General features: G+C 42.1%; 3 protein-coding genes, 1 long non-coding RNA gene and 1 other non-coding gene across 10 annotated transcripts; 3 read left to right on the plus strand and 2 right to left on the minus strand.

Annotated features, from left to right (window-relative positions):
* Positions 1-103,494: 103,494 nt before the first annotated feature.
* On the plus strand, positions 103,495-104,780 carry LOC134285826 (uncharacterized). Its single transcript, XM_062847437.1, has 2 exons — positions 103,495-104,435; positions 104,470-104,780. The coding sequence occupies exons 1-2, from the start codon at positions 103,895-103,897 to the stop codon at positions 104,505-104,507; spliced, it is 579 nt and encodes a 192-aa protein (XP_062703421.1). The 5' UTR covers positions 103,495-103,894; the 3' UTR covers positions 104,508-104,780.
* A 9,197-nt stretch (positions 104,781-113,977) lies between these two features.
* Positions 113,978-364,001, plus strand: LOC134285220 (uncharacterized). The gene is made up of 2 exons (XR_009996230.1): positions 113,978-114,687; positions 363,485-364,001. It is a non-coding gene; the product is annotated as an uncharacterized LOC134285220 (long non-coding RNA).
* On the minus strand, positions 123,272-704,274 carry LOC109412957 (irregular chiasm C-roughest protein). Of its 6 annotated transcripts, none has more exons than XM_062845616.1 (14): positions 703,268-704,274; positions 690,803-691,540; positions 519,457-519,509; positions 350,653-350,682; positions 291,268-291,334; positions 176,811-177,374; positions 159,702-159,867; positions 159,485-159,636; positions 148,777-149,142; positions 148,056-148,707; positions 147,125-147,261; positions 146,729-146,964; positions 146,353-146,660; positions 123,272-139,594 (listed from the first exon to the last, which is right to left on the minus strand). In XM_062845616.1, the coding sequence occupies exons 6-14, from the start codon at positions 177,132-177,134 to the stop codon at positions 139,143-139,145; spliced, it is 2,793 nt and encodes a 930-aa protein (XP_062701600.1). In that variant the 5' UTR covers positions 177,135-177,374; positions 291,268-291,334; positions 350,653-350,682; positions 519,457-519,509; positions 690,803-691,540; positions 703,268-704,274; the 3' UTR covers positions 123,272-139,142. The 6 variants fall into 6 exon arrangements, with proteins under 6 accessions (XP_062701600.1, XP_062701601.1, XP_062701603.1 ...); XM_062845617.1 differs by lacking the exon at positions 519,457-519,509 and adding an exon at positions 578,910-579,034; XM_062845619.1 differs by lacking the exon at positions 519,457-519,509 and having other exon boundaries at positions 146,729-146,961.
* Positions 385,978-389,616, plus strand: LOC134289664 (uncharacterized). Its single transcript, XM_062855875.1, has one exon. It carries the CDS (start codon positions 385,978-385,980, stop codon positions 389,614-389,616), a length of 3,639 nt encoding a protein of 1,212 aa, XP_062711859.1.
* Positions 391,565-391,635, minus strand: Trnat-agu (transfer RNA threonine (anticodon AGU)). Its single transcript has one exon. It is a non-coding gene; the product is annotated as a tRNA-Thr (tRNA).
* Positions 704,275-1,153,433: the final 449,159 nt, after the last annotated feature.

A 1,153,433-nucleotide genomic window follows, 5' to 3' on the forward strand; every position in this document is an offset into this window, starting at 1 on the left:
CACGGAATTCCTCCGAAAATTTCTCCAAGAATTCTTTCAGGATTTTTTCCATAAAGTCTTCCAGGATATACTCCATGAATTACTCCAAGAATTGCTTCAGGAATAACTCCAAGAATTCCACCAAAAATTCCTCCAAGAATTCCTTCAGGAATTCTTCCATAAAGTCTTCCAGGAAATACTCCATTAATTACTCCAAGAATTGCTTCAGGAATAACTCTAAAAATTCCTCCACGAATTGCTTCAGAAATGACTTCGGGGATTCCTACGGGAATTCTTCCAGGAACTACTTCAGGCTGTCCTCAAAAAAATTCTTCAGGAATTCTACAAGGAAATACTTACGGGATTCCTCCAAGAATTACTCCAGGAACTACTCCAGGAAAGCCGTCAAGAAATCCTCCCGGAAACAATCCTGAAGGAATTCTTGGAGGAATTTTTGGAGGAATTTCTGGAGATGTTCGAGGATGAATTCCTGGAGTAATTCCTGGTAGAATTTCTGGAGGAATTCGTGGAGTATTTCCTGGAGAAATTCCTAGAGGAATGCCTGGATGAATTTCTGGTGGATATTCTGTAGGAATTCCTGGAGGAATTCCTAGAAGATTTATTAAAGAAATCACTGGCGAAATTCTTAGAGGAACTCCTGGAGTGTTTTCTGAAGAAGTGCTTGGAGGATTTTCTGGTGGATATTCTGTAGGAATTGCTGGAGGAATTCCTAGACAATAGCTCCAGAAACTCCGTTAGAACTTACTCTAAGAATTCCTCCAGGAATCACTACAGTATTCCTCTAGGTAGGATGTCATCCGGAAATTTATCTAAGAATTCCTCCCAGGAGTTCCTTCGGAGTTACTTTCAGGAATTACTCCCTGGAAGAATCCCTGGTGGAATCCTTGGAGGAACTCTTAAAATAATCCCTGGAGGAATTTTTGAAGAAATACCTGGAGGGAATCTTGGAAGAATTCCTGGGGGATTTCCTTGGAGAAATTTCATTAGGAATCCCTTGAAAAATACCTGTAGTAAGCCTTGAAGGAGCTTTTGAAAGAGTCACTGGAGGAATTCAAGGAGGAATCCCTGGAGCTATCTCACAAGTTATTTTTGGAGGATTTCCTGGTGGAATTCATGGAGAAATTTTTGGAGGAATTTTTGAAGGAACTACTGGAGGAATTTTTGGAGAAATTCATAGAGGGATTCTTGAAGCAGAAATTCCAACAGGATCTTCCTCAAAAATCACTCCAGAATTCTCCCTGAAAGTCCTCCAGAAATTATTCCAAAAACTGCTACGGGAACTCCCCCAAGAAATCTTTCAAGATTTCAATCAAGAATCCGTTCAAAATTTTTTCCAAGAATTTCTACAGAAATTCCTGGATGACATCCTACCTTGAGGAATTACTGGAGTGATTCCTGGAGGAATTCTTGGAGTAAATTCTAACGGAGTTTCTGGAGCAATTCCTGGAATCCCTGTAGTAACTCTTTAAGGAAAACTTTACCTGAGATAATTCCGGGAGGAATTCCTGGAAAGTTAACCGAAGGAATTCTTGAAGGAAGTTCTAGAGACATTTCTTGAGGAAATCCTGAAGAGAAACATGCATTATTGCTGGAGAACTCCTGCATTAATTACCAGAGACATTTCTTGAGGAAATCCTGGAGTAATTCCTGGAGTACGTTCTGGAATACTTCTTCAAGACGAATCCCTGGAGATATTCCTAAGCAATATCTGGAGAAGTTCCTGAAAAAAATCGTGAAGGAATTCCTAAAAAATTGGCTGGAGGCACTTCTGAAGGAGTTCTTTAAGGATTTTCTGAAGAAATTCTTGAAGCATTTGCTTGAGGTATTTCTAAAAGGAATTCTGGGAGGAATTTCTGGAAAAATTTCAGAAGCAATTTTTGGACGAATTCCTGGAGTAATTCAAAGAGAAATTATGGGAATTCTTGGATTGTTTCCGGGAGGAATTCTTGGCGGCTTTCCTGGAGTAGTTCCTGGAGTAATTCTTGGAGGAATCCCGTAAGTATTTCCTTGTAGAATTCCTGGAGAATTTTTTTGAGGACAGCCTGAAGTAGTTCCTGGAAGAATTCCCGTAGGAATCCCCGAAGTCATTTCTGAAGCAATTCGTGGAGGAATTCTTAGAGTTATTCCTGAAGCAATTCTTGGAGTAATTCATGGAGTATATCCTGGAAGACTTTATGGAAAAATTCCTGAAAGAATTCTTGGAGGAATTTTCGGAGGAATTCTTGGAGGAATTTCTGGAGAAGTTCGTGGATGAATTCCTGGAGTAATTCCTGGTGGAATTCCTGGAGGAATTCGTGGAGTATTTTCTGGAGCAATTCCTGTAGGAATGCCTGGATGAATTTCTGGTTTATATTCTTCTGTAGGGATTCCTGGGGGAATCCCTAGAAGATTTATTAAAGGAATCACTGGCGAAATTTCTGGACGAAAGAAATCACTGGCGAAATTCTTAGAGGAATTCCTGGGGTGTTTTCTGGAGGAATGTCTGGAGGAATTTCTGGAGGTGTACGAACTCCTGGAGGCATCCATAGAAGATTTATTAAAGGAATCACTGGCGAAATTTCTGGACGATTTCCTGGAGGAAATACGGGAAGGAATTCTGAAGGAATCTCTAAAGAATTTTCTGGAGCATTTACTGGAGAAATTTATGAAGAAATCACTGGAGGAATTCCTGGAAAAAAATTGGAGGACATCTTGCAGTAGTTCCTGGATAAACATCTGTAAGAATCCTGTAGAAATACCTGGAGTAACTCACGGAGAAATTCTTGGAGTTATGCCTGGAGTATTTCCAAGAAGATTTCCTGGAAAAATACCTGATGGAATTTCTGGAGGTATTCCTTGAGCAATTTCCGGTGGAATTCTTGGAAAAATTTCAGAAGCAATTTTTTGACGAATTCCTGGAGTAATTCAAAGAGAAATTATGGGAGTTCTTGGATTGTTTCCGGGAGTATTTCTTGACGGCTTTCCTGGAGTAGTTCCTGGAGTAATTCTTGGAGGAATCCCGTAAGTATTTCCTTGTAGAATTCCTGAAGAATTTTTTTAAGGACAGCCTGAAGTAGTTCCTGGAAGAATTTCCGTAGGAATCCCCGAAGTCATTTCTGAAGCAATTCGTGGAGGAATTCCTAGAGTTATTCCTGAAGCAATTCTTGGAGTAATTAATGGAGTATTTCCTGGAAGACTTTATGGAAAAATTCCTGAAGGAATTCTTGGAGGAATTTTTGGAGGAATTCCTCGAGTTATTCCTGAAGCAATTCTTGGAGTAATTCATGGAGTATATCCTGAAAGACTTTATGGAAAAAATCCTGAAAGAATTCTTGGAGAAATTTTCGGAGGAATTCCGTGAGGAATTTCTGGAAAAGTTCGTGGATGAATTCCTGGAGGAATTCCTGGAGTATTTTCTGTAGGAATTCCTGTAGGAATGCCTGGAGGAATTTCTGGTGGATATTCTGCAGGAATTCCTGGGGGAATCCCTAGAAGATTTATTGAAGGAATCACTGGCGAAATTTCTGGACGAAAGAAATCACTGGCGAAATTCTTAGAGGAATTTCTGGAGTGTTTTCTGGAGGAATGTCTGGAGAAATTTCTGGAGGATATTCTGTACGAACTCCTGGAGGAATCCATAGAAGATTTATTAAAGGAATCACTGGCGAAATTTCTGGACGATTTCCTGGAGGAAATACAGGAAGGAATTCTGAAGGAATCTCTAAAGAATTTTCTGGAGCATTTACTGGAGAAATTTATGAAGGAATCACTGGAGGAATTCCTGGAAAAAAAATGGAGGACATCTTGCAGTAGCTACTGGATAAACATCTGTAAGAATCCTGTAGGAATACCTGGAGTAACTCACGGAGAAATTCTTGGAGTTATGCCTGGAGTATTTCCAAAAAGACTTCCTGGAAAAATACCTGATGGAATTTCTGGAGGTATGCCTTGAGCAATTTCCGTTGGAATTCTTGGAGGAACTCCTGGAGTAGTACCTGAAGTAATTTCTGGAGGAATTCCTGGAATAATTTATGGAGAAATTCATGAAGTAATTCCTGGAGAAATGCCTGGAGTACTTTCTGGAGAAATTTTTGAAGAAATCCCTGTAGAAATTCCTAGACGAATTCTGTGAGGAATTACTGAAGGAATTTCCGGAGGAATTACTGACGGAATTTCTAGAGGAATTTCTTGATGATTTCCAGGGAGAAATTCTGGAAGGAATTCTAGAGGAATCCTTAGAGGAACTTCTAGAGAATCTCCTGCAGCAATTACAGGAGGAATTTATGGTGGGATTCCTGGAGGAATCCCTGCACGATTTTCTGGTAGAATTTCGGGATAAATTCCTGCAGGAACTCATGGAGGAATAACTGGAAGAATTCTTGGAGGACACCGTGGAAAAAATTCTAGAGGAATCGTCAGAGGAATTCCTATATGAATCCTTGCAGGAATTTTTAGAGAAAGTCTTGGAGCAATTTATTGAAAAATTGTCTTGTGAAATCCCTGGAAGAATTCCTGATGAAATCCCTTCTACAATTCCTGAAGAGAAATTCCTGTAGGAATTTCGAGATGAATTTCTGGAGTTATTCCTGGAAGAACTACTGGAAGAATTTTTAGTTGGCATCGTGGAGGATTTTTTGGAGGAATCCCTTGAGGAAGTCCTGGTGGTATTAATGCAGGAATTTCTGGAGAAATCCCTTGAGTCCTTCAGTAATTTTCGGGAAAAATCCTGAAGAGAAACATGCATTATTGCTGGAGAACTCCTGCATTGATTACCAGAGTTATAATGGAGAAATTCCCAGTAAAATCCTAGGGTGATTCTACGACAAATGCTGGAGGAATTCTTGAGCTAATTCTCTTCCCTTGGTATTTTTTGGGGGTGGCCTGGAGGAATGCCTGGGGAGCTCCTGGACTCACTCTCAGGAACATCAGGAGGGCTTTCCCGTTGAACTGAAAATAAATAAACTGTGGGAAGCTACTCCTGGAAGAATTTCTGGAGAAAAATTCTAAACCAGTTCTTGAAAGTATCCCAGAAGGAATTTTAGTAGAACTAAAGGACAAAAACCCAGACGGAGTAGCTGGAGAAATACCAGGAAGGACTCCTAGAAGAATCTCATTAGAGGTTTTCCAGAAAGAACTACGGGAGAGTCCCAGAAAGCATTCCAAGGGAAATCATAAAAAAGCTGGAGGAATCCCAGATTCCTGTAGAAATTACAAAAGAAAGTTCTGGATGAATGTACATCAAACACACTGGAGAAAGTGCGCAAAAAAAAAACAAAAATAAATGACAACCGCTTCATACTGTGCGTGCGTTCGCGCAACATAAATTGTTGGTGCGCAGGCGCTATAGCCCGTCTCGGCCGCGGCCCCGGCCCGGACCCAGTCTCGGCCCGTAGGTTTGAATATCCCTTAAAACGGTGCCACCCAGCGGTATGATCTCGCTAAATTCCACCAGTGAGTGGGTTTGGGTGTATGGCATCTAGGCGAATTGAATCTTTACCCAAAGAAAAGGATGCCTTGAGATTGATTCATAAACATTGCGCGCAATTTTCCGTTCACTGTTGGCTCTGTCAAACGATGACCGCCACCGCGACGCCGGACTTCGTTGCCATGCGCACGACGACCAACGGCAAGCAAACGTGTAGGGTTGCCAGACAGTATTGCAATAAAAACATTGATTTATTTCACCAGATTTTGAATTCAAGATTGTGACAAAACTATGAAAGATACAATGTTGCACTAAAGGACAGTTTGGTAGCGTATCAAAAAATGAATGTTTTGTAGAAGAACATTTCTCACATTTATCACGTTTTTCACGAATAAACTATCAAAAAAGGTGAAAAAGGGGTACATTTTTAGGCACTTTTTACATAAAAGTCAAAATTTCTGCACTTAAATGACTTTTTATCAATTACCTGTCCAAAGAGCATTAAAAGACAAAGCTTTAAGCTTTCCATCCATGCGCTTAGATTGATTATACGGTTCATAGTTTCTGAGTTAGAGATGTTTAAAGATGGGGTAATTTAAAAACACTAATTTTTGAATAACTCACTTAGCAGTGATTTCCGGACCTACCTGTAGAACAATTTTTTGCTGCAAATATGGTCTACTTTCACCTCCTTTCGGGTGTAACACGAATTACCAGTCACCCTGTATACAGCAGATGACTTACAATAAGTGATGTATAGATTCCAACAACGATGTCAATTCCGGGCCTCTTGCACGGCACCACTTTTGATGCCACTCAATGCACAACAACAACGCTCCCATCACCAGTGTTGAGAATACTCACTTGCAACAGTGATACTCACTTGCTTCTATCACAGTCCAGAAGCATGCTATCAAAAAATAATGTATGAAGGGCTTTTAGATTGTGGTTAAATCTAAAAGTTTGCCGAATAAAATAAAGATCGCAGACGCATACCAAAGTAGTGAGAGAGCTGTGAGTACAAGGTGAGTAAAATTCGCGTGATTCATACTCACCTTGTGCTCACAGCTCTCTCACGGTTTTGTTATGCGTTTGCAACCTTTACTTTATTCGGCAAACTTTTAGATTAAACTTCAATCTAAAAGTCCTTCAAACACCATTTTTTGATAGCATGCTTCTGGACTGTGATAGAAGCAAGTGAGTATAACTTTTCGTTAGTGAGTATTCCCAACACTGCCCATCACAAGTCTCACACCGTATCATGCCAATTTTTATTTGTTTCATGCCATTAACTTTGAACTCTCTATTTCCAACCAACTTGACAATACAGCCAATAGAGATAACGCGCAGGTCTCAATCAAAGGATCTAAGTTCGATTCCCACTGAACACAAATTATTTTTTTTTAATTTGAAAAATTTGAGTTGTATATCGGTACACTCAATCGTAATAAGATCATGCATAATCGTTTATTTAGACGGAGAAAATCGACGAAATCGTAGACATTTTTCGAGAAGTCGTAAATCATATTGGATGGAATCGCAGTCATCGGATATATGTTTGGATATGGCCTCCACTTTAGTATGTATATGCCTGTTTCGTGCATTGAATACGAATTCCTTGGTGCTATATATGTGTGACTATTTCAGTTGCAATTTCGATATACCGCCAGTCGGGGTGACATTGGGCCTGGGGGGTAACTTTGGGCCAAAAATCAAGAAAGATGTTTCGCTTAAAATACTAAAATTTATAAAGCGATTATTAAAAAGCTGATACCATATGGTAAATATAACTTGCGATGATCATCCGCTGTAGAAAAATGTCACATTTTGGTAATTTTCCATTAAGAAAACGTGATGTGAATGTCATGGTTAAGCGTACTGTACAAAATCGTTGTTTAAAATGCCCAGCAGAAAACAGCTGAACATCGGACATGTAATGAACTGCTGTTTTCTAGATATATTGGGTAGTTGTTTTGAGAAGTAATAAAAGTTTTCTTGGTTTTGTATGCCATTTTGCATGAAAAACATATTAATTCGAACTGTAGTGCAAATAACTCATTTTTGGGGGTGACTTTAGGCCATATAAAAGCAATGCAGTCAGTACGAGAACCCTACAAATGTGAATTGAAACAACTGCGAGTATTCACATTTTTTTATGCATAAAACGGCGTTTGTTTTAGAAATAAATGTAAGATTCATGCCAAATTAAAAATTCACGCATATCAGTTTATGATGAGGAAATATTTCTTTTGTCTTATGAGAATGCTAGTTGGAGTTATATCCAGGGGATAACGGATGTATTGTAATGGATCAATGATCGTTTACAATGAATGTGGTCAAACTTTCACGTTTGTTTGTCTGTGGTGTTATTTTAAAGTGACTAGGCACTGATAGGTTGTGCGCAAGCAGCTATATATTCACTAGTTTTGATTTGCAAGCTATATTTTCTCACATTGAACTATTTGGATTGACTTTTAGTGTTTAGCCCAATGTCACCCCCTAGAAAGGATGAAATTGGGCCAATTTTAATAACTCTATATTATTGTCAAAATTAAAGTTGAAGCATTTATACTTTAAACAATCCTGAACAGTATATAAATGAACATGTCTACCGAATTCAACATTGATTTAAAGCTAAAGTATTGTTGTAACGACATACAAAGGGATGGACTATGCAGTTTTGGCCCAATGACACCCCCACTGACGGTAGCAACCAAATTGCTGGCTGGGGGGATTTCAAGACGTTTGTGCTTAACGTGGTGGACCTCCTTTCCTGTACTGCTCCTCCTCCTCCTCTTCTTGGCGTAACGTCCTCACTGGGACAAAGCCTGCTTCTCAGCTTAGTGTTCAATGAGCAATTCCACAGTTCACTCTATAGATTAACGGCTACGCAGTCTTAGGGTTCAAAAAACGAGTTTTATTATTCACCCGACGTTTCGACACGGGGATAGTGTCTTCCTCAGGGGGAAAATAAATATTAACGTTTTTGGTCAAATGTTTTGTCTAACTTTAACTGTCTCGTTTTGTGTCGTTTTTGGTACATGCTTACACTTCGAAATCACTTAAACAGTTCAACGGTTTTTTGGCAATGGCGCAAATTTTCCCTCTTTGCCAAAAAACCGCCATTGCCAAAAAACCGTTGAACTGTTTAAGTGATTTCGAAGTGTAAGCATGTACCAAAAACGACACAAAACGAGACAGTTAAAGTTAGACAAAACATTTGACCAAAAACGTTAATATTTATTTTCCCCCTGAGGAAGACACTATCCCCGTGTCGAAACGTCGGGTGAATAATAAAACTCGTTTTTTGAACCCTAAGACTGCGTAGCCGTTAATCTATAGAGTCAAGATTACAGTCGATTCCCAACAGCAATTCCACAGTTTTTAACTGAGAGCTTCCTCTGCCAATGACCATTTTGCATGTGCATATCGTGTGGCAGGCACGAAGATACTCTATGCCCAAGGAAGTCAAGGAAATTTCCTTTACGAAAAGATCCTGGACCGACCGGGAATCGAACCCGTCACCCTCAGCATGGTCATGCTGAATACCCGTGCGTTTACCGCCTCGGCTATATGGGCCCTCTCCTGTACTGCTCATGGGATCCAAAATGAGTTACAAATCACACATAACCCCTTCGCGAGGAGTGGGTTTGCTAGGTCTCCGTTTAGAAGAAGTGAGGAAGTAGTAGCAGGAAGCAGCGCATGCAGCTCCAGCGTCGGAGCTCCTATTCATTACCTGGCTAGCCTGTCGGGGAAATAGTGAACGGAGCGTGGTTGATGAGGGCCGTCAACTAACATCGAGTCGAACTATCTGCAGTGGAGCCGCTTGGCAAGATTATCGACTTTCGGTCCACGAATTCCAACATAAGCTAGGACCTTAAAACGGCCCTGTTGCGACTTCGTAAGTCGATGGGCGTTGCCACGCAAGATCAAAAGAGGCACGTAAAAACTGCAGCAGTGAAAAAACTGAAGGTCGGCAGTAACGGCGGCAAGTTGGACCCCAGCCTGGCGTCCCAGAAAGCTGAAAATGTTGGGCCTAAAAAGGCTGGCTCCTCTCAGATGGAAAGGAATAAAGAGTTGCGACCGTTGTTAGGCCCTCATCAACCAAAGGAAGGGCCCCCCTTGGACTACAGGTGAGTGGAAGAGGAAGAAAAAAAAAACGCTTGATGAGCATGTGCACAGGGACACCAACAAGGCGTAGGAAGAATGGTGCCAAGTGCGGGAAAGGCGACGCGCTCGTAATCAAGACCGAACAGTCTAAGTACTCGGACATCTTGAAGACGACGCGAAACGACGCCAAGCTCGTGGATCTGGGAGCCGACGTGCGCAGTATTAGACGTTCTCGTAGGGGTGAAATGATGTTAGACCTCAAGCGCGACAAGGAATGCAAGATCGCCGCATTTATTTGTTCAACATCATTAAGACAAGACATAATCAACAATAGTACGCCACAATACTCGGTTTGTGGCTGCCGCTCTCCATCCTCTGTCGCGCCCAATGCTCGCCAAGTCACGCTCCACCTGGTCCGCCCATCGTGCTCTCTGCGCTCCACGCCTTCTTGTGCCAACCGGATCCGTCGCAAACACCAGCTTTGCAGGGTTGTTGTCCGGCATTCTTGCAACATGCCCTGTCCACCGTATCCTTCCGGCTTTGGCCACCTTCTGGATACTGGGTTCGCCGTAAAGTGCAGCGAGCTCGTGGTTCATCCTTCTCCGCCACACACCGTTCTCCTGCACACCACCGAAGATCGTTCTTAGCACGCGTCGCTCAAAAACTCCGAGTACATGTAGGTCCTCCTCGAGCATGGTCCATGTCTCGTGCCCGTAGAGGATCACCGGTCTTATTAGCGTTTTGTACATGGAGCATTTGGTGACTGGGTGAATCTTTTTCGACCGCAGTTTCTTCTGGAGCCCGTAGTAGGCCCGACTTCCGCTGATGATGCGCCTCCGAATTTCACGGCTCACGTTGTTGTCAGCCGTCAGTAAGGATCCGAGGTAGACGAATTCCTCCATCACCTCGAAAGTATCCCCGTCTATCGTAACATTACTACCCAGACGGATCTGGTCGTGTTCGGTTACGCCTACCAGCATGTACTTTGTTTTTGAGGCATTCACCACCAGTCCGACCTTTGCTGCTTCGCGTTTCAGGCGGGTGTACAGTTCTGCCACCGTTCCAAATGTTCTAGCGATAATGTCGATAATGTCGTCCGCAAAGCACACAAATTGACCGGATTTTGTGAAAATCGTTCCCCGGCTGTTGAGCCTGGCTCGTCGCATCACACCTTACAGCGCGATGTTGAAGAGTAGACATGAGAGTCCGTCACCTTGTCGCAGTCCCCGGCGAGATACGAATGAACTGGATAGTTCACCCGAAACCCTTACGCAGTTTTGCACACCGTCCATCGTTGCTTTAATCAGTCTAGTCAGCTTCCCAGGAAAGCCGTTTTCGTCCATGATTCTCCATAGCTCTGCGCGGTCGATACTATCGTATGCCGCTTTGAAATCGATGAACTGGTGGTGCGTTGGGACCTGATATTCACGGCATTTCTGGAGGATTTGCCGTACGGTAAAGATCTGGTCGGTTGTCGACCGGCCGTCGATGAAGCCGGCCTGATAACTTCCCACGAACTCATTTGTTTTAGGTGACAGACGACGGAAGATGATCTGGGATAGCACTTTGCTCCCATGCCTACGTTCTCTACGCCGTTCAGGTGCTGATCGAAGTGCTGCTTCCACCTTTCGATCACCTCACGTCCGTCCGTCAAGAGGCCTCCGTCTTTATCCCTGCATATTTCGGCTCGCGGCACTGCACTCTTCGTCGAACCATTCGTTCCGTCGATTCCGTTCCACATACCCGATGGTGCTCTCGGCTGCGTCGTTGATGGCTGCTTTCACTGTACTCCAGCAGTACTCTAGAGGGGCCTCATCCAGCTCGCCCTCGTCTGGCAACGCGGCTTCGAGATTCTGCGCGTATGCTGAGGCGACATCCGGTTGCTTCAGTCGCTCTAGGTTGTACCGTGGCGGTCGCCGGTACCGTACAATGTTGATGACGGAGAGTTTTGGGCGCAGTTTGACCATCACCAGATAGTGGTCAGAGTCGATGTTGGCGCCACGATAGGTCCTGACGTCGATAATGTCGGAGAAGTGCCGTCCGTCAATCAGAACGTGGTCGATTTGAGATTCCGTCTGCTGTGGTGATCTCCAGGTGTAACGATAAGGGAGGCTGTGTTGGAAAAAGGTGCTACGTATGGCCATATTTTTGGAGGCGGCGAAATCAATGAGTCAATGGTGGGCGCTAAACTTACCAATCGTCGGTCTGAATTCCTCCTCCTGGCCTACCTGAGCGTTCAAATCTCCTATGATGATCTTGACGTCGTGGCTTGGGCAGCGGTCGTACTCGCGTTCGAGCTGCGCGTAAAATGCGTCCTTGTCATCATCAGTACTTCCGGAGTGTGGGCTGTGCACGTTTATTATGCTGAAGTTGAAGAATCAACCCTTGATCCTCAACCTGCACATTCTTTCGTCGATCGGCCACCAACCGATCACGCGCCTCTGCATATCACCCATCACGATGAAAGCTGTTCCCAGCTCGCGTGTGTTGCCGCAGCTCTGGTAGATGGTATGATTACCTCTAAACGTTCGCACCATGGATCCTGTCCAACACACCTCCTGCAGCGCTACGATGCCGAACCCGCGGTCCTTCAGTAGATCGGCGAGTATACGGGTGCTCCCAATGAAGTTGAGAGATCGGCAGTTCCACGTACCGAGTTTCCAATCGCAAGTCCTTTTTGTTCGCTGGGGTCGTTGCCGTTGGTCTCGGTTCGTATTATTCTGTTGCTGATTTTCCGTTACAATGGTTTTTTACGGCTGGCTCGTAGGGCCTGACACCAACCCCCTACTTTCCGGAGGACCATAGTGCACAGTTGAGCTTAGAGTCCTTCCCTGGCACTCGGACGTAAATCAGCCGCCCCTAACATGGGGATCAGACGCTGTTGTGAGCCGCTCCTCCTGGAGAGCAGACGCTCAGGTTTGCCGAAACAAACCCCCCCTTCCCTGTCAGCCTACGACTAAAGTTCCCACCGGGGTTGGTTACCCGATCTTCCCTAAGGTTGCTCATAGTTTCCGGCCGGTACCGCGTGGAGGTAGGGATAGGAGTTGCTGGGCAGAGGCTAGTGGATCACAATGGGATCTGAATTGCGCAGCATACCCAGCCTTTACCGTGCCAGTAAAGCAGTTACCTGTGGTGGAAGTAAATAAGCCCGTTAAAGCATGGAAGATCAAGGTGGGCTGATCAGTATGCCATCTGACATTTCATGAGCCACCGAATGTTGGCTTCAGGTGTCTGGAACCAGGACACAAGTCATGGGGCTGCGAAGTCCCTAACAGGAGGACAGGAGCAAGCTATGCAGGCGGTGCGGCGCCAAAGGCACAAGGCTGTCTGATTTTTTTTTCCGAGAACAACAGACACCCAACGGGTGGTTCAAGGTGCCTGGCCTTCAAGAAAGCCGTAGTGAACAAATCACTATGAAGGAAATGCAGCTGAACCGGAATCGCTGTGACGAAGTTCAGCAACTGCTTTGTCAGGCGGTTTCTGAGTGGGAGACGGAATCGCCATCATAACCGGCAACGGCATTCGGTCGCCGATTCACAAAGAAACTGGACTGTATGACGCCCATGCTGACAGGGCGAAGGCCGGTGTCAATAGCGGGTGACTTCAATGCCTGTGCCTTGGAATGGGGAAGCTGTCTCACGAATCAGTGGGGTCAGATCCTGCTAGAGACAATGGCCGTACTAGATTTCGACTTGGCCTATGTCGGTACCACGAGTATTTTTAGTCGGAACGGAGTGGAGTCGATTATTGACGTTATTTTTTGTAGTCCTGGCCTAATAAATAGTTCGAACTGGAGAGCAGTCACCTGGTGGTTCGCTACAGTATTGACTACTACCTCAGCAGGCAGCGGGTAGAGGAAGACGCGATTAGACCAAGACCAAGTCGCAGGTGGAAGACTTTATACTTACTTCGATGAAGGAATATTTAGGGAAGCGCTCCGCGCGCCGTGAACGAAACCTACTTGGTTTACACTGCGACGAGCTAGTAGCGGTGCTCTCGCGTGCGTGCAACGAGCACGGACTGAAGAAGAGCGAAAAGAATGACGGGTTGTATTCGCCGCAGCAAAAGGCACGCTGTAGACCGAGATAAGGACAAGCGATAAGGCCAGGGCGCCAATGCGAATCCATGGGGTGATGCTTACAGGATCGTGATGGTCAAGATGAGAGTTGTAATGGCTCCTACAGAGCATGTTGTAGGGGATGTTGTAGGGGATCATCGAAGAGCTTTTTCTGAGACATGATCCTAGTCCATGGCCTCCTTTCGTAAGACAGCTGGGGACTGGGACCGGCGATTAGGAGAGGGTCACCGATTGGAAATTTGCGAGTATAGCAATATCCCTTAGCGTAGGTAAGGCCCCATGTCCACACGGACTTCTAAACTAGGCCCTTTAAGTAGCTATTGCAGAGGCCCCGAGATGTTCAGGTTTGATATGCTGAGATGCCATGGGTGAGGGAGTTTTCCCAGAGGTTTGGAAGCGACAGATCATGGTTCTATTGCCTAAGGCGGAGAAACCACCCGGAGACCCGTCAGCATATATACCAATACTTGATCGACATGGCGGGGAAGGTGTACGAAAAGATCATACTCAACAGAATGGGTGTATATGGTCTCTCGAGCAACCAGTTCCTTCCGGAAGGAAAATTCGACCATAGACGCTATCTTGTTAGTTACAAAGACCGACGTGATAGCACTCCAGCATACGAGGAGGGGAATTTGCTATTGTGTAGAAGTTATTCTGGATGTGTGAAGCGCGTTCAATAGCGCCTGTTAGGTAGCTATTGCCGAAGTACTCCTGCGTCTGGGTTTACCTAAAGTTGGACAATTTGTATGGAGATTTCACTTTTTTGCGCTCCGTCCCGAAAGGGATATGACAACATAATAAAATGTTTTCAAATCGGAAAATTTTGCATGGTAAAGTCTTGAAGTCACGTGTATGAATTGAGGTCTTTATTAACTGTAAGTTCAATGAATATTCCTAGGAAACATAACTCAAAGAAGGACGATGCAACAAAAAAAAAAAATTACACATTACACAACAATTTTATTCTAATCTACGCGTAATGGTGCCTCTTTAAGCTTGACCAAATCCGCCAGAACCATCAAACGAACGACTTACTTTAATCCTTCACGCCACTATTATGTTGCAAGTGGCGACGGCACGGCACTACGCAACGAACCGAACGGTGTGGACTGGAATGTGAACGGGAGACTTATGAAACGACGACGACGACGTTCGTCACTTCCACGGTTGTTGTCGCCGGATGGCACACTCAACGCCTTCGGTTTAGCTAGAGCGTCCTTGCGTGTGCATTGCACAGCACACGTAGAGTCAGCCAACCAGCCGCCCAGTCAGTCACTATGGCCGCCCGCATTAATCGGATTTGAACTTTGACCTAGAATTTTAATAATCCTATCACGGTGTATATTTTGACAACTTATTGTGTGTGTAGTTTTTTTTTTCACTCTTTGTCTGGAGCCCCACGTCACAGCACAGTGAGCACGGTATGATCGAGTTTCTGTGCTCTATTTTCGTCGATTCTTCCTCTGTTTGGGCTGGGCTGGAGGATTAGCTCGGATCGGAAGCAGACTCATTCCAATTTGTCACTTACATGATTTTCTAATTTATGCTCAAAGGTCGTTGGAATGTGACTCGTTTTCGATAGTAGTGTACAGAAAAAGCACAGGAAAATGAAAAAATAATGTTATTTTTCCGGAATATTAACGATGATTTATGACTTAAAATCAATAATTAGAAGTAATAATGATTAACCAATAATGGTAATAAATAATACATAACACCCTTAAATATGAAAGTATGAATTTAATCAACCATTATTCATTCTAAGTGAAGTAGAGTGCTCAATGTTGATGAAGTAGTAATAGATTTGATAGTTTTTCAAGCATCCAACCTCTAGTCTGTTTTAAATTATTAAAATTACATGTTACATAACATGCATACAGTAATATTGGCATTTGTTTAAAATAATGCAGCATTTTTGCACGTCACAGAAACCTAAACGTAGATAACTTGCTTTCTCAGAAAAATAACACAATTTCATTCGCATTTCTTTGATAACGGAAGCTAGCACTCTTAGTAACTTACACCTCAGAAACATAAATTCACACCCAAAAGCTTCGGCGAGTGTCACGGAGGAGATAAGCCCGCCGAGAAACGTTACCCACAGCATACTGGAGTTGTTCAGCACCGGAGAGCATGCCATGCTTCGTTCGCTAATTGCCCGTTTAATTAAGACGTTTATGAAATACTACTTAATAGCTCTTGCCTTGTGTTGGCTCGCAGGTTGGCTTACGGCTGGCACTTGAGTGCCACCCTAATGGACAACCGCCGCCACCAGTCAGACTGCCAGGCAGCCGTCGTACAAAGTGTTGATTAAGCTTTATGATCTGTGTACGTAGGGTACCACCAGGGCACGGTAGCAACCTCTCATTCATCCAGTCCCATACCACCTTCAACGGCTGCTGCTGCTGCCGCCACTGGTGTACCAAATCATTAGAGGGTTTATGTTTTTATGGTACTTGTATGGTCGCATCGAGTTATTATTGCATGCACAATAATGCCGAAGAACTGACAACGGGCCGACCCGACCAACGCCGACGACGATGATGGGAAGACCCTAAGTGAACGACGTTCGGCCGCGTGTCTCGGATGATAGTGAAAGGTTTTTATTCCGCAGCAGCCAAAAGTTTGCGTGCACGCACCAAGCGAAAATATTTAGATAAGAAATACGATTATGATTAGTTCTCTTAATACCGGTCACGGTAGGAGCAGTGAACCTGAAAATCGTTGGTATCAGAAATATATTGACAGGAAAGCAAATATGCATATGATTAACTCTAAGTAAAACGTGAAAAAGCTGAGAAAACACTTCGAAAACTCGGAAAAGTGCTCTTCTTTTCGTCAACTCACGTATCACCACGGTACAATCAATTCTCATTAGGTATTTCAGGACCACTTTCTTAAAAGATCCTTTGTACTGACAACGATAACGTTCAGAACACAAACGCACAGCCCGGCAGGTTGTGCACGTGGCCTCATCATTGTGCTTTGCGCTTTTTGTCACTGTTTTCGCTACTTCAGAAAAAGAGTCCTTGCGGGAGGACGGAACGACAGGCGGCAATTCAATTTCGACTAATTTGAAATTCGATAGCAATCGACGTTCGTCTCCTTTGCTGCTGCGGCTGTCCTATCAGTCGGAACTCTGAATGCTTCGCCAGCTAGACAGTATGCATGACGTCCGCAGTGGGACACGATTCAGGCTTCCTTTTGTTACGATCTGTTTTCGAGAAAGTATGGCAGCTCTTTTGTCAGGCGAACGTTCGGTTGAAGGTAATTAATAGGTTGAGAAAGCGAAGTGAAATGGGGAAAAATAAGTGAAATAAAATGTTAGCTTCACACGCAGTTTTTGCAGACAATTTTGTATTTCCCTATCTTCTTATAAATTTATCTTTTGTCAAAAATTGGCAATATGACAGTAAAACATTTTGAACACAAACTTCAAAATATCTTGTAAAGTTTCTTCAATAAAATATAATAATAGAATAGTAGAAACATTAATTCCACAACATATAGTATTTAAAAAAGCAAAATGTTAAAAGAAAATACGAAGGCTTTATTTGTTTTAGTAGAAATAAAAGCTATGTTCTAAGCACAGTTTAGCATATCTTTACATGCATTGTATGAAGCGCTACAGTGGTAGTGGAAGCTCAGGTTAAATATTATCTCCTCTCCTGGGCGCCCATTAAAAACACCATCCCCAACAAAGACTGGTGCTTGAGCCTAGCTATTTAGAACTGTAGTTACAGGAAATGCCAATACAGAACCCGTAGCTACCGGGAAGCTAAGCCCAGCTCCCTGGGTTAGTGGGTTGGTGGCAGGCCCTGTGAGCCAGCCGTAAAAAGACTAGCACCGAAAAATCAACCAGAGAAAAATGCGAACCGATACCAATGGCTACGACCACAGCGACAAAAAAAGGACTCGCGATTGGAAGCTTGGTACGTGGAACTGCGGATCTCTCAACTTCATCGAGAGCACTCGCATACTCGCCGATATACTGAAGTGGCGCGGGTTCGGAATCGCAGCGCTGCAGGAGGTGTTTTGGACAGTGTTGGTAAAATCACACTCAAAGCACATCCATGAACCACTCCTGCGTGAGCAAACTCGCACGCGATTCTGAATCATTTTCTCACGCGCGAGATTCTCAAGCAAAATCTCGCTCTCACGAGTCAAGCGCCGAAATCTCGTTCGCTTGTAAAACGAATCCAAATCAATTTGAACGGCATTCAATGCTATTGTACGCTAGATTGGCTTTTCATATATCATATAATCCTGAAAACTTCGATGTAAATAATAACAACACCAAGCAATGAGAGAAATTACGGAAATTACGAGTCAGCTCATGCATGATTTTTTCAGCGGTGAGTTTGGCGAGTCAAGCATTGCACGTGAAACAACTTAACCATGAGATTCGAGAATTTGAGTTTTTACCAACACTGGTGTTGGAGAGTATCTATGGTGCGATCGTTCAGAGGTAGGTAATCATCTACCAGAGTTGCGACAACAAACGTGAGCTGGGAACAGCTATTGTGGATTTGGAAGAAAACCGAAGAATGAGCATCGCTCAAACTTCACTGCATTACTAGCGAACTTAAGGTGAGATGAGACACACTCACCATGGTACTCAGTCAGAAACATTTCTCCGTTTTGAATACAAAAACCAATTTCACATAAAATTCCGGACTTGCTAACTTATTGTACCCATGCACTTACTGACTTACTGTTTTGGGGCTGTCCATAAACCACGTGGTCATTTTTTTGGGACTTCTCAACCCCCACCCCCCCCCCCCCCCCGCGTGGTCATTTGTCCATACAAAATTTTTTATTCGTCCATACAAAATGATCATAAGCCGAACCCTCCCCCCTCATGACCACGTGGTTTATGGACAGCCCCTTTCAGTAAACAAACACTTTCCAGTTTGAGTTTTCGCAAAAAATCAACAAAAATACCGTAATAATTTGTCCTATTAACAGCGGCTAGCGTACGGTTTCACCTTAACCACCAACACCCCATGCTTGACCACATGCTCACTCACGCAAAATTGGGCGCGCTCGCACTGACAGACCCCCAGGTAGGATAAAGTCGTGACTGTCGACACCGCGTCGGACTGAAAACGAAAACATCAGGGATGCATGTCGGGTTGGATGAGAAATGACAGAAAGTTCGCTGAAAACTTCGCTTCGCTAGTCCAACTGGCGAACTCCGATTTGGTGCTGCGAGGTCAACATTATAGTGATGGGCGATATGCAAAAGCACGTGATCGGATGGTGGCCGATCGACGAAAAAATGTGCAGGTTGCGGATCAAGGGCCGATTCTTCAACATCAGCATATTACTAAACGTGCACAGCCCTCACTTCAGAAGCACTGATGATGACAAGGACGCATTTTACACGCCGCTCGAACGCATGACCGCTGCCTAAGCCACGACGAGACCCAAACGCTCAGGTAGGCCAGGAGGAGATATTCAGACTGACGATTGGACAGTTCAGAGCTCACCAGCTGACGAATGAACTAACCTACGTCTCATCGATTTTGCCGCCTCCAAGAGCATGTCTATTCGTAGCACCTTCTTCCAGCACAGTCTCCCTTATCGTTACACCTGAAGATCATCACAGAAAACGCAATCGTAAATCGAAATGGCTAAATGTATAGTACCGGCGGCCGCCCGGTACGATCTAGAGCGACTGAAGCAACCGGATGTCGCCACCGCATACGCGCAGTATCTCGAGACAGCGTTGCAGGACGAGGGTGTGATCGATGTGGACCCTCTGGAGGACTGCTGGAGTACAGTCAAAGCAGCCTGCAACAACGCAGCTGAGAGCACTATCGGGTACGTAGAACGGAGTTGGCACGGTAAAGGCTGGGTATGCTGCGCAATTCAGATCCCATTGTGATTCACTGATGGTTCTCCGGAAAGTAGGGGTTGGTGTTAGGCCCTACTAGTCAGCCGTAAAAAAACCATTGGCAACGACCCCAGCGAACAAATAGAATTTGCGATTGGAAACTCAGTACATGGAACTGCCGGGGCGAGCACCCGCATACTAGCCGATCTACTGAAGGAACGCGGGTTCGGCCTCGTAGCGCTGCAGGAGGTGTGTTGGACAGGATCCATGGTGCGAACGTTCAGAGGTAATCATACCATCCATACCATCTACCAGAGCCGCTGCAATACACGCGAGCTGGGAACAGCTTTCATCGTGATGGGTGATATGCAGAGGCACGTGATAGATTGGTGGCCGATCGACGAAAGAATATGCAGGTTGAGGATCAAGGGCCGATTCTTCAACTTCAGCATAATAAACGTGCACAGCCCACACTCCGGAAGCACTGATGATGACAAGGACGCATTCTACGCGCAGCTCGAACGTGAGTACGATCGTTGCCCAAGCCACGACGTCAAGATCATCATAGGAGATCTAAACGCCCAGGTAGGCCAGGAGGAGGAATTCAGACCGACGATTGGTAAGTTCAGCGCCCACCAGCAGACGAACGAAAACGGCCTACGACTCATTGATTTCGCCGCCTCAAAAAATATGGCCATACGTAGCAACTTTTTCCAACACAACCTTCCTTAACGTTACACCTGGAGATCACCACAGCAGACGGAATCTCAAATCGACCACGTTTTGATTGACAGACGGCACTTCTCCGACATTATCGACGTCAGGACCTATCGTGGCGCCAACATCGACACCGACCACTATCTGGTGATGGTCAAACTGCGCCCAAAACTCTCCGTCATCAACAATGTATAGTACCGACGACTGCCACGATACAACCTAGAGCGACTGAAACAACCGGATGTCGCCGCAGACGACGCGCAGAAACTCGAGGCCACGTTGCCAGACGAGGGGGAACTCGATGAGGCCCCTCTAGAGGACTGCTGGAGTACAGAGAAAGCAGGCATCAACGACGCAGCATTTTAGGGGCCCCCACAAAAACTTTTTTTTGGTTGCTAACATTAGCTTTATTTTTCATATTGCTCATGCACTGTTCGAAAATGAAGAGAAACATTTTTGTTCATCTCTCCGAGGGGCCTCCACATCCGCTCGGGCCCCGGGCCCCCACAATCCTTAATCCGGGCCGGTTCTGGAGGAGAAGGATGCAGCACGGGCGGTAATGCTGCAGCATGGAACCCGACAGAATGTGGAGCGATACAGACAGAAGCGGAAGCAGCAGACCCGTCTCTTCCGGGAGAAAAAGCGCCGCCTGGAAGAAGCGGAGTGCGAGGAAATGGAACTGCTGTGCCGTTCACAGGAAACACGCAAGTTCTACCAGAAGTTCAACGCATCCCGCAAAGGCTACGTGCCGCAAGCCGAAATCTGCAGGGATAAGGACGGGAGCCTCCTGACGGACAAACGTGAGGTGATCGAAAGGTGGAAGCAGCACTTCGACGAGCACCTGAATGGCGAAGAGAATGTAGGCACGGAGGACCAAGGCAGCGGAGGAAATGACTATGTTGGTGCAGCAGAGGACGGGAACGAACCAACTCCCACGCTGAGGGAAATTAAGGATGCCATCCACCAGCTCAAAAACAACAAAGCGGCTGGTAAGGACGGTATCGCAGCAGAACTCATCAAGATGGGCCCGGAAAAGTTGGCCACCTGTCTGCACCGGTTAGTAGTCAAGATCTGGGAAACCGAACAGCTACCGGAGGAGTGGAAGGAAGGGATAATCTGTCCCATCCACAAGAAAGGCGACAAGTTAATGTGTGAGAACTTTCGAGCGATCACCATTTTGAATGCCGCCTACAAAGTGCTATCCCAGATCATCTTCCGTCGTCTTTCACCTAAAGTAAATGAGTTCGTGGGAAGTTACCAAGCCGGTTTCATCGACGGCCGGTCGACATCGGACCAGATCTTCACCGTACGGCAAATCCTCCAGAAATGCCGTGAATACCAGGTCCCAACGCATCACCTGTTCATCGACTTCAAAGCGGCATACGACAGTATCGACCGCACAGAGCTATGGAAAATTATGGACGAGAACAGCTTTCCCGGGAAGCTGACTAGACTGATAAGAGCAACGATGGACGGTGTGCAGAACAGCGTAAGGATTTCGGGTGAACTATCCAGTTCATTTGAATCTCGACGGGGACTACGACAAGGTGATGGACTTTCCTGCCTACTATTCAACATCGCCCTGGAAGGTGTTATGCGACGAGCCGGGCTCAACAGCCGGGGTACGATCTTCACCAAATCCAGCCAATTTGTCTGTTTTGCGGATGACATGGATATTATTGCCAGAACATTTGGAACGGTGGCAGAACAGTACACCCGCCTGAAACGTGAAGCAGCAAAGGTCGGACTGGTGGTGAAAGCGGCTATGACAAAGTACATGCTGGTAGTTGGGACTGAGCGAGACAGGACAAGCCTTGGCAGCAATGTTACGATAGACGGGGATACTTTCGAGGTGGTAGAAGAATTCGTCTACCTCGGTTCCTTGCTAACGGCTGACAATAACGTGAGCCGTGAAATACGAAGGCGCATCATCAGTGGAAGTCATGCCTATTATGGGCCCAGAAGAAACTGCGGTCAAAAAAGATTCACCCCCGCACCAAATGTACCATGTACAAGACGTTAATAAGACCGGTGTTTCTCTACGGACACGAGACATGGACCATGCTCGATGAGGACCTGCAAGCACTCGGAGTTTTCGACCGACGGGTACTAAGGACGATCTTCGTCGGCGTGCAGGAGAACGGTGTGTGGCGGAGAAGGATGAACCACGAGCTCGCTGCACTTTACGGTGAACCCAGCATCCAGAAAGTGGCCAAAGCCGGAAGGATACGGTGGGCAGGGCATGTTGCAAGAATGCCGGACAACAACCCTGCAAAGTTGGTGTTTGCTAACCATCCGGTTGGTACAAGAAGGTGTGGAGCGCAGAGAGCACGATGGGCGGACCAGGTGGAGCGTGATCTGGCGAGAGTTGGGCGTGACCGACGTTGGAGAGCTGCAGCTGCAAATCGAGTATTATGGCGGCAAATTGTTGATTCAGTATTATCATGAATTTGATGTTAACTAAATAAATGAAAAAATGAAAGCGGAAAGAGTACTAGCTGAATTAGCATTCAAAGTCAAAAAAAGTATTATTTTAAGGCTCCATACCTTTGAAAAAACTGCATGAAAAAATATTAAATTTTCAAAGTCGTTTTTCTCGAAACCTTGATTTTCGAGTTACCTAGTTCTAGCATTAAGGGGACGACATAGCCTTTCCAGTACACTTAGTGTACGAGAAAGGCAAAAAGTTGCATGTGCGTTAGGGCAGTTCAGACTTTAAATATGATAAAAATTCAAAGCTCCCATATGTTCATTGCAATCCTTGGTGCAAAACTAGAGCCCTGTCAAATTTTCAGCCATTTCGGTGGTGATTTAATGCTGGCCCAAAAGCAAAAAAGTTTTATATGGGAAATACTATGGAGAATTTTTGAAAAAGGTTTAACACGCTGTAGAGCATAAACACGTGGATAAAGTCATAGGGTCAAAGACAAATTGAATTCTTCAGATCTCAATGATGAATGTTGCCGAAGACCGCAACTTATTTCGACTCATGAAAAAGAAGTAATTAATCAATATTCATCCATGCATGCTTGAACAGAAGACCACAGCTCGACCGACACGCTTGACACACAATCATAGTATGCGTGTTAGCTTCTTGCACACCTTGCAGGACATCATGTATGAAGATGCGCAATCGAGTGAAAATTTGTTAAATATTTTTTTGCCGATTGTCGAAATAAGTTCCGGTCTTCGGCAATATTCATCACTGAGATCTGAAAAATTCAATTTGACTTTGACGCTATGACTTCATCCATGTGTGAATGCTCTACAATGCGGAGAACTTTTTTGAAAATTCTCCATAGTAATTCCCATACAAACCTATTTTGCTCTTGGGCCACCATTAAATCAACACCGAAATGACTGAAAATTTGACAGGACTCTAGTTTTGCACTAAGAATTGTAATTAACATATGGGAGCTTTGAATTTTCAACATGTTTGAAATCTGAACTGCCCTAATGTGCGTGCATATCGTGTGGAAGTCAAATTGCAAAAAAAACTTCCCGCATTGACCGGGCATCGAACCCGTCACCCTCTGCATGGTCTTACTACATGGGCCCTTCACATACTATTTACGTGCTATTTTTACTGTTTTGGTACTCAGTTTTAAGTGACTTTTCCAACAATAATGAGCAGTGTTCAACTTTTTTTCCGAGCACTCAAACCCATATTCTAAACCCACGAATCGGCATCATTCAAAGCACATGTCAAGCAAATAAAAAAAAACACTGACGTAAACCCAGCTGCATTGGGCTCTTACATCAAATGCTTCGCCTCCAATGGGTCGATTGCATCAAAACCCATCAACAGTTTAGCTCCGGTGTTCGGTCGATATTTGCCACATTCAACCATTGCATAGCAGCGACAAGAGTGCAACCCGTCCTAAACCGAAATACTGTCCTCACGTTCGTCACAAAAAGTGTCACCGCGGCTCATGAGCAAACAGGGAGATACGATGGAAATGTTCTGCTGAAATTGTTGGTATACCAAACGAAAACAGCTGTAGGTTGTTGGCGGCAGGGTCCCTCTCTAGAAGTGAGAAACGAGAGTGCCTGCTGCTTGATCCGACAGGCACCTTTCCTCCACATTTAGAGTTGCTTCTTTATTCGATTATTTCACACTGCCCGTCTGACGCGTTCCTTCATCAAAATTCAATTTGGATTTAGATGACACGTATAATAACAAACAGTCCCGAAGGGGGTTTTTGGTGCTACTGTTAGGAATTTCTATTGTAAAGAATCGCAACAGTAGAAATTTGAGGTAAAGTAAAACAATATGACTAAAAGGACCATTTTCTAAGTTTGTTGTTTAAATTAGTCTAAAATCAAACTGAAGGAGTTAAACACATTATGCCATAATGCCGTCGTTGCGGCAGCAAGTTAGAAAATGCACTTCACCAAAAATGGGTTTTTATACATTTTTTTTTATTTTATAACTTCAGAAGAGGAGCATTACCATGCTCTCACGGCTGATATTTTGCGCAATCGAATTTTTTTGCGATATCAAAATTAGCTGAGTTGCAAAGATCGCCTATGGCACTCGTTGCTAGAATACTACAAGTACCTAAAGGTCCTAATTGAGCATAGTCCAAGCCCCATGAACTACAGTGCAGGTAACGCAGCTGAACCTGAACCACTGTGACGCGACTCAGCAACTGCTTTGTCAGGCGGTTTCTGAGTGGGGGATATCGCCATCATAGCGGACCCATACCGAGTACCCGCCGGCAACGGCAATTGGGTCGCGGATGGTCCAGAAAAATGGCGGCGATTTGGACGACGGGTAAATACCCCGTCCAGAAGTTGGTGTCTACTACCTATGAGGGCTTCGTGGTCACCAAAATAAACGGGGTCTTCTTCTGTAGCTGTTATGCGCCTCCGCGGTGGCCGATCGAGTAGTTCACGCAGATGCTGGACTGTATGACGACTGTGCTAACAGGGTGAAGGCCGGTGGTAATAGCGGGTGACTTCAAAGCCTGGGCCGTGGAATGGGGAAGCCGTTTCACGAACCAACGGGGTCAGATCCTGCTAAAGGGTGATACGGTCAAAATTTGGTCAAACAATTTTTTTCATAACTTTAGACTGCGTACACCAAAACAGCTGATTTTTGTACCAGTAATGCTACATTATATGTAGCTTATACCATAAAATTTTCATCAAAATCAATTAAGTAATGGATGATATATAGATAAAACCATCGACCTACCTTTTTAAAATTTTGTACAAAGGCGCTCCATAGTAAATTTTCGGAAATTTAAGGTCAGTAAAGCACAATTTTGATTATAGAACTACGAATACTGCTCCGATTTTTCCCAAAATTTTACAGTATAATACTATTATGTAAATATGTTCTTAGTAAAATTTTGAGCCATTTTGAATGAATACTTTCAAAGTTGTAGCAGTTTGAATATGAAAAAAACTGACCGGGTGCCACTTAAGCAAATATAACTATGTAACGGCTGGATCAAATTGAATTAAATTTTTACATTACATTTTGATATGCATACTTCACATACAGAAAAATTTTCATTGAAATCGGTTAAGTATCTCTGGCTCTATAAATAAAACAGTAAAAATGTGTGAATTCTCTTTGCACAAAATTTTAAAATTTCAGATCTCAGGGTTCAACAATATCTCCGCAAATACTAGACCGATTTTGATGAAAATTTTATGGTACAAGCTGCATATAATGTACCATTACTGATCCAAAAATCAGCTGTTTTGGTGTACGCAATCTAAAGTTATGAAAAAAATTGTGTGACCAAAATTTGGCTTGACTTGACAAAATTTGACAAAATTTGACCACCTAAACAAATATAACATTGTAACGGCTGGATCGAATTGAATGAAATTTTCGCACAACATTTTGATATGTATACTTTACACACAGAAAAATTTTCATCGAAATTGGTTCAGTATTTCTGGCTCTATAAATAAAAGAGTAAAAATGTGTTCTTATTTTTTTAATCCTCTTTGTACAAAATTTTAAAATTGCAGTTTTCAGGATTCACAATATCTCCGAAAATACTGAACCGATTTTCATGAAAATTTTATGGTATAAGCTACATATAAAGTACCATTACTGGTCCAAAATTCAGCTGTTTTGGTGTACGCAGTTTCAAGTTATGAAACAAATTGTGTGACCAAATTTTGACCGTATCACCCTTTAGACACACTGTCCATACTAGACGTCAACCTGGCTAATGTTAGTAGCAAGAGTACCATTAGTCGAAACAATGCGGAGTCGATTATTGACGTTACTTTTTGTAGTCCTGGCCTAACAAGTAAACGAGCCGAGAGTAGACGATAGCTATACTCACAGCGATCACCTGGTGGTTTTCTACAGAATCGACTACAATAAGAGCAGGCAGCTGGTTGAGGAAGAGTTGACTATGCCAAGGCCAAGCTCTCGCAGGCGGAAGACATCATATTTCTACGGTATTTAGGGAGGCACTCCGCCGTGAGCAAAACTTACTTGGTTTAGATGGCGAAGAGCTGGTAGCCGTGCTCTCTCGTGCGGCGTGCCATGCGACCATGCCTAGGAGAGTCCACCTTAGAAATGGGAGACCACTGATGGACTCAAGCGATTGCGGACCTGCGTCACGCCTGCCTACGGGCTAGGCTGCGAATGCCGAGCACGTTCTGAGGAAGAGCGAAATGAAGGGCGGATGGTGTTCGCAGCTGCCAAAGTCGCGCTGAAGGCCAATATAAGGGCATGAAAAAAATCCTGCCTCGAGGGTCTCTGTCAAAGTGCCAATGCGAATCCGTGGGGCCTATAGGATAGTGAAGTCCAAGATGAGAAGTGTAATGGTTCCTACAGATCATGTCTCGTGTCCGTAGTGGAACACCGTTCTTATTAGCGTCTTGTATGTGATGCATTTACTACAGGGATGAATCTTTTTTGATCACAGTTCTTCTGGAGCCAGTAGTAGGCACGACTACCATTGATGATGCGCCTTCGAATTTTACGGCTCAGGTTATTGTCAGCCGTTAGCAAAGAACCGATTTAGACGAATTTTACTACCTCGGAAGTATTATTGTTACCAAGGCTTGTCCTGTCTCGCTCAGTCCCACGTTTTCAAGTTTCAGGCCGCTGTACAGTTCTGTCACCGTTCCAAATGTCCAAGCAATAATATCCATGTCATCCGCAAAACACACAAATTGGCCGGATTTCATGAAGATCGTACCCCGACTGTTAAGCCCGGCGCGTCGCATAACACCTTCGAGGGTTATGTTCAATGACAGACAGGAAAGTCCATCATTGGAAATCCTTACGCTGTTTTGTACACCGTCCGTCGTTGCTCTTATCAGTCTGGTAAGCTTCCCGGAAAAGCTGTTCTCGTCCATAATTTTCTATAGCCGTATGCCGCCTTGAAGTCGATGAACAGGTGATGCTTTGGGACCTGGTTTTTACGGCATTTCTGAAGGATCTGGCCCGTTGTCGACCGGCCGTCGATGAAAGCGGCTTGGTAACTTCCCATGAACTCATTTACTTCAGGTGAAAGACGACTGAAAATTATCCGGGATAGCACTTTGTAGGCGGCATTCAAAATGGTGAACTTGCCACCTTTCTTGTGGATGGGACAGATTATCCCTTCCTTCCACTCCTGCGATAGCTGTCCGGTTTCCCAGATATTGACTACTAACAGGTGAACTGCTGCGAAAACCGTTCTTACCAGCCGCTTTGTTGTTTTTGAGCTGGTGGATGGCATCCTTAACTTCCCTCAGCGTAGGAGTTGGTTCGTTCCCGTCCTCTGCTGCACCAACATAGTCATTTCCTCTGCTGCCTTGATCCCCTCGTGCCTACATTATCTTCGCCGTTCAGGTGCTCGTCGAAGTGCTGCTTCAACGTTTGTCCACCAGGAAGCTCCCGTCCTTATTCCTGCAGATCCTGAATCGCTCTACATTCTGTCGGGATTCATGCTGCAGCATTACCACCCGCGCTGCGTCCTTCTCCTCCAAAACCGCTCTGCATTCTTCGTTGAAACTTTCGTTTCGTAGACTTCGTTGTACGTACCCGATTTTGCTCTCAGCAGCGTTTTTGATGGCTGCTTTTACTGTACTCCATGGAACAGCCCTCAAGAGGGGCCAACTCGAGCACACCCTCGTCTGACAACACTGCCCCGAGATTCTGCACGTATGCGGTAGTGCCATCCGGTTGCTTCAGTTGCTCTAGATTATATAGGGACGGCCACCGGTACTGTACATTGTTAATGACGGTGCAGTTTAAACATCACCAGGTAGTGATAAGAATCGATGTTAGCGCCACGATGAATCCTGACGTCGATAATGTCGGAGAAAAGTGCCGTCCATTAATCAGAACGTAGTCGATTTGCGATTCCGTTTGTTATTGTGATCTCCAGGTGTAATGATACGGGAGGCTGTGCAGGAAAAAGGTGCTACGAATGACCATGTTCTTGGAGGTGGCAAAATCGATGAGGCGTAGGCCATTTTCGTTCGTCAGCAGGTGAGCGCTGAATCATCCAAACGTCTGACTGAATTACTCTGCCTGGCCTACCTGAGCGTTTAGGTCTCCTATGACGATCTTGACGTCGTGGCTTGGGTAGTGGCCGTACTCGCGTTCGAACTGGCGCATAGAATGCGTGTTTGTCATGATCAGTGCTTACGGAATGAGGGCAGTGCACGTTTATTATGCGGATGACGAAGAATCGCCCCTTTATCCTCAACCTGAACATTATTTCGACGATTGGCCACCCAACGACGAAGCGCCTCTACATGTCACCAACTCTATGAAAGCTGTTTCAAACACGCGTGTGCTGTTGCAACTTTGGTAGATGGTATGATTACCTCTAAACGTTCGCACCATAGATCCTGTTCAACACAACTCCTGCAGCGCTCCTTCAGTATATCGGCGAAAACGCGGGTGCTCCCAATGAAGTTAAGAGATCTCCAGTTTCTCGTACCGAGCTTCCAATCGCAAGTCTCTTTTCGTCACTGTAGTCGTCGCCATTGGTATTGGTTCGCATTCTCCTCTTGTTGATTTTTCGGTGGTTGTCTTTTTACGGCTGGCTTACAGGGCTTGACACCAACCCACTAGTCCAGGGACAAGGCTTACCTTCCCGGAAGCTACGGGTTCTGCATTGGTTTTTTTTTTCAACTACGGTGCTAAATAGCTAGGCTGCATCAGCAGAGATCCTCAAGAATCTCAGCAAAAATCCTGACAGAATGCTGGAAGAAACTCCTGGAGGAATCGCAGGAAGACCTTTCGGAGGAATACAACCACGAATCCCTGAAGGGTTTCCGAAAGGTATTTATAAAGAAATTATTAGGGATGTGTGATGAAATCGCTGGAAGAATCGCGTCAATTGCAATTCCTGAAGCAATAATAGTAGAAAATCTACATCATAAATCTTAGCATTTGAAGAGATTTGAAGAAAAAAATAAATTATCGGTCGTGTGGTTAGGGTCACCTAACATCTGGTCGTAGGTGGGAGTTAAATACTCGCTCCAAGCAGTGAAACTTTTAGCCATAAACAGTGACCGGCGATGCTGATTCAGCATACTTACTCAATTACATACGTTAGTTCATAACATTTTTCAAGGCCGAATGTGAAGAATAGAGACAATTTTCATCGATTTTGAGCAATTATAAACACTACTGGTTCGTAAAACGGAAGTGGTGTAAAAAGGCCATCTGCCATGGGGTAAGATACCACGCCATGAAAACGTTCAAAAAATACGTCCATTATTTTTTTATCACCTTACACGGATAGCTAGGCATCAACAACCATGCACCTCCATGTGCTTCTCAATCTCCTTGGAAGTACATGGCTGGTAATAAAAACACCCGAAAACCTTAATTGCAAGCACGAAAAACCGGAGGTTCACAGATAAATATAATGAGATTTACACGTCATGTAAACTTCAGTTCAGTCATGTAAACTTGGTGTTATGATGGTTTACATGATATATGATGTAAATTTGTGTAATATGTCATGTAAACACACAGGGTCATGCTGAATTACATGACATATAATGGAAGTTTACATGATATTTTATGACTTTTACATGATATGTCATGTAAAGTTCTGTGATATCGCACGCTCCAATCATGTGTATTATATGTCACAGAGCTTTACACTCTTTTTTCGATCTGTGTTGCCAATTTTCATTGGGAAATCAAAAGATTTTCCGTGGGTGCCAAACCCACGCCAAGGCCTGCTTCTAGAAGAATGTTTTTTCAACCATATCGTGACACCATTCATCTATACCTAGTAATAATAATTAAATCACATTCAGGAATGATTTTATGAGTTGGGCCATTTGACCCCATCCTGGCATTTTGAACTTTGTTCCCCAAAGTAGTCAGTTCTTCTGTGGATTCGCAATAGATTTTACTCAAAATAGTGTCGAAAAATAGTTACACTACCCAGGGTGGTTCTGTTTCCGTTACGAACTCAGAATGTAACCCAAAATCATTTTCAAAATTGCATTCAATAACTTGAAACGTAAATTAGATTACTTTTGATTTTTTGTTTCTAATAAAACAATTCCAAAGAAAACCGAAACCATGGTATACCAAACACATTTTTCAAAACTTCTTACCATTTTTCTTGAGCTTACTCGTTTTAATTTTATTTTGTTCCACCTCTCCGGAAAGCACCCACGATGCTCTGTATAGATAGACATAAACACACAACATCGCCGTTTGTTGGACGCACACACTACATACAACGTCAAACGGCAGCCAGAAGCGTTCATAAATAAACATAAAGAAACCAGGCAGAAACAATCATAAATATTCAAATTTATTACCAAATTGTTTCACTTCTCTCGTGCCTGGCGGAGGCGATTCGTTGCTGTCCCGAAACTTGGTCTTTTCTGTAGATATAGCGGCAGCGGAGGTTCTTATTTTCCTTTGAAAAATGTTAGCTTGCTCACTCGTTTGCTTGTCCGTCTCCCCAGAATCGCTTCAGAATCGACGACTGTCTGCCAGCCAGCAGAAACGAACAAGACACGTCTCTTTCTCGCCCACACGCAGACGTACTTCGGACGCTCGTCGTCGGTCGTGATGCTTCTCTCCCGAAAACCGGTCCAGACTGACTTCGGATTCGGCAGCTTCGGTTTCAACATGGCGATTGAGATAGCAGCCTCTATTGGTTGACTCCACCTTCCCAGGGTGGGATCGGAAGACAGAGAACGTTTTCGCCGGGACCGGGTCGGCGCAAGTGCACCAGAGCGGGACGGTTTGAATTTCGTCGGCGTATTTCTGGCGCCCGCGCGTATCTTCTCGCCGATTGCTGCTGGCAGCAGCGGTGCGGGAGCTCCTAGAAGGATCCGGGTTTCCAGGATGCACAGAGGTGGTTTGCTAAGGAGGCTTGTGTCCGTCCGCGCTGCTGATGCCACGGGGATGGCAGAGATGATTGATGTAGTAAACGTAGGAGCTGTGTGCGCTTTTCGCAAAGTCGAGGCGCCCCAAGGGTTACTGTTCGGTAGCCAAGGTTTTGCCGTTTCCGTTTGGGGTGGTTTTGCGCAACGAATGTAGATGATTCAGTGGTTTCCATTGTATAATTGATTGTGTTTTGTTCTCAAAACATAATTGATAATATCAAAATTTACTATTTTAGCTAGAAAAGCAAATTACGTTTCAAATTTTCCTGTAGAATAGGGAACGTTCATAGATTACGTCACGCAAAAATCGAGTATGTTTAACCCTCCATCCCCCCTATGTCACACTTTTTATATAGGACCTCTGGAATTTTTGTATGGGTTGTTACAGTTTGATATAAAACTTGGTAAGATCTTTCCGATTAATTATTTTTACATTATGTTGTTGTATTAACATATTTATTTATTCGCTATTTTCACCATTATATCATCCATTGGAAGTCATTTTTTGACGCTTCCTAAGCTGACGATAAGAGCTATCAGCTGCGGAAGAAGGAAAGGGCGATGTAACGTGCGTTCGAGCAGCAAAAGATGGAGTTGGAGCTTCAAATGCACGCTGAAGAAGAAGAGAAGCAAAGGTCATGGCAAGCAGAGATGCTCCAAAAGAAAGAAGACGAACGGGGAGTCGTCGTTCGAGATGCAAATGGCGGCGATGGATGAAGAGCTCGCGGAACTTTCGGGTCAAAAGTTGAAGCCGGCGCCGAGACTAGCCAAGGACGTTTCGCGATCGGGTTCTTCTGGCAAAACGTGAGGAAGTAAACGCGAAACTACAAGGGGACCGACAAAGCAGACGAGGACGATGAAGTCTCCGAAGATACCGATCTGTCAAGCCAGAGTGCGAATTAATCCAAGAAAGCGAGGACGAGAAAAAGTAAAGCCTGTATCCGCAATAATCGGGACACAGAAGTACGGCTGTAGCTCTGTAATGAATCTGTAAACTTGGCCAAAAAATTGACTGAAAACTCTTTGGTGTATGTTTACTATTTGTGCCAAATTAAATAAAAATCGATGCATTACACACTTAGATTTTTTTACAGTATACGGTAATTTTTTATCGAATTCTCAACAGCTGAACGTTCGGTAATCCGTTCGGTAATCGAAACGAGTACCGAACATCCGGTAAATGAAATTTTAGAAAGGCTGTCACAAATTACCGAATTTCTCCGGTAATGTGAATTGCAGAATTACCGTAGGATTTCGGTAATTCAATGTTTTCATTTGGATTTTTACAGATTTTCGGTACTTCTGAAAATAAAAAAGAGCAGCCTTGGGTTTAGATTTTTTATTTACCAGCTTTTCGGAGAATTGAAACGTTTGGTTCATATTTTGCTTATAAACTGCGCCATTTTCACTTAGTTGTGTCGCGACATTGATCCGTAGCAGGAACGTGAAGCGAGTTTGCACCCATGCGAACAACTGCGGAGAGTCTGGCTGGAACGGAATGTTGACTATTGACACGGGTGAAGGCGAGAATTAATTTATGTACGAATACTTACTACACTAAACGCGATGTTCTAACAACATTGCATTTCTGTGGCCATTAAACTAGATTATTTTCGGAGGACACCACCTGTAGTCGAAGCACCGACGAACCGACGTGACAGTGGTGATTCAAAACTGTCCCCCCCCCCCCAAATTTAACGGTCGACCAACGAAGCGAGCGAACGCTTCTGTCAAATCAGCGCAGACACGAACCTCTTCCTATATGAATACACGGAGGTTTGGTATCATGCTATCAAAACAACGCGAGCCGTTATAGAGGAGGCGGTAGTGTTCGGCTATTTTTCATCATGGCGTCGGGGACAACAAATTTGAATTTATTTGTTCTAGCTGTCACGTCGGTTCGTCGGAAGATCGAAGTAGGCTTCGCCGCGAACGGATGCATTTTCTCTGCTTGTCAAATTTTTTCGCGTTTCAATACCGTCGTTTATGAATTCCGATTTCATTCAATTAAAACAGTGAAAAGTGCTAATTGAAGTTTTTGATTTGGAAAAGAAAAGTTGTAGGCTTCTAAACCATGCATTTGATGCACCATTTTTCATTGCTTTCGGGAGGGAGTTGAAAATTATGTGCTTTTCGCAGTTCCGCTTGTGGAGTAGCAGCCGGTACTACGCCGTCCAGAGTGTGCGAAAGAATCGCGTCGCTAAAATGGTCGGGACAGGCAGGAGGAGCAATTTTGAAAAGTTGTATGAAGTCTTGAAAGTATGTGAACAAGTGAATTAACAGAAGAAAAATAGTAACAGTAGTGTTTCGTACGAATTCCGTTCCCTTGGATTTTTCGTGTGTGCATCATTTCAGAAGAAGAACGCTGACCGAGCACACTTTGATAATGATATTTTTATTAGTGTCCTGCCTTGCGGAACCACGGCTTCAAAATTGGATGATTAACTTCGGACCGCACAAGCTAAATGGGTGAGAGCTTTCCAATATCCATCGTATTTCATTCAATAACATTATTTACACATGCATATATTTTTGTCCATATTAAACACATCTGGAGCGTTTGGTACGGTATGTCCACGCATCCATCCTCCCCTGTAGATTCTAGAATTGCTTCGACGGAAAACAATAGTTAAAACTCGAGGCAATTCGAAGAATCATCTCTGCGGTAAATACAACGCAGTAGGCCTGGCCGCTTTGACGCTTGCATCATGTCTATGATATGCTACAAGCCTCAATATTGACAAGAAAAGTAATTAGGCCCAATCTAACCTGATTACTTTCCAGGATGCTTTCTCGTACTGGCTGCGTTTGTATTAGATTAGATTAGATTAGATTAGATCTAGCTGTCACGTCGGTTCGTCGGTGGTCGAAGTTCTGACTAAAGCCGACATGGAAACCTTATCTTTCAACAGTTTGACATTTCGAATTCGATGCCCACAACTTTACGGAATTTCGGTAAAGTATGGTGCGATTTACAAACTTTTCGGTAGTGTTTGTTACAGTATATGGTAGAAACCCGGTTTTACAGTGAGTACTGTAAATTATTTGACAGATGATGCTGTCACAGTATCGAATTACAAACGGTTCGGTAACTAAATTACCGAATTCTTGTAAAATTAATTATCATTACCGAAAATCGGTAGTTTTTTCACTTTACCGAAATTTTCCAGCAAAAAAACTACCGAACAGCAAAATTGAATCTGAGTGTGTACTTTTAAATATGGATGAAAAACAAACAGACGTGGTTTTAAGCATTGTGTACAATCATGAACAATTTTCATTCGCATAATAGACACTTCTTTTACGCTACAGTTCAAAGTTCTGTGACGATAATTATGAAATTTCGTTAGCATTGATTTGAAAGCTACTGGTGTTGATAGGGTTGAGTGTCAGTAAAATTGTTTTCGTGTTTTTCAAGGGCGATGTTTGCCTATTCATAACTTTTGAATTTCTCTGTCAATTTTCATGAATTTTTCACAGAAGGTAGTTGATTATGTGTATATTATGCCTGCAAGATTTGATGATTATTGGTATAGTACTTTCAATAGTACAATCGAATCAATAAAGGATGCTGACCAATTGCTGTCTGAGGGGCTAAAATCACGTTCAGTCCCAATACATGTTTCGACTATAAAATTGATAAAATTGCATCGAATTTTTTGAACATTTGGCTATGTTACAAATTAAGATTGAGAGGTTTGTGTTTAAAATTCCAGCCATTTCTTTTGCCAAATTCAAAAGATACAGCGCTGACAAGCAAAACTAGGAGCTGTACAAAATGCAATGGCGTACATTCTAATCCTTCATTGCTACATCAAAAAGTACTACACCGATTCACATGAAATTTTGTAGTTGAAATGAACATACCTTAAGATGTTATTAGGCCAAATTTGAGCAATTTAAATGTATCTATTGCAGAGTTACAGCAGTATTTCTATTTCCCGATTATTGTGGATACAGGCTTTGTAACGAATGAACGAGTTTCTGTCCTTCAGCAGCTTAAGCGCCTCTCTCCGCGGGGAGACACTGCTGAGGGTCCGGCAACAGGGCGGATTAATAGACCGCTCAAACACTCGAAAACATTCCAACGAATCCCAAAATGCAGCCAAAAATTGTTAAATACTAATTCAAAGATACTATCAGATTGAAAACAGAAACTAAGTGAAGAAGAACCCAAGATCCAAATGATAGCCAAACCGAAAGTAAATGTAAAATGATCGAACAAGGTCCGTTGGATTCGTCAACCTTTCTAAACGAACTCCAAGCTTGCTTCAAATTTCATATATATAAATATCGACGCAAATTACTACAGAGGCCTATACGCAAGCTATATGAAAGGTGACGTCACGCAACTACTTATTCCTGTTTTGCTTAGAATCTATAATCTTCCTTAAACTAGGGACACAAAATTGTTCTGACCTTAGTTCGATGGCTTCCGCCGGGTACAACCTTCCGACGAAATCTCTCGAAGCAGACTCCTCGGCGTACGACTCTAACTTCTCGGCATCGGATTTCAAATATCACTTGCATGCAAGACAGTCCCCGTTGTAGGTATTCCTCCTGGCATTTGATAGAGGAACTTCTCTTAGGATACCACCGGCATTCCTGATTGCAGGATTTCTCTAGAAATTACATCTATGATACCTCCAGAAATGTTAGGACTTCCTCCTGATATTCTAGCTGCGATTCCTCAAGCAATTCCTTTGGTTCTTCCAGCTATTCTACGTTGAGAAATTCTAACTGTGGAACTTCAGAAATTATGCTACGGATTTTCTAGAGCTTTTTTTGCTGGGATCTTTCCAGGCAATTTTTGCCTTTGGTTGATCTACCAGCGATTTCTACAAGGACTCATCCAGGAATTACTCCACAGATTTTATCCAAAGATTCCTCCAGAAAATCCTCATGAAATTCCTGCAGAAACTCCTTATGGCCGTCCTCCAAGAATACCTCAAACAACTCTTCCTGCGGTTCATCCAGCAATTCCTCCATGACACCATGACACGTCCAGAAATTCTTCTAGTGATTCATGTACGAATTTATCCTAGAATTATGGCATTATGAAATTCTTCAAAGCAATCTTCCTGAGATTCCTTCAGAAATTCCTCCTGAGATTCTTTCATACCTCTACTGCTTCTTGTAGGGATTTCTCTGGGTATGCCAACGATTTTTTCTTTGGATTCCCCCCAAGCATTCCTGATGGGGTTTCTCTAGACATTCCTGTATAGTTTCCTCCAGCAATTCCTCCTAGGATTTCTACTGAGACTTCTAAAATAATACATCCCAGAATTTTTCCTGCGATTTCTTCAGAAGCTCTGCGGTGATTCCTCTGGGAATTTTTAGCCCAGATATTTTGACCAAGGATCGTCTCATTTTATTTTTTCATTCCTGTTCAGGTCTGTCACTGCGACTAGTTTTTAGATCTATTGTGACAACAAAGGATCCTCTCATAAATTTCTCATGGGATTTCTCCACTTGGCCTTCCTCAAGGAATTTAAGCTGGATTTCTCAAACTATTTCTGCTGTGGTTCTTCCAGCAATTCCTCCTAAGAGTCCCTGGAAGAATTCTTGGAGGAGTTTCTGCAGGATTTCTTGGAGAAATCTTTAAAGGATTTCCTGGAGGAATCCCTGAGAAAATCCTTGGAGAAATTCGTGGAGATATCCCTGGAGGAATCAGTGAAGGAATTCCTGATGGAACCTCTAGAGAAATTCCTGAAAAAAAAAACCTGTAGGTATTTTTGGAGAAATTCGTGGAATAATTTCTGAAGAAATCCCTAGAGGATTTCCAGGAGAAAAACCAGGAGAAATTTCTGACATAATTTCTGAAGGATGTCCAGAAGCAATTCCTGGAGAAATTCCTGGATAAAATCCTGGAGGAATGCCTAGCGGAATATCTGGAGGTATTCCTGTGGGAAATGCTGTAGGAATCCGTGAAGGAATTCCTTCAGGCATCTCTAGAGGAATTCTCGAAACAATTACTGGATGAAATTCTAGAGGAATTTCTAGACGAACTCTAGGAGAAATTAATGAAAAACAATCCCATGAGAAATTCATGAAGGAATTTCAAGAGAATTTTTTGGAGGAATTACTAGAGATATCCACCAAAGAATTTCAAAAGGAATCCCTTGGGGAATCCTTGAAGAAATCCCTGGAAAAATCCCTGAAGAAGTTCATGGAGGAATTCTTAGAGAAATTCCTGGTAGAAGGCTTTCCTAGAGAAAATCCTGGTAGAGTTTCTGAAGGAATCCCTGAAGGCTTCCCTGGAAAAATTCCTGGATGAATTGCTGACAGAATTTATGAAGGAATTTCTAGATTAATGCCTGCATGAATTCCTGGAGGAATTGCAGAAAGAATTTCAATCTCAGGAGAAACTCCTGGGGAATTCCTGAAGGAATTCCTAGAGGAGTCCTTGAAGCATTTCCTGAAGAAATATCTAGAAGAATTCCTGGAGGAAACTATGAGAGAATTCCTGGAAAAAACTCCATAAGTCCAAGAATCCGAGGAGGAATTCCTGGAAGAATTACTGGATTCATTCCTGGAAAAATCTCTAGAGGCATTTCTGTAGGAATCCCTGGAGGAATTTTTAGAAGAACTCCTGCAGCAATTTCCAAAGGAATCCCTGGAATAAGTCCAGGAGGACACCTTGAAGTAATTCGTGGAGGACTCCTTTGAGGAATTCGTCCTTCCATATTCCAGCCGGTGCTAGGTGGTACTTTTTTGCTGATTTTTGTAGTGATGTGGGTTTGAACTTACGATCCGGAGATTGATTAATCATATCCGCTTCGGATTCTGTTGCTCCTGATCCACGATGCTAAAGCTGTCCCGGTGGCGTGCGTTGATTTAATCGCCAATATAAAGAATGATTCGATAACAGCTTCAGATTCAACATCCAAAACTTATTTTCATTGAGATATTTCATTACGATCCCTTCTTTTAAATATCTGTGGAATAAGATTGTTCCTTCCCTCTTTCAAACAATCCTATGATCAACCAAAGCAACCACCTATTCGGCACATATTTTCCGACGAAATAATAAATAATTGGTGATTTTTTGATGGACAAGTTCCCAATCCAATCCAGCTGCAGTAATGTTTTCTTTTATGCTTTTAGATGAGTAGGGAAAAATTAAAAGAGCAGTTGAAAAGAATTCTGTATGCTGCCTAGTGAAACCACTTCAAGCAGTTGAAATGCTAATTAACAGCCGAAAGCTTTTGAGCAGCACAGCTTATGCTAACTCAAGGCAGCTATGCATTCGAACTGCTTATGTAGGGCAGCATGCAGTTTAAATGCGTAATACGGGCTGATACACGGCTTATTCAAATGCTTAGTGGTTACCTGGGTAGTTCCTGAAGTAATACCTGCAGGAGTTCCTGAAGAATCCCCAGGAGGAATCTTGGAAGCAATTCCAAAAGGCATTCTTAAGGGAATCCCTAAATAGTTTTTGGTGAAAGTACTGGACTTATTTCTGGAGAAGTTCCTGAAAGATTTCTAAGAGGAATTTCTGAAGGAATTCTAAAAAGCGTTCCTGGGGAAATCCTTGAGAGATTTTTTTAAAAATAATCCCTGGAGTTGTTTCTTAAAGAAACACGGAAGAAATTCCCGAGTGAATCCTTGGAGTGATTCTTGGAGGAAAACTTGGAGGAATTCCTTAAGAAATCCCAAGGGGAATTCCTTAGGAAATCTCAGGAAAGCTGTCATAACAAGTTCCTGGAAGAATTTCTGTAGCAATACCTAGAAAAAAAATGATGGAATCCATGTCTGCAATAAATTCTGAACGAATTACACTAGTTTACAGCATTTTTGAACTCGGTAAGCTGATTATTGTTTTTGGTGTAGAATCATGCCCTAAGTTCGAAAACGTGAAGGAAAAAAAAAATACAGTAGAGTGGAAATTTTTTCGACTTTCCATACAAGGTTGATGATTTCAAATCGATTTTTGTTCTATTTTTAAGCAAAGTCACTCACCTCACACATCTCATTCCTCGTAATCAAAGCTCCGATTGACCTAATTTTTTTTTAACAGTAACTCGCTTACATATGATACGTCAAATAAACGCTGAGGAAGTATTTTCTAAATGATTTTTTCTTATTTGAAAATAAAACATTTCTTCATATATTTTTGAAAATTTTGCTAAAATTTAAGGCGATCGTCCCTGAAACTCGCTAATATCTTGAATTTCATCAATCTGACGCAAAACCTGCATTCAGATGATCGAATGGTATTATATTTAGCTTTCAACTTATGGAAAAAGATTGAAAATTGGTTGAACAAAACGCAAGCTATTTGAATTTTAGTAAATCCGTTATTTCAAAAAGTTGTAAAACTCGATATTTCTCGGATACTTATTCAAAACGACGTATCAACATTAGATTTGCGTGTATTATACGTCGTTTTGAAAAAGTATCCGAGATTTGAGCTAAAACTCAAAAACTGTTTCACTTAAAATTTTTTGAAGCACGGTTTCGAAATCAGCGCTAAATTGTGCTTCATAAATTTTGGTCGTTGACAGAAGTTCACGACTTTCGTTTTATTTTGTAAACTAGTAATAGGGTAGCGAGCCACTTGGGCAGTGGCCGGTATTTTGGGCACTTTTCGCTTTAACTCAGTCATTTCGATACCAATTGACTTGCAATTTTGTACACGGTTAGATACTCTTCGTATCTCACCGTGTTCCAAAAATTGTGTCAATTGGTTCAAAATTGGCTGAGCTATAGCAGAAAAGTGCCCAAAATAGGAGCCCTGCCGAATTGGTTCAAGAAGGCAATTTGGTATTCGTGGTCGAAGGTGAGATCTGGAAGACCTGGAGAAAAGGCGAACGTTAAGACACAGAGACGAGACAGGATGAACTTCGCGGCGCTAGAGATTAGGTAAATCCGGAAATGCCAGACGTTACGGGCTGGGGTGTTGCGAGGCCGCCATAAAATATATTTTTCTGGATCGGTCTAAAAAAATAACACGTCCATCCGCAGCACAACTGCAGCATGACAGTTCTCGCAAGGAATTCTAATGTGGATTTTTTAAAGAATCGTTCTGGGATTCCACCAATAATTTCTTCTAGGGTTTCTCCTGATGTTCCTCCCGAAATTCTCCATGTAGTCATCCTGAGATCCCTCCAGGATTCTTCCTGATATTTTTCTATTAAAGATTACTGGGATTCTTCCAGAAGATACCGCCATTTAGATTTTTTTGTTCTGCGCATACTCCAGGGATTGGTCAAGAGGTTCATCCACGTATTATGTCTTAGATCCCTCCATTTCTACTGGAATACTTCATGAAGTTTTTCATGGAATTTTTTCTTGGAATTTCTGGGTTTCCTCTGAGAACGAATTTCAACATAAATTTCTCCAATAATCAACATGAGGTTAGTCCTGGAATTCAAATATATATATATTTTGAAGAATCGTTCTTGCATTCCTTCAAGAATTCTTCCTGGGCTTTGTCAAGAAATTTTTACTGAGATTTTTCCTGGACATCTTCTCCTCCAGAGATTCTTTGGCGAATTCTTACTCATTTTTCTAAAGTAATTCATCTTGACGCTCTTCCACAAATTTCTCTTGGATTTTCTTCTGGCACTCTTCAGTTATTTTTACTTGGATCCTACCTGAAATGTCTCTTAGAATTCATCCGTGTTTTTTTTACCCTTCTTACACCCATAAGAAGGGTATAAATACCGCTTGGAAAACCGACTTTCGATCCGAGGCCCGCAGGGCCGAGTCACATATACCAATCAACTCAGCTCGACGAATTGAGCAAATGTCTGTATGTACGTGTGTGTGTATGTGTGTGTGTGTGTGTGTGTGTGTGTGTATGTATGTTACAAAAAAATGTCACTCACGGTTCTCAGCCGTCTGTTGAACGATTTGAGTTCTCTTGGAAGCAAATGAAAGCTACTACATCCTAGTAGAACGCTATTGAATTTTATTTTGATTGGACGTTCGGTTACCGAGATATCTTTCAAAAAGTGCTAGGGAGTAGTACAACTTAATTATTTTAGATATTTTTGACAAAGTGTATCACCATAAATTTCTCAGCCGTCTATCAACCGATTTGGGTTCTTAAGGCCCCAAACGAAAGCTACTACATCCTAGTAGAACGCTATTGAATTTTTTTTTGATTGGACGTTCGGTTACCGAGATATCTTTCAAAGAGTGCTAGGGAGTAGTACAACTTAATTATTTTAGATATTTTTGACAAAGTGTATCACCATAAATTTCTCAGCCGTCTATCAACCGAATCGGGTTCTTAAGGCTCGAAACGAAAGCTACTGCACCCTAGAAGAACGCTTTTGAATTTCATTCCGATTGGACATTTTGTAACCGAGATATCTTTCGGGGAGTACTTTGGAGTAATACAACTTAACTTTTTAAGAGGTCTTTGACAAAATGCTTCATAACAAATGAATCAGCCGTGTGTCAATCGATTTGAGTTCTCTCAGCATCAAATGAAAGCTACAGCATCCAAGTAGTATGCTATTAAATTTCATGCCGTTTGGACATTTTGTTTCTGAGATATCTTTCCACGAGTACTAAGGAGTAATGAAATTTACGCTTTTGAGAGATTTTTGATAAAATGTATCATAATACATTTCTCAGCCGTTCGTCAACAGATTTTTTATGATCATATTTGGTTACACAAGTTAGTTATACATGAAAATGCAATTGCATCAAATACATAAAAGCTACTATCTCTTTGTAATATTTGAGCTTAATAAACAGTAGCATAAATATCATTGAATGTATGTAGGAAAAGCCTTTTTACCCTTCTTACACCCATAAGAAGGGTATAAATACCGCTTGGAAAACCGACTTTCGATCCGAGGCCCGCAGGGCCGAGTCACATATACCAATCAACTCAGCTCGACGAATTGAGCAAATGTCTGTATGTGCGTGTGTGTGTGTATGTGTGTGTGTGTGTGTGTGTGTGTATGTATGTTACAAAAAAATGTCACTCACGGTTCTCAGCCGTCTGTTGACCGATTTGAGTTCTCTTGGAAGCAAATGAAAGCTACTACATCCTAGTAGAACGCTATTGAATTTTATTTTGATTGGACGTTCGGTTACCGAGATATCTTTCAAAGAGTGCTAGGGAGAAGTACAACTTAATAATTTTAGATATTTTTGACAAAGTGTAACACCATAAATTTCTCAGCCGTCTATCAACCGATTTGGGTTCTTAAGGCCCCAAACGAAAGCTACTACATCCTAGTAGAACGCTATTGAATTTTTTTTTTGATTGGACGTTCGGTTACCGCGATATCTTTCAAAGAGTGCTAGGGAGTAGTACAACTTAATTATTTTAGATATTTTTGACAAAGTGTATCACCATAAATTTCTCAGCCGTCTATCAACCGAATCGGGTTCTTAAGGCCCCAAACGAAAGCTACTACATCCTAGTAGAACGCTATTGAATTTTTTTTTTTGATTGGACGTTCGGTTACCGAGATATCTTTCAAAGAGTGCTAGGGAGTAGTACAACTTAATTATTTTAGATATTTTTGACAAAGTGTATCACCATAAATTTCTCAGCCGTCTATCAACCGAATCGGGTTCTTAAGGCTCGAAACGAAAGCTACTGCACCCTAGAAGAACGCTTTTGAATTTCATTCCGATTGGACATTTTGTAACCGAGATATCTTTCGGGGAGTACTTTGGAGTAATACAACTTAACTTTTTAAGAGGTCTTTGACAAAATGCTTCATAATAAATGAATCAGCCGTGTGTCAATCGATTTGAGTTCTCTCAGCATCAAATGAAAGCTACAGCATCCAAGTAGTATGCTATTAAATTTCATGCCGTTTGGACATTTTGTTTCTGAGATATCTTTCCACGAGTACTAAGGAGTAATGAAATTTACGCTTTTGAGAGATTTTTGATAAAATGTATCATAATACATTTCTCAGCCGTTTGTCAACAGATTTTTACCCTTCTTACACACATAAGAAGGGTATAAATATCGCTCGAAAAACCGACTTTTGATCCGAGGCCCGGAGGGCCGAGTCTCATATACCAATGAACTCAGCTCGACGAACTGAGCAAATGTCTGTATGTGTGTGTGTGTGTGTGTATGTGTGTTAGGCCTGTCCAGCTTTTCAAAAATGTTCTCTGATTCTCAAGTCCACCACCATATTTTGATTGGCATCCTAGAAGAAGTAACTGGTCAAAATTTCAGCAAAATTCATTGAAATTAAAAGGTGCATCAAATCAATTTTGTGTTTTTCGACTATTTTTGAACTTCAAAAAATCATAACTACACTAAAACTTGTCAAAACTCAATTCTTTCGGCAAAAATTGAAAGCTATACTTGTTTGCTACATCTTCTCCGAACAACTTGTGCCAATAAAATTGAAGGAAAAATGTGTAATTATCACATTTGTAATCAAAAAAACCTTAAAAAGTTGATTTTTTGATAGATTTCGTTTTGGAACACCCTAATATACGTAATAAGTTAGATTTTTCAAAACGGCATCATATTCTCCAATGTTTCTTGGTTATTTGCTTCCTTGACACCAATGCTGTAGGAGTTGAGCAAAAATTACTAAAATTCGTGAAAGCCAAATGTGGTCTAAAAACTAGCTTTTCGGGTGCAATCACGCCTTGGCGCGCAAAAAGTGGCATCGCGTCAGCACTGATATGATAGCCAACACCGGTCATCACGCTTGTTTGTTATCACCCGTGGTAGGGGGTAGCCAAGGCAAACTACAAGGAAGCAAAGCTACTACGTTCATTACAATTTCGCGCCACAGCGTGATTGCCTCCAAAAAGCTAGTTTTTAGGCCACATTTCGCTTTCCCGAATTTTAATATTTTTTGCTGAACTCCTACAGCATTGGTGTCAAAGAAGCAAATAACCAAAAAACATGAGAGAATATGATGCCGTTTTAAAATATCAAACATATTACGTATATTGGGTTGTTCCAGAACAAAATCTATCAAAAAATCAACTTTTTAAGGTTTTTCTGATTACAAATGTGATAATTACACATGTTACCTTTAATTTTATTGGCACACGTTGTTCGGAGAAGTTGTAGCAAACAAGTATAGCTTTCAATTTCTGCCAAAAGAATTAAGTTTTGACAAGTTTTAGTGTAGTTATGATTTTTTGAAGTTCAAAAATAGTCGAAAAACACAAAATTGATTTGATGCACCTTTTAATTTCAATGGATTTGGCTGAAATTTTGTCCAGTTACTTCTTTTAGGATACCAATCAAAATACGGGGGTGGACTTGAGAATCAGAGAACATTTTTGAAAAGCTGGACAGGCCTAGTGTGTATGTGTGTATGTGTGTGTGTGTATGTGCGTTACAAAAAAAAAAGTCACGCACGTTTCTCAGCCGTCTGTCAACCGATTTGAGTTCTCTTGGAAGCAAATGAAAGCTACTACATCCTAGTAGAACGCTATTGAATTTTTTTTCGATTGAACGTTTGGTTACCGAGATATCTCTCGAAGAGTACTTATGAGTCATACATCTAAACTTTTTAAGATTTTTGACCAAGTGTATCATACTAAATATCTCAGCCGTATGTCAATCGATTAGGGTTCTCTTGGCACCAAATGAAAGCTACAGCATCCTAGCAGATCGCCCAGAAATTTTATTTTGATTGGACATTTGGTTACAGAGATATCTTTCGAAGAGTACTTAGGATTTATACAACTAAACGTTTTGAGATTTTTGACCAAATGTATCATAATAAATATTCTGGCCGTCTGTCAACCGATTTCGGTTATCCTGGCACCAAATGAAAGCTACAACATTCTAGTAGACCCCTATACAATTTTATTAGGATTGGACATTTGGTTACCGAGAAATCTTTCAAAGAGTACTTGGGAGTAAGGTTAACTTTTTGAGAGATTTTTGACCAAGGGTACCATAATAAATATCTCAGCTGTCTGTCAACCGATTTGGGTTCTCTAAGCACCAAATGAAAGCTACAATATCCTTGTATAAGGCCCTGAAATTTTATTTCGATTCGACATTTGATTACTGAGATATCTTACGAAGAGTATTTCAATAAATTCTTTTTTTTATTAATCTATTCACTTACTTCTTATCTTGCATTAGTTTTTGACCAGTCTATGCGAAATTATTTTTCAATAAATAATGCTGACAAAGTATATTGTTGTTTTCAATAAAATTATAAATAACAAATTACAAATACACAGGAATTTTATGAAAACTAACAATATGTTAAATGAAAGCTTTGAATTTATATATTGTGGAAAAAATGCAAGAACCGGACAGCCAAAATAACTAGCAGATGCCAAAACTGATTAACTTAGTAGATATATCATTTTTGTCCTTTCTACACCATAACCATGAATACCAAGTACTTCGGAGCTAATTTAATCGACTGATTAAGAGATATTAGACAAAATGTATCTCGCTGATTTTCTTACCCATTTGTAAATTGATTCAAGATCTTTTGGCAGTTAACAAAAGATACAATATTCCAGAATATGCAAGCTATTTTTTAAACATTCCATACAAGATTATAGGAGGTTTCTGACATTTCTGGTAGTTTAGTCCATGGTCCAGGATGCTATTTTGGAAACCAATCCACTAGATGCCAGAACTTCTGGTCAATAACACAAAATAAATATGTTAAATACAAATAATACAATAATAATTTTAATAAGTGTAAGAAGGGTTCTGTTCACCATAGGTGGATTAAATCGGGTTTTTTTTAATGAAATTTCTCCACGAGTTTCTGCAGAGATTTTTCGTGTGATTAGTCCAGGAATTCTACTTAAGATTCGTCCCAGAATACCTCCTAATATTCTTCAGCAAGTTATCCTGGGATTCGTGTAGTCCAGACTCCAGAAACTGCCAAAAGTTTTTTTTTTCGGAATTCTGCAAGGAATTCCTTTAGGAATTTCTCCAGAGATTTGTTCAGGAATCCGACCAGATATTTTTCCTTAGAATCCTCCAGAAGTTTCTACAGGTATTCTTCATAAAGTTTGCTGGCTAAGTTGCTTCTGGGTATTAGTTCTAAGATTTTTCCACGATTTCCAATATAGATTTCTCCAAAACTGCCTCCTATGATTTCTCCAATAATTCAAAATTGCCTCTGCGATTCTTCCAAACACTTCTCCTAGGATTCCTCCAGGCATTAACGTTAAAATAATAAAAAATAGAGTTATTATAAAATAAACATAGAAAATATTATTGAAAAAAATATATGAAATTAATATGTTCAGTAAATTTACATGGGAACTTATAATTCTTATAGGAACTTTTCCATGGAATTTAGTTGGAATTCCTTCAGGATTTGTCCAGGAGTTGCTCCTGAGATATTTTAGGGAGTTCCTCGTGGGAATCTTCCAGAAATTCCCCTCGGAATTTCTCTAACAGTTTTTCCTGTGTATCTTCCAGAAAATATTTCTCCACGAATTCTTCCTATAATTGCCCTGGGGTTCCTGCAGATATTCTTCTCGGAATTCCTTCAGGGATTTCTCTGGGGGTTTCTAGGAATGACTTCCAGGATTTGTTTGGGCATCCTCTCCTCATAGAGTTCCTGTTGGAGATCTTCCATGAATTTATTCAGAGATTTCACCTGGGTACTCCTCCAGGGATTTACTTGGGTTTTCTTCCGTTGTTTCTTCCAAGAAAGATTCCTCCAAGAATCGTCCTGGGATTTATTCAGGAAGTACTCCTGGGATTCTTCCAGGAACTCAGTCAGATCCAGAAAACCGCCAGAATTTCTTACAGGAACATTTGCAGGGATTCCTTCAGGAAGTCCTTCATGATTTGTTCCAGAATATTCCTACAAAAATTTCGCTAATTATTCCTTCGGGGATTGCAAGAGATTATTTAAGAACTTTCCAATGTTTCTTCTTTTAATGATTTGGAATATTTGTGTAAGAAATTATTATAAAAATACCTCCAATGATCACTTTAGAAGTTCATCCAGGGATTTCTCTTAGAACTTTCCTGGCGAATCCTCTTAAAATTACTTGAGTAATTTCTTAAATTGTTCTACCTGAAACTCTTTTAGGCAACTTTCCAAAATTCCTTCTGCAAGTTCTTTCCGGGAAGCATCCTGGAATTCTCCTAGTGGTTAACCAGGCATGGTGAACGCTGCCCAAACGCTCATTTCAGAAATAATGGGTTGGTCGGTGGCCCAAACATTACCAACCACTGCGCTAGATGTTGCCGGGCGTAGAAATCGATAAAAGGAGCGAGGATCGCGTTGCTATTCAGTCCTCTTCCCCCCAAACTCCAACCCGGTCCCGGTGTATGGGGAACGGGAGATAAGAGAAAAGGACATGAAAGTTTGATAAATTTCCCTTGTAGCGCTACAATGTCGAGTGAAAAATGTCTAGTTGTGTATGCAGCACGGCTGCTACTGCTACTGCTGGCTGGTGGTACATAAGTTGGGTTCGTTCGGTTCAGTTGGCAGAACCCGCAAGGGAGCTCAGGGAAACTCATCGAGAAAGTCTGGCGCTAGAGTAATGTAAAATTTACAAAGTGGTGCTGGCTGCTTGCTTGGCTTTGTGTTGCTGGGTATAAGTAATTTCTCATTCTGGAATTTCTGCCCCAGGAGCAAACAAATATTTGGCCTTTTGTGTTGTGAAAATGTAATGTTTGCTCTCGTCAGCACATTGTGTGCCGCACTTCACCTGCTTGCCTCAGTGGGCGGGTGAATTCAGGATTCGGATAAGTTTCGACTCCGTTGAATTTCTTAGTAAATCAATCTTGTGACAAATTATTCGCCTGAACACTTTATTTCTTCTATTGAATACAATTAAGTGTTAAGAATATCGTTGTTAATTCAAACTTTATATTACTGCTTTAATGGATATGGAGTGTATCGAGCCAGCTCGGTAATCGATCATTTTCGTACTTCTGAAAAAAAAAATGGCGTTTAATCTATTGAATCCGGAAAACTTATTTGCGAATACTACACCGTGTCCAATAAGTTCTCATACAAAATCAAATTCAATTCATTTCACATCTGTAATTAGAATTTTCAAAGTAAATATATTTATTGAAAGGCCAACTAACATACACCAAATACAGCATATGTTTCGGAACTAACTGTCCTTTATCCTTCTCTGCTGATCGCTTATGTGTCGTTAGTCAATTTCAGCTGGCACGCACGCCATTCCATTGGTATTTCATCGTATTTTAACGAGTAATGGATTTAAGGTGAACAAATTATATTCCTGTCGTCCCCATTGCTAGTAGCAACTATGACCAGAAGAGAAAAAATATGAGATTCTGTATTGGTAATGTACGGAGCCGTTTAATTTTGTACAAAATAAAACGAAAATTAAATAAAAACGTCCGTTTATCTGTTTCAATGAGATTTGTTGTGTTAAAGAGGCATGGGTGTATCTTATCTGGTTGCATCACGTAATTCTCACTTATAAAACATGCTTGTATTCCTATTCCGGTAAATTTTGTCCAAAATTTACGTTTTTTGATGTTTATCTTTGAAATCACGGTAATTTTCATGAAAATCAGCCCAAGTTGAGCTTACTTGCAATTTTTTACCATATCATCACTTAAACTGTATTGTTTTAGCCTTAGTTTATCCATTTGGTACATCACTTGGGATACAAACTCAAAATTTATCCATATGGACTCTCGTAGAATGAAAAACTTTTCGGATATTTTTCTTGCGTGCCGGAGAAAACGGATTTCAGAAAACGGAAGTGTACTGCTAGGCTTACAAAAACAAATAGAAAATAAAGTTATTCTAAACCGTATGCTTTATTTATTCAGTATTATGTGGCCTTTCAATACATGTATTCATTTTGAAAATATGAATCACATGTGAGAAATAAAATGATATTTTCTAAATTTGCATTTTGTATGAGAACTTATTGGACACGGTGTAAGTGTACCGAGTTATATATGTTGTTAAAAAACATAAGCTGGGAGATCGAAATCTTATTGTATATTCTCTAAAATAAACGTTCAGAAAGCAATAAAATCCTGTAGAAAAAAAAATCCTCGTTTCGTACTGCGTAACTTTGAAGAAATTAATTCTCTGTGAGGCCGGCTTGCTATTTACTATTTCGTTTAAAAATATTTAAGCTAGCGCTTTTTTAGGTTCTGGTTGGCTGGAAAGTGATCCAACAGTGTAGTGGATTTCGTGAGGACATTTACCTAGTTCCAAGGAATTGTCATTCCTTCGGAAGTTATACTAGTGGAAGACTAGGTCATTGGAAAAAGGTTGACGCTGCCAATCGTGCGCAGGATAGGGTCGAAATCGGTTATCGACTGTTGGTGGAATGCCGGAAACTATCTAAGCTTTTTAAAATTGGCTCTGCGGTATCTCTCAATTTAAGCTTCAGCCTTAATTTTCCCTGACATGATTTCCAGTCCATAGTCAATAATGGCTCCCGCCAGGCAACGCGGTTTCAATATAGTTCTGATCAGGTAGGCCCGATTTCGGGAGTTTGCCGTAATGATGCTGAACTCACTTTCTTATTTTAAGTCCTGAGCACCCACGGTGGTATAGAGGGTCGAACTGATAGATCTCCATCCTGGGTGATTGCCCGCCATCGCCTTGACTTGTGGCCAGGTCAAATTTCTGCCGACTTGCTTTATTTCATTGTTGAGGCTGCGCCGCCATGAGCCTCTGAGCCTGGCACTGCTGCGATGTCCTCTCTCTCTCTCTCTTCTTGGCGTAACGTCCTCATTGGGACAAAGCCTGCTTCTCAGCTTAGTGTTCTATGAGCACTTCCACAGTTATTAACTGAGAGCTTCCTCTGCCAATGACCATTTTGCATGCGTATATCGTGTGGCAGGCACGAAGATACTCTATGCCCAAGGAAGTCAAGGAAATTTGCTTTTACGAAAAGATCCTGGACCGACCGGGAATCGAACCCGTCACCCTCAGCATGGTCATGCTGAATACCCGTGCGTTTACCGCCTCGGCTATATGGGCCATATCAAACGATGCTGCGATGTCCTGTTGTGTTCTAAACTAACGCTTACTTGCAGATTACGTTTCCACCCCTGCGTAGAGTGTGGCCTTCACTTTCACTTCCGAATTTCTGTCGCTATCGACTTTTGATGACATCGACGACACAATTCTGAGGCCACCATGTACGAATCATATACCACAGACAACTATTGATAAATATCTGCAGTTTTTGAGTGTTCTCCACTGATACACACCAATTTTTACTGGCGTACAGCAGCACAGATTTCACGTACGAGTTGAAAATTCGGATTTTAGTGCGTTGACTAATCTAGTTGTTTTTCCATACATTTCTTAAATTCGCAAAAGCAGCCTTTGCTTTCTTGATCCGTGCACCTATGTCGATCTTGGTACCATCATCGGCCGCCATTTGGCTACCAAGATATTGGAAGCTTTCAACATTCTCCACTGCTTGCCCAGCTATCGTAAAGCAGGAAGGGTTGACCGTGGTTACATCCGACGATTTGGTCTTGTTTGCGTTGATGGTAAAACCTGCCGGTGATTGGCAATATCATCGAGCTTGCTCTGCATATCAGAGCACCGTTGAGCTAGGAGAGCAACGTCATTAGTCAATTCGTAGTCATTTAGGTACTCCATGGTAATGGGCTGCCACAGCAATCCATGATTTGATTCACGATCAATCGCACCTACCAGGATCTCGTCGATTACGATGTACCGTGCGTTTCTTGCCCAAATGATTCTCACCGGTGGCGATGAAGGCGTCCTTGATGGCGCTCCATTGATCTTCCACGATTCCACCTTCCGTACTATCCGCAGCACGGTTCTCTAACTCCTCGACAAAGGACCTTTTCATCGCAACGTCTTCCAGTCGGCGCATGTTGAATCGGTGCCCGATTTCATCTTCAGTTCGATGCGTCCTCGCCATACACATATGTAATGTATACACATACACAGCCGGATCTCACCGATTATGATGGTCGGACGCAATGTCGGCGCTAGGTTTTTCCGCACATTCAGAAGGCTCCGTCTTCATTTTCGGTTGATGCAAGATGTGGTCGATTCCAATTTACTTGACGCCATCACCGGAAACCCATGTCATTTTGTACTTTGTCACTTTGTCGGTGAGGAAAGAGCGATCCCCCAATCATCATGTCATTGGTGCCACAAACTCTGCAAACAGCTCTCCGTTCTCGCTTATTTCTCCGAGACCATAACGTGCCCATAATCCGTGTTTTCGGAACCAACCCTTGTGTTGAAGTCGCCCGTGAGGATCTTAATATCACCATTCGGAATCTTGTCCACGGTAGCATTCAGTTGGTTGTCTTTGTCTTGCATCGTTTGGCGCGTAACATTGGATCATGGTAAGGTTTCGAACCCGTGTTCTTAATCTGGCTAGGGGCTGTCCATTTATTACGTAAGGGGATTTTCACGATTTTTCAACATCCCCACCCCCCCTGGTAAGATTACTTGTATGGCAACCTAAATATTTTTGTATGACGCGTGAAATTTCTACCACCACCCCCCCCCCCTTTCCTCATAAACCCTTACGTAATTAATGGACAGCCCCCTACATTAATATGTTCCCACTTCTAGAGCGCCACGTGGTTGTGAGTGCTGAGCATGAAACCAGCTCCACGGTGGCGAGGAGCGTGTTCACCTCGTAGGCCAGAGTATAGCAGATTTTGACCCGACGCCAATCTGTGTTCTCCAAAGTTCGGCCACCGGACTTCGCTCAGTCCTAGGATCTCAAGCTTCATTCGGCATGCTTCATTGGCTAGTTGTGCCAGTTTATCCTGCTGGGCTAGGACTAATACATTTCAAGTTGCAATTCTTGTCCATTGTTCCAAGCTAAAAGTCATTGACGTTGAATCAGTTCGTAATCTTTCATTTTCGGTTTCTGTAACGGTTTTTGTGTTTCGAGAACAGTAGTTTGTTGGCCTAAGACCCCCTATGCATCGGGGGCTGCCATGTGGAGGAGCATTTAATAATCAGCCGCTGGATACTAGAACAGACGCTGTTTGAACCGCACCTCCTTCGCGAACAGACGCTCGGTATGTAGCTCCTTAATCAAGTTGAAAAAATGAGGGCTGAAAGTCTCTTTAATAAAGACAAATCAATCAATCAATAGTTGAAATTAAAAGGACAACAGTGCCCAGGCTGCACTACCAGCTAGCACACAACACTTTGTCATCGCTTGACCCCTGGAAGAACTAGGTAGGAACTTGTGCAGCTGGACATTGTTGGGTAGGTTTTCTGGCCAAAGTTTTCGGTACATACAAATTTCGAAAATTTTGTATGTAACAAAGTCTATGGATTGGGGTGGGAGAGGGATTGTCTGAGAATGCCGAAATTTTTACTTTTACACGATCAGATACGTACAGTATCTAGCTATGTTCAAAAATTCAAACCAATCGATTTAAAATTGACTAAGTTATCATAGCAAGTGCTTAAAATAGGTCCTCCTGCCCAAATGGCCCCAGACCCTGATTTTAATCATACTGTGTTGTAAGATGCGTATCCTGAAAAAATGACAATGTTTTGTTGTTGTTGCAACTACGATTTTAGTTAAATTTAAAGTAATGTTACAATAATCATATTTCGGTGAATCTCAAATAGGTACCTATTTTGATGTGAATCGGTCGTATCGTCGTATCGGTCGTAAATCATTGGTACGATTATTAATGTAACCATAAACACCACACTACAACATTTTTTGTTTTGGATTAAGTCGGAAGCAATCAGAAAAGCTGAAAGATGAAGTTGCCAAAAAAAAAAAGTTGAATTTCATCGAAGCTTTCACCAAACTCACGATGTAAGTTTTACAAATTTCCGTGTTATTGCCAAAGCTCCAAAGCTTTCCACGTTTCGTGATGTTTTTCGTGTAATATGCCCTTTGATGTGGTGAATATTTCAGTATGGTGAGGTGAACATCTCGCTGCACACCCCCAAAAATAACTACTCAGTCACTGAATTTATCATTCTCGGTAGTCGGTATTAAGTCTTTTGTTTCCTACTCAGTTTCAGCTAAAAGTAGGACAATTCGTAGCAAAAAAAATGTTCTAATTTTGACGGAAACTGAGTAAGAAAACAAGGGACTTATTGATTTCTGAGTATTTATTTTTAGTTTTTACGGCGCTAAGTAAAAATTTGCAAGCGTGCTTGCAAACAAACTCACCATAAACTAGAGTTCGTTCCGATCGCCTTTCATTCCATTCAGCTCACTCTGATCAGCAGTGTGACGAAAACGATAAAAGCTTTTAATTTCATTTCTCGCGTACAGATGGCAACACAGCACTAAAGCTCCATGGTAGCTGCGTACCGTTTTCGCCGTTGGCCACCAGAGAATAAAATTGAGATGAGAATTTGAATCAATATCATCAATCAGCCTTATTCTGGAACAGCGATGGAATGGGATTCGGGAACAGGCCTCTGATAAGAAATGTTTATCAAGAAAAACAAAGATTTTTAATAAAGACCATCATTATTGATGGTTTGTGCTCACCGACAAGTATCTAATTTCAAAAGAACATTCTTTACGACACTTAATACTTAATACTTAATACTTAATACTTAATATTTAATACTTAATACTTAATACTTAATACTTAATACTTAATACTTAATACTTAATACTTAATACTTAACACTTAACACTTATTACATAATACTTAATACTTAGTACTTAGTACTTAATACTTAATACTTAATACTTAATACTTAATACTTAGTACTTAATACTTAATACTTAATACTTAATACTTAATACTTAATACTTAATACTTAATACTTAATACTTAATACTTAATACTTAATACTTAATACTTAATACTTAATACTTAATACTTAATACTTAATACTTAATACTTAATACTTAATACTTAATACTTAATACTTAATACTTAATACTTAATACTTAATACTTAATACTTAATACTTAATACTTAATACTTAATACTTAATACTTAATACTTAATACTTAATACTTAATACTTAATACTTAATACTTAATACTTAATACTTAATACTTAATACTTAATACTTAATACTTAATACTTAATACTTAATACTTAATACTTAATACTTAATACTTAATACTTAATACTTAATACTTAATACTTAATACTTAATACTTAATACTTAATACTTAATACTTAATACTTAATACTTAATACTTAATACTTAATACTTAATACTTAATACTTAATACTTAATACTTAGTACTTAATACTTAATACTTAATACTTAATACTTAATAATTGATTGATTGATTTGTCTTTATTAGAGAGACTTTCAGCCCTTGGCTCCTTAATACTTAATACTTAATACTTAATACTTAATACTTAATACTTAATACTTAATACTTAATACTTAATACTTAATACTTAATACTTAATACTTAATACTTAATACTTAATACTTAATACTTAATACTTAATACTTAATACTTAATACTTAATACTTAATACTTAATACTTAATACCAAGCTTAATACTTAATATTTGATTCTTTGATTTACAGCAAGACCGCGTGAAATCTGGTTATTCACCGCACCAATAAATAAGTGCTCCGAAGACACCCAGTTGATTCGGTGTAATCGCGCACTTTTATTTGCGTTTTCCAACTTTTAAAAACTTCTGAGCGATTCCAAGCAACAGCATCAAAATTAAGCAATTTTTTTAATTCATGATTTTCTATTGAACTGAAACTTTGCACAGTTTTTCAGTTCCATCCAAATCGCCATTTTCCGATATCAAATTTTTATTTTGCATCACGACTAACTTTTCAAAAGGGTGTATGTGAAAATGGTTAGAAAATATTCAAAAATCTGCACAGCCAAAATGGTTCGTTCGATGGCTATGAATTTTTCAGCACAGTTAGATAACTACATGGTGATTCCTAAGAAAACATACACTGTGAAAAAAATATTTTCTAACATTGAAAAATATCATTTTTGTCACAAAAACTCAAATATCTCAAAACCCTATCTTTTTACCAACGTAATTTTTCTAGGGACAACGGTCCATTGTATTAGCAATCTACCATAAAAATTTGGTGATGGTAAACTTATAAACAAAAAAGTTATAACATTTCAAACATTTCACAATTTTCACATTTGGTAAATATTTTTTTCTGTGTAAATTATTTCGGTCAGAAATCGCAGTTTGATGCTGATTTTATTGTTCAGCAAAGTTAGATAACTAAATAATGATTCCTAAGAAAATATACACTGTGAAAAAAAAAATATTTTTTAACACTAAAAAATATCATTTTTGTCACAAAAACTCAAATATCTCAAAACCCTATCTTTTTACCAACGTAATTTTTTAGGGAAAACGGTCCATTGTATTAGCAATCTACCATAAAAATTTGGTGATGATAAACTAATAAACAAAAAAGTTATGACAATTCAAACATTTCACAATTTTCACATTTAGTAATATTTTTTTTAGTGTAAATTATTTCGGCCGCAAATCGCAGTTTGATGCTGATTTTATTGTTAATGGCCTTGCGTGAGTAAAACGAGCTGTTTTTATTATGTATTATATGATATTATATGATATACTATGTACAGTAATGTTCCGATTTCATCACGCCCTCCGCGCATTAGTCGTTTATTCATTAATTTGCTGTTACATTTGAGTGTTTTCCCTCTTCTTCAAGATGAATGTTGAAAGCGTGTTTTGCAACGTTAAACATATTGAAATGGGTATAGATGTTGAAGTATATTTCAAAGCATTTTTGAAAAGGGGCGTGATTAAATTGTCTAAACAGATGTCGCTGATGGTACGGTGGCATGACTCTCTGCACTTAGCACTTCTGGCAATTTCCTAGTTGTTGTCCTTTTCGAATTTCCTGCGCCATGCTTTACCGATGATATACAGATGGCTCGTTTGTCAAAGTCTAGACGGCAGGACGTGCAAATGCGTAAATTTGTATTCAATTTGGGCATAACCAGTCTCTTTCAGTTCATCTATGGTGCTTTCGGTGAGATTTCGTAACTCTTTTGAACATTTTTTTTTCATCAAACGGTCTACAAGAGAGCGTTGAGTTGAAGACCTTTGAGAGAGCGACTGTTCATGTTGTTCGTTAGGTTATAATAAACAAAATCACTTATTAGTTTTAACTGACTAGTTTGGTGTTGTTTGCTTGGCTGAAGAAAAAATTTACTATAAAATTTTTAATATCCATAGCGGTAGTATTTTTTTGCTTTTTCGTGAGCATTGTCATGGTATGTACACAGAGAACAGACATCCAGGCTAGAACAAATTTCGTTCAGAAACTTGTGTAAGGATTTGAATCCTTACTTGAGTAAGGTTGCAAACCAATATACGTCGAAAACACTAGCGCTGCCAAACGTCATATTGCCACAGTCAGTGGTGAATTGAAACATTTCAAGTGGTGAATAAAATTAGTATGAGAAACTCGCCGATTGCAGCGCCACCAGATTGCCACTTGTGTTTCCGATGAAATAATTCTTTACACACAATTCAGATTGCACTTGGATGTCTGTTCTCTGTGGTATGTATACAGACAAACAAACGTAACACTGACGAAATTTTCATTGACCACGCCTTTAACGATCATTTTGAATCTTGGTTGTGGCTTTCATAACCAGAAGAGTGCCCATCGTTTTTCTTTGCGTTTGAAGTTTCACACTAGCGCCTTCTGATGACGATATTGCACAACGCAGTGTTTCGTGAAACATTTCCACCAGGTGGTGGTAGTGTGAATTGGGCGATGGATTTTCACGAAATTTGTTCTAGGCATTTCGTCTGTTTGTCTGTGGTATGTACCTCTCATGCATTTGTTGTTGTTGAAGTTACTCGCATTCTTCCGATCATAAAGTCTGTTCTCTAAGAGGTATTTTTTTTGCAGGTCAACTAGACGTATACGCGTATATATAAAAGTTTTATTATGCAGCTTTCGTCTTAAAAATAAGTTTAATTCCATTTTTCTTATGATCAATAGCTTTTCAACACTATCAAGGGATTTTTTCACCAGTCACGTACAATAAAAAGTATGACACTCTCAATATTTTTGATCACAACACTGAATCGCGTCTAAGTTTCAAATAGATACTATCGTAATTATGAATTATCAAACAAAAATATCATGAAACCAACTTGTTTAATTCAGGTGGTATACCGCATTTAGTTCACTACTGGACTGCGAACTGCGACATTATAAGTGCGAAAACGTAAATAAAAGTGCGCGATTGCATCAAATCAGGTTGATGTCTTCGGCGCACTATTTCTTCAATCTATAGAGAACAAGTGCTCTGAAGACACCGAGTTGATTTGATGCAATCTCGCACTTTTATTAGCGTTTTCGCACTCGTGAAAACTAGTGCGATAGTCCAGTGGTGAACTAAATGCGCTATACAATTCTCGAAATAATTTACACAGAAAAAAAAATATTTTTTTGTTACTAAATGTAAAAATTGTGAAATGTTTGAAATGTCATAACTTTTATGTTTATCAGTTTACCATCACCAAAATTTTATGGTAGATAGCTGATATAATGGGCCATTTTCCCTAAAAAATTGACGTTGGTAAAAAGATAGGGTTTTGAGATATTTGAGTTTTTGTGACAAAGATTATATTTTTTTAAAGTAAAAAAAGAATTTTTTTACAGTGTATATTTTCTAAGGAATCATCATTTAGTTATCTAACTTTGCTGAAAAATTCATAACAATAGAACAATCCGTTTTTGCTGTACAGCTTTTAGAATATTTTTGAACTATTTTCGCATACACTCTTTTGAAAAGTTAGTCGTGAGTGAATATGAAGGTTTGATATCGAAAAATGGCGATTTAGATGAAATTGAAAAACTGTGCAAAGTTTCAGATATTTTTGAAATGGTCGCTCAGGATCGACTGACATGACTCCGTGGAATTCCTCTTCTGCAGTAGTCCAGTGTTGAACTTATTGCGCAATATAATCAAGTTTTTAAATACATTCTTTTTCTTCATATTTTGTAACTTTGTGCTACTTTGTGGAATATCTCGCGAAAAACGACGCTTCTTCAGGGAAAATAAAAAATAAACCAGAGAGTCCAAAAGAAGGGGGCTCCAGGGGGCTTAAGGGCGTTTCAGGAGGTTTCATCGACAGAAACCCCCTTGTAACACTTTTCGATGCCCCTGACTCTCGATGTCCCTGACTATCGATGCCCCCTGACTCCCACTGAAACGCTATTGCCCCTCCTGGGACCCGCTAAGCCGAGACCCCCTGGAACAGGGGGTTGAGACACTCTCAAACGACTCCCTAAAGTGCTCCTAAGACCCCCTGCAACCCTCTGTAACCTTCCTAAAAACCCCCGGAACCCCTGGAGATCTCGTAGTACCTTCTGAAGCCCCATCAGGTCCCTCTGAAGCTCCGCTTAGACTCCCCGAAACCTCCATTTGAGACCACGTAGTGCCCTCCTAAAGCCCCCCGGGATCCCCTAAACCGTCCCTGAGATCTACAGGAGGTCCCCTAGAACCCAACGATGCCCTCTGCAATGCCCCTGAAACCCCCTAATACATCGTTTGAACCCCCTGGGACCCCATTGAAATGCACCTGACATCTCTTGATCGTTTATCCTAGACGAATCGATCATAGTTCACACTTATTTCTTACCGTACCAGTATGGTATGATTTTGACATAAATAGAGCAGCAAAATTATGTTGTCAGTTTTTTGGGCAAAATAATCGATACGCACCTGTAAATTTCGATGATCGTGATGGCAAACGAAATAGATTAATAAAAATGGAAAAGTTCCTGAAAGCTTAACTCATTTTTTTTACACTTTTCAGTTATTAAATGTTAGAAATTATCATTTCATTTAAATGTGTTAAAAAAAATAAACATCGCATAGTAGTTTCATATGTGTTCTGCAATGAAGCTGCATCCGAACAGTTTAAAAACAATACGTTCTTGGTATTGTTGTCAGGTATCAATCAAGCCTATAAGAATTTCTAACACTATGTTCACTTCAATTTTACACCACCTTTTGATTGCACAACTCATGTTTCAGAAACGTATGAAACCCTTCACTCGCCAGGTATGATGCTGTACTGTCACAAGAAAGAAACTAAGTTTTTGCTTTGTCCCAAGCCATTCTTCTAACGTTATCTAAGCCATGAGTGGAACATCCTTACCTACTATGAAATACAATTGTAAGTTTGTACAATGATCCTCAAGCCAGGATCCACTTGAATCCCGGTGGTGTGGTGCATATGTGCGAACCCCACTCGTAACAGCAGCCAGCAGTCAGTGGCACCAAGATTCGCAGCAGGAAAGTGCACAGCCAATAGCACTTCCATGGGCGCATAAAGGGAGCTACTATCGTGTGTGTGACTTCGTTTCTTCGGATGCACCTTTGTTTCAAGTTGCTATAGAGCTTGCTGATGTTTATTCACATCTCTCTTTCAAGCATGCAGGCGGGATAGGATTTGTTTTCATCGGGAAACCTTTCCTGATGACAACAAATTCTATTCCGCCTGCATGTTTGAAAGAGAAAGGTGAATAAACGTCAGCAAGCTCTATACCGTTGTTCGCTGTGATGAACTTGCTCGCAACTGAAGTGGGATGTCACCCCGTGCATAACAGAAACGGCTTGAGAATTTGCTGCTTCAAGTAGTTTTGACTTCGTTGTGAGCAGCAAAATGGGTGCCTATTGAGCTCAAAGGTTTGCGAACAAGATGTATTATTTCCCTGTTCCTATATTTTATTTCAATAGAAAAATATTGTGCAGGTTCTAAAAAAGAAAGGCTTGAATAAAATAATGCATTACAATTGATATAGTTCATAAACATCACACGATGTTTTACGCCTGCGTTTAAAACTAAATCTGTTTTGTCATGCCAGTGGGTCTAGGACTGAACGCTTAGGTACCTCCGTGATACAGTATCACGGTATCTTCCTCGGTATCGTAGAGTAGCATCCTGTTCTGGAAATAGCATGAACTGTCTATTGGGTCCCATTAGCGGAGCCAGCATTTTCTTTTTTCTTGCTCACTCTCCTAAACATACACGAGAAAGAGAAAGATAGAAGAGGGGGCAGCTTGCCTCCTCTTTCATCACGCTCTTTCTCGTGTATGTTTAGGAGAGTGAGTAAGAAAGAAGAAAAAGCTGGCTCCGCCAATGTTGGGTCCCTCTTAAAACCGCTATTCATCTCTGCCAATGAAATAGTCGCCAATTTTCATGGTGTTCATCTGAACCCGCTTCAACAACCCAGTTAGTTGACTAAGCTGGATACAGGTCGGTAACGTAGTTTGAAGACTTGCTACGGTTTTATGGGACGGCAAGCGACGCCGACATTCGCCCAGCTCACCTTTGTATGACGATTACCTTAAATTGTACCATCTCAGTTGCCAACTCCATTTCGTACCAGTATACAATATTGAGGAACTTACAGACATTGTTCTTGATGAGCCTAAGGCACTCCCAACTGGCCTGAGGCACTATGAAAACACTGCACGAACCAGATTTACGAGGAAAGATGCATTCAGAGCCTTGAAATGATTTTTTAGGCAAATATTGTCTTCTACAAAGTTGTCCCTAATAATAAGGCCCTTTTTCCAATGTGCATGAAAATTAGGGTTGTCCATATTTTCAAAGAAATTGGAAACCAATTTTATTTTTATTTGAAAGAATAACTAAATACATTCTTCGGGAAAGTTGTAGATCTATCAATTTTAAGCAAGTTTGCTGAAGACGGTTTTTATGTAGCTTTAAAACTGATCGATCTGGAGATATTTTTTCTGAATAAGCTTGGGGTGATTAACCCTTATGTGGCCGGCAGGGTACCCGGGTACCCAGCATCCATTTAAAATACACGGTGTGGAAAAAAGCTAAAAGTTTGCCGGCCACATAACGGTTAAAAAAACAGATTTTCTGGCATTAACTTTTTCAGTTTCTATTTTTCATCAAAGTCGCCCAAGAAACACTTGTAGAGCATTTTAAGGCGTGTTGTTTCGTGCACTGATATGGTCGTTATCTCTTTTGGTTCAATAGTTACAGGTGTTTTTCTTAAAAAATCATAGTTGAAATGGTGATATGACGGGTTGGTCCAAACATAAAATAACGATCTTCAGCAAACTTGCTCAACTTTCCCGAAAAATGTATATATCCAGTAAACATTTTGGTCTGTATAATTTGTGTTATACGCTACTATATAAGAACCTATTCAATCGTATAAATTGCACAAAACTGCTATATGTGTACCAAAGTGGAGATCATTTACACACTTCTCACGATATTTCACGCTTTCATATGATCATCATTACGATGTCCCAAATAATTGATCGAAATAATTAAATACGGCTTCGTGTGATAAGTAATACGATGTTCGAAATTAGCTATGAAAACGAAGTTGACACCTAGCCTAGAACACAGCACCTCGAGTCTAAACCTATATCATTGTACTTACTGATCTGCCTTGAGAAGAGCACAAATTTTGACCAATTTAATTTTAGGCTTTCTAAACCACCCATGAAACTTGCCTTTGCCTTTCTTCATGAATGCTGATATGAGGAATGAGCTGCATTTTTTTCTTAGTCGTTGCGATTCCCTTTATAACAATGCTGTACTGATATATAGTATAGGGTGCCTTAACCAATTACGGCACTACCTAAGGAAAACAATTTGTACAAAAATCACGAGAAGACCAACGAATGTCATCAATATGTTAAAATATAGCTTAGCTTCCATACTTTACAGGAAAATATAGAAACGGTGCCAAAACTACTTTTAGTATTTATTACGGCGTGTGCCAATTACACTTGTTTACAGCATTTTTGAACTCGGTAAGCTGATGATCGTTTTTGGTGAAGAATCATGCCCTGAGTTCGAAAACGCGAAGGAAAAAAATTACAGTAGAGCGGAAAGTTGATGATTGGAAATCGATTTTTGTTCTATTTTTAAGCAAAGTCGCTCACTTCACACACCTCATTCACCGTAATAAGACTGGAACACAGCCTCCTGTATCGTTACACCTGGAGATCTCCACAACAAACGGAATCACAAATCGACCACGTTCTGATTGATGTCAGGGGACTGTTATGGTCTTCTTGTTTTCTTACCCCGCATTAAAATTATGCTGCTGTGTTGAAAGATAGGTTGTCAGCTTGAGCCCTACGCTTGAGCCGCTGTTATGCTGGCTACGAAAACATTGCATTGGAGGGATAGGGATGCCAATTCCTTGATTGATGTACGGTGCTCCCCGACATTATCGACGTCAGGACCTATCGTGGCGTTAATACCGACTCTGATCACTGCACTACCTGGTGATGGTTAAACTGCGCCCAAAACTCTCCGTTATTAACCATGTTCATTACCGGCGGCTGCCCCGGTACGATCTAGAGCGGCTGAAGCAACCGGATGTCGCCACCGCATACGCGCAGAATCTCGAGGCAGCGTTGCCGGACGAGGGTGTGCTCGATGTGGCCCCTCTAGAGGACTGCTGGAGTACAGTCAAAGTAGCCATCAATAACGCAGCCGAGACAACTATCTGATACGTAGAAAGGAGTCGACAAAAACGATTGGTTCGACGAGAAGTGCAGAGCGGCTCTGGAGGAGAAGGATGCAGCGCGGGCGGTAATGCTACAGCATGGAACCCGACAGAATGTGAGGCGATACAGACAGAAGCGAAAGCAGCAGACCCGTCTCTTCCGGAAGAAAAGGCGCCGCCTGGAAGAAGCGGAGTGCGAGGAAATGGAACTGCTGTGCCGTTCACAGGAAACACGTAAGTTCTACCAGAAGCTCAACGCATCCCGCAAAGGCTACGTGCCGCAAGCCGAAATTTGCAGGGATAAGGACGGGAGCCTCCTGACGGACAAACGTGAGGTGATCGATAGGTGGAAGCAGCACTTCGACGAGCACCTGAATGGCGAAGAGAATGTAGGCACGGAGGACCAAGGCAGCGGAGGAAATGACTATGTTGGTGCAGCAGAGGACGGGAACGAACCAACTCCCACGCTGAGGGAAGTTAGAGATGCCATCAACCAGCTCAAAAACAACAAAGCGGCTGGTAAGGACGGTATCGCTGCAGAACTCATCAAGATGGGCCCGGAAAAGTTGGCCACCTGTCTGCACCAGTTAGTAGTCAAGATCTGGGAAACCGAACAGCTACCGGAGGAGTGGAAGGAAGGGATAATCTGTCCCATTCACAAGAAAGGCGACAAGTTAATGTGTGAGAACTTTCGAGCGATCAGCATTTTGAACGCCGCCTACAAAGTGCTATCCCAGATCATCTTCCGTCGTCTTTCAACTAAAGTAAATGAGTTCGTGGGAAGTTACCAAGCCGGTTTCATCGACGGCCGGTCGACAACGGACCAGATCTTCACCGTACGGCAAATCCTCCAGAAATGCCGTGAATACCAGGTCCCAACGCATCACTTGTTTCCCGGGAAGCTGACTAGACTGATAGAGCAACGATGGACGGTGTGCAGAACAGCGTAAGGATTTCGGGTGAACTATCCAGCTCATTCGAATCTCGACGGGGTCTACGACAAGGTGATGGACTTTCCTGCCTACTATTCAACATCGCCCTGGAAGGTGTTATGCGACGAGCCGGGCTCAACAGCCGGGGTACGATCTTCACGAAATCCAGCCAATTTGTCTGTTTTGCGGATGATATGGATATTATTGCTAGAACATTCGGAACGGTGGCAGAACAGTACACCCGCCTGAAACGTGAAACAGCAAAGGTCGGACTGGTGGTGAATGCTGCTAAGACAAAGTACATGCTGGTGGGGGGACTGAGCGAGACAGGGCATGCCTTGGCAGCAATGAATGTTACGATAGACGGGAATACTTTCGAGGTGGTAGAAGAATTCGTCTACCTCGGTTCCTTGCTAACGGCTGACAATAACGTGAGCCGTGAAATACGAAGGCGCATTGTAAGCGGAAGTCGTGCCTACTATGGGCTCCACAAGAAACTGCGGTCAAAAAAGATTCACCCCCGCACCAAATGTACCATTACAAAACGTTAATAAAACCGGTGGTTCTCTACGGACACGAGACATGGAAGATGCTCGAGGAGGACCTGCAAGCACTCGGAGTTTTCGAGCGATGGGTGCTAAGGACGATCTTCGGTGGCGTACAGGAGAACGGTGTGTGGCGGAGAAGGATGAACCTCGAGCTCGCTGCACTTTACGGTGAACCCAGCATCCAGAAAGTGGCCAAAGCCGGAAGGATACGATGGGCAGGGCATGTTGCAAGAATGCCGGACAACAACCCTGCAAAGCTGTTGTTTGCTAACCATCCGGTTGGTACAAGAAGGCGTGGAGCGCAGAGAGTACGATGGGCGGACCAGGTGGAGCGTGATCTGGTGAGTGTTGGGCGTGACCGACGTTGGAGAACTGCAGCTGCAAATCGTGTATTATGGCGGCAAATTGTTGATTCAGTATTATCATGAATTTGATGTTAACTAAATAAATGAAAATGAGTTGTTTTATATCCATCGAAGCTTTGTAATAATTTTCACTAAATCGATATGATTCCCAACAAAACTTTACTAACATTACGTATGACTTGTAAGCGTATGCAAAAAGCGACGACTTCAATTAGCACTATTTATGACTTGCTCTTTACACAACAAACTTACTCCGAAAGAAACCGCAGCAACGATATACAATTGGACTTGACATTTTGTATAAAAAAAAATAACCGGTTTTTACGATTTTGGTTTCTGACAGCGAGAAATACGATTTTGAATGCATTTCCCATTACGATTTGTGCTTTACTGGGTAGTTACTTATTCTTGTAAATAAATCTGTTTGATTACCAATTTCTTTGAAAATATGGACCACTCTAGGCTCCTACTTGTGACCTGCAGTTGATCGTGGATCGGTACACGCGCCTAAGCAAAGAAGTGATTATGTCTGTGTTAGCCGAAACACGAAGTTGAGATGTCAAAATGAAGCGAAATTCGTTACATTTACTGCACGAGTGTTGGTTTTTGGATTTCTGGTCAAATAATCTTAATATCATCTACAGTATAATGTTTCCTTGAAGAACAAAATTAAGGTGTTGAGAAGCACAAAGTAGTCAGTTCACAGTGGCTATGTATTAAAATTTAAATGATATCATATGTTTCGATTTTAGCTACAAACTGTTTTATTTTATTGTTAACCACTTAGGCTGACACAAATTTCGATTTTCTCTTATGTCACCGCCCCCTCGGAAAATTTTGGTCATAATTCAACATTTTGAGGGGGGACACTAACAAATTATCCAAGAAATTCTAAAATTTTAAGGTGAAATTAGAGTTGCACAGAAAATTTCTAAACAAATCCGATGAGTTTATAGATTTTGCCGAATTGTTTGAGTATTTCTTCGTCAAATACATTTATTATTCATTGTCCTCCCCCTAAGCGAGCCAACGAGTATTGTGACAAAAGAAGAACATGAGATTTGTTCCGGCCTTATATTATAAATAAAAAAAATGCAATAACCTATTTTACAGCTCTTTTGTCCACTAGGGCACTACGTGAGCGATTCCAATGGACTACCCGCTTGGCGCACACCCACAGTTGATCAGCAGGAGTAAATCCATTTTATTTTGTATGGTGAAGAGCATCTAAACTTGAATTACTGGAAATAGAAAGCTTTTGCCGAAAAATATTTAGTAGGCTTAATAGTAGTCACCATTGTGCACAACCACTACCAAATATTTTTTCGAATAATGAATTCCACTTCGATAAATTTGTCTTTAGATGCTATTCGCCATACAATATTTTTGCGATTTATAAAAATAAAAAAGTATACTTTTAGCGATTTTTCGCGCATAGAAGCTAGCGCCACATTGGTCGATGCGGAGAGTAGGAAAACAGCCGATGTAGTTAATTCATTGGCGGCTGCACTTACACTTTGAACAGCGCCCAAATGTATACTATTATATTCTTATTCTACTATATCGAACTGCTTTGCCTTTGTGCTGCTTTCACTTTTCTACCCTGTCCTTGGTAGAATGATGAGCACGATGATGAAATGATGTGTGGCTGTTGTTCTTTTTCCAGTTCGATTGGGGGTCGTCCATTTTGGGTTGCCGTTCGCCGATATCCAAATTATCCGGGTCCATATGAGCTATGATAGCTCAGAAGAGGGTCAAGTGCCAGTCGCTCTCGGGGGGAAAGAGCAACGGACGAAGTGCCGGGGCTGGGATCGAACCCATGACCATCAGCTTATGAAGCGAACGTGTCGCCACTGCGCCACGGGCCCCGGCTAGCTACAAACTGTATTTCAATTAATATTATATTTGTTGCTTCAATGCTGCTATTTTGTTTTGAAATTGAAATTTGTGTTGTTGAAATATGCTTCAATCAACATTCTCCAGAAATGGTAAATCAAGGATCAAGCTAACTGACTGTGAAATTGCATCTAATGATATGCATATCGCCTAAGCCAATACGTACGAAACAAATCTAGGAAAGTCCTCCTTCTCAACTTGCTCAATTTGCTCTACCCACCAAAAGATGACACAATTCGTTGGGCGTATGAGCCGGGATCAACTACGATGGTTTTACTTTGAGGCTGAAACCTACACTTAGATTGTTCTTGTTGCACATACCGTATCGTTATTTGACCACACCATGGCTCTATAAATCCCAACCCCTCTTAGTAATTTATGCTAAATAAATTCTACATTCATCCATAAATATTCCCTGTTTCAACATGCACATCCAATTTATTATCATGAATTGTTTGTTTGTTTCATCCAAAAAGAAGTGTCGCTGTCTCTCCGTTCGCTGTGGAGCCAAATTTTTGGTGGCCATCTACAGTGGTGCAGTACCGACCACCGCGCCGGCATACATAGAGCAGCGCAGCCAGGCAGGGTGTTAGGTCAGCATTGAATACAATATGCTCATGCTTACCAGTCCAATTCTCCGGTCCGTTCCGGACTGACTGTTGTTTGCTACTATGGTGCTGTGTGGTGGCAATAATGGTGACTCAATTTTCCTCTTTCCTTCATGCCAACACGAGAACACATATTTGTACGATGTACAAGAGTTGTTCTCTTGCATCCGAACGAACGTCAGAAAGCTTCCCTTTGGTACTGGGAGGTCCTGAACCCCGACACGAGAAAATGCATTTTATTATTCCGTTAATACTGTATTCATACGATTTGCAGCTTGATCCTCTTTTGTGGTCGGTGCAAATCATTGCAGTTGAGGAGAACATGTCTAGAATTGAGTACTTCCAAAACAATAGTGAAGCGCCCTGTACCGTCCAGGGGCTCAACTTAACACTACACGGAATGTGATATCTTTTAATTCATAACAGTCCGACGATATCTTTTTAAAAATCTATATTGAAATATCACAAACCATCACTTAACTTATATTACAATGATTCAATTTTTTTTTTATATCACCTTTCTGTATTTCTTCACCGAAGTTGAAAAAAACTGAACCGAACTGGACTTTTACTCTTACGTTGAAAAACTGAACTTTTACAACTACTGTCTTTTCTGAACCAAGATTGAACACTCCTGCGTTGAAACTGACCCACTGTCTCACTGACTGTCTTTGAACTCAACAACTCCGTTCTTCAACAACTCTAACGTCGAACTCTCCTCGATTACTCTGTTCTTCAACCACTGCCTTCACTGACTCCCCGACTGAAGCCAGAGCCTCCGTATTTATAGCCTAAATTTCCTAGCAATACCCGAACCAGCTTGGGCGTGTCTAAAATTCCTACGATCATTCTCGTCTTGCCGAAGATGTCATGATAATTCCTAACAATGCCCGAACCAACTTGGGCGTATCCAAAACCCTACCAAATGAAAATACTAATAAGTCCAAAACCTAGACCTCTACCTATCCTACTTGTCCTCATCGTGATTAAAATCCTTCTCTTCTTGAAAACATCACGACTCCTCTATCTTGGGCGTATCCCAAGCCCAACGAAAAACTTAAATCTCCTAACCACGCCTGACTTGGGCGTGTTCGCACAAAACCTACTGAGAATCTTTACACCACGGCCTACATCTTCTAGCCCCGCCTCATTTGAGCGTATACAAGGCTTGGGTGTGTGAAAGAATTGAACCCCACCATCAACGTCATTATCATTCTCCCCATCATCATCATCGTCACCATCATCATCCTCATCGTCTTTGGAATTTGGCACCAAATTCTCCAAAACAAAGCGCCTGCTTTGTTATTGAAGTGTACCTTACTTGGGCACAGTGAACCCTAGCCGAACCCCGTCCGCGGATGTTGGTTGAAATTATACCCCCACATTCTTTTCTTTCAGTTTACTCGAAGTCAAAACAAATCGAGTGCAAAACAAGTCCGGCGCCGTATGCCGCCAATACGGTGTCTCAATTTCAGAACATTCCAGCTAAGGTTCACCTGAGTTCAGAACCTTACCCGGCCAATTGGGCGCCTTGATTTCGAAACAAAAATAAACAATCTTTGTTCCAGCGCGATCAATATGATGTCGCGGTTCCATATCATTCTTTCGGGTTTATTACCCATCGTTGTCCCAAGCGTAATTGAAATTGCATCACACCGACCGGACCTAACGCGTTGCAACACAATCGCACCCGGCCACCATCGGACGATGATGGGTTATAAAAACTAGGTAGTAACGAATGGTGCGATTTTCGTTGCTTCCAATATGCCGCGCGTGAGGTAGGTAGACCCTACGATGAAAATTGAATCTAAAATCCCCCGGGCAGCTGTTGGGAATGTGGGGTGAAAAATGCATTTTTGTTTCAGTTGAATTGACTTTGAATATCGGGAGGCGTGGGAATATTTAGGTCTTTGCATGCCCTCCCACTTAGCGGAGTTTGAACGTGTATAAAATCACGTTCAAATGTAAGTATGTGGGTAAAATGTATCCCCCGAAAAAAAAAACTCAGCATTTAAATGATGATGCTAACGATGATTGTTAATATATAAACTGAAACTGCTATACAATTCTCCATTTTTCCTGTAAAGTGTCTCAAAATGTTTTCCAATACAGTTAGCTGATCTAAATCTCCCAAATAAACATTAAATTTTGTATTAACCCTCTTACATTCTTCCTCAAGAGATTGACTTCATTGGTACTCGCTGCTGCTCCTCTTGATTCGTCGTAGGTGTTGTTCGTCTGCCTTTGATATGTGCCTCTTCTTGTTCAATGCCCAGATCAATTGGTTAGTATCAGGTCTCAGATGAGTGGTATCGTTGCTTCTCTGTTGTACTGGTTTGTCTTGAAGATGATGTAGTTGATTCAGTTGATGTCGTCTCCTGTGGGAACGTGACCATGAAGCTTTGGTATCCGGATATTACCTCGGTTGAATCGTATTTCCCTGCATGTAATTCCCGCGCTGTCGTTTGCAGACAGAAGAATTAGTTTTACTGTTGCTTTCTGTTGTTTCTCGAAATAGTGTCATAAGTTGCCTTCCGAACTGGATTGTTTATCATTGTCATTTACGGTGTTATGGTTGATTACTTATCGCCCGCCTTCTGAATTTTGTTGGTATTGGATCAATCTCAATAGTGATGCGAATATTGTTGTCTTTGACCTGGTGCAAATTGTGGAACAGTGTGCAACAGACTCTATAAAGAGTTTGTAATTAGTTGACTTAACTTCCAAAGCTTTTGATGATGTCGAAATGTTGCATTCCTGGTTATGTTTACTGTTAATTGTTGTTGTTGTTGTTGTATGAAGCACTGAGTAAGTGCTTTTCCAATGGTGAATGAAATGCGATTGGTGAACATCACATTATGTCGGTTAATTTGGAAAACTTTGAAGACGTCCTTCTCTCATCATATGTCTGTATGAATTGTTGTTGTTGCTGTTGTTGTTGTTGTTTTTCCCGATGCTCTGCATTGTGTTGGTTCATATTAGCAGATTCGCAGATGTACAATAATATTTGTCTCGATGTGCCACCCGAGTTGACCTTGAATCGTCTCCGGTGATAAAATTATGTTCGCTGAATTCTCTCCTCCGCCATACCAGCACCTTTGACCTTCAACTTTCCATCCGATCTGTTATTTCTCGTCATCGTACCAATGGACTGCGGTACGTTTTCATAGAGGTACCGTTGAACTGCTCCTCTGATTGCTCTCGCCAGGTGTTGCCTTCTTGTCTTGTCCTCCCGCGTCATCTCTCGAGGAAGTTGTATTTTTAATTCCGTCGAAACCATCGAATTATAAAATATTGATCTACCATGGCAAACTGAACTTTTAGTCTTCATGTTATTATTATTTGTGTTTCTTGTATGTGCAAAATATAACCTTTACAATAGTATTAAAAAAAACTGCACCATTACATTAATCATGCTCTGTTACCGTTACTTTTCTTAATAGTCATAAACTGTTTTTTTTTTTCAAAAACCGTAAAATATTAAAATGTGAGTTGTAGCAATGGAAAGCTTCTGTAGGGTCACTATAAACATCTATATTACCAATTCCAAAAAATCTCGCTACAGAATTCTCTCCAGTGCGTGTTCTTTGCTCCGTTTCCTTTCGCAGGCTCGGCTTGATCGCCTTATTGCTACGACTTCTCCCCCTTACCGAATAAGGTTTTTGGATGGATACCTGTAACGAGACTTAGATCTTGTGTTTAATTCATGATTTGATAAAATATAAATATATTTATGTTTATTTCTAGTTTTTGTTCCTTGACGCAACCTAATGATTCCAAATCTATAAATATTACTTCATTTTTCATTTACATATTATTATTTTTTTTTTCAAATTAGTTATTCATTCATCATTCATACTCAACATTCACAAGCATTCTGGGGGGCCCTCCCTTGTCCTCATCATTCAATTTTCATCCGATCTCGTATATACTTTCAAAATTGTTATGTGACATGACCATATTATATAGGAGCGTCCTCCGTAGTTTCATTAGGGTCTAAATTGTTTCTAAATTGTTTTTTTTTTGTTTAATCCGTTTTGCTTTATCGTTTCAGAGAATAATCGTTTGTTTGTTGTCATTGATTCTTTTTATTATTAATACTCTCAATCAACAATTTATGTCTTTTGTTTGTTTGCTCAAACCTCATTTATTATGTATTCCATATGTATTAACGTTAAATAGAGCTGCTTCTTTATTCAAGAATCTCTCAAGTTATTATTTTTCTTCTTATACATTCCCCGCTATTGTTACCCGATATACCCCAATGATATTTCCCCTTTCAAGATTACTTTTTATTTCCCATCATATTATTCCCAATATATCAATTCTTCATTCCCAATTTCTATATACCCTTTTCAAATAATTATTTTGCATAGTTATGTTTCCTCATCCCAAATTACCCCTTTTCAGCCCTTCGGTACATTCAAATCGTTCTTGCATTCAAACTCATGCCGAATTGATGGACGCATTTTTGTTATAATTCAGCTGTACCAAATTTCCCGAAAACCTCATTTCTTTATGTCTCTTCATATTCTCATAAAATTTATTTATTTATTTATTGCTATTATCATTATTTTTTTTATTTCATTTTTTTTATCAATTCCTTTTGAGTTGTTACGATATAATTTCAATTAAGGTAATTCGTATGCTCTCCAATCGTTAACCGTTTTGTTGTGAACCTTACTACAGTTATATGTGATAATTGTTTATTTAATATAATAATTCAATTAATATTCCTAGCTATCCTACGCAAGCCTCTATCCTAACATATTATTCCTATGGTATTTTTTTTAACAACATATTTAGTAACTAATATTTACAAAAAATCATTCGTAATAAGGAAATATGTAATTGGTTTTTCAATATTTACATCATTATACATTGACGACTACGCATAGCTAATCAATCATTATACTTTTTTAACCTATTATTGTGGACTTTTTCAAATTTGTTCCCATTTTTAATGATTGTGGTTTGTTCGCTGGGTAGGTCAACTACTGCGTATGGGCCTCTCCATTTACTTTGAAGTTTTTGACCTGTTCCTGTTGGGATTGCTTGTACTAAAACCAACTCGCCCCACATAGGTTGCCATTCTTCGGTTTTCTTATCATAAATAATTTTACGTTTCTCTTTCGAAATAATCAAATTTCTTTTGGCGTTTTCATGCAAATTTTTAAGAATTTGTTTCATTTCGCAAAAATAGTCATTATATGTTAGATCTGAATCTGTTGGAGTGTATATAGAGGTAGGAATCCTTGCCTTTCTTCCATATAAAAGTTCGAACGGACTGTAGCTTGTTGAGCTATTATTTGTAGTATTGTATTCAAAGGAAAAATAATCAAGATGTTGGTCCCATTGTTGCGGGTTTTCTCCGACAAATTGTCGCAAATATGTTTTCAATTCTCTGTTTGATCGTTCTACTAGATTTGCTTGTGGGTGATAAGCACTTGTATTGATTTTTTTGATTTTCAAAATTTTGCATGCGTGTTTAAAAAATTTGCTCATGAAATTTGCTCCTTGGTCTGTCACCAGTTCCAACGGAGTACCGAATTTACAAATGAATTTTTCGACAAAAGTTTTGGATACAGTCTCCGCTTCTTGATTGTCCATTGGAGCTACTACCAAAAATCTTGTAAGGTCGTCCTGCATGACCAGCGCATATTTGTTGCCCCATTCGGATTCTGGGAGAACTACAATATCCATATATAATTTTTCAAATGGCTCGGATGACGTTGTGGTTACTTTTAACGGAATTCTATTGGATTTACAAATTTTATTTTTCTGGCATGAATCACATTGTTTTACGTAATTTTCGATATCCCTTCTCATGTTTTTCCAATTAAAAATGAGACCAATGCGTTTCCGCATTCGCCTTGCTCCAACATGTCCGCCTAAGGGAGCATCATGAAATTCTCGAAGAATTGTTTCGATATCTTCATTACGTACTTCAGTGCGTTCCGAATCTGCGTTATAAAGGCTTAACGTAATTTGATTTTTCAAAGCTAAAAATTGAATCATCTCAAGTATTTCAAATTGTTTAATCTTTCTGAACGAAATCAAATGAATATTTTTGGACGCTGTTATCGGCGCTCTATTTTGATTGAAGCAGTTGCTAAGTTTGTAAAAGAATGTTTTGGTATTAATCATTGAATTACTTTTGCCTTCCACAATAATTCCGAATAAATTACTATCTGGAATAGAAACAACTCCATCTTCGCAAAAATCTTTCAGTCCATGGGGTAAATTAATAATTTTTGAAATTTCATTAAATGCTGATCTGCTATTCAAAATTACAATGTTACAATCAGCATCTGCATTTTTCAAATTCCTAGAAATTTTTAAACGATTTACATCAATTGGATTATTCTTGAACATCTCTAAAAATTCATCATATGCGCTTGCCGCAAATGTGTCATTAGTGTGCGTGTTATTGCATAAATCGAAAACGTCGGCCATAATGGATTCCTCAATTTCAGCCTCGTCCGATACTGCGCTCGTACTTGCTGGAGGTGAATTTGACACCTTGTTTATGCCGTGTAGGTCGGAAACCGTGCAATTATTATTTACGCTATCATTCATACGGCCCATGGTTTGCGTTTTTGTTTTGATTCCTTCGCTTTCTAGGTCACGGTCAGCGATCGCGCCCCCGTTACTGCGGCACGGAACGGTGTCTTTTTCCATCAGCTGTTTGTTTGGATGAATGAATATGTTTTCTTGTTCTGCTTTTTTCTTTTGCTGTCGGGTGACCACAGCAATTAATTGCGACCTTGTGGTATTACTTTCATCGGCTGGATGATTTTCAGGTTTAGGGAGTCTGGATAAGAAATCTGCGACTACATTTTCTTTCCCGCTTTTGTAACGAACTTCGAAATCTAGACCCTGCAGTTTGAGTCTTAATCGAGTAAGGGTTGATGACGTTTCCTTTAATCGCCATAGTGAAACTAGTGGTCTATGATCACTGTACACTATAAACTTTTGATTAAAAATATAATGTTTGAAATAGTCTACTGCCCATACAATGGCCAGTAATTCTTTTTCGATTGTATGATACCGTATTTCAGCTCCAATGAGGGCTCTGCTTGCATATGCAATTGGATGTTCTGTCGTTTTTTCATTCGATAAAACCGCCCCAATAGCGTAGTTGCTGGCATCTGTCGTGATCACAAAAGTGTCGGCGTAATTCGGCCTGACCAGAAGTGGTTCAGATGTGAGACAAAGTCTCAGTTTGTTGAATGAATCTTCGCATTCCTTCGTCCAAATAAACTTATGATCTTTTTTCAATAAGTCATTCAGAGGTTTCCTGATGTTTGCTACATTTGGAATAAATTTCCCATAGAAATTTACAGACCCTAAAAATGAACGAACATCTTTTACTGTTTTTGGTTGTGGCATATTTTTGATCGCTTCGACGTTTTCTTCTGTTGGCCTGACTCCGTGTTCATCCACAAGATGGCCTAAGTATTTTAACTTTTCTTTGAGAATGTGACACTTTCCTGGTTCCAATTTTAAATTGTGTTTTCTCAACACACTGAGTATTTTGCATAGATTTTCATTATGCTCCTCAATAGTGTCCCCGAAAATAATAGCGTCATCGAGGTAAACTACAATTTTCACGTCTCCAAGCTCGTAAAGAACCGTGTTCATCAATTTTTGAAAAGTCGATGGGCTATTTTTAAGTCCCATAGGCATTCGCGTAAATTCGAAATGTCCTTTTGGGGTAGAAAATGCGGTTTTTACGGCATCCTTTGGATGTATTGGTACTTGGTAAAATCCAGATTTCAGATCCAAGGTAGAAAAGTATTTACTATTTCCAAGACTGTCCAATAAATCGTTTATTAATGGAATCGGATAAACAAAAGGTTTTGTGATAAGGTTGAGTTCTCTGAAATCCACCACTATCCGATATTTCTTATTTCCGTTAGCATCTGGTTTCTTCGGTACACATAATACTGGAGCATTCCAAGGACTTTTGCTTGGTTTGATGATTCCTTGAGTAAGCATTTCATCAATTTGTTCATTTATATGTTGTTTAGTAGCTTCGGGAAATCTATATTGCCGTTTGTAAATTGGCACATTTGTTGAAGTTTCAATTTCGTGGACTGCCGCATGTGTGTAGGTCAAATTATCGCCCTCTATGAAAAATACATCATTAAAATCGCATATGATATTTTTAATTTCATCATAATTATCTTTTTCCAAGTGATCAAGCTTTACTATTTTTAAAAGCTTTTCTTCTCGTTCATAACCCATCAATGTTTTATATTGTTTATATTCGACTACATCACAGTCGGTATCAGCATCTAAATTGAGCATTCGTTTTTCATCTTCTTTTCCCAGATCTTCTGACTTGACCGAATTTCCTTCGTTGATTATAGTAAATTTCTTCACATCGACTAAATGAGTCTTCTCGATGTCGCACTGTATTAATCGTGTGAACATATTTATTTGTTGATGTTTTGTGTGTTAACGCAAAACTGTCATTTTTATTTTGGTTAAAAGTTATGGACTTAAAACCTTCATTTATTGTCGCAACATGTTGACACAGGAATTCAATCCCAATAATTCCAGGAACTATTAGGTCCTTTACTAAGTGAAATGTAGCTGGGAATTTCCCATCTTGAATTAGTAATTCTAGTTTCGCAGCTCCCAGTGTTGCTTTACTACCATTTTCAATTCCAACCAGGGTTATAGTTTCTGATGCATCATAGGATTTTATCCCCGCATAATCTAGTAGATCATAGTTTAGCAAATTTATCGACGAACCTGTGTCAATCAAAAACTTTATTTTGTTCTTACAGCTATTTGCTGTTGGTAGTTCAACGAAAAATTTGTCATTGGTAAAAATCATCTGTTCTGAAAACGTTTGTGGACTTGATACGTTATCGGCGGTACTATTATCCCCTTTTGCAGGTGGTTCTGAATTTGGCTGTGCAAGAAATACCATACCTAATTCCTTGTTATATTTGTCTAATTTTTCATCATAAAAATAGCCACCATTATTTTCTTCATCTGGAGCATACAGTATGAGAGTTTTGTTGAATTTATAAGCTATGTATCTCAGTATATTCAATCCCAATATATCCATTAATTTTCTGTATGAGACAATTTGAATAGTTTTGGCCGAGAGAACAAACTCTGGGCAATTGTGAAATCCATCGATTAATCCTTCTCTGAGTACCTCTGAATCGTGCTCTGATTTTCTCGTACCGTTCATTATCAGTCCCCACAGTTTTTCTTGTGGAATAGAAAATATTCTGCCATTCAAGTGCTGTTTCAATCCGTATGGAAGATCTACCAAATCGTTCAATTCTTTATAGACAGACCGGCTGTTAGCTATCACGAATGTCCCATCTACCTCATGTTTCTGAAGTATTTTATCGCTGAATTTTACTTTTTCTGGATCATATTTTGCAAAGTTTCTAGAAAAATCTTCAAATGAGTAGACTTTTAGGTATTCGTCTTTCTCATCTCGGCTAAAATCAATATTTTCTAGACCATCCATATGTGGGTTCCAAAGAGGTATTTGTGGTGTTTCAAATATTTCAAGTCTACCAGATTCATCTGTAACCCTTTCGTTGTCTTTTGACAAATATATTAAACCTGCAGATTGCTCAGATTCTGTTATAACAGATGAGTTTGAATCAGTATCGCTTTCAAACTCATAATCATCGTTCATTTGATCTAAAATTACTTCAATGTCTTTTTCGTACTTGTGTTTGTTGCAATATTCCAGTAGATCTCTGCTAACTAAATCGTATGCAACATTGTATTTTCTCGTTCTTTCTAATTTAAACGTTGTCTCTTCAAAGTTTTTATGTATCGAGTCAACATGTTCCTTTACAAATTTGTACCCAACTTTGGCGGGAACTTCCAATGTATCCACTAAATAAAACTTTATTGGTAAGCTTAATTCTCCTATTGCTAAGTGTATCCATATAGTTCCTAACGACTGAAAACCCATACTTATTCTATCATTTCCTTGTTTGTCTTGTGGAACAATCTTTGTTGCCCCAACTTTTAACGCTACGCTTTTATGAATCAAGTTTTCGTTAATGCTAGTATCAAGGTAATATTTTCCAATATAATCAACATTTTCCCATGTTGATAATTTCCAATAAAATCCTGTAGAAAACCCTCCATACATTGGGCTATTGGAAAACTTTCGTGGATTTTCATTGCTATCGTCAGCATGTGTATCTATGTAAAAACAATGGGATTCGTCTATCTTTTTCCTATCCAAACCCCCATGCTCTAGTTTTTTCGTTCCTGGTTGTTACCAAAGTTCCGGTTGTTCCAGTTGTTTTCGCGAGGGTGGTCGAATCTTCCAACGTTCTGGTTTGAATTTTGATAATAGTCATTTCTGCCCCTGTTCTCTTGTCGTGGGGGTTCGTTTCTGTTAAAATCTCTACGAGTGTTTTGATATTCATTTCGAGTATTTTGATTGTCATTTCGATTGTGTTGATAATTGTCATAATGGTCTCTCTCATATCTGTATTGAGTGTTATTGTTCAATCGATTTCTATCGTCTCTGTATGAATCTTCGTATCGATTCCTGTCATTTCTTGGATAGTTGTCACTATTACTTCTGTTGAAGTTTCTATAGTCGTTCTGTCCTCTGCTGTAGTCGTTCCTTCGATACTCATTGCGGAAACCGCCTTGTGGTCCCTGTGTTCCTCTATTAAAATTCCTCCGATAGTCATTATTAAAATCTTCTTGAAATCCTTGATTTCTGTTATTTTCGAACCTTCTTTGATAATTCCTTGGACTTGGATCATAATCCTTATTCCTATTATCAAAGTTTCTTCGGGGAGGTCGGAAATTTTGATCTTTATTTCGTAATCTTTGGGATTCTGCGATATGTGAATCCTGCAACCTTCGTTCGATTTGTTCAATTTGTTCTACATCGATGCATTCTTCTTCCAAATAATCGATTAAATCTTCTAATGATTCGTCTTTTTTAGTTTTTGCCAAATTCTTCAGACTCCTGTTTTTCAAACCTGCTAAAAAGTGAATTCTAAGACTTCTTTGAGCATAAGATTCAAATGTTTGATCTTTAAAGTTCTCTGTTTCGTATTCTTCAATATGCTTTTTAAATTGAAGAACTCGATCTTTGTAACTCTGAAATGTTTCCTGTTGACCTTGTTCAAGTGTTTCGATTTTTTGAAATAATTCCTCTAATTTGAAGCTACTTCCAAATTCCTTCCGAAGATTATCTCTGACATCCTCCCAAGTGTCAGCAAGAATATTTTTGAATTTTATTGCTGCTGGACCTTTCAATTTTGACAGTAAAACATGAATAAGTTCCGTTTCTGCCTCTTTAGCTGCATCATTTTCACCTAACTTTTCTATTATTTCTGCAAAATGCTTAATTTGGTAAATGAAAGCATCTAACTCTGCTGCTGCACCGCGAAATTCAGGGATTACCTGAATTGCTTTTTCGGTTGGAAAAACGTATGCCATTTTGTTAAAAAAGGATTTGTAGGTTGAATCAAATTTAGTACTAAACTCGTGTAAACTTTTAATTAATTCGACTTTAGATTCTTCGTCGCTATAGTCAGCGTTATATAAAGTTGATGACAAAATATTAGGATCTCTGATTGGTCCAAAATATAAATCGGTTTCAGAAATGGAAACGTTAAGTGTAGAAATATCAAAATTTTCAGTAAATGAATCTTCACAGACTGTAACTCGTCTGCTTCGTAAATTGATAACTTTTCCTGATTCCAAGTGTTGATTATTTGTAGTTTTTCCCGTATGTTTGGTTTTGCTTAAAATTTTTAAACACTCTTCGTACTTCCTTCTGACGATTTCCAAATTATCAGTCAAGGTATTCCAAGTGTTGGTATCGTTCAAATTTTCGTATTTTTGTACTATTGTTTCATATTTCAAAAATGCATCATTTAGTAATTCTGTTTTAAGAAAAATTCCTTGCTGTGATCTTGGCCTATTTTTGTTTTTATTTAAATTTTCAAATTCTTTAAAAATGTAGTCCTTGATTTCCTCCAGTGTTTCAAAATCGATTCTAGTCGTCGACGTCGGTTCGCCCAAAATTGACATTTACATAAATTTTTTCATTGTTTACTCACCCAATTATAACTGATATCGATTGTAGCAGCATTGCTGATAGGAAAATTCCGTCAGATTTCCCCTTTCGTCCGCTCTCTGCGATGTTGTCACTGCTTTCCACTTAACTGATTAGTCTCTGTTCACACGATCTCTTCACAATTGTTCAAACTTTTTAGTGTTCAACGTGGCACTTAGTCTCGGCACTGATTTCTTCTTCCCGTCAGAAATTTGGCGTTCCAATGTTCTGACCAGTCAGAAATGGCGTGGGTTCGGATCCCACCGCTGTCACCATATGAAGCGCCCTGTACCGTCCAGGGGCTCAACTTAACACTACACGGAATGTGATATCTTTTAATTCATAACAGTCCGACGATATCTTTTTAAAAATCTATATTGAAATATCACAAACCATCACTTAACTTATATTACAATGATTCAATTTTTTTTTTATATCACCTTTCTGTATTTCTTCACCGAAGTTGAAAAAAACTGAACCGAACTGGACTTTTACTCTTACGTTGAAAAACTGAACTTTTACAACTACTGTCTTTTCTGAACCAAGATTGAACACTCCTGCGTTGAAACTGACCCACTGTCTCACTGACTGTCTTTGAACTCAACAACTCCGTTCTTCAACAACTCTAACGTCGAACTCTCCTCGATTACTCTGTTCTTCAACCACTGCCTTCACTGACTCCCCGACTGAAGCCAGAGCCTCCGTATTTATAGCCTAAATTTCCTAGCAATACCCGAACCAGCTTGGGCGTGTCTAAAATTCCTACGATCATTCTCGTCTTGCCGAAGATGTCATGATAATTCCTAACAATGCCCGAACCAACTTGGGCGTATCCAAAACCCTACCAAATGAAAATACTAATAAGTCCAAAACCTAGACCTCTACCTATCCTACTTGTCCTCATCGTGATTAAAATCCTTCTCTTCTTGAAAACATCACGACTCCTCTATCTTGGGCGTATCCCAAGCCCAACGAAAAACTTAAATCTCCTAACCACGCCTGACTTGGGCGTGTTCGCACAAAACCTACTGAGAATCTTTACACCACGGCCTACATCTTCTAGCCCCGCCTCATTTGAGCGTATACAAGGCTTGGGTGTGTGAAAGAATTGAACCCCACCATCAACGTCATTATCATTCTCCCCATCATCATCATCGTCACCATCATCATCCTCATCGTCTTTGGAATTTGGCACCAAATTCTCCAAAACAAAGCGCCTGCTTTGTTATTGAAGTGTACCTTACTTGGGCACAGTGAACCCTAGCCGAACCCCGTCCGCGGATGTTGGTTGAAATTATACCCCCACATTCTTTTCTTTCAGTTTACTCGAAGTCAAAACAAATCGAGTGCAAAACAAGTCCGGCGCCGTATGCCGCCAATACGGTGTCTCAATTTCAGAACATTCCAGCTAAGGTTCACCTGAGTTCAGAACCTTACCCGGCCAATTGGGCGCCTTGATTTCGAAACAAAAATAAACAATCTTTGTTCCAGCGCGATCAATATGATGTCGCGGTTCCATATCATTCTTTCGGGTTTATTACCCATCGTTGTCCCAAGCGTAATTGAAATTGCATCACACCGACCGGACCTAACGCGTTGCAACACAATCGCACCCGGCCACCATCGGACGATGATGGGTTATAAAAACTAGGTAGTAACGAATGGTGCGATTTTCGTTGCTTCCAATATGCCGCGCGTGAGGTAGGTAGACCCTACGATGAAAATTGAATCTAAAATCCCCCGGGCAGCTGTTGGGAATGTGGGGTGAAAAATGCATTTTTGTTTCAGTTGAATTGACTTTGAATATCGGGAGGCGTGGGAATATTTAGGTCTTTGCAATAGTACTGTTTGTAACAGATAAAATTGCCTAAATACAAAATTGTTCATTATTGAACAGTACCGTAGGTAGCAACAATCAAAGACTACTGTAAAAAGTTTCCAGCTTCGTTATTATTTAACAAGTTTTCATCGAGCCGGCTATTAGGCTAAATACATTCTAAAATGAGCTTTTACTGCAGGGGTGTAGTGCAGAGCTATCAAAACATTTTTGTTTATCCGTATGTAGCTGTGATAGCTTGTGGTTCCACGGAAAAATTGTACATTCTTCTGGATGAGCAGGGCTTGTTGCAAAATACATCCAGCATTAATAGATAATCGAATTCATAGATCGAGAAGACAATATTGACGTTCTGGAATGAATGAGAATTCCGTCAAGATGATGAACATCTATCTATATAAATAAAAATGGAATGGTGTTTGTATGTCACGGATAGGTTCGGGAACGGGCCAATGGATCTACACCATTCTTTCAGTGTTTATTTCGTGCAGGGCTCCGACGTGTTCGTACGGAATAATAATTGGGAAAATTGACCGGGAACGCACATTGGTCGGGCTCCATACAAAGGGGCGGCCAAAACTCTCAAAAAACGAAATTGATATTTTTAAACTTTTTTTCGCCTTATAACAAAGATAATGTATTGTAGTTTTATGATTCCTTATTAAAAGCATACCAGCTTTTGTATTTCAATGATATTTTAACTGCCAAAGTGGCCTAAGTCATAAAATTGAAAAATGAATTATTCGAAAAAAGTAAAATAATAATATTTTGAGAATGGAATATATGTTTTATGTTATCCAGCATATGAAAGCTTATTATTGGACTTTTTGAATGCACGTATGGTGCAGAATTAATATGTCACAAAACTTTTCAAATTTTCATATATTGTACCTTAGAAATTTTGGTAATTTTTAAGTTAAAAAACGGTTCGTGTCGTCACGTGTCGCCGCAATTTCGAATAGTACATCTTAAACATCATGCTTAGGGCTGCATAAAAACGTTTAAACTTTTTTGCAGAATTTGCAGTTTTTCAAATTATAGCTATTTAAAAAAGTCATGTTTTTTCATATGTTTTACGTTATTTTTCCATTTTTGACTGAAATAAAATTTATCTTCCCACATTTTTCACACGTTTTGAACAAACTTGATTGGATTTGATCGAAAGATGATCATTCAATTTAATTCAAATTGATTTTCTCACAAAAAACGCAAAAAAATGTGAGGTTTGCTGATTTTTACCGTTTTTGAAATTATTGAAGTTACGTAATTTTTGAATACCCCTTTTTAAACACTAAAAATACTATATAACATATCTAGACAACCTATAACTTCGATTAAACACATAAAAAGAGTTTTGGCCGAACTTTATCTTTTTCCGACCATTGTGGAACGCACCGAAAACGAGAAAGTTTAAAATTCCATTTTGCGGGGCATTTTCTACAGAGCTGCATGTCAAAAAACACAGTAGGCAGGCAGAACGACGTTTGCCGGGACAGCTAGTTCCTAATGAATGTTTCAAATTCCGGGACAGAGAATGTATCCGGGTTTCATCCAGAAAATTTTACGTGATCTCTGTCAAGAATTCTTGCTGGATTCCTTCCAGAATTTTCCTTTGCGATTTTAATTCTTGCCTTAGTCTTGGAGGATTTTGAATCAAAATTGAATGTTGTTATGTTCAAACTTACCTTACTTACCGGCCAGACTAAGGCTTAAGTGTCCTCTGCTGTACGTAAGAGTCGTCTCCATTCGACTCGGTCCGCAAATCATGCTCCACCACATCGACCCACCAGCACGCTGTGCACCACGTCTTCCTGTACCGGTTGGATTACTCTCGAGAATCATTTTTATCGGCTGATAGCGTGACACGCTCACCACAGCCTCCCAATTTCCGCGGTGCGTACGTTGATAGGTTCTCTCAGCAGCTGATACAGATCGTGATCTATTCACCTTCCCCAAGTCCCATCTTCACTCTACACTCCGCTATAGATCCAACACTTTTCGTTCGAAAACTTCAGGATCGCGTTGGTGCTCTGCACTATAGTCACCAGTGATCCCAAGTACTACACTGGAACCTCTTTTTATACACATGGCTGGGGGTTAGCGTGGTTAAAACAATCGTTTTTGCTCCACACCGCTTTTCGATTTGTAGTCAGATTCTATGCCTTCTCCAAAAAATTGAGCTCATTTAGTTTAAAATTGAGACTACACAAGCCCTTCAAAGTTTGTATGGGAATTACTATGAGAAAACTATGTTTTTCATTCAATTGACCGTAGTATTCCTCCAAGTGCCCTAGAACGTTAGTTGACCCTTGGTACTCCTAGGCTACTCTATCAGCAACAACTCTGCCGAAGACCGCAGTCAAAACGAATGCCTCATTAATAAGTTATCGATTTGTATCCAACTGCACAAATTTTAACAGCGATCCTCCAGCTTCCCAGCAGGCAACATTGCTGCATATGACCATGACGCCAAAAAAGATAGCATACTGAAGTTATGGCTACTGTGTTTCACTGTAAAATGTAGTGATGCCCACCGAATAGTTTAAAACCATCATGAGGAAACATTTGATTCTTAATAAAAATCGGTAACTAATTAATGAGGCGTGCAATTTGAATGCAGTCTTCGGCAAAGTTGTAGCTGATAGAGTAACCTAGAAGTACCAAGGGTCTACTAACGTTCTAGGGTACTTGGGGAAATACTACGGTCGATTGAATGAAAAACATCGTTTTCCCATAGAAATTCCCTTAAAACTTCTCCATTTTCAACCAAATGAGCTCAATTTTAGGGACAAGGCATAGAATCTGGTTACTAATGGAGTTAGCGGTGTGGAGTAAAAACGATTTTTTGAGCCACGTTACTGGGGATGCTTAAATTAAAAATATGTACATTGTACATATAAACTAAAGGAGGCATAAAAAAGAAAAAAAAAGTGCATAAATTAGGTTTGGTCTTTGAATCGGGGAATCTTGTTTGTGAGAACAGATCATGCTCCTGGGCATTTGAGGCGGGGCTAAGGGATTTTCAGAAAGTTCCCAGAAAGCCTAAAAAGGGGTTTCAAAGGGCGTCGTGGGCGTTTCAGGGGGTTGTGTCAGGGAGTTTCAGGAGCCTGTTAAAAGCATTCTGTCTGATTTTGTTGGCGTTTCGATGGGATCAAGGGGAATTCAGGGGCGTTTCAATAGCATTAAGGGGGTTTCAGGGACGTTATAATGTGCTTTAAGGGCATCTCAAGAGCCCTTAAGGCGAAACTGAACGCATTTTCTCATTTTGTTAGTTTTTGATTTTTTATTAAAAAATGAAGCAATATTTTGAAAATCGGTTTTCATACACAGTTAGTAGAGGAAGGATCGAGCTATCTCCTGGATTTTTTCAGGTGCAAAACTTTTACCAATTTTTCAAAAAAACATATTTTTTGAAATTTTACTCAAAAATGGTTTCCCTTAAACTGAACAACATTTTCCACTTGAAAAAAATTCAGGAGATATCTTGATGCTTCCTCTAACTGCGTAGGGGAGACTGGGGAGACTTGATCCCTTTTTCTTAATTTACCTGAAACTGCCTGAAAAACACAAAACTAGATCCAATTTCCGTACAAAATGGCAGGTAAACATCTATTGCAAGTTAATACACAACAGAAGGCCTTTAAATTATTGTTAAAGTTTTCAATACTGTGTTTTTATGAAGGCATGTCTTATGATGTATTTTTCAAAAATGGGTGACACTTGATCCCCCTTTGAGCACATGGTTTATTTAAAGGGAAAATAATTCCAAAGTCTTCCTATACATTTTCTTTTCGAGTTTTCTTGTATTTTCGATGAATTTGGAGTGTTTGAAATTGTAAGATTTCCTTAAGTTTTTAAGGATATGCCGTATTTTCAAAATGGGGAGACTTGATCCCCCTTTTCTTGGTTTGTACTAAAGTTATAATTATCTGACACATTTTATCGTTGAATAGACTAGAATTCCAAGTAAATAGAGGCTTCCGAATAGAATTTTATTTTTCTCATGTATAATGTGTGTGTAATCCTCGAGGGATCAAGTCTCCCCATGTCACTATTGTGTATACTAAGCTGAATTAATTAAAATGTGTTAACAACAGCCTTATTTGAATAAATAAGTTTGGAAGTATTTTATTCAAACTATTTGCTGTGAAATTTTGATACGATTTGGTTCAATTTTCACAAAGTTATTGAGATTTTTCGGAATCGCCTAAAAGATTTCTGAAGGACTGTAAACAAACCATCAGCCGTTAAAAAATAATGCAATGTACAATCGAAATCACTTATAGCCAAAACATAGTCGTTTGTCCAGGAGTAGTTTTGGAAAAATTATGCTAGAAGAAAAATGTTTTTGATTCCGAGAAAATATGGGGGGAACAAGTCTCCCCAGGGATCAAGTCTCCTCAGTCTCCCCTACGGAAAACCGATTTTAAAAATATTGCTTCGCTATTGATTAAAAATCAAAAACCAAAATGTGAGGAAATGCTTCCAGTTTCACCTTAGGCATGGAAAACAAATTACGTAACGCTAAAATCAGCGATTTCAGACTATCCCCCCCCCCCATGTAACGTTTTTTGTATGAAAACCAAAAATATTTTGTATGGCTCGTAACGCTAAGCTATACCCCTCCCCCTATAGTGTTATGTCATTTGTGTACGATGCCATTAAAGGGCGTTTCAAAAGGTTTGAGGGGAGTTTCAAGGCATTTTAGAGAGTTTCGGGGGTATTTAGGATTAAAATGTTCCTATAGGTTTTAGGGGCGTTTGATAGCATTCTAGGGGCGTTTCAAGGGTTTTCAGATGCATATCAGGGGGTTTCTGAAGCCTATTGAAGGCGTCCAAAAGGGGTTTCAGAGGCATTTCAAATTGATTGTAAAGATTTTAGAGGCGTTCCAACGGGATTACGTAAGTTTCGAGGCATTTCACATGAACCTCAGGTAACGCACCTGAGACACTCCGAAAACGCCTCCGTATCGCCTCTGAAATTCCCCTAAGACACCTCGGACTGCATGTAACGCCTCCTCAATGCCTCTGAATTCAGCGAAAAATTCTCTGAAACTTCCTACAATGCCTTCAATATTCCTCTGAAACCCGCTTGGATCCCATGTAACGCACCTGAGACCCTTCAAAACCCCCGAAAATCCCTTCGTAACGTCTCTGAATCCCGCTGAAATCCCCAAAAAACGCCTCCAAAACCCTTCGAGAATCCACTGAAACTCCCTGCAATGCTTTGGTGCTGTCCATAAACTACGTAGACTCATTTTTGATAATCTCAGATCCCCCCCTCCTCCAATCGGACTTCTATTCACACAAAAAATTGAAATTTGTTTGACGTAGACTTTGGCCAGATTAACACCCCCCGCCAGCCCTACAGTCTACATAGTTTATGGACAGGCCCTTTCAAAGACCCCTTCAGATTCCTGAAAACCCCCTGAGATCTCCTGTTACCCCGCTAAACCCCTTGATACTCACTGAAACGCTACTACAGCTCTCCCGTATAAACCTCCCTGGTCGCCGTTGTAATAGTTATCGAAATAATAAAAATTTCTTATGCAGAATATTGATTCTGAGTAGCTGCATGGCATAAAAAAGGTGCAATAATTAAAAGTGTATAGTAATAACAAGCATAAAAAGAGGTTTTAGTGTAGACGAATTCCTCAACTGCCTTGATTTCATTACCGCCGATATAGAATTGGGGTGGTGGGCGCGTTTAATCCCTCCTAGATCACATTGCAGGCCCGTGACCAGATAAGGCGACAGCGGAGGTGTTTTCAAAAATTTTGCATAGGGCGGAGGGGCGCCTAGTGTATGAAACATCGGAAATTGGAGGGGCTTAACTCCCACAACCCATCCCTTGTGCACGGGCTTGTCCTTTGTCTTCATATATGTACTTTGTCTTACACACTTAATATTAACTGCCGAATCGCGGTTTACGAATGCCTAGTTTTGCACAGCCGAGTACATAGTCGGCTAAATGGTTTCATAAGTTCTCAGCTTATAAATGCCGAAAATCAGTATTGGGTTTCTCATTATTGTTTAGACTACTGTGATAATTTGAGAATCCACTGAATCATCATTTTCCAGCGACATTTCACACTAATCAAACTTATTTTGTTTACCTGTTGAGCATCCGACGCCCATGTCATGAACTCAACCAAACTTGTGTACGCTAGCCGCTGCGAAGTCGTGTGCGTAATTCGACTGTGATAATAATGATTTTCGGACGAGTCTAAATGGGTGCAAATGTCGCAATATAACACGCCTTCTAGCTAAGCAACCTATGATCTTGTTTGCTGAGGCTCAGTTAAAATTCAGAAACCGAGATTCGCACAGCCGAGCTCGTGAAATAAAACTGAGTGTGTAGACACATCAGTGACTAATCCGATTCGCCTGACTTTTTTTAGTGAGATGTACGTTTTAATCATCATTGTCTCAAATTTGCGAGCTTTATTATCAATTAACTATTTTTGGCTACGCAGTCATGAAATGAACAATTGAATATCAATGTCATCGGCGAAATCAATCAGCTGAACGGACGTCGTTAAAATCGTACCACTGTGTTTATTCTCGCTCTTCTTATTACACCCTCTGACGAGTTCACCAAGGAGGTGCGTCTCAAACGGCGTCTGTTCTGGCATCCAGCAGCTGAGTACGAAATGCTCATCCACCGGACGCGCTAAGAAAAAGTTACTCTAAAATGAGCAAGATTCACACAAAACTGAGTTAAAATGAAACAGCTAAAAAATGGCATTTTCATCAATAGCGCTGGCCCAAGTGCAAAAATCCAATCAGTTTAAGCCGTATAATATTCTTTACATGATCAAGAATATTATACGGTTTAAAATGTTGAGATTTTGCCATTTGAGCCAACGCTAGCACTGGAATTTTGATTTATTCATTTTTGAGTTGTCCCACTTTAGCTAGAAAATGAGTGAATTTTCTGACCGTGTTAGGTGGCTGCCCCACCACGCTGGATAGGGAACCTTAGGCCATCAACCTACTGTCCCCAAATCTATACAAACCGTTCAAGAAACCAACAGAGAAAGAAAATCAAACGAGAACTTATAGCCTAAGAATAAAAAAACGCAAAAATTTAGTTCATTCATATGATATAGGCTCTATTAAATGTAAATATTATTATTAACAAGGAAAGCTCTCCCAAGCAATTACTATGAAAGTGCTAATAGTACGCCAAACTCTGAAGCAGGCCCTACTCCAGCGGGAAATCTACAACAAGAAGGTGAAGATCCCGCTCCTAAGACACAGTAAAACTCCCATTGAAATGTCTTCCCTGCTGGTGCCAATCACATTTCTACATCTGGGATAATATGGGAATAAATATGTTAATAAGAGAAACAGAGCTAGCGAAAAGAAAAGACCAAACAGACCCGCATTATCGTAACAATAACAATAAACCGGCAAATGGACACAGCGGGAGCAACATCCAACAAGCTCGACATACAGAGCATCACAAAGTGGAACAGGCAAATAAGCACCCATCCTATATTTTAGATTAGTAATTGGCTTTGCAACATGCGAGAGGAATTCTTTGCAGAAAGAAATCCTTTTGCTTTTCACATGGAGGAGAAAACTCTCCATTCCCGTTTTCCTTCCAGTGTGTGATGGGAAGCGCCAAAAAGGTTCAACAAACACAAACCACAGGCATCGGTCGAAATTTTATCCGTGGTCAAAAGTAAGCGGCATGGTATCGCATCTGGGTAGTTTATTTATTTGGGGCTCTATCGCGTATAACGCTTTATGGAGCCGAAGATTTTTTTGTACACAATATTTACAATATACAAACGATAATAACTTTTTAATCATATCTGTTAGTAATGGGAGGAAGCCAGGGTAGGTACTCGTGGCAGCGAGAAGGTCACATTTTGAGGGATGGACAGGGTAAGGATTGGACCTAAGGTTTCACTACAGCTCATCTGGGGGCGAATCGCATCTTGCTAGCGTATTCGGTGCCTTGTGGTGTAGGATCCAAGTTGATGTGGGGCTTGGTCTTCCGGATGGCCAGGAGCAGCTTGGTAGCACAAAGAGGACAAAACAGAGAGAGAACAAAACTGGAGAAAAAAAAACACAAGCGAATTATACTTTTATACCAGCAGAGCGAAGAAAGTCGAAAATACATCCTATGTTTGTGACATCGCAGGTCCACAACACATCAGTCACCAGAACAAAGGGTTGTCTACCTCGGGCCTCTGGATCTTCTGCTTCTTCTTACTCAGAATTAAGTTAAATCGCGTTAAATTTAGCTGGGCCATAGAGTTACAGCTGCAAAGGTGTACGTATTCATGCAGAAGTTGACGAGTTTGATTCCCGGTTGGTCCAAGAATTTTTCATAGAGGAAATTTTCTTGACTTTCTTGGGCATAGAGTATCTTTGTGCCTTCCTTACGGTATACACATGCAAAATGGTCATTAGCAGTAATTAGCAGAGGAAGCTTTCATTTAAAAAGTGGTAAAGTTCTAATCTAACATTAAGCTGAGAAGCAGGCTATGTCCCAGCGGGGATGTTACGCCAAGGTGAAGAAAAACAATCTTGTTTGATCAGAGAATTTTTGAATGAAATCCAGCAATACAACCAAAAAAGTAGAAACATAATATCACGACACTACTGTACCGTCGCCGCTATTGGTTTCAATCGTAAACACGTCCATAGAATGGCTTTTTCGAGGACTTTATCAGATACATTGATAAAAGGAGGATATTGATGCGACCAGGGTGCTAAGTAGTTACTTAGCATTTGAGTGTTTGGGCAATGATGAAAATGTGCTAGAAGTCACGAACCTGACAACAATGGACGGATCGCGGCCCAAGTAACACAGAAAACATCTTTGAAAATAAAAAAAATAAAAAAAAGTTTTATAAACGTACTATTAGAGGATTGAAAAACAACAAGTGTTATTTTTAAGCTTCATTTCTGTTAGCTGCTGATTTCTGGCAAAATAATATCTTTGGCTGTAAAGCTTGAAAAAATATGTAAAATATCCAGATATACAACATCAATTACCATCTAATATTGACAGTAACCAATGTTTACGTTTTAATTCGCAGTTTGTTGATTAACCATGCTGCTGACTTGCTGCAGTTACTCGTTATCTGTTTCACTCCAAAGGCTACCCCATACTCCAAATGTGGCGGGGATAAATGTGCCTACATAAAATATGAAATCCTCAGTGAAAAATTAAAAAATAACAAAATTTACTATGCAATTCAGCATGTAAAAACTGATCCCAAGCCAAACCGGGTACCAGTCAAGCTTCAACGGCTCCAACAGCTGAGCTCCCAGGAAAAGCTAGCATCCTTCTCGCCTCCAAGTTGTTCTGGAAGCAGCGGCCGTGATTACCATCCCTGCCCAAACAGGGTTAACACACACAAATCAGGGAAGGTTCCGACCAGAGCCCTAGGCGTTTTAGTTTATAAGTAATGCCAAACAGCAGCCAGAACCGAATCACAAAAAATCCGCCAACAATGTTCACCATGTTTCCGTCCCGATCTGATATGGTGTTTCTCCGGCCGGCCCGTTCTGCAAGCTCACAGGCTGTTCTGAATATGGGCTAATTGGCTGCGTAATCGTGAATCGTACACTGTACACGTGGCTAGTTATTCTACTCTGTACACATTTCACATTTCACTGAAATTATACTGAATTCAGAACAACTATGAGAATCCAATGTTGACTCGTCATTTGTATTAATTTTGTCTGACAGAATGACAGATCAACCAAATAGATGTAATATAGTTATTTTGGAGTTATAATGATTGTCACAAAACAAACAAAGAAGTGAGGATGTTGAAAATATGTTATTCAAACGAATTATAATGTAATAACAAGCTCATGTTGTAGAGTGGCTCGGCAGATGTTATTTTGAAGAAATTTGAACTTGTTCTGAAATAAAATAAAGGAATTGTGTGTTCTGCTCCTTTTCATTTTAATAGAAAAATGATTCAAATTACAGTGCTGAAAAAAATATGAGTACATGAACAAAAATATGAAACGGAATGACATATTTGTTTTCCTTAATGTGTTTATTCATCGTTGAAAAAATACTTTCTAAATTTAATAAATCTTGGCTATGACCCATTAGAAGTCTATTCCGGGTCAAGGGTTCAGTTTTATTTATGATTAAAATTTCCAATAGTATTAACAATATTTTGAACAGCACTGTAAACTTCATGAACAATCTGCCATATTGCTTTTTTCGTCTGGATTATAAAAAAAATCAGCAAAACAGAATCGTATGGCTGATCAATGTTACGTTATTTATTTCAATACAATGGCGCGTGAATTATGAGTGACTATAATTATATGTTTCACCATAAATCTTGAAGCGCCAGTAAATTACCATATTACCATAGATGTTGCTATTACTACTGAATCTATCCTATTTGTTTATTTTTTTCCAAATATTTAGACATCATCGACTCCATCTCTCGTGAAGCAGTTCATGTTGAAGTAGCTTCTTGCATTTATTCGGAAAAATAATATTTGTTTTGCTTTTTTTTTGTTCTGCTTTTGAAGTTGTTTCGCTTTGCATACAGTCAGGTTTCCAGAGAGACTGGATATATGGTATATATTTGGCACCTTCAAGTTATATAACTTTCAAATAGCTTAATTACAACAATTTAAATGGTACGCACGATAACAGCTTTCTATACATTTTTATTACCGGAAAATATCTGAATTTCAACTCATCAATGAAATTGTGTTATATGTGTTATATGCAAGTTTTATAACTGACTAAGAACTCAATTTCACCTGATCAATATTAGAGAGTTGGTTCGGACGTATATTTGGAGTATTATTAGTGTATTAAGATACATCTTAAATAACTTGTAAGATGTTTTATAAGCCGCCATTTTTTGCGCTGTTTTGCTTATATAAGTGTTCAATATTAAATTAATAATACTGGAAATTAACAACCGACTAAGTATGAAACGTGAATTTTAAACTATTATAATAATAGTTGTGTTACTTGGGGGGTTCATCTATGTGAACAGAGGAATCGCATACATATTAGCTTCAAATGAGTTTTCTATCCTTTTGTGAACATAATAACCTTATCATCTACGCATTTCTTCTGCTGGAAACGCTGCTTGTGGAGTAGTTTCCCGTAAAAATTCAAAGATGGTTGGTTACAATGTTCAACAAAGTGGTAGATACTGTCAACATACATATTGTTAAATCTTTTCCAAACTCCAAACTTACACAGAAGAAACGCAGACTTCTGATCTTCAAGCGGATTAAGGAGAGACTTGTTAGAATCCCAAAATGGCCGACTTTGGCACCTACTCACGATTTTAAGCGCACAAATCTCTTCGTAAACAAAACCAGCGCATCTGATCTTCTTATTTTAAGCTTATTACGAGTGAGCAAGAGCAGAATTATAACATGCACTGTTATTTGAAGCTTGATTTTTGAGATTTGTGCGTCTGAAGTTCTTATGCACTGTTGAAGCGAGATTTCAAGACGTTTGTCCCTAAAACGGCAGCAGACACCGGGGGAGGATTACACTCGCGTAAGAAAACTGGGTTTTGAGAATTGCTTTGGTGTGAACCACGAGTCCGATTTTCACGGTATCACATGTTGAAGAAGACTGAATACCTACATTCAGGAATGGTGAATAATCCTAGATTAGTAATGCGGTAATGCCTAGAATTGTTCAAACATTTTAGATGTGAATGCAGATTATGCAAGGTGCAACCGTTCGTCGAATCTTCTATTTAGAAATGCCGCAAAGGCAGTGACTTATGCGCCACTCTCTAGATGAGAGACCACTGGTCGTGTATTATTACGTTGCCCGACTTAGCTTTTAACCCTAAAAGGAATACCTGGGGTCCATTGGACCCCAGGCGCCTTTCAGAGCTTGTCTTTGATGGAACACACTCAGCGAGGTGACGAAACTTAGGCCATGAAGGTATCCTTTAAGGGGTTAACAGCTTGAGTGCAATCTACTAGGGTAGAAATGATCGAACGGTTACTAGGTATAGGGCATTTAGTTCACCACTGGACTATCGTACTAGTTTTTTACGAGTGCGAAAACGCAAATAAAAGTGCGCGATTGCATCAAATCAACTCGGTGTCTTCAGAGCACTTATTCAGCATAGATTGAAGAAGTAGTGCGCCGAAGACATCGACTTGATTTGATGCAATCGCGCACTTTTATTTACGTTTTCGCAATTATAAAGACTGAGTGCGCAGTCCAGTGGTGCACTAAATGCGGTATATATATAACGCTGAAACTAGGACGTTAAACTCAAAGTAAATCAATCTGAAGCGAAGCAGTAAAGTAAACGTATAACGCAAACGTGCTCAACGGACACGTGACTCAAGAATATCCTGGGAGGGCAAAGTTACTTCGGGAATCGATAGGAATGAACTGATAACGCAAACGTAATTTAGATTGTTGAACTTGTTCAATCAGTTCCTGGATAACAACATCATTCCGGATGATTGGAGGCAAGTGAGAGTACCGTCCAATTGCGATGTTGTCTTGCCTACGGAAGTTGTTGGAGAAGATGATTCTCTTTCTACTGGACAAATGGGCTGAATCGAATGGCATGTTGTCAGATACACAATTTGGTTTCCGCAGAGGCAAAGGGATGTACGACTGTCTTGCCTTGCTTACTTAAGAAATTCAGCTTGCCTTTGCTCAAAAACAGCAAATGAGCTCAGTGTTTTTGGATAATTAGGGGGCTTTTCATTCAGTTTGTGTCGAGTTTCTTTCCGACAAACTCCACGAAAGTGGCCCCTCAACAATTTTGAACAGCTTTTGTATATGTAATGTTCGGAAGCAGATGAGTTTTGCTCATGGTGACTTGACAGTTTCACAAATTAGCTACATGGGTCCCTCCCAGGGTTCATGTGTAAGCCCTTCTTAACAATTTTTATGTCAGAGACATAGATGATTGTCTCATGGAAAATTGCACGTTAAGACAGCTTGCGGATGACTGTGTTGTTTCTGGCACGGGATCAATAGCAGTTGATCTACAAGGACCACCACAGGATACTTTGGATAATTTGTCTCTTTGGTTGAGAGCTGGGTATCAAATTCTCTCCGGAGAAAACTGAGATGGTTGTCTTAAAAAAAAGCGCCAATTCTTGGAGCACCGATGAATTGTCGGCCGAATTTCAACGAAACTCCCACCCCCTGGAAGAAGGGCGTCGTTCCTTCAGCAAGCAGCATCCGTGGTCATTTGGCTCTACGATCAACCCGTTCAGCGTGCAGTACCAAAGCTACCCACCACTAGATTAGCCGTATGCCGCTAGCTTAATAATCGTTTATATTACAGGTAACCTTCGATATAACGTACCCTCGATATAGCGTACCCTCGATATAGCGAATTCGATATAACGTACATTTTGCTTCGATGTAACGTACAACATTGAAAATATTTATTTTACCCAGGAATATCCCTCAGATAAACTACGAAATCACTCAAATCAATGTATTGTTGCAGCATTAACCTTGTTACGCAGAATTAACGCAATTTGGGAAAAAATAGTGTACGTTATATCGAAGCACAAAAAACGAAATTACTGTGATTGTCGTGAAAACTCATGTTTTTCATTATTGGTTTTGTGAATTTCACCGAAACCATTGTTTATGGTTATTTTCACGTCGAATACATCAACAATAGCATAAACAATATTTTTTTTTCTCTGCTGCGATATAACGATATAACATAATATATTGTATGTTATATCGAAGAGTACCTGTATATGTTTAAAAGGTAAATATTTAGTACAAAGTAACCTCCCGAAAACTCCCTCTTGCTAAACGTCCTGGAAACCGGGAGTCAAAAGACGGCCTTGTGTGCCCACCCTGGAAGCGGCCGAGGCTCAGACCAGCTGTTTGGTGCTCTTGCCACTTCTTCACTGGGTCGGAGCGATTTACTAACGTGATCAAAGTTTGTTTCAATTTGGTCTGGGATTGAATCTTTTTCTTTTTCGCAGTTTCTTCTGGAGCTCGTAGTAGACACGACTTCCACTGATTCCCAAATGGAGAAAAACGTGCCTCTGGAACCGACCTATTGATGATCCACTGATTATGTGCCTTAGTATTTCACGGCTCACGTTATTGTCAATCGTTAGCAAGCAGCCGAGGTAGACGAATGCTTCTACAACCGAAAGTATCCCCGTCTATCGTAACATTGCTGCCAAGGCTTGTGCTGTCTCGCTCAGTCCCACCTACCAGCATGTACTTTGTTTTAGCCGCATTCACCACCAGGCCGACATTTGCAGCACCACGTTTCAGGCGGGTGTACAGCTTTGCCACCGTTCCAAATGTTCTGGTGATAATATCCATGACATCCTCTAAACCGACAAATCGGCCGGATTTCTTGTAGCGTACCCCGGCTGTTAAGCCCGGCTCGTCGCATTAAACCTTTCAGGGCGAAGCTGAATAGTAGGCAGAAAAGTCCATCACGTTGTCGTAGTCCCCGTCGAGATACGATTGAACTGGATAGTTCACCCGAAATCCTTACGCTAATCTGCACACCGTCCATCGTTGCTCTTATCTGTCTGTTAAGCTTGCAGGGAAAGCTGTTTTCGTCCATGATTTCCCATAGCTCTGTGCGGTCGATACTGTCGTATGCCGCCTTGAAGTCGATGAACAGGTGGTATTCACGGCATTTCTGGAGGATTTGCCGTACGGTGAAGATCTGGTCCGTTGCGGACCGGCGGTCGATGAAACCGGCTTTTTAACTTCCCACGAACTCATTCACATCAGTTGAAAGACGACGGAAGATGATCTGGGATAGCACTTTGTAGGCGGCATTCAAAATGGTGATCGTTCGAGATTCGTTGGTCAGTCGGTTTTCTCGGTAGGGCGATGGAAGTGCGAGTGAAAAATACAGGTTCAGAATCGCGCTACAATATTCGTTGTGTAGTAGGCTTTGCTGTTATGAAAATACATTATGTCACAATAAAGAACTTCTTGCACCGAGTTGGACGTGTTTCCTTCAATTCAGAAGTGGGATAAGACATAAGACCTACATTCTGCCATATGGATTCAAAATTTCAAGTTATTCATCATCAAGAAGATATTTTGACGTGTGTCGCGCAACGGAATTGGTGTTCCAAAGGAATAGTTGGAAGCAAAATGAAGACATTACATAACTCTCGAGCTGGTGGTGTAACTTACGTGGTCGAGAGGAGTGCCGGGATCAAGGGGCAGATCACTCTTTGAATGTGCATTCAATTTGCATCTAATGTATGAAAATGCATTTTTATATATTTTTCATCAACTCAGCATTGATATATTTTTTTACTGTTTCATGTCAGTTTGCTGAATGCCAAAACTATTGTTCAGTTTATTTTTTTTTCCATTATGTATTATTAAGATATACGTGTTTGTAGTACGGCTGTATCGGCAAGTTAGAATTCCTTTTTTCCTTTCGAGGGCACTTATCGCTCATCAGGAGAGCACCGAAAAAGTTGCTGCTTCCCAATCATCGACCGCCGGAAACTTCGGAAGGTGGAACTCGCTCTACAGCTCCGGTAGTCGGTTGTGTGTGCATTTCCTGGTACGATTAGGAGGGCCGAGGCTACGACAGCGGGAAGAATGTCATGATGAAGGATACCGTTTCGACGATGCATTTCGCAACGACGGCGTTCCCCGTAATGGACCCTACGTGATCCACCAAGAATCGATCCGGCCACGACCAAGACAGATAAGTTCGATTCCGACGCAAAGTAAGTCAGGCTCATCACCGGACGCGGCGGGAACAAGCTCCGCGAAATGCCAGGCGTAACGAGAACGGGCGGAACAATGTGTCGGTGATGGACGATCAGTGGAATGTTGACCGCATGCGAGACATCGGTGGAAGATGGCAGGGAAAATTCAATAATATATTTAATAAAGTTTCGTCAATTCATTCAATCTTAGTTTGTTTTTTTATTCTTCAAATGACACAACAGCAGCAAATTCTCAATGAATCCAGGTTAAACTAGGTTTGAGTATGCACAACACCTCCCTGTTAATAGAATCGTCAAGGGCTTGAGGATACCTCCATGAATTTGGTGGTAATAACTAAATTGTAGTTATTACCATTTATGCTAGTGGATAAGCGCTACTTTAGGCTGACAGAGTTTGTTATTCAACACTGACAATGACAATAGCCAAGTATCGTAACAAGCCATGGGTTGCTTGTTTACAGAATGAATGAATAATTGCATCAAAATGCATTTGAATGCAATCAATTTTTTTTCATATATCAGATGTCACAATAGTGATCCACCCCTTGGCCGGGATCCGTAGAAACAGAAGTTTATGGCTGCAAGCGCCAAGAAAACGGGATTAAACAGCAGAAATAACTGCATTACAACATCGAAGACTGGGTCATCGAGTTGGAGCTAAGGAAAACGTCGTTGGGGCTGGTGGAGTCAATAAAGTGGTTGTTCACATCGAGGACGATGTGTGTTGTCAAGATGGCCGAACTGTAGTAGGCTTTGCTGTTATGAAAATACATTATGTCACAATAAAGAACTTCTTGCACCGAGTTGGACGTGTTTCCTTCAGTTGGTCAGTCGGTTTCCACAGTAGGGCGATGGAAGTGCGAGTGAAAAATACAGGTTCAGAATCGCGCTACAATATTCGTTGGTCAGTCGGTTTTCTCGGTAGAGCCATGCAAGCGATAGTGTGGAATGCGGAATCAGATTAGCTTGAGAATTTTCGAACGGCTGACAATTTTCAGGTAAGAGTGATGGAAGTGCGAGTGAAAAATCCGGGATCAGAATCGCGCTACAATATTCGTTGGTCAGTCGGTTTCCACGGTAGGGCGATGGAAGTGCGAGTGAAAAATCCGGGATCAGAATCGCGCTACAATATACGTTGATCAGTCGATTTTCTCGGTAGAGCCATGCAAGCGCGAGTGTGGAATGCGGAATCAGATTAGCTTGAGAATTTTCGAATGGCAGACTATTTTCAGGTAAGAGTGATGGGGGTGCGAGTGAAAAATCCGGGTTCAGAATCGCGCTACAATATTCGTTGGTCAGTCGGTTTTTTCGCTAGGGCGATGGAAGTGCGAGTGAAAATCCGGGATCAGAATCGCGCTACAATATTCGTAGATCAGTCGGTTTCCACGGTAGGGCGATGGAAACGCGAGCACGAAATCCGGGATCAGTGGTCATCGTGATCAAATAAATCATAATCGTGATGAAGACCGCGACGTGTATTTCCATATAACTAGTGGATCATATCACCTACCAGAGGTGGCTCCTAGATCCACACCTTACCCTACCTTACTAACCACCACTCCTTCCCGTGACAACTGTGGGGATGCTGTGGATTCCACGGTTTCTAGTAGCAACGGTTGTCGAACTAACATTCCTTCCCTTTCCTGATGACCGTAAGGACGTGGCCAGCGCCGTTATTGACTTTAAACAGCTGAACTCTCGAATTGTGCACATTGAGAATGGTTAGCTAGTCCCAAGCTTTCACATTCATTGGCTCTCTGTGCAACTTCGATTGTTCTGGTCAATCACGGAGTAGCAACTACGATGTGTACGGTTATCTTTGCTTTGCTTTGCTTTGCATTCAAAATGGTGATCGTTCGAAAGCTCTCACACATTAACTCGTCGACTTTCTTGTGGATGGGACGAATTATTATCCCTTCTTTCCACTCCTCCGGTAGCTGTTCGGTTTCCCAGATCTTGACTATTAACCTTTGTATGTAGACAGGTGGCCAATTTTTCCGGGCCCATCTTGATGATTTCTGCTGCGAAACCGTCCTTAGGTACCAGCAACTTTGTTGTTTTTGAGCTGGTGGATGGCATCCTTACCTTCCCTCAGCGTGGGAGTTGGCTTGCCCCGTCGTCTGCTGCACCATCATAGTCATTTTCTCCGTTGCCTTGATCCCCCTGTGTTAACATTCTCTTAGCCATTCAGGTCGCCTTTCGATCACCTCACGTTTGTCCGTCAGGAAGCTTCCGTCCTTATTCCTACAGATTTCAGCTTACGACACGAAGCCTTTGCGGGATGCGTTGAGCTTTTTGTAGAACTTTTGTATTTCTTGGGAACATTACAGCAGTTCCGTTTCCTCGCACTCCGCTTCTTTCAGGCGGCGCTTTTTACTCCCGGAAGAGGCGGGTCTGCTGCTTCCGCTTCTGTCTGTATCGCCTCACATTCTGTCGGGTACCATGCAGCAGCATTACCGCCCGCGATGCGTCCTTCTCCTTCAAAACCGCTTTGCACTCCTCGTTGAACCAATTGTTTCGTCAACTTCGTTCTACGTACCTTATAGTGCTCTCGGCTCTGTTGTTGATGGCTGTTTTGACTGTACCCCATGGGCCCATATAGCCGAGGCGGTAAACGCACGGGTATTCAGCATGACCATGCTGAGGGTGACGGGTTCGATTCCCGGTCGGTCCAGGATCTTTTCGTAAAGGAAATTTCCTTGACTTCCTTGGGCATAGAGTATCTTCGTGCCTGCCACACGATATACACATGCAAAATGGTCATTGGCAGAGGAAGCACTCAGTTAATAACTGTGGAAGTGCTCATAGAACACTAAGCTGAGAATCAGGCTTTGTCCCAGTGAGGACGTTACGCCAAGAAGAAGAAGAAGAAGACTGTACCCCAGCAATCCTCCAGAGGGGCCAGCAACAAATTTCATTTGTAATCATTTTCATTTGCTTCCAGTTTGTTGCGTAATCCATCTATCATTTTTTTTACATTTCCACTTTGCATTATTTTGCTTCAAATTCTGAAACACCTCTCAATGAAATGGAAGCGCAGTTTCGGCATATTCGTTCATTACCAAGAGAGTGATACCATTTGCATTTTTTTCGCAAGCTTTGACCCCAGCGTCCTTTTTCGTTGCTGGTAGCGAAATATGCTCTAGCGCACAATTTAATCAAATTTTCTTCACTCCTACCTGTTTCCGCAGCAACAACAGCAGAACCGGCAGAAGCATCACACCTTGGTTTCGCTACTGTTGCTGCTGCTGCTGCTGCTGCAATGAGAACACATGGCGTCCTTTGAAATAACAGTTTTCCGGGAGCGAAGAGTGCATTTTTTGACTCCGGCGTAGACACACCTTTGCCCCCTTGCTTGTGCACGGACGACGACGTGGCGAGAAAAGTGCCAAAGGGTCAATCTGTGAACGAGCACTGGGTAATCGTGTAGTTGTGGGGTTCTTCTGGCATTCCAGGTGACGAAACATCCGAAAAGCAAATCATAGCCAATTTAATCTCTGCCCACATTGTCAGGAGCACTATCAAATATTGTTATATTGTTCTAAATATTGAAACATTATAATTACCAATGTTTCAATTACTTGAATGAAGCGTTATTTTTATTTACTTAATCTACTTTGCATGGCTGTATATAAGCTTGATACTTTCATTAATGTCTCCCATTTCAACTCCAGTGATCCGTTACGATCATTCGGAAAACCTCTACCGTTCTGGGATACAAGATGACAATTTTTTTTACAAAGTTCAACCGTCGTCACTCCGAGCCGGCATTTGCATCCAACAACGCTGCAGCGTTACCATGCTACGGTTTCGTTATGAGTACCTATGTAGCAGCAAGCATCTTACCTCCCAACCGAGACCGGGTTGTTAAGTCCAAACAGATTTTAGTGCTCAAGCGTTTGCACACGTGCTAGGCAAAAAAGCGGTTATTTATGCTACCTCAGGAAATTTAATTTTGTTGCGCATTATTATGCGATAGCATCGTACGGATACGATCGTTACGGTTGAATGTTAGTTTTTGCCACTTTTCAGCATTTGGCGTAGCATAAAAGTGCAATTGCATGAGCCATGTGTTGAGTTGTAGTTAATGCCAGCTAGGTAGCATAGGGAAAGAACTCTGTTTCTTTGCCTTAACGGTTGAGTTGAGCTGTGAGCAGTGAAGGTCCAGTGAGTATATTTTCTCCACTTAAAATCTTAATCGCAAAATGGCTCAAATCACACAAAAGCTTGGAGTTATAGGGTGTCCCAGAAAGTATGGGCACAACTTTGTATAGCGAAAATACAATCATTTTCTTAACAAACAATAATTTTTATATTTTTGTATTTTTATTCAAGGTATTTTAATTGATACCTGTAAAGAGCTTATAGATTAAAAAGAGTTTTTGTATGCAGAATGTTTAAAATGAAAAAACGTCTTTCAAAACTTCTGCACAAACTACTTTTTTACGGTTTTGCCAAATATCCGAATTCGAAACATTTTTTTCGATTTTTTTTCACATGGTATATTCGAAAACATGTTTCCTCAGATAATTGTCTGATTTTTTTTTATAGAAATATGTTTTGCCTGTGCGTACGGGTATTCCATAATTTTGAGAATACTGGAAAATTCGCCTTTTCTATTTCTGGATAAGACATGCTCACAGACATTCGAGTTTTTAAACATGTTTTAACGAGAATAAAAATAATTCAATCTACACTTTATAAAGCTGGAGTATTTATTTATTTATAGTGAAATTAAAATGTAATTTTCTGCATGTTGTGATATATATTCAGAAGCTTGTTTTCATCTATAAGAAAAACTAGTTTTCAAAAATATCGATTTTGGCGTTTAAATCCATTTTTCAGGTTCAAAAATGTATGTTTTCAATTCAAACTAAGGGTTGTACAATAGATACGCATATGAAAATACACGGAAATATTTTTTGAAATTTTTATCGAGCTTAATTTCATGCATAGGGAACAATTTGTTAAGCGATGTTATTGAAAAATATAACAATTTGTGAAGAAGCTTCAAAAGGTCTTTTAGGGAATGTTCTTCCGCTTTCAAACGAAGTGTAAAATGCAAAATTTAATGATTGGCATATGATGCCAATATAATAAGGCAGGATATGTGTGAAAATAAAGTTGGTTTATGCATCCATTCCCAAATGGCAGAGCTGCACAGTTGTGCCCATACTTTCTGGGACACCCTGTATTACCTACTTAGAAAGTGTTATGTTTGTATTTTATTGACAACATTTTGTAAGTTTTTGTTATATGCTATACCGTGATTTGCACATCTATCCCTGATCTTTAATGAGCCTTTTTAGTGCTCAGACCATTTTGGGCAACTATCGAGTACAAGACGAGCAAACCATCCCGTATCACGGTCATCAAAATGTAGATGATCTTGTACTGTTGCCGGAATCAGGATGTGTACTGTTGCCGGAATCAGGATGTTCCCCTTGAGAATAGAAATTCTTAGACCAAACTTAAGCTATGCAAGCAACCAGCTCTGCGAACAAAACGGCAAACTGCCAGAAAAAAAATAATGCCATTACAGGATTGACTGATGTATCAAGAACAATAATGAAACCCCGTCATCCTGGGCTTGGACTTCGTTATCCATTTGAATAACATGGCACAATTTATGTGGTGTTTGAGAATTTGTAATGTTTCATTTTATTTTTCTTATCCAAGTGTTCAAACGTGGAGTCCGAAACGAAAACTAAAATGTGCATAAATAAATCTACATAAATCTACGTTATATCTAATTCGCTATATCGAGGATACATCCAGCGGCTGAGTAAGAAACGCTGCACCACGCCCAGCTAGATCCAAGGTGGTAGCCCCATCAGCGTGGTCGCCCTAGTGTTGGTTTGGACGTTAAACAGAACTGGCACGATGGCCCTCCGGCGAGACAGGAGTGTTGGCGTAGGCCCAATAAGCCACCCGTAAAAAATCCCATTGCGAATAACATAGGAGAAAATACGACTCAATACAATCGGCAAAGACCCACGCGACGAAATAAGGACTACGATTGGAAACTTGGAACATGGAATTGCAAGTCACTAGGTTTCGCAGGATGTGACAGGATAATCTACGACGAACTACATCCCCGCAACTTCGACATCGTGGCGTTGCAGGAACTTTGTTGGACTGGACAGAAAGTGTGGAAAAGCGGGCATCGAGCGGCTACCTTCTACCAAAGCTGTGGCACTACCAATGAACTGGGAACAGGATTTATAGTGTTGGGCAAGATGCGACAACGTGTGATCAGGTGGCAGCCGATCAACGCAAGGATGTGCATGTTGATAGTAAAGGGCCGTTTCTTCAACTACAGCATCATCAACGTTCACTGCCCACACGAAGGGAGACGAGAAAGAAGCGTTCTACGCGCAGTTAGAGCAAACATACGATGGTTGCTCGCCGCGTGACGTGAAAATCGTTGTCGGCGACATGAACGCGCAGGTAGGAAGGGAGGAAATGTACAGACCGGTAATCGGGCGAAACAGCCTGCACGCCGTATCGAATGAAAACGGCCAGCGATGCGTAAACTTTGCAGCTTTCCGTGGTATGGTAGTCCGAAGCACCTTCTTCCCCCGCAAAGATATCCACAAAGCCACATGGAGATCCCCCGACCATCAAACAGAAAACCAAATCGGCCACGTTCTAATCGACGGTAAATTCTTCTAGGATATAACGAATGTCCGCACATACCGCAGTGCGAATATAGATTCGGATCACTACTTAGTCGCTGTATGCATGCGCTCAAAACTTTCGACAGTTATCACCACGCGTCGAAGTCGAACGCCGCGGCACAACATCGAGCAACTTCGTAACGTACAAGTGGCTCAAGACTACGCGCAGCAGTTAGCAGTGGCTCAACCAACGGAAGAGCAGCTTGGCGCAGCTACACTTGAAGATGGCTGGAGGGACATCCGATCCGCCATAGGTAGTACCTCGGCTACAGCACTAGGCTTCGCGACTCCGAATTACAGAAACGACTGGTACGACGGCGAATGTGAACAGTTGAAAACGAGAAGAATGCAGCATGGGCGAGAATGCTGCAACACCGTACGAAAGCGAATGAGGCACGTTACAAACAGGCGCGGAACAGGCAGAACTCAGTCTTCCGGATGAAGAAGCGCCAGCAGGAAGAACGAGATCGAGAAGCGATGGAAGAGCTGTTCCGCGCTAAGGACACACGAAAGTTCTACGAGAAGCTGAACCGCTCGCGCAGAGGCTTTGTGTCACAAGCCGACATGTGCCGAGATAATCACGGGAATATTCTCACTAGCGAGCGTGAGGTGGTCGAGAGGTGGCGGCAGCATTACGATGAGCACCTCAATGGCGACGTTGCAAGAACCGAAGGTGGCGTGGTAACAGATCTAGGAGTATGTGCACAGGACGAAAGACTTCCGGCTTCTGACCTTCAAGAGATTGAGGAGGAGGTTGGCCGGTTGAAAAACAACAAAGCCGCTGGAGCAGATCAACTACCAAGCGAGCTTCTAAAATACGGTGGAGAAGCACTGGTGAGAGCACTACACTGGGTCATTACCAAGATTTGGGAGGAGGAAGTATTACCGGAGGAATGGATGGAAGGTATCGTGTGTCCCATCTACAACAAGGGCGACAGGTTGGATTGCGGGAACTACCGCGCGATCACACTACTGAGCGCTGCCTACAAGATACTCACTCAAATTTTATGCCGCCGTCTATCACCGATTGCAAGAGAGTTCGTGGGGCAATATCAGGCTGGATTTATGGGTGAACGCGCTACAACGGACCAGATGTTCGCCATCCGCCAGGTGTTGCAGAAATAACGCGAATACAACGTGCCCACGCATCACTTGTTCATCGATTTCAAATCGGCGTATGATACAAACGATCGAGAACAGCTATGGCAGATTATGCACGAATACGGATTCCCTGATAAACTGATACGGTTGATCAAGGCGACGATGGATCGAGTGATGTGCGTAGTTTGAGTATCAGGGACACTCTCGAGTCCCTTCAAATCTCGCAGAGGGTTACGGCAAGGTGATGGTCTTTCGTGCTTGCTATTCAACATTGCTTTGGAGGGTGTAATAGGAAGAGCGGGGATAAACACGAGTGGGACGATTTTCACGAAGTCCGTTCAGCTGCTTGGTTTCGCCGATGATATTGATATTATTGCTCGTAAATTTGAGACGATGGCGGAAACGTACATCCGACTAAAGAGTGAAGCCAGGCGAATCGGATTAGTTATTAATGTGACGAAGACAAAGTACATGATGGCAAAGGGCTCCAGGGAGGAATCACCGCGCCCGCCATCCCGAATTCATATCGACGGTGATGAAAACGAGGCGGTTGAAGAACTCGTGTACTTGGGCTCACTGGTGACCGACGACAACGACACCAGCAGAGAAATTCAGAGGCGCATTGTGGCAGGAAATCGTGCCTACTTTGGACTCCGCAGAACTCTGCGATCGAATAAAGTTCGCCGTAACACGAAGTTAACCATCTACAAAACGTTGATTAGACCGGTCATTCTCTGGGCACGAAACATGGACCCTACGTGCAGAGGACCAACGCGCCCTTGGAGTTTTCGAACGGAAGGTGTTGCGTACCATCTACGGCGGAGTGCAGATGGAAGACGGGACTTGGAGAAGACGAATGAACCACGAGCTGCATCAGCTGCTGGGAGAACCAACCATCGTCCATACCGCGAAAATCGGGAGGCTACGGTGGGCGGGTCACGTCATCAGGATATCGGATAGCAACCCGACCCGAAAATGGTTCTCGAGAGTCATCCGACCGGTACAAGAAGACGTGGAGCGCAGCGAGCTAGGTGGGTCGACCAAGTGGAGGACGATCTGCGGACCCTACGCAGAGTGCGGAACTGGAGACAAACAGCCATGGACCGAGTGGAATGGAGGCGGCTACTATGTACAGCAGAGGTTTCCCCGGCCTTAGCCTGACCGGTAAGGTAAGGTAAGTATATCGAGGATACGCTATATCAAGGGTATGTTATATCGAAGATTACCTGTATTGGGGTCCAACGTGGGGCATCTGACTGACGTCACTATCAGACTCAGAGATCCTTCGTGGCGGTGAACCTCCATGCCGTGGGTAAAAATTGAAATCACGTCAGGTGATCCAGATAAAACTCATTGATGAAGTCATAGAAAGTTGGAAAACGTCGTGCACATACAGGGGGTGGCCAAAATGTTTGGGATAGGCAACTTTTTTTCACTCACAAAAAAGTTCAACATGGTGTAACTTTTCATAGAGTGCATCAAATATTCTCAAATTTTTACTGTTAATCAACCTATTATATGTGCATCAGTGGTACAAATTTGAGCTCGATTGGTTAATATTTCGCAAAGTTATAACCGATCTAGTAAAAAACTATTTTTAAGACTATCAATTTTTGAACTGTCTTATCTCGGAGACCGGTAAACCGCATTGAATGAAATTTTGAGCGATTATCAACAATATAATAGTGCTTAAACATTCATCAGAAAATAGATACTTTTTAAACGTTGAAAAAAGTTATGATGTTTTGACATTTTCACCCATTTAGAGTAAAATGTGTCAAATTTACTATACTGCACAAAAATTACTAAATGTGTTCTTCCTTTAATCCGAATAGGCTCTCATATATCTTTTTATAGATATCTTATGAACAGAATTAGAAAATCTTTTAATGTCAAAAATAAAATTTTATGACATTGATGTAAAAAAAAATGCATTTTTTCGAAAAAGATCCAAAAAGTGTCAATCCATCATAACTTTTTTCAACGTTTAAAAAGTACCCATGTTTTAAATGATTTTCAAGCGTTTATATATTGTGGATAAAAGTTCAAAATTTCATTCAATTCGGTTCACTGGTCTCCGAGATATGACAGCTCAAAAATTAGTAGTCTAAAAAATAGTGTTTTAACAGAATGGTTATAAATTCGCGAAAGATTAACCAATCGAGCTCAAATTTGTACCAATGATGCACATATAATAGGTTGATAAACAGTAAAAATTTGAGAATATTTGATGCACTCTATGAAAAGTTACAGCATGTTGAACTTTTTTGTGAGAGAAAAAAAGTTGCCTATCCCAAACATTTTGGCCATCCCCTGTAGTACTTCCCCAAGAAAAACTAACAACTAACCCCAATTCAAGGTGTCAAGCGACCCGTGCCGAGGAATGCTCGATCGTTAACGGAGCGTGTGGGGTAACTGGGCATCACCACAGTATTTCATCCTTTACCGCGTTAAAGCAGTTTTCCTTTCCCGTGCTACTCGTGGAATTTTAAATTAGTTTTAACAAATCTAATCAAAAACCGAGCGACAGTAATGGTGAGGCTTATCAATCTGGTAAGTCAACGGTTACGGCACTTCATTCGCTAGTAACAAAGGTGGAAAAAACGTTTTCAGCAAAAGAAATAGCTCTATGCGCCTTTTTAGACATAGAAGGAGCATTCGATAATGCCTCCTATTCATCTATGAAGCGTGCCATGGAGAACAAAAACTTCGACCAATGTATCATACATTGGATTTATACTGTGCTTGCAAAAAGAGAAATCACCTCTGAGCTGGGAAGTTCTTCTATAACAGTAAGGGCAACGAAAGGTTGCCCTCAAGGAGGAGTCCTCTCACCACTAATGTGGTCCTTGGTTGTAGACGATCTTCTAAGAAGCTTGAAGGAAAAAGGTTTCGAAGTTGTGGGCTTTGCAGACGATATAGTCATAATAGTGAGAGGAAAGTATGACGAAACTGTTTCGGAGAGAATGCAAAGGGCTCTAAACTATACACATTCATGGTGTATTAAGGAGGGCCTTAGCATCAACCCGTCAAAAGTCGTAATTGTCCCTTTCACTAGGAGAAGGAAGATCAACCTAAAAGCTTTTCGGCTTGGAGGGATACAAATTCATCCTAGTGATCGAGTCAAATACTTAGGTTTGATACTGGATGCCAAACTGAACTGGAATGCTCAAATTGAGTCCGTGATCGGTAAGGCAACAAGTGCGTTCTGGTTATGCTCCAAAACTATTGGCAGGAAGTGGGACTTGAAACCAAAAATGATAATGTGGATTTATACTGCCATAATCCGCCCAAAAGTGACGTATGCTTCGTTTGTCTGGTGGCCAAAAATAAAAGAGGCTACCACGCAATCAAAGCTTGCGAAAATTCAACGTCTTGCGTCCATTGCTGTTACAGGAGCGATGCGAAGCACACCATCAAAAGCTTTAGATGCGATTCTCAATCTGCTACCCTTGCACGAATACGTGCAATTAGAAGCAGAAAAGGAATTGCTGAGACTTGTAGGTCACCTGAGCATTTCACAATATTTCCAAAAAAGGGCAAGTAATGAAAATGATTAAAGACTGGATGAAACCTGTGGAGAACCATGATATTCCTTACAAGTTGCACGAAACAACTCGTGCAGATTGGGAAGTCGGAGGTCCCACTGTTCGTCAAGGATCAATCAAATTCTATACAGATGGCTCAAAAGTTGGAATAAAAACGGGAGCAGGAATCTACGGCCCTGGAATACAAATTTCAGTGGCGATGGGACACTATCCTACGGTGTTTCAAGCAGAGATTCTTGCTATTTTGAAATGCACAAACATCTGCCTTGAGAGAAAATACAGATATGCAAATATTTGTATTTTCTCAGATAGTCAAGCTGCACTAAAAGCATTATGCGCTTACAAATGTACTTCAAAGCTTGTCTGGGAATGCATTCTTTCACTGCGCAGGCTGTGCCAAGGGAATTCAGTAAACTTATACTGGGTTCCAGGTCTCTGTGGCATTGAAGGGAATGAAATGGCAGACGAGCTTGCTAAAAATGGTTCCAATTTACAGTTTGCTGGCCCAGAACCATTCTGTGGTATATCAAACTGTACAATTAAAATGGATCTGAAACGCTGGGCTGAGCAGAGGGTGATATCCAATTGGATGGATGTCAAAAATTGCCATCAGTCAAAACGATTTATAACACCAAATGCTTATAAAACCAAAAAGCTCTTAGAGCTCAACAAGAGAGCTCTATGTACATACACTGGCCTAGTAACTGGACACTGCCCGAGCAGGTATCACTTGAAAAATATTGGCCATATTCAGAGTGATATCTGTCGTTTCTGTAATATGAAACGTGAAACCTCGGAACATCTGCTTTGCAGTTGTGGTGCTTTATACACGCGCAGGCAAAGATTTCTAAATAGTGGTTGCTTGCAACCCAGTGAGATCTGGTCTGCAAAACCTGGGAAGGTCTTGGAATTTATCAATTCCATTGCACCTGACTGGGAGACGACGCGTCGTGGCAGTAGCTGATTACTTGACACATGGTAATTAGCTGGCTAGATGCGAATATCAAAACGGGACATGCCACAAAAGTTCAGCCTATTGGACGCAGTGGCTTAATTTCCCCAACAGGGGAGGAAAAAAAAATGGTGAGGCTAACCCATTCACAAGGAGTGGGTTGTCTAGGTCTCCGTTAAGGAGCGGTAAGGAGTCAGGAGCAGAAAGCTGCGCACGTAGCTACAGCGTGGGAGCTCCGATTCATGTACCGGCTAGCCTGCCGGGGGAGATAGTGGACGCGTTGTGAGGACCATCAACCAAAATCAAGACAGGGGACGAGCAGGTAGCGGTGCTCTCGCGTGCGTGCGATGCGACCATCTCCAAGCATAGAAATGGTAGACCACCGAGTTAGTGGCTTACTCAAGCAATTGCGGAACTGCACCGAGCCTGTGTACAGGCTAGGCGGTGAATGCAGCGAGCACGAACTGAGTAAGAGCGAAGTGAACGGCGGGTGTTGTTCGCAGCTGCCAATGTCGCACTGAAGATAAGAGCAAGCTAAAAGGTTTCCTTTGAGGGTCTCTGCCAAAGTGCCAATGCAAATCCGTGGGGTAATGCCTACAGGATCGTGATGGCCAAGACGAGAGGTGTAATGGCTCCTACTGAGCAATCTCCAGAGATGTTGGAGGTGATCATCGAGGGGCTTTTCCGCGTCATGATCCTAGTTCTTGGTCTCCTTTCGTAGAATAGCCGGGACTGCTGGCGATGAGAAGAGGGTCACCGATGTGGAGCTTATGGGGATAGCAAAGTCCCTTAGCGTAAGTAAGGCCCTAGGTCCGGACGGAGTTCAGAACCTGGCCTTAAAAGAAGCTATTGCAGAGGCTCCCGAGATGTTCAGGTCTGCTATGCATAAATGCCTGCACGAGGGAGTTTTCCCAGAAGTATGGAAGGCAGAGTCTAGTTCTATTACCAAAGGTGGGCACACCGAGAGTCTGTCGAGTAGCTAGTACGGCTTCCTGAAGGGGAGGTCAACCGTAGACGCTATTCTGTTGGTTACAAAAACCGCCGAAGTAGCGCTGCAAAGTAAGAGAAGGGCGATTCACTACTGTGAAGTAGTGACTCTGGATGGAAGAAACGTGTTCAATAGTGCTAGTTTTTGGCCGGCTATTGCAGATGCGCTCATGCGTCTGGCGATACTCGGGTACCTGTACAAGATTCTTGGAAGTTACTTCCAGAATCGAGTACTAGTTTACGGCACAGAGGTGGTCGGAATTGCTGTCACATAACCTCTGGAGTTTCGTAAGGTTTCATCCTGGGTGCGGAAGGTTCCTTCCATGTACGACAAGGGGGCTGTCCATAAACCACGTGATCATTTTTTTGGGACTTTTCAACCACCCCCCTCCCCCCCGGGTGGTCATTAGTCCATACAATTTTTTTTAATTGTCCATACAAAATGGTCATTGGCCGAACCCCCCCCCCCCACTCATGACCACGTGGTTTATGGACAGCCCCAAGGAGCTGAGGTTACAGTTCCAAGTTGGTGTGGCCATCGTAGCTGACGACATTACACTCCAGTGAATCGTTAGAAGATGTGGAAATGACTGCTGAAGACTCGATTGCAGTTTTAGAGGAGTGGATGAGCTCCATGAAACTGGAATTGGCTCACCACAAAACACAGGTGGTCATTGTGAACAACCAAAATTCGGAGCAGCAACTGATAATCAGTGTAGGCGATTGCACTATCACTTCGCAGCTCTCCGTCAAACACTTGGGTGTGATGATCAGCAGAATGTCCGGTTTGTGCTGGTTTAGAGAAAACGGCGGAACACGTTTTGTTCGTGTGCTCGCGTTTCCGCACAATGCAATGTGTGACGGCATGATTGCCACATGTGGGAAGGACACAACCCCAGTTAATATTGTCCAAAGGATGTGTAATGACGAGTTTGGCTGGAATGTGGGTGATTGGAGATACAGAAGAGATGGCACGTGCACTCGGAGAATGGCTACTTTAGACGCTATACATGTGGTGGTCAAAGTATTCGGGGTCGACTACTTAGGCCATACATGTGCCTGGCCGTGGGGAGAACATCCTGGTAGAATTGCTGTCGTAACGTCGGTCTACTGACAAAATGTTGATTTTTTATGACCTGAGAAGAAAATCAACACGATCGAAATGAAACCAATCTAGAGTGCCATGCTGCAATAACATTAACAATTGTCCAACCACCACAACTTGGCAAGACAAAGTTTGCCGGGACAGCTAGTACCCAATAAAAATGATCAATCAATGTAAAACAATGCAAAAGTGTAAATGACAACCTCCCAGTTCTTGTAACTATGATGATAACTGTAATTGTTCCTAATTTTTTTTAGCTGTTTTAACGAGATATTTTTAGCCCTGGGCTAGTTCATCTCGGGACCCACGCTTTACTTCCCTTCCGAAGGGTCAGGAGTGGGATTCGATCCCAGGTCCTTGGCGTGATAGTCAAGTGTTCTAATCATCCAACCAGATCCGCTCCATATTTGTTCTTTAGACAAGATAGCAAAAAAAAATCATTAATGTCATCATTTTTACGAATGTATGTATAGTGCATCATAACTCAACAATTTACTGCATTTTCTTGCATTTAGTATTACAAAATTTTACTTTGTAGCAATAATGGCTCGGTTGAGATTTTCCGAAAAAGGTACGAACGAGCACCACGATACATAGAGCAGTAGGAAATCTGAAATTTGGCGAATTTATATCTGACAAATCCAAAAAGTACACAAAACAGCAAGTGGGTGCGGGTGACTGCCAGCACACAGCAGTAAGCCTGTTCGTCTGGATGAGACGAGCCATACATATTTTATCTCTAGTTGTCGCTTTCGAAGCCACTTCCATTCTCCGAGTTCAATAATTTATGAGTTTTTTTCTACCGCTGGCTGCAACGCTGTTCTGGTGCTCGTCGTCGGTGCTCTCGTGTTGGATGCGCCTCCACCAACGATTGTCTCTGGCTGGAAGCCCGAGCGCTTCTGTGCTCCATTGGCAGCGGTCTCACTATTGACTTACAGTGCTACAACTGTGCTTTGTAGAAGGTATTAAAAAGTTTCACGTTTACATTGCTGCATTTTACTAGAATTTTCGGTCTGTGTAGATGTGTTTCGCGTCGAATATTCTGTTGATTCAAAATGTCTGTGTATGATTAATACTATATGGTTTCATGCACAAATGTGACCCGGCAAGGTAATGCTTATTAAACTTTGTCATTTACTTTTGATATTCAGATCATGGTCCGGTTCTGGACGTTTCGTGGTCGAATTCATGGTGGAATCGGATATCCTCTAATACCACACCATTGTGGCATGTAACCATAAGTCAGCTTCCAGGATCGAATGGAGCGGACACCCACCCAGCTTCCACGCAGTTCAATGGTGCTATAAATTAAATTCCATCTACTACATTTATTGGATATTGGAGGCAATAATTGCTGATACATGTGTATCAATTCGGCCCCCAATAGCCCTCGTAAAACCGTTTCCAACCGACTGAAGGACCATCCATGGAAGACAATCGCTTTTCGGCAGCTCTGACCAGAAAGGTAATAAATAACTCACTCCTCGTACGCACAAAAACGAGCTGACTTGTTGTCGGCTAATCGAAAGAGGGTTGGCAAAGTTTCCTCCCAAAATCACCCCATCCCATCGGCCCTTACTATGTCATCTGCAGGGCTGACTGGCTGGTTATGTACGTGGCTCTCCCGGGATACGCTGAAGCTCTTTAGAAATTTCGGATGGCTCAGCGGGACACTCGTCCTCTAGCTAGGCACATCGTGACCGAATGATAAAAAGGGTTGTCGAGCATGTTTACAGCGATATTTTCTGTGATTCAATTTTGAGAGGCCGTGCCAAAGGAACGCCCACACCGTGTTGACAGCGATGTCAATTGAGCGAGTGAATATTAATTTTGCTTCGGTGCTTGTGGCTTTGTCTGGTGCTCCTTTAGCATTGACTTGGTTCCGTGTAATGCTTTTATCGGTTCATGGCAATACAGACAGATGGCAATACATACAGATCAAATTTTCAAACGTCACGCATGTGAACTATCACATATGAACTACACAAAAACTCAAGAAAGTCTACAAAACAAACGCGAAGAAACGTAACATAATCTTGCAATATACTTGAATTGCTCATATCTAAGAAAAGCCTAATCTTGCTCAAATTTGAACCATTGACAGACAACTAGTAAATCAAGTAACAATGAAAATATGTGCACTTTACGAAAAGTTACAGCTATCTGAGCATTTTTTGTAATGTGAAACTTTTGCCTGTCCCGATCATGGTTTCTATCCCCTGTAAATGTTACAGCAGCAGAAAGTCTTTGAAAAATTCTTCGAGGTTCTAGCAGAACTTCCGTGTATGAATTTTGAGGCACGTATTGTGACAGCTTCGTTCATTGGAGCGCCTCCCGGAAGTTTTGGCGTTTAGGTACGAATGTGTGAGTCAATCGGATATGATTTGTCAGAGACCGTGATTATTAAAATTGCATATCATTGTTGACATCAAACGCGAATGCAAGATTTGTAAAGTGAATTTAATATTCTATTTCCACCATATATCCCTTTCGTGACGAACCAGCACAATTGTGCTGTTGAGCAATAACAGGTTTGCATATTTTTTTACATCTGTTTAGTCCTTGTTTATGCGATGTAAACTATTTTAGCAATTGAACTATCACTTATACTTCTATGTGTGCAAACAAACTTTTGTTTACGTTGCATGTGAGATTCATCACAACAAGTTGCTTTGCGTTGCGTTGCGTGGTAACGGAGTAATTCGTAGATTGCATACTGAAAGTTGTCATGTTATATCTTTAATACTTCTAGGGTAAGAAATCAAACTTTGAACTAGTCAAATTGTAATCTTAATTTGAACCATTTCGAAATTCATTAAAATGACGTACTTTTTAGGCAAACATTGTCCCGAAAAAGATGTTAAACAGCTTTCCGTAATATAACCTGGTAACATGGACTTTAAAAGCATTTAAAAAAGCGTTTTTATCATGGAAAACAGGCAATTGAAATATCACTGTGATTTCACCTTTTTCCCCCCAGAGAAAGCCCATTTTCGGTGCACCCGTACAGCTCATGCATTGCATCACACGCAATAAGTGAATACGTCAAATGAAAGCTTATTTATCGTAGAATCGGTCAACCGAATAATATTCCGCATTATTTGTCATAAAATTATCAAATTTAAGTGATTCTTACTTGGAGAATGTTATCTTAAGTTGAACCATTTGTAATCTAAATTTGAACTAGTAAATGGGGGGTAAGCTTCCAGTGTTGGCCTGTAGATTGCGCTAGTGGTTGCTTTGTTTACTCTTGGGGGATGAAAAATTCCAAATTTAGTTTCCAAATTCCTAAAGAATTTCGAACATTCTGAGGTGAGATTCCACTGCCTAATGAAAAATAGGTATGCGAATTAGCAGATTCATGTGATTTTTAATTGTTTAGCATGGAATTGGCTGTTTTGTGAGTTGCTCGAGCTGCTGCCGCCAGTAGTTCAAATTAAGATTAAAATTGGTTCAAATTATGGTTACGATGGTTCAAATTAAGATTAAAATCATTGTTGATGAAAAATCGAATATTTCAATGAAATTCGGTGCAAATACAAACTTTTACCATTTAACAGAAAGCTTATACCCGTGGCTTTCATGTACATACGATTTTGCCGTAGTAAATTATTCCCATGTGGGAGAAAAAATCACTTAAAATTTGCACTGCTTCAGAAAGCCGCAATTTGGTTCAAAGTTTGATTACCTACCCTATTCCGATTGCTTTTGGAATGCTATTTGGGAAGGAACAGCTATCCAATCAGAGGTTGAAGTAAAAAAAGACATGAAAACTTCCATTGCCGGCCACGCCCATCTTCTCCGTTACGAGGATAGGAAAGGATGTGATGATATGACACCTACTTTATGAAAGGTCAGCGACTCACCGACGCCCCCATAGGTGTCAAGGATTTGGATATTTGGAATAGGTTGTTTTAGGATTCACTATAAGCAAGTGATGCGGCAAGATTCAGATTGTGTAAGTGTATTTGAGTAGATTATGTAGATGTGTAGGTGTGAGTGTAATGTAAGTGTATTAGTGTATTTAAACACCAACGTTGGGAGTGACATAGCTAAGAAGTTTGTCACTCCATGGGCCTTTTGCTTCCGAGATGTGGCACAGGCATTTGGACCATGTGTCCTGGCTAACAAGCCTAGGCTTAAGCGCCATTGATCGCTCTCTGAAACGATATGAAACACGTTGTGGATGGGAAGGGATGGTAGGGAAGGAATGATATCTATTTTTCGAGGTGCCAGCGACTCACCGACGCCCTCGTAAAAAGAAAGGAGATGGGATTTTGATACGGGAATGGTCTGGAATCCAGTATGGTTGAGTTATGCGATTGGGTTATTATAAAATTAACGACTTATGCGTGGTAATGGCTCGCTAAAAATATCTGTTCCACATCGGAACGAACTCACCAAATTATCTGGTTGCACATCGTCTGGTTGCATGGTTCATGGATACCGGAATTCAATCACGCAGGCACAATATTGGCAGAAGCTTTCACTTTTCATAATTAATATTCGTATTATCTTCAATCCCTAAAGAGAACAACCACATCAGACGACACGAAAACGACAACCACCATTTTGAAAAGGTTGAAAAGTCCCAAAAAAATGACCACGTGGTTTATGGACAGCCCCCAAGTTGAACAAAAAGTGGACAAAAATCGAAATACATGAAAAAGTTTTATCTGTCGCATATTTTTTTTTATTTTCGATTTATCTAAGTAGTCAAAGCTAGAACTCGAAAGATTAAGAGTGGTTCTTCCAAATCAGGAATAACAATTGGTGCTTTGTTGGGAAATCTAAAAGTGCTGGGGTGCTAAAGTTGAGCATTTTGTATGAAAATTTCACTTTTTTGCACTCCGTACCGAAAGGGATATACATTAGTGACCCGATTTTGTCGGCCCCTTTTCAGAACACACTTTTTGTTCTCCTCAAAAACCTGGACAGTTTATCCCTCTGTGTTCTGCATTTAAGCTGTGGTTTGTCGATTAACAAGAATTCATTGGTTAAAGTTAGACCGTAAGATAACGAGAGCAAAAAGTTTGTCGGAAAATGGGACTGCACCATTTTATTGCGGAAACGGAGAATTAACCTTCTCACCATATCTAGTACTTCACCTATCTGTCCTATTGAGGCATCGGTATGCACTATGCAGGGATCATTTGTTCATCAGATGCGATCAAAATCGCGTGCAGCCGCCAGTCGTTCTTAATCGACCCGCGGCAACGGCGCACAGCTTGAAGTTCGAGAATCGATCGCAGAAATTTTCTAGCCTTCTATGGTAGACGTTGAAGTACGTTGAGTAACGTTGAGTACGATTGTGTCGAATGTAGGAGACCCAACAGTGCAGAGTTGTATATGGTGTAATGCGGGAATTGCAAGCATTGGTACCGTTTCTCGTGTGTGAAAGTGAATGACTGTACGATCTTCCGTTTGCGGAAAACGCAAAGTAAAGGATCCGCCTCTTCCTACCAGTTCACGTATCGGAGGTTCAAGCGCTGCCAGTTCAAAAAGAGCTCAGATTGCTTGGAAGCTTAAACGTTTGGAAGAAGAGAGGTTGCTTGTCTAAAAGGCAAACCCGAATTTATCGCCAGTAAACATTCAACCGTATATTTGTCTACTTGAAGAATCAAACCCTACATACTCGCTAGTTCCGCAGAGAGACTGGAGACGTTGATTCAGTTCGGTTTAGCTGTGCAGAACCTGTGTGAACACCTAAAGGCGGTTGAAATGGAGAACCATCATCCTAACCCTATCCTCCTAAGCTCGTGGACAAGCTTCCGGCAAAGGGACCGTGCACAAATGACGTCACGTATTTAGGGGGGAAGGGAGGTTTTGCAGAACGTGACGACCCATACAAAAAAATAATGAGGTCTCATACAAAAAGTGTGACCTACCGGGGGGGGGGGGGGGGGGTGGGGTTGTTTAAAAAGGTCTATTTTTGCGTGACATAATTTGTGTACCACCCCAAACTTTAAATTTAGCTGGGTGCTTCATCAGGAAACTCTTTTTTTTATCTTATCGTTTATTTGTTAGGCTCGCTTGTTTACTTGAAAACTCTACAGAGCCGAAAAACTTGAATTATAATAAAATGTGAAATATATTATAAAATAGCTATATCGAGGCCTTCAATAACGAGACTTTCTGGCGACCTTCATTCTCGGTCCGGAACCTGAACTGAAGCCTGAGGCTGAGGAAGCATACTGGGCCCGCCGTTGATTTGCTTAAGGATTCAGCATCGCTTCATGGATCGCTCTAGCCACCTGTTCCAATTGTTCCAGGCTTTCTTTACGCTTCGCTTCCTTTTCAGCATCCGTTGCCGCCTTTCGGACGTTTTTCACCTGTTCCGGTTCTGATACTTCCTTGGGTACGCCTATGTATTCTACGTCGTCTTCTTCCAGAACTTCAATTACTTCTTCCTCTTCAACTTTCGCAATTTTTTGGGGTTTCCAATGTGCTTCCTTGTCCAGACACGACGTCAGCATATGAACAAGCTACCGAGTTCCCTTGTCCTTGATTTGCCTTTTGTTTTCGAAAATCGACCGTAACCGACCGAGAACAAAGCGCGCTCGAGGTTCACAACACAGCAAAGGCTGAGTACAAAGAGGACCGAGTGCACGTCCGTGTTTGACGACGGCTGCTGTAGGATCAGGAAACTCTACCAGTGGTTGACTTGAATGGGTTCAGCAAATGTATTAGGAAGGTCACGACCACTACCAGTGGAGTTACAAACTTCTGCATTCCGTCTACACAGGAAGACAAAGTGAAGGTCAAGGATATATCATGAGTAAATGGTCACGCTACGTACAAGCGCAAGGAATCGAAACCATCCTACAAATCAGCGGTAGAACTTTGTTAAAGACAATAAACTATGTAGGAGATGCCTCGTGTCGCATACTCGCTGGTGATGCGAAGGCGAGGTTTGCGGGATCATTCTTCTTTTAAATGGCTCTACGTCCCCACTGGGACTTGGCATGCTTTGCTTCAACTTAGTGTTCTTTGAGCACTTCCACAGTTATTAATTGAAGGGCTTTCTTTGCCTGCCATTGCATGAATTTGTACATTGTGTGGCAAGTACAATAATACACTATGCCCAGGGAGTCGAAAAAATTTTCTTGACCGGAACGGGAACCGAACCCGCCGTCTCCGGATTGGCGATCCATAGCCTTAACCACTATGCTAACTGGAGACCCTGGCGGGATCAATAGCTGTCAGAAACGTCACCATCGCTACACTATGAGCTATCCAAGAGGAAGGTTGTGAACTCCACCGACGCTACTGTTACTATTCATCGTCAGCCCGTGTCACCAAGGTTGATTAAAACGTTAACAATAACGTTGTATGGAAAGAATAGCTTCGTGAACACGTACCTACGCATTCTTGGACGACGGTTTGTCGGCAACTCTTCTAGAGCAAACCGTTGCGAACGAGTTGGGAATGAATGGGAAGGCCCATTCCTTGCGCAACCATTTAATAAGTGGAATAAACAAGAAAATTGTGAACGGAACCGGAATCCTTCAGTATTTTGGAACCCGGAAGTCAATAACCGTAACCGTCGATAACCTAGGTCTGCCTGACCAATCGATAGATTTTGAACAGCTGACGGAGGAGTTCAAGCATCTGCGTCAGCTACCCGTGAGTTTCCGCAATTCCGTTGCTTGATTGTTTTAAGCAATTCGCACGTACTAACAACAACGAAGATTCGGGAAGAAAATGGGGGAAACCCGATCGCTGCAAGGACGCGAGTAGGATGGGTCATCTGTGGCCGTGTACGAGAGGGAGAAGAACTGCATGATTACGTACTCCGCGGAAAGTCTTGAAGTTGCCGTAGCACCCAACTTGGAGGGCAGCGAGGACCAACGAGCACGCCAAATCTTAAATGAAACAGCAGTTCGAACGAGAAGCGGAAAGATCGAAACCGGATTACTTTGGAAGCAAGATGTCGCCGACATCCCGGATAGTGGATCAATGGCTGAGCATCTGTTGAGATGCTTGGAGAGATGTCTGGAGAAGAATCCGTAGTTATACGACAGTGTGAGACAGCAAGTGGCAGACTATGAGCCCAAGGTATAAATGGCAAGTTTCGACCGCAGACGTGCATTAGGTGTCGTATTGAACCCAAACAAACCCGGGAAGGTACGTGTCATTTGGAATGCGGGGGCAAACGTTGGCGGATGATCGCTGAATTCGATGCTGCTGAAAGGACCCGATCTTTTAACTGTCTGTTACGTTCAAGTTCCGTAAACAAGAAATCGTTTTTTTTCGGTGACATACAATAAATGTTTCTACAAGTTGGGATTCGAAATGAGGTAAGGAGCTCGCTGTAGTTTGTTTACCGCGATCACTCGAACGAACCAATGGTGACGATAGCGTCCGATGTTGCTATTTTCGGTGCGACGTGTTTCGCAGCTCAATCGCAGTACGTGAAGAACCTGAACGTAACGGAGCACGAGAGGCAGTACCCAAAAGCAGCATGGGCGATCAAGAACAAACACTACGTCGACGACTTTCTAGATAGTGCCGACACTGAAGAGGAAGCCGTTGAACTAGCGTTAGAAGTTGCTGAATTCTACTGCAAAGCGGGCTTCCGCATACGTAATTGGATATCTAATCGGGCTGCGGTTCTAGAAGCAATCGAAGAAGTTGATTCGGCCGCGGTGAAAAACCTTTCGATGAACATTCAGAGCGGATTTGAGCGCGTGATTGGGTTAACGTGGATTCCAAGTGACGATGTGTTCTGCTTCACGATCAACCTTCAAGGAGACCTGGAAAGAAAGATTACACCGACTAAACTGACGATGCTGAGCATTGTTACGAAGGTTTACGACCTTTTGGGGCTAGTGGGCTCACCAGTGGTCCAAGGCAAAATACTGCAACACAGGCCCGTGCACAGAAAAAGTGACAAGTGAGGGGTTTTCCTTAATTTTGGCAAAAGGCGGAGGGCCGCCTAGTGTTTAGAGCATCGAAAATGGGAGGGTTTTAACCCCCAAAACCCCTCCCTTGTGCACGGGCTTGCTGCTATAAGACATCTGGAGAGCTAAAATGGATTGAGATGAGCAGATTTCCGAAGATCTGTTCTCGCGCTGGAAACTTTGGCTGCAGATGCTGAAGGAGTTGTAGGGTCAAGTGGGGCAAGATGCCATTTTTCAAACTTTCATCGTTTTCAACGATAAATAGCTTCATTTACTAGGCTTTCAAAGTGTTAACAGAAACTAGACAATATTTGCTCGATACTTTAGCAAAAATATTCAGTAAACTAATGCATTTTCATCGATTTATAGCGATTTCAAAAACTGGTTCGTAAAACGGAAGTGGTGCAAAAAGGCCATCTGCCGTGGGGTAAGATGCCACTTCATGAAAACGTTCAAAAATTACGTACGTCATTTTTAGGGTATTTATGACTCCCTTTGCTCCTCTGGTCCGCTTTTTTCGTATGCTCAATACATGGAGTGTCACCCCTCTCCCCGCTAAACGATGGTCGTCATATTTGAATGACCCCTAACATGAAAAGCGTAGACATCAACAACCATGCGCCTCCATGAGTGCCTCAATCTCCTCGGAAACACATGGCTGGTAATAAAATCACCCGAAAACCTTAATTGCAAGCACGAAAAATCGGAAGTTGGCAGTTTTCATTGGGAAATCAAAAGATTTTCCATGGGTATGGCGGTCTAGCTTCTAGAAGAATGTTTTATGTAAACATATCTTGACACCATTCACCTATAGTAAAGTTCAAATCTCATCGAGGAATGATTTTATGAGTTGGGCCATTTTACCCCATCTTGGCATTTTGGGCTTTGTTCCCCTACAACGTTTGCATCCCTCGCAGCTACTTTCCGGGTTACGATCCTACCTATTTTGACACCGTGGAGCTACATGTATTCGTGGATGGGAGTGCACAAGCGTTCTCTTCCCATGCTTACTTCCGTATTCGAGATCAAGGACAGATAAGATGTGCGTTAGATGCCTCTAAAACGAATGTAGATCCATTTCAACTAGTTTCCGTCCAACGACTGGAATTGCAGGCAGCCGTAATTGCAGCATGTCTACGCAAGACCATTCGATAAGGGTAAAACGCACCTACTTTTGGAGCACTGTCGCCTAATTGATCAAGTCCGATACCCGTCGATACTGGCAGTACGTTGCGTTTCGAATGAATGAGATTTTGAGCTTATCGAAAACTGAAGAGTATCGATGGTTGGGAACGAAGATCAATGAGGCAGTTAAAGCCACCAAGTGGGGAAAAGGACCGAATTGTAACTCCTACAGCCGATGGATGTGAAGGCCCGTCTTCCTGTACGATGACAACAATAGTTGGCCAAAGGTATGACCCGGCATTGAAACCGCTTAAAAGCGTAAGCCTGTTCGAGGCAAGTGAGATTGTGACAACAGTGGCAAATAAATCCGCTACCAAAAGGCTTAACGTCTTGAAACGCCTCTTAGAATCCTTAATCCCGGTGGTTTAATTGGAATAACAAAGTGTTACATCGTTACTTTTCAATCAAGTAATCCTTAAACTCCAATAAATTGGTCGGACGAAGTTAAGTATCTAGCACTCTTACTAGATAAAAACTTAACTTTTAAAAACCACATAGAAAGTATTCAAACTAAGTGCAATAAATGCATTGAGTGTTTATACCAACTTATTAATAGGAAATCGAAACTGTGTCGCAGAAACAAATTTTTGATTAATAAACAAATTTTCAGACCGGTCCTGTTGTATGCTGTCCCAATATGGCCGAGCTTTTGCAATACCAGAAAGAAGCAACTTCAGAAGAATTAAAAAAAAATGAAAATGATTTTGAAGTTGCCTCCCTAGTATAGCACTAATGAATTCCATCAAATTTCCAATATTGAAACATACACATCGTAGTTGCAACTCCGTCATTGATCAGAACAATCGAAGTTGCACAGAGAACCAATGAATGGTGCATGAGGCTAGCTACACACTCTCAATGTGTACAATTCGAGAGTTTAATATTTAAAAGTTAATAATGGCGTTGACCACGTCCTTACGGTCATTGGGAAAGAGAAGTAATGTTAGTTCGACAAACGCTGTTACTAGAAACCGTGGAATCCACAGCATCCCCACAGTTGTCTAGGGAAGGAGCATTTGTTAGTAGGGCAGGGTAAGGTGTGGATTTTGAAGCCACCTTTGGTAGCTGATATGATCTATTAGTTATATAAAAATACACTTCGCGGTCTTCATCACGATTATGATATATTTGGTCGCGATGACCACACCACACAATAGTAATAGTAATGCACATAGGTAAAAAGTCGTTCAAAATTAAACGCGTCAGCGAAACTCTCGTCCCCATCACTCTTACCTGAAAATCGACAGCCACTCGAAAGGTCTCAATTAGTTCTGATTCCGCATTCTCCACTCGCGTCTCCATATCACTACCGAGAAACACGACCAACCCACGGAAGTAGTCGCGCACTTCTGATTCCACATTCAACACTCGTGTTTCCATCACTCTTACCTGAAAATCGTCGACCACTCGAAACTATTGAAACATTGGAACAGATGTAAACGAAAATCAAACCATTTTTTTGGTCAAAATGCGTTGCAATCTTCTATTACTACGATTAGCTCTTTATGTGTTTAGTTTAGTTAGGTTAGAGTTGGTGTAAGTTTAAAAAGTTGTATTTCTAACACGCAGGTGAAAAATAAAACCTGTAAAAAATTGTGACTGTTATAGCAAATGAATTGTAATGTGTTATCAATAAATGTTGATAGTAGTTCAAATTTATGCTGGATGAGTACGACTAGAATATATTGACTCCGGAATGCTGGCTTTCTCAGTCTTGGGTAAATCATAACGGCAAGTTTTGCTTTTCCCGACGTTTCGCCTTTTATTAAGCCTTTTTCAAGGGGTAAGCTGTCAACCGTTCCTCGTTACATAAAGTATTGACGAATTTTTGAGAGGAAGCTTCTTGTATACAATTTTGTACATTAGTTCTACAATTTTGGGATACTGGGACACTTTGGTAATTATCAGCGACATACACTACACTAGATGGTAGACTGAGCTTAAATGTTAGGATAAATATTGTAACGCGACGTTTTGGGACACCCTAAGGTGAAGGTACCGCACGATCATTTGCTTGATGATGATTCAGTGTGGGTCTGAACCGTCGTTCATCCGGTCGCCTGTTGAATTAGCACCGTTTCTATAATTAATTATTATTTTGTAACATTATTCGCAAATAAACAAGTAACTGATAAATTCGTTCGTTACAACGTGGGGGCTCAACCGGGATTAACCGACAATTGGATTTTCATTATGGACTTATCAACAATTGAACGCCGTTTAGTGGATATCGAAGCTAGTATCAAGAAACTGGAACGATGTTTTGCCATGATATTCAATAGCAGTTTGATGGACAAAGCGATGCAGATATCGGACACAGCTACGAAAGCAAGCGACGATGGAAAAGAACAATTGGATTCAAATGCAGGCAACGATTGTACTACAACATTGGCTCAGGCCGCGGCATCGTACGATCATACCCAACCGGCGGAGATGAACAATACTCTTCGTATCACACAACCAGCAGCAGTTGTGACCAAGGCAATGATCATCCATCCGAATAACGTCACCAAACCGCACTTCGACGGCCGTTGTGAATATTTCACTGCAGCGGAATTTTTGGACCGATTCGATCAGTACCTGATTTTCGAAAACCGAGAGCTGAAAGATGATGAACGTATTGGAGTGATGTATGAATGCTTGCAAGGGGAACCAAAGCTGTGGTTTCGCGCCTTTAAATATCGCTTTAGCAATTGGAAAGTATTCAAGCAGTTATTTTTGATGAGGTTTTGGGGATGTGCTGGCCAAAGGAATTTCATGTCAAAAATGGTAAATGGGACATATGTTCAGAAAGGAAGAAAGTCGCGCATGTCAGCATATTTCATTCGCTTCCTGAATAATGCACAATATTTGGAATTGCCGCCGACGGAGGATAAAGTTATACGCCTGATGATAAACCATTTCCCAGCTGACGTTCAAGATTTGCTACAGCACAACCGAGACATAACATCTGTTTATAATACCCTGGTGATGGTGGATCAAGCGGCCAACGTATCACTATCATCTTCGCAAAATGACCGTTCTGGCGGGGGGAAGTTGTAACGCGACGTTTTGGGACACCCTAAGGTGAAGGTACCGCACGATCATTTGCTTGATGATGATTCAGTGTGGGTCTGAACCGTCGTTCATCCGGTCGCCTGTTGAATTAGCACCGTTTCTATAATTAATTATTATTTTGTAACATTATTCGCAAATAAACAAGTAACTGATAAATTCGTTCGTTACAATATACGAATTGAGCTGAAAAAAATCAACCTTTTGCAACTCATTTAATAAATAATATTTATTAACTTGAACAGAAAATTTGAAGCCAACACTTTTAAATCAAACTTTACAGATCAACGAAATCTTGAAGTTAACCGGGTCATAATGCCCTATCATCCATTCGCATAACAAAGCGCCACAACCGTCCCCAGCGTGACTTCCAAAAGATCCTATGACGGTAAATCTGTGTAAAATACGTGAGAATGTTAAATCCGTCCGCTGTCACATCAAATCATCAAATCCTGGAAAATGTATGACAGAAATTCCCTCAGCGGTGTACGTACCGGATTGCGGCACACAACAAACTCGTGCGCTCGTCGTCGTTTTTTTTTTCTTTTTTGTGTGTGTCGTCTTGGGTTGTCCTTCCTCAACGAGCGCCGACGATGGAGGTAAAGGTTACCTATAGAGATTTGATTTCTTGCCTAGTACCTTTTGTGGTTTATACTTCGATCACGTCCCATAAAACCCAACAACACAAGTGAAACCATTAAGTGGAAGGTAAACTCGTGGAAAAAGGAAAAATTAAATTAGGCACAGCATCGTAATATCGCATCCTGTGATTTTCCTCGGTTGAGATTGCTGCACGCTTCTTGGTGAGTTGTGGTTCCTGGCTGGATTGTGTAGGCATGTTGCTTGCCGGTATGGGGAAGGTGAATGATGAACATGCAAAATGGGTTTATCCTCAACCAGGATTGGTTTGTGGCGAGATGGAATGTATTCTCGACTCGACACAGTTGGGGTTTAGGCACCTATATGTTTTTACCATTCCTAATAATACAGCTTCATGTACCTTGTAGCAAACACTTCTTATTTACATGCATTGAATCATTGTTTTGGAATTTTTAGGTGTCTAAAACTGTAAAAATTATACAGATTTGTCATCATTTTAAATGAAACACTATTTTATCAATTTCGAAATAATTTATTTTTCACCATCTTATCAATTCACCTTTACAGTTTATATACAGATTCAATTAACTAACAAATCCGCTAAACTATAAACATAATATTGTCTATCTAGCTCTACGTGTGTAGCTTAAAACAAACTCACCACAATCGGCAGGTGCTGCATACCTATCTCGAAGCGCAATAGCAAAAGATTCGATAAACATTTCTATCATAACAAAGCATTGATCTACTCGAGCTACATTTACATCCGTTGCGCATTAGGGGAACTGCGGCCATAACGCCCATAGGGGGCAAGTTGCGCCACCCTTGTTTTAAGCAAACCACGTTATTTTCGGCACTTTTTTCAACTGAAATCGTTAAAATAAGAATAAAAATGCTTCTTTACATTTGAGTTTACATATTTTTACTAAAAAAATGTACAAAAACTTCAAAAAAAGATTTTGATTACTTTTGATGTAATTTGAGCATGTCTAATTGTTGCACTTTTTTAAATCATTTAAAAGATTTTTTTTCTCGCTATCCCCATAAACTGTTTTGCACACTCCCATTGTTTGTGTACCAAGCGAAAAAAGTATCGAATTTGGCCCTTATAACTTTTTACAAGGGTCCAAACTTCTGAGGCATGTGTGGGGTAAAATGCCCACCCCTAGTTATTTACATTAAATTAGCTATTTAGAACCAAATTCTGGCATAAATTATGTAGAACACAAGTTGGAACCAAGCAACAGCACATTTTTACTATGCATAAGTTTACTAATCACACATCCAGGTGTCATTTTGTAGTAATTATTGATAAAACAGCTCACTATGACGTTTAAATGGAATTGACCCATAATTACAGGTGATCCATAATTATGCATTGACTGTATACCATTCACGAACAATAACAAATGACAATAAACCAGGCGCGCAAGTATATGTACACAATTTGGCATCCTGGCGTTAGCTGTGGCTAGTGGCGCGTTTTACCCCGCATTGAAACTAAAAATCTGAAAATCAAACTTTTTTTCAAATTTGAATTTTTCTGTAGTAAAACAAAGAACTAGTTTATGGTTTCTTCTATTTGAAAGGAAACATGTTGGTGCTTCATGTTAGTACCAAAAAAGTGTTTCGTGGTTAAAATTGGACTCTTCCTTAACGTGGGCGTCTTACCCCCAGTTCCCCTACGTTAAATTCTATGTATCTTTCAAGGACAGTGACGGAATGTAAAGGAAAGTTAAAAGCTTGATTTATGTCACTGTGCGGACAGTTTTGGAAATGAGAATGGAATTGTCACAAATTAAATCGTTCCATTTCCCTATGCTACGGCTAAGCTCGAAGCTTTACAACTTTGGAATTCACTTCTATTTAAATTTATTTATCAGTCAAAGTTTAATTTGTTTGATGCATTCGCTTGCTGATGCACTTTTCTTTCGTTTTTTTTTCTGCTTTGTTTCACGGAATTTTTCAAGCTTTTATCATTAGTATTCCGAAAGAATTCCACTGTAAAGCGGGGAGGAAGTTTTTTCTCATGTTTCTTCCGAGAAATCGCTGGTTATGTTCATTTGTTCTCCATCGTGAAATGGTGCGCGAGTCGACGGTATCTACCGCAAAGTCACTCTGAATGGTTTTATTTTGTCCGGGAAGTTGTTATACGGTTTCTTTTATTTTACGCTGACATTTTTGCTGCGGTTGAGAAACCAGCTCGATAAAAGTTTGAATTGCAATCCTATTAACATAATAGGGGATAGTGTTTGGTGGATAAATGGAATTCCTGCAGCTGAGTAGTTACATTCGAGTCTCCCATAAGACGCCGCTATCCTTTTTATGCCTACTGCATTTTTATTCCAAAATTGACCACGTTCTGATTGACGGACGGCACTTTTCCGATATAATCGACTTTAGGACCTATCGTGGCGCTAACATCAACATCGAATCCCACTCCCGTCCCGACAAACTCGCAAAATGTGAGTTCTTCCTTCGGAAGGGAAGTAAAGCGTGGGTCCCGAGATGAACTAGCCTAGGGTTAAAAATCTCGTTGATACAGATAAAAAAAAGCTAACATCAACTCTGACCTCTATCTGGTGATGGTCAAACTGCACCTGAAATTTTCATTTATCATCAATATGTACGGTACCGGAGACCGCCACGGTACAAACTAGAGCGACTAAAGCAATCGGATGTTGCGTCACATACACGCAGAATCTCGAGGCAGTGTTGCCAGAGCAGGGCGACCCAAGTAACAATACTAGCCATATAACAGTTTCGTAAGCTATAGTGTGCTTAAGAGAGGGTTGTTCCACTCTTATAGAGCAAAAATGTTTGTTGGGGAGCTCGATGTGGCCCCTCTAAAGGACTGCTGGAGAACAGTAAAAGCAGCCATCAATGACGCAGCCGAGAGCACCATCGGGTACGTGAAAAGGGATCGACAATACGAATGGTTCGACGAGGAATACAGAGCGATTTTGGAGGAGGAAAACGCAGCACGGTAATGCTGCACCAAGGAACCCGGCAGAACATGGAGCTTTACAAATAGAAGCAGAAACAGCAGACCCGAATTTTTCGGGGTGAAAAGCGCCGCCTGGAAAAAGCTGAGTTCCAGGAAATGGAACTTCAGTGCCGTTCCCATGAAACACGGAAGTTCTACGAGAAGCTCAACGCATGCCGCAACAGCTTCGTGCCGCGAGCCGAAATGTGCAGAGATAAGGGCGGAGGCCTCTTCACGGACGGACGTGAGGTGATCATAAGGTGGAATAGTGTGGAGAACGTAGGCACGGGAGACCACGCCAACGGAGGGAACGACTGTGCCAATGTAGCAGAGGACGGATATGAGCCAACTCACACGCTGAGGGAAATAAAGGATGCCATACACCAGCTCAAAACTAACAAAGCAGTTGGTAAGGATTGTATCACAGCAGAACTCACCTAGATGGGCCCAGAAGCGCTACCGAAAAAGTGGAAGGATTGATTATTCCGCCCCATTCACAAAAAAGACGACCATTTGGAATGTGAGAACTTCAGAGCAATCTCCATTTTGAATGCCGCCTACAAAGTGCTATCTCAGTTTACCTTCCGTCGTCTGTCACCCAAAACTAATAAGTTCGAGGGAAGTTATCAAGCCGGCTTCATCGACGGCCGGTCAACAACGGACCAGATCTTCTCTGTACAATAAATCCTCCAGAAATGCCGTAAAAACCAGGTCCCAACGCATCACCTTTGCATTGACTTCAAAGCGGCATACGACAGTATCGACCTCACAGAGCGATGAGCGAAAACGGCTTTCCGGGAAAGCTGACTAGACTGATTAAAGCAACGTTGGACGGTAGGCAAAAATGCGTAAGGGTTTCGGGTGAACTGTCTAATTCATTCGAATCTGCCTCACAGAGGTCCAATTTTGAGAAAAGCTGGCAGAAACTCAATTTTTGAACATGTCCTATATGGGATACAGTATATTGAGCATTCATCCATAATACCAGGGGCACTAACTGGCATTTAAAAAAAAATGGAAATATTGATTTTGTATCTTTTCACAGCACTGAATACCTGCTGATGAAAAAAGTGCTGAATTTTTGATAAAGAACACAAACAAGTTCAACCACTACAAAAGTCTATTAATATAAGTAATACAATTGCTTTCAAAAGTTTATTTGTAAGTTTTTATGTAGACATCTGCAATGGAGCAACAGATCAAAATAGCATACATATTTGGCTTCAAAATTGACATTACATGTCATTAGAACGCAAAATTCTTACAGTTCAACTTCAAAGTCATACAAATCGCTCCCCGCTTCTCCCCGAGGGGAGATTCCGTTCAAATGCTCGTTTATGTATGCATAATCGGTTAAAGAAAAATGCAACTGCCAAGAGCTACCAAAACAATGGCGCCATGATGATAAGAGTAGTAAAATTGTATGAAAAACATCAATTTTGTTCGGATTTTGTTCGAAGAAATCGACAAAAAAATAAATTTTCATCATGAAAATGCCTTTAAAATGAAATTGAACGCTAAATCATGTTCCAATACACTCATATAGGCTAAAACTAGCAGACTACTATGATTTGGCAATTTTTGCCAGGTATTTTCAAATCTGTGTGCCACTGTGCCACTGTGTGCCTGCGAGAAGTCGGTACTGCAAGAAGATGGCGGACTCTCATGTCTACTCTTCATCAGCCGGGATAAGATTTTCTCAAAATCCGGTCAATTTGTGTGCTTTGTGGACGACATGGACATTATCGCCAGAACATTTAGAACGGTGGCAGAACTGTGTACATCCTGTGAAAAACCTTTCCAGACTTCCTCGTAGAATATCTTCCGATTTTTTTCGGGAAATTCCATCAGAAGATTGGTGCTGCTATGAATAAACTTGCCCTTCTGCTTAAAGTTAAATTGCGATTGTCGAGCGCTCGGCTGTGCAGATCTCGGAAAAATAATGAAAATAAGCCGAGCTTAACTGAGTATGCACGTACAGCAACAACTTTTTGGTTCACGATCAATCTCACTTACCAGGATCTCTTCGATTACGATTACGAACAGTAGCGGCGATAGTATACATCCTCACTTCAGCAACGACCCGGATGGGATCGGACAAGACCGTTGTGCAGTAGTATACGCGAAAATGCCGTGTAGTGTGTTTCAATGGGGCCGATGATTTTCTCAGGGACACCCTTGAGCCTGAGGGATTTCCACATATAGGGTGTCCCAGAAAGTATGGGCACAACTTTGTATAACGAAATTGCAATCATTTTCTTAACAAACAACAATTTTTATATTTTTGTATTTTTATTCAAAGTATTTCCATTGATTCCTGTAAAGAGTTTATACATTGAAAAGGGGTTTTTTATGCAGAAGATTTAAAATTAAAAAAAAAACAACTTCGAAAACTTCTGTACAAACTACTTTTTTACGGTTTTACCTAAAACCCTAATTAAAGCAATTTTTTCGATTTTTTTTTTTGGCATGATATATTCGAAAACATGATTCCTTAGATGGTTGATCGACATTTTTTATAAAAAAAAATGTTCTGCCTGTGCGTATGGGTACTTCAAAATTTTGAGAAAACTGAAAAATCGCCTTTTCCATTTCTGGATAAGACATGCCCACAGACATTCGAGTTTTAATGGATGTTTGAACGAGAATTAAAATACTTCAATCTACACTTTATAAAGTTGGAGCATTTATATAACTTATGCGGAAATTTCATTGTAGCTTTATGCATGCTGTGATATTAATTCAGAAGCTTGTTTTCAACTATTCGAAAATCGGGTTTTCAAAAATATCGATTTTGGTGTTTAAATTCATTTTTCAGGTTCAAAAGTACATGTTTTCAATTCGAACTAAGGGTTGTACAATAGATACGCTTGTAGAATTACACGGATATATTTTTTGAAATTTTTATTGAGCTTAATTTCATGCGTAGAAAACAATTTGTTGAACGATGCCATTGAAATATATAGCAATTTGTGCAGATGCTTTGAAAGGTCTTTTAGGGAATGTTCTGCCGCATTCAAACGAAGTGTAAAATGCATATTCTAATGATTGGCATTTGATGTTAATACATTGAGGTAGGATATGTGTGAAAATAAAGTTTATTTGTGCATCCATTCCCAAATGGCAGAGCTGCAAAGTTGTGCCCATACTTTCTGGGACACCCTATATTTCCGTGATTGAGACGGTCGAAAACTTTTTCGTAATCAATGAACACCAGGTAACAAGATTCTTGGAATGCATTGATTTGCTCCAGGATTAGCGTGAGAATATGCCCCCACCCCAGGATCGTCCGGCACGGAATCCAGCTTGCTGCCTTCGGAGGGTTGTGTCCATCTTCTTCTGTATCCGGTTAAGGATCACTTTGAAGAGGACGGTGAACACGATACACAGTTAGAGGTGTGCGCCGCCGCGCCGCGCCGCGCCGATGAAAAATCGGCGTGAATCGGCGTGCGGCTCCCCAAGCCAACAAGAATCAACAATACTATATTTTTTAAACGGGGATAGGTAAAGGGGGGTTATACCCATGCACTGGTGGAAAAAGTTTATGGTTATGTTGTTTGAAGCCGATCCAGGAAGCATCGGCGTGTCGGCGTGGCAAACGGCGGCGGCGGCGGCGTGAAAACCGCACGCCGATCGGCGTATCCCTTCTCAGAAAGGCTACCATTATCAAAACCAAAAAATTTCTGCAGCAGCACATAGCTAGATGTCCATTTGTTGCAATCCAATCATTAGAAAGTAGTTTACTTTGTTCATAATTGTTTGAGAAGCCCCACGCCGATGCACGCCGATTTTACGCCGAATATTCGGCGCACACGTCTATACACAGTAACATGATGCCCCACCAATTATCGCACACAGTCAGGTCACCCTTTTTGGGCACCTTCACTAAGCCGCCTTGTATGCAGTCGATAGGAAATGTCGCGGTTTCCCATATGTTGCAGAATAATTTATTCAGTTGTTGTGAAATACAAAGGGGTCAGCTGATATATGATCGACACCCGAGGCTCTGTTCGATTTCATGCTATGAATAGCTGTTTCTATCACCTGCGATGATGGAGCTTCGGTGTTGACCCCGTCGTATCCTTGGCGGATCATGCTGAGGTATTGGTTGCGTGGCCGACACTTGGAAAAGGTTTCGAAAGTGCTCGAACCAGCGTTTAAGCAGGTCAGTCGGGTCGGTCAATAGCTAGATGTCTCATTCACGGGCATTGTAGCATTTATCTTAGTCCCACTAAGGCGACGGGATACATCGTAGAGGAGACAAATGTCGCCGATATTTGCGGCTACGGGACGGCTACGGATTTGGATCCTCGTGTTTTCGCTCGCTCTTTCGCGGCTTTGGCATTCCTTCGCTCCTCTATCTTCCTTAAGGTGTTATCTGTGATCCACTGCTTTCTCTGGGTACGTAGCTCACCCAAATTATTCTCGGCGGAGGTGATGAAGGCATTCTAGATGGCGCTCTATTGATCTTCTACACATCCACCTTACGGAATAATCGTAGCACGGTTGTCTAGCTCCGCGACGAAAGACCTTTTAACCGCAGCGTCTACCAGTCGCCGTGTGTTGAACCAGCGCTCGATTTTCTCCTCCTGTCGATCGATTGCAGCAATGCGCAGCCGGATCTCATCAAGAAGGAGAGATTATCGGCCGCAATGTCGGCACTACGTTTGTTTTACACATCAAGAAGGCTTCGTCTTCATTTACGGCTGATGCAGATGTGGTCGATTTGAGTGACCGTGACGCCATCGCGAGAAACCCATGTCACTTCTTCCAATCACCATGTCATTGTTGCCACAAAACTCTGCAAACAGCTCTCCGTTCTCGCCCATTTTTCCGAGATCATTGCGCCCCCTGACGTGCTTGCTCATATTCTGAGTTGTCGGAACCAACCTTCGCGTTGTAGTCGCTCATGAGGATCTTGATTTCACCTTTTGAAATCTTATACAAGACAGGTATTGGTCGACTGTAAAAGTTCTATTTGTCTTGTAATTCAGCAGCATCGGTTGGTGCGTAACATTGGATCATGGTAAGGTTTCGAACCCGTGTTCTGAATCTGGCTATAATTATCTTCTCATTAATAGGTTCCCACTTCATGAGCGCAGCGTGGGCGTGTGCGCTGAGCAGGAAACCAACTCGACGGTGGCAAGGAGTGTGTTCACCTCAAGCTTCATACGACATGCGCCTCATTGGCTAGTTGTGCCAGTTTACCCTGCTGGGCTAGAGTGAATACGATCCAAGTTCCAATTCCTGTCCGTCGTTTCACGCTTAAAGTTTTTGCCGTTGAATCATTTCGTAATCTTTTATTTCCGGTTTCTGTAACGATTCCTGTATCGGGTTTCGAGAACAGTAGGTTATTGGTCTAAGGCTCTATCCACCGTGGTGAGGCTGCCACACTATATAGTTTCCTGCGGAGGAGCATTTCATACTCAGCCACTGGATGCCAGAATAGACGCTGTTTGAGCCGCACCTCCTTGGTGAACAAACGCTCGGTATGTACCTTCTCAATCTAGCTGATGGCAGAAGGACAACAGTGCCCAGGCTGCACATGTGGGGACCACCCAGGTAACAACTTGATGCTGTACGTTTCTTCAACTATTTTAAATCCGCCTTGAATTGAACAAAAGCTGAGCACAATAGGTACAATCCTTTATTAAGTTCCAAAACATTTAATTTTTTGATTTCATTCATCCTTTAGCTGATTTGAGGTTCATTGGAAGGCTGATTAAAGGCTTAATATGCGCTTAATCAGTAATCAATTAAATTTATTAGTTGTGTAAAAATAAAATAAAAACACTTTCTTGAACTTATTTTTACCGTAAGCTGCGTCTATTTCGAGAAGAGATGGTTAGAAATGTACTAATTAATCGGTGGGAAGACTGGAAATTGCACTCGGACCTCCTGATTTATAGTCACTCTCCTTAGCACCTACACCACACATAATTGTATACATATCGTCGAAAACAATAGCATTACTTGTTGTGTCTGAATAGTCAAGAATATAAGTTGAGCAAAGTCTGTATTGAGGCTGAAGAAGCGATGTAGACTTCACAAAAAACATGCTTGGGTCAGCTGTCAAAAATTATTTGATTGAAGGTTGAAAAACAGATGAATTATTCTGCATGTTGATGCATGTCGGCTGGTTCGGAGGCTTGCGGGTCGGCTCGCAAGATCTACAAGAAAGTTCTCCGGTCTGCTGAACGATCCATGTTTGCAGTTCGAGTGAAGTTAGTAGGTACAACAAAATCCATGAGAAATGTAAGGATTTTCGAGTAAACAAACTTTGTTTGCCAAATGGCGATTTCACTACCTCTGATGAGGAAATTCTGGAATGGCATCTTCGGATGAACCTGATGTCTTTTCTTGTAGTTATGATTCCCTGGCTTTGGCTCGGAGTATTGTATGTACCTATAGAGTTAGTGCCCATAGCTTTGCTCCTTTTAAATCTTCTGGAGCAGATGGGATGTATCCTGTATTGATTCAGAAGGGATTTGATTATTTCAAACATGTTTTGAAAAAAAAAATGCTTGTTTGCAGTTTTGCTATAGGATATATTCCGAAATCCTGGTGGGATAGTACTGTGAAGTGGAAGCATGACTGTTTTCCCTCTCCTTCTAACTCGTGATTTTGAAAATTCATGTTCCATTACTGAAAATTTTCAGATCTAGTTAATTATGAACTAAATGCGCAATAAATTGTGTTGTCCTTATTTTAGGGTAAAATCTGTGATATGTAACCTAGAAGCAGAGCAATTATTTATTTTGAATGCTGCCTACAAAGTGCAGGGGTCGCAGTACCGAGCCCTTTTGGTGAGTACCGGTATTTCGGTACTGGGGCTTACAGTACCGGTAGTACCGGTAAAATACCGGTACTGGAAAATTTTCACTAAAATAAAAAGTAATCTATTTTGCACAGACAATCTACAATTTACCAGGCATTTGTGAATTCCAGTTTTAGGGATGTCATAAAATCTAACCAGGAAATACTGGATTAAACAAAAAGTATGGATTGGTAAAGATATAAAAAGAGATTAGTTGTATGAAACTGTTTTTGGAACTATTGTTTAGCTTCCGCATAGTTTCACAGGCAGTATCTTGGTGAGTCTTAAATGAAACAGGAACAGCCTTCCCGAGCAAAGGCGGATAACAAAGTGATATCACTTTGATAATAAACTGTGTTATCGGTGTTATCATTTTGTTATTTTTGTTATCATCTTTTTCAATTGATGATAACCAGATGATAACAAATTTAGTTATCGATAATTTTGGTCTATCGCGATAACATAAAAATACTAAATGATAACAAAATATGTTATCTGTTTCCAAACGCACATTTCAAAGCTTTCCCAAAACTGAGAGTCTGATGAACCTCGAATCTAAAAATAGACTCCGCTTCCCACCTACAATGCGACTACAGTACGAAAGCGTAGCCTTTTATAACTCTCACTCTCAATGAGTCCCGTTGGTATAGGGGCTATCGGCTGCGACCGACAATCACTCGATCAGGGTTCGAGACCCGCCTGGGCGCAGTAGTCAAAAATTTTGGTTGTAAGTTACAAGAAACTTTTTTCAATAGGTGACGATGTCGGTAAAGTAGATTTTTACTATTTTGGTCGATAAAATAGTTCTAAATGATAACTGATTGATAACAAAACCAGTTATCAGTCACATGTATTTTTTCATGTTGATAACTAAATGAAATGTTGAACAAAATATTGTATAACACAATTAGTTATCAACTTGAACTCAATGATAACTTAACTTCTTATCATTTTGGTATTCGAGAAGTAAATATGAGTTATCATTTTTGTTATGTTGGCTCTTAATTCAACCTAAATGATAACAAACTCAATTATCAAACGAATGATAACCAGGTAACAGAACTTGTTATCATTTTCTTATCCGCCTTTGCTCGGGTTACGTGTACCAAAATCAAATAGATAGCTGCTAGATGAAGACAGAAGAAGATTTAACTGATTTTTCCTTGATGATGCAAACGAAATCTAAAAACTGAAGAAATAACAAGAAACCCTATTCAAAGAGGGTATTCTGCTTAGAGAGTTCGAAAAGTCGGTTCAAGAAAAACCGAAATCTAACATGTTTTATTCTAAGCTTGCAAATCCATTTCCTAAATATAACGTTCATCAAACTTATCATTGCTGATATCCTGGATCTGCAGAAAGATTTCATGTAGGTATGAAATGTTTGTTTTAAATGTTGTGCTTGGTTTTGAAGATTTTCGTTAATTTCTATTGCATATTGGCTATACTAATGACAGGGTTTCATCACCTCAGGGGAGGTTTCACGGTACCGAAAGTACCGGTACCAAGGTTTAGTCAGTACCGGTATTTCGGTACCAAAAATTGGTCGGTAATACCGGTATTTTCGGTACCGGTACTACCGGTACTACATCCCTAGTGCAATCCCAGATCATCTTCCGTCGTCTGTCACCGAAAACGAATGAGTTCGTGGGAAGTTAACAAACTGGCTTCATCGAAGGCCGGTTGACGACGGAGCAGATCTACACCGTACGGCCAATCCTCCGGAAATGCCGTGAATACCAGGCCCCAACGCATCACCTGTTCATCGACTTCAAAGCGGCATACGACAGTATCGATCGCGCAGAGCTATGGAGAATCATGGACGAAAACGGCTTTCCTGGGAAGCTGACTATGCTTATTAAAGCAACAATGGACGGTGTGCAAAACTGCGTAAGGGTTTCGGGTGATGTATCTAGTTCATTCGAATCTCGCCGGGGACTGCGACAAGGTGATGGACTCTCATGTCTACTCTTCAACATCGCTTTGGAAGGTGTGGTGCGACGAGCAGGGCTCAACAGCCGGGGAACTGTTTTCACAATATCCGGTCAATTTGTGTGCTTTGCAGACGACATGGACATTATCGCCAGAACATTTGGAATGGTGGCAGAGCTGTACACCCGCCTGAAATGCGAAGCAGCAAAGGTCGGACTGGTGGTGCATGCCTCAAAAACAAAGTACATGCTGGTAGGCGGAACCGAACACGACCGGATCCGTCTGGGTAGTAACGTTACGATAGACGGGGATACTTTCGTGGTGGTGGAGGAATTCGTCTACCTCGGATCCTTACTACAGCTGACAACAACGTGAGCCGTGAAATTCAAAGGCATATTATCAGCGAAAGTCACTAAGGCCTCCAGAAGAAACTGCGGTCGAAAAAGATTCTCCCACGCACCCAATGCACCATGTACAAAACGCTAAAAAGACCGGTGGTCTTCTACGGACACGAAACATGGACCATGCTCGAGGAGGACCTGCAAACACTCGGTGTTTACGAGCGACGCGTGCTAAGGACGATCTTCGGCGGTGTGCAGGAGAAGGGTGTGTGGCGGATAAGGATGAACTCGCTGCTCGCTGCACTTTACGGCGAACCCAGCATCCAGAAGGTGGCCAAAGCCGGAAGGATACGGTGGGCAGGGCATGTTGCAAGAATGCCGAACAACAACTTTGAAGGGTGTTTGCAACTGATTCGGTTGACACATGAAGGCGTGGAGCACAGAGAGCACGATGGGCGGATCAGGTGGAGCGTGATCTGGCGAGCATTGGGCGCGACCGAGGATGGAGAGCGGCAGCCACCAGGGTATCCGCAAGCGGCAAGGTAGGTTTACTGCTCATCTTTTGCGAGTGTGTTAGTGTCGACTGGCAACGCGACCTGGGGCCTGGTCGAATCCTGCTTGGAAATTGGTTTGTGTTGCCGATGGGGATGACCCGCGAAATCGCATTGTGTTGTTTGGGAAGGCCCGCTCGATGCATGTTAGGTAGGCGTAGTTGGTTCGAGTTTGACGTGCCTACACCCTAGCGCCACCGAGTATTGTGGCGTACTATCGTTGATTATGTCTTGTCTTAAATGTGATGCTGAACAAATAAATGTATGTAGGCAGAGCAATGGGCGATGATTCCACGGGCGTCCGACGACAATTACCTATTTCAAACATTTTCCAGTTGATCATCCACCAATCAAACATGCCCCTCTGGCGCTGTGGATGACTCATACATGTGAAAGCGTTACAGTTATTATGTCCACATCAATAACGATTCAGTTGAAAAAAAAATAAGGGGAAAAACAGCACCCTCACCGGGCATTGCCAAAGTAGATTTGGCTCATTTCACATCCCTTTAAAAAATCGCACTTCCAAATGAAATTTGGCTCCGGTCCATTGTCAAATTTTCGCACTCCCCTGAACCTCCGTCCCTCCCCTCGCCGAGCCGTTTGCCAGCCACAATGGCTGATTATTTCAGCGCCAATTGTTTTTTTACAGCCACTGCCCGCAAAATATCGCGGTGGCACCGTATTTCACACCCCTCCCTTGTTGCGATGGGGTCCCGTGTCCTCCCTACCCACGCCCAGTGGAATTATAAATCGAATGTAGTTTTTCTTCTGGCACTCGCTCCCCCTTCGGTGCTGGCTGGAAGTGTGTGGCTGGGAAAAATTCATCTCGATGGAAATTAATTGCATTTTGGCGTGTTTGTCGATCTTTCGCATTCAAGTGAGCCGCTCCGAACGGTGGCTTTTTTCGGCTCTCCAATGTAGTACACGACAACCAACGACGACGACGACGGCATGAGTGAGCTCTAATTAAATTGTTTTCAAGATTTAATTTCAATTTGGTTAACTTAATTTTGCAACAGCACACCCACGCTTCGTGCACGTGGTGAAATGGGGGCAAATTGATATTCTTTCTCCGATTGGTGCCGTTGATTGCGATAGAATGTTCTCTTTTTTCGTAGTGGGGCTTTGGTTTGCAGTGGAAATTGTTCTACCATTTAATAAGGCCACGCAATTTTTCGAATCTTCGTTGAACAGATTTATGATATGCCATTTATGATGTGAGCCTGGAATTACCTACCCGATGCATATTTGAAATAAGCTTTGTGTTTGGTAGTTATACATAGTGTAGTGTGGCGTGGCTTCGAATTGGGATTCAACAATCAGTGCTTTACAATTTTATTACACTCGAGTTCATAATAAGTACGAGTTTTTCAACGTTTGTCATCCCGAATCCCAATCTTCCTCAAACCACAGGGTAATAATGTGAAGAATTGATTGTTTTAGTAGGGTGAGCGAATTGACGGAACAGTTAACATTAATATTTTATTGTGGGCGAGGATGGCAACATTGCATGTCTACTACTTATCTACCACATATACAGAAGCGTTCATACATGCGTTGCGGTAGCGCCTTGTTGTTTGATGGTTCCGGTACTGGGCAGAATGAATTGGCCTGCTGATGGGCTGCCCGGTTGCTGCGGATTACTTCCAGCACTACTACTGCTATTGGGCAACGGTTGTTGCTGCTGAGATTGCTGTGAACTATGAGACAGCGATAATGAACATGATTGTACCGAGCTTGGGCTGGTTGAGCCTGCCCCGGTTGTTCCAGGACTGGTGGCAGGTCCATACGAAGCACCTGTCGCTGCTCCAGAACTGCTGAAACCGAGGGTCGATCGTGCTGCCAGGTTGTACGGAGGAGGAGCTGGAGTAGCGGCTGGGTTGGCAGTTGCTGGTGGAATGTTCGATGAACTGTAGTTTGATCCACGTATGAATGGATTTCCAAAAGAAGCACTCGTTCGGTGTTCTATCGTTAGGTGACCCTGCAAAATGGGTTGCTCTGTAAAGAAAAAAAAAATGAAATTAAGCAGATGTGACAAATTTTTTTAATAAATAATTTGTAATGCATAATTTGTTGTTATCTGCTCTTCCACATGGAAACCATCTTACGAATATGGTTTTATGAAAATAGAGTAAAACAAAACATCAATCAACTTTAAATCAGTTTCCATCGATGGCCTAGTGCAGGCAGTTCACATGTCTCTAGGTATTAACTACTCTTTTCCTTTCAGCTTCCAGCTAATTTTGATACCTCACCCGGTTCCGTAATAAATAACCAAAGAGGCCATAACTCCGTTTGAAAAAGTAAACTTTCATCACTGTACTGAGCATTTCACTTGAAGTTTTCCCCCTTTGGCAAGCGGTCTCCTTCTGATGTATTGGGTCGACGTTCGTTCAACTGCCGGGGAAACTTTCATCCGCTCCCTACCAATGCAATGCTATTACTCGCAGAAGTAGCAGCTCAGCTCGGCAGTTTTACTTCCTTGTGCCTTCCCTTCGTCATCGGAGGCTGGAACCACCCGTCGTCGGGTGGTGGAGTATGGCAAAACTATGCCCCGACTTGCAGTGCAGTGCAATGTGATAAAGTTTAAGTAAACAGAAATCTATTAAAACTGTCCTGGCGTGGAAAGTTCGAATGTTTCTCTTTCGTTCTCTTACGTGCAGACATTTCTCTTAGGGGATATCCTGGTAAGAAACTTGAGCGAGTAGGAAGTGGGAAATTGTAAATTTCGTAGTTTAAAAATAATAGTTTTTGTTTTAGTAGAACAAATTTCCATCAGGTTACAAACATGATGAAGGAGAAGGTGCAGCTTTATCCGGAGTTGAAAACTTGATTTTGTCGCATTTGGAGATATAGTTGTTTAAATTACACGGAGGAACTACAAATTACAAGTATCAATACATACTTTAAACGATTTCTTGTAGGTAGGTTATAGCTTTGAATAATTATACTTTTAATTATTTTGTTTCACGTTCTGTCGGGACTAGTAATCCTACATTATAGAGATCTGCGGAGGCGGCCATTGTGAGCCAATCGTGCAGAGAGAACTGTCAAAGTGTGAGCCAAATCAACATGCTTATCGTTCGTAGGAAGGCGTCGTTTGAACGGTATTGCAATCGGAACTAAAAAAATAAAAATTATTTATTTTTAATATCGAGAAATTGCTTTCAAAAGCTCATGCTTATGACGACACTTTTGTTACTGAACTTGTCGAAAAAACTTCCATTGCTGCTTCTTGCTTCACTTCTGCCGATATGATTAGCGTAACACTTTTGCAATGAATTTCAGATTTCTTCGATTGCTCTGCTATTTCAACAAAATTTTGGATAAAAAATTCAACCATAGTTAGAAAATGTAAACAAAACAACTTGAACCACGACGAAGTCACGCACAAAGTTTGAGCATCTAGCTTTGTAGCAAGTGTTGGCAGCTGTTGTAAACAAAACAAACAGCGTTGCCTAATCGACGTATGTAACTTCCGCTCATCTCTTTGTAGAGGATTTCTAGTCGGGACTCACGATAAAACGTTAGAACGTTTTGTTTTCGTTCTGCGCCTTAAATCAACATAGAGTAAGGTGGGGCAAAAGATCGGCACTAGTTGAAAATTCATTATTTTTTTTTTCAAAAAATTGAAACAGATTTAAATAAATGAATACCGTGTAGTAATTCCACCATCCATGAGTTAAAATTTTGCTGCACAAAGTTACGCCCAATGTCTTTTTAATTTTGAGTTACAACACTTTTTGTATGTGTGTGTCTTATTCGATCTCTTGCCCCATCACTGGGGCAAAAGTTCGAATCTAGTATTTGTGAAATTTCGCTAACCGTAGCACACTATTTTGACACTTTAGTAATAGGAATACCTAAAACTAATTATTATTTGATGTTGGAACTGGAATACACTTTAATGTTCGATCTGGATTTTATCCAAATCAGGGTTAAATTTACCACACCAAAAATTAGTAATCTTCCGCCAAATTCAGATAAAACAACATTTTTGATCGAATTTTCTCACTAATTCCATCATTTTCAGAGATCATTTGTACATTTTTCAGAATTTTAGGTTTTTTACTAATGTTTCCACATGACTCGAACTCTTGTTGTAATTTTATTACAATTCCGTCCCATGCGTTGGAAGGACCATCGCATATTACAATTTTTTGATCAAAAACCAACATTTTGTCATACCTTTTCGAAATATTGATAAATTTTCATAATTTTTGGAGTGAAAGACTCTTTTTTCAAAAAGGCTTTGAACAACATTGACACCCGAAAAAAATAATTTGAATTGCGCTCAAAAACTTCAAAAGAAGCTCTTGCCCCACTCGAACTTTTGCCCCACTTTACTCTACTCTCTCTCTTGACGATCCATTCGTTCCACCGACTTCGTTCTACATAGGTACCGGATGGTGCTCTCGGCTGCGTCGTTGACGGCTGCTTTCACTGTACTGTAGCAGTTCTTAACAAGGGTATCATCGAGCTCGTCCTCGTCCGACAACACTGCCTCGAGATTTGGTAAGTATTCCGCAACGACATCCGGTTACTTCAGTTACTCTATCTAGGCCATACTGTTGTCGTCGATACTACGGAGTGGAGAATGGCTGCACTTGGATCGTCGAGGTACTCCCAAACCAGCAGATGGAACAAACCTCCGAGTTCTGACCACCCGGGATTATTTACCCTCGTGAGTCAGAAACCACCGCTTTTCACGGAACGCTTTCCGTGAGCAGTACTGTCGCATCGTCCGTGAAATCGCCGCCGAGGAAAAAACAGGTCACGCGTGGGATTGAACACGATCGTCAAACGACAGCAGCTGAGCCGATAGAGAGTAATCGAAAAACCGACAAAAAGGAAGACGAAATTGTATCACATGACGACAGCGATTCAGACTCCGGCCCAGACGTCGACGCATGGTTTGTAAAACTGAGGAAACTCTCCAGAAAACAAGAGAAATGCATTGCCGAATTGATGAAATCGTGATTACGTTGTATTGTTTATATGTAGTATTTTAAGTATATTAGGACATGCATGCACCCCTTGCATGCAGTAAAATGTCGTTAATAAATGAAAAAAAAAAACGCTTTTCAATGGGACTGCAGATACCAATACTGCAAGTAGCCGCTTTGTTGCCCCAGGTTAACTTCAATTCATTCACGGATCTACCTAAGCTACTGAACTATGTTTATGACGTTGAAAGTTAGACTCCTATACATTGAATCTTGATCATCCTGAGACCCGAAATCAGAAGGAGCCGTGAGAGTTTACATCGGTGGTCGCCGACGACTTTAGATCAGCACATTCTGAATTAGTATTTCCAGACCAACAATTGAAAAGGCCACATCAACATTCCGTAAACAAACACGTTTTTGTCGACTTTAGGCCTTCTGAGATCCACCCGCGCATCTCACCACCACTATCAGAAAGCTTGATATTTGCGCTTCCTGTTAGTGGTGGTGAGGTGTGTGGGTGGAGTTCAGAAGGCCTCAAGTCGACAGAAACATCTTTGTTTACAAAATGTTGATGTGGCCTTTTCAATTGTTGGTCTGGATTTATCCATGGATCAGGAACACTGAAACGAAACCCATTGTATCGAAAAGGCTCATAAACACCTTCAGAAATGCGCATTTTGGTCGTGGTTGTGGTTGATAATTTGTTCACGTAACACTCCTCGTTTGATGCTTGTCCACCCAGATACAAACAGTGGTTCCCTGTGCCTTTAAGATATACCGCAAGATTCTATTGGCTTCGATCCAGTCAGCAGTCGTAGAGTTTGATACTCGCCTTCACAGAATCGAAGTTGCAATTGCCACATCAGGTCTGGTGTTGAAGGCGATATACAGCAAACATCAAGCTGATCAACGGACTGTCGCAATTTCATTAGATTTTTAACCTACTTGACGATGAACTTCCGGCACATCTTGATGCACAGTAAAATTGCAAGGAATCATCAAGTTTACTACGATGAATAATGTTCTCTTCAGCAGCAATCTCATCTGTCAATTGTGCAGGAGCTTCGTTAATGCTTTCATCTATCAGGGGTCCTTCTGTGGATCCATCCTGGATCTTTTTAACTTGGTCATCGATTGCTTGGAATCTGACATCTCGGCTAATGTTAATTTCTTCGATCTTAGTGTCCAGAAATCTGTATGCCTTGCTTTCCATCGCGTATCCAACAAATGTAAGTTTTACCACCATCGATTCAAACTTCTTCCGCTTCTGTTGGAGCTTCCCGGTTTCCCGCCGAACCATGCTTCACACGATGTAACGTCAGTTGCCTTGGGCGATAGCCGGTTCTGCAAATATGCCGCCGTATTGATAGCCTCCACTCAAAACTTCTTTGGTAGTCCAACAACATGTAAAGTCCCATCTCATTCAGGCTTCTGTTCTTGCGGCCACACCGTTCTCCGGAAACTCCGCCTTCATGCCTCCTTCAGCGTAGAATATCCGGATTCTTTGACTCGCAAATATGTCTGCTCTGTCCGAACGGAGGATTTTCGGCTTCTTTCCAAATTGGTCTTCTGTAAAACGTATATTGACGAATTCTGTCTTCAACTTCTGATTTCTGCTTAAAAAAAATCATCACCGTATTTCGGCTGTGACCTATCATAATTAGTCATGGTTAATATCTGCATCCGCCTGAAGTTTTCGTCATCAAGCCGCTTACATCACTATGAACGATGTACAGGATCTTCTTTGAAGTCTTCACAGCTACCAATGGAAACGCCGGTCGTGGCATCTTTCCCTCAATGGAACATTCACTCGTCATCTGTATTCCGCATTCCTTAACTTGCATCCCGGATGCCAAGTGCTTCCGTTCGATCTCACCTAGGACATCCGGATCTTTGTGGCCGAGTCTGCTGCGGCGTCGCAAGTGCTGGCAATCCTTGTTATATTGACGATTGTTCACCATCAATAAACGAGAGTCCTCCACCGTGTTCAGCCAGTACAGGCCAGTTACTCGATCTGCTGTTGCGATTTCAATTCTATTGAAATGCATACTACATCTGTTGTCATCAAATATGGCTCGAACACCTTTCTTTGCAAGCTTCGTCACTGAAATCAGGTTTCCTTCCAGCTCCTTTCCAGGGGTGTAGATTATTTCTGTTAACGTGATCCTGACTTCTTCACCGTTGCCGTCGACACATAGAATCACCGAGTCTCCAACACCACCGGTACGAATCGATTTTCCATCTGCAGCAGAAATGACCGGGCGCACAATACTGTCCAAACGCGGGAATGATCGTTGATCGCTGGCAATGTGGGAGTGCACAATCCAGGATTTCAATACATTACCGTGGCTGCGGACCTTGAACGTAAACGTTTTGTTTTCTTCACTTTCACGTACTGCCTTTCTTTTTTATGCTTGGCTTCTTCTTGAACCTTTCGTTGGTATTTTGCCTCGTCAAGTATGCTCGGCAATTCTTCTTCCGGTGACCTTGAATGCCGCAGAAGTACCAGATTACTGATTTCTGCTACTTCCCTCTGGCTCCGATCTTCAAAACCTGTTCGTTCAGTTCTCCCTTCTATTTGGACTGCTCTCTGTTTCGTCAACGAGCTTCATTTTCAATACTTCAAGCATGAGTTCTTCTTCTTTGCGAGCTTTTAAGGCCGTCGTCATGGGGTTGAACGAGTCTGGTAATCCGTGAAGATAGAGGGTAACCTTCAGATATTCTTGAATCTGGAATCCGGAGTTCTCCAGCCTTGTGCAGTGGATGTCAAATTCTTCGCAAGATACGATTCCATGCTTTCTCCAACGCGGGAGTTCTGATTTGTGACCTGCTTCAAGAGAGCCAAGCTTTAGTGAAGCCTTGTTGTGGTTCTCCTTCAACGCTAACCATGTAGATCTCGCCGTCGTTTGTCTTAAATGATGCAGTACTGGCTCTTCTCCAGTGTTAGCTGTATAGTACCCAGTGCCTTCTCGTTTCCATTCATCTAAACTTCGGTTATCGTATTCGGTGCTGTGCCTGGATCGAAACTTCCATAGCTGCTCCCGTCTCAGCAGCGCTTGAACCGCAAACGACCTCGACTGGTAGTTGGTATTGTTGAGCCGCGGGATTCTTCCCCACTCCATTACGCTTCTTGATTTGCGTTTGTCGTTCTTCTCTGGACCCACAACCTGACCGAGTTGTGTAGCTATTCACGATACACGTCTTGTATCAAAGGATGAACAACAGGGAATGGTAATTGGGCATCGCATAAAATTTTGTTCTTCTCTTTCATTCTTACTGAAATGTTGTAAAAAAGGCCAAGAAACGTCGAAATCCCATACAAAATCGAAACATTGCAGTGCCCTATTTTCTTTATTCAACAAAATAAGGTTACAATGTACACCTCGCTACTCCTATGCTGCTATGTTGACACTAGTGACCATGTTGCTTCTCACAAATATTGCTTATTTTTACACGCTCACTAGCGCCACCTAGCGGCAAAATTATCTTCTTAAATATCAAAGACATTTTGAACAACTTTGCAGAAGACTGCATCATTCAAGGTATTATTGCAGATTTTCAGGATTTCGAGATACATATAGAAAATTGCTAGTTTTCAGGTGATGCTAAACATTTTTGAGAAGTGGATGGAGGGTGTTTTTGATGCAATATTCAAAGAGTGTTTCAACACTTTTTCAAGTCAGTCCGTACTTTTGACGGGTAGTGTACTTGTATCGTTGACCAATAATCACATGTTCCTGTATTGATGAATTCATCGGTATTAAAAATTCAGTGCCAAATACCCTAACAAGATTTACTGATACTCACTTATTGTTCCATTTGGCAGTGAGGTAAGACTGCCTTGAATGCTGGGGAGCCCCGCTTCCTGTCTCAGCTCCGGTTTACGGTGTCGGCCCAAAGTCATCGGACCGCTATTGTTACCAGTGGAATTAAGTTGGTTACTTAAGCTATTGCTGATGTTGGAGCTACTCGTGCTCGTTCGGAATTGCATCAGCTGTGTTGCCGGTGGGTTATAGTCACGGATATAATCCACGTAAGGTACGTATCCATTACTGGTTTTCCCAGTTCCTGTGCTGGGAAGCTGACACAAACTGTCGGAGAAATCCTCCGAGTACCTGGGTTGAACAAAAGCAAAGTACAAAATAAGTAATTGAAGCCAATTTTCGAAATTTTTGCATCCTACCGATAGTCGTTCGTTATTTTCAAAGCTTGCCCGGCAGTTTCCCCCTTGGCCGTCGGTCCACCTTTGGTGTGATTGGCAATTGTTGAGCTCGATCCGAGAACCAGATTCACTTGAGTGGTCATGCCGTCTGGACCGAGGCTGGTTTCCATAAATTCATTATCACGATCTATTTTCAGGTCACTAACGTTTGACGTTCGACGGTCCAACTCCTTGCCATCCTTTTCCGAGATGTGCTGCTGCAGCATTTTTGTCAGCGATGGAAAAATAAAAACGATAGATCATATGGTGAGGTGAGAGGAACAAGAAGGAAATTAAATTCCACTCTGGAGAGGATAAAATAAAATTTTCCTGCATACGAGCATACAAGTAGGTATCCGGAAAGGCAGAAAGACTTACCTTCGGTATCACATCCGCCGGTGGAAGCGCTTTTTTGTTCCTTCTGCCCCAGAAGCACATAGCCGCTATGATGATGATGATTAAAAGTGTCAGTCCACCGAGGGAGCCAAAAATGATGACTGGTAATAAAATATTTTCTGCTCGTGTGGCGGAACGATGGGAAGTCATCAGAAGCAGAAGAAGCGGTTCCGAGCAGCATGAAGATAGAGAACATGAATTGAAAATTGGATTCGCCTATATGTATGCAAATTACAATCATCTGAAGCAATCAAAAACGGGTGTTGATTGGTATTGGAGAGTTTTCTGGACAAACACGATGGGATTTATATTACGATGCCAATTGAGAGGAAAATCCAGGAATTGTATGAGTTGAAAATAATAAACATTATCATGTTGAGATTTTATAACCGAGTGTTACAATATTTTCTATATTTTTATTTCAAGTTACCAATAGGTGTGGGTTAGCAGAGTATCAAAATGGGTAGTAATAGCGTCATAGGATAGGGTAAATTATTTTCACATTCAGCCATGTTAAAACATTAAAACGCGTAATGCATACCTACCCCATTAAGGGGATGACCCTGATATTCTCAGAGAATGAACAATATCAAACATACATGGCGTAGTAGTAAAACAAAAATTGAAATGAATTTCGCATAAAAATTGCATCTGTGACTGTGATACTGTAGTTGACAATTTCCAATGTGGTAAAAATACTTGTCTCCTCTACGCTACTAGATCGAGTATCTGCTGTAATCAATTTTAATTCAACTCAATCAATACACACCCAGTGTGGTTTTCAAATCTTCGAAGTTCCCTATTTCCTCAATTTGTACGGACGATTACTTTTAAGCACACCGTCCAGCACTCCAATATTCAATCAAAAACATGCCCACCTAAGAGCTATCGCAAGCACAGAACGACCACCTACCTTTCGAAACGAAATCAATTTCCACAAAGTCGACCCCGTAATCATTTATGACGGTGCAATTGTAGCCACCGAAGTGCTGCTGCTGGCTGTTGTAGATGATTAACGTTGACTTGACACCTTCCGGCTGCAGGCTCTCGATGATGCTGTAGTCGGTCTCGTGGCTGGTGTTAATTTCGTGACCATTGTGCAACCAGATGATATGTTTCGCCTGTGGAATGGAAAACGCTTCACACTCCAGTTGACCCGTGTCGGTAATCGTTCCAAACTGCTGCCGAGGTGAGATGATACTGGGTGGTCCCTTGAGATAGACGGTCGCTTCCGTTTCTATCTCTGGAAAACCAAGAACAGTCGCTTTGCACAGATAGCGACCAGCCGTTTCATGGGTCACAGCTAGAGTCAGGTTGGCTGATGTGGATACGGCACGACCGGACTCATCGTGGACCCAAACAATATCCGCCACGGGATTACTATCAATATCGCAGGACAAAGTCACCACCATATTGAGGTCAGCTTCGACGGATTTCGGCAAGGTACGAAAGGTAGGTCTGTAGTGCACGTTGAGTGTTTCGCTTTCTTCGCTTTTCCCCACGACATTCCGTGCCTCGCATTCCACAACAGCTTGATGAAACTTTTTGGAGATGTTCGATATAACCTGCGAAGGGGTATTTCAAAATTGCAATAAAGTGTCCGGTTAGACTAGACATACCAGAACTACTCTTACCAATTCCGTGGAAAAGTTCCCATTCACCATCTCGTGCCCGATGTACCACTTGTAGGATACCTCTGGTGGATTGGCATCAGCATGACAGCGAAAGCGAACGTCAGTGCCTTCCACAATCCTGTCACCGCTAATTATCTCGACACTCACTTTCGGCGCATATTTAACCTCTAGCTTCAGTTTGGCCGAACGATACGTTCGGTCTGCGGTGTTCTGTGCCTGACAGGTGAAGATGGTGTTATGGTGTTCCTTTTTGGGCGTCAGTTTCAAAATTGATTTAGCCGTGAAACGCCGTGCATCGGGCAGCGCTTCCTTCATGTACTCAATTCCCGACGTTAGAACGTTCCCTAGACCATCGATCCATGTGATCTGTAAGGATTTCATAGATGGATATGAATAAATTATGAGAAATCAGAATGCACATAAGGAAGCATATTTTTTTTTAATGAAAACATATGTGTATACCCAAATTACAATTCCATTGCTATACCGGACCCGAATGACTTCCTTTCAGTTAAAGGGTCCTTAAAATAAATTAATAATAATAATAATTCTATTGTTGATTGGTTTTGTTTGATTTTTATTAGGGTTTTATTACAGCAATAATTAAAACTCACAGTTTTATGACTACTTTTATGAAAACCATTGATGAATTCCCTGCCCTTCGGTTCAGAAAGGGGTATGGGCGCGTTCTGCCAACTTGGTCGAGGCAGATTTCTTGTGAGAACATGCTGCATACGGACATTCAAAAGTGCCTGAACGAAAGATGTTGCTTGTGAGGATCACTTGAAGATCGGATGGAAGATCATTCTTTTTTTTTAGAATATTCGCGTTCGTCTATTTGTTGCTTTTCGTGTTCGTATATTTTAAGTTTCATCTTCAACTGAGTTTGATGAACGCTGCTAGTCAGCAGGGATGATCTTCGCATCTGCATCCGTTGAACCATTCTGAATGGCCGTTGTGAAAGTATCACCAAAAGCGCTACTAACATTTCTTTTATATTTCATGTATCTGAGTATCATGAGTGATAGCAGTAAGCAGGGATAGCAGTGAAAAATGGAAGTAATTCAGTACGACGGTGGTGAGATGCTGGTTAAAAATATCGCTGGAGATGAGCATTGTTAGTACTCAGCCATGTCTAGGACGTGCACCGAAGTCTCAGGAAAGGAAGCATGCATAAAGCATGTGTGGGCTTCGTGGCCGAGCGGTTAGCGGCGTCAGTCGTTTAGGTGTCTCGTAAGCCTCGGAGTGTGGGTTCGATTCCCGCTCCAGTCGGGGAAAACTTTTCGTCAAACGGAAAATTCTCCACTGGGCCACTGGGTGTTTCATGTGTTGTCCGTTGTCTAATGTTAGTTATGTCCAGTCTGTGCGGCCTCTGGCCGAAGACGGTGTAGTGTCTTTTTTTTTATAAAGCACTTATCTACAATATCCCGGGAAAAAGTTGAAAGACCTTATTTCACGTGGAAATCCAGCGGTAGACAAGAGGTGGATATGGACGGATGTTCGTTGGAATTGGAAGGACATTGGTAATGCCAGCCGAATTTAAGAAAGCGACGAAGCGATTGTAGCAGGAGATGGTGAAGTTGGACTACGAAGACGATTTGCTAGAAACCGCAAACAGCAAATGACATAGGCTTATCGTATTTCGATGGAGATGGCGATAAGGACGAAGTAGCATTCCAAGAACATAACCAAAATTTAATCACAACTTCCTACCACAAAAAAACAGCACATTCGAACGAAAATAGGAAAGAGCAACCCAGCAAAACCAGTATGTTCAAAACGCTTACCCCAAACAAGCGACCCAAAGGTAAATTACGTTGACCATTTAACTAACAACACATTCTCTTACAGCTCAATACACCACATCGATTTCCCACCTTTCCCAATCCTTAAGGCCACGCAAAACTTAAAAGCCGCAGAGCTAAAGAGGTTGCTATGCCTACTCCCAAATTCAAAGGTGTATTATGGACAATGCGAGTTCTCGGACTTGCATTGGAGACTTGGCCCTATGACCCCCTTGTGCATCAATAAAATAAAATAAAATAAAATAAAATAAAATAAAATAAAATAAAATAAAATAAAATAAAATAAAATAAAATAAAATAAAATAAAATAAAATAAAATACTTTTATGAAAACCATTGATGAATTGTTTCATAGTATACTTCAAGATATCCATAAAGCCAGATTATAAGAGTAAACAAAACTCTCCGATATGTAAATCTTCTGGCATTCATTATTACCATAATAAAACTGTTCAAACTCTCAACAGATGGCGGTCCATTCGATTAGTAACGACATCTGTTGGTGGAAAAGCCGAAACTATGACTCTGCTAGGTTTATTGCGGTCATTATAAAAGTAAACTTGCTTCCGTTCTATTTTCGATAATGGTCGTCGCCATATTGAAGCATCAGATACGTGAACAGAAAATAGTTTATTTTGCTAAAATTAGCAAGAAACTGATAGTTTGCCGTCATTTCAATAGCATAACCATGTTGGTACGATTTTTTTTTCTCGCTCAGCCATCGATGGCCGCAAAATATGAGTCAAGTGCACCTCTGAACCCCTTTTTTATTTTTTTTTTGTTTGACCATCAGCAAAAAGAGCTAAGGGTTGCAAAATGGTGAGTCGATAAGGAGAGCGTTCAACATAGCTCAGGTTCTCACAAGTTCCTACCTCATGCTTCCACGGGTCTAGAGATGACAAAGACCGCCAGCTAAGAATTGTGTGTTTAGCTGGCGGTGCAGCCTGGGCACTGTTGTCCTTCTGACTTCAGCTAGTTTGAGGAGGTACGAACCGAGCGTCTGTTCACCAAGGAGGTGCGGCTCAAACAGCGTCTTTTCTGGCATACAGTGGCTGAGTAAGAAATGCTGCATCACGCCCAGCTAGATCCAAGGTGGTAGCCCCCTCAGCGTGGTCGTCCCAGTGTTGGTTGGGACGCTATACAGAACTGGCAAGATGGCCCTCCGGCGAGACAAGAGTGTTGGCGTAGGCCCAATAAGCCACCCGTAAAAATCCCCATTGCGAATAACATAGGAGAAAATACGACTCGATACAATCGGCAAAGACCCACACGACGAAAAAAGGACTACGATGGGAAACTTGTAACATGAAATTGCAAGTCACTTGGTTTCGCAGGATGTGACAGGATAATCTCCGATGAATTCTATCCCTGCAACTTCGATATCGTGGCGTTGCAGGAACTTTTTTGGACTGGACAGAAAGTGTGGAAAAGCGGGCATCGAGCGGCTACCATCTTCCAAAGCTGTGGCACCCAGCGTACGAAAAACGGATCTCGCCGAAAAACAAACGCTTTGTCCTAAGCGGTGTATGTTGGTAACAAAGGCGCTCCGCAACAAACGCATGTCAGGCGGTGAGAGGAATAAAACAAACATCGCTTGCCGTGCGTGTGCTGATATTCCAGCTTTTCTGCTGAAATTTTCGACCCACATTATCGAATTCATAAGCATTTGAGACAAATATTTCTACCGTTTTTGTTGTGAACAAACTCGGGAGCGATTTTGTCATTAATTGCTAACGAAAAAACAAAGCGTTGTTGCCGTGCCTTCTTTGTTGCCTATTTTTCGCTTGCGGTGGCATATTCTGCGTACGCTGGGCACCACCAATGAACTGGGAACAGGATTTATAGTATTGGGCAAGATGCGACAACATGTGATCGGATGGCAGCCGATCAACGCAAGGATGTGCGTGCAAGTTGCAAGTTAAGGGCCGCTTCTTTACCTACAGCATCAGCTATGGGGCTGTCCATTAGACCTATTCACTTTTTTTGACCTACCCGTGCCACATCAAATTATCAATCCACATGCAAAAACAAGTCTTCAGTCCAAAAATGAGCCAAAGTGATAAAGGTTTAGAGGTGTATCAAATCGATTTTTTGTTTTTTCGAGCATTTTCACAAAAATGTACTCCAATATCCTGAAAATTGCACCGAAAATACCGTTAAAACATAGTTGGAACAATACTCTACAACTTTGCTGAAGACACTACGGTGTTTAAATTGCTTATTTCAAAGTTATTCAACAATTTTCGTTAAAAATAGCGAAAAAATACAATACTTTTACGGATTTTCATGTAATAGTCATGTAAATTTACATTATTTTACGTGACTAATTTAATTAGCTATTTCTCCTATGTGTTACGAACATTTCATCCATACATCATTTTAGTGTAGGAATTCGTTTTCATTGACTAATTATCAAAAGTATGTCACGTTGATACCAAAAATCGCATAGAGTTGCCAGCACAAAATTAAACAAAGTTATCCATGATTAAAACGTCATTACATTTCTTTGTCGCATCTGCATCAGTTTCAATTTGGTCTAGATGGTTGAGCATGAGACTGCCGGTTCGAAGATTCAAGGTTCGAGCCCTGGAATAGAATTTTTTGCGTCTCGATCCAGCTATAAATTAATGAGACTACGCTCTGCATCTCATTGCAATTTGGCATCATAGCCTTGTTTCGAAACCGTAGAGTTTTTGGGACGGAGGTGATCGGACGATCGAACGGGAACCGGGTCGATCCGGCGGTTTGGCGAGGTGATCAACGATTGGCCGAGGAGCGGCGCGGCCGGCAGGCCGTAGCGGTTCGGCAAAATAACTGCCCACGTGATCTCAGCGTGTCGTCCGACTCGGAGCTGCTTCTCACATTCCGGTGGTCGTGGTATTCTGACCGGACAAACGGGTAGACGATAAGGTGGACAGCGAAGAAACGTCCGCCAGGGCCGGCGGGCTGCCTTGGGCTCGCGGCTGCTGCGTCCACAGCACAAGGTGCACTTATTTCCCACGAGGCTGCAATACTTGCCCAACTCGGAGCTCCAAACTGGGTAACTCCGATATACAAAAGCTGGCACTTCTTCCTCCAAGCACGAGTCGCGATTAACTGATCCCGAACACCTCTTGTCGCCGCCTCGCAGACCCATCGCCAGATGTTCTCTCCAGCTTTCTCTCAACGCTGTCTTTCCGCCCCCATCGCCAGATGTTCTCTCCAGCTTTCTCTCAACGCTGTCTTTCCGCCCCCATCGCCGCATGCTTCAGATGGCTGCTGGAAACTCACCACTTTTTAATTACGCGTTGGCGTAACGCGTCGCGCATTGAGTCGATACGCACGACGCCCACTCTTCGAATCAACCGTTGGAGTAACTATACAATCGTTTCCCTACATTCCCCCACCATAAGCACTAAGTTACCGTTCGGTAACAGCTTCTTATAGAAAAATCATTTATGAAACTTTCCTTCGAAGACCGCAAATCAATTGGATGCTTGTGGAAAAAGTTATTGATTTATTACCGATTAGTGATCCAACGAACGGCTTTTTGTTTTGTTTTATCAGCAGCACTGTAGCTGTTGCCTTGTCTGCTGCTGTTTCTGAGGGTGGTGATGCCTCCCGCCACCTCATGCAACAACGGCAGCAGCAGTGCTGCTGATAAAACAAAACAAAAATCCGTTCGTTGGATCACTAATCGGTAATAAATCAATAACTTTTTCCACAAGCATCCAATTGATTTGCGGTCTTCGAAGGAAAATTTCTTAAATGATTTTTCTATAAGAAGCGTTGATCGATTTGAATTAAGGAGACAAAGGGCGACCTCTGGGATTTTTTGATTGAAAGTGTAACTTTTCCCATAGTTAATCCTATGGAAACTTTCAACCGCTTGCGCTAAATTATAGTTTTACCGATTGCGCTGAAATTTTGTACAGTTCATATGGGACTTAAATGGGATCTAAAAAGTCGACTGGAGCGAGGATTTATTTTTTCCATACAAGCGTGTCCCATACTAATGCACACTCGTGGTGCCAACAAGAACCGATACTTTTCGTAATCAAACGAAGAAGCGTCACGGTTTTGTTTGGTTGTTTTTGATATATTTGATTTCTATTTGCAGGAAGAAAGTTGATACAAACATTTTCCTTCTATTTTTTGAAATTATTATTAGCCAAGCTTCCAATATTGAAGACACAAGAAGAAGAATCACAAGAAGAACTAGCATAAACGGTTCAATGAAAATCAAGCACCATATCGTCGAACTTGTTCATTTTGTGTGAAAATACGCAAAGGTAAATACAAGGGGCTAGACAATATTAGTGTATTTAGTATACTTCGAAATAAAATAGTATATTAACCTATATTAATCAACAATAAATTCAAATAATGCCATCAAAGCAGGTCATATCACCAAAACAAACCAGTTCACTTTACCTTGACAGATTGTTGAAATATTGCATATTGTTCATGTTCAGGTTGATTGGAAAAAGTAGATTTTTGCTTTTGTACAAACGATTATCTTTTAAATAATTCTTTATTTCAGGCAATTATGAGATAGATCATCATTGAAATCGATACGATGGCTAAACGGCGGCGTCATTGATTTACGCAAACTTTATCTTTACGGGGAACGACGCAGCATCGTAATCGGGACATTGTGGCTTGCAATTATCCGTCTCCGTTTTCAACAATAAATTATTTAATATGCCAAATAAAATACTATCTTAACCAAGAAAAACCTCTATGCTTGACACAGAACATCAAAACATTGTCCATTATTGCTTAAAGAGCCCAGTCCAAGCATGTTTGAGGGTACTATAGAATGCATAGAACCTGTTGGTAAAAAGCTACAACTAGGATAAACCAGAAGCAACATAAGCTTTTGTAAACCTTGGTTGAAACTATTAACTTCTGTATATATTTAGAATCTGAACAAGCAGTGCCCAGTCCATATTCCGAATTGCATTTTAAAATACACAGTTTTGATTTTAAGGAATTCATATAATAAATGAAGTGTTGAAAGCCTGGTATTTCTAGAATTGAGAAAAAGGTTAGCACTCGGAAAAGGACACAACATGAATCACAATTGTCAAACGATTGTTTACCAGTTCATCCAAAGACCGATTACTGTGATTAAAAAGTTTTCAATAAAATATCTTAATATATTAACCGGAAAATTGTAGGTTAAAATAGGTGTCCGGCCCCTTGGGTAAATAACGTTGACCATTTCATTAACAACACATTCTTTCACAGCTCAATATGCTAAATCCATCTCCCACCTTTCCTCATCCTTAAGGCCACGCAAAACTTAAAAGCCGCATGGCTAAAGAGGTTGCAATGCCTACTCCCAAATTCCACGGTGCATTATGGACGATGTGAGTTCTTGGACTTGCATTGGAGACTTGGCCCCATGACCCCCTTGTGCATCAATAAAATAAAATAAAATAAAATAAACTTTATGATATATGTCATGTAATTGAGCAAAGCTTCGCCTCATAGCCAATATTCAATTCAGTTTGCAACAATACAAAGTTTCCATCGTATAGTAGCGCTCTACTCAACGCGAAATTATGTTTAGCTATGATATTCACATGACTGAACTCACAACTTTACATGAGATCGCTGCGATGTTGTTTGTTGACATTCGATATGGTGCCCACCATTACAATCGTTTATCGCGAACAAAACGAAAATCGTTAGAAGTTGGATCATAAGAAGCTCCCTCAACGTAAGTTTTTGTATAATTCGGTTGATAATTTAATAAACTAACGTGTTTCAATGCAATTTACAGGAAAACTCAGGTTTCCACAGCAATAGAACCAAAACTCAAAACGGAATGGATGTGGAGCAGCAGCACCAGTAGCCGCCTGAGTTTCGTACGCAGTAAATGGGAGAAGCTGGCAAAATCCACCAAAACGGAAGCGCACGGGGTACGTCAACGCTGTAAATGCTTTTTAATCTAACCATTTAGATCAATAAATGAAATAGTACGAGTCAATAAACTAACATGAACGTTTATTTAAATTGAAAATTTTAAATGAATTCCCATTGCTGTACACGGCGTTGCTTTTACGAACCTGTAATTTACATGACAGTGAAGTTTATACGATAGAAGAATATACTCAAAATGAAAAATAAAAGGACCAGTAAAGTTACAGCGTATGTGCATGATATATAATGTAATTGTACATTATTTTTTCGAACTGTGTAGTACCTCGGCTGCAGCACTAGGTTTCGCGACTCCGAATCACAGAAACGACTGGTACGACGGCAAATGTGATCAGATGAAAAACGAGAAGAATGCAGCATGGACAAGAATGCTGCAACACCGTACGAGAGCGAATGAGGCACATTATAGACAGGCGGGGAACAGGCAGAAAACTCAGTCCTCCGGAGGAAGAAGCGCCAGCAGGAAGAACGAGGTGGCGGCAGCATTACGATGAGCACCTTAATGGCGACGATACAAGCACCGAAGGTGGCGTGGCAACAGATCTAGGAGTACGTGTGCAGGACGAAAGATTTCCAACCCCTGTTGTTGGAATTAGAAACGTCCACCAGTTTCAATTAGAAATAGAATACATTTAGGTGCTGCACAAAGTGTATGTACAGCTTCCAATTGGAATCGCTCACGCAGTGCCCTAGTGGACAATAGAGCTGTAAATTAGGGTAAGTGATTGAAGAATTAAAAAAAAGCACTGGCGAGAGCACTACACTGGATCATTACCAAGATTTGGGAGGAGGAAGTATTACTGGAAGAATGGATGGAAGGTATCGTGTGACCCATATACAAAAAGGGCAAAAAGTGGGATTGCGGGAACTATCGCGCGATCACACTACTGAGTGCTGCCTACAAGATATTCTCTCAAATTTTATGCCGCCGTCTATCACCGATTGCAAGACAGTTCGTGGGGCAATATCAGGCTGAATTCAACGAACCAGATGTTTCGCTATTCGCCAGGTGTTGCAGAAAAGCCGCAAATACAACGTGCCCACACATCACTTGTTCATCTATTTTAAATCGGCGTATGATACAATCGATCGAGACCAGTTATGGCAGATTATGCACGAGTACGGATTCCCGGATAAACTGATACGATTGAGCAAGGCGACGATGGATCGAGTGATGTGCGTAGTACGAGTATCAGGGACACTCTCGAGTCCCTTCGAAATCGAGCTTACTTTGGACTCCGTAGCAGGGATGGGACCATTCATTTTCTAAGAGTTACATTCACTTGCTATTATCTCAGTTCTGAAGCATGCTATCGAAAAACAGTGTATGGATGAATTGAACCTTTTAGTTTTATCTGAAAGTTTGCCGAATAATATTGGGGCCGCACACGCTTACCAAAATCGTGAGCGAGCTGTGAAGGCAACTCTCCACGCGGTGAATGTAAATTACATTCACGCCGTGGAGAGTTGCGTTTGCTGCTTTCTGTTGATTTAACTATTGATTCTACGCTAATATATTCTTCTACAAAGTTTCATTTAAAACAAAAATGAAAAAGTGTTCCATACATTGATTTTTGCTGCGATGTTTCTAAAGCGAGTTAACAGCAAGTGAATGTAAATGATTGCAAATGAATGATCCCATCCTTGCTCCGTAGAACTCTACGACCGAACACAGTTTGCCATCGCACGAAGTTAACTATCTACAGAACGCTGATTAGGCCGGTAGTCCTCTATGGGCACGAAGCATGGACCCTGCATGCGAAGGACCAACGCACCCTTGGAGTTTCCGAATGAAAAGTGTTGCATACCATCTACGGCGGAGTGTAGATCGAAAACTTGGAGAAGGTGAATGAACCACGAACTGCATAAGCTGCTGAGAGAACCAACCCTGGGCCACATCGCGAAAATCGGGAGACCACGATACGTGGGTCACGTCATCAGGATGTCGGATAACAACCCGACTAAAATGGTTCTCTAGAGTCATCCGACCGGTACAAGAAGACGTTGTGCGCAGCGAGCTAGCTGGCTCGATCAAGTCGAGGACGGTTTGCAGATTTTTCACAGAGTGCAGAACTGGAGACACACATCCATGTACCGAGTAGAATGGAGACGACTCCTACGTACAGCAGAGCAAACTCAGGCCTTAGTCTGATCGGTAAGGTAAGTAACAACAAGCCAAAATTAACAAAACATAGATAATGAAGTAAGAATTCACAGTTTAACACAAACATACCTTAATTAATTGGCTTCTTTAGCAGTGTTGAGATAATTCCATATTCTGAATCTGCATGCAAAACTGAGCCGAAGTCCAAATTTTCATAAATTTTGGTGCCCGGGAACCTATTTAAAAATCAATTTGAAGTTTGTATAGGAGCGATTTGTCGAATCACCCCTCGTCGCATTTTGTACTGGGTGGAGCTGTCAAACAGTTACCCAGCTATCAAAAGGTGATTTCAAAAAATCTCTTTGAAATTGATTTTAGGTACCAAAATAAAGTTCTAAAACTTAAAAAAAATCATAGTGGCTCAGAAAAAGGTGCTCTTTTGTATAAAATCGATACATTTTTCTTAATTTAAAAACCCAATTGTCATCATATTTCAACAAGAGACTTGAGCTCGACATGGTTTAATATAGTTTGGCGAACTTCTTTGACCTAACCGACCTTTGACCTAGCTGCCCATAAGTTACGTGACCATTTCTTTTTGAACTTTGGCCCCCTATCTCTTCGTGGCCGTGCCGAACCAAATTTCCACTATAATTCTGTCGATTTCAAGCCTGTAGATTTTTTTTACACGACTGAATATAGTACGTATCTCACCGCATGACAAAAAAATATTCCACTTGATCCGAAATTGTATGAGTACAGCGCAAAGTGAACAAAATAGAAACTCGGAGATGATTCCACTTCACTCTATCATGTTTCAATCGTCAAACCGAAATTGATCGAATATGAAATTCGTTAGAGTTCATCCTTACCTCCGCCGCTGGTCTTCCTCCTACTGAAACACACTCCAACTCAATCTCCCGATCCTCGGTGGTGACCATAAAGTCACCTTGTACAATTTTCGGTGGCTCGGGTGGAACCAGCACCATCAGCGTTGCAAAGCGTGATCTAATTCCAGGTGTACCTGTCCAGGTGAGAACAAAACAAATTTTATCCAATCTCTGCCAAAATTCCGGCCCAGCAACTTACCTAATTTGCCTGGTCCAACCTGGCACTGATACTTGGCATCGTCGTCTAGCATAACCGGAAAAACGTCCAAGGAAAAGTCCCCCTCCTCGTCGCTTCCCACCATCGAGTAACGCTCGAATCCGCTCAAATTCCGGTGCGTCCCCAGTCCGAAGTCATCCTTCGTCCACTGAAACAAAGCAGAGATAAATCATTACGCACGGTAGATGTTTGTCGCTGTCGTTGTTGCTGCCGCCGTAACGATAACCTTTAACATGCCATCTTTTAGCTTAACACAAATAGGCACACATCTCCTCCGAGTAGGAGAAATGGATGCGGCCTAACAGGAGAAAACTCCAGGAATTTGATTGATCGTCTCTCTTTATTACACGTTTACATCTTCATTACCGTCATCATCGTCGAGCCTAGAATGGAGCGCTCGTATCTGTTGGCTGACAACGGTCGCTGTCTTTCTCGAGACGATAGGTGCTGTCTGTTGAGAAGCTAACAGATGCGATTAATAATCCATTCATGTGTATACAATCCCATATAGGGAAATGTCAGGTGTCCTCAAACATACGGCTAAGAACACGTAGTGTTAAATTCAAGACCTCCTAAAATATCAATGAAACTATCACATAATGATACAATGTGTCTCTGAACTTCTTCCTTCTTGCAAAAGCGTTGTAGACAATTAGTATCTCTCCTGATCAGTTTGGGAACCCCTGCTCCAAAGCTCAATCCTTTATCGGTAGCCCGGGTGGACAGGAAGGCGTTTCTTCTGCGAACTCTATGGTGCGTACTGGTCATCGGGGAACTGTATGGTGGGGTCATGGTGTAGACTAGGAGACACACAGCTCATCAATTATTCATAAGCATATAGATCATGAATATATGATGTCTGAGAGGCTGTGACACAGGGTTATAATTTCAGATGGAATTCGTTCCGAGAATATACACTGCCCGCTCTGTGTACGGGCTGTGTTGTGTATAGGCCCCGGTATGACAAGAAGTCCACTGACTGACATCCTCCCACTACTACTACCACTACTAACTGTACGATTCCTGCCCTGACGTAGGACAACCAAGCGACTAATTGAACTCGTAAATGGTGTTCCACTGGGTTCCGGCCTACTCGGGGTGATAATGTTCCGACTGATTTGCAGGATGTCGACTGAGGGTTGATTGTGATAAATCGACAGATTTGTGTTCTGGCTTGCTTGAGTTCCGGAAAGAAAATTTTCTTGGCAGCTATGTAGGTGACAGAAATCAATTGTAGTGTGGTGAGGAATCAAAGCCAATATTTGCAGAAGAATCAATTAAAGAAACTAATGAATTGAAAATGTATCACTCTATCAGATGAATGTCAAGCTTATTTTGTTCTTCAATTGCCATATTTTTAAGGATGCTATGGAGATTCCTGAGAGCTAACCTACAAACACTATCAACAGTTTATTTTCATCGTGATTTTTTTTTGCATTCACGCTCCCTTGATTAAAGCGTCAGTGGTTGGGTGAAGGTCCCATTAGATATGACAAATATTTGGCCAAACCCCCTTTAAGGTTAGATAAGGTGCATGGTTAGTAAGGTGGTTCAAACATTTTTCGATTCATAACCGGATTCTATGCCTTCTTTCAAAAATTGAGCTATATTGGTTGAAAATTGAGTGTGCACAAGCCCTTCAGAGTTTGTATGGGAATTGATATGAAAAACGGCGGCCGATTTGAATGTGGTCTTCGGTAAAGTTGTAACTGATAGAGTAGCCTAGGAGTACCAAGGGTCAACTAACACCTTAGGCCACTTGGGGAAATGCTACGGTCAATTGAATTAAAAATGTCGTTTTCCCATAGTAATTCCCATACAAACTTTGAAGGGCTTGTGCATTCTCAATTTTCAACCAAATCAGCTCAATTTTTCCGAAAAGGCTTAAAATATGGTTACGAATCTAATAAGCGGTGTGGAGAAAAAACTATTTTTTGAACCACGCTAGGTGTCTTTATTAGAGAGGTTTGCGCCCGAGGCTGGTTCATCTCTTAATAAACCTTCAGTAGAAAACCGCCTGAAACTTCTGTAAGCTTACTTGAGAGCCTATGGAGTCCCCTGAAAGCCTTCTTGAAGCTTATGAAACGCATTGAAACACCTGGAACTAGGCTTCTTCTTCTTCCTCTTCTTCTTGGCTCTTCGTTGCCACTGCAGCTTGGCATGCCTCACTTCAAATAATTGTTCTTTTAGCACTTCCACAGTTTAAGTGCCATTAGACTGTTTGCTATGATGACAAATATTTGCCCAAACAAGCCCAACAAATGACCAACACAACGTGAATCATAGCAACCTTGGATGAATGTCGGACTTCAATGGCAAATATTTGGCATGACGACAAACAGCGCCCACCAGCAAACGAACGAAAACGGCCTACGACTCATTGATTTCGCCGCCTCCAAAAATATGGCCATACGTAACACCTTTTTCCAACACAGCCTTCCTTATCGTTACACCTGGAGATCACCACAGCAAACGGAATCTCAAATCGACCACGTTCTGATTGACGGACGGCACTTCTCCGACATTATCGACGTCAGGACCTATCGTGGCGCCAACATCGACTCCGACCACTATGGGGCTGTCCATAAACCACGTGGTCATTTTTTTTGGGACTTTTCAACCCCCCCCCGTGGTCATTTGTCCATACAATTTTTTTTTTCGTCCATACAAAATGGTCATTGGCCGAACCCCCCCCCCCCCCCCCCCTCATGACCACGTGGTTTATGGACAGCCCCTATCTGGTGATGGTCAAACTGCGCCCAAAACTCTCCGTCATCAACAATGTACGGTACCGGCGACCACCACGGTACAACCTAGAGCGACTGAAGCAACCGGATGTCGTCGTCTCAGCATACGCGCAGAATCTCGAAGCCGCGTTGCCAGACGAGGGCGAGCTCGATGAGGCCCCTCTAGAGGACTGCTGGAGTACAGTGAAAGCAGCCATCAACGACGCAGCCGAGAGCACCATTGGGTACGTGGAACGGATTCGACGGAACGAATGGTTCGACGAAGAGTGCAGAACGGTTTTGGAGGAGAAGAACGCAGCGAGGGCGGTAATGCTGCAGCAAGGGACTCGACAAAACGTGGAACGTTACAAACAGAAGCGGAAACAGCAGACCCGCTTCTTTCGGGAGAAAAAGCGCCGCCTGGAAGAAGCGGAGTGTGAAGAAATGGAACTGCTGTGCCGTTCCCAAGAAACACGGAAGTTCTATCAGAAACTCAACGCATCCCGCAACGGCTTCGTGCCGCGAGCCGAAATATGCAGGGATAAAGACGGAGGCCTCTTGACGGACGGACGTGAGGTGATCGAAAGGTGGAAGCAGCACTTCGATCAGCACCTGAACGGCGTGGAGAACGTAGGCACGGGAGCCCACGGCAATGGAAGGAACGACGACGCCAGTGCAGCGGAGGACGGAAATGAACCAACTCCCACGCTGAGGGAAGTTAAGGATGCCATTCATCAGCTCAAAACCAACAAAGCAGCTGGTAAGGATGGTATCGCAGCTGAACTCATCAAGATGGGCCCAGGAAAGTTGGCCACCTGTCTGCATCGGCTGATAGTTAGGATCTGGGAAACCGAACAGCTACCGGAGGAGTGGAAGGAAGGGGTAATCTGCCCCATTCACAAGAAAGGCGACCATTTGGAATGTGAGAACTTCAGGGCGATCACTATTTTGAATGCTGCCTACAAAGTGGTATCCCAGATCATCTTCCGTCGTCTGTCACCTAAAACAAATGAGTTCGTGGGAAGTTATCAAGCCGGCTTCATCGACGGCCGGTCGACAACGGACCAGATCTTTACCGTACGGCAAATCCTCCAGAAATGCCGTGAATAACCAGGTCCCAACGCACCACCTGTTCATCGACTTCAAAACGGCATACGATAGTATCGACCGCGCAGAGCTATGGAGAATCATGGACGAGAACGGCTTTCCTGGGAAGCTGACTAGACTGATTAAAGCAACGATGGACGGTGTGCAAAACTGCGTAAGGGTTTCGGGTGAACTATCTAGTTCATTCGAATCTCGCCGGGGACTGCGACAAGGTGATGGACTCTCATGCCTACTCTTCAACATCGCTCTGGAAGGTGTGATGCGACGAGCCGGGCTCAACAGCCGGGGAACGATTTTCACAAAATCTGGTCAATTTGTGTGCTTTGCGGACGACATGGACATTATCGCTAGAACATTTGGAACGGTGGCAGAACTGTACACCCGCCTGAAACGCGAAGCAGCAAAGGTCGGACTGGTGGTGAATGCGGCTAAAACAAACATGCTGGTAGGCGGAACCGAACACGACCGGATCCGTCTGGGTAGTAATGTTACGATAGACGGGGATACTTTCGAGGTGGTGGAGGAATTCGTCTACCTCGGATCCTTACTGACGGCTGACAACAACGTGAGCCGTGAAATTCGGAGGCGCATCATCAGCGGAAGTCGGGCCTACTACGGGCTCCAGAAGAAACTGCGGTCGAAAAAGATTCACCCACGCACCAAATGCACCATGTACAAAACGCTAATAAGACCGGTGATCCTCTACGGGCACGAGACATGGACCATGCTAGAGGAGGATCTACAAGCACTCTGAGTTTTCGAGCGACGCGTGCTAAGAACGATCATCGGCGGTGTGCAGGAGAACCACGAGCTCGCTGCACTTTACGGCGAACCCAGCATCCAGAAGGTGGCCAAAGCCGGAAGGATACGTTGGGCAGGGCATGTTGCAAACCGAGTATTGTGGCGTACTATTGTTGATTATGTCTTGTCTTAATGATGTTGAACAAATAAATGTATGTATGTATGTACAAACAGTGTAATGGCCTCTTTGTTAACCCTCGAGCGATCGCGCTGTTGTATTTTGTACAACACGTTGACAAAATCTCGCTTTTCGTACTCACCTTGAGCGTGGTGCTGGTGGGGATGGCCAACCCCGGGAGTGCTGGAAGGTTTTTTTTTTTTACTTATTCGTTTATTTGGAAGGCTCGGGCGCCACTTGGGCATAACAGAGCCGAAATCATCTTTACATTTTTTTATGTTGATTTTACACGTTGTTTTTTTAAATTTATACTGACTTAATACTAGGTTAGTTTTGGGAGCCGAAGTACTCGCGGCTGTTTCGAGGTTAGGGATAACAAATATATAAAGTTGGAAAGGAGGGAATTAAGGGACTTATACTAAATTTCTTGCTATCTTATACTAAAAACCTTGATGGGACCGACTGTCCTGATCTGTAACGGGACTAAACAGAAAGGGCTTTATCGGAAGACAACGACAAGAAGAGGACAAACGGAAAGGGGGGCAACGAAAGACAGGGAGCGAACAACAAAACCAAATTTCGGGCAACGAAAACAAGGAACGTACGAGATCAAATTCTGACATCAACACGTTTCAAAAACTGGTAAATAAGATCCATGTACTCCAAATCAAGGCCTGCCAACACTTCTCTAACGGGTTTTTGTTGTTTTCCTCGGACCCGGAGAGTTTCATACAGCTCAGATCTGACTTCACGATGCTCATCGCATCCCCACACGACATGTTCGATATCCTGGTAAGCCACGCCGCAGACACAGAGATTGCTTTCCGAGAGCCCAATACGGAAGGTATGTGCGTTTAACAAATAGTGGTTGGACATCAGCCGACACATTACACGAATGAAATCGCGGCCTAAATCCAACCCTTTGAACCATGGCTTCTTCGATACCTGCGGAATGATGGAGTGCAACCATCTACCCATCTCTCCATCTCTCCATTTGTGTTGCCAGCTGATCAAGGTCTCCTGACGGGCTAATGCAAAAAATTCGTCGAAGGCAATTTGACGCCCGTAAATATCGCCTTCGCTAGCGCCCACCTTAGCCAGAGAGTCCGCTTTCTCATTGCCCGGAATTGAGCAATGTGAAGGGACCCAAGCTATGGTGATGGTGTATGAGCGTTTGAACAAAGCACTCAAGACTTGGCGAATTCCATTCAGGAAGTACGCTGAGTGCTTCATCAGTTTCATTGACCGAACAGACTCCAGAGAACTTAGACTGTCGGTAAAAATGAAGTAGTGCTCAGGTGGGAGAGTGCGAATGTACTCTAAGGTGTAGTATATAGCCGCTAGCTCAGCAATGTATACCGAGCTTGGCTTTTGAAGCATGAAGGTGGCGCTATGAAATTCGTTGTAGACACCGAAACCAATCGAATCATCGGTTTTCGAACCATCTGTGAAGAACTGTCTGTCCCCGCTAACATGCCCGAACTTACTTGCAAAAATTTGTGGAATACACACGGAACGAAAAGATTCTGGTATTCCGGTGATCTCATCCTTCATGGACAGATCAAAATCCACAGAGGAACTGTCGAAGTCTGAGAAGTTATCACGATTGGTGTTAACCGGAGATGGGCTTACCTCCAACGTCATGTACCAGTAGTACACACTCATAAAACGAGTTTGAGGGTTCTGTGCAAGCAGCTTTTCGAAGTTTTCAATGACCAATGGATTCACAACCTCGCATCGGATGAGGAACCGGAACGATAACTCCGCAAAGCGGTCTGTCAGAGGCTGTACACCAGCGAGTACCTCTAAACTCATAGTGTGAGTCGAGTTCATGCAACCTAACGCGATCCGAAGGCAACGGTACTGAACCCGTTGAATCTTCAGTAAGTGTGTTTTCGCCGCGGATTGAAAACAGAAGCTACCGTATTCTAAAACCGACAGAATGGTTGTTTGGTACAGCCTGATCAGATCTTCCGGGTGTGCTCCCCACCATGTTCCGGTAATAGTTCGCATAAAATTGATTCGCTTTTGGCATTTTTGTATCAGATACACAATGTGCTTCCCCCAGGTGCATTTAGAGTCGAATCAGAGACCAAGATATTGAGAAGACATGCTATGAGTGATTGTCTTACCCATCAGAACGAGCGGAAACTTAGCCGGTTTATGTTTTTTAGAAAAGACAACCATCTCAGTTTTCTCCGGAGAGAACTCGATACCCAGCTTGAGAGCCCAAGTGGACAAATTGTCCAAAGTATCCTGTAATGGTCCTTGCAGATCAACTGCTATTGATCCCGTCACAGAAACAACACAGTCATCCGCAAGCTGTCTTAACGTGCAATTTTCCATGAGACAATCATCTATGTCTCTGACATAAAAATTGTAAAGAAGGGGGCTTAGACATGAACTCTGGGGGAGACCCATGTAACTAATTCGTGAAACTGTCAAGTCACCATGAGCAAATCTCATCTGCTTCTCAAACAGCAAATTATACAAAAAGTTGTTTAAAATTGGTGAAAGGCCACTTTCGTGGAGTTTGTCGGAAAGAACATCGACACAAACTGAATCAAAAGCCCCCTTAATATCCAAAAACACTGAGCCCATTTGCTGTTTTTGAGTAAAGGCAAGCTGAATTTCTGAAGAAAGTAACGCAAGACAGTCGTTCGTTCCTTTGCCTCTGCGGAAACCAAATTGTGTATCTGACAACATGCCCTTCGATTCAACCCATTTGTCCAGTCGAAAGAAAATCATCTTCTCCAACAACTTCCGTAGGCAAGACAACATCGCGATTGGACGGTACGAGTTATGATCCGACGCGGGCTTCCCTGGTTTTTGAATAGCTATCACTCTCACTTGCCTCCAATCATCCGGAACGATGTTGTTACCCAGGAACTGATTGAACAAGTTCAACAAGCGCCTCTTAGCGACGTCGGGGAGGTTTTTAAGCAAGTTGAACTTGATGCGATCCATCCCTGGAGCAGAATTGTTACATGAAAGGAGAGCAAGTGAGAATTCCACCATCGAAAACGGTCTATCCATGTCATCCCTATCTTCGGAAACGTTACGAATTATTCGCTCCACGGGTACGGAATCTGGACAAACTTTTTTTGCGAACTTGAGAATCCACCGGGGAGAGCTTTCCCTATCCTCGTTAACCGACGACGCGTTACGCATTCTTCTCCCGACGTTCCAAAGAGTTTTCATCGAAGTCTCGCGCGACAAGCCCTCGACGAAGCGACGCCAATAACCGCTTTTCTTCGCCTTGATCAAGTTCTTAAACTTGCGTTCAAGGGAAGCGTACCGCTCAAAGTTTTCGACCGTACCGCGTTTACGAAACTCTTTAAACGCCGCGGATTTCTCGCGATATATTTCTGTACACTCACTGTCCCACCATGGATTGGGGGGTTTCCTACGAACCGACGGACCTGGTACTGGCCGACGTTGTGCCTGAAGCGCGCTACCGATGATCAGTTCTGAGAGAAACTGATACTCTTCCCGCGGTGGAAGGACTTCTACAGATTGCACTCCGTCGATGATTGCTTCCGCGTACTTCCCCCAGTCAATGTGTTTCGTTAGGTCATAGGTGATGTCAATAGATGGAGGCTGCTGTGGGCCATTGGAAATAGAAACAACGATCGGCAGATGATCACTACCATGGGGATCCTGGATAACCCTCCATGTGCACTCCAGCGATAGTGAGCTCGAACAGATTGAGAGGTCTAATCGGCTGTCTCTAGGACTGCCATCTTTAGCTGGAGGTGCCACTCGCGTAACTTCCCCAGTGTTCAAAATTGTCATGTTGAAGTCGTCGCAGAGGTCATATATCAAAGATGAACGGCTATCATCGTACAGTTCCCCCCAGCCTGTACCATGGGAGTTAAAATCTCCCATCAGCAGCCGTGGCTCAGGCATAACCGAGCAGATGTGAGCGAGATCTCTGCGAGATATCGCAGTTCTCGGTGGAAGATAAATGGAGGCGAAACTTAGGCTTCTCCCCCGGATAGTCACTGCACATGCGACGGCTTCAATGCCTGTCATCGGGTGTATATCGACTCTATAAAATGAGTGCTGCTTTTTGATCCCTAAAAGCACCCCTCCATACGAGTCGGATCGATCAAGGCGGATGATATTGAAATCGGTAAAAGGTAGGGTCACATCAGGTGTTAGCCATGTTTCGGAGAGCGCAAAAACATCGCATTGTAAATTGCTAAGTAAAAATTTAAAAACGTCTAATTTCGGTACAATACTACGACAGTTCCAGTGTAGCACAGAAATCATATCTTCGACCTCGGTGGTTAAATTAGCCATCGAAAGATACGATTGTCGCAAGAAGAGGCATTTTAGAAGCCAGCTGCTTCAAAAGAGGGGACACACAAGGAAGAAGTCCTTTAATAATGTTCTTCACTGAGTCGGGAGCATTGAAGAAGTTCAGAATGATGTCTACGATGCCAGACAGCGTAAACATCGGAGCACTAAGGGGTTGTTCCTGGTTCTCTGAATGCTGTCCCTCTGGCTGAGAAGTCGAAAAAATTGGAACATCGGGGATTTTTGATGTTCCTGGGAGCGAAGGAAAGTCCCGTTCATCTTGGATTTTGAATCCAGGAGGTGAACGTTTGGTGCCTTTCTTAACACTCCTAGAATTTGTCACGGTGGGTTGGGGGTCACTGCTAGGCAGATTCCGAGGTTTTTTGGTTGGTCTCTGGAGCCTCATCCGTTTCCTCGTTTCACCTTTGAAAACAAAGGGAACCCCGTCTCCAACCTCAGAGTCAGAGCCCTGATCATCGAGAGACAAAGACGAGTAGATGTTGCGTGATTCAACGACCGGAGCAGCTTTCTTCAGCATCTCGGCGTAGCTTCGCCTTGAACGCTGCTGCAACGACCGTTTTTGATGTTGTTTTTGCTGTATGTACTTCGGGCAGACATTGAGATCATGTGGACGGTCACTGCCACAATAAACACACTTGGGAGGCGTTTTACACACACCGTCCACATGTCTCTCCCCGCATGTTGCACAGCGAGGTTTGTTGCCGCAGTACTGGGCAGTGTGGCCCAGCTGCTTGCAATTGGTGCAGTTCATAACCTTTGGTACATACAGCCGCACAGGTAGCCGAAGTTTGCTAATCACCAGCAGGTCTGGTAATGCTGATCCGGAGAAGGTCACACAAAACTCATCCGATGGTGTGTAAACCTTTTTCTCGCCCTCCTGGCAGACCGAATGCAGTTGCCGGCAGTCCAGTATCTGGACAGGAGGAAGAGAAGGGTTCTTGAAGCGACCACAGCCTTGCATGATCGTTTCGCAGGTCAAAGATCCCTCGGCGACCTTCCCCGAGATCTCGACCTGATGGCTTGGAATGTAAACGAAATATTCAAGTGTGAAGAGCTCATAGGCCACAATCTCATTAGCCTGCTTTCGGTCACCAACCGAAACCCGAAGCTTTCCTGTACCGACCATGTCAATGGAGACAACGGAAGAATACCGCTTAGTCAGATCCTTGCTGATTTGAACGGTCTTCAAACGTTTGCCTTTGGGTCGGAAGAAAACAACATATGGCCCGCCAAAGTCGGGAGGGTAGGCCTTGAGGCGGGGGGACGTCGAAACAGATTTACTGTTGGTGTCCATTGCAGAAGCGTCAGGGTGAAGGGAGACAAAGGGATTAGCATTTACATCGCCATGTTGGCTCGAGCAATCCGATGCCAATAATGTAGCTTCGTTAATGCGGTACGACGTACCCCCGCCATCTTCATCATCGCCCATTGTGGTAGCTAACTACCACCACGGGGCACTCAAAAATTAACACTATCACGGGGACAAGGAATAATCGAAAAACAAGGGACAAAAATAACGCTACAGGAAAAGTGAGAAAAAAATGCTTATATACCAAATTAAATCTAATCAAAGAGTCAGTGGAGAGGGGGAACAACGAAGGGTAACTTTATGTACTTATCTTTGTGCACTCTGTATAGCCACAGGCTCGACGACGACAGCGATCGGATCGCCCGCACTGGGAAGAGGCGAGCTGCTGCTGAGCGCCCGTCACGCTCTCTGCTCTTCTCTCGGTGGGCTGCTGCTGTCGACGACGATGAGCTTGGGTACTCACTGGAAGAACCCGATCACGGCCGCGCGAGCGGCGTGGTATGCGGGGGGTGCTGCACTGCTGTGCTCGATAATCGGTCAATCCGCCACGTGATACAATAAAAACGTGAAATTTTCTCAAACTAACTGAACTTTTGCGGCAAAAATAGTGGCCTAGCCAACCGCACTCGTCCCACTAGGGATAACCACTTAAACACTTGATCACTCGGAAAACTAGCGCTTTGGAAATTAGCTACCGAACTGGGAATATCTGGAGACAAACCGGACGAACGAAAAGTTGCGACTGTCTCACACGAACGCTCGCCAAAGAGTGTGCTGGAAGGTTAATTGAAATACTTTTTTGCCTGCTATAGGGCACTGCATGAAATTATCTCCTTCTCTTTCACTCTTACAGAAATTTTGTAAACAACAAGGGCAAAAAACGTCAAAATCTCATACAAATTCAAAACAGTGCAGAGCCCTATTGCATGAATTCGTATTTTGTGAGGCAAGCGCAATGATACACTCCCGTTTAACACGCTTGACAGTGCCTGTGAAGCCTGTGAAACTCCCTGAAACTGTTGTGAGGAATTAGCATCAAGTTGCATTTCGTGAATAAAAATAAATTTAAAATAAATCCCTCAAACGCATTGAAATTTCTTGAAATTCACGTGAAGCTCACAAGAGAGCTCATGATGCTTCATGAAGTCGTTCTATAACCTCTTGAAACGCCTTAAAACGATTTGAAACACCGCTGAAATTTTCCTGAAAACTCTGTGAAACTCATCTGAGAGACTTTGAAGCCTTAACTCCTTAGAATTCATTGGTGTTTTCCTGAGCTTGTTTTCTTTGATTTTGAAAAAAAAAACACAGCTCACATATTCAAATTCAGCTCCATTTTTTCGCCTAGATCAACACTTTCTTCGTTAACTTGCAAGACTGGAACCTGGGGCTTCAACCCTTAAGGTCCCATTAGAGGTGACAAATATTTGGCCAAACAAGTTCAACAAATGACCAACGCAGCCTGAATCATAGCAACCTAAGATCGATGTCGGACTCTTGGTCGGACTTCAATGGCAAATATTTGTCATAATGTCCGATTATTTTTGCACATTTTGAACGCCTTGCAACGCCCAAACCTGTGAACGAAAACTTTTTGTACTTCGTATACGTAAAATTCAGCATATTAGTAGTTCCATGTCAAAAATTGTGCTTAATCCATCAACGCAAACCAAAGTTACAGCATCCCAAACTTGGCCATTTAGTATGAAAACTGGCGTTTTTCCGATCAATTATGCACCACAGTGAACGTTGGCCTTAGCGAGGTTATAAGAAATCGTTTTTGGTCTTTACGTGGATTATAATGGCTATTTATATCCCAAAATGTATCCTCAATATCTAAATTCACAATTTACAGCTGACACAATGAATTCAGCTTTGACGCTATGACTTCATCCATGTGTTAATGCTCTACAGCGCGAAGAACCTTTTTTTTAAATTCTTCATAGTAATTCCCATATAAACCTATCCCAAGAAGCAAAATCTGGGCCACCATTAAATCACCACCAAAATGGCTGAAAATTTGACAGGACTCTAGTTTTGCACCAAGGATTGTAATGAACATATGTGAGCTTTGGATTTTTGACATGTTTAAAGTCTGAACTGCCCTACTGACACATATCTAGTACACCATAAAAACGTGTTAAAACTTTTTGGCCATGAAATGGACTTTGTTACTCCAGTGTGGAACGCCCCTGAGACCACCTGGAATGTCCCTCAGACTGCTGGAACACGCTGAAACCCCCTGGGATCCATTTAAAATTCTTTGAGACCACCTGAAACACCCCTGAAGCGCCCATGAGACCCCCTGAAGTCCACTAGAACACCCTTAGATGACCCTGTGATCGTATTATACACTACTGAGACCAGCTGGTTACTTCCTAAAACGCCTTTAATACCTGTGGGTAGCCCCTAAAACCCCCAGCAACGTTCTTGAAACCTTTAGCTACACAGCTAGTTGCGTTCAGTAAATTTTACCGAAATCTCAACTGCTGAGCGTTCGGTAATGGGTTTTCACCGAAATTCTGTAAAAGAATACCAATTTTCAGTGAAATGTAATCGTTAAACTGTCAAACTCTAACGAAGCTCGGCAAAAGTTGCTATTTTATCAAATTGTTCCTGTAAAACAAACTTTGATGAGATGTCAGTAAAACAATACCGAAGTCGGTTATTTTCTTCTGAGTGTGATACCCCCTGAAACGTGCCTGAAACCCCCTGAAGGCCCGTGAAACACCCTTGATACCTCCAAGTACCCTTGGTAAAGCCCCCGTAGACCCCCTGAAATACCACTGAAACCATCTGAAACGCTGCAGAAACCTTAATATACCCCTCAACCCTCTCCGAACAGGAGAAAATAGCTGAAGAATACTAAACGCAGGTATGGAAATCCGAATACCTACCACCTGAATGAGGTATTAAGAAGCCCCGCGTAAGAGGTAAAATACCTAAATTAATAACTGCAGTGCATTTGTATATGGTATTGGGTTGGGTATATGGTGTATATTTTGTCGTGAATAATGACATCAGGTATGGCAATATATACCTAAATAAAAAAATTTTAAAATGCATTTATAGTTTGTATGGGGAAAACCCAATTGAATAATACCTCAAACAGTCCTCAACTCCAAACAAATAACTCGTTGAGATATTTTATCAAAACCTACAAAATACCAAAATCAGTTATTTTCAGTAACTGAATAACCGACCAATACCTTGTCTTGCTATGATACCTGTCTTTGGTATGCTGCAGTTAGGTGTCGGTTATTCGTTCCTGCTCGAATCGTGGGACCCCCTAAAATTCCCCTGAGACTCCCTAAATTGCCCCGAAGACTTCCCGGAACGCCCCTGAAACCTCTTGAACATTTTCGGTGTGGCTTTGTCATTTCTTCATTTGAAGCGTCTCTGAGGGCTCGTTGTCCCACTGCCTGGGGCCCCATGAAATGCCCCTGAAACGCTCATGACATTTCCTGAAACGTCCCTGAAATCCCATGGGACCCAAGGGGCTAGTCGCTCAGCATACCTTTGCTTGTGCCAACTTTATTAGTGTGCCAAAAAAAACGAAGTGTGCCACAGCGGCAATGAGATACAGTTACAGGTGGCGCAGATTAACATTGCGTGCTACTAGTTGTCTCTTTTGTTCTACTTCTGATCTTATGCAACTCAATACTAACGTCACTATTTGAGTTGCATAAGATCAGCGGAAGAACAAAAGAGGCAACTAGTAGCACGCAATGTTAATCTGCGCCACCTGTAACTATACCTCATTGTCACAGCGGTGCCCATGCAGACTGTCTATGGACTTCTGCATGAATTTATGCTGGCCTGCCTACTCTCAAATTTGACGTTTGAGCGGCGTCGCTACGGGCCTCGCTGAGAGCAAGCAAACCAGCATAAATTCAAGCAGAAGTCCATAGTTGGTTTTTTGTTCTCATTTGGGAACTACCAAGGCAATAGGGCAGTGCATGAAATTATCTCCTTCTCTTTCACTCTTACAGAAATTTTGTAAACAACAAGGCCACGAAACGTCAAAATCCCATACAAAATCAAAACAGTGCAGTGCCCTATTAGCAGTTTGTTTGGATTTTGCAGGACCATTTGCACATGGTTGCCTAGATTTGTCATTCAAAGTTAAGTGCTAAACTGTGTCTTGGTGTGCCTCGGTGTATCGCACGCCATGTATTACTGTGTTCTTGGCACATCCTGGCACAATGTTTCAAGCGACTACCCCTTGATGGGACCCCCTTGAACCGCCTCTGAGATCTCATAAAACTTTCCTGAAACTCCTTGGGACCCCTTGAAACGTCCGGAGAATCCCTTATATCACTGGAAACGTCCCTGGCACTCTCTGGAACTCCCCTGGAACCCCCTGAGATGCTTTGAAGCGACTCTGAGTCCTCGTGGAACCACCGAGGCATCTTAAACGTCTCTGATGTGCATTGAAGCTTCCTTGAGACGCTCTTGAGCCTCCTGGAACCCCTGAGACGCTCTGAAACGCATCTGAGACCTTTAACAAGTCTTCTGAGACCTCCCGGTACCCACTGAAAGCCCCTGTGACCCCTTCAAAACACCTATCTCTTGGTACCCCTGAAACCCCCTAGAGCTCCTCTGAAACCCCCCTTTGTTCTCCTCTATAAATGTCCTTTGGCTACCGATACCATCACAGTTACCGTCACTATGCATTTTCTTATGCACAATATTGGTTCTCCCTCTTTTTATGCAGGGCATAAAATGGCAATGAGGTACAGATACAGGTGGCGCAGATAAACATTGCGAATCGCTAGTTGTCTCTTTTGTTCTACCGCCGATCCTATGCAACTCAATTAGTGACGTCACTAATTGAGTTGCATTAGATCAGCGGTAGAACAAAAAAGACAACTAGTGGTTCGCAATTTTTATCTGCGCCACCCGTATCTGTACCTTATTGATAAAATGGTGCATAGAATATTATACATGCATGGAAAATACATTGAAATGACATGCATTAAAATAGGATTTGTCTATCCCAAACATCTATTTTGGTAATGAACAGGACTGCCGAAATAGAATTTTTACCTTCATGGATTCAAATTATTACCTCAATGGATTTTAAGGTTGCGAAGAATTTTGAGAAGGGCGAGTGGCAAGAAGATTTGAAGGTGGGTAATGCGGGTTTTCAGTGGGCTTTGAAAGGAATTTTAGTAGGGGAAGGGGATTCTTAGGTATTTCAGGCGACTTCAAGGGCGTTTTCGGGGGCTCTTGGAGGTATTTTCGGGAGTTATAAGGGAGCTCCTGGAGATTCTTGAACATACATTGAACTCATTACTTGATAACACATAGTTTCATGAGACTGCGCAAGCATGACTTTCATTCATACACACAAGTTATTCGTATAGATTCGATGACTTATGCTCCAGTTTTCAGGAAACATTGAATAGTCCTACCCCCTCATCTACACTCTTGGATAGCAATGTGATATATAGAAGGTGTGGAGGAAGTTCCTGTAAGCTTGTGTTAGTAGATTGTTTATGTAAACAACTTCGAAGGGGAAGGTTAGTGACGTCATACCGGCTCATCGGCGAGAGGAAACAAACAACAATTGGTTTACATTGAAAATGTTATGCACATTTACTAAATCAATAAATGGAAATTATACATGTAGAAATATATCTACAAGCGAAAGGCTCTCCTTGTGAGCTGATTCTTTCTTTCTTTATGGGGCCTGAAGAACCATAATAACCAAATTCCAGAATATCCACCATGATATCCACCATACTGGATATCCGTCGCATTGACTTACTTTTCGTTAGCATTTTTAGCTATTCTTACGCATCACTGTACACAAGCTGCCTTGAATAAGTCGTGTTGAAGTGAATTGTTGCATCTGCCTACAATAAGCGAAACGTTATCAGTATTAAATAAGTAATTTACCTGTAGAATTACCTCATGAAGATTTTTCACTAACTCTTTGTAGTGTCTCCCGTTTTTCCATTGGCGTGTTATCGTTTGCACAACAACGGTAAGGTCGCCCTTAGAAACCACGGTAGGGCAACACGCTCAAGAGAATTGACACATAGTTGTATATAATTTATTGTTCGACAAAATAGATGTGACATCATATTTCAAATAATATCTAAAGTTTCAACAGAACAAAACAGTGTTTAGGCACAAGATGAAGCTGAAATTTAATTAGAAGTAATTTCATGAATGTTTAACGCCATTATTGATTTTTAGAAATCTTGTGTTGTATGAGTTGATGTTTTTAAGGGTGTAGCTGTCCTCGCACTAATTCCAAAACAAACCGTATGACGTCAGCTGTGTTTAAATGCGGTGGGTTGCTATGTGAACCCAAATTCAGTGCACTAACACATATACACCGCTGTGTAATACACGAAATGATCCCCTCACCTCCATTATAGAACACATTGCTTGGATAGGGCATGTTAACTCCACTTGCTACTTTTTTCCCGTTAACCCGTTAACACAATGAAATTCTGTTAAGTTAACGTTACCTAAATAGATTTCACCTAATGGATTGTACCTTAATTGAGGTTCCAGTGTAATACAGTTTCACTAACTTGGGCCTAAACGTTTTTGTAAGTTTTTTTTTTCGCATTTTCGAGCAACAACAACAACCCGGAAATATAAAAAGACAGTGAGTGTTCCTATATTGTAACGCGAAGTTTTAAAGGTCAGCAACAACGGTGCTGTGGTTGATGGAAATTCAGTCTCACCTGTAGCTGTCCAGATTTGTTTACCACCCGGCAGGGTAGGGTGACTCGTGACCCCACGACGGCCGTCTGATCCTGAGGCTCCATGGCAAAATACTGCGGAAGTTTTTCCACAGTTTTATTGTGAGGACTTTTGGCACCGTCCACTCCTATTCGCAGCAGCAGGAACAGATAGAAGAAACGATACGGCACGGTACAATAAATTGACAGCAGGAAGCACTTCCGTCGTCGTCGCCGCCGCCTACGCTTGCTCCACCGTTGCTGGCAGCGGGACGTTTTTTTCTCCGAACGACAGTTTTCCGAACTGATTAGGCTTAGCTCTTTCATTTGGCTCACGTTACACACAAAGGATTGGGTCGTATTTGGTTAGGTAATGGACCATTTGTTACAAGTCTAACCGTTGGCTCGTTTACGTTGTTAGTGGCATTGACCAATGGAGTGTGTGCGTTTTACTTATTCTGAGTTTTAACATGAATTGTGTTGTTCTTCTGACGGCAAACATGATGGATTTCGTAGGGATTTTATATTGCCATTTAGTCTCGTTGTTTCGAAGAGAATGTCCGTTTTCTGAAAGGATAAGAAATTGAAGAGGGAACCATGTAATAAGAACATAAATTTAGCATTTAAGAGTAAATAAATGGCAATAAACTCATTTTAAATTAGTCTTTTGCTGAAATGAGATCTAACAAGGATTGGACTTCACTTGAAATCCATTGCGAACGCTTTTCTGATGTCACTTCGAATATGTAAATGAAATATTATCGATCCTAGGCCCTTCATAGAGTTCTCAGCTCAAGAATCGTGTCTTGCGTTGATACATTCAAATGAAATGCTTTAAATTGCAAATTTCACTCCAACAACCTTTCTCCACAAGATACTACCCTCCTTCTTTGATCCCTCTTGAGCAAAATCTTAGAAATAGCCTAATCCGCACAACCAAGTACTTTCAGGCTGCTCATTGCTTAACTTTGCAGCAAAAAGCAAGATAAACCCATTGCCGTCTCTTTATCCGACAAAAGCGATGCAAGTGGAGCATATTACCGTGTCGAATTTATTAAATTCTACAAGAAAACCGTCATCGGTGGTGGGGCAACACGGCGGCGGCACGCGTTCATGCGAAAGGATTAAGTAAACAGAGCGCGATCCTTCAATTAAAAACATCTCTTCCTCCTCGAGCCACGGCAATGGTCTTCCACCTCTTCCGCCACCGCCGCCGGTTGATAGCGCCTTTTTCCTCTTGTTGCGGAGGAGCTTTTTCCTTACTAGGGCAGCGACTCGTCGGTTGTCTTGGTCTAGATTCCATCCGATCCGAGAGACAGAGTGTGTCCAGTTTCGTGCGCCCAAAAAATGCAAAGGCCCCACAAACAAAGCCGACGAAACAAGCCGACGACCGACGAGGGTTGCCACTCGCAAAATGGAAATGCTATTTTCCGAGAAAAAATTTCTAATTAAATAGAAGTGGGCCGGGTCGTTTGCTGCGGATAAACATTTGAAATTAATTTCGGTCCAGTTGTCGGATTTGTACGCGGTTAGACGTAAATCCACAATCAAGGGCATTAGATATAGCCGGAAGGCAGGCGGTTGGCTAGCGCGGGAGAGCTAAGTGATGGCTGCTCGGAATCACTTCCTTGTTTCTTCGTTTGGTATATTGCTTGGGTGGATAACGTAAACGTTACAAATTTCAAGAAACGCAATGAAGTTGGGTAAGCAAGTAAATTAATTAAACATATTGGATTGGAATGGATGTGAATTCACGTGATGTTAAGGGCTGCTTTCTTTTTAATTGGTTTATCTAGTAAAATATGGCATGGCAAAGTTGGAAATTTCTTGATTTTTATTCTGATCACAAACTAAAACTGCACAGTTCGGAAACATCGATACTTCTCGTTGCGTAGTTTTTCTTCAAAACACGTTCTCTGTCTTTTCTGTCTTCTCTGTCTTCTCTGTATTTTCTGTCTTCTTTGAATTCTCTGTCTTCTCTGCCTTCTCTGTCTTCTCTGTCTTAACAAATCTTCTCTGTCTTCTCTGTCTTCTCTGTCTTTTCTGTCTTTTCTGTCATTTCTATCTTCTCTGCCTTCTCTGTCTTCTCCGTCTTTCCTGTTTTCTCTGTCTTCTCTGTCTTCTCTGGCTTCTCTGTCTTCTCTGTCTTCTCTGTCTTCTCTGTCTTCTCTGTCTTCTCTGTCTTCTCTGTCTTCTCTGTCTTCTCTGTCTTCTCTGTCTTCTCTGTCTTCTCTGTCTTCTCTGTCTTCTCTGTCTTCTCTGTCTTCTCTGTTTTCTCTGTCTTCTCTGTCTTCTCTGTCTTCTCTGTCTTCTCTGTCTTCTCTGTCTTCTCTGTCTTCTCTGTCTTCTCTGTCTTCTCTGTCTTCTCTGTTCTCTCTGTCTTCTCTGTCTTCTCTGTCTTCTCTGTCTTCTCTGTCTTCTCTGTCTTCTCTGTCTTCTCTGTCTTCTCTGTCTTCTCTGTCTTCTCTGTCTTCTCTGTCTTCTCTGTCTTCTCTGTCTTCTCTGTCTTCTCTGTCTTCTCTGTCTTGTCTGTCTTCTCTGTCTTCTCTGTCTTCTCTGTCTTCTCTGTCTTCTCTGTCTTCTCTGTCTTCTCTGTCTTCTCTGTCTTCTCTGTCTTCTCTGTCTACTCTGTCTTCTCTGTCTTCTCTGTCTTCTCTGTCTTCTCTGACTTCTCTGTCTTCTCTGTCTTCTCTGTCTTCTCTGTCTTCTCTGTCTTCTCTGTCTTCTCTGTCTTCTCTGTCTTCTCTGTCTTCTCTGTCTTCTCTGTCTTCTCTGTCTTCTCTGTCTTCTCTGTCTTCTCTGTCTTCTCTGTCTTCTCTGTCTTCTCTGTCTTCCCTGTCTTCCCTGTCTTCCCTGTCTTCCCTGTCTTCCCTGTCTTCCCTGTCTTCTCTGTCTTCTCTGTCTTCTCTGTCTTCTCTGTCTTCTCTGTCTTCTCTGTCTTCTCTGTCTTCTCTGTCTTCTCTGTCTTCTCTGTCTTCTCTGTCTTCTCTGTTTTCTCTGTTTTCTCTGTCTTCTCTGTCTTCTCTGTCTTCTCTGTATTCTTTGTCTTCTCTGTCTTCTCTGTCTTCTCTGTCTTCTCTGTCTTCTCTGTCTTCTCTGTCTTCTCTGTCTTCTCTGTCTTCTTTGTCTTCTCTGTCTTCTCTGTCTTCTCTGTCTTCTCTGTCTTCTCTGTCTTCTCTGTCTTCTCTGTCTTCTCTGTCTTCTCTGTCTTCTCTGTCTTCTCTGTCTTCTCTGTCTTCTCTGTCTTCTCTGTCTTCTCTGTCTTCTCTGTCTTCTCTGTCTTCTCTGTCTTCTCTGTCTTCTCTGTCTTCTCTGTCTTCTCTGTCTTCTCTGTCTTCTCTGTCTTCTCTGTCTTCTCTGTCTTCTCTGTCTTCTCTGTCTTCTCTGTCTGCTCTGTCTGCTCTGTCTGCTCTGTCTCCTCTGTCTTTTCTGTTCTCTCTGTCTTCTCTGTATTCTTTGTCTTATTTGGATTTAGCATCTTTAACCCTAAAAGGGATTCCTTCATGGCCTTAGTTTCGTCACCTCGCTGAGTGTGTTCCATCAAAGACGAGCTCTGAAAGGCGCCTGGGGTCCAATGGACCCCAGGTATCTCTTTTAGGGTTAAATGATTGTTTAACCAAATATGATCTTCTTCAAAAATTTTTAAATTTGAGATCTTGGCCATTGAATTATGTAATTTTTCTGATGACAAAATAGTCTGTTACCCAATAGCACAGGTTCGTTTCCATCATTATTTAAATAATGTTAACCAAGAAAATGAGGGTTCACTAGGCGTAATGCAAACAACTATTAATCTGATCAACAAGAAAAAAAAACAAACCTTTCTTTCAGGCAAACAATAATCTCCGGAGACGTCATTTCTCATGCATAAGGAAATTCCCTCGCCGGAAATGAACGCGTCAACAAAACCAGCTCGCTCAAGTCGACGATGATGACGATAATAAAAATAATAATAATTCAGAAGGGCTGCCTTTATGGGTCCCAATCGGCTCGTTAGGACTTATTTACGATTTCGAAAGTAGACACTTTACGATGAGGTATTACATTATTGGACCGGGAGCCTTCGCAGCACGCTCCGGCAGTGCAAGCGCCGTACTTGAGCGCAATTTCTTCATCGGTTTCGTCCCGAAAACGTAAAGCGTCTAACCAAAATGCGGAATATTTTATGCGCAAGTGATAAGATAGCGAAAGTTTGGTCAGCCGTTGGGTCCATAATCACAGCAGTGGGCACCATTATCATCTTTTCTGCTGGAATTATCGCTCAATGAAAGGGGCCAGCTTTGAATAATCATCGATAGAATGGGCACTTAATAACTCATGTAAATTCATCTGGCTTACCTGAGGTCTGAAAAAAAATTAACGAGTTCCTTAATTGATTCGAACAATGTGTTTTATTTTTATTTAATCAATGTCGTTGTCAGCCTTGACTTCCCTGGGAAAAAAGTATCATCATACTACTCCATACATGAATGGCGAGATGGTCAGGTGGCAAGGAATGCTTCCACTCGAAACTCTGTGTTTCTCTGTGCCAGTGCTAAAGCTGAAACAGGCTTCGTTCCTCAATTGGAGTATCACGCCGGGAGAAAGAAGAGATGATTCCGACATTCCAATACATGCTGAACAGTGAACATTGATCGATATTGGACTACATTCAACAACATAGTTTACTTTTCTTTTGAAGCATAACAATTTCTCGAGTTGAAAGAATAAGGTTTTATGCATATAATTCACACGTTTTCAAATTCAAATATATTACACAGCATAAAACCGCTCAATCCCAACAACAACGAAAGCTAATTCCCCTCGGATCGCAAGGTCACATCATTCATGTACCGACATGCTATACCAAATCCAGAGCTTTGCCTCCCCACTCTCAAGGGCGTTGATGGAAAACCGTCAATTACACGAAACAGAAGTAAAAATACAACTTTTCCATTCAGTTTGCCCTCCCATGGCCCCGAGCAATTACGCAAAGTGAGGCAAAAACAAAACACTTGAAAGCCATTCCATTTATTCGCCGGGTCCTACCATTCATCGTGGCGATGTGAGGCTTGCTTATCTATTTAGGTGTAGATACGTGGCAATTTATTTTTTTTTCTTCTTGTTACATACCCCGAGCTCACCGTTGGAAACTTTCTTTGGGGGAGCGTCCCACACATTCTCGGGAAAAAACGAATACTGACTGGGTTCTAGATGAGCATGGTGGTGTGACAGCTAAACTGGAGAAGGCTCTTGGCGTAAAGGTCAATTGGATGGCGTTTCATATCGCATCAAGTGCGGTTTAAATGTCAAGCTTTAATTGGGCGAAGTATATTTGTTTCATGCATAATTTGCTTACTGTGTTGGTTGAATTCAATGGAAAATATTCATAATTTAAAGGGGTGTGTTGTGTCAGAAACAGGATGAAAAGAAATCGAACGAAAACAAACCGTAGACTAACTGGACGTACATAACAAGTCAATGCCAATGGTTGATTCTACGTGCTGGATTTAAACTGGTGCGAATTGCGACTGAATGTTGCTATCAAATACCGAAAATACCTCTGCACCTCTACAATCATCTTGGGTAAAGGCATCTGTTAGTGGGAAAGGATGGGAGATCGGGTTCCATCAGTAGGGGTGTCACTGAGCCGCAAACGCATTATCCTTACCTTTGTAAGAAAATTATTACAACAATATTGAGGATCTAAACCAGTGCTTCCCAAACTTGTCGGGGTATCGTCCCCTTGGTGCTAATGAAATATGCCCTCTAGGCAAGATTTTTTTATTAAATAGGAGACTGTAATTGCAAAATTTTTCATGAAAGGTATTTACATAAACATTTCTGTCTCTTTTGTTTGTTTGATTTTTTTATGCAAATACACCCGATTATTTTTCATGTGTGAGTCGTTTTTTTTTAATTCCTTCAGGAGTTGTTCCAGGATTCCTCTATGAATTCCTTCAGGGATTCATCTAAAAATTGCTACAGGGATTCGTCCAGGAATTCCTCTATAAAGTCCGCCAGAGATTCCTCTAGAAATTCCTTCAGGTATTCCGCTATATATACCTCAAGCAATTCCTTTAGAGATTCCACCAGGGGTTCATCCAGGAACTCCTCCAGGAATTCTTTCAGGGATTTGTCCCAGAATTCCTCCAGGGATTCTTCTTGAAATTTCACCAGTGATACTTCAAGAAAATCCTCCAGAAATTCCTCTAAGGATTATTCTAGAGATTCCTCCAGGAGTTCCTTGGAAGATAGCTCAAGGAATTTCTCTAGAGATTTCTCCAGAAAATCTCTCAGGTATGTCTACTGGAATTCCTTCAGGAGCTCCTCCAGGCATTCCTTCAGGAGTTCCTCTAGGGATTGCTCTTGGAATTCCTCCAAGAGTTCTTTTAGAAATATCTCCAGGGATTTGTATAGGGATTCCTCCAGGGATTCATCCAGGCATTCCTTCAGGATTTAATTCTGGGACTCTTCCAGGAATACCTTTGAGAATTCTACCAGGAATTACCCCAGGAAATCCTGCAAAATTTACCTCAGGAATTCTGGATTTCATCCAGGCATTTCTTCCAGGATTGCCACCAAGAATACCTCCAGGAATCACCCCAAGAATTGATCATGGAATTGATCCAGAAAATCTTCCAGGGATTCCTTTTTGAAATGTTTTCAAGAATTTCTTCAGTAAATCCTCCATGAGTTTTTCCAGGGATTTCTCCGGATATTCATCCAGGGTTTCCAGAAATTTCTCCTCCAGATATTCCTCCAAGGATTCCTCCAGAGATTTCTCCAGGAATTGGTTCAAGGGATCCCTCTAGGAATACCACCAGCATTTCCTCCAGGAATTCCATCAGGAATTGGTCCATTTACCGTGGATACATAGTTATCGAGCACACACGGTTACGGATCAATTCGATGTTTACGGTCGTATGTTGCAGCTTAGCATAGCATGGCGTGGCATAGTATAGTGTTTATGCTATGAAGACTATGCTATGTTATGTCATGCTATGCAGTGAGGCGACATTTGACCGTAAACATCGAATTGAACCGTAACCGTGTGTGATCCATAACTGTGTATCCACGGTACCACAAATTCCTTCAGGGATTCTCTAAAGATTCTTCCAGAGATTCCTCAAGGAATTCCTATGATGATTCCTCCAATAAATAATCCAGATATTCCTCCAAGAGAGGGTGGAAGCTCAGGTAAAATATTATCCCCTGGGCGCTCATTAAAAACACCACCCCCGGCGAAGACTGGCGCTTGAGCCTAGCTATTTAGCAATGTAGTTGGAGGAAATGCCAATGCAGAACCCTTAGCTTCCGGGAAGGTAAGCCCAGCTCCCTGGGTTAGTGGGTTGGTGTCAGGCCCTGCGAGCCAGCCGTAAAAAAGAATAGCACCGGGAAATCAACAAGAGAAGAATGCGAACCGATACCAATGGCGACCACAGCGACGAAAAGGGGCTTGCGATTGGAAGCTCGGTACGTGGAACTGCGGATCTCTCAACTTCATTGGGAGCACCCGCATACTCGCCGATATACTGAAGGACCGCGGGTCTGGAATCGTAGCGCTGCAGGAGGTGTGTTGGACAGGATCCATGGTGCGAACGTTTAGAGGTAATCATACCATCTACCAGAGCTGCGGCAACACACGTGAGCTGGGAACAGCTTTTATAGTGATGGGCGATATGCAGAGGCGCGTGATCGGTTGGTGGCCGATCGACGAAAGAATGTGCAGGTTGAGGATCAAGGGCCGATTCTTCAACTTCAGCATAATAAACGTGCACAGCCCCCACTCCGAAAGCACTGTTGATGACAAAGACGCATTTTACGCGTAGCTCGAACTCGAGTACGACCGCAACCCAAACCACGACGTCAAGTTCATCATAGGGGATCTAAACGCTCAGGTAGGCCAGGAGGAGGAATTCAGACCGACGATTGGTAAGTTCAGCGCCCACCAGCTGACGAACGAAAATGGCCTACGCCTCATCGATTTCGACGCCTCCAAGAATATGGCCATTCGTAGCGCCTTCTTCCAGCACAGCCTCCCGTATCGTTACACCTTGAGATCACCACAACAAACGGAATCACAAATCGACCACGTTCTGATTGATGGACGGCACTTCTCCGACATTATCGACGTCAGGACCTATCGTGGCGCTAATATCGACTCCGACCACTGATGGTTAAACTGCGCCCAAAACTCTCCGTTATTACCAATGTACATTACCGGTGGCCGCCCCGGTACGATCTAGAGCGACTGAAGCAACCGGATGTCGCCACCGCATACGTGCAGAATCTCGAGGCAGCGTTGCCGGACGAGGGTGTGCTCGATGTGGCCCCTCTAGAGGACTGCTGGAGCATAGTCAAATTAGCCATCAACAACGCAGCCGAGAGCACTATCGGGTACGTAGAACGGAGTCGGCGAAACGATTGGTTCGATGTGGAGCGAATGTGGAGCGATATGGACAGAAGCGGAAGCAGCAGACCCGTCTCTTCCGGGAGAAAAAGCGCCGCCTGGAAGAAGCGGAGTGCGAGGAAATGGAGCTGCTGTGCCGTTCACAAGAAACACGGAAGTTCTACCAGAAGCTCAACGCATCCCGCAAAGGCTACGTGCCGCAAGCCGAAATCTGCAGGGATAAGGACGGGAGCCTCCTGACGGACAAACGTGAGGTGATCGGAAGGTGGAAGCAGCACTTCGACGAGCACCTGAACGGCGAAGGGAATGTAGGCACGGAGGACCAAGGCAGCGGAGGAAATGACTATGTTGGTGCTGCAGAGGACGGGAACGAACCAACTCCCACGCTGAGGGAAGTTATGAAAGGCTGTTAAGAGAAAAAATGAAACCACAGATAAAATTTGTTCGGACAATTCAAACGCAAACTGTTTGGGAATTTTGGGGGCCGGGGAAGCTTCTTAGCTTGGTGTGAGACCTCTCCGTTCTCTGGAACGCGGGTTTCTCATACAGATGACTTCACCGGGGACGTCCCTATGGAGCTATATGTAAAAAACACAGTAGGCAGGTAGTACGACGTTTGCCGGGTTCGCTAGTAAGTTATAAATATTTTAGATCGATCGTAGTAAGCTAAGGAATTTCAAATGAAAAATTCTTTCTTTATTACTCACGTTCTCACCCAATAAAGACTGTTCACGTGTAGCTCTGCCTATTTTATTAGTTACAAGAATATGAAGTAATATCATAGACTGCTATCAAGGAGACGGGATAGACGAGTTCGCATTTCCTACTAGTCTAACTTCTGCTGCTTCTCGTTCCAGGTGAGTGTTCATCGCTGCCACCCATCAAAAAGATCTAGCAATAATAGCGATGTAATCCACAAAGCTGACAAATTGACTGGATTTCATGAAGATTGTATCCTGGCTGAGGCCTAGACGCTCTACTCACTGCTGTAGCTATTACCTCTTCTTCGTCACACGACTGCTCTTGCACTATCGCGCAAGGGCGTAGCCAGCTTTTCAGACAGGGGGGGCAAGCACCCTTAGTAAATATGTACCTACAAGCTTTTATAACTAAACGCAACATGATGAAATTGAATATAATAACATTATATTCTAAAAGCTTTATTTAACCCTTAACCTTGTTGTATTTTGTGCAATACGTTTTTTTTATTTTTATTCCTGTTCGGGTCTGTCACTGCGACCAGTTTTTAGATCTATTGTGGCAATACGTTAAAAAAAAGCTCGCCTGATCTACACAAATCAACGTGGTGCTGGTAGCGGTGACCAATTTCTGGAAGATTAAGGATTTTTATTTACTCGTGCATTATTTTGCTCTGATTTTTTTTTGTCAATGTCTACAAAACATTCATCAGAAATTATAACTGAACTCTTTTAGAAATTACGAACTCTTTTGAGGATAAACCTAGAATTTCCTGGTTCCTGTATGCGTCCATTTATCTTCCGATACTATTTGCTGGAGAAATTTCTTCAGAAATTGTTGAATTTCAGAAGGAATTCCTGTAAGAATTTCAGAAAATAAACCTGTACGAATTCCTGGATAAATTATGGGAGGAATACATAGTGAAATTTCTGAAGAGATCTCATGAGGAAATCCTAGAAGAAATCCTAAAAATCTTTGGAGAAACTTCTGGAGGATTTCCTGAAGGAAACTTCAAAGAATTTCCTGAAGAGATTTTTCATGGAGAAATCTCTGGAGGAATCCTTTAAGCAATTAGAGATGGAATATCGGGAGAAATTCCTGAAGAAATACCTAGAGGAATTGCTGACATAATTTCTGCAAGATGTCCAAGAGCAATTCCTACAGAAATTCCTGGAGACATTTCTGGGGGAATTCATGTAGAAATTCCTGGGGTAATTCATAGAGAAGTTCCTGGAGAAATTCCTGGATAAAATCCTGGAGGAATGCCTGGAGAAATTCCTGGAGGTACTCTTTTGGGAATTTCTGGAGGAATCTCTAGAAGAATTCTTGGAAGAATTACTGGATGAATTTCTAGAAGAATTCTGGGAAATTTCCATTACTATTCTACTATTTTTCTATTTCTGAAAAAATCCCTTTAGAACATCCTGGAGGATTTTCTAGCAGAATTTCTGGATGCATTCTTGGATAAGTCCTCGAAGGAATTCCTGAAGCAATCCTTGGAGGAATCCTAGAAGAAGTTTGTAAAGAAGTCCCTTGGGAATCGCTGAAAAAATACTGATGGTATTCCTCCAGGAATTTCAGGCAAGAATTTATGAAGAAATCCCCAGAGCATTTCCAGGAAGAATCTTTAGAGGAACTTCTGTGGGATTTCCTGGATGAATCTTCGGAGGATTTCCTGGAGGAATCCCTGAAAAATTCCTGAGGGTATTTCTGGAGAATTACCTGGAAGAATTTCTGAAAAAAATTCCAGAAAAATTTCTGCAAAAATTCCTGGAGAAATTGCTGACATAACTTCTGAAGGATGACCAGGAGCAATTCCTGGATCAATTCCTAGAGAAATTTTGGGAGATATTCCTTAAGAAATTCTTGGGGTAATTCCTGGAGAATTTCCTGGAATAGTTCTTGGAGAAATTCCTAAATAAAATCCTGGAGGAATTGCTGGGGGTTCTCCTTTGGGAATTACTGGCGAAATCCTTGAAGGAATTCTAGGAGGAATCTCTGTAGGAATTCCTTCAACAATTTATGGATGATTTCCGGGGGAATCTCTAGAGGAGCCCTGGGAGAAATTTCTGAAAAAAAAACGCCTGAGCAATTCCCGGAGGGATTTCTAGATAAATCTGTGGAAAAATTTCTGGAGAAATCCTCGAACGAATTTCTGAAGAAATCCTTGGAAAAATCTGGAAGAGTTTTTAGTAGACCTGGAGGAATGCCTGTAGAAATTCCTGGAGGGAATACAGGAAGATTTCTTGGCGGAATTTCTGGGAAAATTCCAGAAGGTATTCCTAGAAAAATTCCTGGAAGAATTTCTGAAGGAATCCCTGAAGGTTTTCCTGGAGTAATTCCTAGAGGAATTCCTGAAGAAATTCGTAGATGAATCTCTTAGGGAATTCGTATAGAAATATCAGAAATAATTCCTTAGGAAATCGCAGATACTTACTTACCGGTCAGGCTAAGGCCGGGGTGGCCTCTGCTGTACATAGTAGCCGCCTCCATTCCACTCGGTCCATGACTGTTTGTCTCCAGTTCCGCACTCTGCGTAGGGTCCGCAGATCGTCCTCCACTTGGTCGACCCACCTAGCTCGCTGCGCTCCACGTTTTCTTGTACCGGTCGGATGACTCTCGAGAACCATTTTAGTCGGGTTGCTATCCGACATCCTGATGACGTGACCCGCCCACCGTAGCCTCCCGATTTTCGCGGTATGGACGATGGTTGGTTCTCCCAGCAGCTGATGCAGCTCGTGGTTCATTCGCCTTCTCCAAGTCCCGTCTTCCATCTGCACTCCGCCGTAGATGGTACGCAACCCCTTCCGTTCGAAAACTCCAAGGGCGCGTTGGTCCTCTGCACGTAGGGTCCATGTTTCGTGCCCATAGAGGACGACCGGTCTAATCAACGTTTTGTAGATGGTTAACTTCGTGTTACGGCGAACTTTATTCGATCGTAGAGTTCTGTGGAGTCCAAAGTAGGCACGATTTCCTGCCACAATGCGCCTCTGAATTTCTCTGCTGGAGTCGTTGTCGGCGGTCACCAGTGAGCCCAAGTGCACGAATTCTTCAACCACCTCGATTTCATCACCGTTGTGATTGATCACCGAAGTGATTAGAGTCCGAAGTAATGTATGTATCGGTGGAGGTTGGCTTGCCCAGAAGCAAGCCGCTTTCCACTCTATGGTTCACCGGCTATTCAACGTACCCAAGGCGAAAGAAGAGTTTGAAGAAGAGAAAGGGGCTGTCCCCCCCCCCCCCCCCCGCTTGGTCATTGGTCCATACAAAAAATTTTATTTGTCCATACAAAAAGGTCATTGGGCGAACCACCCCCCCCCCCCCCCCCCCCCCCTTATGACCACGTGGTTTATGGACAGCCCCAAAGACCGTATTTATTCAGCAGCCGAAGTGAATGGGTACGACAGGTCTTTCGTGGATAAAATCATCCGGAAACATAAGCGAAAAACACAGCGCGACAGTATAACTACCCTCCAGCCGGACACCAAAGAAGTCAAAAGAGTCAGCCTGCCATTCTACCGGAAAATAACGAACCCCATAAAAACCACACTTCACCGACAAGGGTTGCACGTTGTCCACAAAAGTGAGAACACTCTGCGTGACCTGCTTTGCAACCTCAAAGACAAGGTTCCACCTGACGAGCAGTCTGGCATATACCAGATTCCCTGCAAAGACTGTCCGGCGGTTTACATTGGACAAACCCGCCGGAAAGTCAAAGTCCGCATAAGGGAACATAAGAACGCAGTGGCATCTAAGAAAAGCAACGAATCGAGCGTGGCGGTTCATACGGTGGAAACCGACCACGAAATAGATTGGGGAAGTGCGAAGCTCGTAAAAACTGTGAGGAAAGCTTCCCACTTAAACGCATTGGAGTCAATGTTTATCAGCATCAGTTAGCGCTCAACTTCCGAGCCGATTAGACGCGTTCGTTATCGTCTGCGGAAGCCAATCGCCGGCGTTTAGTAGTTTTTTTTCTCTCTCGTGGAAGCGTGTTTCGACAGTGAAATAGCGCGTATTTTTCGTATCCGTTTTTTTTTTTGCGGCCGTGTGTGATGTCCGCGGTAAAACGGCGCGAAAACACATTTCGCATTGACTATGCGAATGTGCCGAAGAAGCCATCATCCGAGGAGGTTCACCAGTTCGTTGGTGCAACGCTGGGCCTGAAACGCGGAGAGGTGCTGCGGATCCAGTACAGCCGCAATCTCGGCGTTGCGTTCGTCAAGACCATCTGCCTAGAGGTAGCGCAGAAAATCGTCGCTGAAAACGACGACAAACACGAAATGACAGTGGACGGGAAGACGTACAAGCTTCACTTGAAGATGGAAGACGGGGCGGTGGAGGTGAAACTCTTCAACCTCTCGGAGGACGTGACGAACGACAAAATCGTAAAATTCCTCGGTTCGTACGGAGAGGTGCTCTCAATCCGCGAGGAGGTGTGGGACGAGAAGCATCTGTTCGCCGGACTGCCGACCGGTGTCCGTGTCGTACGAATGGTCGTCAAAAAAAACATTGCCTCGTACGTCACGATCGATTCCGAAACGACCCATCTGGCTTACTATGGCCAGCATCAGACGTGTCGGTACTGTAGCGAGTTTGTACACAACGGCGTTTCGTGTGTGCAAAACAAAAAGCTGCTAGTACAAAAGCTAGCGGCAAACAACGCTTCGTACGCTGATGTTACAAAAAACCCACAAGCAACTCGTACCAAAGCGCTCGCAGGCAAACAAATGCTCCCACCGAAGACCATCGCATCGAAATCGAGTGGACAGTCACCACAACCGCTACAAACCGCTGTCGTACCATCGACGAGCGGATCAATGCCCCCGCCGGAAAGAGTCAACGACCCATCGGCATCAACACACGAAAGGCAAGACGAACATGAAGGCGACGACTGGACCAGAGTGACTCGCAGCAAATCGGGAATGCAGAAGAAAACGGATGGCAACGAAACCGATTCGTCCACTTCCAGCAAACGATCGCACAAGCAAGCCAAAAAAATGCGCTGTGACGACGACAACACACTCGACCATCTCCCCTAAGCCGTTCTCTTCACCAGCTACAATATCGCTACGGTAAACGTGAACACCATCACGAACACGACTAAAATCGATGCGTTCCGAACATTTATCCGAACTTTGGACTTGGATATTCTGTTCATTCAAGAAGTGGAAAACGAGCAGTTTTCGCTGCCGGGTTTCAACGTCATCGCCAACGTTGACCACTCTAGAAGAGGAACGGCTATCGCATTGAAAGAACACATCCAGTTTTCACATGTGGAGAAAAGTTTGGATGGCCGTCTCGTAGCTGTGCGTGTACAGAACACTACTCTCTGTTGTGTCTACGCTCCATCTGGCTCGGCCTTACGCGCCCAAAGGGAGAGATTTTTCAATAATACGCTGGCGTTCTATCTTCGTCATCCCACCGAGAACGTAGTCCTCGCAGGGGATTTCAACAGCGTGGTGAGACAATGCGATGCGACGGGATATAACATGAGTCCCTCTCTTCAAGCCACCGTTCAGCAGCTACAGCTGCATGATGTGTGGTTGAAACTCCGCTCAAGAAGTGCCATTTACACTTATCAATAAGTTGATTCAACCAAGAGGTTCAATCTTTCCTTCAACTTCATCAAGAAACACAATTTGATGGAAATATTGCTAAATGTATTGCTTGCATTTTTATTGCGGAGAAGATGGATGATAATGTTGAATCTTGATATAAATACTGATCAACCTGCAAAAGCGAGGATTGAGGTTGATGTTCATATCCTCAATATTTCCCCTCCGAAAGATTGATCCAACCACCACTATCATCCAGTCCATCAAGATCATTCAAGTCCGTCAAACTTTCCCCTCAAGTTGTTTCATTCGATCAATCCAGCAGGGTAAAAGAGTCAGCAAATTGAGCGAAGACCATTCCATCAGTGAGGAAGAGATAGCAATTCACCAACGTTCAGCGCGTGGTTCACGGCGTTCATGGTGGCCAGTTCAATTGAATTTCATGGAATGCTTTGAAAGCAAATTTCTAGAAATAAAGTGTCACGTTTTTGCATTGTAAATATTATAAAGACTTGATCATTGAGAAAGTGCCAATTTCGATGCTTCGCTTGCTTATTCAGTTCCATTAATTATTATGAAAAAATAATATTTTGATAATTTTGGTCATTTACCAAGCCATATTCGATTTTTTTTGTAAGCATTCATAAACTCTTATTTATTGAACCCAATATTTCGGATAAATATGATGAATTGGTAAATAGTGGATCTATTTACTAATTCATCATGCTATTTTTCCTAATGTCTTGAGAAGATTTATGTGTCTTAATTTCTAACACAAGTTATGAACTTCTACCGTTGAATCAAAATATTTCATACAAAATGGAGCTTAAACAATAAGTATAACAGTTACGTTCGAACAAGTTTTAATTTTTGCTAATGTCATAGTGAATATGTAAAGGAGTATATAGGTTTGGAAAACAAAGACTGATAAGAGAGGTTATTGCCATATTGATTTGTTTGTTTCGCTCATTATTGAAAATGTTTGCTTTATCCGTTATTATTAAAATAGGTTTCTCTATAGCTAGATTGATTACTAAACGATAATTAAATTATATGATTTGAGAGTGACTGCGGGTATTTTTGGCAGTTTTTCTCTCTTTGCCATAAGGGTTTTCTGTCGTCCAAATTCCTTGAAACCTATTTGTATACAGTTTGATTGGCAAAGATGTGACGCCAACTTTAAGTTTATCAGGCTTTAGATAACACCCCATGACGAAAAGAAAAAGCTGTCGAAAATATACTGAGTTTCCCTATATCGTTCTAGCATTTTATGCTGAAAGCACTAGAAAATCGCATATGCGCATAAATTAAAGATGTGATATAAAACATTATAAACCAATGTTAAATATTAAACATTATTTCTAAATAATCTAATGAAAATTTACGATACGCAACTTACTTGTGCTTGAACATGTTTATTTGGCAGCGCTTTCTCGTTTCTGTTATTCCATCATTCCATCAATTATTTCTTTCTCAAGGATTATTGATGGAATCACGAGGATCAAACCAAGTATCAATCCAATATCTTCGACATTACCCCTTTGCCGAGGTTCGAGCAGAGAGAAAATCTCCCAGCAGTATGAGAGAAGTTAATGCATAAAGAGAGAAAAAAAACAAGTGTCTGTGCATGCTCAGCAAACGTACACAGCTCGCAAAAAGCCTTTTATTAAATCAATGCGTCGTCGTCGGTGAGTGCGGGGTTGGTTTTCAGTCCTACCGATCCCAATGCCAATAATGCGGAAGATAATGTATACAATGCATTTCTGTCAAAATTGTATTTTTTCAAATCTATTTATTATTCTATTCACATTAATTCTTCTTCTAAGCTTGAACATTATTACATATTCAAACATACACTCCCGATCAAAAGTTTAGGGTCACTCTCTCAAATACATGTCATTTTTTTAGGACCATATCTCCGCCTATTTGCGTCCGATTTCAAAATCCTCCTCATTCAAAAGATAATATGTCAAAGAAACTTTGGATTTAAATGGAAAAAATACAAAAATGTTTGTATGTAAACTTAAGTTTTCTAAAAAAAATTAATAAAAACTTATGGCAGCGTCGCTGGAAATTGGGTCGACATAATTTTATGATGAGAGCGGTAATATAACCTATTTTCTATCAGCTTTCAATCGCTTTTAACCGAACTTAGCTAAAAAATCTTGAAAAAAAGTTTTAAGTAAATTAAATCTTGATGTCATTGACCAAAAGTTTGTGGTCACCCCTCAAAATGATGTATCGGCCAAAAGTTTGCGACCATTTTCGTAAAACATAAAAAAGTGATTTGTTCATATCTTTGCCATCTTTCATTCATTTTTAATTCTGCTTGGCTTATTTGAAACATAACAAGTGGTACTTACTACATAGACATTGAACCACACATATTTTTTTAAATTTAGATTCTAAAACATAATGTAAAATTGCCTTATTTTTTGCAATGTGGTGAAATGTGTTAACTTCACATAACATTTTTATATATAAAAATCAATGAATACGTTAATTTAGTTAATTTTCTTTGAAATGATCCAAAACAAATTGAAATTGAACTAAAGATAAACGAAGATATCACCAAATCACTTGTTTTACGACTCCAAACTTTTGGCTGATACATCATATTGAGGAGTGGTGACCCCAAACTTTTGGTCAATAGCATCAAGAGGTAATTTATTTAATAACTTTTTTTTCTAGATTTTTTAGCCAAGTTTGACAAAAAGCAGTTGAAAGCTAATAGAAAATAGGTTATATTATGTACCGCTCTCATCCTAAAATTTTGTGGACCCATTTTCCAGCGACACTGCCGTAAGTTCATGTTTATTTATTAGAACATTTGGCAACTTTGGATTAAGTTTACATGCAAACATTTTTATGAAAGTTTCACCTGAATCATGTTCAAAGTTACTTTGACTTATTATCTTTTGAATGAGACCTATGGTTTTGAAATCGGGCGCAAATTGGCGGAGATATGGGCCTAAAAAATGACATGTTTTTGAGGGAGTGACCCCAAACTTTTGATCAGGAGTGTATTGTACATATGTTTTTTTTATTACGAAAAGTTTTTGGACAGCCCATGTGAAAATTACAAAATTACTACTGAAAGGTGTTTTTATTCGGTGAATTCAATGCAGCTTATATTTACATCTGAAAAACTTCGGTGAAGTCACCAGACAGACAAACAGGCTATCTGTGTTATTTCCAGCAACTGCTGCATTCGGTTGTCCTACAGTGACACATTTTTTTTCTACATTCTAAAAAATCAAAATTTTCAACGTCTGTTGTCTGTGATTTTTTTCATAAAATGCTGTGTCTGGTTGTCTAAGGTTGTCACTAGTTTTGTTTTCTGCATCTGATAGTAAAAAAGAATTGAAGTGTCAAATATTAAAAATAAATCAAAATTTTCAACGTCTGTTGTCTGTGATTTTTTTGCATAAAATGCTGTGTCTAGTTGTCTAAAGTTGTCACTGATTTTGTTTTCTGCATCTGCAAAAAAAAATTCAACGGCTGTTGTCTGTGATTTTTTTTTCATCAAATGCTGTGTCTGGTTGTCTAAGGTTGTCGCTGATTTTGTTCTGTGCATCTGATAGTGGAAAGGAATTGAAATACCATTTTTTTGTGAGAATTTCCCCGCGTGCTGCGTCTGGTTGGCTAATCACCGAACAGACAAACAGGGCTATTATATATATGATGATTTTAAAAAAAAAATGGCAACACGGAAGAATGTTCTGCTCTCGTTCACGCGCTGCTGCATTGAAAGGTTGATCTGGAGGGGAAATATTGAACCAATCATTTGATCCATGGAATAATTTGACCCATGGTTTGAGCAATCTTCGAGAGGATTGATGTAACAATTTTGAAGGTGGGGAAATATTGTAGAGAAAATTGAAGTAAAATGCGCTATGGAGGGGAAATATTGCTGCGTGGTTGATCAAACGGAAGATAGGGGAAAAGTTGAATGATTGATATCAATCTATTTTTGAACAATAATATACATTCAATGTTTCCATAAAACGGTCAACTATTGATCAATATATGCATCGTGTGACTGGCGCTAGAGACCCAGGCCACACGTTCATCACCGCCAACTCATCTTCTCGGTTGGATCGTATCTACGTCTCCGGTGGTCTGTGTCAGCAGCTGCGCAACATACACACGCACGCTTGCTCATTCACTGACCACATGGCCGTGACGTCACGATTGTGCCTTCCCGATCTAGGACCAGCACCAGGGCGCGGATTCTGGTCACTGCGCCCACACCTCCTCACCGAAGAAGCGCTAGAAGATCTTCAGACACGATGGCAATTTTGGACCCGGCAAAGGCGAAATTACCGCAGCTGGATGGACTGGTGGTTGGAACATGGTAAGCCTAAAATCGCCAGTTTTTTCCGCTGGCAATCAAAACAAACTTTTGATGAATTTCATCACGCGCAACAAGCCCTTCACAACCAGCTGCGACGGGCCTACGACGGCTTCTATCAGAACCCCGCAATGTTATCCACCATCAACCGCCTCAAGGGAGAAATGCTATCGCTGCAACGAAGATTTACTCAAGCCTTCGTGCACATCAACGCGCCGATCGTGGCGGGAGAGCCGATCTCTGTCTTCCAGCTGGGGGATCGAAGGCGAAAACGGACGACGATAGTGCGACTAGATGGGGAGCAAGGCGAAGCTATCAACGACTCTCGCGCCATCCAAGACCACGTGCTTCGATACTTCACCGAGTTGTATTCGGAGCCAGAAAGAGATAGAAGACCACCCGATGATTTCCAGTGTGACCGGATAATCCCAGAAAATGATGCCATAAACGACGCCTCTATGGAGGCGATCACCACTGAAGAAATTCTGCAGGCAATCAAAACGAGCGCGTCAAAAAAGTCCCCGGGACCAGATGGGATACCAAAGGAATTCTATCTTCGCGCCTTCAACATCGTCCATCGGGAGCTAAATCTGGTGCTAAATGAGGCTTTGGGATCCAACTTCCCAACAAAGTTCGTCGATGGAATCATTGTCCTAGTAAAAAAGCGGGGATCTGGCGACACGGTCGGTTCCTATCGTCCAATCTCCCTTCTCAACTATGACTATAAGTTGCTCTCCCGCGTTTTAAAATCTCGGCTGGAGCGGGTGATGAAGGAACACCGAATACTGAGCAACGCCCAAAAATGCTCAAATGGGAGCAACAATATTTTTCAGGCGACGTTGGCGCTGAAAGATCGGATCGCCCAGCTGACAGCACGAAGGCAGGTAGGCAAACTTGTGAGCTACGATTTCGACCATGCTTTCGATCGGGTAAGGCACTCGTTCCTATACAACAACATGCGGTCCCTCGGGTTCAATCCTCAACTGGTGGAGCTGCTTTCTCGTATCTCGACTCTCTCTTCCTCTCGTCTGTTGATTAACGGGCATCTCACGACAGCGTTCCCCATCCAGCGTTCGGTCCGGCAAGGCGACCCGATCTCGATGCATCTGTTTGTGCTGTATCTACACCCTCTTTTGGCGGCACTGGAGCGAGAATGTGGTGGTGACTTGGTCGTGGCATACGCTGATGATATCAGCGTTATCACCACATCGGCACAGAAAATTCATGCGATGCGTGACTTGTTTGTTCGCTTCGGCCGAGTCTCCGGAGCAGTTTTGAACCTAAGAAAAACTACGTCCATAGATGTCGGTTTTATCAATGGAAATCCGATTCATGTGGACTGGTTAAAAACGGAGACCGAAATTAAGATTTTGGGTGTGAGGTTTGCTAACTCCATTCGGCGCATGATTACGGTTAACTGGGATGCTTTAGTGGGAAAAGTATCACAACAGATTTGGATGCATTCTTTACGCACCCTGACACTCCATCAAAAGGTGATACTTCTAAATACGTTTATTACCTCAAAGGTCTGGTATCTGTCATCGATACTCCCCCAGTACAATCTGCACACTGCGAAAATAACCGCAACTATGGGATCATTTTTGTGGCGACGACAACCAGCTCGGGTCCCAATGCAGCAACTGGCGAGGCCCAAGGACCAGGGGGGTTTGAAGCTCCAGCTCCTAGCCTTCAAAGGAAAAGCGCTGCTAATTAATCGGCACCTCCAGGAGATCGGTTCCATTCCCTACTACCAATCCTTCCTTCACCAAGCAAATCCTTCCCCTCCTCCAGCAGATCTCCCTTGTTTAAAATTAATCCTGCAAACACATCACCGTTTGCCTCCACAAATCCAACAACATCCGTCCTCCGATCAGATCCACAAATTCTATATCGATCAGACCGATCGACCGAAGGTTGAGCTACATCACCCAACTTTGAACTGGAAGAGAGTCTGGAGAAACATTGGGAGCAGAAAAATGACGTCAGCCCAGCGCAGCAGCTGGTACCTTCTCATCAATGGGAAGCTTGAGCACAGGCAATTGTGGCACACCATACGACGAGTGGATAGCGAGCAGTGTGTGCACTGCCAAACAGCAACGGAAACACTCAAACACAAATTGAGTGAGTGCCGGCGTGTGACTGCCGCATGGTCGCATTTGCAGCGTGTATTATCTACGGTAACCGAAAGCCGCAGAACTCTCACGTACGATGAGTTAATTCATCCAGTCTTAGACGGAATAAGAAATGCACACAAAGTAAACATTCTGAAAATGTTCATAAATTATGTCTCCTTTGTCATGAATTGTGACAATGCTGTAGATGTAAGTGAGTTAGATTTTTATTTGCGAGTTGAACTATAACTAATTTCAATGTAACTAGTTTTTAGGCGATCAATAACAAATAAACATAATTTTATCAAGTAAAAAAAAAAAAGCAATGCCCAAAAACCGCTGATGAATGAAGACGATCCTCCCATCATGTCGAGTCTATTCGATCTCGTCGACACGAACCACCAGCAGCAGCAGGACATTGTCCCGTAGATGGGCTGCATCGAGCCCGAAACCGGTCGGCATTAAGGTAATTTTTTAATTATTTTGACGATTGTAAGAACCATAAGTGTCGTGTCTTATCTCGCGTCGCGTTTCGTGATTGTCGTGTTTGTTCTTACATAAGCACTAAGTACACAAATTGAAAGGGAAAACATATATTTTTTTCATATATTTTCGGGAGGAATCCTTTAAGGAACAACAGGAAAAATGAATAATCCTGGAAGGAATTTTTGAAGGAATTCCAGCACAAATTCCTGAAGGAATGCAGAAAAGAATGAATAATAGAATCCTTACAGGATTTTCCTAAGCAACCCCTGCAAAAATCCCTGAAGAGAACTCCGGAGCAATCCGTACAGCAATCTCGGAAGCAACATTTGAAGGAATCTCGGAAATAAACCTGAGAAGATTCTCGAAAGGAATGCCTGGAGAAATGCTGGAAAGAATTTCTGAAGGTATCTCAAAAAAGAACCACAGTTCATCTAATCTCAATTCAATTCTTCACCCTACTCTCTAGCCTCTACCTTACTGTCTTCTTTGCCCTCTGTTCCAACCCTCTATCCTAGGCTCTATCATAACCTTCAACCCTACCATCTGCCCTACCCTCTGAACTATCCTCTACCATAACCACTGCCCTATCCTTTACCGTACCCTCTAGTCTATATTGTGCTTAGGGGCTGTCCATAAACCACGTGGTCATTTTTTTGGGACTTTTCAAACCCCCCCCCCCCCCGCGTGGTCATTTGTCCATACAAAATTGTTTATTTGTCCATACAAAATGATCATTGGCCGATTGGATTTCAAAATGGCGTTAAATATCGATTTTTGACTTCTACTCATCATGCCCGATCGATAGATACCCTATTGCATGGTATTATAGATCAAACTACTCTTCCATGGCCGCCATCTTGGATATGGTCCGCCATCTTGAATTTCAAAATGGCGTCGGATAATCATTTTTGAGTTCTACTTGTGAAGCCCAATCGATACATACCCATAGTATCCGAAGGAGTAATGCCGTTAAAAAGCATATATTCTGGAGTTTTCACCGCCATCTTGGAACCTAAGAGGCCACTCATAAACCACGTAGACTTTTTCGGGGGAGGAGGGGGTCTGACCAAATTCTACGCTCCATACAAATTTCAAAATTTTTGTATGGACAAAAGTCTACGAGGGGGGAGGGGTCTCTAGGATGGCCAAATTTTGGGCTGCGTGGTTTATGAACAGCCCCTAAGCCGCCATCTTTTTCAAAAAAAAATTTATGTAAACTTAACCCAAAGTTGCCAAATTTGGTAAAAAATGAATAAAAACTTACGGCAGTGAGAGCGGTAATATGACCCATTTTCTATTAGCTTTCAACTGCTTTTTACAGAACTTAGCTAAAAAATCTAGAAGAAAACTTATTAAGTAAATTAAGCCTTGATGTCATCGACCAAAAGTTTGGGGTCACCCCTCAATATGATGTATCGGTCAAAAGTTTGGGGTCACTTTCGTAAAACATGGAAAAGTGATTTGGTGATATCTTCGTCATCTATAGTTCAATTTTAATTATTTTTGGCTCATTTCAAAGATAATTAACTAAATTTACGTTTGATGTCTTAAACTTAACGTATTTACGGTTTTTGTATATAAAAATGTTATGTAAAGTTAGCACATTTCACCACACTTCAAAAATGAGGCAACTTTACGTTAAGTTTTACTATGTAAATTTCAACAAATATGTATGGTTCAATGTCTATGCAGTAAGTATCATTCATTTTGTTTCGAATAAGCCAAGAAGAATTAAAATTGAATGAAAGATGACAAAGATATCAACAAATCACTTTTCCATGTTTTACGATTGTGACCCCAAACTTTTGACCGATACATCATTTTGAGGGGTGACCCCAAACTTTTGGTCGATGACATCAAGGATTAATTTACTTAATAACTTTTTGCCTTTCTCGTACACCAAGGTGTACCGAAAGGCTATATGTTCACTCCAAAAACGAAGTTTTGATAGAGCCTCCGGAGGGGTCAAGTGTTATATACCAATCGACTCAGCTCGACGAGTTGAGATGATGTCTGTGTGTGTGTATGTGTGTGTGTGTGTATGTATGTGTGTGCGTATGTTTTTTTTATTCTAGGAGTCCAAAAATCTTCAAAAGACGCTGTGTGGGATTCGAATGTGCGCCTACCCACTAAAAACACTCTCCTAGTTCACCTCCACCTTAAATTCCCCTCCGGTACCACCATGCAGTATTTCTTCGGAGGGGAGGCGTTATGTGCCTTGTGCACCATCACCAATTTGTTATTCTACGCTGTTATTGTTAAAATTTTCTATGCTCTTTCGCTACCTCCATGCTAAGCCATTTAGCTCTTGTTGTTAATTTGTTAGGTTTCGCCAATCAGCAAGCAACATGCGTTATGCTGAACGGTCCTGGCGTCCGGTTCACTGGCGCTCCGACGACCCAGACCGGTACTACGACGCGTTCTACTCTACTAGCCCTCGGCTCTACTCCGTCAGAGAGTTTCCCGGCGAAGGAATGTCTCCCGAAACCGATCGTTGTTCCTCCCGCCAACTTTGCTGTAGTACAACCATGATCTGAACTACAGTCCTGTTAACTACGTTCCACTTTTCTTCGTCGCTGCACATACGTTCGACGATATTTTCCACATTTACGTCGACGCCGACAATTGCTGCCATTTCTCCTCGCGAATGCGCGAACCTTGGACAACTGAAGATGACGTGCTCCGGTGTTTCTTCTGTGTCCCGACACTCAGGACAGATCGGTGAACTGGCATGGCCGAATCTGTACAAGTACTGCTTAAAGCACCCATGACCAGACAGAAATTGTGTCATGTGGAAGTTAACCTCCCCGTGTGCTCTGGTGATCCACATCGACACGTTGGGAATTAGACGATGAGTCCACCTGCCATTCGCAGCGTTATCCCACTGCTGCTGCCACTTGTGTAGTGTGCTGACTCGCGCTCTCTTCCGAATTCCTCTTGTGCCTCGGTCCCTGTAGCATTCGCTATCTTCTTCCAGTAGAAGGCAGATAGGGATCATCCCGGCTATTACACACACGGCGTCTGACGAGATGGTTCGATACGCACTCGACACTCGCATCGCCATCAGCCTGGACGTACGGTTCAGCTGGGCGCGGTTTCTTCCAGTCTTTAATGCCGACGACCACACTGGGGCTGCGTATCTGACGATGGATGATGATACGCTCGCTAGTAGTCTCCGCTTGCTGCTGATGATCGCAGAGTTGTTAGGCATGATCCGGGATAGTGCCGAGATCACTACCGTGGCCTTCTTGCAGACGTAGTCAACGTGGTTGTTGAAGTTCAGTCGGTCGTCTAGCATCACTCCCAAGTGCCTGACTTCGCGCTTCGAGTCGATAGTACACTCGCCAACCACAATTGTTGCATGCTGCACATTCTTCCGGTTGCTGATGACAACTATCTCAGTCTTGTGGTGAGCTAGAGATAGCTTCTTCTCCCGCATCCAGTCTTCCACCGTGTCTATCGCCTCCGTGGCCAGTACTTCTACTTCCTCTCGTGTTTCTCCGATCACAAGCAGCGCCACATCATCCGCAAATCCGACGACCTTTACTCCTCTGGGAAGGCTCAGTTTCAAAACCTCATCGTACATGACGTTCCAGAGAGTCGGGCCCAGAATGGATCCCTGTGGAACGCCCGCCGTAATAGCCACACTCCTCTTTCCGGCGTCTGTTTCGTAGATCAATCTGCGGTTCTGGAAATAACTTTTCAGAATCTGGCATAGATACTCAGGTACCCTCAGCCTGTGCAGCGAATCGGCAATTGCTGCCCAGCTGGCACTGTTGAAAGCATTTTTGACGTCTAGGGTGACCACCGCGCAGTAACGGTTTCCCCTTCTCTGTTGCTTCTGCGCCGTCTGCATAGCATCCACAACCGTTCTGATGGCATCTACAGTGCTCCTGCCTTTCCGGAATCCGAACTGCAATTCTGATAGACCGCTCTCACTCTCAGTGTATTTCGTGAGCCTGTTTAGGACCACTCTCTCCAACAATTTACCAACGGTATCCAATAGGCATATCGGCCTATACGCTGATGGGTCGCCGGGAAGTTTCCCAGGCTTTGGCAGTAGCACCAATTTCTGTCGTTTCCAGATGTCAGGAAAACTGCCCTCCTGAATGCAATGTTGTATTGTGCTCCTGAACATATCCGGGTTTTCGTAGATTGCTGCTTTTAGGGCCACGTTTGGTATCCCGTCCGGGCCAGGGGCTCTCTCGATTGGCAAGACTTTCGCTACCGCGATCAGCTCTTCGTTAGTCACCCTGATTTCTTCATCGTGGGTATCCTGATTGACGTACGGTGTGGGCGGCCAGATTGTCGGCTCGTGAATCGGAAACAGTGCCTCGATGATAACTTTCATCTTTTCCGGGCATCTGTCGGGTGGTACCGCAGGACCTTTTATCTTCGACATTGCTACTTTGTACGCACTACCCCATGGATTCAAGTTGGCCTTATGACAGAGATTGTCAAGACAGGCTTTCTTGCTGAGCTTGATCGCTTTGTTCAATGCGGCTCTTGCTGCTCTGTAAGGTAACCTACGTTGCTCCCTATCACCGTCATTTCTAGCCCTCTGCATCCTTCTTCTAGCTCGTAAGCACTGTGCTCGCAGATCAGCAATCGTTGGGTTCCACCAGTAGACGGGGTGTCGACTGTTTCTTGGTTTTCCCATCCTTGGCATTGTAGCGTCGCACGCGCGGGATAGTACCGCTACCAGCTCGTCTGCACTGAGGTTCAGTGAATTGCTCTCCAGCCTTAGCGCCTCCACAAACACGTCCTTTTCGAAGTTCGCTGTCCTCCACCTCCGCTCATTCGTTTGTGTCCCACGTGACTCCAGCCGAGCCCTGCCTCCAATATGGTACCGGATGGCTTGATGGTCGCTGTGGGTGTATTCCTCACATACTCTCCAATTTATCGCTCCCATCAGAACAGGACTGCAAAAGGTGACGTCGACGATAGACTCTCTACCTTCCCTACGATACGTACTGGTGCTACCTTCGTTGGCGATGTCTATGTTTAGCTTAGCTAGGGCCTCCAGTAGACTACTTCCTCTTGGGGTTGTGAGACGGCTACCCCATTCGACCGCCCAAGCGTTAAAATCGCCGGCAATGACGACTGGTCTTCGACCGATTAGCTCCTCGGTTATCCTGTCCAGCATTTGGTTAAACTGCTCTATCGTCCATCTTGGTGGGGCATAGCAGCTACATATAAAAATTCCGTTGATTTTCACAACCACAAAACCTTCATTTGCGCAGTACACCACTTCTTGCACGGGATATCTTCCCGCTGTCCAGACTGCTACTGTTTTCGCCCTATCTGCTGTCCAGTTTCCATCTTCGGGGGGGATTCGGTATGGCTCCGAAATAATAGCAACATCGCAGTTTTGCTCCACAACGGCTTGTCGCAGCAAAAGCTGTGCAGTCTCACAGTGGTTGAGGTTGATTTGGATTACCTCCACTGGGACTTAGTTGCACTCACTTGTCTGAAGGCCATCTTCGGCCACCTGTCGGATGATTGCTGTTCTCTGTGTTTGCGCAGATGAGGCACTTCGGGGACTTCCTGCAATCGTGAGCTTTGTGGCCTTCCTCACCACACCTTCTGCATAGTTTGCTTCTGTCAGGCCCTTTGCAATCTCTTGCCAGATGGCCGTACTCTAGGCATTTGAAACACACTTCCGGTTGCTGAGAGATACTCAGGGGGCACACACACCAGCCTATTTTGATCTTGCCAACTCTTAGTGCCTTATTGGCTGCATCGATCGGTAGTTTGATCGATGCCACCTTCGTGCCAGAAGGTCCGTTTCTTACACGGATGGTCATCCTGGCTTCTCCTAGCTCGCACTGCTCCTTCATAGCTACTTCAACTTCCTGCTCCGATGTGACCTCGTCCAAGTCTTTGCATAGGAGGGTTGCTTCCGGACATAGGGCTCTGACTTCGACCTTATCGCCCATAGCTTTCTCGGTAAGCTCTTTGTAGGAGGAGCTGCTTCCTTTTGGATCCCTTCTTAACTCGAGGATCATTTCCCCATTGCGGGTGCGCCTAATTTTCTTCACATCTTCCCCTAGCTCCCTAAGGTCCGGATTAGTCCGCATGGTGCGCAGAACTTCCGCGTACGAGTCGTCACTTGTTTTGACGATGAGAGCTTCACCTTTATTTTTTCTCTTTATGAGCTTCCGTTTGTCGGACCTGCTTTTACCGGCCGACTTCGCTTTTCTTTTGCCGACGACCTGCCACGGGGTATGGCCGTCTGCGACGACATTCTCTACTGGATGGCGTGCACCAGTAACGGGGGCGTCCTTATGTTTCTTGGAGCCACCGGGTCTCACTTCTCCTGGCGATGCCCTTGGTCTCTTCGGCGTGAAAAAGGGTGCAGTTTGCATCCTCTGGGAGATGCTTTCCACCACGCTATTTTTCTCCGCAGTTTTGTTAGTGATCTGCCTTCTCGCTTCCGACGTTCGGCTTGCTTCACTGGCAGTCTTGGCTGCCAAGAGCTCCTTCTCTGCATCTTCGGCTCTCTGTGCCATACTCTTCCACTCTTTAACTGCCGATCCAAGGGCCCCTTGGATCTTAATCACCAACGCTTTGATGTCCTTGTGCACGTTGCTTCGTTTGTCGACGTATTCGTGTAGCTCGTCTACCAGCTTTTTGGCTACTTCTACCCTTGGTAGTTTTGGTACTCTCGACCATGCGCTGTATTGCTGCTGCTGCATCTGTTGGTGCTCCTTCTCTTGCCCTTGTAGCTTTTGCACCTGCTGGGTTTGCGATGGTGGTGTCCTCGCCAACCCAGTTCTGGCAAACGGATTTGCCGCTCCTGCTTCGTTGTTTGTTGTTTGATCTTCCATTCTTCAGGGTCCCCCCTCCGCACCACTATCACCATCCGTTGTATCTAGTCGCTTTCGTGATCTCTTGGTTATCTATGGATCAGGGAGGCCAAGCGAGGGTTGGACACGTTCCTTCATGGGGTTCATGTCCAGAGCCAGATCAGCGTTAGTCGGGAATGGTTCATCCGAGCCTAGTACGCATCAGAGATGATGTACAGATGATGAACGTATCCGGAGGCCTGCCAAGGTTTTACCGGGACGGAGGCAAACGTACCATTAGCCCACTCGCCGTTTCAAGTTGGTGTCACCCTACTTTACTCAGGGAGTAGAATAGCACGAGTACCAGCCCATCGTCGCCATCCGATCCGTATTCCGTAACTTGTCCATTGTCGTTTGCGTTGACCAGTATGCCATAATCAGGATGTTACTGGCATCGATCCTGATGTGCCGGTTGGCATTCCGGGTGTTTGGGCTAAGGCACTTTGGAAGCGGTACCAGGTCGCTTGTACGGAGTTGCTTGCAGATGTGTGGCTTTTTATGGGGATCCAACAGAGCCCACTGTTAAAACCCCGCCACATCCTAGGCATCCTCTGCTTGAGCTGTCTGGAAACCAGAAGCTCGGTCACTTCCCAAAGGAAGTGCCAATGTGTGTGCGTATGTGTGTGTGTGTGTGTGTGTGTGTGTGTGTGTGTGTGTGTGTGTGTGTGTGTGTGTGTGTGTGTGTGTGTGTGTGTGTGTGTGTGTGTGTGTGTGTGTGTGTGTGTGTGTGTGTGTGTGTGTGTGTGTGTGTGTGTGTGTGTGTGTGTGTGTGTGTGTGTGTGTGTGTGTGTGTGTGTGTGTGTGTGTGTGTGTGTGTGTGTGTGTGTGTGTGTGTGTGTGTGTGTGTGTGTGTGTACAAAAAAGGTCACCTAACTTTTAGATAGTAAACGTCAACCGATTTTAATGACCGATGGTTTACTCGACGCGGAATCTGGTCCTATTGAAAATGGTTCGGATCGGTCCAACCGTTCCGGAGTTATGGCCATTTAGGTGTTTCGGACCGATACCCCTGCAAGTGGCCAGACATGAAATTGCAACAAACCCATACATGCTGCACATCAAACTGCGGCATTTTGGATAACATGATGAATGGTTAGCAAGAAAATAGTCTCAGAGCATATCTGAACCAGTAGTGTTCCGGGACCGGTTCTGGGTGTCCCGCCGGATGTGGCCAAATATAATTATGAGCCAAACCCATGCATGCGACACATCAAAGCGCGGCGTTTTTGATAACCTGATGAAAGATTAGCAAGAAAACAGTCTCAGAGCATATCTGCTGAACCGATAGTGTTCCGGAACCGGTTTCGGATGTCCTGCCGGAAGTGGCCAAATATAATAGTGAACCAAACCCATGCATGCGATACATTAAAGGGCGGCTTTTTTGATAACCTAATGAATGGTTAACAAGAAATTAGCCTCAGACCATATCTGAACCGGTAGTGTTCCGGAATGTCTGGATGTCCTGCCTGATGTGGCCAAATATAATAATGAGCCAAACCCTTGCATGCTACACATCAAATCACGGCTTTTTTGAAAGATTAGCAAGAAAATAGTATCAGACTATATCTGAACCGGTAATGTTCCGGAACCGGTTTCGGATGTCCCGCCGGATGTGGCAAAATATTATAGTAAACCTAACCCATGCATGCGATACATCAAAGCGCGACATTTTTGATAACCTAATGAATGGTTGACAACAAAATAATCTCAGACCATATCTGAACCGGCAGATTCACTTGCAGATTTCTCAGCTAAGAAGCGTGCGATCAAGAAACGATGTTTGGACGACTTTTGCCTTGTGGTTTAGTCTAAAAGTTTTTCGAATAAAGTACAGGTCGCACACGCATACCGAAGTCGTGAGGGAACTGCGATGGCAACTCTCTACGAGGTGAATGTAAATTACACTCACCTCAAGAAGAGTCACATTCACAGCTCTGTCACGACTTTGGGATTTGTGTGCGACCTCTACTCCATTCGGCAAAGTTTAAGACAAAACCAAAAGGTAAAAGTCGTCCATACACCATATCTTGATTACACGCTTCTGAACTGAGAAAAAAGCAAGTGAGAGTAATTCTTTGAAAGTGAGTGTTCCCATCCCTGCCGGTAGCGTTCCGGAACCAGTTCCGGATGTCCCGCTGGATGTGACCAAATGTAATAGTGAACCAAACTCACGCATGTGACACATCAATTCACGGCTTTTAAAATAACCTAATGACCGGTTATCAAGGAAGTAGGCTAAGACCACATTAAATAGGGACTGCTGATAGTGCCGCAGCCTGCTTTGGCTGTCCCTCTGAAAGAGGCGAAATATAAAATTGAACCAAAGCCATGCATCAAAGCGCGGCTGTTTTGATATAGGCTTATGAAATTAGCTAGAAAATAGTCTTATACCATATCTGAACCGGTAAAGCTCTGGATGTCCCGCCGGAAGTGTCCAAATATAAAAATGAACCAAAACCATGCTTGCGACACGTGAGTTAGCTGTTTAGATAACCCGATAACAATTGGCAATAAATAGTTGCGGACCATATTTGGGACAACTGGTAGTGTTGTGGAACCGGTTACGAGTGTCTCGCCGAAAGTGGCCAAATGTAAAAGAGAACTAAACCAATATTCGCGACACATCAAATGGCTTTTTAGGTATCCTGATGAACAGTTAACAAGAAAAAAATCTCAGATCACACTTAGGAAAACTAGTAGTATCCTGGAATCGGTTTCGGGTGTCCTTCCGGAAGTGGTCAAATGTAAAAGGGAAACGAACTCTATGCATGTGACACATCAAACCGCGGCTTTTTCGATAACCTGATGAACGGTTTATGGTGTCCCACTGGAAGTGGACAAATATAACAGTGAACCAAACACATGCGCGCTGTACATCAATCCGCTTTTTTGTCAGTAACCTGATGCACGGATACTAAGAAAATAGACAGATTCCACATAAGTTACTATCGGTAGTGTTACTAGTTCCGGGAAACCTGATGAACAGTAAGCATTAAGACAAGCTCACATCACATCTGATACTACTGGTATTGTTCCGGAATCGTTTCCGGACTACATAAGACGCTACTGGTGGTGTTGAAGCAGCGTTGAGTGCTTCAGTGAAATCACGAAAGTGAAAAAATCAATGCTAGCAATAGATATATGTAAAAGAACCAAAAACTTTATAAAACTAAAACAATCTCACCAAATCACACCATTTTAGATTCCTGAGGTGTAAATATACAGTACATATGATGGGTCAACATTGTATGGAAAAATTAAAACTTAAGCGCATCACCCCTGAACAAAGTTTTTTTTTTCTATTTTGCGTCTTAAATTATTGCGCAAAATTTTGATGCGGCTGAACGGCGAGCTCTGTAATGTGGTTGAAATTTGGATGGGATTTAGTATTAGCTACATTACAAATTTTACATGAATCCTGTAACCAATGATAATTAAATACGGCCTAAAGTGTGCAGAAAAAACTCAAAGTGATCTGTGGAAAAAGTTTTATCCTAGCTTGTAATTGTCATCTTGGATCGGCTTTCAGTGAAGATGGTCAAGCAGTCATCTGAGAGGACTATACGTTGAACATAACGTTGGAATAAGTTCCATCAATAAGTTTCCCAATTCGATGATGACTTTGATAAAATTCTTGCTTTTCTAAATAAAGTTTTTTTTTTAATTTCTTTTTTTTTGTGAATTTCTAAATAAAGTATTCTCAGGATTCAGCAATTTGTAGGTGGTACAGTCCCAGATCGCTGTTATAAGAATTTCCTCCTTCCCGCCCGTTACCAAAGCACAGAGATTAAGGGCTGATCACTCACTCTAAGGCAAGATTTATTGCGTCGACTGAAAGATCATGAGTACATATTCGACGAGAAAGGCACTATCACCACTAGGTGGATTAATCTGGGTTTTTTTCTAGATCTTTTAGCTAAGTTCTGTAAAAAGCACTTGAAAGCTAATAGAAAATGGGTTATATTACCGCTCTCATCTTAAAATTTGGTCGACCCAATTTCCAGCGACACTGCCGTAAGTTTATATTCATTTTTTAAAAATTTGGCAACTTTGGGTTAAGTTTACATACAAATTTTTTTGAAAAAGTTTCTTTTAAATCATGTTCAAAGTTTCTTTGATTTATTATCTTTTGAATGAAACCTAGGGTTTTGAAATCGGACGCAAATTGGCGGAGATATGGGCCTAAAAAATGACATGTTTTTGAGGGGGTGACCCCAAACTTTTGAACGGGAGTGTACATATAAACATACAAATAGACAAATATATAAACATACAAGCATATAAACATACAATTACACATACATCGACTTTTGTATGTATTGATTAACAACTCTGCCGAAGAAATGAACTGTAAAATGTTAACCATTGTCAAGATTCCAAGGAAATACTTTTTTATCGCATTGGAAATGATGCTCACAGATTGTGACAATATGCATTCTTTGCAGCATCGTTTACGCCACCTAGTGGACCAGTCACAAAGTATATTGTTCACTATGAGCAAGGTATGGGTGTGGAGAACATCTTCTCTGAAGAAAGTATTCTAAAATCTCGCATAATTCTGGAGATATTCACATCAAAAGGACTGTCATATTTATAGAACGCTGGGCGTTCGGGGCATCTGTCCTATAAATAGGACGCTGGGCGGATATGGGTTAAGGTGAAGTGGAAGCATTTCCCCATTTTTTTTTGTTTTTGATATTTCATTCAATAACGGGGCAATATTTTCAAAATCGGTTTTCATACACATGTAGAGAAAATATCAAGGTATCTCCTCCTGATTTTTTTTTCCTAGTGGAAAATGTTTTTCATTTTCGCAAAAACAATTTTCTTCGAATTTTTTTTGAAAACTTATTTCTGCAAAAACGAAAGTCATTTTCCAGCAGAAAAAAAACTTTAAATTCCTTGACTCTTTTCCTACACCAGATAACCACATGAGAAACCATGTAGTCAGTTTCTATGAGGTAATGTCTCGCTCCGTGACCCCATTCTTAGCGCTTGTGATATAGACTAGGGTTTTAGAAATTTCTCTCAGGCTTTTGAAAATTTTGCTATTCCACTTGGTCTTCGCCTTGTTCAAATGTTAATTAGGGTTCACATTTTTTTTTTTAAATTTTTAATCGAAGCAAAAATTGTGGAAGCTCCCTTTTACTTCGAATGTTTCTGCCACTAAAAATGCAATAATGGTAACTATGACGCAAAAAATAGTAAATTGCATGGAATACTATGCTGAGACTCTATTGCCTTGAATATGTCTTAATTGAAACGTCATACCAGAAAGGAAAAGAAAATTACATAATTTCAGCAACTTCTACATACAAATTAGTTCACCAGAGCCGCAAGTTTAGTGAATGACCCTCCCTCATTCACGAACGTGATCCACAGGCGACAGACAATAAACACAATTTTCTTTGATAACTAAATCCAAAGCACTTTCCTCGAAACAGCCAACTGAATCAACTTTTCGCACGTAGTTCTGTTTGAAGTATAGGTGTAGTAGATCGAAAATCATGGTGCAATTTGCTCAATCCGACACGTTTCCTGGCAAAAAAAACTTTTCCGAAAACGAACAAGAAAAGCGCGTGGCAGAGATCCACTTCTGAAAGTGAGAGCGAAAGCTTGTTAAAAAAGTAATAATTGGGGAGCGAATTGAAAACCACACCGCTACAAGAAAGCGTGGCTTAGTTTGTTTTCTTGCTGGCTTTTTCCACAAGGACAAGACAAATTAACAATCCGCTCTACTTGTAGTAGTCTACACAGTAACGCTCTAATGTTGCATTCATAAATGTAACTAGCCCTTTGAAGGCAAATTACGTCTCTACCTACATCCACTCTCTTCATATTACCCACAGGGAAAGAGAACAGCAGCAGTAGGAGGGCAAACTAGAGATTTATTGGAAGCACGATTGGTATTCACATAAATGCCATTCGACCCGGAATGTCGCATCGAACGCATAGGTTTCAGTACGGAAAACCACAAACCGGATCCTTCTGGTTGGGAATGATAGTGGTTCACCCGAAACCAGACCGATGCAGCTCGAGCTCAACCACCCACAACAACAGTGCTGCTGCTGATGAATATGACGTTGGATCCACAGCGGACCCTCGGCACACAGGCCTCGCACGTAATACCAACAACAAATACATTCATTGCTGCACGCATTCCCAGTTTAGAACCGTTCCCTGAATGAATCACCCTCGGGACTATTGGGCATATAAGTCGGCTCACCGATAAGCGCAGTTTCGAAGCACTTTGCCATATAATCTGATTGAAGAACGCCTTATGTGCTAAACAGTGATTCTCTAAATAAATTTCCTTGTTTGTGGTGCGCAGACCTACGAGTGGTTTCGTACGAAACAAGGATACGCAGTAATGTTGCTGTTAACCTGGATGAATGCATGAGTTTTCTTCTAAAAAAACTGCCAGTCAAAAAAACGTAAAACTAATCGTTTATAATTTGTAATATTAAAATACCACAAAGATAGATACTTTTTTTCTTCTGAAGTTGAGTCTTCTACAAAGAAAAATAAAAAATAAGAAAAAGTGAAAGCCAGGACTACTGTTTCCTCGACTCACTAAACAACATTCGTATTGGTCGCCAAACCCTTCGTCACTCTGGACTACCAAGAAAGCATTGCTTCAGAGAGGAGCTACTACACATCGCATCCTCAAGAATAGCTGCGTAGCAACGAACATCGATGACTCGTTTTGGGGAGTCCACTAAGGTAGCATGCTGGTGCTTAGCCAGTTTCCCGAATTTTCCTCACAACTCCTTTTGTCCTTGGAAGGCAAGCAGGGTTGACACCGTGCCTGCTTTCAACTGCACAGCAAGTATCAAGAACTGATGCCCACGTGCAACAGGATCTGACCTCCCGAAGGCAAGGGTATCTCTACCCTTTAGGCCCTCTCAGCTGCACCAGAAGATTGCGGACAAGAGCGTCTCTACCTGCCCCGGCCCTTACGGGGTAACCTTTTGTACTGCATCTGAACAAGCCATTCTCCGAGTCCACGCGCCATCTCCTTTGTAGCTCTAATGCGATGTGGGCGATAGCCGTTGAAACGGCATTCCAGGTAAACTCAACCCTACAGATCCTCTGGACAAGGTTGTCCGAAGTTGTGCCCTCCCCGCATGTGGCAAGCATGCGGCCACGCATTGTACGAAAACGTGAGCTCACGAACATGACTTGTTCCGCCGTTTCCTCTAAACCAGCACAAGCCGGACACTCGAAAGAACCCACATGACCGAAATGGTGTAGATACTGTCGGAAGCAACCATGGCCTTACAGGACCGGTGCCAGGTGGAATGTTACTTCTCCATGGCGCCTATTGGTTCAACTATCTACCCTCGGAATCAGCTAATGGGTCCACTTCCCTTGGGTCGAACTGTCCCACGCGCGTTGCCATTTTACCATGGAGGCCATCCTGGAAGTCCTGCGTATGTCTTTTGTGCGCTCATTTCGAAACTCTCTATGTCGTCCCCGATAAGGATTGGCACCATACCAGTCATGACACAGAGTGCATCGTGTGACACGGAACAATACGCGCTCGCAATCCTCAGGCACATCATCCTTTTAGTACTTTCCACTTTACCACGGTAACTTTCGGTCCTTAGCGCCGTGCCCCAAACTGGGCCACCATACCTTAGTATTGACGTGACGACACTAGCCAGAAACCTGCGCTTACTGGCGTACACCGCAGAGCTGTTGGACATCATCCGGGACAGTGCCACTATAGCTGTGGAGGCTCTTTTACAAGCGTAATTAACATGGCTACCGAAGGTAAGCTTTTCGTCGATCATCAAGCCTAAGTTTTTGAAGGAACGCTTCGACGTGATAGAACAATCGCCTACACTGATCACCGCTTGCTCCGACTTTCGGTTGTTCACAACCATCACCACAGTTTTTTGGTGAACCATCTCCAGTTTCCTGGACCACATACACACCTCCCCAACCTTGATCGAGTGAGACGTAATCAACTCCACTTCTTCGATCGATTCACCGTGGACTTCCAGCGTAATGTCGTCGATGATCTCCACTCCCACCGGGAACTCTAACCTCAACACCTCGTCGGACATGATATTTCATAACACCGGACCCAGGATGGAACCTTCCGGAACTCCTGAACTTATATGAAAGCACTTCAGACCCATCGCGGTGTCGTAAATTAGTTCTCGATTCTGGGAGTAGCTTCCGAGAATCTTGTACAGATACCCGGATATTCCCAGACGCATGAGCGCATCGGCAATAGCCGGGCAACTGGCGCTATTGAATGCGTTCCATACATCCAGAATAATCTCTACGGTAGACCTCCCCTTCCGGAAGCCGTATTGGCTGCTCGAAATACCATTTACACCCTCAATATAGCTCAAAATTCTGTTAAGGATGATCTTTTCGAGCGTCCTTCGCTCCGTGTCGATCAATCATATGGGCCTATATGCCGACGGGTCTCTGGGTGGTTTCCCCGCCTTTGGCTATAGAACTAGGCTCTGCCTCTTCATGCTTATGGGAAAATTCCCTCGTCCAGGCATTATTTCTGCATACCAGACCTGAACATCTCGAAAGCCCCTGCAATAGCTACTTTTCAGCCCAGGTTTGGGATTCCGTCCGGACCTGGGGCCTTACCACAGCAGTGACCCCCTCCTCATCGCCAGCCTCAGTCCCCGGTTGTCCTACGAAAGAAGGCCAAGGACTAGGATCATGACGCGCAAAAAGCCCCTCGATGATCCCCTCCAACATCTCTGGAGATTTCTCTGTAGGAGCCATTACAACTCTCGTCTTGGCCATGACAATCCTGTAGGCATCACCCCACGGATTCTCATTGGCACTCTGACAGCGACCCTCGAAGCAGGCGTTTTTGTTTGCCCTTATCTCGGTCTTCAGAGCGGCTTTTGCAGCGGCGAAGATCATCCGCTGTTCGTTTCGCTCTTCTTCGATCGTGCTCGCCGCATCCGCCGCATAGCCCGTAGGCAGGCGCGGCGCAGGTCCGCAATCGCTTAAGTCCACCAGTAAAGCCCGTTATCTCCCATTTCTAGGGTGGACACGTCTAGACATTGTTGCATCGCACGCACGCGAGAGCATCGCTATCAGCTCATCGCCGTCTATACCGAGTAGGTTTTGCTCACGGCGGAACGCCTCTCTAAATACCCCTTCGTCGAAGGATGATGGCTTCCACCTGCCAGGGCTTGGTCTAATCGCCTCTTCCTCTATCTGCTGCCTGCTGTTGTTGTAGACGATACTGTAGCGAACCGCCAGGTGATCGCTGTGAGTTATCGTCTACTCTTCAGTTCGAACTACGCACCCAACTAAAGGTACCCTTGGTGCCGACATTATCCAGGTTGACATCTGGTATGGCTAGTGTCTCTAGCAGGATCAGACCCAATTGGTTCGTAAAACGGCATCCCCAATTCACGGCCCAGGCATTCAAGTCACTCGCTATTACCACTGGCCTTCACCCTGACAGCACAGTCGTCATACAGTCCAGCATCTGCGTTCGATCAACCATCACGGTGGCGCGTATCAGCTACAGAAGAAGACCCTGTTTACTTTGGCGGCCTCGAAGCCCTCATAGGTAGTAGACACCAGTTCCTGGACGGAGTATTTACACGTCGTCCATATCGTCTGCACTTTTTTTTCACACCCATCCGCGACCCAATTGCCGTTGCCGGTGGGTACTCAATATTGGTCCGCTATGAGGGCGATATTCGTCCCCCACTCAGAAACCGCCTGACAAAGTAGTTGCTGAGCTGCGTCACAGAGGTTCAGGTTCAGCTGCACTACCTGCTTTGAGATTTGTCAACTTCGGCCCTTCTGAAGGCCGGGCACCTTGGGCCTGCCGTTGAGTGCATGCTGTAAACGGATTTCCCGGAACAAATCACACACGTAGTAGACTCGTACAGCCTTGTGTCTTGCGGCCTTCACCGCCGCATCGCCTACATAGTTTGTTCCTGTCATGGCCTTTGCAGTTCCATGACTTGTGTCTTGGTTCCAGACACCAGAATAAAATCTCCGGTGGCTCGTGCAAGGTCGGTTGGCATACTGGCCAGCCCACCTTGACGTTCCTTAATTGACCGGACTTGTTTGCGTCCGCCACAAGTAACAGATCCATGGTTACCTGTATCCCTGTGAATAATGAAGTTTTAGCGAGGTCTGCTTGAGATCCTTTGTGATGTTCGACTTCGAGAACGCGAAGTAAATGATGGAGTCAATGATGGAGTCCACGGCAGAAAACCTGTCCCTGATTGGATTTATGTTCTTCATCATTCACACTCCATCCATGATCTCTCCCGGCCCGCTAACTATTTACGTACAGCTGCCTCCTCCTATCTCTGCTCTCTCGGGATGAGACTTACCTAACCCGCTTCTTGCAAAATGATTAACCTCACCGTCAATGCTACTAACTAATTTCTTGTTATTTTTATTCAAGCTTATTTTGGAATCCCGCCACGAGTAGCACGAGCAAAGAAGTTCAACACGCCAGGGCTTCATATTATCGCAGTATGCGCAGTTGTAAAATGGAATATGTAATGCCTCCCTCACTGTTGAAGTCGAAGTACCGTTTTACGGTACTATAATTAATTCAAGTCAGTTTACAGAGAGAATCAAGTTAAACAAATAAGGACAAGCAATTAAATCTCTGGAGACATATTACTAAAATTCATTGTTGATGTTGTGATAGTTATCACAGTTTTGGAAATTTAAGAGCCCATTTTCTCTCTTATCTCTATAAAGTCTTGAAGAGTTGGTTTAACCCTTGAAATACAGCCGCCTCGTCACGCGAAGAAAAACCATACCCAGCATACAACTAATCTAAATAACAAAAAACAACAATGAACCTGGGGTGACCGGGAAATTGTTCGCGCCCGTTGAAAATGAATTCGAGGTCATAATCCATCATCGCTCCCATTGTCACCGTCTGTCGTCATCGTTGTGTCGTCCTTGTTGGTTGTCGCAGGGATTCTACCACGAACCATACGGCCCGGATCTGGAACCATACTGTTCTTGAAGTGCGGGGAAAAATGTGGCAATTTTTGAGCCCGTTATCACTTCGCTCAAGTACATACCTCTATACTTATAGGTATGGCTTCCTCCGCACTTGGCTCGCCCGTAAACAATCAATCATTTTTTATGTTTTTCTTTTGCTGGCGATTCGATTTTAATGGTAGAGCGAAAGAATGTGAATGGAGACACAATCTGGATTCCAGAAACAGAATCGCATGGAAAGCTATGCGATGAACTGGTTTATGAGTTGAATGTACAAGTTTCTTTGAGCCATAATCTCCAATATTTAAATATACGACTCCGGAGCAGGGATTTGCCAAGGTGATGGCATTTTGATAAATGCTTTTTGTAAAGAAAATTGTCGAGTTATAATATGTATTGGAAAATTATTTGGTTTGTTAAAGTATGATAGCTCACTGTCGATATGAAAGTAAGACCAATTTGCTTTGGTAATAGGTAGTTTTCATATTATTCAAAACATGTTATCTATTTAAAAATTCATATTTTTGACAAGTCTTTTAAAGACTGCCTCCGGTACTAGTTCAAGAAAGTGCCATCATCGCATTTGCTAGGTATCAAGTGCCAAAAGAATTTTTAATATAGTAGCACCATAAATAACGATAAAGCATGCGAAAATTCCAGTCAGCTTATGAAACCTCGGTAACGTTGTCGGGGGGGAACTAAGCATCATTCATAGCTAGTCGTTTCGTCGTGTCGGCTAGAAGCAACATGACGATGATGGTCCGCCTAACGAGATCTATACAGTGTTGCTTGGTACTTGTCGACAGCATTTTTGATAAGTGAGGAATGATTTCGTTAGATATTTTAGTTGGAGTCAGTGAGGCCAATTTTTTTATTAATATTCAGTATTTTAACTTCATACAAGTGATACAAACGAAATAAACACATTGCAGATCTGAATTCGTTTTACTCAGAAAGAGTTAGTTTTACTCATAAGTTTGATACAATCTGTTCCGTTTCATCAAGATAATGGCCAACCAGTTCTTATTATGATTGTTTTCATTTGCAATCTGAACTCAATCCAAACTAATTTACCATTCACTGGGTTTCCGAAGGCTCCAGGGGGTCTCAAGGGTGCTTCAGAGGGTCCCAGGAGTGCTTCATTAGGTCTCAGGAGCGCTTGAATGGGTCTCAGGTAGTTCAGGGCGCCCCAGGGCACTTCAAAGGGGTACCAAAAGATCTCAGAAGGGATCTTTTTTTTTGTTTTTAATTTTTATTTATGTGTATTTTAACTTAAATGCTAATTCTACACTATAGAAGGGATCATTTTAAGGGAATTACAGAGTGTTTCCGGGAAATTCCAGTAAAGGTCTCATAGGAGTTTAATTGGTTTTCAGGGGTCCCCTGAAACGCATCTCATAGTCATGGGGTCACAGGGAGCTCCAAGGAGTCTCGGGGACACCATATGAGGTCTCTGGGGCGTTTCAGGGGAGTTCTAAATGGTCTAAGGGGCATTTCAGGGTGTAAAATGGGCGTTTTAAATGGAGAGATGATTCTTACTTACCTTACCGATCAGGCTAAGGCCGGGGTGGCCTCTGCTGTACATAGTAGCCGCCTCCATTCCACTCGGTCCATGGCTGTTTGTCTCCAGTTCCGCACTCTGCGTAGGGTCCGCAGATCGTCCTCCACTTGGTCGACCCACCTGCTAGCTCGCTGCGCTCCACGTCTTCTTGTACCGGTCGGATGACTCTCGAGAACCATTTTAGTCGGGTTGCTATCCAACATCCTGATGACGTGACCCTCCCACCGTAGCCTCCCGATTTTCGCGGTATGGACGATGTTTGGTTCTCTCAGCAGCTGATGCAGCTCGTGCTTCATTCGCCTTCTCCAAGTCCCGTCTTCCATCTGCACTCCGCCGTAGATGGTACGCAACACCTTCCGTTCGAAAACTTCAAGGACGCGTTGGTCCTCTGTACGTAGGGTCCCTGTTCGTGCCCATAGAGGACGACCGGTCTAATCAACGTTTTGTAGATGGTTAACTTCGAGTTACGGCGAACTTTATTCGATCGTAGAGTTCTGCGGAGTCCAAAGTAGACACGATTTCCTGCCATAATGCGCCTCTGAATTTCTCTGCTGGTGTCGTTGTCGGCGGTCACCAGTGAGCCCAAGTACACGAATTCTTCAACCGCCTCGATTTCCTCACCGCCGATATGAATTCGGGGTGGCGGTCGCGGAGATTCCTCCCTGGAGCCCTTTGCCATCATGTACTTTGTCTTCGACACATTAATGACTAATCCGATTCGCCTGGCGTCACTCTTTAGTCGGATGTACGTTTCCGCCATCGTCTCAAATTTACGAGTAATAATATCAACACAGCAAAAAAATATAAAAGTTAAACAGCACGTAAATTGAAGATCAACTGAAATTTGCGGCAGAAAAATGTAAATCACCAGCATTTAACGTCAGCCGAGCAGCCCGCTGCTTGTCATACGACTTGTTTACAGATTTTAAAGCATATTCGTTTTAAATTTACATGCATCTGCTATAATTCATGCCAGCCACTCTCCATCATCAGCTAAACGAACGGCTGCTCGCAGCTGTGGCGGTTTCCTCGTTGTCTCTCTCAGTACTCTCTGCAGCAGTCGGAGCATGTCGAGAATGCGTGCATTATGGTAGAAGCAGTTTAACTTTGACTGTCTGCTTTTCAACAATCTGGTATAGCCGAGAGAGCTCGGGCGTGCTACTCACACTTCAAGGATCTGAGTTCAATTCTCGCTCGGAGCTCAATTTTTCTTAATATTTTCTAACAGATATCTGCAATGTAATTTTAAGATCGCACAAAAATTTCCATCATATATGACGGGGTCCTTTTGTTGCACTCGATCCGTCATAAATTTAATTTTTTTTTTTTCGAACTGCACACTTAATTTTGATTACCGTTGCAGTTCGGTAATTTTTTGACGAGATTAAAACTGCTGAGCACCGAACTCGTTCAGCAAAAATGCATTGTTTACTTCTTCCACACGATTTTGACAGTTGTTTTACTGAACCTCAGTAAAATCGATTATCGAAACTACCGAGATCGTACTGCTGTTCTAATCTCGTCAAAAAAGTACCGAACAGGCAATTCAGAAATAAGTGTGTGTGAATATCATCGGCGAAACCAAGCAGCTGAACGGACTTCGTGAAAATCGTCCCACTCGTGTTTATCCCCGCTCTCCTTATTACACCCTCTAAAGCAATGTTGTCCGCTTTGTGTTAGAAACGCGGCGGAAATGGCGATGTTGCTCTGGACTGCACGATGTAATCGATGTGCATGCTCTGCAAACCAGAGGACGGAAACGATTGTGTGACAGGTGGCTTCAAATGTCACGTGTATAATATGGCGCAGGCAGGCCAACACCAACCACCAAAGCCGCACATAAGCGGAAAGCGGCGCCACAACTACTGAACCCCGGCTATATCAGTAGGTCTAGGTAGGCAAAACGTTATTGCAACCATACCTACCTTGATACCTTGTTGGCTACAAAGTAACTTTACTCCAATATTCGCATCTTCGTACACTTGGTACAACTCATGATTCATGCGTCTGCGCCACACTAGACCTGTGCGCCGAATATATTTTTCTCGGCGGCGGCGTGAGGGCCATTTTTGGCCGGCGGCGGCGGGGTCATCGGCGTCACGCCAGTGGCAGCCTTCGGCGGCGGCGGCGGCGGCGTGAATCGGCGTGACCAAAATTTGACCATAATTTAAATATTGGCAAAGCGAAAAAGTTGTTATTACGAATTTGTAGTCTGAGCTCTTTCATGACCATTGATGAGATAAACTATTACGTTAAAATGAATACCTTTTTTATTTCTGTTCGGGTTCGTCACTGCGTGATTAGACCTATTGCGATTTTTTTACTTATTCGTTTATTTGGAAGGCTTGGACGCCACATCCCAAGAAACAGAACTACTTGAATAACAGTTTCTTAAACTAAAGTTTGCTCAAGAGTTATTTTTGTTCTATTTCTGTACAGCTAAAATGTTTGTTGGGATGGGCATAAATGAGCCGAAATGATTTGTACATTTTTGTTTTTACGTTGTTTACATTTTTCAAATTTTTAACTGCCTTAATACTATATTAGTTTGGGAAGCCGAAGTACTCGCGGCTGTTTCGGGATTAGGATTAACAAATATTTGTAATTGGAACGGAATATTGAGACATTACCGGTATTCTGTGTGTAATGAACGTTGCATTACTCCATTGCAAATAAAGGGCAATGAAATATTGATTTTGCTACAGTTTTTTTGTTTTCTCAGAATCTTCAGAAGCTATCAAACTTGATAATAAAGTCACACTATTTACACTAAGGAATCCTCGAATGGTTTCAGGGAGGAATCTCAGAAGGAATCCTAGGAAAGAAACTCATGAAGAAATCCAAGAGGAAAATTCTGGACTAATCTCTGCAAGAAATGTTGTATGAAACCCTGCTTAAACTTCTGCAGGAATCTCTGGTGGTTGAAGATTCTCTTTTAGAGATCTCTGCAGAAAATTCTGAAGAAATCCCTGATTGAAGTTTTCGAGAAATTTCCGCAGGAATCCAGGACGAATCTTCGAAAGAAATTCCAGGAGGATTCCCCAAATGAATTCAAGCAGGAATCCCAAGGGAACTACAGCAAGAATTTCCAAAGGAATTCCAGGAGCAATCCTCGACGGAATTCTAGCGGATATTTCTGAAGAATTTCAAGAGGGAATCTTCAAAGGATTTCAAGGAGGAATCAACGAAAAATATTGAGAAGGAATCTCTGAAGGAATTCCAGTAGAAATCCCAGAGAGAATACTAGGAGGAATTTCCGAAAGAATGCCATGAGGAATCCTTGGAGGAATTTCAGGAGGAACCCCATAAGGTATTCCAGCAGGAAACTCCGAAGTAATTCTAGGAAGAATCCCCGGAGGAATTCTAAAACGAATCCCCGAAGGAATTCTAAGACGAATTCCCGGAGGAATTCTAAACGGAATCCCCGGAAGAATTTTCCCATAAGGTATTCCAGCAGGAAACTCCAAAGGAATTCTAGGAAGAATCCCCGGAGGAATTCTAAGACGAATCCCCGGAGGAATTCTAAGACGAATTCCCGGAGGAATTCTAAACGGAATCCCCGGAGAAATATCGTGAGGGACCCCCGAAGGAATTCTAGAAGGAATCTGCGATAAAATTCGAATAGGAATCACCTTAGGAATTTCAAGATGGAATCCCGAAGGAAATTCAGATGGAATCCCCGATAAAATATCAGGAGAAATCTCCGAAGGAAGGATCCTCGAAGAAAGAACCGCTCGAAAGAAACCCCCGAAGGAATTCTAAAAGGAATCCCAGAAATTACTCTAGGAGCAATCCCCGAAAGAATTCCAAGAGAAATCCCCGACAGAATTCCAGGAGATACTCTCGAAAGAATTCTAGGGTGAATCACCGAAGGAATTCCAGAAAAGAGAAATCACCAAAGGAATTCCACGAGTAATCCCCGATCAGAAGAAATCCCCGAATGAATTTTAGGAGGAATCCGCGAAAGAAGTCTAGAAAGAATCCCCGAAGAAATTACAGGAGAAATACCTGCAGGAATCCCAGAGTTCACCTCAGAAGGAACTCCGGGAGGAATCTCCGAAGGAATTACAAGCGGATTCTCCCAAAAAGGAAACCCCGAAGGAATAATAAGACGAATCCCCATAGGAAATGGAAGAGGAATCTCCAAAGAAATTCAACAAGGAATCCTCGAAGGAACTCTAGAAAGATTCTTAGAATACCAGGTGAAATTCACAAAGGAATTCTAGAAATCACCGAAGAAATTCAAGAAGGGAATCCCGAAGGAACTCCAGGAGGATTCCATGTAGGATTTTTTGAGTGAATGAAAGGCACGAATCCCCGAAGGAATTTCAGGAGGAATCCACGACGGAATATCAAGAGGAATAGTGTAGAATTAGCATAAGTTAAAATACACATAAATACAAACAAAAAAAAAAAAATATCAAGAGGAATCCCCGAAAAAATCTCAGAAAGATTTGATGAAGGAAGTCCAGGAGGAATCCCCAAAGAAATTTCAGATTTTTATTTTTTAAAGAATTCGAGAAGAAATCCTCAAAATATTTCTAGGAGGTATCATCGAAATATATCCAGGAGGGATTCTCGTAGGAATTCCATGAGAAACCCCTGAAATAATTCTAGGAGGAAATCCCGCAGGAATTTCAAGAGGAACCCCAAAAGAATTCCTGGAGATATCTCCGAAAAAAATCGAAGAGGAATTCCCGCAGAAATTTCAGGAGGAATCCCCGACGGAATATCAGGAGGAATCCCCAAAGAAATTTCAGGAGAAATCCCCGAAGGATCTCTAGCAGGAATCCACGAAGGAATTTAAGAAGGAATCTTCGAATTAATTCCAGGAGGAATCCCCGAAGGAAGTCCAAGAGAAATCCCTGAAGGAGGTCCAGCAGGAATATGTGACAGGATTTCTGGAAGAATTCCTTGAGAAATCCCCGAAGAAATGAAAAGAGAAATCCCTGCAGTAATCCCGGGAGGGAACTCATAAAGGAAAACTGTGAGAAATCTTCGAAGGATTTCCAAGCAGAATACTCGAAGGATTATTAAGAGGAATTCCCATAGAAAGTCCAGAAAAAATCTCCCAAGGAATTCCAGGATGAATCCCTGAAGGAATTCTAGGAGAAATCACTGAAACAATTCCAGAAAGAAATCCCAAAGGAATTGCAGAAGGACTCCCGAAGGAATTTCATGAGGAATCACTGAAGCAAATCCAGGTAGAATTTCCGAAGAAATTCTGAGAGCAATCATCAAAGTAATTCCAGGAAATAACCCCGGAGAAATTTCAGGAGAAATCCACGTTAAAATATCAAGAGAAAGCCCTGAAATAATTTCAGGAGGAATCTATGAAGGATGTCTGGGAGGAATACCCGAAGAAATTCCAAAAAGAATCCCCAAAGGAATTCCAGAAGACATTGCTGAATGAATTCTACGATGAATGCCCTAAGGAAACCCAAGAGGAATCCCTAAATGAAGTGCAGAAGATATCCCTGGAGGAATTCCATGAGGAATCCTGGTGGATCCTCCGAAAGAATTCTAAGAGGAACCACCAAAGAAATTTGACGGAAGATTAGAAGGAATCCCCGAAAGAATTTAATGAGGAATCCTCGAAGGAAGTCAAGGAGGAAACCCTGAAAGAAAATCTAGGAAGAATCTCTGGAGGTTTTCTAAGAGGGATCCCCGAAAGAATTACAGGAAAAAGCCAGGAGGATTCTTCGAAGGAATTCCTGGGGAACCCCTGAAGGAAGTCTAGGAGGAATCCCCGAAGAAATTACAGGAGAAATCCCTGCAGGGATTCCTGGGGAATGCTCGAAGGAATTCCGGTAGGAATATCCACAGGATTTCCAGGCGGAATCCTCGAAAGATTTTCAGCGGATCTTTCTGGGTAGGGGGAAGGATTTGCAGGAGGTATTCTCTAAAGAATTTTAGAAGGAAATTCTTGAAGATTTTTTGTAGAAACTCCATGAAAGATCACTCAGAATATCTTGGAGATATGCCTGATTGTAATCCTAAGGGAATTATTGAAGGAACTCCTACAAGATTCCCTGAAGGAACTCCTACAAGATTCCCTGAAGGAACTCCTGTAGGAATTCCTGAATGAGCTTCTGGAGAAATCTCTGATGTAACTGCTGCAAGCATCCGTGAGTCTTCCTGAAAAAAATCTCAATCTCAATGTTTAAATTGAAAGAACCCCAGGAGCGATCCCTGGAAGAACTTCTCGAAAAATCCCTTAAGGATATCACGAAGAAATCTTGGAAGGAATCGCTGTATAAACTGCTGGGGTAATCCCTGAGTTCTCCTGACGGTATCTTTGGATCTTCGTATAAGATTCTCTGAAGGAACTTCTGTAATGATTTCTGAAGGAACTTCTGTAATGATTTCTGAAGGAACTTCTGTAAGAATCCCTGAAGAAATTCAGCATGAATCTCCGAAGAAGCATCTGCAAGAATCCCTGAAACTCCTGGAGGAATCTCTGATGGAACTCCTGGAAAGAACTGCTGTAAGAATTTCTAATGGTACTTCAGAAGGAATCCCTGCAGGAACTCCTTATCTAATTTCTAAAGACCTCCTGCGAAAATTCCTGAAGAATGTTCTCATGGGATTCTTGATGGATCTTCAGGTGGCATTTATGAATCCTCCTGAAAGAATATTTAAAGGGACTTCTAGAAGGATACCTGATCGAACTCCCGTTGAAATAGCTTAGGGATCTTCTGAATGAAATCCTAATGAACACATGGAGGCATCCCTGAATTCTCCTGGAGCTATTAGGGAAACACCTGAGCGAACTCCTGGAGAGATCACCGAAGGAAATTCTGGAGTAACCCTTGAGAAACTCCTGGAAGAATCTCTGCAAATTTTTCTTGAAGCATCCTGGAGTAATTCCAAGAGGAATCCCCGAAGGATTTTCAGGAGGGATTCTTGAACAAACTCCAGGAATTTCTGATGGATCTCCTGGGGGAATCTCTGAGAAAACTCCTGGACAAGATCCTAGAGAAACTCTTGTAGTAATTCCTGAAGATACGCTTATACTAATCTCTGAAGGATCTCCTGTGAGAATTCCTGAAGGATCTTCTGGATGAATCTCTGATGTGACTCTAGTAGGCATCCCTCAATTCTCCTGAAATAATTTTTGAAAGTACTCCCGTCGAGATCTTCGTGAGAGATCTTCAGAAAAAAATCATCCTGGAGCATACCTGAAGATTTTTCTGGAGGAACCCTAGGTGGATCTCCAGAAGGCATCACTGAATCCTTCTGGAAGATTCTCTGAAGAAACTTCTGAAGAGATTTGAATGTGTGTTCTAAGAGTTGAGAAATCAGTTATTGTAATCAAACTCTTATGATAGTGATCGTGAGATTTTTTTTATCCTTACTTTATATAAACTTAATTTTGTTCATACACTGATCACCGGCGTGATACGCGCCATACGCCGCTGTTTGTCACGCCGCCGATACCGCGGTCGGCGTCGGCGTGGGATAAAAAGTGTCGGCGGCGGCGGCGTGGCGCGGCGGCGCACAGGTCTACGCCACACTCCATTTTCTTGTTTCCCACCGAGAATTGTCCGCAGTACTTTGCGCTCAAAAACTCCAAAAGATTTTCGGTCTACCTCTTTTAACGTCCACGCTTCGTGACCGTAGAGGGCAACCGGAAGAATCAGCATCTTATACAGAACGAATTTTGTTTGCGTTTGCAAGTTACGGGACCTAAGCTGGCTACGCAATCCATAAAAGGACCTATTCGCAGCTGCAATACGCCTTTTCACTTCACGGGAAACGTCATTGTCACATGTCACAAGTGTTCCAAGATAAACAAATTCTTCAGCAACTTCAAACACTTCCCCATCAATCACTACCTCAGCACTAACACCACTAGGCCTGCTTCTGCCTCTACCCGCTATCATGTACTTCGTCTTGGTAGAGTTAATCGTCAAGCCTATCCTCGCTGTCTCTCTCTTCAGAGGAGCATAAGCTTCCTCCACTGCCCTACGATCGAAGCCGAAGAGATCAATATCGTCCGCAAAACCGAGGAGCATGTGCGACCGTGTGATGATAGAGCCATTCCTCTGCACGCCCGACCTCCTAATCGCTCCTTCGAGTGCAATGTTGAACAATAAATTTGAAAGAGCATCCCCCTGCTTCAATCCATCCAAGGTCACAAACGAAGTAGACACTTTGTCCGCGATCCGAATACTTGATTTTGATCCATCCAGCGTTGCGCGTATCAGCCTAATTAGTTTCGCCGGAAAACCATGTTCTGACATTATCTGCCAAAGCTCATTTTTTTTACTGAATCGTACGCTGCTTTAAAATCAATGAACATGGTGAGTCTGCAAGTTATATTCCCGAAATTTATCTAGGATCATTCGCAGGACAAACATTTGATCCGTCGTTGATCGGCCCTCACGAAAACCAGCCTGGTATTCGCCGACGAAGGACTCCTCAAGAGGTCGCAGTCTGTAGAACAGGACACGCGACAGTATCTTATACGCCGAATTTAAAAGGGTAATCCCTCTGTAATTGGCACACTCCAGTCTGTGCCCCTTCTTGTAGATTGGGCATATGAGGTCATCCAACCAAATGGTGGGCAATTCTTCATCCTCCCAAATCTGTTGGATTGATTGATGTAGCTGCTCGCTTCCGTGCTTAAGAAGTTCGACCGGGATCTCGTCTTTCCCAGCGGCCTTGCTGTTTTCAGCTCCTTAAGAGCCTTTTTCACCTCATCCAGTGTTGGTGGTCCCACTGCTTGACTGTCATCCATTATGTTAACCCTGTTCCTGCTTGCTCCATCCCTACTACCATTCAATAAATCTTCGAAGTGCTCCTTCCTCCTGGCTGCCACAATTGTTTTGTCTGTCAGCAAATTTCCTTCCCGGTCATTGTACATGGCGGGCACTGGCGCAGTCTTGTGCCGCGCGCCATTGAGAGTTGCATAAAACCTCCGCATATCGTTCCTGTCCATACTTTCCTGCGCTTCAGCAATAACACTCTCTTCATGTTGCCGTTTTTTCTGCGGTGGATTCGTTTCTCTTCTGCTCTTGGAACCCTGTACCGCTCTCTGTTCTGCCGGGTACCGGCCACTAGCATTCGAATCCGGCGGCATTCTTTTCGTTCGTCACTCGTTGGCAGTCCTCGTCAAACCAACCATTACGTTGGCGTCCCTGAGCGGTACCTATCACCACTTGCGCTGTTGTTGTCACTGCTTCGTGGATAACTCCCCATAAGCTGTTGAAATCTCCAGATCCGTCGGTCTCTCCTATCCTCTCATCTAGCTTCTGATGATACTGTGCAGCAACCCCTTCGGCTGACAAGCGGTGGATATTGAAACGCATCGTCCTGTTGTTTCTTTAACTCGTGACGCTGGATAATCGCGCCCGAATTTTTGCGGCTACAAGATAAAGATCCGAGTCAATGTTCGGCCCTCTGTAGGACCTCACATCTATCACGTCCGAAAAATGTCGCCCGTCGACCAGCACGTGGTCTATCTGGGAGCAAGTGTCACTACTCGGGTGTCGCGAGGTGTGTTTTCGGATATTCTTACGTGCGAAGTAGGTACTGCTGATTACCATCCCTCTAGCAGCAGCGAATGTCACAAGGCGCAGACCATTATCGTTGGTAACAGAATGAAGGCTTTCCGTTCCAATGACAGGCCGAAAGAAACTTTCTCTGCCGATCTGCGCATTTGCATCTCCGATGACTGTTTTGACATCTTGTTTTGGGCACTCTCCGTAGGCCTTATCAAGGCTCTCATAGTACTCATCCTTCATGTCATCGGGTTTATCGTTCGTTGGCGCATAGATGCTGATCAAGCTGTAGTTGAAGAACATGCCCTTCATCCTCAACACACAGATTCGGTTGCTTATCGGCTTCCACCGAATAACTCGCTTCATCTGCTTCCCGATCACTATAAAGCCAACTCCGCGTTCTGCCTTATCGCCGCCCAACACGTGCGGGTTCATTCAAAGTTCTTACGTTCCAAGTTCCGACTTTCCAATCGTTGTCCTTTATTTGTTGCCGGGTCTGTTGCCGTTGAATCAATCCGTTTACTCTACTATTGCTTTTCTGGGTGTTTGAAGGTTTTCAGCAGGCTACCTTACCGGGGCCGCGCTGCCTACATTGCGTTGAAGGGGCTGCCTTCTTAGGTATAGCTGACGCAATACAGCATTTCATACTCAGCCGCTGGATGCCAGAGCAGACGCTGTTTGAGCCGCACCTCCTTAGTGAACAGACACTCGGAACGTACCTCCTCAATCTAGCTGAAGTCAGAAGGACAACAGTGCCCAGGCTGTACTACCAGCTAAGCACACAACTCTTAGCTGGCGGTATTTGTCATCGTTTGTCCCGTGGAAGCATGAGGTAGGAACTTGTGAGGAACAGAGCTATGTTTTACGCTCTCCTTATCGACTCACCGTTTTGCAGCCCTAACAAATTGCAACCATAACAAATTGCAAATGCTACAGAGAAAATCAAAAAGCACTCCATAAAGAATAAACATATGTTCCATGAAAATGTGCAATGTTACCCATAAATAATTGAAAACGTTCCATACTTTATAAAACATGTAACGGTAAAACATGAAATTTTCTCATTAAAAGTGAATTTTTGCACCAATAAATAATACTGAAATGCTCCATAATAAAATACAAATGTTCCACAGAAAAATGCAAACGCTCCATAAAAATTAAAACTGTAACCATAGAAAATTGAATATTGCTCCATAGAAAAATTAAATTGCACCATACAAAATTGAAACTGCACCATAGAAAATAGACGAATGCTCCGTAAGTATTATCAAACTGCACCACATAAAATACAATTTGCTCCATAAAAATTGAAAATTCTCCATAACTTTAAACATTTGCACCACTAAAGCAGTCCAATGTAAAGCAATTCAGCCCTGTCGAATTATGAGAATATACTATCTATGGAAGATTTTTAATTTTTCATGGAGAAATTCATATTTTCTATGGTGCCGTTTGATAATACTTATGGAGCATTCATCTATTTTCTATGGTGCAATTTCATTTTTTTATGGTGAAATTGAATTTTTCTACGGAGCAATATTCAATTTTCGATGGGTACAATTTCATTTTTTTATGGAGCATTTGCATTTTTCTATGAAGCATTTCAGTATTATTTATTGGTGCAAAAATTTACTTTTAATTAAAAAAAAATTATGTTTTACCGGTACAATTTTTAATAAAGTTTGGAACGTTTTCAATTACACAGCGTAACAAAAATTAGCTATTGGTCTGTCTCAAGAGCAAACTTATGTGTCTCTGACAGATTTTGGGCCGCTGAATCCGAATCCGGGCTCAGATTTGCTCCAACACGTCACAATTTTGAGCTATACCTCAATTTATAGGGCAAAATATGCGATTTTGGCCTTTTTTGTCTGCAAGTTATTAAGGACAAGGTATTTGGAGTACATTGCACAAAATTTCTAGAGCACCGTTTTTTGGAACCGTTGAACGGATTTGGATTAAAATGCATCACGCTGTTGACAACCACTGAACAATTAGCGTGATGCATTTTCATCCAAATCCGTTCAACGGTTCTAAAAAACGGTGCTCTAGAAATTTTGTGCAATGTACTCCAAATACCTTGTCCTTAAGAATGGAAATATTTTTTGAGCAATCAAAAGGTTGATTGGTCAATTAGCATCTAAATTAACGACTCATGCAAAATATTCCGTTTTACCAAATCAAATTTGGTAGTTTTAAGCGATCTATGTTAGGTACGATATTTCCCATACAAGTCACCCTCCAAAAGTTGCATGTAAGTTTTCATACTAACATAAAATGCTTTATGCAATTCAGTATCATAATTTACATTTTATATAACTCATTTTGATATCATAATGGCCAATTTTTCCGAACTGGCTCATTATGCAACTGAAATGAGTTGCATAATGAAAAATAGTTGTATAATGTTCATAATGAAACTCATTTGAGTTGCATTATGAACATTATGCAACTCAAATGGGTTGCATTATGAAAAATATCATTGCATAAAATTTTGTATGGAATTCGTTGCAAAACACGATATTTTCAGCACTCTTCGTATTTATCCAACTCGGCAAGCCTCGTTGGATAAATGTACGACTCGTGCTGAAAAAATCAACTTTTTGCAACTCGTTACATAAATAACTATTAATCTATCAAATTTGATTACGTAAAACAAAATATTTTGCATGAGTCGTTAATTTAGATGTTAATTGACCACTTTTGATTGCCTAAAAAATATTTTCAGGCCTAATAACTTGCAGTCAAAAAAGCTCAAAATCGCATATTTTGCCCTATAAACTGAGGTATAGCTCAAAATTGTGACGTGTTGGAGCAAATTTGAGCCCGGATTCGGATTCAGCGGTCCAAAATCTGTCAGAGACACATAAGTTTGCTCTTGAGACAAAAAAATGTTGCGCTGTGTTATTTATGGGTAACATTGCACATTTTCATGGAACATATGTTCATTCTTTCTGGAGCGCTTTTTGATTCTGTATGGAGCGTTTCTATTTGTATATGGGTGCAATAAATAGGCTGCCGGTCTAAGACCAAGCCCACTCGTGGGCTTAACACTACACACGCAACAGCACGTCGTTAACGATTTTTAATTTCGTTATCCACCCATTTTCGCACCGGTCGTTAGTTTCTATGTGAGTAAAATAATGATCGGTCGCCTTTCCGCACCGGTGGTCTCTATTCTATCCGTACCATCGGGTTTTTGCACTTCCGTAAATCATCGCAATATTTTGTTTATTTCTATGGTGTTATTGAAAATCTTATTCAGTATAATAATTTGTGCTCATATTTTGAAAGAAGGGGTTTTGGATAAGACTGAAAACTGTTAGTAAAAATTGAACTCAAATAAATAATTCCCTTGGAGATTTGTACCAGTTTTGGTGCGTTTCAAGATATCATTTTCTCAATAATGTATGATTGTATTGAATCCCGGAATTCAACAAAAAAAATCATATGTTTGTTGCTTACTGTATGACTAGTTGGTTGATTTTTTATCTAAAATAATATCCATCTCTTCGATATCCATGTTGCCTTTCTCGCAAGAAATTTATCTGAATTTGAGATTTTGAGCATCTTTTTTAATAATTAGGTTTATTGAATAATTACATCCCTTGCATTTCCAACACATTTATTACGTAGTTGTCTCCTTTACAACTTCGCGTAGGTCAAAATTCTTGAATCCTGGTCATAGTAGAAGCTGTCTTCTAACAGTCTGCGATAAGTTTGCGCAACCTTATTTCATAAACGTGTATTTTAACATTAGCTAATTCTATACTCAGTCACAACCTTTTAGTTACAAAGCATCAATCGGAAATCTTAATATATATTGCGATATTTTATATACTGGTATATGAATATTTTGTTGGAAGCAGATTCTATGCGCTTGAAGTAGACTGCGTATTTGTGAAAGTACATAATGAGCCCACTCTCTTTTTTGGCACTTCATACAACATTTGTTGTATTTTAACATCCAACACTTGCTTTTTCTATAACGAGGAACCTACAATATGGCAGTCCTGCACACCGCCCATTTTAATTGATGAAACTTGGCAGCTCAACTTCAGTTTTTTAGATTTTTATCGATATGATTAAACATTTGTTTTTTTAAAAAAAACTGTTTTTTTATGATATCTGAATTGAGTTAGGTACAGTCACAGCATCTTTGAAAAATCATAACTACTCAAATCTAATCTTATACATACGCAGCCAGTACGCGGAATCACCCTGGAAAGCAATCGTGTTACTTTTCTTGTCAATATTGATGCTTGCAGCATATCAGGACACATACATCAAAGCGGCCAGGTCTATTGCGTTGTATTTACGCGCAAAGTGTTCTTCGAAATACTTGGAGTACAGAATATTTTCTTTCGGCAAGGTACTTCTCGAATTTACAGGGGAGGAAGGATGCGTATACCAAACGATCCAGATTACATTTTGATGAATATGTTTTAAATATATAAGAATATGTATAATAGAGCTTTTAATAAAATATGTGTAATATTGGAAAAATCTCCCCTATTGTTGGGTTGTTTTTATAGATCTAAATAATGTCGAACCTCCTATTCTGTATGATCGGTGTTATTCACATGGGGTTGTCGCAGATTTTTTTTTCTGCTTTCCCCTAATGTTTCTACAAGGGTGAAGTTACTCATTTCGCACACTTTCTTCCTAATGTCTCGTTTATTTAATTTATATTTTCAAATTTATATTTAATAAACCACCCACTGACGACCACTTGTTTTTTAAAAAAGCAATCAAACCAACTCCTTTGCCTTTTTCGAAATATACACGACAAAATTAAACGCGAGGCACAGCTCTTTCAAAACGAAGGATCTCAGCCCGGAAAGTGGAGAAAGAAAACCTTGTGGTCACTTATTACCGTCAAATGGTATCTTTTCGGGTTAGAAAATACGCACATCTTCTTACCGGAATCTGCGACGGATGACGATAATTTTGGAACTTGTCGGAACGAACTTCGCGATTCATTTATTTGGACATTTTTCAAACTACAATAAATTTCTACCAATACAAAACAAGAAAATCATTCTCTAGAAACTATATACCGGGCAACAAATCCATACTCATGTTCTTTCGTCTCCTCTTTACGCTACCCAGAGAGCTAAACGCGAGAGAGCGCACGAGCCTACGGATAGAGACCGTACTTTGCGTGTCTCTATATTCTAAGCCCTGCTACGAACCGTACGTAAACTTTTCGCTTTCGAGCCCTACTTAGCAGCGACCGGTGCGGTTCGTTTCTTTGTTCGGGGCTCTACTTACCGTTAAAACGCTTGATTGAGCCCATGAGTGGGCTTGGTCTAAGTATAATCGCAATTCAACAATCGTAGATCCATCCACCGCCCCTACTCACCCCTGTGGTCCATAGTAATGCTTGTCAGTATATGCGCCCCGCATACACAACCCCGACAACACTATGGTCACTTGAGTATCCTTGTGGTTTGATTACATGACGGTCAGGGATCACAGCCATCAAAACGTTCTACACTTTACCACTGACGACCTGTAGACATGATTTCTCAATAGTTTCAAGTTCTTCCGCTATGAGGTGAAACCATCATGGCTAGCGGTGTTAGCTATATGTAATTTATTATAAATAACAAAACGAGTGTTCATAACATATCCATAACTTTGTAAGATATTTAAAAAATAATGGTCAATATCAACCTGATAATATAATTTATATAAATAAAAATGGAATGGTGTTTGGATGTCACGAAAAGTCTCGGGAACGGGCCAACGGATCTACACCATTGTTTCAGTGTTTCATTCGTGAAGGGCTCCGACGTGTTCGTACGAAAAAATAATTGGGAAAATCGACCGGAAACGCACCAAAAATGAGAAATTTTGAAATTCCATTTTGCGGAGTATTTTTCTACAGAGCTGCAAGTCAAAAAAAAAACACAGTAGGCAGGCAGAACGACGTTTGCCGGGACAGCTAGTACAATATAATAATAAAACTACCTCACCACCAAAGACGTTCCGGAGTGCTTCAGGGGGGTTCCGGGGTGCATCAGGAGCGCTACAGAGGGTCTTTGGGGGTTGAAGAGGAGTCTCATGGGCGTTTCAGGAGGTATCAGGGGTGCCCAAGTAACACCGAAAACATCTTTTAAAATTAAAGCTGCAAAAGATGTGTTATAACTGTGATATAAGTATATTAGGAAGCATATTATGTTAGTATTAGGCTTTAATTAAGTAAGCCGTTGACAAACAGCAAAAACAATATAATAGATTTCACCAAGCATGAAATGAGTACATTTTACTAAAATATAACATTATTCGAACCTTGTGCAATCACGAAGGCTAAAATGTTTGTTTTCGATAATAACATTTCATTTGAGTTTGCCGAATTTTCATAATTACAGTACAAATAAATTAAACGCAGATTTTTTGCATGCACACTTTTCATGGATCATTATTTGGTTGGCATTCAACCGAGATCCCCGTGGAGGACGATATTTTTTTTTTTTTACTTATTCGTTTATTTGGTAGGCTCAGGCGCCACATGAGCATAACTGAGCCGAAATCTTTTGTTTTTTTACAATGATTTTACATTTTACAATTTATTACTGCCTTAAGCTATGTTAGTTTGTGAAGCCGAAGTACTCGCGGCTGTTTCGAGGTTAAGGATTGAGAAAAAAAAATAAGATTGGGAAGGAGGGATTAATGGGTTTAAAACTAAATTATTTGCTAACTTATACTAAAACATTGATGGGACAAATTGTCCATATCTGTAACGGAACCAAAAAGAAAGGACTTTATCGGTAGAAAACGACAAGAAGAGGACAAACGGAAAGGGGGTGACGACAGACAGGGGCGAACAACAAAACCAAAAGGCGGACAACGAAAACAAGGAACGTACTACATCAAACTCTGACATCAACACGTTTCAAAAACTGGTAAATCAGGTTCATGTATTCCAAATCAAGTCCTGCCAACACTTCTCTAACGGGTTTCTGTTGTTTTCCTCGGACCCGGAGAATTTCATGCAGCTCAGATCTGACCTCACGATACTCATTGTATCCCCACACGACATGTTCGATATCCTGGTAAGCTACGCTACAGACACAGAGATTGCTTTCTGAGAGCCCAATACGGAAGGTATGTGCATTCAACAAATAGTGGTTGGACATCAGCCGACACATTACACGAATGAAATTGCGGCCTAAATCCAACCCTTTGAACCATGGCTTCTTCGACACCTGTGGAATGATGGAGTGCAACCATCTACCCATCTCTCCATCTCTCCATTTGTGTTGCCAGCTGATCAAGGTCTCCTGACGGGCCAATGCAAAAAATTCGTCGAAGGCGATTTGACGCTCGTAAATATCGCCTCCGCTAGCGCCCACCTTAGCCAGAGAGTCCGCTTTCTCATTGCCCGGAATTGAGCAATGTGAAGGGACCCAAGCTATGGTGATGATGTATGAGCGTTTGGACAAAGCACTCAAGACTTGGCGTATTCCATTCAGGAAGTACGCTGAGTGCTTCATCGGTTTCATTGACCGAACAGCTTCCAGAGAGCTTAGACTGTCGGTAAAAATGAAGTAGTGCTCAGGTGGAAGAGTGCGAATGTACTCTAAGGTGTAGTATATAGCCGCTAGCTCAGCAATGTATACCGAACATGGCTTTTGAAGCATGTAGGTGGCGCTATGAAATTCGTTGTAGACACCGAATCCAGTCGAATCATCGGTTTTGGAACCATCTGTGAAGAACTGTCTGGCCCCGCTAACATGCCCGAACTTACTTGCAAAAATTTGTGGAATACCTATGGAACGAAAAGATTCCGGTATACCGGTGATCTCATCCTTCATAGAGAGATCAAAATCCACAGGGGAGCTGTCGAAGTCTGAGAAGTTGTCACGATTGGTGTTAACCGGAGATGGGCTTACCTCCAGCGTCATGTACCGGTAGTACACACTCATAAAACGAGTTTGAGGGTTCTGTTCGAGCAGCTTTTCTAAATTTTCTATGACCAATGGATTCACAACCTCGCATCGGATGAGGAACCGGAGCGTTAACTCCGCAAAGCGGTCTGTCAGAGGCTGTACACCAGCGAGTACCTCTAAACTCATAGTGTGAGTCGAGTTCATGCAACCTAACGCGATCCGAAGACAACGGTACTGAACCCGTTGAAGCTTCAGCAAGTGTGTTATCGCCGTGGATTGAAAACAGAAGCTACCGTATTCTAAAACCGACAGAATGGTTGTTTGGTACAGCCTGATCAGATCTTCCGGATGTGCTCCCCACCATGTTCCGGTAATAGTTCGCATAAAGTTGATTCGCTTTTGGCATTTCTGTATCAGATACACAATGTGCTTCCCCCAGGTGCATTTGGAGTCGAACCAGACGCCGAGATATTGAGAAGACATGCTATGAGTGATTGTCTTACCCATCAGATGGAGCGGAAACTTTGCCGGTTTGTGTTTTTTAGAAAAGACAACCATCTCAGTTTTCTCCGGAGAGAATTCGATACCCAGCTTGAGAGCCCAAGTAGACAAATTGTCCAAAGTATCCTGTAGTGGTCCTTGCAGATCGACTGCTATTGATCCCGTTATAGAAACAAAACAGTCATCCGCAAGCTGTCTTAACGTGCAATTTTCCATGAGACAATCATCTATGTCTCTAACATAAAAATTGTAAAGATGGGGGCTTAAACATGAACCCTGGGGGAGACCCATGTAGCTAATTCGTGAAACTGTCAAGTCGCCATGAGTAAAACTCATCTGCTTCTCAAACAGCAAATTATACAAAAAGTTGTTCAAAATTGGTGAAAGGCCACTTCCGTGTAGTTTGTCGGAGAGAACATCGACACAAACTGAATCAAAAGCTCCCTTAATATCCAAAAACACTGAGCCCATTTGCTGCTTTTGAGCAAAGGCAAGCTGAATTTCTGAAGTAAGCAACGCAAGACAGTCGTTCGTTCCTTTGCCTCTGCGGAAACCAAATTGTGTATCAGACAACATGCCATTCGATTCAACCCATTTGTCCAGTCGAAAGAGAATCATCTTCTCTAACAACTTCCGTAGACAAGACAACATCGCAATTGGACGGTACGAATTATGATCCGACGCGGGTTTCCCGGGTTTTTGAATAGCTATCACTCTCACTTGCCTCCAATCATCCGGAATGATGTTGTTATCCAGGAACTGATTGAACAAGTTCAACAAGCGCCTATTAGCGACGTCGGGGAGGTTTTTAAGCAAGTTGAACTTAATTCGATCCATTCCTGGAGCGGAATTGTTACATGAAAGAAGAGCAAGTGAGAATTCAACCATCGAAAACGGCCTATCCATGTCGTCCCTATCCTCGGAAACATCCCGAATTATTCGCTCCTCTCTCTCTCTCTCTCTCTTCTTGGCGTAACGTCCTCACTGGGACAAAGCCTGCTTCTCAGCTTAGTGTTCAATGAGCACTTCCACAGTTTTTAACTGAGAGCTTCCTCTGCCAATGACCATTTTGCATGTGTATATCGTGTGGCAGGCACGAAGATACTCTATGCCCAAGGAAGTCAAGGAAATTTCCTTTACGAAAAGATCCTGGACCGACCGGGAATCGAACCCGTCACCCTCAGCATGGTCATGCTGAATACCCGTGCGTTTACCGCCTCGGCTATATGGGCCCCTTTCGCTCCACGGGTATGGAATCTGGACAAACTTTCTTTGCGAACTTGAGAATCCACCGAGGAGAGCTTTCTCGATCCTCGTTTACCGACGACGCGTTACGCACTCTTCTCCCGACGTTCCAAAGAGTTCTCATTGATGTCTCGCGCGATAAACCCTCGACGAACCGACGCCAGTAACCGCTTTTCTTCGTCTTGATCAAGTTCTTGAACTTGCTTTCAAGGGAAACGTACCGCTTAAAGTTTTCAACCGAACCGCGTTTCCGAAACTCTTTGAACGCAGCGGATTTCTCGCGATAGATTTCTGTACACTCGCTATCCCACCACGGATTGGGGGGTTTCCTGCGAGCCAAAGGACCTGGAACTGGCCGACGTTGTGCCTGCAGCGCGCTACTGATGATCAGTTCTGATAGAAACTGATACTCTTCCCGCGGTGGAAGAATTTCTACCGATTGCTCACCGTCGATAATTGCTTCCGCGTACTTTCCCCAGTCAATGTGTTTCGTGAGGTCGTAGGAAATGTCGATATATGGAGGTTGACGTGAACCATTGGAAATAGAAACAACGATCGGAAGGTGATCACTACCATGGGGATCCTGGATAACCTTCCATGTACACTCCAGCGATAGTGAGCTCGAACAGATTGAGAGGTCTAATCGGCTGTCTCTAGGACTGCCATCTTTAGCTGGAGGTGCCACTCGCGTAACTTCTCCGGTGTTCAAAATTGTCATGTTGAAGTCGTCGCAGAGGTCATATATCAAAGTTGAACGGCTGTCATCGTACAGTTCCCCCCAGCCTGTACCATGGGAGTTGAAATCTCCCATGAGCAGCCGTGGCTCAGGCATAACCGAGCAGATGTGGGCGAGATCCCTGCGAGATATCGCAGTTCTCGGTGGAAGATATATGGAGGCAACACTGAGGGTTTTACCTCGGATTGTCACCTCACATGCGACGGCTTCGATGCCTGTCATCGGTTGAAAATCGACTCTGTAAAATGAGTGCTGCTTTTTGATCCCTAAAAGCACCCCTCCGTACGAGTCGGACCGATCAAGACGGATAATGTTGAAATCGGAAAAAGGTAAGGTTACATCGGGTGTCAGCCATGTTTCGGATAGCGCAAAAACATCGCATTGTAAATTGTTAATTAAAAATTTGAAAGAGTCTAATTTTGGTACGATACTACGACAGTTCCAGTGTAGCACAGAAATCATATCTTCGACCTCGGTGGTTAAATTAGCCATCGAAAGATACGAATGTCGCAAGGAGGGGCATTTTAGAAGCCAACTGCTTCAAAAGAGGAGACACACAAGGAAGAAGTGCTTTGACAATGCTCTTCACTGAGTCAGAAGCATTAAAGAAGTTAAGGACGATGTCTACGATGCCAGAAAGCGTAAACATCGGAGCACCAAGAGGTTGTTCCTGGTTCTCCGAATGCTGTCCCTCTGGCTGAGAAGTCGAAAATATTGGGACATCTGGGATTTTTTATGTTCCCGGGAGCGAAGGAAAGTCTCGTTCATCTTGGATTTTGAATCCAGGAGAGGAACGTTTCTTACATTTTTTAACACTCTTAGAATTTGTCACGGTGGGTTGGGGGTCACTGCTAGGCAGATTCCGAGATTTTTTGGTGGGTCTCTGGAGCCTCACCCGTTTCCTCGTTTCACCCTTAAAAACAAAGGGAACCCCGTCCCCGACCTCAGAGTCAGAGCCCTGATCATCGAGAGACAAAGACGAGTAGATGTTGCGTGATTCAACGACCGGAGCAGCTTTTCTCAGCATTTCGGCGTAGCTTCGCCTTGAACGCTGCTGCAACGATCGTTTTTGATGTTGTTTTCGCTGTATGTACTTCGGGCAAACATTGAGATCGTGTGGACGGTCGCTACCACAATAAACACACTTGGGCGGCGTTTTACACGCACCGTCCACATGTCTCTCGCCGCATGTTGCACAGCGAGGTTTATTGCTGCAGTACTGGGCGGTGTGGCCCAGCTGCTTGCAATTGATGCAATTCATTACCTTCGGTACATACAGCCTCACAGGTAGCCGAAGTTTGCCAATCACCAGCAGATCTGGTAATGCAGATCCGGAGAAGGTCACAGAAAATTCTTCAGATGGTGTGTAAACCTTCTTCTCGCCCTCCTGGGACACCGAATGCAGTTGCCGGCAATCCAGTATCTGGACAGGAGGTAGAGAAGGGTTATGGAAACGACCACAGCCTTGCATGATCGTTTCGCAGGTCAAAGATGCGTCGGCGACCTTCCCCGAAATCTCAATCGACGCGCTCGGAAGGTAGACAAAATACTCAAGAGTAAACAACTCGCAGGCCACAATCTCATTAGCGTGTTTTCGGTCGCCTACTGTCACCCGAAGCTTAGCTGTACCGACCATGTCAATGGAGACAACGGAAGAATACCGCTTAGTCAGATCCTTGCTGATTTGAACGGTGTTCAAACGTTTGCCTTTGGGTCGGAAGAAAACAACATATGGCCCGCCAAAGTCGGGAGGGTAGGCCTTGAGGCGGGGGGACGTCGAAACAGATTTACTGTTGGTGTCCATTGGAGAAGCACCAGGGTGAAGGGGGGCAAAGGGGTTAGCATTTAAATCGCCTTGTTGGCAGTGTTGGTAAAATCACACTCAAAGCACACTCATGAACCGCTCCTGCGTGAGCGAACTCGCGCGCGATTCTGAATCATTTTCTCACGCGCGAGATTTTCATGCAAAATCTCGCTCTCACGAGTCAAGCGCCGAAATCTCGTTCGCTTGTAAAACGAATCCAAATCAATTTGAACGACATCCAATGTTGTTGTACGATAGGTTTGCTTTTGTTCTATCATATAAACCTAAAAACTTCGATATAAATAATAAGAACACCAAGAAATAACGCAATGAGTGAAATCGCGAGTCAACTCATGCATGATTTTTTCTGCGGTGAGTTTGGCGAGTCAAGAATCGCGCGTGAAACAACTCAAGCATGAGATTTGAGAATTTGAGTTTTTACCAACACTGCTTGTTGGCTCGAGCAATCCGATGCCAATAACAAAGCTTCGTTGATGCGGTACGATGTACCACCGCCATCATCATCATCGCCCATTGTGGCAGCTAACTACCACCACGGGGCACTCAAAAATCTTAAACTAACACTTATCACGGGGACGAAATAATCAAAAAAAAAAAAAAAACAAGGGACAAAATTAACTGTACAGGGAAAGTGAGGAAAAAAAAGAGAAAAAAAAAACTGCTTATATACCAAATTAAATCTAATCAAAGAGTCAGTGGAGAGGGGGGAACAACGAGGGGTAACTTTGAATACTTAGCTTTGTGCTCTGTTTTGCCACAGGTCCGACGACGACAGGTCCAAGCGATGGGATCGCCCGCAATGGGAGGAGGCGAGCGGTGTGCGGCGGTTGAACGCTCTCTGCTCTTCTCTCGGTGGGCTGCTGCTGTCGACGACGATGAGCTTGGGTACTCACTGGAAGAATCCGATCACGGCCGCGCGAGCGGCGCGGTATGCGGGGGGTGCTGCACTGCTGTGCTCGATAATCGGTCAATGCGCCACGTGATATAATGAAAACGTGAACTTTACTCAAACTAAACGAACTTTTGCGGCAAAAATTGTGGCCTAGCCAACCGCACGCGTCCCACTAGGGATAACAACTTAATAAACTTAATCACTCGGAAACACTAGCACGAAAATAGCCACCGAACTGGAGACAAACCGGACAAACGAAAAGTTGCGACTGTCTCGAACGAACGCTCGCCAAAGAGTGAAGAGGACGATAATGTCGAAGTAGAACCACAGGTTAACTACCAAACGCCGAAAACAATGGCCAGCGAAACGTTTTATCTGGGATAGTTGGTTATAAATTTCAGGATGCAGATTGAATTCCCTTGTACAGTCGAATAGTTGTTGATTACATACCTTTCAGGACGTCAAGCTGCATCGCAAGCCTTTTCGGCAACCGCAATCCCGAATCGGATTGCGATTAATCTAATTCTCTAGTCTGCAAAAACGACTGTCAAGATACTGGACAAAAACGAATCAACAGCAGAGCGGAAAAATAATGACAATGTTTACGTTTACATTTTCACAGATTTTATTCTGTCAAAAAATAAGTTGTATTGTAGTTATTTTAAAGTTCAAATTGCTCCCGCAAAACATAATTATAGCGCAATAAAAAGTTCGTTGAAAATATGTTACCGAAACGTTATATAATCGTTGGCGCAAGTCCTTCTACAATCTATTGGAAGAATGCTTTGATAATGTAAAAATAACAAATTACTGTACCTGTCAAAAATGTGCATACACATATAAGAATATGGAAGATTTTTTTTTAGATTTATGATAGATTTGGTAATAAAACTTTTTATTAATTTTATAACATTCTCATCTCCTATGTTTTCTGTACGATAAATCCTACGCTCAAAAATAATTAATATTCGGATTCGAATAGTTATTTTAATTTGTTTGTACGGCACTGTAAGCTTCATAGGTTGTCAGCCATATTGATTCTTCATGTGGAGTCAATAAACTGATAAAATATCACAATATGGATGACTTATTTTAAATTATTGTGGTGGGCATTTTAATTAAATTTAGCAGCGCTTAAAATCTGGGTGAGTAGAATCGAAACATTCACCATAAATCTTTAATTGCATGTAAACCAGTAGTAGCTTGAACATAATCCATGTCTTTATTCGCTATCCAATAATTGACTACAGTATTATTGACTGCATATTATTTCCATGTTCCATGTTTATGCGTTTGAAGAAGTCAGACATATTCATAATTAAATTTATTTTATTTTATTTTTTCGTACGTCAGTTACGCTTGTCAGTTGTTATGCCACTTACATTGTTGATTATATTTGTTATTGTAGTATAAATGCTTTCTACCAGTTGTACAACTTTCAAAAAACTTGGATCCAACTTTTGCAAATAATGTGTCGTACAAATGTTTTCTGCGAGTAATATAACTAAGAAAATGCGTCATTTGAACTAATAAAGGTGATTGTATTATAAGTGTATTCTGCAAGTGATATTATTGATATTGTTGATACATTTTTGGGAGTTGGATGGTATAAACTTTAATCATGTTTTCTAGTCAAATAAATGCGTTGGGATACATCTTATATTACATGTAAGATGTTTTATAAGCCGCCATTTTTTGCGCTGTTTTGATTATATAAGTGTTCAAAATTAAGCAAATAATACAAGAAAAATACACCACGCTTTGTATGAATAGTGGAATTTCAACTCTTATACAGCATCTTGTGTTACTTGGGTGTTCCAGATAGTCCCAGAGAGATTTAACTCTCGTCATGGATTAGGCTCATTATGCCCCTAAAACGTGCACTACGTCAGCGAGGTGAGCGTCAGGTCATGCACGAAGAAGGTGAAGGGAGTCTGAGAGGATACCAAGAACCTCAGGGCTGTTTGAGGAATTCTTTGAGAGTAACAGGGGACTTGAGGGGGTCTAGGAGGATTCTAGGAGGTCTCCAGGGTTCCAGGTCTCAGGTGGAGTTTTGGAGGTTTCAGGGTGTTCCAGGGGAGTTCCAGATGATCTCAGGGGCATTTAAGAGCTCGCATGAGCGTTTCGAAGTCCCAAGGGGTTTCTGAGAGGTACCTGAAAGTCTCAAGGGCATTTCAGGAAGTATCAGGGAGTGCTTTAGAGAGTCCCAGAAAGATTCAAGGGAGTCTGAGGGGATACCATGAGGTCTCAGGCATATTTGAGGAATTATCTGAGGGTAACAGAGGGCACTAGGAGGTCTGTGGGATTCTAGGAGGTCTCTAGGGTTCCAGATCTTCGGTAGATATTTGGAGGTTTCAGGGGCGTTTCAGGTTGTTTCAGCGGAGTTCCAGATGATCTCATGGACGGTTAGGAGTTCGCATGAGCGTTGCGGAGTTACAAGGGGTTTCTGAGAGGTACCTGGAGATCTTAGGGGCGTTTCAAGGTAAATAAGGAGCATTCCATGGGGCTTCAGGGGGATCGAGAGGAGTTTCAGGGGGTTTCACGGAATCTCGGGGACGTCTCAGGGGCGTCTCATTGAGTTTCAGGATGTTCCAGATGGGTACCTGGAGGTGTCAGGGGTGTTTCAGGGCGATTCATAAGTACAAGAATATCGCAGGCGCATTTCAGGAGGTCTCAGGAGGTTTCATGGGAGCTCCAGGGATTCTCAGGGGTGCCTCAGAGGGTCTCTGTCAGAATGCCCTTGAAGGCTACTGAAACCCCTTGGAATCACTTTCTTTTGGTATCTCTGAGAACTTCCACAAATCTGATAGATGATATGATAACCTCTAAACGTTCGCACCATGGATCCTTGCCAACATACCTCCTGCACCGCTGCGAAGCCGAATCCACGGTCCTTTAGTAGAACTAGAACAGTGAGTATGCAAGTGCTCCAATAAAGTTGAGAGAATGGCAGTTGCACGTACTGAATGCGAACAAAAAGCAGGAGTTATTGTCTGTGGTCTCGGATATTATTATTCTGTTGCTGATTTTCGTTGCATTTCTTTTTTATGACTGGCTTGCAGGGCAGGACACTTACCTCCTACATTCCGGAGGACTATAGTGCCACTCAGAAAAACACAACATACACTGTTATAAGCAGTTCCTCTTTTGATTCTTTCAAAAGTTTACTAAATAAACTAAAGCTTATACAGCATCCGCTCGATAACTGATTGCTGTCTAACTGGATTGCTTTATAACTGGGCGCAAAAGGGTAAATCACAATAGTTCTTAAATCTGGACGCAGTGATCTTCAACCGACAAACAAGAGAGAACTGGGCGCTCGGTAACTGGGTCAAAGTCCAGTTAAAAAGCAGTTGGCTGTCAAAAATTAACATCACATTTTGTAAATCAGCAAACAAAACACAACATAACAATAGTTTCCGTTTCCGGGATCTCAGTCCAGTTATCGAGCTGCGCTCACTATCTGAACTAACGTCATAGCCCAGTTATCGAGCGGAAGCTGTACTTTGAACCGAAAAAAAAACGCGAAGAAAGTTGATAAATGTATACATAATTGCTCATAGAATACCAATTTTAGTTGTAATCTTTTGAAGCAGGACAATCGCATTCTTTCTTCATCACTTCAAAAAGACTATTTGATAAACCCGAGTTACTGTGTATTGTTTAGACGGTTTAAATAGCAATGCTTGTAGAGGTTCGACTGGGAAGTTGACTTATTTCTCGTGGGATTCCGGCTTTCAGTCAAAGAAAAGCGTTGATTTTCTTATCTCATCGCCAACGTTTCGATCCAGATGTTGGGATCTTCTTCGAGCCCTGAAGAAGATCCCAACATCTGGATCGAATCGTTGGCGATGGGATAAGAAAATCAACACTTTTCTTTGACTGAAAGCCGAAATCCCACGATAAATAAAAAACAATGATTTATGATTTTTCTGTTATTCAAAGCTTCTACAAACAGTCGAAAGTCCATTTAAAATAATTTATTTTCCACATTATGCCACAAAACGCCGCAGCCAATATTTAACCTCCCATCGAACGGCGAAAGCAAACATTTGATTAGGTTTAGCAACACTTTTCGCTGGAATTTCCAAGAGGACAATAAAGCACCTTCCGGGGGATGACACTTGTTTACCTTCATTTCTATATCCAGTGCAGAGCGGCGCACGATGGATGAAAGAGCCACTTGAACCATCATCCGCCGACAACCAACGCAACGGCAGCAAACAGTGCTGAGCGAAATCTTACCGGGATGCTCGGCTGTGGGGGTGGGATCTGTGCAAAAATGTTCCATCGTTTGGAGATTTATTTTTATTAGCTTTTTGGAATAATCCGCTGCGACTCGCTTTCGTCATGACACGGCTGACGATATCCTCTCGCTATTCGGCACGGGCTAGAGGTAGGAAGGTAGGCTGAGTGTACCAGTTATCGCCATAGTGGTTCCTTATTTGGCCATAGTGGTTATTTGAGAGAATTCAAAATTTTGCATCATTTCAAGAGTTTTGATGACAAGATACATTTAAATGCTCGCTGCTAAAACTCTCATAAAAGGTCAAAGTTTGAAAACATTCTAAATTTCCACTATGGCCAAATAGGGAACCACTATGGCCATAACTGGTACACTTACCCTACGTGTTCTTCGAGTCAAGTTTGCTGAGCTCTCGCCAATGGCTGCGAGCGTGTCCAATAAGGAGCGCTCGGCAATGGCGTTGTTATGAATGTTATGATAATTTAATGCCAGCCTTGTTACCTACTCTTGGAACAGTTGTCGGTCGGTTGGGCAGTCTCCCGTCGTTTAGCCATCGTTCTTCCAATAAAGCACATTCCATTGCGCTTGCTTTCGCGCTTACAAGGAGAAATTTCAATTAGTCTGGGACATTCCTGAGCGTTTGGAATTCTCACTCCGTATCCGGGCGAGCTTGCAACTATTCCTGCTATCCCCACTAAAATTATTTTTATCAGACGAAAACTTTTCCTTCCCCATCGTAGCTATACGCAGCCACAGTTTTGTATTTACTGACCTTTCCGAAAGCTATCTGATAACGGCGTAAAACCTGACCTTTGAGGCTGGAAGCTTTCACACAACCGCACCGGCTTTCAAAGAAGGTGCGAGACTTCTCCCTTTCAACTATGCCACCCAGGCCTGCGCTTTTTCGGCGAGCTCTCACAATTTATGCCCAAATGTCGTGAACGAAGTAAATTTACAGAAGCATGACGGTGATTTGAACAGGAAACAATAAAAGCTACTTCCGCATTCTTTTGCCGCAGCCCCTACCGACTCCGGCTTCGCATAGAGGAGGCACGGCTGCTTAGCAGACTCGAGCCAGAAATGTGTTTTAGTGGTATTTTCGGTTCAAAACTACGCTCCACGAGTCATAATTCACGTCAACAGTCGTCTTGCTTCGTCGTTCGCGATTTCTGACTTTGGAAGTGGCCAAGCTGCCTAATGTGATTGAGGAAACAAATGGCAGTAGATGTGAGCACGAGGATTTTTGTTAGCAGGGATTACCGAAAGCCCCGCTGGTCTGATTTATGTTGAAATGAACAAAAGTGACGAAATTTACTACCCGGATAATGATGCCGGAGTATGAAAGCTTGATATTTCATGGTAAACGACAGGCACGGAATGAGTTATTGATAATTGAGTAGATCGTAGATACCTTATCGTGATAGCATCAGATGTAATGTCGGGACATTCCTAAGTTGTGAAGAATAATGCGCTGCCTAAGACAGAAACATAACTCAGTGTCCGGTTTCTACTTAACCTTCCGTAACTCGCGCGGTTGGCCAACACTGCCAGCACCACGCCAATGCTGAGTACAAAAAGCCAGATGTTTCCAGCTTGTTGTATAACTTCAGCTGCTGCAATAAATTCAGCTTCAGCTTAGGTTAATGACAAAGTGACGCAGGTCTGCTTCCTTCTTAAGCAACTCATCGTACCAACGCCAAAATTTGTTTTGTGTAATCAGGCCTGGAAGTGAGTCACTTTTTAGTGATTTGGTCACTATTTTCGAGTCAGTCACTAAAAAGTCACTATTTTCATGAAAAAGTCACTTAAGTCACTTTTTTCTGTAAAATGGTCACTATAGTCACTATTTTCGTAAATCTGACAACATTTTGGAAATCATACAAGAATTTTGGTAAAACAACAATGCCAAAACTGATACACAAATTTTCCTCAAAAACCTTGCTTTGAAAAAAATTTCGGCTGCGCCGCTTATTAAATCGTTATTTTGTAGCTATAATAGCTATAATTTTTACGTATTTAGGACAAGTGAAGATGGATTTTTAGCTAAGCTTATAGATGGATTTCTGCATTATTATACGTTTTAACAGTAGCACTGCAATATTCCTTCATTTATAATTTCAGTTTAATCATATCACCCTATATCCACGAATTCAAAAACTGGTTATGATTAAATGTGTGAAATAAGTTTATTGGCGCAAAATACGATAACACACAGTGCATTGTATTCCCCTGTATCTCGAGTTATTCGCAAGTTTTCAAATTATTTTAGAGTTTGCAGAACAATTTCTGTTACAGATGCGAGATGAATTTCTGATAGAATTACTGGAGGTAGTTATGACGTTATTTGTTCAGCGGCTTTTCGCTGAAATTCGAAAGATTTTATGATGGAGTTTATTTGAGAATTTCTGATGAAAATCTCCATGCACGCGATATTGAAAAAAAAATGGTGTAGTTTTTTCAAGAGTATTATGTATTTGGAATAAATCCAGAAGTTTGTTCAAAGCGTTCCTTAAAACATTTCTTCAAGAATCTTTTGTTCATTTCTGAGCTCATCGATCAAACTGCTTTTGCCAAAAATCCATAAGTTTTTGCCAATTCCAGAAGTTCCTCCAAAAACATGTTTGGCTACATTGTTCAGGAGTGCATATATGAACATCTTCATTATTCTTCACAATGTTTCAGCATTATTTCGAGAATTTCTAGTTGTGTCATATGCCAGAGCTTTTATCTAAAACCGTTTTCAAATCTCTTCAAGAAATTCAGCATTTTAAATCGATTAAAACCTCCAGTCCAGTAATAATGGAGTAATTGTTAAATTGCTGAAAACTACCATAATTTACTTTTGAATTATTGTTCCATTTACAACAACTGTTAAAAAACTGTTATGTTAAAAAACAACAGCTATCCAATTGAAGGTTATTCTTAGAAAGAATTCATTGCTAGCCACGCCCATATTTGCCGACCTGAAGGAAAGGGAAGATAATTCCTGAGGCACGAATTTGCTTGCAAAATGCCATAAAAGTTTAAACATTATTAATTCAGTGATGTTGTCCTATTCCAGAATATTTCTACTTGAATTATGTCAGTTGTTTTTCTCGGGAATCTATAATTATTGTGACCTTAAAACTATTGAAAAACATGAGACCAGTGGGCAGATTTCGGCGCATAGTTTCTTCAAAGAAAAGTAAATTTTCTTGCTGACGGGAAATAGAAAAAAAAATCGAGGAAAGTCTACGTTGGAATTCGGTCACATTAATATAAAATTAACAACGGATTCATTCAGTGTCAGCAGTCATATTTCATGTGTTTGATGTGAACATTTAGACAAATTCTATAATCAACATGCATAAAGCTATCAGCACATAAAGTAACAAACATCAAACGTCGAAGGAAAACTTGTGTTTTGCCGAGTAACTAATTCGCTTGTGATTTATATCTCTTAGAGAATTTCAAGGAATCTATTACCTGCAGTTTTGGTGTGATAATCAAACTGGTTTCCTTCACGGATGTAACGCTATCAATCAGCTGGATTGCTACCTCTAAGAATGATTCATTTCCGGTGTCGGTTAAAAACCTCATTTTAAACCAAAATGTGTATTTCGAGGAAATTTCACTATGTATGTAACTCTGAGTGATCTGTTTCCATAACGTAAAAGTAGAATATTGGATTCCTTATGAAGCATAATGCTCCCGTTTTCATCCTACTCAAAATAAAGGATTGAAGCGCTGTTTAATTTGTTTCTTATTTTTGATTTGTTTGTTGGAATTGAGCACGTATGAAAACAAAAATTAAATCAAACGATGAGGTATTCGCTTGGTTTCAATTAGGATGAATTTGGGATCATGGGATTACTAATGGCTCTCTGACCCTATGTCGAAGTTTCCATCTGTTCGAACCATAATTTTTCTGCAGCCGATTTTTTCTTGTTAAACAAATAAGTTTTGCGACTGCTCTGGATCATCTCGGTACAACTTGAGTCAAACCATGACAGTTTGTTAAATAGTTCACCAAATCAAATGTAGGCGTTGAATGTACGATATGTACGATGAGGTGGTATTTTGATATCGTCATTAAGAATCAGTTATCAACAACACTTTTGAAGATAGGAGAATATAGGTAAGACTTCTTAAATTGAACACTTTTCAAAACAAAAAAGAGTTATACAAACAGAGCACAAACTCTGGAGCATAACTAAAAATTATGCATTGATTTTCTCGGGAATTCGCTAATTCATCAAATATTCAGCATATAAATTCAATTTCCTAATAATTTTGAGGTCACTATTTAGTCACTATTTGGTCACTTTTTCGATAATTTTGGTCACTAAAGTCACTATTATTTTGCCACGTGAACGCTACCAGCCCTGTGTAATCAACGTGGCTACCGAAGGTAAACTTATCGATGATAATGACCTCCAACTGTTCGATTGAGGCTTCGAAGTGATAATGCAATCGCCTACACTGATCACCGCTTGCTGCTCCGATTTTCGATTGTTCAGAACCACCAATTGGTGAGCCACTTCCAGTTTCCTGGATCTCATCCACTCCTACATAACCGCGATCGAGAGGGCAGTAAACAATTCCACTTCTACGATCGTTTCATCGTATACTTCAAGCAATACCGACGATCTCCACTGCCACCAGGAACCTACACACCTCGTCATACATGACATTCCAGGTACCCCACAGGCTCCATTAACGATCAAGCATCATTTTTACCCCCTCTATCACTCATTACTCAGCACGGGTCGCTTGACACCTTGAATTGGGGTTGGTAGTCCTATTTTTAGCCAGCAACTATGCGGTTTACTCGCAGAAGAAGGGGGGGGGGGGTCAGGCCCCTGGGCTTCCGTCCCTGCTGCCCTTATCTTGCTTTGTATTAACGACTATATATGTAGAACAAACTACCAACAGAGCTAGAGAAAGATGTATTGTTTGGAAGCTTGTTGATCTCCTCCTCCTTTGCTTGAAGGTAGTCGGGATCCGTCGGTATGTGTTATGGCTTTGCTGTCAAGCAGCAGCAGCTTGGCTAGATCTCGACGTCCAACATAAGCAAGGACCTTAAAAATCGGCCCTGTTGCGACTTCGTAATTCGATGGACGATACCAAGCAAGATACTCGTGAAGACTGCAGCAGCGGTAGAACCGGCGATAGCAAAGATTACGAAGTCTATCCAGATGGGGGCCTTCACTGTTGCAGGAAGCCCAAAAGGTGTAGCGGATGCGACTGCTTTTGATAAGCACTCGCAAAAGTGGGAGAGGCAACTGTCAGGAGAAGAGCTGTTTGGCGGTACCCGAAAGTCTAGGCGGATACTAACCCCAAAAGTTGGAAGTAATGCTAACAAGTCGGTCCCTAGCCAGGCATCCCGGAGAGCTGGGAAGGGTGGGCCTGAAAAGTCTGGCCCGTCTCAGATGGAAAGGAACAGGGAATGGCGACCGCTTTTAGGCCCTCAGCAACCACAGAGGAGGGCGAACCAAGGGGAGAACCCCCCTTGGGCGAAAGTCGAGCGGAAGAAGAAGGTAGCCTTAGTACAGCCGTCTGTGGCGGAAGCTAATCAGTCCGTTAAAGTACGGAAGCTTAAGGTAAGTTGGTCACTATCCCAACTGACCTTGCATGAACCACCGGAAGTTTGCTTAAGGTGTCTGGATCCAGAAGTCATGGGACTTTAAAAGCCCTGACAGGAGCAAGCTGTGCAGGCAATGCGGCGCCGAAGGCCATAAGGCACAAGGCTGCACGAATCCACCCACATGTTTGATTTGTTCCATGATTCCGTGAACTACAGACACCCAAAGATTGGACCCAGGTGTCTGGCCTTCAAAAAAGCCGTAGTGAATAAATCACAGTGCAGGTAACGCAGCTGAATCTGAAGCACTGTAACGCAGCTCTGCAACTAATGTGTCTGGCAGTTGCAGTTTCTGAGTAGAGGACAGATATCACTATCATAGCGGACCCATACTGAGTACCCGCCAGCAACGGTAATTGGGTCGTGGATGGGTCCGGAAAAATGGCGGCAATATGGACGACGGCTAAATACCCCATCCAGGAGTTGGTGTCTACAACCTATGAGTGCTTCGTAGTCGCCAAAGTAAAAGGGGTCTACTTCTGTAGCTGCTATGCGCCTCAGCGGTGGTCAATCGCGCAGCCCTCGCAGATGCTGGACTGTATAACGACCGTGCTGACTGGGAGAAGGCCGGTTATAATAGCAGGTAACTTCAATGCGGGGTCAGATCTTGCTAAAGACACTGGTCATGGCAAATTATAACATACTAGCTGTACCCGGCAAACTTTGTCTTGCCTACTGCGTTTTTTGACGTTTCAAGTCCCTAGTCAAGTCCAATTCCCCGTTCAAAATGCACATAACCCCGATTTTCAAAAAACACTCAATTTTTCCATGTTTTTTGTCTCATAAACCTTCCTTGGGTGAAAACTAACAGAATAAAACAAAGATGACCCAAATCGAACGTTTCGTTCGCGAGTTATGCGCGGTCCCACGTATGCCACTGCATTTTTATATATATAGATGAATAAAGGAAGGATCCGTTTAGGGTAATCCCATTGGTATTTACAGAAAGAACAGCTTAAAACTGTTATGTATTAATCGGACTATGATACTTCGGACATCGACAGAAATGAAGTCTATAGCTTGACGATCACGAGAGAACTACAAACTTTAATTATTAGGAACTACAATAGAATGGAATGATGAAGTAGTACAATTAGGGATGTTCATTTAATACACATTATCTTCTCTCTTTCTTTACTTTGGATACTCCGTAGCGCTCTGGAGGTTTTCTTACCCTTTCGGAACGTCGAACCTTCGGCGAAGCCAGATCAGCACCCTCGCCCGATGTATGACCATCTTTAGTGTTTGCAGCTGCTGATTCTCCTTTATCCCTCTCAAGAGGCTCAGTCACCGATTGATCTGTCACTGATTCAGAGACATTAGGCAGGATCACTAAACCAGGGAACTTATTCTCGTCTAAATCGGATGCTCGAAGTTGGTCTGCATGAGCCATCTTAACGGTGTTGTTGACATTCACCAAATACGTGTTATGACCAACGATGTGTAGAATTCTTGCAGGAATCGCAGGGGTGTTCGGCTTCCACTTTAACGTAACTTTGTCACCTACACAGAGCGCCTTCCTCGTTTTAAGCGTTGGCCAGTTTGGTGGTTGATTGAATGTAGAAGGTTTGAGGATATTCAGCAGCGTCCGAGCTTTATGTTTCAGCATCATGTCGCTGGGTGTTTGGCCGGTCGATGTTGATGGTGTGTTTCGATACTTGAAGACAAAGTTTTCCAAAGCCAGTTGAATTTCAGCAGGTTTCTTTTTGTGTTTGAGAGTAGAGCGTAGTGTTTGTTTCGCTGTTTGGACAGCTCTTTCAGCAGATCCATTTGACTCGGGATGGTATGCAGGACTCTTGAACACCTTGACGCTGTTGCCTTGTAGAAAACTAACAAACTCGGTAGAGGTGAAAGGTGGGTCGTTATCACTGACGATGCTAACCGGGATACCGAAACGAGCAAACAACGACCTCAGAATCTGGACCACATCTCTCGCCGTAGTAGTTTTCATAAGAAATACCTCAATCCACTTGGTATGAGCGTCGAACACAATTAAGTAATTTTGTCCGTATAGTTGGCAAAAATCCAGATGAAGACGTTCCCAGTTCGAGCTTGTTGATGGCCATGGTGAGAACACATCCTTCTTTTCACTTCTCCTATTCGTCTGACATTCTAAGCAGCGGCCAACAAAAGCTTCGATCTCTTCATTCATACTAGGCCACCAGCAAACACTTCTCCCCAACATCTTGCACCGTACTATTCCTACGTGTTGATCGTGTAACATTTGCAGCACCTTTTGACGCATGTTAGTGGGAATAACGACACGAGAGCCCCACAGAATACAACCTTGTTCTAAATTCAACTCATAGCGTTTGGAGAAAAACGGTTTCATTTCACTACGCTGTTCATTTTTCGGCCAACCATCTTCCAAATATTTTATCACTTGCAGAAGCACTGTATCCTTTACCGTTTCTTCTGCCACCGCATGGTAGTAAAGAGGGAGGTCACTTGAGAGGTTGAATGATGCGACTGTATCTTCTACTGTACTGAACTCCAACGACGGATTCCTTGACAAATAATCAGGTAGATAGTTTCGTTCTCCTTTCCTGTATCGTATTATGTACTGATATGATGACAGGACTTATGCCCACCTTTGAATCCGTTGTGCAGCTAGAACAGGTACATCTTTTTATGGGTCGAATATCAATTTCAAAGGAACATGGTCGGTCACTAACGCAAACTTTCGGCCGTAGATGTATCGGTGAAACTTTTTCAAACAAAACACTATCGCCAAAGCTTCTTTCTGTAGTTGGCAATATTTTCGCTCGGTTTCTGAAAGTGTACACGATGCAAACATCACTGGTCTCTCCATTCCATTTATGATGATGGACAGGCATCCTCCAAGCCCCCATGGGCTGGCATCGCTTGCAACCACTATTTCTTTGGTAAGATCATACGGAACTATTAGACTATTTTGGCACAACCTCTTCTTCGACTCCTCAAACGCAGCTTGACACTCGATGGACCACTGGAATTCTTGACCTTTCTTCGTCAACTCGTAAAGCGGCTTCAGCACAGTTGACAGTTCAGGAACGAAGCGGTGATAGAAGTTCAGCATACCCACGTAAGAGCGAAGTTGTTTCAGGTTCTCTGGAGGAATGCTTTCTAGTATACAATCCATCTTGGCTTTTGTTGGTTGTATACCGTCTTGGTTGAACGTATGGTCTAGGTACTCAACTTCTTCACACATGAATTTACTTTTGTCGAAGTTTATTTGAACGTTGCACACTGGGGCAGGATTGAAAATACACGGAAAAAACCTCTAGCTCGTCGAGATGTCGAGATACGCACTTGGTGTCTTCAGAGAAAATATTTCTATGAACAAGGTCGATATTCTGAACGGTAGCATATTTTTCTTACGTTATTCGCATAAAAGTCCTATAAGCCATTTTGGCCATCTTTCATTTTAGCGGTATGGTGTCTTCGGCAAAGTTGTTCGGCTATTTATGCTAAAAAAGTTTGCCGAAGACGTCAAATTTCCAAAGCCTACTGTTCTTGAGATATTAGTCGTTTTATAAAATACCTACCTAAAAACGAGTTTTTTCATTAAATTACGTTTGTAAACAAATTTAATGTCCGTTTTCGAGTTATAATAATAAAAAATACTAAAATAAAACATATGTAAAATAAATTAGTTGGAAAAAACAAAATATGCATTGATTTTTCATAGAAAGTTCCTGAAAATCACGCAAAATTTATATAGGACGTTCTTGCAGTCGGGCAAGTTCGGGCAAGTTTTTTCATCGGCGATCACCTAAAAAATGCATAAGCTTTCAGGTAATTTTTTTTCACCGACATGATATTTGATGATTTTTTTTAAATAGCGTTCAAAGTTTACTGTTTTGTGTGAATTAGTACAACATTTTTGCACATATTTTACCATGTTGTATGTTGCCAAGTGAACCATGAGAAGTATAAATGCAATCTAGTTACAGGTTTAGTCATTTTTAAGCTCCAAACAAATTGTAAAACACAAAAATGTCCGAAACGCCAATAAAAGTGAGTTTTTAGATCATTGAACACACAAAAAATAATTCTATTAAATAAAATTATATAAGATAATGATTAAACCAAGGCTAAATGGCGTGTTTAGGACATTTTTGTGTTTTACAATTTGTTTGGAGCTTAAAAATGACTAAACCTGTAACTAGATTGCATTTATACTTCACATGGTTCACTTGGCAACATACAACATGGTAAAATATGTGCAAAAATGTTGTACTAATTCACACAAAACAGTAAACTTTGAACGCTATTTAAAAAAAATCATCAAATATCATGTCGGTGAAAAAAATTTACCTGAAAGCTTATGCATTTTTTAGGTGATCGCCGATGAAAAAACTTGCCCGAACTTGCCCGACTGCAAGAACGTCCTATATACATTTTGCGTGATTTTCAGGAACTTTCTATGAAAAATCACTGCATATTTTGTTTTTTCCAACTAATTTATTTTACATATGTTTTATTTTAGTATTTTTCATTATTATAACTCGAAAACGGACATTAAATTTGTTTACAAACGTAATTTAATGAAAAAACTCGATTTTAGGTAGGTATTTTATAAAACGACTAATATCTCAAGAACAGTAGGCTTTGGAAATTTGACGTCTTCGGCAAACTTTTTTAGCATAAATAGCCGAACAACTTTGCCGAAGACACCATACCGCTAAAATGAAAGATGGCCAAAATGGCTTATAGGACTTTTATGCGAATAACGTAAGAAAAATATGCTACCGTTCAGAATATCGACCTTGTTCATAGAAATATTTTCTCTGAAGACACCAAGTGCGTATCTCGACATCTCGACGAGCTAGAGGTTTTTTCCGTGTATTTTCAATCCTGCCCCAGTGTGCGTTGTATTGACGAAGTCTGTCGAGGACAAGTTTGGTAAGGCGCCTGGTTTCTTCTTCATCACGGCCGGATATGAAAACATCATCAATGTACACTATCACTCTCGGAATCCCTGCCAGAATGGTTTCCATAACGCGCTGGAAAATGACCGGAGCACTGGACACACCGTAAGTCAGCCTCTTATATCGGTACAGGCCAAACGGGGTATTGATAGTAAAAAGCTCTTCACAAGACTCTGCAATTTTCAACTGTTGAAACGCTCCTGTCATGTCCAACACTGTGAAGAACCGCCCACCTTGAGCCTTGACGAAAACTTACTCCAATTGGGGTAACGGGTAGTGCTCTACGTCTATCACTTTGTTCAGAGTCCGCTTGAAGTCGGTGCATATCCTGATGGAGCCATCCTTCTTCGCAACAAGTCAACAACTACGATTGGCGAGGCCCACTGCACAATGGTCCGAATCCACGTTTTAGCAGGAAAAAAATCGTATCTCTGTTTTCGTTAATTTTAGGCATTTGGTGTCTTCAGAGAAGTTGTTCGAGTTTGTTTGCTGCATCTTTTCCAAAAATTTTTGATTAGGGTGGTCCGCGTCTTAACTCAAATCTGGAATAGAACTTTTTAATTTAAAGTCATACGCGATCGAGTTCTTCAGCAAAGTTGTAGGCAATGCTATTTCGAGCTACTTTGCCGAATACGCCGTTTATCTAGCTCTTAATTTGAACAAAGTAGGTCAATTTTAAGTTTTGACTCAGGGTGAGCCACCCAAAAACGGTTTTTTTTTGCAATAACTTTTTTATTTGATTTTTTTCGAAGATGTCAGCTTCGGAGCATTTAAAGAGCAAGAAATGACGCACATTTGTTCTGAACATTGCATGTTGCTAGGTCTTGTCATTCAAATGTTATGGGCAATTTTGACTTAAAAACAACGATGTTTTGAAATGCTTATATCTCATAGAGCTGGTAAAATAAAAAAAGTTCTTTAAGCGGCATTTGGAAGGTCACATATAAAGCCAAATTTGAAGCAAAAATTACGAGAACGTTATTCTTTAAATTGAAATAAATCGACTCCAAAAATCTCCTTAAAAATTTAAAAAACTACATATTACTCATACAATTTCAATGATAGAGTCAAACTGTCTTTGGAAAAAATGTAGGTTTTCACCATGCTCACAAGTTTTCCATACACGAGTTTTTTGCAACACGTGAAACAAAAGCTTGAAATTGATAATTTGATTCTTAGGGGTACATGCTATGTTTTTCTAGGAAATCAGAACGATTATAATCTTTAAAAACAAATTATCAATTTCAAGCTTTTGTTTCACGATTTACAAAAAAGTCGTGTTTGGGAAACTTTTAGGTATGGTAAAAACCCACATTTTTTCCGAAGACAGTTTAACTCTATCTTTAAAATTGTATGAGTTTTATGTAGTTTTTCGATTTTTAAGGCGATTTTTGGAATCCAATTTAAAAAATAACGTTCTTGTAATTTTTGCTCCAAATTTGGCCTTATATGTGACCTTCCAAATGCCGCTTAAAGAACTTTTTTTATTTTACCAGCTCTATGAGATATAAGAATTTTAAAACATCGTTGTTCTTAAGTCAAAATTGCCCATAACATTTGAATGATAAGACCTAGCAACATGCAATGTTCAGAACAAATATGCGTCATTACTTGCTCTTCAAGTGCTCCGAAGCTCACATCTTCGAAAAAAAATCAAATAAAAAAGTTATTGCAAAACAACCGTTTTTGGGTGGCTCACCCTAAGTCAAAACTTAAAAGTGACCTACTATGTTCAAATTAAGAGCTAGGTAAATGGCGTATTCGGCAAAGTTGCTCGAAATAGCATTGCCTACAACTTTGCTGAAGAACTCGATCGCGTATGACTTAAAATTAAAAAGTTCTATTCCAGATATGAGTTAAGACGAGGACCACCCTAATCAACAATTTTTGGAAAAGATGCAGCAAACAAATGCAAACAACTTCTCTGAAGACACCAAACGCCTAAAATTAACGAAAACAGAGATACGATTTTTTTCCTGCTAAAACGTGGATTCGGACCATTGTGCACTGGTTGAACTTCACTGGACACAATACACTATTTTGCACCATCTATCCAGTTCATTTTTCACACGGTCCACTAGCCCAAAGTGAATGTTATGGGCTCGTTTAAACACTGGTTGGACATTTGGCTTCAGTTGTATTTGGGCTTCAAACCCTTTTATGCCAGAACCGTCCGAAAAAAGTGCACGCTGCGAATCACTTGTAAACTCGTCGATGTCGTTCCCTGTCTTAACAGCTTTTATTTTGGAACACATAGCATCCTCAAAATACGATTTCCATCCAGGAGCCAAGCGGTCCAGCCAATTTCGGCCAACCAATACATCGCGAGTACAAACATCCTTGACCACAATTGCTACCAGCGTATGCAACTTGCTGTTTGTTTCGACCGTAACGATGATTTCTCCGATGACGTTCAGAGTTTGTCTTCCAACCGTCTTTAACGCATATTCCAATGAACACTTTTTTAGCTCAATTTCACTGAATAGGTTTTCATATACTTCTGTTGACATGATGGTTACTACAGCTCCAGTGTCAATCTCAATGTTTACATTTCTTCCATTCATGTTCATCACACACATATTCGCTTTTCGATCCAACGCTTTGCTCACCATATTGACTTCTTTTTCATCCCATTGTCCACATGCTGATTGTTTGGTGGCAGAACGATGATCACACTCACATGGACGCTCCCAAAACAAGGTGTTTGCAAACTGTTGTTCATCATCACTCATATCACTATAGTTTTCTTCTTCCACAGAATTAACGTTTTTGTTCCGACACATTTTTGATGTATGACCAATACGTTCACACGAGAAACACTACCACTTTCTTGCGGGGCAGGTTGCTGGATTATGACTACGACCACACCGGTAACACGAGACCGGTTTCGTTGTATTCTCCTTTCTGAAGCTATTGGAGGTCGAAGGTAGTTGGTGCTGCTGCTGGTCTCGTCGACTGTTGTATCTCCTTGATTTGTCGAACACTTTTCCAACTATTTGATGCATAACGCTTGCTTGTTCGTGTGCTGCTTCCATACTAAGAGCGATTGAACAAGCTTTATCAAACGTTAGGTCGGCTACGGTTAACAACTTCTTTTGAATACTTTCATCCTTCATACCACGCACGAAACGATCTCTGAGCACAGACGGAAGCTCGGCTCCAAATTCACAGAATTTTGCCATCTTCTTGAGCTGAACAATATATTCCGCCATGTTTTCATTTTCCTTCTGATCTCGCTTATGGAATTTAAAGCGTTCAACCATCACCACTCGTTTTGGAGTAAAGTGTTCTTTAAGAATTTTCACTAAGTCTTTGAAATCTTTAGAAACTGGTTTTTCAGGCATAACCAAATTCTCCAAAACTGCATATGCATCCGGCCAATATGTGTAATGAGCATCGCTCGTTTCTTTTGTTCGTCCGAGACATTATTGACGATAAGAAATTGGTCGAACCGATCTTTGTAGGAACCAAAATCACTTTTTTCCGGATCGAACTGTTCAATACTAAAACGTTCCGATGACATTTTATCAAGTTTCACGACCGTTCTTTTAATTTACTGCCCGTCTCGTCGCCAGCTGTTATGTATTAATCGGACTATGATACTTCGGACATCGACAGAAATGAAGTCTATAGCTTGACGATCACGAGAGAACTACAAACTTTAATTATTAGGAACTAAAATAGAATGGAATGATGAAGTAGTACAATTAGGGATGTTCATTTAATACACATTAAAAACATAACATATAGGCTGTAAATGTTAGCAACCCCTATTAGTACACTGCAGTACTGTTCATGAGCGGTCCATTCATGTGTCTATTGTGCGTTTAGCACTAAAATGATTTCCGAAAAAACTTCATTGACTTCCGCTGCCTTTCCTATGCGTTAAACATAACGTCGGAAGTAGTGCGCTGTATAGAAAATCAGATTTACTGTACAGCGCACAACTTCCGACGTTATGTTTAACGCATTGGAAAGGCAGCGGAAGTCAATAAAGTTTTTTCGGAAATCAATTTAGTGCTAAACGCACAATACATTCGGCCAAACGACATTTCGACAAATGGTTTCTAGCAGGACCGTGCACAGAAAAGGCGACAAGGGAGAGATTTTTCCTAATTTTGGCAAAAGGCGGAGGGTTGCCTACCTAGTGTATGAAACATCGGAAATGGCAGGGGGTTAACCCCCAAAATCCCTTCCTTGTGCACGGGTATGGCTTCCAGCCAAATGACCAGACACCCATGCCACGACATTGCACTGGGCCAAATAGTGTTCGGTTCAATTGGCATGCGATCAAATGTTCGAATATCGGTGTACAATCAAGAAACAAATTCCGGAAAATGGTCTGATGATTTTTTGAATTCCGGGTAATGTCGTGGAATCATTTGACCCCGGACTACGGTACCCACAAAACACACCGTTCCAAAAAGTGACCGAGTCGCAAATGGCCATTAGGACCGTTTTCACGGGTTCGCTCTAATGCATAACATTTCACTTCATCACGGTTTTCCGCACGATTTGCCAAATATCGGTTCCCATTTCCATGCTAAATCTATGCGCATACGAAATACATATTGATGGTGGTTCAATCTTGACGAGAAGTGATGACTGAGCTATATCACCACCACCATCCGTGGGCTAACCATTTCTACTGTTTCAGATATGTAGCTGACCAACCGGTAACGGCCGACAATCTATGTGCCTCGTCTGCATGAAACTGTAATAACACTGTTCGACAAAAAAAAACTTTTGCCGTGATCAGAGACCCCATTAGTAGGGCATAAAAGCGCATGAAAAATGTAGAAAAATGCCATTTTCAAATTTGTTGGAGCACCCCTAGAAACTTTTTGGGATGAGTTTGAATTTTATTCATTTTTGAAGGTTTGACACGAGCTTTAGAAATCATCATAATCACTTTTGAAATACAATATCTTTGAAATGCAATTTTGTGCACCGCTAAAATTTTCACAGATCTGAGAAGTAACTTTAATAAATAACTAGTCAAAATTTCAGCCTATTACGGCATTCCATTTCATTGATACATATCCGGGAAGAATCAAATATGACTTATATAATACAAATCCTTGAAGTATTCTCTTAATTCAATCACAAAAAGCAAGCCCCTATCCTTATCTAATCAAGACAACATAACTATTTACTTTGATATGACTTCGAAATGCTACACTTATGATCTAAATAATTGAATTCAAATTTTCGAGAAGAAAATCCGGTCGATCTTTCAAATTACTAACGTGTTAAGCCTGTGTAAAAATAAAAATAAAATCTTATACATTTATATTTTGCGATCAGTATGTACAAAAAAAACGTTTCCAGTGTTTTCGTGGGTTGTCACCTAATGTTTCGAAGAACCTCCTAGCCAAACCAAGGTGGTAAAATTGATAACTTTATTGAATAAAACAAACTTATTTCAATACAATGAATTTAAGCTGGCATTGCGCAGAAAACATGGTTTGAGTTCACGACTGTTCAAAACAATACAACCCTTAAAAAATGCAAACCAAAAATGAGAACATTCTCCATTTACTATTAGTAATCGTACAAGCACTGTTGCTTTCATCACATTTTAGTTAGTTTCACAATACATAAAGTGTATGTTGGGGCATTACAATTGAAGACACTTTTATGAAATTAATTGAATTTGTCATGTAGTAAAATCTTAATTTCAAGCTCAATAATGTCCTCCACGATTGTAAAATTGCTTTATAAGTTCCAGCAGCATAGTGTCTGGAACCATTTGGGCAGGATCACCTATTTTGGGCACTTGTGTCTATGACTCAGTTAATTTAGAAACGATTTTAGAGACACGATCAGATACGCATATTATCTAGATGTGCAACAATTCAAGTCAATCGGTTTGGAATTGACTGAGTTATAGCAGCAAGTGCCTTAAAATAGGTGCTCCTGACTAAATTATCCTAGACCCCATTTGTTAATATAGTGTTAAATATTATCTATCCAGAAGCACTAAGGCGAGTTAATATAATTTATTTAGTCCAAATACACTCTTAGAAAAAATCATGTAAATTTAAGTTCACTTGGATGCACATAAAAGGAGCGGCCCGTTTGACAGAAATTTACGTCTTCTATCACAAATAAAATCGAGCTAGCAATCGTTAGAGCCGAAGCGAGAGATAAAACACATGTAAATAAAATAATGAACTGGATTCGAACTCTGATCCGCTGATTGAGAGGCACGTTCTATACTGCCCCCACTCGCAAAACAGTCCCATATGAATAGGAAACCCAGCAAAGATGGGACTGTTATGCGAGTGGCGGCAGTATACCTCTCGGTGAAATCACCAAGTTGCGAGACAAACGATAAATGTGAAACTGTTTCTACCTATCTGGTCAGATAGGTTTGTTGACATATTGTGCAACCAACTCGAACTTAAATGATAGATGTAAAATTGAGTCAAATTTGCCATTAAGTCATGAAATGTTTACGTACGTTGATGGTTTACGTCACGTGTAAAATCCTATTTTTTTAAGAGTGATAGTCCAAATTAGTTTCAATGCAGAGGTCGTTGGAATTAGAATATATTTTCCGCATCGTATTTATTTTTTTGCCTTTCTCGTACACTAAGTGTACTGGAAAGGCTATATGTTCACTCCAAAAATGACTTTTTGATAGAAGGCCCGGGGGGTCGAGTCACATATACCAATCAACTCAGCTCGACGAATTGAGGTGATGTCTGTGTGTGTGTATGTATGTGTGTGTGTGTGTATGTATGTGTGTGTGTATGTGTGTGTACAAAAAAAACTCACATCACTTTTTGGCAGTAAACCTCAACCGATTTTAATGACCAACGGTTCATTCGACGCGGAATCTGGTCCCATTGTTTCCTATTGAAAATGGTTCGAATCGGTCCAGCCGTTCCGGAGTTATGGCCATTTAGGTGTTCCGGATCGGTACCCCAGGAAGTGGCCAGATATGAAAACGATACAAACCCATTCATGCGACACATCAAACCGCGGCACTTTCGAAAACATGATGAATGGTAAACAGGAAAATAGTCTCGGACCATATCTGAACCGGTAGTGTTCCGGAACCGGTTCCGGGTGACCCGCCGGAAGTGGCCAAATATGAAAGTGAACCAAACCCATACATGCGACACATCAAACAGCGGATTTTTCGTTAATCTGATAAACAGTAGGCAGGAAAACATTCTCAGACCATATTTGAACCGGTAGTATTCTGGAACCGGTTCTGGGTGTTCCGCCGGAAGTGGCTAAATATGAAAGTGAACCAAACCCATGCTTGCGATACATGAAACAGCGGCTTTTTCGATAGCCTGATGAACAGTAGGTAGGAAAATATTCTCGGACCATATATGAACCGGTAGTGTTCCGGAACCGGTTCCGGGTGACCTGCCGGAAGTGGCCAAATATGAAAGTGAACCAAACCCATACATGCGACACATCAAACAGCGGATTTTTCGATAACCTTATAAACAGTAGGTAGGAAAACATTCTCAGACAATATCTGAACCGGTAGTATGCCGGAACCGGTTCTGGGTGTTACGCCGGAAGTGGCCAAATATGAAAGTAAACCAAACCCATGCATGCGATACATCAAACAGCGGCTTTTTCGATAGCCTGATGAACAGTAGGCAGGAAAACATTCTCAGACCATATCGGAACCGGTAGTGTTGCAGAACCGGTTCCAGATGTCACGCCGGAAGTACCCAAGTACAAAAGTTAACCAAAACCTTACATGCGACGCATCAAATCGCAAGTTCTTCAGGCAACCTGATAAACGGTTAATAAAAGAAAATAGTTTCAGATCAAATTTGGAACAACCGATAGAATTCCGGAACCGGTTCCGGGTGTACCGCAGGAAGTGGTCAAATGTAGTAGATATCAAAACCCATGCCTGCGGCACATTAAACAGCGACTTTTTGAATAACGTGATGGTCGATTAGCCAGAAAATAGGCTCAGACCACAACGAAGATCTTTATAAAGGCTACCGATAGAGTTCCGGGACCGATCTAGGGTGTCCAGCCAGAAGCATACGACACATCCAACCGCGGTCTTTTTTTAAACCATGAGGAACGATTAGCAAAAAAATAGGCTCAGACCACATTAGAGGCTACCGATAGTGATGCAAAACCAGCATTGCACAGTGTTCGAAATCGATGATTTTACGATCAAAATTAAATAACATTTTTAAGGTTGGTTCTAGAGGTTTGGCGTGTTCTACAAAGTTTTTCTGCATGTTAAAAGGCGTCTTCTGATAAAATGTAATTAATGATCAATCCCCCTAGAAGTGAGATAAAATTTTTATTTTTTCAAAAAATTTTTTAGAAGTTTGATGTTTTCGGCAAAGTTGTAGCTCATAATAAGAGAAAAAAATTTGTAGAACATGTCAAAGCTCCACCTCTTACGGTTTTCGAGATATGGAGCATTTTGTGTGAAGTACCCCTAAAACTAGTTTTTTCAGTTTAGCTTCAACAGATAAATTCCTACAGTTTGTGACCTTCTACAAACTTGTTCGGGACGTCAAAATACACATTTCTTCCGAAGGTATTAAGTCATTATATCTTAAAACAAAAAAGTTATAGGCAAATTTATCATATTTTAAGGTGTACTTTCACCTTAAAAACTATTTCCGGCGCAAAATGGCGCAGATGGCTCAGTCGGTAGGTGAAAGATTAGACTTTTTACTATCTCTTGAGGGTGTTTATTAGGGTGCCAATGAAAATCGAATTTTCGAATTTCAAAAACGGGTAGTGCTCAAAAGTTTCGTCCCCTCAAAAAAAGTCCCCATGCAAAATTTCAGCTCAATCGGACTTCGCTAAGGGGTGGCCCAAAGCGGTCAAAGTTTGGCTGTTTTGAAACACGAAAAATATCCCAAGGTAGGGATACATGAAAATTTCGAAATCGAAAATTTTTTTTTGATGCCAAATGCCTTAAAAGTGCATGAAACGTCGAGATCTGGTGTTATCTCAAAATATTTTTTTTTGAAAAAAATTGACTTTTTGGACTTAGAAAATTTTTGCGTTGGGAGAGTGAAATGAATTTGAAATGGTGGATTTGAATTTAGTTGCTGAAATATTCATAGCAATAGTACTGGAACATGTCTTATATCATCGTTGGCAACTACTAGCATATTATATATCATATATCGTTAGGGTGGTTCACTTATTTTGCATTAGGGTGGTCCTTTTTGTAGAAAAATTAATAAAAAGATAATAGTATTTAAAAATCTCATATAACTGTAAGTCATTTTCAATGTTGAATATATATAATATTTCATTAGGGTGGCTCATTTATTTTTATTTAGGGTGGTTCTTTGAGATGGAAATTAAGAACAAAAATATTTCCAGAAAACTTACCAGTCATATTGTTGTATAGTTTAAAACCATGATCCTTTATTGGCATGTAACACTTTGTTAAGATATTCCTAGACCAACATGTGGAAAGGGCGTTACAACCATTGCGAATTTCTGCTTCTCCTGTTCCTCCTGGGCATATCCCCAATTATTCATGAAATCTTTTATTTTCCTTTTTAAATTTTGAATCTTTTTTTTTTTTGGGTGCTTCACTTATTTTGCTATTTTGCATAAGGGTGGTCCTTTTTGTAGAAGAATAAATAAAAAAAAAACCATAATAGTATTTGTATTGTATTTTCCGTTAGGGTTGTTTTTTTTTTGGAAATTAAGATCAAAAAATACTTCCAGAAAATTCAACTAGGTAATCTTTTTCGTATAGCTTCAAGCCATGATTTCCTACAAATCTTTCGGTGACTTATCAATAATGAGATATTCTCTAATTATTATCTCTCCTCTCGTTCTATTTCATTAATCACGGCATCAATATAGTGATTAAAACCGATTTCTATCTACAGAATTAAATATTGTGGTACGGACTACCAAAGGGATTTATTTACTAGAGAGGTTCATCCCATTGTAAGATTTTGAAAAGTTTTGTGAGACTAAATTCAAAAACTCGGGTAAATATTTATTCAGCTGTTTCTATGAGGAAGAAGAGTTAAGTTTGAAGAGTAGAACTGTTTCTTGAACCCCTAAGATGGGGAAGTTTTTCATTAATGCGGTATTAGCAGATATAATTTACTTTTGCAATGGTCCAGGCCAAGCATGTCCGTACTGGGCGGATGAAATTTATGCTCTTTTGATTTACACCACCAAAATTTTCGTATTCATGCAATCTTCCTACACTGAGCGAAAAATTCACTTCAATTCCACTGAAAATCATAAGTAGATTTTTTCCATCTAACTAAACATTTGAAACTTACATGATTGGTAGTGAAAATATTCCACTGGAAAAATCCAATAGCATTTAAGTGGAATTTTTCACTACAAAATTTAATAAAATTTAAGTAAATTTTCAGTATATTTCGAACAACTTTTGGCCATTTTTGTTTTTGTTTTGTCTATTTCGAGATTATTAAAAAAAAATGGTTTGTTTCCGTTTTATCGGAGACCCCCAAACGGTTCCCTAGTAAGGATGGAAACATAAAAATCACAGAACATATTGCCATCATCATACTCATGCTTGGTTCGTTAGTGATGGCTGACAATAATTCGCTTCATTTTTCATACATTCGGCTTCAGTAAAACGCACTAGAAAATCATATACATTTCACAATACAATACAGTACCAAATTTTCAATAGCTTTTCTTTGGAGTTTCAATAAGTTTTCAAGCGAATTTTACTTAATTCATTTGAACTCACTGAAAACATCATTTTTGAACGGTTACTTGAGTTTTTCCAGTGAAACTAAAATGTATTTTCCTCTCAGTGTATCTTAACTGATAGAAGGATGTTGAAATAATTTAAATGTCTTTTTTAAATGTCTGTCAAAAAACCGCACCGCAGTACCACACTGAGCCAAAACCCCAAAATCGCATATTTTGCCCTATAAATCGGGGTATAGCTCAAAATTGTGACGTGCTGGAGCAAATCTGAGCCCGGATTCGGATTCAGCGACCCAAAAACTGTCAGAGACATATAAGTTTGCTTTTGAGACAGACCAAAATTTAATTTTTGTTTCGCCGTCTTATGAGCTCTCTCTTGTCCGGAATCCTTGTTGGAAACCCGGGCAGAAAAGAATTACAAAACAATTGCAAGTTTTACCATTCAAAAAGAATTACTGAATGGTAAAATTTGCCATTGGTTTGTTTGAAATAAGGGACAAAAGGGCAAGAATAATAACTGACATTGTTCTATGAAATAACTGAAGAATGTCAAATTTTGACATTGCAATGGCAAACCATGAACAAAAAAATTTAAGGTTGAGAAGTGCAAAATATACCATTATTGAGTTATTGAAAACAGAACAAAATTAAAATTAGTTATTCGCCTGTCAACTGTCAAAAGTTACCATTAGAATAATCAAAATTCAAATTTTGTCATTATGTTGTTCTTGATAAGTGCCAAACTGTGATGGTTCATCAAACTCGTAAGAGGTCAACAATATCTCACCAATTGCAAAACTTGTTATGATAGCAAAATAAGGCATTCAGTAGTTATTCTTCCAAATTTGATAAATGACAAACGAATGGTATATTTTGTTATGATATCATATTATGCTATTCACATGTTGTTCTAATCACTTCATGAAGAACTCATGAATGACAAAATAAGTTATGACAATAAAATTTGTTATTCTTTTGTTTTTGGTTTGCCATTCACCTCTACCCGGGAACTGATATTACGCAGAGGAATAGCAAAAAAGAAAAGTAAAATAAAAGTTCAAAAAATCAGATGTAATTTAATGTAATGTACCAAAAACCTATCAGCATGAATTTAGTAAATACCACAAAAACGTTCCCACTCTTCCGTTACGCCCCTTTTACTACGACCAGGCTTGTTCGCACTGAGCGTATGAAAATTATGCTCTATTGATTTACACCACCGAAATCATCGTATTTATGAAATCTTCCTATCTTAACTGATAAAAGGATGATGAAATAATTTAAATGTCTTTTCGAACTGTCAAAAAACCGCACCGCAGTACCACACTGAGCACACGGAGAGAATTTCACACGGGTGAATTTTAACGCTCCGTGTGGAACTGCGTTGAGGTTTATTGACAGTTCGAAAAGACATTTAAATTATTTCAACATCCTTCTATCAGTTAAGATAGGAAGATTGCATGAATACGATAATTTTGGTGGTGTAAATCAATAGAGCTTTAATTTCATCCGCTCAGTACGGACACGCTTGGCCATGACCATTGCAAAAATAAATTATATCTGCAAATACCGCATTAATGAAAAACTTCCCCATCTTAGGGGTTCAACAAACAGTTCTACTCTTCAAACTAAACTCTTATTCCTCATAGAAACAGCTGAATAAATGTTTACTCGAGTTTTTGAATTTAGTCTCACAAAACTTTTTAAAATCTTACAATGAGATGAACCTCTCTAGTAAATAAATCTCTTTGGTAGTCCGTACCACAATATTTAATTCTGTAAATCGGTTTTAATCACTATATTGATGCCGTGATTAATGAAATAGAACGAGAGGAGAGATAATAATTAGAGAATATCTCATTATAGATAAGTCACCGAAAGATTTGTAGATGATTGAAGCTTGAAGCTATACGAAAAAGATTACCTAGTTGAATTTTCTCGAAGTATTTTTTTATCTTAATTTCCAAAAAAAAAACAACCCTAACGGAAAATACAATACAAATACTATTATGTTTTTTTTTATTTATTCTTCTACAAAAAGGACCACCCTTTTGCAAAATAAGTGAAGCACCCAAAAAAAAAAGATTCAAAATTTAAAAAAGAAAATAAAAGATTTCATGAATAATTGGGGATATGCCCGGGAGGAACAGGAGAAGCAGAAATTTGCAATGGTTGTTACGCCCTTTCCACATGTTGGTCTAGGAATATCTTAACAAAGTGTTACATGCCAATAAAGGAATGGTTTTAAACTATACAAAAATATGACTGGTATGTTTTCTGGAATTATTTTCTTGTTCTTAATTTCCATCTCAATGAACCACTCTAATTAAAAATAAATGAGCCACCCTAATGAAATATTATATATATTCAACATTGAAAATGACTGACAGGTATATAAGTGATTTTTTAATACTATTATCTTATTTTTTAAATTTTTCTACAAAAAGGACCACCCTAATGCAAAATAAGTGAACCACCCTAACGATATATGATATATAATATGCTAGTGGTTGCCAACGATGATATAAGACATGTTCCAGTACTATTGCTATGAATATTTCAGCAACTAAATTCAAATCCTCCATTTCAAATTCATTTCACTCCCCCAACTCAAAAATTTTCTAAGTCCAAAAAGTCATTTTTTTCAAAAAAATTTTTTTTGAGATAACACCAGATCTCGACGTTTCATGCACTTTTAAGACATTTGGCATCAAAAAAAAAATTTCGATTTCGAAATTTTCATGTACCTTGGGATATTTTTCGTGTTTCAAAACAGCCAAACTTTGACCGCTTTGGGCCACCCCTTAGCGAAGTCCGATTGAGCTGAAATTTTGCATGGGGACTTTTTTTGAGGAGACGAAACTTTTGAGCACTACCCGTTTTTGAAATTCGATGGTCAAATTTTTCCCATACATTCCATTGGCACCCTAGTGTTTATCACTGAAAATTGAAAAAACCATAAGAAAAGTATTGTTTTAACCCGAGAGCTATAGTTAGTTCTAAATAAAAGTATTGAATTTTTCAAACTTGTGACAACATATGCCCAAACGATTGACTACCTACCCAATTCAATAAAATTGAATGTCTACAATGGTTAGAATAGTAAATGCGTTTTGATAAATACCTTCGCAGCTCTAATTGTCTTCTTTAGCGATGTTGAGATACTTCCATATTCTGAATCTGCATGCCAAGCTGAGCCGAAATTCAAATTTTCATTAATTTTGGTGCCCGGGAACCTATTTAAAAATCAGTTTGAGGTTTGTATAGGGGTCGGGATTTGTCGAATCACCCCTCGTCGCATTTTGTATTGGGCGAAGCTGTCAAGCAATTGCCCAGCTGTCAAAAGGCGATTTAAAAAATCTCTTTGTAATTGATTTGAGGTATCAAAATAAAGTTCAAAAAATCTGAAAAAATCATAGTGGCTCAGAAAGAGGTGCTCTTTGGTATAAAACTAAAAAATCAATAAATTTTACAATATTCAAAAACCGTATTAAGATAGTTTTTATATTTTGACGATTTTCTGGTGAAAATAAAGCAAATCGTTTTTATCAAATGTTCAATTTGGGCTTCTAAATTATTATTTTTATTTATTTTTCTTGTATTACAGGCAAAATAATAAGTTTTTGCCTTGTATTTAAAACACCTTTCCCACTATTGCTCACGAGGGTTTCCACCCTCAAGAGATAGTTAAAAGTCTAATCTTTCACCTACCGACTGAGCCATCTGCGCCATTTTGCGCCGGAAATAGTTTTTTAAGGTGAAAGTACACCTTAAAATATGATAAATTTGCCTATAACTTTTTTGTTTTAAGATAAAATGACTTAATATCTTCGGAAGAAATGTGTATTTTGACGTCCCGAACAAGTTTGTAGAAGGCCACAAAACTGTAGGATTTTATCTGTTGAATCTAAACTGAAAAAACTAGTTTTAGGGGTACTTCACACAAAACGCTCCATATCTCGAAAACCGTAAGAGGTGGAGCTTTGACATGTTCTACAAATTTTTTTCTCATATTATGAGCTACAACTTTGCCGAAGACATCGAACTTCTAAAAAAATTTTTTGAAAAAATAAAAATTTTATCTCACTTCTAGGGGGATTGATCATTAATTACATTTTATCAGAAGACGCCTTTTAACATGCAGAAAAACTTTGTAGAACACGCCAAACCTCTAGAACCAACCTAAAAAAAGTTATTTAATTTTGATCGTAAAATCATCGATTTCGAACACTGTGCATTGGTTGCTTCGTAGGGTGCTTCGCAGGAACTACAAAAATGAACAAAGTCAATGCAAGCGATAAATATGTGTAAGAGAACAAAATCTTGACTGAACTAAGGCCACATACATACAGACGTCTTACTCTACTCACTCTCCATTGGAGAGAGAGTAGCAGTACTGCAATTTTTCGACAGGCCTTTATGATAGCGATATTTTGCTTTTTTCATTTTCTTCGTTTTGTTTTTCCTGTCAATGTTGCTTTCCGATCAGCAACACGGGAGCGAAATGAAATAGGTACTCACACTCACATGCAGCGTGCTGAAAGCGAGAGCTGACCGGGCTAAATTTCCATTCAATTTTCTGTATTTGAGTGTTTTCACCCGTGGTATTGTATAGGGCACTCACTCTCAGAAGCCACCGCTTGAGACGAATGGCCTGTCAACATGAGTAGTGTGTGAATGATTGGGAATTGACCTTGTTGGGTTGCTCATGAATGGAGCTCTCGGACTCTGTCAGTTCTCACATCGAGGAACTGAAAATGACCGCCGCAGTCATTCATTTTCGGCTGAAAAACAGGCACTGACACTGATATTTTGCAGGACTGCTCTCCATCGTCCTTGTTTTCAACGGTTGAATCAAATATTAATCGTTTTTGCTCGTTTGACGTCTACTCACTACCAACATCAAGCCAGCAGCGGCTTGTGAAACGCAACCTGATTAGCATTTGGCGATTATTTTTTTGTAACGATGAATATAATAGCAATATGTTACAATTGATATGTCTTTTTTTCTGTACTAAAGCAATCTCATCAAATCACTGAGGTGTAAAAATATACAGTAGGATAGGTCAACGTTATATGAGAAAATGAAAATTATCGCATCAAAGCTTTTTCAATCCTCTTTTGCGTCTAAAACTACTGGGAATTTTTTTATGGGATTTAGATGGGCAATTTCACTTGCTTGCATTTTTTGTCAAATTTTACATGAATTTTGAAACCTATGATAATAAAGTATAGCCTAAAGTGTGAAGAAAAAACTATGTCGAAGACCGTAAAGTCATCTGTGATTGTGAAAGACGTTATATCCTAGCTTGAAATAATCGTCTTGATGTTGATCGGTCTTCAGTGATAGTGAAGGTGCTCAGGCAGTCAACTGAAAACTCTGATATTTTTCAGCTCTGTCTATACGTTTAACGTAACGTCGGAATATGTTCAATTATTAAGTTTCCCAATTTTATTAAAATTATTGCTTTTCTAAATAAGGTATTCTCAGGATTCAGGAACAGTTCGCATTACGTCGACGGAAATATCATGCTTCGGAATGATGGCCCATGCACAGAAACTAGCTAAACAAAGCAATAGTCGAAGATTCCAAAAACAGGGACCGAATTCTAGACCGTCCGATAGGTAGGGGATTGTTCGCATCACGACGGTTTTAAACCGAACGGACTCAATAAATACCAAAACTTCCGTGTGACATTTTTAAGTTAATCGAGGCCATCTTGACTAGGAAACCTTGACCGATTGAACCCTTGAAAAGTCCCCATACGGACCGGAACGTCGGAAAAAATCATAAACTAATGTTTTCGATTCCCCCAAAAGGCTGAAGCCAACATTGTGAAGCAAAATCATCCCAGTCGTATCCCAACCAAAGAAAGATCATGAGTTCATGTTCGACGAGAAAGGCACTATCACCACTAGGTGGATTAATCTGGGTTTTAAGAACATGGAACTGCTTGATATTCACCAGGTCAAGCAATCTGGAATGATTGCTAAGATACACACTTAATCATTGAAAAGTATTCTCATCCATATGCGATATATGGATATTTAAATTTGGGCACGACTCAAAATTCGATCAAAACAAAATACTTCCTTGAATTAAGTAGACGAAGTGTATTTTGCCTGAATCGTGATCCCAATTCATCGCATTCAAAATCGCAGTTTATTGGTATTTGAACATGATTATGAAAGTAACATTTGATGTCAAATGTTACAATAAACTTTGTTCATTTTCATAAGCGACAATTTTTTTTTTGAAAACTGCAATTAGAACATAACATTTATTAGGGCCCATATAGCCGAGGCGGTAAACGCACGGGTATTCAGCATGACCATGCTGAGGGTGACGGGTTCGATTCCCGGTCGGTCCAGGATCTTTTCGTAAAGGAAATTTCCTTGACTTCCTTGGGCATAGAGTATCTTCGTGCCTGCCACACGATATACACATGCAAAATGGTCATTGGCAGAGGAAGCTCTCAGTTAATAACTGTGGAAGTGCTCATAGAACACTAAGCTGAGAAGCAGGCTTTGTCCCAGTGAGGACGTTACGCCAAGAAGAGAGAGAGATTTATTTGGAAAAGTTTTTCCTTAAAATACTCATGTTGACCTCAATGAATTAACTTTCTTCCTGTGGATCCTTTGTAATCATATCCTAAAATTTCTCGTATAGCTACTGGAGCGGAAATCCATCCAATAATCTGAGGCGTACGAAGTATCCGAAAGACTGACGCTTCACGGCATTAACGCATAGAAGCTTTTTATATGGATATGAATATGGGCATGCTTTATGGGATTAGATTAATTAAAAAAACCTAAAAGATTTTCACTATATAAGTCAGAGTTAGGCCTTCGCGGATATGTATCAATGAAACGGAATGTCGTAATAGGTAGAAATTTTGACTAGTTATTTATCAAAGTTGCTTCTCAAATCTGTGAAAATTTCAGCGATGCACAAAACTGCATTTCAAAGATATTGTATTTCAAATGTGTTTATGATGATTTCTAAAGCTCTTGTCGAACCTTCAAAAATGAATAAAATTCAAACTCATCTCAAAAAGTTTTTAGGGGTGCTCCAACAAATTTGAAAATGGCATTTTTCTACATTTTCCGTGCGCTTTTATGCCCTACTTATGGGGTCTCTGATCACGGCAAAAGTTTTTTTTTGTCGGACAGTGTAATTTTAACCCGAGCTCAGCGGGATCTGGATGAGTGCGCGGAAAAAATAACACTCGACGACCACCTGCCTATGCTCATTCGGTTCGAAAGTCGACGAAAAAAAAGGATCCCGCCAAACCCCAATACTCAATGCTATTTCGGAGGGTAGTGCAAATGCCACTAACGCACTGACCACGATTACCGCCCACAAGCGTACATGTTTTGCAGAATCCAAGCGCGTGCGGTGAAAGTAGGCCCATTCCCATACAAAGGTAAATATTTGCTCAAGCTTTTCGGAAAATATAATTGAATTTTATGTACGCCTGATGGGGTGGTGGTCAACTGAATGAGGAGGGGGTGAATGAAGCACCGGAATGCTTGATATTTCTACCTTTTTGCACTACTGTTAAATAAGTTGCAGTTTTAGATTAATTGTTGACTTTATAAACTCACCACGTGTATCCTTGGCTTCGAAATTGATGAGTAAACTTGACTATCGAAAGTTCAATGAAGCAGCAGTATTTTTTTTTTTGCTTTTTTGCTAAATCATAGTTATATATACTCTTTTACAGGAGACGTCCGATAACTGCAACATGCTTAACTTTCATTTAGCGAGTGAAATTCGATAACTGCAACGCCTAATAGATGTCTACAAACCGTCTATTGACGTTAAAGAAACATGAACTTTATTCGAATGCTCCTTTAAGTTTAGATGGCGAACCACCGGTCTTATAATCGTTTTGTACATGGCACATGTGATGCAGGGATGGATCTATTTTCGTCCACAATTTTCCGTAGCTCTGTGCATTAGTGCCCATAATCGCATAGTTGACGTAACCACCATTGACAATGATAGCACTCACAAGCTAATATCTATCAAATGTACATAATTGTGACCAGTTTTATTCAATAGAGCACAAGATCTAATCACTAGCTAGATATCAACGTGAAAAAAATCATAACAGTTTACTTTTCATTAATCATTGTTAAAATTTCAAAAGTGTGTTGAAAACTACAATGGCGCTTACGTCAACTATGCGATTATTGGCAGATTAGCTGGCGCCGTACCGTGAAGATCTGGTCCGTTGAATGGATCAGCCTACTGAATATTCGCCGTGTGATAGCTGAGTCGGCATTGGCCAGTCAGTGCTTTGGCCAACATGCTGTAATTCTGCTTAGACAGGTTTGTTAGAAACTTCAATGGCTCAGTAGTTACAACACAATTTTGTTTCACAACATGACTCTCAACAATTCCAGCATAGTTAGTGCTGAGTGGCACCCCTGGAGTCAATTTGAAGCTGTACCCAACACTTTGATACTGGAATAGTTGACAGGTATCAGGTATAAGAAGGCCGGCTCCAGAGGCACGTCATCCTCCATTTGGAACATTTGTGCCATCGCCAAAATAAAAGCCTATTTCTTCATCTGAGGGAAAGGAAGGAAACAAGGATAAGGATGGGGATAGGGACTGGTACACGCAACCGGTGATTGGCAGATTCTAATGCAATGCGGTATGAAACATATACAAATATTGTATTAAGGCTTTACAAATACAAAAATTGGTAGGTGGCAGTATACCAAAAATTGTATTGGCTTCCTAGAATCTGGAAAAGGAAAATTTCGCATGTGTGCGTGTGCTCTGTCGCACTGGTTTCTCATTATTTGTTCTATTTGTATACTAGCATGGCAGCACCGGTGGCATCAATTACCAAAACATGTTTAAAAAAAATATTTAAGGGCGGTGGCGGGAATCGAGCTGAGACACTACAATGGTGATACACAGTACCCTGTGCTCTAACCAGCATGGCTACAACTGCCCATGGATAAATGAGAGGCTAAAAGCCATCATCAACAACACAAACGTGGCTTGGTGGTGGAAGTGATACAGCAGCCACACTGCACAACGGGCTTAGAGCCGTATTTACAAAGACAAAACTGGCTAAGCTTAAACTTTAAGTTTAAGACACATATTGTGTTTTAGAAAGATTATTTTTAATTGTTGACCCTGTTCCCCATTATTGTTATGTTAAGATGGTTCATCTGGTAAAACTGATTTATCTATTTCTAATAATTTGATTTACGATTTCATGATGGATGGTGATGGATCGTTTAGTTGGAAATTTCACCAATCAGCGGCGCCAAAGGTCAAGCAAATTTTAAATTTTTTATAGCTCATGACTCTCACCACTTAGAAAGTTGGTGTCTTCGTCAATGTTATTCAGTTAGTCAAGGGCTTACAGTTGATGGTCCACTTGTTTCGAAATTTTGTCATTAGGCGGTGCTAGTTACACATTTGCAAAATCATTCAAATGATTGATTTTTTTCGTAAGGTAATCAACAAGCAGTAAATTTGATTTCTTCGAATGTGTCTTATTCAAGTCAAAGGTTTTTCAAAGAGCTATGTATTAGTCATAAATGTGCGATATTTTATTTCATTCGGTTCACTTAATACAGAGATATACCAATTTTACGAAAAACACTCAAATATGAATTATTTTACTAGAGTCCCTCCAACTTCATGTAAAGTTATCCAATCGAGCTCAAATTTGTACCGTTTATAGCTAACTAGTTGTGCAACTGGCAGGTAGAATTAAATGAGAATATTTGGTGTACTTTAGAAAAAGTTACAGCTTGCTGAATATATTCAAAATAATTTATAAAAGTTGCATGCATCAATTAATTTACAACTAGCGCCGACTACTGGCAGAACCTTGAACCAATCAGCTAATTAACTGAGAGGCCCTAGACAAGGCATCAACTTTCCAAGTGATAAGAGTCCTGAGATATATGGAGTAGAAGATTTGTTTGCTGACTAGCGCCGCCTAGTGGTGAAATTTTGAATCAAACGGCCCATCATTTGTTAGTTCTTGACCAGCCAAATAATATTACCGAAGACACCAACTCTCTAAGTAATTAGGATCATGAGATACAGGGGATGGCCAAAATGTTTGGGATAGGCAACTTTTTTCCTCTTACAAAAAAATTCAACATGCTATAACTTTTCATAGAGTGCATAAAAAAATCTCTAATTTTGACTGTTTATCAACCTGTTATATGTGCATCATTGGTACAAATTTGGGCTCGATTGAATAATTTTTCGCGGAGTTAGAGCCGTTCGGGTAAAACACTATTTTTTAGACAACTCATTTTTGAACTGTCATATCTCGGAAACCATTGAACCGAATTGAACGAATTTTTTAACGTTTATCAACAATATATTGATACTTAATACGACGTTATAAAATGTAATATTTTTTCACGGTGAAATAAGTTATATCGGGTTGAAATTTTTACCCATATAGAGGAAAATAAGTAAAACTTACAATACCACACAAAAATTATTAAATGTGTTCTTCCTTCAATCTTAATAGGCTCTAATATATCTGATTAGAGATAATTTGAGAACAGAAGTGGAAAATCTTTGGATATTAACACTAAAATTTATTGACATTGATGTCAAAAAATTACATTTTTTCGAGAAAATTCCAAAAAGTGCCAATCCATGATAACTTTTTTCAACGTTTAAAAAGTACCTATGTTTTGATAGTTTGTGAAGCATTTACATATTGTTAGTGTTCGTTCAAAATTTCATTCAATTCGGTTTATTGGTTTCCGAGATATGACAGCTCAAAAATGATTTGTCTAAAAAAAGGTGTTTTACTCGAACGGTTCTAACTTTGCGAAATATTAATCAATCGAGCCCAATTAATAAAAAAGTTAGCGAAAACAGCCACAAACTGTTTAGGTCAAAAGCGTAGGCGATAAAACAGTGCGATTATAGCATAGAACGTGAGCCAAAAAGCTAGATTTTTATAGCAAAAAGCCTCCCACGATACAGTAGCTCGCAAAAATTTCGCGACACATGCACCGCAATGGGCGCCATCTCGAAAACCATGTACCTAGACTATCCGATGTAGAGCATTACTATACATGTACAAGAGAACGTAACCTCTAATCCTTGAAAAAGGTAAAATATATTACCGAAACCGTCGGATGTAGAGAGAATATCGTTCTCGCTGCTCTTTAAGACTGCAAAGGCCGAGAATATCACGTTTCCCAGCCATCTAATCAGCGTTACGTCTGTTTGTCTCTGGCATTACAGATATCACAGACAGCAAGACATAGCACTTGCGAAATTCCCATACCGTATATCTTAGCACCATGGTCACTTAAATATTCGGTGTATTTGGCAAAGTTGTTAGGTCAGTCAAGGTCTTACGGGTGATAAGCCGTTTGATTCAAAACTCCACCACTAGGCAGCGCTGACGATAAATCAATTTTTATATTCCATATATCTCAGGACTCTGATCACTTAGTAAGTTGGTTTCTTCAGCAATGTTGTTTGGTTTATTAAGGCCTTTCAGTTTATAAGCTGATTGGTTCAAGATTCTGCCAGTAGACGGCATTTTCAAATTTTATCTGCTAGTTGCACAACAAATTAGCTATAAACGATACAAATTTGAGCTCGATTTGATAGTTTTACATGAAGTTAGATCGACTTCAGTAAAATGTTTTATATTTGAGTGTTCTTCGTTAAACTGCTATATCTCATGATTAATTGAACCGAATGAAATGAAATTTTGCTTAATTATGACTAATACATAGCTCTTTGAGAAACTTTTGACTTGACTTAAATACGTTCAAAGAAAACAATAGCACAGCTTTTTGATTAATTTACGAAAAAAAAACACTCATTTGCATAATTTTGCAAATGTGTAACTAGCGCTTCGTAGTGGCAAAATTTCAAAAGAAGTGGACCATTACCTGTAAGCCTTTGACCTACCAAACAATATTGTCGAAGACACCAACTTTGTAAGTGACCAGAGTTCTGAGATATACGAAATTTAAAATTTGCTTGACCTCTAGCGCCGCCTAGTGGCATATACAAAAGCATGCTAAGTTTTATAAATTTCCTAAAACATTTTTAGCAAGTTGTAAACTTTAATAATGTCCACCAAAACTATTCAAATTTTGATTGCTTGTTCCTCAATGAGTTGAATATAATTGGTACAAATTTGGGCTTGATTGATTAACTCTACACGAAATAAGAGCCCTTCTAGTAGAATACCTATTATTTGACCTCCGTTTATCAAATTATTGTACCTAAGGATTAAGCGAACCGAATTGAATTAAATTTTGAAAGTTCATGGCTAATGTATTGGTCTTGATGTACCATTGGACTCCACTAAAATATGCCCAAAGGGAACAGAAGTTGCAATTTATTGAAAACTTTTTGAAAAGTTCTAATCATTTGAATGTTTTTTTTGTGCAAATTTGCTACAACTTTGTAGAACATTTTGAAATTGTATAGAGAATAATTAATCAGCAGATTTCTGGATAAGTCACACTATAGTGACCGTACTTATTTCACAATAATGCAAAAAAAAAAGACGGAACTTGGCAGAAACATTTTTGTCTTCGTAAATACGGCTCTAGACTAAAGTGACCAGACGTCCCGGATTGTGCGGGACAGTCCCGGACTCAAGCTAGTCGTCCCGCATTGTAAAGTGTCCCGGAAATGTCCCGGATTTCAACAATCGCTACAATATTTTTTTTCTCGACAGACATATCTGACTAATATGTTGAACTGCATCTTTTCTTCTAAAATGCAAACTTCGGAAAAATTGAAAGAGTAAATCATGTTTTTTCTTATTCATGAATCAGCGCGAATCATTTTGCTTGATTTTTTCTATTTCTTTTTATTTATGAATTCTAACTTAATGCTAATTCTTCAGGCATATTGCTTGATTCTTGTAAGCTCTCCGCAAGTGAATTTCGTTCACCTTTTTTTTCAAAAAATATTTCTTAAAGTATTTCCCACACCCACACTATAGCAACCCACCAGGCGTTCTTTGAGTAATACAGATCCCGCCAGTAAAAGTCCCAAGACAAGCATGACAAAGGCTACTGGGAAAAATAGTAGAACTTATAAAGCGAGCATAAATTTTAGTTGGATAATATAATGCATTCTCAATAGATTATTTTGAGGAATTTTTGAGTAATGCCTGAAAAGTTCCAATAAACAAAGAGCAATTGCGTTAGATACGAATCTTTCAGCGAAATACTGTAAAAAATGCCTTAGTATCTTTTCACGGAAAATTTTTGGAGGACACTGTTAATATTTTTCAAAATTTGCATGCTACAGTGATTTGAAATTCCCACAGAATTTTCCCTATTTTTTAAGGGTTTCTTCGAGAATTGCTCTAGTTATTCATCTACATTTTTATTTCAGAGTTTTCCCTAGCTATTCTTTTGCAGGGATTTTTATGCATTTTTAAGGTTTCTCAAGGATTACCGTCGACGGATGTCCCAGGGGATTTCTATAAAAGTAACAGTTTTGTCAAAAAATTCTCTTCTTCATTTTCTCCAGCTTTTTCTTTCAAAGCTTGAACATACATTTTTCATGAAACAAAACTCGGGAGTTTCGAAAAAATTCTCTTAAAATTTCAGGGAATCAAAACAAAGTGTAAATTTATTCATAATGATCTCTAAAATAATACGAAAAGAGATCTTCAGAGGTTTTCTGATTATACACTTTCTAACTAACATATTAAGGACGAACGACTTGGGAACCTAGTTCAAGATGCACAAATCTCAAAAAGTATACGTCTGACGACAGTATAATTTTTATTTTTCCCAAGCTCACATGAATATCGCTTTAAGTAAGAAGAGCTTTGTATTTCACAAGATTTGTGTGCCTGGATCGTGAATAGGTGCGAAAGTCGACCATTTTGGCGGCCTGCAACCAGTATATTGAAATTATTAAGCTTTTTTCGGAAAATAGGGTCTGAAAAACTTACAATTCAATTTATGTAAAACTGTGTCCCGCATCAGTGTAAAATATATCTGGTCACTTTACTCTAGACCCATTGTGCACTGAAAAGCCCGCATCCAGTAGTGTGCTGTTTGTAAGTGGAAAATTCCTAGTAGACAATAGGACGCGAAGCTCAGCAGCGAAGCGAAAGTTATTTTTAGACGCAACCCGGTTCAACTTCTCGGGTTTGAATAGAGGTGTTTGTGTGTAGTGGTATGGAACCTGTGGAACCGTGTAGCGCATCTTAATACAACGAATGGATTATGATTTATCACATTTTCTGTACGTTTTTAATACATAAATTGGTAGAAAAGGCATATCTCAATTTTTGGTAGCTTTTATTGTTTTGCGTGTAGGGAAATAGAATAACAAATCAGGAAGAGGGTATTAACGCTTAAGCGTACCACAATGGGTTCAAATCACGGGGGTGTTACGGTAATCTGATTTTGTTGCCGCTTATCGTGCCCAACCAGAGCTCAGCAATACTAACATTCACTCAATACAGCAGCGGGAGCAAATGAAAAAACACGCACCTTGGCAAAGAAAGTTTGCGAAAAGTGTTGTCTTTTTACAAAGAATTAGTACTCTATAGGAACTTATTTTTTCTGTCTATATAAACGAGATTTTTAGCCCTTGGCTGGTTCATCTCGGGACCCACGCTTTACTTCCCTTCCGAAGGAAGAACTCACATTTTGTGAGTTTGTCGGAAGTTCGATTTGATCCCAGGTCCTCGGCGCGAAAGGCATGTGCTTTAACCATCACACCAGGTCCGCTCCCCCTCTATAGGAACTTGATTTAAATATCGAATCTCTCTAATTTAATATTATTAATTTATTTCGTATTTACGTGCTCAACACATTCATGAGATCTTATCTAAAATAAGCGTTTTGCCCCGATATCCCTCGTTAAAAGGTAAACATTTAAATTTCACGACTGTGTTGGTGAACATTTTGACTGGAGTTTATATTTATACTTCATATAAGGAGGCACAATTCAACATGTCAAACTCCATAGAGAAAAACTAATAAGCCCTTGGTTCAAACAGCACCCTAAAAAGGGTACTGTATTAACGCATAAAGCGAAAGAGAGCCTATAATGATACATACAAATGAATCAGCTTGCTGAATATTCACCATGTGATAGCTGAGTCGACAGTGGCCAGCTAATGCTTTAACCAGAATGCTGTAATTCTACTTTGACAGATTTGTAAGATACTTCGCCTCTCCTGGAGATGGCTCAGTACAATAAAATTTGATTTGGTGACATGACTCCAAACTATTCCAGTATTGTCTGTGTTGAGTTTTGAGCTTTACCCACAATTTCGATATCGGAATAGTTGGCTCAGGGCCAATAAAGCCAAGTGATGCTCCAGTGCGAACTAACTTATCAGCCAATTTATTTCCAGCTATGGAAAAATGGCCAGGTACCCATACAGATGAAGAGCGTTTGCTGAATTCAGTCCCGAGCAGAAGGGAATAACAACAGCATAATAAAATGTGTTATTTTGGAAAAATAACTAAGTAGCGGAAAGAGTTATTTTCAAGTTATTTACATAACATATCCTGTTATAAACTTGTCTGTCATAAGCGGCAAAATAACAAAAATTATAACAAACAAATGTTCCTGGAAGACCTGTTTAATAACATGTTTTGTTAGTTTCAATAACAACTTAATAACAGCGAATTTTAAACATATTTCAATAACAAATTTTAATATGAATAAGTTATTGATAACAATCTGAAAACAAATTTTCTGTTGCGGATAGGAACTCCTCCAAAGTCCCATATGATTATATTAATTCAATGGGATTTGCAACAATAGTATCTATTGTTTAATGTTTAATTCATAATTGGGACGCTACTGTTGTCGCAAGCGATTTATTATCGAAAACAGAGGGAAACAATAGTTTTCGTTTATTTTCCAAACAACTTACGATGAAAAATCACCGACGTTTTGAAACCCTTCATGAGGTGGTTTATTGTTTATAAGATTAAAAAAAAAGACACGGACAACGTCTTCAGCTTTCGGCTGTACAGACTATTTTAAACTTAACATTAGACAACGGACAACGGAGCATGCACCAGTGGAAACGGGGAAGAAACTATTCTCACGAAAAGTTTCAACGCCCGAAGCGGGAATCGAATCCTCACCCCATAGCATGGTGCGATTATAAGCTTGGTGACCCTAACCGCACGGCTACAAGGCTCCACTACATTATTACCTCATTGATTGACACATTTATCCAAGTGAATCTAAGTGGGCTCGATGCAGTGAAATCAATAAAAATTAAATGTCTAAAAATAATCAATGGAATTCTTCTTGATGACTTATTTTTTTACATTTTTGTCGAACATATGTTGTTCGTCCTTGAATTCCACCAGTTGATCCAAAATGTTTCATAAAATAGCTAATGTTATACTCTCTATATTCGTATTCATACCTAACTGAAACTGGGACAAAAAATAGGTATACTTTTTAAAGTGCTTATAAAACAAAAGGCTGATAAATTGCTCTGTCACTGTTGCGGTTGCGGGAGGTGGTGACGAGATCCGACTCTTTCAGCAGAAAGGAAACATGTTAATTGTCCTGCGATCAGCTATAAAAAATTTCGGTGCTTTAGCTTTTTCTACCACCTCTTGTGTCCATTCCATACGTTCCCAGACTGACCGACAACAACATCAAAGTCCTCAGACCACAGCTTCCAAACGTCCTGATCACCAGTAAGCAACTACGCACTATCTTCGAATTCCACACCAACATGAAGGAACATAATATACAAAATTCCATGTTCAGAGTGCCAATCATGCTATATTGGCATGACTCAGAACAAATTAAAAACTAGGCTGTCTGGTCATCGATCAGATGTAAACAAGCTAGATAGACTGCAAGAGCTATGTAACACTAACACTACAAACAACATCGACACTCTCAGAGAAAAAAACAGCAATGATAAGTCATTGTATAGACCACAATCATAGGTTTAACTTTGATAACACACAAATATTAGAAGAATGTAGATCATATTCAGGTCTGAGCTTTATAGAGATGTGTCATATTGTAAACACTTCACATACAGTCAATAAGCGGTCAGACGTAGAAGGTTTGCACAATACATATGCATCAATCCTACACACTGTCAAAAACAAAATCCACACCACCCCTTCCCAATAACGATTTTGCCAATTTGAAATATTTAATCTTTATATCAGTAACGCCATTGTCCATGATCAGAGCTTAACAATCAATAGTGCCCGAAAACAGAGTGAGCAAAACTAAAAGTGACTAAACTATAAAATTAAATTTTAAAATATTGACCAGTTGACCAACCATATGTAAGAAGCTTAACTTAACAACTTTACTAGTAGGGTGCCTGTACCAGTTATCGCACTACCTAAGGAAAACTACTTCCACAAAAATATGAAGAAGACTGACGAATGTCGTCTGATAGATTTGTTTTCATACTTTACAGGAAAAATATGAAATATGAGCTAAACCCACTTTTACTATTTATTACGGCGTGTGCCAATGATAGGAACCCTGTACCAGTTATGGACATACTTTTTAATTTCGGTTCCACTTCGCACTATTTACATGCATTCCTTATGGGATTTGCCATAACTGGTACACTATGGCGAAATAGGGTGCAAGGAAGCCGAAATTTTAAGGAAAATGATTTATTTCTATCATAATTTGAGCAAAATGTGAAATTTGAATGAGTGCAATCATCTTTTGTGAACGTGATCTATTGTTCACATATTTTTTCTTGATGTTTTGCATCGTTTAAGTTTGAAAATCTACTATGGCGAATTTGAGGTACTATAGCCATAACTGGTACACTGAGCCTAATTCAAACACAATATGACATTTTTAGGACATGTACCGACCAAAACCTTATACTGACCGTAACAGAACAACCATACCCTAAGACAAAGAACAACATCAATTTGTAAGTAACATAACATCAAAATTTGTACAATCACACTAAATAAAACATCAATACTACAGTTTCCCTGAAGAAAAACGGCCTTGCTTCGGCTTAGGGCGTCTGTCGATAATGCCAAGCAGGAGCACGCGGTTGCGTTGCTGGCTGCAGCAGCGGCGGAACCCGCAAAGGAGAAAGCGTCTAAGTTTACACAAACGGAGGCCTTCTCCTTCGCGGGTAGTCCGAAGAGAGTGGAAGCGAATGCTCGCGACAAAAGCGACAAGCATTCGCAGAAGCGGGCGAGGCAGCCGTCAGGTGAGGAGCTGTCTGGCGGCGCCCGCAAGGCCAGGCGTATAATAACCCCGAAAGCCGGTGGTAACGCTGGAAAGTCGGACCCCAGCCAGGGTTCCCGGAAAGCTGGGAAGGGTGGGCCTGAAAAGGCCGGCCCGTCCCGGAATGATGGGAACAAGGGGTTGCGACCAATGGTGGGCCCTCAGCAGCCACGGAGCAGGGCGATCCAAGGAGAGGACCCTCCTTGGACAAAGGTAGAGCGGAAGAGGAAGAAGAAGGGGAATCCGCAGGCAGAAGTGCAGGTCGCCAAGCCAAGGCGTAGGAAGGCAGGTGCCAGGCGCGAAAAAGGTGACGCTATCGTCATCAAGACCGAACAGTCGAAATACTCGGACGTCTTGAAGGCGATGAGGTGCGACGCCAAGCTCGAGGGTCTTGGAGCCGACGTACGCAGTATCAGACGTACTCGTACGGGCGAAATGATCCTGGAGCTTAAGCGCCAGAAGGATCACAAGGGCGCCGCCTACAAGAGGCTGGCAGAAGAGGTCCTTGGTGATGGAGTGGAGGTGAGGGCTCTTACGCATGAGGCGACTCTGAAGGTCAAAGACCTAGACGAGATCACCGAAGCGGAAGAGCTCGTCACGGCACTGCGGCAACAGTGCGATGTTCAGGTGGCCGCCACAGCCGTCAGGCTGCGGAAGGGGCCAGCAGGGACACAGATAGCTCTGGTTCAGCTACCTGTGGCGGATGTTAAAAAGTCCGTTAAAGTAGGGAGTATTAAGGTGGGCTGGTGTGTTTTTCACCTGACATTCCACGAGCCACCTGAGGTTTGCTTCAGGTGTCTGGAACTAGGACACAAGTCGTGGGACTGCAAAGGCCCCGACAGGCGCAAACTGTGTAGGCGATGCGGCGCTGAAGGTCATAAGGCCCAAAGCTGCACGAGTCCGCCCATCTGCATGATCTGTACCGGGAAAACCTCGAAAAACAGACATGCGATGGGTGGTCCAGGGTGCCCGGCCTTTAAGAAAGCCGCAGTGAGCAACAAATCACAGTGCAGGTAACGCAGCTGAACCTGAACCACTGTGATGCGGCTCAGCAACTGCTTTGTCAGGCGGTTTCTGAGTGGGAGACGGATATCGCCATCATTTCGGACCCATACCGAGTACCCGCCGGCAACGGCAACTGGGCCTCGGATGGGACCAGGAAAATGGCGGCGATATGGACGACGGGTAAATACCCCGTGCAGGAGTTGGTGTCTACTACCTATGAGGGCTTCGTGGTCGCCAAAGTAAACGGGGTCTTCTTCTGTAGCTGTTATGCGCCTCCGCGGTGGCCGATCGAGCGGTTCACGCAAATGCTAGACCGCTTAACGACCGTGCTAACAAGGCGAAGGCCGGTGGTAATAGCGGGTGACTTTAATGCCTGGGCTGTGGAATGGGGAAGCCGTTTCACGAACCAGCGGGGTCAGATCCTGCTAGAAAAACTGGCCATCTTAGATGTCGACTTGGCTAACGTCGGTACCAAGAGTACCTATAGTCGAAATGGAGCGGAGTCAATTATTGACGTGACCTTTTGTAGTCCTGGCCTAACAAGTAGTCCGAACTGGAGAGTAGATGATGGCTACACTCACAGCGACCACCTGGCGGTTCGCTACAGTATCGACTACAACAACAGCAGACAGCGGATAGAAGAAGAGGCGGCTAGGCCAAGGCCAAGCCCTCGTAGGTGGAAGACATCATACTTCGACGAAGAGGTATTTAGGGAAGCGCTCCGCCGTGAGCGAAACTTAATCGGTTTAGACGGCGACGAGCTGGTAGCGGTGCTCTCACGTGCGTGTGATGCGACCATGCCTAGGCGAGTCCACCCTAGAAATGGGAGGCCACCGGCTTACTGGTGGACCGACGCGATTGCGGACCTGCGCCGCGCCTGCCTACGGGCAAGGCGGCGGATGCAGCGAGCACGATCAGAGGAAGAGCGAAACGAACGGCGGGTGGTGTTCGCCGCTGCAAAAGCCGCGCTCAAGACCGAGATAAGAGCAAGCAAAAAGGCCTGCTTTGAGGGTCTCTGTCAGAGTGCCAATACGAACCCGTGGGGTGACGCTTACAGGATCGTTATGGCCAAGACGAGAGGTGTGATGGCTCCTACAGAGCAATATCCAGAGATGTTGGAGGGGATCATTGGAGGACTTTTTCCGCGTCATGATCCTAGTCCTTGGCCTCCTTTCGTAGGACAGCCGGGGACTGGGGCTGGCGATGAGGAAAGGGTCACCGATGTGGAACTTGCGGGGATAGCTAAGTCCCTTAGCGTAGGTAAGGCCCCAGGTCCGGACGGAGTTCCGAACCTGGCCTTAAAAGTAGCTATTGCAGAAGCTCCCGAGATGTTCAGGTCTGCTATGCAGAAATGCCTGGACGAGGGAGTTTTCCCAGAAGCTTGGAAGAGGCAGAGCCTGGTACTATTGCCAAAGGCGGGGAAACCACCCGGAGACCCGTCGGCATATAGACCAATATGCTTGATTGACACGGCGGGGAAGGTGCTCGAAAAGATCATCCTCAATAGAATGTTGAAGTTCACTGAGGGCGTAAATGGTCTCTCGAGCAACCAGTATGGCTTCCGGAAGGGGAGGTCCACCGTAGACGCTATCTTGTCGGTTACAAAAACCGCCGAGAAAGCACTCGAGCCTAAGAGGAGGGGAATTCGCTTCTGCGGGGTAGTGACTCTGGATGTAAGGAATGCATTTAATAGCGCCAGTTGGGCTGCTATTGCCGATGCGCTCTTGCGTCTGGGGATACCGGATTACTTGTACAAGATTCTCGGAAGCTACTTCCAGAATCGCGTACTAGTATACGACACGGAGGTGGGTCGGAAGTGCTTTCACATAACCTCAGGAGTCCCGCAAGGTTCCATCCTGGGTCCGGTGTTATGGAATGTCATGTACGACGAGGTGTTGAGGTTAGAGTACCCAGTGGGAGTGGTGATTGTCGGATTTGCCGACGATATTACGCTCGAAGTCTACGGTGAAACGATCGAGGAGGTGAAGTTGACTACCGACCACTCGATCAAGGTTGTGGAGGCGTGGATGCGGTCCAGGAAACTGGAGCTGGCTCACCACAAGACAGAGGTGACGGTTGTTAACAACATGCAGTCGGCGCAGCAGACGGAGATCAGTGTAGGAGAATGCACTATCCTGTCGAAGCGCTCTGTCAAGCACTTGGGCGTGATGATCGACGATAAGCTTACCTTCGGTAGTCATGTCGATTATGCCTGTAAAAGAGCCTCCACAGCTATTGCGGCACTGTCCCGGATGATGTCCAATAGCTCAGTGGTGTACGCCAGTAAGCGCAAGCTTCTGGCTAGTGTTGCTACGTCCATACTTAGGTATGGCGGCCCGGCGTGGGGTACCGCGCTAAGTACTGAATGATACCGACGGAAGCTGGAAAGTACTTACAGGCTTATGTGTCTGAGGGTTGCAAGCGCGTACCGTACCGTGTCACACGACGCTCTCTGTTTCATTACTGGTATGGTGCCCATCAGCATTCTAATCAGTGAGGACATGGAGTGCTTCGAAATGCGCGGCACAAGAGGCATACGCAAGACTGTCAGGATGGCCTCTATGGTCAAATGGCAGCGCGCGTGGGACAGTTCCACCAAAGGAAGGTGGACCCATAGGTTGATACCGAGGGTAGATAGTTGGATTAATAGGCGCCATTCCACCTGACACAGGTCCTTACAGGTCATGGTTGCTTCCGACAGTATCTTCACCGTTTCGGGCATGCGGATTCTCCCGAATGCCCAGTGTGCAATGGTTTAGAGGAAACGGCGGAACACGTTTTGTTCGTGTGCCCGCGTTTTCGCACAATGCGTGACCGCATGCTTGCCACAACTTGGTCCAGAGAATGTGTAGGGATGAGATTAGCTGGAATGCCGTTTCAACGGCTATCACCCATATCGTCTGGGAGCTACAGAGGAGGTGGCGCGTGGACTCGGAGAATGGCTAGTCCAGATGCAGTACAAGAGGTGGTCCAGGGGTTCGAAGTCGGCTTCGTAGGTCATACCGGTGCCCTGCGGTCGAGATCGACCCTTACAGCGATTAAGTGGCCGCGGAGAGGAAGTCTCGGTAGCGGTGCTGTCGTGGCGTCGGTCTACTGGGTTGGATCTGAGCCCGCGGTTGGAAAGGGGTCCCCGGCAAGGGTCGGGGTAGGTGAGATCCTGCTGTCTGCAACCTACGGGTGCATCTGATAGGGCCTGAAGGGTAGTGATACCCTTCCTTTGCGGGCAGGTCAGATCGGGTTGCACGTGGGCATCAGTTCTTGATGTCCGCTCAGCAGTAGGGCGCGGGCGGGGTTGACCCTGCCCGCCTTCCGAGGACAAAGGGAGTGGCGAGGACCACTCGGGAAACTGGCTAAGCGCCAGCAGGCTATCGTGATGGACTCTCCAGAGCGAGTCATCGATGTTCGTTGCTGCTAGGCTACGGCAGCTAACCTTGAGGGTGCGATATGCACTAGCCCCTCTTTGAAGCAATACCTTCTTGGTGGTTCCAGAGAGACGTAGGGTTTGGCGACCATAGGAATGTGTTTTAGTGGGTCGAGGAGAGAGTAGTCCTGGCTTCTACCGGCATTGTAGAAGACGGCCTCATCCCCACACTACCCTAACCTTCCTGTTAGGGTGTCTGATGAGCAGATTTATCCCCCTATGGTTTAGAAGGAAAAAAAATAGACGCCGAACCCGGTGTCCAAACGTCGGACAAAATTAAATAGTTTGTTCCACTAAAACAAGACTGCAAAGCCGAAACTATCTCTGATAGTGTTTTACCCGAACGGTTCTAACTTTTCGAAACATTATTGTTATTATTAATAGGTTGACAAACAGTCAAAATTTGAGATTTTTTGTTGCACTCTATGAAAGGTTACAGCATGTTGATTTTTTTTGTGTGAGAAAAAAAGTTGCCTATCCCAAACATTTTGGCCATCCCCTGTATATAAGCTGATCGAGAAAAGAAGTTAATATTGATGATCAACTTCATACGGGCTCGAACAGCCGGAAAAATTTGGTAGATAGTTCAATGGCTCAGTAGTTACAATATAATTTTGTTTGACGACATGGCTCCCAACTATTCCAGTGTAGTTTGTGCTGAATGGTAACCCAGGAGTCAATATGAAGCTTTACCCAACACTTTGATTCTGGAATAGTTGACACAGTATCAATAAACTTATCAGCCAATTCATTTACAGCGATGGAAGAATCGTCAGTCAGGTATCCATACAAGGTGAACTTGGCTGCTGAATTCAGTTCCTCGATTTTAGTTCGACAAGCGATAACTAATTTCGACCCATATGTTGGCCGAAGAAAGTGCTTCAATAGTAGCATGACTATCTGAAGTATATTATTTTGCCCATTACGTGTTGCTGAAGTGCTGATTGTACTTCACAATATAATGAGAAAGGCTCTTCCATCATTAGGCGGATTAAACTGAGTTTTTTTAAACGAATAGTAATTCGTTTTTGTGCTTATTTGAAGGATTGGATGGATGAAAGTTAACTAAAGATTTACTTTTGCTTCCAGCTATTATCAGAACTAGCAACCATAAGTCAGGATTGACAGTAGTTTCGTTGTGCATTTAATCTCAAGCTTACACGATTGTAAGCGTTTAGAGTCAGGTAGCCATTGCTTGAGCCTTGAGGATTTCTTACATTTCCCATACTCATTACGTAGTGATGCGTGCCAATACCAGCACACATCTGTTTCAAACCAGATAGCCCTAATCATCGCTACTTTGCTAAACAGATTCTGAGATTCAGTCCTATAATCTGTTAAAGGCCTGGAATGGTAGCAAGTGATTGTTTGAATTATAGTCCGTCGTCTACTTTTGCTTCACCTCGAGGCACCGGATGAATGTGGGGCACATCTCCGTCATTTGACTATACCTTTGGATCTATGTAGGACAGGTCAACATAAAAGGGAAGTTTTTATCCTTTTCTTCCCTCCGGTCTTCGGGGTCACATGTGTGTGATTGTCTGGTGTGTACGCTTTTGCTATGTTTAGAATAAACATGAAATCATGAGACCTAAACCAGAGTGGTCTTCCTCTCACTGGAACGTGTTTCAACCCTTTCCCAGAAGCTTTTGTTAGGGAAACTAAAGCTTCTAAAAGCTTCTACGTACACATAAATGGTATTCGTTTCAGGCGAATCTCATCAATCATTGTGGTTTTTAAACAGCACTTCCCAAATATAGATCTTGTGAAGCTGGCAATAGCTAAATATCACTATTCGAACATCAATTTGTACTGTAAAGCTATTTACTCACTCGAAAAACTATTTTTGATCAGGCCCGGTAAAGAAAACTAAATATAGCAATCAAATGTAAACTACAAATTTCAGGTGTGAAACTAAAGCTTTGAGCCACACTAATGAACATAGGTATTTATTACCTCGTGATTAACCCAAACTTGCATTATTTTTGAGAGAATCAAGTGAGTGTAGCTTGCAATTTGCCTTTAGTCTACTCAGAAGCTTATTTTCATGACTACAATTTCAACTTGATCTACAAATATATAAACTCTTTTTAGTTATATAAAATAATATTTTATTGTAATAAATAAACAATTCACTCATCAAAGAAATGTTATCCTTAAAAAGAGAATAGAGTTCTGAGTTGCAGTGCTTGTAGTGCTTGATAGATCCCAGATACCTGCGCCCCCTAAAGCCGAAAGCCTTCCGACAGAGAATTATTGATTCTTCTAGCGCACCCTGAACAGAACCAGTTGTCATCATAGCAAAGGTCCATATTCATTCACTGTCAGAACGAAAATAAAGTAGGACATCATCGAAAGGATAACCGCTGCACTAAACCCCATTCATTGGTAGGTATCAAACATCACCACCGGTTCAAAGGCGTCCTCACACACATACGCATAGAGCAGGCCAGGACCTATCTTCCCGTTTCCAGAATTCGGAATCCAGAAGACGCATTTGTTTTTCTTTTCTGTCGGCTCACACCACAATCAAAGGACGAGGTTCACTTTTGCTTCTCATATGGTTACCGAAAACCTTCGAAAATGGCTGGAAAATAACCATTAACAAGCTATTTGAGGACGAATTCTACTTGCTTCTTCTCGCTCCGGAGAGTTGGAAGAGGCTGTTGAAAAATAGTGATCCATATATGGGAACAGAAAAAAAGGAGAACTTCTGGCACACTTTTAGGTCTAGAGAGCTAACCAAGAGTTAGAGCAAATGTTTACCTTTCTGTCTGATGGTTCGGTTCAATCGAACGAAACCGTCGTCCTTTCTGCGGCAACTGTTGAACGTCTGGCGAAGAGAAGAAAATTAAAACATACTTTGTGGTTAGTAGGCAAACTTGGTTGTGTGGAAATCGGGTAGAGTCTTTCCCAGTTGAACAAATGGCGGTTATCTAGAAGGGATAATCAATAATCGACACAATTGATCGAGTATTATTTCTAGTAAGGGTCTGTCCATAAACTACGTAGACTCTTAGGGGGGACGGAAGGGTCTGGCCAAAGTCTACGCTCCATACAAGTTTCGTAAATTTTGTATGAACAAAAGTCTACGAGAGGGGGGGTCTGAGATGGCCGAAAAAAGTCTACGTAGTTTATGGACAGCGCCTAAAGTATCTTTATTTCCAAAATCATGAAAACAAATTGAACAATTCTAGGGTTACCGGTACCCATTTTTTTCGAACTGAAATTTCGTAGAATTTTTTGAAAACCTTAAGCTTAATCCTATAGCTCGCTTAAAGATGCTAAGGAGCCAGTTTGCGAGAAACTCAACCCCCTTTCCCAAGGATGTGAAATCTACGATCTCTCTGATCAGTATGAAACTTTCAACTCCTATCACAACTCCAACCTCTACCGGGACGTCAGGCATGCACGCAAGAACCCCGCTATGTACTGATAACAAACTCATAGCTTGGAGTCTTAAATTGAGTGTATGTTACTCACGTTGAAGCATGATGTTTTCCATCTACGAGCTATTACCGTCGACCTGTCAACAGCGCCGTCATACAGTCCAGCATTTACGCAAGCTGCTCTGTCGACCGCCGAGGAGCTGCATGACAGCTACAGCAGAAGACCCTGTTCACCTTAGCGATCACAAAGCCCTCGTGAGATGTTGGCACCACTCCCTGTCGTCTATATTGCCACCATTTTGGACCCATCCGCAACCCCGTTTTTAGTGAGCACTCGGCAAGGGCAATGGGGGCAATCTCCGACCTTCTCAGTAAGTATTGTTACCGCAACTCGAGGATGTGTGTATCAAGACCCAGAGCGGGAATCGCACTAAGCCTCAGACTGCTGGGTCAACCAACGGCAGCCAGCGAGGTGGGTACAAAAGGCCTCTTTTGTGTACTCGAGTCCCATGGTCGTGTGTGACGTGCGGCCTACGTGGACGTTCTCGGATTTATTTAGCGCGCTAGTATCCCGACAGTAGCCATCAAAACGGTCATCAAGGCTAGCCCTGATATGTTCAAAATGGCTATACAGATGTGCCTAGACAGACGCGAATTTCCGGAGAGGTGAAAAAGGCAAAGATTGGTTCTACCCGAACCCGGGAAGCCATCTAGCGCTCCGTCGGCATACGGACCTATCTACCATCTACACACCACCGCCGGAAAACTGTTGGAAAGGATCATTCTGTCAAGGCCGATGACTTTTGGCTCCTCGGCCTCTTGGATAACCAGCTCTACCTCCGGAAGGTTCGATCGACGGTGAACGCTATTAGGGCTGTAAACAAAACGGCAGGGATAGCGCTCCAAAAGAAGCATACAGGAATCCGCTATTGCGCGGTCGTCACGCTGGACGTAAAGAATGCATTGGCGCAGTATCATAACGTCCGAGGCCATAAAGTCCCAGGACTTTATGGCGCATTTTTCCGGGGCATAACGTCCGAACTTGCAGATACGCCACGAAGTCCAAGGAAAGAAGGCACATAGGATATTATGACGCATCCAAACTTTTGGACGCTTTTTCGCAAAAAAACGCGACTTAATGTCCGGGACTGTATGGCCTCGGACGTTGTGACCCGGCCCCGAATGCATTCAACAGCGTCAGCTGGGTCACCATCGTGTGCGCCATACACCACCTAGGAGTCCCGATTAGCCTATTCCGGATACTGGAGAGCTACTTGCAGAAGTTGGCGCTAATCTATGACACCGAGGAAGGCAAGATGAGCTACATCATCACCGCGGGTTCATCCTGGGCCCAGTACTATGGAACGTAGAGTATTGATGGCGCATTGTGGCTCAAACTTCCACCGGGCGTAAAGCTGGTCGGATTTGCCAATTATATTACTCTCGTGGTATACGGCGAGTCGATAGAGGAAGTGGAACTTACAACGCACGCAATTGGTATAAAGGAGGACTGGATGAGATTGGGACAGTTGGCACTCGCACACCACAAAACGGAGGTGGTGATACTAAACCATCGCAAGTTAAAATGCCATCCGTAGCATACAATCGAACAGGGCCCCGGGGTCGATCGCATATCAGCTGAGATACTCAATGCTGACCCCGTAGTATCCGTACAACTACTGCATCCATTATTCTGCAACATATAGGAAACCGCGACATTTTCGGCCGACTGGACGCAAGGCATCTTAGTAAAGGTACCCAAAAAAATAATTGGCGGGGCATCATGTTACTGTGTATCGTTCTCAAAGTCCTCTGCAAAGGGCTAAAATATAAACGACTCATAAAAAAGTGATCATTTTTTATAACAAAATCAGAAATTGCCAATAAAAAAGTGGGGGTGAGAGCAATAATAAACTATAAAATTTCCATAAACAAATCAAAAAGTGCATTAATAATTCAAAACTTCCCATAAATAATTGATTTTCGAGCAATAAAAAATGTCAGAATTTCCACAAATAAATCAACAATTGCAATAAAAAACTATATTTTTTCCAACAAAAAAGTTTAAATTTTCCATAAATAAATCTGATTTTTCCATAAATAATTTAAAAATTCCCAATTGAAAAACATCAAAAAAGCAATTGAAAATTAAGCAATAAATACGAAATAATGGGCAAGTAACAGTACCGGTTGAGCCATGCGGCGAAGCCGCATAGAGGATTGAGGAACTGAGGCGGCAGAAGGCCGCCGAAGCTTCCGAAAGCCGATGCGCCGTAACTGCGTCGATTCGGTTCTAGGCAATCCACAGATCCAAGAATTTGCCCGGTATAATGCGAACAGAGATGTTATCCTTCTTTTAAGTCCGACGAGCGTTAGCGAGTTCGGACAGCAAGCGATTGTCTGTTAATTTGCACAATAGTTTCAGTTTTTCTATCATAGTTCTAAGATGTAGTATGTTCGAAATTTTTTGTTGGAAAAAATATAGTTTTTTATTGCAATTGTTGATTTATTTGTGGAAATTCTGACATTTTTTATTGCTCGAAAATCAATTATTTATGGGAAGTTTTGATTTATTTATGCGCTTTTTGAATTCTTTATGGAACTTTTATAGTTTATTATTGCTTCCGCCCCTATTTATTTATTGGCAATTTTCGAATTATTTATGGAAAATTTTTAATTTATTATGGGACGATTAATTGGCTGCCCTCTGCAAAGTGATCCTTAACCGGATACAGGTGAAGATTAACGCAACTCTCCGACTTCAGCAAGCAGGATTCCGTGCCGGTCGATCCTGTGTGGACCATATTGTCACGCTCCGTATCATTCTGGAGCAAATCAATGAATTTCAAGAGTCTCTCTACCTGGTGTTCATTGATTTCGAAAAAGCTTTCGACCGTCTCAATCACGTACACATGTGGGAAGCTCTCAGGCGCAAGGGTTTCCCTGAGGAAAACATCGGCCTCATTGAAGCACAGTACAGGGCATTTTCGTGCAGAGTACTGCACAACGATGTTTGTCCGATCCTATCCGGGTCGTTGCTGGAGTGAGACTATCATCGCTACTGTTCCTCATCGTAATCGACGAGATCCTGGTAGGTGCGATTGACCGTGAACCAAATCGTGGGTTGCTGTGGCAGCTCATTACCATTGAGCACCTAAATGACTTCGAACTGGCTGATGACGTTGCTCTCCCAGCTCACCGGCGCTCTGATATACACAGCAAGCTCGATGATCTTGCCAATCGCTTCTCGGCGGCAGGTCTTACCATCAACGTCAGCAATACCAAATCGTTGGATGTAAACACGGTCAACCCTTCCAGCTTCACGGTAGCTGGCCAATCAGTGGAGAATGTTGAAAGCTTTTAATATCTTGGTAGCCAAATGGCAGCCGATGGCGGTACCAGGATCGATATAGGTGCACGGATCAAGAAGACGAGGGCTGTTTTTTTTCTAAATTTAAGAAATGTATGGAAAAACAAGATTAATCGACGCACCAAAATTTGTTTTTGGCTCGGTATTTGCTCTCTGCATGGTTATGGCTAGTATTGCAAATGATGATACCCCTTCAAGCAGCACTATTTCTAAAGCGGTGATGAATTCAGTTTTCAGGACAGATAAGTTAAATGTGTGTCACATAAATGTACAAAGTCTTTGTGCTCGTGGATTTTCAAAATTTGAAGAACTGAAATCGATATTTTTCAACAGTAAGGCTGATATTATCTGTATGTCTGAAACATGGTTCAGTGATACCATTAACGATTCAATGATTCATATCGAAGGTTTCAATATAATCCGCAACGATAGAAATCGGCATGGTGGTGGGCTATGCGTATATTTTAGGAATAATCTAGGCTTGAAACTATTGAAAAAATCTGCATTCGATCATTTTACAACGGGTCAAATTACTGAATATTTACTACTTGAGGTTGCTGACAACAATGATAGATTTTTCCTCGGTGTATACTACAATCCACCTGATAACGACTGCAGTAACTTGATATTCGAACATCTTGAAGAATTCAAAATGAAATACGACTTGACTTTGATAACAGGTGATTTTAATACTGATTTGAATAAAGTTTCTTCCAGAACCAACAGGTTTATAGGTACTCTTTCCAATTTATCGTACGTTTGCTTGAACCACGAACCCACTTTCTTTCATACCACAGGTAGTTCCTTACTTGATCTTTTTATCATAGATTCTCCTGATACTGTTATTAGGGTTAATCAGGTATCAATGCCTGGTATTTCTAGACATGATATGATTCTTGCGGTACTCGATGTTTCCTCTAATGACAAAGAACAAGGTTATTTTATCCGTGATTATAAAAACTTCGACTGCCAAGGATTATCAGAGGCCTTCAATAACATAAACTGGGATTACTTCTTTTCTTGTAGTGACTCTGACACTTTGATAGATATCTTAAATCAACACTTCCAATTCTTACATGATGCGTATTTTCGGGTTACGTACAAAAGGCTGAAAAACGAAAGGCTGAAATAACAAAAGGCTGAATTACGAAAGGCTGAATCACAAAAGGCTGAAAATGTCAAAAGGCTGAAATAACATAAGGCTGAAATAATGATTCGACTAGTTTTCAAACGGCGAGCCTAAAGGCAGTCATACGAGCCTAAAGGCAACACTAACATCACAGACAAACAGACATAACACTCTAATTATTCATATCGTACACTGATATAATGGTCTTTATAAAAATTTGCTAGTTGGCCGACCACTCAGCCCTGATACTTGCATTGGTTTTGATTGAGTTTGACATTTGACGCACACTACCGCTCATTGGTTGATGGTTCATTGGACGAACATGCTTCCGAAATCGGAAAGCGTTAGAACTGTTTTTCCGCGCTAAAATATGCATTATTGATCGCCTACACAACTATGGCAGTATTTCTCCATGGAATAGCATATATTTAAAAGAAGGAAAAATCTCTGATCACATTGTTGGCAGCTGTAATGGCAACCAATCTCCATAACAGCATGACTCGAAAGAATAGCTCATGCTCAAGGAAGGAAAAATCTCCAATTGAAATACCATCAGTCATTTTTTGTGTTAGTTGGTATGCATCATTAGCCTCTTCACTAAGCACATTCTATGACTAGAACTCATATATGTAGCCGATCTGGTTAACGAACGGGTAGTCATGCTGAGGGTGACGGGTTCGATTCTCCCTCGGGCCAGAAACTTTTTGTAATGGAAAATTCCTTGACAACCGCGGGCATAAAGTATCTTCCTGCCTGTCACACGATATACAAATGCAAAGTGGTCATTGGCAGAGAAGGCTCTTAATTAATAAATGTTGAAATGCGCATTTAAGCTGAAAGCAGGCTTTGTCTCAGTTGGGACGTTACGCCAGAAAAAAAAAAAAAGAAGAAGTACTATAACTCATTTCCTGCATTTTTACAATTTCAGCCTTTTGTGCATTCAGCCTTTTGAAATTCAGCCTTATGTTACTTTCAGCCTTTCGTGTTCAGCCTTTTGTGCATTCAGCCTTTTGAAATTCAGCCTTATGTTAGCATCCCGTATTTTCCATTAAAATTCTATAAATATAGAAAAAATCCGTGGTATAATTCAGAAATAGAAAAGGCCATCATTGAAAGAGATTTAGCCTATAGAAAATGGAAAACCAGACGTGTACAAGCTGATAATGTTTTGTTCAAGCATCTTAGGAACAGGGTGACTACGTTGATTAGGAATGCTAAAAAGAACTACGATAATCTCCGTATAAATAGCAATGTCCCTAGTAAGAAACTGTGGAAGAACATTAAAAGTATAGGAGTAGCTAATAAAAAACAATTCTCTGTGGACTGCGAATCAACAGCTGATGAAATTAACGACTTCTTTTCGGAAAACTACTCATCAGACGCGAATGCACGTACCAACTCAATATACGGTGAATTTAGCTTTCGTTGTGTAGAAGAATTTGAAATTGTAAATGCGCTGTTTTCTGTTAAATCGAATGCTAGTGGTTTTGACAACCTACCCATAGACTTTTTCAAAAAAATGCTTCCGTTGGCTCTTCCGTTGTACAAACATTTGTTCAATACGATCCTCACAACATCTAAATTTCCTCAAGCTTGGAAATACGTTAAAGTCATTCCAATAAAAAAGAAGCCTCGCTTAACTACTATTGCGAATCTAAGACCTATCAGCCTCTTGAGCTCACTCTCTAAGGCATTTGAAAAAATAGTTTCTTCTCAAATCTCCGATCATATTAGCCGAAACAATTTTTTAAGCCCGTGTCAGTCAGGTTTTCGGCAAAACCACAGTACTGAGACAGCACTAATGAAGGTACACGATGACATTGCATCAACAATTGATAAAAAAGGGATAGCAATTCTTCTGCTCATAGATTTTGCCAAAGCTTTTGATCGAGTTTCGCACAAAAAACTATTGAACAAGCTAGGGCTTATGTTCGGTTTCTCAAGGGCTGCTGTAAATCTGATAGAAACTTATCTCGCAGACCGATACCAAACCGTTTTTCACAATGGTGTCTTTTCTTCCTTCCGGTCAATCGATTCAGGCGTCCCACAAGGATCTATCATTGGACCTCTACTTTTTTCGTTATTTATTAACGATCTTCCATCCGCAGTGAAATTCTGCACAGTGCATATGTTTGCTGATGACGTACAAATTTATTTTTGCACCGATACAAGGATAAGCATGACAGAAATTTCGAGGTTAATCAATTATGATCTACAGCAGATTTTCCAGTGGTCTCAAGTTAATTTGCTTCCTATAAATATGGCCAAAACTAAAGCGGTACTGATAAATCGACTGCGACAAACTTTTGATGCACCAGAACTCTTTATGAATAACGAAAGAATCATTTTTGTGGAACAAGTTAACAATCTAGGTGTCATATTCAATGCCAGATTAGATTGGGAACCTCAAATAAATGCTCAAGTAGGAAAAATCTATGGTATATTAAAACAACTCTCGCTTACGACCAAACATCTTAACTGCCAAACCAAAATCAAATTGTTCAAATCGCTTATTTATCCACACCTTATTTATTGTGACTTTGTTTTTCTGAACGCCTCTGTCAACTGTGTGAATAAGTTACGAGTTGCACTAAACTCCTGTATCAGGTATATCTTCAACATTCCAAGATATGGAAGTGTCACACACTTTCAAAAACAGCTTATTTGTTGTCCTTTCGACCAGTTTTTCAAATTTAGATCCTGCTGTCATATTTATAAAATACTTTCATCTGGAAATCCTAGCTATCTGTTTTCAAAGCTGAATCTATGCAGAAACACCAGAACAAGAAGCCTTCTTGTTCCTTTCAATCAATCTTCTTATTATAATCGGTCACTGTTTGTTAGGGGTATAGTTAGTTGGAATTCTCTGCCACCAAATCTAAAATCTGCTAATAATGTTTCGAGCTTTAAACGGGATCTACTCTTGGAGTTGAATAACACGCACTAAACATAAATGAACACAGCAATTAGGTAAATTTAATAATTAAATGATTGAATTAGTCGACAAACTCTAACATGCACATCCTGCTGATATATACAAATTGTAACATTAAAAAAGATTGTAAATCTTACGTTACATGAATGAAGACAAATAAATAAATAAATAAATAAAAATTCGAATTTTCAACTCGAACGTGAAATCTGTGCTGCTATACGCCAGAGAATATTGGTGTGTATCTGTGGAGAACACTCAACGGCTGCAGGTCTTCATCAATAGATGCCCGCGGTATATAATTCGTGCATGGTGGCCTCAAATTTGAATCTCTAACGAGAAGCTCCATCGTCGAGAAGCTTAATTGTATACTTCGCTTATAGATGCTAAGCAGCCAGTTTGCGGGAAACTCAACCCCCTTTCCAAGGGATTTGAAATTTAAGGTCTCTCTGATCTATATAAAACTTTCAACCCCTATCACATTCCAACCTCTACCGGGACGTCAGGCATGCACACAAGAGCACCGCTACCTACTGATAGCAAACTCATATTTAGCTTGGAGTCTTAAATTGAGTGTATGTTACTCACGTTGAGGCAGTGAAGAGAATCGTCAAACAAAACAGGCACAAAACCAGCAACAAAGAAGACGCAGCGATTACTCTTTATCCAAACTGGTAACAGATATTTACATGATCTCCAAATTTTTTGTTTCAGACAAAACGGAAGCTGAACTTGTTGCGTTTTTTTTTTTCAAGTCGTGAATAATCATTTATTACTAACCCAAAATCGAAACTTTTTGATGATACATCTTCAGCAGCGTTGCAGTGTTTAGCGACTCGAAATTACCGCTCGAAAATCACAATGCAAGTCTTTAAAATCTCTAAACTCGTGGTGCCCGATCTTTGTCCTATTCTGTTCAAGTTGAGACAAACGTATGTTGCATTGGGTAGAATGTTGCAACAAATTCAGGTTCTAATTTGAACACTTTTTAAATTGACCCCCTCTAATCTGCACATCGTTCAAACTAAAAGTGGTTCAAACGTCATTATGCTCATGGAACGGAGTGAAACGGAACGCAGAAACAAAACAAAACAGCAAAAAGGGTTACCATCAGTGGGTATTTCGATGCTCACAGGGTTACTAGAAGTTCAAATTAAAAATGGACCCCGTTGGTTTGCATGAGCTATCGTTCAAACCAACGGGGGTATTACCGTCGGTCATCTTCCTGTCAATTGCGCCGTCATCAGGCCCGAATTAAGGATTGTGGAGGGCCGGGGCCCGAGTGGATGTGGGGGCCTCTCGGAGAAATGTGCAAAAACTTTTTTCTTTATTTTTGAACATAACTTGAGCAATATGCAAAATAAAGTTATTGTTAGCAACCAAAAACGGTTTTCTTGTGGGGCCCCTAAAATGTGTCTCTTAGATCCGGCCCTGGCCGTCATATGGTCCAGCATTTACGCAAGCTGCTCTGTCGACTGCCGAGGACTTGTTTGATAGCTACAGCAGAAGACCCTGTTCACCTTAGCGATCGCAAAGCCCTCGTGAGATGTTGGCACCATCAGCCATTCCCTGTCGTCTATATTGCCACCATTTTGGACCCATCCGCAACCCCGTTTTTAGTGATGTGGCAATGGGGGCAATATCCGTCCCTCTCAGTAACTGCGTGACATATCAGCTTGCTGGGCTGCGTCACAGTAGTGGTTCGGGTTTAGTTGCCTTACCTGAATTGTGATTTACCAGCTGAAGCTTTCTTGAAGACCGGGTACTTTTGGGCCGTAGGGTGTCTGATGTTAGCGGATTTCCTGATACAGATCAAACACTTTCACTCATTCACTTCCACATTGTCTATTTAGGGATTGTTGATTTTGTTCGGTGATTGCAACACACTAAAACACGATTTATAACGTTTCGGCCTACTGACTTTCAGCCATCATCAGATCTAAAATATATTTTCAAATAGTTACAATCTTAAAATTCATCTTACAATTTTCTTCACCCACTTGTATAAATCGATGTTCTTGCCACCAGTGTGGCTTTACTACTAAACCCCCCTTTTCACACATCTATCCATCTTCGTGTTGGTTCGGTTGCGTCACTCGGTTCGGTCTGCTCGTATGTGTTGAGAGTGTTCGTATTTTACCCACTAGACCGTTGTACGCTGAGTCGATCCCTCCACATTCGCGCTGCATGTTAACACACCACCTAGATGAAGGACACAACTTCGATTTCGCAAACACGGAAATTCTGGAAAGGATCGACAACCAGGCAAGCAGAACCATTGCGGAGGCCTTCCACATTAAGCTACTCGGTGACGACAAAATTGTTAACATGCAGCGCGAATGTGGAGGGATCGACTCAGCGTACAACGGTCTAGTGGGTAAAATACGAACACTCTCAACACATACGAGCAGACCGAACCGAGTGACGCAACCGAACCAACACGAAGATGGATAGATGTGTGAAAAGGGGGGTTTAGTAGTAAAGCCACACTGGTGGCAAGAACATCGATTTATACAAGTGGGTGAAGAAAATTGTAAGATGAATTTTAAGATTGTAACTATTTGAAAATATATTTTAGATCTGATGATGGCTGAAAGTCAGTAGGCCGAAACGTTATAAATCGTGTTTTAGTGTGTTGCAATCACCGAACAAAATCAACAATCCCTAAATATACAACTCAACGGTGACCAAAACCCTTAAGAATTCCACATTGTCTGCAAAGATTACTTTTGTGTCCTCGAGTCCCAAGGTCGTGTGAGACGTACGGCCTACGAGGACGTTCTCGGATTTATTTAGCACGCTAGGATATTAGGATTAGTTTTTGAACCGCATCCAAGGCACGAAAAGAGATTGCTGTGTCCAGCAGTAGCGGCGTGAGAGAGGCCGGACGTGCACCGTCCCGGTGGTGAGGGGCTAGTTAGTTATCGGCGAGGTCGAAGGTGTTGGTTCGGTCGGTAGCGGCGTGCACCGCGGCGGCGGCGAGGGGTTAGCAAACAACCGGCTAATCCGAAGGTGTCGTGCACCGCAATGCCGGCGAAGGGCTAACAGACGATCGGCGGGTGAAATATCAGCAGGCTTTCAGGCGGGGACGTCTTCGGTGGGAGACAGCTTCATAGGCCGCATGCAACGTGGTGGAGATGTCGAGTGTCGGACAACTATTACGCCTCCATTTAGGCGCATGTAAAATGTACGCATATCGCCTCCATCTTTAACATCGTATTCAACATCTTATACGATCACTGGTTGACTGAATCGTTTCTTCACGGTGTACCCAATTTGGCAGTAGAAATCTAAATCAGGCCGCCGTTCCATCGATCTCGCTTCACAGCCCCATCAATCCACATAACACGCGCTTGCGAGGGGGCATCCATTTGGCAGCATCCATTAATTACGTAACGCTAAAATCGGCATTTTTTTTACCAGCCCCCCCCCCCTCCCCCCTCCGCAATGCTTTTTTGTATGAAAATCCTAAAATTTTTGTATGAACCGTAACGCTCGGTTATACTCCCCCCCTCCCCCTAGAGCGTTACGTAATTTGTGGACGGCGCCTTTAGTACGTCACGCTAAAAATGGAAATTTTCTTGCAACATGTCCTGCCCACCGTATCCTTCCGGCTTTGGCCACCTTCTGGATGCTGGGTTCGCCGTAAAGTGCAGCGAGCTCGTGGTTCATTCTTCTCCGCCACACACCGTTCTCCTCCACACCGCCGAAGATCGTCCTTAGCACGCGTCGCTCGAAAACTCCGAGTGCTTGCAGGTCCTCTTCGAGCATGGTCCATGTCCCGTGCCCGTAGAGGATCACCGGTCTTATTAGCGTTTTGTACATGGTGCATTTGGTGCGTGGGTGAATTTTTTTCGACCGCAGTTTCTTCTGGAGCCCGTAGTAGGCCCGACTTCCGCTGATGATGCGCCTCCGAATTTCACAGCTCACGTTGTTGTCAGCCGTCAGTAAGGATCCGAGGTAGACGAATTCCTCCACCACCTCGAAAGTATCCCTGTCTATCGTAACATCACTACCCAGACGGATCCGGTCGTTTTCGGTTCCGCCTACCAGCATGTACTTTGTTTTTGAAGCATTCACCACCAGTCCGACCTTTGCTGCTTCGCGTTTCAGGCGGGTGTACAGTTCTGCCACCGTTCCAAATGTTCTAGCGATAATGTCCATGTCGTCCGCAAAGCACACAAATTGGCCGAATTTCGTGAAAATCGTTCCCCGGCTGTTGAGCCCGACTCGTCGCATCACACCTTCCAGAGCGATGTTGAAGAGTAGGCATGAGAGTCCATCACCTTGTCGCAGTCCCCGGCGAAATTCGAATGAACTGGATAGTTCTCCCGAAACCCTTACGCAGTTTTGCACACCGTCCATCGTTGCTTTAATCAGTCTAGTCAGCTTCCCAGGAAAGCCGTTTTCGTCCATGATTCTCCATAGATCTGCGCGGTCGATACTGTCGTATGCCGCTTTGAAGTCGATGGACAGGTGATGCTTTGGGACCTGGTATTCACGGCATTTCTGGAGGATTTGCCGTACGGTAAAGATTTGGTCCGTTGTCAATCGGCCGTCGATGAAGCCGGCTTGATAACTTCCCACGAACTCGTTTGTTTTAGGTGACAGACGACGGAAGATGATCTGGGATAGCATTTTGTAGGCAGCATTCAAAATAGTGACCGCCCTGAAGTCCTCGCATTCCAAATGGGACAGATTACCCCTTCCTTCCACTCCTCCGGTAGCTGTTCTGGTTTTCTGGTTTCCCAGATCCTGACTATCAGCCGATGCAGACAGGTGGCCAACTTTTCTGGGCCCATCTTGATGAGTTCAGCTGCGATACCATCCTTACCAGCTGCTTTGTTGGTTTTGAGTTGGTGAATGGCATCCTTAACTTCCCTCAGCGAGGCAGTTGGTTCATTTCCGTCCTCCGCTGCACTGGCGTCGTCATTTCCTCCGTTGCTGTGGGCTCCCGTGCCTACGTTCTCTACGCCGTTCAGGTGCTAATCGATGTGCTGCTTCCACCTTTCGATCACCTCACGTCCGTCCGTCAAGAGGCCTCCGTCTTTATCCCTGCATATTTCGGCTCGCGGCACGAAGCCGTTGCGGGATGCGTTGAGCTTCTGATAGAACTTCCGTGGTTCTTGGGAACGGCACAGCAGTTCCATTTCTTCACACTCCGCTTCTTCCAGGCGGCGCTTTTTCTCCCGAAAGAGGCGGGTCTGCTGTTTATAACGTTCCACGTTCTGTCGAGTCCCTTGCTGCAGCATTACCGCCCTGGCTGCATTCTTCTCCTCCAAAACCGTTCTGCACTCTTCGTCGAACCATTCGTTCCGTCGATTCTGTTCCTCGTACCCGATGGTGCTCTCGGCTGCGTCGTTGATGGCTGCTTTCAGTGTACTCCAGCAGTCCTCTAGAGGTGCCTCATCGAGCTCGCCCTCGTCTGGCAACGCGGCCTCGAGATTCTGCGCGTATGCTGGGGCGTCATGCGATTGCTTCAATCGCTCTAGGTTGTACCGTGGCGGTCGCCGGTATCGTACATTGTTGATGTCGTGGAGCTCCATCGCCGATGTCATCAAAAGCCGATAGCGACAGAAATTCGGGAGTGGGTCGGCCACGCAGGTGCGAAACGAAATCTGCAAGCAAGCGTTAGATTGAAACCCAGCAGTACATCGCAGCAGAGGCAGGCCCAGAGGCTCATGGCGGCGCAGTGTTGAGGCTGCGAAATCTATCAAGTCGACAGAAGTTTGACCACCGATACCTGGCAATCGCCCAGGATGGAGATCTTTCAATTCGGCCTTCTGTACCACCGTTGGTGCTCAGGACTGAAAGTAATTAGTAAGTAGCAAGCTTATATACGCTTCTGTAGTATCTACGCAAATGCTTCATGGGAATACAGCTGCAAAAATGGTCATCTGGTGAAGAAAACATACAGTTGTAAACATTTCAAATGCTAACACAAAATTCAACTCAGGAGAATGCTCTGCCCCAGCTGAGATGACACGTCACAAAAAAGAATGATTGGCAATGAGAGCCATACAATCGTCTGAATCCAGCCGTAGTAGCTTGACTTCCGATTGGGAGCTTTATTCCTAGCCTCGTTTATGTGGGTTAAGTCGAGAGTCAAAGAGTTGCACACAAAACGTCAAGATTCGAAATGTTGTGCCGCCATGGTTTCTATATTTGGAAAGGCTTTTAGGCAATAGGGCAATTCTGCATCCCAACAACTTGTTCCTACCCACTTCCCGTTCCCTATTGCCTTTCTGAATCTGGTTCAACAGCCCTCGATTGCCGTCGTATCGGTTTGTTACGAATCCGAGCAACAAGAATGGCTCATTGCTGCTGAAGAGTGTGAGTGTGTTTAGTAACTGCTGAGTAGTGTTGCGTTGGATTGGTCGGTAGGAATACACGATGAGAGGCGATTGTGGCCATCAGCAACCATGAGCTGACAGAGGAACAAAACGTCGTTCTCTGGGCGCGACAATGGGTTCCGCATACAACTGTTGTGGTGGCAGCAGAAGGGTTGCTCGAGTGGCTGCCTAGTTGGTTCCATTTTGTGGCCAACAGAGAGAGAGAGACGCTTCAGCTGTTCCTCTTGTCGCCTTCGGTGACACGATAACGATATTGTTCGAAATGATGCCCTAAATAGATGATGAGGCCTCTTGGATGCTCATTTTGAGGTTTGCCGTACTTGATTCCGTTCGGGGTTTATGCCACTCCAGAACGGTCATACAAAGGGATATTGGCTTCGAATCAGAACAAAGTTGTTCCACAAGTAAGCGAGTGAAAGAGGCAAAGATTAGGATATAATTGGCTACTCTGAATGTTGAATTTTGTCCGACAGACGTCTAACATTTTACAAACCATATCCACATGCTTGAATCTATGTATTTTGGAACGATCAAAGGCAATGAAGCTTTTGGATCCAAACCAAATGTTTATTGATCATCTAAACCTTACCCAAAAAAGAAATGTATTAAGGAAATAAATGTTTTGGAAAGTATTTGGTTTCAATGCAATTACTCATATTAACTCCCCGGTACATGTGAGTTCATTTTGGTCTACCAACATTTGGTTCCCGTGGGCTAGTTTACACAGCAATAAATTAATTTTGCAAATGATTCTGGAATCAAGACTGACCACTTATCTAAACTAAAACTGTGGGGCTGCGGCCTTTTCGGTTTTAGTTTCTCTCTATGCTCTGCACCGTCCATGTGTCGACTCCCACAGGCGGATGGTTCCGTGCCAGAATTAACCTTATGTGGGCTTTACGCATCCACCCATTCCGAAACACCTCCGGTAGCCACTGCTTTACGGTCACATTACCATGAACCACTGCTGCACTGTTTCGTCCAAAATAACCCCGACGGCAGTGGCCGCGACTTCTGCTGCAGTGTGGAACCATGCCGAACACCGATACCGAGCCAACTAATAGCATCGATGCTCCATTTCCATTACAGAAATCAATTAAAATAACACACGTTTCATCAGATTAAATTTTATGCACGGCTATATACTCTCCCCCGAAATGCCTCGGCTCGAAGCACGGAGGGTGCTTTATCTTTCAGGCGGAATCACTCCGGTATCATCCTCGTCGGGGCCAAGCGAACGAGGAAATGCTTCCACTCTTCAGCCAGACAGCCGTATCTTTCAATATGGCTCTGAAACCGAACCGGGATTGTGTGCAATATAGAATAGGAAGAAATTTGCGACAAATTGAGTAATGAGACACGGGTGGCGTGCTGAAACAGCTGGAGCGAGCGGGCCGAGACGAATGGTTGAGGGCAGAATAATTACCATCCGGGCACTATCGGAGCCTTCCTTCCGAATGCCTCCAGTCAGTGCCGTGATGGGTTGGCCGATGGAATAAAGATAGCTTAAATTGTGCCATTAACTTTAATACGACAATGATGTCATACTTGCTGGTGAAGAACTGTGGCATAGGGTTGGTAACTCTAAGTGGCTGTGTTTAAAGGGTTTGAATTAGTCGTTTTTAAAGCATTCCAGAGTAAGTGGAAGTGCTTGTAATGATGCAAACCGTATTGAATTTCCCGAAAACGTATCGCTGACATTATTCCACAGAGAACAGACGTTCATCTTTGATCTCTACATTCTTGTGCAATACTTTGTAGCGGTTCGCGAGCAGAGGAGAATATCATATTAATAACTACGAAATAACATACCCTGTTTTTATATCTTTTTTTTTTATTATTGAATTATCAAGGCATAACATTTTAATAACATATTTTGTCAATTTGGAACTGATCAACGAGATGGTACACTCTTCGACGATCAAGGAATAGAGGTGTGCTGGTGGCGACGGCATTCTATCCTCTTAGTATGGCCGGGTGACACTTACCTGAAACGATGGATGGGCTAATGTCGGAGCTGCCTTCTGTCTTATAAGACCTTGGAAAGGCCTTAGAGTACGTTCCCGATCTGTACACATCTTAGGAAATTAACTGGCTCAGTTGAAGAATCCTGAAGAATCGCTGATCCTGGCTCTGAGTTCAGGTCCTATAAGGCCCTGTGCCAATCCGTGGGTGGCCTCCCTGCTTGCACACATAGGTAACCACCGGGATCCGGGATGGGCGGGTACTTCAGTGGCAGTAAACGGACAGCGGCTCTAAGGGACCCTTTTTGCATTTTTGGATTCATTTATAATCAAAGAATGCGAGAATACTGAGGGCGAGCATGAGCATGAGCATGAGCATTGGTGACCGTACACGTCGTAGTTGCTACTCCGTGATTGACCTGAGCTAGTGAAATTGCACAGAGAATCAATAGGCTTGGAACTTGGGATTTGCCACCATCCTCCATGTACACGTTTCGTGGGTCAATAACGGCACTGGCCACGTCCTTACGGTCTACCGGAGAAGGGAAGGAATGTTAGTTCAACAACACTTGCTACTAGAGGTTGTATGTACTACTGGACTCTCCACAGTTGTCACGGGTAGGAGTTTTGTTAGTAGGGAGGGGTTGATAGTTGCATACATCAAGGATTCACTTTGGTAAGCGATGCGATCCATGTAACCGTACAGTATTCACGCAAATGTGTCACCTCGCAATTGGGAGGACTGGTGAACCAATGCACAGTGGCCGGAAGCCGGACAAAACCTCAAAAATCGACTTCAATATTTTATTTTTCTAATATTTTTTTCCCATTATAGATACTTCAACTAAGAAAACCCCAAATTTTCAAGTCATTTGGTGGGAAATTCAGTCTTGTGGATTTTTTCAAAGTTGAAGTTTTATGTGCTACAATATTAGTATTTATTGTCTTTATTTTATGAGCTTCCTTTATGAGTTCGTTGTGAAAGTTAGGAAGACTTGAATAGTGTGACAATATTTTTTAAGTTTTTGGGTATGAATAACCATATCATTTCAGGGATTGATTGGGATTCAATCACAAATTTTGTATGTTTTTAAAATATGCAAACATAATGACTTTTAAGAAATTTTGGAGAAAAACTTCGTATTACAGAGATCCAGTACTTGTTTAGGAAACATCAGAAAACGACGTCGTATCCCGAATCTGACGCGACATTTTGTCTAGTTTTTGGCTATATAGGTCACTGTTTGCGCATTTTTGCGCTAAGCGCGAAATTTTTTTTTTCTATCATGTCACAATGGAGCCGCATGGTTGTGGAGGAAGTGATATTGTTTGAAGTTTAAATTTAATCTTAGCATAGCTTAATTTGACTTCAGAATACTAACAGTTTAGTGTAATTTTAATTATTGTAAGAAACTTTCACCAAGTCAGATGGTCATAGGAGGAGGGGGAGGGGGGGGTCTGATAATGTAATTGTCACAGCTTTAACGTTTTTAAATATTATTATTTTAATATTATTTTATTTTTTGACAGAAAAACACAAGAAGGTGGGTGCTCCAGTTAAAAACAGTAAGCTGGAGAGGAAAGGAGTGATGACTAAGTAGCCTTTATTCACTTAGACACTACCTACATGTTGCTTCACCAGATACAACTAAATATTAACCTTCAAAATAAAAGAAAGACAAAAACAACCGTGAAAAACATGTAAAAATAACTACGAACCATTGTTCATTGATTTTCTTAAACTGGTCGTTTCTTCGATTCATCTTAATCTTTTTTTTTTCTATATCGTTTATTAAAGGCTCATTCGTTTTATAAAAAACTTTACGGAGCCGAGATTCTTAAAGAATAATTTCTTATTCTAACAGTAATTGAAAATTCTAATAAAAAGTTCTGCGTGCGCACTTCTTCTTAACGCGCGGTCCGGAACCTGAGCTCGAACCCGATGCGGCAAATTGAGCCCTGCGTTGATCGGCAGTCGGGTTTCCCATCACTTCCTTTATTGCCTTCGCGACTTCCTCCAACTTTTCCGTCTGTGTCATCGGGCGCCATTCGTCTTCCGAGTCTGCTTCGCATTCACGAACGACTAATTCTTCCACTTCTAGCTCATTCGATGGCTGATCGTTGTCTTCCAGTACTTCTATTATTTCTATTTCCGATGTTTTCCCAACTGAAGATTGAACCGCGTCGTCCGTTGAAACCACAGCAGCATATCAACGGGGTTCCTGATCCTTCTCTTGATTTTTCGCCGGCTGTTTCCGATTCTCACGTTGAGGGCAAGAATTCTTGCGGTGGCCTACCGCGCGACACAAAAAGCAAACGTCTTTTAAACCATCGTAAAAAATACGCGCCTTCCAGTTTCCGACTACGATTTCTGGTGGTATGGTGCACTCCACATCGATATATACGCCACGCACGCCATTGAAAATATGGCCAAGCCCCGAATCTGCGGGAAACTTTTCGTGGATCACTTGCTCAACTTTTCCGTATTTTCGTAGTACTGACGACAAACACTCATCGCTTAGTTCAGGAGGCAAATCAAAAACCCGGACGTACTGCATGTTTGCTCCAGCGATGCACATACGCACTTCCACTTGCAGCCCATTCGCATAAACGAACTTCCTAGGTTCCGCGTTTTTTCTCAGACATTCCATCATAGCATCCATAGATGAAAACTTTAAAAACAGCGAACGGTCCTTCGCTGTTTTGTATGCTGTCTCGATTAGCAGCAAATCCGTCTCCAACGATTTCACAAAAATCGCTATGACGGTCATGACGGTCGAGGGCTACCCGGCGGGAAACGAAATTGTGCGGTATTAATAATCTCGCACATCTCGATAGCACAAAACGAACCAACGGTGAATGACCGGGGTACAAAGCACGGTACCGTTTGCCTATACAAAACAGTCTGTTGGCAAACATAAAGCGAACGGCAAAGAGCACATTTGCTGGCGACTGTATCCGACGACAGCTGCGATCGAACTCCCAATTCATCTTAATCGTTAGAATTGCTCAACAACCTTGGAAGCAATCTCTTTATGAACTTCTTTCGAAGATTCAATATACAGTGACACAAATTCGTCGACATCTTCGCGTTTCTTTTCTACGCGCACATCGCTACAGTTCAAAGCATCAATCATCTATAAAATATAAAAGGAATTCACTAAACGGCGTAAAACGCTACGTTAAATATTTTTCTGCGTAAACGTTGCGATCAACAAGGCAATCTTTGAATATTTTCATCGCAATTTTATGAAACGAACATTTTACGCTCTTTAGTGAAACCCCTTATATTGGTTTTTTAAACTTGAAGTTTTATTGTATGTTATTCATGCGGTTTCGGTGAACACATTTCTACTGAACGACACACAGAGTGATAAAGATTTTGAAAATATTTGCTGGAACTCTTCTGTTCATCAATATGATTACCGATCTCTGATGATCGTTAATCAAAAACTCCCTTCAATATTGCGGATATGAATTGTGTATTCATTATAGATGGGGTAGTTTCGGTTGCTTCGACAAGTGATAGCACAGATCGTTGTACCTTACAACCCAAACTCGGAAGAGCATATTTGAAGTTGTTGAAACGAGATTGATAAAAAGCAGCTCAAATTTTACGCAGTTCACTATATTAGACTATCCGACCCCATAACGATTGAATTGACACACCTCCGTGTACCCACCGTAAAATGTCATGTGGTCTATAGGCAGTCCCTGAGAATAGACCACGTTTTGTCAGCCAACATTGGTGTGTATCTGAATTGATCCATTGGAAGGAAACGTAGGTAAACGATTTTTTCTAATGATTTATGTAGTTTTGTAGATTTTGGTCCACCCTGACAGTAAAAAATACACAATTATAGTTTATTTAATACATGATTTAAGAACCCCCAAATTAAAAGGTTGATCAAAATCTACGTTCAGAAAGCACATCGTGATAGTTTATTATCGATTATTTTTACATGCTTTCCATAATCTGCAGATTTCAAAATTTTGAACCACCCTTATATAGTAAAACCAAAATATATGAAAAGTCCTATATCAGTAATAGATTTAGGGAACTAAAATCATCATAACCTGTGAATTTTAGCAATTTCGGTTAACATTTGAGGTTTTGTCCGACTTTTGTATGGAGGCCCTCCACTGTGCAATGGGCTGCAAAACGGTGAGTCGATAAGGAGAGCGTCCAATATAGCTCTGGTCCTCACAAGTTCCTACCTCATGCTTCCACGGGTCAAACGATGACAAAGACCGCCAGCTAAGAGTTGTGTGCTTAGCTGGTAGTGTAGCCTGGGCACTGTTGTCCTTCTGACTTCAGCTAGATTGAGGAGGTACGATCCGAGCGTCTGTTCGCCAAGGAAGTGCGGCTCAAATAGCGTCTGTTCTGGAATCCAGCGGCTGAGTAAGAAACGCTGCACCACGAAAAGCTAGATCCAAGGTGGTAGCCCCATCAGCGTGGTCGTCCCAGTGTTGGTTGGGACGTTAAACAGAACTGGCACGATGGCCCTCCGGCGAGACAGGAGTGTTGGCGTAGTCCCAAAAAGCCACCCGTAAAAATCCCCATTGCGAATAACATAGGAGAAAATACGTCTCGATACAATCGGCAAAGACCCACGCGACGAAATAAGGACTACGATTGGAAACTTGGAACATGGAATTGCAAGTCACTAGGTTTCGCAGGATGTGACAGGATAATTTACGACGAACTAGATCCCCGCAACTTCGACATCGTGGCGTTGCAGGAACTTTGTTGGACTGGACAGAAAGTGTGGAAAAGCGGGCATCGAGCGGCTACCTTCTAGCTGTGGCACCACCAATGAACTGGGAACAGGATTTATAGTGTTGGGCAAGATGCGACAACGAGTGATCGGGTGGCAGCCGATCAACGCAAGGATGTGCATGTTGAGAGTTAAAGGCCGTTTCTTCAACTACGGCATCATCAACGTCCACTGCCCACACAAAGGGAGATCCGATGACGAGAAAGAAGCGTTCTACGCGCAGTTAGAGCAAACATACGATGGTTGCTCGCCGCGTGACGTGAAAATAGTTGTCGACATGAACGCGCAGGTAGGAAGGGAGGAAATGTACAGACCGGTAATCGGGCGAAACAGCCTGCACGCTGTATAGAATGATAACGGCCAGCGATGCGTAAACTTTGCAGCCTCCCGTGGTATGGTAGTCCGAAGCACCTTCTTTCCCCGCACGGTAAATTCTTCTCGGATATAACCAACGTCCGTACATACCGCAGTGCAAATGTAGATTCGGAACACTACTTAGTCGCTGTATGCATGCGCTCAAAACTTTCGACAGTTATCACCACGCATCGAAGTCGAACGCCGCGGCTCAACATCGAGCAACTTCGTAACGTAGAAGTGGCTCAAGACTACGCGCAGCAGATAGAAGTGGCCCTACCAACGGAAGAGCAGCTTGGCGCAGCTACACTTGAAGATGGCTGGAGGGACATCCGATCTGCCATAGGTAGTACCTCGGCTACAGCACTAGGCTTCGCGACTCCGAATCACAGAAACGACTAGTACGACGGCGAATGTGAACAGTTGAAAAACGAGAAGAATGGGCGAGAATGGTGCAACACCGTACGAGAGCGATTGAGGCACGTTACAGACAGGCGAGGAACAGGCAGAACTCATTCTTCCGGATGAAGAAGCGCCAGCAGGAAGAACGAGATCGTGAAGCGATGAAAGAGCTGTACCGCGCTAAGGACACACGAAAGTTCTACGAGAAGCTGAACCGCTCGCGCAGAGGCTTTGTGCCACAAGCCGACATGTGCCGAGATAATCACGGGATTATTCTCACGAGCGAGCGTGAGGTGGTCGAGAGGTGGCGGCAGCATTACGATGAGCACCTCAATGGTGACGTTGCAAGTACCGAAGGTGGCGTGGTAACAGATCTTGGAGTATATGCACAGGACGAAAGACTTCCGGCCCCTGACCACCAAGAGATTGAGGAGCAGGTTGGCTGGTTGAAAATCAACAAAGCCGCTGGAGCAGATCAACTACCAAGCAGTGATGGAAAACAGTGAGGAATGTAGCTGAACAGACACAAACGCAAAGCTATCTCACTCGTGAACAACAGAAGCCTGAATATATTCGCACTTCCTTCACTCGCGAGCTAACGAAGCTGGTTGCACTCGTGATTGATTCGCGAAGCAGCTCTGAACGTTTTCCAATTTTGTGAAAAAACGAATTAACACGGCCGACAGATCTATATTTCAGGAACAATGAGCACAAAACACTACTATCTGATGGATAATTACTTGTTTTGCTATTAAAATCGCACTAAAATGCAATTCCCGCATCTCCACTAAAAGTTCATGAGTGTTTTTGTTTTTGTTTTGCTTCATACTCATGAAGCAATCGGGTGCGAATAAACTCACACACGGCTTACTCTCGGCACCGTGAATAAACCGTTTGTTGTTTTTTCACTCGCGAGTTGATTCACGATGAGAGTGTTTCCATCTCTGCTACCAAGCGAGCTTCTAAAATACGGTGGAGAAACACTGGTGAGAGCACTACACTGGGTTATTACCAAGATTTGGGAGGAGGAAGTATTACCGGAGGAATGGATGGAAAGTATCATGTGTCCCATCTACAAAAAGGGCGACAAGTTGGATTGCGGGAACTACCGCGCGATGCCACTACTGAGCGCTGCCTACAAGGTACTCTCTCAAATTTTATGCCGCCGTCTATCACCGATTGCAAGAGAGTTCGTGGGGCAATATCAGGCTGGATTTATGGGTGAACGCGCTACAACGAACCAGATGTTCGTCATCCGCCAATTGTTGCAGAAATGCTGCGAACACAACGTGCCCACACATCACTTTTTCATCGATTTCAAATCGGCGTATGATACAATCGATCGAGAAAAGCTATGGCAGATTATGCACGAATACGGATTCCCGGATAAACTGATACGATTGATCAAGGCCACGATGGATCGAGTGATGTGCGTAGTTTGAGTATCAGGGACACTCTCGAGTCCCTTCGAATCTCGCAGAGGGTTAAGACAAGGTGATGCCCAAGTAACCTCGGTGCTGAAGCCTTATTGCATGCAGATATACGGTGTATTTAGAGCAATCATTACTTTACATGCAAACTTAAGGTTGATTCAAAGTGGAAATGGGCAATTATAGAATCAAATTAAGATTATACTGGTATAATCTTAATTCAGTTGCATAATTGCCATTCCCACTTTAAATCAACCGTAAGTGTTCATGTAGAGTAATGATTGCTCTAAATACACCTTATATCTGCATGCAATAAGGCTTCAGCACCGTGTTTACTTGGGTGGTCTTTCGTGCTTGCTGTTCAATATTGCTTTAGAGGGTGTAATAAGGAGAGCGGGGATAAACACGACTGGGACAATTTTCACGAAGTCCGTTCAGCTGCTTGGTTTCGCCGATGATATTGATATTATTGCTCGTAAATTTGAGACGATGGCGCCCCAAGTAACAAAATTAATTGTATAATGCTTTTGAAGTATTCTTCAACACCTGTTCTTTAAAACCATACATAAACCAAATTGCTCTACAACACGACATCAACCCAACCATAAACCCACCATAAGATCAAAGAGGCCCATCCTAAGATGCTCTTGGAGAATGGTTTTTAAATTTCTCTTAAAACTTGTTGTACTTCCCAAGTTGTCCTCAAGGCGAATTGCTCTCTCCTTGTAGAAATCTTCAAGTGCACGATAAAACGATAATAAATTTGTCAGTGTTGTTGCTGATGCAGCTTTTATGTCGACAGAAAAGTTTGGTGAATTGAATTAATAGTTGAATTAATAATTGTAAGAAATTTAAAAGCCTTAGTGCAATGAAAAATGTTCAATAAAGAAGCATTAGGTAGCCAATCTCTTAACATTCATCTAGAACGCTTCAAATAGGTGGTGTCCAAGATACATTACAAGTTTCTACTGTAAATATATTTTGGTCATCTGATGAACTACATGGGGATGCAGTGTGATTGCGTATTCTGTGGGTATGGCGATAATTCCTCGATTTTAACAAAAAACTGTAATAGTTATCAAAATAGATGTCTGTAAAGCGGCAAAATTTGATTATTTGCAAGAACGTATTTGTTAATTTATGCTACTTCCATGATCTAGCAGTATCCATGGCTAAATATTGAGATAATTGCCCTGTCCAAATTATATACACCCGAGGGTGTCCAAAACATATATTCGGTGTCCAAAATGCAATTCTAACAGTCGATTGGAGATTGTGATTTTCTCAGCTTAAAATGCTTTCGTTAAGGTTTTTGTCACCAGGAACACAAAGTACAATCATATTATAAGCGTATAAGTAACTTTGCAATATACCGCCAGTCGGGGTGACATTGGGCCTGGGGGGTAACTTTGGGCCAAAAATCAAAAAAGATGTTTCGCTCAAAATACTAAAATTTATCAAAGTGATTATCAAAAAGTGGATGGTAAACGGTAAATATAACTTGCGTTGACCATCCGATGTAGAAAAAAGTCACATTTAGTCAATTTTCTATTAAGAAAACTTGATGTGAATATTATGGTTAGGCGTACTGTACAATATCGTTGTTTTAAAATGCCCAGCAGAAAACAGCTAAAAACCAAACATGTAATGAATTAATGTTTTCTCGGTGTGTTGGGTAGTTGTTTTAAAAAGTATAATAAATTTTCTTGGATTTGTATGCTATTTTGCATGAAAAACTTATTTACTCAAGCTGTTGTACAAATACTTCGTTTTGGGGGTGACTTTGGGCCATATAAAAGCAATGCAATCAGCACGAGAACCTTACAAATGTGAATTAAAACGACTGAGAGTATTCACATTTTTATGCATTATACAGTGAAAAATTTTGGAAATAAATGTTAGATTCATGCAAAATTAAAGTTCACGCATATCAGTTAATAGGCAGATGATAAAGAAATATTACTTACGTCTTTTGAGAATGTTAGTTGGAGTTATATTTATGGGATAGCGGATATATTGTATAGGAACGTTGATCGTTTACAATGAATGTGGTAAAATTGTCACATTTGTTTGTCGGTGATGTTATTTTGAAGTGACTAGATACTGATAAGTTGTGGGTAAGTATCTATATATTTGATAGTTTCGATTTTCAAGCGATATTATCTCGCATTGAACTGTTTTGTTTGAATTTTAGTGTTTAGCCCAATGTCACCCCCTAGAAGGGGTGGAATTGGGCCAATTTAATTTAAGTTATATCATTGTCAAAATTAAAGTTAAAGCATTTTCACTTTAAACAATCCTAAACAGTATAAAAATGAACGTGTCTACCGAATACAACATTCATTTAGAGCTAAAACATTGTTGTAACGACCTACAAAGAGATGTACTATGCAATTTTGGCCCAATGACACCCCCACTGACGGTAATCAATTGCTTTCTGAGGAAGCTAGGGGACGATTTTTCCAACGTTGTCCTCAGCCTGTCCAAAATACATGAATCACCCTAAGTGATTTTGCAGGTCGATTATTTGACTCCCGATTACAAGGGAATCGACGTCCTGGATGACCAAATCAAACTCATTTCGGATGCTGCAACCGGAGGAACTTGACACTGCACCACGTCGCGGTTGGGTTTCCAGGTAGGTGTTCTTGATTGGCAGCAATAATGGAATGATGAGAATCAAAATCTGAAGCTTGAGTTTTTTTTTTGTATTTTGTTGTTATTCTCATGCGAGAACAGTTGCTCTTGATCAAGAACGGATGATTGAAGATAACTACAAGAACCTTATAAAACTGAAAATAAGTACAACAGTTCTTGTTGTGTTCATGGTTTTATGAACTGAACCTCAAGTATTCTTGGAGGTGTTTTGAAAACCACATATTGATGAAGAATAGTTGTGCTCAGCTGAAACTCCGATAAGATCAACTAAAATGTGCAATGTTCCGATAAAACTATCATAAAAACAAATAAAACCAAATAGAATAAGGATTGTTACTTGGGCGGAAACGTACATCCGACTAAAGAGTGAAGCCAGGCGAATCAGATTAGTCATTAATGTGTCGAAGTCGAAGACAAAGTACATGATGGCAAAGGGCTCCAGGGAGGAATCACCGCGCCCGCCACCCCGAATTTATATCGACGGTGATGAAATCGAGGCGGTTGAAGAATTCGTGTACTTGGGCTCACTGGTGACCGCCGACAACGACACCAGCAGAGAAATTCAGAGGCGCATTGTGGCAGGAAATCGTTCTTACTTTGGACTCCACAGAACTCTACGATCGAATAAAGTTCGCCGTAACACGAAGTTAACCTTCTACAAAACACTGATTAGACCGGTCGTCCTCTATGGGCACGAAACATGGACCCTACGTGCAGAGGACCAACGCGCCCTTGGAGTTTTCGACCGGAAGGGGTTGCGTACCATCTACGGCGGAGTGCAGATGGAAGACGGGACTTGGAGAAGGCGAATGAACCACGAGCTGCATCAGCTGCTGAGAGAACCAACCATCGTCCACACCGCGAAAATCAGGAGGCTATGGTAAATGGATCATGCCATCAGGATGTCGGATAGCAACCCGACTAAAATGGTTCTCGAGAGTCATCCGACCGGTACAAGAAGACGTGGTGCGCAGCGAGCTAGGTGGGTCGACCAAGTGGAGGACGATCTGCGGACCCTACGCAGAATGCGGAACTGGAGACAAACAGCCATGGACCGAGTGGAATGGAGGTGGCTACTATGTACAGCAGAGGCCACCCCGGCCTTAGCCTGATCGGTAAGGTAAGGTAAGGTGAACCAATATGCTACTTGCAATGAAATTGATATATTAATTCGTCAGGACGCGCGCTGTTGTAAAAAGTACACACTTAAAAATCCTCAATTTTGAAGGAGACGTATTGGAGGAAATTGACGTAATCGATCATGACACAAACAAACATATGATTTATTTTTGAGTCTTTGAACACGTAAACACAAAAACTATCATCGTCAAATTCGTTTAAGATTTGTTTGACATATTTTTAAGCGTGCGCCAGCGGCATTGGAACATTACACTTATTTTTCAGTTTCCTGTGCCAAAATTTTACATGATCCATAACGCAAATCAACCAGCCAGTGTTTGTTTACAACAAAACGCCAAACGATGTCGTGTGATTCTCGATTTTATTTTCCGCGCTACGTTTTTAAAATATATTAAACAAATTTATTATCTATTTGTACCAAGATTTGTGCAGTGGTTTAAGTGAACAAACATGCAAAAGGAGCGGCATGCAGTGTACATGCGTGGAAATACGGTTTGTACTGTTCCATCATACGATAGGGCAACGATAGGGAAGTGTGCTGTGTCCAAAAACAGGAAAAGAACTTTCGGCTCGAGATTTTGGTCTGAGAGAGTGCATGTGGTTATTAAATTTTTATGCCCAAAGTAACGAAAATTGAATAAAATATACTGAAATAAGATACCTGGTCTTTATTGTGTTTATAAGAAGAAAAACCTGGGGTTAGAGTTCTGATAAACGAATAGGGGAATTGAGGTTAGGTTACAGCCAAAAAGACCCATGCAGTAAAATTACAAACAAGCTCGAAACCGCCTCTTGTAAAAATATGATCAAACTTAATTTTGTGTAATTTAACTCGCTGCTATATGTCGTAGTAAAATGACACAAAATTACATGATTTTTTCGAAGTGTGTACAACACAACCAAAAAACCTCGCTCGAGAGTCACCAAGCTTCTAATCGCACCATGCTGTGGGGTGAGGGTTCGATTCCCGCTCCGGGCGATGAAACTTTTCGTGAGAATAGTTTCTTCTCTGTATCCACTGGTGCATGCCCCGTGTGTCTAGTGTTATGTTTCGTTCAGTCTGTACAGCCTCTGGCTGAAGACGGTGTCCGTGTCTTTAAAAAAAAAGACTAACAGTGACGGACCGCACAAACTTAGGCAAAATACTGATGCATACTTACGGATCAAATCAGTGTGGCCAGTACCGTAAGGTGGCAGACTGTACAAAAATAAAGGATAATTTAATTGAACAAGCAAAATTAAAAGCTGCTGCCTTGGCTGCTGCTGTTTCTGGGGGTGGCGATGCCTCCCGCCATCCTGTGCAACAACGGCAGCAGCAGTACTGCTAATAAAACAAAACAAAAAGCCGTTCGTTGGATCACTAATCGGTAATAAATCAATAACTTTTTCCACAAGCATCCAATTGTTTTACGGTCTTCGAAGGAAAGTTTCATGATTAATTTTTCTGAAAGAATCATTGATCTATTTTAATTGAGGAGACAAAGGGTGACCATTGGGATTTTTGGTCTGAAAGTTTAATTTTCCCATACTAAATCCAATGCAAACTTTGACCTCTTTCGCTACATTATAGTTTCACCGATTGCGCTAAAATTTTGTACAGTTCATATGGGACCTAAATGGGATCTAAAAAGTCGACTAGAGCGAGGTTTTATTTTTTCCATACAAGCGCGTCCCATACTAATGCACGCACAGCAAAGAACAACACGATACCATTTTTCTCACTTAAACAACCCAAAAAGGAAATCTTATCGCACGTCTCCACCACAATATGAAGTAGAAATCTTTAGAATGAGGATTCCTCGAGAACAAAATTTGTCAATCTTGTCTGAAGATCTTTTACGTTTCTTTATCACCTTACCTTTGCTCGCGAGGCGGTTTTCAGAGGTTTTCCTGCTTTCCTAAAGTTTTCGTATTTCCAAACCAGCATCTCCAATCCTGCATTTCCCCAGTCGTGATGTTTATTTAGATACAATCTAGATAATTCCCCATCGAATCGTTTTTGCTTGAATCTAGTTGGCTACATTTCATGCGTAAGCAACCGTATGAAGCTTCCTAGACCATAGAGTCCATGCAAAATTCCTAGTCGGGCAATTCAACAGACAGGTGGTCTCTCTTTCGAGAGTGGCGCATAAGCCACCTCGTTTGCCAAACCTATCAAGTCGGGTCTACGCACGGTTACAAGCTTACCCCGATATGTCCAGGACGGTGATGCAGAAATGTTTAGCAGATCGTCACTTCCCAGACATACACACTTCGAAAAAAGCATGTAATTTTGTGTCATTTAACGCCGACATATAGCAGCGAGAAAAATGACACAAAAATAAGTCAGATTTTATTTTTACGCGAGGCTAAAATTATGGAAACTTGTAATTTTACAGCACCTTTTTTCGCGTCGACATAACCTCAAACCCCCAAACTTGTTCCTCAACTTTTTTGACTCTCGACCCAAATGCACTTTTCACCCGCATAAAATTCCCGCCCCGTTTCTTTGTTAACTGGTAAAATAATGAAACACCTTCTTTCCTTTCTTCGATTCATAACAATTTATTTGTTATTTTCTGCACTGTTTTGTTTGATAGTAGCATGTAATGCAGGCCTGCCCAACCTTTAACGATCGCGGGCCATAGTTCACACTCCAACCAGTTGGCGGGCCAGAATTGAAATTTTATAATCCAAACGTTTTCTTGAAACTTTTCTGAGCATTTCTTGCCAAGGCTATGGCTAAGGCATCGTACACAAATTACGTAACGCTATAGGGGGAGGGGGGAGTCTAGCTTAGCGTTACGAGCCATACAAAATATTTTTGGTTTTCATACAAAAAGCGTTACATGGGGGAGGGGGGGAGTCTGAAATCGCTGATTTTAGCGTTACGTAATTTGTGTACCATGCCTAATTCCTATAAATCCAAATTCGTTTAAATTCTGGAAGAATTTAGGAGTTGGTGACGATATTGTAAAAAATTGTCCTCATAAACGAACATTCGTATTTTTTGTGTTGTCCCAGAACTTGCCGGAATTTTGAGATAACAGCCACATAAATAAGATCTCAAAAATACACAAGAATTGTTATTGAATCTTCTATGAATTTTAAGATTTTTTTTCCTTCCGCTGTTGGAGAAAATTAAGCCATTGCGCACAATAAGCTGAAGTTTTGAACCGAAATTCTGAAAATGAGTAGAATTACTCTGAGGTTACGCTGACATGTTTGTTTTTTTAAATTGCAATGTCAGCCAGAATTCTCAAAATTTTGCAAACATGTCAAAGTTCATTGTGAAAATTTGAGGCCTCTCCTGGCCGAAATTCTTACAGAACTTAAAATAACTGATTGAAAATCTTTGAAAATTTACCTAAAAATATATGTCAAACTTGTTTTGAAAATATAATTCATTGGAAAAAGGGAAACATAAAAAATTATTGCTCCACCGGCCAAAAGTCATAACTTTTCTCCATTCGTGCCATTCGTGCCGCGGGCCGCATGAAATGTCCTCGCGGGCCGGATGCGGCCCGCGGGCCGTACGTTGGGCAGCCCTGATGTAATGAATCACAACATTTTTTGGCTCAGGAAATCAGCGTACCGCGTTTAGCTGTTAGTGTTTATTTAAATCTGACGAGTATCGATGCTGGAGCTGCTGCTTCGTTTTCCACAATGTACGATAGCGGTCAATGGTCTCCGGTAGATTCAAATGCACAAAAATTGATACAATTTTCACTAAACAGATCAATGTAAACAGATCTACCGGCTGCGAACTGCACAAGTTGATAATCTCGTTTGACGTTTCGCCAGCGCGTGCACCGGTTTGTGTCATCAATCGTGTAAAGTTAAGTCATATTGCAAAGAATATTGAGTGACAACACTTTAAAAAAAGCACATTCTGCTTAGGATGACGTATTGTTTAGTTGTCTGTGCACGTTCTCTTAATCGCATCAGAAGTAGCTCAAAATTCGGTCCATATTTAGTTTACAGCGTGGTAGATTACGTCTGATTTTTATTTACGTCATTCCTAAAATTGAGATTTTCTTAGTGTGTTGATTGGTACATGTGACTCAACCCTCCGGGCCATGTATCAAAACTTCATTTTTGGAGTGAACATGTAGCTTTTCCAGTACACTTAGTGTACGAAAAAGGCAAAAAACGATTTAAAAACATCAATTTTTACAAATTGCAACCTTTACACTGAAGATACTGTTTCCACAGCTCGGGCAGCACCGAACCGATCAAACCCGGTCTGGGAAAAGTAACATGATCTACCATTTGTTATAATTAACACTAGCCAAGCGCCAAGCGAAAAATCTGTTTCGCTGCGATAATCCCTGTGTACACGCGCTGAGCCATTTCACACTTTGTTAGCAAAATGATGAAGTGGCAGCTGGGGGCCATCCGTGCCACCTTGTTGATCCTTTTCTGTAGCTCTGTCAGAGGTGAACCAGAAACGAGGAAAAACCTGCGTGCGTTCCATTCCTCCACGGTAGGGGGTCATGTACGACACACGGCATATCCCACCCGTTTTTCCCAGCAGAGTGCCTTATTAACTCTTCAGGGCTCCACTAAGGCTTCCGCCATGTTAAATGTGATAAAGGTTTGGTGACCGGAAATTCTACAGTGGCTGGCCCGACAGCAGCCCGGGCTCGTTCGGGCGGCGGCCGTTGAAAAAGGTGAAAAAGCTGCAGCTCGCAGTTTCCCATCAATCATCTCCTGGCGGATCATTCGTTCCACTTAGCCGCTTTGGGCCCACAGCACACGCTTTCTCGCCACCCAGGTTGAACTCTCTCGTCATAATAATGGAAAACAAAGGTGAATGTGGAAAAATGAAAGGAAAAAAAGTCAGCTCCACACGGAATCATTACGCTTCCGCCCATAAATCAACGAGCGGACACACGCTAATGAATATGAGGAGCAGATGCCTTGGGCAGAACGGTGTGGCAGCAACCGCAGCTGTTGAAATTGCGGTGGCTTTCCACCCAGGTAGCCGGGTACCTACCTATCTTCCTTTCATACATTTTGCCAAACTGAGCATGAAACAATCTTCATTAAAATTCGAAACAGGTGAATCGGAGGTCCTGTACGACGACGGCGCATTATATTTCCAACAACTAATGAACATTCAATATTTCAACAATACTTTGGAATACAAACTGGCAGGGCGGGGGTTTGCATCTAGGTTGACCATGACGGGTACGGCAATATAAAAAATTGCAAAGGGATCTTCAGTTAACCTAGCGGTTAAGGCTTTGGATCGCCAATCCGGAGACGGTGGGTTCGATTCCCGTTCTGGTCGGGACAATTTTCTCGATACCCTGGGAATGGACATAGTGTATCATTATATTTGCCTCACAAAATACAAATTCATGCAATGGCAGGTAAAGAAAGCCCTTCAATTAATAACTGTGGAAGTGCTCATAGAACACTAAGTTGAAGAGAGGCAGGCCAAGCTCCAATGCGAACGTCAAGCCATAAAGAAGAAGAAGAATCATTCATGCCTCGCGCGGGTTGCTTTATACCTTGCATTTGTGTTACCCTGTTTGGTGGGCTGTTACCAACGGAACAGGCGATCCGTAGTATTTTCCATAGCTGGTAACTACAGGGCCAAACGATCCTCCATGGAGCCACCATTTTAACAATTTCTTGTTTACTGCTCCTCACGATGTCACCCTAGGACTTGATGTACTCTTCCATCTTATTTACGCCCAAGAAATTGCTTTATCTACAAACTAAAACTCAAGTAACACACATGTCGCAAAGGGGTATCGACAGCGCAGGTTTTTGGTTTCACAGGAGCTACATTCATGTAATTCTAACTGTGGGAACAGCTCTGATAAAAGCCGAGTTCATTAATAATTTCAGGCATTCTACCTCCATCCCTCTCCAGTCGGCTGGCCAAGAGTCGCTTTCTTGAGGCTGTTGAGAATCTCAAGTAGTTGGCTGTAGTTTCTACCATCCAAGCCAACGCTTCAAAGAGTAGCCCTACGAAGTATTTGAAAACTTGCGCAATCGATTTGTGGTGAGTTCTGTCCGGTGATGATAGGTTCAAGAGTGCCTGTCAATCATCGCTCGTATAATCGAGAATAGAAACGATGCATAATCAATGGATCCGTAGACCCTTAGAAATGACGACTACTGGGAGAGATGGATGAGGACGTTGATCTCTATTGCGCGTAGCATTGATGATATGCATACAATCTGCAGTGAAGCAAGCTCTACTGGATATCGTGAAGAGCAGTGAATCTGAAATTGTTCATCATGGTGGCTCCAAAGAGGATACAAGACTTTTACAATAAACAACGGATGTCAAGACATCAAAAAGAAAAAGATGGGTAGAAGAGAAGATAGGAAATTGAAAATCTATTCATATGAGTAGATGATATGATTCAATTTCAAACCGATTGATTTGTACATACCGTACGTACCTAACTCGATACAAAATGTGAAATCAATCGGTTTGAAATTGACTTAGTTATAGCGACAGGTGCCCAAAATAGATACACCTGCCCAAATGATACAACACCCTACAAATTGTACTCAAAGGAAGCAACGAGATCTACGGCACGGAACATACATTCTCCAGATCATACAGCCTATGCATGGTGGCTCCAGAGAGGATCTAGGACTTTATTTAAGTTCACAAATGGATGATGTTTTAATGAGGATCCGAACTGCTGGTTCATCGTGGTCGATGAGGCAATCATTCGTGGTTCATCTAAAAACGTTACCAACAATAGTCACTATAGATTTAGCGATTGCCAACGGATGACCAGATCAACCAACCAAAAGATCAGCGGAACAGTAGATGAAAAATTTAAAATCATGCTGTTGGCATAAGTAGACGTTTTTAAGAATTTATTTTGTTCCCCTTTAATTATTGTTGAATTGAATTTAAATGTCAAGTTATATACTTTGAAGTCCATAAATGCGTTCATCGTGTCATCGGATTTTTCATTGGTCAGTGCATAGATAATGATCAATCTGTAGTTGAACAATTTGTTGAGAATACGGTACCACGGATTTGTTTGCTAACCGATTTCCACCTTATAGGAATGCTTCATCCGCTTTCCATTCTTTTTAGAAGTGACTCCATGCTCTACCATATCGCTGTTGCTTTGGTAGATGTTGTAATTAAAGAAAAGCGACGGGATCTACTGAACGGTTTTTAAGTTTTCCAAATTTTTCAGCTACTAACTAGTCAAGTCAATTGACTCAGACACATTTCGCTGCTGTACGCCAGTGAAACCTTATGTATATCACTTCAGAAAACAGCCTGAAATTGTTTATGTACAATGAACATAAATGCCCTCCCAACAAACATTTTTTCTATATGAGAGTGGAACAAACCACTCTTAAGCAAACTTCAGCTTAAGAAACTGTTATTCAGCTAGTTGGTTAAACAGCTGTTAAAAATTCTCGCATGAAGTTATGAAAGCCTCATCGCAGAAAAGGCAAGAACGTTAGTAGTAGTAGTAATAGCAGTAAAAAGTCTAAGGACGAATGAAATTAAAATAAAGAAAACCTTCGAAAACATCGATAAACATGTTTCTTATGGTGATTATAGAACGAAGCCACACCTCGAGTTTCCAAGAGCACAAATCTAAGGAACCAAATGACAAATCGCCCTGAAAACTTGATCGATTAGTCACCACAAACAGGTGACCAATCGATCAACTTTTCTGCGCGATAGGATATCTGGTTCTTCAGATTTGTGCTTTTGAAAATTCAAACTGTAGCTTCGTTCTATATTCACCTTAAAAGCAGTTCATGGCGATGAGGTCAGTCTTTTTTAACTAATCAATACCTTTAGATACAGTCTATTCAACCCTTCAGCGCGCGCGCTGTTGTAAAAAGTACACAACCAAAATAAATCGCTCTTCGTATACAGCGCGAGAGCGGTGCAGTTTCGGTTGCTTGTTGTCGCGCGTCCTGGAAGGTTAAGCAAACTATCTGACCCCTACAGAAATCCAAGATTGCGAGCTGATCCGTATTAGCGGGTGGTTGGAAAATTCTCAAAAATCCTAGAACATGCGTCGTCGGAACGCATGATGCCACGGTATCTCTACTAGGCCTACGCGTATCGTCGTCCATCACAGCTCTCTGGAGGGATTTTGCTGCACGACTGCGTTGTTATACCGAGCAGTAAAATCTAATATTGAAAACTATAACTCATGCTCCAGTGAACGAAATGCTGGCTTTAGCTGCCGTTTCCTATGATGGAAAGCGAAGCCGATCCGTGCACAGTAGTGTGTGTGTGTTGTATAGCTAGCTAGAAGAGATAGCCAAGCTATAAGCTCCATCACCAACCATCTCATGCGATATCTGATGCTGGCTGGCTGGCTGATGCGATGAGCTGGGTGGAGCATTCCACACCCTGGCTAGCGATTGGGGAAAGAGGATGCTGCGGATGGATGTCGGGTTATGTTACTGTGTGGTACGTTAAATCATATTGAGACGCGCATATTGGAAGCCAGAACCAGCGGGAGTGCAGAAAATTCCGACTCTGCCACACTGATATGAGATTCGGTGGGTTAGTGTATCAGTTTTTACGATCGGTAGAATTGTCTTATGACATGACTTCCTGGGGACCGAACATTCATAAGCGCGGAATCCGCCGTCACCACGAGAATATTAGAATTTTTGTGCATGGATAAATTTAATATCCCGAAGAGGTGGACGCGGTGTATATGAATCTTGCGAACATGGGAGATGTGGATATGAGCTTTTTGGACCTGCAATGGTCCCGTGAATGGCGTATAAGGTCTAGAAAAAGATGTACATAAGTGTCGTACTCGCAGGTATGTGACGTATGAAATGTTTTGGTAACATCTTTATATGCATAAATGTTTTGGCTTTGAGTTATATTGGGATGACCTATGTTTGAGTTTTATTGGTATGACCTTGTACCTTTCGTGGTAGTTGACTAAGAGCGTTGATTTACAATTGACCAAATCGTGCTAAACTCTGCCAGCTTACTAAATTGATGTATGTTCACTAGGCTGCGGCTTATTTTTCAAAAGTTGTTGAAACCTGGAATTCGTAAGATTTCTGGATTCAAATGACATAAATAGAGAAACCTCTATTTGTTTGAACCAAAAATATTGAGATTAAGAGGTGGCTCAATCGCAAAGTGAAATTTACGAGTAATAAAAAGATGTTTTCACTTCAAGTACCATAAAAGTCCGAAAAGTCGACTGGGGTGATAATGTTCGCTTTTTCAAGCCGATCCAGTTCGGCATCGACGGTGCTGTACATGACATAGGCCACTGATTGCTTCGGCCGGAACACTGGGGATTTTCCTTCTTTCAGCATGAACTTGACCTTCGCCTTCGTGCACAGCCCTGGTGCATCGCTGAAAACGCCCGCGAAGGCTGCTTTGAGGGCGCTGAGGAAGTCGGAGAGCTGCGAACCTGGTTGCAGAACTGGTCCATTGGCACCGACCCGAGGTTGAACGCGTCGATGAGGTCTAGTCCAAGCAAATTCAACTGCTGCTTAACTACATATAATCGTCCAGTTCGCTTCAACACTGGAACTGTAGCTTCAGGAGTTTACCCGACGCTGTTGCTGCTTGGACGGTCGCTGGTGTTGATGCCGGCTGCCCAATCTTCTGCCATGTCTGCTCGGAAATGATACTGATGTCCGACGCAGTATCGAGCTGCAGACTGTCTTGCCTGCCGTTGACTTCCGCTTTCACGAACCTTCATCGCTTCCGGATGTTCTTCACCTGCACACTTCTTGTGTTCGCTTGCCTTCCTGTGTACCGCTTGCTGGGAGAGTTGATCTTCTTCGCGCTGGAGCAGTATCCGTCCTTGTGACCGGTTTGACCACATTCCTTGCACCGTTTTTTCTGGAACGGACAGTCTTTGGAGTAGTGCATGGCACCGCAGTTCCAACAAGGCGTTGCTGGACCGGCGCTCATCGGATGGTTGGATTTTGACTGTGGTGATTTTTTCCCGGAACGGAAGTTCCGCTTGCCATACTGCTTCTGCACTGCTTGCACTCCTGCCGACGAAGACGCTGTCTCAATCATCGCTGTGTCGTGCTTGATATTGAGAAGCCGCTGACACTCGTCCGACATCTGCTCTTCAATGCGGCTGAGCAACCTCGTCCTGATCTCCGCATCGCTTTCCGCCGTCAGCCCACAGACGAACATGAGGCACTTAAATTGGTCCTCCGAGAGCTTCCCAAGTTCGAATTCGACACAAAGTTTGTTCACCCGACAGGCAAACGTCTTGTAATCCTCGGTCACTTGCTTCTTGATTTGCAAGCACCGATACCGCCTGCTGATCACAGAGTCTGGTGTTCCGAATAAACTTTTCAGCTTACTCACCGTGTCGTCGAACCTGATTGCATTGGGACTCTTTGGGAGGATGTAGCTGGTGTACCTCTCGTGCTCCGATGGGCCTAGCTTCCGTAGCAGCCACTTGACCTTCGCTTCATCGTCCAGTCGAACGGCGTCCTCGGCGAACAAATCCTCGTAACGAACGAACCATCCGCCAAATGTAACGTTTTGGTCCGGTTCATACTCACGGATTTTACTCGCCAGCGAGTCGAGCATTTGCTCCGGATTCGTCGGAACACTGACCTGGATTGCCGACATCACCGTCCGGAATACGTTGAAATTGCAGATTGATTTGCTGTTGCATCTGCTGGAAAAGTTGCAGCGTCACCGGATCGACCGACGAAACATTTTGCTGTTGCTGCTGTGGTACGTATGAACCAGCTTGTGAACCACTGGTCTGCAGGAACGGAGGGTTGATGACTGGAACCGACGGTGGTTGCTATGGCAGAAATGACACTCCCGGCTGGTGATTTGGAACTGCTGGATGCTGCTGCAGTCCCTTCACCGGCGGCACTGATCCTGGCCGGTCACCTACAGGTGGGAGAAACATTCCGTCTTCCGAGATCCTCTTCCTCTCCCGTGAAGGAAACACTTTCACTCACTTGCGCGAAAATGTTCTCAAAAAATTCACTTTTCCTCGTCGTCACTGTTACGTACGCGTCGGCGGGGTGGTCAAGTGCATCGTTGCACATAAAATAGACGCGAACGTACATTACAAACATGCTAAAAACTTTATTAAAAGAATGAACTAAAAACGTACATGCATTCGCGGGAAGCGCGCGGACGATTACAATGGCTGTGTTGTTGTTTACAATTATGCTTTCGCGCATCTACGGGTAGCAGCTAGGGTAGCAGTCAAGCTGCTACCAGTGAGCATAGCAGTGAGTGTTGGTGGTGGTAACAATCGGTTGACCACTAGGTTGGTCCAGTGGTTCCCAACAGTTTCCTGCTTAGTGCTCACGACGCTGCGCTCAGAAAGTGGAAACCTATTAATGAGATGATAATTGTAGCCAGATTCAGAACACGGGTGGATTTGGATCATGGTAAGGCATCGATGGACATTGGATCATGGTAAGGCCATGTTACGAATGCTGTCGTGGATAAAATTCCAAAAATTATATTAAGATCCTCATGGGCGACTTTAACGCGAATTTTGGTTCCGATAACTCGGACTATGAGCACGTCATGGCACGCCATGGTCTCGGAGAAATAAGCGAAAACGGAGAGCTGTTTGCAGAGATTTGTGGCAACAATGACATGGTGATTGGGGGATCGCTCTTTCCCCATCGGCCAGTACACAAAGTGACATGGGTTTCCTGTGAAGGAGTCACGGATAATTACATCGACCGCATCTGCATCAGCCGAAAATGGAGTTGGAGCCTTGATGTGCGGAACAAACGTAGCGCTGACATTGCGTATGACCGTCATTTCCTAATCGGCGAGATCCGGCTGCGTATTGCCAGGATCCACTGGAAGACGCTGCGGTGAAAAGGTCCTTCGTCGAGGAGCTGGAGAACCGTGCGGCGGATATTCCGGAAGGTGGAAGCTTCGAAGCGCCATCAAGACCGCTTTCATCGCCAACGGAGATAATAATTTGGGTGAGCTACGCACCCAGAAAAAGCAGTGGATCACAAATGATACTTTGAGAAAGATAGAGGAGCGAAGTTACGCCAACGTTGCGGTAGAGCGAGTAAAACACGAGGAGCCGAAGTCGTTGTCCATCAACGCTATATGGCTCTCAAGTGATGCGCTCCTGTAGGCGGGACAAAAGAGCGTGGGCGGTCTCCCTAGCCGACGAAGGCGATAAAGCCGCAACTACCAGCGACATTCGTCTTCTCTACGATGTCTCACGTCGCCTTTGAGGGACTAAGATAAATGCTACGATGCTTGTGAAAGACACATCTGGACAGCTATTGACCGACCCGGCTGACCAGATGAAATGCTGGTTCGAGCACTTTGGAAGCCTTCAGCATGATCCACCAAGGGTTCGACGCACTAACCGTGTCAACACTGAAGCTTCATTATTGCAGGAGATAGAAACAGCCATCCGTAGTATAAAATCTAACAGGGCCCGGGTCCATCGCATATCATCCGAAATGTTCAAAGCTGACCCCGTAGTATCTGCACAACTGCTGCATCTATTATTCTGCAACATATGGGAAACCGCGATATTTCCGGTCGACTGGATGCAAGGTGTCTTAGTAAAGGTGACCTGAACTGTATGCGATAATTGGCGGGACATCATATTATTGCGGATTTTTAGAAAAATTTCCACTCTGCCACACTCTACGGTAGCCGCCGGGTTCTACCGCAGCTGTCAAAGTCCTACCAACAATCAATACGAAACTATAAATTCGCCCGTGACTCCTGTTTCGTCAAATTTCAACGACCCCAATCCCCCAGTACATCTTTTTTAAATGACCATAAGGAGGCGGCGCTTTTCTAGCTTCCCACTGTCAAACATGTTTACATTGTTCAAAACTTTACGCACGCCAAGTAAGTTTAATAAAATTCCATTTCATCAGTTCTTTTATTTTTATCACGTAGAAGATTTTGATGAAACCTAGCAGTTCCTGGGTAGATCTCAAAATTCCAAAACCCAAAAGAATCCTTATGTCGACACCCAGAATTCAGCCACCAGCAGAAAAATCGCTGGGGTATTCGTAAAATTATTTGACCCAAACGTGCTGAAACTGTCGAGGCCCATTTGGTAAACGTTTCGAATGTGCGCTGGAATGGAAATGGATATGAAGAACGTGGACAGAACTGCAAAACTGAGAGAATATATTTGTTTTTTTTTTGGGTAATGGGATCGAGGATGGAATAAACCATTGTTGCTGATATGAAACACTGTTTATTTCGTTTTAACAATGCGGTTCCCTCAGGGGTGCCCTTCAACCACATTTGTGATTTCAATTAGAAAGGTTTTTTTTTTATTTTTGTCCACTTAACCTATTTTACAGCTCTTTTGTCCACTACGTGAGCGATTCCAATTCACTTTTCTACCCTGTCCTTGGTAGAATGAGTGCCGAGGCTGGGATCGAACCCGTGACCATTCGCTTATGAAGCGAACGTGTAGCCACTGCGCCACGGGCCCCGGCATAGAAATGTTTTGACAGGACGATTTGCCAAGACCGTTACAAGAAAATCTTACGAAATTTTTGAAAAAAAAATGAATGGGGTGTTTATTTTTTCCAGCTTTTTCTACGAACTTTTATAGGAGTTAACCGTTAAAATATTTTCCCTGAAATCTTCCATGAATATCCAACACAATACTGGAACCTAGGAAGCTGTAAGAAATGAATTTAGGAAATAAAAGGCTACTCCTACAACACCATGTCGCAAACGGCAATTTTATTTTCAAATTGTATTTTGTGGTATTTAATCGGACGTGCCATTTTGTAATGAGAACCACGTTATCAATCCGTTAAGGTAGTATCAGGAGCCTGATCCGGTTCTAGGAGAAAGTACTGCGGTTGGCCCTTAACAGAAACTACCGCATTGTGCGGAATTTCCTTGCAATTTTCACTTGAAAACTGAACTTCAGATTATGAAAACATTTGACGTTCAATTGAAATAAATAAACAAGATCAAAATTTGATTGCTTGGATTGAGGGGCGAAAAAGCAGAGAAAGTTAAGGCGTCGCTTCAAGCGAAATTATAGGCAGGCGAATATACTGGGGGAAACTGGGGGAGCGAGTGGCGTCATAAAATTTAACGGATTTATTCCTGACATTTACATCTTGATGTTTAATCTATGGTCCTACCGCAGGCTTGAAAATCATCCTATCATTGAAATTGAAGGCCAAATCAAAGTATACTTGCAAGGTGAATTGCACTGAAAAGCAACAACAAACAATTATTATCGGCGTCATAATCCAAGGCTATTCAAGGCATCGCTAGCTTAGATCAATGATACCTCAGTGAAAATCAGTAGTCTGACAGCTGCGGTAGGTTTTTGTTCTACCGTAAAACGGAAAATTTTCTCCAAATTAGCAATACTGTGTATCGTTTTCAAAGTCCTCTGCAATAGATCCTTGACTGGATACAAGAGAAGATTGCCGCAACTCTCCGGCGGCAGCAAGCAGGATTCCGTGCCAGACTATCCTGTGTGGACCATATTGTCACGATGTATGAGGATCTAGATGAGGATCGACTGTGATTGTGGTTATGTTACTGGGATTTTCGGCTTCCAGTCTTCGCGTAAGTGACCAGCAAGAGCAAGAGTGTAGGAGGTAAAACCAACAATCAATATGCAACTGGCAATTCGCCCGTGGCTCCAGTTACATCAAATTTCAACGACCCTGTTCCCCCAGTACATCATTTTTGAATGGGCAGAAGGAGGCGGCGCTTTCACGATTTGTACGAAGGCGATCGGTAAATCCATTTGTAGACGGAACATCCGGAACTTCAATGTTGCAGAAATCAACGGATTGGCTCGCATTGTCCTATATATTCCTATATCAGTACCGAGTACCGGTGTGCTGGACAACACCAGGCGAGTCTACAAGGAAAACTTCGGCTATGACTGCGTTGAACCGCTGGACTATGATCTGTTGATGCATACTGGAATCTTCACTGCTGAGAAAGCCACAACGATAACGAAGGATAGGTTGAGCAGACGTTGTGCATTGAGCTGTTCCACCGGCGTGAGTACATGTTGAACAAAAAGCGTCGGACATATTGAGGGATTTGCACAAAAGTGCACGCGGCCTATCGCATCCGAAAGGTACAACCGCTGTTTTTACTCCCTGTTTACTTAATTTTTATAGGAAATAACATTGCGGCGTTTCGTACGGCGCGTCTGTTCCATTCGAAAGCGATAGACCGCGTGAACTTTTGTGCAAAGCCCCTTTTTGAAACATTTCAACGACCGCGCGGTGTTTACGTTTCAAGAAATCTGACAATACCTTCACGAACTGCGCCGGAAAAAAACTGTACTGTATTAGGAACTGTAGTGTCTATGACCATGAGAAGGATTCCTCAAAGATCGTGGTATCGTCTCATCAGAGGTTGCCATTTACCGAAGGAAGCATTAAGCGCGACCGGGTAACGAATTTTTTTTATAATGCACATTTTTACGGAAGCATATTTTGGAGAACAAAAGGCAGGTATCTTTCAAATCCTCACAGATAAACACTCATTGTTGAAATTCACAACACGAAGTTGCATCTGTTGTTCTCTTCGCGCGGTGAAAATACCAATTTTTTCATTGTATTTTGGTTCGATAAAATCAACAGCAGGTGAAAATAGAAACATTAACATCTGTTGACTGTGAACTTAGTGTTATGAAGTGCTATAAGCCGTGATTTTAAGTGTTACGACTCGAAAACTTTACACCAGCAAATCGGCGTCTCCAGTGAAAACAAAACTAGCCAAGAACCCGTGCATTGTGTGGTAGTGCAAAAAGTTTAGAAAAGAGTGGTATAAAAAAAAACCCGGCCTGATGGCCGGCCGAAGTGCTCCTTCAGGTGATCCACCTGATGGGAGTAGATGTCCTGGATGGATGCCTCGCGTAGATGAATTGGGTCAGACAATTGCATTGCAGATGCGAGTACGATCAACTGAAGACGACATCAGCGCTAATGGTTCAGAAGCGGAACGGCGTCTACCAGCAGACCCGTTTGTAATAGCGAATGCTGTCATACTAGCTTTGGGTACGAACGACGCCAGGAAAGTTGACGCGTCGAAGGAAGCCAGAGGTAGTCGTTACATTTTACGCACCAACTCGAAGCCTATCTGCGAAAAACTGAAACAAATTCGTGAGTTGCCGGACCACACACCAGTGGAAGTTATTGAACACCCTTCGCTAAATGTTGTGCATGGAGTTCTTTTTGACTCCGATACAATTGACAAATCTGAGGATTACATTCTGCAAAATATGGAAGGTCAAGGTGTATGCGGTGTCCGCCGTATTAAAAAACGAAGTGGAAATAGGCTAATCAATACGCCTCTGCTGGTTATTACGTTTCGCGGATCGGTTCTTCCACAGCTGGTCTATTTCGGATTAATACGTGTTAGTATTCGCCAATACTACCCAACGCCGATGCTTTGCTATCGTTGTGCTAACTATGGGCACGCGAGGAAACATTGCGACGAGAAAAAGTATCAGCTCATCTGTATGAACTGTTCGGGTATGCACGATATGATCGAAGGACAACCTTGCGAAGCCCCAGCCTTTTGCAAAAACTGCGAAGGAGACCATTCCCCAAAATCCAAAGAATGTCCCATGTATCGCGAAGAAGAAGCTATTATTCGCCTTAAAACAAATCGCGGATTAACTTACGCTGAGGCTAGATCAGAGTTTCGAGAATCGCACAGAGGCCCATCCTACTCATGTGTAACGAAGTCTAGACTACGCACTGAGACTGATGAAAAAGATCGAACGATCGCACTTCTCAGAAAAGAAATTGACACGCTGAAGGAAATGATTACCGCACTACAAGCTCAAATTGTCAACAACAACCAGTTATTCAGATCAAGATCTTCCTCTGTCTCAGCCAACGAATCCATCGAAAACGTCTCGATCTCCACTGAAGAACCATCCGCAGAACAGGAAACCAATTGCTCATCAGCTCTAGGAACAAGACCGAAGGCATTCCATTCCAGCATCGAAAAAATGACCACCAGAAGCATGACTAAATCCCGCACAAATGGAATCGAATTCGAAAAAAACTACACAGACTCAACCAAATCTAACAAAAGAAAGGGCAACGACTGCAAAAAAGACAGCTCTCCCGACTCACCCGAAAGAAAAAAAGGAACGAGGCCAAAAAACGCTGACAAGCTTAGCCACTCTAAACGAAGATAATGGACCAGCAAAACAATAACTCTGACCCGGCAATGAACTTGGACACGACACTTGGCTACCTACGTGATTACATTCTCGATGAAAACCCTAGCTTGCAAATTGACTTTGATTATGGAATTCGAACTAACATCGACGACAACGAACAACTCCCTATCACTGAAACAATCAGAAATAGTGTGGGTGTGCACACCTGGGGGCAAAACAAATCCTCCTGGTGCTCACCCATGAACAAACATCGTAACTTACCGCTACACGTAATAAGCAATGCTGATATGTACGATCAGCTCTATTGTCAAATCCAAACACCAGGTGTGAGCAAAAAAATCTTACCCAGTAACAGCACATCACATACAACCACGTTCGCCAAGCGCGAGGCCTACCACGTCAGCCCTGACCAGGGATGTTCCGGGGATACCCGAAGAGCCCTTGGCGGCAGCTGACGTGGGCAGCCTATTCTCACAGGTAAGTACCGCAATTCATTCTCGATCAAGACCAGTCGTACTCCCATCATACTCTTCAAATCTCTCAGTTCGTGATCCAAACCTCCACGGAAATTTGATAACAAGAGCGTCATCGAACCAGAACCATCTTGAAACTTCTACACCAGACCATCAAGGGCAAGGCACGTTATCGCTCACGAGGATCGAGCGGTGTAAAGATAGATCAGCGTTAACCCGATGTCCAGCAGCACGACCACGTAAAGTACGTGGACACCTTAATTCGCCAAGCGCGAGGCCTACCACGTCAGCCCTGACCAGGGATGTTCCGGGTTTACTCGAAGAGCCTCTGGCGGCAGCTGGCGTGGGCAGCCTATCCTCACAGGCAAGTACCGCAATTCATTCTCGATCAAGATCAGTTGTACCCTCGTCATACCCTCCAACTCCCTCAGTTCGTGATCTAAACCTCCACGGGAACTCCAGAATAAGAACGTCATCAAACCAGTACCATCCAAAAACTTCTGCACCAGACCGGCAAGGCACATCAACGCTCACGAGGATCGAGCGGTGTAAAGATAACTCAGCGTCAACCCGATTTTCAGCAGCACGACCACGTAAAGCACGTGGACACCTTGATTCGCCAAGCGCGAGGCCTACCACGTCAGCCCTGACCAGGGATGTTCCGGGTTTACTCGACGAGCCTCTGGCGGCAGCTGACGTGGGAAGCCTATATTCACAGGCAAGTACCGTAAACTGTAATCCATCTGCGACGGGTATCCACCCACAATATCCTCCCTCGGTTTCAGAACTGCTTCAATGCTCCACAACAGCGTATCCAACAATTAAGACGTCTGCAACAGTTGAACAAAGCTTGTCGGACACAGGCAGCACCAACTCACTCAATGAAGATATCTGTGACAGTGACACGTTTGCTCTTCAATGGAACATCAGCGGAATCCGATCACATCGTGATGATCTGCAAATTCTTGTCGCCCAGCACCAGCCAACCTTAATATGTCTACAGGGAACAAATGTCGGAGAGCACCAAATCCCCACCAACTATCTCGGAAGAAACTATCATCTTCTTCTCAGTGCATGCTCAAATCACGGAAGACAAGGCGCAGCCATGGCAGTGAAGAACAGCATACCGTTTGAAAGGCTCCTATTCAAGACCAATATCCAAGCAGTTGCAGTCCGTGTCTTCATGCCCATGGAAATGACAGTAGTATCGGTATACTTATCGCCAAACGATAAAGATGCTGATGAGAAACTACTCAATCTGGTTGAGGAACTTCCGAGGCCAATTGTGATTCTAGGCGATTTGAACGCACATCATATTGCATGGGGAAGTCGCATTTCAAATAGATCCAGTCAGGCATCCAATAGAGGTAACAAAATCTTGGATCTCATCGTCGGCCAGGACATGATCGTCCTGAACAACGGATCGCATACGAGGATTGATCCAGTCTCAGGAAAAACTCAAGCTTTAGATGTCACAATTTGTTCTGCTTCAATAGCTAATAAGTTCAGCTGGAAAGTGATTACGGATAGCAACACCAGTGATCATTTCCCAATACTGCTTGGAGTCCCCACCAAAACAAATAATACTAGAATTCGTAAAAGATGGATCTACTCCAACGCGGATTGGAAACGATACGAAGAACTGATTAGCAATTGCATCCATCCAGTACAATGTCTTACAGTGGACGAATTTACTCAACGAATAAGCGCTGCAGCTGAAAAAAGTATCCCTATGACTAGTGGTAAAATTGGACCCAAGTCAGCACCCTGGTGGAACACAGAGATAGCTGAAGCTGTTAAAGAACGAAGGAAGCATCTACGTGCTGTACGTAGATTAGCTATTGATGATCCTCGTAAAGCTGATGCTCTAAAGAAATTTCAAGCAGCGCGATCAGCATGTCGTAAGTTGATTCAAGAAGCAAAACAGATTAGCTGGGAAAACTTCGTTAAGTCCATCAACCCTAGCAGTTCAAGCAGCGAAGTCTGGACTAAAATCAACCAACTGCGAGGGAAACGGAGAAATAGCATTATCACCCTTAACCTCCCAGAAGGATTTACTAATGACCCTGAAAAAGTAGCCAATGCCTTTGCGGACGAATATCAAGAGAAATCATCTGATGCAAATTACACAGAGAGGTTTCGGAAAAAGAATAAGCTGTCCGGACAGGCGGCCATACCGAAATCTGAACGCCCTCAGGATCATAAACCGTATAATAAGGAATTTTCTATGAACGAATTATTATGGGCGCTAGATCGACGAGCTGGATCCTCTACCGAGAATGACAACATCGGTTATCCGCTTCTGCAGAGATTACCATATGTAGCTAAGGTATCCCTACTAGAGTTATATAATAATGTGTGGATTAGTGGATCCTTTCCTAACGCATGGAAGGAAGGTATAGTCATTCCGATCCCCAAGCCTAATGGGGATCGAGGTAAAACTTGTGGATACAGACCCATAACACTGCTCAATTGCATGGGCAAAGTCTTTGAACGTTTGATAAATCGGAGGCTAATCACAGAACTCGAGGACACTGGAAGACTTGATGCTCGCCAGTACGCTTTCAGAGCAGGGAAAGGAACAGAGGCCAATCTAGCACAACTGGAAAATCTTCTAGAACTGGAGGAAGGTCAGCATGCCGAATTAGTATCACTTGACATCTCCAAAGCATATGATACGACATGGCGTCCAGGAATTTTAAAAACGTTGAAGAAGTGGAGAATATGCGGTCGGATGCTGAATATTATCGGTAGCTATCTCAGCAACAGGACATTTCGAGTAGCAGCGAATGGAGAAACATCCAGTATTCGAGTGGCGGAAAACGGAGTACCACAAGGATCTATCCTCTCAGTTACTCTATTTTTAGTAGCAATGCAGCCAATTTTCGACAACATTCCATCAAATGTGCAAATTCTGGTATACGCTGATGATGTGATACTAATTGCTAAGGGGAATAACTTCAGCTTAGTACGAAAAATGCTTAGAAACGCAGTGTCTGCTGTGACTAACTGAACCACAAGCGTTGGTTTCGCCATTGCTCCTGACAAATCCAAACTTCTGCATATTTGTCGATCAACACATCGTAAGCGGGGCCGAGCCATCAAAATAAATGGCACGCCAATACCCCGTGTTCGAAAGTTAAAAATTCTTGGTGTTTTAGTGGACTCGAAATTGAATTTCCTTCAGCATTTCGCCGAAACCAAACGAAGCTGTACGCAACGGATAAATATCCTTCGTATTTTGGGTTGCCGTCTAGAAAGAAGTAGTAGATCAACGCTTCTTTCAGTAGGTGAAGCACTTGTATTTTCCAAGCTAGCATACGGTATTGGGATAACTAGCCGAAACCTCGAAGATCTAGAAAGAATACTCGCACCAACCTATAACGAAATCGTTCGTCAAGCGTCAGGGGCCTTTCGTACTAGTCCCATTGTCGCTGTTATGGCCGAATCAAGTTGTCTACCGTTTCGCTTAAAAATCATCCAACGCCTTGCCACTTTGGCCATACGTCTACTAGAAAAAACCGCGACAGCAATACATCTCCCCGTGGTGAGAAGAACTGCCGATCTATTGCAAGAAACCACAGGGTCGACTATTCCAAACGTCAGTCCCATTATCAGACTAACAAACCGAAAGTGGTACATAAAGTCACCCTCGATTGACAACACATTAAGGAACAGCATCAAAGCGGGTAGTACGAGTCAAACAGTTGTGCCTAAGTTTGCTGAGCTTATTAGAATGAAATACTCAGAATACAATAAAATATATACTGATGGCTCCAAGGGATCGGAGAAGACGGGTATTGGAATATGTAGTACAAACTATAAGTTCTCGGCATGTCTTCCTGAGGGTTGTAGTGTATTTTCAGCTGAAGCCTATGCACTGAAAGAAGCAGTAGCAATGGTAACAACCAATGAGCCGACGATCATCTTAACCGATTCAGCAAGTTGTCTGGACGCCATTCAAAAAGGGAAATCAACAAATCCATGGATCCAGGCTATCGAAAGTGATTCTTTCGAGAAAAACATTGTGTTTAGTTGGGTTCCTGGACATGTAGGAATTCATGGAAATGAGGAAGCAGATAAGTTAGCTAATGAAGGACGGAGCAAACCCCCAATCATAATAGCACTCCCAGCTCAAGATGCTATACGGTACACTAAAAATCTCATCTGGTGTGCCTGGGAACACGACTGGAGACAAGCATGGACACAGCTTCGTCAAATTAAACCAAGTGTGACAAAATTTCTCGACAGATACAGTGCATCTGAACAGCGAATTTTAACAAGGTTACGAATCGGTCATACTCGCATCACGCACTCGTACTTGATGGATAACACATGTCAGCCGGTATGCAGATTTTGCGGAACGGATCTTAACGTTCAGCATATCCTTGTCGACTGTTTTGGATTTACTTCAGCTAGGAGAAATTGTGGAATTAGTGGAACTCTTTCGGAAATTCTTAGAAACGATGACAACGAAGAAAAATCAGTGATTAAATTTATAAAAGAAATCGAAATGTATAAAAGTATTTAGTTTTAAGTTTTGCCCGACACGAATGCCCACTTTTGGGTAAAATGTCGTAAATAAATTATAATAATAATAATTTCAAATCCTGCGGAGTGGAGAATCACGTCGTCGTTTGTCAGAAACCACTGGCAACCCATCCCAAGAAATCTTCAAACGGGAACCAGTGTCCATTCTAAAGTTCGTATACCCTTCGTAATCGTTCAGCACGACCGCCACGGCGGCTGTTACGATGCCGCATTAAAATAAGTTTTCTTGGATTTCTGGGCCGGTCTAATAATGGACCCGTCTAACCGCAGCATAACTACCGCAACATGACAGTACGCGTGTAGTAGTAGTGGTAGGTGGAGAGATGAAATAAAGCTAATGCAGAAGAAAAAACCCGATTTAATCCACCTATGGTGAACAGAACCCTTCTTACACTTATTAAAAATATTGTTGTATTATGCGTATTAAGCAAATTTATTTTGTGCGATTGGCCAAAAGTTCTAGAAAATATTGTGGATTTGACATCTAGTGAAATGGTTCCCAAAATAGCATAGACCATGGACTTACCAGTAATGCCAGATACCTCCAAGAATCTTATATGGAATGTTAAAAAAATAGCTTTCATATTCTGGAATATTGTATCTTTTGTTAACTGCCAAATAATCTTGAATCGATTAACAAATGGATAAAAAAAATCAGCAAGATGCACTTTGTCTAATATCCCTTAATCAGTCGAATAAATTAACTCCGAAGTACTTGGTATTCATGGTTATGGTGTTGAAAGGACAAAAATGATACATCTACTAAGTTAATCAGTTTTGGCATTAACTAGTTATTTTGGCTGTACAGTTCTTGCATTTTTCCCACAATATATAAATTTAAAGCTTTCATTTAACATATTGTTAGTTTTCATAAAATTCCTGTGTATTTGTAATTTGTTAATTATAATTTTGTTGAAAACAATAACCTGCTAGAATACACTTTGTATGAGATCAGCATTATTTATTGAAAAATAATTTCCCATAGACTGGTCAAAAACAAATGCAAGATAACAAGTGAATATAATAAAAAAAATAATTTATTGAAATACTCTACGTAAGATATCTCAGTAATCAAATGTCGAATCGAAATAAAATTTCAGGGCCTTATACAAGCATATTGTAGCTTTCATTTTGTGCTTAGAGAACCCAAATCGGTTGACAGACGGCTGAGATATTTATTATGGTATCCTTGGTCAAAAATCTCAAAAAGTTAAACTGGATTACTCCCAAGTACTCTTTGAAAGATATCTCGGTAACCAAATGTCCAATCCTAATGAAAATGTATAGGGTTCTACTAGAATGTTGTAGCTTTTATTTGGTGCCAGGATAACCGAAATCGGTTGACAGACGGCTAAGATATTTATTATGATACTTTTGGTCAAAAATCTCAAAAGGTTTAGTTGTATAAATTCGAAGTACTCTTCGAAAGATATCTCTGTAACCAAATGTCCAATCGCAATAAAATTTCTGGACGATCTACTAGGATGCTGTAGCTTTCATTTGGTGCCAAGAGAACCCAAATCGATTGACAAACGGTCGAAATATTTATTATGATACACTTGGTCAAAAATCTTAAAAAGTTTAGAAGTATGACTCATAAGTACTCTTCGAGAGATATCTCGGTAACCAAACGTCCAATCGAAAAAAAATTCAATAGCGTTCTACTAGGATGTAGTAGCTTTCATTTGCTTCCAAGAGAACTCAAATCGGTTGACAGACGGCTGAGAAACGTGCGTGACTTTTTTTTGTAACGCACATACACACACACACACACATACACACATACACACATACACACACACACACACACATACAGACATTTGCTCAGTTCGTCGAGCTGAGTTCATTGGTATATGAGACTCGGCCCTCCGGGCCTCGGATCGAAAGTCGGTTTTTCGAGCGATATTTATACCCTTCTTATGGGTGTAAGAAGGGTAAAAAGTAAATAAACGAAAAACGAAGAGATCAATCTTTCGCCATTGCAATCACGTTGTAAAACAAAATTGTTTGCTAAGTTAGCTAGTGTAACAAAAATTAGTTTAATCGCTTTAACAACTGGCTTTCAGTTACAATTGAGTGAGGATATCGTCGGATAATGTTCAGTTCTTGGTTCAGTTGAATTCTCGTGAGTAGAAGTTAAAAAGAAAAATAACTAAGAGTTTGATGGAAATTGCTATGAAATGATTATGATTTCTTACCCATAGGACCAGTGGCTGATAAAAATCATCCCTATAAGATCGTGGTAAAATTGTCGTTTCGAAGAGCTAGACAGTAGAGCGATTCCAAGCAACAGCATCAAAATTTAGGACTTTTTTTAATTCATGATTTTCTATTGAGCTGAAACTTTGCACAGTTTTTCAGTTCCATCTAAATCACCATTTTTCGATATCATATCTCCATGTTGAGTCACGACTAACTTTTCAAAAGGGTGTATATGAAAATGGTTGAAAAATATTCAAAAAGCTGCACAGCAAAAACGGTTCGTTCGATTGTTATGATTTTTTCAGCAAAGTTAGATAACTAAATGGTGATTACTAAAAAAATATACACTGTAAAAAAATATATTTTTTTGCATTATAAAATATAATTTTTGTCACAAAAACTTAAATATCTCAAAACCCTATCTTTTTACCAACGTCATTTTTTTAGGGAAAATGGTACGTTATATTAGCTATCTACCATAAAAATTTGGTGATGGTAAACTAATAAACAAAAAAGTTATGACATTTCAAACATTTCACAATTTTTCACATTTAGTAGAAAAAAAAATTTTTACCGTGTAAATTATTTCGAGAATCACAGTTTGGTGCTGTTTTTTTTGTTAAGGGTCTTGCGGGAGTTAAACAAGTTGTTTTTACGATATTCAATATTTGTGTATTCATTTGTATTATGTATATTATATGTATAAATATTATATGTATTTATATTATATGTATATACATGTAATATATATACATATAATATATATACATATAATATATATATACATATAATATTTATACATATAAATGAATTCTCAAATTACACAACAATAATCATAGATTTGACACAATAGGGGTAAGAGAGGGCTAAGAGTTTTGGGTTTGGATTTTATTATGGGTTATGAGATCATGAAAACAGTTTTACTTAATTTTTATTTGATTTTATTTATTTTTTTACAATATCGAACACTTTGGCATTATTGTCAGAACAGTTTGAGTATAGTTTTGCTTTAATTTTATTTTCTGACAATGGAATGAAACAATGGAATTTTTGGGTTCCTTGGATCGTTTTCGCGTTATTATATTGCTCGCTGAGCTCTGAAGCCTTTATTTCGTACTCTTCCGTAGTAGTAAAACAAAATGATAATTTGGTTAAATCTTCTTCTTTTCTACGATTCGCCCATTCAAAAAGTTCTTTCGCAGTTTTAATTGGATGCTCACGTTCTTTGGCTAAACTTGCTCTTGTGGCCATGCGCTTTATTGTTCCTCCAATAGCATCACAAGGACCTTTGCCATGTGACGTAGCAAAAAAAATGCCATTCTGCATCAATTCCGTACATTGATTTAAATTGACATAGGCTCGAAAAATTCTTACGGTTTTTGTACTGCGACGCTGCTCCATCAGACATAAAATATATCTTTGTGACTTCTTTATGTTTATCAACGCGTAAAAAGTTAATCATTTTGGCAATGAACAAGTTTACGGATATTGAATCGTGCCTTACATCTTCGGAAATTACAATGAAACTAAAGTGTTCAATTTGCGAACTTCCATTAAAATAAATAACGAATGGATGAATTGTAGCTTGTTGCACGTTCCAGTGATGGGACTGAACTTCATCTTGCAATACAAAACTGTAATTTTCAGAAAAATCACAAATGACTAAAAATTCACCATTTTGTAACGTATTTTTCGTATTTTTTAAAAAGCTGGATTGCTCTGATGATGATTAACCTGGGCTTTGCTTTGCTTTGCTGGATTGCTCTGTTTTAATGAAATCGTGAGGGATTAAACTTTCTAATTTCAAGCAAAAATATGACACAAACTCATCTACAGGTTTTACAATTGTTTCTAGGTCACACCTATCCGTGGTTACCCATTGCTCAAATGATAACTGATCAATATATTTTTCTTCAAACTCACCGAATAAAGTGTTTTCCAATAATGAAGAATCTGGACAATCCGAACAAGATCGTAGATAGCAATTTGATGTTGTATTTTCACACAAAAGACTACCAGTTAACATTTTAATATCCTTTGTTAAATTTATTCTTTTCAAACTATGTAAAATAAGGTTAATATTCTCATGGGTTGTGCACACACAAACATTATGTGTTCCTGAATTGGAAAAAAGCTTGCATTGCCTTGGCCGAAGGCTTGCAAATGAGGAAAAACCTACTTTATTATTATTGTGAATTTCCTTGAAGCGTGTGTAAGCTTCTTTCAATGTCGTCATCATTAATCGTTTTTGGATTGCTTGACGCTTTCCATCTTGTTTTACTGATACATAATCTTTCTGGCCAGGCATAGCTCGACTTACTTCATCATCTTCAAAATATTGAACTACTATTTCTTTTGCCTCGTCTGTTAACGCATTACTAGACCTAGTATTTTTGGTTGAAAGACAGTTATTCTTAAATAGTTTTGCCTCTTTTACTGTATATCTATTGGTTTCGAACTCTCTGGCATCTTGAATAGACCACGAACTTGGCAGCATCGACAAAATCAATAATTTTTCTTTCCTTGTCGTGGCTGGATTCGAGAACCTTTCCTTCATATTCATAATTACCTCATCGTAGTCTGTATTTTCCACATCCTCAGGTCCTAATTTGAAGAGGTTTCTACGTACAGCTTCGTTTATTTCACGGTATTTTTTCTCTGGATAATAAACGTAGTCCATCTTCGTCCATTTAATCGGAGTCACTTTTATCCCAGCTATGCCCTCGTTAAAGCGTTCGATGTTTACCTTTTGAATACACTCATATTCCGATTGATTTGTTGAAACAGATGTCGCTGATGGTACGGTGGCAAGGCTCTCTGCACTTGGAACTTCTAGTAATTCCTCAGTTGTTGTCGTTTTCGAACTTCCTGCGCCCTGCTCTTCCGATGATATACAGATTGCTCGTTTGTCAACCTTTAAGACGGCAGGACGTGCAAATGCGTAAATTTGTATTCAATGTGGACATTGGAGCATAACATGTCGCTTTCAGTTTATCTATGGTGCTTTCGGTGAGATTTCGTAACTCTTTTGAGCACTTTTTTTCTGCAAACGGCCTACAACAGTTGAGAAAGCGACTACTCATGTTGTTCGTTAGATTTTAATAAACAAAATCACTTTCAAGTTTTTACTGACTAGTTTGGTGTCGTTTACTTGACTGAAGAAAACTTTTACTTTACAATCCTTAATAACCATAGCGGTAGTAATTTTTTGCTTTTTCGTGAGCATTGTCATGGTACCTATCATGCATTTGTTGTTGTTGAAGTTACTCGCTTCCTCCCGATATTTATGATTCTATTCTCTGATAGGTAAATTTTTGCAGGTAAACTAGACGTCTAGAGCATTGTCGTGGTATGCACCTATTATGTATTTGTTGGTGTTGCAGTTACTCGCTTTCTCTCCATCATAAAATCTATTATCTAAGAGGTAAGTTTTTTGCAGGTAAACTAGACGCATTCGTCTATATAAAACTTTTGTTTTGCAGCTTTTATCTTAAAAATAATATTACTTATGTTTCTTATTATCAACAGGTTTTAACCCTATTAACAGAATTTTTCGCCAGTCACGTACAATAAAAATATTGACACTATCAATACTTTTGATCACTACACTGGATCGCGTCTAAGTTTCTAATAGATGCTATAATAGTTATGAATAATTAAATAAAAATATCATGAAAATAACTTGTTTAATTCATGCGGTAGCCTTAACAATAAAATCAGCATCATAATGCGATTCTCTGAATAATGTACACGGTAAAAAAAACATATTTTTTTTACTAAATGTAAAAATTGTGAAATGTTTGAAATATCATAACTTTTTTGTTTATTAGTTTACCATCACCAAATTTTTATGGTAGATAGCTAATATAATGGACCGTTTTCCCTGAAAAAATCACGTTGGTAAAAAGATAGGGTTTTGAGATATTTGAGTTTGTGTGACAAAAATGATATTTTTTTAATGCAAAAAAAAAAAATTTTACAGTGTATATTTTCTTAGCAATCCCCATTAAGTTATCTAACTTTGCTGAAAAAATCATAACAATCGAACGAACCGTTTTTGCTGTACAGCTTTTTGAATATTTTTCAACCATTTTCACATACACCCTTTTGAAAAGTTAGACGTGACTCTATATGAAGATTTGATATCGAAAAATGGTGTTTTAGATGAAATTGAAAAACTGTGCAAAGTTTCAGATATTTTTGAAATGGTCGCTCAGGATCGACTTGCGTGCCTCCGTGGAATCCCTCAGTAAGTAAATACCGAGATAAATTTAAATTGAAAGATAGTCGTTGATTGGAATTATACCCAACAGCGTAAAACCGTCATATCCATCGGAGCAACATTAGGGTAGTTGTACCAGTGTTCGACATCTTAGAGAAGTGCCCAAAGAATTAAAGGAAACCACTTTATTGTGAGTAGACATAGGGTAATTGTTCCCATCGTTGCGGTAGTACCTATTGTTGCGGTAATGGCAATTGAGCACTTTTTCGACTGAAATGTTACCAAAAGGTATTTTTAATAGATGTATGGTGCTTAAATTACGAGATTGCACCATTTGTTTGCTTAAGATTTGCCCAAAAACCTATTTTAAAAAAATATTTTCATAAATGTGTTTGCTGCTGTGTTCCTATTGTTGCGGTAGTGTTCCTAATGTTGCGGTATCCCATATGATTTCAATGGGATACCGCAACAATAGGAACAAAATACCGCAACATTAGGAACACATACCGCAACATTAGGAACACAATGATCTTTCAGATAAAAACGAATAAAATGCTCATAACAACATCAAAGTGGCAATATTTCGTTATTTTCCCGTAGATTAAGGATGGATTTTATTATTTTCAATTCAATCCATGTAAAAAGTTTGCTTGGGGCGATACAATTGTGGTTTAAACATGAACCCAGCGCTTAACTCCTCCATGATCGGATCAATTACCCTAGTTAGGTTTTTGAAAATAGTTTATATTAATGAAAAATAAATAATATTATAGTTTGAGCGTTGCTACAAAAATCGTAAGCTGCTACTGAAATTTGGTTTCCCTTCGGGAACAGCGGCGGAAAACGAGTATCAGGAGATGACCTCAGAAGCACTGCTGGTCGAGCACGTCACCACCGCCCATGGTTAGTTTTGAAGATTCGCATACGGTGGATGTGATCACCAAACCGATGACAGTGGGATACTTCAACCGGAAAAGGCGGAAGTGGATGCTTTTTCTTTGCCAAATTAGGAAGACCATACGTTGACGGTTGATTTTAACTACGAGGGTCAGGAAGCCCACTCAACCGAGTTCGGTCAAAAGGCCGAATAAAAAGAAAATAATGAAGCATTTTTGTTATTCTTTCGGTCTCAATTTAAATAATAATTGATTTTTATTGTTTTTCTGCTGCCACCTTTTCCACCGCTCTTCGAATAGTCTTTCCGGATGTCAGCCCCATTCCCCTTTTATGAACCAATCTGTGGATCCGATCACTACCAAAAGTGTTGGGTAGACACTGGACAGTATATGTCATCACCTGGCACCGTTTCTACGACCAACCCGGAACCCATCGAGCTAGCAAATCATCTGTGAAGCGGTATTTTACTTTATCATTTGATATTGATAAGTAAATTTTGTAAGCAAAATGATTGATTATTTTCTAATGACATATGTACAAAGAAAGTAATATGAATTCGTTCGCCGTGTAATGTAGTAATATGAATATGGCCGTTCGCTCTTTAGTGATCTAGTTTCCGGAATATTCATTCGAAATTCCTTCTGGAAAATCTGCCAGGAAATGCTCGTTACATCCGAAACCGAATTAACTTCCTTTAGATTGGGTTTGAACGTGAACGTGTGAATGAAAATAAACAAACAAGAATTATTTCGTTGTCTTGCTTACGAGATTGCTAGATTAATAGTTTGCTTTAATGAGAAGGTAAAAAAAAGAGCGAATTAACATTTGAAGGCGCCGCTTCAGGCGAAATTCAGAGCCGGCGAATGTGCTGGGGGAGCGAATGGCGTCACAAATCGAACTGAATTTGTTCCTGACCTTGATATCTTAGAGTTAAATCTATGGTAAAACCAAATCCAATATAAGTGATCCGGTAGATTTGGAAAGTGCGCCAACGATCGAACTTAATCACGTGAGTGTCGAAATACCCCCTCCACAAACTGGTATCCGAATAAAATCTTGTATCTCATTATAGTGAATGGATGACGTGCGACTATGTTCAACACATTTTAACTTACGATTGAACGGAGTGATTATCTGTAAGATTTTGTAATTTATGTTATTAAATATTGTACTAATTTGTACATTTGTAGATCCTTCGAAAAAGGCTCAATACATGTAGACGAAACGTCAGGTGAAGAGCATAAATCCGTTTATGATTACGCGAAGACTGGAAACCGAAAATCCCCGTAACATATTGTCACGCTCATGATACAGGGCATCTGGGATCGCTCCTGGGAGGCAGGTCTCACCATCAAGACCACCATCGTTAGATTTAAACACGGTCAACCCTTCCAGCTTTGTTGAAAGCTTCCAATACCTTGGTAGTCAAATGGCTGCCGATGGTGACACCAAGATCGACATAGGTGCACGGATCAAGAAGGCGAGGCCCGCTTTTGCGAGTGGCCTCACAATTGGATCTTCAACGTGGAGCTCCATCGTCGATGTCATCAAAAGCCGATACCGACAGAAATTCGGGAGAGAAAGTGGAGGTGGGTCGTTCACACTCTACGCAGGGACGGGAACGAAATCTGAAAACAAGCTTTAGATTGGAATCCAGCAGGGCATCGCAGCCGAAGTAGACCTTAACTTAACACATGCTCATGGCGGCGCAGCCTCAACAACGAAATAAAGGAAGTCGACAGAAATTTGACCTGGCCACAGGTCAAGGAAATCGCTGGCAATCGCCCAGGATGGAAATCTTTTTATTCGGCCCTCTTCACCACCATGGGTGCTTAGGACTAAAAGTAAAGTAAGTCTACAAAGTGCTATCCTAGATCTTATTCCGTCGTCTACCACCTTAAACAAATGCGTTCAAAAGAAGTTATCATGCCGAATTCACCGACAGCCATGCGACAGTAAGCAGCGATGGACGTATGGAAAACTGCCCAAGGATTTAGAGAGAAATAATTAGTTTATTTTCATCCCCCTAGGGATTGCAAAACGTTTACGGACTCTTATGCCAACTCTTCAACATTGTCCTGGCAGGCGTAATACAACAAGTTATCCCGGTCGGTTGCGAACATATGTATTATATGTACCCAGAAAACTTGTCACGGTGGCAGAACTATTCGCCTATTTAAAACGCAAAGCAGCAAAGGTCGCACAGGGTGATGAGTTCTGCGGACGACCATGGCGTTCAGGAGAACGGTGTGAAGCAGCGAAGGATGTACCAATTGCGAATCTATTTTCCAAAAGCTGGCCATAGCCGGAAGCATACGGTGGGTAGGGCATGTAGCAATAATGCCGAACAACAACCCTGCAAAGTTGTTGTTCGCCACGCCACAGATCCTCATGGCATAAGAAATCATAGAGCAAAGCGGGCAAGATTGATGGAACGAGATCTGTTGAGCATTATTGGCGTCACCGAGAATGGAGAGTAGCAGCTGCATACTGAGTATTGTGTTGTGATAAAGTTGATTATCTGTTGTCGTTAATGCTAAGTGAACAAAATATATAGGGTAGCGAACCACTTGGGCAGCGGCCGGTATTTCGGGCACTCTTCGCTATAACTCAGAAAATTCCAAACCAATTGACTTGAAATTTTGAACACGGCTAGATACTATACGTATCTCATCGCGTTCCAAAAATTTTTTTCAGAATTGGCTGAGTTATCGCAGAAAAGTGCCCAAAATAGGACCCCTGCCGAGATGATTCCACTTCCCTATGTACATGCATTCACGAAATACTCACATATTCATGTGTACCGGCTCATTGAAACACCTGGAAATGAGAAAGAAAAGTACACTTTAATAAATATGTTCAACCTTGGGGCCGTTCATAAACCATGTAGACATTTTGGTCATCCAAGAACCGGATCCCTACACCCTTATCTTACCACGAAAGACGTCTGTCTATGAAAAACATTTAAAATTAGTATGGGTCGAAGATTTTCCGCGTCAACAAAAAAAAAGAGAATCATTATTCCTGCTCTGTTGGGTGAGGTGGCCAACACTCGTTTCTACAAATATGTATAATGCCCACGTTTTTAATTTCGATTCTTTCTGTGATGTTTTGTTGATTTTAATAGAAGTTATCAGAAAAAGATCAATATCCTAGGAAGATGATGCATTTACATGCATACAACATATGTAGATGACTTTGCTGACATTTAATAGCATCAGCATCGACCTAATTTCCCTTTGCATTGCTTATTTCATGTCAATTATCCTTTGCAGTTCATCTAGTTTCACAAATAGGGCAACGACACGCTATAAACTCCAGACCAATCGAATTAGGTATATGTATGTTCGTATGCAGAAACTTCGCCGCTTAAACACATGCAGTCAGCCAACAGTTTTCACCTTTCAGCTAAACTACTGACTGTCTTTCGGTCTCTTTTTAGCACGTCTAGATTCGCGTGTTCATGCAATTCTAAACAGCTCTTCGTACCACACCGCGCGCATTCATGTGTTCTCCTCTCCAAGTGTACAACTATCGTCTGCAAGCTACGTTCTCATAGGTATATAAACATAATGTCATTGCTCCAGTGCTTTCAACAACAATCCGTCCACGCCAACATACCTGAGGTTTATGGTTTTAACCTCTGCTGCGCTCCTTGCTCCTTCGATCCATTCACGTGCCCGCTGGGTGATTGACATGGTATGGAACATAAACACCTGCCTCGGAGAAGCTCACGTACCATTCCAGCTACAACCTAGATATGGAGGTACGTAGCTATACCACACTCTCCGGGCATTTCATTCATTTCCCGGGCGTGACGTATGTGTATAGTAGCGAGTATGTTATGACATTGAAATGTGGATCGATTTTTGTTTTGAATCGCTGCTCCAAGCGGAGCACCACACGCAAGCTCACACACGAATCCAGGCTGCACGATACCTACGATTTTTCCTTCATCAAAATACAGGTGGAATACATACCGGCATGCAGACGGACAAAGGAAGAAAAATGATGCTAGGGTTCCTCAGCTCGGAGAATCTCGTGTGTATTGTTAAGAAAAACGTTTTATCTCAATAAAAAAAGGAGCATAGAGTACAATACAGTATAAATAGCAGCGACAGTTTAGTAGATACACGCTCAAACCTAACCTGCAGAGTAGCTTCACCCAATATCGTCCACACATCCGAGGAGCATTGTGCTCTCCTAATCACTCCTTTGAGAGCAATAATCACAGACTTTGAAAGTGAATCAGCCTGATTTAATCAATTGAAGACAACAAACGTAAAAGACAAGCGTCAGACTAACTAGTTTCGCCGGAAAACCATGTTCTGTTTTTTTTTTTCTGTCGAAGCCTTTTTCTAGGATCTTATGAAATAAAAACAATATTACAATAAATACTTAACAGTCATCAGCTTGATACTTAGTGTTTAGTTACACGAAGAATATCGTTTTCTAAAATAAAAATGGTTTCCCTCCATTTATATGCACCCTACAGAACTCAAATGCATGTTATTCACAACTTTTAGGCATAATACACCCAAGAATGTGAAAGAAGGTGGATCAGCAGCAGATGTGTGTACGCTGATGGTTGATGTGCGCCCCAGTATAGCCTGTAAAATTAGTGCTCATGATTTTCCGACAAGTGATTTTTTACTACCGATTTCCACGAACACGTGTGGAAGCACAAAAACTGACTGTTTTCGCCGCAGCATATACGCCGGGTTACGTTCATGTTAGTCGCGTCTGCTCCATGTATGTGGCCCATCAAATGGTTGATGATGAGGATGAACCAAGGGGGAGGGGAAAGACTACATTTAGGAGCTTTCAAAGCCTTCACATTGGATCTTCATGTTCAGTCTGGCTTACAGTAGCGCAAAGACGAAAGACCAGGGACTAAATTATAAAAAGTCGCTGTTTTATAGGCTCCGAGGTTCTTTACACATTCTTTAAAAGATCCGGTTTTCTGTTTTTGATGTATGCGATGCAGGTAGAAAGTTACACACGAAAGCCAGAATTGTAATTGGAATTACGACAGTTTCAAACCGTATTAAGTTTTGAGTTACTGAACGTTCTACATGAGTATTGATTTCACTGTTCTGAGTGTTCTAAGAAATCCATTTTTTTTTGTTCAAATATGGAAAATAAAAACTACAAGGCACGTTGAAGGCTAGGTACTTTGCGTTTTCCAGATCCCATTGAGATCATTGAGCCTCTGCCCAGTAACTCAGGTTTTGGCCGGGCTGTGAACTACATCAAAGAAGATCGAGAAATCAACCTTCTTGCAAATTTTAATCGTTGACTGGCATAAAAGGGGGATTGCTTCTGCCTGCACGCCTGAGCGTCTGTTCTCTGGCTTGAAACAGCGTCTTTTTTCCTTCTAGAAGGTGACTTATCGACGTCCTTATACCCAGTGTTGGTAAAATCACACTCAAAGCTCACTCATGAACCGCTCCTGCGTGAGCAAACTCGCGCGCGATTCTGAATCATTTTCTCACGCGCGAGATTTTCATGCAAAATCTCGCTCTCACGAGTCAAGCGCCGAAATCTCGTTCGCTTGTAAAACGAACCCAAATCAATTTAAACGGCATTCAATGTTATTGTACGCTAGATTTGCTTTAGTTCTATCATATAATCCTAAAAACTTCGATGTAAATAATAAGAACACCAAGAAATAAAGCAATGAGTGAAATCACGAGTCAACTCATGCATGATTTTTCCGGCGATGAGTTTAGCGAGTCAAGAATCGCGCGTGATACAACTCAACCATGAGATTTGAGCATTTGAGTTTTTACCAACACTGCTTATACCAGGGAAGGACTCTAAGCTAAACTGTGCACTATGGTATTCCGGAAAGTATGGAATACACCCTGCAAACTAGTCGTATAAAAGAATTGCAATGGAGAGTCATCGATGAATCCCTCCTGATACTTGTCCAGAATTCTTCCAGAGATTCACCCAGAGTTCCTTCAGGGATTCGTCCAGAATCTCTTCTGGGTTTCGCTTAGAATCGCTCCAGGAATTTACCAAGGATCCCTGCAGATTTTCGTTCAGAATCTCTGCAGATATTCGTCCAGAATCCCTTCAAAAAATTTGTTCAGAATATCTCAGTGGTTTCGCTCAGAATCCCTCCAGGGATTCGTCCAGAATCCCTTCAGGGATTCGTCCAGAATCCCTTCAGGGATTCGTCCAGAATCCCTTCAGGGATTCGTCCAGAATCCCTCCAGGGATTCGTCCAGAATTCCTCCAGGAATTCGTCCAGAATCCCTCCAGGGATTCGTCCAGAATCCCTCCAGGGATTCGTCCAGAATCCCTCCAGGGATTTGTCCAGAATCCCTCCAGGGATTCGTCCAGAATCCCTCCAGGGATTCGTCCAGAATCCCTCCAGGGATTCGTCCAAAATCCCTCCAGGGATTTGTCCAGAATCCCTCCAGGGATTCGTCCAGAATCCCTCCAGGGATTCGTCCAGAATCCCTCCAGGGATTCGTCCAGAATCCCTCCAGGGATTCGTCCAGAATCCCTCCAGGGATTTGTCCAGAATCCCTCCAGGGATTCGTCCAGAATCCCTCCAGGGATTCGTCCAGAATCCCTCCAGGGATTCGTCCAGAATCCCTCCAGGGATTCGTCCAGAATCCCTCCAGGGATTCGTCCAGAATCCCTCCAGGGATTCGTCCAGAATCCCTCCAGGGATTCGTCCAGAATCCCTCCAGGGATTCGTCCAGAATCCCTCCAGGGATTCGTCCAGAATCCCTCCAGGGATTCGTCCAGAATCCCTCCAGGGATTCGTCCAGAATCCCTCCAGGGATTCGTCCAGAATCCCTCCAGGGATTCGTCCAGAATCCCTCCAGGGATTCGTCCAGAATCCCTCCAGGGATTCGTCCAGAATCCCTCCAGGGATTCGTCCAGAATCCCTCCAGGGATTCGTCCAGAATCCCTCCAGGGATTCGTCCAGAATCCCTCCAGGGATTCGTCCAGAATCCCTCCAGGGATTCGTCCAGAATCCCTCCAGGGATTCGTCCAGAATCCCTCCAGGGATTCGTCCAGAATCCCTCCAGGGATTCGTCCAGAATCCCTCCAGGGATTCGTCCAGAATCCCTCCAGGGATTCGTCCAGAATCCCTCCAGGGATTCGTCCAGAATCCCTCCAGGGATTCGTCCAGAATCCCTCCAGGGATTCGTCCAGAATCCCTCCAGGGATTCGTCCAGAATCCCTCCAGGGATTCGTCCAGAATCCCTCCAGGGATTCGTCCAGAATCCCTCCAGGGATTCGTCCAGAATCCCTCCAGGGATTCGTCCAGAATCCCTCCAGGGATTCGTCCAGAATCCCTCCAGGGATTCGTCCAGAATCCCTCCAGGGATTCGTCCAGAATCCCTCCAGGGATTCGTCCAGAATCCCTCCAGGGATTCGTCCAGAATCCCTCCCTAGATCCCACCAGGGATTCGTCCAGAATCCCTCCCTAGATCCCACCAGGGATTCGTCCAGAATCCCTCCAGGGATTCGTCCAGAATCCCTCCAGGGATTCGTCCAGAATCCCTCCAGGGATTCGTCCAGAATCCCTCCAGGGATTCGTCCAGAATCCCTCCAGGGATTCGTCCAGAATCCCTCCAGGGATTCGTCCAGAATCCCTCCAGGGATTCGTCCAGAATCCCTCCAGGGATTCGTCCAGAATCCCTCCAGGGATTCGTCCAGAATCCCTCCAGGGATTCGTCCAGAATCCCTCCAGGGATTCGTCCAGAATCCCTCCAGGGATTCGTCCAGAATCCCTACAGGGATTCGTCCAGAATCCCTCCAGGGATTCGTCCAGAATCCCTCCAGGGATTCGTCCAGAATCCCTCCAGGGATTCGTCCAGAATCCCTCCAGGGATTCGTCTAGAATCCCTCCAGGGATTCGTCCAGAATCCCTCCAGGGATTCGTCCAGAATCCCTCCAGGGATTCGTCCAGAATCCCTCCAGGGATTCGTCCAGAATCCCTCCAGGGATTCGTCCAGAATCCCTCCAGGGATTCGTCCAGAATCCCTCCAGGGATTCGTCCAGAATCCCTCCAGGGATTCGTCCAGAATCCCTCCAGGGATTCGTCCAGAATCCCTCCAGGGATTCGTCCAGAATCCCTCCAGGGATTCGTCCAGAATCCCTCCAGGGATTCGTCCAGAATCCCTCCAGGGATTCGTCCAGAATCCCTCCAGGGATTCGTCCAGAATCCCTCCAGGGATTCGTCCAGAATCCCTCCAGGGATTCGTCCAGAATCCCTCCAGGGATTCGTCCAGAATCCCTCCAGGGATTCGTCCAGAATCCCTCCAGGGATTCGTCCAGAATCCCTCCAGGGATTCGTCCAGAATCCCTCCAGGGATTCGTCCAGAATCCCTCCAGGGATTCGTCCAGAATCCCTCCAGGGATTCGTCCAGAATCCCTCCAGGGATTCGTCCAGAAACCGCCATCTTGGATTTTCCAGTCACTATGCATGGACTCTGCAAATCTTCCCCATACCAAATATACCCACCCATATTGCATGATTTTAAAGCCTAAACCTCCTTCCCAACTAACAGTCACTCATTCAACAGGCACCATTATGACGAAATAATTCAGCATAATGTTGAATAAAATTTGAATTATTTTCGCCTACAACCAATGTTTGGGTTTTGTTCACACAAATTTGTAGAAGTTATAAAGCATCATGTTGTGGACCAACTTAATTTTTTGTTGTTAAGAGCGTTTTACAAATATAGAGTAAAGCTTTTATCAAGCTTTGGCAAAAATGAAAATAAATAAAATACAAAAATGTTAAACTCTCAGGGCCTCCAGTTAGCCTAGTGGTTAAGCCTATGGATCGCCAATCTGGAGACGGAGGGTTCGATTCCCGTTCCGGTCGGGGAAATTTTCTTGACTCCCTAGGCATAGTGTATCATTGTACTTGCCTCACAATATACAAATTCATGCGATGGCAGGCAAAGAAAGCCCTTCAATTAATAACTGTGGAAGTGCTCAAAGAACACTAAGTTGAAGCGAGGCAGGCCAAGTCCCAGTGGGGACGTCGAGCCATAAAGAAGAAGAAGAAGTTGAACTCTCACGAGAGTAGTAATTATTCGCTATCATGTTATGAAATAAGAATTACATATTAAATTACCTTAATTAGGTTTAGAACTCGAGACCTGTCGATTGCCAGCTGCATGCCTTCCTATCTGCGCCATCCTAGAGATGGTGAGATGCAGCACCCAATGCAAAACATAATCTTCTCATGACTCAATAATGATCACTCCTGAACTTGTGTTCAGCAATGGTGAATTAGCATAGCACGTGGTAATCAACTGAACAACGCCTTGTAGTTCAACAGCTGTTCAGCCCAAAACACGTGTTTTCCATTCTGATTTCGCTGTCAGTTTTTTTAATGCACGGTGAGAGAACTTGTATCGAATGTGGCCAAAAAGTGTTGGTCCTTATTGAAGATATTGAAGAAACATGTTTCCAGACGTACTAATTGCGAAATGAATATGTTCTTATTTTTATTATTAAATATCGATCTTTATACATGTATGGCAATATGTGGTGCGGTATGGTCTTGGATGTGGTGCATTAACAACATCTGTTCAGTTAATCTAATCATACTCAGTCGAAGATTCGTGAAGCAATTTTTTTATTTGTGTTTTTGTCGTGGAATCTTGATATTATGTTCAACAAATAGTGCATTTAAGGATGTTTAGGGATACTTGGAATGTGTCGACTTCTTAATGCTGTTTGATTATCTAGGTGACTGTGGGAAAAATAGTCAGTAAACACGACAGCACTAAAGTGTCAAATGCATCGATCCAAGCGTCTCGTGCAATCAAACTGCTGCGGAAGATAAAAAAAATATAATTATCAAGGTACAAGATATCTTGTTACAGACTAATAATTATAAATAAATGCCTCATTTTTATGTTGATTACATCTCTTGGCACTCAATGCTGAGCTACATAATTCTATTCTATTTTATGTGATGTGTTATAAGTTCTTTAATAACTTGGTTATCTAAAAAGTTTTAGCCATGATTTATCCCATTATCCGAATAAAGTTCCGAGTCAAACTATGACGGGTTGCAGGCGTTTATACGACAAGTGAAAAGCACATTGTACAGGTACATATGCTTATCGATACATCAGCTTAATAAGATGCAGACAAATGTTTTGTTGATTTTTTTTTTGTAAAGGAATCAATGCTTGTCGAATAAATTTCTTGTTAAACTTTTGAAAAGTGTTTTACTTTATCATTGTCAATACCGATAAGGAAAGTTGAACATTGACTACTTTCTCAATGGAAAAAATCATCTAATTAGAAATGTGTAGAGCAAAATTTTTGTTCAGCTATCATTTCCATTATCAAGCAACAATTCAGCAAGCTTGCTTATTTGTGACTTGCAATTGTTAGTTGAGTTGACATAGCCACCATATTGTGTTATGAGTCGCTGTTTTGGGTTTTGGGCCGCCATCTTAAATTTTGGACTGGTGTCATGGATTTTCTAGTCTCAATTGATGAACTTCGCAAATAATTTTTCAATCATGCTAGTAGAAACAAAAATCGGCGCAATTTGATGTGTCGCATGACGGGGTTTGGTTTAAGTTTTTTCTATATGGGCAGTTCCACCGGTGCTGGTCCGGACCACTGAAATGACCATTACTCAAGAACGCCTCGAGTTTTTAATAGCAAACAATGTGGTGGTTCGATTCGAGTTAAAATCCGTAAACTTGCCTTAAAAGTGAGTGACCTTTTTGTACACAGGCATACATACACACATACCGACATTTGCTCAATGTGTCGAACTGAGTTGATTGGTATATGTGGCTTGACTCAGCGAGCTTTTTACCGAAAATTCGTTTTTTATAGCCTTTGGTGCACGAAAAAGGCAAAAAAGGAGTTTTTATGTATTCTCCCAGGCATTTATGCAGGAAATCCTCCAGCAAAGATTTTATAAATTGCATCAGTAATTTTAAAAGAGAAAACTTTAAAGAGTTTCGTATAGGAATTCTCAAAGGTATCACCACAAGTTTTTAAGGGACTAATATGGACAATTCTTCAGGGATTTCGTTAGCGATTCCGTCAGCGATTATTCCAAGTACTCTTACAGTATTTTTTTTTTAATTTTCTGGAAGAATACTTAAAATAACCCCTGGAATATGTCTGAAATTATTCCTGCAGATATCTCCTAAGTAATTCCAGGAAATATTTCTGATAAAACCACAGGTGCAATTTCTAAATATAAACTTAGTAGATGTTTCTGCAGAAATCCGTGAAGGAATTTATCAAGAAATTCTTTGCAAAACTTTTGGAAGAATTTCCGAAGGAATCACTGTGGGATTCCCAACAAAATATTTATAGGAATTTCTAAAAAAAAAAACTCCATGGCGATGGCAGTACTCTTTGAATCTCAGAAGAAAATCGTAAAATTCTGAAAAGGTCTCTGGAGTTAGTTTTGAAGAAATCTTTGTAGAAATACCAGGAAGTACTCCTCAATGCAATGATAGTTCAGGTATATTCTTGTAGGAATCCCAGGAGGAATTTTTGAGAACTTTTTGAAAAAATACCTTGAGAAACTCCTTGTCGAACCTTTGGTGGAGACATTGCTGGAGGATCTGAAATAGGAAATTGTGAAGGTTGTTGTATATTTATTTAATCCTTACCGCCTGAGGCGGCCTTCGATTTTGGATAAACTTTAAACTAAAATTACTTATCTGTAAATTGCTCCTTCCTTTGATATTTGTCCATTTTTTCTGTACTTGTTCACATGCTTCTTTCTTCATATTAGTCATTTTTTCCTTCTGCTTCATACAGGGTCCGTTGTTTTCTTTGTATTTACTTTTTTGGTACTCGTTAAACTTTCTTTAAACACTTCCTTTTTCTTTCTACTTCGCTATTTGGTCTTCCCTTCCAAATCTTCTTCCTTCTTTCCTCCTCCTACTTCTTTCCTCCTTCTTCTTCTGTTCTCCTTCCTCCTGCTCATCTTTTCCTTTTTTCTTCTTCTTATTCTTTTCCCCTTCCTACTTTTTTGCTTTTACTATCTCGATGGTTGTTCCGTTGTTGACTTCTCATTCTTGTCTCTTTTGGTTTCGTCCAGACAGTATGATTTTGATCAGTGAGACGTGTACCGATAAGGAAGAGGCGAGGAACTTGACGTCCTCCTTCACACGGCCACCCTCGTGTCGTAAAAAGCGTATACCAGCGAAACGTGTACCAATAAGGGCGTAGCGACGAACATGACTTCTACGGCCGCACGGCCACCCTCGTGGTGTCGGTTGATCGTTCTTGGTTTCCTTATAGCTTCTTTCTTCTTTTTCAATCACTGTTCCCTATTTGCTGCGAGGTAACTTCACATTATGCTGCATCGATAACTGTTTCTTCCTCGTTGGACTTTCTCATCTTCTTTCTTCATTCTTCTTTCTTAAATCTTCTTTATTCCTTCTTATTTAACAAATGTGTTATTCTCCTTCTTCTCTTCTTGCTTTTCCATAATCTCTGTCTCATTTTTCAGTTTCCGTTTTCTCGATCCCAAAAAAAAACCCAGATTAATCCACCTAGCGGTGATAGTGCCTTTCTCGTAGAATACGTTCTCTAGCTCCTGCAACATAGAAGCTTGAACTTGTAATAGTTATAGCAATTAGATTCTTTAAGGGTATTAAAAAATATACAGTAAAATGGGGTATCTTCAATAGTTTTTTAGCAAATTTTCTTAATATTTTCCCATGTAACAGTATTTCCAATAATAACATACACATTTTCAATAATTTTTGTTCGGTGCAAAACCATCTGTCAAAGTAAGCTTCGATTGTGAATATAGGAAAGTGTGTGCACTGCTTTCGTAAGCTCTGTTAAAGTGAGCTTTAGTGATTTTCAAGTACGAAATGGTATCGCCACCAGAGCAATGGTAAAATTTGAGTTCCTAATGTGGAAACTAATGTGATTGCAGCTAATTAATGCTAATTTCAGACAAAATTTAAGTGACTCATTATTGTTGCGTGAAAAACACACAATTATGGGTGACTTTTTGTGCAGCATATATGTAATTGAGAGTTCTGCGTACATAGACATTGGGTAAGTGTACCAATTATGGCTATAGTACCATTTATTCGCTATAGTTGATTTTCACCCTTTAACGATATATATCAACAATAAAAAAATGTTAACAACAGATCGCGTTCACAAAAGATGATTGCATTCATTTAAAGTCCACATTTTGCTCAAATTATGGTAGAAATAAATAATTTTCCTTAAAATTTTGGCTTCCTTGCACCCTTTTTCGCCATAGTGTACCAGTTATGGCTAATCCCATAAGAAATGCATGCAAATAGTGCGAATAGGAACCGAAGTTATAAAATGTAGCCATAACTGGGACATCTTTTAACATATTGGTGAAATTCGTTGGTCTTCTCGTTATTTTTGTACAAATAGTTTTCCTTAGGTAGTGCCATAATTGGTACAGGCACCCTTGCATACTTTTAGGCGTTTATCGGTGGTGTGGGTGGATGGAGATTTGGTCCCAATTTTGAAAAATTGATTTCAAATTATGAAAACACGCTTCGTTAAGAGATTTGAGACCAGCTTTAGATTCTACTATAGTTGATCTAACGAGAATAAGTGATCATTTATTAATAAAATAGAGACAAAATAGACAAAACTTGAGTAACTCATAATAGACAACAAGTTGACCCATAATTGTTACACAGCCAATATTGGCCCATTATTGTAGTTTTCATTATTCATCAACTTTTTAGTAATTTTCATCACTTAAAGTGAGTTTTACAAGAGGATTTGTATATAAAACAATAAAAAGGAGTTTTAATGATAAGAATTTAAAATAAAAATAATGTAAGTGTTGAGTGTAACTTTATGAATCAATTTTGAAAAAATGAACTATCCCATCCATATCCGAAAGCTCGAAAATCGTTACCATCATCTATATATACACTGTGGTGCATAATTGATCGGACAAACGCCGATTTTCATACAAAATGGCCAAGTTTAAGATGCTGTAACTATGGTTTGCTTTGTTGGATTGAGCTCAATTTTTGACACGGATATGCTGAATATGCGAAATATGCTGAATTTTATGTAAACAAAGTATAAAATGTTTTCGTTCACAGGTCTGGGCGTGGCAAGGCGTTGAAAAAATTGCAAAAGTGATCGGACAGCGGCACGCGTGTAAATCAAAGGGGTACCGCTGTCCGATCACTTTTGCAATATTTTCAACGCATTGCCACGCCCAGACCTGTGAACGAAAACATTTTATACTTTGTATACACAAAATTCAGCATATTTGTAGTTCCGTGTCAAAAATTGAGCTCAATCCATCAAAGCAAACCATAGTTACAGCATCTTAAACTTGGCCATTTTGTATGAAAATCGGCGTTTGTCCGATCAATTATGCACCACAATGTATATATATATAAATGAGTTCGAAGTCCCTTTGAGGCAACAAAACTCACGAACGGGTGAACCGATCAGTATGACTCTTGCACGGTTCGATTCGTATTCATGGTAGGGTAAGAAACTTTGAACTAGTCAAATTGTAATCTTAATTTGAACCATTTCAAAATTCATTAAAACGACGTACTTTTCAGGCAAATATTGTCCCAAAAAAGATGTTAAACAGCTTTCCGTAATATAACCTGATAACATGGACTTTAAAAGCATTGAAAAAATCGTTTTTGTCATGGAAAACAGGCAATTAAAAAATCACTGTGATTTCACCCATTCCCCCCAAAAGAAAGCACATTTTCGGTGCACTCGTACAGCTCGTGCATTGTATCACACGCAATATGTGAACACGTCAAATGAAAGCTTATTTATCGTAGAATCGACCAACCGAATAATATTCCGCATTATTTGTCATAAAATTATCAAATTTAAGTGATTCTTACTTGGGGATGTTATCTTAAGTTGAACCATTTGTAATCTAAATTTGAACTACACTCAGCGAAAAAAACTAGCGAAATTCATCGAAATACCTTATGAAAATTTGCTATAACTAATTCTTATGGATGACATAAGAATACCTTATGAAAATTGATCGTGCTTGCTATGACAAATTTCATAAGATAGACTTATGAAAAGAACAAAAAAATCTTAAAATTATGCAGACTGGATTCGATCCATGAACGTCGGGATCACCGAGCCCGTGTTTTAACCACACGGCTACCGACGCTTGAGAAAACCATGATGCTAAACATGAATAAAAGCCAAGCTGTGAGACGATTTTACGTCATAGAGTGACCTTATGAAATTCATCCGAATCATTATGAATTATTTAAAGGCTGTTTCATAAGTTGGGCCTTATGAAAATCTTAAGGTTATTTGGCTGAGTGTAGTAAACGGGGATGAGCTTCTAGTGTTGGCCTGTAGATTGCGCTAGTGGTTGCTTTGTTTACTCTTGGGGGATGAAAAAATCCAAATTTAGTTTCCAAATTCCTAAAGAATTTCGAACATTCTGAGTTGAGATTCCACTGCCTAATGAAAAATAGGTATGAGAATAAGCAAATTCATGTGATTTTTCATTGTTTAGCATGGAATTGGCTGTTTTGTGAGAGGCTCGAGCTGCTGCTGCCAGTAGTTCAAATTAAGATTAAAATTGGTTCAAATTATGATTACGATGGTTCAAATTAAGATTAAAATCATTGTTGATGAAAAATCAAATATTTTAATGAAATTCGGTGCAAATACAAACTTTTTACCATTTAACAGAAAGCTTATACCCGTGGCTTTCATGTACATACGATTTTGCCGTAGTAAATTATTTCCATGGGGGAGAAAAAATCACTTAAAATTTGCACTGCTTCAGAAAGCCGCAATTTGGTTCAAATTTTGATTACCTACCCTAGCTGTGTTTATAAATATTAAAAATTACGAAAATCAACTAAGAAAGCATGATAAAATACTGATTTTTTATGAACTGGGAAGAAAATCAACATGATCGAAATGAAACCAATCTACACGCTAACCTGAAACTACCCATCGACTGGGTCGATTCGACCCGGATTTTCATGTTGTTAGCAGTTGTCATAATCCGGGTAACCCGAAAACCCAGATTCGTTGAATTTGGGTAAAGATCTGGGTAATCGGCACTTTGTCACTTTTCAGCTTGAGAATATGGCAGCGGTCAGGAGAACGCTGAAAACTATGAATGTTTTCGCGAAAAATATGCCGATAAATGACGGGAAAACAGTGGAATTATTCCGGGGAACTGTTTTCCAGCATCAGGTAAGTGAACAGCACATGGAAATTAAGAGCTTTTTATTTAAAATCTAAATTGAAAATAAATTAACAAAATCAAGGCCCCGGAGGAGCTGGGTATCGTTTACCCAGATTTTGCCACCAACATCGGTAACCCAGATTTGAGTAAAGGTGCCTTTACTCAGTTTAGAGTAACTGCAGTTTTGCTCAGTCTGGGTCGCTTTGACACCAATCTGGGTAACTGAGGGTTAGCGTGTGGTCCGATACTGTTTTCCTGCTAACCGTTCATCAGGTTACCGAAAATGCCGCTGTTTGGTGTGTCTTATGAATGAGCTATGTTCAATTTTACATTTGGCCACTTCCGGCGGGACACCCAGAACAGGTTCCGGAACACTACCAGTTTTTATATGGTCTGATACTGTTTTCCTGCTAACCGGTCATCAGGTTATCGAAAATGCCGCTGTTTGATGTGTCGCATGCACGGCTTTGGTTCTCTTTTATATTTGGCCACTTCCGGCGGGACATCTGGAACCGGTTCCGGAACACTACTGGTTCTGATATGGTCTGAGACTATTTTCCTGCTCACCGTTCATCAGGTTATCCAAAATGCCGTGATTTGATGTGTCGCATGCATGGGTTTGTTGCATTTTCATGTATGACCACTTCCAGGGGTACCGGTCCGGAACACCTAAATGGCCATAACTCCGGAACGGCTGGACCGATCTGAACCATTTTCAATTGGAAACAATGGGACCAGATGCCGCGTCGAATGAACCATCGGTCATTAAAATCGGTTGAGGTTTACTGCCAAAAAGTGATGTGAGTTTATTTGTACACACACATACACACACATACATACATACACACACACAGACATCACCTCAGCTCGTCGAGCTGAGTCGATTGGTATATAACACTTGACCCCTCCGGAGGCTCTATCAAATTTTTGTTTTTGGAGTGAACATATATAGCCTTTCGGTACACCTTGGTGTACGAGAAAGGCAAAAAAACCACGTGGTTTATGGACAGCCCCTTATGTGTCAGTTATTCATTCCTGCTCGGGTTCTGCTACTTGTACGCCTCCATCAAATTACGGTTCCGGTTTTGTCTGTATCCTCCAGCGAGACGTGTACCTATAAGGGCGTAGCAACGAACATGACTTCTACGACCTCGGGGAATTTCAGTTTCATATGTGCTCAAGCAGTTTTTTTTCAAAACTTCCTCAAATTTAGTTTCTGGAAAAAAAACTTGAATTTTTGTACCGTCTTACCCCTCTGGTTCGACACGCTTTAATACGACACTTTTTAATTCGTACCCCGCTTATACGACACATGTCGAATTAAAAAGTGTTCAAATGTCACAGCGATGTACACTGTAAATGCAAAAAAGGTTTGATATTGCGCTTATACTCGCACCCGCAGCAACTCCTCTTGCAGTCGCAAATTTCGGAGGTTCTGAGTTGGTGCTATTCAACACCCAAACCGCCTGGAGACCAACCGGAATGAACTGAGGATGGCAACAATCGTAGAAAGAACGAGCTTTTCATTCGCGCCACCGCAATATTTAATAAAATTATGTTTCATAACAAATCCGGAAATCAAAACAAAAACAAAAATAGAGTTGCCAAATTTCAATGAGCATGGTGGTGTAGGGTGACCAGTTTGTCGAATTAAAAGTTTACCCCGGTTATACGACAACAGTCGGTGTCGTATTAGCGGGGTAATACGGTATTAATTTCACAAAAAAAATCTGATGGAATCACTAAATGATTTCTGATTCATGGAGAAATTTTTGATTCAAGATGCATTCCGTTGAAGATTATCTAAAATCATCTTTCATGATATTTCACAGGTGTAACAAGTGAAATATCTGTATTAGTCCCCATAAAAAACTTAGGAAATCCCGTAAAAATTACGAATGAACGTTAGAAAGATTTTTTAAGAGCCAGTAGAAGAACTTCTAGTAGAATTTGTGGAGTAATCCTTGAGTAAGTAAAGGAAGACATCCGGGACAAGTTTCTGAAAGAATCCCTTAAACATTTCTTCTATGAGGAGAAATTCCAGGAAGAATTCTCATTATCACAGAGTTTTTCTGCACGTGTGAGTACACTAGAAATAAGAAATCTCATCATAATATTTTGCCTTTCTCGTACACCAAGGTGTACCGAAAGGCTATATGTTTACTCCAAAAACGAAAATTTGATAGAGGCTCCGGAGGGGTCAAGTCTTATATACCAATCGACTCAGCTCGACGAATTGAGGTGATGTCTGTGTGTGTGTATGTGTGTGTGTGTGTGTATGTGTGTGTGTGTGTGTGTGTGTATGTGTGTGTACAAAAAAAACTCACATCACTTTTTGGCAGTAAACCTCAACCGATTTTATTGACCGACGGTTCATTCGACGCGGAATCTGGTCCCATTGTTTCCTATTGAAAATGGTTCAGATCGGTCCAGCCGTTCCGGAGTTATGGCCATTTAGGTGTTCCGGACCGGTACCCCAAGAAGGGGCCAGATATGAAAACGCTACAAACCCATCCATGCGGCACATCTAACTACGGCATTTTCGATAACTTGATGAATGGTAAGCAGTAAAATAGTCTCAGACCATATCAGAACCGGTAGTTTCCCGGAACCGGTTCCGGGTGTCCCACCGGAAGTGACCAAACATAAAAGTGAACTAAACCCATGCATGCGACATATCAAACCGCGGCTTTTTCGATAACCTGGTGAACAGTAAGCAGGAAAACATTCTCAGACCATATCGGAACCGGTAGTGTTCCGGAACCGGTTGCAAATGTCCCGCCGGAAGTGGCCAAGTATTAAAGTTAACCAAACCCATGCATGCGACATATCAAATAGTGTCTTTTTTATATCCTGATGAACAGTAAGCAGGATAATATTCTCAGACCATACCTGAACCGGTTGTGTCCCGGAACCGGTTCCGGGTGTCCCGTCGGAAGTGGCCAAATATAAAATTGAAATAGAACCATGCATGTGACATATCAAACCACAGCTTTTTCGATAACCTGATGAACAGTTAGCAGGAAAGCATTCTCAGACCATATCGGAACCGGTTCCAGATGTTCCGCCGGAGGTGGCTAGTATAAAAATTAATTAAACCCATGCAAGGGACATATCAAATCGTGGCTTTTTTGATATCCTGATGAACAGTAAGCAGGAAAATATTTTATGATCCAGAACCGGTTCCGGGTGTCCCGCCGGAAATGGCCAAATATAAAAGGGAATCAAACCCATGCAAGCGACAGCATCAAATCGCGGATTTTAAGGCATCTTGATTTAACAAAAAAAAGTTTCCGGCCTTATTGGGAACAACCGGTAGTGTTCCGCAACCGATTACGGTTGCCCCATCGGAAGTGGTCAAATGTAAAGGAGAACCAAACCCATAAATTCGACACATTTAATGACTTTTTAGGTAAGCTGATGAACGGTTAACAAAAAAAATCATAGACCATACTTTGGAAAACCAATAGTGTGCCGAAACCGGTTCCAGGTGCCCCGACGGAAGTGGTCAAATGTAGAAAAAAAAAACCAGATTAATCCACCTAGTGGTGATAGTGCCTTTCTCGTCGAATATGTACTCAACATTTTTTCCGGCCATAAGCAGAAGTGTTCCTGAATCCTGAGAATACTCTAGAACGGAGTAAATCTCATTTTCTTGTCAAAGTGTTCGTCGACTCGTCAATATGGGGTGGAGTTGATAAATAATAAATGTATTTGATGAAAAAAAAAAATCCTAAAAAATTAAACAAAACCGCTTAACTCATCGGTATTGACAAAAAAAAAACTTCTGGAAGACTCTAATTTCACTTTAAAATTGAAAAATTTATTGGTTTATTTAAATGTTGAATTCCGACCAAAATTTCTAAGGGGGACCCCTCTGGACTTAAGAGAAAATCGAAATTTGTGTCACCCTTATTCAGAAAAGCAAGAATTTTATCAAAGCCATAATTGAATTTGGAAACTTCTTGACGGCTCACATTCCGACGCTATGTTAAACGTATAGGCCGAGCTGAAAAATATCAAATCTCTCAGTTGACTGCTTCACCACCTTCACTAGCACTAGATGCCGATCATTATCAAGACATTTCGGCAATTTTTTTTCTGCGCACTTTAGCCTATATTTTATTATCATTAGTTATAAGATTCATGTAAAATTTGACAAAAAAAAGTGCAAGCAAGCGAAATTTTCCCTATTAAAGCCCATCAAATTTCAACCGTGTTACAGAGTGCGAGGGCTCAACCAGTTACATCAAAATTGTTCGCAGTTATTTTAGACGCAAAAGGGGATTGGTGCTATAAAATTTATTTTTTTTTTCCATACAACGTTGATCCATCCTACTGTATAATGACGCCTCAGGAATCTAAAATGATGTAATTTGACAAGATCGCTTAAATTTTTATCAAGATTTTGTTCTTTTACACACATTAATCGCTTGCATCGATTTTGTTCACCTGCGTAATTTCAGCAATGGATCCAATCCTGATTCTGCAACACTGCCGGTAATCTTAAGTGTGGTCAGAGACTATTTTCTTGCTGCCCGTTTATCTGGTTAACGAACATTTTTGATGATTTGATGTTTCGCATGCATGGTTTTGGTTTAGTTTTCTAATTGGTCACTTCCGACGGGACACCTGGAACCGGTTCCGGAACACAACCGGTTTAAATACGGTATGAAACTATTTTCCTGCTAATTGTTCATCTGGTTATCGAAAAAGCCGCTCTTTGATGTGTCACATGCCCGAGTTTGGTTCACCTTTTTAATTGGCCACTTCTGGCAGGACATCCGGAACCGGTTCCGGAACACAAGCGGATCAAACATGGTCTGAAACTATTTTCCTGCTTACCGTCATCTGGTTACCGAAAAAGCCGCTCTTTGATGTGACACATGCCTGGGTTTGGTACACTTTTTTGATTGGCCACTTTCGGCAGGACATCCGGAACCGGTTCCGGAACACTACAGGTTCAAACATGATCTGAAACTATTTTCTTGCTTACGGTTCATCTGGTTATCGAAAAAACCGCTCTTCGATGTGTCGCATGCCTGGGTTTAGTTCACTTTTTTAATAGGCCTCTTCCGGCAGGACATCCGGAATCTGTTCCGAAATACAATTAGTTCAGATATGGTCTGAAACTATTTTCTTGCCTACCGTTCATCTGGTTATCGAAAAAGCCGCTCTTTGATGTGTCGCATGCCTGGGTTTGGAACACTTTTTTAATTGGCTACTTCCGACAGGACATCCGGAACCGGTTCCGGAACACTACCGGTTCAAACATGGTCTGAAACTATTTTCCTGCTTACCATTCAACTCGTTATCGAAAAAGCCGCTATTTGACGTGTCGCATGCATGGGTTATGTTCACTTTCTTATTTGGCCACTTCCGGCGGAACACCCGAAACCGGTTCCGGAACACTACCGCTTCGAACATGGTCTGAAACTATTTTCTTGCTGCCCGTTTATCTGGTTATCGAAAAAGCCGCTCTTAGATGTGTCGCATGCCTGGGTTTGGTTCACTTTTTTAATTGGCCACTTCCGGCAGGACATTCGGAACCGGTTCCGGAACACAACCGGATCAAACATGGTCTGAAATTATTTTCCTGCTTACCGTTCATCTGGTTATCGAAATAGCCGCTCTTTGATGTGTCGCATGACTGGGTTTGGAACACTTTTTTTATTGGCCACTTCCGACAGGACACCCGGAACCGGTTCCGGAACACTACCGGTTCAAACATGGTCTGAAACTATTTTCCTGCTTACCATTCAACTCGTTATCGAAAAAGCCGCTATATGATGTGTCGCATGCATGGGATATGTTCACTTTCTTATTTGGCCACTTCCGGCGGAACACCCGGAACCGGTTCCGGAACACTACCGGTTCAGATATAGTCAGAGACTATTTTCCTACTTCCCGTTCATCAAATAATCGAAAATGCCGTGGTTTGATGGGTCGCATGCATGGGTTTGTGGCATTTTCATATCTGGCCCCTTCCTGGGGTACCGGTCCGGAACACCTAAATGGCCATAACTCCGGAACGGCTGGACCGATCTGAACCATTTTCAATAGGAAACAATGGGACAATGTACCCCGTCGAATGAACCATCGGTCATTGAAATCGGTTCATATTTACTATCTAAAAATGAGGTGACCTTTTTGTACACATACACACACACACACATACATACACACACACACACATACATACACACAGACATCATCTCAACTCGTCGAGCTGAGTCGAATGGTATATAACACTTGACCCCTCCGGGGGCTCTATCAAATTTTCGTTTTTGGAGTGAACATATAGCCTTTCGGTACACCTTGGTGTACGAGAAAGGCAAAAAAAAACCAAACGCATACACGCAGCACACTAAATAACGGCTTCTTCGATAACGCGAAGAACGGTCGGCAAGAAAATAGTCTCAGGCCAGTAGTGCTCCGGAACCAGATTCGAGTGCCTCGCCGGAACTGGCGAAATGCACGAATGAACCAAACCCATACATGCATTACATCAATTTGCGACTTTTTAGGAGAACTGATTAATAATTTGCATGAAACTAGTCTAAGACCACATCACAATCGGTAAGTGGTAAAATGTGAACCGAAAGTTGTAAATGTGAAATTGAATCAAATCCAAGCGTGTCATACCATAAAACCACGCTGATTCGACAATGATTGCTGTCAAATTACCTGTGTAAACTCTCAATTCGATAAACTAACTCTATTTTAGTTTTGTTTGGATTGTATGATTTGTGTTTGAACACAAATCTTACAGATATTGTGGTGGTACGAATTGATAGCTTGTACATTTTACGATTGTTGGCTTCCGAGGTTCACTGCGGTTGATCACCAAACGGATCAGGTGTCGGAATGCACCAAATTAGAACTTTCGGAAGTAGCAGCTGCACGAGGAGCCGCTGCAGGTGTAAGTAACATCACAATATCGCATCATTCGTATTTACAATGTATTACACTGAGACATTTGTTATTTTTTAAAATTCAACAAATTTCGAATGAGCGGGGTACAAGTTAGAAAGTGTCTTATTAAAGAGTGATGAATACGCGGGGTTTGACAGTACATCAAATAGCAGCTTTTTTGATAACTTCTTCTTCTTCTTTATAGCTCGACGTTCGAATTGGAACTTGGCCTGGCTCTCTTCTACTTAGTGTTCTTTAGAGCACTTCCACAGTTGAAGGGTTTTCTTTGCCCGCCATTGCATGAATTTGTATATTGTGAGGCAAGTTAAATGATACACTATGCTCAGGAAGTCGAGAAAATGTTCCCGGCCGGAACGGGAATCAAACCCGCCGTTTCCGGATTGGCGATACATAGCCTTAACCACTAGGCCAACTGGAGACCCTTTTTTGATAACTCGATGATCGATTCGTAAGAACATAGCCTCAGACCATATGTTAGACAACCGGTAGTGTCCCGAAACTAGTTGTGGGTGTCCCACTGGAAGTGGTCAGATGTAAAAGTGATTTGTACCCATGCATAAGATAAATCAAATCGTGTTTTTTAGGTAACCTGATGAACGTTAGCAATGATATTGCCTCAGACTATATTTGGGAGACCCGGTGGTGCTCCGGAACCTGTTCCGGAAAGTAACCAAATCAAGCCAAACATTTCAATAGGTCCTATCTGCATTTGAGAGGCTCTCTTTGATCACTTTCTCTTTCAATTATTGTTATATAATGGTATACTTTTCAACTATTTTTGCAGTACAAATCAAAAGACGATTGTTTTGACCATCGTTCAATGCAGGGAGACAATCATCATACAAATTAACAGCTGAGATATTAATGAAAGAGAGGGAACCCAAAGAGAGCCTCTCTTCTGCAGATTGGACCTTTAGACATGTTTGGCCTGAAATGTACCATGCGACACATCACATCACGGCTTTTTTAATAACCTGAGGAACGGTTAACTAGAAAATAGCCTCATACCACATTGGAGACTACTGGTAGGGTTGCACAACCAGCGTTTGATGCTTCGCCGGTACTACGAAAGTAAATAAAATCAATGCAAGCGATAAATATGTGTAAGAGAACAAAATCTTGACATATTAAACCCACATACAAACAGAGGTCTCACTATACTCACTATGTTCTTGTTTTTAACGGTCAATAAAATATAACCTAGAAGGTGCAAAAAAAACTTTATCGATGACCGCAAAGTGATCTGTGAATGTGTAAAAAGTTATATCTTAGCTTGTTAGTATCGTCTTGATATTGATCAGCTCCCAATGTTAGTGAAGGTACTCAAGTAGTCAACTGATGTTATTCAGCTCTGCTTTTACGCTGAACACAACGTCGGAGTATGTGCCATCAATAAGTTTTAAGTTAATTCAATGATGGCTTTGATCAAATGCTTGCTTTTCTTAAAAAATATCAGGATTCAGGAACACTTTGACTTACGTCGACGGAAAGATCGTGAAACATATACGACGAGAAAGGCACTATCACCTCTAGGTGGATTAATTTGGGTTTTTTATATTCACAATACTTTTTTTATGTAGGTTGTTTTTATGCACTTTTGGTTTATGCACCTTTTAAGGCCATGTTAAAAAAGGGAACAATATTTTGCATAAGAAAATTAAATATTGCCAAAAATTATGGCAACGGCGTGTAGAGGGAAAAGATTTCTCTTGTTATTTCAAAGCTTTCTCAGGGGGTACTAACCCAAGTATTTTTTTAGTCAAAAAGACCAGAACCGGTTTTTAGAACCCTCATGAAACCAAAATAAAAAATATTAGGTTTTATGTCGGTTCTACAAGACTAATTGATCATCAAAATTTGACTTTGGAGGTGGTCTTGGGGGAGCTTCAAGGTGTCTCAAGGGGTTCCAGAAAAGTTCCAAACGGTCTCAGAGGCGTTTCAGAAAGTGGGTTTGATATTGTTCAGGATGTCTTAAGGGCATTTCAGGGGGTCTCAGGAGGGGTCCGAGTGGTCTCAGGTGCATTTTGGGAATCTCAGGGGCATTTTAGCAGGGTGTCCTAGGAGGTTTCATGGGTACCTGGAGCAACGGCGTAGCCAACTTTTGATATTTTTTTTTATTTTAGAAGCGAATGGCCCCTCTCTACATCCTTCTCTTTCTCGTGTTTATATAGGAGAGTGAGCAAGGAAAAAGAAGACCCTGGCTACGCCGTAGACCTCGAGGCATCAAGGGCTTTTCATAGGCTCCCTCTGGAGTTTTAGGAGGGGAGCTCTAATGATTCTAACAGAGTTTCAGGGGGTTCCAAGGTATCTCAAAGGCGCTTCAGAGGTTATTAAGGAGTTTTAGGGAGTCTCGGAGCGTTTTAAAGTGTCTCAGCGGCGTTTCAGTAGGTCCCATGGGAATCTTAGAAGTGTACCTGGCAGTCTCAGTGGTATTCCAGAGCGATTCGAGGTATACCAGAAGATCTCAGCAGCGTTTCATGGGATCTCAAGAGGTTTCAAGGGGGCTCCACAGGGTCTCAAGGGCGTTTCATGGGGCCTCTGTCCAAACGCCCTTTTAGACTCCCGAAACTTCTTGAACATCTCTGAAGACCCTTGGAACTTGCCTTTTTTTGGACTCTCTAGGATTTGCCTGGAAACGCTCTTGGCTCCAACTCAAACGCCCAGGAGCAAGACCTGTTCTCGCGAACTTAGTTTCATAAAAATTAAAAGAGAGGATTTCTTCTAAAATTCTACGCAGAATTTCATCATTGATTCCTACCAATATTACTCCACTGGTTTATTTAAGATTTTTCTCCCAGAATTTATACATGTATTTTTTTTTAAGAATTCTGCCCTGGAACACGGTTTATATGGGAAAGTACAAAAAATGGTAAAATTCCAACTGCTGTATACTTTTTGAGTTCCATTTTGGCCCCATATCAACTGTGCAAAATTTCAGATCGATCGAAGAAACTATATTTTAGCGCTCGCCATTCATACATTTTACTATGGGGAAAATTTACTTCTTCAAAAAAAAATCGCTCGAGGTCACCCATTGTTCCCTAAAAATAAGAAGTTGAATGATTTCTGTAGATAACTTCACGAGGAATCAAACCTCCGAAGACCGCAAAGCGATGTGACATTCGTGGAAAAAGTTATTAAGCCTTACTTAATCGATAAAATGACGAGATTTTACTATTTGTTGTTATTCTTTACATGTTAAACAGCATTGGCATGCCATTCGGTTTTCAGTCAATAACTTTTTCCACATGCCTTACATCACTTTGCGGGGTTTGTTTCTCGTAAAATTTCCAACAGAAATCATTCATCGATATATTTTTAAGGGTTAAGGGGCAACCTGTGGCGATTTTTCTTTGAAAAAGTGATTTTCCCCCTAGTAAATCGTATGAAAACTTGAAACGGCTGGTGCTAAAATATAGTTTCTCCGATCGAGCTGAAACTTTACACAGTTAATATGGGGCCAAAATGGAACTCAAAAAGTGTACAGGAGTAAAATGTATTTTTGTGTCCCACGCTAATGGGTATTTCTTCCGGGATTTCTTTGGGGAATTAACTCGGAATTCCTTGATGGATTTCTATCGCGATTGCTTCCAACATACTTTTAGATATTTCTCTCGAGATTTACATAAGAATTCATTCAGAGATTTCCCTCTTTCAGCGATTCCATCAGATATATCCTCGAAGAATACCTTCCGAAGATCGTCCAGGGACTCTTGCTGGGTTTTCTGCCAGGATAATTAGATTTTTTTTTCCGACATGCTTTGAGGTCGTTCTTCCGTGACTCCTTCCGATATCGCTGCTGGCTTTTCTCCCGGATTTTTTTCTGAGACTAGATTCCTTTAGACAAGTTTCCGGGATTTCGGCAAGGATTACTCCATGCGGAGGGGGGGGGGGGGGGGTTGGAGTTTAACGAGCCATCCATGGTATGGCTAAAAGATCCTGGACCAAATCAAGACACTCGAAGCATTATTCGATTGAAACTTGATTTTTGAAAACAATTTTTTTTTAAGATTCAAATTGTGAGGCAAATTAGCCATTAACGGGATAAGCACAGGATATGTGGGATGGGTTAGAGGCATTCTCTATTTGCTTCTTTTAAAATGTATTTCATGTGCACTACTAGGTACATACACAACAAGAGTAAACGATGCTAACTGACCGGGAACGATCAATGATATTGAATTTGTTTGAACATTCCATGACGTGTGCACTAAATGGATATCTCACCAGCTAAAAGCCTACGGCATAGAACTCTTTGTCCTAATCACTATAAGAGCTTTGAATGTATCTACACGCACTGAAGAAGGTTTTCATTTCCAATTACTGCGTTTTATGTTAGCTTTTAGCATAAAGCGCCGTACTTGACGTACTCAACACACAGTCAACCACTAAACATCGTCGCGTCGTCCGCATGTGTAGTCACCCGAAGCTTTCAGCCGTTGTTCAGTGGGCCTCATTTCAGTTCAGCCAACGGAACGGGTGCGGCGGGGTCATGATTTTAGGAATTTATCCCCCCGTTGGTGGTACCGCGTCACCATCGCTCAAACACGTTGCTGCTCTCTGCGTTGGCTGGGTAGGTAATATGGAAACACGCTTCCGTCATTATCATGGAACGCCACGAGTGACGGCCGACCGATGCGGATCCGGAAACCACCTCTTCCTTCCAGTCGGTAGTCGTCAGTCAGTAGTCACCATGGCTATGTTAAGCCATTTGCGGGGGCCTTGTGCGACGCTGGTGACAATATTGAAAGCATAAACCTTATTTTATGCGTAATAACAGTAATAATATAAAATAATAACTGACAGATTTATACCGAAGGTGCCGTGTGTTGACGGTTGGTGCTGCAAAATGTGCTCGATTTTCATGTTTGACATCCCTGGAGGCTACAATATCGGTCGGTGGGAAATACTGTCTGGTAGGCATTTGAACTTTTATTGACTTCGGAACTGGCTGGTGCCTAGATGCAAATGATTTCCGGGGTGCGGGGCAGAACGAAAATATTCCCGGAAAAGGATGGGAACGTTCCTCGTGTGCTATGTACGTGCCGTGGATTTGGAAACGTGCAGCTGTAATGTCTGCTTTTTTATTGGACCGGAAAGGTGCCGGTTTGAAGTAATGCTAGGTGTAGCGAACGGCAAGAATGCTAAGCAGACAAGTATCATCTAGGGTGTACTTTTTCGTTACTTTGTACGATAAGCAGGGACACAGTGTCATTAATAATCCTACGAATCTAAAATCATCTTACTGCAAAACATCGTACTAATTTTGTTATCATGCGTACTGGCTTCTAGCAAAAATACAAACTTTAGGAGCAGCAACTCGCTCTATTCATACACGCTATCAAAAATATCCGATTAACGCTATGCAATGGACAGTTAAAATTCACTATCCAATTCGCCGTGTAATCCATATGTGTCTTGTGGTTTTGGGTCGCGTATCCGGTGTAGCTTTATGTGAAGATTTAATTAATTTTTATTTTCATCATAAAATAACAAATAGTGATACTGTTTGTTTGCCTTTGCTTACCGTTTTTATGTTTCTCGAAGCATTAGGGCGATAATCTTCTTAACAGAAACTTGAACGGCTCAGGTGGGGTTAGGGAAAACAGGATCACACCTTTGATCCACTAAACACATTCCCATGGCCATTCGTCTCTTCTGTATCATCGATGGCTTCAGGATCCAGTTTCCCGAGTAGTCCTAACCACTCCCTTTGTCCTCGGAAGGTGGGCTGAGTTAACAACTACGCCCGCGCCCAACTGTTCAGCAAGCATCAAGAACTGATACTTGTGTGCAACGCGATTTGACCTGCTAAAGGCTCAGGCCCTATCAGCTTGCACACATAAGAACGTGCTGACATGGGGCCTCCACCAACCCCGACCTACCCCGTGAGCACTTAATCACTGAAAGGGTGGATTCCGACCGCAGTGCACCGGTATGACCTACGGTACGTAGCCGACACCGAACCCTCGGACCACCTCTTGTATACCCAAGTTACCAAAAGTTCAGATAAAAGGGTACTTTATAAGCTAAGCAGCTTGTTCGAGGTCGCTCATTAGCCTTCTAATCAGCTTCATTTTTAAGTAATTTTGGAACTTGAAAGTTCATATAAGCATGCTGGATAGCCTTCTAAGCAGCTTCTGACAGAACTTTGTCAAAATTCATGCAGAAACAAAAAAGTGTTTTTCTGAATCACACCCTGTTGGTGGTGGTTTGTGATTCACGTCTGGAAATCGCTTATGATAATTATATCTTCACATATGTCGCTGCTATGTAGATTTGAACTGGATCCTCCTGCGTAACAGCCTGCCGACTTACCGCTGTGCTGCTGAAGACACTTGATAAAGTCAAGCTAACTTCACTACTGTACAAATGTGCAAAACTAGCTGCCGATAGAAAATCGATTCAAGTCAGACTTTACCTGCTGTCCACTCAATCGCAGCTGTAGTACTGTGGTAGAGCGTAGGGCTCTCACGCAGCGACTATCGGTTCGAATCCGATGAGCGGCAATTTTTTTTTTGCTCAAGCCTAGTATTCATTAATTTGATAAATTCATATTTGTCTTTCATTCGTGTGTGTGTGTGTGTGTAATCCAACTAACCCCCACTGTCCGGCAGTGGTATTATGGAAGAAAGTTTTCTGCAATATCATTTTGATGTTTTATTTTATATTTGTCTTTCATTCGTGTATGCTTAAACAGTTGTTTTCTGTAAAAGAAATAAATTTAATCTTCATTGAAACACAATGCTACTGAACCGAACTTCTATGAACTTGAAAGTTCCGACAAAGTTCCGAGTAGCATCTTAAGCAGCTTTAAAGTTCCGCGAAGTTCAGATAAAGTTCCGAATGGAACTTTCTGGCTGCTTAAGAGGCTAACAATTAGCCTTGCCGGAACTTGTGACCGAAGTTCCAGCAAGGCTCATCGTTAGCCTCTTAAGCAGCCAGAAAGTTCCGTTTGGAACTTTATCTGAACTTCGCGGAACTCGAAAGTGCATTTTGTCATGGGAAGCGGAACTTTTGGTTACTTGGGTAGCGTCTGAACTAGCCATTCCCCAAGTCCAAGTGCCACATCCTCAGTAGTTACAAGACGATGTGATGAATTGATATCCGTTGAAACGACATTCCAGCCAAACTTATCTATACACATCCTCTGGACAAGCTTCGATTCATCGAGGCCTTCATCGTAATGTCCTCAGCAAAGCCGACGATCTCTACCCCCACCGGGAACTCTAACCTCAACACCTCGTCGTACATAACCCACCTCCGTGTCATAAACTAGTTCTCGATTCTTGAAATAACTTCCGAGAATCTTGTACAGGTACCCAGGTATCCCCAGCCGCAGGAGCACATCGGCTATATCCAGCCAACTGGCGCTATTGAACGCGTTCCTTACAACCAGTGTCACTATTGCATAGTAGCTCTTACGCTGGATCGCTATCTCGGCGGTTTTTGTAACCGACAGGATAGCGTCTACGATCGACCTCCCTTTCCGAAAGCCTTACTAGCTACTCTACAGACCATTTACATCCTCAGTGTGCCTCAACATTCTTTTGAGGATGATCCTTCCGAGCGCCTTCCCCGCCGTGTCAATCAAGCATATTGGTATGTATGCCGACGAGTGTCCAAGTGGTTTCCCCGCCTTTGGCAGTAGAACCAGGTTCCGCCTTTTCCATACATTTGGGAAAACTTGCTCGGCCATGCATTTCTGCATAGCAGACCCGAACATCTCGGGAGCCCCTACAATAGCTACTTTTAAGGCCAAATTAGAAACTCCGTCCGGACCTGGGGCCTTTCCTACGCCAAGGGACTTTGCTATCCCCGCAAGTTTCACATCGGTGACATTCTCCTCATCGCCAGCCCCAATCCCTGACTGTCCAACGAAAGGAGGCCAAGAAGTGGGATTATGGCGCAGAAAAAGCCCTTCGACATCTCTGAAGATAACTGTGTAGGAGCCATTACACCTCTTGTCTAAGCCATCATGATCCTGTAGGCATCACCCCACAGATACGCATTGGCACTCAGAGATCCTCAAAGCAAGCACCAGTAAGTCGGTGGTGTCCCATTTCTAGGGTGGACTCGTCTAGGCATGGTCGCATCGCACGGACGCGAGAGCAACGCTATCAGCTCGTCGCAGTCTAAACCAAGTAGGTTTCGCTCACGGCGGAGCGCTTCCCGAAATACCCCTTCATCGAAGTACACTCCCGTTCAAAAGTTTGGGGTCACCCCCTCAAAAACATGTCATTTTTTTAGGCCCATATCTCCGCCAATTTGCGTCCGATTTCAAAACCCTAGGTTTCATTCAAAAGATAATAAGTCAAAGAAACTTTGAACATGATTTAAAAGAAACTTTTTCAAAAAAAATTGTATGTAAACTTAACCCAAAGTTGCCAAATTTTCTAAAAAATGAATATAAACTTACGGCAGTGTCGCTGGAAGTTGGGTCGACCAAATTTTAAGATGAGAGCGGTAATATGACCCATTTTCTATTAGCTTTCAACTGCTTTTTACAGAACTTAGCTAAAAAATCTAGAAAAAAAGTTATTAGGTAAATTAATCCTTGATGTCATCGACCAAAAGTTTGGGGTCACCCCTCAATATTATGTATCGGCCAAAAGTTTGGGGTCACTTTCGTAAAACGTGGAAAAGTGATTTGGTGATATCTTCGTCATCTATAGTTCAATTTTAATTATTTTTGGCTCATTTCAAAGATAATTAACTAAATTTACGTTTGATGTCTTCAACTTAACGTATTTAACGATTTTTGTATATAAAAATGTTATGTAAAGTTAGCACATTTTACCACGCTTCAAAAAATGAGCAACTTTACGTTAAGTTTGAGTATGTAAATTTCAACAAATATTTGTGGTTCAATGTCTATGCAGTAAGTATCATTCATTTTGTTTCAAATAAGCCAAGAAGAATTAAAATTGAATGAAATATGACAAAGATATCAACAAATCACTTTTCCATGTTTTACGATAGTGACCCCAAACTTTTGGCCGATACAGCATTTTGAGGGGTGACCCCAAACTTTTGGTCGATGACATCAAGGATTAATTTACCTAATAACTTTTTTTCTAGATTTTTTAGCTAAGTTCTGTAAAAAGCACTTGAAAGCTAATAGAAAATGGGTCATATTACCGCCCTCATCCTAAAATTTGGTCGACCCAACTTCCAGCGACACTGTCGTAAGTTTATATTCATTTTTTAGAAAATTTGGCAACTTTGCGTTAAGTTTACATACAAAATTTTTTGAAAAAGTTTCTTTTAAATCATGTTCAAAGTTTCTTTGACTTATTATCTTTTGAATGAAACCTAGGGTTTTGAAATCGGACGCAAATTGGCGGAGATATGGGCTTAAAAAAATGACATGTTTTTGAGGGGGTGACCCCAAACTTTTGAACGAGAGTGTATAATGTCTTCCACCTGCGAGAGCTTGGCCTAGCCGCTTCTTCCGCTACCCGCTGCCTGCTGCTGTTGTAGTAGATACTATAGCGAATCGCCAGGTGACCGCTGTGAGTGTAGCTATCGTCTACTCTCCAGTTCGAACTACTTGTTAGGCCAGGACTAAAAAAGTAACGTCAATTATATACTCCGCACCATTCCGACTAAAGGTACTCTTGGCACCGACATTAGCAAGGTCGACTCTAATACGGCCAATGTGTCTAGCAGGATCTGACCCCACTACATCGTGAAACGGCTTCCTCATTCCACAGCCCAGACATTAAAGTCACCCGCTATTACCACCGGCCTTCGCCCTGTTAGCACAGTCGACATACAGTCCAACATCTTCGTGAACTGCTCGATCGGCCACCGAGGAGGCGCATAATAGCTACAGAAAAGACTTCGTTCACCTTGGCGGCCACGATGCCTCCTTAGGTAGTAGACACCAACTTCTGGGCGGTGTATTTACCCGTCGTCCATATCGCCGCCATTTTTCTGGACCCATCCGCGACCCAATTGCCGTTGCCAGCGGGTACTCGGTATGGCCCCGCTATTATGGCGATAACCATCTCCCAGTCAGAAACCGCCTGGCAAAGCAGTTACTGAGCCGCGTCACAGTGGCTCAGGTTCAGCTGCGTGACCTGCACTCTGATTTGTACACTGCAGCTTTCTTGAAGGCCGGGCACCTTGAACCATCCGTTGGATGCCTGCTGTTTACAGATTTCGCTGTACAAATCAGACAAATGGGTGGACTCGTGCAGCATTGAGCCGTATGGGCTTCATGGCCGCATCTCATGCACAGTTTGCTCCTGTCAGGGCCTTTGCAGTTCCATGACTTGTGTTCAGGTTCCAGACACCTGAAACAAATTTCCGGTGGCTCGTGGAATGCCAAGTGACACACACCAGCCCACCTTGATCCTCCCTATTTGAACGGACTTTTTGACGTCCGTCACAGGTAGCTGAACCAAAGCTAACCGTGTTCCTGCCAGCCCCTTCCGTAGCCCTGCGGCTGCGGTGGCCACCTGCACGTCGCACTGTTTCCGCAGTGCCGTGATGAGCTCTTCGGAGCTTCGGTGACCTTGTCAAGGTTTTTCACCTTTAGAGTCGCCTCTGCTGTAAGAGCCCTCACCTCTACCCTTTCGCCAAAAAACTCTTCCGCCATACTTTTGTAGCCGGCGTCCTTACGCTCCTTATCGCGCTTCAGCTCTAGGATCATCTTACCCGTACGAGTATGTCTGATACTGCGCACGTCGGCTCCCAGATCTTGGCGAGCTTGGCGTCGCTTCGCATCGTCCTCAAGACGTCCGAGTACTTAGACTGATCGGTCTTGATGACGAGCTCGTCGCCTTTCACGTGCTTGGCACCCATTCTTCTACGCCTTCTTTTTTAGGCGCTCCTGATATCCTCGACTTGAGGATTTTTCTTCTTCCTCAACCGCTTGGCTTTCGTTCAAGGGGGTCCTCCCCTTGGTTCGCCCTACTCTGTGGTTGCCTTTCAACGGTCGCAACCCCCTGTTTGCTTTCATCCGGGACGGGCCAGTCTTTTCAGGTCCACCACGCCTGGCTGGGGTCCGAATTACCAGCATTACTGTTGGCCTTCAGGGCTAGTATCGTTCAAGCCTTGCGGGCACCGCCAGACAGCTCTTCACCTGACGGCTGCCTCACCCGATTCTGCGAGTGCTTATCAAAAGCAAATGCATCACCAAACCTTTTGGGCTACCAGCGCAGCGTGCGCAGCTTCCCGCTCTTGACTCCTCACTTCTACTTAACGAAGACCTCACCAACCTACTTCTTGCGAGGGGTTAGCCTCGTCACTACCACTACCTCCTGTTTGATTTGTTTGTTAGTTTAAATTTGTCTTCATAGTCAATCCTACGTGTTGCACGGGAAAAGTGGTCCACAACGCCAGAGCGCTGCAAATACCCCACAGACTCCCTTAACGATCGAGCATCTTTTTCATCCCCTGGATCAGTCATTCCTCGGCACGGGTCCCCTAAATTGGGGTTAGTAGTCCTATTCTTAGCCGACAACTGACTCGCTAAGAAGGCGTCCAGTGGCGAACCCGTTGGACTACCATCCCTGCTGCCATAAGTATGTTGATCTTGATAAACGCAAATTGTTTACCTCTATTGCACTGTTGTCTTTACACGTATTCATTTTTCAAGTCAATAGTATGTTTTTCAGAAAAGGTTAGGTAATCGATCCGTTTAAACTCGTTAGCTTTAACATTTTTTTTAATACTCGTGAATCTTGAATTGAGACGTACAATAATTGTACTATATCATGTTTTAACCAAATGAACGAAGCGAAGAATCCACTATTTTGAGTATGCAATGCTTGGGGTGTAAAAACAGTCGATTTTTTAATCCCTTAAATTACAGTTTTTAGTTTTCAGCATCATGTATACAAACAAGCAAAAACGCTGGAAACCCACTGAGAGTTTGATTGATACCAAATGATAAACCGTTCACCGGAATGGAAAATTATCGCTTTGAATAAAAAATAGCTTATTAATTTCTGCAAATCCTTTAATCTTCTTACACGGCTGCTGCCACTGCGCTAGCAAATTGGATTAAATTGGAAGTTTATTTCGCGCTTCTCCTACCCATTGAAATAGGCCACCAGCAACGCACATATGCCTGGTCGCAACCACGTATGAATCCGCTTGTTTGCTGCCACATTGCAGCTGGTGAACACCGTTTAAGGCTTTTCTCGGTCCACGACGCCGCGCCGGCCGTGCAGCTACCTGGTGCTGTTTTTCCTCTTCGCGATTGCTGGCTGATGCGCCAACGTTTATCATAAATAAGCCATCTTTCATTCGAAGTTTGATTTATTATCGGATTGATTAGCTTAATTTAAACCGTATTTGCATTCACTATTTCTGATGCTGGTCGATGCCACTACTGATGCGGTGCAATGTCTGTTTTCCTTTTTGGGTGAGCCTCCGCTGGGCATTGCAACGCCTCTGCTGTTCGCTGCTTCTTGTTGGACGGCAACAGTTTCCTATCGACGACGACGACGACGACGCCTTTCGCAGACAGAAGCTTGTTTATATTTATAACTCAATTTGGGATGAATTCCGAGCGTGCATATTTTATCAACATTAGGTTATGGCCCAATGTGAGCGCATGGGGGGAAACCAGCCGTGCATGCATAACGTATGGATGTATTATTTCGATTTGCAAAAATAAGCACTTCCATTCCTTAGCAAATGTCACCTGGCCTACGAATAAATGTCTTTTCGCTGGATGAGGCCATGCACATCGTATGGCACACGTTGTTTCCAACTATGAACTTTGCAGAATGGTATTGATACCCCTAAAGAACGAGCGCTTTCAAGTCAAATCACGTGTCATCATTAGACATTAATGAGTCATAATCTTTCCTTTGTCCCAAGACGCCGCCGCACGGAACTCTCAGGAAAATTGTTCGTTTACGGTGGTACCTAGCATAAAGCAGTCAGAACGGAATTACACGTTTACCTTTTCATCCCCGGGTGTTAGGAGCACCAAGCTTTTCCCGAGCCGGTAGGATGAAAAATGAGCTTAAAATTTTCTCCTCATCATCGTCTCATTAGCGACAGCTGGGTAGATGAAGCGATCAAGGTGGCTCCCATTCGCGATAATTGCTGACGTGTTTAGTGTCACTTGAGAAAATGGTCTTTCGCAGGTTGTCGCACGTTACTCATGGGTTTGTATGCGATATAAATTTGATGGGGTGACATCTTGCTACCCCTCAATAGAGCACGATAACATGTGAACTTATGCTTCAACCTAGTTTTTTCAAGCAGTGACTTCATTTATATCCATTAAATAACATTTAAGCTACAAAAAACATTCATGCAAATTTCGACTTTTTCGGGTTCTACCCCGTTAGGCCGAATGCCGTTAGGCCGAAAAGGTCGTTAGGCCGAATGGGTCGTCAGGCCGAACAGGTCACTAGAACAAATGGGTTGTTAGGTTGAACGATTGAGTTTGAGGGAAATGGTCTTCGACTTTAAAATTTGGGTGACCACTCACCATTCAAGTTAATTGAATAACACAGTAATATTTTTTCATGTTTCAAAGTCTCAATAATGCTTATACCGAGCACAAATTCACTGTTCCAATACGAACATGAATTCAATTAAATCGAGTCCTCCAAAACGTAGAAAGAATAGCCTGTTTGTTTAAAAGAAGAAAAAAAATATTAGCTGTAATGCTTCTACTTACAATAACATAACAGGTAAACTAGAAAAAAAAAGGCTATGTTTAGAAGAAGGAAAAATCGCCGATAATAGATTTGATGACTGCAATGAGAAAAACAGTTAAATTAAAAAAACAGTCTATGTTCAGAAGAAGGAAAAACTTTTATGAAAACAGTTAGTGGCTGTAATAGTAGGCTGAAATAGGGTTATTTTCCAATTGTTGCACGACTAAAAACTCGCCTATTGTTTGTTCCCAACTAGTTCCCAATATATTTCTATAGGCTCGCGCCGAACCCACCTTGCTCTAGTACTGCAATTGAGTGCTAGGTGGTAGTAGTAGTGCTAGAAATGAATAGCATGTAATTTAAATACTGTAAGTAGTAGTAGGCAGTTAGGTTTCATTAGATCATGAATTATAAAATAAAATTAGTCTAAGTTGAACTCCCGAAGAAATAAACTACTTCTGAAATTGTGCCTTATCCAAGTTCCAAGTCAATAAAGTTATTCCTAGAGTGCCAAAAGTTGTTCTACTGTGAAGAAGAAATCCTCCTAGTGGCAGTTAGCTGCAACACCGCGAGCTTTGTGGAAAGTGAAGTAGCTCATTATCCTATGCCACCACCACCCGCGCAGCATAGAGCAACTCTACAGCCGCAATCCGATTTTCTACCCGAGAAATTCCACCGGAAATCACGAATCTGCCCCAACATATTTGGTGCCGTGACCAGGATTCGGTTTCCGTTTCGCCATTGTGCCCGTGATCCGAGTGACCTTCAACCGCCATCGTAAGAAGTCGTCGCTATAGAAATTCCGCCATCGTTTTTGACCGATCAACCGCCATTCCTCCGAAGAAGATTCCAGAGTGTTCCAGAAGATTAATACAAGGCCTATTGTAATTAGGCACACGGTACGTGTGATTCCACAGTGCGCAGATAATATCCGCGGGTGCCTTGAGATTTTTCCGATTTTCTTTCCACGCTTCCATCATCCGTCCATCGAGAATTCCCGCCAGTGAACGCAAAAGCTTTACCCGTTTCCGGCCCACTCCCGCCGGTGAATAGAAGTGCTGTTTCCCGTTTCCCGCCCTCGAGAGTGCTACCGAATACCCTGAGGCCATTTCGAAAGATTTCGTCACCGTTTCCGCCAATCCAGCCATCCTGCCATCGCCGAGAATCCGCCGTATCCAGAGGTGATTCATAAGAAATACAAGGCATTATCCTAGCCTTGAAAAGGTTAGTAGTGTTCCAAAATTCCCCACGCCATTTGTCCGGCTCTACCGGGTCTTTTTTGTGTGCATCCCTATCTAGAACCGCCATTTTGTTACGCCGTATACCAACCGTTCCGCCATGGAGGAACAACGCCAGCTTCAGCTAACCAACCGCCGAACGACCCTCATGGCCTCACTGGGGAGAGCCGAGCAGTTTGTGTCGAAATACCAAGCCGACCGTGATCAAGCCCAAGTACCGCTACGCATCGAGAACATCGACAACGTGTGGATGGGACTGGAGGATGTTCAAACGCAACTTGAAGAACTGGAGATCACCGAAGAAGGTAGGGAGCAGAACAATCAAATCCGTTCAAAGTTCGAGTCCGTTTACTTCAAAGTGAAGGCTGCTCTAAATTCCCTCTTACCCGCTAATCCAATCCAAACTCCAAGCGCAATCCCTAACCCTCCCGCCAATTTGCTTTCTGGCATCAAGCTTCCGACCATTTCGTTGCCAGAGTTCGATGGCGACTATAATCAATGGCTGGCTTTTCATGACACGTTTGTTGCCCTGATACACTCTAACGCTGACGTCCCCGATGTGCAAAAATTCCATTATCTCCGCGCCGCCTTGAAAGGTGAAGCGGCCCAGCTGATTGAATCGATCGCAATTAGCTCTGCCAATTATACCGTCGCCTGGCAGACGCTTACCACCCGCTACGCCAACGACTACCTGCTCAAAAAGCGCCACTTGCAAGCCCTCCTAGATTGTCCCCGCATGAAAAGAGAATCCGCCGAAGCCCTGCATAGTCTTGTTGATGAATACCAACGCCATACTAAAATTCTCCGCCAACTCCAAGAACCCGTTGATCAATGGAGCACGATACTCGAACACTTGCTCTGCATCCGCCTTGACGATGGTACCCTCAAGGCCTGGGAAGATCACGCTACTACCGTCGCTAACCCAAACTACACCTGTCTCGTAGATTTTCTACAGCGTAGGATCCGTGTTCTTGAATCGATGTCCGTCAACCACCAGTCGCATAACTCGCAAACGCCCGTCAATCAAGTCCCTCTCCACCGAAAGTCGATGCTCCACAAAGTTGCCACCCACACCGTCGCCGAAGAACAGCCCAAATGCTACGCTTGCAACCAGTACCACTTTCTCATTAAATGTCCCCGCTTCGAGCAAATGAACGTGTCTGACCGCATGAGATTAGTCGACAACAATCGTCTTTGTCAGAATTGTTTCCGCCACGATCACTTTGCTCGAAACTGCCAGTCAAAATATTCCTGCCGACACTGCCAAAGAAGACATCACACCTTGTTGCATCACACCAACAGCTTCAATGAATCCACTCTCCAAGCATCATCATCGCGATTCGCCAATCAACCCATTCATGCACCCAATCCGTCGTCGAATCGAAACAATGCTCCATCCACTACCTACACATGCGCGAGCTCCACCTCGCATGCAAACGATCCCGCGCCTACATCGAATTCCAACGTTCTGCTTTCCACCGTCGTTCTATTGATCATCGATTCGAATGGTAATGCTCACCCTGCACGTGCATTGTTGGATAACGGCTCTCAATCTAACATGATGAGCGAGAGGCTGTGCCAGATGTTGAAATTGAAGCGACGTGTCGTAAACATCCCCGTCCATGGTGTAGGTGAATCAGCCTCTAATGTGAAGCACAGCGTTCGCTCCTCCATTCGCTCCAGAAGGAATGATTTCCAAATCGACCTCGATTTTCTAGTCCTGCCTCGTGTCACAATAGACCTGCCCGCTGAGACGTTTCCAGCCAGCAACTGGCGAATTCCAAGCGATTTGTTCCTAGCCGACCCCAGTTTCAACAAAACCGGGGCAATTGATTTGCTTCTGGGAGCGGAACATTTCTACAATTTCGTCAACACTGGGACACAAATCGAACAGGATCAAAAGCCTCTGCTAGTCGAGAGTGTCTTTGGATGGATTGTTGTCGGAAGAACCCAATTTCCGTCCGCCCCACAGCCAACGGTATGCCATGTGTCCGTATCAGATCCCCTCCATGACGCCGTCGAACGTTTCTGGAAAATTAAGGAAGTTAGTAACACGTCCAACTACTCCGTCGTAGAGCAGCAATGTGAATCGCATTTCGTCGAAAATGTTACCCGCACCCCCGAAGATCGGAACATGTTTTGCCTTCCACGCCACTCCGAGAGACGATTACCACGAGATCCCAATATGAAGCAGGAGTTCCTGAATCCCCACTCTGAGTATGAATCCCTAGATCACCCACGCATTGTTCATTCGAACGAACCCGAACCTCCGCAGACCTACATTCCCCATCCCCCGGTGGGGAAGGAATCACATACCACTACAAAGGTGGGACCAGAAGTGCAAGGCGAAATGCTCACTCTCATCCCCACGAATCCACACGTACTCCCCACGCTTGCCGACGCTTCCGAGCAAGCACACAGAGCATGCACCTACACAAGATCCACCGATTCCAATGGTGGAATTGACGACCAGCCAATAGCGGCCAAATCAAGTGTTGCGCCTCTCAAACTCCTTTCGATTCCACGCTTTGAACTATCGGCCGCCGTGCTTGCTGCTCGACTACGCGCTGAAACCCTCGAAGCACTCACCATGTCCATCGATTCATCCTACTTCTGGTCCGACTCGTCAGTCACACTCGAATGGTTACGCTCCCCTCCGCATGTTTGGAAAATCTTCATCGCCAATCGACTATCGAAAATTCAAACTACGAACCAAGGATCGGAATGGAACCATGTTGCAGGAATCCACAACCCGGCAGACCTAATTGCGAGAGGAATGAAGGTGAAAGAGTTTCTGAGCAGTCATCTGTGGCACTACGGTTCATCCTGGTTGTGTCGTCGAAGAGAGCAGTGGCCAAGTGCACCAAAAACGGACAACCTTCCTGACGACATTCTGGGGAGGCGAGTAACGGTGGCGGCCCTCCAAACCAGGTCAAACGTCAACGAAATATCCCTACGAAGATCACCCTACTGGAGACTGCAACGAGTAACTGCCTGCTGCCTACGGTTCACCAACGCTTGCAGACGACGAAGGTCATCCGATCAACCAGAAGGAAGCACCGCTCTCACCGTGGAGGAACTATCGAAATCTCGCCTGAAGCTGGAAAAGTTATCCCAATGGAATTCTTTAGCGGAGGAGTTTAATGATTTGGGTAGAAGGAAGCCAGTTTCGAAACGGTCTAATTTGCGCTTGTTGAGTCCATTCCTTGATTCCGACGGAATCATTCGAGTTGGGGAAAGACTAAACCTCTTAGATCAGCCATACCACACCAAGCATCCAATCCTACTACCCAGTTCCCATCCATTCACACGTTCTGTTGCCCACTACCACCTCAAACTGCTGCACGGTGGCGGCCGTGTAACATTCGCAACAATGCGGCAAGAATATTGGCCTATCCAAGATCGACGACTGCTAAACACCGTCCTGCGACGATGTTTCCAATGCACACGTGCATCTCCAACACCGGCAACTACCAGAAGCTTCCAGGAGCAGGTCCAACGTTTCTGGTATCTGTGGCGAACGGAGTATTTCCACGAATTGCAAAAGAAAAGCAGCAAAACAACATCGAGTACTGCCTATCAACCTGGAAGAATGGTTATTCTGGTGGACGAATCTCTTCCACCAACAAGATGGCCACTAGCAAGGACCACCGAATCGCATCCAGGACGAGACGGAATCACAAGAACCGTTACAGTCAAAACCAGCGAAGGGATCCATCCAACGACCAGACTTTGTTGATTGCCGTACGAAGATTTTGAGCCTAAAATTGTAGAAATAGTTTAAAATTTGTTAAAACCACAGAATTTCATTGGCAATTTTCTGCATGCACGATGTTGATGAGATTTGTAGACAATGAAATCGTGTTGACAAGTAAAACGTCAAAGATGAAATTAGAAATTTCAGGTGGCGGCGATGTTTGTTCCCAACTAGTTCCCAATATATTTCTATAGGCTCGCGCCGAACCCACCTTGCTCTAGTACTGCAATTGAGTGCTAGGTGGTAGTAGTAGTGCTAGAAATGAATAGCATGTAATTTAAATACTGTAAGTAGTAGTAGGCAGTTAGGTTTCATTAGATCATGAATTATAAAATAAAATTAGTCTAAGTTGAACTCCCGAAGAAATAAACTACTTCTGAAATTGTGCCTTATCCAAGTTCCAAGTCAATAAAGTTATTCCTAGAGTGCCAAAAGTTGTTCTACTGTGAAGAAGAAATCCTCCTAGTGGCAGTTAGCTGCAACACCGCGAGCTTTGTGGAAAGTGAAGTAGCTCATTATCCTATGCCACCACCACCCGCGCAGCATAGAGCAACTCTACAGCCGCAATCCGATTTTCTACCCGAGAAATTCCACCGGAAATCACGAATCTGCCCCAACACCTATTCTTCCACACTCCATGTTATTCTTATGAGGTGTGCAACAATTGGCGAATTTTTAGCATTGCAACAATTGGAAAATTACCCTACTTATAAACGAACAGCTAAACTAGAAAGAACAGCCTATGTTGACAAGAAGGAAAAATCTCCAATGAAAAATTCAATAGCTGTAATGCTTATAGTGAGTACAACAGTTAAGCTAGAAAGAAGAGCCTATGTTTTAAAGGAAGGAAAATATCCTATGTGAAATTTAATAGCTCTAATGCTTTTTTATTCTCAAAAACTAAAGATAACACTAGTTTACAAAATAAAACGAAGGTCGTGAACTTCTGTCAACGACCAAAATTTTTGAAGCATAATTTAGCGCAGATTTCGAAACCGTGCTTAAAAAAATTTAAAGTAGAACAGTTTTTGAGTTTTAGCTCAATATCGAGTTTAAAAAACTTTTTAAAATATGGAATTTAATAAAATTCAAATATCTTGCGTTTTGTTCAACCAATTTTAAATCTTTTTCCATAAATTAAAAGCTGAATATAATACCATTCGATCATCTGAATACAGGTTTAGCCTCAGATTGATAAAATATAAAATATTGGCGAGTTTTGGGGACGATCTCCTTAAATTTTAGCAAAATTTCCAAAACTGTATAAAGAAATGTATTTTTTTCAATAAGAAAAAAAATAATTTAATAATTCTTTCTCAACGTTTATTTGGTAAATCATATATAGGCGAGTTACAGTAAAAAAATCAGCTCAATCGGAGCATTGATTACGGAGAATGAGGTGTGTGAAGTAAGCGACTTTGCTCAAAAATAGAATAAAAATCGATTTCAAATCATCAACCTTGTATGGAAAGTCGAAAAAATTTACGCTCTACTGTAATTTTTATCCTTCGCGTTTTCGAACTCAGGGCATGATTCTACACCAAAAACAATCATCAGCTTGTTCAAAAATGCTGTAAACTAGTGTAATTAAGAACCAGATACTAGAAAGAACAGCCCATGTTCAGAAGAAGGGAAAACCTCTAATAAAAAAAATGATAGTTGCAATGCTTATATAAGTAAAACAGAAAAAATAGAAAAACAGCCTATGTTCAGAAAAAGGTAAAACTTTGATGAAAAAGGTTATGGTTGTTATACATAAACTGAGTAGATCAGTTAAACTAGAAACCCTAATTAAATTCATTAATTATCGATTTTTGCGGCTTAACCAGCCGAATGGAAGTTTAACTTTATTCCAAAAGCTAGACTTTACATATACTGGCGTGAGTGAGAAATGGACAAATTGAGGTGAAATTTGCGAAAAAGTTACTCGTCCTCTCGGTGAGACTCGAACTCACGACTCCTACTCACTAGACAGGCGCGTTGCCGCTACGCCACGAGAAGACTCGAAGACGTAACTGCTAACCTGAATTCAAGTTCAACACAAAATTCCGAGGTTATCTTTTCCACAGATTGCACCCCTTTCGGATGGAATGAGATGTACATCCACACTACGCATATATTGTATATGTAAAGCCTAGGCGAGAGCGCATTGTTTTTTGTGTGTTGGAAGTCCACACACCTCTCATCGACGACTGTGTCGAAGAGATCGTGTGGTGAGCGGAAAGCTTCCAATGGGTCGCGACGTTCTCAAACGACCGGTTACGGAACATGAGTCCGTTGCTCGATGACATAATTAAATTCATTAATTATCGATTTTTGCGGCTTAACCAGCCGAATGGAAGTTTAACTTTATTCCAAAAGCTAGACTTTACATATACGCTCTCGCCTAGGCTTTACATATACAATATATGCGTAGTGTGGATGTACATCTCATTCCATCCGAAAGGGGTGCAATCTGTGGAAAAGATAACCTCGGAATTTTGTGTTGAACTTGAATTCAGGTTAGCAGTTACGTCTTCGAGTCTTCTCGTGGCGTAGCGGCAACGCGCCTGTCTAGTGAGTAGGAGTCGTGAGTTCGAGTCTCACCGAGAGGACGAGTAACTTTTTCGCAAATTTCACCTCAATTTGTCCATTTCTCACTCACGCCAGTATATGTAAAGTCTAGCTTTTGGAATAAAGAAACCCTATGTTTTAAAGAAGGAAAAATCTCCGTTAAAAAATTTAATAGCTGTAATGCTTGTTAATATTCTTAACAACTTAACCTAATTAAAAACTCTTTTGTCCAGTAGGATGCTACGTAAGCGATTCCAATTGACAGCTGTACTTTGTACAGCACTCAAATGTATTCTATTTTACTATATCGAACTAGTTATGCCCTTGTGATGCTTTTACTTTTCTACTCTGCTAATGGTAGAATGAGGGGACGATGATGCTTTTAGGCTAGGTAGAATAGCAATGTTTTTGATTGGAATATATTTATACTGGACTGAAGTAAGATGTGCAGTTGCCATAGGCGCCAACTTAGGAGGGGGGGCAAGCATGGTTTTGCCCCTCAAATATTTCATAACTTTTAAATTTTCTCATATAAAAAATCAGAAAAAACAGGCTTTGAACACCCCCCCCCCCAATAATTTGGCCAAGGTGGCGCGTCTGGCAGTTGCTGATACTGAATCTTTCATTCTGTCATAACTTGCAAGCTACATAAATCACAGCCTGCTACAGTTTGGCCATCTTGAAGTTGGAACTTCATTTTGGGATTATCTCCTCTCACGATTTCTCTAATTGACTCCATAACTACCCTTATATGATGATTAGTTTGAAAGTAATATGCTACCCCCAGCTCGCTACCAGGTATTCTTGTCGATTATTCGGCCTAACGACCCTTTCGGCCTAACGGCATTCGGCCTAATGGTATTCGACCTAACGGCATTCGGCCTAACGGCTTCCGGCCTAACGGCCTGCTCCCATTTATGCGAGTTTAAATTTCGTGCCTGGTTTGTTGTTGAATGTCATACCGTGTCATCACTAGTTTGGGATTCAAACACACTTCTATGTATGTGCAGGTATTAGAGATGGTCGGGTTTCAGGTTTTCAAACCCGAAACCCGACCCGAACCCGAACCCGACGGGTACGGGTCGGGTTCGGGCTTGGAAATTTTTAAAAACTCGGGTTCGGGTCGGGTCCGGGTTTGAACAATTTAAAAATTCTCGGGTACGGGTCGGGTCCGGGTTTGAATAACGTTGGGTTGAAGTCGGGTTTGGTACCAGTGTAAATTAATAAGTATTTGAAAATATGCTTTATTCGTTATAACAGATACATTTAACAATTATTTTTGAACTCGGGTTTTGGTCGGGTTAATTGACAAATATTTTTTCGGGTTCGGGTCGGGTTCGGGTTTGATCATCGAAAAATTTTCGGGTCCGGGTCGGGTCCGGGTTTGACGGAACAAAAAATTCTCGGGTTCGGGTCGGGTCCGGGTTTTGAAATTGAAAATTGTTCGGGTACGGGTCGGGTTCGGGTCTGTAAAATCTGAAACCCGACCATCTCTAGCAGGTATCACCAGGTTTCTGCAATTACTAACGCCAAATCTCAATTCGATGGCAAAGAAGGAGAATGAAGAGAAGAGATGAAAATTGAAGAACAGCTACAGCTAGAGCATTCAAGATTAGTCGTGTCGAGTCTGCAAACGGACCAGACGACTTGTGACGAGAAATGAGAACGACCGTAACAACCACTGCCCATATTCGCATAGGTGACGTAAACGCCATATTGGTCAAAATCCACTTTTTTAGCTTAACATATCCTACACCATGTATAGCATAGGCTCCAATCATTAAAAAAAATGAGTTTGTTCTAAAACATGTGAGTATATTGAAAAGAACATTTTGACGTAACCACCATGTGGTCGCAATACTGACGTCTGTGTACCAGAAAACTAAAATCTCCCCATAAAACGTGATTGAACATAATTTATTGAGATAATTTATTAAGATAAGTTATTGACATAAACATAATCTATATTTGAGATATCTAATTATTTGATTTCAGATGCCTGAAAATCATCAGTGAATATTATCAATTATGTTTAATACTTATTATGGATGCAATGTAGATACTGAAACATTTATGATGCTTTGACAACAACATGCGAATAATTTAACAAATTGATACTTGATAGCCTACAACTCGTAATGGTGAGTCTACGCCGATTGAAGTAATCGTTTCCACTGGTCTTAGTCCTGGATCAATCGCTTCCAGTCGCCCTGAGATTTTGGAGCCCCTTAGGGCCGCAAAATGCAGTTGAAGAAGACCTAAAAGGCCAACGTGCGCGCCCTACCACAAAACCAACGGCTCCTTCCTGGTTCTCTGGTAATATGGTATAAGTTTGTCATTTCTCTGGCATACGAGCTACGTACCCAGCCCACCGCAGCATGCCGTGTTTTATCCGCTTCATTATACATCAGTTAACCGATTTTGTCAGCCTGTTTCGGGGACACATTTTTTGTTCTCCTTGAATATCTAAATAGATTTTCAAGTAGTAGTTTAGTGATGAACATGATTGAATTAGTTAAAGTTTGACCGTAAGTTGATGAGAGCAAAAAGTTTGTGGGGCTGACAAAATTGGGTTCATACTGTATCGATTTTTTTACATACTTGGTACAACTCGTAGTTCATGCAACGCCGCCATATGCCGTGATCCTGGTTAGCGGCGAGTATTGCTCGCAGTTAACGTGCTTACCGTCAAAAGGGGTTACTTGCAACAGCGGTGTAACTTGCAATACGATGGCATACACTAAATGCGAAGCATTTTCTAATAATAATAAAAACTAGTATGCCCTACTATTTCGGTTATAGAAATGATGTGTATCAAGGATCGATTTAGTATAAAAATTAGCTTTGTATTTTTGTTTATGGTTTAGCTACACCGTTAAAACGGATTGCTCATTTTATGCCATAAAAACAAGTATGAAAATCGTGCTTGACCTCTCCCTTATGGTAAGTGCGATAAGTCTGATGACCTTGCTTGCAGTTAGGGTACCTAATAGTAAGCTTAGCTAAACGATAAAAGTTTGATAAACTTATCGACTAAGTAATGCAAAAAATCATTATTATATTCGACAACCACTGTGGGGTAACTTGCAACAGTTGAATTTGACAAAACCTTCTATTATTTATCTTCATTTCACGATATACTTGACAGAAATAACCGAAATGGATCATTTATTGATTACGTAACGCGTTCATTTTCAAATGACAATTTATTTCATACATATTTTTGCACGTGACCTTCAAACATTGTTAGGAAATACCACATTTTGAAGTTTCATTCATGTTTCATCATGTTAAAAGTTCAATTTTTGTTTATGAACGCTGTAAAGCAATCACCAATATCAATTCTGAACCAAGATGGGGTAAATTATTTCAGTTCAATACCCAAATTAGCGAGTTTGAAATTTACAAAGTAAAATAGGTGTGTTTCAATCATTTTAATTTAGTTGAAATTGCCAAACACCACTTCAAACTGAAAACTATTTGAAGATGACTCTCTCTACCTTTTCAAGAAATAATCATTGTTGACATTTTGAAATGAGTGCTAAGTCACGAGAATCATATATATTTTGTGTTTGAGGGACGTGAGACCTATTGCTAAAAGATATACTCTCGCTTGCAATAACTATCAATCCTTTCATGAAAAATTACATGTCAATTGGTTAGTGTACATCTTTTCATGGTATATTTCATGCATAACATCAAAAATTTACAATACGACTAAATACTAGAGTGATAGTGCTGTTTAATGATAGCTAACTTAGCTTCATGTCCTATGTTGCAAGTTACCCCACAGATGGGGAAACTTGCAACAAGCATGTATTTCGCACCTCCTGATTAGGTGGCAACGTATTTTGGGAAACCAAGTGCTGCATAGTATTCTACTCGGGGTAATTAGCGTACACGATGCTTCACAGGATGTTTCAAATGTTCAGATTTTCAATGATATTGCTTCAAAGTCGAAAAGTGTTGCAAGTTACCCCATTTGACGGTACTTCAAATTACTCTAAAATGGGTGTTTGTCAAATCTCCTAAGTATAGAATCCAAACACCTCATGTATGAACATTTATATTTTTTGTATTGATGGTTGTGGTAGATCTCTATCGCTTCCTCTGAATTACGACGTAAACTCCTTAAACCCCCTTTCAGATACTTACTAAGTGCTTGAAGCAAACTCATTGAAACCCGAAACGTGAGTTTTTGTGGCACCTGATTGATTAATGAAATAGTAAACTCATGGTTAGCCACGAGTAAAATCATTCCACAGCAAAACTATTATAAGTTTTACGTTTTGTTTCAAAGCCATCATTGAAACAATATTACTGAACTGTTGTGGCTTTTCAGTCTAACAAAAGTGAAACGGTCAGGAGTTTGGCATAGCCGTTTCAATCCTGTTAGACTGAGAAAGCCATAAAAGTTCAACATTTCTTCCCAGTCGTAAACATCCTCCAAAACTTAGATAAATTAAATCCATATCTACCTGATTAGGCGTTGGGTGTATGAGCTTTTGATGTTTACTATTTTAATTGTAAAAACTTAGTGTAGAGGAATAGAACAAGGTAATTAAAATGAAATTAGTTTCGTAACATTTCGTAATTTGTCGAATATGACAAAAAAATAAATGAGGCCCGCGGGTGACACTTAATGTTTCAGTTTATCAAGTAAATCTCAAAAAAATGTAAATATTACTAAGGTATTTCTTTCCCGTAACGTGGGTAGATCACCTTAGAACGGTGCGTTACGGTGTAAGATCTACCACATTGCATCAAATTTTAATCTTGCTATTCTTTGCCTAAAGTGGTAGCATACCAGATTAAAATTTGAAGTATTTTTGTAATGGTCATGTTTTAATTTATGTTTTGTTTTTAACTGCTAATAAACCTTTTTGTTTCAGGAGGATTCAGGTAATTTTATTGTATTATAATACCATGTTTCATAAAATAGTAACTGTTACGAGCGTATCACTTATGCCTTATTCAGTATATATCACTTAATCCTTTATTCTCTTTTCAGTGAAGAATCTTACCACCATTCCTGGCGCACTAATCAATATTTTTTAGCAAATCACCGTATACATCACCATATTAATACATGCAAACATGTTTAAATATCTGTATCGTTATCTGGAAGCGTTTGGCACGGGAGGTCCACGCTTCCATCTTTCCCCTCGATTTCAAGGTGTAGAATGTTTTCAAATATTGACTATGTTGAAATTTTTCTATCCCTTGAAATCTTCTCTGCGGTACATGCTGCGCAGTTGGCCTGGCCGTTAGACAAGAAAAATGATAGACTTGAAAAGTCTTCATTTTCCAGGATGCATTCAAGTAATGGCTGCGTTAGTGTGAGATTAGATTAGATGAGATTGGAATATTACTAAGGTATTTCTTAATAAATAGTTACGTACAACACCATATTTTGGATAAGGCATAAAATAACCTTTTCAACATAGACTGCCTTAATTGCAAGGTGCATTGGAAGAAGCCGTTAGGATCCATCGCAGAGCCTGGGGATTAATGTTAATTCCGGTATTTTGCACACATCAAACGAAATAAGAAAACTGGTCGGCGTAAAGTCAAATTGGACTAGGCGATTTTTTTGACAGATAAGCCAAGGAGTCATAGTATTTCAAGAAATAATGCACATGCTTTGATATCCCAATTTCTTGCAGGACATTTTCCCATAATCATTGAAAAACAGTTGGTCCGGTCTGATTTAAAGCCGACCAACTGTGAATCTTACTACGATGCCCACGCTTTATGATACGCTCGACCGCACTATTAGATAGTTCACATTTTCAGAATGTGAGGTGTTAGCTTTTTTTTTTTTCTTAAACCACGGTTAGTACATCTTCTTTAGAGCCGGGACTGCTGCTTATCAACAAAGAATGTATTTAACGCACGAATACGGACATTCTACCGGAGACCCGGGTTCGATTCCCGTTCCAGACGGGAAATTTTTTTCGACTCCCTGGGCATGGTGTATCATTGCACTTGCCTCACAATATACAAATGCATGCAATGGCAGGCAAAGGAAGCCCTTCAATTAATAACTGTGGAAGTGCTCAAAGAACACTAAGTTGAAACGAGGCAGGCCAAGTCTCAATGGGGACGTAGAGCCATATAGAAGAAGAGGAAGAATACGGACATTCCGGAAAAAAATCTAACACGTGTTCAGAAAACGGGTACCGTAATAGCTAACATAACGGTCATAGCAATCTGGTTGTTACGTCAAGTTATCCGTGTAATCATTCATCAAAACGACTGAATGGTCGCATAAACTGACGTACACGTTTTAAATATGGAAAAATTACATGAAACATCTTAAAATCATTGCGGCTCACTTTTTGTAGCTGTAATCCACGAAACTGACAGATTATTTCATTCAAATAGTCGGTGCATATGTAAATCCGAAAAAAATCTATAAAATCGTGTTTTCCCATCAGAGCAGACGTTGGTGGTTACATCGACTATGCGAATATGGGCAGACCAGGGGAAGTCCCACGTGAAAAACCATTTAGGAAAGAATTCTGCCGCGAGTGGTCGTGAAGTTGCGTCGATCGGGATTCCCAACGTTGCGAATCGGTGCCTAGTCGGGGTGTGGCGTTCTGTTATAAGTTAGGGTTACCAAGGGTGGCTCTGCAAGGTTTTCCAATATAGCTCCAATCGCGTTGAAGTAAACCTCTACAGGAAGTCCCTGTGGCATCCCACATTCCGATAGCACACCCAGGACAAGGAACAACACACAAAGTGAATCAGTCATCCACAGTAGACCCCTCATTCGCTGGTCACTGCATTCCGGAGGCCGAATACCGTGTCCACACACGTTTTCAAGATGTTGCGGCAAGGCCCTTACTAGACATTCAAGAACCCCTCCAAACCTGTCGACCCACCAAGGGTGCTCGAGCACTAAAATCCGGCAGCCTCCGCGCTGATCAGGAGCCACCAGCTACGAGGACCATGCGTTCGTAACAGGGCCCTTATGAAATGTGCAAGGACCCCAAACCTACCAGCCTACCAAGGGTGCCCGAATCCCAATACCAGCTACGCCCAGCAAGCTATTGAACCCGGAACCATCTCTCCGCAACACCAGTCTCGCCCGAGTTCAAACCATCATGCATCATGGCATCCACTTTTTTCACATAATGAGGAAATCTGCTGATCAGATATCCAAGAGATAGGTCATCGGATTATGTGGGGGTCGACCCACTAAAACCTCATTCTCTCTCTCTCTTCCTTTGCTATGGCGGAGGAGTTCCCAGTGGAGAAGCTTCCCGATGGATAAGCTTCCTTGCGGAAGGAGCAGAAAGAGGAAGGAAGGCGACGGGTTACGGGGCTCTCGTAGGATTTCCCAGTGGAGGAGCTTCCCGGTGGAGGAGCTTTCTTGCGGAAGGAGCGGAAGAAGGGACGGGACAGGGGCACTTCACCGGCAAAACCCCCTTTTGTAGAAATTTCTCCCACATCAAAAATCCTACTTCACCGCCAAAAGCCCCTTTAGTAGGAATTGCTCCCATACAGCCAGAAAAGCTCCCACACCTACTATCCTACTTCATCGGAAATCCAACGTGGCCGCCGGGCCAAAACCAGGAATCAGACAACCTATATCTTCTATAGACCTTGTTCTTGGCCTCCTTCGAGTAGGTGTGGATGATTGTTTCCGCTTTGGATGGTAACCTTGATGACCTTACCTTCGCGGTATACCCGTTAGAGATGACTTCGAGAAGGGGGAAGGGGGCATGAGTTCCATGAGGCAAGAGTACCCTCCATTGGTAAGCGTGCGACCAGCTACCGTCTTAAGTTTTTCTCTCTACCCTGGAAGATAGGGTCCTGGCTAGTACTATCGGCTATCTGTTGGATTCAATGGATAATAATTTGTAGGCCTTCTGTTGTGCATGAACATACAATAGAAGATTACCTGCCATACTATGCGAAACTCGGATCTAGCTTTTCTTAAAGTTACAGGTAAATTAAGAAAAAGGGTTCCCAGCTAATACAAAGTCGTAAATGATGTTGAATGGGATGCTAAATTGGAGGCCATATGCGTACCTGTTTCCATTTAACCACGTGTAAAGTGTACGCATATCACCTCCACTTTAGCATCCTACACAATATCATATGCGATCGTGTGTTGACTGGGTTAAGTCTGCCCGCCCAGTCTCCCCTTAACTGTCCCTGTTTATTTGCCATCTCAAAAGCTTGTTCAATTTCTATGCATAAAGAACGGTCCTGCAATTGATGAGGAGTGAGAGGTGAGCAATTTGGAGCATGGAGAAAACAGTATAGAATGGGACGTTAGCAGATGTGGAGTGAGCAGTAAAGAGTGAGAAGTTTGAGTAGGCTATAAAAATAATTATTGAAGAGGGAAGAGTGCGAGGTAATGAGGAGCAGAAAGTTAGCAGATCGGAGTAATAGGTTTGGAGTTTGGAGTAAATTGTTAGGAATGAGCTGTAATTAGTGAGGTGTTAGCAATTAATAATATAGAGTAAAAAGTATTCAACCACCTCCAACCTCTACCAACTACCGCGCTGAGGGAAGTTAAGGATGCCATTCACCAGCTCAAAACCAACAAAGCAGCTGGTAAGGATGGTATCGCAGCTGAACTCATCAAGATGGGCCCAGAAAAGTTGGCCACCTGTCTGCATCGGCTGATAGTCAGAATCTGGGAAACCGAACAGCTACCGGAGGAGTGGAAGGAAGGGGTTATCTACCCCATTCACAAGAAAGGCGACCATTTGGAATGTGAGAACTTCAGGGCGATCACTATTTGAATGCTGCCTACAAAGTGCTATCCCAGATCATCTTCCGTCGTCTGTCACCTAAAACGAATGAGTTCTTGGGAAGTTATCAAGCCGACTTCATCGATGGCCGGTCGACAACGGATCAGATCTTCACCATACGGCAAATCCTCTAGAAATGCCGTGAATACCAGGTCCAAACGCATCACCTGTTCATCGACTTCAAAGCGGCATACGATAGTATTGCGCGGAGCTATGGAGAATCAGGGACGAAAACGGCTTTCCTGGGAAGCGGACTAGACTGATTAAAGCAACGATGGACGGTATGCAAAACTGCGTAAGGATTTCGGGTGGACTATCCAGTTCATTCGAATCTCGAAAGACTGAGACAAGGTGATGGACTCTCATGCCTACTCTTCAACATCGCTCTGGAAGGTGTAATGCTGAAGCGTCCGCATTGTCCCACCCTATCATAATTCTCCCACACGGAGCGCTTCAGTTCTACCAAAGAGAGACCATAACAATCAACACACAGCACAGGTAGCAACCACCACCGCAGGGCAGCAATGCAGCACGCAGAATTTGTAAACATTTTTTGCTAGGCGCATAGAGCTCAACGATAAAAGAGAATGCTACTGGTCAATGTATAGACTCGTGGAGCTCTACACGCCGCAAAGTCAGGGTCAAACAGAAAGCACATGTGGATCTACGGATGACCGTTACTTTATGACAAACTTTAGAGCTTGAGCCCCGCGCACATGTAAATCTACGGTTGCCCGTTACATTGAATAAACAGACCACGCGCACATGGTGATCTACGGACCACCGTTAGTAAATTGTTTAATAACAAAGCCAACAACCTGTAGCCACTTGCCGGTATGCTAAGATATACACGTGATATTGTTGTAAACTGTAGAAATTAAGCTAGTTATATATACGTTAAGATCTTTTGAATAAACTAAGCAGTCTGAAAGTGGACATCAATGCGTGAAGCATATAATTTTAATGACAACTCCACTTCTAACATAGAATCAGTGCTTCAATTGGTGACAGCGGTAACTTACCGCTCATAGAAGTAAAGGAAACGCTTTTTCTGACTTAGTAATTCAGGATAGCTTAGTTAGTTTAGAAAAGTGATAAGTGCTTCAATAATCAATAATCAAGTGCATCAACGAACAAAAGTGAATAACCGAACAATAAGTAAAACGACTAGAACGCAACAACTTGGTGAAAAGTGCCGCAATAAGGATACCGCAACATCACCAGAAGAAAATGAAGACATCAACAGTAATCTCAACTCTTCTATATTATACAAGCTCAACTCTTCTATATTATACAAGATCTGACGGGCATTCTTTTCCCGTCAAAATAATTCAATCAGAATAAATAAATGTCTGATTCCGCAAATAAATCAAATCACTTAAGAGAAACTCATTCATTTTGGTTCGAGTTACAACAACTCAAAGAACTTATTGAAAGAGAATATTTAAAATTGGGGTAGGTAATCAAAATTTGAACCAAATTGAGGCTTTCTGAAGCAGTGCTAATTTTAAGTGATTTTTTCTCCCACATGGAAATAATTTACTACGGCAAAATCGTATGTACATGAAAGCCACGGGGATAAGCTTTCTGTTAAATGGTAAAAAGTTTGGATTTGCACCGAATTTCATTGAAATATTTGATTTTTCATCAACAATGATTTTAATCTTAATTTGAACCATCGTAATCATAATTTGAACCAATTTTAATCTTAATTTGAACTACTGGCGGCAGCAGCTCGAGCAACTCACAAAACAGCCAATTCCATGTTAAGCAATGAAAAATCACATGAATCTGCTAATTCTCATACCAATTTTTCATTAGGCAATGGAATCTCAACTCAGAATGTTCGAGATTCTTTAGGAATTTGGAAACTAAATTTGGATTTTTTCATCCCCCAAGAGTAAACAAAGCAACCACTAGCGCAATCTACAGGCCAACACTAGAAGCTCACCCCCGTTTACTAGTTCAAATTTAGATTACAAATGGTTCAACTTAAGATAACATTCTCCAAGTAAGAATCACTTAAATTTGATAATTTTATGACAAATAATGCGGAATATTATTCAGTTGGTCGATTCTACGATAAATAAGCTTTCATTTGACGTGTTCACATATTGCGTGTGATACAATGCATGAGCTGTACGAGTGCACCGAAAATGTGCTTTATCTTGGGGGAAATGGGTGAAATCACAGTGATTTTTCAATTGCTTGTTTTCCATGACAAAAATGCGTTTTTAGAATGCTTTTAAAGTCCATGTTAGCGGGTTATATTACAGAAAGCTGTTTAACATCTTTTTCGGGACAATATTTGCCTGAAAAGTACGTCTTTTTAATGAATTTTGAAATGGTTCAAATTAAGATTACAATTTGACTAGTTCAAAGTTTGATTTCTTACCCTATATAAAAACAAAACCAGAGCAAGAACTGCTGATGGTATAAATACAAAAAAACAATTGTTACAAGACGCTCTTGACCAATTTGAAAATATAGTTGCTGGTTACGAAACAAGTGTAACCGTAAACGAATGGAATAACCTCACTGATACACTAGAAGTAGTAAGATCAAAGGTTCGACAATCATATTTAATACTAGACCAAACAGAAGTCTTGCCAGCAAGAAAACGGCAAACTTCAGACCCAAGTATATACACTGAAATTGTTTTACCTAAAGATTTTTTTGAAAAGACACCTCTATCGTCAACATTAGTAGAGAACGAAGAAAAAGCTTTAGAAGAATCTTTTTGCCATAACGAAAATTTCGAAGAACAACTTAACAATATCAAAAGTGCATTTTTAGAAAATAGTCTACATTTCGAAAGAAGATTAAATAAATCTCACAACAAAATGGCTTTTTCGCAAATAACAGCAATTCAATGCATCCCAGAATTCGATGGGAAGGCAGAATCCCTTATACCTTTCATAGCACAAGTTGATTTTTTCGCAGAACAACTTGCAGAAAACGAACACCACAGAGCGCTCTTAAATGTAGTGCGTATGAAATTGAGAGGAGAGGCACTATTAAGCCTACCACACATCACAGAAAATACTTGGGATGAAGTAAAAGTCAAGTTAGAACAACTGTTTCGCCCTAAAAAGGACATTGCGTCCATAATGAAGAAAATAGAAGTTTTATGGCAAAAGAAAGATGAGCCATTTGACAAGTACAAAGATAGAGCCCATGAATTGTATAAATGGGTAGAAAACGAAGGACAATATGCTCTAACCCACTTACGTAAACATTTCCTAGCAGGATTACGTAATAAAGGGCTCGCACAAGCGGGAAAATCACAAAGAGGAAAAACTTTTCCAGAGTTAACACAATGGTTACAAAAGGAGTGTAAAGAAGGAGAAGAACTTAGGGAAATAAACTCAAGAGTAGAATCAGTATACTCCAAAGAAGAAAATAAGACTCGCGAAAACCCTCATCAAAATAAGAACCCAGTGAACAAAAAGTTTTCATATCAAAATTTCAACAAAAGGAGATTTTATCCTAACAATAACAATCTCTCAACATATGCCCATTACCAAAATTGTTCACCTCCAGAATATAATAGCATACCTATCAGAGGAATCCATAACATTCCCAATGGAAACTTCCAAGAAAAATATCCATATACAGGTAGGAATTACAACACTCCTCAAATTATGTGGATACCTCAAGAACAGCAAGCAAATCAAAGAGGTAGAGACTACATTTCCATACCAAGAGGTAGAGAATACAAACCTCCACAAACAAGATCCCCTCAAAAACAAAATAAAAACTTCAAAACAGAGCAAAGTTCGCCCCAAAAAGAACAAACTTCCAGACCACAAACCCCACAAAATCAGTTAGTAAGATATATCCCAAGAAAAAACTAATTCATAGGGGCTTCGAGAATTGCGTCGGAAGACCCCTACAAACGGAATATAACTTAAACAGACGCTATAAATGTAATACTACTGTCAAACCCAGAGTTATCCAAGAGAAAAAGGTAAAAAAGTCCTCTCTTAAAACAAATAATACAATTGATGATATCCCGCAATATGAGAAGATACCCATTATTCACACACACAATAATCAACTCCTAGTATCATTGGGAACCGAAGAAAACCCTCAAAATAGGGAAAATTACATGCTAGACACAGGAGCATGCTACAATATGATGAGATGGGATATAGCAAAAAACATTTGCGCTGATAAAATTAATACCGTCAAGGCGCCATTCACCGTGTGCCTTCGAATATTTTTTCATTATTTCCATATTATGATTGAATGATATGACAATTTCCCTTCGATTTCATCAATACAACACTAATGTATTGTTACCATGTCAAAACGCTCATTATATACATTTAAAAGTATCATTTTGACACTAAAGTGTGTTTACATGAAGCGGGTTTCTGCTCGATCACTGCATTCATAGTGAAAAAACGAAAACTGCGCTAAGGTGATTTAAGCGATAAACTAAATGTAGTAACGTTTTTATTCCACCAAGAAGCAATTAAATTCACATATCAGGTATGTATTTTGCATTACCGAAGTAAGTTTAACAAGAAAGTACGATTACTCGTACTTTTTAATTGAAACAAAAAGGCACGGTAAATGGGTACCCTAAAAATCAATGGTCTCCATTCACCGTGCCCCATATTGTCCCATATATCTAGAAAAAATCGAAAATTTGAACATTCGTTTTTCTAATAAAATCTAGCAAGTTATTACTTGAAATGAATTTAAACGAAGAAAATTCCCTTTGCTGGGTTGTCTTAATCATTTTTGAACAAAGTAGAATAAAATTTCTCATACACGGTGAATGGGTCCCTACTACCACGGTGAATGGTGACCTAACACGGAATTAGGCGACCCTACTACCATTTACTAATTGTACTATATCACAAAATTTTGTGAAAATTTTTCTTCTTCTGTGGATATTGCTTTAATTTAAACCTATAATGAAGGCAATTAAAAGCGGCACCAACAATGTTTATAAGACTGGTGTCAAATGACAGCCCTTATTTGCCCAGAATCCTCTTAGATCCACGGTGAATGGTGCCTTGACGGTACTTCAGAAAAATTGTCAGTCACGGGATTCAATTCATCAAAATCAGAAACTTTAGGATCTATAAAACTAAAGGTCCAAATGAACTCTTATTACAGAATTAAATTTCATTTAGTAAAGGAATTAAGCGTCCCCGCAATTATAGGTGCGGAATTTCTTAAGGCATATACCTTATATGTAGATAAGAATTTTTCAAGTATTGTTTTACGCAAACCAAATATAAATAAGTGTAAATATAGCCATTTTAATTACCAACACAATAAACAATCAAATAAGCCTACAAGTTCTAATGTATGCTCACCAAATAAAGTTGAAAATGCACATAAAGTAGTAGTGGAAAAGGCAATCCCAACAGAACCTACATACACTTTGGAGAATATGCCGTATGAAATAACAAAAAAGGATGCAGAATGCATTACGCACCAAGCAACTGATGCGTACAAGAAACGAAAGCACCTTACAAAGAATAAGAAAAATAAGAAAATAGAAACAAAAGCCAATAAAGGCGAACATTTAATCAACAAGCCTGCATACGATAATGCAAGGCAATATTCTGAGAATGATTCCTCAGAGAAACAAGATAAAGTAAATTTGAAATTGGATAATCCAACTATGGGAAATATTTTACCCGAGAACCTGGATTAAAACCAAGACCTATGTTTGACAGAAAATAAAAAGCATGTGCAATTGCAGGGAAATATTCGAGTAAAGAATCTTCTCGACACAATAAACTTAAAACACTTAGCAAAAGAAAATTTCAACACCATGGAGAAGGTGATGACACAATATAGCGATGTGTTCTATTTGAAAGGAGATCAACTCACAGTCACAAATGCAGCAGTACATGATATTGAAACCACAACAAACGTAACAATATATAAAAGACAGTACAGGTTTCCAGAGTCCACAAAAAAGCAAATTAATGTAGAAATTGAAGAAATGGAGAGACAAGGTATCAGAAAACCTAGCAAAAGTCCATGGAACGCACCAGTGTTGTGTATACCAAAAAAGGACCTAGATGCGGAAGGCAACAAAAAGTACCGAATTGTAGTAGACTTCAGAGCTCTCAATTTAACCTTCCGTAACTCGCGCGGTTGACTACCTGCGTCAACACCACGCTAATGCTGAGTACAAAAAGCGAGATTTTTTCAACGTGTTGTACAAAATACAACAGCGCGATCGCTCGTGGGTTAATAACCAAACCCTTCGTATACCCTATTCCACTCATTAATTACATTTTGGATAGCCTAGGAGATGCCAAATATTTTTCAACGATCGATTTAAAATCAGGCTTCTACCAAGTTCCTATAAACCCAAAAGATGCGGCAAAAACAGCTTTTTCAACTCCAAAAGGACACTACGAATTCACCAGAATGCCTATGGGGTTAAGAAACAGCCCATCTACCTTTCAAAAACTGATGAATACTATTTTGTATGAAATTGAAGGCGTTAAAGCAATCGTCTATTTGGATGACATTATTGTCTTCGGGAGAACAATCGAAGAACATAATACAAACTTAATGAAAGTATTGGAAGCTCTTCGCAAACATAACCTCAAAATAGAACCTACAAAATGCCAAATTTTAAAAAGTGAACTGAAATTTTTGGGCCATACCGTCGACAATAAAGGCATTCGTCCAACACACGACAATATAAAAGCAATAAAAGAAATGGTGACCCCAAAAACAGTCAAAGATGTTCGTTCATTTCTAGGCACAGTTAACTTTTATGGAAAATTCATTCCCAAAATTGCCGAAATTCGGAAACCTTTGAATGAACTACTAAAGAAAAATGTAAAGTTTGAATGGACCTCACAATGCCTGGAAGCATTTGAAAAACTGAAAAACTTTCTAACATCAGATTCCCTATTAGTGAGACCAAATTACAAAAACACCTTCGTATTAACCACAGACGCAAGTGACCATGCCATTGGAGCAGTGCTTTCGAATGAAAATTCAGTAGATAGACCCATAGCTTACGCCAGCAGAGGACTCGTTGGTGCTGAGAGAAAATACCATACAATCGAAAAGGAATTACTGGCAATTGTTTGGGCAGTCAATTACTTCAAACATTACATATACAATCAAAAGTTTATTGTTTACACAGATCACAGACCTCTAATCTCATTGTGGCACCTGAAAGAAACATCACCCACATTAACAAGATTGAGACTAAAATTTCAAGGGATGGAATGTGACATTAGATATAAACAAGGAAGGGATAACGTTGTTGCTGACTTTCTGTCTCGTCTCAACCTGAAAAGTGATACAGAAAGGGATTCGAAACAAGTTGCTGTCTTAACTAGACAACAAAGCAGACAGAATAAACAGAATGAGGTCAATGAAAAGACAAAAACAGCTCAAAAGAACAACAATCTCACCCCGAAGAAAACAACAAAAACAGTTATTCAGAAAAATAAACAACAAAACAGTTGGAACCCACATATGGATGGACTTGAGAACCTCGAACCTAGAATGGAAGAAAAATCCGATACAAACAAGAATATTTCACTAAGAGACTACTCTGATGCCATTTTCAATGACAAAATTAATGACAATATTTTGAAATTTTCCAAAGAGAAAATACCAATAGAAAAAACTTCTGCTACATTCGTTATTCTCAATAGCAGATCTGCGTATAGCGAAATAAGCGAATTAATCGATCTACCACACGGTTTAAAGGATCATTTAAAGGGAGAAGTATTCTCAATACCAGATAAAAAGATATGGGGAGTAATCTTGAATGGATCAAGACAATCTCAGTTTGGTGATCCTAACTATATCCTAGAAAGTTTCATGGAAGCTTTTGAAAATTGTCCCGAATTTGCAAAAGCAGCTAAACAAATCCAAGTAATCTCATTTAGGAGTCCTAAAATGCCATCCTACCTTAATATTATGAGATATATTGCCGAAAAGTTCTCTTTATTAAACTTCACATTATTCACACCAGAGAAAGAACGCATGTGGATACCTGCAGAAAAAAGACATACAGTTTTACAAGAGTTTCATGACTGTCCTCTAGGTGGTCATGTCGGCAGCAAACGTATGTTACAACGGTTACGTCCACTTTTCAAATGGGAAAACATGCGCAGAGATATCGAAAACTATGTGAAACAATGCGACTCCTGTCAAAAGAACAAAATAAGTGTATCCAATAAAATCCCGATGAAAATCACTACGACGTCTACGGAACCGTTTCAGAAATTTTTCATGGATATTGTAGTTTTGCCGGAATCAAACAGAGGTAACAAATACGGCTTAGTCATACAAGACGACTTAACAAGGTACTTAACAGTGGCGGCAATGGAAAATCAAGAAAGGCATACGGTAGCAAAATCATTTGTAGATAACTTCATATGCAAATTTGGAGCGCCGATGGAATTAGTAACAGACCAGGGTGCCAATTTTGTCGGCAAATTAATGAAAAACGTGTGCAGAATCCTTAAAATAAAAAAGATGACTACTACAGCGTATCATCCACAAGCAAATTTAGTAGAAAGATCAAATAGAGAATTAAAAATTTACCTACGACAATTTATTAGAGGCGACCATCAAACTTGGGATCAACTCTTACCACACTTCACATTCCAATACAACACTACAATCAATTCGTCAACAGGATTCAGTCCATTTGAATTATTATATGGCAGACACGCCAGAATCCCAAACTCCATTTACAGAATGAGAGATATGGAATTTAATTACGGAGATTATTCGGATGAATTAAGAACAAATCTAAAATATCTACACAATTTTGCACGCAAAAATTTAATTACTCCAAAACAAAAACGAAAAGAAATATATGACAAACAATCAAACGAATGGCAACCAATGTGGGGAGAATTAGTACTAGTAAAAGCTAACCCCACTGGAACAGGCCAAAAATTACAAGCACGTTGGAGAGGTCCTTACGAAGTAGTAGAACTTCCTACAGAACAAACAACGATTATTAAAAATGGAAACAAACTTGAAAAAGTCCATAATAATCGTCTAAAGAAATATAATGATTGATTGGTAATATTAATCAAACCAATCTTACTTTATTTGTATATATGTAAAAATGTAAATATGTAAATAGACATTTATGTATAAGATCAAAACAAACACAAAATATATAGAAAAAAAGGAAAACTTTGAAAATAAATATACAAAAAAAGAGAAAAACTATAAAAATGTATCCACTCAGACATATATAAATATACCTACGTACAAAATAAATATCCACATAGCAATATGAAAATATACCTTTCACAAACTACGGTAATAAGTCCTTTAATCCCTAGCCTGATCCAAAAGTCATACTCCAAAAACGAAGTTCTCATTTAATGTGTCCAGAGAAACAACAGCATTGCCAAAACCATTTTCTAGAACCAAGTGGGCGTAGAGGATATTTTTTTTTTTAATTTCACTAAGCATGCATGTAGTGAGCAAAACGAGATAGAATGAATGGACAAGGGAAGGCGCCCCCAGAATACAGTTATATTGAATGATTGAGATGAATACTACTACGCTACACTAAGAAATAATAATAAAGAAAACATATCATTCATTGAAACTTTTGTATTGGTTTCAGGATGTTCATTATGACCGTTACGGTCCAAAGCAACTTAATATTGGAAAAATTGGATGATCCACTCATCTGGAAAGGATCTTATACACTAGAGGTAAAATTCTCAATGAAGGAACTCTTCCGTGGCAGAGTGGCATTAGAATCAACGCTAAACAGTTACACACACATATGCCAATTAATAACCAAACATATTCAAGCCACAGAGTGTAACCGAATGTTACACGATCTAAAATTTGTAATATCAAAAACTTAAGAAACAGAAGAATTCATCAAGGAATTCTTTCCTACAAGAAGACCAAGAGGATTCTTAACATGGATTGGAGCTATGGACTCTGATGATAGGACAAGAGTAGACACAAATTTGGACACATTAAGGCAGAACGAAGAATCTTTGAAAGATTCAATAAAACATCAAACTAACACAGTTGATGCAATGTACAAATTTATCGATAGCTCGATGATACAAGTAGACACGAAAATGAAGCAATTGTCTGATAACATTAATGCACTACAATACAGTGCGCAAGAAAATCGGGATCTCAGTAAATCGGTGAAAACGATGCTATACTGGGAAACAGAACTGATAGAAGCAGGAATGCAAATCCAAACATTATTAGAAAGAGTAAAATATAATCAAAATATTATTTTACAGTTACTGTTAAACAAAGAACAAAGCACGTCTTGGTTTGTTCAACTAATTGAACCCGCAACGCTGTTCAAGCTGTTAGAAGAAAGAGAAAACAATTTACCTGGGGATGTGGCATTCCCCAGAAAAAAATCAAATGGAAATTTGTTAGTGGAAATAATAAATTCAATGGACATAAGTTACGAAACACAAAACAATGTCGTTATAAATTTCAAGCTTAAAGTTCCATTAGTCGCAAAAATAAAATATACGGCTTACAAAGGAATAGTTCTTCCACAAATGAACGAAACAGTAGTAGCATCAATAGCATTTGAAAATAATATTCTTATCCAAGAAGAAGACCAAAACTGGGGATTTGTTGTGTCAGAATCCCAATTTAATAAATGCAAAAGTTACTCACCATTAAGAATATGCGATTTTAAAATTGGAGAAATTAATCTAAACTCCGAAGAGAATTGTCTTCTTAATCTAAGATTTAGAAACTCGTCCAAAAATTGCAAAATCCGAATTCTTAAAGTAACAAAAGAAACTTGGTTCGCAACAGAAGAACCGAATATTTGGGAGTATGTAACACCATATGAAATAAAAATCAACGTTTTTCATGGATTTAATCATACATTTATGACAATAAAAGGATCAGGTAGGCTCGAACTAACACCCGGAACGATAATTGTAACAAATAACACAAAACTGTCGTATTCAAACGAGACAATTTCTGAAAGTATATCAATTACTCAGACTCATATTTGGAATGATTTAAATATAACAATAGAAGAAGGGGAATCACAACTGATTCCAACCCTTAAAAATAACCTAACGTAGCATTCAATTTATGACCACAAGAAACTATTCGACTTAGGAGTCGACGTCGAGGACATAAAAAAGTCCGTCCCAACATTAGAAAATATGATATACTCTCCACTAACATACCCCTGGACGTTCTACAGTATGATATCTGTAGTAGGAATCATCATATCAGCTGTTATAATAATAATGATGTGTAAATTTAAAAACCACATCACATGTAAGGAAAAATCTAAACCACAACCCAAATTCACACGAAATGATATTATTCATCATGTTCAAATCGAGAAAAAAGACGAAACTGCTTTACATGAAATTTTTTGCAATCCTAATTTGATTCCCCAAAAGACAATATTACTAGATCGATCGAAAGTATCGCTCCCGCTACCAGCAATACCAGAAAACGAGGAAGACTACCTCGAAGCCATCTCAGACGAAGTTAATCATTCTTCAAACGACACAGACAGTGTCGAGAAAAAGGTAAAAGAAACTAAAATTAGCAACAACCGTAACACATTACAAAGAAGCTTTTCTGTCTCAGAGAAGACAAAACAAATTTGGGAAAGAAATTCCCCAAACCGAAAAACAGTCAGTCTCTTTTCACCATCTTATTAACGTGAAACGTTGAAACAAATGTCACAGATTTGTTTCCCCCTATTTCGTGACTATAAAGAATTTCTCCAACAGGAAAGATCCATGAAAACTTAATAAAACCTAATATATATTTCCCAGTCTAAGTTCTTTCATTCACAGGAATCCACAACGAGAAAGAGACGGAAAACAAGACAGAATAACAACGGATATCAATTGGAAATGTGATGTTAAAGGAAGAGTCGACAATCGCGTAAATTTATCTAAAATCTTTTATTTAACAATCGTTCAAATACATTTTTTAAGAATTCTTCACGTTGCATTCCCGCAACATGTACCTCTTCTAGCCAGAATGTTCTCCGACCTAAAAGAAAACGTACGACTCTAGATATAAAGGGTACTTCACCTATATTATGGACATCGAAGTCCCATCCCACGGTACGGTAGAGGGCGCTCTCCTCTTCGTAGGTCTGGGCGCCTATGGCACCCGCAAGGCACCACCGACGGTTCAGCCAACGAGGCATTTCTACTAGAGAATCTCTAATAGTCAGCCGCCCCGTCCAAAGCTGGTTCCACAGCATAATCCAGTATGACCATTCAGCCAGTTTAGACGACGGCAGTCCTCCCACTGGCCAGAGGAAGTGGCTTATAAGACCAAGCCGAATCAGCCTTCTGACGCCGCCGCTCAAGTTTCGAGCCCATAGTCCGGGCTTGGGTCCAACGACGGAGCGATCACCATAGTAGTTCCAATTGTCGGTTGACAAATATCCGGGCCGGTGTGATTCCATCCTGATGCGGCTTTTCAGATCAACGACTCCAAAGCTCTGGAAACAAACTGTGACGGTTACAACCAAGAGACAAGTATTTAAACCATCAAAACTTACCAACGCATAGAGAACACATACAGTAAGGTACCCATCACAGCCAAAACAAAATGACTTCATCACCCTGACTGTGACAATAACCGCAGAAAGACTGATGCAACATCTTACTCAGCAAAATTCTTACTATCTCTCAAGTTCAACCAAACATTCAACACGACAAAATTTTCACCACTTCATGTTTCTCAAGTTCACGCAACATCTGACAAAGCAAACATTATACGTTTGTAACAAACCAAAACATCTTCAAATAGAAAGTACTTCAAATGTTCAAAAATTTGGTCTTCAAATTTCGGAATTCACCCCTAATTTTGGATTCCTGAATATGAATACAATTCTCAAAACATAAATAATCCAAAATCCAATAGCATTTTTCACACAGTATTATTGATAAACAGAAGCAAAATCTGTAAATTAGGAGATCTATCAATAAAAAAAAAAAAAGATAATAGCATATCTCGGTAATATAATTTGCAATAGGATTTTCTTTATGCAATAACCAACTGTTAGCTAAACATCATATTAGTTTTCAATTCTAATCTTGCCTCAATAACAGGTTGAGAAGACAACGAGAACATCGAAGGATTGGACTATTTCAGTTGTCAATCGCTGAAATTAAAGTGTCTATCTTGTTAAACAGACACCAAAAATAAGCACACGAAAGATCGAGGATTGATTGATAAAAAGTAGCAATGGAATGAGCAATACACCAAGTACGGCCAGTAAACATGCACGTATTGAGCTTCAAACCATAACCGTCAATAAGAACAAGAACATCAATTACCTGAGTGACACAGAGATCAACAATCAAAGAACCAAAAAACAAATCATGAGAAACATGAGACGCACATTCATGCGAAAGGTATACAGAGAGTCCTATACAAATATTAGGAATTACTCCCATAACTCATAATCCACGGTCAAACACGACTAAAGTTATGATTTCGTTTTATACTAAAAACAAAACAACACACGATCGAACGAACGATGGAACAAACGTATGAAATCTCACACGTAAACGAATCGCTGCAACAATGCATATCATCAGATGAAGTGTACACCAATATGACAACACACATCTCTGGGTATCAGAGATAGGATTGAAGGAACAGAAACAGAAGATATTCAATACGATGGATTGGACTATATAAGAAACAGATTGGATAATAGCTACCTATATTAATCATCCAACATCAATCAACTGCTTAGTAACACCATGAATCCAATCTCACCTAGAAGGACGAAGGATGCGGCTAACCTTCTCTTTGAGGCAAGATTATCGATCAAAATTAAAATAACAGTAATATAGTAACAATAATATGTAACAATAGTAACAGAAAACCAAAACCATTTTGCCAACACAACCATTGATGATACCAGGGTACCATCAAACTCGGGTAGTATAGGGCCATGAAGCGTCCGCATTGTCCCATCCTATCATAATTCTCCCACACGGAGCGCTTCAGTTCTACCAAAGAGAGACCATAACAATCAACACACAGCACAGGTAGCAACCACCACCGCAGGGCAGCAATGCAGCACGCAGAATTTGTAAACATGTTTTGCTAGGCGCATAGAGCTCAACGATAAAAGAGAATGCTACTGGTCAATGTATAGACTCGTGGAGCTCTACACGCCGCAAAGTCAGGGTCAAACAGAAAGCACATGTGGATCTACGGATGACCGTTACTTTATGACAAACTTTAGAGCTTGAGCCCCGCGCACATGTAAATCTACGGTTGCCCGTTACATTGAATAAACAGACCACGCGCACATGGTGATCTACGGACCACCGTTAGTAAATTGTTTAATAACAAAGCCAACAACCTGTAGCCACTTGCCGGTATGCTAAGATATACACGTGATATTGTTGTAAACTGTAGAAATTAAGCTAGTTATATATACGTTAAGATCTTTTGAATAAACTAAGCAGTCTGAAAGTGGACATCAATGCGTGAAGCATATAATTTTGATGACAACTCCACTTCTAACATAGAATCAGTGCTTCAATGCGACGAGCCGGGCTCAACATCCGGGGAATGATTTTCACAAAATCCGGTCAATTTGCGGACGACATGGACATTATTGCCAGAACATTTGGAAAGGTGGCAGAGCTGTACACCCGCCTGAAACGCGAAGCAGCAAAGGTCGGACTGGTGGTGAATGTCTCAAAAACAAAGTGCATGCTGGTAGGCGGAACCGAACACGACAGGATCCGTCTGGGTAGTAATGTTACTATAGACGGGGATACTTTCGAGGTGGTGGAGGAATTCGTCTACCTCGGATCCTTACTGACGGCTGACAACAACGTGAGCCGTGAAATTCGGAGGCGCATCATCAGCGGATGTCGGGCCTACTACGGGCTCCAGAAGAAACTGCGGTCGAAAAAGATTCACCCACGCACCAAATGCACCATGTGCAAAACGATAATAAGACCGGTGGTCCTCTATGGGCACGAGACATGGACCATGCTCGAGGAGGACCTGCAAGCACTCGAAGTTTTTGAGCGACGCGTGCTAAGCACGATCTTTGGCGGTGTGCAGGAGAACGGTGTGTGGCGGAGGAGGATGAACCACGAGCTTGCTGCCCTTTACGGCGAACCCAGCATCCAGAAGGTGGCCAAAGCCGGAAGGATACGGTGGACAGGGCATGTTATAAGAATGCCGGATAACAACCCTGCCCAACTGGTGTTCCCAACTGATCCGGTTGGCACAAGAAGGCGTGGAGCGCAGAGAGCACGATGGGCGGACCAGGTGGAACGTGACCTGGCGAGCATTGGGCGCGACCGAGGATGGAGAGCGGCAGCCACAAACCGAGTATTGTGGCGTACTATTGTTGATTATGTCTTGTCTTAAATGTAATGTTGAACAAATAAATTTATGTAAAAAGTCTCCAGTTAGCCTAGTGGTTGAGGCTATGGATTGCCAATCCGGAGACGGTGGGTTCGATTCCCATCCCAGTCGGGAACATTTTCTAGACTCCTTGGACATAGTGTATCATTTTCCTTGCCTCACAAGATACAAATTCAAGCAATGGCAGGCAAAGAAAGCCCATCAATTAATAACTGTGGAAGTGCTCAAAGAACACTTAGTTGAAGAGAGGTAGGCCAAGTTCCAGTGAGAACTTCGAGCCATAAAGAAGAAGAAGAAGAAGTAAAAAGTGAGTAGTGAGTGCTGAGCAGTAGAAAGTAACCTGTTTTGAGTGAGAAGTAAGAAGTGAACAGTTGAGGAATGAGCAGTGAGCAGTGATGAATTAAAAGTAAACTGTTGGTATTTGCGTCAATTTTTATTCACTTTTCTTCGCATTCATAGTCTGCTGACTCACTGAATATTTATAAACAATTTACAAAGTGCAAAATTTCCGCTAAAACATCAACATTTGGGTTATATTGGATGGTGTTTTACATATTGTTTGTTCCACTTCATGATAGTTGACTACGAAATGACTGAATAAGCGAAAAGGAAAATTGACAATGAGATTTTTTTAAGGTTCAATGTGGAAATTATTTCGCACCCTGCGTAAGATCTAAGAAATTAAATATGAGTAATGAAGAGTGAGTGAAAAGTAATCAGTGAAGTGTGATCATCAAAAAGAGTTGAGTTAAGTAAACAGCAAAATGTCAGAAGCAAGAAAAAACAGTGGGGCATACTATATTAGAAATGAAGAACAAGGAATGTAAAAGCAAGCAATGAGAAATGCGAAGTTAGGAGTGAGTAGTTAGGAGTGACCAGCGAAGAGTGATCAATGAAGAGATAGTGTGCTGAGGAGTGGTACAAGTGAGTAGTAAGAAATGGAATGAGCTGTTAAAAGTAAAGAATGAGAAATGAGCAGTGAAGACTTTGCAAAGAGGAGTGAGCAATGAGAAATGTGGATCAGTGAGCATCGAGTACTGACCAGTGAAATGTCAGGAGTCAACTGTAAGGAATGAGTGGTGAAAAGTGAAGAGTATGGAGTTTGGATTAAGTGAGGAGTGAGAAGTAAGCAGTGATGAGCGGGCAGTATAGAGTGAGGGATGAGAAGTGAGTGAGTAATTATCAGGAGTGAACATTGAAAAGCGAAGAGTGAGGAATGTGGATCAGTTGGGTGTTAAATCTATAGCGCAATCGGTGGTGTCGTTTATATGAAATCCATTTGATATTGGATCTCTGCTGCAATCTACGGAGAAGTTGCTGGTCGATCACCATAAAGAATGAGCAGTTTAGTCAATTTCTTTACAAATTTCTATTGAATATTTCTCAATCCATTTTGTCAGGAGTTCGCCATGGATTCATCCTCATTTCAGTGAGCAAATCTCTTTACTAAAAAAAATCGGGCTGTCTAAGTAAAATGAAGACTGAAGGCTGGTGACTGTCTATTGTAAAATCAAACTCAAGAGTACCAAAAATAATTCCGAATTTCGAAAAAAAAATCTTTTGATTCTTTCAAGACCTTTGTGCAAAATTCTTCAAAATGTTTTCAAAAACTGTAGACAGAAAAAAAACAAACAAATTCAGCAGGAACTTCATTACTCTGTAATTCATGGAGGGTTGGTATTCCTCTAGAATTGGTTTTTAGGTGTAGAAAAATGTTTTGATTTTGCGATTTTACACGAGGAGCAACCATTTTTGAGCCCCTGTGTTTTTTTTTCAGATTTTTAGAACTTTATTTTGATACCTAAAATCAGTTTCAAAGAGATTTTTCGAATTCACCTTCTAACAGCTGGGCAACTGCCAGACAGCGCTACGAGGGGTGACTCGGCAAATCGCTCCCATACGACCTTCTGACTGATTTTTAAATAGGTTCCCGGGCACCAAAATTTATGAGAATTTCGATTTCGGCTCAATTTGGCATGCAGATTTGGAATATGGAATTATCTCAACACCGCTAAAGAAGCCAATTTAGTCGAACATTTATTTTTAGAATATTCGGTGATTTTACTTAAGCAAATGCACTACAAAAAACAAATGTAAATAAATTTTGGAGGTAAAATTTAAACTTATAAATAGATGGACAAACATTTGCAGTCTTACTAAAAAAAATCACAACGTTTCACAAACATATTGCCAGTAGACAGTAATTCGGAGCTCTTATGACAGAAATCAAATCAAGAGAAATTTCTTGCACTCCTTTTTTTATTGCTTCGTATTTTTTTTTCGTGCAGTTGAATTTTGTGGGGGCCCCTAAAATGTGGGGGCCCGGGGAACTGCCCCACCGCCCCCCCCCCTCCTAAATCCGGCATTGCCAAAACCCTTTACTTTAATAATGGCTTGGGGTGTACCTAAATTCTGTATTGCAAGAATGGGTGGAAAGAGGATTATGAAAAGACGGCCTGATAGACCAGCCATCACCTATAAGCAGGAAAAACAGCCAAAGATTCTACGGTATATGTAGCTGTTGGTACTTTAATTGTTGAATTCCGTTGAATAAATCTAAAAAATGTCGTACACTTCGAATACACACAGTAAAATTTTCAGAAAAATTATGTTTTTTTCGGAAATTTTTAGATATGAAAAAAATCAAATATCTAATATACTTAGGTTTTCAAAGAAATCTGTTCAAAACTATACAAGAAGCATGTAAATATAGATTTCGTTATGCTTATTCTTCGCTTTGTAATACTCATCGTTACCTAGCAATTCAAGCATCTACACCTATCTAATTCTCGATCAGACAGATAATAAAACGCCCATATCTGGCGCATTTCCCAATGGCAAAGGTTACGCACACCCCCGCATAATTCAATTACCCATTTGCCTATTTAAGTACATGCTGACTACCAAACTGCTTTCCCCGTATAGGTACTACCGTTTGAGGAAGAATCGTTTGTACCCGGGCCCATTCATACACAGGCGGACGTAAAACTCAACCATTGCTATTTCCTGGCCAGGTTCGAATTATTTATTCATGCCCGGTTCCCGTCGTGATGTCGTTCGGTTTGACCAGACCAGAACCAAAGTTGACCATTTTTAGTCTTTCTCTTGCCGGTCAGTTCTCGTTTGTACAACTAATGGTTTCCCGATGCTATAATTTTCCCATCGACAGAGTCCACCCGATCACATTGCATCGGTCCGGTGTATGTGTATGTAGGGAACGGTGCGTTCAGTTTCAGACTGAGACCCGAGGCTGCCACATGCTAACCACCCGAACCCGACTATGCAGATGAAGCAATAGCTGACTGACCCAACACTGACTGTCCACAGTAGTGTCACCGTTCCAGTCTGGGCTGCCCCCTTCTAACCATCGGACATGACCATTTAGTCTAATGGATGGAAAGCATTAAAAATTGTACTGCAGAGCACGATTCAGGAGCCGCCCTTTGTTACGTTGATGGCACACCCAACTGCAAGGTGTGGGAGAGGAAAACGATACAACAAATATAACATTTTCCAGATTAATTATGCATGTTGGTATCGACTGTGATCTTATAATGACTTTGCCAAGGGTGGGATATGTTGGAAAAACGATTCTGCATATTGAAAAACAGGCTGATGTGGGTTTGCTTTTCTGATAAAGGATGAAGAATAATGTTCTATCCCGAATATCATGCAATAGTTCTGAGTGAAATATTAATTTTAAACTTTTATTCTTATAACACATTAGAACCAAGACATATGTGTAGACATTGATGTGGGGGATTGTATGCCACCATTAGAATTTTGCATATTTTAAACTTATTTTTTGTGGGACCTATTATTTTTTAGTAATAATGATTTCAAAAGATATACCATGTAACCATATACCAAGGCATTCACTCCCAATCCCAAAAGATTTATAGCTAAAATTCACGTCCGTAAAATGTACACTTCGGATTGATAAATGATTGCACATATTGTCAGATAATTTTAGATCTGTAGGTGTACATTACTTCACGCCACTTGCCTTGCTGCGATATACCGAAATGGGCATACCCAATCCAATCTCACTAAATTTCGACACAGGTTCCACGGTTTAATTTTTTTGTTCACTTCCTAAATCGATTTTTTTTTGTAATCAAGATCGTAATCACCCACTTTCCAGAGTCATTGTTTTCCGTCGAACCGTCTTCAACGGAGAGACGACATCCGAAACAAGGACCCAGGATAAAGGTATGTATCTAGTTGCTGCTACTGCTGTTTCGCCATCTCCCCCTTAAGCCCATACTCCATAGTCATTCACACGGCCTTATGTCGCAGCTCGTTCAGAAGGTCTGGATAATGTCGCAATACAGTCGAATTCCCACACCTCAGATCGCGCGTTTGCCTTTTTTCCCGAGGTAGAACATAACCAACACGCACGGATACCTAACGTAAAGCCACTCACTCGAAACCATAACCGTACATTGACACCCACATATGGCAATAAGCATTTGGGGGAAATAATAGAGGATATAAACACATAATTTTATTACCTTTTTTCCAAGTTCTCATTGCCTTTTGTCACAGTCGTCAATGAACGGTGTGAAATGGGAAAATTTGGGGCTAATTTCGTCATTGTCGTAACATGTTCGACCATGTCTGCAACTGGATGTTAATCTGCTGAAATGAAGGAAAACAATTGCTTAAATAATCGGTCGGTTGAATTACCCGAAATGATTTGTAACCCCACTAAAGACACCAGCCCGTCGCGAAGACTAGTGGAGTCTACTAATTTAGCACTGTATTCGGAGAAAATAAAAATACAGAAAGACCCATATAACCACAGCTGTAAAGGAGTGGGCATTCAGCATGACCATACTAGGTGATAGGTTCGATTCCCGGTCGGTCCAGGGGCTTTTTGTATTTTTTTTACTTCCTTGAACAAAGAGTATCTTTGTGCCTGCCACACAGTATACACATGCAAAATGGCCATTGTCAGAGGAAACACTCAGTTAAAAACCGTGGAACTGCTCATAGAGCACTAAGCTGAGAAGCAGCCTTTGTCCCAGTGGAGATGTTACGCCAAGTAGGGAAGAAAAACATATCTCTGCCGGAAGCTCTTTGAGCTTTTCTTCCTTTTCGTGTAACCACGTTTTGCCGTGGAGTGCAGCGATATGACAGCAATCTGCGGTGCTGGCAAAAGTGCCGACAAGATCGTGGCTAGAATGTGCCGCGATGAAGCCTGCTGGAATGGGGTGAACGCTGTAGTGACAAAGATTGTCATTCCTCCAGCGGAAGCGGCGACAACAGCAGACAAGTAAACGAAGGGACCATCCGGACCGTGCGCAGTATCTTGGTCAAGCGTATGCTAGATCTACCGCCGGAGACTAGCTGTGTAGTGAGCGAATAAAGTGTGGCGCTAAATGGCTCTCGGTCTGTATTCGGGAGAATTTCCTCTACTCGGGTAACTCTCTATCGGAGTAGGGTAGATCCGCTGCCGGGAGTATCCGAGTAGAGAGCGTGGAGCTGGATTGCTAAATGACACACGGGCATCGTATGGAGTGCTAAATGACAATTACACCGTGTCTTTGGCCAGTGGCCGCACAGACTGAACCTTTCTAACATTATTCAACGGACAACACATATAACTCCCAGAGAAAAGTTTTCCGTTTGACGAAAAGTTTTCTCCGACTGGAGCGGAAATCGAACCCATACCCCATACTCCAAGGTTTACGAGACACCTTAACGACTGACGCCGCTAACCGCTCGTTCACGAAGCCCACACCGGAAGCACCGGAGCATTGTCGTCAGGGCGCCTGTGAACCGGAAGCCGTCTCCAACCAGAATCGCAGGACCAACCTTGGCACCTGCCCGGGAGGTATCGGTATTGGAAGAAGTTTCAGTGTCGGAGATCTCTTTGTCGCGTAGGGTAGATCCACCGTCGAGGACTATCCGAGTAGTGCGCGGAAAGCTGGAATGCTAAATGGCACACGGGTTGCACCGGAGGGCACCGTTCTTCGGAACAAGTTAGTAGGAGCCGAAAGGCTTGGCGTGACATTAGAATAACAAATTTAATGAATGCTATACTAACTAAACATAGAGTTGGCCGCGAAATAGCAGAACGTTGCTCGATAACAAGGCGGAGCCAAATGCACTAAGAGGATTCAGGTGTCCAAAAATCGAAAATTGACTATTTAATTTGAGATTTAGGTTCGGTAGTTGAAAGTAGACTACTTGGACCAGTAAATCCTAGAATATTAGTTTGCTAATTCATATACTTATAGAGATATTGGCAGCAGAATAAGACCATTGGCATTTTTTGCTAAAATGAATGAACTGCTCAACTTTGCATATCTTCGGCTTAAATGAAAAATGTTGAACTTTTAAAGAAGTTTCTTAGAGCTTGCTTATAAACGTTTCAAATGACATAGACGTAAAAAAGTTGATTATAAAACTATCAAACAAAGTAATGTGATTTTTTGCCTTTCTCGTACACTAAGTGTACTGGAAAGGCTATATGTTCACTCCAAAAATGACTTTTTGATAGAAGGCCCGGAGGGTCGAGTCACATATACCAATCAACTCAGCTCGACGAATTGAGGTGATGTCTGTGTGTTTATGTATGTGTGTGTGTGTGTGTGTGTGTGTGTGTGTGTGTGTGTGTGTGTGTGTGTGTGTGTGTGTGTGTGTGTGTGTGTGTGTGTGTGTGTGTGTGTGTGTGTGTGTGTGTGTGTGTGTGTGTGTGTGTGTGTGTGTGTGTGTGTGTGTGTGTGCGTGTGTATGCATGTGTGTGTGTATGTATGTGTGTGTGTGTATGTGTGTGTACAAAAAAAACTCACATCACTTTTTGGCAGTAAACCTCAACCGATTTTAATGACCAATGGTTCATTCGACGCGGAATCTGGTCCCATTGTTTACTATTGAAAATGGTTCGGATCGGTCCAGCCGTTCCGGAGTTATGGCCATTTAGGTGTTCCGGATCGGTACCCCTGGAAGGGGCCAGATATGAAAACGCTACAAACCCATTCATGGGACACATCAAACCACGGCACTTTCGAAAACATGATGAACGGTAAACAGGAAAATAATCTCGGGCCATATCTGAACCGGTAGTGTTCCGGAACCGGTTCCGGGTGACCCGCCGGAAGTGGCCAAATATGAAAGTGAACCAAACCCTTCATGCGACACATCAAACAGCGGATTTTTCGATAACCTGATAAACAGTAGGCAGGAAAACATTCTCAGACCATATCTGAACCGGTAGTATTCCGGAACCGGTTCTGGGTGTTCCGCCGGAAGTGGCTAAATATGAAAGTGAACCATATCCATGCATGCGAAACATCAAACAGCGGCTTTTTCGATAGCCTGATGAACAGTGTGCAGGAAAATATTCTCGGATCATATCTGAACCGGTAGTGTTCCGGAACCGGTTCCGGGTGATCCGCCGGATGTGGCCAAATATGAATGTGAACCAAAGCCATACATGCGACACATCAAACAGCGGATTTTTCGATAACCTGATAAACAGTAGGCAGGAAAACATTCTCAGACCATATCTGAACCGGTAGTATTCCGGAACCGGTTCTGGGTGTTCCGCCGGAAGTGGCTAAATATGAAAGTGAACCATATCCATGCATGCGAAACATCAAACAGCGGCTTTTTCGATAGCCTGATGAACAGTGTGCAGGAAAATATTCTCGGATCATATCTGAACCGGTAGTGTTCCGGAACCGGTTCCGGGTGATCCGCCGGATGTGGCCAAATATGAATGTGAACCAAAGCCATACATGCGACACATCAAACAGCGGATTTTTCGATAACCTGATAAACAGTGGGCAGGAAAACATTCTCAGACCATATCTGAACCGGTAGTATTCCGGATCCGGTACTGGATGTTCCGCCGGAAGTGCATGCGATACAACAGCGGCTTTTTCAATAGCCTGATAAACAGTTGTAAAGTGAGGGTGTTTTTAACTGAACATCAATTCCAGTACCAGCTTAAGCACCAACCTTGCAGACTACAAGGATGCCAATACTGTGTGTCTGAGCCCGACAAACCCGAGAGAGACACTCAGGGCAGGTTCTCAATTTACCGGATTCCCGATTCGATTTCCCGAGTACTCAATCTACTCACACTTAGCTCTCGCCAACGAAATACCGACCTTAACTCTCAAACCTCAGTACGAACGCAATAATTAAAAAATCTAATCAAAACTCTCCTCGCTCAAAATAAAACGAACCACCACTAATATTTCGCAATCGACGCTAGGGATCAATTTGGTATCACGTTTATTGGTACTCACAATCTACCTAAACCTAGCTATCCCTATATCGTTCGGTGTGTTTGTTCGTGGCTTATCACTACAGGTACCGGTTTTCCGTTGCGGCCGATGATGATGCTCCTGTGCTCTTCTCGATGCTGCGCTCCTAGCTTGATGGTCTTCGCTAGACCCCGGTTTTCTCGACGCCTTGGATTGTTCACACGTGTCGCGTGGGTGAAGCGCACGTGGTCTCCACGATGGGTCTACGGATCTTCTTTTCGGATACGCGCTGTAGATTCAGTTCACGAGGCTTATGTCCGGGTGCACGGGGGATCTTCCGCGATCGTTGCTCGATCGACCTACGGCCTCTGCCGAATCGGAAGGGGGAGATGTTCTTCTGATCATCCACGTTGCGAATCCCCTAAACTTTTGCCTCCGCGCACTTCGTAGACGATCCAAACCAGCTTGAAACGACCTCTGGATCTAATCATCCCTCTACGGCACGTGGAGATGGCCCGCAGGTTATCTAGCACGGAAAAAACCAACGAAGACACAAAAAAGCCACGTGGTGTGGCTGAGCCACCCACACACACCATATTAAAACACACCGTTTTCTACTGACATAACAAATCTTTACCTTTTCTCTGTGTCGATCTTCGGAAATACGAGATCTTGTCTGCTATGGTTTCGGGATGTCACACTATCTATGCAAAGATTAATCTAAGGTTTAGTACCATCTTGACTATACACAGAACCATCGATTTACCTACGTTGAAGGTGTTCTGAACACCTCAGAATTCACCTTGTAACACTCTCGATAATCTTGTTTCTCCTAACTTCACTAGGTAATCTCTAGTTAATCACTAGTTAGTCGCTCTCACTACAGCTCTAAGCCGGTCACGCTAAAACTTTGCCTTTTCTTTGGCTTCACTACTTAAAAACGCCTGGTAGACTACGTCTGGATGGTTCTGAGCGAACTTTAGAAGTGACCGAGTTGTTCAAGCGAGGAGAATAAGATGGGCCCATTTGGCCTTATGAGTAACTAATACCTACGCGATCTTTGGCGGAAGTTAATCGCTTTGGGTTTCATCCCCAGGATCTGTCCTCTTTCCTCCAATGAAACCTCAAACCTACATCTGATTGTCTGTCTCGTTTTTGATGTGTCATTTCTTTATCATCGTTATCACGCGATCTCTAATACACCGGCGCTTAGTAAAGTTACGCTATTGCAGGTAGTTGTTTCTGGTGGAGTCTTCACGCCTACAATCTCCTTTGCAAATATTATAAGATTTTGCTCGTTCACTCGAGTTCACTCGGTTATCCGAGCACTTGTGAGCTTTTGTACTAAAAATTCATTTAGAAATTCAATTTGGACGGTGATATGAGGTATACACAGTAAACGTTCGATTTCATGACTGTTACACAGTGGGCAGGGAAACATTCTCAGACCATATCGGAACCGGTAGTGTTACTGAACCGGTTCCAGATGTCACGACGGAAGTAGCCAAGTATAAAAGTTAACAAACCCCTTACATGCGACGCATCAAATCGCAAGCTCTTCAGGCAACCTGATAAACGGTTGATGAAAGAGAATAGTTTCAGATCATATTTGGATCAACTGATAGAGTTCCGGAACCGGTTCCGGTGTCCCGCTGGAAGTGGTCAAATGTAGTAGATATCAAAACCCATGCCTGCGGCACATTAAACAGCGGCTTTTTAAATAACGTAATGAACGATTAGTCAGAAAATAGGCTCAGACCACAACGAAGATCTTTATAAAGGCTACCGATAGTGTTCCAGGATTGATCTAGTGTGTCCAGCCGGAAGTGGCCAAATGCCAAAAAGAATCAAACCTATGCATGCGACACATCGAACCGCGGTCTTTTTTTAAAGCATGAGGAACGATTAGCAAAAAAATAGGCGCAGACCACAATAGAGGCTACCGATAGTGATGCAAAACCAGCATTGGGTGCTTCCTAGGGTGCTTCGCAGGAACTTCAAAAATGAACAAAGCCAATGCAAGCGACAAATATGTGTAAGAAAACAAAATCTTGACTGAACTAAGGCCACATACATACAGACGTCTTACTGTACTCACTCTCCATCGTCCTTGTTTTCAACGGTTGAAACAAATATGTATTAATCGTTGTTGCTTGTTTGACGTCTGCTCACTACCAACATCAAGCCGCAGTGAAACGCAACCTGATTAGCATTTGGCGATTATTTTTTTCGTAACGATGAATATAATAGCAATATGTTACGAATGATATGTCTGTTTGTCTGTACTAAAGCAATCTCATTAAATCACTGGAGTGTAAAAACATACAGTAGGATAAGTCAACGTTATATGAGAAAATTATCGCATTAACCCCGGAGAAAGTTTTTTCAATCCTCTTTTCCGTCTAAAACTACTGGGAATTTTTTTATGGGATTTTGTATGGGCAATTTCACTTGCATTTTTTGTCAAATTTTACATGAATTTTGTAACCTATGATAATAAAATATATAGCCTAAAGTGTGAAGAAAAAACTATGTCGAAGACCGTAAAGCAGGGCTGTCCAACATACGGCCCGCGGAATCGATGAATGAAACTTGGCCCAAGGATTGAAATATTTGAAGATATTTCATATTTAAATAAAATTTAGGCCGTTACAAATATTTATTTCCCTTTTTGTCCCACCACTCTTTGGCTGGTCGAGGGGGGGGGGATAAAAATAATAAAGCATTTATTCTGAAAAATATTAAAAACTCATCGGATTTGTTAAAGATATTTTGGCAAGACCCGATATTTTGATAAATATTTTTTTATCTGCCCCCTCAAAATGCAAAACCCAGCCAAAAATTTTTGAAGGGGGGGGGGAGATAAAAAGTCAAAAATAAATTTGTATCAGCCTTAATATTAAAAATAAACTCGAAATAGGTAGAGTGTTTTGTTAAAAATTTTCAAAGATTAAAAAATTTAAATACATAAATTTAAAAATTTTAAGCTTGAAAGGTACAGCCAAATTTGAAGCAGAATTTCAGCAAAATTTACTGAATTTCAGAAAAACGTTGCTGCTGAACAGCAGAGTTTACTGAACGAATCAGGAAAGTTTGCTGAATTTCAGCAAATTGTTTGCTGCAACCTGCAGTTCGGCAAAATTCAGAAAAAAAAGTATTCAGGGTGATTTTTGCAAAACAATCAAGAATTCTTGCTCACATTTTATGACCCAAATGATGTCAGTGTTGTGATTTGCCGTGAGAACGGGTAATCGGATGTACAAAATTTCACTGTTGCATTCGTGCTTTCGAAATTTGATGTCGAAATTTAATATCTGGCCCGTCGACTGGTATGGAGTATCACTTGTGGCCCGCGGCCACGAAAGGTTGGGCAGGCCTGCCGTAAAGTCATCTGTGATTGTGAAAGACGTTATATCCTAGCTTGTAATTATCGTCTTGATGTTGATCGGTCTTCAGTGATAGTGAAGGTGCTCAAGCAGTCAACTGAAAATTCTGATATTTTTCAGCCCAGTCTATACGTTTAACGTAACGTCGGAATATGTTCAATTAATAAATTTCCCAATTTTATTAAAATTATTGCTTTTCTAAATAAGGTATTCTCAGGATTCAGGAACAGTTCGCATTACGTTGACGGAAAGATCATGCTTCGGAATAATGGCCCTAGCACAGAAACTAGCTTAACAAACAATAGTAGAAGATTCCAAAAACAGGACCGAATTCTAAACCGCCCGATAAGTAGGAGATTGTCCACATCACGACGGTTTCAAACCGAACGGACTCAATAAATACCAAAACTTCCGTATGACATTTTTAAGTTAGGCTAGGCCATCTTGACTAGGAAACCTTGACCGATTGAACCCTTGAATAGGCGCCATACAGATCGAAACGTCGGAAAAAATCATAAACTAGTGTTTTCGATTCCCCCAAAAGGCTGAAGCCAACATTCTGAAGCAAAATCATCCCAGTCGTATCCCAACCAAGGAAAGATCATGAGTACATGTTCGACGAGAAAGGCACTATCACCACTAGGTGGATTAATCTGGGTTTTTATGCATCTGGTTGAATCAATTATATTAGTGGGCTGCTCAAAACTGGACTCCCAAACTTCAAGAATAGCATCTTCAAAGGCTACTGACGATTTCTGCTCTGATTTTCGTAACTCGCGCGGTTGGCCACCACTGACTGTCAGCACCACGCTAATGCTGAATTCAAAAAGCGAGATTTTGTCAACGTGTTATTCAAAATACAACATCGCGATCGCTCGAAGGTTTACCTCATTGCAGACCACAATCTTTGCAAACGAGACGAGTGTTTTCGATATCTTCGGTGACTCACTTTGTTCTGGGAAGTTCCCAGTGGAAACTGTTATCCTGATATACCTCTGTTTGGCACAAGAAGCACGTGTCTTTAAGCCCGTCGTAAAACACATTTCCATTTGATGAAATAATTTTCTTGACATCTAAGTACACACCTTGTACGACAGTTTTCAAGTCACCAGGTGACGTTGTACTAAACTGCAATCATAATCATAATAAAATCGTAAATAACAAAATGCTGTCCATGTCTTCACCGAAACTGAACATTTAAAATTCAATATTGAATTTAGACTGGTTGTCAACACCGAGTTTCAAATATTTGAATAGATCGATCCCCTGCACCCTCCCAAGATGATGCTTTTTCTCAATTTTCCATCCGGTCGATAATCCAACGCTCCACAAATGTACCCGGATTTGGTGCACCTTTCGAAAATCCTCAGCTTCATCTTTGTTGACACAAGCAATGAATAAAAATGTGGAAATGATTCAATTTAGTCATCTGTCGACGATAATACCTTCACATTTTTCGTCCGACACTCTCGGTAACCCCTGCCTGAACATCCGGTTCGCCCACTGGAGCTCCAAAAGTCTCATAGCATTGTGTTACAATCGAAGAAATGTAGTAGCTAGGTACCTAACCACGAATCGGGTGGCTTTGTGTCTTTCGACGGTCCTGCACTTGCCCGTACCTACTCTTATATCGGAATTCCTTCCACCTCAGTGCACGAACGATTGCAAGGCATGTCTAGCAAGACCACACCACTTGGCTTCTTTTCACCATCTGCTGCTCGCTCTCTCCATTCAGTACAAGTACAGATAGATGGGTGTACATACGCCGAAAACCGGTAGCCGAAAAGGCAAAACCAATGTGTGAGAGCTTTCGGAGAATGCAAAAATTATTCTCAATTGGAAAATTCTTTCCCTTTTATTTCCGCCTTGACAAAGCCAACACGCCAGAATTCGGTTTGGCATGGTGTGACTTCGGGTGATTCGTAATTCAAGTTGGTTGGTGTTATTTTTTTTCCTCCGCTGTCGGTCGTTTGGAGTCACACATTGTTGTTCGCCAAAATATATGCCGGAAAGACACATTGGTCCGCTCCGATGGCTGGCTGCTGGCGTAAGATCTTTTTCAACCCTTTTCTTACGTCGCCTTCACCCAATAAAACGGCATTATGGGTTACTAGGGAGTGTGAAAAATCAATAAATTTTGCACCATCTTTGCAGCATCAGAATTATACCATAAAATGGAAATGGTCAAGCAATGGCAGCGGAGGAAAATTTTACGAGGCAATAATTCGGTAATCGTAATTTTATGATGCTTGAAATTTCTTTGTTTGGGAGAATTTTATTAAAAGAAGGTGTTCATGCTTTCAAAGTTAGGAAGGAAATGACTAACTTTATTAAGTGAGTGTTCAAAAATCACAAATCAATCTATATTTGGGTATAAAAGATTCTTATGAGCCTTAAAATCTAGACCTGGTACGGCAAAACGGCAGATTTATTTGTTCTTCATCACATTTATAACATCAAATATGTAAGGTACACCGGGGCAAGTTGAAACGGGTGGGGCAAGATGAAACAGCGGGTTAACATGGTGATATCTAATGATGGTCAACAGTTTGAATACATAGTTTTTGATTCAAACCATCTTTTGGCGAAAGAAAAATTTCTAAAATGTATTGAAAACTATTTCAAAACTTCGCGTTTCATCTTGCCCCACCCGTTTCAACTTGCCCCGGTGTACCTTAACCAACAATACACCACCACAATACTCGGTTTGTGACCACGAGCTGATGAAGAAAACCGCCTACACCTCCAAAAACATGACCATACGTAGCACCTTTTTCCAACACAGCTTCCATTATACAGGGTGACTGGTAATTCGTGTTACACCCGAAAGGAGGTGAAAGTAGACCATATTTGCAGCAAAAAATTGTTCCACAGGTAGGTCCGGAAATCACTGCTAAGTGAGTTATTCAAAAATTAGTGTTATTAAATTACCCCATCTTTAAACATCTCTAACTCAGAAACTATGAACCGTATAATCAATCTTAGCGCATGGATAGAAAGCTTAAAGCTTTGTCTTTTAATGCTCTTTGGACAGGTAATTGATAAAAAGTCATTTAAGTGCAGAAATTTTGACTTTTATGTAAAAAGTGCCTAAAAATGTACCCCCTTTTTACCTTTTTTGATAGTTTACTCGTGAAAAACGTGATAAATGTGAGAAATGTTCTTCTACAAAACATTCATTTTTTGATACGCTACCAAACTGTCCTTTGGTGCAACATTGTATCTTTCATAGTTTTGTCACAATCTTGAATTCAAAATTTTGTGAAATAAATCAATGTTTTTATTGCAATACTGTCTGGCAACCCTACACGTTTGCTTGCTGTTGGTCGTCGTGCGCATGGCAACGAAGTCCAGCGTCGCGGCGGCGGTCATCGTTTGACAGAGCCAACAGTGAACGGCAAATTGCGCGCAATGTTTATGAATCAATCTCAAGGCATACTTTTCTTTGGGTGAAGATTCGATTCGCCTAGATGCCATAACCCAAACCCACTCACTGGTGGAATTTAGCGAGATCATACCGCTGGGTGGCACCGTTTTAAGGGATATTCAAACCTACGGGCCGAGACTGGGTCCGGGCCGGGATCGCGGCCGAGACTCGATAGGGCTTTTGTCACTTCGTTCTCACGGCACACAATGCTCACCGGGCTATAGCGCCTGCGCACCAGCAATTTATGTTGCGCGAACGCACGCACAGTGAAGCGGTTGTCATTTTTGTTTTTGTTTCTGCGCACTTTCTCCAGTTTGTTTGATGTACATTCATCCAGAACTTTCTTTTGTAATTTCTATAGGAATCTGGGATTCCTCCAGCTTTTTTTATGATTTCCCTTGGAGTGCTTTCTGGGACTCTCCCGTAGTTCTTTCTGGAAAACCTCTAATGAGATTCTTCTAGGAGTCCTTCCTGGTATTTCTCCAGCTACTCCGTCTGGGTTTTTGTCCTTGAGTTCTACTAAAATTTCTTCTGGGATACTTTCAAGAACTGGTTTAGAATTTTTCTCCAGAAATTCCTCCAGGAGTAGCTTTCTACAGTTTATTTATTTTCAGTTCAACGGGAAGCCCTCCTGAAGTTCCTGAGAGTGAGTCCTGGAGCTCCCCAGGCATTCCTCCAGGGCACCCCCAAAAAATACCAAGGGAATTTCTTTAGAATTAGCCCAAGAATTCCTCCAGCATTTGTCGTAGAATCACCCTAGGATTTTACTGGGAATTTCTTCATTATAACTCTGGAAATTAATGCAGGAGTTCTCCAGCAATAATGCATACTTCACTTCAGGATTTTTCCCGAAAATTCCTGCATTAATACCACCAGGACTTCCTCAAGGGATTCCTCCAAAAAATCCTCCACGATGTCAACAAAAAATTCTTCCAGGAATAACTCCAGAAATTCATCTCGAAATTCCTACAGGAATTTCTCTTCAGGAATTGTGGAAGGGATTTCATCAGGAATTCTTCCAGGGATTTCACAAGACAATTTTTCAATAAATTGCTCCAAGACTTTCTTTAAGAATTCCTGCAAGGATTTATCTAGGAATTCTTCTGACGATTCCTCTAGATTTTTTTCCACGGTGTCCCCCAAGAATTCTTCCAATTATTCCTCCATGAGTTCCTGCAGGAATTTATCCCGAAATTCTACCAGGAAATCCTGCAGGGATCCCACCATAAATTCCTCCTGTAATTGCTGCAGGAGATTCTCTAGAGGTTCCTCCAAGGATTCCTCTAGAATTCCTTCCAGAATTTCTGCCAGGAAATCATCAAGAAATTCATCCCAGGAAATCATCAAGAAATTCCTCTAGAAATTCCTTCAGTAATACCTCCAGAAATTCCTTCAGTAATTCCTCACAGAATTCCTCTAGGAATTTCTACAGGGATTTCTTCAAAAATTTCTCCAGAAAGTACTCCAGGCATTTCTCCAAGAATTACTTCATGAATTTCTCCATAAATTATTCCAGGAATTCCTCCAGAAATTACTTCAGGTACTACTCCAGGAGTTCCTCCAAGAATTCCACCGGAAATTCCTCAAGGAATACCTCCAGAAATTCCATCAGGTATTTTTCCAGGAAGTCTTCTTAGAAATACTCCAGGCATAACTCCAAGAATTTCTCCGTGAGTATCTCCAGGTATTCCTACAGGATTCTGACAGGAGACAGGAGATGTTTATCCAGGAACTACTGCAAGATGTCCTCCAATTTTTTTTTCCAGGAATTCCTCCAGTGATTCCTTCATAAATTTCTCCAGTAAATGCTCCAGAAAATTCTTTAGAGATTCCTTCAGAATTCCTTCCTGTATTTCCTCCAGGAAATCGTCCGGAAATTTCGCCAGTGATTCCTTTAATAAATCTTCTATGGATTCCTCCAGGAGTTCGTACAGAATATCCTCCAGACATTCCTCCAGAAAGCACTCCAGGAATTCCTCTAAGAATTTCGCCAGTGATTTCTTTCGTCCAGAAATTTCTCCAGTGATTCCTTTAATAAATCTTCTAGGGATTCCCCCAGGAATTCCTACAAAATATCCACCAGAAATTCCTCCAGGCATTCCTCCAGGAATTCCTACAGAAAATACTCCAGGAATTACTCCAGGAATTCATCCACGAACTTTTCCAGAAATTTCTCCAGGAATTCCTCCGAAAATTCCTCCAAGAATTCTTTCAGGAATTTTTCCATAAAGTCCTCCAGGATATACTCCATGAATTACTCCAAGAATTGCTTCAGGAATAACTCGAGCAATTCCTCCAAAAATTCCTCCAAGAATTCCTTCAGGAATTCTTCCATAAAGCCTTCCAGGAAATACTCCATTAATTACTCCAAGAATTGCTTCAGGAATAACACTAGGAATTCCTTCACGAACTGCTTCAGAAATGACTTCAGGGATTCCTACGGGAATTCTTCCAGGAACTACTTCAGGCTGTCCTCAAAAAAATCCTCCAGGAATTCTACAAGGAAATACTTACAGGATTCCTCCAAGAATTACTCCAGGAACTACTCCAGGAAAGCCGCCAAGAATTCCTCCCGGAAACAATCCAAGAATTCCCATAATTTCTCTTTGAATTACTCCAGGAATTCGTCAAAAAATTACTTCTGGATTTTTTCCAGAAATTCCTCCCAGAATTCCTTTCAGAAATACCTCAAGGAAATGCTTCAAGAATTTCTTCAGAAAATCCTTAAAGAACTCCTCCAGAAGTGCCTCCAGCCAATCTTTTAGGAATTCCTTCACGATTTTTTTCAGGAACTTCTCCAGATATTGCTTAGGAATATCTCCAGGAATTCGCCTTGAAGAACTATTCCGGAACGTACTCCAGGAATTACTCCAGGATTTCCTCAAGAAATGTCTCTTGAATTTCCTTCAAGAATTCCGTTGGTTAACTTTCCAGGAATTCCTCCCGGAATTATCTCAGGTACAGTATTCCTAAAAGAGTTACTACAGGGATTCCAGGAATAGCTCCAGAAACTCCGTTAGAATTTACTCCAAGAATTCCTCCAGGAATCACTCCAGTAATTCCTCAAGGTAGGATGTCACCCAGGAATTTCTGTAGGAATTCTTGGAAAAAAATTTGAACGGATTCTTGATTGATATCTTGAAAGAATTCTTGGGGGAGTTCCCGTAGCAGTTTCTGAAATAATTTCTGGAGGATTTTCAGGGAGAATTCTGGAGTAATTTTTGGGGAAGATCCTGTAGGAATTTCTGGAGGATTTCCTGGGAGAAATCTTAGAAAAGTTTATTTAGGAATTCCTCCCAGACTTCCGCCAAGAATTGCTTCAAGAATCCCTCTATGAATTTCTCCAAAAATCCCTCGAACAGTTCTTCCTGGGATTTTTGAAGAAATTTATTCAGGAATTACTTTACAAAGTCCTCCAGGAATTCCTTCACAAATTCCTCCAGTTTAATTCCTTCAAAAATTCCTCCAAGAATTTCTCCATGAATTCCACCAGGAAATCCTCCAAAAAATAACTTGTGAGAGAGCTCCAGGGATTCCTTCTTGAATTCGTAAGCAATATCTGGAGGAATTCCTGAAATAATTCGTGAAGGAATTCCTAAAAGATTGGAGCCACTTCTGAATCAGCTTTTTAAAGAATTTCTGAAGAATTTATTCAGAACTCCTCCAGATATTGCTTACGAATATCTCCAGGAATCCGTCCTGAAATTCTTCCCGAAATTTCTCAAGGTTTTATTTTAGAAATTCCTCAAGAATTTTTCCAGGAAGGCCTCCAGAAATTCCTCTCAGAAACACTCTAATAATTTCTCCATGAATTACTTCAAGGCTTTCTCCAAAAACTATTCCAGAACCTACTCTACGAATTACTCCAGGATTTTCTCAAGAAATGTCTCTAGAATTTCCTCCAAGAATTTCTTCGGTTAATCTTCCAGGAATTCCTCCCGGAATTATCTCAGGTACATGAATTCTTTAAAGAGCTACTCTGGGAAGCGCTTCATTTTTTTTTTTTTTCAGGAATAGCTTCAGAAACTCCGTTAGAACTTACTCCAAGAATTCCTCCAGGAATCACCCCAGTAATTCCTCTAGGTAGGATGTCATCCGGAAATTTTTCTAAGAATTCCTCCCAGGAATTCCTTCGGAGTTCCTTTCAGGAACTACTCCCTAGAAGAATCCCTGGTGGAATCCTTGAAAGAACTCTTAAAATAATCCCTGGAGGAATTTTCGAAGAAATACCTGGAGGAAGTCTTGGAAGAATTCCTGGGGGATTTCCTTGGAGAAATTTCATTAGGAATCCCTAGAGAAATACCTGTAGTAAGCCTTGAAGGAATTTTTGAAAGAGTCACTGGTGGAATACCTGGAGAATTCAAGGAGGAATCCCTGGAGCTCTCTCTTACTTACCTTACCGGTCAGGCTAAGGCCGGAGTGGCCTCTGCTGTACATAGTAGCCGCCTCCACTCCACTCGGTCCATGGCTGTTTGTCGCCAGTTCCGCACTCTGCGTAGGGTCCGCAGATCGTCCTCCACTTGGTCGATCCACCTAGCTCGCTGCGCTCCACGTCTTCTTGTACCGGTCGGATGACTCTCGTGAACCATTTTAGACGGGTTGCTATCCGACATCCTGATGACGTGACCCGCCCACCGTAGCCTCCCGATTTTCGCGGTATGGACGATGGTTGGTTCTCTCAGCAGCTGATGCAGCTCGTGGTTCATTCGCCTTCTCCAAGTCCCGTCTTCCATCTGCACTCCGCCGTAGATGGTACGCAACACCTTCCGTTCGAAAACTCCAAGGGCGCGTTGGTCCTCTGCACGTAGGGTCCATGTTTCGTGCCCATAGAGGACGACCGGTCTAATCAGCGTTTTGTAGATGGTTAACTTCGTGTTACGGCGAACTTTATTCGATCGTAGAGTTCTGCGGAGTCCAAAGTACGAACGATTTCCTGCCACAATGCGCCTCTGAATTTCTCTGCTGGTGTCGTTGTCGGCGGTCACCAGTGAGCCTAAGTACACGAATTCTTCAACCGCCTCGATTTCATCACCGTCGATATGAATTCGGGGTGGCGGGCGCGGTGATTCCTCCCTAGAGCCCTTTGCCATCATGTACTTTGTCTTCGACACATTAATGACTAATCCGATTCGCCTGGCTTCACTCTTTAGTCGGATGTACGTTTCCGCCATCGTCTCAAATTTACGAGCAATAATATCAATATCATCGGCGAAACCAAGCAGCTGAACGGACTTCGTGAAAATCGTCCCACTCGTGTTTATCCCCGCTCTTCTTATTACACCCTCCAAAGCAATGTTGAACAGCAAGCACGAAAGACCATCACCTTGCCGTAACCCTCTGCGAGATTCGAAGGGACTCGAGAGTGTCGCTGATACTCGAACTACGCACATCACTCGATCCATCGTCGCCTTGATCAACCGTATCAGTTTATCCGGGAATCCGTATTCGTGCATAATCTGCCATAGCTGTTCTCGATCGATTGTATCATACGCCGATTTGAAATCGATGAACAAGTGATGTGTGGGCACGTTGTATTCGCGGCATTTCTGCAACACCTGGCGGATGGCGAACATCTGGTCCGTTGTAGCGCGTTCACCCATAAATCCAGCCTGATATTGCCCCACGAACTCTCTTGCAATCGGTGATAGACGGCGGCATAAAATTTGAGAGAGTATCTTGTAGGCAGCGCTCAGTAGTGTGATCGCGCGGTAGTTCCCGCAATCCAACTTGTCGCCCTTTTTGTAGATGGGACACACGATACCTTCCATCCATTCCTCCGGTAATACTTCCTCCTCCCAAATATTGGTAATGACCCAGTGTAGTGCTCTCACCAGTGCTTCTCCACCGTATTTTAGAAGCTCGCTTGGTAGTTGATCTGCTCCAGCGGCTTTGTTGTTTTTCAACCGGCCAACCTCCTCCTCAATCTCTTGAAGGTCAGGGGCTGGAAGTCTTTCGTCCTGTGCACATACTCCTAAATCGGTAACCACGCCACCTTCGGTACTTGCAACGTCGCCATTGAGATGCTCATCGTAATGCTGCCGCCACCTCTCGACCACCTCACGCTCGCTCGTGAGAATATTCCCGTGATTATCTCGGCACATGTCGGCTTGTGGCACAAAGCCTCTGCGCGAGCGGTTCAGCTTCTCGTAGAACTTTCGTGTGTCCTTAGCGCGGTACAGCTCTTCCATCGCTTCGCGATCTCGTTCTTCCTGCTGGCGCTTCTTCATCCGGAAGACTGAGTTCTGCCTGTTCCGCGCCTGTTTGTAACGTGCCTCATTCGCTCTCGTACGGTGTTGCAGAATTCTCGCCCATGCTGCATTCTTCTCGTTTTTCAACTGTTCACATTCGCCGTCGTACCAGTCGTTTCTGTGATTCGGAGTCGCGAAGCCTAGTGCTGTAGCCGAGGTACTACCTATGGCGGATCGGATGTCCCTCCAGCCATCTTCAAGTGTAGCTGCGCCAAGCTGCTCTTCCGTTGGTAGGGCCACTGCTAACTGCTGCGCGTAGTCTTGAGCCACTTCTACGTTACGAAGTTGCTCGATGTTGAGCCGCGGCGTTCGACTTCGACGCGTGGTGATAACTGTCGAAAGTTTTGAGCGCATGCATACAGCGACTAAGTAGTGATCCGAATCTATATTCGCACTGCGGTATGTGCGGACGTTGGTTATATCTGAGAAGAATTTACCGTCGATTAGAACGTGGTCGATTTGGTTTTCTGTTTGATGGTCGGGTGATCTCCAGGTGGCTTTGTGGATATCTCTGCGGGGGAAGAAGGTGCTTCGGACTACCATACCACGGGAGGCTGCAAAGTTTACGCATCGCTGGCCGTTATCATTCGATACGGCGTGCAGGCTGTTTCGCCCGATTACCGGTCTGTACATTTCCTCCCTTCCTACCTGCGCGTTCATGTCGCCGACAACGATTTTCACGTCACGCGGCGAGCAACCATCGTATGTTTGCTCTAACTGCGCGTAGAACGCTTCTTTCTCGTCATCGGGTCTCCCTTCGTGTGGGCAGTGGACGTTGATGATGCTGTAGTTGAAGAAACGGCCCTTAACTCTTAACATGCACATCCTTGCGTTGATCGGCTGCCACCCGATCACACGTTGTCGCATCTTGCCCAACACTATAAATCCTGTTCCCAGTTCGTTGGTGGTGCCACAGCTTTGGTAGAAGGTAGCCGCTCGATGCCCGCTTTTCCACACTTTCTGTCCAGTCCAACAAAGTTCCTGCAACGCCACGATGTCAAAGTTGCGGGGATGTAGTTCGTCGTAGATTATCCTGTCACATCCTGCGAAACCTAGTGACTTGCAATTCCATGTTCCAAGTTTCCAATCGTAGTCCTTATTTCGTCGCGTGGGTCTTTGCCGATTGTATCGAGTCGTATTTTCTCCTATGTTATTCGCAATGGGGATTTTTACGGGTGGCTTATTGGGCCTACGCCAACACTCCTGTCTCGCCGGAGGGCCATCGTGCCAGTTCTGTTTAACGTCCCAACCAACACTGGGACGACCACGCTGATGGGGCTACCACCTTGGATCTAGCTGGACGTGGTGCAGCGTTTCTTACTCAGCCGCTGGATGCCAGAACAGACGCTGTTTGAGCCGCACCTCCTTGGTGAACAGACACTCGGATCGTACCTCCTCAATCTAGCTGAAGTCAGAAGGACAACAGTGCCCAGGCTGCGCTACCAGCTAAGCACACAACTCTTAGCTGGCGGTCTTTGTCATCGTTTGACCCGTGGAAGCATGAGGTAGGAACTTGTGAGGACCAGAGCTCTATTGGACGCTCTCCTTATCGACTCACCGTTTTGCAGCCCTCTCACAAGTTATTTTTGGAGGATTTCCTGGTGGAATTCATGGAGAAATTCTTGGAGGAATTTTTGAAGGAATTAAACTGGAGGAATTTGTGAAGGAATTCCTGGAGGACTTTGTAAAGTAATTCCTGAATAAATTTCTTCAAAAATCCCAGGAAGAACTGTTCGAGGGATTTTTGGAGAAATTCATAGAGGGATTCTTGAAGCAATTCTTGGCGAAAGTCTGGGAGGAATTCCTGGAGGAATTCTTGGAGTAAGTTCTAACGGAGTTTCTGAAGCTATTCCTGAAAAAAAAAAAAAATGAAGCGCTTCCCAGAGTAGCTCTTTAAAGAATTCATGTACCTGAGATAATTCCGGGAGGAATTCCTGGAAGATTAACCGAAGAAATTCTTGGAGGAAATTCTAGAGACATTTCTTGAGAAAATCCTGGAGTAATTCGTAGAGTAGGTTCTGGAATAGTTTTTGGAGAAAGCCTTGAAGTAATTCATGGAGAAATTATTAGAGTGTTTCTGAGAGGAATTTCTGGAGGCCTTCCTGGAAAAATTCTTGAGGAATTTCTAAAATAAAACCTTGAGAAATTTCGGGAAGAATTTCAGGACGGATTCCTGGAGATATTCGTAAGCAATATCTGGAGGAGTTCTGAATAAATTCTTCAGAAATTCTTTAAAAAGCTGATTCAGAAGTGGCTCCAATCTTTTAGGAATTCCTTCACGAATTATGTCAGGAATTCCTCCAGATATTGCTTACGAATTCAAGAAGGAATCCCTGGAGCTCTCTCACAAGTTATTTTTTGGAGGATTTCCTGGTGGAATTCATGGAGAAATTCTTGGAGGAATTTTTGGAGGAATTAAACTGGAGGAATTTGTGAAGGAATTCCTGGAGGACTTTGTAAAGTAATTCCTGAATAAATTTCTTCAAAAATCCCAGGAAGAACTGTTCGAGGGATTTTTGGAGAAATTCATAGAGGGATTCTTGAAGCAATTCTTGGCGGAAGTCTGGGAGGAATTCCTAAATAAACTTTTCTAAGATTTCTCCCAGGAAATCCTCCAGAAATTCCTACAGGATCTTCCCCAAAAATTACTCCAGAATTCTCCCTGAAAATCCTCCAGAAATTATTTCAGAAACTGCTACGGGAACTCCCCCAAGAATTCTTTCAAGATATCAATCAAGAATCCGTTCAAATTTTTTTCCAAGAATTCCTACAGAAATTCCTGGGTGACATCCTACCTTGAGGAATTACTGGAGTGATTCCTGGAGGAATTCTTGGAGTAAATTCTAACGGAGTTTCTGGAGCTATTCCTGGAATCCCTGTAGTAACTCTTTTAGGAATACTGTACCTGAGATAATTCCGGGAGGAATTCCTGGAAAGTTAACCAACGGAATTCTTGAAGGAAATTCAAGAGACATTTCTTGAGGAAATCCTGGAGTAATTCCTGGAGTACGTTCCGGAATAGTTCTTCAAGGCGAATTCCTGGAGATATTCCTAAGCAATATCTGGAGAAGTTCCTGAAAAAAATCGTGAAGGAATTCCTAAAAGATTGGCTGGAGGCACTTCTGGAGGAGTTCTTTAAGGATTTTCTGAAGAAATTCTTGAAGCATTTCCTTGAGGTATTTCTGAAAGGAATTCTGGGAGGAATTTCTGGAAAAAATCCAGAAGTAATTTTTTGACGAATTCCTGGAGTAATTCAAAGAGAAATTATGGGAATTCTTGGATTGTTTCCGGGAGGAATTCTTGGCGGCTTTCCTGGAGTAGTTCCTGGAGTAATTCTTGGAGGAATCCTGTAAGTATTTCCTTGTAGAATTCCTGGAGGATTTTTTTGAGGACAGCCTGAAGTAGTTCCTGGAAGAATTCCCGTAGGAATCCCTGAAGTCATTTCTGAAGCAGTTCGTGAAGGAATTCCTAGAGTTATTCCTGAAGCAATTCTTGGAGTAATTAATGGAGTATTTCCTGGAAGGCTTTATGGAAGAATTCCTGAAGGAATTCTTGGAGGAATTTTTGGAGGAATTGCTCGAGTTATTCCTGAAGCAATTCTTGGAGTAATTCATGGAGTATATCCTGGAGGACTTTATGGAAAAATTCCTGAAAGAATTCTTGGAGGAATTTTCGGAGGAATTCCTGGAGAAATTTCTGGAAAAGTTCGTGGATGAATTCCTGGAGTAATTCCTGGAGTATTTTCTGTAGGAATTCCTGGAGGAATGCCTGGAGGAATTTCTGGTGGATATTTTGTAGGAATTCCTGGGGGAATCCCTAGAAGATTTATTAAAGGAATCACTGGAGAAATTTCTGGACGAAAGAAATCACTGGCGAAATTCTTAGAGGAATTCCTGGAGTGCTTTCTGGAGGAATGTCTGGAGGATATTCTGTACGAACTCCTGGAGGAATCCATAGAAGATTTATTAAAGGAATCACTGGCGAAATTTCCGGACGATTTCCTGGAGGAAATACAGGAAGGAATTCTGAAGGAATCTCTAAAGAATTTTCTGGAGCATTTACTGGAGAAATTTATGAAGGAATCACTGGAGGAATTCCTGGAAAAAAAATTGGAGGACATCTTGCAGTAGTTCCTGGATAAACATCTCCTGTCTCCTGTCAGAATCCTGTAGGAATACCTGGAGATACTCACGGAGAAATTCTTGGAGTTATGCCTGGAGTATTTCTAAGAAGACTTCCTGGAAAAATACCTGATGGAATTTCTGGAGGTATTCCTTGAGGAATTTCCGGTGGAATTCTTGGAGGAACTCCTGGAGTAGTACCTGAAGTAATTTCTGGAGGAATTCCTGGAATAATTTATGGAGAAATTCATGAAGTAATTCTTGGAGAAATGCCTGGAGTACTTTCTGGAGAAATTTTTGAAGAAATCCCTGTAGAAATTCCTAGAGGAATTCTGTGAGGAATTACTGAAGGAATTTCTGGAGGTATTACTGAAGGAATTTCTAGAGGAATTTCTTGATGATTTCCTGGGATGAATTTCTTGATGATTTCCTGGCAGAAATTCTGGAAGGAATTCTAGAGGAATCCTTGGAGGAACCTCTAGAGAATCACCTGCAGCAATTACAGGAGGAATTTATGGTGGGATTCCTGGAGGAATCCCTGCAGGATTTCCTGGTAGAATTTCGGGATAAATTCCTGCAGGAACTCATGGAGGAATAATTGGAAGAATTCTTGGGGGACACCGTTGAAAAAAATCTAGAGGAATCGTCAGAAGAATTCCTAGATAAATCCTTGCAGGAATTCTTAAAGAAAGTCTTGGAGCAATTTATTGAAAAATTGTCTTGTGAAATCCCTGGAAGAATTCCTGATGAAATCCCTTCCACAATTCCTGAAGAGAAATTCCTGTAGGAATTTCGAGATGAATTTCTGGAGTTATTCCTGGAAGAATTTTTTGTTGACATCGTGGAGGATTTTTTGGAGGAATCCCTTGAGGAAGTCCTGGTGGTATTAATGCAGGAATTTTCGGGAAAAATCCTGAAGAGAAGTATGCATTATTGCTGGAGAACTCCTGCATTAATTTCCAGAGTTATAATGAAGAAATTCCCAGTAAAATCCTAGGGTGATTCTACGACAAATGCTGGAGGAATTCTTGGGCTAATTCTAAAGAAATTCCCTTGGTATTTTTTGGGGGTGCCCTGGAGGAATGCCTGGGGAGCTCCAGGACTCACTCTCAGGAACTTCAGGAGGGCTTCCCGTTGAACTGAAAATAAATAAACTGTAGAAAGCTACTCCTGGAGGAATTTCTGGAGAAAAATTCTAAACCAGTTCTTGAAAGTATCCCAGAAGAAATTTTAGTAGAACTCAAGGACAAAAACCCAGACGGAGTAGCTGGAGAAATACCAGGAAGGACTCCTAGAAGAATCTCATTAGAGGTTTTCCAGAAAGAACTACGGGAGAGTCCCAGAAAGCACTCCAAGGGAAATCATAAAAAAAAGCTGGAGGAATCCCAGATTCCTATAGAAATTACAAAAGAAAGTTCTGGATGAATGTACATCAAACAAACTGGAGAAAGTGCGCAGAAACAAAAACAAAAATGACAACCGCTTCACTGTGCGTGCGTTCGCGCAACATAAATTGCTGGTGCGCAGGCGCTATAGCCCGGTGAGCATTGTGTGCCGTGAGAACGAAGTGACAAAAGCCCTATCGAGTCTCGGCCGCGATCCCGGCCCGGACCCAGTCTCGGCCCGTAGGTTTGAATATCCCTTAAAACGGTGCCACCCAGCGGTATGATCTCGCTAAATTCCACCAGTGAGTGGGTTTGGGTTATGGCATCTAGGCGAATCGAATCTTCACCCAAAGAAAAGTATGCCTTGAGATTGATTCATAAACATTGCGCGCAATTTGCCGTTCACTGTTGGCTCTGTCAAACGATGACCGCCGCCGCGACGCTGGACTTCGTTGCCATGCGCACGACGACCAACAGCAAGCAAACGTGTAGGGTTGCCAGACAGTATTGCAATAAAAACATTGATTTATTTCACAAAATTTTGAATTCAAGATTGTGACAAAACTATGAAAGATACAATGTTGCACCAAAGGACAGTTTGGTAGCGTATCAAAAAATGAATGTTTTGTAGAAGAACATTTCTCACATTTATCACGTTTTTCACGAGTAAACTATCAAAAAAGGTAAAAAGGGGGTACATTTTTAGGCACTTTTTACATAAAAGTCAAAATTTCTGCACTTAAATGACTTTTTATCAATTACCTGTCCAAAGAGCATTAAAAGACAAAGCTTTAAGCTTTCTATCCATGCGCTAAGATTGATTATACGGTTCATAGTTTCTGAGTTAGAGATGTTTAAAGATGGGGTAATTTAATAACACTAATTTTTGAATAACTCACTTAGCAGTGATTTCCGGACCTACCTGTGGAACATTTTTTTGCTGCAAATATGGTCTACTTTCACCTCCTTTCGGGTGTAACACGAATTACCAGTCACCCTGTATTTAAACCTAGACATCACCATAGCAGACGGATCACAAATCGACCACGTCCTGATTAACAGACGGCACTTCTCTGACATTTTCAACGTTAGGACGTATCGTACCACCAACGCAACGTCGACTCCGACCACTACCTGGTGATGGTCAAACTGCGCCCAAAACTTTCCGTCATCAACAATGTACTGGTACCAACGACCGCCTCGCTACAACCTGGAGCGACTGAATCTACCAGAAGTGGCGTCAGTATACGACGCACAGATTCTCTAAGCAGCGTTGTTGTCAGACGAAGGTTAGCTCGATGTAGCTTCTCTAAAGGACTGTTGAAGTACAGTAAAAGCAGCCTTCGACGATGTAGCCGACATCACCACCGGACACGTAGAAAGAGTCGACATAACGAACAGTTCGACGAGGAGTGCATGATTGTAGAGAAAAGCATGCAGTGCAGGCAAGAAACCCGGCAGAACCTGAATCGATACAAAAAAGAAGCAGAAACAACAGACCGAACCGTTCGGGAGTTAAGGAACCGCCTGGAAGATGCGTAGTGCGAAGAAATTGAACTGCTGTGCCATTCCCAAGAAACACGGAATTTCTACCAGAAGCTCAACGCATCCCGCAACGGCTTCCGGCTGCCGCGAGCCGAAATATGTAGGAATAAGGACGCGAGCCTCTTGAAGGACGAACGTGTAATCGAAAGGTGGAAGTAGCACTTCAGGCACGGTAAAGGCTGGGTATGCTGCGCAATTCAGATCCCATTGTGATCCACTAGCTTCTGCCCAGCAACTCCTATCCCTACCTCCACGCGGTACCGGCCGGAAACTATGAGCAACCTTAGGGAAGATCGAGTAACCAACCCCAGTGGGAACTTTGGTCGTAGGCTGACAGGGAAGGGGGGTTTGCTTCGGCAAACCTGAGCGTCTGTTCTCCAGGAGGAGCGGCTCACAACAGCGTCTGATCCCCATGTTAGGGGCGGCTGATCTACGTCCGAGTGCCAAGGAAGGACTCTAAGCTCAACTGTGCACTATGGTCCTCCGGAAAGTAGGGGGTTGGTGTCAGGCCCTACGAGCCAGCCGTAAAAACCCATTGTAACGGAAAATCAGCAACAGAATAATACGAACCGAGACCAACGGCAACGACCCCAGCGAACAAAAAAGACTTGCGATTGGAAACTCGGTACGTGGAACTGCCGATCTCTCAACTTCATTGGGAGCACCCGCATACTCGCCGATCTACTGAAGGACCGCGGGTTCGGCATCGTAGCGCTGCAGGAGGTGTGTTGGACAGGATCCATGGTGCGAACGTTTAGAGGTAATCATACCATCTACCAGAGCTGCGGCAACACACGCGAGCTGGGAACAACTTTCATCGTGATGGGTGATATGCAGAGGCGCGTGATCGGTTGGTGGCCGATCGACGAAAGAATGTGCAGGTTGAGGATCAAGGGCCGATTCTTCAACTTCAGCATAATAAGCGTGCACAGCCCACACTCCGGAAGTACTGATGATGACAAGGACGCATTTTACGCGCAGCTCGAACGCGAGTACGACCGCTGCCCAAGCCACGACGTCAAGATCATCATAGGAGATTTGAACGCTCAGGTAGGCCAGGAGGAGGAATTCAGACCGACGATTGGTAAGTTTAGCGCCCACCAGCAAACGAACGAAAACGGCCTACGACTCATTGATTTCGCCGCCTCCAAAAATATGGTCATACGTAGCACCTTTTTCCAACACAGCCTCCCTTATCGTTACACCTGGAGATCACCACAGCAGACGGAATCTCAAATCGACCACGTTCTGATTGACGGACGGCACTTCTCCGACATTATCGACGTCAGGACCTATCGTGGCGCCAACATCGACTCCGACCACTATCTGGTGATGGTCAAACTGCGCCCAAAACTCTCCATCATCAACAATGTACGGTACCGGCGACCGCCACGGTACAACCTAGAGCGACTGAAGCAACCCGATGTCGCCTCAGCATACGCGTAGAATCTCGAAGCCGCGTTGCCAGACGAGGGCAAGCTTGATGAGGCCCCTCTAGAGGACTGCTGGAGTACAGTGAAAGCAGCCATCAACGACGCAGCTGAGAGCACCATCGGGTACGTGGAACGGAATCGACGGAACGACTGGTTCGACGAAGAGTGCAGAACGGTTTTGGAGGAGAAGAACGCAGCGAGGGCGGTAATGCTGCAGCAAGGAACTCGACAGAACGTGGAACGTTACAAACAGAAGCGGAAACAGCAGACCCGCCTCTTTCGGGAGAAAAAGCGCCGCCTGGAAGAAGCGGAGTGTGAAGAAATGGAACTGCTGTGCCGTTCCCAAGAAACACGGAAGTTCTATTAGAAGCTCAACGCATCCCGCAACGACTTCGTGCCGCGAGCCGAAATATGCAGGGATAAAGACGGAGGCCTCTTGACGGACGGACGTGAGGTGATCGAAAGGTGGAAGCAGCACTTCGATCAGCACCTGAACGGCGTGGAGAACGTAGGCACGGGAGGCAACGGAGGAAACGACGACGCCAGTGCAGCGGAGGACGGAAATGAACCAACTCCCACGCTGAGGGAAGTTAAGGATGCCATTCACCAGCTCAAAACCAACAAAGCAGCTGGTAAGGATGGTATCGCAGCTGAACTCATCAAGATGGGCCCAGAAAAGTTGGCCACCTGTCTGCATCGGCTGATAGTCAGGATCTGGGAAACCGAACAGCTACCGGAGGAGTGGAAGGAAGGGGTAATCTGCCCCATTCACAAGAAAGGCGACCATTTGGAATGTGAGAACTTCAGGGCGATCACTATTTTGAATGCTGCCTACAAAGTGCTATCCCAGATCATCTTCCGCCGTCTGTCACCTAAAACAAATGAGTTCGTGGGAAGTTATCAAGCCGGCTTCATCGACGGCCGGTCGACAACGGACCAGATCTTTATCGTACGGAAAATCCTCCAGCAATGCCGTGAATACCAGGTCCCAACGCACCACCTGTTCATCGACTTCAAAGCGGCATACGATAGTATCGACCGCGCAGAGCTATGGAGAATCATGGACGAAAACGGCTTCCCTGGGAAGCTGACTAGACTGATTAAAGCAACGATGGACGGTGTGCAAAACTGCGTAAGGGTTTCGGGTGAACTATCCAGTTCATTCGTATCTCGCCGGGGACTGCGACAAGGTGACGGACTCTCATGTCTACTCTTCAACATCGCGCTGGAAGGTGTGATGCGACGAGCCGGGCTCAACAGCCGGGGAACGATTTTCACAAAATCCGGTCAATTTGTGTGTTTTGCGGACGACATGGACATTATCGCTAGAACATTTGGAACGGTGGCAGAACTGTACACCCGCCTGAAACGCGAAGCAGCAAAGGTCGGACTGGTGGTGAATGCCTCAAAAACAAAGTACATGCTGGTAGGCGGAACCGAACACGACCGGATCCGTCTGGGTAGTAATGTTACTATAGACGGGGATACTTTCGAGGTGGTGGAGGAATTCGTCTACCTCGGATCCTTACTGACGGCTGACAACAACGTGAGCCGTGAAATTCGGAGGCGCATCATCAGCGGAAGTCGGGCCTACTACGGGTTCCAGAAGAAACTGCGATCGAAAAAGATTCACCCACGCACCAAATGCACCATGTACAAAACGCTAATAAGACCGGTGATCCTCTACGGGCACGAGACATGGACCATGCTCGAGGAGGACCTACAAGCACTCGGAGTTTTCGAGCGACGCGTGCTAAGAACGATCTTCGGCGGTGTGCAGGAGAACGGTGTGTGGCGGAGAAGGATGAACCACGAGCTCGCTGCACTTTACGGCGACCCCAGCATCCAGAAGGTGGCCAAAGCCGGAAGGATACGGTGGACAGGGCATGTTGAAAGAATGCCGGACAACAACCCTGCAAAGCTGGTGTTTGCAACGGATCCGGTTGGCACAAGAAGGCGTGGAGCGCAGAGAGCACGATGGGCGGACCAGGTGGAGCGTGACTTGGCGAGCATTGGGCGCGACCGAGGATGGAGAGCGGCAGCCACAAACCGAGTATTGTGGCGTACTATTGTTGATTATGTCTTGTCTTAATGATATTGAACAAATAAATGTATGTATGTAAGTAGCACTTCAATGAGCACCTAAATGACGAGGAATTCGTAGGTATGGAAGACTACGGCGACGGATGAAAAGACGGAAATGATTCAACTCCCTCGCTGAGAGAAGCTGAGGATGCCATTCACAGACTTAAAACCAAACAAACAGCTGGTAAGGATGATAACGCAGTTGAACAAGATGGGCGCAAAATAGTTGGCCACCCAGCTGCACCGGTGGGAGCGAGCGATTAATTAATATAGGTGATGTTTGGACGGAAGAAGAATTGGTGCTCTGGTATACAACCCAGACAACCTGGAATCGCATAAGGATGCATGCTGTACATCGTATAAAGGATTATTTTAAGTCACTATCGCATATCTGTACAGCTGAGGGACAATTTTCCTCGCAAATGATGTTATTTTTTGAACTTATTGCGATGTATCTGATAAAATCATATAAGAGTGCAAATTAACTTTTATCATGTATGACTAAATCGTAGTAGACGATATTCTGATGTTTTATTGCGACGAAGATTGCTCATTCGCAAAATTGTTTGAGCAAACTCTTCAAGTGTCAATTGAAGTCGCATAATTAGGTACGGCGATGGTTATTCGACTTCGATTGGTACTTTGATTATTATGTCAGTTTATGTCGCATTGGTGTATAAACTGAATCGCATAAACGTGAAAATAAACTCGTTAAAATGTGCATACTTACTCAAATAAGCTAGAATCGTTAACGTTGGCATATTGTGATGTGATTCGTTATAACAATGATAGAGGTGCTTTTGGAGTGCCAAAAAGCTACAAGAAAGTGAGCAGTCATCATTACGGTGACAAATCAAGTTACAAAGTCATCATTTTTGTTTTGTTGACCTGATAATCAACAATGGGTTTTGCTAGCAATATAGAGGTAGTGATAACTGTGCGGGAGTTCACGCTTAGTCATATTGAGTTCCAGAGAGCCTGCCGAATACGTACAACGCAGGGAAATTCAGTGCATTCCAACAAATACTGAGGTGAGTTAGAATGTCTTGACAATTAGCCAGTGTGTTTTATAAGTAGTAGTTTGATGTTAAGTGTGAAGTGTGGCTCGATAATCCAAAGGTTGTTAGTTCGATACTAAGGTGACAAGTATTTTTTTTTTCGAAAATTTTAAAGTCGCATAAGATGCCATATAACGTCGTAATAGTGCACACCATGCGTCGCATAAGATTTCGCTTCAAGTCATATAGCGTTATTATTTTTCCGTCAATGCACGTATGGCGCCTCCACTTTTGTACGCACTTTTACTGCATTTTATGCGATGTATCTTAACCGCATAAAAGTACGTATAGTCGGGGCCCGTGGCGCAGTGGTCCACACGTTCGCTTCATAAGCGGATGGTCATGGGTTCGATCCCAGCCCCGGTACTTGCAATTTTTCGTCAGTTGCTCTTTCCCCCGAGAGCAGTTGACACCTGACCCTCTTCGGAGCATATAGCTCTAGCAGACCCGGAATTTGAATATCGGCGAACCGCAACTCATAATGGACGACCCTCAATTGAACTGGAAAAGGAACAGCAGCCACACATCGTGCTCATCATTCTACCATGCACAGGGTAGAAAAGTTGAAGCAGCACAAGGCACCAGTTCGATATAGTTGAATTAGAATAGAATACATGTAGGCGCTGTACAAAGTGTAAGTGCAGCGTCCAATTGGAATCGCTCACGTAGTGCCCAAGTGGACAAAAGATCTGTAAATTAGGTTAAGTGATTAAGAATAAAAATAAAAAAAGTACGTATAACATGAATATAAACTTCATTATACGTGCAAATTGGTTGTCTGGGAAGCGTCTTCCTATCCGTAGCAGGCCTGTGTTATCGTTGATAGCCGACCAGTGATAACGTACCCAGAAACAGTCATCTAAAGTATCGACCACGCGTAGATTTATCTTGTACGTGAGGAGTCTATGACAAAAGGTCGAAAGACATAAGGTCGAAGGACAAAAGGTCGGAGGACAAAATGTCGAATGGACAAAAGGTCGAATGAACAAAAGGTCGAATGGGCCAAAAGGTTGAATGGGACAATAGGTCGAATGGACAAAAAGTCGAATGGACAAATGGTCGAACGGACAAATGGTCGAAAAGAGAAACAAGGATAAATACCCAAGTAACCATGACGCTGGATATAGAGCATTAATTTCGCTACATAGTGTATTATATGACATGCGATTTAAAGTTTTTTTTTGTCATATAGGTACCATTAAAGTTGAAAGTGGCGCTACTATTGTTGATTCAAAGTATGCTCTACGGTGGTGATTGCTAAAGCATATAAAATGCTTGTACCATATAGCTAATGCAATGAAATCGTATGGAATGCATACTCAGGGTGTCTACTACCTGGAAAAACCTGGAAAACCTGGAATTATCAGGGAATTTCATTTACCCTGCAAAAAACCTGGAATTATCAGGGAATTCCGGAGTCAATCAGGGAATTTCTATTGAAACTAGTTTGAACTAAAAACTAAACCAATATAAATTTTATAAATAAATTCTGGTGAAATTCTATGGAACCATTGCTTGCATTTCTTGAATAAGATTTTTCAGAATTAATGGAGTTGGTTTTGATAGATCTTGGAGGGGAATAGGCGTCCGAGGCTTGGGGAAAATTTCTAATAGTTCTTCATTGGCTTCAAGAAATGATCTAGCTTAAGGCTGAAAATCTCTAAAATAAAGTAATAATTGTAATAATAATAATTAATAGCTTTACATATTTTGAAATTAAGCTGAAATGCTTCGAGATTTTTTTTGTTGCTGGTGTGTCTTAGAAAATTTCTACAAGGAAATTCCAGATTCTTGAAAAAAAAAATCTCGCAGAATTTTCTTATCTGCGTGATGACTTCTAACAGAAATCGTTAAGACGTTCTCTAGAAAAGCTAGAAAAAAAAAATCCGTATAGGTATCAAATATTTCTAATAGGAACTAGAAATAAATCTGACAGTACTCCAATTTCCAAAAAAATAAAGGTCCAGAAGTTCCGCAAAAAGTCTGGTGTAAATCTGAACATATCTGTACCAGAATATATAAATAGGCTTTAAACAAACTTTCAAGAGAAACATATAAAGAGTGAGGATTTTAGTCGTATACAAAAAAAAAATGCCCGGCGTAATTGCTTGAATAATTTCTAATAGATTCTTTGGCTATAAACCGTGAGGGAATATTTAGAAATTCACCTAGGCAAATTTTTACAGGACCTTCTGGAAGTATTTCTAAGGAACCTCTGCAAGAGTATCGTGCAAATCCCTGATCATTGTTAAATTATTTTTTAACAAATCCCCTAAAAGGAATGATTGGTAAAACTTCTGGCAAATAATGTGGCTAAACCAATGAGGAGCTTCCCAAATTGTTGGATTGTCTAGTCGTTGTTTTAAATAATATGTTGTTTAGAAGTTTTTTTTACTGAAAATATTAAAAAAAATATGAACTGATGGAATTTAGAACACTTATGCGAATTCTTAAAAGACATGCCTGTATAGACTTCTCGAATAAGTTCTGGAATCAGACTGGCTAAGATTATTTTTTTAAGTCGACAGTAAAAAATCCCATAAAATTTCTAAAGAAATGTTGCAAAATTTCATTATTTTGATTTAGAATTTTCTGCGACATTTATTGAGGAGAATTGATTACATAATATGTTTTTACAACTCATTTTCATCTTATCCTAACATAAATTTCCAAAAATTTGTCATAATTTCTTCAAGACTCTCACCAATATCCTAATGAATCCTCTATTAGACACATTCTACCGTGACGTGACAACGTTTTGACGCCTTTCCGGACAGATTTTTTACTATAACTTATAAAATCGACCGTAATCCCTTAAATATTATTGCATATTCGGATTCCTTGTAAAATTCCCGATAAGTATGATCTGTTAAACAGTTAGTTGTCATTGAAAATGTATGTTAAAAATGGGAATTACAATGAATCCGAATATGCAATAATATTTGAGGGTTTACGGTCAAATTTATAAGTTATAGTGGAAAATCTGTTCAAAAAGGCATTGAAACGTTGTAACGTCACGGTAGAATGTGTCATTAATTGACAAAAAAAATAATAAGACATATGCATTAAATTTAATTTGAAATCCAATAATAACTTATCTCGGAAATCCGCTAAATATATTTGAAGCTGCACTATTTGTTCCAGAAGTTAAACCAGAAATAAATCTACTAATACCGCCACAAATTTCTTCTAACAAAATTCAGCAAATTCTTCTCTGTCGTGTATATAGCAAATTTGATGGTTCGTTCAATTTATTTCTGTTAGGTTATTATTTCTGAACCTGGAATTATTTTCTCTGACCCGGAAAAAATCTGGAAAAATCAGGGAATTTTATTTTCGTAAGTGAGTAGACACCCTGATACTTAAAGCATCATGTTAACAAAAGAAAAAAGTTTTTTGTTTTTGTTTTTCTCTCTATTTTTATCTTCTCATACCTGTCCCAATACGTACGTCCTGAAGCTTCTCTCCAGTCTTCACCTACTGTGCTTTTCATCGCCCGGCCAGTTTTAGCGCCAGTTATCCTGTTAGGTAACAAAGACTGGTATATGTCTGGCCGAAGCCAGTGGTATTACGCTCGTGACGAAGTTTCTTACGTTCGTAGGATTGTTTCCCTCAACTTGTCGAGCGGACTAGAGCTACCCGATGTCCTGTTGTTCGTCAGCTATATGTACTACGCATTCCTCCAAATGGCAAAAGGTAGCGCCAGTAACCTTGTCAGGTAATAAGGACTGGTATATGTCTGGCCGAAGCCATTGATACTACGCTCATAACAAAGTTTCCAACGTTCGCAGAATCAATTACCTCGACCAATCAAAAGAGCTTGAATCATCCGTTATAAAGCTGATCCAAGCTGATGAAAGCTCCAGCTTACTTCTCCGTCTTCCAAAGGATTTTCTGCGGTCTAAAACTGAAGCGCCTCTGTTGCCCGACCATAGAGTGCATCTCGTTACCCGGTCAGAGATTGTCTTCTGTATCCTCATTACCAACACGCACGGCCAGGGGTAGCACCAGTTTCCCTGTTAGGTAACATAACCTGGTATATGTCTGGCCTTGGCCAGTGATACTACGCCCGTAACGGAGTCTATTAACGCTTCCAGATTACCCTTACAATACTAGTCATCAATCGTACGCTGGATTTCTGGCCAAAGTCTACACTCCATACAAATTTCATTTTTTTTAGTATGGACGAAAGTCTACGCGAGTGTGGAGGGGGGGGGGGGGGGGGTTCTGAGATGGACAAACTCTGGTCTACGTTTATGAATAGTAGAGTGGGTCATCGTTTATATGGAAAAATGAAAAATTCAATGGTATCCCAACAGATCAAAGCTTTTTTGATCCCATTTCAGGACCCAAATAAGTGAGCAAAATTTGGGCACGATCGGTTATGTCTACGTTTTGCGCATCGCGTTTGAAGTTTGTATGGGATTTTACATGGGAAAACACACTTTTTTGCATTTCTCTCATAACAAGCCCGAATTTTTTTAAAACCACGTAACCGAGAAAGTAAAAACATAGCCTAGGGCGTACTGAAAAACTTTGTCGAAGACCGCGAAGTGATCTGATGCTTATGAAAAAAGTTATAGCGTTGGCATCCCAAGCAACACACATGTTATAATAAAGTTTCGACAGCGCAAGTTTTGGTTGTATAGAAGTTTATTTGACGTAATTCTAACATTGTGTTGAAATTACGTAAAATAAACTTCAATACAACCAAAACTTGCGCTGTCATAACTTTTATATAACATGTGTGTTGCTTGGGATTGCTTGGCGAAACAGCATGGTTTTGTTGCTATTATTATTCCTTTACATGATAAAACATAAACACATGCATGCGGTTCGTTGGTTATAACTATTTTCACAAGCATCGGATCGCTTTGCGGTCTTCAACAATGTTTTTTCGAACATCCTAGTCTATCATTTTGCAGCATCGGTTAAAAAGTTTCAGACAAACTTTTTCAACTTATGACAAAAATGCAAAAAATTATGTTTTCCCATACAACATCCCATACAAATTTCAATTGCAATGCGCAAAGTGTAGACGCAACCGATCGTGCTCAAATTTTGCACAGATACTCAGGGCCCGAGGCGGAACCAAAAAAGCTTTGATCTAAGAAAACGGTTCCGATGACCCACACTAATGAATAGTCCCTTACTAACGAGGGATGTTTTCAGCTCGTGGTACATGTATTGATATTGTATCTGTTGCGCATACATGACCAACAAACGATCGAGAGTGTTGATCCTTTCCCTGCCTTGGTGGTATTGACTTTGCTGATATTTATCGTTGAGCTTTTTAATTAACTCTGATGAAGATTCGCTCTGTGCCGCAAAAACGTCATTAGCTTCGCTGACTTTGCTACAACAGAACGAGAAGCACGCATTTTCATTGGTGATCTTCAAAACTGGGCAGCCGTAGAACGAGAATAAGCACTTCGAGAGAGGGTTGGAAGACGCACTGAAAAACGGATCGATCACTGCACGTAAGTGAGACGGTACCGTACCGTTTTCTTTCACCACTGCGACAATAAAACGTGTGCACTACGCGATAGTCGATTTCATACTAAATCAATTGCGTGTTCAAAATTCGGTCAGATACAAAAGGTTCTATTAGGCCCAGGCCCAATCTGCATGTGTGTGATTGATATAACTGTGGTTCATATGTTTGATATAATTTAAGCAAGTTTGTGTGTGTTTTCTACAATTTATATTCTACGTCAGTGATCCTCAGGCCTATTTTTTCAACTGCTTGTATTGCACCTCCTGGATCCATTTGTGAAACGTTAAACACGTTATTCTAGATTATTTTGGGAGTAGAACAACCTTCTTAAGAAACATTGCAATAAATTCTACGGCAACATAGAGAACTTGGCATCACGTGCGGCCCACGGGCCGCACTATGGTGACCACTGTTCTACGTGTTAAACCTTTTTGCCTTTCTCGTACACCAAGGTGTACCGAAAGGCTATATGTTCACTCCAAAAACGAAAATTTGATAGAGCCCCCGGAGGGGTCAAGTGTTATATACCAATCGACTCAGCTCAATGAGTTGAGATGATGTCTGTGTGTATGTATGTGTGTGTGTGTGTGTATGTATGTGTGTGTGTGTGTGTGTGTACAAAAAGGTCACCTCATTTTTAGATAGTAAATATGAACCGATTTCAACGACCGATGGTTCATTCGACGCGGTACATTGCCCCATTGCACTAAGGGCCAGAATCGCAATCTAGCGGAACTAAATTAATTACTCCTAAACGAAGCATTTCTGACATATAGTGTCTTCGACAAAGTTGTTTGACATCAGCAGGGACATCTATTGCTAAGAACGTAGTAGTTCGCAACTCGTCCGCATAGGTGGCGCCACTATCTAACTTCTTTGTTTTACGTCCTAGAGACTTGGCGTCTTCGACAAAGCTGTTTATTTTGGCAAAATAAACAACTCTTTCTCAGTCGTCAAAATTCCACAGCCTACTAATTTCAAGTTATTTAAAAAATAAAATTAAATCAATGAAAAAATCGTTTTTTAAGCTAATTTTGACATTTTTACCAGAAACCATGTGAGTTTAATTTTTTTCCTAATGCATATGTGTCAAACCAATCACATTGTACGGGAATATGTTGAATATTATCATTAAAAAAAATAAAATAAAAATACAAATTCGAAAAAATACTGTGAATTTCAACCCTTAATATCTCACAAAGCGCAAAAAATCGCAACATCAAATTTTCAGAAAATACGAAGCAATACTAGGTGAACATGCTGTCAAAAATTTGGAGAGGTATTTTTGGTATTTTTGAGATAATAGCTTTTTAGTAACAGTATAAATATAAGTAGTGCCAGCATGTAACTTTTTACTGCTACACATTAGAGCGTTTATGTCTTCGAAAAAGTTGTTCATTTTGAACTATGAACGGCCTACTGTTTTTGAATTATTGTATATAAACTAGATGTAATTGATAAAAACTAATAATAAAACACATTTTGATGCAATACTATGAACTATTTTTTATTGTTTTCACTTTTACGATACATAGAAGTTCAAGCAAATGTCAGTTTACTATTGTCAGCATGGGTCAAGATATTTTTTAATTTTGCATGTTAATTTCCAAGTGTTTTAAGCTTAACCTATTTTGTCAATCATTAAATTTTAGATCGCAAAATATCTTATCGAAAGCTAGTGGATCTGTTTCTGGATGGAAAGGACGTTGATCGAAGATTGTGAAACAGAAGCTCCACGAAACTGGCATGTTCATGACCTACTATGTATCGTAAAAGTAAAAACAATAAAAATAGTTCATAGTATTGTATCAAAATGTGTTTTATTGTCATTTTTTATCAATATAATCTAGTTTATATGCAATAATTCGAAAACAGTAGGCCGTGGAATTTTGACGTCTAAGAAAGAGTTGTTTATTTAGTCAAAATGAACAACTTTTTCGAAGACATGAACTCTCTAATGTGTAACAGTAAAAAGTTACATGTTGACATTACTTGTATTTATACTGTTACTAAAAAGCTATTATCTCAAAAACACCAAAAAATACCTCTCCAAATTTTTGACAGTATGTTCACCTAGTATTGCTTCGTATTTGCTGAAAATTTGATGTTGCGATTTTTTGCGCTTTGTGAGATATTAAGGCTTGAAATTCACACTGTTTTTTCGAATTTGTATTTTTATTTTAAATTTTTAATGATAATATTTAACATATTCCCGTACAATGTGATTGGCTTGACACATATGCATTAGGAAAAAAATTAAACTCACATGGTTTCTGGTAAAAATGTCAAAATTAACTTAAAAACTGTTTTTTCATTGATTAGTTTTTATTTTTTAAATAACTCGAAAACAGTAGGCTATGGAATTTTGGCGTCTGAGAAAGAGTTGTTTATTTTTCCAAAATAAACAACTTTGCCGAAGACACCAAGTCTCTAGGACGTAAAACAAATAAATTAGATAGTAGCGCCACCAATGCGGACGAGTTGCGAACTACTACGTTCCAAGAAAAAGATGCCCCTGCTGATGTCAAACAACTTTGTCGAAGACACCATGTGTCGAAAATGCTTCGTTTTGGAGTAATTAATTTAGTTCCGCTAGATTGCGATTCTGGCCCTTAGTGCATTGTTTCCTATTGAAATTGGTTCAGATCGGTCCAGCCGTTCCGGAGTTATGGCCATTTAGGTGTTCCGGACCGGTACCCCAGGAAGGGGCCAGATATGAAAATGCAACAAACTCATGCATGCGACCCATCAAACCACTGCATTTTCGATTATCTGATGAACGGGATGTAGGAAAATAGTCTCAGACTATATCTGAACCGGTAGTGCTTCGGAACCGGTTCTGGGTGTCCCTCCGGAAGTGGCCAAATATAAAAGTGAACATAACCCATGCATGCGACACGTCAAATAGCGACATTTTCGATAACCAGTTGAATGGTGAGCAGGAAAGTAGTTTCAGACTATATTTGAACCAGTTGTGTTCCAGAACCGGTTCCAGCCCAACTAACAATTGCAAGTCACAAACAAGCAAGCTAGTTGAATTGTTGCTTAATAATGGTAATGATAGCTGAACTAAAATTATGCTTCACACATTACTGTTTAAATGATTGTTCAATTCAGAAAATAGTCAATGTTCGACTTTCTTCATCGGTATCAACAATGATAAATTAAAACACTTTTCAAAAGTTTAACAAGAAATTTATTCGACAAGCATTGATTCCTTAACAAAAGAGTTTAACAAAACATTTGTCAGCATCTTATTAAGCTGATGTATCGATAAGCATATGCTCCAGAACAATGTGCTTTTCACTTGTCAAATAAACGCCTTCAGCCCGTCATAGTTTGACTCGGAACTTTGTCCGGATTATGGGATAAATTATGGCTTAAACTGTTCAGACAACCAAGTTATTGAAGAACCAATATTTTAAACGAATCACATAAAATAAAACAGAATAGAATTATGTAGTTTAACATTGAGTGCCAAGAGACGTAATCAACGTAAATATGAGGTATTTGTTTATTATTATTAATCTGTAACAAGATATCTTGTACGTTGATTATTATATTTTTTTTTATCTTCCGCAGCAGTTCCATTGTACGAGACGATTGGATCGATGCATTTGACATTTCAGTGCTGTCGTGTTTACTGAATATTGTTCCCACAGTCACCTAGATAACCAAACAGCATTCAGAAATCCACACATTTCAAGTATCCCTAAACATGCTTATGCACTATTTATTGAACATAATACATATCAAGATTCCATGACAAAAGCATAAATAAAAAAATTGCTTAACGGATCTTTGACTGAGCATGAGTAGATTACCTGAACAGATTCTGTGAATACATCATGTCCAAGACCATACCGCACCACATATTGTCATACATTTTTAAAGATTGATATTTAATAATAAAAATAAAAACTTATTCATATCGCAATGAGTACGTCTGGAAACAATATCTTCAATAAGTACCAACACTTTTTGGCCGCATTGGATACAAGTTTTCTCACCGTGCGATAAAAATACTGACAGCGAAATCAGAATGGAAAACACGTGATTTGGGCTGAACAGCTGTTGAAGTATGAGGCGTTGTTCAGTTGATTACCACGTGCTGTGCTAATTCACCACTGCTGAACACAAGTTCAGGAGTGATCATTATTGAGTCATGGGAAGATTATGTTTTGCTTTGGGTGCTGCATCTCACCATCTCTAGGATGGCGCAGATAGGAAGGCATGTGGCTGGCAATCGACAGGTCTCGAGTTCTAATCCGAATTTAGGTAATTTTATATGTAATTATTATTTCATAATAGGTGTTCTCAACATGAGAGCAAATAATTACCCTCGTAAGAGTTTAACAGTTTTGCATTTTATTCATTTTCAGTCATTTTTGCCAATGCTTAATAACAACTTCCTTGTACATTTGTAAAACGCTTTGAACAACAAAAAATTAAGTTGGTGCACAACATGATGCTTTATAACTTCTCCAAATTTGTGTGAACAAAACCCGAACATAGGTTGTACGTGAAAATAATTCAAATGTTATTCAACATTATGCTGAATTAATTCGTAATAATGGTGCCTGTTAAATGAGTGATTGTTAGTTGGGAGGTGTCCCTCCGGAAGTGGCCATCTAAAAAAGTGAACCAAACCCATGCATGCGACACATCCAACAGTGGCTTTTTCGATAGCCTGATGAACGGTAAGCAGGAAAATAGTTTCAGACCATATCTGAACCGGTTGTGTTCCAGAACCGGTTCCAGGTGTCCCGTCGGAAGAGGCCAATTAAAAAAGTTAACCAAACCCAGGCATGCAACATACCAAATAGCGGTTGTATTGATAACCAGATGAACGGTAAGCAGGAAAATAGTTTCAGACCATATCTGGACCGGTTGTGCTCCGGAACCGGTTCCAGGTGTCCCGCTGGAAGTGGCCAATTAAAAAAAAAACAAACCCAGGCATGCGACACATCGAATTGCGGCTCTTGCGATAACCTGATGAACGGTAAGCAGGAAAGTAGTTTCAGACTATGTTTGAACTGGTAGTGTTTCAGAACCGGTTCCAGGTGTCCCGCCGGAAGTAGCCAACTAAAAAAATGAACCAAACCCATGCATGCGACACATCGAAGAGCGGCTTTTTCGATAACCAGATGAACGGTAAGCAGTAAGATAGTTTTAGTCCATATCTGAACCGGTTGTGTGTGTGTTCCGGAATCGGTTCCAGGTGTCCCGCCGGAAGTGGCCAACTATAAGAGTGTACCAAACCCATGCATGCGACGCATCAAAGAGCGACTTTTTTGATAACCAGATGAACGGTAAGCAGGAAAAAAAGTTTCAAACTATATCTGAACCGGTTGTGTTCCGGAACCGGTTCCAGGTGTCCCGCTGGAAGTGGCCAATTAAAAAAGTGAACCGAACCCAGACATGCGACACACCAAATAGCGGCTTTATCGATAATCAGATGAACGGTAAGCAGGAAAACAGTTTCAGACCATGTCTGAATCGCTAATATAGTAAACTGACGAAGTTGAAGGGATGAATCCTGCTGAATGCGTCTGATGATGACCGAAGAATCGTAGGTCGAAACGCTTAACGCTAAACAAGCTGTTCATCACCGATAATCACCAATCAATCCTCTAAATAAAATATCTGAACCGGTTGTGTTCCGGAACCGTTTCCAGATGTCGCGCCGGAAGTGGCCAGTTTAAAAAGTGAACCAAACCCATGCATGCGAAATATCAAATCATCAAAAATATTCGATAACCAGATAAACGGGCGACAGGAAAATAGTCTTTGACCCAAGCACTGACCACACCTAAGATTACCGGCAGTGTTGCATAATCAGGATTAAATGCATCGCTGAAATTACAACAAAACAAAATCGATGCAAGCGATATATATGCGTAAAAGAACAAAATCTTGATAAAAATTTAAGCGATCTAGTCAAATCCCACCATTTTCCTAAGTTGTAATTATACAGTAGGATGGATCAACGTTGTATGAAAAAAATATAATTTTATAGCATCAATCCCCTTTTGCGACTTAAATTACTGCGCACAATTTTGATGTAACTGGTTGAGCTATCGCGCTCTGTAACACGGTTGACATTTGAATGGGTTTTATTATGGGAAATTTTACGTGCACTTTTTTTTGTCAAATTTTACATGAATCTTATACTGCCGTTCCACGCCCAATTGTCCCATGTTATGGGAATCCCATATAACATGGGATAATCATGCGTATAACGGCAATATAACCAATGATAACAAAGTAAAGGCCAAACTGTGCAGAAAAAAAATTGCTGAAATATCTTGATAATGTTCGACATCCAGTGCTAGTGAAGGTGGTCAAGCAGTCAACTGAGAGGTTTAATATTTTTCAGCTCTGCTTATACGTTTAACATAACATAGGAATATGAGCCATCAATAAGTTTCCAAATTCGATAATGGCTTTGATAAGATTCTTGCTTTTCTGAACAAGGCTGACACAAATTCCGATTTTCTCTTAAGTCAAGAGGGCCCCCCCCTTGGAAATATTGGGTCGAAATTCAACATTTTGTGGAAGGGCACAAATGAATAAACCAATAAATTTTTAAATTTTTGGGTGAAGAGTCCTCCAGAAAATTTCTTACCAAACTCGATGAGTTAAGCGGTTTTGCTTAATTGTTTGAGAATTTTTTTTCATCAAATACATTTATTATTTATCAACTCCACCCCCCTCTTTGACGAACGAGCACTGTGACAAAAGAAGAAAATGATATTTGCTCCGTTCTAGAGTATTTTCAGGATTCAAGAACACTTCGGCTTACGGCGACGGAAATGTCTTAGAGTACATATTCGACGAGAAAGGCGCTATCACCACTAGGTGGATTAATCTGGGTTTTTTTTATAACAAAAGAAACACGTACACCGTCTTCAGCCAAAGGCTGCACAGAGTGAATGAAACCAACCTTGCTATTTTGTGAAATCATAGGCGAGTAGCCTTGAGTCGTTGTCAACAGCGATCAAAAAGTCTCTTTCCACCGCAGCATCTGGGCAACCGCCCGTACGAATAGCACACGATTGAGTTCGACACCGATCAGCGATGTTGGTAATAGGACGCAATCAGTGAAGTACTAGATTGAAAGTAGTGAGCCGGATTTTTGTATGGTGAGATGATCAGTTCTCCATTTCTGCGATGAAATGGTGCAAACAGCGTGGGTTATATGGTTTCTTGCCTAATTTGATGCTGTTTGAGCAAAACTTTGGGTAACTGTGTTGTTGAAGTTGCAAGAAATAAATAATACAACAACACAGTTACCCAAACTTTTGCTCAAATAGCATCAAATTAGTCAAGAAATCATATAACCCACGCTGTTTGTACCATTTCATTACAGAAATGGAGAACTGATCATCTCACCATCACGGGCGGAACTACGGATTTTTGCCAGGGGGTGCACTACAAACAAATATTCATTAGTTCATTCATTCATCATTCATCGCCCCATATCTCATAGCAATGCATCAAAGTTCTGGGGGTTGCCTGGCACCCCCGGCACCCCCAGTAGTTTCGCCTATGCTCACCATACAAAAATCCAGCTCACTACTTTCAATCTAGTACTTCACTGATTGCTTCCTATAGGACGCATTTGTTTGTTTTGTTTCATTCTACAAAGCGGGAGCTAAAATCTACGAATGAGCAAGCTTGGTGTCTGTCGGATTCGTGATTTCGTACATGATGCAACTCCATTTGTACTGTTTCAGCGTGGTGGTACGAATGGACCGTATATTTTACGCAAATTGCTTTCAATTTACGAAAACTGGTTTTACGAAGCATTTTCGTTGAGCTTTTACGAAAGTATTTTATCAGTGTAGGCAAGAGACACACGGAGCATGGCATCAGTGGATAGGGGCTATCCATAAACCACGTGGTCATCATGAGGGGGGGGGGGCGGTTCGGCCAATGAGCATTTTGTATGGACGAATAAAAAATTTTGTATGGACTAATGACCACGCAGGGGGGGGGGGGGGGGGTTGAGAAGTCCCAAAAAAATGACCACGTGGTTTATGAACAGCCCCATACGGAGAAGAAGCTATTCTCATGAAAAGTTTCATCGCCCGGAGTAGGAATCGAACCTTCACCCCATAGCATGGTGCGATTAGAAGCTTGGTGACCCTAACCGCACGGCTACGAGGCTCCACTTGAAAGGCTTCCAAGTATGGTCTCCAAAACCCACTTTTCAACCCCGTGATCTACACGCAGCAATGAATCGATAGAAGAAATGGATTGACTGCAGATCACTCGGGTGGTTAGTGTAGGTGATTGCAGTATCACGTCGAAGCGCTCTGAGATGATCGACGGTTAGTTTTTCTTTGATAGCCACGTTTATTATGCCTGCAAGGAAGCCTTCACAACCTTAGTGGCCCTGTCGCGGCTGATGTTTAAAATATCTGCGGTGTATGCTAGTAAGCGCAAGCATCTGGCTTTTCAAGTGACTACAACTGCTACTACCTCCATACTTAAGTATGGTACAAAAATTCCCCTCACATAAAAATGTTTCTAGCAAACAGTTGCTTCTGTGGACACACAAATCACATAAAAAGTCATTCTAATTGAATCTATGATTGCTTCATACCAAATATAATTGAAAGGCCCTTTGTGGACTAATCTTAAGAATAAGTGATATGACGTGTTGCCATTAGTGCCCATTCTATGTGGAACGATGATGGGCAATTACACCATTACGAAGATATCCTCTAATGGCATAATCAAGGCATACCCGCCTCCTCTCGCTTTCAAGCGGGAAAAATAGTCCTGTCCTGTGACCAGCATGTCACGCCGACACCGCTCGGTTTCAGCGACCGTAATTTACAATTCATAAAACGCCATCTTCGTGGAAGGCACGAACGCTCAGCTCCATCCACACACATAGATCTACCGCACCGTGCCGCCCAGTTTGACCTGCCGTATAACGCAAGTTTTCTTTTGAAGGAAAAGGCCATATAAACATTTACAGTAGTCGCAATTTTCCTCCACAGTCATTCAGAAAACGAACGGATACGTTCGGTGGAAGCATGCTTCAACGGAATTCTGAATGGCGGGAGCAGCGGGGGGGGGGGGGGGGGCAAATGTGCAGCCAGTTTTATGACCATTTTCGAGCTTACTTCCCTGAACCACGGCGCCGGCGACGAAGGGCACCGGGATGGCCTGGGTGTGGGTCGTTAGCAATGCTCTGGCGAAGGCCCCCGGAGCGCGCTTTCCGAATGATGATGAAAATAATGCATTTTTCATGATTTACATATTTCAGCAGCCGTGTGGAATAATGTATGGAGCACTCATATGGTCGCCATATTCCTTCCCGAAGCATTCAACGACCTGCCAGTAGTCTCCGGATGTGGTGTGACCATTCATGATATAGGAATAGCTTTTTTGTTCCACTAAAAGTTATTCGCAAGGATCGCCTTTAGGTATTCCTTTTGTGTTCACCTTGGCTGGTTTTTAATTAAATTTTTCACTTTCTGTGTGATTTTCCCATTAAAATTGAAGCACGAAGCTTGGCTTAGTCAAGGCAACGCCAAGGAGCACTCCTTCTGTGAAAACTATACACGTAATTGCAGGTAAGCGAGAAAATTTATCTCTATTAGCAGGAATAATTTCCTCGCTTCCTCGAGAGCATCTTCTCCGTGTGAACTTCATTCAGCTGGCTGGCTGGCTGGGTGGTCGTGCAGGATGACATTTTCCGAAAGAAAGGAGCTCCTTCTTCTTCGGTACAATTTAAACTTCTTTTTTTTGCCTTTCCTCGTTGGTGGGACAAATAGATTATGTATCATCTTTCTTCCGTATGCAAAGACGATATAGCTTCCGCAGCTGGTGTTCACCGGAAGCTGCCAGGGCAAAAAAGCTCACCTCTTATGCGGTTTTGCACGTAGAGTACGGTTCTTTCTTCTCGTGCATGTGTTGCACCCGGGTGGTGGTGGGTCATCATGTGTTTTTTATGCTCTGCGGGAAATGAATGTCTTCACTCTCTATGGTTTACTTCTGAGAAGAACGTTCTTGAAGAGGATGGGACTCTTGTTTCCAGTATATGATTGCTTTAAAAAATTGAATAAATTATGGACTTTGTATGTAGTTCAGCTAAATTAGTCTGTCAAAATACAAAGTTCGTTTGTGGAATACGTAGAATTTCATGGCTAGAAATAATGATATTTCTGAACTTATGAAACACGGTTTGTAACAAATGTAAACTAAATCGAGATTTTCACATGAGTAGCTCAAGTACAATTGATTATTTATTGCACTCATCATTTGTGTTTAATTTGTAGAAATTATGATGATTGCTTTTGGCACGGTAAAGGCTTGAAATTTTGCGATTCAGAACCAATTGAGATCCATTAGCATCTGTTATGGTCGGTTGATTGACGTCTGAGTGTCAGGGAAGGACTCTCACCTCAACTGTGAACTGCGCTCCGGCCCTCTAGCGAGGAGTAAAAACATTGTAACGGAAAATCAGTTACATAACCTTCATCCAGCCAACGTACATTTTCCACCTTCGGAAAAGCACAAAAATGGTCATAACTTTTTTTGTGTTACGATGGATTTTGATGAAATTTTCACAACTTCCCGAAAAACTCTTCTAGTTTATGATGCCGGGGACATGGATGCCTGGTCCACATGGTTCCGGAGTTATTCCGGATTGTCTTGGGGTACCAAAATTGTTCACATACTTTGCGCAACGTATATCTCAAAATCCCGATGAGGTAGAAGTGTAGTGTCTTCGGCGAATTTGTTCAGCAAGTTTAGAACTAACTGGCAACGGCGACTTTGGTTCGCGATTCGGCCGCTAGGCGGCGCCAGTGTCAACAATGTTCAAACCTTCATATCTCAGAAACCTGATAAGATAGAATGATGCTGTCTTCGGCAAAATTCTTCTGCGAGCTGAGAACTATCTGATAGTAAAGTCTTTGGTTCGGGATTTATCCGATAGGTGGCGCATTGTGCCTGAAAAATTTTAACACGTATATCTCGATACCCTAATGAGGTACAAGCATGATGTTTTCAGCAAAGTTGTTCAGCAGACTATGAACTATCTGGCAATGGCGTCTTTGGTTCGAAAATCGTCCGCTAGGTGGCGCCAGGGTAAAAATCTTCAAACTTATATATCACAGAATCCTGATAAGATAGAATGATGCCGTCTTCAACAAAGTTCTTCAGCAAGCTAAAAACTGTCTGATAGTTGTGTCTTTGATTCGTGATTTATTCGCTAGGTTATTCGCCACACCGTCATTGACCCCCCGCAGACACATTTTGTCACCCCACAATATTGCTTTGTTTTTTCTTCCGGGAATTTCTCCGAGAATTTCCACAGGAACTCTTCCGGGTGTTTTTCCATGAATTTCTCTAGGAATTCCTCTGGAAATGTCTCCGGGAATTCTTCCGGAAAATTTTCCAGGATTTCCTTTATGACCCACATCAGAAACTCCTGCGAAGATTCCATCAGGAATTCCTTTGGTAATTTCCCCAGGAATTCTTCTGGGAGTTTCTCCAGGAGTTCTCCAGGAATTCCTCCAGATTTCCTAAGAGAATTTTCCCAGGAATACCTCCATGAGTTCCTCCGGAAATTACTCCATGAATTGTTCCTCGGAGATTTTCCTCAGGAATTCTTTCAAGAATTTCTCCAGGCTCCATGGCACGAACTTCAAGGGGTAATCATACCATCTACCAGAGCTGCGGCAACACACGTGAGCTCGGAACAGCTTTCATCGTGATGGGTGACATGCAGTGGCGCGTGAGAATGGTTCGAATAGGAGAAAAACGTTGCACGGGCGGTTATGCTGCAGTAAGGAACCTGGCAGAATGTAAAACGTTACAAACAGAATCGGAAACAGCTAACCCGTCTTTTCGGGGGAAAAGCGTCGAAGTTCTACCAGAAGACGGCTTTGCGCTACGAGTCAAAATGAGCAGTGATATGGGCGAGGGTCTTTTGACGGAAGGATGCGAAGTGATCGAAACGAGGAAGCAACACTTTAATGAGCATCTGAATGCCGAGGAGAACGTAGACACAGGAGACCGCAACGATGGATGAAATAACTACGCCAGTGCAGCAAAGGACGAAAATGATCCAACAAATGATCCAACTCCCACGCTTAGGGAAGTTAAGGATGCCACTCACCAGCTCTGTATCAATAAAGCAACTGGTACTCATTTAGATGGCTCAAAAAAGTGGCTGCACAAGTCATGGGACTGCAAAGGCCCTAACAGGAGGAAGCTGAGCAGGCAATGCGGCACTGAAGGCCATGAGGTACAAGGCTGCACGAGTCCATCTATGGGGCCATCCATAAACCACGTGGTCATGTTGGGGGGGGGGGGGGGGGGAGTTCTGGCAAAGAACACGGCCCATAATTTTTTTTTTTTTTTGAACGGAAAATTACGCGGGAGGGGGGGAGGGGCTTCGGAATCTCCCGAAAAATGACCACGTGGTTTATGGATAGCCCTTATGTGTTTGATTGGTCCCGGAAAATCCGTAGTTGAACCTGAACCACTGTGACGCAGATCAGCAACTGCTTTGCGGGGTGGTTTCTGAGTGGAGGACGGATATTGCCATCATTGCGGACCCATACCGAATACCCGCCGGCAACGGCAATGGGTCCAGAAAAATGGCGGTGATATGGACCCCGTCCAGGAGTTGGTGTGCGGAGTCGATTATTGACGTTGCATTTTGTAGTCCTCGCCTAACAAGTAGTTCGAGCTGGACAGTAGACGATAGCTACACTCACAGCGCTTACCTGGCGGTTCGCAAGTATCGACTACAACAACAGCAGGCAGCGGGTAGAGAAAAAGGCGGCTAGACCAAGGCCAAAATGGGAGACCACCGGCTTACTGGTGAATTCAAATTGCGGACCTGCGCCGCGCCTGTCTACGGGCTAGGCGGCGGATGCAGCGAGCACGATCTGAGGAAGAGCGAAACGAACGGCACCGCTGCAAAAGCCGCGCTGAAGACCGAGATAAGGACAAGCAAAAAGGCCTGCTTTGAGGGTCTCCGTCAGAGTGCCAATGGGAATCCGTGGGGTGATGCCTACAGGATTGTGATGGGAAAGACGAGAGGTGTAATGACTCCAGAGATGCTGGAATAATCGTTGAAAGACTTTATCCGAGCTATGATCCTAGTCCTTGGCCTCCTTTTGTAGGACAGCCAGGAACTAGGGCTCGCGATGAGGAGAGGATCACCGATGCCGAACTTGCGGGAGTAACAATCGTAGGTAAGGCCTCATTTCCGGACGGAGTTCCGAACCTGGCCTTAAAAGAAGCTATTTCTCCCGAGATGTTCAGGTCTGCTATGCAAAAATGCCTGGGTGATTGAGTTTTCCCAGAAGCTTGGAAGAGGCAGAGTCTGGATCTATTGCTAAATGCGGGGCACCTCCTGGAGACCCGTCGGCATACAGACCAATATGCTTGATCGACACGGCGGGAAACGTGCTCTAAAATATCATCCTCTGAAGAATGTTGAGAGATGGTCTTTCGAGCAACCAGTTCGGCTTCCGGCAGGGGAGGTTGACCGTAGACGCTATCTTATCGGTTACAACATCTGCCGAGATAGCGCTTCAGCGTAAGAGAAGGGGTATTCGCTATTGTGCAGTAGTGACTCTGGATATAAGGAACGTGTTTAATAGCGCCAGTTGTTCAGTTATTGCCGATACGCTCCTGCGTCTGGGGCGCCTGTACAAGACTCTCGGCTGGTTTCTCCAGAATTGAGATAACCTTTAGTCTGGTGTTAAGGAATATCATGTACGACGAGGTGTTGAGGTGTGAGTTCCCGAAGGTTGTGGAGATCGTCGGCTCCGCTGACGACATTACGCTGGAAGTCTACAGTGTATCCTTCGCAGAAGTGGAGTTGACTACAGCCTACTCGATCGAGGTGGAGGAGGCGTGGATGCGATCCAGGAAACTGGAGTTGGCTCACCGCCAAACTGAGGATGTGGTTGTGATCAACCGAAAGTCGGAGCTGTAAGTGGTGCTCAGTGTAGGCGATTGTACTATAATTTCAACACTTGAGGGTGATGATCGACGATAAACTCACCTTCGGTAGCCACGTTGATAACGCCTGTAAAAGAGCCTACACAGCTATAGTGGCACTGTCCCGGATGATATCCAATAGCTCTGCGGTGTACGCCAGAAGCGCAAGCTTCTGGCTAGCGTCGCTACGTCCGTACTAAAGCATGGCGATCAGGCGTAAGGGAACGGCACTAAGTAGCGGAAGTTTTCGTGGTAACCTGGAAAGTACTAATAGGCTGATGTGCCTGAGTGTTGAAAGCGCGTACTATACCGTATCACACGATGCGCTTTGCATCATCACTGGTCTGCTGGTGGCTATCGGTGTCCTTATCAGGGAGCACATAGAGTGCTTCGAAATGCGCGACATAAGAGGCAAACGCTGCACTATCAGGATGGCCTCCATGGTCAAATGGCAGCGCGCACGGGACAGTTCCACCAAAGGAAGGTGGAACCACAGGTTGATCCCGAGGGTAGATACATAATTGGGTTAACAGGCACTATGGAGAAGTAGCATTCCACCTGACTCAGATCATTACAGGCCATGGTTGCTTCCGACAGTATCTTCATTTAGATCTACGGTTGAAAAGGTGGAGGTTTAACTGTCAGCAACCTTCTGGTGCAGCTGATAGGGCCTGAAAGGTAGTAACACCCGTGTCTTCAGCAGATCAAATCGCTGTGCATGCGGTATCAGTTCTTGATAGTTGCTGTGCAGTTGGAAGCAGGCGTCGACCTTGCCTGCTTCCAAGGACAAAGGGAGTGGTGAGGACCTTTCGGGAAACTGGGTAAGCGCCAGCATGCTACCTTGGTGGACTCCCCAAAGTGAGTCATCGATGTTCGTTGCTTCTGCAGGCTACGCAGCTAACCTTGAGGGTGCAATGTGCCTTTTTGGTGGTTCTGGAGAGACGTGGAGCTTCGCGACCATGGGAATGTGTTTAGTGAGTCGAGGAGAAAGTAGTCTTGACTTATAGTTTTGTGGTTGAAGACGGCCTTTACTCCACATTACCTGGGCTTTCCTGTTCAGGGTTCTGATGAGCAGGAAGTCTCCCTGTAACCTCCTGAATGCCTTGAAACTCCTGCCCTGTAACTCCCTTGCAAGCCCTGGAAACTTATTCATGAAACGCCTTAACTACCAATTGAAAGCCTCTTAAAATCCTTCCAAAATCCTCCGAAACGCCATATACCTACATTGATTGTTAATGTTTTTACATGATCCAATCAGGTAGCTGACGTTAAAACTTTCGTAAATTTTACATTGAATTCAGCAGGGATTCGAAATTTGTTACTCAATTTTCTTTTTCCTCGTTTCAGTTGAAACGCACCCAACGGAACGGACAGACAACACAAAAATAAAACCATAACACTGAACGCAACATCCCACAAGTAGTGGTGAAGTGCTTCCGGTTGCGAGCAAGCAACATTTACTATCAGCCGGAGCACTCAAATCCAGCTCCATGTACCGTATTTCCCATCTACATACATGCCATCGTAGATCATCTTGTCAGCGTCCGTCGTCGTCGTCGACGTTCCACGTTTGTGAACGACCTAGTGGGTCGACCGGGTGTAGCTACAGTGTGTACCTAGATACGTGCTGTGTATGGTATCGGAGGCAAGCAGAATTAACTTTTCCTCGCATGCGAAAAAACACTCAGACTCAACTCTCCGGAGCAGCTCGCTTAACCGGAAAGGATACGCCGCCGCCGTCGCCCGTGCACACAGTTGCATGCTTCACAACATGTTTTGCGAAGCGAACTGAAGGAACTTTTAAACGAATAATGTGTGGGATGTTCCGAGATGGTTTGTGTAGGGCAATTAAAAATCATAAAAGAAACTGGATGTGTGTGTGTGAGTCGGGGCTTGGTGAGTGAAAGCAAAACAAACTTGAAAGGACGACGGAAGCAGGATGCGAGAGTAACAACAGGAAGGAAGAGCGGTTCGTAAACTGAATGAAACAGTACCAATTACATGGCGCGTGATGAAGACTGCGGTTATTGGAATGGTGTTTGCGGAATTATTTTTACGTCAATGTGGCGCTGCTGTCATCCAGTTATCCAAGCCACATTTAACACATTTTGCTTGTTTGTTGGATGTTGGAGCTTCTGGGAGAAACTTTTGCTTCTGTGTGTCGTTTCGATAGGTCTTTCACGTGTTTGATCAATCAATGTTTATGTCAATTTAGATAAGCTGCATGTTATAACTTTTTTGATGGGACAACATAAGTTTCTCTGAATGAATTTTATTGAATGAATATCTATAACGGTTTAAAAAGCCATTGGTGACCATGTAAAAGTTCCTTGATTTCTTGATTATACGAATGATTACTTTAAAAAATTACCACTAACATGAAGAGGAGACTTACTTGCTACTTTTAAAGCACACCAACATCACAAAATTTTCAACGACAGAGGTTTTCAGACGTTTTGTCTCGTAGAGCACTACCTGTTACGCAATGCATCATTTCATTAGAAACTGCTCTAGAAACCGGTGCTGGATGTTGAAGGAAATCGATTAGCAGTTGAGGCCAGGCCCGTGCACAGAAGTGGCGCCAAGGGAGAGGTTTTTCCCAATTTCGGCAAAAAGGCGGAGGGGCGCCTAGCGCATGGAGCGTCGGTAATGTAATGGAGGGAAGGACACCCAAAAGCGTACCACAATGGGTTCACATAGCGTCCTGAAAAGGACACTGTAATAACGCACAAGCGTCCCACAATGGGTTCAAACAGTGCCCTGAAAAGGGCACTGTGATAACGAATATAAGCGTAAAGAGAGCCTATAGCTCTTTACCACAGCGGGTCAAGAACAACAGAACGTCCTGAAGATTCAGGTTTCTGAAGCCAGTTTCACTTAATATGTGTTTTTCAAGTACTCGGAAACGCAGTTGTGCAAAAACTAGACAGTTACATATTAAATGATACGAAGTTCCATAATCGGATGCACAGCTATCACAGGCAAATGAATCAGCTTGCTGAATGTTCGCCATGTGATAGCTGAGCCGGTAGTGGCCAATCAATGCTTTGACCAGCATGCTGCAATTCTGCTTTGGCAGACTTGTTAGATACTTTGCCACCCCTAGAGATGGTTCAGTACAATACAATTTAGTTTGACGACATGACTCCAAAGTATTCCAGTATTGTCTGTGTTGAGTGGCAGCCCAGGTGTGAATCTGAAGCTTTACCCAACATTTCGATATCGGAATAGCTGGCTCCGGGCCAATAAAGTCATGTAATGCTCCAGTACGAGCTAACTCATCAGCCAATTCATTTCCAGAGATGGAAGAATGGCCAGGTACCCGTACAAGGTGAACATCGTTTTCTGAATTCAGCTCCTCGATTTGAGTTTGACAAGTGATAACAACCTTCGACCTAGAGTTGGCCGAAGCAAGTGCTTTAATAGCAGCCTGGCTATCTGAACAGAAGTATATTACTTTGCCCATTACGTGCACATAAGAGCAAAGATTTCGGCCTGAAAAATGGTACAATGTCTACCAAGTGAGTAAGACTGATACAGTCTTAGCTCACGAGAATAAACACCAGCACCTGCGCGACCTTCGGGAAGGGAGCCATCAGTGTAACATACGATGCCGTCTGAAAACTTCTCTCCAGATAACCAGATGTCCACTCTTCCCGGGAAGGAAATTTCGTGGAAAATGTCCTATATGGAAAATTACAAGCAATTGTAGGATCACTTGGAGCAAGGACAATTTTGTCCCAATTCACCAAAAGTGGAAACAACGAGGTGTGTGTTGATGTGCGGTTCACAGGAGTTTCCTCTAGTAGATTGAGTACCCGTAGACGGTAAGTGCAAGAAAGTGTTTCTTGTTTGAGATGAATGTGTAGTGGAGCAACGTCAAAGAGAGCTTCGAGCGCTGCCGCGGGAGTTGAAGAGAACGCTCCAGATATCGCCATTAGGCACATCCTTTGGAGATGGCCTAACTTTGATTGGACCGTTTTCATTTCACCCTTTTGCCACCACACCAGACATCCATAAGCCAATATTGGTCGAACAACAGTTGTGTAAATCCATTTGATATACTTGGGTTTAAGACCCCAAGTTGTAAGGTTCGCCGGCATTGCCCGAAGGCCATACAAGCTTTCTTGATTCTGAACTCAACATGAGGTGTCCAGGAAAGCTTGGAATCAAGAATAACTCCAACGTACTTTACCTGTTCAGACACATCGATTTCAGAATCAAAGAGACGCAAAGGTCGAACGCCATTACGGATTCGCCTTTCCGTAAAAAGAACAATAGATTTTTTTCTCGGATTAACCGAAAGGCCATATTGGCGACCCCAACCTTCAACTACCCGAAGAGCGTTTTGCATCAGGTCGAAAAGGGTGCTGATGCACATACCGACTAACAATGTTAGGTAGTCGTCGGCAAAACCATAAGTAGGAAAACCGCTATTATTGAGTTGCCTCAATAGCGTATCTGCTACGAGATTCCACAAAAGCGGTGGTAAGACTCCCCCTTGGGGGCATCCACAAACACTCAATTTCCTAATCGCCGCTTGACGCAATGTCGAGAAGAGATGTCGGTTTTTGAGCATTTGGTGAATCCAATTGGAAATCATTGAAGATACACTCCCGTTCAAAAGTTTGGGGTCACCCCCTCAAAAACATGTCATTTTTTTAGGCCCATATCTCCGCCAATTTGTGTCCGATTTCAACACCCTAGGTTTCATTCAAAAGATAATAAGTCAAAGAAACTTTGAACATGATTTAAAAGAAACTTTTTCAAAAAATTTTGTATGTAAACTCAACCCAGAGTTGCCAAATTTTCTAAAAAATGAATATAAACTTACGGCAGTGTCGCTGGAAGTTGGGTCGACCAAATTTTAAGATGAGAGCGGTAATATGACCCATTTTCTATTAGCTTTCAACTGCTTTTTACAGAACTTAGCTATAAAATCTAGAAAAAAGTTACTAAGTAAATTAATCCTTGATGTCATCGACCAAAAGTTTGGGGTCACCCCTCAAAATGCTGTATCGGCCAAAAGTTTGGGGTCACTATCGTAACAATGATACATATTGCCCATTTTACTGGCATTTTACCAGGTTAGCTGGTATGTCTGAAACATACTGGAAAAACTTGTAACTAGAAGGCACGAAATGTTGCTAATTGGCAAATTGAGAGATGAAATTTTGTGAAAAAAATCGCGTTCTGGTGGGATTCGAACCCACGACTCCGTATTCGCTAGACCGGCGCTTTAACCAACTAAGCCACAGAACAGGTAATGGTTCTGCGGAATAGAAAGCCAAACTGACTCCGAAGCCGCACCGTGAACACTCCTATTTCACAAACTCATCTCTCTTTTCGGCTTAGATGCCAATCCACAACACACTCCTGTTTGTGCCCACTACCTACAAGTGCGAGCGAGTTATTTTTTTTATGAAGCCGAGACTTACTCTCGCACTCCGCATACCTAGCCACCAGGCAGTTTGTTTTGCTGGTGTCTAATTAGTATGCGTCGAGAGCTCGGCACGGTCGGACGCTCGGACGACCGAACTTATTTGATGTAATGGTGGACAGTGTAGTTTGTTTCTGCCGTGCAGCTTCAAAATTAATTAATTTACGTGTGAAATAGTGCAAGTGCCGCGGGAAATAGTGTTTTACCGTGTGCCAATTGGATAATTACGACGACGACACCAGGTGACCAAGTGTCGGTGGGGTTTGTTCGCCTTTAATTTGTGTTTTTCTGCCACCCCAGCAGCAGTAATTGCTGGCGGGCGGCAAAGCAAATTTGGCATTTTATATTGCTTCTCTGTGTTCTGTGTTGTGTTGTGTGCATGGTTTTGCATTTGTGTATAGGCTCCAGCGATGGTTGAGTGTAGTCTATGTGGTGGTAATGTGCTTCCAAGCGATTTACCCTTGTGCTGTTCGGGATGTGGATGTGCAAATGTAGTCCACTACAAATGCACATCTCTGACCAAAGCAGTGGCAAAGGTAATAACGGAGAACGAAAATGTAGCGTTCAAATGTGATGAGTGTTTATCAAGCCAGTGTTGTGGCGAGCAGAATGTACTGCTTTCTAACGCACAAAAGTTCGAAGAGGAGATGAAGAAGATTTCTTCACTCGCCGATTCGCTTAGTGGCGTTCGAGAGCACATTGCTGCTCAGATAAACGAGACAATGAAATGCGAAATTGAACAATTGGGGAGAAATCTAAATTGTACATTGGAGAAGGCAATTTTTGGACTTGGGGAATTAGTTAATAAAGAAATGGAAAATATGAAATGTTCATTTTCTCAATTTAATTCGGGAAAGGCTGCAATGAATGTAAGACAAGGTACTTCTAGCACGGCTTCGGAGCCGAATAGCATGTAAATTTAATGAGTATTTCATCAATAGTGTTTCAGCAATTAACCAATCCATTGAGTTAGTTGATGAACCTGATGAAATAAAACAGCCGATAAACAATAATTGTAGATTTGAATGTTTTCACCCAATCACGATTGAAGAACTTAGGAATACTTGCTTTTCTATGGGGAAAACGGCTGGCGTAGATAATGTAAATGCAAAGGTAATACAAGATTGCTTTGATGTCATCGGCCACAACCTGCTGGACCTGATAAACGAATCACTGCAAACTGGGCACGTGCCACAGGTTTGGAAGGAATCTTTAGTGATTCCTATTCAAAAAGTTGCTGGGACGATTAAATCCGAAGAGTTTCGTCCTATCAATATGTTGCACACATTAGATAAAATTTTAGAACTTGTAGTTAAAGGCCAGCTATTAACGTATTTAAATAGTAATAACTTGCTTATACCAGAGCAATCGGGATATCGGGAAGGTCATTCCTGTGAAACCGCATTGAATTTGGTATTAGCAAAATGGAAAGAAAGCATAGAGCGAAAAGATACGATTGTTGCTGTATTTTTGGATCTGAAACGCGCCTTTGAAACAATTTCTCGGCCCTTATTGTTACAAAAAATCAGGCGTTTTGGAATTTCGGGTTCTGCATATAAATGGTTTGAAAGCTATCTGTGTGACAGAACCCAAAGGACTGCATTTAACGATTCTGTTTCGAGTCCCGTGAACAATAATCTTGGTGTTCCACAGGGAAGTGTATTAGGGCCCATTCTATTTATTATGTACATTAATGACATGAAACGAGTCTTGCGATATTGTGATATAAACCTTTTTGCAGATGATACTGTGCTATTCATTGCAGCTAAAAGTTTAGGTGAAGCCATATCCCATTTGAATGAAGATTTGCGTTCTCTGAGTAGATGGTTAAAATACAAACAGTTGAAGTTGAACATAGATAAAACTAAATTCATGGTAATTTCGCGTAGCCGAGTAAATGAGAACGTCTCAGTTAAAATTGATGATGAGACACTTGAACGCGTTCGGGAGATTAAATATCTTGGCGTGATTATTGATGATAGATTAAAATTTGACTCTCATATTGACAATGTCATCAAGAAAATAGCCAAGAAGTATGGAATTCTTTGCCGACTCAAAAACGATTTAACTATTGCTAGTAAGATACATTTGTATAAATCAATCATCTCTCCCCACATAGACTTCTGCTCTTCCATTTTGTTTTTAGCCAATGGAACACAAATATCGAGATTGCAGCGATTGCAAAATAAAATAATGCGTTTGATTTTGAGATGCAATAGATTCACATCCTCCTCTTTCTTATTGGATGCCCTACAGTGGCTATCAGTGAAGCAAAGAATTGTGTTTTTAACTTTGGTGTTCATTTTCAAGATAGTTAATGGTTTGCTGCCTCGATATTTGTGTGATCGAATTGAAAGAGGAAGTGACATTCATAGGTATAATACTAGAAACGCGGATGATGTAAGAACACCACATTTTTTAAACGGTGCTTCACAAAATTCCCTATTTTATAAAGGTATTAATGTTTTCAATTCGATGCCTACACACATAAAACTAGCACCAACATTATCACGGTTCAAGAGACTATGTATTTCACACGTCAAAGCTGCCTTTTGAACAGCTACTCTGTCAAATTTTCAATACTTAACTAAATTTGTATCTTGACGAAGTTCCTGCAAACGGATATTTTTGTTTGAACAATTTTGTATAACCTTTTAATATTTATTGAGGCACCAATAAACTATAATGTTCGCCTCGATGATGATGATGGAATTTTATTGTATTGACGTAATTTACTCTATTTTTTGTGTAGTCTACAAAAGTTTGAGTCTCGCGCGCGGTGACAGGTATAAATGACTTTTTTGTATTTATTTATCATATGGAATATTTGTACTGTTGAAGGATTCTGTAGAGTAGTAGTGAGTTGTCTAGTTGAATGTCGGGAATTTCTTGAGAATGAGAATATTGCCGACTGTTTTGACATCGCGCGAACGTTATCAATCCTCGCAATATTTTTGATTTTCTGATTTGTCAAGATCACTAGTAATGCTTGCAAACATCTGTAGTTGAGAGCATCAGTATTTTAAAATTTATGTTTTTGCTGTATAGTGTGACAAATTATAAAGTTGTTTATATCTGTGAAAATAATCAGACCGTATTAAGTTTGCAAATCTGATTACATTGTTTATAATTAATAATTATCTTAAAGATATATCGTCTAGCTCAAACCTTTGTAGGGGTATGTGGCGGGACCATCATCATCATCAACTGCGCCAAGTGACGCAAGCAAGGGTACAATGATACATATTGCCCATTGGTTCATCCGAAGATGTAATATCCACACATCCAGGGAAGTGTGTGCTGAATAAGCATTCCAGAACTTCCTCATCAGAGGAAGTCCGATCGCCATTTGGCGAACGAAGTTCGTTCACTCGGAAATCCTTAGATTTCGCAAGGATATTGTTTAACCGACTGACTTCACTCAAACTGGAAACATTTGAACAAAGGTTTTTCCAGCCGGATCGTTCAGCAGACCGGAGAGCTTTCCTGTAGGCCTTGCGAGCCGACCTGAAAGCCTCCGAACCAGCCGAACGTCGTCTGTTCCAACTCTTTCTACATAGTTTCCTGAGTTTCGCTAGATCAGAGTTCCACCAAGGGGTTCCTCTTGTGATCTTCACAGACCGAAGAGGGCATGCTTCTTCAGAAGCTTCCATGATGAAGGTTGTTGTAGTATCAACGGCATCATCTAAATCACTTGGAGTGTCAATGGATGGTGAGTGTCCATGAAATTTGACCGCAACCAAATCAGTAAAAAGATTCCAGTTTGTTGACCGGGGACTCCTGAAACGCAATGTTGCGAAGTAACATTTAAATGTTCAAAAAAGATGTAGCGATGGTCAGATAAGGATTTTTCATCTGACACATGCCAATTGGTCAGCTCGTGACTAAAGTGTAGAATTAGCTTTAGTTAAAATACACAGAAATAAAAACCAAAAATAAAAAAGCTCGTGACTAATTCTACTAGAGCAAAGCATTATGTCCTAACACTTCCTCTCTAGCAGATACCATGAAAGTTGGGCGGTTGCTTTTGTTAAGTAATGCAAGATCTGTACTGCCTAAATACTCCATCAAACTGAAGCCTCTCAAGTTGATGTCTGAGCTGCCCCAGATGATATGGTGAGCATTAGCATCACTGCCTACAATTAGCGGAAGGCCATTTGAAGTACAGCATGCGATGGCGTGCTTGAAAGCGTCCGTAGGGGATGGTTCGTCATGCGGTAAATAAACCGAACAATAGACGTATTTTCTGTTGAGGTTTCCAACGGATACATCAATTGTGATGATAACACATACATCTCTGGTGGTTACTTCAGAGCTGAGTGTAGCAACTATTGCGTTGTTGACAAGCACACAGACTCGAGGCATGACACGCGAGTTTGCCATTTCATGTTTACTGAAAGTAGCAAACACCGGGTTTCACTAGGTTTCCTTAATAGAAATTCTTCTTACGGAAGAAAGTTTCTTGGACCAAGGTCACTTGGGCTGTACCTTTTTGCATAAGTCTGCAAAGATTGATCATTGCTGTTCTTTTATGCTGAAGATTGATCTGAGCTTTCCTATCCGTAGCCACTACCCAAACTAGGCAAGATTAAACTCTTCGCAACAACAGCACAACAAAGAACAGCAGCAACAAAACCAGATCGGTATCGATTGGAAATGCCAAAGGCGAGGATACACAGAATACACTGTGTAAATCGCATAATGCGAAACCATATAGGTGAAAATTTAAACTAATTAACAACATCTTCATAATCCCGCCCTTATTTAGCTTCAAATGAGACTAAAGAAGGGCAAGTGATCGTCTCGGAGAAACACAAGGTCCACTGCATCATTGCTCCGGTTAGCGCAGTAAGGGCAACATACTGTGGAGGGCGCCCTGGTACTCCACAGGCTCCGTTAGGGGTTAGGTTTTTATTAGACCCCCCTAGCCATTCATTCCTAGGCACGGTAAGCATGAAGCCGCATCACACCATGAATTAGGGATCACCTGTTTGGTGGACTCTTACCACTGGATCAGGCGGTCCGTAGTGTTATTCTTAGCCAATTGAGACAACCGCTACCGACACTACACAGCTATCTAGCCTGATCGAGAAGAGAAGTTAATATTGATGATCAACTTCATACGGGCTCGAACAGTCGTCAAAACTGGTTTCTCGGGTTCAATCATGCTTTGGCGTGCAGAAAGTTAAATCGCGTTAGCACAGATATTGATGACCAACACGCTTGTTTGTTTAAACCCGCGATAGAGGGTAGCCAAGGCAAACTACAAGGAAGCAAAGATACTAGTAGTATCATACTACGTTCGTTCAGCACAATTTCGCGCCACAGCGTGATTGCCCCCGAAAAGCTAGTTTTTAACACGTTTTTGGCTTTCCCGAAGTTTAGTAATTTTTGCTCAAGTCCTACAGCATTGATGTCAAAGGAGCAAATAACCACACAACATTGGAGAAAATTATGCTGTTTTAATTTTTTTTAACTTATTACGTTTATTAGAGTGTTTCAGATAAAAATCTATCGAAAAATCAACTTTTTAAGGTTTTTCTGCCTACAAATGTGATAATTACATATATTTCTTTTAATTGCATTGGGATCTTCTTCTTCTTCTTCTTGGCGTAACGTCCTCACTGGGACAAAGCCTGCTTCTCAGCTTAGTGTTCTATGAGCACTTCCACAGTTTTTAACTGAGAGCAAATTGCATTGGGATACGTTGTTTGAATAACTTGTAGCAAACAAGTACACCCGATTATTGTTTTGCACGGGTCTTGTTTTCGCTATTACTCAGTCAATTTTTAACCGAATTTCATGAAACTTTGTACACATGTAATACTATCAGTGTACAAAATTTCATGAGAATCGGTCAAAAAATGACTGAGTTATAGCAAAAACCAGACCCGTGCAAAAAAGAATTGGGTGTATATCTTTCAATTTCTGCCAAAAGAATTATTTTTTGGCAAGTTTTAGTGTAGTAATGCTTTTTTGAAGTTCAAAAATAGTCGAAAAATACAAAATTTATTTGATGGACCTCTTAATGTCAACGGATTTGGCTGAAACTTTGACCAGTTACTTACTTCTTTTAGGATGCCAATCAAAATAAGGTACACCGGGGCAAGATGAAACAGCGGGTTATTGTGATGTTTTCTATTGATGATAAACAATTTGATTGCCATAACACATACTTTTTGATTCAAACAATCTTTTCGTGAAGGATTAATTTCCAAATTTTATTGAAATCTACTTCAAAACTTCGCGTTTCAACTTGCCCCAGTGAACCTTATGTGAGTGGACTTGAGAATCTGAGAACATTTTTGGAAAAGTAGACAAGCTTTGTATTTATGTATCACATGTTAGTTGTTCCCGAATGCCTAGAACCCCAATTTACGACTAAGGAGCGTAAATTAGGGGAGGACTATTTTGGAATTAGTACCTACATGGAAAGGGTTGGCGCGTAAATTGAGTATGGCGCAAATAAAGTAAGTGTAAATTGAGGTTTGAGTGTATATTCAGACAAACGATACCGATTATATCATATATATAAAATCCCAGCGTTGTCTGTCTGTCTGTCCGTAACGCTTTGAAATGTTTCGTTGAAATGTTTCACCACAGTTGTATCAAATTTCTAGAAGGTATACCTTGTATACGAGAACATTCTGGATGATTTTTGACTTTCTAGGAATAATAAGAAGAACCTTCTGGAATGTTCTGGAACATCAATATTCTAAAAATTCTAAGAACTTTCTGGAAGTTCCAGAAAATAAATAACTTTCTGGAATGCTCTAAAATATGGAACTTCTTAAATTTTCGAGAATCCCATTGAAGTTTCTGGACGCTTCAGAAAGAAAAAGAAGAACCTTCTGCAGCATTATGGAACATCTTTTTCTTGGCGTAACGTCCCAACTGGGACAAACCCTGCTTCTCAGCTTAGTGTCTATGAGCTCAGTTATTAACTGAGAACTTCGGCTTCTAATAACCACTGCTAAGTTGTTAAACGCTTTAGAAAAGAACCTTCTAGAATGTTCTAGAGATCATGAAACTTTATTATATTGGGAAAAGGTTATGGACGTTAGGGAATGAGCAAGGAACCAAAAAAGAACCTTCTAGAATGTTCTGGAACATAAAAATCCATAAAATTTCCAGAAACCTCCAGAAAGATACTGAACGTTACAAAAATAAAACAATCATCTGAGATATCTGGATATCACACTTGCTCAAATATCGAAAACTTTCTGTGTGTTACTGAACGTTTCAATCAGAGAAAGGAGAAGAACCTTCTGGAATGTTCTGTACATTTTTCATTCTTAATTTCAAGAACTTTCTGGAAGTTAATGAATGTCCAAGAGAGAAGTAAAGGGCCTTCTGAAATGTTCTGGAACACCAAAATTCATTAAATTTCGAGACCTTTCTAGATTGTTTCAGAAAGAAGAATTATAATCTACGAAAATGTTCTATATAATCAAAATTCTTAGAACTTTCGAGAAGTTACTGGACAAAAACAAGACAAAGACCTTCTGCAAACTTTTTTAAATTTACGAAAAGTGTCTGAGAGTTTGTGAACGTGCCAGAAAGAATGAAAAATACCTTTTAAGAAGGTTCTGGAACAACCAAATTCATAAAATGTTAGAGAAATTTCTGGAAGCTACTGAGCATTCCAAATGAAAACAGAAAAAATCTCTAGAATATTCTGGAACATTAAACTTCCCAGGTACTTTCCAAAAGTTATAGAATGTTTCAGAAAGAATAAGAAAACTAACCTTCTGGAATTTTCTGGAACAATTTTTTTCATGCCGATTATGTTCGGGGAGTTTGTCAACGTTCAAGAAAAAAAAAAATGTCAAATGGACTTTCTGAAAAGTTCTGTAAAATCAGAATTCATTAAATTTTGAGAACTTTCTGGAGATTACTAAACGTTCAAGAGAGAAGCATTCTGGAGAGAGATTCTGGAATGTTCTCGAAAATTGTTTCATTGAAGAAGTGTAACTGGAATTTTAAAAACAATCTTTTTCTAGCTAACGTGGCTAGCCACGTCGGGTGAGCTAGTTGCATATATTCTTCCAAAATGGGAAACTAAATATCTTCAACCGTAACGTTCCACAATTATTTTGTCCGTAACAGCAAACCGAACGCCATTTCAGCAAAGTAATTCAATGCAATCGATCTTTCATTAATGGCAGATGTGGCACTTCAATGGCAAAATCGAAGCATTGAGGTGAGAACCGATTGAACCACACGCCAGTGTGCCATTATGTGGCTTACAGTCTGTGAAACCATATCCCGTCTTGACATAACAGCTCCACTAGTGCCCTGATCAATAACAATAATGATGCCAGGAAGGCTGTCTGGCGAAGTGGTGGCATTGAATGTGACCCACAATAAGGCGTTCAGAGGAAGATGCGATTTCGGACGACGTAAAAAGTTTAAATTAATGATCCACGGGCGTTAAATGGAGTGGCTTTTTATTGCTATCCAATACTGTGCACCATCGCGTCGTCGCGTTGTCGACGAGCGAGTGGACCATGTGACGACTTGCTGACTTGAATGGATGGAATCAAACTGCTGCAATTGCTGCCACTCCAAAGCTGTATCCAGCATTAATAAGCTTTAATTACGCTTCATTCAGGTAACCGGATATCATCAAGGTTGTTTTCAATCAAGAAATGGGCGTACATCGTCCGAATTGACATTAAGTTTTTTTTTATTTATGAGAGCATCCGTTAGTTATCAACATTTTAAAGCTTACGAATCCAAGAATAATTTAATTATTGCTTGCGCTGAAAATAATTGCGATTCATTTGAATATTGTGCAATTCATGTATCCTTTACGGTATACAAGTTTTATTTGGTTAAATTAAGTATCTTGTACAGACTGAGGCTATGCACAGTGCTCTAGGATCCAGATTAACGAAGAAAGATGCATTCAGCCTTCTTTCACGTGTTTTTTTTTAGACAAACTGAAACTTTTACAAAGTTGTTCCTGTTACTAAGGCTCTTTTCTATTGTACAATGCATGCATGCAAATTAAGGTGGTCCATATTATCAAAGAAGGACGCATATAACAGGAGAAGTAAATGTGCGGGTATTCAGCGATGCCTTAAGTTTCCTTTAGACTGTTTGCTATGATGGCAAATATTTGGCCAAACAAGCCCAACAAATGACCAACACAACGTAAGCCATGGCAACCTTGGATAAATGTCGGACTACAATGACAAATATATTTGCACGTCTAAAGGACTCTTTAGTCGTTACTGATGGGGATGGGCTCTCAGTCGATGCTAGGACTCTCCTCCCAGAAATTTTTGTGACCTCCGTGGGTATAGGATGTCTGTACTTGTCACTACATATCTACATGAAAGTGTCGTTGACAGAGATAGCTGCGAGACAGGCTTTATCCCGATTGTGACATTACACCATCATATATATAAAATCCCAGAGTTGTCTGTCCTTCCGTCACGCTTTGAAATGTTTCATTGAAATGTTTCACAGAATGTAAGCTACAATAATCACTGCACTGTAGCATTGTACCTGTGTTGAATTGGTGCATTATTGCATTATTGGTGCATCATTGCATAGGTGCATCGTTGCACATTTACATCGTTGAATTGGTGCATCGCTGCATTGATGCATGGTTGCGTCGTTGCATTGGTGCATTGTTGAATTGGTGCATCATTACACTGGTGCATCATTACATTGGTGCATCGCTGCACTGATGCATCGTTGCATTGTTGCGTGATTCCATCGTTCCATTGATACATCGTTGCATTGGTCGTACAGAAATGCAACGTAGGAATTGTAAAGCATTGTTTTGTTAAATCAATTCAGCAGTTTTTTAGAACTTTCTTTCCATACTCAGAACCCTACAACAGTCATTGACAGTCAAAAGCTGGATGCTTGGAAGTATACCTTCTGGTGTTTCTCAATGAGATGCCCAATGCTGTGAAATATTTCACATATGCATTGATGTAATAGTTTTCGTGGAATCTTTTAAAAAGTATTCTTCTAGAATATTCTGTGAATAGAAATCATAGTTATGACATCCCAGAGTTAGGAGCATAGCTGCATCAATCCTGTAGGAAATTCTAGAAGTAAATTAGAACCCTACAACAGTCATATACTAACCAAGGTTGAATACTTATGAGTATACCGTCTGGCGCTTTCCAAAGAGAGGCACCATGCTCAGTGAAATATTTCACATATATGTACATTGATACATTAGCTTTCAGGGCGGCCTCTAGAAATTTTTCTTTCAGGAGATTCTAGGATTTTCTTTATTGGATAAAAAATTACTTCCTTTTAGGATCGTGGCTAGCCACGTCGGGTCTGCTAGTTATAAAATAAAAGGCAATCATTCCGTTTTCGGCCAGAGGCCGCACAGACTGAATATTACTAACATTATACAACGAACAACACATAGATCACATAGGGGCTGTCCATAAACCACGTGGTCAATGGGGGGGGGGCGGTGGGTACGGCCAATGATCATTTTGTATGGACAAATAAAAAATTTTGTATGGACTAATGACCACGCGGGGGGGGGGGGGGGGGTGGTGTTGAAAAGTCCCAAAAAAATGACCACGTGGTTTATGGACAGCCCCATAGTGGAGAATTTTCCGTTTGACGAAAAGTTTTCCCCGACTGGAGTGGGAATCTAACCCACACTCCAAGGCTTACGAGACACCTAACCTACGCCGCTAACCGCTCGGCCACGAAGCCCACAATCGTTTCTTTATAAAGTAGCGAGCCACTTGGGCAGTGGCCGGTATTTTGGGCACTTATTGCTATAACTCAGTCAATTCCAAACCAATTAACTTGAAGTTTTGTACACGGCTAGATATACTACCGCGTTCCAAAAATTGTGTCAATTGGTTCAAAATTGGCTGAGTTATAGCAGAAAAGTGCCCAAAATAGGATCCCTGCCGAGATGGTTCCACTTCCCTACACACAGTTATACGTGTGCACGGCGTGCATATGGTGAAGGTTTATCACAAAAAATTAGGCATCGCCAAATCCGCCGTTTTTCGAAAATATGGACTTCTAGCTTTCATTTAACGTGTTCCCCAAAAAAATCCACCGAGGGATCCCGAACAACTTTTTCAGAATACTGTTTTTCCCCATACAAAATGCACAGTTCCAAATTAATCCCTATTTTTACTTAACAAACATACCCAATTTTTGTATGAAAAAGTTCCCCCGATAGATATTTCGATGTTGGGCTTGAATGAAAGCTGGTAGCGTCAACTTTCACGTAGCGTAAAAATTAGCGATGCCCATTTTTTTTTTGTAATAAATTTGTTCTACCAGACACACCGTGGTGTGAGTTTAGTTTTTTTTTTCTTTTGAAGTTAAATAACCACTCGACAGTATCGACACCACAGATCCCTAAGAATGCGCTTACGGAAATGTTTTCCCCATAAACATCAAATGCACCCTTTATTGTCGATGGTATCGATTTACTACTTTTGTGACATAATCCCAAACAATGATAATCTCTATTTGATCTCTCCATACCGACAGAAGCACAACTTATCCTCAAGGAACTTTCCGAATCGACTTCATCCAACCACTATGGCAACAATGATGATGATGATATGGATGACTTTGGCCCGGTCATTACTTTCGCATTCTTGCGTTTGATGGTTAATTCAGTGGCATGGAGCGCAGTTTCATTTCCTACACCATTTCCTGCTGTGCACGGGTACGACAGCAAATCGACAGTCAGCGAGTGTCATTCTTGTCGAGCAGCGATTCCGAGGCGAAAAGTCCTTCAGCAGATTCCTTCTTCTGAGCCAAATATCGTCAGTCGGCGCTGGACGTTGTTTCCATTGATGATGTATCGAACATCAATCAGAAACGTCTGTCTAAATGGTGGATTTATTAGGTCGCAAAGTGACGAACGTGCTGCGTGCGCAACAAAGGGATTCACGGGAAATTTATTGCCTCCCTCTGAGAGTGGAGGAGAAGGAAGTTCATTCTGCAAGTCCTCCGAACTTGTTTCCATCGGCAGCACAAAGGACTCGACAAAAGTTGATTACGAAGCAAAATTTCTTTGGGGCGACTTCTGGGGCTCTTGTGGGAGCTGTCGAGTGGTTATGTAAGGGCCAGATCGAAGCATGTCATATCACACACGTGTATGCCTGCGCTGCTGTGCTGTGCCGGATTAGTAAACGGTACGAATGTGCGATGATGATAGCCGGTTCACCGTCATCATGAAGGTATCATTCTGATTCATATTTTCAAAAGATTTGAATAGACTGTCCCACAAATTCAAGATATAGCTTGAACAGATACCGAATTTAAGCTTAACAATCTCAACACAACTTGAAATTCCTTGTTACCAGAACAAATTAAAAAGAAGGAATAATTCACCCATATAGAGTACCCGGTAACGGCTAATTAGGTCGCGGATGGGCCCGTGGTGGCGATATGGACGACAGGTAAAGATTCCGTCCAGGAGTTGATGTCTACTTCCCGAGCAGAAGGGAATAACAACTCCATAATAAAATGCGTTATTTTGGCAAAATAACTGAACGATAGAATCAGTTATTTTCATGTTATTAACATAATATATTATGTTATAAACTTGTCTGTCATAAGCGGCAAAATAACAAAAATCATAACAAAAAAATGTTCCTGGGAGACCAATTTAATTACATGTTTTGTTGGTTTCAATAACAACTTAATAATAATGAATATAAAAATATTGAATAACAAATTTTGAACTTCGGATGTTATTGATAATAATTTAAAAACAAATTAAGTTATGATTATAATATACCAGAAATATATTGTCTATCCGGTTGGAATCAAGACCGACATTCAATCAAAAATTGCCATTTTCTTGGTCCACAAGTGTCGCCACTGTTTCGCATCTAGTGCGCTGTGTTGCTGACAACAACGGGAAGGATGCGCACTATTTTTGACATGATTGAAAAACGTCGCGAGTTGGGTCGCGTCACGAAGTCTGGTTTGGTGGCGGCCCGACAATAATAATGTCCCTTATGTTTAATATAAGGTATGGTAAATGCCACGAGAGAGATAGAGTGCCCCCTCTCTCCACCATAATCTACCCAATTTTTTTTAAATTTCCCCAGAAGACTAGTCTGAAGTTATGGTTTGTTTGTTTGTTTGTTTTATTAACGACCCTTTAATCAGTATGATCATTCGGGTCGGAATACGAATTCATTAAACATAATAAAATTTAATTACAAATTATTTACTACAGTTCCGTCGTCTTCCTCTTTCGATCCTACGTTCTATCCAGCTAAGCCATGCGTCCGTATCATTGCGATCGGGTTCGGGCTCGGACTCGTCATCATTCCATTGGGTACCGCTCATTTCGAAATCTGGTGTGCACTCTCCTCGTTGCGATTGTTCCACTTTGCGAAAAAATGTCTCGTTTTTATCCTGCTTCTTCCTCGGCGGCGATTCCGTTGTCGCTACGCACGCGGGCTGCTGTACGCGCTGTTGCTGCTCTTTCGGTTTTCTCCTCTTTTTCCCACCGCCGCCGGTTGCGACGTTGTCGATCGATGGCTTGTTCTTCGGTGGCTCGTCCACTGCACTGGAGTAGAGTGAACAGACGTTCGGCTCGTTCAATTTGATTGCATGATTGAGTATCGGGCTATCATCGCCCGCGGGATCGTTTGATGCCGACGGGTTGTCGGGTTTGACTTTGGTGGCCTTTTTATTTTGCACACATGTACTACCGGGGTGCAGTGGTTGAGTACAATGTTTGCATGAGGCTGGTTGATTACGGTATGTAACTAATGTTTCTTCACCTTGTATCGTTACAAACGATCGGATGTGGGTACGAAGTGTCATACGTGCTACACGTACGCCAGAAGAAATATGTTGATATGGGAATGAGGGACCCCAACTCAATTCCTTCACATCATGCACATCGCCGAAATGACGCAAAAAAAGCGTCACATCTTCATTGCTCACACTCTCGGAGAGGTCATGAACTTTGACCTCAGTGCAACCGTTGTCAATCACCAACCGTATTCGATGCTTGCTGCCTTGCACCTCCAGCTCATGGCGCCCGTCGTGTTCTTCAACTATTTTTTCAGCCATTGCTTGGTCCACACATTTCACATGCACACACTTCGAAGCATGATTAATCTGCAGGCGCTTCACTTGATTAGGATGTATACCTAGTGTCCGATTAACGAAACCATGAATTTGTTCATAAGTAGGCCGTCGCAGAAAATTTGATAAATCTACTTTAAACGTGTTCTCTCGCGAATTGAGAGCCATCACATTACATTGACGGAGAAGCTTCTCGCAATTGAAAACACGTCCAACCGATACGAAGACTGTTTTTCTAATGAACCTTTCAATAAGCTCTTCCTGGAATTTTACCAACTGATCGAAAACATCTTGTAAAATGGCTCGTTGGCGTTGTTGGAATCGTGAAATCATGTTGTTTCGGATACAGGTCGCTCAGCTCCGCTAATCAATGTTGACTCTACTATCTTTAACACTAAAACATTAAGCTGAGATGCTGGTATGGATGTTAATATGTAAGGCCAGAGAGAAGAGGAAGGTGAACAGATGAGCGATTATGCATAAGCTCCCTATCACGGAATGCTGAAAACAATGTAAATCTTATGATGTAATTTTGATTTCAAAACTTGTTATCGTTGTGGTATTGATGATTTCATATTTATGAAACTCTATAGTTCAATATTAACCTTCCGTAACTCGCGCGGTTGGCTACCTGCGTCAGCACCACGCTAATGCTGAGTACAAAAAGCGAGATTTTTTCAACGTGTTGTACAAAATACAACAGCGCGATCGTTCGAGGGTTAACTCTATAGTTTAATATTATTAAATTTTTTACACCAAAACATATTATTTAAATGTTATTCAATGAATGTATACTAATACCGAGCTCATAACAAAATAAGATTGCCCAACAAAAGATGTTATGAAGAAGTAATGACATGATAAGATAATGTTAACAAACCAAGATATAAAAACAGGTTATGTTATTTCGTAGTTATTAATTTGATATTCTCCTCTGCTCGGGTTCATACGGGAACTTCGTGGTCGTTAAGGTAGATTGGGTCTCTTCTGTAGCTGCTATGCGCCTCCGCGGTGGTCAATCGAGCCAAGTAGAGCGGACCAGGAGAAGAACCGGCTTGGACGAAAGTTGAGCGTAAAAAGAAGCAGAAACAATCGCTAGATGGGCAGAAGTGTTGAGACACCAAACCTAAGAAGCGTAGGAAGGTAGGTGCCAAGCGCTAGTAGGGCGGCGCGCTCGCCATCAAGACTGAACAGTCCAAGTACTCGGAGGGCTTGAAGGCGATGAGGAGTGACGCCAAGCTTGAGAATCTGGGAGCCGACGTGATAAGGAACGTAATGGCGCCATCTACAAATATTTACTATTTTATTTTTAATTTTATTTTGTTTTAAAGGTCTGATGGAAGAGATCCTTAGTAAGGGCATTGAGGTGAGGGCTCTTACAGTAGAGGTGACTCTGTAGGTTTAAAACCTAGATGAGATCATTAACACGGAAGAGCTCGTCGCGGCACTGCGACAACAGTGCGAGGTTCAGGTGGTCACCGCAGCCGTTAGGCTACGGAAGGTTCCGGCAGGGACCCAGGTGGCCTTCGCCTTGGTACAGCTACCTGTGGTGGATGTAAAAAGGTCCATTAAAGTAGGGAGCATTAAGGAAGGCTGATGCGTATGTCATCTGATGTTCCACGAGCCACCGGAAGTTTGTTTCAGGTGTCTGGAACCAGGACACAAGTCATGAGACTGTAAAAGCCCTGACAGGAGCAAACTGTGTAGGTGATGCGTCGGTGAAGGCCATAAGGCGCAAGGCTGTACGAGTTCATCCTTTTATCTGATCTGTACCGGAAAACCCGTGAACAACAGGCAATAAAGCCGCAGTGAACAAATAACGCAGCTGAACGGTGACGCGGCTCAGCAACTGTTTTGTCAGGAGATTTCTGGGTGGGAGACGGATATCGCTATCATAGCGGTCCCATACCGAGTTCCCACCGGCAACGGCAATTGGGTAGCGGATGGGTCCAGAAAAATAGCGGCGATATGGACGACAGGTAAATACCCCGTCCAGGAGTTGGTGTCTACAACCTATGAGGACTTCGTGAGCACCAAAGTAAACGGCTTCTTCTGTAGCTGTTATGCGCCACCGTGGTAGCCGATCCAGCAGTTTACACAAATGCTGGACTGTATGACGACCGTACTAGCAAGACAAAGGCCGGTAATAGCGGGCGACTTAAATGCCGTGGAATGGGAAAGCCATTGCACGAAGCAGTGGGTCAGATCCTGTTAGAGACACTAGCCAAACTAGATGTCGACCTGACTAATGTCGGTTCGGTGCACAAGATTGTTGGAACGGTGCGAAACTTGTTGCGAAGTCGATAATTGACATTGAGTCTTGGCCAAACAAGTAGTTCGAAACAGAGAGTAGACGAGATTTACACTCACAGTGATCACCTGGTGGTTCGCTACAGTAGCGATTACAACAACAGCAGACAGCGGGTAGACGAAGAAGCGGCTATCAGTAGGTCGGCTCCAGAGGCACTCTCCTCCATTTGGGAAATTTGTGCCCTCGCCATGAATACGAGTCTATGGATTGGATTGGAAAACGGAAGGTAAGGGAATAGGATCGACATAATCGCATAAGCGTACCATAACGGGTGCAAGCAGCGCCCTGAAATAGGCACACTTAAAACGCATGAAGCTTAAAGAGAGCCTATAACTACTAATGCGTAATAACTGGTGTAGTGTCTACCTAATGATTGTGTGCATAGGATATCTACCTACATAAAATACTATTCATTACAGTACCTAAATGTCTAGGTATGTTTCATTATGTCTACCTAAGGTAGTATAAACACGGGTGGTCATTGGACCACAGAGGAGAGACTGCATAAGCTTTGGACTTGTCAACATCTTTAATATTCTTCTTCTGTAGGATATAAAAACTGGATAGTTTAATTACATATCAAATGATTCGAAGTTCCATAGTCAGTCTCTCAGTTAAGATATACAAATAAAGCAGTCTGTTGAGGCTTGTCGTGGGCAAAATCATGAATAGAAAAACCACATCGAGTTATCTCAATTGCGCTTCTGCTACACTCTTAAAAATCCGTTATGATTTTCGGGAACGAAAAATCATGACAACTGGAGCACCTCTCAAGCTTGATTTCGTGACACAGTTCTGCTATCCGTGATTTGTTGCAAATCATTTATGTGAACTTGTTCTTGATTCTTGGGACAAAAGTTCATCATTGTTTCTTGTTATCAACAAACTCGTTACGATCCATAAAGCAAGAACAGAGTTCCTGGTTGCGTGATATTGGAATTCCATGCGCGTGATTTTGTGCTCGATATCGCGAATCAAAATCACGACTATATGTAGCTGTCACTTTCTGTAACGCATCGATAAGGAAAAAATAAAAACAAAACGTATCGACAACAGTGGTAAGCGTATTTTTTTATTTTTAATTTCAGTATACAATTAATTCACAGCATTTTCGACAAAAATAACTTGAAATTATTTTTCCCAGATTTGAAAACCTCATTCAAGCACATAATTCTGGCTACAATGTACGTCTTTGGCAAAATGTTTATGGAAACCCTTCAGATCACAGAAGGATCGAATGATTTCTGGGCTGAAATCCGTTTTAAACAACCATCACATTATAAGCATCCTGTTTAGTGTTATTCTTTTCCGTAAACTTTAAAAGTGATTGTTCGTTACTAGTGATCGGGATAATGCGATTAATATGCTGAAAACTGAAATGTTCTAGCGTGGGTGTACACCAGCGTTCAGCGACCTTGGTTTCATTGAGGAAATAAAAAAAACAGTCGAGAATTCGGAGGAGGTGCTGGAACCTGGCAGCTTTGCACATCATCATCCAGATGCAGATGGGGCTTAATTTAGGCGATCGTGGGATAAACAACCTTTTGGGAACAGATTCTGAACTTTGCTGCTACGAGAATAATTCACCTTCCCCCAAAATAATCACAGGGTCAAAAATGACACATGAAATAAAACAGCAACATTCACCGCAAAACTAAAAGTTTCTTTAAAAATATCTCCGAAATCGTACATTTTTAGCACTTCTCATGGTTGTCACATGAACAAACACTGATCACAGCTAGAACGAATTCCTAATTACATGATTTTTGTTCTGGCAGCCCATAGCGTTCTGCTGCAGACCGTGAACTAAGTTCTCAGTGCCGTGAAAGGAATCACGGTTTTAAGATCACAGTTCCTGTTCTCATGATTTTTGTTCAGCTGAGCCTGTCAATTTGTTGTGGACCATGAACTATGTTCTCGGAGCCATGAATTTTGATCATGGCTTCTGGAACACAGATCTCGTTGTTGTGATTTTCGTTCCGCAACTGTTGTTGGCGATGTTGTTACTCAGACGTTACGTACATTAAGTGGCACAGAATTCAAGATATCGTGATTTTAAATCACGGTGTATATTTGTAAATGAAGTTCTCGCTTGTTCTGGAATTCGTGACTAGATGTGGACAGTTTTCGGAACGGATTTATTTGCGTGTACGAGATTCCTAAAAGTGGCTACAAGACTCCCGCATGGGGGCATCCACAAACACTCGATTTCCTAATCGCTGCTTGACGTAAATCCAATTGGAAATCATTGAAGAGAAACAGAAAAAATCGTGCGGCTTCCAATATGGAATCGAAAAGTACGTGTTCGAAAGTATCCTGGAAATCCAAGAAAACATCCAAACAACATAGCTTGTTAGTGAATGATTTCTTTAAATATCGTAAGCAATATTGTGTAAACGAATCACAGTGGACTTTCCATTTTAGGAAGCATGTTGGTTCCCATGGAGAGGCATGTTTGCTAGAAAAACATCACGAATGTGATGCTCGACAAAGCGTTCTAATCATTTCAAAAGAAAAAGGTCAAATCAATAGGTCAGATCTTCATACGATGCATTATCCACTCCCGAAATATACTTGACAGTATAATCCCGCCAAGATTTGGGAATAGCAGATTTATCAGAACGGCAAAACGGTGAGTCGATAAGGAGAGCATCCAATATAGCTCTGGTCCTCACAAGTTCCTACCTCATGCTTCCACGGGTCAAGCGATGACAAAGACCGCCAGCTAAGAGTTGTGCGCTTAGCTGGTAGTGCAGCCTGGGCACTGTTGTCCTTCTGACTTCAGCTAGATTGAGGAGGTACGATCCGAGTGTCTGTTCACCAAGGAGGTGCGGCTCAAACAGCGTCTGTTCTGGCATCCAGCGGCTGAGTAAGAAACGCTGCACCACGCCCAGCTAGATCCAAGGTGGTAGCCCCATCAGCGTGGTCGTCCCAGTGTTGGTTGGGACGTTAAACAGAACTGGCACGATGGCCCTCCGGCGAGACAGGAGTGTTGGCGTAGGCCCAATAAGCCACCCGTAAAAATCCCCATTGCGAATAACATAGGAGAAAATACGACTCGATACAATCGGCAAAGACCCACGCGACGAAATAAGGACTACGATTGGAAACTTGGAACATGGAATTGCAAGTCACTAGGTTTCGCAGGATGTGACAGGATAATCTACGACGAACTACATCCCCGCAACTTCGACATCGTGGCGTTGCAGGAACTTTGTTGGACTGGACAGAAAGTATGGAAATGCGGGCATCGAGCGGCTACCTTCTACCAAAGCTGTGGCACCACCAATGAACTGGGAACAGGATTTATAGTGTTGGGCAAGATGCGACAACGTGTGATCGGGTGGCAACCGATCAACGCAAGGATGTGCATGTTGAGAGTTAAGGGCCGTTTCTTCAACTACAGCATCATCAACGTCCACTGCCCCCACGAAGGGAGACCCGATGACGAGAAAGAAGCGTTCTACGCGCAGTTAGAGCAAACATACGATGGTTGCTCGCCGCGTGACGTGAAAATCGTTGTCGGCGACATGAACGCGCAGGTAGGAAGGGAGGAAATGTACAGACCGGTAATCGGGCAAAACAGCCTGCACGCCGTATCGAATGATAACGGCTAGCGATGCGTAAACTTTGCAGCCTCCCGTGGTATGGTAGTCCGAAGCACCTTCTTCCCCCGCAAAGATATCCACAAAGCCACCTGGAGATCACCCGACCATCAAACAGAAAACCAAATCGACCACGTTCTAATCGACGGTAAATTCTTCTCAGATATAACCAACGTCCGCACATACCGCAGTGCGAATATAGATTCGGATCACTACTTAGTCGCTGTATGCATGCACTCAAAACTTTCGACAGTTATCACCACGCGTCGAAGTCGAACGCCGCGGCTCAACATCGAGCAACTTCGTAACGTAGAAGTGGCTCAAGACTACGCGCAGCAGTTAGCAGTGGCCCTACCAACGGAAGAGCAGCTTGGCGCAGCTACACTTGAAGATGGCTGGAGGGACATCCGATCCGCCATAGGTAGAACCTCGGCTACAGCACTAGGCTTCGCGACTCCGAATCACAGAAACGACTGGTACGACGGCGAATGTGAACAGTTGAAAAACGAGAAGAATGCAGCATGGGCGAGAATGCTGCAACACCGTAGGAGAGCGAATGAGGCACGTTACAAACAGGCGCGGAACAGGCAGAACTCAGTCTTCCGGATGAAGAAGCGCCAGCAGGAAGAACGAGATCGCGAAGCGATGGAAGAGCTGTACCGCGCTAAGGACACACGAAAGTTCTACGAGAAGCTGAACCGCTCGCGCAGAGGCTTTGTGCCACAAGCCGACATGTGCCGAGATAATCACGGGAATATTCTCACGAGCGAGCGTGAGGTGGTCGAGAGGTGGTGGCAGCATTACGATGAGCACCTCAATGGCGACGATGCAAGTCCCGAAGGTGGCGTGGTAATCTAGGAGTATGTGCACAGGACGAAAGACTTCCGGCCCCTGACCTTCAAGAGATTGAGGAGGAGGTTGGCCGGTTGAAAGACAACAAAGCCGCTGGAGCAGATCAACTACCAAGCGAGCTTCTAAAATACGGTGGAGAAGCACTGGTGAGAGCACTACACTGGGTCATTACCAAGATTTGGGAGGAGGAAGTATTACCGGAGGAATGGATGGAAGGTATCGTGTGTCCCATCTACAAAAAGGGCGACAAGTTGGATTGCGGCAACTACCGCGCGATCACACTACTGAGCGCTGCCTACAAGATACTCTCTCAAATTTTATGCCGCCGTCTATCACCGATTGCAAGAGAGTTCGTGGGGCAATATCAGGCTGGATTTATGGGTGAACGCGCTACAACGGACCAGATGTTCGCCATCCGCCAGGTGTTGCAGAAATGCCGCGAATACAACGTGCCCACACATCACTTGTTCATCGATTTCAAATCGGCGTGTGATACAATCGATCGAGAACAGCTATGGCAGATTATGCACGAATACGGATTCCCGGATAAACTGATACGGTTGATCAAGGCGACGATGGATCGAGTGATGTGCGTAGTTCGAGTATCAGGGACACTCTCGAGTCCCTTCGAATCTCGCAGAGGGTTACGGCAAGGTGATGGTCTTTCGTGCTTGCTGTTCAACATTGCTTTGGAGGGTGTAATAAGAAGAGCGGGGATAAACACGAGTGGGACGATTTTCACGAAGTCCGTTCAGCTGCTTGGTTTCGCCGATGATATTGATATTATTGCTCGTAAATTTGAGACGATGGCGGAAACGTACATCCGACTAAAGAGTGAAGCCAGGCGAATCGGATTAGTCATTAATGTGTCGAAAACAAAGTACATGATGGCAAAGGGCTCCAGGGAGGAATCACCGCGCCCGCCACCCCGAATTCATATCGACGGTGATGAAATCGAGGCGGTTGAAGAATTCGTGTACTTGGGCTCACTGGTGACCGCCGACAACGACACCAGCAGAGAAATTCAGAGGCGCATTGTGGCAGGAAATCGTGCCTACTTTGGACTCCGCAAAACTCTACGATCGAATAAAGTTCGCCGTAACACGAAGTTAACTATCTACAAAACGCTGATTAGACCGGTCGTCCTCTATGGGCACGAAACATGGACCCTACGTGCAGAGGACCAACGCGCCCTTGGAGTTTTCGAACGGAAGGTGTTGCGTACCATCTACGGCGGAGTGCAGATGGAAGACGGGACTTGGAGAAGGCGAATGAACCACGAGCTGCATCAGCTGCTGAGAGAACCAACCATCGTCCATACCGCGAAAATCGGGAGGCTACGGTGGGCGGGTCACGTCATCAGGATGTCGGATAGCAACCCGACTAAAATGGTTCTCGAAAGTCATCCGACCGGTACAAGAAGACGTGGAGCGCAGCGAGCTAGGTGGGTCGACCAAGTGGAGGACGATCTGCGGACCCTACGCAGAGTGCGGAACTGGAGACAAACAGCCATGGACCGAGTGGAATGGAGGCGGCTACTATGTACAGCAGAGGCCACCCCGGCCTTAGCCTGACCGGTAAGGTAAGTAAGATTTATCAGAACATGTTTAGAGTATTCACATTTTGGAGATTTAAAAGAAGCAAAGCGATTTCAAAGAGAATTCTTTGAGGAGAGCAAAGAGAATTCTCCCCCCTTCGAAAGTAAGGTTCTCGGACTAACCCAAGGGGCTGTCCATAAACCACGTGGTCATGAGAGGGGGGGGGGGGGGGGTTCGGCCAATGACCATTTTGTATGGACAAATAAAAAATTTTGTATGGACAAATAACCACGCGGGGGGGGGGGGTTTAAAAGTCCCAAAAAAATGACCACGTGGTTTATGGACAGCCCCCAAGTAACACCACTAGTTATATAATTGTTTAAAATTCACTTTTCAGACCTAGTCCGATGTTTTTTCTAGCATTTTTTACGTTGTATCGAATACCTATATAATCAAAACAGCGCAAAAAATGGCTGCTTATAAAACATCTTGCAAGTTAGATAAGATGTATCTCAATACATATATTTAACAAATAATGACGTTCACATGCTTCGACACAACTTTGATGTATTGATTTGTTATTATATAGTCAATTGTTAGTAAATAGAACCTGCAAAATGCATATGTCATACAATATCATTCTATGTTGTAATATAGCTATTTTCAAGATATTTAGCCAGCAGAAAGCATTTATATAACATGTTCAACTCACTTAAGCCAAAACTATGTTTTTGCAGTTTATATAACTTGCAGAATTCATTTATAATACACAGTATTGAGATGGCGCGCTATGTGCTATGTTGCTTGACAGAAGAGCGAATGAAACTTAAATTGTTTGACAGAATAATTAGTAAATTCGTTTACCTGTTCCATCCCGAAAAATGACTGTCTTGTGATGAAGTTTATGGACCTACATGATTATTTTCGGATTAGCAGTTATAAAATGGGTGACTATCAGTAATGGTAATGCTATTTTGCATGCCGTTCAAAACTCATGGTGAAAGTTTTGATTCTACCCACTGAATATTCAAGCGCCATTCCATTGAATTGAGATGTGTTTCATGAAACAAAAAGAATAATGATAATTTGTTTAATCTTCACGACGATACAATATGGCTGGCCTAGTGGCAGGCTCTTCTTGAAGCTTACACTGCCGCTCAAAAATGTTAAGAGTAGTTCATGTGTCAATCAATATTTAAATATAGCCAATGACTAGTAACAAAATTAGGCTTAAAGTAGATTCGAGTATTTTATGGTTAACAAAGCAGTTTCGAGAGAATAAATAATTTTTATATATATTTTATTTAATTTTTATACTCATATTTTTATCCGGTACTGTCATCTAGGTAATTATACTAGCAGTTTTGGACATAGATAAAATTACGTTAAAACAGCATCACTAAACCAGCAGTATAACAGACTCTGAAATGTGATGTAATAGAGTATTTAATACGTCTCGATATCATCTTTTAAACATGCTATCACATCAGCTGTGATAATGTATTGTGATAAACATAAATACAACATCATTAGAACATATAATGAACTTGTTCCTTCAGCTGGCCTCTATCTGTCAAAACAACAAAACATTATTGATATTGATTTGTTTTGAAGATGGTCCATCTGCTCGTCGGCATTTTGTTCACTCCGTATTCTACGGGAACCTAAATTCATAATGACCATTGGATGGATTCGCGTTTGGATGGTTCCATGGCCGCTTATAACTATCTACGGCGTGCAGAAAATTGGCCAACAGCTCTGTGTGAAGATGACGTGGCAACACATCCGGATTGGCTAGAGATTCCGATGGAGGTCAAGCCCGCTGGTGGTTCGATTTGTCATCGGATACACAACTCTGAGGTAAGAGGAATATTAACGCTGGAGTCTGGAGGATTTACATGTTTAGCAAATCTGTTGTGGATCGAAAATGACGATAGTGGAGTGGTGTCAAGGCAGAGATGTTTACTCTCTGTTTTTGGATGATTTTATCATAAGAGCAGCGCGGTATGCGTAGTGTCCTTGGTGGGAAATTTACGGGAAAAGGTCAGAAGACACAAACACAGGAGAATTAAGTTATGCGGATGTTGAGATGTTTGTTGGAACTCAACTTGCAATGCTCGGAGCTTGGCTCGGAGTCAGTTCCTTTGACTAGTTGATTATATTTTTTATTTTTATTTTTGTGATAACTTGTGCAGTTGATGCTCTATTGTTGTTATATAGTTGTAAAATTTACTCTTTTCGAACATAGCCAATCCGATAAAATATTTTTCTGTGAAACATCGACCAAACAAACAAGAGCTTCATTATAACACAAGATGTATTGTTACTCGCTTAAACAACATTTATACAACATCTTTTTATTTTTTTCATTTTTCAAGATGTTTTCTGTGTTACTTGGGAAAGCTGTTCATTTATGCTAAGGATTGATCTGAGCTGTCATAACCATAGCCACTACTCAAACTAGGCATGATCAAACTTTTACAGTCACAACACAAGAAAATAACAGCAGCGATACTAACCAATTCGATATCGATTGAAGAATTCAGGAGGCAAAGATACGCATAAGACATTGTGTAAAACGCATAATGCGAAGAGCCATATAGGTGATAATTAAAGCTAATAAGCAACATTCTAATAATCCTACCCTTATTAAGCCTCGCAGTTGAGGTTTAAAAACGATAGCTGATTATCTCGGAGAAATACAAGGTCAACTGCACTATTGCTCCGGTTTGCGCAGGAAAGGTAGAATACTGTGGAGGACCACCGGAACAGGCGTAGTGTTATTCTTAGCCAATTGCCACAGCTATCTAAGCTGATCGAGAAAAGAAGTTAATATCGATGATCAACTTCATACGGACCCGAACAGCCGGCTGGTGGTGGACATCATACTTCGATAACTGGGTATTTAGGAAGGCGTTCCGCCATGAACGAATCTTACTCGGTTTAGATGGCGTCGAGCTGGTAGCGGTGCTCTCGCGTGCGTGCGATGTGGCCATGCCTAGGCGAGTTCACCCTAGAAATGGGAGGCCACCGGCTTACTAGTGGACTAAAGTGGTTGCGGACCTGTGCCGCGCCTGCCTACGGGTTTGGCGGCGGATGCAGCGAGCACGAACTAAGAAAGAACAAAACGAACGGCGGGTAGTGTTCGCCACTGCAAAAGCCGCGCGAGATAAGGGCAAGCAAAAAGGCCTGCTTTGAGGGTCTCTGTCAGAGTACCAATGCGAACCCGTGGGGTGATGCCTACAGGATCGTGATGGCTAAGGCGAGATGTGTAATGGGTCCTACAGAGCAATCTTCAGAGATGTTAGAGGGGATCATCGATGGGCTTTTTCCGCGTCATGATCCTAGTCCTTGGCCTTCTTTCGTACGACAGCCAGGACCTGGGGCTGGCGATGAGGAGAGGGTCACCGATATGGAACTTGCGGGAATAGCAAAGTCCCTTAGCGTAGGTGAGGCCCCAGGTCCAGACGGATCTATTGAGATGTTCAGATCTGCTATGCAGAAATGCCTGGACGAAGTTTCAAAGTTTTCAAAAAAGTATGGAAGAGGCAGAGCTTGGTTCTATTGCCAAAGGCGGGGAAATCACCCGGAGACCCGTCGGCATATAAATCAATACGCTTGATCGACACGGCGGGGAAGGTACTCCGAAAGATCATCCTCAATATGATATTGAGGCACACCGAGAGTGTAAATGGTCTCTCGGGTAACCAGTACGGCTTCCGGAAGGCAAGGTCGACCGTAGACGCTATGCTGTCTGTTACATAGACAGCCGAGATAGTGCTCTAGCGTAAGAGAAGGGGGATTCGCTACTGTGAAGTAGTGACCATGGATGTAAGGAACGTGCTCAATAACGCCAATTGGGCGGCTATTGCCGGTGCGTTCCTGCGTCATGGGTTACCCAGGTACCTATACGAGATTCTCGAAAGTTACTTCCAGAATCAAAAACTAGTTTACGACATAGAGGTGGGTTGGAAGTGCTGACTTCAGGAGTCCCGCAAGGTTCCATCCTGGGTCCGATGTTAAATAATATCATGTGAGGTGTTGAGGTTATAGTTCCCGGTGGGCGTGGCCATCCTCGGCTTTGCTGATGATATTATGCTAGAGGTCTACGATGAACCCATCGAAGTAGTGAAATTGACTGCAGCCCACTCAATCGCAGTTGTGGGGGAATGGATGAGCTCCAGGAAACTAGAACTGTCCCATCAAAAAACTTAGGATGTGGTTGTTAACAACCGAAAATCTAAGATGAAAGCGATTTAGGCGATTCGAAGCGCTCTGTTTGAGGTGTCTTGGGTGTGATGATCAATGATACCCGGGTAGAGGAAAACAACTCAATAATAGCATATTTTTATGTGGAAATACAAAAATTGATATTGATTTGATTGATATAAGTATGTATAAGAGATGAAAGATCTAAAAATAATACCAAAAATTTACTCCTGGAACATCATTATCGCATCATATCATATTCAGATCTTGTAAGATCTAACCAATAGCAGCGAGCTTTGCGTTTGATCTTGAAATATCAAATTTTGATATTTTTATATGTTTTCGGAACATTTTTCAGATATTTTACAATGTGCTGCATCGGACAAACGCCGATTTTCATACAAAATGGCCAAGTTTGAGATGCTGTAACTATGGTTTGCTTTGGTGGATTGGGCTCAATTTTTGTCACGGAACTACTAATATGCTGAATTTAACGTATACAAAGTACGTAATGTAGGAGCGGACCTGGTGTGATGGTTAGAACACTTGACTTTCACGCCGAGGACCTGGGATCGAATCCCACTCCCGACAAACTCGCAAAATAAGAGTTCTTTCTTCGGAAGGGAAGTAAAAAGTGGGTCCCGTGATGAACTAGCCTAGGGCTAAAAATCTCGTTAATACAGATAAAAAAAACCCGGATTGATCCACCTAGTGGTGATAGTGCCTTTCTCGTCGAATATATACTCATGACGTTTCCGTTGACGTGAGCTGAAATGTTCCTGAATCATGAGAATACTTTACTTAAAATTTTATCAGAGCCATCATTGCATCATTGAATTGACTTTAAACTTATTGATGGCACATATTCCGACGTTATGTTCAACGTATAGGCAGAGCTAGAAAATATCAGACCTCTCAGTTGACAGCTTGACCTCCTTCACTATCACTAGTGGCCGATCAACACCAAGACGATACAACTTTTTCACAAACACAGATAACTTAACGATTTTCGACAAAGAATTTTCTACACACTTCTACACACGCTATATTTTATTATCATGCATGTAAAATTTGACAAAAACATGCAAGAAACTGAAATTTTTCATACTGAATCCCATTCAACTTTCAACCACATTACAGTGCGTGAGGGAGCAACCAGTCGCACAAAAATTTTATGCAGTCATTTAAGACGCGAAAGAGAATTGAAAAAGTTTGTTCGGAGTTATTACGATTAAATTTAAATTTTCCCATACAAGGTCAACATCCTTCTGCATTATTACATCTCAGGAATCTGAAATGGTGTGATTGGATGAGATCGTCTTAGTTTTGTCAAGATATCTATCGCTTGCTTTAATTTTTCTCACTTTTGAATTCCGACGAAGCACCCAATGCTAGTTTTGGAATACTACCGGTAGTTTCTTATGTGGTCTGAGACTATTTTCTTGCTAACCGTTCATCAGGTTACCTAAGGAGCCGCGATTTGATGTGTCGCATGCATGTGTTTGGTTCACTTAAATATTTGGCGGTGGAGCGGGCCTGGTTTGATGGTTAGAACACAAGACTATCATGCCAAGGGCCTGGGATCGAATCCCACTCCCGACATATTCACAAAATGTAGGTTCTTCCTTCGGAAGGGAAGGGTTTTCGAGATGAACTAGCTTCGAGTTAAAAATCTCGTTAATAAAGACAAAACAAAATTTGGAACCCGGAACCGGTTCCGGAACACCACCGGTTGTCTCAAATATGGTCTAAAACTATTTTTTATATTTAGCCACATCTGGCGGGACATACGGAACCGATTCCTGAACACTACCGGTAGAATCTCAGGTTGTCTGAGACTATTTTCTTGCTTATCATTCATCAAGTTATTGAAAAAGCCGCGACTTGATGTGTCGCATGCCTGGGTTTGCTTCACTGTTATATTTGGCCACTTCCGGCGGGACCTCCGGAACCGGTTTTGGAACACCGGTAGTTTATTATGTGATCTGGGACCATTTTCTTGCTAATCGTTCATCAGGTTATCGCAAAAGGCGCGATTTGACGTGTCGCTTGCATGGGTTTGTTTCATTTTTATATTTGTCCACTTCCGGCGGGACGCCCGGAACCGGTTCAGGAACACTACCGGTTCAGATATGATCTGAGACTATTTTCATGTTAACCGTTCATCAGGTTATTGAAAAAGCTGCGATTTGATGAGTCGCATGTATGGGTTTGGTTCACTTTTATATTTGGCCACTTCTGGTGGGACCTTCGGAACCGGTTCCGGAACATTACCGGTTCAGATATGGTCTGAGACTATTTTCTTGCTTACCGTTCACCATATTATCGAAAATGCCATGGTTTGATGTGTCGCATGCGTGGGTTTGTTGCATTTTCATATCTAGCCCCTTCCTGGGGTACCGATCCGGAACGCCTAAATGGCCATAATTCCGGAACGGCTGGACCGATTCGAACCATTTTCAATACCAAATAATGGGACCAGATTCCGCGTCGAATGAACCGTCAGTCATTAAAATCGGTTGAGATTTACTGCCGAAAAGTGACGTGAGTTCGTTTGTACACATACACACACACATACACACACACATACACACACACAGACATCACCTCAATTCGTCGAGCTGAGTTGATTGGTATATGTGACTCGAATCTCCGGGCCTCCTATCAAAAAGTCATTTTTGGAGTGAACATATAGCCTTTCCAGTACACTTAGTGTACGAGAAAGGCAAAAAGTATGAAATGTTTTTGTTCACAGGTTTGGGCATGGCAAAGCGTTCAAAATGTGCAATAGTGATCGGACACGCTTGTTAACTGAAGGGGTACTCAGCGCGGTAGCGTGGTGCTGGTGGTGGTATCCAACCGCGCGAGTGCCGGAAGGTTCACAAAGATGATTTCTTCTGGCCCGCTTCTTCTCCATACCAGCTTCATAGTCTCGGCTCAATAGTGCCCTGATTTTTGTTGAATTTCAAACTCCACTAGCAATGTTTAAGCCAGCCACGCTCAGGCTATGCAAGGTTTGTTTACAAAATTCTGTGAGAAAAAGGACATGGGATGAAGATATCAGCTGACGAGAAATGTTGCCAATGCAGGTAAAAATAACAAATCGTTGCACATCAATTATCACTTTTTTTTCTACAGCTAGGCGAACATGTGCCCGTGCTGGCATAGTGAGTGTGCCATCAGACGTCTGAATCGTAGGTATTGTTGTCCAACACGAAGTTGAAATTCAAACGACTATATCGTATATTTTTTGATGCGCTTGCTTGGTGCGCAGTTATGTTTAACAACTTTTACAACTGCGCTGTTTATTTGAGTTGACAATACAGTGTTTTAATTTTATTCGTAATCGCGATGCTATGAAAATAGTTTTTAGCGATTTGTAAGTGCTTGAGGAGGGAGGGGGGTGAGTGTGAGTGTTGTGATGAAATAAAATCAGTTGTGAGTGCACTGAATTCGTTTTGGAGGACCAATGGACTTATCCACCGATGAACCAAATTCATCGCGGTTCGAGAATTTTGACACTAGGGCGGGGTCTGTTCCAATCAGAATCGTCCAATTCTGATTGGAACGGCCCCGCTCTAGTGTCAAAATTCTCGGACCGCGATGAATTCGGTTCATCGGTGGATAAGTCCATAAGTTCATAAAAGAGTGTAATTTTCTAAAACTTCTCAAGTAAGTTGGTGGCGTTGATTTTTTGACAGTGTGTGAGTTGCAGAAATGAGCAGCATGTTGGTAGTGGTGCAAATAGTGTTCAACAATACATTTCATTTTTTATAAGATTTAAATGGTTTTTGAGCTATTTGAGAAGGAATTTTATAGGAAATATTCAAAGAATTTATCCTGTCATCCTTGAATATACGCGAGTCAAGGTAAGTCCACATTTATTATATAAAAAGTGTAAATTACTGTTCGGTAGAGAAGAATATCAGAAAGAAGCAGGCAGTCATCGTCTTCACATAACTGCAGCATACTAAAGTCAGGTATCATACCAAGACAAGGTATTGGTCGGCTATCCCGGCATTTTAAATAGCTTGTTTTGGTACTGTGTAGGTATTAAGTCGCCGTCAAAAAATACAGGGGATGGCCAAAATGTTTGGGATAGGCAATTTTTTTCTCGCACAAAAAATCAAGAATCAACTTGCTGTAACTTTTCATAGAGTGCATCAAAAAATCTCAAATTTTTAAGGGTATGCGGTATGGGATTTTTTCAAAGCGAAACGAAACGAAACGATATGTGAAATTTCTGATGCAATGCGGTACGAAACGAAACGAAATTAAAAATGTTTCGTGAGATCGATACGAAATCCGAATTCACTCGGTATTTTTCGAAACGAAACGAAATTTTCGAGAAAGTTCCGCGGAATTTTGCAGTTATATCAAATTTATCAAGAAATGGATGCTGCGTGTTTGCAGTTTTTTTTTTCTAGCGGTGGCGTGGCGGTGTTTCCGTTTAGTCTCATCTTCAAGACTTCATTTGCTCTAGTTCCATTTATAGGTTTGTTTCTGGGGCTGTCGTTTTTCTACCGTTTCTTACATCAAATCCGACATTGGATTTATCTTCAGCAAGATATAATGCTAAAATAATAACATACACATGAAAAATAGAACTACTCACAAATTCGGTGGTCTTATTAGGAAACACCTCCTCACAAAACTAACAATTGAATTCCTATTCGCATGCATCTTTTGCAGAATGAAAGACTAGGGGTGTTCACATATAATTTGATATGTCTAAACATTTCAGATAAGTACCAAACTTTGCGTAACAAGGGTGGAGGAACATTTGGGCCCTGGACCGATTCTGACCACTTTGAGCTGTAAGTCAGCCAATATTGTAGCAATTTACTTGGAGTTTTGCACATTTCACTGCGTAAAAAAATCAAATCATTTGGTTCAAAATTGACTGAGTTAGAGCGCAAAGTGCCCAAATGATCTCAGATGTTTTTTTTTTTATTTTTAGCAACACATATTGAAAATTTCAAAATATACACCAATAACCAAATAAGATTACTCCAATGACTTAAGATCACACCTATGCGTTGCATCTTTGTGATGATGCCATAAGATGCTCGAACTACAAATAAGCCACAATCTTCAAACCAACCGCTACCTCCACTAGATGTGTAGTTCAAAGAAATCAATTGCTTCATTAGGTGAAATTAAGAATAAACGGTACCTATCCAATGTATAATAGTTCAGACACCGAAAGTTCTATGCAAAACCGTAAGGGGGGAGCCTGATTATATGCAATCCCAAATGAAAAAAAAAATATTGCCAGAATTATCCCCTGAAGAAGACTATAAAACGAGTCGAAACGTTGGGAAATATCTAAAACTTTCGTTTGACTCCCCAAGAGTGCAGAGCCGAAATAAGTAGCTCTGTGAGATGCTCTAATATCGACTGTTTATCAGAAACATGAAGCATGTGATGTGGAAACATCAACTACTAGATGTTTAAAAATCTAGCTAAAGAAAGCTTGAAATCTACAACCTTCAAAGAAATTATAGATGATTGAATTTATCAGAAAATACTCTACAGAAAATACGGGATTTCTTATTACGAAAGAAATAAGAGCTTAACCGTGAATAGCGTTTTGTCATACACAGGCCCGGAATCAAGGATTGCCCGAGGCCTGAGCGGATGCGAAGGTCCCTTGGTGATGAGCATACAAAAATTTCTTTGTTTTCAAACAGTATTTTAGCAATATGAAACATAAAGATGGTGTGCAATAACCAAAAAAGGTCTTTGTAGGGGGACCTAAAATGTGGGGGCCCGGAACCCGAATAACCACCCTGGCCACCCCCGTCTCCCCCGTACATCCAGCCCTGGTCATACAGATGTGATGGTAAATCCCTTTCAAGAGTTCCACTAAAAATTTAAACTATTTCAAAAAGGGCATTTACACAATGAACTTGTTTTCGAAATTTATTAGACATTCCGCGGAATTCCGTTTAGTTTCGTCAAAATCTATTTTCTGGAGGCGAAATTTTGAGAATTTGACGAAACGAAACGAAATTCAAAATCATGAATTTCGCCTGGTTCAATTCCGTGGAATTTCGCGGAATTTCGTTTCGTGGTGTATTCGGCGAAACTTTTCGGTATACCGCATACCCTTACAAATTTTGACTGTTTATCAACCTACTATATGTGCATCATTGGTACAAATTTGGGCTCGATTGATTATTTTTCGCGAAGTTAGAGCCGTTCGGGTAAAACACTATTTTTTAGACAGCTCATTTTTGAGCTGTCATATCTCGGAAACCAGTGAACCGAATTGAATGAATTTTTTAACGTTTATCAACAATATATTGATTCTTGATACCACGTTATTAAATGTAATATTTTCTCACGACGAATTAAGTTACACCGGGTTGAAATTTTAACCCACATAGAGGAAAATAAGTCAAATTTACAATACCACACAAAAAATATTAAATGTGTTCTTCCTTCAATCTAAATAGGCTCTAATATATCTGATTAGAGATAATTTGGGATCAGAAGTGGAAAATCTTTGGATATCAACACGAAAATTTATTGACATTGATGTAAAAAAATACATTTTTTCGAGTAAAAACCCAAAAAATGTCTCTCCATGATAACTTTTTTCAACGTTTAAAAAGGACCTATGTTTTAACAGTTAGTGAAGCATTTACATATTGTTAGTGCACGTTCAAAATTTCATTCAATTCGGTTTACTGGTTTCCGAGATATGACAGCTCAAAAATGAGTTGTCTAAAAAATAGTGTTTTACCCGAACGGTTCCAACTTTGCGACATATTAATCAATCGAGCCCAAATTTGTACCAATGATGCACATATAGTAGGTTGATAAACAGTCAAAATTTGAGATTTTTTGATGCGCTCTATGGAAAGTTTGTAACTAGTGGGCGATCCCTGCCCAGCACTGGTGAGACCCCCCTCCTTCAACTGCCTCAGGGTCGGCGTACGCGCTTGACTATCGCGGCCAAGGAAACACTTAAACACTTCGATTGAACACAAACCCACTTTATTTCGCTTTCTACACAAACTAGGTACCTTTATTACTTCCCACTTTCTTACTGGCTAACTCCTACCTCACTTCTTCTTCTTCTATGCAGTCGGCGGGGCCCCTTCTTCTCGCTCCGCTACTTCACCTTCTCCTTCGTCTTTCCTTTCGGTGTCTTTCTTCTACGTTGTCGCCTTCCGTTGGGTTGGGCGGCCGTTCGATGTCCGAGTCGCGGGTCTAGTCGCGTCGCGTTAACTCCAGGACACGCTTCCAAAATGGCCGCGCCCCTATTATCTGGCGTCTAACTGGCCAACGGCGGTCTATCCGGTCGACGGAGTGGCGTTCTTGACGGTTGGGCCAAACTACGGACCTTGGTTGGTTCACACAGCGTTAAGGCGTACTTTCGGCAGTTCTCCGGCCAGGTAAGCACTAGGCACAGGTAAGTACTAGCTGCAAAGGCTATTTAAAACTATAGCCCAGGGGTCCTGTAGGGGGGGGGGGGATTTTGGCGGTCAATGATGAGCTTTGGTAGATCTTGGATTACCTGGATGCTATTTTGTTATCGCTTCTTCCACTGCACGACTTATAACAAAGTCACTTCCTAAATCTTTGCTTAAGCACGATTTCACTTTTTAATTTAGCTTCGCTAATTCACGTCTTGACTACTCGAGATTATCAACGTAATTCTCTGGGTTAGCGATGGCGGTTCATTCTCCAAGCCTTCGACCGTGCTGTAATCCGCCCATCAATTTCGCCCCATCATGGCCCCCCTTACACCACCCACTATGGCCGTCCAACATGTCCTTCTGCGACGCCTGGTGGTGAGTAGCGGAACTATTGGCTGCGTTACCTCACAGTGGGTGTTGGGTAGTGTCCAGTTTAGACATTTAAGGACTTCCTTGGATTTACATAACAAAACAACGAAACACAAAATCACGAAAATCTCACAAATCTTGGACACTTCAACACACCACTGGTTACAAGTTATAGCATGTTGAACTTTTTTGTGAGAGAAAAAAAAAATTGCCTATCCCAAACATTTTGGCCATCCCCTGTACCTCGATGAGTTATTGGTTTGGTATTGAGGACTGCGTGAGGTATTATGCAATTATGTAAAAATAACCATTTGTATCAGAAAATCTTCGGTTTCTATTGAGGTATTGAAATACCTGATGTTATTATTCATGCGGTATTCGTAGAACATGCATCAGTTATTATTTTAGTTATTTTACCTCTTATGCAGGGCTCATTAATACCTCATTCAGGTTGTAGGTATTAGGTTTCTCATACCTGAGTTTGGTATTCTGCAGCTATTTTCTCCTGCTCGGGTACCGTATAATGGGGTGTTAAAAACTCATGGGGTGTTAAGGGATTCATCTTCACATACTACTATGAAAAATCGTCAAACCGTATAAAAATAGATTTACTAATTCCAAATTCGCTTCAAATGTGTGTTGGAAATAAAGGCATACTATAAAGATTACCACTCATGAAAATACGGTTTTTCGGACTCTAGACTTAAAAAATAGAACGGTATTGATTTTTCTCATCACTACCATTGAATCATTCATTTGTAAGGTCAGAAATAGTATTAGGAAAAATGTGTGAGTAATCGTAAGGTGTTCTAGAACTCATTTCAAATGAAACTAGGGTAAAATATTTGAGGTTACTAAGATAGTTTTTGAAAACCGACAATTTTTGTGAAAAAATGTAGTTTCATAAACTGGTGGGGTGTTAGGGGATGAATTTTCTCATATAACTTTTTTATTTGTATCACGAAGTTTTGAGACGATTGATTAATTTTATAACAGTTAAACAGTTACAATTCTGAATGATGTATTACGGATTGCCTTTTGGGTCACAAGCATCTCAACATTTGCTATTGATGATAAATTCAACCAATACAATAGAGATCTTGAGAAACAAGTGTTAGATTGATACATGTAATCAAAAAACTGGTCAAATGTTTATACTCAATGCCGCAGTAGTATCCGCTTTACAGAAGTTTGTGTTCTTTATGTGTTTTGTTATGTTTTAGCGAAGGAATATTCTTCAAAATTGTTTTTCCATCTGTTTTTTTTTATTTAAATATTATCAATGGTTGGCGCTAAAACGTGACAGTTTTTTTTTTTGAAAATGCAGAATATGTTCACTTGTTCCATATATTATGTAAGCAAGACTGTCACTAACTCTTACAAAACCAAGAAGACTCACAGTTACTAAAATATCCCAGAATCTAAAAGACGACCTATCAGCGATGCTCCAGAGTAGAAATATCAGCATTGAATACACAGTTTACACCCTGGTTCATCTAATGATGCTTGCATATAAAACAGTTCAATATAAATGTGTTTTAATTGAACAATAAACTGTAAATACAGTTTACAACCTGTTTTTTTTCTTCTTATTGTTTTTCTTTTTTTTTCTTTTTTTATTTATTTTTTTACGTGTTCATCAGTTTGAACTGTTCAATTTGGTTACTCTAGATAGTAACTGTGAATAATGTGTTTGTTAAAAATTGAAGCCACTCAGGTACAATTGACGGTATTTTTTTCAGATATCGAGGCTTTAACAAACAAAAAAATCATATACAAAAGTAGATGACAGTGAAAATGTCCCTGCACTTTCAGGGCTATGATAATCTTTTTCGACAATGTTCAACAAATATTACAGTCACTGTTTACAATTATTCAATTTTTATCTTTCTTTGAAATACAAGAACTTTTACATTCATCCCCTTAAGTTCTTTAACACCCATTTTCATATTTTTCGAAAAATTCGCACATTTTGTTAAATATCTTCAAATTCTCCAAAATATCGTCAAATTTTGTAATCGATATGCGTAGCAGGCAGCAAGATAATAATTCAACTGCTTCTCCTGAAAGTTTTAAGAAGCAAAATCCATTAATTAATGGGGACGACAAATTTTTCCGTCCCTTAACACCCCATTTTACGGTATTCGAAATTATGTCCAAAAAACTGTCTTTTCATGCATGCCTACAGGGTAGTCAACTCTGTAAGCCTAACTTCTGTTAAGATGGTACTTACTACAATAGTAGTATGATTGACTACTTTTTATTCTCAATATCCTGATTCTAAAAGACAAAACCATGCAGCTCATGTTTGATTACCTAACATACATCGACCCGTACATTTATTAGAATCATTCAGTGAGTAGAACTAACTTTAATAGTAATCGGAGTAAAGTTCTTGAAATTCAAGCGATATAAAAACCTCCGAGTCGTTAGTCAAACAGTATTGTAAAGTGGTACCCTGCCGGAATATTTCAGCTTCATGTAGGTAGTCGAAGCTCATAAGGGCACAAAAAAAAGTTTATAAACAAACCAACCGATTGGCTGAAAATTCACCAATTCGGTGAATAACATACATTCACGCAAAATAAAATGTCACCCGTCAGCACTTTGGCTGAAAGACCGACACGCGATTTTTGCGGTTTGCCATTTTGGAATTCACGTTTGGCATTCGCGCTGACAACAATGGTTTGTTCGGTCGACGGCTTGCCGGCATCCCCGCACACGTTGTTCACAGAAAAACAGTTTTTTTTTTCTCGCCTTTTGCATTCAACTAAGCCAATTCGGGTAGCTGTTCCAGCAGTGTCCGTCCAATTGGGGCAACATGGCGGTGGGAATGAGGCCAAAAATTTAACTACTGCCGCAGCGCAAAACTAAATGTAGCCGTAAAAATACAGCTCAGAGCTGAGTTCGGTTGTGCAACTACATACAGTACTCACATTCGTCGTCCACCCACGTGGAACCAATCGGAAACAGATCAGAAGCGATTTTTCACGTATTTGATTTAATTAAAAAAATATCAAATGACACTCGGAATCATATCCGAGTGCCAACTGGACCTAAACTTTTGAAGGGAAAATAGAATAGGTGGCCTATATTTGCGTCGGGGTATAGACAAATATAGAAAAAAAAAAAGAAAAACTGATCTGATAAAACGAAATGTTCCTGTGAACGAAATGTTCCTGTGAATGTTCTATAGGTATACTGTTCAAATCGTTTGAAGCATGAAATAGATTTTTTTTTTCAATTTTAACCTTGCAGTTTGATAATCAAGGAGGAATATTCGAGAAATTTCTGGAGAAATCTCAGTATGAATTTCTACAGGAATCTCTGGATCCTATTGAATTCACTGAAAATATAAGTACAATAATCTCAGATGTAAAAGTTTTCCAGGTATCTCTGGAGGAAACCCTGAAAGAATTTCTAAAGGTATTCAAGATACAATAAATATGGGAGTTCATGTAAGATTTCCTGCAGAAACCACAGAGAGAAGTTTGGAAGGAATTTTCGGTAGAATTTATGAAAGAAATTTCTGAAAAAAAAGAAACCCCAGAGAAAAACTCTTTCCAAGAAAGAGTTCTTGGAAGATTAAATGAAGTCACTCCTGGAGTAATTCCGAATTTCTGAAAATCAGAACATTTTTTTAGGGAATTCCTGAAACAGTTTATAAAAAAAAACCTAGAGTTGATAGTTCCTTTCTCGTCGTATATGTTCTCACGATCTATCCGTCGACGTAAGTCAAAGTGTTCCTGAATCCTGATATTTTTAAGAAAAGCAAGCATTTTATCAAAGCCATCATTGAATTGACTTAAAACTTATTGGTGGCACATACTCCGACGTTGTGTTCAGCGTAAAAGCAGAGCTGAATAATATCAGATTTCTCAGTTGACTGCTTGAGTACCTTCACTAACATTGGGAGCTGATCAATATCAAGACGATATTAACAAGCTAAGATATAACCCTGGGCTTGGATTATATCTTCCAGGAAGCTTTGATTTCAGGCATGTAGTCGATGTGCTTTGCAGTAATGATTGGAATAGCTGAATGTATAATCAATGGCAAACAATTCTGTAAAAATCAGACCTTCAAGTCATCTGATATTGTTATACTGATCATAATGCTGCATAGTATATCGAACATTTGTCGAAGTAATTTATGTGCCGGGAAAATATAATTCCAAGTTGGTGAGAATATTACAAACTGAGGGAGGGTAATAGGCCCAGTCAGACCCCTGAATGGGCAATGTGGGTTAGTGTATGGGAATGCCATTGAAGGTTTGTAATATTCTCCGAGGCTTTCGAAATCCAACAGGGCGCGTCCCCGAGATAGGGGGAAAAGGGAGATTTTTCGCATTTGTACTGTAGTCAGCCAATGTGGTATTATCTCCTATGGTGTTGTAGTGCGAATGAATGATCTCATTCTATGGGAATTCGAACCTTGTAATGTATTGTTTATTAACTCTAATTTTCTAAGCTTGACAAGGTTTTGAAGACAAACATGAGATGAGAGAATTGCCTAATAGGAAAGTCACATCAGCAAAGCTTTGACATATGCAAATGCTATCCATGGGGTCATGTCTAGCATTTAATATGTATGGCAATGACTGGTTCTTACCTAGCAGGGGTACTACAAGACCACGCGAACAATTCGATTAAAGGCTTAATTGGAGATAATATATTTTCCAGAACTGAAGGGACATTTTTTCCGGGGTGACTGGCGAGTCGGAGAGGGTAGAAGTTTCCGTTTGTTATAATTGACAAAATAAACAATCGGACGCTTTTTCTTTCTTTGACTTGCTTGGTATTTTGTGGATTATTGTTTTTTGGTCTTGGAAGGTATGCGATGGAAGCCTATTTATTGCACCCATAACAAATAGAAACGCTCCATAGAAAATCAAAAAGCGCTCCATAAAGAATGAACATATGTTCCATGAAAATGTGCAATGTCACCCATAAATAATTGAAAACGTTCCATACTTAATAAAAAATGTACCGGTAAAACATAAAATTTTCTCATTAAAAGTGAAATTTTGCACCAATAAATAATACTGAAATGCTCCATAATAAAATACAAATGCTCCATAGAAAAATGCAAATACTCCATAAAAAAATAAAATTGTACCCATAGAAAGTTGAATATTGCTCCATAGAAAAATTAAATTGCACCATAAAAAATGGAAATTGCACCATAAAAATAGGTGAATTCTCCATAAGTATTATCAAACTGCACCATACAAAACACGAATTGCTCCATGAAAAATTGAAAATCGTCCATAGATAGCATATTCTCATAATTTAATTCGACAGGCTGGCTGAATTGCTTTACATTGCACTGCTTTAGTGGTGCAAATGTTTAAAGTTATGGAGAATTTTCAATTTTTTATGGAGCAAATTGTATTTTATGTGGTGCAGTTAGATAAGCATTTGTCTATTTTCTATGGTGCAATTTCAATTTTTTATGGTGCAATTTAATTTTTCTATGGAGCAATATTCAATTTTCTTTGGGTACAATTTTATTTTTTTATGGAGCATTTCAGTATTATTTATTGGTGCAAAATTTATCTTTTAATGAGAAAATTTTATGTTTTACCGGTACATTTTTTATTAAGTATGGAACGTTTTCAATTATTTATGGGTGACATTGCACATTTTCATGGAACATATGTTCATTCTTTATGGAGCGCTTTTTGATTTTCTATGGAGCATTTGCAATTTGTTATGGTTGCAATAACCTTTTGCCGTATGCGATTCACTATTGAGCCTTAAAATTTATTTTGCATCTGAATAGCATTGATATTGTCAAGTCTGTACCAACACCCTAATCCCACACCAAAATACCCTTTTCCTATCCCATGGCGTTTATGTGGTCAGCAAAGACTATTCAGCCATTACCCCTCCTTATCATCGGCTTTGGACTGACTTGCGCTCTCATTGCCCCACCAAATGCTGCAAAATGAAAATGAAAATGATATTAACAAGCTAAGATATAACTTTTTACACATTCACAGATCACTTTGCGGTCTTCGATAAAGTTTTTTTTTGCACATTCTAGGTTATATTTTATTGACCGTTAAAAACAAGAACGTAGTGAGTATAGTGAGACGTCTGTTTGTATGTGGGTTTATTATGTCAAGATTTTGTTCTCTTACACATATTTATCGCTTGCATTGATTTTATTTACTTTCGTAGTTCCTTCGTAGTTCCGGCGAAGCATCAAACGCTGGTTGTGCAACCCTACCAGTAGTCTCTAATGTGGTATGAGCCTATTTTCTAGTTAACCGTTCCTCAGGTTATTAAAAAAGCCGTGATGTGATGTGTCGCATGGTACATTTGGTTACTTTCCGGAACAGGTTCCGGAGCACCACCGGGTCTCCCAAATATAGTATGAGGCAATATCATTGCTAACGTACATTAGGTTACCTAAAAAACCACGATTTGATTTATCTTATGCATGGGTACAAATCACTTTTACATTTGATCACTTCCAGTGGGACACCCAGAATTAGTTTCGGGACACTACCGGTTGTCTAAAATATGGTCTGAGGCTATGTTCTTACGAATCGATCATCGTGTTATCAAAAAAGGGTCTTCAGTTGGCCTAGTGGTTAAGGCTATGAATAGCCAATCCGGAAACGGCGGGTTTGATTCCCGTTCCGGTCGGGAACATTTTCTCGACTTCCTGAGCTTAGTGTATCATTGAACTTGCCTCACAATATACAAATTCATGCAATGGCGGGCAAAGAAAACCCTTCAATTATTAACTGTGGAAGTGCTCTAAAGAACACTAAGTAGAAGAGAGGCAGGCCAAGTTCCAATGCGAACGTCGAGCTATAAAGAAGAAGAAGAAGTTATCAAAAAAGCTGCTATTTGATGTACTGTCAAACCCCGCGTATTCATCACTCTTTACTAAGACACTTGTACCCCGCTCATTCGGAATTTGTTGAATTAAAAAAATGATCAAATGTCTCAGTGTAATACACTGTAAATACGAATGATACGATATTGTGATGTTACTTACACCCGCAGCGGCTCCTCGTGCAGCTGCTACTTCCGAAAGTTCTAATTTGGTGCTTTCCGACACCTGATCCGTTTGGTGATCAACCGCAGTGAACCTCGGAAGCCAACAATCGTAAAATGAACAAGCTATCAATTCGTACCACCACAATATCTGTAAGATTTTTGTTCAAAAACAAATCATACAATCTAAACAAAACTAAAATAGAGTTAGTTTATCGAATTAAAAGTTTACACAGGTAATTTGACAGCAATCATTGTCGAATCAGCGTGGTTTTATGGTACGACACGCATGGATTTGATTCAATTTCACATTTACAACTTTCGGTTCACATTTTACCACTTACCGATTGTCCCTGATGTGGTCTTAGACTAGTTTCATGCAAATTATTAATCAGTTCTCCTAAAAAGTCGCAAATTTATGTAATGCATGTATGGGTTTGGTTCATTCGTGCATTTCGCCAGTTCCGGCGAGGCACTCGAATCTGGTTCCGGAACACTACTGACCTGAGACTATTTTCTTGCTGACCGTTCTTCGCGTTATCGAAGAAGCCGTTATTTAGTGTGCTGCGTGTATGCGTTTGATTTTTTTTTCTACATTTGACCACTTCCGTCGGGGCTCCTGGAACCGGTTTCGGCACACTATTGGTTTTCCAAAGTATGGTGTATGATTTTTATATATGGCCGGAAACTTTTTTTTGTTAAATCAAGATGCCTTAAAATCCGCGATTTGATGTGTCGCTTGCATGGGTTTGGTTCCTTTTTATATTTGGCCATTTCCGGCGGGACACCCGCAACCGGTTCTGGATCACAACCGATTCAGATATGTTCTGAAAATCTTTTCCTGCTTACTGTTCATCAGGACATCAAAAAAGCCACGATTTGATATGTCCCTTGCATGGGTTTAATTAACTTTTATACTATGCCACCTCCGGCGGAACATCTGGAACCGTTTCCGATATGGTCTGAGAATGCTTTCCTGCTAACTGTTTATCAGGTTATTGAAAAAGCTGTGGTTTGATATGTCACATGCATGGTTTTATTTCAATTTTATATTTGGCCACTTCCGACGGGACACCCGGAACCGGTTCCGGGACAAAACCGGTTCAGATATGGTCTGAGAATATTATCCTGCTTACTGTTCATCAGGATATCAAAAAAGATACTGTTTGATATGTCGCATGCATGGGTTTGGTTAACTTTAATATTTGGCCACTTCCGGCGGGACATTTGCTACCGGTTCCGGAACACTACCGGTTCCGATATGGTCCGAGAATGTTTTCCTGCTTACTGTTCACCACGTTATCGAAAAAGCCGCGGTTTGATATGTCGCATGCGTGGGTTTAGTTCACTTTTATGTTTGGTCACTTCCGGCGGGACACCCGGAACCGGTTCCGGGACACTACCGGTTCAGATATGGTCTGAGACTATTTTTCTGCTTACCATTCATCAAGTTATCGAAAATGCCGTAGTTTGATGTGCCGCATGGATGGGTTTGTAGCGTTTTCATATCTGGCCCCTTCCTGGGGTACCGGTACGGAACACCTAAATGGCCATAACTCCGGAACGGCTGGACCGATCTGAACCATTTTCAATAGGAAACAATGGGACCAGATTCCGCGTCGAATGAACCGTCGGTCAATAAAATCGGTTGAGGTTTACCGCCAAAAAGTGATGTGAGTTTTTTTGTACACACACATACACACACACACACACACACACACACACACACACACACACACACACACACACACACACACACACATACACACACAGACATCACCTCAATTCGTCGAGCTGAGTCGATTGGTATATAAGACTTGACCCCTCCGGAGGCTCTATATCAAATTTTCGTTTTTGGAGTGAACATATAGCCTTTCGGTACACCTTGGTGTACGAGAAAGGCAAAAACGGAACAATTTTGAAAAAGAAAAAATATTTTCCAATGGAATCTCTGGTGGAATTTCTGGGGTGAACCTTAGAGGAATTCCAACAGGAATACGCAGAAGGTTTTCTTAAGTAAGCTTGAAAGAAATTGACACATGGAGATGTATTTTGAAGAAACTGTTGGATAAATTTCTGAAGTAATCCGTGGAAGATTTACTGAAATAGTAGTTTACGCAACAAGGTGCAGAATGAAGATTTTTACAAAATACACAAAAATCGAGTTCTGCACCGAGTTGCGTACAACGTTTTTTGCAATTTCATAAATTACTACTTTAGGCAAGACTTAAGGATAGTTTTAAACAAAACGTTTTAATCAAAATCCACACTTATGTTCATAGCCATGTTTAAGAAAGTCTGATCATAGCAGGTTATGCTGTGCAGTTGTCACAAATTTTCAAACCTGCGTCCAGAAGCATCAAGAAGTTGATCAAAACTGAAAACAGTGCTGTAATGGTTCATTACGCAACTCAAATCGGTGCTGTAATGAACCATTACCGCACTGCTTATTTGGTGTGGGAAAGTAGGCTTTTTCCTGGCAGATTTGTGTGAGGTAAAACAGCCTATTACGATGAGAAATTGCAAAAAAAATCTTTAAAGAAGTTTCTGAAAGAGTTGCTAGGGAAATTTTTGAGAACATCCATTGCTGGAAGCATCTTTGTAGATATTCTTGGAGGAAACTCTGGATCAATTTCTGCATAAATTTATGGAGGAATTTCATAAGCAATTTATTGAAGATTAAAAAAATCCTAGAGAAATTGTTGAAGGAAGCTTTTGACGGTTTTTGGAAAAAAGAAAGTCTGGTGCCCAAGCGAAACTTTTGTAAAAATCAATGGAAGAATGCATGAAAAACTAATCTTAAGGAATCTATGAAAGATTTTCTTTATATAAAATGTGAAGAAATTCCTGGAAAACTTTCTGACAACCGCTCTGGAAGAATTTCTGGAGGTATCCCTGAGACATTTTTTAAAGGAATCCATGTAAGAGTTCCTTGAGAAATCCATGGAAAGCAATCATTTGAGAAATTTCTGAAGGATTTCACGGAACAATGTTTGTATCATTGTCTGAAAGAATTCATGGTGGATTATCTAGAAGGTCACTGAAAAAACCGTCAACACCATAAAGTAATCTCTGAAGAAGTTGTTGGAAGGTTTTTTGAATGAATCTCTGAAGGTGTTAATAAAAATTGCAGTTTTGGAAGCCATTCATAAAGATTTTCGAATGTAATCCTTTGAGAAAATTTCAGCAAAAAAATTGAAGGATTGCCTTAAGTTACTCATAGAAAAAGAACTTTGAAAGATTATCTAAAGATTTTTTTTTGGATTACAAAAACTCGTGATATTCTCAAAGAATTCCTCGGAATGCTTGAAAAACATTTCAAAACATTCCCGTTGAAATTTCTAGATGAATCAATTGAAGAAATTTGGAGAAAAAAAACACGTCACATTTTTTAAGAGAACCTTTTCAGACTTTCTAGGGTTAATCAGACAAGGTGTAAATAGTGGGCCGGTCTCAGCGAGAATTGCTCCCCTATAAGGATGCTCGTTGCTTGACCCAGTTCCACGAGAGTTACAATTAAGAATTCCTAAGTATGATTTGTTTTATTTTTTTTAAGCTAGGTAAGATGCTATACTCTAAATGAAGCAAAAACCTGTTTTTTTTTATCTGTATTAACGAGATTTTTAGCCCTAGGCTAGTTCATCTCGGGACCCAAGCTTTACTTCCCTTCCGAAGGAAGAACTCATATATTGTAAGTTTGTCGGGAGTGAGATTCGATCCCAGGTGCTCGGCGTGACAGTCACGGGCTTTAACCACCACACCAGATCCGCTCCCCTCAAAAACCTGTTCAAAAATAATGAGAATATTACCGACAGGAAAACAAATGTTTTCACTTTGATCCGTGTTAGGTCAATTGACTCAGAAATATTAAAAAGGCTTCTTACCTGAAGTTTGTCGAAAAAACGTTGAAGCATTCAAGATTTGTAGTGTGGCATACCTGAAAAAAAAATAGAAATACATCATTCAATAAAAAAATTCTCATAACGGTGCGTTTGGGCACGGTAAAGGCTGGGTATGCTGCGCAATTCAGATCCTATTGTGATCCACTAGCCTCTGCCCAGCAACTCCTATCCCTACCTCCACGCGGTACCGGCCGGAAACTATGAGCAACCTTAAGGAAGATATGGTAAGCAACCCCGGTGAGAACTTTGGTCGTAGGCTGACATGGAAGGGGGGTTTGCTTCGGCAAACCTGAGCGTATGTTCTCCAGGAGGAGCGGCTCACAACAGCGTCTGATCCCCATGTTAGGGGCGGCTGATCTACGTCCGAGTGCCACGGAAGGACTCTAAGTTCAACTGTGCACTATGGTCCTCCGGAAAGTAGTGGGTTGGTGTCAGGCCCTACGAGCCAGCCGTAAAAAACCATTGTAGCGGAAAATCAGCAACAGAATAATACGATCCGAGACCAACGGCAACGACACCAGCGAACAAAAACGACTTGCGATTGGAAACTCGGTACGTGGAACTGCCGATCTCTCAACTTCATTGGGAGTACCCGCATAGTCGCCGATCTACTGAAGGACCGCGGGTTCGGCATCGTAGCGCTGCAGGAGGTGTGTTGGACAGGATCCATGGTGCGAACGTTTAGAGGTAATCATACCATCTACCAGAGCTGCGGCAACACACGCGAGCTGGGAACAGCTTTCATCGTGATGGGTGATATGCAGAGGCGCGTGATCGGTTGATGGCCGATCGACGAAAGAATGTGCAGGTTGAGGATCAAGGGCCGATTCTTCAACATCAGCATAATAAACGTGCACAGCCCACACTCCGGAAGTACTGATGATGACAAGGACGCATTTTACGCGCAGCTCGAACGCGAGTACGATCGCTGCCCAAACCACGACGTCAAGATCATCATAGGAGATTTGAACGCTTAGGTAGGCCAGGAGGAGGAATTCAGACCGATGATTGGTAAGTTCAGCGCCCACCAGCAGACGAACGAAAACGGCCTACGACTCATTGATTGCGCCGCCTCCAAAATTATGGCCATACGTACCACCTTTTCCCAACCTTATCGTTACACCTGGAGATCACCACAGCAGACGGAATCTCAAATCGACCACATTCTGATTGACTAACGGCATTTCTCCGACATTATCGACGTCAGGACCTATCGTGGCGCCAACATCGACTCCGACCACTATCTGGTGATGGTCAAACTGCGCCCAAAACTCTCCGTCATCAACAGTGTACAGTACCGGCGACCACCACGGTACAACCTAGAGCGACTGAAACAACCGGATGTCGCCTCAACATACGCCCAGAATCTCGAAGCCGTGTTGCCAGACGAGGGCGAGCTTGATGAGGCCCCAATAGAGCATAGGTTCCCAAACTTTCAGGTCGCGCGACCCCCTTTTGCCAGCAGACGTAGTTTTCGCGACCCCCCATAGAAATTCCCTCATTTGTTGTCTGTTACAGTAAAATATTTTACTGTCCTTCGCGACCCCCTGGATGAAGGCCGGCGACCCCCCTGGGGGGTCGCGACCCACAGTTTGGGAAACCATGCAATAGAGGACTGCTGGAGTACAGTGAAAGCAGCCATCAACGACGCAGCCGAGAGCACTATCGGGTACGTGGGACGGAATCGACGGAAAGAATGGTTCTACGAAAAGTGCGGAACGGTTTTGGAGGAGAAGAACGCAGCGAGGGCGGTAATGCTGCAGCAAGGGACTCGCCAGAACGTGGAACGTTATAAACAGAAGTGGAAACAGCAGACCCGTCTCTTTCGGGAGAAAAAGCGCCGCCTGGAAGAAGCGGAATGTGAAGAAATGGAACTGCTGTGCCGTTCTCAAGAAACACGTAAGTTCTATCAGAAGCTCAACACATCCCGCAACGGCTTCGTGCCGCGTGCTGAAATATGCAGGGATAAAGACGGAGGCCTCTTGACGGACGAACGTGAGGTGATCTAAAGGTGGAAGCAGCACTTCGATCAGCACCTGAACGGTGTGGAGAACGTAGGCACGGGAGCCCACGGTACCGGAAGAAACGACGACGCTAGTGCAGTGGAAGACGGAAATGAACCAACTCCTACGCTGAGGGAAGTTAAGGATGCCATTCACCAGCTCAAAACCAACAAAGCAACTGGTAAGGATGGTATCGCAGCTGAACTCATCAAGATGGGCCCAGAAAAGTTGGCCACCTGTCTGCATCGGCTGATAGTCAGGATCTGGGAAACCGAACAGCTACCGGAGGAGTGGAAGGAAGGGGTAATCTACCCCATTCACAAGAAAGGCGACCATTTGGAATGTGAGAACTTCAGGGCGATCACTATTTTGAATGCTGCCTACGAAGTGCTATCCCAGATCAGCATCCGTCGTCTGTCACCTAAAACAAATGAGTTCGTGGGAAGTTATCAAGTCGGTTTCATCGACGGCCGCTCGACAACGGACCAGATCATTACCGTACGGCAAATCCTCCAAAAATGCCGTGAATACCAGGTCCGAACGCATCACCTGTTCATCGACTTCAAGGCGGCATACGACAGTATCGACCATGCAGAGCTATGGAGAATCATGAACGAAAACGGCTTTCCTGGGAAGCTGACTAGACTGATTAAAGCAACGATGGACGGTGTGCAAAATTGCGTAAGGGTTTCGGGTGAACTATCCAGTTCATTCGAATCTCGCCGGGGACTGCGACAAGGTGACTGGTTCTCGAACCTACTCTTCATCATCGCTCTGGAAGGTGTGATGCGACGAGCCGGGCTCAACAGCCGGGGAACGATTTTCACAAAATCCGGTCAATGTGTGTGCTTTGCGGATGACATGGACATTATCGCTAGAACATTTGGAACGGTGGCAGAGCTGTACACCCGCCTGAAACGCGAAGCAGCAAAGGTCGGACTGGTGGTGAATGCCTCAAAAACGAAGTACATGCTGGTAGGCGGAACCGAAAACGACCGGATCCGTCTGGGTAGTAATGTTACGATAGACGGGGATACTTTCGAGCTGGTGGAGGAATTCGTCTACCTCGGATCCTTACTGACGGCTGACAACAACGTGAGCCGTGAAATTCGGAGGCGCATCATCAGCGGGAGCCCGGCCTACTGCGGGCTCTAGAAGAAACTGCGGTCGAAAAAGATTCACCCACGCACCAAATGCACCATGTACAAAACGCTAATAAGACCGGTGGTCCTCTACGGGCACGAGACATGGACCATACTCGAAGAGGACCTGCAAGCACTCGGAGTTTTCGAGCGACGCGTGCCAAGAACGATCATCGGCGGTGTGCAGGAGAACGGTGTGTGTCGGAGAAGGATGAACCACGAGCTTGCGGTGAACCCAGCATCCAGAAGGTGGCAAAATTCGGAAGGATACGGTGGGCAGGGCATATTGCAAGCATGTCGGACAACAACCCTGCAAAGCTGGTGTTGACACAAGAAGGCGTGGAGCGCAGAGAGCACGATGGGCGGACCAGGTGGAGCGTAACTTGGCGAGCATTGGGCGCGACCGAGGATGGAGAGCGGCAGCCACAAACCGAGTATTGTGGCGTACTATTGTTGATTATGTCTTGTCTTAATGATGTTGAACAAATAAATGTATGTAACTGTGCGTTTGATTAAAGCTGTTGCTTTAAACATTTTTATTTCCTTGAAATTGTTTAATTGTTTTTTGCTGATTTATACAGCACGCAGTTTTTCACGTCAGAACATAAATGAAAATATTATCAGCACCCAGTCAAACCGCCACACATGTTTACAAAATCAGAAAATCACTAACCGCAAAAGCTGATCAAAGAACGATTTTCCCCGAACGCTCCTCGACCAGAACGCTTGTTAGTGAGCGGAAACAAACAGAAGAGGAGTCAGCGTTCGACTAAGTGGTGAAAAGCCCGTCGCGCTGCTGACAATGCGTTGATCTAACTCACCAACCAACCATCTCTCCCAGCCTCAACGCCTCAACGCAACCTGGCATAAAGAGTAAAGCGGGAAACGTTTCTCGGTTCCATCGAAAGAAGGACACCCACACCACATCACCGACAGGGCTTTCGGATTCCGAAAGGAGTGAACGGATTTCGTTAGATGGTACTTGCCTGCCTATGCACGTCGTAGTCGTCGTCGTCGTCGTCATGTGACAAAGAAAGAAACGAGGCGAGAAAAACTGTTGATATTAGAAGACAAACAGTGACAAACAAACAGGCTGGGATAGGATCGGATGCCACCACACCGCCACCGTGTTTCGCCTAGTGGTTCTCGTGCGGTAGGAAAGGCGTGCTTTTCAACCGTGCGTACGACATGTTTGTCGGTTACGGTTTTCAGGATGGGGACCGCGTGTGCAAGAAAGAAGCGGATGCTACGGAAATGTTGTCTTTGAGAGAAACGCTTGTAATCCCCCCTTTTGGTACAGCCGCGGATTGCTTTAGTGCTATGCCGGAAGGTACCGTAATTTGGGGTATAGTTGGTTCTCCTGGACTATGGATAAGAATTTTACAATTTTGTGTGGTACAAGACGCGCCTTTGCTCACCACGTGTATTGACCAGGAAGGAAATTTTCTAACAGACGAAACAATGCCAGGTGGAAAGAGTATTTCAAAATTTGTTAAATGGTACTTTTTCAATGCAACATCCCTTATCCCAAATGAGGCAAGCCGACGGGTATTAGTCTTCACCCAGGTAAAATTTTAATCATCAGGAATCTAGTGTTCCAGAAGTCATATTCCACTTACCCCCTGGATAACAGTGAAAACATGTGCTTCCGTTAACATTGATAGATTTTTAATTCCATGTAAATACTGATTTTTCGATTTTCTTCTTTCTCTAGTTTTGGATATTGTTATCAATTCAACAGACAAACATTACTCCTATTTACGGTACCCACAATGCTTTCTTACTGTTGTTCTGCTTGGCATGCGTTCACAAACAACGCACGGAAGGAAATTGGTGCGGCGTGAACTACACCTATAGAAGCCCGCATTCCACTGCAGGATAAAGCTTATGTTTGGATTATCTTTTGTCCTCCCTTCAAATTACCGTCCCTTATTCTTAACTCCTAAACTACCAAGGGTCCAAAAAAAGTCGGAAGTCCAATTTTGACAAGGCATTTCTCGGCCGTTTTTCAACCGATTTCAAAACTTTTTTTTGCGATGGAACCGGACAGGTTTCAAGTTCATCGTCCATTTAAAAAAATATAAAATAGATGCGTCTACCCAAAGTTATTAAGCAAAAGGCACTTCCTAGTTTTTTTAGAGAGCGCATTTTTTGCGCACATTGATCAATAAAACAAAATTCAAAGCGATGACATTTGTTTTTTTCGACTCTAAATCATGCGTACAGCTGGAGTGAACATGTTTATGCAAAATTAGTGATTTTTCAGTACACTGATAATTTACCTTACTCAAAAAACTGCTAAAATACCCTATTTTTCACAGAAAATAAGCAATAAATCAAAATTCAAAGCGATGACATATAGTTTTTTTGGTCTTAAATTGTTCGTAGGATTGTACTCGACTTTTTTGGTGAACAATGAAAATGTTCTAATTACACTCTTATTTTGTTTTACCGAGAAAACTACGAAAATTCCATACTTTTTACACAAAGTAGTCAACAAAACTAAATTTAAAATGTTAACATGTAGTTTTTTAGCCTTTAAATGTTCCTATCAGTTTGGGGGACATACTTGAAGAATAATAGTGATGTTTTTATTACACTCAAATTTTGATTCACTCAAAAATCAACGAAAGTACCACTTTTTTTACGCAAAGTGCTTAACAAAAATAATGGCTTACAATGCAAAGTAGTATTTTACCTTTAAATTATTCGTGAAAGCGTACTGGACGTTCTTGATGAATAATAGTGATGTTTTCATGACACACTTAATTTATTTTACTCGAAAAGCTACAAAAATACCATAATTTTTATACAAAACAGTCAATAAAGCAAAATTTAAAGCCATAACATGGCCTTAAATTTTCCGTTACAATGTTCTGGACCTGTTTTTGATAAAATGTTGATGTTTACATTACACTAATATTTTGTTTAAAAAAATGTACGAAAATGCCTCAAAAAAGCGAATAAACCCAAATTAAAAGCAATGATATGTAGTTTTTCAACTTTGAATACATCGTAGTAGTTTAGTGGTTTCATTTGAACAACCTGATGTTTATATTACACTCATATTTTATATCACTCAAAATACTAGGAAAATATCACATTTTGCACACAAAGTAGTCATCAAATAAAAATTGGAGTCAATGCATTACAGTTTTTTTTGCCATGAAATTATTTGAAAAAAAGTACTAGACTTGTTTGATAAACAATAGTGATCTTTCAATTACACTCGTTGTTTTCTAAATTTGTTTATAAAAAATCAAAAACAACTCAAATAAAGAGAACTTACTATGCGCAGCATATAGTCACATGTTGGTGTACCGTAAAAAAAAATATATATTTTTACACAGATAATTATTTTTGATAGCTAAAAGCACTGAGATTTTCACTCAGGTGGAGTACTGACTCAATTTGATATTCATAATTTTATAAAATTCTTCATGTTTTGATACAATAAATTAATCTAACATGTTTCATACGGCTTTTCCCATCATGCTGATACTCTTTGCGTTGCAATCCGTAATATTTTTTGGGATTTAATATGTTTGTCAGAGCACTATCAAAGTTTCCCAAAAATGAAAATGTGATTCTCGCTCATATGAAAAAATAATATTGATCACTCAATACAATTAAAACTGTCCAATCCTTACATTGCAATTATAACTGAGACACCAGTACTTGTTTTAAAATTATTAAATCAGGAAAAATACATGCAATAATATTAGGGAAATTTGCTGAAAAACTATCAAAGCTGCCCCGTTTTACGGTATTGTATCAGAAACTCTTCTATATACATTTGTTTTTCAGAAATTTCCCAAAAGGTGCATTTATATTTTATAATATCTTTGAAAGATTCTTTCAAAATATTTTGTCGTGGGTTCTTTTTGAAAATCTTTCAAAAATATTCCAGAGATTCCTTCAGGGATATTTTCAAAAACATCAAGGATCCAAGCGGAATTTATTTAGGGGTTCTATTTCTCGAGGAATTCTTTTAGAAAACTTTTGAAATGTTTCCGTGTATTATTCCTTTGGGTTTTCATCAGAAATTCCTCTAGCGATTGCTTGATAAATTTCTCCAAGGACTCATTTAGAATACAGTAAAACCTCCATGAGTCGATATTGAAGGGACCATCGACTTAAGGTGACTTGGTGCATCACAGAATTTTCATAGGAATCATTGACTTTTTAATTTTCAATGATTGTTTGCCTCGCGTTTTTGAAGTGATAAAAAACGGGCAATTCTGCAGTCACGCAGCTGAAAAACTATCATCACACTCACCACGAGTGAGCATATGGGATGATTCATTTTCATCCAAATTTGCGCTTTGGTAACTGAGTTTTATCACTTTGAAATTACGAGCGAGATTTCAATGATGCTGATGACGCACTACGCGTCGTTAAGGAAATATCGAGTAGTGGAACAAAAATCCTTTGGGAAGGTTTTTGGGGGGACCATCATAGTAACCCAGAAATTATTTTTCAGTATGGAAAAATTTACCTCCATGAGTCGATATCGAGTCAAGGAACATCGACTCATGGAGGTTCGACTGTATTATCATTTTTTTTCAGGAATCTCTTTTTTTCCTGGAGCATTTTCGAAGTTTTTTTTCTGGCTTTCTCCAGTTCTCTCAAATTTTCATCCTAGTTCCCATGCAAAGTGTTTTTCTTTTATTTGCTCCCATTAATAGTTCTTCCGTGTTTTTTTCGATATTTTTAGAGATTTCCGATAATTACATCTGGAATTTCTGCAAAAGAGTTTACCGATATTTCTCCTGAATTTCTTCGCTAAGTTTGGAGCTCTGTATTTCAGCTTCTAGAGCACAAACTCCGAGAGTAATCTCAGGTGAAACTTAAAAAAACTCTCGCATGAACCTTTATAAAATATCCCGGATGTAACTTCTGTAGAAATCCGGGGAGAAACTCCAGAAAAAAATCATTGAAATTTCTTAAAACTTCGGGAGAAATCCCAGAAGCAATTCCTTCACAAAACTCGTGAAAAACTCCTTTAAAATCCGGGAGGAGCCTCAGTTGAAATCCCAGCAATAGTTTCTGTAAAAACCTCAGAAATCCCGGAAAAATCTCATGGAGAAGTACCAAGTGGAATACCGGAAGAAATCGCGGAAAACCTTCAAGAGAAATTCCGAGAGAAACTCTAAGAGAAATTCTACGACAACATCTGATGTATATTATGTATATAGAAAAGAGAATAAATTCCACGAAAATTTGTTTGGGAAAAACGCAGGAGGAAAAATCCAACAAGAGCTTCCCATATTTGCTCCTCTGGAAGAAAATCTATAGGATTCTCATAAAAACCTTCAGGAGACAATATTTGGATTTCAGAAATCCTGCAACATTCTCCAGGAATATTCCCGGAAAGAACTGTTTGAATCAAGGGTAAAAACGTCGATAGGAATACGAAAGAATCTCCGAGAGGAATTTGAAAAGGAATCCCAAGAAACAGGAATGAAAGGCTGGAAATCTCTCTAATAAAGACACATAACCTAACCTTAACTTTGGAAACCAGTTAAGTTCGTAACTTTTTTCATTTTCACTGGATTTCCGTTTATTTTTTGGTGATTGCTACTGCATGTTCAGGAGACGCAAATGGGCTCAAATAAAAACAAATAAAAAAATCCCTGGTGAATTTTTGGTTTGCCTTGTATTTTTTTCAGGTAGTAGCTAACCAGACACTGGTACAAAAAAGTTAGTAATAGAAATCGGCATGTGTTTATTTTGAATTTTGTGTTATTGGCCATTTTGTGTGAAAAATATGGCACATTCGTGATTTTTAGTACATAAAACAAAACGTGGATGTGATGTGAACATCAAAATTTTATCAAATACATGTCTAGTACATTCCAAAGGAAAATTTTAAGACTAACAACTACATATCATTGCTTTAAATTTTGTTTTATTGACTATTTTGTAAGAAAATTATGGTATTTTAAAAACTTGTTTGGTAAAATGAATTAAGACTGTCATGAAGGCGGTATTATTGTTCAACGTTCATCATTTCACGAAAAAAATCAAGCCAAAAAACTAGAATGCATTGCCTTATATTTTTATTTGATGACTACTTTGTGTGCAAAATGTGGTATTTTCCTAGTATTCCGAGTGAAATAAAATATGAGTGTAATAAAAAATTCACTAGGATTGTTCAAATAAATCCACTAAACTACTACGAAAAATTCAAAGTTGAATAACTACATATCATTACTTTAAATTTTGGCTTTTTCGCTTTTTATGGTATTTTCGTACATTTTTTTTATAAAACAAAATATTAGTGTAATGTAAACATCAACAGTTTATCAAAAACAGGTCCGGAACATTGTAACGGAAAATTTAAGGCCATGTTATGGCTTTAAATTTTGTTTTATTGACTGTTTTGTTTAAAAATTATGGTATTTTTGTAGTTTTTCGAGTAAAATAAATTAAATGTGTCATGAAAACATCATTATTATTCATCAAGAACGTCCAGTACGCTTTCACGAATAATTTAAAGGTAAAATACTACTTTGCATTGTAAGCCTTTATTTTTGTTAAGCACTTTGCGTGAAAAAAGTGGTACTTTCGTTGATTTTTGAGTGAATCAAAATTTGAGTGTAATAAAAACATCACTAATATTCTTCAAGTATGTCCCCCAAACTGATACGAACATTTAAAGGCTAAAAAACTACATGTTAACATTTTAAATTTAGTTTTGTTGACTACTTTGTGTAAAAAGTATGGAATTTTCGTAGTTTTCCCGGTAAAACAAAATAAGAGTGTAATGAGCACATTTTCATTGTTCATCAAAAATGTCGAGTACAATCCTACGAACAATTTAAGACCAAAAAAACTATATGTCATCGCTTTGAATTTTGATTTATTGCTTATTTTCTGTGAAAAATAGGGTATTTTAGCAGTTTTTTGAGTAAGGTAAATAATCAGTGTACTGAAAAATCACTAATTTTGCATAAACATGTTCACTCCAGCTGTACGCATGATTTAGAGTCGAAAAAAACAAATGTCATCGCTTTGAATTTTGTTTTATTGATCAATGTGCGCAAAAAATGCGCTCTCTAAAAAAACTAGGAAGTGCCTTTTGCTTAATAACTTTGGGTAGACGCATCTATTTTATATTTTTTTAAATGGACGATGATCTTGAAACCTGTCCGGTTCCATCGCAAAAAAAAGTTTTGAAATCGGTTGAAAAACGGCCGAGAAATGCTTTGTCAAATTTGGACTTCCGACTTTTTTTGGACCCTTGGTAGTTCGCGGGAGTTTTTACCCCCTCGGTAGTTTAAGTGTTAATGTTCATAGACAGCAATTAAAAATATTAAGATTAGCGGAAATACACTGCTATGGAACATCGTTGACATTGCTTTTCCGGTGCACAAGACATACCGTTTTCCATTCACATCACGTGCGCTTCAAGGAACATCAAATCCCACACTGTCGTCACGTCACCACAACACCTGGAAAATCGAAAGTGTTTCTAGTGCGGCGCATGTCTGGTGCCGTATTCGTATTCCGTTTATTCCCTTTATCGTCGGTGCAAATCAGCGACACTAATAGGCTAATTATTCGATTAATTAGAGATAATTATCCGCCAAACTCATCAAAATGCCACTCACTGTTGTAGCCCCATTCATCGGTCCGTAGTGGGTTGAACGGTGGCGCACGGTTAGTCCGCCACCGGCCGGTTGGTCCGCGTGACTTTGCGTAAACTCAAAGCTCCCAATGGCCAGTGATGGGACCCCGGTTCCAAAGTGTTGTTGGATCTGCTTTGAATTATTTATTACATTTAAACGCCTCTGTGTACGGACTGTTGCATCATGTCAATTAGATAACAGCTGACGAGTGAAACGAATCTGATGAGCTTCATCTGTGACTTATATTTTGCGTCCTACTGTTGCTAAATCACTGCATCGACCTGGTCAGCCCACCATAACCGCTGTCCTCACATCGTTGTGTACTATCCGGATTTCTTGCGCAGTCAATCTTCTATCAACATTCACATTGATGCTGGGTCATTGGGTTTTTTACTTCTGCAAGCCTGAGCGTCTGTTCTCCGGGGAGCGGTTCACTACAGCGTTTTTTATGTAAGGGGTGGCTGATCGTCGTACGAATTCCTCGGAAGGACATTAAACGCAACTGTGCTATATGATCCTCCAGAAATTAGAGGGTTGATGGCCGGCGCTGCGAGCCAGTCGTGAAAAATAGCGGAAAGGGAAAATCTGCAAGAGAATACGAAACGAGACCAACGGCAACGACCCCAGCGAACAAAAAGGACTTGCGATTGGAAACTCGGCACGTGGAACTGCCGTTCTCTCAACTTCATTAGAAGCACCCGTATACTTGCTGATCTACTGAAGAACCGCAGATTTAGTTTCGTTGCGCTGCAGGAGGTGTGTTGGACAAGATCCATGGTGCGAACGATTAGAGGTCATGATACCATCTACCAGAGCTCCGGCAACACACGTGAGATGGGAACATCTCAGTATACGCGCAGAATCTCGAATCAATATTGCCAGACGAAGGCGAGCTCAACGTAGCGCTTCCAGAAGTCTTCTGGAATATAGTAGAAGCAACTATCAACGATGCAGCCGAGAGGATCGGGTACATGGAACGAAGTCGATGGTAATAATGGTTTGACGAGGACTACAAAGCTATTTTGGAGAAGAAGAACGCTGGGTAGGCGGTAATGCTGCAGCATGGAACTTGAAAGAACATGAAACGCTGCAACCAGAAGTGGAGTGCGAGGGAATGGAACAGCTGTGCTGTGTCCAAGAAACACGGAAGTTGTACCGGAAGCTCAACGCATCCCGCAACGGCTTCGTGTCGCGAACATAATTCTGCAGGGATAAAGATGAGAGCCACTAGACAGACAGAATATTTAAAGTTTCTCTAACTATATAATCATTATAGTCTTTAATTTGATGCATTACTTAAGAAATCATACATATATGGTAAGTAAAAGTATATGAAAAAAATAAACAAACTTCTCGACATGACTGGCAAAACATTCCAGAATAATTCGAGCAATTTAAAACATTAGATCTAATTGGGATATAAAATAAATTTCAGCTAATAGAGCAGTATTGATCACACAATTGGAGTTCACTGTTTGAATTAGTTTTGAAGACAAAATTTGTAACAATTAGACACTTCATACAAAAAAAACAATCAACGGAATACAGAAATCTTTACATAAATTTATTTAAAATTTAACAATGATAATTTTACACCATTTCAAATATTATCATGATCGAATATTTGTCACGCCGTTGTAATTTACGCCGTTGTACTTACGTAACTTCCATGGGTTTTTTGCACCAACATGTTTACTTTCAGCGACTGCATCCTTATCCTACAGCGTGTCTTGCGCAGCTTCCATGTGTTTTCGCAAAAACTTTTCAGAAAAAGTATGCGAAAATTTTTCCACCTTGTTTCAATCGTGTTGCCTCGCTATCGCCAAGAACACCTTTGTTTGTTGTTATTACGAGTTGTGCTCTTTTCACTGTAGTATATGGCAGAAAAATCTTCCGCCATTTCTGGAAATCCTTCACTTAAGCATTAATTACCGGCTCGACTATGCTGATCCCCGCACACAGTTCGTTATTATTCACTTTCACTTCTATGGTATCTCTCTCTACCGTTTTTTGTTCAGTGATGATACCGTGTTCCAGCAATATTTGCAAAAACTGTTTGTATTTTAACACTGGGCATCACACACACACAGTTTTCCTTCACAGTTTTCAAATCAAACTTGTAAATTAGCGATGCTCTTCGCAGCTTTCATCGCATTTCTTCTGTTCATTTTCTTGATTTGGTTATACGCAAGAAAAATGACTTCCCGAGTAGGTGGAAAAATCTGATGAATAGCATATTCAGTTATGATTGATTGAATTACTGAAGAGCAAAAATTGATATTGGTTTGATTGATATAAGAGGTAAAAGAACAGAAATAATAGCAAAATCTATTATGGTGAACTACTCAATAATAGCTCATTAAGATATTACAAGATCAAAACAATAGCAGACAAGATTTGTCACTTTTTTCTAGAAAAAAAAATAAAAAAATGGCAGCATCCAGCATCGAACCTACGACCTTAGGATTCACAGGCGGCGATGCTTACCACTCAACTGTGGCTCGCTGTTGTAAATTACATGGGAATAAGAGCATGCGGTTCTTCGTATCCACAGCTCAGAAAGGGGCACATGGCATTTCACTAACATTGAGCCATCTCTATGGGTGTATGTGTTCCATTTCGTGCAGAAGAGCTAAACTTGTTCTTATGTAGAAATTTTCAGCTATTTCGACAAGAACAACAACTGATACCATATCACTTTGAGCTATTCGTGAGATATTCACTAGATTTTTGAATAACTCATCAAAATCACATCGAGCTATGACAGCAAAAAGTGTTCGATTTGAAATATGATTTAGATATTCTCGTCTACCCGGGTTGCATTGACACCAGCACTAAAATTAACCATAGTTTGAACGCATTGTAGTATCCGGACGCTTATTTCGGATCAACCAAGAAAAACGGGAGTCCATCAATCTATCACAGAAAGTGTCTTCACTGCAAACGCCAATCAATTCACCAACAAATAACAAACAACAAACTTACCCTGCTTTCCATCACAATCCTGCGCCCCTCTTTCGAAAATCCGTTAACAAGTCCAACACTCCATCCACTTTTGTATTTCAAAATAATTTATTTATTAATCCACCAAAAATTATTTACAGTTAAATTCACTCCATCCGTTCGCGTCAAACATCGTTTTCAAACTGTCGTCTTCCGTCCGCTGTGCAGTTCATGCCCGTTCAAGCCTTCCTGCTCATTCATTCCATTTCATTCAATATCGCCTTCCTTTTCTCCGCATCGACTCGTCCGCAGCGCGAAATCCCGTTTCGAGCACCGCCTCGGCATCGTGTAATTCGAAAAAAGTTTATATTCGAAAGATATGTAGAGCTGTACGTTGTTGTTCGCCATGTAGATACACTTAGTAAAATAAGAGTTTTCAACTCAAATGAATTTAACCCACGAGCGATCGCGCTGTTGTATTTTGTACAACAAGTTGAAAAAATCTTGCTTTTTGTACTCAGCATTAGCGTGGTGCTGACGCAGGTAGTCAACCGCGCGAGTTACGGAAGGTTAAATTAAAACATTTTTCTTTAATCCACCTATGTCACTACAATCGCCTTCTTCTCTATTCCTCTCTTTTTCCTCTTTCTTTTCCTTTTTCCTCTATTTTATAATCAGACATCATATACAGAAAAATCCTTATTTTTACGATTTACACACAATTGTCAATACATTTTTCTCATTTTAAATCCAGTTCTCATTGTATATGTGGCAACTTGTGTGGCAAAAGTGAACAGAATATAAATGAATCAAAATATCAAAGCCGTTAAATACTGTATAAGCAACATCAAGGGAAGTTTTGTAACGCTAAAGTAAACATATAGTTCATTTATCGAGCTTTTGAAAGAAAATGAAATATCACGTGAAAGGAACAAAACATGTTTATAAATCAGTGTCAATCATATCTGAATCGGTAGTTAATTATTTTCAATCCTTGTTAAACCCAAAACATTTTTTTTGAAATAAGATAACTCTTAATAACTATACTGCCCTCTAACAAATTCATAGAATGTTTATTTCTTTCATTATAATTATTTATTCTCGTGAAATTTACTGTATTTCTTCTCTAAATAATATTGCAACTCATTAAATGTGAGTCTCAACCTGAACTAATATTCATAAATGCTACAGAACTGTCAGATGTTGTGAGTCTAATTACAATTTCATGTGCCAAAAATTTAAGGTAATAAAAACTCGTTTTCACTTATCCTACAACAAGACTTAAACTTGTACAGGTGAAGGTTGTCAAGTTTTAAAGCACAAGATAATGTCAAAAGCTCTTATTGATCATATTTAGACTCCATGCGTGCTTTGTATCTACTTTAAATGTAACTGAAACAACTACTCATCTCGTACAGCTTTCACTAATTGAAAAATCATCTCTGTGTTCAAATTCACGTTATAAAACTTATTCCGAACTTCTGATAAAAAAATAGATAATGCATATCTTAAAACTTAAAACTTTACCAAGACAATGAATCAACATCGCAATTGTATTTCTTTGTATTGCATTATATAAAAGCAAGGAATTTGGTACGTTTGATTTTCCAAGAGCATTTATCATGTATGGGTTTTCAATCGATCAGAAGCTAATACCCGCAGCGTCATGGTCGCGATTTTTTCCGGAGTCAAGTTCACAGATTGTGAACAATCCTCGGTACCCACTTACGTAATTTATGTTTAACCCTTTACTGTTGAAAGCTGTCAGATCGGCGTAACACGCTGTACACAAAAGGCAATTTACACGGAAAAAACACACGGTTTTGAATATTATTATTGGACACGCCCAACTTTGATACGAGGTCTTGAAATTAGTCTAATACCGTCTACAATTATTATCAGCTTTTCGAGGTTAAATATTCTCAAGACTCCTGCAGAAGCTAATTTAGTACAAAAAAATCTGTATTACATATTTCAATTAATCGAAAAAGCAATTTATTTTCTAAATATAGACAACTTATTGATACATATATTACTTGTTCAACATAAATATAGTTTTAATGTAAACCTTATATATTTACAATAGTTTTTTTAACGTTAAATTATTACTTGTTAGAATTGAGAAAAATATCTAAACTAGCTATCCCTACCTATTGTGTTTTTAGTTGCGACCAAAACCAATATGTCATCAACACGATTATAAAAAAGTATCGAACTATCAAATTCTCAATTTTGTCATTTTCTAACTGCTTCAGAAGTAGACATTAACCCGCATGTGGCAGAAAATCCGGATGTTCCTTTTTTGAGTTTTATTATGTCCCATGAATAACGTCCAATAATATATGGAATAGACTACCAATACATTTTGTTTTTGAATCAATTTGGTCACTAAAATGGTTTATTAAAATGCCAAACTCTCAAAGGTTTAAATACAAAGACTGTTAATTAGCTAGTACTATTTCTATTTTATTAATAATGTCAACAGTAGAATTAAGAAGTAAATCCAGGAGCTCTGTGAAAAACACTATTATTAAAAAATAAAGTAAAATTACTGTCTCCTGCAACTGGTTTCAACGATTGAATTAGCCAATCTCCAAGGGTATTAATCATGTACCCCCTTTGTATCAAAACCTTATTAGCACAAAATAAAAAAAAACTCTTTGATGGATAGCAATTCGTACGTTTTAACACACCTCAACGAGTTCTGTCTGATCTTAATCATGCTACATTGCGCTGAGCTGACCAGGCTCATAAAAATCAGATGAACAGCAAACCAGTAAAATGTCAAACAACTTCTATTACGATTAACAATTTATACATTCTAACACACCTCACCGAGTTCCGACTGATCTTGAGCATGCTATGTTGGGTTGAGCTGACCAGGCTCAAAAAATAACATAGGCAGCAAACCAGTAAAATGTCAACAACTTCTATTACAGTTAGCAGTTCATACATTCTAATACACCAGCAGCAAACCAGTAAAATGTCAAACAACTTCTATTACAGTTAGCAATTTATACATTCTAACACACCTCATCGAGTTCCGACTGATCTTGAGCATGCTATGTTGGGTTGAGCTGACCAGGCTCAAAAAATAACATAAGCAGCAAACCAGTAAAATGTCAAACAACTTCTATTACTATTAGCAATTTATGCATTCTAACACACCTCACCGAGTTCCGACTGTTCTTGAGCATGCTATGTTGGGTTGAGCTGACCAGGCTCAAAAATAACATAAGCAGCAAACCAGTAAAATGTCAAACAACTTCTATTACAGTTAGCAATTTATACATTCTAACACACCTCATCGAGTTCCGACTGATCTTGAACATGCTATATTGGGTTGAGCTGACCAGGCTCAAAAAATAACATAAGCAGCAAACCAGTAAAATGTCAAACAACTCCTTTGACAGCTGGCAATTTATACGTTCTAACACATCTCTCCGGGTTCTATCTGATCTTAATCATGATATGTTGGGTTGAGCTGACCAGGCTAAAAAATAACTAAGCAGCAAACCAGTAAAATGTCAAACAACTTCTTTGACAGTTAGCAATTTATACATTCTAACACACCAGCAGCAAACCAGTAAAATGTCAAACAACTTCTATTACAATTAGCAATTTATACATTCTAACACACCTCATCGAGTTCCGACTGATCTTGAGAATGCTATGTTGGGTTGAGCTGACCAGGCTCAAAAACTAACATAAGCAGCAAACCAGTAAAATGGCAACAACTTCTATTACTATTAGCAATTTATGCATTCTAACACACCAGCAGCAAACCAGTAAAATGTCAAACAACTTCTATTACAATTAGCAATTTATAAATTCTAACACACCTCACCGAGTTCCGTCTGATCTTGAGCATGTTATGTTGGGTTGAGCTGACCAGGCTCAAAAAATAACATAAGCAGCAAACCAGTAAAATGTCAACAACTTCTATTACAGTTAGCAATTCATACATTCTAATACACCAGCAGCAAACCAGTAAAATGTCAACAACTTCTATTACAGTTAGCAATTTATACATTCTAACACACCAGCAGCAAATCAGTAAAATGTCAAACAACTTCTATTACAGTTAGCAATTTATACATTCTAACACACCTCACCGAGTTCCGACTGATCTTGAGCATGCTATGTCGGGTTGAGCTGACCAGGCTCAAGAAATAACATAAGCAGCAAACCAGTAAAATGTCAAACAACTTCTATTACAGTTAGCAATTTATACGTTCTAACACATATCTCCGAGTCTTGTCTGAACTTAATCATGCTACGAAGGGTTGAGCTGACCAGGCTCAAAAAATAACATAAGCAGCAAACCAGTAAAATGTCAACAACTTCTATTACAGTTAGCAATTCATACATTCTAATACACCAGCAGCAAACCAGTAAAATGTCAAACAACTTCTATTACAGTTAGCAATTTATACATTCTAACACACCTCATCGAGTTACGACTGATCTTGAGCATGCTATGATGGGTTGAGCTGACCAGGCTCAAAAAATAACATAAGCAGCAAACCAGTAAAATGGCAACAACTTCTATTACTATTAGCAATTTATGCATTCTAACACACCAGCAGCAAACCAGTAAAATGTCAAACAACTTCTATTACAATTAGCAATTTATACATCTAACACACCTCACCGAGTTCCGACTGATCTTGAGCATGCTATGTTGGGTTGAGCTGACCAGGCTCAAAAAATAACATAAGCAGCAAACCAAGTAAAATGTCAACAACTTCTATTACAGTTAGCAATTTATACATTCTAACACACCAGCAGCAAACCAGTAAAATGTCAAACAACTTCTATTACAGTTAGCAATTTATACATTCTAACACACCTCACCGAGTTCCGACTGATCTTGAGCATGCTATGTCGGGTTGAGCTGACCAGGCTCAAGAAATAACATAAGCAGCAAACCAGTAAAATGTCAAACAACTTCTATTACAGTTAGCAATTTATACGTTCTAACACATATCTCCGAGTCCTGTCTGAACTTAATCATGCTACAAAGAGTTGAGCTGACCAGGCTCAAAAAAATAACATAAGCAGCAAACCAGTAAAATGTCGACAACTTCTTTGACAGTTAGAAATTCATACATTCTAATACACCAGCAGCAAACCAGTAAAATGTCAAACAACCTCTATTACAGTTAGCAATTTATACATTCTAACACACCTCATCGAGTTCCGACTGATCTTGAGCATGCTATGTTGGGTTGAGCTGACCAGGCTCAAAAAAATAACATAAGCAGCAAACCAGTAAAATGTCAACAACTTCTATTACAGTTAGCAATTTATACATTCTAACACACCTCACCGAGTTCCGACTGATCTTGAGCATGCTATGTCGGGTTGAGCTGACTAGGCTCAAGAAATAACATAAGCAGCAAACCAGTAAAATGTCGACAACTTTTTGACAGTTAGCAATTCATACATTCTAATACACCAGCAGCAAACCAGTAAAATGTCAAACAACTTCTATTACAGTTAGCAATTTATGCATTCTAACACACCAGCAGCAAACCAGTAAAATGTCAAACAACTTCTATTACAGTTAGCAATTTATACATTCTATCTTATCTCTCCGAGTTCTGTCTGATCTTAATCATGCTATGTTGGGTTGAGCTGACCAGGCTCAAAAAATAACATAAGCAGCAAACCAGTAAAATGGCAACAACTTCTATTACTATTAGCAATTTATGCATTCTAACACACCAGCAGCAAACCAGTAAAATGTCAAACAACTTCTATTACAATTAGCAATTTATACATCTAACACACCTCACCGAGTTCCGACTGATCTTGAGCATGCTATGTTGGGTTGAGCTGACCAGGCTCAAAAAATAACATAAGCAGCAAACCAGTAAAATGTCAACAACTTCTATTACAATTAGCAATTTATACATTCTAACACACCAGCAGCAAACCAGTAAAATGTCAAACAACTTCTATTACAGTTAGCAATTTATACATTCTAACACACCTCATCGAGTTCCGACTGATCTTGAGAATGCTATGTTGGGTTGAGCTGACCAGGCTCAAAAAATAACATAAGCAGCAAACCAGTAAAATGGCAACAACTTCTATTACTATTAGCAATTTATGCATTCTAACACAACAGCAGCAAACCAGTAAAATGTCAAACAACTTCTATTACAATTAGCAATTTATAAATTCTAACACACCTCACCGAGTTCCGACTGATCTTGAGCATGTTATGTTGGGTTGAGCTGACCAGGCTCAAAAAATAACATAAGCAGCAAACCAGTAAAATGTCAACAACTTCTATTACAATTAGTAATTTATACATTCTAACACATCTCTCCGAGTTCTGTCTGATCTTAATCATGCTATGTTGAGCTGACGAGGCTCAAAAAATCACATACGCAGCAAAACCAGTAAAATGTCAAACAACTTCTTTGACAGCATGGCATGACATTTTGTTTGTCATTGTATTGTATTGGTAACTCTCAATAAGATGTTACACAGAAACATCAGTAACAGACCTATTCCTTTCACTTTGTTTCCTTTTTCCAACTTCAGGAGACTAACTCACATAGAGGCATAAAACGGAATCATTCAGAGGCCAGCTCGCTCCACTTTGCTTTTCTGTACTGTATAGGTAGCCAGACTCCTTTGTTGCTCATTTTTTTTATTTTTTTTTGTGAGATCTAACTCATACTGAGACGCTACACAAAATCATTGAGAATCGCATTCATTCCACATTGTACTTCGTTGTTCTACTTAATTTCTGTGAGACCTAACTCTTATGGAGACGCTACACAGAATTCTCGTTATGCAACATACTCGCTTTTTGTTTGCTCATAGTTTTTTTTTTTTTTAATTTCTGTGAGACCTAACTCATTCGGAGACGCTACACAGAATCATTGCGATTCACTCTCAATTTTGGCTTTTCATTTGACGTTTAAGCTTCTGTGAGACCTGACTCTTATGGAGACGCTACACAGAATCATTGAAGCCGCAATCCCTCGACATTGAATTTCGTTGTACTGTTCAGCTTCTGTGAGACCTAACTCTTATGGAGACGCTACACAGAATCATCGTTATGAAACATACTCGCTCATCTTTTTTTTCTGTGAGACCAAACTCACACAGAGACGCTACACAGAATCATCGTGATTCATACTTACTCGACATAATACTTCATTTTTCGGTTTAACTTTCGTAATACCAAACTCTTAACACCATACAGAACCATTATTTAGACGCATATTTGCATTGTTGTGCGTGTTTTTTTTTTTATGTGTGATCCAAGTCATACAACGACGCTAAACAAAATTGTTGAGTGTTTCACTTATTCTGGAATGCATTTTATTCTATGAGAATCATTATTTCAAAACCTTCTCTGTTGCTTGGTTTATCTTGTTTATAACAAATTAGGAAACATTGTAAAAATGCTCCAGTCAATTGTTAAATGAAATACCTTTGATCCAAAATATCAAACCATTTCATACTGATTTGATGTGTTAAAACTGAAATAGTTTAATTGAGCTCAGCTAATATTCAATCCATTTTTTTTTCTTTCGCTGATAAATCAGATCCAACTATTTAACACCAAACTTCAACGTCAAATTACACTCGAATAATTTATACTTAATATTAAAATTCTTCAAAATTTACTCCAAATTTATTCAAAATCATGAATTCTGATTTCAGTGTTTTAGGTTAACTTTGTTTCTATAAATAATTGAAATTAGGCACTTTCCTATCCTTTGCCACCCAAATAACGCCTTAAACTTCAATATAAAACAACCTTCAAGCCACGCCTTGGGCTACATCCATTTCTTATTCACCAAAGTAATTTATTCATACATATTCTTGCACTTAACTACAATAAGAACAACTTGCTAGTTTACGCAATCGGTATTACCAGGTTTTGAGTTGACGGAATATCTCAATATAGGTCATCACGTTGAAATGTATGCAATCTCACTCCAAACCCATGTCAATTGGATAATATTTTCACATGTAATCTGAACAGCCTTCAGAAAGCGTGTACTTTTGTGTAAGAAAAAATGAGCTCTTGTGTTCGTGAGTTGCAATGTCGCTTATTTCAATATAATCCAATTTTGATTCACATTATTCCAACAATCACTGTCGCGTTTCTTCATCAAAATTTACAAAAATCACCAATCAGATACCAATTCCGCACTTTTATAATTTGTCATTCAGTTCTAGACGTGAATCAACACCGAATACAAAAGTGACCGATTTTGTTAAGCACATACCGGCTGCGCCATGTAGTATCCGGACGCTTATTTCGGATCAACCAAGAAAAACGGGAGTCCATCAATCTATCACAGAAAGTGTCTTCACTGCAAACGCCAATCAATTCACCAACAAATAACAAACAACAAACTTACCCTGCTTTCCATCACAATCCTGCGCCCCTCTTTCGAAAATCCGTTAACAAGTCCAACACTCCATCCACTTTTGTATTTCAAAATAATTTATTTATTAATCCACCAAAAATTATTTACAGTTAAATTCACTCCATCCGTTCGCGTCAAACATCGTTTTCAAACTGTCGTCTTCCGTCCGCTGTGCAGTTCATGCCCGTTCAAGCCTTCCTGCTCATTCATTCCATTTCATTCAATATCGCCTTCCTTTTCTCCGCATCGACTCGTCCGCAATATTCTTCGTTCTTCGTGAAAGGTCTGGTGTTGTTCTAGCACATTATTCACCTCCACTGTCGAGTCACCAGTGGTTTTTATCTTTGAACCGTTTTTCCGGTCCAACTATTAGCAACAAAAGAAGTAAAACCCGTATGATTGCTAAAAGTCAAGTGTGTTTTTCTTTATTCAAATCGGTGTATTTATATCGTTTTTTCCCACATATTACTTTGGAACGAACCAGGGTAGATACCTGGAGTGTCATGTTAACGAAGGCTCGCCTTTCGTGGGAACGCCGCTGTCAGCAGAACATGTCTGGACTGAGGCTGTCTAAGCCGGGCGCATATTGCATTCACAGTAAATACTTAAATTGCATTATCGTGCTTTCAGGTGCACCATACAATGATGTTCACACATAATTTTATGACGGTGTGTTTAACCCTAAAAGGGATACCTTCATGGCCTCAGTTTCGTCACCTCGCTGAGTGTGTTCCATCAAAGACGAGCTCTGAAAGGCGCCTGGGGTCCAATGGACCCCAGGTATCCCTTTTAGGGTTAAAGAAGAAAGTTAACAAAAAAGATGATAATCATAAGGACCATCACAAACGTGAGGTGATTGAAAGGTGGAAGCATTATTTTGATGAGCATCTGAATGGCGTGGAGAACGTAGGCACGGGAGAACAAGGCAACGGAGGAAAAAAACTGCTACGGTTGAGTCAGAGTCTCCGAACAATTGATGAGCAAGTTTGACATTTTGTGTCTACGTCTCTCACCAAGAACGTACACCGAATGGCATGATAGTGTATGACGACTGCACAGCAGAAATCTCATTCCCACCACAAGCAACACAATGATCTTTTGTTAGCAAATGATTTTAGCAGCCGACTACTGATATGGTCCTACAAGAGTTTCGTGAACAGTATTGGATTCGAGGCAAGTGTAGGACTGCTCGAGTTTCCCCCTGGCCATTGCTGACCCTGCACAGATAAAATAATGAGATTTACACGTCATGTAAACTTCATTTTTATCATGCAACTTAATGTTATGATGGTTTACATGATATATCATGTAAATTTGTGTTATATGTCATGTAAACACTCAGAGTCATGCTTAACTACATGACATATAATGGAAGTTTACATGATATTTCATGAACTTTACATGATATGTCATGTAAACTTCCAATTATGCGCATCATATGTCACAGAATTTTACACTATTTTTTCGATCTGTGTGAGGGACTTCAAAGGGCCCATATAGCCGAGGCGGTAAACGCACGGGTATTCAGCATGACCATGCTGAGGGTGACGGGTTCGATTCCCGGTCGGTCCAGGATCTTTTCGTAAAGGAAATTTCCTTGACTTCCTTGGGCATAGAATATCTTCGTGCCTGCCACACGATATACACATGCAAAATGGTCATTGGCAGAGGAAGCTCTCAGTTAAAAACTATGGAAGTGCTCATTGAACACTAAGCTGAGAAGCAGGCTTTGTCCCAGTGAGGACGTACGCCAAGAAGAGGAGAGGAGAGGAGGGACTTCAAAGGTGAGCTGGCATGGGCGTATGGACGCCGATGCCACAGGACGCATGGAGCCTCCCATCGGTAGTTACAATTGGCGATCCTTCGAAAGTCAATGGGTTTGAATATTTCAGATTGGAATATTTTTCCTACCTCGTGGAGACTCGAGACCAACCCTACACTTGCCTCGATTTCAATACTGTTCACGAAACTCTTGTAGGACCATATCAGTAGTCGGCTGTTAGAACCATTTGCTAACAAAAGATCATTGTGTTGCTTGTGGTGGGAATGAGATTTCTGCTGTGCAGTCGTCATACACTATCATGCCATTCGGTGTACGTTCTTGGTGAGAGACGTAGACACAAAATGTCAAACTTGCTCATCAATTGTTCGGAGACTCTGACTCAACCGTAGCAGTTTTTTTCCTCCGTTGCCTTGTTCTCCCGTGCCTACGTTCTCCACGCCATTCAGATGCTCATCAAAATAATGCTTCCACCTTTCAATCACCTCACGTTTGTGATGGTCCTTATGATTATCATCTTTTTCGTTAACTCTGCTGTGCAGTCGTTAACAAAAAGATGATTTTCCTAGGGTATAACTTTTTTCACAGACGTTGGATCAACTTGCTATCTTCGACAAAGTTGTTTGGCATATATTCACCTACAATAATAGCAAAGGATTTGATTATTAAACGCTTACAGCGCCACCTAGCGGCAATATTCGAAAACTTAAAATTTCTGCATACATTTGGCCAAGTTTTCCCATACAAACTTCAAGCGTTTTGAGCGCCCCCTTAGGCTCAACCGATTTTGCTCAAATTTTGAACGTAGCTTCTGGGAGTCCAAAACAACTGATTGAGAAGGTAAGACTTAGCATTTTTCGAAATTTTTGTTTTTCATATAAGTGTGGGCCACCTTAATACCCATATTGCATGGCTTGGGGCCTAAAACTCCGTTTGGCGAGTCAAGAATCGCGCGTGAAACAAATCAACCATGAGATTTGAGAATTTGAGTTTTTACCAACACTGCTAACACTTACAAAAAAAGACCAATAAGATTCGATGAATGCTTTAAACCCAACATCTCTCCTTACGTCAAACAACGATTGGAAAATTAAGTGTTTGTGGATGCCCCCGAGGGGGAGTCTTGTCACCACTTTGCAGATACGCCATTCAACTCAATAATATCAAATTTCCTCTTCGTGATTTTGCCGACGATTGTGTTCGTTAGTACCTATCTTTAGTACAACCCTTTTTGACCTGATGCAAATGGAATTGTTTGGAGTCATGAAACCAACAAAATGGTATTGTACAGAATCTTCTCCAGTGATGGCGAACTATCTATTCTATTTGTGGAACAATTTGCTGGAAAACACCCTCACTTTTCGACAATAAAAAAGCGTGCAAAATTTGAACAGTGAGCGATACATTACGTTCAACTTTATATTATTGAATGTTCTAGCAAAGTATCATCATTAATGAACCATTTGGACGTTACTATGTAGATGATATTCCATTACTTCCAATCACTCTTAGAAGAACACCGCACCAGCTTTATCTTCTCTCCCAAAGCAATCATTAGTATCATTTCCCTTTCATCTAGTCTCAGCGATGGCAAGCCAGGTGCAGTATCTTTTCAGAGCCATCTCAAGAGATCGTTGGGGTGATATTATTGATACAATAATCGTTAAGCCTCCCACTTCCCCCAAAGGCACCGTCATTTTGGCTAAGCCGCACAATAAACATCGTACATATCGACTTCCGAATGGCCTAGTCCTGAAGATGTCATTTGACATCGTGTCGTATCGGCATAATTATCCTCCAGTAACAATGGGAAGCTTTTCCACTCTCTTGGACCACCACTTTCTCTCGCACTTCGTGTAACGATTATAATCAGTATTTATAGGCATTGTTATACGGCTTTATGATGGCTTCCCATTTACTGCCTCACCCATGGTGGGGAAGTTTGTCTCCTTCGAATTAGTTCTAATGTTTGCTGTGCTCGATGTTAGGGTTTGGTCATGCGTGGCAATTTCAATACAAACTACTGCTGGTATTGCCAGTTATGGTTTACTATCGATAAATCGATTCTTGGATGCTTTGCTCATGTTATAATGCATTGTAAAACTTTAAAAATTAAGTTTGATGTTATTTGTCAGATAATCCTATAATGAAGGAAGCAAACCCCGGTTCACCTTGCAAAGTAAACAGGTTTACTGTGTTTCATGCGATAACAATATCATTATCTAGGGTCTTCAACCTTTTTGTATGATCCGCAAATTCCGACCCACCGCAAGATGGACAAAGTTGACACCAGTCTCCGTACGCTTGTTCGCGAAATGAGTTAGGAAAAAAATTGCCTTTCATAAAAGCCTTCCACCATGGATTGTCTGCAACGCCCTGGCATGCTGTTGAAGTTATTTTCCCTTCCTTCAGTACTGCTCCGGAAATGGGAAAAAAGCAATCAAGGTTAAAGCAATTTTCTTGGCACTCTTGGAAAATGAAAATTTAATTCTAAAACAAAATACGATTCTTCCGTGGATAATTGTATTTGTGTTCAATGTAATGATTCACTTCCTGATTTCCAATTTTTGTTTTCCCTCTCTTTATGCATATCATTCACTGATACACAAAATTCTCTAGCTTTGATTCCATGTCCACGCTCCTACACAGCAATAGTAAGGTTAACACATTTTAAAGACGGTTAAAATATATCGTTAATGCTGCGAAAACCAGGAAGCTGGAAAAATTGCAGGCACCAGCAAAAAGGCTCGCATAAAAAAAACTTTTTCGACTGTGATTGGGAAACTTTTACGCTGAGTAAGCAAAGATCCTAGAGCAAAATGATTATGCAAGAATAACAAGACTTCCACTTCGGCTTTGTTTTGCGCACATGGCAATAACGCAGTAGGGACCTTTTAAACGCTGGATTCAACAGTACTGCCCTAGCGGAAGTTACTTTAATGTGTTTGGTGCGAGTTAAAAGCTGCAAAGTGACTGAGTTGCGAAAACAAGTTTGAAATACGTTTTTGAAATTTCTCATCGTAATAGGCCGCTTTACCTCACGCAAATCTACCAGGAAAAGGCCTACTTTCCCACACCAAATAAACAGTGCTGTAATGGTGCATTACAGCACTGATTTACATTGTGTAATGAACCATTACAGCACTGCTTTCAGTTTTGATCAACTTCTGGATGCTTTCTAGCCGCAGTTTTCAAAAAATGTAACAACTGCACAGTATAACCTGCTATTATCAGACTTCTTTCAGATGGCTATGAACATTAGTGTGCAGTTTGAAGAAAGAGTTTTGTTTAGAACTATCTTCAAACTGTAATTTATGAAGTAAACTACTATTTCCATTATTTTATTAACCCTTCCGTTACCAACCCCCTAACGTGAGTGCGAAAAAACAATCTTTTCATTGTACTTTTTTTTGTTTTTCCATATTTTTTTACCAAATTTCGACACAAAAAAGCGTTCTAATTTAGGGATTTGATAAGGATGGTTGGAATGGTCACCTGGTTCCGACGATATTCCGGAATCAAAATGGGTCTTTGGAGTTGGCCATTTTGGAGAAAAGTGAATTTTCGATATGATATATGAACAGTTTTGTTTTCAGACCTAAGTGAACAAGAACGATAGAAAATTATATCTGAAAATCCATCCCGGACACAAAGTGCCTTGGAACCTGTTTTAGGGATGTTCCGGGTAACCGATTCCGGGGTCAACTTTTGAATATGATTCAATACCATCATGAGACACCTCAAACTTCCTGATTTTTCAAGATACATCATTCTGAGCTGTTTTTGTACTACCCGAGGTACTTTTGGCCATTTTGGAACCTATATACGAATTTCACGGGAATCGGTTCCGGTGGTTCCTGTGGCCTTTGCTCGAAGATGAATAAACACCATCATACGACATATCAAACTTCATGATTTGGAAAGTTATAGCATATTATTACGATGAATGGTCACTTAGAATACATTTGGTTATTTTGGAATCGGTTTACCGGTTTTCCGGAATCCAGTTCCGAGGCCAGTTTTGAAAATGGTTCAATACTGTCATGTGGCTCTTCAAACATCTCGGTTTTCAAAATACACCATCTTGTGCTAGTTTTACGTTGTCTGAAATACTTCTGGTCATTTTGGACCTGATTCACGGAGTTCCCGAAAACCGGTTCCGGTAGTTTCGGAATAATTTTTGCGAAATTAAACCAACACCGTCAAGCGACATCTCAAATTTCGTGATTTTGCAAGATACATCATTCTGAGCGTTTGCGATATTCGAAACATTTGATCCTGCGATTCATTCAGGAACTCCTCCAAAAATTCCTCAAGGAATACCTTTATCGGTTCTTCCAGGGTTTAATCTAGGTATTCCTTTTATTCCTTTCATTTTATTATTACTCGGAATTCTTCTAGGCATTCCACTGGAAATTTCAATGTTGATTCCTTCAGGAATTCCTGATGGGATTATTCAAGACTAGGATTCTGCCAGAAATTCATTCAGAGACTTTATCCTGAGATTCCTCGAGAAATTCCTCATGGGATTCATACAGGAGCTCCTATTGGCCTTCCTCCAGTAATTCTTGCTGGGACTCCTGCTGCGGTTCTTCCAGCAATTGCTCCTAGGACTTCTCCAGACATTCTAACCATGGTACCTTCAGGAAAGAGATTTCCTCTAGCACTCCTGCTGGGACTTCTCCAGGAACTTCTATTAGTCTTCCACCATGAACTCCAGTTGGGATTTCTTAACCAATTTCTATAAGGACTCATCCAGAAACTACCAGGAATACTGTGATGAAAACTACCAGGAATACTTCTAGGGATTCCTCTATGGATTTGTCCTGGCAAACCTACTTACAGCAATACTTTTAAAAAATCTTCTGAGATTCCTCTATAAATGTCTCTCGTGATCTCTACCGATTCTCCTTGGGAGAACTGTAGGTATTCCTCCTGGTGTTTATGCAAGGAACTTCTCTAAGGATTCTCCCGGCATTTCTGATGGGGTTTCTCCTATAATTCCTGCAGAGATTCCTAAAGCAATTTCTATTTGAGTTTCTCTAGCAATTCCTTCTATGATACCTCCTAGGATACCTTCTAGGAATTCCTCAAGAAACTCTTTCAAGAATTTTTGGTGGGATCATTCAAGACAATCTTCTTGGGATTATTCCAGAAGTGCCTACGGTGATGCTTCCTGGAATCTTCAGATGTTTTATCCAGAAATGCCAGCTGGGATCCTTCAAGCAAGTGCAACTGCGGTTCTACCAGCAATTTATTCTAGGACTTCTCCAGAAATTCGTTCTTTAATACCTTCAGGTGCTCTTCTAGGGATTTCTCAAGAGATTTCTCGTGAGATTGTTTCAGGAATTCTTACTGGGATTATTCATGACAATATTTCTGAGATTCTTCCAGAAGCTCCTCCTGTGATTCATCCAGGAATTCCTTCAGAGATTTTACCCAGGGATTCCTCTTTTTATTTCTCATGGGATTCCTCTAGGAGCTCCTCGTGGCCTTCCTCCATAAATTGTAGCTGAGATTCCTCAAGCAAGTTTTCCTGTTGTTCTTCCAGCTGTTCTTGTTACAAATTCCAACTGTAATATTTCAGAAGTTCTGGCAAGGATTCCTTCAGAGCTTTCTCCTGGCTTTCTTGCTAGGATCCTTCCGGACAATGTTCCGAGAAAATCCTTCGATTATTCCTCCAAGGGTCAGAGATTTTATCCAAAGATTCCTCTTGAAATTCCTTATGATTTTTTTTTACAGAAACACCTTTTGGTCTTCCTCCAATGATAGCTCAAAATCTCTTGTGAAATCCCATTAGTCATGCCTAAGTCCCTGAAGGAATCGAGAAATTACTGGAGGAATCTCAGGAAGACTGCATAGAAGAATTTCAGCAAGAAAGCCAGTAGAAATCCCAAGAGGAAACCCTGGAAGATTTCATGGAAGTACACCAGTTAAAATTACTAGGAGCAATTGCTGGAAGAAACTCAAGAGAAATTGCTGAGGAATCCCGGAAAGAATTCCTGGAGGTAGTCTAAAACGAGTTCCTGGAGGAATCCCATAAGGAATTTCTCTGAAGGAATTTCTGGAGAAATCATCGGAGAAACTTCCGGAAGAATCCCAGGAAAATTGGGTTTTTTAATTTAAAAACCCAAATTAATCCACCTAGTGGTGATAGTGCCTTTCTCGTCGAACATGTTCTCACAATCTTTCCGGCAACGTTAGTCAAAATGTTTCTGAATCCGAATATTTTTATAGAAAATCAAGCATTTTATCAAAGACATCTTTGAATTGACTTAAAACTTATTGATTGCACATAGTCCGACGTTATGTTCAACGTATAAGCAGGGCTGAAAAATATCAGACTTCTCAGTTGACTGCTTGAGCACTTTGTTGAGCACTTTCACCAACACTGGAGGCTGATCAATATCAAGACGATACTAACAAGCTTAGCTATAACTCTTTACACAATCACAGATCACAATTATTTTTCTGAATATTCGGGCTATATCTTGTTGACCGTTGAAAACAAGAGCGATAGGTAGTGAGTATAGTGCAACGTCTGTTTGTATGTGGGTTTAATTTGTAAGATTTTGAACACATATTTATCGCTTGCATTGATTTTATTCACTTTCGTAGTTCCGGCGAAGCACCAAACGCTGGTTGTGCAACCCTTGTGAGTTGTGGTGTGAGCCTATTTTCTAGTTAACCGTTCCTCGGGTTATTCAAAAAGCCGTGATGTAATATGTTGCATGGTACATTTGGTTACTTTCGATGCGGTACCGGAGAACCTGTCTGAGTCTGAGACTATTTCATTGCTAACGTTCATTAGGTTATCCAAAAAAAAAACACGATTTGATTTATCTCATGCATGGGTGGGTATCGAACACTTTTACATTTGACCACTTCCAGTGGGACACCCAGAACTGGTTTCGGGACACTACCGGTTGTCTAAAATATGGTCTGAGGCTATGTTCTTACGAATCGATCATCGTGTATTCAAAAAAGCTGCTATTTGATGTACTGTCAAACAGTTATTTGTGCATTTCGCCAGTTCCGGCGAGACACTCGAAAGTGGTTCCGGTACACTACCGGTAGTCTTAAAGTAGCCTGAGACTTTTCTTGCTGACCGTTCTGCGCGTCATCTAAAAAGCCAGTATTTAATGCGCGGTGTGCATGTGTTTGGTTCCGTTCAACATTTGACCACTTCCGGCGGAGCACCTGGAACTGGTTTCGGCACAGTATTGGTTTTCCAAAGTGTGGTCTATGTGGACTTTTCTTGCTGACCGTTCTGCGCGTCATCTAAAAAGCCGATATTTAATGCGCGGTGTGCATGTGTTTGGTTCCGTTCAATATTTGACCACTTCCGGTGGAGCACCTGGAACTGGTTTCGGCACAGTATTGGTTTTCCAAAGTGTGGTCTATGATTGTTTCTCTTGTTAACCGTTCATCAGGTTACCAAAACAGCTATTTATGGGGTTAATTCTCCTTCACATTTGACCACTTCCGATGGGGCACCCTTAATCGCTGAGGAATACTACCGGTTGTTCCAAATATGGCCGGAAACTTTTTTTTTTGCTAAATCAAGATTCCTAAAAATCCACGATTTGATTTGTCGCATGGGTTTGGTTCACTTTTTTGTTTGGCCATTTCCGGCGGGACACCCGGAACCGGTTCCGGATCACTACCGGTTCAGGTACATATGGTTTGAGAATATTTTCCTGCTGACTGTTCATCAGAATATCAAAAAAGCCACTATTTAATATGTCGCATGTATGGGTTTGGTTAACTTTTAAACTTGGCCACCTCTATCAGGACATCTGGAACCGGCTCCGGAACACTACTGGTTCCGATATGTTCTGAGAATGCTTTCCTGCATACTGTTCATCAGGTTATCGAAAAAAGCCGCGGTTTGATATGTCACATGCATGGTTTTAACTCAATTTCATATTGGCCACTTCCGGCGGGACAGCCGGAACCGGTTCCGGAACACAACCGGTTCAAATATGGTCTGAGAATATTATCCTGCTTACCTTTCATCAGGATGTCAAAAAAGCCACTATTTGATATGTCGCATGCATGGGTTTGGTTAACTTTTATACTTGGTCACCTCCAGCGGGACATCTGAAACCGGTTCCGGAATTCTACCGGTTCCGATATGGTCTGAGAATGTATTTCTTCTTACTGTTCATCAGGGTATCGAGAAAGCTGTGGTTTGATATGTCGCATGCATGGGTTTAGTGCACTTTTATGTTTGGCCACTTCCGGCGGGACACCCGGAACCAGAACCGGTTCCGGAACACTACCGGTTCAGATATGGTCTGAGACCATTTTTCTGGTAACCGTTCATTAAGTTATCGAAAATGCCGTAGTTTGATGTGTGACATGGATGAGTTTGTAGCGTTTTCATATCTGGCCCCTTCCTGGGGTACCGGTCCGGAACACCTAAATGGCCATAACTCCGGAACGGCCGGACCGATCCGAACCATTTTCAATAGGAAACAATAGGACCTCATTCCGCGTCGAATGAACCATCGGTCATTGAAATCGGTTGAGGTTTAGTTAAAAAAAGTGATGTGAGTTTTTTTTGTCCACACATACATTTCGAAACCCGAGATGTTTGAAGTGCCACAGGACAGTATTGAACCATTTTCAAAACTTGGTCTCGGGCCTGAAATCCGGAAAGCCGGTAAACCGATTTCTACGCAGCGTATTGAAATCACTTCCAACAAGTTTTTTTCTTCGAGTCATATCAGACGAAACACCGAGCAAAATTTAGCAGAAATAATTCAAGAGCTCTATATTTAAAAATGGCAGTGTCGGCCACGTCCTAACGACCATCGGTAAAGGGAAGAGATGTTAGGGGCTGTCCATAAACCACGTGGTCATTTTTTTTGGGACTTTTCAACCCCCCCCCCCCCGCGTGGTCATTAGTCCATACAAAATTTTTTATTAGTCCATACAAAATGGTCATTGGCCGAACACCCCCCCCCCCCCCTAATGACCACGTGGTTTATGGACAGCCCCTTATGTAGCTCTTAAAAATCTTAACATTTCCTGTATCTCCACAGGTGTCTCGGGAAAGAGTATTTGTTACTAGGGTAAAGTAAGTAAGGTATTGATATAATTGTCAAAACATTAACGATTGATTGATACCGTCGCGGTATTTACGTCGAACAGAAACAATGCACTCATGACGGAAAAATTTTCAAAACTATTCCCTATTTCCTCTCGAAATATTGAACAGGAAAGTTGCAATGAGGTTATTTTAAAAACTCTTTCAGTGGTGTATTTTCCATTTAATTTCCAGAATTAACGGTTTGGAACAAGTAATTATATCTTCACTACATCCATATTGTTTTTAGGAAAACTTCAAACTTCTGAGTAGATTTCCTTACATGGTCAATAACATTGATTGAGAAGCGTAATCAGAAGCAGACAAAAGCCATGTTCATTGACGTGAAAGCACGACTGTTTTCCTGTTTTCCGATGAAGGATCCAATAAAGAAACAAGAATTCAGTTAGGCTTCTGAACATCCGTTACCAGAAAATTCCAACGAACTTTGACCAACTTCGGCGCGAGGTTGCGAAATATTTTGCCAAGCGGTAAATTATGTATGGCCGAGCAATGCACAATCCAACGCGCTAAATTACACGCTGTAATCAAATTTAATTAGGGAGTTTTCCCCACTCATGGGGCACTCCGAGAGCTAAATTCAGTCCAATGCTTTGAGTGTGTGTTTACGGATGACATGTGCGACGGTTGATTTGATTGGCGGTGTGCTATCCAACCTCGGGTTGCAGAGCAAATAAAGCCCGGCGGGCCAAAATTTGAACTTACTGCCTCCGCGCGATTCCGCACCCGCACAGTAGCTCAGTCGACACACAATGTATGTATGGTTCGAGGTTCGAGTCAGTATTTGTGCCTGAAATTAATTGAGCGAAACGCATGTGGTCCTCAGCCACAGTTTGAACAAGAATTACTGATTGTGGCTTTTGACGCGAGCGCAGAGCGTTTGATCGATGGAACTGATGGGATGGAATATTGAGCTGTAGGGGAAAGCATTGGTTGAATAGCACATAAGTGAAATGCAGAAGTGAAATATAGTAATTAAGTCAGTAGTTGATCCTCTAGCAGCAGAAATTTGTTCTGATGGAAAAAAATGGATTTTTTTTTATCAATTGAGTAGCTGTCCGACGATTGGAGGGAAGAAAAGCCACCTGAACTGCTTTGCCGTTTTCAAGAAACACGACAGTTGACGTGAGGTGATCGAGAAGTGGAAGCAGCACATCAATGAGCGCCTGAATGACGTGGAAAACGTAGGCACGGGAAATCAAAACAACGGAGAGCGGAAATAATCCAAATTCCACGCTGATGAAAGTTAAGAATGCCAGCTTAAAAACAACAAAGCAGCTGGTAAGGATGGTATAACAGCTGAACTCATCAAGATGGGCCCAGCAAAGTTTTCAACCTTTATGCGCCGGTTGATAGACAGGATCTAGTAAACCAAGGATAGCAAAGAATAAAAATAGAAAGAATGCCTCTCTTGCCTTTTTCTATGTTAACATCAAACGACAAAACAAGTGGCGCTCTCTAAGCGTATCAAGGTAGAAGCTCTCTGCAAAAGTGTTTGTGATTTGTCATAAGAGAAGGTGGTGTGCGTATGTTTTGGCATCCGCATACAATCAGTAACGCACACTACCGCATGAAGGTTTAACTTTCATCCGCAGATAGCGCTGCGGTAGCGTCCCCCCGAGAATCAGCGGAGTGGGCATTCTTGATATTCTTATTCTTTGAGGATAGGCTAATCTGCATTATCTACAAAACCCTAATTAATCCACCTAGTGGTGATGGTGCCTTTCTCGTGCTTTTAAGTATCCTTTCAACAAAACTCAAGCGACATGTTGATGGCATTGACATAAATACAAAATAAAAACTGGTTGCTAAATCAACTCAACATGGATACATTTCATATTAGCATTACATCCAATATTCAGAAAATATAAGACAACGATCCAAAATTCAAACCAAACAAGTGTCATGAAGCCGCAAAATTTTGAAACGTCATTTTAGATTTTCCGGTCATTTTTTTTAATCCGGGTATCTACCCCAACTAAACTAAACGCCATCTTGAACATTGAGACACCATCTTGGATGTTCTGGTATTCATTTTTGGACTCCGTACCTAAAATTACATGAAATAATCGCCGTATTGAATTTTGGCATGTCGTCTATGATTTTCTGGTTACCAGTTTTGGACGAAGACCGGCATTCTTCCCCATTCCAATTATAGTCATATTGCAGACCTTGTAAAACAGCGCACAGCTAGGGTTTTCTGATCACAGATGTTGAATTCTGGACATGTTTCCATACAACATATGCCCATAATGCAAGAATTCAAAATCCTAAAAAAAGGTGCTAACTTGAATACGGGACAATATCTTGGATACTCTGGTGGACTTCGAACATATTTCCCATACCAAATACACTTATTTTACATTGTTTTAGAGCTCAAAATTCCTTTAAACAGCCGCCATCTTCTGTTCAGGGTTGATACGATCAAATTCTTATTTTTCCATTCAACGTTGACCCATCCTGCTATAAATTTACACCTTAGGAATCTGAAATGGTGCGGTTTGATGAAATCGCTTTAGTTTTGTCTATATTTTATTCTCTTTCATATATGAGAACTGTTGTTCATGCTGAATGTTTATCAGGTCATTAAACAAAGCCACGATTTGATTTTTCACATGAACGTTGGTTCTGCTACACAACAGCTAGTCTTATGTGATCTAAGGCTATTTTCTTGTTAACCGTTTATTGGATTTTCAAAAAATCTGCGATCTTATGTATCGTATGTATGGGTTTGGTTCATTTTTATATATGGCAATTTTCGGTGGGATACCCGGATCTGATTCCATGACACCAACGGTTGTCCCAATTCTGGTCTGAGATTATTTTATTGCTAATTCTTCACCTTTACCCAACCACCGCGATTTGATATATCGCATGTATGGGTTTGATTCACTTTTTCTTTCATCTATAGATAGTAGAGTAAACATAGATCCGCGGACACCGCTGACTAAAATGTTTCAAGCGTGTAAGTAGTAATTTTCAAGAGTGTGACGGTTCAATATGACGTCATGCGCTCCATTGATGTTGTCCAAATCGTGACGTCATGCTCGTTTGGATACAGATTTTGACATTCATCAACACGAATCTATGTTTACTCTACTATCTATACTTTTAACCACTTTCGAAGCCACAGCCGAACCCGCAACACTACCGGGAATCTAATGTGGTCTGACCCTATTTTTCCATCAGGTTGACGTGGTTTGATGTACCGCATCCATGGGTTTGGTTAAATTTTACATTTTACTACCCGGATCTGATTCCGAGTAACTACCGGCTGAACCAAATATGGTCTGACACTATTGTCTTGTTAACTGTTCATCGGTTAACCAATAACGCTGCAAATTGAAGGTGTCACATGCAGGGTTTGACAATTTCGACGGGACTCTCGGAACCAATTCCGGAACACTACCAGTTGTCTCTAGTGTGATCTAAGGCTATTTTCTTGCTAACTGTTCATCAGGTTATCGCAAAAGCCACGATTTGATGTGTCACATACCTGGATTTGATTTACTTTTACATTTGGCCTCTTCCGGCCACTCAAAACCGATTCCGAAACACTTGCTGGCCGTTCATAAGGTAATCGAAAAAGCCGCTATTTGATGTGACGCATGTATGGGTATGTGTTTCTCTTTCAGATTTGACCACTTCTGCGGGAGCCCCGGAACCGGTTTCGGACCACTACTGGTTCAGATATGGTCTGAGATGATTTTCCTGCTCATTGTCCATCAGGTCATCGAAAATGCCGTGGTTTGATGTGTCGCATGCATGGGTTTGGTTCAATTGTATTTTTGGCCACTTCCAGTGGGACGCCTAGAACCGGTTCCGGAACACTACCGGTTCAAATATGATCTGATACTATTTTCCTGCTCATTGTCCATCAGGTCATCGAAAATGCCGGGATTTGATGTGTCGCATGCATGGGTTTGGTTCAATTGTATATTTGGCCACTTCCAGCGGTGTGCCTAGAACCGGTTCCGGAACACTACCGGTTCAGATATGGTCTGAGACTATTTTCCTGCTTACCGCTCATCAGGTTATCGAAAATGCCGTGGTTCGATGTGTCGTATGCATGGGTTTGGTTCACTTGTATATATGGCCACTTCCGGCAGGACACCCGGAACCGGTTCCGGAACACTACCGGTTCAGATATGGTCCAAGACTATTTTGCTGCTTATCGCTCATCAGGTTATCGAAAATTCCGTGGTTTGATATGTCGCATGCCTAGGTTTGATGCATTTTCATATCTGGTTCCTTCTTGGGGTACCATTCCGGAACACCTAAATGGCCATATCTCCGGAACGGCTGGATCGATCCGAACCATTTTCAATAGGAAACAATGGGACCAGATTCCGCGTCGAATGAACCGTCGGTCATTGAAATCGGTTGAGGTTTACTGCCAAAAAGTGATGTGAGTTTTTTTGTACACACTCACACATACGCACACACACACGCACACACATACACACACACATACACACACACAGACATCACCTCAATTCGTCGAGCTGAGTTGATTGGTATATATGACTCGACCCTCCGGTGCTTCTATCAAAAAGTCAATTTTGGAGTGAACATATAGCCTTTCCGGTACACTTAGTGTACGAGAAAGGCAAAAAGGTGGCCATTTGAAATGTGAAAGCTTCAGAGCAATCATTATTTTGTATGCTGCCCATAAAGTGCTATCCTGACCATCTTCCGTCGTCTGTCACCTTAACCCTCCTAAGATGTTAAGTTTTTTGCATCACGATGGAGTAGTGCACGTTCAGCGTGCCTGTCTGGGTCACATTGACCTCTACTAGGGTGAAACGAATGTGTTCGTGGGAAGTTATCAAACCGCCTTCGTCAACGGCCGGTCGACAACGGACCCGATCTGCACAGATGATCCTCCCAAATCCTCCAGAAATACTGTGAATACCAGGTTCCAACGCATCACCTGTTAATCGGACGTCGTTTGTAACGTCCATGCATCCGAGAACACAGATTTCAATGGAATCCAATACATTAGTGACGTCTACCACAGAAAATGTCGGGCATGAAAAGTGTATGCCGTATGCCAGGAGAGAGAGTATTCAAAAGATCCGAAGAAACCGTCTGTGGATCAGCGCTATAAACGGATTTGAAGGAATTGGCAAACAGCTCGTTTGAACTTTCGACATCATAACTCATTTTGTCGCAAAATGTCATTTCCGACGGAGCCGATAACGCAGTTTTCCTACTCTTGATGTGGCGCCAAAAGAAGGATATATTGGTTTTGACTTAGTCTTTGATACGAAAACCATACTCACGGAACAGTCGTCGTACTCAATTACTGGAAGCATTTCCTCATTTTTTTTTGGTTTTTATTTTTTTTTTTTATTAAATAACGAAGCAATATTTTCAAAATCGGTTTTCGTACACATGTAGAGAATGGATCAAGGTATCTCTGAATTTTTTTGTGGTGGAAAAAGTTTTCCATTTTTGCAGAAACCATTTTTTTGTGAAATTTTATTCAAAAATGGTTTCTGCAAAAACGAAAAACATTTTCCGCAACGAAAAAAAAAATCAGGAGATACCTTGATCCATACTCTACATTTGTACGAAAACCGATTTTGAAAATATTGCTTCGTTATTTTATAAAAAAAAATCAAAAACCAAAAAGTGAGGAAATCGATCCAGTTTCGCCTTAAGAGACCATTTTTGTTTTCCGCGGTACGGTGCCGTATAAAGTGGCTTTACGGAGAACATTTTGTCGGTGTTTAAGTTCAGCATTCCATTAGGTATGTTTATCAGAGCGACGAGGATGCATTCGTCGGAGAGGAGCATGTCTGCCTATCGTCCCGAAAACAACATCATAGAAAATGGCGACCATTTAAAATGACATTGTCACATCGAAACAGTTCGTCCCAATCGAGTCGATATAACTGTCCAATAGCTGCATCGTAGTTACATCGACTAAAGTCAAAATTGAACTCCACTGCAATTCCGTCAATATCCGTCGCAGTTGTCGCGGTTACACGTACCACAAGCGGCTGATGGTGATATTTAGTAGATAAAATAGCATATGGTACTTCGAATAGTTCTACATCGCTACTGAAGGCCAGGTCAAGAAGTCTCCCATTGACATTAGGCTCATCACAAATATCCCGAGCAGAAGAGAATACCAACAGCATTATAAAATGTGTTATTTTGGTTAAATAACTGAGTAACGCAAAGAGTTATTTTCATGTTATTAACATAACATACCATGTAATAAACTTGTCTGTCATAAGCGGCAAAATAACAAAAATCATAACAAAAAACCCAGATTAATCCACCTAGTGGTGATAGTGCCTTTCTCGTCGAATATGTACTCAACATTTTTTTCTGGCCATAAGCCGAAGTGTTCCTGAATCCTGAGAATACTCTAGAACGGAGTAAATCTCATTTTCTTTTCAAAGTGTTCGTTGACTCGTCAATATGGGGTGGAGTTGATAAATAATAAATGTATTTGATGAAAAAAATCCTAAAAAATTAAACAAAACCGCTTAACTCATCGGTTTTGACAAAAAAAAACTTCTGGAAGACTTTAATTTCACTTTAAAATTGAAAAAATTATTGGTTTATTTATTTGTGCACTTCTTCAAAATGTTGAATTCCGACCAAAATTTCTAAGGGGGCCCCTCTGGACTTAAGAGAAAATCGAAATTTGTGTAACCCTTATTCAGAAAAGCAAGAATTTTATCAAAGCCATAATTGAATTTGGAAACTTCTTGATGGCTCACATTCCGACGTTAAACGTATAGGCCGAGCTGAAAAACTAGGAGTGGGTAATGTCTGAGACATAACCGCAATGTTGACGTAGGACAAAGGCTGGAACGAGATTTCGATTTTTATATTTCAATAATACAATGCTTGTTGTTATGATAATACAAATGGTGGACTGATGTGTTGAGTAAAGTTGCTGTGTGATCGCTTTCGCTGAACGCATTTATAAGCCAACAAACATTTTTGCAGTATACGAGTAAAACAAATCACTCTTAAGCTAACTTTAGTTCAAGCAGCTGTTATTCAGCTGATTCGGTTACTTGGAAAGATGTTGACTAGTTCAAGAGTTATTTCGTTTTGAAAAGAAATGGTCAAATTACTGTTATACGAGAGAATTTTCATCGAGCGGATAAAATTATTAGATAATTGAACGGCGTTAGATAGATCTTTTCAATTAAAGTTTAACGAGAAACTCATTCGACAATACGATAGCCGAGAGTCATCGCTGAGTTTGTGTGCTGCTGCCTAGCTGGGAGGTGGCAACTCCCTTCTCCTTGACTGATCCAAGGAAAATGACGAAAGATAACAGAGGAAACAGCTGTTATGCCTCTAGATTAGCAGATAAAGCTCCTCCCATTCGGCGGGCTTTCCAGTTTATTCCGTTTGCATGACCCGCCCACATTGTGGCAGACGCTTCAAACGACTGCAACCGTTCTTTGAGACAATTTCTAATCGAACGGATAAACTAATCGATGTATTGAATAGTTAAGATCATTTTAATTCGATAAATATTAGAATGAATCAATGTTTCAGGTACAATTGCCGAATAAGATAACGCGTTGCTAAATTTCGGGTAGAAAGATTAGTGACCGATTTTGCTGTTCTGAGCCACCAAGCATTCAACCAATCACTTTTCGAATGCACTACACTTTTACCGATCGTTGGAATATATCCGAAAATTATCTGATTCATAACTCTTAAGGAATTATTTTCTCTGGTCCTGAAAAGGTCCGTTCAAATAACGGTTGATTTTAGAAAGACAATTGAAAATTATCCACACTGAATGCGGGAAGCCATCGAAAACTGCCGCCGCCTGCTGCCGTGAATGAGATTCCTGGTTCTATCAGATAGATAGCCGACAGTCGTCGCTGGGTGGTTGATGCGCAGCTACCCAGGTGCGGAGGTAACTTCCATTGCCGGGCCCACCGCAGCCGTGATCAGTCAGTGGATGAGATTCCTGGTGCTATCACTTGTCGCAGTTGACGTGCTGCTGCGTAGCCGTGGAGGTGATATCCACCTCCACCCTCCCTGACTGATCCAACGAAAATGACGAACGAAATCAGCGGGAACAGCTTTTATGCCACTAGATTAGCAGATGTAGCTCCTCCCATTCAGCTGGCTTTCCAGTTTATTTCGATTGCATGACCCGCCCGCATGCTTCAGACGCTTCAAACGACCAAGAAATTAGATAAATTTTCATTTAACAAATAAAGTAACCAAAATATAAAAAGATTTAGATAATTTTAATTCCAAAAATGCTAGAATTAAGGTGAAGTTATGACGAAGCCACACCCCGAATTTTCAAGAGCACAAATCTGAAGAACCGAACGTCGGTTTGTGTTGAAAAGTTGATCGATTGGTTATCCGCAGGTGGTGACCAATCGATCAACTTTTCAGCGCAAACCGACTTTCGGTTCTTCAGATTTGTGCTCTTGAAAATTCGCGGTATGGCTTCGTCATATCTTCACCTTAAACAAGGGATCGTCCTTAAATTACGGCGCACAAAAATTAGTCATTTTCAACCCATCCTCATCCCTATGTCACACTTTTTTTTGTATGGGACCTCTGAAATTTTTGTATGGGTCGTCACACTTTGCTGACCCCCCCCCACCATTTAAACGTGACGTAATTTCTGGACGCTCCCTAATATTTCACGAAAAATGGTTCTGATAGGACAAGTTGCTAAATTGGCTTCTTTAGTGGTGTTGAGATAATTCCATATTCACAATCTACATGCCAAACTGAGCCGAAATCCAAATTTTCATGAACTTTGGTACCCGGGAACCTATTTAAAAATCGATTTAAAGTTTGTATGGGAGCGATTTGTCGAATCACCCCTCGTCGCATTTCGTACTGGGCGGAGCTGTCAAGCAGTTGCCCAGCTGTCAAAAGGTGATTTCAAAAAATCTTTTTGTAATTGAATTTAGGTATCAAAATAAAGTTTAAAAAATCTGAAAAAAATCATACTGGCTTACAAAAAGGTGCTCTTTTGAATAAAATCAAAAAATCAATATATTATTCTTAATTTAAAAACCCAATTCTGGGTGGAACGATTAGTGGTCGGAATTCAGTCTTTCATTTTTCGATTGAACCACAGTTTTCTCGATTAATGGAATGAAATTATCTGATTTACAACTCTTGAGGAATTATTTTCGGTGGTCCTGAAAAGGACCGTTTGATTAATTGACGATTTTAGGAACGAAATGGCATGAAAACATTATGTCACGCAATGCGTGTTGGTTTTCTCCTTGCTAAATACAGGATGCCACCGAAAACTGGTACGCCACTTTCTGTCATGGATGAGATTGTCTTGGTGCTATCCGCACGATAGCCGAGAGTTGCGGCTGGGTTGATGTGTCACTGCACAGCTGTGGAGGTGACATCCACCCTGCCTGACTGATCCAACGAAAATGACGAAAGAAATCAGGGGAACAGCTTTTATGTCCCTAGATTGGCAGATGAAGCTCCTCCCATTCGACTGGCTTTCCAGTTTATTTCGTTTGCATGTCCCGCCCCGTATGCACCAGAAGCTTGAAACGGTTAATCAACCGAGAAATGAGAAAATTTTCATTTAACGAATAAAGTAACCAAAATATTGGACGATTTAGATCACTTTAATTCGAAAAATGGTTAAATTAAACAATGTTCCACAAAAATGGTCTGGATAGGATAAAGCGTTGCTAAATTCTTGGTGGAATCATTAGTGGCCCGCATCATTATTGTTGCGGGGCCACCACACTTTTACAGAGCGATGGAATGAAATAATTATCTGATTCACAACTCTTGAGGAATAATTTTCTATGGTCCTGAAAAGAACCGTTTGAATATTGGACGATTTTAGACAGAAAATTGACATGAATTCATCATGCCACGCAATGCGTGTTAGATTTCCCCGTGTTGAATGCTGAACGCCGTCGAAAATTCGCCCGCCGCTTGCTGCCGTGGATGAGATTAGTGATCGCCTTCACTGTTGCTGAGCCACCACCAAGAATTCAATCTTTCACTATTTGGTTTCACTACACTTTCTCGGTCGATGCAGGAAATTTATCCAATTAACTCTCAAGGAAGCATTTTCGATGGTTCTGAAAAGAACCGTTTGAATTTTGGACGGTTTTAGGTAGAAATTGAAATCAATTCATCATGCCACCCAATGCGCATTGATTTTATTCGCGCTGGACGCCGTTGAGAAATGGCCCGCCGCTTGCTGACCTGGATATTCTTCCTGATGCTATCAGCAATACGCCACCGTCAATCAATCCGTGACAGGACCGAGCCCCGAGGAAAAGCGACGCAACTCGCACATTCGTTGTGGCGGATCTTGCTTTGGTGGATTTTGCTGCTACCTCTGCCACCACCGCCGAGCAATCGATGAAAAGTATTCCTTCCTTGGTCTGCCGCGTTAGACGGTTAGAAGGCGAATGTGCAACAGCACCCTTGCCGACAACCACCAACGCCGAGCCGACACGGTCGTCAAAGAATAATGAGCGAAAACGCAAACGAAGAAAGTTGGCAGCTCTCGTTCGATGCGTTCACCTCGAGACGACAAAGGCAAATGAGGGAAGATGCGAAGAAGCAGTAGCTTTTATATTCGACGGGAGCATCCAAAATGTGCTCGTTCGTGATTGGCTGGAATAAACATGGGTGCACTTTTCCCAATTTTTCAATAATTTGTTATTGAAAATTACCAAATGTTAATATTGGACATAATTGGTGTAAAGATTTGCAATCGATTGGAGCCAAAATTTTGTAAATTCAACGAGAAATGGCTGAGTTATTAACGCTCAAAATCTCCATTTCAAACGTAACGCGGCCGGTTTCTGACAATTTAGAATGACACCCGGTATAGAAAAGAGAGACGTAGTCCTTCGTCAAAATATCAAATCTCTTAGTTGACTGCTTCACCACCTTCACTAGCACTGGATGCCGATCATTATCAAGACATTTCGGCAATTTTTTTTCTGCGCACTTTAGCCTGTATTTTATTACACAGCGTAACAAAAAATAACTTTTGGTCTGTCTCAAGAGCCAACTTATGTGTCTCTGACAGATTTTGGGCCGCTGAATCCGAATCTGGGCTCAGATTTGCTCTAACACGTCACAATTTTGAGCTAGGGTAGTGGAGGTATTTTGGACCGGGCAGGTATTTTGGCCCACCTAGGGAGTTTTATGATATTTTTCACATAATCTCTACTAAATCTTGGTAATTTTTTATTGGAACACGAAAAGTATTCAATTATGTGATGACCTTTATTTTGGATGTCAGTTAAATATGCTGTTCAGTATCAAAAATAGAGAAAATATTTTCACTTCCAATGAAACGCACGGAAAAGCACCAAAAACAAAGAAGGTGACAAATTTGTAGTCGGCTTCGAAGAGGTATTAAACTTTACAAATAAATATTTATTTCATGTGAATGTAGTTAGGGCCTTGTAAGAACTCAAAATAAACTGTTCTTAACCTCGGAGGAGCGATAATATTCACTAAAATGGTGGTTTGAGGTATGGCCAAAATATGTTCAACATAATCAGATGTGGACATATTTTGGACCACCTGTCAGATCCATCTCTCCAGTTCCTTCTTAAGGGACAAAATATTCATGCCAATGTAATGTACTCTAAAAACATATAAATAGAATAAGTTGGGACCTGTTGTCCTAACAACTTGTCGACAAGTTGAAATTTTCAGGTGTTTAGTCATCCTGTGTAGAAAAGTTGTCCTTCTCGGCAATCAGTTGATGACTGCGACAATGTGTTATCTAATGTATGTTTGACAAATTACGTATCATTCAAATTACTTTATTTTTGATGGCCTTTCCACTCATTAAAATATGTGTCGAACGTCTTTATACTTAGCAAAATCACTAGACTTCCACACTTCCTATTAAGCGTTACGTAATTTATACATGGTGACTGACGTCATGCAATATTTAATAAATACACGTTTCACGTCACATTTTTTTTTCTGAAACATCATACTATAATGCGTAAAAACTGGCAATTGCAACAAAACTTCATCTTTTTCTACCGTTACGTAATTTTTAAACGTTCTCTGCCTCAAAAAATGAATAGAAAAGATGTAAACTTCAAGTAGTTTTAATTACACAGCGCAACATTTTTTTGTCTCAAGAGCAAACTTATGTGTCTCCGAAGGATTTTGGGCAGCTGAATCCGAATCCGGGCTCAGATTTGCTCTAACACGTCACAATTTTGAGCTATACCTCAATTTATGGGGCAAAATATGCGATTTTGGGCTTTTTTGACTGCAAGCCATTAAGCAAGGCAATATTTTTTTTAAGTAATCAAAAGGTTAATTGATCAATTAACATCTAAACTAACGACTCATGCATAATATTTCGTTTTACCCAATCAAATTTGATAGATTTAAGCATTTTATGTTAGTATGAAAACTTGCATGCAACTTTTGGAGGGTGACTTGTATGGGAAATATCGTACCTAACATAAATCGCTTAAAACTATCAAATTCGATTTGGTAAAACGAAATATTTTGCATGAGTCGTTAGTTTAGATGTTTATTGACCAACTAACCTTTTGATTGCTTAAAAAAAATATTTTCTTGCTTAATGGCTTGCAGTCAAAAAAGCCCAAAATCGCATATTTTGCTCTATAAATTGAGGTATAGCTCAAAATTGTGACGTGTTAGAGCAAATCTGAGCCCGGATTCGGATTCAGCGGCCCAAAATCCTTCGGAGACACATAAGTTTGCTCTTGAGACAGACAAAAGGTTATTTTTTGTTACGCTGTGTTATTTTTAAATTTTTGCTGAGGTGGCTTTCATTTCATGAATCAATTGAAGTTTAATTTGGTGGGCCAAAATATGTGCACTTGGTGGTCCAAAATAAAATCAGGTGGTCCAAAATAGAAGCCCGAGATCCTACAGGAGTTTTGATATTTCTTGTATTTATTACACCAATTTTGAGTTCTGTTTGGACTTTTTTGACAGAAAACTTGTTGCTCTACGTAATGCCTACTGAAATTATCCATATTTTGAAGTGGGAACCTTCTTTTTTCGCTGAATTGTTCATCCACTTCCTAGAGGGGTCCAAAATACCTCCCTTACCCTATACCTCGATTTATGGGGCAAAATATGCGATTTTGGGCTTTTTTGACTGCTACCCATTTAGCAAGGAAATATATTTTTTAATCAATCAAAGGATAAATTGGTCAATTAACATCTAAATTAACGACTCATGCAAAATATTTTGTTTAACCAAATCTATACTCTATACTCAACGACAGGACTGTGGACGACGCTGTTAACGTCTTCTATGACAGGATCTACAGTATTATCCGTGAGAATGTTCCCCGTAGGAATCGTCGCACGAATCGTAGCTGCAACCAACCGTGGTGGAATAATGAACTTCGGACGTTGCGAAACAGGCTGCGTAAGGTCCGCAAACGATTTTTTAAGCATCGATCCGAAGAAAATAGGCATCAACTTCGGACAATAGAACAGGAATTTTCGACACTGCATCGGCATGCCTTTCGTGAGTATATATCCGGACTGGAAATTAATGCTAAGAACAACCCTGCGTCATTCTGGTCATTTGTTAAAAGTCAGCGAAATTCGAATAGTTTACCATATGAAATCCAGTACCAGAACATCCAAGCCAGCTCCGCAGAAGAGTCAGCAAACTTGTTTGCCGATTTCTTCAAAAGTGTTTACAATAATTCTCCGACGCCAATCACACAAATGGCACTTGATGGAGTCACTTCATATGATCTGCGTTTGCCATTATTCAACGTAACTGTTGACGACGTCTCAAGAAGTTTCTCCCATCTTGACTCTTCAAAAGGCCCCGGTCCTGACGGCATCCCGCCATTGTTTATTAAACAATGTGCTGGAGCGCTGGCGCTTCCTGCCTCGATTATTTTCAATCGCTCTTTGTCGAGCGGCGTTTTTCCTCGTTTATGGAAAGTGGCGTCTATAACTCCTATTCACAAGTCTGGTAACCTGAACATGGCGCAGAACTATCGCGGAATTTCCATACTCAGCACTTTTTCAAAGGTTCTTGAGTGTTTCGTGCATGAGGCGTTATACAGAACTGTTCGTCCTGCTATTCCCGAGGTTCAGCATGGATTTGTTAAAGGCAGATCTACGACAACCAACCTGATGTCCTTCGTGACAAGTGTTAAGATGAAGATGCAGAAGAATCGTCAGGTCGACGCTATTTACGTCGACTTTGCAAAAGCTTTTGACAAGGTGCCGCATTTGTTAACAGTTGCAAAGCTTCGTAAAATGGGACTTCCGGAGTGGATAACTATATGGCTGCATTCGTATTTGACTGATCGCTTGGCATTCGTAAAGGTTCACGGATGTGAATCGGATCGTTTTGATATACCGTCTGGTGTTCCCCAAGGTAGCCACCTCGGACCGCTGCTATTTGTGCTGTTTATCGCTGACCTGAGCCCGCTGATTCAGTCGCAAAAGTTGTTTTACGCCGATGACTTGAAAATCTACAGAGCGATACTTACTCGTATGGATTGCTGTATTTTGCAACGTGATTTGGACAACATAACGAAGTGGTGTCGTGCTAATGGGATGGAAGTTAATGCCGGTAAATGTAAATCAATGTCGTTCACGCGATCTCGAACACTGATGCACCAATGTTACTTGATCGATTCTCATGAACTAGATTGTGTAACCACCATGAAAGATCTGGGAATCATCGTCGACAGTAAACTCAAATTTGACGAGCACATTTCTACTACAACGGCAAAGGCTTTCTCTCTACTTGGCTTTTTGCGACGAATTACAAAATCCTTCCATGATGTCTATGCCATGAAGGCAGTCTACTGTGCAGTGGTTCGTAGTGTATTAGAATACGCTGTTCAAGTTTGGGCTCCGTATAGCCAAGTTCAATGTAGTCGAGTTGAGCGCGTCCAACGATCATTCGTGCGATATGCCTTACGGCGCCTGCCGTGGAATGACGCGGTGAGGTTACCCCCATACGAAAACCGGTGTATGCTGATGCAGTTGGAGACACTAGCATCGAGAAGGATAATGCTGCAGAGACTGTTCTGCTTTGATCTGCTGGCAGGAAACATCGACTGTGGAGAGCTGCTTTTTCAATTGAATATTCATGCCCCAACTCGCCGTCTTCGGAATCATGCTCTCTTCTACCTACCAACGCATCGAACGCTTTATGGACATTTCAACCCGTTGCATTTCTGCTGTAGGCTTTTTAATGAAGTCAGCGAAAATTTTGATTTTAATATTACAAAGACAACGTTTAAAAATAGGATAAGGAATTAGATTAAGTATCAGTCTGTACAACTAGCTAGGTTGAAGATGGTGAATCAATAAATAAATAAATAAATAAATCAAATTTGATAGTTTTAAGCGATTTATGTTAGGTACGATATTTCCCATACAAGTCACCCTCCAAAAGTTGCATGCAAGTTTTCATTCTAACATTAAATGCCTAAATCTTTCAAATTTGATTAGGAAAAACTTAATATTTTGCATGAGTCGTTAATTTAGACGTTAATTGACCAATTACCCTTTTGATTGCTCAAAAAAAAAATGTTTCCATGTTTAATAACTTGCAGTCAAAAAAGCCCAAAATCGCATATTTTGCCCTATAAATTGAGGTATAGCTCGAAATTGTGACGTGTTGGAGCAAATCTGAGCCCGGACTCGGATTCAGCGGCCCAAAATCCATCGGAGACACATAAGTTTGCTCTTGAGACAAAAGCAATGTTGCGCTGTGTTATCATAAGTTATAAGATTCATGTAAAATTTGACAAAAAAAAGTGCAAGCAAGCGAAATTTTCCCTATTAAAGCCTATTCAAATTTCAACCGTGTTACAGAGTGCGAGGGCTCAAACAGTTACATCAAAATTGTTCGCAGTTATTTTAGACGCAAAAGGGGATTGGTGCTATAATTTTTTTTTTTTTTTTCATACAACGTTGATCCATCCTACTGTATAATGACGCCTCAGGAATCTAAAATGATGTAATTTGACAAGATCGCTTAAATTTTTATCAAGATTTTGTTCTTTTACACATACATATTAATCGCTTGCATCGATTTTGTTCACCTGCGTAATTTCAGCAATGGATCCAATCCTGATTCTGCAACACTGCCGGTAATCTTAAGTGTGCTGCCCGTTTATCTGGTTAACGAACATTTTTGATGATTTGATGTTTCGCATGCATGGGTTTGGTTTAGTTTTCTAATTGGTCACTTCCGACGGGACACCTGGAACCGGTTCCGAAACACAACCGGTTTAAATACGGTATGAAACTATTTTCCTGCTAACCGTTCATCTGGTTATCGAAAAAGCCGCTCTTCGATGTGTTGCATACCTGGGTTTGGTTCACTTTTTTAATTGGCCTCTTCCGGCAGGACATCCGGAACCGGTTCCGAAATACAATTAGTTCAGATATGGTCTGAAACTATTTTCTTGTCTACCGTTCATCTGGTTGTCGAAAAAGCCGCTCTTTGATGTGTCGCATGCCTGGGTTTGGAACACTTTTTTAATTGGCCACTTCCGACAGGACATCCGGAACCGGTTTCGGAACACTACCGGTTCAAACATGGTCTGAAACTATTTTCCTGCTTACCATTCAACTCGTTATCAAAAAAGCCGCTATTTGACGTGTCGGATGCATGGGTTATGTTCACTTTATTATTTGGCCACTTCCGGCGGAACACCCGGAACCGGTTCCGGAACACTACCGGTTCAAACATGGTCTGAAACTATTTTCTTGCTAACCGTTCATCTGGTTATCGAAAAAGCCGCTCTTCGATGTGTCGCATGCCTGGGTTTGGTTCACTTTTTTAATTGGCCACTTCCGGCAGGACATTCGGAACCGGTTCCGGAACACAACCGGATCAAACATGGTCTGAAACTATTTTCCTGCTTACCGTTCATCTGGTTATCGAAATAACCGCTCTTTGATGTGTCGCATGCCTGGGTTTGGAACACTTTTTTTATTGGCCACTTCCGACAGGACACCCGGAACCGGTTACGGAACACTACCGGTTCAAACATGGTCTGAAACTATTTTCCTGCTTACCATTCAACTCGTTATCGAAAAAGCCGCTATATGATGTGTCGCATGCATGGGTTATGTTCACTTTCTTATTTGGCCACTTCCGGCGGAACACCCGGAACCGGTTCCGGAACACTACCGGTTCAGATATAGTCAGAGACTATTTTCCTACTTCCCGTTCATCAGATAACCGAAAATGCCGTGGTTTGATGGGTCGCATGCATGGGTTTGTGGCATTTTCATATCTGGCCCCTTCCTGGGGTACCGGTCCGGAACACCTAAATGGCCATAACTCCGGAACGGCTGGACCGATCTGAACCATTTTCAATAGGAAACAATGGGACAATGTACCCCGTCGAATGAACCATCGGTCATTGAAATCGGTTCATATTTACTATCTAAAAATGAGGTGACCTTTTTGTACACATACACACACACATACACACACACACACACACACACACACACACACATACACACACACACACACACACACACACACACACACACACACACACACACACACACACACACACACACACACACACACACACACACACACACACACACACACACACACACACACACACACACACACACACACACACACACATACACACACACACACACACACACACACACACACACACACTCACACACACATACACACACAGACATCATCTCAACTCGTCGAGCTGAGTCGATTGGTATATAACACTTGACCCCTCCGGGGGCTCTATCAAATTTTCGTTTTTGGAGTGAACATATAGCCTTTCGGTACACCTTGGTGTACGAGAAAGGCAAAAATGTTCCTGGAAGACCAGTTGAAAAACAGGTTTTGTTAGTTATAACAGTGAATTTATACAATGTTTCAATAACAAATTTTGAAATTAAGGATGCAAAATGAGTTATAATATCAGAATCATAACAAAGATTTTTTTATCCTACACAGAAAGAAATTCTGAAAATTACACGTGACGTAAATATTGAGAAGTTTAAATTTCCATTTCATTTCATTCGATTTTACATAACAGAATTTCTTGTAAGCAAAATTATAAGCAAACCCCATACTACAGACAACCTGTAATTTTACAATCAGATGGAGAATTGTGATGAAAGAGGAAAAAAAATGAATTTCTGTTGGTTATAAAATAAACAATAATAAACAGCCATGTCTAAGGCCATAACCCACTATAACTCGTAAGCCAGTTATTCAAACCTCAAAGAGGAAGGCACGCTTCCAGTCTTCCTTGGGCAAACGGCCTTAAGAAAATTTCAAAATTAATTTGGTTTATGGGTTATGGTAGATCATGATTGTTCACTTTTTTATTTCCAAAATATAATCAGGAGTGTGCTGACGATCATGTTCTCGGTGAAAACAAACTCTTTCTCTGTAGAGGCATTTGTCGGCAGGTACGAATCTACATCATCATCATATGAACCGTAACTTTCTGTGCGAAACCCGGAATCAATGACACTACCGGTAGTAACTTATGTTGTCGGCGCTGTCCATACACTACGTAGACTCATTTTTTTTTAAGACAATTGACACCGTCTTCAGCCAGAGGCTGCACAGACTGAACACATTGCTTACACTAGACAACGGACAACACACAGGACACCCAGTGGCCCAGTGATGATTTTTTCGTTTGACGAAAAGTTTCCACCGACTGGAGCGGGAATCGAACCCACACTCCGAGGCTTACGATACGCCTAAACAACTGCCGCCGCTAACCGCACGGCCACGAAGCCCATTAGGCCATTTCAGACCCCCCCATCTCAGTAGACACTTATTCATACACAATTTACGAAATTTGTATGGAGCGTAGACTTTGGCCAGACCCCGCCCCCTAAGAATCTACGTAGTTTATGGAAAGGCTCTTATCAAATTATTTTCACGAATGATTAACACCCCCTCTCCCCTAGTAAAAATTTTTGTATAAGAACCCACCTATTTTTTTTTCGTTTTTTTTTATATTGACGCCTATTGACGGAAGTGAAAATTTTTCGCTCCCGTCATTTTCAATTTTTTAATACAATTTTCCAATTTTAAAATCCTCATGTTCGCGATTGGTTTATCAGTTTTGGTTGCGACTGTGATGAAAAGAACGTTGGTGTGATCCAGTTAACCCGGACCATTTAATTGTCCAAGGAGGAAAAGAAGAAGAAGAAAGTTCCGTGAGCCGTGTTCGTCGAAAGTTTCGCTCAGAATCAGTGTTTTGTGCATCAAAATTTCGTTCAAGCAACACAGATCTAGGGTCAGATGACGAACTTGTTAATAACAAAGACTAAAGCTAGACTGTTTGCGGGGTTGGAAAGTCTACCTGACTTCTATACGTGCATGGCTGAAAACGTGGCTATGCAATGACTGCGCAACTCTCACTGGAGCTGGTTGGAACCCTGGTTGATGTGGCGATTCCATTCCACTATCGAATTTTGGGAGCAGGACGCAGAGGCATTTCTTCGGTTGAAACAAGAAGGACCAAGAGTTTAGCGTTGAGGTTGGTGTACCTGTGGCATGCTCCAGCTACTATTCTGGGAGAAAATTATTGGAACGATTCGAACTATCGTACGAGTGAGATTGTTCTTTTTTTTTTTTTCAACGCGCGACAATTGATTCATAAAGGTTAACTTCATAATCCTCTATACTCTCTCAGGTGTAATCAGGTAATTTATTTTCAGTTTATTCCAATATTTTCCACTATATATCTTTACTTAAGCTTTTTCGCAATATCTTTCTGTTTTATAATATTCTATAATTTCAATGTTCATTTTGCTGGGTCTACACACACACGGGGAGGGGTAGCCTACGGGAGTTTTATGAACTGATGACCGGACTTAAGTTCGTGGAGTAGCCAGTATTTTGTCATGAGCTAGCAAGTTTTTGTTGACTACCGAAGGAATTCAGCGATTTTAACTCACCCTGCTACAACAAACCAACAGGTAGATCATTCCCTTCCGGAATAATTCTGCAGCCATAGGTAATGCTTGCGAAGTTGGTGGGTACATTTTTATCATCATCATCATCATCATCAAGAACCCACCTATTTTTGTATGATGAGTAAGATTTCTGTGTCGCATGCATGGGTTTGTATCATTTTCATATCTTACTAGCTGTACCCGGCAAACTTTGTCTTGCCTACTGCGTTTTTTGACGTTTCTAGTCCCTAGCCAAGTCCAAGTCCCCGTTCAAAATGTATGAAAACCCGATTTTTAAAAACTCTCAATTTTCCATGTTTTGCCTCATAAACCTTCCTTGGGCAAAAACTAACAGAACAAAACTTAGACGACCCAAATCGGACCATCCGTTCGCAAGTTATGCGCGGTCCCACGTATGCCACTGCATTTTTATATATGGTCGGGGTTCTGCTAAACCGAACCAAAGACCGTTTTTTGAAAAATTGAGTTTTCTTTACCATTGGATGAAGAAATTGATGATCCTCCTTCCATGTAAAAATGCAGTAATTCTGACAGCTCTTCGTGGAGTAAATTCAAAATTTCTGTTAAGCAGAACATACAAAAAATAAAATTGCATCCAACCAGAGTGAACTGTAAACCATTCCATAGAATCAGCGAAATGTTTTAGTGTTGGTCCAGATGAAGAACATTTCAAGTTATGCTCATCGCCGTCAAATTTCTAACTTCCAACCGACTCATAATAACAATCTGTGGGAGAATTGAACACGTTATTAGAAATACAGATGTTGGAGGATACAATTATGTTTCGATGGTGCTGATCGCCATTTTTCCAAATCACATTCAGCCAAACCGAACCTAATCCACTGCATTTCAGAATCTATTTATTCTCAACAATATAAAAATCAACTGGTTTTAAATACCTGCGTTATGTCGACACACCTCATACTGATAATTTAACACAGAAGCCGTCATTGAATAACAAGGCAATTAAGAATAATAAAGCTTGAAAAAAATCAAACACTTGGTTCGCTGATTTGGCTGATCGAAAAATATCATTTTCACGAAAACCATGCTAGAGAAGAATGTTCAGAACTTGATTCAGACTTAAAGACTGACTTTCAGCTAAGTAAAATTACTTATAGGTAACTTGCTTGGTTATGACTTAACAGACCCAAGTTCGAATCTCTTTAATATTTTCGATTTTTTTTTGTCTTAGTTCACTTTGGCAGAACATTTTCATGGTATTCTTCGACCAGTATAAATTTGAAGTACACAAATTACTCCATTTTCACATCTCAGGACCTCAGGACATGCAAGGACATCATTTTACATAATCACTCTTACTCTGTGCCTGCACATGCACCGCCTATAAAAAAAACATAGGTGGGAAGGGCTGAGCTGGGAGGGCTTCCACCATTCATATTTCAAACTATTTTGAAACCTCCATGCTACCAATTATATACGCGTTCTCTCTGATTCATGTAAAAAATTGTAAGTGATATCGATTTCAACTTCATGGACGATGGAAAATCGAGTTTTTTTTCACAATCCGAATGGTTTTCTATGAAACAAAGAAACACAGTCAGCCACACTAAACTATAAACTTATTCCAATGTTTTTGTTCAGCCAGAGTGAACTGAGTGTGAAGTACTGAAAAATTAAATGTAATTATATCAATAATTTCTAATAATTTACATGTATTCTTCGTCTCGTTCGTGATGATTAATAAAGATTTTTTTATTATATAATTATAATTTTAAACAGCTGAACGTTCGGTAATCGAAACGGATACCGAACATCCGATCAATAGAATTTAAGAAAGGCTGTCACAATTTACCAAATTTCTCCTGTAATGTGAGTCGCAAAATTACCGTAGGATTTCGGTGATTCGATGTTTACATTTGGATATTTTTACAGATTTTCGGTAATTCAAAAAATGAAAAACGCAGCCTAGAGTTTAGTTTTTGTATGTAGGGTGACAATGGGTATTATCGGCAGGTTTGTTCTCTTCGTCATGAGGGGTTTTTGTCAGCCAAATTGCCTGAAACTTGGCCATATATTTCAGCTTAGTTGGGAAGGATTTGAGACCAACTCTGAGTTCAATAGGTTTCAAAAAACCCCTAAAGACGAAGAGAACAAAACGGCCGAGAATAGGTAATTTCCCCTATAATCATTTCGGAGAATTTGAATTGCGTCGCTTTCGCTTAGTTTGTCTCGACATTGATCCGTAGCAGGAAGGAGAAGCGAGTTTGCAGCCATTGAGTCATGTGAACAACTGCGAAGGGCTAGAACGGAATGTTGACTATTACAATGGGGGAGGGCGCGAATGAATTTATGTAGAAATACTTACTCAATTCCAGTAAACGCGATGCTTTATTTAACAATATCGCATTTCTGAGGCCTTCAAACAAGATTTTTGAAGAGCACTATAGTACTTCGAAGTTCTTACTGAAACCGACATGGAAATTTAATCTATCATCAGTTTGACATGTCGAATTCGTTTCTCGCAACTTTAATTTCGGTCAGGGCGCAATTTACAAACTTTTCGGTAGTGGTTGTTACAGTATATGATAGAAAAATGATTTTACAGTGAGTACTGTTAAATATTTGAAAAATGATGCTGTCACAGTATCGAATTACAAACGGTTCGGTAATTTAATTACCGAATTCTTGTAAAATAAATTGTAATTACCGAAAAACGGTATTTTTTTTCACTTTACCGAATTTTTCCAGCACAATAATTACCGATCAGCGGAATTGAATCTGAGTGTGTAGGCTAACCCCTTCTCAAGAAGTGGATTGGCGAGGTCTCCGTTAAGAAGAAGTGAGGAGAAGCTGCACACGCAGCTCTAGCGTGGGTGCTCCGATCCATTCCTCCTGGGGGAGATAGCGGACGGAGCGTGGTTGATGAGGGCCTTCTACCAAAAGCGAGAAGGGATGTCCGAGATAGAGGTAGCTGAGCAGCAGCTTGACAAGATCATCGACTTTGCGTCCACGAAGTTCAACATAAGTAAGAACCTGAAAACGGATTTGTAAGTCGATGGACGATACCAAGCAGGATCACGTGAGAATCGTGAAAACTGCAGCAGCGGCGGATGGGCGAAAGTAAAGCATACGAAGTCTGCCCAAATGGAGGCCTTTGGTTTCGCAGGACTCGTTGGACGAAAGTTGACCGAAAAGGAAGAAGAAAAACCCGCAGTTTGAGGTGATCAGGGACGCCAAACCAAGAGGGCGTAAAAGAGTAGAAGCCAAGCGGGAGAAAGAGCAACGTGCTCGTCATTAAGACCGAACAGTCTAAGTACTCGAACGTCTTGAAGGCGATACGAAGCGACACCCAGCTCGTGGATCTGGGATCCGACGCGACGTGCGCAGTATCAGACGTACTCGTACGGGTAAAATGATCCTAAAGCTCAAGCGCGACAAGGTAAGCAAGGGCACCGCCTACCAAAGGATGGCGGAAGAAGTCCTTAGCGAAGAGGTCGAGGTGAGGGCTCATACAGCACAGGCGACTCTGAAGGTGAAGAACCTTGACGAGGTCACCGAAGCGGAACAGCTCGTCACGACCCTGCGACAACAGTACGAGATGCAGGTGTCCACCGCAGCTGTTCGGCTACCACAGAACAGATAGTTATCTTAGAGCAAATTGAAAATTCCATCCACGTATGTGGTAAATGTTGACAATCATTGTGGAATAGAATGATTTTTTCTTGCTTGGAATTCACAGTGCATGATTTCGTCTAAAATGACAAGCACGGCTAGTCTAAAATCGTTTGACGTTTCGGTGGAACTCGCCCATTTATGAGCGCACTGAAAAAAATTGACGCGACCGATTCATGTATTTGCCTTAAGGACTGATCCATAAACGTCAACGTTATGTCGTTTTCGGATTTGAACCTGGGTTAGAGCTGACCCTGACTCGCAATAAACGAACGAAAACGGATCCAGATCCAACCCGAGTCGAGTCAACATGTAAACAATGTGAAAATGCATCAAACTGTCAGTTGCGTATTTTCATTAAATTACTCTCCTCAGCGCACAATTGGATGCTGAAATGCTTTTTGGTGCACTAATTTAATACTGCACATACCATCAATGAAAGTTTTCTATCCTCTGATTGCTCAAAGAGATAGCAATTTTGATTTTCACGTTTTGTTTTGTTGGTTTGTTTACATCCATTTTGACAGATGGACCCCGCTCGGGTTGGATCGGAAAAAATCGGCAGAGCGAACCTCGCTCTGTTTGGGTCGGATCTGGGGCGGATCCAGATCCGACTCGATTGAATAACCGAACGTTTTGACAGCAGTTAGGGCGGATCCAGGGCGAAACTAGGTTCGCTCTAGGAATAAACGAAAACGACATTAGTCAGATGCATCTGACACATGTGTTTATCCATTGAATTAAATGGTTTATACACCATAGATTAAACTGATTCACAACATGAACTTCGCAACAGAGCTTACATCACCGAATTGAATGTAAGTCACAGCAGCATAATATTTGTTACACCTGGCGTTCACAAAGCTTGATCTTGATTTGAAGCCGATAGCCAAAACATCATATGTGATACGATTGAAATTGAAGTAATTTTCCAAACGCATTTGCGCTTCTTTTTTTTCAATAAATATCATAACTAGTGACACATAACTCACGAAAAAAAAACCGCCAAACGTTTTACATAATGGCCACCATGATGAACGTGAATCAAGATGTGAGCTGCTATTTTATTTATGTTAACTGAATTCAATTTAGGGTTATTCTTTTTGAACCATTTTCAGGAGAAAACATCGGTAGGCCAGTATCCAAAGTTTGAGCGGTACAATATTTTGATTATCTTATCCTCGATCCCGTCACTCTGTTCTGCTTCATTCCAGGGTTAGCATCAATTTCAATCACCTTTGGATTTCCACTTGTAGGAAATTATCCGTTCTCCGAGGAAATTCTTCCAGAATATTTTTCATCGAATGCCTCATCTTGTCGACACCTGGGAAGTCGATTGACGTTTTTCGGGTTTAATTTGCAATGGGTGTATCGCACCTGGGAGGTGTTCCAGAAACCAACGACGGAAGAGGTGTCGCGGGATGATTAATGGGGATAAGGGTGACTGGACTGGTATTTTCGGTGGAACCAGCTGGTGGCGGAGGTATCTACAATGATCGATTTCTGTTTATCGATTTTCTCTTTGGATTTTTCCGGGAGATACCACTAATATTCGGATAATCTCTCGGTGCGTTTCGGTGAAGGACGACTAGAACTAGACAGCAAAAACAACCGAAAATTATTTGCCGGCCAAGTTATTAACCAAAGAGAAAATCAATGAAGAGAAATCCTTGTAGATACGCCCGTATGATAATAAGCACGACAAATGTTTAACACGTCACATTCGAGAGTTTTACAATTTGCACAAATCTATATGTAAAACATATTGCCCAGACGTGTTAATTTGTATGAGTGTATGAACTGTTAGACGAGAATTGTCGTCTAATTGACTGCTTTGTGGAGAAATTCACAGTGTAAAAAGCTTGCCCGCCACCTCTAGGTTCACTGCTGTCGATTTTTAATGACCAGCGCCTATTTTTCTAATGAAGATGTCTATCTGTCCTGTGCGGCTACGCAAGGTTCCGGCAGGGGCATAGGTAGCCTGGGTATAGCCGGACTAGAAAATGTCCGTTAAAGTAGGGAAAATCAAGGTAGGCTAGTGCGTATGCCCTCTGGTCATTCACGAGCCACCGGAGGTTAGTTTAAGCTATCTGGAACCAGAACACAAGTGATGGGAATGCAAAGGTCCTGACGGGAGCAAACTGTGTAGGAGATGCGGTGCCAAAGCCATAAGGCACAAGGTTACACGAGTTCACCTATTTGTTTGATTTATATCGGGAAATCCGTGAATAACAAACACCCGACGCGACGCATGGTCCAAGGTGCCCGGCCTTCAAGAAAGCTGCAGCGAACAAACACAGTGCCACTAAGGGCCAGAATCGCAATCTAGCGGGACAAAATTAATTTTTGGTACATAGTAATTCGCAACTTGTCCGCATAGGTGGCGCCGCCATCTAACTTTTTAGTTTTACGTCCTAGAGATTTCGCGTCTTCGGCAAAGTTGTTCACACAAAATAAACCACTCTTTCTTAGACGTAAAAATTCCACAGCCTACTGCTTTGGAGTTCTTTCAAAAATTAATTACGAATGTCAAATATCGGTTTTTGAGCTTTTTTGGTGTTTTTACGAGAGTTTATGTAAATTCAAAATATTTTCTGATGAAGATGTGTCGAATAACAACTATTGAACTGAAGTTGGTGGAATATTAACATTAGAAACTGAAGAAAAAATTATAAAATCGAAAAAATGGGCTTATTATAAAATTTTAATATCTCACAAAGCGCAGAAAATGGCAACCTGAAATTTCCAGCAAATACACATAAATACAAGGCAAATATACAAATATACAACGTTCTTCCGAAGTGTTACATACCTGTGAGAGGCCAAGAAGAATTACATATACTTCTTTTTTCATAAGTTCGTCCAAACGTGCGTTAAAGCCTGCGCACTTTAGATTCGGTACACTTTCAACCGGCTGCAGATCAAAAACGGTTTAACCTAGAAAAAAATGTTATAAGAAGCAAATGAAGCTTATTTATTTTTTTTGTAGAAAAAATATGTAAAAATCAGTTTTTATTTCTTCAAGATAAAATTTTGACCTGATTGTGAAATTCATGCCATTTCATTCTGCACAAACCAATAATCGTCAACATTTGCAAACTTCACAGCTTACGGGCTGATATTTCCACAAGAAACAAATTTATATTCATCTAAGATATGCTCAAAACAAGTTACGACATTAATCTCTTGACAAATATGGTTCACAAGACCATAATAAACTTATAGCCTTATTGTCCATTCACGTTATATTCAAAACATAATTTTACTCAAAGTAATATTTTATGAAAAAATATTTCCTGGGATCGTTTTGGATCTACAATTCCCCAATTCAAGTGGCCCAACTTAATTCATATCGAAACCCGGATTATTTTTGGAATTATTAGCAGCTTTCCCTCACAGTAGTCGGAAATTAACAGTCATAAGACTAACTCCTCATAATAAGCCTAAAATAAGATAGTTTTCATGAATAAAACACTGAAAACAATATAGATTTTGGAACTATAGATGTGATTCTATGATCACAAATAAAAAACTTCTGAGTAGATTCAGTTTTATTAAAAAAATCGTTAGATATTTCACGCCATCAAAACACATCGAATAAATTTCGTCAGCAATAGTCCATACAGCTTTCGAGCCACGATTATTTATATTGTTCTGCATTAATCATTGGTTTCTTGTATACCAATACTATTCACATAATATCCTTCTCGGATGCGTATTTGCCGAACTAAAGCTTACGCGAAAAGAACTGTTTTGACCTTAAATATCTATGCAAGCCTTTGATTTTCCATAAAACCCTTCAAAGGTTTACCATAGCTATATTGGAAATTTTAAAACACTCATGGAATATTTTACCTCCCTTAATCAACAATCATAATACCAACAACTATTATTTACTGCGTAATTGGTGAGTTTGGTAATTATATTTTCCTACACAAATCTTGAATCTGACAATGATTGGTTTTTGCTCAATGTGTGCAGGAAAAAAACTGGCACTATTTACGAATTCAGATCAATAGTTCATCTAAAAATATAAAAACAGGAAATTTTATATTTTTCCTACAAACGACAATGAATAAGCTTCAATTGCTTCTAACAACACTTTTTTCAAAGTGATACCGTTTTTGAGCGGCAGCCGGTTGAAAGTGTACCGATTCTAAAGTGCGCAGGCTTTACCATAAGTAAAATCCAAAATTTGATCCAGTCTCATTTATTTGTGTAATTATAGAGCATACTGTGAAAAAAGTTACGGTGTCTTAATTTGTATGGAGATTTACTGCCTGAGGCTGGCTTATCCCTTGTCATGTAAGCACATACGATTACGACTCAGAAGCTGTATATAACTAATTTGTCTGTTCCACAAAATATCATTGAACAATCTTGCCAACAAGTTCAACAAAGTGTTACAACGAAACATTTCGTCTTTAATCCTGGTAATATTTTCGTTCAAGCATGTCAAACGAAATAGCTCAACTATGCACCTCTCGAATGCCAACAGTATTGTCCCAGCTGAATTGCGGATCAAAAGTTGTATCGTGTTCGTTGAAATATACCTCTGGCATGAATCGCCTTTGCCATGCACCGACATTCCGAGCATCTACGACAAGCTCTCCTATGTGTCCCAAGGGGGTGTATTAGAGAAAGAAACCCAAACCAAAAAGACCGATCCTTCACTTGGCACAGCAAAGTCCGCTTGCCTGGCCGGAGCCTGGACTTGAGCCCGGCAAAAGCTCTCTTCGGAAAATTTTAGCTTGAAGTTGTGAATTATTAATTTTCACTTCTCGTTTTCTCGCTGCAGGCAGCCCAAAGCCGGAAACAAACTTTCGGGCGGCTTTTTGTTAAATAATCCACCTTTACCGAAAACAAGCTTATTTCATTTTTGGTCCGGCATTTAGGAAAATTGTGCTCAACAGGAAATCATAGCTGTGTACATATTTTTTTTCCTGGTGACATAAACTTCTCCTGGAAGAATTCGGGAAGTGTGTCCCAGGAAATTCCTCGGTCGTGCATGCGAAGTGGAACCAAAATGCAAATGAAGATAAAATACGATTATGACGGAGGAATGTTGGGGTTTGTTCAGACATTCGGGAATGATTTAAAGAGAACTGTCGAAGAGGAAGTTCGGATGAATCCTCAAGGATTTATCTGATATGATATTTATTATTTCAAAATCCAACTGTTCTTAATATTCTTTCGGCGTGGATATCCAATTTTAGGCTTAAAGAAGTCAACACAATTATATAATAAAGTTTGTGATTCAATTTTCGAAATACGTAACGAAATCGTCTGTTTTTCTCTTTTCTAACCTTGTAAGCTATAAATTGAAACATTTTCATTCTGATAATGGAATAAATCATTATCAATTAGCTTTAAATAGAATGACAGACAAAATCAAAAACTTTTGCCCTATAGAAACGTTTGTTCGTTCCCGTTGAACTTTGCTCAAGATGCTGATTTCTCTCAAATGCTACAATCACGATTTATTGTGACCCGAACGAGCAAGCAAGTACTCATCCACCCACCTCTCCCCAGTTCATACCAGCAACTGTCGTGCTCCAGTAGCCCACCTCGCAGAAGCACTTCAATCACTGTCACTGCAGCTGCGGGCGTTCAATCAATGCAGGTGAGCGCTCGGATGTGGCTGGAGCTTAAGGAAAACCAAAAACGACGAAGAAATATGAAAAATGGCAGCAGATGGCGCGACTGCAAGATGGTCTTCTTGAGCCAGTAAGTAGTGCTCGAATGGCGCGGCGGTGGTAAGCGGTGCTGCTGCTGTTGTTGCAGACAAATGAGCTCTGCCAAAGGAGTATCAATCTCGGGATAAATGAACTAGCAATACCAATTTTCGGGAGCACGAAACGAGAGCGAAAATCAGGTAACCATGGTGTGGGAAGAGTGGAATTATTACTTTTTTAGAAACGTCATCGTCAATTTAAACTTCAAATCAAGCTTGCAAAGAATGGCTGATACGATCAGGACCAATAGTTCAGCGATTACCTACCAGCTGACGAACGAGAACGGTCTACAACTGATTGATTTAGCCGCCTCTAAGAACATGTGCTTACGTAGCTCCTACACAGCGTCCATTAACGTTATACGGATGAAAATCGCAGACATTGAGGACCAAGGCAGCGGGAGAAATGACTACGTCGGTACAGCAGGGTCTAATAACGAGCCGGATCTGGGAGACCGAAAAGCTACCGGAGGAATGAAAGGAAGGGGTCATATGGCCCATCTACAAAAAAGTTGGAGTTTGAGAACTTCCGAGCGATCACAATCCTGAATGCCGCCTACAAAGTGCTATCCCAGATCATCTTCCGTCGCCTTGAACCCAAATCCGATATTACGCGCCAAACGATACCATCGAATTGCAAGACAAAGAAAACTTTTGCATTCAACTGAATGCTGATGATATCAAGATCCTCATGGGCGACATCAACGTGAAGGGGGCGCCATGGTCTCGGAGAAATGAGCGAGAAAGGTGAACTGTTTACAGAGTTTTGTTGCAACAATGACATGGTGATTAGGGAATCGCCCTTTCCTGATCAACCAGTGCACAAAGTGACATGGGTTTCCCGTGATGGCATCACGGAAAATCAAATCGACCACATCTAGGGTATCGCGCCACTTGGGCGGTGGCTTCTATATTCGTCTGTTTTCCACTATAACTCAGTCAATTTTGAACCAATTGACTTGAAATGTTGTACACGGGTAGATACTATACCTATCTCACCACATTCCAAAAGTTGTGTCAATTGGTTCAAAGGAGACTGGGCAAAAACGTATGGAGTCTGGGCCCGGAATGTACACCAATGACTCATAGCTCTTTCGAAAGGTCTAATCGAGACAAGAAAAAGTTGCTATGGGGCCAAAAATATTATTTATAATTATTTTTTATAAGCAACCAATCTCAAATAAACCAAATGTCTCATCTGTCAGTGTTATACACAATAATAAGTCATTCTATTACAAAAAAGCAGATAACAATGATTTCAGGAACAGGCCGGTGCATAGGGGTTTCTGCAAGTTTTTTGGAAAAAAGTGGAGGGGCACGTAGTGTATTAATCTGCGTATTAATATTAATATAGTGGAATGGGTATAACCAAAGGTATTATACCTAAAAACGCTTCCCTTGAGCAAGTAATTGTGAAATGTACAGATTCTAATGTTGAAACACTGTGAAATATATCAAAATATAAGGGGAGTACTTATGAAAAAAATCGCTTTGATCAGAGTCAAGCTTTATTCGACCAACCGGGTTGTCGCAAGGGTTGTGAGGCAATGATGTACTATCACCGATACTGTTCCTTATCGTAATCAACGAGATATTTGTGGGGAGCATTTTACCGTGCATCGAATTGTAGGTTACATTAGAAGCCTATCACTATGGAGCATCTGAACGACTTCCATTTGGCTAATGATGTAGCCCTACTAGACCAATGGAGCTTTGTCAAGCAGAGTAAGCTCAATGATCTAGCCCCGAACGTTTCTTTGCGACAGGTCTAACTATCAATGTCAGCAAGATCAAACCATTAGATGTCAACACGGACTAACCCCTCCAACTTAACAGTTGCTAGAAGAGTAGAAGAGAAGTATAAAAACTTTTAATATCTTGGATATCTTGGAATTAAGGAATAAATGATCGAAGTGTGAGGAAGGTGCTCCATCGTTATACCCCGGACAGACATGTGATACGAGTGTGATTCCTGTACAACGGTACGCAGTGTCAAGAAAATTCTAACAAGACTGACTTGAACTGAGATAATTTTCAGTATGGCACTCATTTCAAGCGCAATTGTACAGTGATTCTTGTATCACATGTGTGTCATAAGTATTAACTAAGCCTGTGGGGTACCTATGCAATGCACCCGTCACAGTAGCTTGTCCCTCACGCGTCAATGCATGGCGTGGTGGACGTTTTTCCACTGCCTCTCGTTGGATTGCAAACTGAGAACAACAATAATCAAAAATCAGTTAGTAGCGGTTGTGGCGAGCCCCAGACAACCAGTTGGCACGTTTAATGAAGTTTATGACCGTGTTATACGCACTTTTATGCAGTTAAGCTACATCGCATACGATGCAGCAAAAGTGCCTTATGCGTGCAAAAGTGGAGCCAATATACGTGCATTTGGCGGTACAACAATAACGCCATAAGACTTGCAGGTACATCTTACGTGAAGTACGGTGTGCCTTATTGCGACGTAACATAACACCTTATGCGACGAAAAAAAAACAATTATTGTCATCTCAGTGTCAAACTAATGACCTTTGAATTATCGAGCCCCACTTTATGTGCGTGTTCGCCAGACTGTCTGGAGATAAAACCGACTAAGCGTGATTTTCCGCACTGTTTCCACTTCCCCTCTCTGGCCAGCGTCATCTATTGTTGATTATCAGAGCCACAAAACAAAACTAATGAGTTTATAACCATAACGAAGACTATTCACTTGATGATCAACCTGGGCTTGTTAGGGGAATATCTGTAAATAAAAAGAAAATCGCGTTAAATACTGTTCCTTTGAATTCCACTAAGAATTTGCATCCTTTGACAGATACGTATTTCGACCTCAACTGTAAGGTCGTCTTCAGTGTCTTGTACTTGACAGTCGAGTCAAGTACAAGACACTGAAGACGACCTTACAGTTGAGGTCGAAATACGTATCTGTCAAAGGATGCAAATTCTTAGTGGAATTCAAAGGAACAGTACTTAACGCGACTATTCACTGTTTTGTAGTTATTTGGCACTGCGTGGAAAGTTCAACAGCACCTCTTTCAATATTTCAATGTTTTCACATATAATGCGATTGTGGTCAACGTAAACGTTTCTAGCTTATGCGAGTTGTTAGGCACCCTTTAATGAGTTTATTTTTTCATTCATGCGATTTCTTTCGTACACCAATGTGAGTTAAACTGGCATAATATGACAAGTACCAAGAGAAGTCGTATATGTAATCTTCGCAGTATGCTATTAAGCGAATTTATTTGATACGTTGCAAGATCGTTCGCACTTTCAAAAAAAAAAAATATAAAAGTTGATTTGTATTCTTATGCGACTTTTCCAGATACATCGCAATAAGTACAAAAATAACATCATATGCCATGAAAATTATTCGTCCGCCATACATATATGCGATAGAAGCTTAAAATAGTACTTTTTACGGTGTACTGCATGCATTCTTATGCAACTTCTGGTTGTATGGGGTTTAACCTCTTTGCACAAAGCGGGTAAGCAAGGTAATTCTTTAAGCAGTGTAGGGACACTATGAGGTAGCTGTGCACGAAGTGTCAGTATAGGGAACTCCATTTTCTTCCTGACTAGCATGGCGGGAGAGGTCATTGATGAATCATGGTTGATGAAGGCCATGAAAAATAGGGATGAGTAGAGTGCAGAAAAATGGAAGTGGCTGCGCAGCCGACAGGAGAGGTGCTACCAGGTGCGTTCGTAAGGCCGGTTTTTAACTCGGAGAGTGAAGAGCAGTAATACTTGCAAGCTTGGAAGAGTGGGCTTTAATCGGCCGGCTCGTCCCAGATCGAAGGGAGCAGGGGCTTGCGACTATGTGTAGGCCCTCTGCGACCACAGATTAGGGCGGGTAAGGGGGAGAATGCTTTCTGGACCTTGTGGACAGGCAGAAGAAGAAAAGAAAGAAGAATGAGGAATATGAGCTTAGGGACGCTAAGGCACGAAGAAGTATAAGGGCAAATACCAAGGGCAAGAAGGAAGACACTCTCGTCATCCAGACAAACGAGTCTAAGCACTAAGAGATTTTGAATGCGATGATGAGCAATGCCAAGTTCACGGACTCTGAAGCCGCCGCACTCGAAGAAAATAATATATCCTCGCGCTAAAGCACGACAAAATCTGCAAAGGCGCGGCCTACAAGTACTCATTGACATGGGTGAATCTTTATTGTCAATAATCGACTCCTTTCCGGCTAAAGGCATTTCAGTGCCGACATTAGCCAGTGCGAAACCTAGCATAGTCAGAGCCTTTAGCAGAGTCTGACCAAGCTGGTTCGTGAAACAGCATCCCCTTTACACGATCCAGGCATTGGAATCACCTGTCACCCGGTCTATGCCCTATCAGCTCAGCGGCCATACAGTTCAGTATCTGAGTGAACTGTTCCAACAGCTACTCCTGGACAGGGTATTCACCCGTTGTTCATATCGCCGATCCAGTTGCCGTTATCGGTTGGTATTCGGTATGGGTTGTCCGTTATGATGGCGATATCCATCTCCCACTCAGCGACTGCCTGAATCAGCAGTTGCTGGTTTGCGTCACAGTAGTTCAGGTTTGTACTGTGACTTATCAACAAAGTTCTTTTGAAGACTAGGACCGCTGTACATGTTGTTCGCGTATTTCCCGCAACAAATCAAGCACTTGGGATGGTTTGACCTGCCTTGCGCCTTATGACATTCATCCCCACATCGCCTACAAAGCTTGCTATTGTGCCTTTCGATATCAGTGATATCATATCACAATTAATCGCCCGTTTATTCAAACACAAACAGCTGCCCCTCAGAAACCCTTGCTCCCTTCAGTCTTATCCAATACTAGCTAGAATCCAAAGCTTCTATCTTTAAATTCCATTATTTTTTCTAGTTCCCTTGAAATCACCACTTCCTCCTCAGAACCACCAGCATGTTTCTAGAGCCCTCGGTTGCTTTCCAGAATACCCAGTTTTGACGTTGAATAACGTCCTTCGGCAACATATAGGGGTGTAACTTCAGAAAAACCAAAAATCGGCTGCGTCACGAAAAGTGGTCAGCTTTTGAACGCTAATAACTCAGTCATTTATGAACGAATTTTAAAAATTTTAGCACCGATCAGACGCAAATATTTCCAGAAATTATGTCAATTAATAACAACTATTGATTTTCAACAGCGAACTATTGAAAATTTAGGAAAAGTGAACCCATGTTTTATTCAGCCAATCACGTTCGAGCGCAGCTTTGGACTTTTCCGTCGAGCGCCTGGCAGTATAAAAGCTATTTCTTCTTCCCCTCTTCCTTCATTCTTCATCAACACCTCGAGGGGAACGCATCGGCAGAGAGCTGTACAGTTTGCTCCGTTTGCGTTTTCCTTTAGTGTTCTTTGGCAAGCCGAGCGTGGTGGTCGGTGCCTCTTCGCGTGCGGCAGCTCGTTCGTCAGAGACGGAGGAGCACAGCTCGGTTTACATTTTCGCTCAGCATTCTCTTCTCACAGCACATTTTCACGCTGTCGACCGCGGTAGACTGATGGACGCGGACGGGACGCACCGACGACAACCGAGCAGCAGCGGCGGTGGTGGAATAATTTATCATTTCCCCAGTTCGGAAGCGGATGGGCGCCGACGACACGGCAGCAACGCGGTTTGGTTTTGTGAAATCAAACTTCTCAGATCAAAATTAAACAGCCATTATTAGGGCTACAATTTTAAATTCCACGTAAGAGTTGATTCGAATTCCTGCAAACATTTCGAAACCTACTTCGAGAGCACCGCCAGCAACCTAGAAGCAGCCGCGGCGGTGACTCATTCGCATTTTCCCAGTGCGGTAGCGGATGGGCATGGCAACAACTGGGAATATTTTAATCGCTTGATAATCTATTCTAAATTCAAGATACGGTAACAAAAGCCTAAACTTCTGCGCGCATCATAAATCTGTTTGAAATTTCTTCAACTTTGAAAAATGGCAGGTTAGCTGGAAATGAAAACTGTTAACCAGCGCTGCCAAATTTCAATAAGAATTTTAGAACTTCAAATATCTGTAATCTTTAGAAATTTTGGTCGAAAATACATGACTTTTGTACAATATACTGTCATTCCTTACTAAACATTATAATATTGGTTAATGCTAAGCCTACCTACTGATTTGGCAATGGCTAATAATAATCATTTTAGTATATTTTAATACTCCGCTATAATAAATGAATGCAGATAAATTTGTATGGCATTGCTAAATTTTACTCCCCTCACATCTAACCAATCACGTTCGAGAGGGGAAGCCAGGCGATCAAGGATGGCAGAAAATCACTTCAAGTGATAAATGATACAGGATACGAATAATCCAAGACAGCCTTGTTCTTGCAGTAGCATGATGCCGACGCCTCACACCGTGCTCGTATCAAAGAACAATTAAAGCATCTGATGCACGCTTTATCGCGTGATGACCCGTTATCGGATCATGTTACAAGTCATGATAAATTGTATTCATCACATTGTTTGCCACTTATGCACCCGTAAGCCGCATTCATGATTCGAAATGATACGTTCATAAGCATATCTGGAAGCTAAATCACCAAGAATGCTCAAAAAGTGAATGAAATCACTTATTTATCATTTCGACTTCATGATAACGATCGCATTGCACCCGCACATGCTGAGCGAATCATTCTTCTCGGACCGAAGTTTGTTATGATGCTTGACGACAAAATGTTATCGTTGTTGCTATGATCGCGCGATGCCGTTCGACCGCGACACATTCGAAATCTGATCATGATCACTAGATTTCCATCCTTGCAGGCGATTGTGCCGTATAAAAGCAAACTGCTTCTTCTCATCTTCTTTATTCTTTCGTGACCCCTCGAGGGGATCGCATCGAAGGAGAGCTAGCCAGTTTCTCCGTTTGCATTTTCCATCAGTATGCTTTGGCAAGCCGAGCGCGGTGGTTGTCGGCTGTTACGCTCCCCTATGCATCGTTGTAGACGGCGCCAGTGGAGCAATCAGCCAGTTCAAACTGGTGCGCGGCAACTACGAGGGCTTTCTTTTGCCCCGAGTTTGCGCAGCATCGCCATCGCAAAACCCCCATCGGAATCAGCGCCACCTTCTGAATTTGGTTGGCACACAGTGGGACCATTCTAAAAAAAGACGATCAAAACCTCTAAAAGCCATTAGATGACATTTTAGCATATAGGTGTCTTTGGAAGATATGTTAAGAAAAATCTTCTCTATTTTTGTGCATATTCGCTGTATAGTAAAACTGTAAGGTGAACCCGAGCAAAAAAATATTTTTTCAAAATATTTTTCTAGAGGGTAGATGTCTTCAGCAAAGTTGTAGAACATGTAATTTCAAGTAACTTTGCTGAAGACACCATATAGCTTGGACTTCGTTTTTGGGGAGAAAATATAAAAGTTTTAAAACACAACCTCAAAATGAGTTTTTTGAATTTTTCCATGATTATATCGTAAAATTTTAACGTGATACGTTCTACAAGTTTGTAGGTACTACTAAAATACACTATCTTGCTGAAGACACCAACCCTATAAAATTGATAATTGCTCCAGTAAACCAACTTTTTTGAAAATTTTTCACTATTTTCACTATTGAATATTTTTTGAATAGGCACTTTTTGGCAGCCATGCTGTCAAAATTTCAATGCTTTATTTTGTCCAGAATACACCAAAATTGACTTAACAATCGGGTCTGATACGGCACTTTGATATCTGATGGTATTTTAATAGTCATTTTCAAAAAAAAAATCTCAAATCTCATACAACTTTGCGATATTATTTTTAGTTCATCCGAGTAGTAATTCTGAATAAGAAAAACAAGTTAAATAAATGCAGGCTATTTCAATTGTTAGTGTTTTTAATTTCTAACTAAAAATTTTTTAAGAGGGAAAGGCCCCTTTGAGTGATTTCCTTAACTACGAAATTATTCTCAAAAAGGCACAAAACCTCTTTATCTTTTCAAAAAATAGTTATAATATAAACGTAAAACTAATGGCTCCTCTGGGAAAGTATCCATAATCGAGCCGTGATCTTGATGCAGATTTGTCAAGGGATGAACCAAGGTAACATGTCTACGACGAAGGAATTTTGAACACCAAGGACAAGAATCGACCTAACGAACGCAGTTCTTGAAAACTGGAAAAAAAAAATTTTAAAGAGTATCAAACAGCATAACCAATTTTAATAGAATATAAAGAATTTTCATCATGACGAAAGATTTACAACCTAGAATATCTCTAACAGATACAGGTTATTTCAAACTGAATTAACAATGTTTCACTCGTTTTATTTTATTTTTAATTTTTAACACACAACTTTTAGAGGTGTTCATTATATCTTTGCCTTTTTTTTAACCGAAATTGTAATGTTAACATAGCAGAGGAAAAAAATGTTATCGTTATTTTAGTTGATTGATTAATGCATGTATTTTAACATAAACCAAGAAAATTACAATAAAAAAATAGATGAAAAACACGGTTTCTAATGGGTGTTAGAAATTCATCTAAAAATTTAATACGCGATATTTTTTGTCGGGTATTGAATGTAAAGTCAACCACAGTATAAGAAATGTAGACTATTTCAACCAGAATACTATTTGGATTAACTAGTAATAATATCGAAAAGTTTTCGTGAGTTTTCAGTTTGTATTGAATGATTTGTATGAAATTTACGAATATTTTCTTTGAAAAATGACTATTAAAATAGCATCAGAAATCAAAGTGCCTTATCAGACCCGATTGTTAAGTCACTTTTGGTCTATTCTGGACATAATAAAGCATTGAAATTTTGAAAGCACGGCTGCCAAAAAGTGCCTATTCAAAAAATATTCAATAGTGAAAATAGTGAAAAATTTTCAAAAAAATTGGTTTACTGGAGCAACTGTCTGTAAAATTGGTTGGTGTCTTCGGCAAGATAGTGTATTTTAGTAGTACCTACAAACTTGTAGAACGTATCACGTTAAAATTTTACGATATAATCATGGAAAAGTTAAAAAAAACTGATTTTGAGATTGGGTTTTAAAACTCTCATATTTTCTCCCCAAAAATGAAGTCCAAGCTATATGGTGTCTTCAGCAAAGTTACTTGAAATTACATGTTCTACAACTTTGCTGAAGACATCTACCCTCTAAATCAATATTTTGAAAAAATATTTTTTTGCTCGGGTTCACCTTACAGTTTTACCATACAGTGAATATGCACAAACATAGAGAAGATTTTTCTGAACATATCTTCCAAAGACACCTACATGCTAAAATGTCATCCAATGGCTCTTAGAGGTTTTGATCGTCTATTTTCAGAATGGTCCCACTGTGTGGCATAGCTACCGATTTTCACCTCATGCAACAATTGAACGATTATTGTACAACAAATAAAATTAAACAGCATTTCTAAGGGCTTCAAAAATGTTCCTCACAAGAGTGAATCGAATAATTTTCTTAGATGACGCGTCGGGTCACAAATATGTCAAAACCGACTAAGTCTTAAAACCGTAGCAAGCGGAATAGTGGAAATATATTAGATTGTTGTAGCATCCTTTATATTTCCCAGCCAAATTTTAATGTGTGTTGTGTCCGCAATAATTAAACATTTCTATGCCCATTTTTGCCACACAATCTAGAGAAGAAAACTGTATGATATCTAGAAATTCTTAGTTATATAATTAAATATTGGTAATTCCAGTCCACCAATTAGCAAAAGCTTAATGATTTGCATTTTTGAATGACCTGTTGGATTGCATCTGTTTAAACTCTTATAAAATGAACGGTTACCAACACAATTCTGTTATAGGTAAAGATTTTTAAATGGTTTTGAAAAATTCGTTTATGGAAACATTTTAAAACCAACTACTACGCTGAACAAGTCTTGTCGCGTCCATTCTAAATTTCTATATATAAACCTGCAAAAGCAGAGAAATTGTGCGAGAGGATTTGAAATCTGCATCAATTTTGTTCGCAAAATAATTACCTGTTAGCATCCAAAGAAATTCAAAGGTCTAGAAAACTACAGTTGGCCCGCTGAAATTATTCTGCAAATTGACTCACTGTATTTCGAGAGCAACAACATAGTTTAATGAAAGAGAAACTAGTTACGACTACCAGTACCTGGGCTGCTCATAAATGGTGAACCAAGAAAACCTAGTGCTGGGCTAGTACACAGGTTTAAATAGTTCTGACGTTCGATTTGAATAGGTCGTATCTGTATAGGAATCCCAGCAAATTTACGACCTATTCAAATTGAACGGCAAAGTTCATAAGGAATGAATCGGATCGAAAATAATGATAAATTAAACTCCCCTATCAATTGCCGTCTACAATCAAACTAAACCAAACCAAAATTTCACATCACAGGCTTTATCAATGTTAAAACAGCATTCAATAATCGAAACTAATGCATAAACGGACGTTATTCAACGTCAAACTTGCGGTCGTGTCTAGTATATAACCCCTCCAACTTTTTTTTAAGTTTCTTGAGGTTTTCCTCATCTTCTCTAGGATTCATCTGCTTCTTCCCAGAATCTTCAACTTCCTGCTCTAATATGAGCTTTTTGCTCAAATCGTCAGCTTTTTCCACTAACTCTTTGCTTTTTACTAACATCTTGCTCCATAAATCGCCAGCTTTTTTCTAATCTCGTTTTATTTTTGGAATAGCCCTAGGTATTTCTCTTGGTATCCGAATCTTCTTAGATCCATTATATGTATATTGAATTCACTTACTATTCCCAAGGTTACAATGTTTTTGCTGAGATCAAACATCCGAGCTTCTTATTGTAAGCATTGTCGTCTACCTAAAGTCACAATATTTCTGGTATCCTCATGGTACAGCAATGAATAATATCCATAGAACCTTGTACATTATATACTTAATTAAAACACCTTAATTAAATGCCAAGTTTCACTTGACTCATAATGTTTTTTTTTTTTCATACACTCATTGCACAATTATGGGTCACACACAATTATTAGTCACTTTCCACTTTAATAGATAAATACTAATTAATTGCAAGCTTTTGATAGCTATTATTATTTTTCGCACATAAGTTGATTTGTTTTGTGTCACTATACGTATCGTACACGGGCTTATACATCAAAACATACATATTTTCAATATTGTTTTGTTCGGCGCAAAACTAGCTGTCAAAGTAACGCTTCGATTGTGAATATCGGACAGTGCGTGCGATTCTTTCGTAAGCTCTGTAAAAGCGAGATTTAGTGATTTTCAAGTGCGAAATAGTATCGTCACCAGGACAAAGGTATAATTTACGTTCTTAATGTAGAAATTCATGTGACTGCAGCTAATTAAAGCTTATTTCAGGCAAAATTTAAGTGACTCATTATTGTGCCAAGGAACACCGAAAATCACACAATTATGGGTCACCTTTTGTGCAGCATAATATTGACAGTTCTGCGTACATGGGCATTGCATACTTTTAGGCGTTTATCGATGGTTGTGTTGGAGAATTTGTCCCTATTTTGAAAAATTGATTTCAAATCGTGAAAACACGCTTCGTTAAGAAGTTTGAGACCAGTTTTGGATTCTACTATAGTTGATCTATCGAGAATAAGTGATCATTCATTGAAAAAATAGACAAAACATTATTTTTGAGCCGATTTCTCTTGGGTGACCCATAATAGGCAACAAATTGACCCATAATTGTTACACAGCCAATTTTGACCCATTATTGTGGTTTTCATTATTCACCAACATTTTAGTAATTTTCACCGCCTAAAGTAAATTTTACACGCAGATTTTTATTTAAAACGATAAAAAGGGGTTTCAATGAAGAGAATATAAAATAAAAATAATGAAAGTGTTATTTTTGTATGAAAAACGATTCATATTATGAAATGGTTGTTCCTTGAGTGACCCATAATTGTGCAATGAGTGTACTCCCATTATATTTTGATATATTTCACTGTGTTTCAACATTAGAATCCGTACATTGCACAAGCATTTCCTCAAGGCTAGGGTTTTTAGGTACAATACCTTTGGTTATACCCATTCCACTATATTAATATTAATACACAGATTAATACACTACGTGCCCCTCCACTTTTTTCCAAAAAACTTGCAGAAACCCCAACCTTTTCTATGAACTGGCCTGTTCCTGAAATCATTATTTTCTGCTTTTTGTAATAGGACGACTTATTATTATGTATAACACTGACAGATGAGACATTTGGTTTATTTGAGATTGGTTGCTTGTAAAAAATAATGCAAATAATTACAACACAAACAACTAAAATCCGTCCCATACAATGTCAAATAACTTTTTTCTCTCATGATGAATATTTTTGGCCCCATAGCAACTTTTTCTTGTCTCAATTAGACCTTTCGAAAGAGCTATGGGTCATTGGTGTACATTCCGGGCCCAGATTCGCCCAGTCTCCTTTGACTGAGTTATAGTGGAAAACAGACGAATATAGAAGGCACCGCCCAAGTGGCGCGATTCCCTACATCAGCCAGAAAATAGAGACGAAGCCTTCTTGATGTGCGGAACAAACGTAGTGTCGATAATGCGTCTGACCACCATCTTCTAATCGGCGAGACCCGGCTGGTCATTGCGAGGATCCATCGAAAGAAGAAGAAAATTGGGCGGCGGTTCAACACACGCCGACTGGAAGACGCTGCGGTGAAAAGGTCTGTAACGAAAAAAGTGAACTAATTTGGTACGGTCTTGGTGTATAAATTACGTAACGATTTATTCGCTCTCTTCGATATCTCGAATGATATAGGGGTTGATGCGTACGGTTTGATAGTTTATTCGTAACTAACTGGTCTGGCTCTTGTATAGGCTTATATGAGATGCTCATGATCTACGAAACACGATATGAAATTCTACCTGCAATAGTTTACAATATTGTGTATGATCGAGTGAGATCACTATCTATCTAATCTAGTACTTCGTTATTATTATTATTAATATTTATTAAAGACACTTTACCACTTATGTGGCATTCGTGTCTGAAAGTACTTCGTTAGGGTGGTACAATTCATTTGGCAATTAATTCAATTTTCACCAAGGTCCTTCGTCGAAGAAATGGAGAACCGTGCGGCGGATACTCCAGAAGGGGGAAGCGTAGAAGATCAATGGAGCGTCATTAAAAACGCTTTCAGCGCCACCGGCAAGAATAATTTGGATGAACTACGCACCCAGAGGAAGCAGTGGATCACAGGCGGCACCTGAAGAAAGAAAAAGGAGCGGAGGAACGCCAAAGCCACGATTCAAGTGCGCGAAAATACGAGGTGCCAATCGACTCTCGAGAAGAAAATGAAGCGCTAATGTAGGCGGGGAAAAAGAGCATTGGTAGACTCCCTAGCCGACGAAGGCGAGAGAGGTGCAAATACCGGCGACATTCTCCTCTACGATGTCTCATTTCGCCTTAGTGGGACTAAGATAACTGCTATGATGCCCGTTAAAGACACATCCAGACAACTATCGACCGACCCGGCTGACCAGCTAAAACGCTGGTTCGATCCTTTTGGAAACATTTATCAAATCTCGGCAACACCACCAATACCGCTCCTTCATTGCAGGAGATAGAAACAGATATCCGTAGCATGAAGTCGAACAGGGCTCTGGGGCCAAGATGCTCAAAGCTGACCCCGTAGTATCTGCACAACTGCTGCATAAATTATTTTGCAATATATGGGAAACCGCGACATTTCCAGTCGAATGGATGCAAGGTGTCTTAACAAAGGTGCCCTAAAAGGGTTGCCTGACTGTAGGCAACAATTGGCGGGATATCATGCTGCTGTGCATCGTTCTCAAAGTCCTCTGCAGAGTGATCCTTAACCAGATACAGGAGAAGATTGACGCAACTCTCCGACGGCAGCTAGCAGGATTCCTTGTCGGACGATTAAGTCTGCACCATATTTTCACGCTCAATATTACGTTGGAATATCTCAATGAATTTCAAGAGCCTCTCTACCTGATGTTCATTGATTACAAAAAAGCTTTCGACCGATTCAATCATCAAAACGTGTGGGGAGCCCTCAGGCGCAAAAGTATCCCTGAGAAAATCATCGGCCTCATTGAACAGTACCGGGCATTTTCGTGCATAGTACTGCACAACGATTGATCGTGTACCAAATCGTAGCCATGACGACCAAATGTTTCCTTAGTATTTAATGGCCAATAGGGTGATTTTATATTGCAATATCTCAATCATCACCGACAACTTGATTTTAATTGCAGAATAGCAGCTAGTAGCAGCCAAATTTGATTTCAATGTCTCCCAGGGATCCTAAACAAAGGCATAGAAATAGTCCCAAAGAAACTTTGCGAAACTTTCTTTGTATGGGACGATTTGTATGAAAAAAAATGATTTTTTCAATGTGGCATTATTTAATAATTTCACAATCAACATTTCTACGTCTGATACGTCAATCGAAAGGTTTTAATGCAAGCTTTTAGCAACGACAACAACGAAGTTTAACATTTTTCATTTACCTAAGCCAAAGATATGCGAAGTTGAACATTTCATTCATTTTACCATAAATTGGCAATGGACTCATACTGCTGACAATATCTCGATAAGTTTAGGGATTTGCAAACTAATATTCTAGGATGTACTCTGCCGTTCTACGCATAGGTGTCCCATGTTATATGGGGTTAATCGGGCGTAGAACGGCAGACTGGTCCAAATGGTCTACTTTCAACTACCGAACCTTAATCTTAAGTTGAATAAAATCGATTTTTGATTTTTGGCCACCTAAATCCCCTTAGTGCACAGTGTACCCAGGATGGAGATCTTTCAATTCGTCTCCCTGCACCACCATGGGTGCCCAGGACTGAAGTAATCCTGTTTTTACATGTTATTACAAAACAAAACTATTTTCTGCTACCAGCTCTATTCTTTCAAGGTACCTTTGAAAAAATAAGAGAAAGATATTCAGCTTCCACTCTTGAAACTGAACAAACTTAACCACAACTCTGTATGTACAGAGTTGTGGATAAATTTGTTCAGTTTCAAGAGTGGAAGCTGGATATCTTTCTTCCCACCTTTCCAAGCTCCAAATACAGAAAAACATGCATATTAGATTCGCCTCTCAATAATGGGTTCACAAGTGATAATATTTTCCTACCATCACACACTCAATGCTATTCCATCCAATAATGTGCGTTCTTTCATTTTCGCAACAATATATGTAAATTGAAATGCTGTATCGAACCGATTCTTCTCATAGACCTCAATTTCTCGTATACGAATTCAACGTGCATGAGAAACCGAAAAGCGATTCGATTCGATATAATTATTGGCACCTATCAGAATAGGTGATGCTGCACATCAACACGTGTGTTTTCACGCCACTTTGATGTTTCTCTTTAGTTTTATGTTGTTATATGCGTATATTGCGTAGCATTGTACGCTCCATATACGGAGGCTGTATACTAACAAAACTTCGTTGTGGTGTCTGCTTTGCAAAATTTTGTGATGAGTTTTTTTATTACTGTTTCTTTGCGTAACATCATTACTAAGATAACACTTGGTAGATGCCACAGTAAGAGTCTGTCCATAAACTACGTAGACTCTTAGGGGGGACGGGGGGGTTTGGCCAAAGTCTACGCTCCATACAAATTTCGAAAATTGTGTATGAACAAAAGTCTACGGAGGGGGAGGGGGGTCGAGATTACCCAAAATGAGTCTACGTAGTTTATGGACATCGTTTTAGTACATTTTTATTTCCTGGTGATTCAGGAATGTAACTTCATTCGGTTATATCGCTTTATATGTAACAACTACTCATCGTGCTAAAAATTATTGGTTCCGTAGATGTCAACAATTCCATACCCCTAGAAACGAAGAACCTGTTTTTTTTTCTTCTTAACAGGTGTGATCGAAGCAACTGCTGTGTCCAAATAAGACAACAATGACAAAGATCTGTTATTCCGACGATTTTAAGTGTCAGACTCAGCCTAATTCGAAATTTATTCCGCAACAAAGAAACAAAACGCAACATTTTAAAATTGGACACTTCCACAGTACTGTTTCCAGCGCCAGAAGTTCATTAAAACTCAGCATGGTCTATATTTATGATTAATTAGTATCCTTCATTCTTAATCCCACCACACAGCTGAACACACATTGTCACGGTAGTCGTCATCGACGGAGACAGCCAAACGGCCGGCCGTCAGTAGTTGTCCAGGAACACCCTGTTCGGATTCCTGCTGCGTCCTTTCACTTAGACAGGGAAAACCGTACAGTTCAGTTCAGTCCAGTCCAGCAGAAGCACCCATTTATATCCCAGCAGTGAGCGAAGAGTGGAATTGTGCCGGTGCGGCCGGTGAGCTTCCCTTTATCCATGCGGCACACCGAGCGGACGCATATCGGCAATTTCTCGTGATAGCGCATCATTATTCATTCCCAGCTTTTGACCTCACCTTGATTTTTACGGTATTGTTATTTAATGTGGGTTTTGCCTGTGTTCAGATGCTTTTGCACTGATAATGGGGGGGGGGGGCGATACAGTTCCGCTATTTATTCTACTCTTTGATATTCTGAACATAGCGATTGGATGAGCTATGTTGAAACTCTTAAAATGTTGGGAGGTTACAACAGAGCAGAGATGGATTATTTAAAACAAAAATGTAAAAATTTGAAAAGTTACCATCAATCTTATACAAGAAACGAATGTTTATCAACATGAACTCTACAAAAATGCATATGATAGGCTAAATACAATACCTCGCTAACTTCCCGAACGTTCTCTTGAACCGCATAGGTATTCTAGGTCATCCAAGAATCTCCGGGAATAACGAACCTCAGATATTCAGGCGTAATCGGTGTTCGATTGATATTTCATGTTGATCAGTTGTTTATGTTCATGCAGTCAGATCTGGGATCACCAGAGAACGGGGTTCGACAGTTTTTCTAAGTCATTAAAGATCTCCTGGGAGCACATGCCTTCTGGTTTGCAGGCATAACCCGAGATCAATGGATGCCTCACAGCAATAGTTAATGTAAAGCAATTTACACATAGAAAACTGATTATTTGATACACAGAACTAAAAATATGATGGCTACCCTACCATGATCGGGTAAATTGTGGAGGTTGCAACCTGATGATAATTAATCAATATTAATTGCAAAAATAAACAATAAAATGATGGTGCGTATGTGATGACCCTCACGTGCTGCACAGTTGGCAATGATTACTGAAAATTACGAGCAATGAAAAAGTATGCATAGGTACCTTCAGTAATGGCTTAAGGTGCCACGCTGAAAATGGAATTCGCACAAATGCATTGAATTGCTAGGAGAAATACCACTTTGAAGAACCTTTTGCATGCATTTCCCTTCCCTCCCTTCCAATTAATCAACATAATTGATTTTTCAACAGCATCAAAAATTTGTTACACACCGGTCCCATTATTGCCATTACGGATCTGGATTACATGGCGCTTGAAGCAGCAAACACACACAAACACTACCGGGACGTTTGCCTTAAATAATACTTCGCCTTGGATCCACGCTTCGCATTGCTTCCTGTTGAGCGCACGTAAATTCATCGCAATTTTGTCGGTAAACATTTGATAACGATCACTCCGACGACGACAGTGTTTGAGCACCACCCCCTTAGTCGGTAAGGTTCTGGTACTGGCATGGCAGTCATGGAAGGAGGTGGGAGAGCATGATGTTGGCAGCCGACGACGACGACGACGACGCGACGTAAGGGAAGGTAAACTCGTAAATTTGTAATCTGAGTTCAAACATAGCCGGCTCAGTGTCACATGTGCTGAAATTTAATGTTGTTCTGGATATTTTTTGTGTCACAGTAGCAAATGAATTCCCGTTCTATGAATGAATCAACAGTATTGGGGGAAGGTACACAATACTGAAGTTTAGGGCGAAAAAAAAGTTTTCTTGCTGGATCCTCCATTTAATCCTGGGAGCCCGAATGAATGTTGCACATTTGATTATCTCTCTAAGTAACCTAGAGTTTGTTTGTTTGGAACATCCACACCCTAGTACAAAACCTGTATCAGAATCTTACATGTACAGAAATGCTTGCTTGAGTTTCGCTCAGGATTGCTGCGTATGGAGTGTGCTTCAACCTCCGTTGTGCCGCTTCCGATGGCACCGTCAATATCCGGCAGATCACTCCAAGTCATGAGCACATTTGAAAAGCCTCCAGAGGAAAAAGGAAAGATGAGCATGCCTGCCATCCCCGCTGCCATCGGTAATTTTGCTATACGAGAAGTACAACCAGGTCCATCCAAATATTTCTGAGCACTTCTGGACATATGTAGGGTATTGGTTCCCTCTTAAGCATGTGGCTCCCATTTTTATCCTACGAAAAACAAAGGATTGAAGCGCTGTTTGTTTTGTTTCTTATTTTTGTATTTTTTGTTAGAAGTGAGCACCCATGAAGACAAAAAGAACGGAATAAATCGGTGCCGTAATCGCTTGTTTTCGAATAGGATGAATATGGGAGCGTGAGATTACTGATGGCACACATGCCCTATTCGGTGGTAAATATTCGTAGCAAATCTCATATTGTTTTTCAATAAACACAAGAACACTTGGCGTAGCACTGGACTGTTTCACACAGTAAGGGAGAAAACTGGGTTTTCGGACCGCGAAAGAAATTCACTGGTTCACTTTTACTTCACTAATTTATTCTACTAATTCACTTTACAATTCGCGTTGTCATAAGCCACGCGAACCCTTATCGAAATCAAACTGACTGGCTGCGCAAAAGGGTGCGCACTTACACTACCCGTCATAAGTACGGACTCACAAAAAGTATTACAACAATATTGCATCACCCTGACTCACCTTGATATCTCCAAAAACTGAGGACTTACAGAGATGCTGTCTTCAGCAAAGTTATTCAGGAGCCCAAAAGCAACAAATTTTCTGAAGGCGGCATTTTTGTAGGAGTTCTGGTTTTAGAGATATCGAGGTGAGTCAGGGTGATGCAATATTGTTGCAATACTTTTTGCGAGTCCGTACTTATGACGGGTAGTGTATATACTGATGTTCCACTGTTCTGGAAACACGTGGAAAGTTCCACGCGACGTGTGTGGAACAAACCATCATCATATTGGCTGCAGGGCGACAAGCGTCGATGATGATGATGACGGCCACGGCGGCGGCGTTCGCTGCTGCTCTCACGGCTGGCTCTCATGGCACTCACTCTCTCGCTGCTGGTCGCTGCTGTCCCGTCGGCTCGGGTGAGTGCGCGTGCTTCGTGACGATCATGGATGACGGTTCCGATGCGATGGTTGGTGTTGGATGCGCAGCAGACCATGCTGCCGCAGTCGTTTGGAGCGTATGTTCGCAAACATACTTCCGCCCGTTGGAACGCAGATTCAATTCCAATGATCGTTGGTTGTTGCTGACGCGATGTCCTTACTAAGGCGCTCTTCGTCGACTTCCCAACCGGCATTGGTTGCATATCCTTGCCTCGTAGTTTGTTTACTAGATTGGCACATACTGGGCTGTCACTTTCCTGATCATTGAACAGGCCGATCACTGTCCATCCAAACTCTGTTCCGACCAAAGATGGCAGGCTATCAGAAAGCTTGATCCGACTTTGCTTCAGAATTTCCGCAAACAGTTCGGCTCCAATCTGCATATCTATCTCACTTGGGCAATGGAAGACGGTATCAGCCAGCAGAATACCTGGAGGAATACACCACGTATCGATATTCACACGTGCTGCTGGGGTCGTATCTGTCACCTTTGGCTCTGTGTATCACTCTAGGTTGGTGGTAAAATCACTACAATTCGATCTCATTTGCACCACCACCTTGTGATGCAGTTGGGATCTGGTGCCATTGACGCCAACAACTGGAACGTTCGCTGGAAACTTCAGTAGCTTCATCCTTTGAACTACTGAGTCAGCGATGAGGTTGATCTGTGATCCGGAGTCCAATAGAGCACGCACACGATGAACTTGACCGTTCTTCGAAGTTAAGTTAACCATCGCCGTCATTAGGAACACATGCCTGGTTGATGAAGAATCTCTGCTGGAAGACGATGACCTTACAGGATGCTGAATCGCAAGCGGTACTGGATTGGCCTCTGCAAGTTTCTGGGTATCAGCGTGCTTAAAACAGGAGTTCTTTTACGCTTGAAATGTAGTAATGTGTTATGCCTTTTGGAGCAGTCTATGCACGACTTGCCATTAGGGCACGCTAAACTACGATGTTCCCTTCTTAGACAATTGAAGCATAAATTTAGATCCTTCACTCTGGTATGGCGCTGAACCACGGACAGCTTCTGGAACACGGAACACTTAAAATTTGGATGCTGTCCGGCACAGAAGCTGCACACAAACTTCGACACTACTAAAGCTGCATGCGATGTCTTGGAAGGCACGAACTTGGATGCAGGCGGCTTCCGGTTGGAGACCTAGGTGGGTGCATTATTCTCGCATCTCTCTAGAATGATGCATCGTTGCTTTAAAAATTTGATGGTCTGTTCGTAGTCTGGAAGCTCCGTCTGGTCCATTGAAGCTTCCCACAGCTCACGGGTCTGACCATCCAACGCACGACTCAACACGGTCACCACGATCAGCTCTGACATCCCCGAAAGTGGTTGACCGAGCTTGATTAAGTTCTCAACATGGCGAGTGCACTCTTCAATGAGACTCCGGAGTTCCTTCGACGATCTCCTTGTGATCTGTTTAAGGTTTAGCAGGCCCAGGATGTGAGATTCCAAGATAAGCCGCCTGTTGCCAAACCTCTCCTCTAGGATGTCCCATGCGCGCTGGTAATCGTTGTCCTGCAACGTCTCCAGATCGATCACACCAGCGGCATCTCCTTTTAAGGTGTTCTCGAGGTGGTACAACTTCACGGCGTCTGAATCTGATGAACGCTGCATCAGATCCTGGAACATGGCTTTAAAGCGGGGCCATGCTTCATAATGACCATCGAAGGTTGGCAATGGAGCACCAAAGGATTGCGATTGGACGATGATCGTCTGCTGGTTGGTGACACATGATGGCTGTTGGGTTGGGGGCGCAGTTAACTTCTCGTTCCAGCTCTCGAGCAGCACAGACACGTCCTCGTACAGGTCCAAAAACTTGCTAACAAGGCGAAGGTCGGTGGTAATAGTGGGTGACTTTAATGCCTCGGCCGTGGAATGGGAAGACGTTTCACGAACCAGCGGGGTAAGATCCTGCTAGAGACACTGGCCATACTAGATGTCGACCTGGCTAAAATCGGTACCAAGAGTACTTTTAGGCGGAACGGTGTTGACGTATTTTTTTGTAGTCGTGACCCAACAAGTAGTTCGAACTGGAGAGTATACGATGACTACACTCACAGCGATCACCTGGTGGTTCGCCAGAGTATCGACTACAACAACAGCAGGCAATAGGTAGAGGACGAGGCGGGTAGGCCAAGGCCAAACCCTCGCGGGTGGAAAACATCATACTTCGACGAAGGGGTATTTAGGGAGATACTCCGCCGTGAGCAAACTCACCATGGTTTAGACGGCGACGAGCTGGTAAAAATGCTCTCGCTTGCGTGCGATGCGACTATGCCTAGGCGAGTACACCCTAGAAATGGGAGGCCACTGGCTTACTGGTGGAATCAATCGATTGCGGACCTGCGCCGCGCCTGCCTACGGGCTAGGCGGCGGATGCAGCGAGCACGATCAGAGGAAGAGCGAAACGAACGGCGGGTGGTGTTCGCCGCTGCAAAAGCCGCGCTCAAGACCGAGATAAGAGCAAGCAAAAAGGCCTGCTTCGAGGGTCTCTGTCAGAGTGCCAATATGAACCCGTGGGGTGACGCTTACAGGATCGTTATGGCCAAGACGAGAGGGGTGATGGCTCCTACAGAGCAATCTCCAGAGATGTTGGAGGGGATCATTGGAGGACTTTTTCCGCGTCATGATCCTAGTCCTTGGCCTCCTTTCGTAGGACAGCCGGGGACTGGGGCTGGCGATGAGGAGAGGGTCACCGATGTGGAACTTGCGGGGATAGCTAAGTCCCTTAGCGTAGGTAAGGCCCCAGGTCCGGACGGAGTTCCTAACCTGGCCTTAAAAGTAGCTATTGCAGAGGCTCCCGAGATGTTCAGGTCTGCTATGCAGAAATGCCTGGACGAGGGAGTTTTCCCAGAAGCTTGGAAGAGGCAGAGCCTGGTACTATTGCCAAAGGCGGGGAAACCACCCGGAGACCCGTCGGCATATAGACCAATATGCTTGATTGACACGGCGGGGAAGGTGCTCGAAAAGATCATCCTCAATAGAATGTTGAGGTTCACTGAGGGCGTAAATGGTCTCTCGAGCAACCAGTATGGCTTCCGGAAGGGGAGGTCCACCGTAGACGCTATCTTGTCGGTTACAAAAACCGCCGAGAAAGCACTCGAGCCTAAGAGGAGGGGAATTCGCTTTTGCGCGGTAGTGACTCTGGATGTAAGGAATGCGTTTAATAGCGCCAGCTGGTCTGCTATTGCCGATGCGCTCTTGCGTCTGGGGATACCGGAGTACCTGTACAAGATTCTCGGAAGTTACTTTCAGAATCGTGTACTAGTCTACGACACGGAGGTGGGTCGGAAGTGCTTTCACATAACCTCAGGAGTCCCGCAAGGTTCCATCCTGGGTCCGGTGTTATGGAATGTCATGTACGACGAGGTGTTGAGGTTAGAGTATCCAGTGGGAGTGGTGATTGTCGGATTTGCCGACGACATTACGCTCGAAGTCTACGGTGAAACGATCGAGGAGGTGAAGTTGACTACCAACCACTCGATCAAGGTTGTGGAGGCGTGGATGCGGTCTAGGAAACTGGAGCTGGCTCACCACAAGACAGAGGTGACGGTTGTTAACAACCTGAAGTCGGAGCAGTAGACGGAGATCAGTGTAGGAGAGTGTACTAACCTGTCAAAGCGCTCCGTCAAACACTTGGGCGTGATGATCGACGATAAGCTTACCTTCGGTAGCCACGTCGATTATGCCTGTAAAAGAGCCTCCACAGCTATTGCGGCACTGTCCCGGATGATGTCCAATAGCTCTGCGATGTACGCCAGTAAGCGCAAGCTTCTGGCTAGTGTTGCTACGTCCATACTTAGGTATGGCGGCCCGGCGTGGGGCACCGCGCTAAGTACTAAATGCTACCGACGGAAGCTGGAAAGTACTTACAGGCGTATGTGTCTGAGGGTTGCGAGCGCATACCGTACCGTGTCACACGACGCTCTCTGCGTCATTACTGGTATGGTGCCAATCAGCATTCTTATCAGTGAGGACATGGAGTGCTTCGAAATGCGCGGCACAAGAGGCATACGCAGGACTGCCAGGATGGCCTCTATGGTCAAATGGCAGCGCGCGTGGGACAGTTCCACCAAAGGAAGGTGGACCCATAGGTTGATACCGAGGGTAGATAGTTGGATTAATAGGCGCCATGGGGAAGTTACATTCCACCTGACACAGGTCCTTACAGGTCATGGTTGCTTCAGACAGTATCTACACCGTTTCGGGCATGCGGATTCTCCCGAATGCCCAGTGTGCAATGGTTTAGAGGAAACGGCGGAACACGTTTTGTTCGTGTGCCCGCGTATTCGCACAATGCGTGACCGCATGCTTGCCGCATGCGGAGAGGACACAACTCCGGACAACTTGGTCCAGAGGATGTGTAGGGATGAGTTTGGCTGGAACGTCATTTCAACGGCTAGGTGGTGGAATGTAGCTTCCCCATGGCGCCTATTAATCCAACTATCTACCCTCGGTATCAACCTATGGGTCCACCTTCCTTTGGTGAAACCGTCCCACGTGCGCTGCCATTTGATCATAGAGGCCATCCTGACAGTCCTGCGTATGCCTCTTGTGCCGCGCATTTCGAAGCACTCCATGTCCTCACTGATAAGGATGCATCCACGCCTCCACAACCTTGATCGAGTGGTCAGTAGTCAACTTCACCTCCTTGATCGTTTCACCGTAGACTTCGAGCGTAATGTCGTCGGCAAATCCGACAATCTTGACTCCCAGTGGAGACTCCAACCTCAACACCTCGTCGTACATGACATTCCATAACACCGGACCCAGGATGGAACCTTGCGGGACTCCGGGGTCGTGCAATTTCGAAAGGAAAACATGAGGTACGACAGACGTAGCAAATCGTTTCCCATACGAACGGACTGCTGTGATGCTTCATCTCTCACCCAGCAATATACTCGTTCGCTGCTGCAACAGAAACAAGTGTGTATGAAACATGGAATGATACACTTGGATTGTCGTTACATTTATGAGTCATTGAAATACTTCAACATACTAAAAACACTATTTAAACCGCATTTTTCAATAGTGGTGCACGCCAATAGAATGATAATTACGTTTTAAGAAAGAGGATAACAAATTCGACCACTTAAATCCAATTAATCGGCACCTGTAACCATTGAGAGACTAGCGCGCACCAGTGAGACACTAATGCTCTGACGGGTGAAGAACAAGCAATGCGACCGGGTGGGAGACTACCGAGTGCTACGATGAGCGGAAAAGTTTTTAAAACGAACCGAGTGATTAGAGAAATGTATGAAACGGTTGAAGTGACTCATTCAAATGCTGCATGAAAGTGTATCATTGAAACGAAATTGTACGCCCCTGCTCCTGAGGTTATGTGAAAGCACTTCCGACCCACCTCCGTGTCGTAAACTAGTACACGATTCTGAAAGTAACTTTGGAGACTTGTACAGGTACCCCGGTATCTCCAGACGCAAAAGCGCATTGGCAATAGCAGACCAGCTGGCGCTTTTAAACGCATTCCTTACATCCAGAGTCACTACCGCACAGAAACGAATCCCCCTTCTCTTAAGCTCGAGTGCTTTCTCGGCGGTGTTTGTAACCGACAAGATAGCGTCTACGGTGGACCTCCCCTTACGGAAGCCGTACAAGGATGATGCGGGTAACCCTCATCGACATCGCAGTACCGTTAGACCGCAGTGGCCAATTAACGCACGATAACGAAGTACCACAACCTAGCTGAAGAGTTGAAGCAGCTGTGGCACTTGGAGGACGTCCGTATAGTTCCGGTTGTCTTTTCGGCTACTAGAGCATTCCCTGATTCTCTTCTAGGTTACCTAGACGAGCATCCTAAAAGCGGTGATTCTTGGAATCTGCAGTATTTACAGTAAGACTGAAAGGGCATACAAATGAAGGATATAGGATCACTAGGATATAAGTAAAACCAGCTGATGAGGTTCACAGAGGCTATAACACCCTTTGGCATGCAGATTGCTCGGGGTAGGTGAAAGTTTCCAGCATTTTTACTGAGAAGTGCAAACATGCGTTAAAAATTATAATAATCATAAATACCGTGTTAAAACTTCTATACTTCATTCGGGATAGGTACCTGCAAGTATAAACAAAAATCTCTGTAAGTCGTTGGGTTGCTATTATAAAGAATTTGGGTATATAGCTGCTAAGGCAAAATAAATGAATAAATAATTCTTATGATCTCCGACAATCTCCGTATCAAATAAGATAAATATTAACTGGTACACAAGCTCTGAACCGATTGAGATGTCACACCAAGAAGAAGAATAAAATAATCAGTTCCAAATAGGCACATAAATGGTACAGAGCCGCAACGCTTCTTTATTTGCAAATCTCAACTTCTAATGAGTTCCATTAGAAATTCTAAGCAAACGCCTGTGGCACTGGTGCACTACTGGCACACTTCATGGTGCATAAATGTAAGTCGGATTTCCACCTTACTCATCAATTTGCCCCTGAATCAGTGATTCCATCTTTCGCTGCTTTATCCTTACCATAGTGTACACAAAGAACACACATTATCTCTCATGAAATTAGCTCCTACGCTCAACTACCTTACAGAACACCATAAAGCGACAAACGAACACAACCTCTACTAGGACGTTTCCATTTCCTCATAATCTATTCATCACATGTTCTGCTCTTTATCTTTTTATGCATGCACCGTTTTTCTCTCTCTTCTCGTTACAGACGTGTGGCACAAATCGGAAGAGCTATGCCGGTTGTGCAGTTAGCCGAGCGTATATCCCTTCAGGCCCTACTTTCTGGTAGGTACAAACGACGACGACATCATTCTTAGCCGGCTGAATCTCTCATGGCATGCATCTCCACTTTCCAGTCTCCATTCGCCACACACTTCGAAAAAATCTTGTAACTTTGTGTCATTTTACGCCGACATATGACAGCGAGCCAAATGACACAAAATTAAGTTTGATCCTATTTTTACACGATACTGACTCAAGCGGGTTTGTAATTTTACCGCAATCATCTACTGCCGTTACATAACCTCAATCCCTTCGTTTTTTTTACCAGAATTTCACTCCCCAGATTTTCTTTAGTATTAAATAAAATACAGACTAGACTTCTGATTCCCATAAACTTTATTCAGTTTTTCTATCACTATAAGTGCAAAACGTTTCGAACACTGCTTTCCATATTGGTAAATCACTTGATCTGGAAGTTCTCTTTCCTCGCTTCAACACAGTTTCTCATTTCCCTGCTGTTGCCCACTGTATCCGTAGAAACAGCATCGTGACGCATGCTGTCGTCCTCTTGGCCGTCCTTCTTCGATGTATCCAAGATTTTCACTTTATTCACTACACAAATGGATACTCAGTTTTCTAATTAAAGACTAAAAACGTACCGCGGATGATGTTCCATAAATCACAAAGTAACTAGCACGACGGCGTTTGACGTTTCATTGTCAACAAACATAGCCCAAATCGATTGCGTTATGTTTCATGTAAATTTATGGACCATGAAACTGAAAAATAAGTGTCGTGTTTAAATGCTGCTGGAACTCACTTAAAAACAAGTTCAAAATGCCTATAATGTATCTGAAAATGATTGACTCAGCATTCTTGTCTTCAAAGACGTAATAATAAATCATATTTCCGTTTGTGTCATGACTAATTACGTCAGTTTCTTCAATTAGGTCATCATTAAAATTGAGATTTTTTTAGTGTGCAGTTCTAGTATAAAGGTATCCGACCAACGTCGCGTCGCGTCGTGTCGCTCGCTGCATTGTGTGGGAGTCTCGTGTGCGCAGTCAGAAATCACGTGCGGAAGTATCATTTTCACTCACTCCGGCTTTATCATTGCCGGAGCGCGTCACCAACTGTACCAACTTGCACTGCAACTGGTATGGTACACCTACTGTTCCACAGGTCTCTACCACCCTATACCAATGCGAAGCAATCGGTGAAACTTGTTCTTCTAGGGTTTCCCGGGAAACACTACTCAGTCGTACTGGCAATAATGCCGGGAACTAGCACTACCACCGCCGTGGCGACAAGCAAATGATTACATTAGTAATTTACTCGGTTTCATTGCACAGCGACTCCAGTTACAATCAAAGCCGATTTGCTGGAAGTTTAATTCGGAAGGAATCCTTTTTGTTTTATTTTTACTCTGTCTGGAATATTTTCACAGTACTTGAACTATTTTCAGGCTCCGCTTATTGTGTAGCATCGTGATGTCATGTGAATTGGTTAACTTTTCACGGTTTATTAAATGAAAAAAATCCGATCAGTTACCATATACAAACTCAAGCCAGAACATGTATTTTGTACACTATGCTAAATACGTGCGTTGCTATCAGTTCTACTTCCTCTTTCGCCTCACCGTATACTACGAGGGTAATATCATCGGCAACGCCGACCAGCCATACGGTGGAAGTTTGAGCCTCAATACGGCATCATACTCCGCGTACCATATAACCGAGCACAGGATGGAGTCCTAAGGCAAGATTACTTAATGATAAAGGTTGTCTGAGATGGGCCAATGACTGGGCGAAACAGGTGCGGAGGGGAAGCGGGAGGGGTGTTAGATGACGGAGAATCAGTTTCCGGTGCAGCAGGATTTCCCGGTGGAAGAGCGGATCGAGGGAGGGAGGCAGGAGATGAAGGGGTTGGCGTAGGATTCCTCGATGAAGAAGGTTTTCCCACACCTACAGTCCTTCTTCATCGGGATTCCAAGATGGCCGCCGGGTCAAACACCTATATTTTCCATAGACCTTGCCCTGAGGTACCCCCGCGGTGATGTTGTAGCTCCTCTCATCTTCCTCGGTGACATAGATTAGCACTTTATTCTGGAAATAGCTCTCCAGTATCCGGAATAGGCTAACCGGGATTCCTAGGTGCACTCGATACTGTTGCTGATGCTGTTGAACGCACTCTTTACGTCCAGCTTGAAGACTGCGCAATAGCGGATTTCCGTTCCCTATCTCGGCCGTTTTGGTTAGAGCCCTAGCGTCCACCGTCGATCGACCCTTCCGGAAGCCAAACTGGTTATCCTATAGGCCAGAGTCGTCGGATTTCGACAGAATGATCCGTTCCAACGATTTCCCAGCGTGTTTCAGAAGACAGATAGGTCTGTATGCCGACGGGTCGCCAGGTGGCTTCCCTGGTTTAGGTAGTGAAACCAGTCTTTGACTTTTCCATCTACCTCGATGATTGGCTAGATGGCTACTGTCGGGATACCGTCCGGAAACGGAGAGTTGTTCAATTTAGGCGACTACGCTATTGCAATGAGCACATTGTTCATCAACGGGGCGAGAAGGCTTTGGCCGGTTTGGCCTTATGGGACGTGAACCCATGATCTTGTAGCGTGACACGGGAAAAGTGTTTCTACAATATTCTGCAGCATCTCGAGGAAGCATTCAGGAGCAGCTGATGCGCCCTTCGTTTTGGCCATGATCACTTTTGTGCAACTTAAACCGCTACCGAGAAATCACCCACTGCGGTTCGGGTGACAACGCGCGTCCTACCACATGAACGTCTCCACTGCGACTGACTCGCCACTCCTGATCGGACTGCAACGATCGGGGCGATCGGGCCCGAGCTGAGTATATAATATAGAGTGGCACACGCTGTTGCCATCTCACCCCACACATCCCCCTTCTTCTCTGGAACAATGATGAGAAAATCATAATTGTGTGCGGGTGATGAAGATCTGACTGATTTAACTGAAAACTCCAAGCTGATACGGCAATATCAATGTCGCTGATTTACGGTCTCCAGTTAGCCTAATAGTTTAGGCTATGGATCGCCAATCCGGAGACGGCGGGTTCGATTCCCGTTCCGGTTGGGAAAATTTTCTCGACTCCCTGGGCATAGATATCAATGTACTTGCCACACAATAAACAAATTCATGCAATGGAAGGCAAAGAAAGCCCTTCAAATAATAACTGTGAAAGTACTCTAAGAACGCTAAGTAGAAGAGAGGCAGGCTAGGTTCCAATGCGAACGTCGAGCCATATAGAAGAAGAAGAAGAAGAAGATTTACAGTAGATAGGATATTTTGACTCCACCGCTTCAAAGCCCCATTAAGACTTGTTTTTACCTAAGAGATTTACCTTGTTCTGGCGTGCATCTTTAATTTTAAGATTAGTGATTGATAATACTGATGACGTCTCACATGCCCTTGAATAGAGATATGTTATCGAACGTCGTCATATAGACTGACGTTGCTTGTATCTATAGTCCATTTTACGAGCCGATTTTATGAATGAATGAATGAATGAATGACAGGAGGTAGCGTCCAATAACCCGTGAAAATCAATATCATCATCAACATTGTTGTCACTTCGTAAAATGGCTCATTGCGTTCTAATAATGCATGAAAAGTGTTCAAAATCACAACACGCATCCTAGAATCAACGCCTGCTATTGATTTCAACTTCTAAGGTAATTTCCAAGGTACGACCTAGGATGACTAAATCAACTGCATGTTCCCTCTTAGTAGACTGATAGAGTACAGTAGAAATCAGCCATAAATGACACAACCGTGAGCACTATCGGGTATGTAGAGCAGAGTCGATAAAATGAATGGTTCAAGGAGTGCAAGGCAGTCTTGGAGAAAAAGAACACAGTGTGGGCGTTAATGATTTTTCATGCAACTTATGTGACGTTCTCAAGAAAGATGGAAGTTCTACTAGAAATTCAACGCTTTTTGCAACAATTTCGTGACACGAACCCAAATGTTCAGTGAAAAGGTGGAAACAGCATTTTGATTAGTACCTGAACGGCGTGGAAAATGCAGATACGGGGCGGGCTGATCTTTGCTCTTATGTGCGGAGTGTAATCAGTACTTCAGTAACACGTAAGCTAAATACTTCTGTTCAAATAGTCAGGCTGCCATTAAATTACTTGCTTTGGCCAACTCTAGTTCAAAGTTAATTATCGCTTGTCGAACTCAAATCGAGGAGCTGAATTCAGTAAACGCTGTTCACCTTGTATGGGTACCTGGTAATTCTTCCATCCCTGGAAATGGATTGGCTGGTGAATCAGCTCGCACTGGAGCATCCCATGGCTCTATTAAACCTGAGCCAGCTATACCGATATCGAAATGTTGGGTAAAGCTTCAGATGGACATCTAGGGTGGATTAGTTTGAAGTCATGTCATTATACAAAATGGCATTGTCCTGAGCCATCACCAAGGGTGGCAAAGTATCTAACAAATTTGTCTAAGCAGAACTGCAGAAAGCTGGGCACTGCATTGACTGTTTACTTCAGACTCATCTATCACATACCGAATATTCAGCAAGCTGACTCATTTGTATGCGACAGCTGTGAATCCGATTTTCAAAATTCATATCATTTGTTGAGCAGCTCTCAAGTTTTTTTTTGCGTAACTGAGTTTCCGAGTACTTATTAAGTGAAACTCATTTAAGAAACCTGAATCTCCAGGATGTTCTGTTGTCCTTGACTTGATGTGGTAGGGAGCTATAAGCTCTCCACGCTTTATGTGTTGTAAGTATCCTTTTCAAGGCGCTGCTTGAACCGATATTGATACGCTTATGCGTTAGCGACGATCATTTTATCTACCTGTCTTTTCTCCGTGGTATTCCTTATTTCTTTACCTCTCTTTCGGATAGATGGGGATGAGACTCGTGTTCATAGCGATGGTACATGTTTTCCAAATAGAGGAGAACGAGCCACGGAAAAAATGACTTAGTGAAAACAACTACTTCATTGAGGGAATTGAAGGATATCATTCATCAACTCAAAACCATCAAAGTAACTGGTTGTCAACTTCGTGTCAAATGGACTTCATCGACAGTTCATTATGGATTAGATATACTCCAATGCACGGTGACGTGATCAAGAAATCGCTCTCTTTCTATGCTACGGGAAAATAGACAGCATCAGGACCAACACCCGTCAAATTTGACGCAGAGCTATGAAAAACATGGCCTGTCTGGACAATTGAATTTTGCACGATGACGTCACGAATGAACGTTAAGTTCACTCACGTTCTTCCAGTCCTCTTCTCTCTCACATGAATTTTGACAGTTTCCGGTGGTTTGTTTTGATTCCCGTTCTTTGACGTTCTCTTCTCTCTCGGGGAGAAAATTGAGGTAAATTTCTAAGCAAAACTCTATTGACTAGACTGAACAAATCAACGATGGAAGGTGTACAAAACTGCGTAAAGGGTTTTTAGGTGAACTATTCAAATCATTTGGGTCTTGTCGTGATCTATGATGCTTATCCGTAACATTACCCTGGAATGTGTAATACGACGGGCCAGGCTTAACGACATTTGTGTGCTTTGCGGACGAAACGGATATTTAAGCCATAAACGCTTGAAATGCTGGCAGAGCTGTATGTACACCCAACTGAAACGTGACATAGCAAATATCGGTGGTGAATACGTCAAGAACAATGTATATGCTATTGGGTGGAACCAAGCACGACGAGATTCGTTAACCCTTATGTGGCCAACAGGTTACCCAAGTACCCAGCACCCATTTAAAATACACGGTGTAGAAAAAAAAATCAAAAAAGTTTGTCAGACACATAACGGTTAAGGAAGTAATGCCACGATAGCCGAGAACCCCATCGAGTTTCAACACTCAATAAAATCCGCACATTTTATTGACAAATATTCATGTGCCAAACCACATCCGTATACGCGTACACTTTAACAAAAACTCGCTAATGCAGGCACAATAACACATGGAAAATATATGCTGAAAATTGTATGAGACGCAAGTGCCTCAAATATATGTTCCACGCTAATGAAAAGCATTTGTTTACCTCTATGGTAAATATTCATGTGTGCGGTACATAGTGTTTCCTGGTTTAGTGGCGTTGCATGTACACGATCATTACTATAGGTACTAGTGGTAAATAGTAAACAAAAAATCAGCTGTTGCCGGCTTAATCAAACGGGCGTATTTTCAACCAGTAAATTTGCATTAGTGTACGTGACACCGCGCTGTGAGAGCTCAATAACAGGAATGAAGATTTTTCCGTCCAGAGAAATTTATCTATCTCGGATCCTCACTACCAGCTAACAACAATGTGAGTCTTGGAATCCAAAGGTGCATCCTTAGTGGAAATCATGCCTACTATGTGCTCCTGAAGAAACTGCGTCTCCTGAATAAGCCGCCTTCAAAACCTTTAATAATAATAACATAAAGGTTCTCAAAACTTACTTTCAATTTAAGACCAAGAAGTCCTCTCAAACCGTTTTTTGTTTAACATTTGGCCGTTTTTAAAACTCGCTTACCGCTTACTACCAAGCTTTCCTCAAACATCGATTCAAGCTTACCACCAAGCGGTCCTCAAAACTCGCTTCTTGTTTACCATCGAGCGGTCTTCAATATCGGTTTCGAATCTGTGATCAAGCGGTCCTCCCAACTCGCTTTTAGATTTCGAAAAAAAAGGTCCTCAAAACACGTTTCTTTTTTTATCATTAAGCGGTCCTCTCTACTCACTTGTTTTCCATTGAGCGGTCCTCAAAACACGCTTGGAATGTGGCCAGCGGTCCTCAAAACACGCTTCGAATATGCCATCAAGCGGTCCTCAAAACTCGCTTCTTTTTTCCCGTTAAGCGGTCCTCACAACACGCTTCCCCAATAGAAAAATAACATACAACGTGCTTAACAACCCTTTCGGGCTATCATCTTGATCATACAGGGAATGATACAATCATTCACCATATCAGCAGTGTATAATACATTTTTATTAGGGTTCTCATTTAGCTTCAAGCGGTCCTCTCAACTCGCTGTTTGTTTTTAACATAATAGTCCTCAAACGCGTTTCTTGTTCATCATCAAGCGGTCCTCTCAACTCGCTTGTTTTCCCTTATGCGGTCCTCAAAACACGCTTCAAATACGGCAAAGGGGTTCATCTAATCTAAAAAAAGATGAAGAAAGGTCGCAAAGTCAATCTACTGCGTGCTTCATACACAGAGTGATGATGCAGAACAATATTTTCAAAGACCATGTTTAATCTTAGTTAATGGCGCTTCGTTGTTCATAATGTTCGAATGCCAAGCGAATATAGCTTGAAACATTACACATTGTAATAGCGTTCAACAACAATATTGAAAATGAAAAAAAAACTTTAAAAATAAAACATTTTGCAACCAAATTATTTGAAACGTTTTTTCTAGCGTGCACCATCCACTTCTGACATTTACAATGACGCTCTGACGATAGAGGCTTGCAGCAAAAACCTAAACTCATCGAATTGTCATACGATTTGTAAACATTGCCCTCAATTTTTTTGAGGGCAAGGACGGCTTTATGGACCGACGCCGAAGGAAAGAAAGAGAAAGAGACAATGATGACGTCAGTGTGCAAGCGCTCATCTCGCCGGTGATTGGAACCAGAGAGAGAGTAAGCGCGTCAAACACAAACAAACTATCGCCCGAACGGCCGACCAAAACAACACAGTGCAAAATCGCGGGTCATCCGAATCGGCAACGCCTACTTACCCTGTCGCTTGCGGAACCCTATGATTAAAACCACTCGGTCAATTCTCGTTTCCCTCACACGATACATCTCCTCCAACTGGCAGTCCACACATTCAACGCGCACTTTTTCCTGCTGCCGCTCAAACTCTTGTCACTTCACACTCCTGTTTTGCACCTTTTTTTCTCCATGTTGGTCGTATCAGATTTTCAACGCAATGGGTGATTTCTCTCAGATATTCGATTTATTGCCATGGACAAAAATTACAACCACGACAAAACCTGTCACGGACGCCAATGTGCAACTTAAACCGCATCACCCCAAGAGTACGCGCCCTAATCTCTTTGTCCAGTGCAAGTTTAGCCGCCCTGTCCCAAGAAACACACATGTTATAATAGAGTTACGACAGCGCAAGTTTTGGTTGTATAGTAGTTTATTTGACGTAATTTTAACATAGTGTTTAAATAACGTAAAATAAACTTCTATACAACCAAAACTTGCGCTGCCGTAACTTTTATATAACATTTGTGTTGCTTGGGGTAGGCCTCACTTCGTTCCATTCTACCCTCATCAGTGCGAGCTCTTCGCAACCTCCTCCTTGCTCTGAGGCAGGATGTGTGGTGTTCTGCGGTTTCTGAACACCACCAGCATACCGGTTTGCGTCCATTTTTAGGTAGCGATTGCTTAAACTCCGACTAGATCATCACTGGATAGATCATCGGTGTTACTCTCCATAAGCAACTGCTCCACAAATGCCAGCCAATCGAAGCGCGAGGTTAGCCATCCCCGATGACGATCTATGACCGTCGACTGTGGCCGTCTCCTCCATTTTCAACCCTGTTTCGAATCGCCAGATGGTCATTGTGCATGCATCCATCGTCGACCCTCCAGTTCGAGCTACGGTTTAGACAGATCGTCGACTCTCCAGTGCGAGCTTGGGTTTAGACCCGGGCTCCAGAAGGTCACGTCAATAATGGACTCTGCACCATCCCTACTGTAGGTTTTTTGGTCGCCTGGCGTTCACCACATTTACGCTCAGCTTAGCCACAGCTTCGAATTAGTAAAGCCCAGCCTATCACGATAGTCGAGCAGCCACTCCACTCAATCGCTCAGGCGTTCGAAGTCCTCAGCGATGATCACGGGACTCAATCCCACTAGTTCGTTTCATAGCGAATCCAGCATAGACGAGAACTGGTCTATCGGCCACAACGGGGAATAACAAGTTGTTATTAACAACTGATGTTGCGATGCTCTCGTGCGACGTTGAAATTCTTTTCAAAAAACGACCGGTTGTACAGATCACCGTTACCTTGGCCTCTACCGATAGCTTCTCAGCTCTCATTAACGGGAGGGATGCGGTATGGGTCCGATAGTAGGGCGATGTCTGTACTTGACTCCGAGACTGACTGCCACAGTAACTGTCGTGCGGCTTCACAGTGGTTCAGGTTTAGCTTTTTAACCTGCATTATCATCGACTGGTCTGACCTCTTCGCGTGCCCAGACATTTAGGCCCGCCCGTTGTGTTACCCTTGTTTGCCGTGCAAATCAGGCATTTTGGTGCCGAGTTGCACTCCCTGGCCACCCTCCTACGTCGCACTTCCTGCAGAATTTACTTCTTTACACGCCCGAGATTGGTGTACTTGCTCGAAGCACTAGAAGCACGCCTCTGGCGGTTCGTACATACTGAGTGGGCACACGGACCAGCCTACTCTGATCTTGCAGACTGCAGTCGCCTTGTTCACCTCCCCTACGGAAAGCTTGAACGTGGTGATCTGCGTGTCTACCGGACCTTTTCCCAGGCGGATCGATGCACTTTAGACATCTAACCTGCGCTGCTGCTGAAGTGCGGCTGCGAGCTCTTCTACGTCGGTGATCTCATTCAGGTTTTAACACTGAAGAGTCTCTTCCGTCGTTAGGGTTATCACCAGCCCATTTTCGTTCAATACTTCCTGAGCTAGCGCCTTGTAGGAGGTGCTTTTATTGGCCACTGCCTTCTTCAGCACTAACAAGGGCGTAGCCAGCTTTTCGGCCAGAGGGGGCGGGCACCCTTAAACTGAAAACCACTTTGCAGTAACAAGGAGTTCAAATACTTCATCATTAAAAAAAAATAAAAGTGAAGTATGAAATATAGGTGATTAACAGGAATGGTTCAATGGAAGAATCATATATGATTATAATCCTGAGGAATTCCTCAAGGAATTTCTTCAGGAATTTCTTAACAAATGCCATCATGAATTTTAATTTATCCAGCAGTTTCTCCAGAAATAATATTTAATTTAATATTTTTCCAGGTTATTTTAATGTAGATATTCCAGAAGAAATCACCTTCGGAAAACTTGCAGTAATTCCGTTGGGAATACTTTCAGAAATTTCTTCAATAATTCCTCCAGAAGTTTTATTACGAATTTCACCATGCATTCTTTTGAGAATTTCCCCAGTAATTCTTTAGAAATATTATTCTTAATTCCACCAGAAATCCGTTTGAGAAGCTCCAGAAAATACTTTAAGAAATTCTCCGGGAATTCTTTCAAAAATTCCAATCAAACTAAGATTCCTTTCCTTGAGGAATACCCTAAGAAATTTTTGGAGAAATTTCTTCGAAAAATCTTTTAATGAATTCCTTCAGAATTACGGGAAAAATTCTTTGAAAATTTCTAAAGGAATTCCTGGAGGAATATCTTTGGAAGTTGCTAGAGGAATGCATTCGGAAATTTTTAAAGGAATCAATTAAAAAGAATTTCAGGAATTTATTTCGAAAATCCATGAGGAATTCCACCTGAAATTCCTTGACAAATTCTTCATAAATTTCATGAGGAATTCCTTCATTTCTAAAGCTCCTTGAGAAATTCCATAAGACATCCCTTCGAGAGTTCTTCTACGATTCCCTTTAGAAGATTCTTCGAGAATTCCTTGAGGATTTTCTTTGAAATAGATTTAGAATATTCCTTGAAGAACTCCTTCGGAGTTTTCGTGAGGCATTCTTCCGAAAATTCCTTGAGGAATGCCTTCAATAATTTTTGGAGGAATTCATCCGGAAATTTCTGTGAGAATTCCTTCCCAAATTCCTGAAACAAATCTTTCGAAAATATTGAAAAAAATCACTAGAAGTCTCTTGAGATATCCCTTCTGAAATTCCATAAGGAATTTCTTTAAAAATCTTTCAAAACTTCCTTGAAAAAATATTTCGAAAATTCCTGAAGAAATGCTTTTTGTGATTTTTTATTTCCTAGAGGAACTCATTCGGAAATTCTTTGAAGAGTTCCTTTAAAAATGCCTTGATAAGGAAAATTCGGAAATTGTTAAAGGAGTTCGTTTGGAATTTTTGTTTTACATATGTCTGAAATGTCTTATGGAATACCTTCGGAAATTTTGTGAGAAATTGTTTGATAAGTTCGTTGAGGATTTTTTTCGTTTTTTTTTATAAATTTTTACGAAATTCCTCAAGGAATTCCAGCGAAAGATCCTTGAGAAGTTTCTTCGGAAATTCCTCAAGAAATTCCATCAAAAATGTACTGCGAAACTCCTATGAATTTCCTGGAGGAATTGCCACGGAAATTCCTGGAGGAATTCTCTCGGAAATACATGGACGAATTCATTCGGAAAATCCTGAAGGAATTTCTTTCGCAAAATCCTTGGTGGAATTACATTAGAAATTCATGGAGAAATTCCTTTGAAAATTTCCAAAGGAATTTCTCCAGGAATTTCCGATAGAAATTCTCCTGGAATTTCTGAAGGAATTCTTCCTGGAATTTCCAAAGGAATTCCTCCAGGAATTTCCAATGGAATTCCTCCGGGAATTTTCAAGAAATTTCTCCAAGAATCTCTGAAGCAATCCCTCCAGGAATTTCCGAAATAATTGCTCCACGAATTTCAGAAGGAATGCATCCAAGAGATTCCGGAGGGATTTCTCCAGGAATTTCCGAAAAAATTCCGAAAGAATTCCTGCAGGAATTTCTATGAATCTTCAAACGAATTCGTCCAGCAATTTCCGAAGGAATTCCTCCCGGAATTTCCGAAAGAATTCCTCCAGGAGTTTTTGAAGGAATTCCTAACGGAATTTGTAAAGAAATTCCTCCAAGAATTTTCGAGGGAATTCCTCTTGGAATTTCCAAAAAAAAATCCAAAAAGACTTTCCGAAAAAAATTCTCCAGGAATTTCCGAAGGAATACCTCCAGGAATTTCCGAAGAAATTCTGCCAGTAATTTCCGAAGAAATTATTCCAGAAATTTCCGAAGCAATTCCTCCTGCAATTTCCAAAGGAATTCGTCCAGTAGTTTCCGAAGGAATTCCTCCAGGAATCATAAAAAGCATTCCTCTAAGAAATTTGGAATGATTTTTTTCCAGGAATGTCCTAAGGAATTCATCCAAGGATTTTCTCAGGAATTTCTCTATAGATTTCTGAGAGAATTCCTCCAGAAATTTCCGGAGGTATTCATCCAAGACTTTTCGAGGGAACACCCCAAGGAATTTCCAAAGGAATTCCTCCAGAAATTTTCGAAGGAATTCGTTCAGGAATTTCCGAACGAATTCTTTCAGGAATTTCCGAAGGAATTCCTTCAGGAATTTCCGAAGGAATTCTTCCAGGAATTTGCGAAGGGATTCCTCCAAGAATTCTGATTTTTTTAAGGAGTTCTTCCAGGATTTTTTGAAGGAATTGCTTCAGGAATTTCCGAAGCAATTCCTCCCGGAATTTCCGAAAGAATTCCTCCAGGAATTCCTGAAGAAATTCATTCTGGAATTTCCGAATGAATTCCTTCAGGAATCTCCAAAGGAATTCGTCCAGCAATTTCCTCCAGTAATTTCGGAACGAAGTCCTTCAGGAATTTCCGATGGAATTTCTCCAGAAATTTCAGAAGGAATTCTTCCAGGATTTTGCGAAGGGATTCCTCCAAGAATTTTGGAAGGAATTCCTCCAGGAATTTCCTATGGAATTCCTCCAGCAATTTCCGATGGAATCCCTTCAGAAATTTCCGAAAGAATTCCTCCAGGAATTCCTAAAGGAATTTCTCCTGAAATTTCCGAATGAATTCCTCCGGGAATCTCCAAAGGAATTCGTCCAGCAATTTCCGTAAGAATTCCTCCCGAAATTTCTGAAAGAATTCCTCCAGAAATTTTTAAAGGAATTCCTAATGGAATTTCCGAAGGAATTCCTCCCGGAATTTCCGAAAGAATTCCTTCAGGATTTTCCGAAGGAATTCTGCTAGGAATTTCCTACGGTAATTATCCAGGAATTTCAAAAAAAAAATCTAAAAAGAATTTCCGAAAAAAATCCTCCAGGAATTTCTGAAGGAATTCCTGCAGGAATTTCCGAAGGAATTCCTCCAGGAATTTCCAAAAGAATTGGTCCAGCAATTTCCGAAGGAATTCATCCAGTAATTGCCGAAGAAATTATTGCAGGAATTTCCGAAGGAATTCCTCCTGGAATTTCCAAGGAAATTCGCCCAGCAATTTCCGCAGGGATTTCTCCCGGAATTTCCGAAAGAATTCCTCCAGAAATTCCTAAAGGAATTCCTCCTGGAATTCCAAAGGAATTCGTCCAGCAATTTCCGAAGGAATTCCTCCCGAAGTTTCTGAAAGAATTCCTCCAGGAATTTTCGATGGAAATCCTCCTGGAATTTCAGAAGGAATTCCTCCAGGAATTCCGCTAGGAATTTCCGAAGGAATTCCTGCAAGAATTTCCAAAAAAAAAATCCAAAAAGTATTTCCGAAAAAATTCCTCTACGACTTTCCGAAGGAATTCCTCCAGGAATTTTCACTGACATTCGTCCAGCAATTTCCGAAGGAATTCCTCCAGGAATTTCCAAAAGCATTCCTCCAGGGAGTTTTGAATTATTTTGTCCAGGAATTTCGTAAGGAATTCACCTAAGGATTTCCTCACGAATTTCTCTATGGATTTCTGAAAGAATTCCTCCACTAATCTCCGAAGGTATTCATCCAAGATTTTCCCAAGGAGCTGCCCAAGGAATTTCCGAAAGAATTGCTCCAGGAATTCCTTCAGGAATTTCCGATGGCATTCTTTCAGGAATTTGCGAAGGGATTCCTCCAGGAATTTTGGATGGAATTCCTTCAGGAATTTCTAAAGGAATTCCTCCAGGTAATTCCGAAGGAATACGCTCAGGAATTTTCGAAGGTATTCCTCCAAGAATTTCCGAAGGAATTCCTACATACATTAAAAAAATACGAGGATGCAGGAGAATTTTATTTTTACTAGTCAAAAACAGCTCTGATCATCTAAGTTTTTCAGTTAAGTTAGAATATAGTTGATCGGTCAGGGGGGGGGGGGGGCACGCCCCCCCCCCTGACCCCCCTGGCTACGCCCTTGCACTAGCATCATCTTTCCAGTTCCGATACGCCGGATGCCCAAGTTAGCCTAGTGGTTAAGACTATGGATAGTCAATTCGGAGATTCCCGTTCTTGTTGGAAAAAAAATCTCGACTCTATGGGCATAGTGTATCATCATGCTTGCCTCATAATGTACAAGTTCATGCCATGGCAGGCAAAGAAAGCTTTTCAATTAAAAGCTGTGGAAGTGCTCAATGAACAATAACTTGAAGAGAGGTAGGCCAAGATCCAGTGAGAACGTAGAGCCATAAAGAAGAAGAAGAAGAAGCCCAGCGGTGAAAGACGCTCATCGCCTCGCATGGCCCTCGAGACCTCGGCGTATGCATCCACCTCAGTTTTGAAGACCAGCGCGTTTCGTGCTTGCGAGTTCGTTTTATTTTGCTCAACTCTTCATTCTTTCCAATTGTAATCCAAGGGTTCTTCTTCTCTGGGTCCGGTTGGCCCCCGTTTGTCTTACGGTTGGCCTTCTGGGTCAAGGTTTACCTGCCCCTTGTGCGTTTCGCTACCAACTTGGGAGTCTGGTTGCTCACGTTGGCCGTCCCATTCTTCCTAGTCGGCTTGTCGCCCGCCTCTGCCGGACGCCGCGTCTCCTCGGCAGGTATCGGCTATGCAGCTCGAACCGCTGCGGCTCCGGCAAGTTGCATGGCCTCATGTGGCATTGCCACGTTGCCATCTAAGAAGAAGCTGTCCGTTTGGGTGGACCGCGCTTCCCTGCTCGCATCAGCCGCACTCCGTTATTCAACCAGGAGATTGTACTCCTTCTTGGCTACAGCTAGCGATTAGCTAAAGCTCCGCCATGTTTCAGGTCCTTGCTGATGTTAGTCCGCCCGCTCGTATAGCCAATTATCTCGTCCAGCTGTTCGGTAACTATCAACATCTTTTGTAGCCCGCTCCTGTTGCGGTTCAGCGACGGCGTGAGGTCCGTGCCGGTAATCTGCGCTTTCTTAGCTGGCTTTACACCGCCTCGTGCTCTACCTGTTGAACCTCCTGCCGCCTGCTCGCTGGTGGGTACACCATCCACTTGTAGTGGCGATCTCACCAGTCTGCCTCGCGCGAACGGGTTTAACGCCGTTCTCTCTGCCTCTCGATTACATGGTTTATGGATTGAGTAGTCATTTCTGTTGGGTTCCCCTTAGGCCACTATCCAAAGTCGCCAATGATTCAGGAGGTTATCTATGCAACCCAGGGAGGCCACGCGAGGGTTGGCACAGGTCAGCGCTAATCAGGAGTAAGGGGAGCGGACCTGGTGTGATGGTTAATGCGCATGTCTTTCACGCAGAGGACCTGGGATCGAAACCCACTCCCGACAAACTCACAAAATGTGAGTTCTTCCTTCGGAAGGGAAGTAAAGCGTGGATCCCGAGATGAACTAGCCTAGGGCTAAAAATCAAAACAAAAAAAATCAGGAGTGTTCATCTGAACCTACTTGCACCCTGTTAGTTGCCGAAGCTAGGCACCGGCCAGGAATGTACTTACTGGCGCCGTTTTTGATGTGCCCAAGGCACGCCAAGCTGGGCAGTGACACTTTAGAAGCGGTTCCTTGTCGTTTGTACAGACTTGCATCTGGATGTGTGGAATTTCTGAAGAGGCCCTGCAGGTCCCACTGCTGCCTCCCGCAACGACTACACCTACTCCGCTTGAGCAACTAGTATGAACAGGTGCTCGGTCACCTCCCAATAATGCCAAAGGTGGTAATTCCACACTGATGTGTTCACTTAGAAAAGAATCACAGGCTCCCACCTGGTTCGCAGAAAGGAGGGTTGTCAAGCCCCTTGACTCATGTCCGTACTGCCCTCACGGGGGTTCCATGGAACGTCGTATTGCACCTCACACTACTACCAGCCATAAGACTGTTTGGCTTTAACGACAGCGTTATTGTCGTGTGGATCGCGTTGCGTAATATCTGGTTGACCACCCTGGTCGGGAAACTTACAAATCACACTCGTTCACAACTATGATTTAACGTATTTACCATATTACTTTTCCATTGGTTTCCAATGGGTTGTGATTGAGAGTGGGTAATTATGTTTGTTTTTCATTACCCAGATAGGTTTTTATTGAACATGCTACATGCCACATTTGTGCGAGAATCAGATAACAAAACGCACTCACTGCCGCTCATATCGTAAATATCATTTGCGCTAAGGCTTCGCAAACAACTATCGTTTTCCACCGTACTGTTCAGCCACCAGGAGTTTAGTAGGTATACCTTCACCACTTGCAAACATCCCGTCTTCTGGCTCCGTTTCATTTTATGGGGCGTGGGTGGGAGCAAAGAAGCCCAATCACTGTGTGCATACGCCACGGAACAAACTCTGAAAAGTCGCCGCCATCGAAGCCGTGGAGTGCCACGCCACACCGTACCTATACCTGCTGCGATTTGCAAATCGTGCCTCTCCACCGTGCCATTTCGTACGTAATGGAAGCGTAAAAAAATTTACATAAGCCGATTGGAATAAGTTTCAACCGGGGCTAATCTTTTAATGGATAAAATTTGAATGCCTGGAGTGTGGCGCGCACGAGGAACAAACCCCGGGAAAGGTGTATCGAGCCGTACCGGCTTCCGATTGTTAGATGGGATGGATGCAACAGCAGCCACCCACCACCACCGGGCTCTAACGGCGCACACAATGACAGTTTTCGTTAGTCGAGACAATACCATGCGGGTATAGGATTTGGATTTCGTGAATTTGGATGGAAGTTCTACTTTAAGCTCCTTTTCTGCTGAGCCAATTAGGTATTCTATCAGAACTTTAAACACAAGCGGCATCGAGTTTCAATTTCTGGCAAAATTTGAGGGAGATTTAAAAAAGGCTATTCCATAATAACAGATTCACCCTGATAGGAAAAAGAACAAGTAACAATCTGGCCTAATGTGAGTTAGAAATAGCACAGACAATTTGAATTTGGTACGAAGGGGGTTCTATGATGAGCAGTTTTCGCTTATAACTCAGTAAATTTTATGCAGTCAATTGAGTTTCTGTACACGTGCAGATGAGTACAGTTTCTGGTCGTATACAACAACTCTAGTCACTTGGTATAAAACTGAGTTTTAAGCGACAACTACCCAAAACAGGATCCCTGCCCGAACGTTCCCGCATCCTAATTACCAGCCGTAACTTTATTTAAACAATATACATATTAATCTCATATTTTCAGATGTACTAACTGCGATACTTAATTAATTTGTGATTCTCTCTTAAGTTTGAATTCCTTTTCAAATTCCAATCTAAACATCTGTACTTCTGAATTTGTCGACCGACAAGAGCTCATAAATCTTGCATCGCATTCATATGGAAGCACAATCAACCGACCCGTTCTATCGAAAATTGACAAACCTCTATCGACAATTGTCAATAGTCATGTACCTACCGGTTTCAAAAGTTTTCGCTCCCCATCGGCACCGCCATCAATGGGAACGACAACAGTAAATTGCTTTCAGGACGGCAAAAATCGATACTACCCATGAATTGCCACCGCTTTCCCTTCTAAGTTTACACTTTGCGGTGGGAAAAGTTGGAGGACAGCAATATGTTGGCATTTTTCACGTTTCCTCTTTATTTATTCAAGAGTCGAACAATGACTGTATCCTTGCTCTTTGCCTTTCCTACTACCACTAGTACGGCCAAACCGCATCGACTGCCAGCAGTTCCTGGTTCTGCCGGTAGTGCACCGGCTAGTGCACCCGTACAGTATGCGACTTTTTTTTAGCCGAGACCTTATTAACCTATCCGCAGATCGAGCTAACCCCGCCTGAGTGCACCCCACCAGCATCGTTGGGTGATGATTCTAAACGGCTGTAATTTTCGCCTTGCCCGGTCCAACTCGCTATCAGCGAGAAAGAATGCAAAAAAGGCAATCACAGCTTTGATTGTTCTGAGCAAACTGAAGTAAAACGAATACTGTTCGATAAAACGACTTATCCGGCACCCAAGCTCTGAACACCCATCACATCCTTTTCCAGCCCGTCACATCGTTTTGAAGCTCGTATAAAGCCTGCTACATGGTAAATAAATATGCGTAAAATCCAAGTTTCAGTTAGTTAGGTTTAAACGTACTATCAATTAGATTGCTACACTTGACTTTCAATCCTACGAACACATGTCCAAGCAGATGCCCGAATTGAAAGATCTCCATCCTGGGCGATTGCCCGTCATCACCTTGACCTGTGGCCAGGTCAAATTTCTATTGCCTTCCTTTATTTCCTTGTTGAGGCTGCGCCGCCATGAGCCTCTGGGTCTGCCTTTGCTGCGATGTCCTGCTGGGTTCCAATCTAATGCTTGTTTGCAGATGTCGTTTTAGTCCCTGCGTAGAGTGTGGCCGACCCACCTCCACTTTTGCTCCCAAATTTCTGTCGCCATTGGCTTTTCATGACATCGACGATGAAGCTCAACATTGGAGATTCAATGGTGAGGCCACCATGCACGAATTACATACCGCAGGCATCAATAAATGAAAACCTGCAGCCGTTGAGTATTCTCCAATGATACACACCACGTTTCACTGGCGTACAGCACCACAGATTTCCCGTTCCAGTTGAAAATGTGGATTTTGTGGTCGATTAATCCGATTGATTTTCTATACTTAAACTTGATCTTGATGCCACCATCAGTCGCCATTTGACTACCAGAATATTGGAAGCTTTCAAAATTCTCCACTGCTTGCCCAGAAACCGTAAAGCTGGAAAGGTTGACCCTAGGGTTGACCGTATTTACATCTAACGATTTGGTCTTGTTGACGTTGATGACAAGACCTGCCACCGAGGAGCAATCGCCAAAATCATCGAGCTTACTTTGCATATCAAAGCACCGTCGATCTCAGAGAGCAACTTCATCAACCTGATCGAAAACATTAAGTTGCTCGTGCTCCATGTTGAAGGACTGCAACAGCATCCCACGATTTGGTTCACGATCAATCGCACCTATCACTTCGCCGAATACGATGAGGAATAGTACCGATGATATGATAGGGCAAAAGCACTAGATTTCGCCCCCCTAAAGCTTTGAACTATCCAAATTATTCTAGTGAACAATCTACAATGATTGATGATTGGGAACAGAATGTCTTTATTTGACAATTATATTTTAGCTTGCCCCAATTGCTACGCCTACTTCAACGGAAACGGAAATAACCAACGTACTTGATGAACACGCTACTACATTATTGAGTTTCAACATATATTTCCGATAATATTTATGTTTCTTTGATGATTCTTGCTAATTATCCTTCAATCAGTGATAAACCAGCTCAAAAGTACAATTAAATGTAGATTTAAGACATTAAAATAACAATTTTCATTCTTGATTTGTGATTTATTTTTCGCCCTCCAAAATTCAATCTTCGCCCCACCTCCGCTCTTATTTTCGCCCCCTACAGTTGCCCATAAGTTTTCCTCAATTCGATCATAGCTATCCTTAAAATTTTATTGAATACGTATTATCCCGGCAAACTTAGTACTGTCTTTTGCGTTTTTGAGTTATCCAAAGCAAGCTTCCGTCTGAAAAATCAAGAAAAAAATATTTTCCTGTATGCATATTATTCGCCTCCTTGAGTTTAAATTAACAGAATGAAACAATACTTACATAGATCAAAAGATAGATTGTAAAGTAGAAAATATGGCCAACTAAAAATTACGCATTAATAGGGTACGTACACAAATTACGTCACGCTTTGTGGGGTGAAGTAGGGGTCTGTAGAAGTCCCATGCAAAAATTAGAATGGAAGGAATGATTTTGAAATGTTTTTTTTTGCATTACATAACTTAAAGGGAATATCCATAAATTACGTCACGAAAAAAATATGTATTAGGGCTACTTATTTTGAAATCTTACACTACATATAACAATACTATAACAATACTTGTCGGGGCCCGTGGCGCAGTGGTCCACACGTTCGCTTCATAAGCGGATGGTCATGGGTTCGAACCCAGCCCCGGCACTTGCAATTTTTCGTCAGTTGCTCTTCCCCCCGAGAGCAGCTGGCATCTGACCCTCTTCGGAGCATATAGCTCTAACGGACCCGGAATTTGGATATCGATGAACCGCAACTCATAATGGACCCCCAATCGAATTGGGAAAAGAACCGAAGCTACACTCAGCATCATCGTGCTCATCATTCTACCATGGACAGGGTAGAAGAGTGAAAGAAGCACAAAAACATCCAGTTCAATAAAGTAAAATAGAATAGAATACATTTAGGCGCTGTACAAAATGGAAATGCAGCGTCCAATTGGAATCGCTCACTTGGTACCCTAGTAGACAAAAGAGCTGTAAATTAGGTTAAGTGATTAAGAATAAAAAAAAATATAACAATACTTGCGAACTCGACTGTTCTCGCACTGCTGCCACAGAAACAAAGCCAAAACTACTTTTCGTAGTTATAATAGCGTGTGCCAATGATAGGAACCCTGTACCAGTTACGGCTAAGTTTTTTTGACTTCGGTTCCTTTTCGCACTATTTGCATGCATTCCTTATAGGATTAGCCATAAGGGGCTGTCCATAAACCACGTGGTCAATTTTTTGAGACTTTTCAACCCCCCCCCCCCGCGTGGTCATTAGTCCATCCAAAATTTTTTATTTGTCCATACAAAATGGTCATTGGCCAGTATAAGTGCAACCATCTTTTGTGAACGTGATCTGTTGTTCACATTTTTTTTTTGTTGATTTACATCGTTCAAGGGTGAAAATCAACTATGACGACTTATTGCTACAATAGCCATAAATGGTATACTTACCCTACATGGAATTCAAGCGATTGACATTGACCGATTAACTACCACAAGCGTTTGTAATATTTTGAATAGTTAAATGAGTGTTAAATGGAAGTTACATTTGATTACTAGCCACAGCGAAAAATGCCAGCGGATGTTTTGCCCCGTAAAATTTTCCAACACCTAAAATTGAACACTTTTTTTTTTAATTAAGAGAGTTTGAAAAACCCTCGTGAGTAAAAAAACCCAGATTAATCCACCTAGTGGTGATAGTGCCTTTCTCGTCGAATATGTACTCAAGAGCTATAAGCCGAAGTGTTCCTGAATTCTGAGAATACTCTAGAACGGAACAAATCTCATTTTCTTCTTTTGTCACAGTGCTCGTTGACTTACCAATGGGTGAGTAGAGTTGATAAATAATTAATGTATTTGATGAAAAAATACCCAAACAATGAGCAAATCTGCTTAACTCATCGGATTTGGTAATACATTTTCTGGAGGCCTCTAATTTCACTTTAAAATTTAAAAATTTATTGGTTAAGGGGAATTAGGGGCATAATGGACACCCTAAGCAAATGAGTACGTTAGCCCTGTATAACAGAGAAAACCTTAACATATTATCAGTTGACTAACAACTTTAGTTTGTTTCCTACGTTTTTCAATCATTTACAGCAGGTAGAATTACTTTATTGTGAAGAAATAATGAATTGTAAATCGTATGTTTTTTAGGGCTGGCAAGTGAAATGGACACCCCTGCATATGTTATGCTAATTCTTTGATTACATCGATCAGTTAAGTAATTTGCCCACGGAAATCGATACCATAGATAAAATACTTTATCTTAGACGAGTTTACATAACATCAAAGTTAATTAAATAAACTTTAGGCTTAAATAATCCAATTGTTTTTTGTTTTCCAAACACTCTTAAACGGCTAACAGTATGCAATGCGCGTACATCCATTCGTAATTGCCAGTGTTCATTTCGCCCCAAATCGACTCCAACATTGAAATTTCTATTTTGAGTCAATTCCAATAACAAATAAAATACTTTATCCATTGCTAAATCTACGTATACATGCAGATAAGGTAGCAATCCACTTGTTTTATGGTGGACACACTCAAACACTCGTGATACCTTATATGCTGCTGTGTTGAAATTATAAGAATTTCACCATATGGAAAACATCATATATATAAAATCCCAGCGTTGTCTGTCTGTCTGTCCGTAACGCTTTGAAATGTTTCGTCGAAATGTTTCACCATAGTTGTACCAAATTTCTAAAAGGTACGAGAACATTCTGGATGTTTTTTGACTTTCTAGGAATAATAGGAAGAACCTGGAATGTTCTGGAACATCAATATTCTAAAAATTCTAAGAAGTTTCTGGAAGTTCCAGAAAGTAAATAACGTTCTGGAATGCTCTAAAATATGAAACTTCTTAAATTTTCGAGAATCCCCTTGAAGTTTCTGGACGCTTCAGAAAGAAGAAGAAGAATACCCTTCAGCATTATGGAACACCTTTATTTGGCGTAACGTCCCAACTGCGACAAACCCTGCTTCTCAGCTTAGTGTCTATGAGCTCAAGTATTAACTGAGAACTTCGGCTTCTAATAACCACTTTTAAGTTGTTAAACGTTTTAGAAAAGAACCTTCTAGAATGTTCTAGAGCATGAAACTTTATTATATTGGGAAAAGGTTATGGACGTTAGGGAACGAGCAAGGAACCAAAAAAGAACCTTCTAGAATGTTCTGGAACATAAAAATCCATAAAATTTCCAGAAATCTCCTGAAAGATACTGAACGTTACAAAAGTAAAACAATCATCTGAGATATTCTGGATATCACACTTCCTCAAATATCGAAAACTTTCTGTGCGTTTCTGAACGTTTCAATCAGAAAAAGGGGAAGAACCTTCTGGAATGTTCTGTACTTTCAAGAACTTTCTGGAAGTTCATGATAGTCCAATAAAGAGGTAAAGGGCCTTCTAAAATGTTCTGGAACACCAAAATTCATTAAACTTCGAGACCTTCCTAGAGATTACTGAATGTTTCAGAAAAAAGAATAACAATCTACAAAAATGTTCTAGATAATCAAAATTCTTAGAACTTTAGAAAAGTTACTGGACAAAAACAAGACAAAGACCTTCTGCAAACTTTTCTAAATTTACGAAAAGTGTCTGAGAGTTTGTGAACGTTCCAGAAAGAATGAAAAATAACCTTTAAGAAGGTTCTGGAACAACCAAATTCATAACATGTTTGAGAAATTTCTGGAAGCTAATGAGCATTCCAGATGAAAACAGAAAAAATCTCTAGAATATTCTGGAACATTAAACTTCCCAGGTACTTTCCAGAAGTTACTGAATGTTTCAGAAAGAATAAGAAAACCAACCTTCTGGAATTTTCTGGAACAAATTTTTCTAATGCCGATTATGTTCGGGGAGTTTGTCAACGTTCAAGAAAAAAAAAATGTCAAATGGACCTTCTGAAAAGTTCTGGAAAGTCAGAATTCATTAAATTTTGAGAACTTTCTGGAGATTACTAAACGTTCAAGAGAGAAGCATTCTGGAGAGAGATTCTGGAATGTTCTCGAAAACAGTTTCATTGAAGAAGTGTAACTGGAATTTTAAAAACATTTTTTTCTAGCTAACGTGGCTAGCCACGTCGGGTCAGCTAGTATTTCAATATTAAGGTTATTCTGGAGGCATATGAATGGTACTTTTGAAAAATAGAACGATGACTTGTTCCTTCATATTTATGCATTAAAAGTTCAGCATAAAAATCAACGGTTTCGCAAAAATAGGGGTGTCCATTTCGCCCCGGGTGTCCATTATGCCCCGATATCTCCTATTTATTTGTGCCCTTCCTCAAAATGATGAATTCCGAAAAAAATTCCATGGGGGACCTCTCTTGACTTTAGAGAAAATCGAAATTTAAAACCCATAATAAAACCCATTAAAATTTCAACCGTGTTACAGAGCGCGAGGGCTCAACCAGTTGCATCAAAATTGTGCGTAGTAATTTCAACCGCAAAAGGGGATTGATGCTATAAAATTAAAATTTCCCCATCAACGTTGATTCATCCTACTGTATGATTACGTCTCAGGAATCTAAAATGGTGTGATTTGGTAGGATCGCTTTATTTTTTATTAAGATTTTGTTCTTTTAGGCATATTTATCGCTTGCATTGATTTTGTTCACCTTCGTAATTTCAGCGATGCATCCAATCCTGATTCTGCAACACTGCTGGTAATCTTAGGTGTGGTCAGAGACTATCTTGTTGCTGCCCGTTTATCTGGTTATTCAACATTTTTGATGATTTGTTGTTTCATCTGCATGGGTTTTGTTCACTTTTTTAACTGGCCACTTCCGACGGGATACCTGGAACCGGTTCCGGAACACAACCGGTTCAAATACGGTATGAAACTAATTTCCTACTAACCATTCATTTGGTTATCGAAAAAGCCGCTCTTTGATGTGTCGCATGCATGGGTTTGGTTCACTTTAATAATTGGCCACTTCCGTCGGGACACCTGGAACCGGTTTCGGGACACAACCAGTTCAGATATGGTATGAAACTATTTTCCTGCTTACCGTTCATCTGGTTATCGAAAAAGCCGCTCTTTGATGCGTCGCATGCATGGGTTTGGTTCAATTTTTATACTGGCCACTTCCGACGGGACACCTGGAACCGGTTTCGGAACACAACCGGATCAGATAAGGTATGAAACTATTTTCCTGCTTACCGTTCATCTGGTTATCGAAAAAGCCGCTCTTTGATGCGTCGCATGCATGGTTCACTTTTTTAATTGGCCACTTCCGGCGGGACACCTGGAACCGGTTTCGGAACACAACCGGTTCAGATATGGTATGAAACTATTTTCCAGCTTACCGTTCATCTGGTTATCGAAAAAGCCGCTCTTTGATGCGTCGCATGCATGGTTTTGGTTCAATTTTTATACTGGCCACTTCCGGCAGGACACCCGGAACCGGTTCCGGAACACTACCGGTTCAGATATGGTCTGAAACTACTTTCCTGCTCACCATTCTACTGGTTATCGAAAAAGCCGCTCTTTGATGTGTCGCATGCATGGGTTATGTTCACTTTTACGTTTGGCCACTTCCGGTAGGACACTCGGAACCGGTTCCGGAACACTACCGGTCTGAGACTATTTTCCTACTTCCCGTTCATCAGATAATCGAAAATGCCGTCGTTTGATGGGTCGCATGCATGGGTTTGTTGCATTTTCATATCTAGCTCCTTCCTGGGGTACCGATCCGGAACACCTAAATGGCCATAACTCCGGAACGGCTTGACCGATCCGAACCATTTTCAATAGGAAACAATGGGACCAGATTCCGCGTCGAATGAACCGTCGGTCGTTAAAATCGGTTGATGTTTACTATCTAAAAGTTAGGTGACCTTTTTTGTACACACACACACACACATACGCACACACATACATACACACACACACACATACACACACACAGACATCATCTCAACTCGTAGAGCTGAGTCGATTGGTATATAACACTTGACCACTCCGGAGGCTCTATCAAATTTTCGTTTTTGGAGTGAACATATAGCCTTTCGGTACACCTTGGTGTACGAGAAAGGCAAAAAGCGCGAAATTTATCACCAATATTCACTCCATGCAAATTCTTTCAAAATCAATTCCGTTTTCTCTCACATTTTTGTATTTCTTCTCATCAACGTGAACATAGGCTTAGACAAGTTTAGATAAGATTGACTATTGGATTTTTTATACAGTGACGATTCGCTCGTTGAGAGCTCGTTAGATGGGCTGTCTCGATGGTTGAATGTTCACTGGTTGGGGCAAAACCCAACTAAAAAGCACTGTCAATGTCAAAATAGATGTCAAACCGAGTTTGACGTCTGACCGCCGTCGCATCACAGCTCCTGTATAGGGTAAGGGAGGTATTTTGGACCCCAATAGGAAGTGGATGAACAATTAAGCGAAAAAATAAAGTTCCCACTTAAAATTATGGATAATTTCAGTAGGCATTACGTAGAGCAACATGTTTTCTGTCGAAAAAGGCCAAACAGATCTCAAAATTGTTGTAGTATATACAAGAAATATCAAAACTCCTGAAGGATCTCGGGTTTCTATTTTGGACCACCTGATTTTATTTTGGACCACCAAGTGCACATATTTTGGCCCACCAAATTAAACTTCAATTGATTGATGAAATGAAAGCCTCCTCAGCAAAAATTTAAACATAGTTAAAACTTCATGAAGATTACATCTTTTCTATTCATTTTTTGAAGCAGGGAGCGTTTAAAAATTACGTAACGGTAAAAGATGAAATTTTGTTGAAATTGTCAGTTTTTATGCATTGTAGTATGATGTTTCATAAAAAAAAATGTTACGCAAAACGTGTATTTATTAACTATTGCATGACGTCAGTCACCATGCATAAATTACGTAACGCTTCATAGAAGAGTGAAAGTCTAGTGATTTTGCTAAATATAAAGGCGTTCCATACGTATTGTAATGAGTGGAAAGGCCATCAAAAATAAAGTTATTTGAATAATACGTTAATTTTAAAACATACATTAGATAACACATTGTCTCAGTCATCAATTGATTGCCGAGAAGGACAACTTTTCTAAACTGAATGACTGAACACCTGAAAATTTAAACGTGTCGAAAAGTTGTTAGGACACAAATCGAATCGATACTTTTAACTTGGCGAAAAATTGTTAGAACAAATCGAACCCACAACAATCTCATTGTGAAATAAACGTATAACAACCCAGATCACGGGAGGTCCCATCTTATTCTATATATCTGTTTTTAGAGTACATTTCATTGGCATGAATATTTTCTCCCTTTAGAAGGAACTGGAGAGATGGATCTGACAGGTGGTCCAAAATATGTTGAACATATTTTGGCCATACCTCAAACCACCATTTTAGTAAATATTATCGCTCCACCGAGGTTAAGAATAGTTTATTTTGAGTTCTTACAAGGCCCTAACTACCTTCACATGAAATAAATATTTATTTGTAAAATATAATACCTCTTCGAAGCCGACTACAAATTTGTCACCTTCTTTGTTTTTGATGCTTTTCCGTGCGTTTCATTGGAAGTGAAAACATTTTCTCTATTTTTGATACTGAACAGCATATTTAACTGACATCCAAAATAAAAGTCATCACATAGTTGAGTACTTTCCGTGTTCCAATAAAAATTTACCAAGATTTAGAAGAGATTATGTGATAAATATAATAAAACTCCCTAGGTGGGCCAAAATACCTGCCCGGTCCAAAATACCTCCACTACCCTACAGAACGTTTGCGCAAGTATGTGAGTGTTTCGTGACGTATTTCTCGTCACTTGCGTGTGTCTAGAGCATTTTGATCAGTTGTCAGTTGCCCCAACGAACGAACACGATCCGCTAATCGGGGCGCAGTCGTGACCCAACCAGCGAATCGGGACTGTATTGGACAAAAAGGTCACTTACATCTAGACTCCTCAATTATGTGTTTGATTCGGTAAATTTGAGTCACGCGAACCAAAAATTAACAAAATGATACAAAACTAGCTGTATACGGCAAACTTTGGCTTGCCTATTGCGGTTTCTGACGTTCAAGACCCAGTCCGCGTACGCAAAATCCACGGAAAACCAATTTTCAAAAAATCTCAATTTCTCCATGTTTTTTGCCTCATAAACTTTCCTTAGACTTTACAGTCAAATGTATCAAAAGTGACAGATTAGCACGTGCTTTTCTGGCTAGCTCGCTCGCATTTCATTTTCGCTCTCTTCCTTTTTTGCAACGATGACAGCAAGACGTCGCATCAAAAACGATAAAGTTTGTGTGATGGCAAGGAGACTCAATTTGACGAGGATCGTTGAAAATTGCTTTTAAAATTAGGTGTCGAAGGTCGATTGTTCAGTGGCCAAAAAGCACAGAAGACACTCATGAAATAGATTAGAATGACCACGTTTGCATAAATGGTACATTTTGCCCCACTTTCCCCGACCTCGCAAAGATCAATTTCACCTCATCCGTTATCTCTACACCCGATTTCAGTACGAGAAAGGGAGGGGCGAAAACTGAAACACGCAATACAAATAGAACGGGACAAGGGATTTCGCCAGGGGCGATAATAATTGTGTGCTTTAATTTTCGTCACCTGTAAAATTAGCTAAAAATTGATAAGTTTTATCAATTTAGCTGAATAAATAACCTGCTGTGTATTCCTAATCAATGTTCATTATTTTGGGTTGGAAGAGTTGATTTTGTATGTCTTCCCAGGTTCTGATTATCGCTACTGTTTGCATTGCGCTGAAAAAAACATACATCATTGCCATGACTATTTCACAATCGCTAATTCGATAGATTAAGTTATTGGTTTTTTGGAATATTATTAGTGCACAAGATTGATTTTCATTTGTTCTCTCAGATACATTGAAAAGCAAACATCAATTTACCTAATTAATCACAAAAACTACGAATGTTTTATTAGTGGGGCGAAAATTAGGGAGGGGGTAAAGACTAGTGCATTTACCCTACATCCTTGCCTCACTCCCGCAATGACCCAGATGGGATCGGACAAAACAATGTTGTGCAGTACTCTGTACGAAAATGCCCTGTACTGTGCTTCAATGAGGCCGATGGTTTTCTCAGGGAGACCTCTGCGCGTGAGGGCTTCCCACATGTTTCCGTGATTGAGACGATCGAAAGCTTTTTCGTTATCAATGAACATCAGGCAGAGAGATTCTTGGAATTCATTGGTTTGCTCCAGAATGATACGGAGCGTGGCAATATGGTCCACATAGGATCTTCCGGCACGGAATACTTCTTGCTGCCGTCGGAGAGTTGCGTCAATCTTCTCCTGTATCCGGTTTAGGATCACTTAGCAGGGGACTTTAAGAACGATATGCAGTAATAGGCCCTGTTCGATTTCATGCTACGGATGGTTGTTTCTACCTCCCGCACTGATGGAGCGTCGGTGTTGACACGGGTATTGTGTCAAACCCTTGGCGGATTATGCTGAGGTGTTGATGGCGTGGCCGACGCTTGAAAAAAGTTTCCAAAGTGCTCGAACCAGCGTTTCAACTGGCAGCCAGGTCGGTCAGAAATTGTCCAGACATGCCTTTCACGAGTATCGTAGCATTCATCTTGGTCCCACTAAGGCGACGTGAAACATCGTAGAGAAGACGGATGTCGCCGGTGATTGCGGCTTTCTTGCCTTCGTCGGCTAAGGAGCTCGTCCACGCCCTTCCGTCCCGTCCACATGAGCATTTCACTTTCTTCTCGCGAGTCGAATATCGCTGACGGGTTACGGCTTCGGCTCCTCGTGTTTTCGCTCTTTCTTTGGCGTTCCTTCGCTCCTCTACCTTCATCCAGGTGTCATCTGTGATCCACTGTTTTCTCCTGGTGCGTAGCTCACCCAACTTATTCTCGCCGGTGGTGATTAAGGCGTTCTTGATAGTCCTCCATTGATCTTCTACGCTTTCACCTTCTGGAATGTCCGCAGCACGGTTCTCTAGCTTCTTGGCGGAGGACCTTTTCACCGCAGCGTCTTCCAGTTGGAGTGTGTCGAACCGACACCCGATTTTCTCCTCCTGTCGATGGATGCGATGCGCAACCAGATCTCGCCGATAAGAAGATGTTGATCAAGAACATCAAGAGGTCCCGTCTCCATTTTCGGCTGATGCAGATGTGGTCGATTTGATTTTCCGTGACGTCATCACGAGAAACGCATGTCACTTTGTGCACTGGTCGATGCGCAAAGAGTGATCCCCCAATCACCATTTCATTGTTGCCACAAAACTCTGCAAACAGCTCTCCGTTCTCGCTCATTTCTCCGAGAGCATGACGTGCTCATAATCCGAGTTGTCGGAAATAACTTTCGCGTTGAAGTCGCCTATGAGAATATTGATATGTATCACCTTTTGGAATCTTGCCTACCACAGCATTCAGTTGGCTGTAAAAATTCTCTTCTTATTGCAATTCGAGAACATCGATTGGCGCGTAACATTGGATCACGGTAAGGTTTCGAACCCGTGTTTTGAATCTGGCTTTAACTATCCTCCCATCAATAGGTTCCCACACCATGAGCGCAGCGTGGGCGTAAGCGCTGAGCAGGAAATCAAGTCCACGGTGCGTTGGCGAGGAGCGTGTTCACCTCATAGTCCCAGTGAAGAGAATTGTCAGACAAAAGAGGCACAAAACAAGCAACAAAGAAGGTGCGACGATTAGGCTTTATCCCTACTGGTGACAGTAGGGTTTGATGATAGAGCTTCACCAGAGTTGCAGTGTTTACCGACTCGAAGTTACCGTTCGAAAATCGCAATGCAAGGCTTAAAATCTCTAAACTCGTGGTGTACGATGTTAATCCCATTATTTTCAAGTTGGGACAAACTTATGTCGCATGCGTTATTTTGTCGCAACAAATACAGGTTGCGACATTGTCATTATTGTTGCGCGATGGTTGAATTTTGATTCACTGCCTCATAGTCCAGAGTATAGTAGAATTAGACTCAACGCCAATCTGTGTTCTCCAAAGTTCAGCCAACGGACTTCGCTCAGTCGTAGGATCTCAAGCTTCATACGGCATGCCTTATTGGCCAGTTGTGCCAGTTTACTCTGCTGGGATAGGGTTAATACATTCTAAGTATCAATTCTTGGCCGTTGTTTCGCTTTATAAGTCGTTGCCGTTGAATCAGTTCCTTATCTTTCATTTTCGGTTCTGTAACGGTTTTAGTGTTCCCGAGAACAGAAGGTTTTTGGCCTATTCACCGTGGTGAGACTGCCACCTAAGGTATAGCTTCCGGTGGAGGAGTATTTCATACTTAGCCGCTGGATGCCAGAACAGACGTTGTTTGAGCCGCACCTCTTTATGGAACACGCTCGGGACGTACCTTTTCAATCAAGCTGGAGTCAGAAGGACAACATCGCCCAGGCTGCACTACCAGCTAAGCACACAGTTCTTAGCTGGCGGTCTTTGTCATCGCTTGACCCGTGGAAGCATGAGGTAGGGACTTGTGAGGACCAAAGCTATGTTGGACGCTCTCGCTACCGTCTCACCGTTTTGCAGCCCCAAGCTGCTGATCGATGATAGTCAATTCTGATCCGTCGTCTAAAATGGCGTTACACCTCATGTGTACTTCGTCACCATACAGAGCTTCCGGCAAATACCAAAAAGATTCTGGACCTGTTACCGATTGGTGCTTATTGATATTGTGTTCTTCATTCTGCTACGGCTGGGCCTAACGCTCTTTGATGCAGGTGGTGCAGCCCATTCTTTGTGGAGTTGTACGTGATGCATGGTCGTACAACCATTCTTTCCACATTCTTCGGAATTGCAAACATCTTTGCGTTATCGCAAACACTTGCTACAGAAATTGAAGCCATGAGCAGTTGGCCATCTTGCTTTGTACGTTCACTCCTGAAATCTATAAGGCATTTTATGAGACGTTTCAAATCAGCTGTTTTTTGAATGTTTACCAGTTTTGAAGTCCAACCGGTGGGCCCATTTATTTACATTTTCGCTAGCATAACATGTGATACGGGCCCATTCAATAAACGGGGTTCATTTATCTGCAAAAATGCGTCAATCCGCCCACTATAATTAATATCCGTAGACCGTGGGGATGTTTTTTTCAAGTGACATCATACAGCTCGGGGGATTCATACATGCCGCATTAGAAACCGAAACATCTCTACCAGCAAAAATCTGATTAGCGCTCACCACATGTTATACTACTTTTCGCGAAAACAAAAACACCAAATGTAAACAATAACAATGAGCGGCCCACCGGTAGAACGTCTCGTAAAATAGCTTATTGCATTTTTTTTTTCACGTATTTGCAATCACATTTGTGGGCTGGACAGGTTTGGTTTACCTTTACCTACGACTATTGAGTTTACGGCCATGTTGACTCCTATCCTTTCTTCCACGGCCCTGTGGTTTGAAGACCACATTCACATATGTGGTGCGGAAGATATCTTCCGCTAATGTACCTACAGCATGTGTGCCATCTGTAATCTCACGCTCCCAAATTCATCCTGTTCAAAAACAAGCGATTACGGCAACGATTAATTCCGTTCTTTTTGTTTCCATGCGTGCTCACTTCCAACAAAAAACACAAAACAAAAGAAACAAATTAAACAACGCTTCTATCCTTTGTTTTTTGAAAGATGAAAATGGAAGCCACATGCTTAATAAGGGAATCAATACCCTATATGCAACTTTTTTCAGCTGACTGGATGCACTACTTATTACGTGAATCAGCATAACTTTGATGAACTGCGTCGATTTCACCAGATTTCAATTGATTTTGAGACTCCTCGCAAAATAAGACCTCCCAATTCATCACAAGTTGGCGTGTATGTCTGTAGCCATTATGTGCCTGCCGCTGTACGACAGCGGAGTTAATACGGCGAAAGCAAGCGAGTGACTTCAATGTCTGAGCCGTGAAAATGGAAATCCGTTGGGATTTACTCCACTGGGATAAACTGTTGCTGGACATAAAAATGTGTAGATATGTTTTTAATGGGAACGCCGTTTTGACAGCTTTCGTCCATGTCGTCTTGGAACTACAGAGGAGGGGGCGCGTGGGTAGTGTATAGACCAGTTGCAATTAAAAGGTGTTCTCAGGGTTCGGAAGTTAGTTTCGCAGATCATACCAATGTTCCGTGGTCGAACTCAAATCTTCTATCGGACCACATGGAAGACTCCCTCCTATATCGCTGCTGAGATTGTGATAGCCTACTAGGTTGCGTTCCACTGTTTTCTGCGGTGTAAGCAGATAGGGCCTTACCTACGGAGGTCAAATTTCTGGGCACGCAGTTTCAGTTCTTGATATGGTCAGTGAAACCTGAAAAGTGGCCTCGATCCAGCCTCGAGGACCTAGGAAGGCCACTTTGAAAGGCCAACGCCAAGTCTTGGTGTCATCTTCAAAGCTCGAGCCACGAAGTACAGGACTGCAATTCTAGGCAGCTTATCTCGAGGTTACGAGCTGCACTAGCTCTCGAAATGTCTTCTGATGGTTCCGGAGAATCGTTTGTCGGGAGACAGTTCATTCTACTTCGTTAGCGTCAGAGGAGAGCCCTGTCCTCACTATCTGATCTGTTGAGTAGATCATTGGTTGGGGAAGAAAAGCAAAGAAGGAATAGCGAAATCCGAGAAACCTGTAGGCTATAGACCCTGCTTTTTTGGTCTGCTCATTGAACCCTGAAGCAGGGTCTGGTTCTCAGCTCAATGTTTGATGGGTACTTTCATAGATTATTCAGGAACCGCAATGCCTAGCCAATTTTGCGTTACATAGTAATTAATCGTCCCTTGAATCGTCCCCTAAATGCCATCCGTTATATAATGTTAAAACATAATTTTATGAGCTTGAGCATACTAAGACATGTTGTTCCGAACTGTTTACCATTACTCCAAAGTAACCAGGGTCTTTTGATGTTCACTGATGTCTAAAGTATGTAGAAATCTTCAAAACCACCTGCACAGATTCTCCTTGTACCATTCCAAGCATACAAGTTCCCTTCTTTTATCCCACAACCTCTCTGATTGGGTCATGTTTTGTTACAATTTTTCTGCGGAATGTCTAGGTGGGTTAGCATGGAGATTGTGAATTCCAACACCCAGTAACAGCAGCCAGCAGCTTCCCAGCATCATTATGCCATTCTCCGATTTTCACGCCAGCTGAAAATTACATTTGAATAACAAAGAGGAACACCATAGGAAACCTCGGCCGTCGTCGTCGTCGTCGTCGTCAGGATTGGTCATCCCTTTCCCCCCAACCACCGCGCCACTACCAGTGCTGACCATGGCAAACCTTTGCTGGGGTTGGGTTGGGTGCCTGTGTCATTCTTATCCCACTTGGCAGTGTACACAGCAGAACCCGGTGCCGGTATGTTGTTCGGTTCGTTCGGTGTTGGGCTGTGTGAGTGTGTGCTTGAGTCCGTGCAAAAGTTCACACTCAATTTAGCAAACCGTAGAGCGACAGGAGATTGTGGCCGGTGCCAAAGCACTACTGGTTCTGGCGAGGAAGAAAAAGAAAAAAACACGGATCACTGCTGGACAGAATCAGGACAGAGACCAGTTATGGCGCTCCGATGCAGATATGATTGCGGGTGACTCTCGGTTAAACAAAGTGGTCGGAGTGGCGAAGGTATATGTATCTATGTGGGACTTTAAATTTCGAATTTGATTGGGCGAGATGAAATCTGGCACATTTTCTTCGGATGAATGTGAGCTGTCAACGGATGAATAAGATTGAATTTCAGATAATGGCGTGGGGAAGAGTTAAATTAGTACGATTGCGATAGCCATCGCAGTGCGCTTCGCATTTCGGAGCCGGCGTAATTTAAAATGCAATCTACGCTCAGCAATGCGATAATGATACGAAATAAAAATGTACTAATTCAATATTATTCATCCGCTGGTAATCGTGGTATAACAAGCAAAACATTCATAACTAAACGGTATTTTCGTACCCAATACATCCAGTTGATCCGAACATATGCCAAGCCTCCAAATCAAATTGACTTTGTTTAGCCTATGTTTCGTAATAGTGTTATTAACACGTTAACATGATAGAAGTTAGCTAACCATAATTTCCAGTTATTTACAAAGTGACTTTATTCCAGCTCAGAGCGTATTGTAATGGTCCATCTTCGTCGATCTTGGGAGATGTTCCTTCAATTTTCGCGAAGGTTTGAGGTTCCCAGGTTCTCTTCAACCGCATGCAGCACTATGTCCGTGTAGCTGTCAGTATTTTTTGTTGTCCTTTCAAACCATAGGGGGAAATCTAATCAACAGACACCCAAACAGGAAGGACTGGGTAGTGTGGGCTAAAGGCCGTCTTCTACAAGTAAAAGTAAAAGTAAAAACCAGGACTACTCTCTCCTCGACCCACTAAACAAATTACTATGGTCGCCCGCCAAACCCTTAGTCTCTCCGGAACCACCATGAAGGCATTGTTTCAGAGAGTGGCTAAGAACATTACACCCTCAAGGTTGGCTGCGTAGCCTGCAGCAACGAACATCAATGACTCGCTTTGGAGAATTCATCACGGTAGCAGTTTCCCTAGTGGTCCTCACCACTCCTTTTATCCTTGGGCGGGCAGGGTCAACCCCATGCCCGCGCCCAACTGTTTTGCAGGCATCAAGAGCTGATGCCTACGTCCAACCAGATCTGACCTGCTGAAGGCAAGGGTATCACTACCCTTCAGGCCCCATCAGCTGAACCAGAAGGTTACAGACAGAAGGGTCTCCAGCTGCCCCGGCCTTTACTGGGGACTTCGCTCCAACCGCGGGCTCGGATCCAACCCAATAAACTGACACCACGACAGCGCTATCTGGATGTTCTCTCCGCGGCCACTTAATCGCTGGAAGGGTCGATTTCGACCGCAGGGCACCGGTATGCACTACGAAGCCGACTCCGAAGCCCTGGACCACCTCTTGTACCGCATCTGAACTAGTCATTCTCCAAGTCCACGTGCCACCTCCTCTGTTGATCCCAGATGATGTAGGTCATCGTTTCCCAAACTGTGGGTAGGGACCCCAGAGGGGGCTCACCGGCCTTCATCCAGGGGGTCGTGAGGGACAGTCGAATATTTTACTGCTGGCGTCTCTGGATCAAATTGTTCAGAGTTGTGCCTAGTTGTGCCTAATTGTTCTAGAGTGCGGTGCTTAAATTAGTTTAAAAGCTGTCAAACCACCACAAGATTGGCAAGACAGAGTTTGCCGGGACAGCTTGTAATTAAAATAAAACATCAGGTAATCCTGTAGAAGTTTATGGGTACATCCCTGAGAGGATGTTTAAAGGATTTCGGAAATTTCCGAAGGAACTCCTGAATGAATTTTTTTGAAGAGATACTGAGAGGAATTTCTGAAGAAATCACTTTATGGAATTCCCAGAGCAATTTCTGGAAGACTTCCTGGATAAATCCCTGTGGAAAAACCTGGATGAATTCCTGGTGCCTGAAGGAAGCCGTGTAAAATCCCTGAAGGAATAGAAATTTCTAGAGAAATTTCTGAAGAGATGTCATGAGGAAATCCTAGAAGAAATCCTTGATAAATTTCTGGAGAATTCCTTGGAGGAATTTTTGGAGAAACCCCTGAAGGAATTTCCTGGAGGAATCCCCGAAGCAATTCCTGGGGAAATCTCTAGCGAGAATCCTGGAAAAATGCCTGGAGAAACTTCTGAACAAATTCCGGGCGTAATTCCTGGAGGAATTCTAGTATAAGACCCTGCCGGAATTCCTGGAGAAATTTCTTGGGATGAATTCTTGGAGCAATCTCTGGAAGAATTCCTGAATAAATCTCCAGAGGATTTCTAGGAGGAATTGCTGGAGAAATTTCTGAAAAAAATCCCTTGAGAATTTCCATGAGGATTTCCTAGAAGAACCCTTCGAGGAGTTTCTGGGAAAATCCCAGGAGATATTCGTGGGGGAATCCCTGGAGGAATCCCTGAAGCAATTCCTGGAGGAATGTTTGGAGATATCCCTGAAGAAATTCCTGAAAGTATTCCTGGGGAATTTCCTGGAAGAATCTCTGAAGAAATTCCAAGAAGATTTCCTGGCGAAATTCCTGAAGGAATTGCTGATATAATTTGTGAAGGATGTCCAGGAGCAATTCCTGGAGGAATCTCTGATGAAATTCCTGGGGTATTTCCTGGAGAACTTCCTTGAAAAATTCCTGGATAAAATCCGGGAAGAATGCCTGGAGTAATTTCTATAGGTATTCCTGTGGGAATTGTTTGGACCAATCCTTGAAAAAAATACTGGATGAATTTCTAGAGGAATCTCCAGAGAAACTCTGAGATATTTCTGTTTCTATAATTTTTCTCTATTTCTGGCAGCAATAGTGCTGAAAAAAAAATCCATGAGAAATCCTTGAAGGAATTGATGAAAAAATCCCTGGAGAAATCTCTGAAGGAATTCCTGGAGGAATACCTAGATGAATCCCTTAAAAATTCCTAAAGGTATTCCTGGAGAATTTCCTGGAAGAATTTCTGAAGGTATTCATAGAGGATTACCTGGAAGAATCCTTGGAAGAACTTTCGGAGGATTTCCTGGAGGAATTTTCGAAGGATTTCCTGGAGAAATCCTCGGGAAAATCCTTGGATAAATTTCTGGAGGAATCCCTGAAGCAATTCCTGTAGAATCTCAGGAGAAATTCCTTGAGAAATGCCTGGAGGAATCCATAGAGAAATTGCTGACATAAATTCTGAAAGATCTCCAGGAGCAATTCCTGAAGAAATATTTGAAGGAATTCCTGAAAAAAAAATCCCGGGGTAATTCCTGGAGGAGTTTCTGGAGAAATTTCTTGATAAAGTTCTGGAGGAATGCCTGGAGAAATTCCTCGAGGTATTCTTGTGGGAATTGCTGGAGGAATCCATGATGGAATTCCTGGTGGAATCTCTAGAGGAATTCTTGAAAGAATAACTGGATGAACTTCTAGAGGAATCTCTAGAGAAATTTCCTGAAAAATTCCTGAAGGTATTACAGGAACTTCTGGAGGATTTCCTGGAAAAATCTTTAAAGAATTTTCTGATGGAATCCCTGGGAAAATCTCTGAAAACATTTCGTGGAGTTTCTGAAGGAATTCCTGAAGAAGTCCTCGAAGGAATTTCTCCTGGAGGAATTTTAGCGGAATTTCTGGAGGAATCCTTGCAGCAGTTCCTGGAGGAAGATCTGGAAGAATTCTTGGAGAAATTCCTGGTAAAATTCAAGAAGGTATTTCTGGAGAAAGTCCTGGCAGAATTTTTGAAGGAATCCCTGAAGTATTTTTTGGAGAAATTCCTGGATGAATTGTTGACAAAATTTATAAGGGAATTCCTTGTTTAATTCCTGGAGAAATGCCTGCATGAATTTCTGGACGAATGTCAGAATTTCAGAAGCAACCCAATGAACCCTGAAGCAATTCCTGGAGAAATATCTGGTCGAATTCCTGAAGGAATCGCTAAAAACCCAAGAGAAATCTCTGCAAGAATCCAAGGAGGAATCCCTGTAAGGATGCCTGAAGAATTCCTAATGGAATTCTTGGAGTATTCACTGAAGTAATTCCTGGAGAAATCTTTAGAAGGATTCCTGTACGAATCTCTGGAAAAAAATCCTTGGAGAAACCCCTCACAGAATTCCTGGATAAATTTTTGTAGGAATTCCTGGTGGAATTCTTGGAACAATCCCTAAAGCAATTACTGGAGGCATGTCTGGAGGAATGCCTGGAGGAATTCATGAAGGAACGCATTGAGGAAACCCTGGTTGATTTCTTGGAGGAATTTCTGAAAAAAAAAATTGTAGGAATTCTTGGAGGGTATCCTAGAGGAATGCCTGCAGGAATTCCTGAAAGAATCTCCAGAAGAACTCCTGCAGAAATCTCTAAAGGAGTTACTGGCGGAATTTCTGGAATTTCTCTTTCTATTCCTGGAGAAATCGCAGATGGATTTTTTGATAAAATCTGGAGGAATCCTTAGAAGAGTTCCTGCAGAAACTCCAGAAGGAATCACGGAAGCAATTTCAAGAGGAATTCCTAATGGAATCCCTTAACAGTTACTGGTGGATGTACTGAATAAATTCCTGGAGGAAATTCTTTACATAATACAAGGAGGAATTTTCAAAAAAATCCTAAGAATTCTTGGGAGGAATTTTTAAAATAAGTTGTTCCAGAAAGAATCACAGAAGCATATCTCTAGAGGCATTTCTGACGGAATCCCTGGATGAATTTTTAGGGGCAGCAGTTCCCAGAGGAGTCCCTGGAATAATTCCTGGACGAATCTCTGAAGAAATTTGAGGAAAAATCCCTTAAAAAATTGCTAGAGGAATCCCAGTAAAAAATCCTAAAGAAATTGCAGATAGAATCCTTAGAGAAATCTTGAAGGAATTCTGAGAAGAGATCGTGGAGGAACTCCTTGAGGAATCCCTGTAGCAGTTCCTGAAGGAATTCCTGCAGGAGTGCAGGAGCAGTCCGATGAGGGATTTTAGGAAATCCGAGGAAAAAAAATTTCTGGAAGAATTTCTGTAGGAAAAAAATACGAAGGAATCCATGTCTGCAATATATTTTGGATGAATCACTGTTTGAATCTTTGGATGAACTCCCAAAAACAATGTTTTGTACAATGTAAGGACTGTATCGGAAATTGACTATAAACGTTCACAATTGCCTCAAAAATAATCTGTTGAAAATAAACATAACTTTATTTTTGGAGATACTATAAAAATCTTTTAAATAAAGAATGACACTTCTGATTTTCCAAAAAATATCATTTACCTTGGACTTTTATCACAAAGATTGCACACATAATTTTTATATTTTGGACACCTCCAAAATTTAACCTTTTGGAGCCGATTTTTTTCGCCGCTGTCGACGCAACCTCGCTGGTGTCGAACACGTTTGTTATGCTCGGTTTTATCGCTATTACGAAGCTCTTGTTTGATGTTGAAATTATCTCCTGGAATAGAGATCAACCGGTTGTACATATCTCCGCAATCTTCGCCTTATCCGCTACCAAGCTCCCGTTGTCGGGAGGGATGCGGTATTGGTCCTAGGACGATATCTGCACTTGACTCCGAGACTGACTGCCACAGAAACTGTTGTGCGACCCTACAGTGGTTCAGCTTCTGCTGTGTAACCTGCACCACGTCAGTTGTTTCGCCCTCACGCGTGCCTGGGCATTTAGGCGTATCAGGTATTTTGGTGCCGAGTTGCACTCCCTGGCGATGTGACCAGTAGTACTAATGATAGGGCGAGAGAAATTTTCTCTTCGTATTTGCATCAAAACGTCTGTTTAACTATTCTTAAAAGCTCAATTTGTTTGGTCTAGCCAATTTATTTCTATCTGAGATTCTGATTCCCACCCCCTCTTATTCAAACAGGCAACAAGTAAACCAAATGGAAAAGCCACATTCAGAGTGACATCGACGAAGAAAATGAGTCATTATAGACAACTTTTCTAGTTCCATGATGGCGAAAGTACAGCTTATCGTCATCTTAAGAGCCCAAACCCTCTTCCAGTACATCTTTCGCTCGAGAAAGATCAACTTTTATTAAGCAATTCACAGTCATCAAAAGCCAACAATGCACACCACACGATGTTGTTCCACTCCAGCGGAAAGCTCTATTTTCTTAACATTAATTTATGGCTTCCATCCCGGCTGACTTTCCATATGATGCCACCGGGGGACACAACGAAAGAACGAGTTCTCTTCCTAAAAATTTCGACTGCACCGCTGTGAGTGAGAAGCGAAGAGCAAAACGATGTAAAATCATCACATAAAAATGCTAACAAGGGAATGGAAAGTCACAGGATGCCACTGCTGCCGGTTTCCGTTTCTACTTATCCTTCGCCCCCGGACGACCCTCAGTCGATTCAGTCTGGAATGTTGACTTTTCTTGAGCTCTCCACTGTCTTCGAACATAACTGTCATTTATGGCTCGGAAAATTGAACCATCAGAAAAAGGGAGCCGGGAGGTAGCACTTCTCAGCATTCTATATGTATATGTACATGCATCCGTCTCATCTTGAGCGCTCCCAGGATCTAGATGCTAGATGTTCGCTTGGTCTTGGAAGATGTGCGACGATTGAAGTTTTCGGTAAAAGACGGAAACGAGAAAAAGAAACATACGAACAAACGGATGGAGTGCTGGAGGGCAATAAAAATGAAATCAAAAAACGGAAAATTCGCCGTTCCGTTCTTGGTCCGTATCTTGGGGCTGGCTGGCTGGCTGGCTGGTTCTAGTGCTGCGAAGCAAACGGTTGCAGGGTGTATAATAACCCGGGGCAATTTACATTTTCTCGGCATTCCGATTCTGCCCTTTTCGTTTTGCTCTTATTAACCTGATCGACGCGCGCGATGGTAGAAAGAGTGTAGACTCCTGCTAGTCGGAAAAATGTCGATGTGAAGGAATGCTTTAACTGTGTTTCATTTGTAGAGTATATGGTCTAGATGTGCGACAATTCAGAAGAGTAGATTGATGCAAAGCAGCATCATGTAGAATTTGGCATCAAATGTGTCCGAATTCAGGCCCTATAAAGACAGAGATTTTTTTTAATAATGGTTGGCATCGGTAAAATATCGTTACATACATACATACATTTATTTGTTCAACATCACATTTAAGACAAGACATAATCAACAATAGTACGCCACAATACTCGGTTTGTGGCTGCCGCTCTCCATCCTCGGTCGCGTCCAATGCTCGCCAGGTCACGCTCCACCCTTGCTCTCTGCGCTCCACGCCTTCGTGTGCCAACCGGATCAGTTGCAAAAACCAGCTTTGCAGGGTTGTTGTCCGGCATTCTTGCAACATGCCCTGCCCACCGTAGCCTTCCGGCTTTGGCCACCTTCTGGATGCTGGGTTCGCCGTAAAGTGCAGCGAGCTCGTGGTTCATCCTTCTCCGCCACACACCGTTCTCCTACACACCGCCGAAGATCGTCCTTAGCACGCGTCGCTCGAAAACTCCGAGTGCTTGTAGGTCCTCCTTAAGCATGGTCCATGTCTCGTGTCCGTAGAGGACTACCGGTCTTATTAGCGTTTTGTACATGGTGCATTTGATGCGTGGGTGAATCTGGGTGAGCCCGTAGTAGGCCCGACTCCCGCTGATGATGCGCCTTCGAATTTCACGGCTCACGTTGTTGTTAGCCGTCAATAAGGATCCGAGGTAGACGAATTCCTCCACCACCTCGAAAGTATCCCCGTGTATCGTAACATTACTACCCAGACGGATCCGGTCGTTTTCGGTTCCACCTACCAGCATGTACTTTGTTTTTGAGGCATTCACCACCAGTCCGACCATTGCTGCTTCGCGATTCAGGCGGGTGTACAGCTCTGCCACCGTTCCAAATGTTCTGGCAATAATGTCCATGTCGTCCGCAAAGCACACAAATTGACCGGATTTTGTGAAAATCGATCCCCGGCTGTTAAGCCCGGCTCGTCGCATCACACCTTCTAGAGCGATGTTGAAGGGTAGGCATGAGAGTCCGTCACCTTGTCGCAGTCCCCGGCGAGATTCGAATGAACTGGATAGTTCACCCGAAACCTTTGCGCAGTTTTGCACACCGTCCATCGTTGCTTTAATCAGTCTAGTCAGCTTCCCAGGAAAGCCGTTTTCGTCCATGATTCTCCATAGCTCTGCGCGCTCGATACTATCGTATGCCGCTTTGAAGTCGATGAACAGGTGATGCGTTGGGACCTGGTATTCACGGCATTTCTGGAGGATTTGCCGTACGGTAAAGATCTGATCCGTTGTCGACCGGCCGTCGATGAAGCCGGCTTGATAACTTCCCACGAACTCATTCGTTTTAGGTGACAGACGACGGAAGATGATCTGGGATAGCACTTTGTAGGCAGCATTCAAAATAGTGATCGCCCTGAAGCTCTCACATTCCAAATGGTCGCCTTACTTGTGAATGGAGCAGATTACCTCTTCCTTCCACTCCTCCGGTAGCTGTTCGGATTCCCAGATCCTGACTATCAGCTGGTGCAGACAGGTGGCCAACTTTTCTGGGCCCATCTTGATAAGTTCAGCTGCGATGCCATCCTTACCAGCTGCTTTGTTGGTTTTGAGCTGGTGAATGGCATCCTTAACTTCCCTCAGCGTGGGAGTTGGTTCATTTCCGTCCTCCGCTGCACTGGCGTCGTCGTTTCCTCCGCTGCCGTAGGCTCCCGTGCCTACGTTCTCCACGCCGTTCAGGTGCTGATCGAAGTGCTGCTTCCACCTTTCGATCACCTTACGTCCGTCCGGCAAGAGGTCTCCGTCTTTATCCCTGCATATTTCGGCTCGCGGCACGAAGCCGTTGCGGGATGCGTTGAGCTTCTGATAGAACTTCCGTGTTTCTTGGAAACGTTACAGCAGTTCCATTTCTTCGTACTCCGCTTCTTCCAGGCGGCGCTTTTTTTTCGAAAGAGGAAGGTCTGCTGTTTCCGCTTCTGTTTGTAACCTTTCACGTTCTGTTGGGTCCCTTGCCGCAGCATTACCGCCCTCGCTGCGTTCTTCTCCTCCAAAACCGTTCTGCACTCTTCGTCGAGCCATTCGTTCCGTCGATTCCGTTCCACGTACCCGATGGTGCTCTCGGCTGCTTTCACTGTACTCCAGCAGTCCTCTAGAGGGGCCTCATCAAGCTCGACCTTGTCTGACAACGCAGCCTCGAGATCCTGCGCATATGCTGAGGCGACACACAGTGCTGCGTCCCATAGACAAAAGTGAAAAAATCGACTTCAAAATTTTGTTCAATCTAGTATGCCATGCTGTTCATACATGCTTGAAGTATGCTGCTCGACCATTATAAGCTTGAAGATCGTGTTTATTATATCAAAACACCTAGATTACCAAACAGTGTTTTCGTTGTCCATAGAAAAATAAAATTTTATAAAACAGATTCATCTTTGGCCTAGCTCAACATTATTAACGTTTAAGCTTTCAGTGAAAATCAAAATGGAACGTCTACAACACATCAGTCGAATCTTTTTTTTTTTTCGTTTAGCACGGCAACATGTTTCGATATTTGTGAAAATAAAATGTCATAATGTAAGTACTACATTGCGTAGAGGAAAAACGACCCCAAAATTCAAATTGATGAAACAAAAAATGACCTCAAAAGACCTCTCTGAATTTTTCACCATGTTTTCTTTATAGTGTCCGCTGAATACTGAATTTGACTTCAGCTGCTTTTATTTGCTTATTTGTTAGTAATCGAGCTTTATTCAAGTGATATATTTATAGTCAAAATCGAAGATATTTTTGATCAAGTGTTCTTTTCTGATTCATTCAAACGAAAAATGTATCAGTTTATATTGTTCCCTCGTTTCCTTATGTAACTGCTGATTTCTACGAAGAATTTGAGGGTAAACTTCAACGATTTCTCCAGTTTTAAGGTATGCAACTGGACATGAAATGGCCAAACGCACGACCTTCAAGAAACAATATGTTCGTTGAGAATAAAATTTGGTGAATAAGTTATTCTTGTAATTATCTTTTTACTATGATCTATATGTTTATACAGTTGCCAGCAAGATTTAAATAAATTGGCGTTTGAGACACTTAAGCGACTATGAATTACGCATAGGACATTTATGCAAATTGTAGCTTTTATCAAGTTTGTCAACTTCACCGAAGACACTATTGAGAAAAAATGTATGGTACGTTAGTTATGATTTTTGTCCTGCAGTTTCATACATTCGCAGCACTGTGCGACATCCGGTTGTTTTAGTCGCTCTAGGTTGTACCGTGGAGGGTTTTTTTTCAATTCATTTATTTGGAAGGCTCATATATGCTTACCATTTAACGGAGCCGAATCTCATTATTGTTAAAAGTTTAATTTTAAAAATTAAATATTCTACAAGGTTAACTTTTTCTCGCCGTCTTCTTCGGGCGCAGCATTTCAGTAGATGTTGATCCCGTCGCTGCAAATTTATTCCTACGTTCATTTGCCTCATGTCGGTCCATCGCAGACTGGAACGCGTTCGTTAATTTTGCTATGCCAGTCATTACTCTTTCCTCCCGTTGTCGCTCCATTTCTGCTTCCTGTTCTTTCCGCCGCATTTCAATTTCACGAAATTTTTCTCGAATGACGCTTTCCATTTTTCCGTACTCACCAAACACCAACGTCAAATCGGTATCGGGCACCTCCGGAGCGATGTCGAAAACACGTACGTAGGTGCTGTTCCTTCCCGCAATGGACAAGCGCACGTCCGCGGTCTTTCCGTTGGAGTAATTGAATTTGATTAATTCCTCCTGTCGTTCCAGCGTATTTTCCATGGCCCGTTCCGTTGTATACTTAATGCAAAGGCACCGTCCCGGCAGTCTGTACACAGCCTCTATTTGCAGCAAGTCCGAGTGCAATCGCTTTGTGAAATCGGCAATCTCCTCCCATGATGGCTGTGGAGCACCGACGGGGAATTTGAATTGCACTGTGTTACAAATCGCTTCCATGACAAACAGCACCAAATTTTAGCACCGAATGTGTAAACCACACGGACAAAAGCCGTTCCGAACAAAAGGCTACTTATTCGAATTCGAGCGATCGGGAGCGAATTACTGCTGCGTCCGATGCAGACCGACGTAGAGGAGAAACTGAACCGTGGAGGGTCGCCGGTACCGTACATTGTTGATGACGGAGAGTTTTGGGCGCAGTTTGACCATCACCAGATAGCGGTCGGAGTCGATGTTGGCGCCACGATAGGTCCTGACGTCGATAATGTCGGAGAAGTGCCGTCCGTCAATCAGAACGTGGTCGATTTGAGATTCCGTCTGCTGTGGTGATCTCCAGGTGTAACGATAAAGGAGGCTGTGTTGGAAAAAGGTGCTACATATGGCCATATTTTTGGAGGCGGCGAAATCAATGAGTCGTAGGCCGTTTTCGTTCGTCAGCTGGTGGGCGCTGAACTTTCAAATCATCGGTCTGAATTCCTCCTCCTGGTCTACCTGAGCGTTTAGGTCACCAATGATGATCTTGACGTCGTGGCTTGAGAAGCGAACGTACTCGCGTTCAAGCTGCGCGTAAAATGCGTCTTTGTCATCATCAGTGCTTCCGGAGTGAGGACTGTGCACGTTTATTAAGTTGAAGTTGAAAAATCGGTCCTTAACCCTCAACCTGCACATTCGTTCGTCAGTCGGCCACCAACCGATCACGCGCCTCTGCATGTCTCCCATCACGATAAAAGCTGTTTCCAGCTCACGTGTGTTGCCGCAACTATTCCTCGGCTGTTCGAGCCCGTATGAAGTTGATTATTAATATTAACTTCTTTTCTCGATCAGCCTGGATAGCTGTGTAGTGTCGGTAGCGATTGTCTCAATTGGCTAAGAATAACACTACGGACCGCCTGTTCCGGTGGTATGAGTCCACCAACAGGTGACCCCTAATTCATGGTGTGATGCGGCTTCATGCTTACCGTGCCTAGGAATGAATGGCTAGGGGGGTCTAATAAAAACCTAACCGCAAACGGAGCCTGTGGAGTACCAGGGCGCCCTCCACAGTTTGTAGCCCTTACTGGTATCAGAAGCCCTTACTGCGCTAACCGGAGCAATGGTGCAGTGGACCTTGTGTTTCTCCGAGACAATCGGCTGCCCTTCTTTAGTCCTACTCGAGGCTAAATAAGGGCGGGATTATGAAGATGTTGTTAATTAGTTTAAATTTTCACCTATATGGTTTCGCATTATGCGATTTACACAGTGTATTCTGTGTATCCTTGTCTTTGGCGTTTTCCAATCGATACCTATCTGGTTTTGTTGCTGCTGTTCTTTGTTGTGCTGTTGTTGCGAAGAGTTTAATCTTGCCTAGTTTGGGTAGTGGCTACCCGAGCAGGAATGAATAACTGACACATAACTGGAACATACCAAAGTCAGGTATCATACCAAAACAAGGTATTGATCGGCTATCCAGGTATTGAAAATAACTTATTTTGGTATTTTGTAGGTATTGATAAAATACCTCAATGAGGTATTGGTTTGGTGTTGAGGACTGCTTGAGGTATTATTCAATTATGGAAAAATAGCTATTTGTATGGAAAAATCACCTATTATTATTTAGGTATTGCCATACCTGATGTCATTATTCACGCGTTATGCACAGAATACACACCAGTTATTATTTTAGGTATTTTACCTCTTATGCAAGGCTTCTTAATACCTCATTCAGGTTGTAGGTATTCGGTTTTCCATACCTGAGGTATTCTTCAGCTATTTTCTTCTGCTCGGGTACGGTTAGGATAGCTCAGATCAATCTTCAGCATAAAAGAACAGCAACAATCAATCTTTGCAGACTTATGTAAAATGGTTCAGCCCAAGTGGCCATGGTCCAAGAACCTTACTTCCGTAAGGGGAATTTCTGTTTAGGAAACCTTGTGAACCCGGTGTTTGCTATATTCAGTAAACATGTAATGGCAAACTCACGTGTCATGCCTCGAGCCTGTGTGCTTGTCAACAACGCAATAGTTGCTACACTCATCTCTGAACTAACCACCAGAGATGTATGTATGTACGTTCTCTTCAACTCCCACGGCAGCGCTCGAAGTTCTTTTTGACGTTGCTCCACTACACATTCATCTCAAACAAGAAGCACTTTCTTGCACTTACCGTCTACGGGTACTCGGTCTACTAGAGGAAACTCCTGTGAACCACACATCAACACACACGTCGTTGTTTCCACTTTTGGTGAATTGGGACAAAGTTTTCCTTGCTCCAAGTGATCTTACAATTGCTTATAATTTCCCATATAGGACATTTTCCACGAAATACCCTTCCCGGGAAGAGTGGACATCTGGTTATCTGGAGAGAAGTATTTCAGACGGCATCGTATGTTACACTGATGGCTCCCTTCTCGAAGGTCGAGCAGGTGCTGGTGTATATTCTCGTGAGCTAAGGCTGTATCAGTCTTACTCACTTGGTAGACACTGCACCGTTCTTCAGGCCGAAATCTTTGCTCATATGTGCGGAGTGCAATCAGCACTTCAGCAGCACGTAATGGGCAAAGTAATATACTTCTGTTCAGATAGCCAGGCTGCTATTAAAGCACTTGCTTCGGCCAACTCCAGGTCGAAGATAGTTATCGCTTGTCGAACTCAAATCGAGGAGCTGAATTCAGCAAACGCTGTTCACCTTGTATGGGTACCTGGCCATTCTTCCATTACTGGAAATGAATTGGCTGATGAATTAGCTCGCACTGGAGCATCACATGACCTCATTGGCCCTGAGCCAGTTATTCCGATATCGAAGTGTTGGGTAAAGCTTCAGATTCACACCTGGGCTGCTACTCAACACAGACAATACTGGAATAGTTTGGAGTCATGTCGTCAAACCAAATTGTATTGTACTGAGCCATCTCCAAGGGTGGCGAAGTATCTTACAAATCTGTCAAAGTAGAATTGTAGCATTCTCGTAAAAGCATTTACTGGCCACTGCCGACTCAGCTATCACATGGCGAATATTCAGCAAGCTGATTCATTTGCATGTGATAGCTGTGAATCCGATTATGGAACTTCGTATCATATGATATGTAACTGTATTAAGTATTAGGTAAACACTTATTAAGTGAAACTGACTTCAGAGACCTGAATATTCAGGATATTCTGTTGTTCTTAACCCGCTGTGGTAAAGTACTATAGGCTCTCTTTCGCTTTATGCGTTATTACAGTGCCCTTTTCAGGGCGCTATATGAACCCATTGTGGTACGCTTATGCGTTAGTACCCTCTTCCAGGGTATTTTTCCTATTTCCCTACCTGTCGTTATCCCCATCCCCATCCCTATCCTTATTTCCTTCCTTTTCCCTCAGGTAGATGATGAAATAGGCTATTTTTTTGGCGATGGCACAAATGTCCCAAATGGAGGATAACGTGCCTCTGGAGCCGGCCTTCTGATACCTGATGGTAGATGATTTGATTACCCCTAAACGTCCGCACCATGGATCCTGTCCTACACACCTCCTCCAGCGCTACGATGCCGAACTCGCGATCCTTCAGTAGATCGGCGTATAAGCGGGTGCCCCCAATGATGTTGAGAGATCGGCAGTTCCACAGCTGGACAGTACGGTAAAGGTTATGTAATTCGCGCAATACAGATCCTATCGAGATCACTAGCCTCTGCTCATCAACTCCTATCCCTTAGGGAAGATCGGGTAACCAAACCCGGTGTGAAATTTTCTCGTAGGCTGACAAGGAAGGGAGGGGTTGCTCCTGCAAACCTGAGTGTCTGTTCTCCAGGAGAGGCGGCTCACAACAGCGTCTTACCCCATGTTAGGGGCGGCTGATCAACGTCCGAGTGCCAGGGAAGGACTCTAAGCTTAACTGTGCACTGTGGTCCTCCGGAAAGTAGGGGGTTGGTATCAGGCCCTGAGAGCCAGCCGTAAAACACATTGTAACGGAAAATTAGCAACATAATAATACGAACCGAGACCAAAGCAGTAAAGTTATGAAAAATTGAATAATGAACGAAAAGTTACTGGACCGACCATAAAATGAAACCTGAACCCCCTTAATTTTCTAGCTGAATATTTGCTTCTTAGACAAACATATCCGAACACTAATGTCTTAGTGGAAATAAACACATCAACCCCAAATACTTTTTCTGTTTCTAAAACTAGCAGCACTTAAAAAAACAGTACTTAAAAGTATTCAATTTTTAAAGCATCCTTTCAGCGACCTGACTTTGTTGTTCCCACCGGAGAGATCAAGCACTTACCCACGTGCTGGCAGTATGTGCGACGTGACTTTTAGTGCATTTTTTATTGACCCCCAGGCAGGAACCGGCGTCGTCGTCCTACCCACTTCTTCGGTCATAGTCAAGATGTTGGAAAATAAGGAACGAATTTTCTTTTGGCCGTAAACCTGTCTGACAGTGAAGACGAAATTGCTCCATCCTCCATCTGAGCACCGGTTCACCGGTGTGCACGGACGGGTGAGAGCTTTCTCTTATGATTTAACCTTTGGCCAGGTCCATTCGGGCCAGACGATTGACGAACTTCATTAAATTAAATGAGAATCGAAATCACTGAAAGGCATTAACGACTTACAGGCACATTTTTCGTTATTAGTGGGGCTTTATGGGAATGTATTGTTGTTGATGTTGTGATTTTAACACCAATTTCAACTGTCAGACTCACAAAACCTAAGCATTTTTACCTTTCACTCAATGGTTCTGAATAGAGCAAGTAAACCAAAAGAAACCATGCAAGCAAATAACTGTGCAGTTTATCAAAACGCAGAGCTGTGACTTAATGGAGAACGCATGGTGGTTGATGCCAGACGAACTTCATGATCATGATACTTGGTGAACTAGAGCTAGAATTTCCTTACCATTGATATGTGGAAACAACTTTGGCATCATGTTTAAGATAAAAGAAGATATTATTGTTAGTAATCTTCACAATCGTCCTAAGAAGAACACCTTCATTTCAAATCAAGTACATCTGCGAATCCCACATGGACCCATCCAAATGTCACAATTTGGGCAGTGAATTATCATTGAATGTCCCACTCTAGCGAGCCGGAATCGTTCAATTTTCAATTAAGATTTTTAATTTAGATAATTTCATTTCATTTCCCACTAAGCCGTGGTGCTACGGTTGTGTCCTGTTATTTTTTCTCCATTCCATTCATCCCGAGCACAATATTTCGCCATTCTCTCCTAGTAAATAGCATCACCGGCTCTGGACGGCTTGCTCGGGTATTGTCATCACAGCACTGCGGACTAACATCCTATCCCTGGGTTAGCCATTCCGGATGGCCGGCTATACCACAGCTCGAGTCAGCAGTAGCACCAGCGAGGCGAATGTTTGTGTGCGACTCGCTCGGAAAATGGAACACTTTCTATTTATTTTCATTTCCTCGACGTAGTTCCGGAGAATGAAACTCACTTTCAGATTCAACACCGGCCGGGATTATGACATTGAAGCGTGAAGAAAATTAAATAACGTTTTCTCATCCTTGGAGAACGTTGACATCTCGGTTTACTGAACCGATATGTTTTGATGTTTCAATTTCACTCCACTAAAGTCAACGCTTTCTACCTACTGCGCAACTTTTTTTTTCAAATAATGTTATCACTTGCGGGAAAAGTTGTGTCTGCAGGAGGATTACCATTTAAAGCACGCGGTGAGACAGCTTTACGTTAACAAGACGAATGCTTAACCTCGATCCCGAGATGACACCGGAATGCCTTGACTTGCCATGGAAGTAAGTACCGACCGACCGGTCGATGCGATGCGGATGGTATGCCAACTAAGTGTCGCTAGGAAGAGTCACTCTGGCAGAGATTAATTGTCCGTCGTTAGCCGGACAAATTAGCGAATTGTCATTCTGCCGGGATCAAAATGGATGAGCGTACCTTGCAGTGCGGCTAGGGATGCGATGGGCAGGACGCTACGGGTGCGCAGTTTCGTAACTTTATCGGAACACTCCGTACTTAAAGATAAGTAAAATAACGTCCCAGAGCATGGCAATTGAAAGTCACGAAAGCATGGATTGCTTAATGGTGGAAAGTTATCAATTCAATTTATGTTCAACATTTTGCTGCCACATTTCCGACAGCATAATGGTGGATCGTAGAACAATATTCAAGTAAACACAACCTCATGCAACTATGTTCGGTCTAGCAATTAACTGTTGAAGATATTCCAGAATTTTCTTTAGTATGGATCTTCGAAACTATAAGTGTATTTAGTGATCTCACACTGTTTAATGTATTAGGTTCATACTCAAATTCATCACAAATTAAACGAAACTCCCCTAAAACGCCCTGAAATATATTAAAACGTCTTGAAACCCATCGCTACTGCCAAACCATCCTGAGACTCTCGTAAACTTGCCTCAAACTCAATTGTAGCCCGCTGAAACCACTTGAAACCACATGAAACCCATTTGAAATACCATCTAAGACTCCGACAGACTTTCCTTAACCCGTTATCACCCAAGGTGTCTCACAATTTAAATCTTCAAATAAATTTGTTATCAACGGTCGAGTTCCAATAAAATAAACATGATTTGACGAAAAAAATGGAAGTCTCTGGTGTAGCACCGAAAAAATTCTTCATTGTAGGTCCCCAATATCTAATAATTTTCTCGAGTTCTATTTCAGCACAAATTCTACGCTATCAATATATTCTGATCCGTATAGATACAATACAGCTCCAAAAAGCAAAAGAGATGATAACCACTCAAAGAGAATAGAAAAAGGACTTTTAAATTGGGGCAGAAATATAACCCGATAATCGCCTAAAAGTATGCAATGCATGGTTCTTGTAATTTCATGTGATTTCGACTGCAGTGTTTAACATTTCTCATTTTGAGCTCACTATGTGTAGCATAACCAAATGTTAAAATACTGTAGAAGTTAAATTTTACACAGATAATCATTTCTAATAAAGTAATTGAGTTTTTTCTTCAGTCCCTCACAAACTCTCTTTACGTACTCACCATACGTAAACTTTTCAGAAATTTTGCATGTTCTAAAAAGAAAATCGTGTTGAGTACTGTTCTTTTTAATTTGTATCGTTTGACAGATACGTATTTCGACCTCAACTATAAGATCGTCTTCAGTGTCTCGTACTTACAGGTATTCCACTAATACGCCCAGGTTCATCATCACTCCATTTTTTTGATATAAAATTTCAACCAGATATACTACACCATTTTTCAACCAGATATATACGGTTTCTCAATTTATGTTTGCTGTGATAGCTGTGAATCCGATTATGGAACTTCGTATCATTTAATATGTAACTGTCCAGTTTTTGCGCAATTGCGTTTCCGAGTACTCGGGAAACACTTATTAAGTGAAACTGACTTCAGAAACCTGAATCTTCAGGACGTTCTGTTGTTATTGACCCGCTGTGGTAAAGAGCTATAGGCTCTCTTTACGCTTTATGCATATCACAGTGCCCTTTTCAGGGCGCTGTTCGAACCCATTGTGGCACGCTTATGCGTTATTACAGTGTCCTTTTCAGGACGCTATGTGAACCCATTGTGGTACGCTTTTGCGAGTATGACGATCCTATTCCCTTACCTGTCCTTTCCCATGTCCTATCCTTTTTCCTTCCCTTCTCCGTCAGGTAAATGATGAATAGGCTCGTGTTCATGGCGATGGCACAAATTTCCCGAATGGAGGAGAACGTGCCTCTAGAGCCGACCTACTGATACCTGATGGTAGCATAGCTCAAACTACCATTCCGTGGCCGCCATATTGGATATGGTCCGCCATCTTGGATTTCAAAATGGCGTTAAATATCGATTTTTGAATTCTACTCATCATGCCCGATCGATAGATCTCTCTCTCTCTTCTTGGCGTAACGTCCTCATTGGGACAGAGCCTGCTTCTCAGCTTAGTGTTCTATGAGCACTTCCACAGTTATTAACTGAGAGCTTCCTCTGCCAATGACCATTTTGCATGCGTATATCGTGTGGCAGGCACGAAGATGCTCTATGCCCAAGGAAATCAAGGAAATTTCCTTTACGAAAAGATCCTGGACCGACCGGGAATCGAACCCGTCAGCATGGTCATGCTGAATACACGTGCGTTTACCGCCTCGGCTATATGGACCCTTATCGATAGATACCCATATTGAATGGTATTATAGATCAAACTACTCTTCCATGGCCACCATCTTGGATATGGTCCGCCATCTTGAATTTCAAAATGGCGTCGGATATTCATTTTTGAGTTCTACTTGTGAAGCCCGATCGATAGATACCCATATTGCATAGTATCCGAAGCAGCATTGCCGTTGAAATGCATATATTCTGGAGTTTTCACTGCCATATTGGAACCTAAGTCGTCATCTTGAATTTCAATACCCCTGCTGCCACCTCCACATCCTAAGGAATGTGTATACCAAATTTGATTGAAATTTCTTGACGCATTTCAGAGTTATGCCTATGTTCCGGCATACATACATAACATATATACATACGTACATGCATATAAACATACAAATAGACAAACATACAAACATATAAACATACAAGCATATAAACATGCAATCACACATACACTGTGGTGCATAATTGATCGGACAAACGCCGATTTTCATACAAAATGGCCAAGTTTGAGATGCTGTATCCTTGGTTTGCGTTGATGGATTGAGCTCAATTTCTGACACGGGACTACTAATATGCTGAATTTTACGTATACAGATATAAAAAGTTTTCGTTCACAGATTTTGGCGTGGCAAGGCGTTCAAAATGTGCAAAAGTGATCGGACAGCGGCACCCGTGTAAATCAAAGGGGTACCGCTGTCCGATCACTTTTGCACATTTTGAACGCCTTGCCACGCCCAAACCTGTGAACGAAAACATTTTGTACCTTGTATACGTTAAATTCAGCATGTAAGTAGTTCCGTGTCAAAAATTGAGCTCAATCCATCAACGTAAACCATAGTTACAGCATCCCAAACTTGACCATCTATCTACATATATAAAAATGAGTTTGAAGTCCCTTTGAGGCAACAAAACTCACGAACGGCTGAACCGATCGGGATGATCCTTGCATGGTTAGATTCGTATTCATTGTGACTGTGTTTATAAGTAGAAAATGTTACAAAAATCAACTTAAAAAGTAAGACAATTGATAAAGTGCTGCTTTTTCAAGAGCCGGGAAGAAAATCAACACGATCGAGATGAAACCAATCTAGAGTGCGGTGCTATTCTTCTCAACTGTTGTCAAACCTCCACAAGACGGCAAGACAAAGTTTGCCGAGACAGCTAGTTTTGTATGAAAATCGGCGTTTGTCCGATCAATTATGCACCACAGTGTACATCGACTTTTGTATGTATTGATTAACAACACTGCCGAAGAAATGAACTGTAAATTGTTAACCATTGTCAAGATTCCAAGGAAATACTTTTTTTTCGCATTGCAAATGATGCTCACAGATCGGGACAATATGCATTCTTTGCAGCATCGTTTACGCCACCTAGTGGACCAGTTACAAACTATATTGTCCACTATGCGCAAGGTATGGGTGTGGAGAACATCTTCTCTGAAGAAAGTATTCTAAAATTCTAGAGATATTCACATCAAAAGGACTGTCCTATTTATAGGACGCTGGGCGTTCGGGCATCTGTCCTATAAATAGGACGATGGGCGGATATGGGTTAAACTCTATTGCAGCCTCCGGAAAACCGTTGAAATCTACTGAAACCTCTAAAAACACCTTGAATCGTCTTGAAACGGCTTGATACCTTTCAGAAACCCCGTTCCAAAAAAAGCGTATAAACCACTCTGAAGCACTCCTGAATGCCTCCAAATGCCCTACAATTTCCTAAAACCTCCATAAAAAAAACACAAAAAAACAGTAACACCTTGAAACCCCCCCTGCAACCTTTAATGTCATCTTGGAAGTCTCTTAATCTTCTTAATACCCCTGGTAGTCCAAATAAACTCCCGGAAACGCCTTGAAATTCACTATAAATCTTCCTGAAGTATCCTTGAAGTCTTAGTATAAACCCCTCTGAAACTCTCCTGAATGTCTCCAAAGGTTCTACAATCCTTTAAATCCTCCATGAAAAAAAACAGTGACACCTTGAAAACCCCTCTGGAATCATAAAGGTAATCTTGGAAGTCCCTTAATCTTTTCAATACCCCTGGAACTCCTAATAAACTCCCCTAGCAGTCTGCTCCCTGAAATTGATTTTTGAGGAGAACGCAGCGGAATGGTAATGCTGCAGCATGGAACGCCACGGAACATGAAACGTTACAAAATGAAGCACCTTCTTCTGAGCCGAAAGTGCAGGCTCTTTTTCTTCTTCTTTACGTCCCAACTCGAACTTGGCCTGCCTTGCTTCAACTTAGTGTTCTTTGAGCACTTCCACAGTTATTAATTGAAGGGCTTTCTTTACCTGCCATTGGATGAAATTGTACATTGTGAGGCAATTACATTGATACACTATGCCCAGGGAGTCGAGAAAATTTTCCCGACCGGAACGGAAATGGAACCCGCCGTCTCCGAATTGGCGATCCATAGCCTTTACCACTAGGCTATTTAGAGAACCCAATCCCAATGAGCCTTCAGCTGGTCAAATTGCGTTGCACGCAATTATCAATTCTAGGTGCTTGCAAAACAGTTGGCCGCGGGCAAGGTGGTTGACCCTACCCGCCTTCCGAGGATAAAGGGAGTGGTGAGGGCCACTCGGAAAACAGGATAAGCGCCAACATGCTAACTCGGTGGACTCCCCAAAGCGAGTCATCGTTGTTCGTTGCCACAGGATCCGCAGCTAATCTTGAAGGTGCGATATGCACTAGCCCCTCTCTGAGCAATTTCTTCTTGATGGTTCCGGATAGACATAGGGTTTGACGACCATGGGAATGTGTTTAATGGATAGAGGAGAGAGAAGTCCTGGATTTTACTTCTGTTGTAGAAGACGGCCGTAACTCCACACTACCTGGATCTTCCTGTTCAGGTGGCTGTTGAGTAGATTATCCCCTCATGGTTTAGAAGAAAGAAAAAAGACCGACGCCTCGCCAGCATCATTTTAACTAGCCATTCTTCGAGTGCACGCGCAACCTCCCCTGTAGCTCCTAGAGATGATGTGGGACTGGTAGCCTTTGAAAGGGCATTTCCCACGGCAGTGTCTCTAACAGGATCTGGCCCCGCTGGTTCGTGAAACGGCTTCCCCATTCCATGACTGAGGCATTAAAGTCACCCACTATTACCACTGGCCTTCGCTATGTTACCACGGTCGTCATACAGTACAGCATCTGCGTGAACTGCTCTATCGGCCACCACGGAGGCGCATAACAGCTTCGGAAGAAGACCCCGTTTACTTTTTCGACGACGAGGCCCTCATAGGTAGTAGACACAACTCCTGGACGGGGTATTTACCCGTCGTCCACATCGCTGCCATTTTTCTGGACATATTCGCGACCCAATTTCCGTTGCCGGTGGGTACTGTAACGGTAAAAGTGGGTCCGCTACGATGGTGATATCCGTTCTCCACTCAGAAACCGCCTGACAAAGCAGTTGCTGAGCTGCGTCACAGTGATTTAGGTTTAGCTGCGTTACCTGCACTGTGGTTTGTTCACTGCGGCTTTCTTGAAGGATGCCTTGTTGTTCACGGATTTCCCGGTACAAATCAGACAAATGGGTGGACTCGTACAGCCTTATGCCTTATGGCCTTCGGCGCCGCATCTCCTACACAGTTTGCTCCTGTCAGGGTCTTTGCAGTCCCATGACTTGTGTTCTGGTTCCAGACACCTGAAACAAACCTCCGGTGACTCTTGGAGCGTCAGATCCCGGGTAGAGGAAAAGAGCTCAATAATAGCATATTTTGATATTGAGATCAAAACGTGATATTGGTTTGATTGATATAAGAGATAAAAGATCTAAAAATAATATCTAAAATTTACTCCTGAAAAATCATCATCAGATCATATCTAGATCTTGTAAGATCTAACCAATAGCAGCGAGCTATTCTGTTGATCTTGAAATATTAAATTTTGATCTTGTCCAGATGTTCCAGGAACATTTTTTAGATATTATTTTCAGATCTTTTATCTCTTATATCAATCAAACCAACATCATGTTTTGATCGTTAGTACTTCACCTCTACCCGGGATGGCATACGCACCAACCTACCTTAATACTCCCTACTTTAACGGACTTTTTTACGTCCACCACAGGTAGCTGAACCAAAGCCGCCTGTGTTCCTGCCGGCCCCTTCCGTAGCCTAACGGCTGCGGTGGTCAACTGAATTTCGCATTGTTGCCGCGGTGCCGTGACGAGCTCTTCCACTTCGGCGACATCGTCTACATTTTTCAACTTCAGAGTCGCCTCTTGTGTGAGAGCCTTTTCTGGCCCAACTTTCCGGGACGCCTGACTGGGGTCCGACTCGTCGGCATTACTGCCGCACGGGTAAAAATCCGGAACCCGATACTAGTGAAATGCGTCATGATTGGGCGATAAATGTATGTTTTTATGTTATAAATATACACCATAAAAAATCGGCATGATACCATGACGAGTTTTGCCGTGACATAGCTTCGACGCTACATTTCTTTTGTTTAGTACAAATAATTATAAATTTGCGGCATGAAATCATGCTGCATGTACACTGCATCATGACAAAAATTTATGAAATCATAAGCCTTATTCATGGAACTCGTACATATCGTTTATGGTTTTGGTTCCACCGGTAAAAAATTGCCAATAATTATAAATTTTCGGCATGAGGTCATGCCGCCTGTAAACCAGAAACATGACGAAAATTTATGAAATCATAAGCCTTCCATGAACTCGTATTTATCATTTATGATTTCCATCAAATGGAAACTAGCTACAAAGTTAAACTAAATTAACTTCTTGTTCCAATTACTTTGTGGTAGTTCTTAACTCCGGTAGCATAATTTATGTTGCATGATGCGAAAGCAATTTTGATCCTCATATCAGTTAAGGCGCCGTCATAGGTAATAAAGAAAAATGTCTTTTCTGGGAGGTTTCTGCATGCAAACCATACGCCCTTCTTTTTTTCCTGCTGCTCTTTTTGCTGAAAAATTAATAAGGATAGAGTTGTACACTTTTTGTTTATTCAAAGAATACTTTGTCTTACCACGAAACACAGCCAATCAGAATGGGTGTGGCGCTTGCTACCGTACACGACTCAAACAAGATCGGTCGTCTTTGCGGCCGAGGTAACACTTTACCACCAACCGACAGACTTGGTGTGAACGCAACGACACATAGTCCACTGACAGTGTGCGTGGACCGTGTGGTGACGACGTTGATGGGTGGCATTTAGTACAAAGCTCGCACCCGTTTGTTTCATTTCATTGCTTCATGCCGCAGTTTTATGGTTTTATGGCTCAGCGGCATAATCCTATGACTTAGCGGCATGGTTCTATGACTTGTAGTCATGTTATCATGAAGCGGCATATTTTATGATTTCATAATTTTTTCGTCATGTTTTGGGTTCCGGATTTTTACCCGTTAAGTTAAGTTAAGCGCATGTTTAGCTTTTGAGGACTGTTTTGCATAATTTAACCAATAATTTATCCATCTGTGCGCTGAGGTGTTGTGTGTTTACTTGATAGATGGATTCCACCGGTCACTTCATCAGATCCTCCAGTAGCCATTTTATTTGAAGAGGGACATTTAAATGAGTTTTTACATTTTTTTATAAATGTAGGATGCCTCGTTGTGTCCTATTGCGCCCTGATGTTCAAAAATCATCATGTTTTGACAATTTAGCTACTTAAACAAACGAATACTTTGAAACTGGCCGTCTTAATTAAGAGAGTAAACGAACAATAATTGAAAAAAAAAAATCGCTCAAATCTCACCCTGTCGTGGTGGTTTTTAAACTATTTAAATTATTTCGGCTCAGTTTTTCAAATAGGACGACTTAGCCTTCCAAATGTAATAGGGCCTGGAACAATTTGAGCATGAGGACCTATTTGGGACACTTACTACGCATTCAATTTTTAACCAATTAACTTCAATAATTGTGCATGGCTAGATATTGTAGGTATATCACCGTGTCATAAAAATCAAGTCAATTGGTTAAAAATTGACAGACAGACAGACCCTATAATTGTTTATTTTTTGTTCCATTCTGACAGAACTTGTTTCGAAACATGTTCTCTAATTGTTTAACTTCTTTGAATGCCTTAGCGACACTGGCACGCGCAGGATACGGTTCATTAAAGCTTCAACAACGGATCTGATATTACAACTGAAAAGTTTACTTCCATTAGATCAAAACTTACCAACCGAGCGGAAGCGAAATTAAGGCTGGAGGAAACTGTGCCGAAAAGAGCGAAAACTTTGTATCGTCGTCGTCATCCACTTGAAAATCGATTCCTGCTTTCCGCGCAATGTAACTAACGAAGCATTATCATGTAAAACTTTCACTTCATCATCAAACACTCCCACCGAATGATGTTCGGTGTTGATGATGGAAGTCAGGCAACCAGACAGGAAATGTAATTCCAACATTAACGAACGGTGCTACCTCCATCACATTACTGTACCATACCCTGACTAGAACAAAGTTATACCTACTAGAGTAGACCTGCCGGAATTCACCTCCTCGTCGCTCGAAACCAACGCCTCCACACCGCACCGGTGAAGGTCGGCATCGGCACAACCCACACGGTTGGTACGATGAGAAGGCCTCTCTCGCGCTTCGGTGTTAGGCAACATTAGTTCCGTGTTGGTTGTTATTTGTTACCGCGAAATGTCTCAAATAAGAACTGGCGCGACCTAGGCAAACACCAACCAGTCAATATTGAAAAAGATTTCCAGTAGTAGTAGTAGTAGTGGGCGAGGCGCGGACAGGGAAGGTACCGGTCCAAAAGGGCAGACGTTTACTCGAGGTTTCCTTTTGACAAGCAGAAGAAACTTCGCAATTTTCTCCGCGCTCTGTGCTGCCGAGGAGAGGTCGGAAATTAATTATTAATAATTAGGGGAAAATTAATAGCTAAACAACATCAGCTCGACGCGAAATACGGTGCGGCCGCTGCTGACTGCTGGCTGGAAGGTGGAATGCCATCAAACATCGAACGACGATGAAGAAGGTGGTGCTACCACCGCCGGCTGGCTGAGTTCTTCCCCGGAGACGCTCGCGGTGGATGATAATGGCTTTTATTCAAACAGCAGTGAAAGCCAGGGAAACTGCTAGTCGCAGTCAGTAGTGTGGTTAGGACTGACTGCAATAAGGAAAACAATGGAGAACATTTGTCTCAAGCAAATATATATTGAAAATTGAAAATTGATATAGTCGAATGGTCAAGCGTAAGCTCAAACTAACACATGTCATTTGTTACCGTAAAAGCCTATTTGGAGCATTTTGAAATCGTCGGTCGGCGAACTGAAGGCTTGAATCAATCTGTTTACTTCAAGGAATTTCATAAAGCGTATCGTGAACTATAAGAGGAATCCTTGAAGTCATTACAGGAGAAAAAAAATCACCTGAACGATTCCGAGGAATCATTCCAAATAGCTTTTTGGATGTATACATTCTGGGAGAATACCATGAAATAATTGTGGAAGGAATTTCGAGATCAGAGACTCCTCTCGGAATAATGCCGGAGGAACCCTTGAATAATTTTTAGAGTATACAGTTCTTTTGTTCAACTGAGGAAATTGTTTGCTGTACTGTTTAATCAAAGGACTTTTCTTTATGAATCACTTTCTTATTTTTACTTTTCACACTGTTGGCAATGATTGCATGCTTCTCTTCTACTTCTCTAACGGTAGAACGAATAGTACATGATGTTGTTGTGTCTCATCAGCCCATCCGAATACCATTTTAGTATCGCGGCCATCGAATCAAACAGTGTCTTGCAAACTGATGATGTACAGAGGAGGGTCAGTGTCAGTCGACGATTTGTGTCGGCTTGACGAAAGCTTTCTGGTGGCGCGGTTGGAAATTGAATCCATGACACCCATGATCTTCACGACCACGAGGTCACACCAAGAAATTCATCTGCCCCCGAGTTTTTCAATTTGTTATTTGGTTATGCGCAAATACGTCGAATACATGATGTATTCACAACGCTGGCCCCAGGTCGTAACTAAATCCAGAAGGAAGCTCCAGCCGTTTCTAACAAACAATCCAAATGGCTCCTAGCAGCAACGCCTTTGACAGCCCTGACCAATAGCTCAGGTTGTGAGACAATCTACAACATCAACGAAGGAGGAAGGACTACTTTCCGACTTAAACCCATACCGTACCCATTGCTGCCAAGTACATCATCTGTCCGGAAGGTGTTGCTTTGAAGAGATGCTGTGAGGCACCTGCGACGTCTTCGCCAGACCGACCCTATCCGCTTAAACCGCAGTAGAATTCGTCGACACTGCTCAGGTTGGCCTGGAGGCGATTTTTAGGCCTACAATTGGAAAGTTCAGCGCCAACCAGCTGACAAACAAGAACAACTCACGACTGATTGATTTCGCCACCTCTAGGAACATTAAGGTAGCAGGGACGGTAGTCCAGGGGACGTGGCGGAACTTTTTTTTCTCTTACTACTCGTGGGATTTAATAATAAAAAACAACAATCAGCAAAGAGGAAATGATAGTGGCGAGGCTAACCTCTTCGCCAGAAGCGGGTTGGCTAGGTCTCCGTTAAGGAGTGCGGAAGGAATTGTTGGGAGCTGCGCACGTAATGCTAGTGCTGGCAATCCAATTTTCTCCCCAGCTAGTTTGTCGGATGAGGTATTGGACGGAGCGTTTCGTTCTCAAAGTTAAATAACAACCTAAAGAACCTCCAGCAGGTGCTGATGAGACTTCGATAGTCAATGACGGCAGCCAAGTAAGACCATGAGAAACTCATGGAAACTGCAGCAGCGACTGACCGTGAAGACAAAGGTTCCGATGTATACCCAGACGGAGGCCTTCCTTTTTCTCAGGAAGCCCAAAAGGTGCGGCAGATGCAACTACTTTTGATAAGCACTCGCAGAAGCGGATGAGGCACCCGTTAAGTGAGCAGCTGCCTAGAGGTGCCCGCAAGACTAGGTGGTTACTTACCCCCGAAGGCCGGCAGTAACTCCGGTAAGTTGGGCCCCAGCCAGACGTCCCGGAAATCTGGGAAGGGTGGGCCCACAGCAACCACAAAGTAGGACGAACTAGGGGAAAGACTACAGTTGAGCGGAAAAGAAAAGGGAAGAAAGCTAAAGAGAGTGTTGGTTGTGTTTTCAGTCGGGCGCTGTTTTTATACCGCTTTCAGTAATTAAATTTTCTGTTGAAATCGTCGCTTATAATTCTTAAAATCATTACCGGAACACGACCATCGTCAGTCCGCGCTCTTTTATCGGAAGACTGCAAACCGTGCATCGTTTTTTGCGGAAAAAGTGAAACATCTAGTTTGATCAAACTCGCCATGGATTGCAAAAAGTGACTCCTTCCAGTTAAAACAAAGGATCACCCGTACCCTTACTGTAATGGGTTGTGTGCTGCTGTTCACCATGCCGCTTGTGCCGGGTTAAATACTAACGATCTCGCTGCTGTATCGCCACCAAAGAAAAACAATATGTGGCTGTGTGACGAGTGCCTGATCGAATTCGTTCAATGGAGACAGGAACGAACTGATATCAAAAACGCCGAACCAGTGACATTACCGAATCAGTTGGAGCAAAAATGGCCACTTCAACGTGACATCGAAGAACTTAAGAACACAGTTGAATCCATACGGTTGGCTCTTGCTTCACGTGAAAGATTCAATTCGGATGCCAGATCGCGACACTCGACTCCCAATACTACGAACTTATCGCAGAAAACGGATAGCGGACTAGGTGAAATGTCGAATGTACCTGATGCATTGGGCCGATCAACAGATTCGATTCGCGAGGATGATAGCTTTGACTAGCTACTAACGAACATCGATGGAAATGTTTCGGAAGAAGATATACAACGAATGGTCGCTCGTAGTTTAGGCGCACGTGACAATGAGATCATACATGTGAAGAAATTAGTGCCACGATGGGTTGACTGTAGAACTTTAGACTACATCTCATTCAAAGTAGTCTTAAATCATAAATGGAAAGTTAGGGCAATGTTATCAGCTACTTGGCCTAAGAACGTCAGATTTCGTGAGTTAAGAAAAGTACGGTGTCTATGGAGACCTGAAACTATCTAATTTGTAAAGTGTTTTATGAGTTTTAAAATAACATTTACTTTGTCGTCTTATGTCATTATTGTAATGTTAGCTTAAGCAGAGTTTGTTTGTTGTTGTACAATGAAAGTTCTGTGATGTGATCGAAATTAATTATTAAGTTAAACCTTTGTTTTCTGCCTTTGTTACTGTTTTCTGGTTTAATGTGAACATTAGCTGCTTATGTTAATTTTAGTCTTAAGTGCACATCATTGGGGCAAAATAATGCCTGTTTTTTTACTTATTCGTTTATTTGGGAGGCTCGGGCACCACGTGGGTATAACAGAGCCGAATCGAAGTTTTTTTTTTGGTTATAATAAAATATAGAACAACACAGACTAATATTAATCATAATAAACGTCAACTAAATCTATTGCAATATTGTAGGCGGCTGCTATTCTGAACTTGTCTTCTTCCATCAATTGCTGGCGTTCATTCTCATCTCCAATCCACTCGTACGATGAAAATTTGAACCTTCTCCTAACGGAAGGCAAGTCCGGGTCCGCGATGATGCTGCTGTCACTCTCGCTCGATTGTGGATTAACCTCGCTTTTCTTTTTCGCTTGTTTTTCAACATCCGAATCAGATGACCGTTGTCGCTTTGTTTCGCTTTTCTTCACTTTCTTTTTCAATTTCTCCTTTGGCTGTTTGCACTCGCCGGAGACAGCTTCATCCATCCCAGCTTCTTCATCTTCTTTTTCTTTTTCTACCTCGACATCTGTTGCTGGATTTTGCTGTGTACCCTGCGCTCCTCGACGATCCAGAAGCAATGGACACGATCTTTTCAGATGCGTATCCGATTGACATCTGTAGTATCTTAACTTCTTGCCATCGTAATAAATCCTCCCTATTCGATGACAAAAATAGAGCACATCGGGAATTTCCTTCTCAACCTCCATGTACAGCCCACGTATTCCAGTGAACATATCCAGCTGGAATTGAGCGGGGAAACTTTCACGAACAACACGTCGAATTCTTCCGTACTTGCACAGCACCGATGACAAATCGTGATCCGAAAACTCCGGTGGAAGATCGAAAACACGTACATATCGAGTGGTCTCTCCAGCCATCGACATACGTACAGTAACACTTTTCCCATCAGAATAATGGAAAGCAAGCAGCTCGGGATTCTGTTCCAAGGAGAACTTCATTGCTCCTTCGGTCTTGAAACGTGTAAAAATTGACTTCTCGTCAGAAATTTTATACACGGTTTCCATCATCGCTTGGTCGCCATTGATTTCCTTATCAAAGCGGGTCACCTCCGCCAGAGATGGTTGAGCGGCATCTCAGGGGAAGACAAAAGCAACCGTGTTTTAACTTCCATCTTTCACTCCACTTCGGCCGATGGGGGGGGAGAATAACTATCACTTCGACTGCAAACGCGCACCGAAAGCAAGCACGAGCGAAACAACACGTCTGTTCACATCGAGGTGTCAACAATACAGTGAAAGTATGCCTGTTGATGTTGAGAATAATATTGCTGTGTGCATTCAAGATGCAAACGGTGCCCAAATGCGCTCCAAACGCGGTAACACAGTTTTACCAAAGGCAACTTAGCAACCATAGTCAAAACCACCGCCAACCTAGGATGCAAAAGCTCTCACTGACATCGGGTTACTTGTTAGAAGATCTTTCCGCATTTGGTGCTCCCGCATTTGATATTTGCATTTCGAATGCACACAGCAATAAAGAATAAAGAATAAATGTGCAGGAGCGTAGGGACACCGAACCCAGGTAACGTAGGAGAGTATTTCCAAGCACGAGAAGGATAACGTGCTCGCCATCAAGATCGAAAAATCTAAGCATTCGGACGTCATGAAGGCGATAAGGGAGCCGACATGCGCAAAATTAGACGTACTTGTACGGGTGAAATGATCCTCGAGCTCATGCACGACACAGAAGTGCAAGGGTGCCACTTACAAAAGTCTGGTGGAAGAGGTCCTTGGCGAAGGAATCGAGGTGAGAGCTCTTACAGCGGAGGCAACTCTGAGGATGAAAAACCTTGGTGCAACTACCTGTGGCGGAAGCAAATAAGTCCGAAATCTGGAACAAGCATCCAACGGGTGATCCAAAGTACCCGGTCTTCAAAAAAGCCTTAACCAACAAATCAGTGTGACGCAGCTCAGCAACTGCTTTCTCAGGCAGTTTCTGAGTGGGGGTGGATATTGCCATCAGTCCGGAAAAATGGAGGCGATATTGTACTTACCTTACCGATCAGGCTAAGGCCGGAGTGGCCTCTGCTGTACATAGTAGCCGCCTCCATTCCACTCGGTCCATGGCTGTTTGTCTCCAGTTCCGCACTCTGCGTAGGGTCCGCAGATCGTCCTCCACTTAGTCGACCCACCTAGCTCGCTGCGCTCCACGTCTTCTTGTACCGGTCGGACGACTCTCGAGAACCATTTTAGTCGGGTTGCTATCCGATATCCTGATGACGTGACCCGCCCACCTTAGCCTCCCGATTTTCGCGGTATGGACGATGGTTGGTTCTCTCAGCAGCTGATGCAGCTCGTGGTTCATTCGCCTTCTCCGAGTCCCGTCTTCCATCTGCACTCCGCCGTAGATGGTACGCAACACCTTCCGTTCGAAAACTCCAAGGAGGCGATATTGACGACGGAGAAATACCCTGTTCATGAGTTGGTGTCTACTACCTATGAGGGCTTCGTGGCCACCAAAGTAAACAGGGCTTCTTTTGTAGCTGTTATGCGCCTCTGCGGTAGTCGATCAAACAGTTTACGTAGATGCTTGACTGTATGAAGACCGCACTGACAGGGCGAAGGCCGGTGGTAATAGCGAGTGACTTCAATGTTTGGGTCGTGGAATGAGAAGCCGTTTCAAGAACCAGTGGGGTCAGATCCTGCCAGAAGCACTTGTTAAGCTAGATGTCAGTCTAGCTAATGTCAGTACCAAGAGTACCTTCAGTCAAACCGGACTGGAGTCGATTGTCGACGTTACTTATTGTAGTCTTGGCCTCGAATTGGAGGGTAGATGATGGCTGCACTCACAGTGATCACCTGGCGGTTCGCTACAGTATCGACTACAACAACAGCAGCCAGCACGTAGCGAAAGAGGCGGCTAGGCCGAGGCCAAGCCCTCGCAGGGGAAGATATCATACTATACTTCAACGACGAGGTATTTTAGGAAGCGCTCCTCCGTGAGCAAAAACTACTCAGTTTAAGTGATGACGAGCTGGTAGCGATGCTCTTGGGTGCATGCGATGCGACCATGCTTGGGCAAGTCACCCCTAGAAATGGAAGACCACCGTCGTACCGGTGGACTTAAGCGATTGCTGACCTGCACCACATATGTCTACGAGCTATGCGGCGGATGCAACGAGCTGGGACTGAAGAAGAGCTAAACGAATGGTAGGTGGTGTTCCCCGCTGCTTAAGTCGCGCTGATGACTGAGATAAGGGCAAGCAAAAGAAAAACCTGCTTTGAGGGTCTCTGTCAGAGTGCCTATGCGAATCCGTGGGGTAACTCCTACAGGATCGTGATGACCATGACAAGATGTGTAATGGCTCCTACAGAGCAGTTTCCAGAGATCAAGGAGGGGATGATTGAAGGCATTGAAGGGCTTTTTTTTCGTAGTGATCCTAGTCCTTGGCCTCCTTTCGTAGGTTAGTGTTGGGAAGAAGTATACCGATTAACCCTTCAGGACGCGCGCTGTTGTAAAAAAGTACAACACTCCCAAAAAACCTCGCTCGTCGTATACAGCGCGAGCACGCTGCAGTTTCGGTTGCCTGATGGTGCACGCGTCCTGGAAGGTCAAGAACTTGCGGGGATAGCAAAATACTTTATCGTAGGTAAGCCCCCAGGTCCGTACGGATTTCCAAACTAAGGTTTAAAAGTAACTATAGCAAAGGCTCCCGGGATCTTCAGCTTTGCTATGCAGAAATGCCTGGACGGGGGACTTTTCCCAGAGATTGCGGCAGAGCCAGGTTCTATTGCCAATGACGGGGAAGCCACCCGGTGACCCGGTGACCAATAAACATGATATTCACGGCGGGGGAAGGTGCTCGAAAAGAGTATCTTCAATAGAATGTTGAGGCCCATCGAGCATGTAAATGGTCTCTCGAACAACTAGTTTGGATTCCGGAAAGGGAGGTAGGCCATAGACGCTATCTTGTCGGTGGGTTGGAAGTGCTTTCACATAACCTCAGGAGTTCCGTAAGGTTCCATCCTGGGTCTGGTGTCATGTGCGATGAGGTGTTGAGGTTAAAATTTCCGGTGGTAATGGCAATCGTCGGCTACGCTGACGACATGACATCACGCTGGAGGTCTGCAGTGGATCGGTCGAAGAAGTGCAATTCATTGCTGCGAACTCGATCGTAGTTGTGGAGGCGTGGATGAGCTACAGGAAACAGGACTAGGGTAAAAGCTATTTACGTATCCATTGAATGCTTCGAGTTGGAGCCAGCAGTGAAAATTGCAAACAAGAACTTTTATAGCATCTAGTTTCCAGCGCTGACAGCACGGCGGCGACACCATCACTTGTATTCAACAGAGATAAGTGACATTTCAACATACGAACACTAGCGCAAATTTTTCCTCACACATAAGTGCACGCCGATTGAAAGGCTATTCAGATTGCATATGCAAATATTACCCAATCGAATTGGGTAAAACGGGTAAATAATGATAAAACTAACGTCCGGGGTAAGAGTGCAAATATTTTCCTCGCAGTTTCACAACTACATCTACAAAAAAGGCACACATACATTTGAACGTGATTACCTCTATGAATGAATATATGATTGTCATGAAGAAGAAGTAAATGGTAATTCATAAAGTGAAGCAATTCATTGGGACCAGTTTGAGCGAAGAAAAAGTTCCAATTAATACTCAGAAATGCTTCCTGCAACCAGTGATGGAAAACAGTGAGGAATGCAGCTGAGTAGACACAAACGCAAAGCTATCCTACTCGTGAACAACAGAAGCCAGAATATATTCGCACTTCCTTCACTCGCGAGCTAACGAAGCTGGTCGCACTCGTGATTGATTCGCGAAGCAGCTCTGAACATTTTTCAATTTTGTGAAAAAACGAATTTACACGGCCGACAGATTAACTTTTCAGGAACAATAAAGCACAAAACACTAGTACCTGATGGATAATTACTTGTTTTGCTATTAAAATCGCACTAAAATGCAATTCCCGCATCTCCACTTGTTCTTCGCGAATAAAAAATCATGAGTGTTTTTGTTTTTGTTTTGCTTCATACTCGTGAAGCAAGCGGGTGCGAATAAACTCACACACGGCTTACTCTCGGCGCCGTGAGTAAACCGTTTGTTGCTTTTACACTCGCGAGTTGATTCACGATGAGAGTGTTTCCATCTCTGCCTGCAACAGAGTTGAGCCTAAATTAACATAATCGCGATAAGTTACAATAGAATTCCTATTTTCTTTTTTTTTTTTTTTTTTTTTCTGTATTAACGAGATTTTTAACCCTAGGCTAGTTCATCTCGGGACCCACGCTTTACTTCCCTTCCGAAGGAAGAACTCACATTTTTGCGAGTTTGTCGGGAGTGGGATTCGATCCCAGGTCCTCGGCGTGATAGTCACGTGTTCTAACCATCCAACCAGGTCCGCTCCACAATCCTATTTTCTTGAAAAACGCGTATTGAACAAAAAATCATGTCATGGTTAGAAACCCCTGACATGGAAAGCTGATCTTGTTTCGTGACAATTTCTGGAGAATCAGTTAGAATTAGATGTAATAGAGTAGTTCGATGGAAAAAAGTAGGTTCAGCATTAACACAAACATATGATAAACTTTCAAGTGTTTCTTTAAAGGTCCTTGTACGAAATGAAGAATTTAATAAGTCGGTATTAAAATCACCAATAAAAAAAGTACTATCATATCGAACAGTGATTTTTTTTCAGTAAATCATTGATAATCTCAGAGCAGTCGTCCATACATCGTTGTTATGTAATGAGCCGGGATCAACAGTTGGGGCACGATTTTCGTGCAATCCGGCCAATTTATCTGTTTTTCGAATGGCATGGATATTATTGTTATATGTAACACTTGGAACGAAGGCAGAACTGTACACCTACCTGAAGAGGTGGTGGAAGACTTCGTCTACCTAGGATCATTATCAACAACAGACGACTAAGTTAGCCATGAAATACAAAGGCGCATCATTAGTGGAAGTCCAGCCTTCTATGGGATCCACAAGAATCTTCGGTCGAAAGAGATTCACCGTCGCACCAAATGTACTATGTTCAAAACGCTGATTAGACCGATGGTTCTCTATGGGCACGAGTGTATGCTCGAGGAGGACATGCAAGCATTCAAAGTATTCGAGCGCGTGTCGGGTTCTTATGACCATCTTAGGAATGAACCATGGACTCGCTGCACTCTTTGATGAACCTTGCATTCGGAAGATGGCAATAGCTGAAAGAATACGATGGGCAGAGCATTTTTTCAGTCCGTTTTAACATTTGGAATCCGTACCACGCTTCGCAGATAATCCGCATCGAACGTGTCCAGAGGCGCTTTATACGCTTTGCGCTTAGCAATCTACCGTGGAACTATCCTGAACGTCTTCCGGACTACCCAGCACGTTGCCGTTTAATTGATCTTGAACTGCTCTCCGATCGTCGTAAAAAGTTACAGCAGCTAGTTGTGTTCGATATTTTGGAGAACAATATTGACAGTCCGGATCTTCTGCTGCAACTCTCGTTGAATGCACCGATGCGCCAATTACGTCACAACGATTTCTTTATTGTTCCTGGACATAGAACAGACTACGGCCACAATAATCCCTTGAGCTCCTGCATACGGGTATTTAACGAAGTTAGCAGCTTGTTTGAATTTGGTATGACAAAGCAAAATTTTAGGAATAAGTTATCAAATTAGATTGAGTATCAGTCTGTACGATTTATATCGAAGACAAAGTATAAATGATAATAATAATAAAAACCCAGATTAATCCACCTAGTGGTGATAGTGCCTTTCTCGTCGAATATGTACTCAACATTTTTTTCCGGCAATAAGCCGAAGTGTTCCTGAATCCTGAGAATACTCTTGATTATTCCGTTCAATCTCATTTTCTTCTTTTGTGACAGTGCTCGTTGACTCGTCAATGGGGGATGAAGTTGATAAATAATAATTGCATTTTATGAAAAAAAAAATCTCAAAAAAATAAGCAAAACCGCTTAACTCATCGGTTTTGATAAAACAATTTCTGGAAGACTCTAATTTCACTTTAAAATTGAAAAATTTATCGGTTTATTTATTTGTGCCCTTCTTCAAAATGTTAGATTCCGTCCAAAATTTCCAAGGGGAACCCCTCTGGACTTAAGAGTAAATCGCTTGACCACCTTCACTAGCACTGGATGCCGATCATTATCATGACATTTCGGCAATTTTTTTCCTACGCACTTTAGCCTATATTTTATTATCATTAGTTATAAGATGCATGTAAAATTTGACAAAAAAAGAAGTGCAAGCAAGCGAAATTTCCCATATTAAAGCCCATTCAAATTTCAACTGTGTTACAGAGCGCGAGAGCTCAACCAGTTGCATCAAAATTGTTTGCAGTAATTTTAGACGCAAAAGGGGATTGGTGCTGTAAAATTTAAATTTTTCCATGCAATGTTGATCCATCCTACTGCATAATGACGCCTCAGGAATCTAAAATGATGTAATTTGACAGGATCGCTTAAATTTTTATCAAAATTTTGTTCTTTTACACATATTAATCGCTTGCATCGATTTTGTTCACCTGCGTAATTTCAGCAATGGATCCAATCCTGATTCTGCAACACTGCCGGTAATCTTAAGTATGGTCAGAGACTATTTTCTTGCTGCTCGTTTATATGGTTAACGAACATTTTTGATGATTTGATGTTTTGCATGCATGGGTATCGTTCATCTGGTTATCGAAAAAGTCGCTCTTCGATGTGCCACATGCCTGGGTTTGATTCACCTTTTTAATTGCGGCCACTTCCGGCAAGACATCCGGAACCAGTTCCGAAATACAATTAGTTCAGATATGGTCTGAAACTATTTTCTTGCTTACTGTTCATCTGATTACCGAGAAAGCCGCTCATTGATGTGTCGCATGCCTAGGTTTGGCACACTTTTTTAATTGGCCACTTCCGGCAGGAAATCCGGAACCGGTTCCGGAACACAACCGGTTCAAACATGGCCTGAAACTATTTTCCTGCTTACTGTTCATCTGGTTATCGGAAAAGCCGATCTTTGATGCGTCGCATGCCTGGGTTTGGTACACTTTTTTAATTGGCCACATTCGGAAGGACATCCGGAACCGGTTCCAGAACACTACCGGTTCAAACGTCGTCTTAAACTATTTTCCTGCTTACCGTTCATCTGGTTATTGAAAAAGTCGCTCTTTGATGTGTCGCATGCCTGGGTTTGATTCACCTTTTTAATTGGCCATTTCCGGCAGGACATCCGGAACCGGTTCCGGAACACTACCGGTTCAAACGAGGTTTGAAACTATTTTCCTGCTTACCGTTCATCTGGTTATAGAAAAAGCCGCTCTTTGATGTGTCGCATGCCTGGGTTTGGTTCACTTTTTTAATTGGCCACTTCCGACAGGACATCCGGAATCGGTTCCGGAAAACTACCGGTTCAAACATGGTCTGAAACTATTTTCCTGCTTACCATTCAACTGATTATCGAAAAAGCCGCTATTTGACGTGTCGCATGCCTGGGTTATGCTCACTTTCTTATTTGGCCACTTCCGGCGGGACACCCGGAACCGGTTCCGGAACACAACCGGTTCAGATATAGGCAGAGACTATTTTCCTACTTCCCGTTCATCAGATAATCGAAAATGCCGTGGCTTGATGGGTCGCATGCATGGGTTTGTTGCATTTTCATATCTGGCCCCTTCCTGGGGTACCGGTCCGGAACACCTAAATGGCCATAACTCCGGAACGGCTGGACCAATCTGAACCATTTTCAATAGGAAACAATGGGACAATGTACCCCGTCGAATGAACCATCGGTCGTTGAAATCGGTTCATATTTACTATAAAAAAATGAGGTGACCTTTTTGTACACATACACACACACACACATACATACACACACACACACACACACACATATACATACACACAGACATCACCTCAACTCGTCGAGCTGAGTCGATTGGTATATAAGACTTGACCCCTCCGGGGGCTCTATCAAATTTTCGTTTTTGGAGTGAACATATAGCCTTTCGGTACACCTTGGTGTACGAGAAAGGCAAAAATCCATTAAAAATCTTGAACATCCGCTGAAAACTTAATCAAAATATTGTTGAACGATAAAATAATAAGCCTAATTTACAATTGGTAAAACTACCACACAGTACTGGTTTGCCGATCCTACCATCAATTTTCAAACTACAAACATACCCCTTCAAACCATGCCTCCTATAAACACCGGTGAGCCGCCATAGTCGTTCCGTGGCCTTGGTGAATTGCGTGCAGGAAGTGGGAAGAAGATTAGCAGGAAGGAGCTGCTCTGGAAAAACTTTTCCACTTGTTTTTTTTTTCCTCCGCCCGCCCGGTTGTTCTCCGTTCGACATTAGTTTTTCTTTCCTATCCTATCGCGTTCCCCACCTTCTACTTAACATCGGAAAATGATTTACCGCTAGAGCGACTACGAACGGACGGATGGCGCAACAGTGGAAATCCATCCTGTCACGGTGAAGGTGTTGCATGTAAAAGGTGCACCGCCATTCAAGGAATGGAATCGATTTTTCTGGTAGTCAGGGTTTTTTTCTTGCTGTGTTTGATTGATTGGCATTGGCGCCCGTGTGTCTGATCCGTTTGGGTTTAGGTGCAGATCGATGCAAAAAAAAAAATACGGAAATCGCACCGACGATGGTGCTTGACTTTCGTTGAACAGCTTTGCAAATCTTCCGCAGATTTTTACCGACTACCTAATCTAAATTCATTGCGGATTGATGCTTAATGAAAGCTGATTTTCGCTCGAAAACATTCTCAAGTTTGTTTGCATCGTTTGCAGTGCATTTGAACGTGAGAAAAATAAGCGGTGGAAATCAAATGACGGTGTTTGGAAATAGTGATTCGTATGTATCAAGCTAAAAGATGGTATCTTGGCAGCCTAAAAGTAACGTTGTGGTTGACGTTGCAGTTTGCATATTTATCGAACCACTTAATGCAAGACCACCCTCTTATTTGTGTTACTTTTCAAAATCTAATAAAGCATACACAAGAAAAATCGATAACAATTCAAACGTGCATTTGAATCCAAAACAGTGATAGTTTGTCACGATTGACACATTGAAACGGTAAACAATATGCATCATCAGCAACGACTTTACTCGAAAAAAGAAAACACAAATGACGTGACAGTCACCTTTTTCTGCAACTTTGCGAGAACATCAATCACCCTGCGGGAATAAATAACAGAAGCTCAAGGTAGTCGCTCGATCCCACCCATACGTGTCGTACTCCTCCATAAGTAGGGACCCTACCCACATCTTTCAAGGACAAGATATAAAACATCGAAAATTTATTCGAGCTCATTTGTTACATGACCTTAACCGACATTGGCACATTCGTGCGCAACTTTATCAGCTGATGTGGATGTCACAAGCACGTTGCCACGTGGTTTCATCAAGAATGGTAAAAGTCTTTGACAAGTGTGGCTAAACTTGGCTGAGCAGGTGGTCTTTGGGTGAATTAAAGTTGACATGGGATTTTTGGTGCAATATTGTTTAAAATGTGACTAGATATAGGTTGAATTCTCTCTTTCAACAAAAAATACGCTAAGCTTCAATACCTAAGACCTAAGGGGCTGTCCATAAACCACGTGGTCATTTTTTTGGGACCCCCCCCCCCCGCGTGGTCATTAGTCCATACAAATTTTTTAATTTGTCCATACAAAATGGTCATTGGCCGAACCCCCCCTCATGACCGCGTGGTTTATGGACAGCCCCTAAGAGGGCTGCAGAACGGTGGTTCGATAAGGAGAGCGTCCAACATAGTTCTGGCCCTCGCAAGTTCCTACCATGCTTCCATGTGTGCTTAGCTGGCAGTGCAGCCTGGGCAATGTTGTCCTTCTGACTTCAGCTAGATTGAGGAGGTACGACCAGAGTGTCCGTTTACCAAGGAGGTGCGGCTCAAACACAGTTTCTCAGGATTACGCGCAGCAGCTAGCAGTGGCCCCACCAACGGAGGAGCAGCTTGGCGCAGCTACACTTGAAGATGGCTGGAGGGACGTGCGATCCGCCATAGGCAGCACTAGGCTTCGCGACTCCGAATCATAGAAACGACTGGTTTACGGTGAATGTGAACAGTTGAAAAACGAGAAGAATGCAGCATGGGCGAGAATGCTGCAACACCGTACGCGAGCGAATGAGGTACGTTATGGACAGGCGCAGAACAGGCAGAAGTCCGGAGTAAGAAGCACCAGCAAGAAGAACGGGATCGCGAAGCGAAGGAAGAGCTGTACCGCGCTAAGGACACACGAAAGTTCTACGAGAAGCTGAATCGCTCGCGCAGAGGCTTTGTGTCACAAGCCGACATGTGCCGAGTTAATCACAGGACCAGATGTTCGTCATCCGCCAGGTGTTGCAGAAATGCCGCGAATACAACGTGCCCACACATCACTTGTTCATCGATTTTAAATCGGTGTGTGGCACAATCGATCGAGAACAGCTATGGCAGATTATGCACGAATACGGGTTCCCGGATAAACTGATACGATTAAGCAAGGCGACGATGGATCGAGTGATGTGCGTAGTTCGAGTATCAGGGACACTCTCGAGTCCCTTCGAATCTTTCGATGGTCTTTCGTGCTTGCTGTTCAACATTGCGTTAGAGGGTGTTATAAGGAGAGCGGGGATAAACACGTTCCCTTATTTTCACGAAGTCCGTTCAGCTGCTTGGTTTCGATGATGATATCGATATTATAGCTCGCAAATTTGAGACGATGGCGGAAACGTACATCCGACTAAAGAATAAAGCCAGGCGAATCAGATTAGTCATTAATGTGTCGAAGACAAAGTACATGATGGCAAACCCAAGCAACCAAAAGTTCGGATAAAATAGCATGTTTGGGCTTAATCAGCTATTCGAAGGAAGATGAAAAGCATTCTATTAAGCTCACTTTTAAAGTAATTAACCGAACTTGAGTTCACAAAAAGTACACTTGTGTCGCTGAAAGGAACGCTATTCAGCTTAAACATAAACTTCGAAAAAATGAAAAAAATGTGTTTAGTCCTTAACAATAATTTATCATTAAGAAACATTAGTTCATGTGGAATCCAAATTGATTAATACCTTGAAATAATTTTTGATGTTTTTTACTTATTGAGATTTGAACTCGGGTTCTCCTCGTTGAAAGTCGGTGCCTAACCACTACTCCATGTATGTGTTGTTAGGCACTATGGGATTTTACTCAATGTGCTTATATCATATAGTAGAGCTCAATCAGGTTCGCGTGTGAACTTTCCCTGAACTTGGAATACTTTTTGAAGTCGAAAGTTCGGAAGAAGTTCACGTGGAACTTCTTGTGAACTTACACAGTTTGACATTTTCAGTTTGTTGTGGTTCGCAGTGCAAAGCAATAAATTAGGGCCAGTGTATCGACTTTAAGAAAAGTTCAGAGATGTCCATATCCTCAGTGTGGAAAAGAGAAATAGAAAATACACCACTCACGCTGTGCACCTCAACAGGAGCCCGTCTCTTATATGTGGATCCACCACTGCGATTCGGATGCGCGCAAGCTTAGTGGGTAGAAATAAATCTCTTTGCTCCCTGTGCACTAGGCCACACAACGGTGCGGTGAGTGCGCTTTAAAATTCTCTCCAGTGAAAGTGTAAAAAATCACCCGGGCGCTCGCTCCAGTGAGGTTTTTACGCCAAAGTGCGCGCTGCGGTGAAACAACGGAGAGTTCTCGCCCCGGTGACACCATGGTGATGATTCGGTGACTGCTGGGTGAAAACACGGGAGAGCGCGTGAGAGCGATGCGCGCGAAAGAGTGAGCCACACTCGATCCGAGGCGAACGAGCAAGAGCGTGGTCTACCCACTAGTGCGTGGTCTACCCACCACCCAAAACAAGAGAAACTTAAGCATAACTTTTCAATCCGACGTAACTCGAGAATGTAAACAAATCCGGGTTAACTGCTGCATGCATGATTCATAAAGCAAATTGAAGAATCCATATCACTGTTTGATGATTTATTGCTTAATTTGTTTAACTAAGCATATTATTCGAAACGACGTATCTAACTATTTTGATGTTTACAACTTTACTGATAGACTGCCGTGGCCCGTGGCGTAGTTGGTCACACGTTCGCTTCACATGCGGATGGTCATGGGTTTGATTCCCAGCCCCGGCACTTGCAATTTTTCGTCAGTTGCTTTTCTCACGAGAGCAACTGACACTGACCCTCTTCTGAGCCCCATGGCTCAAACGGACCCGGATACCTTGACATCGGTGAACTGCTACTCATAATGGACCTCCCAATCGGACTGGAAAGGAACAACAGCCATCCATCATCATCCTTGTGCTCATCATTCTACTAGGTATAAAGTAGAAAAACTGAAAGCAGCAGAAAGGCAACCAGTTCGATAAAGTAGAATAGATTCTAGGCGCTGTACAAAATATAGGTGCAGCTGTCAATTGAAGTTGCTCACGTAGTGCCCCAGTGGACATTAGAGCTGTAAATTAGGTTAAGTGATTAAAGAATAAAAAAAACTTTACTGATAGATACACCGTTTTGATATATGAGAAAACCAAACGACGTATCACACCAAAGTGGCACCATACAAAAGCGACGTATCTGGCATGACGTATCTCTAACCAACCCGGTGTATGTGTATTTTTATCAAAATTCATTGTGAAAATGATATGGAATGAGTAGGTTTTGTTTCTTACCTAGTGCGTGCTATAACCCTGGTGATGTTAAGCACGAAAAAACTTATGAAAAGTCTTTTTATAGAAAACTATTTTAGTGAACTATGAGCAACCTTAGGGAAGATCGGGTAACCAACCCCGGTGGGACCTTTGGTCGTAGGCTGACAGGGAAGGGGGGGTTTGCTTCGGCAAACCTGAGCGTCTGTTCTCCAGGAGGAGCGGCTCACAACAGCGTCTGATCCCCATGTTAGGGGCGGCTGATCTACGTCCGAGTGCCAGGGAAGGACTCTAAGCTCAACTGTGCACTATGGTCCTCCGGAAAGTAGGGGGTTGGTGTCAGGCCCTACGAGCCAGCCGTAAAAAAACCATTGTAACGGAAAATCAGCAACAGAATAATACGAACCGAGACCAACGGCAACGACCCCAGCGAACAAAAAGGACTTGCGATTGGAAACTCGGTACGTGGAACTGCCGATCTCTCAACTTCATTGGGAGCACCCGCATACTCGCCGATCTACTGAAGGACCGCGGGTTTGGCATCGTAGCGCTGCAGGAGGTGTGTTGGACAGGATCCATGGTACGAACGTTTAGAGGTAATCATACCATCTACCAGAGCTGCGGCAACACACGCGAGCTGGGAACAGCTTTCATCGTGATGGGTGATATGCAGAGGCGCGTGATCGGTTGGTGGCCGATCGACGAAAGAATGTGCAGGTTGAGGATCAAGGGCCGATTCTTCAACTTCAGCATAATAAACGTGCACAGCCCACACTCCGGAAGTACTGATGATGACAAGGACGCATTTTACGCGCAGCTCGAACGCGAGTACGATCGCTGCCCAAGCCACGACGTCAAGATCATCATAGGAGATTTGAACGCTCAGGTAGGCCAGGAGGAGGAATTCAGACCGACGATTGGTAAGTTCAGCGCCCACCAGCAGGCGAACGAAAACGGCCTACGACTCATTGATTTCGCCGCCTCCAAAAATATGGCCATACGTAGCACCTTTTTCCAACACAGTCTCCCTTATTGTTACACCTGGAGATCACCACAGCAGACGGAATCTCAAATCGACCACGTTCTGATTGACGGACGGCACTTCTCCGACATTATCGACGTCAGGACCTATCGTGGCGCCAACATCGACTCCGACCACTATCTGGTGATGGTCAAACTGCGCCCAAAACTCTCCGTCATCAACAATGTACGGTACCGGCGACCGCCACGGTACAACCTAGAGCGACTGAAGCAACCGGATGTCGCCTCAGCATACGCGCAGAATCTTGAAGCCGCGTTGCCAGACGAGGGCGAGCTCGATGAGGCCCCTCTAGAGGACTGCTGGAGTACAGTGAAAGCAGCCATCAACGACGCAGCCGAGAGCACCATCGGGTACGTGGAACGGAATCGACGTAACGAATGGTTCGACGAAGAGTGCAGAACGGTTTTGGAGGAGAAGAACGCAGCGAGGGCGGTAATGCTGCAGCAAGGGACTCGACAGAACGTGGAACGTTACAAACAGAAGCGGAAACAGCAGACCCGCCTCTTTCGGAAGAAAAAGCGCCACCTGGAAGAAGCGGAGTGTGAAGAAATGGAACTGCTGTGCCGTTCCCAAGAAACACGGAAGTTCTATCAGAAGCTCAACGCATCCCGCAACGGCTTCGTGCCGCGAGCCGAAATATGCAGGGATAAAGACGGAGGCCTCTTGACGGACGGACGTGAGGTGATCGAAAGGTGGAAGCAGCACTTCGATCAGCACCTGAACGGCGTGGAGAACGTAGGCACGGGAGCCCACGGCAACGGAAGGAACGACGACGCCAGTGCAGCGGAGGACGGAAATGAACCAACTCCCACGCTGAGGGAAGTTAAGGATGCCATTCACCAGCTCAAAACCAACAAAGCAGCGGGTAAGGATGGTATCGCAGCTGAACTCATCAAGATGGGCCCAGAAAAGTTGGCCACCTGACTGCATCGGCTGATAATCAGGATCTGGGAAACCGAACAGCTACCGGAGGAGTGGAAGGAAGGGGTAATCTGCCCCATTCACAAGAAAGGCGACCATTTGGAATGTGAGAACTTCAGGGCGATCACTATTTTGAATGCTGCCTATAAAGTGCTATCCCAGATCATCTTCCGTCGTCTGTCACCTAAAACAAATGAGTTCGTGGGAAGTTATCAAGCCGGCTTCATCGACGGCCGGTCGACAACGGACCAGATCTTTACCGTACGGCAAATCCTCCAGAAATGCCGTGAATACCAGGTCCTAACGCACCACCTGTTCATCGACTTCAAAGCGGCATACGATAGTATCGACCGCGCAGAGCTATGGAGAATCATGGACGAAAACGGCTTTCCTGGGAAGCTGACTAGACTGATTAAAGCAACGATGGACGGTGTGCAAAACTGCGTAAGGGTTTCGGGTGAACTATCTAGTTCATTCGTATCTCGCCGGGGACTGCGACAAGGTGACGGACTCTCATGTCTACTCTTCAACATCGCGCTGGAAGGTGTGATGCGACGAGCCGGGCTCAACAGCCGGGGAACGATTTTCACAAAATCCGGTCAATTTGTGTGCTTTGCGGACGACATGGACATTATTGCCAGGACATTTGGAACGGTGGCAGAGCTGTACACCCGCCTGAAACGCGAAGCAGCAAAGGTCGGACTGGTGGTGAATGCCTCAAAAACAAAGTACATGCTGGTAGGCGGAACCGAAAACGACCGGATCCGTCTGGGTAGTAATGTTACGATAGACGGGGATACTTTCGAGGTGGTGGAGGAATTCGTCTACCTCGGATCCTTACTGACGGCTGACAACAACGTGAGCCGAGAAATTCGGAGGCGCATCATCAGCGGAAGTCGGGCCTACTACGGGCTCCAGAAGAAACTGCGGTCGAAAAAGATTCACCCACGCACCAAATGCACCATGTACAAAACGCTGATAAGACCGGTGATCCTCTACGGGCACGAGACATGGACCATGCTCGAGGAGGACCTGCAAGCACTCGGAGTTTTCGAGCGACGCGTGCTAAGAACGATCTTCGGCGGTGTGCAGGAGAACGGTGTGTGGCGGAGAAGAATGAACCACGAGCTCGCTGCACTTTACGGTGAACCCAGCATCCAGAAGGTGGCCAAAGCCGGAAGGATACGGTGGGCAGGGCATGTTGCAAGAATGCCGGACAACAACCCTGCAAAGCTGGTGTTTGCAACGGATCCGGTTGGCACAAGAAGGCGTGGAGCGCAGAGAGCACGATGGGCGGACCAGGTGGAGCGTGACTTGGCGAGCATTGGGCGCGACCGAGGATGGAGAGCGGCAGCCACAAACCGAGTATTGTGGCGTACTATTGTTGATTATGTCTTGTCTTAATGAAGTTGAACAAATAAATGTATGTATGTATGTATGTATTTTAGTGAAATGGTCGTCAACATTGACCATGAATTTACTCAGATCAGTGAAAAAGTTAGATACGTCGATTTGAAAAATTATGCTTGAACTGGCCTTTTGGTGTGGTGAAAAATGTTCCAATCCCCAGTGTGGTCGATAAACTGACGCCCCAGTGAATCGCTATGGTGAAATGCCATCTCTGGAATAGATTATAAGTTTTCAGCTTGGTTTCCAGTGACTACGATTGCTTCGATTACCGGTGCGCTGCAGCGACAAGTGAGACGGGTGTGAAAACATCCAGCAAAGATGGAAATTTTTTGTGCGCAGCCGAAAAACCCCCGGCAGAATCCTGGGGGGAACAGTTGTCCGCTGCGGGGGCAGCCTTTGAGCCACACAATACGAATCCTTTGCGTTGATTACAAGTAAGTACGTTGAAATATTATAGTGGAACAAAGTGAACTTGTGAAATTAACACAAGCTGTGGCTGCTGGGCTCGATTTCCAAGTGATTTAATTGAATGAGAACTTCTCCCCGGCCCCGCTGTCGCCGAAGTTCAAGTGAAGTTCACTTTTGGTACGGTTAATATTTATCCGAACTTTGAGTAGTATGTTCAGAATAAGTTCGAAACATGTTCGGAACGGATAATTTCAAGTTGTTGGAATATGTCCAAATTGAACTATATTTGAATTTGAAAGGCACGCAAAAGTTCCACATGAGTTCGGTTAATATTTGATTGAACTCTGTTTTAAAGTTCAAAGTAAGTTTTTTTCTGAGCCCATTTTCGACTTTAATGTCGTTTTGAAGAGAAGTCAAAAGCTTATACATGTACTTCCAAGTTCATAAACAATACAAGAGTAACTTTTTGGAGAATTAAGTTCAACGAAATCGGAATTGAACCGAACATGAACTTCTGAGTTCGTTCTTCAAGTGGAATCCGAACTTTTGGTTGCTTGGGAAGGGCTCCAGGGAGCAATTACCGCGTCCGACACCTCGAATTTCTATCGACGGTGATGGAATCGAGGTGGTTGAAGAATTTGTGTACTTGGGCTCACTGGTGACCGCCGACAACGACACCAGCAAAGAAATTCAGAGATGCATTGTGGCAGGAAATCGAGCTTACTTTGGACTCCGCAGAACTCTACGATCGAACAAAGTTCGCCGTAACACGAAGTTAACTATCTACAAAACGCTGATTAGACCGGTAGTCCTCTATGGGCACGAAGCATGGACCCTACGTGCAGAGGACCAACGTGTCCTTGGAGTTTTCGATCGGAAGGTGTTGCGTACCATCTACGTCGGAGTGCAACTGATGGAAGACGGGACTTGGAGAAGGCGAATGAATCACGAGCTGCATCAGCTGCTGAGAGAACCAACCATCGTCCACACCGTGAAAATCGGGAGGCTACGGTGGGCGGGTCACGTCATCAGGATGTCGGATAGAAACCCGACTAAAATGGTTCTCCAGAGTCATCCGATCAGTACAAGAAGACGTGGTGCGCAGCGAGCTAGATGGGTCGATCAGGTAGAGGACGATCTGTGGACCCTTCGCAGAGTGCGGAACTGGAGACACAAAGCCATGAACAGAGTGCAATGGAGACGGCTTATATGTACAGCAGAGGCCACTCGGGCCTTAGCCTGACCGGTAAGGTAAGTAACAGAGAAACCGCGGTTATAAAATTTTTGAAGGAATCCTAGAAGGAAATGATGAATATCCTGGTGAAACATTTGGCGAAGCTCCTCGGAAAACCCTGGGTGGAATATCTTGAAAAGTTTATTGAAGAATCGAAAAAAAAACAGGAGAAACCTTTTGATAAAATTCTTGGTGAGTTTTTTCTGAAAGTTGTAGGGACTTGTAAAGAAAGACGTGTAGTTCGTACTACCTACGGTGTTCTTTATTATGACATAATACAGTTTTTTAAACGGCAAGGTCAACTACAAAGTATGTCTGGAGAAATCTGAGTATTTATTTTAGAGTAAATTCTTGTGCGAATACCAGAAGAAAATCCCATATAACCTTCTGTAAAGAACCCTACGAAAAATTTTTTTAGATGTTTCCAAAAAAACTGTAGACATTCATAGAAAATACCTAAATAATAAATAAAAGACTTAATGAATCCCTGTTCCGTGAAATTATTAGCATTAATCTCAGAGTAAATGCCGCAGAAACTTCTGGCAAAATACATGGAGGAATATCTGGAAATATTCTGGAGGAATTTTTATATGAAGACTTGCAGGAATCTCTGGAGAAAGTTCTGCCTGAATCAGTGAAATTAAAAATGTAAGAATCTCTGAAGGAATTCTTGCATAATTTTCTTGATGAATTCCTGAAGAAATTCCTGAAATCGCTGGTGAACTTGTGAAGGAATACCTAAACAAATTCCTTTAGAGCTTTCTCCTTTGGAATTCTTACAGATTTTCGTAAGTTCCCTGGCAGGCAAATAAAAGCCCTTAAATTAATAATTGTGGAAAAGCTCAAAGAACACTTAGTTAAAATGAGGCATGTCAAATTCCAGTGGTAACGTAGAGCCGCAATGAAGAAAAAGATATTAAAATTTCTGACCACTATCTTTGTCCCTTGCTTTGTCCACACTATTGTTGGTTTGTAATGTTTTTGTGTTTCTTCTCATTTAATCTTTTCTGAATGTTTTCAGCCATAAAAATGAAAGAGAAATTACTCAACTTTCAGCAAAATTCTGCCAAGTATCAGCACAATTTTAAGTATCTATCCAAATTACTGGATGGTATTTTTTTTACAAAAAGGGAGTTTGCTGATTATCATCGTAAAAAATGTAAAAAGAAAGTTCTGTAGAAAGAGGGTTGATCCTACTCGCCTTAAATGGATCTCTTCATGATTTGTACCGGTAAAGTCATGGAGACGCAGGGTAGTTTCTATGTTTGCCCCACTGAGAACGAAACAGCAGTTATGTGCGCATTATAATAAACAATACCAGTCATATAAATACAAAACAAATCATTCAGTTATCCAATCAACATAAACAGACTTACCTCTCTTTGATAATTAAGATCCAGCAGTTTCTCCTTCCAATCAAAGAGCCGTTCTTCTTATGATAAACTTATAACATCACACTAAATATGACCAAGCTTCTCCAGCCTTCTTCAATTATAACAACACTAAGAGCATGTAGTATGTTTTCATTCTCTTTATACCCAATTGCATATGAACACCTCCGGCATGCTATTTCCTGCCACAATATGATGCGTATCTTCTCCGTTTTCTCCTTCGATCAATCTTGTCAGACAATCAGCATAATGAACCAGGAAAACAATCGATTTCCTTCAGAACGTTGTCACCGTACCGCACACTATGGATACTGTGGGGAAATCCTTGATGGGGAAACAGCAATTAGCTTCCCCTTACCAACCGGCGGCGGCAAATCATATTCCTGCTTCGTTTCCCGGGATTTGCCGCCTTCCTTCTTCGTTAGCCTTGGGGATGGCTTCAGTATGATAAACACAACCAACATACACTGGGATCGTTTCACTCACACTGGCCGACTGCTGGCTGGCTGGGGCCACTCTTCCGGTACAAACACGCACATGTGGTCTCTCGTTACACACAGCTCCCACGTTTAAAGGAGCGCTACCGTTTAAGTGCAGTCGGGTCGCTAGCCGTCGTCGTTGGCTCGTCCCTATCACGGTTTATCCTGTCGCCGACACCGCTGTTTCTGTTGCTACTTTCTCCGGTGAAGTGGTGTTTTCCTTGGGGAAACTGGGTTGGCAAGCCTTACAAAGAGAATTTAATAATTAATTATACTGCATTCTGAATGCACTCTGGAGACCTTTTGCGGGTAGAGGGTGCATTCGTAAGGGTCAGGAAACTTTTGTACACGAAATTTAACACTTAAACTACCGAGTGGGTAAAAACTCCCGCGAACTACCAAGGGTCCAAAAAAAGTCGGAAGTCCAACTTTGACAAGGCATTTCTCGGCCGTTTTTCAACCGATTTCAAAACTTTTTTTTGCGATGGAACCGGACAGGTTTCAAGATCATCGTCTATTTAAAAAAATATAAAATAGATGCGTCTACCCAAAGTTATTAAGCAAAAGGCACTTCCTAGTTTTTTTGAGAGCGCATTTTTTGCGCATATTGATCAATAAAACAAAATTTAAAGCGATGGCATATGTTTTTTTCGACTCTAAATCATGCGTACAGCAAGAGTGAACATGTTTATGCAAAATTAGTGATTTTTCAGTACACTGATATTTTACCTTACTCAAAAAACTGCTAAAATACCCTATTTTTCACATACAATAAGCAATAAATCAAAATTCAAAGCGATGACATATAGTTTTGTTGGTCTTAAATTGTTCGTAGGATTGTACTCGACATTTTTGATGAACAATGAAAATGTTCTAATTACACTCTTATTTTGTTTTACCCGAAAAACTACGAAAATTCCATACTTTTTTTTTTTTAATTTCTTTGTATTTGTGAATTTTAACTTATTGCTAATTCTTCACAAAAAAATTCCATACTTTTTACACAAAGTAGTCAACAAAACTAAATTTAAAACGATAACATGTAGTTTTTTAGCCTTGAAATATTCGTAGCAGTTTGGGGGACATACTTGAAGAATAATAGTGATGTTTTCATTACACTCAAATTTTGATTCACTCAAAAATCAGCGAAAGTACCACATTTTTCACACAAAGTGGTTAACAAAAATAATGGCTTACAATGCAAAGTAGTTTTTTGCCTTTAAATTATTCGTGAAAGCGTACTGGACGTTCTTGATGAGTAATAGTGACGTATTCATGACATCCTTAATTTATTTTACTCGAAAAGCTACAAAAATACCATAATTTTCATACAACACAGTCAATAAAACAAAACTTAAAGCCATCACATGTAGTTGTATGACCTTAAATTTTCCGTTACAATGTACTGGACCTGTTTTTGATAAAATGTTGATGTTTACAATACACTAATATTTTGTTTTATAAAAAAATGTACGAAAATACCACAAAAAAGCAAATAAGCCAAAATTTAAAGTAATGATATGTAGTTTTTCAACTTTGAATTTATAGTAGTAGTTAAGTGGATTAATTTGAACAACCCCAGTGATGTATTTATTATACTCATATTTTATTTGACTCGGAATACTAGGAAAATACCACATTTTGCACACAAAGTAGTCATCAAATAAAAATTGGAGTCAATGCATTATAGTTTTTTTTTGTTATGAAATTATTTGTAAAAAAGTACTAGACTTGTTTGATAAACAATAGTGATATTTCAAACAACGAGTGTTTTTTTCTAAATTTGTTTATAAAAAATAAAAAAACAACTCAAATAAAGAGAACTTACTATGTACAGCATATAGTCACATGTTGGTGTACCGTAAATTTTTTTTACACAGATAATGATTTTTGATGTCTGAGTTTCTGAATCTCAGTGCTTTTAGATTTTCACTCAGGTGGAGTACTGACTCACTTTGTTATTTAAAATTTTATAAAATTCTTCATGTTTTGATACAATAAATTAACCTAACATGTTTCATACGCCTTTCCCATCATGCTGATACTCTTTGCGTTGCAATCTGTAATATTTTTTGGGATTTAATATGTTTTTCAGAGCACTATCAAAGTTTCCCCAAAAGGAAAATGTGATTCTCGCTCATATGAAAAAAATATTGATCACCCAAAACCCGTTTACGGTATTGTTTCAGAAACTCTTTTATAAAACAAATGCATTTCAGAAATTTCCCAAAAGTTGCATTTATATTTTAGGATATCTTTCAAAATATTTTGTCGTGGGTTCTTTTCGAAAATCTTTCAAAAATATTCCAGAGATTCCTTCAGGGATATTTTCAAAAACATCAAGGATTCATGCGGAATTTATTTAGGGGTTCTATTTCTCGAAGAATTCTTTTAGAAAACTTTTGAAATGTTTCCGTGAATTATTCCTTTGGGTTTTCATCAGAAATTCCTCTAGCAATTGCTTGATAAATTTCCCCAAAGATTCATTTAAAAAACCTTCCATAGATTTTCTCAATGAATCCACCGAAGAATCTTTTAGAATATTATCATATTTTTTTCAGGAATCTCTTATTTTTTTTCCTGGTGCATTTTTGAAGTTTTTTTTCTGGCTTTCTCCAGTTCTCTCAAGTTTCCATCCTAGTCCCCATGCAAAGTGTTTTTCTTTTATTTGCTCCCATTAATAGTTCCTTCCGTGATTTTTTTTCGATATTTGTAGAGATATCCGATAATTACTTCTGGAATTTCTGCCAAAGAGCTTTCCGATATTTCTCCTGAATTTCTTCGCTGGTTTTCAGCCGGAGTTTCTCCCGGGATTTCTCTTGGAGTTCTTTCATGAATTTTCTAAATATTCCCTACCATAGCTTTTTTCCGAGATTTCCCAGTTCTTCTCAGGATTTCTTCCGAAGTTTCTCTTGCGTTCCTCATTGCAGTATTTCTCGCCAAAAACACGTGGATTCATTCCGACATGTCTCCGGTAATTTATAACAATGAATTTTGTAGGTTATCTCAGGCAGGAGGTTTTCGGAGAAACACTCCTTGAAAAGTACACGCATTGACCGATTTTCATACAAAATGCTTAAGTTTGGAGCTCTGTATTTCAGCTTCCAGAGCACAAACTTTGAGAGTAATCTCAGGTGAAACTTCAAAAAACTCTCGCGAGAACCATTATAAAATATCCTGGATGAAACTTCTGTAGAAATCCGGGGAAAAACTCCAGAAAAATAAATCATTGAAATTTCTTAAAACTTCGGGAGAAATCCCAGAAGCAATTTCTTCAGAAAACTCATGAAAAAAACCTTTAAAAACCGGGAGGAGCCTTAGTTGAAATCCCAGCAATTGTTTCTGTAAAAACCTTAGAAATCCCGGAAAAATCTTATGGAGATGTACCAAGAGAAATACCGAAAGTAATCGTGGAAAACCTTCAAGAGAAATTCCGAGAGAAACTTTAAGAGAAATTCTACGACAATATCTGAGGTATATTCCAGGAGAAAAGAGAATAAATTCCACGAAAATTTGTTTGGGCAAATCGCAGGAGGTAAATGCAACGAGAGCAAACATGGGAAAACCTCTGGAAGAAAATCTATAGGATTCCCATAAAAACCTTCAGGAGACAATATTTGGATTTCAGAAATCCTGCAATATTCTCCAGGAATTTTTCCGGAAAAAAACTCTTTCAATCTAGGGTAAAAACGTCGATAGGAATACGAAAAAATCTCTGAGAGGAATTTGAAAAGGAATCCCAAGAAAAAGGAATGAAAGAAGGCTGAAAATCTCTCTAACAAAGACACATAACCCAACCTTAACTTTGGAAACCAGTTAAGTTCGTAACTTTTTTTCATTTTCACAGGATTTTCGTTTATTTTTTGGTGATTGCTACTGCATGTTTAGGAGACGCAAATGGACTCAAATAAAAACAAATTAAAAAAAATCCCTGGTGGATTTTCGGTTTGCCTTGTATTTTTTTCTGATAGTAGATTACCTGAAACTGGTACAAAAAAATCAGTAATAGAAATCTACATGTGTTTGTTTTGAATTTTGTGTTATTAGCTATTTTGTGTGAAAAATATGGCACATTCGTGATTTTTTAGTAAAACAAAATGTGGATGTGATGTAGACATCAAAATTTCATCAATTACATTTGTTTTATTGACTATTTTGTACAAGATTTTGTAAAAAAAAATATGGTATTTAAAAAACTTGTTTGATAAATTAAATTAAGAATGTATTATTGTTCAATGTGCACCATTTCACGACTAAATTCAAGGCAAAAAAACAGAATACATGGCCTTATATTTTTATTTGTTGAATAGCTACATATCATTACTTTAAATTTTGGATTATTCGCTTTTTTGTGGTATTTTCGTACATTTTATTATAAAACAAAATAATCGTGTAATGTGAACATCAACATTTTATCAAAAACAGGTCCAGTACATTGTAACGGAACATTTAAGGCCATACAACTACATGTGATGGCTTTAAATTTTGTTTTATTGACTGTTTTGTATGAAATTTATGGTATTTGTGTAGCTTTTCGAGTAAAATAAATTAAGTGTGTCATGGAAACGTCACTATTACTCATCAAGAACGTCCAGTACGCTTTCACGAATAATTTAAAGGCAAAAAACTACTTTGCATTGTAAGCCATTATTTTTGGTAATCACTTTGCGTGAAAAATGTGGTACTTTCGCTGATTTTTGAGTGAATCAAAATTTGAGTGTAATGAAAACATCACTATTATTCTTCAAGTATGTTCCCCAAACTGCTACGAATATTTCAAGGCTAAAAAACTACATGTTATCGTTTTAAATTTAGTTTTGTTGACTACTTTGTGTAAAAAGTATGGAATTTTCGTAGTTTTTCGGGTAAAACAAAATAAGAGTGCAATTAGAACATTTTCATTGTTCATCAAAAATGTCGAGTACAATCCTACGAACAATTTAAGACCAACAAAACTATATGTCATCGCTTTGAATTTAGATTTATTGCTTATTGTATGTGAAAAATTGGGTATTTTAGCAGTTTTTTGAGTAAGGTAAAATATCAGTGTACTGAAAATCACTAATTTTGCATAAACATGTTCACTCTTGCTGTACGCATGATTTAGAGTCGAAAAAACCATATGCCATCGCTTTCAATTTTGTTTTATTGATCAATATGCGCAAAAAATGCGCTCTCAAAAAAAACTAGGAAGTGCCTTTTGCTTAATAACTTTGGGTAGACGCATCTATTTTATTTTTTTTAAATGGACGATGATCTTGAAACCTGTCCGGTTCCATCGCAAAAAAAAGTTTTGAAATCGATTGAAAAACGGCCGAGAAATGCCTTGTCAAAGTTGGACTTCCGACTTTTTTTGGACCCTTGGTAGTTTAGGAGTTATTGTGCTTATCTCTCAATATAGAAATTCATGCTGTGGCAGGCAAAGAAAGCCCTTCAATCCAGAACTGTTTTTTTTTTTTCATAGAATGAGAAAATATGCTGATCAGACACCCAAGAGGTGGTTGCTCGGGTTATGTGGGTTTTGGCCCACTAACAGCTTATTTCTTGGGGCAGCAGGGACGAAAGTCCTGCTGCCTGACGCACCCCCCCGCTTGCGAGTCAGCTGCGTAGTCGCCGGCTAAGAATAGGACTACTAACCCCAATTCAAGGTGTCAAGCGACCCGTGCTGAGGAATGAGTGATCGAGGTGGTGAAAAAGATGCTCGATCTTTAACGGAGCCTGTGGGGCACCTGGGCACCCCCCACAGTAAGCTGTCCCTTACCGCGTTAATGCAGGGCTCTGGCGTGGTGGACATACTTTCCCGTGCTACTCGTGGGATTTAATCATGAAGTCAAATAAAAATCAGAATCTAGGTGGAAATAGTGGTGGGATCAACCCCTTCGCAAGAAGCGGGTTGATGAGATCTCCGACAAGGAGAAGTGAGGAGATAGGCGCTGGGAGTTGCGTACGCAGCTCAAGCGTGGGTGCTCCAGTCCCCTTCCCGGCAAGCCAGCCGGTGGAGGTTATGGACGGAGCGTGGTTGTTGAGGGCCGTCAACCGAGAATCCAAAGGACGGTCCGCAATAGAGGTGGCTGAGCAGCAGCTTGGCAAAATCATCGATTTTGCGTCCACTAAGTCGAACATAAGCAAGGACCTGAAAACGGCCTTGCTTCGACTTAGGGCGTCGATCGACGATGCCAAGCAGGAGCACGCGGCACTCGCGTTGCTAACTGCTTCAGCAGCGGAGCCTGCAAATGAGAGAGTGCCGAAGTTTACCCAAACGGAGGCCTTCTCCTTCGCAGGAAGTCCGAATAAGGCGGAAGCGACTGCTCGCGACAAACGGGGCAAGCAATCGCAGAAGCGAGCGAGCCAACCGTCAGGCGAGGAGCTGTCTGGCGGTGCCCGCAAGGCCAGGCGAATCATTACCCCGAAAGTCGGTAATAATGCCGGAAGGTCGGACCACAGCCTCTCTCTCTCTCTCTTCTTGGCGCAACGCCCTCATTGGGACAAAGCCTGCTTCTCAGCTTAGTGTTCTATGAGCACTTCCACAGTTATTAACTGAGAGCTTCCTCTGCCAATGACCATTTTGCATGCGGTATATCGTGTGGCAGGCACGAAGATACTCTATGCCCAAGGAAGTCAAGGAAATTTCCTTTACGAAAAGATCCTGGACCGACCGGGAATCGAACCCGTCACCCTCAGCATGGTTATGCTGAATACCCGTGCGTTTATCGCCTCGGCTATATGGGCCCTTGGACTCAGGTGGCAATTTTTGTTTTCCCCTGACACTACTTACTTTAAAAAATCATAACTCAAGAACGAAGCATCGTAGAAACCAAGTTTTGTTGAGAAAATGAAAGCAAATTTTCTCAGAAATAAAAAAAAATAATTGGAAAAAATTCTCCACAAAATTTTCAACAGTTGAGAAAATTCGTGAAAAAAACTGGAAAAACTATGCCCGAATTCGTGAAAAATTTTCAAAAAAAATATTTTTGAGATGGTTATTTCGCTGAAATTTTTGGAATGCCCTTTTTTTTGTTTTTAAGAAATGGTCAATTTTGTTGAAAAATGTCCAAATGTGCCATATAAGCCTTTTCTTTAGAATATCATAACTCAAGAACGAAGCATCGTAGAAACAAAGTTTTTTTAGAAAATGATAGCAAATTTTCACAGAAATCAAAAAAAATTATTTCTGCATTTTCCTCAAGAAGGAAGACCCCTTGGAGAATTCATCCGGAAATTTCTTCAGTAATACATACTGACAGGAATTTCTTCAAGAATTTCCCCAATAATGTTTTAAGAAATTTCGCCAGAAATGTCTTCATAATACCTAAAAAAATTCTTCATGCCATTTTTTTAGGAATTATGGCAGCAATTTTTCGAAACTCCTACCAAATGCTCCTCCGAAAAATCCTTCAGGACTTTCTCCAAGGTTTGTTGGAAGGATTTCATCCAGGGATGCCAAATGATTTTTTGAAAAATCTGTATCGCAATTTTCAAAAATCTATATCCCATACAAAGTTTGGGCGTAAAATCTGTATCCCATACAAAAATAAAATAGCACATCTAGCTCAAAAATCTGTATTTCATATAAAATGAAATCTGTGCGGATGCTCGAAAATCTGTACAATACAGATAAATCTGTATATATGGCATCTCTGATTTCATCTTGCATTTTGTTCATTCTTGGAGGATTTTAGACAGCTTTTTTTAAAGAAATTTACTTAGGAAATTTTCCAAGTTTTATTTTATTTCAGAGAATTACGCTATTATTTTTTCCGGGTATTCATTTAAGAAATTTTTCAGGGATTCTTTCAAAATTTTCGTCAAAAATAATTCCATATTTTTACGACTGTCTCCAGCAGTTTCTTCAGAAATATGTCTAAAACATATACAGCTGTGAATTCAGGAATTTAATTCCGGAATGCAAGTTTTCCAGGAATGTGTTCGGGAAATGTTCCATAAGCTTTTTCAGGTATTCCTCCAAAAATTTCTATGAGATTTTTTCTGGAATTCTTTTTGTTTTTTTTTTTAAAAACCTTCAGGAACTCCTGCAGGAATATCAGGATTTTCTCTGGAAACTCCTCCAGAAACTCTCGAAGCTTTTTTTTCAGATATTCCACCATGATTGTTTTCAGGACCACTTCGGAGAATTTCTTCAGCAGTAACTGCTGCATTTTCCCAAGAATTAGATCAAGAATTCCTACGGGAAATTTGGGGAATTTCTTTAGAATTTTTCCTGATTTCTTATAGGAATTTCCGTAATTCTTCCAGAAATTTCTAAAAAAAAATTTTCAGAAGTTTGTTCTGAAATTTTATTTCTATTGTTTTTAGAAATTTCGCCAGGTTTTCTTTTTGTATAATTTCTCCATGAATTTCTTCATAAATAATTCTAGGAATTTCTTCACAAACAACTTCAGAGCAGATTTTTTCCAACAATCACTTCAGCAGTTTTCTGAGGAATTCATTCAAGATTTTTTTGGAATCCCTTCCGGATTTTTTTTTCGGAATTCCTCGTGAATGACAATGATTTTATTGCCCTTTTCCGGCTATACCAGTCGGCTAGTATGTCTGAAATAGACGTAAAAACTTGAAGTATTTTTAGGCAAAGTACGTTTAATTGGCAAATTGAGAGATAAATTTGTGAAAAAATTACCACTTGTTTTGGTGGGATTCGAACCCACGACTCCGTTATCGCTAGTCCGGCGCTTTAACCAACTATGCTACAGAACAAGTTACAACTCTGCAGAATAGAAAGTCAAACTGGATTCGAAGCACCACCCTAAACCGGGTCCGTCTTTCACAACTTTATCTCTCTTTCGGCTCTTAGATGACTTTCTATTCTGCAGAGTTGTAACTTGTTCTGTAGCTTAGTTGGTTAAAGCGCCGGACTAGCGATAACGGAGTCGTGGGTTCGAATCCCACCAAAACAAGTGGTAATTTTTTCACAAATTCCTCATGAAATTCATCTAAAAATTTATTTAAGATTTTCGAAAAAGATGTTCTAAGAAATTACTACAGGAATTTCCAAAAAATATTCTCAATGAAAATCCTGTAGAAAGTACCAGTGAAACAATTGCCAATGGAACACTTGGAGGGATTCCCAAGGGATTTAATGCAGAAATTCCTAATGAATTTCATGGTGGAATTTCATATGAAATATCTGGAAGATATTTATGGAACTCATAGAAAAAATGTACAAAAGAAAACCTATAGGATTCCCGAGAGAATTTCTGGGGTTTATGGTAAAGATATGATGAAGCTCGAATTTTCAAGTTTGTGGAATTCTCACAGAAATTTCTTAAGGACTTTTTCTAGAAGTTTGTTATGAAATTCTCCCTAGATTTTTTTCAGGAATTCCCCATGGATTTTTTCAAAATATTTTTTTCAGGAGTACTTCATGAATGCCTTAACAATACTTCAACAGTTTTTTCAAGAATTCATTCTGGATTTCTTTTAGGAATTCCTTCAGGAATTTCTTTAGAAACCTCTTCAGGTATATCTCCATAATTTTAAATGACTTTTTCCAGGAAATATCCTTAAGAATTTCTTCAGGATTTTTTAAGCAATTCCAAAAATATTTTACGGAACGTTATTTTCAAGAATTCTCCAAATGCATTGTGTGCGCAGAAATTGCTACATAAATATCCAAAAAATATACTAATTGAAAATCCTGTAGAAATTACCAGTGGAGCACATGGAAGAATTGCCAACGGAACACTTGGAGGGATTCCCAATGGATATATTTGTTCCTATTAAGCTCCTAGTGAATTTCTTGGCGGATTTCCATATGAAATACTTGGCAGAATTACCTATGGGACTCCTAGATAAAAATGTTCAAAAGAAACCCTAAAGAATTCCCCATGGGGTAATTTTTTGAGGAACTCCTGGTGGAATTGTCGAAAGTACTCCTAAAGGAATTCGCGAAAAATAACAATTGAAATAAAAAATTAACTGAAAGATCTTATGAATAAATTTATTTTTGATTCCTAAAAATGTTTCCTAATGAAGTTCAAAAGAATTTCTTGAAAACAAAATTACTGTAAGCACGCCTAACTTCTAAAGAGGTTCACAGTAAAACATCCGGAGGAATCTTCGATGGAACTCCTGAAGAAACTCTCTATGGAACTGTAGGATAAACTCTCCATGGAATGCCTGGAGGAGTTGCTCATGCAATTCATGGAAATTTCGATTACAAAAGGAAAACTTGGAAAAATGCTTGAATGAACTTTCGGAGACATATGAAAAAAATCCTGTAACAATTTTGAAAACAACTTCTGAAAAAAAAAAGCCGAAGGAATACTTGAAAGAACTGTAGAGGGAATTCCACGAGGAACCAAACAAATCTAGAAGTAGCTCTGGGGAAGTCCATGAATAAACTTTTTGCGAAACTTCCCAAGTTCGTGAAGTAATTATACGAGGATCTTTTGTGGGGATTCAAAATGTAACTCCTAGAGAAATTTCAGTTAACGACTTTCTTGGAACTCTTGAGAGACTTGTGGTGGAATCCCAAACGATATTTCTGGAATCCCAGGGTTCAAGTAGCAGACATCGCGCTCAAGAAGTCCCAGAATAAGTTCTTGATGGGGGAATCCTAGAAGAAATTCTTTTCCAAAATCATTGCAGCAGTAACAAGATTCTAGAAAATCGATGTGTCCAATAAAAAGTTTGAGGTGACAAACCACCAGCGATTGGATTCCGAGTGAAATTCAAAACTTTTTGGTTTATATCCGGTTTATATCCTAAGAGTAGGCATGCACATGTATAATCCTGAAAAGAATCTGTGAAAATTCTAACACAATCGCTCCACAGAATCCCAACGATTTGCAGTATGTTTGATAGGTACTGGCAAACATAGGGTAAGGTGAGTTCAATGATTTAGAGCCTCATTTATTAGGCGTGGGCGACTTTGAATAGTTACAGCAACTAAACAACAATAGCTTGACACTTGAGCGGACATATTCGAGAAACGTAAGTGGTGCCATCAAAAAATGACATCATTTTTCGGGCATTTCAGACCACCTCCCCCCGTTTGTCACGCTTTTTCGCAAACTCAATACATGAAGTGTGACCCTTTTACAAACCCCCTTTCCCCCTAAAACGTTGATCGCCATATTTGAATGACCACTAACATGGATAGCGTAGATTTCAACAACCATGCGCCTCCATGTATTTCTCAATCTTCATGGAAACACATGGCTGATAACAAAATCACCAGGAAACCTTAATTGTAAGTACAAAAATCCGGAAGTTGTCAATTTTCATTGGGAAATCAAATGATTTTCCGTGGGTTTGCCTGCCTGCCTTCTAGAAAGATGTTTTAAGCAAACATATCTTGGCAGCATTCACCTATAGTAATGATCAAATCACATTCAGCAATGATTTCATGAGTTAGGTCATTTCACCCCATCAATGCATTTGGGCCAAGTTACTCTAACTATTGCTGACGGCTGATTTTTTTATATGTTTATGCCTTCCAAATAAAGTTTTAACTGAACAAATATTTTAAAGCGGTAGATGAACATCAGAAGTAAATCTGTTTATTATCAGCATAGTCTGAGCTATTCGTCACACTGCCACTATTGCTTATTTGGTCATGTTTTGCCCGCCCAGTACAGTAGAAGTTGTTGAGATCAATTCAACAATTCAGTTTCATGTACACGTCAAGCACCTATGTCCAAAACACTTCTACAGAAACCATAAAAGAAAACAAATAGGGTTTTGTACCATTTGGGCAGGTGTACCTATTTTGGGCACTTGCTGCTATAACTAAGTCAATTTCAAACGGATTGATTTGAATTTTTGTATAGAGTTAGGCACGTACAGTATCTAACTCTATACAAAATCTCAATTCAATCGGTTTGAAATTGACTTAGATATAATGACAAGTGCCCAAAATAGGTACACCTGCCCAAATGGTACAAGACCCTATGTGTCTCGAACTGATTTACGAGTGCACCCTCCATTCAGTCGTTCTCTTCTTCATATATACATGTGCGGTGCAAAACCAAGTTCAAGCTAGGATGATGTACTATGCTGAAATCAAAATGCACGGTCCGTTTAACTTTTTCGTCACACTACTCCCAATACGTTCTACGTACTACGTGAGTCACACTGTCACACCACAAGCCTCTCTACATTCTCCACTTGTAGACGTTTCCAGACATTGTTTTGACCCAACTTCTAACCCCTGTATCTACAACAAGGAAAACTTTTCCCACTGCTAGGCGATAGGGCCGTCATGCTAGTTCCCTTTGTTTGCGGTGTTTCATTCATTTTTTTTTCATCCCACATAAACGGTTCGCACTCTTCTGAGCTCCATTGAGTCTCTTGATATTTTCGGGGGACCAAAGAGGACAACCAATCGATTGACGCGGTCAACCACGCGCGACGACGACCGGGACACACCGAAGCTCGCGAAATCCTCCACACACTCTACAGTCCGTCCCCGCCGAAAGGGTCTCGCAGGCAGTCTCTACGTCTGTACTATGTATATTTCGAGGCAGCAGATTTCGTTGCAATCGGGAAGCGACTCCAAGCAAAAATTCATTGCATCGACAGTGTATGCTAACTAAATTATGCTCTAGAATGTGTACTGCGTCAACCCTGCGAGCTTTTGGGGGAGCCTGCTTCGGTGGTCGGTCGTTCGTCTGTCAGCCATTCAGTCGGAATAATCTCTGGGAACAGGAGCAGCAAACGGGCTCTCGTACCAGACTGGCCGTACCAACAGACAGACAGGATGCCGAGCGTGAGCCGACGAAAAGCTTGCGCTTGCCCTCGAATGCTACCAACACAGTCTCACTGTACCTCTAGCGCTCTTTTCTGAGCTTGTTTTCCACGCTAAAGGCGAGCTGGGTGGAAAACTGAGAGACAAAACACAAAATGCTGCAGTCAGCAACCGAGCGCTGCTGAGCCACTGATGGCGATGACGATGATGGAAAGGATGACGATGGTGTGGTGGAAAATCGTTTGAAGAAGTGCGAGCGAGTAAAACGTTCATGCGGCGCGTTGTTTGTCGGACGACAACAAAGAATGAATTGTATGAGACTCGATGAAAATGATGTTGCACCAGGGTTGACTCCAACGAACCGGTTCAGGTTGCTTTTTGGTTTTTGATATACAGCACTGGCCAAAATTATAGGCAATGCTCATGATACTATATTTATGTCGAATTCGTTTTTGAACCTGGGTTGGAACTGGATCGGCGGAAAATGTGTAAACAAACAACGTCAAACTTTAGTACAAGCGAAACCGAAATCGGGTTGGGGTTGAAACTGTGATCTGATCCAGTTCCAACCCAGGTTGGAACTGAATCAAAAACGAAAACGACATTAGGTTGATAAATCTCCCTTTGAGATAGCTTTATTCAAATGCAATTATTTTAGTATTACAGTACGGACCCGATTTTGTCAGCCCCATTTTGCGACGAACTTTTTGCTCTCATTATCTAACGGTCAAACTTTGACCAATTCATTTAGGATCATCATCGAACTACTGAACTACTGAAAGGCAGACCATAGAGGGATAACAAATGTGAATATCTGTTTATATTTTTGGGGGGAGCAAAAAATGTGTTCCGAAAAGGGGCTGACAAAATCGGGTCACTTATGTATTGTCTATTGACTACACATAACAATACAACGTTTTTTACTCCAAACGATTATCAACATAAAAAAAACTAATTAAAATCTTGAAATTGGTCAAAAACTGTCTGGCCAAAATTATAGGCACTATGTTGACCTACTAAAGAAGGCATGATGTCCTATCTCAGAAACTTTTTATCATCGAGGTTAAAATACTTTCACGAGCCTTAAATATTTTTTTAGCACGGTTTGGAATCGGGATCATAAGTTTATGCCATTGGCGTTTGGTGAATTTTGAACAAATGTCCATGAAAGCTACAACGAATACCTGGCGATTTTTAGTTTGATAGTTTTACAACTGCTGATCAATATACTTCAAGTGTTCTCAATACGATTGTTGTCTAGGCTAGTTCACGATCAAGCTAGGACAGAAATTCCATGGCTTTGAAACCAATCAATTGATATTTCACCTTATGATATGAAGCATTCTCTTCATGGAAATACCAGTTATCATCATTATAACTGAAGTTCTCATCAAAGTGTTTATCCTAGACAACAGATATAGTTTTGATATATTGTTTGGCATTCGGCCCCCAGATGATATCAGGGGATCAATATCTTTAAAAAAATCATCCCCACAGACTGTTACTACCCCAGCCCCTTAGGGGCTGTCCATAAACCACGTGGTCATGGGGGGGGGGGGGGGGTTCGGCCAATGACCATTTTGTATGGACGAAAAAAAATATTTGTATGGACTAATGACCACGCGGGGGGGGGGGGGGGGTTGAGAAGTCCCAAAAAAATGACCACGTGGTTTATGGACAGCCCCTTACAGTCGTGTTTGGATGCTGAATAGCATATTGCGTTATTCTACTCTCCACCTTACAGACACCCCATATTCCAGTAAATTTCTTCAAAAAGGATAAAATCACTGAATACAGCATGGTACCGTTGTATTTGGCTCCAATGGGCATGTTTTTGGCACCCTTTGAAGCGTTCTTAATTTACTTGTTGTCTTAGACTGAAAACCGCTTTTTTGAGTAGCTGTATAACTAATAACGGAAAGTGGGACTGGATACTAACAGTGTGTGAGACTGCATTTCTTCAATAGAAACTGGACTGCCGGTTTCATAGAAAGATAGATTGAATTCCATTAGGTATATCAGAAACATTTCCAATGTCCACGAGAAATATCTCAATAAGAACTTTAGTCGTAATGATGGTTACAGGTATTTTGAACAAGCCAACGCTTCAATTCACAATTCAAAATTAATCAATTTCAATGCCATACAACAAAACTTACCCATTACAATACCTGGCAGTTCATATTCTGGATGGCTTGCCCACTAACCTTCACTTAAAACATTTTGGAAACGTATGGAGGATATTTATTATTAACTGCAAATTTATAAACTAGAAATCACAAGTATCTCGAGATAGCTATCATTGACATTTGATAAAATACACCCAAAATCAAACTTACAAACCAATGATCTCGATTCTAAACAATACTAACACCTCTGCTAAACAGAATATTGAAGGATCCAGGTGATGTTATTACTAATGTCTGAGATAGAACATCAAACTTTCTTAGGAAGGTCGATAAAGTGCCTATAATTTTGGCAAGACAATTTTCGACCAAATTCAAGATTTGAATTCTTTCTCCTTCGTTGAGTTTTGCTTGATGTTTGAAACAATGCAATTTTATTTCGTGATCAATAAACACTTATATTCGAATAATGGCATTTGAGTTAAGCTAACTCGAAGAAAGGTATATCGAACTATGCATCGTATCATCATCACTGACTATAATTTTGGCCAGTACTGTATTTAAAATCGCAGATTGTCTCTCTTCAGGGACGTTCTCTGGTAGTTAAGAAAACTTTCTCGACGCCATCATTGACTTTCCGTCTGCGAAGTCTAATATTATCAAGGATCTCAAGCAGGGCCTTTTTAGTCTTCGTTAGCCAATGTCCTAAGCAGGATGACGAGAAACTCGTGACAACTGCGACAACGGCAAAACCCGTGAAGTTGAAGCTGCTTAATTCTACCCAGACGGAGGCCTTCTCTCCGTTCTCGGGGTAGCTCTCAGGGGCCGATCATAAACCACGTAGACCAAAATTTGGCAATCTCAGACTCCCCTCGTAAACTTTTGTCCATACAAAAAATTTGAAATTTGTATGGAGCGTAGACTTTGGTCAGACCCCCCTCTCCCCAAAAAGTCCACGTGATTTATGAATGGCCCCTTAGCATAAACTGGACCCGATTGCTTACCACAAGCTACCGAGGAGCTATCAGGCAGCGATTGCAAGGCTAGGTGATTGTTAAGTCTAAAAAAAGACAAAAAAAGACAATAACACCGTCTTCGACCTTGCGGCCTCTACAGACTGAACAGTACAAACATTCGACAACGGACAACACATATAACACCCAGTGGCCCAGTGGAGAATTTTCCGTTTGACGAAAAGTTTTCTCCGACTGGAGCGGGAATCGAACCCACACTCCGAGGCTTACGAGACACCTAAACGACTGACGCCGCTAACCGCTCGGCCACGAAGCCCACAAGTCTACAGGAAATCCGATAAGTTGGACCCCAGCCAGGCGTCCCAAAAAAACGGGAAGCTAAGTTCGTGGATCTGGCAGCCGATGTGCACAGTATTGGACGTACTCGTATAGGTGAAATGATCCTCGAGCTCAAGCGCGACACGAAACGCATGGGTCGGTACCTACAAAACTGTAACGGAAGAGGTCAATGGCATAACCATAGGGCAGCAGGGATTATAGAACCAAACCACCCCCCCCCCCCTTGGCAGCGGGTCAGCCGCGTAGTCGCCGGCTCAGAATTGGACTGCTATTCCCAATTCAAGATGTCAAGTGACCCGTGCCGAGGAACGAGTGATAGAGAGGGTGAGAAAGATGCTCGCTCGTTAACGGAGCCTGTGGGGTTCCTGAACGGACACCCCACGGTATTTTTCGTGTAACTTATAGGACTAACTATGTAGACAAATTACAACAAACAAATCTATCAGGAGGAAGTAGTAGTAGCGAGACTAACCCATTCGCAAGAAGTGGGTTGCTGAGATCTCCGTTAAGGAGAGGCGAGGAGGCAGGAGCGGGAAGCTACACACGCATCTCCAGCATAGGAGCACCGATCCATTCCTCGAATAGCCTGCCGGTGGAGATATTGGACGGGGCGTGGTTGATGAGGGCCATCAACCAAAATCGAGAGGGGTTGTCCACGATCGAGATGGTTGAGCAGCAGCTTGGCTAGATAAGTGAGCCCACGAAGTCCAACGTTAGTAAGAACCTGTGAACGGCCCTGTTGCGTCTTCTTAAGTCGGTGGACGATGCCAAGCAGGATCAAGTGAGACTGATGAAGACTGCTGCAGTGGCGGTACCGGCAAATGTAAAGGTTACGAAGTCTACCCAGACGGAGGCCTTCGCTTTCGCAGGAAGTCCTAAAGGTGTGGCGGAAGCGACTGCTTATGATAAGCACTCGCAGAAGTGGGTGAGGCAACCGTCAGGTAAGGAGCTGTGTGGCGGCGCCCGCAGGGCTAGGAGAACGCTAATCCCGAAGTCGGACCCCAGCCAGGCGTCCCGGAAAGCTGGAAAGGGTGGGCCTAAAAAGGCTAGCCCGTCCCAGATGGAAGGGAACAGGAAGTTGCGACCGTTGTAAGGCCCTCAGCAACCATGGAGTTCCCTTGGACGAAAATCGTGCGGAAAAGGAAGAAGAAAAATCGGAGGTCGAGGAAAACAGGGACGCTAAACCAAGAAGGCGTAAAAGAGTATTATTATCATTATTATTATTATTTCTTAATTGAAATTTATGTAACGTAAGGTCAACCCTTTTTAAATGTTACAAAGAGATGTAAGTTATATTATGACTATGCTTTAAATAATCTATGTTCCTGAACCCGATTCCTAAAACTCTTTTACTGTACACGTTCAAGCTCTTCAAGAAGACCGTTTCTGAAAGCGGATATAGAAAATGATGACTTAAGATTAGGAGATTTTTTTTATCGCTTAACCTAATTTACAGCTCTATTTGTCCACTAGGGCACTGCGCGAGCGATACCAATTGGTGGCTGCACTTGTACTTTGTGTAGCGCCTTAATGTATTCTATTTTAATGCTTCTATATCGAACTGGTTGCCTTTAGCGCTACTGTCACTTTTCTACCCTGTCCATGGTAGAATGATGAGCACGAGGATGTTGATGTGTGGCTCTTGTTCCTTTTTCAGTCCGATTGGGGGTCCATTATGAGTTGCCGTTTAGCCGATATCCAAGATTCCGGATCCGTTAGAGCATATACTCAGATGAGGGTCAAGGTGTCAGCCACTCTCGGGGGGAAGAGCAACTGACGAAAAATTGCAAGTGCCGGGCTGGGATCGAACCCATGACCATCCACTTATGAAGTGAACGTGCAGCCACCACGCCACGGGCCCCGGCAAGATTAGGAGATAAACGATTCCAATAATAAATGCCTCTCATAAACAAGGATTGACCATAGTATGAAGATGAATGCTGGGGTATTATTATTTATTTATTTATTTATTTATTTATTTATTTATTTATTTATATTTGATTTGATCCATTTGACATAAAAATTGTCTTAATGAATATAAACTTAAAAACATACTTAAAACATAAACAGCACAAAGTTAATTACGTGTAAAATATTCTATAAAACGGTTACGCAGCGTCGAAGTTTGTATATTAAAATCGAAGATAGGAAAAACTTGGCTGAATTTCATTGTCATGTGTCTAGTCGGATCATGCTGCCCTTATAAAGTATTTGAGCTACCGAGACTAACGAAACTCCTGTTACGCAGGGGCCGCTCAGGGGCGTAGATATTGATGCCATCGATTCGATGCCAGAGGCCCCAAAATGTTCAAGTCTGCTATGCAAAAATGCCTGGACGAGGAAGTTTCCCAGAAGTTTGGAAGAGGCAGAGCCTTGTTCTATTACACATGCTTGATCGACACGGCGGGAAAAGTGCTCGAAATCATCCTCAATAGAATGTTGAGGCACACTGAAGGTGTGAATGGTCTCTCGAGTAGCCAGTACAGCATCCGGAAGGGAGGGACGACCGTAGAAGCTATCCTGTCGATTACAAAAACCGCCGAGATAGCGCTCTAGTATAAGAGGAAGGGAATTCGCTACTGTGCAGAAGTGACTCTGGATGTAAGGAACGCGTTCAATAGGGGGATACCCGGGTACAAGATTCTCGGAAGCTACTTCCAGAATCGAGTACTAGTTTATAACCCGGAGGTGGGTCGGAAGTACTTTCACATAACCTCAGGAGTCCCGCAACGTTCCATCCTGGGTCCTTTGTTTGGAATGTGATATACGATGAGGTGTTGAGGTTAGAGTTCCCGGTGGGTGTGGAGATCGTTGGATTCGCTGATGACATTACGCCAGAAGTATATGGTGAATCCATCTAAAAAGTGTAGTTGGCTGTTGCCCAATCGATCGTGATTGTGGAGACGTGAATATTCAAGGTCCAGGAAACTGGAGATGGCTTACCATAACACTGAAGTGGTGGTTGTGAACAACCGAAAGTCGGAGCAACAAAAGGTGATCAGGGTAGGGGATTGCACTATCACTTCGAAGCGCTCCGTCAAACACTTGGGTGTGATGATCGACGATAAGCTAACCGTCGGTAGCCACGTTGATTGCGCCTGCAAAAGTGTATCCACAGCTATAGTGACACTGTCCTGGATAATGTCCAATAGCTCTGCGGTGTATGCCAGCTAGCGCAAGCTTTAGGTTAGTGTCGCCTCGTCCATACCAAGGTATGGCGGCCCGGCAGGGGGCACGGCGCTAGGTACCAAAAGCTGCCGTGTTAAGCCGGAAATTACTTATAGGCTTAAGTGCCTGAGAGTTGCGAGCGTGTACCTTGCCGTATCACACGATACGTTCTGTGTCATCACTGCTACGGGTCCTATTGGTATCCTTATTGGAAAGGACATGGAGTCTTTCGAAAAGCGCAGCACAAGAGGGATACGCAGGACTGCTAGATTGGACTCTAGGGTTAAATGGCCGCACGCTTGGGACAGTTCCACGTGGACCATTTGTTGATCCCGAGGGTAGATAGTTGGATTGACAGACACCATGGGGAAGTAACATTCTACCTGAACCAGGTCCTTTCGGGCCATGGTTGCTTCCAGCAGTATCTACGTCGTTTCGGTTATGCGGGTTCTTCCAAATATTCGGTTTGTACCCGCGTTCTCGCACAATGCATGACCAAATGCTTACACATGCGGAAAGGACAACAATTCCCGAAAATCTTGCCCAGAGGATGTGTAAAAGCGAATTTAGCTGGAATGCCGCTGCATCGGCTATTATCTACATCGTCTTTAAGCTACAGAGGAGGTGGCGCGAGGACTTGGAGATTGGCTAGTTCAAACGTTAAACAAATGGTGGTCCAAGGGTTCCGAGTCGATTACGTAGGTCATACCGGGGCCATGCGGTTGGAATCGACTCTTATAGCGCTGGCAGCGAGATGCCCGTGTCTTTTTCCCAAAATTGAATCAGGCTCTTTGTCTCACCTGCGGACGAACCAAGGTATGGATGGTACGGACCTCTACAATTGTGCGGACTCTTCAACTCACGGAACTAAGACAAACAATGTGTCGAGTGAGGGGTTAGGTCACTGCATTTCCCGCATTGTACTCCTTCCTTCCGGATGTTCGAAATCATCTCAGTTGGATGGAGTACATTTTCGTCCAAGATAATCAGCCTGAGCTGCTGAACAGGTTCATATGGATTCGTCCCGTTGATTCACTCTTCCGATCAACGCCTCTATTGATCCCAATTCACGTTTTTTTTGTTTGATACACCGAAATCTTTTCCGGAACAGATTCCTGATTGCCTTCAAGTTCAAAAATACCCAGGATTGCGGATGTCAAACCAGAATACGAGGCTGATCTGAACTCGCTGAGGAATAGCGGAAGGTCGATCTTGCAAAGGCCAAGAATGCATCGAACTTCTCCGAAACTTTTACACACATCACGGCATCTCTGATTATCTCGTGAGTGATTTAAGAATGGTTGTCGAATGACGTCCTATTAATTCTTCCTTAATTAGCGGTACAGTTATACGGAAGTAATCGGGTTGTTCCGGAACCAAAAATGGACCACAGCAACCACATATACTTCCAATACTATCCTAAACGTGACGTATTTCTGATTTACAGCTTCTAATTAGATATCTTGTGAAAACATATTCTTTGGTGACAATGATTTTGCAATCCGCAAGGATCTCGGATGGGTTCCGGCCCTCTAGCTGGGTAGCTCGATAAAGCTTCCGATCAACGAGTTTGACACCAATTGATTCAGCACGCTTTTTTTCAAAAAGGATTGGTCACAGTCATTGACAGAACCCGTAACTCAGCAGGGAAAATGAATTAATCAGTGTTTCCCGCTGTGCAGCGTCTTGTAGGAGACCTGACTGTATATATTTAAAATGTTTGAACTTAAACAGGAAACGTTCACCGAGTACGGTATTGTATTGACCCGTGAGCTAGCGGACCTCACAAACACCATCACGGTTTACGGCTGCGATGAATTAATGCGCGCTTGTCGATTAAGCTATATGTATCCCTGGTTAACAATAACACACTAGTTCATACCTATACGTATGTAAAACAAAATCTGATGCTAGAATATTCAGATCACTAACAATTCCAATTCATGATTCATGCTGACGTAGTTTAAAACTTATCAAGAAACACGATTTACGCTTCCGTCCTGACACCTACCATCACGAACTATCTCTATCTGCAGAATGCAGTAAGACAGTTTGTCCATTCTGCTCTTACCTTCACCACCTCGTCCGCCGGCTGCTCACCTGGGAATATCCTGCGGACATCCTTCAGGGCACAAAATGACATCATCCCAAACTATCGGCACCTTGCACAGAAACCCTGTCTCAATTTTGTCTGTTGGCACAACTATTGCACAATCCTCCAGGGGGCTAGTCAGTAGGAAAGTTTTCTAACCATCGCCAACACAGAAACTTGCCACCATTTACTGGAAGCGTGAGATAAGGCAAACTTTCACGGCATGGCAGCTTCAACTGTCTCCATCTCTGGGCTGAACTGCGCCAAAGTCAGCTTCTGCTGCATAGCCTACCTAACCTACCCGGTCGGCATTGGGGGCTCGAGCTGGGTCGGGCATTGATGGTGACCTTGGGAACAACTAGAAAGTTGAATAATTTATTCAGGTAATCAAGGTGAGATTTGTTGTCTCCTGTGCAACCCTCCACAGTTTTGCGGAAAAGCTTGAACGAAAATTAAAGGGTACAGATTTCCTACTGGAAAATGTTTATGAACTGAGCTTTGGTCTTTGTGGCGGGTGAGATTAACAAACCGCAGAGAGTTCATAAACAGAACACAGCAAAGGAAAGGGCTTTATTTGTGGATTAAACTATCAGTAGCAAATTATGGTGTTTGAGTTGTGCACTTGGCAAAATCTTACACTGATGTTAATGGATCAGAAATAAATCGAAGGTCGAAACAAAACAATTGAAGCAATAATGCGCCCTTTGCTCCATACATTTGATAAGATGAGAAGGTTTTATGCCTATGGGAGAAGTGGCGGAATGCAAGCTACACTCCCACGGGCTTTTCCCTTCTCCTGCAGAAAAAAAAAATAACGTTGCTGTCTGCCTATTCAGGAAAGGATAGATGTGAAAAAAAATTCTTTAATAATTCAGAAAAAATGACAATGTAATATGAAATTAAATTCATCTCAGGTCCATATGTTCAATAAACCTGATGTTGGTAAGGATGTTGCTCATACCGCTTCCCCGGGAGGTCAACACACAGCTAGATATCTCAAACGACCCGTTTAAAGGCAATTATTACTTTATTAGCTTCATTATCGGTGCCATATTTTGCTCCTTACGGCTTGCTCGACGTCGGCTTGGCGTAAGGCAAGACATGGGTGGCGATAGGATGGGACAGATAACACCCCGTTCTCATGGCCCAGTGAACGTGAACTCGAGCGCTTAGCCGTACTTTATAGAACGCTGCGCTTAATTGTCACCTCTCAGAATAGGTAATAATAATTTTATTGCACAATTAACCTGGATAAGCGACAGCACTCCAGCTTCTGCATCCAACTAATGGGCAATAATGGGCAAAGGTCTCTGATAAAACTGTCATAAATTCATCATTGCATTGCAGGTAAAACGATGGACGCAACGTTTGAAACGCAATTGATTGATTGAGAAACGTTGTCTTCATTATGTTATGTCTAATCAGGAATCATTGACAGGACTTATTTATAACAAAGAGCTTTCCTGAACTTAACCCTCTAATACCCAAATTTTTGATTTTGATCTAAATATCATTTTTCGTCATCTAAAATCGATTCAAACATGTTTTGGAAGATGATTCTTTTTAATTCTCGATTTCGTGAGTTTCAGTTTTTGATTTTTCTAATTTTTATTTTTGAACATCCCCACACTTTTATATTTTTCCTGGAAGCCTACTTGGGGTACGGTTTTTTTTAGATGAAAACATTTTGAGATTTTATGATTATTGTTGAAATATTATTATTTTATTTTTTTTTTCATTTAAAATTTTATTTTCCGTGTAATTTTAAGGAAAATAATTTAACAGTGTATTCGATTCCCTTAAACTATTAAACTAGGGTCAGGGTATGAAAAACGGATCACACCGAAAAACAAACGCTTTGTCCTAAGCGATGTATGTTGGTAACAAAGGCGCTCCGCAACAAACGCACGTCAGGCGATGAGAGCAATAAAACAAACATCGCTTGCCGTGCGTGTGCCGATATTCCTGCTTTTCTGCTAAAATTTTCGGCCCACATCATCGAATTCATAAGCATTTGGACGAATTAAGACTCTTGCAAACCTCAGAGTTGAGTTTCAATTGTAAAACAATGCGAAAATCACGATGTGCATAGAACGTGATAAATATTCCTACCGGTTTTGTTGTGAACAAACTCGGGAGCGATTTTGTCATTATCTGCTAACGAAAAAACAAAGCGTTGTTGCTGTGCCTTCTTTGTTGCCTATTTTTCGCTTGCGGTGGCATATTCTGCGTACACTGACTAGGGTAGAATGATTTGGGAAAAATTTAAAATATGTCAATTCTAACGATTTAATACAAAATAAACAATGACTTCTAAAAGGTAACTAAAACATCAATTTTTCAATGATTTGAAAAAAATGTAAATACGTTTTAAAATACACCAAAAATCATTTTGAGATATACAAAACAGTACGAAATATCAGCCAAAAATATAAAAATTTTGATTTTCCACGAAACAAAAATTACAAAAATGCTCAAACTATACCCTGTCTAAAGGCGTGGTTGGATATTAGAGGGTTAACAATGAAAAGTGAGACCACGAATGATAGAGAAATTAAAAACCTATGAGTATGAATAGTGAGCATTTTCGGACTTTCTTGCCAACCATGGTGAAAATACTCAATCACAATTTCATAAAAAATGACAAGAAGTTCTGTTATCCGTTTAATATATACTAGGTAAATGAATAGAAGTTCTTCGAACTTCTTTATCTAGACTAAAAAGTTTCAGTCCTGAGCATCACTGGTGCAGTCTGTACAGCGATACAGATTTCAAGTTTGAGTTGAACTTCCAGTGCGTCGTCTCATTTGATAACTTTTCTGTACATTTCTTAAACACAATTATCACCGTCTTGATATATGCAGCTAAGTCGATCTTGGTGTCGTCATCGCTCCCCTTTGTCTATCATTGCATTGAAAGCTTTCAACATTCTTCTTCGCTTCACTAGCCACTGTGAAGCTGGACGGATTGACAGTGCTACATTGCATTCTAAAACTATTTAATTTTGATGCCGTTGATGGTAGCATCGCCGAACATCGATTGACAAGGTCATCAGCCAGGTCATTAATGAACTTCTTGGTTATGGATATCATACATCCTTGCCTAACTTAAACAACAATCGGAATGGGTTCGGTTCGAGTATGAAACCTTATGCAGAGGCTGATTGCTTCCAGGACGACACTCCTGTACCTCTGGGCTAACCACATGTTTTCGTGGTTTAGTCGATCGAATGATTTTTCATAATCAATGATTATCTATTAGAGAATCGTAGAGACTTTCACTACGATGTAACGGAACTTGACAATACGGTCTTTACAGTAGCACACGGAGTGTGACAGTGTAATAAACGAAATAGAACGTATAAAATGTTCACTTTATAATCCTATGCAACATTTTATACGATTAGTGGTTGTCTGGGCAGTGGCCCGACTAGAAAAATCTTTCTCTCTCTCTTCTGGGCGTAACGTCCTCACTGGGACAAAGCCTGCTTCTCAGCTTAGTGTTCTATGAGCACTTCCACAGTTATTAACTGAGAGCTTCCTCTGCCAATGACCATTTTGCATGTGTATATCGTGTGGCAGGCACGAAGATACTCTATGCCCAAGGAAGTCAAGGAAATTTCCTTTACGAAAAGATCCTGGACCGACCGGGAATCGAACCCGTCACCCTCAGCATGGTCATGCTGAATACCCGTGCGTTTACCGCCTCGGCTATATGGGCCCTAGAAAAATCTATCAAGTTTATAAACACATTGTGTTATGATGTTATAAAAAAATTCTATAACTTATTACGATCACGATCAAAAACGATCAAATCTGACCATACATGTCAATGGTTGCTCCTCCGTGATTGATCTGAGCTGGTACCAATTGCATTGAGATCCAAATGAATAAGGGCTGGGAAACTCCACTTATTCTCAAATTGCAATTTTAGCAGCTCATACATTTTGATCAATAACGGCGCCGGCCACGTCCTTATAGTCAGTTGGGAAGGGAAAGGAATGTTAGAGTGTACTGGTTGTTGCTACTAAAGACCGAGATCACCTCTGCATCCCCACAACCAGCACGGACTGGAGTATTTGGTAGACGGAAAGGATGGGATATCTGGGAGTCACCGTTGGGTCGGTGATGCGATCCATGGATAGGGGATATTTATAGTGTTCGTAAGATGATAGATTGTGTGGTGATTACTATGAAGGACAAGCGGCACAGCTCGCTTTGGTTGCATAACTTGTAGGCGTTATATGTGCACTGTACTGTGGAAGTTGGAAGGAAGGGAAACGATTTTTTGCAATTCGTTTCTGGTTCTAGCGATGGCTATGAACATATGAATATACAAGAGTTATATAAGTAGAGAAGCGAGAGAGAGAGAGAGAGAGAGAGAGAGAGAAAGTGGATAGAAAGATACAAAGTAGGATGAAAGAGACGGGCCAGGGATTGAACCCATAACCTTCTGCATACGAATCAGAAGCGGTAGCTGTAGTGAGCGTAGGTTATGTATTAAATTTGATTATCATTTCTAATATAGAGAAGTTGTGAGTTCATGGGAGTAATGGATTTGCTTATTAAGTATGTTACTTTAGTATCTTATCTTTAGTAAGTTTAATGCCGTGAATGGAAAATGTATTTATAAATCTAGATCAATAAATTTGGCGTGCTATTCCGGTCAATATAGAGCGCGCGAAATAACATCGCACAGCTTCCACAAAAAGAAAAGCTTTTGTTTTGTGCTTTTGAAGCAAAAGTTGGTCCGGGCCTGTCTTCGGAATGAATGCGTTCGTATGAATCGGGGAAAAGCGACCGCACTGACCAACGCGTGAAGTGAATGAGATGACATGAATGAAGAATGTGCGAGAAGGAGATAGGTAGAAGATAGCGTGTGGGCTTGAGGCTTGTGTAGAGATTGTGGCTTGTGTAGAGCTGTGGCTGTGAATGAGAAGCGATCAGTTTATTAACGAATTTTGTGGCGTATGGAAGTTTTATGCGCAGCTCGCGAACGGGAGTTTCAGATTGGTTCCGTGTTTCGCCGAATTTCACTGCCAAGCGTGCGGATACTACATGGCGTAGCCGGTAGCCTTCATGTGTGTTTCGTTTTAATATTGATTGGTTTAGATTTTGAAAGAGCTTGGCAAGGAGTGTAATGTGTGAAGTGTTGGGGAAAGAAATCTGTGAAACTGTGAAATAGATAATGACCGACCAGTAAGCAACAGACTCCAGGACGCGCGACTGCCTGTCCATAAGGCGAGATGGGTTGAAAGTGATATTTATTTATTTATTTATTATTGTTGGTAATAGGTGGGTTTGAAGAACGGTGTGATCCGAGCAAGTTGGCAGTAGCCAGGTAGATTGAATTAACCCTCGTGTGATCCCGCTGTTGTATTTTGTTCAACATGTTGAAAAATCTCGCCTTTTGTATTTAGCATTGGCGTGGTGCTGTACAAAAGCATTGGCGTGTACATAAATTTTGTTTGGATGGAATTGGTAAGTAAAAAGTAATTTGTGCTTTGTTATCAACGATAACCATTTAGTGGAAACCAGCATGTAGAACCATGATTATATACATTCTAATTTGAATTGGGTAGATAGTCCGAACCAGATGTTGTGTTTTTATGAAGCAGAATGCTTTCTGGCTCGGAATTGAGCCAAGTTTCATTTTTTTTTATTTGTTTTGGAATGATGTGATGGACTTGGCCTTTTCTGCGCTTGTGTATGCAGTGGCGTAGAATATATTCTCGAAAGGTCTTATTGTGTTGTCAAGACGAAAGAACAATGAGTTTTGGTGATTATGGAAATTTATTGCTTGTGATGACAAGATATTGGTTAAATGCGAATGTTGAGAGATTCCGTTGGCATTTGGATGACAGGCCGTGCAAAGCTGTGAGCTACTAAATAAAATGTCTATTTCATATAAGATTGTTGCTGAATTTGGTCCGTTCTATTTTTTACCCAAGGTCAGAAGGCTCTCGTTATTTTATAATAGTCAACAGTAGTTGGTAAGAAAGATCAATTTGTTTCCAAGTCAAAAGAACGGTTTAAGTTGGAGAGGGGTTTCATATAAGTTGTGCTAATTTGGATTGATTTTCGTGCCTCAGTTTTGAGGATTGGGCTTGACAAGCTTTAGTTAAAATTAGGCTTACTAGAGTTGGACTCAGAAAGGCGCATTAACTGAATTTGGATTACAGTTTGGTAAGTGGGAAGTTTAATAAGTTACCAGTGACAAAGATTTGATCTTGCTTGTGGAACAATTGTATAGTTAGAAAATTTTGGAAATGTTTTGAGCTTATCTTTTTCTTTGGGTCAAAGGTTTTACATTGTGAAGAACAACGTATTCGCTTGGGGTTTGAAAAATTGGGCTCAAGTGGAATTCGTTTTCAATTTAGAGGGCAATACTAAAAGTAGGTTTTCTACAGAATATTGTGGATACCTTCACCTTGAGAATGAGGTCAAGAGTTAACAAAGAAAAAAAAATAATGTAGTGAGCGTAGATTATGCATTATTGGACCAGGAATGAAACGGTCAAACTAGCGGATCAGCATGGATAAGATACATAAAAATATATGATGCAGTTTGACGGGAATCTGTGGGGTGAACATATTTTCTTTCATTATACATATGTAGAGTGAGTAGGTCTCAATAGTTTGCAAGTAGGTCTCACATTAGTTTTGCAAGTAGGTCTCACATTAGGCATATATAAGGAAGAAATGAATATAAAAAAACGTATGTTTAATATGGTAGATGATAGCTTGATGATAGTTATTAGGGAATATAAATCATCAAGCAAAGGTAAAGCGATGAAGTCTGACATATTTCTACAGGTTTCGTCTTCTAAAATAGGAAGTTTGTATTTAATGGCATGAGTTAAGTTGATTAAGCATTTTGGCATATTCATGTAACGATTTTTTTTTTTCGTGAAGTAACAATTTTAGAACAAACTTGAGATAAATTGTTGTGCAAAATGCTTTTTTATAAATAGGTTCAATAAAATAGTGTTGTTGGCAAAAGGGAACAACTACAATTGAGGAAACAAGGACAAGAGGATGACTATTTATATCAGACATATAAAGAGCGAGTCGGTCTCTATGAAAAATGAACATTGTGGATCAACACAAATACATAAACGCAATTGGGTTTTTAAATGAAGAAAAATGTATTGATTTTTTGATTTTATACGAAAGAGCACCTTTTTCTGAACCACCATGATTTTTTTCAGATTTTTAGAACTTCATTTTGGTACCTAAAATCGATTTAGAAGAGATTTTTCGAAATCACCTTTTGACAGCTGGCCAACTGCTTGACAGCTCCACCCAGTACAAAATGCGACGAGGGGTGATTCGACAAATCGCTCCCATACAAACTTCAAACTGATTTTTAAATAGGTTCCCGGGCACCAAAATTCATGAAAATTTGGATTTCGGCTCAGTTTTGCATGCAGATTCTGAATATGGAATTATCTCAACACGGCTAAAGAAGCCAATTAATGTAGAGCAAGTAGGTCTCTTGAAAAAATGAAACACAAGAGCTGTGGAGAAAACAGATCCCCTTTTTTACCAGACAAATGTAGAGCGAGTAGGTCTCTATAAAAAAATGTCTTGAAAAAAGTGGAGCGAGTAGGTCTCACATTAGACAGGCATGTAGAGCGAGTAGGTCTCTACAAGAAACCATAAAAAGAGAGCGAGTAGGTCTCTCATTCGACAGACAAGGGGTGCGAGTAGGTCTCCCATTTCACAGGCATGAAGAGCGAGTAGCTCTCTGCAAGTGTCTTCTGTCGATAATTTTGTAGAGCGAGTAGGTCTCTGCAAAAGAATATGGGTTTCACCTGTCAAAGTTGTTGCAGAGCGAGTAGGACTCTGCAAGTAAAAAAGGGGTGAAGTGATTAGTTCTCACACTCTGTAAACGTAGATCGAATAATTGCATTTATGTATATTGGGTTGAAAATCGATCATTTTTTAGTTTATATGCACAAAAGTTGAAAATGTATGTTTTCGGTACATTGTGAGCAGTGCTGAGTTAAGCAGAATGATGTGTAGAAGATTAGAAATGAATAAAATTCAATGCATGTTTCGATTTCGTAATCGTATTGTCACAGATAACTGATGTTCATGCTAACATACGAAATGTGTGTAAACCTTCTCAAACGTAATTTCAATAAGGAAACCGTACTAGTAATCATTTAGAGATGGCGCAACGACCGCATTCGAAACGAAATGAGCAGCGTGTTGGTTTTTACAATTTTTACACAAGTTTTGAGTAAATTTTGTTCTAAGATAAACATCTGTTATCTGTGGTATTGTTAATCCTTGAATATTAAATAAAGGGGCTCAACCATGACAAAAGAAGGGTTAACAACTGTTTCCAAAGATTTAATATGAGGTGAAGAGAAATGAAAATGGTACAATAATTGAGCATTTTTATTAAATAATAGGTAATAAAAAAAATATTGCTGTAAGCTAGTTAGCAATTACAATCAAAGAGCCAGGTACAAGAAGATGCTGATTTATATCAGGCATAAATAGAGCGAGTAGGTTCATATGAAAAATGTGCATCGTTGAACAAAAAGGAGCAAACTAGGGAATCAGCAAAAATACATAAACGCAATTGATGTAGAGCGAGTAGGTCTCTTAAAACAAATGAAACATAAGAGTTGTGGAGCAAACAGATTACTTTTTTTACCAGAGCGAGTAGGTTTCTTTAAAAAACATGTCTTCAAACAAATGTGGAGCGAGTAGGTCTCACATTAGACAGTTATGTATATAGAGCGAGTAGGCCTCTATAAAAAAACAATAAAAAGAGAGCGAGTAGGTATCTCATTTGACAGATAAGTGGAGCAAATATGTCTTCCATTTCACAGGCATGTAGAGCGAGTAGGTCTCTGCAAGTGTCTTCTGTCGATAGTTTTGTAGAGCGAGTAGGCCTCTGCAAAAATAAATGGGTTTCTCCTGTCAAAGTTAAGTGACTGGGGCTCTGCTAGCAAAAAAGGGGAGATTGTTTCTTACACTATATAAACATTGATCAAATAATTGCACTTATGTATGTTGAAATCGATTATTCCTGGTTTATCTGATTGAAACTGAGTTTTTGATTACATGGTGAGCAGTAGTTGGTTTATTTTGTGTAAGGTGGTTTGAAGCAGAACGATCAATGCAGAACGAAAAAAAAAACAAAGAAACGAAATAAATAAATTTTATGTTCCGATTTTGCAATCTTGTTGTTATTTCCTGAATCTTACATCAGGAGGCTGAATCAGGATGAAAGGTAGTTTAAGAAACGTTTTCAAATATTTAGGTTGATTCGAATATTAATGGAAACAAGTTTTCAGTGTGCCTACTGTCCATACTGGGAGAAATATAGTTTTGATTGAACTTATGAAATACACGAAGCGTGTGAAGATTTAACGGCTGTGATATTGACACATTCAAGGACTCAAAAAGAATTTTCGAAAGGACAACAAGGAACGATGAAGAATTAAACATACGATATACGGCCAGGACTTGGTCGGTGACAGGGTGGATAAATATTGAATTGGAAATCGATCATCCTTAGGGAACCGTGACGAAAATTGAAGGTAAAACAAAAAAAAATCTGTAAGAAGTAGAGTGGTCTGCAGAAGATTAGAAATAAACTATTTCAGTTTAAGTTTAGGTATCGTGATATTGTTATTAATCTTATATGTTTAGTAAATCCTGATATATTAACACGGTAATGTACTTAGAAGTTTATCATTAGTTTTAGGATAGTCGCACAAATTGATAAGGTGGGTTTTGTTCTTGGTTTGGTATATACAGGGGATAGACAAAATGATCGGGACAGGCAAAATTTTCCCTTCTCAAAAAATTTTCAAATGGCTGTAACTTTTTGATAAGTGCATCAAATATTCTCAAATTTTCACTGTAAGTTGATCAACTATTTGTGTATCAGTGAACAAAATTCGGTAAAGGTCGAACGATTCTGGACAAAGTTATAAAGATTCTAAAAAGAGGTAAAATTATCCGATAGCCAACTTTGAGCTGCTATATTTCCGAATTTAATGAACCGAATGTAATGAAATTTTGACCATTTATGACTTATATAATGAGCTTCGGAAAACTTTTGACATAACTTAAAATTCTTAACACGGAAGAAAATTATAACAATTTGATTATTTTTCTTATAAAACACCAAATTTTCTTAAATTTCAACATCGTTTAAAAATTCAAGATGCTAATTATAGTTCATTTAAATTCCCTCTGATTCTCTTGAATACAGATATGTTAAAAAAAAAAATAACAACATAGGCGGCAATTCATTGAAAAAGTAATGGGATGCATATTAAAAATAGACCAATTTACTAAAAAATCATAAAATTAATGAAATCGCTATAACTTTTTCTCTCGTTAATAACTTCAAGTTGTTTCAAACGTTTTTCAGAGCTCATTATATGAGTCATAAATGGACAAAATTTCATTGCATTCGGTTCATTGAATCCGGAGATATAACAGCTCAAAGTTGGCTATCGAATAATTCTACCTTTTACTAAAATGCTTATAACTTCGTGCAGAATAGCCCGATCTTTTCCAAATTTTGTCCACTAATACACAACTAGTTGATCAACTTACAGTGAAAATTTTAGAATATTTGATGCACTAATCGAAAAGTTACAGCTAATTGAACATTTTTTGAAAAGTGGAAATTTTGCCTGTCCCGATCATTTTGTCTATCCCCTGTACGTCACTATGACCAGTTTTAGATTTATTGTTCCACTGTTGTTTGGTGACAGTAGAAGAAGTAGAAAAGGAAAGATGACACAAGAAAAAAAAACACAATAAGGAGCCTAGCAGGTTCCTTCAAAAAAAGATTGATGAAATATGTTCAACGAAAGTATGCAGACCATTGCAGTTGCTCTGACAGTGAAGTCCAGACAAGTAGTTTCATTAATTTGTACCAAGAGACTAAGGGGATTTATAAATATACTTTATTAAGGGCTGATGGAACTTAATAAATGAGATTGAAATCAGTAAACTTCGGTAACATATAACACAATCTAGTGATTAAATTTTAAATTTTATTATGAAAATCAACATAGTTTGATGTTTACATCATTGAAATGACATTTATAAGACATGTAGTGGTCACATTTTTTATCTGTCCACATAACTTTGCTGTTTAATGTTTTTGGCAGCATTCAAATGGCGAAATTTCAACTAGCGATAATTCTTTACTAGTGACACTATTTTTAAAAATCGGAAGTTGTGTACTATGTTGCTTAATTACCACTGCTAAATACGATTGTAAACAACATAACATAGACTAAAAAAAAATTGAGGCTAATGAATACATACATATAGGTAAAGGAATGTTTATTTGATTAAATCTATAATTGATTATCGGTGCCGTGGATCGTCTTCAGTCCACAGAGCAACAACTGCTTAGACATTTAGTTATTTTTTATTATATATTTATCGAATGTAATAGTTGATTCTCTTATAGCTTGGTGAGCACCACCCAATAGGAGAAGGTAGAGTAATTTTTGTAGTATTATTATAGGTGAAATATGTTTAATTGGACTATTAAGTTGACTTTGTATGTTTTTTTGTTTGCTTCTAGACATCAGGTGAAAGTCAGCTTTGATGAGTGGGTTTTATCACAGGAAAATACATGATAAACCTTGTGATGAACTTAGTAGTGATTGTTGTGACCACTGAAATATGTACAATATATATAAAAATATGGCAAATAATAAAAACAGACACAAGCCAAAGGTGTAGTTGTAGAAAAAAAAAACTTGACATTTTAAGTAAGCTTCGCCAATATTTGAGGGCAAATTGAAATTTTTAATGAATGCGTAAGTGGTGGCAGATTCGCTTATAATATGTTTATTGCGTATTTCAATTAGTTAATTTATGCTTGAGGAGCCATCGCATAACCCAGCTTTATGTTGGTTGATTTTATGTGTTGAAAGAATATTGAAAAAAAAGTTTGTAAAATAATAAATAAAATAATTTTTGGAATAGAGAAGGAGGCGGATGTAGTGAGCGTAGGTTATGTATTAAATTTGATTATCATTTCTAATATAGAGAAGTTGTGAGTTCATGGGAGTAATGGATTTGCTTATTAAGTATGTTACTTTAGTATCTTATCTTTAGTAAGTTTAATGCCGTGAATGGAAAATGTATTTATATTTGAATCTAGATCAATAAATTTGGCGTGCTATTCCGGTCAATATAGAGCGCGCGAAATAACATCGCACAGCTTCCACAAAAAGAAAAGCTTTTGTTTTGTGCTTTTGAAGCAAAAGTTGGTCCGGGCCTGTCTTCGGAATGAATGCGTTCGTATTAGTAATCCTACATTATAGAAATCTGCGGAGGCGGCCATTGTAAGCCAATCGTGCAGAAAGAACTGTCAAAGTGTGAGCCAAATGAACAGGCTGATCGTTCGTAAGAAGGCGTCGATTGAACGGTATTGCAATCCGAGCTAAATAAATTAAAATTATTTATTTTTAATATCGAGAAATTGACGGTATATGTAAATTTAGTAAAAAGATAGAATTTAATTAATTCTGCTTTCAAAAGCTCAAGCTTATGACGAAACTTTTGTTGCTGCACTTCTCGAAAAAACTTTCATTGCTGCTTCTTGCTTCAGTTCTGCCGATATGTTTAGCTTAACACTTTACAATAAATTTCAGATTTCATCGATTGCTCCGCTATTTTTTTTTCAAAATTTTGAAAATAAAATCTATTATAATTAGAAAATGTAAACAAAACAACTTGAACCACTACGAAGTCACGCACAAAGTTTGAACATCTAGCTTTGCAACAAGTGTTGGCAGCTGATGTAAACAAAATGAACAGCGTTGCCGAATCGACATATGTAACTTCCGCTTATCTCTATGTAGAGGATTTCTAGTTCGTATGAATCGGGGAAAAGCGACCGCACTGACCAACGCGTGAAGTGAATGAGATGACATGAATGAAGAATGTGCGAGAAGGAGATTGGTAGAAGATAGCGTGTGGGCTTGAGGCTTGTGTAGAGATTGTGGCTTGTGTAGAGCTGTGGCTGTGAATGCACGGGGGCGCTACGGTGATCTGATTTTGTTGCCGCTTATCATGCGCAACCAGTGCTCACTAATACCAACATTCACTCAATACAGCAGCAGGAGAAAATAAGGAAAAACGCACTTTTGCGAACAAAGTTAGCGAAAAGAGGTGTTGTGTGTCTTTTCACAAATGATTCCCTCTCTCTGTAGGAACTTTACGACACTCTGAAATTGAAAATTATTATTCAATGTCGCTTTTTCATGATCAAAACTTTTATGCGATCTAATGTGATGTGAGCGTTTTGTACCGATATCCCTAGTAAAAATGTAAACAGTCAAATTTCACGACTGTGTTGGTGAATATTTTGGCTGGAGCATAAATTTATGCTCCACGTAAGGAGGCACAATCCAACCTGTCAAACTCCATAGTGAAAAAATAGGTTGCCGTCCCCGTGTGTGAATGAGAAGCGATCAGTTTATTAACGAATTTTGTGGCGTATGGAAGTCTTATGCGCAGCTCGCGAACGGGAGTTTCAGATTGGTTCCGTGTTTCGCCGAATTTCACTGCCAAGCGTGCGGATACTACAGACGCCACTGCTTTCTTTTCAACAAGATCACCACAAAACTACACAAGATAAAACCAACAGCAAATTGAAGTCACCTGTTTCTTCGTTGCACAATAAAAGTCAAGATCTTGCGTAGCCACCGCGATCAGTCGCCGTGAGTACAATCTTCCGTCCCATTCAACAGCTCCTCCGAAGAAACAACACAACAACCGGCTCTTATCACCGCAAACAGCGACACCAGAGGTCCACTGGTAAAAATACATAACCTACGCTCACTACAGTAGCCACTAGACCACCAAGCCCGTCGATAAAAAATTTCTATAACTTATTATGTTATAAACTAGGTGCAGGATGATGTTAAAATAACTAAAGTTGTGACAAAAAGTACACCGGTCTTATCAAAACAATAACCTTTTTTTGTTATGATCAGATCAATATTATAACAAAATATTATATAAGTTTTAGCTTCAAGAAAACTAGTTTCTATCATATGTTGATACAATTGTGCAAAATGATTTTCCGAATGTCAAATAATTGAAACTAAATTATTTCACAATGAGTTATTAAACAACATAATATGATATAATTGAGCTACAATATTTTTAAACTCTGAAGATGTTAAACTTGATTATATCACATTGAGTTATAAATATCAGGGTTTGTTATAATTATGTTATAATTTTGTTAGAATCTTCTAGTGGGGATAGCAGTTCAGACTTTAAACATATTAAAAAATGCAAAGCTCCCATATGTTCATTACAATACTTGGTGCAAAACTAGAGTCCTGTCAAATTTTCAACCATTTCGGTGGTGATTTAATGGTGGCCCAAAAGCAGAATAGGTTTATATGGGAATTATTATGGAAAATTTTCAAAAAAAGGATGAAGCCAAGGTGCAAGGTGCAAGAAGGTAACGCGCATACTATGATTGTGTGTCAACGTGTCAACGTTCGTCTGTTTAACCCGTAAACACCCGGGACGATCTTCTTTTGGTAGAAATGCAATATCTTCTTTGTTTTTAAACATTTTACCCTGGAGTCTTTTTTTTTTATAGTCAAGGGGAAAAGTTGTGCTAAGAAATGCAAGGTACCTCCCTTTTTTGCATCATCCCCCCTTTTGCTGGTAGCCGAAAATACGTGGCTTTTTTCGCATTTTTTGTAAATTCTACATAATTTTGTTCAAATTTCATCATTTTGCTAATCATCAATAGTTTTGACTGATCCTTGACATGCAATGTATCACTACCAGTTTGATCGGCCCACATTTGTATGTGCAAAAAAAAGTTTTCAAAGTTCACGGGGCACTCGTGCCTTTGTATGAGAAGAACAATCTGTGAAAGATTCAGCTCAATCGGTTGAAAACTGAGCTGGCGCAAATGAGTTGAAGGTTTGTATGGGATGTTCAGTCCAAATATATGGGAAATTGGATGACCTCCAGTCTTTCATACAGCACGCCGGTTTGACGAGTTCGATTTGGCTCAAAATTGAAAGAATCGTAGTTGATACTCTAATAAACAACTTTGTAGAAGACCATATCACGATAAAACTAAATTTAGTTGCGGTTTCAGCCAACGAAAGCAGGATGAGGACATCTTCCCCAGTTTACACTCGGTTTCCTGGGGGATTCCTGTAGGTATTTCTGGAGAATTTCTGAAGGATTTCCTTGAAGATATCATGAAGATATTTATTGAAAAATCCCAGGAGGTATTCCTAGAGGAGTATATTATCCTAGATATTATCCCTGGCCATATTCCTAGAAGGATTCCTGGAGGAGTTTTTGACAGAAGCAGGCCTTGGAAAAATTCTTGTTAGTGTTTCTGTAGGAATATATGAATTAATTTTTGAAGAAACTACTGGACGGATACTTGGAGGAATCCTCAGCAGAAGTCTTGGAGGAATATCTATAAAAATTCTAGGAAAAAATCCTGGAGGAATTTTTGGATGAATTCTTGGAGAAATTCCTTTTGAGATTTTTGGAGGAATTCTTCACAGACTCTTTGGAATAATTCCTTGAAAAACTCTTCGAAAAAGTCTCAGAGTAGGTCTTGCAGAAATCCCTAAAGGAATTCTCGGAGGAATCGCTAGAGTTGTCCCAGAAGTATTTTCTTGAGAAATTTCTGAAGGTTTTCTGAATATCTCGGAGGAATTTCTGGTGGATTTTTTGGATAAATTAATGAAGGAATTTCTTGAAAAATCCATGGTCGTTCTTCTGGCGAAATTTATGAAGGGATTATTGGAGTAATTCTTGACAGAGGTCTTAGAGGGGAAATTCTTGGGGAAATTATTGTAGGATTTTTTTGGAGGATGTGCTACTAACCGCATCAAAACATAATAGCCACTGTATATGAGATGTAACACAATGATAGCAATTGAGTTACGTCAAACACACAAGGCCACGGTGGCGGTATCTGTTCATTTCATAGCGGTTGTTTTAGTTATTTTGATGATCCGTTCCTGGATGAATTCTTGGAGAAATTCCTTGGGGATTTCTTGGTAGAGTTCCTAAAGATATTTTAAGTGGAATTTCTGGAGGAATTCCTGATGGACTTCCTGAAGAAATTTCCAGAGTAATTTCTGGGGAAATTTCTAGAGGATTTCATTGTATAATTCCAAAAATAATTTATTAAGGAAGAATTCCCGTAGAAATTTCTGAAGGAGTTCATGGAGTAATTTCGGGATGAAATTTTGGCGTAGATCCTAAAGAAATTTTTGGTGAACTTTTTAAGAAAATCCCTAAAGAAAATCACGGACGATTGCTTAGAGTATCTCCAGGAGCATTTTTTGAAGGTTTCCTGAAGGATCCTGGAGGTATTGTTGGAGAAATTTCTTGAGGTATTCTTGAAAAATAAATCTTTGAAAATTCCTGGGGAAAATCCTGAATGTATTCTTCGAAGAATTTCTCAAGAAGTTCCTGGAGGAATTCCTGAAGTAATTTCTGTAGGAATTCCTTGAAAAATTTCTTGATAAATTCCTGGAGAAACTTCAGGAGAAATTCCTGAAAAAAAATCTCAGAGGAATCCCTGGAGTAATTTTTGGAAGAGTTTTTGGAGGATTTACCGAAGGTTTCTTGAGGAATTTCTGGAGAACATCATAGAGGGATTCTTGGAGGCATTCGTTGAGGACGGCTTGGAATTTTTCTTAGCCGAAGTCTTGCAGGACTTCCTGGAGAAATTTTTGGAGGAATTCTTGAAGGAATTCCTGGATTTTTCAGGATTTCCTAGATAAATTTTTAAAGGAATTCCTGGAGGAACATTTGAAGAATTATCGGAGGATTTTTTGGAGTAATGCCAGGATTAGTTTCTGAGGTAATTTTTGAAGGATTTCACGGTGAATCCTGGAGGAATTCATGGAGGAATTTTTGAAGGCATTCCTGTTTTAAACCAAACCCAAATTTCTCTGATTTGTTGAAGTTTTTCTAATCATCGTAAAAACAATCTTAAAATAGTTCCTGAAGTTGGGAATCTGAAAAAAAATATGATATGCTCAGCTCAAAATTTACAAAATAATTACTTACACCCCTTTGATTCTGGGCCCCCCAATTGCAATCACAATCTTATTATTATAATTGCGTAAACTACATTCGGCGAACATTAGCTACGATGGTAATGTGCTAAGATATACAGATTTTACGATTCAAACATCGAAATACTATGAAGTCTTAATTCCTGAATAGTATGGTGGACCCAGATCATTAAGTGAATGTTGCTAAGTTATCAGAATTGCACTCTGAGGCTCTAAGAGTAGCGTAGATTATATTCCGTGAGCATTCGCTACAATAAAAATATCCAAAGATTTACAGATATTGCGACCCATACTTCAAAATACATTGGAGTTCCTTTATATGCCAGTAGACGCCCAATTAGCAACATATAGATGTACTAGTAATATTATGAGGTGCAACAGACACACTAGTGAAAGAATTATGCCAATAGAGTGAAGAGAAACAAGAGTAGAGCCTGTAGACCTTGAAGGTCCTAATTCCAGAACAGTTTGAAAAGCCTGGAATAACCCATGAATGTACCAAAAGCATTATGTTTTAATATCTCAATCCACCACCGCAAACATAACAAAATTACAGACAATCAAATGTAGAGCCAAGTCGCAGGTAAGCCTTAAGGTCATAAAAAAGGACAAAAGGAATTTCGGTTCTCATCAGCCAAAAACAAATCTGCCACAAATACGATCCCATCTTGTCCAACTGAGTAGGTACAAACAAGATTTTTTTTCTCGTCCCACAAAATTCATTGATGGGTTTAGGCACCGTATTTTCCTTACTTTGCGACACTCGCATCACTTGGCTCCCATCAGCGAAGAAGGAATGGGGAAACATAATCCACGACCGAGCCAACCGTCTCCTTGTGAACAAACATACGTCAACCACGGAAGACCTTTGCAGCATTTGGAAACTCGCTGAATCCTGCAACTAAATCGCCCTGTGATCAGCAGTGATTTCGTTGAAATTCTGTAGAACCACAATTTGCACCGCTTGGGATAGTAGGTAGGATGAAGACCTTATCGTGGGCGAGAAGAACGAAGAACGAGCCGAGGTAGAAGGAAAGATTGAAAAATATTTTCGATAGAATTGTGCGGTTTACTTAGAAGGACTTGCCCTGCTTCTTCAGCCCAGGTTCGCTTCGGGCCCGTGGGGAGCGCAGAGGATGGATGTTTTCCTGGTGAAGCGAAAGCTGATTTTTACAACACTGCCAGGAGAGATAAATCTGCTGCTTTTTAAGGGTGATGACAAAAAAGTGACTGATGGAAGGAAATCCGTAACTGAACAAAAGCGAGCGCGAGGGCGATCCGAAAGTGGGACGTTGAAAAATTGCAAAAAAAAGTATTTCGCTGAAAGCTGCTTAAGAGATCATTGACATTTTCTTTTCTCTACTGGGGAGCGGCGAACGCTCTTTGGAAATCTATCATTCTGCTCCTTTTCCGGTGCGTTCTTCATTTTCTTCCGAGGCGAGTTCCCTTTTCCGATGATGAAAAATTCTGCTTTTTCCCCGATTTGCAGTGATATGAGGAGACGAAGCTAGAGCTGTTGGCATTGGCAAGTGGATTTATTTGCTGAGTTTATATTTCGTCAATGGAGATTTGTCAAGTGACCCAGAAGGGAAAAGTGAAGAACACTTTTGCTAGATTGAGCACTCTCATTGAAAGCGATTAATCCTTATGAGATCAAAAACCCGTAGAAAATAAAGACTGAATGCGAGAAAATCACTTACAGATTGTGTCGTGTCATTAATAACATTCCTAAATGTGATTTCATATGCATAATAAGTGGTAACTGGCCAGGATACGCATAGTATTACTACATAATATAGTATCCCAAGGACTAAAAACTCGGAAAACAATAATGAGTAATTTTCGATTTAGCCGGTTCACTATTTTTCGCCTTGTTTTTGAATGTGTATTGGGCGATTTTATAGGATCATGTAGCCGCTGCGGTGCGTCAAAATTATTCAGTTTGACCATGCTAAGGGTGACGGGTTCAATTCCCGGTCGGTCCAGGTGCAGAGATTTTCAGGTCGTGTACTGTGGTGCACGAAATTAAAATTAATTTTAGGAAACTTCTGTTATGAAATAAGCTGTGCTGGCAAACCCAGCACAAATATCAAAGTTAAACCATTGTCACGAGAACTAAAAGGTTGTCCATTACACATTTGAATTGTTATTTTATTTAAAAAATCCTTTCACTTCCTCTATGCAACCATGATCCAATTGGCATAACACTGGCATATATTAGTCTTAAAAATAGTTAGCATGACTGCCAGATATTTTTCTTTATTAAGCGTCTTAAAGTATTCCAGGGGTTTCAGCAGCGTTGCTGGGGTTGTAATGGAGTCTCAGGGGTGTCGCATGAGACTTTATGGGGGTTCCATGGGATTTTAGAAAGTTTCACACGCATTCCAAAACGTAGAAAAATGAGAGAAACAGTTTTCGATTGAACGGTAGTTGCGACTGGAACTTGATATTGACTTTTATTTGCGGCTATTTCAGTCATACAATTTTTTAGACCGTATTACATTATTTTACCAGATGTTTCGCCCATAATTGGGCGTGGCTTTTTTCAAGGGAAAATGGTTTTTCGCTATCATCAGAAAAGTCCTTAACCTTTCAGGACGCGCGCCATCAAGCAACCGAAACTGCACCACGCTCACGCGGTATACGACGAGCGAGGTTTTTTTGGTAGTGTTGTACTTTTTACAACAGCGCGCGCGCTGAAGGGTTAAAGACGAAGACGAAATATTATTTTTCCCTTGAAAATGGTCAGGTAATAATGTAATACCGCCTAAAAATTGTATGACTAAGGTAGCCATAAAAAAGATACAATTTTCTTTAATCCGTATCGGCATGAGTCAGCGCATACACATACAAAGGGCTGTTTTTTGGTACACAGCATGTTTTTCATTATAATTCGCAATTAAATTCACTCTATATTCATTAAAACTTACTCCTCCACCATCGAACATAAGTTTGGGGTTAAGTTTTGTATTTGAACTCCGGAAATGTTGTATTTTGTGAGTTATGAAAATTTGATCAGTTTATCTGATCAAATTTTCATAAAACCGGGTGGTGTGATGTAACGTTTTGACGTTTTTTTTTCTTTTTAAGCAAAATAATTTTTGCTTGAATTTTGTACATAGAACTTGACTTAGAGCTTTATGTTAATCAATGACATCACATTAATTGAATTCAAAATAGTATAGGAAACGCTTTGACGTTTTTCTCTTTTTAAGTAAAATAATATTTGGGATTCATTTTATTTAATGATATTTTCTTGTAAATAGTGATGAAAAGTAATTTAGATTTAGTTCAAAACTCAATTTGACTTTGATCATGGCCGATTTGAACTATAACTCAGAACGAGTCGATATAAGGTTTGTGTCTCGGCTAACCATATGCCATAAAAGACGAAGTGAGTACAGCAATGGCTCCTGATTATATGTATCTCATAAAAACCATCTTGACGAACCTAGAGTGGCACAAGAAATATGAATTCGCCATTCAAAATTCTTTGTTGGCGCAATTTAGAAGACAAAGGGGGATTATTTAGTGTAGGCTTCTTTAAGAAATTAAGACTTAAGCTCGGTCATTTCGTTCGCTACTAGGCTGGAGAGTAGAAGTGATGGCGGTTTGCAAATTAGATAGTTTTTGAAAGTGATTTAACCATTTGAGTGCAATTTTACCCTTCGAGTAACGTACCGAAGGTAATTTTGTTGAAAGTGAATTCTAAGTGAAGTGTTTGTAACGACTCCGAATCACAGAAACGACTGGTACGACGGCGAATGTGAACAGTTGAAAAACGAGAAGAATGCAGCATGGGCGAGAATGCTGCAACACCGTACGAGAGCAAATGAGGCACGTTACAAACAGGCGCGGAACAGGCAGAACTCAGTCTTCCGGATGCAGAAGCGCCAGCAGGAAGAACGAGATCGCGAAGCGATGGAAGAGCTGTATCGCGCTAAGGACACACGAAAGTTCTACGAGAAGCTGAACCGCTCGCGCAGAGGCTTTGTGCCCCAAGCCGACATGTGCCGAGATAATCACGGGAATATTCTCACGAGCGAGCGTGAGGTGGTCGAGAGGTGGCGGCAGCATTACGATGAGCACCTCAATGGCGACGTTGCAAGTACCGAAGGTGGCGTGGTAACAGATCTAGGAGTATGTGCACAGGACGGAAGACTTCCGGCCCCTGACCTTCAAGAGATTGAGGAGGAGGTTGGCCGGTTGAAAAACAACAAAGCCGCTGGAGCAGATCAACTACCAAGCGAGCTTCTAAAATACGGTGGAGAAGCACTGGTGAGAGCACTACACTGGGTCATTACCAAGATTTGGGAGGAGGAAGTATTACCGGAGGAATGGATGGAAGGTATCGTGTGTCCCATCTACAAAAAGGGCGACAAGTTGGATTGCGGGAACTACCGCGCGATCACACTACTGAACGCTGCCTACAAGATACTCTCTCAAATTTTATGCCGCCGTCTATCACCGATTGCAAGAGAGTTCGTGGGGCAATACCAGGCTGGATTTATGGGTGAACGCGCTACAACGGACCAGATGTTCGCCATCCGCCAGGTGTTGCAGAAATGCCGCGAATACAACGTGCCCACACATCACTTGTTCATCGATTTCAAATCGGCGTATGATACAATCGATCGAGAACAGCTATGGCAGATTATGCACGAATACGGATTCCCGGATAAACTGATACGGTTGATCAAGGCGACGATGGATCGAGTGATGTGCGTAGTTCGAGTATCAGGGACACTCTCGAGTCCCTTCAAATCTCGCAGAGGGTTACGGCAAGGTGATGGTCTTTCGTGCTTGCTGTTCAACATTGCTTTGGAGGGTGTAATAAGAAGAGCGGAGATAAACACGAGTGGGACGATTTTCACGAAGTCCGTTCAGCTGCTTGGTTTCGCCGATGATATTGATATTATTGCTCGTAAATTTGAGACGATGGCGGAAACGTACATCCGACTAAAGAGTGAAGCCAGGCGAATCGGATTAGTCATTAATGTGTCGAAGACAAAGTACATGATGGCAAAGGGCTCCAGGGAGGAATCACCGCGCCCGCCACCCCGAATTTATATTGACGGTGATGAAATCGAGGCGGTTGAAGAATTCGTGTACTTGGGCTCACTGGTGACCGACGACAACGACACCAGCAGAGAAATTCAGAGGCGCATTGTGGCAGGAAATCGTGCCTACTTTGGACTCCGCAGAACTCTACGATCGAATAAAGTTCGCCGTAACACGAAGTTAACCATCTACAAAACGTTGATTAGACCGGTCGTCCTCTACGGGCATGAAACATGGACCCTACGTGCAGAGGACCAACGCGCCCTTGGAGTTTTCGAACGGAAGGTGTTGCGTACCGTCTACGGCAGAGTGCAGATGGAAGACGGGACTTGGAGAAGGCGAATGAACCACGAGCTGCATCAGCTGCTGGGAAAACCAACCATCGTCCATACCCAAGTAACAAAATTAAATTTATAATGCTTTTGAAGTATTCTTCAACACCTGTTCTTTAAAACCATTCATAAACCAAATTGTTCTGCAAAACGACATCAACTCAACCATAAACCCGCCATAAGACCAAAGAGGCCCATCCTAAGATGCTCTTGGAGAGTTGTTTTTAAATTTCTCTTAAAACTTGTTGTACTTCCCAAGTTGTCCTCAAGACGAATTGCTCTCTCCTTGTAAAATTCTTCAAGTGCACGATAAAACGATAATAAATTTGTCAGTGTTGTTGCTGATGCAGCTTTTATGTCGACAGAAAAGTTTGGTGAATTAAATTGAAATTAAAAATACAATGAAAATGTCACATCATTGTAATCGGGATTAACTTATTACACAAATTGGAAATATTTCCGGGATGTAACAAGGATGCCAAATGCCAAGCAAAATTTATCGTATATATGTTGCAAGATACTTCCAAAAATAGCAACGCGCTTCCATTATAACGCACCAATAAAATATTTTATGCAATTCAGTATCATAATTTTCATTTTATATGACTCATTTTGATGTCATAATGGCCAACTTTTCCGAACTGGTTTATAATGCAACTGAAATGAGTTGCATAATGGAAAATAGTTGCATAATGTTCATAATGCAACTCATTTGAGTTGCATTATGAACATTATGCAAGTCAAATGAGTTGTATAATGAAAAAATCATTGCATAAAATTTTGTATGGAACTCGTTGCAAAACTCGATTTTTTCAGCACTCTTCGTATTTATCCAACTCGGCAAGCCTCGTTGGATAAATGCACGACTCGTGCTGAAAAAATCAACTTTTTGCAACTCGTTACATAAATAACTATAAAAATATTATTCCTGGTCATGCGAACATTGCTCATGAGTTTTCTCAACATGGCTTCCATTGAAATCTAGGCCTGTGGTCGGTCCATCATCGATGGTTTTAATCAACATCACCATAAGATCATCTTAAATTTCTTTCAGCTCATGCCAGAGCTAAAAGCATACCTCAAGAACACTAAGATTCATAACGTTCTCAATGCAGCCTGGTTGGCCTCCATCAAGAACGTCTTAAATTTATTTCATCTTATGCAAGGGTAAGAAGTATTACTCAAGAGTACTCAGGTTTATAACGTTCTTGAGTTAGGTTTATGCAAACTCCGCCAAGAACGTCATAAATCATGTACGCCAAATTGTAAACAAATAATTAATTATCGCACCGCGGTGGATTTTGTGAATCTCGTCCGATGAATTTAATTATGAGCCCGGTACCGTTGCCAACCAGGCAGACCTAACCGGCCTTGATGCGGTGCAGTGTTTCATTCCTCCGGTCAGCACTTCCAACAGGTAAGTAGTTGTTGATTTTGAAGATCGATAATTGGAATCCCGATTGCACGGGAATCGACGTCTTGGATGACCATACCCACCCCATTTCGGATGCTATAACCGGAGGAACTTGGCACTGCACCGCGTCGCGGTTGGGTTTCCGGGTAGGTGTTCTTGATTGCCAGCAATAATGGAACGACGAGCATCAAAATCTGATGCTTGAGTTTTTTTCTTGTATTTTTCATGTACGAAACTGTTCTCATGCGAGAACAGTTGCTCTTGACCAAGAACGGATGATTGAAGATAACTACAAGAACCTTATAAAACTGAAAATAAGTTCAACAGTTCTTGTTGTGTTTATGGTTTTATGAACTGAATCTCAAGTATTCTTGGAGGTGTTTTTAAAACCACATATTGACGAAGAATAGTTGTGCTCAGCTGAAACTCCGATAAGATCAACTAGAATATGCAATGTTCCGATAAAACTATCATAAAAACAAATAAAATCAAATAGAATTAAGATTGTTACTTGGGTACCGCGAAAATCGGGAGGCTACGGTGGGCGGGTCACGTCATCAGGATGTCGGATAGCAACCCGACTAAAATGGTTCTCGAGAGTCATCCGACCGGTACAAGAAGACGTGGAGCGCAGCGAGCTAGGTGGGTCGACCAAGTGGAGGACGATCTGCGGACCCTACGCAGAGTGCGGAACTGGAGACAAACAGCCATGGACCGAGTGGAATGGAGGCGGCTACTATGTACAGCAGAGGCCATCCCGGCCTTAGCCTGACCGGTAAGGTAAGTAAGTGTTTGTAACGATTAATTGACTTTTCTTTTAATATAGTAAATTTGTACGTGTTTCCGGTCGAGTCGACCGTGGTTCGCGAAGTCTTCTACTTCGTTAGTGATTTGTACAAAAAAAAGGTAATTTTAAATAGTAAGTTAAAGTTTTTGTATGATATTAATTTTGCCATTCGTGTTGGACTTTTCCAGCGCTTCGGTGCTTTTTTTATTGTACGGGCTGGACAGTGGAAAGTGACGACAAGCGGAGTCGTATTGGGGTTTTGTGGCGTCTTCAGGCGCCGAAGTTACATCGTCCAAGGACACGGATCGTCCGTGGAGAGCTCGGGTATCCGTCAAGGCCCGCCTTTCGAGGCAGACAAACGGAGTGAAGTGTAGTTCACCATCAAGTCGAACGAAGAACTCCGACGGTTGCCAAAAATCGTTAGATCCACCCCCACGCTACAACCCCCGGTGGAGAGGAACCAAGAGCACGGTCCCCGCACGTAGTCAAGCGTCGTGCGCAGGATCGGACCCAATCCGAAGGTAAGGAGATTTTATTTCATCACGTGCGGTCGAAGCTCTCAAGGTGGAAGCCGTACGGAGGGTACGTATCCCTGAACCCGAAGAGAAGGTCATACCCGGGAAGCGCGACGTTCCGTCGCAGCGAAGCTCTTGAGGAACGAAATCGGAAGCCTTCCGTCCAGCCGACACTTCCTCCGCAACGGTAAATCGGCCATACTACCCGAGCTCGGACGTCCATCGCTGCGCGCCATACCAGCAGCGACAGCGGTAAAGCCAATCGCCGCCATTGCCGCCGAGGACATCTTTGGTCATCGGGGCAACGGCCTATCGCCGGCAAAAGCCGGGAAGTCGACCGTTTCGAGATCGTCGAGGAGCATCGAGTCGTCGCTTCAAAAAATCCTGCGCAGGTACGTGGAGACCTTTTATTCATGGCCATGATAGTTTCCCAAAGTGTTTTCCACCCATTTTTGCCTTTCTCGTACACCAAGGTGTACCGAAAGGCTATATGTTCACTCCAAAAACTAAAATTTGATAGAGCCCCCGGAGGGGTCAAGTGTTATATACCAATCGACTGAGCTCGACGAGTTGAGATGATGTCTGTGTGTATGTATGTGTGTGTGTATGTATGTGTGTGCGTGTGTATGTGTGTATGTGTACAAAAAGGTCACCTCATTTTTAGATAGTAAATATGAACCGATTTCAACGACCGATGGTTCATTCGACGGGGTATATTGTCCCATTGTTTCCTATTGAAAATGGTTCAGATCGGTCCAGCCGTTCCGGAGTTATGGCCATTTAGGTGTTCCGGACCGGTACCCCAGGAAGGGGCCAGATATGAAAATGCAACAAACCCATGCATGCGACTCATCAAACCACGGCATTTTCGATTATCTGATGAACGGGATGAAGGAAAATAGTCTCTGATTATATCTGAACCGGTAGTCTTCCGGAACCGGTTCCAGGTGTCCCGCCGGAAGTGGCCAAATAAGAAAGTGAACATAACCCATGCATGCGACACGTCAAATAGCGGATTTTTCGATAACCAGTTGAATGGTAAGCAGAAAAATAGTTTCAGAACATGTTTGAACCGGTAGTATTCCGGAACCGGTTCCGGATGTCCTGCCGGAAGTGGCCAATTAAAAATGTGTATAAAACCCAGGCATGCGACACATCAAAGAGCGGCTTTTTCGATAACCAGATGAACGGTAAGCAGGAAAACAATTTCAAACTTCGTTTGAACCGGTAGTGTTCCAGAACCGGTTCCGGATGTCCTGCCGGAATTGGGCAATTAAAAAAGTGAACCACACCCAGGCATGCGACACATCAAACAGCAGCTTTCTCGTTAACCAAATGAACGGTAAGCAGGAAAATAGTTTCAGACCATGTTTGAATGGGTAGTATTCCGGAACCGGTTCCGGATGTCCTGCCGGAAGTGGCCAATTTTTTTTTTTTTTTTTTATCTGTATTAAGGACAAGGTATTTGGAGTACATAGTTCAAATTTTCTAGAGCACCGTTTTTGAGAACCGTTAAACGGATTTGGATGAAAATGCATCACCCTGTTGACAATCACTGAGCAACCAGCATGATGCATTTTCAGCCATATCCGTTAAACGGTTCTAAAAAACGATGCTCTAGAAATTTTGAGCTATGTACTCCGAATACCTTGTCCTTAACGAGATTTTTAGCCCTAGGCTAGTTCATCTCGGGACCCACACTTTACTTCCCTTCCGAAGGAAGAACTCACATTTTGTGAGTTTGTCGGGAGTGGGATTCGATCCCAGGTCCTCGGCGTGATAGTCATTTGCTCTAACCATCACACCAGGTCCGCTCCAAGTGGCCAATTAAAAAAAAGTGATCCAAACCCTGGCATGCGACACATCGAAGAGCGGCTTTTTCGATAACCAGATGAACGGTAAGCAGAAACATAGTTTCAAACCTAGTTTGACCCGGTAGTATTCCGGAATCGGTTCCGGATGTCCTGCTGGAATCGGCCAATTAAAAAAGAGAACCAAACCCAGGCTTGCGACGCATCAAACAGCGGCTTTTTCGATAACCAGATGAACGGTAAGCAGGCAAATAGTTTCAGACCATGTTTGAACCAGTAGTATTCCGGAACCGGTTCCGGATGCCCTGCCGGAAGTGGCCAATTAAAAAAGTTAACCAAACCCAGGCATGCGACACATCAAAGAGCGGCTTTTTCGATAACCAGATGAACGGTAAGCAGGAAATAGTTCAGACTATATCTGAACCGGTTGTGTTCCGGAACCGGTTCTAGCTGTCCCGCTGGAAGTGGTCAATTAAAAAAGTGAACCAAGCCCATGCATGTGACACATGGAAGAGCGGGGTTTTTCGATAACCAGATGAACGGTAAGCAAGAAAACAGTTTCATACCGTATCTAAACCGGTTGTATTCCGGAACCGGTTCCAGGTGTCCCGTCGGAAGTGACCAATTAAAAAACAAAACCAAACCCATGCATGCGAAACATCCAATCATCAAAAATGTTCGTTACCCAGTTACACGGGCAGCAAGAAAATAGTCTCTGACCACACTTAAGATTACCGGCAGTGTTGCAGAATCAGGGTTGGATCCATTGCTGAAATTACGCAGGTGAACAAAATCGATGCAAGCGATTAATATGTGTAAAAGAACAAAATCTTAATAAAAATTAAGGCGATTACATTACATCAAATTACATCATTTTAGATTCCTAAGGCGTCATTTACAGTAGGATGGATCAACGTTGTTTGGAAAAATTTAAATTTTATAGCACCAATCCCCTTCTGCGTCTAAAATTACTGCGAACAATTTTGATGCAACTGGTTGAGTCCTTGCGCTCTGTAACACGGTAGAAATTTGAATGGGCTTTAACGGGGGAAATTTGGCTAAAATATAAACGACTCATATAAAAGTGATCATTTTCCGTAACAAAATCAGAAATTGCCAATAAAGAAGTAGGGGTGGGAGCAATAATAAACTATAAAATTACCATAAACAAATCAAAAAGTGCATAAATAAATCAAAATTTCCCATAAATAATTGATTTTTGAGCAATAAAAAACGTCGGAATTTCCACGAATAATTCAATAATTGCAATAAATAACTACATTTTTTCCACCAAAACAGTTAAAATTTTCCATAAATAAATCTGATTTTTCCATAAATAATTTAAAAATTCCCAATTGGAAAACATCAAAAAAGCAATTGAAAATTTAGCAATAAATAGGAACTGATGAGCAAGGTAAAAGTACCGGCTGAGCCATGCGGCGAAGCCGCATAGAGGATTGAGGAACTGAGGCGGCAGAAGGCCGCCGATGTTTCCGAAATCCGATGCGCCGTAACTGCGTCGATTCGGTTCTAGGCAATCCACAGTTCCAAGAATTTGCCCGGTATAATGCGAACAGAGATGTTATCCCTTTTTTAAGTCCGACGAGCGTTAGCGAGTTCGGACAGCAAGCGATTGTCTGTTAAATTGCACAATAGTTTCATTCTTTCTATCATAGTTCTATAATGTAGTATGTTCGAAAATTTTTGTTGGAAAAAATATAGTTTTTTATTGCAATTGTTGATTTATTTGTGGAAATTCTTACATTTTTTATTGCTAGAAAATCAATTATTTATGGGAAGTTTCGATTTATTTATGCGCTTTTTGAATTGTTTATGGAACTTTTCTAGTTTATTATTGCTTCCACCCCTAATTATTTATTGGTAATTTTCGAATTATTTATGGAAACTTTTTAATTTATTATGGGACGATTAATTGGCTGCCGGGGAAATTTAGATTGCTTGCACTTTTTTTGTCAAATTTTACATGAATCTTATAACTAATGATAATAAAATATAGGCTAAAGTGCGCAGAAAAAAAATAGCCGAAATGTCTTGATAATGATCGGCATCCAATGCTAGTGAAGGTGGTCAAGCAGTCAACTGAGAGATTTGATATTTTTCAGCTCGGCCTATACGTTTAACATAGCGTCGGAATATGAGCTATCAATAAGTTTCCAAATTCAATTAGGGAATCGCGCCACTTGGGCGGTGGCTTCTATATTCGTCTGTTTTCCACTATAACTCAGTCAAATTTGAATCAATTGACACAACTTTTGGAATGTGGTATGATAGGTATAGTATCTACCCGTGTACAACATTTCAAGTCAATTGGTTCAAAATTGACTGAGTTATAGTGGAAAACAGACGAATATAGAAGCCACCGCCCAAGTGGCGCGATATCCTATGGCTTTGATAAAATTCTTGCTTTTCTGAATAAGGCTGACACAAATTTTGATTTTATCTTAAGTCCAGAGGGGTCCCCCCTTGGAAATTTTGATCGGAATTCAACATCTTGAAGAAGTGCACAAATAAATAAACCAATAGATTTATCAATTTTATAGTGAAATTAGAGTCTTCCAGAAGTTTTTTTCATCAAAACCGATGAGTTAAGGCTCATTTTTTTGGTTTTTTATGTACTATAAAATAACGAAGCAATATTTTCAAAATCGGTTTTCGTGCACATGTAGAGTGTGGATCAGGGTATCTTCTGATTTTTTTACGCGGTATAAAATGTTTTTCGTTTTTGCAGAAACCATGTTTGCACAAAATTTCACAAAAAATGGTTTCTGCAAAAACGAAAAACATTTTATGCCGCGAAACAAAATCAGAATATACCCTGATCCATACTCAACATGTGCACGAAAACCGATTTTGAAAATATTGCTTCGTTATTTTATAAAAAATCAAAAACCAAAAAAAAAAAAAATAGGAAATGCTTCCAGTTTCGCCTTAAGCGGTTTTGCTTAATTTTTTAAAGAATTTTTTCATCAAATACATTTATTATTTATCAACTCCACCCCTCATTGACGAGTCAACGAGCACTGTGACAAAAGAAGAAAATGAGATTTATTCCGTTCTAGAGTATTCTCAGGATTCAGGAACACTTCGGCTTATGGCCGGAAAAAATGTTGAGTACATATTCGACGAGAAAGGCACTATCACCACTAGGTGGATTAACCTGGGTTTTTTATTTTGGAGCAGGGAAAAGCCCCTGGGAGTGAAGTTCTTCATGTTCCTCTTCTCCCAAAGGCATAAAACCTACTCTTCTTTTCAAAACATTTTACAACAAATATGCACTTCCAGTGAGGACAAATTCTCTTTTAAGGAAGTGCAACCAGGAATAATAACTGCAGAACCACCATCTGGAAATGCTTGAGAAATCTCAGTAAGAATGCTTGGAGAAATCCTGGCGCAGTTCATAAGGGAATCCCAGTAAGAGTTTCTGGAGGATTCCGAGAGGAACCCTTCAATTCACAAAGCAATTCTTGGAGGAATCTTAGCAGAAATTTCTAGAGGAATTTTTCATAAGATTTCTCCATCAATTTCTGTTGTAATTCCTCTTGATTCATTAGAACGAAAACAGTTAAGATTCGTCCCTCAGAATGGTAATAACCGTTACCGAAACGCAAGAATAAAACTTAACCAAAAGTCGAGTTCTTCCAAGGGTTTCCAGCTATGATTCCTCCAACGATTTATTTCACGGATTACTTTTGCTCCTGTAATAACTGCTGGAATTTCTTCAGGAAACCATACTACAATTTCGTCGCCATTTCTAGCTGATATTTCTCAAGAATATACATGTTCCCTGCAGGTATTTTATGGGAAAACCAGAAAAAAAAATCATGGAAAATTCCTGCAAAAAATGTCCAGAGCAAACATGGAGAATCCCAGCAGTAGTTCCCAAAATAATCTCAAGTGGATTCCCTGCAAGAATACTACATTTCTAGAGAATCCATGAATAAATTACAGAAGGAATTGATGGATGAATCCCAGCAAGAGTTTATAGCGGTAATACCATGGGAATTCTTGGATGAATCCTTGAAGGTTTTTCTTCAGCAATCTCAGCAGGAGTTTCTAAAGAATCGTGTCAGGCATTCCTGGAGATAATCTTGAAGAAATCTTTGTAGAAATCCTTTTACAATTTCTCCAAAAGGTTCTGATGGGATTCCTATAAAGTCTAAACATTCTGCTCGGTAGCTTAGTAGTCCTAAGCATTTTCAAAGGCGTTCGAGAGGTGTTCTCGGGAGATTCATGAGGTTTCAAGGGCGTTCCAGGGAATATATCCCTGATATCACTTGAAACCTTGAAATGCCTTGAAACCCATATGAAAGTCCCCTGAAACTTCTTCGAAAGCCCTTAAATTCCCCTGAATTCCCCGTAAACTCCTCCGGTTTCTTCCTGAAATCTGAAATCAGCATCCCTGGATGCTGCGTGAAACTCACTTAGAACATCCATGAAATCCAATTTAGAAGTTTCAAAGAAAATCCTCGCGAACCCCTCCATAAACTTTCTGAAACTCCCGTGAAACTAAGAAACCAATACCTAACAAATATGTAAAAGTTAAACTACCGGAGTTTACCATTTAACAATTGGCGAGAATTAGCCCACAGTCTGATGAGCTTGCGAACTAGCATATGTAAGCGTACAACATTTGGGCTCCAGACTTCAGCTGCAAATGTGCTATTTTCTATTCGGAAATGAAGTTTAAGGGAATTCAGATATGCTTGGATCTGGACATTCGCTAGATATTTTTCTACTAACATAGAATTATGCACGAAAAAACAAATGAAAACAAACATTTCAGTACTAATCGTTTAACTGATGGACAGTAAGGGAAACATATACTTTTTGTGGAAAATTTTCTCTAATCCTAAACAACAGTCTCTAATAATAAAAAAATCCTTGGCGGAATATGCTAAAGAATTTCTGAAGGAATCTCTGAAGTAATTCCAAGAGATAATTGTTGAGGATTCGCTGGAGCTGTTTTTGAAATACTTTTTGTAAAACAAGAGAAATTCTGGAGATTTTTTTTTCAACCCTCTGGAAGAGCTCGTGAATTCTAATGTCTTGAGAAATCTTTGGACACATTTCTGAACAAGTCCTAGAAATCGATTGAGCCATAAATAAATGAACTAGACAAAAAAAAGTCCTAGAAAGAACTTCTGAAACAATCTTTGAAAAAAAATCTGAAGAAATTCTTGGAGAAAGTTTCTAAAGAGATTCATGTAGTCATTTTTGAAATCATTCTGAAAAAAAATATGAAGTAATCTTTCAAGGAATTCGTGGAAATACAAATATTTGGAAGCATTTTCCGCAGTAACTTTAATGTTATGTTGGAATTTCATCAGTAATTACTGAAGGAATTCGAAAAAAATATTCTGTAAAAATCTTAAGAGTAGTAAGTTTAAGAGCTTAAGTGAGTAAGTTTAAATGGCTAAAATATAAACGACTCATAAGAAAGTGATCATTCTTCATAAATAATTCCAGGTGAAGAAACAGGGGTGTGAGCAGTAATAAATTACAAAAGTTCCATAAACAAATAAAAAATGCATTAATAAATCAAAAGTTTCCATAAATAATTGATTTTTGAGCAATTTAAAAAGTCAAAAATGCAATGAATAAATCAACTGTTGCAATAAAAAAGCCATTTTTCCCACCAAATAACTCCGAATTTTCCATAAATAAATCCGATATTTCCATAATAAATATGAAAATTCACAATAAAAAATATCGAAAAAGCAATAAATAATTCAAAAAGTGCAATAAACGAAAAAATAAATTATAAATAAATGTCAAAAAACAAGCAATAAACGTAAATGCATTTTGAGCCAAAAAATTATGTAGACCGTGTGGCGGAGCCGCATAGAGGATTGAGGAACTGAGGCGGCAGAAGGCCGCCGAAGTTTCCGACATCCGATGCACCGCAACTGCATCGTTTCGATTCTAGGCAAACCACAGATCCAAGAATTTGCCCGGTATAATGCAAACATAGATGTTATCCCTTTTTAAGGTCCGACGAGCGATAGCGAGTTCGGACAGCAAGCGATTGCTTGGTAAATTGCAATCATAGTTAGGCAGGCTTTTCAGTCGTTCCAGTCATATAAGTGCGATTCAGCATTTCAGTGCCTCATACTTTCCTGCATTTGTTTTTCATAGGTTATTTAGTAATTTTTTATTGCATTTTTTGAATTATTTATTGCTTTTTCGATATTTTTTTATTGTGAATTTTCTAATTTATTATGGAATTCGGATTTATTTATGGAAAATTCGAAGTTATTTGGTGGGAAAAATGGCTTTTTTTATTGCTCAAAAATCAATTATTTATGGAAACTTTTGATTTATTTATACATTTTTTTTTATTTGTTTATGGAACTTTTGTAATTTATTACTGCTCACACCCCTGTTTTTTCACTGGGATTTTTCAAATTATTTATGGGAAATCTTGTATTTATTATGGAACGTTTAATTGTCTGTCAGTATTTGTAAAGAAATTTCTGAGAAAATGCTAAAGAAATCTGTGGAAGATTGTATGAAAAATCTCCGGGAGATTTAAAAAAAAATGGAGGAATTTCTTTGGAAATCCATAGGATGATTCCTAAAGGAAACTTTGGAGAAATTTCGCAACGAAACTGGAGAAATGTCGATAGAAGTTCATGGATAATTTTCCCCAGAAATAAATCCAAAGAATCCCTGGAATATTTTCTAAATAAATCTAGAACAATTTCAGAAGAAATCTGAGGATTTTTTCAAAAGTGTTCCTGAAACCCGTTAAAAAATTCACGAAAAAAAAGAAATATATAAGAAAAATTCTGGATGATTTTCTTAAAGAATTTCCGTAGAAATCCCCAAGAAAATTTCTAAAATCATCACTAGATTTTTTTCTGAATAAATCCATGGAGGAACTTCGGAAATAATCGCTGAAGTAAGCATTTTTGGGGAATTTTTTGAAGGCATAAATGGCTCTGAAAGAATATTTGTAGGAATCCTTGGAAAAATTTTCTAAAAATAACTCTGAGCATTTATAAAGAAAGGTTCGTAAAGAAATCTGATTTTAAGGTTTTCTGAAATAATCACGGAGGAATCCGAAGGTTTATAAGTTCAAGATGGCGGCCGAAATCAATATAGCTGACCCAACATTTTATAACTGCAGAAAGTACCTCTATATTTCCTTGTTTCAACAATATTTCATTTTGAGGTGGTTTCTAGAGAACCTTTCGAATTATAACGATTTGAATCAGCCAACAATTGATCAAAATCGAAGGGTCCGCAAAAATGGTAGTGGCTCTATCTAACGAGGGGTCCATAAATTTTAATAATCGAATGCATTTCCCTCACTTTTATGGAAAGTAGTTTCAGAAAATCGCAACTTTAAATATTTTTGAGACAAAATGTAAATAGTGGGCCGGTCTCAGCGAGAATTAAGTACCCATTTGACTGTTTGTCAATTGAGCAAATATTTGTCATTTTTTGTCAAACATATTTGACGAATAATGTAATGACCAAATAAGTTTGGCCAAATAAGTAAGGGAATAGTAGTTTACGCAACAAGGTGCAGAATGGCGATTTTTACAGCACGAGTCGTATATTTATCCAACGAGGCTTGCCGAGTTGGATAATTACGACGAGTGCTGAAAAAATCGAGTTCTGCACCGAGTTGCGTACAACGTTTTTTGCAATTTCATAAATTACCCTTGAGGATAGTTTTCAACAAAACTTTTTCATCAAACTGCACACTGATGTTCATAGCCATGTTTAAGAAAGTTTGATCATAGCAGGTTATACTGTGCTGTTGTCATAATTTTTCAAAACTGCGTCCAGAAAGAATCAAGAAGTTGACCAAAACTGAAAACAGTGCTGTAATGGTTCATTACGCAACGCAAATCAGTGCTGTAATGAACCATTACAGCACTGTTGATTTGGTGTGGGAAAGTAGGCCTTTTCCTGTCAGATTTGTGTGAGGTAAAACAGCCTATTACGATGAGAAATTGCAAAAAATATTTAGCCGCTATTTGCCATACATAGACAAATAATCGCCTACTGGTCGTTAGCCAAACATTTTTGCCCATGACATTTGTACAGTTGGAGCTAGAGCGAAGGTATTTTTTTTTTCATCGTAATAAAAACTATAATCACAAAGCTAACATTTACAGCCATCTGCATCCTGTGGACCATCATGGATTAAAGTTTTGGCTTGAACTGTGCTTAACCTGGCGGATGAAGGTTTGGCGCTGAAAACGTTCGGCATTTCTGAATCTTCCACCGACGCGGATCAATCCGAACTCGTCGACATTGGCCTTCCACCGCTTTGACAAACAGGAAAACTTACACATTGTACCAATTGATCAATGATTCGAACAGGGGAATGGTCTCGTCGAAGAGTGGATGAGAGGGTACCGATAGCTTTCAGAGTTCATCCAGACTCGCAGAGTCCATGTAAAACAAATTTTCGGCGATCGTAATCTGAATGGACGTCATATTAACAATTGGAACATTGTTCTGAAGAAAGTTTCACCCACGTCTATCCAGTCCACCTTTCTTTGGCGAGAGTTTCGGGCGGGTTTTATTACGCCCAGGAATTATCGAGGCCATCGGATTATATTGGAATCTGACCAGAAGTAGATAGACAAGAGGGACAGTTTTGAGTAATAAAGCGACTTTATAGTATAGCTGTGTGGATAGATGAGCTGTGATGGGTGATAGTTTCGACTTCTATACCTGTAGTTTCACTGTCACGGATGGATTGAGCGAGGACGTAGCAAAACGTCCCATACTGCCACTCTACGAATGATTATCCCAAGTACATAGGGATTTCCTTACAATATGGGACAATTATGCAAAGAAAGGCAGTATATTTAGGCCTTAGCGGATAAATCAACGAAGTAAAGGAGCTAGAAACTGACTGCGTCGACGGCGTAAACAAACCGTGGGGTTTTGGCTTCCCGGAGGAGATTAGTGGTCGGTAGAACACTTGCCAGTCTTGTTGAAACTTCGGTGGGTTGATGCCATTATATTAATTTATCTTATGATCAGCTTGGTTTTCGTTACAGTGGACCCTACTCATTAGCGATACTATGGATTTTTGCCAGTAAGTGCTTTACAAATAAAAATTCATTTGTTTATCCATTCATTTTAACGTTACATATTTCACAACAACCCAATTCTTCCTGAAATCTGAAATCAGCATCCCTGGATGCTGCGTGAAACTCACTTAGAACATCCATGAAATCCAATTTAGAAGTTTCAAAGAAAATCCTCGCGAACCCCTCCATAAACTTTCTGAAACTCCCGTGAAACTAAGAAACCAATACCTAACAAATATGTAAAAGTTAAACTACCGGAGTTTACCATTTAACAATTGGCGAGAATTAGCCCACAGTCTGATGAGCTTGCGAACTAGCATATGTAAGCGTACAACATTTGGGCTCCAGACTTCAGCTGCAAATGTGCTATTTTCTATTCGGAAATGAAGTTTAAGGGAATTCAGATATGCTTGGATCTGGACATTCGCTAGATATTTTTCTACTAACATAGAATTATGCACGAAAAAACAAATGAAAACAAACATTTCAGTACTAATCGTTTAACTGATGGACAGTAAGGGAAACATATACTTTTTGTGGAAAATTTTCTCTAATCCTAAACAACAGTCTCTAATAATAAAAAAATCCTTGGCGGAATATGCTAAAGAATTTCTGAAGGAATCTCTGAAGTAATTCCAAGAGATAATTGTTGAGGATTCGCTGGAGCTGTTTTTGAAATACTTTTTGTAAAACAAGAGAAATTCTGGAGATTTTTTTTTCAACCCTCTGGAAGAGCTCGTGAATTCTAATGTCTTGAGAAATCTTTGGACACATTTCTGAACAAGTCCTAGAAATCGATTGAGCCATAAATAAATGAACTAGACAAAAAAAAGTCCTAGAAAGAACTTCTGAAACAATCTTTGAAAAAAAATCTGAAGAAATTCTTGGAGAAAGTTTCTAAAGAGATTCATGTAGTCATTTTTGAAATCATTCTGAAAAAAAATATGAAGTAATCTTTCAAGGAATTCGTGGAAATACAAATATTTGGAAGCATTTTCCGCAGTAACTTTAATGTTATGTTGGAATTTCATCAGTAATTACTGAAGGAATTCGAAAAAAATATTCTGTAAAAATCTTAAGAGTAGTAAGTTTAAGAGCTTAAGTGAGTAAGTTTAAATGGCTAAAATATAAACGACTCATAAGAAAGTGATCATTCTTCATAAATAATTCCAGGTGAAGAAACAGGGGTGTGAGCAGTAATAAATTACAAAAGTTCCATAAACAAATAAAAAATGCATTAATAAATCAAAAGTTTCCATAAATAATTGATTTTTGAGCAATTTAAAAAGTCAAAAATGCAATGAATAAATCAACTGTTGCAATAAAAAAGCCATTTTTCCCACCAAATAACTCCGAATTTTCCATAAATAAATCCGATATTTCCATAATAAATATGAAAATTCACAATAAAAAATATCGAAAAAGCAATAAATAATTCAAAAAGTGCAATAAACGAAAAAATAAATTATAAATAAATGTCAAAAAACAAGCAATAAACGTAAATGCATTTTGAGCCAAAAAATTATGTAGACCGTGTGGCGGAGCCGCATAGAGGATTGAGGAACTGAGGCGGCAGAAGGCCGCCGAAGTTTCCGACATCCGATGCACCGCAACTGCATCGTTTCGATTCTAGGCAAACCACAGATCCAAGAATTTGCCCGGTATAATGCAAACATAGATGTTATCCCTTTTTAAGGTCCGACGAGCGATAGCGAGTTCGGACAGCAAGCGATTGCTTGGTAAATTGCAATCATAGTTAGGCAGGCTTTTCAGTCGTTCCAGTCATATAAGTGCGATTCAGCATTTCAGTGCCTCATACTTTCCTGCATTTGTTTTTCATAGGTTATTTAGTAATTTTTTATTGCATTTTTTGAATTATTTATTGCTTTTTCGATATTTTTTTATTGTGAATTTTCTAATTTATTATGGAATTCGGATTTATTTATGGAAAATTCGAAGTTATTTGGTGGGAAAAATGGCTTTTTTTATTGCTCAAAAATCAATTATTTATGGAAACTTTTGATTTATTTATACATTTTTTTTTATTTGTTTATGGAACTTTTGTAATTTATTACTGCTCACACCCCTGTTTTTTCACTGGGATTTTTCGAATTATTTATGGGAAATCTTGTATTTATTATGGAACGTTTAATTGTCTGTCAGTATTTGTAAAGAAATTTCTGAGAAAATGCTAAAGAAATCTGTGGAAGATTGTATGAAAAATCTCCGGGAGATTTAAAAAAAAATGGAGGAATTTCTTTGGAAATCCATAGGATGATTCCTAAAGGAAACTTTGGAGAAATTTCGCAACGAAACTGGAGAAATGTCGATAGAAGTTCATGGATAATTTTCCCCAGAAATAAATCCAAAGAATCCCTGGAATATTTTCTAAATAAATCTAGAACAATTTCAGAAGAAATCTGAGGATTTTTTCAAAAGTGTTCCTGAAACCCGTTAAAAAATTCACGAAAAAAAAGAAATATATAAGAAAAATTCTGGATGATTTTCTTAAAGAATTTCCGTAGAAATCCCCAAGAAAATTTCTAAAATCATCACTAGATTTTTTTCTGAATAAATCCATGGAGGAACTTCGGAAATAATCGCTGAAGTAAGCATTTTTGGGGAATTTTTTGAAGGCATAAATGGCTCTGAAAGAATATTTGTAGGAATCCTTGGAAAAATTTTCTAAAAATAACTCTGAGCATTTATAAAGAAAGGTTCGTAAAGAAATCTGATTTTAAGGTTTTCTGAAATAATCACGGAGGAATCCGAAGGTTTATAAGTTCAAGATGGCGGCCGAAATCAATATAGCTGACCCAACATTTTATAACTGCAGAAAGTACCTCTATATTTCCTTGTTTCAACAATATTTCATTTTGAGGTGGTTTCTAGAGAACCTTTCGAATTATAACGATTTGAATCAGCCAACAATTGATCAAAATCGAAGGGTCCGCAAAAATGGTAGTGGCTCTATCTAACGAGGGGTCCATAAATTTTAATAATCGAATGCATTTCCCTCACTTTTATGGAAAGTAGTTTCAGAAAATCGCAACTTTAAATATTTTTGAGACAAAATGTAAATAGTGGGCCGGTCTCAGCGAGAATTAAGTACCCATTTGACTGTTTGTCAATTGAGCAAATATTTGTCATTTTTTGTCAAACATATTTGACGAATAATGTAATGACCAAATAAGTTTGGCCAAATAAGTAAGGGAATAGTAGTTTACGCAACAAGGTGCAGAATGGCGATTTTTACAGCACGAGTCGTATATTTATCCAACGAGGCTTGCCGAGTTGGATAATTACGACGAGTGCTGAAAAAATCGAGTTCTGCACCGAGTTGCGTACAACGTTTTTTGCAATTTCATAAATTACCCTTGAGGATAGTTTTCAACAAAACTTTTTCATCAAACTGCACACTGATGTTCATAGCCATGTTTAAGAAAGTTTGATCATAGCAGGTTATACTGTGCTGTTGTCATAATTTTTCAAAACTGCGTCCAGAAAGAATCAAGAAGTTGACCAAAACTGAAAACAGTGCTGTAATGGTTCATTACGCAACGCAAATCAGTGCTGTAATGAACCATTACAGCACTGTTGATTTGGTGTGGGAAAGTAGGCCTTTTCCTGTCAGATTTGTGTGAGGTAAAACAGCCTATTACGATGAGAAATTGCAAAAAATATTTAGCCGCTATTTGCCATACATAGACAAATAATCGCCTACTGGTCGTTAGCCAAACATTTTTGCCCATGACATTTGTACAGTTGGAGCTAGAGCGAAGGTATTTTTTTTTTCATCGTAATAAAAACTATAATCACAAAGCTAACATTTACAGCCATCTGCATCCTGTGGACCATCATGGATTAAAGTTTTGGCTTGAACTGTGCTTAACCTGGCGGATGAAGGTTTGGCGCTGAAAACGTTCGGCATTTCTGAATCTTCCACCGACGCGGATCAATCCGAACTCGTCGACATTGGCCTTCCACCGCTTTGACAAACAGGAAAACTTACACATTGTACCAATTGATCAATGATTCGAACAGGGGAATGGTCTCGTCGAAGAGTGGATGAGAGGGTACCGATAGCTTTCAGAGTTCATCCAGACTCGCAGAGTCCATGTAAAACAAATTTTCGGCGATCGTAATCTGAATGGACGTCATATTAACAATTGGAACATTGTTCTGAAGAAAGTTTCACCCACGTCTATCCAGTCCACCTTTCTTTGGCGAGAGTTTCGGGCGGGTTTTATTACGCCCAGGAATTATCGAGGCCATCGGATTATATTGGAATCTGACCAGAAGTAGATAGACAAGAGGGACAGTTTTGAGTAATAAAGCGACTTTATAGTATAGCTGTGTGGATAGATGAGCTGTGATGGGTGATAGTTTCGACTTCTATACCTGTAGTTTCACTGTCACGGATGGATTGAGCGAGGACGTAGCAAAACGTCCCATACTGCCACTCTACGAATGATTATCCCAAGTACATAGGGATTTCCTTACAATATGGGACAATTATGCAAAGAAAGGCAGTATATTTAGGCCTTAGCGGATAAATCAACGAAGTAAAGGAGCTAGAAACTGACTGCGTCGACGGCGTAAACAAACCGTGGGGTTTTGGCTTCCCGGAGGAGATTAGTGGTCGGTAGAACACTTGCCAGTCTTGTTGAAACTTCGGTGGGTTGATGCCATTATATTAATTTATCTTATGATCAGCTTGGTTTTCGTTACAGTGGACCCTACTCATTAGCGATACTATGGATTTTTGCCAGTAAGTGCTTTACAAATAAAAATTCATTTGTTTATCCATTCATTTTAACGTCACATATTTCACAACAACCCAATGCAATTCTAGGGGGTGCCCGGCAACCCCGCTTTCCCGATAGTTTCGCCCATGGTCCTACTAACCCCAGCGGGTCAAAGACATCCTTATTTATATACACCCCATGTCTTATGTCTTATCGTTTCCACTTTCGAACGTATTTGGTCGTTCGCATCCGTATCCCATTTGAAAAGTTCAATTCCTGAAGTCTGGAATTTCTCCAGGAGTTCCTTCTGAAATAAACCTTGATGTGCTTTCATAAATTTCATCTGGAGTTTCTACGGGGCTGCTTCAAGAGTTCCACCAAGAGTTGGTATTGCTTAATGAATTCTTTCGGATTTTTTTTTTCTCAAAACAATGTTTTTAAATTATTCCAGGAGACTCCTCCAAAATTTCCCCGGGGTTTCTCCAGAATTATTATTATTATTATTATCTTTATTAACGAGATTGTCAACCCGGGGCTAGTTCATCTCGGGACCCACGTTTTACTTCCCTTCCGAAGGAAGAACCCACGCTTAGTGAGTTTGTCGGGAGTGGGATTCGATCCCAGGTCCTCGGCGTGATAGTCAAGTGTTCTAACCATCACACCAGATCTGCTCCACGATTCTCCAGAAATCTGTATGATACACAGATGAAAATAATAAGATTTACACTTCATTTTAGTAATGTAAACTTAGTGTTGTAATGGTTTACATAATATATCATGTAAATAAGTGTTATATGCCATGTAAACATTCAGAGTCATGCTAATTTATATGACATATAATAATGGAAGTTAACATGATATTTCATGACTTTTACATCATATGACATGTAAACTTCCGTGATATCCCACGCTCCAATTATGTGCATCATATGTCACATAATTTTACACTATTTTTTCGATCTGTGTTATTCTTTCAAAAGTTTCATCTAGAAATCCTCGAAGAGTTCATTGTGGGAATCCTTCGGGAAGGAATTTTCTGAGGATTAAACTCTTGTAGGTTTCCCTAACGAAACTTTTAGTAATTCTACGAGAAGTGTTCAGTAAAAATCCAGAATCTAAAAGAGTCCACGTATTGGAAATCCAGAAGGAAGTCATCAAAAGGGCCCATATAGCCGAGGCGGTAAACGCACGGGTATTCAGCATGACCATGCTGAGGGTGACGGGTTCGATTCCCGGTCGGTCCAGGATCTTTTCGTAAAGGAAATTTCCTTGACTTCCTTGGGCATAGAGTATCTTCGTGCCTGCCACACGATATACACATGCAAAATGGTCATTGGCAGAGGAAGCTCTCAGTTAAAAACTGTGGAAGTGCTCATAGAACACTAAGCTGAGAAGCAGGCTTTGTCCCAGTGGGGACGTTACGCCAAGACGAGGAGAGAGGAGAGGAAGGAAGTCTTCAAACACTAGTGAAATTTTTCCAATAGCTGAAAAGAAAACCAAAAAAAAAATAACAATTGGCTCGATTGTCCGGGTGCAGCGGAATACGACACCAACAGCTCAGCGATATTAGTTAGCTCTGACACGAATGCACCTGGTGTCGAAAATAAACAAAAAAAAAAATAGTTAGCTGTGGAAGCTCTGATGTCCATTTGCGGTTGACACAGTGGGAAGAATCTAGAGCACTTGATGATCGTCTCCTACTCCAGCTAGCTGAATGAGAGCAAGCTTTGTCGTGAAGCATTAGCTGGAGGATGAAATTCAGGCAGAAAGGCAACTTATGTATGTGCTTCCTCATTGAGCTTCAAAGCCGGCACATTGCTAAAAGCTTGCCCAGTTGTAGAACGTAGGTGCGAACCTGGATTAACCAATCGGTAGATACTCCAGCAAAGGTACCACACCCAAGGGCGTCAATATCCACTACTATTGTTAACACCATAAACGTTGATCTCGCGGTTCTAGACCAATAAGTAGACCAACTCTAGCGATTTCGTTACACAATTCTTGTCAAGTCGATGCTCTTCCAAGTAATTTATTTTCAGTCATCTCCAGTGCATCGTGTCCTATTATTGCAATCCATCCTTTTGAGCAGTCGTGTTGAGTATCACTTGGTAACGTTGTCCACCAAGAACATCAGAAGCAGCATCCACTGAACGGCAACTTCCACCAAAAGTATCGTCGGGTCCGAAGCAGTCAGTGCTATCAGGTTTAAATCCTATTGAAGGTTACGTTTCTGCCCGTGCCCAAAGGCCAACAGAACTGCTACCACAGAACCTGCCTTTCCAGCAACCGTGCAGCAGGAATCTACGCATGCGAAACACCGGTAATTGAATTAATCAGAATCAGAGAAAATGAGCCCGATTTGTACTCACTTTAATTCAGCACAGCACCTGTCAAAACGTTTGACCAAATATGTTTGTGGCAAATATTTGATCACAGGGTGCTTTGACAAACATCTTTAACAAAATATTTGGCCAAATTTAACGAAGCAAATATTTGGCATCATAGCAAACAGTCTAATGGCACCTTTACTCAATTCTTCTCTGCTCATTTTTCACGAAAGCTATGTGGATATATCTGATGCAACATTCGGCATTGCCTTTTTTAACGATTTTTGGAAAATAATTCTGAGAGGACTTTCTGGGAGAGAAATTTCCAAAGAAATCCTCGGAGGAATTTCTGTACAATTTTTTTATTGGAAGTTTTTTCTGAAAACCTCTCTGAAAGATTTTCTTAACTCCCCAGAAAACTCCCGAAGAAATTTCCGGCCGAATTTCTGCCTGAATGCCAAGATTTTTTTAAGGTTTTCGTACAACTTGTCTGAGAAATTTTTGAAAAAAAAAAACATAGAGGAAGGTCCACGATTTTTTTATGTTTAGTAGAATTTTGTTGGTATTGCAAACGTGATTTTTCTCACACGTTTTTGTTTATTTCATCAGACCAATCTCAAGTGGCATAAAAAGTTGTAAAAACCGAACATTTTCAAAAAATCAAAACTGGCTTTAAAGTTGGCCAATTATTAATTTCTTATTTTGTTTAAAAATATATTAAATTTAATGACTGGGAGTAATACGTTCAAAGGGCCACCTGTTGTTTAGGTGCAAACAAAATTATTAATTGCTCAAAATTGGGTTGTTTAGTGAATTAAATATTGCCATTTTCTTTAGCCTAATCGAAAGAGCTCACTTTTCTGAGAATAAGGTGATTTTATTGCGTCCCGATTCATTTGTTTTGATGGTTAAATAAACAAAACAGTTTTAATTTCCGTGGCTAGAATGACAGTTCAATCAATAAAGTGACAGTTCGCCCCGAACAAAAAAATTTCCCCATACAAACTTTAAATGCATTTTAAAAATAGTTCCCGGGCACCGAAAATGATGAAATTTTGGATTTCGACTAATTTTTGGACGGAGATTCCGATTATGCAATAATCAGGGTACCCCTAAAGAACCCAATTACATTTCCAAAATCTGTATACACAAGCAAATAGCTCTCAGTTAACCTTATAACACCCTATTTTTTATTTTGATCTAAATATTTGAAATATTTGAATGTTTTGAAAGGTGAATCTTATTAATTCGTGATTTTGCAAATTTTAGTTTTTGATTTTCTATTTTTTAAACATTTTGATGTTTGTTTAGGATACCGATTAACATTCCCATTACCGATGTTCCATACACTGCCGTTGCTCTGCTCTTTACCAAAACTTGGATAAACCTTTCCTTTGTCAGCTTTTCTATGCAAGGGCCTGTGTTGCGATTCCATACAAAAGAAACAATGACTTATGAAAGGTAAACAAAACATCAATTTCAGTAGTTTCAAAAAATGTGAATACGCTTTAAATACACCAAAAACCATTTAACCAAACATATCAAAGATTACTCAGGAAATAAAACAAATACAAACAAATGCTCATTCTATACCTCGTCTAAAGGCGGTGTTAGGTATTCAAGGGTTAATAACTATGTAAGTGTTCGTACAACATCAAATTGAAGAACAGACTTCGTCTCAGTTGGAATGTATCAGAAAATGAAAAAGTAAATGTTTTTTAAGTTCTCGCTTACATGTTAAGTTTATGTAATTGGTTTACTCAAATTGACGAGTTTACCATTTCTGTGGACTTCGTCGAACTCGAACGTCGAAAAACACCTGTGAAAATTGTTTTTTTTACAAACTCTATCATTCTCGTGCTTTTGTTTGAAATTCCATATGCCCGGTGTTTATTTCCACAACAATTATCTAAGCACCATGAGTGGCAGAAACAATTTCGTACTTGATTTAAAGTTTCTGGTTTGAAGTTGTAATGAAATTAAGTTCATTCCCAGAACAAACATTTCCGACTCCACTCGGTGTTAACGGTACCTCAAGTGATGGGAAGAATGAGAACTATTTTCGGAAATAAAATTTATCCACCCATGACGGAACAAGAATCGCCCGGACTGTTTTGTGTGAAGTGCAAGGGACCATCATCATCTTCATGAGGATAATTTTGGGGCAAGGTACCTACCAGCCAGCCAGGGATGCTGCCAAGGAACGTCGAAGCATTTCTGGTCGAGGACGGAAAACAATTTCACCTAACAAGATGGAAGAAGTTTTACGCTTTTGGTTGGTGTAATTTAGTTTGCAGTATCTGGCACGTTTTTCGGTGAGCTTTATGATTCGATGTTGCAATAAACAGGAAACTTTCCGCTCGCACCAAACAGCTTGGCTTATTTCTGAATAGCTAATATTGAAGTGCGGGTGGTACTTTGCAGCTCCACGGAGGAGAAATTTCCATATGGTTGTCATGGATTTGCAGGTGTCATAAAACGAAGCTAATGCCTGTGCAGCTGAGGTCTTTTGGAAATTGCCAAACTGAAAGTGGTTATTTTACGATTAAGCACTTCGTGCACAGTTTTCAAGTAGGTATCTTGCTTTCATGAAGATTAGTAATTGCAAGGGTTCCCCCCTATGATTTTTACGGTATATATGTCTTGTAAAACGCTATCCTAATTGTTACGTAGGAACAAAATCGCGCACTGATCTTGAGAGCAATTTTATTATAGCTTCAAACTAGAAATACCAATTCATTAGTTAGGCGAATTTCGGCCTTAAAGTATGTATTACTTACATAAACAGTGCACGCTTCAGTTTAGACGTGAAATTATGGAGCCTTGATCTACTGATTCGTCAAGCTGCTGGGATATTTAAGGGGACTTAATTATCTTTAGCACACATTTCGGTTTCATTCATAACCTACCAAGAATCAATACATTTCATTCTCCTACTACGGGCGGTTTGAGAGGTATATCGATGAATTCCAATAATTCCTGAATTTAATATCTCGTTAACTAACATATTATACAATATTTCAATTGGTAACTTACAGTTTTAAGATGAAATTAACGTATTTATATCCTACTAGATGGCATGTGTTGTAAAACATTAACAATCAATTATACTTTTGTGAAGCAACTAGGGATTTGTGTGCATGTATTCTACCTACTGTCCTGAAAGCGTGGTACAATACTAACGTGCTTCAACGGGCTGTAATGAACCCGTTTTGCGCCGGGTTGCCGGTTTCGCGCTCGCAGCAACATCCCCCTCCCCGTGAGGATCAGTGGGATCCTCTACTCCATGATCATCTACGTTCAGTACCGCGAGTTTGGATACCGGCCGTCTGAACAATCCTCCAGCTGTTTGTACTAACACCTGCCGAACCCTACCATCTCTGCCGACAGTAACGTCCGGGACGCGTCCGCGTACCCAACCGTTTCTTCTAGTCTCGTCTATCACGATGACTAAGTCTCCTGGCTGCACCGGCTTTGTATCCTGGAGCCACTTCACACGTCTCGTCAACGTCGGTAAGTACTCTAGTACCCAACGCCTCCAGAAGTGGTCAATCTGCATCTGAAGCTGGTCCCATGATGTTCGAACAGTTCTCGCTGAAGCTTCCATCTCCACCATAGGCTGTTTCACTCCTGTTGAACTGCCAAGGATGAAGTGATTTGGCGTTAACGCTTCTTGCTCCACTGAGTCCAACGGTAAGTATGTTAGCGGACGCGAGTTCACGATCGCTTCTGCTTCAACTATCAGCGTCTGCAAGCCTTCATCGTCCAGCTTGTCGTCTTGGGGAAGGCTGGTCATAGCGTTCTTTATGGAGCGTACCAAACGCTCCCATGATCCTCCCATGTGGGGAGCAGAAGGGGGAATGAACAACCACTTCGTCTCCGTATTCGTAAAAGTTGTCGCTGCGTTCTGTTCGATGTCTTTGATTTGGCTTCGCAACACACGATCCGCGCCGATGAAATTCCGACCGTTATCGGAATGTATTTCCACAGGTGCTCCTCGTCGACAAACGAAGCGGCGAATGCAAGCAATACACGACTTGGTCGACAGGTCGTGCGCTATCTCAACGTGTACGGCACGTATGGTCAAACACGTTATCAAGCAAATCCATCGTTTTGAAGTTGCGCGCCCTACTTTAACCAGGATTGGCCCAAAATAGTCGATGCCAACATAGCTAAACGGGCGAATACCTGCTGATAGACGAGCAGCTGGAAGTGGTCCCATCATTGGTACAATCGGACGAGCTTTGTACACTCTGCACCATTGGCAGCGGCCGACTACGCTTCGGGCTGTTGTTCGTAGTCGCGAAATATGGAAACGTTGACGAACTTCGTTGACTACTGTTTCAAAGTTTCCATGTAGAAGTCTCCGGTGATAATCGTCGAGAAGCAGATACGAAACACGGTGTCTCCTCGGTAGTATAACGGGGAACTTGACGTCGACCGACAAGACTTTCGCTGCGGCAATGCGGCCATCAACTCGAAGAACTCCCTTGTCGTCCATAATCGGTGATAGGTTCCATAGCTGGCTTGTCCTCTCGAGTTTCAGTTGCCTTTTGTCCGATAACTTGTTATTCTTCGAAAAAATTGCTACTTCATCGCGATACGATTCCACTTGAACCAGTTTCCAGATTAGAATTTCCGCAGCCTGGAATTCTTCTTGGTTTAGGTTCAGGCTACAATAATTTTCGTCGAATACTTTGCGTTTCAATTTTGTTATGAATCGGATAACATAGGCCGTCGCTCGCAAAAGGCGGTTCCATTTGGAGAACCGTTCGAAACAGATTACGTTTTGTAAAACTGGCTGTTCTTTATGCAAGAAACACGCTCTGAGCTCCTCATCTGTTGATATGATGTACTTCTGTTTAGGCCACTGCCCCTCGGACTGCTGCAAAAACGGTGGACCACAGAACCAGCGGCCAGATGCTTTTAGGCACGGTTTACCGCCCCATTTCGTGGCATCATCAGCGACGTTGAGTTTGCTTGGGACGTATCTCCACTCTTGAACACGGGTCGTTGACAGAATTTCTCCAACTCGGCATGCTACGAATGGGCGATACCGTCGATGTTCCGACCGAATCCATGCCAGAGTTACCTCGGAGTCTGACCAGTAGACGCAACGATTGATCTTGACGGTGTGATTTTCACGGACGAATGTGAGAAGTCGAACTCCTAGAACCGCTGCCATCAGTTCTAAACGAGGGATTGATACGTATTTGAGCGGCGCGACCTTTGTTTTCGCAGATACCAGAGCGCACTTGGTTGTTCCCTCCGATCCGACGACGCGAAAATATACCAAAGCAGAGTATGCCGCTTCGCTGGCATCCACGAAAATGTGAGCATCCAAAGTATCGTAGAGGTCGGTACTTGCTCCATCAAAGTAGCAGCGCGGTACTCGAACTTCGACAACGTCCATCAGCAACTCAATCCACCTCGTCCATTTCTCGTAGATTTGATCGTCGATGCATTCATCCCACTTGATAGCACTTCTCCAGATGTCCTGCATCATTATCTTCCCGTGCACCAGGACACAGGCCAGCAGCCCCAAGGGATCGAATAGGCTCATGACGCACTTTAGCACTTGGCGTTTCGTTGGCCTTGCTCCGTTGTCGATTAGCGTTCCGATTTCCTCACGGAACGTCATGGAAAACTGTAGAACATCCTCCTTCGTATGCCATAGCATTCCCAAAACGCGTTCTGAATCGGTTTTCAGCCCAAGATCTTTGATGTCTTGCTTAGGCGGTTCTCCTAGGTACTCCAGAATGGCTGGCTGATTGGAGACCCAATGTCGCAATTCAAATCCGCCTTTTGAGTGAATCCACCGGACTTCCCCTGCTACAGATTTTGCCTCGTCGATCGACTCAAAGCTATCGAGGTAGTCATCCACATAGTGGCATTTGCACATCGCCTCTGACGCCCGTGGATACTGTTTGGAAAACTCCTCTGCATTGCGGTTCTTTACGAATTGTGCGGATGACGGGGAGCTGGTAGCTCCGAAGGTGAGGACGTCCATCATGAATACACCGGGCTCGTCATTCGGGCTATCACGGAACAGGAAACATTGTGACGGACGGTCTCGTTCAATGACTCTCACTTGGTGGAACATCTCCTTGATGTCACTGCTCACTGCCACCGGATATTGTCGAAAGCGGAACTGCACGGAAGGTAGTGGTACCAGGAGGTCTGGTCCAGGAAATAGAGCAGAGTTCAGACAAACTCCATCGACCTTTGCGGCTGCGTCCCATATCAAACGGACCTTTCCAGGTTTTTTTGGGTTACAAACAGCGCCTAATGGCAGATACCAAATTCTTCTGGGATCGGCTTTCGCGAGTTCGTCCTTGGTAGCCCGATGAGCATATCCTTTTTCCTGGTACTCATTAATTTGTTGGTGGATATTTTCCTTAAGGAGTGGGTCCCGGGCCATTCGCCTCTCGAGGCACTCCAATCGCCGCAGGGCCATGGGGTAGCTGTCCGGCAGTTCTTCAAAATCGGATCTCCACAGCAGACCAGTTTCGAACCGATCACCCATTCGACGGGTCGTTTCCTCCATGGTTCGTCTAGCCCTCACTTCTTCATTAGACTCTAATGTTTCCTGGCAGCCGACCGCACAATCTTCGGCGTTGAAATAGTCCTGCATCAGGCGATCCAGTTTGACCTCAGCTTCACACTCGCATACATGATAACTATATTCATCCGTGTTTTCTGATTTGTCCAGGCTTCCGTATATGCACCATCCTAAGCGAGTCCTTGCTGCCACAATCCCGCTGTTTCCTTCCTTGATCTTCAGAGGAACAGCCAGTTGTAGGTTTCGCAGGCCAACTAACAGCTTCGGTGTGACGTCCTCGTAGCTTCGAACAGGCAGGCCCTTCAGGTGTGGGTGATCTTGTTGTAGTTCGGTGAATCGCAGAGTTTGTGACGGCAAATTCAAGCAGTCTACGGTGCGCACGTTCATTAGCTGGAACCGCTTATTCTGACCCATTTCCGACACTTCGAGTGAGACGATCTGTGACTCGTCTTCCGTCCTCGTCATGTTAGCGGTCCACCTCAGGCATAATGGGACTGTCGGTCCTTCTATTTCCAGTTCTCGAGCCAGACTTTGCTCGATCAATGTCGATGAAGAGCCTTCATCCAAGAAAGCGAAAACGGTGACAGTCTTGGATTTCCCATAGAGCGTTACTGGAACGATTCGGAATAGAATCGACTGTCCGCAGTGGTGATGCACATGGTTTTCTGTCGATGATACAGTCGGTTTGACCGCTTCTTCAGGTTTACCGTGGAGCAATTGGTGATGGCGGAAATCACAGCCGTTGATTCCACATCGACTAGAGACTCTACATATGCGGCGGCCGTGAGGGTTGAGGCAGCTACGGCAAACTTTCAACGTTTGGACATTTTTCCAGCGATCTTCTACCGAGAGTTGCTGAAATTTCGTACAGCTCTTCAAACGGTGTCCTGCTTTTCCGCAAAACAGGCACGGCTTCTCATCTACAGACTTTTCCTTCACTTGATTGGTAGAAGACCGGACCGGTGTTGTTTTGTTCTCGGAGTGTGCGTTGACGAAGCTTCTATCCTTGTTGCGAGACTTTTCGCTTCTAGCGTGTTGGCCGGAAGTATAGATTACCACTTTACTTACTGATTCAACCACCATCCCCATGAAATCGCTGAAGGTACGCAAACTCGCCTCAGGCTGAAGCATCAGATGTTGTGCCCATTGTAGCTTCACGTTGGCCGGCAGCTTTTCGACCAGCTCCTGCAGAAGTGCTGGGTTCGATAGGTGTGCTTGTTGACCCGCCGCAATGAGATGTTGAGCCAGATTTCGAATCGAAATTCCAAAATCGATCAGTGAATCCAACTTCTCTGGCTTAGGTGCCGGCGTTTCGCGTACATTTTGGATCAACTTGTTGATGATGATCTCCGGACGGCCATACAGGGTCCGAAGAGTCTCCAGTACGTTTGGTACTGACTCGGGCGATAGCAAATAGTATCGAACAGATTTCAGCGCGTTGCCTTTCAGGCATCGTTGCAAACGTGCAAGATTTTCAACATTGTTGAATCCGCATGCCGTCGTGGAATTGTGGAAACTGCTATAAAATATAGGCCACTCCTCTGGATCACCCGAAAACTCCGGCAAATCCCGGGGCAAGACTTGCCTTGCTGTCAGTTGCTCTGGAGAAGGACGTTGCAAATTATTCTGCATGGGCTGGAGCTCTGAACCCCGGAGAAATCTGTCGCTGCGGCCGTATTGTCCTTGAGGAGGGTGAGGAGGGGAAGGTGCAGAACTGTGCCATTGCGGATTACATTCCGAATCAGATATACGAAATCCGAATGAACTGTCGACGTATCTTGCATCTCCACGAACATTTCCAGATGGTCTTGGCACTGTTGGGTTCGCGTGTAGGTTCGAACGACAGTTTCCAAGTCCAGGTAAGGTGGCTCGACCAGCAGGGGCGTCCAACTGGAAATTTAGATCCGTGTCCCGCACCATATCGAATACCGGGGAATTTGAGTGCGCGTGCCTGAGCCGCGTCTGCTCGTTTATCGTTGATTCGACCAACAGTGGTCCCAGGGGAATATGCTTGGGTGCGAAACGGATTCGCGGGCCAGACCTGCTCTTACCTGTTGAAGAATCTTGTTGAAGAACTTCAATTCTACTCTGCCTCAGATCTGGGTTTGGTTTCCCAGTCAATCTCGTTTGACTATGTGCCACAGAAGAAACCTGACACTTCGGTAGTCCTACAGTGTCACTGACATTCGTAACGATCTTTGGTAGAGCTCCTTCACGGGATCGTTGGCGATCCTGTGAATTTCTAATAGAATCGCCACCATAAGCTCCCTCTTCTTGCTGCGAGATCAGCATTCTGCACTTCCGCAACTGGGCTTCTAGGTTCAGCAGTCGTTCTGCTGATACGGGCTGTTGCTCGCACTCTGCCAGCTGGCTTCGAAGGGACTGTAATATGGGAATGTCTGCTGACGACTTGTTGGTATCTCCGATAGGGACGGTAATAGCGGGTACCTGGTGCGACGAATTGTGGCCTTCGTCGTCGTTTTTTGTCGCAATATTGATGTCGCTACTTTTAGGTAGCTGGTGGTGCAGAGGGGTAAATCCGGGTGGATGTACAGTGGAAGCTAATCCGGTGGCGACGTTCTGTTCAACCCACGCTTCAACCTGTTTTTCACGAGCCTCAATCTCGTTCACACGGCTTCTTACGCTCCGGTTGTCCCCATCGTCTCCTGCCAGTGACTCCTCTAACTCGTACATTTCTTGCGAATGTTTCTTCTGCATCTCCAGCTGCCTTCTTTCTAATTCCAGTTCCTTCTTCTCTAGCTCTTGCTGTTCAGCCAGGCGTTTGCGTTGCAAATCTGCTCGTCGGCTGGAGGTCGTCGACCTCTCTGAAGCTGGAATTGATGGTGTACGACATCTGGGACAGATCCAATCTCGACTTGAGATGGACTCGTTTACGCCAGCACAGGTAAAATGCCACCACTTGTCACATTTGTCGCAGGCTACCAGATCATCTGCTACATCTGGGTTCTCACAGGCGGTACAGGTGCAGATCTCGGACCGTTCGAGGTCCATCGATGCAACGGAAGGCTTTTCAGTGGTCATTGTTGTTTATTTTGAAGATTTTGTTACGTAGGAACAAAATCGCGCACTGATCTTGAGAGCAATTTTATTATAGCTTCAAACTAGAAATACCAATTCATTAGTTAGGCGAATTTCGGCCTTAAAGTATGTATTACTTACATCAACAGTGCACGCTTCAGTTTAGACGTGAATTTATGGAGCCTTGATCTACTGATTCGTCAAGCTGCTGGGATATTTAAGGGGACTTAATTATCTTTAGCACACATTTCGGTTTCATTCATAACCTACCAAGAATCAATACATTTCATTCTCCTACTACGGGCGGTTTGAGAGGTATATCGATGAATTCCAATAATTCCTGAATATAATATCTCGTTAACTAACATATTATACAATATTTCAATTGGTGACTTACAGTTTTAAGATGAAATTAACGTATTTATATCCTACTAGATGGCATGTGTTGTAAAACATAAACAATCAATTAGGGGCTGTCCATTAATTACGTAAGGGGATTTTTGCGATTTCCCGATACCCCCTCCCCCCCTTGTAAGATTTTTTGTATAAAAACCCAAAAATGTTTGTATGGCGCGTAAGATTTTTCAAACCCCCCCTCCCCCCATAAACCCTTACGTAATTAATGGACAGCCCCTTATACTTTTGTGAAGCAACTAGGGATTTGTGTGCATGTATTCTACCTACTGTCCTGAAAGCGTGGTACAATACTAACGTGCTTCAACGGGCTGTAATGAACCCGTTTTGCGCCGCGTTGCCGGTTTCGCGCTCGCAGCAACACTAATTATCTATTCTTCAATACAATCAGCTTTATAAATGTACCTAACAAATTTCTTGGAAACATTAAAACATATTTTTCTCTGATGAGAAAGCTCGATTCTCACCTGCCATCCACATTTGTTGCCAGCAACAAACCAATCCCATCTCATAACAACAGCAGAAAAAGGGGAAAATTTCATTATATCCATCGGAAAATGTTAATGCTAATGCACTCGTCAGCAGGTCACACGTGCTACCTGATTGCTTCTTTGTCTTTTGGCTGTTGTCGACAACTCCGGGAAAACTGACAAAATGGAATAATTATGAGCCATATCGTCCTTGTCGTCGTTGCCATCGTTGTCCTCATCATGCATCTGCTGGCTATATTACCGAGGAATTCAATTAATTGAAATGAGATTATCATGCAGCTCTGCTGGATTGGCACCTTGTGATGTTATTTTTCCCAGAAAGCAATTGGAGATGGTATTTCCATACCGGTGCAAGTTTTTTATTTTCAAGCTGATCAAATTATGTTGATTGAGACTTCTGTGCTGATGCTTCCGGAACATAGATCATTCTTTGTCGTGTTGTATTAATAATGGAATTTTTATTTAAACATCTTCTGTGAAAGCGTGTTTCTGCTAAACAAAGCAACTAACATTGCTTGTTCAAATTTGTTTTTGTGCTAACGGGGAGCTCAGCCGTGACATGCCCGAGTAGACGTAACTCATCAATGTAGCTGAAGTCAAGAAGACAGAATTGTACATGCTAAACTACCAGTGAAGCATACAACTTTAAGCATTGGGACTTCTATCATCAAACAGGGGAAGCATGAGGTGGGCGGTGGGTTTATCATCTATCAATCCGAGAAAGCAGGAAAATGCACACTTAGGAAAAATCACATCGGTAATACCTACCTTACCTTGATACCTTGTTGGCTACAAAGTAACTTTACTCCAACGCCGAGCGTATAGTAACGCACCATTTTCGTCGGTTTTGGGCGATATTCCTCCAGTTTCCCCGAACGTATAGGGATCGTAGATCTTCTTCAACCGCGTGCAGCCAGCGAGTTCGCGGCCGCCCACGAAGTTGCCTACCTCTACCGGGTTCTCTGCTGAATATTGTTTTCGCTATTCTTTCTTCCGAAATTCGCACTACGTGAACAGCCCACTGAAGTCTGCCATATTTTATACGTTTCACGATATTCGCAACTTCGTGATTCATGCGTCTGCGCCACACTTCGTTTTCTTTTTTGTCACCGCAGCATTTTGCGTTCAAAAACTCCAAAAGCTTTTCGGTCTACCTCCCTTAACGTCCACGCTTCGTAACCGGAAGAAACAGCGTCGTATACAGAGCGAATTTTGTATGCGTTTGCTAGTTACGGGGCCTAAGCTAGCTACGCAATCCGTAAAAGGCCCTATTTGCGGCTGCAATACGCCTTTTCACTTCACGGGAAACGCCATTGTCATATGTCACAAGTGTTCCAAGATAAACAAATTCTCCAATAACTTCAAACGCCTTCTTCAGTCTCTACCCGCTATCATGTACTTCGTCTTGGTAGAGTTAATCGTCAAGCCTATCCTCGCTGTCTCTCTCTTCAAATGAGCATAAGCTTCCTCCACTGCCCAACGATCGATGCCGATGAGATCAATATCGTCCGCAAAACCGAGTAGCATGTGCGACCGTGTGATGATAGAGCCATTCCTCTGCACGTCTGACCTCCTAATCGCTCCTTCGGGTGCAATGTTGAACAATAAATTTGAAAGATCATCCCCCTGCTTCAGTCCATCCGAAGTCACAAACGACGTAGACACTTCGCCCGCGATCCGAATACTTGATGTTGATCCATCTAGCGTTGCGCGTATCAGTCTAATTAGTTTCGCCGGAGAACCGTGTTCTGACATTATTTGCCAAAGCTCGTTTCTTTTCACTGAATCGTACGCTGCTTTCAAATCAATGAACAGATGGTAAGTCTGCAGGTTACATTCCTGAAATTCATCTAGGATCATCCGCAGGATATACATTTGATCCGTCGTTGATCGGCCCTTACGAAAACCAGCCTGGTATTCGCCGACGAAGGACTCCTCAAGAGGTTGTTGTCTGTTGAACAGGACACGCGACAGAATCTTATACGCCAAATTTAAAATGGTAATCCCTCTATAATTGGCATACTCAAGTATGTGTCCTTTCTTGTAGATTGGGCATAGGCAGCATCCATTTATTACGTAACGCTAAAATCGTCAATTTTGGACCCCCCTCCCTCCTCCGTAACGCTTTTTTGTATGAAAATCCTAAAATTTTTGTATGAGCCGTAACGCTTGGCCATACTCCCCCCTCCCCCTAGAGCGTTACGTAATTTGTGGACGGCGCCATATGAGGCATCCTCCCAAATCTTTATAATAATCTGGTGGATTGTTTTATGTAGGGTAAAAGGGTATAATGCGCCCCACCGGGGCAAAACGCCCCTCTTAATTTTCTAGCGATTCAAGCGCTTTTCGCATGCGTGATCGATAGAAATCTCATATATTGAAGAATTATTGCCATCAAGCTAGTCCGTTAGTGGATTGGTACAGAAAAGCAATAAAAATATCACAAAGCCTGAAATCGAGGCTTTTGGCGTAATATTTCACCTCTTGTAAGCTGACTTCATTGTAAACGAAGCTAGTTCTGTTCGCTTGTGTTACTTTGCAACTTTTATGCAGTTGAAAGACCCTCCTAGGATAAGCATGTGGTGGAATTATCCCCTGGGACAGTTTTATCACGGGGCTGGACGTTTTTCTTTTGATGGAGCGTATTGCCCCGTTTGTTTTGAAAAGGCAAATTTTGGAACGTTTTAGAAAAACGATTCAAAGCTTCCATAGCCACCTCTCCAAAGGCAAAGTTAGCATGCAACACTTCACTAACTTTAGTAACAACGATTTGCAGTGAACAATAGATGGAATAAGGCTTTAGTTATGGATATATTGCCATTTCTGCTTAGGGGCCACCCGCATATTATACCTGTTTACCCTAGGTGTTCGCTTCCGTGCTTAAGAAGTTCGACCCGGATCTCGTCCTTCCCAGCAGCCTTGCTGTTTTCAGCTCCTTAAGGGCCTTTTTAATTTCATCCAGTGCACAGTGGGAAAAATCGACCCAAAATACGGATCTTTTAACGCCGCTGGTTTTGGTTCGTAAAGTTGACCGTTTCTTACGTAAAAAATTACGAGAAATCGATTGGTGCTAAATTCATTCACCGCACGGCACGGGAAGTGGTCCATTTTGCCCCATTTTGCCCTTTTTTCATACAAAAAGAGAATCAATATGTACTTTCAAACAACTAACACGAATGTATATCGTTGAAAATAGCTGCAGGTGTAATTAGAGATTAATAGAAATCAAACACACTTAAAATAAAGTACCGTATTCAGCTGTTCTATTTTCGGTAAAAGTTCAGATTACCGAATATTCAGCAACATATTACCGAAGTTCGTCAAAAAATTACCGAACGTTCGGTAAACTCTACTGAATCATTGGTAATGTTTACCGAACGTTCGGTAAAAAACAGCCGAACTTCGGTAAAACTGTGCTGAACTTCGGTAATCCGAACTTTTAGCGAAAATAGAACAGCCGAACAAGTGACTCTGAAGTAAGTGTGTAAACATTTATTAAAGATCATTTGAAATGCTTATTTTGCCCCATAATCCCCAACAACTGCTGGAAATTGTGAATTTTATGTAATTATGAGTGTATTTTTAAGGTTACTGATTAAAATTTGATTTTTTTTTTCATAAACAAAAAGCGCTACATCTGTTATCACCAGAATCATCTTCAGTAGTTGCCCAATTTGCCCTATTATCATAGAAAAATGAGATTTAAAATGCATTTATAAGAAACAGATACTGCTATGGATCGTTGAAATTAGTTTTATGTTGCATTTGGAAGCTAACAGTTATAACGCGCATATATGATAGATATTTTCTTTATTTTACCCTACATGCCCCTAAAACTGCTGGATAATAACATATTTTGTATGGTTTTGTAATGTTGCTGGATGCAAAACATGAAGTCCTGAAACATCTTGGATATATACAAATGTGGTTTATCGATTTATACTAGAATCATTTTCGGCATGGTATGAATAGCTGTCCATTTCACCCCAATTAGCCGTGATTTTTTGTCAGGTAATGTATAAATTAATTTGCCCTAATTTTTTGTCATGTAATGAATAAATTAATTTCCCTTATTAGCATTGGTACTGAAACCAATGTAATCAAAAAGACGTATATACACTAAATTCTGTTTTTACGCGATGGATGCGTTCGCGCAAAAAAAGATCGTGTAAAAAAAGTTCGCGTAACTCCGAGAAATCGCGCAAAAAAAATCCAAAGGAATTTTTTTTTACGCGATTTGTCCTCCGCAAATGACCAAAATCGCGTAAAAAAAAGTCGCATAACTTCAAGAAAATCGCGTAAAAAAAGTCGTGCAAAATAAAATCGCGTAAAAAAAGTCGTGTAAAAAAAGAATTCAGTGTATGACTTTTTCTATAATGTCAGCTTTGAATGGGAAATAAAGGGTATAATAAGCATTTTATGGAATATGTCAAATATGCGCTAAACTGATTGAATAGGGCGTCTTAAAGCACTAGATTATATATATTTGAAATGCCTCATTTAATTAGTTGTGGAATATTTGCCACAAATTGGATTAAGATTAATGCTCATTACACCCTGAATTCCCCACCAGCCATATTTTTTAACTGTCCTTCCAATTACATTGGTTGCAGTACCAAAAGTTCATCAACTCGGACATAAGCAAATGCGAGAAATCAATGAATCAATCAAGGTGACAACAAATCAGGGCAAATTGGGGTAAAATGGACAGCTATTTGTACCCTCCCGAGAATGATTCTAAAGCTAATCGATAAACCGTGTTTGCATATATGAAAAATTAAAAGAACTTCATGTATTGCAACCAATGACATTACAAAACAATTCGAAAAATGTTATCATCCAGCAGTTTTAGGGGCATGTAGGGTAAAATAGGGAAAATATGTTTCATATATGCACATTATAACTGTTAGCTTTCAATTGCAACTAAAACTAATTTCAACGTTCCATAGCAGTATCTGTTTCTTATAAATGCATTTTAAATCTCATTTTTCTATGATAATAGGGCAAAATGGGGCAAATTGGACAACTACTGAAGATGATTCTGGTGATACCAGATCTAGCGCTTTTTCATTATGCAAAAAATTAAATTTTAATCAGTAACCTTGAAAATACATTCATAATTACATAAAATTCACAATTTCCAGCAGTTGTTGGGGCATATGGGGCAAAATAAGCATTCCAAATGATCTTTAATAAATGTTTATGATTTCTATTAACCTCTAATTACACCTGCAGCTATTTTCAACGATCTACATTCGTGTTAGTTGTTTGAAAGTACATATTGATTCTCTTTTTGTATGAAAAAAGGGCAAAATGGGGCAAAATGGACCACTTCCCGTGCCGTGCGGTGAATTAATTTAGTATCAATCGATTTCTCGTATTTTTTTACGTAAGAAATGGTCAACTTCGCGTACCGAAACCAGCGGCGTTAAAAGATCCGTTTTTTGGGTCGATTTTTCCCACTGTGCAGTGTTGGTGGCACAGCGTTAATTATTAATCATAAATTTAATCATGATTTATGATTAATGATTAAGATTAATCAGAATCATTAATCATAATCACAAAAAAATCTCATTTAATCATTAATCATTAATCTTAATCACTTTGTTTTTGCAATCTAATCAATAATCAGTAATCATAATCATAAGAAAAAATATTAATCAATCATTAATCATTCATCACCAAAAATGATTCATCATATAAAATATATAATCCATTAAATTGGTTCAAATGCTGTTTCAAATAATATAATTTATAATTCTTTTTTAGAAAAATCTCCCAGACAGAGTTACCTTTTACTTTTGAAACATCAATAACATGTTAAACAATTAATATATTTTAATCATTTCCAGTTTTATGTGATTGATTAATCATGATTTTTAATCAATGAGCCGTTTTAAATCATTAATCATAATCATTAATCACAGATAAAACCAATTTTAATCAATAATCATAATCTTTAATCATGCTAAAAATCAAATTAATCATTAATCATAATCAATAATCACCAAAATTGGAATTTTAATCATCAATGATTAACCATGATTAAAATTTTTGTTAATCATGAACGCTCTGGTTGGTGGCAGGCTTAGAAGAAACTCCCTTGCGAGAAAATGAGGAAGCAATTTTGGCGATTTTCTAAGGAGTGAAAATAAACCCAGAAATCACAACGCAAATCCTCAACAGCACCGAGCGCGAGCTTTCCGCGCAGCGAGGAGTTCGTCCAACACTCATAATTGCTTGTTGTGTTTCTCACGTACACTCACTCTCAAAAAGCTCTCGCGAGTTCCACTCCCATACAAAGAAAGACTCTCGAGGCGAAAATAGCACTCGAAAACCCGAAATTATCATCGGCTCTTTTTTCGTTCCCCTTTTCCTCGCTTAGTTTTTATTGGCTCTGTTTGGGGTTAGTTCGCTCCCTCGTGACGAGGCAAAAGCAAAACACCACTCTAGAGCATGTTGCAAAACACTTTTGATTTCGAGGAGGATTATCAAGCCTGGTTGGTGGTTCCACTGCTTGACCGTCATCCATTATGTTAATCCTGTTCCTGGATGCTCCTTCGCTGCTACCATTCAACAAATCTTCGAAGTACTCCTTCCACCTGGCTGCCACCATTGTTTTGTCTGTCACCGAATTTCCTTCCCGGTCATTGCACATGGTGGGCACTGGCGCAGTCTTGTGCCGCGCGTCATTGACAGTTGCATAAAACCTCCGCATATCGTTCCTGTCCATACTTTCCTGCGTTTCAGCAATCATACCCTCTTCGTGTTGCCGTTTTTTTCTGCGGTGGAGTCGTTTCTCTTCTGCTCTTGCCACCCTGTAACGCTCTCTGTTCTGCCGGGTACCGGCCACTAGCATTCGACTTCTGGCGGCATTGTTTTCGTTCGTCACTTGCGGCAGTCCTCATCAAACCAACCATTACTTTGGCGTCGCTGAGCGGTACCTACAGTGCTGAAAATTTGATTTCGTCATATCTAAATTCAATCACCTTCAGCTCATTTTAGAAGCTGAACCTGAGAATATGGTTTATAAAAAACTTGTGCGGCCGGACCAGTTTGCCAAGAAAATCAGCGGTTTTCTCGCTATTTGTCGAATATCCCGAGCAGAAGGGCATACCTTACAAATACCGTACAAAGAGCAACCTGTGCTCTAATATCACAAGTTGGCATTGCTATATTATTCTACGCAATGATATGAGAATACCACAATAACAAATGGAGGTATTTGAAAAAAGTTAGGTATTGATGTGGTATAGTTGATTTAGCTGGGAAAATAACTGAATTACAAGATTTGTTATTACATCGTGGAGCTATCAAAAAATGTTAAATTTAATTGCAAGACATTTTATTACTTTGTTATTTCATACCTTCTGGATAACAAATAGAGAGCGCTTGAAATTAATGGTATGCATATATTATTGAAATAACAAGACTTGTTATTTTTCAGATGTTATTTATGCAAAATTATGGTATTCATTTTTGTTATTTTGCCTCTTATGTCCACCTAATGAAGGGCATATCGAGGTATTATGTTATTTAAGATAAATACCTCGATATGTTATTTTGTTGCTATTCTTTTCTGCTCGGAATTTGAGGTAAATGTCACGGACTACCTTCGAAAAATGCCAATGATATTCACGAAAAATGCCAATGATATTCATTTGGCATTTTTCAAAGGTAGTCCGTGACATTTACCATAATTATTCGAAAAGTAGCGGTTTTCGGTGACTTTCTTGCAGAACTGGTCTTGCCGCACAAGTTTTTCATATGCCATATTCTCAGGTTCAGCTTCTAAAATGAGCTGAAGATAGTTGAATTTAGATATGGCGAAATTAAATTTTTCAGCACTGGGCACCTATCACCTCTTGTGCTGTTGTTGTCACTGCTTCGTGGATAACTTCCCATAAGCTGTTGATATCTCCAGATCCGTTGGTCTCTCTTATCCTCTCGTCTAGTTTATGATGGTACTGTGCAACAACCCCTTCGGCTGACAAGCGCTGGATATTGAAACGCATCGTCCTGTTGTTTCTTGAACTCGTGACGCTGGATAATCGTGCCCGAATTTTTTAATGATCCGAGTCAATGTTCGGGCCTCTGTAGGACCTCACCTCACGTCCGAAAAATGTCGTCCGTAGACCAGCACGGGGTCTATCTGGGAGCAAGTGTCACCACTCGGGTGTCACCAGGCTCTCATAGAACTCATCCTTCATGTCATCGGGTTTGTCGTTCGTTGGCGCATAGATGCTGATCAGGCTGTAGTTGAAGAATTTGCCCTTCATCCTCAACACACAGATTCGGTCGCTTATCGGCTTCCACCGAATAACTCGCTTCATCTGCTTCCCAATCACTGTAAAGCCAACTTCGCGTTCTGCCATATCGCCCCCACTGTAGAAGATGTGGTACTTGAATGAAGTGTTGGCGATGGGATCCACCGCTCGGAATTCGCGTTCTCCAGTTTTTAGCCAGCGTATCTCCTGGTTAACGCCGACATTCTGCAGTTCACGAGCCAGGGGCCCAACACGTGCGGGTTCATTCAAAGTTCTGACGTTCCAAGATCCAACTTTCCAATCGTTGTCCTTGATTCGTTACCGGGTCTGTTGCCGTTGAATCAATCCGTTTACTCTACTATGTATTGCTTTTCTGGGTGTTTGAAGGTTTTCAACAGGCTACCTTACCGGCGCCGCACTGCCTACATTGCGTTGAAGGGGTTGCCTTCTTAGGTATAGCTGACGCAATACAGCATTTCATACTCAGCCGCTGGATGCCAGAACAGACGCTGTTTGAGCCGCACCTCCTTGGTGAACAGACGCTCGGTACGTACCTCTTTAATCTAGTTGAAGTCAGAAGGACAACAGTGCCCAGGATGCACTACCAGCTAAGCACACAACTCTTAGCTGGCGGTCTTTGTCATCGTTTGACCCGTGGAAGCATGAGGTAGGAACTTGTGAGGACCAGAGCTATGTTGTACGCTCTCCTTATCGACTCACCGTTTTGCAGCCCCGACTTTTACTTACCGAAATCTCAACCGTTGATTTTATTACCGGAAAAAATCGGTAACGTTTACCGAGCTTCGCCAATTTTTTTTTTCAGATAAACGTTAACATTTTACAGGAATTTGATAATTTTTACAGGATTTCGGTAAAAAAATCCATTAAGGTTGTCGACGCCCCATTTTGCTATCCTCATGATTCAAGCTATATGAAACAAAATATTATTAACGGTATCCATATTCAACAGAAAATAAACAATTCTTTCCATTTAAGCATATACTACAACATCTCTCTTTAAGTGTCCCAGTTCCATGTATACAAGCGTCGACGTGAACCGAATGGCAAGAGACAAACTGCTAATAATTACCAGCAAATGGTGATGACTTTTGCCGGATGGAAGAGAGGTCACCTTTCTATATTTATCTTTTCTTCTGTAACTCCTCCCACACACGAACGTGTTTGCCTAACCCGACCCATGTGGATTAAGATTCATGGCCCGAAATGACTTAATTGATATAATTTTACTCTGTGGTACTGCTGCTGCTGTTGCTTCTTCTGGGAAACCAGTAAAGCTAGCAGGAAAAAGATGAATTTCATCAGTTGAATTTCCTGGCTACGATCCCAATTCAATGAGCGAGCTGCCCAGACCGGATTACGGCGACAGAGACGGTTGTAATTCTCTTGCTGGGAAAGTAAAAAGTGAGAACTGGAACGGCTAGTCTAATCGGTCTGAATTAATTTAAATTGATCCACCCCCAGCAGAAATCATCCGAATCGTAAAATTATTCTAATCAGCGAGCGCCCGTAAACCAGCTTGTGAAAGCAAAAGACCATCAGTACCTCCACATAGTGAAATGTTCTCCCATTCGCTAGCATTAAAGAATGGCTAAACCAACCGGCAAAGAATATGGAAAAGACGGACGAGCATCCTCTTTCTGCGCTTTGTTCGTCCGTGAGTTCTAATTAGGCCAATTTGTATTCAAAGTCCACCGCAGAATGGAAGGGACATCGGTTACTCGGCCAATGAAATGATGCCAGAAAAAAAAGTCATGTTGAGAAACTGGCGAAGGACTATCCGATACAACACGATGGCTGCGCCACACGTGAGCAGCGGCATTGGTTCTTCAACAATAATAAATATGACAGATTTGCGGTTTTAATGCAGGTTTATTATTCACTTGAATCACAATTAGGCATATATTAATTTGAGGATTTTGTGGAAAAGAAATCCTTCATGTTAAGATTAATGTATTTGTTTAAAATTTAATAATTCTTTCAGTTTTTTTTTTTCACTGCTCATTTCTTTTTTTTTTTACTCACATAGTTGCCAAATTCCTTATCAAAGAATTCCTTATTTTTAAAAAATTCTAACCTTATCACTGACCTGAAGTCATTAGCATTACTGTTTGCGTAATTTTTCAAATTGTACAGTATGCGGCAGGAAAAAATGCGAAAGTGTTTTTCAACTTCAAACCTCATTTTCGTCCATTTGACATTAACCAATCTATGTTTCAACGTTCCATGATCTATAATAGGCTAGTTTTCTGAAAAGTTAATTAAAAAAATTTTTATTTTGGTCACTAACCTTTACAGGGCGGCGCCTGAAGATGAAGACAACCAGAATTTTCAAACCGCAGAAAATCGCACAGGTCGTTAAATTTCGCATCTGATAAAACAAAATTTTTGATTTTCTCTACAATATCATCAAATATATGTACTTATTTCATCTGCTATGTGAAACTACATGGCTCTGGATCAGTGTGGTCTGGTTGTTCATCGAGTTCGAGCTAATTTTGTTACTGTTATAGTCATTTTGTTTAATGACCATTGGGCGCGCAGTTTATTGATATCCGCTAATTAGGCCTACATTATCACATGTTAAACATCAAATGTGTTCATTTTTATTTTTCAGTACTAGAATATAGACATTGACTGATACACTGTCATGAAAAAATAGTCATATATATCCCATATTTAGCGTGTAATAGTGCCTTGAACTTTTCGCATTTTTTCCTGCCGCACCCTGTAGTTGATAACTTGTGCTAGTATCCAAAGTGCCAATTTTTCATTATTTTTTCCAAATATTTTATCCAAAATCTCAACAGGATCTACAACATCTATTCTCAATTTGTTTGTTATTATGATTTTAGCAAAATCCCACACTTCATATGACTTTTACATTTTTTTAAACGATGGTCCACATCATCTACTTGATCACATATGTTACAAAGATTATTGTCTGTACCTCGAATTTTATGCTTGAACAACTTGCTTCGAGTTGGTATTATACTATTCACATAGTAATACAAGGATACTTTAAGGTTTGAATCGAGAAACTTTTTGTTTAGATTAGGCCACACATTTTGCCATATTTTTTATATTCAAATTTCAAATATCTTCGTAACAATAGAATTAAAAAAAAAATATTGCGTTGTATTTTTTGTGTTAAACAAACTCTTTTGTGCCGACTAGATGAGTAGTTAACACCGCTAAACACCACATTTTTTAGATTAGATCTCCGGCATTCAGGCATGCTTCCCATTATCCGCCCTACTGACATTTATTCTTTCCGCTGTCTTGGTGTTCCGTACCGGCTTTTCTGCGCCATTTAGGTGTTCGTCGAAGTGCTGCATCCACCTATCGTTCACCTCACGTTGGTTCGTCAAGAGACTCCCGTTAACATGGCGGCTCGCGGGACGATGCCTTATCGGGATAAGTTGAGCTTCTAGTTGAACTTCTGTGTTTGCTGAGAACGGCACAGCAATTCCACTGGTCCACTGCTTTAGGTTCTGCTTGTTATGGTCCACGTTCTTCCGTGCCCCAAGCTACAGCATTCTTCTCTTCCAAAACATCTCTACAATTTTCGTTAAAACATTTATTCCTTAGACTCCGTTTCACGTATCCGACGCGACGACGTTCTTGGCTGCATTGTAATTGGCCGTATTGCGAAAGAAAAGAGCTAGCGCATTTGACACCATCGACGTTAGCTACCGATTATTTCTGCAACAAACTTCGTGACTTATTCTTTCATAAATGATACCGTTTTCTTTGCCGATCAGATCATTTGACTTGGTTCATGGCTGTGCGTCTCCAGTCACGCACTAAGCTAGGTGTCCACAAATCCCCCTTCACTTGATCGACCCACCTCGCTCGCTGCACACCATGTCTTCTTGTACCGGTCGGATGGTTCTCAAAAATCATTTCTATCGGGTTACTATCGAACATCCTGATGACGTAACCCGCCCACCGTAGCATCCCGATTATCACGGAGTGGGCGATATTTGGTTCTCTCAGTAGCTGATGCAGCTCGTAGTTCATTTGCCTTCTCTAAGTCCCGTCTTTCATCTATGGAACGCAACACCTTCCGTACGAAAACTCCAAGGGCTCGTTGGTCCTCTGCACTTATAGTCCATGCATCGTGCCCAAAGTATGCTGCGGAGTCCAAACTCTGCTCGATTTGCTACCACAATGCGTCTCTGAATTTCTCTGTTGGTGTTGTTGCCGGCGACCAGTGAGCCAAGTACACGAATTCCTCAACCACCTCGTTTTCATCACCGAATATTTGTGAGATTCGAAAGGACTCGAGAGTGTCCTTCATAGAATTAAACACATGACTCGATCCATCGTCGCCTTGATCAATCGTATCAGTTTATCTGTGAATCTGTATTCGTGCATAATCTCGATCAAATGTATCTTACGTCGATTAAAAACCGATGAACAAGTAGTGTGTAGGTAAATTAAATTCGCGGCATTTCGACAACACCTGGTGGATGGCAAACATCTGGTGCGTTGTAGCACGTTCACCCATGAATCCAGCTTGATCTGGCCTCAAGAATTATCTTGCAATCGGTGATGGACGGTGGTATAAAATTTGGGAGAGTACTTTCTAGGCAGCGCTCCATAATGTGAACGCGCAATAGTTCCCGCAATTCGACTTGTCGCCCTCTTTCTAAATGAGACACACGGGGGGAGCCTTTTCGTTGACACTTTTTGTCGACCTTTGCACTTTGTCAACACCGCTGGGCATGTGTCGCGCAACACACGTGGATGTGTATCCTCCAGCTAAAGGTGAGCTCTCGGGAAGTGTATTTGTATTGCAGCATTAGGGTAATCGATCCTGTAGTTGTCTCCCTATCCTAACTTGCGTGGGCTAGCGGGTAACAAGGTGAACTGCTTTCTTCTCTAGGATCACGAAGATCACGAACCTTCAAGAATGATGCTGCCAGTGCGATATACACCTCTCTATCCACAGACTTTGCAATGACTCAGTGTTATGCTTTAACCACAGACAAACAGACGTCTCACTCTACTTCTCATCGTTACCCTTTTTAACGGTTAGTTCAAATATTTAGTAGTTCGCAAATTGCTCGGTCACGGCGTTCGCATCGTGTTTGCTCCTGTTTTACGTTTGCTCACTCTTGAGTGGTTTGCGTAACACAGTCTGATTAGCATTGGGCGATTATGTTTTCTTGACCTTCACGTACCCGACCCCCGACAACTAATTTTCAATATGCTTGCATTTTGTAAATTTTCATTCGATTTTTTGAAATCGCCCTCAATCGATCATCAATTGGGGCCAGTTTATTATACCCGAGTGGCCATGCAATATCCGGAACCATTCCGGAGATACTCCGGATTGTGCTGGAGTCAGGGAGTTGTCAAAATGGCTTCACCACCTTCAAGTGATTATTTCGTGTGTAATTGTATTTGCACACTTATTTCTGAATTGCCTGTTCGGTACTTTTTTGACGAGATTATAACAGCAGTACGATCTCGGTAGTTTCAGTAATCGATTTTACTGAGGTTCAGTAAAACAACTGTCAAAATCGTATGGAAAAGGTAAACAATGCATTTTTGCTGAACGAGTTCGGTGCTTAGCAGTTTTAATCTCGTCAAAAAATTACCGAACTCGGTAATCGAAATTAAGTGTGTGAACTATCGATTTTCATCGATTTTTTTTTGCTGCGAATAGTGTGGATTCCCACACTTCTGGCTTTCAACCTAAACATGCCGTGCGACATATCAATCTTCATGATTTCGAATGCCTGAGTCAGAAACGATAGACTGAAGTTAGTATCAACTTATATGGCCACGTCGGAACATCTAGCATAGGTTCCTCGGGGTGTCATCGGGGACATTTCTGATTTGAAATCAACACATGCCGTGCGACGTATCTATCTTCATGATCTCGAGAGAATGGGGCAGAAAAAAAATGACTGAAGCACAGACAAACAGACGTAACACTCTGATAATTCCCATCGTACACCGATTTAACGGTCTATTTAAAAAAAATAATAGTTGGCTAACTGACCACCCGTGGCGCTCACATCTTTTTGTTCGAGTTTGACGTTTGCCCACTACCGCCACCTAGTTGATGGTTGGCCAAACTCAGTCCTTTTAGTATTGGGCGAATATGTTTCCGTGACTATGATTTGAATCGAAAAATGTTCGAGGTGTTACGTCTGTTTGTCTGTGACTGAAGTATGTATCAACTGATGTGGCCGCTCCGGAACACCTGGAACAGGTACCGTGGGGTATCAGGTATCAGTAGGTCGGCTCCAGAGGCAGGTTTTCCTTCATTTGGGAAATTTGTGCCATCGCCATGAACACGAGCCTATTCATCATTTACCTGACGGAGAAGGGAAAGGAAAAGGATAGGACAGGCAGAGATGGCATTTCACCGTAGCAATTCACTGCGGCGACAGTTTATCGACCACACTGGGGATAGAAACATTTTTCATCACACCAAGAAGCCAGTTTCTCTTGTTTTGGGTGGTGGGTAGACCAAGCGCTAGTGCGTGCTCTTTCTCGTTCGCTTCGGATCGAGTGTGGCTCACTCTTTCGCGCGCATCGCTCTCGCGCGCTCTTCCGTGTTTTCACCCAGCAGTCACCGAATCATCACCATGGGGTCACCGGGGCGAGAACTCTCCGGTGTTTCACCGTAGCGCGCGCACTCCGGCACAAAAACCTCACTGGAGCGCGCATCCGGGTGATTTTTTACACTTTCACCGGAGAGAATTTTAAATCGATCTCACCGCACTGTTGTGTGGCCTAGTGTTCAGGGGCACTGCGATAACGCATAAAGCGTGAAGAGAGCCTATAGCTCTTTACCACAGCGGGTTAAGAACAACAGAACTTAAATGATACGAAGTTCCATAATCGGATTCACAGATTTCACAGGCAAATGAATGAGCTTGCTGAATATTCGCCATGTGATAACTGAGTCGGCAGTGGCCAGTCAATGCTTTGACCAGCATGCTGCAATTCTGCTTTGACAGATTTGTTAGATACTTTGCCACCCTTAGAGATGGCTCAGTGCAATACAATTTTGTTTGACGACCTGACTCCAAACCAATGCAGTATTGTTTGTGCTGAGTGACAGCCCAGGTGTCAATCTGAAGCTTTACCCAACACTTGGATACCGGAATAGCTGGCTCAGGGCCAATGAAGTCATGTGATGCTCCAGTGCGAGCTAACTCATCAGCCAATTCATTTCCAGCGATGAAAGAATGGCCAGGTACCCATACAAGGTGAACAGCGTTTGCTGAATTCAGCTCCTCGATTTGAGTTCGACAAGCGATAACTATCTTCGACCTGGAGTTGGCCTAAGCAAGTGCTTTAATAGCAGCCTGGCTATCTGAACAGAAGTATATTACTTTGCCCATTACCTACTGCTGAAGTGCTGATTGCACTCCGCACATAAGAGCAAAGATTTCGGCCTGAAAAACGCTGCAGTGTCTACCAAGTGAATAAGACTGATGCAGCCTTAGCTCACGAGAATAAACACCAGCACCTGCTCGACCTTCGAGAAGGGGCCATCAGTGTAACATACGATGCCGTCTGAAATACTTCGCTCCAGATAACCAGATGTCCTCTCTTCCCGGGAAGGGAATTTCGTGGAAAGTGTCCGATATGGAAAATTACAAGCAATTGAAAGATCACTTGGAGCAAGGACAACTTTGTCCCAATTCACCAAAAGTGGAAACAACGAAGTGTTTGTTGAACTGCGGTTCACAGGAGTTTCCTTTAGTAAACCGAGTACCCATAGACGGTAAGTGCAAGAAAGTGCTTCTTTTTTGAGATGAATGTGTAGTGGGGCAATGTCAATGAGAACTTCGAGTGCTGCCGTAGGAGTTGAAGAGAGCGCTCCAGACATCGCCATTAAGCACATCCTTTGGAGATGGCCTAATTTTGGTTGGACCGTTCTCACTTCGCCCTTTTGCCACCTCACAAGACATCCATAAGCCAATATTGGACGAACAACAGTTGGGTAAATCCATTTGATATACTTGGGTTTAAGACCCCAAGTTGTACCAAAGGTTCGCCGGCATTGCCCGAAAACCATACAAGCTTTCTTGATTCTGAACATAACATGAGGTGTCCAGGAAAGCTTGGAATCAAGAATGACTTCAACGTACTTTACCTGTTCAGTCACATTGATTTCAGAATCAAAGAGACGTAACGGTCGAACACCATTACGGTTTCACACCAACCCTCAACTACCTGAAGAGCGTTTTGCATCAGGTCGAAAAGGGTGCTGATGCACATACCGACTAACAATGTTAGGTAGTCGTCGGCAAAACCATAACTAGGAAAACCGCTATTATTGAGTTGCCTCAATAGCGTATCTGCTACGAGATTCCACAAAAGTGGTGATAAGACTCCCCCTTGGGGGCATCCACAAACACTCAATTTCCTAATCGCCGCTTGACGCAATGTCGAGAAGAGATGTCGGTTTTTGAGCATTTGGTGAATCCAATTGGAAATCATTGGAGATATACCATGACCCCGTGCGGCTTCCAATATGGCATCGAAAGGCACGTTGTCAAAGGCACCCTCGATATCTAAGAAAACACCCAAGTAAGATTGCTTTTGAGCGAATGCCTTCTCGATATCGTAAACAAGTTTGTGTAAAAGGAGTCACAGTGGACTTACCAGATTGGTAGGCATGTTGGTACACATGAAGAGGCACGTTGGCCAGATGAACATCACGGATGTGATGATCCACAATGCGTTCCAAGCATTTCAGTAGAAAATAGGTCAAACTGATAGGTCTGAAGCTCTTTGCTTCTTCATACGACGCACGACCCACTATCGGAATAAACTGTGCAGTAATATCCCGCCAAGATTTGAGAATATACCCTGTAGCAAAACTGCAAACAAGTAGTTGTTTCAAAACATGTTTGAAATGATCAAATCCCTTCTGAAGCAAAATAGGATAAATCCCATCTGCCCCAGGAGATTTGAGAGGAGCAAAGCTATTAAGTGCCCATTCAATCGATTCTAAAGTTTTGATACTCCGAGTCGAAGCTAAAGAATCATAACTACAAGAAAAGTCATCAGGTTCATCCGAAGATGTAATATCCACACATCCAGGGAAGTGTGTGTGCTGAATAAGCATTCCAGAACTTCCTCATCAGAGGAAGTCAGGTCGCCATTTGGCAAACAAAGTTCGTTCGCTCGGGAATACTTAGATTTCGCAAGGATTTTATTTAACCGACTGACCTCATTCAAACTGGAAACATTTGTACAAAGGTTTTTCCAGCCGGATCGTTCAGCAGACCGGAGAGCTTTCCTGTAGTCCTTGCGAGTCGACCTGAAAGCCTCCGAACCAGCCGAACGTCGTCTGTTCCAACTCTTTCTACATTGTTTCCTGAGCTTCGCCAGATCAGAGTTCCACAAAGGGGTTTCTCTTGTGGTCTCCACAGACCGCAGAGGGCAAGCTTCTTCAAAAGCTTCCATGATGAAGGCCGTTGTAGTATCAACGCACTAAGGGCCAGAATCGCAATCTAGCGGAACTAAATTAATTACTCCAAAACGAAGCATTTCTGACACATGGTGTCTTCGACAAAGTTGTTTGACATCAGCAGAGGCATCTATTGTTAAGAACGTAGTAGTTCGCAACTCGTCCGCATAGGTGGCGCCACCATCCAACTTCTTTGTTTTACGTCCTAGAGACTTGGCGTCTTCGGCAAAGTTGTTTATTTTGGCAAAATAAACAACTCTTTTCAGACGTCAAAATTCCATAGCCTACTGTTTTCGAGTTATTTAAAAAATAAGAACCAATCAATAAAAAAACAGTTTTTTAAGCTAATTTTGACATTTTTACCCGAAACCATGTGAGTTTAATTTTTTTCCTAATGCATATGAGTCAAACCAAACACATTGTATGGGAATATGTTGAATGTTATCATTAAAAATTAAAAATAAAAATACAAATTCGAAAAAACAGTGTGAATTTCATGCCTTAATATCTCGCAAAGCGCAAAATCGCAACTTCAAATTTTCAGCAAATACGAAGCTATACTAGGTGAACATACTGCCAAAAATTTGGAGAGGTATTTTTTGGTGTTTTTGAGATAATAGCTTTTTAGTAACAGTATAAATATTAGTAGTGCCAGCATGTAACTTTTTACTGTTACACATTTGAGAGTTTATGTCTTCGAAAAAGTTGTTCATTTTGACTAAATAAACAACTCTTTCTTAGACGTCAAAATTCCACGGCCTACTGTTTTCGAATTATTGCATATAAACTAGATAATATTGACAAAAATGATTATAAAACACATTTTGATGCAGTAGTAGGAACTATTTTCATTGTTTTGACTTTTACGATACATAGTAGGTCAAGCAAATGTCAGTTTACATGTTCATGACCTACTATGTATCGTAAAAGTAAAAACAATAAAAATAGTTCATACTATTGCATCAAAATGTGTTTTATAGTCATTTTTTGTCAATATAATCTAGTTTATATCCAATAATTCGAAAACAGTAGGCCGTGGAATTTTGACGTCTAAGAAAGAGTTGTTTATTTAGTCAAAATGAACAACTTTTTCGAAGACATAAACTCTCTAATGTGTAACAGTAAAAAGTTACATGCTGGCACTACTAATATTTATGGTGTTACTAAAAAGCTATTACTTATCTCAAAAACACCAAAAAAATACCTCTCCAAATTTTTGGCAGTATGTTCACCTAGTATAGCTTCGTATTTGCTGAAAATTTGAAGTTGCGATTTTTTGCGCTTTGCGAGATATTAAGGCATGAAATTCACACTGTTTTTTCGAATTTGTATTTTTATTTTCAATTTTTAATGATAACATTCAACATATTCCCATACAATGTGTTTGGTTTGACTCATATGCATTAGGAAAAAAATTAAACACACATGGTTTTTGGGAAAAATGACAAAATTAGCTTAAAAAACTGTTTTTTCATTGATAGGTTTTTATTTTTTAAATAACTCGAAAACAGTAGGCTGTGGAATTATGACGTCTGAAAAAGAGTTGTTTATTTTGCCAAAATAAACAACTTTGCCGAAGACGCCAAGTCTCTAGGACGTAAAACAAAGAAGTTGAATGGTGGCGCCACCTATGCGGACGAGTTGCGAACTACTACGTTCTTAACAATAGATGCCTCTGCTGATGTCAAACAACTTTGTCGAAGACACCATGTGTCAGAAATGCTTCGTTTTGGAGTAATTAATTTAGTTCCGCTAGATTGCGATTCTGGCCCTTAGTGCAACGGCATCATCTAATTAACTTGGAGTGTCAATTGATGGTAAGTATCCATGAAATTTGGCTGCAACCAAATCGGTAAAAAGATACCAGTTAGTGGACCGGAAGTACCTGAAACGCAAATTTTGCGAAGTAACATTCACATGTTCAAACAAGATGTAGCGATGGTCAGATAAAGATTCTTCATCTGACACATGCCAATTGGTCACCACGTGACTAATTCTGCTAGAGCAAAGCGTTATGTCTAACACTTCCTCTCTAGTAGATACCATGAAGGTTGGGCGGTTGCCTATGTTATTAAGTAATCCAACAAGATCTGTACTACTTAAGTATTCCATCAAACTGGAGCCTCTCAAATTGATGTCTGAGCTGCCCCAGATTCTATGGTGAGCATTAGCATCACTGCCAACAATTAGCGGAAGGCCTTTTGAAGTGTAGTATGCGATGACTTGCTTGAAAGCATCCGTAGGGGATGGTTCATCATGCGGTAAATAAGCCGAACAATAAACGTATTTCCTGTTGAGGTTTCCAACAGGTACATCGATTGTGATAGCACATACATCTCTAGTAGTTAGCTCAGAGATGAGTGTAGCAACGATTGCGTTGATGACAAACACACATGCTCGAGGCATGACATGTAAGTTTGCCATTTTATTTTTACTGAAAGTAGCAAACACCGGATTCACAAGGCTTCCTAGATAGAAATTCCCTTTACGAAAGTAAGGTTCTTGAACTAACGCCACTTACGCTGCACCATTTTGCATAAGTCTACAAAGATTGATCGTTGCTGTTCTTTTGTGCTGAAGATTGATCTGAGCTATCCTAACCGTAGCCACTACCCAAACTAGGCAAGATTAAAATCTTAACAATCACAGCACAGAAAAGAACAGCAACAATAAAGTCAGATTGGTATCGGTTTGAGTGCGCCAAAGGCAAGGATGCACAGAATACAGTGTGTAAAACGCATAATGCGAAACCATATAAGTGAAAATTTAAACTAATTAATAACATCTTCATAATCCCGCCCTTATTCAGTATCAAGTATGAGATTTAAGGAGGGCTGATTGTCTCGGAGAAACACAAGGTCCCCGTACTATTGCTCCGGTTAGCGCAGTAAGGGCAAAATACTGTGGGTGCCCTGGTACTCTAAAGTCTCCGTTTGCGATTAGGTTTTTATAAGACCCCCCTAACCATTCATTCTTAGGCACGGTAAGCGTAAAGCCGCATAACACCTTGAATTAGGGGTCACCTGATTAGTGGACTCCTACCACTGGAACAGGCTGTCCGTAGTGCTATTCTTAGCCAGTTGAACTAACTGCTACCGACACTTCCCAGCTATCTAGGCTGATCGGGAAAAGAAGTTAATATTAATGATCAACTTCATACAGGCCCGAAAAGCCGTGAGGGCCTCTCAAACACAATAACACATAAAATAATCACTTTTAGCCATTCGGCAAAACAGACCCTTCCCCCACCTGCTGACCCCAGTACAATCCGGAATATCTCCGGGATGGTTCCGGATATCACATGGCCACTTGAGTATGATAAACTAGCACCAATAATTTATGATCGATTGAGGGCGACTTTAAAAAAAATCGAATGAAAATTGACGAAATGCCACCATATTGAAAATTAGCTGTCTGGGGGCGGGTACGTGAAGGTTAACCAATGTGTTTCTCCATCTCCACCTCATTTTAGCTGCTCGCTTGGCAGTTAATCATCTCTAGAGATTTTTCTGTATTGCAACTAGCAAAATGCCTTCTGAATTTTTTAAACGTTTCCTCTATATTAGCGTAAGTCGGATTAAGGCTAAAAGCTCCGGCGCGAGAAGTTCAGCTCCTCGTAGAACTTCCGTGTATCCTTAGCGCAGTATATCTCTACCATCGCTTCGTAATCTCGTTCCTGTTTCGCCCATCTATATACATTATTTTTCATTGAATTTCATTTATGTACTATGGGCTACTAAACGCAAACAAGTAAGGCCTGCATACATGTTAAGTATCTGAGTACTAGAATACTTATCCGAGAAGCAATTTCGTTTCATATGGTTATACCAAGATGGTTAAAGGACAATTCAAACTTAAGTATAAAATCTTAAAAAAAAACTTCATCATCTACCCCTTACCATTTACGGAAATTCACTGTGGGACCGCACACTGGGGCAGGATTGAAAATACACGGAAAAAACCTCTAGATCGTCGAGATGTCGAGATACGCACTTGGTGTCTTCAAAGAAAATATTTCTATGAGCAAGGTCGATATTCTGAACGGTAGCATATTTTTTTACGTTATTCGCATAAAAGTCCTATAAGTCATTTTGGCCATCTTTCATTTTAGCGGTATGGTGTCTTCAGCAAAGTTGTTCGGCTATTTATGCTAAAAAAGTTTGCCGAAGACGTCAAATTTCCAAAGCCTACTGTTCTTGAGATATTAGTCGTTTTATAAAATACCTACCTAAAATCGATTTTTTTTCATTTAATTACGTTTGTAAACAAATTTAATGTCCGTTTTCGAGTTATAATAATGAAAAATACTAAAATAAAACATGTGCAAAATAAATTTGTTGGAAAAAACAAAATATGCATTGATTTTTAATAGAAAGTTCCTGAAAATCACGCAAAATGTATATAGGACGTTCTTGCAGTCGGGCAAGTTCGGGCAAGTTTTTTCATCGGCGATCACCTAAAAAATACATAAGCTTTCATGTAATTTTTTTTCACCGACATGATATTTGATGATTTTTTTTAAATAGCGTTCAAAGTTTACTGTTTTGTGTAAATTAGTACAACATTTTTGCACATATTTTACCATGTTGTATGTTGCCAAGTGAACCATGAGAAGTATAAATGCAATCTAGTTACAGGTTTAGTCATATTTAAGCTCCAAACAAATTGTAAAACACAAAAATGTCCGAAACGCCAATAAAAGTGAGTTTTTAGATCATTGAACACACAAAAAATATTTCTATTAAATAAAATTATATAAGATAATGATAAAAGCAAGGCTAAATGGCGTGTTTAGGACATTTTTGTGTTTTACAATTTGTTTGGAGCTTAAAAATGACTAAACCTGTAACTAGATTGCATTTATACTTCTCATGGTTCACTTGGCAACATACAACATGGTAAAATATGTGCAAAAATGTTGTACTAATTTACACAAAACAGTAAACTTTGAACGCTATTTAAAAAAAATCATCAAATATCATGTCGGTGAAAAAAAATTACATGAAAGCTTATGTATTTTTTAGGTGATCGCCGATGAAAAAACTTGCCCGAACTTGCCCGACTGCAAGAACGTCCTATATACATTTTACGTGATTTTCAGGAACTTTCTATGAAAAATCAATGCATATTTTGTTTTTTCCAACAAATTTATTTTACACATGTTTTATTTTAGTATTTTTCATTATTATAACTCTAAAACGGACATTAAATTTGTTTACAAACGTAATTAAATGAAAAAAATCGATTTTAGGTAGGTATTTTATAAAACGACTAATATCTCAAGAACAGTAGGCTTTGGAAATTTGACGTCTTCGGCAAACTTTTTTAGCATAAATAGCCGAACAACTTTGCCGAAGACACCATACCGCTAAAATGAAAGATGGCCAAAATGACTTATAGGACTTTTATGCGAATAACGTAAGAAAAATATGCAATCTTTCAGAATATCGACCTTGTTCATAGAAATATTTTCTCTGAAGATACCAAGTGTGGATCTCGACATCTCGACGAGCTAGAGGTTTTTTCCGTGTATTTTCAATCCTGCCCCAGTGTGGACCGTATGTCTGAAAGTTCACCAACCATAAAGTACACTAAATTTACTTCTTCATCACAACTTAATCGTATTTTGGAATCGTAATGACTATCGAACAATTGAGTCTGCTGTCTGAACTCGCATGTTTCATGGTTCCATTGCACTTGCCGAAATAGTCCCGTATCTAGATATACTGTCTGATGGAAGCAGGCCTCTATAGCTACAAAAAAGAAGAATGCCGCAGATGCATACAGTCTCCACACTTTGCCAGACGATTTATCGCTGCCAGACGGCCCAGAACAAAACCCCTTTGCCATTCGACGGCGGCCGGCGTTGTTGCTCTCAAACTCTCTTATTTCACACAGTTTGTGTTGGATCTGCAACTCTTGCCACCGTCGTCGTCGTCGTCATTGCTGGCATTGGTCCTTTCATATATGCAGCAATGCATGTTTGGTGTCTCGACAATTTCTCTCACCGTCTGACGGTTCGGGTTGGCTTTATAAAGTGAAAATGTTTTCATTTTTTACTGTTTTTGCAGGCTGCTGATTTTTTTTGTGTGGTTGTTGTTTTGTCATTTTTTTGTACCATTGCAGTTAGGGTTGTATGCAAAACCACAATTAGCAAAAAGGATGTTACATATAATTTACATATATTCAAGGATTTTTTTAAAATTAATTATTAAAATTGACTTTTAGTAAAAATTCAATGATATAACGATTTCTTAGATTCTCCGTAAGCTCTGCGTGACAACCCTATGAATCCTGGGAGCATTCGAAAATAACTACCAAAGTGAAATGTGTCTGACGATGATCCTCCTTCTGGTCCTCATCGTGCTCCAAGCCGACCATCTCTACACACACGCTAGATTTCTTTTTATCGTTCCACTGCGATGCAATCTTTGCTATTTTTACTTCGACGCGCCTGGAATGGCATACATCAGATGGATTTCCCATTCAGATTGTATAATGCAGAAAAAAGCAACGGCGGTTGAAAGTAATGACGGACGATTGCATTCAAAGTGGTCTGTTTGGCATTTAGCCGGGACTGCACTGGAAGTGCAACGAACCTGAGATGGAATGCTAAAAATCTACTCAATTCTGTTCAAAGTGATTGATGACGTGATGAGTTAGTCGGGGCCGTCGTGCGGAATGGTTAGAATGCGCAAACGAGATGAATTTGTTTTTGCAAAAATGTGCTCCTATTTCGATTCGCTTTCCCAAATTCCAAACCAAAAACCAACTTATATGTACGCGAAAAACCTCCCACCGAACCAAAACAAAAATGCTCGCATGCCATGTCTGGCTTTCATCGTGCTAAATTATGAATGGATCCAGATGTGCAATTTCGTTTTCTTTGATTATATTTCGCTCGGGACGAAAAAAAAAACATGTCGCTGTTGTCACTTTGCTTCTTCCGGTCGTAAATATCCATAACGTCTCGTTCTTTCTTAATTCTGTTACTAAAAATATGTAAGCGAAATGAGGACGGAGTGAGTTGACCTGACGAAATAATTATTGCTTTAATTTTTTATCACAGATCATAACAGCGGCTTTGTTGTTTTTCAACCGGCCAACCTCCTCCTCAATCTCTTGAAAGTCATGGGCCAGAAGTCTTTCGTCTTGTGCATATACTCCTAAACAGTGTTGGAAAAAACTCAAATTCTCAAATCTCATGGTTGAGTTGTTTCACGCGCGATTCTTGACTCGCCAAACTCACCGCTGAAAAAATCACGCATGAGTTGACTCGCGATTTCACTAATTGCTTTATTTCTTGGTGTTCTTATTATTTACATCAAAGTTTTTAGTATTGTATGATAGAACAAAAGCAAATCTAGCGTACAATAACATTGAATGCCGTTCAAATTGATTTGGATTCGTTTTACAAGCGAATGAAATTTTGGCTCATGACTCGTGAGAGCGAGATTTTGCATGAAAATCTCGCGCGTGAGAAAATGATTCAGAATCGCGCGCGAGTTTGCTCACGCAGGAGCGGCTCATGAGTCTGCTTTGAGTGTTATTTTACCAACACTGCTCCTAAATCTGTTACCACGCCACCTTCGGTACTTGCAACGTCGCCATTGAGGTGCTCATCGTAATGCTGCCGCCACCTCTCGACCACCTCACGCTCGCTCGTGAGAATATTCCCGTGATTATCTCGGCACATGTCGGCTTGTGGCACAAAGCCTCTGCGCGAGCGGTTCAGCTTCTCGTAGAACTTTCGTGTGTCCTTAGCGCGGTACAGCTCTTCCATCGCTTCGCAATCTCGTTCTTCCTGCTGGCGCTTCTTCATCCGGAAGACTGAGTTCTGCCTGTTCCGCGCCTGTTTGTAACGTGCCTCATTCGCTCTCGTACGGTGTTGCATCATTCTCGCCCATGCTGCATTCTTCTCGCAATTCAACTGTTCACATTCGCCGTCGTACTGTCCTGAACCTGACATATACGAGCATCTTCAAAAACACAAATTCAGAGGTTATAACATGTAAATTTACGTTTTTCAAAACACCCCAAAATAAAATTTGTTTTTTCTTAGCGTCTAGCAATCGCTAGAACCGATTTGACAGATAAAACATAGAAAAGTAAAATATTGTCATGCATGGGATTCGAACTCCGGATCTGCTGATCGTGAGCCACATCTCTTACCTCTCGGCTATTTTACCGAGTTGGAAGGTGGCTTATGAACGTGATACTGATTCTACGTTTCTGGCGAAACGGATTTGTTAACCAACCAGCACTTACATGATGCGCGTAAAATTGAATCCAATTTGTGATTCAGTCTTGCAAACATTTACGTTTTTTGGTGATTCCGTTTCGTGGAAATTTCAGAATTTCTAAGTGTGTGTCGAAAGTTTTGTGCGCATGCATACAGCGACTAAGTAGTGATCCGAATCTATATTCGCACTGCGGTATGTGCGGACATTGGTTATATCCGAGAAGAATTTACCATCGATTAGAACGTGGTCGATTTGGTTTTCTGTTTGATGGTCGGGTGATCTCCAGGTGGCTTTGTGGATATCTTTGCGGGGGAAGAAGGTGCTTCGGACTAACGGGTGTCCACTAAATAACGAGAATGCTTCCAAAGTGCTCTTAAAAATATATGATCTTCAAAAACGGCAATCTGAATCTATCTATCATAAAGGTTTAACACTGTACTTTCATGGAAAAATATAAAATTTTAGAAAATTGAACGTAGTAATTTGTACAGCATATTTGTGTAGTGATGTTGGAGCAACTGCTTTGTATGACTTTTAAAATTTAACTTTCACGCATTTTCTGCATCTGTGAAATAGTTAGTTGAAATAATTGACTTCCAAGCTACCTTTAGCATCTACACACTCAAACAACAATAGGAAAAAAAAAATTGGGGATACTGACTGGTTTTACTGCTTTGATGGCAGCCTTTTCTCGTAAATGACGTTTATTGAAATTTCCAAAAAATGCCATTTTTCTGTATCATAAAAACGTGTCAATGTAATTTGTGCACTGCGGTTCATTGTTGACCTTTTTGTGTGCTATGTTATTTTATAACAAACCATTTACATGTTGTCCAACGTGTAAATGTGATTTGATGTGAATATTTGATATTTTACACGGAATTCTATTGATTTATCCAGCCCATGACGCAAAAGTACGTTTAATGATGTGAAATGATTTCATGCTTATTGATTTAGCTAGTTTACATCTATTTCCATCAGGATCTGTTTCTAGGGATGCCAGGTTGTAGAGTTCATTCAAAACTAGACAGATTTTAGGTTTTCTTTTAACTTTTTTACGGTTTTTTTAGCAATCGGTAGAGCCGTCCAAGGCGCTTAACTAGTGCTTCCTGTTTCAATGTCGTTTTCTACAGAACAGAATAAGTTGAAACAAAATAAAAAAATACGCTGACTTTGTGGAGAGATAGATGATTGTTTTGCATAAAAAAACTTTTCTCTATGGGCGCTTATAATTTTTTAATCAGTTGCTAAAACCATTCTCGTTATTTAGTGGACACCCGTTACCATACCACGGGAGGCTGCAAAGTTTACGCATCGCTGGCCGTTATCATGCGATAGGGACCATTCATAAACCACGTAGACTTTTTGGGGGAGGGGGGGGGGGTCTGGCCAAAGTCTACGCTCCATACAAATTTCAAAATTTTTGTATGAACGAAAGTCTACGAGATGGGAGGGGGGGGTCTCAGATGGCCAAAATTTGGTCTACGTGGTTTATGAACAGCCCCATATGGCGTGAAGGCTGTTTCGCCCGATTACCGGTCTGTACATTTCCTCCCTTCTTACCTGCGCATTCATGTCGCCGACAACGATTTTCACCATCGTATGTTTGCTCTAACTGTGCGTAGAACGCTTCTTTCTCGTCATCGGGCCTCCCTTCGTGTGGGCAGTGGACGTTGATGATGCTGTAGTTGAAGAAACGGCCCTTTACTCTCAACATGCACATCCTTGCGTTGCGTTGATCGTCTGCCACCCGATCACACGTTGTCGCATCTCGCCCAACACTATAAATCCTGTTCCCAGTTCATTGGTGATGCCACAGCTTTGGTAGAAGGTAGCCGCTCGATGCCCGCTTTTCCACACTTTCTGTCCAGTCCAACAAAGTTCCTGCAACGCCACGATGTCGAAGTTGCGGGGATGTAGTTCGTCGTAGATTATCCTGTCACATCCTGCGAAACCTAGTGACTTGCAATTCCATGGGTGTCCTTCTGACTTCAGCTAGATTGAGGAGGTACGATCCGAGTGTCTGTTCACCAAGGAGGTGGGTCTTTGCCGATTGTATCGAGTCGTATTTTTTCCTATGTTATTCACAATGGGGATTTTTACGGGTGGCTTATTGGGCCTACGCCAACACTCCTGTCTCGCCGGAGGGCCATCGTGCCAGTTCTGTTTAACGTCCCAACCAACACTGGGACGACCACGCTGATGGGGCTACCACCTTGGATATAGCTGGGCGTGGTGCAGCGTTTCTTACTCAGCCGCTGGATGCCAGAACAGACGCTGTTTGAGCCGCACCTCCTTGGTGAACAGACACTCGGATCGTACCTCCTCAATCTAGCTGAAGTCAGAAGGACAACAGTGCCCAGGCTGCACTACCAGCTAAGCACACAACTCTTAGCTGGCGGTCTTTGTCATCGCTTGACCCGTGGAAGCATGAGGTAGGAACTTGTGAGGACCAGAGCTATATTGGACGCTCTCCTTATCGACTCACCGTTTTACAGCCCAATGGACCCCAGGTATCCCTTTTAGGGTTAATAAACAAACATCATAAAAATGCCGCCATAGTTATAACTAGGATATTCTATGTTTCTAGCAATCCGGTGAATATAATTACGGCTCAACAAGTTAGTTTATGAACTTAGAAGGCTAATTTACGATTTTTGAATTTTTGATCTGATAGTTCGGCCGGACTAACCTCTTGTTTTAAACATTTGCTATCAGCCTCGGGGGAAATTTTATGTATTCATGCAAGCATTCGTCAAATGCGAGATATGATGTGAGTTTACATGGAATTTTCTTAAACAGTGAAACCCCTGGAGTTAGACAAGAAAGAAGTCTCAGTTTGCAAACAAAGATTGTGCCACCTTGTCATGGCGAACGCTTTTCAAGAAGTAGCGAACAGTGGTCCGAATTCCGACTAGGGTATCGCGTCACCTGGGCGGTGGCTTCTATATTCGTCTATTTTCCACTATAACTCAGTCAATTTTGAACCAATTGACTTGAAATGTTGTACACGGGTAGATACTATACCTATCTCACCACATTCCAAAAGTTGTGCCAATTGGTTCAAATTTGACTGAGTTATAGTGGAAAACAGACGAATATAGAAGCCACCGCCCAAGTAGCGCGATTCCCTATCAAAATTTTGAAAAAATATGGTGTTCCGGTTAAAAAACGGACGGAATTCTAAAACATCAAATGACGGTTAAAGGGTTTAAAAATCTGTTTGACGAAAAAACGACTACTATTTCGAATCCTTGATAAAGATCCAATAAGGATCGAAACGTTGGAGAAAGAAATCAAACCGTAGTTTTTGATTTTTACGAGAAGACTGATACGCCGAAAAGATCCCAAGAGTATAACTGCAACAGTCGTGATTAAAGCACTTAAAATGTGTATATGCGAATAACTAAAAAGCTTTACGTAGTAGTATTCGATAATGCTACAAAATCCTTATGTGTATTATGATTAAAATTCCCTTTGCTTAGTAATCAAAGTAAGTAGTATCAATGTTGAGGACATGCAAAGTTCCAATATGGTCGTAATGTCGTATAAAAGTTGGAAATGAAGAATTCAATTTAATTTCATATATGAATCATGTTCTCATTACAATATGTTATCGTTTTAGAGTTTTTCCCATGTGCGCAGAATTAGGATCATTAGTGCGCAAAATAAGGAACATTCCAAAAATAGGTGCGCAGAATTAGGAACAGAGACACACTTTAGAATTTTCAAGATTTAACATATAAATTGAGTGTATTGTATAAGAATTATATTTTTCCCTCATTTACAAAGCTAATAGCTATGTGCAGTCAAAAGTTCAGCCAAATCGGTTCGATTCCCGAGCAGAGGGGAATATCAAATTAATAACTACGAAATCACAAAACCTGTTTTTATATCTTGTTTTGTTATTATTGAATTATCAAGGCATTACGTTTCCATAACATGTTTTGTTGGACAATCTTATTTTGTTATGACCAAGCAATTGGTATGCAGCCCTTAAATAACATTTCAATATTACATTCTGTTGTGGAACAAGTTTGGTTATTATTGTAATATTGAGAGTGCACAAATACTTTATGGTATTGATATCTAAACTAAAACAAATTTTGAAACAAAACCTACGTCATTCTACAACGTTATTTACAGCATTTGAGGGAAAGCAACTGCATATTCACTCATCAATTTGTTTTCCTCTTCCATTTATCATTACATCCAAACTGAGACAAAGTGCATGCCCCATATCACTAGCTAGTATTCCGTGGGAAAAAGTTTGCATAATGCACCAGAAAAACTGTTTAACGATTTTTTGAAAAGTGCGCAAAGTTAGGCCCTAGGTGCGCAAAGTATGGTACGCTTACGGTATCACATTTGATAAGAGGTGTGATATATTACGTGACATGGAGGTGCTGTAATGTGTACAAAACAAAGTCCCTGCTGGGCGGCGCGAGGTTTTGCTAAATTTCTGAAATTGACTGAGTTGTAGCTGAACAGTACCCAAAATACCAGCCACTGCCCAAGTGGCGCAGTACCCTGCATACATCTAAACAAGAACATAGCAGACGATATTGAAAGTTTTTAAGGTTTTCAAAGGGACGTTCCAGATTCCGCCTTTGACATGTGAATGTCAATGATAAAAATGTCAAACTTATGGAGTAAACTTGTTTGAACGAAGCTAATACAGACAGCTGAATCCAAAATTGTAGATGGTTTTGAATGGGATTTTTCAGAAATATTTTGTATTTCACATGTTTTCCCTGTCGTTCCAGAGGATGAAGTCGGATCTACCTATATGAAAGATAGGTACATGAATAGTTGAAAATACACCTATTAGGGAAGAGAGAAACTGAAGTTCGCATTCTCACATGTTGGTTTAAATATATAGAATTCTCAGCCATCACGTAGTCATATATGATGTAGAATAGGATGCTAAAGTGGAGGCCATACCCGACTAGATGAACATAACAAGAATATATCATAATTATATCTTAATGTGATATAACTAACAAATTATGTTATAATTTTGTTATGACATGGACTGTTTCAAACTTTTTCAAACTAAATTATAACAAAATATATTATAATCTTTTGTAGCTAGTTTTTTTTACAAATAAATCAGAACAAACTCTGTTATAACTTTGTTATTTTTGCAACTGAACAAAATAATCAGTTGCAAAAATAACATAATTATATCAGAATATGAAATAATTTTAATTTTTAGCTATATTACAAAAAAATAGAAATTTGATTAAGTTTTCGTTTTTTTCATTGCTTGTAGAGCAAAAGGTCGATGGATAGCAGGTAAAAGATCAGAAAATGCTAATAAGGAAACAGCTTTATTCTATGTAATTTAAAAATAAAAAAAAATCAATTGCTGTTGAGGGGCTGCAGTTTTGCTTGTTTTTCATTGCGTAGAATGCCGGAAGCGTATCCGGCTACCCTCAAAACTGAAAAGTAGTCATATTTTTTCAACTTTGAACCGATTTAAGTGAACTTCGACTCGTTTGAATAAGAAATCTTTTTTTTTTATTGATTGGTTATGTGAATAGAACGATTGGGTTACGCGGTATTCCCAAAAGTCCAAATTTTCTGGAACATATCCTTATGCTATTGAGGGGCCCAGATGCAAAGAGGTGTAAGTGACCGTTTTGTCGAGTTTGAGCTGAACATATCAAAAACTCTTCAGATTTCAAGCTCACAGGAACTTTTTAAAGATTATTTTTATGATGATTAGAAAAATTACAGTAAATCAGAGAAAATTGGGTTGATATTGAAACTCCATACATTTTGAATGGGATGAAAAACTGGTGAAAAACTTCAAAGCTCATTTACTCGAAAGTGGGTTTTTGTAACTTACACCCCTTTGATTCTAAGCTCCTCTATTCTAATATCGGCGTTGTTGGAGTTAGCGTATTGAAAAGATATGGTCTCTCGTGAAACATGCTTCGTAATTACACTGTTGAAAACGCTTTGACATCCACGTGCAGCACAACAGAACATGTGCTCGATGAACAAATTGAGATTTGAATTATGAAAATGCTACGGTCAACCTTGGCTTGGTCAGCCAAAGCAAAATCAAGAAATAGACATTTATGCTTCGTAATGATTACTTTGAAGTCAATACTTTGGGCCTAGGCTGGGCAGATATGCTATTGGTGATTTGATGGTGCATGAAGAAGAAGAAGAAAGATGGTGTTTTGAAAAATCCTATCCCTACCACACAGGAGAAGATTTTAAAATGCCTCTATAAAATCTAAAACAAAATCTAATTAAAAACGGTTTGATGTACGGTGTAAGACTTTGGACGGACTACATATTGAACGTATAAATTTAAATTTAACATTGTTTTCTTGGTAAGGTACTTAATTTATACCAATCACCAATTGGGGTTTTAAATTAAGAATAATATATTGATTTTTTGATTTTGTTCGAAAGAGCACCTTTTTTAAGCCAGTATGGTTTTTTTTCAGATTTTTAAAACTTTATTTTGATACCTAAATTCAATTACAAAAAGATTTTTTGAAATGCGACGAGGGGTGATTCGACAAATCGCTCCCATACAAACTTTAAATCGATTTTCAAATAGGTTCCCGGGCACCAAAGTTTATGAAAATTTGGATTTCGGCTCAGTTTGGCATGTAGATTGTGAATATGGAATTATCGCAACACCACTAAAGAAGCCAATTGCAGCTGGTCTATGGAAAATTCCACGTGTATGGCAATTTGGGTTTTTTTCTTAACTCACGATGACCAGATCGGTTCAGTCGGATTTGTTTTTGATGGAAAAAATAAATCTGGATCAAATGAGATCAATATTGTCAAAATCGGAGAAAATTTATCGCAGATATAACCATTACATAGTTTACCTTCTTTATTTTATTGTCTGCTGTTTCATATTATGAAGTAAAAAATTAAGGCATTGTAACTTCTAGAAATTTCATCAGACTCTTCCGTATTTTTTATTTTATTCATTGCTACAATTTGAGTTTTGGGTAAATATAGCATCATAGCTATTGATATGTTTATCTTTGTATTAATTTCCTTCTTTCAATATCCCAGTCCCGTTACGGTGCCAAATTCCTATCACTTTTCTACGATTCCCAATTTATATAGGTTAAGTAAAATTTTAGCTTCAAAAAGTGATACATCTGCAAATGAGTTTTTTTTATCTCAAAATTGAGTAAACTTAGTTGAATTTATATGTCATTTTAACAGTACTGCTATTCTAACCTCTAATTATAACGTCAAAAAGTACCGAACAGACTATGTATTACGAAGTAATGAATGTTAGTGAGAGTGGAGATAGCAAATATGGTACCTACTAAATAATTCTAATCAATAAAAATGTCAACTATACAGACAATTCTGCTCAATTGATGATTGCATTTGTCTATTATAACTTTTTTCTTTCGATCTATTATTATTCGATCATATATTGTTTGACATTATGTCATAAATATCTTTGTTCATTACTAAACATAATCTAAAACAGAATAAAACTAAACAGCATCTGCAGAAGTAATCATATCGGCATATGATACATACATACATTTATTTGTTCAACATCATTAAGACAAGACATAATCAACAATAGTACGCCACAATACTCGGTTTGTGGCTGCCGCTCTCCATCCTCGGTCGCGCCCAATGCTCGCCAAGTCACGCTCCACCTGGTCCGCCCATCGTGCTCTCTGCGCTCCACGCCTTCTTGTGCCAACCGGATCCGTTGCAAACACCAGCTTTGCAGGGTTGTTGTCCGGCATTCTTGCAACATGCCCTGCCCAACGTATCCTTCCGGCTTTGGCCACCTTCTGGATGCTGGGTTCGCCGTAAAGTGCAGCGAGCTCGTGGTTCATTCTTCTCCGCCACACACCGTTCTCCTGCACACCGCCGAAGATCGTTCTTAGCACGCGTCGCTCGAAAACTCCGAGTGCTTGCAGGTCCTCCTCGAGCATGGTCCATGTCTCGTGCCCGTAGAGGATCACCGGTCTTATCAGCGTTTTGTACATGGTGCATTTGGTGCGTGGGTGAATCTTTTTCGACCGCAGTTTCTTCTGGAGCCCGTAGTAGGCCCGACTTCCGCTGATGATGCGCCTCCGAATTTCTCGACTCACGTTGTTGTCAGCCGTCAGTAAGGATCCGAGGTAGACGAATTCCTCCACCACCTCGAAAGTATCCCCGTCTATCGTAACATTACTACCCAGACGGATCCGGTCGTTTTCGGTTCCGCCTACCAGCATGTACTTTGTTTTTGAGGCATTCACCACCAGTCCGACCTTTGCTGCTTCGCGTTTCAGGCGGGTGTACAGTTCTGCCACCGTTCCAAATGTTCTAGCGATAATGTCCATGTCGTCCGCAAAGCACACAAATTGACCGGATTTTGTGAAAATCGTTCCCCGGCTGTTGAGCCCGGCTCGTCGCATCACACCTTCCAGCGCGATGTTGAAGAGTAGACATGAGAGTCCGTCACCTTGTCGCAGTCCCCGACGAGATACGAATGGACTGGATAGTTCACCCGAAACCCTTACGCAGTTTTGCACACCGTCCATCGTTGCTTTAATCAGTCTAGTCAGCTTCCCAGGAAAGCCGTTTTCGTCCATGATTCTCCATAGCTCTGCGCGGTCGATACTATCGTATGCCGCTTTGAAGTCGATGAACAGGTGGTGCGTTGGGACCTGGTATTCACGGCATTTCTGGAGGATTTGCCGTACGGTAAAGATCTGGTCCGTTGTCGACCGGCCGTCGATGAAGCCGGCTTGATAACTTCCCACGAACTCATTTGTTTTAGGTGACAGACGACGGAAGATGATCTGGGATAGCACTTTGTAGGCAGCATTCAAAATAGTGATCGCCCTGAAGTTCTCACATTCCAAATGGTCGCCTTTCTTGTGAATGGGGCAGATTACCCCTTCCTTACACTCCTCCAGTAGCTGTTCGGTTTCCCAGATCCTGACTATCAGCCGATGCAGACAGGTGGCCAACTTTTCTGGGCCCATCTTGATGAGTTCAGCTGCGATACCATCCTTACCAGCTGCTTTGTTGGTTTTGAGCTGGTGAATGGCATCCTTAACTTCCCTCAGCGTGGGAGTTGGTTCATTTCCGTCCTCCGCTGCACTGGCGTCGTCGTTTCTTTCGTTGCCGTGGGCTCCCGTGCCCACGTTCTCCACGCCGTTCAGGTGCTGATCGAAGTGCTGCTTCCACCTTTCGATCACCTCACGTCCGTCCGTCAAGAGGCCTCCGTCTTTATCCCTGCATATTTCGGCTCGCGGCACGAAGCCGTTGCGGGATGCGTTGAGCTTCTGATAGAACTTCCGTGTTTCTTGGGAACGGCACAGCAGTTCCATTTCTTCACACTCCGCTTCTTCCAGGCGGCGCTTTTTCTCCCGAAAGAGGCGGGTCTGCTGTTTCCGCTTCTGTTTGTAACGTTCCACGTTCTGTCGAGTCCCTTGCTGCAGCATTACCGCCCTCGCTGCGTTCTTCTCCTCCAAAACCGTTCTGCACTCTTCGTCGAACCATTCGTTACGTCGATTCCGTTCCACGTACCCGATGGTGCTCTCGGCTGCGTCGTTGATGGCTGCTTTCACTGTACTCCAGCAGTCCTCTAGAGGGGCCTCATCGAGCTCGCCCTCGTCTGGCAACGCGGCTTCGAGATTCTGCGCGTATGCTGAGGCGACATCCGGTTGCTTCAGTCGCTCTAGGTTGTACCGTGGCGGTCGCCGGTACCGTACATTGTTGATGACGGAGAGTTTTGGGCGCAGTTTGACCATCACCAGATAGTGGTCGGAGTCGATATTGGCGCCACGATAGGTCCTGACGTCGATAATGTCGGAGAAGTGCCGTCCGTCAATCAGAACGTGGTCGATTTGAGATTCCGTCTGCTGTGGTGATCTCCAGGTGTAACGATAAGGGAGGCTGTGTTGGAAAAAGGTGCCACGTATGGCCATATTTTTGGAGGCGGCGAAATCAATGAGTCGTAGGCCGTTTTCGTTCGTCTGCTGGTGGGCGCTGAACTTACCAATCGTCGGTCTGAATTCCTCCTCCTGGCCTACCTGAGCGTTCAAATCTCCTATGATGATCTTGACGTCGTGGCTTGGGCAGCGATCGTACTCGCGTTCGAGCTGCGCGTAAAATGCGTCCTTGTCATCATCAGTACTTCCGGAGTGTGGGCTGTGCACGTTTATTATGCTGAAGTTGAAGAATCGGCCCTTGATCCTCAACCTGCACATTCTTTCGTCGATCGGCCACCAACCGATCACGCGCCTCTGCATATCACCCATCACGATGAAAGCTGTTCCCAGCTCGCGTGTGTTGCCGCAGCTCTGGTAGATGGTATGATTACCTCTAAACGTTCGCACCATGGATCCTGTCCAACACACCTCCTGCAGCGCTACGATGCCGAACCCGCGGTCCTTCAGTAGATCGGCGAGTATGCGGGTGCTCCCAATGAAGTTGAGAGATCGGCAGTTCCACGTACCGAGTTTCCAATCGCAAGTCCTTTTTGTTCGCTGGGGTCGTTGCCGTTGGTCTCGGTTCGTATTATTCTGTTGCTGATTTTCCGTTACAATGGTTTTTTACGGCTGGCTCGTAGGGCCTGACACCAACCCCCTACTTTCCGGAGGACCATAGTGCACAGTTGAGCTTAGAGTCCTTCCCTGGCACTCGGACGTAGATCAGCCGCCCCTAACATGGGGATCAGACGCTGTTGTGAGCCGCTCCTCCTGGAGAACAGACGCTCAGGTTTGCCGAAGCAAACCCCCCCTTCCCTGTCAGCCTACGACCAAAGTTCCTACCGGGGTTGGTTACCCGATCTTCCCTAAGGTTGCTCATAGTTTCCGGCCGGTACCACGTGGAGGTAGGGATAGGAGTTGCTGGGCAGAGGCTAGTGGATCACAATGGGATCTGAATTGCGCAGCATACCCAGCCTTTACCGTGCCATCGGCATATGATATAATTACCTTTTACCTTCGTTCACGTAGGTACACTGTGGTGCATAATTGATCGGACAAACGCCGATTTTCATACAAAATGGCCAAGTTCAAGATGCTGTAACTATGGTTTGCTTTGGTGGATTGAGCTCAATTTTTGACACAGAACTACAAATATGCTGAATTTTGTGTATACAAAGTATAAAATGTTTTCGTTCACAGGTTTGGGCGTGGCAAGGCGTTGAAAATATTGCAAAAGTGATCGGACAGCGGTACCCCTTTGATTTACACGCGTGCCGCTGTCCGATCACTTTTGCAATATTTTCAACGCATTGCCACGCCCAGACCTGTGAACGAAAACATTTTATACTTTGTATACACAAAATTCAGCATATTTGTAGTTCCGTGTCAAAAATTGATCTCAATCCATCAAAGCAAACCATAGTTACAGCATCTCAAACTTGGCCATTTTGTATGAAAATCGGCGTTTGTCCGATCAATTATGCACCACAGTGTACGTGTATAATCGCCGTTCTCACAACGCGAACAAAACAAAAAATAATAAATAAATCATCTCCGTTTGGAAAGAATCTTTGTCGCCGCCAAAATGCACCCCATGACAAAGCTCAATCATAAATAGTCGACTAGCAACTTTTTCGTCGTTCTCTTTGTTCCGAAACAGCCGACGACGGGCCATGCGAACGCCACCACTGTTATTAGTGTTACAGTGCACATGTCTGCGCACCGCGACAGCGCTGATGGTAAGAGAGAGAGGTTCATTGTTTGATCTTGCATTCAAATCTCTGTCTATTTTTGTCCTGCGACTGGCAAACATGAAATGGGGGAATGGGGAAACTGGCAATACGTAGAGCCAGTAAAGCTTCTATCGTCCCTCACTGCAAGTGCTGTGATAGCCTCATTGGTAAAGGCGACTGAAAATTTACGATAGCAGGATTGGAAGTTCAAATCCCGTCCATGTTTGTAAGTTTTATAATGAATTCGAAATTTTTTTTATGTGACCTATTATTTTCTAAAAATAGAATAACACACTTAAAATAATTACCCAAAAATGAGTAAAAAAAAGTTAGTTTTTACCCTAATTTTGCTTTCGGAATGTTATCAATAACTCTTTAATATTAAAATTTGTTATTGAAATATTTCCCAAATTCACTGTTATTAAGTTGTTATTGCCACTAACAAAACATGTTATTAAATAGATTTTTCAGGAACACATTTTTGTTATGTGACTTGTTATTTTGCCGCTTATGACAGACAAGTTTATAACTCAATATGTTATGTTAATAACATGAAAATTACTAATTCCATTATGCAGTTATTTTGCCAAAATAACGCATTTTGTTATGCTGTTGTTATTCTCTTCTGCTCGGGTTTGGAATTTGTTACAGCTGATTAAAATTGAAAAACTCTTAGATGCGCAGAATATGGGCCCTCCACGGTACCCAACAGGTGGTTTCTTGGGTTAAGTGGGGATCGACCCACTAGAAACTCATTTTTTCTCTTCCTTACCTTCGCGGTACGCCCGTTAGGGATGACTTCGAGAAGGGGGAGGCGTAAATGGGTACTCTCTATTGGTAAGTGTTCCACCAGCTATCGCCTTAAGTTAACGTCGCTCCCCTGAATGCTTGGACCCTGGCTAGTACTGTAGACAACCCGTTGAACTCAAGCTCCCGGATGGGAAGGGGGCCAACTCAATTTGTTGTTGGTCGGCTCGCCATTTTCTCTGTAGTTCAAGTACAATTCGGGAGACCGTAGAAGTAACGGAATCCCACTTATCCGCCCCCGTACACATCCTTTCAACAATGTTGTCCGGAGTGATATCCCCTGCATACATGACCTTTGCTCCACGAAGCGTGGGCATTCAAAGAGGACATGCTCCGCGGTCTCATCGCAGTCTGTGCATTCCGGACATGCAGGGGACCCGGCATGTCCGAATTTGTGCAGATACCACCTAAAGCACCTATGGCCTGACAGAAATTGTGTCAAGTGAAAATTTACGACGCCTGCTCGCCCATTTAGACACGTTCGGTATGAGCCTGCATGTCGATCTACCTTTGGTGGAGGAATCTCATTCCTTCGCCACTTCAACATAGACGATGTTCTGGCGAGCCGCCTCGCACCTCTTATGTCACGTCGCTCGAAGCACTCTTCATCCTCTTATAGTGGTATGGGCACATCAACCTATGGGTACTCTCGAGTCGCTTCACGTTTCGATTAACCACTGGCGCCTTCGACCATGCAGCTGCGCCAACCCGTAGTATAAAGACCGCTACTGTCGTGAGCAACTTACGCTTACTCGAGACTATTGTCGAGCTATTTGACATTATCTTTGACTATCGCCCTTTTTGCAGGCATATTCCACGTGGCTTCCGAAATTCAGTTTATCATCGATCGTGACGCCCAATTGCTTCAGTGTTCGGTTGTTTGTGGAGCGAGTCAACTCTCTCGACCTCATCTTATCCTCCACTATGCAAATTTCGTGCGTGGGTGTCAGTTCCACTTCCTCTATCGATCGACTCGCCGTATATCACGAGAGTAATATCATCGGTAAAGTCGACCAGCTTTACGCCCGGTGGAAGTTTAAGCCTTAACACCCCATCATACGCCGCGTTCCATAGTACCGAGCCACATGATGCAAGCATAAGCGACGAACGAGAGAGGTTGGGCTCTACTCGAGGTTATGGCGGGATTAAACGTCGTGGTTGCGCTAGAAGCACCTATAGTAGGAACGGTGTGGAGTCCATCATTGATGTGACCTTCAGGAGCCCGGGTATTAACCCTAGCTCAGACTGGAGAGTTTACAACAGGTACACGCATAGTGGTAATCTGGCGGTTCGATACAGTCGACACATGGCGGTAGACGGTAGCAGTCGAGGATAACCGACACTCACCGAGGATGGCTAACCTCGCGTTTCGATAGGCCGGCGACTGCTGTGAGCAGAAAACCGACTATCTGTCTAGCGACGAAGGAACCCTGAGACGAACGTGCGACGCCGCAATGCCGATGCCGAGACGATCCATACCCAGGAATGGACGCAGACCAGTATACTGGTAGTGCCCGGAAATCGCGGAGCTCCGCGCATCCTGCCATAGGGCAAGGAGAAGGATGCTAAATGCTCGGACCGATGCGATGAGTTGAAAGCGGAGCAAGAGGAGGCATACAGGGTGGCAAAATTGGCACTGAACATAATGTCACAAACATAAGGCGCGTAAGCGGGCATGCTTCGTTAATCTCTGTCAGACGGTCAACGAAACCCTCTGGAGAGATGCCTACTTGGTAGTCATGTACAAAACGAAGGGTACCACCAAAACGCTCTCTCGAGATGTTGCAGAGGATAGTGAAAACGTTGTTCCCGCACCACGAGGTAAGACCACCCACGCTGCAAGACCACAGCCTATTAGACACAGTCGTGAAACTCCTAGAGTGGATCATTATGTCGAGCTTATTGGTCAACACCGAGAGGACGGACAACGCGGGGCCATCAGATAGCCAGTTCAGCTTTCGCAAGGGTAGGTCGGCAGTGGATGCCATTGGGTCAGTGAACGGAATGTTCGAGGTAGCGCTGCAGAAAAAGTGGAGAGGCATCCGCTACTGCGCGATCGTCACGACGTGATGGAATTACTCTCCTCATGAAGCAATTCGCGAGAGTAAAGCCAACACAAGGCTTACTCACGATTCCGAGAGTAAACAGTGTGCGAGTTTATTCGCACCCGCCTGCTTCGTGAGTAAGAAGCAAAACAAAAACAGAAACACTCATGAGCTTTTATTCGTGAAGAACTAGTGTAGGTGCGGGAAGTGCATTTTGTTGTGGTTATAAAAGCAAATCCAGTGATTATCCAACATAAACTAATGTTTTATGCTTCATTGGTCCTGAAAAGCAGCACTGTCAGTCGTTAAAATGCGTTTTTCGTCAAAATACAAAAAAAAAACTCACGAAGCTTCGCGAATCACATGCGAGTGCTTGCCAGCTTCGTTTACTCACGAATAAAGAAGTGCGAGTATTCTTGGGCACCTGTTGTTCACGAGTATTTTTGATTTGGTTTGTATCTGCTCGGCTGCAATCTTCATCATTTTCCATCCCTGCTGGACGTTAGAAACGCCTTGATTAGTATTAGCTGGGCCGCTATAGAGAGCGCCATACTTCGCTTAGGAGTCCCGACTAGCCTAAGGCGAATTCTGGAAAGTTACTTCTAGAACAGGGTGCTGATTTACGACACTGAGGAGGTTGAAAAACAGTACAATGTCACCACGGGGGTACCACAAGGATCAATCTTGGGCCCGGTACTGTGGAACGCGGCATACGACGACGTATTGAGGCTAGCACTACCACCGGGAGTAAATTTGGTTGACTTTACTGACATGCTGGAGGGCTGGATGAGGTCAAGGCAACTGACACTCGCACACCACAAGACGGAGGTGGTGGTGGTGAACAACCGCAAGTCTGCACAACAGGCAGTGGTCACCACGGGCGGGTGCTCGATCGAGTCCAAGTGCTCACTGAGGCATCTTGGTGTCATGGTCGACGACAAGTTTAACTTCAGTGGCCATGTCGAGTATGTCTATAAGAGGGCGAGCGTGGCGGTTGCGGCATTATCGAGGATGATGTCAAATAGATCGGCAGTTGTCTCGAGCAAGTGAAAGCTGCTCGCTTCAGTAGCGGTGTCCATGCTACGGTATGGCGCTGCTGCATGGTCCAATGCGCTCAAGGTGAAGCGGAATGTGGAGTGAACAGAAAGCACGCACAGGCTAATGTAGCTTAGAGTGACCAGTGTATACCGGACCGTCTCGAAAGACGCGATATGCGTGCTAGCGGTCATGATGCCACTAGTGCTGTCCGAGGATGCTGAGTGCTACGAGAAAACAAGAACAAGAGTCCCGCGACGAATCTTCAGAATTTCATCGATGATGAAATGGCAGAGAGACTAGGACTCCTCGGCCAAGGATAGGTTGTAACGTTCCGTCCCGTTACGCTAAGCAAACGGCTTAAGCGCCACCTTCCAAGTAGAAGGACCGTTCACTCTTCTCAATTACCCGGCAATGAAACCTCCCTCTCAGGGCAGGTCAACCTAGTTCTTAAGAAACGAAGCCGCACTCAACAACCCAAACGTCAGACAACTAATCAGAACCAACTCAAATTCTCAAAAAAAAAAAAACTTACCGAAACCGAATCAAATATTCCTAAATTAGCCAATGGGGGAAATGCTTATCACTAAAAGAACCCAACACCAACCTTACATCTAGAAATTCAACAAATTTGTGACGTATTAAAAAAAATGGAGTACCCTAACTAATCTAGAAGTAAGTTTTATTCAGATTCAATTTAAGCGAAGTTAATTTAAAAAATATATATATATTCAAATTCATCGAGTTTAAATCGATTGCCTTTAATTAAACTATTTAATTCAACTGCAAATTAAAAGTGTAGAATTAGCATAAGTTAAAATACACGTAAATACAAAAAAAAAAAAAACTGCAAATTAAGGCAAACCTAACTCCTAACTGTGACGTCACGTTTCCGAAAGAAACTTCAAGAGCAAATTTTCGTTTCGTTTTGTCAGATCTGACCTCTTTACGCGACGATCCCTCGGCGGTCGTCCCACGTGGTCTTACGATTGGTTGTTGCGCTCTTCAGTACTCACCGACTGGTCCAAACTTACACCAACGGCCGGTTCCACCATACGACTCGCGCGTCGGCGTCGGTTCCGGGGTATAGGCGTCCCCTTGCAGTGGAGTGTTGAGCTTCCAATTGGGATGTCAGCTCACGTCGTCTTATTGGCGGACGAGTCGTCGTCACACGAAAAATGCTACCGTGGTAGCCAATGTTGCACAGCAGTGGCGGTGACGGTTTGGTGGGTCAAAACTCACAGCCTATCGGTGATGGTCGGTGGTAGTCCTCGCTGGATCTGAGGGATGATTGTCCACCCCAGACTAGCCGCCCACGTTGGTTGGGCAAGGAGGGCCTATTCAACGTGGATTCTCACTTAAATTTGCTCACTTTCAAACAAATTAGGCTTACCTGAATTTGTATTAGCCAAAACTCAATTAATCAGGCACTTTTTTCACCGATTCTAAATTCCCGATCAATTCAAATATTCTACACGAAAACACAGAAACATCATATTAGCACACGAAATTTAATTTTAAAACTCCCGATAACTTACTTCGAGTTTAGTTTGAACAATGAGAAACTAATTCAAATTGATTTAATGTAACTTTGATTAACTTTCAAAGCACTCCGACAAATGTCGATCTGCACTCCACAAAGCACTCCACTATTCTGCAGTAATAATCGCGATCCAGATTCAAAATAGGGTTGAGCACATTTAGATGAACGCAATTTCCCACCCGAATGCATACAAAAAGTCGTGCATTCTATTGTTTCTTTTGGTTGACTAATTTGGGAATTTTCATATGCAACTCTGGCGCAATTTAGTTACAGCGACGAGAGAGGTTCTGATTATTTCTCTAAGACACAATAGATTTGAAATAATGAAATGTGGCCTAGTTACTCAACTCAAATACAAGATGGCGCATTGTTGGGTTTGTGCTTTGGCTAAACTTCATATGCTGTCAGTTTTGTACATTCATGACGAACACTAGTATATGTATAACAGAAACAGACAGTAACTTAAGCCTGGAACACATAGCGTCCGTTCCGTCGAGGTTTGCGTTTTTTTGACAGTTTTCCCGTGGGAAATGTGTCAAACTACTGTCACGCACACGCAAACGTATGCATTGTGTGGGGCACTTTATGAATGAAACGAAAAACACATATAGGGTTCTAAATGACGTTACATTATCGCCCCCACTAAATAAATAAAAATTTTGAAATTTTTATAATTTTCAAAATTTTTATAAGAAAAGAAGGCTGTATCTTCAAATTATCAAACAAACCACTTTACCAAGGATCTGAATATTATTGCTCATCTACGAACTATTTCTGACCTAAGTTAACCCAATACTTCAGAGAAATCTGAAACCAAGTATTATCCTATCTAAACGAAACTTTTCCGATTACTCCAGACAAAATCTGAATCAAATTTATTCTTATTTAACCGATTACCTCAGTATTGACTGAGAACAATTTCCGAGAACCGATCCGAATTACTTCAACATTCTTGAAAATTACTCGAACCGATTTTGTATACCGATAAACATCAGAGCTAATCTGATTAAATTAAACCAAACAAACTAAACGAAACTGCAATTATCATTGCATATTGTAGGTTTTACAACCCTATTGACTAAACTTACAGCATATACGAAACGAATTAACACTACTACTACTACATTCTCGAAACACGGTTACCAATAACGAGATAATGTACAACTGTCAAACTCACAAAACATAACAAAAAACGAATGGACATGTGTATTCGAAAGGTAATTTATGCTTAATTTACTATTAAAAAACGACTTTAATACAATTTTAGGCTAAAAGATACGGGAATTGAAAAGGGTACGTGGTTCTGTTACCCGCAATTGAGTAAAGTGATTGACTCTCAAGTGGTTTGATCATTTTCAGTGCTGATGGAAACAACATGTTTGTCTTGCTCATCCTGTGGGAAAGCACAAGATGCAAGTTGGATGTTGAAATTTCCAATAAGAATCTGTCCCCTTATGTGCAAGAGTTATCAATGAAGATAACTGCATCAGAGAACTAAATTCTAGCGAGAAATTTGATACTCGACAACGTGAGGAAACAGCTGATGTGACATCTCGAACGTTGGAGGTCCGTAGCACCTCAAAGAGTGTTTTGGTGAATGAAGTGTTGTTTCTGTGTCTCCGGCGAAGACACAGTCATAGCTGATACTCATTTACTACGGCTGAAGATTTGTCGACGATCGAGGAAACACTAGGACATCTCAGATCGGACCTTATCGTTGCACCACCGAAGTGTATTTTGGTTGTTTTGAACTAGTATATGCACTATGCGACCATAGTGCAGTCATAGCTTGACTTTTTGGGTTTAAGCACGTTTAAGGAACGAACCGTGGAAAGTGCCAGGTATGCGGTGTCCATCCTCTGTTTCCAAAATGTATGTGTTGGTTCCGAGCACTTCCTTGACTCGTGCCTTCGAGAACTTTGCTCCGAATTTACCGACAAAATTGGCACTCTTATCAGACAGGTGAACATTACGCTTATAGACCATATCCCCTTTCTTGAACGTATGTTTCTGATTTGACCGAAGATTGTAAGGTCGAGAATACTTCTTGTACGCGCTGTATAGGTTGGCGCGGACAAGTTCGTAGAGTTTAGTGAGATCTTCTTTCCGTTTTGCGGCATCGTAGTCTCGTCCCATACCAAGTTCTTGAAGGTGCTCGTACTCTTGACCGTGACTGATCATGTCTCGACCAAAGTTAACGAAGTAGGGGGTATGTCCGGTGCTTTCGTGGACGCTAGTTCGGATGGCTCGCGCTATGGTTTGAACCGAGTCATCCCAGTTTTTGTGATCAGCTTGCTTATTCAGCGCACAGCGTATCGCTGTGACTATCACTCGATTGACTCTCTCGGCTGGATTGGGAGCTGGATGGTAGACCGCTAAGTTCCATTGGGTCACTCCATACTCCTTCAGCAACTTTTTAAACGGGTCCGATACAAACACCTTCGCGTTGTCCGTTATGCATATTGATGGTGCGCCGAACAGATTGAATACTAAATTCTCCATTACAGTGCATACTGCAGGGGCGGTCGCGGTTTTCATACACTGCGCCAGAACGAATTTCGAAAAGAAATCGCAGATAACAAGTATCCACACGTTTCCTTTGCGCGACCGAGGGTATGGACCAAGGAAATCGATGGATATCATCTCCCATGGTCTCGAACACACTTTTGGTTTTCCACAGGGGGGTTGTACATTCTGATTGGGTACTTTGGACTCCTTACACACTTCGCAGCTGAAGCAGTACCGTTTTATGTCGCTAGCCATACGCGGCCAGTAGTACCGTTCCCTGATCTTGGTGAGAGTTTTCAGGAAACCTAAATGGGCCTCGCTGTGAACGTCTTTGATGATGTTTCGGCGATCCGGTCCAGGAACTACTTGTTTCCAGCGATGCGCAGGGTCTTCCATCAGGGTGGAGTTGGTGATGAATTTAAAGACGTTGCCGTTGAGCATTTTGAAGTCAGGGTACTTTTGTGGATGGTGTTCTATCTGATACTTCAGTCCATCGATATACGGATCTGATAGATGAATGTCCACGGTGTAGATGCTCCTGCTGAGACAATCAGCTGGAATGTTTTCACTGCCCTTCTTATAACGCAGCTCGATGTCGTACTTTGATAGTTTCAAAGCCCACCGAGTGATACGCGGACTCCGAGATTCAATTGACACAGTCTGTAGAAAGGTCAGGCTCATTGCATCCGTCTGCACAACAAAGCGACTTCCTTCAACGAAATGTCGAAAGTGCTCAATACTTAGCAGCACGGCCAGGCATTCCCTTTCGGTGGCACTGTACCGGCGTTGAGTGCTAGATAACTTTTTGGAAAAGTAAGCGATGCACTTCCTCTCACCTTTCTGTATTTGCACCAAAACGGCACCAACGGCTAAGTCGGAGCTGTCCGTCTCGATGATAAACTGCTCCGAGAAGTCCGGATTTGCTAAGGCGGGAGCAGAAACGAGAGCATCTTTAAGTTTTTGGAGAGCTTCATCGGCTTCCGCCGTCCATTCGAACTTTTTACGTCCCTTCTTCAACAGATTCGTCAACGGGGTCGTGATTTCGGAGTATTTGCAGATAAACTTCTGATAGAAGCCGGCAAGACCTAATAGGCGACGAACATCCTTGACCGATCTTGGGGCTGGATAATCGAGGATTGGTTGAATCTTCGCGACATCTGTTGACAGTCCCGCTTCCGAGATCACATAGCCTAAATATCGTATACTGGTTTGGCAAAACTTCGATTTTGTGAGGTTTATCGTCAATCCTGCTTTACGTAATCTTTCAGCAACACATTTAATCAGACGGACATGCTCTTCAAAAGTATCGGCGGTAATAATAATGTCGTCCAAATACACGTATACAAATGGCTCTAAGTCATGACCCAGGACCTTAGTCATGAGCCTAGACATTGTTGCCGGTGCGTTGATTAAACCGAAGGGCATGACTTTAAACCGGAACAGCCCTTTGTTGGTCCTAAAGGCAGTCTTATTTTTGGCGTTTTCGTCCAGCTCAACCTGGTAGTACGACTCCGTCAGGTCGATCACTGAGAAGTATCGTGCTTTGCTGATACGATGTAGAATCTGTGACATATTTGGAATGGGAAATTCGTCTTTCTTAGTTACCGAGTTCAGCCTCCGGGAATCCAGACATATTCTCCACTTTCCGTTGGGTTTCCGAATCGGCAACAACGGATTGAGGAAATCGGCGGATGACAAGCACTCTTCGATAACATCTAGTTTACGAAGTCGCTCGATTTCTTCGTCGATCACTCGTTCCACGGTTGGAGACCACTTATACAGCGGTATTTTCTTCGGTGTTGCACCTAGAACTAAATCAATCGAGTGTTTGATAAAACTCGTTCTTCCCAACTGACCTTCTTGTGTAGCGGGAAGCTCTTGGATAGCTTGAAACAGGAGTTTCCGTTCGAAATCGTTAAGTTGGTGTTCCGTGACAATATCTCCTGGACTTTTTATCGGGTTTGACGGTAGTTCTACAGTCGGCATTTCTAAGGTTTCATCTTCTTCCTTCAGGTCTGTAGATGGTCCTGATTCTAAGTCCGGAACTAAATGGAAGCAAACTTTGCGTTCGTCTTCGCTGAAATATCCTTCCGCTAATAGCAAACTGTTATTCTCAGACGGTTGTTCGGGGTCCACAGATCTTTGATTTGGGTGCATGGTCAACTGGAAGTTGAACGCTTTCAGGAAATCTATACCGAGAATCAAAGTTTTGCATACTTCTGGTACAATAACTGTTGGTATGACCTTGGTGACTTTCTGGACCTCGAACGGGAGATTGACATATCCAAGGCAACTGTACGAAGTCCGATCAGCGGTAAAAACTTTGAGACGACAAGGCTGAATCTTGAGTTCGAGACGCTCTATCAGTTTCTGAGAGCTAATAATTGTTACACTTGCTCCCGTGTCAACAAGGCCTTCTACTTCCACGCCTAACACATTAACACGAAGTGTAGGACAACGGTTAAACTGGGTATGGATAGTATACGTGTTGTTAAAGTACTCAAAGTTGCGGTTGGAGATCTCTTGGGAATCTGGAACAAGAGAGGGATCTCCGCATCTCTCCATTCCTACTCGTTTTTTGATTTTCCTTCCGATGCTGGACGAATGTTGTGCTGTTGAGGACACCGGAAGGCCGTAGTGTCTTGGTGTCCGCAAATATGGCAGAAGATCGTCTTCTTTCGATCGCACTCTTTCCAGATATGGCCTACCTTTCTGCAATTCCAACATAAAGGTTGACGTTGATCAATGTCAGTTGAACCTCGAGCATTTTCAGACATTGGTCGGCGATCTTTGAATGTAACTCCATTTCTCGCTTGCAGAACGGAGATTTCTTCTTCATCGTCCTCCACATGTACAACAAATCATCCTCGTCCTCAAGATCAACTTCGTTAACCAGGTGTGGCTTCATTTGGGATCGTTGGCCGTACAAATTTCCTTCCAAGGTATCGAATTTGTAACAGAGTTGCGCGAGATGTTCAACAGAGTAAATCTTCTCCAGAGCCAGTCTTCGTTTGTAGGACAGTTTCATATTTTCAATAATCAAGTCGAATTTCTCCGCCTCGGTCATTGGTTTGATCAAACGCTGAGCCATTGTTTCGATGTCCGTCAAGAACGCACTGAAAAGTTCGTTGGGGCGTTGCTTCCTGTTCCGCATTTCTTCCCTGATGAACCTGTCGCGGTTGGGATTATCATACCGCATCTGCAAATAATATAGCAACGTATCCCATGAGGTGAATTTTGATTCATATGCCGTATACCAGACATACGCATCGTCACGGAACAAAAGATGAGCGTGTGTCCGGAGCTCGTCCTTGCTCACTTGGTAGGAACGACAAAGTAGATCAATCTGCTTCAAAAAGTCGATAACCGGAACTGGATTTGTGTCTCCTGCAAACTTTGGCCACTTCTCAATAATATTGCAAGTCTGGTGCGGCAGTCTTCTCTGACTCGCTGCCCCGTTATTTGCTCCAAGATTTGTCCTTGCAACAGACGGCGGAAAACGAATCGGACTTTCTGCATCTCCAGTGAACGGTGGCATTTGCGTCGAGTTCAGTTGGGAAAGATATGGCATGGAATTCCTTTCCGCGCCTAGTTCTTGTAGAGGGGTAACCGGTACATTTCGTGTAGTCTCCCGAGTTCCTGGATTGCTTCGCAACTGCAGTGGGGGTGACAACCTGGGTATTCCTTCGTGGCGTTCGCCTGTGGACCGAATTCCAAGGTGCTCAAACTGATCTGTCAGATTATGAATCGGGAGGTTGGGTACTGGTGGGCGATTCACTCGTTCATCAAGCAGATTCCTTACGTACGCCTGTACAATTTGCTCAATTTCTGAAACGTGTACGTATTCCCTCGAATTAGGTCGTTGATTTGCGCTTGTACTTGTAGGTGGATCAGACACTGAAGTGCGCGGTTCCGGTCCCGAGTTTCCAGCAGGGTGTTGTTGGCGAACCCATTCCTCTGCCTGCGCCCTTGCCTGGGGATGCTGTTGACCTTGGTTCGGATTCATGGACGACTCTGCATCTGGCAACGGAGGGCCCATCGACCAAAAATCCATCCGGGATTCACGAGGAGGTTTCGGAACTACTCCCCTAGGGGGATTTCTATTTCCAAGCAAGTTCCGTGGTGAAACGGATCCTTCAGCGGCTACCTGGTCATTTGATGACGAAGCTGGACGGTCCTCGTTTAAAATCGATAAATGCTCATCCGGACGGAATCGAACATTACGGAATGGCAACAGATTTCCTTCAGCGGACATTCTGCCTAACGAAGCCTGCTGCATTTCCATCTGCAAGTTTCCCGGAGCTGGAAAACGACTGTCCAATGAATATCGGTTTCCGGAGATAAACGGATTCAACACCCTCTCTGGCTCACGGCGCTGCTCTTCAGTCTCATCTGCACCAGAATCGCCACCGACAGCTCCACCTTCCCGAAGGCCTTCCGTGTCAGCAAGTGTTGAGATCACTGGTGTCCTTTGTCCGGTAACTGTAGCAGCCGAATTTCTAACTTCCGTATTCACTTCCAGAACAGGCGGAGCTCCTTCCGCAGAAACAGCTCCCAGCCGGGTCAAATCGAGTTGGAAATAGCGTCCAGCCATCCCGAAAACGAATTTCATCAGAGCCTGTCGGGTTTGCTCTCCCGACGTGGTAGTCGCGTGGCATCTACGAAGACGATGATAGTGATGGATCAGCCTGGATCGACATCCAATTGATCTTCCCGATAACAACGCATCCTCAATCTCCTTCACAGCCGCAGCAACGGTCACATACTCGTCGTTAATGGTGTTCGAAGTAGGATATTCCTGCTGCTCGTCACGGCGGATCAGGTAGCGAAGTACACGGCGGTTATCCGCGCTATTCCCCACGGCCGAATTCCGTAGTTTAAGCTCATAAACAACTTCTTCTTCACTCAAATCATCAGCATTCATATAGTAATTATCCATTTTGATCAAATTCACTCTCTAATCACTCAATCACTACAATTCACTGGAAAAAAATACTTAAAGATATTCACTTTTATGGAATTCACTATTCTCAAACTCAAAAAAGAACTTTGACAATTGTACGAATAAACTAATTTGCTATTAAAAACCGCGATATTCAAAATTGTAACCGAAAAATACCGAATTCAAACAAAAATGACCGAATTCATATAACCGAACCGAAATTCAACAATTTGTAAACCTAAACCGATAGACGATTGCCTGTGCAATCCAAAAAATTAAAATTTGTTATTCTAAGCTCAATTCAGATCCAAAAACCAATCAAATTCAAAAATATTCTAATAATTTTTCCAATTGCCAACTTCCAAAGATTCTAATCAGCAATGCCAAGCTTTTAAAGCCAGGCCCCACGTTGGGCGCCAAAATGTAACGTTCCGTCCCGTTACGCTAAGCAAACGGCTTAAGCGCCACCTTCCAAGTAGAAGGACCGTTCACTCTTCTCAATTACCCGGCAATGAAACCTCCCTCTCAGGGCAGGTCAACCTAGTTCTTAAGAAACGAAGCCGCACTCAACAACCCAAACGTCAGACAACTAATCAGAACCAACTCAAATTCTCAAAAAAAAAAAAACTTACCGAAACCGAATCAAATATTCCTAAATTAGCCAATGGGGGAAATGCTTATCACTAAAAGAACCCAACACCAACCTTACATCTAGAAATTCAACAAATTTGTGACGTATTAAAAAAAATGGAGTACCCTAACTAATCTAGAAGTAAGTTTTATTCAGATTCAATTTAAGCGAAGTTAATTTAAAAAATATATATATATATTCAAATTCATCGAGTTTAAATCGATTGCCTTTAATTAAACTATTTAATTCAACTGCAAATTAAAAGTGTAGAATTAGCATAAGTTAAAATACACGTAAATACAAAAAAAAAAAAAAAACTGCAAATTAAGGCAAACCTAACTCCTAACTGTGACGTCACGTTTCCGAAAGAAACTTCAAGAGCAAATTTTCGTTTCGTTTTGTCAGATCTGACCTCTTTACGCGACGATCCCTCGGCGGTCGTCCCACGTGGTCTTACGATTGGTTGTTGCGCTCTTCAGTACTCACCGACTGGTCCAAACTTACACCAACGGCCGGTTCCACCATACGACTCGCGCGTCGGCGTCGGTTCCGGGGTATAGGCGTCCCCTTGCAGTGGAGTGTTGAGCTTCCAATTGGGATGTCAGCTCACGTCGTCTTATTGGCGGACGAGTCGTCGTCACACGAAAAATGCTACCGTGGTAGCCAATGTTGCACAGCAGTGGCGGTGACGGTTTGGTGGGTCAAAACTCACAGCCTATCGGTGATGGTCGGTGGTAGTCCTCGCTGGATCTGAGGGATGATAAGGCAATCCATGACGACTTTTCGCGATGGGGGTGACAGCCAAAAATGTAAACATAGTGTGAGTACAACTTACCAAAGTTTCGTCAAGTGTCGTCGGTGCTTAACAAATTCCTTTGTGTTCAACTGTCACCCCGATCATCGTATGTCAAAAATACATGGTAAACAAAAGAAATCAGCTGATCGCATCTGTCTCATGGATAGCCTTATTGTCCACCCCAGACTAGCCGCCCACGTTGGTTGGGCAAGGAGGGCCTATTCAACGTGGATTCTCACTTAAATTTGCTCACTTTCAAACAAATTAGGCTTACCTGAATTTGTATTAGCCAAAACTCAATTAATCAGGCACTTTTTTCACCGATTCTAAATTCCCGATCAATTCAAATATTCTACACGAAAACACAGAAACATCATATTAGCACACGAAATTTAATTTTAAAACTCCCGATAACTTACTTCGAGTTTAGTTTGAACAATGAGAAACTAATTCAAATTGATTTAATGTAACTTTGATTAACTTTCAAAGCACTCCGACAAATGTCGATCTGCACTCCACAAAGCACTCCACTATTCTGCAGTAATAATCGCGATCCAGATTCAAAATAGGGTTGAGCACATTTGGATGAACGCAATTTCCCACCCGAATGCATACAAAAAGTCGTGCATTCTATTGTTTCTTTTGGTTGACTAATTTGGGAATTTTCATATGCAACTCTGGCGCAATTTAGTTACAGCGACGAGAGAGGTTCTGATTATTTCTCTAAGACGCAATAGATTTGAAATAATGAAATGTCGCCTAGTTACTCAACTCAAATACAAGATGGCGCATTGTTGGGTTTGTGCTTTGGCTAAACTTCATATGCTGTCAGTTTTGTACATTCATGACGAACACTAGTATATGTATAACAGAAACAGACAGTAACTTATGAATGAAACGAAAAACACATATAGGGTTCTAAATGACGTTACAAGGTGAACACACAGGCTCAGGTTACCAATAAACAGATTTCCTCATTATATTACAAAAAAGTACCTGGTCTAGGATAGAGCCCTGAGGTACCCCCACGGTAGCCCCCGTCTTTTTGATCCGTGCACCTATGTCGATCTTGGTGCCACCATCGGCCGCCATTTGGCCACCAAAATATTGGAAGCTTTCAACATTCTCCACTGCTTGTCCAGCTACCGTGAAGCTGGAAGAGTTGGCCGTGTTTTCATCCAACGAGTTGATCTGGTTGAAATTGACGATTAGATCATCGCAACATCTAACCCTGGCACCCTATTCTGAAAAAAAGCTTGCCAGTATCCGGCATAAGCTGACCATGACTCCTAGGTGGTGTATGACACTTTCGGAAATTCGCCTCTGTCTAGGCACACATGCATAGCCATTCTGAGCATGTCAGAGCTAGCCTCGATGTACGTCTTGATGGTTACGGTCGAGATTGTGTCCGGACCTGGACCCTTGTTCAACTTAAGCAACTTCGCTAATGCAATGACTAATGAGCTCGACGTTTGTTACCGGGCGACCTCGCTTTGGCCGGTTTGGTCAAAGGCGGCGGCGTCCATGGTCTTGTATCGGGAACAGCGATCTTCTGCAGCATCTCGGGGTGCGTTTTGGGGGTGCTGACGCGCCCTTTGTTTTCCCATGACTACTCTGTAGGCACCACCCCAAGGGGTCGTGTTGGCAACCTGGCAGAGATTTTCGAAGCACGCCCGCTTACGCGCCTTCATCTCTTTGTTCAATACCACTTTAGCCGCCCTGTGGGCCTCACTTCGCTCCATTCTACCCTCATCGGTGAGAGCTCTTTACTTCCTCCTTCTAGCTCTTAGGCAGAATGCACGGAGTTTCGCGGTTTATGGACACCACCAGTATACTGGTTTGCGTCCATTTCTGAGTAGATTTCGCCTTGGCATTGCGGCGTCGAATGCACGGCTTAGGGCTCTGACTAGATCATCACTGGATAGATCGTCAGTGTCACCCGCGAGGTCAGCCATCCCCGAAAACGACCGATGACCTTCGTCTGCGGCCGTCTTTCTCCGCGTTCCACTCTGTATCGAATCGCCAGATTTCCACTGTGCGTGTATACATCGTCGAACCTACAGTCCGAGCTGACCCGGGCTCCAGCAGGTCGCGTCAATGATGGACTCTGCTTCGAAGGATGCGGTGAGGGTCGGATAGTAGGGTAATGTCTGTACTTTACTTCTAGACTGACTTTCACAGCAACTGTTGTGCGGCTTCACAGTGGTTCAGGTTTAGCTGTGTAACCTGTATTATCGTCGTTTGGTTCGACCTCCTCGCGTACATGGACATTTAGGCCCGCCCGTCATGTGACCCTTGTTCGCCGTGCAAATCAGGCATTTTGGTGCCCGATTGCTGTCCTTCCTCGGTGTACGAGAAAGGCGAAAGCTTCTCCATTCTGATACTGAGGATCAAACCACAGTTTAGCAACTCAAAAAAATATATTAGATAAAATATCCACCAATTTTAGAAATAAAAATCGAGACAACTACGACGAAGCATGGAGTAAATCCAAAGGCACCATACCAGAAACCACTTCCATACAAGCGCATACTTTTTTCATATACAATTTTATTTTCCGGAAACGGAAATCGATTTCCTATCCTTTTTCGTGTTCAATTCATTGATTCATGGCTGTGCCGGGGGGTGTGCCGGTATGAGTGGAAAATATTGCCTTCGATGGCCTGGGTTTGGTTCCCCGCCTCGGTTTGGTGAGACAATTTGTGCCCGTGGGGGAGTTTATACGAAGGATGTGACAATCGAGACAATGGAAATTGGATAGGTTAATGTAGATCCGGGCCACATAAATAGTGCAGCGCGAAGCCAGCTGGGGTTTCGGTGCGGTTTCAAATGAGCGCGAAAGCGATGATAAGTGCGAAAGCTTCTGCGGATGGGTTGGTATTAACGAGAGAGTTGATGCGGACTGAGATTGATGGCATGCAAATCGTTTCCATTAGGAAATATTATTAAAATGAATACAGAAGAATCGATTGGAAGTACCAAATGATCTTTCTTATAATAAACACGACAATATCTAATGTAACACGCAGCTATTTGTTCCCTTTCTTAAAACGTGATTCATGGACGTCCATGAAACTACTTAAATATTATTATTTTATTTTAGTTTAGGAGCACCGTATCATGAATAGTATCAAAACAATTGTTTTGAATTGGTTCACGAATATGACTCACCATTTCAGAAAGGTATACTTTTCACACAAGACATTGCATGATTCATTTCATAACGGCCAAACGGAAGGAAAACAACATCCGTTTTCCATTCCGTTGTTTATGTTAGAATCCAACTGTGTGTATGGTGCAAATTACAATCACCAAATGAAACAGGGATACTGCTGGTTACCTACTTCCATTTACTCGGGTGCAAAGCCCTAACACATAACTTCTGTAGCTGGACTGAGTCCGTACAGTGTAGGGGAAAATCATCGCCAAAAAACGGCAAAAAATACGCCAAGAAGCATGTTGCGTGCCGTCGTCGGATTGCTTTTAAAAATAAATTTGCAAGATTTATTTCTCATTTAAAAATAGATTATACAAGCGAACCGCCGCGCCGGGAACGGAAAGGCTGTTGCGCTCGTCGTCGTCCGTATAGTAGACTATCCTACCTACTGCAAACAACCTGCATCACCATGCGCCACTGACTACAGCGCCGCCATAGATACCAGAACGCCGTGCTGGCCGCGACATCATCGGTAGCACAGGAAGATAGCTGGAAAGTGTTTTTAATTTTATAGACCGATGGCAATGTTGTTCAACTGCCTTCGTCTAGACTGGCGACCGACGTCGGCGACTGACGAGAATTTACACGCTGCATATTTCGCCTCAGTCGTTGTTGGGGGTCGGCATGACTTGCATATGTGTATTTAAGTGAAGATGTCGACGAAATTGATTCGAACTTGACATCAGCTGTTATTGCACTGCAGCAGTTGATCGAAAATCAACGCTCCTATGGTGTTATTCTGGGATGAAGTGATATGATGTTCAGCGATTCGAAATCTTATACATATGTTCTTTACCAATCGGCTACTCCTTTTAACCGCATTACTTTTCCCGAATTCCGTGACAGCTTTACATGTACAATGCTTTTGTATGTGTTGAGATTCATCTTCAACTGCTCTGCCCATATTCGCATAGTCGATGTAAGCGCCACTGTACTTTTCAACATACTTTTGGAGTTTTAACAATGAATGGATATAAAGTTCAAGATTTTTTCCGCGCTAACATCTAACTAAGGGTTAGATCTTGTGATCTTTTGAATAAAACTGGTCACAAATATGCACACGCGTTAGATGTTAGCTTTTGTACGGTGGCATTGCCAATGGTGGTTACATCGACTATGCGAATATGGGCAGTGCTTTCTACCAATAAATGTGATCCTCTTCTCTTGTTCTTCAACTTATTTTTTGAGATACCGTCCTTTCTGATCACTGTTCCAGATTCTGTTCTTTTTGAACATTGTTCTTCCTTCCTTGATGTGGCCATCCTCCTCTCTAGGTGTTGGTCGTCTCGCACTCTTCGTCTTCGAACTGGTTCTCGTGTCATGAGTCTCTTTTCGCTAGCATTTCGTTCACCTCTTGTTGGTCCTTCTCTTCTGGACCACCAATTCATTCATTCGATATCTTCGCTCCACAGTTCAGGCATCTGGTTTGTTCCGTGCGTTTTGCCTCGCTGCCATGCATGTTTCCGCAGTTGACACATGTTGTGTGTTCCTGTATGCTCTTATATTGTGTTAGAACCTCTAACAAGTTTTGTATCGCTTCGTCGTGAAGATGCAGTAGCCCGGGACGAGCTCCACGAGTCGTTGACTTTTCCATTTTCCTGACCTGATCCCGTATCCTTCGTTTGTTTAACCCCGGGAGCGGTCGCGTCGTGAACTGAGTACACGCACAATGGAAAATGCGCACTTAAAAATATCCGTATCAGTAAAGTGAGCGTATGAGCCATGGATTTTTTACAGAAAGAGCCAGGTCACTCGTTTACATGCCTCTGTATGGCTTGTCCATAAACTACGTAGACTCTTAGGGGGGTGGGGGGGGGGGGGTGTATGCTTTTTTTTTTTCTTCTAAACCATAGGGGGATAATCTGCTCAACAGACACCCTAACAGAAGGTTAGGGTAGTGTAGGTCTGACAGGCCGTCTTCTACAACAAAAGTAAAATCCAGGACTACTCTCTCCTCGTACCCACTAAACCATTCCTATGGTCGCCAAACCCTACGTCTCTCCGGAACCACCAAGAAGGTATTGCTTCAGAGAGGGGCTAGTGCACATCGCACCCACAAGGTTAGCTGCGTAGCCTGCAGCAACGAACATCGATGACTCGCTTTGGAGAGTCCATCACGGTAGCATGCTGGCGCTTAGCCAGTTTCCCGAGTGGTCCTCGCCACTCCCTTTGTCCTCGGAAGGCGGGCAGGGTCAACCCCGCCCGCGCCCTACTGCTGAGCGGACATCAAGAACTGATGCCCACGTGCAACCCGATCTGACCTGCCCGTAAGGAAGGGTATCACTACCCTTCAGGCCCTATCAGATGCACCCGTAGGTTGCTAACAGCAGGATCTCACCTACCCCGACCCTTGCCGGGGACCCATTTCCAACCGCGGGCTCGGATCCAACCCAGTAGACCGACGCCACGACAGCACCACTACCGGGACTTCCTCTCCGCGGCCACTTAATCGTTGTAAGGGTCGATCTCGACCGCAGGGCACCGGTATGACCTACGAAGCCGACTCCGAACCCCTGGACCACCTCTTGTACTGCATCTGGACTAGCCATTCTCCGAGTCCACGCGCCACCTCCTCTGTAGCTCCCAGACGATGTGGGTAATAGCCGTTGAAACGGCGTTCCAGCCAAACTCATCCCCACACATCCTCTGGACCAAGTTGTCCGGAGTTCTGTCCTCCCCGCATGTGGAAAGCATGCGGTCACGCATTGTGCGAAAACGCGGGCACACGAACAAAACGTGTTCCGCCGTTTCCTCTAAACCATTGCACACTGGGCATTCGGGAGAATCCGCATGCCCGAAACGGTGTAGATACTGTCGGAAGCAACCATGACCTGTAAGGACCTGTGTCAGGTGGAATGTGACTTCCCCATGGCGCCTATTAATCCAACTATCTACCCTCGGTATCAACCTATAGGTCCACCTTCCTTTGGTGGAACTGTCCCACGCGCGCTGCTATTTGACCATAGAGGCCATCCTGACAGTCCTGCGTATGCCTCTTGTGCCGCGCATTTCGAAGCACTCCATGTCCTCACTGATAATAATGCTGATAGGCACCATACCAGTAATGACGCAGAGAGCGTCGTGTGACACGGTACGGTACGCGCTCGCAACCCTCAGGCACATAAGCCTGTAAGTACTTTCCAGCTTCCGTCGGTAGCATTTAGTACTTAGCGCGGTGCCCCACGCCGGGCCGCCATACCTAAGTATGGATGTAGCAACACTAGCCAGAAGCTTGCGCTTACTGGCGTACACCGCAGAGCTATTGGACATCATCCGGGACAGTGCCGCAATAGCTGTGGAGGCTCTTTTACAGGCATAATCGACGTGGCTACCGAAGGTAAGCTTATCGTCGATCATCACGCATAAGTGTTTGACGGAGCGCTTTGACAGGATAGTACAGTCTCCTACACTGATCTCCGTCTGCTGCTCCGACTTCAGGTTGTTAACAACCGTCACCTCTGTCTTGTGGTGAGCCAGCTCCAGTTTCCTGGACCGCATCCACGCCTCCACAACCTTGATCGAGTGGTTGGTAGTCAACTTTACCTCCTCGATCGTTTCACCGTAGACTTCGAGCGTAATGTCGTCGGCAAATCCGACAATCACCACTCCCACTGGATACTCTAACCTCAACACCTCGTCGTACATGACATTCCATAACACCGGACCCAGGATGGAACCTTGCGGGACTCCTGAGGTTATGTGAAAGCACTTCCGACCCACCTCCGTGTCGTAGACTAGTACACGATTCTGAAAGTAACTTCCGAGAATCTTGTACAGGTACTCCGGTATCCCCAGACGCAAGAGCGCATCGGCAATAGCAGACCAGCTGGCGCTATTAAACGCATTCCTTACATCCAGAGTCACTACCGCGCAAAAACGAATTCCCCTCCTCTTAGGCTCGAGTGCTTTCTCGGCGGTTTTTGTAACCGACAAGATAGCGTCTACGGTGGACCTCCCCTTCCGGAAGCCATACTGGTTACTGGAAAGACCATTTTCGCCCTCGGTGAACCGCAACATTCTATTGAGGATGATCTTTTCGAGCACCTTCCCCGCCGTGTCAATCAAGCATATTGGTCTATATGCCGACGGGTCTCCGGGTGGTTTCCCCGCCTTTGGCAATAGTACCAGGCTCTGCCTCTTCCAAGCTTCTGGGAAAACTCCCTCGTCCAGGCATTTCTGCATAGCAGACCTGAACATCTCGGGAGCCTCTGCAATAGCTACTTTTAAGGCTAGGTTCGGAACTCCGTCCGGACCTGGGGCCTTACCTACGCTAAGGGACTTAGCTATCCCCGCAAGTTCCACATCGGTGACCCTCTCCTCATCGCCAGCCCCAGCCCCAGTCTTGGCCATAACGATCCTGTAGGCGTCACCCCACGGGTTCGTATTGGCACTCTGACAGAGACCCTCAAAGCAGGCCTTTTTGCTTGCTCTTATCTCGGTCTTAAGCGCGGCTTTTGCAGCGGCGAACACCACCCGCCGTTCGTTTCGCTCTTCCTCTGATCGTGCTCGCTGCATTCGCCGCCTAGCCCGTAGGCAGGCGCGGCGCAGGTCCGCAATCGCGTCGGTCCACCAGTAAGCCGGTGGCCTCCCATTTCTAGGGTGGACTCGCCTAGGCATGGTCGCATCACACGCACGTGAGAGCACCGCTACCAGCTCGTCGCCGTCTAAACCGATTAAGTTTCGCTCACGGCGGAGCGCCTCCCTAAATACCCCTTCGTCGAAGTATGATGTCTTCCACCTGCGAGGGCTTGGCCTTGGCCTAGCCGCCTCTTCTTCTATCCGCTGTCTGCTGTTATTGTAGTCGATACTGTAGCGAACCGCCAGGTGGTCGCTGTGAGTGTAGCCATCATCTACTCTCCAGTTCGAACTACTTGTTAGGCCAGGACTACAAAAGGTCACGTCAATAATTGACTCCGCTCCGTTTCGACTAAGGGTACTCTTGGTACCGACATTAGCCAAGTCGACATCTAAGATGGCCAGTGTTTCTAGCAGGATCTGACCCCGCTGGTTCATGAAACGGCTTCCCCATTCCACGGCCTAAGCATTAAAGTCGCCTGCTATCACCACCGGCCTTCGCCCTGTTAGCACGGTCGTTAAGCGGTCCAGCATTTGCGTGAACTGCTCGATCGGCCACCGCGGAGGCGCATAACAGCTACAGAAGAAGACCCCGTTTACTTTGGCGACCACGAAGCCCTCATAGGTAGTAGACACCAACTCCTGAACGGGGTATTTACCCGTCGTCCATATCGCCGCCATTTTTCTGGTCCCATCCGCGACCCAGTTGCCGTTGCCGGCGGGTACTCGGTATGGGTCCGATATGATGGCGATATCCGTCTCCCACTCAGAAACTGCCTGACAAAGCAGTTGCTGAGCCGCATCACAGTGGTTCAGGTTCAGCTGCGTTACCTGCACTGTGATTTGTTGTTCAATGCGGCTTTCTTGAAGGCCGGGCACCTTGGGCCACCCATCGGATGTCTGTTGTTCGAGGATTTCCCGGTACAGATCATGCAGATGGGCGGACTCGTGCAGCTTTGGGCCTTATGACCTTCAGCGCCGCATCGCCTGCACAGTTTGCGCCTGTCGGGGCCTTTGCAGTCCCACGACTTGTGTCCTGGTTCCAGACACCTGAAGCAAACCTCTGGTGGCTCGTGGAATGTCAGGTGACATACACACCAACCCACCTTTATGCTCCCTACTTTAACGGACTTTTTGACGTCCGCCACAGGTAGCTGAACCAAAGCTATCTGTGTCCCTGCTGGCCCTTTCCGTAGCTTAACGGCTGCGGCGGCCACCTGCACATCGCACTGTTGCCGCAGTGCCGTGACGAGCTCTTCCACTTCGGTGATCTCATCGATGTCCTTGACCTTCAGAGTCGCCTCATGTGTCAGAGCCCTCACCTGCACACCCTCACCAAGGACCTCTTCTGCCAGCCTCTTATAGGCGGCGCCCTTGTGCTCCTTCTGGCGCTTCAGCTCCAGGATCAACTCGCCCGTACGAGTACGTCTAATACTGCGTACGTCGGCTCCAAGACCCTCAAGCTTGGCTTCGCTTCGCATCATCTTCAAGACGTCCGAGTACTTGGACTGTTCCGTCTTGATGACGATAGCGTCGCCTTTCTCGCGCTTGGAACCTGCCCTCATACGCCTTGGCTTGGCGTCCTGCGCTACTACCTGCGGATTCGCCTTCTTCTTCCTCTTCCGCTCTACCTTCGTCCAAGGGGGGTCCTCCCCTTGGATCGCCCTACTCTGTGGCTGTTGAGGGCCCACTAGCGGTCGCAACCCCTTGTTCCCATCGTTCTGGGACGGGCCAGCCTTTTCAGGCCCACCCTTCCCAGCTTTCCGGGAACCCTGGCTGGGGTCCGACTTTCCGGCATTATTACCGACTTTCGGGGTAATGATTCGCCTGGCCTTGCGGGCACCGCCAGACAGCTCCTCGCCTGACGGTTGCCTCGCCCGCTTCTGCGTATGCTTGGGGTGTGCTTGGGGTGTGGCCAAAGCCTACGCTTCATACAAATTTTGTATGAACAGAAGTCTACGAGGGGAGAGGGGGGTCTCAGATGGCCGAAAAAAAGTCTACGTAGTTTATGGACAGCGCCTAAGGGGTCGTCAATAGACCAGTGGCCTTTGAAAAGGGGGGGGGGGGTCTGATGTAACTCAGCAGGCCACAAGGTCAAGGTTTGCGCCCTCTTCAAAGGATGGTATCAGAAGGCCGGCTCCAGAGGCACGTCTTTTATTCGGGACATTTCTGCCATCGCCATACATATAACCTATTTTGTGGGGACAGGCTGGGACCAAGGTTGATCTAACTCGCCTATAAGCTTATTCCATCATTTACCTGAGGAAGAATGGGACAAAGGATGGAAATAAGGAAAGGGAAAGGTGATGAAATAGAATTGGGTGCCCTTCCCGAGCAGAAAAGAATAGCAACAAAATAGCATATCGAAGTATTTATCTTAAATAACATTATACCTCGATATGTCCTTCATTAGGTGGACATAAGAGGCAAAATAACAAAAAAGAATACCATAATTTTGTATAAATAACACCTGGAAAATAACAAGTCTTGTTATTTTAGTAATGAATGCGTACCATATATTGCAAGTGCTCTATTTGTTATCCAGAAGGTATGAAATAACAAAGTACTAACTTGTCTTGCTAATAAATTGAACATTTTTCAATTGCTCCATGATGTAATAACAAATCTTGTTATTCAGTTATTTTCCCAGCTAAATCAACAGTACCACATCAATACCTAACTTTGCTCAAATATCTCCATTTTTGCCTTTCTCGTACACTAAGTGTACTGGAAAGGCTATATGTTCACTCCAAAAACGACTTTTTGATGGAAAGCTCGGAGGGTCGAATCACATATACCAATCAACCCAGTTCGACGAATTGAGCAAATGTCTGTATGTGTGTATGTATGTGTATGTGTGTATGTGTGTGTGTATGTGTGTATGTATGTCTGTGTACAAAAAAGGTCACATCACTTTTTTGAACTTAACCTCAACCGATTTTAATGACCGATGGTTCATTCGACGCGGAATGTGGTCCCATTGTTTCCTATTGAAAATGGTTCGGATCGGTCCAGCCGTTCCGGAGTTATGGCCATTTAGGTGTTCCGGACCGGTACCCCAGGAAGGGGCCAGATATGAAAACGCTACAAACCCATCCATGCGACACATCAAACTACGGCATTTTCGATAACTTGATGAACGGTAAGCAGAAAAATGGTCTCAGACCATATCTGAACCGGTAGTGTCCCGGAGCCGATTTCAGGTGTCCCGCCGGAAGTGGCCAAACATAATAGTGTACTAAACCCATGCATGCGGCATATCAAACCGCAGCTTTTTCGATACCCTGATGAACAGGAGAAAGGAATACATTCTCAGACCATATCGGAACCGGTAGTATTCCGGAACCGGTTCCAGATGTTCCGCTGGAGGTGGCCAAGTATAAAAGTTAACCAAACCCATGCATGCGACATATCAAATAGTGGCTTTTTTGACATCCTGATGAATGGTAAGCAGGAAAATATTCTCAGACCATATTTGAACCGGTTGTGTTCCGGAACCGGTTCCGGGTGTCCCGCCGGAAGTGGCCAAATATAAAATTGAACTAAAACCATGCATGGGACACATCAAACAGCGGCTTTTTCGATAACCTGATGAACAGTATGCAGGAAAGCATTCTCAGAACATATCGGAACCAGTAGTGTTCCGAAACCGGTTCCAGATGTCCCGCCAGAGGTGGCCAAGTTTCAAAGTTAACCAAACCCATACATGCGATATATCAAATAGTGGCTTTTTTGATATCCTGATGAACAGTCAGCAGGAAAATATTCTCAGACCATATGTATCTGAACCAGTAGTGATCCGGAATCGGTTCCGGGTGTCCCAACGGAAATGGCCAAACAAAAAAGTGAACCAAACCCATGCGACAAATCAAATCGGGATTTTTAGGTATCTTGATTTGTCAAAAAAAAAAGTTTCCGGCCATATTTGGAACAACCGGTAGTATTCCTCACCGATTAAGGGTGCCCCATCGGAAGTGGTCAAATGTAAAGGAGAACCAACCCCATAAATAGCTGTTTTGGTAACCTGATGAACGGTTAACAAGAGAAACAATCATAGACCACACTTTGGAAAACCAATACTGTGCAGAAACCGGTTCCAGGTGCTCCGCCGGAAGTGGTCAAATGTAGAACGGAACCAAATGCATGCATATCGGCTTTTTAGATGACGTGCAGAACGGTTAGCAAGAAAAGTCTCAGGTCACTTTAAGACTACCGGTAGTGTACCGGAACCACTTTCGAGTGTCTCGCCGGAACTGGCGAAATGCACAAATAAGTGTTTGACAGTACATCAAATAGCAGCTTTTTTGAATACACGATGATCGATTCGTAAGAACATAGCCTCAGACCATATTTTAGACAACCGGTAGTGTCCCGAAACCAGTTCTGGGTGTTCCACTGGAAGTGGTCAAATGTAAAAGTGATCTATACCCACCCATGCATGAGATAAATCAAATCATGTTTTTTTTTGGGTAACCTAATGAACGTTAGCAATGAAATAGTCTCAGACTATATTTGGGAGACCCGGTGTGCTCCGGAACCTGTTCCGGTACCCAGTCAACCAGTCATCGTATAAGATGTTGTATAAGATGTTAAAGTGGAGGCGATATGCGTACATTTTATATGCGCCTAAATGGAGGCATCCACGCATATAGCCTCCACTTCATCATCTTATGCAACATCTTATACGATGACTGGTTGTCTGGGTACCGCATCGAAAGTAACCAAATGTACCATGCAACATATTACATCACGACTTTTTGAATAACCCGAGGAACGGTTAACTAGAAAATAGGCTCACACCACATTACAGACTACCGGCAGGGTTGCACAACCAGCGTTTGGTGCTTCGCCGGAACTACGAAAGTAAATAAAACCAATGCAAGCGATAAATATGTGTAAGAGAACAAAATTTTACAAATTAAACCCACATACAAACAGACGTCGCACTATACTCACTACCTATCGCTCTTGTTTTCAACGGTCAATAAGATACAGCCCAAATGTTCGGAAAAAAATTGTGATCTGTGATTGTGTAAAGAGTTATAGCTTAGCTTGTTAGTATCGTCTTGATATTGATCAGCCTCCAGTGTTAGTGAAGGTGCTCAACAAAGTGCTCAAGCAGTCAACTAAGAAGTCTCATATTTTTCAGCCCTGCTTATACGTTGAACATAATGTCGGACTATGTGCAATCAATAAATTTTAAGTCAATTCAAAGATGTCTGATAAAATGCTTGCTTTTCTATAAAAATATTCAGATTCAGAAACACGTTGACTTACGTTGCCGGAAAGATTGTGAGAACATGTTCGACGAGAAAGGCACTATCACCACTAGGTGGATTAATTTGGGTTTTTATTGTGGTGTTCTCATAACATTGCGTAGTATAATATAGCAATTTCAACTTTAAGTATTAGAGCACAGGTTGCTCTTTGCACGGTATTTGTAAGGTATGCCCTTCTGCTCGGGTTGAAGAGGGAATGGACGCATATGCGCAACGAGAGCTCTTAGCCCATACCAAAACGGGTTTAATCAGTGCCCTGAAAAGGACACCGTAAAACGCATAAGCGTAAAGAGAGCTTAAAGCTCATTAGAGGTAGCTTGTGACGTCATGCGACTTTCAATATGACATTGAAAGGCACGTCATCGAAAGCATCCTCAATACTCAAGAAATCATCCAGGCAAAAACAACGTTTGAGCGAGTGCTTTCTCGGAAACGTATACAACTTTGTGTAAAACAGTCACTGTGGACATCCCAAATTGGGAGGCATGTGAGTTCACATGAATAGGCATGTTAGCCAGACGAACATCACAGATGTGATAATCGACAATGCGTTTCAAGCATTTAAGAAAGAACGAGGATACCAGATAAATTTGGAACTCATTCCTTTTTTTTACAATGCACACACCCTTTCGGAGTAAAACTATAGAATTATTTCACGCCATGAAAATATCCCATAGAAAACTACAAAAGTTCAAAACATGTTTGAATTACTCAAATTTGAAAAAAAAAGACAAACTCCCATTTGCTAAATCGAATTTATAGCTACAATCCTCGAGGCAGAAGCTAGAGATTTGTAGCTATACAAAAGGCTAGTTAATCCGATGATATTTTAAACTTGAACAGTTCAGAGTTCCAGTCAGGAACACCTCTTGCGGTCCGCACAGACCGCAGCAGAACAAGTTTCTTTCAAAGCAATAGTTATGGTATACCACAATGGAGGGCGTTGTAGTAACAAAACCACAATGAAACTCTCTTGGAGTAGCAATGCAAGCGAGTTATCCATAAAATGTGATCGCAACCAATTAGTGCAGGTTCCCTAGTTTGTTGATCAAGGACGCCAGAATACGCAAAGTTTGCGAAGGAACACTCAAAAGCAAAAAGAAAGTCAAATGATGACTTTTCATCTGACACATGCCAATCAGTCAACTCATGCGACATTCTTCTCATGCAGAGTTGGGTTAGGTGCAATTCTATGTTAAGTTATCCATGAACTGTATTACCTAAATATTCCATCAAACTGAAGCATTTCAAATTATTGTTTGAGCTTTCAGATGATATAATCTGCTACGATGATTACTGCCAAATATCAGTGAAAAGATGCTGAAAACAAGAGCTTGCTTTAAGGCATCCATAAGGAAAGGTTAAAACATACTCTTAGCGTTATTCTAAAATATAGCATGCTCGAGGCACGACAATTCATTTATAATGAAAGATGCAAAACTGGGTTCACAAGGTGATCTATACAGAAGTTACCCTACGAAAATGAACTTTTTGAAGTAGAGTTACTTGGGCTACCCACGCTTTTAACGCTGAAAATTGATCTGAGGTTTCCTAGCCGTAGCCACTACCCAAACTAGACAGGATTTCACTCTTCACAATCACAGCACCAAAAGGGAACATCAACGACAAACCAAATCAATGCCAATTGAAAAACGTCAATTCCATAAATAAATCCGATTTTTTCATAATAAATTAAAAAATTCACAATAAAAAATACCGAAAAAGCAATAAACGTAAATGCATTTTGAGCCAAAACATTACATAGACCATGCGGCATATTTTTATTTGTTTATTGAACTTTTGTTATTTAATACTGCTTACACCCCTGTGTAGCAAGAATCACTGGAACTTTTCGAATTATTTATGGGAAATTTTGTATTTATTATGGAACGTTTAATTGTATGCCCCATGAATTAGGGGTCACCTGTTTAGTGGACTCCTACCACTGGATCAGGCGGTCCGTAGTGTTATTCGTAGCAAATTGAGACAACTGCTACCGACACTATACAGCTATCTAGGCTGATCGGGAAAAGAAGTTAACATTGATGGACAACTTCCAAACGAGCCCGAATTGCCCGAAAAGGGGCCGAATTATATTTCTTCAATTCGTTCCACTACAATCGAAAAAGTGAATTCCTGTGGTTGCTTAATTTACATCGGGGTTTTCAACAAATATCTTCGATAGACATGAATTTGTCTACGATTCGGGTGAGAAGTCCCAACTAACAATCGCAAGCCGCTAACAAGCATGCATGCTGAATTGTTGCTTTATAATAGTATTCATTGCTGAAATAAAATTATGCTTGCTTATTAGGGGCAAGACAGATCTAACGAGAGCAAATCTGTGTTCGAAATGTTGTTTATAATTCCTCACAGTTCCTCAGAATTTCTCCCATTTCTCCCCAGAGTGTGATCTGGCACCAATGCTAAACTGCAAAATGTTGCGTGTGCTGAATGAAAATAGTAGTTTTAGGAATGTCTTTCAACAAATTTCATCCATTATCGATAAAAGAGTAATTCAGAAAATATCAGAGTTGCTCTTGTTTGCACAGTGTCTTTCCCCTAGGTACACATTACTGCACAAATGCTTTTTCAGTTGAAAAAGTAGCTATTGTTCAACTTTTCGTGTCGGTATTAACAATGATAATTTAAAACACTTTTCAAGCGTTTAATAAGATTTTTATTCGACTCGCAGGAATTCCTTTACAACATAGTTTAACAGGACCTTTTTCTGCTTTTTGTTAAGTTCATGTAAAAATTAGCACATGTATCTGTATAATGTGTTTTTCACAAGTAAAATAAGCGCTTTCGTTTCATCAAACTTCGACTCAGAGTACATGATTAAAAACAATTGTTTTTACTGACCAACAGCTGAATTATTCTGTTATTCAGTTGTTAACCATAATGTTCTGTGCTAATTCATTACTGCTGAATAGGAGTCGAAGTCTGATCATTATTAAACCACGGGAAGTTTATGTTTTGATTTGAGCGCTGCAATTCCTCATCTCTTGGATGGCGCAAATAGGAAGGCATGCGGCTGGCAATCGACGGGTCTCGAGTTCGAATCTTGAATTAGGTAAATTTATGTGTAGTTATAATTTCACAATAGTTGTTTACAGCATAAGTTCAATAATGAACTCTCGTGGAAATTAAAAAAAAATGCATTTTTTATTTGTAATCATTTTTGCCAAAGCTGAACAACAGCTTAACTGTAAAACGATTGACAACGAACAGTTCAGTTGGTTGTTGTGTACCATGCTTTATAGTTTCTCCAAATTTGTGTGAACAAAACTCGAATAAAAGTTTTGCCTGAAAATTATCCAAATGTTATTCAGCACCATGCTGAACTGATTCGTCGTAAAGGTGCTTATAAAATAAGTGACTGTTAGTTTGGAATGTCATTTCTAGCATTGGCCTAGTCGTCCCCATAGGGCACTGCATGAAATTCTTTCCTTCTCTTTTACTCTTACAGAAATTTAGTAAACAACAAGGCCAAGAAACGTCAAAATCCCATACAAAATCAAAACAATGCAGTGCCCTATAGGATGTCGTCCCTTCCTTCACCCGCAGCCTGCTTATTATTGCTGTCCTGTCAACTTAGCCGCAATACAGTTTAGCATCCACAACCCAGATGTCGTTACCGGGGGGACTCGGTTTAAATTCGCGATGCAACACATTGGCGCAGGTTCGGCAGCGTTACCTGCACTGTTCTTCTGACAACTGTTACTATTTTGACGACTGGGTACTAGCTGAGGGATGCGGACTCAACTTTTTTGGTCATTCAATTTGAGCACGTACTCTTTCTTCCAGTGCTCCCCTTTGTAAAGTTTCTTATCTCTATGGAGATCAATTTCGAAGTGCACGTATAAACTACTTCACACAACGTTTAAACCAAGGCTCAAACATATCGATTACAGCAAAAGCTACAATAAAACGTATATTCAGCTGACTTTGTCATTATGGGCTTGGAAGAATAATTTACAAATTTTAGGCAAGTTTCACACATAATTTTCTCACAGATAAAACGTTTTAAACGTTTTCGTATCTGACGGCAAAATTTGTGTGTCATTAAATGTTTCACTTGTTTTAGCGTGACTAAGCAAACCAAACTTGTATCCAGGCACACTCTGATCATTTTGAAGGTTTGGCAGCAGCCTGGCTGCTGTCAAATTTCAGTCCGCAATCCTCAGGGTACTAGTATGGGCCTCCCGTTGAGTTTTTGCCATTTATGGATTTCCCGGAACAAATTAGGCATTTGGGGAGTTTGCGCAGCATTCGCCTTATGGCCTTCGCCTCCACATCGCCTATAAAGCTTTCTCAACGAGCATACCCATCTGTCCACTTTGAGTTCGTCAGCGGTTAGAATCCTTACCTCGAGACCTTCGCCAAGGACCTCTTCCGCCAGACACTTGTAGGCTGCGCCCGTGCAGGTTTTGTCGCGCTTGAGCTCGAGTATCAGCCAACACACGATCGCATATGCTGTTGAATAGGATGCTAAATTGGAGGCGATATGCATTAGGCTGTCCCTTATTTTGCAAAAATTGGAAATGTTATAAGTTCGTTAGTGGAAAATGATCGTTTCAGCTAAGAAATGATCGTTTCAAAATTTGAAGTCCGTATCTCAAGGCTAAGTGGTCCCTCAAGGGGCCTAAAGTTGTCAAAAATAGTATGGGACCAAAAAACATGAATTTTTGTTTTGTCGAAAAAATACGCAATTCTACTAAAATCGGTGATTTTTGGACCCTAATGGGCCGAAAATGTGCTTAGATTTGCGATATCTCTACTCGTTTCCGAGATATTGACAAAAAAACAACCGAAAAATCAACATTTTTGACATTTTTTTAGATTTCGAAGGAAACCTACCCTATTTTGTTCAATAACTCAAAAACGAGTAGAGATATCGCAATTCTAAGCACATTTTTGGCCCATTAGGGTCCTAAAATCATCGGTTTTAGTAGAATAGCGTATTTTTTCGACGAAAAAATTTCAATAGTTTTTAGTCCCATACCATTTTTGACAACTTTAGGCCCCTTGAGGGACCACTTAGCCTTGAGATACGGACTTCAAATTTTGAAACGATCATTTCTTAGCTGAAACGATCATTTTCCACTAACGAACTTATAGCATTTCCAATTTTCGCAAAATAAGGGACGGCCTAATATGCATACACTTTACATGCGGTTAAATGGAAGCATGTACGCATATGGCCCCCACTTTTGCGTCCTATTCTACATCATATACGACTTCGTGTTGGCTGGGTTCCGCCTGTACAAGTACGTAGAATACTGCGTACGGTGGCTCCAAGATCTCGCATTTTGCATCTGCCTTCCTACCGTTCCTTGGCTTGGTGTCCCAGACCACCTGTTTCTCTAATTTTTCGTCTTCTTCACTCTTGAGTGTAATATCAGTCATCCTGTACCTCCTGGACCTCGTATACTCCAAGTCATCATTTGTACTAAATCAACAGTAATTTCCAAATGAAGCTTATTAGCCATACCTTCTCACTAAACTGTCACATACTAATGTAGAGCTGTGCAGTGCAAATTTAATCGCACAATTGAATCGTGTAGAATTGCTCTCTAGTTTTAAACTCAATTTCCCTCAATGAAGATACACGTAGAAAATATATAAATTTAATTACCAACATAACTTCGAATAAAAATAACACACATTCCTTCATTCACAAATAGCTGGCACTCGTGTGGGCAAAATCGCAGTGGTGGAGTCGACTCGCAGCAGCAGGGCACGCCAGGAAGACGTAGAAATTAAAATGAATTAAATTTACCTGAACCGGAGCTCAAATTGAATTTGGTACTCGTTCACAACCAGTGCTTCCTGTCCTGCCCTTTGCCTTTGCATCTGGGGCCGACCTTGGTCTCTAATGGTGCATGTACGTTTTTCACTTCTTTATCGTATTGTGTACATGTGCTTGCTCCTTCTCACTCCGAAAACACCCCCGAAACGCCACCCGAACAGCTTCCCTCTCACCTCATTGCCGAATAGTTTTGTTCGTCTGCACTGGGTAAGATGTGGCGGAAATCTGAAAAAAATCAACGCACATGTTAGGTAAAAAAATATTCAACCAACGTAAATTTTTGATTGCTCCTTTCCAAGAGAAATATGTTACCATTCAATTTCACCATACCCAACAATTGTAATTCTTTCTGGGGGCGTGATATTGGTCATATGCAAATGTAAATATTACGTTTATTTCGTGATATTTAACAGCAGTGTTCCCAAGAAACATTAGCAACTTGGCCTTCACAAGTGCAGATGAATAACATTCAGTTCTAAAGAAAAAAACCCTAATTAACCCACCTAGCGGTGATGGCGCCTTTCTCATGCTTTCGAAACCCCATTTCAATAAAACTCAAGCGAAATGTTGATGTATATCGTACTTTCATACAATTAACAGAAATCCATTTCATGATACCAGAAATCATATCGTTTATCTGGCATTTTATGTTTGAGCCTCAAACTCTTAAGAAAAAGACGCTATCTTGAATTTGAAGCTGCCATTTAGGATTTAAGATTGCCATCTTGGATGTTATGGTCGTCATTTTTGGCGTCCAGGCATTGTCCCTACGAGAAATATACTTTATTAAACAGCCGCCATCTTCATTTTGGACCAACATCTTGGATATTCAAGTCGCCATTTTTAGAATTCAGACATCATCCCCATACCAAATATACCAAAAATGCATTGTTTCAGGCCCTAAAACTCCATTAAAGAGCCGCGATTTTGAATTCGGAGCCGTCATCTTAAATTTAAGATCGCCATCTTGGATATCCTGATCGCCATTTTGGACTCTGGTAGTCTTCCCCATACCAAATATACCAATATTGCATGGTTTAGAGCCCTCGAGCGATCGCGCTGTTGCATTTTGTACAACACATTGGAATTATCTCGCTTTTCGTGTTCAGCATTAGCGTGGTGCTGACAGTGGTGGGCAATCGCGCGAGTTACGGAAGGTTAAACTTCTTTAAACAGACGCCATCTTGAATTTGAAGCCACCACCTTGGATTTCAGATGGCGGTCTTGGATGTTCTAGTTGCCATTTTAGGAGTCCAGACATCTTCCACATATCAAATATTTCCATATAGCATGCTTTAAGAGCCTAAATCTCTATTAAACAGCCGCCATATTGAATTTTGAGCCGCCACATTGAACATTTTGCTGCCATCTTGAATTTTGGGCCGACATCGTGGAGCTTCTGGTCTCCAGTGTTGATTTCCGCACAAAACTCGTCAACCATGCTAAAGGTTACAAAAATCGCCGCAGTTTGATGTATCGCATGATGGGGCTAGTTCAGTTTTATATACGGCCAGTTCTACTGGTGCTGATCTGGATCACTGCAATGGCCGTAACTCCGGAACGCCTTGGCCGATCTGGACCATTTTTGATAGCAAACAATTCCGGTTAGATTCAAGCTATAATCCTAAAAATCGGCCAATGGGAAGTGCCTTAAAAGTGAGTGAACTTATTTTGCGCACATACATACACACATACAGGCATAATCTTAATTCGTTGAACTGAGTTGATTGGTATATGTAACTTGATCCTCCGAGCCTTTTTTCGAAAAATCGTTTTTTGAATGAACATATAGTTTTTTAGTACACTAAGTGTACGAGAAAGGCAAAACACTACTTTCGAGCTTTTTAGTTTTATTTATCTAACTAAACCAATAGATTCCAAGATCTTTTCTGGTAGCAAATTTAATAATCTTTCAAATGCGATAAGTTTGACCATTTTCAAGTTATAGCCAGTTTGAGACAAGCAAAGTTAAAAACATGTAAAGTTCAATTACTACGTAACGGTTGAGATTTGACCATATGCGTAAACATTTTTTTCACCGGTCTGAACCTGTTTGCTTGCTAACGTTCATGAGGTTATCAAAAATCCTAGCTTTGCTGTGTCGCATACATAGGTTCAGTTCAATTTTCTATTTAATCGCATTCGGAGGGACACCCGGAACTGGTTACGGCACTACCGGCTGTCCCTAATGTGGTCCAACCCTATTTCTTTGATAACCAGTCATCAGGTTATCAGAAAAGCCGTTATTTGTTGTATCGCATGCATGGGTTTGGTACTCTTTTATATTTGGAGACATCCGTCGGGACCCCCGGAACCGGTTCCGGACAACTACCGGTTCAGACATGGTCTGATACTGTTTTCCTGCTAACCGTTCATCAGGTTATCGAAAATGACGCTGTTTGATGTGTCGCATGCATGGGTTTGGTACTCTTTTATATTTGGCCACATCCGTCGGGACCCCCGGAACCGGTTCCGGAACACTACTGGTTCAGATATGGTCTAATATTGTTTTCCTGCTAACCGTTTATCAGGTTATCGAAAATGCCGCTGTTTGATGTGTCGCATGCATGGGTTTGGTTCTCTTATATATTTGGCCACTTCCGGCGGGCATCCCGAAGCGGTTCCGGAACACTACCGGTTCAGATGTGGTCTGATACTGTTTTCCTGCTAACCGTTCATCAGATTATCGAAAAAGCCGCTGTTTGATGTGTCGCATGCATAACTTATGATAAATTTGATATTTGGCCACTTCCGGCGGGACACCCAGAACCGGTTCCGGAACACTACCGGTTCATATATGGGCTGAGACTATTTTCCTGCTCACCGTTCATCAGATAATCGTAAATGCCGTGGTTTGATGGGTCGCATGCATGGGTTTGGTGCATGTTCATGTCTGGCCCCTTCCTAGGGTACCGATCCGGAACACCTAAATGGCCATAACTCCGGAACGGCTGGACCGATCCGAACCATTTTCAATAGGAAACAATGGGATCAGATTCTGCGTCGAATGAGCCATTGATCGTTAAAATCGGTTGATATTTACTATCTAAAAGTGAGGTGACCTTTTTTTGTACACATACACACACACATACATACACACACACACACACATACACAGACACAGACATCATCTCAACTCGTCGAGCTGAGTCGATTGGTATATGAAACTTGCCCCTCCGGGGGCTCTATCAAAATTTCATTTTTGGAGTGAACATATAGCCTTTCGGTACACCTTGGTGTACGAGAAAGGCAAAAATCCGAAAAATGGGTGATTGTTATCTATAGTATGGTTAACGAATTTTTCGTAGATGAAATGTATCGAGCTCGAAAAACTTGCCCTGGGAATGCGGCAAGGAAAGCAGCGGACGTCAAATCACCCACGACTTCAATATGGACGGCTCAAGTGGAAAACAGATGAAGATGGTCACATACCCTTTTGTTGAACCAGGCTTCCTGAGTGACGCTGCTGAGGGTCAACTCAAGCAGCATCAGCACGAGGTAGATGCACCAAATACATCGATCTATCTGCGGAAGGGTCCGGTAGGCACGCAGATCCCCACTACCATGCTCCCCTTAGAGGAGTTCAACAAGGTGACTTCAGTTAGCAAGATGAGACTACCCACTTAGCATCAACGAGCTTGGGCGTGCTTCAAATTTGTCCAACAAAGACACAAATCGTGGGCGTGTAAAGGCCCTGGCAGGAGCAAACTCTGCAGAAAATGCAGAGTAGAAGGTCTCATTGCCAGTGACTGCAATTCGGCACCAAAATGCCTGATTTTCATGGCGAATAAGGACCACACGACGCGTGGGCCTACATATCCAGGCACGCAAAGCAACCGACGATAATGCAGGTTACACAGCTTAACATGAACCATTTTGAAATCGCACAACAGTTGCTGTGGTAGTTGGTCTCGGAGTCAAGTACAGACATCGCACTACTATCGGACCCATACCGCATCCCTCTCGATAACGAAAACTGGCTAGCGGATAAGGCCAAGCTAGCAGCGATCTGTACAATCGGTCGTTTTCCGGTCCAGGAAATAATATTCACTTCGCATGAGGGCTTTGCAATTGCGAAGATCAACGGGGTTTCCTGCAGCAGTTGTTATGACAGCAACCTCCAAATCTTGCAAGCTCACTTGACCCCAGGTGGTCGATAGACTAGTTCTCGTCAATGCTAGATTCGCTATCAAGCACACTAGTGAGATTGAGTCCCATGGTCATCGGTGGAGACTTGAATGCCGGGGCGATTGATTGGGGTAGCCACTCGACTAACACGAGAGGCTGGGCTCTACTCGAAGCTATAGCTAAACTGAACGTACAGTAGGAACACTGTAGTAGAGCCTATCATTAATGTGATCTCCTGGAGTCCGCATCTAGACCCTAGCTCGAACTGGAGGGTCGACCATGGATACACACGGAGTGACGCAGTCATCGACCGTCATCGGAAATGGCTGACTTCGTGCTTTGATAAGCCGGCATTTGCGGACCGATTGGTTATGGAGTGTACCACCGACGATCTAGTCGGAACCCTAAGCCGTACATGTGATACCGCAATGCCCAGAAATGTACGTAAACCAGTATGCTGGTGGTGTCCAGAAATTGCAGAACTCCACGCATCCTGCCTAATAGCTAGGAGGAGGATGCCAAGAACTCGCATCTATAGGGGTAGAATGGAGCGATGTGAAGCCTACAGGGTAGCTTAACTGACACTGAAAACCATGGACCCTTGTCCCCTATGGCCAAACCAGCCAAAGCGAGGTTGGCTCGGTGATGAACCACGAACTAATCGCAATAGTTAAACAAGGCTCCGAGTCCGGACAACATTCATTGAAACGGCCATCGATGATAGCCCTGACATGTTCAGATTGGCTATGCAGATGTGCCTAGACAGAGGCAAATTTCCGGAGAGATGGAAAAGACAAAGATTGGTTCTACTGCCCAAACACGGGACGCATTTGTATTTGGTCAAATGTTTGACTCTGTGTACTAACATCTTAAGTAAAGTATGTTACGTAACTACTACATCGGTAACGTAGATGTGGGCTGCCAGTCATGCACAAAGTGGTAGTGGAAGTTTTGTTCCGTGATTACCATCCTGACCCCGATTGGATAAATGATTATGTAGTACTTGCGAAAAATCCATAGAAAACAATGTTCTTTTTTGTTATCCTGATGCCAATATTCCAGCACAGTGCTAGCTCACCTCAGCAGAGCTTAGTTGGACTTCATACGAAACTAGGCGACGACGATGCTGATATCTCTCTCCTTCTGGGTGGTGAAGTTGGTTGCTCCCAAAAGGTGACTTGCCAGTGCCAAGAGGCAAATGGTAAGAGGCGGCAAAACTTCCGCATTGCAGATATGTACACATTTGATATGGTAGAAAGCATTTAACTATTTTGAACTTTTTTTCTCTCGCTCTTTCGCATACACAGGTACGTCAGGATACACGGCAGAATCATAAACGTGGGGTTGATCCTCTTTTGATCCCTCGGGAAAAATTACCACCGAGCAGCGGGAGTTTTTCCCAATCATAGGGACTCCCTCGAACCGAACAGATTTGACCTCAGAGTTTGCTCGTCGTTAGAGGGAATATTCATGAAAATTATATGACAATTTACACAAGTTTGAGGCTTTCGGTTCGGTCACAATATGGTCGGTCAACGGAGCTCGTGTCGTACGTCCGTCCGTTTCTTCACGTGCTGCAAACGATACAATACACCTAGAGAAACAGTCAATCACATCAGTGCAGGAAAGTTAGGAACAAAAAAGCAATTGAGGAAAATTTGTTTTATCATGTAACGGTCCTTTTGATATTTATATCGGCCCAACATGAAACGGTTTCGGCAAGGAGGTGGGCTCACTTGTTGCTCTAGCTTGTTTGGAGCATTCGGCATTGATCCTACTGGGGCGACCGGTCGACTAAATTGAAGCCAGTCGGCAGTGAGTGTATGTATGCATGTGGGTGCCGCTTATGCCTCGTAACTTGACACAACGTGGGTGAAAGGATGCTTCAGAAATTGAATCGTTTGAAAAGTGCACTTATCGTTTTCTGAAGACCCGTTTGATTTGAGAAACCGGCCAGAGGTTTGGGAAGTACCTCCATGCCGAGTAATGATGGAAAGGAAATAAAAGCAATCAACATAAAGCCATATGGAGCAAGTATTCCAGACAACTACGTAAGCAAACGGCATTGGTTTCGGCGTCGTTGCACAAATCCTTTGATAAATGAATGACATTTATAGAATGAGTGCATAGTTGCAGATTCAATATCAGTCTGTGCAGTGAGCAGAGGGTAGTTGAATATTTTTAAGACATAATTTGATATTGATATTTGCGACAAGTCTTAAAAAAACTTGTTGTAAATACGAGTTTATTTAGATCTGTTCTCATCTGACGATAATCCGTATTGAGAAAGTTTTAGGTAACTGATCTCCGCATCCGAATACTATTTCTTACTAAAACTGAGACATCTTACAACTCAAATTAATGGTTAAGACTTTGAATCCTACCATAATTTTCATTCCAAAAACGTTCAAAATAAATCACAAATACCTCTACCTTAGTATCTGTCTTGTTTGCATGTGAACAGTAGAAAAGCAACAAATAACGAAAGCAGGGATTTCATGAGGCCCCAAAAGCCAGGAAAAAATAGCGGAGAAATTTAGGATCCGAACAATTGACCGCACCGGGCGGCTAGAGTTTGCCGAACAAGGAAATTATTCATTGCCCTGTCCCGCCCCATAGTTATGTTGCGGCATGCCTTTACAAACCCAGGACACGCCAAGAGTCAAAAGGTGAGGCATGTAAATGGAGTGTCCCTTGGACTTGGACTCAATGGAAGGTAGGTACCTACATATTTTTGGTGGGAGTGTACCGGGAGTGTATCAAAAATTAGGGACGAAATATTTAGTGGAAGAACACGACCAACCATGATGATGTGGAATTATGTAGGGTTGGTGGAGGGATTTCTTTTTTCCTTGTAAGAAAAGAAAGTGAACAACCGAAGAGGAAAGGTAGCAATAGGATTATTTCACGTTTTTACCACTCAAGTCGTGTCGTAAGGCAGGGATTATGCGACCGGAAATAAGTTAATGGACATAACACAACAAGCTGTAGATGGAGAAAAATCCCATTCAAATGTTGAGAGAAATAGTAACCAGAATCACACATGTTGCAAAGGTTATCATAAATAGCTTATGAGCTGAAGCGAATTTACGTAAGTTATTTCTTTAAAGCATTAACGTATAGCTCCCTAAACTGTGATAGTGATTAGTAAGAGCAGTGTGCAGTTTGCAAATAAAACTCACGAAATCCGGTTTCAGTCGTACTGTAACGGCCATTGGTCATGTTATACAAATCACACACGTGTTCAAAATTGGGCCACCCTAATCAAACCTAATTTTCCTAGCAGTGCTTTGCAGTGTGACAGCTTGAAACTTTTGTTTTGAAGGAAAACAAAATTCAATTATATGATATTGGTTTCATTTTAAGCTTATTTGCGATCACACATTTAAGGGTTTTTCTGTATTTTTCTTTTCAGGTATGGTTTCAAAGACAAATAAAGACAATTAACTAATTTGCTCTCCTCGGGAAATCATAAAAACAACCACAAGCTTTTTGTTGCTGTGCCCAAAAAAGCTATTCATGCGACTTTTACTATTTATAATCACACTAACTCCAGCCTAAAATCAATTTAAACTTGGATCGTACTCTAACTTTCTTCTAATCGCTCTGTTTGTTGCTCTTCCCTGTTATCTTGTTTATGTTTTTGTTTACCTAACTCGCCTTTTTTCAATTTCTCTACCAATATGCCTGCTAATAGCAGCGGGGCAGCACGGACGTCAACCACTTATAGATGTGCCGTAGTCCACATGAATTTGACATGTTTGAGAAATTGACACTTTTGGGCACTCTGACAGATCTGGGATGTGCACGTCAATTGCGAATTAGTCATTACCATTAATTATTACTTAAGTAAAACGTGTAAAACAAGCAATAGGTTATCAAAATTTTAGCGAGCAATCATTCGAAATTACACGATAACGCGGAGATAGCAAATAAATCAGTAAGAAATTGTATAGTGCATCAATTTGCAGCACAAACAATTTTGAACGTGTTTTTGTTGTGAGCTACGCGGATTTTGCCTTTCGCTGGCCCCCTGGCTAATAGCTTTGCTCAACGGTGCATCCATCAACCGATGTTGTCTCGTCCTGTAAGGACCACATATTGTCCCCTGGTTGTGCTATGAAAGGGTGATACGGAGCTGTGCCAACACACCCCCTCCCGTAACCTTGGCTGCACCGGATTTACCCTCCTGCACCTCGGGGGTCTCCAGTTAGCCTAGTGGTTAAGGCTATGGATCGCCAATCCGGAGACGGCGGGTTCGATTCCCGTTCTGGTCGAGAACATTTTCTCGACTCCCTGGGCGTAGTGTATCATTGTTCTTGCCTCACAATATACAAAATCATGCAATGGCAGGCAAAGAAAGCCCTTCAATTAATAACTGTGAAAGTGCTCAAAGAACACTAAGTTGAAGCCAGGCAGGCCAAGTCCCAGTGGGGACGTCGAGCCATAAAGAAGAAGAATAATCTCGGGCACAATCAGTCTGGTCACCGGCCACCTAAACTTACTCACCTAAACTTCGCCATCCGAAACATAATCTGTCTGATTCTACCGTCCGCTCTCGGGTTGACGTCCGTCACGATGCCCCGGAAACAGCTCTTTCGTAGTGCGTCATCAGTTAGGGGAACAGAGCCCAAAATGCCAAGATGGGGTAAAATGGCCCAACTCATAAAATCATTCCTGAATGGGACTTGATCATTGATATAGGTGAACGGTGTCAAGATATGTTTGCATTGAACATTCTTCTAGATTCTAGGCCGCCAAACCCACGGAAAATCTTTTGATTTCCCAATGAAAATTGGCAACTTCCGGTTTTCCGTGCTTGCAATTAAGGTTTTCTGGTGATTTTATTACCAGCCAAGTGTTTCCAACGAGATTGAGGCACGCATAGAGTCGCATGGTTGTTGATGTCTACGCTTTCCATGTTAGGGGTCATTCAAATATTACGATCATCGTTTTGCGGGGAGGGGGGTAACACTCCATGTATTGAGTAAACGAAAAAACGTGACAAAAAGGTGAAAGTGAGTCGAAATTGCCAGAAAACTGAAGGACGTAATTTTTTAATGTTTTCATGAAGTGGCATCTTACCCCATGGCAGATGGCCTTTTTGCACCACTTCCGTTTTACGAACCAGTTTTTGAAATCGCTAAAAATCAATGAAAATGCAATTATTTAGTGAATATTTTTTCTGAAGCATCGAGCAAATATTGTCTAGTTGCTGTTACCACTTTGAAAGCCTAACAAATGAGGCTATATATCATTAAAAACGTTGAAAGTTTGAAAAATGGCATATTGCCCCACTTTCCCCTATATTCACTAGGTCGCCACACGCTAGTGGAGGAGACTCGGACAGCCATTTTGTTCGCTGGTTGATGGATTGCAGGAACTCGAACACCCACCGAGCCCACAGTTTGTCCGCAAGCCGTTTTGACTGCTTGTAACGGTCCCACAGTCAGTGCTTCAGTCTCGCTCGTCGGTGGAACTGAACGTTCCTCGCTGACTGCGTCAACGAAACGAATAAAGAGTTTCAGCGTCAACGATTGCTTCGGTTTATGTTCCAGGTCAACGTTCGTTAGCGGTCTTCGGTTTCCGCTATCGTCGTCAGAACTTCGTTGGTTATTCTCCGCCCGTCGTTCAGCACCGTCAATACTCTATCTTCTCCGTCCTGCGGCCGACCGTAACACAGTAGTTCACGCCGATGTGGCACCTTCCATCACACGCAGGCTCTTTTATTGACTGTAACTGTTGCTGTTGTTGTTGATATGACAGCTGCTGATTCTCTCATTGTGTAGATTTCGTCTCCGAAGTATTCGATTTGGAGCGACCTCCAAACATACGCATCCACTCTCCGATATTCGTCTCGTTTCAGCGACATTAGCTTCTTGCAGCGCCAGCGACCGGCACGACTTTGATTTCCAGTCAATCTCGCTTGCTTCTGTAAAAGGATGCAAACCGGTAGATAAACACGCCACACCGTCAATATTAAGAGCTTGCACCACCGAAGTTCGCATCACGCATCAGTAACTGCGCCAATTTACAATCGCTCTATCAGATTCGCATCTGTTCCAAGTTCTCGAACCTTGGACATATGCTCCGAGGCCGGGGTACTCCCGTTTGAGTTTGTACCGGAAAAGATCGTCAACATTTTAGAAAAAACATACGATGGTAGTGAGAAGATCTACCTCCTGAGAGAGGCGAAGAACCTCCTACAGAGATATGCCAATGGAACTCTCCCTCTGATAGCCGAACTCCATCGAATGGGAGATAGCAGTTGCAAAAGCTGGAGACCCGGCATCCAAGGTTCTACTATTCTTTAACGCCCTGTCAAACAGAATGTACAAGGACCACACTTGGATTTACACGGATGGTTCTCGTGCAAATGGTTAAGTTGGAATTGGAATATAAAGCCCATACTCGATGATTGCATCCAGGTTGCCGGATTAGTGCTCTATATTTTCCGCAGAAGCAGCAGCAATTCGTTTGGCACTCAGAAATGTACGGGATGAAACAGTAGTTATCTTCTCCGATTCTGAAAGCGTTTTATCAGCATTAGAGGCGGGTAAGTTCAAACACCCGTAGACACAAGAGACCGGGGAAGCAATGCCAACAACTTTAACACTGTCCTGGGTACCGGGGCAGTGCGGGGTTCGTGGGCACATATAGCCTGACCGTCTCGCCACATCAGGAAGAACCATGGTGCAACGAATCATTCCTTACCCTGAAGCAGACATCAAGACGAAAATAAAGAACGACCTTAAAACAGCGTGGAGAATCAATGGCTCAGGGGGTGCAATCTTTTTCTACGAAAAATCAAGGATTTAACCGAAATGTGGAAAGATAGACCTAACTAAAAAGAACAACGTATCACTATTTCTCCAGCGAACAACAGCCATGGTGCAAGCCATGGTGAACTGCAAAGCATGCTCTGTTCATCTAACTGTCGAACATATCTCAATGAGTCCTCGGCAGGACCGTGCGCAGAAAAGGCGACATAGGAGGGGGTTTTCCTAATTTTAGCAAAGTTGTTCACGTTTCCCGGTCCTGTCGGCCCGTATACGGTTTAACCTAGCTTCGACCTCACTGCTATCGGTTCCTTTGGCTGATCTGTTCGCGATTCCACCGACGCGTAAAGGTGAATGTTCTTCAGCCCGATCAGAATATGCGGAGCTGTATTCTGGATGTCAATGAACGACATAGGTACCTTGGAGAGGCGCATATTTCCTCTCAACTGCCGAAACAGTTACCTTGTGTTGCGCAAGCTTTTAAAACTTCCCACTGTGTGGGCATTCTTGATGCGAAACCTCTCACCGAGATGAAGAAAGTCACGCACTGCGAAACTTTCTCGATCCGGGAAACTCCGGCGGTCCAAGTTACGCGCAATAGTTTTGTCACGCCTCGAACTCCTGGATGCTTTACCAGTGCACTTTCGACCAGTGTATAAGATGATCCTTCGTACAGAAACACGATAGTGTTCACGGTATATTTACGTCACCACTTTACGCTTCCTGCGATACCATACCCATTGCAGTTGGGTGCCAGCCGGTAGCTTCTCTGTCGGCTCCTGGATCAGCATCGAGTTGACCAAGTGTGTAGTTAGCCCTGTCGCTTCAAGGTGATCGCCGAGCTGATAAACTGTCGTTCTACGCCCAATTGTCCCATGCTATATGGGATTCCCATATAACATAGGACAATTGGGCGCAGAACGGAAGTACCACTACCATCACCACACAACCAGTCCAAAGCTAATAAAACTCCTCAGCTGATCTGCTTTTGGTAGCGCTGCGTTTCGAAAATTCGACAACAGCATGTTGAGAAGTCTATCTGGTCTGCCGTACAGCATGCCCAGTGTCTCAGTGATCTTTGGGGCGAATTTCTGCGGAAGCATTCTGCTCCTCACCACCTCCAGGGACTCTTCTTTCAGGCACTCCTCTAATTGTGCCGAATTCGCTACGTCTGAAATGCCTCACGCCTTCGTTGACGTCTCATAGATGCTGATGAACATCGGCCATTCTTCCAGCCTGCCAGAATACGATGGCAACTTGCTTGGCAGGAATTACCGAACAGACATCTGCGCCTTCGTCAGTACTTGCAGCCGATTCTTCCGCCCATCCCTGCTTTTCCGCTTTTTCAGCGAAACTTCTGTTGCTTTCTCTCCCCTTCGGAACTCTCCGAATTTTCTTTTTGCTCTGTAGATCTCTCCTCTCCCTCGCTGGAATATTCTTCTTTGCAGTCTTCCGCTTCTTCAGTAGGCTCTTCTTTGTCGGAACTCGCACTTTCCGACTCAAAACCTTATACCATTTTCTTCATCCTCTTGATTTGCTTAATTTTCTCGTGTTTGTCCAAGTGTCGTAGAATTTTCACCGGGTCCGATAAAAAAGTGTTTCGACAGATTCGGTAGATCTCCAATCGGCTTCAGTGTCAGCTTTGCGAGCAGCTTTCGAAATCGAGTGTTTGTGATACGCTCCTCTCGGATCTTCAAAGTTCGCTACCGTTACATTCGCTTTTCCAGGCTTTCCATTCCTCGACTTTTTCTCCTCGAGTCCTTTCCCTGGCTTTGCATGCTCCAATTCCGTCATCTTCCTTGTTCCGCTTTTTGAGCTTTCCTTTTCACCATCGGCCGCTCCCTTGGCCGTTCATCCTGTATACCTACAACTTTAACTGCTTCAGCTCTTTTCTCATGTACGTCCATTGGAACTCAAGAGTGCATGTGTAAAGAGCTTGTCTGTTCGAGCAACGTTGTAGAAATGCAAGAACATCGATATCAGTAATCGGCAAGGTTGCGACCATTCATTTGCAAAGATTTATATTCATTTGCTAATATCTCAGTTCATAAGCATGCTATCGAAAAACAATGTATGGATGAATTTAACCTTGCAGTTTTATCTGAAAGTTTTCCGAAAAACATTGGGGTCGCAAACGTATACCAAAGTCGTGAGCGAGCTGTGAAGGCAACTCTCCACGCGGTGAATGTAAATTTCATTCACGCTGTGGAAAGTTGCCTTCACAGCTCGCTCACGACTTTGGAATGCATGTGCGACCCCAAAGTTATTCGGCAAACTTTCAGATAAAACTACAAGGTTCAATTCATCCATACATTGTTTTTCGATAGCATGCTTCTGAACTAAGATAATAGCAAATGAATGTAAATCTTTGCAAATGAATGGTCGCAACCTTGGTAATCGGTTGTATCACTATGTTCCGGTTGAAGCTACAACAATCTGGATATATGTGACGTCGGATTTTCTTGTGGGGAACATCCTTATGAAACTTTAGTCCGTGGTTGGCCTACAACACACATATTAAAAAATGGACGAAACTAAGAGTTGGGGTTGGGAATGCCACGCAGTGTAATATGCCATGGACCTTTTAAAAATGCTTGCTTAATCAAGAACCAACAGATTACAATTTACATTATCAATACAAATTTGAACAAACTACAGCTGCAACGCGACACAGGTTTTCAAAGTGCCGTAGCTCAGTCTGCCATATCATCCGTTCCGCATTCAAGTATACATAGGGCAAATATACTAATTAAAATTGATTACGCCAGTATTATCTAGTGTTATGGATTATGAGTTTTCACCTGCGCCTATAAATTATTGTTCCACACTTCATTTGGCACCGACCGGCAATCGGCCGGTCGACGACGCGACATGGCCTCGCCATCAGACACGTGGCGTTCGGGAGTGCAGCAGTTCAGCGCAGCGGCAAAACTGGTATGATGCTCGTACAAAAGAGTTGAATAAATATTAGGCTTTCTCTGGTCCTGTGTTAGCGAGTGGCATCATCAGTAGTGCCATTATGCCATCTCTCGGTGTCAAATAGATACGCACACACATACAGACACGCTCACATAGTCATTTCATTGGTGACATTGGAGGTTTGTTTCCGGGATTGCTGACAGGAGCGAAAACAATAGCCTTCGGGTGTGGCAGCAAATTACCCAATGGTAATACCCATCCAAGCGCAACACACACCGCATCGTTTGAAAGCACGGAAAAAATCGAAAATAGGCATGAATTATTGTTTTTTGATCTGCCGGTCATACATTTTTGATTCCTATATCAATTTGCAGAAGTACCTATGGCGGTAGAATTTGAACCTTTTGTTTGGGATGAGCAAGGGACACGGGGGTAGTCGTCTATTTCCGGTATTGATTTCACATAATTTTGCTACAATGTTTTGCAGGTTCATAATTAGAGCAGTTGAAATCGATTAAAATTTATTGGTTCTATGAATTATTTCCTTCCACGTTTTTTTTAGCAACACCAGAGTTTCCAAATCATTATTATTTTTTCTTGGCGTAACATCCCCGCTACTGGTACACAAAAAGCTTCTCTCTGCAGATGATCTGAGATCAGCCTTTGCCAATGACCATTGGTCATACGCGTATGCGTCAACTTGTGACGTAGCTAGGGGGTGAGGGCTCTCAAAATCAATAAAGTTCGGATCAAATTGTCGCAATTTATCTAAATTTGACGTATTTACGTGAAGTCTCCAGTTAGACTAGTGGTTTAAGGCTGTGGATCGCCAATCCGGAGACGGCGGGCTCGATTCCCGTGTACGTACCGAGGGACCCGGCACTGGTTTTTCTTTTTCGGATTTAGTGACTCGCCTACAACTATAAATTTCACTGAACTTTATTCACTTTTGAATTAATAACTAGCTTATACTACAGCGTGTCCGCAACGATACACTAACTCTGACCCGCACTCGCCGACAACCCACAAAACAACCACGACGTGCCAGCGTCGCGTCATAGCGGACAGACGAACCAGACAGCACCGCAAACAGTCAGCACAAGACCCTTTTACGCTCTCTATGTTTTGATTTTGCCACACTTTGCAAAACAGAAATGCAAGTGGGCATACAAGCTAAGGTTAAGCAAGGTAACGTCAGTTGTTAGGAAACAACGAGTAACCTTGCTGAGATGGGCTGAGCTACGGTAACGGCCGCAATAAGCGGGTCGTTACACCCGTTCCGGACGAGCAAATTTTCTCGACTTCCTGGGCATAATGTATCATTGTACTTGCCTCACAATATACAAATACATGCAATGGCTGGCAAAGAAAGCCTTCCAATTAATAATTGTGGAAGCACTCATAGAACACTAAGTTGAATAGGCAGGCCAAGTTCCAGTGGGAACGAAGAGCCATACCGAAGAAGAAGAAGAGGACGTGAAGACTAGTGCATTGTGCTCATAAAGGTTGCATTTTGTCCAATTTATAAGAGCTGCGCCTCACAAGCAACGTTACTCGGGCCGTTTGTTGCGAATAACAGCGTATTTGCAACAAGCGGCGCAAATCTTCCGTGGTCGGAAGATAGGCGGAGAGCTTTCAAGCGATGAACTTACTTACCTTACCGATCAGGCTAAGGCCGGGGTAGCCTCTGCTGTACATGCCGTCTCCATTCCACTCGGTCCATGGCTGTTTGTCTCCAGTTCCGCACTCTGCGTAGGGTCCGTAGATCGTCCTCCACTTTGTCGACCCACCTAGCTCGCTGCGCACCACGTCTTCTTGTACCGGTCGGATGACTCTCGAGAACCATTTTAGTCGGGTTGCTATCCGACATCCTGATGGCATGACCCGTTTACCGTAGCCTCCCGATTTTCTCGGTGTGGCCGATGGTTGGTTCTCTCAGCAGCTGATGCAGCTCCTGGTTCATTCGCCTTCTCCAAGTCCCGTGTTCCATCTGCACTCCGCCGTAGATGGTACGCAACACCTTCCGCTCGAAAACTCTAAGGGCGCGTTGGTTCTCTGCACGTAGGGTCCATGTTTCGTGCCCATAGAGGACTACCGGTCTAATCAGTGATTTGTAGATAGTTAACTTCGTGTGACGGCGAACTTTATTCGATCGCAGAGTTCTGCGGAGTCTGAAGTAAGCTCGATTCCCTGACACAATGCGTCTCTGAATTTCTCTGCTGGTGTCGTTGTCGGCGGTCACCAATGAGCCCAAGTACACGAATTATTCAACCGTCTCGATTTCATCACCGTCGACAAAAAATCGGGGTGGTGGGCGCGGTGATTCCTCCCTGGAGCCCTTTGCCATCATATACTTTGCCTTCGACACATTAATGACTAATGCGATTCACCTGACTTAATTCTTTAGTCGGATGTACGTTTCCGCCATCGCCTCAAATTTACGAGCTATAATATCAATATCATCAGCGAAACCAAACAGCTGAACGGACTTCGTGAAAATCGTCCCACTCGTGTTTATCCCCGCTCTCCTTATTACGCCCTCTAACGCAATGTTGAACAGCAAGCCGTAACCCTCTGCGAGATTCGAAGGGACTCGAGAGTGTCCCTGATACTCGAACTACGCACATCACTCGATCCATCGTCGCCTTGATCAACCGTATCAGTTTATCCGGGAATCCGTATTCGTGCATAATCTGCCATAGCTGTTCTCGATCGATTGTGTCATACGCCGCTTTGAAATCGATGAACAAGTGATGTGTGGGCACGTTGTATTCGCGGCATTTCTGCAACACCCGGCGGATGGCGAACATCTGGTCCGTTGAAGCGCGTTTGCCCATAAATCCAGCCTGATATTGCCCCACGAATACCATACCACGGGAGGCTGCAAAGTTTACGCATCGCTGGCCGTTATCATACGGTACGGCGTGCAGGCTGTTTCGCCCGATTACCGGTCTGTACATTTCCTCCCTTCCTACCTGCGCGTTCATGTCGCTGACAACGATTTTCGCGTCACGCGGCGAGCAACCATCGTATGTTTGCTCTAGCTGCGCGTAGAACGCTTCTTTCTCGTCATCATGTCTCCCTTCGTGTGGGCAGTGGACGTTGATAATGCTGTAGTTGAAGTAACGGCCCTTAACTCTCAACATGCACATCCTTGCGTTGATCGGCTGCCACCCGATTACACGTTGTCGCATCTTGACCAACACTGTAAATCCTGTTCCAAGTTCATTAGTGACGCAACAGCTTTGGTAGAAGGTAGCCGCTCGGTGCCCGCTTTTCCACACTTTCTGTTCAGTCCAACAAAGTTCCTGTAACGCCACGATGTCGAAGTTGCGGGGATGTAGTTCGTCGTAAATTATTCTGTCGCATCCTGCGAAACCTAGTGGCTTGCAAGTCCATGTTCCAAGTCCTTATTTCGTCGCGTGTGTCTTTGCCGATAGTCGTATTTTCTGCTATGTTATTCGCAATGAGGATTTTTTACGGGTTGCTTGTTGGATCTACGCCAACACTCCTGTCTCGCCGGAGGGCCATCGTGCCAGTTCTGTTTAACGTCCCAACCAACACTGGGACGACCACGCTGATGGGGCTACCACCTTGGATCTAGCTGGGCGTGATGCAGCATTTCTTACTCAGCCGCTGTATGCCAGAGCAGACACTGTTTGAGCTGCCAAGCCCAAGCGATGAGCTGTTGCAAACTAAAAACCTTTTAAGGCGCCAAACAGAGCTGAAAGCGTACCTGGCTGAATATAGCGTACTGAAGCATAATCTGGTATTACCCGGAAGAAGCACCGAAGTTGCTAGAGAAGGTTAGTTCATTGTTCTAAGAATCTTCTTTTCATGGACAGGGCTTGAATGATAAGAGTGAACAGCAGGATTTCAGCCGCTCCTTCCACACGTTCCAAACCAAATATCCAGTTATTCTTCCCAAGGATCACGTCTACTAGTCGACATCTACCACCAAAGTTTTCTGCACATGCATAACGAAGCGGTATTGAACAAAATTTGTCAACGGTTCTGAACCCCTCAGTCATATCATCAAAAGGGTTGTCACAGACTGCCAGCATTGCCGAATCACACATTCGTACCACAAGCACCGTTGATGAGCCCACTTCCAGTAGTTCGGCTTACTTCACACATCCGAGTGTTTAACTTCACTGACTGCTGTGGATTACTGCGGCCCAATCATGGTGAAGCAGGGACGCAGTTCAGTGAAGCACTGAGTGGCACTCTCCACATACTTCACCATACGTGCGAAACACTTGAAGATCGTCAACAGCTTGTCGACGCAATCCTGCTTTATGGCCATTTGACATTTTGTTGCCCGTAGAGGTGCCTTTCGACGAATGACGCCTTATCGAAGCGCGAAGTCAGCCATCCTCGATGGTTGTCTATGACCTTCGGCTGCGTCCTCCTTCCACACATGTTCCATCCTATATCGTACCGCCAGGTGGTCAATGTGCGTGTACCCATCATTAACCCTCCAGTCTGAGCTAGGGTTTAAACCCGGGCTCCAGAAGGTCACGTCAATGATGGACTCTGCACCGTTCCTTCGGTAGGGGGCTGTCCATAAACCACGTGGTCATTTTTTTGGGACTTCTCAACCACCCCCCCCCCCCCCCCGCGTGGTCATTAGTCCATACAAATTTTTTTATTCGTCCATACAAAACGCTCATTGGCCGAACCCCCCCCCCTCCCCCCCTCATGACTACGTGGTTTATGGACAGCCCCTAGGTCATTTTTTCACCTACGATCACGACATCCACATTCAGCCTTGCCATGGCTTCGAATAGCGCCCAGCCTCTCGTGATAGTCGATCGGCTACCCCACTCAATCGCCCAGGCGTTGAAGTCTCCGCCGATGACCAAGGGATTCAACCCTACTAGCGCGTTTGTTAACGCATCCAGCATTGCTGAGAACTGGTCTCTCGGCCACCTGGGTGGGGCATAACAACTACAGTAGTACACCCCATTTATCTTCGCTATTGCGAAGCCCTCGTGCGACCTGGAAATTATTTCCTGGATCGGGAAACGACCTGTTGTACAGATCGCCGCTAGCTTAGCCTTATTCGCTACCCAGTTCCCGTTGTCGGGTGGGATGCGGTAGGGGTCAGCTAGCAGGGCGATGTCTGTACTAGACTCCGAAACTGACTGCCACAGCAACTGCTGCGCAGCTTCACAGTGATTCAGGTTTAATTGTGTATCCTGCATTATCGTTTAACACTTCGACCTCCTCGCGTGCCTGGACATTTAGGCACGCCCGTCATGTGGCCCTTGTTCGCCGTGCAAATCAGGCATTTTGGTTCCGAGTTGCACTCCTTGGCGAAATAGCCTTCTACTCCGCACCTCCTGCAGAGTTTACTCCGATCAAGGCCTTTGCATCCCCAGGGCTCATGTCCTTGCTCGAAGCACTTGAAACACGCCAGCGGCGGCTCGTGTATGCTGAGCGGGCACACTAACCAAACTAACTTGACGTTGCCGACTACTAACGCCTTGTTTGCCTCTCCTACGGGGAGCTTGAACGTGGCAATCTGCGTACCAGCCGGGTCCTTTCGCAGGTGGATCGATGCACTTGGTACATCTATCTCGGACTGCTGTTTAAGTACGGCTGCGAGCTCCTCTGCGCAGGCGATTTCGTCCAGGTTTTAACACTGGAGAGTTGCCTCCGCTGTTAGAGCTCTTATCTGTACTTTTTCTTCAAGTACTTCTTGGGCTAGTGCCTTGTAGGATGCACCTTTCTCGGCCACATCCTTCTTCAGCACTACCATCATCTCTCCAGTCCTGTTGCGTCGGATGCTTTTTACATCCGCGCCCAGCGGTGAGAGAAGATTTTCGCCCCGCATGGCCTTCAGCACCTCGGCGTATGTGTCTGCCTTGGCTTTGATGACCAGCGCGTCGCTCCTTCCGCGCTTGCGGGCTGGCTTCACTTTTCTCAACTTCTTTCTCTTTCCAACCGTAATCCAAGGGTTCTTCTTCCCTTGGTCTTGTTGGCTGCCTCTCTTCTTGGGGTTGGCTTGCTGGGGTTGGTTTCCCTGCCCCTTGCGCGTTCCGCAACCGGTTTGGCAGCCTGGTAGCTCGCGTTGGCCGCACCCTTTCCTCTCGCTTTTGTTTCGCACCCGTTTCTGCCGGGAGCTTCTTGGCCCGCGACTTTTCGGCAGGCTTCGTCCGTGCAGCTTGGTTCGTAGGGCGGCTTGACCATTCCGCTACGGCCCGGCGAGCTGCATGGTCGCGTTACCCGCAAAGAGGAAGCTGTCCATTTGTGTGGACCGTTCCTCTTTGCTCGCGTCGGCAACACTTCGTGCATCTGCCAGGGGAGCCAACGATTTGTGCAACTTCAGAAGGCCCTGCTTCAGGTCCTTGCTGATGTTGCTTCGACCACTTGAATAGCCGATCAGCTCATCCAACTACCACTAACACTACCAACATCTTGGGTAGTTCACTTCTATTGCGGTTCAGTGCCCGCGTGAGGTCGGCACCCGTCATCTGTGCTTCCTCAGGCACTGTACCACCTTTCACGCTTGCTCCACTTGCGCCAACGTTCGTCGAGCTCGAACTGCCCGCTTTAGGGTCGCTGGTGGATGCACCAGCCCCTCGTGGTGGCGATCGATCTCGTCAAGCCACCACGTGCGAACGGGTTTAGTTCTTCCCTGCTCACCTGCTCACCGCTCTCGACCACTAGTATTTAATTATTACTACTCATGTCTGTTGCCAACCCCCCCCCCCCCCCCCTCCCCACTATGGGCCAGAAATCAAAATTTCGCGACAAAATTCAAAAAAGTTGTTTTTTTTAGATAAATCTATTTTTATATATGTATGATTGTTTGGGCTATGTTGGATTGTTTGCCGACTGATTTTTTTTATTTGTAACAAAATTGCATCGTTTTTTGTATGGAGAAACTTCTTGTATGCGAAAATTCTCAATTTTAACCAATATTAAGAAAAATGTAATTTGTGGTGAACCATGTGCCCAACAAATATAACGCCTACATTTCCCAACAGCGGGTCTCCAGTTAGCCTAGTGGTTAGGGCTATGGATCGCCAATCTGGAATCGGCGGGTTTGATACCCGGTTCCGGTCGGGAAAAATTTCACGATTCCCTGGGCATAGTGTATCATTGTACTTGCCTCACAATATACAAATTCATGCAATGGCAGGCAAAGAAAGCTCTTCAATTTATAACTGGGGAAGTGCTCAAAGAACACTAAGTTGAAGCGAGGCAGGCCAAGTCCCAGTGGAAATGTCGAGCCATAAAGAAAAAGATAAAGAGTTCCAGTAAATTTTGTATATTTTGCATATTTGATGCACAAATTGCGATATCTTTAAGTTTAAATTAAAATTTTATGGTTTATTTGCCAATTTGTTCAAAAAGTAGTAGTATTCGACCGTGTTCGACATGCAACTGGTCTAGGAAGCTAGTTGACACTCTTCTTTTTCGGATGCTACCGGCTTTTTTGTGCGGGAATTTGCGGGGAATCAAGATAGAGTGATTTTAGTGCATGAGTTAATTTTACAAAACTATGTTTTACGCTGGGCTTCATTAACATAACCATTAACACTAAGATACATTTTTGCCATTACGACGCTATCTTTTTATGGCTTGCGAAACAATACGCAACAAAGGTTTCGTTCCAGGTAAGACTGTGATTGTAGGTGTTTAAATCAATACCACACACTTACTCAAAGTGCAAAGTTTCGGTACATCAATTGACCACACGAATTTATGATTTTTAATAAGCTCAATTTATGTATACAGAGATAAGTTTTCGTGATAAAATTTGCTGCTCAAGTGTTTCAGATGTCCGGCATTTGGCCGAATGACGCTTGGCCGAATTATGTTCAAAATAATTCAGAGACCCCTTTTCACATTCTAGCTTCCAATTTGATCATCATTAATTGTTCCTTTTTCCTTCCTCCAATCATTGATTATTCTTTCTAGTTTTACAATTAGTTAGTTAGTTGGCGTTAAAACTGTCAATATTTTATCAGAGAATTTTCCTCCTTTTAATCATAGGCGATTATTTTGAGTTATATTGACGTGGAGAACAGTGGCACGATCGTTTCTTCTTCAGCCAAACGGCATTCAGCCAAATGGCGTTCGGCCAAATGACCCTTTCGGCCAAATGGCGTTCGGCCAAGCGGCAATCATCCAAATAACAGTCGGCTAAATGACTTGGAGCCGGTATTTGTACAATAAATAAATTACGCTCGCTCTTCGTACATATGTGCGAGTGGGATGGATATATTTGCGATAAATAAAAATATTTGATTTTCCTTGAAATATTCAAAATGCCGTGTCATTGATTGGCTCGGTAGCTAAGTCGGTAAAGCACTTGTGTAGCATATAAGGGTCGTGAGTTAAAATTTCATTTGAGCTGCGGGATTTGGCCCTAATTTCATTAATAATGTATCCATCTGTACATAAGCATGTACGTTGAATTAATTTTAATTTTTTATTGATCATACGGATTGATATACTTTGCACATTGAGTAAGTGTGTGGTCTTGATTTAAAAGCTTATAATCACATTTATATCTAAAACAAAATCCTCCAGAATGGTAGTTGTTTGTTGCTATGTATATTGTTTCGCAAGTCATAAAGTCATTGCGTCGTAATGGCAAGATTAGATGATTATTGAAGCCCAGCGTGAAATATAGAAAAATTAAAGCAAGCACTAAAATCACTCTAACTTGGTTTCCCGCAAACTCCCGCAAACAAGTCCGGAAGCATTCGAAAAAGAAGAGTCCAAACTAGCATCCTAGACCGGTTGCATGTCGAATACGGTCGAATACTTCTACTTTTAGAACACATTGGCAAATAAACCGTAAAATTTGAGAAAATATTGTAAAATTTTCTTTTTAAACTTAAAAGCATCGCAATTTGTGCACCAAATATGCAAAATATACTATATTTACTTTTCGGAAATGTATGCGTTTTACTTGTTGGGCACATTTTTCACCAAAAACAACATTTTTCTAAATATTGGTTAAAATCGAGAATTTCCGCTTATAAGAAGTTTCTCCATACAAAAAACGATACAATTTTGTTACAAATCGAAAAAATCAGTCAGTGTATAATCAAACATGACCCAAATAATCATACAAATATGAAAATTGATTGATCTTAGAAAAACAACTTTTTTGACTTTTGTCGCGAAATTTTGATTTCTGGCCCATAGTGCCCCCTTAGGGCCGCTATCCCTCGCTGTAAATGAGGTAGTCGCCAAGGATCCTGGTGGTTATCTGTGCAAGCAGGGAGGCCACCCGAGGGTTGGCCCAGGCCCTTATGGGGACTGGGCTCAGAGCCGGGTCAGCGCTAATCATGATACTTCAACTGAACCTACTTCCACCCAGTTAGTTGGCTAAGCTGGGCGCAGATCGGGAACGTACTCTAAGGCCATGCCACTGTTTTATGGGACGGAAGACAGCGTTGACATTAGCCTACCCACCGTTTCAAGTCAGTGTCACCCGTCCTTACTAAGAGGATAGAATGCCGTCACCATCAGCTCACTAGTGCGCAGTTACCTAAGTGTATACCATTTCATTTTTCATTTATTTAGTATTACATCAAATTCAAGATAAAACTGAATCAACAATATTTCTCCATAATACACGGTTCGTGGCTGCCGCTCTCCATCCTCGGTCGCGCCCAATGCTCGCCAAGTCACGTTCCACCTGGTCCGCCCATCGTGCTCTCTGCGCTCCACGCCTTCTTGTGCCAACCGGATCAGTTGCAAACACCAGCTTTGCAGGGTTGTTGTCCGGCATTCTTGCAACATGTCCTGCCCACCGTATCCTTCCGGCTTTGGCCACCTTCTGGATGCTGGGTTCGCCGTAAAGTGCAGCGAGCTCGTGGTTCATTCTTCTCCGCCACACACCGTTCTCCTGCACACCGCCGAAGATCGTCCTTAGCACGCGTCGCTCGAAAACTCCGAGTGCTTGCAGGTCCTCCTCGAGCATGGTCCATGTCTCGTGCCCGTAGAGGATTACCGGTCTTATTAGCGTTTTGTACATGGTGCATTTGGTGCGTGGGTGAATCTTTTTCGACCGCAGTTTCTTCTGGAGCCCGTAGTAGGCCCGACTTCCGCTGATGATGCGCCTCCGAATTTCACGGCTCACGTTGTTGTCAGCCGTCAGTAAGGATCCGAGGTAGACGAATTCCTCCACCACCTCGAAAGTATCCCCGTCTATCGAAACATTACTACCCAGACGGATCCGGTCGTTTTCGGTTCCGCCTACCAGCATGTACTTTGTTTTTGAGGCATTCACCACCAGTCCGACCTTTGCTGCTTCGCGTTTCAGGCGGGTGTATAGCTCTGCCACCGTTCCAAATGTTCTTGCAATAATGTCCATGTCGTCCGCAAAGCACACAAATTGACCGGATTTTGTGAAAATCGTTCCTCGGCTGTTGAGCCCGGCTCGTCGCATCACACCTTCCAGAGCGATGTTGAAGAGTAGGCATGAGAGTCCATCACCTTGTCTCAGTCCCCGGCGAGATTCAAATGAACTGGATAGTTCACCCGAAACCCTTACGCAGTTTTGCACACCGTCCATCGTTGCTTTAATCAGTCTAGTCAGCTTCCCAGGAAAGCCGTTTTCGTCCATGATTCTCCATAGCTCTGCGCGGTCGATACTGTCGTATGCCACTTTGAAGTCGATGAACAGGTGATGCGTTGGGACCTGGTATTCACGGCATTTCTGGAGGATTTGCCGTACGGTAAAGATCTGGTCCGTTGTCGACCGGCCGTCGATGAAGCCGGCTTGATAACTTCCCACGAACTCATTTGTTTTAGGTGACAGGCGACGGAAGATGATCTGAGATAGCACTTTGTATGCAGCATTCAAAATAGTGATCGCCCTGAAGTTCTCACATTCCAAATGGTCGCCTTTCTTGTGAATGGGGCAGAATACCCCTTCCTTCCACTCCTCCGGTAGCTGTTCGGTTTCCCAGATCCTGACTATCAGCCGATGCAGACAGGTGGCCAACTTTTCTGGGCCCATCTTGATGAGTTCAGCTGCGATACCATCCTTACCAGCTGCTTTGTTGGTTTTGAGCTGGTGAATGGCATCCTTAACTTCCCTCAGCGTGGGAGTTGGTTCGTTTCGGTCCTCCGCTGCACTGGCGTCGTCGTTTCCTCCGTTGCCGTGGGCTCCCGCGCCTACGTTCTCCACGCCGTTCAGGTGCTGATCGAAGTGCTGCTTCCACCTTTCGATCACCTCACGTCCGTCCGTCAAGAGGCCTCCGTCTTTATCCCTGCAGATTTCGGCTCGCGGCACGAAGCCGTTGCGGGATGCGTTGAGCTTCTGATAGAACTTCCGTGTTTCTTGGGAACGGCACAGCAGTTCCATTTCTTCACACTCCGCTTCTTCCAGGCGGTGCTTTTTCTCCCGAAAGAGGCGGGTCTGCTGTTTCCGCTTCTGTTTATAACGTTCCACGTTCTGTCGAGTCCCTTGCTGCAGCATTACCGCCCTCGCTGCATTCTTCTCCTCCAAAACCGTTCTGCACTCTTCGTCGAACCATTCGTTCCGTCGATTCCGTTCCACGTATCCGATGGTGCTCTCGGCTGCGTCGTTGATAGCTGCTTTCACTGTACTCCAGCAGTCCTCTAGAGGGGCCTCATCGAGCTCGCCCTCGTCTGGCAACGCGGCTTCGAGATTCTGCGCGTATGCTGAGGCGACATCCGGTTGCTTCAGTCGCTCTAGGTTGTACCGTGGCGGTCGCCGGTACCGTACATTGTTGGTGACGGAGAGTTTTGGGCGCAGTTTGACCATCACCAGATAGTGGTCGGAGTCGATGTTGGCGCCACGATAGGTCCTGACGTCGATAATGTCGGAGAAGTGCCGTCCGTCAATCAGAACGTGGTCGATTTGAGATTCCGTCTGCTGTGGTGATCTCCAGGTGTAACGATAAGGGAGGCTGTGTTGGAAAAAGGTGCTACGTATGGCCATATTTTTGGAGGCGGCGAAATCAATAAGTCGTAGGCCGTTTTCGTTCGTCTGCTGGTGGGCGCTGAACTTACCAATCGTCGGTCTGAATTCCTCCTCCTGACCTACCTGAGCATTCAAATCACCTATGATGATCTTGACGTCGTGGCTTGGGCAGCGATCGTACTCACGTTCGAGCTGCGCGTAAAATGCGTCCTTGTCATCATCAGTACTTCCGGAGTGTGGGCTGTGCACGTTTATTATGCTGAAGTTGAAGAATCGGCCTTTGATCCTCAACCTGCACATTCTTTCGTCGATCGGCCACCAACCGATCACGCGCCTCTGGATATCACCCATCACGATGAAAGCTGTTCCCAGCTCGCGTGTGTTGCCGCAGCTCTGGTAAATGGTATGATTACCTCTAAACGTTCGCACCATGGATCCTGTCCAACACACCTCCTGCAGCGCTACGATGCCGAACCCGCGGTCCTTCAGTAGATCGGCGAGTATGCGGGTGCTCCCAATGAAGTTGAGAGATCGGCAGTTCCACGTACCGAGTTTCCAATCGCAAGTCCTTTTCGTTCGCTGGGGTCGTTGCCGTTGGTCTCGGTTCGTATTATTCTGTTGCTGATTTTCCGTTACAATGGTTTTTTACGGCTGGCTCGTAGGGCCTGACACCAACCCCCTACTTTCCGGAGGACCATAGTGCACAGTTGAGCTTAGAGTCCTTCCCTGGCACTCGGACGTAGATCAGCCGCCCCTAACATGGGGATCAGACGCTGTTGTGAGCCGCTCCTCCTGGAGAACAGACGCTCAGGTTTGCCGAAGCAAACCCCCCCTTCCCTGTCAGCCTACGACCAAAGTTCCCACCGGGGTTGGTTACCCGATCTTCCCTAAGGTTGCTCATAGTTTCCGGCCGGTACCGCGTGGAGGTAGGGATAGGAGTTGCTGGGCAGAGGCTAGTGGATCACAGTGGGATCTGAATTGCGCAGCATACCCAGCCTTTACCGTGCCCAGTGTATACCATCTCAAAGCCAATTACTAAGCATGACCAGTATACCATAATCAGGAACTTACTGGCATCGTTCCTGATGTACCCGAGGCACTCCTAGCTGGGCTGTGACACTTTGGAAGCGGTGTCATGTCGGCATGTCGCTTGTACAGAGCTTGCTTCCGGATGTGTAGAGTTTCTGAAGTGGACCAGCAGAGCCCACTGCAGATCCCCCGCCACGCCTAGGGTAAGTAAGTAGCCTAGGGTGCTCCGCTTGAGTAAATCGTATTTCCCGGTGCACGGTCACCTCCCGGTGCCAAAGGTAGTAGTCCACACTGACGTGCGTATATGGTTCGCTAGGAACCTAACACCGACGGTCTGTCCAGTGGCGATCTAGTCGGATCATTAAGCCGTGCATGCGATGCCGTGATGCCTAGGCGTGTGCTACCCAGAAATGGACGAAAACCGGTATACTGGTGGTGTCCTGAAATCGCAGAGCTCAGAGCGTCCTGCCTAAGAGCGAGGAGGAGGAAGCAAAGAGCTCGTACCGATGAGGATAGAGCGGAAAGAGGTGAGGCCTATAGGGCGGCTAAACTGGCACTGAGCAAAGAGATTAAGGCACGAAAACGAACGTGTTTCGAAAATTTCTGCCAGGCAGCCAACACAACACCCTGTGGCGATGCCTACAGGGTGGTCATGGCCAAAACGAAAGGAGCATCTGCGCCCCCGGAACGCTCACCCATGATGCATCAGAAAATCGTGGAAACGTTGTTCCCATACCACGATATAAGACCATGGGCTGCCATCCCCCCTGGCCGAATAGACCAGGGGGAGGTAGCCCCAGTGACGAACGATGAGCTCATCGTAATTGCGAAGTCACTCAAGTTAAACAAGGCTCCGGGTCCGGATGGTATCCCGACGGTAGCCAACAAGTCACCCATCGAGGCATGCCCTGATATGTTCAGAATGGCTATGCAGATGTGCCTGGACAGAGGCGAATTTCCGGAGTGGTTGAAAAGGCAAAGATTGGTTCTGTTGCCTCGGAGTCATGATCGATGATAAGCTGAACTTTGGCAGCCACATGGAATATGCTTGCAAGATGGCAAGCATGGCGATTACGGCACTGTCGAAGATAATGTCAAATAGCTGGGCAATAGTCTCGAGTAGGCGTAGACTTCTCGCGACAGTAGCGGTTTTCATACTACGGTATGGTTCCGCTGCATGGTCGAGAGCGCTAGAGGTCAAGCGAAACGTAGAGCGGCTCGAAAGTACACACAGGTTGATGGGCCTTAGGGTCATCAGCGCATACCGTACGGTGTCAAAGGACGCGGTATGTGTGCTGGCGGGTATGATGCCCATAGCACTTGTGGTGTTAGAGGACCAGGAGTGCTTCACGAGACGTGGTACAAGAGGCGCGAGACGGATTGCCAGATCATCGTCGATGTTGAAATGGCAGAGGGATTGGTCATCCTCCATCAAGGGCAGATGGACACACAGGCTCATACCAAGCGTGTCCAAGTGGACGAGCAGGCCCCATGGCGAGGTGAAATTTCACTTGACACAATTTCTGTCAGGCCATGGGTGCTTTAGGTGGTATCCGCACAGATTCGGACTGTGCAGAGTGTGCAGACTGCGACGAGACCGCGGAGCATGTGCTCTTTGAATGCCCACGCTTCATGGAGCAAAGGTCGAGTATGCAGGAGGTATGCGGTAGATATGTCACTCCCGACAACATTGTTGAAAGGATGTGTACGGGGGAGGACGAGTGGGATGCTGTTTCTTCCACGGTATCTCGAATCGTCCTTGAACTACAGAGAAAATGGCGAGCCGAACAACAGCTAGTTTAGTTGGCTCCCCCTCCCCATCCAGGAGCTTGAGCCCAACGGGTAGTCTATGTACTAGCCATTGTACGAAGTCATCCCCTTCTCGAAGTCATCCCTAACGGGCGTACCGCGAAGGTAAGGAAGAAAAAGAAAGAGGTTTTAGTGTCGACCCCACATAACCTAAGGACCCACCTCTCGGGTATCTGTAGAAGCAGATTTCCTCTTTCTATAAAAAAAAAAGATGTGCCCGAAGTCTTTTACTCTGGCAACAGGACGTGTTTTAAAGAGGCCAGCAATTTGCTTGCAGATCAGCTGAAGGAAATTCATGAGTGTTGTGCGGTGACCTTTACTATAGCCAGACTTACCTGGCATTTGAACCCGTCATCAGCACCCCATATGGGCGGTTATTGGGAGCGGATGGACGGCTCCATCAAGGCGGCAATTGCAGCCGGCACATTCCTCACTCATCACCCAAGTGATGGGATGTTGGAGACCGTGGGTTTAGGAAGCCCTTACACCGAACAATTTCCTCTCTACGGTAATCAGGGAGTCGTACAACACAGGGCAGCGTGTTCGGTGGAAGGATCAACATTGCGAGCCAGTTGGAAATTGACACAACTGTACGAGTTTCTGTTCCCTGTATGCACAAAGCGGTACAGTAGGTGTATGCGTGATAATGTTTGCACCATCGTTCAAATAAGGTACCCATATCCCCTGTACACACAATGTCTTGGTTTTTATTGCATGTACGTAAGCTCTAACTCATATCACAGTAGGTTGCGGGTAAAAAAATCCGATTTCTTAAGTTTAAAATTTGCACCATGAAGGGGTAGCAGCGGTAGTCGGGACTTGTCCACGCGCAAATGTTAAAAAAGACATTTCAGGAGTGTTCAGGAGAACCGTAAAACAGTCTTAGACCGAAAAAAAGCAAGGGCAACTATTCCCGAAGGTGTCCACTGGTCGTCCAAGGTTAACATGGATTAAGAAAGCTATCGCTGCCACCAAAAATAAGATTTGGGTGAATTATATGCGCTCAATGAGAAAAATGGCAAAAAAACGCGAAATCAGCGACTTAACGGCATGGCATATCGAAAAGGAAAATTGCGGTGGCCTTCATGATCCTTCGACCATAGAAAAAAAACTTACATTATTACCAATGGCATCCAGGAGCTACGAGTAGCGCCATATAAGAAAGTCTTGAATTTGCCCGAACGCAACCTCCGTTTTTTTCGATTTCCGAAAAACTATCGATCCGTACCAAATTCCAGAATCAATAGTTATTATAACTTTTGTTTGTGTGCCAATGTCTACACCATTATGCAATGTCAAAATAAAAAAATAAATTCAAAAATTGTTAATCTTGACTTTGACACTACCACGGATACTTTTCGACATTTGTGCGTGGACAAATCACGAGCTAGGTTGCCACTTAGTCATTATGCAAGTGTAAAACTAAGAAAATCAACACTTTTTATTCACAGCCTACTAGGATATGAGTTATAGCTTAAATGCCTGCAAATAAAACCAATGCATTGTCTTCACAAGTCAAACTGGAATTTTATTTGACGATGGTGCAAACATTATCACGTATACGGTAGGTACGTGAAGAATCAAAGCACCGCGTATTAATAAGGACCTCTTTATCGGTGAACAAAAGAACGATATTTTGAGGTGTGACGGCGGCATTTTTAGTCATGTCATGAATCGACATCTGTTAAGGACATTTTTCAATAAGACTAATTGGAACATTCGTTATTAAACAGTTGAATTCTTCGACGACAAAAGTGTCGAAAGTTCGCCATGTCACTTTCGCGAGGAAACCCTAACCACAAAAAAGCGGAAGCTATACCATTTGCTAGGGGAAATGGATCAAAGGGTTTCAGTGTGGTAAACCATGACTAAGGGCGAGAATGATTCTTAAAAGGATGTTTTCAAATTAATCGCTAGATATGGGGTATCATCAGGGGAGCATTTTTCGTGAAGGAAATAATTAGATCATTTACAGAGAGAACATGGCTCTCCACAAGGGTAGTAAACGCCAGATATGCCACTTTTCCGTCCTGGTCGTTCCGCCTAGTCATGAGTGCGTTTCGCAATGTGCTCCCTACCAGTCAGCGAGCGATTCAAGAAAATTGCCTTTTGACTACGCACCAACCCTGTCAGCATGGGGTTACAAGCGTGATGTTAATTAAAAAGGAAAATAACAACGCTCTGGCAGCTTGTCGTCATCATATCAGTCACCGCCGCCACTACTGTCGTGATGAGGTGGTGGATGTTATGCATGACTCATTAGCGCGGTGGGAAAAGGCATTAGCAAGTGTGCCAGCCGACGTTGAAGCACCAACATCGGTTCTATTTTTTCTCAACTGGTGCCGGGGCTGTGGTCCTCCACTCTTCCCAAGAGTGTTTACCAGCGTGGCTTTATTTACTTAGGAAGGTATTTTCCGCAGCGCGCTGTCTTTAAAAGAAAAATACTCATTTCGCTGGAACGGACATTTTCGAGTGGTTGAAACATATTTTCAGCACCAATAGTACCCGGAACGTGCCACGAAGCTAAAACCATGGCCTCGCTTTGAGGATAGATTGCACTCCTGGCCACTGCACTCGAGGGCTTTTGTCAAGTGTTTGTCCCAACATCTCTTCAGCCGCCGGAGTGGTTTACGCCGGCGGTGGTGCTCGTTCCGCTGACCAGAAAAATCGATATCCAGAGCAAATATGTTATGTTACGTAAATAATTTAAGTGAAATGGTTAAAAAAAGCTGTAAAAAGCAACACAATTGGCAGTAAAACCCGGACGTGCCGGATGGAAACCTGGAAAGGGAATGACCAAATCCCATTACACGGATAAATATAAATTTGAACGCTGCTGTAAAGGGAGAGGTGATAGATGCTGTTAAATTAATAATTCATGCCGGATTTATTCTTATCGCAACTCACGATGAAATATTTTGAGTAATACAACGCTTCAATATTTTTGTAATCTTTCTGTTTCCGTTACTTGAGCCAAGGACGCCCTTCTAGATGACTGAAATAAGTGTGTTCGGAGAAAATAAGCAATACACTACGACAGAGGAAAGTTACGACCCAAAGGGAGCGTGATCGAAAACTGGGACGAAGACGTAATATTTATTTTCCACAAATCTGCCCAGCGTTGCACAGCTGGGACCTGCGTTCAAAAATTTATGAATCCACATATTTGAAGTTCATTCCCAGTTGGATTGGGTCATGGTACGCCTTTATGTGTCAAATGTTATTGTATCATCTCAAGTGTTGGCATGTGAAAATTGTCCAAACAAGCTGTGGTCGAAATATGTTTCAAACAGTTGGTGAGACAACGATAATTCAGCACACCTCATCATGAGCAGTCATATGCTTGGGGTTGTCAGTACGGCCTGGGCCATACATTTGAAGTTTGAATTATGAAGAACTTTTAGTTCTACAAAAATAACTCTGAAAAAAAAATCATCTAATGTCTTATGAGTTTTTTCATCGTTCTTCAAAATGTCCCCCAAAAACCAAGAACAATAAGTTTTTTATTTCGAGAAATTTTAGTTAAGATGTTTTTGGCCCTACAGACAATAAAATGATCCAACTGTTAACGCGCCCTAAGCGTTTAATCCATTGTTAATCCTTGAAGGGGTTTAAAAAATATTAAGTTTGTTTTTTGAATCTCAAAAATGCATTTCCAAGAACCTTAAAGTTTTAGGAAGTTATTGTACAAATTTCCACGTAGCTAACAGTATTCTACGAAACTCAATAAATATTGTTAAAATGTCACGAGGCGATCGCGACGATAAGATTAGATTAAAACAATAACAATCCGGCATTGACGGATCGATGACGTACAACATGACATTTCCAATAAAGTCAAACGAGATTCAATAGGAGCTGGCATGCAAAATTGTACGTAAGACCCTACAAATGTTCTGGCTACATATTAGTTACTCTTATTTGAATTCAGTGTTACGAGTAATTCTATCAGAATAGAATGTTAACTGCATGCATGTTAGAACTGCAAAGTTGAATTAGATATATCGATTCAGAAAATTGGCCACTTGTAACGGCTTGACAAATGAAATACAGAATCACTATCAACAAGTCAAACCAAAACTTTATTTAAGTTAACCGGGTTATGGGCCCAGTAGTAAACTGATGTGAATCAATTATTCCAAGACAGTCCAAGTTTTGAAGATATCGAAACAAGTCTGAGAGCAAGAATAATACAAGTGACCAACCTGCAGGCTTGCGTCAGAAGAACGCAATCCGCGAAGGAGGAGATCCAGAACTGCAGCTGCCGTATACTGCCTTACCGTGCCCACATTTTTGACGTATCGGAAAAGACGTTTGCGACATGGAAGAGGAGAATTTAGCACCAATGGGCCTCACGAACACGTTAGGGCAGCAGGGACGAAAGTCCTGCTGGGGCCTGACGCACCCCCCTGCTTGCGAGTCAGCCGCGTAGTTACCGGCTAAGAATAGGACTACCCGGGTAGATGAAAAGAGCTCAATAAGAGCATATTTTGATATTGAGATCAAAATGTGATATTGGTTTGATTGATATAAGAGATAAAAGATCTGAAAATAATATCTAAAATTTACTCCTGGAACATCATCATCAGATCATAATGAGATCTTGTAAGATCTAACCAATAGCAGCAAGCTATTTGTTTGATCTTGAAATATCAAATTTTGATATTGTTCAGATGTTCCAGGAACATTTTTCAGATATTATTTTCAGATCTTTTATCTCTTATGTCAATCAAACCAATATCACGTTTTGATCGTCAGTATTTCACCTCTACCCAGGTACTAACCCCAACTCAAGGCGTCAAGCGACCCGTGCTGAGGAATGAGTGATCGAGGGGATGAAAAAGATGCCCGAGCTTTAACGGAGCCTGTGGGGTACCTGGGCACCCCCCCCCCTCCCCCGGGTAAGCTGTCCCTTACCGCGTTAATGCAGGGCTCTGGCGTGGTGGACATTCTTTCCCGTGCCACTCGTGGGATTGATTCATGAAATCAAATGCAACAAATCAGAACCTAGGTGGAAGTAGTGGTGGGATCAACCCCTTCGCAAGAAGCGGGTTGATGAGATCTCCGACAAGGAGAAGTGAGGAGATAGGCGCTGGGAGTTGCGTACGCAGCTCAAGCGTGGGTGCTCCAGTCCAGACTTTTTCGGGGGAGGAGGGGGGTCTGACCAAAGTCTACGTTCCATACAAATTTCAAAATTTTTGTATGGACAAAAGTCTACGAGGGGGGAGGGGGCTCTAGGATGGCCAAATTTTGGGCTACGTGGTTTATGAACAGCCCCTAAGCCGCCATCTTGAATTTCAGTACCCCTGCTGCCACCTCCACATCCTAAGGAATGTGTATACCAAATTTGATTGAAATTACTTGACGCATTTTAGAGTTATGCCTATGTTTCGGCATACATACAGGGTGTTAGGTTCCTGAGTGCAAACTTTTTAAAGGGTTATAGAGGACCATAAATGGAGAAAAAAATTGTTCTACGCATATGGTCAAATCTCAACCGTTACGTAGTTATTGCGAACTTCCCATGTTCTTAACTCTTATTGCCTAAACTGGAAATAACTTGAAAATGGCCAAATTTATCGAAGTTTTTTTACTCTTATTCGAAAGATTATTGAATTTTCTAACAAATGGCATCTTTGAATCGATTGGTTTAGTTAAATAACTAAGTTTTCTAGAGCAAAATAGCTAAAAATAGTGCATTTTTATTGGTTTTTGTCAATTATCTTTGAAACATGCGTATTAAATTAAAATTCTTCCTTTGGCAAAGTTGTGGCCCTGTCACACTCTACAATTCGTTCTTTGACACCAAACTTCTAGCTCTTATCGTTTTCTTGCAATTTTGATTTAAATGTGCGGCACAGTGCGCAAAAAAGTGCTTTCCATGACAGTTGCAAATTTATGATCTGAAATGTGATGTTAAGATCGGAATTGCAACAAAACTAATAGAGATAGAAGTTTGGAGCCAAGAACAAATTGTAGAGTGTAACAGGGGCCACAACTTCGCCAAAGAAAGAATTTTAATTTATTACGCATGTTTCAAAGATAATTGACAAAAAACAATAAAAATACACTATTTTTAGCTATTTTGCTCTAGAAAACTTAATTATTTAACTAAACCAATCGATTCAAAGATGCCATTTGTTAGAAAATTCAATAATCTTTCGAATAAGGGTAAAAAAACTTCGATAAGTTTGACCATTTTCAATTTATTGCCAGTTAAGGAAATAAGAGTCATAAACATGGGAAGTTCAATAACTACTTAACGGTTGAGATTTGACCATATGCGCAGAACAATTTTTTTCTCCATTTATGGTCCTCTATCACCCTTTAAAAAGTTTGCACTCAGGAACCTAACACCCTGTATATACATACGTACATACATATAAAAATACAAATAGACAAACATACAAACATATAAACATACAAGCATATAAACGTACAATTATACATACATCGACTTTTGTATGTATTGATTAACAACTCTGCCGAAGAAATGAACTGTAAATTGTTACCCGGGTAGAGGTGAATGGCAAACTAAAAACAAAACAATAACAAATTTTATTGTCATAACTTATTTTGTCATTCAAAAGTTCTTCATGAAGAGTTTAAAACAACATGTTAATAGCATAATATGATATCATATCAAAATATGCCATTCGATGGTCATTTATCAAATTTGGAAGAATAACTACTAAATGTCTTATTTTGCTATCATAAAAAAATTGCAATTGGTGAGATATTGTTGACCTCTTACGAGTTTGATGAACCATCGCAGTTTGGCACTTATCAAGAACAACATAATGACAAAATTTGAATTTTGGTTATTCTAATGGTAACTTTTGATAGTTTTTTTAGTTGACAGGTGAATAACTAATTTTGATATTGTTCTGTTTTCAATAACTCAATAATGGTATATTTTGCAATACTCAACCTTATTTTTTTTTGTTCTTGGTTTGCCATTGTAATGTCAAAATTTGATATTCTTCAGTTATTTCATAGAACAATGTCAGTTGTTATTTTTGCCCTTTTGTCACTTATTTCAAACAAACCAATGGCAAATTTTACCATTCAGTAATTCTTTTTGAATGGTAAAACTTGCAATTGTTTTGTAATTCTTTTGTGCCCGGGTAACCATTGTCAAGATTCCAGGGAAATACATTTTTTTCGCATTGGAAATGATGCTCACAGATTGTGACAATATGCATTCTTTGCAGCATCGTTTACGCCACCTAGTGAACCAGTAACAAACTATATTGTTCACTATGAGCAAGGTTCGGGGCATCTGTCCTATAAATAGGACGCTGGGTGGATATGGGTTAAGATTTATTTACTAATTTAGGTCTAGTTTTCCAATTACTTTGGCTATTAATATTTGATTTTTTTCAATCTAAAAGTTCAGAGCGTTCAATTTCACGCGTGCTCGCAGGTGGAAAATCGCCGTTTGCTGCGATCACTACGATGGGTTGCACCCCGTTAGCACGGCAACCACGTGCGACGTCGGGACGCCAACGATACCCGAGCAAAAATGCTTACATGGTGGTACTGTTGGCGACAACATTAGTTGCTAATTTGATAAGTTTTGTTTTAATTTTAGCAGTTTATAGAACAACATGTTATTGTTGAACCCTTCATAAAACAAACATAAATACAATGTGCTATGACTTGAGTCGATTTGAAAATAATAGGCCTCCAACAGTAACGTTTTAAAGCTCTTGTTTCATAAAATCCGCTTTTTGACATTATTGAACTCACGCAACCGTCTCGTTTTGTGTTACTTTTCGCGTAAAAGACAACGGAATCGAAAAGTCAAGTCCACCTCCTATTAAGACTGTAGTAAAGTTGTACCACACTTGCTTAATCGACCCCCGTATGACATAATTTCTGCACTCGCATATAAAAAAGAAGAGGTACCATAAAATTTAATTATGGTATTTCGTTAACAATAACGACCGTGCTTTGCGAGTCTTTATAACCACCACAGGTCTAGCCCTTGTAGCCCACAACCCCACACATGAACCAGTTGTTGCGCATTGCTATACATAATTTTGGCAACCACGCTGACGAAGACCAGCTTTGAAGTCGTAAATTTTAAGGAATTTCTTGCTACCCCAAAGTAACGCTAGCAACGCACGCCATTAAGGAATAAGGCATTTCAAGAAAATGTATCACCTGTGGAAGTGATGGTTTTGTTGGAGTTTCACAGATAACCGTAGAAAACCGCATACATGGCAATGGCAAGTCATTAAGTTGAAGCATTTGGAATTATTTTCCTGGTCTTTGCCGACTTGGTTGAGTTGTTTGTTGGCTCGCCATTCATTCATTATAATGTTTGTGACATTGCAGAAATGACGTGCTAATGTATGAATTTATTTGCAAATTAACAATGCTTTAAAAAATGTTTTTTTTTTACAAAATTGATACTCAGATGGTTTAAGAAAGATACAAGTCTTTTATAGGTTTGTATGGGATTTAAAATTACCCCGACATTATACAATTTAAGATAGAAAAAAAAAAGACAGAAGCAAGGATGAATATCTCTGTTTTATGCTACATTTTCATAACTGAGGGTTATTTTCACAACCTTATTCGACCAAAGTTTTACTTATTGAATTATCATACCTTTCCCGTCACAGAAAACAGAAGTATTTCAATCATACTGTTGATCATACTGACAAAAACGATAAACGTAATATTGAACTGCACAAAGATTCCAGCTTAATTGAATGAGGAAATTTGTTTTTAGAAAGCAGGAAACTGGACAGAGTACCATATTTTGTCCCCCACGTTACGCAATGCCGCTCCAGATGGGAACGGATGGACACGATAAATTGTCGAATAAAATGCTAATTACTTTAGGCGGAGCCATCATTCGTGTCTTCTGGAGCCTACCTTTCGGATGTGTTCCTCTGCCGTTGTTGCTCAAGAGTCCACAGCACAATTAGCTGCCACCCTCGTTTGCAATCAGATAACATCTGGATGAGCAGCACCCGGGCGTCGATTCCGGAAGGAGGAGCTCTCACGTCCGGTTCCAATTATAGCTGCCCGGCTGATTTTTGGCAATGAAATTATAAAACTGGGCAGCCCATGTGACTCTCTAGTGTCGCACGCTCCCGGGTACTGGACCAATACCGGTAATAAATAACAGCATGGACCAGAGCAGATTCTACACAGGCTCCGGATAGGTCCACTCGGACAATGTGTCGGCCCAAAGCGATGCTGCTATCAATTTAAGATAATCCAATTTAAGGTTTGATTAAAAAAATATTCTAATTAGCAGCAACGGTGCTGCAGATCCAATTCCGCAAGAATTATTTTGCCTGCTATCAGTCTCATGACGAATAATCACGGTAATTGCTTTCACAAATTCTGAACAAAGTTAGATCATACCTAAGAAAGCTAAGAGATTATTGTATTTATGCTTCTACTTTAAGGAGATATTTTAAATACTAAACATGCCATTTCAAAGTGCAAAATGGATACAACTGTTCGGATCCCTCAAGGAACTCCCTTCAGGGATTCCTCCAGGAACTCCCTCCAGGGATTCCTTCAGGAATTCCCTTCAGGGATTCCTTCAGGAATTCCCTTCAGGGATTCCTCCAGGAATTCCCTTCAGGGACTCCTCCAGGAATTCCCTTTAGGGATTCCTCCAGGAACTCCCTTCAGGGATTCCTCCATGAACTCCCTTCAGGGATTCCTCCATGAACTCCCTTCAGGGATTCCTCCAGGAACTCCCTTCAGGGATTCCTCCAGGAACTCCCTTCAGGGATTCCTCCAAGAACTCCCTTCAGGGATTCCTCCAGGAACTCCCTTCAGGGATTCCTCCAGGAACTCCCTTCAGGGATTCCTCCAGGAACTCCCTTCAGGGATTCCTCCAGGAACTCCCTTCAGGGATTCCTCCAGGAACTCCCTTCAGGGATTCCTCCAGGAACTCCCTTCAGGGATTCCTCCAGGAACTCCCATCAGGGATTCCTCCAGGAACTTCCTTCAGGGATTCCTCCAGGAACTCCCTTCAGGGATTCCTTCCGGAACTCCCTTCAGGGATTCCTCCAGGAACTCCCTTCAGGGATTCCTCCAGGAACTCCCTTCAGGGATTCCTCCAGGAACTCCCTTCAGGGATTCCTCCAGGAACTCCCTTCAGGGATTCCTCCAGGAACTCCCTTCAGGGATTCCTCCAGGAACTCCCTTCAGGGATTCCTCCAGGAACTCCCTTCAGGGATTCCTCCAGGAACTCCCTTCAGGAATTCCTCCCGGAACTCCCTTCAGGGATTCCTCCCGGAACTCCCTTCAGGGATTCCTCCCGGAACTCCCTTCAGGGATTCCTCCCGGAACTCCCTTCAGGGATTCCTCCCGGAACTCCCTTCAGGGATTCCTCCCGGAACTCCCTTCAGGGATTCCTCCCGGAACTCCCTTCAGGGATTCCTCCCGGAACTCCCTTCAGGGATTCCTCCCGGAACTCCCTTCAGGGATTCCTCCCGAAACTCCCTTCAGGGATTCCTCCCGAAACTCCCTTCAGGGATTCCTCCCGGAACTCCCTTCAGGGATTCCTCCCGGAACTCCCTTCAGGGATTCCTCCCGGAACTCCCTTCAGGGATTCCTCCCGGAACTCCCTTCAGGGATTCCTCCCGGAACTCCCTTCAGGGATTCCTCCCGGAACTCCCTTCAGGGATTCCTCCCGGAACTCCCTTCAGGGATTCCTCCCGGAACTCCCTTCAGGGATTCCTCCCGGAACTCCCTTCAGGGATTCCTCCCGGAACTCCCTTCAGGGATTCCTCCCGGAACTCCCTTCAAGGATTCCTCCCCGAACTCCCTTCAGGGATTCCTCCCGGACCTCCCTTCAGGGATTCCTCCCGGAACTCCCTTCAGGGATTCCTCCCGGAACTCCCTTCAGGGATTCCTCCCGGAACTCCCTTCAGGGATTCCTCCCGGAACTCCCTTCAGGGATTCCTCCCGGAACTCCCTTCAGGGATTCCTCCCGGAACTCCCTTCAGGGATTCCTCCAGGAACTGGGGAATGGAATGGGGAAGCCGTTTCACGAACCAGCGGGGTCAGATCCTGCTAGAAACACTGGCCATCTTAGATGTCGACTTGGCTAACGTCGGTACCAAGAGTACCTATAGTCGAAACGGAGCGGAGTCAATTATTGACGTGACCTTTTGTAGTCCTGGCCTAACAAGTAGTTCGAACTGGAGAGTAGATGATGGCTACACTCACAGCGACCACCTGGCGGTTCGCTACAGTATCGACTACAACAACAGCAGACAGCGGATAGGAGAAGAGGCGACTAGGCCAAGGCCAAGCCCTCGTAGGTGGAAGACATCATACTTCGACGAAGAGGTATTTAGGGAAGCGCTCCGCCGTGAGCGAAACTTACTCGGTTTAGACGGCGACGAGCTGGTAGCGGTGCTCTCACGTGCGTGTGATGCGACCATGCCTAGGCGAGACCACCCTAGAAATGGGAGGCCACCGGCTTACTGGTGGACCGACGCGATTGCGGACCTGCGCCGCGCCTGCCTAAGGGCTAGGCGGCGGATGCAGCGAGCACGATCAGAGGAAGAGCGAAACGAACGGCGGGTGATGTTCGCCGCTGCAAAAGCCGCGCTCAAGACCGAGATAAGAGCAAGCAAAAAGGCCTTCTTTGAGGGTCTCTGTCAGAGTGCCAATACGAACCCGTGGGGTGACGCCTACAGGATCGTTATGGCCAAGACGAGAGGTGTGATGGCTCCTACAGAGCAATCTCCAGAGATGTTGGAGGGGATCATTGGAGGACTTTTTCCGCGTCATGATGCTAGTCCTTGGCCTCCTTTCGTAGGACAGCCGGGGACTGGGGCTGGCGATGAGGAAAGGGTCACCGATGTGGAACTTGCGGGGATAGCTAAGTCCCTTAGCGTAGGTAAGGCCCCAGATCCGGACGGAGTTCCGAACCTGGCCTTAAAAGTAGCTATTGCAGAGGCTCCCGAGATGTTCAGTCTGCTATGCAGAAATGCCTGGACGATTGAGTTTTGCCAGAAGCTTGGAAGAGGCAGAGCCTGGTACTATTGCCAAAGGCGGGGAAACCACCCGGAGACCCGTCGGCATATGGGGCTGTCCATAAACCACGTGGTCATGAGTGGGGGGGGGGGGGTTCGGCCAATGACCATTTTGTATGGACAAATAAAATTTTTTGTATGGACCAATGACCACGAGGGGGGGGGGGTTGAAAAGTCCAAAAAAATGACCACGTGGTTTATGGACAGCCCCTATAGACCAATATGCTTGATTGACACGGCGGGGAAGGTGCTTGAAAAGATCATCCTCAATAGAATGTTGAGGTTCACTGAGGGCGTAAATGGTCTTTCGAGCAACCAGTATGGCTTCCGGAAGGGGTGGTCCACCGTAGACGCTATCTTGTCGGTTACAAAAACCGCCGAGAAAGCACTCGAGCATAAGAGGAGGGGAATTCGCTTCTGCGGGGTAGTGACTCTGGATGTGAGGAATGCATTTAATAGCGCCAGTTGGGCTGCTATTGCCGATGCGCTCTTGCGTCTGGGGATACCGGAGTACTTGTACAAGATTCTCGGAAGCTACTTCCAGAATCGCGTACTAGTTTACGACACGGAGGTGGGTCGGAAGTGCTTTCACATAACCTCAGGAGTCCCGCAAGGTTCCATCCTGGGTCCGGTGTTATGGAATGTCATGTACGACGAGGTGTTGAGGTTAGAGTACCCAGTGGGAGTGGTGATTGTCGGATTTGCCGACGATATTACGCTTGAAGTCTACGGTGAAACGATCGAGGAGGTGAAGTTGACTACCGACCACTCGATCAAGGTTGTGGAGGCGTGGATGCGGTCCAGAAAACTGGAGCTGGCTCACCACAAGACAGAGGTGACGGTTGTTAACAACATGCAGTCGGCGCAGCAGACGGAGATCAGTGTAGGAGAATGCACTATCCTGTCGAAGCGCTCTGTCAAGCACTTGGGCGTGATGATCGATGATAAGCTTACCTTCGGTAGCCACGTCGATTATGCCTGTAAAAGAGCCTCCACAGCTATTGCGGCACTGTCCCGGATGATGTCCAATACCTCAGCGGTGTACGCCAGTAAGCGCAAGCTTCTGGCTAGTGTTGCTACGTCCATACTTAGGTATGGCGGCCCGGCGTGGGGTACCACGCTAAGTACTGAATGCTACCGACGGAAGCTGGAAAGTACTTACAGGCTTATGTGTCTGAGGGTTGCGAGCGCGTACCGTACCGTGTCACACGACGCTCTCTGTGTCATTACTGGTATGGTGCCTATCAGCATTCTTATCAGTGAGGACATGGAGTGCTTCGAAATGCGCGGCACAAGAGGCATACGCAAGACTGTCGGGATGGCCTCTATGGTCAAATGGCAGCGCGCGTGGGACAGTTCCACCAAAGGAAGGAACCATAGGTTGATACCGAGGGTAGATAGTTGGATTAATAGGCGCCATGGGGAAGTTACGTTCCACCTGACACAGGTCCTTACAGGTCATGGTTGCTTCCGACAGTATCTACACCGTTTCGGGCATGCGGATTCTCCCGAATGCCCAGTGTGCAATGGTTTAGAGGAAACGGCGGAACACGTTTTGTTCGTGTGCCCGCGTTTTCGCACAATGCGTGACCGCATGCTTGCCACATGCGGGGAGGACACAACTCCGGACAACTTGGTCCAGAGAATGTGTAGGGATGAGATTAGCTGGAATGCCGTTTCAACGGCTATCACCCATATCGTCTGGGAGCTACAGAGGAGGTGGCGCGCGGACTCGGAGAATGACTAGTCCAGATGCAGTACAAGAGGTGGTCCAGGGGTTCGAAGTCGGCTTCGTAGGTCATACCGGTGCCCTGCGGTCGAGATCGACCCTTACAGCGATTAAGTGGCCGCGGAGAGGAAGTCCCGGTAGCGGTGCTGTCGTGGCGTCGGTCTACTGGGTTGGATCTGAGCCCGCGGTTGGAAAGGGGTCCCCGGCAAGGGTCGGGGTAGGTGAGACCCTGCTGTCTGCAACCTACGGATGCATCTGATAAGGCCTGAAGGGTAGTGATACCCTTCCTTACGGGCAGGTCAGATCGGGTTGCACGTGGGCATCAGTTCTTGATGTCCGCTCAGCAGTAGGGCGCGGGCGGGGTTGACCCTGCGCGCCTTCCGAGGACAAAGGGAGTGGCGAGGACCACTCGGGAAACTGGCTAAGCACCAGCATGCTATCGTGATGGACTCTCCAGAGCGAATCATCGATGTTCGTTGCTGCTAGGCTACGGCAGCTAACCTTGAGGGTGCGATATGCACTAGCCCCTCTCTGAAGCAATACCTTCTTGGTGGTTCCGGAGAGACGTAGGGTTTGGCGACCATAGGAATGTGTTTTAGTGGGTCGAGGAGAGAGTAGTTCTGGCTTCTACCGGCATTGTAGAAGACGGCCTTAACCCCACACTACCCTAACCTTCCTGTTAGGGTGTCTGATGAGCAGATTTATCCCCCTATGGTGTAGAAGGAAAAAAAAAGCTAGTAAACCAGAATGAATGGGCATCCTATTATCTTCTATCTGGGTGTTTGCCCAATTTAAAAACTTTCAAGAAACGAAAGAAATGATTATGTACACATAGTTTTTTTTTGTTATCGATCTTATCTTACATCTCTCTTAATCGGAAGATTTATTTGTGCGCTCAATTTGTGGTTTGACATAGAAGCAAACCATAATTTATGTAGCCTTGCGGTTGCAGAGCATCCACCCATCAAATCACCTACTTCCTATTTGTCTAAAAAATCAAACCTAGGTAAGAACAAAAAGCCCCTCGATTGAGGCAACTTTTCAATTGTCCTCGAGCCTCACTCACAAGGCTGCACAATCAAAAACCAAAAGAAAACACTGTGCCAAAGTCACACTTGGCAAAACAAACACATTAAGTTTAAGTATGCATGAGCGTTTTCAATTTAATTTCGGGCATAACGTGACTCCTGAGGATGAAACAGGAAGAAAAACTAGCGGCGCAGAGGTTTGCTCCTTAGAAAGAACTGCCGCATACCGGAACGTATTATATGGGAAGCAAATTTGAGCGTAGTGAAAAAGTGCTACCATTTTATTTACCTGGTCGGCGTGCTTGCTACCAGGTTTGCTCGTTGCTGGTGTTATTTTTTGCTAGGCTAGATCCCCGGGGAGTGAGAAATGACTTCTCCAAAAAGAAGGGCACCGCCAAGAAGGAAAATTATATACACTCGCACACACACCTTCACCCGAACTCCCCCATCTCAAACGCCTTTTTTTCCATTCCCAAGCGTAGATTTGGCGGCACTTCCGCAATGCAGATACGGATGGTGCTGCTGCTCTTGGTTGGTCGGCTTTTTATGCCCCCATGCAGATGTGGGTACCTACCAACCTAAACCGGGAATTGAATGGCCTCTTGCTGGCATTCACCCATTAACGGATTTGGACAAAGGAGCAGCAGCAGCAGCAGGTGATTTCCATTTGTCGTGAGAAAATTCCTTTAACTGGAAGGTTTATGGATGCCGGGGAGCTGCTGGACGATCTACCATTAAGAATGTGGCGTGAGATTGTCTTATTTTTCAGGTAGCTGTGCAATTACAGTTGAAGCATTTTGAGCAGGTTATTTTTTTAATAATTACATTCATTTGGTTCAATATCAAATTCCTGATAATACTCAGTCAACAATTCGGTGTGCAGCCGCAACGTTGGTCACGCCAACGTTCTCTAGATCACACTCCTGGGCCTCCCCTTCCACCGTGCTCTTTGCGATTCACGCCTACGTGTGCCAAGCAAATGATTGGCAAAAACTTTGCAGAATTTTGCCCGGCATTCTCTCAACATGTCTTGCCCACCGTGTCCGTTCAGCTTGAGCCACCTTCAGGATCCTGGGCTCACCATAGAGTGCAGCGAGCTCTTCTTCCATCTTCCATACTGTTCTCCTGTACTCCATTTTCTAATCCTTAGCACTCGTAATTCACTCAAACACTCCAAGTACTTGTAAATCCTCCTCGAGCATGGTCCAACTCTCATGTCCGTAGAGGACCACCATCGGTCTTAAGGCGATTTGTTCATGGGGGCAAACTTGACTACTAATGATACCTTACCTTACTTACCGGTCAGACAAAGGCCTGAGTGTACATAGTAGCCGTCTCCATTCTACTTGTGATTTACTAGGTTTAATCACCGCATGACTTTATCATAATTAATTTTAATTGTTTTTTTGGTGATATGAATACTACTCAAAGTAAGAGGGACTAAGGAAAGTGATGAAAGAAAACGGTGGATAGATACGCAAGCGTTACTCAACAATGGCCCTCTGTTAATTTCAATTTCTCTTGCGTATCTATCCACCGTATTCTTTCCTTACTTTCCTTACTCCCTCTTACTTTGAGTAGTATCACCGAAAAAAGCCAATTGAAATTAATTATTATGATTCATTCTATTGGGTCCATGGTTGTGTGTCTCCTGTTCCGCACTCTGCGAAGGGTCCACAGATCGTCCACCACTTGATCAACCCATCTAGCTTGCTGCGCACCACGTCTTCTTGTACCGGCCGGATGACTCTCGAGAACCATTTTAGTCGGGTTGCTCCGACATCCGACATCTTGATGACGTGACCCGCCCACCGTAGCCTCCCGATTTTCGCGGTATGGACGATGGTTGGTTCTCTCAGCAGCTGATACAGCTTGTGATTCACTCCTCTTCTCCAAGTCCCGTCTTCCATCTGCACTCCGCCGTAGATGATACGGACCTTCCGTTTGAGCGTAGCTCAAGTACACGAATTCTTCAACCGCCTCGATTTCATCACCGTCGATAGAAATTCGGGGTGGCGGGCGCGGTGATTCCTCCCTCGAGCCCTTTGTCATCATGCGGTGATGGGGACTAATCCCATTCGGATTCACTCTTTAGTAGTGTACGTTTCCGCCATCGTCTCAAATTTACGAACTATAATATCAATATCATCAACGAAACCAAGCTGTTGAACGGACTTCGTGAAATTCGTTCCCCTCGTGTTGATTCTCGTTCTCATTATTACACCTTCTAAGGCGATGTTAAGGAGATACTTCAGAGAATAAAACCATGGCTGCCACAATAGCCGACGTTTTCAAGAGTAGGATTCTAGGCATTCCTACAAATTCTGATAAGTTGATTTACGATGAAGGGCAGACAATACCAAGACCTGCAATTTTAGTAAGTGGAAAGGTAAAAATAATTCCAATTACAGCACTCATAACAAAAGACATCGTCGCAGTAATGCTAGAGGTGCCAAAAACTCACGGGAAAACTGAAATATATGCTGCATCAAAAAATGAAATTGATATATGCAATAGAGGTGATGTCCCAACATTTACAAATGCAATGAGAGAGGAAGTTCTCAACTTAACGCTATGTAGCCCAACTATCTCAGATAAAATCAAAAATTTTCATGTATAAGACGAAATATCTTTGTCTGATCACAAGCAGATATTGTTTGAATTTGAGGCTGGGCAACAACTCATTCAAACCATTACAGATCCCAGGAAAACAAAGTGGGAGTTGTATAATACACAGCTAGCGACTAAAGCAAACACGTTAGCAATTAATACAAATACTTGTGAAGAACTTGAAGAAAGTTATAAACACATTTTAAATATTATTAGATATGCTTTTAATCAAAGTTGCGCCACTAAAGAACGATCTACAAGTAGAGATGTGCTGTGGTGGAACAAGAAGTTACAGAAACTTCGTAAAAAGACCAGAAAGATTTTCAACTGGGCTAAGGGAACACAACAGTGGGCCCAGTACAAAGAGTCCCTCACTACCTACAATAAAGAAATAAGGAGATCAAAAAGGATACACTGCACAATGGTCCACGAAACAGATTTACGAGGAAAGATGCATTCAGCGCCTTCAAATGATTTTTAGACAAATATGGTTTTCTACAAAGTTGTTCCTAAAAATAAGGCCCTCTTTCTAATGTACCGTAAAATGGGGTAACTTTGATAATGCGGGTAACTTTGATAGTACGACTGGCATGGAATAGTATATCTTATAACTATGATTCCTTCAATTAGTTAAGAAAAAGGTAAACGTAGATCAAAACTATGTATATAAAAAGTTCATCTTAAACGTATTTTCATTAAAACCGAGTTTATATTTAACTTATTGAGCAAAAAATAAAAATTGTTAATATTTTTGTCATTTGTCATCCCCTCCAAACAATCTGTAGTATCACTTTGTTTCAACTATTTTTTCAATCAATGGCCACTTATTCTTGGTAGATCCATCATAGTAGATTCCAAATCTGGCTTTGAATCTCTTAACAAAGTGCGTTTTAAAAACTGGAACCAATTTTGTAAATTGGAACATAAACCTCCATACATCAATAAACGCCTAAAAGTATGCAATGCCCTTGTATATTCATGTAGTTAATGCTACTTTGTTCAAAATTTGTTTATAAAACATTAAAAAACTACCCAAAAAGAGAATCCACCATGAATAGCATGCAATCATATGTGGATGTACCGTTAAAAATATAATTTTACAGAGATAATGATTTTTGATAGCTGAACTCTATGTGTTTTTCCTTCAGTACTCCACAAACTCATTTTTAAATGTAGAATTTTACTAAAAAAAATCCATGTTTTGTCATAATAATTCAATCTAATATATTCTACAAGGCTTCATTCATCATGTTCATAGTTCTAAGATTTCAAGTTGTGATGATACTTAAGGATTTGATGTGTTTTTAAGGGCACTATCAAAGTTACCCCAAAATGGAAATGTGATTCTCGCGCATATGAAAAATTAAAAGTCACCAAATATATTTGAGGGGCCCACATGCAAAGGGGTGTAAGTGACCTTTTTTACGATTTTGAGCTGAGCATACCAAAAAATTCTTCAGATTCCAAGCTTTCAGGAACTTTTTTAAGTTTATTTTTTCGATGATTAGAAAAATTACAATAAATCGGAGAAAATTGGGTCGATTTTGCATCTCCATACATTTTGTATGGGATAAAAAATTGGTGAAAAACTTCAAACCTCATTTACTCGAAAGTGGGTTTTTGTCACTTACACCCCTTTGCTTCTAACCCCCTCATTTAAAATTGTTGGATCTTTCAATTGCAATTGGTAACTGATACCCCAGTACTTGTTTTGAAAATATAAAACTAGTGGAAATAGTGTTGCATGGAAAAATATTAGGAAAATTTGATGAAAAACTATCAGAGTTACCCCGTTTTACGGTACATGAAAATTAGTGTTCGGGGAGTCACCAAACCTTTATAGCGAAACGTAGGTGTTTGTGGATAATCGCTTTAAGCTGGAATGATCTTTATTAGTGTTGGCTATAAGTTCAGTGGAAGGAAATCATTCTTACAATTTTGGTGTCCTACCGTACCGTGCTTCCGGGATACACGGCGCTATTATACGTATTTTGGACTAGATACAATACAAGCCACAAATTATCAATTAGCCATTAGAATACAACGTTTGCCAATACGATAGTAATTAATTAACTTACTTATTTGATACAGGTTCACTGCGACTGATATTATCTGTAGAAATTCAAATGTTGCAGAGCAGCACCGTAGCGCTAACGAATTCTATTGGTAGTTCAATATAACAATTTTTGATTTGGATTTTAAACAAACATATAACATTATCTTACCGTGCTAATTAATTTAAAGAAATAAACGATGAAAAACTATGGATTGTAGTAAAATATTTGCTAACTGTGTTTACAATCGGTATGATAAGAATCTCTGAGAATCAAATCTGGATTATCATCATCGGTGACAGATCGTTCTTTTCTTCTCTCTGCCATCTCATCTTCTCTACCTACTGTCAATCCCTGTGGTAACCGCACTGCTCAATCCGGCCGAGGGGCCTGCTGCTCGACGTAACAATTAGAGTGTTCCATATTTTCAAGGAAATTGGAAACCAAACTTTTTTATTTGCAAGAATAACTATATACATTCTTCGGAAAAGTTGTAGATCTATCGATTCTGAGCAAGTTTGCTGAAGACAGCTTTTATGTAGCTTTAAAATTGACCGATCTAGAGAAATTTTTCTTAATAAACTCAGGGTGATTAAAGAAAAACCAGTTTTCTGGCGTTAACTTTTTCAGTTTCGATTTTTCATCAGAGTCGCCCAAGAAACACTTGTAGAGCATTTGAAAACGCGTCGTTTCGTGCGCTGAGATGGTCGTTATCTCTTTTCGTGCAAAATTTACAGGCATTTTTCTTAAAAAATCATAGTTTTTCAAAAAGGTGTTGTGACGGGTTGGAGCAAACATAAAAATATCTTTTGCCCGCATTCAAAAGAAGAAATCTATATATATAAAAATGAGTTCGAAAATCCTTTGAGGCAACAAAACTCACGAAAGGGTGAACCGATCAGCATGACTCTTGCACGGTTAGATTCGTATTCGTGGCGGCTGTGTTTATATGCAGAAAAAGTTACGAAAATCAACTAAAATGTAGAAAAATTGTGAAACTACCGCAATTTGCATGAACTGGGAAGAAAATCAACACGATCGCAATAAAACCGATCTAGAGTGCCGTGGTCAAATGAACCCAACAGTTGTCAAACCATCACAGCCACAAATGGCAAAACAACGTTTGCCGGGACAGCTAGTGTTGTTATAAAAAATATCAAAAAATTAGAGGGGTGTTGTTTTTGTAACTCAAGTGAAAAATACTTGAAAAGTGCCTATTTTTTCTAGGAAAATCATCAATATGTTTTGAACGGAATGACGTAGCAACATTTTCAGCGCACGAAAGCTCTAAAAATGGTTCTTAGGCGACTTTGACGAGAAATTTGAAACAAAAAAGATAGAGCAATAAAACGATTTGTTCTAGCGTCGCGCTATGAAAACTATGGGGAAATGCTCCAAATTTGGTCAAAATAGTTTAAATGAGTTCGGATGCTGTACGTGGACTACGGAAATTCTCAATGCTTTAAACCTTTTCTCTATCCACGTGGAACCCATGCTCATCCACCTCGTGGCCAAAGAACTTGACATGGGTCATGTCGAACTCGCATTTCCTAAGGTTTAATGTCAAATTGTGTTCCCTTAGAATTCGCAGTACTACAGCTACGATTGCTCTCAACTCCGTCAGTGATCGTGCGAATTTAATGATGTCGTCGATGTATACGACGACGTTCTTCACATCTTTCAGGATTTGCGTTATTATCCTCTACAATTGGCGCCAAACATGAGACGCTTTAATCGGAACATCCCGCCTTCGGAAAGGAGCGTGGTCAAGTCTCGAGACTCCGGGCTGAGTTCCAGATGATAGTACGCATCGCTCAAGTCTAGCTTGGTGAAGTATTTTGCTCCGTGCAGTTTTATTTTCATGTCATCGATGAGAGGCATGCGGAAATATTCGCGTTTGATGGCTTTATTTGCAGCACGTATGTTGACCGTTACTCACCGACAGTCCAACAGCCAAAAGTCCTAAGTCGCTGGCGCGCCATGGCGGTTGATCGACCTAGTAGCGGGTGGCGCATAAATCTGGACCATCATATCCCACGACATGTACAAGAGCATTTATTTCCTGCTCCACCGTCATTGGCCTCTTCGTTGCATATGAGCATACGTTCGGCCTGATTGAACGCTCTGTTGATTCAAAGGTAGCAGTACCGTTCTCAGCTTCCTGCTTAAGCTCATCCCAGTCCTTACCACAAAGCACATTCACGTCGGCTCCCGAGTCTTACAAAAACTCGATGAGCCGAGAGTGACCAACGCTACACTTGATCATGGCGTCCTGGAGAGACAGGGCATTCACTTGCTAAAAGAAAAAAAGGAAACAGCCCATAGAGGCACGGACATTCGTACTTTATTGATCGAATACTTATCGTTTTTTTTACATTTCACGGCCAAACTTTACCTGTTGCTCAATCTCCAAGCCTTCTCGGTTTCCGTCCGATCGTTCCTCGCGACTGTTGCCGATGCGTCTTTGTCGGCATGCAGCAGCAAAATGTCCCTTCATGCCACACATATTGCAATTCCGAGAAAGGGCAGGACACAATCCATTCCGATGGGACAGGTAACGACACCTTGAACATAGTTCTCGTCGTCCCGGATTCCGTGTTCACTGCGCGAGCGTTCCTTTTGTCGCGCGTCACGTGTCGCAAAGTTTCTTTGTCTCGTTCATTGATCTCGGTCTGAAACGGTTCGTGAGCCGCGTCTTTCCAATGCGAAGATGTCAGCTTGGCGCGATGAACCAGCTCTTCCTCCATCGAGAACCTCGCTACCAGCCCTGGCATGACGTTCTTCTAAGGCGAGTATTCTGTCCTGGCACGACGGTCCAGGTTCATTATCGAAAATCGAGTCACGGATTGCTGACTGGACGATAAAATTGGTTTCATACCTATAGGTTCTGGCGTTCTTAGCAAAGACTCGATTGGACATTCCCTTTATGAGTTGTGCTCTGACGAATCGTTCTTGGTCCGCGACACTATAACCACAAAGCCTTACCTTCTCAACTAGCATGGCGTGGAAAGTCACAACTGACTCATCCTTGCCCTGTTGCATGTTTGAAAAGGTCTCCAATTCCGCGCTTGTATCCGTCATCGACTTTAGGTGCAAGTCGATATTCCTGACAAACTTTACATAGCAATTCGCGTCCGCCAGATTCGGTCGTAGCTTGGCTGCTCTGATTATTGCTTGCATTTCCTCTCCCACCGAAAGGAATAGCAGTTGAGCCTCTTGGGTTGATCGAATGCTGCGATAGTTAGTTGATCAGCTTCAATGTTGTCTGGCGTATATCCCACAGTGCATTCATTGAAAGGTATATTTTATCATCAACTGTAACCATTATGCGGTGGATCTTTTTTTTGTGCCGGTCACTGTAAGGTCGAATATTTGACATGAAATGAACTTAAGAGGAAACGTCTGACACAAATGAAAGTGCGATCTAGTCATACCAGATGTTTGAGCATTGGTTTGTTTTTGGTCAAATATTTGACTCTATGTACTAGAATCTAGCAGAATTGCGAAGCAAGTGTTCATTTTTATGTAGATCTATGTCATACTGATCAACTTTTTAAGATATTGGGATATGAGGTTTTGAAAATTTACATGCTTACTTGCGCCGCCCTGTGGAGTAATTTAGAACTTTGCAACTCATCATCAGTAAGTTATTGGCGTACCTAACAACTTTCCCGAAAACACTACCCTTCCAAATTATCAGGGTCTTAAGCTGTCGAATATCGTAAAGTTAGCTTGACAACTTGATATGGTTCCTATAGTGCAATTTAGCATCATGGTGCCTCTAACTGTCACGTTGCCAACTAATCATGTGAACCAAAGTTCTAAATTTTAGCTCTAAATCTTTGCCAATGAAAGTATTGCGCTATCTCTGAACACACCCGAGATAATAGGCCACATCCCCAAAAAGCCGAAATCCCATGAGCTCTTAGTCTCATATAACGCTCACCCCTGTCTATTAGGAGTCCGTTTAACCCTTATGTGGCGGACAGGGTACCAGGGTGCCCAGCGTAATTTTTAAATGCACGGCGTTGAAAAAAGCAAAAAGTTTGTCGGATACATAACGGTTAATAGGAATCCGTTTAGTAAAAGACTCCACTGTAGTATGCTTAGCTCTAAACGTTCGAACCATGGTTTCTATCCAAACACCACGTTCACCGCTACGATGCCGTGGTCCTTACGTAGATCAGCGAGTATGCAAGGGCTCCCAATTAAGTTGAGCGATCGGCAGTTCCACGTACGACCCAAGTAACCAGTAAGCATTTAAAATAGCATTACTCCAGCATTATAGTAGTCCTTACGACAAGGTACTTAATGCTAATTGGCCGTATATGCGCCTGTAGTGCTACCTCACAGCAGGTTTTGGCAAAATAACGGGCTGCCTCAGTGCAACACCTTCAGGAACGTCGTATCAAAATGTCAAAGAAGCGTAACGCCTCGTCGAGCAAAACAAACCAAAAATAGATTTACCTCCGCTTCTCGCTCTTCGCGCTTCCTCGTCCTTGCACACCCCAGGTGATGTTGGATCGTACTTTTTTGCATATTTTAATAGTTATTTGGATTTGAACTTACGATCCACAGATTATTCCATGTTTGCTGCTCAAGTTTCAGTTCCGCGCTACAGGATACGCCACAGCTGTTCCGATGGCGTGCGCTGATTTAACCCCCAATATAAAGAATAATTCGGAAGCAGCTTCCGTTCCAACACCCAAAACTTGTTTTCTGTGCACAAAGCATTTTCATTCCCTCTTCGATCTAGCATATGATTCCCTCTTTTGCATAATTTTATGACCCGCCAAAGCATTCATAGATTCGGTACACTCATTGCACAATTATGGGTCACACACAATTATTAGTCACTTTCCACTTTAATAGATAAATTCTAATTAATTACAAGCTTTTGTTAGCCATTATCATTTTTCGTTGATGAGTTGATTTGTTTTGTGCCACTACACGTATCGCACACGGGCTTATACGTCGAAACATACATATTTTCAGTAATTTTTTGTTCGGCATAAAACCATCTGTCAAAGTAACGCTTCGATTGTGAACATCAGACAGTGCGTGCGCTGATTTCGTAAGTTCTGTAAAGGCGAGCTTTAGTGATTTTCAAGTGCGAAATGGTATCGTCACCAGAACAAAAGTATAATTTATGTTCTAAATGTAAAAATTCATGTGACTGCAGCTAATTAAAGCTTATTTCAGACAAAATTTAAATGACTCATTATTGTGACAAGGAACACCGAAAATCACACAATTATGGGTCACTTTTTGTGCAGCATAATATTGACAGTTCTGCGTACATGGGTATTGCATACTTTTAGGCGTTTATCAGTGGTTGTGTTGGAGATTTTGTCCCAATTTTGAAAAATTGATTCCAAATCGTGAAAACACGCTTCGTTAAGAGGTTTGAGACCAGTTTTAGATTCTACTATAGTTGATCTATCTAGAATAAGTGACCATTCATTGAAAAAATAGACAAAACATTATTTTTCAGCCGATTCCTCTTGAGTGACCCATAATAGGCAACAAATTGACCCATAATTGTTACACAGCCAATTTTGACCCATAATTGTGGTTTTCATTATTCACAAACATTTCAGTAATTTTCACCGCCTAAAGTGAATTTTTCAAGCAGATTTTTATATAAAACAATAAAAAGGAGTTTCAATGAAGAGAATATCAAATAAAAATAATGAAAGTGTTATTTTTGTATGAAAAACGATTCATATTATGAAATGATTGTTCCTTGAGTGACCCATATTTGTGCAATGAGTGTACATACTTTTCGACGAAATGATACATGGTAATTGTTTGATGGCCATGTTCCTAATCTGAACCAGCTGCAGCAATGTTGCTGCGGAGCTTTTTGATGAGTACGGGAAAAACCAATGGAAAAATGTATAAGGAACTCAGATGTACAAATATGTCAACAGATTCATATACTATGTAAGAAAGAGACAATATGCGTTATCAAACACGTAACATATCTTCCATACTTTTTGCTCTTAGCATTTGAAGAGCAGTTAAAAAGCATTCTGAATGCTTTCAGGCGAAAACACCTCGAGCAGTTGAAGTGCTAATTAACAGCCAAAAGCTTTTGAGCAGCACAGCTTATGCTAATTCAAGGCAGCTATGCATTCGAACTGCTTATGTAGGGCAGCAAGCAGTTCAAATGCTTAATACGGTCTGCTCTACGGCTTATCCAAATGCTTAGTGGTTACCTGGGGAGTTACCAATCGCAAGTCTTTTTTGTTCGCTGGGGTTGTTGTTTTTGGCATCGGTTCAATTATTTTGGCGATGATTTTCCGTTGCAATTCTTTTTTGTTTACAGTTGGTTCGCAAGGTCGAACACCAACCCTCTACTTTCCGGCAGACCATAGTGCACACTTGAGCTTTGAGTCCATCCTTTGCACCCGGACGTCGATCAGTTGTTCTAAGGAGAACTGACGCTGTTGTAAGCAACTCCTCCTGGAGAACAGATGCTCAGATTTACAGAAGCGACCCCCTTCCTTCTCTGTCAGCCTACAACCCAATTCCCACCAGGGTTGGCTACCCGATATCTCCGATTGCTCGCAGTTTCCGACCGGTAGTACTTGTTCAATATGCCATGGATATTTGGGTCCACTTTGGAATTGAGCTAGTGGATTGTTACCATAGCCGGTTTCTTCAGATCATTTGATTGCATTAGAATGTAGCTACATGACAAAAAAGCAATATCGAAACTTGCATATCACATTCCCACGTCATTTGGTTACTCGTGCTAATAGCAACGTGGAGCAAATGTAAGCCCTTGACATTTCCTTCGCTGTACCACACCCATCTCCACAACATCGTCAATAAATCCATTCGATATCATCAATCTGATTGGCGGCGACTACGACGAGGACGACATCCCGGCCGAACCAGAATGAAAAGCATCGATTGCACTCTGATTGCTTTCACGTCGCATCCGGACTAGGAACGGGTATAGAGAGGTACTGCTTACACTACTGCATCGCAACGCCTCCCAGTCTGAGTTGCAGCTGGAGTCATTGGAACCGGAGCTGAATTAAATCAATATCCATCTGTCTATAATTTCGTATGGTTTATTGCTGGAGCATTTCTTTTAATCAACTGTACCTGTGAAGTGAAGAAATGGACGGGAAAGGTGCAGTTGGTTATATCGGATTATTGCAATACGTAAGTCGCAATTGATTTTTTCTTCTGTGGCTCGGCCCTTAAAAGCAGGATGGTGTACGAAGGCTATAATTTTTATTTCTTCATCAATTAGTACAATAATGAATTAGCACAAATACGACATGGCTTCCGTGGATAATTACTGGAGATAGTTCGGCTTGACAGTGCAATCCATATCAAGATTTCATCAACTGGAGTTCGGGAAATCGGCAAACATTATACCTACTTGAATTTAAAGGAATTGAGCATAATTTTCTTGAAAATAGAGTTTTGCCTTATAAAATAGTTTTGAACTACATTCATGTATTAGTTTTACTTCTCTATAAACCTCCCCAACCATTTCACTTCAAACTGTTTGATCCGCTGCCTCGTTTCTAGCAGGTAAATACTTACTCGATAGAAGTAAAGCCTGAAGTAAATACACAAGGTCAAATATTTGACAGGGAGAGCACTCAAGAAACAACATTAGTTTGACACTAATGAAAATTTGATCGAGTCAAACAAGGTGTTTGAGCATTGGTTTCTTAAGTCTTAAGCTTAAGTCACGGTGACTTCTGCGCAACAAAAATCTGCTCCGCCTTGACTCTTTTGTGATATGTGTGTTAAATCCTTATCTGCCTTTGGCGTAGAAATTGGATTATTTCCATCGTATGATGCACTGGCATAGTCGTTTCCTCCGTTGCCTTGGTCCTGCCAACGTTATGCATGTCATTTAAGTGCTATTCAAAGTGTTGCTTTTACGCGTGGGACAGTTCCACCAAAGGAAGGTGGACCCATAGGTTGATACCGAGGGTAGATAGTTGGATTAATAGGCGCCATGGGGAAGTTACATTCCACCTGATACAGGTCCTTTCAGGTCATGGTTGCTTCCGACAGTATCTACATCGTTTCGGGCATGCGGATTCTTCCGAATGCCCAGTGTGCAATGGTTTAGAGGAAACGGCGGAACACGTTTTGTTCGTGTACCTGCGTTTTCGCACAATGCGTGACCGCATGCTTACCACATGCGGGGAGGACACAGCTTCGGACAATTTGGTCCAGAGGATGTGTAGGGATGAGTTTGGCAGGAACGCCTTTTCAACCGCTATCACCCATATCGTCTGGGAGCTTCAGAGGAGGTGGCGCGTGGACTCGGAGAATGGCTAGTTCAGATGCAGTACAAGAGGTGGTCCAGGGGTTCGGATACCGGTGCCCTATGGTCGAGATCGACCCTTACAGCGATTAAGTGGCCGCGGAGGGGAAGTCCCGGTAGTGGTGCTGTCGTGGCGTCGGTCTACTGGGTTGGATCCGAGCCCGCGGTTGGAAAGCGGTCCCCGGCAAGGGTCGGGGACCCTGCTGTCAGCAACAGTCTGGTGCAGCTGATAGGGCCTGGAGGGTAGTGATACCCTTGCATTCAGCAGGTCAGATCGGGTTGACGTCTGCCAAACAGTTGGACGCGGGCGGGGTTGACCCTGCCCGCCCTCCGAGGACAAAGGGAGTGGTGAGGACCACTCGGGAAACTGGCTAAGCGCCAGCATGCTACCGTGATGAACTCTCCAAAGCGAGTCATCGATGTTCGTTGCTGCAGGCTATGCAGCTAACAATGAGGATGCGATGTGCACTAGCCCCTCTCTGAAGCAGTGCCTTCTTGGTGGTTCCGGAGAGACGAAGGGTTTGGCGGGAGTGTGTTTTAGTGGGTCGAGAAGAAAGTAGTCCTGGCTTTCATTACTGTTGTAGAAGGCGGCCTTAACCCCACACTACCCTAACCTTTCTGTTAGGGTGTTTGTTGAGCAGTTTTTCCCCCTATGGATTAGAAGGGAAAAAAAGTGTTGCTTCCATTCTTCAAACACTTCAGGTCCGCCCTTCAAGAGGCTCACGACCTGATTCCAGCACATTTCTACTCGCGGTCCGAAACTGTTGCGTTGAGTTTCTGGTAAAACATCAAGCACCAAAAACATCAAACAAATGTACTCTTTATCTGCTACCGAAAAAACAGCGAAAAAACTCTACCACAACAAAATCGAAGAATAATTAAGCGCCATAAACCGAGCCACGCATCATCCGGAAGCTCTCGCATTGAACAAAAGCTTCCGGGGCCATAATTACGACCATTAGATAGAGCTCAATTATTCTAAAACACCATCTCATGATCAAACAATAGGAAGCGGCACATAATACAGTGCATCTTCCAAGTAGTGAGGATAGTAAAAGTTTTCGGGAAAACGACGACATTATTAGTAGCCCCGCTCGGTAGCTAGTGAGACGCAACGACGACGACGACGACACATGCCCTCTTGGGAAAATACTCCCAGACGCAAAGAGTTCCGATTCTTCCTTTGTTCCCCCCGAGCCGGAGCAAGATAGCACCCGTAAAGTGCGGTTTGAGTTCGGTACAGCCAGCGCAGAGTGTGCCAAACAAGTCACCTTCTCGAAGGAAGCTTCGCCAAGCGAAGGGTGCCCAGATAGAAATATAAAGGTTCTTCGGGTTCTCCGGTACAATTGCTGCTAGCTGTTACGGAAGTGCACGCAAGACGAAAAGAAAAACGACTTTGCGAAAGTAGTAAAAATAGTAATAATGATAATGATAGCACATAGGGAGAAAGTTTATTCCTTCGTTATACTGCCATGAGTACTAGTCGCAGGCTTTTAATGGTTGCAGTTCCAGGGGAAGTTATGGCCAAAGGTGTACATTTCAGAGCGCATTTGAGGGACACTTTGATGTGGATTGGTTGGGTCATAAAACTGTGATATAAAAATGTATTGTAAACTTATGTGAACATGCACGATTATTATTGGTATTTCATCTCATTTGGTTTACATTTTTTACGATTCGGAAATGGAAAAGTACTTATTGATCGTGTAGTTTACAAAAAGGAAAACAGTGAGACATATAAGCATTAGCGTGATCTATGATTAGGTCACCTGGCCGTACGCCATTTGACCAAATACCATCCGGCCGAATAATACCGTTTGACTAAATTATGATTAAATATGAGTAGATCTATCAACGAAACGGTGCTAATGTGCTTGACTAATAGGAAGGGCAAGACCATTAGTATATGGATTTTTGATAAATGGGCATGCCATATTGGCGCTAGACCAAAATCACGTTTATACTACAAACAATAATAACAATAAACAGCGATATGTAGAGGCGCATGATTGGTTGGCGGTCACAATAGGTGATGACTTTCACAACTCTCCCACCACTTTTCCGAAATCAAAAAAAAAATGTTCGAGAATTCTTCCTTTAGAAATTATACCAAGGGGATATTAGAGTTAATTATTTCAGAATATTATTTAGATTTTCTATGGAGGGATCTTTTAAAAAGTGGGGGTTTTCCAAGATAACTTCAGGTATAGGTGAATTTATTTCTGAAGAAATGCCTGAGTGAATCCTAAAAGACACTTCTGGAAGATTTCCCGGATTTTTTTTTTTTTGAAGAACTGCTTGGACAAACTCGGAGGCAGCATTAAAAGAAGCAATTGGAACAATTCCTGGAAAAATACTTGGAGAAATATCTAAAGTATTTTTTGTTATATTGCTCTTGAAATGTTTCATATTGAAAATCTTGGAAGAGTTTCAGAGGAAATACGGCAAGCATTTTCAAATGAAGGAATCCTGGAGTAATTCTTTGAGTAATTTCTGCAAGATTTCCTGGAGGAAAATCTTTCATCTTGAAATAATTTGAATTCCTACAGTTTTCTTTAAAAAGAAATCGTTTTCATGAGAAATCCTGAAAGAATTTTCAGATGATCCCATCAATGACCTCAAGATGACATATTTGCGAGAATTTCTAGAGAATCCTGCAGGTTTAAACAGCATTCCAAAATTCCCAGGGAGGATGTCCTTGAAGGTATCATAAGAAAAAATACTAGAGAAAGATATTGGAATGATTCCTGGGAGAAGCTTTTGGAGAATTCCGGATAAGTTCCTGGATAAATCCTTGGTGTGATTTATTGAGGAAATCCTATATTATTATTGAAGAAGTACCTGGCGGAATGTGAACAGGATTAGAAAAAAAAATCTAAGGATATTTTGTAGGAAGTTATGATTCATAATTGAAGTGGGGCGTTAGATGTCGTTTATTGGATTCAGATACTTAAAAAGAAGTAGATGTTCTAATCAAAACTATCAACACTTGACATTCAATATAGGTACTATTTCTTCTAAAATTATCTTTCTTAAATGTCAAAGCCAAAAACGAATAATATTATATCAAACAAACCGGAAAACAACTTAAAATACATCTTGGTCGAGTCCGAGATACAGCTTTACCGTGCAATAAATGCGAGCGGCGTCCATCCCGGGTTACGGCCAAATTCCGGGTAGGGCCATCTACTTCAGCACGTTTCTAGAAGATTACGATAATCGAGTGGGTTCTATACTATTTCCCAGAAAGACATTTCCCGGAAATCATTTCCCGGATACCCCATTTCCCGAAAAGACATTTTCCGTAATAACCCATTTCCCGGAAAACCATTTCCCGGAATGCTCCATTTCCCGGAAAGGCAATTCTAGGAAAACCAGAGACCTCAGAAGATATTTTAGAATATTTAAACATGATCTGGTTTTTTGTTTCTTATTACGACTAATTTTATCAGTAGATGATCAATTTCCAGAAAATCGAGCATTTAAAAGAATTTTTTTTTCAAGATTGTAGAACTTAATAACTGAATGGAACTCAAATTCTCATTTCAGTTCTCTTAACAAAGTAGAGCCAGCAACGTTGAGTCGAATGGACATGTTTTGACTGGCTTTTCAATAACAAATTGTTTTTCCTTTTCGTGAAAGGCTGTTCTAGGTGCATTTATATAGTTGAACAGTGCTAACTGCATAAGAGATTTTCCCTTCTTCAATTTACAGGCTGTTCTTTCTAACGATGTAACGTTACAGAATTGGTTCGCACCCAATTTATTTTTCCTTCTAAAAAAATGGGTTGTTCTTTCGACCTGAAAGAACAACACATTTTTAAAAAAGGAAAAATAGCAGTTAGAGTTAATAGTTTGGCCGCCAATCAAATATGCAAAGTTGTTACTAGAATGAACAGCCTTTTAAATAAAAAAGGGCAAATCTCCTATATAAAAAGCAGCACGTGCCAATAAAACACATGGTAACCAACATGTGTTTCATTGGTACTTGCTGCTTTCTATGTAGGAGATTTGCCCTTCTTTATTTAATAGGCTGTTCTTTCTAGTATGCAACGTTGTGTATTTGATTGGCGGCCAAACTATTAACTATATCTGATATTTTTCCTACTCTTGAAAATATGTTGTTTTTTTTTCAAGTTAGACTGTAACAGAGTAATTGCCAAACTGTCAATTGCACCATTTCAGATTTTCCCTTCTTCTAGTAATAGGCTGTTCTTTCGAGGCCTGTTTTTCGATTGCTTTTGGTTCAAACTAGCCTAATGGCCATTTATTTATTAATGTATTTTCGGCCTAATAAGCTACACCATTACCTCAGTTGTCATTTGATAGGCCCTGACAGCTGACTGACAGCTACATTTCAAGTGTAGTTGTGCAAATCGCCCTTAAACCAAATGAGTCATTAGGCAAAAAGGTGAAGTTGGCCTCTTGTCATTTACAGTTTACAGGTTTGGTATCAAGAAGGTAAAGAACATATGAGGGAAACAGTAAGAGGGTATAAAGTGAGAACTACAGATAAATTTAATACAGTATACTCATCTTTGAATTAATCATTCAAGTTTTGACTTTTTCGTATTTCTGAAATTTTTCATTTCAATGTTTAATTTTTGTTTTTTTTTTTTTATTTGCGTCTAATGTGTAGGTTTTAGAGGTGTTGTCGAAGGACGAGCTGACTTTTTCATTGCTTGGGCTAATATTGACTAATCTGCAACACACTTATAGAGCTCGCAAATAGTATGGAAACTTTTAATCAAGAGTATACAGGTTATGAACTATGCGAAAAATGCATCCGCTACCATTGTGTTTAGGCTATTCTTTTGAATGTTATCTTTTGGAATTATAGCTGCCAGATTTTCCTTCATTAAACAATGGCTGTTCATACAAACTGTAGTGATAAAACTGTTGCATCATAACTGCTAATATTTTTTAATGTTTTCTCGAAGATTTGGAAATAACACTGAAAGCCCTGCTTAAATCCTTCAATGAATACCAACCAATTATTGTGCATTTGATAAAAAGGTTGAAATTTAATGAGTCTGGGAATTGTGATAACAGTTTTCCGGGAAATGGGTCATTCCGGGAAATGTTTTCCGGGAAATGTTTTTCCGGAAAATGTTTTTTCTGGGAAATGTCATAGAATCAATCGAGTGATTTTGCCCTCCTTCTGTTGTGCCTGCTAATCCTTGATGCACAGGCGTGCGGTACCACTGCCGAGTGGCTCTCCGGTGAATCCAGCCAGCGAACAATTTGGACACGCACTGTTTGCTGTCGTTGCTCTTGAACTTGACGACATTGTTAACTACCGAGTCGGCCATAATTTTGTAGTCCTGTGAAAAAGATACGAAGTTTTAGATATTAGGGTGTTGGAAATAATATTTTATTTATTACCTACCGAAACTTTGATGCGTTTCCCGTTATTAGTAAAAATCCGAATTTCATACGGTTCCCCATCATATTCTGAACGTTCGCTACTGAAGCAACCAAAATGCAGTTTCTTTGTTTCGACAGATGCAAGAATGAATTCGACTCGTTACACGCACACACTCTGCAACACTCGTGCAACTTGTCGCTATACATTCAGATGAATCATACGCAACAATTGGGTTTTTAAATTTTGAAAAATGTATTGATTTTTTGATTTTATACGAAAGAGCACCTTTTTCTGAACCACAATGATTTTTTTCAGATTTTTAGAACTTCATTTTGGTACATAAAATCGATTTCGAAGAGATTTTTCTAAATCACCTTTTGACAGCTGGCCAACTGCTTGACAGCTCCATCCAGTACAAAATGCGACGAGGGGTGATTCGACAAATCGCTCCCATACAAACTTCAAACTGATTTTTAAATAGGTTCCCGGGCACCAAAATTCATGAAAATTTGGATTTCGGCTCAGTTTTGCATGCAGATTCTGAATATAAAATTATCTGAACACCGCTAAAGAAGCCAATTATGGACAACGCAACTCATCAAAATCACTCACCATAGACGATTTATGAATTTTCCAACACGACCTATGTTTGAGAGTGTGCGGTGGATGCGTCGCGGGTTGAGTCGGTTCCGAATTTTTTGCTTCTCATCGCGCTGCAGTGTGAACGAGAAAGAATAAAATCGATGCGGTCGAATTCAGTGTGCGGTGGACGCGTCGTGGATCGAGTCGGTCCCGAATTTTTCGCTTTCCGTCGGCGCTAGTTCCCAATACACTTTAAGTTGATAATACATATTTTCTTTCATTTTTTGCATTCACACAAAAGAGTGAAAAGTGCTAGTTCGGGCTCGCCGGTCGAGAAAAAATCCGGACGCCGACAAGTGAGTCGCGTTCAGTGTATTTCTGTGTGGAATAGACTAAAGATTTCTGCTCCCTAGTGGAGTGGAGACGCGCGATAGAATTTTCTTTTTGGCTAGTTTTTGCGTCGAAAAGTAGTCGGTTGTTAACGGCGGTTTGTGTATATTGATCCATTGTCAAATCATATCACCAACCATAGGTGACTCCCGGACTGACAATGTACCTTACCCTACTAACAAAAAAATCCTTCCCGAGACAAACGTGGAGATGCAGCGATTCGCGGTCTTTTTAACAACGTTTGTCTTACTAACATTCCCTCCCTTCCTCGATGAGCGTAAGGACGTGGCTGGCGCCGTTATTGACCTTAATAAAGTTGAGAGCTCTCGAACTGTGTACATTGAGAATAGTAAGCTAGTCCCAAGCCCTATTCATTGGTTTCTTGTGCAATTTCGATTGCTCTGGTCAATCACGGAGTAGCAACTACGAATTGTGCGGTCATCTATGCTCATGCTCATGCTCCAACACGACTTATGTTTGATCAACAGCTGAGCATCACACAATACCACCCACCGCCCACCGTACAACAGGGAGTCACATCGCATAGTTCCGCTACTCACCACTAGGCTCCACAGGCAAAAATAAGGCGGCCATGATGGAGCGAATTTCGTGAAAGCGGGAATCTCTCGGTCGGGGAGTCTGGATGATAAAGCGCCATTGCTCTACTAAATCATTGGCAAGCCAAAGCTCGAAGAGCATAGACGAGTTTCAAGAAGTTATTCGAAAATTAAAGAAAGTTTGAAGTAGTGGAAGTCGGAAGGAGTTTGTTACAATAAGTTTTGAGTGACACCTAGTGGAAGGAGCAGAATACATATTAGAAAAATTCAGGACCCCTTGATTCTTGGTGTAGTCCTTGAAGTCCATGCAGAAAGACCCGAAAGTTAACTGCCTGGATGTACCGGCTACCAGCGAGGTGCAGTTCTCGATCCGAGACTGCAGACGTAGGACGGAACCCTGACGGAGGAGCAGCGCGTGTTCCAGTGCCACCATACCTGGTGTTCGCGAGCACCGCCATTTTGCCCGGAGCTTCGCGGCTTCGTCAAGTTATACCTAACCGTGACCGCTCGGTAGTTGAGCCAACGAAAATACAGCGAGCGAGGAAGGAGGAAGTGAAGCCGTCGCAGTGTCAAGGGATAAACGAAGCGAGCCAGCGTCGACGGAGATAGGTGGAAAGTGTGGTTGCGGAAAGGAGAAGCGGCCCCGCCGACCGTTTGAGGGAAGATGAAAGTGATAGATAAGGTAGGAGGCTGTCAGGAAGTGGGAGGAACAAAGGTACCTGTGAGCACGAAAGTCGAAATAAACTGGGAAAGTGTGTTTGCAATTCGATACTAAAGTGTTTTCTTGATCGCGACTGGTCATGCGCATATGCTGACCCTGAGGCAGTGTAGAAGATGGTGTCATTGATGCCGAATAGGGGGATACCCCATTAGTTACGGAATGTCATGTACGAAGAGCTGTTGAGGTTAGAGTTCCCGGTGGGGAGGAGATCGTCGGATTCGCTCACGATATAACGCTAGACTACGGAGAATCGATCAAAGAAGTGGAGTTGAATACTGTCCACTCGATGAAAGTTGTGAAGGCGTAGATAATATCCTGGAAACTTGAGTTGGCTCGCTACAAAACTGAGGTGGTGGTTGTGAACAACCAAACGTCGGAGCAGCAAGCGATTATCAGTGTAGACGATTTCACTATCTCGTGGAAGCGCTCCGTCAAACACTTGTGCGATGATTTACGATAAGCCACGTTCATTACCCCTGCACAAGAGTCTCCAAAAATATTGTGGCACTGTCCCGGATAATGTCCAATAGCTCTGCGGTGTATGCCAGTAAGCACAAAGGTGTGGCTGTTGTCGCTACGTCCATAAGAAGGTATGGCGAACCGGTGTTAGGCACGGCGCCTAAGTACCGAAAGCTACCTGTTGCGAGTGCATACCGTAACCGTGTCACACGATGCGCTCTGCGTCATCACTGGTATGGTGCCTATCGGAATCCTTATCAGGGAGGACATAGAGTGCTTCGAAATGCGTGGCACAAGATGCATACGCAGGACAGCCAGGATGGTCTCCATGGTTAAATGGCAGCGCGACTCAGGTCCTTTCAGGCCATGGTTGCTTCCGATCGTATCTACATCGTTTCAGTTATGCGGGTTTCACATCGTGTTGGAACTACAGAAGATGTGGCGTGTGGACTCGGAGAATGACTTGTTCGGATGCGATACAAGAGGTGGTCCAGCTCGGAGGCGGCTTCGTAGGTCATACCGGTGTAATGCAGTCGAAATCGACTCTTACAGCGATTAAGTGGCCATGAAGAGAACAATCTGGTAGCGTTGCTGTCGGCGTTGGTGTACTGGGCTGGATCCGAGCCCGCGGTTATAAAGGTGTCCCCGGTAAGGACCGGGGCAGGTGGAGGCTGTATAATCAACAACTTTCTGGTGTAGCTGATGGGGTCTGGAGATTACTACCATACAGCACTTGCCTTCAGCAGATCAGATCGTGTGCAACATCAGTTCTTGAGTTGAGCGCGGGCATGGGGTTTACGTGGGGCAGACGCGGGAGTGGTAAGGACTTCTCGAGAAACTGGCAAAGTGCCATCATGCTATCTTGGTGGACTCTCCAAAGCGATTTTGATAAGCACTCGCAGAAGTAGGTGAAGCAGCCTACAGATGAGGAACTGTCTGGCGGTAATCCCGAAGGTCGGAAAGCTGGGAAGGGTGTTCTCGGCTGATTCGTCCCGGATGGAAGGGAACAGGGGCTCGCGACCGTTGTTTGGCTCTCAGCAACTAAAAAGTAGGGCGAACCAAGGCGAGGATCCCTTTTGGACGAAAGTGGAGCGGAAGAGGAAGAAGATAAACCGCAGGTCTAGGAGATCAGGGGCTCCAAATCAAGAAGGCATAAAAGAATAAGTGCCAAGCGCGAGAAAGGCGACGCGCTCGTCATTAAGACCGAACAGTATGAGTACTCGGACGTCTTGAAGGCGATGCGAAGCGACGCGGATCTTGGAGCCACCGTGCGCAGTATCAGACGTACTCGTACGGGTTAAATGATCCTAGAGCTGAATAGCCACAAGGAACGCAAGGGCGCCGCCTGCAAATGTTTGACGGAAGGGGTTCTTGGTGAAGAGGTAGAGCAGAGGGCTCTCACACAAGAGGCGACTGTGAAGGTGGAAAACCTATACGAGGTCACCGAAGTAGAATAGCTCGTCACGGCACTGTGGCAACAGTGGTGGTCACCGCAGCCGTTCCGCTACGAAAGGAGACGGAAGGGACACAGGTTCAGCAACCTGTGGTGGACGCAAACAAGTCCGTTGCAGTAGGGGGAATCAAGGGAGGCTAGTGCGTATGTCATACGACCTTCCACGAGCCACCGCAGATTTGTTTCAGGTGTCTGGAACCAGAATACAAGCCATGAGACTTCAAATGCCCTGACAGAAGAAAACTGTGTGGGAGATGCGGCGCTGAAGACCATAAAGCACAACTACTAGTACAGTCGAGACTCTTATAAGATCACTGGTCGGGGGGCGCAATAGGAATCCGCTTAATAGGAGACTAAGAGCTTATGGGATTTCGGCTTTTTGGGGAGTGTGGCCTATTATCTCGGGTGTGTTAAGGGTTAGCGCAATACTTTCTTCGGCAAAGTTTTAGGGCTTGATAAGATCTACCATTTATAACTTTGGTTCATATGATTAGTTGGCAACTTGGCCGCTAGAGGCACCATCAACAGTTTGATTGCACTACAGGAACCATATCAGGTTGTCAAGCAAACGTTACGATATGCGATAGCTCAAGACCCTGATAATTTGGAAGGATAGTGTCTTCGGGAAAGTTGTTGGGTACGCCAATTACTTACTGACGATGAGTTGCGAAGTTCGAAATTCCTCCACTTGGCGACGCTGGTGAGCATGTAAATTTTCAAAACCTCATATCTAAGAATCCCGATAACTTAGAAAGTTGGTGTCTTTGGCAAAATTTATCAGTATGACATAACCTTACATAAAAATTAGCCCTTGTTTCGCAATTCTGTCACTAGGCGGCGCTAGTGAACATGCAAATTTTAGAAATCTCATAGCTCAGAATCCGGATAACTTAGAAAGTTGGTCTCTTCGGCAAACTTGATCAGTATGACACAAACTTACAAAAAAATAAACACTTGTTTTTTCGGAAAAATTTCGGCTTGCAGTCTAACAAATTGCGTTGATTAAATACATATCATCGCCGACGTTTCGGTTCGGCTATTTGACCATCTTCAGGGCTCGATATACAAATCAACAGGTCACACAATTTCGTATAATTTGTAAACCGTCGGGTTGAAAAGGGTCACGCCGTCTGGTAATTTGTATATCTGTTGATGTGTTGTAGGTCTGTTGATTTGTATATCGAGCCCTGAAGATGGTCCAATAGCCGGACCGAATCGTCGGCGATGACATGTAATTAATCAACGCAATTTGTTAGACTGCAAGCCGAAATTTTTCCGAAAAAACAACCATCATACAGCCGAAACTTGTAATCAATAAACACTTGTTTCGCAATTCTGCCACGAGGTGGCGTTTACCGAGTTACATTTTCTCTTTTTGACTTTTTTTGGGGTTTTTCGGCATGGCAAAACTAGTGTCGCTCCTTCTAATAACTTAGAAAGTTGGTGTCTTCGGCAAAGTTGATCAGAATGACATCAACTTACATAAAATATAACACTTGTTTCGCAATTCTGCCACTAGGCAGCGCTAGTGAACATGCAAATTTTAGAAACCTCATAGCTCAGAATCCTGATAACTTAGAAAGCTGGTGTCCTCGGCAAAGTTGATTAGTATGACATAAACTCATATAAAAATAAACCCTTGTTTAAAAATTCTGCCTCTAGGCGGCGTTCACCTTTTTTTTTCGTATTTTTTCGACTTTTTGGGGTTTTCCGGCTCAGTAAAAGTAGTGTCGCTCCCCCGGATCAACTTTGCCGAAGACACCAACTTTCTAAGTTATCAGGATTCTAAGCCATGAGATTTTTCCAAAATTTGCATGTTCACTAGCGCCGCCTAGGGGAAGAATTTCGAAACAAGTGTTAATTTTTATATAAGTATATGTCATACTGATAAACTTTGCTGAAGACACCAACTTTCTAAGTTATCAGGATTCTGAGCTATGAGGTTTCTAAAATTTGCATGTTCACTAGCGCCGCCTTGTGGCAGAATTGCGAGACAAGTGTTTATTTTTATGTAAGCTGATGTCATTCTGATCAACTTTTCCAAAGATACCAAATTTCTAAGTTATCGGGGGAGCGACACTAGTTTTGCCAAGCCAAAAAACCCCAAAAAAAGTCGAAAAAAGAGGAAAAAAACCGGTAAACGCCACCTAGTGGCAGAATTTCGAAACAAGTGTTAATTTTTATGTAAGTTTATGTTATACTGATCAACTTTGCCGAAGACACCAACTTTCTAAATTATGAGGATTCTGAGCTATGAGATTTCTAAAATTTGTATGTTCACGCCGCCTAGTGGAAGAATTGCGAAACAAGTGAAAACTTGATCGATTGGTCACCACCAGCAGTTGATCAATCGATCAACTTTTCAGCATGATAGGACATTTGGTTCTTCAGATTTGTGCTTTTGAAATTCAAGGTGTGGCTTCGTTCTATATTCACCCTAACACATTTTGCATAAGCAGCTTAAGGGAGCATCCATTAAGTACGTCACGCTAAAATTGGGAATTTTCGACCCCCCCTCCCCCCTTCGTACGGGGTTTTCCTATACTTAATACATTGCTTATCACACTTTCACAAACCCCCCCTCCCCCCTAGGACCGTGACGTACTTAATGGATGACCCCTAATATATCAAATAGAACGATACACTTTTTTTTTGTTTCACTAATATGCAATCTAGTAAATATCAACTACTAGTGCATAACATTTCTCCTGGCGCATGCCAGTGTGCAACGAGCACTGCAAGAGCCTAGTCAACGGCATGACCGAGAATAAAGGCTCGGTCTGGCCTAAGACAAATTTCCCATCTTTTTGCGTCAGGTATCGGGTTTGGGAAGGCCAGTAGTAGTGCGGTGGCGGAAATACCGTGGAGCGTGCCTGAGTAAATTAATAATTACAACCGGGGAAAGCTATGATAATGCATTTAAACGAGACATCTTAAGCTGACTTCGAAAGAGCTCACGTTCCACCGCCGCCGTGAAGCAGTGCAAGATGAGACGAAATCTAGAAACTGCTGTGACTGCATGATCCCTACTCTCCACCGAATAGACTGGTGTCACCAGGCAGGAGTCAGAGCTCTTTCACGTAATGAACACCGTTTGCCTGATTGTCGTGTCTGAAGGGTACGGTACTGCTTGGTGCGATAGTGGGAAGACTCGTTAGTATCGTGGAAGGTGAAAGGGGTAGCCGAGAGGGTACCGAGAAAACTTGGAAAAGCTCAACGAGGCAAAAATTGAAAAACGATGATATGACACTATCGTGCTCAAGCTACCCACGGAGACGGAGGATGGTGTAATTTGCAGGAAATCACGCACGATTCAGAAAATTATTCCCGCCGACACCTCGTTACAGGTGAATGGTTTCAGTTTAATGCTTTCCTTGAGATTGCCTACCAAGATGATTTAAGGGAAGGGATGATACTTTGAAATATGTGTTATCACGTGGGTTTTGCTACTCATTTGTTCTATAAAGTAAAGCTGTTTTGGCTTTGTAGTACATATGTGTTAAAATAATTAATTTGCATGGCTGATATATATATACACAACAAAACAACTTTTATAAATGACGAATGGCATATGCTCAGCTCAACTTAATTCACCATTTCCATTCCATTAGCTTCTCACCCGCATTGTGCTTCACAAAAGCAATTCTATTAGCTAACCCGGTATCAAAAGACCACTTCAAATGCGTCTTATCAAGTTCCATTTCCTGGTCACTGTTTTGACGGTGGGTTCGCCTCCAGGAATGTGTCATAAAAATTTACAACTCCACACGAAGACACCATAACATTATTTAGCCAACGTCGAAACGACGCGCTTTTATTCACACGTTGGCCTCATTTTCTTCGGAAAAGCCTGCCGACTTTTGTGTGACGAAAGAATGTCTTCCTTCATCAGCCCGTCGCGTCGAGCTGCCATGCCGGTCGGTCTTACGTTTGTTGGTTTTTAATACTATTCGGAGACCAATTTCGGTTTACGAGCCCTTGTCTATCACACGTCTCTCTTTCAACACACCGGAAAATGGGCTTGCGTAGCGAAGTGGGAATGCCAAAGGCTCGTACCTTCCGAGAAAACTCTTTTCTTAACCTACCGATGAGAAAAGAAAGAACGGCCGCAGTGTTATGATCTTTCATAAGTCACTTTAATATATCCATCCACAGCACGCGTGTGCGGCATACCAGACACAAGACACCCAGGGCTGCAAAATAATAAAGAAGGCGTTTTATACAGTTTTGCGTGGGGAGTGTGAAAGCTTCTACTGGAATTATCTTATTTGCTTCCATGGAAGCTCGTAGCGATACAGTTCCCTAGGGAAAATTGTCTTGATGTTGCAATATGTTACCGGAGAATGTTGTTGTGGAAATTGATGCAAGATACTGGAGCATTTTTCTCTACGACAATTTGAGCTAAATATAGAGCTTATGAATTGCATACTATTCAAGCATTTCATCTAAATGTAATGCTAAAAGAAATAAGAAATCCATCAGAAAATCTTTGAAAAGTGCGTCGTCCTACTGCAATTGAACCAAGGTTTGGGACAAGATATACACTTTGTCTGGGATCCAAACATTTGATTTTAATCTATCCATTTGATTTTAATCTATCCATACGTGCAACTATCAGCCCAATTTGTTTCGCAGGAAAATCATGTTCTTACTTTTTGTATCCATTCATTTTTTCATTTATTAAGTTAACATCAAATTCATGATTTTTTTTTTTCCTCCCCTGTTGGGGAAATTAAGCCACTGCGTCCAATAGGCTGAACTTTTGTGGCATGTCCCGTTTTGATATTCGCATCTAGCCAGCTAATTACCATGTGTCAAGTAATCAGCTACTGCCACGACGCGTCGTCTCCCAGTCAGGTGCAATGGAATTGATAAACTCCAAGACCTTCCCAGGTTTTGCAGACCAGATCTCACTGGGTTGCAAGCAACCACTATTTAGAAATCTTTGCCTGCGCGTGTATAAAGCACCACAACTGCAAAGCAGATGTTCCGAGGTTTCACGTTCCATATTACAGAAACGACAGATATCACTCTGAATATGGCCTATATTTTTCAAGTGATACCTGCTCGGGCAGTGTCCAGTTACTAGGCCAGTGTATGTACATAGAGCTCTCTTGTTGAGCTCTAAGAGCTTTTTGGTTTTATAAGCATTTGGTGTTATAAATCGTTTTGACTGATTGCAATTTTTGACATCCATCCAATTGGATGTCACCCTCTGCTCAGCCCAGCGTTTCAGATCCATTTTAATTGTACAGTTTGATATACCGTGATTTCGGGTGAAATTGATCACTTTTCACAGTTTTTGGCTTCTAATTTTTGAATAGTAATCGATATGGTCAAACTTAATGCTTTAAAACAAGTACGACCACGGGTTTCATCAGTCAAAGAGGTTGAAACTTTTATTGCAAATCATTTTATTGCAATAAATATCATTTAAAATAAAAAATCAGAAATTCTAGTTTCGGGGTGAAATTGATCAGTCAGTGAAATGTCTTTGTAAGTGCTGAAAATAAATTTTCCATCTGAATTAAACACCCCCGAATGCGAAAAGCTTCGTAAAACTTATACAAGTTTAGTAAATTCTTAATTATTTATATTTTAAATTTAACAAATCTAAAGCAAACGCCTAAAAGTATGCAATTTCATACTAAACAAGTCATTACTTTAGAAAAAGTACAATTTTATGCATGAATATCAATATTTATAGAACTTTTGATGGCGAAATCGGGTTAAGCGAACACTTGACAGCTATAAACAGTCATTCGAATATTTATTCCATGTGCGATACAGCTACGTTAGCAAAAGTTTGAAAGTGTCTTTGAAATTCGCCAAACACGCAATTTCGGAAAATATGGAATTTAATACAGAAATATGTGACTAATTAGCTGCAAAACATGTAAACTCATCATTCAATAACCCTTGCTCCTGATGATGGTAATTTTGTACAAATTGTTTTATGTTCAAAGCTTTATTTTTGACAAATAAAATTTGCCCTCACATCGATCAATTTCACCCCACTGATCAATTTCACCCGAAATCACGGTACCACAGAATGGTTCTGGGCCAGCAAACTGTAGATTGGAACCATTTTTAGCAAGCTCGTCTGCCATTTCATTCCCTTCAATGCCACAGTGACCTGGAACCCAGTATAAGTTTACTGAATTCCCTTGGCACAGCCTGCGCAATGAAAGAATGCATTCCCAGACATGCCTTGAAGTACATTTGTAAGCGCACAATGCTTTTAGTGCAGCTTGGCTATCTGAGAAAATACAAATATTTGCATATCTGTATTTTCTCTCAAGGCAGATGTTTGTGCATTTCAAAATAGCAAGAATCTCTGCTTCAAACACCGTAGGATAGTGTCCCATTGCCACTGAAATTTGTATTCCAGGGCCGTAGATTCCTGCTCCCGTTTTTATTCCAACTTTTGAGCCATCTGTATAGAATTTGATTGATCCTTGACGAACAGTGGGACCTCCGACTTCCCAATCTGCACGAGTTGTTTCGTGCAACTTGTAAGGAACATCATGGTTCTCCACAGGTTTCATCCAGTCGTTAATCATTTTCATTACTGGCCTATTTTGGAAATATTGTGAAATGCTCAGGTGACCTACAAGATCACCTGGCATAAACTTTTCAACTAGTTCAAGTCTCAGCAGTTCCTTTTCTGCTTCTAATTGCACGTACTCGTGCAAAGGTAGCAGACTGAGAATCGCATCTAAAGCTTTTGATGGTGTGCTTCGCATCGCTCCTGTAACAGCAATGGACGCAAGACGTTGAATTTTCGCTAGCTTTGATTGCGTGGTAGCCTCTTTTGTTTTTGGCCACCAGACAAACGAAGCATACGTCACTTTTGGGCGGATTATGGCAGTATAAATCCACATTATCATTTTTGGTTTCAAGCCCCACTTCCTGCCAATAGTTTTGGAGCATAACCAGAATGCACTTGTTGCCTTACCGATCACGGACTCAATTTGAGCATTCCAGTTCAGTTTAGCATCCAGTATCAAACCTAAGTATTTGACTCTATCACTAGGATGAATTTGTATCCCTCCAAGCCGAAAAGCTTTTAGGTTGATCTTCCTTCTCCTAGTGAAAGGGACAATTACGACTTTTGACGGGTTGATGCTAAGGCCCTCCTTAATACACCATGAATGTGTATAGTTTAGAGCCCTTTGCATTCTCTCCGAAACAGTTTCGTCATACTTTCCTCTCACTATTATGACTATATCGTCTGCAAAGCCCACAACTTCGAAACCTTTTTCCTTCAAGCTTCTTAGAAGATCGTCTACAACCAAGGACCACATTAGTGGTGAGAGGACTCCTCCTTGAGGGCAACCTTTCGTTGCCCTTACTGTTATAGAAGAACTTCCCAGCTCAGAGGTGATTTCTCTTTTTGCAAGCACAGTATAAATCCAATGTATGATACATTGGTCGAAGTTTTTGTTCTCCATGGCACGCTTCATAGATGAATAGGAGGCATTATCAAATGCTCCTTCTATGTCTAAAAAGGCGCATAGAGCTATTTCTTTTGCTGAAAACGTTTTTTCCACCTTTGTTACTAGCGAATGAAGTGCCGTAACCGTTGACTTACCAGATTGATAAGCAAACTGGAAGTCAGATAGGGGATGCTCTTTTATGTAAGAAGAATTGATAAAATCCTTCAAAACCTTTTCCATAGTCTTCAACAAAACTGAAGAAAGACTAATTGGCCTGTATGCTTTGGGATGCGTCTTGTCTCGCTTCCCCTTTTTTGGTATAAAGATAACTTTAACAAGTCTCCATTTTGATGGAACGTAATTCAATCTTAAACTAGCCTTGAACATCTCAATTAGTGGTGGAACCAACACCGCTTCTCCATTTTGAATCAGTGCTGGAAATATTCCATCAACTCCTGCAGATTTAAAAGGCTGAAAAGATCTAATTGCATTTTCCACTCTGGCCTTCGTGAAGATTTCATCAGCTAAATCTGAGGCGGTGTTTATTGTACTAGTTGACTCCGATGAGTTTATACTAGGACATCCTTCACCTTCCAGAGATATAGTATCATTGGAATCCACACTTAGAACCGAACCTGGAAAATGGGTTTCCATCATTAAATCCAATGTTTCACGAGGAGTTTTGGTAAAAGCTCCATCGACGCGCTTCAGGTTTCCCAATTCATTTGAATGATCTTTTGCAAGCGTTTTCTGTAGTCTTGCAACTACAGGAGTGCTGTTTATGTTTTCACACGTCAGCATCCAAGATTTTCTTTTCGAATTTCGTATTTCGTTGTTGTAATCAGTCAGGGCTTTCCTGTACTGAGTCCAATCTCCCGTTTGTTTCGCTCTATTGAACATTTTACGAGAAAATTTTCTAAGGCGATCCAGTTTAAAGTTCCACCATGGCACGTCTCTAGTAGAAGACGATTGTATGGTGGGACAGTGTTAAAGGAATTGATGATACTTTCATTTACCCTTTGAGAAAATGATTCTAACTTTTGGGTTGAATCAATAGTTTCTCCCATTGTAAATGAATGCGTATTCAACAATTCTACATATTGATCCCAGTTTGTCCTCCTGGGATTTCTAAATGCGATTCTAGAATAATCTCCACCACTCCAATTGAAGATTATGTGTTTATGATCAGATAGAGAAATCTCATCTGACACGTGCCAGTTTGTGATCTTGTCAAAGATTGCAGCATTGCACAGTGTTAGATCCAAGAGCTCTTGTCTGATTACATTTGAGAAAGTAGGTTTATCACCATTATTGCAAATGTCTATATTGTTCGAAGACAGATACTCTAATAGTGACTCACCTCGACTGTTAATATCCGTACTACCCCAAACCGTGTGATGCACATTGGCGTCACAGCCAATGATGAACGATTTGTTGTTTTCTTTACAGAATTGAACAAATGATGCGATCTCAGGAGGAGGTACCTCAGGAACATCACCAGGAAAGTAAGCTGAAGCCACAACGATCTCAGTTTTACCCCTAGTGGTTGGTACCTCTACCATGACCGCAACAATGTCCCTTCTGATAAACTCTGTAATAGGATAGCATTTTAACGTTTTGCGTACTAAGACAGCGGTTCTGGGTGAATCTTGTTGCTCATCATAAAATAGTTTACTATTTTGTGTCAGAACTCCAAGAATCTTTCGTTTATTGGACCATGGCTCTTGAATAAGCGCCATTTCTAGTCCTTCTTTTTTAAACCTTCGACTCAACACAGCAGAAGCACCTTTTGCGTGATGAAGGTTTACCTGTACGAACTTAATTCCTGTCATAAAAAAAATTCATTTACCCACTTTTATTAAGCCTCGGAATTGAGACGTGAGAAAAGTGGCCGATTATCCCGGAGACAAATAAGGTCCACTGCATCATTGCTCCGTTTAACACAGTAAGGGCAACAAACTGTGGAGGGTGCCCTGGTACTCCACAGGCTCCGTTCACGGTTAAGTTTTTATAAGACCCCCCTAACCATTCATTCCTAGGCACGGTACGCTTAACACCATGAATTAGGGGTCGCTTGTTTGGTGGACTTTTACCACCGGATCAGGCAATCCGTAGTGATATTCTTAGCCAGTTGAGGGAACTGCTACCGCCACTACACGGCTATCTAGGCTGATCGGGAATAGAAATTAATATTGATGATCAACTTCTTTAGAGCCCGAACAGCCGGCATTCATGATAATACTGAATCAACAATTTGCCGCCATAATACTCGATTTGCAGCTGCAGCTCTCCAACGTCGGTCACGCCCAACACTCGCCAGATCACGCTTCACCTGGTCCGCCCATCGTGCCCTCTGCGCTCCACGCCTTCTTGTACCAACCGGATGGTTAGCAAACACCAGCTTTGCAGGGCTGTTGTCCGGCATTCTTGCAACATGCCCTGCCCATCGTATCCTTCCGGCTTTGGCCACTTTCTGGATGCTGGGTTCGCCGTAAAGTGCAGCGAGCTCGTGGTTCATCCTTCTCCGCCACACACCGTTCTCCTGTACGCCGCCGAAGATCGTCCTTAGCACCCGTCGCTCGAAAACTCCGACTGCTTGCAAGTCCTCCTCGAGCATCGGCCATGTCTCGTGTCCGTCCGACTGGAGAACCACCGGTCTTATTAACGTCTTGTACATGGTACATTTGGTGCGGGGGTGAATCTTTTTTGACCGCAGTTTCTTCTGGAGCCCATAGTAGGCACGACTTCCACTAATGATGCGCCTTCGTATTTCACGGCTCACGTTGTTGTCAGCCGTTAGCAAGGAACCGAGGTAGACGAATTCTTCTACCACCTCGAAAGTATCCCCGTCTATGGTAACATTGCTGCCAAGGCTTGCCCTGTCTCGCTCAGTCCCACCTACCAGCATGTACTTTGTCTTAGCCGCATTCACCACCAGTCCGACCTTTTCTGCTTCACGTTTCAGGCGGGTGTACTGTTCTGCCACCGTTCCAAATGTTCTAGCAATAATATCCATGTCATCCACAAAACAGACAAATTGGCTGGATTTCGTGAAGATCGTACCCCGGCTGTTGAGCCCGGCTCGTCGCATAACACCTTCCAGGGCGATGTTGAATAGTAGGCAGGAAAGTCCATCACCTTGTCGTAGTCCCCGTCGAGATTCGAATGAACCGGATAGTTCACCCGAAATCCTTATGCTGTTCTGCACACCGTCCATCGTTACTCTTATCAGTCTGGTAAGCTTCCCGGGAAAGCTGTTCTCGTCCATGATTCTCCGCCATTGGTATCGGTTCGCATTCTTCTCTTGTTGATTTTCCGGTGCTAGTCTTTTTTACGGCTGGCTCGCAGGGCCTGACACCAACCCACTAACCCAGGGAGCTGGGCTTACCTTCCCGGAAGCTACTGGTTCTGCATTGGCATTTCCTCCAACTACAGTGCTAAATAGCTAGGCTCAAGCGCCAGTCTTCGCCAAATGGTGTTTTTGATGGGCGCCCAGGAGATAATATTTTACCTGAGCTTCCACCCCCTTTTGTATCCATACTCTTGGTGGCTTCATGGTCGTGTGATTCGTGTCACTAAGCATTATGCTGAGAAACGCAAGTTCGATTCCAGTGGCATCTGTCATGAAAAGTTTTCGGCTGTGTCACAAGGGCGTTACATTTTCCCTTCCTCCCTTTGCCCACGGAAGACGTGCGGGGTCGCCATACCTGTTTCTAACTGCACCGCAATCATTAAGAACTAATACCGAGTACACCAAAATCCCAAGTAACATTTTGATGATCAATTACCGTCATAAAACCATTTTTTTTTATTTTGGTTTAATTATGGTTCTGAAAACATCTTCAAGTCTATTCGACTAACAAATGTTACTTGGGTATGACATTCTGAAGGTTATGGTCAAATCGGTTAACACATAGAAGGACTTGCCGACATAAGGCCTCAACCTACTCCGGATCTTGCTGTGGATCATTTTCCATCCATTGTGTCGGATCCAACCCAGTAGACTGACTCCACGACAGTGACGCTACCAGGATGTTCTGCTTGCGGTCACTTGATTGAGTGTGACCGTAGGGCACCGGTATTACATGCCTAGCCGACTCCAAATCATTGGACCATCTCTTGATAAATTACTACACTAGTCATTCCTCGAGTCCATGAATCTCATGGACATTCAGAAGAACCAGCACGATGTAGATACTGTCAAAGACCATCATACAGGGGATGGCCAAAATGTTTGGGATAGGCAACTTTTTTTCTCCCACAAAAAAATTCATCATGCTGTAACTTTTCATAGAGTGCATCAAAAAATCTCAAATTTTGACTGTTTGTCAACCTATTATATGTGCATCATTAGTACAAATTTGGGCTCGATTGATTAATTTTTCGCGAAGTTAGAATCGTTCGGGTAAAACACTATTTTTTAGACAACTATTTTTTGAACTGTCATATCTCGGAAACCAGTGAACTGAATTGAATGAATTTTTTAACGTTTATCAACAATATATTGATACTTAATACGACGTTATAAAATGTAATATTTTCTCACGGCGAATTAAGTTATACCGGGTTGAATTTTTTACCCATATAGAGACAAATTAGTAAAACTTACAATACCACACAAAAATTATTAGATGTGTTCTTCCTTCAATCTAAATAGGCTCTAATATATCTGATTACAGATAATTTGAGAACAGAAGTGGATAATCTTTGGATATCAACACTAACATTTATTGACATTGATGTAAAAAAATTACATTTTTTCGAGAAAAATCCAAAAAGTGTCAATGCACGATAACTTTTTTCAACGTTTAAAAAGTACCTATGTTTTAATGGTTTGTGAAGCATTTACACATTGTTAGTGTACGTTCAAAATTTCATTCAATTCGGTTCACTGGGTTCCGAGATATGACAGCTCAAAAATGGGTTGTCTAAAAAAAGGTGTTTTACCCGAACGGTTCTAACTTTGCGAAATATTAATCAATCGAGCCCAAATTTGTACCAATGATGCACATATAATAGGTTGACAAACAGTCAAAATTTGAGATTTTTTGATGCACGCTATGAAAAGTTATAGCATGTTGAACTTTTTAGTGAGAGAAAAAAAGGTGCCTATCCCAAACATTTTGGCCATCCCCTGTAGCTTGAATAGTCCTGAGGCAGGTGGAATGTTATTTCCCGATGACGCCTGTTAATCCAACTATCCACCCTTGGGAATCAACCTATGGGTCCACGTGCCTCTGGAGCCGACCTACTGATACCTGATGGGTCCACCTTCCTTTGGTGGAACTGTCCCATGCGCGCTGCCATTTGACCATGGAGGCAATTCCGGCAGTCCTGCGTATGCGTATCCCTATAAGAATTCCAATAGTCACCATACCAGTGATAACGTAGAGTGCGTCGTGTGTAAGTACTTTCCAGCTTACCATGGTAGCTTTCGGTACTTAGCGCAGGCCCCACGCCCCACACCTTAGTATGGACGTAGCGGCACTAGCCAGAAGCTTGCGCTTACTGGCGTACACCAGAGAGCTACTGGACATCATCCGGGGTAGTGCCGTAATAGCTGTGGAGGCTCTTTTAAGGGCATAATCAACGTGGCTACCGAAGGTTAGCTTGTCGTCGATCATCACGCCCAAGTGTTCGACGGAGCGCTTCGACGTGATGGTGCAATCGCCTATACTGATCACCGCTTGCTGATCCGACTTCCGGTTGTTCACAACCATCACCTCAGTTTTGTGGTATGCCTACTCCAGTTTCCTAGACCTCATACGCCTCCACAACCATGATTGAGTGGGTAGTAGTTAACTCCACTACTTCGATCGATTCACCGTAGGCTTCGAGCGTAATGTCGTCAGCAAAGCCACCGATCTTCACCCCCATCGGGAGCTCTATCCTCAACACCTCGTCATATCTCGTCGTCATGATACATAACATTCCATAACACCGGACCCAGGATGGAACCTTGCGGGACTCCTGAGGTTATGTGAAAGCACTTCCAACCCACCTCTGTGTCGTAAAATAGTACTCGTTCTGGATGTAGCTTCCAAGAATCTTGTACCGGTACCCGGGTATTCCCACACTCAGGATCGCATTGGCAACTGCCGCCCAACTGGCACTATTGAACGCGTTCCCTACATCTATAGTTACTTCTGCACAGTACCGAATTCCTCTCCTCTTACACAGGAACGCTATATCGACTATCTCTGTAACCGACAGGATAGCGTCTATGGTTGAACTCCCCTTTTGGAAACCGAACTGGCTGCTTGAGAGACCAAGATATTATTTTCGAGCACCTTCCCCGCCGTGTCGATCAAGCATATGTGTCTATTTGCCGACGGATTCCCGGGTTGTTTCCCCGCATTTGGCAATAGAACCAGACTCTGCCTCTTCCATACTTTCGGGAAAACTCCCTCATCAAGACATTTCTGCATAGCAGACTTGAACATGTCGGGAGCCTCTGCAATAGGTACTTTTAAGGCCGGATTCAGAGCTACGTCCGGACCTGGGGCCTTGACCTTACATACGCTAAGGGACTTTGTTATACCCGCAAGTTCCACATCGGTGACCCTCTCCTGATCGCCAGTCATAGTTCCCGGCTGTCCTACGAAAGGAGGTTAAACACTAGGATCATCACGCGGCAAAAAGCCCCTCGATGATACTCTCCAACATCTCTGCTCTGTAGGAGTAATTACACCTCTCGTCTTTGTCATCACAATCCTGTAGGCATCACCCCACGGATTCGCATTGGCACTCTCACAGAGACCCTCAAAGCCAGACCTATTAGCTTGCCCTTATCTCGATCTTCAGCGCGGCTTTTGTAGCGGCGAACACCACCCGCCGTTCGTTTCGCTCTTTCTCAGATCGTGATCGCTGCATCTACCACCTAGCCCAAAGGCAGGCGCGGCGCAGGTCCACAATCGCGTCTGTCTACCAGTATGCCGGTGGCCTCCCATTTCAATGCTAGACTCGCCTAGGCATGGTCGTATCGCAATCATGCGAAAGCACCGCTACCAGCTTGTCGCCGTCTGTACCGAGTAGGTTTCGCCCACGGTGGAGCACCCCCTAAATACCCATTCGTCGAAGTATGATGTGAGGTCTTGGCCGTGGGCTAGCCACTGTAACTAATGGGCCTCCCCCTATCTGGCATCAATGAGACCCCCTTCTTCACTGCGCGTGATCCACCGCGATCAAGAGAACACTTGAAGTCCGAATTGCAACACTTATTACCCACTTTATTAACTTTTGTGCAAACAGGTACCTTTATTCCTCCCACTTCCTTACAGCCTATCTGTTGAAAACAGGGCCTACGGGACACCGCTCTTTCAGCAAGGCAAGTAAAACACTGTGTTGAACTTTGCTCCATGCTATAAAGCTATACAAAAAACTATTTTATTAAAATAACATTAATTAGAACATAAAAAAAAAACACTTATATCTACGGTGCTTTCTCCGGTTCGGTCTCATGTTTTCACTTCTATTCAGTGACATGTATGACGGAACGGGAATGACAGAAAACACAAAGTATAAAACAATACACATGTATACACAATCAACCCCGACACTGCGCAGGGGTTCGCAAACTATATTCTCACGTAACACTATCTCCTACCTCATCTATCACATTCTTTTTCTTCTTCTGGCGGGGCCCCTACTCCGTTCCGTAGCCACTCCTTTCCACCTTCCTTCGTCGTCGCTGGCTCGCTCCTTTCGACCGGCGACGCTACGTCGGCCTCACTTCCTCCTCTCTCGCTTGATTCCCTTCCGTTGGATTTACGGTGCCGAACGTTCGCGGTCTTTGGCTTGACGATGCCACGAAGCTCCGGGCAAAGTGGCGGCACTCACAGTTGGTAAAGGCACTGTGGTGAGCGGTACTCTCCAACAGGATTTCCGGCCTACTACTGCAGTCTCGGGTGTGATGGCCGAGATCTGCGGTTATTTGAGAGGCGGTAGGACCACTCAAGGACTTCGGGTTCACTACACGCACTCTGGGGACTACACCAAGATAAACCAAGGGGTCCTGCGGGTGGTTTGGAAACAAATGGGTGGCGCATTACTGATGGAGACAATTGGGACACTGATCTGGGGAGTTCTTACCTGGATTTTTCTTATATTCTGCTCCTTCCACTATTTTCACTCAAACTTCTTTCGACTTGACTTCTTCAAACTTTTTTTAATTTTCGAAAAACTTCTTGAAACTCGTCCATCATAACTCCTTATACGCCACCCCTCATGGCCGCCTTATCCTTACCTGCGAAGCCTAGTGGTGAGTAGCGGAACTTGTTGTCCGGTGGGCGGTGGGTTGTATTGTATGATGCTCAGCGGTTGATCAAACATCTTCTTGGTATTTTTTTATCAACATTTAAAACGAAACACTTCACCGCGAAAATCTCAAAAATCTCGGACAGACAGACACACCACTGGTTACACCGCCTCTTCCTCAATCCGCTGCCTGCTGTTTTCGTAATTAATACTGTAGCGAACGCTGTGAGTGTAGCAATCATCTACTCTCCATTTCGAACTACTTGTTGGGCCAGGACTACTAAGGGACTATTCATAAACCACGTAGACTGTTGGTGGGGAGGGCGTGGGTGGTATCTGGCCAAAGTCTATGCTCCATACAAATTTCAAAATTTGTGTACGGACGAAAGTCTACGAGGTGGTTCTGAGATTACCAAATTTTGATCTAAGTGGTTTATGAACAGCCCCTTAAAGCTAACGTCAATAATTGGTTCTTCTCTGTTCCGACTAGCTACTTTAGTACCAATATTAGCCAGGTCAACATCTAGTATGGCTAGTGTATCTAGTCGGATCTGACCCAGCTGGTTCGTAAAACGGCTTCCCCATTCAACGGCCCAGGCATTGAAGTCACCCGCTATTACGACTGGCCTCCACCCTACCAGCACGGTCGTCATACAGTCCATCATCTGCGTAAACAGCTCGATCGGCCACCACGGAGGCTTCCTACTTTAACGGACACTTTGACGTCCATCAAAGGTAGTTGAACCCCTTCCGTCAACCTCTTGTAGGCGGTGCCATTGCGCTCCTTGTCACGCTTCAGGTCCAGGATCATCTCGCCCGTACGAGTACGTCTAATACTGCGCACGTCGGTTCCCAGCTCCACGAGCTTGGCGTCGCTTTGCATCGCCTTCAAGACGTCCGAGTACTTCGTCTGTTCGGTTTTGATGACGAGTGCGTCGCTTTTCTTCCAAGAATCTCTCTACCTGGTGTTCATTGATCACAAAAAAATTTTCGACCGTCTCAATCATGGGAACATGTGAGAATCCCTCAGGCGCAAGGGTCTCCCTGAGACAAACATCTGCCTCATTGAAGCACAGTACAGGGCATTTTCGTGCACAACGGTGTTTTGTCCGTTCTCTTTTGGGTCATTGCTGGAGTGGGGCAAGGATGTATACTAACACCGCTACTGTTCCTCATCGTAATCGACGAGATCCTGGTAGGTGCGATTGACCGTGAACCAAATCGTGGATTGCTGTGGCAGCCCATTACCATGGAGCACCTGAATGACTGCAAACTGGCTGATGATCATTGAGCTCTCCTAGCTCAACGGCGCTCTGATATGCACAGCAAGCTCGATGATCTTACCAATCGCTCCTCAACGGCAGGTCTTACCATCAACGTGAACATGAGCAAATCTTTGAATGTAAACACGGTCAACCCTTCCAGCTTTACGATAGCTGGGCAATCAGTGGAGAATGTTGAAAGCTTCCAATATCTTGGTAGCCAAATGGCGGCCGAAGGCGGCATCATGATCGACACGGATTAAGAAGGCGAGTGCTGCTTTTACGAGTTTGAGAAATGTATAGAAAAACAAAAAGATTATTTGACGCACCAAAATCCGAATTTTCAACTCGAACGTGAAATCTGTGCCAGTGAAACCTGGTGTGTATCAGTGGATAACACTCAACGCCTTTAAGTCTTCATCAATAGATGCCTGCGGTATGTAATTCGTGCATGGTGGCCTCACAATTGGATCTCCAACGTGGAGTTCCCTCGTCGATGTCATCAAAAGCCGATAGCGACAGAAATTCGGGAGCGAAAGTGGAGTTCGGTCGGCCAAACTCTACCCAGGGGAGGGAACGAAATCTGCAAACATGCGTTAGATTGGAACCCAGCAGGACATCGTAGCAGAGGCAGACCCAGAGGCTCATGGCGGCGCAGCCTCAACAACGAAATCAAGCAAGTCGATAGAAATTTTACCTGGCCAAGGCGATGGCTGGAAAATTCCCAAGGTGGAGATCTTCCAATTCGGCCCCCTGCAGCAGCATGGGTGCCCAGGACTAAAAGTGGCGTCGCTTGTCTCGTGCTTGGCACCTACTCTTTCACGCCTTGGTTTGGCTCCAGACACTTCTACCTGCGGCTTCGTCTTCATCTTCTTTGGGGCTTTCCATAAACCACGTGGTCATTGGTGGGGGGGGGGGGGGTTTCGGCCAATGACCATTTTGTATGGACTAATAAAAAAATGTGTATGGACAAATGACCACGCGGGGGGGGGGGGGGGGGGTGGGGGTTGAAAAGTCCCAAAAAAATGACCACGTGGTTTATGGACAGCCCCTTTGCTCGACCTTCGTCCAAGGGAGTCCTTCCCTTGGTTCGCCCTACTCTGTTGCTGCTGAGGACCTACCGACGGTCACAATCCCTTGTTCCCAACTTTCCGGGACGGGTCAGCCTTTTAAGGCCCACCCTTCCCAGTTTTCCAGACTTGCCAGCATTACTACCGACCTTCGGGGTAAGGTTTGCCTGGCATTGCTGCAGTTTTCACGAGTCTCTCGTGATCCTGCATGGCATCGTCCATCGACTCAGGGCCGTTTTAAAGTCCTTGCTTGCTTATGTTGGACTTTGTGGACGCAAAGTCGATGATCTTGCGAAGTTGCTCAGCCACATCTATTTGCTGATAGCTCATTTCTTTTTTTTTTTTTTGTTGATGGCCCTCATTTCCAATTTCTCTGTTGTCTTTCAACCAAGCTTTAAGTAGGTGAACGAATTCTGACTTTATATCAACAAAAGCACTCATCTACAGATATTAAATTTACACTGGCATTTCTTCAAAATAAAGTGATCCATGAAACCTGAACCTTTGCTTCAAGTTGAGCTCTATAATCGGAAAGTTTGTCTTTTAGTTTCACCGATACAAATGCAATCATATTTTCACAGTAAGTAGAATACAATCCTCTGCCATCCGAAATTTCAGCAATCTCAAAAATTGCCCTAATTGAAAACCAACGAACGAGAGCCAGGGCTCGGAAAAGAAAACCAAACTACGTCTATTATACTACCTAGTATCTCATTTCCTCAGAACTGAGAGGACCAAAATCCAACCAATGTTGACATTTCGGATCAAGAATGGTTTCATTTGGGCTGTAAAAACCCAAGGAGCAGTAAATCGAGTAAAAAAATGTCAACAAAAAATGCTAATACCTACCTTGGAGCACGGAAGGAACGAGCCATCCAATCGAAATTTAATCCACGAAGTATAAACACATCCTTCCAGCTAGTTTCTTCTGCTCCACATTGATTGGAGACTGTTATTGGGGCCTCTATCGGAGAGTAACATCCGGAAGGAGTTTGTTTCCGATTGCTTTTTGGGACGGGATGGAAGGTGGAAATTTTCTGTATTCCTCTCTCTGGGGCTAATAAATTCGTTTTCAATTCCTTTTTCGGAACTCTGCCTACATATAGCAGAGTCTTTCCGATTTTTTCGGTGCCCTGTGGCAAGAAATAGTGGAAGAGATTTTCGTATCCTTTCAATGCAGAGATGTATCTTTCCAAACGGAAAGATTGATTCATGAAACCCGGGCTTCTTGCAATCATTCATCTGAACGCAATGCCGATGTACGGTATGAATTATGTACGGAAATGGTTTCAATTTTCAACGTTCGTTTCTTCAGCTGGGTATTGAATTGAAAAACAAGAATGTGAAAATAACCTTAACAAACAAACATTGTTCAACAATTTTATGTGTATTTTTTAGATAGACGATTTGTACTTAATAAATTGATGTTTGCTCTTTCATTACAATTCACAGAAAAAGAACTAAACCCTGGCATAATCTCTTCAAACCGTTCAGCCAACCCAGACGCGCAGCAAAATTTATTGGTACACATTTCATCGGAATGGGATCAATCGCTGCGATGTAACATTGCCGTGCCGCAATTTCAACAGCTATTCAACCGCAGTCCTGACGTTCGTCTGATTTTGGAATCCCTTAACCGCAAGTTCATCGACCGTAATTGAAGTGCTATTTTGCTGGCCAACCACTTTCAGCACTGGGGAAACCTTCGAGGGCTCGTGCTATCTTTTTTCCCCCTGTCTGTCACCGTCGTCATCGTCACCAAACGCCATGCAGAGACCGGACACTACGACTGGGACCAACCCGCCAGCAATGTCATTCCATTCCATCAACGAATGGAAGCGAAAGAGCGATGCGCCGATGACGACGACGCATTGGCTAGCGGTGGTCATTTGGGATAGCCAGCAAGCAGCACAATTCCAACATTCGAAAACCCAAAACCGCGAATAAAATGTACGCGCTGCATCATGAATATCATGATGCCATCAACGAACGGGATGACTGACTGCGGCCAGCCGGGTGGCTGCTCTCTTGGTGACATGAAGAAGGCTGAATTCCTGAGAGAAAGCTTACGAGTGCATGCATGTGGCAGTAAAAAGTATCATTCGTCGGAGTCAATTTCATGGCTGGTAATTCATTTGTTCGCATTTATGGTCAACTTGATTTACACTTGACCACAAAACCGGTGGAAACTAAGCAGATACGATAGTTGTTGTATCAAAGAGTAACCATTCTTTGAGATTTGTTACATCTATGAAATGGTATGTTGTTTTAGATGTGAAGCTATTTAACCGTGGTGAGCATACCTCAAGCAAAGGTTCGTTTTCGGGATTTCAGGACCCTATCAGGCGCTGTCCATAAACTACGTAGACTCATTTTTGGTCATCTTAGACCACCCATCCCCCCTCTTAGACTTTTGTCCATACAAAAATTTGATAATTTGTATGGAGTATCTCATGGTTCTTGCTATTTAAATGGGAAATGTTTCCTGCAAGGATGTCAGGATAGTCAAGGTCTGTCGTCTACCCAAGCCATACACATTTCAAAAAGAGTTTCGACAGCGAAGGTTTTGGTTGCGCAGCAGTTACTGTGACTTACTTCGAACAAATAAGTATTATTTTTTTTTTTTTTAATTAGGGATTTTCTGCCGTAGGCAGGTTCATCCCGAGTCTCGATCAACAGGACGATCCAGAAGGGTTCGCCTGAAAAAACTACACAAGTTCTTCTTAAAACTATTTCACAGAGTATCATTTACAGAGTATAACAAACACAGTTCAAAATTTACAGAAGGATACAATCTAAAAACGTCTATACAACACTTGATTGGAGAAATCTTAAATCACAGAGCGGACTTGCGAACAAATAAGGGGCTATCCATAAACCACGTGGCAATGGGGGGTGGGGGGGTTTTGGTTCGGCCAATGACCATTTTGTGTGGACAAATAAAAAATTTTGTATGGACTAATGACCACGCGGGGGGAGGGGGGTGGGGTTGGGGTTGAAAAGTCCCAAAAAATGACCACGTGGTTTTTGGACAGCCCCTAAGTACTTACTTGCTAGAAGTGACTTCTGTGCAACTAAAAGCTGTGCTACCGCGATTTTTCAGTGGTATGTGTGTTGCTTGGTTATTTATAAACACTTTAGTTAGAGAAATTTCTGTTATGTGGCGCTAGAGAGCATTAAACATGCCCCCAAACAATAAAATAGAACGTACCTACCTAGACAAGCGGAAAAGACGCACCCTAACAAAAGGGAAAATCGCATTTCCTGGAGGAATCCGGGAGAAGTTCCTAGAGGAATCTCTAGAGGAATTCCTGAAGGAATTCCCGGGGGATTCTAGGAATCTCAGGAGGAATTCATGGGGAAATTAAATTAATTTTTGAATGAATCCCGGAAGGAATTCCTGGAGGAAATCCTGGAGGAAGTCCGAGACGAATTCCTTGAGTAATACCGACAAGAATTCTTGGAGGAATTCCTGAAGGAATCCCGAGAGGAAATTCTGGGGGAATCCTGAGTGGAATTCCTTCTAGGAATTCCTGCAGAAATTCATGGAGGAACTCGAAAGAAAATTCCGGGAGGAATCCCGGGAGGAATTCCTGGAGGAAATCTCGAGAGGAAGTCTTGAAGGAATCCCGAGAGAAAGTCCTGGAGAAATTCTGGGGAGGATTACCGAAGCAATCCCGAGAGGAATTCCTGAATGAATCCCGGGAGGTATTTCTGAAGGAGTCCGGGGAAGAATTACTGAAGGAATCCCGGAAGTAATTCCTGGTAAAATGCGGGTAGAAATGATGAATTCCTAAAGGAAGCTCGGGAGGATGTTTTTTTTTGGGAATCGCAGGAGGAATTCTCGATGGAATTCGCAATTTTTGACAGACTTTTAAAAGTAATTCCTGGAGGACTCCTGGAAAAATTCCTGAAAAAAATCAGAGAGGAAGTCCTGGAGAAATCCCGTGAGAGACTCCGGGGGGAATTCCGAGAGGTATTCTTGCAGGAATCCCAAAACAAATTTCTGCAAGAATCCCGGGAGGGTCACCGAAGGAAGGAGAAATTCCTGGTTAAGCATCGGTAGGAAACCCGGGAGTAATTCCAGGAGAAATCCTGGGAAGAGTTCCAGGAGAAATGCCGGGAAGAATTCCTGGAGGAATCTCAATAGGAATTCTAAGATGAATCTCGATAGAAATTCTTGGAGGAATCCCAGGAGGAATTTCTGGAGGAATTTGAAAGGAATTTCTGAAGGAATCCCGGGAGGAATTCCTGGAGGAAATCCCGAGAAGAAGTCCTGCAAGAATCCCAAGAGGAAGGAACCCCAGGAGGAATTCATGGGAAAATAATTGATTTTTTGAATGAATCCTGGGAGGAATTCCCGGAGGATTCCGGGAGGAATCCCTTGAGTAATACCGACAAGAATTCTTGGAGGAATCCCGAGAGGAATTCCTGAAGGAATCACGAGAGGAAATTCTGGAAGAATCCCGAGAGAAAATGCTGGAGGAATCCTGGGTAGAATTCCTTCTAGGAATTCCTGAAGAAATTCATGGAGAAATTCGAAAGAAAATTTCGGAAGGAATTCCGGGAGGAATTTCTGAACGAAATCCCGAGAGGAAATCCTGGAGGAATCCCGAGAGGAAATCCTGGAGCAATTCTTGGGAGGATTACCGAAGCAATCCCTAGAGGAATTCCTGAATCCCGTGAGGAATTTGAGAAGGAATCCTGTGAAGAATTACTGAAGGAATTCCGGAGGTAATTCCTGGAATCCAGGAGGAATTTCGAGAAGAATCCCTGGAGGAATCCCGGAGGAATTAAATGAGAAAATTAAATGAGTTTTTGAATGAATCCTGGAAGAATTCCCGGAGGATTCCAGGACGAATTTCAAGAGGAATTCCTTGAGGAATACCGACAAGAATTCTTGGAGGAATCCCGAGAGGTTTTCCTGAAGGAATCCTAAGAGGAAAAACTGGAGGAATCCCGAGAGGAAATGCTGGAGGAATTCGAAAAAAAAATGGAAGGAATCCCGGGAGGAATCCCTGGAAGAAAGCCCGAGAGGAAGTCCTGGAGGAATTGTGGGGAGAATTACCGAAGCAATCCCGGGAGAAATTCGTGAAGGAATCCTGAGAAGAATTACTGAAGGAATTCCGGATAAATCCCAGGACTAATTCCAGTAGAAATCCTGGGATTAATTCCAGGAGAAATCCTGGGAAGAATTCCAGGAGGAATCTCAATAGGAATTCTTGGAGGAATCTCGATTTCCGGGTGGAATTCCTGGAGGAAATCCCGAGAGGAAGTCCTGGAAGAATCCCGAGAGGAATTTCTTCCAGGAACCCCAAGAGGAATTCATGAGGAAATTAAATGAATTGATGAATGAACCTCGGGAGAAATTCCCGGAAGATTCCGGAAGAAATTCCGATAGGAATTCCTTCAGGAATACCGACAAGACTTCTTGGAGGAATCCCGAGAGTAATTCCTGAAGGAACCCTGAGAGGAAAATCTGGAGGAATCCCGAGAGGAAATGTTGGAGGAATCCCTGGTGTAATTCTTTCTAGGAATTCATGGAGGATTTCGAAAAAAAATCGGAAGGAATCCCGGGAGGAATCTCTGGAGGAAATTCTGAGAGAAAGTCCTGGAGGAATTGTGAGGAAAATTACCGAAACAATCCCGAAAGGAATTACTGAATGAGTCCCGGGAGGAATTTGTGAAGGGATCCTGAGAAGAATTACTGAACAAATTCTGGAAGTAATTCCTGGTAAAATCCCGGGAGAAATTCATGGAGGAATCTCTGGATGAACTCTTAGAGGAAGCTCGGGAGGATTTTTTAGGAATCGCAGGAGGAATTCTTGGTGGAATTCGAAAGAAACTTCTGACGGACTTTTGAGTGTAATTTCTGGAGGATTCCTGGAAAAAGTCCAGAAAAAATTCAGAGAGGAAGTCCTTGAGAAATCCCGTGAGGAATCCCAGGAGGAATTCCTGGGGGAATCCAGGAGGTATTTCGAGAGGAATTGCTGGAGGAATTGTGGAGGATTTCTGGAGGAATTCTGAGCAGAATTCAGTGAGGAATTCTAAGCGGAATTTTTTGAGGAATCCCGAGAGAATTTCCTGGAGGAGTCCCAGAAGAAACCACCGGAGGACCCCTGAGAGGATTTCCTGGATTAGTCTCGCGAGAAAACCCGGGAGTAACTCCAGGAGAAATCCCGGGAAGGATTCCAGGAGGAATCTCAATAAGAATTCTTGAAGGAATCTTGATAGAAAGTTTTGGAGTAATCCCGGGATGAATTTCTGGAGGAATTCCTCGAAATGAATCATGGGAGAAATTTCTGAAGAAAAACTGGGAAAAATTACTGAAGAAATTCCGGAAGTAATTCCTGGAAAAATCCCGGTAGAAATTTCTGTAGGAATCTCTGGATGAACTCCTAGAGGAAGCTAGGGAGGATGTTTTTAGGAATCGCAGGAGGAATTCTCAGTGAAACTCGAAAGCAATTTCTGACGGACTTTTGAGAGTAATTCCTGGAGGGTTCCTGGAAAAATTCCAGAAAAATTTATAAAGGAAGTCCTGGAGAAATCCCGAGAGGAATTCCAGGAGAAATTCCGAGAGGTATTCTTGCAGGAATCCCGAGAGAAATTCCTGCAGGAATCCCGGGAGGAATTCCTGGGAGAATCCAGGAGGAATTTCGAGAGGAATTGCTGGAGGAATTGTGGAGGATTTCTGGAGGAATTCTGAGCAGAATTCAGTGAGGAATTCTAAGCGGAATTCTTTGAGGAATCCCGAGAGAATTTCCTGGAGGAGTCCCAGAAGAAACCACCGGACGACCCCTGAGAGGATTTCCTGGATTAGTCTCGCGAGGAAACCCAGGAGTAATTCCAGGAGAAATCCCGGGAAGGATTCCAGGAGGAATCTTAATAACAATTCTTGAAGGAATTTTGATAGAAAGTTTGGGAGGAATCCCGGGATGAATTTCTGGAGGTATCCCTCGAAATGAATCCCGGGAGAAATTTCTGAAGAAACCCTGGGAAAAATTACTAAAGAAATCCCCGAAGTAATTCCTGAAAAAAAAAACCCAGTAGAATTTCCTGGAGTAATCACTGGATGAATTTCTTTAGGAAGCTAGGGAGGATGTTTTTTAGGAATCGCAGGAGGAATTCTCGGTGGAACTCGAAAGCAATTTCTGACGGACTTTTGAGAGTAATTCCTGGAGGATTCCTGGAAAAAATCCTTAAAATTAAGAGAGGAAGTCCTGGAGAAATCCCGAGAGGAATTCCACGAGAAATTCCGAGAGGTATTCTTGCAGGAATCCCGAGAGAAATTTCTGCAGGAATTCCGGGAGGAATTCCTGGGAGAATCCAGGAGGAATTTCGAGAGGAATTACTGGAGGAACTGTAGAGGATTCCTGGAGGAATTCTGAGCAGAATTCAGTGAGGAATTCTAAGCGGAATTCCTTGAGGAATCCCGAGAGAATTTCCTAGAGGAGTCCCAGGACAAATTACCGGTGGGCCCCTGAGAGGATTTCTTGGATTAGTTTCGCGAGGAAACCCGGGAGTAATTCCAGAAGAAATCCCGGGAAGGATTCTAGGAGGAATCTCAATAGGAATCTTGATAGAAAGTTTTGGAGGAATCCCGGGATGAATTTCTGGAGGAATCCCTCGAAATGAATCCCAGGAGAAATTTATGGAGAAATTCGAAAGGAATTTCTGAAGAAATCCCGGGAGGAAGTCCTGGAAGAATTCTGAGAGGAATTCCTACTAGGAACCCCAGGAAGAATTTATGTAGGAATTCGAAAGGAATTTCTGAATTAATCGCGGGAGGAATTTCTGGGGGAAATCCTGGAGAAATTTCTGGAGAATTCCTAGAGGTATTCCTGGAGAAAAGTTAAGAGGAATTTCTGGAGAAATCCCGAGGGGGATTTTTTAAGGAATGCCTAGCGGAATTCCTAACGGAACCCCGGGAGCACTTTCTGGAGGAATCCCGGGAGGTATTCCCAGATAAATCCTGGGTGAAAACCCGAGAGTAATTCCTGAAGAATCCCGGGAGGAATTCCTGGAGGAAGCTCGGGAGTGATTTCTTCAAAAGTCACAGGAGGAATTCCTGAAGGACCCATAGCTGATATGTCTTGATGAATCTTGGGTGGAATTCCTATAGGAATCCCGTGATAAGTTCTTGGAGGAATCTAGAAGGAAATTTTTGGAAAAATCCCTGGAAGAATTGCTGGAAAAATCCTGGGAAATATTCTGGAGGAATCCAGGAAATGATTTCTGGAAGAACCCCTATACGAATTCCTAGTTCAATCGCTGGTGGTTTTTCTAAAGCAATCTCGTGAGTAATTTCCAGAACAAAAGGAATGATAAGTGAATTTTCTAGATAAACTCCTGAAAAAACTAATAGAGGGACAACGGAAATTTCTGTAGGAGTTCCAACGGCATTTTTACCAGGATTTTCCCTGGAAATCGTTTCAGGATCTCCAATAATATTTTTTAGAAAAGTTGATGCGCAACTGTATTACTACAGTTCGTATGGTAATTCCTTCAGTCGTTCTTATAAGAACATCTAAAAAACCCAAAGGTGTTTCTACGGGACTTCGTCGAGTAATTAATACGATAGTTTTGTCATGTATTGATACGTGAATTCTTCAAGACGTTCAGTAGACGTGTGCGCCGAAGCAGTTTTCACCGGCGGCGGCGTTTATAGTAATTTGAGGCTGCGGCGGTGGCGACGCCTGAAGTGATTTCTAAAGGAACTCCTGAAAGAATCTTTGAGCGGATTTTGCAGGGTCGCCGGAAAAAAATCTGAAAGAATTAACGAAGGAAGGTTTCTTAAAATCTCTAGAGAAGTTTGCGGTCCCACCCGTGGAGGAATATCTAAGGATCTTCTAAGTATGTCCAGGAGTTCTTCCAGGGGTTGTTCTTAATCATTCATTAGGGGATTCATGTTTTTGTTTGTCTTTGTCTTTGTACGCAACTTCTGCACGATTTCCCGATGAATTGATTTCAAATTTTTTGAACATTTCTTTAGAAATTCTTTCGGAGATCGTAGTGTGCTGCGCCCGAGTACGGACGCAAAAATTTTCATTTGCCGTTTTTTCTCGCTTTGCCGTCAATTGTCGCTTTTGGACGAATTCAAACAAGCAAAGCTCTCAAAAGTGAACAGCGGTCATCTGAAAAGCTAACGGAATTGCAGTCGCATTCGGAAGCTGTTGTAGCCGGACTTCATTTGGGTTCGTTATAGGAAAAGACACACCCATCAGCAGATAGCGGAAAAAGGCCACATGGAGAAGCGACGCGGATTGGAGTTGACAGTCAACGGAGGAAAGAGGAGCGAGTGGTGAATCAGCTGGTGGATTCGCCCGCAGTGATAGTGCAAAAATACACCGGAGCCATCGATTGGCCAACAGGGAAACTGGAGCCATCCGGTAGACCGACGTCGATATGGTTCTAGAAGAGGCGGGTAAGTTTAACCATTCAGGACGCGCGCCACCAAGTAGCTGAAACTGCACCGCGCTCGCGCTGAATACAACAAGCAATGAATTGGTAGTGTTGCACTTTTTACTACAGCGAGCGTCCTGAAGGGTTAAGATGAAACATCAAGAAAGCCCATTGCAATTTTGCATACAAACTTAATAGGCACAAATCTGACGAACGAAGCATCGCACCAAGTCGCACTTGATTATCCTGGGTTTGCTCACTTGCAAAAAGAGGCAGCTTTTCAAAATCGACCACATTTGTTTACGATTTTTTAAGATTTGTGCTTTTGAAAACGTGAGTAGGGGTGCAAGTCCGCCATTGTGGCAGCCATATTGGTACTCTCTGAAGTTTCTCCTTAAGAAGGTGAGTAAGTATGACTTAGAATGATCCAAAATAAGAAATGACTGGAATTTTAATGAAAAAAAAAACTTCTTCAATATGATATTTTGAATCAACATCAGCGAAGAGTGTTAGTTATAAATAGATAGTTTTTAAATGCTGTTCAATAGTTCACTACTGAAACAATAGTTGGAATTTAGGTTTACCTAATGAGGATATACTCATATTCCGCTGTCTGTAGCGCAGTCGAGTTCGAACCGATTGACTTGAATTTGCGTACATGGCAAGATACTATGCGAATCTAGACGATGAAAAGTAATACTGAAGGCATTTTATATTATTCACAATGAGTTCGTTCCTGTTTATATTATTGCGCATGTATTTTATGTAAAAATTGTGTATCCTGTACTTATTTAATGTTTCTATGTATTTTAAACTTCAACTTGCAAATGGAGGGGGTAAGGGGAACTTTTCTTTTCGTTTCAGAGAGCGAGTATAGGCGCTTAAGCCTTAGGCATTAGGGCCAGGGCACTCGATGTAAATATCACTGTCCCATCCCAGGATATTTCGCTGATATGGAGTGTGCATTAACTTTCTTAGCCACGCCACTCCCACCGATTCAACGTACAAAACTCATTCCCCTGAAAATGAAACGGTTGGTACGGTTGTCCCCGTTTCTTCAATTATCAAATCCAAAAACATGCGTCAATCATGTTATTCATAAGTGGATAACCTGATTGCCGTACATTTTTGAATTGTCTTCAAACCCATTAGTCTGCACAGTGGGCCTGGCCGTTTTAATATTTGTGTCATCTCGTTGATATGCTACAAATATTAATGTTGACAAGAAAATATCGGAAGAAATTCCGGTATTTCCAGGATGCTTTTCAACACTGGCTGTGCAAGCACTAGAATAGAATAGAATAGAATAGAATTTCTTTAGAAATTTTTTCAGATAACCCTACAATAATAACTCCTACATGTTTTATGTAATTTTATGAATTACTTCTGTGAATATCTGTGGAGTAATATCTCAAAGAATTCCCGGAGGAATCTCCAAAGGAATCCCAGGAAATATTTCTGAAAGAACCGCAGGAGGCATTCCGAAGAAAAACCTTCTAGGCATTTCTTCGGTAACCGCTGGCGATATTTTCCAATGGACTCCTTGGAAGAAAGTCATGGAAAAATGTTTGAGGTAATCTCTTACTGATATTAATAAAAAATCCTTAAACTACTGAAGGAGTCATGAGTGATATTTCAGATGAAATTCTTTAGTACACTCTTAGAAAAAATCATGTAAATTTAATTTCACTTGGATGCACATAAAAGGAGCGGCCCGTTTCACTCAAATTTACGTCTTCTAGCACGAATAAAGTCGAGCTAACAATCGCTATAACCAATGGTGTCTGGCCATTCGGCCGAAGGTCATTAGGCCGAAGGCCATTCGGCCGAAGGTCATTAGGCCGAATGGTCATTAGGCCGAATGGTCATTAGGCCGAATGGTCATTAGGCCGAATGGTCATCAGGCCGAATGGTCATTGGGTCTTCTTCTTGCCGTTACGTCCCCACTGAGACAAAGCCTGCTTCTCAGCTTATTAACTGAGAGCTTCCTCTGCAAATGACCATTTTGCATGTGTGTATCGTGTGACAGGCACGAAGATACTTTATTGATGCTGAATCTACTGATATTTTACCCATGAATTTTTCCTTCTTTTAAATATAGGCTGTTCTTTCTAGTATCATTGCTGAAATAGTTTTTGGCGCTGAAACTGCTGATGTTCAATTCATAAATTTTTCCTTCTTTAAAACATAGGCTATTCTTTCTAGTTCCATTGTTAAACTAGTTTTTGTCAAAAATTGTTGGAAAAGGTAAAAACAACGGCTAACTTTCAATTCGTCCTGATGACCATTCGGCCTAATGACCATTCGGCCTAATGACCTTCGGCCTAATGGCCTTCGGCCTAATGACCTTCGGCCTAATGACCCAGCATCATAACCAAATCACCAGATAAAACATGAAAGTAAAATACATTGTAAAATGTTGATTGACCTGGATTCGAACACTGATCTTCTGATTGAGAAGTAATCACTATACCTCTCGGCTGCATCACCGAGTTGGAAGATAGATGGTAAATGTGAAACTGTTTCTACCTTCCTGTCAGATAGGTTTGTTGACATTTTGTGCAGCCAACTCGAGCTTACATAATGAATGTAAAATTGCGTCAAATTTGCCATTCAGTCATAGAATGTTTACGTACGTTGATGGTTTACGTCACGTGTAAATTCCTATTTTTTTAAGAGTGCACACCAAGAAAATATCATGTAATTTTAAATGTCCTGAACCTGACATATACGAGCATCTTGAAAAACACAAATTTAGAGGTTATAACATGTAAATTTACGTCTTTCAAGACACTTCAAAATAAAACTTATTTTTTCTTAGCGTCTAGCAATCGCTAGAACCGATTTGACAGATAAAACATAGAAAAGTAAAATATTGTCATGGATGGGATTCGAACACCGGATCTGCTGACCGTGAGCCACATCTCTTACCACTCGGCTATTTCACCGAGTTAGAAGACGGCTGATGAACGTGATACTGATTCCACGTTTCTGGTGAAACGGATTTGTTGACATCTAACGCAACCAACCAGCACTTACATGATGCGCGTAAAATTGAGTCCAATTTGTGTTTCAGTCTTGAAACGTTTACGTTTTTTGGTGATTCCGTTTCGTGGAAATTTCAGAATTTCTAAGTGTGTGGGATTTCTCCATGAAATCCTGCAGGATTTCATACGGGATTTTATACAGAATTTTTACAAAAATCCACCCAGGAGTTCCTATGGGACTGAGCTCAGATGTTTATACTGAAATCCACCCATAAGTTTCTGCGGGAAACCCTCCAGGAGTTCCCATCCAAGTCCTGGAAAAGAAATACGTTGATTCCCTAGTAAGTTTTCCTACGGAATTTTCTTCGAGAGTTTCTACAAGAAAATCTTTTCTTTTCTATGGAATCCTGGATTGAACCTGTAAGAGTTCTTACGGGAAATTCTCCAGAGCTTCCTGAGAATTCTTAAAAGAGTCAGAGTTCCTACGGGACTTTCTCGAGTAGTTGATACGAGAATGCATCCAGGAGTTCCAACGGGAATTTCTTGAGAAGTTGATACGGGAATTCTTCCAGCTGTTTTACGGCTTTTACTCTAGGAATTTAGACGTGAATTTGTCCTGGTGTTACTATGGTGAATCTTAGATGGCCCTCTGTTAATTTCAATTTCTGTTCAATTTCTCTTATCGCTCGCTTGCGTATCTATCCACCGTATTCTTTCATTACTTTCCTTACTCCCTCTTACTTTGAGTAGTATTCATATCACCGAAAAAAGCCAATTAAAATTAATTATGAATCTTAGAGAGATTGATAAGAGAATTTCTCCAAGAATTTCCCCAGAAGTTTGTATAGAAATCTCTTCCAGGAGTGCTTATGTAGTTCATATGATCGATGTTTCGGATGGCTTTCTCAGTCTTCAAATCCGAAACATCGATCAAACATCCAGTCGAGACCCTCATATAAGTTCATATGTTTATACTGTGATTTCTCTCAAAATACTCACGGAAATACCTTCAGAAGTTTATACAGAAATTATTGTAGGAATTAAAACGTGAATTCTTTCAGTAGTTTCTCATAATTCAGTAGTTTCTGATAATTCCAACTGGGATTTACTAGGGGACATCCTTATGGGGCCTCCAGTTACCTAGTCAATACAGACATCCATCCAGGAGTTCCTCCTGGAGCTCCTTCAAGAGTGACTCCAGGGATTTGTTCACACATTTCTTCACGAGCATCTTAGCGTCTTCTTATAGGCGTTGTTCCATGAATTCAGGGGCTGTTCGGGCTCGTTTGGAAGTTGACCATCAATGTTAACTTCTTTTCCCGATCAGCCTAGATAGCTGTGTAGTGTCGGTAGCGGTTGTCTCAATTGGCTAAGAAAAACACTACGGATCGCCTGATCCAGTGGTAAGAATCCACTAAACAGGTGACCCCTAATTCATGATGTTATGCGGCTTTATGCTTACCGTGCCAAGGAATGAATGGTTAGGGGGGGGGGGTCTAATAAAAACCTAACCACAAACGGAGCCTGTGCACAACTGGGGCGTCTTCCACAGTATTACGCCCTTACTGCGCTAACCGGAGCAATGGTACAGTGGACATTGCGTCTCTCCGAGATAATCAGCTGCCCTTCTTAAGTCTCAAATTTGAGGCTAAATAAGGGCGGGATTATTCAAATGTAGTAAATTAGCTTACAGTAGTACCTATATGGGTTCGCTCAATGCGTTTTCGCCATTGGCGGCGTTTTTTCAATTGACACCGATTTGGTTTGTCGTTGATGTTTCCTTTTTGTGCTGTGGTTATGAAGAGTGTTATTTTGTCTAGTTTGGGTTGTGGCTACGGCTAGGAAACCTCAGATCAATTTTCAGCGTAAGAAGCGTGCGTGGCCCAAGTAGCTCTACTTCAAAAAGTTCATTTTCGTAGGATAACTTCTGTATAGGCTACCTTGTGAACCCAGTTTTGCTTCTTTCATTATAAATGAAGTGTCGTGCCTCGAGTATGCTATATATTAGAATAACGTTAACAGCATGTTTCAACCTATCCTTATGGATACCTTCAAGCAAGCTCTTGTACACACCAAGAAAATATCATGTAATTTTAAGTGTCCTGAACCTGACATATACGAGCATCTTGAAAAACACAAATTTAGAGGTTATAACATGTAAATTTACGTCTTTCAAGACACTCCAAAATAAAACTTATTTTTTCTTAGCGTCTAGCAATCGCTAGAACCGATTTGACAGATAAAACATAGAAAAGTAAAATATTGTCATGGATGGGATTCGAACACCGGATCTGCTGATCGTGAGCCACATCTCTTACCACTCGGCTATTTCACCGAGTTAGAAGACGGCTGATGAACGTGATACTGATTCCACGTTTCTGGTGAAACGGATTTGTTGACATCTAACGCAACCAACCAGCACTTACATGATGCGCGTAAAATTGAGTCCAATTTGTGTTTCAGTCTTGAAACGTTTACGTTTTTTGGTGATTCCGTTTCGTGGAAATTTCAGAATTTCTATATAACGCCCTCCATTGTGGTACACCATAATTTTTGCTTTCAAAGAGGCTTGTCCTCTTCGGTCTATGCGGACCGCAAGCGGTATTCATGAATGGAACTCTGATCTGTCGTTCAAAATATCTTCGGATAAACCATTCTTTTGTATAGTTACGATTCTCTGGCTTCCGCCCAAGATTTGTAGCTATATAATCGACTAATAAGCTCTGCTTACTTCAAATTTTCAGGAGCAAATGGGGTATTGTCCTATTTTTCTCTAGAGGCATTTGAGTATTTCAAACATGTTTTGAATTCTTGTAATTTTCTATTGGGTATTTTCATGGCGTGAAATTACTTCATAGTTTTATCCCGAAAGGGTGAGTGCGTTGTATGAAGAAGGAATGAGTTCCAGATTTATCTGGTTACCTCGTTCTTTCTGAAATGCTTGAAACGCATTGTCAATTATCACATCTGTGATGTTCGTCTGGCTAACATGCCTATTCATGTGAACTCACATGCCTTCCAATTTGGGATGTCCACAGTGACTCTTTTACACAAAGTTGTATACGTTTTCAAGAAAGTACTCGCTCAAACGTAGTTTTTGCGTGGGTGATTTCTTGAATATTGAGGATGCTTTCGATGACGTGCCTTTCAATGTCATATTGAAAGCCGCATGACGTCAGAAGCTACCTCCAATGATTGATTGGTTGATTTGTCTTTATTTAAGAGACTTTCAGCCCTTGGTTGGTTCGTCTCACCTCCAATGAGCTATAGGCTGTCTTTACGCTTATGCGTTTTACAGTGTCCTTTTCAGGGCACTGGTTAAACACATTGTGGTATGGGCTATGAGCTCTCGTTGCGCTCATGCGTTCATTCCCTCTTCTAGGGTAACCCTTCCTATTTCATCATCTTTCCCTTTCCTAATCCCCATCCCTTGTCCTATTCTCCCTCAGGTAAATGATGAAATAGGCTTATTTGAATGGCTATGGCACAAATGTCTCAAATGGAGGATAACGTGCCTCTGGAGCCGGCCTTCTGATACCTGAGAGGAGTTATAACGTGAATTCTTTCAGTAATTTCTACGGATAATTCCACCTGGGATTTACTAGGGGACATCCTTATGGGGTCTCCAGTTACCTAGTCAATATAGACATCCATCCAGGAGTTCCTCCTGGAGCTCCTTCAAGAGTGACTCCAGGAACTTGTTCACACATTTCTTCACGAGCATCTTAGCGTCTTCTTATAGGCGTTGCTCCATGAATGTGTTGTAGCGGAATTTGAAAACGTCGCCTTCGCAGTTAGCGCCAAACATGAAACCCAACCATTTATCTATTAAATCTCCAAATTTTCTCTTTCCCTACATTAATATATCAACAGGGGCGTGTTAGAATTGAAATGTAGTTTCTGTTCTATTGCCAACTGGAGGAACTCCTCTAGGGCTCTCTTTGTTAATTCCTCTCCCTTAGCAATGCCTCAAGGGATTCCTGAAAGAATTACTGTAAAGATACCTTTAGGGGTTCTTCCAGGGGTTTCCTTAGGAATTTCTCAATGTATGTTTTCAGGAATTTCGCCAGGGATTCTTTTCATAATCCCTCTAGGCAATCCTTAAGGAAATCTTCCCGGACCTCCTTCATGAACTCCAGGAAGCCTTTTGTGGAAATCTTCTTTGACTCGGAATCCTTCACGAAATATTTTCAGAAATTCTCTTGGAATTCTTTTAGGAACTCTTTCCGGGATTTTTTTATGGAATTCATCCCGGGATTCCTGTGGGAATTTCTCTTGGGATTGTTTACGAATACTTATAGGAATTCCTTGGTAAACTCCATTAAGAATTGCTTGAGGAATTCACCTGAGGTTTCTATTAAGAATTCCTTCAGGAATTCCACAAGGAATCCTCAGGACTCCCCCAAGGATTTCATTAGGATTTCCTCAATAATTCCTTCAGATAATCTTTTTGGTATTTCTTTGGATTTTTTTTTTGGGATTCCTTCAGAAATTACACTAGGAAACGCTTCAAAAGTTCCTTTAGTGATGGACTGAAAGTCTGTATAATAAAGCTTAATCAATCAATCCTTTAGAGATTTTTGCAGGTATTCTAGCAGAGACGTCTTCAGGAATTTCCCTTGGGATTCCTTTGAAAACTTCTCCATATGCTATGGGATGAACCAGCCTAGGACTGAAAATCTATAAAAAGAATAATGACAAAAAAAACTCCTCTAGGGTGTCTTTTAGAAACTCATTCCGGGATTCCTTTCGGTATTCCTCTAGGGATTCATTACAAGTAAATTGCTCCATGGATTGCTTCAGTGATTCATCCAGCTATTTGTTCAGGAATTCCTCTATAGGTTGCTTCAGGAACACTTCTCGGTATAAATGCAGTATTTTTGCTAGGATTCCTTCATGAATTTATCTTAAGATTACTTCAGGAATTCCTTCTGGAGTTTCACCTGGCATTCATCCAAGAACTCTTCCAGGGATCTTTGCATGAATTTCTCCATTGATTCCTACAGTACAAGTTCCATAATAGATTCAATCGACAATGCCTTTGGTATTTCTATAAGGCTTTTCTCCAGGGATTCTTTCAGGAACTAATCCAGAGATTTGTTCAGGAATTTCTGCTGGGATTCCTTCTTGAATTCTCTTTTCGTTATTGTTGAGGATTTTTTTTCTGGAATTCTTCTAAGGATTCTTTTAGGAATTCTTTCCGGAATTCTTGAAGGATAATGATGAACCTGGGCGTGTTAGTGGAAAACCTGTAAGAAAAAAGAAATACGGGTTGAGTACTGTTCCTTTTAATTCCACTATGAATTTGCATCCTTTGACAGATACTTATTTCGGCATCATCTGTAAAGTCGTCTTCAGTGTCTTGTTCTTGACTCGACTCAAAGAAAATGTCTGTAAGAATTAAAAAAAAAGAAACCCGAAAGTAGGAATTCTTGGAGAAACTTTGGAATCCATTTTCGGAGAAAATTCTGAATGAATTGCTGAAGGACATTCAATCGGAATTCCCTGAATAAACATTTCTGTAGGAAATCTGGATAGAAATTCCCTGTAAAATTCGCAAAGAATTTTCAGAAGAACTTCTGAAGCAATTCATGAAAGAACTTTGGGGAAAAATTCCAAAATAATAGGAAAAGTAATTCTTCGAAGTACTCTTAAAGATGATCTTCTTTTTTGGGCGAGAATGGCGTCTGTTACGTCACTTCAGCTGAGTTCGTTAAAAGTCCCATTCACAGCTGCTAGCATTTCATAAATCATGTATTCCATTGTTTCTACTTTATTAAAACAGATTGATGGAATTTAGACACCCTTTCCGTCAACAATTAATCACCCTTTTCCGATAAGACTCCCCAGAGAAGTGATTGACAACCTTTTTTAATCAGAAAACTCCTTCCCACCCACTATATATTTCTTGTTTTTATTTTTTCTTGCTGACGCATTACGAAAGAACCACCTGTCACCCACGACGTGGACCCACACAGAGGATTTGCGTTTTATCTCACCGTAATTAGAGGGTATACGTCATGTCAGCGAGACGGAGCGGGGTTGCTGTCCTTTAGAGGAGCGGAAAATTGTAGCACAAAATAATACAAGCGACAACAGCAAGAGTCGCGCCCTTTTGAGCGGCAAGGGCTTAGTATTAATTACCAAACCCAGCGAGCGGGGATCGTGACAAAGTGCTGACTCGTGGTTAAGTGAGAGAATTTTTCCGTCTGTTCCGAGTCACAGCGCAAATGATTCGTCACGGTTGCCTCCACCCCTTTTGTAGACTACATGACAACCATACGAATCGATTACGGTAAACGGTTGATTGTTGCATTGATGTTGGAAGCTTGTGTGCTGTCGCATTAAATTTCTTATATAGGTCAAAATGTATCTCTATATGACCGATAATATTGGTTCAATAGACCTAATGAAAGGTTTCCGGAAACTCTAGAAATTCTCGAGTAACGTTTTTGGTAGATGTTAGCTTAGTAACCGAGCTTCAAACCCTGCATCTCCCTCTGATGATTGTCAGTTGTCACGTCCGATTTGCCAACTCACCTGATGACGCCAAATTGATAAAATGTAATTTGATGGTTGTGCGTTAAATGTACTTGTGCCTCACCTCCACACGCCGAGATGGAGTGTGTGTGTTTTGGGAGATGCGTTATGTAGCTGGACCATTGTTATCAATTGAACTCATTACTACGTGCTCAACATCCCATCGAAATTCATTATACAGTTTCAATTAAACTGGCACCACACCGGAGTTCAGTGATGTTGATCAATTAAACACAACGCTCATTGATGTCCAATTGAGTGCCATCTAGCATAAATTAATTATCATACGTGTTTGATTGTTGGATTGTTGCTAATGGTTTTCAAGTAGATGGAATCCTTTAAAGAACCCATTGTAGTTATACGCTTTGAATTCCACGAGTAAAATACTGTGCATTTCAAAAGTATAAGCTTTTACAACTTCAAAGAACATTTTAGTTTGAAACGCTTGTGGTGTTTGTGAAAACTGGGCAGCATGCCGAAATTGGTCAAGTGAGACATTTTAGCCCAAGACAAACCTTCATCCTGCCAAATTGATTCCGTGATTTTAATCGATGTAGGCAAACATTGTCAAAAAATATCTTTCTGAGAAACAATCTTTTTTTAAAAAAAAAAAAGCGGATCTGTTAAGCTGTGTAGGCGTTATGCAGGTGAAAGCCACAAGGCGAAAGGCTGCACGAACTCTTCCAAATATTAGATATGTTCTCGGAAATCCACGAACAGTAGTCCTGGAGTTGGTGTCAACTCCTTACGCAGCCTTCGCGGACGCAAAAGTGAACGGGATTCATCTTGTTAAGCGCCTCCGCGATGGTCGTTCGAATAGTTTACGTAGTTGCTAGACTGTATAAAGACAGAGTTTTTTTTTTAAATCTTATCCACTTAATCTATTTTACAGCTTTTTTGCCCACTAGGGCACTACGTGAGCGATTCCAATTGGCAGCTGCACTTACATTTTGAACAGCGCCTAAATGTATTCTATTACATTTATTATTATTCTACTATGGGTAACTCTCGCTGAAACCGGCCCGCTATTTACACCTATCTTAAAAAATGTTTAAGGTGCCGATTTTCTGAAAGTCCTCGCTAAAAAGTAAGGAAAATGCATTTGGTTACTCAAATTGATGGACCCCCCGTTAGTTAGAGCCACAACCATTTTTGCTGACCCCTCGATTTTGGTCAAATGGTGGCTCATTCAAACCGCTATAACTCGAAAGTTTCTCCAAAAACTACGTCAAAACGAATTGTTTTTGAAAAGAGGAAAGATAGAGCTACAATTTACAATAATAAAAAAGTGTAAATAGTGGGCTGGTCTCAGCGAGAATTACCCCTATATCGAACTGCTTGGCCTCTGTGCTGCTTTCACTTTTCTTCCCTGTCCTTGGTAGAATGATGAGCACGATGATGAAATGATGTGTGGCTGTTGTTCCTTTTTTAGTCCGATTGGGGCCGTCCATTATGGGTTGCCGTTCGCCGTTATCCAATTATCCGGGTCCGTTTGAGCTATGAGAGCTCAGGAGAGGGTCAAGTGCCAGCCGCTCTCGGGGGAAAGAGCAACTGACGAAGTGCTGGGGCTGAGATCGAACCCATGAGCCATGACCATCCGCTTATGAAGCGAACGTGTAGCCACTACGCCACGGGCCCCGGCTAAAGACAGAGTTGACAGGACAAAGACCGCAAGTAATAACGGCCTGGTACGTGAAATAATAAAGCCGTTTCACAAACCAGCGGAGCCCGGACCTGCAAAAAACCGTTAAACTGAAAGTGATTTCGAAGTCATGTACCAAAAACGACACAAAAAGGGACAGTTACAGTTAGTCAAAACAATTGACAAAAAACGATAGTAATTATTTTCCCCCTGAGGAAGACACTATCCCCGTGTCGAAACGTCGAGTGAATAAAACAACTCGTTTTTTAAATCCCAAGACTGCGTAGCCGTTAATCGAGAGATTGCGTTTTATATATAATCAAATTGGGTTTTTTCATGGCTTTCAACTCAACCGGACTGCAGCCTAACGTACTTCGGCCTGACATACTTCTGCCTAATGATCCAGCACCATCTTTTTGGCTCGATAATCCTTCATTTGATAAAATTTTCCTTCTTTCAAGCATAGGCTGCTTTTCAATTTGAGCTGATCAATTATTCATCAGTAATTTGACTGCTGATATATTTGTTTTATTTTTTGGTTTTGTAACCAACTGTTCTACACTGAAATAAATTTTGTTGTGGAAACTACCGATTCCATAGTAAAATTATTAACCGTATCTGTAATTCTAAACCGACTGCAAAATCTGTGAAGTTCACTGAAATATGCTTAAAGTAACAATGCATTGCAGTAAATTTGACTGAAAGCGTAGTTGCTTCAAAAACAAAATATTTGTAATTTTTATTGGACACGCATCTAACTACACAGTATGGTTATAAATACGATGTCCAGTTGTTACATTAGTTTTATTTTTGGTAATGTTAACTGCACTGCTAGTTAACCCGACAGTGTTCTAGTGGAATTAAATGAAAATTGTTGTCGGCTGAGAATCATAGGTACGGTTATTAATTTTACTATGGAATCGATAGATTCCACAACAAAATTTATTTCAGTGTAGTATTTATAGGCGTTATAGTAGAAATCTTCATAAAGGATTCTCCCTTCTTCCATTATATGCTGTTCTTTCAAAATATTTTCGGCATCCTAACTACTAATATCCCGCATAGAAAAATACAGTTTGTGATAACATCCAAACAGTACATGTCTCCTTACAGTTAATGTTACTTTGTCACAAATGGTTGTTATTGTGTTGAAAAATATGAATCCCGAAGCTTTCGACAATAAAGAACACCAATATTAATCCATGTCTAATTTTAACAATTTGTCAAAGTGTCCACACATTGTTCAACAATTTGTTGGTGCATTTTTGTCATAAATTGTAGAAATATTAAGTCAACGTCTGTCAAATGGTTCGCTTTTCCATTTGCACAGCACACATACATATATACATTTCACCATAAGTTACTCACTTTTAACAATTTGGCAAATGGGTGCATGCGTTAATAGTAGTGAGCTTTGTGTATTGAATAATTTTTGTGTGTTGGCAAATTTTCATCGTGCAGCCGCTGTTGTTCATTATCAAAATTAGCAATAAACCAGGAAATCCAGAGAACTTCCGCTTTTTCGCACAGGATGTCTTGAACATCCAGCGACCGGAAAAGGTAAGTTATCCGAATCTTATACTATACCGAGTGTTACTGCCGTAGAAACTTCACAAATCTTTGCGTAACCAACCGTTCTGCTTGAATTTATTCCAGATGAAAACCACAACCTACTCCCAGTCAAGCCCAAGCTGTCCATCATGGATTAGGCAGTGCTGTTATCTCCAGATTTGTCCTTGGGTGTTTGTACGGAACAACGGGAGGCTAAAACAAACATCGGATGGCGCACAGATCATGATGCCGCTGGAAGAGAGTAGTAATCGGAAGGCAGAGGAACATGTTTGAAAGATGCCATTGAAGCTCAATCATTGAAGCGATGGATCAACTCATCGCAATTACAACGTTATAGGATCCTGCAATAATTTTCGAACTAGATGTCCCCCGGCAGAGTTCTGCTACTACCAGGGCTATACTGTCCTGCTTGACGAGAGTTACTAGTGATTTCCAATCTAACGTTTTTCTTGGATTGAAGAAGTAAGAATGGTCTAGTGAGCATGTTACAATTCAAGACTAAAGATCGCATCAGATTTTTGTAAACTATCACACTTGTGTTGATTCAGGAATACACCCTCGAAACTCTTCACAACAAATATAAACCGAGCAAAAATCGCAATTTCCTGGCTAGATACGATGGTGTGCGCGGGTAGATTGAACTGCATGAACTCGGCCTAAGTTAGTGTTCAGTTTCATTATACATACCTAAGTGTTGAATGATTTTAAATAGAAAAAAAAATGCGCGGTGTAAAACAAACAGTTACGTAAAATTTATAATTTAACTTGACCAACATTTTTGTAAATCTCGTTTTAAATACCAGTTTTTTATAAAAATATACGCTTTTTCATTATTCATCTCTTTATTTTTTAAGGCAATTTGCTATTATCAAGTAACTGTTTTCAAGAACAAAAAACCATGTCAATTTGCAATCAAATCAGCATTATATGTTCAAAATTAGAAAAATAAAGGCTCATTTTAATGCAAATCGACATGATTTTTTTGTTCGCGAAACCAGTTACTCGATAATAGCAAATTGTTCAATAACTTATTTTAAAAACGTATGTAAACAATACAGTATACTGTACACTTCAACATGTTATACAATAAACTGACAATTTCATTGAAAGTAATTATTTTATGGTTTCACAGTTTTACAACAATTTGCCATACAATTTTTGCTCCAAAAAATGGATAATATGTCGACAATTTGGCATACTGTTTCGCGAAAATTTTGTTCGAGAAAAATGCTGATTTTTTATTGTAACCTAACTTAACCGCCTATTCGTCATATTGTTATTTGGCCCATTACAATATGCCAAATGGGTTACTACAATATACTCACACTAAAACATACTGTGATGACTGACTACATGTGAGATTGTACAAGCATTGTAGGAAATTGTTGTAAACAGTATGCGAGATAGTGCATTTCTCTTCTTCTTCTTGGCGTAACGTCCTCACTGGGACAAAGCCTGCTTCTCAGCTTAGTGTTCAATGAGCACTTCCACAGTTTTTAACTGAGAGCTTCCTCTGCCAATGACCATTTTGCATGTGTATATCGTGTGGCAGGCACGAAGATACTCTATGCCCAAGGAAGTCAAGGAAATTTCCTTTACGAAAAGATCCTGGACCGACCGGGAATCGAACCCGGCACCCTCAGCATGGTCATGCTGAATACCCGTGCGTTTACCGCCTCGGCTATATGGGCCCTCAAATAGTGCATTTACGGTTTACAATTATGCGGGATGTTCTGTAGAAATGTCAATTTCAAATGCTACTTCGGTCATAATTGATCAATTCATTTACAAAAAAAATCTGAAGAGTGCTTAGCTTCAAATCTATTTGTCACTCAAATTGAGTTCCATTGACTTTTGGTTTTAAAGCCTTTTAATACCCATTAAAATTTTGCTCATAGACTTCCTCCACAAGCAAAAATAATTTAAGACTTGTGAAGTTTCAGTTATTCAGTTATCATGTGTTTACAATGACAAAGAACTTTAGGAGATTACTACCACAATTTTGATGACTCGTTTTAAAGGTATTCTTCGTTTAAGGGGTATTGTCATCGATTGAATATTCAAAAATAAATAGAAAGAGCAGCCTATGAATAAAAGAAGTGAAAATTATGATGAGCATGACCATGCTGAGGGTGGCGGGTTCGATTCCCGGTCGGTCCAGGATCTTTTCGTAAAGGAAATTTCCTTGACTTCCTTGGGCATAGAGTATCTTCGTGCCTGCCACACGATATACACATGCAAAATGGTCATTGGCAGAGGAAGCTCTCAGTTAATAACTGTGGAAGTGCTCATAGAACACTAAGCTGAGAAGCAGGCTTTGTCCCAGTGAGGACGTTACGCCAAGAAGAGGAGAGGAGAGGAGTGTTCTTAGTTGAGTGCCATATCATTTTCAATCAGTACAACAGAAAAGAACGACCCATACCTAATTAAAAGAAGAGCAAACCTCATTGAAGCATCATGAAGAACATGATATCTCTAAAAATTCATGATAAGAGGGAATGGACAATATCCATGAGGTGTGAGTTTCCATGATCTTGATATCTTTCTCAAGACTACACATCGACAGACTTTGTACTCAGGCTAATTTTCCGCTATTTCGTTTCAATGACTAGTTCAGACAATGGAATTAATCAAGAAAGTCATCAGAAACCAGTACTAAAAATAGGTTTACAAATATTTCGGGGAAACGGTCAATTCGGGAAAACGGTTCGTTCGGGGATTTTTTTTTCGGGGAAAAAACTTTCGGGGAAACTTCATTCGGGGAACTGGTTTTCGGGGAAATGTCATACAATCGTAAATGTCTCCCATCGACCAAAACGAAGTCGGGGCAATGGAAACAGCAGTGGAAACAATTTGAATTTCGGGGGTTCCTTTGAAACTGCCACCGGAGGATACACAGGAGTAACAGTGATTCTATGCTCATAAATCTGCGCGGTTACGAACGAACAAAATTTCCGAAAGAGTTTTTACAGTAAATGGGATAAGAACAGATTAGGGAACAAATCATTAATTAATAAAGTTAAATAAGAAGACTGTCAGTACAGTGGATCGGGATGAACTTAAATCGTATTTTCTAAAAACAAACTGAAGAGAGTGTATTGTTTGATGTACGACTAGCGATGGAGCAATGAAGAGATGCATTCCTGAGTTGGTGAGTTCGTTTAATGCTGTTGTTGTATTGTGAAAGATTTGCTTGATAGAATGGCAATTAGCAATTTCGTATTTTTATTGTGCTTACGATATGGGCATACCTTTCTATACATTTGGGGATGGTTTCTTTTTTTTTTCGTTTCAGAGAGCAAGTAATGGCGTTTAAGCGTAGGCTTTGAAGCCAAGGCACTTAGAGAAATGCCTGTGCTCCATCCTAGGAGAAGAGACGCCAACTAAAACGGAGCGTGCAATAACTTTCTTAGCAGCACCACTCCCAACGATTTTATGTTCAAACACCATTCCCCTAAAACAAAACGGTTGATACGGTTGTCCCCGTTTCTCCCTTAATTAAATTCAAAAAGTTTTGTTTATCACGTTATTCATAAGTAAATAATCTGATTGCCATAAATTTTTGAAATATCTTTCAACCCATTAGTCTGCACAGCGGGCCTGGACATTTTAATATTTGTGTTACGTCTCTGACATGCTGCAAATATTAAAGTTGACAAGAAAATATCAGAAGAAATTTTAATATTTCCAGGATGCTTTTCAATACTGGCTGTGCAATATTCTTGTTCACCTTTTCATAAATATTCTCTGATTCTCATGTCCACCCCCGTATTTTGATTGGCATCCTAGAAGAAGTAACTGGTCAAAATTTCAGCCAAATCCATTGAAATTAAGAGGTGCATCAAATCAATTTTGTGTTTTTTGACTATTTTTGAACTTTAAAAAATCATAACTACACTTAAACTTGTCAAAACTTAATTCTTTTGGCACAAATTGAAAGCTATACTTGTTTGCTACAAGTTCTCCGAACAATGTATGCCAATAAAATTGAAGGAAATATGTGTAATCATCACATTTGTAATCAGAAGAACCTTGAAAAGTTGAGTTTTTGATAGATTTCGTTCTAAAACACTCTAATATACGTCAGAAGTTGGATTTTTTTTTAAATATTCTCCAATGTTTTGTGGTTATTTGCTTCTTTGATACCAATGCTGTAGGAGTTGAGCAAAAATTGCTCTAATTCGTGAAAGCCAAATGTGTCTTAAAAAGTAGCTTTCCGGGGGCAATCATGCTTTGGAGCGTAGAAAGTGACATCGCATCAGCACTGATATTGACACCCGTGGTAGGGGGTAGCCAAGGCAAGCTACAAGGAAGCAAAGCTACTACGTTCGGTACAATTTCGCGTCACAGCGTGATTGCCTGTGGTTAAGGCAATGGGCCGCAAATCCGGAGACGGCGGGTTCGATTCCCGTTCCGATCGGGGAAATTTTCTCAACTCCCTAGGCATTGTGTACCATTGTCCTTGCCTCACAATGTACAAATTCATGCAATGGCAGGAAAAGAATGCCCTTCTATTAATAACTGTGGAAGTGCTCAAAGAGTTGAAGAGAGGCCGGACAACTTCCAGTGGGAACGTAGAGCCACAAAGAAGAAGAAGAAGAAGAATAAGTATAATTAGTCTGATGATAAATCGACTATTTAGTGAAATTGATTATGTTTGGCTACGCAGTCATTTATTGAACAAACGACGTTCTTTATTTGCCCGACGTTTCGACACGGGGTATGTGTCTTTCTCTGGGTGTAAATATTTGTATCGCTATTTGTCCTATGTTTGGTCTAGCTGTAACTGTCGGTTTTTGGTACATGACTTTGAAATTTTTAATTTTCCTGCACAACTTATACTGCCCAATCAAGTTGTGCGGGAAAAATCAAGTAGAATGTAGTGGTAGTGACGATGCTAATCCCTTCGCAAGAAGTGGGGTGGCGAGGTTTTCGTTAAGGAGGAGCGAGGAAGTAGGAGCGGGAAACTGCGCACGCAGCTCCAGCGTGGGAGCTCCGATCCACGCCCCGGTAAGCCAGCCGGTTGGGATACTGGACAAGCGTGGTTGTTAAGGGCCATCAGCCAAAAAAAAAAAAAAAGAGAAGGACTTTCCGCAATCGAGGTAGGTAGCTGAGCAGCAGCTTGGCAATCGACTTTGCGTTTACGAAATCCTACAATTATGGTTGAAAAATCACGTAAGTCGATTAACGATGCCAAGCAGGATCACGTGAGACTCGTGAAGATTGCAGCGGCGGTGTAACCTGTGAAAGTTAAGTCTACCCAAACGGTGGCCTTCTTGCCCGAGCAGAAGAGAATAATAACAGTATAACAAAATGCGTTATTTTGGCAAAATAACTGCATAATGGAATTAGTTATTTTTGAGATATTAACATAACATATTGAGTTATAAACTTGTCTGTCATAAGCGGCAAAATAACAAGTCACATAACAAAAATTTGTTCCTGGAAAATCAATATAATAATATGTTTTGTTAGTGTCAATAACAACTTAATAACAGTGAATTTGGGAAATATTTCAATAACAAATTTTGATATTAAAGAGTTATTGATAACATCCCGAAAGCAAAATTAGTTATGATATCAAACAATTGCACATGCTGTTGAATAGGATGCTAAATTGGAGGCGATATGCGTACACTTTACCCGTGGTTAAATGAAAGCATGTACGCATATGGCCTCCACATTAGCATCCTTTTCTACATCATAGGGTCTGGAACCATTTGGGCAGGAGCACCTATTTTGGGCACTTGCTGCTATAACTCAGTCAATTTTCTATAGGTTGACTTGATTTTTGAGACACGATCGGATACGCACATTATCTAGCCATGTTCGAAAGTTCATGTCAATTTGTTTGAAACTGATGGAGTTATAGCAGCAAGTGCCCAAAATAGGTGCTCCTGCCCAAATGGTCCCAAACCCTATATGACTTCGTGTTGGCTGAGAATGCTATATATATTTAGACCAGCATGTGAGAATAACGGAACAATCATTGCAAACTTAAGTTTCTCTCTTCCCTCATAGGCGTATTTTAAACTATTCATGTAATCTTTTACCACAAATAGGTAGATCCGACTTCATCCTCTGGAACGACAGGGAAAACATGTGAAAATATAAAATATTTCTGAAAAATCCCATTCAAAACCATCTACAATTTTGGATTCAGCTGTCTGTATTAGCCTCGTTCAAACAAGTTTACTAAATTAGTTTGGCATTTTTATCATTGAAATTCTCATGTCAAATGCGGAATCTGGAACGTCCCTTTCAAACCCCACCTTCAATATCGTCGCTATGTTCACGTTTTGATGTATGTAGGGTGCTGAGCCACTTGGGCAATGGCTGATATTTTGGGAAATTTTCAGCTACAACTCAGTCAATTTCAAACCTCGCGGCGCCCAGCAGGGAATTGGTTTTGTACACATTACAGCACCTCCATGTCACGTAATATACCACACCTCTTAACAAATATGATACCGTCAGCATAACTCGCGAAATACTGTAAATAACGTTGTTGAATGACGTAGGATTTATTTCAAAACTTGTTGTTTTGATAGCAATAGCATAAAGTATTGGTACACTCTCAATAATACAATAATAATCAAACTTGTTCCACAACAAAATGTAATATTAAAATATTATTTAATGGCTGTGTACCAATAGCTTGGTCATAACAAAATAAGATTGTCCAACAAAACATGTTATGGAAACGTAATGCCATGACAATACAATAATAACAAAACGAGATATAAAAACAGGTTTTGTAATTTTGCAGTTATTAGTTTGATATTCCCCTCTGCTCGGGTGGTGTCCTTCGCTTTCGCATGTAGTCCAAAAGGTGTGGTGGATGCAACTGCTCGTGATAAGCACTCGCAGAAGCAGGTGAGGCTGCCGTCAGGTGAGGAGCTGTCTGGCGGTGCCCACAAAGCCCTACCCGAGCAGAAAAGAATACCTAACAAACACCATATCAATACCAACTTTTGCTCTAATACCTAAAACTGTTATTTCGACGATATCATACATAATGTAATAAGAACATCACAATCTATATATATAAAAATGCAGTGGCATACGTGGGACCGCGCATAACTCACGAACGAAACGTCCGATTTGGGTCATCTTTGTTTTGTTCTGTTAGTTTTCACCCAAGGAAGGTTTATGAGCTGATAAACATTGAAAAATTGAGAGTTTTTGAAAATTGGGTTTTCAGACATTTTGAACGGGGACTTGGACTTGGCTAGGGACTTGAAACGTCAAAAAACGCAGTAGGCAAGACAAAGTTTGCCGGGTACAGCTAGTAACAAATAAAGTTGTTGAATGCGCCACGTCAAGTGATCCGTTCAACCCCAACGGCCCCATAGGGCACTGCACTGTTTTGATTTTGTATGGCATTTTGACGTTTCGTGGCCTTGTTGTTTACAAAATTTCTGTAAGAGTGAAAGAGAAGGAGATATTTTCATGCACTGCCCTATACCTGCGAGCTCCCACAGTGACATACGATCACACCCGTGTATTTATCAGGGGATCGTCACACGGACGATAACCCAGAAGGGCAAACTATTGTATACGGAAAACTGAAGAGAAACACAAAATTGAAAATTGAAGATCGATGACTATTACGTTACGAAGTTAATCAAATTTTCTCTTTAAACTATACCATATCTTCTAAAACGCACTTAAACCTATAAATTACATTCAGTGGTTATCTATATAATAGGTATTAACGAACAAAATGTGTACTATTAAGGAAGGTTTGACAAGAAGTGCTTAAATTATTCTTACATTACAGATAAAACCTAGTTGACCCCTAACGATTACGAATTTGTAATAGCTTTGTACGTCCTATGAATTACTTGACTTACCTAAGGTGAGAAAATGAATTATCTACTAGCTTATGAATCTAAAAATAACGTAAACATTGAACTTAACAGTACATTGAAGGGGATCTATCAAGTGCTATTTGGATGTAAGTTGTTGAGCTGGCGAATCACCAAAAGTAAGGAAACTTATTACTATATATAATTGCCTAACTAATAATTAAATTATATACAGGAATTTTGTAATTCTACCAATACGCCGGAATAAATTGACAAAATCTACGATTCGCTTATCGCTCGCCAACAAAAGTTATTAGAGCTTATGTTGGTATTGACATGGTATTTTTGTGAATATTGTTAATTCATGTTTGAATATTTGACACCATTTCTAGCAATTGATGTTTAATAGTCTTAACGAAATCATGGTTCAAAAGCTCAAACACATAGATTCCTCTCAAACACCTTTCAAAGATTCGATCCAGGTTCTTCTTCTTCTTCTTTATGGCTCTACGTCCACACTGAGACTTGGCCTGCCTCGCTTCAACTTACACGGAGAAATTGAAAAACTCAAAATTAGGTACTTTTAAACTCAATTTTGAGTTCTTTTTCATCTCCCTTTTCATGCGCTCTTTCTGTTGTCAGAGAGTGAAGAGAAACAGCCCAACTTATGCAGTTCCGTGCGTCAAGCCAACACTGAGTTTCTAGCACAGTACTCAAATTTGAGTGAATACAACCTAGTCAAAATTTCGGTAGGGTGGTAAAACTTAAAATTAGGTATTTTTTTTCACATGGAAGCAAGCGGGAACAACCCAACAAAAACATCGATTCCATCAACTTAAAATTGGCTTGACGCACGCAACCCCGAAGTTGGGTGGAAAGAACTCATTTTAGGGTAGTTTCGTCTCTCCGTGTAGTGTTCTTTGAGCACTTCCATAGTTATTAATTGGAGGGCTTTCTTTGCCTGCCATTGCATGAATTTGTATCAATCCAGGTGAATTTGGTAGATTTCCTTTAGAAAACATTAAAAAATCACATCCATACATCTCCAGAAGATTCCTAAGATTTTAAAGATACTTTGGGGAATATTCAGGGGTATTTTTGGTGAATATCTACAAATCGTCCTATAACAGTTCCCCGAATTCCATTACATACCCCGAAAACCATCTCCCCGAATGGTCCAGTACCCCGAGTTCCAAAACCCCCAATGACATAACCCCGAATGGCCCATTTCCCCGAATAGATGAGAACTCCAAAAACATATCGACATCAACATTTCAAAAGGGCGTAACTGCTTTTACAATCAATCACTTCTCACAGAGCTGTGCATCGTATATCATTCATCTTACGCAATTCACATCCAATTAACGAAAGAGGAGGATTTTATCTTTCTATTTGTGCAAGTTGATTGCTCGGGAGGGATGAGATACGGTCCACAGCTTTATGAGAAGGCATTGGTTGCAAAAGCAGTTACGCCTTTTTGAAATGTTGGTGCCGATATTTTCCAATTGTATTGTCAAAGGAAACTGATGTCTGGAAAATGAACTTAATATTTATCAGTATTTTTTCCTTCTTTTGGGCATCGGCTATTCTTTCTAGACTTAGGTTATTATTAACTATGATGTGGAGCAAATGCATTTAATGAAGATTTTTCCTTCTTAGGTTGTTCTTTTGTTTTACACACTTATTTCTGAATTGCCTGTTCGGTACTTTTTTGACGAGATTATAACAGCAGTACGATCTCGGTAGTTTCGGTAATCAATTTTACTGAGGCTCAGTAAAACAACTGTCAAAATCGTATGGAAAAGGTAAACAATGCATTTTTGCTGAACGAGTTCGGTGCTCAGCAGTTTTAATCTCGTCAAAAAATTACCGAACTCGGTAATCAAAATTAAGTGTGTATATTGTTACAGTGATTAATTGCTTAGCTCATCAGTTTTAGGGCAAGTTGTACACAGTCCATGGAACAAAGAGGAACTGCCATAGACAGTTTGAATTGAATAGAGGCGATAGAAGAGCAGTACTCTATATAACTCGCCTAATCATTTCACAGTACTGCTTTTTCTATTTATTCTAAATGAGCTATTTCTTTATTCCCTCATTATTCCCAGTCTCGAAAAAATAGCAGTTGAACAAAAGAAGGAAAAATATCTGATATTAAGTTTCATACAATTTGCATTCATTATCAGTGCAGTTCCAGTTACACATATTAGGTGAAAACTGTTCCTGCACATTCTAAAGCAATTCTGGGGAAAAAGTATTATGAATTAAAAGACATTATGCAGGGGAATTGCATTCTGGATAAGTGTCCTTCGGGGAAATGGCTTTCGGGGTAATGTGCCATTCGGGGTAACGGTCTATTCGGGGTAATGGCTTTCAGGGTATTGGTTTTCGGGGAAGTGGTATTCGCGGTAATGGTATTCGGGGAACTGTTATAGGATCCTACAAATCAAGCTACAAAAGCTAGTTTTTAGGACGTATTTGGCTTTCCCGAATTTTAATAATGTTTGCTCAAATCCTATAGCATTGATGTCAAAGAAGCAAATAACCACAAAACATTGGAGAATATGATGCCGTTTTATAATATCCAACTTATTAGGGGCTGTCCATAAACCACGTGGTCATTTTTTTGGGACTTCTCAAAACCCCCCAAATTTGTCTGTTCAACATAGAATAACATGATTGAAATGCTGCAGGTATTTAAGTCATTTTTTGGTTGGAAGTATAAGCGAATTGCGCGGCCGCTTATGGCGATGAAAATGTTGGTGGCACAGAATTAGTCTAATGGAGGTACCGTCGTAGCGAGTTCTGCAGCCGTGGATTTGCCAATGAGCCTAATCAACCGCAATGTAATTATTATTAGAAGAGATTTTTGAAGAATTATCAAGAACTTACCGGTGAGCTATTCCGGCCTTGATTCCGGCAACCCCCATGCGACGAAGCCACATTGCACCACTGTACCTTCTGTGTAATTAAATAATATGCTTAAAACTTTCGCTGATATCCTTTTCGTCGCCCTCAAATACAAACATATAATGTAATACAGAAATATTCAGTAAAATACAAATTATTTCATTACCCGCTAAAATTTTCAGCTTCTATCAGCAGCTCGTCGACCACTTTGAAAAAAGGAAAAATAACAAAGTTCACGGGAGGTGACAGGTTCATGAGCGACTTTTTGAAATTATGTGTGAAGCTTTATAGATTTTTACTATAAGGAATGACACATAAAATTGTAACAGGCTCGCAATCAAAATATATGTGTGGCGGTTATAAACGTCGGAATGAACTCTGTCTTTGAAATATGTGTTTTCACACATAAATAAAATCATTGGAATTTTTGTAGTGTTCAATTTTATTGGCATACATTGTTTGGAGAACTTATAGCAAACAAGTATAGCTTTCAATTTGTGCCAAAAGAATTAAGTTTTGACAAGTTTTAGCGTAGTTATGATATAGAAATTGATTTGATGCACCTCTTAATTTCAATAGATTTGGCTGAAATTTTGACCAGTTATTTCTTTCAGGATGCCAATCAAAATATGGTGGTGGACTTGAGAATCAGAGAACATTTTTGAAAAGGTGGACAGGCCTACTGTGCAAGCACTAGAATAGGTTTAAACCAAACTAGTACAATATTTTCTCTTGTAGCAGAAAGAGTGAAAGCTGAATTAGCAATCAATACGGAAAAGGCATAAATTTTAAGACTTTATACCGTTGGAACAACTATATGAAAAAATGTAAATTTTTCAAACTCGTTCTATATTAGCCGGCGATAAAAACCAAGCATAGGTAACAAACATACTCTAGACAAGCAAAGTTGTGGCAGATGTTGATGACCCCGAGGATCTCTTGTCGAATCATGATCCTAGTTCTTGACCTCCTTTCGTAGGACCACTGGGAACTGGGACTGACGATGAGAGGATATGATCACCGAAGGAACTTGTTGGTATTGCAAAACCTCTTAGCGTAGGTAAGGCTTCATGTCAGGACGGAGTTCCAAACCTGGCCTTAAAAGTAGCTATTGAATAGGCTCCCGACCGAACACCAACTTTACAGGGTTGTTGTCCAGCATTATCACTGCATACCCCGTCCATCTTATCCTTTCAGCTTTTGCCACCTTCCGGATGCTAGGTACGCCGTAGTGTGCAGCGTGATTCATTCTTCGCCGCCGCACGCCATTTTCCTGCACACCGCCAAAAATGGTCGAACACCCGTCGCTCGAACACTTCGAGTGCTTGCATGTCCTCCGTGGAGGATGAGTATTTTTCGACCACAGATTCTTGTGGGATCTCCAGTTGGACTAGTGGTTAAGGCGATCCACCCAATCCGAAAACGGAGGGTTCGATTCCCGTTCGAGTCGGAACATTTTTCTCGGCTCCCAGGACATAGTTTATCATTGTCCTTGCCACATAATGTACAAATTCATGCAAAGAAAACCCTTCAATTAATAACTGTGGAAGTGCTCAAAGAACACTAAGTTGAAGAGTGACTCTCCAAGTCCAATGCTGAGCGTAGAGTCAGAAAGAAGAAGAAGAAGAATAACGTTGTTGTTTTCGTTGTTTTCCGTTAATAAGGACCCGACCCGAGCAGAGGAGAATATCAAATTAATAACTACGAAATCACATAACCTGTTTTTATATCTTGTTTCGTTATAATTTAATTATCAAGGCATAGCTTTTCTATAACAAATTTTGTTGGACAATCTCATTTAGTTATAATCAAGCTTTTGATATACATTCACTCAATTACATTTCAATAACATGTTTCGTTGAAGAACAAGTTTTGTTATTGTTGTACTATTGATCAACTTATCAACAATAGAACAACAGTAACAGAAACAGCGAAAATTCGATAATAGGTAATGATCTGTCCTTTTGTTTTGTTCCACTTTTGTATTCAGTTAGGAAGGAAATTTCAGAACGAATCCTCTGAAAATTCCTTAAATAATATTTGGGAAAACATTTGGACGTTCTGGAGGAACCCTTCGATACCTTGGAAAAGTCTTCAAAAGAACTCCTGGCACAATCTTCTTAAAAAATTCAAAGTAATACTTCTGAGCAATTATTAGAATTCTTGGCAAAATCTTTTGAAAAACTCCAGGTGAATTCTTCGGAAGAAACTCCTCGTGAAATTCTCAAAGAAATTTTCAGAGGAATCTCAAGATGAAATTCGGGACAAATAATCACGGGAAATTCTGAAGAAATTCGTGATGGGATTCTGTTCATAATTCTGAAGGAATTTCTAGAGAACTCTTTGAAAATCTGTGAATGATTTCGTGGAAGAACTCTCGGAGAAATTTCTGGAAGTAGTATTTTTCGATCATTTACAGTATTGTTACTCATGTTATTTGTGGGTTCGTGAGAAAAAGTGAATAATTTTAAATAATTAATGTCATAATTTACTTAGTTATGATTTTGATATAATAACAAATTTTGCTTTCCGATTATTATCAATAACAAATTAATATTAAAATTTGTTATTGGAATACTTTCCAAAAGCACTGCTATTAAGTTGTTATTGAAACTAACAAAACAAGTTATTAGAATGGTTTTCCAAGAACATTTTTTTGTTATGATATTTGTTATTTTGCCGCTTATGACAAACAAGTTTATAACATCATCTGTTATGTTAATAACTTAAAAATAATCGATTCTATTATTCAGTTATTTTATCCAAATAACACAGGTCATTATGCTGTTGTTATTCCCTTCTGCTCGGGGAGATAGACGAAGTTCATCACTACGTCGAAACTGCCCCGTCTATCGTAACACTGCTGCTTAGCAGAGATGGCATACACCTCAGAGCGCTAAGTGAGAAGATAAAAAAATACACATTACACACAGCCTGCATGATGAGAAAGAGCGCGTGTAAAGAATTATCTTCTGCGTGGTCCGACTGCACGCGCTCGGCATCGTTCTCGCATCGCGCACGACGGTGAGCGCAGGAAAGCAAGAGAAAGTACAGTCCAACACACAGCTCACATCACAGCGCTGCGCTACTCTGTACTGCCGAGAGCCTACAACTTGCAGCTCAGTCAGCGCAGATGTGTAGCACATTCCTAGAAATGAGCAAAGCTCACGCAGAAGAAGTTTGAGCTCTGCGACGTCTCGCGCAGCTGGTGTGGCAAATTATACATTCGCACTCTCACGCAAAGTTTTGCGGCTGAGCGATGTGTGTTTGTTGCCGGTTCACATTCGCAGCAAAAGAGAGCAGCGCTCTTTTTATTGAAGATGTGTACGCAGAGCTGTTTATCAGTGTATCTATGCCATCTCTGCTGCTTAGGGTAGCCCTGCCGTTCGTGATTACGCCTGCCAACATGTACTTCGTTTTCACCGTGAGTCCAACCTTTGCTGCTTCACGTTTAAGGTGGGTGTAAGGTTCAATAATATCCATGTCATCCACAAAACAGACTAATTGGCCTGATTTCGTGAAAATCGTGCCACGGCTGTTGCGCCCGGCTCATCGTATAACACCTTTCAGGGCGATGTTGAACAGCTGGCAAAAGAGTCCATCACCTTGTCGTAGTCCCCGGCGAGATGCGGATGAACTGGATAATTTGTAATTGCACGCCTTTCATCGTTGCTTTAATCAGTCTAGTCAGCTTCCCAGGAAAGCCGTTTCCGTTCATGATTTTCCATAGCTTTGAGCTGGTGATACTGCCATTCAGGTGCTCGTCGAAGGGCTGCTTCCACTTTTCGGCCACCGCACGTCTTTCCGTCAAGAAGCCACCGTCCATATCCCTGCATATTTCGGCTCGCGGCACGCAGCCGTTGCGTGGTGCGTTGAGCTTCTCGTAGAACTTCCGTGTTCCATGGGAACGGCACTGCAGACTGCAGTTCCATTTCCTCGTACTCCACTTCTTCCAGGCGGCATTTTTTCCACCGAAAGAGACGGGTCTGCTGTTTACGTTTCTGTTTGTAACGTTCCACGTTCTGCCGGGTTCCTTGCTGCAGCATTGCCGCCCGTGCTGCGTTCTTCTGTTTTAAAATCGCTCGTCGAACCATTCGTTTTGTCCACTCGTTTCCACGTATACAATGGTGCTCTCGACTGCGTCGTTGGTAGCTGCTTTTACTGTTCTCCAACAGTCCTCTAGAGCGGCCACATCGAGCTTGCTGCCTCGAGATTCTGCGCTTTTGCTGGATAATCCGGTTGCTTTTTTCGCTCTAGGTTGTATTGTGTCGGTCGCCGTACCGTACATTGTTGATGACGGAAAAATTTGGGCACAGTTTGACAATTACCAAGTAGTGGTAGGAGTCGATGTTAACGCCACGAAAGGTCCTGACGTCGATAACCCCGGAGAAGTGCCGTCCGTCAATCAGAATGAACGTAAAACTTACGGTTTTTTAATAGCAAACTATCCACATGATATTCCTTCAACCAGAAATCCTGGCAGTTGTTTTTGAATGAAATTTTCACCCAGTTCAGGCCAATAAGCACTGAGCTGGAAAACTAATCGGATGGACTAATTTTAACTGAAGCGAAAACTTTGAAAACTTGCACCTCATCTTTCCGAAATAGTTTCCCCGTTGAACCTCGCAGAAAAACACGTTTTCGCTCACAATTAGGAGCGGAGAAAATTAAATAAAATACCACACTACTGTGGTGGCTGCATCACACAGCGAACGAATGGTGGTGCATCAACCGCAAGCAACATAAACATGAACACAACGATGAAGACGGGATAAAAAAATCTCCGATCGAAAAGTTTTCCGGCAAAATCAACGCCGGCGAAATCAGTGCTGCTCCATCGCTTGGAAAGTTAATCACGACGGAAAACAGGTACATTCTATTCTGCCGTGTGTACCACCGATATAGCTGATCTGATTGGATCAGGCAAGGAGCAGCATCGGTCTTTTATCCACGGGAGAGGATCTGGAGAGCAATTAGCAGTGTAAACAGGTTCTTTGCGCGAAACTAAAATTGCCGGAAGCCACCACCATCTCGTCGTCGTTGCTGCCGTCATCAACGTCGTGGGAGGTAGCGGTGGTGCCGGTAAGCAAAAACTCTTCTATACAGAAAGGGATGCTGGCACATTCAGCCATCAAGTTGAAAGGAAGGGAAAACTCTGAGTCTGAGATGATCGAGAAAGTCTTCGGGATGAGCTTCACACAAATGACAACAATGGGGTTCCGGAACAAAAAAAAAAATAAACGGAAGCCTGCAATTGTCTTCCGTCTGTTGCTCATCTCCGTAAGTTTCCCAATGAAAGCCTCTTAGGGATTGGGTAGACAGATAAAGTAAAACAAATGTTGTGAATCTTTTCTGAAAGAGTTGGCAAATATATTAAGTTGATGGATTTTGAAGAAGATGAAAAAAAATCTATGCGCAATACACGTCATGCGCTTGATGTCAATGCAATGAAGATAATGAGGGAAATTCTTAAATAGTCTCTAACGATACTGGGTCATTGGGCCGAAGATCATTAGGTCGAATGGTCACTAGGCCGAGTAGTCATCAGGTCGAATTGAAATTTAGCAGTTATAGAAATGGAAACGGATCAGTTTTTTTTACTTTTTTCAACAATTATTGCCAAGAGATATTTTAATAATAAAATTTGGAAGAATTGCCAAATTTTTAAAAAAGGAAAAAATCATGAGCAAAATATCAGTAGACTCATTATAAATAATCATAAATATAAATTTTAATTAATAATTATTATAATAATTATCATAATAAGTAATATCAAATAGAATAAATTACCTGCCGATGCCATATATTGTAGAAGCAATGAAAATATAAAGAGTAGTCTATGCTAAGAAAAGGGAAACCATCATATTTAAATATATAATAAGTAGATTAAAAAAAATGTTGTATCACAAATCGAATCACGTGCTATTTTTCGGGAAAGAAATCACTTCCAACACGACGCGAATATTGAATTAACGCAACTTCAATATATTGATATATGCCACAAAAGTTCAGCCTATTGGACGCAGTGGCTTAATTTCCCCAACAGGGGAGGCAAAAAAAAATATATTGATAACAGCAAAAAAAAACGATATATTTTACTATATTGGTACACTGTAGGTATGTATGGTGTTTATTTTACGAGCTGGTCTCGACTAATAGTAGCACAAAAAAGTGAATGCAAAAAGTATATGACGAAGTCGATGAAACGCAAAAAAGGCCAGACAATGGCATATGCAAATGCGTTTTTTGCCTAATCTGTTTTATCATCATTTTGGAGATGGATTCTAATTCATAGTTCTTAAGTTCAAATGCGGAGTTACTTACAACTAGAGGTGCGCCTATACTGAACCATTACATAGGCCGGCCACCTGAAATTTAACATTTCACCGCAGAACTTATCTAGGAGTTCATAGCTGTTAATTTCTAATATTACTCACTGCAATTTCATAATCAATGATGTCCTCAAGCAGAGGCGTTAGTAGAATCGTCTGCACAGGTGGTCTCTTCTTCGTCCATTGTGGGTAACGGACACAGCTGCGTCACAGCTCGCTTCATTACCGCACCGGTTGGAGTGCGAACTGTTACCACACGCGTCACGCCATCTTGTCCAGGATGCAGTTCCACTATTCGAACGAGGGGCCAGCGTACGGGTGGCAGGCAGTTGTCTTGCAGGATCATCACACACCAACCTTCACATTGGTTCGCTTTGGGTTGCTGGTGGACAGACGTTGAAGTTTCTTCAGGTACTCCGTCCGCCAGTGGTACCAGAACAGTTGCTGTTTCTGCTGAATGACGTCGTACCGGTTTCGCAGCCGATTTTCGGGAACCTCCTTCATATCCGGGTGTGGTAGGGCTTGCTGAGAAGAGCCAATCAAAAAAATGACTTGGCGTGATGGCTTGAAAGTCGTTTGGGTCCTCTGAAAGCGGGGCCAACGGCCTCGAGTTCATTGCACTTTCGATCATCGCTAGGATCGTCACTAGGTCCTCTTGCAACAACGGTGAGTTGTCCAACTGACGAAGTAGATGCTTTTTCGCAACCTTCACCCCAGCTTCCCAAAGGCCGCCGAAGTTTGGAGCCCGAGGTGGGATTAGGTGCCACTGTATACCATCGGTGGCGAGAGCGGACGAGATGCGATCGGTTTCGGTGGTATTTAAGAGCATTCGATATAAGGCATGTAACTCATTTTTTGCCCCGACAAAATTGGTGGCATTGTCTGAGTAGATAAGTTCGGGCTTGCCCCGTCTAGCTACAAAACGTTGGAGAGCTGAGAGGAATGAGGCTGTCGATAGATCACCGACTAGCTCAAGGTGTACAGCTTTAGTGCTGAAGCACACAAAGAGGGCAATATAGGCTTTGGTGGGGGTGGACTTGCGGTAGGCGGTTTTTATGAATACAGGTCCACAGTAGTCAATTCCGGTGGAAGCAAAGGGGCGACTTGGGGTGACTCGGGTAAGGGGAAACTGATCAACGGGCTGCTGCAATGGACGAGAGTTTGCACGCGTACATCGATAGCAGGTACGAATCACGCTGCGCGCTGCTCTTCTTCCGTTCGTAGGCCAGTACTCATTTTGCACGGTGCCGAGCGTAAGCGATAGGGGAACAAAGCCCAAAATGCCAAGATGGGGTAAAATGGCCCAACTCATAAAATCATTCGCCGATGTGATTTGACCATTACTATAGGTCTTTCCTCTACTCCTCCGTGTATCAATTTGCGATGGTATGACATCAACAATAACCTGGTGAATTTGTGGAAGCCAGGTAGCAAAATTTGGTGTTTGGTGGTGTACGATTCAGTCGATAGTTTCAGCCGGCCACCGACTCGAATTATGCCCGAGGAGTCCAGAAAAGAGTTTAACAGTTTGGCGCTGGAATTGTTGGCAATTGGTTTTCCTCATTTGAACAGAAGAATCTCTGCCTTGAAGCATTCGGCTTGAACAACCATTACCAAACGATCTCTGGCAGAATCGAGTTTGTTTGGATTGAGGGTGATAGTTGTTTGTTTTGCTTCTTTCCTTGTATGGTGAGCAAAGCGCAATCAATAAGCAGTTGTTCGTAGCAGTCGATCGAACGATGACGAACGGGCAAATAAAGGGTTGAGTGGTGGCAGATTTTGGGTCAACAGTGTGGCTGTCTTGCGCTCATCCTCTACATCACAAGTGTTGTTTGCGGTATTGCAAGCTTCGGCCAGGTTTCCTCCCCCTCTCCCAACCATTCCGGTCTATGAATCCACTTACTGCTACTTAAAAACTGCGGGACGGCCATTCCACGGGAAACCAAATCGGCGGGGTTGTCAACTCCAGGTACATGATGCCACACCGAACTGTTCGTTATGGTGTGAATATCCGCTACTCCATAGGTTCCCAAACTTTCAGGTTGCGCGACCCCCTTTTGCCACAGACGTAGTTTTCGCGACCTACCATAGAAAATCCCTCATTTGTTGTCTGTTACAGTAAAATATTTTACTGTCCCTCGCGACCCCCTGGATGAAAGCCGGCGACCCCCCTGGGGGGTCGCGACCCACAGTTTGGGAAACCATGCGCTACTCGATTCGACACGAAGGTTTTCCAGGTCTGTGGTGGTGAACGAAGCCAGTGTAGTACCACCGTCGAATCGGTCCAGTAGATGATACGTACGGTTTCCATTTTCAGTGCTGCGCCAACTCTCGACGACAATTGGGCTCCTAGTTGCGCGCCACATAATTCCAGTCTCGGTATGTTTCGCTTCTTCAAAGGTGCTACGCGTGATTTGGATGCGAGTAACATCACCATCACTTCGCCATTGAGTTTCATAGTCCGAGCGTAGACACAGGTCCCATACCCTGACTCCGATGCATCGGTGAAGCAATGCAGCTGCACTTCCCCCACATCAAAGGCTAATCGGTGGATTCGGAACTCGGATGGTAGGGCCAAATCTTCCACAAAACGTTCCCAAATAGTTCGGATCTCCACAGGTACTTCGTCATTCCAATAGATGGAGATTGTCCACAGTAGTTGCATCAAAATTTTGGCGCTTACAACTACGGGCGCGATTAGACCCAAGGGATCACAAAGCTGGGCAATAACGGACGAAATGTTACTTTTGATGATAGGTTTATCTACCGAAAAAGGGCCAACGTTGAAGCGAAATTGGTCCGTCGCGGGTTCCCAGGAAATTCCCAAAGCCTTTATCGCTTCGTCCGGATCAAATGTTGGGCTGGATGGGTTGGTGGGACTCCTTCTAAAACTTCGGGATGGATTTCTACCTGCCGGTACATTTTCTCGATATCGGCCAGCAGAACGACCTTGTGCCTACGGAGACGGATGACGATGTCCAGCAGTTCATCTTGGATGACCGGACCGACGAGGAGCGCATCGTTTAAAGAGAACCCCGAGTTTTAGCAGACGCATCGAAAACGCTCCGCACCTTGGTCGTAGAACTGGATTCCTTCTGAACTGCATGATGAGGAATGTAGCAAGCAATGGGTGGTTCTGGTTTACCATCAGGTACCTTCCGCATGGGTCCCAGTTCAATAAATTCAGCTATGAATGCATGGTACCTCTCCTTCAGGATGGGATTACTATCTAGCTTTCGTTCCAAACCTTCTAGTCGCCGCTTGGAGGTGAGAAACGGTTCACCGATGATAGTTTGGAAATTGTCCTTCTTGGGGTATTTGGCGACATATCTACCATCCGCTTTCCTCGAAACTGTTTCCTTGTAGAAATTCTCACAACGTTGCTCGGTGGGTGAAGGATGGGATTTGTCTAATACCTCGAGTTTCCAGAATTTCTCGATATTCTGGTTCAGTGACTCTAGGGTGGACGTACAGCATACCAACACGCTAACGCCGCTCAGCACAAAAGTGCATAATTTACAGACTACACCAAAAATGTGTAACCCTTGCACATTCACAAAATCAGCTCCTGTGTCCGCAAAATCGTTAAATTCGCAAAAAATTTTGTACAGCAATCTAACTAGGTTTACTAGTGACCTTGAAAAAACAAAAAAATATCGACATTTCGCATCTTGACGAGTGTACGAGCTGTTTTTGAGAAATTATACACTAGCAGTTTTACTGTGAAGGCTTGAGGGATTGACTTGTAGGAAACCTTTCCCGAAACAAACCAGCCAAATCTACTCTCGACGAGGGTTGGTGCTTGCGGACCTAGTTGCAACTGGCCGCCCAATAGGATCGCATAAAAATGTTCCGCACAATGATGAGATCCACCTTGCGGGGCACATTGACCTCTGGATCAGCGAGAGTTATATGCTTGGGGATATTCCAGGTGATTATTGGGATCATCACAGCAGGTAGATCGGAGGTTAATTTTTTGAGCACCAGGCAGTTGAGAGGGATGGAAAATTCTCCGCATCTCGATCGAACTTCGGTATTCACCGAACAAACTGCTCGAATTTGGGACTCACCAACACCGAGGGTAGGTTGCTCAATACGATGCCGAACCAAACGAAGTTGCTGACAAAGTCGGTCGCTCATGAGGCTACATTGCGATCCGCTGTCCAACAAAGCTCGTGCCAAATGTTCGTTTCCATAACCGTCCACAACCTTGACGACGATGGTCGAGAGGAAAACGTTTACGTCACGGGGTTCAACGACCAAGCTACATCACCATTCGCAGTACTGGATTTAGCAGAGGATGGCCCCGATCGATTGGATTGGATGCTGGAGCTGGAATTCCCCGCCCCTGGAGAATCAAAGCCTGCATGCAGAAGGGTGTGATGCTGCTTCTGACAATGCCGACAGAAGAAACTAGAGGAGCAGTTCCGTGCAAAACGATTGCTCGTGATTGATTTGATTGATTTGTCTTTATTAAAGAGACTTTCAGCGACTTGATTGCTCCTGAAACAGTTGCTGCAAATACGTTTGGTGTTCACCAAATTCAAACGGTCCTTCAACTGCATCTTCTCGAACACCGGACATTTTACCGAAGGATGACATTCGCTACATGCAAGGCAGCTGGGCTGTGCTTGCTCCATCGTAGAGAAGGAGTTGATCTTCGGAGGTGTAGACTGCTGCTTCGATTGCCTGACAGGGGGAGAGTGCTTTTCTTGAGGAGAAGAGTAGGATTGCTCAGCCGAAATGTATAACGATTCCATGGTACGAATCTTCCAAGTTAGGAATTGGATTAGGTTTTGATAGGTTGGATTTTCATTACCGGAAACAAATTCTTCCTATTCTTTCAGAGTGCTGTCATCGATCCGAGCACACAGTAGCTGAACAAGAAGACTGCGCCGTCGGCTCACCCACCTGGTTGAGGATCTTTACATGCCGCTCGAAATCTTCTACCATGTTCCGAAGTGCGGACGGAAACTTGCCCGAGACCTTTGTATGGATCATCAACGACTGCAAGTGCTTCTTCTTTAGGAGATAAGGATTGGAGTAGCGATCAAGCAGCGACCCCCATGTAATTGCATAATTGTTCGCAGTAATCGTTAGGGATTCGATCAGCTTTAATGCGTCAACACACTAAGGTGGCCCACACTTATATGAAAAACAAAAATTTCGAAAAATGCCAAGTCTTACCTCCTCAATCAGTTGTTTTGGACTCCCAGAAGCTACGTTCAAAATTTGAGCAAAATCGGTTGAGCCTAAGGGGCGCTCAAAACGCTTGAAGTTTGTATGGGGAAATTTGGCCAAATGTATGCAGAAATTTTATGTTTTCGAATTTTGCCGCTAGGTGTCGCTGTAAGCGTTCAATAACCAAACCCTTTGGTATTCTTGTAGGTGACTATATGCCAAAGAACTTTGTCGAAGACCGCAAAGTGATCCAACGTTTCTGAAAAAAGTTATACCCTAGCTAAAGTGAGGATAAACTTTATTGTTGTTTTTCCAATACATGTAAAGGAATAATATCAATAATGAAATCTCAATACTTTGCCTCACTTTGCCTAGGGTATAACTTTTTTCACAGCCGTCGGATCACTTCGCGGTCTTTGACAAAGTTCTTTGGCATATAGTCACCTACAATAATGCCAAAGGGTATGAATATCGAACGCTTACAGCGCCACCTAGTGACAAAATTCGAAAACTTTAAATTTCTGCATACATTTGGCCAAGTTTTTCTATACAATTTCAAGCGTTTTGAGCGCCCCCTTAGACTCAACTGATTCTGCTCAAATTTTGAACGAAGCTTCTGGGAGTCCAAAACAACTGATTGAGGAGGTAAGACTTGGCAATTTTCGAAATTTTTGTTTTTCATATAAGTGTGGGCCACCCTTTTTTTTCCTCCCCTGTTGGGGAAATAAAGCCACTGCGTCCAATAGGCTGAACTTTTGTGGCATGTCCCGTTTTGATATTCGCATCTAGCCAGCTAATTACCATGTGTCAAGTAATCAGCTACTGCCACGACGCCACCCTAGTCACCACGCAAAGCCGACTGTTTGAACCAAGGGGCTTGCAACTCTAAACTCTACATAGTTTCGCAAAATACTAAAGAATACTAGCCGAATACTAAGCAGATACTGGAGGAAAATCAATCAAAGAGCCCTGGTTTTCAGCAACCTTGTTTTGGTTTTGAACCTGATGACAAGTAAAGCAATTCACAGATGGCACGTAATGAAAAAGGAAAAAGTGCTGAGGTTCCTGAATTTTGACTAACTGTGGCGGTTTGATTACGTCCAGGATTTCCTCGGCGATTGATCTCTCCGAGGAACATCATCCTCTGCTGGGAGCAAGACTTTGGCCAGAACATGAGCACTAGTGTGGTTCAGAAAATCGTTTTCGCTCCACACCGCTTATTCGATTTGTAGCAAAGATGGTTAGAAGGAAAAAGATGACCGACACTTATTTTCCCCATACATTCCTCCGGAGACACACTATGCATGCTACACTACCGCCATCTGTTGAGTGAGAAGCGCAAAAACCATCCTTTATGGCTAGATTCAAGTTAGAGTGTACCATTTTGACGCAATTAAAACACGCTAAAACCGCGTAGCACAAAATTGTGTCGAATAAATCTAATTCAACTTTTTTTGTACATATTTTGCTTATAAAATGTTGTTTAAAAGTACCGAAATTATACGGCACGATTCAGTAATTTGAATAATATGTAATTTTCCATGATTTTCGAATCTACATTGGAATCATTACATGTATGGTTGCATCAGGTTGCATCTGATTTAATTCCAAGATATTTTGAAGAGAATCCAGTCACGAAGATAAACTACAGCGTCAGACATCCGAAAGCTTCGACAAAGCTCTCCAAAATTGAATCAAATTATTTTTTTTTTCAGCATAATGCACAAATTTTCATGTTAATATGCATAGATAATTTTCGAATTTCATTTATTTTGAGAGGCCTTGCCCCCCCTCCATCAACTACGTCACAAGTTGGCGCGTTTGTATGCAATTCTTATGTAATGTAACATCTAGAGATCTACACAAAAAGTGATCACATTATTTATGAATTGAAATTGAATTATTTGTGCAAACATATTCGCGTTGTCGAACATTGAAACATCCAAATCAAGCTAAACATTGGTTCACCCATCACTGAATCGATTAATTGAATGAAAAATAATAACCTTGCGCGTGACTGTGTGAAATGTGTGATAAAAGTGTAGCGTGAATTTGCCTGTGCGTTTGTTTTGAGATTTTTCCAAAAAAATATTAAGAGTGTATTAGTTGAACGTTGGCTCACCAGAGCGGCGCTATTCGTGTCGCCTGTTAGGAGCGGGAGTCGTTCATCTTTTTCCTTCTAACCATCTTTGTTTGTAGCCAAATTATGAGTCTCCTCCCAAAATTTGAGCCGATTTGGTTGAAAACTGAGACTGCACAAGCCCTTCAAAGTTTGTATGGGATTTAGTATGGGAAAACGGTGATTTATATTCACATGCTTCTAATTTTTGTCCACTTACATTTAGAGTAAAACTGGTTCAGGACCTTCTAGCCTATTGTTATAGCTATCAATTATGGAAGAAAGTTTTTCATTAAAGTCGTCAGAAAATTAGTTATTAATTTTCAATCATAATGCAAAACTTTGAACATGATCATGAAACTTTATTCCTGGCACCACTTCCACAGGCATTTTGGTCATAGTAGCCAAAAAATGCCTGCAATGCATTTCTGAATGCAATTTTGCTGTTGTTGATAAATGTCAGAAACCGAACCATGAGCCGCGATACAATAGAGCGACAGCAGCGATCTGCGTGTGATTTTTTTTATTGGGCCGATGCGGGACGATCTGCCAAACAAAGCTCCCACGAAACGAGATATTCTTCGACACGTGATAAGCTTTTCGTAAGGAGGTAAATCTGTCTCGGAAAGCATTACTGACGCGACAAGGATGCTTGAAAACCATAATAATAATAGTAATATTTGAATGACCCCTAACATAGAAAGCGTAGACATCAACAACCATGCGTCTCCCTCCATGTGTGCCTCAATGTCGTTGGAAACACTTGGCTGGTAATAAAATCACCAGAAAACCTTAATTACAAGCACAAAAAACCGGAAGTTGCCAATTTTCATTGGGAAATCAAAAGATATTTCGTGGGTTTGGTGGCCTAGCTTTTAGAAGAATGTTCGATGCAAACATATCTGGACACCATTCACCTATAGTAATAATCAAGTCCCATTCAGGAATAATTTTATCAGTTGGGCCATTTTACCCCATCTTGGCATTTTCGGCTTTGTTCCCCTAATTGATTGTTAGTACCAATGCTTGTGACAAAATGGGTAAACTCTCTCTCTTCTTGGCATAACGTCCTCATTGGGACAAAGCCTGCTTCTCAGCTTAGTGTTCTATGAGCACTTCCACAGTTATTAACTGAGAGCTTCCTCTGCCAATGACCATTTTGCATGCGTATATCGTGTGGCAGGCACGAAGATACTCTATGCCCAAGGAAGTCAAGGAAATTTCCTTTACGAAAAGATCCTGGACCGACCGGGAATCGAACCCGTCACCCTCAGCATGGTCATGCTGAATACCCGTGCGTTTACCGCCTCGGCTATATGGGCCTCTAAAATGGGTAAACGTTTGTAGTAAAACTAGCGACGCAGCGATACCTACCGCAATAAACTTATACAGTAACGGGTTTGAGAACTTACATGCGTACATGTTGGAGATTTGTGTTTTCTTGGATGATTGAGATGGACTCACGGATCTAATGCATTATCAATCGAATTGTAATGAGCCAATGATAAAGTGGAGAGAGGCAATGAAATCATGCTGGTCGTCCCAGATCATTTCCACAAGAACCATCCAGACACACATTGTAGCTCAGAGCTTAGTCAGAGAAACAGTTGATAGAACATTTCATTCTTTAAGTCTTTATTATATTAAACAAACAAATTCACTCAATTATTTTCCTTCTTGTGTATACGAGAAAAATATCACATTGCATTCATCCTCATCCTTGAAAGTTTTCCCTTACTTTACCTTACCGGTCAGGCTAAGGCCGGGGTGGCCTCTGCTGTACATAGTAGCCGCCTCCATTCCACTCGGTCCATGGCTGTTTGTCTCCAGTTCCGCACTCTGCGTAGGGTCCGCAGATCGTCCTCCACTTGGTCGACCCACCTAGCTCGCTGCGCTCCACGTCTTCTTGTACCGGTCGGATGACTCTCGAGAACCATTTTAGTCGGGTTGCTATCCGACATCCTGATGACGTGACCCGCCCACCGTAGCCTCCCGATTTTCGCGGTATGGACGATGGTTGGTTCTCTTAGCAGCTGATGCAGCTCGTGGTTCATTCGCCTTCTCCAAGTCCCGTCTTCCATCTGCACTCCGCCGTAGATGGTACGCAACACCTTCCGTTCGAAAACTCCAAGGGCGCGTTGGTCCTCTGCACGTAGAGTCCATGTTTCGTGCCCATAGAGGACGACCGGTCTAATCAGCGTTTTGTAGATGGTTAACTTCGTGTTACGGCGAACTTTGTTCGATCGTAGAGTTCTGCGGAGTCCAAAGTAAGCACGATTTCCTGCCACAATGCGCCTCTGAATTTCTCTGCTGGTGTCGTTGTCGGCGGTCACCAGTGAGCCCAAGTACACGAATTCTTCAACCGCCTCGATTTCATCACCGTCGATATGAATTCGGGGTGGCGGGCGCGGTGATTCCTCCCTGGAGCCCTTTGCCATCATGTACTTTGTCTTCGACACATTAATGACTAATCCGATTCGCCTGGCTTCACTCTTTAGTCGGATGTACGTTTCCGCCATCGTCTTAAATTTACGAGCAATAATATCAATATCATCGGCGAAACCAAGCAGCTGAACGGACTTCGTGAAAATCGTCCCACTCGTGTTTATCCCCGCTCTTCTTATTACACCTTCCAAAGCAATGTTGAACAGCAAGCACGAAAGACCATCACCTTGCCGTAACCCTCTGCGAGATTCGAAGGGACTCGAGAGTGCCCCTGATACTCGAACTACGCACATCACTCGATCCATCGTCGCCTTGATCAACCGTATCAGTTTATCCGGGAATCCGTATTCGTGCATAATCTGCCATAGCTGTTCTCGATCGATTGTATCATACGCCGATTTGAAATCGATGAACAAGTGATGTGTGGGCACGTTGTATTCGCGGCATTTCTGCAACACCTGGCGGATGGCGAACATCTGGTCCGTTGTAGCGCGTTCACCCATAAATCCAGCCTGATATTGCCCCACGAAATCTCTTGCAATCGGTGATAGACGGCGGCATAAAATTTGAGAGAGTATCTTGTAGGCAGCGCTCAGTAGTGTGATCGCGCGGTAGTTCCCGCAATCCAACTTGTCGCCCTTTTTGTAGATGGGACACACGATACCTTCCATCCATTCCTCCGGTAATACTTCCTCCTCCCAAATCTTGGTAATGACCCAGTGTAGTGCTCTCACCAGTGCTTCTCCACCGTATTTTAGAAGCTCGCTTGGTAGTTGATCTGCTCCAGCGGCCTTGTTGTTTTTCAACCGGGCAACCTCCTCCTCAATCTCTTGAAGGTCAGGGGCCGGAAGTCTTTCGTCCTGTGCACATACTCCTAGATCTGTTACCACGCCACCTTCGGTACTTGCAACGTCGCCATTGAGGTGCTCATCGTAATGCTGCCGCCACCTCTCGACCACCTCACGCTCGCTCGTGAGAATATTTCCGTGATTATCTCGGCACATGTCGGCTTGTGGCACAAAGCCTCTGCGCGAGCGGTTCAGCTTCTCGTAGAACTTTCGTGTGTCCTTAGCGCGGTACAGCTCTTCCATCGCTTCGCGATCTCGTTCTTACTGCTGGCGCTTCTTCATCCGGAAGACTGAGTTCTGCCTGTTCCGCGCCTGTTTGTGACGTGCCTCATTCGCTCTCGTACGGTGTTGCAGCATTCTCGCCCATGCTGCATTCTTCTCGTTTTTCAACTGTTCACATTCGCCGTCGTACCAGTCGTTTTTGTGATTCGGAGTCGCGAAGCCTAGTGCTGTAGCCGAGGTACTACCTATGGCGGATCGGATGTCCCTCCAGCCATCTTCAAGTGTAGCTGCGCCAAGCTGCTCTTCCGTTGGTAGGGCCACTGCTAACTGCTGCGCGTAATCTTAAGCCACTTCTACGTTACGAAGTTGCTCGATGTTGAGCCGCGGCGTTCGACTTCGACGCGTGGTGATAACTGTCGAAAGTTTTGAGCGCATGCATACAGCGACTAAGTAGTGATCCGAATCTATATTCGCACTGCGGTATGTGCGGACGTTGGTTATATCCGAGAAGAATTTACCGTCGATTAGAACGTGGTCGATTTGGTTTTCTGTTTGTTGGTCGGGTGATCTCCAGGTGGCTTTGTGGATATCTTTGCGGGGGAAGAAGCTGCTTCGGACTACCATACCACGGGAGGCTGCAAAGTTTACGCATCGCTGGCCGTTATCATTCGATACGGCGTGCAGGCTGTTGCTCCCGATTACCGGTCTGTACATTTCCTCCCTTCCTACCTGCGCGTTCATGCCGCCGACAACGATTTTCACGTCACGCGGCGAGCAACCATCGTATGTTCGCTCTTACTGCGCGTAGAACGCTTCTTTCTCGTCATCGGGTCTCCCTTCGTGTGGGCAGTGGACGTTAATGATACTGTAGTTGAAGAAACGGCCCTTAATTCTCAACATGCACATCCTTGCGTTGATCGGCTGCCACCCGATCACACGTTGTCGCATCTTGCCCAACACTATAAATCCTGTTCCCAGTTCATTGGTGGTGCCACAGCTTTGGTAGAAGGTAGCCGCTCGATGCCCGCTTTTCCAAACTTTCTGTCCAGTCCAACAAAGTTCCTGCAACGCCACGATGTCGAAGTTGCGAGGATGTAGTTCGTCGTAGATTATCCTGTCACATCCTGCGAAACCTAGTGACTTGCAATTCCATGTTCCAAGTTTCCAATCGTAGTCCTTATTTCGTCGCGTGGGTCTTTGCCGATTGTATCGAGTCGTATTTTCTCCTATGTTATTCGCAATGGGGATTTTTACGGGTGGCTTATTGGGCCTACGCCAACACTCCTGTCTCGCCGGAGGGCCATCGTGCCAGTTCTGTTTAACGTCCCAACCAACACTGGGACGACCACGCTGATGGGGCTACCACCTTGGATCTAGCTGGGCGTGGTGCAGCGTTTCTTACTCAGCCGCTGGATGCCAGAACAGACGCTGTTTGAGCCGCACCTTCTTGGTGAACAGACACTCGGATCGTACCTCCTCAATCTAGCTGAAGTCAGAAGGACAACAGTGCCCAGGCTGCACTACCAGCTAAGCACACAACTCTTAGCTGGCGGTCTTTGTCATCGCTTGACCCGTGGAAGCATGAGGTAGGAACTTGTGAGGACCAGAGCTATATTGGACGCTCTCCTTATCGACTCACCGTTTTGCAGCCCATGTTTTCCCATGTATGCCAAATATCTTCAGAGTTTAGCTACGTCTTCAAATTGGTATTGAAACAGGCCGATGAACTGAATTACAAACTTGTTAGCTGTAATTATAGTTGTTGATTAAATAAATCTAATGGATTTATACATGGTTTTACCTATTGAGTCACTACTTTTCGATGCCGTGAAAACACAATTATTCTGCAACTTGTAACGAATAGTACATTGGAACCTTACAAATGCACATTTTATTTTCCGTATCGGGCCCCACGTCTGGGAACCTTAATACGCAAAATAAAATGGAACATTACAAATGCACAAAACACAAACATGCAACACATAACATAAATTGTGCCCAGTTATCCAAATAGATAACTAAGTCCAATGCCAGGATGACGAGGTTTCATAATTATTCTTGGTCCATCAGTCATCCTAGAATTGTATTTTGTTTGGCAGTTCTCCTTTTAGTTCGCAGCATCTGTTGCTGCATTCATAGCTTGTTTTAGTCTAGGAATTTTTAATCCTAAGGGGGCATCCTGATTTGAGCAACAACACAAGACCGTCTACAATTTGATGTCCGTGTTAGGGGATGGCTTGTGTGTTTTGTACTGGATCACTCCTAAAATGTTTGGAGCACTACAAATGCACATTCAAATTCAGGGACAGATGTACACACCTTAGTATAAAATGGAAAATCAACTGACAAAATGTTCACAACTATTTACAAACGTAACACACTCCATGCAACAATCGAAGAATTTTCCAAGAATTGCATTGTCCAATTCATGGAAAATTCTTAAAACTACTTTACATACGTCACAATTAATTTACAAACGTAACACAACACCAGCAACAGCGGAAGAATTTTTCAAGAATCGAAATCGCGATTCTTGAAAAATTCTAAGACACTCCTATTTACCATCCTTCCAAGTGGTCGGTTGATGGCAGCGATGATCATTATATTTGGTGTCACCAGACTAACTAAATTACGTAAGCCAAACGCTTACCAGATAACTCCGCGAGTTAAATTGCCACCAGGCTAACTTAAAACTAATTGCCACCAGGCTAACTTAAAACTAATAACGCCAGCGAATCCTGGCAAAGGGTATGATCTAACGCCATTAACCAACAGCCAAAGAACTGCCATCAACCAAGCACTTACCCTTTATCCATCTTTACTGTTGCGGACACTCATATCTGATCTACTCTAAGTTTACGTAACCTAAACCAGATGGATCAACAAAGAAACAATAAACTATAACATGAACGTGGGTTTTTTAGTTGGGCGCCAATGTAACGAATAGTACATTGGAACCTTACAAATGCACATTTTATTTTCCGTATCGGGCCCCACGTTGGGCGCCAATATTACAAAAATACAACATGGAACCCTACAAATGCAAGGGCACCATGTTACAAAAATAAAAGAAATTAATTATTACAAAGGATTAACATATCACAACATATAGAACCTTACAAATACACAAATTAGGAACATCACAAATTGATGCAGCACAACACATAACATAAATGTGCCCTGTTATCCAGATGGATAATTCCGTCCGATCGCAGGATGACGAGGTTTCATGTAAGGGTTTGTGTCCATCAGTCATCCTGGAATTGTATTTTAGTTGGCAGTATGCCTTTTAGTTCACAGCATTTGTTGCTGTGTTCATAGCTTGGTTTCGTCTAGGAAAACTAATCCTAATCGGGCATCCTGATTTGAGCAACAACACAAGACCGTCTACAATTTGATGTCCGTGTTAGGGGACGGCTTGCGTGTTTTGCACTGGATCGCTCCTGAAATGTTTGAAGCGCTACAAATGCACAATAAATTTATGGATAGTTTCACAAGCCAGAGTATGACATACGTTACAAAAAATACGACTAAATGCAAACGTAACAAACTGCACGCCTCATGTTGGCACTCAAAAACTGCGCTTTGTTTATCCATAGCAACCATGTTGCTTTGATGAAAGTTTTGCAAATACTAGAAATACTATCACGATACCTGGGTATGGTCCACTGCTCGAATTTATTCTGGCCTGCTTACTCTCACACGAAATTTGACGTTTGAGCGGTGTCGGCACCTCTCAAACGTCAAATTTCGTGTGAGAGTAAGCAGGCCAGAATAAATTCGTGCAGTGGACCATTCTAGATACTACACACGAAATGTAAAACAAAACTTCACCGTACTTCAAGAAAACTGTGTTGTGTCAACAACCATCAAGACAGCCGGCATGCACATCGCTCGTTTTTGTTTGGTGTGTAACCTTCACCTCTCCGGACGAACCTTGAATAAGGACTGAAGTACATATGAATGTTTCACTGTTATTCATTCTCAATGTTTGTTCAAAACAGCGAAAACCCCGTTACTGATTGAATTTTATTACGAAACATGTAAGTTGTTGTAATTATCTTATGTTTCTATGGGAAGAAAATGGAATTGAACTTGTATGATTTCAATGTGAAATAAATATTAATAACAGTTACGCTCTTTCCTCAACTTCGTCCGCAGAAAGCGTTGTTATGATTTTGGGCTCGCTTTGACAGCTCATGATAGCGAAATCTCGGATTGCCCTGGATGGACTCGAATGTCTCCATCAATTTATCGAGCCTGCTCAACCGAATCGCTATCTCACTTTGGTCACGCTCTGCATCGAAGTTCCCCAGGAAATCGTCTGTTCGTTGGATGGAGTCCATGATGTTTTTCCGCTTCAGCTCCTTGGATTTCATTTTCTTCTCCGCCATGATGCCGAAGTGATGGTAAAGCCGCCACGTGAGCTGTGAATGGACAGGAGACACAGGAAGCACCTTTTGGAAGAAGGTAAGTACATGGACTGACACTCACCTGTGCCCGTCCAACGACAGGCCTTGTTTTATAATATAACGCAGAAACTAGTTGTATCCACCGGCCAGGATGTCGATTAGGATTTGTTGGGATACCAAGATGGGATGTACTGCCACCAAAATTGCACCGAATCCTCTCGAGGGCTTGGGAATGGATGATCGTCTTTTCCGTATGTGATAGTGATGAGAAACCAGCTTCGTACCACAGTATGGGATGGGGTCCAGTAAATTCAGCGGTAGTAACAGCAACCGCGTGCCCAACACCAACAGCAGCAACACGTGTAAAATACTGAAGGGGGCAAAAAAGGACCCAGGAAGTAACTCTCAATGAAATATGGAACGGTTGGACAGATACTGACATGGAGCCTGTCTTCAACAGGCCTTGTACTTTTTGAGCAGGCACTGCTATCTGGAACATTCCTTCCATAGAAAGTGGGGTTAGCTTGTGTCCGAGCGTCGCGGTGATTCCAGGAAAAATCCAAAACCCGTGATCCTGGTCAAGGCACCAAAAAATGTTGTATCACAAGTCGAATCACGGGCTATTTTTCGGGTAAGAAATAACTTCCAACACGACGTGAATATTGAACTAACGCAACTTCAATTTATTGATCACTTTGCAAAAAAACGATATATTTTACTATATTGGTACACTGTATGTATGGTGTTTATTTCACGAGCTTGTCTCGACTAATAGTAGCACAAAAGTGAATGCAAAAAGGATATGACGAAGTCGATGAAACGCAAAAAAGGCCATACAATGGCATATGCAAATTCGTTTTTTGCCTAATCTGTTTTATCATCATTTTGGAGATGGATTCTAATTCATAGTTCTTAAGTTCAAATGTGGAGTTACTTACAACTACTAGAGGTACGCCTATACTGAACTATTACAAAATGTATATCACCATGACTATGCAGGATTGAAGTCGTCAGTGACCCTATCATCAGAGAAATAAAACACCTAATATGTTTAAACAATACTGTACCATCCATAGTGAACTTGGTCTATGTGATCAAAGATGTATGAAAGGCATTATTCATTCGTCATAAATTCAAAGAAAATTTTGAAAAAGCAACAAATATCTCTAGAAGGTGTGCTGCAGAAAAATAGTGTTCCTTAAAGTTCCCTTGGTCGGTTAGAAGCCAGGGATTTCGACAATGCTCTGGTGAAATACCTTCCTGATTGAATTATGTGGCCAACCGAGGACCCAAGAATATCTGAATAATGATCAGAACCAATTAGCATTAATTTAACCAATTATAATCGGATTTCTTTCGTTTGTCATTCGTTAGATGATGCTCAAAATCAGATTCTAAACCCTTTCTGAGTGAATGATGCATTGTCTCAATCGTTCACATATGCTTATACAAAGTTGTGTATCAACTGTACGTACAATTTATAAAGGGGGAGCACATTTGCGAGGGAAATCTAAGCTCACGGAAGATGCAAATACTTTGTTCAATTTGGCGGGGATTAAAACTTATTTCCCACCACTCGGCGCGACCGAAAGCCCCCACTTTCAGCCAATAAAACGCGTTTTCTACACGATCCGCGGAGTCAATTTGTTCCCCTTCGGAATCAAAAGTTGCTCCATTTTCTGATGCACCTCATTTCTTTCCGTGTTGTACTTAGGTTCTACTTACTGCGGGGAGCAAATAAAAAGCCTTAGAAAAAGCAATAATAAATTATAACTTTTAACAGCGCACCACCCCTTGAAAGCTGCCTCTATATCCTTGAGGATTTTTTCTTGTCGGAGTTGAAGTTCAGCTCCGCTGCCACCTCGCCAAGCTAGCTGCCATCAAAGCACCAACTCTCTCACTTTGTGAAGATTTGCATGGAGGTCTAGGGATATCCAGTTGTGAATACGGGTGGCAGTGCCGGGTCTGTCTTTGGTCTCAAAAATGTTCATCACGACCGTTGATAAATTTTAGTAAAAACTACAAATTTTTAATTTATTCAAATTTACGAACGCGAAAAGTTAATAAAAATTGACCATCTTAACCCACTAACTTGTAAAACGGACATATCCTAGGATCGGCCCTGCTCCTAGCAAAAGCGACCTTTCCTGCCTATTCTGTGCGGTGAATGAGGATGAGGGTAATAGAACTGAACTGTAGTAGCTAGAGTAGGAAACGGAAGCACAGTCTTCCTGAAGGCGGAACGGAACCCGAGGAGGCAGAGCGGAATAATGCTTTTAAAAAGCAAAAATAATGCATGCGGATATCCCCCCCTGGAGGAATGGACCGCAGCAGTTGTGGCGATGGGGGAATTTGGGACTGACTGCACACACAAACTCTCGCCTGCACATACATAAAAAGCAGCCGAAGAAGTACTCTTTTTGTGTGCTCTGCTTTCTTTTTTTCTCCTCAACACTCACTGTTTATGTTCGCTATGTTGCTTCAGAAATGGAAAATTATTTAGTGTTATTGTTTCATTTGCGTGTTTTTATTGCTTTATATCGTACAGCGGAAGCAGTTCTTGAAGGGTGCTCGTTTGGTGTTAAAATTTTACACATTTGTGGCGAATTGGGCAGAGACTGCCTTTCCAGGGTTTGGAATAGATTAGTTTTAGCTGCTTTTGACATTTGAGAAACTGACATTTTGTTCTTTGTTTTCGCTGATTTGTTTTCAAACTTTGATTTTAAAATTCAAATTATTTACTGAGGTGGATGATTTCGTCAAAACGAGCTCCAACATTTGTACTAGCTATCGTAATCTGGGGTATCAGTGAGTTTCAGAGAAGTTTGTGGGAGTAATGGTGAGTTTTTTAGAGGATTTTCATCAGCTTCAACAAGGACCTGGGGAAATTAAATAGGGTGAATCTGAGAGGGTTTCAGGGATGCGAATGTTAGTGGCTGTCCATGAAGTTTCAAGAGGTTTACCAACAGCTTAAATAGGTTTTCAGGAGTTTCAGTTTTTATCTGGGGGTTTAGAGAGGATTTAATGGGATTTATAGGGATTTCAATGGGGGTTCAAAGCAACTTCCACGAGTGGTTAAGGGAGTATCGAGGGACTTCTGAGGGTTTCATAGAGTTTCAGAGGATTTTACGAGAAATTCAGAGGGTATCAAGGTGCTCCAGGGTATCTCAGAGAGTTTCGGAGATTTTCTTTGTAGTTTTAGGTGATTTCGACCGGAATACATACTATTAGTATACAGATGTTGGCTTTCTCGGTCTAGGGTCAATCTAAACGGCTAGTTTTGGATTACCCGACGTTTCGGCCGGCTTTATTTGGCCTTTATCAAAGGAAAAAAATGTCAACCGCTTTTGCCTTTCTCGTACACTAAGTGTACTGGAAAAGCTATATGTTCACTCCAAAAATGACTTTTTGATAGAAGGCCCGGAGGGTCAAATCACATATACCAATCGACTCAGCTCAGCCTATTGAAAATGGTTCGGATCGGTTCAGCCGTTCCGGAGATATGGCCATTTAGGTGTTCCGGAACGGTACCCCAGGAAGGGACCAGATATGAAAATGCATCAAACCTATGCATGCGACACATCAAACCACGGCATTTTTGATAACCTGATGAGCGGTAAGCAGAAAAATAGTCTAAGACCATATCTGAACCGGTAGTGTTCCGGAACCGGTTCCGGGTGTCCCGCCGGAAGTGTCAAATATCAAAGTGAATCAAACCCATGCATGAGACACATCAAACCACGGCATTTTCGATAACCTGATGAGCGATAAGCAGGAGAATAGTCTCAGACCATATCTGAACCGGTAGTGTTCCCGAACCGGTTCTGGGCGTCCGCTGGAAGTGGCCAAATATACAATTGTACCAAACCCATGCAAGCGACACATCAAACCACGGCATTTTAGATGACCTGATGGACAATGAGCAGGAAAATCATCTCAGACCATATCTGAACCGGTAGTGTTCCGGAACCGGTTCGAGGCGTTCCACTGGAAGTGGTCAAAAATAAAATTGAACCAAACCCATGCATGCGGCACATCAAACCACGGCATTTTCGATGACCTGATGGATAATGAGCAGGAAAATCATCTTAGACCATATCTGAACCGGTAGTGTTCCGGAATCGGTTCTAGGCGTCCCGCTGGAAGTGGCCAAATATACAATTGAACCAAACCCATGCATTCGACACCTCAAACCAAGGCATTTTCGATGACCTGATGGACAATGAACAGGAAAACCATCTCAGACCATATCTGAACCGGTAGTGTTCCGGAACCCGTTCCGGGGTTCCCACCGAAGTGATTAAATCTGAAAGAGAAACAAACCCGTACATGCGTCACATCAAATAGCGGCTTTTTAGATTACCTAATGAACGGCCAGCAAGTGTTTTGGAATCGGTTTTGAGTGGCCGGAAGAGGCCAAATGTAAAAGTAAACCAAATCCAGACATGAGACACATCAAATCGTGGCTTTTGCAAAAACCTGATGAACAGTTAGCTAGAAAATAGCCTTACGTCACACTAAAGACAACTGGTAGTGTTCCGGAATTGGTTCCGAGAGTCCCGTTGAAATTGTCAAACCCTGCATGTGACACCTTCAATTTGCAGCGTTTTGGTTAGCCGATGATCAGTTAATAAGACAATAATGTTAGACCATATTTGGTTCAGCCGGTAGTTACCAGGAATCAGATCCGGGTAGTAAAATGTAAAATTTAACCAAACCCATGGATGCGGTACATCAAATCACGACCAGTCTTGTAAACATTCGACACTTTTTACTACCTTCATTTCGTTGCCGCAGTCGGGTGTCAGTCGGCTTTGTTACATTCGTGCGCTATCGTTACCTCTTACCTACACACAACACGAGCAGTAGAACGAAGATCAATAAACATAAGAAAGGGTCAAATCAATGTCATCTGACACGATGACATGTGTCTAATTCTAGCTTTACGCATAGATTTTCAGCCAACTCCGATTATGAATGTTAATATTAGTTCATTATTGCATGTTGCATTGAATACGACACACAGATGGGCAACATAGCTCTTATTATGGAAGAAGACAGGAATAAAAAAAGCCAAACCGTCTCCCGAAGCCGCTCTCGTGGTGAAGTGCATTCGTTTGAAATTTTTGTTTCGAACAGTAGTTTGATTGCTTGTGTTGCAAATGTCGAAGACAAAGGAGGCCGAATATCGACGAAAAGGTTCAAATGACTGTGATCTCTAACAAGACTGATCACGACTTATCGACAACCTGATGGAAAAATAGGGTCAGACCACATTGGATTCCCGGTAGTGTTGCGGGTTCAGCTGTGGCTTCGAAAGTGGTTAGAAGTAAAAGTGAAGCAAACCCATTCATGCGATATATCAAATCGCGATGATTTGGTAAAGGTGAATAAATAGCGATAATATTCTCAGACCATAATTGGGACAACCGGTAGTGTCATGGTCCATGACTCATGGAATCAGATTCGGCTATCCCACCGGAATTTTCCAAATATAAAAATGAACCAAACCAGGGATGGCATTCACCATTTGCAAAGAGTAACATTCACTTGCTACTATCTCAGTTCATAAGCATGCTATCAAAAAACAATGTATGGATGACTTTTACCTTGTGAATGCCATCCCTGAACCAAACCCATACATACGACACATCATATCGCAGATTTTTTTGATAATCTAATGAACAGTTAGCAAGAAAATACCCTTAGATCACATTAGAGACTAGCTGTTGCGTAGCAGAACCAACGTTCATGTTAAAAATTAATTCGTGGCTTTGTTTAATGGCCTGATAAACATTAGGTATGAACAACTGTGACGAATAGGTCTAAGTTCTCATATATGAGAACAAAATATAGACAAAACTAAAGCGATCTCATAAAATCGTACCATTTCAGATTCCTAATGTGTAAATTTATAGCAGGATGGGTCAACGTTGAATGTAAAAATAAGAATTTGATCGCGTCATCTGAAGATGGTGACGGTTTTAAGGAATTTTGAGCTCAGAAACTTTGTAAAATAAGTGTATTTGGTATGGGAAATATGTTCGGAGTCCACCAGAGTATCCAAGATGGCGGTCCAAAGTCCAAGATAATGTCCCAGTATTCAAGTTAGTGCCCATTTTATAGGATTTTTAATTCTTGCATTATGGGCATATTTTGTATGAAAATATGTCCAGAATTCAAAATTTGTAATCAGAAAACCCAAGCTGTGCGCTGTTTCACAAGGTCTGCAATATGACTATAGTTTGAATGGGGAAGAATGCCGGTCTTCGTCCAAAACTGGTAACCAGAAAATCATAAACGACATGCCAAAATTCAATACGGCGACTATTTTATGTAATTTTAGGTGCATAGTCCAAAAATGAATACCAGAACATCCAAGATGGTGTCTCAATGTTCAAGATGGCGGTTAGTTTAGTTGGGGTAGATATCCGGAGTCATAAAATGGTGACCGGAAAATCTAAAATGACGTTTCAAAATTTTGCGGCTTCATGACACTTGTTTGGTTTGAGTTTTGGATCGTTGTCTTATATTTTCTGAATATTGGATGTTATGCTGATATAAAATGTATCCATATTGAGTAGATTTAGCAAGCAGTTTTCATTTTGTATTTATGTCAATTTCATCAACATGTCGCTCGAGTTTTGTTGAAAGGATATTTTAAAGCACAAGAAAGGCACCATCACCGCTAGGTGGATTAATTAGGGTTTTGTCTTATGGTTTAATGCCGCCATAGGGGGTGTGGGCTTCTTGTTTTCTGCAATTATCATACGTATAGTTTTTGCAAATGCTTTGGACTGCTCAGGTGAACACTACACTACTTGACGGTACTCAACGGCTATCTTTGTAGTTTAAGAATGGTTTCAGTGGATTTCAGAAGGATTTCAGGATTTCAAAAAGGGTTTATGGGAGCTTGAAAGTTGTTTCAGGGGTGTTTCAAGAGGGTTTGAGCAGGTTTAAAAGGCGTTTTGAAAACATTTGTTGGTGCTCGCCTGGGGTTTCAGAGCAGTTTCTGAGGAGTTTCAGCTGAGTTTCAATCACAACACAACATAACATAATCTAGTACTTAATGCCTGGCATCCGTGCACCAATGTGCGATACCTGTGTTAAAAATAAACATTTCCCACCAACACTCCGTTGCAGCGAAAGATCTACCAAACTGAACCTTAGTTCTAACTGCTACCAACTATGGGACAGCATATTTTAGTAATTAAAGGGAGAAATGGCCCTTATTACAATTCATACCTCATTAAAAGTGAAAGGTCTCGGTTTCCTTGTGGCTGAGAATAATCTTGAAACAAGGAAAACTGGATTACATAGTATTCCTAATCTTTTTTTTTTTTTTCATTGCACACCGGTTTGAGATAGTAAGGACTAGGGTTCCGATGCATGGTCAATATCGGTATCAATTTTTGACGTTCTCGTTAAGGGATCCGATTTTGACTGAAAAAGGAGCGTGTTAATAACGGTTCTCTAGCGCCTCGACGAAGGACCTTTTCTCCGCAGCGTCGGACGCAATGTCGGCGCTACGTTTGTTCGGAACCAACCTTCGCGTTGAAGTCGCCCATGAGGATCTTGATATCACCTTTCGGAATCTTGTCCACGACAGCATTCAGTTGACTAAGTCTAAGTGTACAAATATGTAAACAATAATAATAAAAACAACAGTCTCGACACTAAAAATAACATGCCCTCACTGTTGTTCATAGGCACGCTCAGAGAGTGTTGGTAGTGGGCATCTAAGGACCGAAGGAGATGCACGCTATGTCTGAACCAGCAGATTATAAAAATCGAATGTACATCGGGTTTCTTTCCACAGATTATCAGAATTCATGCTATAGTATCATATGCAGAAACTTTTAAAATATTTCATCGGGGAAATTTTGATTTTTTCATCTTTTTAGCTGTTTTTCATACAAATTTGCATGTAATTCTCATTATCGGCCAATTTCTCTCCCATACAAAATGTATGGAAAAATTTTCACCGATAGAATATTTTGAAACCTTCTGCACATGAAAATATAGCTTGAATACTGATGTTTGGTGGAAAGAAACCCGATGTACATTCGATTTTTTCAATCTGCTGGTTCGGACATAGCGTGAGATGGTGAATTGCGAGGAATGAACGTGGGGTGAGGTGGGCGTTGGATTCAGGTTGGCTTTCTACTTCACAGAATTGTTTCTTGTTCTGTGGCGAAGTTAGTTAACGCGCCCTGTTTAGCGAACTTGGGGAGACGTGGGTTCAAACCCCACCAGAACTACGTGAATTTTTTCGCAATTTTTTCACTCCATTTGTCCATTTTTCAACACATATTGTGCCTATGAACTTTAGGCATTACGTATGTCCAATAATAACAATTTCGTCATATTCAAGAGGTGTTAGAAGCTACTGGAGGAAATCTGAACCTTTTAGATAAGAAAACTATGCAGGTGTGAGCCTCATCAAGCCTTTTTCTACTCTTACCTACGCTTTACTTCCCTTCCGAAGGATGAACTCACATTTTGCGAGTCTGTCGGGAGTGGGATACGATCCCAAGTCTTCGGCGTGATAGTCAAGTATTATGCATAGCTATGAATTACTGCAGGAATTTATGCTGACCTGTGGGTGAATTCCGGCTCCCAATTTCTTCGAAGAAAAGAAAATTTTCTTGCCGATGAGCAATGGAAGAAAATTTCTTCTCTTCGGAGAGATTGTGTGCCGGAATTCGCCCACTGCTTACTCTCACGGAAAATTTGTCGTTTGAGCGGTGCTGACACCTCTCAAACGTCAAATTTCGTGTGAGAATAGGCAGGCCAGTATAAATTCGCGCAATAATCCATAGCTATGCATAATACTTGACTATCACGTCGAGGACTTGGGATCGAATACCACTCCCGACAGACTCGCAATATGTGAGTTCTTCCTTCGGAAGGGAAGTAAAGCGTGGGTCCCGTGATGAACTAGCCTAGGGCTAAAAATCTCGTTAATACAGATAAAAAAAAACTAGGAGTGGGTAATGTCTGAGACATAACCGCAATGTTGACGTAGGACAAAGGCTGGAAGGACTTTTATATTCTCATAATACAATGTTTGTTGTTATGATAATACAAATGGGTGGACTGATGTGTTGAGTAAAGTTGTTGTGTGATCGCTATCGCTGAACGCATTCATAACCCAACAATCATTTTTGCTGTATAAGAGTAAAACAAATCACTCTTAAGCTAACTTAAGCTCAAGAAGCTGTTATTCAGCTGGTCCGGTTACTTGGGAAGATTTTGAATAGTTCAAGAGTTATTTCGTTTTGAAGAGAAATGATCAATTTACTCTTCTACGAGAGAATTTTCATCGAGCGGATAAAATTATTAGATAATTGAACGGCGTTAGATAGATCCTTTTAATTGAAGATTAGCGTGAAACTCATTCAATAATACGTTGTTTTCATCTGGGAAGAACATATTAGTGGCCGACTTCACTATTGCTGAACTACCAAGCTTTCAGTCTGTCGCTTTTAATTACCGAAACATAACTCTTGAGAAATCATTTTCGCTGATCCTGGAAAAGACCGTTCATAAAACGGAAGATTTTGGCAAGACAATTATTGCATGAATTCATCACGCAATGCGAGTTGATTTTACCCATACGGAATGCGGCCGTTTGCTGTCGTGGATGAGATTTCTGGTGCTGCCACCACGATAGCCGAGAGTCATCGCTGAGTTTGTGTGCTGCTGCCTAGCTGGGAGGTGACATCTCCCTTCTCCTTGACTGATCCAAGGAAAATGACGAAAGTTAACAGAGGAAACAGCTGTTATGCCCCTAGATTAGCAGATGAAGCTCCTCCCATTCGGCGGGCTTTCCAATTTATTCCGTTTGCATGACCCGCCCACATTGTGTCAGACGCTTTAAACGACTAATCAAAGCCGTTCTTTGAGACAATTTCTAATCGAACGGATGAACTAACCGAAGTATTGAAAAGTTAAGATCATTTTAATTCGATAAATATTAGAACGCAACAATGTTTCAGGCACAATTTGTCCGAATAAGATACTAGAACAATTAGAACAATTAGAGGCCGGCTATACTGTTGCTAAGTTTTCAGTCTGTCGCTTTTAATTATCCGATTCATAATTCTGGAGGAATCATTTTCGATTTAAGTAATAGAAGATTTCGGCAAGACAATTGAAAATTATCCGCACTGAATGCTGGAAGCCGTCGAAAACTGCCATCGCTTACTGCCGTGGATGAGATTCCTGGTTCTATCAGCTAAATAGCCGAGAGTCGTCGCAGGATTGGTGCGCAGCTGCGGAGGTGACTTTCACTCCCTTTGACTGATCCAACGAAAATGACGGAAGAAAACAGAGGTCACTGCTTTTATTCCCCTTGATTAGCAGATTAGGCTCCTCCCATTTGGCTGGCTTTCCAGGTTATTTCGTCTGCATGACCCGCCCCGAATGCTCCAGACGCATCAAGCAACTAATCAACCGAGAAATGAGCAAATTTTCATTGAACGGATAGAGTAACCAAAATATTGGATAATTTCGATCAGTTTAATTCGAAAAATGTTCAAACTAATTTTAATTAAACAATGTTTCACGCAAAATAGTCCGGATAGAATAATGCGTTGTTAAATTCCGGGTGGAACCATTAGGCCATTAGTGACCGGCTTCATCATTATTGCTGGGCCACCAAGTATTCAATCTTTCACTTTTCAGTTGCACTACACTTTTCTCGTTCGAAGGAATGAAATTAGCTGATTCACAAACTCTTAAGGAATAATTAACGGTGGTCCTGAACATGACCGTTTGATTATTTGACGAGTTTAGGAACGAAATGGCATGAATTTACCATGCCACGCAATGCGTGTTGGTTTTCTCCGTGCTGAATGATAAACGCCACCGAAAACTGGACCGCCGCTTGCTGCCGTGGATTAGAATAATGACCAGTTTCACTATTGCTGGCAACGATGCTCTGTCTTTTGCTTTTTGGTTGCACTACATCTCGATTGATGTTGGAAATTATCCAATTAACTCTTGAAGAATCATTTTCGATGGTCCTGAAAAGGACCGTTTTGAATAATGGACGATTTTGATTCATTCACCATGCCACGCAATGCGTGTTGGTTTTCTCTACGGAGTGCGGAGAATGCTGAACGCCGTCAAAAATTGGCCCACCGCTCCGCTGCCATGGATGCGATTCCAAGTGCTATCATCAGCACGATAGCCGAGAGTCGCTGGGTTGTTGTGCTGCTGCCTTGCCGGAGGTGACTTCCACCTCCAATCTCCTTGACTGATCCAACGAAAATGACGAAAGAAAACAGAGAACAATGCTTTTATACCCCTAGATTAGCAGATAAAGCACCTCCCATTTGGCTGCCTTTGCAGTTTATTCCGTTTGCATGCTACAGACGCTTCAAACGATTAATCAACCAAGAAATGAGAAAATTTTCATTGAACGGCTGAAGTAACCAAAATATGTGGTTGAACCACACTTTTCTCGTTCGATGGAATGAAATTATCTAATTCACAACTCTTGAGGAATAATTTTTGGTGTTTCTGTAAAAGACCGTATGATTAATTGACGATTTTAGGAAAGAAGTGGCATGAATTCACCATGCCACGCAAGGTGTGTTGGTTTTCTAAGTGCTGAATGATGGACGCCACCTGAAACTGCCCCGATGCTTGCTGCCGTGGATGAGATTAATGACCGGCTTCACTCTTGCTGGCAACGAAGTACACCTTTCTCGATCGAGGATTGAAATTTCTTCAATTAACTCTTGAGGAATCACTTTCGATGGTCCTGAAAAGGACCGTTTGAATAATGGACGAATTTGATGAATTCATCATGCCACGCAATGCGTGTTGGATTTCTCCGCGTTCAATACTAGGCGCCGCCGAAAACTCGCCCGCCGCTTGCTGCCGTGGATTAGATTCCTGGTGCTATCAACCGAGAGTCATCGCAGTCGATGTGCGGCTGCTTGCTGGAGATGACATCCTACCCCCTTGGCCGATCCAACGTAAATGAAGACAGAAAACAGAGGACACAGCTTTTATACCCCTAGATTAGCATATGAAGCTCCTCCCATTCGGCTGGCTTTTCAGTTAATTTCGTTTGCATGACCCGCCCCTCTTGCTCCAGACGCATCAAACGATTAATCAACCGAGAAATGAGAAAATTTCCATTGAACGGATAATGTAACCAAAATATTAGATGATTTAGATCATTTTAATGTGGAAAATGTTAGAATTGAAACATTTTTCAAGCAAAATGGTCCGGATATGATAATGCGTTGCCAAAGTCCGGGTGGAACAATTAGGCGTCATAATTGTTGCTGACTGAGTCACCAAGCATTCAATAATTCACTTTTACGGTTGTACTACACTTTTCCCGTTCGTTGGAATGAAATTATCCGATTCACAGCTCTCGAAAAATCATTTTCGATGGTCCTTAAAAGGACCGTTTGGATAATGAATAATTCTAGGAAGAAAATTAAACGAATTCACTATGCCACTATGCGTGTTTGTTTTCTCCGCACTAAATGCTGAACGCCGTCGAAAACTGCCCCCCCCCCCCCCCCCGCTTGCTGCCGTGGATGCGATTAATGACCGGCTTCACTCTTGCTGAAAAACGATGCTCTGTCCTTGCTTTGCACACTTCTCGATCGAGGGTGGAAATTTATCCAATTAACTCTTGAGAAATCATTTTCGATGGTCCTAAAAAGGACCGTTTGAATAATGGACGATTTTGATGAATTTACAATGCCACGCAATTCGTGTTGATTTTCTCCGTGCTCAACGCTAGACGCCATCGAAAACTGGCCCGCCGCTTGCTGCCGTGAATGAGATTCCCGGTGCTATCAGTACGATAGCCGAGTGTCGTCGCTGAGTCGATGTGCCGCTGCCCAGCTCGAGGTGTCACCTCGACGGTGGTCGAAATGGAACTGACGAACAGCTCTCGCATGATCGCATTCCTTCCTGCATCGTAGGTAGTTGCCCCCACGATGCGCACCAATCAGAGAGCGTTGGTAGACTGAACGAGAAAATTAGTCCGCTACCCATATTTATAGATTTCAGCGATTTCAATGTCTAACTTTAAAACAACTTTTCAACTATTTATCAGTGATTTTTAGGTTCACCGAATATTACAAATTGAACGTGGGAGTTTCATCTCTCGGATAACGGGATTTGTTTATCATTTCATTCAGTGGGAAGGATACTGTGAGCGTTTAAAATCTTTCACTCAAACGTAACGCTCTTGGTTTCATAAATTTTGAAATGACACCGGGTATAGAAAACAGAGACGTAGTCCTACGTCAAAAAATCCAGCTCACTACTTTCAATCTAGTACTTCATTCATTGCATCCTACATATTAATTCTAATTTAAATAAGGACCTTAATTTTTGATTTGCTATGAACAGTAGTGTTACCAGCTATCTGTTTCGGATAGTGAGTATGAGACATTATTTAGGCTAGAACACGTTCGATTGGCTGGAAATCCGTTTTTTTTTTCGTTTTTTAATCGTTTGGCAAATATAAAATGTTCTATTTCTTGCATGGTTGACCCGCCAAAGTCTAAATTCTACTCACATAAATTTTATCGTTCCCATGGTGCTAACGAGAAAGCCCTCATTCAACTGGGAAGGAAGCATTATCTTGAGTGCTTTTAACGATTCTATTTGATACAAGAAACGTGAATTATGTGCGCTTGTTAAATTTCTGACAAACTAGATAGTTACCTAACTGGCGCAAAGCAGCTTCCTCCAATTGATCTTATCTCACGGCCACGGTGACTGACTGATAAAGCAAGTGACACAGCGCCAGCGGTGGCGTTGGCAGTCGTCGGTCAAATGAACGACTGAGGTGTGAGAGATGCCACATCCCGGAAGGATCGCTAATGATGAACTCGAGCTGCAATTACTTACCCGAGAGCTGACGCTGAGATGTTGTCTTCAGCATGCGGCTCACACAGTTGTCTGTCATTACCATTCCGAGTCGTACATCAACACAGACAAGCAGCAGATGTGTGGGGAGCACGGAACGGATTCTGCAGGTAGCTACTACCTACAGGTAACCAGGTTCTTTCACCTTTGTACCTTTCACTTGCCACCAAGTGAAGGAAGGAATCACGCGAGAGATGTGCTCACGACTGGTGCCAATCAAGCAAACACCATTTTGTGCCCACTTGCGGGGCGTTAGTGCACAATACTTGGTGACACTGCACAGTTGGAAAAGCTCTTGTATGTTTGCATTGTTTTGACCAAATGACTGACTAATTAAATCTTTATTGTCAAGATGTGTTTGTTTGACACAAGAGTTTTAATAATTCATTCTTGTGGAATGTGAAAAAAATGTGGATATTATGTTATTATTTATTTGCCGCCTTTAGTTAGAAAAACTACACAGACCGATACTTAATCCTATTTTTAAACTCTATCCTACTAACATTAAAATCAAATTCGTCATAAACAGCATTACATAATTCACAAGACCTGTCCAGAGGATTATTACGTCCATAATCAGTTCTATGTCCGGGAATCCACAAAAGGCTAGCAACGCGGAGTTGTCGGTTGGGTGCACGGAAACTGGTTCTACAGCTACAGACGATGCGGTTGGTCAGCGTGTCAAAAACGAACATTCTGCGCATTCTGCGCCATTCCGTTAGAGTCTGCAGTCCAATTAGAGCGCATCTGTGTTCATACGGAGGTAGGTTTCGGGCATCAATCCAGGCAGTCGGTGTAATGCAAATCGGACGAACCGTTTTTGAACATTTTCTATTCGTAGTTCGTGAACACCGTGATACGGGGCCCAGATTTGAACTCCATATTCAAGGCCGCTGCGAACTAGCGAACAATACATTGCTTTTAGGGCGTAGATGTCGAGACTCTCACAGTCTACAAGACGAACAGCTTTACAGTTAAGTTCCGATTTTACAGCAATAAACACGCCGCCGCCACGCCGAAGCTGATTAATTCGAAGATTACGGTCACAGCGGTAAATAGTGTAGTTACTTGCCAGTTCAGCGTTCGCAATATCAGCGTGAAGCCACGTCTCGGTGAACACTACAACGTCGAAATCACAGGAAGACAATTTAAGAAGAAGCGTGCTTATTTTGGTCCTCAGACCCCGGACGTTTTGGTAGTATACGGTCAATTGTTCACGAGGTTGAGCGGGATTAGACAGTGATGGCAGTATATTGACGGCACTGATTGAATCAACTGCGGTGGGCTCTACGAGCTAAGCACCGGACCCGAATCTACACTCGGCATCGGTTTCCAAAAATTATGTGGCCATCGTCCTTCCTCCTCGATGAATTCTCGAAATTCAATCCCTTGAGGCCACGACATAGAATCCATGGCTTTTGCTTCCAATTCATGGCTGACTCCTACCTTGAATGAAATAAAAGATAGGGTCGACAGAGACCGGCCTTTCGGTATCGACGACTTTACGGCAACTTCATCAGTATGGATGCAATCTTCAACGAGTTTCACAACGTCAGTCTCAGAAACTTCGGGTGATATTTTGCTAAGATATACCCAAAATTAGTCTACAGGTCTATCCACACGAGTAGCTGCAACGTTGGCTATGGATGGACCAGCACCATGCAGATTTTTTGACGGTTGGGATGTCGAAGCTTCGTCGTCACGCTTTTTTTTCGATGATTTGATTATTAAAGTTTTGATTATTAAAAGTTGAAGAAGCGAGGATGAGGAGAAAGCACCGCTGGAAATAACATGTTGAACCCTCCTTTGATCTCCTATCTGAATTCGGCAATCAGGCTGTCTTTTATCTCACTCTTCATGTCCTCGATCAGCTTCTGGTAAGTATCGTTGACTTCGATGGTTGCAGCATTCATCGATGATAGAGCATTTTTAAAACGTGCATTGCCCATTATTTCACGGCAGCCGGGACACATCCAGAAGTAAGCGGGCTTTCTCAAAGCTTCATTGTACAGCTCCTCCAATACTTTCACACAACTGAAGTGGAAAGTTGCCTTGCAGAAATCGCGACAGACAACTTCAACAGCATTCATACTGCCAGTGCATTTGTGTTAAACTTCAGAACATGCTATAGTGTGATTTAGCTACCCTGCGCTATAACGCCAACGATGAAGATAGTCTAATGGTAACAGAGTGTCTGTACGCACAAATCTCAATAAGAGATTGAGAAAAGTTGGCTGTGAGCACATCAATATTCCTTGAGCTTGAGACTCACGGTGTTTGTGCACATCACATTAGCACTGCGAGTCTCAATGAGCCATCTCAATGAGACAAGCTCCAGTTCTGTCAGTGTGAGAAAAAGTTTTAGAGTCTGGTAGGAAATTATGAACTAGATTTTTGATTTATTGTTTTCTTTTCAGCACCAAGAATGCATTTCTTCCTGCATGCGCAACTTAAATACTTTTTCATTAAAAAGCGTGACATCACTATGGTGCAGTTTACGATTTCTCTACGGTTTGTTCATCCCATTATTTCCGAATGAATTCGATGTCGAGTTTTTTCTCAATCGCGAAGAACAAGCCACACTTTTTTGTTTTAATTGTTGATATGTACTTGTATGCCATAAATAAAGAATCTAATGACACAGAAAGGATGTTGTGCAAACTTATTAATATTGTACTTTAAAATCTGTAGAGGAAGCGTTCATCCATTGCGCATTGTTTAATGGAGGAGGATGGAGGTTTGAAAAATCTTTCTTGTTATACCTACATTAAAAATTTCATATACATTCGAACAATCCGTACGTCCGTAGACAAGAATGAGTGCGATGGCATGTTTATTTGATTCACAGACAGTTGGGCATTTTAGCCGGAATGTCGTGCCCCGATCAATAGTCCCCAATAGATTCGAATAATTGTCCCAAGAAACACACAAGAAGTATATTTGGGTCTCCTTGTAGACGTTGCCACCCACTTTATGGCCATCTTTATTTAAAAGTTGTCTGATAACCAATTTAGTTCATTTTCGGTATGTGACTAGCCTGAAATATACCTTAACTGTACGCCAGAACTCAGCAGGATTGGATGCAGGACAGCTGAGAAATTTGCAGTCGGCTTAAAGTGGCTGGCGAGGTGGCTGCAGCGTCTTATAGAACACCCGATTGTATGTTTTTTTATAAGTTTCTCGGGCGAGATCAGGTCTACAGACCTCTTGAACAACTTTATTTCAATTTAATGGATTTTACATCACTAAAAATGAACAATATTATTCTCTAACGACAAATTTCAAGGCATAAAAACCTCAAAGAACTGCGAGGGCAAATCCTGGTTTCAACACACAAAGATCTCAATGAGACGAGTCTCACGAGACGTCTCATTGAGGTACATACATAAAATTTTTCGTGCGCGTACTATGATCTCAAATCTCACAAATTCCATGAAACACATTTAAAACAAGCGCATGGCACACTGTCTCATTCATGTACACTGAAATAAATTTTGTTGTGGAAACTACCGATTCCATAGTAAAATTACTAACCATACCTATGATTCTCAATCGACAACAAAATCTGTTAAGGTAACTGAAATATGCTTGAAATTACAATGCATTGTAGTAAATTCAACTAAAAGCATAGTCGTCTCAACAACAAAACATTGTTATTTTTTCCAGGACACGCATTTTACAACACAGTATGGTTAAAAATACAATGCTCATTTGTAAAATTAAGATTATTTTTGGTAATGTTAACTGCATTGCTAGTTAAGTTGACAGTGTTTTAGTCGAATTAACCAGAAATTGTTGTCGGTTGAGAATCATAGGTACGGTTAGTAATTTTACTATGGAATCGGTAGCTTCCACAACAAAATTTATTTCAGTGTATACATGAGATTTCAGACACTCTGAATGGTAACTCAGGCGTTGACAAACAGATGGAGCCACTAGCTCAAACGATGACAGCGAAGTGAAGATGACTGATCATCAAACAATTGACCAATCCAATTTTCTATGTGGTAGTGGTTTGTGTTCAGATTTCCCGTGTTGATCTATCTGTAAGAACATTGTAAACATCTTTTGTTCTCACGTATATGGATAGGCTTGCATTAGGTTTCGTGAGACATTTTTTGGACAACTCAATGTGCGGTTGATTTTTCTCTGATTTCGTTCTACTCACACAAACTTAAACCAAGAAGAGGTGCTGAATCCTTGTTTACTTTTGCGATCCGGGATTGAATGACGGCGATGATGATTTCCAGCTATGCAAAAATTGAGTCTTGGCGAAGCTCCGGTGAGTTTTTCGGATTACGGAATGAGAAGTTCATAAGAAGCAGGCGTATTTTATTGGCATGAATTGTACAGGTGAGTTGATATGATCGATATTGAGCACGAAATTGGGCTGCAATTCTAGGCGGGAGTACCAGCTGGTGGGCTTGTTTATGTTTGGGCCGAGCGGTACGATGCACAAAGTTGCGATAGCAGTGCAGGTGGAGAGCGACGAGGTGGGAGACGGCTATGGCGGAGTGGACGGTTTCTCATACCACACTCAAGCCAGCTCGGAAAATGTAATTTCACTAATCCTGCCTGACTGAATGCAGCAAACAATTTGTGTTGCGTTTGGATCGGGCTGTTGCGGATTCAATAATGTGGCGGAAAACAATTGTGGGTGGCGATTGCGACGAAATTCGACGGAAAACAGATAGGGTAATTTTCCAATTGTTGCACGGTTGAAAACTCGCCCACAGACAAACAGACGTAACACTTGCGAAATTTCCATCGACCACGCTTTTAACGATCATTTTAAATTTTCATAGTTGTGGCTTTCACAACCAGAGACGCGCGCATCGTTTTTCTATGCGTTTGACGTTTCACACTAGCGCCTTCTGTTGACAATATTGCACAACACAGTGATTCGTGCAACTTTTCCACCAGGTGATGGTAGTGTGAACTGGGCGATGGATTTCCATGAAAATCGTTCAAGGTGTTACGTCTGTTTGTCTGTGACTCGCCTATTGTTGCACACTTCATGTTATTCTTATGAGGTGTGCAACAATTGGCGAATTTTTAGCCGTGCAACAATTGGAAAATTATCCTAGCACAAAACAAAAACACAGCTTCTTAACGCAGCAGGGATGCCAGAGATATTAATCCAGAATGGAGGCAACGAGCCTGTACCTGTCCTGTGGTGGACAGGAAAATAAGCAAGAATAGGTGACCAGGGACACTTAGTCAAAAGTTACCACACCAACCCCCCCCCCCCACCCTCGGTGCAACGCCTCTGATACAGCACAACCCCCCCCCCCTCATGAAAGTCCCATGAAGTCCCTCTGAAACCCCGCTTGGCCCCCTTTAATTCTCCAGGTCACTCACCCGACAGATGCCAGAGACTGTGTGAGTATGTACCCAATTTAAAATCCTAATAGATATAACTAGTAGTGCTCGATGATCTTTACTCCAGAGAGACCCTTAAAGAATCAATAAACTCACCACTGAATAGATCATAGATCATAATGCCGGCAAGTTGGACCCCAGCCAAGCGTCCCGGAAAGACGAGAAGGGTGGGCCTGAAAAGGCCGGCCCGTCCCGGATCGAAAGTAACAAGGGGTTGCGACCACTGATTGGTCCTCAGCAGCCACAAGTTAGGGCTGATCAGGAAGAGGATGCTCCCTTGATGCAGTACAAGAGGTGGTCCAGGGGTTCGGAGTCGGCTTCGTAGGTCATACCGGTGCCCTGCGGTCGAGATCGACCCTTACAACGATTAAGTGGCCGCGGAAAGGAAGTCCCGGTAGCGGTGCTGTCGTGGCGTCGGTCTACTGGGTTGGATCCAAGCCCGCGGTTGGAAAGGGGTCCCCGGCAAGGGTCGGGGCAGGTGGAGACCCTGCCGTCAGCAACCTACGGATGCATCTGATAGGGCCTGAAGGGTAGTGATACCCTTCCTTTGCGGGCAGGTCAGATCGGGTTGCATGTGGGCATCAGTTCTTGATGTCCGCTCAGCAGTAGGGCGCGGGCGGGGTTGACTCTGCCCGCCTTCCGAGGACAAAGGGAGTGGCGAGGACCACTCGGGAAACTGGCTAAGCGCCAGCATGCTACCGTGATGGACTCTCCAAAGCGAGTCATCGATGTTCATTGCTGCAGGCTACGCAGCTAACCTTGTGGGTGCGATGTGCACTAGCCCCTCTCTGAAGCAATACCTTCTTGGTGGTTCCGGAGAGACGTAGGGTTTGGCGACCATAGGAATGGTTTAGTGGGTACGAGGAGAGAGTAGTCCTGGATTTTACTTTTGTTGTAGAAGACGGCCTGTCAGACCTACACTACCCTAACCTTCTGTTAGGGTGTCTGTTGAGCAGATTATCCCCCTATGGTTTAGAAGGAAAAAAAAAAAAAAAAAAGCTTCGGATTCGTGGGGACGTGACTGATTCGTGGGATCGCAGGGGGGGCGTTGCTAGCTCGACCCACGCGCACTAATTGATTGCGACCACGAGATGACTACCAGCTATCCCGTATCCGATCCTGCTGATGCTCGTTTGAACCAGGTGTCGACGGGGCACGTGGTTCTCGGAAGCTGCTCTCGAAACGACTGGATTTACTACGACACGTTTTGCGCCGCCAGGATCTTCGACCCTGTCACTCGTCAGTCTTCCACAGACGGGGGATTCACGCCGGTTCACGATGGACTCACGCTAAACACACGCCGGCTTCACCGGCCCTCGTGGCGGTCCCTTAGGGATGCTCGCTCGGTGAGACGGGCTCGTTTGCTCACCAACTTCCGTCCTGGGAATGAAAATATTCCAAACGGAAAAGCCACTTTCTCGTGGCTTTTCGTTTCGTTTAAAGTTTCACACACTTTTTTTTTTTTCGTTTTCTAGCTTTTAGTCCAGTTTTAGTCCTTTCAGGCACTTTACACTTCACACGTGCAACTGTAGAACAATCCTGTCATCTTTGGACTTGCAGGTTTTTAAAACAACTTGTCACGATGGAATCAGACTGTAAAATGATCGCCTGATTTAGATCTGGAGTGGGCAAAGGTCTCATTTGGACCAAAATTTTACTACTACCGTTGCAAAATCCTTGGCGGAAGTTACTAGATCTTTATATGTGCCTAAAGTTTTGTCCTATTCATCCTCCTGTCCATCTAACCTGAACCTGACCGTCTATCTCTTTTTGTAGGTAGATTTTTTTTTAATTTAAACTTTTCGCCCGCGATGTATATCCAATTGGACACCCAAAATCTGGCAATCATCGTAGTTGTAAAATGGTCAAAATTGCACGTCTACTGGTGCAAACACTCATCTCCCGTATTCATCCGCCATGGGAGGTGTTCATTTGGCTTAAAATGAATTCAATAAGGGAAGTGGTTCACCAGGATGAAGGAGTAGTGGTTCACTTAGGATGAACCAAACTGTTATACGCTTCTCTCACCACTCAATTTAAACTCTCTCTCTATCTTGCTATTTGCGCACAGTCACTATCCGATTTTACAACTGTTACAGAGTCTCTTACTGCGCTTATCAAGAGATGGTTCAAGGGGTTGTAGTCATCAACGCAGGCCATACTGCTATCCTGTGGTCAAACTCGACACTTCGTTTTATTGAGCTAGATCCAAGCCCGTGGTTGTATAGAGGTCCTCAGTAAGATCCGCGACAGGCGGAAGAACGTTGTAGGCAAGTCCTTCTTTGTGCTAGCTGAAAGGACTTTAGCCTTCAGGAAGTCAAACCACGAAGCCCTCGGTATTGATTCTTGATACTTGCTGTGCAGTTGGAAGCAGGCGTGGTGTCGATCCTGCTCACCTTCCAAGGACAAAGAGAGTGATAAGGCCACCCAGGAAGCTGGAGATATGCCGGCACATTACTTTAGAATCCTCCTAAAAAGCGTGTCATGATATTCGCTACTGCAAGGCTACGCAACTAACCTCGATGATGCGATATGTGCACTAACCCCTCTCTGAAGCAATGCTCTCTTGGTGGCCCGGAGAGACGTAAGGATAATCGTTAATGGCAACGGTTTAGTGCATGGTTTCCCAAACTGTAGGTCGCGACCCTATCCTATCTTTGGTACTTCTTCAATCAATGATGACACTAAGACGATCAGATTGGGAATGAATTTATTGCTCAAAGAAACTTATCAGCTAACTTACAAAATTTGTCTGAGGGTGGAGCCTGGACAAATTCATTTAAACAAAAAGACTATTGCCAAGAATGGGCGTTTCCAAACACAGCATGGTGCTTAACGCATGCCTCGAAAAGTATGTCATCATCGTTCAACAATTGCCACACGCGTTGTTGAACGATGGTGTTTAATTTCTTGTAGCGCATGTTGTCAAACATCAGTGCATGTTTGAAAAGGTTTGAAATTTGACCCACGACACGGAATCGTTTTGGGTCTGCTTTGAAAACATGTGGCGGAAGAAATATGAAGAGAAACTGTAAACTCAAGTGTTTCATGTATACAGGAAATTTATTGGCTTTTTGCCTTACGGGAAACGTCGGTTGACTTTTGAGAAATGTAACTTGCTGATCTTATGGAAAACGTCGGTTTTCCAGGAAGGTTTTATGAAATAATGTTTAGGTACAGTACACCTCCCCCCTTTTAGAAGAATGGTGTAGTACAACGAAAGCATTCTAAACTAGATTTGAAATTGGTCAAGACTCCACTTACAATTATTTTTATTTAATTAGTCTATTTTTATGAACTGTTATTGAATTATTTGTTGTTTCTTGTCTGACTTCACAGTTTTGATTGTTTACGTTTGTTACTACAAATGGACCATTATAAAATGCATCTAATTTTCGTCTGTTTTCATTAGACAAATATACTTTATCTCCTATTTTTATTTCAATCGGGTTTGCCATCTGTTCAGAATTTTGACTTCTAAGTAATTTATGTGCAATTAGTTTTTCTCTTGCCAAACAGTTTGATTTCTGAATTTTGTATCTAAGTTCATTTTTGTAAGATTCGAAATTATAAACAGGTTCAACTCTATCGATCTGTAATTCTTGTGGTAACGTAGCTTTAAAACCAAACACTAGTTCATAGGGTGTAAACCCATGATCAGAGTGTGGTGTAGTATTATAGTTAAATTCATAGTATTTCAACCAATCATCCCAGTCGGATTGGTGTTCGTTAACAAAAAATCTCAGGTATTCATTCAAACACCTGTGATTTCTTTCCAACGATCCAATCGTTTGTGGATGATATGCAGTTGAGAAGGTTTGTTTAATATGTAATAAATGACAAATCTGGTCAAGGACTTCATTCTTAAACTCAGTACCTTGATCGGATTTCAGTTCTAAGAAATTACCGTAGATTAAAATAAAATGTTCAATTAAAGCGCGAGCTATTGCATTCGCTTCCTTAGTTTGTAATGGGATAAGAACTACATATTTAGTAAGATCGCACTGTAAAGTTAGTGCGTATCTATTATTATGATTACTTCTAGGAAGAGGTCCCACTGTATCAATAGAGACCACTTCAAACGGTTTGGTTGGAGTAGTTGTTACATTAAATTTTTCTTTAGTGTGGGTAATAATTTTATTTTTCTTGCATAATTCGCATGATTTGACGAATTCTGCAATGGTTTTCTTCATGTTTTTCCAAACATAAACTTCTCGGAGTTTAAGGTACAATCTTTTCTGACCTATGTGTCCTCCTAATGGTGTTTTATGATAAGTTTCGATTATATTTTGTATAACTTGAAAATCACTAATGATTCTCTGTGGTTTATAAATTATGATTTGCAAATCTTTTAAAATTTTATTGGCCTTTTGTTTGAATTCATTAATTGGAAAGTATTTGAATATATCTTCATCAGTTGCAACTGCTAGCTCTTTTATTTTCATTGCCTTGGCTTGATTCTCTAATTTTGAAAGAGCAAACTCTAATGTTTGGCTTCCATTATGTTTTGATTGTTGCACTTGTGCGACAATTTTGGTGTATTTATTTTTCTTACAAATTGTAAATGTCAAATAATGATTATCTATATTTGTTACCAATTTTAACATATTTTTAGTTTCAGATGGATTTTCGGTGGTATAAGCTTGAAGTTGATCAATTTTCTCACTTATCACCGGTTTATCCGCAATATTTTTGGTTTTTCTAGTCATAGAGCGTGTATTTACAACTAGAATACTATTTAACTTTAACTGTTCAGAGGTTATATCTATACGCGAGAGTGCATCTGCTCCAACGTTTTCTTTACCTCGTATATATACAATATCAAAATCAAATTCTTCAAGATCGAGACGCATTCTCGTTAATTTCGAGGTTGGATCTTTTATCTTGAATAAATATACAAGTGGTCGGTGATCTGTCCTCACTGTGAATCTTTTGCCATACAAATAGGGTCTAAAATAATTTATAGCCCAATGAATGGCAGTAAGTTCTTTCAGTATAACGGCTTTATTTTTTTCTCCCGGAGTAAATGTTTTACTCGCAAAAGCTACAGGAAGATCTCCTTTTTCAGTGATTTGCGATAGAACGGCCCCACATCCGATATCAGATGCGTCCGTAGTGAGAATAAACTTATTATTGAAGTCTGGATATTGTAAGATTTTTGGTGACATCAGTTGATGTCGTAAATAATCAAATGCTTGTTGACATCGATTTGACCAAACAAATTTTGTGTTTTTCCTCAAAAGCTGATTTAAAGGGTGTGCAATGCTAGCAAAATTTTCTACGAACTTTCTATAATAATTACAGAAAGCTACAAATCTTCTTACCTCGTCGGCATTTTTTGGAATTGGATAATTTACTAAGGTATCAAATTTTGAATCATCGGGTAAAATACCCTTATCGGTAATTTTATGGCCGAGATAAACTACTTCGGTTTGGAAAAATTTGCATTTGGACGGGTTTAATTTGAGATTATAGAACCTCAAACGTTTGAAAACTTCTAATAAGTTTTTTAAATGATGATTAGCTGAGCATCCAACTATTACGATATCATCGATGTAAATAAATGCTATTTCGGGTGTAAGACCTGCCATGGCTATATTCATCATCCGTTGGAAACTATTCGGACTGATGTTCAAACCAAATGGAAGTCTTTTGAATTGATAATGACCAGTATTTGTAGAGAAAGCTGTGTACTTTCTCGACTCTAGATCTAATGGGATTTGGTGGAAACCTGACATTAAATCAAGAGTTGAGAAGTATTTAGCTCTACCTAGCTGATCCAATATCTCGTCGATTCTGGGTAAAGGAAACTTGTCAGCTAAAATTTTCTTATTCAACTGACGAAAATCTACCACAAGTCTCCATTTTTTACTTTGACCTTCTGACTTCTTGGGAACTAGAAGTATTGGGGAATTATAGGGTGATATTGATGGTTCTACGATATCATCCCTGATTAATTTTTGTACTTGTGAATTAATTTCTTCGTGTTGTGAATGAATTGTCCGATAATTCGGTATATACACCGGAACGCTATCATTCAGTGGTATATGTTGTGAATAAAAATTATTTGATGAAAGATTTTCATCTGGTAGACAAAAAATATCCTCAAAATTTCCAATAAGATTTGTTAAAGGTTTTTGAATGTCAAGAGGAACGTTTTTGATATCTAAATTTGCTATAATTTCATTTACTCTTTTACTCTTATTATGTATTTGTTTGTTCTTATTGTACTCTAATTGTATAAAATTTTTTAATGGTTCTGTTTTTGGTATAAAGTTTCTTATTACGGCTAGCTTGTTTGTAGTATTTACAAATTTTACCGTGGTCGTCGCAGGAGATACTATAGTATTTCCACAAAAGATTCCAGGTTGAATCTCTTGAGATAGTACTACGGTATCTTCAACGAAATTAACCGAAGGAATTCGTCTAACTACCTCGCATCTGGCCGGGATAACGATGGCGTTATTCAAATTATCCTCTATCGGTACTTCAATCGACTGATTAGGTACATTAATATTGAGAATCCAAGTCTCATAATCTATTCTACACTTATATTTAATTAAGAAATCACGACCGAGGATACCGTCGGTCGGGATAGGAAATGCATTTGGAACTATTTGGAAAGTGTGATTAATTACAAAATTATTATGAAATCGAAGGTTTGTCGTAGTTTCAGCTAGTGTTTCAATACATCCCTCTGTTACTCCTGTGAGATTGAATTTTTTTGTAGGGTTAATTTTCTGTAGGACAGAGATTTTTTCGATTTTAAATAAAGAAACATCTGCACCGCTGTCAATAATAAACGTACATTTTGAATTGGTCATCTGAACATCTAGCGTTATAAAGTTCGCGGAATTTAAGTTAATGGTTAATATTGAGGTAGGTTCGGGTGCCCTTGGCTCCCATACACCTGACCTAAAAAATAATCATTTTGCTGTTGTTGCATTCTCGGCGCAGCTGATTGCGGTGTCGCATTTCCTAACGGAATCGGTTGCGACTGTAAAGCTGCAGCAGAATGATTCATAAGTGCCGGTGGCATAGGCATTGAGTTTACTGCATAAACATGGTTTCTATTACCTCCTCCTCGGTTGAAGTTCGGGCGGTAGTGGAACTGACGATTATTGTTTTGATATCGGCCACCTCTGCCTTGAAATCGAGGTCTGTTATTGCCCCTGTAAAAATTTTGTTGGTGTTGTGATCGGTTATATGAATTTTGCTGATTCGGTCTGTTATTGAAACGATTACTCGTTTGGCCTTGGAATGGAAATGGTTTATTTCCAACATGACCGGGTCGGTTGGAAGAAAATGACAAGATACTTTGATTTTGAGAATTGCCATTCTCTTGAACTTTTTGTATAGCCTCTTTGACCGTTTTGAATGAACCAGCTTTAAGTATTAGTTTTGTTTCTTGATTATTAACTCCATTGACTAAAGCATCAACGGCAGCCCTTTTTACCATATTATTAGCAACATCCTCGGGGATCTGTTTTTCAATGTAAACATTTTTCAATTTGTTAGAAATAATTTCGATTTGCTCGCAGTAGGAGTCTAAACTCTCTCTTTGTCTAATCGATTTTAATTTGGCTAAAATTTGTTCTGGCGATGTTGTATCACGACATCTTTCTGTTATATTTTTGATGAAATCATCAAATCACAGACAAACAGACGTAACACCTTGAACGATTTTCATGGAAATCCATCGCCCAGTTCACACTACCATCACCTGGTGGAAAAGTTGCACGAATCACTGTGTTGTGCAATATTGTCAACAGAAGGCGCTAGTGTGAAACGTCAAACGCATAGAAAAACGATGCGCGCGTCTCTGGTTGTGAAAGCCACAACTATGAAAATTTAAAATGATCGTTAAAAGCGTGGTCGATGGAAATTTCGCAAGTGTTACGTCTGTTTGTCTGTGATCAAATGTTTTAATGTTCTCAGGTAATCCGAGACGTGCTTTGCCAGTTATTCTGGTTTTCATAAATTTTAATAACATTGCTTGGTGCTCATCAGCTGTTAATTCCTTCATTAAGTTACAAGCATCTACGAACGCTTGTAACCCGTCGCTGGCACCTTCATAAATTGCTATTACTGCTGTAGCAGTACGTATATCAAATGCATGCGCGGACGCTTGCGGTGTTATTGCTTGAGTAGTCATTTTTAATTTGTTTATAAGAATAGAAATGAGCTCTGTTTTTGCAAGATCAATTATATTTACTATATCCGAAAAAATGGCATCCGATATATTATTTGGTTTTCTTATAGCAAATTCTAATTGGCTTATCAAAAAGTTGACGTCTTTCAGATGATTCTCTAAAGTAAAGGCAGTATTTTTATTATTTATCGATTTTTTAATATTTCCATAGATTTTTATTAAATTTTTGTAATAATATAGAATTTCATCATCTCTCATGATAATTTGTAACGTAACAACTGATAAACATAATATTTTTTTTTTTTAAAGTACTCAGAATATACATATCTTTTGGTTTGCTGCTTTGCTGCAATGTCCTCTGTTGCCATGCTGCTTTTCCATCTCTGCTGTTAGACCTGTTCTGCTGCTTCATCTGCTGCCATCACAATTCTTCGTTCCTCAGCACATCATTTTTATTATTATTTTTTTTTCACTGTTTACCTCTTAAAAGGCGAGGTAGTTGCCTAGTTTTTCTTGGATGTTATCAATTGTTCATTAATTTATCGTTAAACTCCACCGAATCATTGAACATAGTTTAATGTTTATTATTTATTTTTCGACTGCTCACTTTTTCAATTAAACACGCACGGTACCGTTATTCAATCGGTTTAACTCGACTTCTCTACGCGCTGCTGTCGAGACGCGACTTGATAGAATTTTATTGCAAGTCTTTGCAATAATATACGCGACCACAATCACTGCAATAATGATTACTGATATTGCTATTAATATTTGTTCAACACCTGCACTTTGGTTTACTTGCGCGGCGCTGTTCGACACTATCTCATCGCTGCTGAACCAACCCATTATTAATTGTTTTTATTTTAGGGGTTTATATTTTTTTTTTCTTAGCACTGTTTGTCACTGTTTGATTACCACTTTGTATTTTCTTGAATCGGTTTCATCACCTTTTCTGCAGATTTAACACTTGGCACGTGTCGCCATATCCTATCTTTGGTACTTCTTCAATCAATGATGACACTAAGACGATCAGATTGGGAATGAATTTATTGCTCAAAGAAACTTATCAGCTAACTTACAAAATTTGTCTGAGGGTGGAGCCTGGACAAATTCATTTAAACAAAAAGACTATTGCCAAGAATGGGCGTTTCCAAACACAGCATGGTGCTTAACGCATGCCTCGAAAAGTATGTCATCATCGTTCAACAATTGCCACACGCGTTGTTGAACGATGGTGTTTAATTTCTTGTAGCGCATGTTGTCAAACATCAGTGCATGTTTGAAAAGGTTTGAAATTTGACCCACGACACGGAATCGTTTTGGGTCTGCTTTGAAAACATGTGGCGGAAGAAATATGAAGAGAAACTGTAAACTCAAGTGTTTCATGTATACAGGAAATTTATTGGCTTTTTGCCTTACGGGAAACGTCGGTTGACTTTTGAGAAATGTAACTTGCTGATCTTATGGAAAACGTCGGTTTTCCAGGAAGGTTTTATGAAATAATGTTTAGGTACAGTACAACCCCCAGGGGGGTCGCCGGCCTTCATCCAGGGGGTCGCGAAGGACAGTGAAATATGTAACTGTAACAGACAACAAATGAGGGAATTTGCATGGGGGGTGGGTCGCGAAAACTACGTCTGCTGGCAAAAGGGGGCCGCGTGACCTGGAAGTTTGGGAACCTATGGTTTAGTGGATCGGGTTGTAGTTCTGTCTACGTCGTTGGCTGTTGAATCCGGTCTTCAACTCCACATTAAGTGAGTCCCCCACTCCGGTGTCTGATGATAAAAAAAGCTAAGAAGTGAAAAATCCAATCCTTGTAAAATTAATAATTGTACCATTTAAAACTTCAATGGAATATTATCTATTACATACAGACCTTTACAATAGTCGATCACCCGATAACACTAGTTTACAAAATAAAATGAAAGTCGTGAACTTCTGTCAACGACCAAAGTTTTTGAAGCACAATTTAGCACTGATTTCGAAACCGTGCTTCAAAATTTTTAAGTAGAGCAGTTTTTGAGTTTTAGCTCAATATCGAGTTTTACAACTTTTAAAAATATGGAATTTACTGAAATTCAAATATCTTGCGTTTTGTTCAACCAATTTCAAATCTTTTTCCATAAATTAAAAGCTGAATACAATACCATTTGATCATCTGAATGCAGGTTTTGCGTCAGATTGATGAAATTCAAGATATTGGCGAGTTTTAGGGACGATCTCCTTAAATTTTAGCCAAATTTCCAAAAATATATGAAGAAATGTATTTTTTTTAAAGAAAAAAACAATTTAAAAATTCTTTCTCAACGTTTTTTTGACATATCATATGTAGGCGAGATACAGTAAAAAATTCAGCTGAATCGGAGCATTGGTTACGGAGAATGAAGTGTGTGAAGTGAGCGACTTTGCTTAAAAATAGAACAAAAATCGATTTCAAATCATCAACCTTGTATGAAAAGTCGAAAAAATTTCCGCTCTACTGTAATTTTTTTCCTTCGCGTTTTCGAACTCAGGGCATGATTCTACACCAAAAACGATCATCAGCTTACCGAGTTCAAAAATGCTGTAAACTAGTGTAATCAATAAGTTGCTTTTACTGACGAGAATTCAGATGTAAATAACATAGGACTTTTAAAATTTCTCGTTTAATCAAGAAGCACTTTTTACTGTGCCTCAACTCAAGAAATGTCTTCCACCCGCACCACCGGTTGGCTACTCTATGGATGCTTGCTGTGAGGAGATAAATGCTCTTGAGCGGATTTCAACTCGACCAGCTACCGCCAGCGACAGCAGCAGCAGCAGCAGCCAGCAGCCAACAGCGACAGACGCGGTTAATGAACGATATGGCTCACTGTTTCGCTTCCTGCTGCCATTGCCGCTAATGGTGCTTGAAATCACTTGATTAGGTTCGATGGTTTGGCTATGTTGCCTTCGACGTCGTCGGTTGACATTTAGGTAGTTCTGTATATGATTCACTGCTGCAGGTCAACCACCAAGGACGGCAAAGGAAGTGCGAAAACCGATGCCGGTGAGTGATTGTGGAGAAGGTAAGTGCTTGACATCAATCTCAACATGATGATAGTAGTGACACTCGACGAAGCGGAAGTATTTTTGTTTTTGGAAGTTCAAGGGTTATAATAGCTTTTCCTAGTACCTATATCAGAATTCGATCAATAGAGACTACGATTGGAAGTGAATTGAAGACATTCAATTGTTGTCCAAAGATGATTTCATATACTACAATGCATCGCAAAATCAGTTGACTGAACAGCGAACAGTTCCTTAATAAGCAACAAGGAGTCCACTTACTCTTTCAAAGTTTCCATCTCGTCGAGATTTAAATCGGCAAACTTCCCATCCGTGCTTAGCCTTAGTAGGATCCTGATTTTTCTCGCTTCTTCGTTTGTCTAGTTTTTTTTTACGGAGCGCCATTTTAACCGTAACAAATAAAACTTCACAAGCACCAACGGGAGCAGAAACTGCTCGGGAGAGTTTTAAACCACCATAAAATTAAACGAAAAACAATCTTCCGGGTAGAAGGAAAGTTTAGCTTTTTAATTAAAATTTATCTGATTAATTTATAAGCAAATTTATAAACATGAGCACGGCGCAGATTCTCCTCCTGGTTGCACTTTCCAGATGCTTTGGCTTTGCCGGTATAATGCAGTTTTTACACTTTTATCTTTTTCGGAACCCTTTTATCACAAAGCTTGAACAGCGAACGCAACGAAAAAAAGGCACTGTAATAGAGTTCATTGTTCATTTAATCATAACCCTAGTATAAGCTAGCTTTTATCAAACGTTCTTGATGGAACGAAAGCAGATATCGATGTTCGACATCATATTGCAATTATAATGCAGTGTACAGCTAGCTTTGAAGTAAGTGATGCAATGTGGGCGCTCAACGGTGGAACTGAAGCAGAAGTGAACCTAAGGATAAAATTTGAAATATTTTAAGTCCATTGATGTGTTAATTATGAATTTAAAACACAGATTTAGTGGGAATTAGTAAAGATAACAGTGCACTGATGATCGCACTGGGTGCAGTTTGCAAATGACTCGTTAGAACTTCTAAAACTTGGATCATTTTTAGACCGTAGCTTCTTCTGGAGCCCCTAATAGGCACGACTGCCAATGATGATAATGCACCTTCGAATTATATATGAAAGTGCGTCACCTTTTCGCTGTCATCCCCGATATTCAAATGAACCGGGAGTGTCACCCGAAACCTTTACGCAGTTGTCTATCATTGCTTTAGTCAGTCTGGTCAGCTTCCCGGGAAAGCCGTTTTTGTCCATGGTTCTCCATAGCTCAGTGTGGTCGATACCGTTGTATGCCGCTTTGAAGTCGATGAACAGGTTATGCGTTGGGACCTGGTGTTCACGGAATTTCTAGAGGATTTGCCATACGGCGAAGATCTGGTCCGCTGTTGACCAGCCGTCGATAAAGCCGGATTGATAACTTCCCACGAGCTCATTCGTTGTAGGTGACATTCCAAATGGTGATCGCTCTGAAGTTCTCGGATCTCAAATGGTCGCCTTTCTTGTGAATGTGACAGATTATCATTTTCTTCTACTCCTACGCTAGTTGTTCGGTTTCCAAGATTCTCACTATCAACCTGTAGAGACTCTGAAGGTCAAGGACATTGATGAGATCACCGAAGCGGAAGAGCTCGTCACGGCATTGCGGCAACAGTGCGATGTACAGGTGGCCGCCGCAGCCGTTAAGCTACGGAAAGGGCCAGCAGGGACACAGATAGCTTTGGTTCAGCTACCTGTGGCGGACGTCAAAAAGTCCGTTAAAGTAGGGAGCATAAAGGTGGGTTGGTGTGTATGTTACCTGACATTCCACGAGCCACCAGAGGTTTGCTTCAGGTGTCTGGAACCAGGACACAAGTCGTGGGACTGCAAAGGCCCCGACAGGCGTAAACTGTGCAGGCGATGCGGCGCTGAAGGTCATAAGGCCCAAAGCTGCACGAGTCCGCCCATCTGCATGATCTGTACCGGGAAATCCTCGAACAACAGACATCCGATGGGTGGTCCAAGGTGCCCGGCCTTCAAGAAAGCCGCAGTGAACAACAAATCACAGTGCAGGTAACGCAGCTGAACCTGAACCACTGTGATGCGGCTCAGCAACTGCTTTGTCAGGCGGTTTCTGAGTGGGAGACGGATATCACCATCATATCGGACCCATACCGAGTACCCGCCGGCAACGGCAACTGAGTCGCGGATGGGACCAGAAAAATGGCGGCGATATGGACGACGGGTAAATACCCCGTTCAGGAGTTGGTGTCTACTACCTATGAGGGCTTTGTGGTCGCCAAAGTAAACGGGGTCTTCTTTTGTAGCTGTTATGCGCCTCCGCGGTGGCCGATCGAGCAGTTCACGCAAATGCTGGACCGCTTAACGACCGTGCTAACAGGGCGAAGGCCGGTGGTAACAGCGGGTGACTTTAATGCCTGGGCCGTGGAATGGGGAAGCCGTTACACGAACCAGCGGGGTCAGATCCTGCTAGAAACACTGGCCATCTTAGATGTCGACTTGGCTAATGTCGGTACCAAGAGTACCTATAGTCGAAACGGAACGGAATCAATTATTGACGTGACCTTTTGTAGTCCTGGCCTAACAAGTAGTTCGAACTGGAGAATAGATGATGGCTACACTCACAGCGACCACCTGGCGGTTCGCTACAGTATCGACTACAACAACAGCAGACAGCGGATAGAAGAAGAGGCGGCTAGGCCAAGGCCAAGCCCTCGCAGGTGGAAGACATCACACTTCGACGAAGGGGTATGTAGGGAGGCGCTCAGCCGTGAGCGAAACTTATTCGGTATAGACGGCGACGGCTGGTAGCGGTGCTCTCACGTGCGTGTGATGCGATCATGTCTAGGCGAGTCCACCCTAGAAATGGGAGGCCACCGGCTTACTGGTGGACCAACGCGATTGCGCACCTGCGCCGCGCCTGCCTACGGGCTAGGCGGCGGATGCAGCGAGCACGATCAGAGGAAGAGCGAAACGAACGGCGGGTGGTGTTCGCCGCTGCAAAAGCCGCGCTTAAGACCGAGATAAGAGCAAGCAAAAAGGCATGTTTTGAGGGTCTCTGTCAGAGTGCCAATACGAACCCGTGGGGTGACGCCTACAGGATCGTTATGGCCAAGACGAGAGGTGTGATGGCTCCTACAGAGCAATCTCCAGAGATGTTGGAGGGGATCATTGGAGGACATTTTCCGCGTCATGATCCTAGTCCTTGGCTTCCTTTCGTAGGACAGCCGGGGACTGGGACTGGCGATAAGGAGAGGGTCACCGATGTGGAACTTGCGGGGATAGCTAAGTCCCTTAACGTAGGTAAGGCTCCAGGTCCGAACGGAGCTCCGTAGATGCTCCCGAGATGTTCAGGTCTGCTATGCAGAAATGCCTGGACGAGGGAGTTTTCCCAGAAGCTTGGAAGAGGCAGAGCCTGGTACTATTGTCAAAGGCGGGGAAACCATCCGGAGACCCGTCGGCATATAGACCAATATGCTTGATTGACACGGCGGGGAAGGTGCTCGAAAAGATCATCCTCAATAGAATGTTGAGGTTCACCGAGGGCGAAAATGGTCTTTCGATCAACCAGTACGGCTTCCGGAAGGGGAGGTCCACCGTAGATGCTATCATGTCGGTTACAAAAACCGCCGAGAAAGCACTCGAGCCTAAGAGGAGTGGAATTCGCTTTTGCGCGGTAGTGACTCTGGATGTAAGGAATGCATTTAATAGCGCCAGCTGGTCTGCTATTGCCGATGCGCTCTTGCGTCTGGGGATACCGGAGTACCTGTACAAGATTCTCGGAAGTTGCTTTCAGAATCGTGTACTAGTCTACGACACGGAGGTGGGTCGGAATTGCTTTCACATAACCTCAGGAGTCCCGCAAAGTTTCATCCTGGGTCCGGTGTTGTGGAATGTCATGTACGACGAGGTGTTGAGGTTAGAGTACCCAGTGGGAGTGGTGATTGTCGGATTTGCCGACGACATTACGCTCGAAGTCTACGGTGAAACGATCAAGGAGGTAAAGTTGACTACCAACCACTCGATCAAGGTTGTGGAGGCGTGGATGCGGTCTAGGAAACTGGAGCTGGCTCACCACAAGACAGAGGTGACGGTTGTTAATAACCTGAAGTCGGAGCAGCAGACGGAGATCAGTGTAGGAGAGTGCACTATCCTGTCAAAGCGCTCCGTCAAACACTTGGGCGTGATGATCGACAATAAGCTTACTTTCGGTAGCCACATCGATTATGCCTGTAAAAGAGCCTCCACAGCTATTGCGGCACTGTCCCGGATGATGTCCAATAGCTCTGCGGTGTACGCCAGTAAGCGCAAGCTTCTGGCTAGTGTTGCTACGTCCGCACTTAGGTATGGCGGCCCGGCGTGGGGCACCGCGCTAAGCACTAAATGCTACCGACGGAAGCTGGAAAGTACTTACAGGCTTATGTGCCTGAGGGTTGCGAGCGCATACCGTACCGTGTCACACGACGCTCTCTACGTCATTACTGGTATGGTGCCTATCAGCATTCTTATCAGTGAGGACATGGAGTGCTTCGAAATGCGCGGCACAAGAGGCATACGCAGGACTGCCAGGATGGCCTCTATGGTCAAATGGCAGCGCGCGTGGGACAGTTCCACCAAAGGAAGGTAGACCCATAGGTTGATACCGAGAGTAGATAGTTGGATTAATAGGCGCCATGGGGAAGTCACATTCCACCTGACACAGGTCCTTACAGGTCATGGTTGCTTCCGACAGTATCTACACCGTTTCGGGCATGCGGATTCTCCTGAATGCCCAGCGTGCAATGGTTTAGAGGAAACGGCGGAACACGTTTTGTTCGTGTGTCCACGTTTTCGCACAATGCGTGACCGCATGCTTGCCACATGCGGGGAGGACACAACTCCGGACAACTTGGTCCAGAGAATGTGTAGGGATGAGATTAGCTGGAATGCCGTTTCAACGGCTATCACCCATATCGTCTGGGAGCTACAGAGGAGGTGGCGCGTGGACTCGGAGAATGGCTAGTCCAGATGCAGTTCAACAGGTGGTCCAGGGGTTCGAAGTCGGCTTCGTAGATCATACCGGTGCCCTGCGGTCGAGATCGACCCTTACAGCGATTAAGTGGCCGCGGAGAGGAAGTCCCGGTAGCGGTGCTGTCGTGGCGTCGGTCTACTGGGTTGGATCCGAGCCCGCGGTTGGAAAGGGGTCCCCGGCAAGGGTCGGGGTAGATGAGATCCTGCTGTCTGCAACCTACGGGTGCATCTGATAGGGCCTGAAGGGTAGTGATACCCTTGCTTTGCGGGCAGGTCAGATCGGGTTGCACGTGGGCATCAGTTCTTGATGTCCGCTCAGCAGAAGGGTGCGGGCGGGGTTGACGCTGCCCGCCTTCCGAGGACAAAGGGAATGGCGAGGACCACTCGGGAAACTGGCTAAGCGCCAGCATGCTATCGTGATGGACTCTCCAGAGCGAGTCATCGATGTTCGTTGCTGCTAGGCTACGGCAGCTAACCTTGAGGGTGCGATATGCACTAGCCCCTCTCTGAAGCAATACCTTCTTGGTGGTTCCGGAGAGACGTAGGGTTTGGCGACCATAGGAATATGTTTTAGTGGGTCGAGGAGAGAGTAGTCCTGGCTTCTACTGGCGTTGTAGAAGACGGCCTTAACCCCACACTACCCTAACCTTTCTGTTAGGGTGTCTGATGAGCAGATTTATCCCCCTATGGTTTAGAAGGAAAAAAAAGCAGTACGTAGTTTTTAAAGCTGGTAGTTGCACAGGTGTTTGGCTACATATACCATTACAGAATTGATCTGCATCCTAGATGTTAACTTCCTCAGAAAATTTGAAAAAATCTGTTCTTACTAGTTTGATTGTTGAAGAGTTCCATATTTGGGCAATGTTCATCAAGTGGCAAATCACCCTAGAGGATATCGAATTTTAAGAAATGCTTAGTGACTGTATATTATTCAACCTTAGCCCATCTTCTAACTAGACACTTGGTTGCACAAGAAACCCTCAATGTTACACGAAATTCAAGCACGCAATGTGTATGTCAATTACACATATCGTGTGGGTGGCTCGATATCAATTTCTGCAATGAACAAACAGCGTAAAAGTAGCAGTATTTCCACACATCGCAGTTCCCGTCAATTAACGTGTGAAATGCTCTGTCGCCACCCTTGTACATTGGGTACGTTCGTGAAACAATTCCAGCAATCATCCGACACACCAACGTCAGCTCATAATAGACCTTTCTGTTTGCCTATCACTGCTGAAAGCCATAGCTGTAGCATCCGTCCGTGGGCGCAGGAACACGTACCCGGCAATGATGTATGAGAGGTCGTCTCACCGCCTCCACCACCAAGCCAAGCCAAGCCTTTCACACGCATGACTTGCGTTAATTATTATGAATGTGGAATTTCGGTTTCATTTGAAATTCTCTCCGTTGACACGTTCCGCCCGTCGTCGCATCGTCGGCCAGGGGAAAAGAAAACTGGCTCCAGCTCGTGTGCTACTGTTCTAGGGAAACCGAGCCGCTTGATGGATAGAACCCATTAGTGGTTTGCGGCTACGTGAGACATTTTGCCACATTCTCCAAGAACTGACGACGCGACGACGGTTCTACTGTTGTGGGTAATTGTTGCGAAAAATTGGAAAACACGCAGTTCATCATATTTACACTCGCGATCGAAAGATTGGGGTATATTCAGAGAACATTATAAGAGACTTCTGTTGAATTATATTTTTTTTTTTGAAAATTGAGATTCAACAGAGACATCCCATCCATCCAAGGCGGAGAGCTCAAGATATTCGTGAGGTGGTAGTAGAGCGCAGATATCGGGAGTGGTGTTCGCGAAAGCTGATGAGCAAATAAATGTCGGACAGAGGACACTGAGTTCGGGAGTTGTCCAAAGAAGCTCCGATTCCGATTCACGGCATTGTTTCGCAGCCTACCGGTAGTGATGTGTGCAGGAGGAACAAAGGACGTTAGAAACGACGTCCGCAGCAGGTTCTTGTGGCGTCCATAGTAGGTCCAACTCCCACTGATTATGCACCTTGACATTTCGCGGCTAACGTTGTTGTTTGCTCTTAATAAGGATCCAAGGTAGACGGAGTCCTCCACTACTTCGAAAGTAAATTTGTCTATCGTAAAGCTGCTGCATTTACTGTCGTTTGCGATGCCAGCAAGTACCTAAATTTTGAGGTCTTCGCCATCAGTGCGACCTTTGTTACTTCACGCTTCAGGCGGGTGTACAGTGCTGCCACCGTTCCAAAGGTTCTGGCAATATCTTTATATGCAAAACAGACAGTTTGGCCGGTAATCGTGAAAATCGTGTCCAGGCTGGCCCGGTTCGTGATATAACACCATCCAGGACGATGTTGCATAGCGGGCACTACTCTGCCGAGGTCCCCGAGGAAATTCTAACTAACTAGACTGACCGGTCTTGACCATCTAAACAGGTTCCATTCTTGGATTACGTTGCCGAGTCTCGTGCTGCAGCATGGCCGCCCTCACTCCTTTCTTTTCCACCAAAATCTCTCGAGGGACCATCCATTAAGTACGTCACGGTAAAATTGAGATTTTTCGATTCCCCTGCGTACGAGTTTTTGATCCTACGTAATGCCGTGCTTGCAATACTTTCTGCGTTGTTGAAGGCTGCTTTTATCGTACTCCAGCAGTCCTCGAGAGGGGTTTCATTGAGCTCATCCGCGTCAGGAAACGCTGTCTCGCGATTCTCTGAACATATTAAGACAACATAGGTTTCTTCAGTCACTAGATTGAACCGAAGTAGTTGCTGGTACCGTACGTTGTTGAAGTCGGCAAGTTTTGAGCGTAGCTTGACCATCACCAAGTAGCGGTCCGAGTTAATAATATCGGAGAAATGTCGTCCAAAAATCAGAACGTGGTCGATTTAGGATTCTGTCTGCTGTGGCATTCGCTTTGTGTAACGATAAGGGAGGTTGTATTGGAAAATGGTGCTTCGAATAACCATGCTCTTGGAGGTAGTGAAATCGATCAGGCGTAAGCCGTTTCCGTTCGTCGGCTGGTAGGCACTGAACTTTCCAATCGTCGTTCTGAATTCCTCCTACCGCGTTTATGTCTGCTAAGATGATCTTGACGTCGTGGTTTGGGCAGCGATCGTATTCGCGTTCGAACTGCACGTATAATGCGTCCTCATGCCTCCGGAGTGAGGATTGTGCACGTTAGTCATGCTGAAGTTGAAGAAACGGCCCTTGATCCTCAACTCGCACATTTTCCCGTCGATCGGCCACCAAACGATCACGCACCTCTGCATATCACCCACCATGATAGAGAATGTCCTCAGCTTGCGTGTTTTGCAAGTCTTTTTAGTTCGCTGGGGTCGTTTCCGTTGGTCTGGGTTCGTATTGTTCTGTTGCTTTCCACTGCCATTCGTTTTCTACAACTAGCTCGCAGAACAGGACAGCATCCCTCTATTTTTTGTTTGACCATAGTACACAGTTGAGCATAGAATCCTTCCCTGGCTCTTGGACGTCGATCAGCTGCCCCTTGCATGGGAACTAACGCTGTTGTGAGCCGCTTTTTAGTTCTATTCCATATTCTATTCAATATTCTGACATTTGAATACATCAAATCTAAATTTCACATCTTCACCGGGGCGTTCCATTTTCGATTTTCAAATAATCCCGGAAGGAATTCGATGATGACTTCTTGCGAGTTCCATCGTTATTTTTTTCAGGAATACTTTCAGGATGTTTTCAAGAGTTCTTTGATGAATTACTACGTAGTTTGAAAAAAAAAATATCCTGGGAATTTATTCAGGAAATTCGCCGAGAATGTCTTCATGAGTTTCTTTGAGAAGTCCTGTGGAATTTTCTGCTGGAATTTCGTCAAAAGTTTCTTTGGAATTCCTTTGAACTCAAAAATTTCTCCACAAATGCTACTTAAAAAAATGTATAATTTTCAACAGAAGTGCATTCAGGTATTTTCCCATTGATGCTTCGGGAATTTCTTCAGGAGTTACTCTGGCAATTGCTTCTTCTAAACCCATCCGACACTAATTCGTCACCCACCGGAGATTTCCTTCAGGAGTTTCGACGGCTACTCTTTCATACGTTGCTCTCGAAACTTCTATTTTTGCCTTTCTCGTACACTAAGTGTACTGGAAAGGCTATATGTTCACTCCAAAAATGACTTTTTGATAGAAGGCCCGGAGGGTCGAGTCACATATACCAATCGACTCAGCTCGACGAATTGAGGTGATGTCTGTGTGTGTGTATGTGTGTGTGTATGTGTGTGCGTGTGTGTGTGTGTGTCTGTATGTGTGTGTACAAAAAAACTCACATCACTTTTTGGCAGTAAACCTCATCCGATTTCAATGACCGACGGTTCATTCGACGCGGAATCTGGTCCCATTGTTTCCTATTGAAAATGGTTCGGATCGGTTCAGCCGTTCCGGAGATATGGCCATTTAGGTGTTCCGGAACGGTACCCCAGGAAGGGACCAGATATGAAAATGCATCAAACCTATGCATGCGACACATCAAACCACGGCATTTTCGATAACGTGATGAGCGGTAAGCAGAAAAATAGTCTAAGACCATATCTGAACCGGTAGTGTTCCGGAACCGGTTCTGGGCGTCCCGCTGGAAGTGGCCAAATATACAATTGTACCAAACCCATGCAAGCAACACATCAAACCACGGCATTTTAGATGACCTGATGGACAATGAAAAGGAAAATCATCTCAGACCATATCTGAACCGGTTCCGGAACCGGTTCTAGGCGTTCCGCTGGAAGTGGTCAAAAATACAATTGAACCAAACCCATGCATGCGACACATCAAACCACGTCATTTTCGATAACCTGATGAGCGGTAAGCAGGAAAATAGTCTCAGATCATATCTGAACCGGTAGTGTTCCAGAACCGGTTCTAGGCGTCCCGCTGAAAGTGGCCAAATATACAATTGAACCAAACCCATGCATGCGGCACATCAAACCACGGCATTTTCGATGACCTGATGGACAATGAGCAGGAAAACCATCTCAGACCATATATGAACCAGTAGTGTTCCGGAACCCGTTCCGGGGTTCCCACCGAAGTGGTTAAATCTGAAAGAGAAACAAACCCGTACATGCGTCACATCAAATAGCGGCTTTTTAGAATACCTTATGAACGGCCAGCAAGTGTTTCGGAATCGGTTTGAAGTGGCCGGAAGAGGCCAAATGTAAAAGTAAACTAAATCCAGGCATGTGACACATCAAATCGTGGCTTTTGCGATAACCTGATGAACAGTTAGCTAGAAAATAGCCTTACGTCACACTAAAGACAACTGGTAGTGTTCCAGAATTGGTTCCGAGAGTCCCGTCGAAATTGTCAAACCCTGCATGTGACGCCTGCAATTTGCAGCGTTTTTGGTTAACCGATGAGCAATTAACAAGACAATAATGTTAGACCATATTTGATTCAGCCGGTAGTTACCCGGAATCAGATCCGGGTAGTAAAATGTAAAATTTAACCAAACCCATGGATGCGGTACATCAAATCACGACCAGTCTTGTAAACATTCGACACTTTTTACTACCTTCATTTCGTAGCCGCAGTCGGGTGTCAGTCGGCTTTGTTACATTCGTGCGCTATCGTTACCTCTTACCTACACACTACACGAGCAGTAGAACGAAGATCAATAAACATAAGAAAGGGTCAAATCAATGTCATCTGACACGATGACATGTGTCTAATTCTAGCTTTACGCATAGATTTTCAGCCAATTCAGATTATGAATGTTAATATTTGTTTATTATTGCATGTTGCATTGAAACGACACACAGATGGGCAACATAGCTCTTATTATGGAAGAAGACAAGAATAACAAAAGCCGAACCGTCTCCCGAAGCCGCTATCGTGGTGAAGTGCATTCGTTTGACATTTTTGTTTCGAACAGTAGTTTGATTGCTTGTGTTGCGAATGTCGGAGACAAAGGAGGCCGAATATCGACGAAAAGGTTCAAATGACTGATCTCTAACAAGACTGATCACGACTTATCGACAACCTGATGGGAAAATAGGGTCAGGCCACATTAGATTCCCGGTAGTGTTGCGGGTTCAGCTGTGGCTTCGAAAGTGGTTAGAAGTGAAAGTGAAGCAAACCCATTCATGCGATATAACAAATCGCGGTGATTATAATCACCTATAGGTAAAGGTGAATAAATAGCAATAAAATATTCTCAGACCATAATTGGGACAACCGGTAGTGTCATGGTCCATGACTCATGGAATCAGATCCGGCTATCCCACCGGAAATTATCAAATATAAAAATGAACCAAACCCATACATACGACACATCAGATCGCAGATTTTTTTGATAATCTAATGAACGGTTAGCAAGAAAATAGCCTTAGATCACATTAGAGACTAGCTGTTGTGTAGCAGAACCAACGTTCATGTGAAAAATTAAATCGTGGCTTTGTTTAATGGCCTGATAAACATTAGGTATGAACAGCAGTGACGAATAAGTCTAAGTTCTCATATATGAGAACAAAATATAGACAAAACTAAAGCGATCTCATCAAATCGTACCATTTCAGATTCCTAAAGTGTAAATTTATAGCAGGATGGGTCAACGTTGAATGGAAAAATAAGAATTTGATCGCGTCAACAGAAGATGGTGGCTGTTTTAAGGAATTTTGAGCTCTAAAACTATGTAAAATAAGTGTATTTGGTATGGGAAATATGTTTGGAGTCCACCAGAGTATCCAAGATAGCGGTCCAAAGTCCAAGATAATGGCCCAGTATTGAAGTTAGTGCCTATTTTACAGGATTTCTAGTTCTTGCATTATGGGTATATTTTGTATGAAAATAAGTCCAGAATTCAAAATTTGTAATCAGAAAACCCAAGCTGTGCGCTGTTTCACAAGGTCTGCAATATGACTATAATTTGAATGGGGAAGAATGCCGGTCTTCGTCCAAAATTGGTAACCAGAAAATCATAAACGACATGCCAAAATTCAATACGGCGACAATTTTATGTAATGTTAGGTGCAGAGTCCAAAAATGAATACCAGAACATCCAAGATTGTGGTCTCAATGTTCAAAATGGCGGTTAGTTTAGTTGGGGTAGATATCCGGAGTCATAAAATGATGACCGGAAAATCTAAAATGACGTTTCAAAATTTTGCGGCTTCATGACACTTGTTTGGTTTGAGTTTTGGATCGTTGTCTTATATTTTCTGAATATTAGATGTTATGCTAATAAAAAATGTATCCATATTGAGTAGATTTAGCAAGCAGTTTTCATTTTGTATTTATGTCAATATCATCAACATGTCGCTCGAGTTTTGTTGAAAGGATATTTTAATGCACGAGAAAGGCACCATCACCGCTAGGTGGATTAATTAGGGTTTTTATAAATGTGATCTTTAACCAAAGCTTATTCTTTGTTTACCGGAAGGCTTGCTTCAAGAGTTCATCCGGAAATTCATACAGCAGTTTCCTTCCTAAGCAATCGTTCAGGGTTTCCACTGAGAATTGCTCCACCGGTTCGCCTGAAATTGCTCCAGGAGTTCCTCCGCGAATGTCTTCAGGAGTTTTTTCGGGAATTTTTTCGAGGGTTCACCAGCTCTCCAGGAGTTCCAACTGCAATATCTGTAAGATTTTTACCGAGAATACCAATCAGAATTTCGTCGAGAATTTTGATATGATTCATACCGGAAATCCCTCTGGGAGCTCCACCGGAAATTCCACCAGAAGTTTCACATTGAATTCCTATAGGAGTTTCACCGATAATTTCTCTGTGGGTTCCATCAAAAACTCCTACAAGCGTTTCATTGGGATTTTCTTCAGAAGTTTGTAAGTGTTGTATAATTCGTGTTGTGAGTACTACCGAGAAGTTTGTGTTATTCTGTGTGAACCGTGAATGTTTAAATATAGCAGGTAGTATTCGTTATGAATGTAGGTTTTTCCCAGCTAAACTCCCGACAGCGACAGGCTTAGTCAGGTTCAGGCTCCACCACCCTGCGAGAAGATCACCATCATCCACCCACCTGAGTTCCAAAACCCTCTGCCAGATGGATGGTTACCAATCTTGGGCGGCCATGAGGGGTGGCGTAATGGGGCCATTAATAGATCACAACATGGGATGTGGGGCAATGACTGAGGTACGAAGTCGTGGACCTCCAAGCTTGTTCACTCCATATTGCAGACTCACTTGCACAGAGTTCGTCAATTAAGACAGTCGACAGTTACACAAAGTTTGAGAAGTGGAGACAATAAAAGCAGTGAGAAGTTATAGAAGGAGTTTGAAGAAGTGGAAAGGAGGCGAAGAGTACATCAGGTAATAGTGATATTCTTCGGTATAGGCCTGAAAAGTAATTCATTCCCCCGTCCCAGAACCCCGCCGTTTTTTTTGGTTCAAGAACCCCGTGAAGCGCCCTACGAAATCCGAGGGTCCAAAGTCCTTCCGGCAAAAACCGAAGACCGATCCACTACGACATCGGTAAGGACCCGGACAAGTAGCCGGCCGGAATACGGAGCAGCTTGAGTCCCAAGCCACCCCGGGAACCGTGCAGAGCGAGCCGATGATCCACGCCCGCGCACGAGTGGTTGTTGGAGTCGAAGAAGAAGGAGAGGTGGTGGAGCAGAAGGAGAAGGGGCCCCGCAAAGAACAGGTCAGATAGCACAGCGCAACATTTTTTTGTCTCAAGAGCAAACTTATGTGTCTCTGACAGATTTTGGGCCGCTGAATCCGAATCCGGGCTCAGATTTGCTCTAGCACGTCACAATTTTGAGCTATACCTCAATTTATAGGGCAAAATGTGCGATTTTGTGCTTTTTTGACTTCAAGCCATTAACCATGGAAATATATTTTTTAAGCAATCAACGGATAAATTGGTCAAATAACATCTAAATTAACGACTCGTGCAAAATATTTCGTTTTACCAAATCAAATTCGATAGATTTTTGGAGGGTGACTTGTATGGGAAATATCGTACCTAACATAAATCGCTTAAAACTATCAAATTTGATTTGGTAAAACGAAATATTTTGCACGAGTCGTTAATTTAGATGTTATTTGACCAAATTATTCGTTGATTGCTTAAAAAATATATTTCCATGGTTAATGGCTTGCAGTCAAAAAAGCCCAAAATCGCACATTTTGCCCCATAAATTGAGGTATAGCTCAAAATTGTGACGTGCTAGAGCAAATCTGAGCCCGGATTCGGATTCAGCGGCCCAAAATCTGTCAGAGACACATAAGTTTGCTCTTGAGACAGACCAAAACTTAATTTTTGTTACGCTGTGTAGTTAGTAAGAAAGTGGAAGTGAAAGTGCCAAGAAGAAGCCAAGAAAGAAGTGTAGTTAAGCAATAAACTATTGTCAACGGTAAATTAGAGCTGTGCTTTTCCTCCAATTTGTAAGGAAATTACCTTAATTGGACAGTGAACGTGCCGACCCTGAGGCCATTGAGTCGGGGAGTCTCTGTAGTACTCCTGACTGACTACCCAATACTTGCAAGTTTCAACGACAATTGCTTCTGAATTACCACCGGGAATTTCTTTGGAAGTTTTACTTGTAAATCCTGTTAAATGTTTCAAGGGAAATTTCTATAGAAGTTTCAGAGGGAGTACCTTTAGAAATTCAAAAATTTATCCTTGAGGGATTCCAAGTGCAGTTGGAGATCCTTACTCGAGAAGAATTTACGAAGGAACTCCTGGAGTAATCTCCGAAAGAAAGCTTGGGAAGTTTTTGAATGATCTTCTAGTAATTCTCTAAGATACTCGTGAAAGAATTTTCTGCGGAACTTATGAAAAAAAATGCACGAATACGGCAGAGGAACTCTCGAGAAAACTCGGAAACCAGCTGCCAGCAACAACTTTCAAAATAAATTAGTAAAGAAAATTCCAGATGAATTCCTGGTGGACCTTTTAGTAGATTTTTAGAGGGACTTCAGGAAGAATTCTTTTGTATCCCGCGCCCGTACGTGGTGGCCGAACTCGCGTACCGAGAACATTAGCACGAGAAACAAATTAAAACATAGTTAAACGGACGAACGAAATAAAACGCGTTGTTGCGATAAAACGAACAATAACAAACTAAACTTTATTTACATTTGGACAACATTCATTCATAACAATTACACATGTATGTGCTGTGTCGACATCAAAGGGTGACAGATTAGACCGGCCCAAATACAAAAATGTCGAAAAATTCCACGGGGCACCCTCTAGAATCGTGCCTTTGGATAAGAAGAACAAGCTGTGAAAGATTCAACTCAATCGGTTGAAAACTGAGCTGGCGCAAATAAGTTATAGGTTTGTATGGGATGTCCAGTCCAAATATATGGGAAATTGGATGACCTCCAGTCTCTCATACAGCACGCCGGTTTGGCGAGTTCGATTTGGCTCAGAATTGAAAGAACAACAGTTGATACCCTGAAGAACAACTTTGGAGAAGACCATATCATGATAAAACTTAATTTAGTTGCGGTTTTAGCCAAACAAACCAGGGTGAGGACATTTTCCCCCGTTTACTCTCGGTTGTTATATGCAGCACGTATTGGTCGGCCGTAGCTTGCGCGCTACATCATAGGCAGCTATGTAATTCTACATTGTCTCGATACTCACCCACATGCGTGAGCAATGGAAATGAAGGACAACATAGCCACCTATGATGTAGTGAGCAAGTTTCGAACGGCAAACAAGTGCTACATGTAACAACCGAGAGTAAACGGGGGAAGATGTCCTAATCCTGGTTTCGTTGGCTAAAATTGCAACTAAATTAAGTTTTATCATGATATGGTCTTCTACAAAGTTGTTCTTCAGGGTATCAACTGTTGTTCTTTCAATTCTGGGCCAAATCGAACTCGCCAAACCGGCGTGCTGTATGAGAGACTGGAGGTCATCCAATTTCCCATATATTTGGACTGAACATCCCATACAAACCTTCAACTCATTTGCGCCACCTCAGTTTTCAACCGATTGAGCTGAATCTTTCACAGATTGTTCTTCTCATTCAAAGGCACGATTCTAGAGGGTGCCCCGTGAATTTTGAAAACTTTTTTTTTTCTCTTCATACAAATGTGGGCCGGTCTAGTGACAGATGTACAGTCGCCCGCGAGTCCAGCGGCGGCGGAATAGGTAGGGGCTATCCGCATTCCAGTTGTCCCCAACATCCCCCCTTCTCAATAGAGATGGTACGGGTCGAACCACTGCGGAGGCCTTCGAGCTCTGGACCTTCGTGGAAGCTGTACCGGAGTAACTGGTTCGCTATCTGCCGATGCGAACTCCGGGGATGCTGACGTAGCAGACATAGATGACGATGATGACGAGGACATGGACGTAGACACCGACGAGGACGCAGACGGCACAGGTGGCAACGGTGGGAACTCTCTTGACGAGTCCGTGGGGTCCGTCGGGAACAAAGATGGTGTTGGGACTGGCGGCGCAGTTTTCGGAATGCTCCACGCATCCAGCAGAACGTCTAGAGGCAGTGCTGACTGCGGCCTGCTGCTACCTGGTGTAGTACCGCCACGACTGTGCATCTGGTTAACATGCGCTCGAACCATCCGCTGATCCTCAACCCAGACGGTGTACATCACCTTGCCGATTTTCTCACACACCGTTCCAGGTGCCCAGCGCCACTTGTTGTTGCTGTACACCTTCGCATAAACGGCATCGTGTGCAGAGAAGCTCCTTCGGTTTCCTTCCTTTTCGTCACTCGGTGGGCGCTCTGGTGGAGGGCGAAGCAGGTCCAGACTTGTCCTGATGCGCCGGCCGAACATTGCTTCGGACGGTGATTTACCTTCGTCGACCTGTCGATTCGGTGTTGTGCGGTAGGTCAACAGGAAAACATCCAACGCTTCTCCAACGCCGACCTTCCCCTCCTGGATCTTCTTCAGCGCCCTCTTGAACGTGTCCACGAACCTTTCAGCCTGCCCGTTCGACTGCGGGTGAAACGGTGCCGTGGTGACGTGATCGATGCCACTGTCGCTGCAGAACTGCTCACTTCCGGCCACTTCGAATGCGCGTCGACTGCCAGCAAGTAGTGTACTCCGTCGATGAGACCGGCGTAGTCCACAAGAACTCGCTTCCATGGGCCAGTTGGTTGTGGCCACGGAACGGGTGCTTCCTTTGGTGGACTCCTTGCTACGGAAGCGCAGTGCTTACATGCCTTCACGTACTGGGCAATCTCCTCATCAATCAACGGCCAATACACATAACTTCTCGCCAACGCCTTTATTCGTAGGATTCCGGGGTGTCCCCGGTGCAGCTGCCGCAGACATCGCTGCCGATGCTTCTCGGGAATCACCAAGCGTTCTCCGAACATGATGCACTTCCCAACGGTGCACAGCGAATCTCGTCTTCCGTGGAGCTGGCGTATTTCTGGATCCACGATCTTCGCCTCTTCCGACCAGCCTTCTCGAAGATACCGGTACACCTTGTGCAGCTGTTCGTCGGATTGCGTCTCCTGTTCCACCGACTTGAAACTAAGCGGAAGACAGCTTACTGCTTCGTCCGCCACAAACCGCAAATCCTCCTCCAGAATCACGCTCGCAATCACGTAATCCTCGTCAGGCTTGGCGTGGTTGTTGATCAGCCTTGACAGGACATCGGCGTTCCCGAACTTCTCCGTTTGCACGTACTCGATGGTGAAGTCGTACAACAGCAACGTCAGCGCCCAACGCTGAAGACGGTTCGCCGTGTACACCGGAATACCTTTCCGTGAGCCGAAAATCCGAACCAAAGGTGCGTGGTCGGTCTGCAAACGAAACTTCCTGCCGAAAATCATCTTGTGGAATTTCGTTACAGCGAACACCACTGCCAGTCCTTCGTGATCCGGCTGGCTTTAGCCCATCTCCGCCTTCGTAAGCGCTCGTGCCGCGTGCTGAACCACCTTCACTGAACCGTCGGGGAACCTATGGCTGATAGTTGCGCCGACGCCGATCGATGAAGCATCCGCCGAAACGATGATCTCTCGTTGCGGATCGTAGTGGGTCAACAGAAGGTTTGAACCAAGGATCTCCTTGAACCGTTCGAAGGAACGCAGACACTCGGCAGTCCATCGGAGCTCTCCTTTCTCTTTCAGCAGCTCGTCGAGCGGGAACCGAAGCGTGCGCATGTTGGGCACGAACTTTCCGTAATAGTTTATTGCGCCCAGAAAAGAACGAACTCCGCTGACGTCCTTCGGCGCAGGCAGCATCTGGATCGCTTCGATTTTTGCCGGGTCAGGCCGTATTCCGTGCCGATCGCACAGATGCCCCAGATAGCGGATTTGGCTCTTCCCGAAGCTACACTTTTCCGCTCGGATGGTGAATCCAAACTCCTGGATCCGCTGCAGCACCGCACAAAGATTCCTGTTGTGATCTTCTTCGTCGACGCCGCCAACAACAATGTCGTCCAGGTAGCCGCTCACTCCTTTCAATCCGACCAGCATCGTGTCGATCAGCTGTTGAAATGCTCCGGGTGCAGCTTTCACTCCCGGCGGAAGACGATTGTAGCGGTACAGACCACGATGCGTGTTGATCGGTTACGAGGTTACGAGAGCCTTCGTCCACCTCCACTTGCAGAAACGCATCCGTCAGGTCAATCTGACTGAAGACCGTGCAGTTTGCAAGATTGGCGAAGATATCCTGCGGCAGAGGTAACGGATACTGATGAGGTTGCAGCGCTTCATTCAGTCCCGTCGAATAGACTCCGCAGATCCTGATCTTCCCATTCGCCTTACGGACTACCACAATCGGAGCTGCCCACTCCGAAAAATCTATCGGTGTGATGATCTTCGCACGTTCCAATCGGTCGAGCTCGTTGTCGACTGCCTGGTGCATCGCGTACGCAACCGGACGCTTCGGCCGAAACACAGGGGTCACTCCGGTCTTCAGCTGGAACTGCACCTTCGCTTTCTTGCAGAGCCCGAGACTACCAGCGAACACTCGCGGGAACTCGGCTTGCAGCTTGCTTACGCTGGCTGGAGTACTGCTGACACGGTTACAAATGGAGTCCAACGGAACCGACCACAATCCAAAAACATCGATCATGTCGGAACCCAGTAGGTGGAGCTCCTCCTTCGTAACACGTACCGTGCCACGCATCACTCGTCCATCAATGGAAAGATCGCATGCAAACTCACCTTCAATCTGCAGGGGCCTACCGCTTGCTGACTTGGCTACGACCGTCGACACGGTCATTGAAGGGCTGCCAATCTTCCTCCAAGATTCCGACGAAATTATGGTGATGTCGGAACCGGTATCGATTTGCAGACGCACTGGCGTTCCGTTGATCCCGACCGGTACGTACTTTCGACGCTGCTGCACACTGCACGAGTTGACGGTCACTACTTTCGTCGATGCGACATTTTGCTTCCATCGCCGGGGCTTGACCTTCGCTGCACTCCTGCAGTAACCAGTTTTATGGCCAACCTTGCCACAATCGTTGCACTTGCTGGTCCTGTAGCTGCACTCTCTGGCGTAGTGCATTCCTCCGCAAAGCTAGCACGCTATTTCCGGAATTGCCTTGCCGCTACTTGATCCGGAACCACTTTTCTCCCCACCGGACTGGCACTCTTGAACCGCTGCTGATTCGTCCTCAGGGCATTCACGGCGGTCGAGTGCTCCTCGATCATCGCCGTATCGTGTCGCAAATTCAACAATCGTTGACACTCTTCGGACAGCTGCTCCAACGTCACATCGTTCCGCTCCTCGATCTTCGACAACAGCCGCAGAACGTAACGTTGTTTTCCGGATCGTATCGGAACTCCTTTATATTGCTGGCGAGCGAGTCCAATATCGCCTCAAGATTCGACGGAACCTGCACCTGGATCGACGTCAAGATGCTCCGTATCAACTGTTCCTGCTGGGCCATGAACGATTGCTGCTGCTGCTGCTGCATCACCTCCTGCTGCTGCCGGAAAAGCTCTGCAATATAACTAGTGATGTCGCAAATTAATCGATTATCCCAACTAATCGATTAATCGTTCAACTAATCGATTAAATTTTAATCGAGTAGCGCCTTATTCGATTATTCCGATAATCGATTATTTGTTTCGATTATTTCATCGATTATTAAAAAACGTGGTACACAGAAACAGTCGTCATACTCTGCTCGCTTCCCGTCGATCATCTTTTCAACACTAGTTTGTGTTATGGGATAAAAAAGAACAGGGGTTTGGGACCCTAGAAGTGATATAGTGAAGGAATTTTTGAAAAATATTGGAACGGGGCTTCACAGTTTATGACCATGGGAACTTGGGGTGTTCAATTGATATGTTGATTAGAACGTGCATATATTTAGGCGCTTTCGAATGCTCACAGCTTTTTAAAATAACATTTGTAGGGTTTTTTTTACAAATCTCAATGTTGTCTGGATCAAGCAGCGCCAAAGTTTTGATTATGTTTTTTCCAATGCATTGCCACTTGTTCTTGGTAAATCAATCATAATAGAATCTAAATCTGGTTGCGAACCTCTTAACAAAGCGTAGTTTTAAGAAATAGAATCAATTCTGTAAATTGGAACAGGATTACACCAATAAACGCCTAAACGTATGTAATTCCATTGCAGAAACATGTCCCGTAAACAATCTGCTCTACATCAACGTTCTGACTATTTTTGCCTTTCTCGTACACCAAGGTGTACCGAAAGGCTATATGTTCACTCCAAAAATGAAATTTTGATAGAGCCCCCGGAGGGGCAAGTTTCATATACCAATCGACTCAGCTCGACGAGTTGAGATGATGTCTGTGTGTGTGTATGTGTGTGTGTGTGTATGTATGTGTGTGTGTGTATGTGTACAAAAAAAGGTCACCTCACTTTTAGATAGTAAATATCAACCGATTTTAACGATCGACGGCTCATTCGACGCGGAATCTGGTCCCATTGTTTCCTATTGAAAATGGTTCGGATCGGTCCAGCCGTTCCGGAGTTATGGCCATTTAGGTGTTCCGGATCGGTACCCCTGGAAGGGGCCAGACATGAAAATGCACCAAACCCATGCATGTGACCCATCAAACCACGGCATTTACGATTATGTGATGAACGGTAAGCAGGAAAAAAGTCTCAGACCATATCTGAACCGGTAGTGTTCCGGAACCGGTTCTGGGTGTCCGCCGGAAGTGGCCAAATATCAAATTGAACATAACTAATGCATGCGACACATCAAACAGCGGCTTTTTCGATAATCTGATGAACGGTTAGCAGGAAAACAGTATCGGGCCACATCTGAACCGGTAGTGTTCCGGAACCGCTTCCGGATGTCCCGCCGGAAGTGGTCAAATATAAAAGAGTACCAAACCCATGCATGCGACACATCAAACAGCGGATTTTTCGATAACCTGATGAACGGTTAGCAGGAAAACAATATTGGACCGTATCTGAACCAGTAGTGTACCGGAACCGGTTCCGGGGGTCCCGACGGATGTGGCCAAATATAAAAAAGTACCAAGCCCATGCATGCGATACAACAAATAACGGCTTTTCTGATAACCTGATGACTGGTTATCTAAGAAATAGGTTGGGACCACATCAGAGACAGCCGGTTGTATTCCGGAACCAGTACCGGGTGTCGCACCGGAATGGCCAAATATAAAAGTGAACCAAACCCATGCATGCGACACATCAAACAGCGGCATTTTCGATAACCTGATGAACGGTAAGCAGGAAAATAGTATCAGACCATATCTGAACCAGTAGTGTTCCAGAACCGGTTCCGGATGTTCCGCCGGAAGTGGCCAAATATAACCTGATGAACGGTTAGCAGGAAAACAATATTAGACCGTATCTGAACCAGTAGTGTTCCGGAACCGGTTCCTTGGGTCCCGACGGATGTGGCCAAATATAAAAAAGTACCAAACCCATGCATGCGATACAACAAATAACGGCTTTTCTGATAACCTGATGACTGGTTATCAAAGAAATAGGTTAGGACCACATCAGAGACAGCCGGTTGTATTCCGGAACCAGTTCCGGGTGTCGCGCCGGAAATGGCCAAATATAAAAGTGAACCAAACCGATGCATGCGACACATCAAACAACGGCATTTTCGATAATCTTATGAACGGTAAGCAGGAAAACAGTATCAGACCATATCTGAACCGGTAGTGGTCCGGAACCGGTTCCGGATGTCCTGACAGATGTGATTATCAACGAAATAGGTTAGGACCAAAATAGGACTAAATGTATGCGACACAGCAAAGCTAGGATTTTTTGATAACTTTATGAACGTTAGCAAGCAAACAGGTTCAGACCGGTGAAAAAAATGTTTTACGCATATGGTCAAATCTCAACCGTTACGTAGTAATTGAACTTTACATGTTTTTGACTTTACTTGTCTTAAACTGACTATAACTTGAAAATGGTCAAACTTATCGCATTTGAAAGATTATTTAATTTGCTACCAAAAAAGATCTTGGAATCTATTGGTTTAGTTAGATAACTGAAGCAAAAAAGCTCGAAAGTAGTGTTTTGCCTTTCTCGTACACTTAGTGTACTAAAAAACTATATGTTCACTCAAAAAACGATTTTTCGAAAAAAGGCTCGGAGGATCAAGTCACATATACCAATCAACTCAGTTCAACGAATTGAGATTATGTGCATGTATGTATGTGCGCAAAATAAGTTCAGTCACTTTTAAGGCTCTTCCCATTGGTCGATTTTTCGGATTATAGCTTGAATCGAACCGGAATTGTTTGCTATCAAAAATGATGCAGGTCGGCCAAGGCGTTCCGGAGTTACGGCCATTTCAGTGATCCGGACCAGCACCGGTGGAACTGGCCGTATATAAAGCTGAACTAGCCCCTTATGCGATACATCAAACTGCGGCGATTTTTGTAATCTTTAGCATGGTTGGCGAGTTTAGTGCGGAAATCAACACTGGAGACCAGAAGCTCCACGATGTCGACCCAATATTCAAGACGGCAGCCAAATGTTCAAGGTGGCGGCTCAAAATTTAATATGGTGGCTGTTTAATAGAGGCTCTTAAAGCATGCTATATGGGAATATTTGATATGGGGAAGATGTCTGGACTCCTAAAATGACGACTAAAATATCCAAGATGGCGTTCTGAAATCTAGGATGGTGGCTTCAAATTCAAGATGGCGTTTGTTTAAAGAAGTTTAAGGCTCTAAAACCATGCAATATGGGTATATTTGGTATGGGGAAGATGTTCGGAGTCAAAAAATGGCGACCAGAATGTACAAGATGGCGATCTAAGATCCAAGATGGCGGCTTCAGTTTCAAGATGGCGACTGTTTGATGGAGATTTAGGCTCTAACGGCTGTTTAATGAAGTTGGCGATTTAAAATTTAAGATGGCGGCTCCGAATTTAAGATCGCGGCTGTTTAATGGAGTTTTAGGGCCTGAAACAATGCATTATTGGTATATTTGGTATGGGGATGATGTCTGGATTCCAAAAATGGCGACTAGAATATCCAAGATGCTGGTCCAAAATCCAAGATGGTGGCTCCAAATTTAAGATGGCGGCTGTTTAATGAAGTATATTTTTCGTAGGGAAGATGCCTGGACGCCAAAAATGGCGATCAGAACATCCATGATGGCAATCTTAAATCCTAAATGGCGATTTCAAATTCAAGATAGCGTCCTTTTCTTAAGAGTTTGAGGCTAAAACATTAAAAGCCAGATAAACGATATGATTTCTGGTATCATGAAATGGATTTCTGTTAATTGTATGAAAGTGCGATATACACACTATACACGTGTGATATACGCTTGAGTTTTATTGAAATGGGGTTTCGAAGGCACGAGAAAGGCGCCATCACCGCTAGGTGGATTAATTAGGGTTTTTTGAATAAAAGGCCACTTATTTTCGGTAAATCGATCATAGTAGATTCCAAATCTGGCCTTGAATCTCTTAATGAAGCGTTTTTGAATTGGAATCATTTTTGTAAATTGAGACGGAAATCTCCATACACCGATAAACGCCTTAAAGTAGGCAATGCCCATGTAAATTCAAGTAGATAGAAAGATAGAGCTGTTGTGTTAAAAATTTGTATAAAAAACTTCGAAAACAACTTAAATAAAGGAAACTTATTATGCGTAGCATATAATCATATGTTAATGTACCGTAAAAATATATATTTTTCATAAATACCGTAATCCGGGGTAACATTGATCAAAATTTACGATTTTTCTTTAGTAGTTCTCTTGTAGAAGCAAACGTTACATGTTTTATACTTTTAAAACAAGTACTGGCAATCTTCGTTTGTGTTAGACTACTTTGAAAAGTATGTTCAAACTTTAAAACATTTTTAAACAAGTTTTTAATCAAATTTTTGATTTTGTTGATTTGGGGTAACATTGATCATGTCAGTAAACAATGTTCGTTTGTGTTGAAAACGCCCTTATTAACTGAATTCAGGGTCCCTGATTTCGAATATGTTGTCCAAATTCATACAGCTTACCAACTTTTTAAGTTATTTTAGGATTAAAATCCTATAAACCAAGAATAACGCCTAAAGGTAGGCAATTACTTAGGAAGACTAATCTTAATAAATCGTCTATTTAATTGAAAAGGAGCACTTTCAGTTTGTTTCAGTTTTGTTGATGAAATTTAACTTTGACATGTCATGTTAAGTTAATACAATGATTTCGAACCTCAAATGTAGGGGGATTAGGAGCATAATGGACACCCGGGGCGAAATGGACACCCCTGGTTTTGCCGAAACCGTTGAGTTTTATGTAAAACTTTAAATGCATAAGTGTAAAGGAACAAGTCATTGTTCTATTTTTCAAAAGTACAATTTATATTCCTTCAAAATAACCAAAATATCATTGAAATTGAAGTATGTTTCTCATATGGTGGATTTCTTATAATTTCGAAGCAGCAGCAAATAAGGTATTACGAGTGTTTGAGTGTGTCCACCTTATCTACATGTATCTACATGTATCTACATGTATACGCAGATTTAGCAATAGATGAAGTATTATATTTTTGATCAGAACTTACTCAAAATAGCAATTTCAATGTTGTAGTCGATTCGGGGCGAAATGAACACTGGCAATTATGAATGGATGTACGCGCGTTGCATACTGTTAGGCGTTTAAGAGAGTTTGGAAAAAATCAATCCGATTATTTTAGCCTAAATTTTATTTAATTAACTTTGATGTTATGTAAACTCGTCTAAGATAGCGTATCATGGTATGGATCTCCGTAGGCAAATTACTTAACTGGTCGATATGATCAAAGATACAGCATAAAATATGCAGGGGTGTCCATTATGCCCCGATGGGTGTCCATTTCGCCCCGTAACTTTCCTGCCAGCCCCCCTGCTATAAATGATTGAAATACATAGGAAACAAGTTAAAGTTGTAAGCCAACTGATAATATGTTAAGATTTTGTCCGTTATACAGGCCTAACATACTCATTTGCTTAGGGTGTCTTGTCTATTATGCCCCTAATCCCCCTATATTGGAATTTTCACAAAATTTTAACAACAGCTTGAAATTAGATACCAGAGTATTGCATACTGTTAGGCGTTTATCAGGGTACGGAGGTTTCTGTTCTGTTCCAATTTACAAAATTGAATTCAACTTGTAAAAAAAAAATACTTCGTTAAGAGATTCAAAGCCAAATTTGGATTCTATTATGATTGATCTACCGGAAACAAACGGCAATAACCATTATTTAACACAATCAATGGCTTATTAGCTAATTTTCCAAACGTGTCCGTCTTACCCACTCTACCGGTCCGTTTCAACCGCACAGTTGAAAAACATAACTTTGGAGATCACTTTTTAATTACCCTTAAAGTCAGAAAATCCAATTTAATTGCAAAATCGGTTTCCACACTGTAAAGTATTTTAGTTTAAGTATATTTTATGGGAATAAAATTTAAATTACCGGATTGTTAAACTGTCAAAATTGATAGTTTCCTAAGCATAAAAATAAGCTCTAAAAATACAAACAGAACAGCAGATTACTGCAGTCACCACGTTGCGAAACAATATCATTCACAAATGTTATCATAGCATATTCACGTTGTTCTTTAAAGTTTGTTGATTATCATACAACGCGATTCATAAGAAGGCAGTGGAAAAGTTGTCCATCTCAGTTTACGTAGAGCAAATAGCAAGAATTTCTTTTGCACCGATTCTATGCATTCTTCATCAGTTTTCATATGGGGACCAAACAATACTACAATATTGAAGAATCGATCTCACAATGTATAATGTTTTGATAGTGTATGGATCGTGAAAGTTGATAGGCACCTACTACTAAATCGCCTTATAAACCCCAGCATGTTGGTATCTTTAATGCAGCCAAAACAAAGCGGATCGCTGTACCAGCGATAAACCGTGCAAATGTTTAAGAAAATACTATAATAAAAATAATCGATTACCAGGAATAATCGATTAATTATAGCCGATTAATCGAATCGATAATCGCCATGGCAAAACATAATCGATTACCGACTAATCGATTATTTGAAATTTTGCGACATCACTAAATATAACTTTGCTGCTGCTGCTGGAACCACAGCAAGTACGGGTCCATCTGTCCGGGCGGAGCAAAACTCGCACTGGGAGGGGGCACATTCACTACCGGCGGCGGTCGAAACTGCTGCTGCACGTTCGTCGGAGGCTGCTGGTTCCCATTTTGCGGCGGGATCTGACCAGCACTACCCTCACTTATTCTTCGCCGCTTCGCCGTGGGTGACACGGTGGCTAATTAATTATCTTTTTTCACAATATTAACCACTCCCGAAGTCGCCACTTTTGTATCCCGCGCCCGTACGTGGTGGCCGAACTCGCGTACCGAGAACATTAGCACGAGAAACAAATTAAAACATAGTTAAACGGACGAACGAAATAAAACGCGTTGTTGCGATAAAACGAACAATAACAAACTAAACTTTATTTACATTTGGACAACATTCATTCATAACAATTACACATGTATGCGCTGTGTCGACATCAAAGGGTGACAGATGTACAGTCTCCCGCGAGTCCAGCGGCGGCGGAATAGGTAGGGGCTATCCGCATTCCAGTTGTCCCCAACAAATTCTCTGTGGAACTTTTGTAACAACTTCAAGGGGAACTTCGAGAAAAAGTCTTGGTGAAGTTTCTAGAGGAATTCCATATGAAATTCTGAAATAAAAACTTCTTGTGAGTTTTCTGCGGGAGCTATTTATAGGAATTCTTGATGTAAGTTCTGAAGGTAAAACTTCTTTAGAAATTCTCGGTGTGAATAAATCCTTTAGGAATTCCTGATGGAACTCGTATAGGAAATTCAAGTAGAACTTCATGAGGACTTTCTGTTGAAACTGCTGTAGATTTTTTTTGTGAAACTATTATTGAAATTGCCGATATAACTCCTGTAGCGTTCCTTGTCAAAGAATTTCCCTCTTAACCTCTTAACCTCTTAAGGAATTTCAGGCGGAACTAGACTAATTGACAGCGAAGTCGTAAAGGAAATGTTGGAGGAACTTCTGATAAGTTCCCGGTGAATTCTCGGGGAAACTCTAATAACAATTTACGGTAGAGCACCTGAACAAACCTCGGGTGGAATTCCTGGAGCAATTCTGGGTGGCGCTTCTTGAAACATTCTGGGTGGATCCCTTGGAGGAATGGAAAAATTTCCGGTTAAAATCTTATTGGAATTCTCAGTGAAATTACTATAAAAGTTTCTGGTGAAACGCCTAGATTAGTTACTGGCTAAAAATCTGGAGGAATTTGAAAAGGAACTGCTATGGAAATACCCTGTAGTTCTTTTGGTTAAATTCCCTATAGACATTCTCTGGTAGAACTCCTGGGGTAATTCTCTGTGGAACCCCTGGAGGAAATATTGTCGAAATTTCTGCAGAAATTCCCGGTGATACTCCTATGGGAAATCCCGGTAACTTCTAGAGAAATTTCCAGTGGAACTCCTTTAGGAATCCTTGTTAAGTGAATCTCCTATAGTAATTCGCGGAACTCCTGGAGGAATTGGGCTTATTTTTGGCATATTATGATTTTAATACTTCTAGGTTAATTTCTGATATAACTACTACAGTAATTAGCGGGGAACTCCTGAAGAAATTCATAGTACTCTTTAAGAACTCCTTTAAAAATTCCCGGTGAAACCTCTAGAGAAATTCCTTGTAGAACTCACATAAGAAATTCCCGGTGGAACTCCTCGAGGAATTCCCGGAAGAATTTCCGGCGGAACACCCGGAAGAATTTCTGGAGGAACTCCCGATGGATTCCCAGAGGATCTTCCGGAAGCATTTCTGGAAGAATTCTCGGAGAAACTCTCGAAAAAACTCACGGAGGAACTCCAAAAAGAAATGCCAGAGAAACTCCCAGATGTTCCCCCTGGAGGAATCGCAGGTATTTCCGCAAAAAACCCTGGAGAATATCCCGAAATAATTCCCGGAAGAAAATCTTGGAGGAACTCCGGGAAGAACTAAGGAACTCCTGCAGGAATTCCTGGAGAAGGTCCAGAAAGAATTCATGAAAGATTTCCGGAAAAAAAAATCTAAAAGGAGCTCCCGGAGGGACTCCCGGAATAATTCCCAGAAAAATTCCTCCAGGAATTCCCAGAGGAATTCTCGGAGGAACTCCAGAAGGAACTCACGGAAATACTCACGAAATAAATGCCAGACGAACTCCCCGAGGAAATCCAGGAGAAACTTCTGGGCGAAATCTTGGAAAAATTCTGAAGGAAATTCTGGAGGAATTCCCGAAGGAATTCACGGAGGAGCTCCCGAAATAAATGCAAGAGGAACTCCTAGAGGAAATCTAGAAGAAATTCGCGAAGTAATTTCTCTAGGAAGTCTCGGAAGAATTTCCGGAGGAACTCCCGGAGAAATTACTGAAGTAACTCCCCGAGGATCTTTCGGAAGAAATGCCAGATGAACTTCCGGAGGAATCTCCACAAAAATTTCCTCGCGAAAAATTTCTGAAGGAAATCTCGGAGGAACTTCCGGAGAAATTCTAGGAGGAACTTCTCAATGAATTCCTGGAGGATTTCAGGAAAGAAATCTCAGAGAAGCTCCTGGAAGAATTTCCAGAGGAACTGACGGAGGAATTGCCGGAGGAACTCCCGAAGGAAATCCCGTAGGATTTCCGAACTCCTTTATTCTTCCACAAGCAATTGCCGGAGGAACTCCTGAAGAATACTCGGAGAAACTTCTGGAGAAAATTTTGGATGAATTTCCGGAAGTTCTCCCGGAAGAATTTCTGGTGGAACTACTAAAGGAATATACGAAGGAACTCCCGGAAGAATTTATCGGAGGAACTCTCGAAGAAACTCACCGAGGAACTCCCACAAGAAATACCAGGGGAACTCCTGGAGGAAACCCAGAAGAAACTCCCGGAGGAATTCATGAAGGAATTCTTGAAAGAAATTTCGGGGTAATTTCTGGAAGAACTCTCAAAATGCAAGAAAAAACGGAGGAATCGCAAGAATTCCTGCAAAATTTTCCGGAGGAACTCCCAGAATAATTTCCGGAAGGAAATCTCGGAGGAACTCCTGGAGGCATTTCCGGAGATGCTCCTGGAAGAACTGAGGAACTCATGAAGTAGCTTCCTAAAGAATTCCTGAAGGATTTCCGGAAGTGGTAATTTGCTCCATATTTGGCGTTTTTTAGAACTTTTATAAATTTGGACCAAAAAAATGGACCACCGCTGAAAACGATCTTATGTTAGGAGTCGTTGAAAAAAGACCAATGATCTGTTTTGGTCTATATTACGCGTTAGTCAGCCTTTACCGTGCCCAAGTTTTTTTAATTGGCTCACATTTTCAGAAAAGTGGAACAGTTATCATGTTTTAAAGAAGCATTATGTTGATCAGGAGTGTATATTATCGTGACATGAATAAACTATTCAACAACATCACCGTTTAAAAATGCATCATCAAATGGCATCCATTGAAAATTGGTTTTCCAAGTATGTTTACAAATTTCAATTTGATTCTCCCAGCTTTTACATGTAACGCATTCGCCATCAATTCAGATGAACTTCATGTCACTAAATCGGATTGCTGTGAACCGAATCACGAAACTATGCTCTCTCTTGTGTTAACTGTTCAATTAGTGCTTCAAACGAATCCAAACCCCCTGCCCACCATGGCACGCAACCTCCATCACCGTAATCCGTCAATGGGAATAATCATTTTTCGCTCAATCGGCCGTAGCCACTGCACACCATCAATGGAAAACTACAAATGAGGAATCGAACCGCAGCCAACGATTGGCTCAAATTGATCAAATGACAGAAATTCTAATCATTCTGCTAAACAACCCACGCCCGCCGCCCCCGCCACGCGTTCGGACATGGACATTGGACAACTCTGTTTTGATTTGCATTGTGCGTGAAGGTGAGGTGTGAGATGATAATTGGACAGGCCAGTTGTCCAAACAGTCATTTATTGGCGCAGAAGCACACTCCATGAGATTGCCAGAAGTGCCATATGTCACTGCCACCGCTGCTGCCGCCACCGCAGCTTGATTGCCGAACAATAATGCCGATCGATGTTAGCACATATTTGAGATTGGACTGTTGCATCTGCCTGTTTGTTTAGGCGACACAATAAGTGATAATGAAATTGAATGTTTTTAGTTATAAGAACACCAAATAGGAAATATTAAATGAGCCAAACAGGGTTCAATAATGTAGCTAGTTTGATTAAGGCGAAACTGGAAGCATTTCCTCACTTTTTAGTTTTTGATTTTTTATTAAATAACGAAGCAATATTTTCAAAATCGGTTTTCGTGCACATGTAGAGTATGGATCAAGGTATCTTCTGATTTTTGTATGTAGTGGAAAATGTTTTTCGTTTTTGCAGAAACCATTTTTGAACAAAATTTCACAAAAAAAAGGGTTTTTGTAAAAATGGAAAACATTTTCCACCTCAAAAAAATTCAGTAGATACCTTGATCCATACTCTACATGTGCACGAAAACCGATTTTGAAAATATTGCTTCGTTATTTAATAAAAAATCGAAAACCGAAAAAATGAGAAAATGCTTCCAGTTTCGCCTTAATAGAGGATTATGACAATTCTTTACATTGATAATTGAAAAAATCTATAATAAAACCCGTGATCCATATATTGTGGGGGATAAGGACCGTCCTCTACAACAAAAGTAATAACCAGGACTACTTCTTCCTCGACTACTAAATAACACTGCCGGGGCCTGTGGCGTAGTAGCTACACGTTTGCTTCATAAGCAGATGGTCATGGGTTCGATCCCAGCCCCGGCACTTTCGTCAGTTGCTCTTTCCCCCTGAGAGCAGCTGACACTGACCCTCTTCTGAGCCCATGGCTCAAATGAACCCGGATACTTGGACATCGGCGGAAGGCAACCCATAATGGAACCCCAATCGGACTGGAAACAGGTACAACCAACAGCCACACATGAACATCCTCGTGCTCATCATTCTACCATGATAGGGTAGAAAGTGAAAGCAGCACAACGGCCACCAGTTCGATGTAGTACAATCAGAAATAGAATACATTTAGGCGCTGTACAAAGTGTGTACAGCTTCCAATGGATCATTGAAGCCGATTTTTCCGCTACTCACCGCATCAAAACAAAAGCGCCACCGTATTTGGACGGTAACACAGTGACAGCAGTCGAGTTACGTCAATCGCACAAGGCTACGGTGGCGCTATCTATTCATTTCATAGCGGCCGTTTTAGTTATTTTAGTGATCCATTGGAATCGCTCACGCAGTGCCCTAGTGGACAATAGAGCTGTTAATTAGGTTAAGTGATTGAAGAATAATACTAAACAACATTCCCATGGTCGCCAAACCCTTTGTGTCTTTGTCAAAAAGGCATTGCTTCTAAGAGGGGCTAGTGCATATCACACCATCAAGATAAGCTGCGTAGTCTGCAGTAACGAACATGGATGACGCGCTATGTGGAGTCCACCAAGATCGCATGCTTGCGCCTGACCAGTTCCCGAGTGTTCCTCACCGCTCCCTTTGTCATCAAATGGCAGGCAGAGTCAATCACCACGTCCTCACCCAACTGTCCTGCAAGCATCAAGAACAGATAATTGCGTACATCGGCTATTTCCTATGCGCTCCTGCGTCTGGCGATACCCGGGTACCTGAACAATATTCTCGGAAGCTACTTTCAGAATCGAGTACAAGTCAATAACACAGAAGTGAGTCGGAAGTGCTTTCACACAATCTCAGGAGTCCCGCAAGGTTCCATCCTGGGTCCGGTGTTATGGAATGTCATGTACGACGAGGTGTTGAGGTTAGAGTTCCCGGTGGGTTGGAGATCGTCGGCTTTGCTTAGGGCAATACGCCAGGAGTCTACGGCGAATCGATCGAAGAAGTGGAGTTGACTACTATCAAGGTTGTTAAGGCGTGAATAAGATCCTGGAACTGGAGTTGGCTCACCACAATACTGAGGTGCTGGTTTCGAACAACCGGAAGTAGGAGCAGCAAGCGGTGATCAGTGTAGGTAATTGCACTATCACGTCGAAGCGCTCCGTTAATCACTAGGGTGTGATGATCCCCGATAAGCTTACCTTGGGTGGCCATGTTGATTACGCCTGTAAAAGAGCCTCCACAGCTGGCACTGTCCCGGATGATGTCCAATAACTCTGCGGTGTACGCCAGTAAGCGCAAGCTTCTGGCTAGTGTCGCTACGTCCATACTGAGATTTGGTGGCCCGGCGTGTGGTACGGCGGTCAATACCGAAAGCCACCGTGGTAAGCTGGGAAGTACAAGGTGACCTCCATGCTCATAAGGCAGCGCACGTGGACAGTTCCATCAAAGGTAGGTGTACCCTAGGGTGTACCCATAGGTTGATTCCGATTGGCGCCATGGGGAAGTTACATACCACCTGACACAGGTCCTTACAGGTCATGGTTGCTTCCGACAGTATCTACACCGTTTCGGGCATGCGGATTCTCCCGAATGCCCAGTGTGCAATGGTTTAGAGGAAACGGCGGAACACGTTTTGTACGTGTGCCCGCGTTTTCGCACAATGCGTGACCGCATGCTTGCCACATGCGGGGAGGACACAAACCCGGACAACTTGGTCCAGAGGATGTGTAGGGATGAGTTTGGCTGGAACGCCGTTTCAACGGCTATCACCCATATCGTCTGGGAGTTACAGAGGAGGTGGCGCGTGGACTCGGAGAATGGCTAGTCCAGATGCAGTACAAGAGGTGGTCCAGGGGTTCGGAGTCGGCTTCGTAGGTCATACCGGTGCCCTGCGGTCGAGATCGACCCTTACAGCGATTAAGTGGCCGCGGAGAGGAAGTCCCGGTAGCGGTGCTGTCGTGGCGTCGGTCTACTGGGTTGGATCCGAGCCCGCGGTTGGAAAGGGGTCCCCGGCAAGGGTCGGGGCAGGTGGAGACCCTGCTGTTAGCAACCTTCTGGTGCAGCTGATAGGGCCTGAAGGGTAGTGATACCCTTGCCTTCAGCAGGTCCGATCGGGTTGCACGTGGGCATCAGTTCTTGATGTCTGCAAAGCAGTTGGGCGCGGGCGGGGTTGATCCTGCCCGCTTTCCGAGGACAAAGGGAGTGGTGAGGACCACTCGGGAAACTGTCTAAGCGCCAGCATGTTACCGTGACTCTCCAGAGCGAGTCATCGATGTTCGTTGCTGCTAGGCTACGGCAGCTAACCTTGAGGGTGCGATATGCACTAGCCCCTCTCTGAAGCAATGCCTTCTTGATGGTTTCGGAGAGACGAAGGGTTTGGCGACCATAGGAATGAGTTTTAGTGGGTCGAGGATAGAGTAGTCCTGACTTTTACTTTTGTTGTAGAAGACGGCCTAAACGCCACACTACCCTAACCTTCCTGTTAGGGTGTTTGTTGAGCAGATTTTTCCCCCTATGGTTTAGAAGGAAAAAAAAAGGTTGATTCCGAGGGTAGATAGTTGGATTAATGGGTGCCATGGGGGGAGTAACATTACATCTGACTTAGGTTCTTCCAGGCCATGGTTACTTCCGACAGTATCTACATCGTTTCGATCATGCGGGTTCTCCCAAATGTCCGGTTTGGGCTGATGAGTGAACGCATGCTTGCCACATGCGGGGAGGACACAACTCCGGACAATATTGTCCAGAGGACAAGACCCCTCTGGAACATTTACACTTCTCGTCCTGGCCATCAGGATCCTGTAGGCATCACCCCACGGATTTGCATTGGCACTCTGACAGACCCTCAAAGCAGGCCTTTCGCGCCATCCGCGACTTCTGCAGTGGTGAACACCACCCGCAATCGCTTGAGTCCACCAGTAAGCCGGTAGGTTCTCGTTTATAGGGTAGACTTGCGTATGCATAATTGCATCACACGCATGCGAGAGCACAACTAGCAGCTCGCCACCGCTAAGACCGAGTAGGTTTCACTCACGACGGAGCTTCTCCCTAAGTAACTCGTCGTCGTATTATGATATGCCTCTTCCTCTAACTGCTACGTGCTGTTTTTGTAGCCACACTGTTGCAAACCTCGAGGTCCTCGGTGTGAGTGTAGCCATCGTTTATTCTCTAGTTCGAACTACTTTTTCGGCCAGGTACTCTTGGTCCCGGTACCCTTGGTGCCGTTATCAGCCAGGTCGACATGACCAGTGCCTCTAGCAGGATCTGACCCCGCTGATTCGTGGAACGGCTTTCATATTCCACGGCCCAGGCATTGAAGTCACTTGCTATTACCACCGGCCTTCCCTTTGTCAACACGGTCGTCATACAGTCCAGAATTTGCGTGATCGGCTCGACCGACCACCGCGGAGGCGCATAGCAGCTACAGAAGAAGACCCCGTTTACTTTGGCGACCACGAAGCCTTCATATTCAGGTAGTAGAAACCAACTCCTAGACGGGGTTTGTACCGGTCTTCCATATCACCGCCATTTTCCCGGACTAATCCGCGATCCAATTGCCGTTACCGTCTAGTACTAAATAAAGGTGCGCTACGATATCAATATCTATCCCCCACTGAGAAATTGCCTGACAAAGCAGTACGTTGCAGCAATTCAGGTTCAGCTGCGTTACCAGCACTGTGATTTGTTCACTTCGGCGTTTTTGAAGGCCGGTCAGCAAGGACCACACGTTGGATGTCTGTTGTTCACGGATCTCTAGGAACCAATCAAACACAAAGGTGGACATGTTTAGACTTGTGCCTTGTGGCCTTCACCACCACCTCGCTTATACAGCTTGCTGCAGGGTCAGTTGGTATACTGACCAGACTACCATGACATTTTCTACTCTCTAAAATAAAAGCTCTCATTTTTGAGTAGCGCCCATGCCGCACAGGGACTGTGTTGGAAACACACATTTTTTTAAATTGCTCGCACGCTCACATTTTTGCAAAATATCAATATTTTTCGGTATTTGAAGGTGGTTTATAAACCCAGTGAGGTTGCCATGTCGAAATTATTGCAAAATACATGCTCATATGAGCGTACGAGCAATTTTTAAAAAAATGTGTGTTTCGAACACAGTCATGTGCGGCATGGATGTTTACTAAAAATGTGCAGGCCGAACACATTTTTGAGCGTAGCCGTTTTTGCGTGTACTCTAACGGGCTAGTTGGCATCCGCAAGCAGGTGGCTATACCAAGGCTACCTGTAACCCTGCCCTTCCGTAGCGCGCTGTTGGCCGTCTTCATCTCGCACTGTTATCGCAGTGCCGTAACGACCTCTTCCGCGTCGGTAATCTTGTTCAGATTTTTTTCCTCCAGAATCGCCTTCAAGACTTATGAGTACCGTAAAACGGGGTATCATTGATCAGCGGGGTAACATTGATCGGCTTGACCGACCTCATGAAATGTTCAAACAAGTGTTTTACATTGAATCAGTTTCTGCTATCGAATGGCATATTGTAATATGCTATGATTTAGCTATTAAATGACATAAAAATCATGAAAATTGAATTGCATAAACATTGAAATAAATTGATTTTTTTATAACTGTGTTTCTTATCGCAATGAGATACATAGTCAAACATTCATGCTTGGCGTGAATACATGATACAATATGAGGTTAGAAATTATTGTATTACTTCAACATGATATCCTAGAGTTGGATTTAACAAACAAAACATTAATGAAAATGTTCTTTTTCCATGAAATAATACGATTTATTATAATTAGGTTAACAATTCCTTAAGCCGTTGCCTACCTTTAGGCGATATTCGCGGTTTGGAGGATTTTAATCCTAAAATAACTCAAAAAGTACATAACTTGTAAGAATTTGGACAACATATTAGAAATCAGCGACCTCGAATTTAGTAAGAAAGGGTATTTTCAACACAAACGAACATCGATCACTGACATGATCAATGTTACCCCAAATCAACAAAAGCAAAAATTAGATTAAAAAGCCTACTTAAACATGTTTAAAAGTTTTGCATTACTTTTTCAAGTAGCACAACACATACTCAGATGGCCAGTACTTGTTTTAAAAATATTAATCATGTAACGTTTGCTTTAACAAGAGAATTATTCAAGAAAGATCGAAAATTCTGATCAATGTTACCCCGGATTACGGTACTTTGACTCTTCAGTTTTGATGACGAGTGCGTCACCCTTCTCGTGCTTGGCACCTACCCTCCTACGTCTCTTAGATTTGGTGTTCCTAAGACCCTGCTCATCCTTTCGATCCACAATGGTCGAGGGGGGCGTCGTCCCCCTGACTCGCCCTAACTTGGTGGTTGCTATAGGGCTTCCAATTTTCCCGGGATTCAGCTTCCCGGGAATCGAGAAAAAATATTACCATTTCCCGGGATCCCGGGAAATAAGCAAATTTTATGTTTTAGGTGAATAATGTATTTATTTTAAAGAAAATCGTGAAACAGCTTGTTGTTGTTGTTTATTTATTTTCATGAGTCTTTAACTTATAGTCATTCGACTCACGTTTTATGTAAGATTACATTTCAGACTTAAATTATTTTATTATTTAGTAGTAATGAAATTCTTAATGGTCTTCACACGTCCAGTGTGGCTATGGATTGGGCCGCTCTGATGCCCTTCTTCATCTACCGTTTCCGCATCGTCTTGTGTATCATCTTCGCCACCAATATTAGGATGATGATGGTCTGCAACACCAGTATGATGTGCAGCAGCGTTTGTTGTTCCTGATGCTCCGTGGAGTGGACGTCCTGAGTCTGGATCACCGTCACTAGTTGATTTCCGTGTGTATGGGCGGTGTTTTCCTCCTTTGATTTCGTTCCGCCCATGTTTGTAGATGGTTGTTAATGTTGTTGTAGTTGATCGTTTTGCACCAATTACTGTTGGATCTGTCATATCTTTCCATTTCCTATTGAAGAATACACACAATTGAGCAAATTTCACGATAAGAAGGTTCATATTTTACTGTCAATGCATTTTAAGTGTGATTTTAACCAGCATTTAATAATGAAATTTTGATTTGAAATACATGAACGTGTTTTGCTAAACAATAACACAAGTAAAGAGTACGTAATACACGATACAAAAAATTACTATAACTTACGAGAACTGCCAAAGAAAATACAAAAAAAAAAACTTCGGCGATGGATTCCGAAGAAAAAGTAGAAAGCTACAAGGGTAAAACCCCATTGAAGCCCAGTAATAGCTCCGTACGTGCTATTATCTAATCCTATAATTAGCAAGCCCTGTATAACGGTGTTGCACCATACCGTGGTCTTTGCCCTAAGCCCCTGGCCCCCCAACAGTCCACCACCATTCCCCGAAGACCACGTAGTTTATGGATGACCCCATACGGCTCTGACTGTATTGCGTCTTACATGCAAGCGTTGGAGGATCAGTTGGCACTACAGGATGTATCTCATAGTTTGAAGCACGGTTTCCCAACCTTTGTTTCGCGACCCCCAACTGCTTGCAGGCACGCTGCGATTGTTCTATGAAATGCGGAGTGACAACAGACTGAGGGCTCGCGAAAACCAAGGTTGGGAAGCGTTGCTTTAGAGCATTATTAAAAAGAAGAACCGTTATCGGTTTAAATCAGTTTCAATGCTTTCATATTATTAAGAGGATGTTATCTGCGTAAGCTTTCCGTTATTCTTCATTACACCAACAAAGCTAGCCATGAAAATGTTTGACAATTCACAGGTGATTTTGACAGACCACACACACGCACGAAAAAGAGGGATAACATATTCTACTTTATCGATCTTCTTGCCGTCCTTTTTATGCTCATGTTACATCTGTCAAAATGACTTGAGATTTGTCAGTCATTTTGAGGTTAGGTTCGTTGGTGTAATGAAGAATGCTCGAATTATAAAATCAACATAAATAACATCAAGTGTGATTTGACAAGCGTAAATCAAGAAGCTGGAATAATTAGTCATTGACTCGTAATTTGAAATGGGTCATTTCATTTAACACTTGGCAAAAAAAGACAACAGAAAAAAATCCCGGGGGATTCGGGAAACCTGGGATACAAAAATTTGGTTCCCGGGATTCGGGAATCCCGGGAAATTCCATTTCCCGGGAAATCCATCCCGGGATTGGAAGCCCTAGTTGCTAAGGACCTAATAATGGTAGCAAACTCTAGTTCCTTTCAATCCGGGATAGGACGGACTATACTGTACTAGTAGCTCCTCGCACTTTTTGGGCTACCCGTGAAAGCGATGGCTCCGTCTGGATAGACTTCGGAACCTTCTGCCATTGTCGCAGTTGGCACGAGTGTTCTTTCAGGCCGCCATTATTGACTTACGAAGTCTTATCAGGGCCTGCTTGGGGTCCTTGCTAGTATTAGCCTTCGAGAACGTCAAGTCAATGATGGGGTCAAGCGGCTTTGCAGCTATCTGTATCACAGAGAACCCATCTCTGCTGTGTGTCGAGTGTGATTTAGAGGGTGTAGGACGTTTCCGAGGTTGGATGGAAGCAGCAACGAACCAAAATGTGTTGATAAAAATCGTTAAGTTTTATCGTTCTGAATAGGAATGCAACTAATCAAAACACTGAACAAGGCTTTAACATGAAGAGTCCTGTGTAACTGTGCTCTGTCCGTCCCCATCCGAGTGGTCACTGGTGTGAAGGAAGGATATATACTATCACCGCTGCTACTGTTCCTCATCAAAAACATTCAATATTTAGGCAGACTGATAAATAGCATCAGACGACGGAACCAAGATCGACGTAACGAACGGCCTTAGCATGGATCAAGTAGGCTATGACTACTTATGCGAGTTTACAAAATATATCTAAAGGTGCCATTAGACTGTTTGTCATTATGACAAATATTTGCAATTGAAGTCCAACATTTATCCAAGATTGCTATGATTCAGGCTGTGTTGGTCATTTGTTGGGCTTGTTTGGCCAAATATTTGTCACGTCTAATGGGAACTTAACGCAATGTGTCAATCAAATGCAATCAAATAACTAGCGTAACAGTAAAGGGCCCAAGTGCTTTTTGTAAAAAAAAATGTTCAGGTCGCTTTGAGGCTCATCTTGATCCAACCACGAACATCAACACACTTAACAGATAGCCCGAAGATTGCTCTTTATTTAATCAACACAAAAACAAATATTTCTGTTCAATGATGTAGGTTGAACTTTGTTGAAGTTGCTGCATCTTGCTCTTACCCATTTGTTGACGAATGGGTAAGAGCAAGATGCAGCAACTCCGGCAAAGCTCAACCTATGTCATTGAACAGGACTTATTTCAGCGAGACGTGGTGCGTTTCAGCAGAAATCACACAGAAGCTACAGGTTTCCGGTCAACTGTTGTCTGAGGATCTAAATTCGGGTCTGCTGGCCTCAGGATTGGATTTTTAATCTAAGCATCAGGCACGATAAAGGCTGGGTATGCTGCGATCCCAACAGATCCTATTGTGATCCACTAGCCTCTGCCCAGCAACTCCTATCCCTACCTTTTCGCGGTACCGGCCGGAAATTATGAGCAACCTTAGGGAAGATCGGGTAACCAACCCCGGTGGGAACTTTGGTCGTAGGCTGACAGGGAACGGGGGGAGGGTTTGCTTCGGCAAACCTGAGCGTCGGTTCTCCAAGAGGAGCGGCTCACAACAGCGTCTGATCCCCATGTTAGTGGAGGCTGATCAACGTCTGAGTGCCAGGGAAGGACTCTAAGCTCAACTGTGCACTATGGTCCTTCGGAAAGTAGGGGGCTGGTGTCAGGCCCTACGAGTCAGCCGTAAAAAACCATTGTATCGGAAAATCAGCAACAGAATAATACAAACCGAGACCAACGGCAACGACCCCAGCGAACAAAAAGGACTTGAGATTGGAAACTCGGTACGTGGAACTGCCGATCTCTCAACGTCATTGGGAACACCCGCATACTCGCCGATCTTCTGAAGGACCGCGGATTCGGCATCGTAGCACTGCAGGAGGTGTGTTGGGCAGGATGGTGCGAACGTTTAGAGGTAATCATACCATCTACCATAGCTGCGGCAACACACGTGAGCTGGGAACAGCTTTCATCGTGATGGGTGATATGCAGAGGCATGTGATCGGTTGGTGGCCGATCGACGAAAGAATGTGCAGGTTGAGGATCAAGGGCCGATTCTTCAACTTCAGCATAATAAACATTCAAAACCCACACTCCTGAAGCAATGATGTGACAAGGACGATTTTACGCGCACCTTGAACTCGAGTACGATCGCTGCCCAAGCCACTACGTCAAGATCATCAGAGAAGATTTAAACGCTCAGGTAGGCCAGGAGAAGGAATCCAGACCGACGATTGGAAAGTTCAGCGCCCACCAGCAAACGAACGAAAACGGCCTATGTCTCATTGATTTCGCCACCTCCAAAAATATGGCCATACGTAGCACCTTTTTCCAACACAGCCTCCCTTATCGTTTTACACCTGGAGATCACCACAGCAGACGGAATCTCAAATCGACCACGTTCTGATTGACGGACGGCACTTCTCCGACATTATCGACGTCAGGACCTATCGTGGCGCCAACATCGACTCCGACCACTATCTGGTGATGCTCAAACTGCGCCCAAAACTCTCCGTCATCAACAATGTACGGTACCAGCGACCACCACGGTATAACCTAGAGCGACTGAAGCAATCGGATGTCACCTCAGCATACGCGCGAAATCTCGAGGGCGAGCTCGCTGAGGCCCCTCTAGAAGACTGCTGGAGTACAGTGAAAGCAGCCATCAACGACGCAGCCGAGAGCACCATCGGGTAAGTGGAACGGAATCGACGGAACGAATGGTTCGACGAAGAGTGCAGAACGGTTTTGGATGAGAAGAACGCAGCGAGGGCGGTAATGCTGCAGCATGGGGACTCGACAGAACGTGGAACGTTATAAAGAGAAGCGGAAAGCAGATCCGAATATTTCGAGAGGAAAAGCGCCGCCTGGAAGAATCGGAGTGTGAAGAAATGGAACTGCTGTGCCGTTCCTAAGAAACACGGAAGTTCTATCAGAAGCTCAACGCATCCCGCAACGGCTTCGTGCCGCGAGCCGAAATATGCATTGCTGAAGACGGAGGCCTCTTGACGGCGGACATGAGGTGATCGAAAGGTGGAAGCAGCACTTCGATCAGCACCTGAACGGCGTGGAGAACGTAGGCACGGGAGCCCACGGCAATGAAGGAAACGACGACGCCAGTGCAGCGGAGGACGGAAATGAACCAACTCCCACGCTGAGGGAAGTGGATGCCATTCGTCAGCTCAAAATCAACAAAGCAGCTGGTAAGGATGGTATCGCAGCTGAACTCGTGGCTTCGTGGTCGTGCGGTTAGTGTCACCAAGCACTTAGTCGCATCGTGCTGAGAAGCGCGGGTTCGATTCCTGCCGCAGCAGTCAGGAGAAGTTTTCGGCTGTGCCACTGGGCGTTGCATGCTAGTTCGTTGTCTAGTGTCGTACTTCCTTCAAAGAGCGAATAGCTCACTGGAAGCATTAAAAACGTGTCCGTGTTTAAAAAAAAAACTCATCAAGATGGGCCCAGAAAAGTTGGCCACCTGTCTGCATCGGCTGATAGTCAGGATCTGGGAAACCAAACAGCTACCGGAGGAGTGGAAGGAAGGGGTAATCTGCCCCATTCACAAGAAAGGCGACCGTTTGGAATGTGAGAACTTCAGGGCGATCACTATTTTGAATGCTGCCTACAAAGTGCTATCCCAGATCATCTTCCGTCGTCTGTCACCTAAAACGAATGAGTTCGTGGGAAGTTCATCGACGGCCGGTCGACAACGGACCAGATCTTCACCGTACGGCAAATCCTCCAGAAATGCCGTGAATACCAGGTCCCAACGTATCACCTGTTCATCGACTTCAAAGCGGCATACGACAGTATCGACCGCGCAGAGCTATGGAGAATCATGGACGAGTACGGCTTTCCTGGGAAGCTGACTAGACTGATTAAAGCAACGATGGACGGTGTGCAAAACTGCGTAAGGGTTTCGGGTGAACTATTCAGTTCATTCGAATTTCGCCGGTGACTGCGACAAGGTGATGGACTCTCATGCCTACTCTTCAACATCGCTCTGGAAGGTGTGATGCGATGAGCCGGGCTCAACATCCGGGGAACGATTTTCACAAAATCCGTTCAATTTGTATGCTTTGCGGACGACATGGACATTATTGCAAGAAAATTTGGAACGGTGGCAGAGCTCAAAAACAAAGTACATGCTGGTAGGCGGAACCGAACACGACCGGATTCGTCTGGGTAGTAGTGTTACGATAGACGGGGATACTTTCGAGGTGGTGGAGGAATTCGTCTACCTCGGATCCTTACTGACGGCTGACAACAACGTGAACCGTGAAATTCGGAGGCGAATCATCAGTGGAAGTCGGGCCTACTACGGGCTCCAGAAGAAATTGCCGTCGAAAAAGATTCACCCGCGCACCAAATGCACCATGTACAAAACGCTAATAAGACCGGTGGTCCTCTACGGGCACGAGACATGGGCCATGCTCGAGGAGGACCTGCAAGCACTCGGAGTTTTCGAGCGACGCGTGCTAAGAACGATCTTCGGCGGTGTGGTGGAGAACGGTGTGTGGCGGAGAAGGATGAACCACATTCCCAGTTGAGCATTTGGACGAGTCGGACGTGTGCTCCGTATCTCACCACGCGATAGACCTCGTATAAGTGGAGTTTTTTCCCCCGCAAGTGCGGAAGGTTTTTTATATCGTACGTTTTCCTGCTTGTGCGAAGTGTAGTGTCGCAAGGTGGTATCCAGCGCAACCCGGGAAGCGAGGTGCTTGCATCATCGTACATCAAAGAAGAAGCATCGCATCCGTAATCATCTTTATCGCCATCATCAGCCCCTCCGTCATCGAAGAGGACGGCGGCGACGGGTGCGAAGGCAGACGCGACGGACAGCTTTACCATCGACCTGCCTGTGATAAATATCTACCTGCTTCGGTCAGATAAGTATCACTCTTTCGATACACTCTTTTGTCCGCCCAATTTGTTTTGATCGCTTTTGTCTATTGTATCCCCAGTCCACATTCGACCACGTGTTTTTTTTTTTGACATCCATAACAGTGGTTCCCAAACTACTGTATACGGGTAAGGGTGTACAAACTGTAAATAACAGAACTTTTTTTTGTATTTTTTTTATTAGCTATTTTTTCTTTTTTTTTCAATACCGTTTTTTTTGCATCCTACAGGGTGCGCTAAAATAAACATAAAAATTGAATTCGTATATTATTAGTACAAGTTTTTTTTTTTTTTTTATTTTGCTTTATTTTTTTTTCTATATATTATTAACATTGTTTGGTTTACAAACCAAACAGTTGTCGTCCTAAGGAAGAAAGTGCACTGTAAATACTATAAGGTTTTTCTCTTCCTCTTTTGCACTTTTGAGTTATTTTGCATAAATTTGTTTCCACATGGACGATTCGATTGGAGGCGAAACGCCTCCCAATGATATCATTGCTCGTACGCGGTTTTATCAGCCATCTTCGCCTGGACCTTGGGTTGTCTATTTCCGGCGCAAATGCAAACCATTGAATATGCTTTCGATTTCTCGAGAGCTGACGCGTAAGTATCCTGGGACCGTTATTCACCAAGTGAAAGCATCCAAGCTGCGTGTTACCGCACCTAGCTACAAAGCAGCAAATGAAATTGCTCAACACGAAGCGTTTACTGTTGAATACGCGGTCTATGTGCCAGCACGAGAAGTGGAGGTGGAGGGGAAGATCCTCGACGAAATGCTGACATGTGAGGACATCAAGACCGGCTTTGGTCGATTCAAAAATAGGTCAATTCCTGATGTGGCTATCCTAGACTGTAAACGCTTATCTAAGGTTTCCATGGAAGGAAATAAAAAGGTGTACTCGCCTTCAGCGTTTTTTCGAGTGACTTTTCCAGGTTCCGTCCTCCCGGAATTTGTTGTAATTGATGGTGGTTTTTACCCAGTGCATCTTTTTAGGCCGAAGGTTTTTAATTGTACCAAATGCAAGCAGTTTGGTCACAGTGATAGCTTTTGCGACAACAAGCCCCGTTGTGGCAAATGCAACCAAGCTCATTTGGAGGACTCTTGCACACAGGAAGCGGAAAAATGTAGCTACTGTGGCGGAGATCCACATGACTTGCAAGTTTGCCCGGCTTACAAAAGACGCATTCGAAATGAGAGTCGCTCTATCATAAAGCGCTCCAAACAGACATATGCGGAGATGGTGAAATCTTTTAAAACACCAGATTCCGTGTCTGAAGCAGCTGTCCCAGTTGAAAATCCCTATCAGGAGTTGTCTTCCGATGATCAGGACGATGGCGAAACTGATGAGGGTAGATCTCTTTCGGAGGTACACGCACCTGGAAAAAGGAAGTCATCATCTTCCCCGGGATTGCGCCGAAAGGTCTTTTTAAAGTCTTCCCTCAAAAGTTTGCCTAATGTTAAAGGAGACGGGGTAAACTTAAAAACTCCGAAGAATCAGGTTCTTTCAGCTTCAGATCCATGTTGTAGCAAGAACCTGTCACCCCCATCTCCGCCTGTTAAATACACTTCAAAGAGAAATAATCAACAAGGTAGCAAGAAAAAAGCTACCAAAGTTCCTCGCAGTTCAAACAAGCCTCCTAGACCCAAGCGAGGACTGTTTACTTTTAGGGTTCTCGTGGATCGCTTATATGATGCCCTCAGCCTTCCAGAAACATTTAGAGGCATTATTGATATGTTTATACCTACAGTAGAAGAATATCTTCGGAATCTGACACAATCATGGCCCCTCCTTGCTGCGATCATATCTTTCGATGGATAATTCATCAAGTGAGGTACAAGATATGATCACTGTGCTACAGTGGAACTGTCATAGTCTAAAACCTAAATTAGACCTTGTAGAAGTACGAAGCGAGACATAGTAAAATTAAAATGAATTTCCATTTCAATGCGCACAACAACTTCCATCAGTGTATCCATCGAGAAACTGCATACACACCGAAATCCTTCTTCCGCGCTTGTGGTCGACGAAAAGACAGCGATTGAAATCCTACTCGGAGCTAGGACGCTGGTTGTCGGGAGAAAGAGAAAGGGATCGTATCAAAAGAGAGAAAACAAAGGGAAGAAAGAGCAAGATGATGGATGTGAATGGCTAGGCTGGATGAACAGTCAGTTTTGAGAATGATGTAATTGTGGATAGTTCGTGAGTCTCTATGGTGGCGGAAAATAAATGCATTGTGAATGAAATCGGAAAGAAACAGTGATTCTTCATTATTTTCTAATCAAGAAATCCTACAATGGCGCAGTCGGTAGGATTTCTTGATTAGAAAATAATGAAGAATCACTGTTTCTTTCCGATTTCATTCACAATGCATTTATTTTCCGCCACCATAGAGACTCACGAACTATCCACAATTACATCATTCTCAAAACTGACTGTTCATCCAGCCTAGCCATTCACATCCATCATCTTGCTCTTTCTTCCCTTTGTTTTCTCTCTTTTGATACGATCCCTTTCTCTTTCTCCCGACAACCAGCGTCCTAGCTCCGAGTAGGATTTCAATCGCTGTCTTTTCGTCGACCACAAGCGCGGAAGAAGGATTTCGGTGTGTATGCAGTTTCTCGATGGATACACTGATGGAAGTTGTTGTGCGCATTGAAATGGAAATTCATTTTAATTTTACTATGTCTCGCTTCGTACTTCTACAGACCTGTTTAAGTTTTTGATTCACAACTCTGATTGTGATGTATTTGCCCTTTGTGAAACATGGCTTTCTTCTGAAGATGAACTCAACTTCCACGATTTTAACATTATACGCCAGGATAGAGATGACCATTATGGGGGAGTTCTTTTGGGGATCAAAAAGACTTACTCATTTTATAGAATTCCAATCGCGACTCATCCTGGCGTAGAAATCGTCGCTTGCCAAATAAACGTAAAGGGTAAAGAACTTTGCGTAGCTTCCGTTTACATTCCTCCAAGAATTTCAATTAACCGCCGTCATCTTTGGAATGCGGTTTCTGCACTATCTCATCCAGTTTTAATTCTGGGTGATATGAACGCGCATGGTACAGGGTGGGGCGAACCATATGACGATAATAGAGCGGCCGTTTTCTATGATTTGTGCGACGATTTCAATTTGAACATTTTAAATACAGGTGAAGTGACACGTATTGCATCTGACGGCAAAGAAAGTCGTCTCGACCTATCACTGGGGTCAAGTTCACTATCATTCGATTGCTTGTGGAAGGTAATCGAGGATCCTCATGGTAGTGATCACTTACCCATTATAACCACCATAAAGCACAATAGTGAAAGGTCAGACCATCCAATTCAGGTTCCTTTTGACCTCACAAGGAATATCGATTGGCAAAAGTATGCAGAAGCGGTATCTTTTGGCATCGAATCATTCAATCCCCTCCCACCTTTGGATGAGTATCGATTCCTGTCTGAACTGATATATAAGAGTGCATTAGAATCACAAAAACGACGTGTTCCAAGTGCAACCTTCAAAAGAAGACCAGCCACACTAGGCTGGGATGATGATTGCACCCAGTTGTATCTTAAAAAATCTGATGCTTTCAAAACTTTTCGCAGGCACGGTACCTCAGATCTTTATCAAGAGTACGCAAAGCTCGAAAGACAGCTGAGAAACCTGCTGAAAGCGAAGAAGCGTAGTTATTGGCGACACTTCATTGAGGGTCTCTCAAGAGAAACTTCAATGACAACGCTTTGGAGAGTGGCTCGCAACATGCGAAACCGCTCTTCTTCTAATGAGAGTGACGAATACTCCAACCGTTGGATATTCAGCTTCGCGAAAAAGGTCTGCCCAGACTCAGTCCCAGCACAACCGATTTCTTGGGAAACATCCCCAAGAGACGGTTCTCTGGACAGACCCTTCAGTATGCTGGAACTTTCTATGGCTCTTCTTTCATCAAACAATTCCGCTCCGGGACGCGATATGATCAAGTTCAATCTTCTAAAGAATCTCCCAGATATCGCGAAAAGACGATTACTGGACCTGTTCAACTCTTTCATGGAGAACAACATCGTTCCGCATGAATGGAGACAGGTCAAAGTAATAGCTATTCAAAAGCCTGGTAAACCAGCGTCTGATCATAATTCATACCGCCCAATTGCTATGTTATCATGTTTAAGGAAATTGTTGGAAAAAATGATCCTATCACGACTCGATCATTGGGTCGAATCGAATAACTTGCTTTCAAATACACAGTTCGGGTTTCGCAAGGGCAAAGGAACAAACGATTGTCTAGCGTTGCTTTCAACAGATATTCAACTGGCCTTTGCGGAAAAGGAGCAACTGGCTTCAGTTTTTTTGGATATTAAGGGCGCCTTTGATTCAGTTTCCATAGGAATATTGTCAGAAAAACTGCACAATAGTGGACTTCCAGGAATTTTAAATAATTTCTTGTATAATTTGTTGTCAGAAAAACATATGAGTTTCAATCTCGGACAACTGACAACTTCCAGAATTAGTTACATGGGCCTACCCCAAGGCTCATGTTTAAGTCCCTTGCTTTATAATTTTTACGTGAAAGACATTGATAGTTGCTTGGAAGGACAATGCACGCTAAGACAACTTGCAGATGATGCTGTGGTTTCTCTAAAAGGCCCACATGCAGAAATGTTGCAAAGACCATTGCAAAATTCTCTAAATAATCTGTCAATCTGGGCAAGAGATTTAGGGATCGAGTTTGCTCCGCAAAAAACTCAATTGGTAGTGTTTTCTAGAAAGCGGAACCCAGCCCAACTGAAACTCAATCTTTTGGGAATAGAAATCGACCAGTCTTTGACTTCGAAATACCTTGGGGTCTGGTTTGATTCAAAAGGCACTTGGGGTACCCAAATCAAGTATTTGGTGCAAAAATGTCAACAAAGGATCAATTTTCTACGCACAATTACCGGAACATGGTGGGGTGCTCACCCGGAAGACCTCATAAAACTTTACAAAACGACTATTCTCTCTGTTCTCGAGTATGGCTCTTTCTGCTTCAACTCAGCAGCAAACTGCCACCTAATAAAGTTGGAACGAATTCAATACCGTTGTTTGCGTATTGCTCTCGGCTGTATGCACTCAACGCATAATGCGAGCCTTGAGGTCCTGGCAGGGGTGAAACCTCTCCAGAACCGATTCTGGGAGCTCTCGCTAAGGTTACTTATCAAGTGTGGAGTGAGCAACACACTTGTCATTGAAAACTTCGAAGAAATGCTCAGTCTGAACACTCAATCAAAATTCATGAGAATTTATCTGTTCTACATGTCATCTGACATAAGCCTACCAAGTTATAATCCTCCCCGTGTACACTTCACTACTGACAGTACCTCTGTTAAATACGATCTGTCCATGAAACAAGCTATTCATGGAATACCAGATCAACTTCGATGTATATCCATTCCTCGCATTTTTAACGAAAAGTACCAAAATGTCAATTCCTGTAAGAGATTCTTCACTGATGGGTCTCGCATAAATGGATCCACTGGTTTCGGTGTCTTCAATGAAAATTTCACCGCCTTCCGCAAACTTCAGGAACCTTGTTCGGTTTATGTTGCTGAGCTGGCAGCAATCAATTTCGCTTTGGGGATGATTTCAAACATGCCCGTAGACCATTTCTTCATCTTCTCGGATAGCCTTAGTTCGATTGAGGCACTCCGGTCGATGAAACCTGTAAAACATTCATCTTACTTTCTTACAAAAATAAGGGAGCAGATGGGTGCACTGGTCGAAAGATCATACAAGATTACCTTTGTATGGGTCCCCTCACATTGCTCAATTTATGGCAATGAGAAGGCGGACCCTCTCGCAAAGGTGGGCGCACAGGAAGGTGAGATCTATGATAGAAGAATTTCACATGATGAATTTTTCCATTTTGTTCGCCAGAGTTCTCTTCAAAGTTGGCAAAATGATTGGCGAGATGGCCAGCTGGGACGGTGGTTACATTCCATTATTCCTAATGTTTCTTTGCGAGTGTGGTGGTATGGTCTGGATGTAAGTCGCAATTTCATTCGCGTGATGTCAAGACTTATGTCCAACCATTACTCGCTAGACGCGCATTTACACAGGATTAACCTCGCGTTGAGCAATGTTTGTACTAAGTGCGGTTCCGGTTATGATGACATCGACCACGTAGTTTGGCAATGCCCGGATAATGACGCCTCCAGAGCGCTACTATTGGATACCCTTGAGGCCCGAGGTAGACAACCCTTTGTTCTTGTGAGAGATGTGTTGGGGACCCGCGATGTCACATATATGGGATGTATTTTCGACTTTCTTCGCTCTGCTGGTATAAAAGTTTAATTCGCTTGTGTTTTCTTCTCCAGTTTTTTTTCTCTGTTTTGTCCTCTTTGTGTTACCAAGCTACTCCTGGCCATCCGGAAGACCAAGTCCCACAACAAGTTGGTACCAACACCACAAGGCACCGAATTCGCTAGCAAGATGCGATTCACCCCCGGATGAGCAGCAGTGAAACCTTTGGCCCAATCCTTACCCTGTCCATCCCTCAAAATGTGACCTTTTAACCTCGAGCTGCCACGAGTACCCTGGCTTCCACCCATTACTAACAGATATCATTAAAAAGTTATTACTCTGTATAATGTATACTATTAAGTACAAAGAAAGATCCTCGGCTCCGTAAAGCGTTATACGCGATTGAGCCCCAAATAAATGAACTAGATAAAAAAAAAGGATGAACCACGAGCTCGCTGCACTTTACGGCGAACCCAGCATCCAGAAGGTGGCCAAAGCCGGAAGGATACGGTGGGCAGGGCATGTTGCAAGAATGCCGGACAAAAACCCTGCAAAGCACGATTGGCGGACCAGGTGGAGCGTGTTCTGGTGAGCATCGGGCGCGACCGATGATGGAGAACGGCAGCCGCAAACCGAGTATTGTGGTGTTCTATTGTTGATTGTCTTGTCTTAAATGTGATGTTGAATAAATAAATGTATGCATGTTATCAACATAAATCCGAGAACGTAGATGGATGTAGGTCAAACAATATCTGCTGGCAAGCACTGGATTGGAATACGGCTCGACATCGCAGCGCAGCAGAGGCAGACCCTAGGGTTCATGGCTACAAAGCCCCAACTAGGAATTAAAGGGGCCCAGGACATGACTTCAAAGAACAGCAGCTTAGGATGTAGTGAAGATCTTTAACGTTGTTCAACCAAGGATGCTCATGATTCATGAGTGAGAGAGGAGCACAACAGGTCTACCATATTGCTATATGGTGGTGAGGACCACTCGGGAAACTGGCTAAGTTCCGAGTCATGGCACAAATTTCCCAAATTGAGGGGAACGTGCCTCTAGAGCCGACCTACTGATACCTGAAGTTCCAGCATGCTACCGAGATGGACTCTCCAAAGCGAGTCATCGATGTTCGTTGCTGCAGGCTACGCAGCTAACCTTGAGGGTGCGATATGCACTAGCCCTTCTCTGAGGCAATAGCTTTTTGGTGGTTCCGGAGAGACGAAGGGTTTGGCAACCACAGGCATGTGTTTAGTGCGTCAAGGAGAGAGTAGTCCTGGCTTTTACTTTTGTTGTAGAAGCTTTTGTTGTAGAAGACGGCCTTAACCCCACGCTACCCTAACCTTCCTGTTAGGGTGTCTGTTGAGCAGATTATCCCCCTTTGGTTTAGAAGGAAAAAAGAAAAAAAAAATGATGTATCAAACCTTAATATCGCCCACCCAAAAGAGCTTTTTAGTGTAAGAGATAATACCAATACACGAAACACAAAAGGCCTGAACACAAAAATAAGAACAACGATTCTGAACGGCATAAATGATTATATTCCAACTTTCGCCTTCCCCCATCGTGTGATCAAGAACATAATTCGCTGGCAAACATAATTAAAAATTTATCTGTATCTTGGTTCTGTTTCATCATGTTACGCATTATTTGCACCAGACGTTTACACACATGTAGGTAGGTATGTACAAGGTACACAAATTTATCCCCCGTACCACTGGGGACTGCTGCAAATAACAAATGCCGTTCGTGTATATGCCAATGCCAGTGTGGATGGGAGGCCGAAGAGTTGCTTTCTTTTTGTTTTTACGACTTTCCCAGAACGGCGTAATCGTATGAGGAATGTGTCTCCAGTGCCACCGGTTCTCGCTCGCATTTGCCGCAAAACCAGGCCCATGGAAAGCCACCAAGAATCAGGGGAGCGAGGGGTGCATTGCACCGTTGATGAAATATGGATTACTTGTATTGTCCATTTTACAGTAAAGATATCACAGTTTGTTACGATACGTTACGTAACGGTTTATAGGGGGAGCGGTATATGATAAATTCTACGCGCCGTATTAAAATATTTAGGATTTCATACATAAAATCTTGCATGAGGTGGGGAGTGTACTGGTGTTGTCGAGGACATTACCTTACGTAACTACTAATTAATGGACAGCCACTGTAATGAAATCAAAGTGAATGGAATTATATGGGAATTGCATTTTGATGAACTGTTCCCCCCTTTTCCTTCCGAAAAAGAGTCACACATTGCTAAAAAGGAAACGACACCGGAGGAGAAATTGTTTAGCCGAGCAAACATGAAACACGTTTCCTTAGCGAATCGTGGAATCGAAAAAAAAAACGATGAAAAACAGCTAAGGAAAAAAAATACTATTTCGTTTTCCTATTGCGTGTGGTGGTTCTGTGCTCATCTTGTGCTCCATAATTCACCCGAGAGACAGTGCGCGAAAACACGAAACGTTCGCCAGCCGCCGTCACCGCCACGCCGCGGCCTGCGTTTGGCTTGGCTTTCGGCGAAAAAGACGACTGCGGCGATGATGGAGAGAACCCGCGCCCGTGAGGAAACTTGCCTGCTGCTGGAACGAAAACCCCGGGTAGTCCACAGAACGTGAAGAATGCATCCTTCACCACACGAACATGTGTGGAGGCGTACCTGCACGAGAATTGCTGCCGCCGCCAACACGGCCACCGCCATCCTTCAATAGTAGCGAGGAATTTCATCAGCGCGGAAGTGAGTGCACAGGAAATGATTTTTACACTGCGCTCACGGCTTTGGTAAACGAAACGGGCGTAGGGTTGCTCTCAAACAATGAAGTTCAGCTGTGGGGGAGAAGTCTACCGAGGTATGCCGGAAATCGTTCTGCAAAAGGATTGGTGGTCCGTGTCGACAAATACTGGAAAAATGTGCATCCCTAGTGAAAATCCCATGCACCAGCTACGTTTCCGCGACTTCCTCCTGACTTTGAATATGCACCGAACAATATGCGGAAATATTATGCATCATGACTAACTTGTTCAGGAAACTTTCGGATGCACAGTCAGGTATAGGAAATCGTATGAAATAATGGAAAAAGTACATACCGGATGGAAACCTCAGTCAATTAATGCATGGTGCGCCAAGCCAAACACATTGCGTTACACATTTGCGGCATATTGCGTAGATTTTCGAGCTTCTTATATCTAAAATAGTTCGCTGATATGCTCGATTTGCACCGTTCTTCATCGCCCGTAACACCCAATTTTGGCAAGATCACAAACCTTGCTTGTTCGCTGTGCTCCACGCCCTCTTATACCAACCGGATCTGTAACGAACAGCAACGTTGCAGGGTTATTATCCGACAATTTTGCAACCTACACTATCAACCGTATCCTTCCGGCTTCAGCTACTTTCTGGATTCTTGGCTCATCGTACACAGATAAAAATAATGAGATTTACACGTCCTGTAAACTTCAGTTTGATCATGTAAACTTAGTGTTATGATGGTTTACATGATAAATCATGTAGATTTGTGTTATATGTCATGTAAATACACAGAGTCATGCTGAATTACATGACATATAATGGAAGTTTACATGATATTTTATGACTTTTACATGATATGTCATGTAAACTTCTGTGATATCCCACGCTCCAATCATGTGCATCATATGTCACAGAACTTTACACTCTTTTTTCGATCTGTGTAGAGCGAAGCGAGCTCGTGATTCATTATTCGTTCCTACCACATAGCGTTCACCGTCGCTCCGACTTTCGATTGTTCACAACCACTATCACAGGTTTGCGGAAAGTTGATTCCAATTTCCTGGAGCTTATCCACTTCTCCACAACTCCGATCGAGTGGGCAGCAGTTGATTCCACTTCTTAGATCGATTAATCGTAGACCTCCAGCGGAACATCGTCAGCGAAACTGACAATGTCCACGCCGACGATGAAATCCCTTCAACACATCTCTGTGCCGTAAATAGTGTTCACGCCCGAACGTGAACGGCGACTGACAGCAGCAAAGCCAGTGAGAGCGAAGACACCAGCACACAATTGCGCGCCGTTGATCCCGCCCATCTGACGTGCGACGACCGATCGAGGCGCCAACCGACGAAAGAAGAAGATGAAGACAGGGCATTTTTAGGGTATAAAACCGGCACAGGTAGCGGTGCCATCATCAGTCCGTACGTTCGACCTGATCGGACGTGTTTCGGTGCGCGTAATATTTTTCCAATTACGATTTCGTTTTCATGTGCAAGTGCACTTCGCGTTGCGGGTGCTTCATCGATCCCGAGATGGGTGACGCGGCGGCTTCTTCGTCCACCAACACAGGTGCTACGAAGAAGCGCCCACCGAGCAAAAGTGACGACTACTCCTGCGGTGCTTCAAAAAAGCACTCCACGTCTACTCTCCTTCGGCGTGATCCCTCGTTGCGTAGGGACAGCCGAACTAAAACTCCACCTGACCCCCGGCCCGGAGTGGAAACCATGGACGAAGCAGTCGGCGGCCAGCCGATCGACTATCAACAAACCAATCGGGTGAAGAATCTCCTCGAAAATAACCTCTTCCATTCGCTGAAGGATGGTGATTCCGGAGTACTGCCGGTTGACCAGCGTCATCAGCGGAAAGGAGTGAAGCGAAACGTGGACGATCCTGAGCGCAAGGAAAAATGTCCGCCCATATTCGTCAAGGGAAACCCACCCGAACTGCGAACCATGTTGCGAGAGCGCATCGCAAAAGGCTCACTCAAATGCACCCTTCGGCTTTGCGCTGACGGGGTCAAGATTATGACGGACTCGAAGCCAAACTACTGTAGCGGTCCTGCCGACCGATGGAAGCATTTCCCTCCCTGTATCGATTAAATCTAAAGATCAATGATCACCATTGATCTAAGAAAGACCCTTTATTTCCTCATGGTGCTCCACGCAATTAGTGGATTACATCACATGTGGATTTCACGGTCATGTTTATAGACCAACGCCGGTTAACCAAGAAACAAGCGATGCAAGCAGAGAGAATGCTTACTGCTTGTTGCTGGTTGACCTGGTGATATAACGTTCTCGCTCCAATGCCGGAGAAATGTTTTTCTTTTAATTTTTGTTTGTCGCCCGGCAGCGCTGACTGAACCCAAACAAGGTCTCAGTCACGCGGCCGAACTAATGAAGCCAGAGTGGACGACGCCCGTTTTGGCTTTTCTCTTTTCTCTTATTTCTTTTCAGATCGGGAGAATGAGTTCTTGCGACGGCAAGTTAAAAGACCCGCGATTGACGCCGGGGCGGCGTTGTATTGTTGTGGTGCGCGTTTTGGACTGTCCGCGGGGTCCGTTTGCCGGCCGTTCGACGTCGCCCGGATCGTTTTGCCTCTAAATTCTGGTGACAGCGGTGGGATGCTGCTAACGATATGGCTGCAAAAGAAAAGAAATTTGTTAACAAGTTGAAAGCTTTGGAAGCTAAGCTGAGCAATGAGAAAATATTGAATGAAACATTAAGCCAGGAAGTCACTATGCTGAAGATGCGAGAGGAAGAGCTTGCTTTATCGGTTGCTGAGAACAAAAAGGCAATTAATTCCGAATTGGAAAGTAAAGGAAGTGAAGTTCGCGAATTGAAGGTGCAACTCGAAAGCAATAAGAAGAATATGGAAGAAGTGTTGATAAACAGAGATATCTTAAGGAATGAAGTAAACGATCTGCAGGACAAACTGGCGGCCACTGAGGAAAAAGTGAAGAATCTTGATAGTACGATATCCTTGACGGTAACTACTTGCAATAAACAAAAGAACGAGTTGGAGTCGCAGTTTGTGGAATTCGAGCAAAAGACTTTGGATTTGGAAAAGGAGAACCATAATATGAAAACAGTTATTATTAGTTTAGAGCAAGAGAAAAGTGACATTTCTTCAAAGTTTGTGGGATTTGAACGAAAGATTTTGGATCTAGAAATGGAGAACCTTCGTATGAAGACGGTTATTATCAATTTAGAGCAAGAGAAGAATGACCAATCTTCAAAGTTTATGGATTTCGAGCAAAATATTGTGAATCTGGAAGAAGAAAACCATCGTATGAAAACTGTTATCATCAAGTTGGAGCAACAGAAGAGCGACCTTAGTAAACACTTGCCAGAATCTATTGATAAATCGGAAAAGCTACTCAATGAAAAGGATACGTTGTCAACTAAAGTTCAAGAACTAGAGGAATATTCAAAACGTTTCAGTAGCTATGAAAAAGTTACAAGTTTTAAAGGTCCAAGTGATAATTTTTGCGAAATTAAGGAGAAAACGCAGAACAAATTGACCTCTTCGCTGAAACAGCTAAAGAAAGCCCATGCGGAGGAAGCTGTGAGCGAATACCGCAATACTAGAACTCGGTTGAAATTGCAACAGCTACAAGAAACTACCTATGATAACGGAAACTTTTTTCAAGAACCCCAAAGCCAAATCAAACAACAAGAAACTGCTCATACCAAAGAGGAAGCAACTATTTCGAATCTCGAAAAACGGAAAGACTTTAAACCACTGGGTAATCTTTTAAACGAGATAGATTCACTACGAGGTTGTGTCTTTTCGGAAAACTATGAGTGCCTAACGGAACTCCTGTGGGATGACCACGGTTGATTTGAACCAAAAACAACATTTATCAACAATAAATATTTTTTCTTCTCGTTTACAACAATTGTAAATACCCATACTGACAAAGGAGAGCTAATTATTCCTCATGTTAAAATATTGTCGATGATATTGACTAATTTACACTCATAATCAAATCATTAAGGATTATGAAAAATATATATAGGAATAGATTATTGAACTTAGTTGATCAAATTTAAATAAGAAATAGAGAGTGACTACATGATACCAAACACATTACCTATTACAGAAAGAGCGATTGATATAAATAATATCAGTGCAAATATAAACGAAAATCATATTCATCTGTCACCACTCAGGATAAAGTGGTAAATTAAATTAATGAAAAATGAGAGGAATTTCATACCCTCAATAAATACAAAATGAAAATTAAAAGTGAAATGGAGAGGAATTTCATACCCTCTATAATTATAAAATGAAAATTTAATTGAAAGGAGAGGAATTTCATACCCTCTATAAAAATAAGTGAACATTAATTAAAAATGAGAGGAATAGAATACCCTCAGTAAATATAAAATGAAACATTGAAAGGGAAGTAAGAGAGGAATTACATAACAAAAAAGAAAATATTGATAAACTATGAGCCTACAGCTAATTTATAACAATGAATGCGTCCGTCAAACTCAGTTTTTGAATGTACCGAAGGGCTGGAAAACCAGAGTAACTACTATTCTGTAAGGGCCATAGATATCAAACAACAAAGAGAAATAAAGAATTAAGGAGAGGAAAACACACCCTCCAGGAATACAGAAAATACAAGGAAATAGTTGAAGAAAAATAATAAAGAAGAGGAATACACACCCTTCAGTAACATAATAAACGGAAAATTTGAACGAAAGGAGAGATGATTTAGGAGAGGAACACGTACCCTCCAATGATGTAATAGTACAGAAACTAGAACAAGAGCAAAATTAAGCGTTTTTTTAAAAAACGAATATGAAAACTTAAGAGAATTAAGAGAGGATTTACAAAAGCCCTCTGAAAATTTAAATGAAATTATAAGAAAATTTAAAACACAGAAAGGAGACAAAGCAAATGTCTACAGATTTTGACGAAAGAGAAAACCCAAAACCTCTATGAAATAATGAAATATTAAGAGAGATTAGAGGAACCCATATCCTCTGTAAAAATAATGTGGAATGATATTTACAATTTGGTTTTATACACAAGTTAATCAAGAGAAATGGAGTATACTTACAGGCCCAACCTACAACCTCAAAAGGGAAAGGGGTGGAGCAATGCCGGCAGCCAAGGACTTGCCACAACAAACGGAAAAGGACGAAAAAGTAAGGTACCTAGAGACTCGGTGAGTTCATTTTATTTTTAAGCTTTTGCGGATATGCAAGAAAGATAAATAGATTATTGCCTTGCATCCCTGCAACATTATGATGTAGTATGTAAGTTTGTTGTTTTTTGTTTTTTCTCCGGCAGTGTCTCGAAAAAAAAAAATTTTTTTTATTCATATAGTGAAATCCAGATTTGATGGAATATAAAATGCAAATTGTTTTTGGTTGACAGAAATGATCTTCTGAAGATGTTTCAATTGTGATCAATTGGTTTTTTTTCCTTACTTTCAAGTTTGTCACATAATTTGCCGAAGGCATAAGGCTAATGAAGTAGGCCAATTCATGGTGAAATATTTGATTAATATTACACATGTTAAACCTATTAAGAAAAAAGGCAAAAAAAAAAAATTTCGAAAAAAAAAACAACATTCGAAAATATAAATTAAAGAAAAAAACAATATTCGAAAAAAAAAGTAAGATATGTTCAAAAAAAAACAAAAAAAAAACATTCGAAAAAAAAGTATTTCGAAAAAAAAATATAATTAAATGCCATTTTTAAAAGTTCACAAAATATAGTTCGTATTTAATTCGTACTTTTTACTCTTTAAAAATAAGGGAGTATTTCTTTTACTTTTATTTGACTGATTAACTTAATTGATATAGGAGACGGAATTTGATTTTTTCGTAGGGACAGAATAGGGTCAGAAGGATCATGGAGCGGTAGTCTGCGATGCTAGTCATGCCGACAAGGACGAGCCGTTGGGAGTTGCCCGATCAAGACAAACAAGGTTTACACGTTTGAAGGTGATGGTTTAGCGCCGTTGGAGAAATGCTGGGATGTTGCTGCTTAAATTGCCATGTTAGACCGGAAATCCTAGTCTTTGATTTCGGGAGTAAGTTATGCATTTGGAATGGGAAGAATATTCCGAGCTGTGCCAAGGGAGGAGTCATTAGGCATCTGAAATGCTTCGCAAGAGTACTATATGTCATGTGCCAGCTGAATCCGACAAACTTCACGGAGTTGAACGGTGACATGGAAGAGACACTCGACGAATCTCTGAGAGTGTTTCGATGGAATGGGAATGCTGATTGGTAGCTGAAACTACTCAACACATGAAAACGACTTTGTGCAGATAGAAGGTTACGTGCAATGGAAGGATGTTGGTTACTATTTGGGAGGTACTCCGAGTTTAAAGATTATGGCGGTTGGTTGAGAGACTTCGTTCAATGGACAACCCTACAAATAACCCCTCTTTGGTGCTTGAAATCTAGTTTCGGTCGATGAAACTTCTACTGCAACACAAACACGAAGCGGCATTTTGATAGACTCGAGCGTCAGGAGGAAGGTGAATCATCTTAGAGTAGGGAATGAAATAAGGATTAGTTTAGTTCGTTTTTGCAAGATAATCTTTAACCCGCAAATGTATACGCTAGCCGAATGCCTACTGCAAGTTTTTCTTTGCTTCACAAATAAAAACTTAATTTAAGGGGGGGCGGATGTAGCGGTCCTGCCGACCGAAGGAAGCATTTCCCTCCCTGTATCGATTAAATCTAAAGATCAATGATCACCATTGATCTAAGAAAGACCCTTTATTTCCTCATGGTGCTCCACGCAATTAGTGGATTACATCACATGTGGATTTCACGGTCATGTTTATAGACCAACGCCGGTTAACCAAGAAACAAGCGATGCAAGCAGAGAGAATGCTTACTGCTTGTTGCTGGTTGACCTGGTGATATAACGTTCTCGCTCCAATGCCGGAGAAATGTTTTTCTTTTAATTTTTGTTTGTCGCCCGGCAGCGCTGACTGAACCCAAACAAGGTCTCAGTCACGCGGCCGAACTAATGAAGCCAGAGTGGACGACGCCCGTTTTGGCTTTTCTCTTTTCTCTTATTTCTTTTCAGATCGGGAGAATGAGTTCTTGCGACGGCAAGTTAAAAGACCCGCGATTGACGCCGGGGCGGCGTTGTATTGTTGTGGTGCGCGTTTTGGACTGTCCGCGGGGTCCGTTTGCCGGCCGTTCGACGTCGCCCGGATCGTTTTGCCTCTACACTACTACCGGGCTATCGACGCCCTTAAGAAGGGAAAGTATGAGTACTACACTCACGACGTTCCCAGTGACAAACCACTCAAGGTGATTCTACGCGGGCTCGACGATATGAGTGTGGAGCAGCTAGAGAACGATCTGGTGGACTATGGTCTGAAGCCCACCAAAATCCACAAAATCAGTCGACTGGACAAGTCGAAAAAGTACCGCGACCAGCTCTATCTGGTACACATCCAGCGTGGCTCCATCTCGATGAAGGATCTAAAGGCCACAACCATCATCAACAGTACTACCGTTGAGTGGGAGCGGTACAAACCGAAGCACCGCGATGTCACGCAGTGCATGAACTGCCAGCAATTCGGCCACGGAACCCGCAACTGCTACATGGCTCCTCGTTGCACCGTATGCGGCGAAGGCCATAGTTCAACTAACTGTTACCACAACGAAACTATTGACCCCAAGTGTGCGAACTGTGGGGACAAACATCAATCAACGGCAAAGGAATGTCCGAAACGGCACGAATTTGTGCGAATACGAAAGCAGGCAAGCACCAAGCACCAACCGCAGCGCAAGGGCCCCCCGGTGCTGAACACGGAAAACTGGCCGGAACTGTTCCCTCGGAATGTGGTTCCCACTGAAACTTCAACCAACAGAAAATCGCCGCCTGAAGCTACCAACAACTGCTGGTCCAACTCTCCACCTGGATTCCAGCGTCAACAAATGAGTCAGCCACTCCCTCCCGAGGACGCCGCGCCGCTCTACACCCCGGCACAACTGGTGCCAATCTTCCAGCAACTTGTGGCTCGTTTACGCAGCTGCAAGACCAGAATCGACCAGATCAACGCACTGGGTCTTTTCGTGATCGAAAACGGCTTCTAGAGCAGATCTGGTCAATTCAATTCAAACGCCAGCCCACCACAGCTGGCCTTCTTAGCATGAGTAGTTAGGTAGGATATAAAAATTAACAAATTAAAAACAACAAAAAGCCAACTTGTGGCAGAACAAAATTTTTTGATAAAATAAGCATACATCAATCATTGTAACACACAATCACAACTAAACTAGAGCTGAAGTGCCCAAGGGCAAAACAATCACAATGTAAAATAATTGTACTGAGCAAAAATTGATAAATAAAGAAGGATTTTACTACTACTACTACGGTGCCATCATCAGTCTGTTTTTGAATTTCCAAGTGTAAACATCGAAGAATAATAAATTATGTGTAGTTAAGTAAAAGTGTCTAGCTTTCCTTCGACGTCCTCCGAGAGCAGCGGTCCACTCGACGAGGAGAGTTGCAGCAGCGGTGTCACAGTCCACCATCGATCGAGTTGGTTGCTTCGACGGACTTGTGGAACCCAATCCGCCTTTTTCAGGGCAAGAAGAGTTGTACGATCCGCCACAAGTTCTCGAGAACAACACTCTTCCCTTCCTCCGGCTTCCGCTTAAGCGACACCCTTCCCTTTCCGGACGTGTCAGGACGTGTTTCGTCATGTCGCAAGAGAGCGTGAAAGCCCATCGCGTCGATCGTTCCTCGGAGCCTGGCATGGTCCCGACAAAAAGCTTTCGAGAAGATGGTACGGCAATGGCATCGGCATTTGCCGCTTAACGCTATTGACTGCGTTCCATACACTTGGGGACACTACTGCACAGAAGTGAATTCCCTCATCTTACGCTGGAGAGCTATCACGATCATGATTGTAACCGGCAAGATGGTGTCTACAGTCGACCTCCCCTTCCGAAAGCTGAACTGGTTACTCGAGAAACCATCTACATCCTCAGTGTGCCCCAACAGTCTGTTGAAGATGATCTTCTCGAGCACCTTTTTCACAGTGACGAACTGGTCTCCAGGTGGTTTCCCACCTTAAGACAATGAAATCAGGCATCTGGGAGATTCCTTCGTTCAGATATTTCTACCTAGAAGATCCGAAGCGTACCAGGAGCCTCTGTGAAATCTACAGGTTCAAACTCCGTCCGGGCATTACCAACGCTAAAGGGTTTTGCAGTCCCTGCTAATTCCTCGAGGGTGACGCTCTTCTCATCTCCAGCCCCGGGTGCCAGCGGTCCTACGAAAGGAGGCCAAGAACTAGGATCATGATGCGGAAAGATCCTCAAGAATCTCTGATGAATGCTTGGTTCGCCGCTGATTGCAGCGAGCTCGTGGTTCATCCTTCTCCGTTACACACCGTTCTGCTGCACACCGTAAATGGTGCATTTGGTGCAGTGAAGCCTCTTCACTGCTCATAAAGAAAATAATGACAGGAATTTTGTCCAGCACTAGGTCGTTAATTGAAATTAGCACCGCCGTACACACTTCTTACACCCTCACTTACCATGGTGGAAACATCAACGGTTTTCTGTATTTTGCAGGTAACCAACCAGTTCGAGTAACCAAGGTGGACTAAAATTCAAAAGAAGAATTGTAGCTTTCCGATTGAGTATCAAGCCAAAGCAAAATTGCTTGCAAAATCAAAGGCAACGCAGGTGTACATAAAACGAGGGAGGGATTGAGCACTTGAAATAATCTGACTACAGAGTAGTTACATTACATGATCTTAGGTTTATTTGCCCATTTGGGCATAGAATTTCACAGCGAGAGACGACACAGTATATGGGTACTTGCCCTTTACCGATGACTTCGCTGACGTTCCGCAATGTTTCGTTGACGGGATCGAGCATGGGCCGGGGGGCTTGAGTTTCGGTAGTCGACCGATAGGGTGGCACTCTGGTTGTTCCGGAATTCCGTGGTATATCGGCCGTGGACCAAAAGCGTTGCTCACCGGACCTTGACCGATGGTAGAACGTTGGATGAACGTTGGTACGTTGGCAATGTGCCGACCGGGTGACTCGCCGGACCTTGATCAATGGCCGAACTCGTGGTACGCCGGCAGTGGGCCGACGGGATATCTCACAGGTCTCCGCCCGGACGTAAGCTCTTCAGAAGTACCGGGATCAAAAAAGGCTGGTCGAAGGGTGGCGTGTACCGGTTCCGGACCGATATGGAAGGTACGAGCTTGTCAACTGGAAAGGCTAAGGCCCACCAGTGAGGTTGGAGTGAAGGAGCTGATGATTTTCTCGATGTCCCAGGCAATACTAAGGTCCACCAAGGCGCCCGGCTGTTCCTCAACTTGACGACAAATCCGGATGAAGCGGGTGGCCTTCCTCTCGTGACCGCGTGGCCGGAATCCAAGATGGCGGATGACAACGACGCGACTAGTCGCTTTCCTTCTCGTGGGCGAGATTCACGCGGTTCCGAGGGTTTTGTCCAGCTTTCTTGGAGTTTGTCCGGTCTGAGAGTGCACTGGGGGCGAAACAATCCACTCCGGGGATGATACCCGAATTGGGAAAGGGGGAAAAAAAGAAAAGTTCCGCAAGCACTCATGGACCTAATCCAGTGCAATTAGTACCCTGTATCGCTCTCGTGCTGTGATCAGGGATGGGAACACTCACTTGCACAGATTTACACTCACTTGCTATTTTCTCAGCTCAGAAGGGTGCAATAAAGAAACAATGTATTGACGACTTTTGCCTTTTGGTTTTGTCTAAAAGTTTGCCGAATAGAGTATGAGTCGCACATGCATACGAAAGTCGTGACAGAGCTGTGAAAGCGACTCTCCACGAGGTGAGTGTAATTTACATTCACCTCGTGGAGAGTTGCCTTCGCAGCTCCCTCACGACTTCAAGGTGCGTGTGCAACCCATACACTATTCGGCAAACTTTTAGACAAATTCACAAGGCAAAAGGCGTCCATACATTGTTTCTTGAAGGCACGCTTCTGAGCTGAGAAAATAGCAAGTGAGTGTAACTCTTTGCAAGTGAGTGTTCCCATCCTTGGCTGTGATTGCATACTACCACTTTTGCTCTATTCTTTTAGAGTGTTCTAACAATTACCTTTTCTCATGCAATTGAATGCACCGAACAATGGTGGTTCGTTTTTGGCTTAACTTCTTCTTTAGTTCACTAGGTCTGAGTCATTAGACCCACTAACTCTTCTGGCTAAACAAGCACTTTTTTTTCGAACTATATACACCGCATGCAGGAATATTGAAATTTATATCTGTTCACTTTGGAAGTCACAGCAAGAGAGAGCGTGATTCTTTCGAACAGAATTTAGTCTACCCAAAAATCGGTCCAACAAGGTTGCATCGAAAAGCCGAAGTTTGACACTTCGCCCTTCTTGACAGTTGGCACTCCTTCCATACAAGGAATGGAAATTAGGTCAACTCCGTTTTAGTAACGGGTTGAAAACTTAGCTCCAGCAAGATGTATCTAGTTTGGTGGGAAAGCATAAAACGAGTGATAATTTAATTTGCTTTTTAGTGTGGATCTTTTCAATAGACAACGGGTTTACGGCCACCAGTAAGGTTGTCTACGTTTCTTTTGGATGGGAGTTGGAGATAGGGGCTTACTGGTGGGTTACAGAACGACATGGGAATGCTTGTGGAGGAGCCAACAAGCCACAAATTGGAACCAACGCAGGGGTGAATCTTCTCACACCGCAGCTTCTTTGGAGCACATAGTAGGCACGACTTCCACTAATGATGCGCCTTCGAGTTTCATTACTGACATTGGGGTCAACTAACCCTATAAGGTACTTGGAGTTATACTAAGATCGATTGAATGAAAAACATCATTTTCCCACAGTGATTCCCGTACAAACTTTGAAGGGCTTGTGCAGTCTCAGTTTTCAATCAAATGAGCTCAAATTTAGGGTGAAGGCATAGAATCTGATTACGAATCGAATAAGCAGTGCTGAGCAAAAACGATGTTTTGAATCACGCTAACATCACTGCTACCATTCCAAATGTTATGGCGATCTCGTCTCGCTTCGCCTACCTTCTCGAATGTCTCGTTATACCACGGTCACGCTTCCCAGCAAGCGCATCGACATTTTGGAATTGGAATCTCCCCAAACAACCCCAAACGCGTTGTCTTCACCGCAGAGCAGAGGCAGTTCCCAGTTGTTATTAAATGATTTGCTACTTGTTTGTCCGATCGTGCAACTTCCTATTCTTGCTATCCTTCTCAACTGGCAGATCCCTCGTTTTGTTTTCAAGGGTGATGTAGAAAGATGTTTCGCCAGGTTTGGGTTCATCCTCTGGACCGTAGTGCTGCAAGTACTGTGGCGGACAAGTGCATCTCAACCGCTTCAGCCGTACCAGCTCACCACTTGAGGAGATGGAGCTCCAAAGACTCTCGGGTTCTGATTAACTTACCGGATGAACTTTAGGAGTTTGCACCGGAAACTTAGTTTAACGGTTCCGGAAACATTAAATCGCTAGGTTTGCTGCGGTTACACATTACCGATGAATTAGGATTCAAGATCCCATCGCTTCCACCGTCGAACAAGGTCTGCAAACAAGTGGTAGCCTTCGAGATGGCACAGTTATTCGATCCGCTTGGACGGTGGTATCACATTTCCCGGAATGCCATCTCCCGGAATGCCATCTCCCGGAATGCCATTTCCCGGAGTGACATTTCCCGGAATGACACATTTCCCGGCAAGGATCGGTATATTCGCCTCACTCCATTCATATTCATTCCTCTTTGCTGAAGCGAATCGAGAAAGATGCAGCAAACGGATCGTCATGATCAAACACGCAACCCCATCACCAGTGGGAAGCGATGAGCCATCTGCTTGACATGAATATTCGTTGCCATTCGTCGCAGTTTGGATCGCAAGCGAATGAATGAATGGCGAATGGTGAGGAATACTGGTGAGCGATCGAAGCGGCTATTATCATAAGTAGAAGAGAATTTCTGCATGTAATGCATACATTTTTACTGTATTGTCGCTGAAATGCTAGATTAGCAAAGAAAATAATTCGAAAACATCAATAATTCGTATGCACAATATCAATCGCATCACTCACGAATCGCATTCGCTTGCGATGCGAATGTGGACGAATGAATAATTTCCAAGTGTGGCTTCCCACCGTTCGCCGGAGTTTGCTGTCGTCGCTGACAAGCACACACACGAACTCAAGCGACAACCGTTCGCTGCTGACTGTCTTCGAATGGGGAAGAAGATGAAAAGTGGAAATCAGGAACCCTGTTTCCCGGAATGCCATTTCCCGGAGTGACATTTCCCGGAATGACACATTATCCGGAATGCCATTTCCCGGAATGACACATTTCGCGGAATGCCATTTCCCGTTGTGACATTTCCCGGAATGATGTTGGATCATTGAGGCTGAAGTATGTTACTCAGGCCCCTGAGACGGCCTATATCAATGCATTGGAATCATGGTAGACAGGATGTCCTGGGCGCTAATAAATAGCGCGCACTGTCAAATGCGAAAACATCAACAATTTTTTGTTTAACGTTTATTTTGGTTTGTTGATCAGTTTTTGAAATCATTTTTTCCACCTGTTATGATCACAAAACACTTCAAACTCGCTTTAATATTAATAGGGTATGTGTGCCATCATTGATTCCGTTCTTTGTGTTTACATGGGTGCTCACTTCTAACAAAAAATACAAAAATAAGAAACAAAACAAACAGCGCTCCAATCCTTTGTTTTTCGTAGGATGAAAATGGGAGCCACATGCTTAATAAGGGAACCAATACCCTATACGGTAAGAGGAGCATGCGATTAGTTGAATAAAGCAACCCAACAAACACGCATTGTGAATGTGATATCGTGTGTGGCTCACAACATCAAACAAAAGCTGCGTTTGTTGATTACACGCTCGTTTCAATTTGCACGAATATGAGTATAAGGCAGTTAGATGTTGGCTACGATATATTTCATTGATGCCAGGGGCCTGATGTTACTTCACAACGAAAGTGTCAATAGGCCGAATAGGATGTTACAGGTCGAATGACTTTTTTGGTGGGTTGCGTGTTATCTTCTTGGCAGTTGAACTGGTAATGAATTTAATCATAATCCTCAGCCTTAATTAGCACAAAAATACCACATCTCCTTTTCTTTATAATTGGAAGAGCTTTTTATCAAGCCTTTAATATATAAAATGATGGAATTTGGTTTTATCGTGCCCTCATGGTTGTCCGTGAGGGATTTGATTGGCATGTCCACATTGGACCAACCATTCGGTTGTCCGTGAAGGACTTCGTATGCCGTGCTCTCATCGGACCAACCAGCCGGTGGTCTGTGATAAATCGAAGGTGTTTTAGTCGAAAGCCCTTAGACCTTCTCATCCACCATAGCAAAGTACATACCAAAAACACAACACAGCTTTAAAAGGACGGCCACTGGGCAACCTAATGGAATGGTATTATTATGAAACACATACTGCCTATGATCGCATATCAGTCCCATATTTGGTGGGTTTCCTATTCACATGGGACAGTTATCCGATTATAGGCAGCATACACCTCGAAAGAACAGCCTATTTTTAAAAGAAGGAAAAATCTCTGATGGGAAAGTTAGTAGAGTGGCCGCCAAAAGTACAGTATATATGCCGAGTTGAATGGCTTGATTATCATAAATGCATATACACGCAGAAAAATGACGCTTGTTTGAAACAATAAAACGCTTGGTTGATTTTCAAACTGAGAATTTTCTTATACCAAAGTTATATTTATCTGTTCTTACTTAGGGTTTATCGATTAAAACAACCAATCACCATTATTTCATACAACGTTAGAAACTTCATTTGTTTCTATAAAATGGGGACCACAAACACGGCCTAGAAGCACTCACACATCTTTGAAAAACTTACCCCAACTTCGCCACAACGAGGAAGGTGTAGCAAATCCATCACTGCAACTTCCAAGTGAAGTTTTGGCCGTGATGGATAACGCGCTGGTACTTAAGACAGCATTCGCAAAAAGTTGGTCGGTTTCGCCTTTTTGTCTCTTTTTATTCGATCTTCTTTCTATCCGCTTGCCGAGCGTCTAAAAATAGATTTCCGAGCTGCCACAGAAGCTGCCGTCACCAACACAATCACATTCCGGCTTTGTTAATGGCAAAAGTGCAGTCGTTTGAAACAAACCGTTATTTTATATTGAATCTACCAAATCTCTGTTTGTTCTAACAAACTGTCAAAAAATTCGACAAATGAAAATATTTGTATTATCAAACAATGGAACAGTTCAGTTTTAACTTGAAATTAGTTTGTTGATAGTAAACTGAAAAATTTGTTGATTTGAACTAGATTTGATTTGTGTTTATAATTTATTTCTCTGCGTGTACATACTACTAACCCTCTCATCAGAGATTTTTCCTTCTTTTAAAAATAGGCTGTTCTTTCGAAGTATATGTATACTGCCCCACTCGCAAAACAGTCTCATATGAATAGGAAACCCAGCAAAGATGGGACTGTAATATGCGGGTGGCGGTAGTATACAACATTAGCAATTCATTTAATAAGGATGCTATGATACTGTAATATTGACCACATCACAAACTCTCCCATCAGAGATTTTTCCTTCTTTTGAAAATAGGCTGTTCTTTCAAGGTGCACATACCTCGAGCACATATCAAAATCAATCTATTCGACTAGGCTGTCCAATGTCCGTCCTTAGAATTTAAGCCATTCAATTCAATAACCTAGCTCCCTAATGACTTGAAACCTCATTTAGCGAAATTAGTAATTCCGGGAAATGTCACTCCGGCAAATGGTATTCCGGGAAATGGCTTTCCGGGAAAATGATTATTCCGGGAAGTGGCATTCCGGGAAAATTATCATTCCGGGAAATGTGTCACTCTGGGAAATGGCATTCCGGGAAGTGGCATTCCGGGAAGTGGCATTCCGGGAAGTGGCATTCCGGGAAGTGGCATTCCGGGAAATGTGATACCACCCTTGGGGTGATGACCTTCTCGAGATCCTAAGAGATTGGTGGCTGCGTTTTCCTGAAGAAATTCCGAAATTGGCAGACCGGAACATTCCACGTCGAGTTCTCGCGAACGACTTCAACATATAAGCATTGCCTTGCTTCTGTGATGCTTCCGACTACCGCTACGGCGGCTGCGTCTACGTGGTTTCGTCGAATGGGGCTGGAAATTACTACAGCCAACTGGTCATAGCCAAATCGAGAGTCGCACCACTACGTGGACTTACAGCACCGAAATTTAAACTCTGTGCTGTTGGGATTTCACCTGGTAGATCGAGTCCGAAGCATAACTAGATTCGTCAAAGTAGCGACGTTCTAATCGGAATTCAGTAAAGTTCTGCACATGATTTGATCACCACCCGCCGTATGGAAGGTATTCGTGTCGAATAGAATCGCAGAGATCCAGAAACTCTCAAACAACGACAGCTGGCGCCATGTTCCGTCGAAGTCAGAAATACTGGAAAATTGGCTGTGCTGTGGTGACATGGGCCTAATAATCTTGTGCTTTTTTTTCCTTTTAAACCATAGGGGGATAAATCTGCTCATCAGACACCCTAACAGGAAGGTTAGAGTAGTGTGGGGTTGAGGCCGTCTTCTACAATGCCGGTAGAAGCCAGGACTACTCTCTCCTCGACCCACTAAAACACATTCCTATGGTCGCCAAACCCTACGTCTCTCCGGAACCACCAAGAAGGTATTGCTTCAGAGAGGGGCTAGTGCATATCGCACCCTCAAGGTTAGCTGCCGTAGCCTAGCAGCAACGAACATCGATGACTCGCTCTGGAGAGTCCATCACGGTATCCTGCTGGAGCTTAGCCAGTTTCCCGAGTGGTCCTCGCCACTCCCTTTGTCCTCGGAAGGCGGGCAGGGTCAACCCCGCCCGCGCCCTACTGCTGAGCGGACATCAAGAACTGATGCCCACATGCAACCCGATCTGACCTGCCCGCAAAGGAAGGGTATTACCCTTCAGGCCCTATCAGATGCATCCGTAGGTTGCAGACAGCAGGGTCTCACCTACCCCGACCCTTGCCGGCGACCCCTTTCCAACCGCGGGCTCAGATTAAACCCAGTAGACTGACGCCACGACAGCACCGCTACCGGGACTTCCTCTCCGCGGCCACTTAATCGCTGTAAGGGTCGATCTCGACCGCAGGGCACCGGTATGACCTACGAAGCCGACTTCGAACCCCTGGACCACCTCTTGTACTGCATCTGGACTAGCCATTCTCCGAGTCCACGCGCCACCTCCTTTGTAGCTCCCAGACGATATGGGTGATAGCCGTTGAAACGGCATTCCAGCTAATCTCATCCCTACACATTCTCTGGACCAAGTTGTCCGGAGTTGTGTCCTCCCCGCATGTGGCAAGCATGCGGTCACGCATTGTGCGAAAACGCGGGCACACGAACAAAACGTGTTCCGCCGTTTCCTCTAAACCATTGCACACTGGGCATTCGGGAGAATCCGCATGCCCGAAACGGTGTAGATACTGTCGGAAGCAACCATGACCTGTAAGGACCTGTGTCAGGTGGAATGTAACTTCCCCATGGCGCCTATTAATCCAACTATCTACCCTCGGTATCAACCTATGGGTCCACCTTCCTTTGGTGGAACTGTCCCACGCGCGCTGCCATTTGACCATAGAGGCCATCCTGACAGTCTTGCGTATGCCTCTTGTGCCGCGCATTTCGAAGCACTCCATGTCCTCACTGATAAGAATGCTGATAGGCACCATACCAGTAATGACACAGAGAGCGTCGTGTGACACGGTACGGTACGCGCTTGCAACCCTCAGACACATAAGCCTGTAAGTACTTTCCAGCTTCCGTCGGTAGCATTCAGTACTTAGCGCGGTACCCCACGCCGGGCCGCCATACCTAAGTATGGACGTAGCAACACTAGCCAGAAGCTTGCGCTTACTGGCGTACACCGCTGAGCTATTGGACATCATCCGGGACAGTGCCGCAATAGCTGTGGAGGCTCTTTTACAGGCGTAATCGACGTGGCTATCGAAGGTAAGCTTATCGTCGATCATCACGCCCAAGTGCTTGACAGAGCGCTTCGACAGGATAGTGCACTCTCCTACACTGATCTCCGTCTGCTACGCCGACTGCATGTTGTTAACAACCGTCACCTCTGTCTTGTGGTGAGCCAGCTCCAGTTTTCTGGACCGCATCCACGCCTCCACAACCTTGATCGAGTGGTCGGTAGTCAACTTCACCTCCTCGATCGTTTCACCGTAGACTTCGAGCGTAATATCGTCGGCAAATCCGACAATCACCACTCCCACTGGGTACTCCAACCTCAACACCTCGTCGTACATGACATTCCATAACACCGGACCCAGGACGGAACCTTGCGGGACTCCTGAGGTTATGCACTTCCGACCCACCTCCGTGTCGTATACTAGTACGCGATTCTGAAAGTAGCTTCCGAGAATCTTGTACGAGTACTCCGGTATCCCCAGACGCAAGAGCGCATCGGCAATAGCAGCCCAACTGGCGCTATTAAATGCATTCCTTACATCCAGAGTCACTACCCCGCAGAAGCGAATTCCCCTCCTCTTAGGCTCGAGTGCTTTCTCGGCGGTTTTTGTAACCGACAAGATAGCGTCTACGGTGGACCTCCCCTTCCGGAAGCCATACTGGTTGCTCGAAAGACCATTTACGCCCTCAGTGAACCGCAACATTCTATTGAGGATGATCTTTTCGAGCACCTTCCCCGCCGTGTCAATCAAGCATATTGGTCTATAAGCCGACGGGTCTCCGGGTGGTTTCCCCGCCTTTGGCAATAGTACCAGGCTCTGCCTCTTCCAAGCTTCTGGGAAAACTCCCTCGTCCAGGCATTTCTGCATAGCAGACCTGAACATCTCGAGAGCCTCTGCAATAGCTACTTTTAAGGCCAGGTTCGGAACTCCGTCCGGACCTGGGGCCTTACCTACGCTAAGGGACTTAGCTATCCCCGCAAGTTCCACATCGGTGACCCTTTCCTCATCGCCAGCCCCAGTCCCCGGCTGTCCTACGAAAGGAGGCCAGGGACTAGGATTATGACGCGGAAAAAGTCCTCCAATGATCCCCTCCAACATCTCTGGAGATTGCTCTGTAGGAGCCATCACACCTCTTTGGCAATAGTACCAGGCTCTGCCTCTTCCAAGCTTCTGGGAAAACTCCCTCGTCCAGGCATTTCTGCATAGCAGACCTGAACATCTCGGGAGCCTCTGCAATAGCTACTTTTAAGGCCAGGTTCGGAACTCCGTCCGGACCTGGGGCCTTACCTACGCTGAGGGACTTAGCTATCCCCGCAATTTCCACATCGGTGACCCTTTCCTCATCGCCAGCCCCAGTCCCCGGCTGTCCTACGAAAGGAGGCCAAGGACTAGGATCATGACGCGGAAAAAGTCCTCCAATGATCCCCTCCAACATCTCTGGAGATTGCTCTGTAGGAGCCATCACACCTCTCGTCTTGGCCATAACGATCCTGTAGGCGTCACCCCACGGGTTCGTATTGGCACTCTGACAGAGACCCTCAAAGCAGGCCTTTTTGCTTGCTCTTATCTCGGTCTTGAGCGCGGCTTTTGCAGCGGCGAACACCACCCGCCGTTCGTTTCGCTCTTCCTCTGATCGTGCTCGCTGCATCCGCCGCCTAGCCCTTAGGCAGGCGCGGCGCAGGTCCGCAATCGCGTCGGTCCACCAGTAAGCCGGTGGCCTCCCATTTCTAGGGTGGACTCGCCTAGGCATGGTCGCATCACACGCACGTGAGAGCACCGCTACCAGCTCGTCGCCGTCTAAACCGAGTAAGTTTCGCTCACGGCGGAGCGCTTCCCTAAATACCCCTTCGTCGAAGTATGATGTCTTCCACCTACGAGGGCTTGGCCTTGGCCTAGCCGCCTCTTCTTCTATCCGCTGTCTGCTGTTGTTGTAATCGATACTGTAGCGAACCGCCAGGTGGTCGCTGTGAGTGTAGCCATCATCTACTCTCCAGTTCGGACTACTTGTTAGGCCAGGACTACAAAAGGTCACGTCAATAATTGACTCCGCTCCGTTTCGACTATAGGTACTCTTGGTACCGACGTAAGCCAAGTCGACATCTAAGATGGCCAGTGTTTCTAGCAGGATCTGACCCCGCTGGTTCGTGAAACGGCTTCCCCATTCCACGGCCCAGGCATTGAAGTCACCCGCTATCACCACCGGCCTTCGCCCTGTTAGCACGGTCGTTAAGCGGTCCAGCATTTGCGTGAACCGCTCGATCGGCCACCGCGGAGGCGCATAACAGCTACAGAAGAAGACCCCGTTTACTTTGGCGACCACGAAGCCTTCATAGGTAGTAGACACCAACTCCTGCACGGGGTATTTACCCGTCGTCCATATCGCCGCCATTTTCCTGGTCCCATCCGAGGCCCAGTTGCCGTTGCCGGCGGGTACTCGGTATGGGTCCGAAATGATGGCGATATCCGTCTCCCACTCAGAAACTGCCTGACAAAGCAGTTGCTGAGCCGCATCACAGTGGTTCAGGTTCAGCTGCGTTGCCTGCACTGTGATTTGTTGTTCACTGCGGCTTTCTTAATGGCCGGGCACCCTGGACCACCCATCGTATGCCTGTTTTTCGAGGTTTTTCCGGTACAGATCATACAGATGGGTGGACTCGTGCAGCTTTGGGCCTTATGACCTTCAGCGCCGCATCGCCGACACAGTTTGCGCCTGTCAGGGCCTTTACAGTCCCACGACTTGTGTCCTGGTTCCAGACACCTAAAGCAAACCTCTGATGGCTCGTGGAATGTCAAAGGACATACGCACCAGCCCACCTTTATCCGCCCTACTTTAACGGACTTTTTAACGTCCGCCACAGGTAGCTGAACCAGAGCTATCTGTGTCCCTGCTGGCCCCTTCCGCAGCCTGACGGCTGCGGCGGCCACCTGAACATCGCACTGTTGCCGCAGTGCCGTGACGAGCTCTTCCGCTTCGGTGATCTCGTCTAGGTCTTTGACCTTCAGAGTCGCCTCATGCGTAAGAGCCCTCACCTCCACTCCATCACCAAGGACCTCTTCTGCCAGCCTCTTGTAGGCGGCGCCCTTGTGATCCTTCTCGCGCTTAAGCTCCAGGATCATTTCGCCCGTACGAGTACGTCTGATACTGCGTACGTCGGCTCCAAGACCCTCAAGCTTGGCGTCGCACCTCATCGCCTTCAAGACGTCCGAGTATTTCGACTGTTCGGTCTTGATGACGATAGCGTCACCTTTTTCGCGCCAGGCACCTGCCTTCCTACGCCTTGGCTTGGCGACCTGCACTTCTGCCTGCGGATTCACCTTCTTCTTCCTCTTCCGCTCTACCTTCGTTCAAGGGTCGTTCTCCCCTTGGATCGCCCTGCTCTGTGGCTGCTGAGGGCCCACCATTGGTCGCAACCCCTTGTTCCCATCATTCCGGTACGGGCCAGCCTTTTCAGGCCCACCCTTCCCAGCTTTCCGGGAACCCTGGCTGGGGTCCGACTTTCCGGCATAACCACCGGCTTTCGGGGTTATTATGCGCCTGGCCTTGCGGGCACCGCCAGACAGCTCCTCACCTGACGGCTGCCTCGCCCGCTTCTGCGAATGCTTGTCACGTTTGTCACGAGCATTCGCTTCCACACTCTTCGGACTACCCGCGAAGGAGAAGGCCTCCGTTTGCGTAAGCTTAGACGCTTTCTCCTTTGCGGGTTCCGCCGCTGCCGCAGCCAGCAACGCGACCGCGTGCTCCTGCTTGGCCTCATCGACTGACGCTCTAAGCCGAACCAAGGTCGTTTTCAGGTCCTTGCTTATATTCGACTTAGTTGTCGCGAAGTCAATAATTTTGACAAGCTGCTGCTCAGCTACCTCCAATGCGGGCCGTCCTTTTCCTGCTACTTGGCTGATGGCCCTCAGCAACCATGCTCCGTCCATAACCTCCGCCGGCTGGCTTGCCGTGGAGTGGACAGGAGCTCCCACGCTTGAGCTGCGTAAGCAGCTTCCAGCACCTGACTCCTCGCTTCTCCTTGTTGGAGACCGCATCAACCCGCTTCTTGCGAAGGGGTTGATCGCACCACTACTACCTGTTACACTTGTTTTTGAAATTTGTTTACTCATATTTGATTCCCACGAGTCGCACGAGAAAGAATGTCCACCACGCCAGAGCTCTGCATTAACGCGGTAAGGGACAGCTTACTGTGGGGGGTGCCCAGGTGCCCCACAGGCTCCGTTAAAGATCGAGCATCTTTTTCACCCCCTCGATCACTCATTCCTCGGCACGGGTCGCTTGACACCTTGAATTGGGGTTAGTAGTCCTATTCTTAGCCGGCAACTACGCGGCTGACTCGCAAGCGGGGGGGGTGCGTCAGGCCCCAGGACATCCGTCCCTGCTGCCCCAAATAATCTTGTGCTTGGCATGATGACATTGTATATCTCTTGCTCGCGAAGAACAAGAAAATTGGGAAATGGAGGCTCGTGCGGTGGTTGCGTTTGCAGTAGCACACGTTGATTACTCGATTATCCATCGCAAAAAGGAAAAAAGGAAAAAAAAAACTAGCTCAAAACACTGCACTGATTTCCAGCATCGAAAAGTTGTGTCGGGTAGTTAGTTACTGTTTCTGATTCTGATCAAAGTTATTAAGTTAATTAATTCTTGATGTCATCGACCAAAAGTTTGGGGTCACCCCTCAATATGATGTATCGGCCAAAAGTTTGGGGTCACTTTCGTAAAACATGGAAAAGTGATTTGGTGATATCTTCGTCATCTATAGTTCAATTTTAATTATTTTTGGCTCATTTCAAAGATAATTAACTAAATTTACGTTTGATGTCTTCAACTTAACGTATGTACCGTAAAATGGGGTAACTTTGATAGTTTTTTAGCGAATTTTCTCAATATTTTTACATGTAACAGTATTTCCCCGAGTTTTATATTTTTAAAACAAGTACTGGGGTATCAGTTATTAATTGCAATTAAAAGATTCGATAATCTGAAATATTTTGGATAATTTTTAGTTTTTCATATAACCGAAAATCAGATTTTCATTTTGGGGTAACTTTGATAATGCCCCAAAAACACACCAAATCTCAAAAAATAATCACAGATTGAAATCTTAGGAGTATGAAAATGATGAGAGAAGGCTTGTGGAATATATTAGATAGAAATTTTATATCAAAACATTGATGTTTTACTAAATTCTACATATAAAAACGAATTTGTAGAGTATTGAGTGCAAAACACAATAAATTTAGCTATCAAAAATCATTATCTTTGTAATAATAAATGCTTAACGGTACATCAACATATGATTACATGCTATTCATGGTTATTTTTCTTTTTTTTGGGTAGTTTTTTAATGTTTTATTATCAAATTTTGAACAACTGATATTTTTCTACATGAAATTACAAGGACATTGCATACTTGTAGGCGTTTATCAATGTATGGAGATTAATATCCCAATTTACAAAATTGCCTCCATTTCGAAAAAACACACTTCGTTAAGAGATTCAAGGCCAGATTTGGAATCTACTATGATGAATCTATCGAGAATAAGAGTCCATTCAATGAAAAAATAGTTGTAACGAAGTCGTTTAGCAGATTGTTTGGAGGGGTTGATAAATGACAAAAATATCAACAATTTTTATTATTTGTCCAAAAAGTTATATATAAACTAGATTTTAATGAGAATACGTCTAAAAAGAACTTTCATATGTATAGAATTGATTTACTTTTTCCTTTTTCTTAACTGGTTGAAGGAATCATAGTTATAAGATAAATTACACAATGCCTGCCGCACTATCAAAGTTACCCGCATTATCAAAGATACCCCGTTTTACGGTAACGATTTTTGTATACAAAAATGTTATGTAAAATTAGCACATTTTACCACGATTCAAAAAATGAGGCAACTTTACGTTAAGTTTTAGTATGTAAATTTCAACAAATATGTGTGGTTCAATGTCTATGCAGTAAGCATCATTCATTTTGCTTCAAATAAGCCAAGAATAATTAAAATTGAATGAAAGATGACAAAGATATCAACAAATCACTTTTCCATGTTTTACGATAGTGACCCCAAACTTTTGGCCAATACAGCATTTTGAGGGGTGACCCCAAACTTTTGGTCGATGACATCAACGATTAATTTACTTAATAACTTTTTTTCTGGATTTTTTAGCTAAGTTCTGTAAAAAGCAGTTGAAAGCTAATAGAAAATGGGTCATATTACCGCTCTCATCTTAAAATTTGGTCGACCCAACTTCCAGCGAGAGTTTATATTCATTTTTTAGAAAATTTGGCAACTTTGGGTTAAGATTACATACAACATTTTTTGAAAAAGTTTCTTTTAAATCATGTTCAAAGTTTCTTTGACTTATTATCTTTTGAATGAAACCTAGGGTTTTGAAATCGGACGCAAATTGGCGGAGATATGGGCCTAAAAAAATGACATGTTTTTGAGGGGGTGACCCCAAACTTTTGAACGGGAGTGTACGTTTCTTGAATGGCTCTGAGCGACCCATGAAACTGGATGCGGTAAATTTGTTCCGTTTGTTATAGTTCCGTTCAACAGCTTGCCGATGCTCCAGAAGATGTAGATGGTCCACCTTGTGATCCCGTCTCGAAAGCTTCGTGTCTTGAAGCGGCTTGGACGACGTAATCGGTGTCATGGCTGTAAATCCGCGCCGCCCTTGCGATGTCCTGATTTCTCATGCCCTTCAAGAGCTGCGAGCGAACAAACTGCTTATGATCGTCGGGATGGTAATCGCACAGCTTCACCTTCTCCATCAACCGCGTGTGAAAACGCACTATAGATTCTTCTTGCCGTTGATGCATATTCAAGAATGCGTCATGCTCGGTTGCTGGATCAGCTGGAGACTTGAAGTATCCATCGATGTTTTGAATGAGCTTGCGATAGCAGACCGGGTCTTCCAAGCTCGGACGGAGATCTGCAGCACGTACCATCGCTTGCAGTTCTTATTTATTAACTTCATCTTCAGCTATAGCTGTACAGATTGTTTGGTTACTTAAATTAATTGCCTTCACCCATGACTAGGTACAATACCTTCGCCCTCGACGCAGCGCCCATGGCGTTGCTGAAGGAAGCAGTGATCTCGAAGGTTTCCATGTAGCGACGCCATGTTTCCCAGAGTTTGGATGCCGGGACGTCTTTCGGGAATGCTGTCACGTGGTCCCAACGAACATTGTCACTTTTCTCCTTTTGGGTGTTGTTGACGGTCCACGAGTTGGAGTTAGATTCTGCCAGCTCGGGAAAGTGCTTTTCGATGATAACGTTCGAAAGCCGCACGACAGCATTTCCCAGGCGGAGCAACCTGTCGTCTACGGTCGTACTGGGTCGATCTGGTTCCCCCTCATCTTCTCGGCTTTGTTCCTCCGGGCTTTGTTCATCTGTGTCGTGAACTTCGTTCGTATTGGTTGTGTCGATCAAATCTTTTCATCGTGGTCATCTGAAGAACACTGATCATCACTCGGGAGAGCACGTACGTATGTATTGCCCTGCTTCTGCCATTTTCCTTGTTTTTACCTATCGGAAATTGTACATAAATAACCTGTTTCAACATTCAATAAAAAACAAGCAACCAATAATGTTTTCTTAAGATGTCACAAATAATGTATTGTTACAGGGACTTAACAAATCCATCAATGCGCTGCTATTTGCGCTAAATAGCATAAACTATTCAATAGCAAAACACACAGCACTGTTACATATTCCCTCTCCGATACGGCATCTGCGTTGTAGCTCCTGTGAGCCACACGACAGCAGAACAACATTACAACGGAGTCAAGCAGATCGTCAGTGTGCCATTTGCGTTAATGATATGAACCATTTCGTCGCAAAACACACAGCACTGAAGAATACCCGAATGTGACGTGACATTTCCGCAGCAGCTAGTGGAAGCTACTCAACAGCAAAACAGCGGCATCACTTTGTTGCATTCCGTCAGTGCGACATTTGCGAAAAAATGGTTCTATCCACTTAATAGCAAAACAACAGCACTGTGACGCGCATCTCTTCTTGTGGATCAGACTTCCGGGCACACATTTAGTTTCCAATCGGTACTTTTCCACAAAAAAATCACTGTCTTTGGTCTGATGCACGATTATATTAATCTTTCGTCATCTTTTTCCCTGGCGTCACCTAGCAAATCACTCACGGCGTACAATAAAATAAGTGGCACACGCGTAATGCTTTGAATAGCTTCTCTTCACCAAATAAGAATATAAACGATTGAGGCGATTCTTCCAAAACCCAATTTCAAGTTAATCCAGGAAATTCACATTTTCCACATGATGAAGGAAAAAGCTGGCAGGTCCGCCATTGTGAAATCCGCGGTTTCGTCGGGAAGAATCGCCCCATATTCCCGACACACGACTTACTCATTAGAATAACTAGCCACAGAAGTCCAATGTCGCGACTGTTCGTGTGACTAACATCTAGTTTGCCACGCTCTTACAGTGTCAGTAGCGGTACTAGAAGTGTCAAATAAATTTTGTTTACCAAAACAAAATGTCCTCTACAGGATGGGGTCATAAAAATAGTCAATTATTGTAATTAAAAAATATGTTGTACCGACTTTTCGAACCCTCTAAGCAGAATACCCTCTTCGAATGAGTGTAATCAGCTGCGTAGTTATCCACGGAGTGGATAATTGACACTGAGGAAGATTACAAGTGGTAGTCGAAATACGCGTATTTGTCAAAGGATAAGCAACATAGGGCGGAATTAGAAGGTACGAAACTGATTTAAAAAATACGTTTTGATCCCATAGTGTATTCTTCTGGTTGAAACTTGGACAGATCATCGATAGCGGAAACTATTCTAGAAAATTTTCTGGCGTTTCGTGGTACCCCGGGGAACTTGTGGCAAGAGACATGTATGTAGTAACGTCAAAACATGGCGTGTAACAGCTCTTTCGTGTGATGTTTTATGAATGTTCTGCAGGTTGTGCCTGAACGGATGGGCTTTAGGAGAAAAGGTCGAAGTACAGAACGTCTAAAGACAAAAGATCGAAGGTCTATGGACAAAAGGTCGAATGGACAGAAGGTCGAATGAACAAAAGGTCGAATGGACAAATTGACAAATGGACGAATTTTTTTTTTCATTTTTATTTATGTGTATTTTAACTTTAATGCTCATTCTACACTAAATGAACGAATTGGCAAAAGGTCAAATGAATAAAAAAATTTAGTAAAATATGGTCTCAGGGGGTTGTAGGACAAAAGGTCGAAGGTCGAAGGTCAAAAGGTCGAAATAAATGAAATAACTAGGACAAAAGGTCGAAAGGACAAAAGGACGAATAGACTAAAGGTCGAATGTGCAAAAGGTCGAACGAACAAAAGGTCGAATGGACAAAAGGTCGAAACAAGAAAAAAATAGTACAAAAGGTTAAAAGGACAGAAGGACGAATGTTGAATTTACAATATAAAGAAGAGAAACAATGGCGATGCGACCATCTTTTTTCCTGCTTTATGTTCTCACTGCAACATGACCTGCATCTCTTCAACTTAGAGTTCTTTTAGCACTTCCACAATTATTAAAAGCAGAGTTTCTTTTGCTTTCCATTGTATTGCATTTGTAGATTGCATAATAAGCATAATACCACACTATATCCAGGAAGTCGACATTTTTTTCTGATCGGAATCGAACCTCTAATCTGGGTTTATTATAATAGTTGGTGTTTACCTGGTATAAGTGTTTTGTAGAAACAAACGAAATGTAAAACTAATTTAAATGTTATTGTTGTAATGACATATTGAGCAATTTGAGGAACTAATCAACTGATTTATATTTCAATAAATTTTAATAATCAAGCTTAGTTTTTGCTCATTATAATACAAATATTAACAACTAGTTTATTTGTGGACGCAGTAGCGCCCGTGGCAAGTTTTTTTTTTTCAATATTAACGGTTCATGTGTTATTCACGCTTGTAGATTTTAAATAAGAAATTACATTTTTCTACGTTTTGAATAGTTTTTTATTCGCTGAATTCAATGCAGTTTATATTTACATCTGAAAATACTTCGATGAAGTCACCGGACAGACAAACAGGGCTATCTGTGTTATTTCCAGCAACTGCTGCATTCGGTTGTCTAAGAGTAACAGATTCTTTTCTGCATTACAAAAAATCAAAATTTCTAACGTCAGTTGTCTGTGATTTTATCCATCAAATGCTGTGTCTGGATGTCTATGGTTGTCATTGGTTTTGTTTTCTGCATCTGATAGTAAAAAAGAATTATGGTGTCTAATATTAAAAAAAAATATCAAAATTTCCAACGTCTGTTGTCTTTGATTTGTTTCATAAAATGCTGTGTCTGGTTGTCTATGGTTGTCACTGGTTATTTTCTGCGTCTGACAGTAAAAAAGATTTGAAGTGTCAAATATTTAGAATAATCAAAAGTTTCAACGTCTGTTGTCTGTGATTTTTTTTCATCGAATGCAATGTCTGGTTGTCTATGGTTGTCACTGGTTTTGTTTTCTGCATCCGACAGTAAAAAAGCATTATGATGTCTAATATTTAAAAAAATATCAAAATTTCCAACGTTTGTTATCTGTGATTTTTTCCATCAAATGCTGTGCCTGGTTGTCTATGGTTGTCATTGGTTTTTTTTTGCATCCGACAGTAAAAAAGCATTATAGTGTCAAATATTTAAAAAAATATCAAAATTTTCAACGTTTGTTGTCTGTGATTTTTTTTTTTTCATCAAATGCTGTGTCTGGTTGTCTATGGTTGTCATTGGTTTTGTTTTCTGCATCTGACAGTAAAAAAGCATTGAAGTGTCAAATATTCCAACAAATTTCAAACGTCTGTTGTCTGTGATTTTTTCCATCAAATGCTGTGTCTGGTTGTCTATGGTTGTCATTGGTTTTGTTTTCTGCATCTGATAGTTAAAAAGCATTAAAGAGTCAAATATTTTATTTTTTTTTTGTGAGAATTTCCCCGCGTGCTGCGTCTGGTTGGCTAGTCACCGGACAGACAAACAGGGCTATTATATATATGAATGATAATATTTAAAAAAAATATCAAAATTTCCAACGTCTGTTGTCTTTGATTTGTTTCATAAAATGCTGTGTCTGGTTGTCTATGGTTGTCACTGGTTATTTTCTGCGTCTGACAGTAAAAAAGATTTGAAGTGTCAAATATTTAGAATAATCAAAATTTTCAACGTCTGTTGTCTGTGATTTTTTTTCATCGAATGCTATGTCTGGTTGTCTATGGTTGTCACTGGTTTTGTTTTCTGCATCCGACAGTAAAAAAGCATTATGATGTCTAATATTTAAAAAAATATCAAAATTTCCAACGTTTGTTATCTGTGTTTTTTTCCATCAAATGCTGTGCCTGGTTGTCTATGGTTGTCATTGGTTTTTTTTTTGCATCCGACAGTAAAAAAGCATTATAGTGTCAAATATTTAAAAAAATATCAAAATTTTCAACGTTTGTTGTCTGTGATTTTTTTTTTCATCAAATGCTGTGTCTGGTTGTCTATGGTTGTCATTGGTTTTGTTTTCTGCATCTGACAGTAAAAAAGCATTGAAGTGTCAAATATTAAAAAAAAAACAAAATTTCCAACGTCTGTTGTCTGTGATTTTTTCCATCAAATGCTGTGTCTGGTTGTCTATGGTTGTCATTGGTTTTATTTTCTGCATCTGACAGTAAAAAAGCGTTGAAGTGTCAAATATTAAAAAAATCAAAATTTCCAACGTCTGTTGTCTGTGATTTTTTCCATCAAATGCTGTGTCTGGTTGTCTATGGTTGTCATTGGTTTTGTTTTCTGCATCTGATAGTTAAAAAGCATTAAAGAGTCAAATATTTTATTTTTTTGTGAGAATTTCCCCGCGTGCTGCGTCTGGTTGGCTAGTCACCGGACAGACAAACAGGGCTATTATATATATGATGATTGTTTGATAAAACCGCGATTTATGAAAAAGAGTTAGACGGTTCCGTTTACTTGCACATGTTTGACTTTTGATTAGAGTCTTGTTTTTTAGATGGCCATCTTCAAAAGGTGCTGAAATGATTACTAATGTACATATTTTTAAAATTCTTGAAGAATGGTATGTCGCAAGATAAGGGTTTGAAAACATCCAAAAAATGTCCTCTTCTCCGAGGGAACCAGGATTCCGGAACGGTCCTGAATGCGGCCAATCTGGCCCAAAAGCGCGGAAAAGACTTCTACTGGACCTATTTTTCAAAATCATGAAAAATTATGTGTCGCAAGATGGGTTCCAAAAGTATCCGAAAATTATCCTCTTCCCCGAGGGAACCAGGATTTCGGAATGGTCTTGAAAGTGGCCAATCTAGCCCAAAATTCCGGAAATGATTTCTAATGGAAAGTTTTTGCAAAATCATGAAAAATTGTGTGTCGCAAGATGGATTTTAAAAACATCAAAATATTGTCCTCTTCCCCAAGGGAACCAGGATTCCGGAACGGTCCTGAAAGTGGCCAATCTCGTCCAAAAGTCCGGAAATGACTTCTACCGGACCTATTTTTCAAAATCATGAAAAATAATGTGTCGCAAGATGGGTTCGAAAAATATCCGAAAATTATCCTCTTCCTCGAGGGAACCAGGATTCCGGAATAGTCCTAAAAGTGGCCAATGTGACTCATGGGATGTCAAAATGTCTTCTTGGTAACTTATTCTAATAAATAACAAAGTTTGATAAGCTGTGAAGGTATATAATTCATGTTAAGACTTTTCGCCACATTTTGTATGGAACCGCATCACTGTGCGGCGACACCATGGTGATAATTCGGTGACTGCTGGGTGAAAACACGGGAGAGCGCCGGAGAGCGATGCGCGCGAAAGAGTGAGCCACACTCGATCCAAGGCGGACGAGCAAGAGCACGCACTAGCGCTTGATCTACCTACCACCCAAAACAAGAGAAACTGGCTTCTTGATGTGGTGAAAAATGTTCCTATCCCCAGTGTGGTCGATAAACTGACGCCGCAGTAAATCGCTACGGTGAAATGCCATCTCTGCGTTGCACCCCGATGCCGACCATGCAGTTCATGGTTCCTCTACCGTCTTTTTTTTTTTTTTCCTTCTAAACCATAGGGGGATAAATCTGCTCATCAGACACCCTAACAGGAAGGTTAGGGTAGTGTGGGGATGAGGCCGTCTTCTACAATGCCGGTAGAAGCCAGGACTACTCTCTCCTCGACCCACTAAAACACATTCCTATGGTCGCCAAACCCTACGTCTCTCCGGAACCACCAAGAAGGTATTGCTTCAGAGAGGGGCTAGTGCATATCGCACCCTCAAGGTTAGCTGCCGTAGCCTAGCAGCAACGAACATCGATGACTCGCACTGGAGAGTCCATCACGATAGCATGCTGGCGCTTAGCCAGTTTCCCGAGTGGTCCTCGCCACTCCCTTTGTTCTCGGAAGGCGGGCAGGGTCAACCCCGCCCGCGCCCTACTGCTGAGCGGACATCAAGAACTGATGCCCACATGCAACCCGATCTGACCTGCTGAAGGCAAGGGTATCACTACCCTTCAGGCCTTATCAGCTGCATCCGTAGGTTGCAGACAGCAGGGTCTCACCTACCCCGACCCTTGCCGGGGACCCCTTTCCAACCGCGGGCTCAGATCCAACCCAGTAGACTGACGCCACGACAGCACCGCTACCGGGACTTCCTCTCCGCGGCCACTTAATCGCTGTAAGGGTCGATTTCGACCGCAGGGCACCGGTATGACCTACGAAGCCGACTTCGAACCCCTGGACCACCTCTTGTACTGCATCTGGACTAGCCATTCTCCGAGTCCACGCGCCACCTCCTTTGTAGCTCCCAGACGATATGGGTGATAGCCGTTGAAACGGCATTCCAGCTAATCTCATCCCTACACATTCTCTGGACCAAGTTGTCCGGAGTTGTGTCCTCCCCGCATGTGGCAAGCATGCGGTCACGCATTGTGCGAAAACGCGGGCACACGAACAAAACGTGTTCCGCCGTTTCCTCTAAACCATTGCACACTGGGCATTCGGGAGAATCCGCATGCCCGAAACGGTGTAGATACTGTCGGAAGCAACCATGACCTGTAAGGACCTGTGTCAGGTGGAATGAAACTTCCCCATGGCGCCTATTAATCCAACTATCTACCCTCGGTATCAACCTATGGGTCCACCTTCCTTTGGTGGAACTGTCCCACGCGCGCTGCCATTTGACCATAGAGGCCATCCTGACAGTCTTGCGTATGCCTCTTGTGCCGCGCATTTCGAAGCACTCCATATCCTCACTGATAAGAATGCTGATGGGCACCATACCAGTAATGACACAGAGAGCGTCGTGTGACACGGTACGGTACGCGCTTGCAACCCTCAGACACATAAGCCTGTAAGTACTTTCCAGCTTCCGTCGGTAGCATTCAGTACTTAGCGCGGTACCCCACGCCGGGCCGCCATACCTAAGTATGGACGTAGCAACACTAGCCAGAAGCTTGCGCTTACTGGCGTACACCGCTGAGCTATTGGACATCATCCGGGACAGTGCCGCAATAGCTGTGGAGGCTCTTTTACAGGCATAGTCGACGTGGCTACCGAAGGTAAGCTTATCGTCGATCATCACGCCCAAGTGCTTGACAGAGCGCTTCGACAGGATAGTGCACTCTCCTACACTGATCTCCGTCTGCTGCGCCGACTGCATGTTGTTCACAACCGTCACCTCTGTCTTGTGGTGAGCCAGCTCCAGTTTTCTGGACCGCATCCACGCCTCCACAACCTTGATCGAGTGGTCGGTAGTCAACTTCACCTCCTCGATCGTTTCACCGTAGACTTCGAGCGTAATATCGTCGGCAAATCCGACAATCACCACTCCCACTGGGTACTCTAACCTCAACACCTCGTCGTACATGACATTCCATAACACCGGACCCAGGATGGAACCTTGCGGGACTCCTGAGGTTATGTGAAAGCACTTCCGACCCACCTCCGTGTCGTATACTAGTACGCGATTCTGGAAGTAGCTTCCGAGAATCTTGTACAAGTACTCCGGTATCCCCAGACGCAAGAGCGCATCGGCAATAGCAGCCCAACTGGCGCTATTAAATGCATTCCTTACATCCAGAGTCACTACCCCGCAGAAGCGAATTCCCCTCCTCTTAGGCTCGAGTGCTTTCTCGGCGGTTTTTGTAACCGACAAGATAGCGTCTACGGTGGACCTCCCCTTCCGGAAGCCATACTGGTTGCTCGAGAGACCATTTGCGCCCTCAGTGAACTTCAACATTCTATTGAGGATGATCTTTTCGAGCACCTTCCCCGCCGTGTCAATCAAGCATATTGGTCTATATGCCGACGGGTCTCCGGGTGGTTTCCCCGCCTTTGGCAATAGTACCAGGCTCTGCCTCTTCCAAGCTTCTGGGAAAACTCCCTCGTCCAGGCATTTCTGCATAGCAGACCTGAACATCTCGGGAGCTTCTGCAATAGCTACTTTTAAGGCCAGGTTCGGAACTCCGTCCGGACCTGGGGCCTTACCTACGCTAAGGGACTTAGCTATCCCCGCAAGTTCCACATCGGTGACCCTTTCCTCATCGCCAGCCCCAGTCCCCGGCTGTCCTACGAAAGGAGGCCAAGGACTAGGATCATGACGCGGAAAAAGTCCTCCAATGATCCCCTCCAACATCTCTGGAGATTGCTCTGTAGGAGCCATCACACCTCTCGTCTTGGCCATAACGATCCTGTAGGCATCACCCCACGGGTTCGTATTGGCACTCTGACAGAGACCCTCAAAGCAGGCCTTTTTGCTTGCTCTTATCTCGGTCTTGAGCGCGGCTTTTGCAGCGGCGAACACCACCCGCCGTTCGTTTCGCTCTTCCTCTGATCGTGCTCGCTGCATCCGCCGCCTAGCCCGTAGGCAGGCGCGGCGCAGGTCCGCAATCGCGTCGGTCCACCAGTAAGCCGGTGGCCTCCCATTTCTAGGGTGGACTCTCCTAGGCATGGTCGCATCACACGCACGTGAGAGCACCGCTACCAGCTCGTCGCCGTCTAAACCGAGTAAGTTTCGCTCACGGCGGAGCGCTTCCCTAAATACCTCTTCGTCGAAGTATGATGTCTTCCACCTACGAGGGCTTGGCCTTGGCCTAGCCGCCTCTTCTTCTATCCGCTGTCTGCTGTTGTTGTAGTCGATACTGTAGCGAACCGCCAGGTGGTCGCTGTGAGTGTAGCCATCATCTACTCTCCAGTTCGAACTACTTGTTAGGCCAGGACTACAAAAGGTCACGTCAATAATTGACTTCGCTCCATTTCGACTATAGGTACTCTTGGTACCGACGTTAGCCAAGTCGACATCTAAGATGGCCAGTGTTTCTAGCAGGATCTGACCCCGCTGGTTCGTGAAACGGCTTCCCCATTCCACAGCCCAGGCATTAAAGTCACCCGCTATTACCACCGGCCTTCGCCCTGTTAGCACGGTCGTTAAGCGGTCCAGCATTTGCGTGAACCGCTCGATCGGCCACCGCGGAGGCGCATAACAGCTACAGAAGAAGACCCCGTTTACTTTGGCGACCACGAAGCCCTCATAGGTAGTAGACACCAACTCCTGCACGGGGTATTTACCCGTCGTCCATATCGCCGCCATTTTCCTGGTCCCATCCGAGGCCCAGTTGCCGTTGCCGGCGGGTACTCGGTATGGGTCCGAAATGATGGCGATATCCGTCTCCCACTCAGAAACCGCCTGACAAAGCAGTTACTGAGCCGCATCACAGTGGTTCAGGTTCAGCTGCGTTACCTGCACTGTGATTTGTTGCTCACTGCGGCTTTCTTAAAGGCCGGGCACCCTGGACCACCCATCGCATGTCTGTTTTTCGAGGTTTTCCCGGTACAGATCATGCAGATGGGCGGACTCGTGCGAATCACACCCGTACGAGTATTCACGAATATTGGTATGGACTACTGTGGACCCTTTAGCATTCTTCCGTTAGTTGGGAGGACAGCAAATGTTAGAATGTACGTCGTCATGTTCGTTTGTATGGTGGTGATGGCGTTATACCTCGAAGTGGCCAGCGATCTTACGTCCACGGAAAACTTCTGTGTTTCTTGGGAACGGAACAGTACTTTCGTTTCCTAACACTTCACTTCTTATGGGCGGCACTTTTTTTTCGCTTGAAAGAGGTGGTTCTGCTGTTAACGATTCTATTTGTAACGTTCCACGACTTTCTTGCTATAACATTTCCCCCGCACTGCGTTCGTCTCCTCCAAAATCGCTCTGCACTCCACGTCGAACCATTCGTTTCGGTGATTTCTTTCCATGTGCCAGATGAAACTCTCGGCTGCGTTGTTGATGGCTGTACTCAGCAGTCCTCTAGAGTGGCCACATGGAGGTAACTTCCGTCTGGTTACGCTGCCTTGAAATTTTTCGCATGTGCCGAGGTGACATCCGGTTGCTTCAGTCACTCTGTTTGTATCGTGGCGGTCGCCCGTACCGTTCATTGTTGATGACGGAATGTATTAGGCACAGTTTGAGCATGACCTGTTAGTGGTCGGAGTAGATGTTAGCGCCACGATAGGTCCTGATGTCGATAATGTCGGAGAAGTGCCGTCCGTCAATCAAAACGTGGTCGATTTGCGATTCCGTCTGCTGTGGTGACTTCCAGGTGTAACGATAATGGAGGCATTGTTGGAAAAAGTTGCTACGTATGACCATATTTTTGGAGGTGGCAAAATCAATGAGTCATAATCCGTTTTCGTTCGTCAGTGTAAAGTGTGGGCTGCGCACGTTGATTTTGATGAAGTTGAAGAGTAGGTCGTTGAACTTCAACCTGCACATTCTTTCGTCGATCAGCCACCAATCACGCGCCTCTGCAAATCACTTATCACGAAGAAACCTTTTCCCAGCTCACGTGTGTTGCCGCAGCTCTGGTAGATGGTATGATTATCTCTAAACGTTCGCACCATGTATCCTGTCCAACACACCTCCTGCAGCACTACGATGGCTAGCCCGCTGTCTTTCAGTAGATCGGCGAATATGCGGGTTCTTCCAATTATGTTGAAAGATAGACAGTTGCGCGAATCGAGTTGCCAACTTTAAGTCCTTTTTGTTCGCTAGGATCGTTGCTATTGGTCTCGATTTGTATTATTCTGTTGCTGATTTTCCGTTACAATGTTTTTTTTCGGCTGGCTTGCAGGACTTAACACCAACCCCCTGATCTCTGGAGGACCATATTGCACGGTTGAGTTTGCAGTCCTTCCCTAATACTCGGACGTCGATCAGCCGCTCCTAACATGAGGATCAGACGCTGACGCAAATCTCCGCTTCTTGTCAGCCTACTATCAAACTTAACATCGGGGTTGGTTACCCGATCTTTCCCCCAGGGTTGCTCGCAGCCTGGCCGGTGCCACGCGGAGGTAGGGATAGGAGTTGTTGGGCATAGGCTACTGGGGCTACAAATGGGATCTGAATTGCTCGAAACACCTAGCCTTTACCGTGCCAGCAGACCTAACTCAATGGCCACCATAATAATAAAAAAAATAACGCTTCTGATTGTCCTCTATAGGTTTTCGTCAATGTTGGTGAAACTTTTTTTTCTCCATCCGATTTGAAACAGACTTTACCTGGAGCAACTTTGTTCATTACAGAAGATTGACGATCATTGGAAATTAACCGAAATTTTCAATAAATATAAGATTAATTGAAAGTCATAACAGCGAACTGAAAACAATGGACCAATTTCCTCTTGCTGAGTGATGAGTTGTCGATTTCATTTCTCACTTGAGGGTTGACCTTTAACCCACGAGCGATCGCGCTGTTGTATTTTGTACAACACGTTGAAAAAATCTCGCATTTTGTACTCAGCATTAGCGTGGTGCCGACGTAGGTAGTCAACCGCGCGAGTTACGGAAGGTTAATGGTGTCCTCGCAGTTATGAACGCGTAACAGTACAATAATGGTGCCGCCGCTCGCTCCATCCGTAGCTGGCATAAAAATTAAGATGTAAAACATCTGGAGCTGACCGTGAATTATGCCGTCTCGGTCGGCTTTTTTCGCTCCTTTCTCCACGCGGGGACGACCATTTCATTCAAATGTTTATTTCCTGTTTTACGACTTCGGATGCTATTTGTTTGCACCGCTCGCTCGTATTTCCATCGTCCTCTCGGTTCCCGGTCCGGGACCCGGTTGTGTAGATCTGCTTCCGAGTACTGAACCGTTAAAAACGGAAAGGAAAAAATTCAATTAAAATGTGCCCCGCATGGGTACCCCTTCCACGATTTAAGCCACTACTGTTTTCACCCCGACCCAACCCATCTCGTTGCGGACACACGCGTTGTTGTTAGAAAAACACCCACTCAATGCGCAGAGCCAGCGAGCGACCGGGCAGGATGGATGTTTTTAATTTTTATGACACTCATATTTCTGGTCGTTTCTCGCAACATGCTCATGATTTATATGTTTTAATCGGCGAAGCGATAACCTCTCCTGAGTCATTCGTTATTCTGCTCAGCTATTGGCAGCGGGTGGATACGAAATTGGTTGCGAAGTGGATGTCTTTTTTACATAATTGGTGTAGAAACTAAAAGTTGTCAAAACCACACAAATAGGTACATGATGTTGTAAAACATAAAATAGAGGTAGTTTTTAAATGAATTCTAGTTTTCAAACATGACACTGACACAGCAACGATCAACAGAATTTCTGTATCTCACTGTCTCGCAACCCGTTGCAAACAAAGTCCCTTCAAATGTTTGCTGAAAACGAGTTGACTCTAGAAGGCATCTGATGAATGCCAGCACCATTTGCCGTTTTCACTTTGAAGAAACGCGTCCATCAAGTGACGGAACGTTCCCCTGCTAATGACGCATGAATATGAAACCGATCCAATTTGTCGACTTTTTACGCAGCCGTGAAACATCTTCCACATGTGCATTCTATCAACTGTCGTCTAGATCGCACGTCAACCGGCAACAATGTTGCGTCAAACTCATCTCAATTTCAACTGAGAATTTTCAGGGCAGAATAGCAATCGCTGAGACGACATCACGCAATGTACGAAGCGAGTGTTTTAGTTTTTCTTTAAATTATCAATATAAAGTGGACATTTTTGCCTTTCTCGTACACCAAGGTGTACCGAAAGGCTATATGTTCACTCCAAAAACGAAAATTTGATAGAGCCTCCGGAGGGGTCAAGTCTTATATACCAATCGACTCAGCTCGACGAATTGAGGTGATGTCTGTGTGTGTGTATGTGTGTGTGTGTGTATGTGTGTGTGTGTGTGTATGTGTGTGTACAAAAAACTCACATCACTTTTTGGCAGTAAACCTCAACCGTTTTTGTTGACCGATGGTTCATTCGACGCGGAATCTGGTCCCATTGTTTCCTATTGAAAATGGTTCAGATCGGTCCAGCCGTTCCGGAGTTATGGCCATTTAGGTGTTCCGGACCGGTACCCCAGGAGGGGGCCAGATATGAAAACGCTACAAACCCATCCATGCGGCACATCAAACTACGGCATTTTCGATAACTTGATTAATGGTAAGCAGAAAAATAGTCTCAGATCATATCTGAACCGGTAGTGTCCCGGAACCGGTTCCGGGTGTCCCGCTGGAAGTGACCAAACATAAAAGTGAACTAAACCCATGCATGCGACATATCAAACCGCGGCTTTTTCGATAACGTTGTGAACAGTAAGCAGGAAAACATTCTCAGACCATATCGGAACCGGTAGTGTTCCGGAACCGGTTGCAAATGTCCCACCGGAAGTGGCCAAGTATTAAAGTTAATCAAACTCATGCATGCGACATATCAAATAGTGGCTTTTTTGATATCCTGATGAACAGTAAGCAGGATAATATTCTCAGACCATATCTGAACCGGTTGTGACCCGGAACCGGTTCCGGGTGTCCCGTCGGAAGTGGTCAAATATAAAATTGAAATAAAACCATGCATGTGACATATCAAACCACAGCTTTTTCGATAACCTGATGAACAATAAGCAGGAAAGCATTCTCAGACCATATCGGAACCGGTTCCAGATGTTCCGCCGGAGGTGGCAAAGTATAAAAGTTAATTAAACCCATGCAAGGGACATATCAAATCGTGGCTTTTTTGATATCCTGCAGGAAAATATTTTCAGAACATATCTGAATCGGTTTTGATCCAGAACCGGTTCCGGGTGTCCGCCGGAAATGGCCAAATATAAAAGGGAGCCAAACCCATGCAAGCGACACATCAAATCGCGGATTTTAAGGCATCTTGATTTGACAAAAAAAAGTTTCCGGCTATTTTTGGGACAACCGGTAGTGTTCCGCAACCGATTACGGTTGCCCCATCGGAAGTGTTCAAATGTAAAGGAGAACCAAACCTATAAATTCGACACATTTAATGACTTTTTAGGTAAGCTGATGAACGGTTAACAAAAAAAATCATAGACCATACTTTGGAAAACCAATAGTGTGCCGAAACCGGTTCTAGGTGCCCCGACGGAAGTGGTCAAATGTAGAAAAAAAAACCAAACGCATACACGCAGCACACTAAATAACGGCTTCTTCGATAACGCGAAGAACGGTCAACAAGAAAATAGTCTCAGGTCAGTAGTGTTCCGGAACCAGATTCGAGTGCCTCGCTGGAACTGGCGAAATGCACGAATGAACCAAACCCATACATGCATTACATCAATTTGCGACTTTTTAGGAGAACTGATTAATAATTTGCATGAAACTAGTCTAAGACCACGTCAGGGACAATCGGTAAGTGATAAAATGTGAACCGAAAGTTGTAAATGTGAAATTGAATTAAATCCGTGCGTGTCGTACCATAAAACCACAATGATTGCTGTCAAATTACCTGTGTAAACTTTCAATTCGATAAACTAACTCTATTTTAGTTTTGTTTAGATTGTATGATTTGTTTTTGAACACAAATCTTACAGATATTGTGGTGGTACGAATTGATAGCTTGTACATTTTACGATTGTTGGCTTCCGAGGTTCACTGCGGTTGATCACCAAACGGATCAGGTGTCGGAATGCATCAAATTAGAACTTTCGGAAGTAGCAGCTGCACGAGGAGCCGCTGCAGGTGTAAGTAACATCACAATATCGTATCATTCGTATTTACAGTGTATTACACTGTGACATTTGATCATTTTTTGAATTCAACAAAATTTAATCTCGAATGAGCGGGGTACAAATAAAAAAGTGTCGTATAAAAGAGTGATGAATACGCGGGGTTTGACAGTACATCAAATAGCAGCTTTTTTAATAACTTCTTCTTCTTTATGGCATTGGAACTTGGCCTGTCTCTCTTCAACTTACTGTTCTTCAGAGCACTTCCACAGATATTAATTCAGTAACAAATTTTGAAAACGACGTATAATCAATGCTACACCATTGATTATACGTCGTTTTCAAAATTTGTTACTGAATTGAAGGGCTTTCTTTGCCTGCCACTGCATGAATTTGTATAATGTGAGGCAAGTACAATGATACACTATGCCCAGGCAGTCGAGAAAATTTTCGAACCCGCCGTTTCCGGATTGGCGATCTGTAGCCTTAACCACTAGGCCAACTGGAGACCCTTTTTAGATAACACGATGATCGATTCGTAAGAACATAGCCTCAGACCATATTTTAGACAACCATTAGTGACCCGAATCCAGTTCTGGGTCCCACTGGAAGTGGTCAAATGTAAAAGTGATCTATACCCATGCATGAGATAAATCAAATCGTGTTTTTTTAGGTAACCTAATGAACGTCTCAGACTATATTTGAAGACCCGGTAGTGCTCAGGAATCTGTTCCGGTACCGCAAGTAATTTAATGTACTATGCGACACATCACATACCGCCTTTTGTAATAACCTGAGGAACGGTTAACTAGAAAATAGGCTCATACCACATTGGAAACTACCATTAGGGTTGCACAATCAGCGTTTGGTGCTTCGCCGGAACTACGAAAGTAAATAAAATCAATGCAAGCGATCTATATGTGTAAGAGAACCAAATCTTGGAAAATTAAACCCACATACAAACAGGCGTCTCACTATACTCACTACGTTCTTGTTTTCAACGGTCAATAAAATATAACCTAAAATGTACAGAAAAAACGTTATCGTAGACCGCAAAGTGATCTGTGATTGTGTAAAAAGTCATATCTTAGCTTGTTAATATCGTCTTGATATTGATCAGCCTCCAGTGTTAGTGAAGGTGCTCAAGCAGTCAACTGAGAAATTTGATTTTATTCAGCTCTGCTTATACGTTGAACATAACGTCGGACTATGTGCTATCAATAAGTTTTAAATCCATTCAATGATGGCTTTGATAAAATGCTTTTCTTAAAAAAAATATCGGGATTCAGGAACACATTGACTTACGTCGACGGAAAGATCGTCGTGAAAACATATACGACGAGAAAGGCACTATCACCACTAGGTGGATTAATTTGGGTTTTTTTCTAAATTTTCCTACTTTCTGTAATCACTGGTCTATTACAAATTTGGTGTTATGGGATGAGAAAAAAAAAACAGGGGTTTGGGACCCTAGAAGTATCATTGGACCGGACCTTCACAGTCCACAGTCACAGTCACAATCACAGTCCACAAACAACGGTTACGATACATTTTGGTAGGATAAGGGTTCAGAAATTCCTCAATTTCTGGGTGGGTGAGGATGTTCGGGAGTAACGTCACCCACTTACTACAACTCTGAGCAACTTTAAAGCAGATGCACACAAATGCTAGAAAAGGACCCCATTACAAGCTCTCAATTATTGGGAGAGATTTTACGATGATCACTTGATCGACAGGCTTTTGGCTCATTAGAATAGGTTTAATTTTAGTACCCACTCGCCAACGGTCGGGGTTAGATGGAGTAGGACAATATTTTAATGTGTTCAATGTACATTCGTTTGTGTAAATAAATGTAAATTGTATGTAATTCGTAACGTTAAATAAAATGTAGTTTGCACGGAACCGCGAGTGTCGTTTTTTGAAGAACCAAGTTCCGAAGGAAATGGATTATCCATTGTGATGGACCAAGATACCCCCCCCCCTTGGATGGATTCGTGTTGGGGTTTGGAACCGCTTTTCCACTGCTCGGCTATCGAAGGATTCCCGGTCAAGGACCATTCCCCAACAGGATTGAAAAAAGGTCTATACGGCGGTAAGAAGATCACGTGAATTCCCGTCGAGCGCAGGTACTCCACGATGCGATGATGGCAGTGGATCTTGGCCCCGTCTAAAATCCATACTGAATGAAACCCAGGGTATCTGTTTACTGCCCCACTATTCGCAAAACTACGGCAGTACTTAAAGAATTTCTGCCTGGTGAAGTTTCCGTCAGTCATGTACATACGTGTTCAGAATTCCAGATTGTCCAAGGAAACATAAGAGTGACACTCGAGCTTTCCGATTGAATTCTCCACGGAAAATCAGTTTTCCTCCACTTTAGCATAGCTCCTGCTCCTTAGCATTCCTCGGTTATCTAGGGATACTTCGTCCAGAAAACACAGGTTATGCAGGTTCCAGTTTATCGATGCAAGTTCGTTGACAAAGTGGCAAATTTGGTCCTCCCGCACTTGAATGGCCCTTCGTTCAATAGCCTTCCAGGTATATCCTTCAGCGTGCAGGATTCTAGACACCGAAGCAATACTGATCGAGCATTGGAATGTGCGTTCGAACTCGGATTTAGCTTCGTCCAAGAATATTGTCGGATTTGACCTGAATAAATCGATAATCCAACGCCGTTTCTCGACACTAAGCTGATGAAACACGTTTTCCCTGTCCTTGCGAGTCATAATTCCGTCCTCCTGGTGGCGTTGAATCCAGTTGCTGATCGTGCTATGATGCTTCCCGTAAATCTTTGCACACTGTTGAAACCGCTTATGACCCTGGGAGGTCCTGCTGACCCTGAAGGAGCCAGCCTAAACCCCAAGCAGCTGGTCTTAGCCGCGGTCGCTTCCGGGGTGGGCACACAAGACCTCTTTTGCTCCCAGGTCCCAGGGCGTTGAACGGAGGGAGAGCTTTCAGTAAGAAAAACAGTACAGCAAAGACAATTACATACCTTTCATTACGTTTATTGGACGAATACGGTGGGAGCAGAAAGATGGCGTTTAGCGTGGAGCATGGGGTTGCGCCGCACTAGAAGTTGATGACAGTGCCGGCTGATCAAAAGTGCCTTTTGGGGATTCTCCGTCCAATGATGCAATTCACAGCTCGCTGTTCCGTTTCAGGCCCCCTTGGGGCGCAGCAGATCGCCCAACCGCCACCCCGAAAGGGGGTATACATCGGAACGCGGCATTGGCCTCGACAAGCGTCGACGTAGACAGCGACGAAGGGCGGCGTTGGACGCCGAAAAGGACGGCATCGACCGCGGCGTGGGTTGGTGACGCAGGGTGGTGTTGGTTGCTATGTGGACGGGAGTTGGCCGCCGCGAAGAGCACAATGCGGCTTTGGTCGCGATGACGAGCGTCGAGGCGGCGGGTGAAAACGTTGGTGGCCGCAGTGAATAGTGGTGGTCGCCGCGACGAGGCTCGGCATTGGCCGCCGTAAACTCCGGAGAAACGTGGGGGGGTACCGAACAATTGATGACCGGCGATATCTCTTGTCTACTGACCGTCGCGAGTACGACCCGACCTCTCGGGCTACCATACACTGACTGACTTTTCCTGTTCTCAGTCCATTGCTCTCGGGTCTCTCCATCCACTTCGCGAGAACCAACGCAAAATTCCACCCGAGGACAGCTTCGGCATAACGCCCGAAATGCCCAAAACACAACTTTTGCCCACACCATATTTGCATGGGCAGTTAAAATGTGTTTCGCGTTAAAGACGGTAACACTGTGTTTGGGAGTATCCCAGGAAATAGAAAGCATACAATACGTGGTACTTCGTATTGGCGCAGAGATGCATTTGAACGTGTTCTGGTCATGTTCTGTTCAAAAGACTTGCTCACGAGAGCCGTGTTCAAGTTCAAACAATGGTGGGCATCTGAACACAGTGCACTGTGTAGCTAATAGCAACAGCGAACTTTGTTGTCACTCGGTCACCATCGCTGAGAAGCGCCTGTTGGTCGAGTTCGAGATTTTCACTGAGTCAGGCAGGGAAATATTTGCAGAGCTGACGAAATTATCTACTCGTGGTTGGATTCAGACAGATTTGGTCTCTTATTAGAGGATTCCGCTCACTTTCAATACGTCTCTAAATACATAGGGCATAGTAGAACCCCAACAAGTTCACGGCCGGAGATGCTTCTTGCTAGTCCGGTTGATGCCCAACTAAGCCACGGTATCGTTGGAATAAAATCTATGTCCGAGGCTTGGTCTGTTTATGACTCGGTGTAATGGGAATAGTCCGTATTTCGGTCATCCATCGTATACGCAACATCCAACTCAAAACCTTTCACATCCATCGCAAAGTTCGCTGAACTGGTTCGAAAATAACGAATCAATGTGGTGAGTAATAAATGGAATTGCTGCATTTAAGTAAATATTCAGAAGGAACATGATGGTATCGACCCAGAAATTGGACGGCATACGGCAGACTAATTACACTAGTTTACAGCATTTTTGAACTCGGTAAGCTGATGATCGTTTTTGGGTTAGAATCATGCCCTGAGTTCGAAAACGCGAAGGAAAAAAATTACAGTAGAGCGGAAATTTTTTCGACTTTCCATACAAGGTTGATGATTTGAAATCGATTTTTGTTCTATTTTTAAGCAAAATCGCTCACTTCACACATCTCATTCTCCGTAATCAATGCTCCGATTGAGCTGATTTTTTTACTGTAACTCACCCACATATGATATGTCAAATAAACGTTGAGAAAGAATTTTTAAATTGTTTTTTTTTCTTATTGAAAAAAATACATTTCTTCACAAATTTTTGGAAATTTTGCTAAAATTTAAGGAGATCGTCCCCAAAACTCGCCAATATCTTGATTTTCATCAATCTGACGCAAAACCTGCATTCAGATGATCGAATGGTATTATATTCAGCTTTTAATTTATGAAAAAAGATTTAAAATTGGTTGAACAAAACGCAAGATATTTGAATTTTATTAAATTCCATATTTTAAAAAGTTGTAAAACTCAATATTGAGCTAAAACTCAAAAACTGTTCTACTTTAAATTTTTTGAAGCACAGTTTCGAAATCAGCGCTAAATTATGCTTCAAAAATTTTGGTCGTTGACAGAAGTTCACGACTTTCGTTTTATTTTGTAAACTAGTGTTATATGGTCCTAGGCTAGATCTTAGGTCTGAACTGTCAGTTTTGAACACCGTTGTGTGAGCTATCTAGTTACCTAAGTTGTGTTCAAAAGTGTGAACACGCACGTAAGAGCAATCAGGGAACACTTGATGCACGCTCACCGCACATGAGTGTTCAAAATGCATTTCTGGGATAAAGCATGTCGACCGAACACTTCCTGCTTGATTCGATACATTGCGTATTTGTAACAAAATTATAAGATTTTGCAGAAAAGCACTTCGAACACCACCACTTCGTTCGACCTCAACAATGTTTTGGTTCAAATGGAAATCGAGTGAAATATTTTGACGTTTTTTTTTTATTTATTTACATTTGGATGGCGCGCAACGCGGCGCATGGCCTAGTGGCGCACAACTTGTTTGGTGGTCTGCGGATTTCAGAAAAGATTCGCAATAACAACCGGTTATACACTCAGAAATAAAAGTATACACGGAATTACTATTATTTATGCATTTTGTATTCGCATCTCTCTCACTCTCTTTTTGTTTTCATGCTATCTGCCGTTTAGCCTGGGTTGAAGAGAAGTGTTTCGTCAACCCAGGCGAAGCACCAGATAGCATGAAAACAGAAAGAGAGTGAGAGAGATGCGGATACAAAATGCATAAATAATAGTAATTCCGTGTATACTTTCATTTCTGAGTGTACAGATCGCCGCTAGCTTGACCTTATCCGCTACCCAGTTCCCGTTATCGGGAGGGATGCGATACGAGTCCGACTTCTAGTAGACATCTAGTGGTTTTCAGAAGATGGCGCGGTAGCTGACTATCACCGGAAAGTAGACGAGTAGATATGTGAAATCAACGTGAGCGATAATCTCAACAACTCTATGGGAGTCTATCCACGGAGCTACAAGTACGGCAGCACGGGAGGTGTTAGGAACTGCTCAAAGATGACCTAGGAATGGGTGATTCGACGAGGAGTGCCAGAGCGTAATGCACGAATAGTATGTTGCCACAAGCCGGATGCTGGCTGGTGTCGGAGACCCGGCAGAGCAGGGAGTGATGAAGAGAAGCAAATAGCCGAAAAACGAATCTACCACCAAAAAAAAAACAGAGCATGAGAAAAATGTGATTGCTTATGGCGCAAGAGTGTATGGAACAGAATGATATACGTAGATTTTAAGAAACTGTCAATGGCGTGCGGAAAAAACAGCGCCTTCTCCAGTCATGTGCAACGACTGTGATGGAAACTAGCTGACAGACAAAACAATGCAATGGTGGCTGCCAGGTAGAGAGAGCATTACCAGGTATTGTTGAACTGTGGGTATGGAAGAGTAGCAGACAAAATTCGAATCGACGACTTGTGGAACCTGCAACGCAAGACGAGGTTAGGACAGCCATTAGAGGACTGAAGAACAACAAGGCTGCTGGGAAGAACAAATTCCTGGCCGCGCTTCTAAAGCATGGTAGTGAGCAGCTGTTTCAACTCTTACAACGTTTAATATTGATGATATAGGAAGATGAAGAACTACTTACAAGTTTGTTTGGATCGCCTCATTTGCACTCTATACACGAAAGGACATTGACTGGAGTGCGCAAATTACATAGGAATTACACTTCTCAATTTAGCGTACAACATTTTGTCCGGAATTATGTTTCACAGGATGAGGCCGATTGAGGAGCCCTTCGTCGAAGAATACCAGGTTTCGTGTGGGCCGATTAACGACAGATCAGATGTTCAACCTCGGCAAATTCTCGATACATTTCGGGAGTACAACTTGCAGACGCATCATCTGTTCATTGATTTCAAGGCGACGTAAGATTCAGTGAAGATCAACGAGTTATAACAAATAACACTGCTCGACAAAATTTTACATAATTTGGTGTTATGGGATGAAAAAAAAGAACAGAGGTTGTTACCGCTCCTCGAGAACGTGTGTATCGAGACCCAGAGGGGGAGTCGATCTAAACCTCAGGCTGCTGGGCCAGCCAACGGCAGCCAACGAGGCGTGCACAAAAGGCCTCTTTTGTGTCCTCGAGTCCCAGGGTCGTTGAGGAGGTAGTGGTGAGGTCTTCGGATTTATTTAGCGAGCTAGAATATGGGGATTAGTTTTTAAACCTTATATTACTTACTCCGAGGCACGAAAAGCGAATGCTGCGTCCAGCAGTAGCGGCGTGGGGTAGCCGGCAACCGGAGAGGGTATAGGTGCCGGTCTCGTAGCGGCGTGCACCGCCCCAGGCTAGGGGCTAGCAGGCGATCAGCGAGGTTGAAGGTGGTGGTTTGGTAGCGGCGTGCTTTGCGGCGGCGGCGGCGAGGGGCTAGCAGACGACCGGCGAGGCCGAAGGTGTCGGATCCGTAGAGGCGGGCACCGCAATGGCGGCGAGGGGCTGGTAGGCGACTGGCTGGGTCGACGGTGTCGGTTCAGTAGCGGCGTCCACCGCGGCGGCGGCAAAGAGTTGGTGAAAGACCTCACGATAGTGACGAGCTTGGCTTGATCTACTCCGGCGGCCGGAATGGGGACCCGTGCAGTGGTCTTTGGGGGTCAGACGGTACTTCCGGCACAGTGAAATACCAGCAGGCTTTCAGGCGAGGACGTCTTCGGTGGGAGAGAGCATCGTAGGCCGCATGCAACGTGGCGGCGAAGTCGGGTGTCGCACAACAATGGCGTTCACGAAGGGAGGCGGTAGGATGCCCGCAGCGATAGCGGGTTCGCAACGGTGGCGAGTACTCGGTGACCACGTGCGGCCGGTGGAAATATCGGCCCACGGCGAATAGGGTGCAAAGGCAGCGCGCACCGCAACAACAATAGGACTCTGGTGGGTACTTATCCACGACGATTCCGGATTATGCAGGAATCAACGCTCCGTCCACAAGATGGTAACTTTGCGACCTGTCTTCACAAAACTGTTGGTCAATTGACTCCACAGGACTCTCCGATCTTCACGGTGTTTTCACTTCGACGGTCGAAATACAAAATCAGCCCACCGTCCCATCGATCTCTCTCTTCCCAGCCTCATCAATCAACATCACACTCGCCCGCGAATGCGTTTTCCCAGATCCGCTGCATGGCCTGTCATCCACCCAACCAAAGTGCAAAGCCATCTGTTGAGGAATTCTAAACGCCTCCCCTCATTGGTAGCGCTGCCCAGAGCGATAGGGTTCTCAAACCGCCCCCCAAACCAAGCACGCTAACTAAATGATGAAATCGCAAATTCAAACAACTTTCTCTCATTAAATTGTAATTCATTTTCATGATTACAATCCGCCTGGGGCTGGGAAGAAAAAGAAATATTGTTTAATATTTCTTTTTCTCACACTACACGTAGTATTCTCACCACTTAAGATTTTTTCTTCGACTCAGCTGGTTCGTGCATTCTACCCATGGAATAACTACTCAAACGACCGTTCAGACGAACTTCATATAGATATTTCTACCCAGAAACGCTTCACGAAAATAGTCTTTAATAAATCAAGTAAAGAACCAAAAAAAATAACGAAAATCACATGCAATTTAGAAAACAACGCAACATAATCATAAGCTTTAGCTGAATAATCGAACTTAACACTTAACATTCTGACATCTAATTTTACTCTTATACAAACGATAATTGACAATTACGAAAAAAAAAACTATTTACAACGCGACGTACCGCGAGTTAACGACGTAGCCAACCAAGAGTTCGACATTCCACACGGCAGTTGGCAGAGTCAGCAGAAATCATCATGGTAACAGCGATCGATAGGTCGATGGGTCGGACGTAGTGCCCATCGCATGAGGTGCTGATGCAGCAGCTACCGGCGTACGTTCATCGGTTAGGTGTAACTTAGCTAGGGCCAATAAAGTCAGTCTTTAGTTAGTAGTAAAGAGGTGTAGACCTTTTTTTAAAAAGAAGTCCCGGTAACGAAACTCCGAACTGGCGCCCGAATAGGGACCTGCTGAAGTGGAAATCGTATAAGTTCCTCGGTGAAAAATCGTAAATTCAGTGTTAGTGCAAAAATCCTCGAAAAGTGGGATATCACAAACTCCACACGATTGGTCGAAGGAGCCAAGTACATATCACAAAAGGGTCCCACGAGCCCCACCGTAGCAACCGAAGCAGAGATCAGGACACAGTAGCCAGCCGGCTCGATCGTCATCAGGGCCCCCAGTAGCACCGCAGCAAACAGGACAACCCGAAGTGACTGCCTGGTTTCTCTCCACAAGCAGAGGTTCCCGAAAATCGTCCCCAAAAGTCCAATGAAGGTGTTGGCAATTTCGTGAGTACAACAAAAACATACTTTTACTAAATACTAGTGATCGTCCCTCCGAAAATTTAGTGTTCTAAAGTGACAAGTGATATTGTGTTTCCAAAGTGTCGAAAAAAAGACAAAGAGTCGGTCTTTACTTCTCCAACATCATGAATCAAGCGGAGGCTAACATTCGGGAGGTACCACCTCCACCTGCTTTAACCACACAGCAATTTATTGATCTCGGTAGAGTTCCGGATTTTGTCCGCGACGTTAAAACATTCAGTGGTGACCCAACCAAATTAATTGATTGGATCACAGATGTGGAAGCAATTTTTAGAACATACCGGGATAGTCGTGCGACACAAACGCAATTAAACGTCCTAGAAAGAACGATTAGAAGAAAAATCGACGGCGAAGCAGCCGATATTTTGAATTCCAATAACATATCGTCCTCATGGGCCGATATTAAAACCACCCTGGTCTTGTATTACAGAGATCAGAGGGATATTAAAACTCTTGACTATCAATTAACCTCCATAAAGAAAACGCCTGACGAAAGCCTTAGCACCTACTACAGCCGAGTCACGGAACTGCTATCTCTTATGATCGCACAGGTACAAACGGACGAAAAATTAAAAGAAAACGCCGCTGCTCATATAGACTACTTTCGAGATAAGGCTCTCGATGCATTCATTAGAGGACTAGATAAGCCTCTGAGTAGGGGATTCTGGGGTAATACGCACCACTTAAGGAAGATGCGTCCAAATGCATATAAAAAGGCAATAATTTATTGGTTTTATGCATGCATTCATTGCATATACTTTCATTCTAAGAGAAACCAAACAAAACTTCAGCCTTAATACAGTTCAGCTCTTGAAAATAACGTTTTTTGTAAAGACTAACATTACGGCTTCGTATGTTTATGCGGGGCAGTATGCACCCTTGCTCGGGGTAAAATGCACTACAACAATGGGGCAGGATGCACTCAAACAAAGGGGCAAGACGCACCACAACATTGAGGCAAGATGCACCGTCAAGTTTAGAAATATTTTTACATCTTAAACAAAATGCATGTTTTATAAGGTTTTAAGACAAACAATAGCTCAATTTTGTTTGCGATTACTTACAGAGCACTCATAGATATTATTACAGCTTGTTTTCTATAGGTGCGTTTTGCCCCAACCAATGGAGTGCATATTGCCCCAATCAATAGCAAAAAATAAAATAGTTTAAAACATATAATTTACGTAGATTACTGTTTAGGTTATTTTTCCTATGCTTAGCATTGCCCTCAATGAACTGAATAAACACAACAGCATTAGATGTTTGGTCGGTTTTCACCATCAAATCATTCGACAAACGATCGGGAAAATTACATCAGAATCGTACTTTTCAATTTTATTCGTTTTTCTCACTAATTGCGTAACGCAGATATGTAAAATTTTCCAGATGCTCATTTATTAAGACGTTCTATTAGACTGATAAGGTTTCAAAGCTCTAAAACCGGTAATCCCTGAAAAACAAAGGGGGTGCGTTTTGCCTCGACAGTGCGTATTACCCCAGATGCCCCTATTTTGCTTAAAAGTACAAACCCTCGAACGTTAGGTCAAGCTTTTAACTTCTGTGTTGAGTACCATAACATGGATATTCGCACAGCCCCATTTAGAAATGAATTTGGTAATCATTCAACACCGAAACCGCGAGAACCACCAAAATTACCCCCAAGACCACAGTCTATGCAACCGAGGCCATTCATACCACCTCCACCACCTCCAAGAAGACCAAACTTTTTCCAAAACTATGCTTTACCTCCTAAACCGATTCCACAAACTAACCCGTTTAGACCAAATCCACAAAACGCATTTAGGCCATTTCAAAACAACCCATTCAGATCATTCCAAAACACTCCATTTGGAACCCCGAAACCAGAGCCTATGGAATTAGATTCCAGTGGTCAAACGCGAATGATAAATTACGGCAACCGTCCGGTAATGAATTTGAAACGTTCTCACCCACCGTCACTGCAACAACACCAAGCATTTAAACGACAAGCGCACCCGCTAGAAGCTTCCTATGCAAACCCCGAATACTACGGATACCCCGATTATGACTACGATTATGGGTACGAACAGTATTGGGATGAAACTCAATACGACGGCTCGTATGAACAATCCGAGCAAGCTGCATTGATAGAGGTCAACGATCAAGACAGGAACAATGCTCAAGAAACTAATTTTTTAGAATGGCACCCGAGTTGGTAATACCAACGATGCCATACATCAATTTGAAAACCAGTATCGGTGAATTTCCATTTTTGATCGACACTGGTGCCAATATCAATTTAATACACCCCATGCTAGCCAACAATTATTCACTCCGAAAACCATATTATTTCGAAGCTAACAACATAAGTTGTGCCAACGGAAGGTTCAAGGCTAAAAAAGCAATCGATGTAAACTTTTTTCAACCAAAAATAAATCATTACGCCCAATTTTTACTACATGACTTCCATCCATTCTTTCATGGAATTATTGGAACCGGCGTGCTAAACGCACTTAATGCAAAAATCGACCTGCAAAACAACACATTGCAGTTACACAAAGAAAATGAATTTTTATGCGTCCCACTTCTAAAATATTCCCCCCAGCAAACAGTTACGAATGCATCAAGTAACACTGCTGAACAAAGCACACCTCATGAAGCTCAAACGGCTTGCCAAGCAAATCCGACCGAGCATGCATACCGAACGTCTCATCTTTCACCAGACGAGAAAACACAGCTGTTAAGGGTGTTGAACCGGTACGAGGAAGTGTTTCATAAACCCGACGCAAAATTGACATGTAGCACTGTCGTTGAATGTGCTATTAATACCATAGATGAAATACCTATTCACCAAAAAGTATATCCATATCCTGCTGCATATGCTGCAGAGGTGAATAAACAGGTTGATAAGCTTCTGCAAGATGGAATTATAAGACCATCACGATCCGCATGGACGTCTCCAGTGTGGATCGTTCCCAAAAAATCCGACGCCTCCGGAGAAAAAAAATTTCGAATGGTAGTGGACTACCGTAAATTAAACGAAAAAACTACTTCAGACAGGTATCCAATGCCTGAAATAAATTATGTCATTGACCAATTAAAAGGTCAACAGTATTTTATCACTCTCGACTTAGCCTCTGGTTTTCACCAGATAAAAATGAAAGAGAGTGACATCGAGAAAACCGCATTCTCAATCAACAACGGCAAATACGAGTTCACCCGTATGCCGTTTGGCCTTAAAAATGCTCCCGCAATTTTCCAACGAGCAATCGATGACGTATTGAGGGAACATATTGGAAAAATATGTTACGTCTATATTGACGACGTAATTATTTTCGGAAAGACACTCGAAGAGGTACTTAAAAACCTCGAAATAATTTTAAAGGCGTTGAACGATGCCAATTTGAAAATTCAGTTGGATAAGTCAGAATTCCTTCATAACGAAATCGAATTTCTTGGCTACATAATCACTTCCAGCGGTATTAAACCGAACATTAAAAAAATCGAGGCGATTGAAAATTATCCAGAACCTTCAACTATCAAAGAGCTTAGATCATTTCTGGGAATGATGGGCTATTACAGACGGTTCGTAAAGGACTTTGCGAAAATTGCAAAACCCCTTACAAACCTTCTGAGAGGGGAGGCATGCACATCGAACAAAAAGGTGAAATTAAACGAGTCAGAAAAATCTTGCTTTCAGAAAATGAGAAGTATCTTATCTTCATCAGATATTTTAATCTACCCTGATTATAGCAAAGTATTCATACTCACGACAGACGCATCCGACTATGCCATCGGAGCTGTCTTGTCGCAAGGCGAAACGGGTAAAGATAAACCCATTCACTTTGCTTCAAGAACTCTTTCGAGGTCAGAAGAAGGGTTCTCTGTACCAGAGAAAGAAATGTTAGCTATTTATTGGGCCTTGCAAACATTTAGAAATTATTTATACGGCTCAAAAGTCAAAATTCTTACTGATCACCAACCCCTAACGTTTTCTCTTTCTGCAAAGAATACCAATGCGAAGCTGAAACGCTGGAAAGCGTATCTTGAAGAGCACGACCATACTATTGAATATAAACCCGGCAAAAGCAACGTAGTTGCGGATGCCCTCAGCCGGATAGTCTGTTCAATGACCGCTACACAACACTCAGCGGATAATAGCGACCATTTTTATATAAAATCAACAGAAGCACCAATAAACGTGTTTAGGCATCAAGTAATTTTAAAGCACGGTCCAGACAAAATAACGACCGAACACCCATTTGAAAATTACACTAGAATTAATGTTACTATCAGCGAAATTAACGAAAACTCCCTATTACAGGTACTAAAAAACCACTTCGACTTGAGTAGACTGAACGGACTTTTAACATCTGAAGAAATAATGGGAAAATTACAAGAAGTGTATAAGAAACACTTTGGAGATAAAAAGATGTTAAAAATTCGTTTTACGCAAGGTCAACTTCAGGATATCCGAGAGGAAGACGAGCAATGGAATATCGTCTATAAAGAACATTATCGCGCACATCGAGGTGCTGAAGAGAACAAGCAACAACTTTTGAGGAAGTTTTATTTTCCAAAACTTTCTCAAAAGGTACGCGATTTTACGGCAAACTGTAAAATTTGCCATGAGAACAAGTATGAACGGAATCCATCCAAGCATCCAATCCAAGAAACCCCTATTCCGAAATCGCCGTTTGAAATCTCCCATATCGACATTCTATTTTTAGAAAATGAGACCTTCTTGACATATATTGACAAATTTTCAAAATTCGCCCAAATCAGGCCAGTAGCTTCCAGAGCCGCTGTCGATTTGATACCAGCAATAAAAGACCTACTGACAAAATACAAAACTCCTGACATACTAGTAATGGACGGTGAAAAATCTTTCGCCACCGGTGAACTACTAAATTTCTATAATCAAAATAATATTGAAACATACATTACGGCCACTGGTCGTAGTGAAATGAATGGAATAGTGGAACGGTTCCACTCTACGATTCTAGAAATTTATAGGATTACCAAAGCTGAAAATCCAACGATGACTTTACATGACTTGCTGATACTGTCAGTAAACAAATACAACAACACAATCCATAGTGCGACAAAACACACACCGCAGGAAATTATTTTGCCATCTGCCCGAAGCCCCGAGATCGTCGAATCAGTTTATAAAAATTTAATCGAAAAGCAAAAAATTGATTTAAAATTCCACAACAAACATAGGAAAGGTAAACCCTTCAAAGAGAACCAAGAAGTGTATGAAAAAACACGCCAAAGGGTAAAACATAAGCCTCGCTATAAAAAAGTGACAATAGATAGAGTTAACCGAAGCACTGTTTTGACAAAGGACGGAAGACGAATTCACAAAGACGACCTAAAAATACGACAAATAAAATAATAATCTCTTCCTCTCTAGATCTTCTATCCTTTGGATACTTTGGACATGTCAACCAACCGCAACTCAGACGATAGACATACGACAAATAAACAACCAGTCGCTAATCGCCCTCGACCACGGGCCAGCAAGGATCCAAAACGGTTCATATTACTATTTACACCATTTCAACCTAACTTCAATTAGAATCTATGTGGATATATTAAGTAATCAGTTTGAAAATCTCTCACCAAATCTGTTTTCACCAATCATATCTCAACAGTTCAAAACTATCCACTTGCTCCTTCAGAGACTTTCCCCCATCAGGAGACAAAAGCGCTGGGATCGGGTAGGTACGATTTGGAAGTATATAGCCGGGACACCAGATGCTGAGGATTTAAAAGTGATTAACTCCTCCATCAATAATCTAATCTCAAATAATAATCAACAGGTAAAGATCAATAGAGAAATCACTCTCCAACTAAAAGAAGTAGCCTTCAAAACCAAAGAAGCGATACAACTTTTCAATTCAAAAACAACAGAGTTTAATGCTATATCAATTTTAGAAAACCTTAAAGTTCTGTCCCAAAAACTCGAACATATCTTAGAAACGATTACATTAGCAAAGATAGGAATTTTGAATACTATTATACTTAGCGATAACGAAATCACTACATTTATTCATGACTTAGCTAGGGAAAAGATCATCGTAGTCACCGCAGCAGAGGCCATCTCCTACGCATCTACATCCATCGCCACCAATCAGAAAGAAATTGCACTCCTAATAAAACTACCGAAGCTCGACAGCAAAATTTATCAGAAGATTCACATACACCCCATCACCCACAATAATCAACAACTTCATTTACCGAACAGGAATTTTTTGGTTCATAACAACGAAACGCTCATCGCCAACTCCCTAAAGTCGAATATATTCAAGCTCAGTGAGGTAAGACTGGAAACGTCTACATGTATACCAAATCTCCTACAAGGGCAGCCAGCCACCTGTAACTACACCATGAATCCAACATCCGAAGAAGTCGTCACCATAGACGATCAACATCTGCTGATCAATACAGTACGAAACCTCACCATAAAATCTAACTGTGGATTGTCAGAAAGGAATCTATCGGGAGCCTACCTGATTTCTTACGACAACTGTACGGTCAACGTGAGTAGCATCATGGTCAGCAACATTATCCAACACTTAACAGGAAAACCAATTCATTTATCACTGGATGGTCTTGCAATAACCAAAGGCAAGCAAATATTTAATCTGAGTTTGGAACATCTAAACCTCCTACAAACGGAAACAAGGAGAGATTTGGAGCAAATACGTCTGGAGAACAACAGCATCCAATGGACCCCTTGGTCAATCTTCGGAACATTCTCGTTCACCCCTACCGTAATCGGCTTAGCCATATTCTTTAGTATTCTCGCCCACAGGAAAGCTATGAAGATCCAGTTTACCCAACCATCAAGGGAAGTACCTATCACTACGGACATGAAAGTTGGCTTCCAACACACGAATTTGGAAGATGTAATTCGGACGGAGCCTCATCACTTGGGCCGGGCAAGTTAATGACGTAGCCAACCAAGAGTTCGACATTCCACACGGCAGTTGGCAGAGTCAGCAGAAATCATCATGGTAACAGCGATCGATAGGTCGATGGGTCGGACGTAGTGCCCATCGCATGAGGTGCTGATGCAGCAGCTACCGGCGTACGTTCATCGGTTAGGTGTAACTTAGCTAGGGCCAATAAAGTCAGTCTTTAGTTAGTAGTAAAGAGGTGTAGACCTTTTTTTAAAAAGAAGTCCCGGTAACGAAACTCCGAACTCGCGTACCGAGACCGATCCAAGCTCGCCAACGGTCGGGTTGGCACTAACAATAATGATCAAGTCTGAACCCTTCGTCCACTCGGGGTTTGTACTAAAACCGAATGTGAGGCGATTGTACAACTCTCAGCATAACCCTGAGAGAATAGTTGCTATAAATTTACTATTCCTATTGATAACTGCTCGAATTCCGGATATTCGGAGCCGTTGCTATTGTTTCGTAAACACATATAAACAATACTACCTGCGCAATCCTATGCCGAAGCCGACACGTCGACTCAGCTTCAGTGATTGATCGCGTATCGATTAAATCGGTCCATGATTCGCGCGCGCATGGAGTCTACGTGGTAAGGTGCACCAATTTGAATTTACGCGAATAGTGTGGGATGTGTTGGGTATCTGGGTATGTTTACCGGTGGGAATGATGTGGGCTTTTCGAGGAACAAGGACGCTGCGGTTGGCCGTTCCAACAATAAAAGCGAAGTATTCACCGGCTGGTACGTACGGGACACCGCTACATCATCGAAAACTAGTTACAAATTAAAATGGAACCATTTTTCTTTTCAGGTCTATCCAGAGACTAAGAACGGTAGGTCTTTCTGAAGCTACGGTCACTGACCCTTCATGAATCTATTGTTTAAATTGATTTAAGCTGGCTTAATCAAGTTCGCCGGCCAGACTCCAAGGTTTCGACCGGAAGCATCTACTAGCTCATAAGATGAAGTGCCATGCTTCTGCACAACAGTGCACGGGAGATATTGCGCTCCTAGCTTAGCGTTATAATGCTCGCTGGCATTAGATTGCTTAGTGTTGCGTTTGTACACTTTGTCTCCCACATTAAAGGGCTTCGCCGCCTTACGGTGACGCAAATTGTAATTGTGGCTTGATAGATCGTAGGCTTTTTTCAGATTTTTGGAAACCAGCTCAAATATTCTAGGATTACCATCTTTGATTCTGGTCATTCTAGCTTCTAAAGTTTGTTCTTCGTCGTTTAGGAACCGATTATGATCTGCCCCGTTCACAACGATTTCATGCCCTTTTGCTACAAAAAACGGTGAAAATCCCGTAGCTGTGTGAATGGTAGAGTTTATGGCCAGCTCGATTTGGGACAGCTTTGTGTCCCACGATCTTTGATCATCTCGAGCATACGATCGGATCGCTGTGTTAATCGATCGATTTACCCGCTCAACTGGATTTGCTTGGGAGTGATATCGGGACGTGAGCCAGTGTTTCACTCCGAAGCTTTCCAGAAACGTGCCAAATTCTCTCGATGTAAAAGTGCTGGCATTATCGGACAGTAAAATCGACGGTACAGAATTGCGTACAAACCAATGATCACGCAGAGTTGTTTTTAGTGAACCAACAGAGATGCTAGGAAAAGCTTGTATTTGTGTCCACTTGCTAAACAAATCCATCACCACCAGGATGTACTGTTTGCCAGACCTTGTCCTTGGCAAAGGGCCAATATAGTCAATGGCGATTATCTGCCAAGGTTGACTGGATATGCGCATATCACCCATTAAAGGTACTGTGGGTACCGTTGCAGGTTTAATTTCTTTGCACACTGTGCATTTCTGCACGTGTGAGCGAACATCGTTCGTTAGTCTAGGCCAATAATATTTTTGGCGGATTTTGCCAATAGTTTTGTCCACCCCGATGTGCATTGCATCATCGTGGGCTGATAATATGATAGGTTTGCGGGCATCTGGTGAGGGGACAATTTTCCAATCGAACCTGTGATCGGCCGGGTCGCTCGAAAAAACGAACTTCATTAATTGATCATCCTCAATTTTGAAATCCGGATAATCTTCGGGACAATCTGTCACCTTTTGTTTCAAAGTGATGTACCACGATGAATCTGACCTCCTCGAAATGGCTGCCACGCTTCTGGATAACGCGTCTGGTACCACATTATCTTTTCCGCGACGATGGAGGATCGTGAGGTCGTACTGCTGGAGGGTCAAGCTCCAGCGACTTAAGCGTGACGAAGTCTTCCATTTCGTCCGCATTATGAAGGTTAATGCGGACGAATCAGTGACCAATGAGAAGTGGCTTCCCTCCACGTAGCCACGAAAATGTTCAATCGAAAGAAGAGCAGCTAGCGCTTCTTTCTCTGTGGCATGATAACTGCGCTCTGGGGTGGTTAACTTTTTTGAGTAATACTCAATTACATGCTCACGACCATCTATCTTCTGGGTTAGAACACCAGCGATAGCCTGGTCGCTCGCATCGGTATGAATGATGAATTCATGGTCGAAATTGGCACTTGCAAGGATGGGGGTAGTAATGAGCTTTTCCTTGATACGTTGGAAAGCTTCCTCCGCTTCCTGACTCCATTTCAAGTTCTTCGATTTCACTTTCAGAAGTTCTGAAAGGGGAGCGGTGATGTTACTATAGTCGGCAATAAATCGCCGATAATAATTGGACATGCCGAGAAATCGGCGAAGCTTTGTGATCGTGGTGGGTCGCTCATATTCCAATATGGGCCTGATCTTTTCCGGGTTGGTTTGTAAACCACGGGGAGACAGGATATATCCCAAAAACGGGATTTCGGGCACACAAAAGTGGGATTTTTCCAATTTAATTGATAAATTGGCATTCCTCAATCGCCTCGCAACCTCATTGAGCAGACGAATGTGTTCTTCAAACGTCTCCGTGACTATGACGATATCGTCTAAGTACACGAAGACGTTTGGTTCCAGTATACCCTGCCCCAGCACCCGGTTCATCAGCCTAGCCAAGGTCGCTGGGCTGTTGATGAGACCGAATGGGAGCCTGGTAAACTGGAACATCCCCTTACCCTGGACGCTGAAAGCACAGTATTTTCGCGAGCCACGGGCCAAAGGGATCTGCAGAAAGGCTTCAGTCAGATCGATTGTGCTCAAGTACCGGGCCCGAGGTAGGCGACCAAGGATGCGTCCAGGGTGGGGTAGGGGATAAGCATCACGAATCGTCCGCTCATTGAGTTTGCGGGCATCGAGGCAGAGGCGAATGTCTCCAGAGCTTTTCCGAATAGGAACTATGTTTAACGACCATTCGGAATTGGACTCTTCAATGATTCCTCTGGACTGTAGTCGGTCAATTTCGGCAAAAAGTCCCGCTTGAATTTTTGGCGAAATTGGATAAGGATATTGACGCACTGGTTTTGCCTTTTGGAACTCTTCCCCGAGAACAATCTCGTGCTCTACCAGAGGGGTGGTTGATACTTCCTGAAAGTAGGTTGGGAACCCCTGTCCCATATAAAATCAATGGAGCAGTGGTTGTCAACCTACTTTTCTCAGGGTCGTTTTGTGTGTTTCTCCCGGACAATCTTCCCGTATATATATTTGGTGGCAAGGCGGACAAATACAGTTCAAAATGGCGGAACAAGATTCTTAACAAAGAAAATAAATTAAAGCAATGGACAGTTGAGGTTGAGAAGGCCATACAACGATATTTATTAAAGAAAATAGAGGAAAAGCTGAATTGCAATTTTCTGGTTAAACTTTTATTTTTGCAGAATTAGCGCTCACCGTTGCGGCCGATCGATGACTCCGTTGGCATGCATAGAACTCGACGACACAGGAAACTTCCGTTGGCTGGCATCACGTGGGATCTTCTTCTTTCTCCTTCTAACCTTCTTCACTTTGCTTCTTCTTCTTCTTCTTGAGGTTTCAGGGGTTCACGGTTCTCATAAGCGGTACGAGAACTTGTACACGTGTCGGTAAGGCCGATTTTAACGTAGGGCCATGTTCCAGTTCCGGGGAGTGGTACCGTGCGCGCGCGTTTTCAAAGGTGGCCAATCAAGCGAGCCTGCACCAAAAAGGGGCCGGACAACCACAGATTCGTCGACATGCCATTGTTCATGTTAATTCACTATTTTGTCCGGCCGGCCACACTATATTGTTCTCTACACAATTCATTGCAGTTAATTGTCCACCACTGGCTCGCTTGTTCACTTGGCGTACGTTGGAGATCACCGGAAAATTAACGCGGTTAGAGTTAACTGTATCGTCTATGGTGCACTTTCTAACCGTTAGTGGTGTATTTCCAATGATCCGTACTAGCTTTTAACTTTTTAGGTGTTATATGGTTATGGCATTTAACTGTGGTTTTAAATTTTAACACCTTTTAATTTGTAGTTTTATTAGTATTTAGGTTTTAGTTTGGAACGTACATCAAACATGTAACGAATAACTACAAGGAACTACCGCGGTCAGTATGTTGACGGACTAACTCGCGGACCGACACTTTTTCGTCACTCCTCCGGAACGATAAAAAAATACAAGAGGCCTTGCTCTATTCCGCGGCAACTATTTATAGCTCCCATGAGCCAGCACATAAACCCCGAACATACCCCATCATAACTCATAGCTGACGATCATACTTCCATGACGACGATGACGATGATAGCAGACACGATGATGGACGAAGTTTGACGGTTCGGGAACACAGGCAGAACAAAACTTACACACTAGAATGGTTGATGTCCCATACTACTTTAAACATTTACTCCGACAAATTGGCTGCATGCTTAGCCTTAACAAATAAAAAGTCCCTATATACTTGTTCCGCATATATTATTAAATTTTGTAAATAAATATGAAAAAACTATGAAAAATAAAAAATCTGAATAAATAAATAAATAAATAAATAAATAAATAAATAAATAAATAAATAAATAAATAAATAAATAAATAAATAAATAAATAAATAAATAAATAAATAAATAAATAAATAAACTAACTCAAAAATAAATAAATAAGAAAATAAATAAATATATGAATAAATAAATGAATAAGTAAATAAATAGAAAAATAAATAAACTACTGTCGGAATAAACACAAAACAAAAAATATATTTCAGAAAGACATCAACCATGGGGCTACTAAATGACAAAATAGACGTCACTCAAACACTTATAAAAGCGGAGACAGACAAATATTTTGACATTTAGACATTTAGGGTTTGACAACACGAACATAAATAACAATATTTTTATTTCTTTTCTCAACCTTCAACTGGCCTTGCCACCAAATATTTTATTGTGACGATTGAACGGTCACATGGTGTCCAGTGTATCAGGGGAAGCAACCTTAAACGATTGCTTCACCTGGTCTATAATATTCTTTTGCTGCTCTGACAATATTGGGGATTTGGCTGGCGCTTGATAGTGGGGAGTCCCGAGAGAAGTTATTGCTAAGGTAGAAACGGTGGGTCGAATGTTGTAGGCACGCCAAAAGTCGATGCCACAAATACAATTGACGGCTAATCCAGGGACATAGAGTGTTGGCAGAACTCGAGTTTTACCCTGGAAAGTGTATGGTACCAAGACTTCTCCAGCTATTTCCAAAGGATCGCCACTAGCGGTAACTAACTCGATGGGTTCTGCTGGTTTACGAAGCCGGACATTCGAAAGTTGATCGAAAATGTCTGAGTTGAACATTGTTCTATGACTTCCACTATCGAGCAGCGCATAGAGTGGCACATCAAAAATACTCAAGTGTACGTGGGGTCGATCATCATCTCCATCCGGAGATGAGAGAGTGATCTTGTTAACTTGGGGTTGACGGTATTCAGATTCAGAGTCTGCAGATCTTGGCGCGTAGTGGTTAACCAGATCTGCCATAAAGGTCTCGAAATGCTTGTTTAAAGGCGCTCGAAGAGAGTCCGGCGGCTTTAGGACTCCCGTACGGAGTTTTTTGAACAATATGGACACCTTTTGTACTCTACCCCTGGAAACGCACAGATGGGACAGAACAAACGTCGGGGTAAGGGGCAGCTACCCGTTTCATGATCATCCCGACAGTTGAAGCATTCGCCCTGTGGAGGTGGCCGATAGTTGCTCACCAACTTGGAGAACGGGTCTTTCGATGCCCTGGATTCTCGATTAGAGGAATGTTTCTCCAGCTTTGACTCTGATCGATCAACAGTTTGGGATTCAGCTTTGGGTGATTTTGAGTTTGGGTACGCTTTTGTATTTTTCTCTTGCTTTGGGTGTTGATTGTTCTTCCCCATTTGCTGATGATTATTCGAAAATACCCGCGTGTTTTGTGGGCTAAATCTTCCACTACTAAGCGCACAAGTTTCCTTCTTGGGATTACCGAAAACCCGGGCAAAGGCCGATGAGTCTGCGGCATCGAGGTCGTTGCCGAGATTTATTAGAGTCTGAATGGACGTTATTCGCCGCCCCACCAACAGCTTACGATAATCGAACCTTAAGTTCATCTTAAGTACTTCGATTTTATCTGACTCAGACATAGGTTGGCTCATACTGCGGAAAAGTTTTTCCATATGCAAGTAGTATTGCTGAAAGGTTTCGTTGCGCTGTTGTCGATATTGATAGATTTTAACTCTCAATACGGCGTCCAAATCGGGGTGACGAAATGCTCTTTGCAGTTCCTGAATCAAGTGATTCCAGTTCCTAAGCCGGTCTTGGCTTCTCATGGCTGTATACCAACTGAGTGCCGGCCCATCAAATAAATGGATTGCAGAGTCAAACAGCTCCTCTTCAGACACATGTTCAGAAAGGGCCATCTGCATAACGTTTTCCAGAAACTCATTCATGGCCAATCCTTGATCATCCGCTTTGTATTTCTGAATTTTCCACTGCGAAACCGGAATCACTTTCCGAGGGTGGAAAACGGGTTGACGCCTTTCCCCCTGATAATAATCGTAACTTCCAGAGACCGTCGGAAGGGACGTCTGAGCTCTCGGAACCGGAGGATATGACTGGGCGAAGGTTGCATTTGGAATATGCCACTGCTCCGCCGCAGGCTCCATCCGAGGCTCCAATCGAGGCTCTACCCGAGGTTCCCGCGGTGGTGGTGGCGCTTCTGGCTCCGACCACCGAGGGTAATAGCTGACCGACGGATTACCCCACCTGGCCTGAGTTGATGTCGGCTGAGATACCGATGCTAAATAGGGCGTTACATCTCGACTGGACCCCTGAGGAATAGTAAATGTTACGGCCGGTTCAGAACGAGTTGGTTCAAGGGGCGGCGGTAGTTCCTGGGGGCAATCTGTCAGAAATGGGTTGGTGGAGTTCAACTGACAAACAGCCGGTTGATTGCTTTGTGAGATTCTAGTCGACTGGGTTGACGAAGGAGGGGGATAAGGAATGCTTTGATTAATTGCTGTCGTTACACACGTCGACGACCTAGAAAAAGCAAGCGTACTCGTAGCAGGTTTGTTCCCTTCACCTTCTTTGCGATCAGACGTCACTAGGGCATCCATCAGAAAATCAGATATATCTAGCTCGCTAGTTGAGCTAGCTTTTCTCGATTTCAGCTCCGTCTTCAGTTCTTTTAACTCTGTGGTCAAATTACTGAAAAGGTCTGCTACTTCTTTCATCGCGGATGTAAAGTCCAACTTTGACACATATTTGGTCGTTGGTCGCTTCGGCTTCGTACCTGTATATGGCACTGAAGAAGAAGGCTTCAATGCCGAAGCTCCTTGTTGGGATTCACTGTCACTTGAGGACGATGAATCCGCATCAGCAAAAAAACTATTCTCATTCCAAAAATGTTCTGAAAAAAGGGCAATCACATCTTGAAAAGCTTTGCTACATGTTGCAGTGAGCTCCTCACTGCAATGGTTCCTAATCACTGTCAAACGATGACCCAGATGTAGCAATCTTGACTTGCAATGACTACTGTTCTTTCCCTTCGTTTCAAGTATACGTTTTATCTCACTGACCATTCTCAAACAATTATTAAGATCCACTTCAGGATCATGATCGAACTCCAGAATATGCTCATGACCTTCCCGCTCTTGTTTTAGGACCTCTCTTAACCGACGTCGCCTTTTGCACCGCGATTCGTCATCCGCGATTACGATATTCCGAAGGAGCAGCTCATAGTCTAATTCACCAGGCTCCAAATGATCGACGCGCAACGTACGATACATGGCGCAAAATGATTCGCCAGAAAACCGCGGCATTATGTTTGTTCGATTCTTGTTTGCACAGATTTTATTCAGCTATACGGGATTTGAATTCATGAATTTTGTCGGTTGATCTAAATATCCTGTGATTTATTACCAAGCACAACTTTTCCTATACGCGATTTAAGTTTTCGTTCCGGTTTCAGGAAGAAAATGCTCCATGAATTCCGTCGTACAACCTGCTTTGTTCTGACGAACGCGATATTGATCTAACACTCACCAGCTCAGTTGAAAATGCTATATAGGCGAGATTAACCAGCCGGACGGATTTTCTGATAAACTTGAGAGAAAGGCGATTTTCGCGAAAACTCCCCCACACCTCAAAAGAAGAAAAAATATTCACTGAATATTTTTTCTTGCTGGGAAACTTCCAGGATTTTAGTTGGGCGCCAAATGTTACCGCTCCTCGAGAACGTGTGTATCGAGACCCAGAGGGGGAGTCGATCTAAACCTCAGGCTGCTGGGCCAGCCAACGGCAGCCAACGAGGCGTGCACAAAAGGCCTCTTTTGTGTCCTCGAGTCCCAGGGTCGTTGAGGAGGTAGTGGTGAGGTCTTCGGATTTATTTAGCGAGCTAGAATGTGGGGATTAGTTTTTAAACCTTATATTACTTACTCCGAGGCACGAAAAGCGAATGCTGCGTCCAGCAGTAGCGGCGTGGGGTAGCCGGCAACCGGAGAGGGTATAGGTGCCGGTCTCGTAGCGGCGTGCACCGCCCCAGGCTAGGGGCTAGCAGGCGATCAGCGAGGTTGAAGGTGGTGGTTTGGTAGCGGCGTGCTTTGCGGCGGCGGCGGCGAGGGGCTAGCAGACGACCGGCGAGGCCGAAGGTGTCGGATCCGTAGAGGCGGGCACCGCAATGGCGGCGAGGGGCTGGTAGGCGACTGGCGGGGTCGACGGTGTCGGTTCAGTAGCGGCGTCCACCGCGGCGGCGGCAAGGAGTTGGTGAAAGACCTCACGATAGTGACGAGCTTGGCTTGATCTACTCCGGCGGCCGGAATGGGGACCCGTGCAGTGGTCTTTGGGGGTCAGACGGTACTTCCGGCACAGTGAAATACCAGCAGGCTTTCAGGCGAGGACGTCTTCGGTGGGAGAGAGCATCGTAGGCCGCATGCAACGTGGCGGCGAAGTCGGGTGTCGCACAACAATGGCGTTCACGAAGGGAGGCGGTAGGATGCCCGCAGCGATAGCGGGTTCGCAACGGTGGCGAGTACTCGGTGACCACGTGCGGCCGGTGGAAATATCGGCCCACGGCGAATAGGGTGCAAAGGCAGCGCGCACCGCAACAACAATAGGACTCTGGTGGGTACTTATCCACGACGATTCCGGATTATGCAGGAATCAACGCTCCGTCCACAAGATGGTAACTTTGCGACCTGTCTTCACAAAACTGTTGGTCAATTGACTCCACAGGACTCTCCGATCTTCACGGTGTTTTCACTTCGACGGTCGAAATACAAAATCAGCCCACCGTCCCATCGATCTCTCTCTTCCCAGCCTCATCAATCAACATCACACTCGCCCGCGAATGCGTTTTCCCAGATCCGCTGCATGGCCTGTCATCCACCCAACCAAAGTGCAAAGCCATCTGTTGAGGAATTCTAAACGCCTCCCCTCATTGGTAGCGCTGCCCAGAGCGATAGGGTTCTCAAACCGCCCCCCAAACCAAGCACGCTAACTAAACGATGAAATCGCAAATTCAAACAACTTTCTCTCATTAAATTGTAATTCATTTTCATGATTACAAGGTAGGGTCACAAACCCCAAACCAAGTATCATAGTGAAATAATTTTTGAAAAAATATTGGACCGGGCCTTCACAGTTTATGATCGAAGTTTGTATGGAGAACTTGGAGTGTTCAATTGATATGCGCATTAGAACGTGCCGTGCATATATTTAGGAGTTTTCGTTGGGTTTGTTTCGTATATTGCCTAACGCCTAAATATATGCACAGAGCGTTCTAACGCATATATCAATTGAACAACCCAAGTTCTCCATACAAGATTCGGTCATAAACTGTGAAGGCCCGATCCATTTTTTGGTTTCAAAAATTCTTTCACTACGACACTTCCTGGGTCCCAAAACCCTGTTATTTTTTACCTCAACACATAAAACAATTTAGTGTTGAACGGTGTAATGATCTAACATGATTTTCTGGCGAAGCTGATTAGACTGGTTCGAACGACGGTTGACGGATCGAAAAGAAGTGTACGGGTTTCAGATGAAGTTTCGTCATCGTTTGTAACCTTAGATGCTCTTTCAAACTTACTGTTCAACATAGCACTGGAAGAAGCGATAAGGAGAGCGGGCGTGCAAAGGGATGGCGCCATTGTCACGAGGTCGCATATGCTCCTGGGCTTCACGAACGATATCGACATCATCGAAATTTACCGTCGGGCCGTGGTGGAGGCGTTCATACCTTTTAAGAGGGAAACTGTGAGAATTGGACTAATGAATAACAGCACAAAGGCCAAGTATTGCTGAATTAATGCATTGCAACAACATCGGTCAGGCCGTGGTAGCGGTGGCGAAGTGGTACTGGATGGTGGAAAGTTTGATGTTGTGGATGAATTTGTTTACCTTGGTACTCTAGTGACGTTTGATAATGATGTTACTCGCGAAGTGAGAAGACGGATTGCGCATTTTTCGGTCGGCGAAACCAGCTGAAGTCCCGTAGGCTGCAAACTGTAACGTTTTGACGTTTTTCTCTAAAATAAGTAAAATAATTTTGAATTTGATTCACACATTTGAGAAAGTTTAGATTGGGTTTAGATTAATTGCGAAAATTTATGTTGTATAGAGTAGTTTTTCTCTCTTTAAGCGAAATGCTTTTTGAATTCGTTCAATTTAGTTTTAGTTTATTAACATTCTTCTAGTAGGTACCTGACCGAATGTTTTGAATTAAATATACCGCATTTAGTTCACCGCTGGACTGCGAACTGTGACTTCATAAGTGCGAAAACGTAAATGAAAGTGCGCGATTGCATCAAATCAGGTTGATGTCTTCGGCGCACTATTTCTTCAATCTATGGTGAACAAGTACTCTGAAGATATCGAGTGGATTTGATGCAATCGCGCACTTTTATTAGCGTTTTCGCACTCGTGAAAACTAGTGTGATAGTCCAGTAGTGAACTAAATGCGCTATATAAACCCTGAACATAACCTGAATTATCTCGCGACTGATGTTTGTTAGCAATAAAATTATGTATGTCGACTTTTGGTTTGTGTCTCGGCTAATCCATATGCCATAACCGGCGTAGTGAGTGCAGTAATGGCTCCTGAATATATGTATCTCAATTACACCATCTTAACGAACCTAGATAAGATAGGCGCCAACTGACTCATATCGCCATGCGAAAAGTTCGTTGGCGCAATTCAATGAAATACACTGAAGTTTTTTTTACGACGGTAATGGTCCCGCGTAAAAAAAAACCGCGTAAAAAAAACCGCGTAAAAAAAACCGCGTTATTTTAAGACCCGTCGTAAAAAAAAACCGCGTTATTTCAAAAAACGTCGTAAAAAAAGTCAAGTCACGTTAGATGTGGTGCTGACTATTTTACGCGTGTTTTTGAAAAAACGCGGATTTTTTTTTACGACGGTTTTTGAAATAACGCGGTTTTTTTTACGACGGGTCTTGAAATAACGCGGTTTTTTTTAGGACGGACCGCGTGAAAAAAACCGCGTAAAAAAAACCGCGTAAAAAAACCGCGTAAAAAAAAACTTCAGTGTAATAGGGGGATTGTTAGAGTAAGTTTCTTAAAAACAAAATTATGTACTTAAGCTCGGTCATTTCGTTCGCTACAAGGCTGGTGTTTGCCGGGGCCCGTGGCGTAGTTGGTCACACGTTCGCTTCATATGCGGATGGTCATGGGTTTGATTCCCAGCCCCGGCACTTGCAATTTTTCGTCAGTTGCTCTTCACCGAGAGCGGCTGGCACTGACCCTCTTCTGAGCCCCGTGGCTCAAACGGACCCGGATACCAGGACATCGGCGAACCAGGTCTCGCTTGTTTGTGATGTCGAACGATTTGTAGCCCGTTTGTCGAACGTCGATTTGTACTTGAAATACGCTATTAAAATTAATCATCGTTCATCGCTATCATTTTTAAATCATCGAAAAGTGTTTTGCCAAAGTCAAACAACAATTTGAAGCTGCAACAATACTAAAAACGGTGAAATAGTAAATCTGAAAGTGTTTTTTCTGCATCTGCTCCATTGCTCGTCGTCGATCCGATCACCTCATTCAACGATATGTCTTGCAAAAAATGCTTGCTCGTAGTGGATTGCGCAACCGATTTGTTTGTAGTGTGTGAAGGGAAATGTTACAAAACATTCCACGCTGCTTGTGTTGGAGTATCAGAGACGAGTGTTTGTTGCCTGAATACCAATATCATTTGGTTGTGTGACGACTGCCTGTCCGACTTCCACAATAGTCAACGCCAAGAGCAATCCAGCACTAATGATAAAAGCGAAAATCAAAATATACCTGGATCTATCGCGGCCGAACTGACCGATATATCACTAAAAATCGACAAGGTGATGAAAATGATCTCCGTAGTTAATCATTCTGGAAAGTCACCCGAGCAGGAGGCAATGTTACCTGTGTTACCAAGTCATTCTACGCCGATCCAATCTCCAAAACTGCACGCAGGCTCCAGGGATGATAGCAGTCTTAATGTTGGGCCGATATCACAAGAGTATGCAACAAGAACAAATCATAATTGCCACAGTGGGGAAACGTTCTCTTTATTCTTAACGAATATTGATGATAGAGTGACAGAGAATGAGATAATTAGCTTAGTATCGCAGTCGGTGGGAATTGAAAGGAATCATTGTATTGGAGTAAAAAAGCTTGTATCAAAATGGAAATCTAATAGCATTGTGGATTACGCGTCGTTTAAAGTAGTAGGGTAAAAAATATAATTTGGACATGTATATAATTTGGACATGCACGGCGATGTATGCCTTGTTCCGGAGAGCTAATAAAAGTAGATACTTCTCAATATCGATTATTGGATCAAATAGACCCTATTCTGATGACTTACGTTGAAAATGCGCTTAACAATTAAGAATTTACTTCAAAATTATCGAAAATGTAAATTATTTCACTAAAACCCCTCAAATGCTCAGGTATGCAAGACGACATACACTTCGCAGTCACATACAATATACGCCTCAAAATCGTTGAATTAATAATTGTAAGAAATTGAAAAGCCTTATTGCATCGAAACATGTTCAATAAAGAAGCATTAGGCAGCCAATCTCTTAACATTCATCTAGAACGCTTAAAATAGGTGGTGTCCAAAATACATTACAAGATTTCTACTGTAAATATATTTTGGTCATCTGACGAACTACATGGGGATGCACTGCGATTGCATACTTGGAGGCGTATTCTGTGGGTCTGGCGATATTTCGTCGATTTTAACAAAAACTGTAATAGTTATCAAAATAGATGTCTGTTAAGCTGAGAAATTTGATTATTTGCAAGAAAATAATTGTTAATTTTTGCTACTTCCATGATTTAGCAGTATTCATGGCTAAACATTGAGATAATTGCCCTGTCCAAATTATATATACCTGAGGGTGTCCAAAACATATATTCGGTGTCCAAAATGCAATTCTTACAGGCGATCGGAAATTGCGATTTTCTCAGCTTAAAATGCTTTCGTTAAGGTTTTTGTCACCAGGAACGCAAAGCACAATCATATTATAAGCGTATTGGTAGCTTTGCAAAATAATCAATTGCTTTCTAAGAAAGCTAGGGGACGATTTTTTCAACCATGTCCTCAGCCTGTCCAAAATACATGAATTACCCTACTAAGTTGTAGATATAAACAAACCGCATTGCAGGCTAATACTTGGCCTGTTGGAATAATGTATCGCGAATTTATTGATCGCCATAGAACCACATGGAAACCAATGTAAAAAGGAAAAACGGATATTTTTGTATTGTATGTTACTATTGAAATGATCTTTGTTTGTTGTTTTTTGCAGTATGTAATGTATTATTTTTAATTTCATATTTATGCGTTGAATCATTTTGTTGTATTTTGCTGCATACGCGTAGTCAATCCTATTTAATTAAAATGTCTAGTACCGTAATCCGGGGTAACATTGATCAGAATTTTCGATCTTTCTTGAATAATTCTCTTGTTAAAGCAAACGTTACATGTTTTATATTTTTAAAACAAGTACGGGCCCTCTAATTATGTGTTAAGCTACTCGAAAAAGTATTGTGAAACTTTAAAACATGTTTAAATAAGCTTTTTAATCTAATTTTTAATTTTGTTGATTTGGGGTAACATTGATCATGTCAGTGATCAATGTTCGTTTGTGTTAAAAATACCCTTACTTACTAAATTCGGGGACGCTGATTTCGAATATGTTGTCCAAATTCTTACAAGTTTTGTACTTTTTAAGTTGTTTAAAGATTAAAATCCTTCAAACTGCGAATAACGCCTAAAGGTAGGCAATGGCTTAAGAAATTAGATGCCTTCTTTTAAAAAAATCGTATATTTTATTGAAAAATAGCACTTTCATAGAAGTTTCACTTATTTAATCCAACTCCAGGATATCGTATTGAAGTAATACAGTGATTTCGAACCTCATATTGTATCTAGTATTCATGCCAAGCATGAATGTTTGACAATGTATCTCATGACGTTATGAAACACAGTTTTGGAAAAATACATTTATTCCAATGTTTATGTAATTCAATTTTCATGAATTACATGTCATTTAATAGCTAAATAATAGCAGATTACGATATACCATTCGATAGCAGAAACTGATTCAATGTAAAATGCTTGTATGAACATTTCATGAGGTCGGTCAAGCCGATCAATGTTACCCCGCTGATCAATGATACCCCGGATTACGGTATCTGTCTTTGTCTGTATGTTGATGATTTCTGGAAGTTTTTTTTTTCAGTTGAAAAATGTGTTACATTCCTTTTCCATTGCAAACTAGGTTTGTGTTCTTGTGTACAAGTAGTATTTAAGATATTCAATAAGACTTAGGTCAGTTGAATTAAACACTAATAAAGAATAAAGAATAAAGAACCGCTACTCATAATGGACCCCCAATCGGACTGGAAAGAAACAACGGCCATCCTTCTACCATGTATAGAGTAGAAAAGTGAAAGCAGCAGAAAGGCAACCAGTTCGATAAAGTAGAATAGAATATACATCTAGGCGCTGTACAAAATGTAAGTGCAGCTGTCAATTGAAATCGCTCACGTAGTGCCCTAGTGGACAATAGAGCTGTAATTAGGTTAAGTGATTAAGAATAAAAAAAAGGCTGGTGTTTAGAAGTGATCGCGGTTTGAATAGTAATTCTTAAAGTTCTTTCGTTTGAAGGTGAATTTGGACCTTTAGAGTCTCGTACCGAAGATAATTGAGTAAAAAAGTGGATTCGTTGTGTTTAGTGTTGAGGAACGAACCCATTCCGTCTGCACTCGATGAGGAAATTCTTCCGACTCAGCATGTTTCCCAATTTACGATTGTTACTTGCATACTCTTTGACATTTTGCCTCAGTATTCTCCTGATGGTTGGTGTTAGGCCGGGGATGTGCACTACAGATCGGTACATGTTCGGAGTTTCTGCTACTTCGGGTGGTCTCGGTTGATGCAGCATTCTGTTTATCAGATGCAGTGGGTAGTCATTGCTTGTGAGCTGACATCGGATGAGTTGATTCTTTTCTTCCTCCGTCCGGATGGTGCTCAGGGTGCGTACTCGATTAATGAAGTTCGTTGCAACCCCGAGTTTCTGATGAATGAGATGGAAGGAGAAAAAAATTCAATATTCTGCCAGACCATATCGGCTTGGAATATCAGTCGGTTTTTATTCTTCCTTCACCCGTTTTTCTCTCTTTAAGCGAAATGCTTTTTGAATTCGTTCAATTTAGTTTTAGTTTATTAACATTCTTCTAGTAGGTACCTGACCGAATGTTTTGAATTAAATATACCGCATTTAGTTCACCGCTGGACTGCGAACTGTGACTTCATAAGTGCGAAAACGTAAATGAAAGTGCGCGATTGCATCAAATCAGGTTGATGTCTTCGGCGCACTATTTCTTCAATCTATGGTGAACAAGTACTCTGAAGATATCGAGTGGATTTGATGCAATCGCGCACTTTTATTAGCGTTTTCGCACTCGTGAAAACTAGTGTGATAGTCCAGTAGTGAACTAAATGCGCTATATAAACCCTGAACATAACCTGAATTATCTCGCGACTGATGTTTGTTAGCAATAAAATTATGTATGTCGACTTTTGGTTTGTGTCTCGGCTAATCCATATGCCATAACCGGCGTAGTGAGTGCAGTAATGGCTCCTGAATATATGTATCTCAATTACACCATCTTAACGAACCTAGATAAGATAGGCGCCAACTGACTCATATCGCCATGCGAAAAGTTCGTTGGCGCAATTCAATGAAATACACTGAAGTTTTTTTTACGACGGTAATGGTCCCGCGTAAAAAAAAACCGCGTAAAAAAAACCGCGTAAAAAAAACCGCGTTATTTTAAGACCCGTCGTAAAAAAAAACCGCGTTATTTCAAAAAACGTCGTAAAAAAAGTCAAGTCACGTTAGATGTGGTGCTGACTATTTTACGCGTGTTTTTGAAAAAACGCGGATTTTTTTTTACGACGGTTTTTGAAATAACGCGGTTTTTTTTACGACGGGTCTTGAAATAACGCGGTTTTTTTTAGGACGGACCGCGTGAAAAAAACCGCGTAAAAAAAACCGCGTAAAAAAACCGCGTAAAAAAAAACTTCAGTGTAATAGGGGGATTGTTAGAGTAAGTTTCTTAAAAACAAAATTATGTACTTAAGCTCGGTCATTTCGTTCGCTACAAGGCTGGTGTTTGCCGGGGCCCGTGGCGTAGTTGGTCACACGTTCGCTTCATATGCGGATGGTCATGGGTTTGATTCCCAGCCCCGGCACTTGCAATTTTTCGTCAGTTGCTCTTCACCGAGAGCGGCTGGCACTGACCCTCTTCTGAGCCCCGTGGCTCAAACGGACCCGGATACCAGGACATCGGCGAACCAGGTCTCGCTTGTTTGTGATGTCGAACGATTTGTAGCCCGTTTGTCGAACGTCGATTTGTACTTGAAATACGCTATTAAAATTAATCATCGTTCATCGCTATCATTTTTAAATCATCGAAAAGTGTTTTGCCAAAGTCAAACAACAATTTGAAGCTGCAACAATACTAAAAACGGTGAAATAGTAAATCTGAAAGTGTTTTTTCTGCATCTGCTCCATTGCTCGTCGTCGATCCGATCACCTCATTCAACGATATGTCTTGCAAAAAATGCTTGCTCGTAGTGGATTGCGCAACCGATTTGTTTGTAGTGTGTGAAGGGAAATGTTACAAAACATTCCACGCTGCTTGTGTTGGAGTATCAGAGACGAGTGTTTGTTGCCTGAATACCAATATCATTTGGTTGTGTGACGACTGCCTGTCCGACTTCCACAATAGTCAACGCCAAGAGCAATCCAGCACTAATGATAAAAGCGAAAATCAAAATATACCTGGATCTATCGCGGCCGAACTGACCGATATATCACTAAAAATCGACAAGGTGATGAAAATGATCTCCGTAGTTAATCATTCTGGAAAGTCACCCGAGCAGGAGGCAATGTTACCTGTGTTACCAAGTCATTCTACGCCGATCCAATCTCCAAAACTGCACGCAGGCTCCAGGGATGATAGCAGTCTTAATGTTGGGCCGATATCACAAGAGTATGCAACAAGAACAAATCATAATTGCCACAGTGGGGAAACGTTCTCTTTATTCTTAACGAATATTGATGATAGAGTGACAGAGAATGAGATAATTAGCTTAGTATCGCAGTCGGTGGGAATTGAAAGGAATCATTGTATTGGAGTAAAAAAGCTTGTATCAAAATGGAAATCTAATAGCATTGTGGATTACGCGTCGTTTAAAGTAGTACTAAGTTGTAGATATAAACAAACCGCATTGCAGGCTAATACTTGGCCTGTTGGAATAATGTATCGCGAATTTATTGATCGCCATAGAACCACATGGAAACCAATGTAAAAAGGAAAAACGGATATTTTTGTATTGTATGTTACTATTGAAATGATCTTTGTTTGTTGTTTTTTGCAGTATGTAATGTATTATTTTTAATTTCATATTTATGCGTTGAATCATTTTGTTGTATTTTGCTGCATACGCGTAGTCAATCCTATTTAATTAAAATGTCTAGTACCGTAATCCGGGGTAACATTGATCAGAATTTTCGATCTTTCTTGAATAATTCTCTTGTTAAAGCAAACGTTACATGTTTTATATTTTTAAAACAAGTACGGGCCCTCTAATTATGTGTTAAGCTACTCGAAAAAGTATTGTGAAACTTTAAAACATGTTTAAATAAGCTTTTTAATCTAATTTTTAATTTTGTTGATTTGGGGTAACATTGATCATGTCAGTGATCAATGTTCGTTTGTGTTAAAAATACCCTTACTTACTAAATTCGGGGACGCTGATTTCGAATATGTTGTCCAAATTCTTACAAGTTTTGTACTTTTTAAGTTGTTTAAAGATTAAAATCCTTCAAACTGCGAATAACGCCTAAAGGTAGGCAATGGCTTAAGAAATTAGATGCCTTCTTTTAAAAAAATCGTATATTTTATTGAAAAATAGCACTTTCATAGAAGTTTCACTTATTTAATCCAACTCCAGGATATCGTATTGAAGTAATACAGTGATTTCGAACCTCATATTGTATCTAGTATTCATGCCAAGCATGAATGTTTGACAATGTATCTCATGACGTTATGAAACACAGTTTTGGAAAAATACATTTATTCCAATGTTTATGTAATTCAATTTTCATGAATTACATGTCATTTAATAGCTAAATAATAGCAGATTACGATATACCATTCGATAGCAGAAACTGATTCAATGTAAAATGCTTGTATGAACATTTCATGAGGTCGGTCAAGCCGATCAATGTTACCCCGCTGATCAATGATACCCCGGATTACGGTATCTGTCTTTGTCTGTATGTTGATGATTTCTGGAAGTTTTTTTTTTCAGTTGAAAAATGTGTTACATTCCTTTTCCATTGCAAACTAGGTTTGTGTTCTTGTGTACAAGTAGTATTTAAGATATTCAATAAGACTTAGGTCAGTTGAATTAAACACTAATAAAGAATAAAGAATAAAGAACCGCTACTCATAATGGACCCCCAATCGGACTGGAAAGAAACAACGGCCATCCTTCTACCATGTATAGAGTAGAAAAGTGAAAGCAGCAGAAAGGCAACCAGTTCGATAAAGTAGAATAGAATATACATCTAGGCGCTGTACAAAATGTAAGTGCAGCTGTCAATTGAAATCGCTCACGTAGTGCCCTAGTGGACAATAGAGCTGTAATTAGGTTAAGTGATTAAGAATAAAAAAAAGGCTGGTGTTTAGAAGTGATCGCGGTTTGAATAGTAATTCTTAAAGTTCTTTCGTTTGAAGGTGAATTTGGACCTTTAGAGTCTCGTACCGAAGATAATTGAGTAAAAAAGTGGATTCGTTGTGTTTAGTGTTGAGGAACGAACCCATTCCGTCTGCACTCGATGAGGAAATTCTTCCGACTCAGCATGTTTCCCAATTTACGATTGTTACTTGCATACTCTTTGACATTTTGCCTCAGTATTCTCCTGATGGTTGGTGTTAGGCCGGGGATGTGCACTACAGATCGGTACATGTTCGGAGTTTCTGCTACTTCGGGTGGTCTCGGTTGATGCAGCATTCTGTTTATCAGATGCAGTGGGTAGTCATTGCTTGTGAGCTGACATCGGATGAGTTGATTCTTTTCTTCCTCCGTCCGGATGGTGCTCAGGGTGCGTACTCGATTAATGAAGTTCGTTGCAACCCCGAGTTTCTGATGAATGAGATGGAAGGAGAAAAAAATTCAATATTCTGCCAGACCATATCGGCTTGGAATATCAGTCGGTTTTTATTCTTCCTTCACCCGTTTGGATCATCAGCATATCCAAGTATGGCAACTTTCCGTCCACTTCAACCTCGCATGTGAATTTGATGTTTTCATCTTGTTGGTTGAATTTTTCCAGCACCTCCTGGACACGATCTTTGTGGATCAGCAGGCAAAATGTCCCGTCGGTCGGCATCGCATGTAGCAACAACAACACAGTGAAACAACTGCATATAACAGCGAAAGATCCCGTTCCATACATGCAAAAATCAAATGTCGTCTACAAAATAGCATGCCGAGATTGCTCCGGTTGCTACATAGGTATGACCAAGAACCAGCTGCGTACGAGAATGTATGGTCCTCAAACGTTGGTAAACACGCTGGATAGGAAGCTATCAGCTGGACTCCCAAACAGTGATCCAGAGATACAGCTACTATCACAGAAGACAGCAATGATGGAGCACTGTGTACAACAGCAGCACAGATTCGATGTAGGCAATCCAACAATCGTCGACTGCTGTTTCAAAACACAGGCTCTCCCTGTTTTGGAAATGTGTCATATTCTCACCACTCCACAAGCAGTAAACCGTCGTACCGATACGGCAGACATGAGCGCTACCTACACTCATTGCACAATTATGGGTCACTCAAGGAACAACCATTTCATAATATGAATCGTTTTTCATACAAAAATAACACTTTCATTATTTTTATTTTATATTCTCATCATTGAAACCCCTCTTTATTGTTTTAAATAAAAATCTGCTTGTAAAATTCACTTTAGGCGGTGAAAATTACTAAAATGTTGGTGAATAATGAAAACCACAATAATGGGTCAAAATTGGCTGTGTAACAATTATGGGTCAATTTGTTGCCTATTATGGGTCACTTAAGAGAAATCGGCTCAAAAATAATGTTTTGTCTATTTTTTCAATGAATGATCACTTATTCTCGATAGATCAACTATAGTAGAATCTAAAACTGGTCTCAAACCTCTTAACGAAGCGTGTTTTCACGATTTGGAATCAATTTTTAAGATTGGGACAAAGTCTCCAACACAACCACCGATAAACGCCTAAAAGTATGCAATGCCCATGTACGCAGAACTGTCAATATTATGTTGCACAAAAAGTGACCCATAATTGTGTGATTTTCGGTGTTCCTTGGCACAATAATGAGTCACTTAAATTATGCCAGAAATAAGCTTTAATTGGCTGCAGTCACATGAATTTCTACATTTAGAACGTTAATTATACCTTTGTTCTGGTGACGATACCATTTCGCACATGAAAATCACTGAAGCTCGCTTTTACAGAACTTACGAAAGTAGCGCACGCACTTTCTGATATTCACAATCGAAGCGTTACTTTGACAGCTAGTTTTGCGCCGAACAAAAACATATTGAAAATATGTATGTTTTGATGTATAAGCCCGTGTGCGATACGTTAGTGACACAAAACAAATCAACTTATGTGCGAAAAATAATAATAGCTAACAAAAGCTTGCAATTAATTAGTATTTATCTATTGAAGTGGAAAGTGACTAATAATTGTGTGTGACCCATAATTGTGCAATGAGTGTATAGCTTTCTCATCGCATCGGTAAACGATCTCCGGAAAGAAAGCGGACGGACAGATAGATCGAACAACCAACACACTGATGCAACACACACAACACAACACAACACAGATTGGAAACAGCAGATCAGTAGGGGAAATATTCTGTACCGACCGGCTGATAGCAGGTAGTATCCGTACACCAGCTAGGGAATCCCCCAAACCAAACCGGAACGAATGGCCCAAAAGTGTACCAGACGGCGTGACCCTTTACAACCCGACTGTTTAAATATTTACAAAATTTGTGTGACCTGTTGATTTGTGTATCGAGTGAGTTTGTGAAATGTTATTTTAAATGTTTCATGTTCATTTGTGTCAATTTCAATAAATAATTAGGCCCTGAAGATGGTCCAATAGCCGAACCGAAACGTCGGCGATGGTAGAAGATTAATCAACGCAATTTATTAGACTGAGAGCCGAAAATTCCAAAGTCAACCATCATCCAGTCGAAACTTGTAATCCAACAACATGGCGGAAACACACACGTCTTTCTACACAAAAATTGGCCAAGACTATGGACCCGCGGTCCAGAGAAATTTCAAAGAGTATGCAAGTAACAATCGTAAATTGGGAAACATGCTGAGTCGGAAGAATTTCCTCATCGAGTTGTGTTCAGGGTTCCTGATTTCCACTTTTCATCTTCTTCCCCATTCGAAGACAGTCAGCAGCGAACGGTTGTCGCTTGAGTTCGTGTGTGTGCTTGTCAGCGACGACAGCAAACTCCGGCGAACGGTGGGAAGCCACACTTGGAAATTATTCATTCGTCCACATTCGCATCGCAAGCGAATGCGATTCGTGAGTGATGCGATTGATATTGTGCATACGAATTATTGATGTTTTCGAATTATTTTCTTTGCTAATCTAGCATTTCAGCGACAATACAGTAAAAATGTATGCATTACATGCAGAAATTCTCTTCTACTTATGATAATAGCCGCTTCGATCGCTCACCAGTATTCTTCACCATTCGCCATTCATTCATTCGCTTGCGATCCAAACTGCGACGAATGGCAACGAATATTCATGTCAAGCAGATGGCTCATCGCTTCCCACTGGTGATGGGGTTGCGTGTTTGATCATGACGATCCGTTTGCTGCATCTTTCTCGATTCGCTTCAGCAAAGAGGAATGAATATGAATGGAGTGAGGCGAATATACCGATCCTTGGTTGTGTTTAGTGTTCTAAATGTTTTTTTCTGTCGCTCTACAGTTTATTAGTACGTGTTTTCAGGTCTGCGGGACCGTTGTTCGCGATTATCTACATCGCCCTTATTTTGAGTACGAAAAAGGTAATTTATTGGTTTTTAAGCGTGATTGGAGTAGTTTTAATTGAAACTTATTATTCGCGTTGGGCGTTTAGGCGCTTTTTATTGTATGGGCTGGTGGAAGTGAGATCTCGACAAGCGGAGTCGAATTTGGGGTTCCGTGGCGTTTTCAGGCGTCAACCTCGTCCAGGAAGGACGGAAATAGAGCTCGGGTATCCGCTAAGGCCCGCCTTTCGAGGCAGTTGAACGGAGAGAAGTGAGGTTCGTCGTCAAAGTCGAACGGTACAACTCCGACGGGCAAAAACCGTCGTCGACTCCACCACACGCCATAAACCCCGGTGGAGAGAGTCCGAGAGCTCGGTACCCCGTACGTCGCTAATCAGCGTACGCCGGCGTGGCATTCCCCGCTCGGTCTAGCAGGAACCTAAGTACCTACACGAAGCCGGGCCGCTGGGCTCTGTCGCGTCCCTATTGATCTTTGGAGGATCACCCCGGGAAGCACGACTTTGTCCGTGCTAAGCTCTCGTGGAAATCGAGCCATCTTACCCGAGATCAACCTGCATCGCTGCGTGCCATAGCAGCAGCTACAGTGGCAAGCCATCTGCTGCCATCGCTACCGAGGACGTCGAATCGAACGTCATCAAAGCAAGCCGTCTTCGTCAGCAACGGCCGGGAACTCCGCGGCCAGGAGAGCTTTGGAGATCGAGACACCGCTCCAAAAACCTGCGAAGGTACGTGAAAACTCTGTTCATGGCCATGATTTGTTTCCCCTAGTGTCTAGCGTCATGTTACCGTAAATTTCGTTACAGTTCAACCCGAATAAGTTTGTTCTTCGCAAATAAATGTACCTAATTGTTGAATTTGAAGTTCTGAGAGTAGTCAGTTGATTCCGTTTTGGGCATTTCCTTGGAGATTTCACCCTTTTGCGTTTATTATATTTGGCTATTTCGTTTTTGTTGGTAGATTGACCTTTCAGACTTCTATGATTTAATTCCGTGCGTTTTCTGATTTGATTGAGCTTAAGTTGAAGTTTGAATATAGGACGAGTTGCAGAGAAGGAGTTTTGGTGTGCTTACAGGTTCGTTACGATGGCATTTTCCGTCTACAATATAGCCGATCGCGAGTCCCCTGAGGGAATAGTCTCAGAAACAGTTGGGCAAATTCAGAAAAGACAGATGGTCTCTTGCTAACGAGAGTGGCGCTAAAGCCATCTTATTTATCAAAACCTCGTGTGAGTCTTTGAACGGTTACAAAACGAAGACAAAACTCGCGTTGTACAAGACTGATACTTTCGGTTGCTTTATACGGTCATGCAACGTGGACGTTGAAAGCAGTTGACCGGCAAGCCTGTGGAGTCTTCGAACTGGATGATGGGATTTGGCGGCGTCGCATGAACTCTGAATTGTACCAAGTGTATAAAGAAATGGATATAGTGAAGCTAATAAAACACGGCAGGCTGCGGTGGGCTGGGCACGTAGCTCGTATGCTGGAGAAACGATAAGCTAAAATCATATTCAGCAGAGAACCAGGAAGGGGCCGTCGGCTTAGTGGAAGGCCGTGCCCACGTTAACGTTTTGCAGTTGAGGAGAACCTTTAGACTCTAATCGTTCAGGGCGACTGGAAGCGATTGGCCCTGGACCGAGACCAGTAGAGGCGGATACTGCATTTGGCGTAGATTAACCGCTACGAGTTGTAGCCCATCATGCATCAAGTAAGTTATGCGGGCAAAGCTGAAATATGCTATTTGTAAGACATATGTATTCTAGAATAGTCGGCATCATTGAGGACGTTTCACCTATTCGCTAGAATGATATGTTCGGTGTATTTTTGGATGTGTGGTCGATATAGTGCGCGGAAAAATACATGATAATTGATGCAATGCACAGATAGAGTGACTAACAAAATTGATCCATTACAAGCAATCTTCTTTGCTCCAAATGTAACAGCTGTTCATATACCGACCCACCCAAAAGAGAAGATCGTCAAACATTCAAAAGAGGAACACTAATTAGTTACTAGAGGGCACACAGTTGCAGAATTAAATGCCGTAGTACTTCGTCTCTTGTTATATCTGTTAGTCGGTATCTTTTCACAATATACCGCTCCACAAATGATTAAAATAAAACGAAAATGACAACTATCTTGTGTACGCACAACGAGGCAAACAGCAACCAAGCAGGTTTTGGGACCAGCTTACAGATAAAAGATCGCACCACCAATTAAAGTTTCTATTGGCCCCTTGACATACGCAAATTGACGAAAGAACATGACGGCGAAGCGCACCGAAGTGAACCAAAAATCCAAATGTCGAGCAATGATATTTGTTTTACACGAAGCTGATTTGCTTTCGCATCCAACGTTCGTTGGTCAATTAAATTCCACCAGAAATCTGCGTGTCTGTAGGACGGCTGCTAAGAGCAAACGGGCCAACGTCATGATTTATGCGTGGCATTCTCAACGAAACCAATTTGTCTAAACACAATTTTCTCGAAAATCTCAAACAAACACCGCCCAGCTTCGCACCCGTGGGAGCAAAAATTCGACCTCGTTAGTGGCTGCTACGCGCGCTCTCGGTGGTTCGAGGAGTTGTGCGTTCTGCCCTCTTTGTGTGGATGCAGGTGATATTCTGGAATAAACATAGAATATCGCGAACAAACCCGCGCGGGATCGAGAGAGAGTGGATTTAGTCACATTGATTTATAAGCCATAAACATTCGTGACTGGTTAGAAGTGAAGCAAGATCGGCTGGCGTTCTATGCAGAGCCCATTCTAAAACGGTGTAAAACAAATATACAATCGTTCTGTCAGTGGATGGTGTTGAACTACTTAATATTTTGCAGTTGAAATATGTAGGTATGCTCGGAGAAAATGCGATAAGTTTTTCAGCCGTTGGCTGGTTAGTCAACGTAATAAGTTTAAACCGCTGGTGCTGTATTGCGACATTTGCACCCATTTAGACTCGGCCGAAATTCATTATCATCACAGTCGAATTTCGCACACGACTTCGCAGCGGCTGGCATACACAAGTTCGGTTGAGTTCATGACAGGGGCGTCGGATGCATAACAGGTAAAGAAAATAAACTTGATTAGTGTGAAATTTCGCTTGGAAATGATGATTCAGTGGACTCTCAAATTATCACAGTAGTCTAAACATTAATGAGAAACCTAATACATAACGAATAATAAATATTAGGACTTTCTCAATCTCATCCTTTAACAGTGATAAAGTTCAGCATTCTTAATGATCCATGACCTCAATGATGCTGACTACTGAGTACACTAGAGCATCCCAAAAATAGCAAATTTGGAATAAACAATCAAGCCCCTGGAAAACCGAGCAGAGCAGAATATAAAATTCATAACATCAGAATCATATAGCCTGTTTTTATATGACGCTTTCTTATTATTAACTTTAAGAATTACTTTTTTATAACATGTTTTATTGGGCAATTTTATTTTGTAATGATTAAGTTCTTAAAATTCATTTACTTAATAACATTTCAACAATATACTTTGTTGTCGATCTAGTCTTGTTATTATTCTACTATTCTACTATGTGTTGAACTATAACACAACAATAAAAAGTGTTCAAATTCACTGCAAGAATCATTGTTGAACCTAACAAAACATGTTAATAAATTGTTCTTCCAGGAACATTTTTTTTGTTATGATTTTTGTTATTTTGCAGCTTTTGACAGAGAAGTTTATTACATAATAAGATATGTTAATAACATAAAAAATTACTGATTCCATTTTACAGTTATTATGCCAGACTAATACTTTTATTATGCTGTTGATATTCTCATCTGATCGGGAAGGGGAATATGGTTCTCTGATTATTAGTTACACGTCCATGAAGAATTATTGAAATCAAGAGCTCAAAATCTCGGCTCGCATTGTTCGCCTGCATTGCACTCTCATGCAAAATAAATCTCTACTGATGGAAATTATGTATATGCTATCTAAATGTAATACATTGATATTCAATACGTTTCAATTCTTACCAGGACTTACGAAGGTTTCCAAAGTGTTCGAATCAATGTTTCAACTGGTCAGTCGAGTCAGTTAATAACTGTCTAGACGTGGCTTTTACGAGCATCGTAGTATTAACCATAGTTCCACATCTTAGAGGAGACGAATGTCACAGGTTGTTCGTTTCGTTCGGCAATCTTGAAGCAAAGTCGGTTTTACAATCCAGGTCAGCTCAAGCTAGAATTTTATTGGTTAGTTTTAGTTCATTTCAAATTTACAGATTTAGCAAAATTTACAATTTAGTGTCTGATCAATTCCGGCGACGAACAATGTATATGTATAATAATGATACAGATAACTGTTTCAAATGATGTCCAATGAAGCCAATTAGTTTTAACAAATAATATAGTATCTAGTCCTGCTTCTAGTTCCAAGTTCTACTGCTTACAAATGGTGTGCAATGTTGTGTCATCCTTTTTGGAGCCACCATCTTCTGTCACGCTTGGCTTTGTAAGCATGTCATCCTCTTTGGAGCCACCATCTTCTGTCGCGCTTGGTTTCGCAAACACCTCTTCCTCTATGGAGCCATCATCCTCTGGCAATATATCCAATAATGCTAATTTGGCAACAGGTCTTTTCAACGCACCCCCTGATATAGAAACATCGGCTTGACGCACTACGCCGTCTTTGCCAGCATATGTGCGTATTACACGACCTCTTATCCATGAATTCCTGATCTTCTCATCTGCTATGACTACCAGCTCACCCTCACTGATCGGACGAACACTTTGAAACTATTTGGTTCTCCTTGTAATCATCGAAAGATACTCGGTGATCCTCTGCTGCCAAAATTTGTCCAATGTTTTCTGCATACAGGTCCAGCTATCTCGCAAAAACATACCATCACTCACAGCTTCTCTTACTGGTTGTTGCACACCGGTAGAGTTAAGTAACAAAAAGTGTTTTGGATTGATGGCCTCTTCGTCTGACGATAACAGGGAGACGAAAGTAAGTGGCCAAGAATTGATCATCATTTCGGCCTCAGCAAAGAATGTTTCCAATAATCCATCGCCGAGTTTGCTATCGGCTGGTATGGTACTTAGAGCTGCTTTTATGGACCTCACCATTCGTTCCCAACAGCCAACAGCGAGAACTTGTCTGGCGATGGGCAAAATACTTCGTGATGTCCGGGTAACGGCAACCTCGGACTCCCCATTGATTACGACGTAGCAGACATTGTTGGGTGGTTTATCAGAGGGGGCAAAATATGGTCCAAGGGCGGGGGATCGATTTTCATTAAAAGTCATGGATATTGGGAGGTGGAGATCATGATTTTTATACTGGGACGGTGATGTGTTTGCTTTGGTTGGGTAAAGTGGGGCGGCGCTTACTGGAGACGGATCAATTACAAACCCTTTAGTTCCAATGGGACCTCTTGGCTGGTTCGGTCTTTCTGGCTGCTGTTGCTCCATATGTGCAGGCACGTTAGTGTTCACTTCTACGGCACCGTCCCGCTCGCGTTTCTGGCTGAACAGTTTGAGTTGATCCGTTAGTCGCCTTTTTGCATCCTTCAGTCGGCGTATCTCCGTATCGCGTTGCTGCAATTTCTCGTGCCGTCGTAGTTCCATAGCTGTCTGTCGGTCTGAGAATTCCTGCAGCCTCTTTTGCGTATCAGCTTCGTGCTTCCGAAACTTCTCGATGTCAGAATCTTTCTGAAGTTGTAGACGTTTGATTTCGTCTACCAGATCCAGTTTCCGCCTCCGTCTTGTGTCAATTTTGCTTTGGTGACGCTGCTCCAGCTCATTTGTCTTGCGTTGAAGAGCTGTATTCCTTTGCCACTGACCGTACGCCAATAGAGCATTCCTTGCTAGTTTTGGTTGCGTCACCGTGTGATGAACGATTGTTTTTTGTTCTTCCAGAAGATTCTGCAAGGAGTTCAAATTGAACAGCGAGATGGCATGCGAAAGAAGATTATCATCCACCTGAGCATTTTTTTCAGCGGCTTCTCCGGGTTCGCTTTCTCCGATTGTGATGCTACCGGTTGTGTAGGTCGGTGACATCAAGTCTATAAAATTCGAAGGCTCACGTTTCATGGGAATCTCGCTGTTTGTGATTTATTCATCACGAATAGGCGTTGAAGTGCTTTGCTGACCGTGTGCACCTGTCGACTTTACTGGCGTATGATGAATTGGCACGAATGGCTTGGACGTCTTTCCAACGACGTCCGTACCAACATCGCTGGTTGATATCTTCGGGTGTTCTTCGGCCAATGACCATTTTGTATGGACAAATATTTTTTTTTTTGTATGGACTGATGACGACGGGGGGGGGACGGTTGAAAAGTCCCAAAAAAATGACCACGTGGTTTATGGACAGCCCCTATTACAAATTATGTCCAATTAAGCTAATTAGTTTTAACAAATTATATAGTATCTAGTCCTGCTTCTAGTTCCAATTCCTGTTGGTTACAAATAGTGTGCAATGTTGTGACATTAACCTATTCTCCCTTATCTTTTCTGACATTCGCTTGGACACCATTGGTACTCATTGGGCCATCATTTTGGCTCTTAAGACGAGGGGCTTGCACGTAACAACGGTATTTGCGGCTTTCTCGTCTTCGTCTTCTAGAGAGTCCAGTCCAGGGTGCAAAATGTTCATAGACATTGACAGAAAACAGCACGAATTTGAATGATTCTGCACTGAATATTCAAAACAAACAAATTCATTTTCGCTCTCCCCCTTCACATAGTCAGTCAATTCGTAGTCATTGAATATGAAGCCGATCGAGAAACATCTTCATAATTACCTACGTTTATGGCTACGATTCCTTCCAAAAACACTCCACAACAATCAAATGGGAAAAGATCTGTGTAAAGCACCGTTAAATGTAATGGAAACGTTAATATTTTATCAGCAATTTAACAATTTGTAAGATATTTACAAATATTCATTGACTTTCATTCAGTTGACAAACGAGTATCGAGCAGCTGAATATGAATATGCAGGCAAGCAGAGATGTAAACACTCTCATCGTGAATCAACTCGCGAGTGTAAAAGCAACAAGCGGTTTACTCACGGTACCGAGAGTAAGCCGTGTGTGAGTTTATTCGCACCCGCTTGCTTCACGAGTATGAAACAAAACAAAAACACTCATGAATTTTTATTCGCGAAGAACAAGTGGAAATGCGGGAATTGCATTTTAGTGCGATTTTAATAGCAAAGCAAGTAATTATCCATCAGATAGTAGTGTTTTGTGCTTTATTGTTCCTGAAAAGTTAATCTGTCGGCCGTGTAAATTCGTTTTTCCACTAAATTGAAAAATGTTCAGAGCTGCTCAATCACGAATCAATCACGAGTGCGACCAGCTTCGTTAGCTCGCGAGTGAAGGAAGTGCGAATGTATTCTGGCTTCTGTTGTTCACGAGTAGCATAGCTTTGCGTTTGTGTCTACTCAACTGCATTCCTCACTGTTTTCCATCACTGCAGGCAAGTGAATGAAAATTGCCGCACGGTGAACTTCAGCTCGCCTGCTCGAAATTTTTGCGCCCTGGTCCAGTCACGCACGCTCTTTCGGCTGCTCTGTCGCGGTTTCGGCATTCCTTCACTCCTGTATCTTCCTTCACGTGTCATCTGTGATCTACTGCTTTCTCTGGGTGCATAGCTCACTCAAATTCTTCCTGCAGATGACGATAAAAGTATTCTTGGTGGTGGTCTATTGATCAGAAGATCCAACTTCCAGAATATCTGCAGCACGATTCTCTAGCTCCTCGATGAAGGACCTTTTCACCGCAGCGTCTTCCAGTCGGCATGTGTTGAACCGGCGCCCGATGTTCTTCTGTCGATGTAACCTTGCAATCAGAGGTGGAAAAAGATGAAGATTGCAGCTGAGCAGACACAAACCAAAACAAACCTACTCGTGAACAACAAGGGCCCGAGAATACTCGCGCTTCTTTATTTGTGAGTAAACGAAGTTGGCAAGCACTCGCATGTGATTCGCGAAGCATCGTGAGTTTTTTTTTTGCATTTTGACAAAAAAAACGCGTTTTAACGACTGGCAGTAACTAGGGCAGTAATGCTTTTCAGGAACAATGAAGCATAAAGCATTAGTTTATGTTGGATAATCACTGGATTTGCTATTATAACCACAACAAAATGTACTTCCCGCACCTCCACAAGTTCTTCACGAATAAAAACTCATGAGTGTTTCTGTTTTTGTTTTGCTTCTTACTCACGAAGCAGGCGGGTGCGAATAAGCTCACACACTGTTTACTTTCGGAGTCGTGAGTAAGCCTTGTGTTGGCTTTACACTCGCGAATTGCTTCATGATTAGAGTAATTCCATCACTGCTGGCAATGCGCAGTCGGATCTCACCGATTAGGAGATGATGATCGGACGAATGTCAGCGGCACGTTTGTTTCCGTACGCCAAGAAGGCTTTCTCTTCATTTTCGGCTGATGCAGATATGGTCGATTTGATTTTTTCGGGAAACCCATGTCACTTTGTGCACTGGTCGTTGGAGAATGATCGATCCCCCAATCACTTTGTTATTGTTACCACAAAACTCTGCAAAAGCTCTTTGTTCTCGCTCATTTCTTCGAGACCATGATTTCCCAACTCCATGAAGTGCTTATCACCCGCGTTTTCGGAGCCGACCTTCGCGTTGTAGTCGCCCATGAGGATCTTGAGGATCTTTTGGAGCAGTGACGAGAATTGTCAGAAAAAAGAGGCACAAAATAAGCAACAAAGAAGGGGCGGCGATTATTCTTTATCCCAACTGGTAACAGATAATGACACGATCTCGATTTTTTTTGTTGCAGACAAAACGGAAGCTGAATTTGTTATGTTCTTGTCAACTAGTGAATAATCAATTATTACTAACCCAAAATCGAAACTGATTAGCAGCGTAGCAGTGTTTACCGACTCGAAATTACCGCTCGAAAATCGCAATGCAAGCCTTAAAAGTCTCCTTATCTACATATCCTATTCTGTTCAAGTTGGGACAAACTTATGTCGCATTGGGTGGATTGTCGCAACAAATACAGGTTGCGACATTGTCATTATTGTTGCGCGGTGGTTGAGTTTTGATTCAGTGCCTATAAAAGCTCTCTTTGTCTTGCATTTCAGCAGCATCGATTGGTGCGTAACATTGGATCAAGGTAAAGTTTCGAACCCGTGTTCTGAATCTGGTCACAATTATCCTCTAATTATCAGGTTTCCTCTTGATAATTGCAGCACCCCTTGCGTTAGAACTTCACATACCATTAATAAGCACGCATTTTCTCCATAATTATTCCATTTTAGTCCACCCTACTGCACACGTTGCAGTAAAGCAGCGCAATTCTTCAGCCACCCGGGTTGTCATCCCTGTTGATCCGTCCGAGATAGATAATAAACATCACGCAGAGGTGTTGAATGAGATATGCAGGATACACCGCTGCTTCGCATTTTCTCCATTCGGATAGGTGGGTACATATCTGGTCGGGTGCCAAGCCATCAGCCGCTCCACTGGCATTCTGAACTCAGCAACAGCAGAAGCATCAGTAGCGGCCTGGTCCGGCCGAGACCCGGGTGCGGTGGACAACCGAGAGAAGCAAACAGCGAACAAACACGAAGGCGATTTGCGTAATTTACCCGCAGCATGCTGCATCAACTTAACACACTGTGCCACTGCCACTGCGTGTCTTATTGCCACGTTCCTCGTCGTTGCCCGGTCGTCGTGAGACGTGGGGATTACCCTCAACGGGGTTATAAAAATACATAATAAATAAAGCAAAGAGCGCCGTGGAAAAACTTCACCCACATTTCCATGCCGTTAACGCAATAATTATTGCGGGAATGGATGATTCATTAGAATCATTCTTGCCGGTTGCAGGAGTACCTACTAAGCGTTTATGATTTTTTAATAAAATTTATGGGGAGGATTTTTTTTTTAAGTGTGAATACGAAAGGCAAAAGGATTCCAAGGCAGCAGTGTATGTGGTGAATCATGTTACAATTTGCGCACCGTCAGCAGTTGACAATACCACGATTTGTGAAGTGGAATTTGTAAAAAATAATCTTCCAATCTCTGAGGGGAAAATAAGCTCAACAGATACCATGTTTTATTGAGGATGAACTTTTCGAGAACCTTTTCCGCTGCAGTGTCGATTAAGCATATTGTTCCGGGTGGTTTCCCCGCCTTTGGAAAAAGAACCAGGCTCTGCCGCTTTTAAACTTCTGGGAAAACTCCCTCGTCCAGGTATTTCTGCATAGCAGACCTGATCATCTCGAGAGTCAATGCAATAGCTACTAATAAGGCCAGATTCGCTACTCCGTCCGTCCTACGCTATCCCCGGAAGTTCAACATCGATGATCCTCTCCTTATCATCAGCCCCAGTCCCCGGCTGAGGTACGCAAGGAGGTCAAAGACTAGGATCATGACGTGGAAAATGCCCCTCGATGATCCCCTCCAACATCTCTGGAGACTGCTCTGTAGGAACCATAGCTACTCTCGCCTTGGCCATCACGATCTTGTACGCATCGCGCCACGGATTGGCATTGGCACTCTGACAGAGACCCTCAAAGTAGGCCTTTTTACTTGTCCTTAGTTCGGTCGCTGCTCGATCGACCACCGCGGAGGCGCATAGCAGCTACAGAAAAAGATCCCGTTTACTTTGGCGACCACGTCCACACGCCCATCACACCCGTCGTTCATATCGCCGCCATTTTTCTGGACTCATTAGCGACCCAATTTCCTTTGCCGGTGGGTACTCGGTATGTGTCCACTGGCTGTGATGGCGAAATCCGTCCCCCACTTAGAAACCGCCTGACAAATCAGTTGCTGAGCCGCGTTACAGTGGCTCAGGTTCAGTACACTGATTTGTACACTGCGGCTTTCTTGAAAGCCGGACACCTTGGATCACCCGTTAAATGCCTGTTGTTCACGGATCTCCCGGTACAGATCAGATGGGTGGACTCGTGCAGCCTTGTGCTTCATGGCCTTTCGCACCGCATCTCCTACACAGTTTAATTCTGTTAGGGTCTTTGCAGTCCCATGACTTGTGTCCTAGTTCCGGACACCTAAAGCAAAATTCCGGTGGCTAGTGGAATGTCAGATAAGGGGCTGTCCATAAACCACGTGGTCATTTTTCTTGGGACTTTTCACCCCCCCCCCCCCCCACGTGGTCATTTGTCCATACAAATTTTTTTATTTGTCCATACAAAATGCCTCACCCGCTTTTGCGAGTGCTTATCACGAGCAGTCGCATTCACCACACCTTTTAGACTACCTGCAAAAACGAAGGCCACCGTCCGGGTAAACTTCGTCACAGTGTTCACGAGTCTCACGTTATCCTGATTGGCATCATCCATCGACTTACAAAGCCGCAACAGGGCCGTTTTCAGGTCCTTACTAATGTTGGACTTCGTGGACGCAAAGTCAATGATCTTGCCAAGCTGCTGCTCAGCCACTTCGATTGCGGGCAGTCCTTTTTTGGTTGATGGCCCTCAACAACCACGCTCCGTCCAGTATCTCCACCGGATGACTTGCCGAGCAATGGATCGGAGCTCCCACGCTGGATCTGTGTGCGCAGCTTCCCGCACCTGCTGCCTCACTTCTCCTTAAAGGAGACCTTGCCAACCCACTTCTTACGAAGGGGCTAGCTTCGCCACTGCTACTATCTTCTGTTGTTGTTTGTTTTTGATTACAGTCAACTTTCGTTCGTTGCACTAAGCTCGTAGCCCAGTTAGTGAAAGACTTTCACTAGGTGGGCTGAGTTTTGAGCTGTCAAATAATCTCTAACAATAGAGATTCAGGGCTACCAACCTTGACAAATCATGCTTCACGTCAAAAAGTGACGTTTGACTTCGTTTTAACTGGGCTATAGCCCACCTAACGGGCGCCCAGTTAAAACGTAGCCCACCTAAACGTAGCCCAACGACCGAAAGTTGACTGTATTTGATTTCATGATTAAATCGCATCTCATAGTGCTGCGGACAATTCTTGGTGGGAAACAATGAAATAAAGTGTGGCGCAGATGCATGAATCACGAGGTGTACCAAAAGTACGAAGATGCGAATATTGTGAAACGTATAAAATACGGCAGACTTCAGTGGGCTGGACACGTAGTGCCAATGTGGAAAGACAGAATAGCGAAAACAATATTCGGCAGAGAACCCGGTAGAGGTGGGCGACTTCGTGGGCGGCCGCGCACTCGCTGGCTGCACGCGGTTGAAGAAGATCTACGATCCCTACACGTTCGGGGAAACTCGAGGAACAACCGACGAAGATGGTGCTCTACTATACGCTCGGCGTTGGAGAAAAGTTACTTTGTAGCCAACAAGGTATCAAGGTAAGGTAGGATTAAATCCCACGAGTTACACGGGAAAAGAGGTCCACCACGCCAGAGCCCTGCATTATCGCGGCACACCGTGGCAGGACTGAAAATACATGGAAAAACCTTCAGCTCGTCGAGATGTCGAGAAAGATCGTCCTTAGCACGCGTCGCTCGAAAACTCCGAGTGCTTACAGGTACTCCTCGAGCATGGCAAATGTCTCGTGCCCGTACAGGTGCATTTGGTGCGTGGGTGAATCTTTTTCGACCGCGGTTTCTTCTGGAGACCGTAGGGCCCGACTTCCGCTGATGATGCGCCTCCGAATTTCATGACTCACGTTGTTGTCAGCCGTCAGTAAGGAACCGAGACGAATTCCTCCACCACCTCGAAGGTATCCCCGTCTATCCTAACATTACTACCCAGACGGTTCCGGTGGTGTTCAATTCCGCCTTCCAGCATGTACTTTGTTTTTAAAGCATTCATCACCAGTCCGACCTTTGCTGCTTCGCGTTTCAGGCGGGTTTACAGCTCTGCCACTGTTCCAAATGCTCTGGCGATAATATCCATGTCGTCCGCAAAAGCACACAAATTAACCGTATTTTGTGAAAATCGTCCCCCGGCTGTCGAGCCCGGCTCGTCGCATCACATCTTCCAGAGCAATGTAGAAGAGTAGGCATGAGAATCCGTCACCTTGTCGCAGTCCCCGGCGAGATCCGAATGAACTGGATAGTTCACCCGAAACCCTTACGCAGTTTGACACACCGCCCATCGTTGCTTTAATCAGTCTAGTCAGCATCCCAGGAAAGCCGTTTTCGTCCATGATTCTGCATAGCTCTGCGCGGTCGATACTGTCGTATGCCGCTTTGAAGTCGATGAACAGGTGATGCGTTGGGATCTAGTATTTCCGGCATTTCTGGAGGTTTTGCCTTACGGTGAAGATCTGGTCCGTTGTCAACCGGCCGTCGTTGAAGCCGGCTTGATAACTTCCCACGAACTCATTCGTTTTAGGTGGCATACGACGGAAGATGATCTGGGATAGCACTTTGTAGGCAGCATTCAAAATAGTATTCACATTCCAAACGGTCGCCTTTCATGTGAATGGGGCAGATTACCCCTTCCTTCCATTCCTCCGGTAGCTGTTCGGTTTCCCAGATCCTGACTATCAGCCGATGCAGACTGGTGGCCAACTTTTCTGAGCCCATGAGTTCATATGCGATACCATCCTTACCAGCTGCTTTATTGGTTTTGAGCTGGTGAATGGTGTCCTTAACTTCCCTCAGCGTGGGAGTTGGTTAATTTCCGTCCTCCGCTGCAGTCCAGAGATGCATTTTGAACGCTCATGATCTGTGAGCGTGCCAAAATTGTTCCCTTAAAGCTCTCAAGAGCATGTTCAAAGTTTTGAACACAATCTATATTACGGGCCCATTTAGCCGAGGCGGTAAACGCACGGGTATTCAGCATGACCATGCTGAGGGTGACGGGTTCGATTCCCGGTCGGTCCAGGATCTTTTCGTAAAGGAAATTACCTTGACTTCCTTGGGCATAGAGTATCTCCGTGCCTGCCACACGATATACACATGCAAAATGGTCATTGGCAGAGGAAGCTCTCAGTTAATAACTGTGGAAGTGCTCATAGAACACTAAGCTGAGAAGCAGGCTTTGTCCCAGTGAGGACGTTACGCCACGAAGAAGAAGAACAATCTATATTACTAGATTGAACACGAAGCGGTGTTCAAAATTGACAGGTCATGGTATAGTAAGTAGTTTACTATCAACGAGAAAGCTACATTCCAATGCTGCCCTTAGCTTTCGTTAGGTATCGTATGCCATTCTCATTACACTAGGCCGGGGTGAGCTCTTCGATTCCATTACAACGATATTATGGTGTGCTCAAGGGTTCTGCTCTTGGGCGTACTTCTCAGCGCAGTAATGGCGCAGTAAGAACTACGCCATAATACCGTTGAACATAAATAGATGTCCGAGCTTGGTCGGATGTAGTGAGAAGAGCCCTTTCACTCGATACTTTTCATGGAGCAGTGGAGTCTCCGTCGGTTGTTCCCGCAGTGTGGGGCCCCCGCATTATGCCGCGATTGCTCGGATTGTCCATATAGATTACCAATTGGTTCTCACATTCCATACCTTGAACAACCATTTAATTGGTTAATCATTAAATTTTCACTTAGAAACCCCATTTTGCAGTATGGTAGGTACTAGGTCTAGCATTTGCAGGAAAAATAGCTGTATGACACATCCAGTAGCAATTTGTTGCTATCAGTTGCTACTAGCTACGAAGAGCACTGTGATCAGGCGACTGAAATGTTTGAACATGAACACGGCTCACGTGAGCACAGCTCTTGAACAGAACGCGTTCAAATGCATCTCTGCTGCACTGGCGTCGTCGTTTCCTCCGTTGCCGTGGCCTACGTTCTTTACGTCTTTATCCTGCATATTTCTGCTCGCGGCACGAAGCCGTTGCGGGATGCGTTGAGCATCTGATAGAACTTCCGTGTTTCTTGGGAACGGCACAGCAGTTACATTTCCTCGCATTCCGCTTCTTCCAGGCGGCACTTTTTCTCCCGAAAGAGGCGGGTCTGCTGTTTCCGCTTCTGTTTGTAACGGTTCACGTTCTGTCGGGTCCCTTGCTGCAGCATTACCGCCCTCGCTGCGTTCTTCTCCTCCAAAACCGTTCTGCAGGCTTCGTCGTACCATTCGTTCCATCGATTCCGTTCCATGTACCTGAAGGTGCTCTCGGCTGCGTCGTTGTATCGTTGCTTCCACTGTACCCTAGCAGTCCTCTAGAGGGGCCTCATCGAGCTCGCCCTCGTCCGGCAACGCGGCCTCGAGATTCTGCGCGTATGCAGAGGCGATATCCGAGACATGGTATCACCAATAAATAAACTAGTTGGACGAATTGTTAAAGGTGTCTATATTGTATCAGGTGCTCATATATGCTACATCTTAATCAGAAACAGGCTTTATATCGGTAGCAATTCATTTCTTGGAAGCAGAAATGAAAAGGGAAGTTTTTTTTGCGAATTGGTATTGATTACGACTGGTATCTGTGGAAACCCTAATCAATTAGATTTCTGCATTATCCAGCTTTCCGGATACGTCTCATATGTTTCATATTCGACATAATCGAAAAAGTTTTTGCATGAGCGCATACACCACTGCCAATCAGCAGACGAATAATGACTAAAGATAATGACGAATAGAATAAGGCAAAGTTTCCTTCATTAGATTAAGAAATCGGCTACTCAAATGTCAGTCGGCATCCGATGGGAGAAATGTTGTATTTACCTTTGACAGGAAATCGAAAAGTCAGACTTTATCGTTGCATCATTTCCTCTCGCTCTTGGTGATTTTCTTCTCGGACTCGTTCAGCGAGCGAGGAAATGCTCAACCCTGTCAAATCAATGTGCCGCAAGAAAGACGACTTTGTTTGGCAGTTCGTAATTCATCACGCAGGAAATGAGCAATTGGAAGAGCAATTAAGAATAG

The sequence above is a fragment of the Aedes albopictus genome, chromosome 1 (genome assembly GCF_035046485.1).
Source record: "Aedes albopictus strain Foshan chromosome 1, AalbF5, whole genome shotgun sequence".
Taxonomy (NCBI): domain Eukaryota; kingdom Metazoa; phylum Arthropoda; class Insecta; order Diptera; family Culicidae; genus Aedes; species Aedes albopictus.

Coding starts and splice junctions, on each gene's coding strand:
- LOC109412957 (XM_029861871.2), bottom strand. CDS start 177,134: ATGAAAGAGCTAAGCCTAATCAGTTCGGAAAACTGTCGTTCGGAGAAA. Junction 159,868..176,810: donor ACAAATCTGGACAGCTACAG/GTGAGACTGAAT, acceptor GCTTTGTTTCAG/TGGACGAAGGATGACTTCGG. Junction 146,661..146,728: donor AAAATAACGAACGACTATCG/GTAGGATGCAAA, acceptor TGTTCAACCCAG/GTACTCGGAGGATTTCTCCG.
- LOC134285826 (XM_062847437.1), top strand. CDS start 103,895: ATGCTGCAACACCGTACGAAAGCGAATGAGGCACGTTACAAACAGGCG. Junction 104,436..104,469: donor ACCGGAGGAATGGATGGAAG/GTATCGTGTGTC, acceptor CAAGGGCGACAG/GTTGGATTGCGGGAACTACC.
- LOC134289664 (XM_062855875.1), top strand. CDS start 385,978: ATGGAGGAACAACGCCAGCTTCAGCTAACCAACCGCCGAACGACCCTC.